Source organism: Elgaria multicarinata, chromosome 9 (genome assembly GCF_023053635.1).
Source record: "Elgaria multicarinata webbii isolate HBS135686 ecotype San Diego chromosome 9, rElgMul1.1.pri, whole genome shotgun sequence".
Lineage (NCBI taxonomy): Eukaryota > Metazoa > Chordata > Lepidosauria > Squamata > Anguidae > Elgaria > Elgaria multicarinata.
In genome coordinates, this window is record NC_086179.1 from 81,815,613 (window position 1) to 82,969,045 (window position 1,153,433).

Sequence of the window (1,153,433 nt, forward strand, 5' to 3'; positions counted from 1 at the left end):
ACTGGCTACCTATTGGCTACCAGGCCAGGTTTAAGATTTTGGTACTAGTGTACAAAGCCCTAAACAACTTTGGATCAGGCTACCTGAGATAGCGCCTTCTCTCTTACCAACCTGCCCAGTCACTGAGGTCATCGGAGGACATGCTCGTGATGGTTCCACATGAACCTATGGCCCAACTGGAATCCACCAGGAGAAGAGCCTTTAGTGTGGTGGCCCCTTCTCTTTGGAACTCCCTGCCCCTAGGCTGCTTCTGGCACCTCCTGAAAATAACTCTATTTCTAGAAGCCTTCCTCAACTGACTAGCCATTGTTTTTACTGGTCCTTTGTTTTAAATTGAACATTTTTAATTTGCTTTTTTAATCTTTTAACTATTTATCCCCATGTGCACTGCTCCGGAATCTATTTAAGATATGGAGTGGTATATAAATATTGTAAATAAATAAACAAATAAATAAATTCCAGCCCCTGGAAAACTAAACTATCTGCTGTAACTATTTTGAGTGCATCTTCCCTCCGCAACTTGAATGAAATACTATATGCTGTTTTTCTACATTAATTACTCACGTTTCCAAGGGCTATTCCATGTGTTGCAATTTCATATGCTGAAATCAGTGTTTTTAATTTTAAGATGAAGAACGGGGGGCAGGGGCTCACCAGCCCAATTGTATGCATGATTCCTTGCATTGCATCAATACTGTAAAAATAAAATAAAGTTATTCTTTGCTAATACTACATTCACAAGAATGTTTCTCTAACTGCTCTCGGGAACCTTGGGATTCCTTGAGCACTTGGGAATCCCTTCCGAGGCACCTTAATTCATAATGAAAACTATAATAATAATAGTACTTAATTTCTGTCTCATTCTTTCAAATTGTGAGGTATTAGCTAGCTGCAAAATGAGGTTTAAATGCTGCTAAAAGGATTTGTCCTCCCTTTAGATAAAGGAATCGGAGTGTGTTTATTTTCAGGGTCTGTTAGCAAACAATGACTGGACTGTTCCCTTGTTGTATCTCATTTGACCCAATATACAGTATTTGTTTCTGTTTAGTAATAGCAGTCCTCTTTTATGCTTGTTCAGCTCCTAGAAGCCATTATTTACTAACTGCTCCCAAATGAGCTTAATCTATCTGTTAATGAAAGTTATTTATGAGGGATTAGGTTTCTGCCTTTCTAACACAATCACAGTCCAAAGCTCAAAGCCCTGGAGCCATGATGGTGAATTAAATGAATCTCCTGCTTTCTCTTTTTCTGAAAATACGGCCAAATGGGATGCAAGTCATTTTAACATCCCAAATGTTTGGTTTTCGATAAAAGCTCAAAATGCCAGTGTCGGGGTATGTAGGATTATAGGACATGAAAATTGCTGCTCTGCTTTAGGGTCAAGAAGATATTCAGAGTAATTGCCATCAGCAATCATAAATATAACAAATTAAAATATTTTTATACTGCCTTTCAAGACAAAGTCTCATTAAGGCAACTTAAAATGTAAAAGCTTTAAACAATAAAATATCAAATACAATTAAGTAAAGCATTTAAAATCATCCAGTTATTCAAAATAACAGTAAAACTCCAATTTATTTTTTTATGGGCATGCATTCATTTAATAGTAGTATGAAACATCCAAGTCCTTAAAGCCTGGAAGGGCACACACACATGTGCAAATGTGCACACACACATCTGTGCTAGGACATTCCATAAGGATGGGCCACCACACGAAAGACCCTGGCAGGATCTACACTATTGCTTTAAAATGGTTTATAACAGTACTGACTACTGTTGGGGCCTAGGACACACGCCATATAGAGTTTTCAAATCGTTTTCAAAGTATCATATCCTGCTCGGTGTAGATCTGGCCCCTATCTCTTGTGCCACCCTGTCCGTAGGGTTCATAGGGCCCAGGCAGGTTCATGAAGATGTAGGTGGTCCAGCTAAGGCAACTGGTACAGAATCGACATCACCTAGCCCCTGTAAGCAACCAGGAAGCTGCATTCAACACCAGTGGAATCTTTTGGACTGTGCTGGAAGGTAGAGCCACATGTTAGGCTAGTATGAATGTAACTAGGTCATGGATGACTGTAGCAAGGTTGGCTTTCTCCAGACAGGAAGATCTTAATGATATAGGGCGGGATATAAATGTTTTAAATAAATAAATAAATGTGTTGCCCATGCCTACTGCAACTAAATATGTGTAACTGCAATAACCACATCTTCCCGTCTTTACTCCTGTCTCCATTTCTCTCCCCTTTCTCTGTTTTCTCTGTTGTGTTGTTTTTCTAAACTGTAAGCCTCTTGGGACAGGGACCTTTCCTCTCATATCCTTTTGTAGATCACCATTTACATGGATGGTGGTTTATTTATTAATGAATAAAAATCCTTTCAAAATGCTAGGAAACGCCCTTAACAGATGTGTTACTTAGGCAATTATGCACATGGCATTTTATCATCACAGTAACCATGTGAGGTAGTTTAAGCGAAGTGTCCGTGATCAGCTCAAAGTCACCCAGTGAGTTTCATGGCCGAGTGGGTATTAGAACCGAGACCTCCCAAGTTCCACTCCAACATTGTAACCACCACATCACAATGAACTTGTTCAGACAACATCCTAAACCACAGTGGTTAAGCATTTTGAGCTGAACATTATGGCGTAGCATGTCATGAGACCCCTAACCATGGTGGCTACATAACCATGGTTTAAACATGCTAACTATTTACTGCAAAAGGATTAGCAGCCTAACCATGATTTAGCATGTTGTCTGAACAGTCTCATTGGCACTCAATGTCATCATCACCATCATAAATTTATTTCTTACCCGCCTCTCTATTTGGATTAAGGCAGGGAACAACAATAAGTATCAAATATATAAAACTGAATTAAAAACATAGTATACATTATTAAAACATCTTAAAATTCCACTGGATAGGCCTGCTGAAATAGATCAGTCTTTATAGCTTTCTTAAATGCCAAAAGACTATTAAGTTGACGAACTTAAGTTAACATGAACTGGGCAAGTGCAAAACAGACCTTATGAGTTCCCATAGGATAAAATCTTCACCCCCATTGCATTTTTAAGAAATACTACAAACATGTTATACTACCACTAGAGCAAAGCACATACTAGACCTTCCCCTGACGTGACAAAGCAAACCTTCCCCCCCAAACTATTCAAGTGGCGAAACTGGACTGATAAATTTAATCCCAGCAAAATCTGTGGGAAAACCTGACAATACCTGCCAAACTGCTAGAGGTGACTCATTAAACTTTTAAGTCCTCTAAATCAGCTATTTCTTACTTGTCAAGTTCAGTTTTCTGAGTAAAAGCCATAGAACCTATTGCCTTCTTAATGTTTGGTTATAATGGTGGAATGAAAATTGTCTGACTCACTCTTACCATGGAATCACAATTGTGGCCCTATAACAGGTAGGTAATTTGTGGCTCTCCAGATGTTTTGGCCTACAACTTCCATCAATCCTTGAAAGCATAGCCAATGGTGAGGGGAATTGTTGCCCTCCAGCTGTTTGGGCCTACAAATTGTCCATCCCTTCTGTATAAAAACTGAGCATTAGAGGTATCTGTTATTATCTGGGAGACATAACAGTCTGCTTTGAAGAGGTGCTCATGATTGTTGGGGACAGAACTGGGCTTTCATGGACTCCTGTACTGCTATCTCAGACTTCTCAGCCAGGCAGATTACAATTCTCAGTAGAACAAAACCAGCTGCAGTCATCACATGCTGGAATCACCAGGGAAGGGGCCTGGTTTAGCCCGACCTAAACGACACTCCTTGGTCCATTCCTTTAACTTCCCCCACATAAATGAACGGCTGCCATCAATCCCAATGGTGGGAAAGTATAGCACAGCACTTGGGAGACAGTGTCATAGGGCGGAGGGGGAAGTTTTGGCAGAATCTCCTGGCTGGTCAGCTTGTGGAGTCACACAGGCCTCCTGACCTGGAGAAACCAGCTAACCTGCAAGTTAACCTCTTTAGCTAATTTGTTTTGTTCTCTTAGGCCTAAAACCAGATCAATAAAGCAGAATTCTTTGAAGTGTGCTTGATGCTGACTTTTTAATTAAAATGCAGCACTCGAGGGGCAATTGAGCAAGATCGCCTAATGTTTTCCGCACAGCAAGGCACCTCCTCTACGTGCAAGGCAGGCAGTGACAAGATTGCTTAACTCTGCGCTGCAGGAGATCCAGGCAAGAGATGTCCCCCGACTCTGGCAATCCCAAATCAGATATATTATCTGCTAGGACGTTGCTCTGCCCAGAAGATGTGCCAAAAACATCAAAACCTACTTCTATCAGATACATAAAATACAGACATGAAAGGAGCACCAGCAAATATCAAAAGAGTAATGTTGAGGGGTCCTTCCACAGAACTGCAATCACTTAAAAAAGAAAAGAAAAAAGAGAATATTTTCTTTTAAAACAACAACACCCCTGCACCCAGCCAAGTCCAAATTTTGCCGCCTGCACACATTTATGCACATAGAGCAGGTCTGCATAATTTCCCTTTGTTTTAGTCATTCTGCCATTCTTATTTAGTCTAATTTGTTCTGGAAACCTTATTCGGCTACCCTTCTGGCATTGCTCAGACATGTACAAACATCTTTGCAGCTGTAACGGATGATACCCTATTTCTTCGATTCTAAGACACACTTCTTTTCCCATATAAACATCTCTAAAAATGGGGTGCGTCTTAGAATCGCAGGTGTGTCTTAGGTTGTTTTTTTTTCTGTTGGTGGTACTGAACTTAGTGTGCATCTTACAATCGATGGCGTCTTACAATCGAAGAAATACGGTATATCACGAGATTCTTGGGAAGCTGTGTGTTTTTCCCCATATAATTACAGTTTACATGTGGCCTTGCCACTGTGTTGCACACAGAAGTGCCAGGATCGGCCATAAGCTACCCTGAGCATATGCTTTATGTGTACAGAGAAGGACGGTGTGGTGTATTTGGGCCCTCAAGGAATTGCGAGGAAGAAAAGGGATGTCACAGACTTCTGGCACAATGTTTCCTCAGAGATTATTGTAGACACTGCTGGGTCATGGGGGGGGCATAGGGATATGATGAAATATGCGCTTTAGAGTGCAATCCTATGCATGTTTAGCCCGAAAAAGTCCTACACTTCCCAGCATCCCCCAGCCTGCTAAGTTAATTTTTATCTTGACAGGATCCCAGAAGAACTGGGAGGCAGGGCACTTATCTTCCGGGCAAATCTCAAATCACTAGGCCTTTCAGGGGTTTGGGGGGATGCAAACCAGAGAGGAAGTTGCCCAAACTTTCAGTCTTAGGAGCACCAGTATTCATGTCAGAGCCCCCTCCTCTCTCAGGACTACTGTGGGATGACCCATAAAACCTTATATGGGTCAGGACTGCAACACCTGATGGAGCACCTCACCATTATTGACCAATCCATACACTGTAATCAACATTTGAGGGAGGCTCTGAGGATTGGCAAAAGGGAGAGGGCTTTTTCATTGTATATGTTTGAATTATATGTTTGAATAATTTTATGAGTCACCTTGGATCTTTTTAAAGAGAATGGTGACTAAGGCATTCAATAATAATAATAATAATAATAATAATAATAATAATAATAATAATAATAATAATATAATGGTCTAACATATAAAGTAAGTTAATTGCACAGGCCATTAAATACAAGATCTATTGTTTGAGTGCATTGTTAGTATGGCCTTCTTCTAAAGAAGCCCTCCCCAACATGGTATCCACCAGATGTTTTTGGACTACCTAAGTCCCATCAGCCTGGTCCTTGGCCATGCAGGTTAGGGCTGATGGGAGCTGTAGTCCACCACATCTAGACGGCAGTATCTGTCCTATCTGTCCTGGTGAAACGTGCATTCTGGGACCTCTGCAGGGTTTGGAGAACCATTGTTGATCTGCCCCAGATTCAGTTGGTTTCCATAACTCTCCGGAGGAATTGGCATTAACTATTTGTTCAATTAATACTCTGGGCAAATGATAGCTTTGGGGTATCTTCTCCCCAAGCCCTCCCCAGAGATGCCCACTCCAAATACAGCCCCTATTGCCCATGACAGCTATGCAAAAATGGCTCAGCTGGAGTTTTTAATTTGTGGGCGGGGATGGCTTTGCACCCTGCAGTTTTGGCAACTGGATACAATTCTGGTCAGGCCACTTCAATTCTGGCTAGGTGGCAACCTTAAGTGACACTTAAGTGAAGCATATTGGTTAGCATCAATGGCAATGCAATGCTCTGCAGTAAAAGCAGTCTTTTTAGGATAAGCCCAGTGTTCTATTTTCTGGATTGGCCTCACTCAGCAGATCACTCCAGCACAGTGGCTGGTCTGCTATGATCCCTCTTCTTTGTTCATGCCAGCATGTCTAATCCCTAAAGCCCACTGCTGTGATGGCTGACCCTGTCATGACCTTTCCAGTTCAAGATAAATCCCACATCTGAGAGGGTCATTTTAGCAGAAGAGAGACAGAGACACAGAGAGACAGAGACAGAGACAAAAGCTCTCCTGTGCAGAAGATCCAAACTTTGGATAAAAAGAAAGAAGCAAAACAGTGTTTCCTTGCTATAGTACTGCTAGCTGGTTGGCTATACCTTTACAGGTTTCTCTTGATCATGGTGACAAGTTCCCAACAAATTCAAACAAGCCCTACCAAAGCCTGGTCAACCTGTTCTGTAATTGAGCCCTGGGGGAAACTCTGCTGGGTTATAAAGTTCAGATTATTCTTATCAGCAGGCTTTCCCCTTTGCCGATCTTTTCATATGATTCTGCAGATTAAACCTTACTCCTACTGATTATGGGGCTGTCCCATTTCCATCTGTGGAACGGTAGAAGCTAGAGAAAGATTCTTTGTTGATGAAGGCTGTCAAGACTTTGGGATTTGGGAGATGGTTTTTTTTAATGTTCACATTTTATTATTAAATTTATAACCCACCACCCCACCCTCGCCAAAAATGACACTCAAGGCACCATCATGATCCTCTTGTAAGTGAGAGTCCTTAATTTACATCTTTGTTCGTTTATCGTACCTTGATTAGTTTGCAATGCATTTCATGACGTGCTCATTTATTCACTTTTCCGTTGGGCTGTCACTCAAGGGCAGAGTGCATGCTTTGGTTGCGGAAGGTCTCAGCTATGATCTCCGGCCCCTCCCAGTTAAAAGAATCAAATACTGGTGCCGGGAAAGATGTCTAGCAAAGGGGCTGCCGGTTAGGGTAGACACTATGGAGCTAGATGGATAGACTTGGTATAAAGCAGCTTCATGCTCTTCTACTTCTTTACTCACTCAAAGAAGATGAGGATGCACAAAGTGAATTATATAAAGAAGTAAACCAAGGAAAGGAGGTGAGAGTGAATAAATTAGTGAGGCTGTAATGCCATACGCTGCACTGAACTCAGTGGGACTGAGTAGATAAGCAGAAGTCTGCACTTTAAGTTGCTAACTGATTTAAAAGTACTTTGATGCATCATTTCAGCTACAGATTGAAGTGCATAGCTAAAAAATTATTTGGGGGGGTCACTGTTGGGGTCCAAGAACAGGAGAAGAGTGTTTTTGAGCATGTGCAGAGTGCTCTTCCCTTGCCACTAAGCCACTACAGCCAGCACAATTACATTGGACTCTACTTACATATCAGAGAGCATGGGAAGCTCACCTGATGTACCTTGTTTGTTCTATTTACTCTCATTCTAGATTGGAATAACCAGTCCGTTATTTGAAGCCTTGCAAATTCTTCCGTCTGGATAACTGGTCTAATAAAATACGGATTCTCCTATGTGATCTCTTGACACTTCCCTTCCTGTGCCACCAGATGGCTCTGTGACCCAACAAAAGCCTAGAAGAGCTGGCTTTCTGCTTCCAACCTTGGGTTCATGCACAAGAATAAACTTCAGTTTGTCTCTGTGCAGAGGTTCTGTCTGTATATTGTTTGTGTGCATTACGTAAATGTTCTTTAAACTTTGTTTACTGTATTTTAACGTGTGTGTTTTTAATCTTTGTAAACCACCCATAGAGTTTTGGCTATGGGGCAGTATAGAAGCGCAAATAATAACAACAGCATCATTTTTTAAAACCTGGATTTAATAGTAAGTGCCACCCGTTGTTTTGCCACTATGCCATACATTCAATGCCATGAAGAAATGCCACTCTCCAGTCCTAGGGGCCGCCTAGATGCCGGGAAAGCCCTGCATTGGTTGTGGATCTGCACCCCCAACAGGTAGACAACACACGCGCAGGTTCACAGCCACCGTGGGGCTTCCCCACGAGGCTACATTTTGAAAAAGTAGGGGATTTACCCTGACTTTTTTCAAAGGGAGCGACGTCAACATGGCGCTTCCGCTGCGTAACATCACTCTGTGTCCAATCTGAGGCCAACCCAGGGGCAGACCCTGGTGAAAGGCAACCAGCGTTTGGTTGCCTCCCACCAGGAAGCGGTCGGGAGGGGGAGCTCTGGCACCCAGATGGCTGTGCAGAAACCCTGTGCCCCCTCCTCGGTGTCGAGATTACCCCAGGCCATCCTGAGAGAGGGAAAGCGTGGGGTTGAGGAGCGAGGCAGCACCAACTCGGCATTGTGAAGACAACCCCCTAGTTTCACAACTAAACGCACCCTTCTCACCAAGGGAAACTTCTGCTCAAAAATAGACTTCTGTCCGTGGAATCCTTGCTGCATTTTGAAAGTACATGTCTGCCTGTCTTGCACTGAAGCTGGGAATGCATGTCCCCATACACCCTCAGATCAATACAGCTGGCTGTTATTGGTAGAAGTGGCGATTTCTCTTCGCACCGCACTTTCTACCGTAAAGATCCCATGGCTTTCGGATTGAGGCAATCCACATTAGGTCTGTGGCAACAGTTCCATGGACAGAAATGCTGTGATTTACTTCAGCCACGCTCTTCAATTCAAAAGAGACAGAGGCCTAATCTACACAAAGCAGGATATTGCACTCTGAAAATGGTATGAAAGCGGTATATAGTCTGTGTCAATGGGCCCCAACAGTTGTCAGTGCACTTCAATACCACTATAAAGCAGTAATGTGGCTCCTGCCGCTTATATACCACTTTCATACTGCTTTCATTGTGCTGTATCCTGCTTGGTGTAGATCAGGCCAGACACAAACACGTCTTATATGTCAGCCCGTCACCTTTTAGAGGGGGAGGTACTGGAGTGAATCCGTACAAACCAGACCACAATCCTTTCCCTTTAGTTTGAAGGAGGCATTTACAGAGGAAGGTCTCCGAAGGCTGAACTAGACCAGATGCTTCCCTGCCCCTCTCAGTTGTCATCCCTTTGCTAACCACCAGAGTGCCCTGGGGAAATTGGCCAGCCCTCAAAACTTCCCTCTGGGTATGTACAGAACATGTCCAATAGCAAAAGTGTGTGCACCTCTTTCCGGCCTCTTCATTAAAATGCAGTGATGAAGGGAATGTGGGAAAGATGCCTTCGTAACTTGGACCAGCACAGTCCCTTCCAGTCAGCCCTTTCTTATATGGAATAGGCCATCAGCGCGTGTATCTCTGAGACGTTTGCACACCTGAGCAAACAGGAAAAATCCAGTCTTCAGTGAAAGGATGTCTACACTGGGTGTTAAGAGAGGGGCTGGGAATCTCTTTTCATCTGTGGTCTGGATTCCCCTGGACCAATACCCCTGATGTCAGGGGGCGGGGCCTGGATCTTAAAGCCTGACTCCTCCCCTGACATCGTCTGACCTGACTCCCACACAGTCCACGTATCTCCTTGCAGGGAGAGGCATGGAACTTGGTGCCTTTCTCTGCACAGAGAGAAAGGGACACAGCCGTTGCTTGGAGGAGCAGCTCTCCCAACTAATCTGCTGGCTTGTTGTCCAATAATCCTGATTGGATTGGTGCAAAGGGACTGGCCAATGAGTGGAAGAGCAGCTTCTGCAAGGAGAAAAATGAAATGGGTGAGACAGAGAGCAGATGTCAAGGGTGGGGTCAGTGCCTGGGCGAGCTGTGAGGATGCAGAGGTTCCTCCGCCGGCTGAATTGGGACCCTTTTCAGGGCAGGCGCAATCTGTGGGTGGGAGGTTTCTGCCCCTGTGTTAAAAAAGATGAGAAGTCCCAGCTGATCTGCAGAAGGAGGATTGCCAGCCCAGCAAGGGCTACACTTGCATTAACCTAGCAGATGGCAGCAAATATCAACTAAAAACACTACCAAAATCAAGGCAGGGCGTCTCTTCATTGCGCTCACCAGACATTTGACAGCAGCAGGTCAAAGCAGCCGTTGGAATATTTGCTAACAGAAACGGGTTCCATTCAATCTGTGTGTCAAATCAACGGCCCTGATGGTTGAATGACCTTGGGTCATTTACACCGCTCCAAACCAGAGGTTGTATTGTACTCTTGTGTTTGAGTATAGTACTTAGACAGTAAAAGATAACCTTCATATTGCAATTTGCCGTAACCTTTCAGAATAAAAATGCTTAGTGCAGCATGCTGGCACGCTTCCAAAATACTTTCTTTGCGGTTGCTGCCAGAAATGTCGAGTGCTTCTTTTGAATCTATGCATTCTGCCTATCCCAATGGCAATAAGGTGTGTGTGGGTGTGGGATAAAACTAAATGTCTACTTTTACACCAATAAAGGGAGAATACTCATGCACCTGGGTTGCATCCTATGCTTCCTCTGCGCGCACACTGTTTCTGTTGCGCTAGCAGGACCCACCACTAGCGCTAGCAGGACCTGCTAGTGCTTCTTAAAGCAAACCCAGAAACAAGTGGAAGCACTAGTTTCTGCAATGAGGCAGGCTAGCGGAGTTCCCTTCTGGGATCGCCTCTGCCATGCCCTGTCCCTGTCCCTGGTTAAGGGTTTGCTAGGTTCCTGCTTGCTAGTAGTGAGTCCCGCTAGCCTGCAGGGACTGTTGGATATTGCTGTGGGTTGTTTGTTGCCATGGGTTAGGACGTTGTCTGAACCCAGGACATATTTCACAGGGAGATTTGTTAACCATGCAAAGTGGCTTAGTTTTTCCCAGACAAGCCGCATTGAAACCCCATGGTTGTTGGTTAGCTTGTGCAGAGTGGTTACCAAGCCAAACTGCATGGTTAACAAGCCACCCTGTGGAAAATGTCCTGGGTTCAGACAACACGATATTCCATGGGTCAACAAACAACCCATGGTTGAACAACAGCCCACACTCAACCACTGAGGGCGTGTTCACATGATGCACTACTGGATAATTGTGTGACTTTGGTTTTCCATGGGAAAGCGAGGATTTAGCCGCAGGTGAGACTGTTTGGGAACCGTGTGGGTGGCGGAATGCTCTGGAGTTGGACACAGAGCTGAATGTAGCAGGGAAACAACTTTGCTCAAGCTCAGTCTGCTGATTACTTGGCAGAGCACATCGCTGAAAGAGGGGGCGGGGAGAGTCGTCAGGCAAGGAAAGGGACGGAGCGCCAGAGGCAGCACAATCTGTTGCTAGGCAGATCTCACCAACAGAGATTGCTCGAGAGGAGCAGAGCAGAGGCAGCATTTTTGGCCACTCTTGCCAAAGGCTCTCTAGTCAAGCTCTGTAAGCCGGGCTGGTGCCACGCTAACTCACTAAAACAACCCCTACTGCAGACCATGGCTTCTCAGGGTAGGTTGCTTGGGAGAAACAAGGCACCATGGGTGGGAAAAACAGTTCACATGGTAACCCATCATGGGTTGTTCCAGAAAACAACCCATTGTGGGTTAGTGTGTTGTGTGAACAGCCCAGCTGGGTCTTACAATCGACTTTGGGAGTTAAGGAGCCCTAAGGCCCAGAGAGCTTCGGCTGTTGGGCGGTATAGAAATGCAATAAATAAATAATAAAATAAATAAATAAATAAATAAATAAGGGGAGGATTGGAGGCAGGTGATCATCTAGCACTGGCTTTCAGTAGCTACCCACCCCAAGCCCTTGAACTTCTTTTGCTGAACTACTTCTCACAACCATCTGGAGCAGAAATGTGGTAAGTACATATTGGGCCCCGGTGATGCCACTTTTACATTCACTTTGTAGTGGTGAGCTACATGGAATTGGATTACAGGCAGAGTCTAATATCATTAGAATTGGGGAAGTGTACTAATAAATATGTAAACCTATACAAAATTGTTGACCGCTGCCCATGATTCAGTTCCACACAGAGCAGGACTTGCCTAATCTGCGACTCTGCAGGCCTCGTGTATTGTGGCTGTGTATTGCGGCTTGTCAGAAGTTTTCTGCATCTGTGCAGACAATAAAAACAAGGTTTATCAATCCTGCTATACATAGCTGGCAAGCTCCATCCAGCAAAGATGGTCCCAACTCACATGTGGCTGTTGCAGAGGTGAACTTTAAGATTGTATTGTATTATTACCATTGTGGATTTGTGGGAAATCCACTGAGCAAATTCATGTCCCTTTGGAAACTAGTCTGTGGGTGGATGCAAGAGTAATTCACTACAATAAGTATTTAACCACCCAGGGAGTCAATTGAGCCAGCTTTCACAGATTTCTGATGGGGAGTAGTTTTCTCACTGCTCAGTTGAACGTCCACTGGTGTAGTTCCCATTTGGAAAATGGGCTCCTTCATTCACCCTGCATCACAGCACACCCACCCACCTGGATTTGGTATCCTTTCACCACAAGTGGGATGACCACTAGGTGAAAAAAATAGTACTGTTCTTCATGGTGAAAGAAGATGAAGCCATGGGGGCAGTTCTCAACCCTTCCCATGGTGTGGGTGTTGCTGCTGCACTGCTAGGGTGACATAGGAAGCTCTGGGCCATGTGGAAGGACCTGTGCTGTATCTCCTCCTGCCCAGGGGTGGCCACTTACACCTTGCCAAAATGACAATAGAGGCCCCTAATTTGCATAAATTTGCATGTGCTAATGTAGATGCATAGATGCAAATGTCAAAATAACAATTATCATTTTAAGCAGAAATATTGGTGAAAATAATGTGGGGTGGGGCAGAATAAGAGACGTGTATCTTGGTAGGCTTATCAGAGACCTTTGCGGCATTTGACATGGAATCCTAATACAATAAATTAAGGTACTGAGTATCAGCTTCCAGTCTTTAATCTTTTTGTTACACATGCAGATTGTGTGAATGAGTAGGATCATCCCTCCTGTGATGAATGGCACTTTGGGTGGGTGAGGGGACTTCTGTTAGGACCATGCGACGGCAGGAAATGGTCAAAACCTCCTCCCCATGTGCTGGTTCCAATCCTGTTTTTTTTGGGGGGGGGGCAGTGACTGCTTTTTACAGTGTTAAAAAAGGTTCACATACTCCCAAAGTGATGTCTTGGGGATCATCAGGAAAGAAATAAAAATAAAATAAAAATAAAACTGCCAGTATCATAATGCCTTTATGCCAGCTGAGGGATTCTGGCATCTGGCATCCAAAGCAGGTTGGGGAAGGCTGCATCATCATCATCATCATCATCATCATCATCATCATCATCATCTTTATTACATTTATATACCGTCCCATAGCTGAAGCTCTGGTGCGACCACCCTTGGAATGCTGTGTACAGTCCTGGTCACTACACCTCAACAAGTATATTGTAGAAATGGTGCAGATAAAGGAAGCCCAAATGATCAAGAGGGGTGGGGTGGAATAAGTCACCTATGAGGAAAGGTTACAAGGCTTGGGGCTGAAGAAAAAGGGTGAGTAAAGGGAAACATGATAGAAATGTATAAAATTATGCACGGTGTGGAGAAAGTGGGTAGGGAGGCTTCTTCCCTCATAATACTAGAACCTAGGTCATCCATTGAACCTGAATAGATGCGAGGTTCAGGACAGACAAAAGGATGGACCTCTTCATATACCGTATAGCTAAACTATGGCATTCACTACCACAAGATGTCGTGAGCTCTGCCAACGTGGATGGCTGTAAAAGGGGATTGGACAATTTCATGGAGAATAAGGCTATCAATGGATACTAGTCCTGACGGCTATATGCTATCTTCACAATCAGAGACCATATGCTTTTTGCTGGGGAACATGGGCAGAAAGGTGCTATTGCACTCAAGCTGCACTTGGGGATTTCCTCCAGGCAACTGGTTGGCCACCGTGTGAACAAAATGATGGACTAATCAGGCCTTTGACCTGATATAGGAGAACTCTTCTTACATCCTTACACGTAGGTTGGCTGTCAGATCGAGGGGAAAAATAGCACTCATTCTGTAATGAAATTTTGTCATGTGAGTTTTCCCCAATGTATATGCAATCCATATTTTCTTAGTATATTTCCTCCCCCTGTAATTAATTACACAGTCTAAACAATTGGGAAAAAGATTCTTGGATATATATTTTATTTGAGTGGTTTAGAATATCATACAGTAAACAAGATTTCTGTAAAAGTTAATTTATCCATAGTGGTGCGTTTCATAAAAATAGTTGCTCACTTACAGCCTTTCTGTGACTATTAATACATGGAATTATATTTATAGCGATAGAGCTGTACAAGGTAAATTCACAGCTAACACTACACAGAAATATTATTTGGAATGGGGTTTAGATGATGTGCTGTCTTCACAGGTTATCAATTACAGCTGCATAAAGCAATTACTGCACAATGAGTCGCCGGGCACTGTGCAAATCAGAGCTTATGCAAGCATAATCTCAATTGGTGTTTTTTCCCCCTCCCCAGTGCTGTTTGTTTCTGTTCATTACGTGTAGGAAATAATATCGTTGGACATGCATTTCCATTTAGACTAGGGAAGTACTGTCCAAAATCCAGATTTAATAAATTAACAGCAAATTATGCCAAACATCTAGGTCGGGGATAAAGATATATCTCTAATTTCTTAATTAAAAACTATATATATATTTTGTAAACAGCTACATATCTTTGTGCTTTCTTAAAAAATTATAATGGGACTAGTTCTTAAATAAGCATCTTGTTTCAAAGGTGCAAGATCCTTTCTTTCCTCTTTTCCAACTATTTCTGTAGAAAGATGTTTCTATCTCTCCTGAAGGAAAAAAAAATGAAACTTGAGCAGCTCTTGCTGATAAATGGCCTGAGAGAGCTAGCAAGAGGCCAGTCTCTCGCACCAAATGTAATCTTAATGGCTAACATCCCATCACCTCCTCACACCCTTCTCCAAATCAAAACTTCCACTGACCTTAAACAGCAACTGGATATCGCTCAGTCATTGAGAGCAGTGTATATTTCCAGGTCACATGAGGGTTTGCCAAAGACACATATTCCCAAGTGTAATCAACGTCGTGATTTTTTTATTATTAAAAAAACACACATTATTACTGAGTGCTGCTGCTGCTGCTGCCGCTCTTGTTTGTATTGCTGTTGCTGGAAAAAAATTAGCAAACCTCTCAGGTAAAAAGAGCCGACTGATGGAGCTCATTGGAGAAGTTGTACCTCATCGGTGTGGAACGAAATGTTCTCATGGCACTTAAGATTTGGAAGTGAAAAGCAAGAAAGACAAAGAAGAACATGGAAGGAAGAAAAGAGCTGGATGCCTGAATGGATATGTGACTTTATTTTATTTTTGGGGGGACCTCTTCTTCAAATTCTTAGAGGAACTCAAGGTTAAAAGGAATATTATTAAAAGGAAGTCGAACAAGTATTGAGACACTTATGAATTCCTGCAGGAGGCAGAGGCCGTTATGAAAGGAAACTGCAGCTTTTAATCTGTCAAGAATCACCCTCTCATTATAGTGGTCTGGGAACTGCAGGTTATAGTTCTCCTTGTTGAGTTTTGTGTGGTACCTGGTAATCCCAGTGTGTGTGTGCATGTGTGTAAGTGTGTGTGTACGTGTGTAAGAGTGTGTGTGGGGGTAATAACCTGTGGTAAATTGCTTTCGAGGCTAGATTAGCAAATACAATTCCCACCTTAACTCTTTCCCCCCCAACGTACAGGAATATGGTTTGTTCACAAAAATGGCAGTAGACATGGTATCGCACCAGCTAATCGCACTAGGGGTTCCTCACCTTGCATAATGAATTATGCTACTGGTTTTGGGTGGTCTATTCCAAAGGGTTAACAGTGGAGACAGGTCATGGATGTACAATTTCAAATGCTTTAACCCCCTGTCTGGATATGTCGAGAACAATTTATTTACAACATTTAACGCAGATAAAAGATTCTATTTCCACTTTTAGCTTGCTCCGTGCAGTTTTATTTAAGGCGATGTTCCAGTTTGTGATTGCTCTAACTTCTTCCAGTTTCTTGATATAAAGTTTGAATGAAAATCCCGAGTCCTTCATGCAGTGGAAAACAACATACTAAAGCTACACTGCACTGTCCTTGTGGTCGACTGTCCTTCATATTATTTTGGTTTCTTCCATAGCTGCCAAAGTCTCTGAAATGAATTCTAGGGACTTCAGGGTCACATTTAAATACTGTGTGACTACATGTTGCTTCAACTTATTAAGACGCTATGCACGTTGTCATGGAATTACACATGATTGTTTCCATTTCTCAATGTTTTGAGCATGTGTGTGTGTGATCGTTAAAATAAATTAAAGTAAATCAATGTGAGACAGACGCGAAGGAGGAGGTTCTGCATCACTGTGAAACAGTTAGAAGGCAAGAGTCGCTGATTTATCTGCTCATGGCAGAAGTGCCTGATTTTAGTACACCAGATAGCTTATCAGAACCAGGGATCTTCCACGGTCCCGGTGAGACAGTTGCCTTCCGAGCTGTAGGGTTGGTGCTGCGTGTGTGAATGGAGTGGAGATGTCCCTTCCGTGGGAACTCGCTGGGCTTACGGTCAGATTCCTTCGGGTTGTGATCCAGGTCACTTCCGTGAGAGCTGCAGCTATTGCTACTGTACGCCTTTGTAGCACCAATGGAATCCAGCTTGACGTGTTCGGAAGCTGCAGCCGGTTTCTTCTCTGTGACACCTGCGGCATTGAGATCTTTCGCTCCGAGTGATCCACCTCTTTTGCTTTCCAGCCACTTGGCCCTCCCAGCCGAATCATCATGGTTTCCGGCGCTCCCGTGATCTCGCACTCCAGCCTCGGCCATTGTGCTTAGTCCGGCTGCCTTACATTCTGATGCTGGCCGGCCGCTTTCACCAGCCTTACTCTTTCCGTCTGAGCTTCCTTTCCGGGAAGCCTCTTCGTGCTTCGACCTGTCTACCTTTTTCGGACTTGCAGACCTTTCTCTTTGCTCACCTAACCTTTTCTTTTTGTGGCCGTTTGCTGAAAGCTCCTTTGGTTTTCTTACATCATGTTCCCTCTTGATATCCCATGTTGGTTCTGGGTTTATCTGGTGGGAAGGGTCAGAGGGCTGGGCTAGATGTGATGAAGATAATGGTGAGACAATGTCATCAAGGGAAATAGTTACTTCCGGCAGACCTGGGGAGGTGGCAGCGGGAGAACTCCAGGAGTTTGGTTCGTCTGTTGTGACAAAAAGAAGCACAGTTATTTCCAAAGGTCTTTTTCACACTATCCAGTACAACTCCTAGTTGTTAAATTGAAACTAAACTCTGGACACATTCCCCCGTCCCAGTTTAAGTCTGAGGGGACAGGGAGGGGACAGAGAAATCAGACAAATAATGTGAATGGAAATGTTGTTTGAGTAGTAATTCTTGACTTTGCAACATTGTAAGCAACTCTGTCAGGTTCTGAGGATCAAATTACATGTCATGAGGGGTGGAGGCTGACCTGGATAGTGACGATGGGGCAGAGGGAGACAGATCTAATCCTTTGCTGCCGTGTAGCCACTTCAAAAGGCGGGGGCACAGGGGCTTCATTTTCTTGTGCCACCGTTCCAATCCATACTGTCCCCACAACTCCTTTTTTGTGGGAAGAGACATAGGAATTCCTATGTCACATGTAGTTTGACCTTTACATACAGGCTTAACTTTGCTACAAATGGAAGGGCTCGTGAAAATATGCTGGATTAACCATTATGTTATGCACTCAACTCAACAGAGTCAAATTCATACTGGCACTCCATCCATGCTATACTAAACAAAGTACCAACTCTCTGAAAATAACCACAGCTTACTGGCCTTCACAACTGGTAGTGATTTATCTATGTTTTCTGTTGCAGTTTTGGGTTGTTTCAGATGTTACCCATTCCACACAAGGAAAGCACTTCTATGCATGAACCCCGCCCCCCTCCCCTGGTGTGAATCACTTGGAGAGTGCAACTTGTGTTGATTATGTGTGTATTTATGTCGTTCAGTATCCACATTGTAAGCCAGCGTTTTTAAATGCAATGTTTCATTTTGGGGGCAGTTCGTGCAAACTCCCCCTCCCAAATCATTGTAGTTTAACAGCATCCAGAGGGTCACAGGTTCCCACCCTGGTCTACTAGAGTGCACATCTGGATGATCATCAGAATGTACCAAATTGGTTGTGTGCTTAAATGCACCTTTTCCAATAAGCAAACAAGCACAAGTACATCTAGATCCAAAGTTTCTGAGTGAGGACAACGCAGTTTCATTCAGCCTCGAGGAATGTTATCACACAGGCAAATCTGAATAGCTTGGTAATGTCATCAGGTTTACTATGTGATCCCTGACTGGCTGTGAAGGAGAATGAATAAACCCTGTTAAAGTCAGAAATATAGCAGATCAGGGGAACAATAGTTGCAACCCCCCCACAAAACAAATAGCATGAAGGAGGACATTTGGAAAGCGCTTTTCACAGCCCTCAAAAGCACCCCATAAAAGTTTGTGTGCAAATTCAGCACAGCTCAGCTTTAAAACACCCATCTTTATAAAGGCTGTTAAGAAACAGCTCCCCAAATCATTACTGAAGAAGGAAGTTCGGGTGGGGGAAAGTTGTTGGTCTAATCAATACTTACAGGGCCACGTCTGCATCAAATCATTATCCACATTCAAAAAATGATCTGGCACATTCAAGGCTAATTACACAGAGTATATTCATGTTCGGTGTATCTAACAGATTGTAATCCCTGCCTCTTCAAATTATCTTTCACAACAAGATAGGCCTTGCTCCAGAAAGATTAAAATCTAAACTTTGACAATGACAGGAAGACAGAGGGAGGGTGCAGGTGAGTATAGCAAGCGATAAATGTGAGCGAATGCACTTGCACTGCTCAGATCAGCCTTCTCCAACCTGGTGCCCTCCAGATGTTTTGGACAACTCATTCCTGAGCATTGGACATGCTGGCTGGGGCTGATGGGAGTTATAGTCCAAGTATAGTCTCAATTTGATTTGCCTGGCTGTGTACCTGCCCACTGCTAGCTCCTCTCTTTCTTCAGCTGAAGATGTCCAGCAAATATGATTATTCTCTTTGTTTTTGCTGTTGCTGCTAACCATATTTGGGGAAATATCGAAAATGTCTAGGGTGTATCATCAGATGTTAAGATCAAGTGATTTGCTGCTCAGAAGGAAAACCTTTAAAGAGCTCTGTTCAAACCATAATGGTTCATTTGGATTTGTTCAACTATCACTAAGATGATTGCTTTTCATAACATATCTAAACATGAAAAATGCACAATTTTATGCTTTACAGAGATCAGATTAACGGTTTTGCTTTTTCTGTGCTTACAGAAAAATTCCAGAGACAATTGTTAGCATTTCTGAAGCATATATTTGTCTTCTTTTTTAAGCCTTTGCACAGACATAAATGAAAAACTTTGCTAGTATGCATCCATATCATCTTTTCCTTTCTCCCTGTAATCTCATTGAATCTCAAAGGAATGTCCAAGCATTCCTGTCTAGAAGCACAAAAAAATGTGAAATGGTTGTTAAAAACAATTTTGCATCCATAGCTTGGCTCTTGGAAGGATTCCCATCTGTTAATTCATTACCTTTGTACACTGCCCATGCTCTGAGGAGCTCAAGGCTACAATCCTCTACCCATTTACCCATGAGTAAGCCCCACTGAGTGCAATGAGACTTGCTTCTGACTAGATTGCAATGTCAGAGTGGCATGGCTGTTTCACACCACCCGCCGAGATAGCTTGGGCTAAAAAGACAGGGACTACAGGCTAATTGGGGATGTGAATCAAAATTTCACAGAGTAGGTACACACCATCTGAGTTGCACAACCTCACTGCTTTTCAAGTACACATGTATGAGAATGAAAACCTTTGATCGTCTATGCTGGGCAAACCAATGAGCGAAACCTATCCAAAAATCCAGCATTCATTTTATAGGAACACTCTGAGCTCCATCTGATGAGCGTTTTGTTGCACACTCATTACTGGGCTCTCACGGATTCCTCGGAGATCCCTCACATGACGTTGTCTGCCTCCCACACGCCTTCCGCCCCTTCTGGCCTTCCTTGCGCTACAAGAAAAACCAGAAAAACTATGAAATATTTTTTAAACCGAAGTTGCTGCTCTCTCCTGCTGTGTGTGGGAGAAGCAGCGTGATTACAACGCCCGACTGAATGGGCCTTGTGATCTTTGTTTACTTCCTGTTTTTAAACAGGAAGTAACTAAGCGACGATGGAGAAGCAACGGTAGCCAGGGTTTCTTCCTAGGTGTGATGGAGCTCTCTGAAGGAGGATACATGGGTGAGAGGTTCCAGCAAAACATTTTCATGTGTTTATGCATCCATTGTACTATGGACCAAAGCATGGAAGACAAAAATTTAGCCTCCTTCCCCCTCCTTCCCTCAAGCATGAAATCCTAAATATTTCCTCTGCCAAGAAGTAGGATGAATGAATGAATAAATGAATAATCTTTACAACAGCTCCTAAAGTAGATCAGAATTATTATACTGATATTGCAGATGGGAGGTGAAACCAAGAATTACTTGCTTAAGATCAACCATTGAGTACATGCTGAGAAGACATTTAATTTGGGGAGGTCTTGATTTATAGTAGTAGTCTCTGAGCCACTATCTCACACCAGCTGTACATCAGGCTGTAAGCATGTCATCAAATGTCAACGTATTGTTGTTCTGCCTTAACTGAAATCTTGCTGAAAAATCAAAACAACCATCTTCGTAGGAGTCAAAATATGCTATTTTATATATTCCTTTTCTGAAACAAGAGTTTGATACAAGGTAGCAAATGTTATTTTCTACTGCAGATGCAGCTAATAAAGACCGTGATCATTTCTTAGGCCTTAGCTAGACCTAAGGTTTATCCCAGGATTGTCCCGGGGTTATCCCTGTTCATGTAAATGACACACAGGATATCGGGGATGACCCCGGGATAAACCTTAGGTCTAGCTAAGGTCTGAGACTGCCAGAGTGGTGTCACACCACAAATGAATTTTTAGCCCTTTGCCATGAAATCTCAGCGTGCTCATGATTGTCACAACTTCAGCTTCCTGCAGCTTTTGCTTAATCAGATCTTTCTGTTAATGTGAGACCCATGAATCCTGCATTTTCCAGCTGTCACAGCTCCTGATGTTGGTGCATTTAAAAAAAACCTGTAAAAAGTATATCAATCAAACTTTCTCCAGCTTATCTTGTTTTGACAACCAAAACACTTAGAATTTGTTCAGTTGTTGTTTTTGTTGTTAAAATGTATATACCACTTTTTATGGTTAAAATGTTTAATGTCGTGAACTGCTGAGGGATTCTATTATATTCAGCGGTATATAAATGTTACAAATTATAATAAGTAAAAAGACAATCCCCTAATTCTTCTATCTTGATTTAGGAGATTACATCTTTCAACTTCTCTCTTCTTGTCTCTTTGCTTGAGATTCAGCAGCACATAAAGCTCCATCACACCTGGGGAAAAACGCTGGCTACCGTGGCTTCTCCACTTCTGGTTTCGTCGCTCAGTTACTTCCTGTTTGAAAACAGGAAGTAAACAAGGAGCACGAGGTCCATTCAGTCGGGCAGTGTAATCACGCTGCTTCTCCCACACATAGCAGGAGAGAGCAGCAACCAGACTTTTTCTGGGTTTTCTTGGGGCGTAAGGAAGGCCAGATCGGGCAGAAGGTACGTGAGAAGCAGACGACGTCATGTGAGGGACCTGCGGAAAAAAATCCGTGAGTGCCCAGTAACGAGCGTGCAATAAAACACTCGTCGCATGGAGCTCAATGTCCTCCTCTGTCTCTGCCTCTACAGAAAAGAGAGTAGCTCTACACTGAGATCCCTTCTTGCAGAGGTTACATTGACATTAAAATAGCAGGGACCGCAGGAAACGTACTGTAGCTGTTTTCTTTCTTTCTACCAGAGGCTGAGCTCAGATTCCTCTAACTCTCTCCAGATCGGATCCCTAACAGAGATGTTGGAATATGGATTTAGCATGTTTGTAAAGCGCTCCTGCATTCTAGCCCAGGTCATCCCCTCTTGAGTGTTTCTTCATTGCCTCAAATTGTAATCTCAGCTGGAAAAGAACCCTTCCCCTTTCAACCACTCACTCACCAGCCTCTCCCTGACCAACTTACTCCACTGGAAGCTGTTGCAGTGGTGATGGCAGAGAAGGGAGGTCTTTGTTTATCTCTGTCTTCCATTACCTTTGCTGGTGCTTCATAAGCTACCATAGCAGGGAGGCACAAGGGAAAGGAGAGAGAGGAGAAAAGAAGATCTCAATGCTGCTGCAATTGATACTATAACCAAAGCATCCACAGCCACAGTCAGGAACAGGAGGGAGAGAGGAATTCAGACCCCAGTGCATTTCCAGTGATGTCATCCGGAAGCAGGAATGCAATGGGGTCCAAATTGAGCTCAGATTAAAGATGTTATTTTCCAATGGGGATGTGTGTGTGTGGAGAATAGCTTGGTTTGGGATTCCATCAGTAAGAGAATCAGTACTACTCGATACCAAAGGACAAATCTTTTTGAAGTCTTTTTCTACTACATTTTCCCTTCCAGTTTGAGAAAGAGAGAGCGAGAGCGAGAGCGAGAGAGAGAGCGAGAGAGAGAGAGAGAGAGAGAGAGAAGCCATAACAGAGATTTGAGAGGCTTTGGAAAGAGATTGCTCTACACTCCTTGGGCTGTCTTTAAACTTAAAATAGACCACTGATTCCCTTTTTTCTCTACCTGCTTTTAGAGACGAGAACTCAAACAACGGAACCTCTTGAAAATCACTGACACTTCCTATAAATTGGGAACAGAGCATCCGAAGCAAGAGGACAGCTTAACAAGGAATGAAGACAAATGTTCTATAAAATCACCTCTCAGCGAGGGAGGGTGAACAATTCATATGGGCTGACCAGGACAATGAAATGAATATCAATGTATTAAGGGGCATGCATTATGTTCAATTTAAATGGTCATAATGGAATAAGAATATTCTAAAATGTGGTGAGAATTGTTTTCTACATTCATTTTTATTGCACATTTATTTTACAGGGTGGGTGGGGAAGCATGATAATGATAGATAAGGAAGAAAATCATTGCAGAATTAGTATGGATCTCATTTGATAGAAATCATTCGTATGCAGAGCCTATTATTGGACTTCTGCTCTCAATCTGATTGTAGTGATCCACATTATTTTCTAATTTATAAATTATAACCAAATTGCCAAAATGCATTATGAATTTTCAACACCCCCTCTAATTCCAGGATCATTTATCCTTCTGCAGCAGAGTTAATGAGAACCCTTGTGTTTCATGGCAAAACCAATTTGAACTTTGACTTTTCTTTAATAACAAGCTACAGAGGTAGTTGCTGCTTTTGAGGAGCAAAGAGCTAATCCTAGTAAAGCTACAGCAACATTTCAGAGAAGAGCAATGTATAAGGGATATATAAAATAGAATAGATTATTATAATATACAGTATGCTGCTGCTTACTATTATATCATCACGCCCAATCCTATAGCAGTTCATGATAAGGCAGATGGCAGCTTACTCCAAAGCAGTAACACTCTTCCTGTAGGAAGCGAAGAGGATAAATCCAAGATGCTGTGAATTGGGAGCTAAGCAAGACAGGTTTCCGAAACATAGGATGCGCATGCATTTTCCAGCACTTGAAAACTGAAGCATCAAAGTGTATCTTGCAGAGACAGAACTTTTGTATCACTTCATATCGCAACACTTTGTAAGGATGTCAGTTCACCACCGAGCAGCACATCATAACATGCTACTTAATAAAACGACATATATGTATGTTTAATTGAACTTAAAACACAACAATCTCCTACCAAAGGGTTTTGTAGCCCTTGAAAAAAGTATTCCTGCCAGGGTATATTTACTGTTTGCAAGTACGGGTACCTTATGTCCACCTTTGCAAACAGGCAACTCACTCAACAAGTATACAGAGGCCATAGCTAGACCTAAGGTTTATCCCTGGAACATCCAGGGGTCAAACCTGTTCATCTAGGTGACACACAGGGGATCCAGTGCTCAGGCAGGGGCGAACCCTGGATGATTCCAGGATAAACCTTAGGTCTAGCTGTGGCCCAAATCAATGACTACTTTTTCGGTTTGGACTCCCATCCAGTTCTTTATTTCCAGGTGGCAGTTCTTCGTAAGTGGCTTCGTGCCCATGGCCGAGAGCCTCAGGCCAAGAGCCCTTTGTCTCTCGCCACAGGCTCCTGCCTCCAGGAGCCTTTAGTACCTGCAGGAATGGGTGGGGCAAATAAACACGCTCAGGCTCAACTCAGCACACCTTCTCTTCAGCAGCCCTCCAGTAGAAGACAGGTGGTGTGTTTGTGGACAGCCAGTTCCGGAGGACGTAGCACATTATGTATTTGACTGCCCCTTATATACAGATATAAGAAAAAGTTATTTGGAGCCTTTTTCAAAGGAAGTGAAATACAGGGGTGCTAAGGAAAAACTGAGTTATTTATTACATTCAATCGACCCATACGTGATACAAAGGGTTGCACAATTTGCAGTAAAAGCTAATGGATGTAGAGCAAAGTTTTTAGATACTATTGGTGTGAGTTGTTATAAAGATTCAGAGATATAAATGAAATGTCATTGAGAAGTAATTAAAGGTTTCTGTATGTCTGCTGTGCTCCCATTTTACTATCATTTCACAGCAAGGCACATTCTGCCATGCCCGGGCATGGGGAGGGCTTTGGGGGCGGAGCATGGATGAGACGTGGCTATCCTGCATTGGCAGGATTTCCCGCCACTGGGCTGGGAGGGGTTTCAGCCTTTTAAATGTAGGTGTCTGACCCCTCCAAGCCCTCTTGCTTCTGCGGCTCACGAGGTCACCTCATCGCTCGAAGGACTCCTTCCTCGACGCTGCCTCCTTCGCCTATCCTCTCATTCACCGCAACTTCGGGCTATATTCCACTTCTTTCCATGATGGAAGTGATTTACATCATGTACCCAGGCAACCTCCCATCCGTGTACTGACCAGTACTGTCCTGCTTAGGTGACTGCTTCATGAGCCTTCACAGCATGCAGGTAGCTTACACAGCTGTGTTTATGTAGCCACTCGTGAAAGGGCTTTCTCCGCAGAGGCCCCACACACCTTCGGAACAAGCTTCCATCCGAGGTCTGCTATGTTCCGTCATAGCAGGCTTTTAAGGCGGCCTTCAAAACATATTATTTTACCATGGCCTTCTTATAATATGAGTACTGTTGCTTCTGCTATTGTTATCATTATTGCTGACTTTATTGTTGGTCTTTATTGTTTTTCATTGCTATTTGATTGTGTTTATGTTTTTATTGCTTTTAATATTTTAACTATTTTTATGTATTTTATAGTTGTAAGCCGCCTTGCGAGGGCTTCTGCCCTGGAAGGCGGCCAAGAAATGTTTTAAATGAATAAATAAATAGGTTACGGTGAAAAGTCCTTCACGATGCTATTTAACTTGAGGGCCAATTCCTACTTTTTGTGTGAGTGTGTACATGATACCCAAGTCAGGTCTGCTTGTTTCTTCACATTGAGCATCCTTGCAAGAACGCTATTCCTCCATTAAATCACTAATTTTGAGCTTTGTCACCCCAATTTCTTGAATTAATGCACTGTCATGTTCAAAGTAATTAAAAAAGCAACTTCCATATTAATAATGTCTTTTTCTTCTTCACTTGAGGTCTGCCTAGGGATGAAGAAATCCTGCCAGAATATATCTTATGGAGTCCAGAAGGAAAGCTGCAAAACCTCTATCACAAGTTGCTGCATAGTTAGAAATTATAATGAGTTTTAGATTAGTTTTTATTAATATAATTAAGTTATATTCAGTCAGAAGAGGTGTTCATAAATAACTTAATAATATAAGTAACATGAATAAATTAATAAATGAACTTTGTATTATAGACACTGAATAATTTAGGAGTTAGATCTTGCACAATTTATTAGCCACATTCCTGCAGAGTTAAGCACTCTTAAGCTCATTGGTTTCAGCAAAAGTTATTACATTTAATGTTTAATCATAATTATCAACACAGCCAATAAGCAGCTGCCATTTTGAGAACACTGATTTTTAAACATTGCTGGCATAATCAGCTAAAGGAAACCTATAAATTAATTGATAAAAACAAAAATTAGATATATATGTGTTTGGACAATCACATCTATGCACGAGGAGCTGAGAAGTGATTGAGTCCTTTGATGCAAGCAGGCAAACTCTAACCAGGAAGCCTTCCAGTTTTCTGTTTCATCTGAACTGGGAAATTATGCTTGAATAGCTTTGGAACAAGCCAGGATATTAAGCTAGGGTTTGAAACTGGCTTAATATCCTGGCTTGTTCCAAAGCTGTTCACTAAAATTTCCTGGTTCTGATGAAACAGGAAACTGCAACTAATGGAAGATTGCCAGTTCGTTTTGTCTGCTCACGTTATGGAAATGCTAAAGGTCTGCATGCAGGGTCAAATGTCTTGTTCATATCTTGGTTTATTAAACTGAGATATTCTCCGTAGTTCTTTTCATTTTATTAAAGTTAATATATCTAAAATAGGGTGACCATATGAAAAGGAGGACAGGGCTTCTGTATCTTTAATAGTTGCATTGAAAAGGAAATTTCAGCAGAGGTCATTTGTGTATATGGAGAACCTGGTGAAATTTCCTCTCCATCACAACAGTTAAAGCTACTGTGCCCTGCCCTCTTTTAAATCTGGTCACTCTAGTATAGTTCCTGCAGCTCTAACTGTTGTGATGAGGAGGGAATTTCACCAGGTTCTCCATATATACATGACACCTGCTGAAATTCCCTTTTCTATGCAACTGTTAAAGATACAGGAGCCCTGCCCTCCTTTCCATATGGTCACCCTATCTAAAATAACTTTGTTCTGTTTTTACTGGTGTTTTAACTTTACTATTCCTCCTAGAATGCTCTTCTCTGTCTCTCTCTCTTTACCAGTCTCTCTTATTCTATAATTTCCTGTCAACGATTTTAACAATCTTGGCTTGAAGGCCTGTCGTTCTTCCTCAACCTATTTTTTCTGCTCAGATAGCTCTTCATATTTCCTTCTCTTTCGTACTGGTATGCCACATCGAATACTTTCAGTTTTGAGTTTCTATCTATTTGTTCTGTCACAAATGCTTTTGTTATAGCATAGCCTCTTTCCAAAAATTACCCGAGCCAACGTGTTTTTATGAGCAGGTATAGCATTAATGTGCAATAATGAGCAGGTATAGCAATACTGTGCAAAGGTTTGTGGGACAATAAATTAAGTCAGCAATTCATGGAAATAAGTTTAGATTATTCTGCTTTTGAGATTTATACAAATAATTGATACATAGTCTAGGCCACAGCATGGAGGGTCCACATGGGTCTCTTGTATAACCCTCCTCTATTCTGTAATTTCTATTCAGTGATGCTGTCTTGGACCCATGGCAATATGGTAGGCCATTCCCTTGAAACCCAGAGCCTTGCCTTAACATTTCCATCTGATCTCTTCCCCAGACCTGGCCCACAGATACTCACACGGGAGAGCTTTGCAAAGGACCTTCTATTTATTTATTTATTTCATTTATATACCGCCCAATAACCGAAGCTCTCTGGGCGGTTCACAAAAATTAAAACCATGAAGAGCATAAAAATGGGGTGCGGCTTAGAATTGCGGGTGTGTCTTAGGTTTTTTTTTCTGTTGGTGGTACTGAAATTAGTGTGCATCTTACAATCGATGGCGTCTTACAATCAAAGAAATACGGTAGTAGATATAGCGAAAGACCGCTGCAAATACTTATACATACCATTAATATTTTACAGGCCAAGTATGTTTTTTCTCCTGCTAGCTACCATCTATTTATTGAATTCTGTATTTTCTTCTTGAATAGTTGTTCATCCAAAGGCAGAAGACTGCTAGAACCTTTTGGATATCATATTTTAATTCAGGACCGCAGAACAATGTCATTAACTACTATTTTGACCCATTTAATTAATCTCTTCTTTTCCACACCATGGTGGTTGTTTTTTAATTGCTATCGGTAGAAATGGGAATATGGCTTTTGGGAATGAAGCATTAATATGAATGAACATTCTTAGCTCAGTCAAGGTTGTCACACAAGATAATGACAATATTCATGTTTTCTTTTCATAGCACCCAGTGAGATGGTGCATTGGGAAGGAAGAGGCTATTTCCAAGAAACGAAATCCAATCTCACACCATTGATTGTGTTACCTACATAAAGTCAAGTTCCAACTTACAATGGCAACGGTTACCTTTGCACAGACCTTTCATGGACATCTGGATACGCCATAAAATATTGGTTTCACCACAAATCTCAACTTGAGCTCAGCTTCTGAAGGACACTGTACCTTCTCCTCAAGAAAACCCTTAATTTACGTATTCACAATTTCGATACAGTATCAAAGTGACAAAATGGAAGTCCTAACAAGAGAAAGTGATGTCTGGAACATGCTCAACATATCACACCATTTCTGGGTCTTCAGAAGTAACCAGCACAGTAACAAGCACATCTCAATCTGATGTTTATTTCTACTTAACATATCGTTCCTTAAGAGAATGATGCTGTGGCTTGTAAACCAACTTGAGCCACATTGTTTTTGGTAGAGAGGTGGGGAAAAAGTCAAGTAAATAAAATAATATACAGTATCTGAGGGACCGTAAGATGCTGCAGACCTTCCCATCTGAGGTTGAAGGCAGAGCTACCACCTCAGAGGGAGAGATCTGACTGTGGATCTTCCCCCACGTCCTTCCCAGCTTCCTCTCTTCAGTGAGGGGAAGAAGAGGGAGGTATGGGGGCTGATGGGCAGGGAGGGGAAAGGACATGGATCCACTAGATTCAACAGCCTTTCAGCTCCTGTTCCCGGCCCTAGCAGGCAGGGATGAATAGATGGGCTTAGAGGCCCATCTAATTTAAAAACCAATTTTGAAGGAAGGAGAGGCAAAAATAGCCTCTGTCACTCCTCCTGCCTTGCCAGCATGAGTCCTTCAAGGCGTTGGATGCTCTGGGCAGGTATCCTGTAGGATTATACCCATTGTTTCTGTTTGTCCTTCTTTCAGTCCATTAGGAGACGGTCATCCCCTTAGTAGGGGCACCTGCTTCCCTACAATCCTCTCCAACCATCTCTGCCTGTCTAAGAAGAACTTTAGAATTAACTACATTCAAAGCCTATCCTACATCTAGCTGCTATATGTGTGATGAATGTAATGGGTAGCCAGCCTCTTAGCCTGCTGTTCTGATTAACAACTGAACTGGAAGGAGTCTATGCTTCTCCTACGTGAGATCATTACATCTGGCAGTCATCAAGTTCTTACCTACTGACCTGGCTCGCACGTAAAAACAACCCAGAGTATGGGCTGAATATAGGTTGTTGCTGAATTGTGGGTTATTGTTGTCATTATCTGTGAACCTTGCACTCTGGTTTAAATATGGATTGGTAACCACAAAGAACCCAGAGTTTACAACCCGACAACAAATCATGGGTTCTCTTCCTAGGTTGTCCATGGTTAATACCTCCTAGTTAAACCATAATGCAGGGTTTGCACGTAATGACAACCCATGATACAACAACAATCCACAATTCAATGACAACCCATACTCAACTCATACTTTGGGTTGTTGTTACATGTGAACCATATCTCATGGGCAGGATATAACCCACTAATTGACTTGCTTGCCTGCAGAGATGACAGATAGGGAGTTTGCTCCCTTTCTCCATGTTCTTTTAGATCCCCTTTCTGCACCGTTAATCACCTTTCCTCAAACACTACTTCTACTCTCAGTCTTGGGATTTCTTCTGCTGGTTATATCGCCTCCCTTTTTCAAGACTTGCCAGTGAGTTCCCAGTGATCACTTGTGTTTTAGATGCTTGCTCAGAGACCAACATAACAGGAAATCCCTTATACCTAGTATGATCTCAATGCAATACACCTGATAGTGAGTTCAAATTGAAACACATGTAAATTGAAGGAATAGAAAAAGCAGTTCCTCGGCGACCATTTCTCAATGTATCAAATATGTATCAAAAGACTCTGAAAATAAACTACATCTGATTTTGTTTAATTTCCCTTGCTGTAGCATTCATTTGGGGTTTTGCACCATTATCCTTTTCTTCCTCAAACAGGAACAAATGTCAGAGACTTACTTCAACGCTGAATCTCTGAATTTCTTGTGTACCCAGCTATTACACTTCATTAATGTCAATGTATTTTGTGAGTGCGTCTTGAAGCTCGGAAGGATAGTTTAGAGTTTTTGGCAGTGTGATTTATTTCAACTGACTGAATGCATACCTGTCTGAAAAATCGATCCCCTTGCAATATCACACATTTCCCCACAACTCATTATTTGGTTACATCAGTACTCGCTGCCTTTACAACAAACACACAGGCAGGCAATTAAAATGGGCTGCCCTGTCACTTCTCGGTTTCTGACTGCTTTAATTTGTACTGCATAGTTACATGCACCTTATCCACATTTATGTGGGAGAATATTGGTCAGTATTCAATGGGGGTCGCTCCACCTGTGCTTATGTTGTACTCACGGGACCCACTGCTTGCACAATAGGGCTTTTGCGCTTCCAAAAACCCTGAAACAAGCAGAAACACTCCTTTCTGGATTGGGACAGGTCAGCATTGCTCTCTTCTGTGAGCTCCATTGAACTGACCTGTTCCAGAAATGAGTGTTTTTGCTCATTCCAGGTTATTTTTAAAACCGCGAAGGCCCTGTTGTGCAAGTGATGGATCTCCCAAGTGCAAAGGTACAATAGGATGCTACCTATTGAGTATTTATTTGTTGGTATCCTGTCCTTCTCCAAAGACTCAAGGGCCACCCTGAAAGTCTCCCGTCTAGGTATTGGTCCAGTTCCGACCTGCTTAGGTTGAGGGATGAAACTACATGTCTTTAGACAATTCGACATAGCAGAGAGACTTTGTTCTAAGGATGTGTGGGACTCAACTACCATGAGTCCCACGCAGCACAAAGTATGGTTGGGGTGATAGGAGTTATAGTCCATAACATCTGAAGGACATCAGGCTGGGGAAGGCTGCAAAACATTCCAGTGTGAATTGATATATAGTCAACTATAGTAAGGTTCTCAGTTCTCTGTGACTCCATTGTATATCGTACATATCATAATGGTTAATCCAGCCCTGATATTAGATCAGTCATACACTGTGTAATGAAAGGACTGATGGGAGATAGAACTCTTTTACTTAACTAACACACACACACACATTTGCAGGTAGACAAAGGAAAACTGCTGACCTTAGGGAAGTATGCTCACTTGGCAATCAACAGTGCAATGATTTGGCCTTTTAATCAATTGTGCATGGGGTTAATGAAAGCAAATCGAGATTTTCATTCATTCTGAAACATTTACTCCCGCTCTAGATAATATACCCTCTATATAACATATCCTCCAACAATCCAACATTTGATCAGATGTATATTGTGTTCATTCTTTTGCAGTTAGTGAATTCCTTATCATTTACGTTGCTATATTTCTTTTAGTCCAACGTATCTTTCCATAAATTATCATTTGTTGTCTGTGTTGTCAAAAACCTGCTTACCCTTTGGCTGCAACGCTATAAACACTAACCTGGGAGTAAGTGCCACAGAGCTCAATGGGCCTTACTTCTGAACACATATGTATAGGATTACACTGTTAATGTTCAATAGTTTCTATTTTGCAGCCTTAGTAATGCAAGCTGAATATATATATATATATATATATATATATATATATATATATTTGTGGATATAAGATAATTGGGTTGGAAAGGAATGTTTAATGTAATGAATGTGAAGTTTTTCATCACAATTCAGTAAAAATAGTTGTGCTTGAATGCCATTGAAATCAATGGGACTTGTGAATTTAATTGTGCATTTTAGTTTTATATTTAAATAGTTCATAGTTTAAAAAAAATAAAGCAATATTTCTCACATTATTGGTTATGAATAGTCTCCATTGGGAGGGAAAGGAATTCTCTGTATAGTGAATGTGAAGCTATTATACATAATCCAGGTAAAGTGAATTATGTTTATGTTCCATTGAAATGGAGGGACGCCAGCTTTCGCTGATGTTTTCTTGGCAGGCCTTATAACGGGGTGGTTTGCCGTTGCCTTCCTTCCCATTCCTTCCTTCCATTGAAACTGATGGGATTTAAGCATCTAAATTTAAGCGCTTGCACTTAGCAGCTAACTTCAGTTGCACTGATCTCAATGTCTTCATATTATGAACTGACATCGTGGATATAAATGCTGACTAAATTGTCAGAACTTCAAAACGTTCGAAATAAAATACCAATACTTAATAGTCAATTTGCACAGCTTGGCTTCAGCTAGTGAGTTGATCTCCCAAATCATCCTGTCTTTATGGGGTGCACTGATGAGCGTGCAAATGAATAATGGGGTAGAGATGCCTGTTTCCGCGTGAATTCTAAGCTAGGCACATCCGAAAATTATCAGTGCCAGCTATTCAAGAACTGGAAAAAAACTGTTCTGAAAAACTTTGTGGCTCAAAAATCCATCCAAGCAGAAAATGTTTTATTTTGACCTCTTAATTAAAGGATGAAAGTGAGTTTGCTTGCACACTAGTGTATTATTCTGCCAGCACCCTGTCCAAATGAACTGAATAAGCAGAGCGCTGTAGGATATGCAGATTATCGTTGTACTTTTAACTACAATGGACTATTACAATTTGTATGTTGCCCTGCTTTTCATGAACGATTTATGCCTTCTGTTTTATAATGGGAAAACTCCATTAGCAGTATTAATCACTTGTGGATCCCACATGACTTTCATTAGGAAAGTTAAGACTGCAATCCTATGCATGGGGCAGAATTCTTACTTGGTTCAATAGAACTTACTCCCAAGTAAGTATATATAGGATTGCAGCCTAAAGCACACACAACTCTGTCATATAGAAACCAATGAAATGAAAAGTGCTTACCTATAGCACAGCAGTGGGCAACTAGTGGACCTCCAAATATTTTGGCCAATAACTCCCATCCATCCCTAGCCAGCATAGCCAATGGAGAGGGCTGATGGGAGTTGTAGGCTAAAACATCTTGAGAGCCACAAGTGCTTTTCTACATTTTTATTTTCTATTGTTGACATCGCATGTTTCTAGGGTTTCTTTTTTAATCATACCGTGAAGGTGATTGCTGAGTAATAAAAACTGATTGAACCGTAAAAGTTAATAAAATGGATTGCGCTTTATTTATTTTAAATGGCATTCTTTTTGCAAAGGCAACTAGGAAACCAGTGAAAATCCCATACATATGATTCCACATGTGAAATCAATATATTTTACTTTGGATCTACCATGGGGCTTGGACCACAGACAAGAAGAACTACACTGAACCATCAGCAAAACTGGAAAAGGTAACACAAACATTTTAGGGAGGAGGAAAATTGAGGAAAAGGTGACCAAAGGTGATCCAATTGGAACAATCTAAGTTAGGCTGCAATCGTCTCTGCATTACATGGGTACAAATACCAATGAACACAGTAAGATTTATTTCTGCACAGGATTAGGCTGCAGGCCTTCTAAGCAGGGCTGGTGCTACTATAGAGGCCACTCAGGCGGCCGCCTAGAGCGCCAAGCTAAGAGGGGCGCCGGGCACAGCACAGCACTCACGCGCATTTGCTGTGAGCCAGGCCGGCCTGAGGATCCAGCTGGGCCTGAGCGGGCGAGATGGCGCCCCGTGTCCACCCAGCCGAAGCGAAGCCAGGGACGCTGGGGTGAGGGTGGGGAGGCTCCACATTCAGGCTTCCGGAACGCGCCCAGAAGAGAGAGAGAGAGAACGTATGGGTGAATGGGGTGCATGGGGTCTATGAGTGAATGCATGTGTTCATGCGTGTGTTTGTATAGAGTGAGTGATGCTGACTGTGTGTGCGTGCGTGCGCGTGTGAGTTGGGGGGATGATTTGGAGGTGATATTCCTATTAAATAATTCATTTTAGACCCATAGACGTTCCTTTCCAATTTGTTTGCTATAATTGGCATGACGTATTTCTTGCACTTTAAAATAAATTTAGCACTTTCAAGTTTTGTGCTTCTTATTTTTTCCAGGAAACATATGTTCTTAAAAATCAAAGTTGGCATTTTGGGGTGTGTGTGTGTGAAAGTAGCTCACCTTGCCTAGGGCGCAAAATAGTCTGGCACCGGCCCTGCTTCTAAGAGACTTTATGGTGGGACAAGGCAACTGAAATGTATGCATTTCCAGGTGCTTCGAAACACATCTTCCAAACCTTGCTTGCGTAAAGCAACTTATGAGATATTTATTTGGAAATCAATTCAACGGTCTTTGGCCCAATTTGGACACCGTACTTAGCACTATGGGCAAGAACCTTAGTGAGCCTCGAAACATCTAAACTCGGGGAAACTATGGTTTATTCATACAAGTCAGGATCAATCCTGCCTTGTTAGCAAATCGTAGTTTAAACTACCCAGAGTCTTCCCCAGTTTGGGTGTCATGAGACACTTCGGTTAGTTGAAAAGTAGAAGTGGTTGTCCCCAGGCTCACTGTCGATCATGCACATAATGCTAAAGCAGGGATAGGCAACCTGGTGCCCTCCAGATGCTTTGGACTACACTCCCATAACCCCCTACTACTGGCCAAACTTGCTGGGATTGATGGGATTTATAGTCCATAACATCTGAAGGGCACCATGCTGCCAACACCTCTGCTAAACTATGGCCAACAGATTCAATGAAGCTTACTCCCATGTAGCTGTACATACGATTGCAGCTTTAGGATTAGCATGTGTGTATTTCAATGCTCCTTTATATAACAAATATTCTTTAGCATCTTCACAGAAATATATGGAAGAGCCTGAAATGCAGGGATGCTGTGGAAATAAGAGGATTAAAGTCCCATCTATTAAATAAAAATATGTGCTGATGGATTTATTTTAAAAATACGCGTTTTAAATGTACTAGATTTATTATATTTTCAGCTTCAAGGAGTTTCTAGTATTAAATAAGCACCAGATAAGTTAAGACGTAAGAGTTAACATGGCAAAGATTCTGTTAAAACAGTTCTGCAAAATGAAAGCACATTAGAGAACGATAAATACACATGCAGAGTTTACACACCGTGTCTTTAGGGTGGCCCAATAAGTAGAAATATGGGGAGCCATGCTTGTCACTTTTCATGCACATGGAGAGGCTGGAAGGTACCATTCCTAAAGGAAGGGGAGGAACAGCCTAGGACCAATCATTAGAATTAACAGAACCAGTGACATCAAGACACATTATTATTATTATTATTATTATTATTATTATTATTATTATTATTTACAGCAAAGAATTCTTAGATTATTAGAACAGCTGAGTAAGATGTTTATAAGTAACAGCCAAATTCATTTTCTAATATAGATCAGACAAAGAGCCATGCAGACAGTTAATATTAGTGAAAGAATTAATTACTCTAGAGGCAGGTTTGAGAAGCAGATTCTAAAGAAATGTGGACAACTCTTAAGGTGCTCTCAAAAGGCATCCTATATAAGAACATGGAAACATTTTACAGTGTGGCCTGAAACCAATCCGTTCATGTGAAGAGGTAACAGTTCTGTCCTTTATATCAAACATTCAATAAAAATAAAATACCATCATGCTTAAACATCAACACTGTAACACCGAGAACCACAGAGATGATTACAACCAACTAAAAATACAAATTACTTTTTTTTAAAAAAAAAATGTCTGGGCAAATAAAAAGCTTTTAACCTGGTGTTGAAAAGAGTACAATGTTAGTGAGTGGCCAGGAGCTTGTCTATATGGCTTCTTTACCCCGACGTAAATGCACAGATTCACGTTTCAGGACACATGACGCAGCCACCCATTTGCCACAGCGCCGGGTTTTTAACGTGATAATGTGCATATTAGTACTTGCGATTTACCGCGACTTTTGGATCAATGTCCAAGTTTGCACCGCATTAGAGTTATGTGTCCGTGGGGGAGTTAAATTGCATTTTGACATGTTGGCGTAACTTTGAGGGCAGGACAAAGTGATTGGCCAATTTCCCTCCTTCCCTCCTATTGCGTCCTCTGGCTGCCTCATTCCTTCCCGCGATTTTCATGTTGATGGAGCTTTAAAATTAAAACAAAGAGGGGGGAATGGGCAGCGAGAGGAGATATGTTCCGTCCCCCTCTAGCATCCCTCTGCTTCCTCGTTCCTTTCTGCCTTCTGTTTTCCTCTTCTATGAATCTCCGCATATAACATTTATAGCTTCACTCATCCCTACTCCATAGCATTGTATGTGCGCATGTGCGCATGAATAACTGCACTACAAAAAATATATCAGGAGATAAATCGCTGTTGCTGCTGCAGTGTGACGCTCTTTGCATAGATTCGAATCAATGAAAATTCAGGTTTATATTCAATGAGGAGCAATCCCATTGTCATATAGATGGGGGCCAGGAGTGCTTTTGCTCAGCTGCAACTGAATTATGCCCATTCCTAGAGGTGTTGGAGCCAAGGGGACACATGCTGGGAAGGGCAATCTAGGGAGGGATAATATGAGTGAGATAAACCATCTTTTCTTATGCTCTGCTGGGCTTGTGCCCCCAAGAAGAGGGGAGTAGCTTTTTACCTCTTATTTCAGTTCTTTTCTGGAAATGGCCCTTTATGACTGCCATAGTTTTCAACATTACAGAGCCTCCATCTTCCTTAAAATGGCGGCTCTCATGGAAGACAAACAGTTGCCAGGTGTGAGCGGATGGGTTGGTAAGTCCCTGGGTGGGCAGGGGCGGTGGCTCGCCAGTTTCCGGGGATGAGTGGGGGTGCACATTTCATTGGTTTGCTCCATTGTGAAAATGAGGATGCTTTCAAGATATATTCACCGGAGAAATTTGACTTCAGTGAGGGCATTTTTTGGTCTGGCTTCTTTATGGCAGCTTTTTCATTTTCCTTATGACAGAATACGGCTGTATCTTTCAACTGTCTCCCCTAAATGCAAGTTCGTACAGCTGGAGGACATCATAAGGCCTTGGGAATGCATACAGCCCTCAGACACATTTTGATGAGCTCTCCTCTCCCTGATTCTTACAACTAAGCAAATTACCTTTAATATGGGTTTCAAAGCTGTTTGTTATACCACACAGAGTGTTTTCCTTAAATACATTTATTCTTAATTACTTTTCCTCCCCCTCTGCTTAAATGTAAACATGCTAGAAAAATGCATGTCATTTCCCCTGGATTTTAGTTCACTGAATATCACTAGACACTGCACATTTCATTTGGCTAGTTCCTGATCAAGCCTAAGAGCCTTTAATTAGGGCATTTTGCAATGCAGTGCATCTCAGAAGCCTCCACGTTAGCTGGGAAATTGAACTACCTTCTGAAAAACGAGATAAGGATTCAGCTGGGGAAGTCAGCTCCTGAAATGAAATGAAATTTTAGGAGCCAGAAATTAAAGCTTCGCAATGCCATGTTGAATCCTAAGTGCATCTTGGCAAACCGGGAGGCAAGCAGCCATTTCAAAGAGAGGCAAAGCAACCAGTGAATGGCCTCAATTATGTTTCTGCACTGAAAGTAGAGCTTATTCCCATTTTTTTAAAAAATAAATAAATAAATACTGAAAGGATCCTTGTGGGCTGCCAAGTGAGATGGCTTAGGCATTTGGGGTTTTGTTTTAGATCTAAGGGCCAGCTCACACACTGACCAGGGGATCCTCTATGCACTGAGCATCACTGGAATCTCATGTGCACCTTTCTCCAGGTATGTGCTATTAATCTATGGTGTTTGCAGAATCTGCCTGCATATATCTGCAGACACGTACACTCAATTTGCCAAATTCCCTCCTTTAGAGGGGGAAAATCACATGAATTGGATATATATATATATATATATATATATATATATATATATGTGCATATATACAGTTAGCCTAGTAGTTCATATGCTTAAAGATGCCTTGCCATTCCTCTAGTTATTTGTTTTGAAGCAATTTATTATAATGTCAGTGGCTTTCTTTTTGTTTGTTTTTTTGACCTGGAGGAGAATGTTCATTCTTCCTTGTGAAGATTTTTGTTCCTCTAGCCAATATTATCCTCAATTGTGAAGCTTGTGAGATTTGGGGTGGATATGCAACATCCAGCTATTAGCTGGTGCATCCTTCTGTGAAGGCAACTCTACCCTCAGAGCATTAATCATCCCTCTTTCTCCCAAAGAGATATCCTGATCAAATTCATGAACAATGGGGGATGCTCAGATTTAGGTGTTTTATTCCCCCTCTCTGCCTTGGTAATCTTTTATTTCTTTCTACACAGATTCTGCACCCCCAGAGACGACATAAAGATTACATTTGTCGTGCTCTGTTTACATAAAATGTCCTTTTCAGCCCATAATCCCAAAGGAATTTCAGAGAGCACCACTTTCATATCAAGTTTGGAAATCAAGGTGCAACTTTAAAAATGCTCCCATGAACAAATGCATGTAGGGAAAGTTACATCTGGATTGTTTCTCTAGGCAGCTTTTCAAGGGATGAATCCATGAGCAGGATTTTTCATGAACTTAGAATCCTGGCATTGTCCCTGGAATAGTTACGTGGACATCTCATTATGAACCTGTGCAGTTATTAATATCTGTAGGAGGGGCCATCTTGAGCACACTATTACCCACAGAAACCTGTTTGTTGGGGCATGTATGAAAGGGCTTTCACACATGCCCCAAATCTGTCATCTCCAAACTATACAATGCTCTTACACAAGAACTATGATTGGATGCCACTCTCTTGGCTTTTAGAAAGGGGATGAAGGCAGAGTTTTAAAATATCTAGACTTTTAAATTATGCAATTGTTTTAATGTTGTACTGTTTTTAATGGGTTTTTTATTATTATGTTAAGGTTTGGGTGTTGTTGTTTTTTTTTAAAATGTTTTTCTCCACCTTGATGGCTGTTTGAAAAAAATTAGACGGTACAAACATGTTAAAAATTAAATAAGGGTGTGACGACATCGTTTTATCTAGTCCTTTAAATTATGTAGTTGTTTAAACGTTTTACTATTTTTAATGTTCTTTGAATTCTGTTAAGGTTTATTTTTTAAATTGTTATCCCCCTTGATGACATTTTAGCAAGTTAGGCAGTATAAAAATGTTAAAAACAAACAAACAAACAAACAAATCAACAAATCAGTTCTAACATCATATAGCCTATATGTCCTGCTCTATCAGGAAATCTGCTCTCAGCAATAGCTCAGGCAAGCAGGCACAACATGAGAAATGCAGCTGGCTCACATTTGGGACAAGATTAGTTTCAGGACCATGGACAGCAATCCAGAAAGCTAGAGAACTGACCATTTGCTCCAACAGTGACTAGGAGGAACAGGTAGAGTTTTATAGTCAGGGCAGTAGAGTCCTTCTGAAGCTCCCAACCCGTCAGGCGCTGCAAAGGGCTAGCGGCCTTTCCCTGCAGATGTTTGTTTATTTATTTATTTATTTATTTATTTTATTACATTTATATACCGCAACACAGCCGAAGCTCTCTGGGTGGTTTACAACATCTCCTGGGGAGTGAAGGTTGGAGGAGCCTGTCAGGGGACTAGAGGAACTCAAGGTCCACTCCTCAGAGTCAGGGGGCAGTGGCACATCCTGGGGTCATGTGAATAGGACATTAAGTCTGAGGCTGTGGACCCCAGTTCAGAAGGACAGGGAATGGTACTGGTGCCTGCCCAGAGTCACTGTCACTGGAGACTTCAGTCTCTCGGGGGTCCTGGTCCTGGGCATGACACCACATACAGTATGCACTTAACATTTCACTTCAAAAGGCTTGTATCCAATGTTAGTTCTATTTAGACTGGTAAAAAAAACAACCTCAGCCATTCTACATGCCAGTATTATAGCAGTGCAAAAGCATTTGGGATACAGGGAGAGAGTGAGTGAAGAAAGGGGGAAAAACAACCCAGGGTTTGTTCTATCACTTGCCAGACATATCCTGGGTAGGGCGACAAATCATGGGTTAAATAAACCATGGGTTAGCACAATATGTGAACCAGGCTATTGGGTATTCCATGCATACAACAGAGATGCATGTGAGGAACTGCTTCCTCCACTAAAGAACTTGAACTGAGAAACTCAATTTAACCCATGCCAGTGCCCATATCTAGTGCAACTCTTAGCATGTATTTCTTCAGGGATTCACAAAGATGCCAGGCATTTATTTATTTATTTTAACTATCCCAAAACATTGGATGGGATGTATGCAAATATTCCTGTATCTCAAAATCTTTGCGTATGTGGGGCATGTTATACATCATACAGGGAGAAGATTTTTTTTTTTTAAAAAAAAAACATTTGTTAAAAGAAATGCCTGATAGAAACCTGCCTGAGCAAATGTATAAATTACATGCTGGTAGGGATCCTTATATAACTAATCGAGGAAATTTGTTTGCTATTACTGACAAAAAGTTTAGAGTAAAGCTTCTAAAAGCTATTGCTGTACATTGTGCATATGATGAATTGATTTGTTTAATTTTTTGTGCTCTTTGATAAAATTGTAAAAACCTATAATTATGTACAATAAAATGGACTACCCTGACATACATCTTTCATTTTTTACACTCCACCTACTGTCACGGCAGACAGTTTTGCCCAGGTTTGTTGCTCTCAGCAAATTTTCCCTCCCCAGTTTTTCCCTTCACCTCCTTCTTATAAATGTCTTCTACCTGGAAAAATATTTAATGTACTACCTAGCCATATGTAGGTGAATCAGGGTCTTTTAGAATAGTGGATTGGGGCAGTGGGGGGAAGCACTGAGGAAGTGTTGCAGCCTACCACGGAGCAATTCAATTATGGCCCTACAAGCTTTTTAGGGAAGTCATGAAATCTTTTTTGTAGGAGATTATTTTTTCAGAAGAGTCTGGATATTGATCATGAAAGGTCCTAGATCCAATTCAAAATGTACTCTTTCTTTTCTTTTTGCAAAGTGGTATAAATACCAGAGAAAATGCAGAGAGGTTTAACTCACTGAGGCTGTAGTTAGACCTAAGGTTTATCCCAGGATTGTCCTGGGGTCAAACCTGTTCATCTAAGTGCCACACAGGGCATCCAGCGCTCAGGCAGGGACGAACCCGGGACGATCCTGGGATAAACCTTAGGTCCAGCTATGGCCTGATAGACCCATGAAATTGCAAACTGGTTTGGGAATTCAGAATTTCACAGGTCTATGACCAATTGGACACATAATGTAAATGGCCACTGAAGGTGTTACATACATCACCGCCTTTTGCATAATACATTAACAATGAGACAGTTACAGTCATGTTCCCTAGTCAACACTTGCAATTATCTCTCTTAATGTTGTTTAGAAGTAAATGAATATTAGATGTCTTTAAAAGATTTTAATGATAATTATTTAGTCTCCTTTCCCCCCTACATAATAAGCACAAAAAGAGTGTGATCATAAGGTTTTGCTACAGTTCTGCAAAAACAAAAACAACTTGTTTTTGTTCAGAACAGGTTTCTGTTTTCATAGTTGCACCTTGAGAATATTCCCTAAATTAAAAGTGTTGAGAAATAATGTAAAGAACATCTATGTTTATCCCTTCCATGTGCACAGAACTATACACAGAAGGGGACACACATATGGGATGGATCATGTCCCATATATGACATAACAAAAAGCTCCCAAGTTTCAAGTGGGTATTTTTATCCCCATACACTCACATTGAAAAACTAAAACTGAAATTGACTTCTTGATGGTTATATCATCATCATCATCATCATCATCATCATCATCTCTCTTTTCTTGCTTGTGGCAGTTTTTCTAGAACATGATGGGCTTTGCCAAGTTATGCTATCTTTTACTGATTCAGAAATTTCCTGGCTAGTGAACATATTTTAAGTATGGCCGCTTTCTGGCTGTTGGTGTGGATATAGTTTGGTAGGCCCACTTTCTGAAGGTTTTCTCTAATTTTTTTTTTTATGTGACTGATGTGACTAACGGAATAATTGCAACTTTTTCATGTTGCCATAATTCTTTAACTTCCATAGCCAGTGGGATATATTTCCTCTCTTTTCCACAACATTTCCGTAATTAGGTATTGCTATGTCAATGAGGTAAGTGTTTTTTTTCTTTTTTGTCTATAACTGTTATATCTGGTCTGTTGCAAAGTATTGTTATGTCCATATGAATTGTTCTATCCCAGTATATTTTATGGTATGCATTTTTCAAGATAGTTTTGTGTAAGTATGTATAGTATGGTGTAGGCCAGAGCTTTCCAAACTGTGTGTCGTGACACGTTAGTGTGTCAGCTGCAGTGTGTAGGTGTGTCACGCGAATGTAACGAGAAACCTCTGAGTCTATGTGAAATAAGAAATACCAACTTGCATGCATTTTTACACAACAAAGGTGCCGATTAGTATGGTGCACTAGTATATTCCCCTTCCGTCGTATCTGTGTATGCACACCACGGTCGAGGGATCATACAGGTACTGCGCATGCACAGTATGCATAATAGGGTCGAAACAGCTGATTCTGCATCACTTACGGTGACGTGGCTGCACCAGAAGTGACACATTCAAGAAATTCCATGGGTCCAGTTTTTTGACAGAACACCGTCTCACCTGCTGCTCGATCGCAGCTCGCCAAATTGGTTCAATGTGAAAAGTCTTGGAAATGTATGTTATTATCTTGCAAATCATATATTTTTAAACATATAAATGAAAGGTTTTCATGAGATATGTTGTGTCCCCATACATTTCGTTATTACAATTTATGTATGTGTCTGTATCTCTTATAAGGGGTTAGTTTAACCTTCGGTTTGCTAGTAAAACTGAATTATTGTGTCGCGAAATGATGCATGTCTAAAAAGTGTGTCACCAACATGAAAAGTTTGGAAAGTTCTGGTGTAGGCTGTTGGATAATGTTGAATTTGATGGCCAATTATTGGTGAATTATTTTTGCAGCTGTATTGTGTCTGCATAGTCCATTCCTGCCAGAATGTTACATCCTCCTGTAACATGGTTTATTGTTTCTTGGGACTGATGACATTTCCTACATTAATCTGTTGTTACACTTAGCTTTTATGATGTATTTTTGGTAGTTCTTAGTTGCTATAACTTGATCCTGTATGGCTATTAGGAATCCTTTTGTTTCCGGAAATAGCTCGCCCTTCCTAAGTCATTCATACAATTGTTCTTTATTTGTGGGTTCTGTATTATGTTGTAATGCTTCCCATGTAGTGCTTTTTGTGCCCATTCTTCTTTTTTCTCTGTTAGTGTGAGTGGTTGTATTTGGTCTTCATTTTGTTGTACTAGGTTGAGTGGGGTGTAATTTTTATCTGCTTTTACTATGGCTTTATGAATAGGGGTGTTTTTAGTGTGAAATAATTTATCATCATCATCATCATCATCATCATCATCATCATCTCTAATCATCCTTTACTCCTCATCAAGCTCCAAAAACAGCTTACATTTTTTTCAATCAAACAGCTCATTAAAACCACCATGATAAAATCAGTAACACACACACACACCTGCTAAAACAGCAGCAAAAATGCCAACTAACTCAAAATAATCATTAACAGAAAAAAATACATACTCTCTTGAAATCACTTGCAATGAAAATATTGGCAAATATTTGATTCTTATTTTGGCTAAAAATTGAATTACATATTTCCCCTCAACATGCTTATGCGACTCTGTTCATGCAAATTTAATGTAAAAAATTAGTCATGAGATGCTCCTTAGGTGTTAATAGCACCTCTTCCCCTGTTACAGATTACAAGCGTTGTCTCTGATGGGGCTTTGCGGGTAAGTATAGCTGAATGCAATGCAAGTGCACCTCTGTTGCAGGTAAGTATAAAAGGCATACAGTCATTTAAGTCAACATGACAGCATATGCCTCAATAGGGATACCGTACTAATTTGGCATATTTGCAATTGATGCACAGCACCGAATGGGTTGCATCCAATTGTGTCCGTCCGCCAGCGCAAAGGATGCCACTGGAGGAATGGATTCCCCCTCCCCTGGATGACCCACCAGAGCAGATCTGGAGAAGGTGTAGGGGGAGGGAGAGGAAGGGGAAGTCCTGTTGCCTTGAGTAGAAGTCTGCTCACACAACGTTGGATGGGACCTAATACATATAATTTCAACCATAACAGAGCCACAGATTATTAATAATCATAATAATAACAAAAAATGAAAACCCACCATATTCAGGGACCTGTCCGGTTCCACGTTTCAACAGCAACCGTACTCTCCTGCCGCCGGATTTGATAAGTTCTATTGCTCTGGCATGTGTCATGTCCCTTGTGGTTTCTCCATTAATTTCAATTATTTGATCCCCCACCTGCCGGTGGGGAAAAAGACGCAGTTAGAGAAAGGTCAAAGGAACATTTACCTTTAAATATACACATGTATGTATTCATTTTAATGCATCTAGATTGTATGTATGTATTCACATGTATGTATTGCCCCAGATACCCCAATGTACAAGTTTCCTCCTGCCTTGGGCTACTATTCAAATAAAAATTCTCATCTCCTTGCCTCCTTGACACGTAAGCCATGTTTACTTTGCACTATCACTCGTACAGACACTTTGGACACAAGGAACAGAACCATTCTGCCATGAATACATAGCAGCTGTTTGGAATGTTGAAGTGCACAGGATGTGGAAGAAGTTGGATCGCTTCTATGTTCAGAGGTAGTTTCATCCATGTATACTACAGCAGTGGGGCAGTTTGCCAAGGAGCATGGCCAGTTCACTCTTAGAGTGTCATCAGACAGGGGGGAAACTGTTTCCCTACCATCGCTTTGGCCTCCTGCTGCTGTCCCACAACAGCGATGAACAGCTTCCTCTTTCTTCACATAGGGAAGAAACAGGAAGTAGCAACGACCACATGGCCCATTCAGTGGGTGTTTTTATCGGGCTGCTTTTCCTGCACATAGCAGGAAGTGGCGGCAAGTTTCATTTCAATAAAAAAATGTGGATTTACTAGGGTAATGGTGAAAAGACCAGAAGGAGTGGGAGATGCACAGGAGGTGAGTGGCATTGTCAAACGGACCCACGAAAAACCATGAGTGGCCAGTAACGAGCGTGCAATAAAATGCTCGTCTGATGATGCGTTTAATCTGAGGGCTGTTTATGGCATTATCAGGTCATGGATTTAGATCTTCTGACATACACGGGCAAGTTATTCAATAACAATAACAACAACAACAACAGGGGCAAAACCTCAGCAACATTAGCAGATTTTAACCCCATGGATTTCAGTGGGGGAGTTAAGCATGTACTTAATTTTCTTCTGTTGAAATCAATGAGCATGAAGAGTGCTTAACATTGGCCAGATTGAGTGCCATTTCCTTTTAAAATGTGAACCCTTGTTTTCAGTTTAGCAGAGAGGATCTTGGCTACATTAGTCTGACATCCTATTAATGGACAAATCACAAACGCATATGCACATACAGCCCCAAACAAACTACAACTCCCATGGTATGGAACTCCATCAGAGAAAAATTCTAGACTAGCTCTGCCATTGAGATGCTAGTTCTCTACATGCAATCCATTTTAATATATTTATTTTTTAAAAATAATAACTCCACATCCTGCAGTCTGCAGGTATAGTCCCAGGAGGCCATTTAGCTGATCTTAAGGTTTATCTGATCTAGCCTTCCGTTCCCACAGTATCCAACCAGATTTTTATGAGAAGCTCATAAGCAGAACATGAATGCAATAGCACCCACACACTCTTGTTCTCCAGGAACTGGTACTCAGAGACATACTGCCTGCAATACTGGAGGTATTATGTAGCCATTGGCAGCTTTATTCTCCATGAATTTGTCTAATAACCTTTTAAAGCCATCCAAGTTAGAGGCCATCACTACATCTTGAGGCAGCTGAACCCATTGTTTCACTGTGCATTGTTTGAAGAAGTAGTTCCTTTTGCCTGTTCTGAGAAGTTGACAAGGCCTTACATGAATGGGTGAAATCATCACTAGTCAGGATATCCCTTCAAATTCAGTATCCCTTAGTGGGGGTTCAATTTGTCATCAACACAGCATTATTGAGACTCAGCACAGTTGTTTCATCTCCCACTAGTGATACAGAAGAGTTCCTGCTTCTACTGATTGTAACATTTTATACACAATGAGTAGCCCATGTTGTGCTGGCAGCAAAAAGAAAAGAAAGAAAAAGAAATACATTCGACAAATTTAATTGGGCAAATTTAACAGAAATTGGGCTGTTAATTGTTCAGGCGATCTCTTGGTCTAACGTTTTAATGTGTGCTGTATTCAATAATCTTCCCTGCTGGTGGCCTCAGAGTTTTGTTGTAATGGCCTATGACTAAATGCAAAAGAAGTGATTTGATTGCAAGATATCTCATCTTTGTACTTGATAAGCGATGAAGTGCAATATCATGCAGCAGATGAAGTAATTCAGTGATGTTTCCAGTATGAGCAAAACCTCAGCAACCAACCACCAATTGCATAATAACTGTTACCGCAATAGAAACTCCTTGATATATTAGTACAGCACGCATTATTTTGACAGTGTGTGTGTATATGTGTGTGGGTATGGCTAGACGAGGGGGGTTGAGGGGGATGATCTCACGATTTTATGATCGCGAGATCGTCCCCCTCGTCTACACGAGGCAGCGACATCATGGCCGCCATTTTGGATTTTTTTTTAAAGGAAAAGGAGCGCATGACCATGAGGTATTTTTTTTAAAAAAAAAAAACTTGCGCACCCCCCACCCCACCCCCGATGGGCACAGAGCTCCTGAGGAGCTCCATGTGCGGAGCTGGAGGAAAACCGCAATGGCGGGCCACATGTGCCGCGGTCCTGGGATCATCCCGAGACTACGGGAAAAAGCGGGATGGAAGGGTAGGGCGATATCCTGCGGAAAGGGAGGAATCATCCCTCCCTGCTCCTGCGTGTCATGTGGATGCCCTGGGGTGATCCCTGGGATATTGCCCCATCTAGCCATGCCCTGTGTGTGTGTGTGAACTGTATCTTTCTTGTCATTTGGATGGAATGTCATCATGAAGTACCCGGACGGGAAAACCCCTCGTGTAGTTCAGGAGGCAGAAAATGTAGCATTATTTGAACATCTCCTGAAGACACACTTGTTCACCCAGGCCTTCCCTGGGCTTTAAATAAATTAACTAAGCCACTCCATTCTGCTGTCCCATTTTACCGCTCTTTTATTGTCGTTGGAGATGTTTTAATACTATGTTTTTGTGGTATGTTTTAATGTTGGGTTTTATTATTGTACTCTAGTGTTGTGAACCACTGAGAGATTCTATTATAATCAGCGGTACAGAGCTGCTACAAATAAATAAATAAATTACACACAGTCACTCTACCCTATGAGAGTTGGCAAAGGCCAAGCCATTTTGTTTCAGGAGCTGTGGGCAGATTTGCCTTTTGTGCAGTTTTTCTCCCCATTCTAAAAGGCAGAAATGCTTTCCCTAAGGCTTAGTTGCTGGCAGTAAAAGCTTTAAGATCAAATATACTGGAGTTTTTGGCCCTTTTGCCTGTAGCCTCATTTACGATTGGAATGCACCCCCCCACTTGATAGTTTCTTCAAATGGGGTGCAGCTGAAGACGGTTCAGCTGCCCTGCCTAAGCAACCTGGCACTCCTTTAAAAATCATTCAGCCTCAAAAATTATGGAAGATGGTGTTTATTGAGATTAAAGATATTGTAGGAATAAAGACTGATGAGACACCAAGAGTGGCATTACTATCTCTATATGGAGATGTGAAGTGTACCAAAGAAACTAAAGAATTGATAACCAATTTGCTGACTGCGGCAAGATTAATTGTATCAAGGAACTGGAAGATTCAAGGAGACTATTCTATTGAAGAATGGTACAAAGAAGTGTGGGATATTACTATTAATGATAAATTGACATGTAACATTAAAGTAAGAAGAGGTATAGCAAAAACGAATGAATTTGAGGGGATTTGGAGACAGTTCCTGGTATATGTGTTCTCCAAAGGAAGTGGGAAACCGCCTCCAGAAGAGGTCTTAAGGTTTTGGAATCAGGAATGATCCCAAAGGGAAGGGGGGCACTTTCTTTTCTTTTTGATTATGTTTATGGATAAAATTATATGCTAACAGTTAAATAATGTATTATGACTTGTTTATGTGTGTGATGTTATGTTGATGTATTTTATTTAGTGTTTAATAAAATTATATTAAAAAAAATCATTCAGCCTTTTGTGCATTTGTTGACCCTTTGAAAAGCCTTGAGAGTTTTTCCTTTTAAACATTTCAAAGGAAAGCTTGAAGGATCCAATTGATGCTAGCCCTCTGATATCCGCTACTCCCTGCATCCCTCGCCTCGGGGAAGGCAGTGAGGTTGCATCACTGGACAGAAGCGAATGTTCTCGCTGCCTGTGAGAGTTGTTCACTGGATCAATTGCTGCTGGCGATCAGGCAGCAAAAGGTGCTGTCGGTGTCCCTTTTCCTGAAGCAGAGCAACAAAGTCCTCTGCTGTCTGCTAGGTGGTTTTTTTCCCCATGGAAGTGGGGGACTTGGTAGCAGGTGGAAGGCTGGCACGTCCAAGCAGAACTGAGGCAATTGATCTGCTCAAAGTGGGATGTGCCTGCCTTGATTCTGCTTGTAATGATTTGGGTGGGGTGCCTGCATAATCAAACAAGCCCTGCTTTGAATTTTCATTTCTTCCATAATTTATTTATGGGAGAAAAAAACAGTCTTGGGTGTCCCTGTATTCTTAATGTCACTACAGGTGGCAACACACCCACACACCCTCTATACTATACAGAAACACACACACACACACACACACACACACACACCTATATCTATATCATAGTATCTATCTATCTGGATTCCACCTGGTTCTTAACATTTAATGAAGAAAGTTGTCATTAAAATGGAAATCTCTCCCTCCTTTTTCCTTTTTTACTACAACACAATACATTCCCAGCAAGGTCACAAACTGCTCCCCTAATGCCACAAGCAAGCATACCCTTTATTCATGACTGCAACATCAATGTTGTCCCTCTTGACAAACATGCAGATGCCTTTCCCCAAGAAAAATGGGTATCTTCATTTGTCTAATAAGCTGAACAGTTAAGGACAATGCCACACAATGGCTCCCTAAACCCCACTGTTGTCTGTTTCGATGCCTACTGATGGGACAGGGGTTATCACCCACCTATGCAAATGACTGTGGAATCAGTCAAAGAAGCATGGTAGCAATAGAACAACAGGCCGCTGGTCAATATTTTCCAGCTAAAGGAAAGGGGCAATTTGTTTTGCTGGGACAGTCGATCACTGGCGCACTGAATGACAGATAACTTAGGTGGGATTCTTTTAAAACAAGGTACAGCTGCTGGAGAGGAGGACACACGGCTGAGCAGATTAAATAAACACATTTATCAACACTAGAGCAATAGCTCAACGTGAGGACAGTTTTCCCTGCCAGAACAGAGAGAATTTTCACTATGGGTACTGGCTCATAGATAAGTCATTTTTGTAGTAAAGGTGCTCTTTTACCAAATAAATAAATAAATAAATAAATAAATAAATAAATAAATAAATAAAGGTTTATAACACAAGAAAGCCATATGAAGGCTTTATTGCTGGCCATTGATCTTGTCCTAGTTTGAAAAACAACTGCTTTTGTACAGTCTCCCACAAGAGCGTGAGAGCGTTTGTGCTTGCCGTGAATATTGCGAACTATTCTGTGCCAGTTCGATACTTACGGCCCACCCGTGGAAGCCACCAAAAATGGCTTCTGTGTGGTGGTGTTTTATGCCAGTGCTAGTTCTAGGTTTTTGTAGTTTTGCTGCTTATATGCTTGGAGAGCGCAGGTGAACAGGCCATAAGGAGGAGGAGCAGCAGCGGGACCAGGGGGCTTTGCTGTGCTGAGGGCCTTGGCAGGTGCCTGATAATACTCACCTCAGCCTGTTCCATGCCTTTGAAAGCTGCTTTCCACATGTTTTGTCCTGAATATGTGCAGACACTGTGCCAGTGCTAGAAGGAACAATGTATTGATACTGGGAAATGTATTCTCCTGCAGCTACTGTGAGGATTGCAGCTGAGCACTGCGGGAACAGGGACGTTTGAAGGGTGGCAGGTGATGTCAGCGCCCCGGCTAATAAACGTGTGCCAGAGCTGCACCCCTGTGAGTCCTGGATCCACTACCCCACTGGCTACACGTAATTGGGAAAGGGAATACCAGGAAGAGGCTGAGAGGAGCAGTAACTTGTAATTGTATTTTAAAATTACCCTGTCAACGTTCCACCTTTACCTGGACCCCTTGATCAGTTCCTTAAAGATATTTTGCCTCTTTAAGAGCCCTTCCTTCCACCAGATGGCAAGTTTCTACCTTTTATCTTCCCCTCTCAGTAACATGGGGTTTAGGCCTTAGGCGTGGTGTAAATGACACTCCAGACAACAAGAGTTTAAACAACCTATTTACTATGTTATATAAAATGGCAAAATCACACAAACTAAGGTTTTTTAGAATCTATCCACTTGAACCTCATTTGAAGTCCCACTCCCTTTCCTGAATATTCACCCTGTCTCCTGGTCTTCAGGAGGACTTTTGGCCCCTAAATTTTGGCTTGGCCAAACTTTCGGCCCAGACCTAACTTTGCCTATTGGATAATGTGCGTAGCTGCTTGTAGTCAATAGAATATAAATAAAATATAGTGTTTCAGCAGAATGAAGTACTCTGTCATATTCACAAATCATTTACATTTCTTTGATGCAATTGTATGTTACATCTTAATTACTCTTTTCTGTTACACTTAGGCATTCAGGGGAGTGCATCGCTTAAAAGAAAGAGTCACTGCAGTTCAGATTAATTCAGATTCACCAGCCATGCACTGGAACAACTGAGCTATGAAATTGGGCGGCCTGTTTTGTGACAATAATGAGGAGATAATATTCCTAGGGAACTTCTAAGTGACATTATTATTGATAGGTTAATTACAAACAAAGTGTAAAGCTTTTAAAAACAATTAAAATAAAGAGACTCGGATAGATGCAACGTTTATACATACTTTAAAAAACCTTCTATTTAGTAGGCAAATCATTACTACCCTGCCCATCATACTTCTCCAAATAAAATCAGGAAATGTCTATTGATTTTTTCTTTTTCTTTTAGACATATCAAGTCTTCTCAGACAAGCATGTTTATGTCGATCCTGCAGAACTCTAGATTCTTGGATGCCCTTAAGTCACATTTACGCAACAGGCCTCCTGGGGTTTGGATTTGGCACTGTAGCCCTATGTGGGAAACACGGGAAGCGTTCTTAGGCCTCAGCTAGATGAGGGGAGTCAGAGGGGGCGATCTCATAATTTTATGATCGTGAGATGGTCACCCTGGTTCACACGTGGTGTGTGACATCGCACCCGCTCTTTGGGTTTTTTTTTTGTTAAAGGGGATGGAGTGCATGAGCGCTCGTGCGCAAATAGTAAGTTTGTTTTTTAAAAAAATCCACCACCACCCCGCTCACCGCACCCCACCCCTGATGGGCACAGAGCTCCTGAGGAGCTCTGTGCCCCATGCCCGGCTCCTTGTGGTTACTCAAGAGGAGCTGGGACAAACCGCGATGCTGGGCCACACGTTCTGCGGTCTTGGGATCATCCCGAGAGCGCGGAAAAAATGGGCTACAACTGTAGGGCCATATCCCGGGCCAAGGGAGGGATCATCCCTCCCTGCTGCCAGGATGCCCTGTGTGTCATTTGAATGTACAGGATGATCCTGCCCTGTCTAGCTATGGCCTTAGAATAAAAAGATACAATGCAAGACAGAAAGATCCTGCAATGACATTGTACATCTTATCATGTGCGGTGCATAGTTATTATTGTTCTCTTGAAGACTGTGTGGTATGTTGTGTTGCATATCAATGTAGATTAAAACACACAGATGCATATTGACGGAAAGATTTGGGCATTAATGCAAATCTGACCCCACCCTCTAAAACAGGGATAGGGGAGCCTCTTTCAGCCCAAGGGCCAAACTGAATTTTGAAGACGCTCTCGGGAGCATTTTCCAGTGGTGCGCAGAGTGAAAGGCAAAAGGAGGAGAGCAAATGCAAAAAGCTCTTATTGTCAGGAACTAAGCCTTAGGAGAGACATTTCAATCATTTAGAATGGGGGACAACTTCACAAAGTTTGGGAAACCACCCAATGATTGGTGGTTGGCAGAAAGGGGGTGGGGCCAGGGGAATGGGCACGGCCATCTTGGTGATGCCAGGGAGGCATACTGGGATTCCAGGAGGGTCTTGTGGTTCCACCCTGCTCTTCTGTGCTCCTCCTAAATGATTTTTCTGGGTAGTAAAGGTATTTGGTAGAACTCCAAATACTTGAGCATTGATGTAGCCAAATACATGCATGGGAGAAAACTGGTAACTTAAATGAGATCTATGGGCTCAACTACACCAAGCAGGATAATCCACTATAAAAGCAGTATGAAAGTGGTACATAAAAGGCAGGATCTACACTACTGCTTTATAGCGGTACTGAAGTGCACTGGCAACTGTTGGGGCCCATGACACATCTACACCAAGCAGGATATAACACTATGAAAGCGGTATGAAAGCAGTATATAGTGTGTGTCAATGGGCCCCAACAGTTGTCAGTGCACTTCAATACCACTATAAAGCAGTAGTGTGGCTCCTACCTTTTATATACCACTTTCATAGTGATTACCTGCTTGGTGAAGATGAGCCCTATGACATGGAATTGAACTATCAGGGATACTGAGGTCACTGGGAAGGATAGCTAGTTAATTGGAGCATGGGCCAGCTTGCGATACATGTAGGTGACTAGATGTGTTTAGCAGGTTAGTAAATGCTTTTCATCGATGTGCATGCTTGGCGTATGACGTCCCAAAGCAATTACAGTAGCCAAATTTTAAGCAAGTTGCCCGCTGTGCTGTCCTCAAATGAACAAGGCTCTGCCTACAACAACAACAGAACCTCATTACAGGTGCAGCGCTTCCCTGCTGCACCAGAAATGAACGTAATTGCATGCGTGGGGGCTTTCAACCTATGTTAAGTGGGGAAATTTTATGGTAAAAACAACCCTCGATGATTGTGCACAAAGGGCACTGCTGTTTGCCGTCTTCGTAATGCATTTTATAATTAAACCCTCTTGAAAGAGACTAATTACCTTATGGAAAGTGACATCTCCTGTTTATACATGTATTGTAGCTTCCTAATTAAACGTTCTTTATTATTATTATTATTATTATTATTATTATTATTATTATTATTATTATATTTATTTGTATCCCACCTTTTGCCCAATAGTGGGCCTCAAGGCGGCCTTACAAAATTTAAAACATATACATTTTAAACCTAGGAAAAGAAATGTACTCCCAAAAGAATACAATATTAAAACATAAACAATTTTACAAGTCCTTAACATAGATGGAGGACCAGATTATTCTCCAAAGGCCTGCTGGAACAAACAAGTTTTCGCCTGCTTCCGAAAGCCCATCAAGGAGGGAGCCAGTCTCGCTTCCCCTGGAGCAGCCACCGAGAAGGCCCTCTCCCATGTTCCCACCAAGCGCACCTGTGAAGATGGTGGGACTGAAAGAAGGGCTTCTCCAGAAGATCTCAAAGCACGGGCAGGCTCATAAGGGAGAATACGGTCTTTCAGATAACCTGGACCTGAGCCATATAGGGCTTTATAGGTCATAAACTAATGACAGTAGTCCACATAACAGCAAGGATATTTAGAAAGCAGCAAGCTGCTGTCATATGCAACTGGTGTAGTATAACAAGTCAGGAGCAACTCAGCTCAAATTTTGCCACATGTATTAACTTACTGGGTGGCTTGAAGCAAGCCTTGGCTCCACCTCCACATTACGGAGGTAAAAATACTGCCCTATCTTACAGGATTGTCGTAATGCAGGGGTGCGCAACTTGTGGTCGTCCAGATGTTTTGGCCTATAACTCCCATGATTCTTCACAATTGGCTATGCTTGCCAGAGCTGATGGAAGTTGATGAGAGCCACAAGATTGCAAAACAGTTGGAGGGTCACAAGACTGTAAAAGGATAATGTACATGAAACACTCTGAACCCTAAGACACTAAGGTAGGGTGACCATATGAAAAGGAGGACAGGGCTCCTGTAACAGTTGTATTGAAAAGGGAATTTCAGCAGGTGCTGTTTGTATATATGGGGAACCTGGTGAAATTCCCTCTTCATCACAACAGTTAAAGCTGCAGGTGCCCTGTCCTCTTTTAAATCTGGTGACTCTAGTATAGCTCCTGCAGCTTTAACTGTTGTGATGAAGAGGGAATTTCACTAGGTTCTCCATATATACAACTGACACCTGCTGAAATTCCCTTTTCCAAGCAACTGTTAAAGATACAGGAGCCCTGTCCTCCTTTTCATATGGGCACTACACTAAGGGCGCAATCCTAGGCAGGTTTAAACAGAAAAATGTCCGACAACTCCCAGCATTCTCCAGCCAGCATGGCTAACCAATCGTTGCCTACGATTGCAACTTAAATAAATGGTAAGATTTCTGCAGCTTCTTACAATGTGTCTGGGCATTACTTAGAAAGTGCCACCAAGAGTTGTAGCCTTCACATGACTTCTAACGCTGTGTCCTTGGTCACTCTTTACTAGTGGCCTAGGAATGTCGCAATGGAAATTTGTGTATGGAAGAGCCGCATTTGAAACATGTACACCTCTCTCTCAAAAGTGCCCCTGCAAATATCACGTTGGACCAAAGCATAAAATGATGAAATGGGAGTCATTGGCTGATTTTATGTTAGAGCTTCTGATAATACTTGGAAGTCAGTCTTAGTCAGCTTGCGTAGCGGGCGGCGGGGGGGAGGCAATGGAGTTGGGGCAGTTTTATTCTCTCGCTGCACATTCTGCCCAAAATTGAACCTGGTGGACAGGGCCTTCTACCAGCGGGGGCTGCTATGCTCAATCTTATGACTGTCTAGACAAGGGGGTTGGAGGGCAACGATCTCATGATTTTATGATCACGAGAGCGTCGCCCTTGTCTACACGTGGCCATTTTGGTTTTGGTTTTTAAAGGAGAAGGAGTGCATGAGTGCTCGATCGCAAAATGTAAGTATTTTTTTAAAATAAAAATTCCCAGCTCTCCCCACCCCACCACCGATGGGCACAGAGCTCCTGAGGAGCTCTGTGCCCCATGCCCAGCTCCTTGTGGTTACTCACGAGAAGCCAGGACAACCCACGATGCCCATCCACATGTTCTGTGGGGGAAAAAGGCTACGCCGATATCCTGGTCCAAGGGAGGGATCATCCTTCCCTGCTCCTGGGATCCCCTGTGCATCACGTGGACGCACAGGGATGATCCCGGGGCAATCACTGTGGTATTGCCTGGTCTAGCCATGGCCTAAGATTAATCAACAGCAATAGGTGACCATGACAATTCTGCAATTAGAGTCCTATTAGCACTCATGCTATAATAATAATAATAATAATAATAATAATAATAATAATAATAATAATTTCTTACCCGTGTCTCCATTTTGATTGAGGTGGGGAACAACAGGAAGTATAAAATACATAAAATCAATGTACTCACTAGAGGGAGATGGCAGGGACATGAGAGCAGAATTTATTTATTTACTCAATTAAATTTACATTGATATAAATTATTATTCAGTTATTTGGATGACGTCTTGACACGGGAAGTGCTATGTTGAGGAGCAATGTGCGATTACCCGTAACAAATAAGCGTTGTGCATTTTTGGCTCTAAAACCATCGCCTGGAAAAACCTTTTGAACTCAATTGCTCTTTTCCAGTCCATAATGCCACAGCCTCTGAAGTAAAGCAGAGTATAGGAAAAGTACATATGATTATCCTGCCTTACATATCTGCTCAACATGTCTGCCCTGCCCACTACGAATGGTAATCATCCAAACTTACTTCAGATATTTTGTCCTTTAGCTAGGAAATGTCCCTTTTTGTAGCTGATCCTTTTAACCAGAGAACCCTGGAACTGAATTTGGGACCTTCTACTTGAAAAGCAGTCATTCTACCATTGTGCTCAGTTCCCTACCGACGTTTTTAACAGCCCAATAAGACTTTGAGCATGTCATGTTGAAATAGCATGTGGCTGAAGAGTGACAAGGGTTACGGAGATAGTTCTGATGTGTGAGCCACTTCGGGGAAATCATGGTTTCTCTTAAAAAATGCTCAGTAATGATAGAAGAAAAGATGCCATGAGATAAAGAAAGGCCAAGCAGCATTCTGATGTTTATGTCAGACACGAGTTTAACACTCAAAATCACAGAAGTAGTATAGTTCTTCCATGAAAGTGATTTATGGATTGCATTGTTTGACGTTCTTGCATGCAGAACATTCTGAACATAAATGAGAATTCTCTTATCACGAGATACAACTGAATTTAGTATCTCTCCAGAAGTTAGCACCTCTTTTTCGCAAAATAAAAATAATTAGTCCTTAATGCCAATTACAGGGAAAGGGGAAATAATGTCAGTTTCCATCTGGCAAAACAGAAGGAAGAGAAATGTACCAACTAAGCAGCTGTGTAAAAATAAGTACAATATAATAAAGATTAATATAAAGCCATATAAAATCTCCACACATTTTTAGTGTAAATATAATGAATTGTAATGAAATCCTGGACACTTTTAGTATTACCTACACAAGCATTCTCGCTTTGATCTCTCTACACCTGCACCAGGATGTAGATGTAGATGAGCATTTTAACGTACTTCTCACTGAAAGAAATGCACGGCATATAGAAGAAGTGGGCAACTTCAGGAGCTGGTGCCCCTCTAAAAAGTGAGCAAAGTTGTAAAATTTGATGCCAACTTTAAGCATCAAACTGCTCTGCAGTGCTACTATGGCCATAGCTAGACCGGGCGAAATCCTGGGGTGATCCCCGGGATCGTCCCTGTGAGTCCACATGACGCACAGGGGATCCCGGGATCAGGGAGGGATGATCCCTCCCTTGCACTGGGACTTTAGGCCTGGTTATTCTGTGGTCTCAGGCTGAGCTCGAGACCGCGGAATGTGTGGCCAGGCGCTGCGGTTTGTCCCGGCTCCTTGCAGTTCCTCGCGAGGAGCCAGGACCCATGCATGGGGTGCAGCGCTCCTCAGGGGTGAGGTGGGGCGAGTGGGGAAATTAAATTATTTTTTAAAAAATCCTTACCTTTTGCGCAAGAGCGTTCATGTGCTGCTGCCTCTTTAAGAAAAATAAAAATAAAAATGGCGGGTGCAACACCTCTCCATCTGAGGTCGTCACGCACCATGTGTAAACTGAGGGGGGATCTCGCAATAAAACCATCGCGAGATCTTCACCCCTCCATCACGGACTAACAGGCCCATCACGGACTAACTGATTAAATTGTGCTAGTTTACAAGGTAGATTTGGCCATTTTGGCACTCTATCGATGCTAAAGATGCCTTTGTTATTTTTTATTATTATTTTCAAGGGCAGCAGGGACTGCACCAGGGAGCAATGGGGACTGCAGGCAGCCTGCGAGCCTAGAGATGGTATCCACACTCCAATGCATGTTCCAACACAAATTTGGGTAGACATCCAATTTATGCTCACAGTTCCTGATCCAGGAAGCGATATGCAATATGGATCTGCTTAGTTAAATGGGGCATGTAATTGTTATCTCAAAATATAGAGGCAATATACTATTATATTAAGAATTCAAATGAAATGATAACCTAAGGCCACCCTCTTTGCTGGGTCAAGGAGCTGATCTCGGAGCTGAAATTCCTTGACCACGTGATGGGGGGAAGGCTGCATCGAATAGGGGAGGCATGCATAACCCCGTGTAGCAAGGCACTAATAGGGGTGGGGGGACAGGGAAACTAGACTCTGTTATGGTGATTTTGTGGCATGCTGGCTCTGAGCCTACAGTGGACTAGATAGAATCTTACAAATTAAAAAATAACCAATGAGCTTAGATCCAGAGGAGCTTCCTTCCTCCATTGGAAGAAGTTGCTTTAGATCCAACCCATGATCATCCCTCTTCTCATGTCTCCTCCATGCCCCCGACGTTTTCTCACTGCAATGCCCTTTTGTCTCTGCCAAGCTCCAATGCAACATAATACCATGTGATCTATTTCCTTCCTTGTTTTCTGCATTTGCTAGGCTATGCTGAGCGGTTGCTCATTTTTCAGTAGCAAAGACCAACCATGAGGCGTGTCTACACCAGGCAGTATATTGCACTATGAAGGCGGTATGAAAGTGGTATATAAAAGGCAAGAGCCACACCAAGCAGGCTATAGCAGTATGACAGCTGTATATGTGTCAATGGGCCCCAACAGTTGTCAGTGCACTTCAATACCGCTATAAAGCAGTAGTGTGGCTCCTGCCTTTGTATACCACTTTCATAGTGCAATATCCTGCTTGGTGTAGATTATGCCATGGTCTTTGCTATTGACGTAGGAAACTGATAGGAAGTCCCTTTATTCGTTGCCCCCAAATAAGATAATTGGATGTTCCCCAACTGGGATAGTAACAAGAAGTTGAGGGGTTGTTTTATACTAAGTAACACGCTGCATTCATTTTTCTGGAGCCTGTATGTGGCTCCTGCCTGAATGCAACTGAATAAATGGGAATTGTGAAGCAGCAATGTTTTCTAGATTGCCCTTTAAATTATTTAAAAGGTTAAAACAATGTGCAGCTTTTGCCCATGACGTTTTGGCTGAAAGAAGCCTTAAAGCTTGACTATTGTTTCACATTCTTGATGAGAACTATAATTTTATTTAGGCACATGGGCCAGAAATCTTATGCATAATTCACCAGTGGCCATGCTAACACACACTACAGAGCCAGAAATATGTATACTCTTACAGAAATACAAGTTTAAACCCAATATCATTTGACATTTCTTTTTTTTTTTAAAAAAATGTTACATTAAACCTGACTAGAATTCAGATTATTAGTTCAGCTTTCTGGGACGAAAGTTATTAAAGATTTTCCATGAATGACGGAATGATAAAGACATTTGTAATGCGTCAAGCTGAGTTGATGTTTTGGAGACGCAAGCAGTATTGTAGGCCATCCAGGGCTCACAGGGTTGAAGCACTGACTTTTTGATTAACAGGAATGCTGATGTCACCTGCCTCCCCAGCGTCTATGACCCCTCCGCTAACCTCATAGTAATTAGGAGCCTGTGGCTGTTGTGGATTTCCCCTCAGCTACAAGATATTCTTGGGAGCTATCGCTGTTGTAACATAGGGGATGGCTAGACAAGGGGGGTGGAGGGGGGTGATCTCACGATATGATGATTGCAAGATTGCCCCCTTGTCTACACGAGCCGCGCGACGTCCCAAGAGGAAGAGGATGTCGAGCCTGCCATTTTTTTAAAAAAAGAAACAGGAGCTGGAGAGCACCAGCACTCTAGTGCAAAGGTAGGTGTTGGTGTTTTTTAAAAAGCTCCATGCCCTGTGCCCGGTTCCCGGCTCCTTGCGTTTACTTGCGAGGAGCCAAGACTATACCGGGATGGCTGCCCACACGGTCTTGGGATCATCCCGGGACTGTGGGAAAAAGTGAGAAAAATGTGTAGGGCCGTATCCTGGGGAAATGCAGGGATCATCCCTCCCTGCTCCCGGGATCCCCTGTGCGTCATGTGGAAGCATAGGGACGATCCCCGGGATATCGCCCCGTCTAGCCACGCCCATAGAATATTTTGGGATGTCTTGGTCTTGAACGGGCAAGTAAGACCCATTAACTTTACAAAAGTCCTGCTCCTAGTGAAGAGAAACCCTGCTAATGGCTTGTGGATATAGATCAATACAGCTGCCTGCCTTTCTGGACTCTCCGTGGGGCCGTGGCTAAAGGGACTGTCATGGCAAAGACCTGGACCTCCAAATTTATCTTACACATCAGGAATCAAATTAATCATAGATTAATTTTTCCTTCCCTTTATCTTTCATTGAATAAATGCTATGGATTGTTCTGAGTTCGTGTAAAGATATTGTATAATGGATCACCCATTTGCTCCTGATTTATGATGGAATCAACTATGCAGCTTGAAATACATCCAGCATCTTAGAGGAACTCATTTTGCATTTCTTTGCTGCATATGCACTAAATCTGACCCAAATTTATGTCTCTTTTCAATATACACTTCCTCGGGCCTAGCGGTCTGTGAAAAGAGAGTGAACTGATGTCTCATCACACTTTAGGATACTATATAGCTAAGGCTTTAGTACTCAATTTGGTTCCAAGAATTATAAGACCAATCAGAAGCCAATGCCAGTATCACTAAAGCTGGATAATGATGTATGCCAAGTAGGGAATTAGGGTAAAATCCTCTGTATGCCTTTAGAACCTGCATTTCAGAAAAACATAGGATAGCCAAACATATTGCTAAGAGTTTTGAGATTTAGTGGAAGTAGACTCTGGCTGGAATGTAAGATTCAGAGCACAGACCATTGTACAAGTTTTTTTTGGGGGGGGGGCGGGGGGGGGCAGGAACCATCTTAATTAAGAATGACTTCCTAAGTCATATTTATATTTTTATAGTAGCCTTCCCCAACCAGGCAACCTCCAGATGTGTTGGACTACAGCTACCAATATCCTCGGTTGTGATAGACAGGGATGGTCATAGAGGTTGTAGTCCACCAAGTCTGGAGGATGCCAGACTGGAGAAGGCTAATTTATAGGGCTGCATTGTAAACCATCCTTCCTCCAAATTGCTTAGGGTCATGTACTTACAGTGATCCCGTTGTTTTGCTCATTGCCATTTGTTTTGAGTCTGTCTCTTCCTCCATAAGAAAGACATTCCAGTATTTCTAAAGAACACTTTATTCTTTATCTCCGCTCCATTTACAGCCGAAGAAAGAAAAAAAGATGGTGGCGGTACATGACTCATATTGGTGGATAGGCAGGAAGAGAAGCTGCAGTAAGATCAGGGAAATGCAAAGGCAAGAGAAGCTGGAAGCAGCAGTTACCAATACAGTAGGCCCTGCCTGAGGCCTAATCCGATGATAAGCTGAAAACAACAACAGAAGCAGAGGCTGGAAAGCCAGAAGCTGAAGCATGGACATGGAAAGAAAAGCTGTGGGTTGTTTAAAAGCTCATCGTTATTTGCTTTGGGTCTGCCTTTTCCTCCATAAGAAAGAAATCCCAGTATTTCTACAGAACACTTTTAAATCTCTCTCTCTCTCTCTCTCCAGCTCCGTTTACAGCTACAACTGCACTATCGTTTTTCTCTCCCCCCCCACACAATTCATCCCTTCTTCTCCCTTTCCTACTGAGGACAAACATCCCAGAACCCAAACAAATAGTTAACTCACAGCCCTGGGAGCCAAGTTATGTTGAAAGATGAGCATAGGCATGTACAGCACATTTCATTAGGGTGTGCACCCAGAGAACATTGATTGAATACTCCATCATAAAGGACCTTATTTTTATTCATTTATTTGTTAAGCAGTGTAGACACTGATGCCCTACTCCACACTTTACTTGCCTGACTGCAGGAAGGCCATTGCAGGTGGGGAGGGGGTGAGGAGACAGTACTAAAGCTCCAGCACTGGTGGGGCTTTGTAGTGACACTGGCCGGAGGGGGGGCTTACGAGGCAATATTAGCCTTTGGGGCCCCTCCTCCTGGCCTCTTTGAAGTGTGGATCCTGGCAGAGAGGCTCCCAGCAGAGCGATTCCTTTTCGTTCCTGCTGCCGGAAGCAACAGTGCGCTTCTGTGGGCAGCGACAGGGCAGCTAGAGGACCGTTTTCCCCTGAGTCTGAATCCTCCTCTCGGTCCCTACTTAATGGACCCTCAATTTGGTGCTAATTGCTTGAGACATTAGGGTGTGCCTGGGCACACCTGGCACACCCCTTGCGCACGCCTATGAAAATGAGGAGACTTGCCTAATGCTCCCCTCCTCCGGGACCTTCGAGGCTGAGAGGATTTCAACTAGACCAAGTCCAACACTTTATCCACTACACCAATAGCACTGTGCAGTAAGCAAAGCATGTACAAAGGACATGTGGAGGGAGGCGGGTAGCATTGTGCCTGCTGCCCTTCAAGCTCTGCACCTTTGCCAGAAACTCTGAATGGAGCCTGTGAACAGGCAAACTGCAGACACGGGGCTAACATTGATGGAGAATGCTGAACCAAAGTAACACCATCTTGTATATCCGCTTTGCCTCTGTGACTTATTTTACTATGTGACCAAGGAACGGACTTGGTGTCTGTTCCCCTGCCCATATCTGATATATACGTGTGCACAGAAATGTGAGGCAGGAGACCACAAAGACTGGACCCCCAGCTAAAAGATGCTGACTGAGGAAAATCTGCCCGGTAACAGTATCTGAAAAAAGTCTATAAGTAGAAGCTGCATTGAGATAGCTACCCCATGGCGCTCCGTTTGGCTGAATAAACACCTCAACAGTCAACTCGTGTCCTGTGCAACATCACTGACACTGAAGAAACTTTTTCAAAGGTGGCAAATACTCATCTTTCAGGAATTGGCACAGGCAATGTGAGATTCCTTAGCAGTGGGGAAACGTGTCAAATAGAACCTCGAATCAGAAATATCGATCACGGAAAAGAAAACACCTCCAGGTAATTTGAATTCGCTGTTTGTCCTCCTGAGTATCTCCATATCAGTGTATCACCCTAAGCCAAAGCACTCTCCTGTTGACTCAAATATCTCATTAGTTGAATGTCTGGATGTTCTCCAGGGTAACCACAAAATCAGATTGTACTGTGCTGTTGTGCCCCAGCACCTAAGAGAGTTTGATCTGCTGCACATGTTGAATTCAGGCAAGCTCCGTTGGCTTCCTTTTCCAATGAGCACTTTCTGTTCTTGCCGTTCATTTCTTCAGTGTTTCTCGCGTTCCTTCTATAAACGAACACCTCTCCTGTAATCATTGATGAGTTCCGTTCCATCAGTCTTGTGTACCCATCATTCTTAGTTCATTTCTTTGGAAGGAGTCTATTGACCCAGCCGGTGATCCTCACTGAAGAGGCTGTCACACATCCTGTTAAACGCAAGATTGCTGTTTCATTTTCTTCCCCCACTTGTTTCTCTTGCATGAATTTGCTGTAAGGGTTTCAGCATTCCAGCCACTGCAGCCTTTTGATTACATTTTGCAAAGCCTGCAAGCATTTTCTTCTGACTTCCTTAATGTGCATTTTGGCCTGGTGTTTTCCCTGGTTTTGATCTGAATGCTTTAAGACTAGGGGCAAATATTTCTTGTGCAGGAGACATAAATGGGAAGAAATATCAGCGTTAAAATGAAAAGGGCATACTCTGTGTTTTTAAAACAAACAAACAACTCAACCCAACAAAAGGGTGTGTTGTTTTTTGTTTTTGCTGTGTGACGCCTCAGTCCTTTGCAGGGATCTTTGCATATGACCACGCTTGAAATTATGCATGGTGTTGAGAAAATGGATAAGGAGAAGTTCTTCCTCTGCCCAAAAAACTAGAACCTGGGGTCATCCCATGAAGTTGAATGGTAGGAGATTCAGGACAGAGAAAAGGAAGGACTTCTTCACAAAGCGCATAGTTAAAGTACGGCATTCGCTACCACAAGCTGGGACACCAACAGCTCTAAACCGCCTACAAAGTCCTCAACAGGATCCTAACCATGGACGGCATCATTGACGAGGCCAAGCGGCGGCGCTATTACGAGAAACCCTGCCCCCGGAGGCAGCGCGTGGCGTATGAGACATGCCGGAGGATCTATAACACCGAAATGGGGCGCAAGATCAACTTCCTCATGCGGAAGAATCGTGCGGATCCTTGGCTCGGCTGCTAAGCTTTGAAGGTTTCCTGGAGAGCAGACGTCTGCAAAATTGACTTTTGCGTTTTGTCCCATTTAGATGGCTTTCTGAACAAAGCTGGCTGGTGTAAGTGGAGGAGATGGCACTCCGGTTTTTCCCTTTCAATGAGATCTCTAGGTCTGGTTACCCATCTTTTCTTTAGATTTGAAAATGGGTAAAGTCATTCAAAATAATTTCCTGCAGTATTTGTCAATAGCAAGCTTAATTCATAACCTCGTGACCCTACATGTTCAGCAAAATCACTTCCTAGTCTATCCTGGATCAAACTATTTCTATTTGTTGGTGCTGAATGCTTCCTAAATTATTTTGTGAACCGCCCAGAGAGCTCCGGCTATTGGGCGGTATAGAAATGTAATAATTAAATAAATAAATAAATAAACGGGATCAGACAATATGCCTGGAGGATAAGGCTATCAATGGCTGTTAGTCCTGATGGCGATACGTCCAGTCTTGGAGGCAGTATTCCCATGGACACCAATTGCTGGGGAACACGAGCAGAAGGGTGATATTGCACTCTTGACCTTCTTGTGAGCTTCCCACAGGCAGCTGGGTGGCCACTGTGGGAACAGAATGCTGGACCAGATAGGCCTTTGGTCAGATTCATCATGGCTCTTCTGATGTTCTTATGACATTTGTTCATAATTCTTTATTAATGTCAACCCACTCTCACAGCGCAATGAAAAAAGGCTACGTGCTCCCTAAAGCACCCATTTACAAAGAAATATTCTAAAGCTCCTTCCACAGTAGCTCAAGCACCAGCTATATTATGAAATATAGTTTCTGGCCTGTGGAGAAGATTGTAAGAGACACTGAGAGCTCCGTATGATGCTCCTATATCCATAATTCAGACAACTTTCTGCAACATGTGCCTCTTTAGAATACAAAGTTGAATCAATACACAGATGCTTTCCTTGTGAATGTAATTTGCAGTGGCGACCATGACATTGCTGTAATATATGGAAGATTCCATGATCAGTCTTTAATCACTGGTTTTTAAAAAGTTATCAAAAAATAACCAGAGGGGTAAGTGACAGACTTAGAAATAAAGCCTCCAGCAGTTCCTGCCATGAAGGAAACCTTATAAAAGTACAATATGTTTTCATTCGTGCAGGATATTTATATCTTGCCACAAAGAGCAAACAAATCCACAACGTATGATCAAAGAGACTTGTTTATCTCTATATTATGTTTTTTTGTACATAATGTTAGTTCCTTTGCATTGTTACTGATGTTCTTTTTCTTAGTTCTTTGATCCCCTTCTAATCAATTCACACACACACACACACACATCCCTCCAACAACTACACAGCTTTCTTATTTGCGATAAAAAGTAACAACAAATGCTGCAGGTTGATGGTTAAGATGTACATATTGTCCTTCTGAAGTCCATCAGTGCTAACTTTCATAGTTCCCCATGAAAATCCTTTGTTGCAAAGAGAGTACTGTGAAATTATGGCTTCCACAGAGCTCAGAATTTATTTTTTACCTTGGAAGAACCTGTATTCTGCATCAGGAAGGAAGGGTAGACCCTGAACATTTTGATGAGTTTACACAGACTATTGTGTACAAATACTACTAGGCACGGGACTGCATCTTTTTGATTTTCATATGGTGCAATCATATACACCAGGGGTGGGCAATGGCAGGCGATCCAGGGGCCGTTTTCACCCCTCCATTCCCCACCACCCATAGAGTACTGCCACTGCTCCCCCCTTGTGGAATCCCATTCCAACACATTGTCCATTACTCCTATGGAGTAGTAAATAGATTTTTTTTTTTGCTGCTGCTGCCACAAATTTCAATGGAGGTCAGCATGGACCCAGCCTTGTTACACATGCTACTCAGAAGTAAGTTCCACTGAGTTCAGAGGGTCTTTTTCCCAGGAAAGTAGGTATAGTTTTGCAGCTTTAGGTTGCAATTCTTTAGCCTTGTGTTGTAAGTCCCATTGATTTCAGACCCACGGGAGAAAGATACTTGTGAGAAAAGGTTGCTGGATAGCTGTCATGCAGCTCAGCCGTGTGCATTTTGACTCAGAAGAAAATCCAGCTTGATTGTATGCATGCTTACTTCTAAGTAAGTTCTACTTTGTTCAATGGAACTTACGTTCAAGTACCTATGCTAGCAGGGCCGGCCTGATATATTTCCCTGCCTGAGACAAGGAATAAGACGCTGCCCCCCTCCCATTCTATGTACAAAACCCAACTGGACTGGCAATTGAATCTTTCTTCAACATTGGTGATGAAACAGCATTGTTCACTGCTCCTGAAGGCATCAGACTAGCTTAGGGAGCAGAAGGCAAGCCATGTGGCACACACCTCTTTCCTTCAACACTTTCTGCCATCTCCCAGGATCTGCCACCTGAGGCAATTGCCTCACTCTGCCTAATGATAGGGCCAGCTCTGTGTGCTATTGCCCACCTCTTTGACCCATCTTACCCTCATTCTTCCATTTCTTATTGCTGGCCCATCTTCTGCCAACCTCAACACATAGAGATCCATTTTGTACTCTCTTCCTCCTCGAATACTGAATCCAAATCCTTTGGCTCCCTTCTCCATGTCAACAGTAAAATAATCAAAATCCTGTATGGTCAAAGAACACGGAAAATATTATTTTAATGGACAATAGCATTTCCCTTTTTTGAGGCCAACATTCTCAATGTACAGGTCATTAAAAAGAAAGCCCTTGATTTCAAGCTGATTTACTACTTGGTATTATGCTCTGGTTAAGGTACTTACTAGGTGGTGGCAATCTTTGGGTGCTGAAGGGGCCTAAAGTAATGTCTGATGTCTATATTCCAAGGGGAGACACCTTTCCCGCCTTTTTTTGAGGGGGGAAAATCATGCAAATATGACAGTCATGTGTTCAGGCTAGTGTGGTGTGCCTGTGTCGTACATTTAGTTGTGTGGTGGGGAGGAGAGGTATGTACTTGCTTCTTCATCGCATGTTGCCATCTGGTAAGTATTTGAATTAGGCCTAAGACGTACTAGCTGCATTAGGACATCACAATAAAGCACAGTTTATTGTGACAAGAATGTGCATATCAGCAGTAAGATCTTAGTATGGGGTGTATCCAAGCCCATGACAGGTCAATGTCACAAAACATGACATTATTCCAATATTGTTTCTCATTAAGATTCACCATAGGCAGATACATCCATGCTAATAAAACCAAAGAGACAAGCTTACCTGGAAGTAATCCCAATGAAAAAAATGGGACATACTTCCAAGAAAATGGTTATAGGATTAGGATGCAAATCTGCTTAAGTCTTAGTATTTCAATTGTGGATTGCAGATAAGGCTGTAAAGGAGATTTTGAGAATATTAAACACTTCTCTTAGGAAATTTAGAAAGCTTGTTTATGCATAACTTTCAAATCGGATGTTTCTTTACCCTTTTGAATTGCCAAGCACTATCATTCGAAATTATATGTGATGTGCTATATAATTGTCCTCTCTCTCTCTCTCTCTCTCTCTCTCTCTCTCTCTCTCTCTCCCCTCCACCTCTCTCTCTCTCTCTCTCTCACACACACACACAGTTTATAAAATCTACAAAGTCAAGCAGCAGAGCTTTCTCAGGATTCTTTGGGGAAGGAAGTTGTAGGCCTAAATGTTCTCCCACAAAGAAAGTGTTTTTCCACATAGAAATACAGGACATTCCTGCTCCCTGCAAGGCTAGTTTTCCATATGCAGGGAGCTTTTCATAGAAGAACATTCAAATGTGCAACCTCTGCAGGTGCAGCCTGGAGTCATACAGTTCATGAAAAGTTTCCTACTTGATTACGCTCCTAAGAGTGATAATTTTTCCATCAAAGTCCATGGAACTAGTCCTTAGCCTTAAGCACTATTAACCATTTCAGGTGATGTGAATGTGAATGCAAATTACTTGCTTAACATAAATTAACATTTGGCCCAATGTATCTACTTGTTACATCTGTCCTGTTATTCATGTCCTGCTGCAATATGTCTTAGGATTGGGTCATAAGCCTGGCAAAAATGAAAATGTCAGGATCTAAGGGGCTCTATGCAGAGAAGCACCTGTTCCATTTCTGCATACATCGAGACTGCTTGCATAATTCAAACCACAATGCAAGTACACGCTCAGGTATGACCTTCTGAACAAATAGAAGCTTCCCTTGAGTGCTTTTGCAGAGAGTTCTATGATTTCCTAATTCCAAGCAGTCTCCATCTACGAGAGTGATAGAAGAGACAGTATTTATGCAGCAATTCCTCCTGGTTTGTATTTAGGCAATCCACTGAGTGGGTCTGCTCTGATTATTCATATTTCATTCTATGATGAAAGCGAAAACAAATGGCTGCGTGACTACAATCCAATGAGCCTTGTTACACCAGCAGTCACACGTGAGATATTGTCTGAATGCCTGGTCCCAGTCAGCCTTCTATCTACAATATTTTGTACCAGCTGAGGTTTTCAAACAGTTTCCCAAGACAGTGGCCTTACAGCAAGCCAAATGGGATGTTGTCAGAGCATGGAGGGATCACAGTTGGAGCATCAGCCTAAGATACTTTGTGCCGTGGAAGACACTTGAGCCTCCAACAATAAGGCTGGATATAATAACATTGCCACACTGAGAACATGAGCCTTAGGAAGGCGTGTGTATGTGTGTGTGTGTGTGTGTGTATTTGTAGATCTCTCCTCTGCACACTTCCCAGGATCCATTTGCAATTCTTTTAATCACCAAAAATACTTGTATATACACTGTGGCATTCAAAACTAATACTGGTCCGAGTCCAGTATTATTATAGTTTACTGGCTGGGGTGGGCAACTTGTGTCCTTCCAAACGTTGTTGGCCTACAACTCCCATGATCCCTCACCATTGTCTATCTTGGCTAGGGCTGATGGGAGTTGTAGGCCAAAACATCTGGAGGGCCACAAGTTGCCCCCTTGCCGTCTACTCTAACTGGCAGGAGCTTCCTGGGTTTTAGACAGAGGTCTTTTCCATCACTCTTTTTACCTGGAGATGCCAGAGAGCATGTGCCCTACCATTGGGCTGTGCACACTCCACTCAGTTTCTGATGTAGCACTAACTTTGGGTTTTCAATTTAGGGTTAGCAGCCAGACGTATCAAGTGCATTGCAAACTGCTTCGGGTACAGTTTCATGGACAAACTCTATAAAAATGATCTATATACAAATAAACCAGTACCTGGGGCTGTCTGTAATCTGACAAGGGGTACTGCCTGGTGTCCGGAGAATGTTGCCTGTAGTCTATCAAAGGGGGCTGCCTGTAGTCCAGAGGTGGCGGCTGCTGGTAATCCAATACTGGAGGATGCCGGTAGTCTAATGGCGGCTGCCGATAATCCGTTGAAGGCTGCCTATAGTCTGTAAATGGAGGTTGCCGGATGTCGGGTTTCACATCCTGCCGTGCTTTTACCTCTGACCTATAACTAAGTAATAAAGGATAGTCATGCTGGAAACTTAACAGTGCTTTATTTATTTATTTTAAAAAGTAAGAACGGGGTAGATGCTAGATACATCCCAAGAAATGAAAACCATACTGCTGGACTTTAACACCAAGTAACACGGGGCTTGGCCAAGCAATAAATGCCTACATTTGTGATATTTAATTTTCAGGGGGGAAACAGACACACATTCAAAGGGCGCTTGCTGCAAATGAGAGGATGTGACGGCTTCTTTCGTAAGCCAGCTGTGTCTGGAGTGAGGCACGACCACGCCACTGCGCCCCATGAACAGCAGCCTGTGATTCATTTCGGGGGTGGGAATCATGCAGTTCTGTTCTGGGGCATTCAGAGATGGAGAAGACGTATCCCCTTTACCAGGAATGGCTGAAACAGCCGTCCTCCATCAGCAGGGCGGAAGTGTGTGGTTGCTAACTGGCTAGTCGCCACTATTGCCCCAAACTCCATCAACACTTCCCAACAGTTGACTGTAAGGCGATATTGTCCATTCCTCGATTGCCTCGCTGGCTGCTGCTTCTGCTGCCCTGGCCAGATGTTGCCCTTACTGACACATAGCCCAGGTGGCAATCCAGCAGTGGAAAAGCAGGCAGGGGTGCTAACCTGAGTGGATGCACTTTGCACGGGTCATTACCTCCTAAATCAGCCTTCCCCAACCCGGTGCCCTCCAGATTTGTTGGACTGCAATGCCCATGCTGGCTGGGGATGATGCAAGTTGCAGTCCAACACATCTGGAGACTGGCCCAAGTTACTTGCGACCCAGATTGGCCACCTACATACTAAGGTCAGAAAGCAGTAATAAATATCAGAATGTAACTCCCCACAAGCAAGATAATGATGCACACAGATAAACACTGCTAATATTTGCTGCCTATGTGAATATGTATACTCTTACAATGCGATCCTATACACGTCTACTCAGAACTACATCTACTCAGAACAACTACTCAGAACTACATCCATTGAGCTCAATGGGGGTTACTCCCAAGTAAATGAGCATAGGATTGCAGCCTTTACCGAGGGGTCATACCAGAATTTCCAGAAATGTACTAGACAGACTTCCCTATGGAAGTTTGAGGAATTAATATTACTTTTGTCAAAAAGAGCTACATGAGACCTGTATACCGGACATAGGTAGTCCAATGGGATTTTCAAATATTGGTTTTAACATATTAAACTATGACATTACCCATGACATAGGGTAGATAATCTTTAAGAAAGATGGACATTTTTCATCCAGCATAACTTAAAGAGAACCCAACCCCCTGAGATTCTATAGCCCTGGTTGACAATTAAATTCTAACAGGGGTTGTATGTAGAATTAAGCAAGGGACACTGATACATTCTTGCTGATTCTGAGATCCAGGCAAAGGGCTCATCAGCCTTCTTTCCTCTGTGGACAGCCTTCCTCTTTGACAGGATTCAGCAGTTCAGTCTGGGTTTGCCTGTGTTTATGCACCTGGTTCATGCAGGTTAAGCAGAAGGCCTGTCAAATCTTTAATATTGTCCATACTTCAGGTTGTATGGGCCAATGGAGAGGATCCTTATGACCAAGGGGTATGCTGGGGAAGAGAGAGGAACACCCTGGGGCTAGATTGAGCTGTCTTTGACCTTCTTCAGAAGGGGGGGGAATCGCATCCCCTTACCGTGGCTCTGCTTCCTGCTTCTCTTCCACATTTACAACGAGCTGTAATTATACGAGGAAGAGAGCAGCAACCACATGGCCCATACAATTCAATGGGACAGTACCCTCTAGTGGGCATTTTATAGTGCAAGTTCACAGCAGGAAAACCCAACAAATACCAATCATCTGTGGGTGGCGTGCTATAAAAAGCTCATTTAAAGAAGCTCTCTCTCTCTTTTCAATGCCAAAGTTTTCCCAGCCTGACTCAGGCCTGCTTAGCTTCAGCAGGGTTGATGTATCTTGTGCCTTCAGATCATGCACTTGAACCTCTTGAAACTGAACAGTTTCAAAAGCAGTTTGCCCTAAGACATGGGAGGTCTGCTATTCAAAAAGTGTAACAAGTATTAAAAATGTTAAACTCTCATTGGGGCCCCTATACCTCATTGGAGCCCAAGCTTGTAAATATTTTGGATAATTGGCCTTCTTACGTGAAAGTAAGCCCCAATTAAATAGAACTTACTTCGTCAGGGAAGTGTGGTTAGGATTGCAGCCTGAATATTGTAGGAGTATTAAATAAAGATGACACACAGGGCATTGTACTTGAACCACAGCTAATTAGTCCTTTTTATAACACAGTGTAGAAACTTTGAAACTGTCATTTACTGTGGGGTCAAGGTCTGGATGAGCTACATTGGTAAATCAATGATGTGAAGTGGGTATAATGATAATGTATTCAGTCACATTTTACAAGACAAAAGTTAATCCAAGGACAGAATATAATTGCCTGGAAAATACAAGATGGCCATAGAAGTTTTAAACTGACATATTCTTTTAAGGTGCAGCTTTTGAATTTATGCCCATGAATGAAAGACGGAGAGGGGGGAAGGCCAGTGATAGTAACTAACAGGCAGAAATTATTTGGAGTAAAAAGATCTGCTGTAAACAAAGATAGCTGTTTTCTCATGCTGCTTTGTTTGTGAGGATCGTGGGGGGAGGAACAGTTTTAAGATTAAAAAGATGGAATAAAACCATAAGCGTAACAGATCCAACTTTCACGACCACTTTTGATGTGATGAAGTCATCCAATGAACTTTTTGCCCATAATTTTTCATGCAATAAGGTACTAGTTATATTGATCTTGTTCAGATGACATGCTAAGCCACAGTGGTTAAACATTTTGAGCTAAACGTTAATGCTTAGTGTGTCATGGGAACCGTTCCTAACCATGGTGGCTACATAGCTACAGTTTAAACACGTTCACTAACCATTTACTGCAAAAGGGTTAGTGGCCCAACCATGACTTAGCATGTTGTCTGAAGAGGCCCACTGTCACAAATCTGCTAATTTTCTATGCATTTTCAGACCACTGTAGTTAGCGATTTTATCCTTTGGGGCAATGCCTCAATAATTTGTATCATGAAAAAGGGCGATAATATGCTATTGAATGGTGCCAAGTGAAAATGTTCACAATTATAGCATTCTATAATGTTATTTTTGTAGCCTCGTCATCTACAATGAGTCATCCCTCTTTGTACCACATCTCCAACAAGACTGTTGGGGAAGTAAGCATGAAATTAGGTACCCTTTCATTAACATAAAGAGTTGGTATCAAGAGATCCCATCAGAAGACGCCCACTCATGAAAAGCTGGGGAGGGGGGGGAGTGATATTTGTGGATTTCTCCTTCCCTCTGCGGCCTCCCAAAATCTGCTCTGGAAAGTTGGAAGACCCTCCAGAACACTGTGGGAGGTGGTATGGGAGGCGACAGGGAAAAGAGGGAGTTGGCGGAAATTGCCTCCCCTCTCGTGAATGGAAGATCCCAGCTTCTTCTGCAAACACACTCCAAATCCAGAATCCTATTCTGGATCCCAGCCCAAATACAGCTGAGCTGTTCTCTCCACTCCCCAACAAGGCCCGCCAAATCCACTTTTAGGGAATCATGGTGTTGCATTGTAGAGCTAGAGGAGGCTAGGCACTGCGCCAGCTTTTCTTTCCTTACCTGTTTTCGTGTCCTTGAGATTGGAGTGGCTGTGGAGGTGCCGGCTGTGCTACGGGGCTCTGCTGTGCTACAGGGCTCTGCTGTGATAGGGGGCTCTGCTGAGCCATGGGGCTGTGCTGTTGTGCCATGGGGCTCTGTTTCTCTGAGCTGGGTGCGGAAGCTGGGCTGTTCAGCTCTGTATAATGGAACACTGGAGATTAGAGGCCTTGTCACCACATGGCATTCAGAGGAAAGGGCAAAGGGAGGCAATCATTGCTCTGTCAGGCTTCACCTCAGACCGTTTCTGTCTCAATGCTTTTATAATCTTGGATTGTAATTAGATTACAGACACCTGAATTTAGTAGGCTTCATTTGATATTCTCTGGGGTTTGAAATCTCATACAATTCCTGCTGATCTATGCGTTACTTAACACCTAGTTAGAGCCAACACATGGGTTCTGTTTCTCACAGCTCCTCTGAAGGGCAGAGGGAAATAGGGGTTAGGGAAGTCCCCATTGTGAGAACTGGTGCAGCGATGAAGCGTAAACTTTAAACGTCTGAGGTCCACCTGTCTAAAGCACAACAGTATCAAATGAAAGACAATTCGGGTCATGTGATGTTTTAAATTTGGACCAGTGGCCTCTTGGAGCAAGATGTAGTAAAGATGGAAGATGATCATGAAAGAAGTGACAAGTGGTAAGAGAGGGGAAGAGAAAGAGAGAAACCCTGCTTTGAAGCAAACAATTTGGCCATGGATAATGTTTAGGTCAAATGAACATTTGAGGTCCGATTTGAAGGACTAAACCTATTGGAGCCTGGGAATGCTAATTAAGACTTCCCACCGCGTAAGGTTGAGTAGGGTGCGTAGTACTGCATCCTAATTTACTCAGTGATAAGGAATGAAAGTGTAGGAATTGGACAGAACCAGTATATCTGAATGAGTGGAGGTGAGTGGGGTAGTTTATAAACGTCTCTTCAAAATATTCTGGCCTGGCCTGGTTCAAACATAAAGCCAACCTATGGTATGGATTGTTGGATTCTGGCTTGTTGTTATGTATGAACCCAGATCCACGGGGTTGTTTCTCCAGGCTGCAGAGACAGCAGACAAGAGCAGTAAACCTCCCGAGCCACACTTCATGCCAGTACTACAGCGCTGCAAAGGCACTTGGGATAAAGACAGGAAGGAAGACAAGGAGAAGGGAAGCAAGCAACCCAGGAATTGAGAAAACAAACCACAGTTTGTTTCATTGTCTGCCAGACAAACCGTGGGTAGGGCAACAAATCATGGATTAAATAAACCATGGGTTAGTGTTATGTGCAACTTCTGTCTTTTCCTAGGCTAATTTCAGAAATGTTTATGCTAGAGTAAATGTACAAGTTACGAATACAAAGTGCTAGTTTTAGGGTACATAAGACTCTTGCTGTTTTCTTAGGCCTTCCTCTTTCCATTCTCCACACTCTATTTAAGTTGCAAGCCACTTTGGGACAAAAATCTATCCATCTGTTAATGCACAATTGCTATTACCCATTTGAGTCTGTTGGATAGGGCACAATTAGAGAGATTAAACAACCAGGCATAAATATATAGGTTAGACTGGTGTTGCTCTTTCGCCTATTCTAAATCAATTCGGTTAAAAATGGCCTCTACCTAACAAGGGCATCCCTCTTAGGTGAGCTCTCATGTAAAAGGAAGACTATCCCCCCTTTTTTTTGTAAGTGTGCATATGATATACTGCTAAGGCATTTCCAGTTTGGTGGGGTGGGGGAAAAGGGCTCGATGATGTAGAGGAGTGATCCATCCAACAACACAGATTGGTACAAAATCACACTCCTTGTGTATTCAATGTGTCTAGAATCACAGAATAGTAGAGTTGGAAGGGGCCTACAAGGCCATCGAGTCCAACCCCCTGCTCAATGCAGGAATCCACCTTAAAGCATACCTGACAGATAGCTGTCCAGCTGCCTCTTGAATGCCTCTAGTGTGGGAGAGTAGTACGTTATCAACAGACTATCATCTAGTCTGTTGATAACGTGCTACTGACATATAAAGCTACAATGGTCTGGTTCAGACAACACGCTAAACCATGCTGCTTAACCACAAAATGGTTAACGGAATGCATTGACCTTAATGCAGTCCATTAACCATTTTGTGGTTAAGCAGCATGGTTTAGCGTGTTGTCTGAACCAGGCCATAGACAACTTAACACACCAGAACTCATCTGCTACCCCTGTAGCTCTAAGAACAGAATGCTCACACCAAATATTGATTGCTTTGTGGACAGATGGTCAGGCAGAAATCTCAATTTTTCTCCATTATCTCTTGCATAGTTTGCAGTCATTTTTTATTTCCGCATAGGCCCATAGCTATCTATACCAAAATCTGGGCACTGGGTAGGGGAGGAGCACTGGGTTGCAGCTAACATGTTGCAGAAAAGATATGCACAGTTTTGCCTCCAGTAGTTTCTGGTGTTTTCCCCTCCTAAAGTGACCACAATGTTCTTAAATGTTGAATTTCTTAAATAAGAAAAGAGAGATTACTGTGATTTATCAGTGGAGACATCCAGAGACGTTGGCTCAGTTCAGACAACATGTTAGTCAACACAGTGTGAAAACTCCACTCAATGGTTGAGTCTTTAGGAGGTGCTCTCCACACAACATGTTCTAACTCCACCACTGTGGGCTACCATGTAGTTGAGTAAAATTCATTGTGATGTTTGATTGAACGTTCCTCCGCCTTCCCTCCTCCCCCGGTCCTCCCAATGGTATCCCATCAGCCATTTCTGCAAAAAACAAACAAACAAACAAACAAACAAACAAAAAACCCACAATCTTGGCAACTCTCCATAATGCTGTGCAAACTCGGACGTGATCAAAAAGTTGTGTTAAATTGCGAATGCAAAGATGCGCATTATCGTGTTAAAAACCCACCGCTACGGCAAATGGACGGCTGCGTCATGTGTCCTAAAATGCAAATATGCACATTTAAGTCAGGGTAAACAAGCTGTATAGACAAGCCCCTAGAGCGGCACTCACTTCTTTTGCCGCTCTTGCCTGGGAACTCTGCAGCCTGTGGGAAAAGTCAACTCAACGCAATGGAAAACTCCACGGAGCACACAACGCAATGGTTGTGCAGGAACTCTCCTCTGCACAGCATGGATATTCTGCATGGAGTTTTTTCCTGCCAGACAACACATTTCTCCATGGGGGTGTAAAAACTCCACCGTGGAGTTCTAAAACCACCATTGAGAAACGAGGTGTCTGAACTGAGCCAATGTTATTCCCGATGCAAAATAAAAATAAAAATTCCAGACAGCATCCCACCATGGTAAAAAATAATATAAAAACAACTTGCCCATTTGCTGTGGGATCCCGAAACCTGTCAGCTCAGATGCAGGGCCAGCCGGGAGCCACTATAGGCAGCAGACGCTGGGAATTGGTTGTACTTTTATACTGTATTTTATATGATGGTTTTATACTGTTGTTTTATACTTTGAATTGTCTTAATTTTGTAAACTGCCCAGAGAGCTTCGGCTAATGGGCGGTATAGAAATGCAATAAACAAACAAATACATAAATAAATGGCAGCAAAGGTGTTGGAGGAGAGAGCTCTGTGTCAAGCAGCCTGCTCTGTGCCTTGTCACCTTCAGGTGTGGTGGGGGCTGCTCCCACCTCTCCAGGGTTAAAGAAAGGTCCATTTGCCAGTGCAGTCAGCTTTTGATAATGGAATGGGAAGGGCAGCCATCTTGTTCTTTGCCTTCTTGTTCTTTGCCTCATACAGAAAAATGTTTTGGGTCATCTCACCTTACCTGCTATCCTGTTTTGCATCCCGACTGTGCTAGCTGAACTTCATTTCCACTGAACTCAAGGGTACTAAAGTCACGACTAATGTTTCACACTCCTCTCAATAACAACAAAGGAAAAACTGAGAACCAGAGAGAGGGGAAAAAACCTGCAACAAGCCGTACTTCTAATGTGGAGGGAGGAAGAATTTACGCCCTTCTGGCCTGTGAGGTGACTTTAAGATTCAATATGACATTTGAAACATGCAATTAAACTAACATCATCAAATCAGAAACTTCTCACACTGCGGACAGAATTTCAAATTTACAGTGGGCTCAAATAGAAACAAGTAGACAAGATGCAAAACCACTGGAGGAACAAGTTTCTAAAGCTTAAAAGTCATTCTGTTAGAACTCCTGTGGTTTTGAGTCCTTTCTCAGTTGCACAATTGGAGAGAAAAAACCCAAGCAAATTAGCTGACGTCAGTGGAATTGCAATTATGTAAAATGGGGTGAGGATGGAACAGGGGCTGTTAGTGATTATTTCCAACTGCTGTATAATGTTAGCTCTCCCACAAGGCAAAGGAACAGACCCTGAAGTATTTCATCAAGGCTTTTCCTGGTGGTTCAAATATACTTTTGCCATCTGAAGTGTTTTTGAAGCACTCAGACTCTGTTCTAGCAAGGTCTGCGGGGATGCAGCAGTAGCATTTATATAATGCCATGCACTGGCTGCACATATAAAAAAACTCCCTAACTTTCCCAGGGGTGTAGTTCAGATTAATTGGTTGCTACTTCTATTTTCCTCCTGGGTTTTAAGGGTCAATTACTTACCCTCCTGAGGAATGATGCGAAGAGTTACACTAAGACCAGCATCTTTAATTAGCTTCACGATATCTGCATGAGGCATGTTAATAATAGACTGGCCATTCACAGCTAAGATCCGGTCTCCGACTTTTAGTTTCGCACAGCGATCAGCAGGACTTCCATCAATTATCCGGCCTATTTTGTGGGGTACAGCTAGAAAAGGAAAATGCACACACATAATTAGCATGAGTTTACAGTCAACACGATCTTGTAGGTACAAGCCAGCAAACAAATGTTTATATATAGACAAAATGGCTTCTACTGGGAAATGTCTAGACCACCTCTGCACATGGTTGCCTCTTTCTCTCCCCACTCTCTCTCACTCCCGTTCAAGCTTCCGCCTTCCGCATGCTAGGCTTTCTGTTCAAAAGCCCTGCTGCTAAATCAGTGTTAGTGGAGCTACTACTGATAAAAAGGTGCGGTAGCAGCAGTCACTTTGGAAGCCACGCTGTCCATTATGAATGAGTCTTCTCTTTAAGATTAGCTTGGAGAAAATGTCCTTTTTCACTACGCTTATACGTTTGCCATTACTTGATTGAAGCTGAATCGGAAGGGCAAAGATTCAAACACCTTTTAAATCAGGGTGGACAACATGATGCCAGCTGTGTGTACCATTTCCGAGCTGTTCAGTGGATGCCCCCTCTCCTCAACTGAATGCCCTGGCTAAATCTATTTCTTCAGCAGGCACACTCAGAGCAGTTATTCTAACTCCGTCTGGACTATGAGTTTGTCACACTGAGCCCACTCCACCTCTGTGCATTCAGCTGTTCTTCTGAACAGAGACCATGGGCATGTCTAGACCTTATCCCGGGGATCACCCCGGGATCATCCCTGTGCATCCACATGACACACAGAGGATCCCGGGGGCAGGGAGGGATGATCCCTTCATATCCCTGGGATAACCGGGACGGCTTTTAGCCTGATTTTCCCCTTGGGATCGGGATTGTCCCGAGACCACGAGAGGTGTGGGCAGCCGCCCTGGTTTTGTCCCAGCTCCTTGGGGGGAAGCAGGATCATTTCTCTTTAAAAAAACTGACCTTATCATTAGAGCGCTCGTGCACTCACCTTCAATAAAATAAAACATGGCGGACGCGACGTCCTCCTTCCTCCCTGGATGTCACATGCCGCGTGTGGACAAAGGGGAGAATCTCACGATCAGCATGTCACGAGATCCTCCCCCTTCTCTCCCCAGTGTAGACACGCCCTTTGTGTGCATGCAATGTCTTAAGTTATTTTGGGTTGTACCCAATGTTCATCCTGCTTGGAGTAGATACATTGAAATGAATGGGACTTAAGTTAGTCATGAATAACTTAGGTCTCATTCATTTTAATGGATCTGCTCTAAGTAGGGCTAATATTGGATACAACTTTGTGACAAAAATGAGACATGACTTTTCACACCTCGGAATTGTCATTCAAATAGGCTACAGAAAAAACATGGTAATGGCCTTCTGTGAATGTGGGTTATTCATGCAAAGGTTTAATTTTGGCATGCAAAAGTGTAATTCATAAAAAATGTGTTCTTCAGTTGCCAAACACTGCCTTTGGCAATAAGGGTCAGACAAAACTGGAGATGACCCAAAATAACTTGATGGAAAAAGAAACAAAGTTTCAGGATGTTGGGGTGGGGAGTTTATGCTTCGAGGTAGCCCAGTGCAGTGGGCCGCTTGCTATATATTTGGGGGCTTCTTCAGGGGCTAAACCAAAAGAAGAAAGGGGTAATAAAACATATAAGTAAACATCAGATTTTAAAAAAAATATCTGCAGACAATGCTGAAAATATATGGCACAGGGCTAAAATGTGTAGGGACACTTCAAAGAAAAGAACTAGATATATTTAAATAGAAACAGTAAGATTTTCATACCAAAATTCAGCAGAATATAGTACAGAACATACTACATATACAACATGATGAATCCCTGCAATTAATTTGGTAATTGCTTAGTGTTTTGGAGACCATTTTCTCATGCCATTTTTAGGATGTTGCCAGTTTCACATTTAAATACCAACCAAAGTTTTAAACTCTGAAAGTCACCAAACCACAATTGTTAAACATAAACTTTTGTTTTTTACTCCTTGTAGTATTAACATATCAAATGCTACATCTAACCCTATCGTCTTTTCATGGCAACACATTTGGAGGACACACAATGCCAGGGCAGCTATGGCACTGTGCACACTGTGGATGAATGTGAGATCCTTTGCCAACAAAAAGCAGTGTTTGTCATTCCAAAGACCATTCTACAACCCAGTGCATGTGCGCTCATGCACACATGCCCTGTGTGCTCATGTATAGCCTCATGCACAGAGGTTATGTCTAGATGAGGGGGACTGAAGGAGAGGATTTCGCAATTTTATGACTGCAAGATCCCCCCTCAGTCTACACGTGGCGTGCGACGTCCAGGAAGGAAGAGGATGTCGCGCCCGCCATTTTTTTTAATCGAGAAAGAGTGCAGAAGCTCCTGAGGACCTGCTTCCTCTCCCCCCACCCCACCCCCGATGGGCACGGTGCTCCTGAGGAGCTCTGTGCCCCGTGCCCAGGTCCCGGCTCCTCGCAGTTACTTGCGAGGAGCCAGGACAAACTACGATACCAGGCCACACGTCCCGCGGTCTTGGGATCATCCCAGGACTCTGGAAAAACAGCACACACACACAAAAAAGTAGGGCAATATCCCAGGGCAAGGGAGGGATCATCCCTCCATGCTACTGGGATCCCTTGTACGTCATGTGAACGCACAGGGATGATCCCAGGGTGATCCCTAGGATATCGCCCCATCTAGCCATGGGCAGAGTCTGCTAAAGGTTTCACTGTATTTTGTTTTATGGGGTTGAAGTGGGGATTGCTTCTGTTCAAAAATGTGGTTCTCTGCCTGAGTATGGACAAAGCACGTTAGTGCACATGTTTGTCATACCATTGCCTGTGAAAAGGGGAAGGCTCAATGTATGCACAAGGGATGCGGCTTCCCCCATAGGCAACCATGGGAAACACATGTACTCATGCTGCTTGGCATTCCAGGCAATTGTTAAAACTTTGCCAACAGATTGAAGGTGTTTTCATACAGGACATTAAAGCCGCCCCTCCGTCTCTCTTGCTATATTTTGTGGGCACTTGTGAAGCCTGGTAGAAAGTGGAAGGCTACTTTGGGGCCAACATAGGTTTTATATTCACATTGTAGAAATGCAAGGAAGGCAAAAAGAATTACAAGGGTCATGTATGAAAACATCTTTAGACTTGCTGGGTCAGCAAATCATGGCTAAATGAATTAGTTAATATACTGACCACGGAGGACTGCTCTAGCGCAAAAATAAATGCCAGCACCTGCAAGGGTATTATGCTGTTCTTCCAGGACGGGGGGTGGGGTGGGGGGCAGTGCAATTTTTTTTTAATGGTCTAGTCAATTGGCTAGAGTGAATTTCATAATCTGTGGGTCCAGTAAAGGTATCGGTTTTCTGAAAAGCTGGTTTTTTTTGGCCAAAATTAGACCTAAGCACTTGACAGACTTTCATTTATCCTTATTTTTTCCCAGTCCATGTGTCACCAAACTAGGGAACACCAAGTCTCTCTCTCTCTCTCTCTCTCTCTCTCTCTCTCTCTCTCTCTCTCACACACACACACACACACACACACAGAGAGAGAGAGAGAGAGAGAGAGAGAGAGAGAGAGAGAGAGAGAGAGAGGGGGGCTCTGAAGGCACTTCCACTCCTGCATATTCTGTTATCCTGTGTGCCAGGTGATGTTGGTAGATGCTTTCAGTGGAGCCACAGAAGGGCTTGCCTTAAAATGTGCTGGCTGGCTGCAATGCTGCACACATCACCCAGCAATATTGTGGCCACCCTGCATAGGACTATGCCACCTTCTATAGGCCTGTTCAGATGACACTTCAGGCTCTGTGGTTAGCGAAACTGTGGTTTCCTGGGGTTAGCACTAACCACAAGCTGTGCTGTCACACACAACACTTTAAACTATGGTTAGAGCCGCAAACCCTGCTGCACTCTTCAAATACTTAAAAGGTTGTCACACAGAGGAGGGCCAGGATCTCTTCTCGATCCTCCCAGAGTGCAGGACATGGAATAATGGGCTCAAATAACCGGAAGTCAGATTCCGGCTGGACATCAGGAAAAACTTCCTGACAGTTAGAGCAGTATGACAACGGAACCAGTTACCTTGGGAGGTTGTGAGCTCTCCCACACTAGAGGCCTTCAAGAGGCAGCTGGACAAGCATCTGTCAAGTATACTGTAGGGTGGATTCCTGCATTGAGCAGGGAGTTGGACTCGATGGCCTTGTAGGCCCCTTCCAACTCTACTATTCTATGACGGTCCGACTGTGGTTAGTGAGTGAGCAGGGTTTAGCAAAATGCATCGCACAAGGTGCCTTAAACCCTGCTGCTTAATCGAAAGCCTTAACCAGCAGGGTTTAAGGTGTCTTCTGAACAGACCCACTATCTCCTACATGCGGTTGTTACATGTGTAGGCACAGAAAAATTGTACTTTTTGTCCTTTGACTGCAAAGAAAAACATCTTAAAATTCCTGAAGACAGGAACATAGGAAAGTGCCTTCTACCTTCTACATGCCAAGGATGTGCTCTACCACTGAGCCATGGCCTCTCTTTTACTAGGACAGACATTGGGTCATGAAAGGTTGGATTCAAAAGTTCCTCTCCTCAGCCTCACTCATTTGGCAGAAGGGGAACTTTGGATCCAACCCTAGGATAGTATCTTCATCTTTAAGCTCATCCATTTTTACATTAGCAGAATTTAAAACTAGTTGGTATTAAATGTTAGCTTTAAATGGAAGCATGAAGTTGCAAGAATCTCTTGCCTTTCACCATAATTTCCCAGCCCCAGGAACACTTCTCAAACCAATATCAGATACGACTTCTTAAACTTGCTGATGAACAAGTTTTTCAAACAAAAACTGCTTTTGTAATGCTTTCTCCTAGCAACAAGGTCACGAATACATGGCTTTTAGCATAGAATTAACTCCTTCTCATTAATTTCTAGTGCTTTACTATTAGAAGCACTTTTAATTAAGCAAATTGTAATTTGATTTAATGTTCTGGTTTCCTATAAACTACTTCATTGTGTAGTGGAAAACAAACACCAGGCATAGTTAAATAAGTGCAGTCTGGACATTTGCAAGACTGTCTGGACATTTGCAAGTTATTAAATTTAAAGGAAAAGAACAGTCTATTAGTTTAATAAAAGGATAATTTTATTCACTCTGGCATCAGAGATTTACTGGATAGGCAAAACACCCTGCAGTAGCCCAAAATTTCAGTCCTCCTGGGCTGCCTTTTTCCTGGGCAGGATCTACACTACTGATTTATAATGGTTTATAGCAGTTTTGACAACTGTTCAGTCCCAGGACACACTACATATACCGTTTTCAAACCATTTTCAAAGTGTTATATCCTGCTTGGTGTAGATCTGGCCCTGTACTGTTATGGTTTCAAAAGGTTGTGTAAAACCTGACCACTACAGAAGGGCATGTAGTAAGAAGCAAATGTAGGGGAAACCTACCCACAACTGTGTGCCTTTTCTTGCTGTGCAAGTGCTAGTGGACCTCTTTGTAAACTCAAGACCTGCAAGGAGTTGTGCAATTGGTGGCACAAGAGGAACTTTAGTTGGATTGTCCCCTTGAGCATATCTCGGAACTTAGTTTCTCGTAGTGCCACATCATTTGCGCTAGCGGAAGAACAACATTGGATACAACCCTTTTGAACAAGCACATGGATTCCGAGATGGTCTAAAGCCACGGAGGACTATGCCATGTACTTTCACATATTGAATGGGTGGAATACCGAGGGTTTTAAATGACACTCTCAAATACTAACAGTCACTTAGTGCATATATCATTAGCACAATGCTAATTAATCTCTTTTCTTTATTAGTCAGGTCTCCTGCAGCCATTCCAAACCATACGAGACCCCCGGTTGCCAATTATCTGAGATGTCAGCTACAGGCACAGACTCCAATCTAGAGAAGCTTGTAGCTCGTTCTGCAGCCCCCAAGGGATTTTCATCCTTTCATTCCCTGACAGCCCACCCCGTTTCTCCCTGTGCCCCCTGCTGCATCTCAAGCTGCTTCTGAAATACAGAGCTTCAAAGACAATTTTTGAAATGTGTGTGTAGAGCATTACTGGGGTCTCTCTGTCTCTCTCTCTCTCTCTCTCTCTCTCACACACACACACACACACACACGACATAGCAATGGCTTTCTATATGTCAAAGGGGCTCACTGGGCTCTGCTCAGAGGTCAGAGCAAAAGTCTGCTTTGAAATGTGGCAGATGAAAATGTTACTATTTATTTTTCAACAATGGGAAACAGTAAACTATCCTGGTTTAAGTTACAGCTAAGCAGCTGCAATATTTTAATCATATAACCCAGGCACATAGATTCCGTGTGTAGGGGATGTGGCTCAGTGGTGGAGCACTTGCTTTGCATACAGAAGGTCGCAGTTTCAATCCCCGGCATCTCCAGGTAGGCTGGAAAACCTCCTGCCTGAAACCTGGAGAGCTGCTGCCAGTTAGTGATGACATTACTGGGCTAGATGGAGCCCTACTCTGACTCAGTATAAGGCAGCTTCCTATGTTCCTATGCAGTACATTTATATTCTGTCTTTCTTCCATCATGGAACAGAAGGTGGTATACATAGGGATTCCCAGCTGGGTTCCCTTCCAGACCAAGAACCAGCCCCAGACCTGCTTAGTTTCAACAAGGTGGCTGCATCATATACTCTCAGACCATGGGCTCATCTACGCCAAGCTGGATATTCCACTATGAAAGTGGTATGAAAGCGGTATATAAAAGGCAGGAGCCACACTACTTTTTTATAGTGGAACTGAAGTGCACTGACGACTGTTGGGAGCCATGACACATCTACATCAAGCAGGATATAACACTATGAAAGCCATATGCAAGCGGTATATGGTATGTGTCATGGGCCCCAACAGTTGTCAGTCCATTTCAATACCGCTATAAAGCAGTAGTGTGGCTCCTGCCTTTTATATACCACTTTCATACCACTTCCGTAGTGGGATATCCTGCTTGGTGTAGATGAGCCCCATGATGACAAGGCAAGGACCATTCTCTGAAGATCTCTTGTGAGTATAAAGGCTCCTTTGTGCACATGGAGCACCCTGTGTGCACATGGATTTCCCCCATCCACTTCAGCAAAGCTCCACATATGCAAGGGGATATTTGTTCAAAGTTTCCTGCTCCAATGAAGTGTGAGTTCTCATTGTGTGTATTATAGGAGAAATTTTCAGGGTGGAAATCTCCCAAAGTTTTAAGATAGTATTCTAACCTCTCCCCGCCCAATCTCTGCATGGTTTGATTGAACAAAATATTTTTTAAAAAACCTCCAGTGTTTCATTATTAAGGTGATAGTCTTGTTTCCTGAAACATTTACATGTAGAATGCTGGAAAAAACACTGGGTGCCAAATAAAACATGGCACCTTTCTCTGTTTCTTGCTATTTTTTAAACAAAAATTATTTCTCTTGACAGAAAATCACTAAACCCATATTGAGCTCCAGCTAATATCACAGCAGGCCCCCAGAAAGGGCTGATCGTTACAAGCTGGTGTCACTGACAAATAATGTTTCTCACTTTTACAAGTACAGTGTTATTTTTTATCTGTTCCTTATGCATTTCCCTTAACAGTTGAGAGATTGTATTTTGTAAAAAGCCACTCGCCTGTTTTCTCACATTTCTTCTTGTACAGTAGGTAAATGTCAGAAGTGATCAGGTGAAAGGGTGGAAGAAATCCAAGCCTCTCTTGTATCTACTATATCCTCTGGCAGATAATAACTTCTTGCATTTTAAAAAAAATGTAAACAGAAACCGATCCTAAACGAAGCAAACTAAGCCTCTAGAGAGAGCCAGCTGTCCTTTTCAATATGTTACACAGCTGATCACATGAATAGTTATTGTGTCTTCAATTCTCTATAGGTGCATGGGCTTTAATTCAGCTTTAACTCCCAGCATGCCTGGATTTAATTGGGAGAAAGAACATGTAACCCAGTAGGTTAGCTTGTTCCCTTCAGATGCATTCTTGCCATCCAAGGTCAAGTATCAGTATCTCCTGCAGTTTTTCCCTATGTCCCCATGCTAGGGAAACTCTAGGAGTTCTGGGGCAGCCCAAAAATACCATACACAGTTATCTACTGAACAAGAGGTAAAAACAAAACAAAAAACAGCCTGATGTTCCCTATGCTACTTGTTCCCTAACTTTTGTTATGTTACTTATAACAAAAGCTTTTTGCCACAGTTACATTAAAATGTCTTTGCAGTCCTAGGCCTATATTGAGGCCTGGAAAGGCGGCATCAATATAGGAGGCCTCAATGTATACAGAGATTTTTGTGGGGAAGGGTTTGGACAATTGGGTGGGGTTATCTATGTACACCTTGGTGCTTCCCTTCCCTCATGATTCTTGGATGGAATTCTGGATCCATCAGATGCCTGTAATAACCATCTTGCTTGATCAGCCAGAGGTCCAGTTTGGAAGCATTCTACTTCCAAGAGTGGCCAGTTAGATTGCTTTGTCCCTAGGATCAAAATTCTTCTGCTGCTGAGCAGAGAGGTTCCAATCATGACTAGCCTCCTTCCATTTGCCTAATCCTTTAAAAACAAGATCAGTGGCAGGAAACAACAGGAGGGCTGGATGCAGAAACAGAGCTAATGTGGGGAGGGGATGTGGGTGCACACATAAGCCCCCCTCCCCAATATTCCTGCCTGCCCGGTTGCTTTCTAGATATTCGTGCATTAAGACATGAAGATCTGCAATGGGGATCTTTCTTTCCCGCAATCAGGAACCCTGCCTGGGTGCAGGAGCTCTGCAGACTCCTTCACAGATCTTTGCACTGAATGCAGAAAGATCTAGAAGTCAGCTGGGCTAAGTGGGCACATTGGGGGATATGTGCCCAACCATGTCCCCTCCCCACTTTAGCTTTACTGATGTGTAATCGGGCAGTGGAATCTTTTCATTGAGTGCCTGGGAATGGCTTATATAGAAGCTGTAATGTGCCCAAGTCTGATTCGCCTTGGAGGTGGCCATTTGTTTTGCAGTTGCCCATTTACTTTTATTGATAGACAAGGTAGTACACTACCTAGGAGTGGCTTCTGCAGTATAAACACTGTGGTTCAGCCTCCTTTCACTGCCACTGATCTGTTCTGTATTTCTGGATGTGTGCATGATTGGGCTTTGTGGCAGATTACCTCGTAAGAAGTGGAAGAGTTGGGAACACTACAAGTGGGCAATCTGATAGGAAGCAAATACCAACCAGGCAAGTAGCTGAATTAGGTGGAGAGGTGGCCAGTGGGTAAGGCTAATGGGTAAATAAGAAAAGGAAGCCTGAGAGCAGCTGACATTTATGCCTGAGCAATGAGTTGGTGAGATTAAGGAAGCCAGTTAAGAGTCAGAAGCTGTACAGTAGGGTGACCATATTTGGGAAACCAAAAAAGAGGACACCTAGTGTGTGTGTGGGGAAGCAGCTTTCTGAGTCCTGCAGAAAGTACGTTATTCCCTGCCACCTTAAAGAACCCGATTGGAGTGGAGGAGGGGAAAGGATTTCATTCTGCACCACCACCATCCACTCCAATTGGGGCCTTTTCTATAATGTCCATGAATGACCCACTTTCCCCTTTAAGACCTCAATTGGAGCTCGGGGTGGGGGAATGACGTGCCTCAAGAACGCATGTCATTCACTCCTGCCATGCTAATGGCAGCCTTAAAGGGGAAGGTGTGTCATTCCAGGACATTATTGAAAATTATAGAAAATCCCCCCTGACACCATGGAAAGAACAAAAACCAGGACAAATCCGGGGAAATCCTGACAGTTGGTCACCCTACTGTACAGAACCAGGTGGAAGCCTATTGGCCCCTGAAGTCACCTGACCCCTGCTGAGCTCATAACTGCAATAACACCCTCTGGCTGCAGAGACCTTCCTCCTGTGGTGAGCTTCCATGTGGGGTGAGAACCAGATATCTGGGTGCTGTGAGGGAATCGCCCTCAGTGAATCACTCTGTTTCCAGTACTTTACAAACAAATTCCGCACTTCGAAAGAGAAGGTATATTCTATGTGGGTATTTCTTGGGTTATACTTTTTAATGATGGTTCTCCCAATTAGGAATCTGCAGGATTCTGTTTAAAGACATAAGACCAGGGGCAGCAGTGACCTGACAATGCAGACTATTCTCTTTCCATCCCTTTACTTCCAAAGGGTATTAATTCTCTCTTAGCTGGCTTGCAGTGAATACATTAACATTTTTGCTGGACAGATTTAAATATTGACTCTGTCCTTTCTTTATTTAATGCTAAGATACGTTGGCTGAAAATGGCAGGTTGCTATTAATGTTTGCTTGTGAAAATAGCAATAGCATTGGCTAACTCATAAATTAGAATCTCCTTGGACTTGGGTGTTGTTTTTGATTATAATACTCTGTACAGTGTCAAGTACATTGATATTCTACAGAAATTAACTATTACTAATCTTATTCACATAGAAAAGTATTATTGTTATTATTAAAAGTATTTTAATTCTATTATTATTATTATTATTATTAGAATTACTAATGATTATATATTAGTTAACTGTCACAATAATGAGGAAGACAGAAATGCTGGGATACTGGAATAGTGCAACTGGAATGGTAGGCCCAAGTAGTGCAAAATCATATACAGGATCTCGTACCTCATCTGACATTGTGGCAGGGTGCCACATGTCACATCAGAGGCTCAATTAGTGATATTTTGCTTACACATACTTGCTCACACACACATGCACATGGATGCACACACTTAAAAAATCAATACAAACCTAAATGGCATATGGTTCGTTTCTACACATCTCCCCACAAAAACATTTTTTTAAAAAAAATCACACAAAATAATCTAATAGACTTACAGCACCACCCAGTGCATGTTTACTCAGAAGGAATTCCCACTGTATTCAATGGGGTCAGGAAACTGTGCACAGGATTGCAGGGTTATGGTTGTTTAAAGCCCCTCCTCCCTCTCCAATGAAAAACCAATGGCAACATGGAAAATCCTTACTTCTGGCTGGCTACTCATGGTAGGCATTCAGAGCCTGTAATTGGCTATTGCTTAAAGCTATTAAAATTAAAGTTTCCCCCTTAAAATTTCTGGTAAAATGGCAGGTTGTTTCCCAGCTGCCAGGCTGCTAATAGCAATAAACTACCTGAATTTTTGCAGCCCAAGGCCAATTGACACAGAAACTCACACTCTGCTCTTGACATTATTCTGGAAAGTGGAAGAGATGATGATGACGATCGTTGTCATCATCATCATCATCATCATCATCATCATCTACACAAAGACCCAGTCAGATGCTGATAGATGAAAGGATCAGGTGAATGCTGAAATACAGTGGGCACAATCCAGAGAAAGTTAACCATGAAATCAATGGGACTTAAGTGCCTAACTGTGAACTTAAATCCCATTGATTTCAACAGGACCTGAGCTCACTTAGCTTTCTCTTGATTGCATCCAGTGGTCCTCTTGGAACTCAAGCTGTTTCTGAGTCTTAAAATGGCTCTGGGAGCAGCAACAGTCCCAGTAATTTCTCAAAACATCATGCCTTCATCAAGGGAACTGCAAAAAACAAAGAAACAAACAAAAACCCACAGCAAATTTCTACAACGAAATCAAGCCACACCTGCAGCCAAAAGAAAGCATATCAAACAAAACTAGATAATATTCACACAGTCATATTCTGGGGGGGAAATTCGGGATTTATCTCATTCAAAACACCCTAACAAGACTGAATTGATATATGCCCACCATAGCCGCCAGATTTTTCTTCAGCTTCTTTGGAAGGGTACCACTGGTTAAAGTTTAAATTCACATGGAAACTTTGTGACAAATATGAGACATGACTTTTCACAACTCAGAATTGTCTTTTGAATAGACTACAAAAAAACATGGGAGCGACCTCTTGTGAATCTGGGTTATTCATGTTTAAATTAACATTTAAGTATATGAGAGTTATCAGGCAGATCACCCTTATTATGGCAAGCATCACAGTCCCATCATAAGTTTTTTTGTCATAAGTATCAAAACTTGTAATGCCAGAAGACTTGGTGTATTTAGTTTTCAAGCTGTTCTTTTGCACAATACAACAAGTATTGGGGGTGGTAAAGAGGAAACGCAAACATATTTTTATTATCGCATTGTGAATCTTAAGTTTCCCGCAAAGTATTAAATCCATTATTCTTTGTCTTGTTGTTTGATATACACAAGCAAAGTGCTTGTTGATACTTTGATTGTTGCACAGTTCTGTCTGCCTAAATGGAGACAGAACCATCTGGATAGAGAATTCTAGAAACCCTGTGGGTTGGGCAGTGAGTATTTGGAACAGAGAACTAATTGAAATAATCAGTCTCTTGACCCAAAGGACGTTGAAGAAGATGCAACTTTATAAATGCTGAATTCCATGGATTAGTGGTATGCAGTATATGCAATTGGCAAAGTGTCATATGTTTTTTGTAAAGAACTTGGAAAAACAATTGACAGAAACATTTAACTTACTAATTGTAGATCCGGATTCAGGCCTATTCAAGGAGCTAATGATAACAAAGCCAAATCCTTCGTTCTCTTTGCGATGGATGATGACATCGCTGGTTTGCAAGCTGTGCGAAGCAAAGCCCTCTGGGGGTGTAGCATTGCTACTCGATCCAGCGTGATTGCTGTTAGCATATGTGGCATAGTCACTTCTTGGAGAACTGTGGTGTGTAGACACAGAGCCTGGACTTCTTCCATTCTCTGGGCACGGTTCTCCTGAAACAGAAATGACACAAATTTACTAACATAAACATATGATCACCAAAACCAAATCCATCAGACTTTCTAGAATACAGATTATTGGGAATACTGAACAAACTGGATCTAATATGGAAATTGGGGGGTCTACTTTGGTAAGAACATATGATGTACCCTTCTTTATACTAGTTCATATGTTCCAAAATGGAGCCCTAACATTCAAAACAGGTAATCAGTGGTGAGCTAAATTATGCTCTGACTTTTTAAAAATCACAGTGGAGGGAGCAATCCTATGGTCCCTAGGCAGTAGGGTATTTTGGATTCCTGGATCTGTGGTCAGAGACAGCACTCTGACCTCAGCTCTGGGAATCTGTGCTCCTCTTTCCCTTCCGCTTGCAGCCGGCGTGGAGAAATGGTCAGAGGCTTAGGAGCATTGGATAGGATTGTGCCCTAATCTATTGTTATTGGGACTAGCTCTCACACATTCTCCATCAAGAGTATATGTGCCACTACAATGACTAATCTTCGTCCTTACATGAGGCTTCTTGTCATAATTCCAAGCCCTCCCACTGATATGAGATAATAAAGGCGTCTGCTGTGTAATCCACAAAGTTTTATTCAACAAATAAATATATCTTCACACCTGAAGAGAGTGTGAATGCTAGGAGCTATACTCTAAGCTTAATTTGACTAACAAAGCTAGGCAATTGTCTTCAACTAAAGCAGGACTGTTTCCTACAGTCTGACAGGCAATTTAGCTCAGGGAGAGTGTTTTGACAGGAGCCGCTCATGAACCGCTACCCAGGGCTGGGCAGAGTGGGGCCAGTTGGCATGGGCCTGCAGATTTTGAGGGGGCCTACTCCAAGTCCCCCTGGGCAAAGTTGCTTGATTTTTCTGTTGATGATGAATTTGCCCAAAGAAAAGCACGTAAAGCATTTCTGAATGTGAAGAAGTGATGTCTTATATACATCTTGAATAAAAGTGCTTGCCATTACCTTTTTTATAAATCGTTCTAGTTCATATGTATTTAGAACTGATTAAAAAAATACTTAATGAGCAGTTTGAAATGGGGCCTACATTTCCCATCTGGCCTGGGCCTACTACCAGCTTTTCCTGGCCCCACCACAACCCTAGGAGACTGCCTCCCTCCTCCTCTCAACTCTGCCCACTTGAGCCTGCGGTGGACTCTGGGATCTGTCAACTCCAATGTCCCCTTCTGCTCAGACCGAGGCTGAGTTCTCAAGCGGGTGGTGGAAATGGTCTCTGAGCTGTCGGCATTCTCCACGATAAACTTGGGCCCCAACAGTTGTCAGTGCACTTCAGTACCACTATAAAGCAGTAGTGTAGCTCCTGCCTTTAATATACCGCTTCCATACCACTTTCATAGTGGAATATCCTGCTTGGTGTAGATGAGCCCTTTGTCTATCTGCTCTGTTGCATAAGTATGCCTGATTCAATATTAAGGTATTTGCCTTCAAACTAAAATAATTTAGGCAGGTAACCAACAGAGTAATTAGGATTAGCTGCCTGACATGCCTTTTTCAAAAAAGAGAACCACTTATTCAAAAGATTTTGGTGGACTAAAGGTATGATTCAGTGAAGACTAATCCCGAATAATTATTCTGTTGTCAAAGATAGGTTGGACATTTAGAGAAAGGAAAGCTGTCTCTGCATACAGAATTGGAATAATTAGCCTTCTTTGCATGGTGGATCAGCCACATATAGAAATATAGAGAACATATGAAGAGAAAAGAATTGTGTTTACAATATTTATATCTTTCATGGCCAGAAATAAGTGGGTTTTTTTAAAGTAAAATTTGCATTATGGACGATGAACAGTCTTCTTTTTTCTGGCAGTTGTTTTATTACAGACTAATAATACAGTGAGAGCTATTGAACAGTCTGTGGCCTAATCCACCCAAGCTAAAGTGAGAATTGCCTCAGTAAGAGTAGAGGTTGGTTTACTGAGAGTAGCCTTCCCTAACAGGGAACCAGCTTAGGGAAGGCAGAATTATAGGTACCATGTCCCAGACGTGAGAGCTTTTGGTCCTTTCTCCAAGTTGATTAGTTTTAGAAACAGCTTTCATATGCACTCTCATCCTCCTGCTTCTCCCAAGAGTTCAGGAAGCAAAATAGCCTCCCTTGGGCCTCGCTTTGCTAATTCTAATTGACTGAAGCTGACTGAAGTGCAATTATTTGTGTCATGGAAGGCTTAGAGGGCACACCAATCAGGAAGCTAGACAAGAACTTTTTTGTCTTTCTTAAACAAGAACAGAACAGACACAGGAAATTCCTCACTCTTCCCAGATACAACAAAGGCCTCAGCTAGACCTAGCGGTCTAGCAGGATGGAGGGGTGAAGATCTCGTGATATTTTTATCGTGAGATTTCCCCCTCTGTTGACACGTGGAGTGCGACAACCTCAGAGGGAGAGGACGTCACGGTCGCCATTTTAATATTTTTCTTAAAGAAGAAGAGCGCACAAACACTTGTGCACAGGACGGTAGTTTTTTTTAAAAAAATTAAACTTAATTTTCCCCCTCCTCCACCTGATGGGCACAGGTCTCGGCTCCTCACGAGGAACTGCAAGGAACCAGGACAACCTGCAATGCCCGCCCACATGTTCCGCATTCAAAATCGGGCTCAAAGGCGAGGGCAAGATCCCAGGGCAAGAGAGGGATGATCCCTCCCTGATCCCGGGATCCCACGTGCATCATGTGGATCTAGCTAAGGCCAAAAGTCCATTGCTAATTGGCGATTAACCTTATATACTAACTATGCATGTGTTGTCGTAATTAAGCTTCACTGAGTTTAGTGGGCCTTACTCCCAGGTACTGCAGACCCAATCTGGCTTCCAGTCATGGAACCAATTGTCTGCTACCCAACAGATGTTATAGTGCTTTATAGTTTCAGATAAAATCAAAATGGAGAGAGAGGCATATTACAAAACAGCTGACCAGTGTTCACCCCACCTCACACATGCCAATATAAAAAGCAAAACCATCAAAGTGCAACATCTTATTTTGTTTCTCTGAATCAAGCAAAATTGCTCCTTTCTCAGGCAGGTAAGTATGTCCTCTAGCAGTCCTTGTACAACTTTGAAATAAAGTGATTAGCGCGAGGAAGACGAAAGAAAAACAAACAATCATTATGCCGCTACGTTTAGAATTGAAAATCTCCAAAAGTTATTGAACCGGAGCTGCAACTAAATGCCATAGTCAGTGACAAGAAAGATCTCATTTTCTGGCTGTCATGTTTTAGAAGGCTGAATACTGTTTATGTCACTGCGGGGGCAACAGAAAGAAAATTATCTTACCTCAATGAATTACCGACTGCTGCCTGTGCTATAAATGAATGTAACAGATTCCCATTAAGTACAGGAAAGAATGATAAACCAGGTAAAGCAGATTTTATATTGCTATAGGATTTCCATCTATTCTGAAAGATCTATTCATGGGGGTGGGGGAGCAATAAGCTCACTGCAAAAAGTAGCATTTTAATCCCTCTGTCCTTTGAAATGTCATTCTTTCCTATCAGGGCTCTAGTGTTGGCAATTCTCTTCCTCACTCTTTTTGGAGTTCTGAAGGCATTATGACTCTTTAAATCCAATCTGCCGTCCTGACTATTAAACGCTCTCAGAATGAGTTGGCCCGTGCATATGTTTCCCCACCCCACATAGTAGTTTCATGCTTGGGCTTATTAGATTTCTCCCATTCTTTCAGAGCTCCATATTGTACTCGTTCTTCAGACGTACAAAGACACTTTAACTTTGGGAAGAGCGGTTACCCAGCCATGAAACTGCCCTGCTTCAATCTAAGGCAGAGCTTTCCAAACTGTGTGTTGTGACACGTTAGTGTGTCAGCTGCAGTGTGTAGGTGTGTCATGCGAATGTAACGAGAAACCTCTGAGTCTATGTGAAATAAGCAATACCGACTTGCATGCATTTTTACGCCGCAAAGGTGCCGATTAGTATGGTGCACTAGTATATTCCCCTTCCGTCGTATCTGTGTATGCACACCACGGTCGAGGGATCATACAGGTACTGTGCAGTATGCATAATCGGGTCGAAACAGCTGATTCTGCATCACTTCCAGTGACGCGGCTGCACCTGAAGTGACACATTCGAGAAATTCCATGGGTTCAGTTTTTTGACAGAACACCGTCTCAACCGCCGCTCGATCGCAGCTCGACAAAATTGGATCATTGTGAAAAGTCTTGGAAATGTATGTTATTATCTTGCAAATCATATATTTTTAAACATATAAATGAAAGGTTTTCATGAGGTATGTTGTGTCCCCATACATTTCGTTATTACAATTTATGTATGTGTCTGTATCTCTTATAAGGCGTTAGTTTAACCTTCGGATTGCTAGTAAAACTGAATTACTGTGTCGCGAAATGATGCATGTCTAAAAAGTGTGTCACCAACATGAAAAGTTTGGAAAGTTCTGATTGAAGGTGTTCTTTTTCTAGAAAGCTCTTTGTCTTAAGACCATTGAGGCCTGAAAGTAGCTGTGTGTGTGTTTCCAGGGGCGGCGGGGGTGGGGGTGGTGAATCAAGTGGAGAAGGGCTTGTTTATTTTTTCCCAATAGCTGCTATGCACGGGACACACAGCTCTTAAAGTGTCAGGGGGTGGGGTGGGAAAACTCTGTTAAGGTTTAGCCAGAGGATCCTTGTGGTAGAGGTTCAGTATGTGATGCTCCACCCCTTCATATTCTGCTAGAAGGCCACAACCTCCAAGAAAGCCCCCAAATCTCTCTCATCTGGCAAGCTGGAATATACCAAGAGTATCCCTCATCGGAGCTGCCTGAGGCCCTTTCTACACCAGAAGAGGGGGCAATCCCAGACTTACTTTCTTCCGGGATTGTTACCCTCAGTCTAAACGGGCCATGTGACATCACGGGCATTGCCCTTGTAGCAGCTGCCATTCTTTAAAAAAGTTACAGGAGCTGGAGCGCACGCGCGCGCCAGTGAAAATGAAAAGAGAAAATAAACACGACTGAGCCCACAGACCTCAGGAGGGAACGGCTCAGACACACACTAAAAATAGCACAGTGGTGAAATGGGTTTGAGAGTGGGAGCGGGAGCATCACACCATGACAATTCATTTCTTGGCAGTTATTCATGGTAATGGCAACTTGGTTGATTGTCATGTCAAGAGCTTCTTTCTTAGTTCCGGCCTGATTTTTGTTACAAAGGCTGTCAACAACTTGGCTCTTCTGTTCAAGTGGTTCTTCAGAAATTGTTTCTCTAATGGTATATGGGACTGAAATTCACTGCCGAAGAGAATCGTCAACTAAAAGTTCCAGATGTTCCTTCAAATAAAGGTTCCAGACATGCAAGAACTAGCAAGGGCCAGCAACAAATAAAAGTGACCAGTCTCTCAAGCAGAAGAAGCATAATTAATTTCCTCAGGGAATTAATCGTCAGGTGCTGTGTGTATTACCTTGGTTAATGGCCATTTTCCTAGGGTTGGGGGAGCTGCTAGGGGGCGTTGCACCGGGTTGGAGAGAATTTGTCTGACTCCAGGAGTCTAAAATGGGCAACAGAAGAACATCAGCCTCCAAACTGGGATGACTGGAATGCAATGGACAACGGCACATGACATTGTGCCCAAAAGGAAGACTGCACTGTGAACAATGAGATGGGGTTTGGAATATGAGGCTTTTGGCCAGCTAAGGTGCACAATGTACATACTAGAAACAGAAGGCAAAGGCTAAGGATGGCTGCTTATTTCAATTGGTCAGTCAAGAGGCAAATGTGTCCTCTTCACAAACTACATTTTTAGGTGTACACCCAAAAATGTAAAATCTGAATGTAACGAACAGGGATTTGAAAACACATGTAACATAGACGTGCACTTCTTAGAGAACAGGATTGGCTACAGCTCCTCACTGAGTGTACAGTTTGTTGTTTTATACACTCTATAGTATATAGTGTGTGGAATGGCCCATGAACAGTAGATTTGAGATGTCAAACATAGATCCATGTATCATAATCTGTTCCTCACATAGCAAAGAAATTAACAGACGGATGTCAAGAAACTATAATTTCAGGCCTGATGTTGGTCGTTAGATTTAGAAATACAAATCCACATGGATGACTCCTTAAATATTTAACACTGAAAAAACCCCATATATCTATAGTTTAGATTTTAGTATACTTGCTAGTTAACAGAGATATGCATCTGTCCCATTTCAACTTGTTTTTGTTTGGTTTGTACAATATGCTCCTACGGATGGGCTTGAGCAAAAATCCCATGAAATTACATCTTTCCCCCCGAAGACCTAACAGCCTTGATGCTTATTTCATACGTCTGCTCTCTGTTGGTCACACCATGGATGTCAACAAGCCAGTTAAAAGATGACAGTTGATGTAGTGGTAGTGGTGACCATAGGAAGAACATAGAACAATGTAGCACAGAATAAAGACAGAATGATTCATGACTATTACAATTCTGTGTCAGTTTTATTTTGCTGCTCTCGACAAAGCAAGTAAAATGCTTTAGCATTTGTGCCAGAAGCATTTTAAGAGAACATCGAAACGCAAATATTTTCTATGTTTTCTTTCAAAAGAAGCATTTCTTTGTGTATTGGCTTTTCCCTCCGTCAAAACTTTTAAACATATGATTTGTCCTTGGTTGCACCTCATTCCTTAATGAACCACATTTTGTTTCCCCCTTTTAAAAAAAACCATACCTGTGGGTAGCACCTTTCTTCTCACAGTTAGATTCACTTGCCCATTTCGAGCTGCGTTATGCATGAGATCAATCACGTATCGGTGGGTTTTGCCAGCCACTGGAATTCCATCTACATAGACCAACTCATCACCAGGATGTAGGCGACCATCTCTGTCTGCTGAGCCCATAGCAATTACCGCTCCAATTAGAATCTAAGTAATAATACAAAAGTAGTGTTACTAACATAAATCTTTTATAAGCCACCAACGAAATCCCAACATGTTTCTGGAGATGAGCAAGTAGAACTTTCCTTTGCTCTGTTTCAGAGTGAGAGCGGTGTTTGAGACACTTCTCCTAGAATGCCATCCTTCACATAAGCCAATGAGAAACAACCCAAATCATTTGCAGTAACTGTAGCAATTTGTAGAAATTAAAGTGGGTAGTACTGAACTGTGCCCCAGAGGTAGCACTAAACCAACCCTTGTGCAATGTAACTAGTGCTTCTTAAGGCAATGGAGGAAGTGAGGAAATTTGCTGCCAAATTTTAGCAGCAAATCACCAGTTTTTCCCCATTGCCCTAGCAAGCCCTAGTTATGATGTGTAAGCATCTGTTCATGCCACCGCAACATCATTCATGCAAGTGCTGGGGCACAGTTGGATACCATGATGTTCTACTGCATGAGGCTGTGATGTTAAGTTTAATATAAAGGTTTATTAATTAATAAGAATGATTGAAAAGTTTAAAGAAGGTACTCACTGTATTTATAGCAGATTTGTAAGTATGAGGCCATAAAGGGGGAGTGAGTGCTGGATGGAAGGAGAGTGCTAATTGGATGTTGGTGTGGAGCAACTGGATTGGCTGTGAGAGAATGGGAGGAGTCAGAGAACTGTGTGAGTATATATGCTTCTGCTGACAAGACAGAAGGTATGATGAGATGAAGATGAAGAAGTGATTTGAGAGGCTAGAGAGAGGAAGGGTCTGCGTGCTTTGTTGTTTTGGGTGGATTAGTGTGTGGGAAAGAATAGTGTAGTCTAGAAGGGGTAGAGTAGGCAGGAGAACATTTAAGTTACATTTGAAACATTTAAGAGAAAGAACTGACTGAAACCATTACGCATTGTGCTATATAACCATTATGCTTGAGAACTGAGGAAACCATTAAGCTTTTGTACCTGCACTAAATACTTGTTAATAAATTACATTCAGTTACAACTGGTGTGGTCCTTGGAGTACCTGGGAGGGGTACAGATCTATGGTGGCAGCGGATGGGAGAATTTGGGGCTAGGGTGCTGAGCTGTATAGCTGTGGGGCCTAAGTAGAGAAAGGAATGTCACAGGGATGGCTGCAGCATTCCAAACCTCTTGACACCTGCACCTGCGCTGGGTCCTTTGATTCAGGAAAGGAATGAAAAGGCAGTATAACGTAGGGGTTGCCACAGATACTAGCTTAATTTTTTCTAAAGAGCAATGAGATTCATATTCCAAACACCAATGAATTTTCAAGAATTACAGTGCTAACTATGTTCTTGGAAGATGCACTTCTAACATTTTAAAATATAGTCACGTAATTAAGAAATCTGGAGTAATTAAGGACACTGCAGGCACCAATGCTTTCAGGCTGAGGCTACCTGTTTGCTTTAACGTTTTAAGAGTTCTTGTTTAAGATGTAATTGGCGGGTCGATGTGGAGGCTACTCAAATGGTTTCATGGTAAGATAATAATAATAGCCTGATGTCTACTTTTTATAACCTTTGCCATATCCATGCAATAACATATTTCTTATTGTACCTTTTTTTGCTCATAAAGAAGTGGCTGGTCCCCATAAAGTGGAAATAAATGTTTTGAAAAGTGTTTTCTAATCCTTTGGCCGTTCTTTTAATTTTAGATCTAATTCACACAATACATTCTGGCTCTTGCTTTGTTTTCCTCTCACTCAGGCAATGGAGTGTTCATTATAGTGTGTGAGCTGGGAATTCAAGCAGTTTAGCTCCAGCAATCCCTGTGATCTATTAAATAAATCCAATGCAATAGCATCATGGAAGCCACTAATATTCCATCAGTCCCAGCTTTCCTGACCATTGGTCATGTTGGCAGGGGCTGATAGGAATTGAAGTCCAAAACACCTGGATGGCACTTTGTGCAGTATCCAAAGCGGTGCAACCACCAACATAAATTATGTTGTAGTAGCGTAAACTACCCTAGCGCAACACCAATAGTATAAGGTAGTAGGGGTGTGCAAAGTGGGTCTTATCCACCTCGAAATTCGAGCCAGAGCTCCATTGAGGTGATTCACTGCCCCGATTTCAGAGTGGCTCCCCTTACTCTGCCCCTTCGGATTACCTGTCGGAGAACTGCCACCTTTCGGATAACCGTTCTAATAATGGAAATTAATCTAATGCTTACAGCTCCCTCATTTTTAAAAGATAAGGAGATAAAACTTGGCACAGTGATAGTTCTTAAGGAGGGCTTTATTTTGAATCAGTTTGAATCAGATTGGTTCATGTTTTGAGTTTTAGGAATTTTTAAAATGGAAATTAACAAAAATGCTTACATCTGCATAATTTTTTATAAAGAGATGAAACATGGCAATGTGATAGCTCTTATGGAGGGCTTTAGCCATGCCAAGTTTGATCAGATCCATTTGTGCCTGGATTTTTTAGGATTTTTTTTTTAAATTCCCCACTCTAGCCTTCTCCAACCTGGTGCCCTCCAGATCTATTGGACAAAGCCCACCCCCTCCCTGTACTGTAAGCCCAACCACTAAAATAAAGAGCCTGCCTGTGCCTGACTCAGGTGTCGAAGCTTTCTCACTCACCATGCCAGCCAGCCCATCAGGACTTTCACACTGTGGAAATGTGGATGATTGACTTCTATCAGTCTGAGCAGAAACACACTCCCTCCCCCCCCCCACAGCCAGAATCAGCAGCCAGTTAGTGTTTCCCACTCCCCTGAACACTGCGATTGGATGAGAACACAGTAATGGACAGTGCTGTGGCAATTCCTAACTGGTTAGCTACAGAAGTCAATATCAGAGCTACCCCTCATCCCACTCAGCATCTTCCAAATATGGAGATACTCAATTTAGATACACACAGAGAGAGCGAGAGAGCAGGATAATTCCGGAGACTTTAGAAGCTCCGATTTGGCACATCCCCGCTCTAATATTAATCAATGGGTTTGGAAGCAGCCAATCTCCGCTGTAGAAGATTGAATGCTCCGTGGATGTTCATGGTTACCAGATAATTCCGGGGTGGAATGCACACCCCTATTAGTAGTGTGTCGATTTCCCCGGGAAATAATTTCCCCGGCTGTATTATTGGCAAATATGCCAGCACTACTATTGGCAACTTAAACTAGCTCAGGTCTACACTGAAAATATGTACATTTTTATTTTCTCATTCTACAAAGGTTTCTTTATGAAACAGTTTTCAGTTCAATTGTAGACCCTGAGGCAATCTCTACATAGAGCAGTGACATTTTTAAAAAACTAAACTAAAAGTGCCTTTCCTATTTTTTCAAAGGTTCCATATATTTATTCTCCCATGCTTAAGAATCCACTGCTCTGTTTGAAAAACAAAACCACAAAGATAAAAAAGGAAATAAAAGTTTCCCCTTTAGTCTTTGTTACTGACTGCAGAGAGGAAGAACTAAAGACATCTTCTTCAGCATGTCTCAGGCCTTATTTGATAGGAAAGTTAAGCAGCTAGTGGGGGCAGAATAAGGTTGTGTTCAAACCAGGATTTATGTGCCATTTAGTTTCTCTTTTTTCCTTTGATGTGCCAGTACAAATTGTTGTGTGTTTCCAATCACCCTCCTCCTGGAATTGTAATCTTGGATGATATGGTTTCTTCCTAAAATTATTCTGAATTTGTGCTACTACAGCCATGCAAGAGCATTCAGACATCATTACAACCAATATGTGCCCCACCACCACCGAATGCAAAATTCACAAAGGGATGATTCAGACACAGATAAAAGGCATGGTGCCTGCATCTTCCATTCTCACTTCCTCTCCTTTTTCTGGTGTGCTGTAATTAAATGCTTCTGGATTTGATCAAATCCTGGTTTTATATTTTGGTTTGCAAGTAAATCAGGCCACAGTTTCCCAGTTTGGATGTAACAGAAAACTGATTTAATAAACCATGATAGAATCACTAAAACTGTGTGTGTGCTAGAGACAGAGAGGGAGGGGTTGGCTGAGGCGAGGGTAGAGCATGTGGGCACCAGGTTCATTCTCAGTCTGATATAAACCATGGTTTATTAGACAGAGAACATTAAGTTTGAAATTGGCCAAAGAGGTCAATTGAATATATGTATGGATGTAATGGCAGAAATGGCAAAAGAGAGTCTGTGATCATGACAGGGGGACGGGGAAGCATGCAATTGCTGTCCACTGGAAAGTCGGTATCTCTTTAAGGCTACAAGTTTTTACATGAAAACAAACATAACAAAACAAAAATGAGGAATTTAGTGATAGGTCTAAATTTAGTCATGGGTCTAAATCTACAAAGCTAGGTATTGAACTGTGTTCCCTTCTCTTTGTGCTTTTTGATAACAAATATCAGAATAACAACCAAGCATCCTAGACCCCTAGATACACAGTAAGCTGTACTTCTCTTTGCACGGAAGTGAAAGGCATGACTAAACACTGAAAACACATTTCTATTTTGATAACATAGTCCCTTAGTATATGACCAATGAATGTCACTGTGCTATGTATCTCAGAATTCACTGCATATCGTTTCAGGATGTGTGTTGAATTATTTCAAGAATGAATTATAAGAATAGTAGTCAGTTTCAAAACTCAGAATGGGTTGGATCCATATTTAGAGTAGGCCCATTGAAATCAATGGGTCTACTTTAACTATGACTAAATATGGATCCAACTCACTGACCCTGTTCAGACAACACACTAAGGCATGGTGGTTAAGCATTTTGAGCTAAACATTATGCCTTAGTGAGTCATGTGAAACATCTTAATGGGTTGTGCGAAGTATTCCTAACCATGGAATCACCATGTTTTAAACATGCTCACTAACCATTTGCAGCAAAAGGGTTAGTGGCCTAACCATGGATGAACGTGTTGTCTGAATAGACCCACTATAGGTATCTTACAAACATTTCTTAGTGTTGACATTCATTTGCTCTCACAAAGTTTGAATGTCATATTGTTGTTGGTGAAGCAAGGCCTTGACCATCTGCAGAAGCCAATCATGTCCTCTAAATCAATAATTTAAAGATGTCAAGGGGAAAAAGGCACTGTGTCAAAGTCTGGAGAATATAATCTCGGTAAGTTAATCCAGACTGATTTGCAATGACAGTTTGTAGATGGAGATGCTGATAGTGCCAGAGACCTGTCTTTTTCAATGTCTGAACAAGAAAAAGTGCCATTCCAATGTGACCATTATATGAAGTGATATTTTTCTGACAGACACAAAGGTACCAAAGCTATAAAGTGGAAAGTCAGGCAAAAGCAACTCACTGGCTGTCCAGGTTCATCTCCTCCAAGAATTCTGAAGCCAAATCCAGATTCCATTCTCCGAAGATGAACATCCAAGTCCTTGTAATCAGAACCTGGAACAAAATAAGATCTCATTGAGTTGCAATGTGTTTTGTTCCCCCTCCCCATGCAAACCTTGCGCCCCCATGTTGAGTTCATTAAATGATACATGACAGACCCACCAGAGACAATGCAATAGGACTGAACACGTTGAATGCAGACAGGCAGAAAACACAGACACTTGAATATGAAGATTTCTCTGGAAATTAGGGTATGCTGGAAGGTAACTGAATCCGAAGTAGAAATCTGCTGCAAGTAGATTGCCTGTATTGTAAGGATTGTATCCAGTGGTACCATTCCACTAGGGCAAAGCTCCTACCGCTTACGGAAACCCCATCCTAATTTATTTATTTATTTATTACATTTATATACCGCCCCATAGCTGAAGCTCTCTCGGCGGTTTACAACAGTTAAAAGCAATGAACGTTAAAACAGATATACAAAATTTAAATCCACCAAAAGTATAAAAAACAACAATTGCAGTCCAAACTCTGAGCACTTTTATGGCTTCTCGCTTGTGTGGCTTCTTTGATGTCGATTAAGGTTTGCGCTCTGAGAAAAGCTCTTTTCACACTCTAGGCATTTGTAGGGTTTCTCCCCTGTATGAATTCTTTGATGTTTCTTAAGGTCTGTGTCATCCTTGTGTATGTGTCAAATCCAATCTTTGAGGTTTCCTTGTGCAAGCTCTTGTGCAAGCCATTGCATAAGGCGGTGGCATACATTGTTTCGCATGGCATTCCGTGAGGTGCACAAGGCATTGCACCATGCTTTCCACATGCTGCTCTGTAAGTCCTTCTTCAAGGTGTTCCACAAGGCATGGCCTTGTGGAACACCTTCATTATGACTCCCTTAGGCTATGTGTTACTTGTGCTTATTGCTCTGCTAGCGATTGTGAAAATTTTAATATGTTTTTAATTTTACTATAGGTTTAATTCTATTTTAAGTTTTGTAAATTTTTATTTATAAGTTTTAATTGTACATGTTTTAATTTTGTAAACCGCCTTGAGTCCCAGTACTGGGAAAAGGGTGGGATATAAATAAATATAATAATAATAATAACAACAACAACAGCTGTTTCCCCCCACTAGTGTAACATGAGATATATCCCCAAATATGAATTTATGTGTTTGTAAGAACTGCTTCCATTTTTTTTCTTGCAGGAAAATATTCACTGTTTAGAAAAACATGGATTTCCCAATGTTCAAAGTGGCTGGAAGTGCCATTGACTTTAATGGCACTTACTTTTGAAGTGTATGTGCTTAGCGGTATTCATTGCTGGTAATGATACACAGATGTCTTCCTGCTGCTGTTTTTCCACTATTTCCCCACCATAATCAAAATGCCATAAGAACATGGCATGAATTCTATTGGATCAGAGCATCCCGTTTCCTACAGTGGCCAATCAGGTCCCTCTAGGAAGCCCACAGGCGGGACATGAGTACAATAGCAGTCTCCCACTTGTGTTCCCTAGCAACTGATGCTCAGAAGATTACGGCCTCTGAATCTGGGACTTGATAGCCTTGACCTCTGTGGATTTCTCTAATCCCTTTTCAAAACCATCTAAATTAGCGGCCGTCATCACATTCCATGGCAGTGAATTCCATAAATTACCTATTTTCCTTTGGAAGAAATATACATTCTTAAAACGGCACAACCTCATTCATTAATGGGAATATTACAGAAAGACCATTTGTGTTAAATTATATATAAGATTATGGATTTTCTTATTTGTCTGTTATCAACTCACTACATTATTGGCTCTTTTTTTAAAAAATATTTATCTCTGCATTTGAATGCACAAGAGAATTGTTAAAAATAACATTTCAACCCGCCAAATATCACATGCGCATAATTTTATTAATTTATTTCTTTATTTAAAAACTAGGGATACCTGCTACAAAACTAGGGATACCCCTGATTCCTGCTGCAAAGTCTGTACTTGGAAACGCACATCAAGGAATGACAAGTCTGCTAATATATGGCAGAGTAGGATGACGGGCTACAACGCCATCGATTTATCAGACTGAATGTATGAAACAGAGTACATGACACAGCATCAGAGTCACTCTGACCCACTTAAACGAAAAAGCTGCTATGCAAATACATTTTTTTTGCATAACCTCTGCTAATAAGATTTATGATCACTGTCGATATTGCCGACTGTGCAAACAGACTGAGGGACAAACATCTAACTGTGTGTTTAAACCTGGTTCTTCCCCAATTATATATCGAGAAAGGGTGGAGATGAGGGTCTGATTTTAACAGCAAAAAAAAAAAAAAAAAGGTGGGGAAAGGCTTATACTTGGGGGGCTGCTCTGTGGTTTATCCCCACCACCACCACCACCTCTCCCCTCAGGCATTTCCCCCTCAGCCTCGCTCCAAATTCGGAACTGAACCTGGCTGGGAGAAAATCTCAACGCCAAGTAAAAACATGGCTTTTTAACAAAGCCTTTGATGGTTAAACTTACTGGCACATTGTTTTAACTGCTTTTAAATTATATATTGTTTTAACTTAGTTCATGGTTTAATTTGTTTTTAACTGTGCATATTTTTTGTTTTATACTGTAAGCTTTTATCTGTATGCCACTCTGAGATCTTAATGAAATAGGGCGGGATATAAATGTTTTAAATAAAATAAATAAATAAAATGGCAATTTTTGAGCTCTGTAGGTGAAGAGAGGCTACTTGGAAATAAGCCGAATGTAGGGGGAGAATGGCGCAGCCCTTCCCCCCAATTTTCCCCATGACTACAGCAGATCTGATTACAGGGAACTGGTACCATTGTGTCCTGGGACCTGCAGCGTTGTAAAGTTGCCTTAAATGCATTTGAAGTGCTTTACAGTGTGCACACTTTTTATAAAGAATGAAAATTGTTGCCAACAAATAAGACTTTAGGACATTAGTCTTGCAGTGTGACATATACCTTTTTTTTAAAGGCACCAATTTCCCATCTATTTTGCAGGCTTGGGAGTGATGCTGAAATGGCCTTCTAGATTAACAGATTTCTTTATGGAACACTGAAAGAGTACTTTTTTTTTTAATATTCATAGTCCCATAATGAACATCTAGTTAGGTAAGAGCTTTTAAAACTGAATGACTCATTCAGCAACATCATATGGTGCATTCCCATCAGAGTACAGATGGGAAACAGCATTTCTGGATGCTACTAGATGTAAAAACAGCAAAATACTTTCCTGCAAGTAGAAAACATGCACAGCAGGGAGAAATGTTCCATCCTAGCTGTCTCTCTGATGTGCTAGCTTTCTACATGCAGGTTAAAAACACACACCATGGGACAGCATTAAAAAAAGTTGCACCAGGTTGAAAATTGAAGTCTAAAGTAGTATAGTTGTGGGACAACTCTACCATGTGATATTGTTGAATGCATAAATCAAGTGACATTTTACTATGTGTTTTGGACAAAATCTACATGCTGCTGTACTACATGCACTCAGTCCTACTTTATTACCAAATTATTTCAGCTGCATTTATTATTAGAACACATTTCACAAGTTCTTTAGCTTAGAATGTGTGCATGTGTATGGGTGTGTATACATAACGGAGTTCATTTCCGCATTGCGAAGTCTAGTCTAGAGGAATGATATTGCTCCAGAGAACAAAACTAAATAGCAGTTATTCATGTCTATCAATGCACTCTGCTCCACATCACAATGGTAAAATGTGAACAAATTCCTTGAAGCTCCATCCTTACCTTTAGAGTTCGAAAAGAACCATTATAGGATTATTTCTGATATTTGTGCTGGTGGGATTCTTCTACCTCAAGTCTGTGAACCTTGTGGCCCTCAAGATGTTGTAGGACTCCAACCCCAGCCAGCCCAGCCAGCATTAAAATGACAGAAGTTACAGTCCAAAAACTTCTGAAGGTCAGAAGTCCTCCCACCAGCAATACTGTGAACATTCACAATTCCTAAATGATTGTATCATATTAGGGATGAGCCCTAACATAAACTGTCCCAAAGAAAATCCACATCAATTTTTCAAGAAAAGTTTACAAGCAGGAGACCAAAGGAATCTAGTTTTCTAATTGCAGTTGTTCCTTGAAAAGATCAGATGGAAAGCTTTCCATATGTGATCTTTAACAGGAATCATTCTAAATACTCTCCAGTGAGTGAACAAGTTATATCACACATGGCCAGAAGCCTTGCATTTCACGTTGGGTTTTTTTTTTTTAAAAGGGAGGGCATTCTACCCCATTCACCAAATTTGGTACACAGGGATTGTCCCGGGACAGTCCCGGGATATAGGCCTGGTCTAGCCATGGCCATTGTCATGGATTGTACTGAAATCTTGTGGAGTCTTTTGGTGGGGACAAGGCCATACATCTACCAAAAATTGATCAAGGTTCCATTTCCTGTAATGTATATGCTCATTCTTTCCCCCATAGCACATATTCTACTTATATTGTGCACTGGGAAGTAGAGCATGAGTAATATCAACAAATATTTTAAATATTTTTAAAATGTAATGGATTGTAACATCAAGACGATTTTCCTTGGAGTTGCTAAACACACCCCAAACTGTCACAAAAGTATAATTTGGAACATTATAGCACCTTGCACAGGCTGACTTGAGGAGACAAAAGTGGGAGATTTTTGTATTTTTCAGAAAATTTGTAGCTCAAAATATAGTAATGGAATATGACAGGCAAACTGATCACTAGTAGATGAATTGACATCCCTAAGGCATGACTGAATTTACTTGCATACAAGAGATAATGGGCGCAGAAATTCAGGAAAAATTAGGAATTTCCTATATATTTCTGCAAATTTCGGCACCCAGCACTTTACATTTTTGGAAGAGATCCTGAAGTTCAAAAATGAGCCCTTCATGACTACTGTAGGTAGAGTACGTCTCACTCAATGACAAAAAAGAAAAAGAAAAGCACATGTTTCATGAGAAATGTGACCTTGAATTTTTTTTTTCAGGAAGAGTGTGGGCCTGCTCCCAGTAATTTTTATTTCAACATGTAAATTGATTCTGCAAAATTTCAACAAACTCGATGAGAAGGATATAACCCTTGTTTATTGATTTGACACAGAATACCCCAAAGTAATGTTCAAGAACTAAGAATATGTTAGAGCGTTTAATAGAGAAATTTCAAGGCATGGACTTTGCTTGCAATATTGTTAATAAACAACAGCAGGATCTGACACAGGCCTTGGGAATGAAAACACTACCCTTTTCCAAACTGAATGTTTCGCAGTGCATATCTGAATAATTTCTTATTGATAAATGCAAAAAAAAAATTGTATGAATTGAGGCCTCATACTGGGAATAAGGCAATGTTTCAGGGGATTAACCTTTCACAAAGAATGAAGCTAGAAATACTGCATTATACATTTCTGCACTTGAATCCTGGCTGCATTTTAATGAAAAGAAATTGAGAGCCTCATAAAAAGGAATTATATCTGTGTTTATTCAGTTTTCCTGAAAACAACAACATCCTAGCACAAGAAGCCCTCTAGGCAAAGTCTAAGCTTTTTATAGCATACAACGCACTGGTTACACACTACCAATAGTAAGTGGCAATAAGAGGAGACAGTCCTTTCATCTCTGCCTGAGAGATGAAACATGAAGGTGGGAGACGTATAATTCAATTTCAAATGCTTAAATATTTTTGGAAAAGCAGTGGATGGGAACTAAGATGCCCTTCTTCTGATAGAAAGTGCTTCTTCCAGAGGGGGCGGGGGGAGAGGTGCAGTAGTCTTAGCTGATTCCAATGTGCCAGAATTACATATTGTTGTGGTTCACACTACATGATAAACCATGTGGTATATCAATTTGCACACTTGTGGACGACAGAAAAATAAAATGAAGGTCAGTCTAAAGTGTTGCATACGTCTAAATAATGGCTAACATAAACACCAAACTTCTGGCATATGTTATTAAAATTACTGGCCAAATGAGAATGAACACAGAAATGGTTAATGTTCTTTTTTAAAATCATCATCATCATCATCATCATCAGAAAAGGAACGATAAATCCTTCTCACAGTGGGTGCAGATTAGATGAAAGCTCTCTTGTCTAGTTAAGCACAAAAATAAAAAGCTCTATTATGGAGAATGGTGACTGGACACTCATGACTGACCATGCCCCTGAGCCAGGATTAAAAGAAGTACAGTCACTGAAACATAAAATGGAGAACAGTTATATTACAACACAATGAAGGCTGAAAAATACTTGCCAGAGGAATCCATTCGAAAGCCAGTCCTGGGTGGCACTTGCTCTGAATAGGAAAACGTGGAGTTAAAGGTGAAAGATTTTTTGAGACATTTAAATATACAATATTGATTTCCCTGCATTTGGTACAAAATATCCAACTCTTATTTTTGTAGCTTTGAACACGCAGATTATACTTGTGTCCACTTTTAGGAAAATATATTTATATAGCTCTAGATAAATTCCTTGGGATGGTGTGGGATGGGGAATTGGATAACAAGTAACTTCAATTCAATGACTTGGCAGCTGTTCATCAACTGATCTTATGTAGTATTGCTGGACATTAGTTTAGAAACGTGACCATATTTTGTGATTAAATGTAAACCATCAGGTAACTTAAATACTTCCCACGAAAAGAATGTGCCCTGCCAAATAAATGTTCACAAATATTTGATAGGTGCATATGCCATTCAACATACTTGGACAAGACATAAAAGCCCACACTTAAAAGCTATTTACTTGAACAATTTACTTGAATGATTATAGAAATGCTTCTTTTGTACAAACTGAAATACTGATGCCTTAGGAGAAATTCAGACAATCAATGCATCTTTATTAGGATGCCATGGTGTCTGTGAGATCATTTTATTTATTTATTTATTTATTTATTTATTAAAACAGTTGTATTCTGCCCTATATCACAAGGATCTAAAGGCAGTGTACAAATAAAATCATACATATAAAATAGAACAATAAATATATAATTCTAAAACAAATTAAACCATTAATTTGTTAAAACCAATATGAAATTTTAAAACAGTAAAATCCAATTAAAACAAGACAGCGTGCAGGCTGGTGGATCAAAGGCTTTGTTAAAAAGCCATGTCTTAACCTGGCGCCAAAATTAAGCCAGTGCCGGTGCCAGTCGGGCCTCCAGCGGGAGGGCATTCCACAGTCTGGGTGCCACAACAGAGAAAGCCCTCTCCCACGTCCCACTATGGCGTATATCTTGTGTTAGTGGGGCATGGAGAAGGGCTCCTCCAACAGATCTCAGGTCTTGAGCAAGCAGATATAGGGAGAGGTGCTTCCTCAGGTATCAAGGTCCCAAGCTATTTAGGGCTTTAAACGTCATTACCAACACTTTGAATTCCGACTGGAAATGTATTGGCAGCCAGTGCAATCTTGAGAATCCTTACTCTTTCCTCAGCCTGGCATCCATAGGTCACTAAGTACACTAGATATGCAGTGTAATCCTGTGCTTTTCTACCCAGAATTAAATCCCAGAGCGTCCAATGCCACTAACTCTCAGGTAAGTGTATAGTAAGCAGCTGAAAAGGGTGTTTAGTTACTCCTGCTTTACAGTTGGGACTAAATCCACTGTAAGGGTACAATTCTATATACACATAGCATCAGGTCTAGATTTACTGCACTAATAGATGTAGACATTCCTGCCCCCTCCTTCCCACAGTAGCCCCTCCAGACCCCTGAAAATGCCACACAGAGAGTCAGTAGATCCAGCTGAATGGGGTGTCATATGGTGTGCAGGAGAGGGGGATCCCCCCCAAATCAGGTGGAGGGATGTTCCACGAGTGGAGTCCTTCCTCTCACAGAAGGTCACTTTCCCTTGCAGAAGGCAGATCCTGGATTCAACCCTTCCCTGGGAATAAGTTCCATTGAACTCAATGTGACTTACTTCTCAAGAGATGTGTATAGGATTGCACTGCACACCACACTAAAATTGTTGGCTGGCACTACGCATGGAGAGCACTTTTAGTGACCCTAATCAGATGACACGCTAAGCCATGGTGGTTAAGCATTTTGAGCTAAACATGGTCATATGACCATGTGAACCATGACTTAGCTTGTCGTGTGAACTGTTCCTAACCATGGTGACTACATAATCATTATTTAAACATGCTCACGTCACTAACTGTTTGCTGCAAAAGGGTTAGTGGCCTAATTATGGCTTAGTGTGTTGTCTGAGCAGGCCCACTATCAGGATTGGTTGCTTCACTTAAGAGATCTAGTTACAGCTGGCCAGCTTCCAATCTTTAATCATCATACTTCTCACCTGAAAGGGTAATTGTACAGTTTCTTCATAATTTGGCCAAAAGCACTAACACAAGTCAAATAAGCTTGGGAGAATCCCACCACATCAGAACACACAAGTTGGCTTAACCAAGAAGATAGATTAGTTAATTTACACAACAAACACACCTTTTCTGAAATAAAGAGCATAAAGTTGTTCCTAGTTTAATATACTTTCCCAAGGTCATCCTTCCCCAACATGGTGCTCAGCATGTGTTGGACTACAGCTGGCTTGGGGATTATGGGGATTATGGTCTAACACATTTGGAGGACACCAGGTTGGGGAAGGTTGACCAAGGTGTTATAATAAGTGGGTATTCCTATTATATCGGTATGGTGGTGTCTCCAGATGTTTTGACCTACAACTACCTAGTGTGAAAGAAAGAGGATGCAAACCTGTACACTCTCACCTGGGAGTAAGTCTCATTAAACTTAGTTGGACTTACTTCTGAGTAGGCCTGCATAGGATGGCGCTGTGCTGATGCACGCCTATTCACACTTACCTAGGAGTATGCCCAACTGCACGCAGTGGGACCTTCTTCTAAGTAAATATAAGGATCACTGTTTATTACTTATTTATTTACCAATATTTATGAAATGCTTACATTAAAAGAAATTTCTAAGCAGACCACAAACAATTTAGTATTAAATCCATAATAAAATACAGTCTGGCAGCAGGGAAATACTGCACAGCAGCACTGTTGAAAGATCATAAATGATGGTTTCTAGTTTATCTTTCCATGCATTCAGTTACATGGTGAAAATTCCATTGTCCGTGCATCACTTCTGAGGACCAAAAACCAAAAATACAAAAGTCTCCTAATTTTCTTAAATGTGAATCAGGACTTCACATTTAAGAAAATGTGCGGCATTTAAGAGAAATGGATTGCTGCATCTTTAATACACCCATCAATTGTAGAACTGACACTTTCTATTAGCATAACTCCTTTGGGGCCTCCTTGCCAGCCAGCAATCAAAACTACTTCTCATCCACAGCGCTTTCTCTAGTGTTGCTATTTTCATAATCTCATCTGAAAATGCTTTTGGATATATTGTCAGCTCCTATAAGCAACAAAAATATTTTGTCATGATGAGTAACTCTTTCTGCCAAGATGAAGAGTGCAGGGAAAAGTTTAGTGTTTGCCGCTTACATTTTCCTCTCCATTTGATGTATATTCCCTGTGATGCCAGGAGGGTTAATGTTGATTTTGTATTCACAAAATCTATGAACTTTCCCATACTATAGATCTGGGGAGAGAGAAAAAAAGTCTCTGTGTGTTTCAATTGTGAGCAGGAAAGGGGCCACAAAGGTCATGCTGTTTCGAGGCGATGCTTTATGGAAACCCTAGCGTTTGCTTAGATTAATTTGAAAAAGACAGCATACTTTGTATTGTGCATCTGAGGCTGCAATCCTATACGCATTTGCCTGGGAGCAAGCCTCATTGAATTTAATGGGATGAGTAAACCGCAATCAATCAAATTGAAAAACCACCAAGGTGATGCACCCAACATCACAGGACCTGCATAGGCCTTCACTATAAAAAGCACTTTTAGAAGCTCAGCTGACATTTGTTCAGAATGAAGGCAAATTCAGTGAATGGCCCCCAAAAAAGAAACTTTGAACAGTGGCTTTTTTATTTTTTTGAAAGCTACCATAGTAGGTCACAGCAGTCACTCAAAGTCACTGCCACTGAAATATTATGAAATGTGTGGAACATCTTTCAGTCCAAGGGCCAAATTTAATTTGGAAGAAACTCTTGAGAGCCACATGCCAGCGGTGGGCAGGGCCAGAGGCAAAAGGGCATGGCCAAGCTTGAGAGGTGCCCAGAGAAGGTCTCCTACTGTGACCATATGAAAAGGAGTACAGGGTTCCTGTATCTTTAACAGTTGCGTAGCAAAGGGAATTTCAGCAGGTGTCATTTGTATATATGGAGAACCTGGTGAAATTCCCTCTTCATTACATCAGTTAAAGCTGCAGGAGCTATACTAGAGTGACCAGATTTAAAAGAGGGCAGGGCACCTGCAGCTTTAACTGTTGTGATGAAGAGGAAATTTCACCAGGTTCTCCATATATACAAATGACACCTGCTGAAATTCCCTTTTCTATGCAACTATTAAAGATACAGGAGCCCTGTCCTCCTTTTCATATGGTCACCCTACCTACTGGGTGCTTCCTAACACCACCCTCAGGGGGACCCCTACAACTGGGGTCCCCCTGCATACCTACTGGGCAGAGGTGGAGGCCTGAAGCAACAGGCGGCAGCATTTTGAAACAACAGCAACAATGCTTAGACTGGTTTTTTTAATGACCTGGCACTGATAAGAGAAGTGCCAAGCTGGGTAGCTGTAGGCATTGCCATCATTATTCCTCTGGGCCTTGTCCCCGATGTAAGGATGCACTGGCTACCAGGTGAATTCTGAACAACGGCCTGTGTCAGGCATAGTAAATTCTGCCAGCATTCTAAGCTTATGCAGGCATTCGCCTGCCCACATGTACAGGGACATTGGGGGCGTGCACATAAGCCCTGCCCTCAACATCCCCATAAGCTCAGCTGCCAGTTAGACATTCATACCTTGAGCCTGGAGATGCGTAAATGGCTCTGTAAGCATGTTCAGCATGCAGAAGTCTATCTGGCAGCCAGCCAAGTGGGATATTGTGGAAAGGACTTACGTGTGTGCCCACACCCCACATCCCACTTTAGTTCTACATACGACCAGGTGAACTAGGACTTCTGACTTCTTCTGATGCTGATTCCTTCATGATTTTTGTACTACCCATCCTTTTTAGTTGGGATAAGCTAAGGGTGCAATCCTATGCATGTTTAGACTGAAAAAAGTCCTATCACTCCCAGCATGCCCCAGTCAGCATGCTGGGAATTGCAGGACTTTTTCGGCCTGAACATGAATAAGATTGCACCCTAAGGGTGTTCAGCATTCTTTTGAGAGCACTGTAGTGACTTGACATTCTTTATTTAATACTCTCCTCTAAGCAACATGCTACAGATGCTCTTCAACCAATTTGCTTGATTGCAAATATACTTAACTAATTCTCAAATTGCCACCTGCAGTTATATGTGTGAATATATATAAAGTGTGAAGTATGCATTAAAATGCATGAGCACATCATTTACAGAAAAGGTTATTAATAAATCCTGGGATGTAAAAGTTTAACTGCTCTTTTCTATACTAAGAAAAGAATTGCATTTAAGACAGCTTATCCTAGATCTGTTTGAAATGAACTTGCAGCTAGTTTCAGATGTGTCTTAGATCGTTCAAAACGTTTTCTATAGTACTCTATACCACAAAGCAAGGAAGTGTGTATCTGCTTGACTGGATTTTAATAACTCCCATAATTTTCAACAATAATTTGTTGCTACTTTTATCAGGATAAACCAGAGAAGAGTTTGCAACAACAAGTATTTCAGGATTATAATTCTGTACATAGAATTGCATAGAGAGCCAGTGTGGTGTAGTGGCTAGAGTGTTGGACTGGGACTAGTCCCCACTCAGCCTTGGAAATCCACTGGGTGACTTTGGGCCAGTCGCAGACTCTCAGCCCAACCCACCTCACAGGGTTGTTGTTGTGAGGATAAAATGGAGAGGAGGAGGATTATGTATGCCGTCTTGGGTTCCTTGCAGGAAAAAAGGCGGGATATAAATGCAATAATAAATAAATAATAAATATACATATATACTCAGAAATAAGTCCTACGGACTTCAATGGGGCTTACTTCCTGGTAAGTGGGTATTGCATTACAGATAGCAATCTTCTATCTGATTCTCTTCTGAGGGCCATCAGAGAACAGTCCTCTATTGAAAGGCATCTTCCATTGGAAGATGCAGTCCAAGTCCAGTTTTAATATAATTAATTGTAAGATAGGAGAGCAGAGGTCATGAAGTTGCCCATCAACAGCAGACTTGGTTAAAGTCTTCCCCACTATATTGAGAGATATAGTATTTTACTTAAATTATAGGAATCCTTTCAAAATCCACATTGATACATATCAATTAGCACATGTGCATGTCTCATTTTTTAAAACCTCTTTTTTGACGATGTGTAAGTGGCCACCCTCGTCTATAGGACTGCAGCCTGAGCTACCTGTTCATTTTTTTACATGTCCAAACTGAACTTTCCATGGTCCATATTTCAATTTTACACAGCTTTTCTCACTAGTTTATTGGAATCCTACTTAATGGTACTTTTATGTCACCCATCAGTCTTGGATTGCAAGTTGAAGTGCTAAAAACCCGAACTGATAATATATATATATATATATATATATATATATATATATATATATATACTTTTAAATCCCAGAAACAAAAAGCTGCATAATGCTTGTGTCTTGGTAAGAAAACCATGAAGCATATTCCATTGTACGCACTTGCATTTATGTGGATTTCTAACAACTTTACACTTCAGTGCATGATTGATGTCTTAATCTAGAAGGCTTCAGGGAAACTCTCACTTCTATGCAGCATCCACTTTTCAAAGAAGAAAAAATAATTGAGAGAAGGCTGGGAGAACTTATGTAGCATCTTGGGCTCATTTTATGTAAAACAGAGTGAAAAATAACATCACTCTTTTTTTCCAAACCCTCTTTTGCTAATTTCACTCCAGCTTTACAATTTCACATTGCTTCCCCCCTAACTCTAGCAAGCAACACGGCTCATTTCATAAGAAAGGTGCATGTTCTGCCTCCACTGGGGAAAGGTCTTGGAGCCTGTAAGCAAACTATACTAAGTACATTGCATTGTACATTGTGCCTTTTATATTGTATTTTGTATTCGAGTTTTTAAATTGTTGTTTGTTTTTATGCTCTTCATGGTTTTAATTTTTGTGAACCGCTCAGAAAGCTTCGGCTATTGGGTGGTATAAAACTGTAATAAATAAATAAAAATAATAAATAAATACATTCACATGACCATCGGCTACGTCATCGTTGTTCAACTGGAGGGGAAACTATAATTGGCCCACATCCAGGGAGGTACACAGCTGATATCAATGCGTGTGGGAAGGCTTACTATAATGACCTCCATCTCTCAATTTAAAGAGCACCTTGGCTTGCACCACAAGGGAGCCTGATCTTGAGGAAAGGAAAGAAAAAGCTAAGTGTGTGTGTGCACACACTCTCACACACACAAAGGGAATCACTAGGCATTGGGTTGTATCCACTGTTGCCTTTACTGCTGTTGCAAAGTCTTTTCCCCTAGTGCAAGAGTGGCCATCATCTGGCCTTCCAATCAGCTCTAGACAGCAGAACCAATGTTGAGGGATGATGGGAATTGTAGGCCAAAATAACTGGAAGTCCACATGTTGCCCACCCCTGCACTACATAGAGCTATTTTTTCATCCCTGCACAACGGAGCTGTGGGGAAAAAGGGTCCCCGTAGCCATAGTGGACATCCTGTTAACTAAAGTTGTTGAGCAACACCTTGCACAAACCTTTCCCGCAAATCTCTCTCCATATCCCAACCCTATTTAGCTTTCAAACTAAGATTTCCAGGACTCAAGTATCGACATACACTTTTCTACAATTACTTGCTCATGGAACAAATCGCACAGAAAATATATTAAGGACAAAATAATACAAGCACAAGGCAGAGAAGCAACACAATGGAGATACAGGGAAAAGATTAAATGGCTGGATAGTCATAAGGCTTGCTTGACGATGGGAACCCTTGATTAGGGCTTCTGGTGATGTGTTTGTTCTTAAAAGCCTGGTCTCTGGCATTGGTCACTATTGGCATAATCAATATGGTACCATTTATTTATTCTAGTTATTTAATTTTACTATCTTTTTTTAAAGACCAAATGGGGTATGAAGTGAAAGCTAGGAGTAGCAATATGGGCCTCTAAAAAGCACTGCTAATCATTGTTTTCTAATATTTTGTTTGCCACTTTGGCATTATTGCTTGATAAGGACATTATAAAGATGCCTCCTTCCCTATACAAGTTGTCACTTGCTGAATTTGGGTGGCTACAACAACTAAGCTGTTATTTTTAACTTTCTTTTTAAAAGAAAGTTAAGCATTAGCTCACCATTTGTTATGCCTTGCTGCCCAAATTGAAGTTACATAGATCATTTATAGCCTAACAGATAAACCCTCAGTTATTCATTTACTGGGGTTTTTGTTTGCACCAAACTACGTGTTTCAGAACAATCTCCAGAGAGAATTTTCTATCAATTCCACTTGAAATTTTCCCAAAAGATGTGTTGAAATCCACCAGAATAGCCAGGGACTGGGCGGACTTTGTCCATTACAAATTTGTACTCTCCTCTTTCTCTTCTGCCATTTCACTGGCCAAACAGCAGTACTACTCAACGCTGATCCAGTCAAATGCTAAGCATCCTCAGCGGCTCTGTGCGTCTTTCAATTCTCTTCTGAAGCCTAATCCACCATCTCTCCCCGCCTCTCTGTCTGCTAATAACTTTGCCTCTTTTTTCAACGCTAAAATCCAAACTATTCGCTCCGATCTGGCCAGCTCTGCTCCTCTACCAGTTCCTGTTCCTCATCTGCCGGTTCCTCCTGCAAATTTCTCTGCGTTTCCTTCGGTCTCAGCTGATGAACTGTCTACAATACTGCGCTCTTCAAAGCCTTCCACTTGCTCTCGTGATCCGATTCCTTCTCGCGTCTTTATAAATCTTATTCCCGCTCTCCTTCCTTCCTTGCTTCATATTATTAATTTTTCTCTGTCCTCTGGTTCATTTCCTTCTGCTTTTAAACATGCTACAGTCTCTCCCATTCTCAAGAAACCTACTCTTGATAGGCTATCTATGTCTAACTACCGACCTGTCTCTCTGTTGCCTTTTGTTTCAAAGATCCTGGAGCGTGTGGTCTACTCTCGCTGTCTTGACTTTCTTTCTAGTAACTCTGCTCTGGATCCTTTCCAATCTGGATTCCGTCCTTTGCATTCCACTGAAACAGCCCTTACTAAGATCACCAATGATCTTCTTACTGCCAAGTCTAAAGGCCTTTATTCCGTTCTTATTCTCCTTGATCTAACCGCAGCCTTTGACACGGTTGATCATGATCTTCTCTTAGACTCCCTCCATGACCTTGGACTTTGTGGCTCTGTCTATAACTGGTTTGCCTCTTATCTAACGGGTCGCTCCTTCAGCGTGTTGGCTAATGGCAACTCGTCTTCCTCTTTTCCACTTTCAGTAGGGGTTCCGCAAGGCTTGGTGCTTGGCCCGTTGTTTTTTCTTTATACATGTTGCCCTTGGGTAAGCTTATTCAATCACATGGCCTCCAATATCATCTGTATGCCGATGATACACAATTATATCTCTCATCTCCGAAACTTTCTCCTGATGTTCACGATCGTATCTCGGCATGTCTTTCAGATATCTCAGCCTGGCTGCTTCATCGTCGTTTGAAACTTAATATGGCTAAGACTGAATTGCTTGTTTTTCCTCCTAAACCTTCTCCTCACCTCTCATTCTCTCTTACTGTCAATGATGTTACGCTTACTCCGGTCAATGAAGCTCGTAGCCTTGGCTTTATATTTGATTCCTCGCTCTCCTTTAGTCCTCATGTTGAGGCAGTAGCTAAATCCTGTCACTTTTTCCTGTATAATATTGCCAGGATTCGACCATTTCTGTCTGTCTCTTCTGCCAAGACGCTTGTTCATGCACTGGTTATTTCTTGGTTGGACTACTGCAACCTTCTTCTCTCTGGCCTTCCTTCTTCTCACATCAGTCCGCTGGTTTCTGTCCACCACGCTGCCGCTAAGATCATCTTCTTGGGTCGCCGCTCTGACTATGTTACTCCACTTCTGAAATCTCTCCATTGGCTTCCAATTCACTTCAGAATCCAATATAAACTTCTCTTGTTGACCTTCAAAGCTTTTCACGGTCTAGCTCCGCCCTATCTCTCCTCTCTCATCTCACACTATTGCCCCGCTTGTGCTCTTCGCTCCTCTGATGCCATGTTTCTCACCTGCCCAAGGGTCTCTATTTCCCTTGCTGGGCTTCGTCCATTCTCTTCTGCTGCCCCTTACGCCTGGAATGCTCTCCCAGAACATCTGAGATCTACAAGTTCAATCTCAGCTTTTAAAGCTCAGCTAAAAACTTTTCTTTTCCCTAAAGCTTTTAAAACTTGATGTTACTCGGACTTTAGACTGTTAGTTATACTGTTAGTTTTTCCCTACCCTGTGCCTGTTTACCCTACCCAGTGCCTGTTTGCACTCTCTCCCCCTCCTTATTGCTTTACTATGACTTTATTAGAATGTAAGCCTATGCGGCAGGGTCTTGCTATTTACTGTTTTACTCTGTACAGCACCATGTACATTGATGGTGCTATATAAATTAATAATAATAATAATAATAATAATAATAATAATAATAATAAAAGGCTATGGAGGTTTCATTTGCAGATAAGGCTTTGGTGAGCACCCTGCAACACTGAGGAACCACAGTTATTTTCTTTTTAAGATGGGTCACAATGTTCAAATTTACTTTTCTGCTGCAATTGATTCATTGTCTGCTTAACTTCAAGGTCTGGAATGACATATTGACCTAAATATGACCCTTATGAACAACAATATTAGAAACACCTCTGAAAAATACTTTCTTTGTCCTAAGGCTGAAGTTCTTTGTCTCTCCCACTGATTTATGCCTTCTCTCATTCTTTTTTTAACCATCCAGTTTCTTTTGTTTTGTTCCCTTTTATCAGGTAAAAGTTAGCTTTTAAGCGGCACTTCCCTGCTCTGTCTATAATAGTTTTATTCAACAGCCTCCCTGCTGAATAACAAGTGCAAAGTTCTGTGAGAAGATTTCATTTACTACTCAGTTACTACCATATGGGGAGCAGTTATTGGGAAAGGACTGCCCTGCCTTTAAAGTCTTAGAGCAAGTCCAGCACATTTTAAGCAAAAGTGCTGTGTTACAGAAAACGCTTGCTAATTACAGGTCCTCCCTTCACTCTGTCTGACAGCCATTCCCAGAAGGGAGATCACTACGGAATAACCCTTCAGCATCACATCCTTATTTTGCCACTAAAGCAATGGATGCATGGGGCGGAAAAGGAATCAAAAGCCAGTCCGTGCTTGAGAGGTTTCCCAGGAATGGGTTTGAATAGTGCCATCGCTCTTTCCATTCCAAACCTCTTGATCCACATGTGTAACAAGTCCCAAACTAAGGAGATTTTTAGAATCACCATGGTTGCCCTCCATAGCACTGATATGCACACAGGATTTCCATCTGTGAGACTGAGTTCAGTGTACAAACAGGGCTTCCCCTCCGCCATAGGGGGCTGTGGTGAAAGATCACAGTTGACATTTCTTATATCTCTTATATTTTTAATATAAGCGTTTCGGTGGGTTGGTAGGAAATGTTTTGTACGCTGTCCAAAGAGGCAAGAACAGGAGTTTCTGGATAAGACAGATGGTGGTTTTGTTTGGACAACAACACTAAACCACAGTTTAGCACAGGAATGGGAAACTTGAGGCCCAATGGAAAAATCTGGTGCTCTGAGGTTCCCCAGAAGGCCACACCCCTTCCATTGTCCCCACCCCTTTTGCCTGACCTCTGTGATTCGTAGTTTCTAGCTTTTGTGCTGACTGTCCCTATTCTAAAAGGTTGAAATGCCCCACCTAAGGCTTAATACTGACAGTAAAAGCTTTCAGCTAAAATACACATTTTTTTTTGTATTTTTGCCCCCTTTCCTCTGGTCATGCCCTCTTTGCCTATGATCCCACCACTGGAATGCTGCCCATGCAAGCTAGTGTGGAATGGAATTTGCCCCTTGGGCTGAAAAAATTCTCAGCCATGCTGTAGCACCATCCATCCTCCTTTCTGCTCTGGCTCAGTTCCAAGGAGGAGATCAGATGATTTTGCTTCTGCTTTCAACTAACCATGGTTACTCGTTTTATCCAAGTCAAGAGCTGTGGTTAGTCTTAGCTACATTTTAGGGAAACAAACAAAGATTATAAACCAATGGCTTGAAGTTGGGTTGTTTCCCTAAAAAAAATATAGGCTGGCTACAATTATCTATGCACTGGTAACCTCCTGGCTGGGTTATTGCAATGTTTTGTACATGGAGCAACCTCTGAAGACGGTCTGAAAACTTCAGTTAGTGCTGAACAGAGCAGTGAGGATTCTTACTGGGACTGGCCATTTTGAATTTATTACTCCAGTGTTGCATCAATTGTACTGGTTGCCAGTCAGTTTCCGGGCTCAATTCAAAGTGTTGGTGCTGATCTTTAAAGCCCTAAAATGCTTAGGACCAGTGTACATGAAAGAAAGCCTTCTCCCATATGTTCTCATCCAATTACTAAGGTAAACTTCAGCGGCTCTTCTCTGGGTGCTTCCGCCCACAATGCTGTGATGGGTGGCCACCAGGAAGAGAGCACTTTTTGTAGTTGACCTCTGTCTGTGGAAAGACCTTCCGAGGGAGATCCGCCTGGCATTGTGACTGTATACATTTAGATGGCAGGTTATGACTTTCCTCTTTAAGCAGACATTTAACCTTTGGTCTGTTGCTTTATTAATTTTACTGCTGCGTCATCTATGTTTTTAATATTTTAATGCTTACTATTGTATTATTTTTATTTATTTATTTATGGTTATATTGTTGTTGTTTGGTTTATGGGTGTAAACCAACCCCGAGTGCATTTGCCAGTTCAACAGTACAGAAATCTAATAATAAATAAATAAACCTTAGTTAAAATTAATCATAGTTTATCCAGGTTTGGATATAACGAATAACTACTTTTAGCAGAAAATGGAAGCAAAAGCTTCCAATCTCATCCTCATGGCTGCATCGGCAGATAAGGGAAAAGGGAATGCCTTGAAACTCATGCATGTAATGCTAAACAACAATTTAGGGTCATGTGCTGCAAACCATGCACATGTGAAGGAACTGGAAGAAACAACTTCAATTTTGCAGCAGAAGCCTTTATTAGTGGTTGGGCTTCTTATAACTTCCTCAGGGTCTAGAAAAATTCTGAGCCTAGATGGAGCTAGACACAATTCTCAGTTAAGCTGCACTTGTTATTCTCCAATTTAAGTTTATTGTCTGGCCTTCTCCTAGGCCAGATCTACACAACCAGGATATAACACTTTGAAAGTGTTACATGGAATGGGTCAATGGGCCCCAACAGTTGTCAGTGCACTTCAATGCCGTTATAAAGCAGTAGTATAGGTCCTGCCCTAGTGAGTTGTAAACACCAAGTAATTGACTTCTTAGAAGTGTGGTGTGTGCTGCTGTTCTCACATAGAAATTAGGAAAGCATTCCTATTCTCAGGACCCAGAGGCTAGATCGAGTTTGGGAAGAACAAGGCACTGGCTGAGAAAAAACAGGCCTAGCCCTGCTCCACTTGAGGCATTAGCTTCAGTGACGGATGGAGGGTGGGGAACCGAGACAAGGAACTAGGAGAATGGGGAGAGGAAGTGAGGGTGGGAAAGGGTCCTGCACTCTCCATCCATCCCTTTTCCCTGACCATCAAACGTGAATGACTTTTAGCTGGTTTATAAATAATAGCAAATTGCTTTGACTAAATTCCAGTTCTTACACAGTGGGAATTCTGCAACTGATTTCAGTTAACATTAGTGGCGTACTCTCAGCATTATTATTTTTTTAAAAGGAAGCCAGTATAGGATATAGTATAGGCCATGGATTTGAAGAATGACCCAGTTTGTATCATGAGGAAGCAAGGTTGCGACTTCTCTCCCCGACCACATTTTTTTTTTGTCCTTTTCTCCCATTGTGGTTCTACCTTTGTCACATATAGTTTGACCCTAAGAATCCTGGCTGAAAAGACACGTTATAATACTAGTAAAATACAGCCTATCAGCTTGATTTTTTTTTAGCTTAGCATTGTGATAAGATTACCCCCCCACACACACACACACATGCAAAGAATATAAAGTGTACACTTTAAAGCACTTTGCTAGTGAAATACAAAGAGAAGTGGCAGTAGCCCTGTTCAGAAGACACCTTAAACCAAAAGAGCCTTCACCACTGTGGTTTGAGGTGACTTCTGAACAGGGCCACTGTCAAAATAACCCAACATTCATGGTTCTGCATTGTTGGGTGGCGATTCAGAGCAGTCAACTTCAACAAAAGCCCAATTTACATGAGAGCAAATGAGTAAAACCACAAAGCAGCAGGCCTGGCTCTTACACAATGCCCTGTCCATTTCGACTGCATTTCATCAGTAGAAATGTTGACGGCTTGCGTTCTTAAACTGAGGCAAATTTAGGACAAATGCGTGACTTTCCCCCCTTTGAATATCCATAAAAACAGGATTCACAATTTGGTTTACTTTGCATTATAATAACCAATGCCATTGTGCCAGCTTTGGAACATGTAAAGGCCAATGTTTAAAGTTTTCAAGTGCTCTGCAGTGGGGGACCCCAGTTTTCACTTACGCCTACTTTCATAAATAGCTCGTGATTTCTCATACAGCTCATATGGGTCAGGTTTTCTCGGGTCGAAGGCCTCTGTTGAATCAGGAAAAGAACTCCTGTGAAGGGTGGGTGGAAAGGGAATATTCTGTGGTATAGCTGGAGCAGATAAACTTGTCTGCGGACTGCCTTGATTCTCCCATCGTTCCATCATCTATAATAAATAACAGAAAAAGAAGATAACAAGATTTAGATTGAAAGCCCTCAGGCAAGGACTAAGTCATGTTTTCTTTTGACAGCTGTACAGTGCCTAGATGGTTTACAGTGCAAAACTCTACATGTCTACTCAGAAGAAAGCCACACTGAGTTCAATGTGATTTATTCCCAGATATAGGATTACATAGGTGAGTGTGTTTTTTTTATAAATAATACATGCTATTATTAATAACTGGGGCATATTTTGTATTTTATTTTCTTCTGAGATCTCAGGAGACCAGGGGTGAGGAACCTCGTTCAGCCCCAGGGCTGAATTCCATTACAGAGAAGCTCTTGCAGGCCACATTAAGAACGTAAGAAGTGCCATGCTGGATCAGACCAAGAGTCCATCTAATCCAGCACTGTTCACACAGTGGCCAACCAGCTGTCGACCAGGGACCAACAAAGCAGGACATGGTGCAACAGCACCCTCCTACCCATGTTCTCCAGCAACTGGTGCACACAGGCTTAGTGTCTTGGATAATGGAAAAAGCACACAACCATCAGGGCTAGAAGCCATTGATAGCCTTCTCCAGCAGGAATTTATCCAACCCCCTTTTAAAGCCATCCAAATTGGTGGCCATCACTATACCTTGTGGTAGTGAGTTCCATAACTTAACTATGCGCTGTGTGAAGAAGTCCTTCCTTTTATTTGTCCTGGATCTCCCACCAATCAGCTTCATGGGATGACCCTGAGTTTTGGTATTTTGAGAGAGAGAGAGAAAAAGGTCTCCCTGTCCACATTCTCCATACCATGCCTAATTTTGTACACCTCTATCATGTCTCCCCTTAGCCTCCTTTTTTCCAAGCTACACATTCCCAGTTGATGTAACCTTCCCTCATAGGGGAGATGCTCCAGCCCCTTCATCATTTTAGTCGCCCTTTTCTGCACTTTTTTCCAGCTCTATAATATCTTCTTTTAGGTGTGGTGACCAGAACTGTGCACAGTATTCTAAGTGTGGTCGCGCCATAGATTTGTATAAAGGCAGTATGATACTGGCAGTTTTATTCTCAGTTCCTTTTCTTAGCATGCCTATTATGTAGAAATGTGTACAAAATGCAAATGAATAGTGATGCAGACTTCCACCCATCCACCCCAAAATCTTGTGCTTCAGGAAGCTCAAACATTATAGAAACTGAGATAGATCATCCATCCCTACTTGAAGCACTAAGAAAACCTGCAAATACTGTTTTTACAAAGAACATTGTGGCAAAGAGGACAAACATGTATTAGATGGGCGATGATAGGTCTACAATACTGCACTCAGCCTAAAATGTTGATATTACAAAAACATAGACGAAGGCGAAGCATAAATTGCAAAGAAGTGGGGAGAGACTTGTACTTTTCCCCTCACTAGTGCAGTAAGATCCAAAGTAGTATTACATTCACCGTGTGAAAGGAACCAGGCTGTAACTAATGAGAATTCTGCAAGGTCCCTCTGCTCAGTTGACACTTGAGAATTGCATGAAGGTGCCTGCCTTGTCATCCCCCTGAAAGACAGGAAGTTGCTGCTAGAAGATTGGATTTTATTCCTCATTATCTCATCCACCTAACTGTCCCCATTTCTACAAGGGGAGACCAGCTAAGTGAGACAACAAGTGATTAAAAACCAGTAGGCCAGCAGCAGTTCCTTCTCTGCCAGCACGACAACAAGGCAAACATCTTCAAGCATTTCCTGGGGTTGGATGCAAGATTTTCTGTGAGAAAAACGGCTCCTCTTATGGAAGGTCTCTCCACCCAATTTTGAGGAATCCCCCTACCCTACACCACAGAGTCTTCAAAGTCTCTGTGTAGCATTTTTAGGTGGCTGGAGGGGCTGTTGTGGGAAGGAGATGTTGGGGAAGTCCAGTTCTGCCAGTGCAGGTGGAAGGAGGCTTTCAGAACTCTCAACAGCCAAAACCCGGCTACATTTCAGGTGGAGAATGTAACATATAGGCTGCCTCGAAACAAGCGATTTATAGCACACTTGTGACTGGCCACTCATGGAAGTTTGTGGTTTGATTTCATGACATTGTCATCTCCAGCTCTTCTCCCCCTTCTCTTGTTGTCAGAAAAAACAAGGATAATCATCTTAAGAAAATCGCCCCGTGGAAGTGTTATGCTATAATTCTGCCACTAGATGATGCTGTTTTATTGATTTTAATGGAAGATCAAACTCAAGGCAAAGATAGGAAGTATTCCATTCAAACCACGTGGCCAACCATGTAATAAGGCGATTAAAATCTCAGGACGAAAACGGAAGCAGAAAGCAGTGTGTGTGTTTTAATGAAGAGGAGCGTATAATCAGGCTTTTACAGGAAAAAGAAGCACTGACTTTACAAATGGAACCCAAGCATACTTTAAATTGATCCATTTGGAGGCTATGTTAATAAAAGATGGGCAGTAACTGTATCTTATTAATCATGCCAGCAAAGAGCTAAGCTTTCAAATTCCTCCATTCTCTTGAGATGGTGGCTCGACTGAATGCATTGTTTAAATACTCTTGGCCCTCACTGGCTACAGTTCTCCCATAGGTCTAAATTTTGTTGTCTAGCTAGATAACAAATACCTGCCTGCAGCTAGAGCCCAAGGCAATCAGGATCTAATATAATCTACTTCCCTTTGGCTAATCCTATTGAGAAAATACTTTATGAATTATGCTGAGCAGACTAGAGGATGCAAGCAGGATTATATATCATGCAGAAATACTAATTAGCAAACTGTTTTTGCAATGAGTTTTGAAGCATATAGAACACTGACAGCCTAGGTCATGAACAAAACACAGGGCCAAAGTGTACAGCAGAATCCTGAACGCATTACCCCAAAGGCGAGTTCTACTACATTCAATGAGACTTACTTCCTTGTAACCACATCTTAGGTCATTTCTACACCTGCCTTTCCCCCCGGGATCATCCCTGTGCATCCAAATAATGTACAGGGGATCCCGGGAGCAGGCAGGGATGATCCATCTATTTTCCTGGGATATTCCTTAGGTGTAGAAAGGACCTTAGGCTGCAGTTGTATGCATGCTTACTTGAAATGAAGATGAGATAAAATCCTTAAGGAGTAAGATTTACTTATCAAGCCTAAGCAAGTGTATTTACAAGTCCTATGGGATTTGTTTTCAAGTATTTATGGTTAGCATGGCAGCCTTAAAAATAAAGAAATTATATACTACACAATCCAACTAAAGTAAATCCAATTGTTTTCAATGGGGAAGAGTTAAGCACATAGTTAATTCTCTCTCACTGAAATTGATTGATGGGTCTTAAAAGCATTTTGCTTTAGCTACATATTGTAATGGAAGAAATTTTCCAAGGAAACTTACAGGCTTTGGAGTCTTCCATGGTGAAAAGAATCCTAAACAAGAAAAGAAAAAGGGAAAAAGACATCAGTGCATCTGTCTTTTATGTTTTATTTTATGTTCAGGACAACAATAGACCTATTTCATCATGTTAGTTTAAATGCGCAATTTTTATTAACATTAATTAGAACACATAATGAGGGAGAATGTATCTAGGAGAACACTATTGCCACTGAATCAAAACTGAACATCACAGATCATCATTATTTGTGTTCAAAGAAGTCAGAAATATGTTATTTTATTTTATTTTTTGTATTATTCTATTTATATCCTTCCCTTTTCTCTCTACCAAGGTATAATCATGGCTTACACGATCGTCCTCCTCTCCATTTTATCCTCACAACAACCACCCTGTGAGGTAGGCTGTGCTGAGAGTCTGTGACTGGCCTGAAGTCTCCCAGTGGGTTTCCCTGGCCGAGTGGGGACTAGAACCCGGATCTCCTGACTCCCAGTCCAACACTCTAGCCACTACATCACACTGGCTTACCATAGTGACATAGGAGCAAACCACAAAGCACAAACTCCTTGCTGCCTGAACCTTAATTAAATGTGAATCCAACCTTAAGTGTTATCCATATAAAAACTGATGAGTTTCCAAATTTCGAACTTTGAACATTTTACCTGAAATGTTATTGTCAAACTACCACCTTTTTTTTGTTCACACTTTCAGTACAAAACATTGTGAGAGTGATATTTTATCTCTCAGCAAAATTCTTATGCCACCTTAGTCTTGGACAGATGGCTGCCAACTTCTTACTTCTGTATCAAGTTAGCAGAATTAAAGCTACGTAGGACTTTTAAGAAACCATTTATGCCTTGCCTTTCAAGAAAAAGTGCTTACAGTAGCCAACAAGCAATTTAAAGCAAAATAAAGAACAAAATACAGCAAAACCTGCAACAGTTAATAATACTGAATTTGCAATGAACAAAATCTATGAACTACATAATCTACTAAAAATAACTGAATTTTAATTTAAAACTAGCAGCAACCATCATATTTACAAAGATTATCCTTTGCCCTCTCTAAAGTCTAACTGCGTATAATAGTTTTCTGCATCACTGAAAGGAAAAAATACATATGAGTGAGCTAGACTAACATCAATATGGAGAGAGTTTCAAAAGTCTGGGTGTCACCACAGAGAAGCCCCTGTGACTGGTTTCCAAATGTATCACTTCTGACAAAAAACAGGCTCCAAGATTGAGAATTCAGCATCAAGTTAAGATGTTAAAGCCCCCTTACTCTCCACGCTAGGGTCCCATTCCAGATTAGTCCCCTATTCTTACACTAAAGAAATACAAACAAAGGCATAGCTGCTTGCTACAACTTCAATATAATGTCTGAACTTTTGTTGGAATAGTCTATTGACTGCAATAAATTGTTGTTGTAATATAATGTTTGCTTTTGCCCTTTTCCTTTAGTAAATTCCTTAGGAAGACTCCACAATCTAGGAAACTAGGAAAAACATATGCCATCCCCCATTCTCTTGAACTGATACAGTCCTGTATCAATGATGTATGCCAAACTTCTCAACCCAAATTAAGAACGTAAGAGGAGCCATGCTAGATCAGGCCAAGGCTCTGCCTAGTCCAGCAATGTTCACACAATGGCCACCCAGCTGGCTGGAGACCCACAAGCAGGACATGAGTGCAACAGCACCCTCCCACCCAACTTCCCAAGCAACTGATGGGTATTCTAACAAATGACACCTGCTGAAATTCCCTTTTCAATACAACTGTTAAAGATACAGGAGCCCTATCCTCCTTTTCATATGGTCACCCTACGCAAACAGAAATACATTACCTTAGAGCAGACCCTAAGGATAGGCACAAGATCTGGGTAACAGAACAAAGGTACAGGATTGGGTGATTTGGAACTATGCAGAGGTTAATATTTTGCACTCATTTTGCAGTGGAAAATTGCCAATAATCAATCAAGCCAATAAAATATATTCAAATATCAAACACTAAACATTTGAAGATCTAAATTCTTTCTCTTTTCCCAGAAATTTGGAATAAATAGATACAATACAATTTAGAATGTTTAAAATGCTTCTCAAATGATGCTGTACATTAGCTGGTGATGTAAATGCGTGCTCTAATTGGGATATCTGCCAAATTTGTAACAGTGCAAAGTTCTGAAATCAGTGGATTGCAAGTATGCCTGAGAATTCTGTGCTGGATTGTGACATTTTTTAAATGACACAAGTGTTGTGAATTCTACTAACTACCACAGTGGCATACAGAAAAAGCCAGGACGTGTTTTTCTTGTGTTTGACTTGGGGATGTCTGAGTGTTTGGAGCATAACAGCTCTGCAGATTTGCAAAGCCTGCTATCCATTTTTAAAATTAACTAAAGTTAAATTTAAACATTTCAAAATAGATGTTCAGGTAAGCCATGCCTTACACATAGTATCTCGCAAACATATAGAAACTGTTATTCTCCTTTTCGAGACCTTTCTGCATTAGGCTTTTAACTCATGCCTTTACTGAGGTTTCTGCTTCCTGACTCTTTGTAGGATTAAAACCGACTCCTTTACACATGCTTCCCCCTCTAGGTTTTTCTTTCTCTGTCTTTCTATATGTTCCATTACAAAACCACAAGGTAGTGGTGTGATATAGCAGAATTACGCAAATACGCAAATCTTCTATAACGCCATTGAAAGAAATACCACACTTTCCTCCTTAAGACTCCCCACCCCGAAAATGTTTGCAAAGTACGGGAGAGGCTCCAAAGGATGACAATGTTATGTGACCCTGCAAACTATCGAGCAGACAATAAAAGCCTCGTGTAGAAAGGCTTTCAGAAGAAACTCAATTCCTCATCTCTTCTACCAACTTATTTTGTGGTTACGTGGACCTCCAAATTTAAAGCTATTATCCTGCAAATGCAGGTTTATGTGCAGCACAAGTCTATGCATGTCTACTTGGACATTGAAATTAAAGGCAAGTAAACGCGAGGAGCCAGGAAATAGCCACGGAGCTCCTCAGGAGTTCTGTGCCCATCAGGGTTGGGTTGGGGGGAGTCCTCGTGTGCTCATTTTCCTTTTAAAAAAATCCAAAATGGTGGTCGCGACGTCGTCTTCCTCCTGGGACATTGTACGTCGCGTGTAGACAAGGGGGACAATCTTCTGATAATAAAATCGCGAGATCATCCCCCTCAACACCCTCGTCTAGCCATGCCCATATAGGCCTAAATCCAACAAGCCATGAGCAGTGTTGCAGGAGTGTATGGTGAAGCTCTCTTTGTCCACACTTACCCAAGTGTTTGGTGTGGTGCCTGTGTGTGTGTGTGTGTGTTGAAATCGATTTGTCTAAATACTTTATATACTCTTTCGGAGTTTCTGAAAACTTTTCAGTGAGCCCAGTATGTATTCTGGATGCTTTCGGCAAATTAGGTCTTTGGGAGATTGGTAGGATTTATTGAGTGGGTCGTAATTGGTTGTCTTCCAAACTTTAAATTACAGTTTAAGGGATGCCATCATGTTTCCATATCACTTGTCTCGCGGATGATAATGTCCGTAAGCTTTTGCTGATCTTATTGCCTTTTGTCATAGAAATGTATCTTCACATATGGCTTCCGTAGCTAATCTGTCTGAATGGCGCTGCATGGACCCTTTACTTCAAATGAACAGATGGTTTTCTGGCACTTTCCTGGGGGATAATTGAGTCTCAGCATGAACTTTCAAGGTCCTGAATGGTGCAACGTTTAGTTAACTTCAGCAAAAACTTTCCTTGCCAGAAAAGTCAATGCTTTCAGGTTTAGATGAAATGTTGTGACAGCATTGACCCCATATTGAGGAGGACAGATTCCAGGATTTATCCTGGCTGTTGATCTCCTGGGACACCTGCTCTCACAATGCCTGACTCAGAACCGGGCACTTGGGCTGGACATGGTCTCTGTCGAACCATGCTGGCCACTTTTTCTGGCTGACACGGGTCTTCTGAGAGCTCACCTGCATTGCCCTGGGGGCGAACCAGACGGTGGGCAGCAGTGGCGGCAGAGGACAGGGTAGGGAGAACAGAGGAAAGGTTGATACATGATTCAGACGGGTGGTGGGTGGAAGTGACGGGCAGTGTGGGAGTGGTGGCAAGCTTTCCCTGACTGACAAGCCGCCCAGAGAGCTCCAGCTATTGGGCGGTATAGAAATGTAATTAATAAAATAAATAAATAAATAAATAAATAAAGCCTTTTTTTTTTTACAGGTATTCTGTTTTTAGAAATAATATTTTTTAACATGGTGTTTTATTCTTTTATCTTTCTATTTTGTATTGTTTACCACTCTGGAATCTGTTGAGATGTGGAGTAGTATATAAATGTGGTAGTTAAATGAATAAATAAATAAACTTAAGTAGGAAAATCCCTAACAGATTTTAGTTTAACCATCCGTAAACCGCCTCGCTCCCATATTACCATTGTGACAATTTAAAAATGCAACAATAATAATAATAATAATAATAATAATAATAATAGAAGCCAGTATTATTACTCCAAAAAAGAGGTTAAAGCCCAAATGTAATTAAAATATACCATTTTAAATGAAAGAATGCATCTCGGTATAGCTTTTTTGGAAATTATAGCAACCTACATGGGTAGGAAGCATGAAAAATGACAACATTTCATAGTCCATTAATCCCACAAATAAAAATAATCACCAAAAGTTTCCACAAATCGCTAAAACTAAAGTGTTTTACCTTGGGGTCAAAAGTAGGATTTAGGTGTTTGGAAGCATAAGCTCTTCAAACAAGAGTTAGCTGGTCTAATAGGTTGGACTTTAAAGCTTAAAATTATGATGCTACGTTATGGATGATGGGTATGTTGATGTCATCCCTGTGTAATCTATTTCTTCTTGCTGTAGCTAAGTCTTGTCGTTTCTTCTTGTATAACATCTCTAGAATGCGCCCGTTCTTATCGGTCTCCTCCGCCAAGGCTCTCATTCATGCCTTGGTTATTTCCCGCTTGGACTATTGTAATCTCCTGTTGACTGGTCTTCCTTCTTCTCATCTTTCCCCATTGGTTTCCATTCATCATTCTGCGGCTAAGATTATTTTTCTGGCTCGTCGTTTTGATCACATCACCCCGCTTCTAAAATCCCTTCACTGGCTCCCTCTCTCCTACAGAATTCAATACAAGCTTCTCCTTTTGACTTTTAAAGCTTGTCACGGTCGGCTCCTCCCTATCTTCAATCTCTTATTTCACCTTACTGCCCTGCTCGCACCCTTTGCTCTAATAACACCATGTCTCTTACTCGCCCAAGAGTTTCTACTTCTCTCGCTTGTCTTCGCCCGTTTTCGCTCGCTGTCCCCTATGCCTGGAATTCTTTTCAGGCGCATTTGCGAACCGCACGTCGATCACAGTTTTTAAATCTTATTTGAAAACATTTCTTTTCTCAAAAGCTTATAATCTGTATTGTGACGATACTAGTTTTTATTATTTGTTTTATTGCCCCCCCAAGCTGGTTGGCCTTTCCTCTCCCTATTTGTTTGTTACTGTGATTTTAGACTGTAAGCCATAGGGCAGGGTGTTTTGTATTTTGTTTTATTTTGTTCTGTACAGCACCATGAAAACTTGACGGCGCTATATAAATATTATTATTATTAATAATAATGCTGTTATCGGAGCCAGGTTATATGATGTGGAGCCAGTCATAAAATGACAGCCAATGGGCAGTCAGAGCCAGTCACAAGATGGTGGCTCAGATGCAGAAACAAACACATGAACGCCCATATAGCTGCCTCTACAAATACAATTCCACATCTGAGTTACTGCATGTATTTTAATGTCAGACCCTAAAAATGCACCAGGAGAACTGTAAAAATACTTGGTTTGATTTTAACAAGAGACAAGCCATGCTCAGAACTTCCTGGAAGTTTCAGTCTCTGACATGAAAACTCTTTCACCTAATGCTAGATTTTCGGCACTAGTTTTGTGTACTACTTGGTGGTAACAGAAAATAATCTATGGATATTTGTTTCATGTTTTGAAAAGTTTCCTGCTGCCAAGCAGTACCATTCACACATAAAATCAAGTCCTCCCAGATCATAATGCAATCCAGGTAACAACCAGAGTATGGAATGCCATAAAGTTCAGTGGGCTCCTTCCTTTGCTGTTTTTTTGCTGGTTGTCAAAGAACATTTTATTCTGGTAAGCTTTTGTTGGATGTGACAGTCAATGCTTTTATGTTTTAGTTTCAACTGTTCGTCCTGTCTTCTGTCATGTTGTCATTTTACGAAATTGTAATTTTAAATTGTGGTAAGCCCGCCCTGAGTGGCAATTTTGAAGGAGAAGAGTGAAATATAACAAACAAACAAACTGCAGCAAAATAAAAATTCTGCAATAAAAGAGCATGAAACAATGGACAAGATCCAACACAGCCCTTCCATGTACAGCCAGACTCCTCCGGTCTTCGTGTGTGTGTGGCCGGCCCAGCCAGCCCTGGTGTGCATGCAGTCCCTACTGCTGGTGGTTGCTATATAGCGTGATCTGTCCCTTCCAGAAATGAGCATTTCGGGGGGGGGGGGCTTGTCCCTGGAAGTACTACATTGCTGCCGCCAGTGGTAGGGGCCACACATGCACCAGGACAGACGGGGGCTGGCCATGTGGTAGGGGCTGCACATATGGCCAGTAGTAGGGGCTGCTCATGAATCACGACTGGTGGGGACTGGCCCTGTCAGGAAGAACTGATTGGATCCTTCCCAATAAAATGTACATCCTCTCCAATAAAAAGTACACACAGAGTAGTTAACTCAAGAAAGTGAGCTAAGCCATGAACTACAACTGAAGTCATAAATGAAGCATCTGATTAAGAATAGAAACCTACAGAAATCATTAGGAAACGTTTTTCTAGCTGGTAAGTCAGGCAGGCAGGAAGTGAAGTTTGGGTTTGGCCACTATGGCCCTGTTCAGAAGACACTTTAAACCATGGCTTTAACCACGGAGAATAAGAAGGGATCTACACTAGTCAAGTTAGAACGTGTCTTACCATTTCTAAGTGTGCATTTGGTAGTATTTCACCACATGACGCTCAGTTTGAAACGTTTTATTGTTGTCTGTTCTCCGTTTTTTATTTTGAACTTCTCTGAAATAAGTCGTTCTATTTGTTATGATGTGGCCGATTTCATCATATTAATGGGTTTCCTGTAATTCTTAATTAGCCAATCGCATTCCTGGGGGCATGTTTATGTAATTTCCATGCCCAAAGTTGGAGCCGGTTTCCCCCCCCCCCCCAAGCCTCTTTTTTGCGGATATTTTTTAGTTTCAGTTTTGAGAGGCTGCTTCTTGGTTTGTTTGCTGGTGGAGAGAAGAGGAAGTGGGAGGGGAAATTGGCAGATGGGGAAAAAGAACAAACAGATTTCTTTTCTTAGTGTGGCCAAAAGGAATGCATTCCCACGGAAAGAGAAAAGTAAGTAAACGTTTTAAAAACTGCTACGTTTTAAATTGTTCAAAAACAAAACGTTCAATGACTGTAAAAACAACGTTTCATGTACTAGTGTAGATCCCCTCTAAGGCTTTTTGCCTTAGTCACCACGGTTAAAGCCTTGGTTTAAGGTGTCTTCTGAACATGACCTGGCATTCTAGCTTAACCACTGTGGTTAAAGCTGTGGTTTAAGGTGTCTTCTGAACGGGGCCATTGGATGCTGTTGCCCACTACCACTCTTCTTGCCGGGGAAGGAAATCTAGATGGATGCATGAAAGAGAGTTTCAGGTCCAGCCAAACTTCCACTTCTATCTGGTTCGCGTAACTGGGAGAGGAAGACGCAGCCACCAGCACTTTTCCCCATGCTGTCTCTGTGCAGCTGGACCCCCAAGTCCGGCTGCACAACCTCTTCCATGCAGCTGTTCCCTGTCTGAGCCAGTGCTGCTGTCCAAAGAAGGGCATCACAAAGGGAAGAAGTAGGCCAATGGCTGTTAAGTGTCCCACCGAATGAACCTTGCCTTCGGCCTGGGCCTGCACAGCAGCTGGAACTGTCTGGCCAAACGTACTTTCAGTGGTTTCCAATAACTTATGGATGGCTCCACTCCCCGTGCCCTTATAACAGAAAAAGCTAAGGGTTTCTTTCCCTTTCTAATCCCGGTCTCTCTATAGCACTTGGGGTAGGTAAATGCAATTTAAAAGGAGAGTGAAATAAAATCCTATCGAAAAATGTAAACGGTTACAAAAAGTGACATAAACACCTGTTTAACCTTGCTTGTTAACAGCCAGCCAAAACAATTGCTCAGCAAAGAGACTCCAGGGCATTGCTAGAGCTGTCTGACAAGTCACTAAAAAACTTATGAACTAGAAAGCAGCAGGTCCAACAAGGGCAAGTCCTCCTTCTGTCCTCCAGGGCCCGATCACAGAACACTGTCTCAAAACCAGGTTAAAAAGAACGTCTGGGAGATTTCAAGAACACTGAAGGTTTCCAGGTCTGGCTGAAATTGGGATGCGAATCCACTTGCCCAACAATGCTGTTGAAGCAGACTGTTCGCAGGCTGGGGAAACTGTACAGAGGCATTTCTTTGTTTTCTTACCAAGGTCTGTTTGGAGATTCATTTGAAACTTTTTACAATTCCAGCTTCCAATGACTATTTCATCAGCCACTCTGACCTGGTTCACACAACACGACAGCCCAAGAAACAAGACAAAGCTACCTCTGATGCTCTAAACCATAGGTTAGGCTATGAGTCAGTGACAAAAGTCACCCAGTGAGCTTCATGGCTTAGTGGGGACTAGAACCTGGATCTCCCAAGTCCAACACTGTAACCACTACACCACACTTGCAAATGCAATGGCGAAATTTTTACTAGGAATGTCATTCACACATTGTATATCTCTATGCAAAGCACATGGCTATAAGGAGACTATTAGACCAAAATTATGTCATTTTTTCCCCTTTCCACCCTCTATACCCTTTGAACAGGGGTGTTGAACATCTTTCAGTCCAAGGGTCAAATTTAATTTGGAAGAAACTCTTGAGAGCCACATACCAGCGGTGGGCAGGACCAGAGGCAAAAGGGCCAAAAACACGGGGGGGGGGGGACAGCATATTTTAGCTTATAGCATTTATTATTATTATTATTATTATTATTATTATTATTATTATTATTAATATCCCACCTTTCCCCCAGTGCTTTTGCTGCCAGTAACAAAGCCTTAAGAGAGTAAGTTCAAGTGTTTAAAATAAAACAACAACAACCCTGCATAAAAGCTGGAAACAACCCAACAATTGGGGGTCGAGAAAAGGGTGTGGAGCCAGGGTAACCCTTCAGTCACATCTCTAATCTGTGCTCCAGGAGACAGCATCCTTGGCAAATCCATGGGTCTTCACTACATACTTGGGTTTCAATCCCACGCAGCAGGGAGTCTCCCACAACAACAACTCTTCTGTTCTTCTTGGTCGCCTGATGTTCTGCCTCTTGTTCACTGTTGCATGGGGTCCCCTGTAATACTTCCTTTGCAGGCTGCCCTCCAGTCTCATCGTCCAGTAGCTGAAAGCTCTAGTGGTTCCACTGGTGCAGAAAGTCTTCCAGTTCTTCTGCTCCTGTCACTCTTTTTCAGTGAGTTTCCTCTTCATTGGCTTTCCTCACCTCACCATTCTCCACTTCTGCTTCAGCTTGCTTTTGCTCTTCAATCTCTTGTGCTTCTTGTTGCTGTTGCAGTTCCACCATTTGGTCTAGGAACTCCTCACCTTCTCTTATTCCTTGGAGGGTGGAAACTCGCAGCACAAGTCCTCTGAGTTTTTCTTCCAATATTTATTTATTTATTACATTTATATCCCACCTTTCTTCTTCGTGGTCTCTGTGCTTCACACACACATGGGCTCTGCGCCTGCGCAGAGCATCTTCGGGAAACTTCCATAGCTAGAGGCGTTTTAGGCGGGAACCCTCCCCCACCGTCAACTGTCCAAGTTCAACGGTTCCCGCCTTCCCCTCAGTCTCTTTCGACCATCCTCCTCTCCATTTTATCCTCACAACAACAACCCTGTGAAGTGGGTTGGGCTCAGAATCTGTGACTGGCCTAAAGTCACCCAGTGGGTTTCCATGGCTGAGTGGGGACTAGAACCTGGATCTACCGACTCCCAGTCCAACACCTTAGCCACTACACCACACTGGCTCACAATAGTGTAACCAGCTTGCACTTGTTGCATGTATACACCATGTTGTCCTCAGGAAGGAACATGAATATTGCAGACTTTGCAGGTCACCACCACTAGAGACTCCTTATCATCCATATTCTCTATTTCTGTTTTGTCTCTTCCTTTCCGATTGTATTGGAATTGCCTGTGCTTTGTCCTATTCTCTCTGAAGGTACACAACAAAATTCCCCACTATATGAGTGTGACTTAAGAGATGAAAATTTTGTTAGGGACCTCCCCCTGACAAGCTCCTCTTTGCCCTCCCTGTTCGCTCTCATCACTCTCTCTCTGGGAGCTGGCTTCCTTTTGTAGCTTCTAGTCCAGCTGGGGCAGCTCCTCTTCGCTGCTTCTGCTCAGCTTGGAGTCAGGAATCAGTGACACTGACCAGAAGAGGGGCTTTCAAGGTGATATAAGCCTTTGAGACCCTTCCTCTTGGCCTCTTTGAAGTGTGGCTCCCAGCAGAGAAGCTCCCGGAAGAGTGATTCCTTTTCACTCCAGCTGCTGTGAGCAATGGCATGCTGTTAGGGGCAGTGGCAGGGAGCAGCCAGAGGGCAGGTAGAGGACCATTCCCCCTCAGGAACCATACTCAATGGTCCTCTCTATTTGGCACTTATTGCTTGATATATTAGGGTGTGCCTGGGCACACCCAGCACTCCCCTTGCACATGCCTATGCTAGGAGAATTTCCCCTCATGATGAATCTATTCCAGAAACCAGCCAATACTTTGGGGATACTGAGGCACAATAATCATCATTCAGAAGTTCTTAGCTGCTATCCAGTCAATCCAAAGGGCTTATGTTTCCCAGCAGGGATTTGGCTGTCAGTAAAGGTCAGAGGCTGACATAGTGGTAATTATGAGCTCATTTCCATTGGAATGAACAGACTGCTATCCATTTTATGTGGCTTCCCATTGCTCTGTGAATTGCCTACTAATGAGTGTCTTGAAGAAACTTTCTCTAGCTTTTAAAAGATCACCAGAAAGGACCAACAGTCTCCAAGGAATCAAAATATAATGTAAAGTTTTTTTCAACATGTTAATGTTCAGACCAGCAGAAAAGAAAGTCTGCACCATTGTTCAGTCACAAAAGTATGCAAACTGAAATGAAAGGAACAAAGCCCCACACCTAGAATCAAAAGAATAGCTCACCTTCAATCGAATACATTTTTTAATATATAAGAACATCAAATGGCTAGAGTATTGGGTTTGAAAGTACGAAAGCTAAGCTCAAATCTCCACTCAGTCTTAATGGTCAATAATACTTGGCCTTCGAGATATCACTATTTCTCATCCTAATATACCTAATAGACTTGTGAGACTCACATAATTCAATACTTTCCTTGGAAGAAAGACAAAATAGAAACATAACAAACTGCATTATTTTTTAAAACATCTCATTGATTTAATCCTCTCCTTTCCTGAACAATTTGTAACCCTTGGAACAATCAGAAACTCAAGCCAACTATAAGGGAATACTCCCGATACTTTTGAAAATGAAGTTTGCTAAGTAATCCTTCATATGTTCACTCAGATGTAAGTCATATTTTTTTCAGTGGGGCTTATTCCCCAGTAAATGTACATATAGGACTACCTCAGGCTACATAGGAGTAAGCCCAGTTGGTCTCAATGAAACTTACTTTTGAACAAACATGTATAGGATTGTGCTGTTAATTTTTCTTTTCAAAAATCTTCTCTTACCGGCTGGCCATTAACTTGAGTTAGACTCTAAATGAAAACAACCTAAAATAATTTCTCACAATAACAATAACCACTAAATAACTGCTGTTATGTCCTTAGTTTAGAGCTCATGGAATATTAGAACTGATGGGAAGTCCTTCTGCAAGAGAAAGGCATCTTCCACTCACAGAAGGACCTTTTAAAGTCTTGCACTAGAACATGGCACGGAAAAGTGATACTAAACCTAAAGATGCTATTCTGTTTGTTACAAGAACTTGTGCAATCACAAGCATGAACATTGCACTAGAACCAATCCATGATAGCACTGAGAGATGTCCTTTATAAGCTCTTGTGGGTGGCCACTCTACAGAGAGCAGTCTTCTATTTGAAAGTGTGGGCCTATTTGCACGGCCATGGAGAGGGAAATTAGCCATAGTGGCATATTTCCCCTGCCGCACCTGTCAGGGGGAATTGTATAATTATTCTCGCTGGTGCTATCTGCCATGTCATGAAAATCCAGTGAGGGTAGCTTGTTGCTGTGATTAACAGGGGCCCGTTCTACACCTAAGGATTATCCTAGGGAAATGGAGGGATCGTCCCTGCCTGCTCCCGGGATCCCCTGTGTGTCATTTGTATGCACAGGGATGATCCCGGGGAAAAAGGCAGGTGCAGAAACGGCCAAGGTTCTGTTTTAGGGTTCTGGTCACACCAGAACCCCAAAAGAGCCCATGGGTATTGGGTGGCTTGTTAACCATGGCAATAAGCCACCCTTGTTGGGTTCGCATGACATGAAAAGCCATGCCAGGGAGGATATTTATGCAACCCTACCCTGGCACATGGCTGGAAAGCATGGCGGGGAAAATAAGCCATGGTGGCTTATTTCCTCCTCTGTTATTATACAAACCTGGTCACTGTCAGAGGGCAGTCCTCTGTTTGAAGGTGTCCCCTATTTGAAGGGCTATCTGGTTTAAAGATAAACAGTGTGTACTGAGAGCCTAGTTCTGGTGCTGTAAAAGATTATGAATCATTGATGGTGTAGTTGTAAGATAGGATTTTAATTTTTTTTTTAAAAAAAAAACCTCAATTAGCTCAATGTTTCGGATCCTAAGTTCCTTCGTCAGGAGCTACAAACAGAATATGATACCATATAAATATATAAGAATATATAAGACAAATCAATATAGAACAATACCCATGCTTTTAAGAATACTGCATGTAGTTATACCCAAAGATTTTGTTGTATTCTTCTAAACGTTGTCTTTGCTGATAAACAATTTATGCTGCCAGTTTGGCTCAATTCCTGTCTCAGACACATGTCTATTTTTGATTATATAAGAATGTTTTGTACTATCAGCTAACCAAGTTAGAAGGCAATATTCTGATGTAAAGTACTGTATTTCTTCGATTCTAAGACGCCATCGATTGTAAGACGCACATTAATTTCAGTACCACCAACAGAAAAAAAGCTTTGATTCTAAGAAATAATAAACACACCCGCAATTCTAAGACGCACCCCATTTTTAGAGATGTTTATATGGGGAAAAAAGTGTGTCTTAGAATCGAAGAAATACAGTACTAATTGCACAATGTTAGACAAGGAAATGTTTTTGATTATATCAATGTTTTCTATTATCAACTAACCAAGGTAGAAGGCAATATTCAGATAAAAAGTACTAATTGCACAACGCTATACAAGGAAATGTTGTAATTGTCTTAAAAAAACTATATCCAACAACAGGGCTAGTCATTTAACAAGTATACCCTATTGTGAACCATGTTTTTCTCATAATTGCCAAAGGTAAATACTCCCTTGTATGGAGTTTTCTCATCAAGAGCTATGTTTTCCATCAAAGAGATATTTTCAAACCAAGGTCAATATTCAGATAACAGATACTAATTGCACAATGTTAGACAAGGAAATGCTATAGTTTTTCTTAGAAAACTATACCTGACAACATGGCTAACCTATTAACAAATATAGCCTGTTAAAGATGATAATTTTATCATAATTGTCAAAGTTGAACACTCTTTTCTTATGGAGCATCTTCGTTGGAAGTTGTGTTTGCTGTCAAAGAAGCTGCTTGTGTTTTCAAACCAAAGTCAAGTGTTTTTTATGCTGTTTGATTTTATCAGCGGGTTCAGAGTAATGGCACAGAGTTCTGATGAAGTGATCCTGCCCAAACTTAGTTCATGTTGTTAAGGGTAGGGTTTTGAGGTGACTATATCATGTTCTTCATATATGTCTCTTTTTTGTTTTTCAATTTTTTAAGGTGGATTATCTAAGTAAATTTAAATTCCATTCCAGGGAGTCATTGAGTCCCAAAGGAGCTAAAGATTTTAGGGATAAAATCCAAAATAATTCTCTCTTGCTCAATAAAGGTTCGCCTCTTGACACTTTCTTAATAGCCTCAAAGAATTTGGTCCCTGGTTCATGTTTACAGTCCGTGAAATGCTTTACTAAAGGTAGGGTGACCATGTGAAAAGGAGGACAGGGCTCCTGTATCTTTAACAGTTGCACAGAAAAGGGAATTTCAGCAGGTGTCATTTGTATATATGGAAAACCTGGTGAAATTCCCTCTTCATCACCACAGTTAAAGCTGCAGGAGCAATACTAGAGTGACCAGATTTAAAAGAGGGCAGGGTACCTTCAGCTGCAGTTACCACCTGGTCTTCCCTAGTATGGTGAGATGTGTTGTATTTCTATTTAAATTACAGTAATTATTTCTGAAATTGCATCTGTACATATCAATCCGTGCATGTAAATTTTATGCAAATATGCATCCTCTTTTGTCCTCTGCTTTGATGGTGCATTCCCTTCTTTTTGGTGATGCGAAAGTGGCCACCCTAGGAACAGTGCTAGTGCCCATTTCCTTCCAGCTGCAATTCTGTGAAAAACATGATGGGCTTGGCTCTGCTATGAATGGCATTTTAATAGGGTGACCATATGAAAAGGAGGACAGGGCTCTTGTATCTTTAACAGTTGCATAGAAAAGGGAATTTCAGCAGGTATCATTTATATATATGGAGAACCTGGTGAAATTCCCTCTTCATCACAGCAGTTAAAGCTACAGGAGCTATACTAGAGTGACCAGATTTAAAAGAGGGCAGGTTTAACTGGTGTGATGAAGAGGAAATTTCACCAGGTTCCCCATATATACAAATGACACCTGCTGAAATTCTCTTTTCAATACAACTGTTAAAGATACAGGAGCCCTGTCCTCCTTTTCATATGGTCACCCTAGTTTTAATATAGCTGGCTTCTTTTAAATTGTTCATAATAGTAATTTGTGGCTTTTTAAGAAAATGTTTTCAATGATATTTGCTGTTATAAGTTGCACTGGAATCTTACAATATTTATTTATTTTATTATTGCATTTAGATCCCGCCTTTTTTCCTCCAAGGAACCCAAGGCGGGTTACATAAACCTCCTCCTCTCCGTTTTATCCTCACAACAACAACAACCCTGTGAGGTGGGTTGGGCTGAGAATTTGTGACTGGCCCAAGGTCACCCAATGGGTTTCCATGGCCAAGTGGGGACAAGAACCTGGATCTCCCGACTCCCAGTCCAACACCTTAGCCACTACACCACACTTGGCCATGGAATGTAGGCATAGAAATCTTTGAAATAAGGAATGGAGGAAGAGCTGATCCCTTGAGCAACTGCTGGATCATTCAGACAACATACATAGGACACTGGGATAGAATGAACTGGGGTCTGGTCAAAATTTTTGAAAGTAACATGAAAGAAAATGAAGATACTGACACAATACAGGGTTTAAAACTCATTGCATTTCACCTCAATTATTGACTGAATCATACTTGTTCTTTTGTGCAAATTAAAAAAAAAATTACGGGGTAAAATTTGAAAGATCAAAAGCACATCTGATGAAAGGTGTATAGCTTGTGAAGGCCCATAGAGCATTTTCTCCTGTTCAGATGAGAATTCTGTGTCTGTGCGCAATAGAAATGAACAAGCAAAGTTAAGGCAGTTGATGATGGCAACTCGCTCGTCACAATCTCTTTCCCCTTCCTCTCCATCTGCGATCAAAGCTGATGCTTCAGCAACTTCTGTTGCTTCTCACTGAAAATGGTTCTCTCTCTGGGCGCTTAGTATCTACACAGGAGATTCTAAGATTAAACTATTCTGAAAGCAAAGACAGAATTTTACAAGCAGATGTTAGATAATGATCTGTGACTATCAGTCTCCCCACAGCTTCCTTTGCAAAATGCTCAGGTGTGTCAAAAGTCATCAGCAAGCTGCTAACACCTCATTAATTGAAAGCATATACAAGAAGCTGTTTCCACGCATAATAATCCCACAGAATGCCAGAGTGGCTTTACTTGTGTGAACCCAGGTAGCTCCCAAAGAGCACAGGTGACATTGTCAAGGAATGACAAAGTTCGCTACACTCAAACCATGTCACAACACTGAAATCACTGGCCAATATACACAGATTCTAGCCTACACAACAACACCTGTTCACGATCCAAGGAAACGGGGGAAAGGAAGTGTGTGGAACCCTAGTGTCTATGTAACGATCATCAAAGCCTATTTAACAGACATCAGGACATCATTTGAGTAGAGCCGTTATATTCTTGGTCCCTTGAATTGTCTAATAGATCCATCTTTGGTATATTGAATGCTAATACAAATAGGTGCGTAGGGAAAACCCTTAAGAACCAAGCAACTAGACTGGATGGCTATCTAACAAACTTCAACAACTTTCTTTAATTCCATGCTTATCTACAACCTAGGCTTCATTTCCCCCCAGGACATGGAATTAAAAAAAGTTGCTACTCCAAAGGGCTGTCAAAAAAGCAGTATAGTAGCTGATACTATTCACAGATGAGCAGAGCGGAATCAATTTTACAAACAAGGACAGAAGGAGGATTTTTTGAGAAGCAACGGATGCTTGGCGTCCAGGTCAAGAGTTTCTTTTATAATCAAGGGTTATGTCTTTTTAAAATCATTGATTGGGCTGTTTGATTTTGATCCGCGGCACTGCTGTTTTATGTTTTTCTCCTATATTTCCTTCTTCAGCTCCTGACGAAGGACACTTGTCCAAAACGTGTAGAGTAAGTACATTGAAGATTTGAAAATAAAAATAAAGATTCAAAGCACCAGAGCTTCGCTCTCCATTTCCCCGCCTGTTTTGCACCTTAACAAATAGGTCACATGACACTGCGTACTGAAAAAGAAAACACTAGAAAAAAAATACAACAATATAATAACCTGATTGCTGTATTGAAAGGCCTGAGCACTAACACAGCAAAGTCATTAGGGAAAGAGAAGAAAAGAAGGAAAGGAATTCAAAGGGGAGTGTTTGATAGTACAAGTAGTTCCATAGCACAAATAATGGAATTGGATGCAAGGGCTCCCAAATAGTGTTTCCTTTAAGCAGAGTAAAAATGCTGCCTTAAGATCAAATGTCTACTTCATATGAGATACTGAAGTGTGAAGACTTTGTTTTGTCACATGTGTATTGCACAAAGTGTTCCATGATCAAGCATGTATCTATCCAGTGACTAATGCTAAATACCACATCATTAGTATCTGTCAAAGCAGACAGCTACAGTGTCATTCTTGTGCTTTTAATTGCTACTCCTGCCATTGACTGTTTGGTTAATAGTGCTATTCCTTGTCATTATTACCCAATTCATATGTATGGCAATCCTGAGTTAAGTAACCCACAAATTGCCAAAATCTAGCAGGAATGAGCGAGCATCCTGACTCCAGCAAACTTTTCATTTCCGCTTTCAATTAACAACCTATGATTGCCACATTCGTAGGTTATTGGCATGATGGCCAAACCTGGAATATGGGTTTACCCCCCTAAACAACCTAGAATGTCCAGGTTTGGCCACCACGCTAATAATCTACGAATAGGGTAATCATAGATTATTGAAGAACTGATAAGTCCACTGGAGGCAAGACGTTTGCTCGCTCCTGCTAGATTTTGGCACTTCGTGGGTTAATTAACCTACAATTGCTACTATGTGTGAACTAGCACCATTTATCCATTCATGAACTCATGTATCCACTACTTTTTGCATCCAGATTTTTTCCTTATGGTGGCCTCATCTTGTTTCCTGACTCCAGTCTTTTTTAGTTTTCAGATTTTCTACTGCTGACAGTTTTGAACTACGTGACATGTGGGTGTTTATTAGACATGTGGTCAATATTAGAGATGCTGACCTGTTGTCTTTTAGGAGCACTATAGGAGTTCAGTCCTGTATACTGAAGTGCTTTCAAATGCTAATGAAATCAGAGGGTGAGTGTGACTTGGCAACCAGCATGCATGATCAGGCTTAAATCATCCACGCTGTTTAAGAGATTTAGTGAGTACGGACAGGAAATAGATTAGATATCTCCCCCCCCCCCCCAAGTGAATTGCAGAGCCACCTGTGGCCACAAGCAGAGGACATTCCATTGTGCTTCATCTTTACAAGACCAGGTGACACAATCAAGGGCATCTTTAAGTCACACAGGCTGGGAATTGGAAGTTTGAATCGCAGTGAAGATAGTGGTGGTAGCAAGAAGAAGAAAATAAAATATAACTGAAGAGCTAAATGTTGCCAATGGGAGCAATGGGATACCCCATTAATTTCCCTCTGGTGCATTAGATTTACCACCGAATTACAATATATCAAGTTTCGGCTCCTGTGTTTAAGATGCATTAAACTGTCAACACGTTTTGAAATAATGCTAATTTGTCTTTAGAAACCTATTTCTGTAACAATGGGAAACCAGTGTATTAGCTATGCAGTGTTTAACTAGTCCATTTTTATGGCATACAGCTTAGTGATGAATTCTGACAGTTAACTTTTTTAAAGTAATTATCCCACTGGGCCAGCGTAATTAGATCTGTTTTAAATAATACTGTAGTATATTACTACTGTAAATGACTTTGGCTTCTAAGTTGTTTATTTTGACTTCCTTGGGCCAAAAAGTCAGATTTTAGAGTGTTGTAAGCTGTTTACAAGTTTCATTTTCTTTAGAAGTAATGTTGCACGTTATTTTAACTAAAATTTGAACTGGGAGTTTATATATTGATGAAAACTGTCATATGTCTTACTTCATTGCAATTGTAAAGATCAGAGAAGTACTTTGGAACCAATCAACCTATTGGCTATTTGAATTAGCCAGGGCATAATTCAACTCACTTCTGTTTTCTATCTTTTATTGAAATAAACTATAGTTTAGAAAAATGAATTAGCAAAATATTTGTCCATTGTAAGGAAGGCATGAGATTAAGTGAAGTAAACCATAAAACATTTAACTTTTTGATCTAATGTTCACATCCAGATTTTTTTTCCATATGTGGATATAGTTTGAACTCAACAGAAAATGGAAAGTGTTGCTTAGAAAATAAATTGGCATAGGTGTGCACAAGGGGTGTGCCAGATATGCCTAGGCACTCTCTAATGTATCTGAGATGCCTCCACTTTCCCACCCACCCCCTCTGCCCCCCACTGCTTGAATCAGGGCTTTTAAGGAGGACAGGAAAGCAAGCCACCATTAACATGCCTTTAACCACAACTGGTCCCAACGTGAAGCAACCCACATGGAGCAGGAAAGAGGGAAGATGTGTGAGGGCCTCAGTGGTGGGCCATCTTCGGCTGCAGTGAGGGCAGTCTCCAGAAGTGACATTGGCAGGGCCCTGCTCAGTGCGGGGCGAAGAAGCCAGTGAGAGAGTCGTGTGGGCAGTGCCTTGTTTCCTTGCTGATTTGGCCGGCTCTTTGAATCGCAGCTGCAGAACTGGAGGATGTGTGTCTGTAGCCGAACGAGCAAACATGTGCGATGGAGGAACGATGGTGACTATGAGGACAGTCTGTAGCATGGGCGGTAATGGCTCTGCTCTCACACAACAACAGGGCCTAGTGGGCCCAAGGTTATCAGGGAAGTCCAGTAGGGTCTTCTCTCTACCTTTGCAGAGGGGCTTACAGGATCCTTGGGTGGTGTGGGGCTTGGCGCTGGGCTCCCTTTTAATTTCTGGGACTCCTTTAATTTCCAGGCCCACAGGAAGGCAGGGACAGAAGCTTTGGCTTGACCTAGGCAACCTGATATTTGTTGGGGGGGGGGGCTGGGGGGACTGGCATTTACCATAGCTGGGCACCTCCTTGAATGTGCCCCCGTCCCTCATTCCCATGAAGGGATTGAGGCTCAGTATTTGTGGACCTGCTTTTATGTGGAAGAACCCTGGTTCGTTCTCTGGGGTCCCCAGGATAAAAAAGCAAACAAAAACAAAGTTAAGGTAAATGGCCCATTTGTAATTTTTAAGTCTATTTATATTGTCATATATGTCCTTTTATACTATCATAACATTTAAATAACAACGTTTTTAGGTTTTACAAGTCTGAAGTATTTTGTATATTGTGACACTTATGTTTCAGGTACACTTTTATAAATATGTATTTACACTTTCCAACATTCTAGCATTAAACTATTTCAATTATGTATATTTTTGTACCTTGACTTTGGTGTTGGTCAATTCCCAGTCCTTGGTCAAAACAACTAATCTATTCATACCTTTTCTGCCTTCAGTTCTTCCAGTCCTTGCAGTTAATTAAGCACGCTAGTGAGCAAACCCACATATGAAAGTCCAGTCTTGAGCTATTGGGCAGTATAGAAATGTAATAAATAAATAATTGTGGAAACCTGGATCTTGGAAACAGGCCATTTACTCATAACAAGCAACTTACATAATTTGATTTTCTTGGGAATTTAGATTTACATATTAATACATAACACATACTACGAATAAAGAGCCCTGTCTATGATCAAATGGTTCTTTCCTTTGAGAGTTTCTCTTTTTTTCTGGCCGGGGTGGGGTTGGGGGAAACTACATCAAACCTTTGGAGGGGCGGAGGGGCGGATGACTCTGAATAACTATTTAATCTTTAGCATGCATAGGAGTGACTTGCTCATGAGGTACAACCTGTAAAAATCTGTCCAGTGGCCAGGCACGCACCCATCCCTGGGTGCTACCCCACTCTGACCTGGTTTACATGACATGGCATGACAGTCCACTATGGCTTAATTTACCCATAGGGGGTATTGTGTCACGCATGGGCGCCATTATGCATTACTCTTGCAGGTGCCTGGCTTGTCATGTTGTGCAAACCCAGGGTTTTGTTTTGTTTCTTGGTGTGTGTATGTGTGTGTGTGTTTTTAGGGTTAAACAACCCTGAAATAACCAGTTCATTTCCTCTGTGCTGAATAGGCAGGGCAGCCCCTCTGCGAGTGGGATGTCAGATAGTCCTGCTTGGCCAATCAGCATGGTGCGAAGGCGGGCTCCAGGTGTAGGCGGACACTTAGGCTGTCATTCCCAGAGGGGAGGGGGAAGGGGTCGGAAGTGGCCAATCAGGGTATGTGAGGGAGGGGGTGGGCCAGACTGCATGCAAATTTTGGACGGGGGATTTGCTATGTATGATACATATTTGCATTATTCATGAGTCCCTCTGTTGTGAGGAGACTGAGGGGCAAAAAAGCCAGAAAAGAGCAGAACTCTTAGTGTGCATGGTGACATGGGCTTTACACTAGTAAAAAATGAATGTCCCCTGGAAATGCCGGCACTCTGTGGGTTTCTAGAAGGGAAGGGCTGGCCTCTTGATTAGTGAGGAGTGGGTTTGAAGTGGGTTTGAACAGAGTCAGCAATTGGACAAGATAAAAAGCGCCATAAAGTTTGTATTCAGTTGACCTGTTCAAATAAAGCCGAAGCATTTTCCCACTGTAAATAAGATGTTAATCTTCCACAGCAAGGTGCTATTGTTTGTACTCCCCCTTTTTTTGATGCTTCTGGGAGGCCCTATAAAGGTTGGCCATTGTGCCTGCGATGCTAGAAGATAGGAGAGTTGCCCACTTGCCTGGACAACAGAGTGACCCTCCCTATCTTACTGCTCTGTGCTGGAACCCTAAGCAACAGGGTGATTCTTCCTCTCTTCTGGCCCCGATGCAAGAAGAAAAATGGTACAAATCAACATGGTTGTGGAGTTTATAAACAGCCCCGAAGTAAATGTATTTAAGGTACGTATGGAGTTTGGAAGGCCATTTTATACTCCATAAACCCTTCAAGTCACTCCAAATGTCTTTATTGGCAATGCTTGGGCTCAGCCTTAGTTATGTAAGGACATAATTGTAGTTAAATTATGGGTGAACCTTCTGATATTTCACTCTACTATATTTTGGATTATCATTCTTCTTTTTGTTCCTGGCAAGTACAGGTTCCATTGTTTGGGAAGCTAAAAAGGAGAGTGCATGTGGGGCAGGATGGTAGCTTAATTCACTGGGCTCTATAACGAAACTACATAATGTCATCATTATTTCTCGCATTTATGAAGCCCTGCTAGAACTCAAGGTGCTCAAATTGCTTTCCCAACATGTATTAATTAAATCTCCAAAGTGCATCTCTAGGGAGGATCTATTATTCCAGCAATGCAGAACACATCAGGACTAAAACAGTTTCTTCAGGAGAAGAAATCCTGTGAACAATATTCTGAGGAAAGGGCTTTAACTGCGCTGCTGTTGTTCTCAGAGCATGACGCAATGCCTCCTTGGCGAAACCACACTAAGGCCCTTTCTACACCTAAGGATTCTCCCAGAAAAATGGAGGGATCATCCCTGCCTGTTCCTGGGATCCCCAGTGTGCCATTTGGATGCACAGGGATGATCCCGGGACAATCCCAGGAAAAAAGGCAGGTGTAGAAACGGCCTAAGGGATGGTGGGTGGAGGGTGAGAATAGTTACTTATGAGACTCACAGAGTGCTTCACGGTTGTCAGCACCATAATGTTCTTCATTTCACTTGCCATGTTTATGCGCCATTTCCAATTTCTTCAGTATTGAAGGGTTATTTCCATTTGTTAGGCGTATCTTTTAAATCCTAGCAGTCTGAATCAATTTCAGTCCCAAAGAGAGATTGAGCCTTGTCAGAGGAGGGGGGTGGGGGGGGCACCTGTCCATGGCTGTGTTTACTTTCTTGTCCTTTTAATGTGCTCATTTAATTCTGATACTAAGGGTTTTGATGGAATGCCTTTTGAGCACAGACTCTTCATGTGGCCATTCTTTAAATAAAAAAAGTACCACACAAGATAATGTGTGGAAATTATGTAATCTATCCAATCACCCCAAATCACTGATTACTACCAATCCCATCTCATTAGGCATCTCAGTACAATAGCTTCTTTCCACCTTCAGGAATCTTAACTTATTTCCCAGGCTTTATAGTTAAAAAAATATCTTCATCATCAGTTTATCTTGCTTTATTTAAAGTATTTAAATACTCTTGTCCACTCTTTGCTACAGCACTATCACACCCTTCAATTTTTATATTATCTCCTGTTTTCCTTTCAGCCTCTTTCAATCTTAATCATCTGTAAAACTACTGATTTACAGTCTCTATTTGTCTAACACACATACTGAGAAGTATTACTCCATTTTGTGCATGAGAAACCACACATGACCTTCTCTGGACCATTTGTAACATGTGAGAAATGTTTCAGAGGTCTAAAGCTGAAGAAATTATAATGGATCAAAGATATATCACGAGGTGAGACAGGTAGGCAAATAATCACTATGCAAACTTGCATAATTAAGTATTCAGTCTTCCACACCAGCCTGACCCTACATTTGAAGAATGTGAAACCCTGAGGGCTTGTTCATAGAATGACATCCTCAAATGGACCTACTTGGACTTATTTGCAAGTTGCAAGCCCTTGCTAAACCAATCCACGTGTAACTTCTCCAACCTTTTGCTAAGACCGAATGATGGCAGGTGTTCAGGAGAACATAAATAATCTTTGTTGAACACAACTGGGTAACAGGGAGAAAAGTAAAATATTTGCTTTATCCCAAAATTGACAAAACAAATATTGCCCTTCCTCCCTATACACACTTTTATTTTCTTTTGTATTATAAAATCATGGATGGCTGAAAAAATCTATTGAATTTCTGCCTGTAACTTGCTCTTAAAATGGTGGCAAATAGGTGACAATGAAGCCACAGTTCTCTAATGACCAGGGAAGTCCTGTGCTTTCTAGCCCAAATATGTTCCTATATAAAAGCATTAAAATTGTTTTTAGAATTACACATATTTGGGTATGTAGACATAATTTGACCTCTATTCAAGCTCATTTTGGACCATACTACAAAACGTGGAGTTATAGATAAAAAGAAATCTGACCAAACATTCTGACCAATATCAAGGTCACTAGGCCATAAGAGGAACTCCAAGATAGCTGTGTTTTATGGAATCAAAGTTCTGAGCTCTGCATTAGGCTTAAAAAACCTTCCCTATAAAAGAGTTGTCTAAGGACCAAGCTGTCATGCTCTCTGGACGATCTCCTCTCTTGCTCTGAGAAGGAACCAGGAGGGGGAGGAGGCTTCATCCAGTAACCCATCACCTGGTACTGTAGGACCTTCCAGGCCAGAAAACATGAATTGAAGTAGACAGCTTCTCAGAGCTCCTCAGAGGGGTGGAGTTAACAGCAGGTCCACACCTGCCAGTCTTCAGAAGGCCTCTGCATGTTGCTGAGACAACTGCTCTTTCTGAGTAAGTTTTGGCCAGTGATCTATCCAGGGTCCTCACAGACCTTGTCTGGCCAGTTGGGAACCTGCATTACCTCACCTGACATGACCTTACTGTGCCAGATATGTTCCAGCCATTCCAGGCAGGGCCACTGCTGCAACCGAGTTTTCCCTGAGAGCACATGTCAAATTTGGACAAGACACAAGCTGGATGTGATGGTGGCAAATCCAGGTGTTTAATAGAGATCTGTCTGAAAAAATGTAGAAAGAAGAGAGCAGGCTTGTGGGTTAAGGTATTGGTCTCTTTCCATGCTCTTTGCTTATCTTTCTATAGCCCCTCCTCCAAAGGCTCCCCCCCACCTTAGCTGAATGCACTTCTGGGAAAGGTAAGCTGCAGGTGTTAATGCTTTCTGCAATACTCACCCATGTGTTCCCTTCGTTGTTAGAAAAGGACCCACACTTTCTTTCTGTATGTTTGGGACAGATGTGTGTTAGACCAATTTGACCCTGTTAAGTCATGATTTAACTGTCACATCAGCAGATGTTACATGTGTCCTACTTTTCAGAGGACAGTCCTCTGTCAGAGGATAGTCCTCTGTTTGAATATATATATTTAAATGGCTATTCAGTCAATGCCTGGTTTAAAGATGAAGAACCCTAAGAAGGGAGAGTAGAGACCTTTAAGTTGCCTGTGAACTGTCTGAGCAGGCACGCAGATAATCTGGACTGTCTTCACTATGGTGAGATACATTATATTTCTAAGTGAATTACAGTATTTCCCCCCCCCTAAGGTTTCATCTATAGATACAAATTAGCATGTGTAAATTTTATGCAAATATGTATGTTCTTTTGAGATGATGCATTTCCTCTTTTCTGGTGGTTTGTAAGTGGCTACCCTACCTGAAGCACTTAAGAAACTCTCTCACACAGCTACTCTCTTATTTACATATGCTTATTATATAGAAACACAGGAAGCTGCCTTATACCAAGCCAGTTTATTGGTCCATCTAGCTTGGTATTGTCGACACTGATTGGCTGTGGTCTTCAGGCTTTCAGGCAAGGGTCTTTCCCAGCCTTAGCTCAAGAAACGAGGGATTGAACCATGTGACATGCCACTGAGCTATGGCCTACTTGGACAATGTACAGCTGGTATATAAGGTGCTGCATGTAACAAATGCACATGTGTTCTCCCTCATGCATTGCCCACTGTGGAGACTGACCCTAGCACATGAAGGGGCTGGAGTTCCCCCCTTGTGCAATTGGTAAGATATGAGAGGGTCTGCCTGAGTGGGATTAAAGGTAAGATGGAAACCATGTTGCACACTTAACACAGGAAAATGCGTTACCTACTTCCCGCGCCATATTTAAACTTCTGTCATACATAGATATGTGTAAATGTCCACAAACAGACATTTCTGGTTTTCCTTGTCTCCGTTTTTGTTTAATCTCTGTTATCTTCAAAAACACAACTTCTATTGTTTTAATCAAAATATTCAGTTGCATAAGTGCTTTTAGAAAGCAAATGGTACACTTTTGCTCTTGTAAGGCACACACATTTTTTTTTTTAAAAAATAACTGAATGGTAGACAATCTCTCAAGAGCCTTCAAAGATTCTAGACATAGAAGCAATTAAAATTAAACACGCAGAATGCATATGATTACATCTGCATGGGAAAGCTAAAAAAAAAAAAAGCAAAAAGATTAATCTAACAAGGGTCCCGTCCAAGACCACGAACTCAGAATGCCAAAATAAATACAAACTTCATCCAATGTCTAGAGAACGCTCACTGTTTTCTTACCCCAAGACTGAAACCAAGAGTCCCTGAGGTGAAGGACAGGACAGTATTCCCTCGCCCCCCTTCCATGTACAGAAGCTGACCAGATGGTGGTTGAGTCTTACTCTCAATGCTTGCTGCCTCAAATACGCCTGAAGGCAGCAGGCTAGTTTAAAGGCTGGAGCCCAGGTGGTGGCGGCAGCACACATACGGCTCTAGCCATTAGCCTTCACTCCCTGCTCCACTAGCATCTGTCACCTGAGGCAGCCACCTAACTCTGCCTAGCAGTAGGGCCAGCTCTGAAGCCAACATTCAAGGACCAACCATCTGCACAGAGGATTATAAATCAGGATACTGACAATGCTCACAGCAAGCAAATGGAATCTAGAGCAGGCTATCATGGCCAAGATGAAATATAGCTCTATTGAGATGTTATGGCATGAACCCGTGGAAGGATGTGTGGGGCTGTGCATGCCAACCTCACCCCAGTTTAGAGCAGGAAAGTATATAGGGGGATTCTTCACACAATCGGCTGAACGTACTGTGCTTAGAATACTTCCCTCAACTGGAAACTCTGCACTATCAAGGTGGATAGATCAGGGGAAACTTTGGGAAATTAGGAACAGACTTGAATTTAGGATTATGTAAGCAAAATTAAGACCTTGAAATTGAAACTAAATTGGATTAAATTAATTTATTTAGGGTGCAATCCTATGCAACTTTAAACAGCATGTTTAGACAGAAGAATGTCCTACAACTTGTAGGATGTTCTTCTATTTGAACATGCATAGGGTTGCGCTCTTAATGGATTGCATTAATTCTGGTTAACGACATGGCAAGGAAAGGGTTTGGGATTCATAGGAGGGGTATATTAGTCAGCTTCCGGGAAAATTCTGAAAGCAGCCTCACAAGGACACCAGGAACAACTAGGATTGTGTAACCTTGTTTCATGTAACCTTTGCATTTTAAAACACATCCAGATACTACTGAAGTAGCAAAACTATCTGCAAAGTTTTTCGTTTCTTTTCTTAGGCTAACTAATCTCGGATGAATTATTTAACATAAACTGCTTCCATTCTTTATTTCTTTTTCCTGTTTTTTTTAAAAAGAAAGACGCTGCATTGATTTATTTTCCCTAGACATTAGTAGACTGTTCTGTTAAAATTGCTGAAATGTAAATTATTTCCAGCCCCAAAGAAAATGACAAAGGCTATGCTTTAAGACTCACATATCGAGTCTTTGATTTTTCTCCATATTGCAAATTCATGCATAGGTTTTAAAAACAGTAATTATTATCATATATCTAAAATCCCTCTACTTTGCTTAAGCACAAGGGAGGGAATCTGTTTATTTATTAATTTATTTATTTAAGCAAAAAATGATTTCACAATACTCAATAAGTAGAATTCACATAGTAAGATTTATAAAAATAGAAATGCTGTCTTTGCCTATAAAACAAAACCCTACTCTGTATAAGCTAAAAGCAGGGGAGTATAGGATAAATCCATGTAGGGTTTGCCTCACAAAATAAATAATGCAGCATACACATCATATTTTTTTTATTTAAAGAAATCAGCATGAAAATTCGGATACATTTTCATGAGCATCTTTGAGCACACGAAAATGTATACCAGTTTTGTGCTGCAAACTTCCAAGAAGTGAGAAAGCCAAAGGATAATTGTGTATTTAAATGTAAACCGAGCAAATTCCTTCCTCATCCCTAACATTGGGTGGAAGTGTCCACCTTTTGTGGACGTCTACTATGGATATTCCCAGTTTCCCTTCTGTGAAAAGCTCTGGTGTTTCCTCTGGCTGTAGGACCTAAAATGAAGCATTTAGAGGACATGTTGGGATGGCCTTGGATCTACTGGATCCAAAGTCACTTTGGTCACTTGGCAGGCCCTAGGATTGGCCCCTCACTGATGCCAGTCTCATGCCACCTTAAGTATTTTTCATTCCATTAGATTCAATGGGAAGGGCTCATATTTTTAAAAAAACAAGAATTGTTTTGGCAAAAGAGAAATTGGACTTCTGCCCTGGCTGCTTCTGGTTAGGACTACTCTGTAAGGCTGCAATCTTATGCATGTTTAGACAGATGTTTACACATGTTGGCTGGGGCACTGTGGGAGTTGTAGGGCCTTTTCTGTCTTAACATGCATAGGATTGTGACTACAAATTGGAATATGTAGACAATAGTACTTCCTATCTTGCAGGAGTTTTTACAAATATAATGGATGTGAATTATTTTGAAAACATAATAAACTCTATATAAATGCTAAGGAGCGTTATTGGTCCTCAGTGTTTCTGTATAAAAATATTTCTCTATATTATGACAAATCTAGCAATTTGCTGATCTTCTGAAAGACTTTCTGAAAGCTGCCATATACCAAGACAAACCACTTATCTATCTAGTCCAGTATTTTCAGCACTGCCTGGCAGGGGCTGTCCAGCATTTCATGTATGAGTTTTTCCAGCCTTCCCTGGAGAGGTGGGGGGTTGGACCTGGGCCCTTCTGCAGGCCAAGCATGCGCCCTACCACTGAGTTACAGCACTTTCTCATTAAGTGTGAATGATCATTATGCAAACAAATGGGTAATGGAAAGGTGACACAGAAATAGTGTCATTTTAGTGTTTGTTTTAAGTTATATGTGACTAGTATTCAACATGGGCTTTTGAAACAATGCTTGTTGTACCTGGAAGGAATGATAAAAGTAGGAAGGTTGATGTGCTGGTGTGACATCATTGTTTGTAATTTAACACTTGTATCCTTACAAAATGTTGTCCTGGTACAACAATGTGCACTGATGTTACTGTATAGGCCACTATTATATGGTACAAAGCTGTGACATATGGGCATGGTGGAGGAAGAACTTTGCTCTCCTGATGGCCTTTTGGCTACCATGGGATCAAATGACAGTGCAAATCTATGCACCTGTGACATCTTTATAATTGCTTGTAATGGGATTTCAGCTAATGTGCTGGTTTATAGCATGGACCTGTGCCATTTGCTGTTGCCACCTCAGCATGAGTCACTCAGCATGCCACTCACAGTTAATTGGATTTAAGAGAGGCATGAAAGATAACGTTTCGATGCTTCTGGACTGAAAAAGGAACTTCATCCAATAGTTTATCACCCCAAAACACTACATCTAATAACTCTATCACAATAATGATATCACTTGTTTCATAGAATATTGTCTCATTTTATTTGTGTTATTTCCACAAAATATTGTTCTGAGGTTACAAAACACATTATCTACACAATGTACTCCAACAACAGCTTGGGATGCCCAACAGAGAGATTAATAGGAACATTACACATACCATGAAGTTCAAAAGAAAATACATTCAACATAGTTAGATAATCCTTACATACACCCTAATACACAAGCACAGCATTCTTAGTTACAAGGAGTCAAGTGTCTCTGATGACATTCCGCTCTTAGCCAAGCTCATCAGATATGAAGGAATGGGTAAGATGGGTTCTTGAGTAACATATTTCAAATCAAAAACTCAACAGCAATCCTGTTATCTTTCTGCAAGTATCTGTCTCCTTTCTAAATCAGCATTAAACCTGCATCCCACCATGATGCCTGGAGATGCCTCCAAAAGTTGCTATTCTGCCCACACCCCAGTGATCCATGACAAGGAGACCCCACTTTATACAAAACTTTCAACAAGGACAAAAATTCGGGCCCTTCGGTTCGGACCGGATCCCAATGTAAGAAATTGCTTTCTGGTTAACGAAATAGTTCTGCTATTTCATATGGAAAGAAATGTTCAATTTCTATCCTAAAGCTCTTCTTGGCAGTGTTACAACAGCTTCAGAATTAAAACAGCGTACTATTGCCTCTGTTTGCATGCAGAACCTTTAATGTCTAATTCCCATATTTTATGCAATAGGTGCCAACATCTGCTTTTGAATACTTCTTCTAATAAAAAGAATTCTTTAGAGATCTTTTTTCTGTGTACAATGCAACCCTTATTAATGCTAACAGTGTATACTGTTATACTATGTACGTGTATGTATGTATTCCTCTTGAATTTATTAAGAACGTTAACACTTAAGTTAGTGTACACTTTTAAAGCATCTTTTTGGAGGCTGTTCTACCATTAATACCACTTATAAAGACAGAAACATCTGCTAATACTAAAGTCCGCCACGAAATATATAAGACAATTACATGGTTAACACAAAAGCAATATTATACATAAGTACACTACACACAGAAACATTAACAACAAGAAGTGACATTTAATCTTGCTACTTTTTTGGTGTAGTTAACACAACTTTTATTGCCACAGTTTAATCACTACTGCTATTTATGCTAAAATCTTAACAAATGAACAGCCTCCTTATGTTGGCCTACATTTTCCTATCTCTCCATTTCCAAAATCTGAAGAAAACTGTGCCCTACTCTACAGAGAAACACGACAATATATAAAAAAGCTATTAATGCAAAGTTTTGGGGGTTTAGGTTTGAATATATAAGCAAAATGGAAACATATGTCTATCAATTCACATATGTATACATTTGTTCCTATGGTACAGAACTTGTATCCCCAACCTGATGTCTGACACTACTGCACCCACAAGGCCATACTGAGACACCTACCAGGCTACGGGTTTTTCCCAAGTGAATGGAGCAATTTCTCCATTCACTAGCATATGGGAAATAGAAGCTGCCCGGCTGAACAATGGCTGGAGGAGGAGGCAGCAGTGTCTCTCGCTTCAGCCATTTTTGGGGCAGTGTAGCTTCCCCACTTGTAAAGGGTGAAAATGCTGTGTGTGTGTGTGTGTGTGTGTGTGTGTGTGTGTGTGTGTGTGAGAGAGAGAGAGAGAGAGAGAGAGAGAGTTTATCTCTCATTCTCTCTCTCTCTCTCTCTGGCCTAATCTACACCAAGCAGGATATTGTTCTATGAAAGTGGTACAAAAGCGGTATATAAAAGGCAGGAGCTACACCAAGCAGGGTATAGCAATATGAAAGCAGTATATGTTATGTGCCAATGGGCCCCAACAGTTGTCAGTGCACTTCAATACCGCTATAAAGCAGTAGTGTGGCTCCTGCCTTTTATATACCACTTTCATACCGCTTTCATAGTGCAATATCCCGGTTGGTGTAGATTAGGCCTCTTTCTCATTCTCTGTCTTGTTTTCTCTCCCCCTCTATTTTCCTGTTCCCTCTCTCTATTTCCCCTTTTGTTTTCCCATGTGTGTGTATGTGTATGTACATGTATGTTTTCTCTCCCTCTTTGTCTTCCCTCCCTCCATTCCCCTCCCTCTGTATATCCTCAATCTCTGTGTCTGCTTTCATCCCCACACTCTCTCTGTGCATGAGAGAAAGAAAGAAAGAAAGTGTGAGAGAGCGGGCTTCTCTAATTGAGTGATTTATAGCACGCTTGTGGCTGACCACTCACAGAAGTTTGCAGGTCAATTAAATGACGTCAGCAACAGCCAGGATGTCTCCCGCCCTTTCCACCCCCCTTATCCAGTTTTCAGAGATAAGCTGGAATAAACCTTTAATGGCACGAAATCGGCAACATGTAAAACTGGCATTGCACTCTGAACCTGCTCAGGAAGGACTTTCCCTGCTGCTGGAGGGAGAAGACGGTAAAATGCCTCCCTGCAATAAAGGGAGACACATCTGGTCCCCTATGCCACCAAGAGCATCCATTTAAGTTTAATGGGGCTTACTCCCAAGTAAACGTGCTGCAGGGATGCAGAGAGTTCTATAAGACCACAAGAACAAGACCCTTCATTATACTAGATTATAGTTGCACTAGGTTTAAGTCCAATGTCTTTTAATTATTTTTTCCTACTTTCTGTTGGTTTGTGCTAGTAGTTCCCCATGTGTCTACTCAGAAGTAAGTCCCATTGTGTTCAATAGGGCTTTCTCCCAAGCAAGTGTGCCAAGGGTTGCAGACAAAAACAAGACTGTCTTTCCCCTGCTCCTTTGCACACATGCCAGGGAGGAAGGGAGGTACTCCCTCTATTCAAATATGTCTGCCATTTAAAGGAGCGTGAGGAAACAGCAAGATCTTTCACTTTGTTGCCCCTCTCCTCCCGTATAATGAAGCCCATATCAATCACGGCAAAGAACCAGGAGGCATAACAGCCCCAGGTAAACAATGTGATTTCCTTTAACGTAGAGATGCTCAAAGAGAAAGAGAGAGCAGAAAACACACACAGAGCGTGGTCCTCTGCTCCCAGCATTTTTGGCTGTTCACCCCCCACCTCCATAACAGTCACTTTACGACTAGCCATGCCCCCTATAGTAGCCATTATGTGGCTGTACCCAAGGCACCTTTTTAAAATGCCAAATGTATCCAGGCCCCAAAAGGTTGGTGACACAGATAAAGGAAGTGGTATCACCAAATACAGTATCACCAAATCAGACTTTCTGGAAACATTCGAACCAATTAATCTTTTTAAGAGTAGCGAGCAGAAGTGCTACCTCCAAAGATTTCCAGACTACCCTTATGTGTAAAAGCAGGATTGTTTTGAAGCTGAGCTTGGTAAGATTCTGATAGAATATTGAGATGCATAGTGCTCAAAAGTAAAGTAGAAAAGTTAAGTGTTCATTGGTGCCATCTTAAAAGTAATCCTGAGAAAGGTTAATTAGGGGCTAAGGGATAAACTTAAGGATGATGATAAGGCATGGCATGCTGCCAAGGAGACAGGAAAGAGAAATATTTATGCAATTGGATGCTAGACAGAAAACGGAGAGAAGGAATGAGGAGAAGGCAAAATGGGAGAAGGAAGTAGTAACAAAGAAGTACGACGAGTTTCAAGCAGGCCACAATAAAATGTACTTTGAACCAATTCACATCCCTAAATTGATGAACTGAGAATGTGGGATAAAAGAAGATCTGTGCAAAGGCCAACATTTCTCAGCACACATTACATTTGCAACATCAGGCAAGGCCTGGTTGCTTATTCCTCTGCTCAATGGTGTGCTAAGTGTTGGAATTCATGACTGGACCTTTTCTGTAGCACCTCCCAGACTTTGGAATTTACTTTGAAAAAAGAGAGGAGTAGCTATAATGATTGAGGAAAAAAGCATAATTCATATTCACAGAAAAGACAACAGCCCAGCCATTAATTATATACATTTTTTGGAATAAGGAAAATAAATGGAAAGAAGATCTTAATAAGATTATGTTCCTAATAGTTACCAGAGATCCTTCTTTGAGAAAAATAAATAAAATTGGGAAGAAATATTTAGAGTTTGATATAATCTTAGGGAGATACTCAAATGGGACAGAATTCAGGGTAAAGAATATAGTTCTATGAGACACCCCAAAAAATATCTTTAAAAATAGTCTTCGATAGCTGGAAATATTATAATCCAGATTACACTTTTTTTCCTATTTCCAACAAGTCGTATTCAAGGATATATATGTTATTCATTTGCCTAAAAATAGACATAATTTAAGGAATATTGAGATATGTACTCAGTTTTTTTCCACACCACACCACTGGGAATAGTAAAAATCAGAAAATGGGAAAAGATATGGAGATTAGATCATCTGTTACGTGAACAGGCTTACAATACAGAATATAACTTTTAAAAATAGAAGAATATTTTCAACTGAATCTACCCAGTTATAAACTTGGTAACAATATGGAAGGCATCAAAAGCAATAATGATTCAGAAGATCTCTTATCATAAGAAGAAAATATTACAGTAATTCATTAAAAAGACTCAAATATTAGAACAAGAACTCAAAAGGACCTGCTCCCAAAATCTAAACAAAAGCCTGTAAGCACTTAGTAAATTGTGCACTGGTAGAAAGTCACTATGATTTTTAAAACAAAACATTTTTTTTAAAAAAAAGGTAACAGAAAAATCCCAAGCAAATATGTTGAAGGAAAAACAACAGGTTGTATTGAATATAACACTAGCAGATAAAGTACAAGAGGTAGCATTGCTCTTGTAGTTTCATTTTCTGCTAGTAATTTATGCAAGCACTAGCAGACAAACTAGTACAAGCAACATCTTGTGTAATGAAGTTATAAGGTATTGTGAGAGTGCTTTGCATGCGGGATCAAAGTGTTAGATTTGACAATTGCACAAGAATGAAAATGGGGTTTCCACAAATGGTAGACACTTAGCCCTAGCAGAATGACATCACTGGATACAACCCGAGGAGACATTGTGGGACAACTTTCCGAATTTTATGAATTTCTTTATGCAACAGAAAATCTATTAATACACTGACAGAGGTATTTCTCACAAAGATACAGCTGCCTTATTTTAGCATGGAAGATGCAGTAGATTTATAAGAACCAGTGATTTTAGAAGAATAAAGGGCTGTGTTAATGATTCTGTGGTATAATAAAACTCCTAGTTTGCTGAATTTAAAGGAGATTATTGTAAAAAACTTTTTTTTTATCTCATAAGAACATAAGAGCTGTGCTGGATTACAGCAACTGCCTATCTAGTCCAGAATATTGTTCTCACAGTGGCCAAATGGATGCCTATAGGGTAACCCACAATTAGGAAGTAAGTAAAATAGAACTCTCCTGCTCGTGTTTTCCAGAAACTGGTCCTGAGAGATATACTGCCTCTGATTCTGGAAATTATATATAGCCATTATAACTAGTAACCACTGTTAACCTTATCCTCCATGTAGAATTTGTCTGTTGCAGTGGCCAGAACTGTACACAGTATTCCATGTATGTTCACATCATAGATTTGTTTAAAGGTGTTACGATGTTTGCTCCTAACTCCTAAGAGGTTTACAGTACAATCCTATACATATCTGTTCAGAAAGAAGGACTTACTGCTAGCTAAAAATGTATAGGGTTGCAGCTTATCAGAAGAATCCTATTCATGTCTGCTCAGAAGTAAAGTTCAATGGGACCTACTCCCATGTAAGTGTGTATAGAATCGCAGCCTAAGTTGGATCTCTCTGGGTACAAATGACATATGTTGGAGGCATTAGTAAGGATAGTATGCATTACTGGAAATGTCCTAGAATTGAGACATAGTGGATTATGATTTTGGAAAATATAAATAAAAGGATATTATGGTTTTTCATTTGCCTTTGGAGTCTGGACCCAGTAGTGATATTGGGCATGTCTAGGCAGGGCGATATCCTGGGGATCGCCCCAGGATCATCCCTGTGCATCCACATGACGCACAGGGAATCCCAGGGGCAGGGAGGGATGATCCCTCCCATGCCCTGGGATATGGCCCTACAGTATAATTCTGATTTTTCCCATGGTTTCAGGCTCATCCCGAGACCATGGGACGTGTGGGCACCAGTCTCATTTTCGTCCTGACTCCTCGTGAGTAACCTCAGGAGCTCTGTGCTCATCGGGGGTGGGATGGGGGGAGTGGGACGGTTTTGTGCTTGCTTGTTTTTAAAACCAACAACTTACATTTTGCGCAGGACCGCTCCTGAGCTCTTTTCCAATTCAAAAAACAAAACAAAAATGGTGGGCGCGACGTCCTCTTCCTCCCGGGATGTCGCATGCGCGTGTAGACGAGGGGGACGATCTCACGATCATAAAATCGTGAGATCATACCCCTCCACCCCCGTCTAGACTTGCCCATTGTTTTGTAGTGCCCACAGTCCTTCAAGAATAGATGGAAATTATTTTTCCTTTGTAGACTGCTGCTGGAATGGCCAAATAGTCACAGATGGAACCAAACAGATATTCCTTCCATAATGGATTGAACGTCAAGTGTTTGGGATTTGATATAAATGACAAAATTGATGGCTATTACTAGGAATAGAGAAGGGAGGCAGGGGAATAAGATTTTTTTTTTGAGAAAAGGTAAATATTCTGAAATTACAAGGCACAGGATAAGGTGTGAGGTATGAAATCCTGGGGAAATGATAACTATGTTTTTATTCTCTTGGGATGATTAAACCATAAAGCATTTCTTAGCTGTCAATGTATACTTAACTATTTATTCATAATTAAGAGGTTTTTAAGAATGATCTTGGTTGAGTAAATCAGCAATATTGGTAATGCCAACTGGGTATATATGTGTGTTTATAATTACTTAAGATATTTCTAGGATAATCATTACTTGTTCAGTTTATGTACGTTGAATCTGTATAGGGCACAATAGGAATAAAAGTAAACAATTAATAAAATAGATAAAAAAAATACTGAAAGTATCTTCCCTCCTTTACACGATTTCTGATATTCGTTCCTGTTTATTTAGGACTAGGAGTCAGCAATGACTCAAGTGCTTGCATGAGAGGTTCCTTTCCCTTTCCTTATTTAGGACACATAGCCAAGATGATCACACACATTTATTCTACACAAATTAATCCAGAGTAACTACCATAGTCTGGATCTGCATCCACAAACACACATGTGCTTATAATCAACCCAATATATCAAGACAAAAACTCACTACTACTGAGTTAATTCTTACAATCAGCATAGAGGGTTTTGATTGTTTACTATTGATATTATCAATCCCACACTTATTTGCAGAGGTTACACTTTTAGCCATGAGCACAGAGAATGTTAGTAATCTGTCATCCCTGTCCCCAATAACGCTACTTCAGATCCCGTTTTAGCATTATACAGGGGAGGAAACCAAGCCAAACCCAATACTCTTATCTAAGTGGACATGTGTGCATAAGCACGCAGCCCCCAAGCCTAGGGTGACCATATGAAAAGGAGGACAGGGCTCCTGTATCTTCAACAGTAATATAGAGGGTGAAGTTCCCTCTTCATCACAACAGTTAAAGCTGCAGAAGCCCTGCCCTCTTTTGTATCTGGCCACTCTACTATAGCTAGTGTAGCTTTAACTGCAGTAAACATCTTTACTGTTAAAGATACAGGAGCCCTGTCCTCCTTTTCATATGGTCACCCTACCCAAGCCCCCAACCATCGTATACAGCCCTCAGAGCCAAATGCACCCTGCATTAGAGTGTGCTAAACACATTTATGTATTTATTTACAATATTTATATACCACTCCCCATTCAAAATTTCGGAGCGATGTACAATATAAAATAAAAAAACCCCCAGAATAAAACACTTTAAAATAGATTTTAAAAGAAGCAAAATGTACAGTGCTAAAAACGTACACTGCCAAAATGCACACTGCTAAACATAGCAGTGGCATGTCCAAGATAATAGTGGTTAGGAGTGAGGGGCGACCAACTTTCCCCTAATTTCATGTTCATACATATGGGGAGCGGGAGGGAGGGGGCAAAACTGCAGATGTAGACTGGGTTCAGACAACACAATAACCAATGGTGGTTTAAATAGTTGACAGTGATGTGCAGAAGTAACTATTTGAATGATCACTGGTTATCGTGTCATGTGGAGGGCACTGACTAATAGGCAACTCAACACTGATCCTAATCCACACCACAGTTGAGTATTATCAAGTTGTGTGGGGAGTACCCCCTAGATAAACAATTGTCGTGTTATTACCCCACCGTTGACTATCATGTTGTCTGAATGCAACCATAGTCTCTTATTGCTTAAAATGAAGTAATATGTATGTATTTTTGTACACTCTGCACTTTACCATTTGTTGCTTAATAAAAGTCCTGAAAAAACAGTTTTATCAAAATCACAATGAAAGCAGGGACCCTTTAGAGCTTCCTCAGCTCTGCATCTTACTGTTTCTTCTCTTTCTGGTGAACTTCTCAATCAATTTTAATTCCATGGGGTAGTTTCTAATTAAATCTAATCTGTAGTCATTGTTCATAAACCTCTTGTAGATATAAGTAATCATATATTTATGCCACAAGAATAATGATCAGATCTGTAATTGAATATCTTAATATGGACCAAATCAGATACTGGATTTTCCAAATCAGAGAACACTCAGAACCAACTAACACTTGCAAAATTGTTACATGTGCATATATAACAGAAACAGCCTGCTTATGCATGAACCATGCACTGTTAGCTGACTTGGGGCAGTATCCAATGGTGTCATTCCGCAATCTCAAATAACGTGAATGGAGCTCTGCTGAAATTTTTCCGTTGCGCAAGATCTCACACATGATGCTTGCGCAAGTGCTCATGCATTACGCCAGTGCAAGCGTAATGCGCAACTGGTTACACAACTGCGCTTGTGCAAATGCATCTTTAGTTTAATTTTTCTCTTGCACATAGTTTGGGACCTAGTTTCTGCTAGTGCAACGTTATTTGTGCTAGCGGAATAACACAGCTGAATACTACCCTTGATCATAAGAGCTCCTTGACCCAATCCACATATGAGACCTACCCTGAAAAACTGCAACACCATACATCTTCTAACATTCCACATACAAATATCATGCAAAAAAGAACGAACGAAAGCAGGGACAGACAGAAACACCTACACTTTTACTTACAGAGACAAAAATACTCATGATTGTGTGTAATGTCTCAAAACATAGGACAAGGGAAGTTTACACTATAATATTACATTTTTTCCTACATGCCTCATTATGTTTAACAGGGATATTTTCCCCCAAATGCAGGAAGAGACTTTCCTTCCAGTTAGGACACAACGATATAGCAAACATATTTTAGAGCCTTTGATACATATTATTGTAATTGTGCAGACTTTCTAGACTTACCTCCTCTATGGATAATCAAAGAAGTCTCACTTCCAACTGGACATTCTTTAAGTATATCCACTACTTCTGCATGGCTCAGGTTCTGTACATTCTGCTGGTTGATCTCAACAATGAGGTCACCTTCACATAAACCAGGGCACCCCTGAATGTCTAGAATTTGCTTCACTCTCTGTCCTGTGGGACTGTCTGCTATAGTGAAGCCAAAGCCCTGGGCCCCTTTCACAATGGTTAAGGTCATGAGTTCAGCTTGTGTGGCCCCAGAAGAAGCCATGGATACATTATCATCATGAACAGGTGGTGGGAATGTGCTATCAAGCTGACTATCTGCTGGAATGGAGTGCAAGGGATGTGGTGGCCGATCTGTTACATCTGGAACAGATTGAGAAGTTCTAGAAATGTATTCCAAATAAGTTTCATAGTTATGTCTTCCATTTACTACTACTGGAGGCCTCTCCATGACTGCAAGTGGTGGCACCATGCTGTTGGCAGGATCTTCAGGATCAAAGGGCAGAGGGTATCCACGACATAGCACCAGGTTGACACTCTGACCAATGGGAACAGACTGGAAGAGTTTGACTACATCTGCGTGAGTATGCCCAAGGACACAAACTTCATTAATATAGACAATGACATCACCTAGAAAGAGAGAAAAATAATGACATGAGATAACTTCAACTACCCTTGAATTTAAAAACTGAACGAACTCGGGATCTCCGAGAGGGATCACCACTCTTCTGCAGCTCCTGACACAATCACCTTAAAAATGACTGAAACTGCAGTATATCTGCCTACAAAAATAATTTTGGTGGTTGCATAGGTGGTATCGATTTTTGCCTCAAGCTTAGAAATACTGCCAAATCAAAAAAGAATTGCAAAGAAAGGCTACTGGGCACAGAGGACCTTTAACTTTGGTGTGCATAGAGTTATAGCTTTCCATATCCCCAAAGCAGAGTCCTAATTACTTTCAAATTTCTTATGGAAATTGATATATAAAGTGGGATCCTTCTTCTAAACATATATGTGAAACAGTATTCATTATCTTTTTTACATGTGACATGGTCATATATAGTCACAATGAAAATTCAGTTCAAGTTTTTGGTCATATTTATTCTCAGAAAGAGAGTAATATTTACCTCCTGCCAATATCCATGATTATGCCCAAATCAGTGTGGGTGCAACTAATTGCTACACGTATCGACATGCTTCTAGCATCCACACTGGAACACACTGCAAGATATCTGGACTATAGCCAAGCCCTATGATACAATTGCAATACTGGGACTCACATCTTAAAGCAGGGTGTGGGCAACTTGTGGCCCTCCAGATGATTTGCCCTACAACTCCCATCACTCCTAACCAGCATAGCTAATGGTGAGGGATTGTGGGAACTGTAAGCCAAAACATCTGGAGGGCCTTACGGATTTAAAACAAGCATTTTTAGGTTATAATATCTATAATATCTTCAGTGATCTACAGCTTATCATGGGCAAAGGCCTAATCTATACCTGCCATTTATCCTGGGCGGTCACGAGGTTGTCCCTGTGCATCCAAATGATGCGCAGCTGATCCCAGGGTGAACCAGGACGAGCACTCAGTTTTCCCAGGATAATGGCAACTGCTCCCCCCCCCATTTTTCCCCACCATCTCAGGACCATCCTGAGCTCCGTAGGTGGTGTGGCTCTCCCTCCCGGGGTCCTCCCCTCTTCCCCATGAGTAGCAGGGCTCAGGAAATAGGCATGGAGCTGTGTGTGGGGAGTCTGTGGACATTGGGGGTGAGCTGTTTTGCCATCTTTGGGATGGTCTTGGCATCTTCCAATGCTGAATTAGTGGTTTTTTAAAAAATAATAAGCTCATGTTCATGGACGATTGTGCCCACACAATTCCGCAATTGCGCAAATCTCTCTCTTTTTTTCTTCCCCCTTTTTTTTTAAAGTCACCCCAGACTCTTTACTGCTGGGACAACTCACTGGCGTGTGGCCCCTGAGGGACGATCCTGGAAGTGGAAAACTCCATGATCGTCCCTCCCCACTCCCCAAAGGGCTGCAGGTGTAGATGAACCCAAAGATACAGACTTGGGGGGGGGTAGCCCTGTCCTTTCTTACAGTCAGCTCCCAATCTAAAATGGCTATTCACTAGCAACAAGGAGCCACATAACAGAGGCACAAACACAGGAACCAGGCCCTGCAACCATCTCCCAGATGCCAAGTCTGTACCAATATAACTAAGGCAACACCACTACAGGACCTAATAGCATCAGCCAATGTCAAGGGTTGATTCTCCTGCTCATTCACCTACATGATAAATGCTCTTACTTGCCAGCAATGCCCTTCTGCAAACTGTTTTCTTTTACAGATGAAGGCTGAGTCAATTGCCAAAATGTACCAACCGTAATCTCCTAGGATTTCATGTCTATAAAAGCAGCAGCCATCGATTGGGAGAGAACTGTACACTTTACAGGTTAGACTTCACCACCCTGAGATTAACTTTAAAACAGATATAATAAACGATATTTTCTCAGCTGTCTGTAGAATTAAATAGGCACACTGGTAAAGAAAGGGCTCCTGAGAAATCCATAAAAGTATGAGCAGTTTCTTTGCTCGGAGACGTGCCCGTGACATCAAACTTTGCTAGCTGTCATAAATAAAATCCAGGGCTGTCTTGCTACGAACAGGCTGGCCAGCCTCAGCTTCTATCATGAGGACTCCTGCTTGTCCACTTACAGTAGGTACCATTCTCTTCAGGATAGGCTTCAATTAAATAAGAGATGGTGAATCCTTCTTGCCACCCATCAGATAGAATGATGGGATTGGAGGCTTATTGATCTATGACTTGCATCACCAACTGGATAATTGGGATGGAAGGGGGGTTCTATTGTAAACATTCTCAAACATTTATGAATAAGCATGAACAACAACAATATGTAATGTAGGGAAGATTTACACACTCTGCCAGCAGCCGTATTTTTTTCCTGAAGTAAATACATATATACAAGCATCCATATCTTCTTTTGAGGCAAATGCATATATAAACCATCTCCATGCAATATTTTAGACATGCAAATGACTCAGGAAAAGTCACAAAAGATGCACACACACTGTGCACAAATCTGCAATTTTGTAGCTCTCACACTATTATAGAGCAGCGGTGGGCAGAAGAGAAGATTGGGATCTATTGAAAGATCATTAGATGATTTGCTCTGATCAGTAATATAAGGTAATATATACAGGAGTACATCTCATGGTTGATATCTACCCAAGTGTTATATGGTATATGGAACCATGTGGATTTCTGTGTATTAAGTCCAACAGGTACAAGGTCAGCCATAGATACAACTCGATCAGGACATACAGTATTGTGTTAGAGCTGACTGTGCAGAACAGAATGGCCTATTTCTTGTTCCCTGAAGGCTTGTGTATATACAGGCCACATCCCAATAGGCATTAGCCATTAAAATAAAACCCTTCCAGAATCTTGTGCTATAGGACATCCAGCCTGGTTGATAGGTTGCATTTTGCTCACCTTCGTTTAAATCTACACTCAGGCAAGGCCTACACTACTGCTTCATAATGGTATTGAAGTGCACTGACAACTGCTGGGGTCCAGAGTGCATTTTGTATGCCGTTGACAACCCCCTTTAAAGTGTTATATTCTGGTTGGTGTAGATCTGGCCTCAGTCATGAAGCTTGCTTGCTGGCTGACCTTGGACCAGTTACTATCATTTAGCTTAAGAAACCTTGCAGGATGATGTGAGGTTAAAATGAGAGGGACATATAAAAGTAATTACAATTTTAAATAGTAATTTTTGCAAAATTGGGGACACCCACATTCTGACATTCATGTAAGGGTACAATACTGGGCCACATCTATAGGTGTAGAAAAGAGTTACATGTGTTTAAGGGTATCATAAACCAAGGGTATGGTCAATCCTTCTGCAATTTCTGCCAGCTTCTGAACTCGGAGTCTGATGGGAATCCTATGCAGAGTGGGAGCAGTGTGGAGGCAATCTACACCTCGGCACCCCAGCCTGCCTTGCATTCAGCGCCCATAGGAAACAGTGTAACATAGCAGCCTCAGTCTCCTCCTGTGCCCTGGAAATACCTCCTTTGCTTTGTAATGGCTTGAGCTTTATCTTAGCATAAGCGAAGCCATGTTCGATCAATTTGATTAATCTAAATGGAAAGGCCAGACATTGGGCATTGATAAATAGCTGAGCAGCAGCTTTTAAAAATCATCTGTCTCAGAAGATTCCCCCCCCCCATCCACCTGTATCTCGCTTCAAACTGAAAGAGTCTGTGGTAAGGCAGACTTCCTGTTTTTCCCTAGACACCGAGGCAGATCCTTGGTAACAGGTCTTGGTAACAGGTCTGCTGCAGGAAAGTTGTGGTCAGCTAGAATTTCCGTTTTGGTAAACAAGCTTTCTGCTCGTGCTCTAGTTGCTTCTGCCGAACTAGCTGATAAAACAGCTGGCACACCCAGCAAAAGCTCAGAGAAGAGTATTCCTTGGCAGAGGTATGACCTCTCTCCATTGCAATGTGAATTCCTTTCTATGAATTAAAGATGTGTTGGATCATAGGGAGGGTCTTCATAATGTTTGGGCCACAACACCCTCCTTTCTGCACTCCGTTTTATGAGCAAGGAGAGGCAGCCAGTGCAGGTATCTCTGCGCAGGCTCTGAGGGGGAAGGGGATGTGTGGGGAGCATGGTTTCCTGGCTCCCATCTTGGAGCCCTGACTATCAGCTCTGAGCCGGGAAACTGGCTAGGGGACATAGGAGCGCTCCCTTAATCAAGGGGCATCCTGTCATGTTATCATGCCAAGTGGAAATGACTGCTAGGCAGAGGTAAACACATGCCAACTGTATAGAGGTAAATGCCACCTCAAAGTAGACGGGTATAGAGAATTAGGTAGTTCTCACTGGTGACCTGTTTAGAGAGACCTGTTAAAAACACATGAAAGATGCAGCAATCTGCAAGAGAAACTGGAGAAAACTATATCCAAAGGTACTGTAGAAAACTTGCACTCAAATCATCTTTAAAATAGATTGCTGAGTGTAGCGTGCTAAATGCATTGTAAGAAATAGCTGTGGGAATAATCTACCCTGTTTTAATGGGCATGTTTATTTTGTATTTCAGGACCTTTAAAAGGAGCTGAAAAGCTCAAACTGCACCATGCAATTTTGAAAATCAAGCTAATTTTCAAGCATACCTTTTGATAGTTTCCTGTCATTTCTGTTCTAAAGTGAAGGGGCACATAGATTGCCATCTCTCCCTTACCATGGTGATAGAAGAGGGTTCAAATAATTTAAAGTGGTAAGTAGGCAAAAAGTCGGTGTGCGTGTTTACTGGTGGGAGATTCCCCACCTCATCCCTAGTTTCTCCAAAGAGGGCATCTCTCTCCTTCTCTTTTCTGTATATCTGCATCTACAAGATGAAAGTCCCAAGAGATTCCAGCAGGCTTATTAGAAGGATAAAAGGGCACTTCAGTTTATTTGTTTTTGTTTTAGACATAGCTTTGGAAGGAGAATAAGAACAGGAAGCAGATCTTTTCTGTAAGGAGCTGACATTTTATATAGCTTTTTTTTTTAAAGAGACCTGGTGTAATTCTACTTTTACCCTGTGCACATGTTTTAATTAAAAAGCTGGCTTTTCAAAAATTTTGTGCTAAACCAGCATGCATCCGGTAATTACACACAGGCAGATGTGGATTAGTCGACGAGGCTATTTACATTTCTATTGTGTTCTGCATACAGCGGTAAGATCTATTTAAATGAAAGCGTTTAACTTTTTCTTTTCTTTTTTTAAGGAAAGGAAGAATAAAATAAATTATGAGAATCTAAAAGACTTGATTATTTGCTGACACGATAAACATGAAACAGCACAGATTAAAACTGCAAGGAAAGCACAAAGAGGGAATACATAGATGAATGCAGAGTGCAAAGAGCAGGCGGGTTCCTTTCTCTGCCAGGTTCTGTGCATGGCACTGGTCTCCTAAGCTGGCGCTGTGCTAAAACATCATATATTTTCAACAAAAGCAATGAATCATTTCGAGACCATATGAAGTAAGGACAGTTTTACCTTCTTGCTAAGTAAACCAGCGCCTCGATTTTAGGCTTTGTGTAGGGAAGACTTTTATCATCATAAAAAACCTGGAGCCAGTGAACTGCATGACAGGGCAGCAGTGGATTTGAAAAGCAGGGCGAAACCTATCTTCCACACTTCCCCTACTATTTGGGGGCACGTTGAAATGTAATCTTGCGTGAGGAGGAACCCTCATGCAAACAAACACACACACACACACACACACACACACACACACACAATGTTGCTGTTGTTGCTTTTAGGTAAAGAGGTTAAAATTTAGAATGCATTTGCACTACCAAGGACGATACATTTTAATTCTTCACATGAAGCTTTGCAGTTATCTAGGTAACAGCTGCCAGAAGCAGGGAAGGGACTCTGCTAGCCTCCTAGCAGCCTAAAGGCTTAGCTGTATGACAGAGCATGAGGTAACTACAAAGCAGCCACTGTGACTGCCCAGGAATCCTGGCAAGGAACCATGTGTCATCAACGGATGAATATCTTTGACTGCCTTCTTAGTTGTGCTGCCCCACAATTCTCGGTTCCTCTTTGAAACAGCTCAGTAGGAATGGAAAACAAGGAACGGGAATAAGTGAACTGATTTTTATTTATTTATTTTAAAAAGGAAAACAGCGCTCATGCCACTTCAAAACAGATGTACTTTAACCTGAAATTCTGACCATATTTATGACAAGGATCTACATTTTTAATCAATTCAATGCAAAGCTCATTGCCTTTTAGTTGTTATGAGATCCATTATTGTGAAGGCCATGGAGCTTAAAATGTGTGGCCTTACAAAAGAAGTTTGTCAATGGTTAATACTGTGAATGAAGTCTGTACCTCTGAGGTACAGAACAAGATGTTCAAGTTAGTCTGGCGAAGTGGTGCTCTGCCAAGTACTAGATACAGCTGCAGCTGTATCATTGTGGCACCCCAGCTAAAGCGAATATACCAGAATGAGATACTTAACCACTCAGAGAGTTTTGGCTATGGAGAGGAATAACCACCACCACCAAGACATATATTCTTCATTTTTCACATAGTGGGTCAGTCCAGTCATTTAAATTATTTCTTTACAATATTTGTATAATGCTTTACGTTCATTGTAACTGCCCAATAAAAACAAGTCCTGAAAAGTAGAGGTCATTTTACAAGTATTACAGAACCTCAACAGAAAAGTAAATGCCTTATCCAGGATTTGCGGCAGCCCATATAGAAGCGTTGTAAGATTGATAGCTAAACGGGGCTTCCAGGTACAAAAGCATTATACCTATGATGTTACAGACCAGATGATACAGACTAACACAGGAAGGTCATCTAGTGAGATACATTCTCTTTGAAACACAATGCTGAACTAGATGGATCCCACAAAGCAAAAGTTCCACTGTTTTTAAAAATGTTTAATTAATTTATATCCTGCCTTTATGCCAAAGAATGGTGCTTAAGGTGGCTAACAGTAAAATCTGGATTAAGAACAAAATCTTAATTAAAACACAACCAAAAACACAACAATAAGAGAAGAAAAGAGGCACTGACTAATTAAAGAAGCCTGTCAGCAGTAGACCAATTTATATGCCAAAGGCCTGCCTGAATAAGAATGTCTTTGCATGCCACGGGGACCAACCTAGTCTCCCTCAGCAAGTAGTTCCAAAGTCTGGGAGCAGCCACCAAGAAGGCCCTTTTATAATTTCCATACAATCAAAATTAACATACAATCTCTCTATAAAATATTTAACAAATAAGACTATCTCACCTAATAATGAATGGCACCAGTTCATTTCATACATACTGATTCCTATAATTACTAAAAGGTGTCCAATTTTCCTGAAAGGTTAGCATTGAGTTTATCTTCCCATCCCATAACAGTTTATAACAGGTGATTTGATTCATAATCATAGTCGAGATTTCCTTTTATCGATTGTTGGACTGTTCTCCAAGCTTTTGCCAGCATAATCCATGGCTGTAATTAGCAAATGTTTGACACCTGATCCTTAATATACCCCAAAATATTGTGAAACAGGTTAATTACAATACAAACCCTTTAATATCTTTCCTGCTGATTGTTATTCTTTCAATGCATGAGTTGGGATGGAGCATGCGGTTTTTTGTGAGTTCGGTGTGATTGAATCTGCTTATTTCTTCGAGTTCAGTGTACGATTCCAAATGAGTTTGTGAGGACGGGTATTGCGTAGGTGTTGATGGTTTTGAAAATGTTTTTAGAGTTGAGTTCGGATTTCAGGATTTGTGATTGCCGAGTTTTGTATTGTATTCTTAGTTGAGCTTTTACTGTGGAGTAATTGGTTTTTGTGTTTTGTTATTTGTATGTTTTATTTTCTTCCATGTTATCTAGTATTTCATTATTTAGTGTTTCTGCTGTTTCTTCTTTCCATTTTCCTCTTTCTACGTGTAGCATCTTGCATTTTCCTATCACGAATTCCATTTTCATGTTTGTCGTCGGTTCTTCAGTGATTCGCAGGACGCCTTTTATCTGTGTCAGAGTTGAGGCATAGATTTTGATGTCATCCATGTACAGGTGGTGATTGATTTTGTGCTTTGCTTGGTTTTGGTATTTTATGTTGATGCTGTATGTGTTGTTGTTAAGGGTGTTGGATAGTGGATTGAGGCACAGGCAGAAACATAGAGCGCTGAATATGCCACACCTTGGAACATGCCATATTTGGTATTTATTTTTTCTGTCTGTATATGATCCTTGTCTGTTGTTAAGTGTATTGTTGTTCTCCATGTCTCCATGATTCTTGTCAGAAAGTTTTGGATTGAGGGATGTATTTTGTATATTTTTTACAAAAGTACTTTTTTCAGCCAACTGTGTGGGATGGACTCAAAAGCCTTTTTATGGTCTATGTAGCAGGTGTGGAGGGTTCTTCTCTTTTTTTCTGTTTGCTTCATGATGACACTGTCTATTATTAACTGTTCTTTGCAAGCTCTGCTGTTCTTTTTACATCCTTTTTGTTCTTCTGTGAGTATATTATGTTGGGTGAGATGTATTTCAAATTTTTGTGTGATTGTGGCAGTTATAATTTTGTAGAGTGTTGAGAGGTCTGTAGTTAGCTGGTTTTTGGGTGTCTGGAGTTTTTGGTTTAATGTAGATTTTGCCTTCAGTAAGGAGAAGCGGGAATAGGTGTGGGTGTTCTATGTGTTGATCTGTTGAGCGAGGTATTTGTGTGTTGATGTAAGCTGTTTGTACCAGAACTTTTGAATTTGGTCCGGGCTGGGTGCTTTCTAGTTATGTGTCTTTTGTATTGTTTCCTTCAGTTCCTCCAGGGTTATTGTATACTCTGTTTGCTGTGGTAGTTGTCTCTTTCTTCTTGTTGTTATCCAGCTTGTACTTTCTTTGTGTTGTACTGGTTCTGACCAGATATTGTTCTGACCTATTATTATTATTATTATTATTATTATTATTATTATTATTGTTATTGTTAGCATATTCTGCTTTTTTTCCTCCAAGGAACCCAAGGCGGTGTACATAATCTTCCTCCTCTCCATTTAATCCTCACAACTACAATCCTGTGAGGTAGGTTGGGCTGAGAGTCTGTGACTGGCCAAAAGTCACCCATTGGGCTTCCATGGCTGAGTGGAGACTAGAACCCGGATCTCCCAACTCCCAGTCCAACAATTTACCCACTATACCACACTGGCTCACACAATACATACACACTGGCTCACACCATACTGCATCCCTTTGTGGGCATGCTTCTGGATCCATCATTGTCACAAGGTCCAGGTGACCTTGGTTGTCAGAAGCTTAAGTTGATGTACCAACTGTGACCCTATCTGGACAGACATAGCCTGGCAACAGTTATCCATGCTCTGTAACCTCCTGGCTGGATTACTACAATGAGTTATCCATGGGCCTACCTTTGAAGTTCTGAAACCTCAGGCAGTTTGAAACAGAACTGCTAGGTTACTAGCTGGGTCTGGCAATATAATAATGGGATGCCAGAGCTTCATCTGCTGGACTGTCTTCTAGTCCATTTCCAAGCAAAATTCAAAGTGCTGGTGTTGACATTTAAAGCCCTAAACAGCTTATGACTACTAGAGTATCTAATGGAATGCCTCCTCCCATATGTGACTGCTTGGACCGTTCAGTCGTCTTCAGAGCCCATCCTCTGGGTACCCCACCAAAGGAAGCTAGATGGGTGGCTAAAAGAAAGAGGGCCTTCTCAGTTGTGGGACCCCACTTATGGAATGACCTCCTCAAAGAGGTTCACATGTACCTACATAGTTATCTTCTCAGTGCTAGGTAAATGACTTTCTTTTCTCCCAGGTATTTTAGAGATATAATTCTAGTTGTTTATGGCTGTTTTATTGATTCATGTGCAGTTTCTTTTACATTGTATTGTGTTTTAGTCTTTTAAACATTTGTATTGCATTTTATACTTTTAACAGTTTCTATGGCATTTTAGTCTTTTAACTGTTTGTAATCTGTTCTGATTATTGGGTGGATCAGAAATGTAATAAATAAGCAAACCAGGAAGGAAGGAGTAATAAATAAGCAAACAAGGAAGAAAGGAGTTCAATACTGAATTAAAGTGAATCTATAAGCCTGTACATGAAAGATGCTCAATAACAAGCCAATCGAGATCTGTTTGTAGCCATGATAATTAGGGTATCTAATGACCTGAGTTATCATTAGATCCCAAATTATCTTCAAGCCAGTTGCCAAAAAACAAGGGGTGAGTGCAGATTTCCCTCCATCTCCCACAGCTGCAAGAGTGGCCACTGATGAATCACCAAAAAAGAGGACATGAAGTTGCATAGCATTTATATATGCTAATTTATATGATAAATGCAAATTTAGAAATAATAATTATAACTGAAATAGAAATACAGTACATCTCACCATAGTGTTAAGGACTGTGATGAGGTTGACCTGTGTGCTTGCTCAGTCTGTTATGCAGGTGCAGTTGATGAGTAAGTTCAAGGCCTAGCTCTTCCTTCTGATGGTTCCTTTATCTTTATCTTTATTTATTTATTGCATTTATATCCCACCTTTTTTCCTCCAAGGAACCCAAGGCAGTGTACATAATCCTCTTCTCCATGTTATCCTCACAATAACAACCCTGTGAGGTAGGTTGGGCTGAGAGTCTGTGACTGGCCCAAAGTCATCCAGTGGGTTTCCATGGCCAAGTGGGGACTAGAACCCAGATCTCCCAACTCCCGGTCCAACACCTTAGTCACTACACCACATTAGCTGAACAGCCTTCAAAATATAGGACAGTCCTCTGGTAGCCAATCAAAGAGAGGGCTGTCCTCTAGAAAAGAAGTCACATGACCACCCTAACAGCAGCTTAGGATAACGACACCAGGGATCCCCCAGCCTTATTTTTCATATTTGCTAACAGGGCATGAATCAGTATGGAAATAATATGAAGCACCAGAATAAACAAATCAGTCCCCAAACCAAACATTATCTGTTACAATTTTATCCTTCATATAAAGCAAACATGGAAATAAAAGGATGCATTTAAACATGGGGAGAAAAGTGAATGTAAGTTTCATCAATAGTAGCAATATTTATGTGTTAACACCCTTTCTTCATGTAGATACGGTCTTGGTGCTAGGTTCTCAGCTTCTTCAGCCCTTCTCCACCCAGCCTGAGGGGAGGTTTGGCTGTAGTAACCTGTGCTTCAGGTTGGGCAGGAAGTCTGTCACTTTGATGTTGACAGCCTATGGGACCTTAAAGCCTGTGTAAACCTTACTGCAGCTGGCTGGCTTCATTAAATAACTGTAACATCTGGAGTGAAAACACACAGAATACTGCAGCCACTCTGTGAGTACTAAAATCACAGGATTTTTGCTAGTTGCAGCGGTATCTGCTGTGAGCTTCTCCATATCTCCACCTCGGATTTTAATTTATACGTAGAAAAACAAAGGCAAATCTTCCAAAACATAATGCCAACACCAGCTCTTAAACTGGATAGCATATGCTGCAGGATGCAGTCACATCTGTTTAAGTCTCTCTTTCTCTCTCTCTTTTACTCAATCCAAATCCCCCACAAGCCCCCCCTCTGCAGAACTCTGATTTCTTTCAGTTAATTTGAACTTTTCTCATCCCCTAACAGTCAAAAAAGGATCCTCAGTTTGGTATCACTGGAGAGCTACACTGATTAGGGTTACCCATCAAGAACACAGAGCTGAGACACCACATTTCCACTTTAATAATAATAATAATAATAAATTTCTTACCCGCCTCTCCACTTGGATCGAGGCGGGGAACAACAGCGAATATAAAACACATAAAAACTGATTAAAACATAGTATACATGATTCAAACATCCTTAAACACCCTAAAATTCCACTGGATAAATGCTAAAAGACTGTCAAGTTGACGAATCTCCTCCGGCAGGCCATTCCACAGTCTGGGAGCAGCAGAAGAGAAGGTCCTCTGGGTAATACCTGTCAACCTAGTTTTGGCAGACTGAAGTAGATTCTTCCCAGAGGACCTGAGTGTGCGGGGCGGATTGTACGGGAGAAGGCGATCCCACAGGTAGCCTGGACCCAAACCATGTAGGGCTTTAAACGTAATAACCAACACTTTATATTTTGCTCAGAAACTAATCAGCAGCCAGTGAAGAGATTTTAAAACTGGTGTAATGTGGTCACCCCTAGGTGTACCGGTCACCAGCCTGGCTGCCATATTTTGGACTAATTGAAGTTTCCGGACTAGGCACAAAGGTAGCCCTATGTAGAACGCATTGCAGAAGTCCAGCCTTGAAGTTTCCAGCACGTGCATTACCATCTTTAGGTCTTCCAACTCTAGGAAGGGGATTTTCACAGGAAATCTTACACTTCATTAAAGAAGAACAAACCTTTGTGCAGCTGGGGTGTCCCTCTTCCCAGGGGTTGTTGCATCCTTCCTCTATTACTGGAGCTTCCCCTTCTTCTTTTACACACAGTATATCTCTCATTGTTCACAGATACCCACAGATTCCCTATTCATTTCTTTTAATTGGAGTTAAATATGAGTAGTATACAGTCTAGTGTCAAGCTCCCCCTTCCCATTTACGGGCACATTGCCTTAAATTTTATGGCTGTGTATGATGGGCATGGGTGCAACTGGGCAAGTTTGGGGGGGGGGGAAGACCACAATCCAAGTCCATAATTTCAGGAAGTGAAGCCTCTACATATCAGAAACATAAGCTTTGTAGTGGAACAAAAAGGGGGTAAAACCTGATCTGAAATTTAAGGAGTACTGGTGTAGACATACCTATATATGCTATATATCCCATCACAAAAAGGGAATGAAGTAAGTTAGACGTCTGCGGGTCCAAACAACAATCTTTATGTAACTCTTCTTGATAAGTTCTTAATAAGATTGCAAGCAGAATAAAGCGAAGGCTGAAAACTTGGATGGGAAAAATCCTTGCCGCCATCTGAAACTATGTGGGCCTTGATAAATTGGAAAAGACATGTAATCTAATATGAAGATATTCACCCTCACCATTTAATTTATTCTGCAAATTGTTTAGGTATCTTCTGAGACGCCAAGGGCAAAATAAATTAGTAAAGGTTTGATAATGCTTATTTCATGAGCTATTTATAAGGCAATATAATATATCATGGAGGATATCACATGGACGCAGAGAATATTATCATCTGAGTAAATTTGGTTTATGGCATTTTCTGTGTATTGTAGCAAAGATGCCAAATGTCTATATAGTTTTGCATAATACACTCCTTTATCTCAAAAGATCAAAGCAAGCTGGAACATCCCCAACCCTTAATTTGAATTCACATGAAATCATATGTTTCTATGGTTCACATGAGCAAATGCCAAATCCCAGTGTGACAGTTAGAGATGCATATAAAATCTTATACAGTATGAACACGGGGAATATGTTTAACAGCACACATAAGGTGAAAATCGCAAAAAGTGAAAACAGACTTCAGTAAAGCTTTTCCTGGCAACATAAATCATCCCCTATCAAAATGCCTGGGCTCTGCCCCTGGAATGAGGAAAGTACTGAGCACTTGAAAAGTGATGCTCACAAATGCAAGTGTTGGCTGCCACCACGTCTTCTTCCTCTTCCCCTCTCCACTCAAAGGCCCATAAACCTCACCTTGAGTAAGAGAAGGCAGTTTGGCAGCAGAGATGTTTGAAGCATGTGCTTGATCTCCATGGCAAAGTATGCTTCCTTGCTGGTGTGGGAACCGGAATTATGGACAGAATCCATGGGGGTGTTTACGCCCCCACAGATTCTCTTATCCCCCCACTATTCTGTTGCACAAGTAGTCTCCGCCATTTCCACAATGGCAATTTAGCGCCTCCAGGGCACCCTGAAACAAGCAGAAATGCTTGTTTTTGGAAGGAGGCAGGTCCCTGGAGCTCACATAAAGGAGCTCCACCAACCTGCCTCTTTCCAGAAATGAGTATTTCCGCTCATTTCAAGGCTTCCCTTAGAAAGTGCTAAACCTCCCTTGGGTAAGTGGTGGTCCTGCTTGCATAATGGAATTGGTGGGACTTACTGCTTATGGAAGGGAACTGACAGGGCAGAAAGGAGTCACTGAGGGCATAAGCACCCTGTTGGGTTCCGCCCTATAAGTCCCAGCATCCCCAGCAGGAAAATGCCACTATTCCTATTTATTAGACTGTAAGCCTGAGGGCAGGGACTGTCTTTTTTGCTAAGTGTAAGCCGCTCCAAGAGCCTTTTTTGGCTGAGGAGCGGGGTATAAATATGATAAATAAATAATAATAAATAATAATTCCTTCAAACACTGACCCTTCTCCCCAGTGGAAAGTGATGTGAACAGCATGTGTAGCATGTGAACAGGATTGTTTTCTCACTGATGCTGGGAAATGTAGAACCAATTACCGCCCCAGTGGCAAAGGTTGCTCTACTGCAAGTTTAACCGCCTGTCACCACTGCAATCCTCTTGCTCTTTTCCCCTTTGTAAGGGTTGTGGGCCTTTGGGAAACAATGGAAGGCCACCATAGCAGGCCTTTCTAGCACCCACAAGATGTTTTGCAAGTGCTCATAGGGAGCACCCACAAAAGACCGAACTTGTGCAATCTTCTGCATTTATCTATTTAACTGTTTTTTTAAATTGTATTTTATTATTTAAGGTGAAACAATGCAAATAAACAACAGTTCCCTCCCCACCTCGATGAGAATACCAGCAAAAAATATGGGTAACATGGACAAAACAAAGTTGATGTTCGCAAAAAGACAGAAAAGGAGTGTGTGTGTCTTCCACCAGTTAAATAAAAGTACTGTTCCAAAGATCAACCATGTGTGGCTGGTGGTCGATATCCATATTCCTTGGTCACCACATAAGAAATAAAATTAAACCAAGTTTTATAAAAAGTGGTGGCGGTTGTGTTGCTTCTTCGGTTCTGGGTTTCGTTTGTTAATTTGTCCATAAGAGCTAAATCCTAAAGCTGTGTCAGCCAGATTTTAAATAAGCCTCCATCCAGGGATCTTTATCTATTTATCAAAGAATTCCTAAACCATCTTTCAGGGCACACTGCCCTCATTTTATGTGTATACGGTTTACACATAAAATTTAAAAAACACATAAATACATAGTAATTACACAGTCATGAAAATATCACATCCGGTAATCAAGAAATAGCAACAGATAAAAACAATTCTAACAGAGCACATCAGTGAAACCTGACTAATTTATTTTAAACTATTCAGAGTTCTTTTAAAAACAACAATGCTGCATGAAAGATAGAAGCCTGGCCATTTGGGAAAAACATATATGCTGGAGCAGTACTAACGAGAGCCAGTGCAGTGGCTAAGGTGTTGGACTGGGAGTTGGGAGATCCGGGTTCTAGTCCCCACTCGGCCATGGAAACCCACTGGGTGACTTTGCGCCAGTCACAAACTGTACACCGCCTTGGGTTCATTGGAGGAAAAAAAGGTGGGATATAAATACAATAATAATAATAATAATAATAATAATAATAATAATAATAATAATAATGCATCCTAATAAATGAGAAAATGACTGAAAATGTAGTAGTATGGAAGCTGAAACCAAAGATGGAATGTTTTACCCTACCCTGTGCCTGCTTACCATACCCTGTGCCTGTTTGCATTCTCTTCCCCTCCTTATTGTTTTACTATGATTTTATTAGATTGTAAGCCTATGCGGCAGAGTCTTGCTATTTACTGTTTTACTCTGTACAGCACCATGTACATTGATGGTGCTATATAAATAATAATAATAATAATAATAATAATAATAATAATAATAGTATAAAGCAGGTTTTAAAACCTCTGGCCCAAGTTCCCCTGGAAGCCCCACTCCTTTCCCTGGAGGTCCTGCCCCTTTCCCCAACCTCTAATCATTTGGAGGTTTCTCAGCTTTTGTGCAGGTTTTCCCCCGTCATTCTAAAAGGCTGAAATGCCTCCCCTAAGTCTTAGGCCACAGCTAGACCTAAGGTTTATCCTGGGATCATCCAGGGTTCGCCCCTGCCTGAGCACTGGATAACCTGTGTGTCACCTAGATGAACAGGTTTGACCCCTGGATGATCCAGGGATAAACCTTAGGTCTAGCTATGGCCCCAGTTACTGGCAGCAAGAACTTTAAGCCAAAATATGCTGCCATTTTTGTCACCGACCCCTTTTGCCCCTCCTCCACCACTGGAATGTGGTCCTCGAGATTTCATCCAAAATGGAACCTGGCCTTTGGGTTGAAAGAGGCTCTGCTCCTCTGGCTTAAATAATTAGCACTATTAAACCTAAAACTAAAGATAGAATGCTTAGATGATGAAATTTCAAAAGACTGTTCTAGGTTATTAACCTGTATCATTACCAATTCTCACTAGCTTATCAATTCTTTATGCAACAGCACTAGATCCTTTTCTGAAAGCTCTTGTAATGAAACAATATTACTGAATGGAATAAGAAATCAGATGAAAACCACTATTTCTAATTTATTTTTGTCACAACTTGCAAATAGATAACCAATGAGATGTCAGCTATGTTGTTCATTAGAATCTTTTTCTACAACTGCAGTTTCATAGGCCTACAGTCTTCCAGGCTCTCTTGTTCTAGGATCAGGAACAGGTGGAAAGAAGATGCTTTAAGGTAGATTCCTGCATTGAGCAGGGGGTTGGACTTGATGGCCTTATAGCCTCCTTCCAACTCTACTATTCTATGAAGAATGGAGTAGTGCTTAGAGTGTTGGACTGGTATTTGGGAGATTCAGGTTCTAGTGCCCACTTGGCCATGAAGCTCACTGGACTCATGGACTCTCAGCCTAACCTATCTCACAGGGTTGTGAGGATAAAATCGAGAGAATAGAACCATGTAAGCCACCTTGGGTTCCTTGCAAGAGGAAAGAGGGTGAGAGAGATATATGTAACAATAAATAAATAAATAAATAAATAAATGAAACCATAGCACTGTGGTTGGGTTATAAAAGTCTAGTTTACAGCAGAGAGAGTTCCATTTGACTGGTGGTATGAAGTGGAGGAGAGGGATGAAAAACCAAGATCCCCATTATGTTAGGTCTTGAAGGATCTCATAGGATGGTCTATGATCACGGTGGACTGCAAAAGTCCATTTCACACTATACGAAGCACAACTGGCCTCTCCCCTGACCTTTATTTATTTATTTATTACATTTATATACCGTCTCATAGCCGAAGCTCTCTGGGTGGTTTACAAAAGTTAAAAACAGTGAACATTAAAAAGTATACAAAATTTAAAACCATCGAAAACATAAAAACAACAGTATAAAAACAACGGTATCCATTTGTGATGTCTACAAAACAATTGTGATGTATACATAACACATATAATTATGTATTTTATTTCATTTTATTTAGAAAAATGAATATGCTGCAAATTGTCAAAGATATGTATGAAAACCTAAAAACATCCCAGGACATTGGCATGTTTACACTCTCTCCACATGTCAGGATTTTGTTTGTTTCTTTTTTTAAAAAAAATAATCATGTATAATCAAGTAAGGAGATGACCTGATTCTCCAGAATATATTTTCTGATCTGCATGTTAAAACAGCAAAGTAAAGAAAACAGAAGTATTATGAAAAACATAAACCCTCTGCAAGTACAAGATAGAAGCTGAATCATTTATATTATTATCTTAACACCAATTAACTATTTTGTACATTGCATGATTTATTGGGAACAAAATGTAACTCTTCATAAAATTATGTTTAGTGCCCTAAATTATGTTTAGGGCACTAAAAATAGTATTAGAAGATGGTTGGTTATTTAAGACAAAACAAAAAGGAACCTTTTGACCAATTCTCCAATAAACAACCAAATATTACACCTGTAAAGAGTATTAATTATTAAAGGCACTTTGTTTTTTGTATATCACATAATGTATAGCTATCATAACAGGAAGATGTCTTAATAAGTGCAACAATACCTTCGGCAACTTGAAAATTTTTTCTACATCCTAGAATCTAGGAAACTGTCATATTCCCCACATTATGTCATATGTTTTACCATGCTCTGAACCACCCTGAAAGCTTTGGCTATTGGGGAGCATAAAAATGTAATAAATGAATGAATTAATGTTAAAATCATGGGCCAGCTACATCAATATATCTTGTGGTGCAATAACAGGAGGAGAATGTTTCTGCTCAGAGCCAGAATGATAGCTTAGGAAGAACCTCATAATTTCTTTATACTTGCCTTACCTTTAGTGGCTGGTGGCAATACAACCTCAGCCTGTTTAGGCAAGTACATTTAACTGTCCTGGTGCCACCGTAACTGGTCCAGTAGTTGTTACATCTGTACAAAGGCCATTTAGCCTGATCCCATGAACTGCTATTTATACACAACAATCCACAGAATTGAGTCGTGAGAAAGAAAGAAAGAAGGTCATCAGTGTGCAAAGTCAAGAAAGAATTGGGGCTGAAAGCAGCACATAGAACAAGAAAAATGGAAGCAAGCAGAACTCCATATCCAAGAACAACTGAACAGCAATGCAATTATGCAGAGATAAACAGAAAGATAGCAAACAGAAAACCATACTGAAGAGCAACTGAGGAGCAATACAATCATGCACAGATATGCACGAATGAAGATTACACTTCACAGAAGAGAAAAGGGTGAAGGGGAAAAGGATAAAGGAAAACGGCAATAATACAGTAAGGAGCAACGGAGATATACAGATTTTTTTTTTAAAAAAAATGTCTATAAGTCATTCTTGCCTCCAGAAGCACACATATTGATGGAGCGCTGATGCTTTTATTTGAAGATTACTTCTTCTCTTGCAAATTTAAACTCTTCTAAAGAGGTCCCAAACCAATGTCTATTTTATGATATTTCACTCTTGATTCATATCCCATTATTTTTCCATCACAACCCAAGAAAGTCCTGAGCTCTGCAAAATTCGAAATCTTATTTGAAACTGTGGCTTATTGTAGGTCTTCAACAGCATGCAGAAAATATAGAGTTCTGCCTGGCTCAGAAAGCAAGGGCGGCAGGGGTGGGCGGATAAGCTCAGAAGAAAATGCAATAAAACTGAAAGCACTGGGGGATTTGAATTGAATAACTCTGAAATACAAGCAAAGGCTTTATCCAGATATTTTGCTTAACATAAATGGGAATATACAGGTATTATTCTGGCACTGGAGAGAGCTCAGCTTGAATGAAAGTGATAGAATTACTATGAAGTAAAACAAAACAAAAAAATTATTAAAAAAACAGATGAACATAAAGGCTATGAAGTTTACGGGCCCTTCCAAGGTCATATTAATATAGACTGAAACAAGTGTTTAATGAGTCTCTGAGAAACATAAGAATTCAAATTTCTTTGTAAATTTATGCGAAGATAATTTTAGGATTGACTATAATAAGATCAAAATGGCTGTAGACATTTGTAGGCAGTGAATAGTGTCCACTAATTAAATGGACTGTAGACAGTGTCAGAATAAATTTGATGCTCTTCAAGGTACCACAATACTCTTTGTTGTGTTTGCTGCAACAGACAAACGTATTTACCCCTCTAAAAATTGTTACAATGGAAGTCACCAGACCCAGCTATATACAGTGGAAACCTATTGATCTTGCATCTGATGAAGTGGAACAATGTCCCCAAAAGGTTATATCAGATTAAGATATAAGATTTTTTCTTGTTTTTTCTGCAACATACTAAATAGGCTACGTCTCTGGAAATTAGCTCAGATTATGTTAGTCCAATAATACCGAATCTTCCTGGAACTATGGATGTGCTTGCTAGAATCCAGAAACAGAAACATTTGGATTCGAACAAGCACATTTCCAGATTATACTTTAGGCAACTCACATCCCCATTCTGCATTCACACCATGGTGACTAGGGATGGGGCAGTTATACTTCAATATTCATAGTTTTCTGAATTTTGAAGTGCAGATCTCCAGTCAAAAATGCATACAAAAATGCATATGTTAGTGGAAATTGCACATAAAAATGTGTATATTTGGAACAATAACATACAAACCCACATTATATTAGGGGGAATTGCAAAAATAAATGCATTAGTGAAAATGTGCACAAAAATGCATCTGAATTTTCATGTGGACTTTTAAAATGATCACAAACTGATGTGGGAACAGAAAGAACTTGAGGTTGTAAAAAAGAGAAAATGAGCAAAATCATAATTGACATTTTCATCCATCCCTAGACAAGACACAGTTTTTTTATGCTAGGTAGATTATTGTTGTGAGTTTTTTTTTTACCCCTTGCAGGCAACTTGCCCTCTTTTAAAAATCTCGTCATATCCTGCCCACAGCCCACCCAGTTTACTTATGTGGATGAGTGAATTCATCTTCACGAAACACGTTCACTTGTATCTTTACAATGCTGTGTTATCACCTTTGCTTGCCTTGACTAGTTTAAAAATTATCTGTTTATATCGTGAATTCAAATCTCCCCCAAACAGAATTAGAAGTACTGAAACAACTAGAACACAATATGTGATATATCATAAAAACTCTAGCAAGATGTACTTGCATGAGACACCATCAGTCATGAAGTCCCCATAATTCATGTAAGCTAGGAAATACGTAAGCACTATCAGTCTGGAACAGCCCTTATCATGGAACAGCAAAGCTACTGAAACAAATTGGGCTCAGAGAAGGCATCTGGTAACACTGAACTCAAATTGAATCAGATCCAGTGGGATTCACCAATGTTTAGACATAATGCCCTCTTATGTTTTGTTATCGTCAGACTGTATTTCATGTATATCTCATTTTATCCATATCATTTGCCAGTGTGCAGTGTAGAGAATTGAGGCTATGGTGAAAGCAGAAAATGCTGTATTCTTCTCCTTACTTTGCCCCATACGTTACCATATCTATGATAAACTTTTTTTGAAGTGTCATATTAATTAAACAAGTTTTATTTATTTATTTATTGCATTTTTATACCGTCCAATAGCCGAAGTACACTTGGCTCAGCCTCTGCTGTTCCGCCCTCTGCCTCACCAGTCACATTGGCCACTAGCCACCATTAGGATATACACTATAACCATGTATTTCTAGAAGATGAATGTGATCAAATAAGTAGAATTATCTTGAACAGTTTGATTGTCTGTTTTGTTACTATTCTCAGCAGGTTTATGGTGACGCTTGAAAAGATAGGAAGCAAGTGAAGTTTTTCCTATGAGGCTAAGTATTGTGCTGGTGTATGGTAAGGTTACTTGGCTAATCCAGTTAAATAAAGGACTTTTAGGCTCTTTAGGTCCCGGTGGAGAAGCCAGTAACAGTTAAAGTTAAAGCACATAGCCACAATTGTTCAAATCCAAATCCAAACACATAGCTATAAAGTATCAAAACGTGAAGGAACATATAGCAAGTGGAAGTTTAAAGTTAGTTTATTGTGAGTCCAAAGAAAACCTTGCTGACATGTTCACAAAGCCACTAGGTCCCACCAAACAAAGGGAAGTTTGTGAAACTTTAGGTTTCAGGGAGGACAAATGTAAATAACTGTACAATGTGTTGTTAAATCCAGTGTAAACATATGAAGGGGTGTTGGATCCTGGAATGGATCCTGGATATGTTTCCAGGGATTTACTAATTGCTGAGGAGCTGGAGGAATCAGAAGACTCAGCAGAAAACTTAAAGGTCAACATTGCACCTGGACATTGATGTCATGATTGAATAATTGGTGACTTGATTGTTTCAATTAAGGGATTGCAAGCAGTTGCATCATTGTACAGTTAGCCTATAAAAAGGATTGTATTCCATGTACATGTATCAGAAATGATCACTCTATCAGAGCTGTATTGACTGACCGTATGTAAGTATTTGTATTTGTGAATGCCATAACTAAATTATATTTTTATATGCCAGTAAAGGTTTGTTTAAACCTACTGAAAGTCTCAGTCTTAATCTGTGTCTGTGCTGATTTGCTGGAAACCGCTGCAAAACTCTGTTGTAAGGTTATTGGCCAGAATCCCAGTCTGGCAATAACTAAAATAAGGTTGTAAATATTAGACCAACATATTCCAATACTCTGCAGTTGCGAACAGAAAATAAAAGCCCAATTCCACCAGTTCCAATACAATGTGGTTATATAAACCATTTTAGCGAAGGGCCAAATGTGCTTTTTAAGTATAGCACCTATAAGTTTAAGTTCAAGGACATGTAAAGCTCCCTTTAATTTTGGCACAATGCCTTGTTAATGAACCCTGAGAAAACACCTCAGACACAAACAAGAAAAAATGGAGGTCACGATCCAGTTCAAAGGCGATTAATTCGTTTTACTGTTAATCGTGCTCCAGAGTTCATTCTGATTTCTAGCAAAGCTCTGGTGCACCATTTCTTTCACTAACAAACCATCTGGAATTTTGACACTTTGTGCCAATTTTTAGCTTAAGGTCAAGGAGAACAATGCAAATAAGCTCAGGATGGATTAGGAGCTCCCAACATTACCCAGAGGTACTTGGTTAAAGTTACATTTCATTATCCCAAAAAGTCAGCAAGCCTTAGTAATTCTGTTTTAAAACCTGTGAAGGTTGAGCATTTTAATTCTTGAAGATTTTCATCTGCACATCATTGTCAATATATTTGTGTGTACAGAATATACAATGATTCTGGATGATATAAAAAAGTCCAAATTATGGCTTCTTCTCATACATACTCACAAATCAAACACAGAAGCAAATGTAAACATAAAACCGCTGTCTCATTAGCCTACTGGTGCTTTCTTCCAAGAGTGTTCTGGGTTACTGCTCCATGAAAGACATATAATCTTAAATTGGGAAATAACATGATTCAAGAGGAAGTTGTTGTGGGCTAGGGGCTAAAATTCTTGAGTCTGAAGCACCTGAATGTGGCCTTCTACAAAATGCTGTCTTGCAGCCTAATTTCCCCCATACGTAAAACAGGTTGGCTGAGTGATGGAAGACTTGGGGCGTTTCAACAAGACCTGGTGAACCACTGTTTGTACTATTGGCTGTGGAACTACAGAGATGTTCATGTGCCAATTGAAATCTGGTACTCTTTTGACGTGCTGGACTGTGTCCTCTAGATATGATTACTGGGCCTGTGGAATGTGGTTACAAATTATATGAGGTTGCCACATCTCCAGTAGTTTCAGGGTGCTGGTGCCTTTATGGAAGAAGGAATGGACTGGTCAGTTTTCATTTCCCTGCTTGACCAAAGCACTGCCCTCGTGTCTGATTTTGCATTAAGCCAGTCAGGGTAGGGGATGGGGGAAAAGACTGGGAAATGTCATAAGAACATAAGAAGAGCCCTGCTGGATCAGAACAAGAATCCATCTAGCCCAGCATTCTGTTCACACAGTAGCCAACCAACTGCCCATGGGAACCCACAACTAGGGCATGAGTGCAACAGCACACTCCCATCCCTGTTCCCCCGCAATTTATGTACATATGCGTATTGCCTATGGTACTGGAGATAGAGTAGCCATCAGGACTAGAAGCTATTAATAGCTTTATCCTCCATCAATTCATACAACCCCCTTTTAAAGCCATCCAAATGGGTGGCCATCACTACATTTTGTGGCAATGAATTCCATAGTTTAACTATGCACTGTGTGAAGAAATACCTCAATTTATCTGTCCTTAATCGCTCATGAATCAGCTTCATGCGATGACCCCGGGTTATACTATTATTAGAGCGGGATAAAAATGTCTCCCTATCCCCATTCTCCACACACCGGGCATAATTTTGTACACCTCTGTCATGTCTCCCCTCAAACCTCCTTTTTTTCCAAGCTAAACAGTCCCAGCTGTTGTAATCTTCCCTCATAGGGGAGCTTCTCCAGCCCTTGGTCATTTTAGCTGCCCTTTTCTGCACCTTTTCTCAACTCTACAGTATTTAGGTGTGGTGGCCAGAACTGTACACAGTATCTCAAGTGTGGTCATACCATAGATTTGTATAATGGGAATATGATCTTTGCAGTTTTATTCCCAATACCTTTCCTAATTATGCCTAACATGGAACTCGCCTTTTTCACAGCAGCCGCACACAGCCCAACTTCTTACAAGTGTGTCTCCATAGGTGGTTTTGCCCCGCACCTTTGGCTGAGTTTCATCCTCCTCCAAAGGAAGGAAACCCTCTGACTTACCTGTTTCCATTTTGCCATCCTGTGCTGCAGGCCCATCGGGAATGACACTCTTCACCTGGAGAAACTCGTCGGGCTCATCCCCACCAATGATGGTAAATCCAAAGCCCATATTGCTTTTTTTAAGGGTGGTGCTGAGGAAAGTCCCCTTCAGTTGTGAGGCATCACGGGTGAAAAGCGGTTTTTCTACATCAGTCAACATAAAGAAAAACAAACAAACGTTTGGGTCATGCTGTAAAAGCAACCACGGCTGGGCTCCCAAAGTGCAGCAGAAGCGATAGCAGGCAACAAGGCGGCATATTTGAAACATAAAAGCAAAATAAAAGTGCAAGCATTCCCAGAGAAACAAAAGCATTAGTGAGTTATCTGATATTTAAGGCAAAAACCCAGCAAGGGAAGAATTGGCTTATGTAAAGCGGTATTTCTTTCCGTGTCTTAATGAAGTTAATTTGAAGTTGGACTTTTGGAGTATTAAAAAAGCTGTCCGAAGATGAAAAAAGTTAGTCACATTCTTTTTTTTTCCCATCTGTTGAAGTAGCTTTGTAAAATAACAATACTAAAGAGAGTTACTCTTTACTGCTTCCTTAGCCATTCGCAGGGATGCGTCTATGTGTTTGCGCGTGTTGGGTATCATCTCAACAAGCGGGATTTTAGTATCTAACAGATAACATGTACAACTTGTGAGACAGCTCAGTGACCTAGACATCGGCTTTCAGTGTGGCTCTTTGTGAAGTGTGACAAAGACCAGCAGGCAAAAGAAAAGCCTCACCTGACATCCAGTGCCTTTGTTCTGTGCTTTGTTGTAAGAAAAGGTATGGGAAAAGGTGAAAAGGTTGGTGGGGTGGTGTTTTTTTTTTGAAGAAAAGAAAAAAAAAACTTAGCTAACTACTTTTGTTTTGTTTTGTTACAAAAGTGCAGCCTGGGTAAGTAGCAGCACTTGGACATACCATACAGCCTGTACACTCCGGCATTGTCCCGCCGACACTGGGACAGGTCACTCACACTGCGAGACCTCTGAGGAGCAGGGCGCGGGTGAACATGTTTGGGCCTAGGTAATGTTGATGAGGAGCTTTCTACTGTTATAAAGGAGAAGAAGCCTCATTCTTTGCCTACAAGCTTATGTAAATAATTTAATCTCTACACCCGAAACAGACTGTCAACCACTTCCCTCCACCCCTTGCGAGCATTAACCTCGTCATCACCAATATATTTATTCTTGTAATTTCCCACCAAACAGGGCTATAAAGCCATTATTCTCTAAAAGGGAGGTGCGGTTCCCTAAGGAGGCAGAGGCAGTTCCAAGGGGAGATACAAATTCCTCTGACCACCCACAGCCCCCTTTGGGGTATGTCCTTGGGCAAGAATCAGTGAGACTTTAAGTGCTTGAATGATTTGATTTGTTTGCTTCCCCCCTTTAAACAACAGCAAAAGTGAGAGGGGAATGAGTAGGATCATGGCATATCCCCCCCCCCCGGCCCCAACATGCCAAAAATTGTTCTCCTGATACTGTACAAGTCCTGGGAGGTAAGTTTCTATTGGCAACAATAGAAGCTTCCCACCCTAAGCTAATAGGTGGGGATTTTTGGCAGGACTGCAGTGTGGAGGGAAAGGGTGAACTCCCCCCCCCCCATGTGACTCAGTCCCAGGCCATTTCTACACCTGCCTTTTTTCCTGGGATTGTCCCGGGGTCATCCCTGTGCATCCAAATGGCACACAGGGGATCCTGGTAGCAGGCAGGGATGATCCCTCCATTTTCCTGGGATAATCCTTAGGTGTAGAAAGGGCCCCAGTGTCTTCATCCCCACCTCTGTGGCTGAAAGTCTTTGGCTCTAGAAACTGTACCAGGAGACAGAGGGCTCATCTATACCAAGCAGGATATTCCACTATGAAAGCGGTATATAAAAGGCAGAAGCCACATTACTGCTTTAAAATAGTACTGAAGTGCACTGACAACTGTTGGGGGCCATGACACATCTACACCAAGCAGGATATAACACTATGAAAGTGGTATGAAAGCAGTATACGTTATGTGTCAATGGGCCCCAACAGTAGTCAGTGCACTTCAATACCTCTATAAAGCAGTAGTGTGGCTCCTGCCTTTTTTATATCGCTTTCATAGGGCGTTACTAGACGAGGCTGTAGTGCGCGTTACCTTCCGCAGTCGTGTCGAGGCTTCCAGATGACGTTCACCAGGATCCGTCGTTATCCTGCGGTGAAGCCTCTTTCTCCCGACTTTAAAAAAGTGAGTTCTAGTGCACCTTTTCCTGGCGGCCCGCGCTAATTCGGAGTACGTGTGGGAGGATGTGAGGTCACTGCGGTCCGCACTGGTCAGGAAAAGGCGTGCTAAGGGGAGTGGCCAGTGGCTTCGGTCAAGCCGCCTCCGCCATTTGCGCCCAGCCCGCCAGCTGGGGCAGCGCGGCGGAGCGGCTTTTTTTTTTTTATTTCCACAGTGAGAATTTGTGCAGGAACGGAGGATCGGAAAAGTGGCTGGTGCGCTGCTGGGGCATGTGCGCCTGTTTTTTCTACTGCAACCTCTGCGTGGGTCAGTTTTCGGAAAGCCGGGCATCCCACAGTCCGCCTTCATGGGGAGTTGGTGACTCCTCGCGGTGGGCAGCCACCGTGGCCGCATAATGGCGGTGCTGTACGCTGCCTGTTGGTGTGGGTACCAGGCTGGCAGAGGGCAGAGCTGTTTGTGGGCTGCTGCCATGGCTACGGCCAGATGTGGGTTGGCTTCTTGGGATGGGGCAGAGGGCACAGAGGCGGTCATTGGCGCCGACACCTCAGAGGCATGATGGGAGATGTAGGCACAGAGTGCCCATGCAGACGATTGACCTCGGGTCATATTACACCCGCCACGACCCCCATCAGGAAGTGAGCGCATCAATGTTGACCCTCAACAGCACCAGCAGCACTTCAGCTGGCACTGGCGCTGCCGCCGCCGGCTCCGCTGCCGCTGGGGCCGGTGGCGGCATTGCTGATGGCTGCGCAAGTTTGCGGTCTTTCGGACTTGCGCAAACCGTGCACTGAGCGAAAAAAAAAGCCGCGGCGATCAGGCCGGTGTGGCTGCGCAACCGTGCTCGCAGTGGCAGCAGCACAACCGGCGCAAACTTCCGCCACAAATCGAAGGCAGGTGTGGATGATGAGGCGTCACGGCTGAACGGGAAAAGCCGCTTTCACCGCTCCTCAACGACGGAACACCCGGTAGGTCTAGCAAAGCCCATAGTGGAATATCCTGCTTGGTGTAGATGAGCCCAGAGAATCAGCTCCCGACATATACTCTCTGTACATTGTAAACAGCTATGTGCCTTGTTTACTTGTTGAGGTGATAGAGTGGAAGACCAACGAGCTACTCCCTTGCTTTTTTGGATGGTCCCTCCCTCTGGAGCTATACAAGCTATCATGGCCTCAATACTACTGTTGAGTAGTAACTCCAGTATAGCTACTTTTATTTGATCTTTCTCTGCTTCCATTCAGCAGAATGAATTTTACTACCTTATCTGCTTGTTCTTTGTTCTGTCTTAAATAGGCTGGAGAACGCAGGACAATATTTTTCTGGACTTAGGTTTGCTATGACACAATTTGAGAGCCTTAGGATGGGGAAATAATGGACCTTTCAATTTTATAATCATATATTAACAACATCGCTATAAAATAATGAAAAACTTAATGGAATAGTTTTAATTTTAAATATGGTGCACTGACATGATACTGTACCTCGGAAACCTAGGGCCGGCATAGGCTTGCTTCCAAGTTCTGCGTTGGGCATGGTACGCTGTTGTAGCTTCCTTTTTGCTTCCAAAACAGGATTTTCAAATTGTGTCCTTCTATTTATGTGGCTGAAAGATAAAGAAATTAACTGTCAATCAAAGCTGATCCTTTTTAAAAAGCCTTATTTTAAGTACAGTTATTGTTAGATTTCAGAGCCAAATCTTACACAACTCTACATTGCTGAGATGAAATTATTTGGAAAGTCCTCTAGCAGGAAACCATATAAGATGTAAGTGCTTACCAATGTAATTTTGGAAACTGCTATAGCTCAGTGGTAGAGCATATGAATTGCATGCAAAAATTTCCAGGTTCAATCCCTGGCATTTGTAGCTAGAGCTGCAAAATACTCCTTTCTGAAATCCAGAAGAGCCATTGCTAATCAGTGTAGACAACGCTAATCTATTTGGTTCAATAGTCAATAAGGCAGCTTCCTATGTTCCTAATAGGCACTGCAGGAAAGTTTTGCTGGGAAAGTCCACCATCAATGTCTCGTATCATTATCAGAGATATTAATACGGAGATCCAGTTTAGTGTAGTAGAAAGGGTGCTGGGCTTAGACAAGGGAAATCCAGGGTCAAATGCTATGAAGTTCAATAGAGGATCATTATTATTATTATTATTTATTACATTTTTATGCCGCCCAATAGCCGAAGCTCTCTGGGCAGTTCACAAAATGAGCAAGTCAGTACCTTCCCACCTAAGGTACTTTATTGTGAGGCTTAAATTCCTGTCCTTGGAAGAAGGGCAGGACACAGATAGATAAATATTGCAAAAATGCAGTGTCCAGGCTTCTCAATTGTAAGCACCTACAGTTAGCAGGATCATTAAGAATGGTGCAGCAAACAATGCAGCCATTCATCAGTACAAGTGAATAAGATTTTAATTAGGTAAGCAAATACTGATCCTGGAAAAAGTGAGAGCATAGTTAACCTACTTGCTGCCTGTTAGCTACCAAGCCATGTACAAGGTCATGCTATTATCTTACAAAGCCCTAAACAACTTGGGATCAGGATACCTAGCAGACCACCTTCCCATCCATCCATCCATCCATCTATCTATCTCCAGGCAACATTTACAATCTTCAGAGGAAGCCCTGCTCATCATTCCGAGATGAAAGAGAATGTCGTCATGAAGAACCTTGACAATGGGATTACTGTGCAATCTTGAACATGTTTACTTAGTAACAAGTGCCTTCGCACTCAATAGGACTCTAGAAAGTGCCTTTAGGATTTCCGTTTACTCGTGTCCTTACATTCCATTGTGTTCAATTAACTTAGATGCGAATAATTTTATCTGGATTGTCTCCTAAACCACAGAAAGTGTGACGGTTCATTAGCAGCCAAATGTATGAAACAAAATAGAGAGGCCACACAAAACCACCTTTATCGTTGAAGTGCTCCTGTGCTCATTTTGGATAAAAAACAAAATGGCGAGCGTGACGTACCCTTCATCCCAGAACATCGCGCGCCGTGTGTAGACGGAGGGGGAGGATCTTGTGATCGCCATATCGTGAGATTCTCCCCCCTCCGCTGGTAGGTCTAGACATGCCCACTGATTCCAAATGTGCTTGTCTCTAGGATACACCCAGCTACTGAACTCTGCCCAGATCAGCTTTTGCCACACTGGCACCAAAGCATAAACATCTAGGTGTGTAATGGTGTGCCAAAACCCAAACCAGACTGCTGTCAGGGCATGGCAATCTCATGTCCAACACTGCCCCACCATGGAATGAGGTGGCTGAAAATCAGTGCACGAAGACTGCAAACTATAGTGGCCACAAGTTCAGGGAGTTTTGTGAACTGGCCACGGAAAGAGAAAGGTGTCTTCAGAAGCAGAGCAGGGCACATTTCCCCCATTGACTAAATTTGCCATACAAAGGTTTGCAATCAAACTTTTTTTATGATTTATCCATTTTTATGACATAATTAAGACACTATACTATAATGGGATATTGTCTCCTTAAAAATGAAGTCATCTGTTAAACACCGGTAATAAAAGAATGTGTAACGCTGTCACTTTTTTTATAATGAAAAATGGGAAGCAATTTTCACTTCAAACCTATTGAGCTTAGACAGCAGATTAAAACACAGAACTTTATGCTGACTATAAAACCCTTTATGAACATGGCACCGCTGCACTTTTAATACCATTGGGGGTTTGCCATATTATTACAGATCTTGATTAGAACTCCCTTATTCTTTTTATTAATAATCATAACAATAAATGTTATAATATATAGCAGCATCTTTCTCAGCATTAAAAAAAAAAGCTGAGGAATGAATTATAATCATAGATGTTAACTCTCAGGAAGACAAATCTTTCCAGGTTAAAAGTTTCTCATTCTCTTTGAACTCAGCTGTTCCGACTTCTAAATGTTACCTCCTGAGTCCTTTAACCCAAGGGTGGGCAGAAAATAGAACTCCAGATGTTTTGGACTTCAACTCCCAGCATTCCTAACCATTGGCTATGCTGAAGTCTAAAACATCTGTGGATTTACCTTCTGCCCAATCTTGCTCTAACCCACCAGGAGCCAGTGTGAATATCTGGCACATGAATACACAGAATCCTTGCACACATCCAGATGTATGCTGCCTCCGCAGCCTCTGTTCTGGGTGTGAGAATCTGAGGGTGTAGGTAATAATTCGGTGCTGGAATCAGAAGAGGGTTAGGGCAGGGCTTTCCTCTAAAAACTGGGGTCCTAAAACAGACAGGGAAAGAGGAGGAAGTGTGTGTGTATTTGGAGAGGGGAGAAGGTGCAGTGGCCAAAAGCTCCCTCTATTCTCTGACAGACTGCAGCTTCTCTAGTTAGCACAATAGTTTGGGTGGCTGCGAGATGAAAACTCTTATGTGCCTCTAGCTCTTTGCAATGCTTCGGGCTCCTCCCTCCGGCTGGAGCTTCACACACTTCCCTCAGTCCCAGGATCTTGCCAAGGGGGAATTTCTTGCCAATGCAAATAGCAGCTTCAAAGGAGGGCTTGTCCTTAGGATGGCAGCAGTCAAGAAAAAGGGTTAAATTCTCCCTCTGTGCTTGCTCTGATCCAGTGACTTATTAATCCCTGCCAACTGATGCAACTTGCATTAAAAAATATCCGTGCACATTAGATGAAAAGACACACTGAACAAAGGTGCATTTAATGTTGTCAGGTTACCTCCTGGGTGTGTATGTGTGATGGAAGATTTTACTCTTACGGAACCCCCCTCAGAGTCCCACCTCTTGCTTTTTTCTCAGAGATAGGGGCCCGGTTTGCCCATAATGAGAAGCCACCGTGGATGAATTTCCCTGTGGGTTTATGGTGTTGTGGCAGCACCAACCATTTTAAATATTCAGAGCACAGCAGGGGCATGGTGGGAGCACACCCCATAGCTTCTTGTTATGTGTAAACTGGATGAGGATGAGTTGCTGGGGCAGTTGACAGGCCACCCGCAACCCTAAAACAGCCCATGGTTTCTGGGTGGCTTGTCAACCACCCCAACAGATCACCTTCACCAGATTTGCATGTAATGAAAAGCTATGGCACATCCCTGCTGAATATTCAAAATGGTGGCAGCTGCCACAGCAACACCCCCCACAGTGGCAGTGGCTTCATTTTACATGTGAACCTGGCCAGAGAGAGACGGGGGTGGTTTCTTCCTCTTCCAGCAGGGTTAAGAAGCCTGGTTCATCACCAGGACTTTCCTACAACACTTTTAACTCACTCTAACTCTTAAACCCAGTGCCTCCCCTCTTCAGCTGATTCTGCTATCCCTCTTTCTCCCCATTTCTAAAGAACACTGACTTTTCTCTTTTTTCCCTTTCCAAAGTTGGCTAGACCCCTGGATCCAGAATACCTCTTTGTTTAGTGAACACAAGCAACAAGCAGTTACCTCAAAAACTCCTTGACAAAGGCCATAGCTAGACCTAAGGTTTATCCCAGGATTGTCCTGGGGTCAAACCTGTTCATCTAAGTGCCACACAGGGCATCCAGTGCTCAGGCAGGAACAAACCTGGAATGATCCTGGGATAAACCTTAGGTCTAACTATGGCCAAAGTATCCTGGGACCTCATCTTCCTCATAGCTCTGTCTATGCTCTGTTGAGGTGGCTGCTGCTGCTGCTACTTCTACTGTCCCTGTCACTTCTGCTTATTCCATCCGGGCTTGGGTAGCACCAAACGCTCAATTGCCACAAACCACGCCCACCCCAGTTGTACTAACTCCCAGTCACAGTGAGAAGTAGAGGCAGGTGGCCGCCGTGACCAGACTTCCACAAATGTCTAGTGTACTTTAGCCCTTGGATCAAGAAGTTGAGGATTGTGTCTGAACATCAACTGCTGGGAAAAGAACTCAGTGGCTGCCTTGTATTCATCCTGTCTCACAACTTCATCTTCTCAAATGGAATTCCAGGTTCAGAAGCATTTACCTCTCCTGGTATGAACCTAACCATAAACTACAATCATCCTCTGAGGTCCTCCTCCAAGGGGCTCCTCTGAGGGAGGTTCAGAGGATGACAACAAGGGAGAGGGCCTTTTTGGTGGTGTCCACCCCATTACGAAGCGCTCTCCCCAGTGAGGTGTGCCTTGCGCCAATGCTCTCAAATTTTCAGCACCAGCCAGGCATTTGATAACATATATGGTATTTAACGGGCCATGGACTCTTTACTAATGATTGTTTATTTTTGTATGTAAATGGTTTTACATTATGTTATTGCATTGTAGTTTCAGGATTTTAATCTTTCTAAACCACACACAGAGAGTGCTTTGGCTAATGGGCCATATAGAAATGTAATAAATGACAGGCAAGGAAATACGCTGAGTGGATTGTGTGACTGCAGCTGGTGATGACAGTGAACTCTATGTGGAGCCTTCTTTTAGCATGGCATATAGTCAAGCATTTCATCTGCCATGCTAAATCCTGATCTGCATAGAATTCCACACATGCTGGCATCTTCCACCAGGGCGAGTTGAAATGGGCGGGTATTTTTAAAGTTTTCATCCTCTCCTCAAAAGCACTGCCTCCTTTTTGGGTATCCCCCCCCCCACGGCGAACACTACAGAGAGAAGTCATTCCATAACACTGATATCTTTTCGGCGCCAGGTTAAGACTTTTCTCTTCTCCCAGGCAGTTAACAAATGCTGAGTTTTTTAAACTGACCCCAGAATGGTTGTTTTAAATGATATTGCTGTTTTTATGCTTTTAAATTTTTGTATATTTGTTTTTAATGTTCACTGTTTTTAACTTTTTTAACTGGCCAGCGAGACCACACCACGCCAATCCTTTTACAACTTCATTGGCTGCCAATCCAGGTCCAGGCCCGATTCAAAGTGCTGGTACTAACATTCAAAGCCCTAAACGGTTTGGGGCCAGGTTACTTGAAGGAACGCCTCCTCCCATATGTACCTGCCTGGACCTTAAGATCATCTACAGGGGTCCTTCTCCGTGAGCCCCTGCCAAAGGAAGTGAGGCAGGTGGCTACTAGGAGGAGGGCTTTCTCCGCTGTGGCACCCCTGCTGTGGGACAATTTCCCCAGAGAGGTCCGCCTGGCACCTACACTGTACTCCTTTCATTGCCAGCTTGAAGACTTTTTTATTTTCTCAGTATTTTAACACCTAATTTAACTTAAATTCAAACTTTGCTGTTTTAATTCCGTATTTTAACCTATATCAATTTCTGCTGTGTGGTTTTATCCTGGTTGCGCTTTTTATATTGTATTTTGTATTTGTGTTTTTAGATTGTTGGTTGTTTTATTATTATTATTATTATTATTTATTTATATAGCACCATCAATGTACATGGTGCTGTACATAGTAAAACAGTAAATAGCAAGACTCTGCCGCATAGGCTTACAATCTATGCTCTTCAGGGTTTTAATTTTTGTGAACCATCCAGAGAACTTCTGTTATTGGGCGGTATATAAATGTAATAAATAAATAAATAACACTGATTCAGGGAGGGGGCATGCCGCCCAACATACATTTTGGCGGCTTTCCCCTCCTTTCCTTCCCTACTGGAGTTCAGGCACCATCAATAGTGCTCCATTGTGAGCCACTTTGCAACTCCAGTGGGCTGAAACATCAGCATCAATTCCCACCACCACCACTGCTTTCAGATCTGCCATTTTGTTCTTATCAATAGCGATCTCATAGCCCCAAAGGTTTGGCGACACGTCACCACGGGCAAATGATGTTAATTCAGAACAAGGGTGACGTTTCCTGAATAGTAATTCCACCCTCAAGTTTCTTTTCCTCATGCCGAAAATGTTCATGAGCAAAAGATTGCCTCAGCCCTGAGTTATCACAGGATCTATTCTGCATGTCCTGGATGTGTTGGGACACAATAAAAATATTTTCTAGCAGAAGCCGTGCATTGAAAGAATTGTTGGATTATACTGATTGGAGACATGCGCAGCAGTATATATCAAAGACTTTCCTCAGAATATGGAAAAGAGACTAAATCTAAATTTGATATAGAGAAGAATTATAAAGAAAACTTTTAAGCAGCCCATGGACTCCACGTATATTTTGCTCTTTAAAGCAAAATGAAAAATGCGAACAGAGGTTAAATGTACCACCTTCTGTCAATAATTAGATTTAAATTAAATGTATTTCTTTTTATGTATTTATTTTCCTTTTCCTTTTCATTCTTTTGGTTGATTTTGTTTTGGAAAATTAATAAAATTATAAAAAAGAAATAAAAAGCAGACAGTATTGTTGGATTGGGCTCTAGATGGCTAACTACAAATTACACAAATACATGAATAAATGAGTTCTTGCACTGGTTTTTAAAATGACCCTCAATCACCCAGATGAGGAGAATTTAGAGTAAAGATGCAGCAGACCTTGGGGGTACTTAACTCTTTTCTGAGTTGCCTGTTCTGCATGCAAAATGTCCCTGATTCAGTCTTTGGCTGGGAAAGTCTCTTATCTCAAACCCTGGAGAGTCATGTAGACAATACAGAGACAGCGAGACCAGTGGTGTGACTCCATATAAAGCAGGCTACAAAAAGGCATCTGTTTAAATGATTCGGAGTGGAGAAAGAGCAAGTGGGAAAGATTAAACAATCTCCCTTTCCATTTTCCATTCTAAGAGCCTTTCTGCACAGACATTTATTGTGTACCTGTTGATTCCTAACTCGGTAGTTTGCAGGTGCTTTACACAATGTTGTTATCCTCCAGGGCTTCTTTAGTGCTTTGCAACAATTTTAGGTTGGTTTTTTTTTTTAATGAGTAAAGTCTGGTATATCCGTAAATGGTGGCATGAAATCTTATGTTTTCTGCACAATTCTGCTATACCACACCACCACCTGGTAGTTGTGTAATGGAACACACAGAAAGGCAGAGAAAGGAAAACTCCGGGGGAAAAAGCCATGTGTAAAGGAGCTGGCCTTGATCCCACAAAGAATCCAGAAACAGACGCCTCAATAAAGTGACAGGTTTAAAGCCTCATGTAGACACCCCCTAAATTTCCCCCTCCTGAAGTAGCTTTTCATTAAAAAAAAAAACCCCATAGCAGCTCTTCGCGTGTAGTTAGCCCTGGTGTCAGAAACAATTAAGCAGCACATAGGCTTTTATGACAAAATAAATTTGACAGCAAAATTGGAAGCTGCTAATAGAAACCAAACTGCTTTTAACAAGTCTGATATGTTGATGGGAACAGGGGCAGGGGAGATGAAGGATAAATGGATGTGATCTCATAAGGAGAGTAGGTAATGATTTACCTAGCAGGGCTCTCAATTTTTCCAAGGAGCAACATTGACGTTAATTAAAGAAGAGGATATTTTACTCAGGCGTTTTTGTCATTCGCTATACCGTGGGAGATTCTAAGCCCTTTGAGCATAGCTTCCTAGAACTAAAGTATACAGATGCCTTTTAAATTTTATTTTCATGTCCTTTTATGGTTTTGTTTTTTCTTCATTAGATAAGATATGAAAGGCAAATATGAATACAGTTAGGGTAGTACTGATTGAAAAAAAAATCTATATAAAAAAAGCTTGTGGTAGATTCAATGTTCAGTATTTCAGGTACTTTTGATTTTCTTTCATGAGCACCTTCTAATTTGCAGTGTTTGTAGTCATCATTGCGTTTTCCTTCACAGTACACTTGTAAGGAAGGTCACTGCAACAAACATTTTTAAACATGGGAAACTGAGTCCAAGAGGTTGTGATTATATATAGGCCAATATAATGTAGTAGGTAACAGACAGGAATATAATGTGATTTGGACTGGTAGACAGGTAACCTACCGGAACCTCACATAATGCAGTCAACTATTCTACAGAAACAACTTTTGCATAGCTTTTGGGTGCCAAAGACGAGGACTGTATAATTTGAGAGGACACATTCTGCAGTGAAATCTATCTTGGTTGAGGGAGGAGTCCCAAACCTGAATGCTGGTCTTAATCCTTGACCTTGATGAAGAGGAAGGACACCAGCGATATAACTGTGCTCCCATTAGGAAGCCCTTTGCCACAACGAGGCTAAATAATCCATTATATGTTCCCCCTTCCGTTTATTAACTATCCTCCCTCCAATTAACAAGAGTTGCAAAACTGCTCCAGGAATTATGGCATGGCTGTGTTGGTGTGTTACAGTTGCTAGCCAGTTCACAGCTGCCTTTTCACCCTTTTCAGTTCAATCCTACGCATACACCGTTTCTAGGGTGCAAATCCCACTAACACCAGTGGTGTTCTAGTAGCACTTTCTTAGCCCACAGAAGACAGAGGTCTACCTGCTGTGATTAAAGCTTTATTGAGAATAAGATAAGGCTCCTCCCTCATGGCCTCAGTACTGGAGTCCTGCTTCCAGTCTCTTTGCAGTCCCCCATAGGATGGAACTGCTATCTATTCTAACAAGTGGGACATGCTTCTGAGTAGGTACACAAAGGATTCTACTCTCAGGCCATGGCTAGACGAGGGGGTTGGAGTATGACGATCATCGCCCTGGTCTACATGTGGTGCACGACATCACGGCCACCATTTTGGATTTTTTTAAAAAAAGGCTCAAACGAAAGGTAAGTTTTTTTTTATTTAAATGGGCACAGAGCTCCTGAAGAGCTCTGTGGCCTATGCCCAGTTCCCAGGTCCTCACGGTTACTCGTGAGGAGCCAGGACAACCTGCGATGCTCGGCCACACGTTCCGCGGTCTTGGGATCATCCCAAGACTGCAGAAAAAGTGGGGGGAAAGGGTAGGGCGATATCCCGGCCAAGGGAGGGATCATCCCTCCCTGCTCCCAGGATACCCTGTGCATCATGTGGACGCACAGGGATGATCCTAGGGCAATCGCCGGGATATCGCCTGGTCTAGCCATGGCCTCAGTCTGTGACACTCTGAAAAGCTATGAAATGTTCTCTCAAGCTATTAAGTCATAGGCGAAAAAGGTATATTTAGATTTAATTGGGTGAGAAAACTTCTAAACCTGTGTTCTGTGTTCTACAAATGCTATGCCTGTCTTCAACCTAAGACAGACACTCTTATGATATAGGTTTGTGATTTTCTATGAAAGCCATCTTCCACTGATATTTCTCTCTTATAAAGTCTATGCAGTAGCAGATCACCTTGTATTTCCTTCTCTTTTACAGCTTGCAGATTTGAAATAGAGACTCACTGAAGTAAGATAATTAATTTTCTCTATTTATGGAAGCAATTTATCCGTACTATCCACTTGCACACAGAGCATGGTTGATGGTACATATACATAAATCTTTCTAAAAACATGAATGCTGTTAGGAAAATATTAGAAGCATCGTTTCCCACGGTAATTGCTATGTGAGTGAGTGTTTAAAAAATTCAGCTTACATGAAATTAAAACTCTTGCACTTCTCAGCAAGGTAAACCAATTCAAAAATGGAACCAGATAGAGTAGAAGGTTTCATTTTATTTTCCTCCTTTGCAGGCATTAGCTGACTGTGGACGATTTAGAAATGTATTTAACCAAGGAGAAACAGGTGGAGGAGAATCAGGACTGAATGGATCAGATCATAACCAGGGCATTTGTTGTCCCATCCCTTTAGTTGGCAAACATGCTTTGTTCCTGGTTCACAAGATTATATTCAGGGTTAGATATAGACTTAGTCATATTTAGAGTTGATTAATTGAAATCAATGGTAGTTAAGCTTGTCATGAGTAATTTAAGTTCCATGGATTTCATTGGATCTACTCGAAGCATGACCACTGAGGCCGTTTCTACACCTGCCTTTCCCCCCAGGATCGTCCCGGGATCATCCCTGTGCATCCAAATGCCACACAGGGCATCCCGGGGCCAGGCAGGGATGATCCCTCCATTTGCATGGGATAATCCTTAGGTGTAGAAAGGGCCTAAGTACAGAAGCAACCCACGGTGACTGCACCACCACAGGCCTGCAGTACTTCCTTCTTTGTGACGCACATGTTTCATTGCTTAGAGGCCCATTTCCATTCCAATTAGAAACTTACAATGAATTGAGGAGCGGAGTTAAGGGGGAACTTTCAGAACTGGGAATTTGACAGCACTAATGCAGGACAGTGTTACATTCAAACTTCACGCAAGAGTCAACGAAGAGTCAACAAAAAATATGGCCAGCCCCAAACAAGACATTTTTAGATCATATGGGCAGGGGGATAACCAAATGCAATTTCCAAAATTATTTATTTCTTGTTAAATGAGTTTAAAATAAAATATTTTGTATAGGAAAAATTGTTTCTGTCTCTTAGAGGGTTTTTTTTTTTAAAAAAAGAGAATTTGGTATTGTATGGTCCAGGGCGTGGCTTACTTTTAACATCATATGTAAGGAAACAGAGTGGACGTTTCCATCAATGGAGGCTGGTGGCTCTGATTTCAGTGGGGCTGTGAATCCATTACAGGTTTTAGTCAGAATCTCTAAAGGAGCCATCCAAGGGGGTGAAATCTATTCCCCAAAATAGGTTCAGCACCTTGGACAACTCCTTTAGCATTCTGGATGTTTCTGACTGAAATCCAGAGCGGATTCACTGCCCCACTGACATTGGAGTCACCAGCCTCCACTGGTTTCCCTCTAGAGTGAAGAATAATCTACACTTTCCAAATGCCACACTTTGGGTGAATATGTGGCTCACTGGAATGATAAATCTAAAAATATATATTTTCTTTCTTTCCACGAAGCTGAGTAACTTTGCCCCTGAATTTTCTCTTGTATTTGGTGGAATCTTTAAATAGCTTCAAAGAGCCATTTTCAATGGGGACCAGGCAGGCTGCTGTGCTTTCAGTGCAAATATTTCATGTCCCAATGAGGTCCCTGTTAAGAATGTCATATTGGATCTTTCCTGGCATTGTTGCACTTTTCATAAAATTGACAACCTCACATGAGTCCACAGCCCAAAGATTTCCTTCATCTTTGAAACATCGGTGAATACTCCATGGAGAGGAGCAGCCTAGTTTTTGGCAGGGGGATGAGAAATAAGTATGCTTGATCAAGGAATGGGCCTCCAGAGGGGACTGGATGACTTAATTCACTTTTCATATTCACATTTTTTTTTTAACATCAGCTAAGTTTTGCATGACTTGAATTTTTGAAATGCACACATGCTTTTTTTGGAACTGATGAATGCAGTAAACATTCAGGAGCATGTGGGGAGCAGCAGTCCTTCCAGTATTCTGTGGCTTTGGCAGGCAGCTGTATCAGGTCACCTACTGGCTGCTACCAGCTTAACTGCAGTGATAAATGTCCTGGGGACAACCAGGGCATGTCTACACCAGGGGAGGGGAGGGCGAGGATCTCATGATATGCTGATCAAAAGATCCTCTCCCTCAGCCCACATGGGCCGTGCGATGTCCCGGGCATTGCACCAGTCCTGGAGGCCCTTTTTTTTTACATACAGAAGAGCTGGAACGCACGAGTGCTCCAGCGAAAATTACAAGGTAAAAATAAAGATAAAAACCACCAACCCTGCTCCCCTCCCCACCCCCAGTGGGCACAGAGTGCTTGAAGAGCTCCATGGCCCATGCCTGGTTCCTGGCTCCTCACGTTTATTCATGAGGAGCCGGGATGAAACTGGGACAGCTGCCCACACCTCCCGTGGTCTCGGGACAATCCCGAGACCTCAGGAAGGGTCAGGATAAAAACTGTCCCAGTTATCCTGGGGAAATGGAGGGATCATCCCTCCCTGCCCCCGGGGTCCCCTGTGTGTCCCCTGTGTGTCATGCGATCCCCGGGATAAGGCATCGTCTAGACATACCCCCGTTCCCTGAAATGTCTGAATTTATTAAAGCCTAATGCTTTTCCTTCCTCAGGGGCATTTGGCAACCTGTAAAAGTAAACTCCTTAGGGATCTCATTGTAGAATCAAAAAGGTTTCAATTCAGTAATGAGAGAGCTCCTTAGCTCTCTTATTAGAGAATCAAACCATTTTTTATTCTGTAATGAGAGAGCTAAGGAGTTTCATTTTGCAGGTTGCCAAATGCCCCTGAATCAGGAAAAGTGTTTTCCAAAACAAGTTGGGCCTTTATAAATTCAGGCACTTCTTAGAATTGATTCTCTCCTAGTCATGTGCTGCATTACAAGGTTGCATGAGCAGATGGTTGCTCTCTCAATGGAATGTCCCTATCATCTCCCCCTGACCCCCAAGTTTGCTACAGAGGGTCCCCCAACCCATAGGAGCAGATTGGGGGGCATGCTTGGGGTTGCAGGGGGAGGGAAATCCATTTAACCAGGGACTTCCCTTCCTCTGGCGGAATGCCACCATTGGATCCAACCCATTATCGACATGCTATGGTTTTTTGAATAAAACCTGAAGTACAAATAGGTTGAACAGCTTCAGAGCCTTTCAGTGAAAAGCTATTGCCCACAGACTAGGGATGTCAGAGCAATCCATCTGGGGGTGAAGTTTGCTGGGCTTTCATCAGCTGATCCCCACCTCCCGACTCTGGCTTGCTTACCTGCAAGCTGGCCCAGATCAATCTGCATCAAGCCAGGCCAGCTCATATATTTTTGGAGTTTTTAAGCACTATTTAAGAAAATTGCAGCCATAACTGCTTAATTTTGCACAAACTGTACTTACAATTCATGCAGAATTAAGCATATTATGTTTTCAACTTGTGCAATTTATTTATTTATTTATACTTATTTATTTATTACATTTTCATACCGCCCAATAGCCGAAGCTCTCTGGGCGGTTCACAAAAATTAAAACCATAATAAAACAACCAACAGGTTAAAAGCACAAATACAAAATACAGTATAAAAAGCACAACCAGGATAAAACCACGCAGCAAAATTGATATAAGATTAAAATACAGAGTTAGAACAGTAAAATTTAAATTTAAGTTAAAATTAAGTGTTAAAATACTGAGAGAATAAAAAGGTCTTCAGCTGGCGATGAAAAGAGTACATTGTAGGCGCCAGGCAGATTAAGCAGATTACAGCCAAAATGTGCATAAATTACACAAATTGCAATTCATGTAAATGGTGATTTTAAAAGAAAAAATCTCAGAAAGTTCCCAGCTTTTTTGGGGGGAAAGCCCATGGCTTGGCTCACAAATGCAAGCTGAGTCAGGAGCTCCAGAAAAACCCAGCAAGCCCCCAAAAGGTCGGATTTCCCTGCAACAGCCATTCCTACCACAGACCGATAACAGCGGCATCTTATAATATGTGATTGGGTACAGAGCAAGTAGGGAGGCAGTTCCCCAGATTCCCACATTAAAAGTAGGCAGCTGCCTTTCATTGGGCCTTCAATTGCCTCAGCTGTTGCAAGGTGTACAGGAAAAACCGTGGGGCGTGCACCTTCTCAACCCGAAGCACTGCATGGGACATTAACAACAGTTTATGCAAGATTAATAGTCAATTAATAATGGACTTGGAAACTTACTCAACATAATAAGTGCCATAAATGGGATCATCAATTTTCTCCCAGCCATATGGTAGCTCTGAAAAAGAAAGAGTAATGCCTCTCAGTCAATACAGCACAGGATGCTAAAGTTTCTAATATAAACAAAAGACTGATGTTATCGAGTGTGGCAACTGCGCAACAAAGTTAAATATAGTGCTCAAAACGAATGCCAAATTGTAGACATTGTCCATGGCGGTTGCAAGTAGAAAGTGGCAAGAAACTGCAGGGTGATCACAATCTGAGAAGAATATATTCTAGCTTCTCTCTTACTGTGCAGTTGTCTCTGCCAGATATAGTAGCACATCACTGGGATATTATTGTCCAGGGAAATTAGGAAGAGTCTTTTCCACATAAGAAACCCTATTTGCCATAGATGACAAAGACTAAGAAAATTGATTATCTGCCACATAAGCCCTGTAAAAAACACATCTTCATGATCACTACAAGAGAAATATTCACAATTCAATTTAAAGACAATGTTCTATGATACTACAGATTGTATGGTGTGTTTCATCATTTTTTAATGTAATCTGCCTAGACAACCTTTGTTAATGAACGGATAAAAAATATAATATAATATAATAAATAAATAATGTAAACAGAGCTACCTACAGCACAGGCTATTTACTGAAGGAAGATTACAATAACGGGGCTCAACCAGAGTATCCAATTTTAAGAACTGCAGGTTATTCTTTTAGAAAATTATAATGATGCCATCCATAAAAAGCTGCAACTTTGTTCCGTGTAACGAATTATGGAGAGACTGTGGAAGAAGAGGGTTGGGGTTCTGCAGAACACCACCACCCCCAGTCCCGTGAAAGATCTGGAGAAACCTGCAACAGATCAAAGTCTGCCTGGGGAGCTCAGTAACAGATATGCCTCACTGGGGCTCTTTGACCCAATCATGACTGAGCTCTGCCTTGATCTACAACTCTCTCCCTAGTCCTAGGGTGACCATATGAAAAGGAGGACAGGGCTCCTGTATCTTTAACAGTAATGTAGGAAAGGAATTTCAGCAGGTGTCAATTGAAGTGGGTGAAATTCCCTCTTCATCACAACAGTTAAAGCTACGCTAGCTATAGTAGAGTGGCCAGATACAAAAGAAAGCAGGGCTTCTGCAGCTTTGTGATGAAGAGGGAATTTCACCCTCTTCAATTGACACCTGCTGAAATTCCCTTTTCTACATTACTGTTAAAGATACAGGAGCCCTGTCCTCCTTTTCATATGGTCACCCTACCTAGTCCTCACCCAGGGTCCCAAGAGAAAGGCAGCAGTGGATCTGGTAGGAAATTCAGAATGGCCAAAGAAGCTGATAGAAGGGTCTGCTCAGGAGAACCTACACAGGGGAAAGAGTCTACTCACTAGGAGGAAAAAGACCCAGCTGCAAGCAATGGACCAGGAGAGTGACAGGACAAGGAGCTATAGCCTTTGGTCTCCTCTGAACCTTTTCTGGGTTAACAGCTTCCATTTGAACACCTTATTCCCATACCAGGTGCAGGCCATGGACAGTGATGTGACCCCTCTAACTCATGTTGTCTTTCTACACTTTGCAAATAAGAAAGAAATTTCTTTTGCTGGGCAGTGAAAGCCCAACCAAAACATGCACTACCCTCAGACACCTTTGAAAGTTCATCTTTGAAAGTTTTTCTTCACCAACAGAAGAACTAGAACCATTTCCTTTAAAACCACCACCACCACCTCTGGAAAAAGCACAAATTCAACTAGTAAAACAGTTCTACTGGACCCTGACTGTAATAAAAATTGTAGCACTCATGGCAATGTTATCTCCTAGACATTACTTATTTAACCCTGGCAGTATTTCTGCCTCCATTCCCAAGGTAGGAGAATCATTGCAAATAAATTGAGAGCTCCCAGTTATATTCTCTGAGTACACGTTTTTACGTACGACTTTAATTATCCATGAATGATTTAATACACACAGTATTAATTACAATATTGCATTTCAGCAAATTTCGTCATTGACATAATAAATATAAGTCCTTAAGATAAAAAGAAAAAAAAAACTTATTTTTATTGTTCCATTATGATTGTTATTCGAAATCTTGTGTAAATATAATAGCCAAAGTGGGGTGGTGATGGTGGCATTTTGTGAACATTTTCTCGCTCTGCAAAATGCACCCCCTTTTTCAGAGATTTTTTTTGGGGGGAGGCGTCATCTTTCATAGGGTGAGAGCCACAGAAGGAAGGTGCACCACTCTGTCAAGATACATTTGGGCACCCCAAACCTAGCATTTAGCGAAGCTACATGCCATTGTGAGGACCTTCTTAACCCTAAACGGTTGAAGGTTTGCCAGCTTTTTGGATCTGAAAAATGTTGCTTATTTATTTATTTATTACATTTCTATACCGCCCAATAGCCGGAGCTCTCTGGGCAGTTCACAAAAGTTAAAAACATTCAAAGTATAAAACAACAGTATAAAACCATAATATACAATACAATATAAAAGCTCAACTGGATAAAAACAGCAGCAATGCAAAATTAAAACACCAAGTTAAAATTTATTTATAGACTGTTAAAATGCTGGGAGAATAAAAAGGTCTTCACCTGGTGTCTAAAAGCATATAATGTAGGTGCCAAGCGAACCTCCTTAGGGAGCTCATTCCACAGCTGGGGTGCCACAGCAGAGAAGGCCCTCCTCCTGGTAGCCACCTGCCTCACTTCCTTCGGCAGGGGCTCGCGGAGAAGGACCCCTGAGGATGACCTTAGGGTCTGGGCAGGTACATACGGGAGGAGGCCTTCCTTCAGATAGCCTGGCCCCAAGCCATTTAGGGCTTTAAATGTTAATACCAGCACTTTGAATCGGGCCTGGACCTGGAAGAGGACCTGCTTCCTCTTCCTAGTAACATGAAGTCTTTGTGCTTTTAACCTGTTGATTGTTTTATTATGGTTTTAATTTTTGTGAACCGCCCAGAGAGCTTTGGTTACTGGGCGGTATAAAAATGTAATAAATAAATAAATAAATAAATAAAGCCAATTCGATTGTGATGGGTATATGATAATGTCACTGGGATCAACGGAAGCTGATTTGCTTTTTTTTTTTTTAATGAAGTCAGCTTTCATTGCCCAAAAGGATTTTAGGGTGGTGCATGTAAAATGGCGATGTCAGAGAAATTTGTTTGTGGTGGTGGTGGACTACAATGACTAGCCCCAAGCGTTTCATTTCATTCCTGCTGCAGTGCCCAACTTGGTCTGTAGTGAGTTTGGCCAGTTTGCACATTTTCTGGGCATTTTGTGCATTTTTTTCATAGGTTCCGCAATTTGCACAAATTTCTGAGCAAATTTGCGCAAATCACAGCAGTAATTTGCAGAAACTGTGCAGAAATATGTGCAGATTGCAGCACCTGCAGGGGGAAAAGCGCAAAAACTGTTTGTGGGAAAGCCCGCAGTTTAGCTCACAAGCACAAATCAGATTTTACTTGCCACAAAACTCCATTGAGTCAACAAAAGAACCAGATTACCCCGTGACGGATATCTGTAACATAAAAGGCCCTCAATACAATATAACACAATAAAGTACAATAAAACAAGCTAAACTTTAAACATCAAAAGTTAAAGCAGAGAACATTCGCCATCAGTGATAGGGTAACACAGCTAAATCTGATTGGCTGCATGGTGACAACACTATTACTACAAAGAAAGGCCATTTTCAAACAATAAATAGTGCCGAAGTTACCACTGATTGAGGTGCAAAGAGTAACTTTTGGGGGGAGGAAATTCTCATCTCCCCAGCCCCCACTTCTTGCCAAAATTATTATCCACAGCATTTATCAATCTTAGAAAATTTATAACCCAACTTTCAGCCCCCATAGTGGTTCTGAGGTGGCTTCTGTGTTAAAAATGCAAAAATACAACAACAACAATAATAAAAACAACAACAACAACAACAACAAAACCCACAGAATGCATCTAAATGGCTAAAGCAAGAGAGACATATAAAACAGAGAAGTAGATCTCACACATGGCCTGTTTCTGAAACACAGTTGAGAAACAATCTAACCCTGGGTTAGTTTGTTATAAAAACTACCTCTGTCTGAAGATGGATGCCATACCAATTTAGACTGAAGAAAACGTGTGTGGATGTCCAACACTTATTAACCCCACAATGACCACCAGCAACATGAGTACTGGGGTGTCTGGCTGTGCATTCATAGTCCAGGCTTGTTCATGTAGCTTCTTTTTCCCACATGCTGTGATTGTGTGATAGATTTGCAATCCTTGTAATCAATCCTACCTATTTCCTCCTTCAGTAATTTATAGGATCTAGATATGGGTCAGGAAAAAGTGTGTCTTATGAAAACTATACTAAAGCTGCAGCGTACTATCTAATTACGGCCACAAATCAAGCGCCATATTTTTGTATTCTGACCAAAATTCCTTGCCCACTTCTTCCCATGGCAGCCCCTCCAAGCCCAAAGTCGCTTCACAGAGGGTCAGGCAACCCTGGGCCAAATCTACACTACTGTATCTATACCGTTACTTATGGCAGTAGATGACGTCAGTGGTCACATGTCGTGGTATTTCTAACATTGTATAGGTAGGTTATATAGCGTTTCACCTTTCGCTGCAATCCTCATGTATTGTTATTTTGCTTTCAATGTGCTCTGTTTTTTTGATGCTTTCCCTGTCGCATTGTGAAACTAATGTCACATGATCCTCCACTGGGCTTCCTGTTTGAGACAACTTCCTCTCCGCGCCCTCAGCAACCATTTGTTTTCCTTGTGACTGAAAGCAAACAGCTCCATTAAGGCTCTGGAGAGGATGACGTCTTTCTTGCTCATTTACTTGTATCAAAAGGTATGTTTTAAAATTGGTTGCTAACAGCTGAAATAGCCTGCATTTGGTATTTTCTGCATTTGGCAGAAAAGACAAAAAACGGAAGTTGGAGGATCATAGAAAGGACAGTCTGGTCATTGGAAGGATCAGGGAAACGAGGAAGAAGGATAACAGACAATGGGGCAATGAACAGTGTGCTCAGGTACAGCGTTACAAAAAAAGGTAATTAACGCTTCTGAGCCCCGTTACAAAGAGTACCGATAAAATTAATAATGGAACAAAGGCAAAAAATATTGTTATTAGCTAGAGTGTAGCTTCGCCCCTGGTGAATGGGGAGGTGTTGAGGGCAAATCCTCAAAATTTGAATAGAGTCTTTCCATTCATGGAAGACAGATCCTGCATCCAACCCATCACATCTCATTTGGCCCAAAGTGGTTTGATTACTGAAGGTATATAAAAGAAGAACCAAATCTGATGTAAATGCAGATAAACATTTAATGAGTTGGGAATATTACGAAGGACCCAGATCTTTAAAAGCATGGGTAGAATCGCTAACTTATTACATCCACTGCAGTTGTAGGTTTGAAAAAGATTAATTTTTAAGTATTACTGTTGCTGATCCTTTAAATTCTTCAGATGGATGTGTGTTAATTTTATTTTTTCTATCCACATTGTAAAATGTGAGCTATATTTAATTAAAATTCCATGCAGAGCAGTAAAACTGAGTTAGTAGAGCTCAAACTCTGGGCTGGTAGCTGAAGGATGCAAGATGAGTTTTGCACAGCACAGTTTTACCGCAGAGATCGTGTTTGAAGAGTTGTCTCCTGTGTTTGCTTTAAGGCAACTTGCAATTATTTTTTCCCTATCATTAAATAATGGCACAATTTCTGTCTCTGCAATGAAATCCAAAGATTACAAAATGAACACCGCTTTTATGTTTTGAAGAAAAGCAAGGTAGGCATTTTCCAAATTTGGAATGTAGACACTGCATTTTCTATCATTAGTTTGATTTAGTGCTGAGTATCAGGAAAATTGTGTATGCACGCACCCACAGAGGCCCAGCCCTCCAAACTGGAGTAGACTCTTAGGGAGGGACACCCAGTGTGGTGTAGTGATGTATAAGGCTGTCCCTGCTATAGGCAGAGTGAACTGGCCATCTCAGGCAGCGCATTTGGAGTGTCGTGAAAGGGCAGCAAACTTTCTTATTATTGTATTTGTATTGACAAGGATGGAAAGAGATGTTAATGGGATTTTCTGTCTCATGTTCCAAAATAACTGGGCTTGCTTTAGATACCATGCACCTTGAAGGGGTGGGTGGGTGTGGGTGGGTCATTTGCTGCTGAGATTCAGGCAGTAAATTACTCTGGTGGCATGTCAAGACGTGGATCAAGGAGAACAAGGTTCAAATCCTCTAACCACACTCTTTCAGCCTAACCTACCTCACAGGATTGCTGTATGCATAAAATGGGAGGGGGAAATCACATATACTGTCTTTAATACCTGGGAAGAAAGTCAGGATAAATGTAATACCTAGGTTATAAAAAATGACAAGCGAATGTACTGTAAGTAAGTTTGATATGGAAGTATTCTTCTTATATGAGGTGCTAGTTTTCTTTTAGTGATATGTATATGAAATAGTGTGAAACTTCATTAATTATCCTGCAATTGGCAAGAAGGACCTCGGCTTTTATTAAGGCTGAGATGCAGTAAATCCAGTCAGCTCTAACACTTGGAATGGTTCACAGCCTTATCTGTAAAATGCTTACTGTAATCAGTGTCTCTGAGGAAGAAGAAATTATTTTCATGGTCTAGCTTCGCATCTCTTCTCAGCTATGAAGCAAAATAAAAAAAAATATTTTAAAAATTGGGTACTGTTCTGCATATTGCAGTCTCTCAGCACAACCTACCTCACAGGGTTGTTGTGAGGATGCCATGTGACAGACCCCTGCATTATATGTGCTGGACTCCTTGGAGGATGATAAATATAAATGAGAAAATGTTGCCATTTATTCTAACAGGAGTGCTTCTGTTCAGGACTCCAGCGAGTCTGCAGCTAGTCTTGTAATGCCGTTTGATGCTCAGGATAGAGTGTGGTGGTGGGAGGTTTCTGGAAGAGAAAGAGGGGAATTTGGGTTTCTGACCTGGTTGGGTAGCATATTATACGGCAGACTAGGGGGTTCTATTGTGGGTTTGAGTGCAAAACAGTGGCTGGAGGCAGAAAGACCGTGGAGCCAGATGTAGCCTGGTAGCTCAGGAGATGAGCCCAATTTCCTGGTGCACCCCATGAGTCATACATCAGGATGTCTTCCATATACAACTACAAATCTACATCTGGCTTATTATAGTTTAAGGATGCTTAACAGCCTCACCTTTTTTTAGTCTGTTGCTATTTAACAACAACAACAAGGTGCCAGGTTAAGACTTTCCTCTTTGCCCAGGCATATGGCAGCACATCTTAATCACCCACATGTTTAGTTTGTTAACGGTTTTGAATGCTTTATGTGTGTATGTTCTGCGTTTTAGAATTTTAAATTTTGTGTACTCGTTTTTATCTCAATTTTAGAATTTCTGTAAACCGCCCAGAGAGCTCTGGCTATGGGGGCGGTATATAAGTTAAATAAATAAATAAACAAACAAACAAACAAACAACAACAACAGGAAGAAGAACAAGAGGAGGAGGAGGACGAGGAGATAAATGGAAGTTAGAAATCCTTGTTGATCTGTTCTAAACATCCAGCAATCTAAAAATTGATCCCGATCTTCTACCCAGTCTTATTTATAAGCTGTTAAGGGCTTGGCCAAGGTTTCCCATTTCTCTTCAATTGTCAATTCTGGCAACACTTCACAGACCATCACTCCTTTCTGTCCCCCCCCCCACACACTTTCACTTTAATTTACAAACTACTGTTTTTCTACATATCTGGGGAGTGCCCCAAGTATGCAGAACCCTGAGCTTTGTCGGCTTCATTGCCCAGCTAATAAGTATCAATATGAACAAGTGGGTACCTGCAACAAAACGTTGCAATGTATTCTCAGCCCTTAACAGGAGCAATCTTCTTCCAACCTTTGTTTAGAAAAGTAAGTGGTTGGTGCTAAGCATTTTTTTTTAGAAAGTGTGACGAGAGTAACATACTATCCCCTCCCGCTTCTACAGTATTTTAAAGTTCTGGTTTTCAAACTTCCTCTAAGGGAAGTTCGGAGGTTGGAAAAAAGGCAGAGGGCCTTCTTGGTGGTGGCCTCCTCTGATTGTGGAACACTTTCCCCACTGAGGTCCACCTTGCACCAACATTGACATCCTTTTGGTGCTAGGGTGAGATTTTGCTCCACTCCTAGGCATTTGTCAGCAAGATTTAAACCAGTCCTGGGATTTTTTATTATTGAATGTTTCAAATTGTTTTGTATGCAAATGGTTTTTATGTTTTATATTGTATTTTAAGGTTTTACTCTTTTGTAAACTGTCCAGAAGGCTTTGGTTATGGGTTGTGTAAGAGCTATTGTCATTTATGAATGTTGAGGATTGCTGTGCTTGAAAAGTAGGATGAAAATCTGATGACACACGTTTGCCTCCTTCCAATTAACTATATTCTTCTAAACTACTCTCCTTATGCAAATAAGCATTCAGGATCTTTTAGAAATAGAAAGCTTATTGCATAGAGCAACAATGCAATAACCCAATATTTCAGAATTGATCAAACTATTTCCCCCTCTTATTTTCTTCAATTCATTCAAAGGATTCCGAAATTAGAAAAAGATTTTTATGCCCAAAGTCCAGTGTGTGCAATAAAAGCCATTTCACTTCATTCATATTCTCTTATGTACACTTTCTCCTTGCATCATAGAAACAACACATGCTCAAATGAAGCATACTTGTCCTATAAATGCCTTTCAGCTTTAATAAATTCAATGGTGATATCTGAGGTTTATTTGGTTTGACAACTACATATTATATCCAAATTAGAGTTGACTAAAAATATTACTATCAGTTTTAGATATTTCTTTTCATCTTCTAGAATTGCTTAAATAAAATGCAAAAGCAATCTACACAGCAGGAAATGATTTCCTCAATGTTTCAGTCTTTTCTACAACTACTCAATAAAACATAGAACTGAAAATTTGCATTTTGCACAGTGAAAAAGCAATTCTTACGGTTTTCTGTGGAACTTGAAGATGTGCATTAAAAATCACATGGGGCTGGATCCAGAGTTATAGGAGTGGAAGTCTGCTATTATTATTATTATTTATATAGCGCCATCAATGTTCATGATGCTGTACAGAACAATAGGGGTTTGCTGCCTGTTCCGTCACACTACAATCTTGAAAAGCTCCTCTTTAGTGTCAGTAGAACCACCAGAATCTCACGGCCTGGAACTAGGGCATGGAAGGCTGAAGTGGTAGAAGGGAATTGGGGAAAATTGAGCAGAGAGCTCTTGCATGAGTGGAGCAAACAAAACACAGAAGAATCTTCTCCAAATCTACATACCAAGGCATTGAAAATCTCTCCTGGGCACAACTATGATGAGAACCAACACATATCCCCCATAACAATGAAATAAAAGAAGATGCACCTGAACTAACCGAAGCAGTGCCATGGAAAATGTCCCCACCATAATTCCCCACCAGTCCAGGCACACAAGAGGAGGCTTCACTTGTTTTACAGCAAAATTAACCAATGTAGTTGTTCATGTGGCAAGACACTGGCTGTGTTCTGACAACACAATAATCAATGGTGGGTTAATAGTCAATTCCACGGCTGATTATTGAGAAGGTACTCCCCACACAATATTGTAACCTTCTTCTGACTGGCCTTCCTTCTTCTCACATCAGTTCGTTGGTTTCTATTCACCATTCTGCTGCTAATATCATCTCCTTGGCTCATCGCTCTGACCATGTTACTCCACTTCTGAAATCTCTTCATTGGCTTCCAATTCACCTCAGAATCCAATATAAGCTTCTCCTGTTGACTTTCAAAGCTTGTCACAGTCTAGCTCCTTCTTATCTTTCTTCTCTCATCTCACACTAGTGCCCCGCTCGTGCTCTTCACTCATCGAATGCCATGTTTCTTACCCGCCCAAGGGTCTCTACTTCTCTTGCTCGGCTTCGTCCATTTTCTCTTGTTGCCCCTTACGCCTGGAATTCTCTTCCAGAGGATTTGCGGTTCACGAGTTCAATTACTGTTTTTAAAGCTCAATTGAAAACGTTTCTTTTTTCTACAGCTTTTAGAACCTGACTTTGTTCTTACTTTCACACTGTTAGTTTTATCATCCCCTGTGCCTATTTGGTGCATTCTCTTCCCTTTCTTATTGTTTTATTATTTTATTAGAATGTAAGCATATGTGGCAGGGTGTTGCTGTTTTATTCTTTTACTATGTACAACACCATGTACATTGATGGTGGTATATAAACAAATAAATAATAATAATAACATGATTATAATCAACCGTGGTGTGGGTTATGGCCAGCATTGAGTTGACTATTAGTCAACGGTGTGTTTGATTGAAACATTCTCCGCCCTCTCTTCCTGCTGGTATCCCATCAGCCATTGCAAGTTCTGCCAGCTGGACCAGAGCAGCAGCTGCCACTTTGGTTGCCTTTGCCAGGGGACTCTGTAGTCACTGAAAATAATCAACCGTGTGTGACAAAATAGTTAACAGTGCCCAACACACGATGATACGATAACTAATGGTTGTTCAAATAGGTTGTTCAAATAATCAGCTCTGCACAACGTTGGTTATTTACGTTAGTTATTTCGGCTGGATAACCAACCAAGGTGTGAAAAAGTCCTGACTGACGACACAATAACCAACTGTTTACTCTTTAACTCACCATTGACTATTTAACTCACCGGTTATCATGTTGTTCAAACCCAGTCACTGTTTTAAATTCCCATTTCACAAATTCCCGATCAGTTCTCCATTTTTAAAAAAGTTGTATTTGCTATGGAAACATCTCCATGTATTTCTTCATTATCCTGATGTTTCATATTTTAATCAACACTGCTATCTATGTGTTTTCTTCTAAAGGGTTTTGAAGTAATTTTGAAGTACGATATTCTAAAAACTTTTAAAGTGTGACTACGTGGCTATTTACACGAACATTACTGTGTTGATTTCAATAGAATTGCAGTAATTGAAGCAGCCATTTTGAATCACTCCCTTAAGGCTTCTCAGACGTTAGCTTTTCTGACATGGAGAGTAATGTCTGCATCTGGAAAAGCACATACAATGCAATGTGTGATTGATGCATAAAATATAATTTTTGCCTGGAGTGCATGTAGCAGTAAGCCATATATCATTTGTAGACTCGCCCTTGCTGTAGCATGGATGAATACACCATGCAGTGAAAAACGGGCTTAACACAAAATGAGCAGGGCCACTTCACTAGATGTAGCCACTCCCATTTTTAAAATAAAGTCTCACCGCCATTGACCTAATTCACACATAACAGCATGAAATTGTATGTGAATTAGCAATGGTTTGCCTGGTCAATTTAACTCTGGGTTGCTTAATCCACAAATAACCCAGTGTCTGGGGGCCTTGCTAGATAATGGGTTAGCCCAGTGCAAGGACCGGGCTTGTCCCTGTGTGTCCAGATGACGCACAAGGGATCCTGGGCTCAGGCGGGGTCAAACTTCCCTTGCCCTGGGGTAACCGGCACAGCTTGTGGCCCGGTATTTCCCACGGTCTTGGGCTGAGCCCTAGACCGTGGGTGTGTAGACCGGTTCGCCGCTTTTCCCGGCTACTGCATTTACTCACGAGTAGCCGGGAAAAGCGGTGGACGGCATGCAGCACTCCTCAGGAGCGCTGTGGCCATCAGGGCAGGGTGGGGAGATGGGGGGAATCGGAGCCAGGGAGGATGGGGGGAAACGGAGCCGGGGGGGAATCAGAGATCGCGGTTGGGGGGGATTGGAGATCGTGGGCGGGGGGTGGAATCGGAGATCACGGGGGGGATGCGGCCAGGGTGGGTAAATCGGGGGCAGGGGGGAGCGGGAAACCCCCCTTTTTAAAAAACACACACGCCTACCTTAGTCGCTGGAGCACTCCTGCGCACCCGGCCCCATTAAGATATTAAACAAAATGGCCGACGTGACAGGGCTTTCCTTTACCCTGTTGTGTCTGATGTGTGGATAGGAGCAACAGCCCGCACTACTTCTAGCACGGGCTGGCTCCTCCACACACCTGGATTTTCAGGTAGGTCTAGCAAGGCTCTGGGTTTGAACATCATCAGAGGTGATTATGCAAAGCAGCAGTGGTATGCACCAGGCTCATGACCTGGAAAACTGTAGGTTAATTAATCCCTTCCTGGGTAAGCTAACATAAATTTGATCATTACGATCCCATCACGATAATTCTCTTGTACATTTATACCGTTGGTTATTTCCTCAGCCTCCACCCCATCAAGGTTTTGCAGAGTAAGATATTTTTGTTATTTTACCGCAGATCCTTTAAAACAAACATGTTGAAATGTGCTTTGTTTGTTTCACAATATATAAGATTTATTTCAGTTGCGTATTACTGCTGCCAGACAACAACTAACAGTCATAACGGATTCATCCTCATCATGAGAGAACAGCAATGCTTATATTTATGAAGGCACTTGGACTGAGTCATTCCGAGTTTAGAAATGATGTTGAACAATCCCCATGCATTTGAATGACAAGGAAGGATGCATGCATTTGGAAGCTTATTTTCCTTTATTTGAATTGTAATGCCATCTGCCAAAACTAACTCACTCTTTCGGTCTCTAAATGCCTTCCTTCTGACAGCATCATCAGAAAAGTAAGCCTTCAGAACAAAGAGGCATCTGGTCTTAATCTAAAAGTGACACATTTTGTTTGCGTTCGCAATGACATGAGGGCATTTTGCAAATGGTGGGTCCAATTAATATGCCCACATGGTAACAATGACAAAAATAATAAGATTCTTAACTAAATCACATTTTCTTATTCTGTAGAGGATAAAAATAAAATGGTTATAAAAAGATCTAACCATATTTTTAATTAAGTGTCATTTATTCATATGCCCTTGTTGTTTAAGCATTGGCACGTAGATTATGTCTGAGGTAAGTGGGAGAGAATGGGAAAAAATACATATCAAAACCCTATTGATTGAAATTATTTGCATTGTATTTTGTTTTTCCAAATATTTCAAGGGCATACTTTGGGCTGTAAAAATTTAACTAAAATTGAAAACATTATATAAACTCAATGCGGTACAACTGTATTATTCAACAGTCTTACTCAACTTCCAAGAATATTGTTGTGTTCAGCCATGGCCCAATCAGTGGAAGCCAATTATGAGGTTACCTTCCAATAAAGTTTACACTAGAAAACAATGTTTTTTATAAGGGGTCATCAGATGAGCATTTTATCACACATTCGTTATTCCCCACTTATGGATGTTCGTGGGTCATTTCGACGTCGTCGTCCGCCTCCCATGCATCTCCTGATCCGGCTTGCCTTCTTTCCGTCACAATATAGACCCCTTTAAATCTGGGTGTTTTTTCCCCCAATGGAATGGGCCACCATTTCCTGCTGTGCGCAGGAAAAGCGGCGTGATAAAAATGGCCACTAAACGAGCCACGTGGTCATTGTTTACTTTTTCTTTCTTCCCCTGTGTGAAGACAGAGGAAGTATCATGGGACAGAAGTGGGAGAAAACAACAGTAAGGAAACACGATTTCCCCTTGACTGATGATGCTCAAAGTTTCTGCCTTTGCACATGGACACATCTGCCATAGAACTACAGTGCATAGCAAAGAAATTAGCACAGGGCATATTCTAGGGTAGACACTCAGGCCCTTTCTACACCTAAGGATTGTCCCAGGAAAATGGAGGGATTGTCCCTGCCTGCTCCCAGGATCCCCTGTGTGTTATTTGGATGCACAGGGATGATCCTGAGACGATCCCAGGGGAAAAGGCAGGTGTAGAAATGGCCCCAGCTCATATGGCAAACTAGCCAGGCCTGTTGCACCTGCTGCCATGTGTGTATTACAAGTTTAGCCTGGAAGACATCAATGTTATCCTGTACCTATACATTGCTGGGGGAAATCGATAACAGAGGACAAGCTGTTTTTCAGATAAGCTTGTCTGCATTATTGATCTTCTCTTTCAGGAATCTCTCTTAAGCTTCAGGGAACCACAGGGAACACAGTTTCAAAAGCAATTGCAATAAAGTAATCACCCTTTTAGCTATGAACCATGTATCTTGGTGAGGCTGAATGGCCGGTCAAGAATATGTGGCATGTGAAGTTTCGGGAGGTCCTGTTTGGCTGTTATATGCCAGGGATGGGGAACATGTGGCCACTCGGGACTCAGCCAATGCTGAGTGGAACAGTCGCTTTTCCCAGTATTGGCCAAGTAGCTTTGCACATTGTGTCTTCACGTCAAACACTGTGCAAAGCAACTCAGGAATTGGCTGGAGCTGGGAAAGGCACGGAGGGAGACAAAATCAGATGGGCATTGATGTAAGAGGGTGTGGTTATACCCACTGACATAGTCCACCTATGTAAAGATGCAGTGGGGGGCAATTCAGCCCCCCCCAATAGAGCTCTGCACCCCCACTCTATGGGTAGGTTTACTCTGCAATCTGAAACTGAAACTCAGAAAACAACCATTTGGAATCCACTTGACAGGAGCATGTATGCACAAACACACCCACTCGTGCGCCATATACATTTCTTCGCTTGTGAGAGATCTGCTCAGGCACAGGAGGCTTATTTTGCTCCCGTGGTACAGCTTTAATCTTTCAAGGAGAGAAGAAACTGGTGAAACAGATGCAAAGCCAGTCTGTGAAGTGTAAGGCCCTAATTACATATCAAAGAAGAAGAAAAGAGTCCAGACTAAATCCACAAATCCTGCCCGTAACTCTGCACAAAAGGCAAGTCTACCAACTGATCTTATACATCCTGAGTGCAGATATCCTTTCTTCAAACAGATCAGGTACAGCTGACAAAACATAACTAATTAGTGATCGAAGTCAAGCAGAGGCTGAGGGCATGTCTACACTATGCTTTATCCTTGGGATCATCCCTGTGCATCCACATGACGTGCAGGGGATCCTGGGGGCAGGGAGGATGATCCCTCCATTTCCCGGGATAACCGGGATGGTTTTTAGCTCGATTTTTCCTGTGGTTTCGGGATCATCCTGAGACTGTAGGAGGTGTGGGTGGCTGTCCCAGTTTCATCCCGGCTCCTTTCGAGGAAAGCGCTCTTCAAGTGCTCTGTGCCCACCGGGGTGGGGAGAGGAGCGGGGTCGGGGCACTGGTTTTAAATATTTGAATTAGTTTTATGTATTTTATGGTGTTTTTATTTGTGTTGTACCTCGCCTCGATCCAGAGGGAGAGGCAGGTAACAAATAATAATAATAATAATAATAATAATAATAATAATAATAATAATAATAATAATTTTTTTTAAAAAAAAAAAGCGCTGGAGTGCTGGTGCGCTCCAGGTCCTGTCTTTTTTATTTCTTAAAAAATGGTGGGTGCGACATCCTCCTTCCTCCCTGGACGTCCCACGCTGCATGTGGACTGAAGGGGAGGATCTCGTGATCAGCATATCATGAGATCCTCCCCCTCCCCATCCCTGGTGTAGACATGCCCTGAGTCTATGTAGAGTTGCACACTAGCTGAAGCATTTGAAGAAATTACCTACTCATCTCCATGTGTTTGGTTGTACCCCTCTCCTTTGCAACCATAAGACATCCTCCAGGTGACCCCCCGCCCCCACCTGGGCCATTCTTCAGCCATGGGAGTCCCCCAAAATGCAGGCCTTGGAATAATACCAGCTTTCGATACCATCGACCATGGTATCCTTCTGGAACGCCTGAGAGCTTTGGGAATCGGGGGCACTGTGCTCCAGTGGTTCCGGTCCTACCTCTCAGGTAGATTCCAGATGGTGATGCTGGGGGATAGTTGCTCCTCAAAAAAGGAGCTGTTGTATGGCGTACCACAAGGTGCCATCCTATCCCCAATGCTGTTTAACATCTACATGAAACCGCTGGGAGAGATCATCCGGAGGCATGGGGCGGGGTGCTATCAGTATGCTGATGACACCCAAATATATTTCTCTATGCCTTCAGTAACAGCATCAGCTAAGGACAGTGTGTCTCCTCTGAATGAATGCTTGGAGGCAGTAATGGGCTGGATGAGGAAAAACAAACTGAAGCTGAATCCAGACAAAACAGAGGTGCTTGCTGTCAAGGGCTCTGACCTAGGTTTGGAGGTGTGTCAGCCAGTTCTGGATGGGGCTACACTCCCCCTGAAAGACTGTGTTCGCAGTTTGGGGGTGCTCCTGGATCCGTCACTCCAAATGACAGCCCAGATAGATGCGACGGCCAGGAGTGCCTACTATCAGCTTCGGCTGATACGCCAGCTGCGCCCCTTCTTAGAGTCAGAAGACCTAAAGACAGTAGTGCACGCGCTGGTAACCTCAAGGCTTGACTTCTGCAATGCGCTCTACATAGGGCTACCATTGTACCTAGTTCGGAAAGTTCAACTAGTTCAAAATATGGCAGCCAGGTTGGTCACCAGTACACCTAGGGGTGACCACATTACACCAACATTAAAATCACTCCACTGGCTGCCAATTAGTTTCCGGGCAAAGTACAAAGTGTTGGTCATTACCTTTAAAGCCCTAAATGGTTTGGGTCCAGGTTACTTGCGGGATCGCCTTCTCCCATATAGTCCGTCCCGCACACTCAGGTCCTCTGGGGTGAACTTACTTCAGTCAGCTAAAACTAGGCTGACATCAGTTTCCCAGAGGACCTTTTCTTCTGTCGCCCCCAGATTGTGGAATGGCCTGCCGGAGGAGATTCGTAAAATTAACTCTATGTGTGATTTTAAGGCAGCTTTAAAGACTAGCCTTTTCCGGCAGGCCTATCCAGATCAATGTTAAATCATGAATTTTTAAGATGTATTGATTCCTGTTCTAATGTTGTTCCCCGCCTCGATCTAAAAGGAGAGGCGGGTAAGAAATACATTTATTATTATTATTATTATTATTATTATTATTATAATACAATGGCACAACATGAAAAGCTTTTAAAAAATGTTCGTGCATGAAATTTTTTGAAATAAGTAAGAAGCAAAGGCAGTGGTCACATGACAGACCAAAAAGGGGGAAAGAGAATTGGCAAAGGGTTCGGATAGCAGCCTAAACACAGTTAACACATGGCAGAATCATCCCTTGATGCCACCAGAGGTGAGTGCTGGAAAGTGTTTTCCCAAGACCAAGAATGCTCAAGTACTTCTTACAGCTTCGATCCACTCCAGTAGTCAGTGTAACTGGCCAAGCTTGGTAATTCCTTCAACATAGCTGTCATACTGCAGTTCACTCCAGGATGGCCCATTCTCCATATGCCATGCCTCGCAAGCGGCACTCTCACTCGACTCTCAGCAGGGCCTTAGGGCTCTTCTGAGCAGCCTTCTCCAACCACATGCCCTGCAGGCAGCCCTCTCCAGATGCGTTGGACTACAACTGGAAATACTGTTATGTGTAAACGTTTAGAAACATTTTCAGACAGTGTCATTGCATTATTTTGCTGCCAGCATTTTGTGGGAAGCCCCATGGCTGAGGAATGGAGCAAGCTGGGAGTTGGTGTCCAAAACATCTGGAAGGCACCAGGCTGGAAAAGGGTGCTTTAGAGCTCCTTACAACTTCCTCTGCCACAGCCACGGAGCCGTATCCCATGCCAAGCCTCAATGTCTTCTGTGGCACTGCATATCCAGTTCAACAGGAGTACAAATCCCAGGCTAGGCCCCTCTTTTACCTCAGACAGCACACCTACAGCTACACTTCGCTGGGCTGATCATAGTGCGCTTCATTGCCTAAACAGCAGAGTGGTCAACCATTGTCCTGATTCAGCTGGGACCATTAGATTTTTCAAAGTTGTGTCCTGGGTAAAATAACTGGGCTGTTCCTATTGTTAGGTAGAGTGAGGCAACTGCGTCAGGCAGAGGATTTGGGATATAATCAAAGGGCAGCAAGTTGCTAGTTTTATAAAATTATTATTATTATTATTATTATTATTATTATTATTATTATTATTTAATTTTCCTGTGAGGATGGGGGAGGGAGAGTTGTGAGATTTTCTCCCTAAACCAACTAGCCTCAGATTCCATGTACCTTGACTTTGAGGTGGGTGTGTTGAGGACCATACTGCTCTGTCTCAAGCAGCAAAGGCCTTCAGCTGGCCCTACTAAGGGAGCAGCTACATTTGATATGATTCGATTTCTCTTCTCTGCACCTCCTGATCCAGGCTGCCTCCTTTTCCCTTTGAGCCAGAGTCTTGGATGCTACTTTATACCGGTGAAGGAAGCACACTGCCCATGTTTAAAAACACTCTCTTTATTATCTTCATCTTTATTACTTTCGAATTTCTGTTACTGCCATCTAGGAGCTCTGTCCCTTGGATTCACTGATGGATAATGGTAATGTCAACAGCTGGTTGGCCACTGCGTGAACAGAAGTGCTGGACTAGATGGACCCTAGGTCTTAATCGGCCTGGTGCTTCTGATGTTCTTATGTCACATGCAGCCGTGCCTCAGTGTTCTTGAGCTGGAAAATGTGAGCAATAACATCTAAAAATAAAGAAGCAACTGGCAAAATACTATCTGGCAAAATACAGTTGCCAGTCAGTTTTGGGGCCCAGTACAAAGTGCTGGTGAGCTCAAAATGCCTTAGCACCTTCTCCTATATGTTCCTGCAGGGTTGCTAAGATCATCTTCGGAGGTTCTTCTCTGGTGCCAGTAGTATGTGGCTACAAATGAAAAAGCCTTCTCTGTAGTAGCCCCATCTGTAGAATGCCCTTCCATTTTCACTGTGTACATTTAGACACCATTTTAAGGCATTCCTTTTCTAACAGGTGTTTAAACTCTAAGCTATTGCTTAACTTTTTTTTCTTAATGTTAAATACTATTTTGATCGTTTATGGTTGTATTTTTAGTTTGGTTATTTTGTTGTTGTTGTTTGGTTTAGTTTTCTGATTGTAAACTGCCCCAAGGTCATTTGACAATTATGTGGTAAATCAAACAAATAAATAAATAGTGCATTTGCTGTAGTCTGTAGTTTGCCTCAGTGCTATGGTCATTTGGTGTCATCTACATGTTGTTCATTTTCCTGCTTGCTTTTTGCTTATAGCATGTTTTGAGCCTGAATTATATTGACCTGGGTCCTCATCCCCACTTGGCCATGAAGCTTTGGCTTAGTCAGTGACTCTCAGCCTAGCCTACCTCACAGGGCTGTTGTGAGGATAAAATGGAGAGCAGGAGAATCATGTAATCTGCTTTGCGTTCCTTGTAATATGAAAAAAGGCAGAATATAGATTTATGAATAACATAAATAAATAACATGCAAGACTCCTCCCCACTCACTCATGTGCAGGGATGTCTCTAATTTAATCTCTGAAATGTTGGAGGCTATGTCACCACATCCCATCCCACTCTGAATATTGGAGCACTACACATCTCTTTTAATTAAATTTTTTGGTGTTTATTTATTCATTTTACATAGTAGCACTAACGTTTAAGAAATGAAGAAATATCTGATCATCCAGACTGTCCTGTTCCAATATCATTACTCTGAGGCTTGGGGTGTCAGATTTTCCTTTCTTTTAAAACAAAACAAAATATGTTATTAATATTTAAAAATAAATGAATAGTGCAATCCTCTGCATGTTTACTCAGAAACAAGTCCTACTACATCCAATGGAGCTTACTCCTTGGCAAGTTTGTTTGAGATTGCAGCATAAAGCTACAATCTGATACATATTTACCTAAGCATAAGCCCTATTGAAGTTAGTCGGACTGACTTTGAGTAGACATCTCTGCGTTTCCACTGTAAATTACATTAACATTATTATTATTATTATTATTATTATTATTATTATTATTATTTAAGAGAAAGAAGCATAAGAGAAAAGGGAGAGGGAATTTGAAATCCATAGACCACATTTCCCAAAAAGGAAAAGGAAAAATCAAGGCAATGTAACATACCAGAGCCACCTGGTACATTTCTTACCAAGGCAGGATCTACACTACTGCTTATAACGGTTTATAATGGTTATGACAACTGTTCAGGCCCAGGACACATTACATATACCATTTTCATATCATTTTTAAAGTGTTATATCCTGCTTGGTGTAGATTGGGCCTTAACTGGGTAACTTGCAGGCAACATTTCCCAAAAAGGAAAAGGAAAATAAAATCAAGCCAATGTAACATACCAAAGCCACCTGGTATATTTCTTATGAACACTGGATAAATTGGGGCAACTTCCATTTTCTCAATCCAAACACCATTTTATGCCCAAGCAAGAATGAACTAAGAACACAACATTGCTACTCTGCTTCATTCATTAAGTGGCTAAGCTCTAAAGGGCCAAATTTGCCAGAGGGGAGAGGGGGAAGCTTTGCAACACAAAAGAAATAGAAGAAGGAGGAGGAGGAGGAGGAGGAGAAGGAGAAGGAGAAGAAGAAGAAGAAGAAGTGGAGGAGGAGGAGGAGCAATAGCAACACCAGAAAAGAAGAAAAAAGCAAGGGGAACCCTTTGCCACATTCTCTGGTGACCTCCTACAGAACATTCCCTGCAGTTTCTTTAATGGTGAAGAAAGTGGGCACCAGAGTTCAAGAAAGAAGTTGGATTTGCTGGAGACTGCTGAGAACAGACTGTATCCTCCTCATATTTAATTTAAGAACACCTTATCCTTATTTCACTCTGGGAGCAGGACGTTTTTAGATAACATTTATCTTTACAGCTTTTTTTGTAGTGGTGAAAGGGTGTTAATGGACTATAACATGCTGCTGTGCTACAACATATGGCTACACGGTCTGCTTTTGTCACTGAGCATTTCAGTCTGACATCTGATGCATACAAATGGGTTTATGTAAGGTATTTTTGTTGTTGTCAGAAGTGAAAAACAATGTAAGAACATTGACAGCTTGCAATATGTCTGGCCTTGCCTGCTGAAGTGAAGGAGGCTTTTTATTCAAAGCATACTTTACTGTCATCGTGAAAAAAGTACTTTTCTTCTTGTTTTTTACTGTAGAGGTTATGCAGACCACATGAAGTTTCCTCCTCCTATTCATCCTTTATTTAGAGCCACAACAGTGCTGTGCAGAAGAAGGAAATAATACAATCTCACCCTACCAAGCTTAACATATAAGGAAGATAGGAAGAACTGGGCAGAGATTAGAATGGAAAAGTAATTAGAATGGGGAAGAAAAGGGTGTGTGTGTGTGTTAAATGGTAGCTGACAAAAGAGGTCAGAGTCTCACTTGAGAGAAAGGACTTATGGATGCCATGAGCTCATGGTGGGTATTTATAAGTAGAATGAACATAAGAAGGGCATTGCTGGATTAGACCAAAGGTCCATCTAGTTCAGCATCCTGTTCCCCATAGCTGCCAATCAGATGCTTGCAGGAAGCCCACAAGCAGGACGTGAAGGCAATTGAGGCCATAGCTAGATGGGGTGAAATCCCACATGACGCACAGGGGATCCCAGGAGCAGGGAGGGATGATCCCTCCCTTGTCCTGGGATCTTCTCTTCCCCTTCGACCGTGCTTTTTCCACGGTCTCAGGATGATCCCAAGACCGCAGAACGTGTGTGTAGGTGTCGCGGTTTGTCCCAGTTCCTTGTGGTTACTCATGAGGAGCTGGGACCCGCGCACAGGGGGTGGGGTGGGGGGAGCAGGGAAAGTAATTTAAAATTTAAAAAACTTACCTTTTGTGCAGTTCATGCGCTCTTCTTCTTTAACAAAGAAAAAAAATGGTGGGCGCGACATCTTCTCCCTCCGTGGTCATCGCACGCCGCGTGGTAAACAGAGGGGGAGATCTCATGATAAAAATATCGTGAGATCTCCACCCCTCTGTTGCGCTACACCAGGGAGGTCTAGCTGAGGCCAGAGTGTAGCAGAGAGAGAAAGAATGCAGAGGAGCAAAGTTCCAGGACTTTTTTCAGAGCATGTATGGCAAAGTCATCTGCTGGAGTGACAGGGCAACGCATTTACCTATGAGGAGCCTTTCCTGCCTCATTTTAGAAGACATGAAGGTGTCTGTTCTTTATATTAAAGTTATATTAGAATGTAACACAAATGTTTTACAATCTCTTGTAAACCGTTCAAAATGTGCCTCACACACATGTGAATTGGCAGGCTGGGTTCCACACAGCGCTTTAATGTTACTCACATTTGTAGCCTGCCCTTCCTCCAATGAGTTCAAGGTGGAATACATGAGTGTGGGTTACCCCACTTTATTTTCATAATAAACCTGTGTGGTAGGCCAGGCTCAGACAATGATTCTCTTCAGACAACACACTAAGCCACAATGGTTAAGCATTTTGAGCTAAACATTATGGCTTAGTGTGTCATGTGTACCATTCCTAGCCATGGTGGCTACATAACCATGGTTTGAACATGCTCACTAACCATTTTATGCAAAAGGATTAGTGGCCTAATCATGGCTTTATGAGTTGTCTGAACAGGCCCAGTGATTTATCCATGGTCACCCAGACAAGTCATGGATGATCAGGGAGGTGAACTCAGATCTCCCCAGCCAAAGTCCAACAACTTCACCAGCTTTTGCCAGCTCACTATCCTATGACTGTCACCTAATCCAATAAATTGGGCTTTATGCTATGTATTGCTGCTCTTTGGGAGTACAAAGAGTGTGCGGGTATGCGTGACTAGACTCTCCATGGGGGCGTGGTTATGGACAGATGAATATGCTTGAAGCTGAGAATATCATGAGATATATTCAGGGAAGGAGAAAGAGGAGAGAGACTTTGAATTATTGGGGGTTTGGAGTTGGCATAGAAAGTGACATGGACTTAGCACTCAGAGGTGTAAGACACCTTCAGAGAAAGGGAAGAAAGGATGATTTCAACAAAAGCATACTGAATTAAGAGATGGGACTAAGGAGAGAAACCAGTAAACAACTGAGACATGGAATGAAAAGGAGAAATAGGCAACAGTCTGGAAGTGCAGTGGAAAGTAAAAGCAAGAATTATTGAAGAATCATAGAATCACAGAATAGCAGAATTGGAAGGGGCCTACAAGGCCATCGAGTCCAACCCCCTGCTCAATGCAGGAATCCACCCTAAAGCATCCCTGACAGAAGGTTGTCCAGCTGCCTCTTGAATGCCTCTAGTGTGGGAGAGCCCACAATCTCCCTAGGTAACTGGTTCCGTTGTCGTACTGCTCTAACAGTCAGGACGTTTTTCCTGATGTCCAGCTGGAATCTGGCTTCCTTTAACTTGAGCCCGTTATTCCATGTCCTGCACTCAGAGGACTGAGAAGAGATCCTGGCCCTCCTCTGTGTGACAACCTTTTAAGTATTTGAAGAGTGCTATCATGTCTCCCCTCAATCTTCTCTTCTCCAGGCTAAACATGCCCAGTTCTTTCAGTCTCTCTTCATAGGGCTTTGTTTCCAGACCCCTGATCATCCTGGTTGCCTTCCTCTGAACATGCTCCAGCTTGTCTGCATCCTTCTTGAATTGTGGAGCCCAGAACTGGACGCAATACTCTAGATGAGGCCTAACCAGGGCCGAATAGAGAGGAACCAGTACCTCACGTGATTTGGAAGCTATACTTCTATTAATGCAGCCCAAAATAGCATTTGCCTTTCTTGCAGCCATATCGCACTGTTTCCTCATTTCCAGTTGCACACTCTGGAGAACAGCAATGCTCTCTTGACCAAATAACTAACAATCCTCCTTAACAGTACTTATCTCTACAAAAAGTATGCAAGCAAGTGATTTATTATACCATTTATAGAACAGAACTTGAAGTTCAATATCATTTTAATGATTAATTCATGGGGTTTGTGGCAGAAGAGAGAACTGAACAGAGGTCTTTGGGTTCCCACCCGAATCGTCCCTGTTCTGTTTTACCATTTTCCCTGCCATACATCATGAATGACCTGCAACCCTGTCTAGCCCTGAGGTTAACATGCAATACAGTGCACAGTGTACAAAAATTAGATACGTACAGCCCTTAAGCAGGGGACATGAGAGCAAAAGTCTGCAGGGAGACTTTCCATTCCATCCTTGAAAAGTGCGCCTGCATTTTGAAAATGTAGGCTGGAATCTAGAACACAAACCTTGACAATCCAACAATACTAATTTTGTAGCTGTCAGTTCCTGTGAAACGACTCCATTACTGTATGTCAACATATTCAGTCAGCTTTTATTTCAGGGGCAGAATTAGATTCAAAGGTCTAGTCTATATCGTGTCTGTTTTCTGCTAAGCATCATTTTCTGTCCAATTTATTATACACTAAACAATACATTAGCCCTCGTCTCTTTGCTTTATGAGATTACCTTCAGTCACACACATCCCATATTTTAGAAGTCTATATCCCATCGAAACAGTTAATTGCACTCATATAGCTTGTAGGTCCTTTTCTAATTATGCAGGTAACATCAAATTGACTTATTAGAGTTCCATCTCATTAAACACAGCTGCGTTCAATGATTAGGGAGAAACAAGATAAAAACAAAAAAGGAAGATAAACCCTATTGGATAAAGAAATTGAAGCTGGGTAGAATCGTTGGTTTAAATACCAAAGATTTTTCTTGACTACTGCCAAGCATTCATTTTTATCACCCTATGCTTTGGGTTAAGCATGCTCAGTTTCCATTAGCCTAAATGTTCTAATTAAAGTACTGTTCTGATTTATAGTCACAAATGCAATGAAATGAGAGGGACATATTCTGAACAGGTATCCCAGAATGAACTTTATTATATCAAGTGGACAGGGATTTAGACAGATGGTAAACTCAATTGGACAAAGACCCTACTACTTATATAGTTCTTCATACTTCCATCATTAACATAACAACATAATTCACAACTAATATGAATGAACATTGTCTTCTGCTTGTTTAGTTAGTGACAACATGGGTTTGGATCCAGACTTAGTCATGTGTAAAGTAGACCCATTGATATAAATGGGGCTTAAGTTAGTTCTAACTGACTTGTCCCATTGATTTCAATGTGACTACTTTACAGATGACTAAGGTCATGTCTACAACATGTCTTTTCCCCAGGATTGTCCCTGGATCGTCCCTGTGCATCCACATGATGCACAGGGGATCCCGGGAGCAAGCAGGGATGATCCCTCCATTGTCCAGGGACAATCCTTTGAAGCAGGTAAGCCTGGGATCGTCCCCCCTCCCTCTCTCTACACCCTATGGTGTAGATATGCCCTAAATCTGGATCCAACCCATGGAAGTGATTTATTTATTATTATTTATTACATTTATATCCCACCTTTTTTCCTCCAAAGAACCCAAGGCGGCGTACATAATCCTCCTCCCCCCCACTTTATCCCTGTGAGGTGGGTTGGGCTGAGAGTCTGTGACTGGCCCAAAGTCACCCAGTGAGCTTCCATGGCCAAGTGGGGACTAGAACCGGATCTCCCAACTCCCAGTCCAACACTTTAGCCACTACACTAGATGATGAATGAGTTTCAGAATGCTCTGGAGCCTGAGCAACAAGAGTCTGAGGCCTGGTTTTTATGTACAATAAACCAAGGTTTGGTATTATGAGCGTGAATCAGGACACACCACAGTATTGCACACTCCCTCCCGCTATCCTTTGTGTGCAAGGGGAAAAGATGTAAAAATTGAGTTACTGGTTTCTTATAAGTCACAGTTTCCCATTTCATTATTTCAGACTGTGGTTGCATATGCTGGCTTGGGGTAGGCCATAGTTCAGTCACAGAAGCCAATCTTTTCTTGCTAAAGACTTAGGTTTAATTCTTGGTATATCCAGGGAGAGCTGAGAAAAGACCCCTGTCTGAAAACCCAGAAAGCCACAGTGTAGACTGTACTAAAAGAGGTGGTCTAGTGCTCTGATGTGGCATAAGGCAGCTTTCCATATTCCTAGCTATGGTTTGTACAAACGACAGTTTCCTGAGTTTGGATGAACGAGAAAGCTTGCTTGAAAATCAGGAATGGAAGTTTTAAATCTTCTCTCCTTAGGTGTGAAGGGGATGGGCAGCATGTAAGCCCAAGGCTCTGTGGGCTCCTGCTCAAAACAACAAAATAGATTCAGCACACTGGACAGCTCCTTTAGAGTTCTGGCTGGTTGTGACTGAATGGATTGACTATGCCACCAAAATTGGAGCCACCAGCCTTCACTGTCTGAACCAGTCTTGATGCTTAAAATGTCTCTGGCCACCAAGCAAACTTACAGACAAACACAACTTTGCTTCATTTTTCTACAGCATTCCTTGGCTGGGATGGACTAGCTTGCAATTTTAAGGGAATACTAATTAAGATGAATCTAATATAAATACTACAGAGGAAAGCAACATTTAAAAGCAGGGCCCAATCATGAGGATGGGGGCAGACTTTACAGGAGGTCCAGGAGGCCTGGCCCAGTCTGCAATACCATTACCCCACAGAGAAAAAAAAGAAAGAAACTAAAGCTATAGATTGTGCTTGAGGATATTTATGGAAACTTATTTCTCTTATATTGTCCAGATCTTGTGAGCATCGCTGGAGCCAACCAGAAGCCTTAGAGCAGAACTGGACGCATTCTGAATAGCTAATTGCTCTCTGCATAACAGTGAGTGTACATGTTAGCACTTAAACCAGGACATGTTCTTCCAGAGACAAAGAGGTTTGTACTTCCCAATGTGACACACTCTCTCTCAAGAACAATCAGTCTCAGTTTCATGTGCATAGTCAGGAAGCATAGAAAGTTGGTGTGTAAGACTGACAACCACACCTTAATAATCAGGGATATTTATCCCAGTGACAATGGGAGCCAGTGCTTTTGGTAGGATTCATTGGCCCAATATATATGTGAGTACATGTCTCTCTCTCTCTCTCTCTCTCTCTCTCTCTCTCTCTCTCACACACACACACACACACACACACACACACACACACTATGCTGCCATAAATACAAATCAAGATTGTAGTATGTGTGTGAGGGTGGTCCGTGATGGAAGCTTGTACTGGGCTCCCCAAAAACTTCTGTTATTACTTGAAGGAAAGGCACTTTCACATATTCAAGTGCATCCAGATATTATCATCTCTGTACCTCTTCTACAATTCAGATGCAGCTCTTGAGCCAACAAAGTCTACGCATTTTGCAGCTACTAATATACTCTTCAAGATGGACCAGTGGCCATCCACTGAGCAGAAAGGGGAAACATCTAACATGCAGGAGAGAGAATTAACTTGATTTATTTCCATACAGGGCACCTAATAGTAAAAAAAAAGGCGGGGGGAGGGAAGAAATTCTAACCACAAATTAATATTTTCAAATATTTTCAAAATTAAAATTAATCTCCCCTGAGTTGTAGGCCTAGAGTAACCATTTTCGCATTTATTTCAGAAATAGTGACCCTGTTCAGACAACACACTAAGCCACCAAGGTTAAGCATTTTGAGCCAAACACTATGGCTTAGCGTGTCATGTGAACCATAACTTCACATGGTGTGTGAACCATTCCTAACCATGGTGGCTACATAACCTTGGTTTAAACATGCTCACTAACCATTTGCTGCAAAAGGGTTAGCAGCCTAACTACGTCTTATCGTGTTGTCTGAACAGGTCCAATATGTTTAGAAAGAAAGTTTTAATGTGAAATATAAATATATATATATCCAGCGATCTTAACATATGGGACAGATCTTGCCCACCTAGAAGTGTACTTTGCCCCTTCTGTGCCCCCCTCAATTATTTTCTAGTGCCGCCACTGTTTCCATCCTCCCCCCTCACTTTGCCAGATCTAACTGAAAATGGCATGGGGCTGTAGCCTTGACTGGCTGCCTGCCTGCCGCCACAGCACTTTCCTTTGATGCAGTGCAGTGGATGTGCCATTGCCACCTCTCAGGGGATTGTTCCTGCGCCCCAGTCTGTGGGTCCCTGGATCTGTGCATTATAGTCCAGCCCTAGTGATGCCACTGATGGCGGCCAGAACTATGGCACAAAGGGCAATGGGAAAGCTGGTAACTGAGCTCAGCGTATTTTGGTATCAAGTAAATGAAGGCTACTGGACTGCAATCCTTTGTAAACTGCCCAGAGAGCTTTGGCTATGGGGTTGTATATAATTGTAAATCCTCCTCCTCCTCCTCTTACCCACTGTCCTGGCTGTAAGCCACACGGAATTCAGTCTGACTTATTTCTGTTTAGACATGTATAGGATTTCTCTGTTAGTGGAGTAGTAAATATTTTCATTCCATTAGGAAAGATGCATGTTACGAATTTACACAGTTCTTATGCAATGTCATCAATAACTAGACTATCTGACCCCCGTGTCTTCTGTTCTTTCCAGAAACAGTCCTATCTTTGACATCTGCCAGGCAAATACCGAGACAGCAATGAAAGCAAGTAGAAAGGCATGATAAGGCAGTTATCTGAGACTAGAGGAAGCTTTAGCTCCAGCCAAATAGAAAACAATTTAATTTTCTTATCAAGGCCAATGTTGTTGCAGATTAAGATAGCTGGCTCAGGCTGTGAGTTATATGCATTGCTGAATTAGGCACATTGCATGGCATTTTGTCTCCTTCTAAAAATCTTGCTGAACCTTTGTTGCATATTCTGTTTTCTGAGTCACTTTTTTGATGCTTCTTTTATTCAATTTTAGTCCTCTTTATTTCCAAGTCATTTAGAAACAGGACATGCTCAATACCCAACCTGGATCACTTTTTGTGTTGCTGCAGACAAATTGTATAACTTTTCTTTGGACTGCTTGCCAGATACCGAGAATGTTCTCTGCCCCTACCCTCATACATTAGGTTAGCTGTCCAACTTAAATAAATAAATAAAGACACACATCTATTTATACATATATCCTTTGGCTACATTAATTTTAAGAAATACTCTTATGGGAATTGACAGTTGTGGTAATGAAGTCACAGATGCTAGCCAATCATAGCTGTATCACAATCTTCACCAGAATAAGCAATATAGATTATCTGCTTTAACTTGCAGCACTATATTTTTCTCCCAGGGCTTGTTGCTGGATAAAAAATATATGAAAATGTGCTAGCAATACACTTAAAATATTATATCTATCTTCACCCATAAAATACTATTAAAATTAATGCACAGTTGATTGCTCCATGCTAGTATGGCAAAGTATTTGGGATGCAAGATAGCAAATATTAGTTCTGCTTTTAACCTTCGTCCCCCAGATCTCTATTATTATTTCCTTGCAGATAACTAAAATATGTGATAAGAGATAAGTTTTCCAGATGATATTGCTAATTACTGTTATTCCTAATTGTGTTGCTTGGTTTTTAAGCATTTTAAGTTTTTAGGTTATCTGGGTTGTGACTAAAAGGCACTGTAATACTTTCAATAAATAAATAATACACAGTCAGTGGGAAGCCAACATTCTTCCAAAGGAGAGAACACCAACAGGTTAGCTGATCCTAGAGTACGCCGTCGACTAAAACGGGCGGAGCGAAAGGAAAGTGAGAGAAAGTCAGCCCGGCTCGCATCTTGTCAGAAGCTGCCTCAGAACATGTCTCTCTGAAGTTAACATGTCTTGGGAAAAGGCTTTCCATTCTTCTTGAAAGGACAATTGTCTCGCTTAGTTTGCATAGTTTTGCCTGGGGGAAAGATCCTAGAGATTAGACTCTCTTCAGGTGGGAAGAGATGTTTATTGCTTGAATAAAGCACTGTGGATTACACAGCAGACGTCCTTATTGTCTCCCAAGAAGGCGGAAGGTTTTTGAGAAACATGACAGTTTGGCAGCACTGGTATCTACTAGGACTACACAATGTTTTATCTAGCTGAAAATTGAAGAGCAATAATTGTTCCAACAAACATGAAGAAATGGTGGACTGGGCTGAATTGCATAAAAATTGAGACCAAGAGCAGCATTACTTCATTGCCAGGCTAATCTTACAGCTTCATATGCAGCTAATCTCTGTTAGCTGAAAATGAAAATCACGAAAGTGTAACTCCGAAAGCTAGTATCTGCTTCGGATATTCAGCGCCTGCTAAGCAAAAGCAGCATGCCTGGGTTGTGCTGCCCCTTGTGTCACATTGCCTCTGAACATTTCACACGTCCATGCACAGGTGCTCCAAAGACTTGGCGCACTGCATTTTACTCTGCTTAATTCTCAACAATGTGTGAACTGGAGTCAATAGCCCTATCTTGCTTACCATTCGGTTGGCAAGCTTCCTCTCCCGGGCTCTCTTCAGCAACCAAGCAGTGCTGTTAAAACCTTGGTAAAAAAATAACTGGATTATTTTTTAGGGGACAATTCACAAATCACTTTGAGCCAGCAGAGGCCCACATGCTTTTCAGACAGCTTAGTTCATTGAGTTGAATAGAACTAAAGTGGCTTAAAGGCAAGCATGCGGGCTTCCACCGTTTTGTGGAATGTAGCCGAAAACTGTACTACCCTCTCCACAGATTTTTATGAAATGTTTATGCATGGTATTTGCTGCAAAACTGTAAGAGCACAGTCAACAGATACTAATTAGTTTCTGTGCTGCTAACCGGAATGCAGGTATTTATCATCCCAGGGCAACTATTTCACATCAGTATGTATAATAAATATGTACGTCAACAAATTCCAAACCTTCCACAGCCAACCCATTAATTGTGGCTTTATCTGAGATTGCCAAATATGATCACCGGCAAACATCACAGTGCGTTTATCACACAGCCGCTTCACAGAGACATGCACACAGCCTCAAAGGATGTGTGTCGATAAGACTGAGTGGTGAATATATTAAATCAACCCTCATAGAAATTTCCTGAGATGTCAATTGGAAGGCAAAAAATAAAAATAAAAATCTAATTTAAAACAACACCATATGCATAGACCACTATGTTGATTCTACACAAACCGTGGCAAAATTGCAACATAATTGCTAAGCCAGAAAACATTTTTCCCCCCAAAAATTTCACTGGCATCTTTAAGTAATTTGTGCATAAAAATGCCAGGGACATTCCCCTGAGCAGGGCTCAGAAAAGAACTGATGGGGCCTTTGAAAACCCTCTACAAAGGAACTTTACAAGGTGCTGAATCCATCTCTGGAGAAGACTTCCTGGCTTCCCTTCCCCCCAGTTTTCTCTGTCCTCCAAAAACCCTCTACACGAATTCCCAATAACTCAAAACAGTTGCCCTCTCCCCTTTGTGAGGCTGGCTAGAAATGTGTGTGTGGAGGGGTGGAGGCAGCAGCAGCACACAGGCAACGCTACACATCTCAAGTAGAGTTGGAAAGACCAACCTCTCCCCCTGTCCATTTGTGGTATGAGGGAGGTGGAGATGAGGGCGTTTGGGCAATTGGGAGGAGTTGACTGGGAGGCAGTTTTGTTTTTTGAGCCTTGGTTGGCTTGGGAAATAATCCGCGTTCTTTCTTACTCCTTGGAAAAGGAGATGGGTCACTTCAAGATTAATTCAAGGAGAGCAGGGGTGAGCTTACCTATCTCTATTTATGTATGTTATGTATTTACAGAATTTATATAGGTCACCTAATAACAATCTGCTCCAAATGCCTCTCTTATGAACAATTAAACCAAAGCAACTTCCGATTTAAGTATAGGGAACATTTCTACAATTGGATCAGAGAAGCCAGGATCACCATGTGGATGATGTTTCATCCCCTACTTTAAAAATAGAACTAGGTGAGCCTTCTCTCCTTCAGATAAAATTCTGTGAATGTTACAGAAAAAGGTGTATCCTAACTCAAAATTAGGGAAAAACAACGAATGGTCTTGTGGGACCTTAAAGACTAACACATTTATTAGGGTACGTTTGGGGAGAAGGCAGCCGCGGGGCGTCTGGGGGTAGGTTTGCCTCTGTGTGTGTTCTTTCTGGGACCGGGTGGGTTTCTCTGAGCATCGTCAGTTTTCTTCCTGTGAAATGGGTATTTTGTTGTGCTTTGTGGGGGCGAAGAGGGGTTTGGTATTTGAGGCTAAACCCAACCTCTATGTTGCGCTCAGTTTTCTTGAGCAGTGTCGTTGGAACAGGCTATGAGCCATAACATAGTGAGTGCTTTCAGACACAGGGGTGGTAGCACTATCAGACGGCATTGTGTAGCTATTCCCTCTTATCTTTCCTCTTGGAAGAAGAAGGGAAAAGTGGTGGGAAAACACAAGATGGTTACAAGTGGGTGATAATGATGTCTGGAGCCCCTGTAAAATTCCATGAATGATGCAGAACAATTGCACATTTATTTCATTTTGTTTCATTTCTGCACCACCCAATAGCTGAAGCTCTCTGGGAGGTATAAAGTCTAATTTGGGAGCACCCTGTCTCCCTATATTGGTACCCTGAAGAATCATGAGTAACAGACTATTTGAAGTTAACTCCAACTCTCTTCAGGTCAGACTGTATTTGTAAAGATATATTTTATAAGCTATTCAGACATTATTATTTATTATTTATTTACAACATTTATATACCTCTCCATATCTAAAATAGATTCCAAAGCGGTGCATATAGCAATAAAACAGTAAAAAGAAAGAAGATTAAAAACAGCAAATTAAAATTGTTTAATTCAAAACAAAGGACCAATAAAAACAGTGGCTGGTCAGTTGAGGAAGGCTTCCTGAAAGAGAGTTGTTTTCAGGAGATGTTGGAAGCAGCATAGTGTTGGCATCTGCCTGACATCCAGGGGCAGGTGGTTCCAAAGAGAAGGGGTCACCACACTAAAGGCTCTTCTCCTGGTGGACTCCAATCGGGCCAAAGGCCCATGTGGAACCACCAGGAGCATGCCCTCCAATGACCTCAGTGACCGGGCAGGTTGGTAAGGGAGAAGGTATCCTGGTCCCAAGTTGTTTAGGGCTTTGTACACTAGTACTAAAACCTTAAACCTGGCCTGGTAGCCAAGAGGCAAGAAGCACAATTCCCTCAGCAAAGGAGGTATATGCTGAAAAGAGGCAGCTCCCGAGAACAGCCGAGTTGCTGGATTCTGCACTAGCTCCAGCTTCTGGAGCAGCCTTAAGGGCAACCCCACGAAGAGCGCACTGCAGTAATCCAGTCTTGAGGATACTGATGCCTGTACCACTGTGGCCAAGCTAGCCCTGTCCAGAAGAGGCCGTAGCTGGCGAGTTAGCCGAAGCTGGTAAAAAGCACTCCGAACCACCACAGCCACTTGGGCCTCCAGACAATGATGGATTAGGAGTACGTCCAAACTACGAACCTGATCTTTCAGAGGGAGTGCAACCCCATCCAGAACAGGCAATGAGCCTATTTCCCAGACTTGGGAACCACTCACCCACGGGGCTTCCATCTTGCCAGGATTCAACTTCAGTTTATTGGCCCACATCCAGCCCATTACTGAATGGATTAGAGGCATTGCCTGAGCCAATATTTTAGGAGTCGAATAATTTTTCTTAATTCAAGGTATTTAATTCAAAGAAGTCCGATTACTGGGCGATCTAAGAGTGATGAAATAATAAATAAATGAATAAATAAAAACATTTGAGTTTTAAAATTATGGGATTTGATTGATGAAATAACTGAAGATATATTTTATCCCAGTTACTGATATGCTCCTGCTCTGTTTGTTTCGTTATAACAAAATAAAAAGTCTTTTCTAAATTTATCTTTCTGCTTTTTTGAATTTGCATGTTTGTCTATTCAAACACAATAAATTAATATAAATGCAATTAGTTATGGTCTCATCTTATTTCAATGAATATTTGTGTCTGTGTGCCTGCATATAAGCAAGCAAATTGAACGTACTTAGTTATTCTCTCACCTATGAGTTGGGTTTATTTAGATCAAGGGTGCTGAGCCTCTTTCAGCCCAAGGCTCAAAGTTCATGTTGGAGAAGCTCTCGGTGGGGGGGGGGCATTCCACGGGTGGCAGGGCTAAAGGCAGCAGGGATGGGGGTGAAAGATACCAGCAGATTTTAGCTGAAAACTCTTGCTGCCATGAACTAAGCCTTAGGAGAGGCATTTTGACATTTTAGAATGGGGAAAACACTACAGAAAAGCCAGAAAACCATCAAATGATTGGTGTTTGGGGGAAAGGCGGTGGAGCTAGGGGAAAGGGACATGGACACCTGGGGCATGTCTAGATGAGTCACTATCCTGGGGATGGTCCCGGGATCATCCCTATGCATCCACATGACACACAGGGGATCCCAGGGGCAGGGAGGGAGGATTCCTCCTTTTCCTCAGGATAACTGGGACAGCTTGAATCCTGACTTTTCCCGCAGTCTCGGGATCATCCTGAGACTGCGGAATGTGTGGGCGGCCATCCCAGTTTTGTCCCAGCTCCTCACGAGTAAACACAAGGAGCCGGGAACAGGGCATGGAGCTCCTCAGGTGCTCCATGCCCATCGCGGGGTGGGGGAGGGAAGGGAGCAGGAGTGGGTTATTTTTATTTACCTTTTCGTTTTACCTCTTCTTTCTTTTAAAAAAATGGCTGACGCAACAGGAGTGATGCCCAGGATGTCGCACAGCTGTGTGTGGACTGAGGGGGAGGATCTCATGATCACCATATCGCGAGATCCTCCCCCTCCCCTCCCTAGGTCTAGACATGCCCCTGGTGAATGCCAGTGGGTAGATAGGGATGCCAGGAACGCTGATTTTGGCCTTTGGGCCTGAGGTTCTGCATCCCCGGTTTAGATGCAAGGAAGTAACACTTAGGGAGTCATACAACTCTCAGCATTCCCCAGCCAGCCTTAGTGGGAATTGTAGGGCTTTTTTTCTATGTAATCCTGCATAGGATTGTGTCCTTAGTTATTTTCTTGCCTTGTTTAGATTTCTATTTCTGTTTTCTTGGTTATAAAGAAGTAAAATGGCACTTAAGTTATTCATTCATCTTGTTTGGACTTTTATTTGTGAATGTTTGGATAGAAAAAAAGGTAATAAGAATGTATATAGTTAATCTCTTAAATAGTTGAAATTTCAATTTTTTTTCTTGTTCAGGTTTAATATTATGGATAATCTGAAGTCACAAAGGATGATTTAATTATCCGACATGACTAGAACTGTTGAATTGCTCATTATTTTTATCAACTGTTCATATGATGTTATTAGACTGGTTGATTCTTTTGTATAATATTTAATAATTCTATTTCGGCTCATATACAAAAACAAACTGAATAGCTCCAATCAATCAACCGTAATATTTTATTGAATTTATTATGACAGAGGTTTAGAATAATTTACGGAAATATTTTACAGGAGGCCATATCTGTTTAACCTCTATTATCTTACTTCCCCAGCTTATGGATGTACCGTTAGAGCAGGCTAAGCTAGAAAAATATATATTGTGAAACACTGTACAATGGCTAAAGAAGAAAGAAGATACAGGGGTATTATCTTCATTTTCTCTTTTGGAATCACTGACCTGGTTCACATGTAATGGCAATTCCTCAGTTAAAGAACCCACAAGTTGGAGTGGGTGCACAGAAGCAAGTGAGCACGCTGCCTATCTTCTGCTCATCACTTACACTTTGAATCAGCTTTCTGAAACAACCCTGGAATGCCCTGTTCCTGGGTTGTTGTTGAGATATATGGACCTGGCACTCTGGGTTGCTTAGGGTTAAACAACCCAGAGTTTTAACCCAACAACAAGTCATTGGTTAAAACTGTGGGTTGTTTAGCTCTAAACAACACAGAGGGTTGGGTTTGCACATCATAACAACAACCCAGAAACGGGGGTGTTCCTGGGTTGTTTCAAAAAGCAGAAGCATGCTTGCTCGTGTGCAATCACAAACAGCCATTGTTTGTTAATGATGGGTTGTTTATATGAAATGGGTCACTAAAACCTTAACTTATTCTAGTGAAATGGAATTTATGTTAGCACTAGTGTTGACTTGGATACTTCATGGGTGAATATGGCTTAAATCTTGATAAACTCTCTCTCTCTCTCTTCGCCTTCAGGAAGGGACAGACTTAATTGGCCAAAATTTTAAGTAAATGTAAAAGAAAGAATATTTCTATAAGTTAGGATTAAATAAATTAGAAGAGGTCTAGAACAAAACAAGCAGATTTTTTTTCATGAGATACCGGAAGAAGCAGAAGGAAATGATTTCCTAAATTTTCTTTCTCAATGTTTAGAACAAGATATTCATTTAAACAGCCCTGCAGCAGGGATTAAATCAGTTTCTGGATAGGTGCTAACTTACAAAGTTAAATAAATTCAGAGAAATGTTAGTTACCTTTATTACATTAATTTCGCTTTATTACCTTTATTCTCTTCCTCTGTCAGAGGAAAGCTTCCTCCGTCGGAAGAAGGGAACCTTTGGATCCAACCCATTAGATTAAGATCTGTATGGGGAGAGGAAATTAATGATTGAGGGCCATGAAAGTATGGTTCTCAATTACATTTATCTAGATACTCTTGCAAAGTATCAGAATTTCCCATTTTAACTGACAAACCTAGATTCTACAACATCCAGCTTTAACTGGAGAATCTGCTTCATTTAAACATATTGATCATATTGCCAGTATTTTAAACAGTTCAGGAGCCTTAACAATTGGTTAAAGCTTAAGAGAAATTACAAGATATACCTATGAAGTGAACTTAATTATTTTATTTTTCTTTTAACAGTTTCTTCTAATAGCAGTAACATTTACTCTGAAAAGATTTGCAGGATAATAGATTGTTGCACTTTATCAAGTATCCCATATCTCTCGTATATTATATTAATAATAACTATGAGCTCCTTATATATATTTTCATTGAATATCAATGCACTAAACTTTCCAAATAAATGAAGAAAATATTCAAGAATTTAAAAAAGGAAAAAAGCCAATTTTTATATATCCAGAAACATATCAAAAAGGAGAGGGAAAATACCTGTAACAAAAGAGTTGGCAGAGTTTCTGTTGCATGTAATGTAATTACTACTCCAAAATCTTTATTGTACAAAAATAATGCATGAAGGTACAGTTGGATATTTGATGATTTTAGACCTGTCTGACAGACAAGAGTTTATTTTTGTTTGTATCTATGGCCCACATCACAGTTAGGCACAGTGTTATACAGTATTGAAAGAATATATTGAAAACATAGCAGTGGACAATTTAATTATGGGAGGAGATTTTAACGGGGTAGTATGTTCTAAGCTAAATCAATCCTCTAGTAATATGCTATTATCTACAGTTCTCCCTTAGGTCTCCAATAGTTGTATATTGAATCTAAAACGTTACTATAAAACTGATGACATATGTTGACCATGATCCTACAACAATTGGATTTATATGCTTTTAACCTAATTGCAAACCTAATTGCAAAATTGCTGGAAGAAGCTCAACATGAATACGATTTTAGAAGGATAAAGACTATTTGGAGATTCTAACTGATAATTAAATGAGACATAAACAACACATTTTAACTAATTCTATTATCTGAAGTCTGCATAGGCCAAGGTGGACTGTGTCTGAAAGGGGAAATTAAATGGATACAATTTTTATACAGACGTCCAAATAATCAATAGCATAAACAGATATAAGGTTCTCATTAGCTCTATTTGGCATTCAACCCCTCATGTGATTCTAATCACACAGGGAGGTGGGGGACTGCACTTGCTCGCTTCACCTCCTCTAACACAACTTCTAGGCTCACTACATGGTTTAGAAACTCCCAAAGTACGGAGGGCACTGGATGACAGGGACATGACCGAAGGGGTAGGCCCAGCAAAACCCCACCCCGCCTTCCACCTCATGTGATTCTAACTGTGTGAGGAATTTCCCTTCCACTGGCAGACGTTTACCTAGAAGGAACTTTGCCCCTCATGCCTGGCATATGAATAAGCCAGGCACTTGCTTAGATTTTCAAATGTAATGTAACAACCCATGAAGCGTTTCTTAAAGACTGACCCATTTTGAACCCTTTCCCTTGATTTTGTGTACTACAATAAGCTACTTGATTGGAAATGGCACTCTGGATGGTGGATCTGGAGCTCAGAAAGACACCCATGTTCTTCCCCTTCTCATATTACTATGTTTCAGGAAAGCAGTCAGGGGAGACAGATGAGACTCTTGTCCAGCAAAGACTGGGAATATCTCTTTCTCATCCAAGGATATCTTGTCCAAAGTATAATACCACCACCCCTCCCCAATGGATACAGGAATAGTGATGCAGAGAGGTGGTGGCAGTAACCCAAGTGACTGTGTGTCTGGCTGGGCATGATCCTTGATCAAGATAAGTCCAATTCATAAGACTGAATGATACCAGAACAGGGCCAGGGAAGGCCATCATAGAGAGGGGGCATAAAACAGAGGTTTGGTGACCTAGGCAGAAGACGCAGTCCTCAGCTGGCTAAAGTGGCTTGTGGACTTGGCACGTTTATTGGCACGTTTATTGAGCAAATAAACGTGCCAATCTGCACTCACTTGATGTATCAGTGGGTCCAAATCTTTATACGGATGCATCAACAGAAATAGTGTGAATTACACACTAATTTTGCTGCACTATTAAAGATGCTGATTATCCTAGAAACTCATAGCTCAGGGATTTTTTTAAAATGTTAGTGAGCACATTACAGGAATTGGGTTTATTATCGTCTAACTAACAGCGAGAATGTCTTATGTTTTCTACTTTTTCTTACAATAAACAGAATGTCCCAACTAAAGAATAAAGAGTCCCTGGCTAGTCCTCTATTTTACAGTGGCTTCAAAACAGGGCATGTTATAGTCTACATTAAAGTTCATATCACAAGCTAATATTTGCCACTGTAATTAGAAAGAATCCTGGCAAAGATACAAAAACAACATTAAAACCCAACGCATTACAGAATGAAATTACATATGCAGGAGTTCTATGCTTTTGCTATGCATTTATCACATAACCCATGAGAGCTCTATAAATGCCTAATACCAAAAAGCCAACTGGACCTGTAACTTAACTGAGAAGTAATAGAGGATAACCCAGTATTAACACTTCAGTACACTCCAGTGCCTTTTATAAGGAATCCATTTCAAAAGTAAATTTCCAATTTTATTGCCAGCATATTTTCCTTTTCTATTCAAGTAGCCAATTTAAAATTCAAGGTTACAGACAAAACAGTTTTGCAAAATAATAAATAACAGTGCCATAGACGCTGCTAACTTCAATTACAAGGTAATTTTAAAAAGAAAGAACGGAAGTTTTTGCACTTTGCTTTTATAACACATAATGGGATAAAATATTATAAGGCAAAATTATGAAGCACTCTCTTTTATAGCATATTAGAATACATATGGTCCTCTAATTTTGCTCTCACTATAAAAGGTAATGTCTTGTGGTGTAATCGTTTCATCCAAAAGATGAATTTAGGACAACACCATCATCCACAAAGTGTTGATGGAATTCTGGGCGAGGTGTACATGGGGATCTCTCCAGGAACATGATAGATTCAAAGGAAACAATGCCATATAGACACATCTATAGCAACTGCTCCAGCAGAGATCTGTTAGATGCAAAATAGTATGATGGACCTGATTCTTGGTCAAGTCTGCCACCTATTACAGCCAAAATCTCAACATCACTTAACTTAGAACACACTTTACCCACTCTTTTGTATTTAATGAGGGCAGAAAGTACTGCCTTTTGCATTGTCTCTGTGACATTCTTACATAGTCAAATGTGATTTGCTGTGATGTCGTCACACAGTATCAGGGGTGGGGAACCAATGTTGAGGAACTACTATTCCATCATCCCTTGTCACTGGCTAGGCTGGATAGGGCTGATGGGACTTAGAGTCCAGCAACATCAGGAAGGTCACATATTCCCCACCTCTGGACTATATGATCTTCAAGGGGTTGGCATCACAGTCAGTTAGGAAGCGATAGCTTTAACAAAATGACACCAACAGTTTTTATAGTTCCTTATTTTTAAATTGGACTGGGACAGGACAGCGCTTCAAATGGAAGATGCCATCAAATGTAGACAGTCATCAGGCAGTTCTGTAAAAGAGGACATTGGATTATCCCAGTTCTTTCTTCCTCTTTCTGCCACTCCCTTTTTCTCTTTCTCTCCCTCCCAGGCTGCTAGAAGAGGGACAGATGACTTTTGTCAGAGTTCTGGACACCCAGCTTTAGGCAACATGGTGCTGACTGTCACAACTGCACCAGTTTATGCCTGTGGCCCCTGATGCTGTGAGAAATAGTAATCCGAAGCCTGCTTTCACCTGCAGATCTCCTTAGCTAGATCACAGCTGATAGTCAGGAAAGCAAATCCTCAAATCAAAAGGCAGCAACCCCAACTACCCTTAGGAGATCAAACAGCCAATATCAAACATAGAGATCTTTTGCTTTTGTAATTTAAATAAGGCATTACTCTGCAAAGCTCATTCACATGCATTGTGAGTTTGTTATCCATCATTTGTGGCTGGGGTTGGAATGTGTTTGGCCCAGCTGGGTACACTGTTATTCTCAAGAATATACACAAGTGTCTTTTGTTCAAGAGATGCTTTCTCTTGAAGGCAAGGAACAACATTTATAGGCCTCCTTAGTCTACTTCCATTCCTTCTTCAACTCTGCCCCAAAAGGAAAGTCAGGAAGAGGACAGTGAGTAGTCCCCCCCACCCCCCGAAATCACATCAGGAAGGGAGTTCCACTGAAGTTGGGGCTGACTTTGGGCAGGCAACTGGCAGTTCCTCTTCTTCAGACTTATCCTGGGTAGGGATGGCAGAACTAGCAATTTTGAGCTCACTACAAAATTGATTTCAAAGCTTCTTTTGGTTGGCTCCAATTTTCGTTTTTTCCCCCTCATTCAAATGAGAAAAGTGAGCATTTCTGTGCATGATTTTCAGAAGTGCACACTTTCCCTGCATTGACTAAAGTAAGAACATGTGTATTTTTTTTTTAAAAAAAGTGTATTTCAAAGTGCAGCATTAAAAAAGAAACACACATTATTTTTTTTAACACAATTGCAATTTTGGGAATTTGCAAACTCTTCTTGGGAAAAAGTACTCCTATTCACATTTGTGGTTGCAAATGGGACATGTTGGCATGATCTGAAAACTGAATCTAAATTCTCTTCAATGCCAAATTCTGGGTACTTTCTTTTTATGTACCTCCCTGATGCCTCATTAGCTCCAGCCAATCCCCCCCCCCCCGTTCTGGTATAACGTCCATCAGCCTTGATCGGCACTTCCAGGTCAGCCCTGCAGCCTGGCAGCACCCAAAGATGATGGTGGGCCTGGGTGCAAGAGGCTGCAACCAAGCTGGCCCCACTGCAGGGACAATGACAACAAACAAGGCTTGTAGGATGTATTAGCAGATTAGCTGTGAGAATTTCGTGCCACACGTTCTTTTAATTCATCACTTCAAGGTCGCCATCTTCATTAAGGGGAAATGCTTAACGGGTATTCTGTTGAATGGCACAAGCTTAATTGGAGCCTCTTAAAACAGCAGAGACTTAACAGAAGTGACCTAACCTTCTCCTACATGCCTTGGGTACCAATGCATTCCTGTATTTATTTATTTTTTAAAAAAGGAGCTTAAAGCCAGTGTTGACAATGGCATGCTAAGGGATATGAGGAACATTCATTGAACATTCAGAAAAGGGTACAATGTGCTAACTTTGTCCCAGAAAAAACAACAACACCTTTCTTAAAATTACTGTTCTGAGCAAGATCAGAGGAATTAATATAACTAACAGACTCAGAAAAGATCAGCACAAATAGGAACAGTAGCCTGAACACAAGGGATAAGGACCTGTCTGGAACACCATTTCCAACACTTCTCATAACCCCAGATGGCTTCCCGCTTTCCACTAGACCTTTTCAATACTGCTAGTAGAGAGCTATCAGATAAATAGCTCTCTACTAGCTATCTACCTGTAAGGCCGGAGTAAAAGTAGAGCCACTATTTACTTAGTGAACCTGTTCAGACAACACGCTAAGCCATGGTAGTTAAGCATTTTGAGCTAAACATTATGGCTCAGCATGTATGGCTCAACTATGACTTAGCATGTTCTGTGCACCATTCCTAACCATGATGGCTACATAACCACGGTTTATACATGCTCACTAACTATTTGCTGCGAAAGGGTTTGCAGCCTAACCATTGCTTAGTATGTTGTCTGAACAGGCCCACTATCACGAGTTTACACCCTGCGACACTCACATGAGTGCCAACTCCAGGATTCTGTGGGCCATCAGACAAAACACTCTTGATGGTCCTCAGTTAGTCTATCTCATCATTGCTATTGTCATCAACTGCTATTTATCCTCCTCCTCCTCCTCGCTATCACTTGCTTGCTTGACAGGCAGAGGCATCTACTTTTCCTCTTTCTCATCAGCACTGTTGTCTGAGCCAGAGTAAGAGGCATGTGAAGAAGCAGGTTGCAATGGTGAAGAGGAGCAATTCAAATGGGTACTTTTTAATGGGGCCATGTTGTAGTGTGGGCCCTCAGTAGGTGCCCGACCAAGCATGTCCTTGACTCTGCTAATTGCATTGAGTTATTGACCCAGTTTGCATGATCACCAGCGTAGTTAAAAAGCCAAAGTGGCTTGTTAACCATCTTGCATGTACCAGTCCAATTTGCTTCATATCCCTCCCTGGTGCACTTTATGTGTTGGCCAAACTTGGTGAAGGGTGGATTGCTGCTATGTTAATAAACTACTCAGAAGATATGGGCTGTTTTAGGGTTCTGGGATGGTTTGTTAACCATGATAGCAACTCATCCTCACTGGGTTTGGATGATGTGGTAAGCCACCCCAAAGTGGGTAACCTTCTCCCATACAATCTGCCTGCACACTCAGGTCCTCTGGGAAGGGTTTACTCCAGTCAGCCACAACTAGGCTGGCAACTGTTACCCAGAGGACCTTTCCTTCTGCCATCCCCAGACTGTGGAATGGCCTGCCAGAAGAGATTCATCAGCTTAATGTTCTCTCTGAGTTTAAGACAGCTGTAAAGACTAGTCTCTCCCGGCAGGCCTACCCAGATGAATTTTAAACCTAATAATTTTAAGATGCTGTGATGGTTATTTTAATATTGCATTGGTTTTATATGCTCTTTTAACTATTTATTTATTTATTTATTACATTTCTATACCGCCCAATAGCTGGAGCTCTCTGGGTGGTTCACAAAAATCAAAACCATTCATAGTATAAAACAACAGTATAAAACCATAATATAAAATACAATATAAAAGCTCAACCAGATAAAAACAGCAGCAATGAAAAATTACAAATTTAAAACACCATGTTAAAGTGTATTTATAGATTGTTAAAATGTTGGGAGAATAAAAAGGTCTTCACCTGGCGTCTAAAAGCATATAATGTAGGTGCCAAGCGAACCTCCTTAGGGAGCTCATTCCACAGCCGGGGTGCCACAGCAGAGAAGGCCCTCCTCCTGGTAGCCACCTGCCTCACTTCCTTTGGAATTAGTTAAATTTTTTAAACTAATTTTATGTATTATATTTTATTTAGTGTTGTTCCCCACCTCATTCCAGAGGGAGAGGAGGGTAATAAATAAATAAATTATTATTATTATTATTATTATTATTATTATTATTATTATTATTTTCATGTCTATAGTAAATTTCTGATTGTTTCCAAATTTGGTTAGAGTGCGAATTAACCAAACTTTGTCATTTCTTTCTCGGGAATAAGAATTTAGATTCTGTTGTTCACCCTGCTTCTTTCTTTTTCTCCTCCTGTTTTCTTTGATCTAGTTACATGGTCTATATTTACTGTAAACCCTTTAAGGAACATGGGGGGCAAAGATGCTATTTACATCTGCTGTTAGCCACCTTCAGCTCTCCAGATAAGGTGGGATATAAATAAATAAAATAAAATAATCAAGTCCTTGATGAATTAATCAAGCTCTGCCTAGTCCTTTCTCTCTCTTTCTCAGTTTCTCTGGAGCAAAGCATTTCTAGGAGTTATCTGGCTTGTTCAAAACTAGCATGAATCACACCCCCCCACTGTATACAGCACTATAAAATATGTCCGTTCTCTATACTGCTTCCTAAAGCCTGCACAATGCATTTGATATATAGCCATCTCACTAAAGGACTAGGAATGAGATTCAGTTCCTTAGCGCCATAATATCCTCCCTTGTCCCTTGAACGAATAAAAAAACTTGAAGAATGGGCCCTGTCTGATCCCCTAAATTAGAGCCATCTTGATGTGCTTTGAGCAGAATCAAATTAATTTGTCATTCTTTGGCAAATCACTGAAATACATTCCCTTTTCATGTTTTCATGCCTTTGCCTACAATATGTCTATTTTTTTTTTAATAATGAAGTTCTCCTGTAGCACTTATCTTCCAGAAACCCTAATAAGTGCAAAAGTCTGGCAAATTCGATTCAGTGTAACATGTGATATTAATTTGCTCCCCCAGCTGCACTTTTAATCCCCTAAATAACAAGTGTCGGCAATTCATTATTGTTATGCTCTTATCAATAGTTAATGTGCTCTATATTTTAAAGGAAAGGTATCCAAATCGAGCTGTTTAACATAATTGAGTATTAGAGCTGTTTGACTTGCCAGCTCACTGTTTTAGAACATCAGTGCAAAACACAGAAGCACATTACAAAAAGGGGTTAGAGGCCCTGTCACACAGAAATATGGAGATGCAGGTTGCTAGCGTGCAGTAAAGCATAATGTGCTTTTCCAGTGGTGTTTCTGAATCAGGGTATATTGCTTTGCCATTTCATCAGACAGGCCAGGGCAATGTCTGTGCTTTATTTAGTATTCAGTTGCTTAACGCTCAAATACGCCTGCCTTCCATTTCTGTGACAAATGCAACCTCAATTTTTTTGTAAGTTCACTGGATTGTTAGATAGAGACGCATGTGAGAAAGTATATTTTCTTAAGAAATGATTGGTCATCTATATGTTGCTGGCATACACTGGCTGGAGGCAAACATGTTTGCTTTACGCAGTGAGGTTAGCCACTTGTTTATGTGAAAGGGAAGGGCCTTTGGCCAGTGGCGTAGCACATGCTTTGCATACAAACAGTTCCAGGTTCAATCCCGGACATTTCCAGGCAGCGCTGCGAATGACTCCTCTCTGAAATACTGGAGAGCAGCTGCTAGTCCGTGCAACTTCCTATGATTACATTTCAGGGAGGGGGGGGGGACATAGCATTCTGTGCAAAAGTGATGTGAATGCTTTCTAGTCACTTTATTCTAACCCACATGTGGTAGGGTAACAACACAACAACAACAACCAGGAGGTAACACAAGTAATGGGGAGGCCCAACAAGCCTGTGAAAAGTGCTCCATATGAACAGATTGCACACCCTAGAATATGCCCCAAATATTTTGAAGTAAACAGGGGCTCCTTAGTAGAAAGGTTGGTGTGGAAAAAGAGGGAGGGAGGGAAAAGGTTGGAGCTACAGCATCATTATAGGGAAGTCGGAATCAGGGTCTTGTGAAAGTTCAATCCTGGTGACAAAACACAGTAAGGCCCTTCCTACACCTAAGGATTATCCCAGGAAGATGGAGGGATCGTCCCTGCCTGCTCCCGGGATCCCCTGTGTGTTATTTGGATGCACAGGAACAATCCCGGATGATCCTGTGATATAGGGCTGGTGTAGACATGCCCTAAGAATGTAAACATGCCCTAAGTCAGGGTCAAGACTTAGGCGGAGCATCTAGGGGGAAAACAAATATAAGGAACCAGGCAGTGTGAGATGGCACCACATAGAGGCATGTGAAAGGCTTAGTATGAAATTACTAGGCAGAACTATAGAGCTACACTAGAGCTCCAAGGTTCACACAGGCAAAGGTCACCTCGTCACTTCAGTATAAGGGGGAAAGTTTTCCATTCTTCTTTGTGTGGAGATATTTCTTTCAAAATCCTTTGGGTTACAGAAGCAACATGAGTACCACAGCAAGAGAACATGGCAAGTATGCATTTTGCAACATGATCAGCAATATTGAGAGACGTCTCGCAACATTGTCGATAATGAAAGTGGATGAAATGCACTTCAGGAGCTATGTTTCCAAAAGGCTGCTTCATGTGCTGTCAGTGACACTTTGACATCATCAAGTCTGATTGGCTACACATTGTCAGGATCTCCAATTGTCTGGGATCACCCACGCAAATATTTGCAGAAATAATAAGATTCAGTTAATATAAGAAAAAGAAGGAGCAGTTTCAGGGAACAATGGCCCCTGCATACGGATAGAATAGATTGTGGAATCTATCCCAGTTTCCATAGCCCACTTCCAGTGATTTGACTTAGAGGAACAAATCTATTCTACTCTCTGCCAAAATTTTACAAAGTGGAACGATTTGCTTCCACACACCTCTAAGCATGGCTGTATATCTTCAGCAAGGGCCTTCTGTGGGAGATTCTTTTGAACTACATTTTCCCAATGAAGAGCTTGTTTTAGTTCAAAACATTTTGGGTTTGCTATTTTAGCAGTACACTCCATTTTGCACCTATTGCTCATTCTTTTTTTACTTCTAAGGACAGAATGCCTTCTCTTCTGGGAACAGAAAAGACTAAAAGCCATAGACAGTGAAATTCTAACCATCCCAGAAGAATTCCAAGTAGGCGGCAACTGTACATAGAATTGAAGAGTCTATAAAATATATAGTCTGGTTTACATTTCATTCCGCCTCCTCTACATGCCCTCAAAGCTAACGCTGACATCTCTTCCTCTTGATGTATTTATAAGCAGCTGGGATCCCTTCCTGTCTGACAACTTACCAGAACTGCCATATGGCCACACCATCTAAATGCTCCAGAAAGATGATCCAAATGGCAAGAGCTACCATTTCAGTCTTTGCTTTCATAATTAAATAATGCAGCTTTCCAATCCCTGTCACTCTGGATCTGTACACAGCAGGAAAATACATAATCAAGCTACCCGCAACATTATTCTTCGGCCATCCTTTGTGTGAGCACAAGAATAACTACTGTGTTTTGTCCCTCTAACTCTTCACAACTGGAAAAAATTGCAATGCTAACACATAAAAAAAGGGAAAAGTGTGAAGATTATTCCCTTGTTGGTATAGTTGAGCCATTATCTTTTCCTAAATTGCAATATTCTAAGTTGACTTTTGAATATTCTGAGGGGTGGGGGGAGAAACTTGTACCTTACTTTTCTCCTGGACTGAATTTATTGCGTAAACCCAGTATATCCTAAACATGTAAATCACTATCAGCCTGATCCATGGCCATTAGCCGGCCATGGATGTGGGGCAATTTATTCCAAATCTTTCCTGGGAGTACTTAAGACTTTCATGTGATGAGGGAAGGCAAAAGAGAAGTCCGTACCAAAGAGCCAGTGTTATCAACTCCTGAAGACACCTTCAATCAGCCTGAGAAAACTTCTTCTTCTTCTTCTTCAATAGCTTTTGATTTGTTTTGAATTTTAGAATTGTAAACCACTTTGGGTGCCATTGTGCCATGAAAAGAAACAACAGCAGTGAGGTGCCTATTCAAATACTTGAATGGTTGTCACACAGAGGAGGGTGAGAATCTCTTCTCAATCCTCCCAGAGTGCAGGACATGGAATAATGGGCTCAAGTTACAGGAAGCCAGATTCCGGCTGGACATCAGGAAAAACTTCCTGACTGTTAGAGCAGTACAACAATGGAACCAACTACCTAGGGAGGTCATGGGCTCTCCCACACTTGAAGCATTCAAGTCGCAGCTGGATAGCCATCTGTCAGGGATGCTTTAAGGTGGATTCCTGCAATGTGTAGGGGGTTGGACTCAATGGCTTTATAGGCCCCTTCCAACTCTACTATTCTATGATTCAACTCTGTACCACATAGGATTCGACTAAGAATTATATTGGTCATAGGTTTGTATTCTCCTTCCCCCTCTTGTCCAATACCAGATACCTGTTCCCTTCACAGAAGTCAGAAGCTAACAACTGAATGGAGGGACCTCACATTTATTTGAATGCAGGAGGACATTCCGATGCACTTGTTAACTTCTCCCTATGGTGAAGGAAATAAAGGAGGGGTAAGAGGAGGGATAGTACAAGACTGTAGCCTTTTCCCACTCACAGTTTAATAGAACCCCGGGGGCAAAGTAATGGTGGAATTATTTGGTTTAGATCAGACAGATTAACTGGGCTGTGAATTCATCTCTTTGCTTCTGTTTTTGAAAATGTACATTATTATATAACTAAGAAAGAAAATAAGGAGATTATAAGATCCTCCAAACACTACAAGATATTAGCCTTATCGTAGTCTCCTGAATACTTGTTTATAATAAACACAAAATATGTGTTGAGCTCATAACCTGGAACATTTGCTCCTGCGTTTTCTTGATGGAAGATGCACAGGTATTTCACTGCAGGAGCAAAAAATGTGTTCTTGCATGCAACCAAACTGAAGACACAATTCATTATTTATTATTTGCCCATTATATATCGACCAAAGGGCAGTTTGTGTGAGGGGTACCCTGTTCCTTATTGTGTCTTAGTATTTGGATAAAGCACCATGAGATAGTGTGATTGAAGGCTTATTGCAGAGGTCTCCAACTTTTGGGGGCCTGTGGGCACTTGGCATTTTGAAAAGGTGCCCCGGGCACCACACAAATTGACTGTTGTGATGGGGCAATGTCAAAAATATTAGGAGTGCCTCCTTCTCTCTCTCTCCTCTTTTTCTTCTTCTTCCTTACTCCTGTCTCTCTGACTGCTCTTCCTTCCTTCCTCTCTGTCTTTGGCTTCTCTTTCTCTCCCTCTCTCTGATTCCTCAAACTTTCCCCCCTGGCTTTCCCCCCTTCCTCTCTGGTCCTCTCTCTCTCTATGTGTGTGTTCCTCTTCCTCTCCCTTCTCTCCATCCCCATCCAACTGAATGGAGCAATTTCATCATTCATTTGCTTGGGGTGAGAAAAAACTCCCTCCTGCCAAAAATTGGCTTGAGAAGAAGTGAAGTCCACTCCTCATCAAGGACCCTGTGGCTCCAAGGGTCCTTGGTGTGAGGGGGTGTACTTCACTCCCCTCCAGACATTTTTTGGCAGGGTTCCCCCCCCCCCTATACAAGTTTATGGAGTTATTCCAGTTATTGTTCATAGGCTTGTATAAGAAGCAAAAAAGCCCCCCAGCCAATAATCAGCTGGAGGAGAATCAAGGCCCATCTCTATCTACCAAGGACCCAGTTGCCCCAATGGTTCTTGGGGGTGGGAGTGCAGCAGGAGGACTTTTTCACTCCCTATAGAAACCTAAAAGGAATCACTTTATAGGCTTATATAGGCCTTGCAGGTGCTCACCCCTATTCATTGTGATTCCAAGCCCTCCTACCAAGATGTGAGACAATAAAGAGGTCCGCTGTGTAATCCACAAAACTTTATTTAATAAATAAACATCTCTTTACACCTGATGGGAGTGTGAATGCTAGGAGATATCTTCTGAGCTTAATTAGTTTAACAAAACTAGGCAGTTGCTTTTCAACTAAAACTTAACAGTTTCCCCACAGTCTAACAGGCACTTTACCTCAGGGAGAGTCTTTTGGAGAAATGTCTGGCAAATGGCTATCCTAATGGACCGCTTCCCACCTACTTTCAACTCTATCTGCCTGACCTTGCAGTGGACTCTGGGATCTGTCAACAATGATGTCTCTAAGCCTTTGACATACTGTCCGTTAAGCTCCTGGGAGGATTCATCCTTGACTCCTGAAGAGTCTTGGAGAACCTCCTCCCCCGCTTCTTGTTTTGGCTGGTATATTTCTGTTCCTGTTCCCCCTCCTCCTCCTCCTCCTCCTTCAGATTCTGAGTCCAATTGAGCCCTCGAAACCCCTTCCTGACACTATTTTTTGTAGCTAAGAAACAACCTCTGCATCTAAAAAATAAACTGTTATTGATTGATCCGGATTGATAGACATAGGTAACACTTACCACAGATACTGATGTTTAATCATATTTTAATCATGACCAATTTTATGAATATTGTTAAGGTGTATTACAACGTCTGATAGTTTATGTAATGTACAGATCAAGAAGTTGCAAAGGCCATGTTCCTGTGAAAATGTGGAACATCCCGCAATCATGCTTTTATTTTTTTCACTAATGCCAAGAAGTGACATTTTAAAAGATTCAATCAATCCCAAGTTTAGACCTGAAGTTACTGTTTCATTGAATTATTAGATCAATATGTTTTGGAAAACAAGCTTCTTAATAAACTCCCATAGAAAACCCGAATATCTTAATCTAGAATAAGAAATGAAGTTTATTATATATTGTTGAACCTCAGCTATTGATCATTTTTCATAGTTAATTAATAATGCAATAAACTAGCTGCCTCTACCAATTTTACATTAAAAGCATTTATTTGCAGTAATAGAATTACCTTTAGTAAGAAGTGGCTAAAGCTGGATGGTTAGATAGTTTTCAGAGGAAGAACCACATTAGTTTGAGGCTGCAAAAACAATGTACCTTGTGACAATTTAAAGACAAACAAATCTATTACGGCAAAAGCTTTTGTGGACTAGAGTTTTTTACGTCTTTCCGATGTGACAAATCCCTTTGTTGCTTTTCTAGTTATACAGGTTAAGAAGCTGCTAAGAAGAAATATCAGATATCTAAAGTTCAACAGCCTTTTACCTACTCAAGACTGCTCTTATTGCATTTAGGTTGTTTTTTGTAGGCTTGTAGATTTTTTTTTAAATCAATGAGACATCCTAATGAAAAGAAAAAGTTTGATGTGTCATTTAAATTCTATTGAAAAATACATAAGATGTACGATACAAAAATCAATAAAAGGATTCAAATTGCATTAATAAAATATTTACAGGAACATGCAGCACTTACACATAATTTCAATGTTACTTCCATATTCGTGATAAAAAAATATGATGAGAATAAACTAGAAAGAGGCTTTGAAACCCTGGCATTAAATTAAAGGGGCTCCATGCATATTTATATCACAAAAGCCATTACCCATAGATGATGTTAGATATACTATGAGCTATAGTAAAGCATAGCTTTTGCACATTTGCTTGTGACAACTCATTCTGCTTCCCCACAAATCAAGAGTTGTTCATTAAAATATTTCTGTCCTCCCCTTTCTGTCCATACATGGGCCTTCTATTGTAGCCAATGCTAGTATGAGCAGAAGAAAGCCTCCTGCAAGGGAATCCCTTCCTGTTCTGCATACATCAGCTCCTTGTGCTCCTGGAAAAGTCTCCCCTGACATATGGGAAGAATCAGTACATCAGTACAGGATGGGGCCTGGGGTAGGGTGACCATATGAAAAGGAGGATGGGCTCCTGTATCTTTAACAGTTGCATAGAAAAGGGAATTTAAGCAGGTGTCATTTGTATGCATCCAGCACCTGGTGAAATCCCCTCTTCATCACAACAGTTAAAGCTGCTGGAGATATACTAGAGTGGCCATCTACAAAAGAGGGCAGGGCTCTGCCCTCAGGAGCTCTGTGCCCATTGGGAGTGGGGTGGGGGGAGTGGGAAAATGTTTTTTAAAAAACAAAAAACAAAATGGAGGGCACAACTTCCTTTCCCTCTGAGGTCGTCACATGCCACGTGTAAACAGAGGGGGAGATCTCATGATAAAAATATTGTGAGATCTTCACCCCTCCATCACGCTAGACTGGTAGGTCTAGCTGAGGCCTTAGGTGTGCCTGTCATTCACTGGGATTACACCCATAGCATATTATTTCTATTTTTATTGGTTGGTGCAGAAGATCAGGATATAAAATGTTGCAATGAGTAAAGTGTTCAGCAACAAAACCTTAAATAACCAAGCGTTAACTGGGATACATTTTTCTTCTTTTCATTTTTAAGGTCTGCCACTTATTTTTTGCCTTCCCTTCACACCTGCTCTATTCTCTGAGAAATTATGAGGGATATCATCTAATCGATGGTTGCTAAAGAGACTCCAAATGTAGGCTGAGCCCTCCCATCAAAACAGATTGGAAGTTTTGCTCTCTAAGGCAGCATGTCCAGCTTGCTTCTATGGTTGGGACAGTCCTGTCAAGTATGCTTCTGAAATAAGTTTAGAATGACGAAATAATGAAACCCCACAAAGTTTACACTATTAAAAAGTTTCCTCCTCCTCCTCCTCTTCTTTTTTCTTTTTCTTCTTCTTTTGCTAATGGGTATCCATGGGGGCTACTCCCTACGTCTTCTAATTTTGCTCATTATGTTCTCTAATTTTTCCAGAGAGACAAAATCCAGTAACTATTTGATATACAACTGCAGTACCCAGCTGGCTTTCTCTCCAGCAGTTGCTTTGATACAGCATCACATGATGTTCCTCATTACTTCAGATAAATTATTCAGAAACTCCCAGATGCAAAGTCCCACAGTTCACTAAGCTCCCGCCTGGATTTGACAAAAATGTGAGCCTTTCACATCACAAAACAAACGTGAGTTTGTGAATACCGTACATTCCCAATTAGCTAAAAGAAATCATGTACTGGCTCATGGGTCACTGCCTTATATTTAAAGTGATTAGCATCTTTAGTTATGGTGCCCTGTAGAGGCAAAGTTCTGGCTTTGTTTTGTTTTACCACAAAGGTCTGCAAGATTATTCTTCAGAATTACTTGCCAAAACATCTAAAGCAAAATTTAGAAAAGCACAGTTCTCACACAATGTAAAGATGAAACAGAACAATCAAACAATTTGGTGCAGCATCTGAACCTGAAATAGAGCTCTTACACTTAAGAATTTACATTTTTGTATTTGGTTAAAAAGGGTAGCTAATTTTTTTTTAAAAAAATAATTTTATTCAATACTTCAATACAATACATACATCAATACAACAAAAAAACAATACTACATAATACATAAGTTGTTATATATCATTTGATAACATATATTCTAACTAAGGGTTGCTAATGTTTATGTCTATGTAAATCCAGGTTTTCAAGGTATCAGTTATGTTCCAGTTCACTTTGGTTCTTTAAGAAGGTTAATACTAAGGAACTGTGCACACCCTAATTAAATGAGCTGTGCACGCCTATGGAGAAGACTGAGGAGAGACATGATAGCACTCTTAAAATACTTGAAAGGTTGTCACACAGAGGAGGGCCAGGATCTCTTCTCAATCATCCCAGAGTGCAGGACATGGAATAATGGGCTCAAAGTACAGGAAGCCAGATTCTGGTTGGACATCAGGAAAAAACTTTCTGACTGTTAGAGCAGTACAACAATGGAACCAGTTACCTAGGGAGGTTGTGGGTTCTCCCACACTAGAGGCGTTCAAGCTGGACAGACATCTATGAGTTATGCTTTAAGGTGGATTGCTGCATTCAGCAAGGAGTTGGACTCAATGGCCTTATAGGCCCCTTCCAACTCTACTATTCTATGATTCTATGTTATTGGAAAAATCAAGCTTATTTGTTCACCATGTGCCTTGTGTTGAACACTAGAATGCATAAGGAGGGGGAGTATCTGAAAACGTATGGCAAACTAGCCATATGTATGTTGGCACGTGGGTCTCCACACCCCCTGCGCCCCAGACATGTCTCCACTCTACATTAAGGTGGTCACATAGGTGTCTTGTATGTTCATGTTTGGGAGGTTTCCTCACTTCCATATTTTGAGCCATAAGATTTTTTATTCAACAGGAACACTGAGTGGCTACTATTCCAAACTGGGGGTGCACAACCTTTCTGGCCTTGATGACCATATGTGATGCTTGTTTGGAGATTAGGGGGTGCACCTGTATTCACACACCTAAAAGGTTGTTTTAAATTGGTTTTGATCTTCTTTTTTAAGAGAAAGGAGACTGAGAAATTCTACAGATAACAATGGCTATATGATACCTCCAGTATCAGAGGCAGTATGCCTTTAAATTCCAGTTGCTGGAACCCACAAGTGGGAACGTGCGATTGTGCTGAACTCCTGCTTGTGGGCTTCCTATAAGCATCTGGTTAGCCACTGTGCCAATAGATTTGTGGACTAGATTGGCCTTTGCTATGATCCAACATGGTGGCTCTTAAGTTCTTATAATGGTCCTGCCCCCTTTCCTGGTGTCTACCTTCCCAATTTGAGAAATGCTGAACAGATCTAATCCATGATGGTAAGAGGAGAGGACAGTTGGATTTTGCTGTGACTATGTTGGAGGAAAAGTCTGAGAGTGCCTTGGACTGCAAGAAGATCAAACCAGTCCATACTCCAGGAAATAAAGCCAGACTGCTCACTTGAGGGAATGGTATTAAAGGCAAAACTGAAGTACTTTGGCCACATAATGAGAAGACAGGATACCCTGGAGAAGAGGCTGATGCTAGGGAAAGTGGAAGGCAAAAGGAAGAGGGGCCGACCAAGGGCAAGATGGATGGATGATATTCTGGAGGTGACAGACTTGACCTTGGGGGAGCTGGGGGTGGCAACGGCCGACAGAAAGCTCTGGCGTGGGCTGGTCCATGAAGTCACGAAGAGTCAGAAACGACTGAACAAATAAACAACAACAAATTAAGATAAATCCACAATTATTTAATAGCTAACGGTAACTGTTATTGGGAGATAAATGGTATGGGCATTGTTTACAATCTAAAGTTGGTTGCTGATTTTATGTATATTATGTACTGGTATGTTTAGCTTTTTAATTAATACTTTATTATTAGTTTTATTTATACTGTGTTCTATTTATTTTATGTATCTTAATTTCGCATTGTTTTACTTCACCCAAGTTCAATGGGTGTCTTCCTGGAGTCTGGGAGTCCTCCAGGACTCTCCATTAACTGGGAAGACCAGGTGATTGTGGGGTCCAGGAGCGCATTTTACCAGCTAAGGCTGGTATGCCAGCTACGGCCCTATCTGGAGAGGATAGACCTTGCCTCAGTTATCCATGCACTACTGACATCCAGGCTAGACTACTGTGCAGTGCTATATGTGAGGCTGCCTTTGAAGACAGTCTAGAAATTTCAACCGGTGCACAATGCAGCCACCTAAGTGTCTGTAGGGATAAGGTGATTTGATCATATAATGCCTATACCATGCCAGCTGCACTGGTTACCAGGATGTTTCTGAGCCCGATTTAAAGAGCTGGTTTTGACTTTTAAACCCTTAAATGGTTTGGACCAAATTACTTGAAGGACCACCTCCACCCATGTCAGCCTGCCTACACTTTAGGATCACTAAGAGAGGCCCTTTTCATTTGCCCATCTGTGAAAGCAGCTAGGTGAGCAACCTTACGAGAAAGGGCCTTTTCTGCAGTGCTCCCACACCTTTGGAAGAAGTTGCCATTGGGATCTGCTGGGACCCATCACTGCAGACTTTTCAGAGGGTCTTGAAAACCCACTATTTTACTCCTGCCTTCCCCTAATATGTTTGCTCTTGTTGTTTTTATTGTGTTCTTACTATTTTTATTGTGTTTTTATCATTTCTAACACCGTATTGGTTTTTATTATGTTATTGTGCACTGCCTTGGGAGGGCTTATGCCCTGAAAGGTGGCCAAGAAATATTTTAAATAAATAAATACCAATTTACATCTTTGACACTGTTTTCTTAATGACCTTTTGACAAGGGAAGATGTCATTTTGAATTTTTACTTCCTGTGCATGGCTGGCAATGGATGATCCAAAGGGCGCAATCCTACAGAAATAATTGGCAACCTCCATAGTCAGGCTGCTGAGTATCCAATGCAAACGGGCAGAGCACGGAGGCAATCCTCGCCTCATGCTCTGGCCACCCTGTGTTTTTGCTAGATGGGCGATTTTACTGTCTAGAGGGCATGGGACTGCTCTCTAAGTATCTTTTGACCTTTTTTGACTAATGGTGCATCAGAAAAGAACTGAAAGAAGTACTCAGCTACATTTCTGAAGAGATTGTCCAAAATCTCCTGTCTGGGTTTCCCCAAACAGTGAAAGGCTGAGTCTTGTTTGCTTCTAGAAAAAAGATTTTACTGATGTGAAAAAGCTTCTTCGGTTCAGATTGAAATATATTGACATTTTCAGGTTCAAATAAACATTATAACCAGAGTGATTTGAAGAGAGCTCTTATGAAGATGAGGAACAAGCAGAATGCTGCTAATTGCCTAAGCTGTTTCGTTTCTCTTCATTTGGATGTGCATTTCTGTTGTCAGTTATGCACAGTTGTCAATAAAAGTATTCTAAAGTTGTGAGGTAAAGTATTCTAAAGTTGACTTTTATTCCTAAGATTCACTTGCTAGAGCAAACCAAAAGCAGGGCAGCCTATTTCCTCTCCTTGATATTTATCCTAGTACTCATGTTGACTGAAAGGCAAGATAGGATACGTAGCAAATGCCGGCACTTCTTTTATTTTCTTTAGGTCATCAGTTGAGATGGAAGCAAATGCCAGGAAAACACAAGTATTCCCTCCCACGTTGTGTCTAACTACTTTATCTTAATGTTTTAATACTTGTACCTCTACAAAAGGTTGTATACAAGATAATTAGAGACACCCCGTTGGCAATGCACTTACATATGTGCATGTGTATATTTATAGGATTTAAAAATATAAATCTGACATTAAAAACATATGCTGGGGAAACACCATCTTCTTGGTATTTTGTCAAGGACTTCAAAGCAGCTGGCCTAAAACAGATCATGGGCTTTTCTCCTATTATAACTGAGAGGCATTAAGAAAGCATATTTATTGCTAGATCGTGATTGATTTTGGTTTACCAAATGGACATTATCCCCTATTAAACTGATGAGGAGGTAAGGTGCTGAAGGACACCAACTGGAGGGCCCAGTTCCAGACCCTCCTCAGATGGGCTACATTTGGTGTTTTTCCAAATGGCCAACAACCCTCCTCACTCATGTCCAAATCATCCCTGTATGCATGCCAAATTGTTACAATAATGATTTACATTTATATAAATGTCTATATCTGGCCCTGCTGCACTTCTTTGTATGGGGTGGTGGTGGTTTCAGCTCTATAGAGAGAAGACATAGCAGTACAGGTTATGTTTACCCTATCTACTGATCTGAATTTAAAAAAAATCTTTAAAACCAACTGTGGGTATGTTCAAAGGTACTTGACAAGAGGGGATTGCCATTTTCACCTCTGGCTATGGGCTACTTGATGGAATTTATATGTGTTGGGGGAGGGATAGAAATGCTGAAAGAAAGACCTATTGTCCCCCCCTTTCATCCCGGGGTTGGAGAAATCCCTACAACATCAATCATTACAAAAACAAGTGCATGGGGGCAGAACAACCACCCCCTTGCTCAATGAAGACAAACACAAAAATAAAGGCTGACACTTCATCTGATGGTGCATTTTGTGTTTGGGCTTCTTTATATGATTACAAAATACAAATGTACCATGTCAGTTATGAAGGATTCAACAGGTTAGGCCCTTTCTAAGGGAAGGGAGGGCACTGGGGGCAATTGACCGGAGCTTCACATACAGAGGGCAGCTTTACCCTTCCAAATTATCACCAGCAGCAAACATGACTAAGTAGTATTGAACAAACTCTAGGTATTATGCTCTGAATGTGCAGTACAGTCTTTAGCAAATCGTTGTCCCAATAGCAACATATTTATGAGCACGAAATGATTACCAGGCATATACGTTTGGGGACACATAAAGAACAAACTGCTTTCTGTTATAAATTCACAAAAACCCACCAATGACCCCCTAGCTTCCTTGGTGGAATTTTCAATGAGCTTTATCTCTTTATTCCACTACGGAGCTTGCTACTCCTGTCCTACTAGCGAACTGAGTTAAAAGAGCTTTTATGAAATATTCCGGGGAGAAATGGAATAATAAAAATTAAGATGGCTAGAAACACTTGTCATGAATATGATCATAAAAGTCTTCTTTGTTAAACCGATCATGCATCGGTGGCATTTAGAAGTCAGACTTTGGAGGATTAAGGATAGCAAGAATGGAATTAGGGTTCACTAACTTCTGCTATACTTATGATTAGGAAAATATTTCTTCGGGGATTCCAATATTTATTCAGTCATTATACAGAAGTGTCTGGCCTGAAGTAGACAACAGAAGGTCAAATATTGCAAATTACGCTTATTATACTGTACCATCACAGCAAATTAATTAATTACGACTTAGTACTTTAAGGAGCGCAGATAGCCAAGAGAATAGTAAGAAGAAAAAGTAATGCTTCTCAAGTTGCACAGTGTTGTACCGTTGTACTCCTTTAAGTGACAAGTGGCACTGGGAGGTCATCACCCCCCAGAGAAGTAGTTCATTCCCAGCCCTCCCCATACATTTAGGATGAAAGCATTAATGTCAAATATGCCCTTATTTCTCTTCATTCCACATGCACTTCGCCGATTGAATCACCGTCCCCATTCCCCCATCTTGCTTGGTATGAGAGCAATGAGAGAAGAGGTGGCAACCACATTGCTCAAGGAATGTACAAGAAACCAGGCCTAAGATACTCTCTGGTTATAGCTGTAAAAATACTGCTGACATAATATCGCAATGGGAGAGGGGAATTTGTGGATCCACACCATTAGCTAAGCTAGCTAGGGCTACGGGCAGTAGTAGGTCAAAATCTCCGAAGGGACACAAGTGGCCTGTTCTTGTCCTACAATTATATGGCAGAAGCTGTAGCTCAGTGTGACAGAGCACATGTTGGCATGCAAAAGGTCCCTGGTTCAATCCCCAGCTTCTCCAGGTAGGGCCAGGAAAGGATCTTGCTTGAAACCCTGGAGAGCCACTGCCAGTCAGTGTCAACGAAACTGGGCTAGATGGACCAAGGGTCTGACTCAGTCTAAGGCAGCTTCTTATGTTCCTATGTAATGAAGTCTAAGGATTTGTTTTAAATATTGTGCAATTCACTTGGCTGGAGCCAGAGTTATGTGTGTGTAAGGGGGCTGGTGGAAGCAAACCTCCCTGCTCCCTTCTCCCTATGGCAGCCCATCCACCCCTCGGAAAATACTACCTGGAGGTACCCAAGAATGGACTGCTGGCACTTTTTATGAGTGAAACTTCTAGTCTGCCCAGTTTGGGGAGGGGCTCCCCTTCCACCTCATGGATCCAGTTCATTGTTTTTCAGTGAGAGCCAGTGTGGTGTAGTGGCTAAAGTGTCGGACTGGGAGTCGGGAGATCCGGGTTCTAGTCCCCACTCGGACAAGGAAACCCACTCGGTGACTGTGGGCCAGTCACAGACTCGCAGCCCAGCCTACCTCACAGGGTTGTTGTTGTGAGGATAACATGGAGAGGAGGAGGAATTATGTACGCCGCCTTGGGCTCCTTGGAGGAAAAAAGGCGGGATATAAATGCAATAATAATAATAATAATAATAATGAAATATTGATCAAGAAAGTCAAAACAAACATGGATGCTTTCTTTTGATGTATTTGTCATGGCCTTTGGCTAGTACAATAACTTTGGATTGATTGATTTACATCCCAACAAAAACTCAAAGTTTAGTTTTAAGCTAATGATGTAAATTATTTTCTCATTCAACTTGTGAGTCTATTGATCTTTTTCATAACACACTAAAATTAAAGTAATGTAACAGCTAGGCCCACTTCAAGAAATAAATGCTATGTCAAATTGTTAAAATCCCCCCAAACATCTGTCATTTTGTGATAAGTGGACATAAATACAGAATACCTGGAAGTATTACCAAAAAAACAAAAAAAAACAAAAAAAACAGGATATAAGAGACCATTTATATTTCAAACCTATCCAAAATATTTTCTTGAGGTAATTTGGAGAGCAATCCTAGATATCAGTCCTGGAGGGGTGGGTGGGGATGCCATAGGATTGTGCAGAATGTTCCTTTCTGAGGCCTTAGAAAAGCCTTTAACCTTGGAGAGGACAACCCAAGTATGGATCTCCCCTACCAGCCCCTCAGGGATGGGGATGGGGAGGTGAAAAGGCATGTTGGGGTGGGGGGTGTCATTAGATGGAAAGGAGAGCGACCACTCCAACACAGAAGAAAAATTAGATGAATTCCATCTTTGCAATAGGAGGGAATATTGTCTTAAAAGGAAAAAGAAGAAAAAAAGCCCTGCAGAGGGGGGAAATAGCAATGAAATAAAATATGGCTCTATAATTACTTCTGCCCTGCCTACAAGAGCATGACATGGTTTAGGAAATGTCAGAGGCTCTGACACTGGAGCTCCAACCAGCAGAGGCTTGACAAGCATAGGGCTGCTCTCAAGCTTCATTACCAAAAGCAGTGATGTGCTCTTAAGTGAGACAACCTTGTATGCCAGTCATACAATATTGCATAACTTAAGACAGGTAAGGGCACATGGTCTCTCTTTTTGACATCCAAACAGCTATTGGACAGGGCTAATGCACATCACGCACATATAACAGCCACTACATGGAAGCTTCTTTTTTTTAAAAAAATAAATCCACAAAAGGCTGCCACCGCTTGTAGAACTCTTTGCGTTGAGTGAGGACTTGGCTCCATGTCACCTCAAATGGGTCCTTCAAAAGAGGTCTCCCGTGCCATGTAGTATGTGTGGTGACACCATACATACTCAAAAACGGGGGGAGAAAAGCACCCAAATCAGGTGAAAAAAGGGAGAAGCAAATTCTCAGGATGCTGAACTTTTTGTTTGTAGGTTGAAGAGCCCGACGCATTTCAGCCTGTATCTTTTCAAGGCCTTCTTCAGGGGGGTGGTAGAAAGAAGTCTGCAAAAATCTTATCAACAGAATGTCTTTTGTCTGGAGAAATTTGAAGTGTCCTCCAAATGGCTGCCATAACTTGCACATGGGCACTTAGATATTCTGCATGATAGTTTCTGCCTCTTCAAACAATGGTGTCTGTGCTATCTTGGGCTACACGGAGTTTCAGCTACTCCACATGTGATTAACACTTCCCACGCAACCACCACACACCCATTTTGTATCTGTAATGTCCAAAGTTTCCTAAAATCTTCCTAAAAAGATTAATGAAAAGCAGTTGACTTCAAGGATGGACGAGAAATAGTCATAAATTATTGGAGGCAGTGTGGTGTAGTGGTTAAAGCATTGGAGGGCTAGGACTATGGGATTCATGTAGGCTACTTCCCCAGTCAATGTGCATTCATTAGAACATTTTTAGTGAGCTGTATATGGAGGAAATCTCTACACGTTTTCTTATGAATGCATGTAGGTCAGGGAATGAGACTACATGCAAATGTTAATTGTACCGACCTTGAACACCTGAAAAGCGCTTTTGAGACAGGCCTATTGTGAGAAATATTTGTCATGGAAACATTTGTATCTTCCAAGACTGCTGCACCAACTTTCATAATAGTCTACCTTGTGGATATTTATCCAAAATAGAGTTATTGGTCTTCTACATAAGCATACTTTTCTCATAAGCTTAGAATTTGATAGAGAAACAAATGAAATAGAGTGATATATGCCTGGATGAAGGTTGAATCAGTTTGATTCTAACAGAAGTGTCTTTTGACTAAACTTTTCACTGACCTCGAGTGGTATGAACTCAGGAAAGACTAGCAGGTGTTTTAGATAAGAAAGTTGGGGAAAAGAAAGAATAACTGCTTCCTAAGCAACTGTACATGTTCAGGTCATGATGCAAAGGAGTGAAAGATGGCATAAAATATTGTGGGAAGTAAACAGAAATAAGAAACACAAGATCTGAAATAGCGAAACAATACACCGACCAAGAAAAGCAGATGTTATCCTGTTTGGGAGACTTACAGAAATATGTAGCCAAGCTGACAGATATTAGAGTAAATTTATTATTTCCAAATCATAGTTGGGAACTTTGCAGAAAAAATAACTAATCGTTAAAGAAATTCCATTCTGCGGAAAGGAATCATGTAAGTAGCACTGCTAAGAAATCATTCAAATATGACAACCAAACTCTTGTTCTCACTAGGAGGTTCCACCTGTACTCACAGAACCAAACATTGGTTCTTACCAGGATGACTGGCACCAGTCTTCACTGACTTCTCTACCCCTTTTGGGGCTCATCTACACCAAGTAGGATATTCCACTATGAAAGCGGTATGAAAGCGGTATATAAAAGGCAGGAGCCACACTACTGCTTTATAGTGATATTGAAGTGCACTGCAGGATCTACACTACTGCTTTATAGTGGTAATGAAGTGCACTGACAACTGTTGAGGCCCATGGCACATCTACACCAAGCAGGATGTAACACTATGAAAGTGGTATGAAAGCATTATATGGTAGGTGTCATGGATCCCAACAGTTGTCAGTGCACTTCAATAACACTATAAAGCAGTAGTGTGGCTTCTGCCTTTTATATACCGCTTTCATAGTGGAATATCTGCTTGGTGTAGATGAGCCCTTTGATGCTAGCTCAAAAATGCCATTGGGTAAGATGATTTAGGGAGCAATCTTATGGCCCCTAGACATCACTGGGCTGGGGGATAGGGTTTTTCAGATTCCTGGATCTGAGGTCAGAGAGAGTGCTCTGACCTTGGAGCCAAGGATCTGACATCCTTTCCTTCTCGCAGCCAGTGCAGAGAGAACCATGCAGGCTGCTTCTCTGAGGTTACAAAGGTGACCTTGGAGAGGAGAGAAAAGGGGCAGTTCTGTGGGCTGGGGCCTGGAGCGACCCGCTTATGAAGAATGCTCCAACCTTCCCAGCCACCTTCGCTCCCACATTCGGAGGCTGACGGGCATCCCGATAGGATTGCAATGCTCCTAGAACTGGACTTAAAATGCTTTTTAAAACGTGTTTTGCTTGTAACAAGGATTTATTTTGTGTGTGTTTGTCCAATGCTTGAGATTTTAAAGTAAAAGGTAAAAAGACACGCCCAGTGTCAGAGTCCTCCATCCCAACACTCTGTGTGTTAATAGCAGGAATTTTGTAAACCTACAGATGCCTTGGTGATTGTTTCGCTAGGAATATGGCATAGGATATGTTACCTTGTTAAAAAAAAACATAGCTAAATACAAAAATCCTATATCATAACATCCCTAGGCAACCTAGGCAAGGACAAATCTGTCACACTATCTGAATTACTGCCTAAACCAATAGACCCTATTTATGCAATCCATTCAAGTCTCTTTTGTGTGCAGCAGATGGCTCATGAAAGTGAAGCCTTAAGTAGAAATAGCAGAATCAGCCTATTTCTGGTCCATGTGACTTCTACACGTATTCACTGATAAATGCATTCCACGTTAATCTGTGATTTTAAAAAATCTACACAAAAATTCACATTTAAATGTGCATATAAACATATTTTCTCTCAAAAGTTGCATTCAATATATATATTTTGATACAATTTTTGAGCCAGCAACTGTGTCATAACATTCAGGAAATGTGAAGCCTGTGGAGTTGATCTACATATTAGTCCAGAAGGAGCAGATCACATCAGCTCATTTCGAAATTTACATAGACTGTAATTCTTAAACAAACACTTCTTGCCTCGAGCCTCAATCCTGCAACTCACAACATGTTGGATCTACACCAGGGAGTGGGCAACATGTGGCCTGCGGACCATGTGCAACCCCCTGGCCTTTTTTGCACCCCCAATGCCACCTGTTGCTGCCATACCTCTAAAATTCAGGGTTATGGGGGCAGCAATGAGGGGGAAAGGAGCTTAAAAACACCCCCTTTAAGAAAAGGAGCTTAAAAACACTGATTCAGCCTTCCTGTGGCTGAATCAGAATCAGTGTTTGAGCAAATTATGGGGCAATCCAAAAGGCAAGGCAGCAAGCACAAAAGTTCCAGTCCAGTATGGGAACAGGCAAAGGCAGGAGTGCTCCAGATACAAGCAGAAGTCAAAGCACATTTAAGCAGTAAGTTACCATACACAGTCCGAAAGTAGAGTCAGATCGGAGTCCAAAGGTTAGTAGCAAAGGTCAATCACAAAGCAAGACCTAGAAAACAAGGTAATAAGGCTGATACGTAATATAGTTCTAGCACTGGCTAGGCTAAAACTGAAGACTTAGATAGCCAGAGCTTTCTGAGCCCCACCAAAGGCTCAGCTGCAGTGTGTTACAGGCTGTCTGGCAAAAGTCCTGCTTGGGAGAAGGACCCTACTTCCAAGGAGTTCTCCTTTGTACTTGAGCACTCCATCTAAGAGGAGCCCTTATGGCCTAAGTCTTGAGGTGGCAGCACTCTTGGGGGCTAGGTGGTCACCCTGTCTGTGCTTCAGGAGCAGAACTCTCCTCCTCCTGCAGGGATGGACTAGTGGTGATCTTCTCCCCCAGATCTTCCGTCTGTCTCTGGGAGCTCTAGCTCCCTTCAGAGGTGGATTCCTCCAGCAGAAACATGGCACCCCTCTTTGAAAGGGGGAAAGTTGTGGTTTGCTGATGAATTTAAGCAGCACCCTACAGCAGCAAAAATGCCCTTTTTGCCACCACTTCAGTTTGCCATTGAATTCTGTCAGCAAATTCAGCAGTGGCAAAGCAGAGGTGTGGCCCTCAGTGGGATCTGGAAGGGCAATAGAGCCCCTTAACCCTTGGAAGTTGCCTACCCCTGATCTACAGGGAAGACCAAAGTGTGAACCAGACCTATTTAGGGATAACAAAATAAAGCAAAGTGTACTTCATAAAGAGCCTGTTCAGACGCTAAGCCATGTTTAGGCCGCTAACCCTTCTGCAGCAAAAGGTTAATGAATGTGTTTAAACCGTGGTTATGTAGCCACCATGGTTAGGAATGGTTCACATGACATGCTAAGTTAAGGTTCACATGACATACTAAGCCATAAGGTTTAGCTCCAAATGCTTAGCATGTCATCTGAACACAGTCAAACCTGCACATATGTTAATTGCTTTTGATAAAATTGTCTACCAAACGGTGGATACATTTGCTACCAATTTGCACAGCTTTAAAAGGGAACTGGACAAACTCATTGAATGCTTAGTAACCATTCAACACCGGTCTTAAAGGAACTGCACTGGCTGCCTATACGCTTCCGGTCAGAATTCAAGGTGTTGGTAATGACGTTTAAAGCCCTAAACGGCTTGGGACCTCGATACTTGAGAGAGCGCCTCTCCTTATATATGCTTGCCCGAGACCTCAGATCTGTTGGAGGAGCCCTTCTCCACATCCCACCAATGCAACATATATGCTATGATGGGACAAGGGAGAGGGTTTTCTCTGTTGTGGCACCCCGACTGTGGAATGTCTTCCCCTTGGAGGCCCAATTGGTACCAACATTGATTTCATTTCGACGCCAAGTAAAAACATGGCTTTTTAACAAAGCCTTTGATGGTTAAATTCATCAAATCACATTGTTTTAACTGTTTTAACTGCTTTTATTGCTCTTAAATTATATATTGTTTTAACTTGGATCATGGTTTAATTTGTTTTTAACTGTATATATTTATTGTTTTATACTGTATGTTTTTATCTGTACGCCGCTGTGAGATCTTAATGATATAGGGCGGGATATAAATGTTTTAAATAAATAAATAAATAAATAGTCATGATGGCTATATATTGTGTAGGACTACAGATGTGTTGGACTACAATTCCCATCATTCCCAGCCAGCAGGTTAATGTCCACGCTGGCTGGGAGATGACAAATGTTGCAGTCCAACACATCTGGAGGCCACCAGGTTGGGGAAGGCTGACCTAGAGGATCAAAAGCAACAGTACCAGTTGCTTGAGAACATGAGCAGAATGATGATGATGATGATGATGATGATGATGATGACGATTTCTTACCCACCTCTCCCTTTGGATTGAGGTGGGGAACAACATTACTACAACAATACAATATAAATCAAATGCATAAAACTAATTAAAAGAGCATATAAAACCAATACAATATTAAAAAAAAACTATCAGGGCTATTGCGTTCGTGTCCTGCTTGTGAGCTTCCCATAGACATCTGGCGGGCCACAGTATAAACAGAATGCTGAACTAGATAGACCTCATCCAGCATAGCTTTTCTTATCTCCTTATATCCTGAGTACTTATAATGGATAAGGTCCTTTTGGAAATTCCTGAAATGAATAGAAAAGCAATGCATACAAATACAAAATGGTCTACTACTAGTAAGAAACATCTAGGGCAGCAGTGCCCTGCATAGGTTTCCCATAATCCCTGACCATTGGTCATGCTGACTGTGGCTTATGGGAGTTGCAGTCCAAAACATCTGGAGGGCACCATGTTGCCTATCCTTGGTTTAGGGGGAACACAGTGAATCACAGTATGCCAGTAATGTAACAAAAGAGAAGTATTTTTCATTAGAAACATGGTCTGCAAGACACTGGTGGTTATGGCAACACTCTACATAGCACAAGTTGATCCTTAGGTTGGAGTGTCATATTCCGTTTAAGAAGCATACGTTCAGCCACATTTTAAGAAGCACAGAAATTAGAAGGGAATCAAAAGAGACAAGTGAAAAAGAAAAGCATGTTTGTGGAGCACATGGCCTATGAAGAAAAGCTGAAAGAACTCACTTTATGGAATTTAGAATGAATTGTCAATATTAAAAGCAATATAGTTCACAACATCACCATTAACTTGCCACCTCATAATGAATTTTCCCACGTAAAATTATTGTGTGAATTCACCCTGGGAGAAGATAAACGGTTGGATGAGTGACACAATGTTTTCAAACATGGAACAGGTTTGCCATCAAGAAGACAGAAAGCAAGTGTTAATTATAGCTATTTAAGGCAGGACAAGAAACAACAGGTAGAAGTGGAAGTAGAAAAGATACGTGTTAGAAATAGAATATGCTTCCCCAGGGGAATTTGGGATCTGTTCTTCCTCAAGCTATTGATGGGTACCTCTTGGGAGGATTGGGAAATCCCACTTGGGATTTTTTTCATTCCAGGAAGCTCCATCCTGATGGTTTACAGTCGCTCTTAAGATTCCTACTGAATCTGTAGTTTTAAGATTATACTCCAGTTACTTTGTAATAAAGGAAGGACTGTTCCGTAAGCAATTGCTGTTCACTGTAACCTAAATATAACCACAGGAGATAGCTGAAAAAATGTCTCAAAAGCCATGTCTAGGAGTTAAAATGGCCTGACTAGCCTGAAAAAATGGTTTGTTTATTAAACACACACAGAGAGACATACAGATCTATGTGATTTACATGGTAACATTAGTAGTAATGACAAATCACTAATAATCAGAATGGTTTTAATAATACAATCAGAAATAGGACAATGATCTAATGATTATTAACTGATATACATGATTTCAATAAAATACTGCTGCTCTTTTACTGAGAAAGCAGCTGTTCTGACATCTCTTCTCCCCTACCCCTCAGACATTGGTTTATTTTCAACTAGCTACTACTTATTTGGCACAAAACTGTCCCTTTACAAAACAAATCACATCATAATATTCCTACTCTGGCTTTGTAACAATTGCCTTGGGCACTGTGTGTGCTGTACAGATTTAAAAGCTCAGAATCTCAGCATATTCGCAAACCAAGATGGGAGGAAAACGCAGCCCAAGGGTCAAATTTGCTTCAAACAACCCCCACCCACCCACCGGACCCGGACACACATAATTGTCACTCACAGCCTTGGGAATCATCATGAGAATAGATATAACAGATAGAGAAAGCATATGAGACATCAAGAACTGAGTAGCACGCATAAGTACAACTGTAATTAAACACCCTTTTCCCTTGTTCCCTAAATATTTCATCTTTATCACAATCCACACACAAAGAAAACTCTCTTTTTCTTTCAGCACCAGCAGCAGCAGTAACGAAAACTTAATAGCCTACCATTTTCTTTGCACTCTTCCGGAGGTTTAGCCTTTTTCGCAAGTCGTGGATCCAGCCATGATGTTGTCTTTGTGTTATGGCTGAAAAGAAAAGAGATCACCCTGATCAGACACATCCTGAATGGAATCAAGTTTATTCCTTCCGATACGGTTGGTGGCGGGGGGTGGGGGGGGGAGGGGGGAGAAAGCAGAGAGGTTAGTGCAACAAAATTGCAATCAATATCCTTAATTTGCTTACTGGTTCTAAGTAGACCTGAAGGAGGTGTAAGAGTAATTGTGCAAGGCAGCCTCTAAATTTGGCAGCCTCAGCTCCTTGTCCTCAGAGCAGCTATTTTTATTAAAATCAACTAGAATGTTGCCAAGTTAACCTCATTGAAAATGCAGAACTCATCCAGAGCAAAAGGAATTTACAGCGTTCTCCAACAGAAAGCGGGTACAGCCGGCAGCTTTCTATACCCATTTGCTGAAGTCTGGATATAGAATATATATATATATATATATATATATATATATATATATATATATATATATATATATATATTAATGGTCACACTGACAGAGACATGCAAATTGTAGTATGTCTCAGTGTAGCTTCCGTTTTCTAACAGGATGATTAATGACACTTTGATGAACGAATTGTTATCTGTTCCATATCTAATTCGGCTCCTATGATAAAAGTACATTTTAGAGAAGCTGAAATGAATCATGTGGCCAATTTTGATAAGCCAAGAATAGCTTTTCCCCACCCCAAGGAATCAGCGATGCAACAGACTATGAACTGGTACAAAAATGCTTGCCAAGACAATAGTTTCCTAGATAAATGGATATTAAAAACTGCTAAACACTGCTACGTACGTACTAAGCTTTCTAAAAATGCACATTCTTTTCCACAGCCAAGCAAATCTGGAGTCAGATATAAAGATAAGACGTTAGGATTAAAAAATAAAAAGGAGAAAGGGATATGGGGTTATATGCCACGAGGAATTTATGCTAAGCACTTCTGCTCATGCAAGGCAGGGGACCTAGTCTTTGCCTATCACCCTTGTCTATCAAAATCCCTAGTGCTCCCTTGAAAACCTGCTCCTGAGACTTGGAAACTCCCTCTGGAATAATATGGGATATGGTGAGAGCTGCTGCAGCTATGAGAGGAGGATTGACAAAAACTGGATGCCTTGCCTTGTTTGCGAGGAAGTACTTTCCTCTAGTGCAAAGCCATTGTGGGATACAACCTAGTTGTTCCATATTTTATAAGATGCCCTTCTAACACCCCCTCACCCACATGTCTCTCTCCCCTTTCACACATACACTAACAGTCCTTTATAATGCATGTTATAATGCACCTACATTATATGCTTTTAGACGCCAGGTGAAGACCTTTTTATTCTCCCAGCATTTTAACAGTCTATAAATAAATTTTAACTTGGTGTTTTAAATTTGTAATTTTGCATTGCTGCTGTTTTTATCTGGTTGAGCTTTTTATATTGTTTTTTATATTATGGTTTTATACTGTTGTTTTATACTTTGAATGTTTTTAATTTTTGTGAACCGCCCAGAGCGCTCCAGCTATTGGTCGGTATAGAAATGTAATAAAAAAATAAAAAAATAAATAAATGTTTTATTTGTTTATTGAAAAACATCCTAGGAGTCTGCCCACTTTGTACTGTTTACATATTGCTAAATTAAGGTTTTTATTTATGTAACATTCGTGGACTAATTTAAAAATGCATGTAAACCATTTGTTACAAAAGATAGGGTTGGACGTAAAGGATCAAGAAGCTCTGTAAAAATCCCAATACATTACTCTTATTAATTTCTACTCATGGCAGGAGTGGTGTGACAGTCCTAGTGGGAATGAAAGTGTCCTGAGTTTTAACCCTGGGGCTGTCTACACACAGGGAAAGCCCAGCAATGGCTGTGGAACTGTGCCCCGCGATGCTCTAATTTGAAAAAGTTGGGAGATTTACCCTGACTTTTCAAAGGGAGCAGTTTCAACACAGGGCTTCTGCTGTGTAATGTCACTCCACAGCCAATCCAGGGCCCCGTTCAGAAGACACCTTAAACCATGGCTTTAATCACAGTGGTTAAGCCAGAAAGCCAGACTGTGTTCAGAAGACACCTTAAACTATGGCTTTAACCATGGTAAATAAGGCTTTCGGGCTTAACCACCATGGTTAAAGCTGTAATTTAAGGTGTCTTCTGAATGGGGCCATTGTAACTCATATCATCCCAACGTTTGTTCGCCCAGCCCACAATATTCCAGGATATGATCCTGAGATAGGAATCACCCTGGGGCCACTGGCATCAATCCAGTGGGGTAATCATATCATCTGTCTATCTAAGCCATGAATATAGAGGAAATACATGCATGTACAAAAATTGCAACATGAATATTGATTCATTATTCAGGTTTTCTATATTTTGTCTTGTTTTAAAAAATACTTTGGGTGTCATTTGATGGCAGAGAATGGAGCTCATTCATGTCTAAATAAATTAAATAAAATATTCATAGAGAGAGTGTTCTATATTCAGGTTCCAAAGTTAGGACTTTTAAATCCTACAATTTGCAGTGTAAAGGCTGAGCTCATTTCTTATTGGGCTGGCTTTGTACTTCACAGATACACTTAGAATAAGAGGAATTTTCAATAAAAAAGGTTCTAAATAGTGACTGTGTAAATTCCACAATACTGTGTGATTTCTCTCCTCTGTGTTGGCTGAAGAAAAGGAAGACATCTACGCTGCAGCAAAGAGTTGTATGAGCACTTATAACCTCCCACTCTCCACTCCTCTGATTTCATCACACCCACTTGCATTCTACTTCCAGACTGCTTTTAAAACTTAACCTTTACCAATCCTGAAACTTCAATTACTGAAAAACCCTGAAATAAGAAAACCAAGAATTATTTTCTAAATGTCACCTCCTGCTCACCCGCTCATTCAAAGCATTTGTGCCACTCATGCACTCATTCAAGGAAACCCATTCAAGGCATTCATTGAAGGCAAATTATCACTGGCAGAGAGGATGAAGTGGAAGGATACAAGAAGAGACCCAAAAGAGGTGATTATTTCAGTGCCATTAACTTTTTATTTCCTGGCTGGCTACTGTTCGGTCAGCCAGAATCCAGCTGACCTCATCACTAGAAAAACATTCAGTAAAATTCAACTCATCATCATCTCCAAAAGCTTGATTACTAAATACACTAATTAGTTTGGAAGAAATGTCTTCAGCAACAAAGGGGTTTGGGTTCAAAGTCAAAAGTAGTTTCCCCAAAGCTGAAATCATGGTAGCCAAAGAAAAGGCCCTAGCTGCACTCCATACTTACCCATTTTGTGCCACTTTGGGCCTGTTCAGACAACATGCTAAGCCATGTTTAGGCTGCTGTCCCTTTTGCAGCAAGTGGTTAGTGAGCATGTTTAAACCGTGGTTATGTGGCCACCATAGTTAGGAATGGTTCACATGACACACTAACCCACAATGTTTAGATCAAAATGCTTAACCATCATGGTTTAGCATGTTGTCTGAACAGGGCCTTTAACTGTCATGGTGACCCCCTTCCTGAAATCCCAACAACTCCGGTTTGGTGAGGGTGCCAATAATTATTTGTTTTCTATCCCTACCCTCCCATAAGTACAATTCTAGGGTTCCCTAGAACAGGGAATGACTGTTAAAGTAGTTCAAAATGTGGTGTGGATATGCCAAAAATGTTGCTTGGCAGAACTACTCTATCATGCACAAGCCTGGGTCTGTCTACTCAAGATTAACTCAATGGGGCTTGTTTCCCAGGTTAAGCGTGTATAGGATTACAGCCTAGAAGTTGCTACACAAGTGCTTTTCCTTTAATAGAGGACAAGTATTTTGAAACTTTGCTGGGATGTTCTTCAACAAGCAATGAAAACTACTTTGATCCACCCTCCCCTTGTATACAGCTGTTTAATTGCAAGTGGATTTAAATGACCTTTGAACAAATTGCTCTCATTGAAGTCTTAAGTAGAAAGGCAGATGAAGGAAGCAGGAGGGAATAAAGACGTAACAGCATGTGTGGAGTCCCTGAGCAAGGGATTCACAGAAACCTTGTCCCACCAACATAGCAATACAAATAGAAGCCTGTTGACTATATAGGGTGAAAGGGCTGGACGAAAGGGCACAAGCCAAAGGACAATATCATGCAAAAGGCTTGATGATGAGAGAGGACTATGCCTTCTGGCCAAAGAGAAGACTACCAAAAAGGGTGGGAGGAATCACAGGGCAGCTTCCATTTTCTCACCCCTGAAGTCTCTGCTCAGGAACTGCCTTTTACATATAGCAGCATTTTCCCCGCCCCATGACAACTCCACCCCCATTTTGGCTGGATCGATTAAGTTTGTAAAAATATATTTTGGCAGATATTTGAGGTACAGTTAGGACTGGTGAGTTGAAAGAATTGTGATATTCACAACTTTTTTTTTTTTTTAATGATAGCCAGATAGTAAAGTTAACCTCCGGGGTGGCGGACCATATGGGACGGCGAGCAGCAATTTCAAGGCGTGCAAGCTGTCTTGTTGGTAGAAAGGTGGGGATAACAATCAATTCAATCAATCAATGGGAAAAGAAAGCCTCAGATGCTCTGGAAGGCTGAATTTGCTCTGCCCTGTACAGGCTTTCTCAAGCTCCATGTGCTCCCAATCCAGTTTTCTGACTGGCGTGGCACTATATATAAAATAAATCCATTTAGGTTAGGCCAAGTGTTGTCGAAGTTTTCCGAATTCCATCTCAAAGCTCATTCTGACTTAAGTCTGTATTGTATTTCAAGCTTTGTGTTTTGTTTTATCTGCATGGAAATCTCTACATATTTTCAGGAGTATTTTTTCCAAATATGTGCAATCTTCTCCCATTAATGAAAGCAGATTTGTGGCAGTTTTCCCCCAAGTACCCTTTTTTAATGTGCATTTTTCAAATCTATGCATGTTATCGAACACAATTTTTTTGGCCCGTGAGTCACATTGCAAGCTTGGAAATATCACAGACTTTGACCGCAGATTGCATCTGAGTTTGCATTTGATGTAGAAAGTGAGAACTCAGTAAAACCTGATCAAAACCGAGCTGAAACAAATTTCCTTATTTAGGTCCTGAATATTCTGTAACACAACCTGCATAATCTTCCTGGCAGACTTCACCCACCTACTTTTCTTACCTGTTCATCATCCTAATGCTGAACTGTCTCCTCAGAACTTTGACTAGTTTCCACTATCCCACCCATTGGCTATGCTTAACTCTGAATGAATTCCCTGTGATCCAAAGTGGATGCTACACCCCAGAATCCCACTGAAGGAATTTCTGCTAACCCAACAGTACTATAAAAATAACTACCATGTTATTTATGGCTTTATTAACACATAGGGAGACATTAAGGCTAAAGGATACCAATTCAAGTGTCTTAATGAGATATTTTATATACAAAAGGAAGTGATGCTTGACTATTGAGGCTGGTTGTTGCTATCATGTAGCTATAACATGGTAATGATCAACTAACCCTCTAAACCACCCATTCCCAATGTTGTGCCTGCCAGATGTGTTCAAACCAGATTAGAGCAGCCTTCCCTAACTTTGATAGTAAGATAGTACTTCTGTTTGGTATAAAGGAAGACAAAAGCTTTATTACCTACATAAATTACAATACACCATGAAGTTTGACTATTACAATTACTAAAACCAATTCAGAATGAATGCTCACTCAGATAACTAATGAGTGGGTCTGGAAATGTAAACAATTGCAAACATTATACTTAACATGCATTAGAGTGGAAATCACTTAGAAGTGATGGATACATTAAGGAACAGGAAAAGCAGAATAGACTTGGGGGGGGGGGAATAGAAAGCAGCATTTTAGGAGGAAAGAGGATGGGAACAATCACCTTTCTCCATACTACCCTGTAATAATCCCAGCTCTTCCATTTTGATAGTCTCCACATTGTGTCTCTTTTTTTCTGGAAGCTGAATATAGCTACAGTACATTTTCTAGACACAATATTGCTATAGGTTTTTCTTATTAATTTAGTGTTACTATTCCCTTGCCCTCCCCTTGATATCATGTGATTTAGGGCCTAACTATATGCTATGTTAACAAACCATAGTTTCTCATGTTTGGGTAACACAGGGAACTGTGGTTACATTAAGATTGAAATCAGAAGGTTTTTTTAAATCTGTTCTTAAATGCAGCATAAGAGGAATGGAGATGGGAGTACAGAAGCCCAAGGCTTGTGCAGGTTTGTCAACGTAGGAGGAAACCATAATTTCCTATTACATCTGGACTGTGCCTTTGTGAATTCCTACAAATAACATTTTGAAAGATCTTGCATGTTTTGATTAGCGCTTGTGTTCTGCATCAAAATATATATCAAAGAGAAATTCCCACTGGATGTCTAGAAATGAACACGTAGGAAAGAGACTATGGGAATTAGATAAGGCTCCTATTTGACAAATCCCACAACATCGCAAAGTGAGAGAAATGTACTTTGTGTTATTTTCTTTAAACTATTCAGTAAGGAGTTTTCCTACCCCAAAATGCTGTTAAGCATGTACATCAAAATGAAAATAAACAAAACTAGGTTCTACTCTAAGACGAAAACATCTTTTGTTCCCTTGGCAGCATTTTGTGAACAGATATTTTCTGTGTGATCTTGGGAAATCCGCATAAGGACTGTTGACAATATAATGTATTTACTTCAGGAAGACGAATGTGCATGCAGCTGAGCACTGGATTGTGGCCAGGTGTATAAATAGAAGCTCTATCACATAATGAATGGGAAGAAGGCCGATAACAACATGAAATGGATGATGTTAAAAAGGGGGGTGGGGATATCTCCTCCCCTTAAAGTATTTAGGATGGGAACTGAAAACTATATGCAAAGCTTTGAATGATGTAGTAATAGACACTTCACAAACATGGCATTTTTCAATTTAATATGATTTATGCGTTACAATATCTGTTTTTCATCTATTATTTAACAATCTGAGATATGTATTATGGCTCTCTTCAGAGACGGCATTAAACAAATAGCTTTCTGTTGTCTTTTGTTCACTAAAGCAGACAGAGTCTTTTTTATGGCATTAACCAAACTGATTCATAAACAAAGAGGCGATTTAATAGAACCTCCTCAGCATGAGATCCCCTTTAACCCTCTGAAGACTGGACAACATGAAAAATCAAACAATTGAAGAGGCAACAAGGTCATTTAAATCCAGCATTTAATGGCAATGCAAATATATACCCTACCTTTAAAATATGTATTTCTAAACAGGACATTCTACATTTTACTTTACAGTTGGTAGTTCCGATTAGTGTGCATAATGTAAAATTTAGAGATGGGAAAGGTTTAAGACTGTAGTATAAAAGACATGTACACATTCATGCCAGTGAGGATTGTGCAGGAAAACTTCCCAATAGAATACTCTCAAAATGGTTCAAATTTCCACGGGCATAAAAATTGCACACAAAAATGCGTACAAATTTTTGTGTGGATTTAAAATAAAATCATTTGCAGACTGATGCGGAAACAGAACAGAATGAACTTGTGCTTGAAAAATGCAAATGTTATAAACAGTGAAACAGACAGATTCATCTACCCCTTGTTCAGAAACAGGATTTTATCATTCTTGTTACTGCAATCCTATATTTACCTGGGAGTACATCTCACAGAACTCAATGAGACTTGCTTTTGAGAAGGCCTGTATCAGATTGCACTACTAACATTAAAGCTCATATTAAGACACATGGCTTTTTCAAAAGGGGAATACTTACTCAATAAAGTAGACTTCTCCCTTCTCTGTGTACGCCATTTCCCAGTTGTCAGGCAATGGGCCCAATTCATCATTTTCTTCAGGTTTTGGTGGTTTTGTTACATCCATATCCTCCTTCACTTCTTCAGGTTGGCTGTAGACGGGTGCAGGATAAGGCTGAGAAGAAGTTTCACCTGAGGCACCTGTACTCTTCTCTTCATGTTCACTTGATTCTGCACAAGAGAAGACATGTTTGTCAAGACATATGTGTCATTCCTATGCTATTTGTGTAGCAAATGAGTCCAAACCATTCCTGGTGAATATATTAAACCTAGGCCAAAGCTTCGGTTGTGGGGCGGTATATAACTGTAATAAAATAAATAAATAAATAACCTCAAGAGCACGGCATGGCATGAAAATTAGTCATGCAATGGGCAATAGCATGCAATGGGGTCTTATTTTATGGGTGGCACCTGCAGGCCACAATCAGTTTGGTAGAAGCTGAGAGTATCACATGATCAAACCTAAAGAAGTCGACATGAGTCTGCACTGCCATAGTGCAGTGGAGGCTGGTGGCTCCAATTTCGGCAGGCCTGTGAATCCATTCTGGGTTTCAGCCAGAACTCCAAAGGAGCTATAAGCAATTAAAACAATAAAACCAACAACAACATAACATAATACCTTGCTTTTTACCCAGGCATTTGCTTTTTATTAACTGCAGCTTAATTTGGATTTGTTTCATTATTAATGTTGATTTTATGCTGTTAATGCTAGTGATGTTTTTTGTAGATTGTTTTATAGTTCATGTTGAATTGGTTTGATGATTATGATTTATGTTGAATTGTATTAGTAATTAAATTTTATGTTGTTTAATTTATTGTATACCGCCCTGAGACCCGTTGACACAGGGCACAGGTGAATTTAGTGTAGGAGCTAATAGGTTATACCTCAAAGGAACAACAAAATGACTGCTAAGGTGTATGTTAAACACGGTTTGTTGCTTTAACTATGGATTGACTTACAGATGAGCAAACCAACCACAGTTTTCAACCCTATTTCTGGTTTGGTTCTCTTCCACTCATTTTGTCAACCTTCAGTGATTTCGTTTTCCAGCTGCTCTTGCTGAGCTCCACTGTTTTAGGGTAGATAGTAGTTCACACAAGCCAGGAATAAGCCACAGCTCTGGGTTCAAGCATTATGACAAGCCATGGTTTAAACAAGCCAGACTTCGATCCTGTCCAGAAGACACATTTTTGAGCTAAACATTATGGCTTAGCATGTCGCGTGAACCATGCCTAACTTTGGTGGCTACATAACCACAGTTTAAACATGCTCACTAACCATTTGATGCAAAACGGTTAGCGGCCAAACCATGGCTTAGCATGTTGTCTGAACAGGCCCAATGTGAGCTAACAATAAACAATAGCTTACCAAGGTTTGTTTGTAGAAATTGGTTTGGACATTTCAAGCCAGAGTTCAATAAACTACACCATGGCTTAGTGCTATCTAAAAATCAGGTCAGTGCCTTGGTGCATAAATCAACTCCCCTTCATAAAGAGGGAACCACTGCTGTATGTGTTAGGAAGTGCAAGTCTTTGTAATGAGCAGTAAAAGTATATAGGTTTTAGAAAAACCTTTTCTCCACTCGATGATACTTTTTTCTCTTTTCTGCCCCCTAGTTCCAAACAGAAACGCCAGGAGAAGAGTGAGCAGAAAAATATTCCAGGGTTTCACAAGGTTTTTATCTTATTAAAATCCACTTGGGGGTACTGCTACATGTTTATCCCTACACATCACAGCCTATAATCCTGAGAGATTTCCTATGGATGTTTGCCAAGTCAGCAACAATAGTAAAATGAAGGCTCCTTTTGATACAGCTGATTAATGCCTAAAGCTATGTGTCCTCATGGAGACAATCCATATTTCACTAAAGCAAAGAAAAAAGTTGAATATTTTGGGCTCCCCTCCCAATTGTTCTCATACTAGGGTTCATTTAATATCACACACACACACACACACATATCCCAAATTTGACTATGAGATAGCTTAAGCCAATATATCACACACAGGCAAAGCTTTCTATGATTGAAAATGAGATTCTAAATTAAGGCTTCTTCCCTGTAACCAGGGGCAACATTCTTACATCTTTAGGCGACCTACTTTCCAAGATTAAGATGCTTCAAAAAAGGGGGATGAAAGAAGTGAAAATCTGACCTTCACATAAAAGCTTTATCATGGGAGAAGGTCAGCAGGTGACGGCTTCCTGTCAAAATGACAGAAGTTCTAGTCCTCATGTTCTAAAATTACGCAGCTTGTGTGCACTACTGGTTCACAGTTTAGCCATTCAGTATTTGATAAAAAATATCTCTGCAATCTTTCCTGTCGATTGTATGCCATATGGAAATAATAATAATAATAATAATAATAATAATAATAATAATAATAATAATAGCCATGGAAGTTAAAGAACTATGGCAACAGGAAAAGGTTACAATTATTCTGTTAGTCACATCAATCAGCTGCATCACATCAATATTTTTTTTTACAGAAAACCTTCAGAAACTGGAGTACCAAAATACGTCCACATCAACATCCAGGAGGCAGTCATACTTAAAACATGTTCAATAGTAAGGAACTTCCTGAATCAGTAAAAGACAGCATGACTTGGCAAAGCCCGTCATGTCCAACTAGAAAAACTGCCATGCGCGAGAAAAGAGACATGATAATAAGTACCTAGCACTTCATAAAAATTATTTGTAATTCTGTAAGGTGGGCCAGTATTGCAGATAAGTGGCTGAGATTAACTCCATCTAGTGAATTCATAGCACAGGTGAGATTTGAACTATGGGTTTCCAGATTCATAGGTATACTATATCAGTATTAGTAAGGATCTGTATAGGTATGGGTATTGGTACAGTTCTCATGTGACTTGTCATTTTCAGGTGCTTTGAATTCTTTATGAGAAGTGTGATTAGAAATTATTAAAAAGCCAAGGAGCTGGAACGAATATCAGTTTTGTTGGTGCAGTTTGTTGGCTATCACTCTTACATTCTAAGTATGACACTCATACATTCTAAATATGGTGGAAGTGATTTTGACATACATTTGACATACATTTGCCTCATGAAATAGTGAATGTACGTGAAAACCACTTCTATCACACTTCGAACATCTGTCTGTCTCCATCCAAAGCCTCTGAATCCAGAACTACTGGACAAATATTTACTCAGGTTCACAGTGTTACAAAGCCCAGGTACCATTGACAACTGAGCAGCCGACAGAAACATACCACAGAGGCCTACTGTGCCTGGGCACAGTCAAGAGGAGCCATAGAGCAGGGGCAATACAGAAGGTCCCAGGTCCAAAAGGATGATGGGAAAACTTCTATCAGAGAACTTCGGCTGGTCAAACTAAACAATACTAGGATTGATGGCCTGACTCAGTAAAACGTAAAAGAGCTTCCTGTGTTCCCAAGTAACTTAATATACATCAAATTGGCTATTTTTGAATTTTAAAATTTAGAGGAAGACATAGCTAACACAGTGTTGTAGGAAATAGTGATCCAGCACCAGAGGAGCTGTGGCTCAGTGGGAGAACATCTGCTTTGCATATGGAAGGTCCCATGTTTGATCCCTGGCATCTCTAGGTAGGGCAGAAAATTCCTGCCTGAAGCCCTGGAGAGCTGCTGCCAGTCAGTGTTGACAATACTGGACTAGATGGACCAAGGGTTTTACTCAGTATAAGTCAGCTTCCTATGATCCTGGTCTTCAGCCCTGCCGGGGCTGAGTCTAGCCAGTATCAAATGGAGAGCCTGAGCTTTAAATCCTGGGACATAAAGCTAATATGACCAATAGCAGACATTTCTCCTCCCCTGCTCTCAGCACAATGGTATTTACTTTGTAAAATGGAACAGAACTCATTTTGGATGTCACTCCTTTTTAAAGCAGTACATTTTTATGAAATGTCCCTTCTGCAACATTCAGCGGGACAAGGCATTTTTGTTTCAAGAAATTATAATATACTGCTATCTAAAAAATACATAATAATGGGGATTTCTATTCTCCCTCCCTCCTTCTATCACAAGGAATCAAGAGGCACTAATATTATTTCTGTCCATTCTGTCTCAGCAGTGGCACAAAGAAGGTTTTTTAAAAAAACATTTCCTCTTTTGCTTCTGGCTAGTATGGTTCCTGGAAAATTATTTGTGGAAGGGTAAGCCCAAGCATTCACAATTTTTAACTTTAAAGAATAATTGTTAAGTTATGTGTGAGTAATGGCTTGGTTGGGACTATGGGCATGGCTAGACGGAGCGATATCCCAGGGATCGCCCCAGGATTATCCTTGTGCATCCACATGACGCACAGGGGATCCCGGGGGTAGGGAGAGATATGGCCCTACAGTTTAATTCCGGTTTTTCCAGCAGTCCTGGGCTTATCCCGAGACCATGGGATGTGTGGCTGGGATGATCAATGGACGATCAATGGACAATGCCTATGGATGTAGGAGTAACAGGAACGTGAAAGATGGCCAGCTTACTTCGCCTTTGTAGTAACCACCCTATTGCCCTCAGTTAAATTGGTCTTAATAAGTACACATAAAAGCAAGAAAGTTTCCATATGCTCATAGATAAATGTATATGAACTACCTATATTTTATAAAAGGAACAGACAAATACCACAAGCGAGAAGGAACTTAGAAATGTTATAGATCACAAGAAGAATTATATGAGCCAACCCAAATGCTAATTTGGGTTGCATTAATAGAAGTATAGCTTCCAAATCATGCGAGGTACTGGCTCCCCTCTATTCAGCACTGGTTAGGCCTCATCTAGAGTATTGTGTCCAGTTCTGGGCACCATACTTTGAGAAGGATGCAGAGAAGCTGGAGGAGTTCAGTGGAGGGCAATGAGGATGATCAGGGGTCTGGAAACAAAGCCCTATGAAGAGAAGACTGAGGGGAGTCATGATAGCACTCTTCAAGTACTTAAAAGGTTGTCACACAGAGGAGGGCCAAGATCTCTTCTCGATCATCCCAGAGTGCAGGACACGGAATAATGGGCTCAAGTTACAGGAAGCCAGATTCTGGCTGAACATCGGGGGGAAAATATCTTCCTGACTGTTAGAGCAGTACAACAATGGTACCAATTACCTAGGGAGGTAGTGGGCTCTACCACACTAGAGGTACTCAAGATGCAGTTGGACATCTGTCAGGTATGCTTCAATGTGGATCCCTGCATTGAGCAGGGGGTTGGACTCGATGGTCTTATAGGCTCCTTCCAACTCAACTATTCTATGATTCTACGATATTAATTCTGTTACATGCTCCTATTAGCTTTTACTTAGGCTTCACCAATAACTATCATTGGTACAATTATTTATTAATCAAGAAACAAGCTGGAATCAGATGGGTGAGCTTGAAGCAGAATTAATTGCTGAGAAAGGATGGAAAAGATCTTGATCCATACGAAAATATGCTAGGGTCGTGCATTTTTGTACATTCTAAACTCTGCACCACTCTGAAATTGAACTTGATGTTTACCTCCTGGTGCAGATAAAAGTGTGGCAACATTCAACTGCCAGAACAACTCTCTAAAACACTATGTTGTGAATAATGCAATAGACTTTCACCCCACCCTGAACTTTATAGCACTTACGCAAATCCTTTAGAAGTTCACAATAATGTTGTAAAATTATTTTCTCCCTGCAAACGCCTTCTTGAAACATGCCTGTAACCATGTCCCCACATAAAAGTTAAAACCAAGTTAAAACAGCATCAGAATAAAATCAGCTACAGAAAACAACAGTAGTACACAGACTGTACTGGGGGGGGGGGATGTCTCTTGTGGGGGCTCATTCCACAATGGTGCCACCACTGAAGAGTCTCTCTCTCTCTCTCTCCAGTGGCTACGTCCCTCATCTCATTTAGTAATGGAGAAGGGCCTCTAAAGATGATTGTATGACCTGGATAGGTTTAATTTGTTAAAGGTTTAACTTTAAATGACTCTTTTCTCTCTTGCTAGACTGGTCCTTGTTGAGAATAAGGGGAGCTTGTCCTATCTATAATGTCTAGTTCAGTCTATTCTGTGTCTGAACTTCTGGTCTCATTATGATGTCCCAATCTCTAGCAAGCCAATGATGTAGAATGGAGGCAGGGAAACACGTATTATAAACATGCTGTCAGGATGTGGTGTTAAGCTGAACTAGAAGTTAAAAGGAGTGGGGGGACGTGACACAGAAACAGCAGAGTAATATTATTTGTAATGTATAGTTAGTTCCACTCTTTGGATCTAAGTTTGCTTAGTATTATAGGATTAATCACTGGGAGAAAGCAGTGGAAGAAAGTAGTGTGTTGGGAAGATTAAAATGAGCAGAGCTCATCAGAGCTACTCCATGAATCTTAATCCAAATATTAGCTATTTAGGAAAAGCACTTTTCTACCCACTATTACAGAAATAAAGATCACATCTAAAGACAGAGTGACAGAAATGTGCTCTGCGTGTCTCCTGGAAAGACATCTGTTTCCTACAGTGACCAACATACTTCCTTGCTACTTTTCCCTCCATGTTTACTTTTTAGTTGTAAGATGTGGAACTGAATTCCATTTTGTTACTAATCTCATCAGTGAAATTGCTAGCTAAATCCTAAGAGCAACTACATGACCTTGACATTTTCCCCAGAGTAGGCAATCGAAGACATGACCACAATTCGGGCCTGCTGAAAATCTTGGATTCTCAGTTGGCACACAGAATATTCATACAGAAGAGTGAAAGAAAAATATGAATTTCCCCAAAACAGGTGTAGGAAGTGGGAAAGACATTTTTCTAGCTGTATAAACAAGCAACATGAAAACTGCCTCCACCTCACTTTCATTTTGAAAGTCCATTTGAGAATAAACATGCAGTTTGAAGAACAACATGGCATTAGAATCACAAACTTGGAAGGAACCACATGGACATTTAGAACAACTGTCTCCTTCATGAGATGACCATCTGCAAACCAGACTTGAGAAAACAACTGCAGAGTCCAGATCAAGGTGTGAGACTATGGCCATAGCTAAATGGGGCTTTATCCCAGGGCGATCCCCAGGATTGTCCCTGTGCGTCCACATGATGCACAGGGGATCCCGGGAGCAGGGAGGGAAAATCCCTCCCTTGCCCCGGGATCTCGCCCTCCACTTTAGGCCTGGTTTTTCTGCGGTTTCAGGCTGAGCCTGAGACGATGGAATGTGTAACCAGGCGTTGCGGTTTGTCCTGGCTCCTTGCGGTTCCTTGTGAGGAGCCGGGACCTGCGCACAGGGTGCAGAGCTACTCAGGAGCTCTGTGCCCATCGGAGGTGGGGTGGGGTGAGCATGGATTTTTTTTTTAAAAAAAGGACGTACCTTTTGCGCACAAGTGCTCGTGCACTCCTGCCCCTTAGAAACAAAAAACAAAATGGCAGGCGTGACACCTCTCCATCTGAGGTTGCCGCGTGCAGCGTGTGGACAGAGGGGGGGATCTCTCAATAAAAATATTGCGGGATCTTCATCCCTCCATCCTGCTAGGTCTAGCTGAGGCCTATGAGAGAGTAAGTACACTACAGTACTATTCTAGTAAATCATGGCTTCTGATGACTCAAACAAGCAAGGAAAGACACAAATGAAGGCAACCAATAAATCAACACATACTGCAACCTTAGAGGTTTACTCATAAGTAAGTTCTTCTATCCCCACCCTGTAAACATTTTTTCCTGGCCTTATCAAAATTCCTTTTCATTTTCCATGAAATTGCTTAGAGGCTCCATCTGAGAAGGACTTTCTGTTTCAGGTGAAAATCGATGGCAATTTTACTCCTTGGTTTTTTCAACTCTAGCCATTGCATGCAGAGTTTCCTACATCCAATGCTGGTAAAAGGCTCACAACACAGAATGACTAACAACCTGAATTCATTTTTTCTATGGATTCCAGGCAGGGGTGAGCAGAATACCCCCATCCCTAGAAAAGTGAGTAGTGCAGTCCTTATGCTTACTGCAGAATTCCTCAGATGTTTTGCTGGAATATGAATCTCCACATTTGCCCTGGACATTTGCTCTAGTGGAAATTTGGTAGCAAAGATAAGAACTATGGGCCAAATTAAACATTCTGCTAAGGATTAGTTTACTTACTTGAGTGTAAGCCTGCACAGCTGTGATTCGGATCAGGACTGTGATGATTTGGGAGGGGTAGATGTTTGCTCTCTCCCCTCCTGTTTTCATCCCAAAATTTCACACACATATGGGGGGCAGGTTAAAAAGAAAAAAAAATCGCTGCATTGATTCCAATGGGGATATTTTTTGGTTTTTTAACCTTCTCATAGGGTATGCGTGTGTGGAACGTTGGGATGAAAACGAGAGAAGGGAAGCTTATATCCCCTCTCCTGAATTGCCATGGTCCTGATCCAAAGAGGGTCACATGTGCTTAGAGTCAAGTAAGTAAGACAATCAGGGACATATCTGCTCTGCGTAATTAGCAGAAAGTTTTGTTTGGACCTAGGTGTCTTGCTTCTTTTTTCCTACATGCAGCACTGCTGCACAGGTCAATAAATTCGCACACATCCATTTCACAGGCCCCAAATTTTAATTCTGACAATTTTTGAGTCAGACCTTTTGGATCTAGATGCAAAGAGTAGGGGCATGTCTATACCTCCTGGTGATCCAGGCGGGAAGGGGGAGGATCTTGCTGATTGTGACATCCTTCCTCTCAGTCCACATGCGGCGCGCAATGTCCTGGGAGGAAGGAGGGCGTCACACCCGCCGTTGTACTCCAGCACAAAAGTAAGGGTTTTTTTTAAAAAAGAAAAAAGTCCCCCTCCGCTCCCCCCCACCCCTGATGGCCCTGGACTCTCCTGAGCCCAGCTCCTTCCCTCTGATGTCTCCCACTACTCGTAGGGAAGAAGGAAGAGGCCTGGACAGCTGGCCACACACCCACGGTCCTCGGGATCATCCCGGGATCGAGGGAAAAAGCGAGAAAAAAGAGTATGGCAATATCCCGGGGAAATGGAGGGATCATCCCTCCCTGCTCCAGGGATCCCCTGTGCGTCATGTGGATGCACAGGGACGATCCTGGGGATATCACCTGGTGTAGACATGGCTTGTGTGGCTGAAAAGCAGCCTATCAAAACCAGATTCATGAAGAGCCCTGTGGGGTGGGGGAATGCACGTTGGGCTTAGAAAAGCCAGTGTGGACTGGTCAGTATAGCTGTGAGAATGAGAGAAGGTAGGATTAGCTGCACAGCCATGCCAAATGAAAAGGCCATGTCTTGAATTTATAAGGTAATGTTTTTCCAGTGTACTCCAAAACACCTAAACTTATGTTTCAATATATATATCCGTTGAAAACCAGATTGTAGTTTGGATTTGTCTTTTCAAATCTTGACATTCTGTTCAACTGAAGAAAGAAGAATGGATCTTTGTTGCTTAGATACATCCACACAGGGGGGTTATACATGTAGCAAGGTATATATATTTGTACTTTCAGCAGTAAAGAAGCAAACTTGGTGTTCAAGGCATGCTGGTAGAAAATCAACAAAAAGAAACAATATTTATCAATAGTTGAAGAGAATTTTACAGCTGTAAAAGTCAGTTTTACAGGTATGAAAAACATCTATGTAGCCTTTGAGTGCAGTATTAATCTGTGCCACCTCTGCTAGCTTCATGGGAACATGAAATGATGTGGCAGGGATTTATTGCATCTGTGCAGGATCAGGAAGTCCAACAACCAAAACATGGAGTTGTTGCTGAAATCAGCCAAATCCAGGTTGCATTAGCTGTTCTGTCTCCTGCCATATGAAGTTATGGAAATACATGACACGTTGTATGTTCCCCAGTACATGTAATGGTCATGTATGAGGAAGAGCATCCCACTTAGGGAGGAATTCATTGCATTGAGGTTTTTTTAAATGGTTTTGCCCAATCTGCACTTTCTGGACCTGAACATGGATCCAAATGCAATTTGCTCTTGGAAATCCATACATTTCTAAGCTTTCAGTGAGCAGAATCCAATGGAGTGCTTATTTCCCTGCCGATTCCTTTCTGCCTCATCAATTCAGCAAGTGGTGGGTCCTGCCAATTCCCTTGCACAAGTGGGATCCATAGTTGATGCAATGCAGATGTAACGCTTCCTAGGGGAAGCCCTGAAATGAATGGAAATACTTACTTTTGGAAGGAAGCAGGTTTGCAGAGCTCCCTTATGTGAGCTCCACTCACCTGCCTCATTTCAGAAATGAGCATTTCTGTTCTTTCCTGGTTTCCCGAGAAGTGCAAATAAAAATGCTTACATTTTGCAAATGTGCATGGACACTGTGATGTTCAGCTGCCTATTATGCGTTAAATGTAAATATAGGCAAAGTTAATGGTTTATATTATGCATAAAGTTCCAGGAAGTAAGTAGGCCTCAATGTACTGACAATTTCTATGCACAGGATGGGTTCGTAAAGGGGAGTTGAATGCCTGAGTGCTGATTGGATGGCGAGAGTGGGAGGAGCTGGAGAAATGTAGCGCTTTATATAGAGTCTGAGCTGACAGCAAGACAGTTAAGTAAGGGGTAGGACAAGAGACAGAAGTGTAGGATTCTGCAGGAGAAGTGTATGAGACAGAGAGAGTGTGGTTTAGGATTCTGTGAAGTGAAGGGTAGAAGTGGGGTAGAGACAGGGCCGGTGCCAGACTATTTTGCGCCCTAGGCAAAGTGAGCTACTTTCACACACACACACCCAAAAAGCCAACTTTGATTTTTAAGAACATATGTTTCCTGGAAAAAGTAAGAAGCACAAAACTTGAAACTGCTAAATTTATTTTAAAGTGCAAGAAATACGTCATGCCAATTATAGCAAACAAATTGGAAAGGAACGTCTATGGGTCTAAAATGCATTATTTAATAGGAATATCACCTCCAAATCATCCCCCCCCCAACTCACATGCGTGCACGCACACACACAATCAGCATCACTCATTCCAAACAAACACATGCATGAACACATGCATTCACTCAAAGACCCCATGCACCCCATTCACCCATACATTCTCTCTCTCTCTCTTCCGGGCGCGTTCCGGAAGTCCAAACATGGAACCGCCCCACCCCCACCCCAGAGTCCCTGGCTTCGCTTCAGCTGGGTGGGCGTGGGGCGCCATCTCGCCTGCCCAGGCCCAGCTGAATCCTCGGGCTGGCCTGGCTCACAGCCAACGCGCATGAGTGCTGCACTGTGCCCGGTGCCCCTCTTAGCTTGGCGCTCTAGGCGGCCGCCTGAGTGGCCTCTCTGGTAGCACCGGCCCTGGGTAGAGAGAAGTGTAGGATTATATGAGAGAAGTGGATGATAGTAGTATTCTAGAGTGGAACCTTGTCAAAAAGAACTGACAGAAACCAATATGCTTTGAACCTTGTAACCATATGCATTTCAACTGAGGAAACCATTAAGCTTGGACATGCACTTACTTACATTAATAAATTCAAATTACATTTAAAAACAACTGGTGTGGTCTGTGGAGAAGTGACTGAGGAGAGAACAGTTAATGGTGGCAGTGGAACGGGAAACTGAGGGCTGGGTTATTATTATTATTATTATTATTATTATTATTATTATTATTAATATTATTATATTTATTTGTATCCCGCTTTTTGCCCAATACTGGGTCTCAAGGTGGTCTTATAAAGTTTAAAACATACATTGTAAAACCTAAGAAAAGAAATGTAAAAAACAAAAAAAGTTTAAAATACACAACAAAATTATAAGTCATTAACATAGATGGAGGACCAAATTACTCTCCAAAGGTGTGCAGGAACAAACAAGTTTTAGCCTGCTTCTGAAAGCCCATCAAGGAAGGAGCCAGTCTAGCTTTCCCGGGAAGACAGTTCCAAAGTACTGGAGCAGCCACCGAGAAGGCCCTCTCCCATGTTCCCACCAAGCATGCCTGTGAAGATGGTGGGACTGAAAGAAGGGCTTCTCCAGAAGATCTCAAAGCATGGGCAGGCTCATAAGGGAGAATATGGTCTTTCAAATAACCTGGACCCGAGCCATATAGGGTTGCTGGGCTGTGGAGCTGTGGAGCCTGAAGAATAAAGGCGAGACAGGAGCGGCAGCGGTAGGGCTAAGCCCTCACACACGTCATTAGCACAGGGGGGATTGAAGTGGTCCTGGGTGCTGTTGGCATGGACAGTCCTATCAGGTAGCTTGTGGGCATCTCAGGTGAAGTTGAGATGACATGAGGTGTCAGGACATCACAAACACACCAGTAAATGGATGCATGCATCCAAAAATGCATTTTTAAAATACAAACATTAAAAATGCATAAATTAATATGTACATTACTCAAAAAACATATAAAATTTCCATATGTATTTAAATAATACTAATAATTGCAAGCGCATGTAGAAATGGGACAGAATTAGCTTGATCTAAAAAAACCTCTAACAAACTCGGTGATTGACAGATCTGTTCATCCATATTGCCGCTAGTATTATAAGAGAAGCTACGATTGCATACATTGTCTTTTCTGCACTGTTATTAAATATACTTTCCTGCACGGAATCTTTGTAGAGGTAACAGTTATACAATTCAATGTGGGTTTTTTTCACTGAAATGGACAAAAGAAACTCCTGTTTTAAAATAGCTATGTGTATATAATTTTTACAGTTCTTGAAGATTAGATGTTGGATTTAGTATGTTATATAAAGCTGTGTATTCAGAAAGCTTTTAATGCACTGATTTATCCTTCCATCTATGGTTTGGGTATTTAGATTTCAATCTTTTTCTTCAGACTTCTAATTTCAATAGGATTATTAGATTTTAAATCCTGTTTTTTCACATATTTTCTATTCCTACATAGGCTAAATAGAACATGTCTACTGATATATTTAATCATCTATCTGAAAACTCAACAGCTCTCAGGATCTTTTTATATGCATGCTTCAGTTGAATTTCTCAAATTAAAAGTAATATTGTGTATTAAAAGGTGGCTTGAGAGAATCTCTGGACACCCCTTATTTTTAGGCACAATAATTACTCTCCATGGGGCAGGTAGGGAATATCTCCATGAAAGATACCTACAGCCAACTTCTGATCTCTCTCCTTCCCCTCCTCCAATATGAAGCACCTCTTTATGGGTGCAAAGGAATGCAACTTATTGTATACTTACTCCCAGTGCAACTTAAGTATACTTAAGGATTGTTATAGTTATAAACCAGAAGTCGTGAGTACGTTTGCAGGCTGGCAGAAGGAAAGCAGCCTGCACTTTTAACAGCAGCTTGATCTAGGGAAAATGTGGCTCAGTTCGGATGACACGATAAGCAACGGTGGTTTAAGTAGCCAACCATTGCTTAAATAGTCAACAGTTGACTATTGTGTCATCTGTCAGGCAAAACCCACCCCACGGTTGACTATTTCTGTGAAATAACCAGTGGAGATAACCAATGATCTGTGGAGTGGACTATTTGCACAACCGTTGGTTAGCATGTCATCTGTCACGCTCTGTGAACTATTTTGGTGCGTTGAGTTGACTATTTCGACGGGCTACAAAGTCCCTGGGCAAGAGCAGCCAAAACTGCGCTGGCCGCTCTGCTACAGCCGCCAGAACTTGATTCTGAAATCTGCCTAGCAACTGATGACGACCACCTCCCCATCCAGCCCTCATTGCACTCATGGAATGAGTGGCTTCTGAAAGGCTCCCATGCCCTCCGCTGCTCCGTGGCCCATCCCCCCCCCCAAGAAGCACTTGATGTTCTGCTCGCTATCACTCAGGACAAGTCCACTCATGTCAGGTCATGGGGGTCGGACCGGGGCTGTGTGGGAAAGGGGACAAGGAATAAGCAGCCATTTTGCCACGGCATCCTCCTGTGCCAGCAGCCGGGCCTCCACATGTATCTTCAAGCGCTCCCTCCAAAAAGCAAGTAGCCCTTTAGCAAATGCAGCAACACCTGCCCCAGATCCACTCCGCATGCACTGCTGCAAACCCCTGTTGCTGGCCGCCAGTGATCACAGCCACCCCGTCCTGCTTCCCCCAACTCCTTTCCCCAAGACAACTCCAATTCCCCAGATAGCAAGGGGCGCCTTTCCCTTTCGCGCCTTTCCCAAGCAGTTTGTCCACTCGCCCTTCGCATGCTCCAGCCCCTCTCCACGCCCTCTCAGCGATCTGCCCTGTGGTCGCGCCACCCGGCCAGGCAGCCGCACTGATCTCCCCCCACTCCTCTGCAATCCTCCTCTTCCCTATGCCCAGCAGAATGCCAATTCAAATGGTGCACATGGGCAAGCCAGCCTCGTGCAGCTCCCCTCCTTTCCCTGCCACTGCTCGGCACTTCCTCCCTGCTCCTCCTCTTCCCCAAGCCCAGCGGCATGAAGCTGCAGATGAAGGAAAGGAGGAAGCCCTTTGTGTGAGGTGATGGCTTGTGGGCCACCTTATGCCCATTCCTCTTTGTTTTGGTGACGCTGCTGCAAATTCTCCTGGTTCCGCCGGCTCTGCAGTGGCATCGCTCCTGAACGTCTTCTTGGCCTTGCTGCATGGCCATGATGCGTCCACCATGACAGAAGGCATGGTGGCATCAAGCATGGCAGTGAATGCCCTGAACAGGATCCCTGCGCTGGCGATGGCTGCGGACCTGCTGAAGCAGCACACTGTGGCCCGTCGCTGGTCCTTCTGTGGACAAACGCCATCTGGACAGAGATGAAGAATTTATCTGACTGGGATGATGAGCACTTCAGAGGCAGCTTCTGCAAGTCCTGCGTGACATTTGATCAGCTCGTGGCTGAAATCACACCCATTCTGCACAGACAAAACACCATGATGTCGGCGGCCGTTCCAGTGTCCCAGTGCTTCGCGCTGATGCTGTAAAAGCTGCGTTTCAACGTGGACTTCCTGCCCCTTTCCACCATCTTTGAGGTGGGCAAGTTGATTGCCTGTGAGATTTTCTGTGAGACCATGAGGGTTCTGAATGAGCTGTACCTTGATAACTTCATCCGGGTGGGGGATGAGAAGAACATGTGTGGATTCCAGGCTCTGGGCTTCCCATAGACTGGAATCTACCTGTGTGTGCATCCTGGCCCCCATGCGCACAGCAACAAATACTATAACTGCAAGCACTACTACAGCATGGTTCTTCAGGCTCTGGTGGACATGAGAGGGAGGTTCCTGGATGTGTTTGTCGGGGTTTGGGGAAAGAGCCAGGATATAACCATCTTCTGGAACTCCCTCCTTGTGGACAATCTGGCGATGGGGCACTTCTTCACCTCCAGCCCCACTTCTAAGTGTGGCCATGCCATGGGCCCAATGGTTCTGGCTGATGTGAGCCTCAACCACTCCACGGGGGCGTGGCAACATGTCATGTGGGGAGTACCCCCTCAATAGCCATCCAAGGAGTTGACTATTCCTCCTCCACTGACTAATGTGTCATCTGAATGCACCCAGTGAATAATCTGCAGCTCTCTACATGTTATTGGACCACAAGTTGCATCATTCCTGACCATTATCCATGCTGGCTGGGGATGGAGTACAACAATCAAGGGGCCAAAAGTTGCCCACCCGTAATCTACAGAAATCAGCAGGTAACCTTCACAGCATGGAAATAAACATGATTAATGTCTACAGATCAAGCTGGTGTGAAAGATGCAACAGTAGAGGCTGCTTGAAAAGGTAATACCTCTAGCTGTGAGTGCTGACTAGTGGTGCTCTGGATCAATGAGACAATGCATTCTAGAAGTCCTATACAACGTAATAAATCTGTCTGTCTGATGTTGCACATTATATTCTTTCCTTTTAGGGCTCAAGCATGCCCCACAGTTGCAATGAGGATGCCACCAAAAATGACTTCCTTATGGAGAGTGATCCTGACCTGGCTTATGGCACTGAGTAGTAGTTTAGTACATGAACTTAACCATCACATTGCAAGTCCCCAGATCTGAAATCTACATTCCTAATAGTCCTAGGAAGCAGAGTGAAGTTTCATAATACTGTGAATCATGCCCTGAGACCTCCCCTACCCTTCAGAATGGTGGCCAACGGAAGGTTCCCCCTCAGGATTACAGATGATGACTTTCATCCACACAGTAGAGAGAATCTGTGAAAGAAGCCTGAGATTTGGTAGACATCGGAGCACTTAGGAAAAAGCACAACACAAATCAGGGTTGGAGAATCTATGGCCTTCCAGATGTTGCTGAATTACAGTTCCCATAATCCTTAACCATTGGCCATGCTGGTGGAGCTGAGGAGAACTGGAGCCCAGCAACAGCCAGAATGCCCCAGCTTCCTCACCCTTGGTGTAAATCCTAAGCATTGCACGTCACACAGAACGAGGCTACATTGAGTCAAGATATTACTGAAGAAGCATGCCGAACGGACGTTGAGGAAAACATTTTTAAATATTGTAAAACGAGGAGTAATTCACAAGCTGAAAAGTGGAGCAGTTTCCAGCAAAGAAAAACTTGAGCAGTTTTTCGATTAAAACATGTCTGCTGTTGAAAACAGCACACTGTATCTAGTTTGGCCCCTCCTTAAAGTAGAGGTTGCAGAACCACTTTTTGTCCAAGGGCTGAATTCCAATTTGGAGGAGTTCTTCAAGGCCTCGTTCTAATAGTGGGAGGGCCTGAAGGCAAAAGGGGTGTGGCCAAAGACAGAAGGGGAGGACCGAAAACACACACCAGACACTGCCAGCTCTTCCTGCCAGTAACTGAGTCTTGGGAGAGACATTTCCACCTTTTAGAATGGGGAGAACTCTACACAAAAGCTGGAAAAGCACCAAATGATCAGCGGTTGGGAGAAATAGGATGGAGCAGGAGCCTGGGGTGGAACCTACTGTCAGGGCTAGACTGCACCCCCTGCCTTAAAGTCTCATACTACAGGCTTCGTACTGTGACAACACGGCGCCCTGTATTCTTCCTGCCCCACTTGGCATCAAACAATGTAGTGCCACAGCAGGATGTCATGGCGGCATGATACAATGTCGACTCTACTCATTGTTACAGAACGACGCAAGCGAACCAGATGTGCAGCGGCTGTCTTCAATGGCAGCCATGCATTTGCAATCGTATCAAGCTTCACCCTTAATCACAAAGGCAAAGAGCTGAGAATCCATGTATGACACAATCGAGAGTGGATGCAGGGGAACAGAATAGCACTGACCTGGTGTTATTGCCATGCCATTCCCGTTGACTACAGCTCGTTCTTCCTCCTCTTCCTCCGGAGGCTCTATGCCAGTCTTCTCCATATTGCTCACAGACTTATTTCTTTTGCGTTTGCCTTCAGCACTGGGTGTTGCACCTGGGAGTATCTGGTCTGTTACATTTAACAATAACGGGGCTGGCTCTGCTGGAGGCTTTGGAGTACCGTAGTAGTTGTCTAAGGAAAAGAAAGAAAGAAGACCAGAAATATGGATGTGTGAAACCTATCCATTAATCTCTGTTATAGTCTTCAGCATTGCCTCCCCGTGGACTTAGATACCTGTGAAAAGTCTCAGGAGAGTCTGAATATACATGACTAAAAAAGGAGCTGAACATGACAGCAGTGAGGTGGTGCGTGCAAGTGAATTTGCATTCAAATTTATATTGGAATGTGCATTCAACTGAGAGTAATAATATACCGATTTGCACTCAGATTTACTTTTTGCTGGTGTCCCCCCCCCAGCTTGTGCAAGTGTTTGCATATTAATCTAAAAATAAAATGAGAATGTAATAATAAAATAATAAAATGTCTGCCTGTCCAACCATCTATCTATCTATTAGCACCATGACTCCCAAGGCCATACTTTCCCTTTGCCTTTGCTCCCTGGGGATTTCGTGATGGCATATTTGCAAGTAAGGAACTGTTCTGCTGTTGCTCTAAAAGACCCTGCAAAATCTTTGCATGAATTTTAAAAATAATTTTTAATTGCAATTGGAATTGATTTTGTTGGAGAGACAGTTTGAATTAATTCAGGCAGACTGTGTGTCGTGAAATACCAAATCTTTAGGGACTTCGAGGCAGCATGAATTCACAGTTAGAGCCCCAGAACACTTGTGCCTTGCAAACACTTATTTTTTTTATATTTATGCCCTGCCCTCCCTCCAAAGAGTTAATAGTAACATACATTATTATTTCCCCAATGTTATTCTCATAACAACTTCGTGGGGTAAATGAAGCTTACAGAAATTGACTGGCCCAGTGTTACCGAGTGAGCTGCATGGTTGAGCAAGGATTTGAACTCAAATCACCCAGTTGTAGTGTGGTTGATGTTTGAATTACAATTCCACACAGGACTCACATCGGGCTGCTGTAGTGCTATGAAGATGCTTAGAGTACATGGTTATTCACCACACAAGGCAATGATCTTTTTGTGGAGATAAGGCACTGGCTTAGGACCAATGTACCCCGAGGACCATCTTTTCCTATATGACCTTGTCCAAATACTAAGATCTTCCTTTAAGATTCTTCACATTTAGAAGTGATGTGGGTAATGACCTGATGGGCCTGGTGGCACCCTATTCCTGGTAATGCTCTCTCCAGGAAGGCTCTTCTGGTGCAGACCCTGATGTCTTTTCAATGTGAAGTGAAATTTTTTTTTTTAATAGCCTGGGCTTTTCAGATCGGCTGTTTTATGCTGGGGGATGCTGGGAGCTGTAAGAATTTTTTTTCCCCTGTCTGAACATGCATACGATTGGGCCCTACATTTTTTGATCATCCAGTGTGCCACTAGATTCTAGAATTTAGAATTCATTTTCCTGTTCTACTGTTGTAATCTGTTTGTGCAAGGTGCTTGAGTGAGTAATTGCTGGTCAGCTCCAGGCACTTGTGAATGAAAATGATTTTCTATAACCATTTCAATTGGGCTTTAGGCCTTTAAAGCTCTAAACCGTTAATGGCCAAATGGCCTTAGACCAAAAGAATGTCTCCTCCTATACATACCTAAGGTTACCTTCTGAGGCTCTTCTCTGGGTGCCCACCAAACCAGATGACACAAGCTTCTACTTGAGAAAGAGCCTTTTCAGTGCTCGTTTTCATTCCATTTAGAGAATGGCCCTTCTACACCTAAGGGTTATCCCAGGGAAATGGAGGGATCATTCCTTGCCTGCTCCCGGGATCCCCTATGTGTCATTTGGATGCACAGGGATGATCCAGGGACAACCCCAGAAAAAAAGGCAGGTGTAGAAATGGCCAATGTCTTTCCTACAGAGTCTCACCTAGTTTTTCTTATGTGTTAGTGCTTCATAGGGCATGTCTACACCAGCCATTTATCCCAGGATCGTCCCGGGATCATCTATGTGCATGCAAATGACACACAGGGGATCCTGGGAGTAGGCGGGGATGATCCCGCCATTTTCCTGGGATAATCATTAGGTGTAGAAAGGGCCTTAGTTCCTTGCACCGTTGCTGTCCTCTCCATTTATTTATTTTTAGTTTGGTTTCATTCGATGATTGTTTTAAATTTTACATTGTTTTGTTATATTCCTGCATTTTGTTGTTTTAATCTTTGTTTTGTGAACTACCTGGAGAACTTCAGTTATTTGTCAGTATAGAAAGGCAGTAAGCAAGTAAGCATATCAACCAAACAATCAACCCATCCATCTGCTTTTAGATCTACTGTTTTAAATTGCCTTTGTTTGTTTTTATCCCAGTGAGTCAGTAGATTCTGCATTTAGAATGTATAGCCTTTTGGGGAGCTAAAAAGCAGGATGTAAATATTCCTAAATTAGAAAATTAAATAGTTTGGCTTTTAACCTGCCTCCACCCTCATTTACCCTTCAAGCCAAATGAATTAATGTTACAATGTCATGTCAAGGAAGTGGTGATGAAGGAAAAGCATTTGGAAAGAACTGCTGTGATGATGTTGACAAATATCACACACACACACACACACACACACACACACACACACACACACACACATACCCCATACCTATTAGACTTGTCTAGTGGCATTTAGATCCATATCCTAAGGGCAATCAAACCCTCTAGAAAAACAGAAACTGTCTGGGTCAGACATCTGGAAGTCTCCCAACATAATAGTGCTGGTATTAACATTTAAAGCCCTAAATGGCTTAGGGGCCAGGCTATCTGAAGGAAGGCCTCCTCCCATATGTACCTGCCTGGACCCTAAGGTCATCCTCAGGGGTCCTTCTCCGCGAGCCCCTGCCAAAGGAAGTGAGGCAGGTGGCTATCAGGAGGAGGGCCTTCTCTGCTCTGGCACCCCGGCTGTGGAATGAGCTCCCTAAGGTTCGCTTGGCACCTACATTATATGCTTTTTGACGCCAGGTGAAGACCTTTTTATTCTCCCAGCATTTTAACAGTCTATAAATAAATTTTAACTTGGTGTTTTAAATTTTGCATTACTGCTGTTTTTATCTGGTTGAGCTTTTATATTGTATTTTATATTATGGTTTTATACTGTTGTTTTATACTTTGAATGTTTTTAATTTTTGTGAACCGCCCAGAGAGCTCCGGCTATTGGGCAGTATAGAAATGTAATAAATAGGTTCCACCTCACATTTCAGGGTGCTGAACCTGTCTTAATCCAAGATCTTAATATAGGAGAGACTGAGCACATGCTCCATCTGTCCTCATTAATAAACACTGTGAAGCTGTAGACAAGCAAATAGTATTTCCCTCGTGCTCCTTAAATTGATCAGCATTCATGGGGGTTTCCTGAAGATGTATCATTTGCATTTTCAGCTATTTTATGCATCAGATTATTTATGCCAATAACAGAAGACTCTGGATAGCTACAAGAAATTTTAATTGATATCTACCCTACAGTTACCACGCAGATGGAGGTATATTTTCCACCTACATATAAACAATATATTCAGGCAATAGAAAAATATGGGGGAGTGCATGTAATGTTCAGCTAGCTTACAGTACCTGACCTTACTACAAAGAGATAATTAACAAATGTAACAACCCAGACTTCTTCACATTGCAATGACATTATATAGAACAGATGTTTCAGTAATAGTGATTCACTAAGAAAATGCACTATGCCTAATGGTTCTAAAACTCACATAAGGCTTTTAGTATGCAATATGTTGGAATCTTGTTCTCTTAAATAGCTGTTGCAAATCTCCTTTGTTGTTGCAATTTGGCATTTATTTGAGCAAAAAAGTTAATGTGTCAGGCATAGAAATGCTCTTAATTCACAGGTGAAGTTTTGAAAGGACAGTTACTAAGTTGTCTAGAATCACTGAAAAATCAACTGAACATTGATGAGTTTGAAGCTAATGTTAGTATTTTTAAGGTGGCACATTCTTCACAGTTTGGTCCAAAAACCGAGAATAATTTTAAGATAACCAGAACATTTTTTTTCTTTCCCTCTTGTAATTTCATCCATGTACATCTCTTTTCTGAGCAGGAATGTTGTCTGGTTGCAAATATTTTTCTTCATTGAAATGCTTAACAATGTTTGACTCGTGTAACGTGCTCAACAGTGTGTGTTGCCCTTGGAGTTGGGTTGGAAGCTTCAGCTAGTGCAGAATGTAGCAAGTAACCTGGTGTACACACACACACACACACACACACACACACACACACACACACACACACACACCCCTACAATAGAAAATGTTTGGTCAGAAATAACCATGTAAATTCTTCACTTGGAAAAAACAGAAAGGGATGGAGGATATACTCCTATCAATGACTGGTAAAAAGGGGAAATAGTTAACAGTGAGATCAACACGATTTCTGCTAATTTCTTCTGGTTTACCTTGGACAGTAATTATTGCCAAATCTGGAATTCAGATTGGCTTGTATTTAAACAGGAGCTTCAAAAACAGGTGGTGGACAATCATAGGATACAGATAAAACTATGATATAAATAAAAATATTATGTGGGGAGCGATGTTCACTGGGGAAAAAGAATATCTAGGAAATCCATTTTACTTGGTATAGATGGGTGGAAATTTTAAACTCCAAATCTTTTTCACATCTGACATAACAATCCACCGGTAGTGGGATAGACTATTCTTTTCCTTGTACCAGTGGGGACATATTTCCAGTGACGCTGTAGTTCTGCCAGGGTAAAGCAGCTTTCAGCAATGTCTGGAGAGACCTGATAAACAAGAGCTTAGAGTAACTTTGGGCACCCATCACCTCCAACTGGCCCAAACACAACTGTGAAGTCTGTGCTTTTCTTAGATATGCTTCCTGTAACCAGATCTCCCACAAGAATATGTCCCAGTGGCTCAAAGGAGTACAATTCTTTGCTGCTTCTTTAGAATAATGTAACAACAACAGTACATTCCATTCTTGTTGTTTGGGAAAGTGGTATTCTTCTTCTACCTGTCTGGGCAGATAACCGTTTTTGAATATATAAGCAGGGAATATTTGGAAGAATTGAACTGATTCTGATTATTCCTTACAAAATTAAGGCCTCTTCCAATCATGAAATGGATTTTTATATATCTAACCAAATAGTGATTTTTATGGACTCTTATGAATTAACTTCCGGGATATTTTGGCTCAAAGGGCTAAGAGAGGATGACTAGAAGAAGTAATCGCCAAGCTATTAAAATAATTGGGTTGGATCCAAATTTGCACCTCATTTTTTCACCCTATTCTTTGTGGGGAAATGGGGTGGAGGGAATCTCTGAATATTCTCCAAGCTGATAAACATTTCCAACAGTTTGTGGGGTGCCTGAAAGACAAAGTTATGAGAAATTTATCTTCTGATACATTTCCAACATGTCGTTGGATGCTGAAAAAAGGAAAATCTCCTGAGAGTTTTCTGCTTATCTCTAGCACACACAGAGATAAGCCATATAGTCAGTTGCTGCTTGCTATTTGCTTTGCTCTGCCACAACTGGTGGTGTGGACTTTTTCTTAATCTGGCAACTGACGAGGATTCTGACTGCGGTGCTGAGCTCCTACCTCCATTCATTGCCACAAGTTCCATTCGATTTGCATAAAACAAATAAAATGGAACTGACATTTTGTTATTATCTGGATTGCGGTGGGAAAGACCTTCATAACAAAATGGCGCAGCGCACTCTGCACCAGATGAACAAACCTATAAATGATAATTTCTCTTTGATTTATACTTCCTTTCTGCCATTGCTCTTTGTTTCCCACAGAACTATAATTTTGATAGATTTTATCCTGCTATTTCATAGCCATATAAAAGTTGGAAACCTTAGTAGATTATCCTACCCTAGCTTTGCATTGTTTATTAGCTATAAACAGTTGTCCAATTCCAGGTACTTAGCCAGAGATACCTCAGAGGGTGTTTTCAGAAAGTACTATGCACACAATTTCTGAAAACATGGCATCTGAAATCAGCACTTACGGAAACAATCCCATTACTCTGATACGATTCCTCAGGAATAAATGGGCTGTGAATTGCAGCCCAAACCTCTCAAAATGACTTAGTGCAGAATCAATAGTCATACTTGAAAATCTGGAGTCATGTTTTAGTTTCCTTTAATTATTCATCTGGAATTGGAAAAACAATGAGTAAAGAAGTTGTTTCAATAAGGAATATATTGACTGGTTTCTCTTTTAAAGCTTTCAGCTGATTTAATACAGATCTCCCACATTTGAGTTTCAAGTTGGTAATTATCTCTGCTGCTCTCCAAGTCCAGCCAGACCCTTTCTCCGCCCTCCTCTCCTCTCAGTCCTTAAGAAACACGTTGAAAGAATTAGCTGGATACATATTTGTGAAACAGAACATATATTTATTTATAACCACACATAAATCCCAAGCCAGACTTTAAAAGCTTCCAGGTAGGGCATACTTTTAAAATAAATAAAAGTGGTCCAAAGCCAAGGGGAATTGGCTTTCCCCTACTTCTCTCCATTGCCTCCTGCACCTTGACATCTACTTCAGAGGCCTGCTTAAGCAGCAAACGTGGAGTTATGAATATCTTTACATTACAGGCCTTGGCCTTTTCATTCTGATGATCAAGTCCTTATTTTAACTGTTTCTTATCTTCCACTGTTTGTTGAAAAGCCCCTTGGAGTATCATCAGCCACAAGGACCTTGGTCACCTTGATGGATGACTTTTAGCAAGAGAGGGACAGGGGGAGTGCAACCCTGTTAATTCTCCTTGATCTCTCATCGGCTTTTGATACTATGGTGTCCTCCTGGATTGACACTGTGGTATGGATATTAGAGGCGCTGTGCTACAGTGGTTCCGGTCCTTACGGGGTTGTTCTCAAAGAATAAAACTAGGTGACTACTCCTCTGCCCCTTGGCAATTTGAGCTATGGGGTTCTGCTGGGCAACATCTTGTCCCCAATGTTGTATAACATCTATATGAAGCCACTGGGAGTGGTCATTAGGGGATTTGAGGCTTAATGCCATCAATATGCTGATAACACACAGCTCTATCTCCCTGTGACAATTGAATCAGGTGAGGCTGTGCAGGTCCTGGACCAGTGCCTAGACTCAGTAATGGGCTAGATGAGGGCCAATAAATCGAAACTGAATCCTGGCAAGATGGAAGCCTTGTGAGTGAGTGGTTCCCGAGTCTGGGAGATAGGCTCATTCCTTGTTCTGGATGGGGTTGCACTCCCTCTGAAAGATCAAGTTCGTAGTTTGGGAGGTACTCTTAGATCCATCTCTGTTGCTGGAGGCTCAAGTGGCCATGGTAGCTCAGAGTTCCTTTTACCAGCTTTGCCTGGTTCGCCAGCTACAGCCTCTCCTGGACAAAGATAGCTTAGCCATGGTGGTACAGGTATTAGTAACCTCGAGGTTGGATTACTGCAATGCGCTCCATACGGGGCTGCCCTTAAAGTTGCTCCGGAAGCTGGAGCTAGTGCATAATGCTGCAGCTCGGCTGTTGTCTGGAGCTGCCCCTTTCCAGCATGTAACTCCTTTGCTGAGGGAACTGCACTGGCTGCCTATTCGCTACCGGGCCAGGTTTAAGGTTCTTGTACTTGTACAAAGCCCTAAAGCACTTGGGACCAGGATACCTGAGAGAGCACCTTCTCCCCTATCAACCTGCCCAGACACTGACGTCATTGGAGGGCAAGCTCCTGGTGGTTCCACATAGACCTAGCATATGATTGGAGTCCACCAGGGGAAGAGCCTTCAGTGTGATGGCCCCCCTCCTATGGAATTCCCTGCCAAATAATCATTAGATCCTCTATGATTACTTGTCTTTTTAATAGCTAACTGTTTGTTTGTAACTTTTGTTGGAATGGTCTATTGAAGGCAATAAATTGTTGTTGTTGAATTCCGTGCCTTTGGAAGTCAGGCAGGCGCCAACTTTGTATTCCTTCCGGTGCCGCCTGAAAATGCTGTTGTTCCAGGAAGCCTTCCCTTAACGACCAGCCACAGTTTATTTTGCACTCTATTACTTTTAGAAATATACTTTTAATGTGTTTTTATTCTTATTTTATTTGTCCACCGCTCTGAAATTCTGATTGGGGAACGGTATATATATATTGTAAATAAATAAAAATAAGGAGGCTGTTGGGCCATAGGAGCCCACAGGCTAGACTACTTTCCAGGTTCCCTCCAAAGAGGCAGAAAGGGATGGGATGATGGTTTGACAAGCCTCCACTCCAGTGTTTCAGAGTTGTCCCCACTGTTCTCTGGGGCCTCTCCTGTCCCTTCGAACTCAAGCTGATCCTGCATTTATAATCTAACTACGTATAAAGGATGCTTAATTTGGAAAGCCTATAACAACCATTAAGCTACTCAGCAGAGCAGACTGGGAGGGGGGATCCTGTTTCCCCTTACCAAAGCTGAAATGGGAACCAAATCATTTCTACTTTGCCCCACTGGAAAGTGATCAATGCTGCCCTGTTGACTGGCCATTCGGCATAAGGCAGCATAGCTGACACAGTCCCTTGCCTTGCTCCATGTAACAGGTCAATGAAAAGACACTCATCCCTGCTGCTTGAGGCAGGAGATGGAGTGTGATCGCTTCATGGTTTATGGTGGCCTTAAATGATTTCAACGTTTCTGGTTATTCCTACTATGTTCCTCTTAGTCACACAGGAAAGTGAGTTCTTTGGGAGGGGGAACAGAAGGATGGATAGGTTATTCCTCCATTATCCATCTGCTGGAACATTTCCTTGTGGCGTTGATCAATCTAGTGTAAATTGCAGCACTAAAACATAAAGCTAGCCTGAAATCACAGCCCCTCCTTAGTGTTTATTCCCCAAATTTTACAAACTAATCATGCAACTTTAAAATCATTAATGCTGAGCCACTCAAAAACAAAACGCAGGAGAATTATTGATTGATTGCCGCAAATCGTTTGCTAGCACCTTACTGCAATTACTAACAGACACAATGTGAATTTTAATTTACTTGCTTAGGATTCAGCGCCCTTTAAAATTTAAGCTTGCACTTATATTGAGACAAGCTGAAGTTAGTGGGAATCACACATGGGGAACTGTGTCCAGGATTGTAGTGTCTGGATTAAGACATTAAGATTTTCCTCTGAAATTTTGCTTTTATGCAGCATTTAGTTCTATGGGGATCAATGCAGGTCTCATTCCCAGTGGTTGGTGCCTTAATAAATCCTATCATGAGTCAGAGCCTGCCAAATTACCAAAGCGTTGCTTAGCTTGCTGCATGAGTTATTCAAGGGATCTGAAAACACTCTGCTTCTGAGGCTTTCTTAATGTAACATAAAAGCAGAGAGTTTTTTTCCACCCCTGTTGCAAGTGAAGGCTGGGGGCTCCTATTTCAATGGAGCTGTGAATTGTCTCTGGGTTTCAATTCAAACCAGTCAGAACTCTAAAGGAGCTCTCTAAGGTGCTAGACCCATGTTCAGTCCTTCAGAGTCCTGACTGGTTCTGACTGAAACCCAGAGCAGATTCACAGCCCCACTGTAACAGGAGCCACCAGCCTCCATTGTCTTTTCTCCAAAGGTGCATTTATTAGCTTGGCATCTCGTTTATGAATTAGAGGAAATGCTGCATGCATGCCATTTATTTCCTTCAACATCCATATTAATGTAGTACATTATTAGGCCAACCTAAGGATCACCAAAGATGTGCAAGCTTTTGCGATCACCAGATCTCTTTATCAGGAAACATGTTACAAAAAGCAGGCTGGGTCAGGTGAGCCAGTGGAAAGGGAAAGGAGAAGGGGAAAAAAAGAAGAAGCTGAGTTGTTGTAGTCATGATCACAATCTCGCCTACTCCAGTCCTGGTTTGCGAAGTCAGAAAGTGCAATCCCAATGATTTTTTATCAGACTTGTTCCTAAATTTTCAGCAGCAACATTCTCTGCAGTTTAACATCCAGGATTATTTTATGCCCTTGCATCTCAACATTCTTAAACCCTTACCCAAGCACATCTTGGAGCGAAACTCCACCTAGATCAAAAGTTTCTGTCCCTCCTCTCAAAGCAGCAAGATTTGGCTATATCACTATAGAAATGTCCAGCTTTTCACAAGCCCTTCAATCTTGTTTCCAAAAATGGAATTATTATGGTTCATTATTACTGAGTTATAGTACATGCATGCAGAAAAAACCCCGGTTCAATCCCTGCCATCTCCGGTTGGGCTAGGAAAGAATCCTGCCTAAAACCCTGGATAGCTGCTGCCAGTCAGTGTCAACATTATTGGCCTAGACAGATCCATGGTCTGATTCAGCATAACGCTGCTTCCTACGATCCTATTTATTTTGTTTGGGTCATGCAGTCTTCAGATGCCCTTTGTCAACTTCAAGGCAGTTCTCTGGAATGTTTATTTTAGCTGGCATTTTCTCCAAGGCTTCTTGTAATTGAGCAGCCTGTAGTGGCTCAGCTGGCAGGTCTATTCATTCATTTAAATTGTTCCTGAAGCAAGCTACCCTACTAACCACACCTGGAGAGGTATGCAAGGAGTCCTTTCCCTAAGTCCGTCTAATGGCATCTATCACACACAGACCTGGTGCGCTGGAATACACAGCTGGAAAGAAATTAATGCCATGCAGCTGGTTGTCCTCCTTACATGCTAAATACAAACAGAAAATATTTCCCATAGTCTCCAGGTAAAAAACAAAAAAAGTGCATTAAAATATTGAAAAGGGCGGGGGTGGGGGGGGTGAGAAAAAGAAACAACTCCCTGAAGTTGAGTATAATAAAAATCTTGCAAATTTTGCTCCTTAGAAACAGTATTTTCTGCAAGCGGCAAGTTAAATTATTTCTTGATTCCAAATGGCACAGGAGCGGTAATGCCAAACTGGAGCTTTTGGTTTCACCTTCAGATTTCATTTAAATATGTAACATTGGCTTCAATCCTATACATCAGCCTTTCCCAATTGGCAACCTCCAGATGTGTTCAATTACAAGTCCCATCAGTCCCAGTTAGAGTGATGGGAGTTGTACTCCAACACATCTGGGGCTGGGTGCCAGGTTGGAAAAGACTGCTATCCACACCAGGGAGTAATCCCCATTGTCAGTAGATATAGACAGGATTGTGCTGTTAAATATTTTGCTTCTTAAAGTCTAGTCACAGATTACAGCGACACTTGAAATATATTTAGACCAGATCTAGATTCAACAACATCTATCTTATTGATCTAGGCCAGAATTCAAAGAACTGCCTCACTACTTCCACATACCGAAGGGGGTCTTCTGTTTCTTAAACAGCAGCCCATTATGCCAGACAGCAAACTGTGATTTGGCACAGGGGTCTGCTGGGTATTCTCAAGGCTTCGGGCACACCTAAAATAGCTCTTTGGATCCTGGCCACAGCCTAAAACTACAATGGGTGCAAAATCTGTCGAGTCTGGCAGCACTGCACAAGGATAAAACAAAACAAAACGCAGCGCTTCTCAGAGGTAGAGTGCATATAAGGAGATCAGTAATAGAAAGAGGATTAGTTTAATGAATAAATTGGGATTACAATGTGATTTCCCATTAGCCTCTACTAATGGACTATAAGCACTTAGATCAATATCTTCAAACAGAGGCAGTGCAAGTGGAATTGGCATTCAACAGTTTGCTAAGAGACCAAAAAGTGATCTCTTCCATCAAGGACAACCAATTTTTTTTTTTGTTTAAAGCCTGAGTCAGTCACACAGTTGGTGCAGATTGGAATCAATGTCCATGGCAGATTAATGCTTCTTATCTTTGGTCTCTCATCGACAAGCTCTTTAGCCTAGGGCTGATTGCGTTTGCTTGGTCTCATCTCCCCACCCCACCCCACCCCGACACTGCCTCCCTGGCATTTCTTGGACACATGCATTTTTGACGCATTTTCACTGACACCTCTGCTTGTTACCCATTGGAAACACACACACACACACACACACACACACACACACACACACACACACACGACAAAAGCAAATGATCCAGTATATCAGCTATGTTTAGTACTAAAATTGGCAGGCCTGTTTCCAATATAGTGCAAGGGCACATCCAATCTGAGGGAGGCAGGATGGAGGCTACCTCTGGCCAATGCACAAACAAACAGGGTCCTAAATGGGACAGCCAAATCTCCAGAGAATACAGAGGCTGAAGAGAAATTCTGGAACCTAAATACTGACTGATCATATCTTCACACTCGGTAAAAAACATAAGGAACACTTACAGTCTTAGGAAAGGTTTACAAGACGAAAGATGAACTTAGTTTTCCGCACAAATATGTCTTGGGCAAACACAGGACCAGACGCTCATCACTCTTGTGATCTACCATGATTGTGGTAGATCCCAGGTGTCACCATTGGGTGCATGTGTGTATGGATGGGAAGGGAAATCAGAGGGGGAGGGGGAAAGGTTGGTACATGTGTCCCTGTCACCCTTCCGTACTGAAGATTTTCAAAGACCTGATTAGGGCTAGATTCACACAACCACCTGTACATAATAAAACCCAGATAAAACAGTAGTAAAGAATAGTTTGCGTTCCAAAACCAGGCCTGAAGCCCGATTGAAATGGATCTAGATAATCCGTTTCATTCAAGAGTGCCTGGAGTTGTCCTGCAACCACCCGCTCAAGCACCTTGCTCAGGAAGAGGATGTTGAACAGCATAGGGGATAATTGTTAACATCCTCTGGGTCCAGGTTAGTTTTTTCAGGAGTGGTCTGATTGCTGCCTCTTTTAAAGAGGCCAGCACCACTCCCTCTCTCAGGGAGGAATTTACAACCTCCTGGTCTTTTCCCCACCACGCAAAAAGTGGTGCCCTTGCGGTGTTATTTCTGCCATGAGAAAGGTAGCACAAGGGCCTACGCCCCACATTTCCTTTCCCCACCACACAGAAAGGAAGAGCCCTTGTGCTGACTTCTGCTTTCAGAAAGGTAGTGTAAGGCCCTGATCCTTCCAATTCCTCCTGTTGTATATGTCATACCTCCCCATTCTCTGATGGTCAAACTACAGGCTCTTTGAAAGCTAGTAGCTACATTCCACCCCTTGTTTTACTCAAAATAATTCCAGGACACCTGATATAATTGGGCCCCACTGTGGTCCCTATTCTGATTGGGCTGTGGATTGTAACTGGATTACTTTGGCAATGTAAACTGAAATGGAATCCCAACCTGGACCAGAACCCCAGCAAGGGGCAAATGGTTGAAGCTCTCTACTCGCCCACCATGTTAGCGACCCAATCCATGTAGTGATGTGTTGTTTGACCCTGAAATGTCACATATCATAACTAAAGGACTAAGCATTGCAGATTAAATTCATTATATTCCTTCCTGCTTGCTCTCTTCTCATGTTCTCCAGAAGGCATGAGGGCTAAAACTGGGCCAGGATGCCCCCCCACCCCGGCATGTTGGCCCTGTCTTCAGTGTTCCCATGTGCACCAGCAGTGGTGACACCAGAAAAAAAAGAATTGGGGGGTCGGTGGGTGAGTGGGAGAAACATAAGAATCACTGAATTGATTAAGCACCATCACCGGTATATTCCTTACTCAGAACAAGGGGGGAGCTGGAGTTAACCGCCCTGCTCACAAAAAAAAGTAGATTCAGATATTTTAAATTGATATCCAAGGGATAATTGAAATGTGCAGTAAATCTACAAATGTTTGAACAGGAATATCAAATTCCAGGTCATTATTATTATTATTATTATTATTATTATTATTATTATTGTTATTAAAAGCACAGTGTGGGCATTAAAGGTGTGCAAAATGTTAAACAGAAAAATGACTTTGCTCTGTAATTTCCTTTTTATGAGGCTATTCAGATCACATGCAATTCTATTTTATTGAAAAAGCAGGTTCTTGATGGGGGAGCCATTCTGCAACAATGAAGAGCAAAGAACCATAAAGCCATGCGTATATTCGTGGCTGCCTCAGCTCTGTGAACCGTTTCCACAGGTGAGCGACCTATTTGCCTGGGCATTATGCACATGGACACACTGCTTGGCTTGTTGCCTCTTGTATAAGCCTCTAGTGCCTGCCTGTGTTCTGTAAGTCATCCTTCCTTTGTATGTTGAAAGCCTGGTGTAAGATTACTACCTTATTATTTAACATAGATGATCAGCTAACTTGCTGTTGTCTTTTCATTTTCCCTTTGGATTTCTCTTATCCAGTAGTGTAGTGGAGCCAGTGTTTCAGGGACCCAGTACTGGCACTTTGGAACTTCCTGTTCCCTCTTTGCTTAGCTATTATTCTCACGGTAGCTTCAAGGAAAATTAATTTTCTCAGCAACCATATATCCTGCTCTAATGCAAAGTATTTCGGGGTAGCTTGGTCTTAATTGATGGGCAAGTAAGACCCAATAGCATTATAAAATATCTGCTCCTATTAGAGAAGAAAATGGGTAGAATTGGTTTGTTGATGTGGATCAACACCGCTACTTGTATTTTTGGCTTCTCCTTGGGGGAGTGTGTGTGCGGAGGCTATAGGGTCTTTGATGATGACAGTCTATCCTTCAAAATTCACCAACACACAACTGCTCTTACCATCTGATGCCTACTTTTCTAATGGTGAACCTTTCTGATGGTTCTTTTGCTCTTCCTCCACATGTAGATCAAGCCCAATAAATCCTCATTACTTTTTCTTGTAACTTAGGGCTCATCTACACCCAGCTGGATAGTCCGGTATGAAAGCAGTATATAAAAGGCAGGAGCCACACTACTGCTTTATAGTGGTACTGAAGTACACTGACAACTGTCAGGGCCCATGACACATCTACACCAAGCAGGATATAACATTATGAAAGCACTATGAAAGCGGTATGTGGTATGTGTCAATGGGCCCCAACACTTGTCAGTGCACTTCAATACTGCTATAAAGCAGTAGTGTGGCTCCTGCCTTTTATATACTGCTTTCATACCACTTTCATAGTGGAATATCCTGCTTGGTGTAGATGAGCCCTTACTTAAATGTTGTTCTGTGGTTAACTAGAATTGTTCAGGCAAGGTATTGGAAATCCAGTATCATACCAAATAAAAGCAATGTCTAATTGGGTTTTGGAAATTGCAGAAATGGAAAAGTTAAGACATCCGAAAGAGGAGTGGTTTGCCTTCTCTGTACTAACGGTAGATAGAAGGACTTCCCTAGTGATTTAAGGAGGAAGACTCCTTCTGATGGAGGAGACTTGGATCCAACTCATTAAATAGAGCTTATGAAACAGGTAACTGTTTGACCAATTTACATTAAGCCAATGAAGGCATTTGTGGGGGTGGAAATGACAAGCATGGAAAATCGTTGGACTTTCCTGCCCTTTCTCACCAAACTGCAAATAATCCTCTGAAAAAGTGAGAGGGTATTTCTTGGCTTCTCACTTGTTCTAACATTATGCACTCAATCAGCGCACGTGCCACAATATGCATGCTGCAACTTGTCTGTTCTAGGCCCACTAGGTCACGGTAGTCTGAAGATGAAGAAATCAATGTCTCTATTGTGAAGGGGATGAAAACACTGTGATTGCAATCTTCCTATCTTTAAAAGTGCTATGGCCATATACATTGCTACTCAATACAGGTCACCACGTCTCAGCAAGGAAAATATTTTGAACAACAAGATCCAAAGGCAATTGTTGCTAGCCACTTCAAGACAATACCAAAGACATGGTGGGCTCCGGCAGATGTCAAACCTTGATTGTTGGTTCAAAGCACTGGGCTCATACATTCCTTCCTGGTTGATAGCCTGGTTACTGTTGTTTCATTTTTATTTGTTGTGCACAGCCTTGGTGAATTTTGTAGAAAGGCAATACAGAAATATTAAAAATAAATAAGGGCAAACCATAGTGGGCCTGTTCAGAAGACACATTAAACCCTGCTGGTTAAGGGTTTTGGTTAAGCAGCAGGGTTTATGGTGGCTTGCGTGATGCATTTTGCTAAATCCTGCTCACTCACAAACCACAGTTGGACTGTCTGCAGCAGAGTTAGCGACTCTAACCGTGGCTTAAAGTGTTGTGTGCAACAGAACAATTTGTGGTTGGTGATAACGCCACAGAACCACAGTTTCGCTAATCACAGAACCTGAAGTGTGATCTGAACAGGTCCAGTGTGTTATGTCTAAACTGGGAAACTATAGTTTGCACTTGCTCCCCAAACCAGGTTGGAAACTATGGCCTGAAGTAGGTTTTCAATCCTGTTTTAGAAAGAAGCACAAGCTATTGTTTGCCAGTTTGGACGTAACACTAAACTATAGTTTGTCAAACCAAGCATTCAGGAATGGAACTGAAGCATGTGAAAGCTAGTCCAGGACTTATACTAGGCTGTCAGGGTGTGGGGGAATCCGGAAGGAAGAATAGGGCTCTGATTGTGGCTGTATGCAATGAAGGAACTATAAAATCAAGCACTAGATAGATTAAGCTTAGTCTGAATCCAGATTCTTATTTCTTAAGAGTCCCAGTCTTCTGAACACAACAAGGAGAGAGGGAGGAGGGAATGCATGTTGACCGAGATTTGGAGACCATGGCACAGCCATTATGTCCAAACCAGTCCATAGTGTATTCCAGAAACGATTAAGGGTGCTTGATTACATGAAAATGTCAATGTCAACGTGTAGTTTAAATTTCATACATAGTTTATGAAATGTCATACGTAGTTTAAATTTCAGGTTTGTGGTATACACTGACTAGCTGAGGCCCTTCAAGGACTCACAGTTTCATGCCGAGATCCTTTTGAATTTTGCTACCTGAGATCTGAAATTGGATGCAGAACTCACAAATCTGCTGAGCAGGTTTGATGAGGAAGATGTCAGCCTTGCCCTCTCTGCTCCTGTGCTTTTATTTTTTAGCTCCATTTAACTACTAATGCTATTTAATTTGTTAGACGATCTCAACTTCACCTAGTAAAAGGACTTCAAAGTCATGAAGTCCTCATGCCCCATATGGTAACTTACTGTAAATCCATGGGATTTAATGGGTGAGCCTTTATGTGGTATTTCCCTTTGCGCTGCATGCTGTTTCCCTTCACCAAGTTGCTATATGTCCTCAGAAGATATTGAATTCCTTTGTACATTTTCTGACAAACTCTATTTACTGCTTTTCACAAAGTCAAGTACATCCCTCCTACTCGCAAGGATAGCACTCAGAGAGAGTTATTTTTGGTTTAACTACCCCCCCATAACAACAAAGCCAGACTTTACAGTGGATCCTGTACATGTTTACTTAGAAGAACGCCCCAGTGAGTTTAGTGGAGCTTACTCCCAGCTAAGTGGGTATAGGATTGCATCCTTCAACAGTCAGTTTATACCAGGCTTTAATGCAATCTGGCAACATCTGAGAAACAGAGAACAGTTCTCACAGACACAGCTTAAAGAATCAACACTTCCAAAAATGTAGTATACATGTTATCAGACCTTATTTCTTTCCTTGTGTTTCCTTTTAAATGCCTTTGATGTTTCTTTATGCAGTTATTCGGTGTCACCTGTTTTGTACAATGTTTGTTTAATTGTCCTTTTAAAATATATTTCCCTGCCTTTTCATCTTTGACTTTCAGGGGAAGAACCCATCCTGGGACCTTTGTCCTTAACTGGCCATGTGTGAAGCAACAATGGTGATGGGAACAGCTGATTAGAGCAATCAGGCTCAGAGGGCAAGCCAGGATTCCAGACCAAAGGCAACACAGACTTCAGGCAGACCTTGTGGCTCAAGCAAAGTTCCAACGAGACAGAAGCCCTCTTATACTCCTACCTGCCTGGGAGGAGCCAATGGCCGGCTTGGGTGGAGTCAGTCCAAAATATTTTTCAGAACCTGCAGTAATGCACTTTGCCACATGGGGCAGTCTTCAGTAGTTCCTGGAACTTCCTGCCAGCCAATCTTTTCCTGCAGAGCGCCCCCCTCCTGTTATCAAAACATTTATCCTCAGGTGGGGTTGTGGAGGGGCCTCCGCTTAGGTCTTACTACTCAAGGCAGTTATAAACCTAGAGCCAGCGTTATTATCAAGGCTCGACTTCAGCAATGCACTGTACCTAGTTTGGATACTTCAATTAGTTCAAAATATGGCAGCCAGGTTGGTCACCGGTACATCTAGGGCTGAGCATATTATCCCAAAATTAAAATCACTCCACTGGCTGTCAGTTTCCAAGCAAAGTACAAAGTGTTGGTCATTACTTTTAAAGCCCTACATGGTTTGGGTCCAGGTTACCTGCGGGATTGCCTTCTCCCATACAGTCTGCCCCACACACTCAGGTCCTCTGGGGAGAAGTTACTTCAGTAAGCCAAAACAGACTGACAACTGTTACCCAGAGGACCTTTTCTTCTGTCGCCCCCAAACTGTGGAATGGCCTGCCGGAGGAGATTCGTAAACTTAACTCTCTCTATGAATTTAAGACAGCTTTAAAGACTAGCCTTTTCCAGCAGGCCTACCCAGATAAATGTGAAACCCAGAATTTTTAAGATTTGTTTATTTGTTGTACTAATGTTGTTCCCTGCCTCGATCCAAAGGGAGAGGCGGGTAATGAATGAATAAATAAAATTATTATTATTAGTATTAGTATACTACTACTACTACATTATACTTTTATGCTCTTCATGGTTTTTATTTTTTATGAACCGTCCAGAGAGCTTCAGCTATTGGGTGGTATAAAAATGTAATAAATAAATAAATATTATCATGCTGAACTGTATTCTCCACACTTTGAATCACTTTTGTGGTGCTCTGGTTTCTAGGACTGTGGGAAATGGGTGTTTTGTATTTCCAACCCAAATAGACAGCTTGTTCCTTCTGGAGACTTGTCTGTTTTGCAGTTGCTAAGCAGCCAGCCACCTCCCCTCTTTATTTGTAGGCTCTACATTTATGCATGTTTTCCTGTGGCTAAAAGCAGATCAGGCAGTGATGTATGTGAAGTTCATGTCTCCTCCAAAACAACAGTGTAAAATATTTCAAGTTGTTCAGCCATAGCTACAATTCCACATCTATGATATATGATAAACCTCATTAGTAAAAGAAAATAAATCATATGGTTTCGAAGTTGGCTACATTGAGAGGGTAATGCAGAGAATTGCCAAAAATATTTTGTCCACCTTCTCAGGGCTCCCTGTGTTATTCCATTACCACACTGCCTCTCTGTGAAGCTACTGTTGTACCTGCTCATGGCGGAATTGTATTTTATTTCACAACGGTCGGTAAAAATAAATTTGACTGCATATTTGTAAACTGGGAGGTTGTCGTTTACAATTCAAATGAGCTGACATGCAAAGCAAGGAATACTGCATATAAAAACCAGAGTTATGGTCCTGCTGATACACAAAAGCTATGTCTGAACTCTAAATTGAGGGTGTAATCCTATGGGATTGATGCCTGTATAGCAGAGATTGGATGCTTCCACTGGTATATTTTGTGCTAGATGGGCCTCTGTGCCTGTCTAGCTGTCTCACATTGCCTGGGGGAAGGGTCAGGAGCAGAGAGACCTTTAGATCTGGCCTCTCCTCTCTTCTCTCTCTCCACCCACTGGTACACCTCCTCCTTCTCCATTCTCCTCCCAAGATCAGGGGCTCATGTACACCAAGCAAGTTATTCCACTATGAAAGTGGTATGAAAGAGGTTTATAAAAGGCAGGAGCCATACTACTGCTTTATAGTGGTACTGAAGTGCACTGACAACTGATGGGACCCATTGACACATACCATATACCACTTTCATAGTGTTATATCCTGTGTGGTGTAGCATTGTCCTGGGCCGCAACAGTTGTCAGTGAACATCAGTACCACTATGAAGCAGTAGTGTGGCTCCTGCCTTTTATATACCACTTTCATAGTGGAATATCCTGCTTGGTGTAGATGAGCCCCAGGACTCAGGTTTCAGGAGAGGAGCTACTGAAGAGCTTTCTGTAGTAGCTGGGGTAGGGTGGGGTAGGGAATCTCTGCTTGGAATTTCCTCTGTCTGATGTTATCTAGGGAGGGCCTCAGATTAGTTTCTAAGGATAAATTGGTAACTCAGCAAAGATATACGCATTCTTTTATAAAGCCTTGTAGATTGTTAATCCCACCAAAGGAGTTTTCCTTCAACCATTCAAAAGCGTAATTGAAAATAAACTCTTTCTTAATCAATACATCCCTACTACATTAAAAATTGGTTGTATTTTTCTTTCCCTTGGTACTTGGTAAATGTTTCATTTCTCAAAAGGCCATTCTGAATACCAAACCTGACTGGGCTATTTCACCCATTTAAACAAAATTGAAAATAGCTCCCAATCACTTTCCAGTATCCAATTCCAGAATTAGCACAATACACCTGCATTTAACCCCTTAAAGGCATACACAAGGCTAACTCCAGCTCACATTCTGTACCTATATCAACATCTGGACCATTTCTTCTTTTGCATTCACATTACGTGACAATTGCTCAATAGACACAGATAGCGTGATCTTCCTCTTGTGTAAGTTTGATTCATTTGCCAAAATAGATTTATTGACTTCAGTTATTTTGCCTGCAGGTTCTTCTCTTGCATGAAACACCAATGGTTTATTTCTACTGTTGGGACCTGCTTCTATTGTTGGTAACCAAGGTATGAGAGGTCTGCCTGTCTCTCCCAGATAGCATGCCAACGTTCCCTCCATGCCATTTTATATACTGTTCCTTTTTTCCTACAGCACCCCCCCCACACACACACACACTGGATATTGCTTGGTCATTCATTTTGAGTCGTACAATTGGGATGTATTAAAGACAGGCAGAGGCACTACATTGACTGTACAGGCCACATTTTTTAAACATCCCTCAAAAACCTATTGGTAATTTATTTATTTATTTATTTATTTATTACATTTTTATACCACCCAATAGCCGAAGCTCTATTAACATTAAAAGAATGTTAAGACCAAGAACTCCTTTGCTATATTTTCATCACTTGAAATGCATGCCCATTCCTACATATTAAACCTTCAGCTTTATTTTTCACATTTCATGAGTGGGCATACTGACTATGTAACACAATCTCTTTCTTAACACTTTTTGGAAACCATTGTGTTTCAAGGCCCCTCATGGGTGGGAGGGTGCTGTTGTGTCCATGTCCTGCTTGTGGGTCCCTGGTTGACTGGTGGTTGGCCACTGTATGAACAGAATGCTGAACCAGATGGACCTCTGGTCTGATCCAGCATGGCTCTTCTTATGTTCTGTCCCATCTGGATTTGTATATTCAAAAATGCCAACCATCCCTCCTCATCTGTTTTTTTTCCCTAGTCAGTGTAATGCTGCCTCTCTTTCTAAAGATATTTAAATACATTAATGAAAATGTCATTTCCTCCCCCATGCCACAAACAAAAACAAAACCCTTCTAAAGAGCTAATTTAGATTAAATTGCTTTGGGGATAGTTATTTGTAATGTTTCACTCATTAAGAGTGAATCCTGAAAACAGAAGTAAGAAGAGTTACAACTACTTGGAAACTGTTAGTTAGATTATATCAACTATTGATTTATTTCGAGTATTTTTATCTTGTACCTCAGCCAAAAAGGCTCCCGGAGTGGCTTACCATAAACCAGTAAAGAAGACAGTCCCTGCCCTCAGGCTTAAATTCTAAAAAAAGACATTACACATGAGGAAAATGGGATGGGGAGGGAAGGGGGGGGGGAAGAAAAAGAAATTAAGGAGACTGTTTAGCAGGACTGATAGGAAGGCCCTGCTCATCTCATCTCCCAATGGAGGGCAGACCAACAGCTCCTTCTTCTTCCCCACAGGGTCAAGATGACCGTTAGCCCTGTGTGTGTGTGTGGGGGGAGGTTCCAACTGAAGCAGGCCCTGATGTTCCCTGCCTGCTCCCATCTTCCTCACTGCTGCTTCTTCTCCACAGGGACAAGATGGCAACTGATGACTATGCAATTGATATGTGCTATGTAATAAACAATTAAAATCTTAACTTTTTGATGGCATCAAAAATCTGAGCTAGATTTTTCTAGCTCAGCATCATGTATATCCAAGTGGATTTCCAGTTCCCATATCTGATGTACTAGTGACTCACAATTGAAAGGTAGAAATATTTCTACAACCAGATAATATGATGGCTATTTTCTTTATAAGCTTACAAATGGTAATAAACCACTTAACCAAATAATTCACTATTTCAAAATCTGTGTCACATATATCACTGTAACATGAGGACTCATTCATATCATCTATCTATTTTTAAAGTTACAGGTACAACTCTGTCATTAGTTCAATGGAAACAAGCTACTGAAGCAAAAATGATACATAGCAGCATGTCAAAGACATCTGGAATACCAGAGCTAAGTTTAAGAATAAATGGTACTACATAATATCTTAAGTTTATAACAAACTACTTCATTATACTAACCTTGTTTCAAGTATGGACAAAGGGTTTGATTTAACACTCTTATCTTCTAATGTAAGTGGTTGATATATATATATATATATATATATATTTCCATAAATGAATGACTATGTATTGGATCCATGCTTAGATATACTTAGAGTAGACCTAGTGAAATCAATGGGAGTTATGTTAGTTTAGTCATGGCTAAGTCCCACTGATTTCAGTGGGGCTACTCTAAATAAACATAAGACTGGATCCAACCTTTTATGTTTCGTGTGTGTATATCAATAAAATAGACCAAATGGGTCTGTTCAGATAACAGGCTAAGCCATGGTTAGGCCACTAACCCCTTTGCAGTGGTTAGTGAGCGTATTTAAACCATGGTTATGTAGCCACTATGGTTAGGAATGGCTCACATGACACGCTAAGCCATAATGTTTAGCTCAAAATGCTTAGCCATTATGGTTTAGCATGTTGTCTGAACAGGACCAATTATATCTACATTGTGACTTTTTTTCTCTACATTTAGCAACAATGTGAAAAATGTGATAAGGCGGATAGTCTGTTGGGAAATCCCTATTCACTTATGACAGCCATTGAGTGGGCTTGGATAAGTCACTATCTCTCAACTAGCTTAGCTCACAAGATGGTTGCAATGGTAAAATGCAATAACCACACATATTATACCCTGATCTTCCTGCAGGGTGCAAGGGTGATAAATAAATAGGTATTAGCATTTTGGTGAAGTATTTACTGTGTGTGACCTGTTGGGAAAACTTCAGTGATAGACCATTGTAATATATATTATAGGAAAGCTAAGGAACTGTAAAGCTATTCATAATTCATGGATACATAGGCTAGATTCTCACAAATTATTTACATTACACATTGTATTATATTGTGCACACAGGAATACTTTGCTCTTCAACAACAAAGTATAGTTTATTTAGCCTAGTTACAAATAACCCATAACCCCAGTGTTCTGTTCTAGAACAAGAAGAACTTTACATGAACAATGGAAGGACAAACTTGCAAAGCAGAAACATAACGTAGTGACTGCTTATATGTAACTATAACATAAGGCTACCTCCAATCAGAAAACTATACAGGGAAAAGAAAGATGGATTTGTTCTGAGTTCAAGGTATGGAACCCGTCAGTGACTAACAGTAGAATTATATGTCTGAAAAACACAAATCCTTCTGTGAGATGCATTTGATGGCACCCGGAAGCTTTCATATTCATCCTTTTAATGAAAATAAATACGCACACCTCAACATTGCTCAGCATTCTAAAGAACCCAGAGTCTCAGGTCACCAGATAGTTTTGGAAACACTTTACAGAAGCCTTTTTTTAAATTTACAATAAGCACTGAGATTTCATTAATTCCACTTTTCATCCCCTGATGCCGTGCTGTGAAGTTGTCTTTCTGCAAGCCAGACTCAAAGTGACACAGATGTCCCATGCACTGAAATAAAAAGGAAGTGGTTTCCTTGGCAACAATAATGGCACAAAAGCTCTCAGAATTTTCTCTCTTGCTCTTGCAGGGCTTGAGTAATCCAAACAGTACAGAAGAAGAAGAATAAGCATCTGACTGGAATGTACTGCCATGGAGAGAGACAGTGTGTGAGAGAGAAAAGGGGTGTGTGTGTCTGTTATTTATAAACCTGCATAGAGCATGCTTTAAGTTCTAGAAGAGACATTTATACTGGCATTTATTTCAAATCAGGGTACAAACAATATATTCACATTACATTCTGTAATCTTACCAAGATAAGAAAACCATAATAGATAGAGAGAAATAAAGCAAATATGGAATGTTGTCTTGAAAAAAGTAGTGGGAAATTAAGCTGTTGTTGCTCTTCAGGTTTAATCAGTATACTTTATACATTTGTTTTATTTATTTAGTTATTAAAAATTAAAACAACAATGCATAACCATTTTTACACATGAATGGCGGGATCTGGCAATAAGTGCAGCCATTCTGGGAATTGAAAGCAGTGGGAAAAACTACGGTCAAAAAGTGGATATACTGTTTTGGAATTTCAGTTCCAATGTTCCATACTGTGGCAGGATTATGGAAGTTTTAAAACATGTTTCTATGTACTGTAACCTTTGAATGTGGATAAACAATAATCCATCAGATGATGGAACCCAAGAATCTTAGCACAAAGGCAAAATAGTTGACTATCTGTAGGTGAAAACACTGCCAGAAATGGTTCTACTGCAGTTTTAAGAATCAAATCTTGTGCCTTCTACATGTTAATTGTGAGGCAGCATAAAGAAATGAAAATGTTAATGTATGGAAACAGAATTACAAAAAGTATGAAAATAAAGGCCTTCTAATCTTCCAACAGATTGCTTTTACTGTCTGTGAGGTTTTTAAATATTTGTAACTGAAATATTTGGAACTGAATTTCATGTAGAACAGTCTTATAGATGGCCTATATATCAGCATTTTGGTTCAGATCTAAATGCTTATTTTATGCACATATCATTATTGATTTCATAGAATTATAGAACAGTAGAGTTGGAAGGGGCCTATAAGGCCATCGAGTCCAACTCACTGCTCAATGCAGGGATCCACCTTAAAGGATTCCTTTCTAGACGCTTACAGCAAGCCTGCATAATTTGTGATCCAACAAAACTGACCTCAGCCAACCAGCCTCATATGGTGGTTTCAAATCAACCTCCTGTTTTTCCAGCACAGAAGACCTCAAAAGGGAGTTACTTGCACCTGGCAGTCCCCAATGCATGGTGGGTAGTTTGCCTTCACAACTTATGCAGGCTGGGCCCAGACTGATAATATTTTCTTGAACCTCCAGCTAATGCTCTAATATTTACTGATAGAGAAGTAAGCAGGATGTGATCTACCTCAAGCTCTGCTTATAGGAAACTGCCTTTCTTCTCAGCCAATTGCTGAAAGACAGAGGTCTTTTTTGTTTCTATTGAAGGTTTTCATCACACAAGGTTCCCTTTTCAGCTCAGACCTATACATAATCTTACTTCAAGAGACTTCACAAACAAGTCACAAATTTAGCTGGTCAGGTCTTCTTAAAGTAGGAATGGCAGATGCAGGGCCAGCTAAAGTGAGGACCAAAGAGAGCTAAAGAAGTGTGGACACCCCAGTCCGCAACTCCCTTAAAAAGAGGGAGCTGAGATCTGAAAGTGTCCACACTTTAAGAAAGGGACTTAAAAAGACCCTTTAAAAGAGGGTCTACTCATTTGATTGCCAAGACTCATAGATCACTTTACAACGTCATGTACACTCTTGTGGTGTACATGAGCCCCTACATTTCCTTAAAATTATTTATGTAAATAAACAAGTAATCAGTTCTATAGAAAAGCAATCTAAGTTCAAGCAAATGAAAATAGGGAATGGGGATGTTTATTTTATTTATTACTTAAAATTAAATAGCACCATATTTGCTAAAACATTTTTTTAATCAAAATGATGAATCAAACACCTAAAAATAATGAACAGTCGGAACAGCATTCAAGTGCCTGTCTTTATTTTCCTAATTGACACCTTCAGGTGTTTTCCTTCCATAATATAGATTTAGACACTGAACATCAGAGCATTCATTTTCAAATTAATACGATTATTATGTGTTTAGTTCTGCTAGTCATTTATACAAAGGATGCTTGAAGTGAGCAAATGTAGCAATGGAAAAGTAAAATAATGAACTCCAACACATTTTGAAATGTAGACCAGCATCGCACTACAGGTCATTGCAATAGATAAGTCATGGTTTCAAGGATCTTGTGCTCTGCCCCACTCCTTCTCTGTTATCAATACCTTGCCCTGTCTTGGCCATTCTTAAGCGTTACGTTTACACAGTTGTCTGCAATGAAGACTAACCATTTTTCTGCTTAACCAAGGCTTGCTAAATGGTTTGTGGTGGCAAAGAACATTACTTCAATTAGCCCAGCAGAGCCATACTTGTCAAAGAACGTGTCGATTTCATCCTTTACTTCAGGGGGAATTGACAAGTTGGCTCTGCTGGGGCAAATGAAGGTGTGTGGAGAAGATGAAACTGACAAGGATATTGACAAGAGGGAAATATTCCTTTGCAGAGCTATATAGCGGACAGGTGTACACATTTGCGCAATATCGCCAATATTTTTTAATAAATTATGCAACTGTTTGCATACACTTCAAGACCCCTTCCAATTATGCAAATTGCTGCCATTAAAAAACAAAAACCAGAATCTCTGTATTGGCTCAATTTGCTTCAGATTGAATCGATGCCATCAGAGGGAAAGCCGAACCAGAAAAATCCATCGAATTTTCAGCCCTAAAATGGAATTCTCATACATCCCTAAATCTGAGAGAATGGATTGCCATCAAGCTGCCTAACTGAGGTTTATGATAGCATTGAGGCCCATACTTAGTGACCCTCAAGTCTATTTTCAGATTGTGAGAGACTGGCCATGTGGCCTACTTTACAGACAACACTCCTCTATTTGAAGATAACCTCTGGAGGGTTGAACAGTCCAAGTCTGGTTTAAACATAAAGAACCCTAAGAAGAGAGAACAGGGGCCTTGAAGTTGCCCATCTACAGTTAGTATCTGGACAGGAGTTTGAGCAAGAAGCAGAGATCACCTGGTCAGAGTTTCCTCCCACTATCAGGAGAATTTCTATTTACATTTTAGTAATTGCTTCTAAATTTGCATGCATACATATTAGTCAGCACATGCAAAATTTATGAAAATCTGTGTCTTCTTTACTTTAGTTTTCTTCTTTTTTGGTGATGTGTATTTAGCCATCCTGATTGTGATGCAGTCATGTTGCTAGTTCACCGGAGTATCATATTACTTAGCCAGGTGACCTACAGAAGACACATGTGACCCAGGGGACAAGGGGCTTCATGAGATATATTAACCCAGAGAAAGGAGGGGACCCCGCAAAACTCTGTTGTGCCAAGGAATAATTCCCTTCCAAGATGCCCTCCTTTCAGTTAGGAGAAGCAGGAAATAGCAGGGAGATCCCCAGGTTTTTATTATAAGGTCTTTTGCTAACCAGGAGGTAAGGCTTTTAGAAAAGGGAATCTTCTTCAATCACAGACATTAAGCAAGGAAGTGGCTATTGTGAATGTCTGTTTGTATCTTCTGTCACAAAGACACATGGTACTTATTGCAACCGCTCCTGCCTAAATTAACAATCATATAACATCTGTGATTCCTCCTGTGCTCATAGCCTGTTTTTTCTGGGTCCTGCAGTTCCATCTGCAGAAAGACAGACTCGTCTTGTCTTATAGATTCAGAAACTTTATAGGCCTCAGCAGGACTTTGGCAAGGCTGTAAATATGTTGATCATAGCCTATATTGTCTCTGCAGAAGTCCTGCTTCCCTTGGAGTGTGGGATGAAATTCAGCCACTGAATACAACAGCTTCTCATTTTACCCACCTGCTGAGAGCATCCAACGCTTCACATAAGGAACACAATCTATGCCTGCGGTACATCTTCATTCCCTATAAAATCTTACCTCTGCCATTATTCTAATAACATAAGCAGGGTTGCACATAGGGTGGGGGGGGGAGAACCTAATTCAGTGCTTTATTTTGGACTGCTTTGGACATGACTTGCTTTGCTTCAGATCCAAGGAATTGTGAACCGCCCAGAGAGCTTCAGCTATTGGGAGGTATAAAAATGTAATAAATAAGTAAATCAATAAATAAAATAAAATAAAGGAGGGGGGGTCTGTGGCGTTACACCCCACAAGTCAATTCCAAATGTATGTCTGCAGTTTGTAAGTCTGTGGTTTTTAGAATGTTGGCCTGAGTGGGCGGAGTTAGAATGTCTTGGGAGGGGGGAGGAGTGATATATAAGGGAAGGACTGAGGGGATTGAGAGTGTTCTTTGCAGGAGTTCTTTTGAGGAAAACTTTTCAGGGAGACTTGTTAGGTACTCTTAGAGTCTGTAGTGCTCTCTGTATTTATGGTACTTAAGTTCTGGGAAATTTGAGAGTCAGTGTAGTGAGTGGTATCTTTAGAGTGTAGTGTGCACGTAGTGGAAGTAGTGGAAGTGGTGGCAGCGGTGGGATTCGAACCCACTTATTATGCCACGACACAGGCTCTGAACACCAGACCTCACGTCTGCCACCACTTATTATGGGGCGACACAGGCTCTGAACACCAGACCAGGCCGAGGCTACTCCCTGCTCAAGCCAAGCACCACCACTTGATACGCCTGAGGCAAGGGATAAAGCCCACCTTCCTCCAAACTATGTGGAGAAAGGGGTTTAAAATGGAGAAGGATTTTAATATATATAATAATGTGCTGTGAGTTATATCTGCTGAGGTGAATGATTGTCAGAGTGGGTGCTGAATGTGTAAACTTAAGATGATAAATGCCAAACAGACACGTGGGACTTCTGTGGTAGTTTAAAAACAAAACAATCAAAATTTATTTTTAAAAGTACATAAGCTTTGTTTCAAATAACAACATTTAAAAACCTTTTTGAAACCTTTCATACAATCCGGTCACTCATACACATTCACGCTTTCCTTTTTCTCACACAATCACTCTTGAACTTTCTTTATTATCAGTATTGATTAATATACTTCCACTACATGCACACTACACTCTAAAGATACCACTCACTACACTGACTCTCAAATTTCCCAGAACTTAAGTACCATAAATACAGAGAGCACTACAGACTCTAAGAGTACCTAACAAGTCTCCCTGAAAAGTTTTCCTCAAAAGAACTCCTGCAAAGAACACTCTCAATCCTCTCAGTCATTCCCTTATATATCACTCCTCCCCACTCCCAAGACATTCTAACTCCGTCCACTCAGGCCAACATTCTAAAAACCACAGACTTACAAACTGCAGACATACATTTGGAATTGACTTGTGGGGTGTAACGCCACAGGGTCTCACTTTGGTTTATTTTTATTTATTTATTTAAGCATTTTTATCCCGCCATTCAACCAAAAAAGGCTCTCACGGCAGCTTACAAAAATATTTCTTGACAGTCCCTGCTCACAGGCTTACAATCTAAAAAAAATTAAAATGGTTGGTTTTCCAAACATTTTGATGTCTCTTCATTGATTACAATGGGGAAATCAACAAACTAACTTTTTGGTTTTGGCAGCACAAAAGGAAATTTTCAGCCACAGTAGATACTTTGGAGTAGAGGAAGCCTGTGGCATATAAGACAAATGTGGAGGGGTTGTGCAAGGAGTCTTTAAAGTTTGTGGATTATTATTTTTAAAAAAGAAAACAGCCAAAGTATATGGATATATTGTATATTGTTATCAGCACTGGGTTAAATTTGTAGACATAGTAGCCCCTTGTCAGGGGATGAAACCTGCCAAATTTCAGAAAGATAGATGGTTGTGCTGGACACCATTAAAGCTTCATTTCATTTCTTTCATTTCTTTATTTCCCAATAGTCAAAACTCTCTGGGAGGTTCACAAATGTTACAAACCAAAAATACAACAACAACAACAACAACAACAACAACATTTAAAAAATCAACATACAAAATGTTAAAAGCCATTTAAAACAGCTAAAAACTGGTTACAATAAAATACCACGACCTGATAAAACAACTGACATTAAAAATGGCACCATATGCTGTCAAACGCCAGGGAGAAGAGGACAGTCTTAACCTGGCACCAAAAAGAGGACAATATTTGCACCAGGTGGACCTCAGTGGGGAGAATATTCCACAATTGGAAGTCCACCACCTTATTGTCATCCTCCAAGCCTCGCTTGGAGGAGACACTCAGATGAGGGTCTCGAGTGATGAGCAGAGCTGATACTTTTTCTGGAGGTTGAGTGGTGGAAGTGATCTTGCCACCTCTTCCTCTGCTTCTCCCCCCAGAAAACGGTCTTGGGGGCAACACAAGCTTTGCCACACTGCTTCATCCTTGATGAAGTAGATACCACTTTATTGTCACATTATTGACATCTGATCATAATAAAATGTCACTTTGACATTTGATCACTTTCCCCACCCTACCTCCACAAAAATAAACTATTTGAAAGTGAACAATAATGTAGTGTTGCTTGTTCACACTATAACACTCTGTGTGTGAGAGTGAGGGAGAGCGCAAGAGAGAGAGAGCATACACACACACACTCCACACAACAAAGAATATAGACATAGAGTCAGACAGATACTGTACTATTACTCGGAGAACTTGTATCAATTGACAACCCAAAACTTTAAGAACAGTATTTCTCAAGCAGATCCATAGCCTTAGGAACAGCCCCTTCACTTTAGACAAGATCCACTTTGTTTCAGAGGATAATAGAAACCCTCCATAGTGCCCCGTTTTGGTATTCAGGCTTTGTCTATAGCAGATCCCTAGGCCCAAATATTGCCCCAAACAGCCAAACTATATAATCAGAGTTATGTTATATCAATGCAAGATTACAGATTGAAAAGCAGGATTTCTAAATATATCCGTTCACCTGGGCTGTAGTTTAGTGTCAGCTTTCAGGGACTGAAGCTGGCAGCATCATGAAGCTGTGATCTGGTTTATCTCACAGTTGGATCCATTTTCATCTCCTGGTATGGTCTATGTCTCCCTTCATCCAAACCTAAGAGACAGAGGGATGCTATATAACAGCAGGTGAGTGCCCTCTGAATGAACCAAACTTTCATCCAGATGATTTAATTAATAGTCAATGAAACACAATCCACATAAAGAACCAATCGATTGGTCTGAATGAACTCCCTCAACAATCACAATTGGGGTGTTTCATTGGTGTCCTACTGCTGTTTATTTCAATGCAGCGAAGCGGGAGGAATGAAATAGATTCTCAGACCCATCAGATGGATCATTCAGCAGAAAGCTTATAGTGTCCCAAACAGCAAACTCTCAAGATACCAATGTAGGAGCCCAATGTAACAAGGTCAATTGGGTAAATGGCATACCGTAACAGATTTGGTAACCAGCATTGTTAAAATTGTTGTAAACTATGTGTTGTGTGAAGAAGTACTTCCTCTTATCTATCCTGAATCTCCCACCAATTAGCTGCAAGAGGTTCTAGTATTATGGGAGAGGGAGAAAAATGTCTCCCTGCCCGCATTCTCCACACCATGCATAATTTTGTACACCTCCATCATATCTCCCCTTAGCCTCTTTTTTTCCAAACCCAACTGTTGTAACCTTCTCTCATAGGGGAGATGCTCCATCCCCTTGATCATTTTAGTTGCCCTTTTCTGCACTTTTTCCAGCTCTACAATATCTTTTTTAACTGTAATAACCAAAACTGTACACAGTATTCTAAGTGTGGTCACTCCATAGATGTTTTTATAAAGGCAGTATGATACTGGCAGTTTATTCTCAATTTCCTTTCTAATAATGCCTAACATGGAGTTTGCCTTTACAGCAGCTGCACACTGGGTTGACAAGCTGTCCACCACAACCCCAAGATCTCTCTTTTTGGCCAGATCTACACTAAGCAGGATATGACACTTTGAAAACAGATTGAAAACTGTATATGGAGTGTGTCCTGGGCCCCAACAGTTGTCACTACCGTTATAAACTATTTTAAAGAAGTAGTGTAGATCCTGCCTTGGTCAGTCACTGCCAGCTCAGATCCCATCAGGTTGTACTTGAGTTGTTGTTTTTGTCCCAACATGCATCACTTTGCACTTGCTTACATTGAACTGCATCTGCCATTTGGATGCCCACTCTCCCAGCTTAGAGACATCCTTCTGGAGCTCCTCACAATCCCCTTTTTTTGTTTTGTTTAAACCATCTTAAATAATTTGGTGTCATTGGCAAACTTGGCCACTTCACTTCTCACTCCTAATTCCAGATCATTTATGAACAAGTTGAAAAGAATTGGTCCCAATACAGATCCCTGCTGCAACCCACTATTTGGGAGAATTTACTATTTATTCCTACTCTCTGCTTTCTGTTCTTTACGCAGTTGCTGATCCATGAGAGGACCTCTCCTCTTATTCCATGACTGCGAAGTTTGCTCAGGAATCTTTGGTGAGGGACTTTATCAAAAGCCTTTTGGAAGTCCAAGTAAACAATGTCCACCAGGTCACCCCGGTCTACATGTCTATTGACATTCTCAAAGAACTCAAAATGATTACTGATACAGGACTTACCTTTGCAGAAGCCATGTTGATTCTTTTTCAGAAGGACTTGTCCTTCTATATGCTTAAAAATTTTGTCTTTAATAATGCTTTCAACCAATTTACCTGGAGCAGATGTTATACTAACCAGCCTGTAATTTCCCCCTGGATCCCTTTTTAAAATTTGGTGTTACATTAGCTATCATCCAATCCTCTGGTACAGAGGCTGAGCTTAAGGACATGTTGCATATTTTGGTTATAAGATCAATAATTTCATATTTGAGTTCTTTGAGAACTCTAGGATGGATACCATTCGGGCCTGGTGATTTATTGGCTTTCAATTTGTCAGTAAGGTTGAGCACTTCATCTTTTGTCACCACTATTTGCCTCAGTTCCTCAGACTCCTTTCCTGAAAATATCAGGTCAGGCACAGGTATCTCTCCTATATCTTCTGCAATATCACCGAAGTGAAGAATTCATTCAGCTTCTCTGCTATCTCCCTGTCCTCCTTTAGTACTCCCTTAACTCCACTGTCATCCAGCAGTCCAACTGCTTCCCTAGCTGGTTTAAAGAATTCTTTATTGTTGGCCTTGATATTGATAGCGACGTGCTATCAAATGCTTCAAAATGCTTCTTTGCATCTTTTATTGTCTGCTTGCACCACTTTTGTGCAAGTTTGTGCTTCCTTTTATTTTCCTCACTTGGGAAAGACTTCCATTTTTTTTTTAAGGAAGCCCTCTTTTCTATAATAACTATTTCAAAAGTAAAAGCTATGTATATAACAACATAGGGCTTTAATCCTCTTGACTCCCCCTTTCAGCTTCCTTTACTCCAGTGCCCTCATTTTAGAGAAGTTTCCTTTTTTGAAGTCGAATGTGACTGTGTTGGACTTTCTGGGCAGTTTCCCACTTAAATCAATGTGTCCCAAATGGCAAACAAATGGTTTCATAGGCTTATTTAGTAACTTTTGTGGCCTTATTTATTTGCAAGCCTGGGGCAAAGTAATAATGACCCTACCTAGAAATTAAACAAAGATTGCGAGAAGATATACTTGGATACACCGCACTTTAAATACAACTGCAGTTTTAACACAAGTATTCCTGAGGTTTGCTCAATCCTTTCCGTGAAGAAAAATGGTACAAACGGGTAAGAAGTTGCAAAGTGGAAACTGGAAATTTGGCAGAGGAGATCAGTGTGTTAGCAATGTAACCAGAGTTTTTAAAACAACAACAAAAAGGGAGCTTTGTGAATAACAAAATAGATTATGTGAAAAGTACTGTCTGCATAATGTAGTTTCTTTCACTGGTCTTCCTTATCTAATCAGAGTGCCACACTTCAAAAACAATGTCTCTTGTGTGGTTATAAGCTGTCATGCCGGTAAACACTGTATTATTATTATTATTATTATTATTATTATTATTATTATTATTATTATTATTATTATTATTTTAAAAAGGCACTTTACAAGTAGTGTTCTGTTAAAGTAAACACGGCAAACGAAGGTTCTATATATGTAAGATAAAGCACCAAAGAAACATTTTGAAATATGAACGATTCCCTGAAGATATTATCCTTTAATCTTTTCATGCCAGGAGTCGTTTTCTACCCCCTATGATATTCACTGACAAAACCACTGCTGCCATAGAACTGACAGCACTCCTTGGGAGGAGCGTGTTCAAGAAAAAGACTACATCGTGTTCTCAGACAACAGGAGACCTTCTTAAAAGGTTCCGTAAGGTGCTACCTCTACAGACTTACCCACTTTAAATGAAGCCATGGGTATAACCCTAAGTCATCTCTAAAAAATTACTTTCTCACCTATTTGGAAAATGGTAAAGCTGACAAGGGCCTGCATCACACATTATCTTTGCAGAAAGACTGCCATCACTAAGCTAAAATCTGCCATTGCCACATTATGTGCCCCCTTTCTGAATGGTTGTTTTCATGTGGCTGGATGATGTCATGTGATGTTTAGTCACCGTCACCAGTATGAAGACGGACTCTCAAAGTCCTCCTCAGAGCTAGAGCTGTGGTAGAAGTGCAGGAAGCAGCTAATGAGACGGCTTCAAGTAATTTTGAGGGGTTCTAAATGGAAAGATGGTCGAACATTTAGGGGAATCTGTGTACTACTTTACTGCACATGCTTCGAAGCTCACAATCAATTCTGAACTTAATAGCAAATCCAAGTTCACTGCAAAGGTGAGCAGTAAGAACTGACCGTTTTCAAGCCAATGAGCCAACTAATTACAACATTTGATGACATCACTACAGGTGAATAATGGCAAAGAGAGGTGCCAATATAATTTGTACTTAGCTAAAAAAAACCTCATTTGTATAATTCATTTTCTGTCTGGGGTGGGCAGAAAAAGGATCTCCAGATGTTTGAGACTTCAGCTACCAGTATTCCTGACCACTGGCCATGATGGTAGGGGCTTCTGGGAGATGGTCCAAAGCATCTGAAGATCTACCTTGTGGCCACCCCTACTCTATGAGCTCATCTACACCAAGCACTATTCCACTATCAAAGCGGTATATAAAAGGCAGGAGCCACACTACTGCTTTATAGTGGTACTGAAGTGCACATTGGGGCCCATGACACATCTACACCAAGCAGGATATAACACTATGAAAGTGGTATGAAAGCAGTATATGGTATGTGACAGTCCCAACAGTTGTCAGTGCACTTCAATACCACTATAAAGCAGTAGTGTGTCTCCTGCCTCTTATATACCGCTTTCATAGTGGAATATCTTGCTTGGTGTAGATGAGCCCTATGTCGTTATATACATAGCTTTTACTTTTGAAATAGTCTTTTTAAACTTTTAAATTAATAAATTAGAATAAAGACAAGGAAAATTAATTACAGCCAAAATAGAATATAGCACATTCTCCTTCAAAGGCTCATTCTTCTGGCTTTATTGAAACACTTTAAATCTCCCTTCATCATTGGTGCCAAAATAGGAAATATATTGCTATAGTGAGTTGACTTTCTAGGGTTCATTTTTTTCTGGTTTGTTTATTAAAATATTTTAAAACCTCCCTTCATTGATACTGATACCAGATGGTATACAAATATAATTAAAATAATACACAATGTAATAAGAACATCCAAAACACATCAGCATAATACAAACAAAAACGGCAGCAAGCGCAAAAGAACAGGTTCTGATAATTCTTATAAAAACAGGATGAACTATTCCATAGTGCCTTCCCACATTAATTGCCTCTGGATTGGTTCATATAATCCAGGAGTGGGAAATCTGTGGTCCTTCAGATGTTATTCAACTGCAACTCCTGACATCTTTCACCATTGACTATGCTGTCTAGGACTAACGGGAGACCGACAACATCTGGAGGGCCACAAGTTGCTCACCCCTGATGTAATCCAAAGTGTGCAACAAATTCAATATCAACTGCAGCTGCCAGTGTCATGAAGCTGTGATCTGGTTTATCTAACTGTTGGATCCATTTTCAGCTCCCAGTAAGGTATATGTCTCCCTTCACCCAAACCTAAGAGACAGAGGGATGCTATACAACAGCAGGTGAGTGCCCTCTGACTAAACCAACCTTTAGTCCAGATGATTTAATTAATAGTCAGTGAAATACAATCCACATAAAGAACTACTCAATTGGTCTGATTGAACAATTGGATGCTTCATCAGTCTCTAATTGATGTTTATTTAATAATAATAACAACAATAATAACAACAACAACAATAACACATTTATTTGTTACCCGCCTCTCTCTCTGGATTGAGGTGGGGTACAACACAAATAAAATCACCATAAAATACATACAACTAATTCAAACGTTTAAAACCAGTGCAACATTAAAAGCAGCACACCATTAAAAAAGGCATCTTAAAATTTAACTGGGTAGGCTTGCCGGAAGAGATCAGTCTTTATGGCTTTCTTAAATTCTGGAAGACTGTTAAGTTGATGAATCTCTCCCGGCAATGTTTCAATGCAGAGAAGTGGGAAGAATGGAATGGATTCTCTCAGACCCATCAGATAGATTGCTGAGCAGAATATGTATAGTGACCAACAGCAAATTCTCAAGATGTCAACGTAGCAGCCCAATGTAACAAGGTGAGTTGGGTAAATGGCATACAGTAACAGATTTGGTAACTGGCACAGTGAAGATTGTTGAATGCTTCTGCTACACTGAATTGTATTTATGTGGTGGTTGCCTCGAACTAGGTTTTAAATATCCATATTTGAAGTGACTGGATCCACACTCGGAAGTTTTGCTGTTCATTAACTGTGTTTTGCTCTTGTGGTTCAGCTATTAATTTTTGTGGTATGTTTTCTTACCTTCAAAAGACATTCTTTAGGCACTCCAGAAACTTGTTACAGCTTCTGAAGAAAGCAATTTTTAAATATCCATTATGAATATGAAACATGCTGAAGTTTCCCCAAGGGAAATGCTAACTTCTCTAGTAAAATCTTAAACAATAAGAGGTGTGTGGATGTCAAGTTTCTCAATCTTGCTCCTGAAGTGAGAATTATTCCCTAAAGGCTGAATACGTTGTATTTCTATTTAGTAAGATATTATGAAGAACAACCTAATCTTTTTTTGGGGGGGGGGATAACACATTTCTGAGTATCATATTTGGGAGATAGGAAGGAAGCATGATATTGATTCTACTCTTTTTAAAACATCTTCAAACATCTTGAGCAGTTTGAAAGGAAGGGACCATGTAATGTAAAGATGTTAATACCCAGCAGACAAACCGTGGTAGGAAAGACTTAGCTGATGCTGTGTGTAAATTAGGAATGGCCCAAGATATTTTGCTAACTGAGACAAAGGACTATTCCATGTACAGAAGCAGTTGGATCGTATGTTGGCGCTGGCAATGGGACTGCCACCGAACAGCCACGTGAAGCAGTTGGTTCACTCTGCCTAATGGCAGGGCCAGTGCTAGAGTAAATTAAATATCAATAAAACTGCTCTTGGCCATTTTCTTTAACTGGGGCCACAGCTAGACCTAAGGTTTATCCTGGGATCATCCAGGGTTCGCCCCTGCCTGAGCACTGGATGCCCTGTGTGTCACTTAGAGGAACAGGTTTGACCCCTGGACGATCCAGGGATAAACCTTAGGTCTAGCTATGGCCTAAGTCAAAAAGACAGCATTTTCAGATAGCAGTAATTTTAAGTTATAAATTATAACTAGTTCACTTTTAAACTGGACTGAATTGTATTATGCTGTCAGTGCACATCCATTGCAGCTGGCTCTCTCACAGCACAATCCTATGCACGTCTACACAGAAGTAAGCCCCATTAAGTTTAATGGGCTTTAGTGCCTGCTAATTGTGTATAGGATTGCAGCCTAAATCTTATTTCTGTCTATTTTGCATCGTCAAGGCTATGCAAATTGACTACTAAAACATAACAGCAGTTTTGCAAATTAACTGCTAAAACCTAACAGCACTTTTAAAAGCAAGTTTCCTTATATACTCTTCCCTCCCACACCCTGCAAATTCTTCTTTGCAAGCAAGAATATTATTTTTATTCAATGAGATAACCTACATTTTTATTACAAATACCCGAAGTGATGTCCATTAAAATATAAAACCACGCCAATAAAACAGGAAAAACAACAATAAAATAGAATACAACAGCCGCCGCCGCAATCATTAATGACCCAAAGTCTAGGCATAACAGAAAAGGCAAAATGTCAGAAGATGCATGGATAAAAAGAGAAGTGGTGGAAATCAGGGCCTGGGTTTCATGATGGTGGCCTTACAGCATTGGAGGCCTGCTTCAGGTTTCATATTCATGCACTGCTGCAGGGGCTCCTCTGTGGTGAGGAAGGCACAATGTTCAGGGAGGCGCAGGATCCATAGCCTTCCTCCTCCCAGCACCTGGGCTGTTTGGATGAAGATTGATCTACATCTGATTGGTGAGGGTGGCTGCATCCCCAGTAACTGTGTCCTAACATGGCTTGGAATAGAGGGAAGCACAGGACGTGCTTCCCCCTTTTTTCCTGGTTGTTCCCTGCAGATGGGTTTGGAAGGGAGACGTCTTGTTCTGATGTCCTCCTCTAATATCCCACTCCATAGATCCGTACGCAACAGCAGGAGGTATGCACCTGCACATGAGAACACATTACTGGTGTTCAGTCTGGGTTGCTCGAGGCAAGAGAAGTCCCGAAGAACACATCCAAAAATGTTTCTGAAATACTGCTATAATAAATGTGGTACTTTGGGGCATGTAACACAGTGAATGCTACCCTAGTTGCTGTAACCACACAGCATAGTCAATGAGGTCTGCCTGGCACCGACATTATTATCTTTTCAGCGCCAGATCAAGACTTTTCTCTTCTCCCAGACATTTAGCAATATGAAATGAGGCTGGGCCTGTTTTTTAGGCACATATTTATTAAAGTTGTTAATGGGCCTATTCAGAAGACACCTTAAACCTCGGCTTTAACCATGGTGGTTAAGCCAGAAAGCCAGGCCATGTTCAGAAGACAACTTAAACCATGGCTTTAACCACAGTGAATAAGGCTTTTTGCTTTATTCACCATGATTAAAGCCATAGTTTAAGGTGTCTTCTGAGTGGTTTTAAATGTGGTTTTAACTGTATGTGTATATTGTATGTTTTTGTGGTTTTTAATTTTTGTATATTGTTTTTAAGTGTCTTAATATTATGTAAACCAACCAGAGAGCTATGGCTATGGGGCAGTATACAAATGCAATAAAACAACAACAATAACATATCTTGTTCTCACCACCATTGCCCTGGGGTTCAGATTCCCACCTTGTCAGTAAGGCCAGGGAGTTGTCCAGTAGGACAGGGAACAAGGTTTTCAGCTAACCTGAGCAGAATGAGGTGTCGCATCAATGACTGCTCTGTACCGAGTGAGATGCTTAAAGCTGCTCCTTCTGCTCCAGCCCTTCCTGGGCTCCTAAGCACATTCCTCTTCCTGAATAGGACTCTAGCATGGGAACCCCCATGCTGCCTTCGGCCCCTTCTGCTCAGACTTGCCACCACCTCTGCTCCTTCATAGGTCTCATCTCGGTCCACCAAGCAAGACAACCTGTGCACTCCTTGGACTGTTGATATTGGGAGCTCACTGGGTTAGAACAGGGAACCATTAGTTTCATGTGAACTGCAGTTTGGAACATTCTCCTAGCAGTGAAGTATTCTCAATCTCTGGACTGGGCCTTCCCAAGTTGGTCATCCCCTTTCTCCCAGACGGGAAGGACCATACAAAGTGGGTTGGGACCATGTCTGAACAACAAGTTCTTCCTGGTTGTTCTATGTTCTTTAGCTCTGACACCCAGCTTTCTGGCTTGGACTCTTGGGTTCGACTCTGGTTCCCACCTCCTGGCTCACCTCCAACAGCAGCCTATGGTTCAGCCTTGAGGGTGGTTGGTCAGGAATGTCTTTTTAGCCGTTCTCTCATTTATTCTCCCGTGACCCTACAGCCCATAAAATCTGGCACTGTGTTGTGAAACATCCTATATCTCTCACATGGCACATACATGCATTCAGCTTAATGAAGGATTCCCACACAGTTACTTCAGAAACTCCTTTCATAATGCTAGGGCCTTATGTCAAGATAATCCTTTTCTACAATTCCCCAGGCCCCTATCAATGCAACCTGGATGACTTTTGCATTTTCCTCTGAACTTATAAAAATCTTTCTGGAAACAACAGCTTGGAATTAAAGAAAGAACACCAAAACCACAACAGAAATGGGCGAGAGCTCTGAGGAGATATTTCTTCATCTTTCTCTCTGGGTGGCAAGTACCAACATCAGGGATATAATATAGAACAGCCTCCAACAACCTTATGCTCTCTAGAAAGGAATGATGGGACTTGTAGTCCAACACACCTGAAGGGCACCAGGTTGGAGAAGGATGATACAGAAGACGTTATAATGCTGCCTTCAATTTTTAAGGTTTCCACTGCAGCAGAATTGATATAGACAAAGAAATCGAGAACGGGTGAAAAAATACTGTGTCTCTCTGAACTCCCTGAGCCCAATTATCAAGTCTTGCAATGTTGAAGAACTTTCAAGGCAGCTGTAAAATATAATTGTGAACAGGCAGGGAACTGTCCTAATGATCCACTTATGATCCACTGGCTTCCATTAGAAAATATTTGGGTGTGTGGGTGTGTGCACGTGCACGTTTGATTCTACCTCACTGCAGATAAAAATGATACTAATTTCAACATCAAAAAAGATATTTAATGGAAGACAACATTTTCAAGAGTTTTGATGGCAAAATTAACACTAAAAACTTTGATATAAAATTGGGTGAATTAGATGATTCAAAATAACTTGGATGGATTATCCAATTCAGACTTTTCCATTACAGCTGTGCAGAGAAATTTCAGAACCCAGACAAACATAATACAATAATTATGATAGAAAAACTTCATTTTCATATTTATCATTTCTATGTGCATATAGTCAGCTGTAGAGATGGGCAAAAACCGTCTGGAGCACTTATCACCATCATTATCATTATTACTTTTTCCTCTGAAATTTAACCTGAGGAGGACACCATTCCATTTGCCTAGCATTTTGCTTTAGCCAAAACTTGGTAACTACCTAAAGCTGTGACTCCACTGCAAGAAATATCACAAACCTTTTTTCATTTCTCAAGTTCTGTCCCTCAAAAAATTGACTCAACGTTTCATCTGAGCAGAAGCCTCCACATTGCCACTGGATTTCAAATCAACTGACATTTTCTAGCAAACCTGTGTATCCTGTATGCCATACTTTAGGAGAGAGGTGTTGAACCTCTTTCATCTGGAAGGCCGAATTCCATTTCAGAGAAGCTTTTGGGGGCCACATTCCAGTCATGGAGAAGCTGAAGGCAAAGTGGGTGGAGCCAAAGAAATACCAGCATGTTTTAGCTCAAAGCTTTCACGGCCAGTAACTAAGCCTTAGAAGAAGTATTTTGGTCTTTTACACTGGGGGAAAAATGGCACAAAAGCCAGGAAAGTGCCTAAACTTTTGGGTAACCCAGAGGATAGGATTGGGACCCCAATGGGGTTAGATTTGGCCCCAGGGACTGATATTCCACACCCTTGCTTAGGGGGTCAACCTGGCCTGCACCTGCTGACCCAAATGTGGAGATTTCATAAAGGGTCTCCAAAGGGAAAATAACTGGCTGGCAGACTACTCCAGAGGGTTGGGGGGTGGTCACACTTTGCTTCCTTCTTAAAATGGGCCAGTACAGAAAACAAAATCTAGTTACTGATCAGAACCACACAGGTCTCCCTTGTGATTTTAAAATAAAATGCCAAACGGATTATAAATGTAGCAGACTCAATGGCTGGAATTCACCAAGGCAAGGTCCACTAGTGCTCATTAATCAAGCAGGTGTTTTGTTTTGTTTTGGGGTCACCTGTCTTGTACTGCAGCTTCAACATTCTATTTTTGTTCTGCGCTTCAATGCCTAAAGAAGAACGCTTCATTGAAAACATCCCTGCACTATTTCAGATGAGTCGTTGATCCAATAAAAGGTGCCATTTCTCTTGCCCTGCACTTTTGATCATCAATTTTAACAGCAAATGAAGTAATTCTCTGGTCCAATTGAAAACCAGTAACTAAAGACAGGCACATTTTTAACTTTCAGTGAAACACCACAGCAAGTAGTTAGATCCACAGATGAAATGCACATTGAACGTTACTTTGCCTCAGTTTATAATCCAGTTACACAATTTGTCATGAAACCCAGAGCCAAAATCAGGGGCTCACTTCCCATTGGCACATACTGTTGCATGTCTTACTCCAGGGAAAATATTTAAGTTTAGATTTCATTTCGAACTACTGCTGCACTGGGACATAATACATTGGGCTGGTACGCATGACACAAACCCACTGAGGGTTATTTAACCCATTGTGAGGCTGTAGTGCTTGTGGGGTGCATGTGGCCACCATCTTGCATACCAACCCCCTGCTAGAACAGACTGTGTTTGTTTAACCCTTGCATATCGCATGCTTGCCAGGTTTGCAAGACACAGCAACCTCCAAGCAGGGGCCAGAAATGCAAAGTGGCTCATGGAGGCATCGGAACTTATCATAGGTTGACTGTGCCATGTCATGTGAACCAGGTCATTCTGAACTTTTCTTGGATAATGTTGTGTTTCTCTAAACTTCTTGCCTTCTTGGGATACAATAATGCAGCCTGCTAAGTAATCCACAAATCTTTATTTAAGCAATAAACATATCTTCTTACTTGAAGAGAGACTAATCTCTAGGAACTTGCCCCTAGGCAAAACTGTGTAAACTAAGAGAGACAGTTGTCCTTTCAAGAAGAATGGAAAGCCCTTTCCCAAGATGCGTTAACTTCAGAGAGACTAGTTCTGAGGCAGCTTCTGATGGGACGCCAGCTTAGCCGACTTTCTCTTGCCTTCTTTTAGCTCCACCCGTTTTAGTCTGCGGCGTACTCTAGGATCGGCTAGCCTCTCCGCACTCTTTCAGTCGGAAGAATGTTGGCTTCCCACTGACTGTGTATTGTTTGCCCTTGACGAGATAAGCTCTGCACAGAGTTCACCACCAGCTGGGGAAGAGCCAGTGAGAGCTTTCTCCCCACTGGTACAGGCTCGGCTGTTTCTGGTGCCGACTCCTCTACTTCAGCGTCTGATTCTGATTGATCACCTGAAACACCTTCTTCTAACCTAGGGGGAGCAGGGCTAGACATGACAGATAAGCTCCACTTAAATGAATAGGAGCTCCACAAAGATACTAGTGTGTTCTTGTGAAGCTCCCATCAATTTTAGTGAATATCCCGCAGAAGTGTTTCTGGTGAATTGTGACCATTCTGTCCAACCCCTGTACATGTTTGACTAGTAAAGCACTTGAGGACTGCTGAGACTACAAGGCCCTTTTAGTAATATGTCGATAGCGTTCTAATTGAATTAAGCTCTTTTCATGCCTCAAAGCTTAAGAGAAAAATATCTTGTTAAGATGTAGAGATACAGAATGCCAATTATTAAGGCAATCAATATTTATACAGTAGGTAAAATTCACCTCAGGCAGGTTTGGGAACCATCTGTCAAATAATCTTTAAATTGCTAAAGTTTAAAAATACACGCACGATATTGGAGAAAGTCATCTTTGCAATTTGATAATACAAACAAGATTGACAAGTTTTCTCTCTCAAGGGAAGGGAAAAACCGACGAAAGGATAATTAATTTTTTTATTTATTTATTTTAGTTCAGAATATGAATACACCCTGAGCAAATAACAAACTGAATACATAGATGTCTGTCATGACTGCTACAAGTGCCAAAGATGGGCATGATCCAACTACTGCTAACTACTCTGAATTCCCACTGATTCGAATCAAAGAGAATTAAACACATATTTAATGCTCCCATTGAGACCAATGGTGCTTAAAAGCAGGGCTGTGGAATCGGCACATAAAACCTCCGACTCCTTTATTCATGACACCTCCGACTCTGACTCCTTTAATTATATATCGATATAGGAAACAAATTTCCTATATATTTCCTACATCGACTGCAAGCACACAACTTTTTAGAACCCTAACCTGTTAAAGCTCGGGTCTAAAGGCTATAGCTAAGACATTCTGGTTTTTTAAATTTTATTTATTAAAGAAGCCCAAAAATGAAAACAATGAGGTTATATTTTTATTTATTTATTTAATTGCATTTATATCGCCCCATAGCCGAAGTTCTCTGGGTGGTTTATCAAAAGACTATAGAGTATAAAGTAATAGGATATGAAACTATAAAAGAAAATCAGGAACAACTTTCTCTACTAGTTAAAAAACGTAAAGTATATACTTTGATATCAAAGTCAAAACTACAAAAAAGTAAAAAAAACAATTGAACACCTAAAACAACTTAACAAATGACCATTTTAAAAGAAATGAACTCAATTAGGTACATAAGTAACATAAAACTTTTTCGAGATTAAAGTATCATTTGAATATAAAATTCAAGTGAATATACATATTGCAACTCTATATACAATTTAAATTTATTAGGAGTCGGAGTCGGTACATTTTTACTGACTCCAACTCCGACTCCAGTAACCCAAGTATTGTTTCTGACTCCAACTCTATGACTACGACTCCACAGCCCTGCTTAAAAGTTTAACAGTGACTGCATGGTGGCTTAACAACATACAAGTTGTTTGGTTTACAAACTGGATCTTATCAGCACTTATCAAAGAAACCAGCAATAAGAAACCATTGTGTTTCAAGGCCCCTCATATTTGAAGGAACGCCTCCTCCCATATGTACCTTAAGATCATCCACAGGTGTCCTTCTCCGTGAGCCCCTGCCAAAGGAAGCGTGGCAGGTGGCTACTAGGAGGAGGGCTTTCTCCGCTGTGGCACCCCGGCTGTGGAACGAGCTCCCCAGAGAGGTCCGCCTGGTGCCTACACTGTATTCTTTTCATCGCCAGCTGAAGACCTTTTTATTTTCTCAGTATTTTAACATCTAAATTTAAACTTTGCTGTTTTAATTCTGTATTTTAATCCTATATCAATTTCTGCTGTGTGGTTTTATCCTGGTTGTACTTTTTATATTGTATTTTGTATTTGGGTTTTCAGCTTGTTAGACGTTTTATTATGTTCCTAATGGTTTTAATTGTTGTGAACCGCCCAGAGAGCTTCGGCTATTGGGCGGTACAAAAATGTAATAAATAAATAAATAATAAATAACAGATTTTAAAAGCAGCCATTCTTGCGTTATTTGTTTAAAGTGACAAGCATGTTTCTCTGGGTTAATGAGCAAACAAGGTTAAGAAAGTGGTTCTTAAAACTGGTATTTAGCTGTGGCCACAGGTGCAGACACAGTGGCCTAGGTTGACCACATTAGGAACCTCCCAATCCCTGAAACTTCATAAACAGGATGTATTGAGTTTGTTAGTGAACAAAAATATGGACTTCACAGAGTTCCAAAATGCTGCTAAATGCTGTGTAGCCTAACGCAGTGAGTAGATTTTTGCAGGCTTCAGCTAACAAGAGCAGGCCTCATTCTGTGGATGGGCCTCTCATAGTTATGTCACCTTTTTTTTCATAGAGTCTTATCTTGGGATGAACTGGGAGGTTTTCACTCCTAACCAGGCCAATTATTTTCCCAGCTTAGATATTTTGGGAACCTGCGAGAGGGATCCCCCCTCCTTCTTCTGAGAGAGGGGGAGGGATGTAGCCTGTCAGCTCCTGAGAGAGAAGCAGGCACCTAGCAGGAAAGCCTCTAAGATCCAAGGCACAAGCTTCATGCTTTGGCTTTGCTCCAGGAGGAACTGCACAACCAGCCTGGAGAACCTGCTGTGGCTCAACGGGACGGCTTCTGTCTATTGTGGGGGCCCTGATAGACACCCAGCTATGACAGCTTGATTAGCTGGAAGGAGGTGTGAACTTTCTTTGCAAGTGTGTGTTCTGCATCCATTTCCCATCAATAAATTGTCATCTTTTTGCACAAGTGGTTTGTTTCATCTTGCTAACCAAAAGAACCTGATTGATGACTTGGACCTGGCAGAACCAGAATACAGAGCATTAGAGAGAACATGGCCATGCTTGCAGCTCCTGCAAATTACTGTCTCCCCTTTCCTAAATGTGCTGCGGGTTGTGGCAAACCCCTGTGTTCTGATGTAGCTCAACAGTGTCTGCTAGAGCATCTGGTAAGTTGGCACCAAAATAGGACACCTGAATAGACTCATCTTATCTCTTTGTTCCCCAATATGCATCCAAAACCTTAAGCTCTTTTTTTGAATAGGGTAACTGGTTCTAACTGGATGACCTCTTTGATATATAAATTTAGAGTCATTAGGACAGTGGGTCCAGACACTATATTATTTTCTGGCTAGACATCAGAAAAGCAGTCTATTGCATGGTTGGACAAAACACCAGTCTCCACTAAGGGGGCGGCTTTTACTGAAGTTGAATTCCCATAAAAGTAGGAGTTTGCTCACAACTCAGTAGCCATCCATATATCATCAGCCTCTCTCCAATGAACTCTGCATACCCTAATGCTAACAGAAGGGTTTACTCAAGAAGTAATGAGATTGACTTTGAATTTTATTTGTGTGTGTGTGAGAAAGAGAGAGATCGTTGTCTTCCTTGCTTTTTTCCCTCCCCCCCACATAAACTCCCTTTTATACTTCGACATATTTATATTCTGACTCCCCCCCCCACCGTCCCAGAATAATGCTGTTAAGAAAATACACTCAGCTTCCATATACCCCTAGAGGCAAGCAAACAATAAAACTGAAGCCTATATTACTCTTTCAAAGACAAATAAAATCATACTGTCACCCAAAATATTACACTTGTGCAAAATGTACATGACTTTAATGTACAGCTCACAAACCTATAACATCAAGGTATAAGCTGTCAAAAAAATAAAAAGCCTCAGGCATGATATATTGTATAACACTATTTATTCAAGTTTCTTTCTTAGACACAAGATAGCAACAAGTGACAATAAGGAAATTAAAATAAATGGGAACTCTTTGCTTCAATTTTTATTGACATGAAAATGTATTTATTTTTCAATGGGTAGCCTGTGCTGATTGGGTAAGAAGGAAGTACTATTCAATCCAGGCTATCTATAACACCTGTAATGAAATTGTTTTGGTAGAGCAGCTTCAGATATAACTTTAGATTTGTTCTCCTTCACTAAAACGGAATTCAGGAAAAAGGGGTTTCCAAAACAAGTCTAGATTGTACAAATGTGCTTGTCCAAAGGCACCTGTCGTATAAAAAATATTAACCTTTATATAATTCTGTTCCAATGTTAATTTCCAAATTCTATTGCACTTTCAACAAGCATCTAGTTTATACCATCTTGCAGTGACTTTCTGCATATTTTGATGCCATTCCTATTCCAGTAGAATGCAACATCCATCTATTTCACGCCCATGTTTTTTATGATCTTGAACAAGGTTGACGAGGTGAATCAACAGTAACCCGGGGGGCATCATTAAACTGTCAGCTCTTCACCTCCCAAGCAGATATTTTTACATCTACATATCACTGAAATTCCCTGTCTCCTTGCACCGGGGTAGTTAAGATGACAGATTCCCCCCCCCCCCCCCATTTCCTTTTCAAAATATGGCAAAAAACCCTACACCGTATTATAAAGTTTTCTCTCCTGGCTTTAAAAGTGCTGGTTCAGCTTCCAGTGAACACTGATAAACTGCAGGACCAGCGATAATGTGTAAGAAGGTGCAATGGAGCTCTGTGAGTGTGCACGTGTGTGTGTGTGTGTGTGTTTGTGTGGTGGTGAAGGAGGGGAACTGTCCACCCCAATAGAGCATTTTCATTCACAACCTCTGTCCTGGAAATGTGCTGAATGAACAAGTCAGGTATTTGATATAATGAGCGAAAACTCATCCCAAACAATTACGAAGTAGGATGCTGTTCAGCTGCGTGACACCCTAACTTTGCAGGTTGGTGATTGGTTTAGCAATCACTTGTCATTCCCTCTTCGCTGCAATCGGTTTGATGAAACATTCCAATTACAATGAACCCATTTATGCCTCGCTTTTTCAAAGGAAAAAAGCCCAACTTTCACAACTGCCATTTGGCTCTAAATAAATTTAAGAGAATGGCTACCATGACACGTTCTAATGGGATGTCCTACTAAAGTTTTAGAAAATGGGAAGCAGGAAATTACTGAAAAAAATAAAGGAAGACTTCACAGTATGAATAAACTTACCTTCATATGTTCCACTTTCTAAAAGAGCACCACTTTTCTCTAGTTCCATAAAATCTTCAACAGTGATGAAAATATAATCCACACCAGGGACTTCCCCCTCCTTATGAGGCCTTGTAGTGCCTAATTTGAAAGAACACAAAACAAATACTGCTGTTAGGCACAGTAATGGGCATTTGGTATTTGGAAGACTTTCATTTTAGGTTTGATTTATTTCATGGTTTCATAAAAAGGAACTGGGTGGGTGGGTGGTGCTAACAGAAACGTTTTTGCTCAATGAAACTTGCAGAACTTCATATGTGAGGCACCGCTCCAAAATCTTTTAGATGGGGAGCAGTATATAAATACTGTAAATAAATAAATAATAAAACAAATGCTGTTGGAGGTGCAGTACAATGATCTAAACATGCCCCCATTCAGAAGACACCTTAAAGCACGGCTTTCACCATGGTGGTTCAGCCAGAAAGCCTTACTCACCATGGTTAAAGCCATGGTTTAAGGTGTCTTCTGAACACAGCCTGGTTTTCTGGCTTAACCACCATGGTTAAAGCTGTGGTTGAAGGGGTCTTCTGAACGGGGCCATTAAGATGGTCTAAAAAAACCTGTATAGGGTCTAGGGAAGAGTCACAGGTCAGTGGTAGAGCACACACTTGCCATGCAGAAGGCCTCCGGTTCAACCCCTACATCTCCAAGTAGGGCTGGGGGAAAAACTTGTCTGAAACCCTGGAGAGATGCTACCAGTCAGTCTTGTAGACAATAGTGAAATAGATCAGCTTTCCACAATCCTCCAGATGTTTTGAACGTCAACTCCCAGTCCCAACCAGAATGGCCCTTGATCAGGAATTCTTGGAATTTGGATGGCACAAGATTTGGAATGACTGAGCTAGACTGTCTCAATACACAGCAGTTTCCTATGCTTAATGAATTAGTATGAGTATAGCCTACTTAGTCAAAGCTATTCCTAACCCATTTTGTGTTCCATTTTAAATCAGCATTCTACTTTCTTAAATAACTACAGCCTTAAAGCTGGCATTGCACCCAATCATGATTACTGCTCAGTTGCTCTGGTCCCCTGGAGCAACTGAGGCAGGTGGTTTCAATAGCACTCATGTCTCCTGCTGAAAATATACAGATATATGAAGCAATTGGTACACCACTGTTATTTTATTTTCCTTTCTTTTCTTTATTTAAAACATTTATACCTTATTCTCAAGGTGGCTTACAGATCAATAAAAACAAGACAGTCCCTGCCCTCAGGCTTAAAATCTAAAAAGACATAACACAAAAGGAAAGAGGCATGGGGAGGGGAAAGGAACACAATAGCATGGAAGCATCAATAACATGGAGGCATCAATAACATAGAGGCTAGTGGGTGGTATAAAAATAATTTTATTTATTTATTTATTTATTTTATTACATTTTTATACTGCCCAATAGCTGAAGCTCTCTGGGCGGGTCACAAAAAATAAAACCATAATAAAACAACCAATAGTCTAAAAACACAAATACAAAATACAGTATAAAAAGCACAACCAGGCTAAAACCATGCAGCAGAAATTGATATAAGATTAAAATACAGAATTAGAACAGTAAAATTTAAATTTAAGTTAAAAATTAAGTGTTAAAATACTGAGAGAATAAAAAGGTCTTCAGCTGGCGACGGAAGGAGTACAGTGTAGGCGCCAGGCGGACCTCTCTGGGGAGCTCGTTCCACAGCCGGGGTGCCACAGCGGAGAAAGCCTGGTTTCTTAGTATAAATTCTTAGTATGATGTGAATTTTTAATGAGTGGCTGTATTGAATATGTAATACTACCACGGATGTAATGCATCCAGGAATAAGAAGAGGAAAAAAGCAAAGAAGGGAATTCCTGAACTGCTACCATACCAACTTAAGCCACTTTTGACCATGGGCGTGCTAGCCTGAACATGATCTGCCCATCCCAGCTCAACCTCTGGTCATCTTAGTTGAGACAGCAGATTTATTTCAGGATCAGGCTGACAGTGTATGTAGGCAGCAAGTTATTCACTATTCCTCCCCTTAAGTGTGTAATGAAATATTTCCTGCCATTATACTAACAAACGCATTAAGGCTACTTGGACTGTCTACTAGATATGTGACATGGTGAAGCCAATATCTCCACTGATTGGAAGAATCAGTTGCTGCAATGAGTGACTCAATTTTGACAAATAATGGCATATCCTGCCTTTGTTATGGCTACCCAAAATGACACTACACAATTTAAAACACTGCTATTATTCAAAATTAAAGCAATCTCTCTCTAAAACATGTAGTTTGGATCTTTTGCAGAAGGACTTCCTAACTCTAATGCTGCTACAGGTACTACTCAGAGCAATTAAAGGACACTAAGGGCATGTCTACACCAGCCCTATATCCCAGGATCATCCTGGGATTGTTACTGTGCATCCAAATGCCACACAGGGGATCCCGGGAGCAGACAGGGACGATCCCTCCATTTTCCTGGGATAACCCGTAGGTGTAGAAAGGGTCGAAGGTTCCAGGTAGGCTACCTCACAATAAAGACCTCAGTAAATCACTAAGGGCCATGACTCAAATGCTCAGAGATGGCCTTACCATTACGCAGGCAGATGTGCCTGCATCTAGAGGCAGATCGGGAACAGCAGTAAAGTGCTCTACTCTCCCTGCCCAGCCGCTACCTCCCTGGGTGGGTGCTCTGGAGAGCCCCGCCAGCTGCTCTCCCACTGTGGCATTTGCCACAGCAAATGATAAACTGGTAGGGCTCTCAAGAGCATCCTGCTGGGTGCACCGCCACCAGCTACTGCTTCCTTTTACCATGGGTGTTAGCCGCTGTGACATCCAGCACCCACCCAACCCACCCAACTTCGTAGTTGGCTAGCCACTTTGTAACTTGCTCAGGCAGCCATTTTGGCTGCCAGCTACTCCTGCCTTGTGCTCCGGCTGTGGGGCTGCCATGAGAGGTTGGCTGAAGAGGTCAAACGAGGAAGTGAGGGATTGGCTGGCCAGCCCAACCGAGTAGGCCAGCAGAGTGAGCAGGTGGATGGACAGCGGAACTGTCACCTCTCTTGGGCCGGGCCTGCAAATGCTTTTAAATACTGTGAAATTTCCCCAGCTGGCGAGAAATTCAATAGTGTCCATTTGCCTTTGAATAGAGTGCACTTTGGAGTGCACTGTGGAATGGCCTGCCGGAGGAGACTCATCAACTTAATAGTCTTTTAGCATTTAAGAAAGCTATAAAGACTGATCTATTCCGGCAGGCCTATCCAGTGGAATTTTAGGATGTTTTTAGGATTTTAATAATGTAAACTATGTTTTTAATTCAGTTTTATGTATTTTATACATATTGTTGTTCCACGCCTCGATCCAAACGGAGAGGCAGGTAAGAAATATTATTATTATTATTATTATTATTATTATTATTATTATTATTATTATTATTATATTTGTGTTCTTTACAAAGAGAGAAGCAGAGCCTAGAAGAAACAACAACACCTATATAAAATGAGGGCCATTTCCTGGTAAATAAGGTGAAGTATAAGTTCAATAAATAAATCAACAAACAGGCAGCTACTCTGCAAACCTGGCATCAGATGCCCAGAAAGCTCCCCTGCCCCATTTAGCGAACTTTAGCAATGGGATCAGCTTCAAATTCAAACTGCTCAAAGGGCTTGTTTCTCAAATAAGGCAGTGCAGAGCATGTGTCCCAGATGACATCCTGTAGGTAAATTGCCCATTCAGGAAAAACGCACACATCCACAGTTGCTCAGAAATGTGAAGGCTCTTTTGTGTGGCTGACTACCCATCAGAAAAAATCATAGTGATAGACCTATTCATGGTAATCAAGACTGACAAACTCACAACTATATAGAATACACACACTCACACAGACACACGAACACTTGCGATTTAGCATCTTAATTGAATTTGCACAGCCCTGGTGGGTGCAAAAATATGCCTAAAAGTCTGGCCACTGTCTTTTAAAGTGCCAAATAAGATGGGCGGTGCGGTTTCAGTGCCAAACAGAGTTCCTTGTCCCTTCTTGTGATGACTAGGAAAAGCTAAATGCCTCGTGCAGATTTGCGTAATTGATCCTGATGGAGGAATTCAGCTCCCTTTGGCTCAGAATTTGTGTTACCTTGATGCAGAATTGATTTATTTATTTGTAACAGCAGAGAACACACACATCCCTGAGTGGGCTACGAGGGAAGGGGTCATTTTGATCTAAAGGCAGCGTCTGCACCTCTTACAGATTGCCATGTTAGGATAAGGAAGCAGAGGCTAAAGGACAAGCGCAGCACGGGAAATTCCACACTGATACTGTCTCTTCCAGCATGCACACTGTGCCTAGGGCACTGTATCATTAACAGATAAGAGCCAGCAGGTACTGGTCTGTAGCAGTTGGAGCTAACCCTAGCAAAACTGATAATCCAGATATGACCTAGAAGATTTCTAATGACAGTGATTGCTTGTTATGGATCATCCTGATTAGTAGATCAGTATAATATCATGAATGTAATAATGTTACGTATGTACAGCGGAGTTATTCCAGGAGCATCTCAGGACACTTAGATATGAGATATAAACCATTGGCTGTAGCAGAAGGAGAGATGGAAACAGATCAACTCCCCTGAAAGACCAATTCCATCAGGCTCCTCCTTTCCTGAACCATGTGGTCATTATAATAACATTGTGCCTTTAAGAACGGTGCTTGTTTTTCTCTTCCCTTCTCCTCACTTTTTCCTTCTGTGTTGTGCCTTTTAGACTGTAAGCATGAGAGAAGGGAATGTTTGACTGAAGAGAGGAGAAAAATGCTATAAATAAATAAATAAATAACTGCTTAAACCAGGGTGTGGAATTTATGCCCCCACCCAAGTGTTGTTGAATTCCAACAACCAGTAGCCCCAGCCAACATGCCCAATGGGAAGGGATGATGAGAACTGTAGTCCAACATCTGGAGTGCTGCAGGTACCCCATCCCTGGTTTAAACCAACATGGTTGTGCTTAAATTGAACTATTGCCTTCAAAACTGTAGCCATTTGGGATATATTTTCAGACCCTACACAATGAATGAGCCCTGGGTACCCCATCCCCTTTGCTAAATACAGAGTTCCAGGCTGACATGACAGGTGCTATTCATAAGGGTCTAGATTAGTATGCCGTGCATATTATTGGTGCTCTATACTTCATTATCATAAAATTTATGGTCCTGCATAAAATCTTTTTAGGCTGAAATAATTTGGGGTCAAGCTGTCTGATCCTGATGACTTCCTCCTGTAGTGCCCTGACACAACAGTTTCTATGAGGTCAACTGGGGCATTGCTGTTTTTCCAGGCTAGAGGGGGGCCTTGTCCTCAAAAGACTTTTCTTGTTTTTTGCCACTTGGAAATTGCTTGTTTGGGATGTACTCCCAACCAGCTTGAATCATATGCTCAATTTGCTGACACCATGACAGTCCTTGGGCTCTCTGTGTGGCAGATGGGAAGCAGGAAGGCATGCATACGGGAGAGCTGTATAATTCATACGCCTTTTGTTTTTTAGCTCTTTCTACAGCGTTTAGAATGTGGGAATTGAGGCGACCCTTCAAATACAGGTACAGGAAATATCCTAGTTCCCAGTAGAGATAAACAGAAAGTGTGGAGGGGTTGGGGGCTTGTGCCTGCTGGCCCCATCCCCAATCTCCACACATTCAGTGGAAGGCCTCACAGGAAGAAAAAGTTATGACCAGTTCTGCATCTCACAAAAGTTCTGCATCTCACATTTGAGACCACATGTGAGATGCAGCACCAATGAGTCTGAGCTGTGAACTGACAAATAGCCAAATTTAGTTCTCATTTCAGCCGCAAATTTTCTAAGTGGCCTAAGCAGCAAGCTACTATTACCTCACTGTCAGCCCCATACCTACAGCAGGGATGTTATGAGAAATAATACATGTGGAATATTTTGAACACTGGAGACGCAACAGCTGGATTATATATTTCCAGAAATGGAGGAATCAAACCCTTCCTCCTTACTTGCTCCGAGCAACTCCTGGTGAAACCTGAAACTACCACATCAATTACTAGACTCTTATTCAAATATCTGCAGACTTCCTCCCAGTTCCATCTCAAACTGTGATCATGCAGACACCATAACTTTAAGTTCCAGTCAGTCCTGGCTCTATTTTGCTCCCTCACCCAACCCTAACCTGAAGATCTTGAATGCCTTGAATATTTCTGGTGACCTTTTGGTTGGCCTAATAAAAGTATTCGGCTCATATAGATAATGCACAAATCACCATTACAATCAAATAGATATAGTTAGCTGATAAGGCAAAGGAAGTTGAAAGCAAATATCGTTAGAAGATGTAAGCATTTTATATTTTTCCAAGCAAAGGGCAATATTTTGTGTCTGGAATAATATGATGTCCCCTCACACCCCCGAAGTTTGCATATTAATTGCTCAAATGTTACAGAAAAGTATTGAACAGTTCACATGTAATGCCAATTCATGTGTTATTTAACCTATGAAATGGTAGGAGTGACCATGAGAGAGCATGTTGCCTCTGGCACATTCCTCACTTTCACTTTCAGTAAAACAACCTACGATCGATCTTTAACTTCGTAGGTTGTGAGCATGACTTCCAAACCCAGATACTGCTCTCTGAACCCAGACATCCAAATCTGGACACCCAAACACCAGACAAATAGTAGGTTAACTCTGGGCTTTTTAACCCCTAAGCCACCCAGAGTATCCAGGTTCAGATATCAAACTCCTAACCTACAAACATAGGGGTTATTGTAGGTTGTTTAATGAAAGCAGAAGCATGCCAGAGGCTGCATGCTTGCTCACTCCTGCTTGTGCCCAACAATTCATGGATTAAATAACTCATGGGTTCTCTTTATGTGTGAACCAGGTCCATGGCTATTTTCAGTGAAGTAACCCTATGCTATCTTGTGAGCTTTTTTAAAAAAACTGTATGTATTTATTTAATCCTTTGGATACCTTGCAAATTCCACTCTCCTATGCTGGAGTACCCATCTAGAGGCAAAGAGATCTGTGTTTTGAGGATGGAAAATCACACCATGCAACTGCTCAAGTAAAACTAGAGACATGCTTTGAGTAACCATATGTATTATATGGTGTCATTTCCATTTGGAGGGCAAAATAAACTATTAATGTAAAGCAAAGTCTTATAAAAATTATCTTTCATTCAGTTTAAAGCAAGATGGACTGAAATGAATCTCCCAAGTATATGATGTTCCACGGTTTTTCTGGTGAATGCATGTTCAGCAACTGAAGCAGCTTGTACATGATGTATGCAAGGCTTATCACACCTTAATGTAGCCAGAGGGCTCCTGCAGAATTGGATTGCTAATCTTTAATAAACATCAGATGAGAGACCTTAAAATGACCTTGCATACACCTTGCCACAGCAAATCTTAACAATATTTAATGAGCTCTTTTTGTTCGCTCTGCCACTTTACATTGGGATAATATTGCCACAAGGAATAAAACTGTTAGAGAATTTCCATCCACTTCCCTTCAGAGGTACATAAAACACAGAAATTCTACATTCGTCTTGCTCTTCTAAACTCCCAGATGGCACAAACACTGAACATCGTTTTCAAGGAAGTTGATTTTATATGTATTACAAGGTGGGAAGCGCCATGGTGTTTATGATACCTATTCAGAGCTGCAAAGTAAAACACGCCACCATAAACGTTTAGAAATCCTTCTCCAGCCAAGAGTTACAATGAGAAAAAGGGCTACATTCCTACCATTTGTCATGACACCAGCATGTTAAGGCTATAGATACACTGGCATGTCAATGTTGCCTCCATGGCATCATGTCCCAAGCAGCATCCTTGCACACTCATGAAGGTGATCACACTGAGGTCACTGCACGTACGAACTGGGTTTTAGGGAGCAATATGCTGGAAGAGTACTATGTATCAAGGTCAACCAAAACATTTTAAGCATAGGTATAGGTATACATATGCTTACAATGTTTTGGTTGACCCTGATAACTCCAGTCTTTCTTAGGGATGTATGAAAAAAAATCATGGAAATGAAATTCTGCAGAATGCCCCATACAGCTGGAAGATTTGGGGAAGGGCCATGGCTCACACAGTGGCACATGCTTTGGATGCAAAAGGTTCCAGGTTTAATTCCTGGCATCTCCAGGTAAGAACATAACATAAGAACAGCCATGATGAATCAGACCAAAAGTCCACCTGGTCCAGCATTTTGTTCTCACACTGGCCAACCAGCTGCCTGTGGGAAGCCCACAAGCAGGACATGCATGCAATATCAAGAGCCATTGCAAGGGAGCATAGACCATGCTCACCAAGATTGACCGATGGTCTGATCTGTATAAAGTATCACATTTACTTGTTTGCAAAAATGTTTCCATATACGTAGTTCCAAACTGGTATCGCTTAGCATCATTACAATTCAGATCAGCTGAGGCACTAGCTTCATATTATAAAATGTTGGATATTTTCATAACACAATAAGAGGGGCTGGATCCAAAGTTGTGCTCTCATGTGTGGAAATCAACTCACAAAGAGGGGGTCGGATCCAGGATTTGCCTTCCATGAGAGGAAGGGGCCTTCTGTGAGAAGGAGAGCTCTGCTCGCAGAAGGTCCCTTTGCCAGATTTTGAGGAATCCCTCTTCTACTCCACATCCCAGCTCACCCCATTGAGCAGGGTCTCCTGAATCTTTGTAAAGCATTCTCAGGGTACTGTAAAGTCTGTCATGGGAAGGAGGTGGCAGGGAAATCCATTTCCATCAGGGGCGTTGATCCGGCATAAATCTAGATGCAACTCTGGCTGTTTTACAACTTGCATTAAAGTGCATGAGGAAAGGAAACCGAATCCAAAGATCTCCTTCTGCATGTACAAGTGGGAAAATGAGAACTACAGAACCTAGATATTATAGCACTGCATATGCTGTACTGTTTTACTAGTGTGTCTGCAAGCATTTGTGGAGCGGTGCTAATGGTAATGATTTCCCTTCCATTTATGGTTCTTGGATGCAGCCCCATGACTTGCACACTAGCAATCAGAGTGTTAATTGAGCCATCTTTGTCCTCTTGGCAAACTCCCAATTCTATCCACAATGCATCTACTCTCAAGAACAGCTCTGACCGAGGATTAAACCCACCTACAAAGGAGTTCATTCTTAGCTCTGTTCCTAACCTATAAAACATCTTTTTTTCTCATTATCTTTGCCAAGAGTGCCTTTTTCAAGATGTTAATAATCATATTCACAGGGTTAAAAAAAACACCCACTCCTTAATAGTAGAGGTGTAAATTGCTTGGAAATTATGGGCATTTTAACATTTAAGAGCCACATAGAGGTTAGGAGTTTAACTGCTTAAGGCATTCCTCAGTGTTTATCAAGTGAAAGATGAAAAGGAAAGAAGTTACCTTTGAATTTTACCGAACTCCAAATTGTCCTCCCAAAAGTATGTCTAATGTATGTGATTCAGGAAAGCTAACAACAACCCCCCGTAAGCCAGAGAGCTTCTTTTATTGAAACTCACGGGTGCCCCTGAAGATCCTTCCATAAAGTTTTCATCTCTAAGGTTCATTTCACAATATATATTTTTAAAAAAGCAATGCGGAAAAGCAAGATATCAGATATTGCTAAAGACAGCTAGGGAAGGGCTGCCTTTGTTCCATATTGGAAGATAAGGGTAAGCAAGAAGTAATGCTTCTCTCTTTGCCCAAATGCAGGGTGAGGAGATAACTAGAAGGAGGGACCTAAAGCATAGATAGTGCTTTGAAATATTTTAAACCAGATATATATATATATATATATATATATATATATATATATATGTTTTGCTGCCTTCTGGCAGTCCCCATCTAGCGAAACTGATCTATCTTATTGATTTTAACAGAAAAGCTAAGCAGATCCTTAAATCTCCCTCACAAAAAGGGTATCCCTTTTTGGATGAAAGATTAAACTATGGTTTAGCATTATGTGCATGAGCAGCAGCAAATATCAGGCTAGCACACTCCCCACTCTCCTTCTTCCTTCAGTGTGGCAACAAAGAGCTTCCTATTTTAAACTAACTGGAGTTTCTTCTTACATCTGAATTCAGGGGAACTCTAGTTGGTTCAAACCTACGGGATGAATCTGACCCCAATCTGGCTCTCCAGAGTTCCCCCAATTGTTTTGTTGTTTTCCAGTATTTACAGTTTTCTCCAATTCTAAAAGATTGAAATGCTTCTCTGAAGCCTTAGATACTGACAGTAAGACCTTTAAGCTAAAATATGATGGAATTTTTGGCTCTGCCATTGTACCTATGGCCCCACTCACCACTGGAATGTGGACGCTGTGAGCTTCTTAAAAAATGGAACTAGGCCCTCAGGCTGAAAGAGATTCAATACCCCGGTTTAAACTATGGTGTGTTCAAACAAGCTACAGTCAACTCAGGGTTTATGATCCTGGCTTGTTATCATACCATAGTTTACTAATCAGAATTCTCCTGGGTTCAAATGTAAAGGGGAGGTCTGGTTAGTTTAAAAGCAGGAGTGGATGTTTCCGATCTCTTGGTGGCCACCCCAGGGGAAATGGGGGAAGAGGAGATCCTTGATTCTTTTCAGGCACATAACACTAAGCTATTGTTTAGTGTTATGTCTGAAATAAGCCAGGATTTTACTTGAACAGTACTTTACCTTAGGTATTTTTTAGCTTGGCACCAGTTTAATTTGTGGCCCTTATTGTATTACACATTGCATTGTGTACTTTGGATGGCTGTACAGTTTATAATTGTGGAATTTCCTCGTGAGGGAGGTGAGGTTGGCTCCTTCATTACTGTGTTTCGGATAGCCAGATATTTTGTTCTGTTAGGCTTTAATGTTCTCTCATTTTAATTTTAGGCCTTAGCTAGACCTACCTTTTATTCCACGATGGAGGAGGAAAGATCCTGCAATGTGATTATCGTGAGATCCCTCCTCCATTTACATGTGAGGCGCAATGACCTCAGGAGGAGAGGCATCACGCCCACCATATTTTTTTTAAAGCAACAGGCGTGCACAAGTGCCGAAAGGTTAAGTTTTTTTTAAAAAAAATAACTTAATTTCCCTGCTGCCCTCCCTACCCTCGATGGACGCAGCACTCCTGAGGAGTGCTGCGCCCTGTGTGTGGCTCCCGGCGAGGAATCACGTGGAGCCGGGTCAACCCACGGCAACGGGCCACACGTTCCACAGTCTCGGGCTCAAACTGGGACCGCGGAAAAACCGGGCCCAAAGCGTAGGGCTCTATCCCGGGGCAAGGGAGGGATGATCCCTCCCTCATCCCAGGATCCCCTGTCATGTGGATGCACAGGGATGATGTGAACATTTTGTGATGTGAACATTGTTAAATTGTATTTTTATTCTATATATCAAGCCAGGCACTATTCGGCGAAGAGTGCAATCCATAAATGTAATAAATTAATAAATATAGTTTAAAGAAAGAAAGAAAGAAATGATTGCTTTGCCCAAAATGGTCCCTGAGGGCCCTCTTTCCACACAATGCAATGTTAAAAGACATGTATATAAGCTGGGACAGATATGTGAGAAATTCATCACAATGATTCTGAAGTTTTAGGTAGTCCGAGAGTGTTGATGAAGGAGCAAAATTCACAAAGAATAAATCTATGCTGTGTGCTAGACTCAGCCTTACCTGTGGTTCTGCTATGATTTCATTGCTGCTTCCCTTCAGTTAAAGTAGGGTGACCATATTTTGGAAACCAAAAAGGAGGACAACATGGTCGCCCCCAAGGGGGCGTGTCCAGTACCAAGGGGGCGTGCCCACCTGAACATAGCCTTGGTCACATGTCTGATTTTACAGCACATATTTAAGACAAATCTGTTCTACATAACATCTTAGCCAAATCCTATCATAGTACAAAGTTTCATCTCTTTTACTTTAAAAATGACGGTTTTAAAAATAATAATTTTAAAACCTCAATTTCTAAAAAATTCCTAAAAAAATCAATGGATAAACGGATCTGTTTCAAATTTGGTGTGGCTAAAGCTCTACTTAAATCCTTTCATAGTGCAAAGTTTCATCTCTTTATCTTTAAAAATGACGATTTAAAAAATAATAATTTTAAAACCTCAAGTTTTAAAAAATTCCTAAAAAATCAATTGATTAACGGATCTGTTTCAAATTTGGTATGACTAAAGCCCTTCCTAAGAGCTACCATTGTACCAAGTTTCATGTCTTTATCTTAATGACAGAGTTATAAGCATTTTTGTTAATTCCCATTAGAGCTGCTCTTTGAAAAACATCCGGATTTCCCCTCCCCCTCCCGGATTTGCCATCAAAAACCCGGCCAAATCTGGGCAAATCTGGTCATATGGTCACCCTAGTTAAAGCAACTGATAAAATCTAGACATTATTCATGGGGTTATCCGGTGTTCCTGAGATTTACGCGAGATGGAAAACAGCACATAGTAACATCGCTGGAGCAGGGATTGGAGCTGCTGAGAAGTCTGGGGTTGGATAGTGATATTTCACCTCAGCAAGAAGAAGGAGAAGGAGAAGGTCCAGGCCCAAGTGGGGAATAAAGCGTTAATAAGAAGGAGATAACAATAATAAAAAATGAGTAAAGGGCTTGCCGTATTAGAACTGTGGGCTTCATCACACACACCCTTAGGGTTGGTTGACCATGACCAGGGTGTTACACCCACAAAGCAGAGGAGGGGGGACAGGGATATTAGAAAGAGAGGAAAAGTCCTCTGAAGAGCTACTTTATTTATTTATTTATTTATTGCATTTCTATATCGCCCAATAGCTGAAGCTCTCTGGGCGATACACAAAAATTAAAACCATAAAATACAACTTAAATATAAAATTTAAACCACAATATAAAACCACAATGTGAAAATACAAACAAAATAAAACCAAGCAGCAATGTGGAGATTTAACATACAGATTTAAAATAGCAAGTTAAAAGACTAGGATGGCAAAATGTTAAAATAATGGGAAAATAAAAAGATTTTTACCAGGTGTCAGAAAGAGTGTAACGTAGGTGCCAGGTGAACCTCTCTGCTGATTCCACATCCGGGGTGCCACAGCAGAAAGGTCCTCCTACGTAGCAAGACCTGCAATTGTGCACACTTGTGCGAGATTGCTAATAAAAATTAAAATAAAATAAATTATGGAATAACGGGCTCAAGTTACAGGAAGCCAGATTCCGGCTGGACATCAGGAAAAATTTCCTGACTGTTAGAGCAGTACGACAATGGAACCAGTGACCTAGAGAGGTTGTGGGCTCTCCCACACTAGAGGCATTCAAGAGGCAGCTGGACAACCATCTGTCAGGGATGCTTTAGGGTGGATTCCTGCATTGAGCAGGGGGCTGGACCCGATGGCCTTGTAGGCCCCTTCCAACTCTACTATTCTATGATTCTATGACCCCATTTGCACAAATTTAAAGTCCCCACCCCTCCCAAAAATCCAATTTGCATAAATTGTGCAAATAGAGGGGGGGGAAGTGCAAACAATTTACGGAATGAGAAAAGAAATCTACTAAAGTCAGCTGCCACTTGGAAACACTGCAGAATGTCATGAGATTCAAATGGAACGGAATTCCCAGTGTCACACACCTCTAGGACGAGGCTTTTACCTAGTAACTAGCAAGTTTCTCAGGATGGTCACTCTCTCCCTTCGCTAATTCTGATGGGATTTGGTAAGCAAGAAGACTGATGAGGTTGGACTGCCATGCCCAGGAACCCCACAACTCAGTGGGTGTGGGGAGGGGTGTAGCTGAGAGAGAGAGAGAGAGAGAGAGAGAGAGAGAGAGAGAGAGAGAGAGAGAGAATCATGAGCACATGATAGTATTTCATATTGGGTGCCAAAACACATAAAAGCAGGTGTGTGTCAGGAGCTGATTACAATTAGCTCTTTCCAAGCTTATTAGAATGTAAGAGGTCACTTTAAACTGCATAGGCTACAAATTGGTTTCATATTTATTATGCTTATTCTGACTCGCCTGGCTGTTTTATATTTAAAGCATCTATTTTAAGTTATTATCCTGTGTCATCGTAAAGTACAAGTCTAATCATTCTTTTGAGAGTCACTAAACCTCTCTGTGTTACTTAGCCGTATTTCTTTGTTCTTTGGCTTGGTGTCTCCAATTACCCACTTTGGCATGGGCAGCTAGTAGCCAAGGCAAAGAACACTTTAGCTAAAGCCCTTTAACTTAAATTGATCTACTTTTAGCTAAAGCTCTTTAGTAAAGTGCTTCAGCCCAGGTGCTTTCAGCATGATAAAGATAGTTAAAAGTTCTTAAGGCAAAATTGTTCCCCTCCCACGTTTTTCAAATTTCTCTCCAAAAATATAATTGGGGAATCAGCCAGAACTTCCCCAATTACAGCAACACAATTTCCCTGCAAATAGCTTATTTGAAACATGGCCACAGCTAAATAGGTGAGACGTCATTTGGCTAACCTAGTTTTGGATCAATTACTTCTAATCATCAGCAATCAGAAATAGCTCAATGGTTCAGAAAAACACCCAATTTCAGCCTAAGGGCTCAGTTTCAAGTGCAATTCATGGATTGCAAAAAGCGAGAAACAGTTTTCACTGCAAAAATCCAAAGTTTCATGTGCAACAAAAGAAAAAACATGAGGGTTTGTTCAATCATTTTTACCAATTCAGACTTTTCAGTACATTACCAAAGCCTCTTATAGTAATACACTCTTCATCCAAAAGATTTGTAGGGCGTAAGCTTAGTCAAGGTGCTTCCAGACAAAGCTTTTATTGTGCTATCACCTGCCTCATTCACAAGTGGTTCAGATGTTGCCATCTTCCATTTAAGGCCCTCCTGGGTTTTCCCACTGTTTCTCTCCTCCTTCAAGGGAGGGGGGCTTTTCAGTGGTGGCTCCCCAACTGTGGAATGCTCTCCCAGAAAGGCCCACCTGGTGCCATCATTGTCATCTTTTTGACTTTCCTCTACTCCCAAGCATTTGAAGGCATCTGATGAGCTTTTTTATGCATCAGTGGTTTTGATTACGGTATTACTGATGTCTTAGTTGTTTTATTATGTTTTGGTATTTTAATGGAAAGTGTTTTAAAATTTCATATTTTGTATGTTTGTTGTAAGATAAAGGTGACTAAAAAGTCTAATAATAATATCTTTTTCTTTGAGGAGAATAATAATAATAATCTTTTTCTTCAGAAAAAGGTGGGTTATGAGGAAGATGATTTAGTGGATGGTCTCATGATGGTCCCTTGAGGTAAGGAAGGGTGCCCTCGTGAATGGGAAGGGCTTATTCAGTCCAGTATTTTGTTCCCACAGTGGCCAACCCAAGGTCTATGGGAAACCCACAACCATGACATGAATGAAAGAGCATCCTTTCACTTGTTCCCCAACAGCTGGTACCCAGAGACATGTTGCCTCTGCCCTACCAGTATTAATATATAGCCACCAAAACTAGTAGCCATCAATAGCCTTTTCCTCCCCGAATTTCACTAACCTCCTAGCTTTAAAAGCTAACCAAGTTGGTAAACATCAACACAACATCCAGTAGCGATTCCATAGTTTAACTATACACTGAGTGTGAAGTACTTCCTTTTGTCTGTCCTAAATCTCCTATAATTCAATTTCCTTGGATTATTCTGGGTTCTAGTATTGTGAGAGAAGAAGAAAAACATCTCCCTAATCACTTTCACCACACCATGCATAATTTTATACACCTCCATTACGTCCCCCTTTGCCCTTTGTTTGAAGCTAAAAGCCTCAAACGTTGGAACCTTTCCTCATAGATGAATTACTCCAGTTTATTGATCATTTTGCTTGTCCCACAGTCCACTTTTTCCACCTCTCCAATATCCTTATTTTTTGAGGTGTGTTGACAGGCCTGTATTCCAATTTATAGATTGCCTTTCTGCCCAAAATGGTGTTCTAGATGGCTAACAATAATAAATAGAGTCTCAACTAAAACATATTATAAAACATCAATTAAAATTACAATGCTAAATTAACTAGACAGCATCCAGCCAATTAATACCCTTTCAGCAACTGACCAGCTTTTTGCCTGCTGGTGGAAGGGTAACTCAGAGGAGAGCAACCTCCCTTGTTGTTATAACTACCCTAAATATTTGGTGTTGTAAGTAAATATGGCCACTTCATTGCCCATGTCTAACTCCAGTCTCCCTTCCTGAAAAATATCAGTTCTTCTATGCCCTATACCTGCTGCATTATGTATAGCATATGATACTCTTTAAATAAGAGTATATTTCTCCCTTATATCATTTTAGCTTTGTTTGTAGTGGACAATGCAGTGAATTTAATTTGCCCTTCAGTAAAACACAAAGATTAAGGAATTCTTGATTTCTCTGTATTACTTTTCCCTGGACTATGGAAAACCTTTGCCATTAAACTTTTGAAAGATTAGATGAAAGGAAGTGTGCTGCAATAAAAATTTACATTAAGCGTGTATTAATGGGCTACTTTTGAGAAATGAGGCAAGAAATATTGCAATGCTTGAAATGAAGAGACTGGGCAGTTAATTTGTCAGCGTGCTGGATAATGTAAGAAAGAAGCATGAAGCAGAGAGATGCAAGAATGAAATGAAGGGGGGAAATATAGGGGTGATAGGAATCTTTCTCTCACTCTCTGGCAATTCCAGTGCAATTGGGGCTCCCGACATGGTAAGATTAGAGGTGGAGCAAACAAGGATGCTGGCAGCAGGGTTGGCAAATGTGTACCACTCCACTTTCATGGGTTTCACATGCATAACACCTGAATAGGGCTGATCATTGCTTGAGTATCAATTATGGCCACAACATTAACTGTTCCAGTCATTTACCTGGAACTCCAGCTGAGCATGGAAGCCCTAGCTATGTTCTTCCACTGATAGTGCTGTCACAAGTGAAATGCTTCATGGTATTATTATTACTATTATTATTATTATTATTATTTACATTTGTATACCACCCCATAGCCGAAGCTCTCTGGGCGGTTTACATGGGATAAAAACACTTAAAAACAATATACAAAAATTTAAAATCACAAAAACATACAACCACAAAAACATACGAAAACAAACCCAGGCTAATTACATATTGCTAAACACCTGGCAGAAGAGAAAAGTCTTGACCTGGTGCCAAAAAGATAACAATGTCGGCGCCAGGCACGCCTTGTTAGGGAGATTGTTCCACAATTGGGGGGCCATCTCAGAAAAGGCCCTCTCTCTTGTTGCTGTCCTCTGAGTTTCCCTCAGAGTAGGCACCCAGAGGAGGACCTGGAGGAAGTATGCTGCCTGTGTTCTGCAGCTGCCTTTGAATTTGATAACATGTTTACAGGCGCCAGGAAACACTCAGCTGCTCCTTTCTCTGTTCCAAAATGGAAGAAAACCAGCAGACCTGGGGTGGTCTTAGCTGGCAATGTCGGTAATAGAAAAAGTCAACAATTCCCCAAATTAAGATGTAGAGTAGGGCTTTTCTTATGCCGTCTTCCCCCCCACCTTAGATTCATCTTGTTACATGTTTATTTATTTCATTTCTACTCCACCCAGTAGCTGACACTCAATCCCATTTCAAGCCCTCTTTCTGCACCTCACTTTTCATCTGCTCCCTTGCTTTTCACCTGCCCCTCCACTACGCAACTATTGATCCCTGTTCTGCAGTGGTGAAGTGAAGTCTCCTTCCTTAAATACTGCCACTGCTCTGGGATTGCTCTCTGGCCAATGAAGTGCAGAGAAACTTCTCAGCTTCTTGGAGTTTTAATTAAAGAAGAGGGAATGGCTAGCAAAACCTCCAGTGCCCTCTGGAAACAATCAGTCTGTTTTCTCCCTTGTCTCCTTAAAGCAGTATACATAGCTGAAAGCCTGTCACACCAGCATCTATGCAAGCAGATGGGTGGGGAGATTTACATAGAGTGTTTTCAATTAAGCAGGCAAACTCCATCATTTCAAATTAGAGTTTAGTTTAAAACAAGGAATATAGGAGAGAAATATGCATGCTATAGCAGAAAATCCATCTAGGTAGCCTAACCTGAGCAAACCAAAATCCCAACTCACATACCAGATTGCATAGGTCTCAAATATGTTCAGTTGAAGCCAAGGTTTAGTAAAAATCACCCCATCTACATCCTGGGTGCCATCAGTAGTTTGACTGACAGATTTCAGAAAAGCATCCACTCAGATAGAATCCTGGGGCTTGCCAGGTGTCATGTTTCCCAAAGCCTCCTGCCTTATTGGGAGACAATAAAGAGGTCATCCGTGTAATCCACAAAGCTTTATTCAGGGAATAAACATCTCTTCCCACCTGAAGAGAGTCCAACCGTTAGGAACTTTCCTCTTGACAAAACTATGCAAACTAAGTGAGACAACTATCCTTTCAAGAAGAACGGAAAGCCTTTTCCCAGAACGCTTTAATTTCAAGGAGACTGGTCCTGAAGAAGCCTTTGGCGAGAATCTAGCCGGGCTGACCTTCTCTCACCTTCCTTTAGCTCCACCCATTTTAGTCTGCGGCGTACTCTAGGATCAGCTAGTCTTTCAGTGCCCTCCCCCTTAGAAGAATACTGATTTCCCACAGACTGTGTTGTTAATGTTTTCAGAGATAAGGTCTGGCAAAAGTTCATTCCCAGCTGGTGAAGAGCCCGTGAGAGTCACCTCCTCCACTCCCCATATAGGCTAGTATGTTTCTGCTTCAGAATCTGATTCTGATTGTTCGCCTGAAACTCCTTCCCCCAGCCTAAGAGGAACAGGCCTAGTCCTGACACCAGGTATACACAGGTAATAAAACTTTGTACATTGTTCAACCAATAGAAATTGCTTTAGAAGGTGTAAACCTGAGATGTTTTTCTTCCCTTCCCACCATGCAATCCTTGTGTATTGATGCTTAGGACATGTCATAGGCAATTCCTAGCTTGGTGAACTTAATCATTGGGGCTGGATAAAGAAATTCTAGAGTGTCAGATGCCGCAGGGATAGTGTGTTCTTCACATTCATGTGTAAATGGAGTGAGGTGGAGGAGGTGAACGGAGGTTGAAAAAGCCCAGTGTGTATGTGGAATATTGTGCATATCCCTTTCAGACTTGGCCTATAAGTAATTTCCAAATCATAACAGCCCAGGGAGCTTCGGCTATTGGGCGGTATAAAAATACAACAACAATAACAACAGAGCTCTGGAATTTATTGAATGTATTTCTTTCATTTTCCTCCTTTACTAAGTATCCTCATAGTTCCTTGGGTTGTCTTTGGCCTAACTGAAGCTGCTAATGCTCTATGGCCTTGTGCCAGGAGAAACTGGAACTCTGGCCAGTGGAAACTGCTTCTGAACAACTATCATCTATAAGAAATCGCTGTATTGGATTCCCTCCCTTCATCTGGGAAAGAGAGAAAACATTGGACATAAGGCCAATACCCTCCAGTTAAAATGCATTTGACATTATTGACAGCATGACTGCTTTTCCATTAATAGTGCCATCCTAGAGCATACTGTGTACTAAGAATATAAATATATGATTTTTGAAAAAATATTTAGTGTTCTGTGCTCCCCTTTTCATTTCAGCGGAAGGTGCTGCAGCAAACAACACTTATCTATTCATTGTAAATCAAAAGGATTAACAAACCACTACCATAGTTACCTACTTTAAAAATAGTGTTGTGTAAAGTGGAAGAGCACTTCACAGACTCAATGTTCCATATCTAACAAAGGGAGACAACTGATGCCTAAAAGCTATATTAGCAAAATGTATACCATGGCCTTCTAGACTCATGGTCATCCACTATTTTCATTTCATGTGACCTTGTCAGATACTGCAGCATTAGGATCACGACCAGTAGAATCCATCAGGGAAGCACTTGTTGGATTATACCACTTCAGATTCTACAGCAGCCCTCCCTCAACTTGGTGTCTTCTAGATATGTTGGACTTTAACTCCCATCATCCCATCATGTTCTTAGTTCATATGGTGGTGGGGAGAACTCCATCAATTTCACCTCCATCTATACGGGGCCCCCCCACTATATCCCACACAGTTCCCCACAGGAGATTTGTGGCAGGGGGAGGAGGCAAGAGAAGTAAGGCTGGCAGGAAAGCTCCATTCCACAGATGTGAACTCTGTTCCATTCACAGAAGGAAAGTTAAGAGCTAAGCTATACAAAACTATGGCTTAGCTCTTAACTTTATGTCAAGAAGCAGTAGATCCTTTTTGTGAGTCACAGTGTCAGGAATAAGACATGGGGGAGGTTTGCTATGTTTTGTCCTCAAATGCACAGCATTAATGGTGCCTTTAGTAGTTGGAAAACAAAGCTGCAATAACAGAAATAAAACATATATTTGTAACATCAAAGGAAGGCTTTAAAAATAACTTCAACTGACATGGCTAACATTCCAGAGAGGGCCGAAACTGCATGGGAGAAAACATATTTACCTCTGGGGGTTCAGAAGAGGGGCAAAGAGGAAGGGGGGACCCAGCCAATTGTGGGGTGTAAACTTTCCTTGTTACACCTGAGAGACATCAGATAGATGGGAGAATGTGTCATTAGCGTGAACCAACGACACAGCATGGTGGGCTAGGAGTGAATCAGAACCACCTCCTCTTGGTTTTTGCGAGACTAGAATATCTAAAAGTGAATGTCCTCAGAGGATGCATGAGAAACATGGCTTGCCTGGGGGATCATGGGCGAAGAGAGTATTTGGGCAGGAATGAGGAACTCTGGAGGGAAACAGAGCCTTTGGGTTTCCATCACACATGCACAGAATGGTTTATGATGGACAGTATACCTCACATGACTGTAAGCAAAGATAAGCAGAACTGACTTATGGAAGCTACAGTAAAAACAGCATGAATGCTCAATGGTACCTCTAAGGCAGCCTTTGCCAACCTGACACCATCCAGATGTGTTGGGATCCAACTCCCAGTTTAGCCAGCCAGGCTAGTTGGGGGATGCTGAGAGTTGTAATCCAACACATCTGGAGAGTGCCAAGTTGAAGAAGTCTGCTCTAAGGCATTTCCTCCATTGTATACTAAATGGGAAAAAAGTGTGGTGGGTGAGATCTCAGGTAGAAATGTAAAACACAAACTCACTTAGCTCTTTTTATATCTATGACATTAATAACAATTTTGTGAGATGAAGAGCAGGCTTCTAGTATTTCCAATTGTTTTCAATTTATTATGATGGAATGCAGATATTATGACAATATACTATACAACACCGCTGTGATGAAGAATGCCTTCTGGATATGTTTTGATACTCAGTTACCTATAAATTACAATTCTGAAAATGGCCGGTTATGGCCCATGTTGTGCACAACATTAGATTGATGAAAATACAGAGTCCCCATCTTCCGTAAAAATGATGGCTTGCATAGAGGACAGGCGGCTGCCAGGTGCAGCGGCTCGCCATCATCCAGATTTATCCAAAGTGATCCAAAACACTTTAGATTGATCCATCATGGTTCAGACAGCTCTGAACCCGATCTGGATTTGGACTCAGTCCACAGTGCACAGCATTACAACTGACTCCCTTGATTATCAAAGAGCATGATGGATTAATCATATCTAGGAATCAGAAAGTGGGGAGCCAAGAAGGACGCAGACAAGCAGGAGCGTGTTCAGAGGAGGGCAACCAGGATGTAACAAAGCCCTATGAAGAGAAACTGAACGAACTGGGTATGTTTAGCCTGGAGAAGAGAAGATTGAGGGGAGACATGATAGCACTCTTCAAATACTTGAAAGGTTGTCACCCAGAGGACGGCCAGGACCTCTTCTCGATCATCCCAAGAGTGCAGGACACGGAATAACGGGCTCAAGTTACAGGAAGCCAGATTCCAGCTGGACATCAGGAAAAACTTCATGACTATTAGAGCAGTACGGCAATGGAACCAGTTACCTAGGAAGGTTGTGGGCTCTCCCACACTAGAGGCATTCAAGAGGCAGCTGGACAAGCATCTGTCAGGGATGCTTTAGGGTGGATTCCTGCATTGAGCAGGGGGGTTGGACTCGATGGCCTTGTAGGCCCCTTCCAACTCTGCTATTCTATGATTCTATGATTCTATGTGTTCTGTTTTTTGTTTTTTTTACAGTGGACAGTCCTCTATTTGAAGGGCTGCCAGAGGACAGCCCTCTTTTTAAAATGCATCTTCTTCTGGAAGGGCTGTCTTCTCCAAGTCCGGTATAAAGATAAAGAAGCATCAGAAGGAAAAGCTGGGCACTGAAGTTGTCCATTAATAACACTGGACAGCAGACTGAGAAAGGCACACAGATCACATGGTGACAGTCTTCTACACTATGGTGAGATGTACTATATTTCTATATAAATGATAATAATTATTTCTAAATTTGCAGCCATACATATAAATTAACATGTTCAATATTTATGCAAATAAATGGCAATTCACAAGTCTCTCCCCCCCCCAAGAGCATGTCTCAAGCCCGTTGCCCCTTCAAACCTTAACACTTCCTGCGTCCTACCTGCTCAATTAGTTAACAAAGAAACATTCTGCTAAGTAGCAATTAAGAAGAAGGCCACTGTCTTGTCGCATATTTTCTTGCCCAAACCAGCTTCGAAACTAACTTCCTCAATGGGTGAAACCAAACATGATTGTCCCAGGGTCTCAAAGCACAATCTGATCCCCCAAAAGCCTCCATTTGCAAAAGATGGGCTTTCCCCATGATGGGAGGAGGTCAGACATGATTACCTGTACTGGGAAAATGTTGTCTGTCATGTGTTATATCAAGATCCAAGTATTTCGGTGTAGCCTAGAAACAGCTCAGTCAACTTCCAACAAGGCAAAGCCAGAGAAAATATGTTCATAATCTGCTTGGCTGTTGGGTTCTTTTCGAAGGTACATATTCTACCTGCTGATGCATTTATAAAGAGGATTTTATACCCTGTTCTTCAAGAGGCTGCCTCCCAGAGTGGCTAGAATAAGATTTTGGTATCTAATAAAAATGAGGGCGGAGTGGAGTTAAATGCTCGAATGAGGTGCTGAAAGCTCTGTTATATACCCAAATGATGTTACTGCTTTAAGGAAGAGTGGATACTGGGTAAGACTGGGGAGACCCACACACAGTGAGTGGGGATCATAGGCCTGCCTCTTAAACAATGCTCTCAAACAGCATTCCCTAATATGAGGCCAGAACAAATTAACTCCATGGTAAAATACAGAGAAGATTCTCAGTCGTAACCCTCAAGGCTTTGCGTAAAAGAAGAATGAGTTTCAAAGACCTTCAGGTGACATCATTACAAACGTTTAAAACTTTCAGGAGGCACCTGAGAGTACAAAACAAAGGTAAAGTTTTGTTTCTTGTTTACCATCTGCTGGGACATCTATCGTACAAAGCAAGCAGGCGTGTAAACAACACTACAAACATCCCAAGGCTCTGTTCAATCATGTGCCAAATCTTCATTGATCCTCGTGTATCTTTTTGTATTTCAGAGCAATTTGCACCCAGCAGGAGCTGCCAACTCTGACACAAAAAGACACTGAAACTGTCTAGCCTACTTCAAGTGTGGATGATCTCCAATGAGTCTAAACGTATCTGGCAGAAGTAATAGGGTTAACCGTTGCAGCAATAAGGATATTTCTCAGGGTACTGAAACACACAGCTGCTTCAAGTACAAATTTGTCAAGTGAATGCAATTAAGTTACTTGCAGTTGCTGTAAAAGCTTGAGGGGAAAAGACACTTTAGGAGGTAAGTATTTTTCACCCTGGATTCTTGAATTTTCAAAGAAACAGCATTCGGCTTGCAGCAGTGGCTTTGCAGATGCCTGTGGATCCTCACAAGCAGGGATTGGAAAGCAATGGCTTCACCTTTTCTTTCTGCCTAGTACCACGTATAGAGAGCCTGTGAACATGTTGGTTCCATTGTACTGTCACAGCTAATAGCTAGCTATGAAGTCTATCTCTCTTAGGCCTGCATTTATCTGCTTCCCTTGCTAGAAGAATGGTTCTCTATGAATATAAGAATCAATATCATGGTAGTTAACCTTTAAAAAGAACTTAAAAATGGGGGAACCCATTTGGAAATATAATGAATGGCTCAAGATGCTAGGTCAGCAATAAACATAAACTGCAGCATAAATGCATTTATTTTGGAAGGTTGATATGCCACCCTTCCGTAGAAGCTCTCATGGTAGTGTACAATCAAATAACAACAGCACAAATACAGAACACTACAAGGATAAAACAGCACAAGCAGCAATTACAAACAAATACAAGGCCCAGAGTAACTGACAACATATTCTTGGCCAGATATGGTTGGTGCCAGTCAATATCAAAATAATAAGGGGATATTCTTTTAAGGCACAATTGTATGCAAGTTTAGATAGAAAAAGAAGTCCTACAACTCTCAACAGTCCCCAGCCAGCACAGCAACTCTAGGACTTCTTTTTCTATCTAAATATGCATAGGATTGCACCCTTCGTATAATAACTGAAAGGGAACTCAGTGTAACTTGGAACCTTGCCTCCTTGAACAGTATGGAGACATTTACTGAATAAAGATCTGCCAGGTACCCAAATCTAAAGGCTGTCAAGTCCAGCCTCAGATCAAGAACTTGGAGAAGGAGGTTGCAACAGGGTGGCAGCACAGACAGATAGGCTGGGGGATGTTGGGAGTTGTAGACCAACACAGTCACCAAATGCCACTGGAAAGCACCAGCTTCCCTCCTCAACATGTTGCCCTGCTGAGACAGTATAGCAGACCTTGGAGCTAGATAGCAAGCACTGATATGGGACTGGCTCTGTGAGATCATCTGATTCCCAGGAAACGAGAAATCTGGCCTGGCATTGTTAAAATTTTGACTTGAACTATCTACAGCTTCCTCCACTGATACATGATTGCAGTGGCACAGAGAATCATGAATCATTCCCTAACTCACAACATTCCTGGTACACACCTTGCATTGCCTGACAAGCTTGTGTTGAAGAAGGAACACCAGTACCTTATGACTAGGGATGTCACAGGCATCCATTATAGGGTTGGAGTCTGACAGACTCCCTTCTGCCTGATCTCCTGGACCCTGCTGAGCCGTGGGGCACTCATGGGCCTGCTCGCTGAGCACCCGTGTGCCCGACAAGAGGGTCTGGCAGCCACCCGTCCCCATTGCGAGCCACCATTTGCATAGAAATGGCACTTCAGAGATTTTCTTGAAGGTAATGTTGTGCAAATGGCGGCCAGAAAGGGGTCATTTATGAAACAGTACAGGCATGAATGCTCCATACACGAAACGGCGGCTCGCTATGGTGACAGGTGGCTGCTGGACCGTGAGCAGATCCAGGTGGGGGGCAAGCGGCTGTGGAGGGTTGGCAAATGCCCGCAGGGACTGGATGGAGGCAAGTCTGTCTATCCCTAGTTGTGATGAAGCCCCTCAACACAAATAGGAACATACCCAGAAATCGGTATGTCCAAAGGCACTTTGATGTTCTAAGCCATTTTTTCTGCCTGGTGTGAAGGACAAGATGGTGCCCCCTCCCATTCCATGTACAAAACCCAACTGGACTGGTAGCTGAATCTTTCTTCAACACTAGCAATGGCACAGCATCTTCCTCCTACACCTGAAGGCAGCAGGCTAGCTTTGGAGGTAGAGGGCCGGCCACATAGCCCACAGCTCTCTTCTCCAAGACCTTTCTGCTGCCTCTCACAACTGCCACCTAAGGCAACCGCCTCACTCTGCTCAGTAGTAGGGCTGACCCTGCCTCTTAGGCTAGCTTTTGCCTGCTTCTCCTGATAGAACATAATTAGTGAGCTGAGGACATTAAGATAGTCCAGAGAAGCATTAATAGAGTGGCCAAAGGTATCGAGCAAGGCAAGGCAAAGGAAACCAAAGTGAGATTCAGCCATCTTAATAACTTTGAGTCTGGAAAAGAAAAAAAGAAAGTTGCAGAGACAACCTGCTCTTTTCCTAAGTTGCTGGCATTGCAGAATGCTAATGCAGATGGCCCAATGTCTGCTCAACTGTTGCCAGTACGTCATGGAGCACACAGAAAGCCAACTAGAAGTAGTTGAAGCTTTCAGTTTCACAAGGTGCTGCGGAGAAATTAAATCCTGGCGATTCCAAAGGCCAGCTGGGGTTTAAAGCCAAATTAAGTGAAGGCAAATAAATATTTATGTGGCTGCGACTGCCACCAAATGGCTGTTGTGCTTTTTATGCCAGCAAGAAACTATTATGTGCAATCATGATGGCCCACCAAGCCTGGGTTGATTAGGAGCATTAATACTAATGCCTTTTATTACGAATAATGTGCTTTGCTGCTATGCTTCTAAGATAATAGTCTTGTTTTAATAACCCCTCTTGACCTGAATTTGCACCTCAAAACGAGCAGCTGAACTCTTTATTAAAAGGGCCAGACAACAGTAAAAGTCTGCTCTGAGAAATGCACAGTGTTCCCATTAAAATTCCATGGTATTTAAAGTGCCTCTCTTAATTTGTCTGTCTGGAATTAGCGCTCCGATGTTTTCTGTACCTTTAAGACTGTGCTAATTATTTTAAAAGATTCTGATGGTGTCTGGTCTAACATGTTAACTGTGAGCAAGAAAGTCCTCAGTTCAAGTCTTACCTATGGCCTTAAGCAAACCACTATTTTCTCAGCCACTGAACCCTTCCCCTACACCTGTTCTATGGGCAGGTCCACCTTACAAGGTTGTTGTATGATTACTGAGTTGAACTTTAAATACTTAGGAACACTGAGGAAAGCACTATATAAATAGCATTACGATGTACCATATTACCAGTTAAACATTTTATAAGCTGATTAATTTTTAATTTCATTTTTAAATATTTATTAATTTAAGTGCTTGCATTTGATTGCTTGTTTGTCTTTTTAAATTTCTCTTGTATGTGCTTTCCAGAACTATAAATCTCTTAATTATGCCAAAGATAGCATGTGATGTCTTATGCCTCTATCCTTGTCCCCCGGTTTTTTAAAAATAAATAAATAAGAGATCATTGATTTAGTTCCCTCCCACTCTTTAAGAAATAGGATATGAGAACTGGGGAGTTTAGGATATGTCTCAAGACATATCTTAATTTATAGCACAATTCTAAGCATGTTGAACTGGCATGTCTAACAGAGGTTTTATACTAATATTGGTTTTGGAATCTTATTCCAAGATATTTTTTAAAACATGATGCACGAATTAGCAAACACTCCTTATAAGCAACGGAAATATTTGATTCATTTCTACATGTTGCGTTAAACCACAAGTAACTATACAAATATGCTTCTTGCTGCAGGAGAAAACTGAAACAATGTTCTCCAGTCTCATTCTGCCCTTCCATTTTCTTTCTTAGCACAATAACTAACCAATCCTAATTACAGAGCTTTGGACCTATAAGACAAGAGACTGGTTAAGTTGAAGAGATGTAGGTAAAGTAAGTCCTTTCAGGTCAAGCAGGTCAGGTTGAGTCAAGCAGGACACAATATGTCAGGTTGATGTCGGTTACATCAGATCAGAGCATGACAGTTCACCGCTGGTTTAGTTCTGGTAGATTGAGCTGGTGTGATGTAGCAGCTAAAGTGTTGGACTGGGAGTCGGGAGATAGAATCATAGAATAGCAGAGTTGGAAGGGGCCTACAAGGCCATCGAGTCCAACCCCCTGCTCAATGCAGGAATCCACCCTAAAGCATCCTTGACAGATGGTTGTCCAGCTGCCTCTTGAATGCCTCTAGTGTGGGAGAGCCACTACCTCCCTAGATAACTGGTTCCATTGTCATACTGCTCTAACTGTCAGGAAGTTTTTTCTGATGTCCAGCCGGAATCTGGCTTCCTGTAACTTCAGCCCGTTATTCCGTGTCCTGCACTCTGGGAGGATCGAGAAGAGATCCTGGCCCTCCTCTGTGTGACAACCTTTTAAGTATTTGAAGAGTGCTATCATGTCTCCCCTCAATCTTCTCTTCTCCAGGCTAAACATGCCCAGCTGTTTCAGTCTCTCTTCACAGGGCTTTGTTTCCAGACCCCTGATCATCCTGGTTGCCCTCCTCTGAAGGAACTAAGAACTGTAAACAACAATAAACATTTTCTTTATTTTGCTACCACAAAGCCACGTGTCAGTTTGGCTGCGTCGCCTGCTCTATTGGTTCATAAATAAACACATTACACTAAACCTTCAGCCTGCTATATTCACAGAAAAGCCTTTCCCAAATCTCCTTACCATTCCCTTCTGCTCTAAGGGAAAGGTTCTACTTTTCTTTTTACCCCTTCCTCAGGTAATTAAGTGGTGGTGCTTAGCCGGAGGGAAGTGTGTGCGTCAAAGCCTTGTGTGTGAGGTGGTTTACTGCATGCTTGCATGAATGCGCACCCACCCACCCACCATAACAGTGATGCCCATTATGCAAGGGCCTTGAGCAATCCTGTCAACTCTTTCAGGAAGGGTGGAGCTGATCACACTATAGGTTTCGTCAGCCTATATAAGGCTTCAGTTGAGTTTAGTTACCTGCTGAGCCACTTGGAACTATCCACAGTACCACTTTCTCCATGCCTAGATCATACTGCCAGATTCCACTGTGACCCTTAAGAGACCACAGATTGGGACTTTATTTATTTATTTATTTATGGTGCCAAGGCCTCTCCCCTAAGTAGGGCAACCTGTGATACATCTGAATCTGAGTCTCCTCAGGAAGCTGCTGGGCTTCATGAGACATGACAGAGACATTATTTCTTAATCAGTTTAGTCCTTAATTCTAAAAACTTATTCCATAAATACCCACACTAGTCCAGCAACCTTAATCCACACACAGAATGAAACGGGTTTATGCAACTGTTGTAAAGTGTAAGTGCGTGTGTGCAATAGGCTTCTTTATGAAGGGATCCCCATCTACAGAGACTTGCATGTGCACTTGGCACAATTTGATGGCGTAGGCTGTTTTGCCTGATACTCCCTCCACCAGCAGATTGATGCTGTAAGAGACTTCTGAAGAAGGTAGGGAGGCAGGAAATGAGAACCCAGGACTATGTCTGGGTGTTCCTTCCCCAACAGCCAAGAAATGGTCTACTCTAGGAAAGAAGTAGAAATACAAACACACAACTGGAGATGACAAACTGAAGCAGAAGCATACTAAAACACATTTTATTTTAGTCTGCTACATGAATGCAGGAGAAAAATTGGTAGAAAAGAAGAAAAACAGACTACAAAAGAAAGAGACTGCAAATACTCATTTATATGAGGCACATGTGCAGCATTACCATGGTGATTTCTAGCTCAGGGGCGTCACATTTGATGTAGCAAAACTGAATACTTCCCGTTCAACTTACCATATAATAAATCTAAAATCTGTTCCAGTATTCATGAGAAGTTGGTTAAGATATGGGGAAGCTTTTTCAATCTTTAAAGGTGAACAGACCAAGTGTCCCTAATTATGCATGACGCGTTTTAAGAAATATTCCACTTCCCCTACCTTACTAGGCGGTACAACAGTCTAGAAGATGCTCTTTCTCGACACCCTGTTTCCAAATGCATATTTTTTCCCTGTGGGGTTCCAGTGTATCAATATATACATGTATAAATTGCCTGCTCCATTTGCAGTACAATCTTGTACAGTTTGCTCACATACAAAGCTATTTCAACTTGGAGTAGTGAGATGTAATATGTCATTTCACACTGTGCTTTAATGAATAACAAAATCATATTCTGGACTTGAATTTGGTTGCTGATGTTTTAAAGACTTAAAAAATAAAAGCCAGCTTATTAGCCACATCGAATGATGGCTTGTATCCTCAGAAGAGTTCAAGCACACTTTCATCAACTCAGGCACATAATTTTCAAACATCAGAGTTTACAGCACAAGAGTGGATGGGTGGTCAGAAATTAAATTACTATTACTATGAGTTGACAATTTTAAAAGCCTCTAAAAATTTGAGGGAAGGTGTGGTGTTCCTGCCTATTTACCAGTGACAATATCTTTTCAATAAGCTCCAACGCTTTTACTTCATGAGATGTGAGGTCACACTGGGTTTATTCTAACTTGTATTATTCCCTTTAGTACTTTAAGCCATAAGCGTAGATTTTACAAAACCAAGAAATATTTATTAATCACAGCATTAAGAGGTTAAACACTAAATAAGTCACTTTTAAAGCTTCTATATATGCATATCCTCTCACACGCATGCACACCTATTTTCCACTTTAGTCCTATACACGCAAATCCTAATCATTCTCTTCCTCTTCACAGACCTTATTCAAACCATATCCCTCTCTCTTCCCAAGCCCTATCTATACTGTATCAGTAACTGATCCCTACCCAAACTACACAAGCACAGCTCCCTGTTTTTATAGCACACACCATTTCATTCAGTGAATTATCTTAGATGTAATGTATTGTTTACTTGGGGCTTTTCTTGCCCAACATTTGAGTCAATTCACCAGCAAATAAAATTAAAATTTGCACGAATCTCAGTGCCAGGTACACTGTCATGACTGATGGGGTTGTGTTAATGAGTTGAGCTCATGAAACCAGCAACAATTTCCATTACAGTATAGGATGCAATGTGAAGCTGTTATGCAGTAGTTCCTTAATTTTTTACTTTTAGAGTGCCAGTGTTTAAAACTGTTCTGTTTCCATATGGCTTATATTTCCCTCTTACTGGCTATGTAAGAAACTGTTCAAAAGGTGAGGAAACAAGATTTATAAGAGAGTAGGTGAGCTGTTCAGCTACTGAGTCAAACACCCTGTTCAGACAATATGCTAAGCCACAGTGGTTAAGCATTTTGAGCTACATATTATGGCTTAGCGTGTCATGAAAACCATCATTTAGTGTATCATGTGAACCCCATGGTGGCTACATAACCACAGTTTAAACATACTCACTAACCATTTCTGCAAAAAGGTTAGCAACCTAACTATAGCTTAGCGTGTTGTCTGAACTGTTCCACAGGGAGCAGAGTTATATGAGGTATTCTATCAGTCTCTACAGAGCTTTTCAGCTATCTTTGATGCCCAACCTCTTCCTGGAGAATAAAGGTTGTTTCTGGCTTACACTTCCCAAGTACAGCTCATGCTGCCAGACAAGCACTAACCCTTCTGCTCTGTGTCCACCACCATCACTGCTCCTCAGGTCTGGGGGTGATGTTGTAAAGTGTGGGGCAGGAGGTGAGTCTAGTCAAAGTGTGGTGAGTCCCCTTACCCCACAACCTCCCCAAGTATAGATCCTGGGCTGGTAATCTCAGAGGGGGTGTCAGTCTCCACTGACTCACATTGATCACCGTATGTGCTAAAGCCCAAGTTGGGATGGCCACTTCTGATTTTACTTCTAGTTTTGGTCAGGAAGGTGGTGGAGTATGACCAAAGTATTTCCTCATCTTTCATATGTGTTCCCCAGCACACACCCGTAAAGTAGATTGGTATTATTCCAATTTTGCTGCTAAGGATCTGAAATAGAATAAGAATAAGAATAACCTGGGCAAATCTACCAAACTGGTCCATATCTGGCTGCACCTAGCATCGTGTTATTGACTGTACTTTATATTATTCATCTATTCTGAGAAAGGAGCCTTTGGGTTGTGAAAAGCCATCTTATCCAGTTTCACTCATCTCTACAATTTTTTTTCTCACTTTGTTTGAAATTCGGCAGACGTTTTAGAATATCCCTCACCGACATTTTGCTTTGAAGTTCAGTTTCAGGGAAATGTGGTGGTGATTCTGTTTTACAGCATAAGATGTAGTACATATACTTCTTATTTGAAGAAAACTCTACCAATTGAGGCAACTATTGAAGCTCAGTTACTTCCCTGCACATGGCCTTTTCAGTTGACACTGTCAAGAAATAATGCCATTTACAGCTATTTCACAGTGAGAACATCTATCTTCAAGAAACGAGACAGACATTTTTACCCTAATTTCAAGCTATTTCATTTAACAGGTCACTAACTTAGGTCATGCAGAACAGGTCTATTGCTGAATCGCAAATCATAAATCTAAATGCAATAGGATATACTGATTATAGAGCTTCATTCACGGACTGCCTGGTCTAAGTGTTGACATACTATTACGGATTTTGGCTGAAGACCAGCTGAAGTTCTGGGGGCTTACCACTATTTCTTTCAGTCTATTATAATTTCCACCTCTGCGTCATCTACCTGAAAATAATCCTTTAATATGCAACTACAGCTTTGAGTCACTCCATCTGAGAATATTTGAAAAAGCAACACTCGGGCATCATCCGGAAATAAAAATAATAGAAGACACAAGTGATTACGTATATGGATATATGCATTGCATATGCAGTGAAAGTAATACACCCACAGCATATTTAATACATGGACTAACCTCACTCAAAGGGAAACTACAGACAGGAAGAGAAAAATATCAGAAGTTTCATTACTTCAGAAAGATTAATGATCTTTTTTTCCCTACTATAAAAAGTGATTGATTTCCAGTGAGTTTTATGGAGTAAGTAAAGGGGCTACAAAGACACAGCTGAAATAGAAGCAAGAGCAGTCAATGGTGGCTCCACATTTTGAGGCAGGCAGCATGTTTTGTCCTTGCTATATTGGTGTTCCCAACTGCATCCTTGTATACTTTGCACAGTCAACTTCTTTTATTTAAAAAGCATAACGGGCATCATTGTTATGGTGTGTGGGTGTGTGCGTGTGCATGAAAGCATGCAATATTTGAATGACAAAATCCTGAAAATGTGTTTTCTCCCTATCCTATCCTCACTTCACTCAAACCAACGCCACACTCACCTTCAAAACGTATTTCTTACCATGGAAATATACCTTATTATTATTATTTATTTATATAGCACCATCAATGCACAAGGGCTGCTAACTGGTGGTAGTGGGGTATTGTGACCATATTACACCTGTCGTGAGAGACATGCCCGTGTTGCCAATTGCTTTCTGGACTCAACTCAAATTTAACCTGTTAAGCCCTAAACCTTTTAACTTTTAAAGTCCTAAACAACTTAGGATCCAGCTATCTAAGGACCTGCCTGACTTGCTATGAATCTGCCTCGAAGTTAAGATCTGCACAAGAAGTCTCTTTTGAGGGTGCCATCGCCTGCAGAGGCCCTTCGTTGCCACGCATGGAAGGATTTTCTTCTGTATTGCCCCCAAAGTGTGGAATGAGCTCTCTCAATATCTACAACTGGCCCCTACTCTCTTCGCTTTTAGAAAGGGTGTGAAGACACATCTTTTTAAACGGAACTTTTTAAAAAGTGCAGTGATTTTTCCGTTTTTAATATTCTCCTTTTTATTGTTTGAAGGTTTATTGTTTTAAATTGCTGTGTACTGCCTTGATGGCTTTTTGGCAAATAGCGCAGTATCAAAATGTTATAAATAAATAAATACCGAGCTTTTCACTCTTCAGCACTAATTCTCCTAGTTATCCCCTCCTTGAAGGGGATCCTTGAAGGGATAACTTCAAGGATTGTACTAATTTTATTAATACTACTCACCCAGTGATAAAGTTCTCATTTCTCTCTATCTAGCGAGTGGCAAAGGCCTCAGCTAGACCTACAGGGTATAGCGCAACGAAGGGGTGAGGATCTCACAATATTTTTATCGCGAGATATCCCCCTCTGTTTACATGCAGTGCGCGACATCCTCAGAGGGAGAGGACATCGCGCCCGCCATTTTGTTTTTGTTAGAGAAGAGCGCACAAACGCTGGTGCGCAAAACATAATTTTTTAAAATTTAAAATAATTTTTCCCACTCCCCCCACCCCTGATGGGCATAAAGCTCCTGAAGAGCTCTGCTCCCCGTGCGCGGCTCCTGGAGAGTAACCATGAGGAGCTGGGACAAACCACGATGCCTGCACACACGTTGATGCACAGGGACGATCCCGGGGATTGCCCCGTCTAGCTATGGCCATAGTTAATACAAGAAAAGTCAGGGATGGATGTTTCACACAAATCAGGAATGGAATTTTGAAGAAAATACACCATTCAAAAACACATCTTCAGCATGCTAGAATTTTTCATTTCCCAAACTCAGGAGTGGATTTCCGCTCCCACTTCCCCTGCCTGGCATGCAATAGAGGGGAATAACTTAACCAGAGAGTTCTCCCTGAACTCACATATGAACCAAGGATGCAGTGCAATTAAAGAAAGTGCAATTGATTAATCACATGAGTTTTAAGAGATTAATTGATTAATCTATTGAATATATTAGCTTAAGGGTAAAACAATATTTCTGAAATATTTCTTGTTTTTGATGATGCCCACATGTCATAGCAGGCATTCCTCCTATATGGGAGATTACCATCTGCAGTTTTTATAAGTGTGGAAGGGATAATTTCAAGATTGTACTAAGTTTATCAATACTACTCACCCAATTATAAAGTTTACCAGTAACACCACAATTAAAAACCCCAAATTACCCTTCCCGGATGTGCTCTTACTCATTCAAAACCCCAAATTGTCACAGACTTATTCCCACCTCTACCTTAACTCAAATTGTGACATCCAAACCATTTAAAGAAGTACGTTATCTATGCTTTGCCTCTTAGGGTAAAACACATTTGCAATAATGAAGAAAACTTCTCAAGAAGAATGTAAGAAACTTAAAGAACATCTCCAACAATGCAGACACCCTAGGCCCATTTATTGACTACAATATCAATTGAGCATCAGTACTATCCATGGATACTCCCCGTTATGAAGCAAAGGCCAATTCTTTGAAAGAAAATTGCATTCCATTTGTTGTGGTCTACCATCCTGCTGCCCCTAATTACCACCAGATAATGAAAGATAGTTACCCTATTACATCTTATTGTGCTCATTTAACAGAAGCCATTAATTCTCCACCATGCATCGCATTTAGAAAACCACTCAAATTCTGTAAATTGTTAGTTAAAGCAGCACTTAAATAAGATATTTGCAACACAGGATCATACCAATGTCAATCAATGTGTTGCATTACCTGCAATTACCTCCAAAAAACCCACTTCATTTAGGAGCACAAACTTGTTGCTAAGAAAGTCTATTGCATTACACAATCACTAACATGCACTTCCACTAATGTAACTTAATTTAATGTAAAAAAGATGGAGGTTGCATGTAACATGTAGGAAAAACTGCAATGAAACTAAGAACAAGTTTCCGTAACCACAAATCTGTGATTTTTGTAAAACAAACAACAAAAACTAGAGAAGGCTGTTTCAACATTTTAACTCACCAGCACATCCGTCTCTCAGAATTAAAATTGCTCCCAGTCGAACAAACAAAAGACTTCTGGATCTACAAACTCAGAACTCTTAGTCCATACGTTCTTAATCTGGAGGACAATTCATAAGCTTTATACCAGTCACAGCTCTGTTTTTAGTCCTTAGGAATTTTCATTACCCAGCATTCCAAACTGCCACTTTTGGTACCCATTATTACAGCTAGTGATGAGGTCAGAAACCTAAACATTTAGCTCTAAATATATTTTGAAATTACTCTGTTGCTAGACTATTTTTCTTTATGGCCTAATCTATACCAAGGAAAGCAGTATGAAATCGGTATATAAGTGGCAGGAGCCACACTACTGCTTTATAGAGGTATTGAAGTGCACTGACAACTGTTGGGGCCCATATACCGCTTTTATACCACTTTCATAGTGCAATATCCTGCTTGGTATAGACTAGGTATGTGTGTATGTATGGTATATATATATAAACACACACACATTTATATACGTACATCAGAGAGACAGGCTGTCCAGTGAGTCAGGGGCACTTCTCAGAGAAAAGTGTTTTCAATCAATTCATCTAACCAATTAATTCTTTAAATGCTACAGCCTTAATGCAAACACAGAGATGTTGCTTTATATTGGGGCATCTAATAGGGTGACCATATGGAAAGGAGGACAGGGCTCCTGTATCTTTAACAGTTGCACAGAAAAGGGAATTTCAGCAGGTGTCATTTGTATATATGGAGAACCTGGTGAAATTCCCTCTTCATCACAACAGTTAAAGTGCAGGAGCTATACTAGAGTGACCAGATTTAAAAGAGGACAGGGCACCTGCAGCTTTAACTGTGGTGATGAAGAGGAAATTTCACCAGGTTCTCCATATATACAAATGATACCTGCTGAAATTCCCTTTTCAATGCAACTGTTAAAGATACAAGAGCCCTGTCCTTCTTTTCACATCTAAGCCAGCACTGTCAACTCTGACTGGAAGCACCTCCCCGATCTCTTGCTACATCTTCAACCAGTACCTCAAACTCTTGCTACCTCTTTCTTCTACACAGCATTACAAATCACACAAACGTACTGCAGATGCCATAAGAAAGCTCTCCACATAACAGATCATTGACTAGAATTTTCTTGAGCTGCTGTGCAACCAGTGTAAATGCAGAGGTGATGCAGGGCATTTTGGAGAGAAGAGGAAGGGATTAAGAGTGTGCCATTCTGGATAAAATTAAGCAGCCAAGAAGCAGCATGTAGCATTGTATCAGTCAAATGTCCACCCCACCGCACACCATCCCCTGCACCTCTGCTTCAACAAATCTCATTCCAGATCCCAAGGGAAAATACATTTCCTGCCTCTTTTGTTCTTTTAAACTTCTCTCCTTCCTCTTATTTATTATTTAGCCTTTTTACTGTATTATTTAAAATCAGCCAAGCTGATGCATCTTGTGGGAACAATGCTAAGCAACGTTTTGTACTGTCAGTGAGTACACAGAGTATGCCATTACCCCGTACTGTTTATAGTGTTGCACAACAGTGCATAAACGTTTATGCCACAATCAAACACAAAATTAACTTAAGCTCATTGGTTTCAGTGGCCTTCAACACAATTAACTCTGTGATGAACTTGAAATGCAATCTGAAATGGATGAGTAATGACAAAGGCACCGTTTAGCTAAAGCTGAATAAATTACGTAGGTGCTTTTGAAGATAAATATGCCAAATATGCAATGTTCTTCTTCAGTAAGATGGAAATATCTCCATAGAACTAAGGAAGGTTTTGATATCCCCAAATATTTCAATGGGAGAGATTTAAGCATGGGCTTAATTCTTCCATTTAAATCAATGGTTCTTAAAACTACTTTTGGCTAGATCTTACCCTATATTTTAAAAAGTGCATCAACAGAACAGGAAACATTTGCACTGTTCATTGATTTTTCTCTCCCTCTTAAAATGGACATTGACAGCATGAAATTCTGAAAGATACACATTTTATACACAGTTGCTTTGGCTCCTGACATACTTTAGATTCTCTGGCAGCTTAGAAGCTTGAGTTGTTATCTGGCTTTCTGATTCTCCCACTGCTGTTTTCATATGGAATCTGTGGCATTTAGAAGTAATTATGTATTAGTAAAATTAGAATTGTTTTTAAAATATTACTCTGGCAATCCCTGATGAAAAGATGACTGTAAACATCCCCTGAAGAACAATCTTCATTTGCTAGTATTACCAAATATCCTAGGCCATCACATTTTGGTATGGTTTTGGATGATCAGAAATCAAAGCTGTAACTTGCTCTAGAACAATATACATGTATTTGCCTATTCCGCCACCCACTGGAACTTCCTTTTCGGAAGTTTATTATAGTGTGGAGGAAGTTTATTGATTCATGTGATGAACTGCTGCTATACATGAAAGATTTGCCAGATGGAGGAGTAACCATGGGGAGCAATTTACAGCAAATTCCAAGTGTATGCATGTTTGTATACAACAGCTTTAACTGAGTGTTTGTGTGCATCAGCAATAAGACAGCCAGGCATTTGGAATTATACCAGAAGAAGATTAAACACTTCCTTAGAAAAATGCGTGTAGACGAGGGCGACGATCTTGCGATCATAAAATCGCGAGATTGTTGCCCTCCAGCCCCCTCATCTAGCCATGCCCTTTGTAATGACACTGTAGACCTGTCTCACCTGCTATTGTGGCTGCCCCAGTACAACGCCCTCTCTGCACTGCCACACTAATGTATATGCATATCATATAATGGTGACTAGCTACTACTAGCCTGAGTTGTTATGCTATAGATTATTTATAGTCCCACAGCGAACTTTTATTTAGGGTGAATTCTTCCTTTGGAAAAACACATTCAGTTTCCATCAGATTACATCTCATGAGCAGACTCTGCTAAGGACAGATTTAGCCTTTTTCCTTGTTTTAAAAGCCACCGAGTATTCCTTGAAAATAACTCTTAAATGCACATCAACAATACATAGAAAGACATGAACACTTACGGCAAGTCTTGTCCTTTGGATCTAGGGGTCAAGGTAGGGTGTCTATCTCCATCTGGTTAATATACTTTTCATTTGGATATGTCAAAATTAAAAGGGAAAATAATTATATTGTACAATTTCAGTTTTGGCTTCTTGTACAAAAGAACCCAGAAGAATAATGCTGAAAAGAATGCTAGTAAAAAGAACAGTCTTTAGGCACTTGGAACATTGTCATCTGGATCAGGATTGATGGAAGCACATGGTGTCTTTTGGAAATTCTAAAATAGATAAATACTCCCAAGAGAAAGTTCAACTTTTTGAAACTTCTTTTTTTAATTGATTTCCAGGCCCTTCTCATAAAAATGGTTGAAATCATTCAGGTTATTCTGAGTCACCCCAAATCCAATCAGATCCCCCACATGGTCGCCTCTCATCCCCTTGGGATCATGCAAACAATGGGTTGGATTGCATTGTTAGGCAAACATAAAACCCATTAAAAATCAATGGGACATGACTTATGTCCTCTTGATTTCAGTGGAAACTAAGTGCAACCAGCTTATAGATATTGTTTTTAAATCAATATTGTTTTTATGCTTTTGATGGTTTTAAATTTTTGTATATGTTTTTAATTTTCATTGTTTTTAACTTTTGTAAACTGCCCAGAGAGCTTTGGCTATGGGGCGGTATATAAATGTAATAAAATAAATAAATAAATGGTTATATATTGGTAACAGGAGTTAAAATAGTAATGGCTGCCATGTTCTTCCCATTTGTTTTAAAGGGATTTGTGCAGGAAAGGGTCTCAGTGGATTATTCCAATGTATGGGAATAAGTAGATTTTTATGTAGATTTTTATTATCTTATTTCATAGAAGACCTCATTGACAAAACATTAGTTCCAAATGAACTGGAGGGCCATTTACTTATATATTTCCTGTTTTACCAAATCTATTGAATTGAATATGGGCAAATGTTTTTTTTTAAGGAATGTGGGAATTCATCTGAACCATGCTTGCAACACTTATCTACCTTCCCAGTGGACCTGCAGGAAACTGATTTCTTTTCTCATTCTCACTTGAACAGAAATTAATGTGTAGGTTGCCATAGTTTATCTTGTTTTACTGGTTTGTCTCCTGTACTTTTAAAATATTCAAGGTGTTAGACTGTACTAGAAAATTACCTTATTAGAGCCTTATGACAGCAAAGCCACCGAGGCCCATATATCATGAGCATACAGGAGCTGGAGGTATCTGTATTTTGTGTTAATTACAAAATTCATTTTTCTCTGATTTATTTCTGTCGTATGTAAGGAGATATCTGTTTCCACTCTGTTCATACTTAAATCTCTCTCAGAATGAGCATGATAAATCATGGATGTGGTTTTAAAACAGGAAAGAAGAGAGAAATCTTTGAGGGTACACTAGGGAAATTCTAACCTTCAGCAGTACAAGAAGAGTAATAGATGGCAGTAAGAGAGACAAGAACAAACCTTCGGTAATGAGCTGTAAACATTTTCGTTTAATTTACTTGTATAAGAGTTTGTAGTGGGGTTGTTTTTTGTTGTTTTTACTTCCAGTGGTGTCCTGCTTTGTTGCTTTCCACAAATGCCTGTGCCCTTTGCAAACCAAATTATGGGGCCGTTAAAACCCTAGTAAAAACCAAATCAATTCTCAAGGGATGTGAAAGTCAGACAGAACTATCTTAATTTGATTTTAAAATTGCAGATGTATAAAAATGCTAAAATTTACCTCAGCTGTCCCTGTGCCCTCTATACTTGACTATTGCTGTCCTCTGATTTTGTACACGGTAGCTCTCATCTAGCTCACAGTAGCATCTTATCATTCTCAGGCGATGATGGATCCAAACAGGGAGGTTTTCTGGGAATGCAGAGCACATGTTTCTAGCAAAGGCTCTTCGCCTTTGCACCAGCATAAAAAGAAAGGCATAGGCTTCTTCCAGACCACTTGACAGACCGGTTTTTTTGGCCTTTCAGCAATGCTCTTGTCCAAACATGGCAGCACTTCTCAGCACACCAAGAAGACGCTTCAATCTGGGCGATCCTTCTGCAAATCCCACCATTTCTCTATCAAGTTCTCACAGACAGCTTCTCTGCTAGGGCAACTCCCCCATTCCTGCTCTGAGAATGCTGGCAAAGATCAACTCACATAGATTCTAACATTCCAGAGGCCGAACAGGCCTAAAGCCTTCCAGACTACTTCTAATTAAATCTTCGCTAAAAAACTACAAGATCCCATGGCAGTGCCTTAACTATCCCTGAAAAGTGGATCTTGAGAAGGTGGGGGGCCAACCAGCTCCAAGCAATCTTGCATGAGACTGGATCCATTTTAATCAGGGTTCAGCCCAGGTATTGGCATACAAATAGCCTTGGTCACCAAGTATGATGACCTCTCAGGAGAGAGATTGGGAGAGTACAACCCTGTTGACACTCCTTGGCTCAATGAATTCTCCAATGCTGAGTGGAGTCATCTGGAGTTTTTGGGTGCATTGCCATCAGCATAATGATGATGCAGATTTACTTCTCTTTTTCATCTTCATCAGGTGAGACCATGGGTGCGGTAGATCGGTGCCTGGCTGAAATAATGGACTGGATGAGGATTAATAAACTGAAGCTCAATCTAGACAAAACTGAGATGCTTTTAGTGGTGGTTCAACCTGTTCTGGATAGGGTTGCATTCCCCTTGAAGAAGCAGGTTTGTAGCTTGAGGATTCTCCTGGAGCTAACTCTGTCACTTGAGGCTCAGGTGGCTTCAGTGGCATAGAGTGCCTTCTATTAGCTGGCAGCCCAGCTACACCCCTATCTGGTTAGGAATAATCTAGTTGCAGTAATCTATGCTCTGGTAATCTCCATATTAGATTACAGGAATGCACTCTATGTAGGGTTGCCCTTGAAGATTGTTCAGAAGCTGCACTTGAGCAAAATGCGGCGGCCAGATTGATAGCTGGAACAGGGAGGTTTGAGCATGTAACACCGATTCTGGCCCGCTTGCATTGGCTGCCTATATGTTTCCGAGCCCAATTCAAGGTGCTGGTCTTAACCTATAAAGCCCTACATGGCTTGGGACCACAATACCTGATGGAACGCCTCTCCCGACATGAACCTACCCGTACACTGCGCTCAACATCTAAGGTCCTCCTCCGAGTGCCTACTCCAAGGGAAGCTCGGAGGATGGCAACAAGGGAGAGGGCCTTTTCAGTGGTGGCCCCCCGACTGTGGAATGATCTCCCCGATGAGGCTCGCCTGGCGCCAACATTGTTATCTTTTCGGTGCCAGGTCAAGACTTTTCTCTTCTCCCAGGCATTTTTAACAGCATTTAACAACGTTAAGTTTGTTTTTAATGGACCCCACAATTGTTGTTTTTAAATGGATACTGTTGTTTTTATACTGTTTTTTATGTGTGTGTGTGTGTGTGTGTGTTTTTAAATTGTATACTTTTAATGTTTACTATTTTTAAATGTTGTAAACCGCCCAGAGAGCTTCAGCTGTGGGGCGGTATATAAATGTAATTAAATAAATAAATAAATAAATAATAAATACGGAAGCCAAATTAATAACTGCGCAGCCTATAACATCAATTCTGGCCTGCTTGCATTGGCTGTCTGTATATTTTTGAACCCGATTAAAGGTGCAGGCTTTAGCCTATAAATCTTTACGTGGCTTGGGATCACAATACCAGACAGAGTGCCTCTCCTGACCTGAACCTTCATGGGCATCACGATCAACATCTGAGGTTTGATGGGTGATTTGGGGGAGGGGGAGGGAAGGGGCCTGGAGACATGATAGGAAGTTGCATAAAGCAGCTTCCATGGTCTCTTCCTCCCCCACCCTGCTGCCCCCAGGAACACTCCCTTTCCCTCTCTCCGTGCTCTGGTGTGGCAAGAAGGTAGGTGTGTGTGTGTGTGTGTGTGTGTGTGTGTGTGTGTGTGTGAGGTTTCTGGGCTCCCAGAAACCAAAGAATCCTATAGGCCTCTAAAGAGTGTCTAGTGGCCATATAATTGGTCCCTCCACTGTTTAAATACTTTTAAATTTTGTAAACTTAAATTTTATGCTGTATTTTATTATCTGGTGAATTGTTGTGAACTGCCAAGAGAGTTTCAGCTATTGAAATAAGAATAAGAATAAGAATAATAAGAATAATAATAAGAAATAAGAATAATAACAAGAATAATAATAAATAATATCATCCCCTGGAATTCTAAGAGTTCATTGGATGGCTCCAGAACTTAACAATATTTGGTACAATAGAGCTTTGACTGATACAGCACAATCCTATACATATCTACTTACCCATAAGCCCCACGGAAAACAGCCTGAAGCTTGCAAAGGGAAACTCACAGTAAATCTTACTCAATGGACTTATTCCCGAATAAATATGTTTATGATCACTCTGAAATTTGTAGGCATGATCCACTCGGAACAACTATCCCTGCAATGTACATCCAATTCTGCCAAGAAATAAAGTTATAGCCATTTTTGGATTCCCTGTGATAGTCAATGGGAAACAGAGCCCCCAGATTTCTGAACTTCAGCTTGGGTTCAGTACCAAGTTGAAGCAGACAAACTCTGACTTGGTCTGAGCAGAAGTGGAGCACTTTCCAAAACACTGAATCAGGGTCCGAGTCAAAGCCGTAGTGGTGTAAGTGCCCATCTCTATTATACAGGATTGCAACTTTGGTGATGTGTAAACCCATTCTCTCTCCCACCCCCCACAAATCTGGTCTAATCAAAATTTCCCATGAAATTGCTCAGAGGCACCACCCAAGCAAGAACCAAGCAGGAGGGTTTCCGACATCCAGCAAATAATACTCACAGCACAGTGTGACTAACAGCCTGAATTTATATTTTTTGCAGATCTCAGCTAGGGGTGTGCAGAACAAGCCCACCCCAAGGCATTTCAGTAGCTTTACTTGAATCATTTTCACTTCAAGCAGAGTTCCTCAGATGCGTTGCTGGAATATGAATCTACACATTTGCCCTGGACATTTGCTCTAGTGAAAATTTCATAGCAAACATAGAAACTATGTGTCTTGCTTCTCCCACCACCTGCCTTGACTACACAGCAATGGCTTGTGTATACTCTACTATGCATAATGATAAATTCTTCCCCAGTATGTAAGTGGCATATATTTTTAAAGAAAGAAATAATGAATAGGTAATGGAACTACTCAAGTGTAATCTCTTTAAAAAGTCTCCACTAAAAGAGCACCATAAAGGAAATCAGAATACTTTGAGGCAGCTGCAACCCCCACCCCCAAAACCCCCTTCCTTTAAGTACATCTCAGACATAGGTTTAAGTGCTAGGATGACAAGCTAATAGCTTAGGATTACTATCCCAACATAGATCAAGGCAATATCTGAATTACTTTATTTAGATGTGAAAACAAATCTCTCATGCACGTAAAGATTATTAAACATCTGCTAGATGAGGTTTGTGCTGCCCGGAGTCTGCCATTTATTGCATGTGTTACCTGGCCATTCGAACTGATTTGAGAGATAAAAACCTGCTGCAATAAGCAGATCATTAAGTCTTTGTATCCACATGGGACCAATTATTTAAAGAAAGCAAGAGGCACGATAAGACTGAAGAGTTTTAAGTCTTTTTTTTTCAAAGCAATGTGCACTAGGTATCTGCAGAAATAGAGGCAATAGTTTTTTAAGACTTCAATCCTATGGCTACTCAAACATTCATCATTCAGATACTTCTAGTGCTAAAGCAGCACTTTGCTTTAGACTGCAATCCTACACAGATATACTTAGACCTTGAGTAAATCCTAGTGGACTCAAAAGGCCTTACATCCTAATTAACGTGCATAAGATTGTATGGTACAAGAATTCAAGATAATATAGCAGAGGCATGAATTTTCATGATGCACTATTAGCATATTATTTGTTGTGTTCCAATGTCGCCTCTGGTCAAACAGTTTTGTAAAACCTGAGAACAAAGATGATAATGGTATGTGTATGCATACCAACTTCAATTCTCTGAAGAAAAGAGTATCTGTCAATAGCCGAGAAACATGACTTGCAATCCAGTGCATAAGCACAAGGGCTTTCAAGACCTATTGTTTCAATGAGTCTGTGATCAAATATCACCTATTTTCCCTTTTAAATAGGTGGATCTGTGGAACTTCCTGCCACAGTTTTTAATAAAATTTACAAATGGACCTTACGGTTAAGGAATGTCATCTGAATTCTAAACCTTATAGAAACTCAGTGGGCTGGTTTGCATGACACAACAGGCCACAATGGCTTAATTTAGCTGGGGAGGTGCTGTTGCATAGTACTTGGCACCCATCAGCGCCATTTTTGCATGGCATTCGTGGGTGCCCAGCTTACTGTGGTTTGTCATTTCATGCAAAACTGGGCAGCATGATTTCTTGGATTGCTGCCCACACTAACAATCCATGCTGTTTGGGTTTGTATGCATGCCAGGTCGGGTAATTATGCAAGTCATTTTGGCTTATTTCCCCCACTGTGGTTGTGCAAACCTGGTCAGTGCATAGGGCATAGGCAGGGGATTGACACCACCACTGGAGACAAGCTTTTAAAATGCACAAAATTAAGGTATTTATTAAGGGAATCATTTACATGAGGGAATAAAGGGTCAGTAAATAGGTTGACATTGCTTAAATGTACTTAGCTTAAATATGCCTAGATACCGGTCCTAGTATGTAAGAGTTTTCCCAAGCTAAATAAACTTTCAATAGATTTCCCCTAAAACCAGATTTCCCTAACCTTCATCTAGCCAATCCCTCACAACCAAGAATTGATGTTGTACAGAAGTCTTCCTCTGTCTTAAGCTCTTCCTGCTGCTCTTCTGAGCTCTATTGAAAGCTTGAAGCCTCCCTTTCATAGCAACAATTAACCAAAGCAGCCATGATGTCTTATGCCAACATACAGAGGCAAAGCCAGGCTTCTGGCTTACTCAGATACTTTATAACCTTACTCAGAGGTCACTTGCAGAATTCAAACACTAGAAAACATAAATAAACAGATAAAAATACAGTGTTTCTTCATAGGGATGGTAGTTGTTCTAAATTTAATTAACAGAGTACAGGAAGATTTGATCTTGCATCTACAACATGCTTGTGTCTACAATGGAATCAAAATGTTCTAGCTGTTTTGCTTCAAGTGATGGTGTCAGGATATAACTTACTGAACATATAAATCGACTTTGGCAACTTTGTTTTGAACATTAAGGGCTCATCTACACCAAGCAGATATTCCACTATGAAAGTGGTATGAAAGCGGTACATAAAAGGCAGGAGCCACACTACTGCTTTATAGCGGTATTGAAGTGTTGGGGCCCATGACACATACAATATACCGCTTCCATACCACTTTCATAGTGTTATATCCTGCTTGGTGTAGATTTGTCATGGGCCCCAACCGTTGTCAGTGCACTTCACCACAATAAAAAGGTAGTGTGGCTCCTGCCTTTTATATACCGCTTTCATAGTGGAATATCCTGCTTGGTGTAGATGAGCCCTAAGTTATCAATAGCGTGTATTTTTAAAATGTTGTGCTTAATCACTGAAAATCTTCACATGTTTAGATATTAGTTGGCTGAAAGGGAAACATTGAAATCTCCACAATAGCACATTACAAAGATGAAAAAAAAAAAGTAAATATTTGTTGCTCTTTCCCCTCTGAATCTCAACTTTCTACTTTTGAAAGATGTGGTGAACATTTCAGTTTAATTCTTCTTACAGCACATAAGCAGGCTGCAGTTAGTCAAAAAGCTGGACAGACTTGCTATTACATAATGGGGTCACAAAAAGGAGAACTGAATATTAATAGCACAGTAAATAAAACCATAACCTTTCTGATTGCATTCTCTTCTACAATGTTTACATCATTCTTTTGAACCATCTTTATGTCTCTAAATAGCCTGACTTTGGAACCATCCCTCTTACCTTTTCAACACCACCTCCTTTAGCTATTTCATAAGTTAAAATAAATCTTTGAGCTTGTATCTATTTCAGGTAGACATATGACTTCCATTATCATAGTGGAGTTCCATGCATCTTTAATATTTTTATCATACCATCCCTAGCAAAATAATATTCCCATTTTGAAAGGATGGAATAGAAGCTTGATCCAGAAAAATGCATGTATAAAGCCTAGTGGAGAGAGGAGTGGGGCCCAGCTATGTAGCTAACACATTATAAATTTTATTTACTCCCTGGTAACTATGTATCAGATCTGAGAATACAACAGCTATGAGTCAGGAAGTCTTTGGTTCCAGTCTCACCTTGGCTATGAATTTATTGGATGGCCTTAGTCTACTTCTTGAAAAAAACCTCTCAATCTTCTATAAAGAAATAATTAAGAAAATAAGAAAAACCCTGCTAGATCAGACCAAGGGTCCATCAAGTCCAACATTCTGTTCACACAGTGGCCAACTAACTGCCAATGGAGAATCCACAAGCAGGACAAGAGCGCAATACCCCTGCTCTAGGCATCAGTACATTTTCTGATGCAAATTGAAAATTTCCATAAAAAGAGCCAGGCTGGATCAGACCAAGGGTCCATCTAGTTTGACACTGTGTTTACACAGTGGCCAACCAGCTGCCCATGGGAAACCCACAAGCAGGAAATGAGTGCAACAGCACCCTACCACCCATGTTCTCCAGCAACTGGTGGACAGAGACTTACTGCCCCTGCTACTGGAGGCAGCATATAGCTATCAGGACTAGAAGCCATTGACCTGTGACTGATCCATAAGATCTTTAACCAGTGACTGATCCATAAGAGGATCTCTCCTCTTATTCCATGACTGCTAAGTTTGCTCAGGAGTCTTTGGTGAGGGATTTTATCAAAAGATTTTGGAAGTCCAAGTAAACAATGTCCACCGGATCACCCCTGTCTACGTTTGTTGACATTCTCAAAGAATTCAAGATGATTAGTGATACAGGACTTGCCTTTGCGGAAGTTGTGTTGATTCTTATTCAGCAGGACATGACCTTCTATATGCTTACTAATTTTGTCTTTAATAATGGTTTCAACCAATTTACCTGGAACGGATGCCAAGCTAACCAGCCTGTAATTTCCCCGACACCCCCCCCCCCCCCGGATCCCGTTTTAAAATTTGGTGTTACACATTGGCCATCTGGGCCAATTTATTTGCTTTCATCTTTTATCTGACACCTGTTACTTTATTCAGGTCAGGACAAAATGTGCCCATGTACTTATATTTGCCTGAATTATATATATTTCGAATGAAACAAGCTGCTTGGAGTAGAGATGCGTGTTGACAGCTATTCTAATGAGAAATATGATTGGCTTATTTTTTCTTAAGTCATCCTAGAGCTGGTTCCAAGTATGAAAATCTTATTGACTCAAATAGATCAGCCTCTGAATCCATGCCATATATACAAATCCCATGATTCAGAGCCTTGCATATATAATGTTTCCTAGGGGAGGAAGAGATCTTGTAAACATATGCATCTTCTCCTTGTAGTTAACAAGAAGAAAGCCCTGCACCATCTCTCTTGAATCTCAACCAAAGTGTATAATTACAGTGACACTATTTTTTTCAGTGTCTATATTCGTCTTAAAATGTTTTTAATGTTATTTATGGAGCTTTTAAAAACCCACTTTATGTGATATGTGTATATAAATATCACTATATAAAAATCCTTGCAAAGATGATCAAAGTGAAAATCCTCACTTTTACACCAAACTGGCATTGACACCTCATTTTGAATTTTCACACAAAAGTAGCAAACACATCCATATTCATGGCTGTTTAGCGCATTCCAAGTTCATATACTTGGGGAAAAGTTGTGTTTCCAATATTCAAATAGTTGAACAGATTGCAGCTTATGTATACGTCTTTTCATGACATACGGCACCCACACAAGGAAAAACTCTTCCCTGGGTAATTTGCATTGTTATGTCCTATTATAGATTTTATTATTTGGATTTCAGTCTGGTTTCCATTCTCCCCCTCAAGCTTGTTATTGCTTTAAATGAGATCATCTCCATTTGGCATTTGTGCACTTTCATTACTATCTGAAATTAGCAGCACCTTTGAGCCTAACCACGTACTCTGCAATTTCAGCTGCAGTTAGGCAGGTTAAATCCCATGATTTTCAATACATAGAATTGGTACCCTGATTATGACACTCACTGCCCAAGGAGGCTCACCTGGTGCCCCTGTTGTTCTCTTTTAGGAACCATTTTATTGCCCCAGGTCTTTAGTATATAAACTATTTTGGAGAACATGCTTTTTTTCTTGCTGCTTCTACCTATTATGTTGTTATTGTGTTTGGTCTTTTAAAATAGTAACAAATCATGAAATGCCAAGGAATCTCTGATGAAGGGCAGTGTAAAATCCTATAAATAAACTGATAATATCACTCAGCAGGTCAATTGACAGGCACATAGATTAATCAGAGTTCAGCACAAAATTTGAAATTTGGGCTGAAACCCAACCTCTTCCCCCACCTCTTAAGTGCATGCACAAATCACACATATCCATATACACACCTGTATGATTTCTTAGTTTCCTTGTTAAAAATAAACAACAATTCTACCTTTTGAAGAACACTACTAGAGATACTAATCTATTTTCCAATACTAGCTTTACTCTTGTTGTTGTGTTTAAATCTATGATAGGAATTGCATTCTTTGTTTCAATGTCCAACATAATGGGATTGTTTGGAGTTTGGTGTTGACAGCCCAAACATGGTTTGGCCATCAGGTCTAAGCCTTGGGTTCATGCTCTCACTTCCTCCTACTCTTGTACACTCAAATTCTCTCCTTGACTTCCTGATTGAAGCAAAGAATATTTCACAGTTACATCCAAATCTGCAAACTCAGTTTTGCTCTTGAAATTGGAAACTAATTTCAAACTGTGGTTGGCAATGAAGGTTTGGAGGACAAGCACAAAGAATAGTTTGCAAACCAGGAAGCAAGGGAAGGAATTGTTGGCAAAAAGGGGGAGGAAAGAAAGTAGACAAGGAAGTGGGGAAGCCCAAAGATAGGCAAACCATTGTTTGATGTTACATATGAACTTACTCAATAGGTTGGAGGACTGAGAATGTGCTGTTGCCTCATGTACTTCTTCCTCTTCCTTGCTTGTCTCGAGTCCTCTTACGCCTTTCTTTCCCTTTGTTGTTTGAGAAAATCCAAGTTTTCCATTATAGCTGAGCTGGGAAAGCTATGTTATTTGCAAACTATAGTTTGCCATCTTCCACAGGTTTGTGTAAACCAAAAATGTGCTCAGTTTGAATGTCTGGCAAATGATAGTTTGATCAAATAAGGAAAGGAGGGGGAGTCCACAAAAAGAGGAAGAGGCTGGGGAGCATGTGAGTCTACAGCACATTTCAGACCAAGAAGAAGAACTGGGAATGTTAAATCTGAAGTAACCCAATAGTTCAAATTAGAAACAATATTTATGAAAGCTTTTGCAAGCCACAGTTTGCGGTTAGCCAACATATCAGGATAAAAAACTATGCTTTGAAATTGTTTATAGGCCACTCACAAATGGTTTGGGATGAGGTTTGGCATGTCTGGAGAAAAATCAGAGATGTAGCTTTTGCTCTGCTATCAGAGACCTACAGAATGAAGTGCTAAGCAGACCAAGCAAAAACGAAAGACAAGTAGCTCTAAACCATGGTTTACTGGTACATTTGGAGTCTTAAAACGATTGTATTCTTTTTTTTGGTATTATTTATATACTATAGTTAGCATAAACCATGGTTTAGAGTGATGCCTGAGCTAAAGAGTACTAGATAGGCCCAGAGGCTATTTAAGGAGTTGGCCATTAATAATTAATATGGCATTAATAGTGGGTTTGCAAGAAATGCTTTTTCAAGCTGGTATTTTTGTTAACGTCATGACATCCCCTTGTATTAAAAGAAATCAGCTAATTATATTTGCTTTGACTGCTGGAAGCTCGTGCATTCAATATTATTACATAATATTAAATGCATTCAATTAGAATTAATTTAATGCTCTTGGTTTCTACAGATCAAATACACCCAGTAGGCTTATTATTTCAGAAAATTATGACTTCTGACAGAGAAGCTTATCAGCCAGGGTCAGATTTATGCCTGTGGACATACAATTTAGGAGTGTTAAGTAAGTACACTAGGGTCATGCCTTACTGAATGCGATAACACTGAAACAAAAACAGTTTTAAAGATCAGTAAAACACATGTTACACAAAAGTCATACAAGTTCGTGTCAATCTACATTCCAAACTCTAACAATATTCATAAGGCCATACGATAATAAAAATAGATAAATAAATACGCACTAATGGCATACAGATTACTTTAGTGCAGTGGTTCTCAACCTTTTTTGCTCCATTCCCCCCTTTCACCATTGTTCCGAATATAATTCCCCCCTTCCCAAGATAGTCTAACTCAAAAGGTGCATTCCAAATAATATGCATATAATATTGAAAATCTTTTATTTTTTTCTATATTAGTACATATACATTTATTTGGATTATTTTTATAGTAGAGTTTTACAAATTTACTAGCAATAGAAAATGTTGATAGATTTTAAGTTAAAACTTGAATAAAATTAGTTTTTTTTTTAATATTCAGAACTAATTACTTAACAGACTAAACTTTACTGAAGTTACTGAAGCATACTTCAGAGAGAGGTCCACCTGGCGCCTACACTGTACTCCTTTCGTCGCCAGCTGAAGACCTTTTTATTCTCTCAGTATTTTAACACTTAATTTTAACTTAAATTTAAATTTTACTGTTCTAACTCTGTATTTTAATCTTATATCAATTTTGTTGCGTGGTTTTATCCTGGTTGTGCTTTTTATACTGTATTTTGTAATTGTGCCTTTAACATGTTGGTTGTTTTATTATGGTTTTAACTTTTGTGAACTGCCCAGAGAGCTTCAGCTATTGGGCGGTATAGAAATGTAATAAATAAATAAATAAATAAATACTTCAATGAAATTTTTTTCCAATAGTATTCCTGAGTAATGTAGTTTATTTTATTCGATGAAGATTCGATGAAGCTTCCCATTTAAAGGTGCAACACAAATAATGGCCCCTTTTACATTCTCAGCTCCCATGCTTTGCGTTGCCCCTTTAAATGGGAAGCTTGAAACTTCTAGGATTGCGAGGGAGGGAGGGAAAAGAGAGCAAAGGCCTGGCTTTTGCAGACGACATGACACTTTTCTGGGACGTTTTTAATAACATGTGTAGGAAGACATAATCTACAGGACATCATACTTTGCTGAATAGTGGTCCCAATTCCCCCCGGGGGGGAATTCCCCCCTTGTTGAGAACCCATGCTTTAGTGGAAATGTTTTGCTCCTTATACTATTCATACACTTCAAGAGTAAGCCCCATAAGCACAATTACACAGGCACTGTCATGAAATATGAAGTTGATCCAGGACCTAGTCTAATGAGCTACCTGAGACTATGACCAGATCTACACCAAGCGGGATATAGCACAATGAATGCGGTACGAAAGTGATATATAAGAGGCAGGACCCACATTATTGCTTTATAGGGGCCCACTGACACATACCATATACTGCTTTCATACTACTTTCATAATGAAATTTCCTGCTTGGTGTGGCTCCAGCCTCTTACATACTGCTTTCGTACCGCTTTCATAGTCAATACCTGCTTGGTGTAGATTAGGCCAAGCCCCAGACTTGCCCCTCTAGGATCAGAGCAGCTCAGTCAATGGCAGAGAGCCTTTGTCTGCCTCAGCTTCATCTGACACTAAAACAACTCAGTCAATCACTGCCACAGAACGGAGAAAGGGAGTGAAAATCAGGTCTTTTTATTGGCCAACACAATTATCTAGGGCAGATATAAGTAATATCAGGAGCCTGGTCAAGAGAACCGCATTTTCCTCACATTGCACTTCAGCATCTGAATGTAGTGAACCTGAGTTTGAGAATACACATGCAAGGTTTTGCTGCCCATTGCTCTAGATTGGCCTTAAGAAAACAAGAAGAGCCATGCTGGATCAGATGAAAAGTCTATCTAGTCCAGCAGTGGCCAACCAGATACCAATGAGAAGCCCACAAGCTGGACATGAGTGCAACAGCATCTTCCTGCTTATGTTCCCCAGTATACTGCCTTGACTAAAGAAAGTAATGGAAACCCACCATGGCTAATAGCCATTGAAAACATGTTGTACTGTACCAGTAGCCAAATCCAGCACATACGGAGGTATACACATAATGGCTTCATCATAATCCGTCATAGTTTATACCAGAGGTCACTATAGACTAGTTTTTTCTTGTCCCTATCAATGTCATGCACTGAAATGATCACAAAAGTAGGCCCTCAGAGGAAGAAAAACCACCTGAAGGCCAACTGCATAGAGATAGAATTATTATTATTATTATTATTATTATTATTATTATTATTATTATTTATTATTATTATTATTTAAAAGAGTAAAAATAAATGCCTCCTTAATCCTTACATTGGCTCATCATTTCAAACTAATGTGTAAACTTCACCCTTCCTCAACTCTGGCCATTGCTAGACGAGGCGTTAGCGCGGTGTGAGGCCCGGTTTCCCTCCTGTGCATTCAGATGATGCACAGGGGAATCTGGGGTCACGCTAAAACCTCCCTTAAACCGGCATAAGCGAATTCGCTTATGGCCCGGTTTTTCCTCAGGCCGGGGCTGCGGAAGGTCTAGCAGGGTCCGTGGCCTTTTGTGGCAGCTTGCTTACTCGCGAGTAACCGGGAGAAGCCACGGACTGGGCACAGCGCTCATAGGAGCGCTGTGCCCATCGGGCCGGGGGGGATCCGGTGGGGGGGGGAGATAGGGGCCGCGGGGGAAGGCCGGACCTGGCAGGAGAGAAGGGGAGGAGAAGGCATCGGGCATGGGGCAAGGGACGGGGGACAAGGCATGGGGCATCGGGAATGGGGGGAGGATGGGCGAGCGAGGGGGGAGGGGGTCATCGGGTATTGGGGGGAATCAGGGGCAGGGGGAGTGGGGGGGGCTTTTTTTTTTAAAAAAAAAAGCACTTACCTTCTCCGGCAGCTCTCCGGCGCACATGGCCCCTTTAACTGAAAAAAAAAATGTCGGACACGACGGGGCTTCCCCTTGCCCCTTTGCAACTTACGACTAGAAGCCAGCAATGGCTAGCAAGGCCCTCTGTGTTCATCTCCCTTTGCTGCCCTTTCTTTTTTCCTGTTTGTCTTTCCCTGTAAGCTACTGACTCTGGCCAATCTTCCTCCTTCGAACCACGATCTTTTTACTAACTGCCTTTTCTACATGCTTCCTGCTTACCTTGATCCTAGTCCGTTAGCTACTCCTTCCCTATGCCTTTCCTCCCCAGCTTCCCAAGATCCTTCCTCAGTCCCTTCTCTTCTAGGATCAAAGAAACTCAATCAATGACAGAGAGCCTTTGCCTGGTTTGTCTCCCCTATGACATTGGTTTGCATGTCAAACTAAGCCACCTTGCAAACAAGCCACACTAGGTTGCTTGTCCATTGAACAACCCATGGTACGCCCAACAGACAATCAGAGTTGCTGTGGCTTATTCTCTCCCTCCTCCCCCCACAGTCTCTCCAGCAGCTCCATGTATCCCATGTGCCTTTTATTTATTTATTTATTTATTTATTACATTTCTATAGTTGCCAATAGCCGGAGCTCTCTGGGCGGTTCACAAAAATTAAAAACATTCAAAGTATAAAACAACAGTATAAAACCATACTATAAAATACAATATAAAAGCCTTTGTGGCAGAACTCATCTTGTCTCCTCATCCCAGCCCCCTCCACTCTGATTGCTAACTCTTTTCATTCACTACATTTTTAGGGGATGTTTTGGGAGTATGCAAATGTGTTCATTATTTTTGTAACTCCCTCACCCCATTCTTGCGCAAGTGCATGAGACCACATTTTGCCGGTCCAATATGTGTAGCCTTGCCTCGTCAATGTCCTTGTACATGGCAGCTGTGAAGGGGAGCGCCAAAGTGGAGTCGCTAACATACAAGGGAATTGACAAGACAAGGCTGCATATAGGCTAATTATAATTTCTCCCCTGGTTCTTTGCAACTGTGGGCAAATTAGCATATATGCAGCCTCATCTTGACAAATTCCTTGTATGTTACCTACTCCTCTTTGGCATTCCCTTTTGACAAGGAGATTGACCAGGCAAGTCTACACATATAGGCAAAAGTGCACTCCTATGCACTTGCAAAAGAATGGGAATAATAATAACTAGGCATGTGCTCCGCTCCGATTAGGAGCGGAGAAGCAGTAGTGAATTGGCCGGCTCCACCTTACCCAGAGGCGGAGTAGAAGCGGACTGCGGACCCCTAGAAGCAAGGCGAAGAGAAGCGACCATTTTTCGGAGCTCCTCTTTCAGGCGGACCGCTCCGATCGCCATCTTGAAAACATTTCACCCATAGGATTGCATTGCAGGAAATAATCGTGGATAACTGGGTTGTTTTTGAAGCTATCGTTCTGAAAATTCTTGTGCACAGAGAGTCGTGGATGGGGGTCATTTTGAGACTACTCTCACCTCTCTGCGTGGTGCGGGTCGCGCGCTAGAATTTTTTAAAAAATCGGCGGGAAAAATACCTTTTTCAAAGGGCTGAGGGGCAGAGTCAGCTCCCGGTCATGATGATCCCAAAGTTGGAGGAGGGCATAGGCAAAACGGGTAACTTGGGATTCTGGGAAACTTCTCTTTCTTAATCTGAACTGACTTTTCCCAGTGTTTTTTAACACAGTAGCCCCACCAAATGCACAAACACAACCTGAAATCATACACTAAGCCAATAAGAGATAGAAACACAGCACTGCTACCCACCCTAACTTTGGGGAACAACTGAAAAGATGTGGTGCAAGGGGATGAGCTCCCCTAGGGCATCTCATTGTGGACGTGCCCCCACTCTCTCCTGTACTGGAAGGCCATCAGAGCCTTCCAAAGAGAGTAACCCGGTGGAGCAATGCCTATCATGAGTCGAAGTGAGCGTTTACTTCTTAGTGGTGGAGCAATGCCTATTATGAGTTGAAGTGAGCGTTTACTTCTCAGAGCTCTTGGTGAAACAATGGCTTTCTTGAGCTGAACTGGCAGCTGCTTCCCTCTCCCCCGGGCACGTCCCCCTATTACTGGTAAAAGACAGATATAGCCTTTTTTAAAAAGTTCTTCTTGTTGTTTATTCAGCAACACTGCTGCTTTTAATTCCACCCCTCCTTTGTTTATTTATTTATTTATTCCATTTTATATGCATTACTGGCTTATCCTTGGCTCACTTCCTTATGCCCCCAGAAATGCCAGCTGCATGCCTGCCTGCCTTCCCTCCCTCCTCCCCTGCCCACCTCGCAGGGATGTTGTGTGTGTGTGGCTTTGACTCAGGGGAGAAGTCCTTCCTGCGCTCACTTGGAGTTTTGGAAGTTCCAAATTTTGCAGGTTTAAGCCCCGCCAAAAAACAGGGGATGATGGGACTGCCTTGAGTCTCGGCGTGTGGCGTATGTATCCCTGGATAAGCTGTCATGGTGGTGAGTTTGAGGTTTTTTTTTAACGTGCAAATTGACAGAGCTATTGAAAAGGGGTGTGAATGGGTGTTGGATTTTCATAAATTCCCCAAAAATCAGGGGATGATGGGACTGCCTTGAGTCTTGGCATGCGTATGTATCCCTGGATAAGCTTTCATGGTGGCGAGTTTGAGGTTTCTAACGTGCAAATTGACGGAGCTATGGAAAGGGGTGTGAATGGGGTGCCCGATTTTCAAAAATTCCCCAAAAATCAGGGGATGATGGGATTGCCTTGAAACTTGGCGTCCATGTGGACACATGGATAAGATATCATGGTGCCAAGTTTGAGGTTTCTAACATGCAAATTGACGGAGCGATCCCAAGGGGTCTGAATGGGGTGCCCGATTTTCAAAAATTCCCCAAAAATCAGGGGATGATGGGATTGCCTTGAAACTTGGCGTGCGTGTGTATACGTCCATGAGGTGTCATGGTGCCAAACTTGAGGTTTCTAACTTGAACAGAAAAAAAGTTGTATAATTTTTTAGCTTTCAATGCAACCCTATGGGGGGGAAAAACGGAGCTCCGATCCGGATCCGGAGCTCCGAGCGGAGCGGAGCGGAAGTGGGCGGAGCGGGGGCGGGGCGAAGCAGCCCGCTCCAAAAATCGTGGATCTGCAAGTGAAGCGGAGCGGGGGGTCCGTGCACACCCCTAATAATAATAATAACAATAATAGGATTTAAACCATTCTTTGGAGGATTCCACTATTTGGGGTGATTATAACAAGAGACCTTCATTTAAAAGGAATTTTGGGCAACTGCACAGCCATATGAGGCATGATCTTAACAAATGGAGTCGATTAAGCCTCACATGGTTAGGTAGAATAGCTGCTGTAAAGATGGCTTTGTTGCCTAAATTATCGTTTCTTTATCAGGTTTTCCCTATTAATATTCTGGCCAAGTGCTTTTCCAAATGGCAAGCCATGTTGGACTGGCTTGTAAGTGGCGGTAAGCATTTTCGTATTAACAAGCAAACGCTAAATAGGAAACATTCCAAAGGAGACTTGGCACTGCCTAATTTGCAGACATATTTTGAGGCTATCCAGATCAGGCAGCTTATCAGAACAATTAAATGTGAGACTGGAATCCCATGGGTGCACATGGAAGTGGTCCCCCAACAAGCTACACTATCTGTTCTCCCTTTTTAAAATCCCTCCTGGGTGACCATTAAAAGAATCTCTAATCCATTCACACGCCTCACCCTTGCTATCTGGAAAAAATGGTCAACATATCTTTCTCCATCAGAATATCAGATGCTACTCTTCTTGGACCATCCCTTTATTAGATATCGAGATAAATACACCCAGTTTGTGGGGTGAAGCAGGAAAGGTATTTATCGCTTGACAGACTTGATAGATAAGGGGCAAGTAATTAATAATAGTAAGTTAAAAGAAAAGTTAAATCGTAGTAAGGCTACTTGGTTCCAACTCCAGCAAGTAAGAACTTTTTTAAATTACAGGTTTGGCTAGGAAGTAGATCTTCATCCCCTCACTGCCTTTGAGCACTTATGTTTAGTCCCCAAGAGAAAAGATAAGGGCTTGACCTCAGCGATTTATGATATACTGCTAGACAAAGTGGGACGCTCTTCCCTGGCACTGAAAAACATATGGAAGCAGACCTACACATGCAAATAGAAGATGAAATATGGAAGCAAATATGGACAAAGCCTCCACTTAGAACAATATTGTCCTGCATTCAGGAGGCAGTCCTAAAAGTACTACTAAGATGGCACAAAACCCCAACCCAACTTTCACATATAACAAGTTCTATCTCCCCAATGTGCTGGAGAGGCTGTGATGAGAAAGGCTTCTTCTTGAACATGTTATGGGACTGCAAAGCCCTAAAGCAGTTTTGTGAATTAGTGTTCAAGACAATCTCAGAGGCCACAGGTCAGAGAATTCTGCTTGAACCTATCTTGGCTTTGCTGTCCCCAATGAGTGTCTTAAATCCATCCCTTGTCCACAAAGAACTTAGAGCTATGCTGCTTATGTCAGTGTGTCTGGAAATTGCTCAGCACTGCAAAAATTTGAAGGGCCCCACACTAAATGGCTGGAAATGGAAAATGTGGGACATAGCTCTTTCTGAAAAGCTAACATATCATCGCAGGGTTTTGTGGGGCCAACTGAGACATGATCCTTTTGATACTTAAATTTAAACCTTGTTTTAATTCCGTATTTTAACCTATATCAATTTTTGCTCTGTGGTTTTATCCTGCTTGTGCTTTTTATATTGTGTTTTGTATTTGTGTTTTTAGATTGTTGGTTGTTTTTTATGCTCTTCATGGTTTTAATTTTTGCGAAACACCTAGAGAGCTTCGGCTATTGGGCGGTATAAAAATGTAATAAATAAATAAATAAATAAATAAAATAAAATAAATACAATATGGTCTCTGTTTGTCAGTTATGTTAATGGAATGGCTGGTAGGTCCAGGCCCCTGTCTACTTAATCCCCACTTCTGGTCACCCTAATTTTTGAATCTTGATTGAAATTGAAATTGTTAATATATTCATACAATTTAGACAATGTAAGATTCTGCCCTATAAATTCTTGCAAGTGTATATTTTTGTCATGAAGAAACAAACACTACTCTTGTTGTAATGTTGTCAATGTAAATTTATTTTATTTTCAAATGAAGATTTTAACAAGAACAACAACAACCACATTTGTGTACTCCTGAAGCACCAATATTTTTTTTAAGGTGACCAATGAGTGATGGTCTTCCAAAGTATTGTTTGGGCATTGGCAAAGGGCTGGTGAGATGGTGAATAGCAACATGGGCTTCTTTGTCACTCTTGCCAAGTGGCTCCCAACAACCCACAAAAATGGGTTGCTTATTCACAAAAATTAAGTCATCCTGTGGAAAATGCACTGGGTTTGGACTGGGCAGCCAGTCATGGTGGGTAGTCATATCGTGCGAACCCAGTCACTATGTCAGCTCAGCCAGTCATTACTAGAGGCTTCATTGCCTGCCCCCCAAATTGCCCTCCTAGGAATCCCTTAGTGTACTACGATATGCACTGGAAGAAAGTCAAATAAATTAACAATTCAAGTTTATGATTCATATATTTCCTATAATTATTGCTTAGTAGAAGCGAATGGGATTATTCATGTTGGCAAGCACTCTACCATAGTAAAGTGTTCAGACTTAAAGCTCAGGACAAATGAACAAAAACATAAATTGCAGATTGTAAGCTATATGAAGAGAAAGGGAAGAGAACGAGAGCCATATACAAGTGATTCATACATTCGTGGAAGCGTATGCATGAGGATGTCGGCACTCATAGACTAGATGAATGAGATGTGCCTTTCCTGAGGCTGCTCTAGTAAGCAAAATTTCATTTAAGGAAACAAAATAGTTGACAGTATAAGTTATTTTCCTGCACAAGAAGCAGAGGAAAGAAAGGATCTCTGGAAGAAAAAGAAATAATTCAAAGAAATGGAATGACTCACTGCCTGGATTAGATTAACAAAGGGTTGGTCAAGGTAAGATTGATGCATGTTGTAACCATGTTGTAAACTGTAGACATTTGCTTCCAGGCAACATCATATCCAGAGAACACCAGAGGCTTTGATTTAAAAACAGAAAAGCAAGTTCTAAGCCTCGTGGCTGCAGATGAAATTTAAGAGGGTAAGTTCCTGCTAAAGGCTCTGGAATTATGGAGGATCTTTAAGTTGCCGTTCTGTACATGGCAGGCTATTGAATATATGAACTGAGACAATATTCTCCTCTGTACTTTGTACACACTAATTATTAGTGTATGGAACCAGAAATAGAACAGCTGGGAAATAGGGGAAAGAAAGGTTTACACAACTTGAATTAATTCAACAGTCATTTCCTCTTCCCAGGGAAACCTGGGAACTGTAGTTCTGTGAGAGGGCCCCAAATACCTAAGAAAGAATTCACAGGGCCAAAACAGATATTACTTTAAATCCATATCTAGCAGCTATGTTTCCCCACAACCATTTTTACTCTAGCCTCCCGTGAAATGTAGGAGGATTTCAAGATCTGGGTTGGATGTAGCACATATATAATGATTTTATTTATTTATTACATTTATATCCTGCCTTTTTTCCTCCAAGGAACCCAAGGCAGCATACATAATCCTCCTCCTCTCCATGTTATCCTCACAACAACAACCCTGTGAGGTAGGTTGGGCTGAGACTATGTGACTGGCCCAAAGTCACCCAGTGGGTTTCCATGGCCGAGTGGGGACTAGAACCCAGATCTCCTCACTCCCAGTCCAACACCTTAGCCACTGATTTGGCCCTCAGCATCTTCAAATGGAAGATGGAGATGTCATGACACATTTACTGGTATAAAGCAAATATAAGGTTGTAGTATAGGTATACTATTGTAGGTATCTCATGGCATAGTATGACCTTTTAGGCTAGGGGTGAGCAACCAGTTCTAGGTGGGGGGATAACTTTTCCTTCACCATGTCCTCCATGGATCAGATGTTGGCAGATGATGGCAGCTATGCCTGCTGATGTCACTGTCCGACCCATTTTGCCCTTTTCTGTGCTGATGGCAAGGCCCACCCACCCCGAAGGAATCCAAGGAGGCTCTGTCGGCTGGATGGGGAACATCTTGCAGGCAAGAGGTTCCTCTCCCATGTTTTAGGCGCTTGCACAAAAATAAACGTTAGAGTTCCTCCAGCCTTCTAGTACCATCGCCCCTCCCTTTCAACCCCAACTCTACCCCAATGCTGCACAAACAATGTTTAATAGCAGGATTTGGCGAATGTATACATGGAAGATGAACAAAGGAGCTAAATGACTCTTCCCCACTTGTCTAACACATCAATCCACTTTAGCTGTAACAGCACAAACTCTACTTGTGCTGATGTTACTGAAACGGCACTATCACATTGGTTGCCTATAATTTCCTAAGCATTTTTGATGTGCAAAGTGTTTCACAATCTTTATCTCATCAAATGTATGTGTATGCATTTACTGTACGTTAAAAGACGAAGCTAGACACCCTGTAGCTTATCTGGAATTAAACCCCACTCTCCTAAATCCAAGCAGAACAGTCATCCATTCATGGTACCATGTCAGCTACACACAAAAACAACCGTACGGTATATACTCCTATCACCAGCAGGACAAAAGAACGCAGTTAAAAATGTTTAGATGCTTTGATGTGTGAACAGGATCAGCTGACAAATGAATAGCTAAGTAGGTGTAAAAACAAGATTGGGGAGGAAGCACATATTCAAAGCAGATCTAGTTAATTGAGAATCTTTGAATAGTCTTGTACACTGCCACTGTTTTAAGGAGCCTGTTAAAATACAATTAAAATACTAATCAGTGCTAGCAGAAATCATACATGAAACAAAGGCAATTGTTGGGATGGGCTACAGAGCCACTTGGCAAGAGTGACAAAGAAGCCCATGCTGCTATTCATGAACTCACCAGCCCTTTGCCAATGCCCAAACGATACTTTGGAAGACCATCACTCATTTGCCGGGGAACATGGGCAGGAGGGTGCTGTTGCACCATGTCCTCGTTGGTCCCTGGTCAACAGCTGGTTGGCCACTGTGTGAACAGAGTGCTAGACTAGATGGACCCTTAGTCTGACCCAGCATCAGGGCACTTCTTCTGTTCTTCTGTTCTTACTCTCAACTTATTTGAGGACTGCACAGGTAAATCAGTAGAAAGAAGTTTACAAATAGGATCCCCAAAGAGGACACCACCCTCCCAGAAGAGAAAATTTAAAAAGAAACATCCACAATACTTGTTTTACAATAGGTTTCTCGAACAAGGAAGTATGCATACAGCTCTGAGACTCAGAGCTGATGACCAAATTACCCTGTCATGAGCTCATCCAGAGGTAGCTTAGTCATCTGTTTTATCCTGCCAAGTAACGAGAAGGTTTTTAGGTCAATTGTAGTAGCAAAATGGTTGTCTGTCTAGGCCGCTGTATTATATGAGACAGAGAAACTAGAGCCCTTTCCTAGAAACTGCACAACCTCCTGAAGGAAGCTTGCCTCCCACTTTGAAAACACAGCCTAAGTAGTCTGCTTACTTGCTTAATCTATACACCAGAGCTAAGGGCTCTAACTCAGTCATTATCCTATCCTATCCTATCCTATCTAGTTAACCCTGATTTTGCCTCCATCTTTATATGAATTTACAAATAGCATACAAAGGGGGTAACAGATGAATGAAACTAAGGGGGTGGGGAGATGGCTTAGTTATTTCTAAATTCCTCTTCGGTTTTTTATCCCCAAGTATTTTTTTTTCTTCTGCTTGTTTTGCCGTTCTGCCAAAAACACACACATCCAGATTAGTGTTGTGACTCCAATTGATCCAGCTTCTCAGAACATGCCCAGACAACAGGAAAATGGTTTCTCAGGCAACAGCAATTATGTGAAATCTGTTTGTACCCTCCCTCCTTCCTCTTTCTCTTCACTTTTAGCTGTTCACAAATATGCAACAATGAGGCACTGGACCTCTAGCATGTAATTAAAATTTACCGAGATAAACTACGGTAGGGCAGATTGCTTTAAATGCCTATGTCCCTTGTAAACTATTAAGCATTGCATGTTTGCTTCATGCTAAGCAGCAGTTCACTACAAACAGCCAAAGACACCCACACCCACCCACACACCAATAAAATTCAAGATCTAAATGCATAACTTTTGTGCAGTATTACAATTAACACTTGAAAGTACAATATCATTACTGGATAACCTTCTGTCAATGACTTTTGCAAGTGATGCTGACTCCCCCGCCTCAAAAACATATTTAATGAATATGATTCAGACAAAGATGCATGTTTTTGTGGTCTAGTGAACAGATACAATGGCTGTTGCAAGATGAGGGTTTAGCCCGGGCTGATACCCGGACTCACCCCTGTGCGTCCAGATGATGCACAGGGGATCCCGGGGTCAGCCCGGGCTAAACCCTCCCTTGACTTAGGATAACCGGCAATGGTTGTGGCCTGGTATTTCTGCAGTCCTGGGCTGAGCCCGGGGCTGCAGAAGGTCTAGCTGGTTCCCCGGCTTTCCCTGGCTACGTGGCTTACTTGCGAGTAGCAGGAAGAAGCCGTACACTGGGCACAGCGCTGCATAGGAGCGCTGTGCCCATCGGGCCGAGGGGGGGAAGAGTCGATCCAGCTGGGGGGGCGGAGGGGGCATCGGACATGGCGGGTGGGTGATCAGGCGGGCAGGCGATTGGGCAGGGGGGCATCGGACATGGCGGGCGGGCAGGGAGATCATGGATGGGGGGAAGGAGAACGGGGCCAGGGGGGAGATCACGGATGGGGGGGAAGGAGATTTTTTTTAAAAAAAACACCCCAAAACCCTACTTACCTTTCCTGGTTCCTGCGCAGCTGCTGCCACTTTAAAAGTTTTTTTAAAAAATTGCAGCCACGACGGCTCTCCTCCAGAGCTCGTCATGGCTCCCGTGTGAATAAGGGCGAGATCTCGCGTTATTCATAACGCAAGGTCTCCCCTCCTCTCCCCCGGATTTTCCATCAGGTCTAGCAAAAGTCAAACTCTCATAAGGGCATGCCAAATTTTTTTTTGGTTTCATTATTCCTTTTGTTTTCATTATGAAATGCTTCTTTCGATTCATTATTCAGACTTCACAGTAACATTAGTTTCATTATTAATTTGTTAGACTTACATTCATTTCATTACTTATATTTGTTTTTGCTGTTTTGGTTTTTTCTTTCTTTCACACTTATCAGAAGTCCTCCTCTTCCCACATTCCACCCACACAAAGAGCAAAAGCTAGAGGGGTTGGGCAGAATTGCACCCCGTGGCCCTGCTCTCCAACTTCCATATATTTCCCTCCAAATCCAACTTCTACAGAAGTGAAAAATACCCTATTAGTAGTAATTGTATTATATAAAACACTGTTTTAAGACAAACATGTTAACATTCCAACAGGTACATGGAAAACAATAGCAAATGTTGAGGAAATAAGGAGCTTTATGGCCTATAACTGATTCAATTTACTTTTCTTGCATTAGGCTATTATATATTAATGCTTTACTGAAGATAATATGACTCACTTAGTTTACTTGCATTGATTGATGCAACCGTATTATTAGATCTGAAAAAGGGTGGCAGACAATCATGAAAGGAATCCTATAACAACATTCAATCAAACTTCTCAATTTGGGGCTCATCTACACCAAGGAGGATATTCCACTATGAAAGCGGTATATAAAAGGCAGGAGCCACACTACTGCTTTATAGCTGTATTGAAGTGCACTGACAACTTCTGGGGCCCATTGACACATACCATATGCCGCTTTCATAACACTATATCCCGTTTGGTGTGGCTCCTGCATTTTTATATACCGCTTTCACAGTGGAATATCCTGCTTGGTGTAGATGAGCTTTTGGACAGTTGCTATCAGAAAGATTTTGTCGCCCTTTCGGATGCCTATCTTCTTTTCCCCAATTCTATTGGTGCATCTGAGATTACCACAAGGTTGTTGTAGAGGATGGCATGTATTTTATTTATATCTATCTGTGATGATATTTTAGGAGGCCCAATATACTGAAGTCAGAAAACCATTCCCTATCCTCCAGGTCACAGTGGTCTGTGAGTTATAAGGATTTCATTCTCTACTTCCTATAATGGAGAAGTTATGCATATGTGTTCTAGAAAACACCCAGCTCACTTGTGCAAGGTATACACTGCAGGGGGAGATCAGTCATGGCACACAAGCTATCTGTCAGGGATGCAGGTCCACTATTACTGATCTTATTAAGGAACCCCTGATAAATCTCCAAAGAATCAATAGCTCTGCCTAAAAAAACAGTCTCAAAAGTATAGATAGGTTGCATCAGGATAGAAAATCAGGCCTTCAGCTCTACAGTTCTTTGATGTAGCGAAAGTTCCGTCATAAAACTATTTAAGGGGGTCATCATGGTGAGCAGTACTTTTCTTTTTAATTGAATTGTTCAGTTCACATTAAATACCTGTAGCACAGGATGTGATGAGCCACTTTCCTGTTGGAGCAGCACTCAGAAATAAATAGCTTCTTTTATCTGAAATCGCAAAGCAGTAGAGTTTACAATGTCTGCCAAGTTTATTCCAAAGTCTGGAATGCCATCACCTTTAACAATCAATCTTGTAGCTGTATTCCAGGGGAGGGGGGGAGAGTATTTCTGAATATTTCAAGTCCGTAAGCTACTAAAATGGTGGACTTAATCTAAATTTGCTTTACAGGTTTAAAAAGGTGCTGCAAAACAAGACAGTCCTGTCTTAAAGCATTAGTTGTCTTTGAGTTGCTATAAAGTTCTATATCAGCCTACAACTCCCTTGCCAGGGAAGTTTACATGGAGTGGGTTTGTTATCTATTCAATGCCAAAAGAAAACCTTTTTATTTATCCCAGATCTTTTAGGTCTGCTGATTTTAACTCTCCTTTCATCCATTTATGCCATTATAATAATTTGCTGTTTTTATTATTTTAATGTTTTCCATTTTCTATTGTAAGCTGCTCTTTCTTCCACATCAAAGAAGACTTGCCTTCCTGCGGTGAAGGAGAAGTATTTCACTCATCCTGAACATTCCACTCTAAGTCTTATGCAAAATCTTTCATCAACTTAATCATAATCAGTAATTGTGCAATAGCATATAGATGTCTACTCAGAAATAACTTACACTGGGCTTATTGTGCATATAGGGCTAAGTGTGCATATAGAATTGCAGCCTAAAACTGTCAAAGGATGCAACCCTACCCACCCTTATCTGTGAGCAATTCCCATTGAGCTCACTGCAACTTACTTTAAATTAAATAAGCATAGAATCATAGAATAGTAGAGTTGGAAGGGGCCTATAAAGCCATCAAGTCCAACCGCTTGCTCAATGCAGGAATCCACCTTAAAGCATCTCTGACAGATGGCTCTCCAGCTGCCCCTTTAAGGCCTCTAGGGCGGGAGAGCCCACTACCTCCCTAAGTAATTGGTTCCATTGTTGTACTGTTCTAACTGGAAGTTTTTCCTGATGTCCAGCCGGAACCTGGCTTCCTGTAACTTGAGCCCATTATTCCATGTCCTGCACTTTGGGATGATCGAGAAGAGATCCTGGCCCTCCTCTGTGTGACAACCTTTCAAGTACTTGAAGAGTGCTGTCATGTCTCCCCTCAGCTTTCTCTTCTCAAGTCTAATCATGCCCAGTTCTTTCAGTCTCTCCTCATAGGACCTTGTTTCCAGGCCCCTGATCATCCTCGTTGCCCTCCTCTGAACCCCCTCCAGCTTGTCTGCATCCTTCTTGAAGTGTGGAGCCCAGAACTGGACACAATACTCAAGATGAGGCCTAACCAGGGCCAAATAGAGGGGAACCAGTACCTCGCGTGATTTGGAAGCTATACTTCTATTAATGCATCCCAAAATAGCATTTGCTTTTTTTTGCAGCCACATCATACTGTTGGCTCATATTCAGCTTGTGATCTACAACAATTCCAAGATCCTTCTCGCTTGTAGTATTGCTGAGCCAAGTGTCCCCCATCTTGTAACTGTGCATTTGGTTTCTTTTTCCTAGGTGTAGAACTTGGTATTTATCCCTATTAAATTTCATAGGATTGGATTTTATGTCAGAATCAATATTCAGCAACATTATTGAACATTCAGCAAATTTCTTTTTACTGATATGACTGGACTGGTGTGGGCCTGGCCACAGGGAAGATGCTCCCTCATCATTTCAAAATGTATGATTCAGGCATATGAATATTATCGCCCTCCTGAATGTTATTAATTTGCTAAACGTTAAGCAATTTAAAAATGCTATGGATTCCTAAATGAATGCAATCAACAAGTACTGAATGATTTCCAACGACAATGCTGTAAAGAATGAAAAGCAGCTCCTCTTTCACAAGCAAAAGTTAAAACCTTTCATCAGCCAGTTTATTTCCCATGACTATTATGTGATCGTGTCATTCCGTTTAATAACCTTGCACTTCTCAAATAGTTTTGCCTTTTTCTACTGTAGAAAAAAGAGAGAGAGGAAAAGCTAGCCACAAATGACTTCCAATTAACCAGAGCACTGCAGAGCTACTCCTGGTAAAGGTCCGCTTTACAAGTGTCTTCAACAGACACTATTCTGTGAAGATTAAAATAAAGATGATAAAAAGAGAGAAATGATGTCAGGAGAGAAACAATGAGTGAAACACTGTTGCCTTAACTATATTGTGCAGTCCCTATCAGAATGACGACAGCATAGCATCACTCTACAATAAGACAAAAGCTTCAATAGCCATTCATATGATTATGTAGGGTTATGCCAAAAGGGCATCAAGTTCTGTCTGATAATGACAAACTTTGAGATACTTGAACCCAACATTTCAGCTCTGTGCATAGCTTATCTGTGAAGGATCAGTGATCCCCAAGAATTCCCCCCCCCCAAAACAACAGTCCCTTCATCTATGCACTATTAAGAGGTGAGCGCGCCTAAATAATGAGGGACTGAATACTTTGTGTTAATAATCATAATCTCACAAGTCTTCTGCTTCTTAGAATAATCTTGAGTCTATAGATTACTCTAAGAAGCAGAAGACTTGTGAAGTAGTAAAGAGCCAGACATATGAAAGGCAGTTTCATATCAAAAGAGGTATCACTATTATCTATCTTCCGTAAAACACTTCAAATCATAATACCATGCCAAAAACAAACAAAACAAAACAAGCAAACAAAATCGCACCGTGATGAATGGGCTGTGTGGTGCTGTTCTGGATTTTCAATCCTAGCACTATTGTTGTTACCTTGTAACTGTAGTTTTTAACTCCACCCTCATAGCAACCCCTTTAGGAACGCCTACACTAACCATAGTTTAGGAATGTGCTTTGTCTAACAATTTGGGCTTGAAATAGACGGCCCTGATTGGTCAAACATACATCACATGCTAGCCAGCTTGTAATTCTGCAAGTACCTTTTGGTTGGGGCTCGTGAGTTGTTTTTGAATTTGGAGCCTATTTTGTGCACAAAATAAAGCATTTTGTCTCTTACCCCAGCTGAGATAAAACACTGGTCTTTGGATCTTAGTTGAGCTACGAACCAGGAGAGGTTTTACTCTTCTACAACAGTGCTACACAAGATTAAGTGATTTTAAATAATTGGGAGGATTAATCCAAGTATATTTTGGAAAAGCAAGCAAGCAAGTTCATTACTTTGCTAAAAGATGTTTGTGAGGTCATGTTGATAAAAATAACAAACCTCTAATTTGGTGCATGTTCAGGCATGATAGTAGAATGCCTTTGAGTTTTACTTGAACAGGGTGTTCAACCTGTTCTGGATGGGGTTGCACTCCCCCTGAAGGAGCAGGTTCTTAGCTTGAGGGTTCTCCTAGATCCATCTCTGTCACTTGAGGCTCGGTTGGTGGCCCAGCTATGCCCCTATCTGACAGGGATAACTTGGCTTCAGTGGTCTACGCTCTGGTAACCCCCAAATTAGATTACTGCAATGCACTCTACGTGGGGCTCCCTTTGAAGACAGTTCGGAAGCTGCAGCTTGTGCAAAAATGCAGCGGCCAGGTTGATAACTAGGACCAGAAGGTTCGAGCATATAAGGCCCACTCTGGCCTGCTTGCATTGGCTGATGTCAAGAGAGACGGCCTTCTCTGTGGTGGCCCTCCAACTGTGTAACAATCTCCCTGACGAGGCCCGCCTGGCACTGACATTGTCATCTTTTCAGTGCCAGGTCAAGACTTTTCTCTTCTCCCAAGCATTTAGCAATATGTAATGACCCTGGGACCCTGGGTCTGTTTTTTTGGCTCATCGTTTTTAAAGTTGTTTTACTGGTTTTAAATGTATGTGTATTTTGCTTGTTTTTGTGGTTTTTTAATCTTTGTATATTGTTTTTAAGAGTTTTTATCTTATGTGAACCGCCCAGAGAGCTTCGGCTATGGGGCGGTATACAAATGCAACAAATAAATAAATAAATAAATAAATGTATGATGATGAAAGTATGGGACAGAGAGAAGACCCCAAAAAAATCCTGACTGTACATTCTAGCTTATGCAAGTTTAAACATTTGTATTGTAGATGTTAAAAATGGATGGGGGGAAAAAGATGAGGATGAAGCTTTTCAATGTTGATCGAAAATGACCTTCTCATCTTACGGTGAACAAAGCACCAACCAATTCAAGACTTACATTATAGATGTGAAGTGGTGACATAGGTTAACAGGTTTGACACAGGGAGGTAATGCAGTGGCATTAGTGCTACTCCTTGCAAATTGTAGTAATTGCCCATCATGCTAGTTAACATAGTCTGTCACAATACCTCAGAACTATTAATTCACATTGTGATGAAGTGCAGTGAAAGTGAGCCATCCTTTCGCAGATAGCACACTATGCACTGCTTTTGTCACAGTTTGTTTTTGCATGATTAAGGCTCAGTTATTTGATTAATGAGGCCTGAGCACTGGCATGACTAATAAGAGCAAAAATAGATTTGTTTTCTTGCCTATTTTCCATGTCACAGGGTTATAATTAAGGTTATCTCAAATAAACTGTACACAATATCTGGTGCACATATGACTGTTGTGTTTGTATATTTCTACTTGTTTTGGTGTGGCATTTTATGAAATAGATTAAATCAAAGCTTGCAAGCATTTGGGAAGCAGCAATATTTACACATACAATCCAGCTGAAGGTTTTTAAAACATTTTCAATGTAACTATTCAAAGGTTGTTACTTAACTACTTCAGTATTTGTATTATTCAAGATTGTGGCAATAGTGTATGAAAGCAAAGGGGGCGAAACAGCAAAGTATGCTGCACTTTAGCTGTATAGGCCAAATCCTTGAAGGGCTGGTATTGTAAGTGGCTGTAGAGAAGCCAACCATCTCATTATTATTCTGTAAAAGATGGTGTTCACCCAGATTAGGCACTACACTAAATTATAGAATACATTTTTCCCTCTCTCAAAATACTAGAACCTGGGGTCATCCCATGAAACTGATTGGTGGGAGATCCAGGACAAATAAAAGGAAGGACTTCTTCACACAGTGCATAGTTAAGTTATGGAACTCACTACCACAGGATGTGGTGAGGGCCACCAATCTGGATGGCTTTAAAAGGGAGTTGGATAAGTTCCTGGAAGCAAAGGCTATGAATGGCTACTAGCCCCGATGGTTGTGTGCTATCTCCAGTATTTGAGGCAGTGAGCCTGTGTGCACCAGTTGCTGGGGAACATGGGCGGGAGGGTGCTATTGCACCATATCCTGCTTGTTCATCCCTGGCAGATGGCTGGTTGGCCACTGTGTGAACAGAGTGCTGGACTAGATGGACCCTTGGTCTGATCCAGCATAGCAATTCTTATGTTCTTATGTTCCTGGTAATATGCTTTTCAAACTTCAAGAACTGAGTTGACTGGGCCTTCAGCAGTCTGGGATTCATTATTCTATTCTTAATTTTCAACCATTTCAGTGGAATTATGAGTAAGCCATATTTAACGAAACCTTGAGTGTTGATTTTTCATGTATCTGTTACCAAGACAATGTGTAAAAGATGTGAATAATTGTTTGCACCCATTCACTGGTGTCTCCACACACCCTTCAGAGCCAGCGTCTCTAATTGTAGAAACAAACCAATTATCAGTAGACTTGAATGCTGATAGGCTAAGATCTGGATCCCTATAGCATCTCAGCTGTAGATTATTAGGCAGTCTTTAGCTTGTGTATATCAGTTTGTTTTAAGATTAGTTAATATTGTTATTATTATTATTATTATTATTATTATTATTATTATTATTATTATTTATATAGCACCATCAATGTACATGGTGCTGTACAGAGTAAAACAGTAAATAGCAAGACCCTGCCGCATAGGCTTACAATCTAATAAAATCATAGTAAAACAATAAGGAGGGGAAGAGAATGCAAACAGGCACAGGGTAGGGTAAGCAGGCACAGGGTAGAGTAAAACTAACAGTATAAAGTCTGCACAACATCAAGTTTTAAAAGCTTTAGGAAAAAGAAAAGTTTTTAGTTGAGCTTTAAAAGCTGCGGTTGAACTTGTAGTTCTCAAATGTTCTGGAAGAGCGTTCCAGGCGTAAGGGGCAGCAGAAGAAAATGGACGAAGCCGAGCAAGGGAAGTAGAGGCCCTTGGGCAGGCGAGAAACATGGCATCAGAGGAGTGAAGAGCACGAGTGGGGCAATAGTGTGAGATGAGAGAGGAGAGATAGGAAGGAGCTAGACCGTGAAAAGCTTTGAAGGTTAACAGGAGAAGTTTATATTGGATTCTGAAGTGAATTGGAAGCCAATGAAGAGATTTCAGAAGCGGAGTAACATGGTCAGAGCGGCGAGCCAAGAAGATGATCTTTGCGGCAGAGTGGTGAACAGAAACCAACGGACTGATGTGAGAAGAAGGAAAGCCAGAGAGAAGAAGGTTGCAGTAGTCCAACCGTGAAATAACCAGTGCATGAACAGGCGTCTTGGCAGAAGAGACAGACAAAAATGATCGAATCCTGGCAATATTATACAGGAAAAAACAACAAGATTTAGCTACTGCCTCAATATGAGGAATAAAGGAGAGCGAGGAGTCAAATATAAAGCCAAGGCTACGAGCTTCCTTGACTGGAGTAAGCGTAACATCATTGACAGTAAGAGAGAATGAGAGATGAGGAGAAGGTTTAGGAGGAAAAACAAGCAATTCAGTCTTTGCCATGTTAAGTTTATGAAGTAGTATGAATGCATGCTTCCTAAATGGTATCAAGACTGAAACATTAACCTTAGTTGCTTCTGATCTCCATCAGGACAAACACAGAACACTTTAAAATTTTGCTTGCATATCGGATCACCTTGTACCAAAAGCTGCAAGACAACACTCTTTCCAAAATTCAAAAATATGTTTCATTCAGAAATTGTGTTAAAAGATAGGAAGAATATATGTTTTCCAGGAAAACATAACATTTTGATTTTTTCTTGTCATTTAGTTTTTAAAATCACCGAACATTTGTCCATTAAAAGAAAACTCAGATTATGAAGCTACTGCATTACTGAGTACCAGAACTTAAGGGTTGCAGGCTTTTCTTTGAAATCTGTTCTCCAATGTAAGAATCTTAGAGGCGCAGTCCTCAAAACATTATAGAGGTTCATTAAAGTTACTGCTCAGTTGCAAAATGCAACATTTTGCAAAATGCAAAATGCTCAGTTGCAAAAATTAATTGTGTGTTTTTCAAGTTTCCAGGTGGTGGTCATGAGAACTTACATTAAGTAAGATACTTTGAGGTGGGGGTACGTTTAATATAATGCTGCTTAATTTTATACTATAAAATCTTTGGACAGTTAGAGAAAGGAACATGTCACATAATATATTTGGGGAGATGGAATTAATTGACTATCATGAATTCCACATCCATTCATTCCAAAATATCTCAGCTACTGAGCTTTATTAATGTTCATGTAGAAGTTTGCCTTGCAGAGAGAAAAATCTCACTCATCTGTCATATCATTTTCATGAAACTTAACAGAAATTGCAGGAAAAGTTAAAAGTTATGTGTCACTTTGGCTTTAGGAGTGACATTAACAATGTCTGTCTGAGTGTGAAATATGATAACTTTTGAAGTTGATTTCTCTGAGTGTTTTCATTAGGTCCTTATGAGAATCTCACATTCAATTAACATATTCATATGGAAGTGCGCCATATATAGCAATTTAGATAAAGAAACCTTGAAATGCTGTAATTATGGAGGAAGTTGCTAATTGTATTAAATTATAAAACAAAAAAGAATTAAGTCTCACAGCTTTAAGATATATTGGTGGGCTAATTTGGAAATATCATGAGCAAGAGTATGTTTTCACAAATCCTTGTGCAAAGGTGGGAGAAATATTTGGAGTAATGTGGGTAGATCTAGGGTTTAGAGGAAATGTATAAAAGTATATCTAATTCTCTGTTGTGTGTGCATTTTCTGTTGTGTGTGCATTATTCAGTTATATTACTATTAATACAGAACATATCAGTACAAAAGGAATAAAAGTAGTAATGTCTGACTTGACTCAATAATGTCAATTTTAAGACTCAGGTTTATACACTCATAAAGCTTGTGTGAGAATCTCACATTCAGTTCATTTTTCCAACGAGAGAGAGAGAGAGAGAGAGAGAGGTATGTGTGCCTTGGTTCATTGTAATAACTTAATTCTTGAGCTGGGTGTTTTGTTTTTGTTTTAAATATTACTGGTAATGCATATCACAAAGTGCTTTATTAAAACACACCTTCATCTGTACTGAACGGATATAAATATAGCTGCCCAATGTTTTTACAAATCTGTTTTCCATCCAAGGCTCCTTTAAGCAATGACAAATCATTCTGAATAAAGAAGGCATTTATGTGAACCAATAAACAACAAGCATTTCCTCTGAGCTACTTTCCCTGGGCAAAAAAGCAGAACCTTCCTCCCTTTTTTCTTTCCTTGGCTTTAGAGGTAAGTGAAATATTTATGTAGGTCTTCAAATATTTTATACTTTAAATGATAGTCAGGAAAAATATATTTCTCTTGGGTAATGAAAATAGGCACAAAAAGCCCCTCTACAACTGATGCACCATAATTTGCTGATCCAGCTTCAATATACATTTTAATAGACCTATGAAAATACGGGCAAATGTAACAAAATTATCTGTCTGGAAATGAGAAGGTTAGCATCTTTTGGAGAGGCAGGGCAATAATAGACAATATTCTGGACAACATGCTGCAAGATAAGATAAGCATAACTTTTCTATTTATATTTATGAAGGCTAAATAGCAATTCAGCAAACTCCAGGCCTCTGTTCATCTGCGTTTAAACACTTGGTGGGCTCAGCAGCTAAGCGGGCGTCTTTATAAAGATGCTGAAGCCCGAAAGGATCTATTTAGAAGTGGAAAAAGAAACTGAATCTTTTTGAAGAGAATTGGGATTCCAGTAATTCTTTTGCCCTAACCTTGGAGATAACGTAATATGATCAATAACTAAGGACCCTTGCAAAGAACATTTATTTCCTTTAAAAAGTTCTCCAGATTTTCAGATCCCAATTGCATTGTTGTTGCTTTTTAAATATAAAAATGAAATAAATAAAATAAATAAATATGAATAGACACACACACACACACAGAGTTGTTCCAAAAACCAAGCCATGCATTCTTATCTGTTTGAATCTGTTCCCAGTGCCTATATCTTAAATTATGTTTGCCACCTAAGGCCCCAATCCTATGCATGTTTAATTAAATTAATTCATTAATTTTAATTCAATTTAATTTTTATTTTACTTTTCTATATTCCCCAATAGCTGAAGCTCTCTGAGTGGTTCACAACAATTAACAGCATAGGGAGTTGTGGAACTTATTTCTGTCTAAGCCAGCACAGATTGAGTTCAGACGACGCAATAGTCAATGGTTGATTAAATAGTCAACAGTTCCTTAAATAGTTAACCGTTGACTTTTGTGTCATCTGTAGAGCCTTTTCCACACCACGGTTGGTTATTTCCCTGAAATAACCAATGCAAATAATCAATGGTGTGCAGAGTTGACTATCTGCACAACAGTTGATTATTGTGTTGTATGTTGGGCTCTGTGGACTATTTCACATGTCTCGTGAGGCAAGAGCGGCAGAAACCCCTACCTCTCTTGCCCAGCAGGGTGCTAGAGGCATGTGAAATAATCCTGTCCTGGGAAGCATGTGGAGAGCAGCTGATCATGTTGTCCCTTGGTGGGGCACTGTAATTGTCAGTGCCCCACATGGTCCCAGGGACATGCCCATCTCTTCCCCCCCCCCCATGAGCCATCTGGATATCGACTTGAAGGGATGGAAGAAGCTCCTTCCATCCCTTCAAGTCAATATCCAGATGGATCATGAGGTGGGGTGGGGGAAAGATGTCTCTCGCAGCTTGATGTGTAACGTCAATCCATGGGAGATATCCTTCTGCCAAGAGCATCCTCCTGTGCCCTGCCCTCGTTTGCTGCAAAGTGCTGGGGAATGGGGATGGGGGAATGCTAGAATCTCCTGCCGCTCCTAAGCATTAGCAGGAGTTCCTAGCATCCACCATCCCCATTCCCCAGCACTTTGTGGTGAATGAGGATAGGGCACAGGAGGAAAGCATCCAGCTGCGACCTGCTCTCCATTCGCCATTTATTCATCTCAGGATGGCATGAAGGAGAGAGAAGACTCTCCTTTGCGCTGCCCTGAGATGCACAAATGGTGAAGGAGAGCGTGGCTGAGGTGGACGCTTTCCTGAAGCATATCAGAAGAGCGTCCACCTCTGCCACACCCTCCATTTGCCATTTGCGGGTATGGGGCACACGAGGAAGGGCACTGTCATTAGACCTCTTCTGAAAGTGACCTCCCTCGCATGCCCCATACTCACAAATGAGGAGAGCGTGCATGGTGGAGGGATCCCCTGAATGCACGGAGGACACTGTCAGAAGAGCTTTTCAGCTCTTCTGACAGTGTCCTTCTCCAAGAATGCATGGCAGAGGAGGATGCTCAGTGGCGGCTCTTCTGCATCTTCCTCCCCCCCCCCCCGAATGGCGATGGCATTGGTTTCCGCTTTCCATAGCAGGACGCCGCAGAGGAAGACGCAGGAGAGCCGCCAGCCCCTTCAGCACAAAGAACTGAAGGGGTGGGCAGCTGTTCTGCATCTTCCTCTGTGGCATCCCACTATGGAAAGCAGGAACCAGCACTGCCATTAAGTGTGGAGGACAGTCAACCCTGTGTTAATAGTCTACTCCACGGATTACTATTAGCATGTCATATTGGGAGCACTCCAACTTGGCCATAGTTGTCCAAACTTGGCCTTAGTGTTACACCCTGAAATCCAAAGGAAAAGCAAGCAGTGGCACTCACAATATTTTGAAATTTGCCCCTAAACATTTTATACTGATTACTTCTTTGAAAGTGATCTATTGATCCTTATGAAAGAATTCCCCCCCTCTCAAACAAATGGATTGTTCTTCTGGCTCACAGCAAGTCTTTTCAGACCCTGCTAATTGAGCAGTTTTGGATGGTGATGGTATCTTTCAGTGATGCAGCAATTTGTCCCCAAAAGCCCTGTTATGTATCCTACAAACACTACATTATAATGAAAACACTTCTACAGTATTTCAGGAACTGAGTAACAGATATATAATATAGCCAAGCACAGGATCCAATAAATCAGAAAACCATTAGATTTTTTTACTGTTAATTATGATAAAAATGTAAATGCAGGGTGGCCTACGCTAAATCTGAAACTGGTACATGAGTGATGAATGGATCTGTATTCTGTTGTCACAGAAGCCTTCTGTTCCTTTTTCCAGGAAACTAAAAGTAATTAAGAACTCAGTACACACCATTTAACAGTTATTAAAAAGATAAATGGGACCATAGTGAAATAGCCAGGCATCAAAAACAGCAATAATTTGCAAGATAGAGTCCAAGCAATCCAAATGTTTGATATCAAAAAGAGCTGAACCAAACTTTCTCTAAAGACGTTTTTCTGAGAAACTTTCTGAGTTTTCTTTTTCTCAACCCCCTAGAAAAAGAAAACCACTTTGCACAATATTTTCCGAATATTCTCCACCATGTTTTGTGGCAGCTGCCACGTAATCAGCCACCACAATGCCCCAGAATGATGCTATTTCTGGGACTTTGTGGAGGATACAAAAATGATGGCTAAAGCTGCCAGCGGACTTGCTGCTTCTGCCACTTGCAGTGGCAGAAAAACTAAGATGCTTAGGGGAAAAAGAAACAGTGGACAGAGGCCATGGTAGACGGGGCGCTAGGTCGGGGATCATCCTGGGATCGTCCCTGTGTGTCCACATGACGCACAGGGCATCCTGGGGGCAGGGAGGGGTGATTCCTCCCTTTCACTGGGATATTGCCCTATCCTTCCATCCCAGTTTTTCACACGGTCCTGGGATGATCCCGAGACCGCAGGATGTGTGGCCCGCTGTCGCGGGTTTTTCCTGGCTCCTCACAAGTAAACACAAGGAGCTGGGAACTGGGCACAGAGCTCCTCAGGAGCTCTGTGCCCATCGGGGGTGGGGTGGGGAGAGCAGGAAGTTTTTTGTTTTTGTTTTAAAAACTCACATTTTGCACAGGAGAGCTCCTGCGCTCTTCTCCGATTAAAAAAACAAAAACAAAATGGTGGCGACGACGTCCTCTTCCTCCTGGGATGTCGTGGACCACGTGTAGACGAGGGGGACAATTTCATAAAATTGCAAGATCATACCCCTCCACCCCCCCTCATCTAGATATGCCCTTACTACAATGCTGCACTTGTGCATGTGGCCCAGCTCGCCAATTCCGGTCCGCAAATGGCCCCTACTTGCTGGTGGAATTGTGATTTAGAGCTTCTGCAGGCAAGCGTAAACGAGTGGAAAACTTGTTTGTGGAAGCTCCCTTATGTGAGTTCTGCTGACCTTCCTCCTTCCAGAACCAAGCACTTCCACTCATTTTGGGCTTGCTTCCGGAAGTGCTACGTTGCTGTTCCGAAAGCAGCGGGGGTGCTTGCGGACTGGAATTGATAGCGCTGGCCATGCATGGGCCAGAAGCAGCAGCTAGTTCCACTAGCAGGTGGGCAGCATTGGATCCTGCCCTGTGCTACTGCCATTTCTAATTAGCGAGCCCACCCCTGAGAAACTGCTGGAGTAGTTTCGTCTCCTACTGGACAAATTTGGTGAAATGGTCCCTTCAGTTTCTCTTCCCCTAAATAAGGTGAAGAATTTCTACAGAGCTCTACAAAAGAAAAGGCAATGCTGTGTGTGTGTGTGTGTGTGTGTGTGTGTGTGTATATATATATATATATATATATATATATATATATATATATATGCATTAAAAGTATGGTAGACAAAGCATGTCTGGAAAACAGAGTCACTGATGATTTGGGCTGAAGCTTAATGAGCACATCTTTGTTTCTTCCTTAAAACCTTTCTTGTGATAACATAAATGGAATTCATTGATCCACAAGGCTTCCCCTGTCTCCCACCTGTGGAGAATATACATGAGAGTATATCTGTCTTTCCATGCTGTTAACAAAATCCCCTTCCCTTATTTAAAAACAAAAACAAAAAGCAAAAAAGAGCTAAAATATAGACAGCAACGTTGGTGGAAAGAGATTGGCTTTGACCACAACATTCCCCCAATTTCCACAGGATGCTAAATGTCTCTGTCTCTATTTCTCCCCCACCCCCTCTCTCGCTCACACAGTATTTTTTGAACTCTTAGTAGATTAATATACAACTAATGAGATAGATACTTTACAATCCATTATTTGATTTCTTCAGTGTAACAAGGTTTCTGTATTTGTCTTTCCACTAAAATAAAAACTGCATAAGAACTGCTTCAAAGGACAAGCAGACAGCATAGAAGTTAATTTTTAAATGTAACCAGGAACAAACCTACAAAATCTCAGTAATGAGCTATTTAGCAAAAGAAATAAAAATAAAATAAAAAGGGGTCAGAGATTTAGCCAACCCACTCAGACCTGCTATACACTTTAATTGGAGTAAATCAATATTTTACCACATTCTTCTTGATTTATGACAAATGGTTGTAACCAAGGCTATTTTAAGTATTCCCCTATTAAGCAAATTAAATTTCAATGTGTATGAAGTGTCATGTCTCTTACGGAAGGGCTGTAGCTTAGTGAAAGATCACCTGCTTTACATGAACAAGGTCCCAGGTTCACTCTCTGGCATCTCCAGGTAGGGCTAAGAAGGAATCCTCCCTAAAACACTAAGGAACTTCTGTCGACAGCCTCAATAATACTGGACTAGATGGACCAAAGGTATGACTCAACGAAATGCAACTTCCAATGTTTCTGTCTTTGGAATTCTTGGCAATACTTCAGCCCTCCGCAGATGTCCTAAATTTAAATGCAATCAACATGTGGAAGGGTATCAAGGTTTTTGCCCCACTCTAACCTTCACCCGCTGATTGGCCCACGTATACAGAGCCCATGTGTGTACAACGAACATACATAGTGTCCAAATAAATGCAATCCAGGATCTTGGAAATGGAGGCTCAGTATACAAGGTCTGATAGAGCAGAGCCTACCAAATGTACCAAATGTGTGTACCAAATCACACACTTTCATTCATGTGTCTTTCATAATGAGGAGTCACAGGGCATGTACATGGACATCAAATATTAATGCTGAATTTTGTATGTGTCCACTAACAAAATGAAAACCAAGATGCTTGACTACAAACTACTATCTAGCGATAAATATAAATACTTATTTATTTACTGCATTTCTATACCGCCCAATAGCCGAAGCTCTCTGGACGGTTTACAAAATTAAGACAATTCAAGTATAAAACAACAGTATAAAACCATAATATAAAATTCAATATAAAAGCACAACCAAGATAAAAACAGCAGCAATGCAAAAATACAAATTTAAAATACAAATTTAAAACAGCAAGTTCAAATTAATTTATAGACTGTTAAAATACTGGGAGAATAAAAAGGTCTTCGGCCCCAACAAAAACTAGGTGATTTAACAAGTAACAACAACTACAAATGTGTTGTACGTGAATGTTGTAATAACTGCTGGAATAACATAGTTGGGTGAACTTGAAAATGATGTTCCTCTTACATTTGGGAAAAAAAACTGTTGAGAGATTCAGGTCTGAAATTTTGAAACAAACCTAAGACTTTGCAGTCTAAATTAAGGAGAGCATACATTGCTTTCTATGGTTAACCATAATTCAGGATTTTAGCCATTTTTTCAAAGAAAATGCTTCTCCAGGACGTACCAGCCTTTATGGTAGCTACCTAATGTGTAGAAACCTAATGTTAAGGTGGCTGTGTCCCCTAATTTACAGAGAACAACCCTCTATTTTAAGGGCTGTCTATTTCAAGCTCAATTTATAGACAATGAACCGTAATGAGGGAGGAGCTTGCCTGTTGGGCCTTGAAGTTGCCTATCACCAGTTAGCGCCTGGACCGTAGACAGAGCAGGCACACATGTGACTTGGTCACAGACTTCACCAGTATGGTGAGATCTCTTGTACTCACATTTAAATTATAGTAATTATTTCTAAATTTCAATATATACACAAAAAAATTAACATATTCAAATCTGTACCCTCTTTCATACTTTTTTTTTTGGGTGTGTGTGATGTATTCCCTCTCTTGTGATGCTGTGTTAAGTGACCACCATACTTGCTGTTAGGGATGGAGCACACATTAAGAGTCACCATCCAATTACACCATAAATTGCAAGTGATTACTGATCTGGCATACAGGCTTGCTCCAGTCACAAGACATAAGGCAGATAAAGTACAGGTTTGTTGCTTTGGCCTATGTTGTGGATGGGCAGAAATGCAAGAAGCAACAGGGGTTTCTGGCAGTCTTATACAGTCTCGTCTGACTCTGTGGGGTGTGTATGTACAGTTGGCTCAGTACACCTTGAAAGCACATCGCACATAGTACAAATAGCATGTACTAAAGAGACACAGGCTGCGTTTGGACATCACTTTAAGCTATGATGGGTTAATAAGCTACTCACAGTATTTTGAAAATAAGCTACTGTTATACCCCCACAACCAAAAAAATAAATTGCTGTGCATAATTTATTAAGTAACTGTGTATAATCTGAATCATCCCCCTAACACTTGTTCTGCTGGAGTCCTCGTGCCCCAGCAGTGGCACCGTTGACACTGTGACAACATGACAGCAGCCTTCTGCAATATCCCAATGAGAGAGAAGAGTTGTGGGGTAAAATCCAGGGGCTTACTTCAGTGCTTCCAACATCACCCCGACAAGGGTGGTGGTGGCTTCGCTTTATAGTGCTGGAAGTTTGCAGTACTGGGACAAAATGTCATATGCAGCCTCCCCTAGTCAGGAGGCACCCAATGCACCATTAAAACCCTGCATGATTCTGCACAAAGGAGCGAAAACCCTGGGTACACCAAAAAGGGGGTGGCACAAATAAACCCTTGGGGTTTGCAGGATCAGGTCCAAATTTCATACAGAGCCTCACCTGGCAGGGATGCACACAAGGCAAAATGACAGCCCTGCGCAGCTGCTGCCACCCAACTGAGATGGTGTTTGTCACTCAGGGAGGTTATAGAGCGCACTGGCAGGGGAAGAGTTAGGGGTTGGGCTGCGAGTGCAATCAGTTGCTATAGGCAGATCATAGAAACAGAGATCTGCTGACTGGAGGAGACTGGTGGCGGTGGTTTTGACCGCTCTTGCGAAGCTACTCTGTAGGCAACCAAAATAACCTACTGGCCCAGTTCAGAAGACACCTTAAACCATGGCTTTAACCATGGTGAAAAAGGTGAAAAGCCTTATTCACCATGGTTAAAGCCATAGTTTAAAGTGTCTTCTGAACAGGGACCTGCTTTCCGGCTTAATCACCATGGTTAAAGCTGAAGTTTAATGTGTTTTCTGAACGGAGCCACTGTGTGGCCATTTACTTTCTCTTTCATTATCTTCTTTCTCTGACAGTGGTCTGTGGCTTCAAGAGAGAATGTGTGGAGCAGCTATGCTTGGGAATAACTCCTCCAGCGCGCTCCAGGGTATCATTTCTACACTGCATCATTCTACTGCAGGTGATAGATGCCATTTCTGGGATCAGCCCAAAGAAATGGGTTTGGGATAGATGGTTTGTCCTACAATTTAGAGGCATTCAGTTCAGTTCACTGCTCAATAGACAACCAGGCTTTTTCATATACTGTACATCAGTCTCAAAACAAAACAAAATACAAAATGTCAACATACAAGGAAATCAGACTAAGCATAATAAGAAAATAAGAGAAAATGTGGCAAAATATTGACAACCGAAGTTATTAAATTAATTGAAATTGCACAGTGTCCTGTGTTAGCTGTCAAAATAAAAGCATTGAATCTAAGACTCATCTTCATTACTGGCGACATCTCCTGTGACATGGCTCTGTTGTTGCTTTAATGAAAGGCTCTAATCTCAATCAGCAGTTACACCTGCAAGTTTAAAGCCATGTTCAGGTGGATGTTTGACCACAACAAAACAGAGTATCTGTCACTGAAATTATCCCATCAGGTTGTTTTGACAGTACTGGAAACTACCAAAACATTAAACCATTGAGCATTTTGCTCCAGTGTCATAGCTTGAGCACACAAAACGATCCTTCATTTCTTTTATTTTATTCTTCTGCTACTCCTCTTATATGTAAATGATGTTTGCATGCAAGCTCATCCCCACCCTTCCATTAAGAATAATAATGACAAAAAGAATTCAAGGCCATGGGAAATAAAAAGTTGTGATCGTTTTCCCAACCAGGTAAAATGATCCAATTGTTTGTTCTGCATTGATTTCAAAGGAACATGTGCAATGCATCCCATATTTACATTTCAGAGAATATGCCATTCCTCACTCCAAATACCTAAGTATAGAGAACTGGAATAGAGCACCCAGTTACTGATTTACTTATGTATCTAAAACCATTTCTTTAGAAAAGAGTGTCAATGTAAGATTGAATTTGACTGGTGTCAAATTCACAGCAACAGGCATGTAGTTCCAACATGCAGTTCTGACCAGAAAGATAGAATTATCTCCACATTTCCACTAGTTAGGCTGCATTTATCTGGGAGTAAATCCCACTGGACTTAATAGGACTTACTTCTGAGTAGATATGTATAGAATTACAGTGGAAGTCACAAAGCTGATTTTCTTTTTTCTCTTTCTTTCTTTTCTTCAAATAATGACCTATGATCAAAACCAGCATCCTTACATAGAAAGTTAAAATGTCTACTTGTTAAATGCTTTAAAAATAAAACCCATAGGAAGCACCATACACATATCCTACTTTGTATTCTAGCGGACTCATCGTTCTTTTCATATGATTGATGTTGTACATAGTACAAGGCATTCTTCCCACAGGATATTACATTGTACCAGCTAGTTTTGAAAAATTAATATGAGGATAATTAGCAGCTACATTGGTTCTGGGGAGATAATACTAGACAACTTTTTAAAAAAACTTTTTGCGAGTAGTGGTTTGGAACTGGATACGTTCAGTGGTGATCAGAAATTACAATGTGGTTATACCTTTTACACATATTTATGCTTAAAATTGTAATCTTAAAGAAAAAAAAACTTTTGCCAATTTAAACAAGGAAGCCAACGTCTAAGGAGTTAATAGTGACAGGAAAGCAACTTCATGGAAGCTGCTTGTCTTCCGCTGTGGCAGGTGTATGGGCATCGGGAACAAGGTTAGGTTTGGTGAGCCCTTTTTTAGGCACCATTAAGGTGACTGGTAACATCTGAGGCCCACGTCTGGGAGTCTTGTGACACCAGATGATGGGATAAGGGTTACCTCTGAGGCCAACCTTACTCAAGAGTTTTGCAACGTGAGTAGGAGTGACATTGGAACGCCTCCCTACCCCAAAAGGGGAAGCGGGATGGGTGGTGACTTACATGCACCACCCATCTGGATACGATGGGCTCGCCCGATCCCAATACAGCCTATAAGTGGCCTAGCTAGGATGCCCGTTTAGGCTTCCATCACCATTTGCTCAACTTAATAAATGTGGCCCTATCTTAAATCCAACCTGGTTGTCTCGTGTCATTATTTTGCCTTCCACTTCCGCAACAGTTTTCAATAACAAATCCTCAGCATTAGGCATATACAAATGATACATCAGCGACCTTCTTTTACATTATCCTGAACATTCTAATTCACCGTATAGGCAGCAGCAACAGCAAAAACAACAACAGGAACAACAACCCCGGAAAGTTCAGACCAGTTATTTACATATTTTATTGTGAATTTAACTGCTGACATTTATTATTTTTATTTTTTATTTATTACATTTCTATACTTCCCAACAGCCAAAGCTCTCTGGGCAGTTCACAACTATTAAAACCATAAAGCACAACATGTTACAAAAAGAATATAAAAGTTTAAAATTACAGTATAAATTAAAAAAACAAAATAAAACCTAGAAACACAATGATTTAAAATACAGTAACAGATTAAATTAGCTGTTGGAAATGGACTTGCAGCAAGTGCAGATGGAAAAATACTGGCATAATACGATCATGTTGGCCAGTCTTCATTAACAATCCTGCTGCCCTATTTTGGACCAGCTGAAGTTTGTTTTCAAAGCCAGCCCACCTATAACACATTGCAGAAATGTAAACTTGAGGTTACCAGAGTGTGTACTGGTAAGTATGTACTTAGTCTATCAACCTAAGCTGATAAAAGGTGATCTGTGCCACTGAGTCCACCTCTGCTTCTACTAAAAATACTTGATCCAACAGCGTTCTCAAACTACGATCCTGATCCTTTAGGGGGAGTGCAACCTCCTCCAGAACAGGTTGAATATAAGTTAGCCAGGTAGATGAACCACCCACTAACCATACATTTGTCTTGTCTGGATTGAGTCTCAGTTTATTGGCCCTCATCCAGTCCATTTCCATGTCTAGGCACTGACTCAGAACAGCCTCAGCCTTCTCTGGATTTGATGAAAAGGAGAGCTAGAGCTAGGTGTCATCCACATTTTGATGACACCTGTGGATAACCTCTCCTACTGGTTTCATGTAGATGTTGAACAGCATGGGGGAATAGAATAAAGCACTGTGGAACCCCATAGCATAGCTGCCAAGGCACAGAGCAATAATCCTCCAGCACCACTTTCTGGTAGCGGAAGCACTGCAATGGAGTACCTCCAACTCCCAACCCAGACAATCTATCCAGAAAGGTATGCAGGTTGAAAGCTGCCGAGAGGTTCAAGAGAATCAATGCCCCCTTGTCCCACTGTCAGCAAAGGTCATCCCACAGGGTGACCCAAGGCAGTTTCCATTCCAAAACCAGGCCTGAAGCCCAAGTAAAATGGGTCTAGATAATGTTTCATTCAAGAGCCTAGAGTTGACCAGCAACCACCTGCTCAAACACTTTGGCCAGAAAGGGGATGTTGGCTATAGTAGTTAACATTATCCAGATCCAGGTTAGCCTTTTTCAAGAGTGGCCTAATTAACACCTCCTTTTAAGAGGCCGGCCCCACTCCCTTCTCAAGGGGAATGTACAACTTCCTGGACCCAGCTGGATATCCTGTCCTTATTAGATATAGAAAGCTATGAAGGACAAGGGTTAAGCACACAGGTGGTTGACTGGACTTGCCCAAGCACCTTGTCTGCATCCTTGGGCCTCAACAACTGAAACGCATCTAATGACACATCCATTTAAAGATTCTTCAAAAGGTTAACTTGTAAAGTCATATATTCTCCAGTTTTGCTACAAGCTCTTGGGAAGTGCTTTAGACATTTTTATCCATACTTGGACATGGACATCTTTGGAGCTAGGCCAAAAGCCACAGTTCACTTTGCTTCTTTTAAAATCTATTTTAAAGTGTTTTATTCTGTTTTTATCTTATCTTATGTTGTACACCGCTCCAAAATTTTGAATGGGGAGCAGTATATAAATATTGTAAATAAATAAATAAAAGCATGAGTTTCATTGACAAGGAATGTGGGAAATAGCAGCGATGGGTTTGGCACTGTGAGAGATGTTACGCTTTCATTTCCCAGTGAACACTACTATTCTGTTCTGCCCAGATTACTTCTAGATGACAGCAATGATAACTGCAGCAAAAGCAAACAAAATTCTGCTTTCTCCCATGAGAGAGAAAGCTGAATTTGTGTCTTGCTCATTAAGACTTTGCCACTGGAGCTTTTTCAGAACACAGCCTCTCAGCAGACAGGCTAAAAGATTCCTCACATTTAAAGGTGCACTGAGGAGGAAAAAAAAAGCCATCATCTATATCCTCAGAGCTATGTTGTCAAGTACACCTAGTAGCAATACATAGTTGGCTATGGCAGGCTGTCAAAGAGAGAAGTCTGAAGCAAACACTTTTCACTTTAAACCAAACTAGGATTAATGAATCTGAAAGTGTTTCTCCAAGCGCACAGGGAAGAATAGCTCCTTCCACTTCAGGGATTACTGGGTATTCTACAATCACTGCTATTCTTGGTTGTCAGAAGCATGACAATAGAGGTCCTTTCTTGACAAACTCTCAAGAACATGCTCTGTCAACAGCATCCAATTAGGATTGCCAACCTTTGTACCAGCCCTATGCTCCTGGGCCTGTTGAAGAAGCTTGACCTGCAGACATTAGTGGATGGTAATACTTATCTCCAGGTTGTAAAGAGCATCACCTGCTGATTTCTGCAAATCAAGCTGCTGTTGAAGGCATAGGAGCCAGGCATGTTTATATGGGTAAGTCAGTGGAGAAGCCTTCTCTAATTGCCATCTCTTCAGCAGTTACTTTTTGTTAGGATTCAAAGCAGGGCCTTTATGGTGGTAGCAGCTTTACTGTGGAACCTCCTCAGAAGAAGATCCACCTAAGCATGTGTCTACCTCAGTTTAGAATAGGCTATAAAGGTATTTTCATCCCTCAAAGGATTTTTACTGGCATAATTTCATGCTGTTTTAGGCAAAATTGTGTGATATATTGAACTTTTATGTAATAGTTGAGGTAATTTTCTTATTTGTCTTATATGCTTTCATTATATTTTCTTATTTTTGTATGCTGTTTTAAACAGAACATACATTTTTACAGTAAAAATGCAGGTATTGTTATGTACGCCATGATAGAAATATACAAGCATGATGTTAAATAATAATAATAATTATTATTAAAATTAAGAATTTTGATTAAAAATATACAAACTGCAGTGAAAAAGATGTAAGGAAAATAGTAAAGTCAGGAAAGTAATAGCACTCATAAAATGGCAGTGAAATATAGGGCACAGAGGGAAATAGGAATGAAACTCTTTTTTCTTTTTTTTAATAAAACACTCAGGTCTTTAGAGTACATTTAGTCTTTAGAGCTCAAACTAAATTATTTAAGGTTTAAAGGCTTCCCTTAGTGTATTATTCTTTGCATTCTCTTTAAACATTCCATTAAATGACATGACTTCACAGGTCTACTTTTAAGATTCTGAAGGAGTAATTCCTAATAAAGTGTCTCAACTGGACAGTGACGTTGCTAAGGATAGTCTGGCTTAATTTTTTAGTTCTATGAGTTTTCCTACATGAAAAAGGAGCATCAAAAGGACCTACTTTTAATGTATTGGTTCCTGTTATGACAAGGAACTGGGCCCACCAATTAAAAGTGCTGTTCTCAGATAGAAATAGTAGATGAATGATCTCCTCTGCGAACCTGATTCAAATAGTTCAAGTTCTATTGGAACTTAAAAATCTATTAGGAATGTCATCGTAGTGTAATTGGTTTATTGTGATTACACCTTTTCTACTGAGTTATAAAGGGCTATTCTGTCATCCCCTATGCATGGAATTCTATGCACATTTAATTGAGAGTGAGCCCTATTGAACACAGTGGGATTTACTTCTGAGTAAATAGAAGTATACAGACTTAGTTTGGAGTAAATCCCATAGACATCAATGTGACTTATGTTTGAATAGCCATATAGAGGATTGCACTGTTACAGTGCTAGAAATCTACATATTTCATTCACAGCTTTGTTTCCTTTTCGTATGTCTATAAAAAGGGTTTTTAAAAGAAACCCATGTGAATTCTAGCTTCACATGTACCACTAACCAATGAGAAATCCAGAGTGGGGTACCCAGAGTTTTCCTTTTTTATCCTTACAGGCAACCCTGTAGGGTAAGTTAGGTTGGAAGTCAGTGATTTGCTCTATACTTCATGGCTGAGCAAGTCTTTGAACGCAAAACTCTTACTTCCTTAGTCCAGCAACAACTATATCAATACAGGATCTATATACTATGAGCTGGTTGACATGTAAAGTATGTTGCTGACCTACATTAAAGTCATCTACATGGCTACATATAGGTCAATTTCATTGTGAGGAATCTTGCCAGGATCAGTAAAGAAGAAATGTTTACATACTTAACAGGGTCACAGGATCTTGATGTATGTATTTATGTATTATTGCATTTATATCCCACCTTTTTTCCTCCAAGAAACCCAAGAAACATAATCCTCCTCCTCTCCATTTTATCCTCACAATAACCCTGTGAGTTGTGTTGGGCTGAGAGTCTGTGACTGGGCCAAACTCACCCAGTGGGTTTCCATGGCCGAGTGGGGACTAGAACCTGGATCTCCCGACTCCCAGTCCAACACTTTAGCCACTAAACCATGAAATTAAACTGCACACATTGTACCTGTGCACCAAAATAAGAAAGTGGCTAAAACCTGCCAAACAAGATTTCTCACTAATTCTGCATTACAACCACTTTACTGTAATGCATTTTTATATATTGTCCATAAGATACATTTTTATACATGGTACATGTATAAAAAAATTTATACCAAGTCAGACCACTGATCTATCTAGCTCAACAGCTCTCCAGAGCTTAAGACAGAAGTCATTCTCAGCCCTAGCTGGAGATGCCAAGGACTGACCTTGCGGTCTTTCGCATGCAGAGCAGGTAGAATAGTTAAGCGTATCAGTTGTGATAGAGAATGAGAGCAATAGCCAAAGGGAGGCTAACATCTGTGAATCTGTAAGTGAACAAATAATGGAATATTCTATTGTATAAAACCATGGGCGGTCCTTGTAGTGTTGCCATATGCTTATAAATACATTAATGTCCCAGGAGCCATCATTACGGTTAGTCCCAGTAGTTAGCTCCCCATGTTGAAAATATATTAGCACTCTAGAGATACAAAAAATATGTCAATAATGTATTCCAGGTATCATCAATAGTCAGAAGAACTCTGAATTTTTAAAAATATGACAGTTAAAATACAGACCCTTTAAATCGTAAACCTTTATAGGACTGCATGTCAGTGGTACAGTAAATGTTTGCATGCAGAAGAACCCAAGGTTAAATCCTTGGCATCTCCAGGTAGGGCTAAAAAAAAAAATAAGGCTGCCTGAAACTAGAGTCACTGCCAGTCATTATTGACAATGCTGAACTACATGGAACAATGTTCTGACATGGTGTAAGGTGTGTTTCTATGGTTGTACCTGTTCTGTAATCATCTTCTGAAATACACCTGTATTTAACAATGGTTAAATTGAAGGGGCATTTTGGTTAGGTGGAAAGCTCGATGAAAATGTCAATCCAGTGTGCACTGGCTGTAAAAAAAGAAAAGAAAAAGGGCTAATTCCATGTTTGGCATAATTAGGAAAGTAATTGAAAATAGAACTGCCAAGATCATACTCCCCTTATACAAATCTATAGTGCAATCACACCAAGAATACTGTGTATGGTTTTGGTCATCACACCTAATAAAAGATATTGTAGACTTGAAAAGTGCAGAAAAAGGCAACTGAAATAATCAAAGTGCTGGAGCAACTCCCTTATGAGGAAAGGTTATGACAGCTGGGATTGCTTAGCTTAAAAAAAAAGCGAGTGAGAGGGAACATATACAAAATTATGCATGGTGTGTAGAATGCGGATAGGTAGACATTTTTCTTCGTCTCTCAAAATACTAGAACCTGGGATCATCCCATGAAGCTGATAAAAGGAAGTACTTCTTCACACAACACACTGGGCCTGTTCAGACAACATGCTAAGCCACGGTTAGGCCTCTAACGCTTTTTCAGTAATTGGTTAGCGTGCATGTTTAAACCAAACAACACACTAAGTCATGGTTCACATGACATGCTAAGGCATAATGTTTCGCTCAAAATGCGTAACCACTGTGGCTTAGTGTGTCATCTGAACAGTGACAACCTCAAACTATGGAGTTCACTATCACAAAATGTAGTGATGTCAACAAGTTTGGATGGCTTTAAAAGGTGGTTGGATAAATTCCTGGAGGAAAAAGCTATCAATGGCTACTGTTCTTGATAGCTATGTGCTACCTCCAGTTAGCAGAAGCAATTAGACTCTGTTCACCAGTTGTTGGGGACCATGGCTGGGAGGTGCTGCTGCACTCATGTCCTGCTTGTGTGTTTCCTATTGGCAGCTGAGTTGGTCACTGTATGAACAGGTTGCTAGATTAGATGGACCTTTGGTATGATCCGGCCTGGCTCTTCTTATGAGAATTTTCAGTTTGCATCAGAAAATGTTCTGATGCCTAGACCAGGGTATTGCAACTTGAAGGCAAAAATTTCTGGAAGGCCACAACTCCCATCATCCTTCACCATTAGTTATGCTGACTAGGGCTGGTGGGAACTTTAGGCCAAAACCTCTGGCCACATGTTACCCATCCATGCCCAAGAGAGATCTAACATAGCATGTTTATTTTACTTGTACTTAATAAACAACAAACCTAAAAAAGGGTACTGTCGTAATTCCCAAAACCTCCCGCCTTATTGGGAGACTATCACGAGGCCTATGCAGTCGAATTTTAACATGTCTTAAAAGATTTTAATAATGTATTGTTTTCATGCTTTTAATCAGTTTTATGTATTTTATATTTTGTATTCAATGTTGTTCCCTGCCTTGATCCAAGAGGAGAGGCAGGTAAGAAATTATCAGCATCTCCAAGTACTGGCACCAGGTTCACTAGTAGAGAAGTGCAAAAATGGGCTTGTAGGGTCCATCCCATGGTTGCCCTTACAGTGGATGCCAGAGCACTTCACTGGATCTTGTGCAATTGCTGGCAGAGGATCATAGAAGGGTAGTGGCATAGGCTGAGTTTCCTGGCCCATTGGGTGGCTGATGATTGATAATAGCTCTGATTTTTATTTCATGCTTTCTCTGCTCTTTGAACTGGACATAAGAAAACAGGATCAGGCTATACTGTGGGTAAGCCTAGATGAGAAAGAAATGGTTTTTTTCCTTTCCTTTGGGAGCAGGTAGGAAGTGAGAGTTTCAGGTGTAAATTAGTTGAAGAGAAAAAGATTGGAGGTTTATTTATTTGTGGTATTTATATCCCATCCTTCAACAGGATTCCCACGGTAGCTAACATAAACAAGTGCATAATTTAAAATTCACATAATATCTAAAATGTGAAGTCCAAAATAAGAATACAAATCCATAAAGGGAAAAAACTGCAGATAGTTGAACTTCTCAAAATAAATTCATCTGAAATAGAGATGGTTAGAGGTACAGTAGTCCTGGTTTAATAATAATCATAAACATAATTTAAATAGTGCTTTATTACAAAGCACTGTACATAAAATAAAGTAGTTCAACAGTTTACAATACAATAATCCATTCGGCTCTACTAAATGCAAGTTTACAGCAGAAATATCACAAAAAGATTCAACAATATACAACAATATTTAACAATATACTAAACAACAATATTACAATAATATTCAAAAATATACTAAATACAAGTTTACAGCAAAACAGAACAGATAAGCAAAAATAACTTGGTTGGAATAGCGTCTCTCCCCCTGAAGCAGCACCTCCCAGACTTCAGCTCCAGCCTTGCTTTTAAAGTCTCCAGGTGTGTGTGTGTGTGTGTGTGTGTGTGTGTGTGTGTGTGTAGCATATACAATAGCTAACCCTTGATGGCACAGTGTTTGGGATGGATAGTTTCTTCTAGGCCCACCATGAAGATCTCCAATCACGTAAGGCATATTGTCTTCACTAGCCTGTTTTGCTAGAAGCTGCTGGATAAGGTAGACCAAGAAGCACAAAAATGGAAGATTGCTATCTTGAAATTGTTCCTGTTTGTGCGGAGGTTATGTTATTTCCATGATTGTCCACATCTTTATGTGGAGAGACCAATTCGCAATGAAAATGGATACAGTGTAGATTTCAAGTTTAGTCTTGCTTTGGAGAACATCCAACACGGATTATCTCTTCACCCCACCCCTGCCAAACAGTAAATCTTTACTATTAAGCTATATTAACTTCCAGAATTTTAAAATGCTACTGGTACGTTGTAAGAAAAGTTTAAAAACCCCAACTCATTCTCTTTTCCCCTCCCCCTCCCCACCCTCCCCCCTCACACTATGCTGGAATAGACCCTAAATTAGAGTAGGCAAAATTAATAAGTCCTTACAGAAAAAAAATGAACTTAAAAGGTTGCAACTTGAAATGCAAAGTACATTTCAAAGTTAATTTCAGCCTATATACGTGGATCACATTTTGTGTTTTGCAAAAGCCCAGCTGATTTTTGGTAGCACAAAAGTGTTCAAATTTGTCCCATAATCAAGTAGCAAAGCTTTTCCCTCTATCTGGTTCTGGTGTAAATTACATTTTTTCTCAGCCAAAAAATCATTCCCTCCCCATGGTTTATTCAAAACACGAACAATGTTAACAGAGAAAATAAGCTGAAGCGACTGCTGTCTCAAAACTTTTTGGATTGTGAGTTCATAGCACAGAGAAGCCTGTTAGTTTGTTTTTGCCTCAGCTGTATTTGCCTGTTTTGCTCCTATGTTGTGAAAGGAAGGTGAAATGCATACTGATCCTGCCTTTGTGAGTGCTTCAGAGAGTAGGTTTCACTTTGCTTTCTCCATGTAATAGCAGAAGAAACACAGAGCTAAAGAAAAACACAGTATATGCAGGAGCACTACTCTATTTTGCCTGTTCTGGATGGGGTTGCACTCCCCCTGAAGGAGCAGGTTCTCCTAGAACCATCTCTGTCACTTGAGGCCCAGGTGGCCTCGGTGGCACGGAGTGCCTTCTACCAACTCTGTTTGGTGGCCCAGCTACGCCCCTATCTGGACAGGGATAACCTAGCTGCAGTCGCCCATGCTCTGGCAATGCCCTCTACGTGGGGCAGCCTTTGAAGAGGGTTCAGAAGCCGCAGCTTGTGCAAAATGCAGCGGCCAGATTGATAACTGGAACCAGAAGGTTCGAACATATAACACTTATTCCGGCCCACTTGAATTGGCTGCCTATACGTTTCTGAGCCCAATACCTGATGGAACGCCTCTTCCGACATGAACCTACCCGTACACTGCGCTCAACATCTAAGGTCCTCCTCCTAGTGCCTACTCCGAGGGAAGCTCGGAGGATGGCAACAAGGGAGAGGGCCTTTTCAGTGGTGGCCCCCCAATTATGGAATGATCTCCCCAATGAGGCTCGCCTGGGGCCAACATTATTATCTTTTCGGCACCAGGTCAAGACCTATCTCTTCTCCCAGGCATTTAACAGCATTTAACAACATATGCTAAGTTTTTTTTTTAATGGACCCCAGAGCAGTTGTTGTTTAAAATGGATACTGTTTTATACTGTTGTTTTTATATTTTTTGATGGTTTTAAATTTTGTATACTTTTTTAATGTCCACTGTTTTAAACTTTTGTAAACTGCCTAGAGAGCTTCAGCTATTGGGCGGTATATAAATTAAAAATAAATAAATAAATAAATAGTATTAAAAACAGAAAACAAAAACATCTATAATTTTTTTCTTCACCTCAACATTCCTTTTTGATTCACACTTTATTGCTAGAAGCTTCATTATCCGATTTTATATGGTAACTAGAAAATAGTGTGAACAGATATTCAATTTTTAATTTTATTCTATAAGTATATTTCTAGCAAGTACTATAGGCATGGCTGTTTATACACCACACTTAAAAACAAAAATGAAATTCTGTGCCCAAAAAAACCATGGTTCGAAGGCTTATTTTTCAATAAATTTTGAAATGCAATAAGCCAGTATATTTCAAGAGGTTTTTTTTAAACATTTATATCCTAGTAACCAGGAATGTAGATCTTTCTGAAGAATAAACACATGTTGCGTGGAAGACAACACACAGGAGGGTGCTTCCCGCTCCCTCTAAATTGTGTTCCCTGGAAATAACAATAACAGCTAGCAGTATCTTTCCAAACTTAATTGGGGAAAAAAATAATTTCAGTAATTCAACTGTAACTTCTAAATCAGGTCAATTTCAATCTTTTGCCAGTTTAAATCACAAGTGATGAGTGGAAAAGAGGAACTTCCATGGTGCAGTTCATGCAAAGGGCAATGGTTGAGATTTGCACTATTCACAAATGGACAACCCTGTCACTTCTATTCAGTGCAAGGGTTACATATAGTTTGGCAAGGGTAGTTTAAACATCCTAAAACTCCAGAACTTATCGGTGGACTGTCAAAACCTTTTCAAGAGAATGTCTCCTTAGGTGATATAATACCTAAATCCAAAGCACCTCCTCTGTTATCATGGAGCTGGAAAGAGGCAGGATGGGCCATTAGTACAGTTCTGGTGACACAAAATCACCTATAACAAATACCAGACTTCAGAGGTGCTCAGCCCACATTTCTTACCCAGTTTAGACTTTGCCAAAACTTGAATTCATTGGTCACTAAGAGAACCTCTTTAACAAATGGAAGGATGTCCCACATATCTAAACAGAGTATTTTTGTCAGCCTTGAAAATCTTTCTAGTAAATTCATTATTTCATGGGTGTGATTCAAAGGATCCAGTACTCCACATGCACATAATGAAAAATGTCAGTGCAGTGACATGCATGCGAAAGACTGTCGGCATGCATGTAGCTCCAGACTGCAACACAACATCTCCAAAGATTATTTTCCAGGATCCAGGCTTTTCTCACCAAATTCCTGCATTGCTTTCATTAGGCAGCAGCCCTCTCATTGTAACATTTCCTTTGAAATTATAATTAGTCAGCCTACTAAAAGGAAGGATATGACATAGTCCCCTGCCAAATCACAATGCTGCCTTGTTTGAAAACTAACACGGTTAGGGAATTTGACTGACTACATGAACCATTCTAAAATACACCCCCCAACTTTGTTCCCTACAAGAACCCTTCCACAGAACTGTGAAATACAATGTCAAATGCAATTCCTAAGGTAGGAGCAGCAATGCCAACTGACAGAGTGTGGTCGACCTGATGTGCATAACACGGCTTGTGTTATGTATCAATTAATAAATTTGTTTGAATTGCTGTGGAGAAAAGGCAGTTTCTCATTCCAGATCTGTGTGTCAGTTATCAAGCTGTGTTGGAATGGAAAGAGAAGAGTTGATTTTGCATTTTCAGGGAGACTCTGGGGTTCTTTCTTAGACACACTGACAGCTGCTGTGTGATCTTGAGTAAACATTTCTCTGGCTGAGTCCTCCCGCGGCACAACAACACTTCAAGGGCCTCATACCTACTCTTATACACAGTACTTTATCAGTCATTACAAGTAGCATTGCCTTCACTGAAGTATATCCATAGCTAGACTCTTCGAGGCAGTCATAATTCTGTTTTCTCCGATATCTTACACTTCTACTCTATTATCACCGTTACTTCCAAACTTTTCACAGTAGGATACTGTCCCTTGCCTCATTGATCTTCTCAGTATCTCAGCTTTGCCTCCCTCAGGCTGCAGCAGCTGCTTTCAGGGCATCATGCAAACAAAAAGTTTTAAAAGTCTCTTCTGCCACAAACACACGAAAGAGCTAGAAGTGGGGCCCTGCATCGAACAGTTGCAGTGTGTGGAGCGCTTCTGTTCAAGGTTCCACCCCCGCCCCCATTCCATCCCCCCTTCATCCCCAGTTTTCCTCCCCACTATCACTTCTCCCTTGTGTTCCTGGGGACATTTTAAAATAACTTCTCAGTGTGAATTCAGATAATGAGAGAGTTCTCTCTGTCCCCTTTCCTCCTCTCGTTCCAGTAAGTCCATTCTGTTTCTCCTCCTACCTAGTGGTCATTTTTTTTTCCTTTCTGAGTCTCTCAAAATGATATGCCAGTGAATTATTATGGGTATGTTTGGGGGGGGGCTCCTCCTGTTTTTACCCCCTTACCAAGGTTTTACTTGTCCAAACCTTGGGGTTACTCTTAGTCTGATGAGCAAGGGAAGAACCACCAGAATTTGCCTTTGAGTATCCATGCCCAGGACCTTTTTATTGGCTGTGATGATTTAAAAGCAGTGGTATTCACCCAAGAAAGCTAAAGGGTTTGTCCAGACAGCTTCTCTTGCTACCAATCAAAAGGCACTATTCCATCTTTTGTGGCAAAAAAGAAAAAGAAAAAAAAGTGGAATAAATGATGGGAAAAACAGGACAAAGACATCAAATGGAAGATGCCATCATCTGGACCCCCTGTAAAATTCCGTGTTTGAGGCAGGTCAATTGCACAATAAATGTTTTGCTTGGAAACACCCACGTTAACCATATTAACATACGTAAAAATAGTTACAGGATCAAGTAATACTGTCAGCATTCATGAACACCAGAAGTATATGTCTTTTATATGTCATGCAGTGGGGATGACGCTTGCTTAAGTCTGGAATTTAATGTTTTCTCAAGATGTCTTGGATAACTGTAAAATATATGCAAAATGTGTGGCAGCCTGTTAATCCAATTTATAGCGCTAGTTGTGATATAGGATGGAATGGAAAGACTTGTGAATTTTAAGATTTTCAAAAGATGATGGGTTGTATCCAAAGTTCTGTGGGCGGAGTTCTACTTACAGACTGGGTGCTCCTGGTTCCTCTGCAATCTCTAGGGGTTCCCCTGGAAAAACATGGCAGGTGGTGCAGAAAATGAAGGTGGAATTTGTGAAAATGAGCTCCCTACACACTTCTATTAGTGAAGCCTCTGCTGGACCCAAGTAATCCAGCTGCATAACTGTGAGGTCATTAATGTAATCCCTCAAATCATTTGCAAGCACTTGAGAAGTCTGCCACATTCATACTTATTTTACAATAAGCCTACTTTTTAGCTAATCAGTTAAAATGAGAAGACTATTCTAATCATAGGTGTATCCCTTGACATGGGCACATTTTTATTTCATCAGAACTAGTAGCATGTATGGCAGCATTTCTCAACCTGAAGCACTCCAGACATGATGGACTACAACTCCCATCAGCAGCAGCCAGGATGGGTTCCAACTATTTTATAGATAAATTGAATTCAGACATCATACCAAATAATGGTTTATCGAAATCTAATTTTAACCTCAAACCATGGCTTGAGCGTCTAGAGTACAACTTTGAACTCCGATGGTTTGAGCTGCTGCCTTCACTCCATGTCATACGTTCACTCCTCTTGAACGTACAGCAGTCTCTGGAAATGGGAGCAACTAGGGTTCATCAACACAGACATCATTCCAGAGCATAGTTAAGCTCTCTTAGCCATTCTTTGGTATGATGTCTTAAGATGTTACTGAGCCTCTCCTTATGAGTTTGTTTGTTTGTCTTTGTCAGGTGGCAAATATTTTGCTCCAACTTCTTCCACATCCCATTCTCATCTCACATGACCTGTGTATCCTTTACTGTTGTCCTTCATAGGACCCATGCCAATTTCCTAGACACACACACACACACACACACACACACACACACACACACACGGAGCCAGTGTGACTTTCCAGTTTGGCTGATAGGCAAAATATCAGCCTTCCCCAACTTGGGGCCTTCCAGAGGTGCTGAAGTCCTAGAAGAAGTTTGTCAATTCATAGTGCTGCATAAATTGCCTTTTTGGTACTTTGGGTGAAGTTTGTCATGAAAACTACACCTGCTGAAATTCCCCCTTCTGCAGGAGCCACCCTAGTTCTGACCCTCTGTGTATTTATTCAGATAAGTAAGTCTGACTGAATTGTGAGCAAGCGTGGAATCTGAGGCTTAAACTGTCCACCCATTCTACTTCTCCGATTTGGCTACCCTGTGCCAACCCTTTCAGCCTAATCCAATGCATGGTTATGCAGAAGTAAGTCCTGCTGTTTTCACTGGCACTTGCTTCCTAGTACGTTTTTAACATTGAAGCCATACAGTGCAATCACAATACGTCTATACAGAAGTAAGTCCCATTAAGTTCAATGAGGTAAGATAGGACTGCAGACTTAGTTGCATAAAAAGAAGAAATTCAGTGGTTGCTGCTTTTCATACTACTCCAGTACTTAATCCTCCTTTGGTTTACTCCCAATAAAATTAGAGCTTCAAAACATTTTAACAAATTTAACTGGAACAAATTACTTCAAGAGAAACTAATACATGTAATCTGGGAGTGGGGTCCAAATGAACTGAAGAATTTGTTTTATTTGCAGTGATTTCGATGGAAATTAACTGGCTTGCTTCCTATAAAATGTAAATTCTAGTCGGCATTTCTAAATTTGCATACATAAACACACCTTTGTAAATGCAAATTTTATGTGAATCTGTGCCATCTTTGCTCAACAATTTTTGGTGTGCATATCCTCGGTTAGTGACACATAATTGGCCACTCTACAGCTTTGTACTGCAAGGTACTCTGGTACTCAATTGAACAAAAAATGGAAATTTCTGGCTTTACTCAGGGCATTCCACATTCCTTGAAGTCCCTTGCTGAAAAATACAATTAAAGCTGTAATCCTAAACACACTTACTGGGGAGAAAGCCCCATTGAATACAGTTGAATTTACTTCTGAGTAAATGTGCATAGGTTTTTCACTGTAAGTGATCAACATTTTCTAGAAAAGCTGCATTTGAAGCATTCCACAAGGCATATAATGTATTTTGTTTTTGTATATTACCCTTGCCAAAAGTGCCCTCTTACGAGAAACCAGCAATTCAATAAGGCTGCTAGTAAGTAATATATTTGACAATTTTCATTTTGCCGCTGTAACCGTTTCTCTCCCAAAAGTATTTTGTAAATTGTATGCTGCCTTCTGTTCTCTTTGAGGATGCTCCAGTGTGCCAATTGGAGAAGCTGATGAATGCCTTAAGGACCACCCTGATAGTCTGTGAGTAAAAGACCGGCACCGATATACCAGTGGCAGTGTGGATATTAATACCAATATTGGTCTTCTGTTTGGAAGATCTGGAGCTAGCTGTACTGTTTTAGATTGTATACTGCCAGAAATAAACCTTCAAAAAATGGAAGGGGTGCCAGATAAGGCTTACTTTGGTTTTAAAAAAATGTGGGAGGGTTAAGGAAAAAACTTTCTTACTGCTGTTCATAACAACATAAACAATTAAGGCTATAATCCTATGGGTTGCACCCTGGGTACTCGTAAGCCACCATACTTGGGGTTGTATTACTATTCAATGCAGGGCAGCTTCAGCATAGAGGCAGTCCTCTCCTCTGTGCTCCATCCACCCTGTTTTTTTTTCAGTTAGACGGCCAATTTCGGCTGTCTAGCTGGGGCCTTTGGAGCAGGAGGTGGGTGGGTGGGGGGTGGCATGGTTTCCTGACTCCCAGCTCAAGAGAGCTGCCTCTGAGCTCAGAGCCAGAAAAAAAAAATCCTATGTCCCCTCAACCCAAATACTATCTAGGCATCATAGGATTGCTCCCTAAGCCATTTTGAAAGATCTAAGGTGTCACCTGGGGTGGGTGGGGAAGTTACAGTGATGGCTCAGGGAATGACCAAAATTCTTTTTCTTCATTCTTTTATGAAATGCTACCTCTAAAATGTTATACTAACATGTATGTGAGGCCTTCATTTAATCGTTTAATATTTGTATTATAGGAACCTTGCATGTTGTGATTATGCAATCAGGGTGCTACACATTGTCCATGGTCTAGCAGGGTGCTGAATTCAGAATTGCTTGTAAGGTAGGAATCAAGAAAGGGCTGAGTCTACTGTGAGAAACAATCAGTACATCAAGCATTGCAACACATGTTGCGCAGGCGGTGTGCTGGCTGCAACTTGACACTTACTGAGTCCGTACCGGGTCACAGGTCATTCTAGTCAAGTCAATGGTTCAAAAATTTCAAAGCAAAGTTACTGCCCAGTTACACATGCCTCATCCAGGATCCACAATCACATCATTCACCATGCACCAGCAGTTCTCCCTTATGTATTGCTCCTCTATTTATAACATTAAATAGATTATATCTATAGCTATCTGTCTGTCTCACACCTTATTTCATGGGTTGGCAGAAATCTCTACCTGTCAGACTAACATATGTTAAAAGAATGGTAGAAACTCCTTCCTTTTCAAGTTGCTTTCATATGCCGTCTAAAGATCTTATGAAGTAAGTCATTTTTGGGTTATGTGAGGTCTATATTCAGATCGGCATTTGAGGCTCAGACCCAACCTTGGCCTTATACTCAATTTCTTGTCCTTTGTGACTAGCCACACTCCTGTGGCAATCTTTTATAATAGCCACATTCCCATGGAAGGCATTTTGTGGTGGTGCCCATGTCAATTTCTTAAATTTCCAAATGCGCCTGCAGGCCCAAAACATTTGTATCTAAGCAACTTTCAATCTGAAACATTCTTTGTTTTAGTCACAGAACATCCTTTGAACATCTCTCAGCAATTTTACTCTGCTTTCCTTTCTTCCTACTTTGGTCTAAACATCACACATCCCCCTCCACCAGTGCTATAGATGGTAGAATGTATCCAGATTTAGTCAGAGAAGACCCATTGTCTTTACTAATTTCAGTCCTATTGATTTCAATGGGTCTACTCTAAGTATGGCTAACTCTGGATCCAATACCATATCTCTGCATGCTGACCCCTGGCTTGGCTAATTTGACCATGGTAATTGTCTAAACACTCAGAAGAAATTACTGAATCAACCAAAGCCCTTTCTACACCTAAGGATTATCTCAGGAAAACGGAGGCATCGTCCCTGCCTGCTCCTGGGGTCCCGTGTGTCATTTGGATGCACAGGGATGATCCCGGGACGATCCTGGGGAAAAAGGCAGGTGTAGAAACGGCCCAAGGTAAGTCTGCCCTCATAGCCAGAGTTGAAGCCCCCACTTCATACCCATGCTCCCAATATTGTTAATGTGCAACAGATGCACATCTATCATCACAGTAATATAAAAGATGTTGCCCTGTTGTAAATCCTGCTCTAGACTGTTATCCAAGTTGTACTTTATTCATTGTTGCATGTTTAGTAAATAATGACACCAGAAAAACAGCTACGAGGTGACTTTAGTGACCTAGTTTGGAGTCTATTGTAGCCCTCTGCATATTTAGTAGCCCACAGAAGTTTTTATTATGTTTTTTTCATTGTTTCAAATCTCTTCTTTTCCTCCTTCAAGTACTCACATCTCCTTCAAGTAATTGAACTTACAGCTAGGTGACAATGTAAAAGATGCTATGTGATATTTTTTCATATATATGACTATATTATTTCCATAGCTATCTATATTCCAAAAACTAAAAGATGGAGTGTCGCCCTACTTTCTCAAATGTCACATCTAAACAATGTTTCAGCTATAATTGAGAGAAGCACTTTAAATAAAATAGTGGGGGTTGGAGTGCAAATTTATTTATATATCAGATAAATGTTAATTCTGTCCTTAGCTCACTTGCATCCTAAAGTATGAAAAGATTGACATGATTTATAGTATGTTCTTCAACAAAAGAGGGGTTTATACCCAACCTAATAACCTCCATACAGTAAAGGTCAGACAGTGAATGTCCCTCCCCTTCAAATTTGTATGCCTTATTATCAGCTGCCTTTTTGTGCACAGTTAAATGTTAAACAATAAATAAAATATAGGCACATATATAGAGGCAATATTTTAAAACTATTAAAACATATTTATATTCACAGCCATGTCCCAACATTCAGGGAAGCACAGAATAATATTTTAAACAACCAAGATTGAACAACACACAAAACAATAACATTAAAAGCCCATAGGTACCAGAACAATAATGTACTGTTTGCTCTTAACTTCTGATAATTACTTCACAGCAGCTATGCTTCAGAGAGAGGTGGGAGATGGCAAATATTTGGTTGGACTCAAACTTAATCATATTTAGATAAATCCCATTGATTTTCATGAATAAGTTGTCCTTTTAATAGGGCTCATGAATTCATTCAATGGGTTTACTCAATTTATTTATTTCATTTATATCCCACCTTTTTACTTCTTTAGGAACCCAAGGTGGCATACGTAATCCTCCTCCTTTCCATTTTATCCTCACAACAGTCCCGTGAGGTAGGTTTGATTGAGAGCCTATAACTGCCCAAAGTCACCAATGAGCTTCCCTGGCCATGTGGGGACTAGAATTCAGATCTCCAAACTCCCAGTCCATCATTCTAGGCACTGGCTTAGTCATACCCTATGACTAAGTCTGAATCCGAACCATTTTGAATGAAGCATTAATTTAAAAAATTAACTGGGCCATAGTTCAGGGGTAGAGCATCTGCTTTGCATGCAGAAAGTCCAGGTTCGAACCCTGGTATCTCCAGGTAGGGCAGGAAAAACTCCTGCCTGAAACCCTGAGGAGCTGCTGCCAGTCAGTGTCAACAATACTGGGCTTGATGGACCAATAGTCTGACTCAGTATAAGGCAGCTTCCTACGTTCCTAATGAACCCATTGTGCTCTGTGCCCCAATATATACTTCAACCAGTCTGGGAGCCACGTTTAAGCCCTTAGACCCTCCTCGATGGACTGCACTCCTCCCACAAAGGAGTGGCAAAAAAAATGTGATTTCCTATGGAGAGGTAAAGAGGCAAAACTTAGCTTGCTCTCAAGCTAAATTTGGCCTTTTAAACTGTTCCATAGTAAAATTCAGCAGCAAACAGCTGATTTTTTTGGCAGCCACCATGAATTTTTGTGGCAACAAGAGGAGGCAGCCACCACTGGTATATATGGTATATATTATCAGGTTGGTGCAATAGCTGCCGAAGACTCCGCTCACCCATAATTCCTTCCCAGTGAATCCATCCAATTTAAGCTGTCACCCACTTCTTCCTTTGTCTCATTAGTTCTTAATGCCAACAAAGGCCTTTATAGCAACAATGAGAAGAACAGATGTGGTAAAACAGTGGCTTTGAAACTTTCTACCTTGAGAGAACCCTTTAAACATTTTGTCTGCTGGGGAACCACAGCATATATCTATCATGGAACCTCAGTGCAATGCTGAATTTCTAGGGCTCTTCAGGGGAAGTTCATCAGTGGTGGTCAAGCTGTCTTACAAGGAAGCTTGTCACTGCAAATGATTGTCACATTGACAAACACTGACAGTTCTCCAGAACACAGTTCCAAAATAGCTGTGAAAAGGACGGGCCTCTTCCTTTTCTTCAAAGTCCCTCTGGGCAGGAAAGTGTTATATGGGCCTTGGGAGTCAGGAAGCAACTAATCCTTGGTGTACAGAATTTCTGTAAACCGCCCAGAGAGCCCTGGCTATGGGAGCGGTATATAAGTTTAATAAATAAATAAATATTAGGATGGTAGATATTAACCAGGTTTGGATGTCACAATGACAATTCCTGGGTTGTTTAACCCAGGAATTGAAGGTGCAAATGAATCTCACAAGCCACACACTCATCATTTCTACTTTTAATCAACCCAGGAACAGCCCATTCCTGGGTTATTCTATGATGTCAAAATCCAGAAACTCTGGGTTGCCTATTGGTTAAATAACCCATACGTATCCTAACAATTGCCCAAGTGTAGTTGCTGGGTTAACTCTGGATTGTTAATGGGTTAGAGTTTCTGGGTTTGGATGTTGATTAAAAGAAGAAATGATGAGAGTTTTGCTCATCCCCACAATTCTGGGTTAAACAATCCATAAATTGCTGCCATGATGTTCTAACTGGCTCAGTGTCTGAGATGTTTGAGAGCATCTAAATAAGGAAAGCTAACTTCATTTTACCAGATTATCATCTTTCTTCCCATCCAAATTGCATGAAGCTTATTCTTAAACCAGAAGAAAGAGAGAAGTATTGCTTTGTTACACTAGGTCTCTATTTTACAGCAATCTACAGATCTGCTCTTTTAGGTGGTGATGGTGGAAATTGCAAACTTATTACTCATGAGTTGGTTCCTCATTACTGCTGTTTGCACGGAGAGAGAAATCATTAACATGTTTAACTATTATCTTTGGCCTTCTCTCTAGTAGAAGATTACTATAATAGCAACACTCAGATAAATTCAAGCTAAATAGCGCACCATGGTAATATTACACCCACCCATGCAATAGCATCAAGAAACAAGTGAGAGTTTGGACATAGGCTGGCTTCGGAATAGCATTAACGATTTGCACTTATACACTCTTGACCTTCTTGTTGTAAAGCACAGTGGAACATCATGGTATTTCTTAAATGCATAAACCGTTTTAGATGGATAATGAGATACATTAAAAACATGACAGCTATGCCATGGTATGCAATTTCCTATAGGTTCATCTCATGGCATGACTGTAACATTTAAAGCCTTACATCTACATAGCTGGGGTCAAGCACAGAGAACCATAAAACAAAATAGTTGCTCAGCCAGGATAGAGGTGAAAATTTTATGCACTTGTCTCCACCCATGTGATTGTGTGCCTTTCTACGTTATAGCTTTGTGTTCTGATGAGAACACAGTGTGGCCGTAATGTTTAAAAAGTAAATGAAATATCCATTTGCTGTCCCCTTTCTACATCTATCCCCAAAGCAGACTGAATCAGCTGCAAGGCAATTCTTGCACCTCCATATCCCAGAGTCTCATTCTCTTATGTGTCAACCCATTTTAGAAAGAGAAATTACTGACCACTTTGTGCTTTACCAAATCTGTAGCACAGTGGTGGCGAATGGATAAAGAATGAAATCATGTCCCTCTGGTGTGCACTTCAGTGCATACACAGGCTCCAGGACTTAGATGGTTTTGTCTCTAGACTACTGAGCGAGGAAGTAGACACGGTGCAGGTGAAGTAGTCAGAAGTATACGCCTGATTCTGTTCTATAGCCAGGTTTACGATCTCCCTCGTTTGTGTTCAAGTGTGCCTCAAGCTTCCACTTCCAGTGCCACTGAAGCACTCCTGCTGAGGTTAGAAAACACTGCTCTAGAATATTTACCCAGAGGCAATTCATGGTAGGATGGGTAGTGATATATCTACCCATTGCTTAATCTCTATGTGGTTAGTAAAGTTAGGCATACCAAAGTGCCGAGCAGAACCCAGGCCATTACAAACAGCAGACATTCTCCTGCTCACAAGGCTGTCCATATGGATTAAGACCTTTAGTAACAAAGATTTTAAGAACTAAAAATAATATTTCTTCCATATGTGATTGCTGTATCCAGAAAAACATGCAGCCCCTTATCTTCCAGTTAGTGAGGCAAATGCCTCAGTCTTAAGAACATAAGAGGAGCCATGCTGGTTCAGACCAAGGGTTCATCTAGTCCAGAATTCAGTTTTCACAGTGGCCAACCAGCTGTTCATCAGGAACCTACAAGCAGGACACAAGTGCAACAGCACCCTCCCACCACTGCACCTTCAACGCAGTTAGTCTGTAGTACTTGGAAATAAATATTTTGATGACTGAAATAAAATTGACTTTTTAAATAAAAAAAAGCAAATGGTTACAAATGAAGAAAACAAAGGCACAACATGTTGTAAACATGTCAGGTAATTTCTTGCTTTGAACGTTGATTTAAAAAACCATCATCAGTTACATTTATCATACTTTTTGGATTTTTCCCAATGCACTGGGTTTCGGAATAATTGGATGTATTTACTTCAGATGTGCTTAATCAAATCAAAGTGAAAGAAAAATTCCTCACTCAAAAGCTTTTGGCAATATCAAAATGACGGGGCTTTTTCTAAATAATAATAATAATGAAAGAACTGTCAGTTGTATATAGCATTTACTGAAAAGCTTTTCTTTGTAAAATTAATGCAAAATCGTATTTAACATTGATTCTCTGCTTTTTAGACAATGTATACTCATTGTCAAGATGGGTGCCAGAGGAAAACACTGAGCCATATGTAACATGCTTCAAAACACTTTGTGCACTTCTAGATGTGTGGTGTAGTGGTCAGAGTGTTGGACTGGGAATTGGGAGATCCAGGTTCTAGTCCCCACTCGGCCAGGGAAGTTCCCTGGATGTATTTGGGTCAGTCACAGACTCTTAGCCCAGCCTACCTCACAGGGTTGTTGTGAGGATACAAATGGAGAGGAGGCGTGTTATGTACACTGCCTTGGGTTCCTTGGAAGAAAAAAGATGGGATATAAATCTAATAAATAAATAAATGTGATAATGTGGGAAGGATATTATTTTCCCCACACACACATAGAACGGACCAGAACAGAATGGATGCCAGCAATTTTTCCAGACTGAAACACAATGGCTTCTAGCTAAATTCTTTGAGGACATTCCAAAAGTTAATTCTGGGTGGTCTTTTTCCTCAGTCATCCATGCTACATTTGATAATGATTTTGAAAAATACAAAATTGAGCACATTTATTATACCTGTTATATTTTGCCTGTACAGTGTTAACTTATGAATACAGACCTATTTAGGTTTCTTCTTTAAGCATTTCAATATGATAAATATAAGCCAATTCCCTAATATAAATGCATGACAACATATAGCAAAAATGGAAGTAGGATAAATTGGCGATGAATTTCTAAAATAAACCTTATAGCATTTTGTCCTGTGTTTGTCACTTTTACTTTGAACACATGATGTAAAATTGATCCCAGAGTAGTTACACATTGGAAAATACATCACAGATGGACTGACGGGGTGAAAGTATTCATATATACTTAACAAGCAACAAAAGTTGATAGGATCTGTACACAGAACTATGTCTCTATGCTAGCCAAGACCTAGAATAGAGCATCATTACATATCTATCTAACAGCCATTTCCCAACACCTTCTCTCTCAGCTACACTCTAGAAGCTGCATACTAGAGGGTAGTAGAGGAACAGCAAGTAGAGGAGAAGGCTTTATTTGACTTCCAATCCAGAAGGATTGCTAACATGATTCACATAAAGTAAGAAAATATTACATCAGAGCTGCTTCTACCCATTTTGACAGATAGTATGGCTATAGGGGATTTCTACCACCTTTCATCCTACCCCACTTTCCTAACTGTTTCATTGGGTTTTTTTGTTGCCTGGCTGCATTCTTCTTACTCTCTTCCCTTAAAGAAGAGATAATGCTTCTCTTGTCGTCTCCCACGTTCCTGAAGCCAATTGTTGGGTTGAACACAAGCATAATTCTCAACACATGAATAGTGCTGGCAAAGGGAGGGACTGCTCATTAACGGAGTAGGCATGTCTCCCTTTCCACCCCGCTATTTGCGAAAGAGAGGGTAATGAGGACATGGCAACAGGGGTGTGTAAAGAGCTGGAACATAGGGAAGACAATGGGGCTGGGGGCAAACAAGAGGTTGTCCAGAAGTAAAGGGAATAAACAGGAGAAGAACTCTGGGCTTTGCTACACTCTCCAAATATGGTTCACGTGATCTCTGAAATTTCATGAAAAATGACAAAATACAATCCACATTGCAACTAAATCATTATTTTTCATGCTAAAACTAGCTAGAAGTCTGCAGCTATTCTCATCTGCCTTTTTTTCTTACAATCTCCTAAGAAGGCCCTTGGGTTCCCTTTTCTCAGTTTCTTCAGCTATCTTGCTTTCCTTACTTTGATATATCTCTGCCAGTGTTCACACACTGTGTTACTCTTGTTCCTTGGGCCTGTATAAGGTTTCAGTCCCAGACACAAAAAGCTAAGCTGTTACCATTCTGACAGCATTATCTCTGTGCAAGAAAATGTTCATGAACATTCTGTGCCATCACACCAGCTCAATGAATCGGTGCCAAAGGCTTCCTTGACACAAGTGCAACATAGTGTAGACTGGTGCCAGATGCCAAATTATCTTTAGGCTGCAAATTCAAAATAATCCTGTAATGATGTGGCAATAGCTATTGCCACACCTGTCATGCTGTGACTTCAATGATTCTTCAACAGTCATGCACATTCTCCTACAAATGGCTATGCCCTTTGAGAAAGGAAAAATTAAGACTTCTAGTTTATGTTTATTCTGCAATTTGTGGAACCATCATACACTGATGCTTGGTATGAATATTGAGGGAATACAGCAACTTAACTTGGTATTTATGTTTGATATTCTAGCCAGAAAGCCACCAGGAGGCAGTACAATACAATTAGAAAGGAGAGGCTGAAGACTGAGACAACAAGTCTTCCCTGGCTTTACAAATGCCAGTATCACATAATGTAAGTTAATGTTTCTGCTAGGTTCCTAAAGGACTGAAGAGCTGTCTGCACCACATTGCCATGGCAACACACGGATGCATATTCATTTAATCTGTGGCTGCAACTGTTCCTTAAGCAGCTATTCAGCTCAAGACTGAACACCTCTTGGGGAAAGGCTTAAAAAATGAAAGGGGTGGGGAGGTTGAAATTATTTAAAAATAATAGTAGCAAAAGCTGGTCCATGCTCATAAAAGACTGTTATCAGTTAGTGAGCCCTCTAGCAAGAACTTGAAGCTTTAAAGGGAAAAACCTAAGACTGCCACAGTTTCTAGTAGATTTGCATGGCTGTCTCTACAGTTCTTACTCCATGACAAGCCTATCATACGCATGGTCCCTGCCTTCCTGGTGGGTATGGTACTACCAGGCCATGCTGATACAGAACCCAAGTTCCAAATATCTAGGCTGCTTAATGACAGCCAGTCCATTACATATGAATCTATTCTCCATGGAAATCAATTGGTATTATATTACCAATAGATACCAAAAACCTAATTCACAACTCCAGGAGTAAAAGTGTGTCTTTCCCCCCCACCCCTTGTGATTGTTTTTAATTTATTGGGAAAATGCTGCCTTCTTGACTCACCATGACATGTGTTCCTCTGCCCTCTGGTGACTGCCAAAGAAGACCTCCAAGCTTCCATTCTTGCTCAGAGCTGAGAAGGGGGCAGAATTAATCCCATAGTTGTCCTGGGCAAAGAAGCAAAGCCTATATACACCACTTGCTGGGAAACATGGGTGGGAGGGTGCTGTTGCATCATGTCCTGCTCGTGGGGGGGGGGTGTCCCTGGTTGACAGTTGGTTGGCCACTGTGTGAACAGAGGGCTGGACTAGATGGACCCTTGGTCTGATCCAGCATCAGGGCACTTCTTATGTTCCTATTTATTTATTGCATTTCTATACTGCCCAATAGCCGATGCTCTCTGGGCAGTTCAGAAAAGTTAAAGCCATCAAATATGAAGCAAAGTATAAACAAAAAACAGTATAAAAACAATATAAAAGTGCAATAAAAAGAACAACTAGTTCTTATGAGAAGATCCCTGTCCTTCTCCCCTCCTCGTTGCAGAAATTAGAGATAAAGGCTGCAGTTGCCATTTTGCCACTAGGCTGCAGAGGTGCTCCATGGGCCTTGGCAGCCCAGCTCCAAAATAAGCGCAGCCTTCTCTTCCAACCCTGGCTCATCACCAGAACCAAAGGGAGCAAAAGAGTCCTGGTGATGACCACAAATTTTTCCTTGGCTACCAAGGCCAGCCAAAAATTATGGATCCTTGCTCCTTCTTAACTTGATTACCCTAAACGTGAGTAGTACACCTGAAAGTAGAAAAGCACAGATAACCATATCGGCTGCTCCAATGATACATGCATCAACTATCTTGTCAGATGCGGGGCAATCATATGCCTGTATCATGGAGAAGGTGACATACATCAATTTCCCTACAATATTTATGTAGGCATTACTTATTCATAAATATTTCTTATATATAGCCTTGTAACTTTTCCTACTGATGAGTTTACACACCATTAAAGAAACATAATGTGGGAGGTAGTCCTCTGAGCCTTTTCATATTTCCTCATACTTTCACAAGTGTCTTTGTGAATTGAATTTGAGTTCTCAGGAAAAGCCATCTCCACACAGTTCACACAACACAACATGGCTTATTGTGGGTTATTTAAAAACAGGACATGGGTTATGGGAAGGTTGCTTAACTCTTACATAACACCTGTTAGTTGGGTTCACGTGACACAACACTTGGTCAGGTGTTGAATATTCAAGATGGCAATACAACAAACAGCGTGCTGAGCAAACCAAGTCATAATGTTTCTGGAGAGGTCTTGCTATGCATAGGAAGCTTCACACAAACAAGGTCTGCCCTATTCTTGTCAATAGTCTTCCCATGCAATAGTGATGAACATGTGAGGCATTCCTGATATTGAAGAGAATGAGAGATGCCCTGCTTTTATGGAGATCTGTAGATGCATTGGAGCCCTGTGGACATTTAGACTGCAGTAACAGGTTTAACAGGAACTGGAAACTGAGCACGAAAATTAAGCAAGAATGAAATACAGCAAGCCTGAACATTAAATGGTCCTTCTTTTTCCTAACGGTATGTGTTCTTGCAGCCACTTCAACCAATATTTTTGTCCAATTTTCCTACTAAAAGGTCATTTAGAAATGGAAGTGGGAGTGGGAGTGTGTGTGTGTGTGTGTGTGTGTGTGTGTGAGAGAGAGAGAGAGAGAGAGAGAGAGAGAGGGCAGCTGTGCACCAACCAACCTTTGAGATGAGTCATTACTACCCTGTACAATAAACCACAGCTCCTCTCGGATTATAAACCTTTGTGAGAGCGATGCTCCAAAGCTGCTCTTTTAATCTAGATTTCTGATCTCAAATTGAAAACCTTCAGAGAATACTTCCTTTAGGTGATTTTAAAATGACAGATCTCCTTGCTCTTTTTAAGGGTAGTCAGGAAATCAGATATACTCATCTCCTTTTTTCACTGGGGAAGTAAAAATTTATACCTCCAAGATAGGAATTTTGCTTGGGGAACATAGCATTTACGAAGCTCTTATATCAAATCCTTCTAAGCTATAAGGGTAGCTCTTGAAAGAAAGGAAAATCTTCAAATAGAACAAATGTCTTTCCCAGCCAAACTTGAGGAAAAAATGCTCTACCTTCCTCATCTTTTATAGTAACGTGAGGTCAACTCGTACAAAAATCATTATACATACAGCAGACCCATTCTTTCTTGTGGTGCCAACAACTGAAGACAATGGAAGCCCCTAGTATAGAAAAATCAACCCATTCTTTGGAATTCTGAATCCCACCAGACAAGATGAAGACAGAACCCTGTATTCAGACCTATCCCAACCATGTAGAAAGAGAGGATATTCTGATTTTAACAGAAAAAAGCAAGTGTGCCAAACTTTTTCTGCATCCATGTCTACCTTCCCCTGCCCTCCTCTCCCCAAGTGCTTCTCACTTGGAGCTTGGCTGAAAAGAAACTTATTCAGAGAAATAAGATGTTGGGAGATAAGCTAAGGGCAAGAGGAGATCCTGCCCTCTTTGTTTACACACACCTTTCATTTTTAAAATCAGCCCCTTCTTTCAGTGTGATTAGGCAGTCCTTTGTTTTAATACTCAGAAAATTCGCTGCCAAGTTTATTGTGATCCCCAGACTCAATGCCAACGTCCAAATTATGCTTTGTACAATACAGCACATAAAATAAAGTACATAAACAGTCCAGGTTTAGTAGTACATGGTATATTTCTAGATTTAAGAATGCACAGCTGTGCATCCATAGTTAAGGGTTGACAGGAAAAAATACCATTATAAAGGGGTAATTGGGGACTGGACATTAAAACATTAATAAAGTCTAAAAAATTCACCAATCTTCCTGAAATTTACATGTGACAGAAAGAAATGCCTATTTTACATACCTGAAAATTTCAGGAAGATTGGTTAAAGATTTAGAGAGAAAGGGCAGTTAAGAGGAAGCAAAACAAAATAACCCCTCATTCACATAAAAGTGTTTCTGAAAAAGTATTGGCAACCATTTGTGGTTGGGCCAGGATGGCTGCCACATGTTAACCATTGCCATTCCGAACTCCCTTTCTACTCTACTAGTTGGAATGGAATTTTAAAAATTCAATTTACTTTTAAAAATATATATTTTTATTGCTAATAAAAGCATATGGAAGCTCATAATGAAGCACCTGGAATATTGAGGGGGGAGAGGACCATGCACATGTGTGTATGTGGACAAGCAATCCCCTTAGCATGACCAGACCCTACCACAAGAATGCTACGGAATTGAATGGGAGTGAAACTTTAGTTCATAAGCAGGCCAGGCTTTCCTTGAGGGCAGAGAATTTTGCTGCCTGAAGTTCTTGCTTCCCTTTTCGCTTTTGGAACACATTTTCCTTTGGCTTTTTAGACTATTTTGGGCTATCTTTTCCCAAGGCCAGTTTCTCTGACCCAGGCACCTGGGCAGCTTGGTGCAGTTTTCACCCCCTAATTGCTTTTGCTCAGTGGTGAAGGTTGGGCTTCACAGCACTTTTCATTTTAAAATAGGGTGACCAAATGAAAAGGACGACAGGGCCCCTGTATCTTCATCAAAACAGTTAAAGCTGCAGGAGCCCGGCCCTCTTTTGTATCTGGTCACTTTGGTATATCTCCTGCAGCTTTAACTGTTGTGCTGAAGAGGGAATTTCACCAGGCGCTGCATGGACACAAATGATACTTGCTGAAATTCCCCTTTCTATGCAACTGTTAAGGATACAGGAGCCCTGCTCTCCTTTCCATATGGTCACCCTAGTTTAAAATATTTTCTACACTCTGGATTAATTTTCCCTACCTGGACTCTATTGAGTTCTGCATCATGGTTTCTATGAGAGATCTCTTTCAACTCTTGCCTGGTCCCAGTCCTACTTGGATGGAAGGGCTCAGCTGGTTACCATGGGCACCTGTACATCTACCCCTACAGGGTTCCATCCTCTCACCTTTCATGTTCAATGTATATGTGAGGCCACTGGCAGAGTACCCCATGGGCTGAGGTACCATATGTATGCTGATGATACCCAGCTTTACATCTCGGTGGGGTCTGACCTCGGCAAGGCAGTTGCTACTCTGTCTTGGTGCCTGGCTGAGATCTGTAACTGGATGTCTAATAGTAAACTAAAGCTTAACCCGGAGAAGACTGAGCTGATGGTGATTGGCCGAGGTCAGCGGCTGGCAGATTTGAGGCAGGAGCTCGTAGATCTGCCTATTTCAGGAATACGACCAAGGATTGTGACTGAAGCGCGGGACCTGGGTGTTATTCTTGACCAGTCCCTAACTATGTCATCACAGGTGGGGGCTGTGGTTTGGAGTTGCTTTTATGAACTCCATGTGCTCCACCAAGTTTGCCCCTTTCTGTCAGAGGCTTATCTTACCACTGCAATCCAGGCCCTGGTTCTTCCCAGACTGGACTATTGCAACCTGTTGTATACAGGGCTTCCCTTGAAGCAAATCCAATGCCTACAGGCTGTACAAAATGCAGCAGCCAGGTTGGTCAAGGGGCTCCCGAAGTGGTCTTCTATCACTTTGGTGCTTCAAGAGCTCCATTGGCTGCCGGTGGCTGCTAGGGTGCGCTACAAGGTTTTGTTGGCCATGTATAAAGCCCTGCACTGCTTGGGTCCTGGATACCTGAGCACTCGCCTTTCTCCTGTGTCTCACCATTGGCAGACTCGCTCTCAGGAGCAGGGTGCCCTGATGGTCCCCCGCTACAAATTGGAATGTGCCGGGGCCAGGGCTTTTTCAGTGGCTGGGCCCCGGTTATGGAACAATGTGCCACTGGAGATTCGACAGGCTCCCACTTTCAATTGCTTCAAACACCTTTGTAAGGCGTTTTTATTTTCACAAGAGGCTGGGGAGGGGGTGGTTTAAATTGGGGTTGAGGGCTTTTAATGGTTTGAGGGTGAGGGTTTTAATGGAATTGTTGTAATGTGGGTTGAGAGTTTTAATGGAATTGTTTTATGCGTTATTGTAAAGCGCCTCGATGCCAGAAATGGTGAGGCGGCGCTACAAAAATGCTTTAAATAAATAAATAAATAAATAAACTTCCTCTGGATCTGTGATAACCTCTGCATATCATATTCTCCATCCTGTCCTCATGGTTTATCTGCTTTGGGAGAATAAGAATTTCACCTTCACTTTCCGCCTCCTTAGGGAGGATGTGGGGTTAAGACTTGTGAGCCTTAACTCCCAATTTCCCTGCTTTTTTGTGCTGGGTTGAAAGCTCTAGAGCCTTAATGTTGTTTTGTAAACTGTAGCTTTTTTGTTTAATGAATATTCATCTTAATTCATATATTCATCGTTTCCACTAAAGACAAAATTAGCCCTTCTGAAAGACCTCCCCCATGAAGCTTCACAGAAAAGGTAGGTCACGAGGAGGAATTTGAAGGAAGTAAGAGAAGTGGTGTGACACAGTTACCAGCACAGGGGGCAGCAAAGGCACAGACAAGAATGTTTTGGAATGTAAGAGTGGTGAGGTAAGGGAGGGTGAGGCCATGGAAGGATCTGAAAGCAAGGACAATGAACTTCTGCTGGATCTTGGGCCCTTTCTACACCTAAGGATTATCCCAGAAAATGGAGGGCTCGTCCCTGCCTACTCCTGGGATCCCCTGTGTGTCATTTGGATGCACAGGGTTGCTCGGGGGGGGGGGGGGAGGCAGGTGTAGAAATGGCCTTGGAGTGGACAGGAAGCCAGAGGAAGTGTCTTGTAATCAGAGTAGTCTTGTAGTCAGAGTGGTAAGAGCTGAATGATTTGGGCAGCAAAGCCTTGAACAAATGGTGAGGGGACAAATGGATGACCAGGGGGAGAAGATTGGAACAGTCTAGACAAGATATGACCAGACAATGGACTAGAGTGTTTGCCAATGGGATAGAGAGGAAGGGCCTTTTTTTAAAAAAATTTTTTTTGCAATGTTGCAAAATGAGAAGTGACAAGATTCAGCAATAGACTGAATATAGGGAACAAAGGAGAGAGTGAAAAGCATCAAAAGTAAAGCTGAGGCTATACACTAGCTCAACAAGCTGCATGTCCACACTGTCAATAGATGAGAGTAAACGAGAAGAATACTGTATAACAGCTGGCTTAGTTCATCAAAAGGCAAATTAGGCCCTAACTCATTAGCACAGTCCTATTAAGCTAAGAGTTATCTATGAAAGCAAACATGCATCCATAACAGATCTTGGAGAAAATAAGTAGGGTTGTGCACGGTGTTCATTTCATGTAGAGCTTTTTCTTCTCACCACAGCCTCTCCTAAAAGATCATGAGATCATCCAGAACAGCATTCAACACAATACAAAATGTTGCTGCTGGAAAGAAAATATAGCAACTGCCCCATGTGCATACAGAAGGCTCTCTCCCGCTCTGGCTAGGCTTATTTACTGCATTTATCTCCACGATGTCTGGAGAACTAGTTTAGGTGGTGCATTTTTAATTGGAAATATTGGTTCACATACAGGAGCAGAAATGGCAATTGTAATGCATATCAACAAGGCAGAAGCAAGCATTAAAGGTAGGTTTTATGTGATAATGACCTGTCACTGAACAATTTCACAGATGACTAAAATAGAATAGCTTTTAGAAAGCATTTTCTTTCTAGGGACAAAGAACAAAATAGTCACGTTAGCCACATTCAGTTCTTTCTGAATACCCCATTTCCATTATTAGGGATGTTTTATGCAGTATCTCTCCACCCACCCACCCTGCTCCATAAACACATGTTAAGGAAGTGTCCATTCCCTAATAATAATAATAATAATAATAATAATAATAATAATAATAATAATTTATTTCTTACCCGCCTCTCCATTTTGATCGAGGCGGGGGACAACAGTAAATATAAAATTTTATAAAATATAAAGTAATCTCTTCCAGTGCCCTCCTTAGAAGTTCTGTTGCTAATCTTTACACTTGTCATGATTGCAGAGGTGATCTCCTCCAGATGAACATACTAGGAACCAAAAGGCTGGGCACAGATAACCATTTTCAAAGCAGCTAGAATGCCAAGAGGACAAAAATTCTGCATGTCCCAAGCAGCTGTGCCATCACATCAGGAAAAACTTCCTGACTGTTAGAGCAGTACAACAATGGAATCAGTTACCTAGAGAGATTGTGGGCTCTCCCACACTGGAGGCATTCAAGAGGCAGCTGGACAACCATCTGTTAGGGATGCTTTAAGGTGGATTCCTGCATTGAGCAGGAGGTTGGACTTGATGGCCTTGTAGGCCCCTTCCAACTCTGCTATTCTATGATTCTATGATTCTTACTTCCTACGTTCCTATTGACCAGAGTAATAGACTCAGCAAAAGGCCAAAACAAGGTGAAATGTAGAGATGGGGAGCATTAACCACTGGAAATGTGCCCTTTCTTTTCCAGGGACTAAACTCTACTCCTTCTAGTAAGATGTTGGAGCAGGACAATTCTTTTTCTGATGCTGGACTTAGGCTAGAAATCTTTGTGATGGGGTTATTTGGAAGATTTTCTTGCATGCCCTACTCCTGGGCTAATTGTGAGACAGTCCCTCCCACTCCCCACCAGGCAAAATCTCTTCCTTATTCACAACTTTCAGTCTTAACATTCCACCTCAGAGGAAAGCATGAAAAGGGCCAATGGGGCCCATAACGGAGCTCCACATGTCACTGGTTTAACTTTAGTGCAGTGAAATGTTTTATGGTTCTATAGCACACATAGTGAGGGACAAATCTGTTCATTTCTGGCCTGTATCATTTTTGCATGATTTTACCCAGAATTCCATTCCAGTCTCACATTAACCTGTAATTTAAAAAACAACAACACAACACTTTATCATGTATTTAAAGGTTTAAGCATTTAAATGTGTATTTTTCACTCTTATCACGCATTTCGATGGATATTTTCATATGTTTAAACTGCTGAAAACATTGATAGAAAAGTAAAATCTGGTAGACAGCTAGGTTTTGACTGACGTATTAGTCTGAGAGGCGAGGATCAGATAACTTTGTATTGGAATTTGCAACATTCAAATTCCTCACGCATCCCCAAGTATGAATGATGAACTGAAGCACACTCAAACACCAAGACATCATTTTTAAATTGAACTTATCCATGACTTGTAAAACTTGATAGCCATCTTCACAAAAAACAGATGCCTTGGATACATGCAAAGGCATTATTAACACTGGAGCCATAGCTTTATATACTCTAAACTGATTTTTGACTCTTGAAAGCATCACGCTGGCATTCTTGAGCATCTGAAACTCCACCTGCTAAAATTAAGATCTCTGTGGCAACGTGCAATCATTTGAGTATAACACTGATGTGTGATTTTTTTAAAAAAAATACCCAGCAAGTGATCACAGCTGTTTAAACTTGCAATACAACAGCATTGCAATTGAGAAGTGAAAGGAAATTTAAATGTTTAGACTTTGGGCAAAGGAATATTTCAACTCTGAGTCATATTCGCAAAGTCCAGATCATGGGTTTGACTTTGCCAACAACTTATATTAATACCCTTTTCAGTCACTGCTTCATCTATTTTACCAAGATATATAATCTAATTATTCTCCATGACATGTGTTCATATGCACACACACAACTTTAAGTTGTGTTAAAGTACCATCATAGATATGTCTTCAGATTCTTTTATGGAGAATCATGCTTCTAAAGACTAGCATGCCACAATTGCTTTCTGAGGCAGGCCTGTGCTGCATGTTTTTCTCCAACTGGTAGATTTCTGCTACAGCTTTCCCTTTCTTCCTCTAACTTTGTCCAGGTAGGACCGTCTAGAACTCTATGATGATTATGTGCCTAGGAAAGGTAACATCCAGCTGGAACCCCTGGTCCCTTACGCACAACAAGTATAAAGGCACAGGTAGGTGATTCAAAGTGGTTATGATGAAGCTGAGAAGAAAAGCTTCTCTTGGTATTGTCAGAAATCCATGCTCCAAATTGAAAGAAGATATTAAAGGAATATAATAAGAGATGGAACAGAAAAGCAGAATGGGTACTTGACACTGAAATCTTGGAAGTAACATAATCATAACGCAGGGGTCACCTGGAGTTGCAGTACATGTAGCATCTTTGGATGATCAAAGGAAGAAGGATCCAAGTGGATAAAAGTCTATAGGAACCTTAGTTCATTTTTATTGTGGTTAAGCAGATGCTAAATATCCTAAGTAAACAAGTTTAGCCAATCCAATGATGAGCATATAATCAGGTAAGCATTCCTTTTTGGGTCCAGAAGATGGGCGATGAAGGTATTAATTAAAAGGAGATGGCTTCAGCTATATATCAAGAGCCTTCCTGTTTTGTGGATCTGGAAGTCTCAGGAGAGACATGGAAGCCAGCATTCTGGTCAGAAATGCTTGTTGCTTAAAGAAATAGACACTGAAGAGCAGCTCTTTCATAAGAACACACCTTTGAAGGGTTTATATTCTTTCATAGGAAAATAACAGAAACCCAGCAGGTGGCTGCAGGGCTGGTGCCAAACTATTTTGCGCCCTAGGCAAGGCGAGCTACTTGCACACACACACCCAAAAAATTGCCAACTTCCATTTTTAAGAACAGAGGTTTTGTAGAAAAAATAAAAAGCACAAAAAACTTGAAACTGCAAAAAACTTGAAACTGCAAAATTTATTTTAAATTGCAAGAATAAGTATTAATCAATTTTTGATTATCTTTTGCAAATACAAAAGAAAATACTTTGGCACACAAATCATTTTGAACTAAAGGGCGCTCGGTATAATGCATACCTCTGCCATTGGCAACACAAAACTTTTTACTTCACATACCTTTAAGTATATATACACTATTTAAGGTTATTTGGCATAACCGTCATGTTAACACAATGTTTTGCTTACAGTCAGGCAGAGAAACAGACAAACATAATGTCTCATAAAAGTTTCAATTTCAGGCACATCAAAATCTCACTTTGCTAATTTGTATAAAACTATGACCCTTAAAGGTCAGTATTGCGCCCCTCTGAGGTCTGCGCCATAGGCAGCTGCCTAGTTGGCCTAATGGTAGCATTGGACCTGGGTGGCTGCAATCCTGCAAAGAGCTAAACTTCTACTGATGTAAAATTGGAGTTAAAATGCCTAACTCTGTGCAGGATTGAGGCTTTAGAACAGTGGTTCCCAAACTTTTTCAGGTAACCGCCCCTTTGGTTCCACAAACTCATGCCCAGTGCCCCCTACCCTACACTATAAAAAACCATTATTCAGAATAGGGTTTTCAACGACCCACTAAGGAAGATAATAACAATAAAATTCAAAACCGTAACAATTAATTGAATATTTATTCAAAATCCGAAGCACCCGCCACAGGCTTGCCGAGGGAGGGAAAAGAGAGCGAATGCCTCTGTTTTGCAGCCAGCATGGCGGGGCACACCAAGCAGAGCATGTCTCTTCATTAGTGTTTTGGTGCTTTTGAAACATTTCAATTCACCGTTAAAAGGACTCTTCTTAAATGGTCTTAATACATGTGTGGATTCTTCCCCTATATAGCTTGGGACCAAACTACCTTCTCCCATAAAAATGTCCCTGGGTTTTAAGACCTTCTGGAGAGGCGCTTCTCGGAAAAGACCACCTCGAGCACCCCCCTCTTAGCACCCCACTATGCAATCCCACTGCCCCCAAGGGGGCAGTACCGCCCACTTTGGGAACCACTGCTTTAGAACTTAATTTAGCTTGCAGCCTAAATTTAATCCCAGGCATCCTGGTGTCATGAGTTAGCCAGAACTATTTCTTTCTGTACCTGAACTGAATTTGAGGCATTATTTTCAGTGGTACTTATTATATTACATCATTGTGTTGACTGGAGAGCAGAGTGCTTTGAACATGCACCTAGCACAATTCTCCCTTTACCAAGCTAGCTTCCAGCCAAGCATATTCTTTCTATTCTCTGCATCTGTCTTTTAATAAATTAAACACTTCTAGGTCTGACTGCTCTGATGAATGACATCTTCATAATGATTCAGGAACAAATGATTTCTTTCTAGCAGCAACAGAGTCATCAGGATTATTTTTATTAGGTCAATTAAAATTATCAATAGTTTCCCCTCCCCCTTGCCAAGGACACCTGGAAGCAGCAGCAAATCTATTTTCTCACTTCAGCTTTAAAGGAAAAGAACCGAGTGGGCAATTCTAAATGTAATAGGCAGTAACTTCCACAGCTGGGAAGCATAATTACCAAATGTCCTCAGTCCCTATAGCTCAAGGTTATAACTAGGATTAACCACTGGGACTGCTGAATCTGCAGAACAAACTTGTAATGCCTCCCAAATGAACCCACCCACCCCCACGCCCCAACGTCTGGAACCAAACTGTGTTAGCCCGACTTCCAAACCAACAAAAAAAGTCACCAGTGACTACTGATGTAATATAATAAATGCCCACTGAAAAAAAATGCTTCAAATTCAATCTGAAAATTTAAGAAACCCATCCTGAGAGAGATCAACATAAATGAACACTAGTAACTTTTCTTTGTCCAGTGCTGTTTCACTGTTCTGGAGAGTTTGGGCAGGATGATCTCGGTAGGCCATCCCCCACCCCCCATTCTCCTCATCACTGTTGACTGTGTCAAGAGGGAGAAACGATCCATGCCCCCTGCTAAACACCTGCTAAACTTTTCCTTCGCTGCTTGAAGCACTCGGATTGCCAGCCGGTGACCAAGAAAACATCTCCCCTCGGAGGGCCTTGTCTAAATAACTAGTAAGTAAGGAACTACTATCTTGAATTTACACCCTCACAGCTTGTGCTCGTATGTGGCGATATTAAGACTGCTTATCTGAGGAAATCTAATATGATGAAACAGGACTAATGCCGGATTCCTGTCACATGCAGCTGTTAATTATTACGTGTTATTTATATAAAATTTATTAGAACATATCTTGCTTGTTACTTATGAAGCTGTTAAACTCGCATGGTTTTATAAATTGTCATCCATGTAACATTCATATGATACAGTTTTGACTGGGGTTACAAGTTGTCATTTGCCTTTAACTTTGCTTGTGTATATAACCTCTGGCCTTTTATCTGCAAAAACATGTTGTAAGAGTTTATATAGGCATCTTATGCTTCTCAAATAGCAATTATTTGTATGCAGCTGTGTGCCTTTGGCATTGTTCATTACCGGAAGAGCAGCAAAGCCTGGAGGCCCAGGGATTGACAATGGGTCCCCTACAGTTTTGCAAGAATTCCCTTTTCCCACTGTAATACTCAACTAAGCAAAGCATAGAGATCCTTGGCAAAATGGGGCAGGAGGGATCTTAGCCAGAACTCCACATTGTCCAAAGTTTGCTATGTGACTCTTCCCCACTCTAGTTACACAACATGGGTTCAGTAATAACATTTTTTCTGGTTTACCTTATGTCAGCAAATTATGAATAATTTCAAGCAACACTCATTTGTCAGGTCTATTGGTTTTAATAACACACACACTACATGACTGAAAAACCTAAATACTCCTTAGCAAATACACATTACACTTGATCTTAGCCAAAAGGCCGCTTAGCAAATACACAATCCATTAAAATATACGAGCTACATTAAACAGAATCAAAGCAATAGCACTTCTATCCCCACTCCCTCATTCCAATTTTCTATCCTTTAATTTTATTTTTAGAAATGTTTGTATTTCAGATCCTAAGGGGCTGCCTCCCACTAAAACTCAAGAGCTCCACAAACCCTTCTGCTGCCACCAATTCTCTTGGAATACTTTAAAACCTTGTAGTAGCTTGTTATAAGATGGGCACCAACACTAGATATAGAATGAACTATTAAACAGGTGGCTATATATGCTTTAAAGGAATGTTAAATGTTGAAGTACTAGCAATACGGTCTCATCATCTGCTTGTTTTAATGAACTTATAGCTAGCAGCAAACCATAATCAAAGATGAAGTGAAAAGTCATGACCACTGTTTTGTCATGTTCCAAAGCATTATTTGTTCTGCAAGAGAAAGCAGCCTTTGTTTCCTGTTGTATAATGAGCCATTCTGCTGCTCTGTCATTGTTCTGCCACTGCTATTGTTTATGTATTCGACTGGAAGGCTTATCAGAGTGATATGATGTGTGTTGCAAGGTTTTTCAGGGCCTTTCCCACTGCACAAACCTGTCTGTAAAGTCTGACAAGGTTGAACAGACTTTACTTCTTCACAGCTTGAACTGTTAAGCAAAGAACTGTCACAAGGAAAGCTTACTGATGTATCCAATATTACGTCTGCAAAATTTAGATGGTTTACGTGGCAGATTAATTAACTAAACTTTATTTTAGGATGGCTACATACATAGCATCCCACAGGCTGGGTCTCGCCTCTGGACCATTTTGTCTGGTTCATGGCTGGCCACTTGGATAAATTTTAGCCACTCCATGATAAAGAAGTTTGCATAGAAGTTTTGTTTGTTAGGAAAATAAAAATGCTACGAGGTTGCAAACAAGCTGAAAAACTTTGATTTCACATCTCTGTTCTATGGGATTTTATGTATAATGTTCTGGCTATTCCTGAGTATATGTGCTCCCTATTTGTGAAGTTTTTATTTAAATATGTCTTTACTGCTAAACAGTGCCAACTTTATTATGGAGCTTGACCACTTGTCAAGGGAGCAGTCTGCATTTCCAGCCCCAATATTATAGAAGTTGGCCATTCCTGCTTCAGTTGATTAGCAGTGGAATTGGCGGCTCTGAACTTTAAGGGACACATTGCTGTATTTATTGGAGCTATTTTGTCTCTAGTATGTTACTGTAATAAAGAATGAAAAGGAACACACTAAAGATGGCCTTTCTCTCTAACTTGGCTGTCACACACCCAATCTAATACTATACTCTGCACTGACGCAACTGCACAAAAGTGAGAGAATGGAGGAGTTTCTGCTGATCTATAGAAGATGTATTTTATGGATTAAACATCTGGAGGCATGACTTCTAATGCTACTGTTACTGAGTTAATATGACTACAAAGCAAAGTTAATTTACATATTTCCAGAAGAAAAGAAAAATATGCACAACTTTAATTCTGCTATTTAAAAAAATCATTATCACAACCGCATCAACGGTGACCAGAAAGTTCTGGGTCATCAATGATTTATCCTTCTCTTTATTCAGATTGGGCTGGCTCTCGGTTACTTAAGTTTTTGTTTTTTTTCTTGAGAGATTTTCATCAGCATTGCTGAATACTTTCATACAAAGAATCCAAATTTGAAGTCTAATCACTCCCTGTTTAGCATTTGCTTTTCATTGTTTACAGTTATGAAGATATGTGCTTGGAAATCAACTGGATTGTCTAGCATCCAACACTGCAGCTGTACTGCTCCATGTTCAAACACGGTCAGCTGGAATTGGCATCTGGAATTTCTTCACCATTCCAACCATTAAAATTCTGTTTATGAGGGATATGTAATGTTGACATGTTATTATTGTTTCTCTGGTGGCATCATAAAAAGCTTTTCAGTGGTACGATTGTTTTCTTCCTACATTTCCCGACTGTGCAAATTGCATCACTTTCCTCTGAGTAGGCCATTTGCAACGTGGATATTATCTACATTTATAAAAGCATTAATCAGACCGCATGGGCACACTTAAAGTTCCATTTCCACCATTTCCCCTGATAAAGTGGAATTACACTGCACCTCTAGACTTTAGAAAATGAATCGAAACATACATTGAGGTAGTGCGTTTTGATACATTACATCATTTCTAAAAGGTTGCACCTTTTATACTGAGTAATTTGTGCCACTAGAATAGAAGCTCTGAAAATTGCTGCTTGCCTGCTGCCAGTCATATTTTAAATCAAATAGAACCTACTGCATTTACAGACTCATTTCTGAGTGCTTTGTCGGTGTTTTCTTTTTTAAATGCCGATTTCACATTCATAAATCAATTTAGCTACTATTTCTGGAGACAATATCCTTACTACTCATCCCATTTCTCTAGCCCACACTTGTGCTGGGATCTAATATTTTGACACTTTAACTCTTGCTGAGCACTGCAAGGAGTAGGAAGGAGATTCTGTTTCCTCTTAAGCCAACTCCAGAGCAGCTCAACAATGATATCACACATGGCGTTATGGAAGAATCGGAAGACCATCAAGATTACACCTCCTATGCTTCCCTTTCCATACTTTTGGCAAGAGCTCTTCTGCTTCTACAGATGAAGTCAACAACAGTGTGCAGGTCTGATAACATTCAATAGCTCATTAATTCAGTGATTTTCTTCAATGAACCTGACTTGTAGCACAATACCATAAAAACAAGACTTTTTCCCTCCTTCTTCATTCCCTAATAGTATGCATGTAACCATAAGCTTTCCCTTTTGACTTCCACAGTAGAAACGTTACCATAAAAACACATTTATTCATTCAAACTGATTATCTTCTAGGGATTGGTGGCTACACCTTTCAGTGTTCAGTAAGTGCTGCTTTGCATATTTTACCTCCACCTTTCGAGTGGGTGGTGCATTATCTAAGCTATATACATTTTAAACGCGCTCTCTTCCCCATTAATACTGTTGCAAGTGGTGCTGTTGCCAGCATTCATAAAGACCATGTGTAATAAATATTTCCTGTCTGTTGAAGCAGTCATATTGCCACGGGTTCCTACTCCAAGAAAAAAATATCCACTAACCTTCTCTCCTCTACCTCCCACCCAAGTATCCCTGACAATACACAGCACGGATTTCAAACAAGTGAACTGAAATTAACTGGACAGGCAACCTCAGCAAAGCACGGCGATTAGAACAAACCATTTTTCCAGAGAAATGCATGGCAACTCAGAGACCATCTTCTTAGATCATGATGTGGAGCCATTTTTCACCAGGTTCATGAGAAAATGTCAGCATGCAGCTGCTCCATACACTGTTAGACTGCATCTTACTTTGGCCAAAGGGGGGACCCAGCCAGTCACCCTTTAAGGAGAAAATTTTAAAGGGCCCATTACAAATCTGATTTATTGTTGTGCTCCTAAGGCACTCTCTGCTCTGTGCTGCAGATTTCAGTAGGACTTGGAGAGCTGAATGTCAGCCACCGCTAAATGTATGTTTTTGTATGTGTTTCAGATGATACGGATTAAACACATCTAAGGTACCAAGCCCACCTCCCAGCTGTGATTCTTTTCCCAATACCCCCCAGGCAGTTTACTTCAGAAACAAGCAGAGCATAACCTGGTACACAATGGGTGATTTGTCTACATGGCTCTGCCTAACATTAAAATAAATACAAAGCTCATGCAATGATATATTTTTTTTGGTTTGCTTTGTTCCAATAGGCAGAGGCAAAAGGCATGTTCAAGAACAAAAGGAAACCCATCATTTGTATTTGCTAGATAGAACTAGCTTTTATCTTACACGACAACAGATACAGAAGTCTAGAAGACAAAATCCCAGCTATTCTCCACCTCTAGCTTTTATTTCACAGGGAGCCTGTGCGATCATTTTAAATGGTCTCTCTTCTTTTAATTGTAGCCAGAAACTCAATTTTAAAAAAAACACAAGCTGATTTTGGGCATTGCTGAAGAATGAACCCTTCCGAAGTTACCTATCTTGCAAATCAGACAATGAACAAACAGCCCAAATAAAATCGCTCCTCAAATCCCGACCATGCTGCTACTATTATCTTGAGAAATCAAAGAAGTCCATCTTCCTTTTCATTGCTAAAAAGCTAATATTCGATACCTCTTGTTCAGCCTTCCGTTTTGTTGTTGTTCTTGTGGCTGTTTTTGTTGCCTACACAACAACACCACTCCTGTGACACTTCCTGCATGAGGGAGAAGGGGTTCGGGGGGGGGGGGGCGCTTTGCTTTTTGGTCATACCAACAGCAGCACGAGGCTTTTTACAGCAAAATGCCCAACATCATCGATTCAGCCAAGCTGGACTCAAGGACCAAGTTTGGGTTCCACGTCTTCCCAATTACAGGTAGCACTCCCAAATCTTGATCTGGCGTTGTGCGATTTAAATGCCCACACAACTGTACAACCCCCCCCCCCCTTTTACAAATCGAGTGTCAACTCACTGAAGCGTTGGATATAGGAAAGGGAGGCAGAAGGGGGGAGAGACAAACAAAAAGAGAGAGAGCGCAGAACCCCCCCCCCCCACTCCCCCAAGGCGGAGAGCCTCTCGCCTACCTTTCCATGGTCCTCCTCGCTCAGCCCGTCTGCCTCCTCTTGATAACGAAGCCACCTGTACTGATCCAACCCATTTTGGAAGGGGAGAAAACAGCCTTCTGGAGATGGAAGAAGCCTCAGCTGTGCTTGGGAGTTTTCAGCATGGCTGTCTAGAATTTTCCGCTCAAGCCAGACACGGCGACACAAAACTGCAGCTGAGGGCTTTTGTTTTCCCTCCTCTCGAAAAGGCAAAGCAAGCAGCAGCAGCAGCAGCTTCTCCTCGACCCTCTCTCTCTCTCTCTCTCTCTCTCTTCCCCACCCCCACCAGCAGCCGATCTCGCTTCTCCTCCAGGCAGGGTCCTTTACGCTTCTGAGCAGCGGTGACGACTTATTCTGTGCCCATCTCTGCCTATGACTCTTGGTATTCCCTCAGATAAAAGAGCGGGTCAAGGTGGCGGTCAGGTGACCCTTCCTCTCCGAAAAGCAGAGTGCGCCCCAATGCAGCCTCGGAGATGCCTTCATGTCCTTTTTAGTAATTGCATTTGCATTACAAAGGGGAAATATTGGGGGGGGGGGAAAGAGAGAGAATACAGCTCTCAGGAGAGATAATTAGTGTCTAATTCCACCCCTCATCTCAATCTTTTCTCCAGGTTACCAGTTATCAGTGAAAGGTCGTGTGGTGCGGTGAAGAGGGTTAGGGTTATATAATTAAACTTTTCAGTATTGAGAGCCAGATAGTCACGGGTGCGTTCGTTTCTGTCCTCTGAACACAAACAGACTGCAACGCACACAATTTTGCACTAGTGCCACGGGTCTGAATGTTCTCAGTCAGGCGGATGCAGGCGAGCCTGTGATTCCGGTGCATGCCGTGGCCTCACGTGATCACTCCAAGACAAGCAGGGGGGCTATTCAGGTGTGACTTGGACATGTACTACTCTCTTGCATGGTTGCGATGCGTGCCACATGGATACCTGTATGCAGCAGTATTGACCAAACAGCGTGCCACAACGCGCTAGTAAATGACACAGTTGTATTTATTACATTTCTATCACACCCTCGTTCCAGTAAGATCCAGGTTTCTTGCCTCACCCCCTATCCCCATTTTATCTTCACAACAATCCTTTGAGGCAGGATGGGCTGAGGGATAGTGCCTAGCCCAAAGTCACCCACTGAGCTTCATGGCTAAGTGGGGTCTAGACCCAGGATCTCCCCAGTCCTAGTTCATGCTCTAACCACTACACCACACTGTGAGCACCTGTGAGCCCAAAGTATCCATTCATGGAAAAGAAGGCTATCTACCTCTCTGCATGCATTATTGTCTTGTCTCTGCAGGGAACTGGTGCTTGAGCTAGGTCTCTTCCTCCATCTCTTTTAATGCAGAGATGTAACATAATCATTTGCCCTGTGAAGGGCTTCAGCAGGATGCTGGCATTGTCTCCTCACAACCCAATGATGTGCCTAGATCAGTGACTTGTGCAGAAATACAAAAGGTGGGCTCCTTCCAAGGCAGGCACAAATCGTAAGCGTCTTCAGCTGTAAGAGTGAATTGCACTAACAACTTTAATTCAGGAAAAAGGGTGCCTCAGCTGTGTGCCAGAAGTTCCTGAAATGAGGAAGAACAACATGGCTTGAGTTGATTATCTGTTTACAGGTTGGTTCCTTGTGAACACAGTTCACTGAGAAAAATCAAATCTAATGAACGGTTGAACTTAATGAAAGGTGTGCAGAGACTTTTAAATGTTATTTTGTTACATTTAACAACTGAAGACTTCCTTCCTGAGCAATAAGTAAACTTTGATTGGGTTACTTTTACCTGTAGGTGTCTCTTAATCTCTTGTACTTTGGCCTGCACCTGAAACTGTTTGTGTTCATATTTCATTCTTTCCAATTTGCAATTAATTATGTTTAATTATACCTGATATTTTTTATATAAAAAATAAAACGTAATAGTTCATTGTTAAAACAGATTCTTTAAAAAGGTGTAAAGCTTTCTGGATATAAATAAACTCCTGACTTTGAAACTGCATGTCAAATGTTCCAGTGAAGTATATTTCATGAGTCAATGGGAAGACAGTAAAAAAAGGGATGGCAAATGAACTCCTGGCTTTGAATTATACGTATAAGATAAGTTTTTCCATGGCCTGCAGTGATAGACATTGCTTTTGTAGAAAAGTAAAGACATAATCTGACTAAACTTATTCTTATATGCAGATGTTACTTATGGTCTTTGATTAAATACTTGTGTATCAATTGGCAGGGAAGAGACCTAAACATGCTTTACCACACACAGGTCGTGGGAACTACCCCTGGGTAAAACTACAACCATCAAGACAACTTAATGCCTTTATTACCTCTTTCCCATGTTACAATATGGAGTCATAGGGACCCTCACATTCCACAAGTCACTTCTGAGTCTAAAGACCATAATATCCTCATAATCATCAATAAGAGACTGTAAATAAGAGACTGTAAATTTCCTGGGCTGAGAGGAGTTTTGAAGATGGAACTCTTCAGTCCTGACACTCCAGGCAGCACACCACACTGTAGGGATACGTTTTAAAGGAAGTAAAGAGAATAACTTGGACTGTTTCATGCTTAGAAAGAGTTATTTCCCCCCACCTCCACGCTAGGGGAAAAAGCGGGTCCTTTCCAGGGCTAAAATGAAACAGCCATCTCATGTTCAAACTCTGAAGGGTTATTTTATTTTTATTTTTTTAAGGAAACTGAAAGTAATATAATGCTTTCTGTTAGGCTTTCTCTCTCAGCCAATTATATAAACAGAAATTTGGGCTGTGGTGAAATCTTTATTTTTTTCACCTCTTTCTGTATTGTTTCAGGAATGGCTCCAGTTTTTGTGGAGGAAGCTCTTTTTATTGTTGTAGTCTTTTTTCCCCCTTTCTTATTTACAGATTTTTTAAAAAAACTGCTGCCTGTTATGGGGTAGTGGCAGTGGTCATTGGTGACAGCAGTTAACGCCTATAGAATAAGGCTAGTAGTGACCACCCCAGTTCTAGAGAAACAACAATTTTGTGAAGATTCAGTTCAGCTTTAATCCCCCCATTTCACTTCTGAATCTGCTCCTCCACCCAATCCATGCCAATATCTTCCCAGTGGGAGTGGTGCCCAAAATGTCCTCCAGGAAGTGCATCCTTATCCACTATTCATATTATTTCAAGGTCAATCACAATATCAATGACATATCACATACACTACATAATAATTAGTGATGGAAGAGTTTCACTTGGCTTGATTCAGAATTGGTTCCACATTTACAAGATTTATCTTGCCAAATACTTGGAAAATGCTCATTTCATCAAGTTTGGAGGAACTATAGTCAAATGTTTCATTGATCTCAAGTGAGTCATATTTTGTAGGAGAATTAGCCCAGAATTTGTTATGAAAGAATAGTCTCCTGGCTCATTATGTTGCTGTCTCACACATAACATATTCCCACATTGCTTCCTTGCTTTGGGATTGTTACTTTTTTTCTTCTGTCTTGCACCCACCAGTGTTCTACTACTGTACACAGAGAAAAAGAAACACTGGTATACTACCAGTCTTTTTTTAAAAAAATCTGGATCCAATTACCTTGATCCGTTTCAGGCCAGGTTTTGGCAAAGAAACACTTTTTGTCACCCTGTATGATTACCTATGTCAGGACAGAGACAGGGGGAGTGTGACTCTATTGATAATCTTTGATACCATTGTCCCTGGTATCCTTCTGGGGTGACTATCTGATCTGGGAGAGGAGAGTACTGCATTGCAGTGGCTCCACTCCTAATTTAATGGCCAGCTCTATAAGGTGCTGCTTGGGGAAATATTGCTCAGTCCTGTGGATTCTCCAACATGGGGTTCCTCAGAGGTTGGTTTGGTCTCCCATGCTATTTAACATTTACATGAAAAAGCTGAGTGTTTTGGAGTGTATTGTTATCAGTATGCTGATGACAGGCATCTCTACTTCTCCTTTTCCTCTTCACTGAGTGAGGCAGTGGATAAGCTAAATCAGTGCCTGGCTACGACAATGGAGTGGATGAAGGCTAATGAACATGAGGGCTCAATCCAGACAAGACTGAAATGCTGTAAGTGGGTGGTTCTTCTGACTGGATGGAGGGTACTCAATCTGTTCTGGATGGGGTTGACCTTCCCTTAAAAGAACAGGTTCTCCTGGAGTCAGCTCTGTCACCTAAGGCTCAGGTGGCCTCAGTGGCACAGAAGTTTTAATCTATAAAGCCTTACATGACTTGGAACCACAATACCTGACAGAATGCCTCTCCCAACCTGAACATACCTGGACATTGTGATTAACGTTTGAGGCCTTCCTCAAAGTGCCACATCCAAGGGAGACTCGGAAAATGGCAATAAGGGAGAGGGCTTCCTCAGTGTTGCCCCTGACTATGGAATGAACTTTTCCCTGAGGCGTACCTGGTACCAACACAACACTGTCATCTTTTCAGTGCTAGTTAAAGACTGTCCTCTACTCAAAGGCATTTAATAATATATGAAGGGTATCTATGTCATCTGTTTTAAACAGGTCTATTAGGGGAAATATTGTTTACTTAATTTTTTTACCTGTTTTATATTGTTCTATTTTTTTTTATCATATTGGATTTTCTGTTGGTGTATTTTTTATGAATTATTGTAAACTGCCCAGAGAACTTCAGCTATGGGGTGGTATAGTGATGAAAATAATAATATAATGTATAAGCAAGAAACTTTTTTTTAAAAATTCAATTTTAACAGAAACAAAAACAAGGAAAAAAGCATGGGGAAACAAGAAAAAAAATACCCCCCAAACCCATATCCATTTACAATAACATTTCATATCACAACTATAAAAAAAACCAAAAGAAAGAAGCAAAAAGAGGACCCTACACAACTATTTTAAATATATACATTAATATAAGCAGCCCATATATGTAAATAAGCATCCATATCAACTGCAGGATATACATTTAAATGCAGCAAGTGAAGTAAGATCTTTAGACCACTGAAATGATAGGTGGTAGATATTTAACTTTCCAGTCTGTAGTATGAGTCTTTTTGTGACTGTAAGGGCTCTCAAACTCTACTTTTTATTGATTGATTGATTGATTGACTGCATTTTTATACCGCCCAATAGCCGAAGCTCCCTGGGCAGTTCACAAAAACTATAACCATTCAAAGTATAAAACAAACAGTATAAAAACATGATATAAAATACATGTTAAAAAGTGATTAAAAACATACCACACATGATAAAAACATCCTTAAAACATTCTAACATTTCACTGGATAGGCCTGCAGGAATAGATCAGTCTTTATTGCTTTTTTAAACTCTAAAAAACTTTCAAGTTGACGAATCTCCTCCGGCAGGCCATCCCACAATCTGGGGGCAGCAGAAGAAAAGGTCCTCTGGGTAACAGTTGTTAATCTAGTTTTTGCTAGCTGAAGTAGATTCTTCTCAGAGGACCTGAGTGTGCCAGCTGGATTGTATGGGAGAAGGCGATCCTGCAGGTAGCCTGGACCCAAACCATGTAGGGCTTTAAGGGTGATAACCCACACCTTATACTTCACCCGGAAACTAATTGGCAGCCAGTGAAGAGATTTTAAAACTGGTGTAATGTGGTCACCTCTGGGTGTACCAGTGACCACTTTTACTGTCCCATCTGCTATTCCTCACATTGTGGGAATATCGTCTGAAAGTGCATACACATCTGCAATTATCAAAGATTTTTCAAGAATGAAATTTATGCAAGCAATGACTTCCAACCAAAAGGAAGCCACCACAGGGCATGACTGCATCATAAATGCCTCAATGAGGCATTGTCCATATTATAGCTCCAGCATCTAGCAGCGCTAGCCTGGATCTTCTTAACAAATCACTGCAGTGTCCAATATACACAAAACATCAATTTTTTTTCAATCAGCCTCAATTTTAAATCTACAGAAATAGTACGTATGGAAGCCGGGGAGGGTTTCCATTGATTACGCTGTATCTTACACAATACACTCTTGTGAATTCACCCTCTGGTTGTGGAACTGAGGCTTACTTGCATTATACAGATATCAGTTATATATCTTATGAAGCAACCCAGTCATCATCAACCAACCTTATCCAATCTCCTCTGAACGGATATTCCAAGCACTTGTACAGCTAAAGAAAATAAAAGTAAAGTACAGGTCTTGGAAATTGTCATTGGTTATCACTGTCAAAACTATCTTATTTTACTGCTGTTTAAGAGCATCCCTGTTAGACAGTGAAGCTGCTTGGTGTATAATTCACCCCAGTATCAGAACTCTCTGTGAGTTAGAATGTTTGCAATGGTGGCAGAAGCATGGAAACACTAGAAGGGGAAATAAAGCATGCCCTAGTCTTTGTCTAGACAAGACTAGAAAAGAAAAAGATTACCATTCCTTGATGTGTGGATGACCAGCTCTTTTTTGCCTTCCTATCTGTAGGACTGCTGGGACATTCAAAACCCACCACAGCCAATACTTCTGTAGCTACTCAGAAATCCACATTTAGCAGGACAGTGTTAAGGTAGGAGCCCTCTCACCAATTAAATCCCACCCCCAAATAAATTATTGTGGTACCGCGCAGATCATAGCACAGTTTATCATTTGATCCAGTCAATTTTTAAATAAATTATTTGGATAACACTGTCATGATATTTGACTGGAGTTAAAGGCCCACTGAAAACATAACATGTCTAGATCTATACCAAACAGGATATGACATTTTGAAAACGGTTTGAAAACTGTATATGAAGTGTGTCCTAGGCCTCAACAGTTGTCACTACTGTTATAAACCATTTTAAAGCAGTAGGGTAAATAAATCCTGCCCTCTCACACATCTCTCACACTTCTTCCAACCTCTTTCCCATATGAATTCATCTTCTCTTTCCTTCTTTATTAAGATCAATGCTAATAAAGATTAGCTGGTTTGAAAGGACTGGTTAAAGATAAAGATGGTTAGTATTACCCTGGTGCAGAAGTAATGCTATACTAAGGTCATTTCTTCACCTGCCTTTTTTCTTGGGATTGTCCCTGTGCATCCAGGGGATCCCGGGAGAAGGCAGGGATGATCCCTCCGTTTTCCTGGGATAGGTGCAGAAAGGGCCTATGTTAAATCTGAAAAGGGAAAGGGACTGTGTGCAGCACAGAAAAGCAAAGTGATGGAAAAGATGAGCTCCTGTGACGCTTCCAGATTTATTAACTGTGGTTAAGAGCTTAGGAAATGTTATGTCTGCTTTGAGCAAAACTGACACATGACTGAAAGGCATTCAACAGTTTAGAACAAGCAGATTAGATAACTGAGCTTTGGATAATAGGAGTTCTGTTGTTGCAGTACATTGTGAAGCCATACTGACCAATTTAAGAATTCTAGGGCACAATCCTATGCATGTTTAGAGAGAAAGAATTCCTACGACTCCCAGCAATCCCCAGTCAGATGGCTGGCTGACGAATGCTGGGAGTTGTAGGCCTTTTAGTTGTTGTTGGTTTAAACATGAACAGGATTGAGCCTTTAGCTGACTAGCATTTAACTAATTGTGAAGAGATTAGAATATATTATTATTAGTAGGCATATGTTACAGGAGTAACATAATAATATTCTAGAAAGAACAGGGGGGGATCTACACTACTGCTTTAAAGCGCTTTATAACAGTTTTGACAACTGTTGGGGCCCAGGACACACTGCATATACAGGTTTCAAAACGTTTTCAAAGTGCTTTAAAGTGCTTTAAAAGCAATAGTGTAGATCCCCCCCCAGTACTTCTCAATCACACTTAAAAAAAAAACTGATTTCAATGGCAGTACAGCAGATAAATGTTACAAATTATCCAGATACTGTACATTAAATGCTCATTGCATATAACTTTATTATACTATTCTCAACATCTGCAGTATTACTAACAAAAGCACTGTATTATTTTATGATCATATGCCAGCCATAAAATTCCTATAAAACATTTTATTTGTAAGAAATAGAAGCTCAAAGTCTTCTTCTTTTTTTTTTTTTAAAAAAAGGCATTGCAAAGTGATTTTTTGTAACTACAGAAAATATTTCTATATAAATTAAATATTTTCAATTTACACATGGAAAATGAAATGATAGTAAAAACTGGAAATAATCCAAGTTATGTTTGACTTCAGGAATAAAAATAATTTCAAATGGTTTATTATTATTATTATTATTATTATTATTATTATTATTATTATTAATTACATTTATATACCACCCCATAGGAAGCTCTCTGGGTGGTTTACAAAAGTTAAAAACAGTGAACATTAAAAACAAATATACAAAATTTTAAACCGTAAAAGCATAAAACACAAACAAACAGACAAAATCTGTTTAAAACTACTATTTTGGGGTCAGTTAAAAACCTCAGCATATGCTGTTAAATGCCTGGGAGAAGAGAAAAGTCTTGACCTGGCACCAAAAAGATAACAATGTTGGCGCAAGGCAAGCCTCGTCGGGGAGATCATTCCATAATTGAGGTGCCACCAATGAAAAGGCCCTCTTCCTTGTTGCCATCCTCCGAGCTTCCCTCGGAGTAGGCACCCAGAAGAGGACCTTAGACGTTGAGCATAGTGTATGGGTAGGTTCATGTCGGGAGAGCCGTTCGGTCAGTTATTGTGGTCCCCAAGCCATGTAAGGCTTTATAGGTTAAAACCAGCACCTTGAATTGGGCTCAGAAACGTACAGGCAGCCAATGCAAGTGGGCCAGAGTCGGTCTTATATGCTCAAACCTTCTGATTTCGGTTATCAATCTGGCCACTGCATTTTGCACAAGCTGCAGCTTCTGAACAGTCTTCAAAGGCTGCCCCACGTAGAGTACATTGCAGTAATCTAATTTGGAGGTTACCAGAGCATAGACCACTGAAGCTAGGTTATCCCTGTCCAGATAGGGGCATAGCTGGGCCACCAACTAAAGTTGGTAGAAGGCACTCTGTGCCACTGAGGCCACCTGAGCCTCAAGTGACAGAGATGGTTCTAGGAGAACCCCCAAGCTACAAACCTGCTCCTTCAGAGGGAGTGCAACCCCATCCAGAACAGGTTGAACACCCTCTATGCTGTCAGAAGAACCACCCACTAATAGCATCTCAGTCTTGTCTGGATTGAGTTTCAGTTTATTAGCCCTCATCCAGTCCTTTGTCGCAGCCAGGCACCAGTTCAGCACATCCGTAGCCTCACCTGTTGAAGAAGAAAAGGAGAAGTAGAGTTGTGTGTCATCAGCATACTGATGACAGCACACTCCAAAACTCCGAATGACTGCACCCAACGGTTTCATGTAAATGTTAAATAGCATGGGGGACAAGACTGACCCCTGCGGAACCCCTTACTGGATAATCCATGGAGCCGAGCAATGTCCCCCAAGCACCACCTTCTGGAGCCAACCATCCAGGTAGGAGTGGAACCACTGCAATGCAGTAACTCCCATTCCTAACTCACCCAGTCGTTCCAGAAGGATGCCATGGTTGACGGTATCGAAAGCCGCTGAGAGATCAAGGATAATCAACAGAGTCACACTCCCTCTGTCTTTCTCCCAACATTGGTCATCATAGAGGGCGACCAACGCTGTTTCCATGCCAAAACCAAGCCTGAAACCCAACTGAAATGGATCCAGATAATCAGTCTCATCCAAGAGTGTCTGGGGCTGGCCCACAACCACCTGCTCAAGGACCTTTGCCACCATCCTGTAGTTACTAAGAATTTCCGGGTCTAGGGAAGATTTCTTCAGGAGTGGTCTCACTACCACCTCTTTCCGACAGCCCGGGACCACTCCCTCTCTGAGAGAGACATTAATCACTTCCTTGGCCCAGTCAGCTGTTCCAACCCTGCCAGCTTTAATTAGCCAAGAGGGGCAAGGATCCAATACAGAGGTGGTTCCACGAACCTGTCCAAGCACCTTGTCAACATCCTCGAGCTGTACTGTGATTATTGCCAAGGAAGTGTTATTAGGATTGAGTTTAAGGTTTATGCTACTTGCATAGACTGTATTCAGCCATAGTAATATAGAGATGTACAGTATTTCCATCATGCTTAATTGTATATTATACTACCTAATCCCATATTGTTCCTTCTTCACCGAGTTTTAAGTTAAGTGAGTGTAGGTGAAAGGTGAAAGTACATATTTTCTGTGAAGAAAGCCAAGATTATGTTCACAGTGTAATTCAGAAGAAAAACATCTCAGAGCACTGGTCTGGGGGCTTGTAATTATGTTTTATTAATAGGAAGAAACAAATAAATAACATGCTGATGTGGGAAGGGCTCTTAGCAATTGTAAATTACAGTAAGAACAATGAAACCATAGGAGGATATTATTTCTTTAACATGGTTTATATTAAAAGTGCCCAATTGTTGCTTTGTGCAATTTCACACTGTTTTAAACAGGCAAAATCAAAGACATCCATCAAATTCATTGAAAAACCTTTTGTTCAGATTCAAACCAACTTTCTTTTACTTTACTCTTTGTATTGTGTTGCGTCGTGATCACTCTACATCCTTTCAGGACTGTCATTTTCAGCCAGTGATTCATGGGCTGGTGAAAATCTCAAAGGTTGCTTCTTGGTTATTACTAAAACAGTTCAAACCCAGGCTCTTGTGTTTGGCTACAAAGTTCCATTTTCTCTTTCTTTAAGCGACAAAGACCCACCCAACCCTCGAAGAGAGATCCCTATCACAGATGTTAAGTATAAAGCCTGAAATGTGGTATCCCCTCCACACCTATATAGTTTTGTGTTAGTTTTCTGCATTTTGTGCCACAAACACCAGGTTTTGTGCAACCACTCATTAGTATGATTGAGATATCCAATCATGGATCCCAGTTAATATTCCCAGAACCAATATTGGCAGATTCACTCAAAACCTATGTGAAAATTGTGTTTTGTTTTGTGCCACTAATTCTCAGTTTGTAGGGCCATCCACAGGTGAATAATTCACATACCCAGTACTCAACACCCCAAAAGCAGTGTTGTCTTATTATCACTGAAAACCTGTCAAAGAATTGTGCCAGCTTTGCACTGTTTTCTGGATCAGAATTTAAGCTTTGTACCATCAGCTATTACTGTATGATGATACATCTAGTTGGGGTTCCTATACATTGGATGATGATGCATTGGATGATGATACATTGGTTGGATGATGCAGCAGGAATTACCACTTCTATCTCCAAGAAATGCCACCTCTTACTATAGGTTCCTTGTGTGCACAGAATTGATCTAAAGCAATTTTAAAGAGGACATCTGTACTGCCACTTTCCATTATTGTTCACATTGCTTACTCACGACATACATTTCTCATTAGAAGCTAAGAGTATAAGTGAGTACCTGAATTCCACATTAAATGTATGCCAATAAGCATCTGCAAGCTTGCATATCAGATTTCATGTGCAGCCCTAGGGTCATGCATGCTGCTATTAGGACTAGTAAGTGGCTCTTAGTGGTAATAGGATAAAAACATTGCAAAGCATTTTGATCCACAAGGACTCTTCATCAGGAGGAAAAGGGTGCTACTAACAGAAAGAACACTGGAACCTGCTAGATTTTTCCTCTGATGCACTGAAGAAAAAAACAGACTGTGTTTAACTGTGCAAAATATGATTGTGCATGCATAATAATAATGTAGTTCCCCAAGTAAACAGATTGTTCAGAATCTATTTTTTCCTTACAGAGTCACAGATGGAGAAGGACATTCCCACAATAGTTTTAAATAAATTGGTGTACAACTGAAAAAAATTTTTTTTTCATATGTAGGTCAACTACTGTGAAAACGTGCTAGATTTGCAAGGTGGAAATTTAATTGGTTACATATATTACTAGCAAATTCTGTGGTTTTATTAAGTTTCCTGAAGACCTGCAAAGAAGGGACTTGATAAAATCTGCTGGAAGCTGCAGGGACACCACTGAGAAGGTCATCTTTCTTGTCCTAACTATGTTTGGTAGTGCGAAAGTGAGAATGAACTCTGTTGATGACTGCAAAGTGTGGGCAAGTTGATATGGGAGAAAGTGGCCCTCAAAGAAACTTGGATCCAAACTATTTAAAGTGTTAAAGGTTAAAACCATTTTGTTCAGAAATGCACTGGCAACCCATGCAGCTGGTGCAGTATCAGTGTCACCTGAGTTGACCATTTGGCCCCCACCCTCGGCAGCCACATTCTGCACCAGTTTGAGTTTCTGGACTACCTTCAAAGGCAGCCTGGATACAGCACATGACAGAAATCTAGCCTGGATATCACCAGATCCTCCCTCTCCAGATAGAGTTTCAAGTACTCCACACCTTGGTCCTTGAGGGGAAGTGCAACTCCATCTAGGAACAGACGTAATCCTCTATCACAATTAGTTGGATTACCGTGCATCTGTCTTTCTGAATTAAGTCTCAGCTTGTTTCCCCTCATTTGTCTTTCTGGATTAAGTCTTTGCTTGTTTTGCCTCATCCATCCTAAAACCACTTCCAGACATGCTTCAGGAATTCAACAGCCTCCCTTGGATCATTAGATGGAAATGCAAAGTAGAGCTGAGTGTTATCCACATACTGGAAGAACTCATTTGGAGCACGAACCTCCAAATGACTTTCCCCAGTGCTTTCATGTAGATACTAAAAAGCATAGGGGAAATAGATGGAATTTTGTGGCACCCACAAGGCCAACGGCCAGGGGATGAAGCCAAAGTCCCGAAGCACCACCTTCTAAGATTGTAGTCCAGGAAGAACCAGAACCACGATAATACCATGCTTCCTATACACAACCCAGATAAACAAGCCAATTAACATGATTGATGGTAATGATAGCTGCTGAGAATCACCCCTACCACCCCCAATCCATTTATCACTGTAAGCCATGTATTAGGGTGACTAAGGCCGTAGCTAAACTTAAGGTTTATTCCAGGATTGTCCTGGGGTCAAACCTGTTCATCTAAGTGCCACACAGGGCATCCAGTGCTCAGGCAGGGACGAACCCGGGATGATCCTGGGTTAAACCTTAGGTCTAGCTACAGCCTAAGTCTGCTTCTGTCCAAAAACTAGGTCTGAAGCCAGACTGGAATGAACCTAAATTGTCAGAAGCATCCTCACTACCTGGAGTTGAGAAGCCACCCCACACTCCAACACCTTGCTCATGAATGGCAAATTTGATACTGGGTGGTAACTATCAGAAACCAAAAAGAACGAATGAAGTAGTTCTGCTGGTATGTAATAAAAGCAATTGTCCCCCATTCTGTTCTGTTCTCTCTTCTAGAAAGGGAGAAGAATGAGTAAGAACATGGTGTGCAAGTCAAGTGCCACTGAAAAAGTGATACCTAGAGCATTAGATCTGGGCTTGGCTAATCTAAGCTGAAATTTCCAGTCAGCCATTCACTGACAGTGGATTAGCCTTGTACTAGTCACTATCTCTCCAATTCAGTCTCAGTAGGTAACTTGTAGACTGAATGCAATAAAAGTCATACAGTACTTTACATTCTAATCACCTCTTCCTGAAGCTGCTATTAACCGCAGAGCAGAAAATATATCAGCATTCATATTGTTACCTAAATGTTTTCTCCTCCAAGGCTAATAGCAGCTTTGCACTAGGATTTGCAATGGAGAATCAGTGAGGGGGAGAAATCATTAACTCCTCCCCAACACTGTAGTTCTGATTCAAATCTCTCCATCCCTCAGGCCTGAAGTTGATTTTAGCAAATTAATAAGAGGTTGATCTCTCCTGCAGTGTGTAGACTGGCCCTAAAATACTGCATGAATTAATTAAAAATATCTCCTGGAAGTATCCCAGAATTGGTATCTTGTGAATTCTTCAGTTGATTGAATTCCAAAAATTGAAGCAATAGGATTGCAGATCCTCAGTCTTGTGAGCCATAGACCAAGGTTAGGCAACATGTTTAGGTTGTGGGCACATGTGGCAATCTGAGAAACTGTTATGGGACCATCACAGAATGGCTGCCATGAGAGATGTGGCAAAGGACAAGTAACATGCCCCAAAGACTGAGTATAAAGCAGAGACGGGCTCTGAGCCTCAAACACTAAACGACTTTGAACCCTCAGCTTTCAGCACCAATAGAGTCATCTCAGCTGCCAGTAAGTAAAGATGTTAATTTAAAAGAAAAGTAGGAGAATTAAGGCACCTTGGCAAGTGCCAACAAAGGTGTCCAGGGGCACATTGGTGCCTGTGAGCGCTATGTTGCTTACCCCTGCCATAGACTGTTCCACGCAAAAGCACTGGAATTACCCCCCCCCCCAAATGCCCTTAAAGGTACAGAGTATCAGGAGGAGTTCTATCACAGAGTAACAGAGATATGGTGCTTGCCTGATATACATTAGAAATAAGGCGCACAGATTAGTATCCTATTGCATTGTCGTGATCTATGCCATTCTGATATTCCTGTGAATAGACCCAGAACCCTCCCCTAGCAAAACAGTATGAGTTGATGAGTTTACATGAGAAAGAGACATGTTCAGAATTTTGGAATCATGCAAAATGCAGCAACAAGACTCTGAAATGAGACAATACCTACAGCATGGAACCTTAAAGGCTTTTCAGCCATCATGGAGCCACTGAAGCACATAACATTTTGTAGGAAAACAGTAGAATCTTATTAGAACTGCAGTACAACATAGGGTGATAAATTGTCCCATTTGCCTCACACAGAATGATCTATGCTCCTATACACTGTTACAAATCTATACCATTAATTCATTGAGCCGATACAGGTGACCAACCTGTATAAGAAGTGAGCTTATTACCTTTAGGCTAGTTTGATTATCAGCATAATCCTGGCAAGGTGTAAGGAATTTTTTTACCATTCATCTTGTTCAGATTGCGGGGCCCTCTACACATTCTCCCAAGTGCATAGGAACGTTATCAGTAAATGGTCCCCATGTGCGTGGAAGGTTAATTTAAATCACTGGTTGGAAACATCTGGCTTGTAGACCTGATGCAGTCCACATCCCTGTCCATCTGGCCCCTCCTGTCAAGTGCTGCCCTCTTCATGGTATTGCTCTCTCCCCCCCCCTTTTTCAATCTCCATCTACCTGTAGTGTCCAATTGGGCAGGAGGAAAATGGCTGAGAAGCAGGGCAATGGGGAATTTTGCCTACTGTGCAGCTGTTTCCCAGTGATCAGCTGAGCAACATGGGGATGGAGTGGAAAGATCACGGGGAAGGGGAGGTTGAAACAACTGTCACATTCTCTTTGTTGATAAACAAATATTGAATTACCTACATTTCCATGCCTGTGGATCTATTGATCTTGCCTTTTCTAATAGCTCAGGAATCTGCATTAAAATGGATCCTGTTTAAATCAGCTCACTTACAAATGAGATATTTTGCACTTTAGACAAATTAATGTTTAAATCCAATCAATTCCAGCTCTATTTAATGGCTAAAGAACACAGATGAATTTTCTGCTAATAATGCTGATGTGACTATTTGAGAAGTACATTTCTGATAGAATTTACCTAATCTGTCCAGCATAACTCTGGATGCTAATAGTCAACCGAGTCATGAGTATGGAAAGTAAAGTAGTCCATGCACAGAACTCTCTCCCTCCCTCTCTCTCTAATATGCAGCCAGGTGATCTGGGAATCGAAATTCTAATAATTAACAGTAATATATTTTGCTCTCCCTCTGGCAAACAAATGAAGTACTCCTCTGTGTGCCTGCCTAACAGAAACAGTGATTAACTTTGCATTAGTACTAGAATGGTAACATTATATTGACATTGCTTGCTTTGTCTCTAAGAGGTTGGGGGCTCATAATCAGACTTAATAAAAAAGCACACACTGCATTGTATGCAGAGTGTGACAATTGCCATTAATATAATAAAATAACCCTGCCCACAACACACACACACACACTGTTTGCATAGTCAACTGTATCGGTTCACTTTGTTTCAACAAATACCTATTTTTTAATAACGCAATGATTTGTTAAACTTCAACTCATTTAACCAAAGCCAAAGAATTGATGTGCCACTTTCCGGCAAATAAATATTTAGGACAGGGGTAGTGCTCCCCAAATGCTTTTGATTACAACTCCCATAAATCCCAATGGTCAGGGGATTATGGGAACTGTAGTCTAAAACATCTGGATGGCACCAAGCTTTCTACTCTTAGGGTTAGGATATAAAGCACCAAATGCTGTTCCGGTAAATTATCAGGATATCTCCATTACATCTGTATTGGTCAGACATTTCAATAATTTATTTCATTTATGGAAATTTTATTTATGAAAAGAGTTTTATGCTGCCTCTCAGCAGGCAAGCTTTCAGTATAATATAATATCATGACAATCATATAAAATGCACAGGAGAGCAGTAAAAATACAGATCTATAAAAGCCAACAGAGAGATAAAACACACCTGTTTAAAACCAGCTAGATGAGATACAGGAATGAAAAAGACTAATGAATAAAGGTGATAGGCAAGCCTTTCTTGGAAAGGGTGCTCTACATAGGGTGGCCTGCTCTGAATGAGAACAGGCCTCCTGCACCTTTAATCATTGTATAGAAGAGGGGATTTCAGCAAGTATAACTTGTCATGAAAGTGACACCTGCTGAAATTCCCTCTTCTACACAACTATTAAAGGCGCAGGAGCCCTGTCCTCATTCGGATATGGCAACCCCAGTTCCAAAAGCAGGGTGTCACAACAATAAAACACCCTACTTTCCCCCAAATTACTACCCACCTAACTTCAGAAGGCAAGAAAGATCGAAGAAGGGCCACAGATGACAAGCATAATATTTAGGTAAACTCATATTGTAAGCTAATACTGTATGACCTAGAGCTGAGCCAAAATTTCTTGGAAGGCTTTTCTGACATTTTTAGTTTTCTCCTCTCTTTAGGGGAAAAAAAGGCAATTTTGTAGAATGTTTGTTGCACCGACTATTTCCTCCTCCTTAGTGCAACTACTCATTGTCCAGGGCATTGTGAAAGATGCAAAATGGTCACCAGGCTTCCAACATGGTTGCTACTCCTGCCAACTGCAGCGGTAGCCAGACGAACAAACACACACACACATACACACGAAATGGTTTTATTAGTGGTGAGAAACTGTTGGAAGAATTTCTTCCCTGCCCTACACCTCAATGAAATTTGGTGAAATAGTTCTTCCAGTTTCTGTGACTACACAGAGGGTAGAGAATTCCAAGAATCATTTTGTCCACAGCTCTTGGTATGACTGCTTAGGATGTCCGTGCCAGCTGGTTCTTTGCTTCTGTTCAGGACCTTGGACAGCTACACCATAAGCTTACCTTTTAAAGTGATTCTTTCTCCATTATTTTCTTGTAATGCCTAGGGCCCTTAAATGCTTATTAATATTATCTCACCTTCAATGTTACTTTCTAAGAAACTGTCTAACCATTAACTAAGCATTTTAGCTAATGGTTGGATAATTTCCCTAGATACTATGAGATTCCCCATGATGTTTAATAGGAAAACTCCCCATAATCTTTGGCTATATCAGTACAAGTAAAAAAGAAAGAAAGAATATTTCACATTTAAGGGTTAAACCCCTTTGCAGTGGAGGATGGCTTTCTGTTATAAAAGATGTGAAATTAAAAGCTAACATAGTCAACTCGAGATATTAAAGGTACAATCCTATGCATGCTTAGACAGAAGGAAAAAAAACCCCTAAGATTTCCAGCATGACTGGCTGAAGAATGCTGGGAACTGTAGGATTTTTTTCTATTTAAACATGCATAACCACTTTGAGTAGCCACACCTCTTGAAATTTGGGATGACAAATCATACTTCGCAATTTTCATGCAAAATGGTGATATGATTAAAGATAAAATTAGTAATCATATAGAAGGACAAGCCCTGCTGAAAAAGAAACAACATGGCTTCCACAAAGGTGAGTTCTATTTCACTAACCTTTTAATAAATATGTGTCAATAAATATGTGGGCAGAGTGATCTAGTTGACACTGTTTACTTAGACTTCCAAAAAGCTTTTGACAAAGTCCCTCACAAAACACTCTTGAGCAAAGTTAGCAGTCATAGAATAAGAGGAGAGGTCCTCTTACTGATTAGTAACTGGTTAAAGAACAGAGAACGGAGAGTAGGAATAAATAGTAAATTATCCCAGTGGGGTAAGCAGTGGGGTCCCACAGGGATCTGCATTGGGACCAAAGCTTTTCAACTTATTCATAAATGACCTAGAATTAGTGAGCAATGAACCAGCAAAATTTGATGACAACACCAAATTATTTAGGGTGATTAAAATTATGCACATTGGGGCATACCCCCTCTCCATAATGTATTGGGGGATGATTACTTGCAACAGCCTTTCCCAATCTGATGCCCTCCAGATTTTCCCACATGCTGGTTGGGGCTAATGAGCACCATCTTAGAATCATAACATTGTTGAGTTGGAAGGGACCACAAGGATCATGTAGTCCAACCCCTGCAATGTGCAGGAAAACCAATTAAACCATCTGTGAGATGTAGCTGTCCAACCTCGTCTTAAAAACCTTCAGAGATGGAGAACCCACAACTTCCATACATAGACTGTTTTACTATTGTACAGATCTTGTTGTTACAATCCCCCCCCCGATATTTAATTGAAATCTAGGTAGCTGCAACTTATACCCATTATTTTGATCCTAATTTCTGTGGCAATGGAAAATAATACTTAACCATCTTCTCTGTGGCATCCTTTTATGTACCTGAACACTGCTAACATGTCTCCCCTCAGTCTTTTTTTCTCCAGACTGAACATCCCAACTTTCTTCAGCCTGTCCTCATAGAACACATTCTCAAGTCCCTGTATCATCTTTGTTACCCTCATCTGAACCTGTTCTAACCTGTCAATGCCCTTGAGGAAATGTGGTATCCAGAATTGTCCACAATACTCCAGGTGTGGTCTCACTAGTGCCAAGTAGAGAGTGATAAGGACTTCATGTGACTTTGCTACAATGCTTCTTCTAATGCAGCCCAGAACTATGTTAGCCCTTCTAGCGGCTATTTCGCATGGCTGACTCGTGTTCAGCTTGCTGTCAATGAACACACCCAAATCCTTCTCTGATGTAGGGCTTCCAAGCCATGAGTCATCCAAGCCATCTTGTATATGTACCGTACAGTTTTTCTCCCTAAGTGTAATGCCTTACATTTCTCCCTGTTAAATGACATCTTGCTCCTCTTGAGGGCACCTGGTTTGGGAAGGCTGATTACAACAAGAACAGCTTTCATCCTCATAAGTGTACAAGGCTGCACCTCTGAAAGTAAGAGGATGATCTTTAACAGGCTGGGAGTAGTGTAAATGCGAGGAATTTCCTCCCCCTTACCACCCCCATTTCCAAGTCTGTTGTACAAGGAAGTTGTACATGAAAAAAATTGAGTGTTTCCACATTATTAAACCTCTCCTCCATCTCAAAGGAAAGCAAAATCTTTTTAGGACATTGTTCCAGCAGCCATCTGGAACCTGTTGTCCAGTCACACAAGTAAAACTACTTTGCTAGTGAGGCTACCTTTAAAATTGCACCACCAAAAATGAGATGGTTAACACAGCTGTACTAGGAACAGCAGCTGTTCAGGAATATGCAGGATAACAGCAGAGAAACAGGGAAAAAATCTCATCACTACTCCAGGGAACTTTCAGGGCAGAAGTGACACGGTTGCCTCAGGGGCCTGAGCCTGTTATTATCAAGGGAATGCCCCCAACCCAACCCTTGGGACTAAAATTGCACAGAAAACCACCTGCCCTACACACATCAGCCAGCATATCTCATGGAATACTGACTTTGTAGGCTAGAGACACACACAATGCCTTGGGGGCCTTATATTTAGCCAGAGAAGAGGATCCTGAGACCCGCATAACTCCCCAGGTAGCTCTCCACACAGGGAGGATCTCCAAGAATCATAGATGGCTGGTTTTTAATCCCAGTTATCTCAACCTACAACTCTGCACTAAAATCTCTCTCTTATTCTTTCATCTTGAATATATAATTGGGGAAGCCCTGGTGTACTGCTCTATTAGTTTGGATTCATTATTGTATTATATTGTATTTTCATGGAAGGAGGAAGGTAAACAATTCAGCTTTCCCCAGAAACTGGGAATTTGCATGGTTGTCAGTCATGATACTAGAAGCTTAAATCTTCCATTATAGTTTTCTTCACTCTAAGGGTAGAGTCTCACATAAACAAAAACCCTTTTTTGACATGCATGTCAAGATTTTTACTTCACTGGAACTCTGCAGCTAGGGAGACTGCATATCTCTCATGAATGAAGAGGTATACAGTCAGACCTTAGACATGCTCATTTAACATTTCAGCTACGATATTTTTTTAAAAAACCATTAATGTAGTGAAGCTATGAAATAATAACAATTTATGTTATTATGTTGCTGAGTTCTGAAAAGTTGATCATTTTTCTCTAGAAATAGTAGCAAATCCTAGTTTCATATTTTTTTAGGTACTGCCTCTTGCTGGAAAAATGTTTGAAATACCTGCATGCCAGCATCAATGTTCGAGAAACCTGTGAATCTAGGCACATGGGATTATAATTTTAAAATATAAACAAATAAATAAATAAATAAAGAGAAAGAGACAAAAACAAAGATATTCAATGTGAAAGTGGAAATCCCCTTTGTAAGCATCATCTGGAAATTCACCAAATTCTTTTGATGAAAGAATTGACAATGGTAAGAAAGAAGTTGCCTGTGGCTTGCCTATCTGAGGGCCAATTAACACAATGAAGCAGTTTGAATGTAATGGCAGCAAATCATGGGTTAATTAACCTATGATTTGCAATGGTATGTGTGAGGTTGCATTCTGGGGCCATTCTGAATATTTCTCCGCTGTTTGAGGTGATCAGGGATGGCTACATTAGGTCCAAATCCAGACACTATAGGTTAATTGTGGGTTAAACAGACCAAATTAACCTAATTTCAAATTGTAGATTAACTGTGGGTTGTTTAACCCAGGATTAATTTAAAGTGGCCAAGTTTGGACATCACATAGCAACCCCACAGCAAAGCATGGGTTAATTGGTATGTGCAAACAGACCCATTGTCACCAAATGGATTGGAATACCTATGGTGAGTTTGCCTGCTGTCTGGCTATATTCCTTCTTATAACCCAAAGACCTGGTTCAAACTGGCTATTTAGGACTGTGGCTGGTTTGTTAACCTCACCAAAAACTCACTCTTGCTGGGTTCACATGAGCTGACAAGCCACGGTGAGCCCCTGCCACAGCTTGCATATACAAAATGGCAGCCAGTCCAAGTTCAACATTTCTTAAATTGCTCCACAATTGCTCAAAGTTGGATACATTTATTGAGGCTTATGAAAGCACTGCAATCATGAGAGACACGGGTTTCAATATTGATAACATCCTAATTTGTCTCTTTGATTTTAATGGGATTTAGGATGGTGAACATTATCTACATTGGTGCTATGTGAACAAGATCCTAACCAGAATGCCAGTCCATGAACACCCTTCCACAGATATGAATGTTGTTGGCATTCACATAAATAAAATTGCATTTCAACCATCATGTTGATAGGTAGACTAGGATCTCTTTTACTACAAGACACATGACTCTACTTTAGTTGATTAGAAATGGGAGAACAGACAATAGAATTAAATGCAGCATGCCTACATAGCTAATATAGGGGAAGAAATAGATCTCCAAAGAAATAAAACAAACTTTCAGGTGCCAGGAAACCTGTGCTTCAGCAAATAGGAGATTGATGGATCATTAGAGGGCTTTTTGGAGTCTTTCATTTGCAGCTAAATCCAACCTGAAACAACAGAGTATTAAAGTAAAAAAAAGTCTGGAGGTTAGCATTTTTTTCAATGTGCAAAGTATTATGAGTCCTCCCTAAGTAAGCACTTTCTTTTGTTATATCCATTCATGTTCACTGAACCAATTTCCTTTTAGCAGGCTCAACTATGGATTAGGTAAATTTGATCTGAAGAATGTTACTGATAAAACAAATCATCAGGAAATATTTTTTTTTTAAAAAAAAAGTTCCAAGTGCAGTGAAAGGATGTACATTTCTGATGGTTCCCAGAAGTGCATGAAAGTGCAGCTGGAATGGAACAAATCAAAGAGTGCTTTCAATATAAACATGCAAACAACAATCTGAATGAGAGGTTAGAAAATTAGAGTCTGGGGGGCTTAGCAAAAACAAACTGTCCACATTAATCCTGGCACAAAAGACATGAAACATAGTTTTAACAGAAAATTAACAGTACTCTGAGCAGTAGGGACAGGCACTAGAAGCCCATAGGCTTGATCTGTACTCCATGGGCTTGATCCAACCCTATTATGCACTTTCTCATGTGAAAGCGACACTGAACAATATCTAGGTCAATAGAAGTGCTAACGTAAATTACATTGCACTAGTGTAAATGACTTCTTGTGCAATACCGATAGTGTTAGCCGGCACAATGAGTTCCCCCACAAAACCCATTGCGCCAGGTTGCACAATTAGCCTTGTACTGCTGCTCCCAGTCTGCTGCTCCCAGACTGTGGAATGGCCTGCCGGAAGAGATTTGTCAACTTGACAGTCTTTTAGAATTTAAAATAGCAATAAAGACTGATCTCGTCCGGCAAGCCTAGCCAGTGAAATTTTAGAATGTTTTTAGGATGTTTTAATCATGTATGGTATGTTTTAACCAGTTTTTAATGTGTATTTTATATCATGTTTTTATACTGTTTGTTTTATACTTTGAATGGCTTTAGTTTTTGTGAACCGCGCAGAGAGCTTTGGCTATTGGGCAGTATAAAAATGCAATAATAAATAAATAAATAAATAAATAAATGAATAAATAAAATACTAGAGGTTGCTTATGCTAATATAATTTAATTTATGTTAGCACTAATGTCAACTTGGATACTAGTTGTTATTTTTACTACAAGGATTAACATCCCTCTATGGTATATTTTTCCAACTCACTCTGAAGTCTTGTAAAGTAGGACTCACTGCACAATTTGGACTATTACGCAGTGAATTTCATACATATACCCAATCCATATCTCTGAAAATTAAATGTTTGGGATTATTTTTTCTGTAACAGGATTGCAAGTAACCGGAAGTAGAGTATGAGAGTCTTGAAATGGTTGCCCAATATAACACTGGATATAGCTATATAGCTAAGCCAGTTGTGCTACTGTGTGTGCTACTGTGTAGTTAGTTACATATACTGTAAGATACAGGGTGCCAAGTTTCCTATGTGCAAATAGTATACCATATGCCAAGAGAGCTCAGTTATTATTTATAAAGTACTTCAAGATCAAACATTAGCTGGAAATATACACAAATAGATACAAGTTCTTAAAAACAAAAGTTGCCATATCTACTCATGCAAGCATTTCCAGGTTTCTAGGCTCATTAAATGCACAGAAACATTACTAGATATGCAATAAGAGCACATTAGATTCTAACACAAATCTTAGGACTTTTCAATTCAATTCAATATGCAGAGCAGGGTTGAAATAGGGCATGGGAGGATATTAGTCTATGACAATTTTATAGTAAAACTCCTTGTGAATCTTACAGCCACAGTTTCCAAGGTAATCGAGTGTAGTTTGCTTAAGGACATTTGATATGGCTAGACAGCCTGGTTGGCAGAAAGTCAGGGCTTTGATCCTAATTTTTTTTACTGCCCATGTTTCAGAGCCCTACAAATCATACAGCTTATCACCAGGAGAAAGACATTAGCATCAACATCCCCATTCTTTAATTTTGAGTGATAAAGCACATTTTACAATTAAAATTAGTGTGGCATATAGCAGCGTTGGGATGACTTCAGTCACGTGTGTTCTTCTCCTTCCCCTATTTTTTTTAAAAACAAACCTGCAGTTCTCGTGTCTACTTTTAAATAAAAACGCAGGAACAAGATAACATGGGAAATGGTTAGGTTAACTTTGGAAAATTTAGTCCATAAAAACAACTACAACCCAGAGTTCCAGGTTCACATGTAATAAAACAAGCCAGGAATGGGGTTTTTCAGAGGTTGTTAATTGTAAGTAGAAATGATGAGCAGGTGGGAAGCAGCTTGCTTGTCACTTTGCTCATTCCCAGCAATTCCTGAGTTAAACAACCTCGGATTTGTTGTCATGATGTGTGAACCAAGTCAGTATTTGGCCAACATGCTCCAAAATGATGCTGAAAAGACCCCAAAGCTCTCTAAATTTTATTGCCCTCTCAATGATAGTGGCTCATTTCCTAGCTTCAGAGCATTTCGTGCCCTGCCTAGAGCAGACTGAACCACCCCCGCCACACTTCCATGGGTATGAAATTAGAAAACGAAAATTAGAACATTTCTAAAGAGGTTTTCATCAGAAGGTTTTGAAATAATTAATTCACCAAATTGCTAAATTGGTTTGAAGCTGAAACATATATATGTATCTTCTTCCATAATACAAAGGGTGTGCAGATGGGTGACGGAGAAGCAAAATGATTCCTTGCACAAAATGAGCACATTTCATGAATTGTTATAGAAAGTATTATGAAGAGGAGAATATCCTTCTGTACTAATGAAGATATAGAGAATGAAAATAGCCTTTATGGCAGTGTAGCATGGACAATTTCCTCATTTCTAATGCTTAAATAACACATTAAGTTGAACAATATGGGGGAAAAGCCATCTTCTCGGGAAGCAAAGTGAGCTGTATGAGCCTATGAATGAAAGGTTTGCAGGTTTGCATAGAAGTATATTATTCTTACCTAACAAAAAAATAATAATAATCTGTTACATGAATGAAAACCAAGTGGGTGCTGGCTATTAGTGTATTCCTATGCATACTTATTCAAATGTAAGTCCCACTATGTTCAGTGGGGCTAAATGTGCATAAGTTTGTATCCTAAGAATATTACTTCCTATTTATCTGAAAAACTGAACTACATCCATGTCCCAAATTGGTCCACAGAGTCATGCTACAATATATTCCTATATTTGCCATCCCTTTTCTTAGTTCGGAACGAGACAGCTTGACAGATGTGAAACTGCCACTGGAAACTGCCACCTCCAGACCCTTCTCTCCTATCACCCTGGAAACTCTCTGTAATGCAAACTATGACACATGATGTTATGATGGTGAAAGATTGCCTGACCCCACTCTGCTTTATTGGCTACCATTTGCAGGGTTGGAGTACAGAGCAGTTCATTTTAAGCATCTCCCTAGCACTTTGACATGAAAAACATTCAGTTTCTTTGGGAATCAAGCAAAGCTGCAGTGTATACTGGGCTAGCCTCAGTTAGCACATATAACAGGAGTGGCTTGCCCACAGAATTTCTGTCAGGCTTCTATTAAATATTGGCACTGAGGTTAGAGAACTAGACTTAAAATTTGCACATGCACAAATGCACCCCTCTGGCACACTGCACCATTGCACATCCTTGCAGGGAAACCAAAACCTCATTACTTAGATCCCCTTCCTTGCTCCAAAACCTAGGTTTGGGTCGGGGTGGGGTGGGGGGAGAGATATCCCAAAATTAGGTTTTAAAAAGGAATGTTTTCCAGTTAGAATTCAAGTCGTGTTTCCCTGTCAAGTTTATGAGACAGTCCTCTCCTAAGTTCGCTTTGTTGCTTCCCCAGTGCTTCTTCCCCACCTCTGTTAACTATTTTGTACTGGGCTTTAAGGAACGGCTCCAAGGCTACATTTCAATTTGAAGTACTTCTGTTTCCTCTTCATAGCTTATGCCCCCAAAGGCTTGTATTGCACAAGATGCAAGGGAATGATGAGAGCTCTGCGAAGGTGACACTGGCATCAGAGGGCAATCTCCTGGTCAACAGCATTTTTCAGAAGAGCACCCTTACCCCCTTCTTTTGTGCTTCATACTTTGTACTTTCTTTCTTTCTTCTTCATATCTTTCTTTCTTCTCACTAACTCTCAGTAAGTTACCCATGTAACCATGGACTAAGATATTGACATCCCTACAGTCTCCCAATTAGGCCCCACACATGTGTTTCATGCTTCTATTGCCCTGCTATTCCTTATTAGATATCTGTCTTTCTACTCCATCCTTCCATGTTGCCCTCTCTCTCTATCTCTCTCTCTCTCTCTGTGTGTGTGTGTGTGTGTGTGTTTTCTCCCTCCTAATCTAAGCCTCTCTGTAGAATAGCTGCCAGTCCCTGTATATATACTTGCCTTTTAATTTTTGTAATATACAACATATTTGAACACTCTAACCTCTTGCTTGATTACCCTTTACTATGGCTTTCTCCCTGCCTGCACACCCCAGTAACTGCCACAGTGCACCATGGCTTTTGGGAAAAGGTCTGTCACTTGAATTCATGCACATGATTAGACTCATGTTGATGAAGACACAAGGTAACAGAGGAAACTCAACAGCATGACATCATGGCATCCATTTTGCATTATTCGACATAATCAGGGAAAAGAGAAGAAAGAGAGAACTCTTGTTCACAGATTTCTGACAACACATGTCACTCATGTTAGGTGTGCTCTGATGTCAGAAAGGGGAATCTGGTGGTATCTCTAACTTTTAGTGTGGTATGAGCTTTCATTGGCTTGAACCTACCACACCAGATAAGACACTACAATGGTCTCTAGGGGCATGAAGAAGAGTGCCAGGCAAGGTTAGCCTGAAATAAAAAGGATAATATTCTGAAAGCAGAGATGCCAGATGTGGATAAATCACATAACTACGAAGATCTTGGAAAGCAGATTTTTGAATGAAAGCCCAGTTTTGAAAGATGAATGAATGTATCTAAATATGAGTCTGAGAAAATCCAAGCTGTTTAGTGATTATTCAAATATTTTATAATATCGATAAATTTTGAAAGGCAAGTTGGACTCTTTTTGATCATTTACTATTGCTCTGAAGCTTACAGATTCCACCTCCACATTTAGCAAGTTACTCATACTGAAGGCCTTTCTTAACTGCTTTAGATATTTTAGTTACATGTGAAGAGCATGTCAAGAAAAAAAGGTTCTAATTGGATTATATGTATGTTACAGATTTAAGACAGAAGAGAACAAAGAAAACAAACTGCTAATTTTGAATGCAGTTAGATGGATATGGTTGAAAGATTCTTGTCTCTATTATTAAATAAAAGAAAAATATGAAGAGAAAGCAAAGTTAGTAAATTTATACACAGACACACCAGAAATTATGCTGCATCAAAATGCGTCAAAGATACTTTGTCAGTTAATCTGAATTATCTATAATTCTGACTGAGCACATTTTAATAGGTGGCATTAACGAAAGGGGCCGGTTACAGAAAGCATAAAATCCCCCCGTTACAACAACTCTGTTGGCTTCCAGTCTGTTTCTGGGCACAATTTGAAGTGCTAACCTATATGACCTATAAAGACCTATACAGCTTGGGTCCAGGTATTCTGAAAGACCATATCGGTCCCACCACCATCACAGGTACACCTGGTGGGAACATGGAAGAGGGCCTTCTTGGAGGCTGCTCCAAGGTTCTGGAACTCCCTTGCTATATTTCTGGAGGCAGGCAAAAACTGGGAATAGGTCTGGACCTTTCTTAATGCGCTATATTTTTTAAAAAATTGTCATTTGCCTTTTAATCTTTTAACTGTTTTAATACTATAGATGATTTAATTACACTTTTAACTTTTGTAAATTTTGTATTTATATGTTTTAATTATATATGTTTTAATTTTGTAACGCTGCCTTGAGTCCCAGTATTGGGAAAAGAGTGGGAAAATAACAACAACAATAACAACAACAACGTATTTATATCATGAATGCTATAACAATAGTATGATAATGGAGACAACCATGGCCTAGTCTACACCTACAGCCTTTCGCAACAGAGGAGGGATGATTGCGATGGTTCCCTGCACCCACAATCAGCACTCACGTGGCGATATTTCCCGCAAGTAAAGGAGAGCCATTGTGGGAGCATATGTGCCCTGTTACAGAGGTTCTGAATGTGAATCAGCAGAAGTGGGCGGGACTAGGCAGATAGGTACAGAGCATGGATTTTTTTTAATAACTCCTGAAAGATGCGTGCCAGTGCAGACCCGTAGCAACACAAGGGGGGATAGGTACTGTGTCGACAATGCGCTGCTGCACAGAGATATATTTACTTTTTGTTTTAACAAACACTCAGTGATGAAACATGCCAATAGCCATGCGCACGCCCCTGACATTGGTTGGCTGTTCGCTGAGCCAGGAGCTCGCACTGAACAGCAACAGCTTTGCGAAGGGGGGTGGGACACACACACCAGCCACGGACTTTGGGATTGTTGCGGGAGAGCCGGAAAAAACCATGGCAAAAGCAGTCAGCGATACTCCTGAATAACTGAGTAGTATACTCAAGATCACAGTGGGATCAGCCGGGCATCATGTGGGATGTCATCGATATTATTCTAGAATAAACAGCTTGTGTAGACACATTGTTCATTCTTTATCTACTATTCTCTCTCCATAAGGTATACATTTCGTTCAGACATCAGTGCTAGTACTAGAACTGTGCTTGTAAAAGAAGCAATAATTGGAGTGGGACAGGGTATGTGAAAATGAAGGCACTACTGTAGGTTCTCACAGAAAAAACACAGGCAAAACAGTCCAATGTGTAATTATGACATGCAGATATGTAAGAGTGGGCAAGAGCTAGTTGTAAAGCATCTGAATTGCTGATCACATATTAGAGACTTGAAAAGGAAGATTCAGCTTCACTTTGGTGATTAATGTCCTGCTGAAGCTGTCAGTAAAGTGTTAATTACACTTTTTCAAAAACTCACTTACCTAATGCATGCAATTTCATCCAAACAAAAATAGCAGAACCAGGAAGCCAAAAGTTACACTCTATTTTTGCTCGGCAAAGCGGAGGTGTAAAGGATACCTGAAGTGTTATACTAACAAGAATAAAAATATACCTACAAAAATGTCACTCCTTTTAAAAATTCCAATATTATAAGGGTCTACATAGAAATTCTAGGTCTCTATGGATTACACTCATTGTGTTTCATCTAGAATTCTAGCTTTAGGTTGCACATTGTGGGGGAGGGAGTCTTAATTTATGCACTCAACTCTAGAGTGACCATATGGAAAGGAGGACAGGGCTCCTATATCTTTAACAGTTGTATAAAAAAGGGAATTTCAGCAGGTATCATTTGTATGCATGCAGCACCTGGTGAAATTCCCTCTTCATCACAACAGCTAAAGCTGCAGGAGCTATACTAGAGTAATCAGATACAAAAGTGGGCAGGGTTCCTTTCTATGGCGTATTCATGACCCGTAAGGTGGATCGGAACTCCCTAAAGCATGTTTAGTGGGTCTTAATGGCCCAATCATACTTTAGTCATGGTATGCGTAATACATTTGCCTATAGGTTCACTTGTAGGGAAAAGTTGTAAGAAAAAAGGGACATTCCAGACTTTAATGTTACATTTCTTTAAGGTTGTGTATGTAATGTTCCGGTTACACCTGAGCACACATATTCTGTAACTGTGAAGTTCTAAATGCAAGGAAATGACAACTCAATTGCGAAGTCCAATCAGTTTGTGTGGCAAAATATTCTCCCATTCTCCATTGGCCACTGTCCAGAGAGCAGCGTAGCCCCCAAGAATACAGTAACTATCAGTGTTCTATACAGACCCTTCAATGACTCTGCAAATAAGTTTTGTCATCCATTATATTTACCCTGCATGAGAGAGCTTTCTGTGAGCTAAAACTTTTGGTACATACAACCTTAACATAAGAAGTTCCACGCTGTATCAGACTGAGGGTCCATCTAGTCCAGCACTCTGTTCACACAGTGGCCAACAAGGCAGGACATGGTGCAATAGCACCCTCCCACCCATGTTCCCCAGCAACTGGTGCACACAAGCTTACAGCTTTGGATACTGCAGGTAGCACATAACCATCAGAGCTAGTAGCCATTGATGGTCTTCTCCTCCAGAAATTTATCCAACCCCCTTTTAAAGCAATCCAAATTGGTGGCTATCACTACATCTTGTGGTAGTGGATTCCATAATTTAACTACGCACTGTGTGAAGAAGTACTTCCTTTTTTTTCTCCAGAATCTCCCACCAATCAGCTTCATGGGATGACCCTGGGTTCTAGTATTTTGAGAGAGAGAAAGAGAGAAATGTCTCCCTGTCCACATTCTCCACTCCATGCATAATTTTGTACACCTCTATCATGACTCCCCTTAGCCTCCTTTTTCCAAGCTAAACAATCCCAGCTGTTGTAACTTTCTCTCATAGGGGAGATGCTCCAGCCTCTTAATCATTTTAGTTGCCCTTTTCTGCACTTTTTCCAGCTCTACAATATCTTTCTTTTTTTAAAGTGTAGTGACCAGAACTGTACACAGTATTCTAAGTGTGGTCGCACCATAGATTTGTAAAAAGGCATTATGATACTCAATTCCTTTTCTTATAATGCCTAACATGGAGTTTGCCTTCTTTACAGGTGCCGCACACTGGATTGACGTTTTCAACGAGCTGTCCACCACAACCCCAAGGTCTTTCTTGTTTGGTCATCGCCAGCTCAGATCCCATCAGGTTATACTTGAAGTTGTGGGTTTTTTGTCCCATCGTGCATCACCTTACACTTGCTTATATTGAACCGCATCTGTTAATTTACCATTGACCTGAGCAGAAATAATACATTGTTCAACATATTTACTGATCCTGTCATCACATGAAAAAATCTTAAAGTCCATTAAATATATTTCCCTCCCCCTTCCTTGGACATGATTGTTTCCGTGGAGATTTGTTATATGTTTTTCACCTAGGGTATAGTAATTTCAACATACATACAGAACTGCTTTTATTTACCAAGCACATTTAAACCATAAATCAAAATGACTCTGTCAAAAGCAGTTTTCTCTTCCATACAATATAATCATTTTGATTGAACAGCCTACATATTTCCCTAATGATTTTTTATCTTTTCCTCTGGAGAAATGAATTTCCTACATTCTTGTTTGTGAAATGAATGCCATAACTCATGAAGAATCAACTTATTTCTAGCTTGTTTGATAATAAAATAGGAGGAACATGATGGATGATTTATTCTATGTTCTCAAGCAGTGATGCTGTTCAAAAGAAAAACATTCAACCATGGTTGTCATGCTCCCTTTCCCTTATTTATATGAGAGCAACAAAGTTCACCCATTCCATCATTCATAAAACAATACTTTTTGAGTTGATTTCTTTACACACTGGATAATGTTCAAGCAACACAAAGATAAACCAGGAGAAACAGCAGTCACAGTTATTTGCAGCTTTTTTAACCTCCCAAAAAGGTGTGCTTAGAGCTGGATATTTACTTTTTGCAGGGTTGAATTAACTGTTTGCCAAGGACGCTGTAGTATAGTATCCCAATTAAATAAACAATGTAATTGACTACTGTTATGGAAAATCCATATAACTTAGTCTTTGCATTCTTTCTGCATCGCAAGACTGCAGTGGAAGCTATTTCTTCCACCTTATTTCTTAAGTGTCCCCTGGTAAGTGCCAGAATATTTATTTTCACTGTTAAAGGTGTTTGTTGATATGGCTCAGTAACCGCTGTTAGAGGTATGTTGCTTCTCCTGGCAAGGCATTTGGAAACCCCCACCCAATCCAATATGTTGACTTCCTAAAGTTCTTAATTTTTCACTGAACTTGTTAACTGAGTAATCCTTTATCTAAAATGCAGAAGTGATCTGGCTTTCAGATATTCTCCCAGTTGTGAGGAACACCATGAGCAGTTTTCAGATAGCATACGGAACATTTAAATTATCCAGCCATATAGGAAGAGTCTTTCCCATGGAATTGGTAACCATTCTCCCAGTATATCCCAAAAATTCTTAGTCCTTTTCACAATATGAAAGATATGAGTTCTTATATGAGTTCACTTAGTAAATAATGAAAATAAAATATACAAATATACAGACAAAACTTTCCAATATACAAAAATTTCCAGCAAAATGCCATTTTCAAAATTAGATCGATTCCTATTTTAACTATGTGCACATACGGTTGAAGACAATGAAAATGTGCTTTGGCATTTTTGTTTTTTGTAGTCCAACATTGTCTTAAAGCAGCCATTGATACAGTGCATTTGGAGTTTTGCTTTTAGGAAGTAACAGAAGTGAATTTACTATTATCTCTCTTAACTCTATTAACAAGATTCTAGGGTGACCATATGAAAAGGAGGACAGGGCTCCCGTATCTTTAACAGTTGTATTGAAAAGGAAATTTCAGCAGGTATCATTTTTATGCATGTAGCACCTGGAGAAATTCCCTCTTCATCACAACAGTTAAAGCTGCAGGAGCTCTGCCCTCTTTTGTATCTGGTCAGGCAGGGCTCCTGCAGCTTTAACTGTTGTGATGAAGAGGGAATTTCGCCAGGTCCCTCACACATAAAAATGATACCTGCTGAAATTCCTTTTTTCAGTATAACTATTAAAGATACAGGAACCCTGTCCTCCTTTTCATATGGTTACCGTAAAAATTTAATTATGCACTGCCATCCTTGTTTACTCAAAAGTAACTTCCATGTCATTAAGTAGGGCTTACTCTTGGGAAAGGTGCACAGGATTGTTATTTGTTGGCTCATGCCCTACAAAGCCTGGAAATGGAAAGCTAAGGCTGATGTCTTAACTGATGTTTATTCTTTTATCCTATTTGTTCGCCGCTCCGAAATCTTCAGATAGGGAGCAGAATATGAATATGGTAAATGAATAAATAAATGTGCCCCTTGCTATGGGATGATGTTGAGCAATATCGCAAGCTGTGTGTGTTTTTTACAAATTATATATGATATGCTGAGCTGCAGCTTGGAATAAAAAGGACAAAGGTACCAATTTTCAGCACTTTTAAACTAGCCTGTATCTGTGGCAGTTTGAATTGAATTGGTTTGAAAACTTGCACAATTGCAGAAAAAATATCAGGTAAATCTTGGATGCCCAAGTTTCATGTTATTGGCTCAGCAGATGTTATTTTTACAAACAGTAGAATGTTAAGCTTATAATGTATTTTATAGTATGGTTTTATACTGTTGTTTTATACTTTGAAAGTTTTAAATTTTTGTGAACCGCCCAGAGAGCTCCAGCTATTGGGCGGTATAGAAATGTAATAAATAAATAAATAAAAAATAATGGCAGAATCTTTTTTTTTTTTTTTGGCAACTCACCTTAACATATACATTGCATATGTCATTGTGAAAGGAAACTGACAACTAGTGACACCAAAGCTGAAGTTGCCCCAACAACCTCAGCAGAAGAAAGTTGAACGACATAAGTGGCCGTCAGCATTTCATGAACAAATATTTGAATTAATAAAATGTATTGCCTTTGTGTGTGTTTTCCTTAAATTTAAACAATATAAGTGAAGTACATACTAATGTTTTTTTTAAATATTTTACAAGTATTCTAATTAAAACAGTCTTGGGGAAAGAAGGAGGGGTGCTGAACAACCAGTGAAGTGTCATTCATTGGCTTGGATTGTCTTCATAGCTCTGGAAAGAAAAGCAAAAGCCACATATGCAGATTAGTTAACAACTGAAAAGGAAGATCATGTTTACATTTAGAAAGGCCAGAGCAGGAATAGTGCTGGACAGTTGATAAATTGTGGCCAAACAAATCCATGAATTAGCGGCCTTACAGGAGCCAACATAATATTTTAATAGCCATAATGTAGCCCTTTGCTTAAATTAATAAATATCTCAAAGTTAATAAGATACAGAGGCAGTCTTTTGTAGAAAAATATGTGGTTGATCATAGCACTACATAGTTAAACTTCCCAAAGGTTATCTGTCCATTCTATTGGCCTTCTTTTTCAAGCATACAAGCCTTTAGCACTTAGATGATTGTACTGTAATTGCTGGAGTTGAGCGGGTGTCCTGAATATCATGGCTTAATTGGTATGAAGAGTGAAAGCTGATTACGTCAGAGCTGAAACAGGCAGCAATAAAACAAAACAAAAAATTACTCCTTATTAGCCAAATGAATAAACTCAAACTTTTGAAAATAAAGGCAACAGCCAAAATTCACAGAATGCCTTCTATCTATCCTACAAAATGTAAAGTGCAGCAGGTGTTACCCAAAAGTAAACATAATATTTATAATTTCCAGATGTTAGCAATGTTATTCCATTGCAGCAAAACACAAAGGTTTTGTGGCTCCATAAAGATTAACACATTTATTCCGGCATAAATTTTCATGGGCTTTATCAGATGCATGAAGTATTATGGAGAATTTTAAATTTATATAGAGTACATTGCCATTTCCCCAATAACACCCTCACACAGCTTCTATTTGCCACAGGAGCAAAGCAGCTGTAGGCATAAATAGCAGTTTCCCAACAGAGCAAAAAACAAGTCTGAGAATAATTTATGTTCAAAAAATAATGCAGGGAAAAAGATATTAAATCACCCTTTCTTCCACCCCATGATCCCAATCTGGATTGGGGTCCCCACAGCTGCTATCTTTTAAAAAATATAGAAATACAGAATTGCGACTACATATTTAATCTATCATGTAGTTTCAATGCTTCTTTAGTTTTAATAACATACCCAGTCCTTTCAAAAATTCAAACAATGCATGCTAGCATAAACAGAAACAAAATGCTAGCATAAACATAGTCAGTTAAAATTTGGCAGGAAAAATGCTCTTGATCCACGCTCTGACCTGTTAAGGGAGGAATTGGCAGCTTGTGCCTCACTCGGTTTTTGTATTCATGTTTTTAAATTGTTGGTTGTTTTTATGCTTTTCACGGTTTTAATTTTTGTGAACCACCCAGAGACCTTCGGCTATTGGGCGGTATAAAAATGAAATAAATAAAATAAATAATAAATAAATAAATGGCAGAGCCAGTTTGGTAAAGCGGCTAGTGTGTTGGCCTGGGAGTTGGGAGATCCGGGTTCTAGTTCTCACTCATCCATGGAAGCCCAATTTGGGCCAGCCACAGACTTTCAGCCTCATAGAGTTGTTATTGTGAGGATAAAATAGAGACAAGGAGGATTGTGTATGCCTCCCTGAGTTCCTTGGAGGAAAAAAGGCGGGATATAAATGCATTTTTTTTAAAACAACAACAACTCATTATCCCTCACTATTGGCCATGCTGACTAGGGATGATGGAGTTATAGGCCCCATTTTAACTTTCTGTTCTCACACTAAGGGAGGGAGGGGTGAGTCTCATTGTGCTTCAAGCAACCTCACTGGTTCCCTTTCCTCATGATATGAAATAGCAACTACTCTTCTGAGCAGTCCTGCTATGAGAAAGTCTTCCATCTCCATATGTTCCCCCAGAGACTTATTTCTGTCTATCTACACTTTGCTATCCATTATACCATCCTGGGTTGCCTCTGGCCCATTCACCCATTGAAGGGCATTCCATTAAACAAGTTCAATGGCATTCAGTGGAACTGACACCAAGCTGGAAAGAGACCAAGCAACTTGTCTATGGGACAGCTCAACAGTTAAGAGTATCGGCTGCATTCCAAAGAACTGGGTACTTACACAAAAATGAATTGTACTTTTAGTAAATAGCATGCTGCATATGCCGTCACACAATATCCATAATGTTGCTGGCTACGTTAAGCAACAGGCTACAACAGCGTAACGAAATGCCTAATGAACAGTACAAGAGACTAACATGAACAGTGGAAACCAGCTGTCTCTTCCACTTTATAAACAACCCAGTCCTTAAACAGCATTGGCTGGTATTTGCAACATTACAGCAAAGTATTCAAGCAAATTAGTTTTAAAAGATCTTTTGGATTTTCATTTAAAACTTGGAACTGCTAACTAACCCAACAACCACTTTTTAAGAGACATTTAATTGTGCTCCAAATGGTCAAATAATTAAGAACTTAATGTTGTAATGCAGTTTATTTTTCAGCTTAAATCGTGTTCCCATTATCTGTTCACTCACAAAGAAAAAGAGAATAGACAAAAGCACCCAGCAGTTCCACTGTACATTACAAAACAACAGCGATCAGACTAGTTGGTATCTTAATTACTGGAGCTATCATTAGCTTTGTACATAGGGACGGTTTTCTTTCATTACAGCAGTAATTTTATTTGCTAGGCACTTGAATTGTACTACAAAATAAATTGCTGTGTACTCAAAATTTCAGGGAATGAGTGAATATACTGGCTTGATTCATTAGTTCTCTGTTTCCCTGCCTCCTGTTTAAAGATAGAATTAAAGTAGCTAAGGTTTTTATCCATTTGCAGTTCAGTTTGTCAGAAGTCTATCCTAAATATAACCAGTGAACGTACTACTTAGATACAAAGTTCTTAGGGAATTGTGGTGATGCTTTTCAATAGGAGCAACTTACCTTACCTGGCCCAAACCAAAACTTATCTTACCTGGCCAAAACCAGGAAGGACTTTCATTGCTCCCTCTGACATGGAACAGTTAACCTTCGAACATAAGAGCCTTCAATTTGAAGGTGTGTTTAATAACTTTTTTCTATCTTAGTAGTATAAAATCTTGTCAACAATAATAAACTTCAGGATTAGTTAAAAATAAATAAATCAGTGAGATCCCACCACCAACATCGGGCTGGCCAGATGTTCTATTTTACAGAGGATGATTCTCTTCTTACAGAGAAAAGAGAATGGCCAGGAATGGGGGAGAAAGAAGACAGGAGCACAAGCCAGGAGATGGAGTAGGAGGAGAAGTTAGGGGCAGCAGGAGTGGCATGTCCACTGGGGCACCAAAATACCACCTTGACTAGGTCACAAAAATATCTAAAGATGGACCTGTGCATAGATAACTGAGGCAGTCAGGATTTTCCAGGAGGGTGGCAAAAAGGTGGTAAAAAGCACTCCTTGAGCTTGTTGCTAGCTGAGCTTCCCCATTTAGTGGTGAGTCCGGAACTCCTAAGTGGTGCACTTGGAACTCCCAAGGAGTATAGTCCCATCTAAGACCAGTTGAAAAGCACCCTCCATTCGGAATGGTTGATATCCTTAACCACAGCACTTTCATCTTGCTTGGATTAAATTTCAGTTTGTTTGCTCTTATCCATCCCAAAACTGCTATCACACACCAGTTCAAAAGTTCCACAGCATTCCCGGGATGAGTAGATGATTAGATGTAAATAAGAGTAGAGTGGAGTAACATCTGCATACTGATGACATTTTAGCCCAAACCTCTGGGTAACATTTCATGTAGATGTTGAAAAGCATAAGACATATGATAAAATGATTATGGGGTACATCAGAATTCCCCCAGCACTGTAATATATGCTATGTTGTTATGTTCTGTTTGAAGTGTGGATGAAGAACATGTGAAGACACTCCTTTAATCCAGGTAATGTGATTCCTAAGTTTTTCTGCCCAATTCACATCACACCTGTATTGTTCTCTCAGGTCTTCTCCCAGCCTGGTAGATATGCAATTGAGAGTAGCAAAATCTGTGGCTTAAAACCACTTATTCCTCTCTGATGTATTCAGAAAATAAGCTATAGTCCTTCTAGGAGTCTGCCATATTTTAATGCTCCCCAACATCAGGAACCTTTTGTACATGGCAAACAATCATCTCAGCAATATGGGTTCTTATTTCCCTTTCTACCTGATGTGCCAGATACCTTTCCTAGCATCTGCATTTGCTTTGCCTCAACTGTCTTCCCTTTTCAATCTGAATGTCTTACTGTACTGTTATTTTCCTTGGGTTTCTTCAATAAAAACTTCCGTATTTCAACTATGTTTGAATGGAATTCCCCAGAACAGAGGAAAGGTACTTTTTTGTAATAAAAACACATCCTACTGCTAATCCATAAAACCTTCCAAGAAATATTAGGGGTACAAGGCGTGTATGTTTAGAAGAAAACAGTTATTAAAACAGAAAGTGCTTGGTAAACCAAAATAAAATGCATCACCTTGAGTTATTTGGCTCTCCCCATAATACTTAAGATGCATGACATTTTGTGTTTAAAGTAGGAAAATAACTTACTTAGGGTTGTAATTTTACCAAGGAGCAGTAGTCACATGATCCCTCTTGTGAGTTACTTTTTAAATATATGACACATGAACACATGCATAAACCAATTTACAAACCTGGAATAGTCAGGCTGAGTTATTAATGCTTCTTTAAGAATACTTCCAGGGAAATTCAAGTTCTGCATTATATATTGCTTGTGAATCGATAAGTAGCACAGTCTCATTTTGTTTTACTAGTATTATTCCAATTCTTTAGAACTGCTCCAATATTATCATGACTATATACAATGAAAAATTCAATCCTCTTTACTGACCACCCAATCTATTACCAGTTTCTTTAAAATATTATTTCAGTTCATGCTTTTGATGGATTCATCTTGTACTCCCAATTTGAGAAGATGCAAACCCTGTGGACATGAGGCTCAGAATTGTAGAGCCTACAAAAGTTGGTGGAGTAGACTAACATCCATTCTGTTCCATGGTGCACCTGCTGACTTCTGACCATGCGCTAGACCCATCTATGCAACCTTTACCCTATGCTCCAAAAATCAAGCTGTAGAGATCAGGTGATCAGTGATATACATACTGGACTCTGCGGGTCAGTTCATATATAGTGGGAAATCATGGTTTCCCATCGTGCGCAGGAGCCTGCAGAAGCTTCTGACCTCCTTGCTCCTCCCTCCTCTCCATGTGTGTAGCCATGACAGGAAGATTGAACGCAGGGCATGGGTGTCCACTGGAGGAGGCAAAGGGGGGCAGTTGCCTCTCCTGGAGTGAGCCGTTATGGAGCTCACCCATCTGCTATTGCATCTACTTGGCAGTTGCAAGAGCTGTCTAGCAACAAAATGGGAGGGAAAAGAAGAGGAGAAAGAGGTGCAGAGTGAGTGGCAGCTACTTGTGAGCAGAGGAGGCAACTGGAGATATATTCATTGAGGGAATACAATTAATTAAGGGCTGGCAGGGGTGAAGGGAGCCAGCAAAAGAACTGAGAGTTTCAGCCACAGATAGAAATACATTGTTGATTGGTTGACAGCAGTTCTACAAACTTAGAAAGAGGGTACAAGTTTTTCAGAGGCCAGATCTACCCAGTTCTGTAGACCTGGTACCCAGACCTCACAGGTGCTCAGTCATCAGATTTACCAAAAGAGGTAGGCCTTTTCTCTGATGATACTATGTATGAATGTATTCCTTCCACCTGGGAAAATGCCTGCAGATGCCTATGACTTAGAAAACTAAAATTAAAGAAAACAGCTGGGGCTCATCAAGGTGTGGTTATAAAGCTTGGGGAAGGAGCAGGTAGAGGAGGGAGCTGGGGTGAGCAAAAGAAGGGAAGACAGGTTGGTGAGAGTGGTGTGCAAGAAGACAGACGTCTGTGCCAAGGTGGCTACTGGAGGAGTGCCTTACCTGCAGCCAACCCCCTCCAAGTCTTCCTTTGTGGGGAGATTTAGAAATTCCTGGCTGGCAACCCACCCCAGGAAGGTCTCAGGTATATTCAAGCCTGGGGTTAACATCTTTCTCTAAGGCACTGAAAGAACCCAACCTGATGCTTGGACAGCCTCCTATGAAGGAAAATGAGGAACTGTTGCCAACTGAAAGGCCAGTACTTAAAAAGGGGCTACTTGGACACTTTTGAAATTTAAAGCCAGAAAGGGAGGGAAGAAGGTGTAACTCATTGCCCTGACCTGGAACTCTTTATGCTTGCTTTGCCTCAGTGCTGTAACTGGAGGTACAGATTTACAAATAAAAGCTGCCTGTGCTTATTGATGGACTATTGTGATATGGATGAAGGTGGGTTCAATGTGCCTCTTCCAGAGGACCTGCATGCAATTAACCAAGAGAGTTTCATAGCTGAGTGGGAGTTTGAACCTCCATCTCAATCCAATACGATACCACACACATTTTCTGAAGGGTCCAGCATCTGCCACCATTGGCTCTGTGCTTTTATTTTAAATGCAGCCTTCTGCTGATGTCCCTATTCCTGTGAACATTACTGCTTCGTTATTCAATCCACTGCACCTTAGGGGTGGGGAAATAGTACCATTAAGAGAAAGTCAACTGAAAATAGCTCAACATTTCACAACGGCCACTGAAAGGCAACAAAAATTGCTGCCTGGTTTGCTGCTGGGTCTATTGATTTTATTAATAGAAGGTCATAAATATCTACATACATGCACAAATCTCTAGATTGCTTTTTTAAAACAAATTGTTTATGGACGAGCGTATTAACTTACTTCTGATTTAGGAATGTGTCATTCACTGGTTATACTGTCATTATATAACAGAAATTATCTCCAGATTTCATTCATTGCTTGCTATTAAAAGGGGATCTTAGATTTATAAATGTAGTTCAACTATTTTCATTAATGGCTTGACCTTCATTAACCACTCTCACATGCCAAGCCCAATCTATTTCATCTACCAACCAGAATATTATTATTGCTGTAATATCATTCTGAATATATAACAATAGAAAACTGTCATGTGTCTTTGCACATCACAGGCAAAACAAAAAATGGACCAAAATGATGTTATTCACACATTTAGGTTTCACCCTTCAGGAGGAAGTGGATAAGGTTAGAAGAGGAATAAAATACATGAACATATGGAGTTGCCTTATATCACTGGGCCCTCAAACCATTGGTCCTTCTTACTCAGTAATGTGTCTCTGACTTGTTTCAGGGACTGAAACTGGGACATTTTGCTGTACCACTAACCTATGGGCTCTTCCTCTGGGTCAAAGGAAATTAATGCAAATACACACACCAAACATGGAAAGGTGAGGTGGGAAAAATTATAGTGGAAGCTGCAGCAGCTCACTAGGAGGGAGTGTGAAATGTACGATTCCAGGGAGTCAAGCCTTTAGAAAGACTCAGCACAGTTTCTAATCTGCCAAACTGAATGCGGCTCACCAGCCCATATACTGTAGCATTTCATTCAGGTGCCTGTTTTTGTAGTCCAAGGAAGTAGCAAAAATAAGAGAGAGGAAAGGAGAGATTACGAAATCTTTGACAGGCTGGTAGGCACGGCCGGTAGTCTGCTTCGGTTTGGTGGCTCACAAGTTGTGCAGGCCTACTTTGATGAGCAGCTACAGGTAAGAGAGTAGGAAAAAACAGGGAGTGGTTCTTGTGTAATTTTAGCAACATGGTTGCTGAAACCCATAATACTCTGGTAACGTCTGTAATGCAGAAATTATGTGAATAGGGAGGGAGGGTGCTTGGTTACTGCTTCTGCCAGTGCTGATGACACCTGTAAGGGAAATAATACATCATATATCTAACCAAGGTGATCTCGCTATTTCAGATGTTACTAGTACAGCATGAGAAGAGACTGTGCAGAATCGGCAATCATGTGGATGAAGTAAAGCAAGACGTGGAGCTCTTAAGGGGACCCTCTGAAAAAAACATGGGGCCTAGAAGATTGTGAAGAGGAGAAAATGTGTATCTGGTCCAATTAGCCTAGCAGAGAGAAAACCAAGGAAGTTGTTCAATCAGGGAAATAGCTGATCAAAAATTCTCCTTTACAGAAAGCTAAGCCAAAGAAATTCTCAATGCACAATTAAAAGCTATATCATTGATGTTTTGTTAATGAAATGGCGACATAATTGCTGTGTTCAAATATGAATGTAGATTTTGAAAGATAAGTCTGTTTTTGTCTACTCTGTCAATCTTCTGGACATCAACAATGTCTAAGTTTTCCTTAATTAATCTATGCTCACGATATCAAATAAAAGGCAACTTCAAATCTAAAAAGCAACTTGTAGTATAATTTCACCTGAGACTGATGCATACATATAATTTTATCCAAGTCTGGAACAACCATTTGGCTAGTTAAAGTCTAACTTTGCAGTTTTGAATTGTATTCTGGGAAATCACGGAGTACTTTGGGAGCTTATCAGAGGTCAATAAATGAGAAATCTTGTTGTAATGACAAACAAAGATCACTGAAAGACAGAAACTTATCACTCATGAACTTACTCTAGAATATGCAGGAGAGTGATGGGCTTCACCTAGATCAAGGGTGAGCAAGTATTAGGCCAAGATCTGTCAGTGGACAGATGGAATCCCAGTGGAATTCCAGTTGTTGTTGCTGGAATTCTTGCAAAGAATCCTGGACTAGGTGTAGTTTAGTCTGATTCTGCAAAGAACATGCATTCTAAACCACGAGTGCATTCTCAGGATTTTTCTTGGAAGTTCCGTTTCCTTCTCTTTCTGCTCTCATCTAGTCTAGAAAGTCCATTTCTCTAGTATCAAACAGATTTTTGTTGTTGTTGATCTGATAAGTAAAATGTTACTTTAGACCTGGTGGGTTGCACTGCGAAGGGATACTGGGAAGGAAATCTAAAGAAGAAGAGGTCAAGAAGGGACCAATGCAGTGGCTTCATAGAGCATCATCACACGGGGGGAAATTGTGTCTGCTTACTGGTGCTTCTCCAACCGCACATTCATCCCTCATTACTTCCTCTTTTGAAAGAGGAAGTAAGCAACCTGCACGTGGCCCATTTTGATCGCACTGCATTTCCTGCACACAGCAGGAGATAGCGGCAGCTTCTGTCTTTAAAAAATAAGTCCAACTTACTGGGGTGTTTTTTTGTGGCGCAAAGGCTAGAAGGGGCGGGAGGCATGTGGGAGGCAGACGATGACGCGATAGGGGCCCGCAAAAATCCATGCCTGCCCAATTACTAGCCTGCAATAAAACGCTCGCTTGATGGAGCTCATAGTGACTGTCTGGTAAACAGTAGGGCATCTGAAAACAGCCAATCAGATAGGGAAATATAACATAGTTACACATGATGTCATGATGCATAGCATGATGCTATGCTACAGTTCCCAGGATGCACTTCATTGATGACATGCATGCACAACCATTCTTTTGATGTGATCTAGAAATAATGGAGAACTTTTGTCTTAGATTGGACAGAGGAATTAGTAACTTAATGAGCAAATTATGATTTCTTTAGGGGTATGGTCACCCATCATTAGTCATATGACTCCTTAAAAACATGCAATGCATGGTGGCATAAACCTTTGCAGGTTACGGCTCACTTTGAGAGTAAAGAATACAGCTTAAACATAGCTCACTCATGCAGAAAATCTCAGCTACAGTTTCCAGCAGCTCCAGGTAGAGCAGGGCTGGAAAAGACCTTCCTGAGGCTGGGACCTTAGCTAGACCTACCTTTTGTTCTGGGGCAGAGGAGGAAGATCTCGTGTTGGGATTAACAGAAGATCTCTGCCTCTTCTACACGTAAGGTGTGACGATCTCAGGAAGAGAGGTGTCACGCCTGCCATTCTTTAAAGAGAGGACGTAGCACACGAATGCTTGTGCGCTAAAGGTAAGTCTCTTTTTAAATTTAATTTGGTTTCACCGCTCACCCCACCTTAACCCCGATGTGCGCAGTGCCCCTGAGGAGCGCTGCGCCCTGTGCGAGTAATCGCATGGAGCGGGGTCAAGCCACGGAAAAAGCGGGCCCAAAGGGGAGGGCTATATCCCGGGGCAAGGGAGGGATGATCCCTCCCTGATCCCAGGATCCCCTGTGCATCATGTGGACGCACAGGGACAATCCCAGAGTTCGCCCTGGGATATAGCCTGGTCTAGCTAAGGCCTGGGAAAGTAGTTGCCAGTCAGAGGAAAGAATACTGGGTTAGGTGCACCAATGGCCTAACCCAGTGTCAGGAAGCACTGCATTTTCATGTGGTCTAATAATTTGGTACGTATGGTGCAAATGGAAAGGAAACACCAGAGATAAACAGCTCACGAAGACTCAAATTTGTCCTAGAGAGGAATAGCCTTTCACCATTTTGGGTTTCTGCATTTCATCACAATGAGAACTTCCAAAAGGAGCCCATCTATTTCCAAAAAATGCATATTTAAAAATGTCATTTAAACATGCTGAGCCCTATCATGAATAATGCAAGAAGGAAGTGTAGTACTTTCCTCGTTGGCTTCTATATTGGCAAAAGGGACCATCTCTGCAACTTAATTAATTAGAATGATAATGAAAAATTGCATTTCTTATCAAGTTTCAATTTACTTAGTAAATTTTAATCTAATATTAATTTTCTGCTTGGAGAATTTACTGCTTTCCATGCACTGTAGTTAGTGAGAGATCATGAATTTTTAGCAGTAAGAATTGCAAATTCTTTGTTTGCACACACACACACACACACACACACACATTCTCTCTCTCTCTCTCTCCCCCCCCCACACACACGTGATGTCTGTTTTCTTTTCTACTAGTGTCACTGATGTAATTTTACTCTCGGAGCCATGAATTGTATGCTCTTCTTAGATGCTAAAATATGGAAATCAGATTATAAAATATACAGCCTCTACTACCGAAGAATACTTGCCTATAATACAAATGCCTCAGATGACAAACCAATTTAAAAAGTGTCCAAGAAATTCAAAGGCTTTCAGTTTATTTGCTCATATTTGATCCTAACCAGTTTTAATAACCCTACATGATGAGACATTCATACAAAGAGGAAAGTAACAAATCTACAATTTTAGACACTGCTATAAATACAATTCCAGGATAAAAATATTAGTTCATTCAAAATTATATTCTTTCTTATGAAGTCTTAAAATAAAAGTTAAATGACACATTCTAGGAAAACATTGGCTTCCTAATCTCATGCTTTTGTTATAATACAAATATAGGGCTAGAATGGCTCACTTCCAGGGGATATTAAAATGGTGGAAAGGATGCTTAATCCTTTCCATGCCCACTGTCTTGTTACGGCTGAATCAGAATCACTGTTACAGAAAATTATGGAGGAATCCAAAAAGCAAGTCAACACAGCAGGCAAATGGTCAAACACAAAAGTTGCAATCCAATATGGGAACAGGAAAAGGCAGGAATGGTTAACACACAAGCAATGATCAGAGCCCAGTTATGCACATTATAAACTGATTTGTGGTCTGCGGCATATGTATTTATAGGCAAGTATTCTTTGGTAGTAGAGGCTGTATATTTTACATAGTCCAGAAGCAGAGTGAAGCAGGAGTCTAAGATTCAGTATCACAGAAAGTCAATCACAAGGCAAGGTCTGGAAAGCAAGGTACAAGACACTGGAGCCAATAGAGCAATGTTGTTACAGCACTGGCTAGACTAAAACTGAAGGCTTACCTAGCCTGAGTTTTCTGAGCCCCGCCCAAGGCTCAGCTACAGCGCCTTACAGGCCCTCTGGCAAAAGTCCTACTCAAGAGGAGAGCGGTGCTCCTGAGGGTCCTTTCTTCCTGAAGAGTATTCCTTTTTAATCCTTCTCAGAGGAGTATGTCTAGCCTGCATCTTGGGGCAACGACAGTCTTGGGGCTTAAGGTGGTCACTCAGTCTCTGCCTAAGGGGCTGAACTTCCCTCCTCCTGCAGGGATGGACTAGTGGTGATCTTCTCTGAGGGCCCATGTTCTCCCAGGTCTATTGACATGTATGACTTCTTGTCATTGACTAGCTCCTCAGAAGAGGATCCTCCAGGAGGGGTATGACTACCAGCTATCTGCTGCAAATCCATCCACTGAAGCCATTTTTGACGTGTGTTTCCAAGAAGATGAACAAGAAAGCTTAAGCTTATTCTCCTCTACAGATCTCCCTGTTTCCCTTACATTTATGTAAGGGCAATTTCAGGGTTAAGAAGATATGTTTGCCAAGTTGATATATAGTTATGCCCTTATTCAATGGATTCAGAGAGTTCTGTGGAAACTGAAAGGTTACTAATTTATTGACAGAATAAGAAATTAGTGTTTCAAAGAGTACAAAAGAGTACACACTAAAAACTAAGATTGCACCATAAATTCCATTGAACTAGGAAGGAGTAACGCTGAATAAACATGCTTGTACTATAGGTTATCTTAGACCAGACGCAATTAGCCCCTGTCCTTCATCTACAATAAAATGACAATAATACTTGTCTCTTTTTAAGTATTGCTGAGACAATTACTGAACAAATGTATGAAAAGCATGTTGAACACAGAGAAATCTCTATATTATTAAGTAGCTGCTGTTACAAGCCCTATGCGTTTTCAAGGTTTTTTTTTAAAAAAATAAAAATAATAATGCAATAAAACAAATGCAAAGTACATGCATTTTATTGTGACCTTCTTCCAGATTGTGAATACAGTTATGGCTGGATTGAATAAGGCTGTTATCATGGATCCTCTGTCATGGGCTGTCCCTTTTTTAATGAGATTAGCTCATTGCCTGACAAAGGGAGCAGGGCTTTAACATGATAAGAATGATCCATAATGTTTGGAGGGGTTGGGAACTTTGATAAGAGTGTCTGGTAACAAGCAGTCAAGTGGCAGTTGCAGGTTGTCAGCTGGAAAACAAAGTGCTACCGCACAAATAATATTGTGAATTCCACTTAAGTTAACTTATAATGCTAGCTCTATTCATTGTTTTCCTCAATAGGGCAGGTGTTTCAATGCTGTATAGTGATATATGTTCATGCATCCACCTAGCAGGTATCTTAGCCTTTTTTTAAAAAAAGGTCACACATGAAAAAAATATATTCACAGCCTTAGCAGAAACACAAAGGCTCCTGTTGTGGGCTTCCCTTCACCTTTTGCCATTATTTTTCCTCCCATTAAGTAAAGGTGTCACTTAACCCATTTTCTAAATGATAAAAGACCTACCAGGGCTCTTGAAGCCATTTAGCTCATTTTTCATAACTATTTTTCATCTCTTCATAAACTTTTCTATTTTTCATTAACCACTACCATGGTGAACTGAACATCTAGAAGATCACTGGCAACTGCAACACTGGACATTCTACCACCTCAACCTAAGATGGAATGGGAGAAATCATGAAGGGACTGTATACATTGCTTCACTTTCAACTGTTTGTTTTAACAAAACAGAGCTCTTCTAATCTACAAAACATGGTTTAATTCACGTTCAACCAAAAAAAAAAAAAAAAAACCCACACAGTTCAGCTTCCTGTAATCTTTTTTTACTTGTACATCTGACTGTTGAAGCTCCATCTGTTATTCAGTCATGTAAGCAAGATCAAGTTTACTAAATATTAATCTTACACACAAAATATTTTTATGGTCTAAAGGTTTCGCTGGATTACACGAAGGACTTTTGCCTCTGGGAACTCTGGTTACTTTCCAAGTCACTGCCGTCCTAATCATCATACTAAAATTACTGCAAAAAAAGTTGTGTTCCAAATCTTAGGTTAGCATTCATGAGGATGTTTGCAGATATTTGATGACAAGTTCTTTTCCTACAGTCTATTGGAAATTCAACACAGGCTAAACTGAACTGACAACTTGTGTGAAAATGATGACTCGATGACTCTTGACTATGAATGACATTTTCTATCATGCAATTAAAACGTGTTTCATTTATATCAAGGTTGCAAGTTGTTGATGTTGTTGATGACAGGAAAGACACTGAAAAGTTGTGCTCTGCTTCTCTCACACCCTTGGCCAACCAAAATGGCTACCAGTGGCATAGTTATTATATTATGTTTAAGTTTCAGATACCTTTTCCATTAAGTTGAAGTGGTGTAAGACTAGGAAACTGTCTTAAAATTGCATACTGTATTATGAGTCAGAATCTTATATCCCTTTGTAATCAAAACATGACCCATTGACAAACGTAGGCTCACAACATCCTCTCAAAGGAAACAAAACTGTGAGCAATTATAGCATTGTCCTATACATGTCTACTCAAATAGAAGTCAAATGGAAGATTCAGTGGGACTTCCTCTCCAGTGAATATAGGGTTGCAGCCTAAGCAGGTATTATAAAATTGTTCATTTCACTTTAGTGGCTAACTTTCAAAACAAGAGGGACTTGAAGAATTATTATTTAAATACTATGGCTCATTGCTACAACTACTAGACTTGTCAAAGCAAAACCTATAAGCCATCAAAGAGCAGCCTAGGCTGGCAAATACAAAAGCTTTGCATAGGTTTCATTTGAAACACATCCATCTCAGTTCAGAGAATTATGCTCTAATGCAGAGAAATGCCCATGAAGACCTGAAAGCCCCATTGAGATGAATGGGAAAGCTGTCACTGGTGGCAACGATCCATGTGCAGAGCATATGGCCGCATTAGAGTAATTGCATAACAGATGAGCAGCTGCCTCCCATACTGTTCAAATGCAAACCATCTTTCAAACTTGCTGAACAGATGTACTTGTGTACAGTGGATTATAGCAGTCTGAGATTCAGCTAGGATCTTGGGAGGAAAGGGGCTACATACCTATGTTTATTATTTGTTTGTTTGTTTGTTTAGTTGTTACATTTATATCCCACATTCTTTCCTCCAAGGAACCCAAAGCAGAGTACATAATCATCATCCTCTCAATTTTTATCCTCGCAACAACAATCCTGTGAGGTAGGTTGGGCTGAGAATCTGTGACTGGCCCAACTTCACCCAGTGGGTTTCCATGGCCATGTGGGGACTAGAACCCGGATCTCCCAACTCCCAGTCCAACACCTTAGCCACTACTTCATGCTTGTCCTCAGTTCCTGTGTGGAACTTTGATGCCCATTAACTTTCTCCACCATGTTGTGACTCTTCTTTATTTGGCTGTTGCTGTTTTTAAGCCACTAGCCTTCCAAGGATGCGCCTCAATTTACCTTTTTTACGTGGATGAGAAATAAGTGCACTTTATAAAAGCTGAGAGGGGCAAATATCAGACCATACAATTTGTGGCCCACTTCGTTGAGTCAGTTGATGAGTCATTTATTCTCATTTGACAATTCTCTGACTATGCAGATTCAGGTTGTCAGCAAAATGCATGATATTTAGTCAAACTTCTGGTATGCCATCATACAAAGCTAGTGCATTGCTTTTAGCTTCCTAGATCACAAGTCAAGGATACAAGTTATGGATCAAAGTACCTTCCACACCGTGTTACCAAGGAAGAGAGCCTTCTCTATTATGTTATGACACCCATTTGTGAAACTTTCTCCTGACAACTTTGCTATCTTTTCCGCACTAGGTTACTGCTTAAAGGGTGTTTTCTCCAACATGCCATTCTTAGGCCTTAGCTAGACCTAAGGTTTATCCCGGGATCGTCCTGGGGTCATCCCTGTTCATGTAAATGACACACAGGATATCCTGGGAGCAGGCAGGGACGACCCCAGGACAATCCCGGGATAAACCTTAGATCTAGCTAAGCCTTAGTTGATTCAAAGTATATATGGTTTAGACTTGGGTGTTTGCAGCTCAGTGAAAAAGAGATAGATTAGATAGATAGATAGAAATAAATTAGGAAGCAGTATCCAAAATACTGCACATGCATATTGAGCATATCTGGTAGCACCCTTTCAAGAGTCAGCAAGGGAATGGTAGAGAGAGAACTAAATTCCCAAACCATTTGGAAGCAGTTTTAAGGCCTCAATACATAAGACTCAAATGAGTTAATTTTAGTTAATTCAGATCTTACCTGAACCAAAATGGTAACCTGAACACTACCATAATACTCTCTGGTAGACCATAAAATATGCAGGATATCTGTTAACAGAAATAATAATGGAGACTGGAGCAGGCAGGGACCATCAGAGCCTGCTTCAGTTGGACCGCCCCCCCCCCCCCGGGCTCTAACATCTTCACCTTGTGGGGAAGAAGGAGCTGTTGGTTTGCCCCTCCATTGGGAGATGAGAGGACGGAGCAGGGCCTTCCCACCAGCCTAAACAGTCTCCTTAATTTCTTTTTATTTTCTCCCTCTTCCCTCCCCATCCACTTTTCCTTGTGTGTCATGTCTTTTTTTAGAATGTAAGCCTGAGGGTAGGGACTGTCTTCTTTATTGATACATTGTAAGCCGTTCTGAGAGCCTTTTGGCTGAGGTGCGGGATAAAAATACTATAAATAAATAAATAAATCTTTGTCATTATATATAATAACTTTGTTATGTCAAATATATTTTATCCCTTTAATGACAAAATTATGACATAGAATGATTAAGAAATGTTTTTAAGCTTGCAGGTATCTTGCATGTTTTTCAGGCTACTATCATGATACATTGAAAAAACACTGACCCTGGGTACATCAGGAACACTATCTTCAGTCTACAAATATTTATTTATTTATTTATTTATTTATTTATTTATTTATTTATTTATTTATCATACTTATACCCCGCTCCTCAGCCAAAAAAGGCTCTCAGAGCGGCTTACACTTAGGAAAAAAGACAGTCCCTGCCCTCAGGCTTACAATCTAATAAAGACATGACACACAAGGAAAAGGAGTCAAGGAGGGAGGGAGGGAGAAGAGAGAAAGAAAGAGAGAGAGAAAGAGAGAGTCCAGCAGGAGCAGGCTCCGATGTTACTTCTGCCTGCTCCTGTCCCCTCGGTCCTTCTTCTTCCCCACAGGGCCAAGATGGCAGTTTGCCCTGTGGGGGGGGGGGGAAGAGTCCAGCAGGAGCAGGCCCCGATGTTACTTCTGCCTGCTCCTGTCCCCTCGGTCCTTCTTCTTCCCCACAGGGCCAAGATGGCAGTTTGCCCTGTGGGGGGGGGGGGAAGAGTCCAGCAGGAGCAGGCCCCGATGTTACTTCTGCCTGCTCCTGTCCCCTCGGTCCTTCTTCTTCCCCACAGGGCCAAGATGGCAGTTTGCCCTGTGGGGGGGGGGGGGAAGAGTCCAGCAGGAGCAGGCCCCGATGTTACTTCTGCCTGCTCCTGTCCCCTCGGTCCTATTAAGAACCTCCTGAAAGGTCAAAGGCTAGTTCCTCATTCTCTGAAAGCAGCTGATACTAGAGAGATTTTTATTGCCCGCAGAAAGTAAATAAGCAATAAACATTCAGAGAGATTTTAGGGTCATTTTGAGGGTGAGATGCACAAGACCTAAGCTTAAGTCTGGGCAACCATACAAAAGGATGAGTATAACATCTGCAGTGCACTTCCCCTATAAATCCATAAAGGAGAACCCAGAGGATAGCATGAAGGGCAACTGTCGCCTAGAGCTGTTTGCTCCCTGCAACTAGTGTAAAAAAGCACAATCATTAACCCTGAAAGATGATCAGTTGGTGAATATAAGCTAGGCATATTGAATGTACCTTCAAAATAACTCTCTGCGCGTGCTGCCTGAAATGGTACAGTAAAAATAAATAAAAATAAATAAAGCGTTACTACTTCATTCTGCTGCATTTATAAACTGGGATGCAAAAGGAAAGGATGCAAAAACCAGCCAAGCTAAAGGCCAGGTGAGCTGGCTGGGCTAGTCTGAGAATAAAAGATGGCAGAGTTTGCTGAAGCCCGTCCTCTGGTTTGAGAAAGATCAGTGTGTGATCAGCCATACCCAACGAATCAAAGCCTTTACCATCCAGTTTCATTCACTAAGCCCCAGCATACAGTTTGATGATATTTCATTTTATTTGCAATCCTGTACCTGGGGGTGTCCCAATAAGTTCAATGGGACTTCGTTCTGACTAGGCATGAATAGGATTGCACTGTTGAGAGCTGTTTTGCGAAGAATCTAATGGGTAGGAGTCCAATGGGATGGCAACCCCATGCAAAAGCTCTGCAGGTGCTGTGGCATCTGGATTCAGCCGTCCAACTTCTTCTTCTGCAGCTAGAAACAACCCTATTTTGTCTTATGCCTTCAACCCAATTCCCTTCTTGAATCTGCTCCTCTTCAAGCTTTCCTTCAATAAAAGATGCCATCTAGACTTGCATTCATCACTTTTAAAACAAACCAAGCACTTAAACTGTACTGTGCCAGGCAAGAATGACACTTAAATGAATGTCTGGATCATGGGTTTTGCAAGAGGAAGCATCCTCTAGTGAATGGGTTAAACTGCTGCTGTCAGTTTGAGCATAATTAGAACAGCTGATATGCAAAGAATTGCTCTGTCAGGAAATGTCACTGTCATTAAGCACTATCCCACAGTTTGTATTCAGTTTTCTGTCTGGCTCAGAACAATTTAATAATAGGTCACAATTCACATGTAAAATTTTAAGCAACTTATATATTTAAAGATGTTCCCACCCCACAACAGACGACAATTGTCAGTTTAGTCTAATGTACTGTATCATTTTTGTGTATCGCTCTAAATATTGCATAATTTCTCTCACCTGTCTGTTGTGAGTTCCGTAAAACCTTTCAAGATTAACCGTGAATATTAAAATTGCTGTTTTAAAATAAGCGCCTTGAGGAAGGAGACTCGACCTGGTTCACTTGTAATGACAACTAAGAGTATGGGTTAAGTATGGATTGTTGGATCTTGGAGTGTCATTACTAGCAAACTCAGAACTATGGGTTAACTATAGGTTGTTAGTCATGAACAACCCAAGAAGAGAACCCATGGTTTGTTGTTGGACTGTGAATTCTAGGATGTTTTAACTATGGGTTGTCATTATGTGCAAACCCAGAACTAAGAGTTGTTTCATCAGGTTATAGAGGCAGTGGGCAAGAGTGTTAAAAACAACAACAACCCAGCTACTCTATATGCCAGTACTACAGCACCATAAACACATTTGGGATACAGGGTCAAACAACCCAGGAATTGAACAATGCAATTTAGGTTGGATCCTATTAAAATGTGAACCAAATGAATTGTGCCTTATCTCTAAATGTTCCTGAGACTAAGAAATTTCCAGCCCATCAGGACAGGACTTTGGGGTAGAGGTCCATGGTTTCAGGCAGCAGAATAGCAGGGGCACCCAAACCGCAGCAGGGCTGGCATTTCACATTTTGAAGTAAGTAAAGTAATTCACATTACCATCAGCTAAAGAGGGGGCTCCCATAAAGCCATTACATCCGGAGTCAAAAATTGTCTAACTGCACCACTGAGAATTACCAACCTTCAGTGAAGCCCACCATTTGCATTTTTCTGAGGGTGGATTATTCTGCTGTATCAGGAGCTGCTGGATAACCCAACCATATCCCTGCAGAGAGATGTGGTAAAATTCAGTTTCCCACTGGAGGCAGAATGCAAGGAGACAATGCCAGAGCAGTGCAGAGTTGGAGTGGGCAGGTTTCCCTGGGAATGCATGGTTTGGGCTCATGGTTTGGGCTCATTTAATTATTTAATCAATTTGTTTCTCATAGCACACTACTTTCGTTTTGTGAAACCAAGACAAAAGCTTTTATGGGTGATACATTTATGTTGAAGAATCTGTTCTTTGTTGCTTGATACCTGTGCTTCTCAGAAGCTTGCATATTTTGGCATCAAAAGAAGATGGTTGGCAGCACAGTAATAACATCAGGCTCGAAAGACAGCAGCTGGGGACACGGGAAGTAATTAGATTTTCTCCCGCTAGTGTCAAAGATTATGTTAACTTTGGGTGCAGGGGAACATTGTATGGAAACATAAATATTTCTCAACCCTATGGCGGGCACTCAAAAATAGGAAAGGCTGATCTATAAACAGACTTGCTAACTTGCAAAAGCCTTATGACATTAATGTCTCTGCAGCATATTGAAATTGTGAAGGGTGTCAGAAGAAGTGCTAAACATTATGCAAACAGCAACCTATTCCAGTCAAATGTCCTCACCCGCATGGGAGAAGTGCAAGGTTGTTCATGAATAACACCATGAAGGAAAACTAACCAAATGCTGCATTAAAAGAGAGAGAGAGAGAGAGAGAGATTTCCCATAGTTACAGTGTTATTTGTTCATCTTAACTGTGATGCTCTTTAGCCATGGGAGATGGAACAATAGATTTGCAAACATATTACCATCTCAAGGATAGGTTTTATTTCCAAACCTACACATTCATCTGATCGACACATTTCTGCACTTTCCATGGGGAGGCACAGGGCTGGCATCAGGGCTCAGCACTGTTGAGAAGCTGCCAAGGCCCACATGCCAGTAATGGACTCATTGCCAGGCCCTGGAGCCTGCTAGCTCCGCTGATTTCTCTCTCTGCTGTTGTTCCTTGTTCATCTGCCCTCTCCAAGCAAGTGAGCAAGCAGTGAGAAAAGTCCCAAGGAGAAGGAGCAGAATTTCCTGTAAGCTTTGCAGTCTCTCTCCAGGAGGTGAATGGCCATTGTGGAAGCCACAGAAACCTCATCTGACAAGGCAGCCTTCCCTAACCTGGTGCCCTCCAGATATGTTGGACTACAACTCCCATCATTCCCAGCTAACATGGTTACATTATATGGGGTGTAAGTAAGAGCTAAATGGATAATCTTTGAGTCGGATAGTAAGCCGACTCTGCTCATCTCTTTCCATTTATGAAAAATAAAATAAAATTGCACTGTTGAACCAGCATATTTTCAACTCCCGTTCCAAATGTGTGTGATACGGGCTGGCACTGTATGCTAATAACCTGCCTGCAAATGGAATCTTGCAGATCAATTCCATATAAGAGCCAACAACCTCTCTTGCAGAGGACAAAAATAAAAGTACAATTGCCTTGAACTCATACATGCAGAATACAGATGAGGAGTAAATGGAACACTTTCCATCATAAGTCTGCCCACAGCAATTTCCCTCCCTGCCCCCTCCCCTTAGGACATATTTTACTCCACCTTTACCATGTGAATAACATGATTTCCATGGTAATGAAAAGTGACAGGAGCTAAGTAATTAGGCAGGCTCTAGCCTGGTGCACATTTTAAAAATGGTAAACTACTGGAATAAATAAGTCAGTCTCCTTCCTAATTTTCTTCTTAATTAGAAAGCTGAATTAATTCGCATTTTAATAATTTCAGTATATACCTTCCACGGCTAAATAATTGGAAAGAAAAATACATTATATAATAACTCTTTAGCACATGGCTGCTCAGCCAAAACTCCATTCTATTTGGTTATCATCATCTGTTAGGCACTGATATGAGACTTTGTTGCAAGAAAGAGACTGCATCTTCCAGACCCAGGGTTCAAGGCATTTGTACTGAGAATCATGTAATAAGGAAGGCATGTTCTACCTAGGAAAAGGATTACTTCACCCAATTTTTCTTTCTCCACTATGCACTACTTTTTGCCCAATGCTGAAAATGGCCAGGAACAGGTAGTTTACCATTAATTTATCATGAAGTTCCATAGACACATTTTTATAGTTCTGGAAAACATGCAATCCACTTTTATAATTGTGTTTGTTAGGTACCAAATGGAAGAGTTCCTTGTGGAATCTGCATTTTCTGCATGCTGATGGATTCACCTGGCACAACTCAAACATAACAGTGGGAAAAGAGGTATGTTGGTAACCTACTCAAAAGAACAGTTTCTACTGGAATCTCCAAACATCAGGCTGTGGTGAGAAGATGATTGTATGAATTGACTTAAGGTTTAACGTTGCTCCACTTTATCCCAACAACTGTCTAGTTTCCCACTTCTTAGCATGAACCCCACTTTGCATCAGTACAGTAAAGCAATATTAGAGTTTGCCAGCCAAGTGACTGAAAGATACAATTATTTATTGTGTAGTCTAAAAACCTAATACACTTCCAAGTTCTCCAGGGATCTCTTATAAAACTCAGTTATGTAAAACACTAGAGTCACCTACCAGTACATTAAAAATCCCCTTTAGGACACTCAGGGCCTTGCTAGACCTACCTTTGAATCCGGCTTTCAGGCGCGGCGAGCCTGTGCTACAATTAGCACGGGCCGTCGCGCCTATCCAGACGTCAGACGCGAAGGGGAAAGGAAAGCCCCGTCGCGTCACCCATTTTTAAAAAATCTTAAAGGGGCCATGTGCGCAGGAGTGCACCAACGAAAAGGTAAGTTATTTTTTTAAAAAAATAAATAAAGGGTTCCCTGCTCCCCCTGCCCCCGATTCCCCCCCCACAATGTCTGATGCCCCCCGCTTGCCAGTCCGCCCCCCTGCTCGCCCCCTTGCTTGGCCGCTTGCTCTCCTCGCCCGCTTGCTTGCCTGCTCGCCAGGTCCAATGGCCCTTCCACCACCCCCCAGCCACGATCTTCTCACCCTGGCTCCACTCTTCCCCTCCCATCTCTCCTGATGGGTCTGCTCTTTCCCCCCTGGCCCCCATCACTCCCCCCTGCAATTCGCTCGCCCCTGGCCCGATGGGCACAGTGCTCAGCTTCTCCAAGCTACTCGCGAGTAAGTGAGCAGCCGGGAAAAGCCGCAGAACCTGCTAGACTTTCCACAGCCCCGTTCTCAGCCTGGGGCTGCGGAAAAACCGCCCCCAAAGTGGTGCCGGTTATCCTGGGCCAAGGGAGGGTTTAGCCCGGCCTGACCCCGGGATCCCGTGCGTCATCTGCATGCACAGCAGGCAGCCCAGGCCTCGCACCGGGCTAAACCCTTGCCTAGGAAGGCCCTCAGTAAAAATTGCTTAGCATCTTTCCAATGTCTTCTATAGTTGCTAAAGTTCTTTATAGATCATGAATCAAAACTTCTGTGTAGAAGTACTCTGAGGTAATGGCAAATGGTGCCTTTCTTTAGATGCTTAGTCCACATCCTTGGAGGCCCCCTGCCCAAAACCAGTTCTCTGCCAGTGGCTGCATTCAGAAGTCACTTCAGATGGGTTAATAAGCTACTCTCCCACAAGATCAAACAAATGAGCTACTGTGTGTAGTTTATAGCTACTGTACGTAATCTAAGTCATCCCACGAGCCCCCTGTCCTGCTCCAGTCCTCCCGCCCCAGCAGTGTTGCTATTTTATTTATTTATTTATTTATTTATATTTATTACATTTCTATACCGCCCAATAGCTGGAGCTCTCTGGGCGGTTCACATTGGAGCCGAAGTTCTCTGGGCAGTTTTACCCATTGACAACATTGTAGCAGCCTGATTTAACCATCCACAATATCACAATGAGAGGGGAGAGGTGTGGGGTAAAGTACAGAAGCTAAAATCCCAGTTGAATCAAAAATGGGGTGGCACAAATAAACCTTTGGAGGTTTGCAGGATCAGGACAAAACTTCATACGCAGCCTTCCCTAGTCAGGAGACACCCAGTGCACCACCAAAACCCTGCACAATTACACACAAAGGAGTGAAACCCCTGGGTGAACCAAAAAGAAGGTGATGCAAATAAACTAGGGTGAGCATATGAAAAGGAGGACAGAGCTCCTGTATCTTTAACGGTTGCATAGGAAAGGAAATTTCAGCAGGTGTCATTTGTATATATGGAGAACCTGGTGAAATTTCCTCTTCATCACAACTGTTAAAGCTGCAGGTGCCCTGCCCTCTTTTAAATCTGGTCACTCTAGTATAGCTCCTGCACTTTAACAATTGTAATGAAGAGGGAATTTCACCAGGTTCTCCATATATACAAATAACACCTGCTGAAATTCCCTTTTCTATGCAACTGTTAAAGATACAGCAGCCCTGTCCTCCTTTTCATAGGGTCACCCTAAATAAACCCTTGGAAGTTTGCAGGATCAGGACCAAATTTCATACACAGTCCTATTTCAAGTTTTTTTTGGTAGGAGAATGCATATATCTTTGAGGGGATCTACACTAGTATATGCAACGTTGTTTTTACAGTCATTGAACATTTTGTTTTTGAACGATTTAAAACGTAGCAGTTTTTAAAATGTTTATTTATGTTTTCTCTTTCCGTGGGAATGCATTCTTTTGAGCCACACTAAGAAAATAAATCCATTTGTTCTATGTCTCCATCTGCCCATTTCCCCTCCCACTTCCTCTTCTCTCTGCTTCAATTGCCCCTCCACCTACAAACAATCCACCAAGAAGCCTCCCAAAAGTGAAACTGGAATTGGCTGCAAAAAAAGAGGCTTGAAAGAAAAGAAAAAATGGCTCCAACTTTGGGCACGGAAATTACATAAACATGCCCCCCAGGAATGCAATTGGCTAAAAAAATACAGGAAACCCATTTAATACGATGAAATCGGCCACATCATACCAAATAGAACGACTTATTTCAGAGACGTTCAAAATAAAAACCGGAGAACAGACAACAATAAAATGTCACAAACTCTATGTCATGTGGCGTAATACTACGAAACACACACTTAAAAATGGTAAGACACATTCTAACTTGACTAGTGTAGATCTCCTCTAGGTCAAGTTACTAATTATTAATAAGAAAATAAGTATTATTTATTTTCTTATCAACCATTACAATTCTCCTTTCTGCATCTTCCATACATCACCTTACCATCATGTCTTTTTTTATTAATGAAGAGACATTCAACACAGCTCTCCTAGAAGAAAATAAACACTGCATTGCCAGGTTAGAGGAAGGGGCCATTTAGTTCAGCGTTCTGCCAAATGCCTTCAGAGAGCTTATGAGAGAGAGACAGAAAGAGTGGTCTCCTGTTGCTTGTTCCCAGCATCTGGTAATCAAAGGTATATTATTTCTGAACATGGAGGCTTTATTTAGCTATCATAACAGCTATTGGGAGTCAGCTGATAATCCTTTCTCCATATGCTGTGCAATATTACAGACAGAGGAAGACAGGGGGAGATAATAAGGAATAATGTGGTTAAAGGCAATAAGGGTAAAATTGAGTATCTTGGATAAGCCATGAGCTCTCGATGACACCTGCCCTCGTCCAGGTCCGGGTCACATGCACCAAATGTTCCAACTATATAAAATCAATAATAATGGTTTTGAGTACTCATAATGAACTAGCTATTTATAAGCTGCAACCTACAGCAGGATCTAAAATCAGTGGGACTTCTGAGCAAATGTGTTTAGGATTGGGCTGTTGGTAAATTCTGCCTTCCGGAGAAGCAATCTAGGCTATGTATGGGAACAGATGATAAAAGGGGAAAGTATTCCTTTGAATTCTTGTTCAGAATAGCAAAGTAGGGAGTTATTGCTTTGACTGTCTGTGTGTGTGTGTGTGTGTGTGTGTGTGTGAGTGAGTGTGTGTTTTAAAAACACACAATATCTACATGAATGCGACCACTAACTGAAGAGAAACCAATTACAGGTCCTAAATGTGCAGGTTTTTCACTCTAAATGTAATTGTTATGTTTATCATCACCCGCTTCCCACCCCCATTACAGGCAATTTCCAGAGAAGAGCTTCCTTAAACCGAAACCAAAATGGCTTATATTAAAGGTAAAGGTGTGTGTGGTTTTTTTTAGAAATATTTTAAATCAACATGTCGAGCCTGGAATGGTGGATTTATTTTGCATCCATGAAGATGCATTTTTTCTATAAATTAACCCAGGCTGGCACCTCATAATTTAATTGACAGCTTATCAGTCTTGAAAATAAATGCAAGACATTTTAGATGAAGGATGAAGGCAGCATCTTCAAAGTTCTGCTGTAATGCATAAAATGTTTACCTGGAGCATTTGGTTTTCTAAAGGTTAATAGTCTCCAATCAACCTTTTCACCTGGCATTACTGGTGAAATATCAGTGTAGATGTCTGCCCAAGATATGGCAATTGGGAAGCGTGTGTGTGTGTGTGTGTGTGTGTGTGTGTGTGTGTGTGTATGTGTGTGTGTGTGTGTGTGTGTAAGAAAGAGAGGGGCTAGGGGACTAACTAAAGACAAGTGCACATGAAGCCTTATTTGATTACATTTGGTAGCTTTGTATATAAGGCTAACCCATGCATCTAATGGCAGAGCACACAGATGTACTGCAAGTAAAAACACACTGTGTCATCATTGTGATTTAATATTGATTCCATGATACTTAATTTTCTTCACAATCAAGAGGCATACAGTGAAGCAAAACAAAACTAATGAAGTATTACAATTGATCATTACAGGCTTGGTAAGCAACACTACTGAAAGATTAATGTACGGCAGCTGACAGATCATCCATAAAAATGGGGACATTAGGTTTTCTCTCTTCATTGGGGAGAGGAAAAGCAGAACAAGAGAACATGACTAAAATAGCATTCATCTTCCAATTTCTTTTCATAAATCTCTAGTGAGGATATCTCCAGGAGTCTTGTCTCTCTGGCATCATATGCTGGAATTGTTGTTGCTGTGGGAACATTCAAATATGCAGTCGCCCATCTGATTTTTTACAGTCCCAAGAGGGCTGTACCTTGGGCCTTCTCTGAACCCCTTAAAAAGCACATAGGCAATGGAACACTCAGTACCTAGATAAAGTGCAAAATATATTTTACCATGGCTTGTTACAAGAGGGAGTAGACAGGTGCTGGTTTTTACTGCATTATATAATCCCAAACTCAATGCTGGTTAGACTTCATAACTCAGTTGGTCCCTTTCAACTTTGTTTCTGTTATGTTAAAATGCAATCCAGCAAAATAATTCATTTCAAGTCATATTATGCAAATGTGTTCCAAAAGAGCAGTTGATGAACAAAATAGTGCAATGCTATTATATTATTAGGGGGATGAATTGGCTGCAAGTACCTTTTTTTGCTACCGGTGCTGCCTTTTGGACAATCTGGGACAATAAAAATTAAAGGTGAATATAATTTTGGCAATCCAGAACACAACCATCTTCTAGATCTCACTGCAGCCACTTTATATCCAATACACCCCATGAATAAGAGTACATCCATGTACTGTATTTCTTCGATTCTAAGATGCACTTTTCTCCCCATATAAACATCTCTAAAAACGGGGTGCATCTTAGAATCGCAGGTCATTTATTATTTCTTAGAATCAAAGCTTTTTTTCTGTTGGTGGTACTGAAATTAGTGTGCGTCTTACAATCGATGGCATCTTACAATCGAAGAAATACGGTATTACAACGAATGTATGTCATACTTTTGTGGGTGATGTCCTTGTGCCTGACGATTAGCCAAAGTAGGTCAGGAAAAGCTAAAATAAACACTGGCTTCTTTTTATCCCTGCTGTCACTTCACAGAGCCAGAGAAAAATACACATAATTTTGGAAAAAAGACTGATGGCACTAAATACACTACTTTCTAAATTGCAGGTACAGGGGAAAATATTGAAAGCTGAGATCCAGATCATTTAGATGAAGATGGACCTTCAAGAAATGAGGAACATTGCTTTAGGCATTTCTTTCATCCATTGCAGTCACCAAATATGCCTAATCCCAGCTCTCTCCATGCTGATAGCTGAATATATAATATTTGAATAAATAATGTCATTGAGATGTCCTGAGCAGTCCTATCCTCCCACTGCATACTTTTGTGGCTTATTTGATTTATGTGGATTTAAGGCACACACACAGGTTGGGTAACTAGTGTATCACCTTTTGCTGACAGAATGAAAATGAAAGCGTTCTTTCATAGGCTTTCATTTTCAAAGAGCTACGATTCTCCAGTGCCAAAGCTTGCAAAACTACTGTGAAATTCATATACAGAGTACAATTCAATTTCAGATAGTGAGATTGGGGCAATTTCCCCCTTAACTTCATATATACCTTCAATGAAAGATTCTAAATGACTGAAACTAAGAAAGAATGAATGAAAGAAAGAAACTTGAGTCATATTAGAAATCATACTACCTTAGCAACACTACTATTGCTTAAAGAAGTTGAACCAATAAGGCCTTCCCTGGAGAATCCAGGGAATTATAGTTTGATGAGGGTGCTGAGAATTCTGTGTTAGTTCCCTAGGTAGCCTCACAGAAGTACAGTTCCTGGAGTTGGTGTTAAACCAGTTTACATTGGTAGTTTATACACCTACTGAAAATAACAACTCAGAATTTCTTGCTGTTATGTTACACTAATTCAATATTACATATGGAATTGAAAATAAGTGTGAGACCATCAATTAGGCATATCTACATTTAGAATACTATGTAAAAATCCTTGTTCACTGGCTGCATGTTTATCGGAAACTTATTTGTTCAGTCTGTGCAGTTGCTAGTTGCTAGTTTAACCCTGTTGTGGGAGAAAACCAGGGGGCTGCACTTTTAATGGCCATTACATGTTGCATTGAATGCATAATGTCATTTAAGATGTAGTTTGTGAAAGTTTTTTTAAAAAGTAACCACCTCCTCCCATGCTATATGCCAAAGAAAATCACCCTTCCCAAAATACTATTTACGATACAGCTTGGGCACCTGTTTCCCGATACCTTTAAATCACAGATGACCAGAAGGTATATCTGGATCTACATGCAGATGTCTGAATGATTTCCAGGAGTTCGACAAGGATTTCTTACTCCCAATTATTTAACAGCAGCAGGAACAAGAAAATCCCTCCACAGCAATTTATGCAGCTGAAATGAAGTAAACCTGGGGTAAACAGGAGTGGATTTTGCTGGGAAAGGGTTATGAGCTGTGTTCAGTTCCGGTACTGAAAGCAAACTCCTAGGCTCAGAAGTCGTTAATCCTAAGTATATATCTCTTGCACCAGGCTCTTGGGATTCTAATAAAAACCCAAAGTAGATCCTGAAAGCCTGAACCCTTTCCACCACTACTTTACATCTCCAGCTGCAGTAAGAAACAAATCTGGTGGAGTTGCTGCCACTGCTTTGCTCCTCAGTCCTATCATCCACCTCTTCATGAACTGTTGTACAAGTGTGCCATTTACCTGGTGAATTACTTGCCAAGAAGGTAAGAAAGCAACTACAAGATGGCGGAGACAATGTGCAACTGCAGATGGGGATGCTTTATCTCCTGCTGAACTAGATTTAAAGATCCACAACCAGTGTATGTGGAATCAACTATAATGAAAATGTAGGTACTAAGAAAGCTATTTGAGGATACAGTTCTAATATTTCTTTGAAGCTGGTGGCATCATAAAGGAAAACCCCCAGCATTCCAGCCAACCAATCAACATCATGATGAAAAGCATAGATGTTCTTATCTTGAAGAAAAGGAAGATTGCTCTTTATCATCAGAATTGAGTTATCAGGTGAACCTTCACTCACTGTCCTTTAGAGGTTTTGAGGTGGGGGAGAAAAATGTCTCTGCTAGGTGACCTTTTCCTGAGGCATTTGTTAAAACTTTACAAATGTCAGCACAACAATAATAAAGGTTCCAGGAAGCAGTGCCATGAGGGAAAGTTGTTTAGCCTGAATTTTATTTCAGAATACAAATATATAAATAATTTGCAACGTTCTGTTTTTATAGAGAGCAATGACAATAATGGTTGTATCCAAAGTTTAACTCTATATAAGAAAAGGGAACAGTTTTACTGAAAATTATTCATGTTAAATATGGATTTTAAAAAAGGTGGGGATTGTTTTAAAAATTAAAAAGAAACACAAGTTTGTGGTGGTTGGCAACAGGGAACCATCAATACCAGAGTGAACTTTTAAATCAAATGGATTCTCTTTGCTCTTGAAGTATAAACTCTTTTCATTGTACAAAGAGCCAGCTTTTTCTACATTTGAATGTCACTACAGTAAATGAATCACCATTTTGTTTTTGAAATGACTGTTTGCTACACGTCAAGAAGACATACAGACTGCACTGGAAGCTATCAGCTATAGAAGTATATATTATTATTAACTGTAGTGGACAAAACTGAGATTCAGGTTCAAACCTTTCCCTGCTATGTAGCTGTCTGAGTGGAGTGGAGAGGCAGTCTAAGGCCTTAGCTAGACCTAAGGTTTATCCCGCGATTGTCCCGGGGTCATCCCTATTCATGACACACAGGATATCCCAGGAGCAGGCAGGGACGACCCCAGGATGATCCCGGGATAAACCTTAGGTCTAGCTAAGGCCCAAGTATCTTCACAAGGTTGTGGGAGGATGACACTAATGTACACTATCCTACATTTCTTGGAAGAATGGATAAATAAAAATGTGATAAACAAACCTATACATGGGTTTGTTTATTGTTTTCTGAACTTCCTTACGCTCCTTTTGGTTTTGTTGTTGTTTATTCGTTCAGTCGTTTCCGACTCTTCATGACTTCATGGACCAGCCCACGCCAGAGCTTTCTGTCGGCTGTCGCCACCCCCAGCTTCCCCAAGGTCAAGTCTGTCACCTCCAGAATATCATCCCTCCATCTTGTCCTTGGTCGGCCCCTCTTCCTTTTGCCTTCCACTTTCCCTAGCATCAGCCTCTTCTCCAGGGTATCCTGTCTTCTCATTATGTGGCCAAAGTACTTCAGTTTTGCCTTTAATACAATTCCCTCAAGTGAGCAGTCTGGCTTTATTTCCTGGAGTATGGACTGGTTTGATCTTCTTGCAGTCCACGGCACTCTCAGAATTTTCCTCCAACACCACAATTCAAAAGCATCTATCTTCCTTCGCTCAGCTTTCCTTATGGTCCAGCTCTCGCAGCCATAGGTTACTACGGGGAATACCATTGCTTTAACTATGCGGACCTTTGTTGTCAGTGGGGTGTCTCTGCTCTTAACTATTTTATCAAGATTTGTCATTGCTCTCCTCCCAAGAAGTAAACGTCTTCTGATTTCCTGGCTGCAGTCAGCGTCTGCAGTAATCTTTGCGCCCAGAAATACAAAGTCTGTCACTGCCTCCACGTTTTCTCCCTCTATTTGCCAGTTACCAATCAAGCTGGTTGCCATAATCTTGGTTTTTTTGAGGTTTAACTGCAACCCGGCTTTTGCACTTTCTTCTTTCACCTTTGTCATAAGGCTCCTCAGCTCCTCCTCGCTTTCAGCCATCAAAGTGGTTTCATCTGCATATCTGAGATTGTTAATGTTTCTTCCTGCAATTTTAACTCCAACCTTGGATTCGTCAAGCCCAGCACGTCGCATGATGTGTTCTGCATACAAGTTAAATAGATAAGGTGAGAGTATACAACCCTGCCGTACTCCTTTCCCAATCTTAAACCAGTCCATTGTTCCGTGGTCTGTTCTTACCATTGCTACTTGTTCGTTATACAGATTCCTCAGGAGGCAGACAAGATGACTTGGTATCCCCATACCACCAAGAACTTGCCACAGTTTGTTATGATCCACACAGTCAAAGGCTTTAGAATAGTCGATAAAACAGAAATAGATGTTTTTCTGGAACTCCCTGGCTTTCTCCATTATCCAGCGGATATTGGCAATTTGGTCTCTAGTTCCTCTGCCTTTTCTAAACCCAGCTTGTACATCTGGCAATTCTCGCTCCATGAATTGCTGGACTCTACCTTGCAGGATCTTGAGCATTACCTTGCTGGCATGTGAAATAAGTGCCACTGTACGATAGTTGGAGCATTCTTTAGTGTTTCCCTTTTTTGGTATGGGGATATAAGTTGATTTTTTCCAGTCTGATGGCCATTCTTGTGTTTTCCAGATTTGCTGGCATATGGCATGCATCACCTTGACAGCATCATCTTGCAATATTTTAAACAGTTCAGCTGGGATACCATCGTCTCCTGCTGCCTTGTTATTAGCAATGCTTCTTAATGCCCATTCGACCTCACTCTTCATGATGTCTGGCTCTAACTCACTGACCACACCATCTGCGCTATCCCCGATATTATTATCCTTCCTATACAGATCTTCTGTATATTCTTGCCACCTTTTCTTGATCTCTTCTGTTTCTGTTAGGTCCTTGCCATCTTTGTTTTTGATCATACCCATTTTTGCCTGGAATTTACCTCCGATGTTTCTAATTTTCTGGAAGAGGTCTCTTGTCCTTCCTATTCTATTGTCTTCTTCCACTTCCGCACATTGCTTGTTTAAAAATAATTCCTTTTCTCTTCTGGCTAACCTCTGGAATTTTGCATTTAATTGGGCATATCTCCCCCTATCATTGTTGCCTTTTGCTTTCCTTCTTTCTTGGGCTACTTCCAGTGTCTCAGCAGACAGCCATCTTGCCTTCTTGGTTTTCTTTTTCTTTGGGATGTTTTTTGTTGCCACCTCTTGGACAATGTTGCAAAGAACTGTCCATAGTTCTTCCGGGACCCTATCTACTAAATCTAGTCCCTTAAATCTGTTCTTCACTTCCACTGCATATTCATTAGGAATATTAGTGAGCTCATATCTAACTGATCTGTGGGTCTTCCCTATTCTCTTTAGTTTGATTCTAAATTGTGCAATAAGAAGTTCGTGATCTGAACTACAGTCAGCTCCAGGTCTTGTTTTTACTGTCTGTATAGATGTCCGCTTTGCAGCCATTTAGAGATAGGATGATCTTTATTAAAGCCCAGTTAAATCTGATGCCTTGAGCTGTGTTAGAAGAAAGATACAGGAATAGACCATACCCGGAGCATACCTCCCCTCGTGGTTCAAAATGGAAGATCTTCTACGTATTATAATATATTGTTATTTGAATAATGTGCTGAGAGAACAATATTTGGTCTGATTTTAGAGAGATATTGGGGGGACCTGTCCACAAGATTGTAATATGTCTGCAATGTGGGCAAGATAGGTAATCTAACTGCAAAGATTGCACATTTTTTTATCTACAGGAATTGATGTTAGCGAATGCTGTGACTTGTCAGGGAGATACATAATGTTACGTTCAGGAGTAATTTTATATAATTGTATACAGGTTTGTGAAAATTTACTTATTTTAGCTAGAAATCCAAAATTTTAACTTTATTTTGAGTTTGTATTGATTTTATTTATGTAAATATGTTATTTTATATTGACAGTGCCGTTGGTTAAATGTTTATTTTGTGATAGGCTGGTGACTATATACAAATAAACAAATCTAAAACAAAACAAAACACCACTGCACCATCCCAGAACACTGGCCACTATTAAGGGTTATTTGCGGGTGAAAGGAGAGGAGAAAATAAAAAGATGAAACAATTTGGGCCACATTTATTGAAGATCTGGGTGGGCCCTAATCTACAGCAGCAACTAGCAAGGTGTTATAGCTGGTGAAACATTCTCTGCCTGCTGAGTAGGGTCTGTAAGTTCGCCACCCCCCAGATAAATCCCTTTTGGGGAGGGGAGGCCTTCCTGTGACACCCCCCTGACCAGGTCGTAAAACACTGGGTGAGGTGGCCTCACAAGTGATCCTTATACTCCTGGGAGCCGTAAAACCCTCAGCAGAAAGGCCTCAGGCATTACCTGTCACCAAACAACAGTGCCACAGAATGACCACCATCCCTTTCCTCTAAGCATACCCACCCATACCAGCCACAGAAGGATGGCAAGCCTAATGCTTAGCCATTCCCCCCCTGCCTGCGCGAAACAATTCCCACAGGCCCCTTTGCAGGTCAGACATGAATAGGTCATTGCCGAAATCAGTCAAATGGACACCATCCTGTCTGTAAAGCTCCCTCTTTGTTTGTGTCATCTCAAGGTGTAGAATAATTTGATCGCCATATACAGAAAAGCCCATGGCAATCACTATTTACCTGCTTGCGGGCCTAACCCAAGGCCTGTGGGTTCCAGCTGTCCATCCAGACCATTCTGGGAATCAGGCAAGACCAAAATTTCACAAGTCCTGGCCCGTGCCACTGTATGACTTGGCAATTGGCCAAAGCCTGTTGCACAAGAGCTTTGCCTTCACACAAACCAAGGTCGTTCCACAAAGGTGAAACACCAATATCAGCAGGGAGGGGGCATGCCCGGACCCCGTTGGAATAGCATGGACAGGAGGCTCTCGCACCACTTGCTGAGTCTGCCAAAAAGTTGGATGTTGGCACACCAGCTGATTCCGAGCTGTAATCAGTTGCCTGACTGGACGGCCCTCCATTCAGCACAGACCACTTTGCTGTGCCCACAATTGAGCACCTGCACTGCTTTCCATACATTCCACATATTAGAGAAGAAGAAAAACGTGAGAACCTGGAAAGCACAACAGCATCCCTAATGTCCTGGGCACATCCGGACAGAGTATCAGCATGCCTAAAATGCCACCTGTCCACTGCTCATACTTCAAGCGTGGCTGAATAGAGGTGGCTGAAAAGTGCCCCCATTGTGATTGGAGTTTGCACCAAGCAAAAGAAGCCCAGGAGGTGACTGAAAAGTGGACACATCATGAAAGGACTGTGTACCAAGCAGAAGTCTTTCAGGCCCCAAGCTTGTCATGCCAGTTTTGTGATGGCCCAGCATTGAATCTAGTCAGAAAAAGAACTGTCAGGAGAGATTCTTACAAATGTCTCTGAATGCGAAACTCAAACAAGCCTGTGCCTCATTCTTTGACTATTGTCCATTCAGAGGACACCTGAAAAACTGTGGCTAAGGACAGTAATGACCTTTTCCAATTTTTGGAAATAAGGAAAGGAAAGGAACCTCTCATGCAAGCACTTGAGTCATTGCTGACTGCTACAGGGACGCCTGCTTTCGCTGACGTTTTCTTGGCAGACTTTCTAGCGGGGTGGTTTGCCATTGCCTTCCCCAGTCGCAGTTACCTTTCACCCCGGAAGGATGGAAGGCTGAGTCAACCTGAGCTGGCTGCCTGAGAACCAGCTTCCGCTGGGATCGAACTCAGGCCGTGGGGAGAGTTTCAGCTGCAGTAACTGCCGCTTACTACTCTGCGCCACACGAGGCTTTTTGGAAATAAACCTGTCCCAAATTTTTAATTTTTCTGAACAGGCTTAGCACTAAAGCACTATTAATTGTGCATGGAGACCTATATCCAGGACAATATATAAAAATGAATGACAGTTATGTAGCTATTTATCCCTCCGTCCTCCATCCCCTATTCTTGCCTTATTCTTCCAGCCCGCTTGCCCTTCAGGATACATTTCATCTGTATTCTGAAGTTCCTGCAAACAGCATCCCCCTACATCTTAGCTTGGCTCCTAGTGACCACAGCTTTATCTCTTGGGAAACTATATATTCTGAGAATCTAAATGAAATCAAGGTCACTGGCAGCATTTCCCTGTTTATCTACTTCCTTTCTCAGAGAAGAATCACAACAGAGCCCACTGAAGGTGATGATTACCAGCACAATTACCAGCACCCGATGAAGCTTACTGTGCCATCCAAATCCAATGAGAGTGGGTTGTTGCCATGATTAACAAGCCATTCATAACCCATGGGCCGTTTTAGGTTCTGGGGTGGTTTGTTAACCATAGTAGCAATCCACCCTCGCCGGGTTCAGACACGGTAAGTTGTGCTGGTGAGAGTAATTGGGTTGGCATGCGACCAGCACACATAGTATGGTTAATGAGCCACCATGGCTTGTTAATCGTGCTGGTGATCAGGCAAACCATTGCCTTCCCTTCACCCAGGACTCCAAGAGCCCTGCTGTATATTCTAACAGAAAGAGGCCAGTTGCTACTAGCAACTACACAGCATGTAAAGCAAACACTGTGAAATAATGATGCTTGATTATAAACACAGCCCTGCCAATTATGTTTCCTTTCTGATAGGCATCTTACACTGGCAGTCCACCTTTCCTTTACTGTTTTGTGATCTTATTTACCCAAACTCCAATGCATACTTTAGCAACAGCTGTGCTCCATTTTGTATGCTGGCACACAAAATTGCTTCCACCACGAAGCTGACCTCAAAGTGGATGCTGTATAGTGCTGCTTGATTACACAGGCACCCAATCTAGGTGATTCTTCCTCCCTCACCCAATAAATAGAAGTGGGGAAGATCTTATGGACTGGAACATCATATTCATACATGACGTCATCTGTTCATTTGAGCAGATTAAGGAAACCCAACTCCAACATATGAGAACATAAGACAAAGTGGCCAAAAATTTCTAACAACTGTCCAATGTTTGTAAGCCACAAAGCATAAACAAACTTTATGCATATATTAACTATTTTTAAAAAATTATTTTGTGTCAGCTTCTCCAGTGTTTGTTGAGTGTGATTTTAATGAGGTTAATTCAGCCTTGTACTTAAGCACTTGTCTAGTAGCCATAGGTAACACAGGGCATGTCTAGACCAGGGGGTTGGAGGAGGAGGATCTTGTGATATGCTGATCGCGAGATCCTCCCCCTCAGTCTACATGTGGTGTGCGATGTCCCAGGAGGAAGAAGATGTCGCGCCCACCATTTATTTATTTTTATCAAAAGTGAGTGCAGGAGCACTCCAGCAAAAAAGGTAATTAAAAAACAAAACAAAAAAACCCTCCCGCTCACCCCGTCCCACCTCTGATGAGCACGGAGCTCCTGAGGAGCTCTTTGCCCAGTTCCCGGCTCCTCACAGTTACCTGCAAGGAACCGGGACGAAACCGGGATGGCAGCCCACACCTCCCACGGTCTCAGGATCATCCTGAGACCACAGGAAAAGTCGGGATAAAAGTGGTGACCGTTATCTCCCGGGGAAAGGGAGGGACTGTCCCTCCCTGCCCCCGGAATCCCCTGTGCATCATGGGTATGCACAGGGATGATCCCGGGGCAATCTCCGGGATATTGCCCCATCTAGCCATGCCCACAGAATTGCAAGCAGGTGAAAGAGTGGCTGGCAAAGGGCAGATGGAATGCTCTACCCTTACTCTGCACCTAGCATAGAAAAGTAGTGTGATGCTAGAGCCGGGATGGATTTTCTCTGCCAGTTCCCAGAAGGCTAACATACTTTTTATGCAGGCTAGTAACTTTTGTGGGCCTGTTTACAAGGCCAGGTTAGCTTGTTTTTCCTTAATTCCTTACTCCAGGAGGGTATTCGGATGAAAAGCGTTTGCGATTTGTTTTACAGTAATATTGCAAGTTGCTTGTTTCTAGTGAGGGAGCACAGGGGGTTTGCTTCTTTAAACAGTGACTGCAAAATCTTGCAGCGGGCTTAAAGCTTTAACTTTCTTTATACTTTTGCTTCTTGCAAGTTGATGGTGTCATGCTTTGCAGGACACTTACATGAATAAAAGACGTGGGATTAGATGCCACAGCAAGCTCCAACATCAGATTAGAAACAGTGCACAGCAGGGAGGTGAGATGCCCAACTCATTGCCTGCTCAAATCCTAAGCACAAGATCCTTTTTCAATGCTACACACCTGCAGTGCAAAGCAATGACTGATTTGCGGGGAGCAGATTCATCTCCCCTTCCTTCGTAAATGAAGCTTGCAGAAATTGGGTGCCAGAGAAAAGCAGACAGGTGCCCATATCCTGGCCCTTCTCCAAGGCATGCTAGCCTCCTCTATGTTCTCTCTCCACTAGATTTGTGTCCATGCCTTTTTGGCGTATGCTTTCTCTCTCCACTCTCCACTTTCACGCTTGTTCACTGTTCAGCAGTCTTTGACAGTATGACAGCCAGCTCTGCTTTCCACATCTCTTAGGCGGCTGTTTCAGTCTCCTTTCCATCCAATCTTCTTCAGCAGTCTCTTCCCTCTTCTCTCCCCAGCATGCCAAGTGTTTATCCTTTGCCCTCTGCAGAGCCTGCAGCCCAAGTGGCCAAAGAGGGCCGCGACTGACCAGTTTGGTCTCTTGGGAGGATGCTGGAAACCGCAAAGTGTGTTGATCCCTTTGTTGGCTCAAGAGCCCCAGCTGAGCTATCAAAGAGCTACATGTGGCTCCCAAGTCACAGGCTGGCCTCCCCTGACATGTGAACAAGGGAGAAAATTGTCTTGATTACTTTTCTGTAAAGACTTGCAGAATGTTTATGTCTGCACTTAAGAGCCAGAAAACAATGTTAACAGCAATTAGTTTGGCAAGAGCTAATCTATGGGATCAAATCAGATCTCTGTGGGAAAGCTCTGTTCAATTTATTTATTTATTTTCTATACTGTCCAATAGCCGAAGCTCTCTGGAAAGTTCACACACACACACACACACACCAAAACCAGCAAAATACCAAAAAGGATTGTATTAACCCTGTAGTTTTTAAGATACCTTTTGGGTTGGGTGTGGGGGAGAGAGGTCAACTCAAGGCCAGCGTAAGTAATCTCTTTTGCACTGTCAAATATTGGCATGTAGCGCTAGCTCTTCTTTTAAGGGAGACTTGCTTAAAGGCTGATTCATAAAGGATATTGTTTTAAAAAGAAAAGAATAAAGGAGACTATTTCTAGGTAGCAAAAAGCATGTATACCACTGTGCATTTCTACAGACAGCAACTGCCTAATCCACATTATCATGGCAGAATACACACTTGTATTAAATTTCAAACATGGTTTGCAAAGCTTAATTAAAATTATTGGGAGCAATATCCTCTTTTACAAATTGTGTTAGTTGTACTATTATATAGAAAGATTTAGCTGCATTTAGCCAGAAACAGCATTAAAAAACCACTTGATCAGATATGACAGGTTTGAGATGTGGAATATGTTGAAATTCCTGAAAAATCTTTTCACATAGTACTTTCAATGCATGCTTTCACTTTCTCTTTTTCACCTCCATTTAAGCGGAAAAACAATCAGACCAGCTTTTGTTTAGCCCAGTTCTTACAGTGAAAAGATTTTCCCCATCATCTAAGCTTGAATCTTTTGATCCCCACCTGGTCCACGCAGGATTGTATTTGTAGTGTCACCTATTCCATTCATATAACAGCAGGAGATATTTCCCCAGCTTTATAAATATAATAGCATAAAAGGTATATGTTACTACTCGCACAAATGGAACTACCACCCACGGAACCCGAAGGTGGTTTTTTTGTACAAACACTTTCATGGAGGGGAAAAAACTCCATAGACCTTATGAAGTTAATAAAATCTTACTTTTGGAATGTGAACCTGTACTTTTTATTTCTATTTTCAAAATATTTATAGTACACAGTACACCATATGTATGGTACAGTACACAATTATTATTGTGATGATGAGGATAGGAAGCATATCACATGCCAATAGGAGGGCTGTCATTCTATATGGCCATGGCTGGACCAGGCCTATATCCCGGGATTGTTCCGGGATCATCCCTGTGCATACAAATGACACACAGGGGATCCTGGGAGCAGGCAGGGACGACCCCTCCATTTTCCTGGGATAATCCTTAGGTCTAGCTAAGGCCACCATGTCTATGTGTCTTTCTCTTCACCACCACCTCCTTTAGCAACATTCCAAGGAAGGGTGAGAAGGTAAGAAATCCTCCCTTCCTCATGCAATGTGGACAATGAATTGCAGGGAGCCGGGAGAGAAAAAGAGAGAGACTGCAGCCACCAGAGAAGAGTGAGGGCTCAAAGATTCGGGCTGGCTCTTAGATGGCATCCAAGGGGGTCATAGGATGTGGGAGGTTTTGCACACACTCTTGGAAGTCCACCCATCATCACTGACTTCCATATAAATGGTATGTAGCCTGACTCTTAGTCAAACTAAACAATACACCATTCATTCAATTAGCAAATAAAAGTAAATATGCAAATATGGATTGGAAGCTGGTGTGTTTAGGGGTGCTTTAAGTCATTGTCTCTCTCTGCGGTCCCTATCCATACCAGGCATCTTATGCCTGCATTGGAAGAAAAACTTCCACTGATGTGAATGGACCACAGTGTGTGTGTGTGTGTGTGTGTGTAGGTAGGTAGGTAAAGGATTAAAGCCCTCTGCCTCCCACTGCCCTTGTAATAATCTCCCCCAAGCCCTGTACTGGCGTCAGTCGGGCCTCTAAGGGGAGGGCATTCCACAGCCGGGGTGCTACCACAGAGAAAGCCCTTCCCCACATCCTACCACAGCATATGTCTCGCGTTGATGGGATGAGGAGGAGGGCTCTTCCAACAGATCTCAAGTCTCAGGCAGGCATATATAGGAAGAAGCACTAAGTGAAGGGCAGTTTTATGCTAAGTGAAGGGCAGTTTCTTGTCCCATTAATTTTTGTGGAACTAGATCCTCCACCCCTTAAAAATGATGTGCCCCATCTGTCCCAGAAATGTAACTGCAAGCCCTCTGTAGCTTCCTAATTGAAATTCCCAAAAATTATGGTGGCATATTTTTCAGTTGTCAAATGAATTGCTGTCAGCAGTTGTATTGCCTGAAGAATCACTTACCCATGCAAATACTTTCCTGGGGGAAGTTGGGACATATCACTTAGAGACCTATTGAACAGAGTCATATCAGCAGACACAAATAAATCCTATTCATCTTTGATTTCCACATGTCTAAAGTAAGAGTTGGGTGCGCCATCAGCATACATCCCTATTGAATCTTTAAGCATGCCAAACAGCATCCATGTGAAGTCATTAACGGAAACCCACTAATCAAACATGCAGAGTCCCATTTTGGCTACTTATCATTCATTCATGTTTAAACTGAAATGCCTTGTGAATAATTTAATAGATATCAAATTACTGCTTTATGTTTTCCGCGTGCAGCCACTTCACTCATCCACTTTAATATTGCATGGTGTGCTGTGCCATGTACATTTCCAAAAAAGTTAATTATCACACACTTCATTATTTATATCAAAGTACAACCTCACTCCCAATCAATTGCTAATATACTAAATTATAACAAACTTGGCAGACAGTGGCAGCACACACTGAGATTCATAACAACATTCCCACATAGATTGAGGGTGAATTAAAAACAAGTGACGTCTGAGAATTTATTTATTTATTTATTTATTTATTACATTTCTTTAGATATCATCACCTAAGTCTACTTTTCTTTCTCGTCAACTACAAATAAGGTGTGCTGGATAGGTGACTGATATCACCAATAGACTGGATAAGACCCAATAAAATGAGCCATAACCCAGTTAAGACAGTCTGACCAAGGAGGTAGCATTCCATCTGTTCTGGATGGGTTTGTATTCCCTTTAAATGACCAAGTTCACAGTTCACGGGTGTTTTTGGATCTGGCCCTTACTCTTATTGTCCAAGTGGCATCATGGGCATGATGCATCTCCTACCTGCTGAGCCTGGTGTCCCAATTGCAGTATCCCCTGGACAGAGACTGCAATGTGTCTGCAATATGCAGACCCATTTTTGAAGATCATTTGGAAGACTACCACAATTAGTTCAGAATATGGCACAATTAGTTCAGAATATTAGTTCAAGACTGGCTGGTTGGAACACATACCACCAGTTTTAAAACAGCTTTACTGACTTCTAGTCTGTTTAGGGAATAATTTTATTTATTTATTTATTTATTGCGTTTTTATACCACCCAATAGCCGAAGCTCTCTGGGCGGTTCACAAAAATTAAAACCATTAGGAACTTCCAACAAGCTAAAACTTCCAACAAGCTAAAAACCCAAATACAAAACACAATATAAAAAGCACAACCAGGATAAAACCACACAGCAGAAATTGTTATAGGATTAAAATACAGAATTAAAACAGCAAAGTTTAAATTTAGATGTTAAAATACTGAGAAAATAAAAAGGTCTTCAGCTGGCGATGAAAAGAATACAACCAGGCGGACCTCTCCTGGGAGCTCGTTCCACATCCAGGGTGCCACAGCGGAGAAAGCCCTCCTCCTAGTAGCCACCTGCCTCACTTCCTTTGGCAGGGGCTTTCTTTCAAAGAGATGAAATCTCGTATACCTTGGATATCGCAAGGACCAGTTCAGATCTTCATCAGATGCCCTCCTCCAGCTGCTCCCACTGTCAAAATCAGGCAGCCTCAAAGAACTCTTCCAATTTCAAACAGTGTCCTGCATGGTTGCCTCAAGGCCATTTTTACTCACTACAAACCACAAGCCTATTCTAGTCTCCTTGTTCTACAGCACTGTTCTTCTGCTGTAACCTACATGTGGAACTGCAATTGAGTTTTTAGACTTCAGAGGTTATAGCCCCTTTTGTTTGTATACATTCTACTATATTCCATCCACACTGATGAGCGTGATATAGCCTTGTAGACGGGGAAGGGACAATTCACCTACATGTGCCATTTAAAACAACAACACTGTTTAAAAATCATTTTAAAACACTTTAATTTCAGTACTATTGCACAATTCAATAACATTAAGTAGTAGAAGAAAAATATGAGAACACACACATGAGAAACAAAACAAAACACAGTGATAAAATGTTACTAGAAAAATCAGAACGGCAACATTTTAATCAAGTTTAAAATTTATGCTAAAACACTGTTTCATTTAAGGGCTATTATGTGAACATTTAATTTTTTAAAAAAAAATTGAAATAATGTATAAGTGTTATTATGTCAACATTTAATATTTAAAAAAATACAGGCAAAAAGGAATAATTAAAACATTAATTAAAAGTTTAGCTAAATGGCGGTGAGATATCATACTGATAGTGTGCAGAGGTATAGATGGGTGGCAAAGAGACCACCTGCTAGATGCATCACTAGACACATCAAAACTATGCCTCTTAAGAGAGGCTGGTGACTAATACTAAGGTGATCTACACTTAGGGAAACTGAGCTGCTGTTTTGCTTTTTCTAAAAAGTTGAATTTTCTACAGTCTGAAACAAAGATGGATGAAAACACAGGAAGGCTATTTATATATTCATTTCATCTCAATACCAATAGCAGAAGCTCAGTAAAAATGTGATGATGATGTCATGTAGATATCCCATCCAAATTGGGTGAGGGAACCAACTAGTCTGGCTAGTCCACAACAAACATTTCATTTTCTATGAAAGATATACATACGTGTTTGCCACAACACTTCTTGCAGCCTTAGGCCGTAGCTAGACCTAAGGTTTATCCCAGGATTGTCCTGGGGTCAAGCCTGTTCATCTAAGTGCCACACAGGGCATCCACGCTCAGGCAGGGACAAACCCAGGATGATCCTGGGATAAACCGTAGGTCTAGCTATGGCCTTAATTATTCTTTTTTTCTGCCTTTACCCATGGCCAGTTTTCAAAACTACACCAGTGAAAGTGCCTTATAGCGAGTGAAACCATTCATCCATCTAGCCTAGTACTGACTACTCTGATTTGTAGCAGCTCTTTATTTATTTATTTATTGCATTTTTATACCGCCCAATAGCTGAAGCTCTCTGGGCGGTTCACAAAAGTTGACTTAGGCAAATGTGATATCTGAGATCTTTTACCTGGAGATGACTAGGAAGGAACTTAGGACCTTTTGCATTTATTTTAATTAAAAAAATACTTTCAACCCACCCAATACTGGTGGATTTCAGGGTTGGAAACAACCAATAAAACTATTCAACATAAATCACAAAACATAATAAATAAAACAATGCAATATAACCCATTAAATAATCTATAATAACATTGCAAGAACAAGAAGCATAAAATCAATATTCAAACACTGAAAGTACATGGTCTACGACTAAGCTACAGTCCTTCCTTTCCTTTTATTTCCCCAAAGCATCAACCTACGTCCCACAGTTTTACAAAGTTTCATCACATTCATGCAGAATTCTGGGAACTATACTGATACACTCTTAACAATGATTAGATTAAACGATTATTTCATAAAATAACACAGGAGGAGAAAAATGGTTAAAAACATTTTATGTTAGCAGAAGGGTAAATTCTGTTGGGGGAGATGGTTTATTTTAAAATTTAAACACCAATGGGCAAATCAACCCATCTACAGTATGCAGAAGTTTATCTGCTTTGATCTTGTTTGCATGTATTTACTTTATTACCCTATCACAAAATCACAGACCTCTTTGTTATGCATTGTACTGCAGTTCCCTCTACTGGTTGAGCTGGTGAATCTACTCCTTCAGTTTACATTTGAAATATATCTTAAAGTTTACTGTTAGAACCCTGTTCAGGCAAGAGGGCTTGTTCCAGAAAGAGATGTCTTTTTGAATAACCTTCACAAAGCAGAACAACTAAAGTGATGATAAACTTGTTATAATGCAGCACGCAAGACACTATGAGCACATGAAAGTATATTTGGTTATTTATAGAGGCAATAGAAATTATTGAACCTATTTCTAATGGCAAGAATGCACAAAAAGCGATGCTTTACAGATTTCTTCGATAGAGAGAAAAGTTCAGCAGTAGAGCCAGTGTTGAGTAACGGCTACAGCGTTGAATGTAGTTTAGAGAGGTCTATGGTAAGTCATCATATCTTACATTACACTATTTCACAGGGTTGTTATTTGGCTAAAACCCTGGCTAAATTTAGTTAAGACAGATGTAATAAAAAGCAGCATTAAAAAAAACACTGGAAAGTAAATCAAAATCTCACACACCTACCATCTATCATGCACTGAGATCATCAAAAGAAGCTCTTTTGAAGCAGGGTGTGTGGCTAGTAGATCTAGTAACTTTTTTAGTGGTGGTGATCAGTTTTGTATCATGCTGCTCACTAAGGTTGACTTACACTCTTCCTACTGGCTTTCAGGTGATGGGTGAAAGCCTATTTATTTGAGATGGGATCAATTTATGTAGTCTTAGGCCTTTGCTAGACCTACCTTAAAATCCGCGATGGAGGAGTGGAGAGCCCGTGATGCAACTATCGGGGGCTGTCGCCCTAGTCTAGACTTCAGACATGACAAGCTAAAGGAAAGACCCATCGCGGCCACCATTTAAAAATTTTCTTAAAGGGGTGATGCGCACGAACGCTCGTGCGCTCAGGTAAGTTTTTTTAAAAAAAATTAATTTGATTTTCCCGCTCCCCCACCCTGCCCCCGATGGGCGCAGCGCTCCTGGGGAGTGCTGCACCCCGTGCGCGGCTTCTCCTGGCTACACGTGAGTAATTGCATGGAACTGGGGAAAGCCGTGGAACGGGCTACACGTTCGCGGTCTCGGTCTCAGCCTGAGACTGTAGGAAAAATCGAGCTGAAAGGGGTAGGCTATATCCCAGGGCCAGGGATCCTGAACCCGGGATCCCCTGTGCATCATCTGGACGCATAGGGGTGATCCCGGGTATCAGCCTAAGATATAGCCTGGTCTAGCAATGGCCTTACTATACAATTTTGCTTAAAAGGTTGCTATACAGGTGGATTTTCTTTTTAACCTAAGCAATTCATTCCCTAGACGTCTCCGAGTTTTGGTTTAGTATTTCAACTACTAATCCACAAAACTATGAAAGTTTCTCCTGTTGGGATACCCTATAGTACTTAGTTTCGCTATCACATGAGAAATTGCTTCTATCACAGAAAGACTACTGGGTCCACAAAGACACGGTTTGAATATTAGAACTGAAGCCTCTTATTATTGGTATGGTTTTGTTTAGATTAAAAGTTAGCATCAATAGCACAGCTACTAATATATTTTTTTAAAGGATGCAATCCCTGCAGACTTTGTATCAACTAGATTCTCTCTTGACAGTCATAGACAATTAGCACTTGATTCCCTTTCCCCAAGGAAGGCTGTGAGGAATTGATGTTTCTATTTGATCAGCTGGCACCCAAATATGTATTACGAAGGAAAAAAGTAAACCAGAAATGTTCATGAATTTCCTTGCCAGGATTCACAGCTGTTTTAAAAAAAAACCCTGGAAATTTCAACTCATGGCTCTGCTATCCCTCTCCAAAAACAGACCTGGTTTCCTTCCAAGTGTAAGGCTTTCAATGGAAATTGCTGATTCCAGTTACTCAGTCAAGAGGAGATGGTTCAGTCAAAAGGAACTTCAAGCAAATCAGAACTATAATTATAGGCTAGAAAATGAACTATGTTAACTAAGTATGTTAATTGTATAAAAGTAGAAAAAATTAAATACCACTTGTTAGAAAAAGATCCTGAACATTAGATTTCAAAATTATATTATGTCTCCTCAGGTTCAAGTTCAGACATTTTCTGAAAAGGTGCGGATCCATTTCACACAGTTAAAGAACCGAACAGATTTCAACCATTTTTTAATGTCAACGAATGACACATCTTAGTCATGGGAGGGTGCAAGAGCATAGTATCAGCTTCAGCTGATATGCCAGATGCACCCTTTTCCTAGAGTTAGAAGACCTAAAGATGGTAGTGTACGCGCTGGTAACTTTGAGGCTCGCATGCGCTGTACATAGGGCTAACTTTGTACCTAGTTCGGAAACTTCAACTAGTTCAAAATATGGCAGTCAGGTTGGTCCCTGGCACACCTAGGAGTGACCATATTACACCAATATTAAAATCACTCCACTGGCTGCCAATTAGTTTCCGAGCGAAGTATAAAGTGTTGGTTATTACCTTTAAAGCCCTACATGGTTTGGGTCCAGGTTACCTGCTGGATCGCCTTCCCTGTACAATCCGCCCCGCTCACTCAGGTCCTCTGGGAAGAATTTAGTTCTGTCACCCAAAACTAGGCTGACAACTGTTACCCAGAGGACCTTCTCTTCTAATGCTCACAGACTGTGGAATGGCCTGCCAGGAGAGATTCGTCATCTTAATTCGTCTCTGAGTTTAAGGCAGCTATAAAAACTAGTCTCTTCTAGCAGTCCTACCCAGATGAATTTTAAGGAGTCCGATTATTATATTGTATTGGTTTTATATGTTTTTAATCAGTTTTATGATTTGATTTGTATGGTATTTTTGTATTAAATGTTGTTCCTCACCTCGATGCAGAGGGAAGTGGGTAAGAAATAAATAATAATAATAATAATAATAATAATAATAATAATAATAATAATGGCTCCTGACTTCCTGTGCACTGAATGGGTTGTTGTCCGTGACAAGCGAAAATTACAATCCAAAAACAAGCCATGGATTAAAACTCTGGGTTGTTTCTTCCTCAACAGCCCAGCATTTCAGGTTTGCAAGTCCTTGAGTTGTTTAGCACACCAGAAATGGGTGAGTGGTCAGGAGTCAACATGCTTGCTCATTCCCGCATACTCCCAAACAACCCATAGTTAACAAAAACTGTGCAAACTCAGCCACTGTGTGGGTAGTGGAATGGATATGCTGCACAAACAATGTTGTGAGAACGCTTCGTTCAGATGCTTAATTCATATAGTCTTTCCTTCACACTAGATTTGGTATTTTTCCTCTTAGAGACTGCTCATGGCAGTTCCCCCCCCCCCAAGTTTGCTTTGAAAATGGTGGGTTGCTTTGTGCTAATGTTTGGTCAATTCTCTTGTAGAGGCACTGAAAATCACACAATGCAAAGACAGAGCGAGTCATCAAATGAGCGTTTTATCGCATGCTCATTACTGGCTTCTCACGGGTCCTTTTGACGATGATGTCTGCCTCCCGGGCATCTCCTGCTCCTTCAGGGGATTTTTTCACGACAAAATAAGACTCGGTAAATCCAATTTTTTTCTTACTGAATGGGCCGTGTGGTCATTGCTGCTGCTTCTTTCTTCCCCATGTGAAGAAAGAGGAAGCTGTTTGTCACTACTGTGGGACAGCAGCAGGAGGCCAAAGCAACGGTAAGGAAATGCGATTTCCCCCATCTGATGATGCTCAGAGATGCAAGAATTATGCTGATTTCCCAGCCCTTAACATTTGTTATGCAACAGTGACCGGTCATGGCTAGTGATCACACTGGTTGTGCCATCAACATGCATCATCCTATAAATATATACGTGGGGTGTCAATTTGTATAGACTTTTTCTATTGTATAGGGTTGTGTGTTCTCATTAGTCATTCCTTGACATTTCACATTAATAAATGGTCAATATATGTTCTTTCTGAATATTAAGCTTTCTAACTATATAATGTTTTTATACTGTTAGTTTTATACTTTGAATAGTTTTAATTTTTGTGAACCACCCAGGGAGCTTTGGCTATTGGACAGTATTGAAATGCAATAAATAAATAAATAAACTAAATGTCTTTAGATGCATGGGTGATTTAAATCATATTCATAGTATGACATAGGAAACCACCCTTTATGATCATGAGCTGGGATCCAATGTGCTCATCTACAGTGAAAAAGCACTGCTCCACACTCACACCAGCTAATATTTTCTTAATCTTTTTAAGGCAAATGAAATCCGAACACACTCCTGGGAAGCAAGTTCCATTTATTTATTTATTGCATTTCTATACTGCCCAATAGCTGAAGCGCTATGACTTACTCTTAAATAAACATGCTTAGGATCAGGATGTAAAAAAGGGTATGAGGTATTACTTGCTAAGGATTTACATTTGCTTCTATTCCAAGAGTGTTTGTATATGAGGCAATCATAAAATAATATTTTTTAATTTTGTTTTTAAAGTTGTTTTACTGGTTCTAAATGTATGTGTATTTTGCTTGTTTTTGCGGTTTTTTAATCTTCGTATATTGTTTTTACTGTATTTCTTCAATTCTAAGACACACTTTCCCCCCCATATAAACATATCTAAAAACGGGGTGCATCTTAGAATCGAGGGTGCATTTATTATTTCTTAGAATCAAAGCTTTTTTTCTGTTGGCGGTACTGAAATTAGTGTGCGCCTTACAATCGATGGCGTCTTAGAATCGAAGAAATACGCTAAGTGTTTTTCTCTAATGTGAACCGCTCAGAGAGCTTCGGCTATGGAGCGGTATACAAATGCAATAAATAATAATAATTAATAATAATAATTCAGTTGCATTTGAATGCAAAAATGCAACAGTATCTGGATTAACATTGCTAGCCTATAATACTTTATTATTTACCTGTTAGATTTCTAATTCTCTGTATCCGGAGAGTTTGAGGAGAGTAGCATTTTACACACATGTATGTGCACACGACCACCTCTCAGACTAAACTAGTGGAATAAAATACTCATTAAAATATAAACGACAGTATGCTAAGACAAACATAACATTGCCCCCATACTAGCTTAATTCCACTGTTAAAAATCAAATGCTTCCTAAAAATTATTCTCCAAGCATGAAATTGGAAACCTCAAGGATCTAATGCTTGACACTCACTGTGCTACATAATGAAAATTCAGGAAAAGGGTTAGGAGGATGGAGGACAATTGGTATAGGAAAGCATTATAGGAACAAATTCTTGTCCTCAGTGGTATTCAGTGGATACTTTCTTATAACAGTTTCAAGGGAAATCTTCGTTTTACCCAAGCACATACTTATCAAAGCACATACTTCCTCAGCAATCCTAAGAAATTGTAGCTGCCTTTCATATATTTTAAAAGCTGTATTTTGGGTGCACGTCACAGGGACTAATAAGCTAGGAGGACGTCGCAATCAGAAATGAAATCGTTTGGGGAATTTGTCCTCCATTGGAAAAACACACACATACATTTGGCTATGCAAAGAATTAATCAAAATTAACATCTATTCCGTAGGCCATTTGCTCTAAAGTAAATATTCTGCATCTTTCACATTTCTGCATGATGTGTTCTGACAGATTTGGAAGAGTTGTCCTTTTAAAAGCAGATTGCATCTCAGCCTCCCCCTAAGAAGAACAGTTTAAAATATAATATTTTAACAAAAAGCCCACTCTCTACCTTTTTAAGACATTCAGGAGTGGATAAAACACACACCCAGAAATGTTATTATGATTTTGCTATATCTTTCTAATTAAGTATATCCCCTTTCTTTCTTTCTTTCTTTCTTTCTTTCTTTCTTTCTTTCTATATAAGTCAGGAGCAGGAAACCCTTCCCCACCCCCCACAAAAGACTGTTGACCTACAGGAAAAATAAATTCGGGGTGGAGTCAGAGACAAAAATAGGTAGAGTCAGCAATGCAGTAATGAAGGTTGCCTAGCTAGCTTTGTCATCTACAGAAGTTTGGGTGTGAATGGGATGGGGACAGTGCTCACGCTATAGGGGGAAATGGTAATGGTATTGAATCAACTGGCGGCTGCTTTTACCTCCTTTGCCCCTTTCATTCACTCAGCAACATAAGAACATAAGAAGAGCCCTGCTGGATCAGACCAAGAGTCCATCTAATCCAGCATTCTGTTCACATAGTAGCCGACCAGCTGGCCACAGGAGACCCACAAGGATATGAGTGCACCAGCACACTCCCAAGCACAATAGCAACTATTGACAGGGGGAGATCAGGATGGACCAACTAACCAATGTTGTAGACCAGATGAAATTTAGCCATGGGAGGTTCCCCACCCCAGATGGAGTTTGGCTGCACTACATCCGAAATATTTAATCTTCTCGTAGGGTTACATTTGGTCTTTTCAATCTCACACGGAGTCCGGCACATTTAAGCCACTTTCCACCCAGTTTGTTTGTTTTCCTGTACAGTTAAGATGGGGTGGACAAATGTAGCAGCACAAGATACAGTCCCTCAAACCCTAATCCTAGGTAGATGGGCCTCCTACTGAGGATGATCGAACCTTTCCAAACCCTGGTGACTCTCCTTCCTCCCTTGAGCCTGTGCTGGTGCTGTGCATCACTAAGGCTTGTCACCAACACAAGCCTTAGTGATGCACACCAGGTCAACTCCCTCATCCATTGTAGATGAGGGAGGCCACTTTATGAATGAACCTGGTATTCAACAGCAGCAACACCAGACTGAAGAGCACTATTATACAGCTAGCAGAATCCTGAGACATGGTGGAAAGGTCAGAAAAAAGGCCTGTTGCTAGGCAGAGTGAGGAGAGCATGAGATCTCTCTGAAAGTGTCAGTGAGAGTATCTTCGCTGCATTCATGGTTTCATTTTTAATCCATTCTTACTTCACATCTTTGTAGCCAAATGGAGGTGGAGTGATGCAACAAATTAGGATTAAACCACGGTACCAAGTCCAGATGTAACAACAAAATTCAGCTAGCACAACCTGTTTCACAAAGCAGCTTCAAACTGTGATTAAAGGATGAAGTTTGTCAGCCTCTAACAAAGTAGGGTTAGTGAGCATGGGCAAATTCAAAACAAACAAAACATGGTTTATGTCTAGACTGAGCCAAGGATTTCTGAAAGCACTGAAATATGAAGTATGTATTGCTTTGCCTTTGAAAAAATGGTTATTTAAACAAACACGTTTGCAATCTCATTAAGTACTTGCAGTCCATCTGTCTGTCTGTCTTTTATGGACCAGGCAGACTTAATGGTCTTTCAAGCTTTTCTAGCAACAAATATCTCAGCAGTTAAGTTGGGTGTGATTCAGACACAACACTAGTTCTTTCTTCACCAAATTTCCCAACACTTCAAGTCAGGTTCAAGTCCTGGTTAAGATGCGTAACCTGGTTAGTGCAGATCAAATGCTAAACCATTATTAAGATAAGCAAAAGAAGAGAGGGGGAAAACAGTCAAGGAAAGGGATGGAGCATTAGTTTGTGAGGTTTGTTTCCAATGTGTAAACTGTAGTTTGCAGGGGGAGGTGCATAATTATATTGCCGCTTGCATTTTATGTAACCATGGTTTGCACTGAAATAAAACTTTGAAATCATAGTTTGGAGGTGATTGCACACTGGAGGTGGGGCTAATTATAGTGCCAATGTAACTGTATGGAATCCCAGTGCAAGAGAGAAAACGACGGAAGGGAAAACAAAATGCAATTCAGTGGGACACCCCCAGTTATCTAACAAAACCTCTCATTGCTGACATTCCTAGACCTTACAAGATCGATCGATCGATCCCTTACAATAATATTTTGGTTCTACTTTGGAAAAAGCAAAACCGTACATTTAACATACTGCATTTATGCATTGCTCAAATTTAAGAGTTAAAATGCTATTTTTTAAAAATGTAACACAGGCTGGAACAGTGCTGGCCAGTTGTGGCAACATTGCTTTTTTCAAGAAATACATCTGAAGAAGCCAAGTGGAAGCCATGAAGAAGCCAAGCGGAAAGCGGCATTTTTGTTCTAACAGCAAGAAACACTGCTTATTTATAGTTGATGTAAATGTCCTGTAAATAAATGACAAAATAGGGGAGCTTTCTCAATTTCTAACCAGTAGATTAATATCATTAATTATAAAGACAGGATAAAAGCAAGAACTTTTAATTCTACTGAAAATTGTGTACTTTTCTCAGTACACCACCAAGCAAATCTCAGCATGTGACAAAAAGAGCAGCAGGTAATTAAATAATTTTAATTGCGCTCTGTGTACGTTTACATTTGTTACAGCCTCTACAAACTTTCTGCTATATGAAAGTAAAGCCAACTATATGCATCTATATTTCAGTATGAAAAATGTTAAAAACAAATTAGTAATTTTTCAGTTCTCATTTTCATAATATTTTAGAACAATTTGCAGGGAATGGCCTACTCTGTTTTGCAATCAAGCACTTCCAGAAAGTAAAAGAAAAGAAAAGAGAACTGAAATAAATTAATTTCTCAAAACTCAAGCTATTAAGGTGGGCAACTTGTGGCCCTCCAATGTTGTTGGACTGCAACTCCCATCAACACTCACCATTGGCTATGCTAATTAAGTTGATGGGAGTTGCAATCCAACAATATCTGATACTCCATGAGTTGCCCACCCCTGTATTAAGCTATTCAAAAGCCCAAGTCTCTCCGGGCTATGTCTGGACAGCACTTAATTCCAAAGTTCTATTTCACATGTATATCCTAAGCATTATGATCCCCTAAATGTAGCAAACACAGGGAAGTTTAGTAGTATAAACAAAATTCCAACAAGATTAAAATGTCATCTAGTTGACATAATGCAAAAGCCATTCAATTCTTACTCTGCCAGCTTAAATCAGGCAATGAGCAATGCATCACTTCTATGGTATATTTTATTGGTTCATTACTCCCACTGTTCTTAAGCAGTAGCGCTCTGCCCCACAACTTTAGGTTTTGTCAGCCTTGTCCAATTAATTATTAGAGATGTAGCATTCTGCCTCTTCTAAAGCATGATCCATTAATTTCAATGGAGCCAGCAGATCCGCATTAGTTTGCATGCACATACATGCTGTTTCCATTGGAATGAAGGTTTCTGTAGATAAGCTGCTCCCAAAACATGGGTCAGATACATACCAAAATCCACGAACTGGGGTTTTCAAGTATAAATCATTTGATCAAAACTCAAGCCAGCTAATGCATCAGTTAAAAGCATAATCTGTGATTTTCCAATTCATCAGGATTTTCAGCCATTCAGTTCTGTCATTTCTAACCTTTTCAACCTCACATCTTATTTGTTTTATATAAATATCTCTCTTCAGGTATGGTATTATTATTTTTAAATGGGAGCTTGTAATTGAAGGATTTTGGAGGATATATGTAATCTAGTGTTGGAGACAGCATGCCTCTGAATGCCAGTTGCTAGGGGCACATGAGCAGAAGGGTGCTATTGCATGCCTGTCTTCCATTTAGGCTTGTCATAGGCATCTGCGAGAGCTGAGTGCTGGACGAATAGGGTTTCGGTCTGACCCAGCGGGGCTCTTGTTATTTATTTCTTGATTTGCTTTGTCCCCTGCCTTCTACCAACAAAATGGCACTCAAGGTGGCTCTGATGTTCTTCCACCCCATTATTTTGTGGTATTAGGAATATAGGATGCTTCTTCATACCAACTGAGGCTGTTGGTCAATCTAGCTCAGCACTGTCTACATGGATTGGAGTGGCTCTCTAAGTTTTTCTCAAACCTACCTTGAGATGTGAACGACTGAATCAGGGACCTTTTGCATAGAAAGCATTTCTAGTTTTATTTCCCCACAGTTCTGGATCCATGATTTACACCAGGCCAATTGCCTAGATGTCCTTCTCCGCATCCCACCAATGCAACATATACGTTATGATGGGACAAGGGGGAGGGCTTTCTCTGTAGTGGCACCCCGACTGTGGAATGCCCTCCCCTTGGAGGCCCGACTGGCGCCAACATTGATTGCATTTCGACGCCAAGTAAAAACATGGCTTTTTAACAAAGCCTTTAATGGTTAAACTCACTGGCACATTGTTTTAACTGTTTTAACTGCATCTATTGCTTTTAAATTATATATTGTTTTAACTTGGATCATGGTTTAATTTGTTTTTAACTGTGTATATTTATTGTTTTATACTGTATGTTTTTATCTGTACACCGCCCTGAGATCTAAGTGATATAGGGCAGGATATAAATATTGTAAATAAATAAATAAATAAAGCACACAGTGGGGCAAAAGGGCTTGTTGAAACAAAATAATCAGCATTGCTATGAATTTATTTAAACATCAAGGCAGATGACAAAAGTGACTTTTGCATGTGACAAGCAGCAGGGTTTCATGACAGCTAGGCATAACCTAATCAATCAAACATTTCAATTAAATAAAAAGCAAAATGAATAATTGATCTTGCTACAAGCCACATTACAAAACAAAACAAAATCATCTCTAAGATAAAATGCTCTCACAGACTGATGAATTTATTTTACTCTTTTTGGAAGCCTTTTCTTTAGTTGTCTTCCTTGATCAATGAAGTGGCTGAGATGGCAAGTATTTTGGCTAATGTGCCCTGAGGAACTCTTTGCATAACACCTGAAATATCTTACTGCTAACTAGTTGCTGCAGTAGACAGATCAGGTATAACTACATTTGACAGCCAAGAAAAATTTGATATTCTAAAGGTGCATAGCTATTTTTAATCTATATGCTTACGGGATCCCACAAAGCAACTTTAATTTTAATATAAGGGCATTCCTGACAGTACCATCAGGAATCATCCTATGTTGGAAACTGTGAATTTGGTGATGGTACTGGTGATATGAGGGTGGATGAGATAAGATTGCAGTTTGATAAGTGGCATTTCTGTGTTACTGCTGGTCTTAAATGTTATTGGCCATTCACTTAGCAGCAAGACCAAAAAATAAAATAAAAAATTAAGACCCATTTATTAGACTTGTCTTGTGTGCAGATGAATTCTTGATTTGACAGAAATGGCAGTGGGATATTATGTACACAGTTTTGCCCATGTAAACTTTTTAACAAAACAGAACTTGAAAGACTATTACTCATCCTAGCAAGTCACAATTCAAAGACTATTTCTCAAAAATGTTTTTATGCTCGTAGAAGAGCCTAAGATTCCAGTACCCAATTACTTGGGAGCAAGACCAATAGAGCTCAATGGGACTTACTTTGGAGAAGATATGTAAAAGCTTGTACTGTAAATCATAAAACAAGAAAAGTATCGTACCAGTTACTAAAACGGCAATGGAAAAAAATTAAGCAAAGGCGTAGGCGTTGCCGTTGAGAGTTTCAGCCTGTTGTGTGAACTGTTGCAATTAATTCAGCATCTAATTCACCAAATAGTTTTGTTTATTTCAATCGTTTTCCTGCTTCTTATTCTCAGCACTTTCCAGAAAACCTTATTTATCTACTGAGAGTCCCTGAACGTCTAGGATGCTTGCACATTGCAGAAGATTTCTAGATCATATTGTAGATGCACTTTAATTTGGAGGTCTCGATCTGGATAGTTGGGCCTTGCAATCATTCTGTATGAATTCAGACTATGTCTCTGAATAGTGGTCAGGAATGTGTGGCCTTCCAGATGATAAGGGATGATGGGAGTTGTAGTCCAACAGCTGAAGAGTGACTTATTCCCCATTCCTGTTCAAGGACATATTCATAATGCACACAGGGTAACAAGGCCCAATTGACTGGACTAGACTTTATATATGATGATACATGAATTTATTGTTTCCAGTCTTGTCTACATAACTGCAAACACAACAGACATACGTGATGCCACTTATCTTTGCTTTGGCAACAAATGGTTCCTGTCTACACTGTAGAACTACCTGCCCTGTTGTGCAGTTTGTAATGCTTGTATTATTGTTTATATATGTATTATATTCTTGCTCCAAGGAGTTTAAGGAGATGAACTGCCACAACAACCCTGAGTTAGGTTAGGGTTTTAGGTTCATAGAATATGTCTGACCAAAAGACACCCAGTGAGATTGGTAGGAATTCAACCCCAGGTCTCAAATCCCTCCCTCCAAATCCATCACACAAACCCATCATTTTTTCACATTGGCTCTCACACTGGTATTGAGTTGCTCTGCAATATGTGCTATGCCATGAACTAAGATGTTCCACCAGCATAGTCGTTAACATTCCTTGTAATATCAGTCACTAAGCACGTTAGTTCTTAAATACAATGTTATATATAAATGCAATGTAAAGTCACTTGCTCACTCGTATACAGAAACGTACAGTGCTGGATGAAGATTTTTTAAATTTATTTCCCCCAGTTTTTTTACCTTCAGGTTAAGGAATTTTTAATCTTTGGATTTCTAAAAGCTTTCATCATAAAGTCATTTGAAAAATGTCATTTATTGTAAACTCTGCTCTGAGTGTGTAGTCTTCGCCATACTTATTCCAGAACATGGAGCCTTGAGTTTGCTTTATAAGAACAATTTGTTTTCAGGAGGGACAAGTCAGCAGACGTCAGAACATGAGCTTAATGGTGCTGCCACAAGCATCTGACACCATTTTTCCTAGCGACTGTGCTTTCAAGGCCAAAGTAGTAAATATTGCACAATACAATATTTGTTCCCTGAGGACTTGTATTGTACACAAGATTTTCTTCTGCAGAGGAAAAAAAATGCTACACTTTTCAAAATGTCAAAATCCTTTGCCAAGTTGCTGACAGAACCGTTAATTATAAATTTTTCAGGGTACAATGTTACAATACAAATATTGTTTTCTTAAGTTACTGATGCCTATAATGAAAAAGTATGCATTCCTTGACGACATTATTGTGACCTTCACAAGCAATGCATATAAGGTAGGGCAACTATTTTAAAAAAAAAACAATCTAAAAGGTTAGTCTTCTAAATTATACAGAACTTTTAGTATTCCTGTCACCTTTGGTTAAGTATTACTAGTGCCCTGTAACATTTACCACAGCCAACTGTAAAGTAACAATGCGTGGAACAAATTCTAAGAAATAAGAATGATTTATGGTTATTATTGTTATATTGACCTTTTAGTATAGACACATCCACATTTGGATGATCTAAAAGTAGATTCCTACATTTGGTCCTGTCTCAGAGAACACTGCTCCTCAGATCAGCCTTCCTTGAATGCAAACTCAGCTGAGACTGCTTGAGCATCCATGCTTTCTTTTGATCCTGCCTGTCAACAGCTCCTGGAAAAGCAAGCAGGAAGAGGCTGCTGATATACTGGTCAACACCTCAAGTTAGAGCTTCTTGGCTGTGCTTCAACTTCCTTGTAGCTGAAGGCAATAATCAGTACTCTGGATGACAAGCAGGGATTTTAATGACTCCGTTTAAAATGGAGTGGTTTAAGGATTGCCTAAATAGTCAAGTATTGTTTGCTATGAGGAATTGATCACTAGATTTCTCAATGGAGCTGTCACCTGGTTGCTGTCTTCCCACCAATAGCTTCTACTGCAGGAGTGGAGAAACTGTAGTACTCCAGACGTTGTTCAAGTCCAACTGCCATCAGCCCTAGCCAGCAAGGCCAATGGTCAGGGCTAATGGGAGTTGTAGTCCATCATTGTAGGCCACAGGTCCCCCACTCCTGTTTTACAATTTCTGGGTTCTTTCATTACTTCCGCTTGGGAACCAGCCAGAACGTTTTGCTAGACCTGCTCTTCCTAGCAAAACAATCAACAGAAGGACAGTGAAGCTCCATCACCTGGGATCAGCGTCATCCGAACCCCTGTGAGCACCAGCAGAGCTTAAAAGCCATAAAAGCTGGGTAGCCGTCCATGAAACGTATAATTTAGAATCAGAACGTAAATGTATAAGAGAAAACACATTACGACATGTAATAAATGTTTTTGTAGTCTGAAATAGCTGGTGCTTTAATTAAAGATAATGCCAAGGAAAGGCAAAAGTGTTTGAAACTTTTTAGTTGAAATAGGAAAAGAGAAAATTGTAGAAAAATGTAGAAAAAGTTGGCTCTCTTTATGTATGGGAAAGAAAATAAAGTAGTTGCCTACAAAAATCTCATTACGTTCTTATTAGTTGAAGTGTCCATGGCAGTTGCACAGCATTTGAAAACTGGTTTTGCACCTTGCTCTTCTATAGAAATTAACTCACTGTGCTAAATTATCTAGAAGTACAGTTAAACTGAACCTCTTTTTCAGTATGCGATTTCCATTTATTACCTAGGTTAACAACAACACATTGTTCCCATGGACACCCTTAGCTTATTTATCAATTTGGAAAGACATCCTTATTTAATGTGCAACTATTGTGTGAATTAATTATTTTGACAAACTATCATTATGAGCTATCTTGACACTCTGTATTGGAACACCCCTCTGATTGTTTCATTTTCAGTTTAACTGCAGATTGTATTAATTGTAAACAACAACAACACTCAATTTAAAAATAACGTAGAAAGAATTTCCTCTCCCCCTCTCTTAATACCAGAACTCATGGTGACTGAATAAAATTGATTGGTACTATATTGAGGACAGAAAATAAATTATTTCTTCACGTAATGCAAAATAACTAACCTATGGGATTCACTGCCAAAAGATGGCATAAAATAACCCCCTCCAAAAGCGGTATTAGAATGAAGGACTCAACTTTAAACACACTCATGTGAATTGTTAGTAGCAAAAAAGTGATATACAATGAACTTCAAGTACTTAGTGCCAATTCACAGAAGAAATGAACAATTATTTCAGAATAAAGATTTCATTTGGAAAGAATTTATACATCCACACTGTGGATGTATATTATTATTATTATTATTATTATTATTATTATTATTATTATTATTTACATTTATATACCATCCCATGGCTGAAGCTTTCTGGATGATTTACAAAGGTTAAAAAACAGTAAACATTAAAAACAAATATACGCAATTTAAAACCATAAAAAGCATAAATACAAACAAACAAAACAGGCAATATCCATTTAAGTGAAATGTGAGCTGGAAATTAACTTTGGGGCATATTGCATCTAACTATAGTAAAAACCATGCATCTCCTACTTGCATGCCATGATTTTTTGTGGCATTCATGTGTGAATGTGTGTATGCGGATTACTCTCACATCTGCTATACAGTACTTGCCAACCCAAATCATTTCTTAGTATTCTGGGGCCAGACCTAGTAATGTTGGCACCAAGGACAGACAAATAGTTTACTCCCTCTAGATTTATATGTCCAAGTGAATCTGGTTCCTGCTTTCCAACCAGACTTAGGCCTCAGCTAGACCTACCTGGTCTAGCATGACGGAGGGGTGAAGATCTTGTGTTATTTTTATTGCGAGATCGCTCCCTCTGCTTACACGCAGTGCGTGACGACCTTGGAGGGAGAGAACGTTGTGTCCGCCATTTTGTTTTGTTTTTTCTTAAAGGAGAGGAGCGCACAAGAGCTCATGTGCAAAAGGTAAGTTTTTTTTTTTTTTTTAACAATTTTCCCCACTCCCCCACCCCACCCCCGATGGGCGCAGAGCTCCTGAGGAGTTCTGCACTGTGAGGAGCCGGGACAAATCGCAACACCCGCACACACGTTCCATGGTCTCGGGATCATCCCGAGACTACGTAAAAAGCGGGCTTAAAGGATAGGGCGAGATCCTGGGGTTACGGAGGGATCATCCCTCCCTGCTTCCGGGATCTCCTGTGCGTTATGTGGACGCACAGGTACGATCCCGAGGATCGCCCCGGGATATTGCCCCATCTAGCTATGACTTAAGTCATGCTGTCTCCTAATTTTATACTTTCTGTTCCCTTCCATAACTCCACATTTTTTCCGTAGTACTTTTCTCCCCAGTCCAGGGAATGCATTCTCACCTTCTCCCCACCTGATGACATTAACCTATATGAGCCAATCTGTACTATCAAGAAGTTCTGCTCATTTCCTCCTGCAGAGATGGGACACAGGATGTATGTCCCCTTCATGCAATAGATGGACCTTCCCTATGCTGTTCCTATGGAAACTGTGGCTATTGGTCCAGAGTCTGAACTGCCTTCAGAATAAATTGCTCTGTGATTGCTCCTTTATTAATAAACATTATACCCCTATTACCTTGAGATATTTAGTCACTAATTAAGATTAAGATCAAGCCCAAGAATCATTTACATAAACTGATTTTCTGTGACAGCTAGGGTGTTAAGCATGGCAAAACAGAGAGGCACAGAGGACTGTATTACTGGAGATCTGAGCTGGCTTCAGACTGTTTCTTGTCAAAACCTCATTTGAAACAGATACATATAAAGGTTTTTAGTACATAACTTTTATTTTAGCTCTGACTAGCTTCTACTCAAATCAATCTGAATTCTGTTGTACTGATAACTTAAAAGTCACAGGCTGAGAATGGGAACTGATAAAAATCAGAGTGCTCTATACACTTTTAACCATTGGATCATTTAACATGTGCTTGCTGGAATAAGGAGTTTGTCTGTGCCTGGGCTTGGTATCTAATATCTGGATGAAGTAAATTATTATCATATGTGAGTACAAAGGCAATACTGATTCTATCTGGATCTTTTCAGATATCCATAAAATAGAAATACCAGAAGAATTATGGGTTCTGTTGTTGTTGTTGTTGTTGTTGTTGTTGTTATAATCATCATCAATAGAGAGGAACAAGCCACCTCTCTAAAATTCTTTGAAAATGTACAAGAAATAGGTTTTTTTTTTTTTTAAAGACAGCTTAGCATATCACATAGTAAAATATACTGGTGTCTTGTCATGGATTTTATAGATTTAAAACCTACAGATGAATGGCATAAATTATACACACAGACACAGACACACACAATCTAATATAAACACAAAACAAAGATTAATCTAGCCAGGGAGAGGATGCCAAGGCTATGGGCCAGAGAGTGCCCCAACATTACATTGATAATGTAACCATAGAGCCCTGAAGTTTTATGTTATGATTGATGTTTTACTTATTTGGCTTCTAAGTGAGGGCATGAGTGATGGGCAAATGGGACATACATTTAAAAATATTTTTTTAAAAAAAGACCATAAATAATAATAAACAGCTCATTGGGTTCATTTGGGTCTAAAATACTTAAATGTTCTGTAGCACCTATATGACTATGAACAACCAAACAACATCCTTCTACAAACATTATTTGATGGAGATGTTGATCAGTAAGCTATAACACAACTGAAACACTAAAGAATGTTCCAACTATCGTACAGTGGCACTTATTTCACATGCCAGCAAAGCAATGCTCAAGATCCTGCAAGTTAGACTCCAGCAATTCATGGAGCGAGAATTGCCAGATGTACAAGCTGGGTTTAGAAAAGGCAGAGGAACTAGAGACCAAATTGCCAATATCCGCTGGATAATGGAGAAAGCCAGGGAGTTCCAGAAAAACATCTATTTCTGTTTTATTGACTATTCTAAAGCCTTTGACTGTGCGGATCATAACAAACTGTGGCAAGTTCTTGGTGGTATGGGGATACCAAGTCATCTTGTCTGCCTCCTAAGGAATCTGTATAACGAACAAGTAGCAACGGTAAGAACAGACCACGGAACAACGGACTGGTTTAAGATTGGGAAAGGAGTACGGCAGGGTTGTATACTCTCACCTTACCTATTCAACTTGTATGCAGAACACATCATGCGACGTGCTGGGCTTGACGAATCCAAGGCTGGAGTTAAAATCGCAGGAAGAAACATTAACAATCTCAGATATGCAGATGACACCACTTTGATGGCTGAAAGCGAGGAGGAGCTGAGGAGCCTTATGACAAAGGTGAAAGAAGAAAGTGCAAATGCTGGGTTGCAGTTAAACCTCAAAAAAACCAAGATTATGGCAACCAGCTTGATTGATAACTGGCAAATAGAGGGAGAAAACGTGGAGGCAGTGACAGACTTTGTATTTCTGGGCGCAAAGATTACTGCAGACGCTGACTGCAGCCAGGAAATCAGAAGACGTTTACTTCTTGGGAGGAGAGCAATGACAAATCTTGATAAAATAATTAAGAGCAGAGACACCACACTGACAACAAAGGTCCGCATAGTTAAAGCAATGGTATTCCCCGTAGTAACCTATGGCTGCGAGAGCTGGACCATAAGGAAAGCTGAGCGAAGGAAGATAGATGCTTTTGAACTGTGGTGTTGGAGGAAAATTCTGAGAGTGCCTTGGACTGCAAGAAGATCAAACCAGTCCATACTCTAGGAAATAAAGCCAGACTGCTCACTTGAGGGAATGGTATTAAAGGCAAAACTGAAGTACTTTGGCCACATAATGAGAAGACAGGATACCCTGGAGAAGAGGCTGATGCTAGGGAAAGTGGAAGGCAAAAGGAAGAGGGGCCGACCAAGGGCAAGATGGATGGATGATATTCTGGAGGTGACAGACTTGACCTTGGGGGAGCTGGGGGTGGCGACAGCCAACAGAAAGCTCTGGCGTGGGCTGGTCCATGAAGTCACGAAGAGTCAGAAGCAACTGAACGAATAAACAACAAAAAAACCTTCATATTTGCATTTTTAAAAGCAAATATCAGCCACAGGCTTAGTGGATGATAATGGTGAATAACCCATATTTGCAACAATTTACCATGACATAAATTTACCATGGGATTTGGGAGGGGGAGACCCAAAGTGGAAAGTAGAAGATCCAACATTCTAGCTATTTGTGATATTATTATTATTTGCATTTGTATATCGCCCCCTATCCGAAGCTCTCTGGGAGGTTACATAAGATTAAGACACTTAAAAACAATATAGAAAAAATATGATAAAACTTGTGATATGCATTACAAATGAGCATAAGCGCCATGGAAAATAGACTTATATGTTTAAGTGAGTATAATGTCTAAACAAGACTTTTGATTTAATAAATTTCTATCTCTGGCATGAGTATAATGGTTTCTTATTTTAATGAAGAAACTCCAAAGCCTCTATTTTATTACAGGTAATTGAGAGTATAGTAGCAAATGTGAGTGGTTTATTATTTCACAGCTTAGATATGATTTAATGTGTGGTTGCAACTTATATTGGTTTCTGAACGAACATTTATCATCATTTCCCCCCTGTAATGTATTATAAAAATCACAGAACGCTTCCTTGAATGCGCCCTTAACATTTCACCTCGTGGGAATAAGTAATACTCCATATCATTATGTATTGTGTATTAGCTTAACAGGATCATGAAGACTTGCTTTCTAAGAGCATTGTTGCTAAAAAGGAACCAGTGGGAAGTGTGTGGTCTTCTATTCTACGTACTTATGAAAGGTAGAGAAGAAAATGTAATGTGAAACAGGACAAAAGATAACACCAGAGTTTCAAACAGAATTAAAGCTTCAGCGCTGGTTTGAGATAAACAGTCCAGCTGCTCCAAATGGCTCCAACTCCAACAAAACAGATCAAGAAATATTTTCTATGTACCAGCACTGTGTAATTATCTGACTTAGTGAGAATATCTGGTCAGACATCCCATGACCTCTTGTGAAGCAGCATTGATTTCTCTTTCAGTTATACATCAAGGTGTCTTGCCTATATCCTATTGAGGAACACTGCAGCAGAACACTTCCTCATTTATACCTTCATCTACACACATGGATTTCTGCCAATTCCTGTACTGCATTTCCCTTTTCTCGTATTTAATGGGTACAGTGCCATCAGAATCTAAAATGGAAACATCTCCATTTTAAGCAGATCTGAAATAGTTTCAAGTAAACTGAAGCTTCTCTTTCTCAAAAAATCTATCTTTACGGATTTGTTTTTCTACACTGGTTGTTTTCTAGCAAACACTTTTTTCCTTCCCATACAACTTCTATGCAAATAGTACCTTAACCCAGGCTTCCCCAATCTGTTGCCTTCCAGATGTTTTGGATTACAACTTTCATTACCCTGACTACTGGCCATGCTGACTGGGACTGATGAATTACAGCCCCAAACATCTGGAGTGTACCAGGAGAAGGAAGGCTGCCTTAATCCTTCTTCCAAGCACATTGCCAATCTGGAATTGGGGGTCAAGTTGATATAAACAAAGTCATAGGTATTTAAGATGTGTTTGATAATGACCCCGTTAATTTTTTTTTAATGATTTCTTAAAATAAGGATAACTGTTTGAAAGTTCAAGAGGGGGGGGGAGGAGAATGAGATCTAGAATTTATAATGCCCTCACTGTAGTGATAAGTAAACATGAAATCAACTGTTGTAGGGAAAAGAATTCTGCAGTACATAATGTTAACTAGGGAAACCAGGAAAGGATAGAAACTTGGGTGTCAAAGCACAAGCCGGGCAGGAGCAGCAACCATTGTTGGTGGAATGATTATGTCAAGAACTGCTGACCACTGCCTCTTGTGGCAAGCTGTGTCACTACAGCTTTTCAGTGTAGAATCTTCTGGACTGACTTGGCCCATCCTCGCCATTGGCTCATCCTGGACAGAAAGGTGTATAGGGGCATTTCCTCCAGCTTTCCACAGCCTTGTGCCCTATAGCTGTGTTGGACTACAAACCACATAACCCCTAGCCAGCACAGCCAATAGCCAAGTGGCCGGGGAATGATGGACACTGTAGTCTAACCCAACTGGACTGCACCAGGTTGGGGAAGGTTGACTTCCTCTCTCCCTAGAACCTTACTTGAGCAACCTGAGCTGTGACATGTTTTTGGTTTTGTTCTTTTGCCCTGCCTCCTGGCTTGGACCTCTGGTCCTGTTTTCTGGTTTGCCCTCTGGTCCTAATTGTTCTTCAGTCTGGACTTCCTGGCTCCTGGCTCACTCCTGGCAGCTTCCCGCAGTCCAGACCTGATGAATAGGGAATGAAGACCAGAGAGGCCAGAAGAGAAAACACCCTCCTAAGTTCCAGCATCTTTAATAAAACGAAGAGGGCAATGCATTCCACTAAACAGCTGTTTGTTGGGACATGTGACCCATTTAAACTATCCCAAATATCTGTGGTCCGATTAGAAGGTTTGGATGAGAAGAGGAAAGGAAGAAAGGAAAGCCCCTTAGAGATTTAGAAATCTTCCAGCACCATGACTTTGAACAGGTATACAGAATGCACTAATTTTCAGATCATATACAAAGCCATGAATAAACACATTATATGTTGTGTATTCTTGGCAAGATGGTAGTCTTGTAGATGGATTGTGAAACAAAAACCCACTCTGGACCTGATCACATATTTGCTGCATTTTTGTTTTACTTTATACAGTGTCAGTTTGTGTGGCCATGTCCTGGGTCAATTTGAAGACACATGTCTAGACCTGCCGATATCCAGGGGATCACCCTGGAATCATCCCTGTGCTTCCACATGACACACAGGGGATCCTGGGAACATGGAGGGATGATCCCTCCCTTTCCATGGAATATTGGCATACCCTTTAATCCCGGTTTTTCCCATGGTCTCAGACTCATTCCAAGACCCCAGGATGTGTGGCCAGCCATCCCGGTTTCATCCTGGCTCCTCATGAGTAACTGTGAGGAGCTGGTAATTGGGCATGGGGCATGGAACTCTTCAGGAGCTCCATGCCCATGGGGATGGGATGGGGGGAGCAGAATTTTTTTTTTTAAAAAAAACACCACTCACTTTTTCGTTTGAGTGCTCGAGCACTCATCTTCATTAAAAAAAAAACTAAATGGTGGGCGCGATGTTCTCTGTCCTCCTGGGACATCACGCACCACATGTAGACTGAGAGGGAGGATCTCACGAGTATACTACCATAAGATCCTCTCCCCTCCCTCCCGGAAAGTCGGGAGGTCTAGACATGTCCATAGAAACACACCTTTCCATTTCTAAACTTTAATATGAATGACACATACTATCAAAATATTGGACAACCGGTATCAGTAGACTGTGGAATAAAGGACACAACATTTGCCGTATAAATAAAACAAACAATACTTTGCATAGGGAAACATGGGTTTATGTGCAGGATCGGTATAAAGGCAAGAATCGCTTTGCTGCATTTTTTAAACCCAAAATAAAACCATAGAGGTTTTTTAGGATGCTAAAAGTAAGCTGTAGTTTATAGACCACATAACAGTCATCGGGTAGCAGATGAATGTTTTGAAAAGGGCTACGTTTATTAACTATCATTCAAACTCTAGAAGGCTTGAAGCTTCACTGTTATTTTAATAAGTCCTACATTGGGCTCTTAAGCAGCCATTAGGCAGAGTTCCCTATTCAAATAACAGGAACATGGTGACAAATGTAATGAAGAGAAGATTAATAAAATAGAAAATAAATTACAAAGTTTGTAAGTACAAACAAATAACTATTAGGGACACTTAAGAGTTATTCTTGGAAACATTGTTCTTCCTTGAAAAAGGGAATCCATTCAGAGGATAAAACATATTCAGCTTGAGAGAACTCAGACCAGGTAGCTTGGGCATCAGTATCATCCCTTCAAGTCAAAAGTATCTACTGAATGATAAAATGCATGGAAGTACAATGCGTGATAGAAATAAAATCATTAATCGCAGATACAACCATTTTTACAAATATAATAATGGAAAATCTGGGAACTGAAACTCTTTCCTTTTCCCCTATCACAAAGCTCTTGAATTCTGACTGTATTGTTTTTTGACTTTAGACTTTGTCCTGAAACTTTCTGACCCAAGACAAAGATGCAGAATCATCTATTTGTACACACAGTCGCAAAGTCTATAACTGGAAATGTTTTGGTTGTTTATAAGAATTTATGCCCCCAACACAAAAGAGGTTCATGGTGAAAATACTAATAGAACTATTAATATAATAACACTCAAACATGTTGTTAAAATACTAGTAGAGACCTTATTATAAACTTTTAACTACAAGACTGCAGAGTTTTCTTGCTCTAGACGTAAAAAAAAAAAGAAGAAAAGCAAATGACAAAAAACTGACCTTGGGAAGAGTTATTTGTCCCTGAACAGCAATTATAGTAGACACATAGCGTTTAGGCTCCGAAATTAGCTTGCTGGAGCCAGAACTCACTTTACACACAAATGTTTTCCTACTAGGGAAATAGCAATAAGAAAACCTGCAATGACTTGCATAAAGGCTGTGTCATTCAAATCATTTTACAAGCAAAACATTATAAAAATAAATATTTTCTAGAATTAAATGTGATATGTGGATAAGGCAGCCAAATAATTTCACAAAAGATTGCCTACTACCATACTGTAAGATATTATAGGATGAAAGACAGTGATCCCCACAAAGCTACCTAGGGTGCAAACCTATGCATGTTTAGACAAGAAGAGAGGCCTACAATTCCTAGCATGGCTGGCAAGGGGGATGCTGGGAGTTGTAGGACATTTTTCTGTCTAAACATGCCTAGGATTCCACCCCAAGTGGAGTTTTAATAGGGTGACCATATGGAAAGGAGGACCAGGCTCCTGCATCTTTAAGAGTTGTATAGAAAAGGGAATTTCAGCAGGTGTCATTTGCATGCATGCAGCACCTGGTGAAATTCCCTCTTCATCACAACAGCTAAAGCTGCAGGAGCTATACTAGAGTGACCAGATACAAAAGAGAGCAGGGCTCCTGCAGCTTTAAATGTTGTGATGAAGAGGGAATTTCTCCAGGTGCTGCATTCATGCAAATAACACCTGCTAAAATTCCCTTTTCTATGCAACTGTTAAAGATACAGGAGCCCTGTCCTCCTTTCCATATGGTTTGAACTCAGCTTTCGAACAACCAAATTCAACTCATGCAAATCTTTAGTGTTTCAGTTAAATACCACAAGGCAGGCTCTACATTCTACAAGCTTACTGGTTTACCAAAGCTACAGCTGGGCCAGATCTACACCAAGCAGGATATGACACTTTGAAAACGATTTGAAAACTGTATATGGAATGTGTCCTGGGCCCTAACAGTTGTCACTACCATTTTAAAGCAGTAGTGTAGATCCTGCCTCGATTTAACATGAAGTAGACATGTTTTATGTCATTAAATTTATTTTAAAGAAAAAAAAACATTAAATTTATTTCCAGAAATTTAACAAAATAACATTTAAAAGTCTCTGTACAGCTTTAAGTAAATTAAACCTTTTGTTAGATTTGATTTTTCCCCACAAACTGTGTTTGCAGGGTACCAACTTATAAAAAACTAAAATAAGTACATGTACACGCTCTGATTAATGTTATTTTTCACATTTGTAATGTAGGGGGTTTGTTTGTATTCTGAAAATGTGTTTGTACAACTGCTCTAACAGGAAGCATGAACTTCCTGCAATAGTGCTGTTTCAGTATTACATTTATCCACAAATGCACATTCTTCCAGGAATAAATAAAATAAGAAAGACATCCAATGAGGTGAAGTTGTCTGACAAAGCTAGACAATTTTTGTATCCATCGGCCAACCAGTTGCACCAAATAGCACCAATGGGAGAATGCTATGCACTAGCATAACTCTGATGGACATGGACACTATCGATAGATAAAATATGGGTCAGGATCCAGGAATAGCAGAGGCCCAGATTGATGTATATGTTACATTTATTTATGTTAAATTACCTTCAATTAGAATATTTATAAAACACCTTTCTTCTCTAATAGGGCCTCCCAGGCAATGTACAAAATAAAACATTAAAACTTACTCATGGCAATAAACCAGATAAAAAAATAGAGCTGAATTTACATTTGTATCCTACCCTTTCTCCAAGGCCGTAGCTAGACCTAAGGTTTATCCCAGGATTGTCCTGGGGTCAAACCTGTTCATCTAAGTGCCACACAGGGCATCCAGCGCTCAGGCAGGGACGAACCCGGGATGATCCTGGGATAAACCTTAGGTTTAGCTATGGCCCAAGTGCTTTAGAATGGCATTTTAACTTCAGCTTAAGAAGTAGGTTCAGCTAAAAGTGGTCTTCATAGGCAAAGTATCTAAAGTAGTCTCCCATATCTATTCCCAAGCACAGTGACTCTCCTAACCAAATGAAAATGTGTTGTAAGCAATGGGAGTCAAAATGATGCCCAAATTTAAGCAAATGAGGCACTCATAGCAATTTAACAGGAGACTGAAACAAATTTGCCTCTGATTGCGTGCTATTGCAAGATTGAGGATGAAGAAATAAAGATGGAGAACAGCACATGAGAAATATTTAAGCACTTCTGAAAATTGCTTCTGAATCATGAAGGCTACGAGTCATTTCTAAGAATTATGCTTGTCTCCTCTTCAGTATAATCTTCTGCTTTTATTAATCCTCCTGGCCAGCAGCATGAAGAGTTTTGTGTTCTCTAATTTAACAGACCTGACTAAATTGATCTGTGGCTGTTTCAGCTTTGAAGTATCACAGCTTTTGTCTACAGCACATCTTTAAAGACACCACAAGGAATTAACACAGTAAAAAGATATTAAGATGATACAAACATTATAGCAGTGTCCAGGGGGCATTGAAAAGTTGTTATACTCTTTTAACAAAATGCAAGGAGGGGCAAAAAAAGAAAGAATCAAATTAATTCCTGCTTCTGCTGCACTTTGGAGAATGATTAGAGAGGATAAAACTCAAGTTGCCTATATCCTGCTGTGATGATTGTAGGAGCAAAATGGAGAACGGGCTATGCCTGGTAGTACCCTACAATATGCAAGATACTTCAGTATGAGCTGGGAAATGTCAAAAGAAATATTCACAAACAGGTTCAAGTGCCCATGAATTCAGAACCGCTGAGGAATTTTAATATATTCAGCAGTATATAAATAGCACAAATAAATGAAAAATAAACAAACAATGATTAGATCACGCCTGCTGTGAACCACCAAGCTGAGCACAGCTCACCAGTCACATTCCAGACATTTGGCAACACATTCGATTTGCAATCCTAGGCAAGCATTGAAACCTGTTTGCGGAGTTCTCAGTGGGTTGGAAGGGATATAGCAAGTTGTTTTATATGAGGTCAGACTATTTGTTTACATAGGCCAATATGGTCTCCTCTGACTGTCAGTGGCTTTCTAAGTAGTGCCTTGGGCAGGTTTCTTTCCCTGCAGCTCCTGCCCCAGAACTAAAGATGGTAAGTTATCTGAACCTGGGCTACTTACCACTGAGGTATGGACCCTCCACATACCACCCATTCATTGCTGGGGAGATGGGTTTGGCTTGGTGGGCACAAATGTGCAGGCCTGGATTAGGTGAACAAAACAAAATTAAGATGTGTTTAAAGTATAATGGTAGGGCAAGGGTATTATTACGGCTAGTTGGCGTTGCTGATTTTATGGCTTTTCCTGTAGTTTATGGCGTCAGTAGGGTTGCCAACTTTTGGAAGTCAAAATTCAATAGCAAGTGAGTCGTGCCATTACTGAAGTAATTATGGGGAGGAGATATGGCATTGGCGGGTCAATATACCAGCTAAGGAGATATGGGAGGAGATAATTAGTGTCTGTTCCAACATCTGGTGTCCCCACACTTGTAACTGGATTGAAACTGATTGCCCTGTCAGCATGCCCTTAGGTTTGCTGCTGCTCTTAATTAATGTCATTGTCATAGATAACAGTCTACTGATGTTTAGGCTTTTGTTCCTTTCCCCTGTGCAAGGGTGGAGAACCTATCAAAATGGTCCATCCCTGGAGAATGATAGAACTCGATGGATTCCTGAGGCCTCCAGGGGATTTTTCCTGTGGATATGGTTGGAGCGCCTGTCAAAGCCTTGATCTCTCAGTGGGATACAGAGGTGACCAGAGCTGTTGATATGATCATGTTCTCTTCTCTTTGATTGAGCCCACTTGGCATCATGGTATAACATAGAGCTGGGGGATGTGAAGCGACACAGAAGACAGCTTGAACAGAGATGGAGGAAGACTCATGCAGAATCTGGCTGAACACAGGTTACAGGCCATTATTAAGCCCATTCCATAGTAGTGGTGGCAAATCATTTCTTTTCCATCATCACTGCATCCTCTCATTGTCAGTCACTCTCTGGGCCTGATTGATGCTGACCAATCAGGCTTGTTCTGGATGAATTAGGACACTTGAATTTTAAAAAAGAGGTTCTAGACTGAGGCCTTAGCTAGACCTACCTTTTATCATGCGACAGACGAGGGAAGATCTTGTGTTGTGTTTAACGCGAGATCCCTCCTCCGTTTACACATGATGCACGATGACCTCAGGAGGAGAGGTGACGCGCCCGCCATTTTTTTTAAAGCAGCAGGAGCGCACGAGCACTGAAAGGTAAGTGTTGTTTTTCAAAAAATAATAATTTCCCCACTCCCCCACTCTACCCCCGACGGGTGCAGCGCTCCTGGCTCCGCGCAAGGAATTGCATGGAGCCGGGTCAACCCGCGGCAACGGGCCACATGTTCCGCGGTCTCCAGCTCAGCCCGAGACCATGGAAAAACCAGGCCCAAAGTGGAGGGCTCTATCCCGGGACAAGGGAGGGATCATCCCTCCCTGATCCCGGGATCCCCTGTGCATCATGTGGATGCACAGGTACGATCCCGGGGTTCGCCCTGGGATAAAGCCCTGTCTTGCTAAGGCCTAAGTCATAGGAAACTTTAACTGTAATTAAGAAAGGAAGTTAAGGAGTGGGGGTGTCTGGGTTTTATCCACACCAGCAAACATGAATGGAGGAGAAAACTGTATCCAGCAACCTTAGTCCAACCCACCAGTGGTGGCTGTGCACCTGGAATTTCACACCCTCGGTATACTTACTTTTGCTGGTACTAGAATTTAGTGTTCTAATGTCTATATTCCATCAAATGTGTGTCAAACTTTAAAAAACTTGGCACTTATAACCTGTCTGTAGGCATAATAAAGATGTTTTTTTAATAAACTGTAACAATGCTGCCAGTTTCTACATATTTGTACCTTGTCAGGATTGGCTATCTAACTGCTATAATATGCCAGCTTAATCTTACTACTTCCAACCTATTATTAATTTCTTACTGTACTTCCCCGGCACTAATTGCACAGTCAGATAATTTCCTTTAATTAGGATTCCCTTTGTTGCTCCAAGTTCAAACATATTTTGGATCACACATTTTCTCTCTCCCCCCCACCCCTCTCCCTCTCTCTACATATAATTTTCCAGTGTGAAAAACAACCCTATAATTATGAGCTATCATTTTACATGCAGTAAAACTGTGAGCTAAAATTAAAAAGCAACAGATAACCTTTAAATGCGTTTAGTATTCATAATAAGAAAGCTAGACTTATTAGGTATTGATGTTGATAATATATAGGTGCACATGTCTAGTAATAATGAAAAAGGGTAAAATGTGCGCAGTCTGAACACAATCAACCAGAGTGCAATTAATGCAATTCTAAACCTTTTTGCCAAAAGACACAGAACTATCTTACAATGTATTACATAATCTATTATCTATGGCACATGGGGCTCTTTTGCAATCTTTCTTTCAGCCAGTATAATCAAATGGAGAGAGTGTCAGATATTTTTTAAAAACACGGGATTCCTATCTTAACTATTTGCAGTCACTACCTTCTTCTCTTTTAAGTTGTCCTCAAAACCTAATTCATTAGTAAAGGACGACAACTTGCCCTCTCAATCCCTGTCCTTCTTGGCTGGTTGCCCAAGGAGGAGATGCAATTAGACTACAGCATATTATTAACATATCTCTCAGGGAAGGGAGTTTTCCATCATGTTTAAAAGAAGCGGTGTTGCTGCTGCTTAAAAAAAAAAAAAACTTCCTGGACCCCCTGGACCTTAATAGTTACAGGCTATTAGCAAATCTTCCGTTTTGGGGCAAGATGATCAAGAAGGCAGTTGCCTTCCAACTCCAATGGATTTTCTAGACCCATTTCAAATTGGCTTCAGGACAGGATATAGAGTCGCCTTAGTGGATGGTCGCCTTAGTGGATGATCTATGCTTGAGTATTTGACAGGGGGAGTGTGTCCCTGCTGGTACTTTTAGACCTCTCAGCAGCTTTCAATACCATCGAACATGATATCCTTCCCGAGCACCTGAGGGAATTGGGAATCGGGGCACTGCACTCCAGTAGTTCTGGGCCTACTTCTCAGGTAGGTTCCAGATGGTGATGCTTGGGAATAGCTGCTCCTCAAAGAAGGAGCTTCTGTATGGCATACTTTGTGTATAGTGGCAATTTGCTAAGGCACAATAAAAAACTTCTGTTGGTATGGCATACCACAAGGTGCCATCCTATCCCCAATGCTGTTTAACGTCTACATGAAACTGCTGGGAGAGAACATCTGGAGGCATGGGGCGGGGTGCTATCAGTATGCCAATGACACCCAAATATATTTCTCTATGCCTTCAACAACAGTGTCAGCTAAGGATAGTGTGTCTTCTCTGAATGAATGCTTGGAGGCGGTAACAGGCTGGATGAGGAAAAAAACCTGCAGCTTAATCCAGACAAGACAGAGGTGCTTACTGTCAAAGGCCCCAACCTGGGTTTGGAGGTGTGTTAACCAGTTCTGGATGGGGTTACACTCCTCCTAAAAGACTGCGTTCACAGCTTGAGGGTGCTTCTGGATCTGTTGCTCCAAATGACAGGCGCGGATTGAGAGACTAGCTCTGGTGCCTATAAAAGTGATTAAAATCTTTAATAATTCTCGTCTGTGTCCAGAATGCTCGACGTTTCAGATAAAAAATAATCCTTCCTCAGGAGCTGACGCTGGAAACCTTATTCTTATATGTTAAATATTTTCTGGAGCCTTTTTCCTTTTTGAGAGTTCGCTCCGAAACGTTGAGCATTTTGATCCCATCCCCGATCTCCTTGCCCTGGCCCCTGCTCGCTCGCCCATCCCCAATCTCCTTGCCCTGGCCCCGTTCTTCTCCCCCCCCCGTCTGCCATGTCTAATGCCCCCCCGCCTGCTCGCCAGCCCACCCGCCATGCCCACCTGATCACCCGCCCGCCATGTCCGATGCCCCCTCCGCACGCCCCCCATCTGTGATCTCCCCACCCTGGCTCCTCTCTTCCCCCCCATCTCTCCTGCCAGGTCCGCTTTTTCCCCCCAGCCCCCATTTTTTAAAAACAGTATATTTCAGTTGGTGGAGGCCTCATTAGAGCTAAATTTCCAGCAATATTTTGTGCTGTTATCTCATGTTGCTATGTTAAGTTATGTGAAATTATGAAGACAAAAATGGATTGATCATGAATCTGTGATCAGATATCTCAATATTTTCATTTTTACCTAAAAACAGTCACAGCACATTCTTAATTTGATTGGGATACCCCTTACTCAGCACTGGTTTCCTTATGAATCACCTGAGGAAGCTACTATTAGCAACATAGTGCTAAAAATGCTTAAATATGTTCTGCTTTAATAAAAGTACTGAATTCTAATATCTATGGCTATGATCACATTATTACCTCTGAAAGGGTTGTGTCTTACTTCTCTTCTGTATTTGAAACCTGTGTGATTAGGAGTATCTCCTCTTCTCCCCCCACCGCCCCCAGATAAACAGGATGATATTCAGTGAAGTCATGGGGTCCCAGAGCTCATTTTCAGTGAAGTCAGGCAAGGGCATCTCCTGGCCAAAACAGGCAAGAAGTGGCAGATCCTTGACTGGATCTCCCAACCTTTATATTTTTATTTAAAATTAGTCATGCAGGGCACCAAATTTGACCGGTGTGGCAGCGCTGTGAGAGGGGGTTAACTCTTTGCACCCATGCAATTTCCCTGTCAAAATTGTCCCTGCCCCTTGCAGCTGCTATTAATCCTGTGACAGTATACAGTTATCTGTATTATATTTAGCAGCTCAGAGGAACACCCTTATCAGTGAAATGGGGAACAAAGGCTCAACAATTTTTATCCATTTATCATATTTTCTGCCTTTCCTCCAAGGAGGGCAGGGTGGCATATACAGTAGTTAATGCCAATTCATCCTCAAAACAACACAGTATAAAAGGAATAGGCTAAAAGATAGCGATTTGGGCAGGATCTACACTACTGCTTTAAAATGGTTTAAAACAGTAGTGACACCTGTTGGGGCCTAGGACATACTCTAAATACAGTTTTCAAAATGTTTTCAGTGTTATATCCTCTTGGTGTAGATCTGGCCTTGCTCAAGGAATACCAGGGAGCTTCATGTCTGATAATGGAACTTGATCCCAGATTTCCCTTTTCTAATACTAAATTTCAAAGACTAAATTAAAACAACAACCATGCACAGGCTGATTAGGTCACTTTCTGAACTAGAATTCTTTATGTGTAGTTGTGCAGCTATTAGGTTAGAGCTAATGTGCTCTTCGCCAATGTGCTTCATCAGAAGATTGCTCTGCTTCAGAACTGCACTCTCATCTTTGGCAGAAAGATCTGCCAGTTCCAAGCCAGAATCCATACCACTTAGGAATTTACATCTTAAAAGTAAGCCAATGAATTCTTACTTGAGGTTGTGCATTCCTATCTACCCTGCTTAATATGTTATTCGTGTGCTACTCTCACTGCTGTTTCTCATCTTTTCCAGACGCAGGGACTTTATTGCAATTTTATGTTACCTGCCCTTAGCGTCTCTGCGTTGAATTTCAAGGATTCAATAACATTAGCTGTCTCATCAAGGTTCTTTTAAAATGCTTGCTACTCGGTATCCAATAGCTATCGTACAAATGACTAAACTTGTACAGGAAGCTACAAAGATTTCAACAACTTTATGCTTAAAAACTACTATGTGATGCTTGTGGGGAGCTCCAGTGGTGCCCACAAAGCTCTCCCCTCCCTGTCCCTTTAAAAATGTTTTAAGAAAAGCCTTGGGAAATTTTAGGACAGTCTTTTTTTCTTTCCCTTTCCAACGTCTAGCCTTTGCTCTTTTTCTCCCCTATTTCACTCTCCCATCCAGCCTCTGCCCTTCTATTTCTCTCCTCCACCCCATATTTGCATTTCACATCACTGGGTCGGAACCCTGTCTGTATCTTTTAAAAAAAGTAGCTTAAACAAGATGGTGCCAGCAACTAGTATTTGTGGAGCTGCCAGATTATATGAACATCATTCCCAGCTAGGCAATGAGCCAAATATCTCCAAAACAAGGGAATGGTGGCCCTTGCAGGTTTGAACATAAACCTTCCATATTTGGAATCTCTATGATCTTCTAAGGCTTTGTTACTGCTTCTCTATGTACTATTGTCTTCATACAATGCTATCCAAAATGAGTACTTTCCAGGTGAAGTATAAAGAGTTGGTTATCACCTTTAAAGCCCTACATGGTTTGGGTCCAGGCTACCTGCGGGATCGCCTTCTCCCGTACAATCTGCCCCGCACACTCAGGTCCTCTGCGAAGAATTTACTCCAGTAAACAAAAACAAGGCTGACAACCATGACCCAGAGGACCTTTTCTTCTGCCACTCCCAGATTGTGGAATGGCCTGCCGGGAGAGATTCATTAACTTAACAGTCTTCCGGAATTTAAGAAAGCCACAAAGACTGATCTCTTCTGGCAGGCCTACCCAGTTGAATTTTAAGATGCCTTTTAATAATGTGCTGCTTTTAATAATGTATTAGATTTAATTGTTTTAATCAGTTATATGTGTTTTATGGTGTTTGCATTTGTGTTGTATCCTACTTCGATCCACCACCTCTACAGTACTACTCAATTGCTACAGATAAGGCATCCACTTTGGAAAACCTGAATCAGAGTACAGGAAGATTTTTGTAATGTATGGTATTATACTTAAAAATATATCAAATAATTAATGAATGGACAATAAATTAAAAGAGGCCATGCCATCTGAAGAAAAGCTCAAATGTTTCAGCCCCATTACCTGATGAACCTGTCAACTAGCATCCACTCACAGTTAACTAAAAAGTATATGAAGAATAGCCCACTCTTTATAATTCCATGTTTCACTTCATTTCTAATATACCTTTGTATCGGCATCAGCTCTAATACCATGTTGCCCTGATTAATCAGACCTTCATTTTTAAAGTCTCACACTCTGAGGCTTTCACACCCACAAATACTTTGAAATGTTTTAAAGAAAGCCTCATGATTCTCCAGAGTTCACTTCTATTTTCCTGCTGGTGATAAACTGTGGCGGACAAAAATGTTTAACCCCATTTGGAAACGCATGCTTTCCTACTTAGAAATGTTGCTATTGTCATTCATGTCACTATCACAGTAATTGAAATCTGTTATGATTGATGCTCTAGGCTTTACCAGGCTGCCTTAACAGTGTAAATAATTTCCTGGTCACTCTTCCAATCCTATCCTAATAGTTCCAATGATGATTTTCATGATTTGGTCTTCACTCCACTCTACATTTACCAAAGTACATTTCAACTCAATTCACATATTATCAATGGTGGGAGGTAGCTTGGAAATTAATGTTCTTACTTTCTTCTTTTTTTCTTTACAGTTTGTCTACAAGATTTTATTGACAATCAAATCAGCCCCTGCTTTGTTAGGCATTTCACTGTGAAATGCACCAGTACAAATATAAAGTAGTTTCCTGTGTCATTTGATATCAAAATAAAAGAGATTTATGAGTAATAATTTAATGTTATGCTACATATTACCTGGACCTTTTCCCAACAAAAGAAAAAAATGATTAGCAAATCATTCTAAGTAGCATATATACAGGTCAGATACATACCCAAAACAGAATGACTACAAGAAATAGATGCTAGATTTAGTGAACAATGAAAGGATAGTTTACAGAAGGTGTGAGACATCTGAAAAAAGAAGTATGATTTGACTTCTCCCTTTGGAGACCCTGTGACATAATAGACATGGATAGAGATGTGAAGATTTGACCAGCACTTCAGCTGCGTGTGTGTTTGCTATCTTTGTGTACAAAGTCTAAAAGGAAAGGAGAGAGGATAATGAAAAGAAGATCTGGTTGGTGGGATAGCAAAACAATATTAAATATTTTTAGTTCAGTTCTTGTATATGTAACATTATAACTGACATCACTACGGAGGTGGGAATAATGAAAGACTTACGCTAAACGTTTACGTCATATTGATAATCTTAGCCATTAAGCCACAGCCAAACAATAAATTTCAGCTATTGGACATAGATTCTTCTACTTGATGTCAGTATTATCCATTTTGTATACATGTACCCAAAACTAGTCTCTATCACAATGCTAAACCAGTAATTTCTGACTGATAAGCTAGACGTAGTTCATGACGTGTCTTTATATTTAACATTTCCATTTTGTGCCCATGGTTGGTTCCAAGGAAGGGCAGACAGGTTGTCTTGAACAGCGCATAACTTTATTGATAGAAGTTTATAACGTATTTGGCATGGCAAGTGGGCTGTTGGCTGTACGGCTTGCTGATAGCCTATCTGCTGTGGAGTTGTGTCTGGAGACAAAGCCTAGAGTAGGTCAACCATATAGTGCTTTTCCTCCCACCCATCACCACCAACCAGGTGGTGGTGGCTGTGGTCACTGCCCTTAGTTACACACCCATACAACCAGTTGTGACATGTGAGCAAGGTGTGAAAACATCAAGAGGCAGAAAAAGCTAAATCGGACAAAGCTTCCACAAGCAAGGCAAAACAACAACACAAAATCAGCACAAAATTTCCCCACCATGTCATCTAGTAATTGACAAGTAGATCACAGTAAGACATGTTGAAAAGAAAGACACAAAGCAGGGAGGGAGAGAGGGAAGGCTGTAAAGTTAATGACTAATTCCTGGACTGTCCCCCAATATATAACCCAGGAAGAGATTAGAGGAAATATGTTCCCTCTCAGGCTTATTTCCAGCCCTTCTGGGACAGCCAGCAAATAGATACGAAGTGTTCACCATAGCCACCCTAGCAAAGCACAGAGCCAGCTTCTGTTAAGAGTTCCTTATAACTGGCATCTCATTTCTTTTCAAATGTCAGATATTGGTTTATAATAGCCTTGTTTTTCCACACTATTTAAGCAAATTTTGCCAAGCTAACAATAAACTTCCAACAAATAAACATGCTGATCATTCATGTACAGGACCAAATAGAGCACCTTGAAGCCTGATCTTTTACTCTCCTCTCTAAACAAACACGCCATCCTCTAGGCAGTTTTAGGTGCTTTGGTGCTACATTCTTTCATGACATAAAAATGTTAAATCCATTGAAGAAAACTCATATTGCAGCTTTCAAAATGCATGCATGTGTTACAATATAAACAGCCATTATCACATCTTTTCATTTATCTCTCTCTGATATAAAACCAACAACCCTGATAGAGAACTCATTACCACTGCTGGTTTAAAAACACTAGACTTCATTTTTATTTGCAGAAAATGTATCTGTTCCACTGTCATTAATTCTATTACTCACTCACCCCACACCCAGTATTGGAATATAATCAGCACAAACAATATTTCTAGGTGAAATTTTGTTAGCATTTTAAGCCTCTCTCAGAGTGGAGTTAACATCAATCTCCCCCCAAATACTTATATAAACAGCAGATCCTGATGTTACTAAATCAAATGCTGCTCCATGAACATATTCTCAGACTCCCCCCACCCCCCACTTCCACCTGCTTTTTTCTTTCTAATATTTCAAAAACTAGTAGACCTTACTCTGGCTCTCAAAACTGCCAACGAAATTCCGTGTATTCGATACTCTGTCTATTAATATCCACATTCAGCAACCAATACTGGGCTCATCTCTTATTTACTTACTCTGAAAAAAGCCATTAGTACTAGGAAATATGCTCTTTACTGCAGCTACAACTTGAAACAGAATTTTTCAAAACCAGCGATTTCAGGATAGTCTCCATCCAACCAAAAAAAGGAAATCAGTTGGTCCAGCCACCATAGTTTTCAAATGACTCTAGTAGTACAATAGTAGTACTTTTTTGCTATTAACCACTCTACCTATAAGAATCGGTAGTTTAACATGCCATAAAAAGCAAAACGCAAGGACTCACATGGCACTGTTCGGAGGTAGAGATTGTCTCGGATGATCTGCTGGAGCTCGTGGTCCACTGAACCTTTCTGGAACCGTAAATTGAGGTAGTGACGAAGATCCTTATCAACAATGCCTCCTGGTAAAGATAACAAAGCATATACTGATTAACAGAAAAGAAGGAAACAGGGTCAACCATATTATTTCCTCTTCATTTAAATCTTAGGCTGTACCTAGAATTGTATCAATTAGTCACTTCCCAGTTCTTCACAAACCATTTTCCTTTTCATTTGTGGTATTATAAATGGCACATTTCCAACCAGAAAAAAAACTGGAACCCAAGTCCAAATTTGTGCACATATTAGTCAATTAGCAATTCTGCAGATTAGCTGCTTGATGAAACTAGAAGTAAAAATATTCATCATCATCATCATCGTCGTCATCATCATCATCATCATCATGTATACTCCACAATACAACAAAAAAGGCTCCCAGAGTGGCTAACAATTCAGCTTCCTCACCACATTACCATCTACTAAACGGCTGATTGATGCTATCATTGGTACCCTAGCAGCTGGATTTGAAGAACTGCTACATATCCAGGATTCACTACTGAGAAATGTTCAGTACTGGAATGGAATTGAACACATAATGGATCTGTGTGCAGGTTTCCTTTCCTGATATTGTGAAGATGGCTTCAGGGTGTTTGGGTTTGAACAGGAAGAGAAGAACATTTAATGGCTAAACATATGCTAAATCTAGAAGATCCCTCCCCAATTTGGGGTCCTCCATATGTTTGCTTCAAATACAAGTACATTTTATCAGCTTAGGCTGATATACCAACTGCACCCTTATCTGGACAGATAGCCTAGCTACAGTTATCCATGCTCTGATAACCTCTCGTTTGGATTACTGAAATGCGTTATACGTGGGGCTGCCTTTGAAAATGGTCTGGAAACTTCAGCTGGTACAAAACAGGGCAGCCGGTTTACTAACAGGGACTGGCCGAGGAGATCACATTACGCCAGTCCTTTTACAACTTCATTGGCTGCCAGTCCAGGTCTGGGCCCGATTCAAAGTGCTGGTATTTACATTTAAAGCCCTAAATGGTTTGGGGCCAGGTTTTTTGAAGGAATGCCTCCTCCCATATTTACCTGCCCGGACCTTAAGATTATCTACAGGGGCCCTTCTCCGTGAGCCCCTGCCAAAGGAAGCGAGGCAGGTGGCTACTAGGAGGAGGTGTGGCACCCCGGCTATGGAATGAGCTCCCCAGAGAGGTCTGCCTGGCGCCTACACTGTACTCTTTTCGTCGCCAGCTGAAGACCTTTTTATTTTCTTAGTATTTTAACACTTAATTTTAATTTTAATTTTACTGTTCTAACTCTGTATTTTATTCTTATATCAATTTTGCTGTGTGGTTTTATCCTGGTTGTGCTTTTTATACTGTATTTTGTATTTGTGTTTTTAACCTGTTGGTTGTTTTATTATGGTTTTAAGTTTTGTGAACTGCCCAGAGAGCTTTGGCTATTGGGCGGTATAAAAATGTAATAAATAAATAAATAAATAAATATAAAATAAATAAATAAATAAATATAAGTATTTGAGTATTTGTCATTTTTCTTGGGAGGGGAAATAAAACCTTTATACAAAAAAGAATAAAATATAATATTGATACTAAGTGTGAATTACTAATTGTAAATTACCAATAACTTGGGATCTAAGTTTTTGTTTATTATATTATGGATATATATATCCTCAAATATTTGTAGCTATATCTTAGAGGGGGATATCCATCCACTGCTATCCCTGACTGGATTTAAATGTAGGAAGCAATTTATATTATTCATCTCAAAACATTTTTAGAAGTACATTTGTTTATATTCTAATTTTTTTTTTTTTTTTGGTAAAGGGCAAAGCGAAACGGGAGGAAATATCCTTTCCCTCACTTCACTAACATCTCACCCATTTCACTTCCAAATCATAGCAAAGAATACACACTTAAAAGCAAAAAAAGTTACAGTCTTCTGATCACCATAGATATCTACCCTAAAATGAGAACATCCACATGAATTACCACAAGTATCCCAATCTACAAGTTTTCAAGTTATTCAGGCTGTTTTTTGCTATCACAAAATCTGTTCTTAACTTTCTGACTTCTTTTATGATTTATAATTTATTACGTGCTTCTACAGAAATTAGTTCTGGAGACACACTGCAGAAAAATGTTCTGCTAATGATAGCAATTATCTGTTTTTTTCGGATGGGCTGAAAAGAGTAGAAATCCTGCAGCTCTTCCTTCACCTCATCCCCACACAGAATACGCACAGTGATGCAGACGCTTTCTGACACTGACCACAGCTATACGTAATGTGGAATGAAAAACTCAAATCATTCACTTTTAGAAAAGACATGAGTATGCAAGTCACATGCAACATTGGCATGAAATTTAAAATTATGTTTTTCTAACTTGAGGAAGTAAAATGTCCATCTTCATATTTGAAACCCATCCAATTTCATTTGCGCTGGAAGTCCTTATACACAGTCTGCTTTTTATGTCAATTGCTTGTTTCAGTAAAAGGTGCTAGATATTTTTAGACATCCATATTTTAACACAGTTGTACTGCGCTCTCCGTTGCCTCAAGGTTGCAATCACAGTTGGCCAATCTCATCCATTTTAGCACATAAGGGTTAAAATGAAGGGGGGAACTTGTTAAGGATGTGATGGGTAGGAGAAAGTATAGTGGGATTAGTGGGAAATCTGTTAGTTTTACTCTACTCTACCCTGTGCCTGTTTGGTGCATTCTCTTCCCCTTCTTATTGTTTTATTATGATTTTATTAGAATGTAAGCCTATGCGGCAGGGTTTTGCTATTTTATTGTTTTACTCTGTACAGCACCATGTACATTGATGGTGCTATATAAATAAATAAATAAATAAATAAATAATAATAAGACATGTTTGTACCATTGTCTGACTCCACCCATAATCTGGGTTCTGTAAGCAACACAATTTAAAGAACATAGGAAATATGTAGGGGACTTCATTCTAACACAACAAAGGTGGAGAAAGGTAAACTGGATAAGAATAGACGTAGAAGAGAGGAAGCTTTCCTATACAGGTTCATCTTAGCACAAAGCTGGAATTTATTTCTGAAGAGGTATGGCGAAGGCACTGTAAATATTAGGGTGTTTTTAGAGTGTCATAAACAGCCATCTTTCCATGTAGTAACACATATCACGGTGACACACAATGCTGCAAAAATGGTAAAGCGGCTTGGACCTAATTGTTAATGATCAACAATTCCACACTATATAAAACTCTTGATTCTAAAAAAAAAAAAAGAGAGCTAGGGAAAATTATAGAACCAATTTTCCAGAGTGGTTACAAACATAATTTAAAAATTCCCCTTGCAGAACAAGCAGTACTTGCTAATTTGCTTTTGAGCATCCTTGGTCTTACTATTGCAGTGTCTTCAACAACAAGTTCAAGTCCAAGTGTTAGTAAAACCAGCTATCGCTTTTCAATTTGCTTTTTATGTATTCTAAATCAAGGTTTTTAATACAGAGTCTCTAGAGGGCTCTCATAGCAAAGGCAAAAAAAAAACCACCTTTCACAAGTCTCTTATATAGCACAATAGTTTAATCATTGATCCAATTTACCACCATCACAAATCAAAATAACCCCAAACCAAATGTAAATACTGTCCACTTATGGATGCAATCCTAGCTGCTCATAAGGTTTACAGATATAATATGGAGTCTACTTTCCTTTTTTACTCCTCATTCCCCACCCATAGTGGTGGGTCCCTCACCACTGAGTTTTCTACTGCGCATGTGCAGAACTGACCACTAGTCCATAGCTCTTAAAGAAATATACATTAGCTCAAAGTCTTTCCTTAATTGCAGCTTTATTTCATAATAGTAGATCCCACAGCCAGGTATGAAGGGTGTGAATTAAATACTTCCTATAATGTCCTCCTACAGGACATTTATCTCCTTCAAAGATAAAAATCTCTTCGAAGCATAACTACCAATGTCAATTGCACAATCATAACAATAGAAAACTGTAATTCTAGAGATTATACAATGAGATAAACTTGGTCAAAGTAAAAACTGCAACGTTTGCATGTTCCAGTCATGACTTTGATGAGAAAAGTAATTTTTATAATATTGAAAAAACATACCTAGTTCAGTTCATTTCTCCAAAGCTATTAACACAGCACAATTTGTTGAAAAATATAATAAGCATCAGACTCAAAAGGATATTAAACTGTCCATAACTCATTAAAAGATTCAAGCCTAGAGAGGATCAATTTCGTTTTTGAGAAAATGACACAGATGAACACAGGAAAGCTTATAATTTTCTCTAGCCAGAGTGTTATAAAAAAACAGACTATTTCCTAACCCACAGGTATTAAAGATGGATCTTTATTGCTGAGTTTTATTTCTCAGTTCAGGGCTGGTTATAAAACAAACATTCCTGCTTTTATTGCTATTGCTCACAAATGAAATATTTCTTTGCCTTAAAACATTTTTATTATATTTCCTTATACAATGTATTTGGAATGACACATGCACTTCTACTTACTCATCTTTTATCACAACTCACAACTTGGTATGGTATGTGCAGGTTTTTGTTTGTTTGTTTGTTTTTACTTTGGGAATATAATCAATTTCATCTCAACCACGAACAATTTGCCTTGGAGCTCAGTTATACTAAGATTAGAAGTGAAAAAAATCCATTTTTATTGAGATTCTAAAAATATTTCATGTAAACTCAACTTATAATTCCAACCTCATGACCTCTGTGCCTTAGAAAAGACAAGTTTCTTAAAAGACAGATTTGTATGACTATAATAAGCACATGACAAATGCAACTGCTTGTGCAAGGTTGACTGTGTGAAATGGTTATTAGCCTGAAATCTGTCAAGAAAAAACATTATCTAGGCTTCTGGATCGATCACAACTTGCGATCCACAAAGGAACACCCCTCAAGCCATTTATTTATTTATTTACAATATTTATATACCGCTCCCCATTGAAAATTTCAGAGTGGTGTACAAGATAAAATAAAATAAAAACAGAATAAAACACTTTAAGATAGATTTTAAAAGAAGCAAAATGTACAGTGAGCCGTGGCTGGTCATTAAGGAAAGACTTCCTAGAATAATGATGTTTTGAGGAGGCGCCAAAAGGAATACAAAGTTGGTGCCTGCCTGACCTCCAGAGACAGAGAATTCCATAGGAGGGGGGCTACCACGCTGAAGGTTCTTCCCTGGTGGACTCCAATTGGAGGATGGGTCGATGTGGAGTTACCAGGAGCATGCCCTCGGATGACCTCAGTGACTGGGCAGGTTGGTAGGGGAGAAGGCGCTCTCTCAGGTACCCTGGTCCCAAGTTGTTTAGGGCTTTGTACACAAGTACAAGAACCTTAAACCAGGGGGGGATCTACACTACTGCTTTAAAGCGCTTTAAAGCGCTTTATAACAGTTTTGACAACTGTTGGGGCCCAGGACACACTGCATATACAGGTTTCAAAACGTTTTCAAAGTGCTTTAAAGCGCACTTTGAGGGTTTAAGGCAGCTTTAAGGGCAGCCCCACATAGAGCGTATTGCAATAATTCAATCTTGAGGTTACCAATGCCTTTACCACCGTGGCCAAGCTATCCCTGTCCAGGACAGAACGTAGTTGGCAAACCAGCCAAAGCTGGTAAAAGGCACTCTGAGCTGCCGTGGCCACTTGAGCCTCCAGCGACAGAGATGGATCTAAAAGTACCCCCAAACTACGGACCTGATCACTCAGAGGGAGTGCAACCCCATCCAGAAAAGGCAATGAACCTATCTCCTGGACTCGGGAACCACTCACCCACAGGGCTTCCATCTTGCCAGCATTCAGTTTCAGTTTATTGGCCCCCATTCAGCCCATTTATTTTCATTTGCCACTGTGTACTTGGCAACACAACTGCTTTTGCAGTCCCAGAAAACAGCAAGAAACTGTTTGTGGGTATTTATGATGCCCTAGTAGACCAACATACATTGCAGGAATACTGCATTTAGCTGAGGAAGGGGTGTCACAAGTTGTTGATCAGATCTGTCTTTATCACCAAATAACCATTGCCTGCCTAAATTACTTTGGCAAATGGGACATTGTTTTGCATATATGCCATTTTATTTCACATATAATCCTATAACCAAGTATGAAAGATGTGATTTTTTGTGAATTGCCCAGACAGCATATAGAAATATAGTAAATAAATGAAATAAAAAATAAATGAAATGAAACTTTAAGCAATAAGCAAGATCTGTCCAGTTGTTGTTGTTGTTTTTATTTTTGTTGTTGTTAAGTCATCTGCTATATTTTCCTGCAATAATAGTTACATTAATCCATTACGAAAAAGTCCTATTATTTAAATTATGTATTATCATATTGAAAACTCTAAATAAATATCAATACAAATACCAAATCACTCCCTTTACAGAAAGCAGGCATGCTTGCAATTGCCCTCTTCAGTCCCTCTAGTTAGTTGCTAGCAGCATGCTCAGTGTGTAGCATTTCTAAAAGAGCTGGCTTTACTCAGAATATTTATTACTTTAGCCTAGCACCAGAAGCCAGGGTAGGCTGGTGTGGGGTTGGCTGTTTACTGGCACGATCTCATTGGTTGCAGGTTTGTGTTGGGATCAGAGACTTCTTTTAAACAGAACAATTTGCACAGATTAACGGAGGAATCACTATAAAACAGTAGATGAAACTATTTAACTACTTAAAAGTAATTTAAATACTTACTATTGTTTTTATGAAAATGTAGTTAAATAGTAACTACAATTGGGGTTGGGTTTTTTGGGTGTGTATGTGTAGTAGCTACCATTTCACAGGCAGCTGTGCTGGTTGGGGAATGCTAGGAACTGTAGGACTTCTTTTCTGTCTAAACATGTGTAGGATTGTACTCAGAGAGAACAATCCTTTGGTCCTATGGTCCCAGGGACCATAGGATGGCTCGGGAAACCCTTCCGACATTGGAGATAGCAACCTTGGAAGAGGAGGAAAGGGAGTGTTCCAGTGGGAAGGAAGGAGACTGGAGAGGCCAGGTTATGAGTTATCCTGAGCCTCCTCCAGCACCCTTCCCACCATTTCTGAAGAGCCATTGCTAGATGGAATGAAAAGCCTGTCTAGAAAAAATATAGGAGATTGGAGGACAGGGATGCACAGGGGATCCCAGGATCAGGGAGGGATCATCCCTCCCTTGCCCCGGGATACAGCCCTCCCCTTTGGGCCCAGTTTTGGGCTCCTTTGGGCCTGAGCACGGTAATGGACTGGATGAGGGCTAACAAACTGAGACTCAATCCAGACAAGACGGAGGTACTGTTAGCGGGTGGTTCATCTGTCCGGCGAGGTGATGTTTGCCCTGTCCTGGACGGGGTTGCACTCTCCCTAAAGGATCGGGTCCGTAGTTTGGGGGTGCTCTTGGATCCAGAACTGTCACTTGAGGCACAGGTGAACTCAGTGGCAAAGAGCACCTTTTATCAGCTTAGGTTGATATACCAACTACGCACTTATCTCAACAGAGATAGCCTAGCTACAGTTATCCATCATTGGCGTGCGCACAGGGGATGCAGAGGGTTCCATTGAACCCCCTAATGTGCCGCCGCCGCCATGTTTGCCCCGTCCTTGCTGAACCCCCTCTGAGGCCGCTGCGGGCCGAGCCAGGCGCCGTCACTCTGGAGACGGGTCAGAGGGAAATGTGCAGTGCCGCCCGTCAGAAGCCTCCAGCGGCTGCGCCCGCCCCACTCTGGTTCCTGCTCCTCCTCCGGCTCCGCGCCTCGTTGTGGCCGCAGCTGCGGTTCCTGCTGCTGGGCCTGGCGGGGGCGGGGCCTGGCTAGGTGTATGGCGGGTCCAGTAGTAAGTGCCGTTTGGGCTTCCCTGCAGAGCGGAGACCTTTGTGGGTGCGTTTCTCCGCTGCTTTCCCCAGTTACCTCCTTCCGCCTTTCTCTTTCCCTGCGAAGGGCCAGAGCAGGGAGAGTGGCCGGCGGGCGAGGGGCTGCCGCGCTTTCCGCAATTCACTCGTCAGGCAGGCACGTTCCTTCAGGGGCAAAGACAGATGTTCGGGGAGAAGGGCTGCTCTCCTATTTCCAATTCACAGAGACCACTGGAAGAGACCTGCTGCCAGCTCTCCTCACAGAGGAGAGCTGGCAGCAGCAACGAGGAGGAAGAGAAGAGCACCACGTGCGAAGGAGGTGAGGGGGAGAAGGCCGGCCAGCGGTGGGGCTTACAGTCAGGGGCCCACACTGTTCCTAGCTCTACAATATTTATTTTTCAAGCCATTCTTTTGGTAAATATGGTATGTGTGTCTCTTGTGTCACTTTAAAACAGAGCTGCAGCACAATCCTATGTATGTCTACTCAGAAGTAAGCCCCACTGAGATCAATAAAACTTACTCTGAGGTAAATGTGCACCGGATGCAGCCTGAAAATGAAGAGAGGATGAAGAAAGGACAGGAGAAAAAGAATTGTAGAAATAGAATAGCAAGGTAACTGTGGGATATTTAACCATATTTAAAGACAGTAAGTACATCCCACACTGGGATATTTAACCATAGTTAAAGACAATAAGTACAGCAAAATTAGTGCCCTTCTACTTCAGTCCCAATCAAATAATTACAACAGTGAACCAGCCAGGTCTTCCATAGGAAAACTCTGTACCAGGTGATAGTTATTTTTAAATTTTAATTAAAAATATATTATCCTTTCCTATAACAAAATGGTACTTACTCCTAAGTAAGTGTGTCCCACTGAAGAAGGAAATCCTATTTGATTCCTGTATTCCTGTTAGTGTGACATGATAAGTTAAAGGCACAATTTTATGCATGTTTAGACAGAAAAAAGTCCTTCAACTCCTAGAATCCCCTAGCCAGCATGGCTGGCTGGGGTATGCTGAGAATTGTAGGACTTCTTATACAGTATGTGGGTATGTGGTGTGGTTTGGCTTGAATTGCTTGTGTCTGGATTTCCTTTCTGGACTGGACTTGCTGGTTACATGACCCACAAGGCCAGGTTGTGGTATAGTCCTCTTCTTCTTTTGTGTTCAAAAGCTGTAAAGTATCCTGTGAGATCTGGAAGACTCACAACTTTATTATGGCATAATAAGCTGTTGTCCACTGGCCTCAAGTGCCAAAATGGCTTTACTGGCTTGGCACTGTGAGTTTAGGGGTGGGGTGGGGGGTCATGTCATTTGCTATTCCGCTTTGGGCAGCAAAATGTCTTGGACCAGCCCTGGCAAGAGCTGGCTATAATTTAGATACTGAACAACATGCATTGGGTTTCCTAGGTGTACAGGGCCCAGGTGTCTCAGGCAGGATCTACACTACTGTTTTCATAGAATCATAGAATAATAGAGTTGGAAGAGGTCTATAAGGCCATCAAGTCCTGCTCAATGCAGGAATCCACCTTAAAGCATCTCTGACAGGTGGTTGTCCAGCTGCTTCTTGAATGCCTCTAGTGTGGGAGAGCCCACAACCTTCCTAGGTAACTGGTTCTACTGTCATACTGCTCTAACAGTCAGGAGGTTTTTCCTGATGTCCAGCTGGAATCTGACTTCCTGTAACTTGAGCCCATTATTCCGTGTCCTGCACTCTGGGATGATCGAGAAGAGATCCTGGCCCTCCTGTGTGTGTCAATCTTTCAAGTATTTGAAGAGTGCTATCATGTCTCCCCTCAGGCTTCTCCTCAAGGCTAAACATTACCTCTGTTTCCTTTCCCCTCCGGGACACTCATACCTCTCCTGTCTGCACCCTCTCTCCCTCTTCTAGCCCCACACATAGGGGCATTTCTCTCTCTTCTTTCCCCAGGGCTCCCCCTACGCCAATCCTCTTCTTTTGCCCTTATTTTATTTAGAGTATTTTTATTTAGAGTATTTTTATCCCGTACCTCAGCCTAAAAGTCTCCCGGAGCGGCTTACAATTGATCAGTAAAGAAGAGTGATGTGCCCTTGTGACGGTTTCCCATCCTCTCTTTTCTCCTTCATCTCCTGTCTTCTGCCAATAGCCCCTTCGCGGCCTTCCAGAAATGCCCCTAGTTCCAGATCTTCTACACTCCCCCAAGTTTTCCAAATCTTTCCAGCCAGCCCTCTCTTATGCTAGGCTCGCAGCCACCCCTCGTCCTCACTATATTTACCCCAGAAGTCTCTCTCCTGGACCTCATTCCAAATTCTTTGCTCAGCAGCACACAGGGCAATCTTTTAAAATCATTATTAGGGCATTTGATGTATGGTGTATTCTATGTATGGTGCTGGAACTTAAGATGACACTCATTGTTGTTAATGTGATAGAATCTGTTTTAAATGTGAATCTGTTTTAGTAAGTTTGGATTAGGTCATTATCTGATTAAATTTAAAGATGGTGAAAATTGACTATATCTTTATATATGCCTGGTTATCACTACAGCAAAAAACAGTATTCAGAGTCTCCATTTTAAAATGTGTATTTTTAAAGTACAGATTACTTGTTAATTAAAAAAAATACAGTTTACTTCAGTTTTCGTTTATTTTGTTTGTTTGATGAATGGAAAAAAGTCCTTTATTACTATATATTTAATCAATGTTTACCTTAAAAAAACCAACCCCTGGCTGAACCCCCTAATGAAATGTGCTGCGCACGCCTATGTTATCCATGCTCTGATAACCTCTCGCTTGGATTACTGCAATGCGTTATACGTGGGGCTGCCTTTGAAAACGGTCCGGAAGCTTCAGCTGGTACAAAATAGGGCAGCCCGTTTACTAACAGGGACTGGCCGGCGAGATCACATTACGCCAGTCCTTTTCCAGCTTCATTGGCTGCCAGTCCAGGTCCAGGCCCAATTCAAAGTGCTGGTATTGACATTTAAAGCCCTAAACGGCTTGGGGCCAGGTTATCTGAAGGAACGCCTCCTCCCATATGTACCTACCCGGACCTTAAGATCATCTACAGGGGCCCTTCTCCGTGAGCTCCTGCCAAAGGAAGTGAGGCAGGTGGCTACTAGGAGGAGGGCTTTCTCCGATGTGGCACCCCGGTTGTGGAACGAGCTCCCCAGAGAGGTCCGCCTGGCGCCTACACTGTACTGCTTTCGTTGCCAGCTGAAGACCTTTTTATTCACTCAGTATTTTAACACTTAATTTTAACTTAAATTTAAATTTTACTGTTTTAACTCTGTATTTTAATCTTATAATCAACTTTGCTGTGTGGTTTTATTCTGGTTGCGCTTTTTATACTGTATTTCGTAATTGTGTTTTTAACCTGTTGGATGTTTTTTGTGGTTTTAATTTTTGTGAACCGCCCAGAGAGCTTCAGCTATTGGGCGGTATAAAAATGTAATAAATAAAATAAAAAATAAAATAAATTTTTTTTTCGGTGGTCTAGCCTGAGACCGTGGAGCATGAGGCCCATTTCCGCATGGAACTGGGAGCTGAGCCCATCATGGTTAGGGTGGAGAGAGCGGAGAATGAAATTATTTTTTAAAAAAACCACTTACCTTTATGCACGACTGTTCACGTGTTCCGTCCCCTTTAAAAAAATTAAAAATGGTGGGCACGATGCCTCTCTTCCTGAGGTTGTCGCACCTTATGCGTAAATGAGGGCGAGATCTCACATTAATCGCAACATGAGGTCTCTCCTCCTATCCCCCGGACTTTCAGGTAGGTCTAGCTAAGGCCTGAGTTCAGCCAAAGTTCACATATTCCTGAGCATGTAATCATGTTTCACTAGAAAAATGTGCAATTTAAGAAATGTACATTTTGGTAAAAAAAAAAAAAAAAAAAAAGTGCACGCTTTCAAGCTTTAGTCAAAGGGGGGAAAGTATGCATTTGGATGCGTGCTTTAAAAAATGTGCACCCAAATGCACACTTTTACTGTTTGGAAAGAAAAAGAGTAAAAATCCCACACGTGGGAATAGGAACAAGGAGAACTGAGCTTTGATGTGGAAATCGAAGAACTTTGCTTGAGCCTCACTGATTCTCTCATCCCTAAAAATAGCCAATAATCATTCCACACACCTGATTTCTAAGGAGTGCCACAGTCAGGTTAGTTGGGTTTGACAGGTCTCCCAATAATACCATAGAGGCACACTATACTCATTGCAAAAAAACTAAAACTAAAAAATGGCTGTTTTCTAGATTGTAAATAAAGAGTGCAGATTTGCTAACAGCAATTTAGAATATGTGAAGGCAAAACACCTTTCTTCCAAATCAAAACTAGCCATCCAATTTTAACAGCTTCCACTGTGAAATATGATGAAGAGATAATCATAACCGCAACCCCCTCTCCAAGACGACAGATAATTTTGACTGAGCATCATTAACAGAACAACTTTATTTTAAGACAAAACTACAAGTAGAGCTGGAAAGCATGTATTTGGAATGAGTTTTGTTTTAAAGGGTTTAGAAGAAGGGCAATCAATGTCAATCAAGTCTCTACTGAAGTCAAAAAGAGCTTCATCATTCTCATCTCAGTACTATAGAAGTCAATCTGGCTATATGTGGCTTTCCCCCCACAGGATAAAACAGCCTAACAACCAGACAGATGGTATTTTGTTTTATCATTACACAAACTCCACTGAAACCATTTTATGGCAGAATCGATCCTGCTAGGCTAGATTAAAAAGTTGGGTAGTCAAAATACAATTAAATAAGCACTAACATTTTACAATGTTGAAACATGTAAAAATGAAAGATAAGTGGATTTTTTTGAGTTTTCTGTTAAACATAGAATATATATCCATTTTATTCAGAGAACATCTCCAGAAATTATTCCTGATTGAAATATTTTATGTCTACATGAACTCTACCAAATAGCACCAGTAAGGCAAAACCAAATAGAAAAAGTAAGGAAGAAACAAGCAAACAATAGGACTTACTTCTGAATAGGACTGTGCTGGTATGATTCAGTTATGACAAATAGACCCCGTTCAGACGACATACTAAGCCATGGTGGTTAAGCATTTTCAGCTAAAATATTATGGTTTGGCTACATAACCATGGTTTAAACACGTTCACAAACCATTTGCTGCAAAAGAGTTAGTGGCCCACTGAACATAATAGCATTACACCAAAATAATAATACACATTTTTTATGTGTTTGCTATATTTTTACTATGTAGTATTCTCATAAGCTATTAAACCCTGGTGAATTAAATATTAGGGACCCTTTTCCCCCAGTGGAATATGGCATCTTTACCATTAAGTAGTAGAAGGCACACTTCAGAAATTAATGCTCTACCAAAAAATAATTATAATTGAGAGTGGAAATAAAATAGCCAGAATGTCCATGTAATTTCATTATCAAAAAAACCCCAAAAACAAAAAACAAAAAAACCAAGATAATCGCAAAAGCTTCATTGTGTATATTCGGAGGGAAGACTTTAACCCCAATCATCAAGAAGGCAATATGAGCAAGTCAAAGGCAAATTGTATTATCTTGATCTTCTAGAGTTGAATCAGCTGTTTAGCGTTTTATAAGACTGTTATGTTCGGTTCTTATTGTTCCTCTAATTATCACTTTTGGAAAATGTAAATGATTAAATCCTCAGTACATTATTTAAACTTGCAATTAGTCCATTCTCAGAAATAAATGTTCATGATCCTACAAGCTATATATATGCAGAGTATGCATGCTCTAGAACAAGGATAGGGAACCTGTGGTCTCGAGGGTGGGATGTACATTAATGGTTTAAAATGTTAAGGAAGGGTTGTGATAACTTATTGGGTCACATGACACTATGGCCTTAGCTAGACCTAAGGTTTATCCTGGGATCATCCTGGGGTCATCCCTGTTCATGTAATGACACACAGGATATCCCGGGAGCAGGCAGGGACGACCCTGGGACGATCTTGGGATAAATCTTAGGTCTAGCTAAGGCCTAAGGGTCTTACATTTTATCGTCCTTGTATTTTCCTTCCTTCTTTCATTGTATTTCTTCCATTATGACGTTTAAATAGTGTTGCAACTGTGTTGCATCTAACACTGGTGGTACCATTTGTTACATTCTACTTGAAATGAATGCACACTAGAGTTCATAAATATTCTTAATCATTTCATTATGCATTTATGACATTTTTCAACAGTTGTTGTTACTTAATTAAAACAGCACACTTGTGAGCAAAATCTAGGGACAATAAAAATATTTGGCAGGCTGTTGACGCCTGAATTAATAGCAACACATTTTCTTCTCTATCTCTGCATATTTAACTCCTTATCCCTCAACATATGGTACATTGATAATATTGTCAATAGTTGTTTAGGCTTACTATTGCACATGGATTTTCCATCAAAGATTTTAGCAAAACCTTCTCTAAACTATTTGAGGTGTAATGTCTATGCCCAAAATATCATCAGACACCAATCTTTTGATAGGCAAGTTCCAAAATGGGATTTTTTTAAAAAAAAAATTTAAAGGTAAAGGAAAGAGGAGAAAATTAAGCAATTGCCTTCTTAGGGTAATACAGCAGGAGAGGGCAAACCAAGAGTTAATGGGAAAGGGACAATCTGCCTTCAGGGCAAAAGATGGGTGGGTGGTATTTGTCCTTTATTTTTGCCCTTTCCCGGCCATTTCACACCAGCTTTTCCCTCCCATTGTTTGCAATAGGAGGGAAATAAACTACACCAGCTTCAGAGCTAGCGTATGTTTTCCCCTGGGGGCTTCCCTGATCTGCCCCAGTATGTTCTGGGGGCTTCCCTGATCTGCCCCAGATCATTGTTGGCAGAGTCCAACCACTGAACAGAGGAGGACTCTGAGAGCGGACCTCCTTTTCAGCTTCAGGATCTCCCTCCCTGTGAATGGTGGGAGGTGGGGAAGAAAATCTGTTCAATGTATGGCCCTAAGATGCCCTCCCAGAAACAACAGGATTGCAGGTTTTTTATGTGACTTAGAAAACGGTGATAAAAGCAAATGCTATTCACAGTGATCTAACAGCAGAAACACTTATACAAATGTGATGCTGAGAAACATTTTTTGCATTTCCCAATGAAGGAATTTTTTTTACCGTCAATTGCAATGATGCAAAACAAAAACATAACTAAAAAAATGCACCTTTCCCCACTGTTTACTCCTCTCTGCATTTATTTAAAGCATGTTTACCTTCCTTTTCAAAAACAAGGCAGTTGTTGTCCTCAGCCTTACAAATCTAAAGTACATGATCGAAAAAAAGGGGGGGTTGAGGAAAGAAGAAGGGGAAAAGCAAACTCAGGCAACCAGCATTTTGTATTACGATGAGCTGAAATAGAAACCATTCAGGGAGAAGAGCCAAATAGAGATAGATTCCCAGTGAGTTCTAGCATCAGTGCCCAGCACTGTTGGGCAAAGGCTGAGGCCCATGACTGATAGATGGCCCCCCACTGGTACTCCCAACACCTCGAGTCTCAACTTCTGCAATGCACTGTACATAGGGCTACCATTGTACCTAGTTCAGAAACTTCAACTAGTTCAAAATATGGCAGCCAGGTTGGTCATTGGCACACCTAAGGATGACCATATTACACCAATAATAAAATCACTCCACTGGCTGTCAATTAGTTTCTGGGCGAAGTACAAAACATTGGTTATTACTGTTCAAGCCCTACATAGTTTGGGTCCAGGTTACCTGCAGGATTGCCTCCTCCCATACAACCTGCCCTGCACACTCAGGTTCTCTGGGAAGAACTTACTCCAGTCAGCCAAAACTAGGTTGACATCTGTTACCCAGAGGACCTTTTCTTCTGCCGCCCCGTGTCTGTGGAATGGCCTGCCAGAGGAGATTTGTCAACTTAACACTCTCTCCGAGTTTAAGACAGCTATAAAGACTAGTCTCTTCTGGCAGGCTTATGCAGATGAATTTTAAACCTAAGAATTTTAAGATGTCTTTGTGATGTTCAGCTGCCTTAATATGCATTAAATGTAAATATGTGCAAAGTTATTGTTTATATAATGCATAAAGTTCCAGGAAGTAAGTGGGCCTTAATGTATTTACAATTGGTACTTACACGATTGGGTAAGTAGAAAGTAGAAGAAGGTGCGTGTGTGTGAATGCCTGAGTGCTGATTGGATGGTGGTAGGGAAGAGCTGCGTGAGAGTGGGAGGATCTGGAGAAATATAGATCTCTTTACATATATACCGTATTTCTTCGATTCTAAGACACTTTCCCCCCCATATAAACATCTCTAAAACCGGGGTGCGTCTTAGAATCGCGGGTGCGTTTATTATTTCTTAGAATCAAAGCTTTTTTTCTGTTGGCGGTACTGAAATTAGTGTGAGTCTTACAATCGATGGCGTCTTAGAATCGAAGAAATACGGTAGTTTGTGCTGACAGGAAGACAGTAGAAGTATATGATTCTGTAGCAGGAGAACTGTATGATTATATGAGAAGAAGTGTGTGATTCTGTAGTAGTGTGGATGATTATGTGAAGACAGTGAGAGGCAAATACTGGATAGTGGGGTATTGTTGAGAATAGATTGTAGAATTCTATGGTGGAACCTTACAGAAACCAATACACTTAGAAGCCTTGTGACCATATGCATTGCAACTAAGGAAACCATTAAGCTTATGTGCACACACTTACTTGTGTTAATAAATTCTTTCTTTCTTTGATTTATACCCAATACCTTCAATGCCAGTTGGCAATCCCAGGGTGGATGTATCCCAAGAAGCATTGCATATAAATGTGATCAATTTTTAAATAGTTCATACCCAAGCCATATAACATAAACTGGACATATTACCAAAACCGAATGCACCAGTTGAGCAAAAGTGTACACTTATAAACGGACATTTCAAGATTATTTATTTATTTTATTACATATTTATAGTGCCCAACAGCCTAAGCTCTCTGGGCAGTTTATTAATTAAAGTATCAAGTTGGCTTTTAAATGGGGTTATTTCCAATTGTTGTTTTATGTGGATAAGCAAAAGGGATATAAGTTTTCTGGACTATGGAATAACGTACCAAAATATTCACAGTAAACAGAAATGTATAAGACAGGCGTTTTCTGAATCATTTAATGCTAGTCTAGGTCTGCTTCTATTAGTAACAGTAAAGGATCTGGCATTAGTGAAAACTAAAGCAAATCAACCATGTGTGCTTGCAAGCAATCTTGTCACTAGGATTTTAGTGTCAGTTGTTCAGAAAATCTTTTTTCTAGCACCATGCCCAGGGCATGCTTAACAAAACTCCAGACAAGAGACAGACTCCCTGCCTCAAAGGTTTTCAGCAGAATAGAAAGGGAAATAAAGGGAACAGAAATAATGGCAGAAAAAGAGAAAATGTTGGGCATAATTTATTATTATCCTTCAGTTGTGACGGTGAGCTATGACCTACCCAAAGAAAGAGTGAGGATGTGTTTGTCTTTTAAGAAAGCCATATACAAAGAACTGGGAGACTGGTTTAGCCAGAGAGAGAGAAAACCGTGAAGCTGCAAAGTGTGCATCATGCAATTCTGAAAGTTTAATTCAAATGTCTCTTCAACGTAAGTGCAAAACCATACTTCATGGTAGGTAAATTATCTTATCCCAATAGCTTACAAACTGTGCTCTGAGAAATCCTGAGACTATTCAGGAAATCCTGGTGTTCCTCAATGAGTGCATCAGTAATGAGGACAAGAGGGGAATGTACAGCTACAGAGAAGCATGAGAAGTATTTTAAAGCATATTTTCATTTTATAGAAGAGAAAAGCATGATCTTAAAGAACTGGTCAGGGCTCCCTAATATGATATAAAGGTCAAATTAGATTATAGTGGGGGGTGGATGGGTTTTTTTGCTATTAAATAGCAGCCACAGGCTGTGTGTATATGTGATCAGAATTGGCAAGGGACTCCTGGGCCATAGCTAGACCTAAGGTTTATCCCTGGATCATCCAGGGGTCAAACCTGTTCATCTAGGTGACATACAGAGAATCCAGTGCTCAGGCAGAGGCGAACCCTGGATGATCCCAGGATAAACCTTAGGTCTAGCTGTGGCCCTGGAAGGTAAATTGTCATTGGCATAAATAGCAGCTTCCCTGCAAGGGCAAATAGCAGCTTTGGAGGGAGGTTCATCAGAACTCTGGCATGTGGGGAAGGATTAAATCCCTCTTCCCATATGCCATGATCCTAATTCTGACTATAACCCCCCCCCTGCAGCTGCTTTTTAACAACAGCAACAACAACAACAACAACAACCACACCCTATTGTGTATTTTGTCCCCAAGGACAGCCCCTCAAATGCAACCTGGGCCTGCCCTCAGTGCTGCAGCAGACACCATAAGTTCCATGACAGACAAGCCTGTGTGGGAAGTATTTCTTAGATTCTAGGATATTTGACTAACACTGCCTTGCCCTAAACATCTATTTTCTGACACAGTAAGGGTAGTAGGATCATGATACTGTAGGATCATACCAAGTTGTTCAAAAACAAAACAAACAAACAGTATGTCATTGTTTCATTTAATATATGATGCACAGGGGAAGATTTGCAGGCCTTAAGGGCCACTGGCCCTTCTCAGATGCTGAGCCACAGTGGTTAAGCATTTTGAGCTAAACATTATGGCTTAGCATGTCATGTGAACCATTCCTAACCATGGTGCTACGTAACCACACTTTAAATATGCTCACTAACCATTTGCTGCAAAAGGGTTAGTGGCCTAAACATGACTTTTAGCGTGTGTTTGAACAGGCCCACTGTGTCACTCTGGAGGGGGACTTAATAACGCAATATATTCTAATAATGGAACATTTTATTTTGTGGCGGGGATGAGGCAAATGTCTCTGGGTCATCTGTTCTTTACAGTCTAGAAATACACTAGTTACTGCTCTTGTGCAACTGGAATTCTAGGGGAAAGGGAAATAAGAGGGCTGCCAAGATGATACTGCTAATCAGTGTGGTGTAAAGCTCCATCACACCTACACATTTGTCCTGGTTTTCCCTCGAATTATCCCACTTCGTTTCCATAGCGTATGAAAGCTTGGAAACTTACATCTGTGCGCTTGGAAGTCCCAAGCCTCTTTACATGTCTCCTGTAACACGTTGCTGTTATCCCGCTGAGGTTCACTTTCACACCTTGGTGTTTTCGCCGTCGCTTCCGCCCATTGACCTCCTTTGCACCTCCCCTACAGTTTATTGGTTGTTGTAAGTTGGGCAACTTTCGCATAACCGGAAGAACTGGACTTTCCGGGCACCAAAATACATCGCTAAGAGGGGGGGAAGGAACAACTGCAATCACAGCAGGACACGGTCGGCATCATCGGAGTTCTTTGCATGCAGCTTGCTGTGACAGCAAACTACAAGGCTGGTGTGATAAAGCTCATAGTGGCTAGAATGATGAACTGGAAGTTGGGAGATCTGGGTTCTAGTGCCCGCTTGGCCATGGAAACCCACTGGGTGACTTTGGGCCAGTCACAGGCTCTCAGCCCAACCTACCTCACAGGGTTGTTGTTGTGAGGATAAAATGGAGAACAGGAGGATTTTGTACGCCACCTTGGGTTCCATAGAGGTAAAAAGGTAGGATATAAATGCTCATGCGGACTTGAAATGTGGATGAGGTTGCCAATTGACATGGGGGAAATGTCTTGTCCTGGCCTCCCCTTTTGCCTTTAACAGCAGCGTGCTTTGCAGAAATCAAGACCTGAAGCTTTTCATTATCATGAGCTAATGGCTGCTCACCACACTGCTCTAGAGGCCCTTAATGACACCAATGCTGACTCTAGTGACCCTGAAATAGGTGCTCATCAAACAAACAACATCCCAAGCTAGGATTTGTGATCACACTCTGTGATTCAAAATTCACGGCTGTTTCTTATTGAGCTTCACGCAACTTAAATCCATAAAGCTATATAATCCAACTGTAAACACGGAGAAACAAATGACATCTACAAAACAAAACAATCAAGATTATCCATCTTAAAGATGCTGTTGAAACAATTAGAGATGATTACCAAGAAAAATAACTTTATTTATATATATATATATATATATATAGAGAGAGAGAGAGAGAGAGAGAGAGAGAGAGAGAGAGAGATGAACCATTAAAAAAGATTACCAGGACAACTGAAACACTCATCTTTTTTTGTGTACACATGAATTAAAGACACCTTTGTGGAGATTACTGGAGTGAAAGCCAGGTGGTTTTAACACTCAATTAACAAGACATAATTGTTCATCAAATGTAGGTACACAAAGAAAAAGCAAGGGCTGGCATTTGAGCTGTGGAAATGGCCATTACAGGTGTGACAGACTTGTTTAGGTAGTCTCTACAGCATACAATGAAGAAGCATTGTTCCAGAGAAGTATGCAATTACTACAGAAATAGCAGCTGCTCAGAAAACCTCCAGACTTGTCCTGCCACTGGGTTAGGGCCAAAACAGTTTTAATTTGGCCTGAATTAAATAGCCACACAACGCATCTTTAAATAGCATTAGGCATCAAAAACTTTAACCCACAAAAAGTCTTCCAGTGTCTTCCCTCAACCCTGGAACTTTCAGTGTGCCAGTCATTGCCTAGGTAGACATTGAAGCTTTTTATTCCACCCAGTCACTGAGGCCCAGAGCCCAATGGTTCTACTAAGTCAAGAACAGAGGAATACCAGCCCATCTCTGGATTTGGCTCTGGGGTGGTGATTGCATATGTGTGTGTTAATTGTGCATGCTAGTTTATCCTCCCTTCCCCTCCCCCAACAGCAATACCAGGATTTTCTATTCAATAAATATTAGCAAATAAGGGATGTTCCGAAGAGCAAGAGGGTGTGCACAAGGGGAAATGAGTTTTTCACAGGATTTTGTGCCCTTTTAACCCCAAAACAGTTTGTGGCTGAAAATGTGACAAAGTACTAACAAGCCTCCAGTGTGTAAGTATGGTAGTTGCTTTATGGATCAGTTCACTCTGCGCAATCCACTGTGATTTACTCTTAACATCATGACAAATCTGTTAGCTAGCACTAAGAAATAAACGTTATAGAGATGAAGCTTTCTGTAAGAATGAATAATCTCTACAGCAATGTTCACTGCCATTCTGTTTTCTGCAACCAGGATGAGCAGTCAAAGTTGACCTGAAACTATATTTGCCCTTTTTTCATGCGAGACCAAAATAAATAAAAATATGATATAATAAATTGCAGGTTTTGCTGGTATAGAACATAAAGTATTTCTAGAAAATATCCTCAGAATTGCTTTGCCTTTTTTGATGCAACAGCAGTATTGCTCCATGGTTTATGTTATGTATTTTCAAGGTATCTTGAAGGAAGAATATGTTCCTCTAGAAAATAAAATACACCCTACATAAACACTATATCAATGAAACAGATGCATAAAAAGAGCAAACAAGGAAGTACTGCAGGTTTCATCTGTTACTTACCAGGAAATTAATCCACACAGAGGCGCATTTTCTATTTGCTTTTCTAATAATACATCCCTTTTTCAGAGCTGAACCTTGTAATCAACTACAGGATGCTTTTTTCATTAGTCTTCATGCTCTCTTTATAGGGCCTAGCAGCACATAGCGCTCATCTACACCAAGCAGGATATTCCACTATGAAAGAGGTATATAAAAGGCAGGAGCCACACTACTACTTTAGAATGGTACTGAAGTGCACTGACAACTGTTGGGGCCCATGACACGTCTACACCAAGCAGGATATAACACTATGAAAGCGATATGACAGTGGTATATGGTATGTGTCAATGGATCCCAATACTTGTCAGTGCACTTCAATACTGCTCTAAAGCAGTAGTGTGGCTCCTGTCTTTTATATACCCCTTTCATAGTGGAATATCTTGCTTGGTGTAGATGAACCCTCAGGCTTACTGCTAAACCGTTTTTCTCCCCAGTTCTTCCCCTTTACTTGGCCATAGCTCCACCATTTCCCTCGAATTCTTCACATACACAGCATGAACAGTTGTCCTCAACCCTTCATCCTTCCCTGTTCCTTGCTGAGTTCTACAAGTAGCATTTCCTCTAATCAGCAAACAAAACAATAACCGTGTATTTAACTTGTCTGCTTGTATAACATGGGTTAAGTGTGATCACGGAAGATTCCATACATCTTTTTACAAGCTGAGATTTCCCATCCACCAGCATAGCTTGCTCTTACCAATTTCTTGGATAATCAAGTGCTGTTATCCTATATATACCGTATGTCTTCGATTCTAAGACGCACTTTTCCCCCTGTATAAACATCTCTAAAAACAGGGTGTGTCTTAGAATTGCAGGTGTGTTTATTATTTCTTAGAATCAAAGCTTTTTTTCTGTTGGTACTGAAATTAGTGTGCGTCTTACAATCGATGGTGTCTTAGAATCGAAGAAATATGGTATATATATATATGAATTTGTATATATCCATAACAATGACTATATATGAAATGCATATAGGCTTCAACAAAAGCAGACCAGATATCTAAATAAGTATCTATTTGAAGGTGGTGCTTATAGGCCACCTGTTCAAATGTTGAAAGTGCTATTATTATTATTATTATTATTATTATTAGTAGTAGTAGTAGTAGTAGTAGTAGTATCCCTCCTTTTGCCCAATGCTGGGCCTCAAGGTAGCCTTACAAAGTTTAAAACATACATTTGAGGGGGGACCATAAATATTTAAAATACACAACAAAATTATAAGACATTAACATAGATGGAGGGCCAGATTATTCTCCAAAGTCCTGCTGGAACAAAAAAGTTTTAGCCTGCTTCCGAAAGCCCATCAAGGAGGGACCTCAATCCGTTGCATCATAAAAGGTGAACATTTATCTTTCTCATGTTGTAATATCAATCCTTTAGCATTCAAGAGGACATGGACAGTTTGTTAATTTCCATGAAGCAAGTAAATAATTTACAAGAGAGTGTACATCAGCAAATATTAAAGACTGTTCCAGTACAAAATCCATATAATATCCTCCTCCCAAAAGAAACAAATACTAGACACTGTCAAAACATATGTTTAAAAAATCATTAGCTGCACTGCACCACCAGCAATTAGCTGAATTAGACAATCCCTTATTAAAGAGATGTCATGGTGTCCAATAGACAAGAAACAAAAGTTTTTTGTCTAAGATCCATAGAAACGATGGATCTAGGCACCAAAGTAGTGATCCAATAATTAGGAAGAATGGAACAATCCACTCCTGCTTAAAACCCGCTGTATCATATTTATTCACCAATTAGAAGTATTTATAAACATGGATTGTGGGTTGCTTTGCCTGACCAGCTCAATAAATACTTCCAATAATGATGGAGACTTTGATGCTATAAAAGTGACCATGCCAAACCTAGATACTAATAAATGCTGTAATTGCAAGTTCAGCCATAGCTGGCAAGTCTTATTTGGCCTGCAGGATAGAAAATGATAAGAACTCATCATTGGCATCTACAAGTTGATCCAAAGGAAAATCTCCTAGATAATGTGTCCACATCTGCCACAAAAACATTTTCTTTCCAATCGTTAGATCTGAATTGCCCCATAAAAGTCAATTTAGCATGGGAAAATGGATCAAAGTGTAACTGATGTGATATTACACACTACACATCTTTAACTGTAGAAACTATGTGCTCTTGTATGTCTAGAATCTAATGCCCGTCCATTTAGAGAGAGGAAACAGAAAAGATTCCAAAACTGACCAAAGCAAAAGATCCAATGCAGATGGAAAGGACCAAAATTCAACACAAATCAGTAGATAAGCCTGATGATGTAACGCAAAATCTGGTCAACCAAATCCATCTTCTTTAACTGAAAGTTGCATCCTTTTCAGGGATGATTTTAGCAGATTATAATCTTGGCAACCTTATACATTCTTAGCATGGCTGGCTGTGGGATGCTGGGAGTTGAAGGGCTTATTTTTCTGCCTAGGCATACATAGGATTGTGTCCTAATTCACATTTACCCAGAGAAGTATGCATATACACCATCCAAATATACTTTCTCAGTAGCTACTCCCAGACAACTCTGAAACTGATTATTTTTTTTGAGGGATGGCAGTAAGTGACAACTGTTGAAATAATATACATGCACAGCATATTTCATTAGGGTGTGCACCCAGGAAGACAACATTTATTGAATACTCAATCATAAAGGACATTATTTTTATTCATTTATTAAACACACTGATGCCCTACTCTGTGTTTGGCTTGCCTGACCACGGGAGGTCTGATGCAGGTGGGGGAGGGGAGTGAGGAGATGATCCTCAAGTCCCAGCATTTGTAGGGATTTATGGTGACACAGGCTGATATTAGCCTTCAGAGGCCCTCCTCCTGGCCTCTTTCAAGCATGGCTTCCAGCAGAGTGGCTCCCAACAGAGCATTCTGGAGGGCAGTGAGAGGACTGTTCCCACTGTTTCTGGATCCCCCTCTGGATCCCTACTCAATGGCCCCCTCAATTCAACACTTATTGCTTGAGACATCAGGGTGTGCCTGAACACACCCAGCACACCCCTTGCGTACGCCTATGGTTGAAATGGAAACTTCTGCAAGGGGTGAGAAATGGCAAATGTGTATTACTGGGAACTTCCGTTTAGATCACAGCCTACACCAGGTCTAAAGAGTAGGGCAAAATCCTGAGGCAAGGGAGGGGTCATCCCTTCCTGATCCCGGGATCCCCTGTTCGTCATGTGGACGCACAGGGACGATCCCGGGGATTGCTCCGGGATTTCGTCCATCTAGCTAAGGCCTCCGTAGCATTTTAATGTTGCTTTGTGGATGGTCACAATGGAAATAACTGATTTTCCCAAGATGTAAACACTGAGGTTCATTCTATGTTGTAGATAACAATATATTGAAGAGTAACATGACAACAAGCCCTTAGGTTAGGAATAATTAATGCTTCCTTTGATGCAAATAGATTCTTCTTTTCCAGCAGTGCTGTATATGTTGAGAAACTGATTCATCTTCCCCCCAGCACTTCTTTTAGATTTAAAGTATTTTTCTTCCCATAATCTTAATTCTTCCTATTATTCATTATCCTGCAGCACATTTGAAAGGCTCTGTAAAAGCTCTCCTCCCCCTGCTCTGTGATTTTTGCATCTTCTTAACTATGCACATTAGATTACATTATTTCATTCCCATAAATTAAGGTGTCTAATTTTTATACGAGCCAAAGATGGAAAGAACAATATTAAGAGAGAAAGAGAGGGGGGGGAGAGATGTAATGAGGTTGTAGAAATTTTAAAAGGCTGCAGCTACAGTCTTAAGCTATACCATCTACAGGAAAATAAATGTTCTACTTCAAATGTTTTTTCACTCAAGCCTACAAATTGTGCTGGCACTGGTCCAAGAATGGATTTTTACTCAGAGCAGAAAGACATATAGGCCTAAAAGATACAATTAATAGTGTCATCACAACAAATATACAGCTTCTCCCTTTCACTGTCTTAAAAATAATTACATTGTAAAGACTAGCACTTAAATAATTGATTGGAGACTTCGAAGAAACCGGAGTACTGCAGAGAAAGATTATTCTCCCCCCCCCTGGCTTGAAAGCAGAAATTAATTTCCAATTAATTCTTCAGTCACATGGCTTTGAGTTTTCTTCTATTATATTTGATCTCTTATTAGAAATTGGTGGCAAGTAAACATGTAGGTCCAGTTCAGATGTAATGGGAAACAAAAAATTCCTGTACAAGTGACAAAGGACTGGCTCATGCATTCTTCCCCTTCCCCATGCCAGAAGAGGCAATCAGAAGCACACACTTCTGCTTTCAAAATAACCAGTTTCCCATGATGTCTGAACTCAGGTTCTTTAAACAGCATTTTCAGAACAAGCCAGGATCTGAAACCATGATGTGATTCTAGCTTGTTCTCACTAATTATAATTTAAACAAATGACAGTTTTATAGGTTCTGTTGTCACAAAGAGCTGTGATTTTAAAAAAAATGAGAAGAAAATCCTTTCAGTTTCCTCCTCTGCCGCAAAAGAGGAGGACAGGCTGGATGCTTATTTATGTGGCAGGAAAACCATGCTTTCCCATTATATTTGAACTAGGCCATACACATTAAAATTCCAAGAAAGTATGATATAGGAGCAACCTAATCCTCAAATAGTTATTGTAACAGTGCAACTGGTTAATGAATTATGTTACATAACTTTATCTACATAGCTTAGAAGCACCTTTTATTGCACAAGTGCAGACATAAACATTTTTCCTGTGAGACTGGGCAAGGAATCTCCTGCTTTTACTGCTATCTTCTGCAAATATGCAGAGTATTTCAGGGGCTTTGGTACAGGTGCACAATACACTACCTGCAGGGTTGCCTGAGAGTTTCCTTTCCCCCTTTCTTTTTTTTAAATTTAAACCACAGAGTCCTTATCAAAGTGAAAATCCACCTTTCTAAATGCTCATCCACACCAAGCAGGATATTCCACTATCAAAGCGGCATGAAAGCAGTGTATAAAAGGCAGGAACCACACCAGTGCTTTATAGTAGTATTGAAGTGCACTGCAGGATCTACACTACTGCTTTATAGTGGTACTGAAGTGCACTGACAACTGTTGGGGCCCATGACACATCTACACCAAGCAGGATATAACACTACGAAAGTGGTATGAAAGTGGTATATGGTCCCAACAGTTGTCAGTGCACTTCAATACCACTATAAAGCAGTAGTGTGGCTCCTGCCTTTTATATACCACTTTCATGCCGCTTTCATAGTGGAACATCCTGCTTGGTGTAGATGAGTACTATTACAGCTTCTTTGTATTTGCTCTCCACATTTTGGAAATGGGAATAAGAATGTCCCTCTCAGTCCCAAAGGCATTCTATTCCCATTTCTATTGGCTTCAAAATGCATGAAAACAGAAGTGCTTTACATATAGCGAACAACTGGAATACCTGGCTTGCTGGGAAGGGCTGAAATACTGGATTACATCCACAATCCAGGACAGAACTACTACTACTACTCTCTTTTCTCACTCATGGCAATAGGAATTTCCTGACTACTGAGCATGTTTTAAGTATGACTGCTTTCTGGATGTTGGTGTGGATGTATTTTGGTAGGCCAAGTTTCTGAAGATGTTCTGTAAATTTTTTGAAGTGATGCTGGTGACTCATGTGACTAACAAAATAATTGTAACCATTTCCTGCTGTCATAGTTCTTGAAATTCCATAGCCAGTGGTGTATACTTTTCTCTCTTTTCCTACAACATTTTTGTCATTAGTTATTGCTATATCAATGAGGTAAGTGTCTATAACTGTTTGTCTATAACTGTTATGTCTGGCTGGTTTCAAATTATTGTCTTGTCCATATGAATTGTTCTGTCACCAGTATATTTTATGTTCTGCATTTTCCAAGATTGTTTTGGGAGAGTATGTATAGTACAGTGTAGGTTAGTTTATGTGGTTGAATTTGATGGCCAGTTGGCGAATAATTTTTGCAGCTGTATTGTGTCTGTCCATATAGTCCATTTATGCCAGAATTTTACATCTTCCTGTAACACGGTCTATTGTTCTTGGAATGACATTTTCTACATGAATCTGTTGTTTCACTATTATCTTTTATGATGTATTTTTGGTAGTTCTTGGTTGCTATGACTTGATCCTGTATGGCTATTAGGTACCCTTCTGTTTCAGGAAATAGCTTGCTCTTCCTTAGCCATTCATATGATTATTCTTTGTTTATCTGTGGATTTTGTATTATGTTATAATGCTTCCCATGTAATGCTTTTTGTGCCCATTTTTCCTTTTTCTCTGAGAGTGTGAGTGGTTGTGTTTGGTCTTCGTTTTGTAGTGCTAGTTGAGTGCGTGTAATTTTTATCTGCTTTTACTATGTCTTTATGAATGGGGGTGTTTTTAGTGTGAAAGAATTCTCTGAGCGATTTTATCTGTTTAGCATTTAACATCTGTTTACTATTTCCTCCAAAGAGCCCGAAGTGGCCTACACATAATCCTCATCATTTCTAGTTTATCCTCACAACAAGCCTGTGAAGTAGGTTAGGCTGAGGGTCAGCGTCTAGCCCTGAGACACCCAGTGAACTTCATGACCTCCTGAGTACCAGTCCAACACTCTAACCACTATACCACATTGGCTCACAATAATTTAGGACACATCTTAATTAGTATACCCATTAATTTAAGTCTTACATTTTAAGTGCAGTATCCAACAGAGCCACAGCACTTATGCAAATGATGTAATGCTACCATAAGCAAACTCTAGCACAAAGCTAATAGTGTAAGCTGGTAAGATGGGTTTCCTGGGACTCACTAGCTACTGCCCTCTAAGAATAAATTTAATTAAAGCATAGTACAATTTAAAATAATACAAAACATAGTCAAACATCTTTACATTGATAGTTTTAAGAATTGAAATTTATAAGTAATGAATTTCAGGTTGGTTTTTTTTTTAAGTTCTTTAAAACTTGTGGCACTATGTTAATTTCTAACGAGACAAGTTCTTGAAATATCTCAAAATATTTCTTGGTTATGGCACCTTTCTGTATTGAATTATAATAGAAGTTGAAGCCACGGAAAACTGTAATGTTTAGTAAGTAAAAGCAACTGAATTGTTGGAAAAAAAGGACTTTCTGTATTTGTTACTTTGGGTTCCGATATGGATTCAAGGCTAAATACGCATGAAGCATTAAAAAAAGCTGGTCGCCCTGACAACTCTCCACTCAGTTCAAGAACTGTCTTTTGTTACCATTCAATTTTTGTGAACCGCCCAGAGAGCTTCGGCTATTGGGCGGTATAAAAATGTAATAAATAAATAAATAAATAAGGGGCTTGTCTTTCTGTGGCCTCTGGACAGGGCAATTCTTCCAAAGCAGAACTCTAATGTGAAGATTCTAGGTTTCACTCATGACTATTGTCTCATGAGAAATGAAGTTCACTTGTGGAAGAACCAGAATTTCTGTGTCATGTTTTATAGGTTTTACTGACAACAGGAAAGTTCATTTGGCCAAGAGCAGCAGCAGAACTTATTCCATGAGACAGCTTTAAATGTTAGCTGAGTACAAAGGATTTAAAAAACTTTATTTATGCTGGGAACAGATTATGCCCCCCTTTTTAAAAAGCATCTGCTCTGATACACTTTGACGTGAAGGCACAAATCACATAGAAATGAAACTTCAAGCATATTATAACTATAGGCAGTTCAGACGTAACAAAAAAGTAGTTTTTCATTATAGGAAAGACGTTTCGTGAACCTCAGGCTCATCTGCTGACCTCTCCTCTAATGTAGCAATGATGAAGAAATAGAATGTTTCGCTTCCATTTAACCAAAGTTTGGTGTTACATCCAAACTCTAAACTGTGATTAACCTTAACTGAGGTTTAGAGAAACAAGTGAATTTCATGAACTAGGATTTGAATTTGCCTTGTTTTATAAGCAATAATTAATGACAGTTTATTTATATTTGGACTTCATGCTAAACGGTGGTTAGTCAAAAATGGCAGTGAAACCTTCTGATGTCCTCATTACAGCCATGTTGAAGAAGGGCAAGGGAAGGGTTGCACAGAAACCGAGGCTCATTCTCATAACGATAAATCACAGTTCATTTGCCACCTACTTAATAAAAAGGTTTTATCACATTAAATAGTGGATTTTGCATAATGATTAGACATCTTAAAAGTGACTCATACTAGTTCAAAATACTTTATTGAGCAATGAGCATGAGTTCTTTTGTTCATCTTGGATGCTTATCCACCTTGTACCCAAGCAATGAGCATGATCTGCTGTTTATTAGCTGGACTGCATGCATTATTGTAATAGAGTAGTACATTATGTATTGCTTTCCCTCGCTGCTAGTTTGTTTGCTGTTTGTTTATTTTGCCCTCACAGACCTTGGCTTCATTGGGACACCATGCCATTGATTTGGACTGCCTTTCTGCCCGCATGAATTTGTTTACTAGCATCCATGAAATCATCATGTTAGGCAGATAATCATGATGTCATTTATTAAAACACACACTAGGGTCAAGTGATAGTGTAGGAAAATGAGGTCAGAGACTGCAAAAGAAAAGGGGGAAAAAACACAATACTGAAACTCAAAGGCACTCACACAAGACATTATTCTGGCTGCCTGGCTGCTCTGAGCTCTCTCACGGCTGGCCAACGAGAGAGTGAGTCACACATGGCATGTATGCAACAAATTCAAGAGATGTGACAACAGTGCTATATAATTGGCTGTGGGTATCCCTAAGTACTGCGTGCCAAGGCATAAAAGGCTCTGTCCTGATCAGCTCAAGGGGCACCTCTTTACCCATCTCAGTGAAACTGTGGCAAATTGCTGTGTGGTGGCTCCCAACACCATCTCTAAGGCAATTTTTACGTATGGAAACACTAGAGGTAAACAACAGGAGGAAGATACAAATGCAGCAGCAGCAGCCATGTTAGCACATACGGTGGCCACCAGAACATACCCAAGGCAGCCATGTTAGTACTTACATAAGGTGAGGGAAGGGGGACAGAGAGGGTACAGAGTGGGACATACACAGCCACTGGGGACACTGAATGTGGGGGGCTATAGTTGATAGAAATACATTGCTCTCCCTGTCCTTTCTGAAGAACTTTCCCTGCCATCTTTCTCTCTGATGGCGAAACAGTTGTGGATACCCATGTCAGTGAGTATGGAAGCACCAATTTAAATATATAATATAGACCTCTTCCCCTGATATATTAGCTTTCCATATGATTGTTTTTTTAATAAAATGTTCAGACGGGGGAAAACCCACCTGAGATATATTTCCCCACCCCTTTGTATTCAAGTCATGTTTTTTTCTTGTATCAGACTTTATTCAGAAGATACTGGAAGAAGATGGGGCTTTTTCTGCATATTGTATACTATATGGTGTGGCTAGTGCAGAATGCAGCAGCTCGGTTGTTGTCAGGAGCTGCCCTTTTGCAGCATTCAACTCCATTGCTGAGAGAACTGCATTGTCTACCTATTCACTATTGTAAGGTTTTGTTATTAATGTATAAAGCCCCAAACAACTTGGGACCATGATACTTGGGAGAATGCCTTCTATCTGATCAAGTTGCCTGGTCACTGAGGTCATCAGAGGACAATCTCCTGGTGATTCCACATGTACCACATTCAATCCTTTTGTCTGTCTCTTCTGCCAAGACTCTTGTTCATGCACTGATTGTTTCTCAGTTAGACTATTGTAACCTTCTTCTGACTGGCCTTCCTTCTTCTCACATCAGTTCGTTGGTTTCTATTCTCCACTCTGCTGCTAAGATCATCTTCTTGGATCACCACTCTGACCATGTTACTCCACTTCTGAAATCTCTTCACTGGCTTCCAATTCACCTCAGAGTCCAGTATAAACTTCTCCTGTTGACCTACAAAGCTTGTCACAGTCTAGCTCCTTCCTATCTTTCCTCTCTCATCTCACACTATTGCCCCACTCGTGCTCTTCACTCTTCAGATGCCATGTTTCTTACCCACCCAAGGGTCTCTACTTCTCTTGCTCGGCTTCGTCCATTTTCTTTCGCTGCCCCTTACGCCTGGAACGCTCTTCCAGAACATTTGCGAACCACATGTTCAATCACAGTTTTTAAAGCTCAGCTCGAAACTTTTCTTTTTTCTAAAGCTTTTAGAACTTGATTTTGACCTTACTTTTAAACTGTTAGTTTTACTCTCCCCTGTGCCTGTTTGGTGCATTCCCTTCCCTTTCTTATTGTTTTATTATGATTTTATTAGAATGTAAGCCTATGCAGCAGGGTCTTGCTATTTTATTGTTTTACTCTGATGGTGCTATATAAATAAATAAATAAATAAATAAATAAATAAATAAATAAATCCTATGGCCCAACTGGAGCCACCCAGAGAAGAGCCTTTAGTGTGGTGGCCCCTTTTCTTTGAAACTCCCTGCCCCTGGAGGCCAGACAAGCACCAACATCGTGTTGTTTCCAGCACCTGCTGAAGACAAGCCATCCCTGATTGACCAACCATGGTTCTTTATTTGTATGCTGCCCTGAGATCTTAATGATATTGGTGCGGGATATGAATGTTTAAAATAATAATATATATTCTGTACATTTCACTACTTAGGTTATCCTCCTGTCTGCAGATATTATTGTTCATATTAATGTTATATCCACACTTGCTGGATTTAGCATTAAAGGAAATAAACAATGACTTTATACATCACTAATCCTTCTCCATCAACACAGGCAGGAAAGGGTGACAGACAAAGGATTATTTAATAAATAACCTAGATGAGCTGCAGTTTTTGGCTTTTTATTCACCCCGTATAATTCTATGCTCAGTAAAATATAATATTTCACTCAGTAAAGTGCTTTTCAGACTGAGTACATGAAAAGCACTAAGTAATCTTCAATGGAATACAAAATGAACAATTTCCTATTTAAACATGAATGAATCCTTCAGCAGCATAACTGACTTATTGAACTACTGATATTCACATACAGGTTTGTACTAGTATTGGTTGTGCTAAAGAGTTAAACTGATAACACTCTACTCTTCTCTACCTATTTACCTGTTACATTAATGCCCAAAAGAAGCAGTGCAGATCTAAAAGGTTTCTAATTGCAATGTAGGCTTGTGAGAGCTTTTTCATCCCTTTAGTAATAAAACAGTTTGCATATCACTTTGGCAAGTAAAGGTACTTATCTCTAAAGGAAAAGTAGCTAGAGGTAAAAACTATAATGATGTAATTCAGTCTTCACTGACCTCCAGATGTATGGACTACAACTCCCATCAGCCCCAGCCAGGATGATCAATGATAGGGATGATGGGAGTTGCAGTCCAAAACTTCTGGAGGACACCACACTGACAAAGGCTAGTGCAATTCCACCCTGCTCAAGCAACCTGTGCTTGAAGGAACCACGTGGACTAGACTAATTTTGCAGTTTCTTTCCACACAAGAGTTGCCTTTCTTCCCTGGAAAGAAACCGTGCAATTGACCCTGCACACCTGGTTCATTCTTGCATGTGTTCCTGGCATGGCATGAGACAGCATCATCTACCCCACTGTGGCTGATTCTAAATCAGCCCTTAGGGAGCCGTGGTGGTGCGACATGAAAATATGGAGGGTTCAAATCCCTGCTTAGCTATGGAGCTCACTGAGTAGACCGTGGCCAAGTCACTCTCTCTCAATCTAAGCTACCTCACAGGATTGTTGTGAAACTAAAACTCTTCATCTCTATGGAAGAACGACAGGTTACAAAATCAGTTCCAATATTTTAATTCTTAACTGGACATTCCCTCCACTACACATATGTGGTAACTGCTCTTTCATATATCACACTTGCTGAATCTTTCAAGTGACAAATATATTCTTGCATGGGTACAGTTCATGATTAATTCCCATTAGGACACTTTCCTTGAATAATGCTTCTCCAAAAAAATATATAAAGGATTTTAACGTTTTTGCGCTGTAGAGATTTTAAGGAAGGCACTCGCTGAGATCTGCATTAGTCCTATACACTTTGCACTACAAATGGAAATGATCTGCGACAGCATTTCAGAAGCAGAACTCTGTGGTTCAGTAGTTGTATGCTGTCAAGAACTTTGCCTTTGGCTCTTCTAGCTTACAAATCAATTGGCTGCTTTAAGCTTTTATACCACTAATGTCAGTTTTTAAGCTCTCGTTGAATTCAACAAGCTGAAGACATCAGAGAGAGAAAGTAGGAGAGATCATGAGAAATGCCTTGCACTTGACACACACACACAAAAAAACAAATAGAAAGTTAAGTGGAAGCATTATAGCTTGAAACATTTAAAGAAGCGGGGTGGAGGGGCACCACATATTCTGGCTGATGGTTTTGCTATCTTAAATTATTTGGTAGTCACAGTTTAACCTGTTCAGTTTGTGTTTGAGTCAGAAGTGCTTCCGAAAATCAAGGGGGAGGTGGAGGCCATTGCAGCAGTGTCTCTGACATATCAGTTAACGTAAGAATTACACTATCAGCAAACATCACATTAGGCAGGTGATGTTTTTTCACAGCAGGCACTGGTGGTGATTCAAACTGAGGCCATAGCTAGACGGGGCAATATCCCGGGATGATCCCCATGATCGTCCCTGTGCGTCCACATGACGCAGAGGGGATCCCAGGAGCAGAGGGGGATGATCCCTCCCTTTCCCCGGGATCTCACCCTAACCTTTGAGCCTGCTTTTTCCATGGTCTCGGGCTGATCTCGAGACCGTGGGACGTGTGTGCGGGCATCACGGTTTGTCACAGCTCCTCGCGATTACTTGCGAGGAGCCGGGACCTGCACCCATCGGGGGTGGGGTTGGGGGAGCGGGAAAAATTATTTAAAATTAAAAAAAACCTCACCTTTTGCGCACGAGCACTCGTCTCCTTTAAGAAAAAGCAAAACAAAATGGCGGGCGTGACATCCTGTTCTTCTGAGGCCATCGCGTGCTGTGTGTAAACAGAGGGGGAGATCTCATGATAAAAATATTGCGAGATCCTCACCCCTCCATTGTGCTAGAACTGTAGATCTAGCTGAGGCCTGAGTGTTTACAGCAGCTTTTCCCAACCAGATGTGTTGGCCTGCATCTCCCATAATTCCCAGTCAGCATGGCCAGTCAAACACATCTGGAGGGCACCAGGTTGTGGGAATGTTGTTCCACAGCAATACATGAATAGGACAGCTCCAGGCAAAGGAGGTGAAGATGCTGATACCTTGAATAATTCTACAGGAATTAACATTTAGGGTGACATTTATGGGGCTTTTCCCACCCTTCATTATAAAGCCATTAAATTAATGACTTGTTAATTTTCCAGTCCAAAAAAAAAACCACCAGCAAAATTTCACACCACTTGACATGACCTTACTATTTTCTTGATAATGATATTTCTTGGTTACTTAAACAGTTATATCCTAGGCATGATTATTCCAAATTAGGTCCAAATTTAGGAAAGTGTGCACAATCTTGCAGTCAAATGTCATTAAATTTCTGACATTGGTGGCCTTTTTGACCACTACTATTTGCAGTTCATTTGTGGCTGCATTCAAAGTACATTACACTTAATTTAACAACACCAAAAGGCAGTGAATTAGTGTGTGTTTTAAAGGTCAACAAGTGGGGCTAGTGCTTTTGTTAACTTTTCAGCAAGGAAACATCTACATAAAATAATAGCATTCCAGGTGGAAAACCCTAAAATTGCTGTGGGGCAGGGATCACACTAGGATATATGTTTAATCCAGTTCTGAATAGCAGAGATGAGTTCCACAAGTAGTGAAATGCAGCCTACTAGCTCCCAGTAGGAGCATTGAAAAACTGGTGAGGAGAATATTAGTTTAATGCACACAGTTATGTAACACTGGCTAGCAGAATTTCCCCACATATTTCATTATTTATTTATTTGACATATTTATCAATCACCTCTCCACCCAATGGTCATTTGAATTTATTTATCAATCACCTCTCCAGCCAATGGGCATTTGACATATTTATCAATCACCTCTCCAACCAATGGGTGTTGTATTATAATGTGATGACTTTTTTTAATCCATTTGAAGCTCAAATTAAATGTTTCCTATGAGATTTCAGGCCACTACCAGCAAAGAGAAAGGGCAGGGAGGGGCAAGCAGGGCTTAAAAGACCTCGCCGTATCTCCCCATCCCGGGGGCGCCAAACGGAGGCCTGCCAATGGTGGGCCTCCACGTCATGTCCTGCTCACCCCCCCTCGCAACTGGTCTCCCCCACCCAGGCAAGCCGAGCATGGAGAGGGGGCGTTTGTTCATTTTCCAATTTCATTGCTAATTCTACATTAGACCCCAAATATTACTTACAACAGACAGGAACTTTTAAAACTTTACATGAAACAGACACTAATTAAGAGAAATACTTTGGTCCTAACTCAGTCCTTAACTCAATAATTTAGACTACAATCCTATATACCCTTACTTGGGAGTAAGTCCCATTATTATTATTATTATTATTATTATTACTCCTATACCGTCCCACCATCATAGCGGAAGCTCTCTAGGTATTTTACAAGCTCAATGGAGCTTACTTTTGAATAGGCATGTATAGGATTGCACTGTTAGCCAGGTTCCTAGTTAAATACTTCTTGTTGTTGACGATGATGTTTTCCTTTAAATGCAACAAAACCCTTATAAAATAACATTATATAGTCGATTATTCTTACTTTATATACATATATAAATATAAGACCAATCACGACACTACACTGTTTATACACTCCTAAACTGATTGCTTCCATGAAGATTGCTGTTAGTAGTTTTGCAATTAAGGCTCTGAAAAAGTCAATGTTTGTCTTAGCTACAGTATTTTAAGCCTTTTAATTGCACCAGCCAACAGAGTTGTCATTTCCACCCATGGGAAACTACATAATACAAGTCTCCGAAAAAGACAGAGTGGATAGGCAGAGTGGGTTATCTCATCAGAAGCAGCCTATAAATAAATCACAACTTCTTTTCAGTGCAACAATGCTAAATCTAGTTTCTGACTGGTAATTAATAATAAGCTAGAAATCAGAAAAGGCAGAAAGGCCTTAGCTAGACCTAAGGTTTATCCCGGGATTATCCCTGCCTGCTCCCAGGATATCCTGTGTGCCATTTACATGAACAGGGATGACCCCGGGACCACTCCTTCTGGTCCCTTTTCCATGAAAAAATAAGATCCAGAAAATCTGTCTTTTTCGGTTTGAAGCGAAACATGCCGCTATTTCCTGCTGTGTGCAGAAAAGCAGTGCCAAAATATGCCAACTGAATGGGCCATGCAGTCTTTTTTTACTGCCTCTTTCTTCAGCATCTGAAGAAAGAGGAAGCTGTTTGTCCTTATTGTGGGACAGAAACAAGATTCAAAGCAATGGGAGGGAAAGACAGTTCTCCCTCCACCCCCCCATCTGAAGAAGATATTTGTTCCCACTCAGGAACCACTTTTCAATTACATATAACCTAATCCTTCATTGTTACATTCTGTTCAAACCGTTATCTAATCTACACTAAGCAGGATATAGCGGTATGAAAGCGGTATGTGTCAATGAACCCCATCAGTTGTCAGTGCACATCAATACCACTATAAAGCAGTATTGTGGCTCCTGCCTTTTATATACCACTTTCATACCACTTTCATAGTGCAATATTCTGCTTGGTGTATTGGTGTAGATGAGCCCTTTATTGTTTGCCTAGGGAGAAAAAATGGAATTAAGAGCTCCATTCATTTCATTTGTAACCAGGCTTCCTGCCCCCACTTTTGTTAAAGAAAAGTCCGTTTATCTAGATGTAAACTACAGTTTACCCTCCGCCCTCGAAATGCTCATACCAGACACATATTATAGACAAGAATGTGTCCCACTGAAAAAAGCAGTGAAACCAAAGCAAAACATTCATTGTAGAGCTATTCAGTCATGCCCTCATACTTTATTTTCTCTTGAAGGCAGCAAGATCTGAAGGGGGATGTTGTGAATTAGCAGAGGGTTAGAGTCAAAATTTCTCTTTGTTCAACAGATGGAGTCTTTCTCCAATGACAGACTCCTTTTGTTGATGGAAGACTACTTTCATCAGATCAAGGGAAACTTTGAATCTATCCCTGATTCCTTATATATTGAAAACTAAAGGTAGCAACCTACTTTTCTGCCTAACCGTGCTAATTCTTATATCCCTCGTTCATAAAAACTGCTAAATAAGCTACAACATGTGATTGTTATCTGAAGCAGTTTCGTACTGCATGTACAAGAAAGCATAGTCATGTTGGAGTGGTTTCAACACCAACATTTCAACTTTGATTAACATCAATCAACATATTTCAATGTGCAGAAAGCAACTCTCATGTTGCAAATTGGCTTGCAGTTGTGATAAATTTCAAGTTCTTCTCAAGGGGGCAAATACAAGAGCAATGAAGTGCAATGTGCAACAAATTATTCGTTTTTGAAAAGAAATGTAACCCATTCCCAGATTCCATGGATGGCATTTGTTCCTCTTCAACAAATGAGTTTAATCGCAGCATGCTATTATGAGTAAATTAGCAGCCAACATGTTTCAAAAAAGCTAGAAATATTCAAACTCCAGTTACTAGTTGTAGTTGCTAGAGTCAACCTGTCAGTTCTACAAGCGAAGGCCTTATGCAAAGCCATATGGGTGCACAGTGCTTAGGAGAAATTTGGCTTCATGACAATAAAGCCAAATTTCAATGGAACTTTGAGCCCAAATTTGTCCAGTCTGGACATGACATTCTAAGACAGTTATGGAACAGCCCCACTCATCCTCTGCCAAGAATGTTTTGTCATTTCAGGACAGTGAATCTCATGAAAGAGATAATAAAATGTGTGGAACAGATATGCACAAAGACTCATACCATATTTAATATTTCTTGTGATACCTCTCAGTCTCTGTCATATTTTCTTTTTTTCTTTTCTTTTTTTGGAAATTAAATTAGCTTTCTACATTAAGTACAAGGTTTGGATCAGAAGCAGAAAAAGAGAGAGGTCACTTAACCAGAACAAAAGTATCAAAAGATGCCAATGATACATGAAAAAACTGTTGTGGTAAGTGACAACTGTTTATGACACACTGAACAATTACTGTGAACGTATAGATACAATAATGAATGCCAAACAGTCCAAGTGATGTACACAATAGCGTAAGGTAAGTTACTCTGAATAGTTATAGCTGTCTTATTTCTTCATCAGATCACTTTTAACTCTTTAATAGCAGGCAGCTGGTCTTGAACATCAACTGGGTGATAAACTTCCTTAAAATGGGAAGAACTCAGTGATGTGGTATCAATGTATTAAACAAAGTGTGTTATGTCATTTTATAGATCTAATTTTTTAAAATACCTTCAGTTAGGGGAAACAACATATAGTACAAACAATGTTTTGTGTATGCTTCAACTTTAACATGAAACATTGCCTTTGCACAGTGGGACAAGAAACAGACTGATTGGGTTCAGACAATACGATACCAATGGTGGTTTAAATAGTCGACAGTTGGTTATTTAACCCATCATAGGTTATTGTGTTGTGTGTGGGGAGTTTTTTTTAACCAACAGTTGGTTATTTGGCTGAAATAACCAACACAAATAACCAATGCTGTGCAGAGTTGGCTTTTTGAACTACCATTGGTTATCAGGTTGTGTAGAGGGCACCATTGGTTATTTCCTCAGCCACCTTTGGTTGTTTCATGAGCCACAGAGTCGCAAGGCAAGAATGGTCAAAGTGATGGTTGCCTCTCTAGTCCAGCTGGCAGGACAGATTTTTTGCAGCAATGGCTGTGGGATACTAGCGGGAGGACTAAAGGGGAAGAGAGGGCAGGGGATGAGTGAGTCAACTCAAGGCTGATCCTAATCCACACCACATTTGATTATTAGCATGTTGTGTGGGGAGGAACCCCTAGATAAACAACTGTTGAGTTGATTATTACCCCACCGTTGACTATCGTGTTGTCAAAAAGGCAGCCATTGTGTAATGCACTCTGCATACCAGAGTTATTTAAATAATGAATAAATGAATACAATACCTTAGAGTTAATATTATTCTCTCTGGCCCTTCAGTATTCCTCATCATAGGATGTAGAAAGCAGAGCAGATCTCAAAGGAATCATATTAATTCATCCTACATTTAACCCACCCACAGAGCTGGTCTCGTCTGTTTTGGGAATATTTCCCACCAAGATTGGGACCACAAAGATGATTTTGAGTTGCTTAAAAATTCTAATTATCTGTCATGCATAAAATACATCAACATTATTAATTAACACTGCTGTAACAGAAGATACACTGAAATATTACACTGAAGAAAAGAAGGGAAAAAATAAGGGAAGAGGGACAACCTCTGTAAAATATCCTCATACTCTACAAACCAAAGAGTACTAATTATTTATGGATAGATGAGTAAGCAGATGGAAGGGTTCAACAAATACTATGAATGAAGCTGCTCAGCAATGCAATCGACTGTAGCTATTAATAGATACACACAGTCACTGACTCCGCTTTCTCCTTCCATTATTTCATAGTTGAGAAAAATGTAACTACTTTTTCAACAGTGATGGAATTATAAGGTGTAAATGTCATCTAGATGTCAGACCTTTGGCTCATTAGAAACCTCTATATCCAGCATATACCCTAATACCTTAGGCCTTTGTATGTATTATCTGTCCTGTGGAAGTATTCGCAAAAGACAAAACAGTAAAAAATAGTAAAAGGTGCTTATTGGTGTTGGACAACGTTAACCTGAAAGAATGTGAGTCTTTTGCCAACTTTTCCACTAATGTAGCTTTTGCCCAAAGTAAAAAAAACAACACAATTTCTCCAGATGAAAATCCTCTTCACAAATGTGGTCTTATTCAATGTACCAGACAACTGTAATGTTGTATGTAAGACATAGCAAATACTGCAGAATATCAGTCAGTTTAGCGGTATGGAAACAAGCCTTGGGCTCACACAGTCTTCCTCTGGTGCAGCTTTGAGGCATCTGCTTCTTCTTTTAAACTAAAGATAGTCCCCCATTTATGTCCAAACTCGGGAAATTGTAGTTAGTTCAAACTATGTTTGGTGAACAAACCAGGATCATAACCCAAGCTTTGATCATGGCTTGTTCAAACACACCATAGTTGTAAATGTTGAAGTGCAGCCTCTCTTCATGATAGTCCCTGTAGCCACACCCTCAGGAAGAGTCCAGAAATGCAGGTAGCTGTGTTGATCCATATCAAACAAACCTATTCTAGCTGTTTTTTCTCTGAACTAGGAACAGGTCTTTTCTGAAGCTAATGAGGCCTTTGCTAGACCAGGGGTTATCCCGGGCTGATACCCGGGATCACCCCTGTGCATCCAGATGACACACAGGGGATCCTGGGCTCAGGGAGGGCTCATCCCTCCCTGGCCCAGGGATAAAGCCCTACACTTTGGGTCCGCTTTTTCATAGAATCATAGAATCATAGAATAGCAGAGTTGGAAGGGGCCTACAAGGCCATCGAGTCCAAGACTGCGAGCATGTGGCCCATTTCCGCAGCTTTTCCCAGCTCCGCACGATTACTCGCGCGTAGCTGGGAGCTGCGCCCATCGGGACTAGGGTGGGGGGAGGGGGAAATCAAGTTTTTTTAAAAACAAAACCACTAGCCTTGCTGCTTGTCCTCTCGTGCAGCCAGCCCTTTAAAGGTTTTTTTTAAAATGGCGCATGTGACAGCACTATTCTTGAGCTCGTCGTGATTCACATGTAAAAAAGGGTGAAATCTCGCATTATTCATAATGTGAGGTCTCCCCTCCTCTCCCCCAGGATTTTCACTTAGGTCTAGCAAAGGCCTTAGTCTTAATTGTCCATTCAACACCAAGTTACTCCCAAATACTTTGCATTATAACAGGGAACAATACTTCTGTGAGGATTGCAGTTCAGCTCAGAGGGAAGAGGGACATTTTGGGAGGTGGCAGAAGACATCAGTATCCCTACTAATAATAAAAAAAGTGCCAGTGGTGCATCCCAGTGAGCCCTGACTCCAGTACACAACTGGTTCAAACTAACTAAAGCTTGCCCCAGGTCTGGGTATAATGGGGAACTCTGGTTAATTAAAAGCAGAAGTGAAAGCTTTCAGTGTAATATTTGATGCTGCACTGGGAAGAAGAAGAAGAAGAAGAAGAAGAAGAAGAAGAAGAAGAGAGAGGAACAAATGAGTCTGAGATTCACTCAAGCTTATAACCATAGCACTATACTATGGTTTAGCTTTATGAGCAAAATCAGCCACTATCTGCTTATTTGCATTTGAAAAACTTGAGTAAATCAGCACAGCATCCTTTATGAATACCTCTGTCTTGAATGCAGCTAAAGATAAGTTGTGTTGAAGGGCATGACAAAAACAACAACAACCCACCAATCCCCCAAAACAACCGACCAACACAGTAATTACACAGTCGTACTTTCTAGCCCTATATGATTATTCACTGTATGCGTGGAATAGATGTGTCATGATCATGGTGGGAGGACCTGCCCCTCTATGCATGCATTTTCAATGTATTGACTTGAACCTGCGCATAGTGGCGAGTGCAAGTAGGTGGTAATTACCTGGGTGATAAACCAGGAAAAAATGGGGTTGACTGATCATATGATTCTTGCTATCCTATGCATAAAATGCAATCAGGACTATCCATACAAAGAGAAGAATATCTACACAGTGTTCTCATATTTAGGTCATTATGAAATAATTTGTTTTGTATCAGTCACAGATATTAAAGCAAACACATCCCAGTTTTAATCCTTCAGTAGAGCAATTGTGTAAAAAGAAAAATCGGCAATATTTTTAAACAATATAAAAACTCAAATACAGAATAATCATACCACTACAAATTGTGTAGCAGTAAAACAAAAAGCTTTAAAAAATCAATTTCCTCTATGGATCTTAATTTGTTGTTGTTGTTGTTGTTGTTGTCGTTGTTTTCCTTTTGGAAAAAAAATCTATTAAGCAATTGAGGGGGAAATGGAGGTTATTTTAACAAACCTTCATTGTGATCATTTCATTTCACAGGAGAATTGATTCTACGTGTAACCATTTATGCGCCACTGAATTTTCCTTTTCTTTCTTTTTTTTCTTTCTGGACATAATGGAACTTTTTTTGGGAATTAATAGCTTGACATTCTTTTTTTATTTCTGAAGCAGAGTGGCACATTTTTTAATGGCTGAAACCTAGTCTTTTCTGAAGTATATGCTTTTTTGGGGGGGGGGGGAACACCCTATACCATAAATTGTATAAATACAATTGTGTGTCATTTGGATGCACAGGGTTGATCCCGGGACAATCCCAGGGAAAAAGGCAGGTGTAGAAACGGCCTCTGTGAGGTATAGGTCTTAAAATTCATTATTCTTGTCGCCACAAAGCCCACCTCATCAATTTGATTTTTTATTTCCTACAGTGCAGAAGTTATGAAATAGTAGCTTGCTCTATGACATCTGTATGTGCTAGTTACTTTACAAAAATAAAAACAAAACACTATTTTCCTTTCATGAGACTAATTAAATTAAATGCAATCTTGACTCCTTGTGGACAATCTGCATTTTCTAATACATCTAATTACCTATTTTGAGATCTTCCTATATTATTAGCATCAAGATTCATATAAAAATGAAAAACATTTTCCCATGTATTACTTAAACATTTTGCTCCAACAGCTTTAACTTGGCAATTTCTCAAAAATACAAATATGAGGTGGTAAATGGGGGGGGGGAGACTTTTAATCAGAATTTCCCCACTCTTTGAATCCACTTGATGGGAGTTTAGTATTGACCCTAAAACGAATGGCACTCAAGAAAGCTTTTGTCAACTACTTGACATCACAATCTTGCCATTGGAGCCTCACTGTTTTGTTGACGGCAAGGTAATTTTAGGCCTATCATTTATCCCAACAATTTTTAAAAGCTTAACTTGAAAATCTACCAAATGGTGAACAACTGAAATTTATTTGGGGCAGCAATGCAAAATCTGTACAAAATATCTTATGAAACCAAATGAGTAAGTCACAGAACATGGGCTCATCTATACCACGCAGGATATTCCACTATGAAAGTGGTATGAAAGCGGTATATAAAAGGCAGGAGCCACACTACTGCTTTATAGTGGTACTGAACTGCGCTGACAAGTGTTGGGACCCATGATACCATATACCGCTTTCATACCATTTTCATAGTGTTATATCCTGCTTGGTGCAGATGTGTCATGGGCCTCAACAGTTGTCAGCGCACTTCAGTACCCCTATAAGGCAGTAGTGTAGATCCTGCCTTTTATATACCACTTTCATACTGGAATATCCTGCTTGTTGTGGATGAGCCCTAAGAGACACATAATTTTGTATGTAAGCCCAGGGCCGGTGCCAGGCTTTTTTGCGCCCTAGGCAAGGTGAGCTGCTTTCACACACACCCCACCGTATCCCCCCCACCCCAGGTAGGCAGAGACAGGTTACCTGTCCCTCGCCTGAAGTCCTCCTGGCTTGGCGGGACGCTGCGGTGGGGTGGGCGGGCAGTTCCAGTTCCATCCATCCGTTCGCCGCCGCCCCCCCCAGCGTCCCGGCTTGTCTTTGGCTGGGAGCCCCCAGCCAAAACCAAGCTGGGAAGCTGGGGGAGGGCAGTTAGACGGCTCCACATTTTGACTTTCGGCATGCGCCGGAAGTCAGAACGTGGATCCGTTCCTTCCCTCCCCCAGACGGCTTGGGAACATGGAGCTCTGGGAACATGGAGCGGCTCTGGGAGTGGGAGGGCGACTTTCGGGGGCGCCGAACTTGGCACTCTAGGCAGCCGTCTAACTGGCCTCTATGGAAGCACCGGGCCTGTGTAAGCCTTCTTTGACACTATAATGGTGACAAAATGGAATTTTAGGTATCTAAAATAGCTGCCCAAACCAGATTTTGTGCTCTGCTCTCTCTAACCTCAACAGTCAATCAGTCAGTCAAACATTTTGATTAATAGTCATTACAAACAACATAATTTAAAATAATATATAATACCGGAACACAAAATGAGTCAAGTTAACATTTTGCCTGCACACTCAACTGTGTGCCATTCAGAGTGACTGCACAATATGTTTTGCTGCCTTAGCAAACAAAGCTGTTTTAAATGTAACATAAGGACTGCAATCTTGCAGTCACTAGTAAATCTCAATAACTAATGTGAGATATCCTCAAGACCAGTCTGCAGATACAGATCTGTAGGTTTCTTAAAACCAGTGTATAATCTTCCATTCAAGAGTGCTGTAGGCGTGCTTTGAAAATGGAATTTTGTAACTGCAATTCTCAAGGAAGCAAAACTGAGTGCAGATACTGGGCTCTTTCATGATTTATTTTAAATAAATAGTATCATTAAGAAAAAAAGAGATAATTGAATAAGCTATAAGTCCTGATTATCCAGCCTACATATCAAATCTCTAAAGTTATTTTCACCTCAAAGAATAGTGAAAATATTAGGTGGTTGAGAACTTTAGTTATTGGGTGGATTAGAAATGTACTAAATAAATAACAAAAAGAATAGATTTTTAGAGGCTAACAGCTCTCAAGATGACTTTGCCCAGCCTCCTTTCTTCATTTGTTCTCTCAAGTTTGAGGAGTTGTTCTTCGGATACATCCGAAATTCTCTTATCATACAAAAAGGATGTCCTCTGAGATCTAGGGTCTACTAACTGACAACAAGCCTTCCTCTGCCCTAAGAAAGAGAGCTAGGATGCCTGGGGGTACCACCAATACATGCCTCAGGAACTTGCTTTGAGCAAACTTCAGTTCCTTCATAGAATCATAGAACAGTTGAGTTGGAAGGGGCATATAAGGCCATCAAGTCCAACCCTCTGTTCAATGCAGGGATCCACAATAAAGCATACCTGACAGATGGTTGTCCAGCAGCTGCATCTTGAATGCCTCTAGTGTGGAAGAGTGCACTATTCTCCTAGGTAATTGGTTCTGTTGCTGTAGTGCTCTAACAGTCAGAAAGTTTTTTCTGATGTCCAGCCAGAATCTGGTTTCCTGTAATGAGCCCATTATTCTGCTGTTATGCCTTGATCCCAAAGTTGTTATGCCTTGACCCCAAACTCTCAATATCATATTGGATTTGATCAACTACTTTTCCAAGAAATGCTTTCAATGCTGGGACCACCACTTCCTACCCATAGAGTAAATTAAAGAATCTGAATAGTCTGAATTGCCTTCTGTACTATTGTTTTGACGTTCTGGAGTTGGGGTCTTCCAAGAAACCATCTCATTTAGGTATATATGCAAACATTGAAGGAGGAAATCTTATTCCCACCTAGCCTCCATTTATACCTGGTGGTGGAGTGTCTGCCAAAAACCATAAGTCAAGCTACACAATTAGAACACCATGGCTCTGAAAACGGTAGTCTAGCTGTTACAAAACACCATCACACCCAATTCACTATATTTTTTTTTAAAAAAGTTATCAAAATATAAAAACAGGCAGATAAAACATCACCTAATAGAAGATCATCATTATTTTGTGCAATCCATAGTTAACCTATTTGCTACACCACAGGGATCTGACCAAACATCCTGTTTTATGGCAGTGTTCAACTGTATTGTGCTGTCTGAGTAGTATAAAGGCCAAAACAAAATAAAAGCTCAAAGAATGCTTTGTCTGCACTGCAACTAGCTCCAGGCCAAGCCCTTTGTTATTTCTGTGGTATGCTCAAATGAGCAATGGACCGGCTATCACTGCATTCTGACAGCATTTCCCTAGGCTAGTCTAATAATTAAAAATAAATCCTATACCATGACATCATTTACACAATATTAGTCACTACAAATGCTTCACATGCTGCCTACTCTGTCTTTTATATTCATCTGGGATTTAACTGGTGCCTTGCGTCGCGGAGGTCCAGTTTTCCCAATTTGCAAATGGACTGGTTATGCCATTTAGGCTGAAATACAGGTGGGACACAGTTATATCAGCTTCAAGCCCTATTGAGTTCATATTACCTTCCTGATTCTCTACCATCTATCATGCTTTTATACCAGGCTGGGTACTCTTTCCACAAAACTGAGTGTTTAGGGAAAGCTTGCCCCATTACTACTGAAACGACCCAAGGTCTTTAAGTGGTTTGAGCGCCTAAGGATTAGCATGGGATCTCTCCTTTTTACAGACATTGAATAGCTGCCTTTCCCCTCTATTTTGAGACTGCTATGGCTTTTTTTTAAAGATTGTGTTTTCAAAAGATCAAGAAGTGCATGGATACATGATCTTTTAATGCTATATTCCTCCCCTGTCCCCCTGCCCAAAGCCATCCTTTCCTAATCTCTGTTCTGGGAGAGCAATCTGGATAAATGGTACAAGAACAAAAACACAGATAAACAGAACCAGAAGGGCTCACCCTATAGCAGGAAGAAGCCACTGGTATTGTCAAAATGCTTATTCAAACAATAAGTGCCTCATGGCATTTCAAGCTGAGTTCTTCATCAAGGGCAACATCTGTAAAACGTTATAACTCAATGTCAGTTCAATCACCGTAACATTCATTATATTAATTCATACAAAGCATATAAATGTCAACAGGAAAAATGATGCCTACGAAGTATAAAATATAAAGGGAAAGCACCACTCACGTTGCCAAGAAACAATGCATTTTCAGACTATACCAAAAAAAAAAAAAAAAAAAAAAAGCCTTTAAAATGGAATTTAAGGAGTCTAGGTCAAGTAATCTAGCAGAAGTAAACTGTAAAGTATTTATAGTAGCGTCAGACATGCTAGAAAAATCATTTAAAAATTACAACAGGATGACACTTCAACTTTAATAAATAGGTTTTTTTTCCCCCAAGAGTAGTTTTCACTATTTGTAAGCCATTAAGCTGATATAATGATCTATCCATTTCAAAATATATCAAATTAATGTTTGGCCTATGGCCTCATCTACACCAAGCAGGATATTGCACTATGAAAGTGGTATATAAAAGGCAGGAGCCACACCAAGCAGCATATAGCGGTATGAAAGCGGTATATGGCATGTGTCAATGGGCCCCAACAGTTGTCAGTGCAGTTCAATATCACTATAAAGCAGTAGTGTGGCTCCTGCCTTTTATATACTGCTTTCATAGTGCAATATCCTGCTTGGTGTAGATGAGGCCTATGACTGGGTTCGGACGGCACAATAACCAACGGTGGGTTAAATAGTCAACGGTGGGTTAAACAGTCAATGGTTGGTTATTGTGTTGTCTGTCGGGACTTTTTCACACCAGGGTTGGTTATTTGGCCAAAATAACAAATGCAAATTAGTTATTGCTAATGCACTGTGCAGAGTTGATTATTTGAACAACCATTAGTTATCGTGTCATGTGTTGCGCACTGTCGCACACAGATGGTTATTTTCGGCGACTACAGAGTCCCCTGGCAAGAGCAAACAAAGCAGCAGGTGCCGCTCTAGTCCAAGACAGGGGCGGGACCAAGGATAATCTTGCAAAATATTATTGGTATAGAAAAGGGTTTAATGAAGGTGCCTACGCGTTTCATACAAAAAAAGTCCTTCCTCAGGGCTTATTCAACAAGGTTTTTACAGTTGTCTGGTCAATGAAATCATAGGGCAGGGGATGTGTCAATCAAACACACCGTTGACTAATAGCCAATTTGACGCTGGCCTTAATCCACACCTTAATCCACACCACACCACATGCACAATGTAAGAGTACTAGTTTGTCTGGAGGATGTCAAAATGTTTTTGTATGGTTTGTGGTTACATTGATTGATTGATTGATTATAATCATGCCATGTGGGGAGTACGCTTTCGATAATCAACCATGGAGTTGACTATTAACACACCATTGACTATTGTCTTGTTGGAATGCAGCCTATGTCTAAAAAGATAGAAAGATCATGTCTATTTCTCTTTCTTTTGAGCTTCAATGTGGTGTATCAATAGGTCTCTAAGGATCCATTAAAAATCTACTTTCTAATATATCTTAAATTGCCTGGAAGCACGGAGGGTGGTGAACTATGTTTAGTTCATCACTATCACAGAAGTCTCTATATTGATTTGCTAACACTCTTTGCCTGCAGCCAGCTTTAATTCCAACTGTTCTATACAGAAACCTCAGTCTATACAGAGCAAAAATATATCTTGTGTGTCTAACTTTGAAGAGTGGGAAAAGGTCTGCATATGCTTTCACAAGGCTTTAATTTTCTGATAAAACAACAATGCAGTAAAATGCCAAAGCAGTAAATGCACATCACACACTTCTGAAATTTTCAAATGAAGCTCTTTGCTGCCCTCTATGGACATGTTTAAAAACGGCTAATTATTGAAATAAAAAGTGTCCAATTTCTCAGGTTTGCACCTGCACAAGCACATTTTCTGGACCCAGGTACAAATTTGTAAGATGACTACCCTCTCATAAACATACCACGATCCCATCCTATATTATTATTATTATTATTATTATTATTATTATTATTATTATTATTACATACTGCCCCATAGCTGAAGCTCTCTAGGTGGTTTATATATACCATTTCATAAGTCATTAAATAAAATATATAACATATCTCCATTTTTTATTATTATTTTTCTTATTTATTTTCTTTTATGGTTTTATTTTGTTAAAAAGCCACAATAAAAATTGATTAAAAATGAAAGCAAATATATTATTTTAATTCTGAAATCACATTTTTCTATATTTCTGAAATTACACCTTAGCCTCATTAACACCTCTATTGTTTTGCTATTTTTCTTAGAAAAATAGCATCCAAATAGAATAACATAGCACCCAGCCTGATGAAGAGTCCTACAAAGTCTGCTGGCTATTTTATACCTTATTTGATTAGTCCTAATAAGGGTATTGGTTAGAGACAGACTACAGAAATCTTCTGTGTTTTGAAAAACTGGAGGACTGATTAGTGTCCTTTAGCTCCAGAATCTTTTTGTTCCATTTCTGTCGTGTAAGCTTTCTCTTCCTGTACATTCAGGATCTGGGTCTTTTGTATACCTGCTTTATTTGAGTATAAGCTATAGAATTTCTGATAATGATTGTTGGCTTGCTCTAAAAAGAGCAATGCAACTAATTTTTCAAATTTACATCCTGGTGTGCACTACTTATTTTGCTTGCCTGGTTGTTAAGGCTGTTCAGCTTCAAGCTACCTTCTTGATACAAATAAGACTGATGAAATCAAAGGTCATGAATGACCTTGGTATGAATGAGCATTACTCTAGACAGCTATGATGTTCCTTTTGGCAACAGAGCTTTTAAAAATAACTAACTGCTTCCTGAACTTGTCATTTATTGCTTCCGTGTCTTCTCTTTAGCCTATGAGCAGCTAATGCAAACAAAAACTGTATGTGCTGAACAAAATGGGTAAAAAGTAAGGCTATTTCTTCCTGTAACATACTTATATTTAAAGAAGGAAAGTTTGTTCTGGCCTTTCTTGGAGGTTACTGTGCAATTCCACCTAATCATTAATTGACTCCTAGATGGTCCTTCTATTGCCTGGTTCCCATTCCACCAACATTTGTTTTCCTATGGTTTACAAACGGAGAGAAGCTATTTGTAATCCTTTGGAAAAGCACACTTGCTTAACCAATGCACATGGTCACTACTTTTCAGCTGAAGGACAAAGCAGAGAGGAACAGCAGCAGTTTACTCCTCACCAGAGTAGCTCGGCAGACAGTAGGTAAGTGATGGCCATCTTTCATTGGTTATTAGTTTCTGAAGGAAACTACTACTGCTGGAAAATGGCAGGAGAAAATACACTTTGGGCATGTCTAGACGGGGCGATATCCTGGGGATTGTTCCGGGATTGTCCCAGTGCATCCACATGATGCACAGGGGATCCTGGGAGCAGGGAGAAATGATCCCTCCCTTTCCCTGGATATCGTCCTACCCTTTAATCTCGACTTTTCTCACAGTCTTGGGATGAACTCGAGACCGTGGGACTTGTGGCCGGCTGTCCTGGTTTTGTCCCGGTTCCTCACGAGGAACCGGGAACCAGTCACGGAGCTCCTCAGGAACCGGGCACAGAGCTCCGTGCCCATCAGGGGTGGGGGGAGCAGGATGGGTGTTTTTTTTAAAAAAAACCACACACCTCACTTTTGTGATGGAGTGCTCCTGTGTTCTTTTTCGATTTAAAAACAAAAACAAAATGGCGGGCGCAACGTCCTCTTCCTCCTGGGACGTGGCATGCTGCATGTAGACTGAGGGGGAGGATCATCATATTGCAAGATCATCCCCCTCCACCCCCTCATCTAGCCACGCCCTTTGTATCCTGATCTTATACAGCAAAAAATGAATTCACAAACTTACATAGTCTCGGTTTGCACATCATGATAACCCGGTATTTTTTTAAAAAAAATCTGGGTTATTGTGAACAAGGCAGGATGCTAGTGCATACTACACTATTGCTTCTGCTGCTGCAAGCAGGAGCGGCTAAACAAACTACAGGCCTTTTGTCCATAGTTTGGTTAGTGTTACGTGTGAACCAGGCACTCTGTGTTGTCTCTACCCTGACAAGTCACAGAAATAACCAACAGTTTGTTCAAAGGTTATTCATCTGGCTTATTGGAGGGGAGACAAGCCAGAGTTCCTGGTTTGCATGTTATGATAACCAAACCATGGATGGAAGGCCACTGATTAGCGTCATGCATGATAACCCACAAACATTGTGAACTGCAAAAGAGGCTACCGTGATCTGAAATCTTCAGTGAGTGGGAAAATTGTTATTGCTCCAAGAATGTTAAATGCTTGTGCAGGCTACTTTGGGTAGAACAGTATGGGTTATAGATTGGAAAATGCTTTCTTTCCATGTGGCCTTTAATTTTCCTCACTCAAATGCTATGAATAGAGCTTTTTTAATACTTAACCTCTAACAATGGAAATACTTCATGCATTTGAGAATGAGCTCAAAAATACGAGTGTAGGTTTCATTTAAATATTTACTGTGTTCTGTGTGGTATTTGCTCAATTCTGTATTTTAAAAACAAAACACTATGATAATCTTTAGATTTTGTTTATGTGCCTGCATGTGTTTTAGCTGAGCGCTTTTACACTGTCCAAAGTGCAGATTATTACAGTCCATTTCCTCTCAAAAACACAGGTTTTGATGTCTTTTAGCAATACAACATAGAGCTTGTTATATAACCATTAGGAAATTATACATACATACACACACTTGTAAGTATTCCAGTGGGAATCAGATAAAGCGTTATGACTTGAAAATATAATCTGTAAAGTTTTTCCTTCCTATTAATTTCAAGCTTCTCTAACAAGAACATAGATGGCTAATGGGATTTTGCACCTTACATTGTAAATAACATCTTTGGTGAAAGAAATTCCCAGGTTCTTCTGAAAATACTTCCGGAAATTGCTGAACTACACATTTTTGTGCTTCACAGCCACATATGCCTGATCACTGAATTAATCAGCAGGTACTAGTTTTGCAATACTTACAGATGAAGTATTTTGTTTGTATTCCTGATAGTTATGTCTGGAACATAGCTCTGAATGGAATATACTAAACCTATTTAGACAGTAGTTATATTCAGTTTTATTAATGATTAAAGATGAACCAAATCATGCAGCACAACTAGATGTCAAAATAAATGCTGGCGACAGCCCACGCCAGAGCTTTCTGTCGGCTGTCACGAAGAGTCAGAAGCGACTGAACAAATAAACAACAAAGACCAATGGATTACAGATCTGTTATTTAATATATTTATGAGTATTTATAATCTACAGTTTCAAAGCAGTTTACACAAATTATAAAAACATAAAAATATTAAACCATTATGTTGAATATACTGTATCTACATATCTGTAATACTAACGTAGATGGTAGTCTAAACTGTTTGCATAACAGTCTTCAGTATCTGTCTAAAAATAAGGATTGTCAGCGCATGCTTAATCTCAGGGGGAAGGTTATTCTACATATTGGCTAAATGGTCTAACTGCTAGACCAGGCTACTAAAAACTGATAACAAACTGCAAGAGCCAGGACAAAATCTGATTTAAGAAGGCACCCATTCTTAGAAGTGTATGAAGGATAAAGTATTTGCAGTTAACACCTTTAAAAAATCTCTCTCTTTCACTATGGGCATGGCTAGACGAGGCGGGTTGAGGGGGATAATCTCACGATTTTATGATTGTGAGATCGTCCCCCTCATCTACACGCGGCGTTTGACATCGTGGCCATCATTTTGGATTTTTTTTTGTTAAAGGAAAAGAAGCGCACGAGCACTCGAGTGCCACATAAGTTTTTTTTTTTAAAAAAAAAACCCCACCTTGTCCTCCCCCACCTCGTCCTCCCCCCCCACCCCCAATGGGCACAGAGCTCTGTGCTCCATGCCCGGTTCCCTGCGTTTACTCACGAGGAGCCTGGACAAAACAGTGATGGCAGGCCACAAGTTCCACAGTCTCAGGATTATCCCGAGACCGTGGAAAAATCGAAACTAAACTGTAAGGTGATATCCTGGGCCAAGGGAGGGATCATCACTCCCTGCTCCTGTGATGCCCTGAGCGTCATGTGGATGCAAAGGGATGATCCTGGGGTGATCACTGGGATATCGCCCTGTCTAGGCATGCTTTGTGTTTCCTTTCTGCTGTTGGGGATAGATGGATGAGTAGGGATAGAAATGAATTATGGGCAGTATCCAGTGCTGGCAGTTTGCCAGTGCCAATCACATTGCACCACTGGGGACATCTAATAGCATACCTAGCTAGTGTTCATAGCACAATGCTGGAAACTAGCTCAAACTAGCTCTTCCAAAACATGACATGTCAGCAGAGCTCCTGTCCGAGAGCTCTGATGACTTATTCCACACTTGAAGTGTTAGTTTGGGACAGTTTCCATTTGCACAATCAAGCGCTAGCTTCCTGTTGCACTATTTTTATTTATTTGATTTATATCTGCTTTTCTACCCAAAAATGGGACTCAAGGTGCATTCATTCCTTCTAATTCAAGGGCATCATTACATATTGCACTATAACTGCTATAAATCTACTACTGACATAGGCCTACTATTATATGTTTATTAAGTATAAATAAAGGTGCAAATATTATTATTATTATTATTATTATTATTATTATTATTATTATTATTATTATTATATTTATATCCTGCCTTTTTTCCTCAAAGGAGCCGAAGGCGGCATACATTATCCTCCTCCTCTCCATTTTATCCTCACAACAACAACCCTGTGAGGTGGGTTGGGCTGAGAGTCTGTGACCAGCCCAAAGTCACCCAGTGGGTTTCCATGGCCAAGTGGGGACTAGAACCCAGATCCCCCGACTCCCAGTTCAACACTTTAGCGACACCACACTGGCTACTATTTACTATTTCTCCAGTCCAGGAATGCAAGTGCACACAAGGAGTTTCAGACAGGATAGGGCCTTCATATTCACTTAAAACACTAAAGAATGTTTGCATGGAGTTTGCCTGCACTGGTTTGTTCCACCACCGTATGGAGAAGCTATCACAGTACACACAGAACTCTGGGCTGGAATTAGCACACCGCAGTAACTTTTATTAAATGTAATTATTATTTATAATCTGATTTATAGGGTAAATACTGGCACAAGGTTGTATTGCCTTCATGCCCCCTCCACTGACCCTCAATGGCCACCATTCCTCTCCTGATGAAGTTTGTGCTGTACAGGCTACAGAGTGGTAATTAGGGAGTCAGGGAGTCTGTTGGTCGCTGAATTTCAGCGGAAAAAGCAGTCTGTCTTGTGGCCACCAGAAGGCGGAGGGGGAATTCTGTGAGGTACTAGACAGGAGTGTGGCCCGTGGGTGGGTGGGTTCAGGGGGTAAAAATGGACCATGGACCGCCTGCAGTTCCCCATCCCTACCCTACAACGTTAACATACAATTATAAATCAAATAAAATCATCACACAAAAATCATCATTAAATAGAGCTCAATATGCTGGCTGATAGAAGCATGCAACTTTAACTTTTGAACAGAATTTTGAGAGAAATGATGCACACATTGAATTAACTGAAATGATGCTCACATTTGACAGACCATCGCTCAATGGACCAGTGCACACATGTACATACACTTCTCGATAATGCATCACTTGATCAATCTTAGCTAAATATGTAAGCTTATTCAATGGAAAGGCATTGCGCTTGCATTTATGATAGGTAATATAAAAGGAGCAACTAATCTGGAATTGCTCATTTCACATACACAAGTCATTACATGATGCTATAGTATAATATATTATAGTACAGTCAATTACTTAATAAGCAGGTGTAAAAATAGCCCAACAACATATCATTAGTTGGCTTACAGCTGAATATGTGAACTACCTCTTCTGTCATAAAGAAATGATTTGTTGCAGTGATGTGAGGAAAATGAGAAGCTTAGCTAGATCTACCTGTTATTGCGTGACAGAGGGGTGAAGAGTTTGCAATGTTTTTATTGTGAGATTCCCCTCTGTTTACAGGTGGCGCGCGACAGCCTCAGAGGGAGAGGTGTCATGCCCACCGTTTTGTTTTTTCTTAAAGGGGAAGATGCGCATGAGCGCTCATGGGCAAAACGAAGTGTTTTTTTTATTAAAAAAAATACTTTCCCTGCTGCCCACCCCCGATGGGTGCAGTGCTCCTGCACCCCATGTGTGGGTCCCTGCTCCCTGCAAAGAACTGCGAGGAACCGGGACAAACTGTGGCACCCGGCCACACATTCCGCAGTCTCAGGCTCAGCCCAGGACCATGGAAAAACCAGGCTCAAAAGGTAGGGCGAGATCCTGGGGCAAGGGAGGGATCATCCCTCCCTGATCCTGGGATCCCCGTGCATCATGTGGATGCACAGGGACGATCCCGGGGATTGCCCCGGGATTTCACCCCATCTAGCTATGGCCCTGATCTTTGATCTGTAAGCATGTACATGTGAACTCAAAACCAAAGCAGCAAAAAGTTCAATTAGAAAAGGAGGAAAACCCTTTCAACAAAGCATAGATGAAATGGAAGTGCCAGAGTACTTTCAGGGTTTTGTTTATATTTCCAGAAATCACCAACTGTCAGGAGTCACCAATATAATGCAAATAAATATCCTTTATCCACATTATGCATATATTTATTTTCCTCCGAGTAAAATAGCAAAAATTTGTTTAGAGACAATCATGTACATAAAAGCTATGGACATGTTTTCCAAATTGGAGTAAATTATAGACTAGCTAAATTATAGTGCATTTACTTACAAATAAACCAAAGATGGGAGAAAAAGGCATAAGTGCTTTTGGTGTTCACAATCCTTTCTGCATATCCCAATGCTCTCTTAATAAAGCAATAGTTCTTTCTTTTTTCTCAATGATGGTAAATAAATTAATGTTGCAATAGTCAGTCCTCTACAGTAAACCAGTGGGTTTGGAGGGATTGCTCAAACCAGAGCTTGCTAGAATCACAGGCCCAAAACTGCACTAGAAACTGCCTTAGATGGCGTCGGGTGGGCAGAGGACAAGGAATGTCATCACCTGGGCAGCAAATGAGCAGAAGTGTGCCCTTCTCCTGCTCTTTCTCCCCCAGTCCTCAACTCTCCATAACCCATCGATCTCAAAACAGCTGAGCAATCTGTATGGGGACATCTTCCCCCCTTTTTTTACTCCTTTCAAAACGTTCAAAAGTACAGCCTCCCACCACCAGCCTTGGTTGTGTTTACCCTTTCTTGTTGGGACTGAGGAGGATTTGGAGGGGAATTGAGGGGGAGTTGGGAAGGGCATGGAAAGAAGAGAGAAAACCAGCAACCAACGAGCGGTACTTAGGTACATGTTTATGAAAACCCCACATACACGTTCACTAGTATGGCGGGAGTGAGGAGGGGGAGTTGAGAAGGGATTAGTGACTATCGCTATTCAGACCAGCAGTTGAAATGTGCATAATGGCAGCACCGAATGATTGGACTTCCAGTATTACAGCCGCCTCCCATCAACCTTTGCTCTTTGCTTCATACTCCATAGTGTAATTGGACAATCCGAGGGGGGACTCTTTGTTCAAGTGCAAATGACAGCAATGAGTGACAGCTGCTGCCATTCTACAAAGCATAGATGAAGCTGGGGGGAGGACGACAAAAGAAAGGGGGCAGCCTACCTACAGTGATCCAACAGCAGAACACACACACAAAACACATGTAAGAAGCCGCATTTAATTTGGGGATATGGGGACACTGCATTGGAACAGGGCAGAAGCCAGATTAAAGGGGAAATGAGGTACAAAATGCCTCTGTAAAAAAAAACTTTGGGTTTCAGGCTGGAAACGACAGTTTTGCTGCAGAGTGGTGACGGCATCATGTGTCCCTAAGGACTTTGAGCCACAGCAGCACTAGAGAAAACCTCTCATGTAGATGGGCTCCAGAACTAACAGGGGATGGGGAGCTGCTCCGAAGGAGAGGTGTCCTGGGATCACCTGCAGCACAGGCAATCTTGAGGGACACCTCTCCTGCCAGGTAATACCTGGCTTTGTATGAGACCACCTCAGAGCCAGGCATTTGTCCAAACAACAGTGGGCCCATCAGCAAGGTAGAGATGTGTGTGTGATGGAGGCATGTGGCATCGGCAAGGGGGTGTGGTAGTGGGCGTGGGGCACGCTGCACATGCTGGTGCAAATGGAGAGTGGTGGGATTGTGTTGCAGTGGTCACACTAGTGGCACATGGGGGTGTTGGCAACAGCAGTGGCAGTGGTGGTGCTGAATGGAAGTTGCCTATTTCTGAACTTGAGTTTTTTTAAAAATAAAACTGGTCAGTTTTCTGGCTAGCCTCTAAAACAATGAATCATCAGACACTGTAACAGAATCAGAAGCTATAGCTTCCTGCAATTATGAAATGTATATTGTAAAGACAAGAAAAACACATAGCCTTTAGGATACTGGGCTATATTCTTTGCTGTTTAAAACTGGGCACAAGATGCAATTGGCAAAGTTGTGCAAGGAATGTCTGCTAGAGCACCACGGTACAGTTCAGGTGTAACAGGAAACCATGCTTTCCTGCCACACAAATGAACCTTGGGCTCATGTGCTATATATCCCCCTCTTCTCACTTTCTCTTTTGTGAACCACAAGGAAAATACTAGAAACTTCTATATCTGAATTCAAACAAGCCACATTTCCCTGTGATGTCTGAACTCGGAGGGTGTGTGTGATGTGGTTTGTTTAAACTCTAGTTTGTTTAAACAAACCAAGATCAGTGGAAGTGAAAGCAGAAGCTTCCAATCTCTTCTTCTGCCATATGAAAGAGAGGAAAAAGGAGAGAAGAGAGTTCAAGCCAACTCACTGACATAGCGATAAACCATACTTTCCCATTACAACTGAACCAGGCCCATGAAAAATCAAAGCCAGCATAAACAGAGACTCAAATGATGACAAGAAATCCATGTAGTAAGCAATTCTACATATTATGGCTGAGAACCATACACACCAACAGGGAAGCCATTTGCAGTAGTGTGCCCCAGTCTTTAGATCACTCTGGTGGAAGACTCCCAAATGACTTTATAACAAGCATAGAATAATGTTTAATTCAGACCTGCCAATTGCTTTATTACTTTTTCTACCTGAAAGATTTAAACTAAATAATAAGAAGCATTTCACAGATCTAGCAGTTTTCCATAAATTCACATGATGAGTATTTAAAGAGATGTGTATTTGTAAACAGCTAGTAGTTACGGACCAGAGAGCCTTGTCAATTATATCTATCTGTCTGTCTGTCACAAAGCCATGGTAATGTCCACAGCTTATTTATGTAGAAGGATGACTTTCACATGGTTTTACTACAAGAAGCACTGCCAGTCAGAAGGTATTGTGCAGCTATTTTGTCATTTTCATTTTTCATTTTTATTTCATACCTTAGTTTTAAATGTTTATATTGTATTTTATGATGTTACATTTCATGGTTTTAATTGTTGTGAACTTCCCATAGAACTTTGGCTATTGGGTGGTATAGAATTGTAATCAATCAATCAATCAATCTTTTCCTTAATGGATTTTCTGTGGTAAGAAAATAAGGAAGAAGCTGTGGGAAAACATGGTAGTGTTATGAGTGGAAGATTATGTCTACACACCCAATGAAATTATGTGAATGAAGCAGGGCCGTGGCATAACAAAAGCCTTGTCTGGAAGCCCCCAGAGTGGAACACATGGATACCATGCTGATACTGAAGGTGTAAAACAGTTTTAAGATCATAAAATCTCGACATTCACATGAGCTTTCCTAAAGGACTTCAGCACGGTGATTCACGATTATTGCTGAATTAAGCAAGTTTCATTAGGCTTCTCAAATGAGAAAGATTTTTTAGAAGACATGAAAAGCTTAATTTTACTAATTAGCATTAACAGATTTAAAGCCATAGCTTGGAGACATTAGCTTGCATCTAAAAAGTGATTTGTTAAATATATGTGAGCTCCCTTGGGCTCTTTTTTTTTTTTTTAATGAAGGGCAGTACAGTGGTGGCCAAAACTGTGGACACATTTTGAAATTTTAATGTTTTTCAACTTTGCATGCTTATAGAAAATGTTCTGTTTCATGAAATTCAAATGTTTATATATCAATTGAAAGACCTGATTCACATAATACAACAATCCTGCTTCTTTTCCTGGGTGTCCAATGAACTCTTTTCTTTGGTGCCATTGCTCTGTTTATGATGTACGTACGTACACTTTTAATTGGAGAAATACTTCAAATATTCACACAATCTCCAATTGCGCTTCAGTTACAGACCAAACGGCAAAACTGACTTTCCCCAACTTGAAACATGATGTATCGCAGCTACTGCCATGTGACTGGTCCCCAGAACAAGGACTGTGATTGGCCAGTAGGGTTTGCAATTCCAATCCGCTTCTTCACTCAATCACATCTGTGTTTATTTTTAGACAAAAGTAAGCATAACTTTTTTGTACTGCAGATATTTGCATTCCGTTTTTTTGTATCGAATTCAGCATCAAATTCTCTTTCAATTGATATATAAAATTTTTATGAAACAGAACATTTTCTATAAGCATGCAAAGTTGCAAAACGTGAAAATTCCAAAAAGTGTCCACAATTTTGGCCACCACTGTATATGAATTTCCCTAAAAAGCAAATAAAGAAGCTGCAGAACTCTTCCAAGGGAATTCTGGATTAATGTTCTTAAACAGCAGTAAACCACTTTATGTATTTGGATTTAAATAATTTGTTGGAAAATTATTTATTTATTTATTACATTTTTATACCGCCCAATAGCCGAAGCTCTGGAAATCTTGGAATTTCCAGCCAATTCCAAGGAAACCATGAAAATCGTAGCATGCAGTTAAAAATTCAGCATAAAAGTAAAACAAGCAAACAAAACACAACAAAACAAAACCCCTAAACTCAGCTAAACTGCTGGAGAGAATAAACAGCGTTTTGCATGGTGCTAAAAGGGGAATGACAGAACCAGTTGTGAAGACTGAGTTCTACGAAAGGAAAGGTAATTTCCAGTCACTACCCATCTTACTTTAGATGGGTACTTGGTGATTTCCAAAGTGATTTGGAAATCACCAAGTGATCACATTTCCAAAGTGAAAAAAGCAATCCACTGGGCATGCCAAGCCCTCTAGCAGATCTTTAGATACTCATCAACATGATTAAGTTGTTAATTCATTGCTTTCCTAGTCATTATGACAGTTTTTAAACTATGGGACAAGCTTGTCCGATAGGAAATACCTTTTAAATATGGTAGCGGTGAATTTTTACTTCAAGGTAACTTAGGGTTAAATGCTATGGGATAGATGCCCATAGGATGGAGAGCTGTGATCTTGGAGCCCTGCCAATTAGCACCCCGCAGGGTGTGGGGAATGACAGGAGGTTTTTTAGCCTCTCCATTCTCTTATAATGCATTTTACATTAGACAGCCTCTGAGCCTTCCTAACTCACTCACCTTGCTGGTGAGTGAGTTGGGGGAGCATGGGAGAGGAGGCTCTCTGGCTTCTCCCCTCCCCATCCTGTCGTGTTTTTAAAAAAAACCTCTTACCTTCTTAAAAGACAAAAACTGAAGCTTGCTAAGTAATCCACAAAGCTTTATTTAAGCAATAAACATCTCTTCCCACCTGAAGAAGGTCTAATCTCTCGGAAACTTCCCCCTAGGCAAAACTATGCAAACTAAGCGAAACAACTGTCATTTCAAGGAGAACGGAAAGCCTTTTCCCAAAAGGCATTAACTTTAGAGAGGCTAGTTCTGAGGCGGCTTCAGACGCGATGTGAGCTGGGCTGCCTTTCTCTCACCTTCCTTCTACTCTGCCACACCCTAGGATCAGTTAACCTGTCTGTGGCCTCTCCTTCAGAAGAATGTTCTGCCTCTGTATGATTTGCCCTTGATGAGATAACCTCTGGAGAGAGATCACGACCAGCTGGTGGAGAAAGCCTGAGAGCTCTGTCCCCCACTGGTACAAGCTGGCCTGTGTCTGGGGCCGACTCCTCTACTTCAGGGTCTGGTTCTAATTGATTACCTGAAACACCTGCTTCCAAAACGGGGGAAGCAGGGCTAGACACAACGCATCCATTGGCTCAATCCCCAGCACCTCACTTCCTTCTGCAGAGGGAGCTGCCACAGAGTGTTCCACAACAGCTGGGAGGGTTGATCCATAGTCATATCTCTTCCTCAGTCAGAGCTCTATCTCCGGCCTCAGAGGAGGAGATCTGCAGCATTCTGTGATCTCTCAGATTCTGCCTGAGAGCCATGGAATTGCTCTCTTAAAACCCTCTTCAAATTTAAAAGAAAAACTTTAAAAGCTGGAAAATCTGTAACTTGTTCAATAATATTTCTCATGTCAAAATTTCGTAGGTAATAGGGCTTTCCATTTGTAGTTTACTAAGAAGAACTCATTATATGGAAGAAAATACATAAGTACGTGAAAAGGCTGAAAATTTAAAAAGAAAATGCTACTTAAGAAGTGTGTCGGAGAGCAGGGTAGATAGCTGTAATTACAAATTCAGTGGACAAACTGTTAAAAACTAATTTACCACCTGCTGTCATAGAGCTAGTTTTACAAAAAAAAATTTTTTACAAGAACTCAGCTGATCATATACATGACTCCTGCCTTTAATTTTATGTGATAACTGCAAAATTGGAGTGACCGGAAGATAAAAGAGTAATAATGCTTAATCCATTATTTCAGAAGGCATTACAAAAAAAGGTATCTGCTTTTTCACACGTACACAAGAAACAAAGCACTCAAATTACAAGCATGATCTCCTTATTAACGGGAGGATTTTAGTTGAATTGTATTGCAGCAAGTGTCCATTTGTAGATGAGTGATGTTGCCAGTACACCAACATTGGATGACGTACAAATCTTATGTACCCAATGCGACTCCTTAAAACTGGCCAACATACACATTACCGAAGACCCTGTTAAGTCTAGTAGCCTACTTTAACTAGGAAATGTTAGCTTTTGCTGTTACATGGCATGCACACCAACTACTGCACTTGCTTGTGGGATCCCACGTCGAAATCCTGTTCAACAATGAAGCTCACTGGATGTACTTGGTCAAGTGACTCTGTGTGTGTGTGTGTGTATGTGTGTGTGTGTGTGAAGGTGGCCTATAATTCAACCACCTTGAAGGTGTGATATGAGGTTCAAGAGACGCAGAGCTCCATCACACCAGGCTGATACTGTGCTTTCACCACAAATTTCATGCAAAAGACTCCTATGACGCCCACCTTTTAGTCTGCTATTGTGGCGAAGGACTCAGATGATGTCGACTATGTCCTGCTGTGATTGTGGTTCTTCCCCACCCCTTCTTGGCGAAGTATTCTGACCCTTGGAAAATGCTATTAGTCTTGAACTCCAAGCGGCCACTGGGGGCGCGGAAGGATGACGAGGAGCTGCCTTCCCCGGCAGCCCCCAAGCAAGTGCTGCGGAGCCTGGAGCAGGCCCAGCCCTCCTGGGGCGTGCACCGGAGCAGGGTGGAGGCTGGTGTGATGGAGCTCAACAACAACAACACCTTTCATATGCTATGGGATAATTCGAGGGAGAACCAGAACAAAAGTGTAGGTGGGATGAAGCTTATAATCTCATGTGTGCCACCCTGAATTCTTTGGAGGAACCAATATATAAATAAATACAAATCTGATAAAAGAATTAATAAAATGTGCGAAAAGACGGAAACAATGGATAAAGATTGCTAAACGCTTTTCTTCAGATTCATCTATTTTCCTGTCTCAGGAGATGCATATAATTTTACTGGATGTCAGGCAGTCCTCAACTAAAACATTAGTCTGTCTGAATACATTTGCCAATGACAGTTAAACCACTTAGCCTGCTAAATAGTCACCCAAGCTTTGTGAAGCAATAAGAACCTTGTGGCACCTTAAAGACTAACACATTTAGACTAAGCATAAGCTTAAGTGTCACAAGACTTCTTGCTGCTTTTGCTGCAACAGACTAACATGTCTAACTCTGGAATTTGTCACATTGCGCGTGTCTCCTGTCATTGCAATAGACCTGAGTATAGATGCAGTGCTATGAAGTGGCATAATTGACAATTATGGCATTATACTCCCCACTGAAAGGAAGAATCATGTCCTTGCACATCTATAATGGGATGAATTGTTCCCTCACACTACCTGCTTTGATCCTTATGCCAGATCCTATAGCCTAACAGCTCATAGAATCCAAACAATATTTTAGCCTAACAAACTATTCTTAATACTACTAGAATGCTATTCCTTTCTACCAAATGTTTTTATAGCTTGCATTCCAGATTTTTAGGTTTATATCTCCTGTTAATCACACAGTCAAACCCATAAATGCATATCCAAAATCAGAGGGATTGGCTTAAACTAAATGCATTATGATTGCTAAGAGACTGTGCTGTACACTATATGGTCCCTTATATGAATCTATTCTCTGCTAGGAACTGAGAAGGTAGGAAAACTAAACTTATTCAGACCTACTGCAATATGGACAAAATTGTATAGGGTTATTATAATGGGGGATTCTATATGATACTTTTATTGCACCATTGCCCTGCCTCATTCACAGAATTTTATGGTGGAGGGGAGAAGGGGAGTGTCATTCTTTTGAACCCATAAGAGATATTATCTTCAACTCTTAGCTTTCCTGTATTTTTTCATAGCTTCCTCCTCCTTTTGTCTTACTGGACATAATCTGTTAAAAAAGAATAGTTGCACAATACTTTCTTGTTGTTAGTGCTAAGAGCTCTCCATCAGGAAGCATCCAATGATTATTGAGATAATGTACATAGCTTTGTAAGAAATATTAGACTGGATACGAACATTACTTATGAGACATAAGGGGTCTTTTAGCTCACCAATCCCCAATCCTAAATACCTACATAGCTGCAGTTTCACACAGAGAACAGCATGAGTGCAGATATAAAGAGAGATGCTCCGTGTGTGCTCAGCTAGCACAGAAGTGTCATTTCACTACATTGAACATCAGCAGCTTTATCATTCTAAGAACTTGCTACCTAACATTTCCCACCTAATGACATAGTCATCCAAATGGCTTTAGGTTCTGCCTAAGTGAATTATTTATTCATTAATTGCATTTTTATACCGCCCAATAGCCGAAGCTCCTGGGCGGTTCACAAAAATTAAAACCATTCAGTATAAAACAAACAGCATAAAAACATGATATAAAATATAATATAAAAGCACAACCAGGATAAAATCAGTAGCAGTGCAGAAATACAAATTTTTAAATACAAATTTAAAACAGCAAAATTAAAATTAAATTTATAGACTGTTAAAATGCTAAGAGAATAAAAAGGTCTTCACCAGGTGTCCGAAAGAATATAGTGCAGATGCAAGGCGAACTTCCTTTGGGAACTCATTCCACAGCTGGGGTGCCACAGCAGAGAAGGCCCTCCTCCTGGTAGCCACCTGCCTCACTTCCTTTGGCAGGGGCTCATGGAGAAGGACTCCCGAAGATAACCTTAGGGTCCGGGCAGGTACATATGGGAGGAGGCCTTCCTTCAGATAGCCTGGCCCCAAGCCGTTTAGGGCTTTAAATGTTAATACCAGCACTTTGAATTGGGCCCAGACCTGGACTGCCAGCCAGTGAAGTTGGAAAAGAAATAAGAGTCCTCTGCTCTCTTCTGTCCCATCTCTGCAAGGTTGACCCAGGATATTTTGCAGCCCCAAGTAGGTCCCCAAGGCAAGCTTCAATGTAATTCTTAGATGGCATATGGCTATGAATGATCTGAGAATTACACTACGGCATCCTCTTGTAAGGAGTTTATAGGACCATGTGCTGCTTCACTGTGTTCTGAAAAACACTGCCTACCCCAAGAAGCCACTTTGGTTGCTCGTGCAGTCAAGGCAAGTCCTGCATTTCTGGCACAGCATTTTGAATGATGTCTTCGCTCCTGGGTTTAATCTATGTAATTATCATGGCGCTTCTCTGTAATCACAGGTTTAAACAACAGCAGTGCTATCACTGTCCCAAAATATATCCACAGGTACAGCTGCAGCGATCGCTTATAACTGTAGTTATACATATCCCAAAAGCTGAACGGTACATAGGTTTGATCTAATACGACGACAGATACTACAGGCTAGTAGGAAAGACTGGGGCAATTAGGGACTGATCAACTGCTATAATAAGAAGCAACTGTGAGAGCAATTGCTGTTGCCAATCTGGGTTCTCATCAGGAGGTGAGGGAGGAACTGCAGTGCTGATACAGCAGCTGTCATTCTGTCTGCCATTGAAACATCTGCTGTTTTCTGCTCCTGCCATTGCAAGTAGAGCATCTGTCTGCAGTATGTCTGCTGATGACAAAGCCTGTGCTGATGGGCAGGAAAATGCTGCAACAGGATTTATTTTGGTTTACCGGGGGGGAGGAAGGGAGGGAACAAACAAAAAATACAGCATGGGTGGATATGTAGAGTTCTGTTTCTGCCCACCCATCCCTTTCCCAAACATACCAATATGTTGAAAAGTAAGGTTTCCGACCGAAATTTTACCCACAAAAACAGTCCTATGTGAATATGCTTTTGTAGAAGACTGCTGGGACCACTTTCTTCAGATTGTGTTTCAAAATCCCACCAACACCACATCAGTTTTAGTATATTTCCCACATGCAATAGCAGGGGTGGGGAAGTAAGTTAGAGCCAATTAATTCCTACTATTTCATTTCTTTATTTTAGGTACTTTGTTTCTGTTTTTGTTGTAATCAGCTACCAATAGCTGATAGCCATATTTGAAAATAGCCAAATAGTTAAAAACTATTTGTAGCCTGATCTGCTACTCAGTAAATTCATGATAGTGAATAGTTTACAGTGGTAAACGATTTGCTCAGAACTGTCCTGCAAAATAAATTGAATTATGTATATTAAAATCTTAATGCGGGACAGTGACATAGAAATTGCACAGATACATTCAGTTTACATTGTCAGAGAACCAAAAACGAATTCTACATTAGTATGGTATTGCCTTTGTATCAGAGTATGAAAGGTAACCTTACAAATTGTCAGCAGTTCAACATAACAGTGGGCTCATCTACACCAAGCAGGATATTCCACTATGAAAGTGGTATATAAGAGGCAGGAGCCACACGACTGCTTTATGGTGATATTGAAGTGCACTGCAGGATCTACACTACTGCTTTATAGTGGTACTGAAGTGCACTGACAACTGTTGGGGCCCATGACACATCTACACCAAGCAGGCTATAACACTATGAAAGTGGTATGAAAGCGGTATATGATATGTGACAGTCCCAACAGTTGTCAGTGCACTTCAATACCACTATAAAGCAGTAGTGTGGCTCCTGCCTTTTATATACCGCTTTCATACCACTTTCATAGTGGAATATCCTGCTTGGTGTTGATGAGCCCTATATTTCCTAAAATCCTGAACTCACATATACACTGGTAGGGCAATATCCAACGGGACACAACTGCTAACGTAAATTATGTTGCGCTAGTGTAAACTATCCCTAGAGTTGCCAATGCCAATAGTTAGTTGGTGCACCGAGTTTTCTTAGTGCACCAGTTAACTCTGGCCATAGCTAGACCTAAGGTTTATCCCTGGATCATCCAGGGGTCAAACCTGTTCATCTAGTTGACACATAGGTGATCCAGTGCTCAGGCAGGGGCAAACCCTAGATGATCCCAGGATAAACCTTAGGTCTAGCTGTGGCCTCTATTGGCATGCCACTAGAGGTAGTTTAAACTAGTGCAACATACTTTACATTAGTGGTTGTGCCTTATTGGATACTGCATTGGAGTTTAAACTGGCTGAACTTAACCAGCAAAGAGATTTTGTGGTTGTAATAGATAGTTCAATAAAAATATCAACTCAGTGTGTGTCAGCTGCAACAACAACAACAGAGAAGGGGGGGAGATGCAAATTCCATGGGGATTATAAAGAAAGAGAAAAGAATTAAACAGCTGACATTGCAAGCTTTTATAGAGCTATGGCGTGGCTACAATTTGAAAACTGTGTGGTCATCCCATCTTAGAAAAGAGACAGCAGGACAATGTGCATAAAAGAGAAAACAAAATGAGGAAAGGGGTTGGCTGCTAAAGTGTTTGAGGCTACTTGCAATGTTTATTTTTACCAACGGCTATTGTAGCTGAATGGAACTTTGTTGGAGAGGGAGGCAAAGAGGACCAGAGTGTGGCTGTTGCCTTGATCCTTGCTTGTGGGATTCCCAAAAGCACCTGGCTGATTACTGCTGGAAACAGAATGCTGGGCTTGGACTCATGGCCTGTGGGTCTGAGCCAACTCATCTGTTTTACGCATTTAATAAAGCATGGACTAGATTCTTAACCATCCACAGTCCATCATACCTATTGTGTTTCTTTTCCTTCTACCTCCTTTCTCCTTTTGCTGACTTTTCTCAATAACACATTTTATTTCACATCTGCTGCTGCTTCCAATTATAGCTAGTCAGACAACAGTTCCCCTGTGAAAAACACTGTAACACCTTCTTCTCAGGAATACTAGGATGGCATTCTACAAGGAGCCCTTACCTGAATCAGCACTTCTAATACTATAGATTATTAATAGTACTGTATAGTAGAGTACATGCCAACTCTGGAGCAAACAGCAGTAATTGTTGCTGGGGTTGATTTATTATTATTTTTTAAATTATACTTCACTCTATGAAGACAAAACTTCTCAGAAAGCAGCCAACCCATAATTTAAAAACAACAATACACAATAATGGGCAAGATTAGGAAAAAAAGCAGCAACACGAACCACATTAAAACTAAAAGATCTGGCTGAATGAAAAGCCCTTTGCCTGACACTGAAATGACATTTGACTCAATACCAGATGAGCTTCCCATGGAAAAGAGTTCCAAAACAGGAACAATCACAGCAAGCAAGTTGGTGTGAATGTCCTAAAATGGTCATGGGCAGGAACGGTTGGGTCATTTTCTCTATGAAGAAAGGTTGAAGAGGTTGAAGTTCTTTAGCTTAGAGTGGAGAGGGGTAAGATGAGCAAGAGGAGACATGATTAAAGGATTAGAACTACGAGCAAAAGAACCAAAATAGAATGAGGTGCTAAAACTCTATGTCCCCTAAAGAATGTATCAGTGGCAAAATGTACGGTGGTTCATGAGTTATGGTTGAACTGAACACACAAAAGCTGGGAAATCAATTTTTCAAACATAACGTCATCCCCCTTTCAAAACACAACATGTGTGGCAAGTGATGAAGGGCAGGATACCATTGCCAGTGTGGTGTAGTGGCTAAAGTGTCGGACTGAGAGTCGGGAGATCTGGGTTCTAGTCCCCACTCGGCCATGGAAACCTACTGGGTGACTTTGGGCCAGTCACAGTCTCTCAGCCCAACTCACCTCACAGGGTTGTTTTTGTGAGGATAACATGGAGAGGAGGAACACCTTGGGTGTAATACCCTATGGGGATCTCTCTATGCTGCAGACTGCATTTATGGTGGACTGGATCAAGAAGATGAAGGCCAAACCAGCTGTACAACAAAACTATCATTAATTACCCTTCCAGGTATATAAAAGCACTTCTAAACAAGTCTTAACCAATTTCCGCAACTTCTAGAAGCCATGTATGGAGTTCAAAAGAGTGGTGGACTCCTGCAACTTGCCTCTCAGATCAGGAAATAGATCTAGTAGCACCTATCAAGGACCGACAATGGGCATGTCTAGATGGGGCGATATCCCTGGGATTGTCCTGGGATCGTACCTGTGCATCCACACGACACACAGCGGATCCCGGGAGCAGAGAGGGATAATCCCTCCCTTTCCCAGGGATATGGCCCTACACTGCTATCCCAGTTCTTCCCACAGTCTCAGGATGATTCCGAGACCGCGGGAGGTGTGGCCATCTGCCCTGACTCCTCGGAAGTAAACGCGAGGAGCTGGGAACCGGGCACAAAGCCCTTCAGGGTTGGGAGTTGTGGGAGTGGCTTTGGTTTTTTTAACTTACTTTGGCGTTCAAGCGTTTGTGCGCTCATTTTCAGTAAAAAACAAAAAAATGGCAGCCACGACGTCCTCCGTCCTTCCAGGACATCGTGCGCCGCGTGTAGAATGAGGGGGAGGATCTTATGATTAGCTTATTGCAAGATCCTTCCCCCTGCTTCCTGGAAAGCCAGGAGGTCTAGACATGCCCAATGCTACCTATGTTGGTGCCTCAAGGGTGGAATATGATGGACATGAAACAAATAGCAAAAGTTCTTGAGCCAAGCTTGACTGCAGCATCACAACTCCAAGATGTTATTTTATTACTTGGAAACCCTGAGAAGGAGGCAAAACTCTGAAACGTTAAAGGAGACCTCAGAGGTGGCAGTTCCAAAGTTCTAAAGATGGAGGGACCCCCCCCAAAAAGTCTCTACTTATTGTGAGCTGCAAGGCGAATTTTGTGATCTCTACAAAATAAGCACAAGCACAAGGAACAAAGCCCCCTCTGCAGATCTTAAGGTGCTGTATACCTTACCCCATAGGGGTATGGGATGAAGCACCTCCTTCATGAGTCTTTTGGATGAGTACAAAAGGGACTTAAACTTGGTGTCAATCTTAGTCAGCTAATGATAAATTTTACTTTAAATATCCTGTTAACATCACTGGAATAATATTTCTTTAAAAATATGCCATGAAAAGGTAGATTGGTCCACAAGGCACCTACTTTAAAATCCATATTTCATAAAGTATGCTTCAGTGCCTAGCTTAAAAAAACCCACAGATACCAGAATTATTCTACTTTGTGCAAGCATAATAGCAAAATTCCCTATACACTCATCCAGCAGATGCTTAGTATCTATCTTCGTGAGTGAAATTAATTAGCTTGTCCGTACAGATTAACAGGCTGCCAAGAAGGTAGGACAACTGCATAAAGATTATTTCAGAAGACAAATGTCAAAGAAAACCCTGGGCATTGATCATTGACCTTTTGCATCTCTATTATTTATTAATATTACTGAAGTGGTCAAGAGCAGCTGTTACATATTTAATATATAACATGAAAAAGGTGGGTAAGTAAAAATACACTTTATATCAAAGGCTAGTAATGAGCATTATAAGAATATTGGAAATAAGGGATTGTAGTAGGAGTACAAAATCCAAGGAAAAGGATCACAAGAAATGGTAAGGGAATCATATACAAATCATTTGAGGTCACCTAGATTATTGATGGTAGACTGTTTCTTATAATAAGTTTTAGCTGCACTGTAATTTTCTAAACCTGCTTCTTACTGTTTGCCACTTTCCCCAGGTAACAATTATGTTCAGGTTAATAGCTCACTATCAGTAATGATCACTCTTTGACACTCAGGTATAAGTGGGCAGTGGGTGGATACTTCTTTTAGTGTTATACGGTTGTAAAAACAGTATGATACAAACCTAAATTATAACATATTTTAAAAAGGAACGTGTACTTGAAAATGGCTCAATATTAAAGCAAATGTTATTATTTATGTAATTGCTTTTATTATGGATTGTTTATAGTAAAGGAGTGCAAGTATACAGATCTCTGTAACAACTCTAAATTTTAATTCTTTTGTGGCCACACATTTCCATATTATAAGTACTGCATCAAAATAAAATAGCTACTGTGAAATAAGATTTCCCCCCACATGCTGGGATCATTCAGATGTTGCAGTATCTCATTGACTCTTGTTCGTTTAATTAAGGCCTAATTCATACTATTGTCCCTTTAGTGAAATATTTTTAAAAATACACTGGTTGCATTTTCATGTCATGGTAAGTCACCCTGCAAGTAACTTCAGATGTAATGGTAAAGTCTGGTTTCAGCTAAAGAGGAAGTAAGCCTATGCGGCAGGGTCTTGCTATTTACTGTGTAATCTGTACAGCACCATGTACATTGATGGTGCTATATAAATAAATAAATAAATAAATAAATAATAAAAATAATAATAGGTAATTGAATCAGACCATGAAAAGAAAGGATGGGTGTCGAGGAGAAGTTAACCTATAGATTTAGGCTATGTCCTATGAAAATTAATATAAATATTAGAGTGGATGCCAACTGGGAGTTCAGAAAGCAAGACAAAATAATTTTCTATGACATATGGCATAAAAACCTGTCCACCTGAACACTGGCAATAAAGCTTTCACAACGACTTAGGAATATGTATACAACAAATCCCTCAGATTGTTCCTAAGATACATGACAAAGCAAGATCAGCTCAAGTTTCTACTACACTGATTAGGATCTCTTGAATGTCTGCTCAAGTGATTATAAAAGCCTATCTTCTCATCAGATCTATCCCAATGGTTTACCAGGATTTAAATCTAAAGAACAGAACCAGTGATGAATCTCTGTGTTGAGATATACTTAAGAAAGGCTTTGAATCCTGCTGTCAGCAGAGAATTGCTATTGGGTAGTGAGTCTACTTGTGAACTCTATAAAGACAGACTAATTACTGCAATGCGTTATATGTGGGGCTGTCCTTGAAAACAGTCCGGAAACTTCAACTGGTACAAAACAGGGCAGCACATTTACTAACAGGGACTAGCCAACAGGACCACATCATGCCAATCCTATTCCAATTCAAAGTGCTGGAATTAACATTTAAAGCCCTAAATGGCTTGGGGCCAGGCTATCTGAAGGAAGGCCTCCTCCCATATGTACCTGCTCAGACCCTAAGGTCATCCTCAGGGGTCCTTCTCTGTGAGCGTCTGCCAAAGGAAGTGAGGCAGGTGGCTACCAGGAGGAGGGCCTTCTCTGCTGTGGCACCCCGGCTGTGGAATGAGCTCCCTAAGGAGGTTCGCCTGGCACCTATACTATGTTGTTTTAGACGCCAGGTGAAGAACTTTTTATTCTCTCAGTATTTTAACACTGTAAATTAATTTTAATTTTGCTGTTTTAAATTTGTATTTTAAATTTTTATTTCTGCACTGCTGCTGATTTTATCCTGGTTGTGCTTTTATATTGCATTTTATATCATGTTTTTATACTATTGTTTTATACTTTGAATGGTTTTAATTTTTGTGAACTGCCCAGAGAACTTCGGCTATTAGGCGGTATAAAAATGCAATAAATAAATAAATATCCAGTACAACTTTTAATGCAGAAAAAAAAGACAAAACTAAAGACTGGCAGGAATAAAAAATGCCATTTGTATTGTTTTTTTACTAGTTTTGTGAATGTTCTTTAAAAGCAAAATAAGCATTTTATTTTAGCGATGTGTCCACATGGAAACATTTGTGGAATGTTCTTTATACTTCATTTTTGAGTACAGAGAGTACATTCATATATAAATAATTACTTATTTCAAAACCTTTTGCCGGCACTTCTATATTTTAAAAGCTTTTTCATTACATCCATCAGTTCTTTACTCAGCAACCTAAATGATCAACTACTTCAAATAGAGATGTACCTATTTACCTATATAATATACAAGAAAAGTACTAGTGTGTAGTTAACAGGAAGACTAAACTTAACTAAGCAAATGGATGGTATATAGCAAGGGATCAGTGAGGCACAGTACTGAACTTAGAACAGGGACATGGATTTAGTTCCCCACTCCACCTTGGACACACTGAATGGTCCTGAGCAATTCACACTCACCTCCCACCAATCCGTTAAATGAAAATAATATCAACCTTGCAACATTGATGAGAGAACAAAGAGTGTAAAATATTTTGGAAATTAAAGTGTGCAAACAATTATGTTAATCTAAGCAGAGCAATTTGGTTCATAACTGATACGGTCTACTTTCTTTTCCATTTTGTGTATACTAATAGGCCTTATTTTTAGAATGAGGGTTGTATACCTTCCATATCAAAACAAATGACATGAAATGACAATTTATTGCCTGGGCAGGAAGGGCAGAAGAATTGACTCAATTATATTTGATGCAAAAATAAAAGGGTGGTAGGGAAGAAGAAATGAGGAAAGCAATGCAGTTTTAAGTACTGATCTTCCATACTCTCTTGTACTTTATTTCACATATTTCATTACATTTTTTTAGTAACTTGGATCCCTAAGTACCAAAAACTAACACTGCAAAGTGGTATCCCCACCCTTTCAGCAAGTAGTTTTTGTGTAAGTGGGGGGAGGTTAAAACACATTATCTCAGATTTGTTATAATTTACCTTCAAACCAGCTACTGAACTGAAGTTCATTAACTCTTTTTTCAAATATGGTGCTGAACGAAGTGGTTGATCTGTAGTCAAAGCCATGTCATCTGCATAAAGCCCCAAGAGATGCACCTCATTTTCTGTTTTAACTCCCTTGATGTTTGGGTTAACCTGAAGGTTTTGTGCTAGGGGTTCCAGTGCTAGGATGAATAATAACGGTGAGAGAGGACAACCTTGTTTTGTGCCTCTCCTTAAATCTATTTTGTGTGAATTTACATTGTTTACCCAAATTGTAGCCATTGAGTCACTATATATTTTACCTATTATATTAAAAAAAAATTAAGTATTACATACCTAATATAAGTATGGCTTGCATTCTTTGAACCACTTATTCTAGAGCAGGAGGTAGGCAATGAGGTATGTACCTTCCTTTCACCTGTCAATGTGACCGAGCCTTCCCACTTTTAAAAAAATGAACAGATTTCCTTAATGGAAGCTGAGATCACTTCAGAGAGCCTCCAGCTCCTGCCATCTCCACTTCCCATAAGCGCTTAGGGGTCACACATGGGGCTCAGAGTCATTTGTAGGAAATGAGGACAGCCGTGCACTGCAGGCCAACATGTTCCTCTGCAGCTCACCCAGCCTCCAAGAAAAAGAAGAAACAGAAACTCCATCACTTCTGACTGGTAAGCTGTGGAGGCGGAACTAAAGGGAACAGTGGACAGGCTGAAGAGAGCAGGGACCTAAGGAAGGGCAGTGGTAAACCAGTTGGAGTGTCAGGAAAGACAGCAGGGAAAGACAGCAAGAGCATCAGGAAGCCAGTTTTCATCCCAGAAAAAGGATGAGTGTGGGGGTTTTCTGGTCCTGCAGTGATGCGAAGAAGAGAGGTGTGTGTGTGCACATGTATGTGTATGTGCATGCGTGATGGATATATAGGACACTTGCCTGTGAGCTGGGCTGAGAGTGTGTATGTGTGGTGATGCAGAGTGTGAAAGAAAAATTGATTGGTGAAATGAGCTGGCAGGGAATAAGGGAAAGAGAAAATTTCGTTCTCTGACATAGGTTTCTCTTGGTGCTAGAGGGTATGGGTTAAAGGGAGTTGTCTAGTGTATTGTGGCTAACCCCCACCTCTGCCTTGTATTCAGTCTTTCAGGCAGGTTACTTGTCCTTTTCCACATTTCCCCTGGCAGCCATTTTGTAGTTGCGCCCAGGATAGTTCCTCAAATGCCAATGTGCTCATGCCCCCCAAACATTGCCTCCCTCTGTTCTAGAGTAATCTCATTAACTTTGATAGAAATATACTACACTAAAAGAGATTTAAGACAGCAATCCTATGCAAGTATGCTTAGAAATAAGTCCCCTAGAGTCAATACAGCACACTTAACTAGGCAATAGATCCCATATTGAAATCTGTGGAATTTACTTCCATGGAAACATGCACAGGATTGTTCTATAAATGTGTGATGGATAGTAGCCAACTGTTATTTTCTGTATGTTATTACATTTAAAGTATTTAATCGGAATGGTAGAATTTTAATATGTCATATTCTTCTTTTCCTTCACTAGAGCTGAGACTTTCCTACAGTTCAGTTAACTGGGCACAGAAGGACACCCAGTGAGTATGAACCAATTTGCAAGTATAATTTCACTGTGTGCTTGTTTAACCCTACACTACGATATAACACATCCAGTTTAAAAATATAATTATCAGCTGCTATTAGTATAATTATAATTAATAACAGCAATTATAAGCGTCTATTAGTGTTAGTGATACATAAACCTGAGGCTGCAAATCATCTCTCTATTCTGGCCCTAGGATAGTGAAGTCTAAGCAACAAGTACATACAGCAATACAGTAGATGGCACTAAGGAACCAGTAATGAACAAATGTCCAAACATGACACTAGAATTGTTGATCCTACTAGAGGAGTCGTTCAAAAGTTCTATAGCCAAATGTATGAGGCAGGCTTACTGAATTAAAAGAAGAAGTAAACAGATACACAATTGTGTAATCATAATTGTGTAACCATAATTTTATGTCTCTGAGAAACAAGAAACTATACTCTATTTTCGAAGTATTATGAAGGCATGTTCATATATGTGTTGCTTAAAAATTTCCCTCAGCTCCACCCATAAATAATTACTAATGAGTTATAATGGAATGAATTATTCCATGTACCACAAGCTTCAAACTTTATTAAATGAGCCATTTTAAGGGAAATAACAGATATTTCAATATTTTAAGAACATAAGAAGGGTCATGTTGAAGGGTGCATCTAGTCCAGCACTCGGTTCACACAGTGGCTAACCAGCTGTCGACCAGGAACCCACAAGCAGGACACAAGTGCAACAGCACCCTCCCACCCATGTTCCCCAGCAACTGGTGCACACAGGCATATTGCCTCGAATACTGGAGATAGCACACAACCATCAGGGCTAGTAGCCATTGCTAGCCTTTGCTTCCAGGAATTTACCCAACCCCCTTTTAAAGCCATCAAAATTGTTGGCCATCACTACATCTTGTCGTAACAAATTTCATAGTTTAACTCTGTGTCATATGAAGAAGTACTTCCTTTTATCTGTTTTTATTTTATTTATTTTATTCATTTAAATCTGTTTACCTAAATAAACAGATATGAAAATATTAACTTTAAAGCCACTAGTTGAAATTAAAGAAACAAATAAGACATAAAAATGTTAACATTCTCTCCCCTTTCTTATGACTAGAAAGTAAACTAGATAGGTGATTTTCTCTTAAAGTTGTGAACAGAGAAAGCCATGCTGAGCATTCAGGAACTGAGTGGACTGCAAGTTAAATATACCTTTAAAATAATATTAGGTCACCACACCTAAAAAGAAAAGAAAAGTTATTGTAGAGCTGGAAAAAGCGCAGAAAAGGAAAACTAAAATGATCCAGAGGCTGGAGCGTCCAATGAATCTACCACTCTACACCTGGATGGTAAGAGCTGCAGCACTTGAGATGCTGCAACAGATCAACACTTTCACTCCTCCTTGACCTTTCTTAGGATTCCACTGTGATTATCTTAACTATTAAATGAAGCAAAGATGTTATATAACACAGGGATAGATTTAGTGAAAGGGACCCATGTCTGTCAAATAGTATCAAGAGGACTGATAATATTGTGATATAAACACCACCATATGTTTTGAGCTCCTGTAAATCCCTTACTGATTATGATTTTATGACTAGCAGATTGAAATTTCCCACCTGAGGCAAAATTCCCATCCAGATAGGTAAATAGAGATTAGATTATTCTAACTAAGTGTGCTCTGCATGTTAAAAACAAAATGTTATATACAGTATTTTATACAGTTCTTTCTAAATATTTTCCCCAAAGTACTAAAACCAGATTAGAGAAAGAAAAAAAAGTAACTCCAAGTGCTGAAGGAGCATTAAATCCCCTAAATATGCTCTGTGAGAATGTGCCTAGAAGTAGTACTGGGTGATTTAGCAGTACTGATGAAATAATAAGCAAAAATGTAGTTACTGTATTATGTATAAACATAATATATGTGCAGTGCATGATAATGATTCAGGAATAATGTAGATACACTTTCCAAGCAGGCCTAAAATTACTTTAACAAAATGGCCCAGATGAAGCATGAAGCAAAAGAAAGCTATACAATTAATTGCGAAGGCATAGTTTCAAGTGCAAGAACTGCAGGGAAAAGAGGTCTGTTTTTCTCTCTTGCCACATGAGTCAGAACACTGAGTCAGTTCTTGCACAAACCAACTCGTAACAGAATCCTGAGCATAGGTTCCTCAAGCAGGTCCACTGCAATACAGGTCCAGGGCTCAGTGGTCTAGCCATCATTTAAGTAGCTAGCTTTTCTCCCTGGTAATTATAAAGAAGATGTTGACCAGCTGAGGACCAAACTAGACATGATGTCAAATGTGTCTTTGCATTTAAATTGCACCTGGGTTTGGAGGTATGTCAACTAGTTCTGGACGGGGTTACACTCTACACTCCCCTGGAAAGACTGCATTCGCAGCTTGGGGGTACTTCTGGAGTGCCTACAATCAGCTTCAGCTGATACGCCAGCCGCGCCACTTCCTAGAATTGCAAGACCTAAAGACGGCAGTGCATGCACACTGGTAACTTTGAAGGTCGACTTCTGCAATGCGCTCTGCATAGAGCTACCTTTGTGCCTAGTCTGGAAACTTTAATTAGTTCAAAATATGGCAGCCAGGTTGGTCACTGGTACACCTAGCAGTGACCATATCACACCAACTTTAAAATCACTTCACTGGCTGTCAATCAGTTTCCGGGCAAAGTATAGTGTTGGTTATTACCTTTAAAGCCCTACATGGTTTGGGTCCAAGTTACCCATGGGATCACCTTCTCCCATACAATCTGCCCCACACACTCAGGTCCTCTGGGAAGGGTGTACTCCAGTCAGCCACAACTAGGCTGGCAACAGTTACCCAGAGGACCTTTCCTTCTGCTGCCCCCAGACTGTGGAATGGCCTGCTGAAGGAGATTTGTCAGCTTAATGCTCTCTCTGAGTTTAAGACAGCCATAAAGACTAGTCTCTTCTGGCAGGCCTACCTAGATGAATTTTAAACCTAAGAATTTTAAGATGCTGTGATTGTTATTTTAATATTGTATTGATTTTATATGCTCTGTTAACTAATTTTATGTATTATATTGTATTTAGTGTTGTTCCCCGCCTTGATCCAGATGTATTATTATTATTATTATTATTAGTAGTAGTAGTACTGATACAAAATCCCCATTGGTACCAATGGCTTTGGTGCTAATGGTGGATTTTCTCCCAATTCAAATGGTAGAAGCATTTTTTATTTTTTTTTTGGTCAGGATTTCAGCAGGGGAGAAAAATTAAGTTCCCAATCTCCACCTGTTGCTACCCCAATAATTATCAGCTCACTTTATCCTCAGCATTTTGGCAATTTAATAAACTTGCACATTACAGTTCATCCCCAAGCGTCTCTTTTCCCATAAAAACAGTATGCAGAAAGGTGATGCCCCAGGTAAAGGAACAGATTGACAGTAGTTCAAAGGAATCTTTCTCTAATCTTGAAAAGCTTGAGAACAGAAAAGTCATTTAGGGAAAAGGGGATGGTGAAAAGATCCAAATCTTGTTTCAGACTCATATGATTATTAATATATATAACTGTACACTTATTGTTATAAATAGTTAAATGGACCTAGGTACTAAGTGCCAAAGAATGAAGGGACTGTCTTGAGTGGATGACATGACTATGGTTATGAAATAAATCACAGTAAGTATTTTGTTCTTCTCCAACCAAATGCCAAAGTGGCTATCCTGGATAAAGTGGCTATCCTGTATACTTAGCAAGGTATCACATATGGGTTAAGAATCCGCCCTACAAGGGGGTATATCACTCTGACTTCTCTGGGACTCTTGTATGGATGAAAGAGCAAAATTTGATCTTGAATGTTTAACTACAGACATTGATTTCCTGTCTTAATAGTAAAATAATTGATTGCTTCCTGAATTCGTTCAAGAAATACCTGTATGTTGCCTCTAACATGAACTGACCTTCAGTTCTACCAGGGAATCCAATGCAGACAGTCTAATGGTTCACTTAAGTGAGCAATAAAATTATAGGGGTAAAGTTAATATTGTCTGTTTTCAGAATGTGGGCACACACACAAAATTAAACATGACCTAAATCTGCTTTTAAAAATCTCTACAGTAGAGATTTATGAACCCATAAAGAAATACTGGTATGAGAAAGTTCTTATTGAAGCTACCCGCTTTTAAAAATGTATATGGCTTTAATAGTCATGGTGAGAATGGAGGCTTATTCTCTACATGGATGTTGACTAAGGATTAATGTGAAGGTATTGATCTCAATGTTCGTAATTTTCTATTAACAGGGGATTTTAAGAATTCCTATTAAAAGCCCATGTTGTTTTACAGACCTAGAAATGCTAAGCAGCAAATATCTGTTGAACATTTAAATAGGAATGGATCTAGCATTCCAAACGCCTTGGACAAATGTACAACATTATCAGAAACATTGGTAGAAGTGACACACATCCATCTTTAAATGTTGTATAGAATTTAATGTCAAATGTTTCCCTTTACACTGGTTTGATTTATGAGAAGTGAGCATATGTACAGTGTATATACATTTTTGCTACATATAAAGGAACGTCAGGGGAAGCTTTAAGTCCCATTTCAGGTATCAAGGCTATGAATCCTGTCTATGACTGAGGGTTTGGGTACTTTTGTGAGCAGCAAGAAAACAAGAACTACTTTTATAGTGTTCTTGTAAGCACACACTTTTACAAACCTCATGCATAAACAGCACACATTTTTTCTCGATTAATAAAGGTTTATTATTCCATCATGAGACATGCAATGGCTGCTGCTGCTGGCTTTGGCCATTTTGGGAGAGGGAGCAGAAGGAGGGGGGGAAACGGGGGGGTGGACAGGACGGTGCACCTGAATGGTTTGAAGGAATTTTTTAAAATCCTAAAAATCCTAAAAAGGCATGAATGGATCTGATTTAAACTTGGCATAGTTAAACCCCTACGTAAGAGCTACCAGGGTGCCAAGTTTCAGCTCTTTATCTTTAAAATGACAAAGATGTATGTATTTTTATTCATTCCCACTGATGATAATAGCACAGTTCTCCGAAAACGGAGCAGTTTTCTGACGAGTAATTTGGAGTGCGGAGAGATGGACTGCCTCCAGAAATTGGAGTGGTGAACTCGCTCAGCACAGCTCTGCCCCAAACTTCGGGAAGGAGAAGAACCGCTCTGCACACCCCTAGCGGTTATTATGGAGATAAGGAAGCAAGCACACTGAGAGTACTAGAGTAACAGAAGTGATGGTACAATCTCTTCCCAGATTCTAAACCTTCGGCTTTCTAGTCATGCCAAACGTCACCCCTACCAGACCAGTGTTTGGTACAGCCAGTCTCCATTGTTCTTTAACAATCCCTAAATGATGGGAAGCTTGGAGAAGAGTCATTTCTCCACTAAGCATGACAAAAGGTACAGCTTACAGCAGTATGCCCCAGAAATTCTATTAACTGCCCAAGGGCAAGATATAAACTAAACTAAACAACTAAATAAAAGGTGAAATCAGACTCCTGTGGATGACCAGAAAACTCCTGTTAACATAATAAGAGATTTTATTATTCAGGAATATTTATTATTATTATTATTATTATTATTATTATTATTATATTTATTTACTGTATTTTTATCCCATTTTCTAAACAATTATTGTCTCCCCAAGCAGCTTACATCAATTAAAAGAGAGAGAAGTGACCTGCCATCAGGTTTATAATCTAAAATGACAAAGCACACAAGAGAAGGCAAGTGGAGAAAAAAGGAAGATGAAGGAGATATTAAGTTGCATACTACGTTCTGGAGTCAGCAATGAGCAACTACAAATTTTAGAGCAAATTTTGAAGTGATCAATTTAGGATTCAGTCTCCATTTATTGCTGCATCCCTATATTGACACAGACTATTTGCATTTCCTGGGAAGTATATTTACTGTGCTAGCGTTTTATATTTTTAATAGATTAATATTTTTTAAAAATTGATACACTATTCTTACTTGGCATTTAAAGATATTTCAGATGAATGTATGCATATTGGTATCTATCTGATTTATATCTTAGAAAAATAGGGGGAAAAGAACAGTCCCCTAAGAAATGGGGCATAATAACCTTTTACAAAAGATTTAGATAATAAAATTTAAAGAAGAAAACAAAGAAAAACAAACAAAAGAAAATAATAAGTGTGCTGTATAAACTTCATTTAGTTGTTTTAAAGTTCAGATACTCAAAGCGGAAGCAGGCATACATTGTGGTAAATCCGGTTGTGATGTGTATTGAATACAACTCCACCATATGGCATAAAATGTTACTGTTCTGTCTTTCCTCGAATCAAAAGCAAATCATGAGATTTTTTTTCTGATATCACTACAAACCATATATTCTGACACCAGGCAGGTAAATTTAAATTGTCCGTTTCCCCCCCCCCCCTGCAGTGTGATTGTCTGGCAAGCAGCAATTGACAGAAATGATAGAAAATATTTACATTTATCTGATGTTCATTACTGATGTTTCAGTTACTTTGGGAACAATCCTATGTTGGGGCACACTGGGAATTATAGGGCTTTTTCTGGCCATGGCTAGACCAGGCCTATATCCTGGGATTGTCCCAGGATCATCCCTGTACATCCAAATGACACACAGGGGATCCCGGGAGCAGGCAGGGACGACCCCTCCATTTGCCTGGGATAATCCTTACATCTAGCTAAGGCCTCTGTCTAAACATGCATAGGATCACACCTTTAATGACTTTGTTGGATCCTGCTATTTACTTTTTTTAAAAAAGTTTTTTATAAGTTTTATTGATTAACAGTACACTAATACAATACTACAATATTCACAACACAAGACAACAACAACAAAACATAATACATAACGTGATTATCCTTATAACATTTCTAATTAATATTTTTTTTCTACATCATTACATAACATAAAGTGCACCCCTCCCCCACCCCGGGATCTATTCCTGTTTCCAAAATCTCATTGATTCTTCTGGAGGTGGTCTTCCACTCCCCCTAGATAATCCATATTCTAGGAACTGATTCCAAATTCCCTCAAAATCATTTGTTTTTGTTATCCCTTTTCTTATTTTTATTTTACATGTCAATTTATCATTTATAGCCATATCCCAAATCTCTTTATACCAGTCCTCAACATGATAATCACCTTGCACCTTCCAGTTCCTAGATATGATTAACCTTGCTGCTGTCAGCAAATTCGTTATCAGTTCTTTTGTTTCTTTATTGCATTTTAAATCTCCATATAATGATAGCAATGCCACTGTAGGTGTCTCTTCAATCTCCATTCCCACTGATCCTGCTATTTACTAAGGTGGATAATTGTACCCTACTGGAGCATGAGACTGCTCTGTTGCCAATATACATTGACGGAAAGCTGCTTCATACAAATGCATTGGTCCATCAAGTCTTGCTCAATATAGTCCACGCTGACTGGCAGCTGTTCTCCAGACTTTCAGACAAGAGACTTTCCTAGCACCCTCTGGGGCACTTATGAAGCATTGTAAACAGTGGCCATGGCTAGACCAGGCCTATATCCTGGGATTGTACTGAGATCATCCCTGTGCATCCAAATGACACACAGGGGATCCCGGGAGCAGGCAGGGATGACCCCTCCATTTGCCTGGGATAATCCTTAGGTCTAGCTAAGGCCAGTATCTCTCAATAAAGTGATTTAGCAACAAATGGAAATGAAGTTAATCATTTCAAACTTGATTTAAAAATTGTAGTTACGCAGTGCTAACACCATAGTACTCAACTTCCTCAAAAGTTATTGTTTGTTTAAAATGGATGGACTTAAGCCTGAAAGCTTACAAAAACTTAGCTAAACTTAGATTTGGCTTCAAAACAATTATTTTTTCTGGTGCTGGGGATATGCTATGAACCATGAAAATTTGCTCCAAATCATGGAACATTACAGTTTTTATTTATTATTTCTTTTAGTTTAGAACATTTATATACCACTCCCATTTTAAAAACACTCAAAGCCGTTCACAACATATTACAAATCAATACATCATTAAAAACATGACAGCATTTAGTTAAGTTACTGGTTAGGAAAAGCCAGGGTAGACAAGTAAGCTTTCCAAATTAGCAGTGCACAATTTTTTTGCAGCCATGATAAGTATTATTATTGCTACTGTTGCTTCATAGCTTCATTGTACTCAATTAACAACTGTGTCCTTAACTATCTGTTCCATTGATTAAAATTACCAATCAACTATTTTTTGTTGGTTAATATACAATAAAACAGAGTAAACCTCGCACCCTATTATATTCATGTTTGTTATGTGTCAGGTATATTGTTTAGTAATGTAGAATCTAATAAACACATTTGTAACTCAAAGGCAGGAGCCTGTTATATACACCCTTAAAAAAACAGAACTACAATTGCATATAGGATATTTTATGGACATTTTAATAAGACATCATTACAAAAATCAGTTTGTGAAAATCACTTAATTTATCAGCATGTGTTTCATTTAAGTGCCCTTTAATTACTTGGGTGCTTGGGATAATGCTTTTCAGAACTATAGATTGATTTAATGCCACAATAAAGATTTTCTGCTTTAATCTTTAATTACTTCACTGAACTTGCATTTACTTAATAGCAATGACTAGATTTTGCTGGTGATAGCCAGTTGTCAAAGATGAAACAGCCCTTGCTGTACTTCTCAAAGAAGCAAAGATGGTTTACATCAAAATTCAAAACACATTTTCAGCATTAAAAACTACCATACCTAAGACTTCAACTGGATAACACTCCTGCATGCTGACTTGAAGATATTCAAAACAGCTAAATATTCTTAAACAGCTTATCTCTTATTCAACAAATGTGCGGCTCTCTCAGCTTAAGTTGATTCTGCTCATCATCTGGGCTCTGTCCAGCCAAATGCAGGCATGGTATATGTATAGAGGAGTCCCACAGGACTCAGAAAGAGTCTTCCCCACTCCTCAACACAAGGGCATGGACAAGCCCTATCCCTCTTCACATCTTACTTGTATGACGGCACAGAGAAGGAGCAAAGTGTGTAGAAAAGGGCTGGAGGGCCATTAGTTTGGAACCACTCCCAGTGTGCATGTTTGAGGCCTCTATGTTCCTAGGCTTCCCTGGAAACCAGACAATCAAGGTTCCAGGACCCATTGGAGCCTACACATGCAGAGGTTTACATGTGCAGGCTTCTCCATCTCAGATGTTAATGCTTGGAAAGTGGGGGCAGGGCCATGCATCATCAAGTGTAGGGCTGGAGGCACAGCCCAGTGCTACACGCTTTGCCCCATCACACAAATAATGCATGAAAGGCACACCTTCATGTGAAGGAGGCACTGATTGGAATGGGAGTTTTGTATGGGTCTCCCATATCCCCATCCAGTCCCAGGCAAGTTATTTGCACTTTGAGCATGAATAATTTCTGTGGTGCAGAAACAATCACCTACGAATCACAGATTCCTGCCTGTACTTGATGGGGAAAACAGGAGTCTATTCTATGTAGGATGTCTCTGCATAGAGGTACTGCCCCCCCTCCCCACACACAGCTTGATCAATTGGCTGGTATATGTGCATCATAACAAACCTGGAGCAAAGCAGGCTGTGGTTGCTGTTTGATTTTTGTTTCTTTTGTCAAAACGGCACCTTCCCATCGCTGATAGGGGGGCCAGATGTCCTACTTTACAGAGGACAGCCCTCTGGTTTTTTTAGAGAACAGTCCTCTATTTCAAGGTGTCCTCTATGTGATGGACTGACTAGTCCAATCTGATTTAAAGTCAGGTGATCTGGGTTCTAGTCCCCACTTGGCCATGGAAACCCACTGGGTGACTTTGGGCCAGTCACAGACTCTCAGCCCAACCTACCTCACAGGGTTATTGTTGTGAGGATAAAATGGAGGGGAGGAGGATTATGTACGCCGTCTTGTGTTCATTGGAGGAAAAAGGCGGGATACAAATGTAATAAATAAATAAATAAATAATAAAAGCATTAGAGCACTCACCCCCCACATTAGAGTGCCAATCTGGATTGGGGGCCTTGTGCTTACAGTAGGATAAAAGTGATGGAATAAAGTAATGTCTCCTTTCACGCACATTCTCTGCCCTGAAAAGAAATGCTTCAGAATGCACCAAGTGTGTATTCAAACCACTTCCACCAAACTTCAGAATGTTTGTCTGACTTCACAGGTAGGAATTCTACCCTGACACAAAACATGTATGGTTTGAGATTACTTGCATCAGTTTATCACTGATGTGTTTAAATAAGCCAGGGGGTATTGAACTTCTTTCAATCCAAGGGTCAAATTCAATTTCAAAAAAGCTCTCAGGGGCTGCATTCCAGTGGGCGGGGCAAAAGGGGCAGGGACAAAAATGCCAGCATATTTTAGCTTAAAGCTCTTACTTCCTTTAGAATGGCGATGGGTGGGGGGGAATCCTTGGAAAAGCTAGGAAATCACCAAATGATTGGTGGTTGTGTAAAAGGGAGTGGGGAAGAGGGGGTGGCCATCTGGGGAAACCCAAAGGGTTATATTGGCACCTCAGGAAAGCTAGATGGGAACCCTAGGCCTGAGATTCTGCACCCCTGAAATAAAGAGATCAATAGCAAATCAATCAATCATAAAAAACAGAGCAAACTTTGATCCATGCCTCCAAAGGGAGAGTTAATTGAAGCAGAGATAGCTGAGATTGATACAAGACATGTTTCCCCACTATTTCATTGCTGACATACATTTTCCTTTAGATCAAAAACACTGCAAGAATATTTTAACAGCCTCCTACTGTGAATATACAAATTCAATAACCACCATGGAATACTCTTTGGTTATCAAGTTTGTATAATACAGACAGGAAGATCCAAACTTGAAACGAATCCCCTATTAACTTCTTTGTACCAAACAACCACCACTTGTTAGGTAACAGCTTATACTTTTATCTGCTGTAAGTCATGCAGTCATAAAAAATTAGACAGCCTTCTTTAATTCAAGTAGTAGTTTGTTTTTTAAGTCTTGGTCCAAGGATTTTTTTAATAAGAACTTGTTAGCTTTTGCTATTATGAAAAGATCCCAAATTTGTGTATGTTTTTTTTATCATGCTCCAGTGTGCCTAAGGAGAGAGAGAGAGAGAGAGAGAGAGAGAGAGAGAGGAGAGGAATGGAGGGAGGGAGGGAGAGAAACTCTTCATACTCCTTAGCCTCATGTTTACTGCTTCAGGCAGTGGGCATAAAACAAAGCACTTTAGAAAGCCAAGGACCATTTAGTTCAGCCTTCCTCAACCTGGGGCGCTCCAGATGTGTTGGCTGGGGCATTCTGGGAGATGCAGTCCAACACATCTGGAGCGCCCCAGGTTGAGGAAGGCTGATTTAGTTAAACCGGACTTACTCCAAGGAAAGTGTGCATAGCAAGGATACAGAAACCCCAGTTTACAGGCCTAAACTGGCCTGCCAGAGTCAATATGGCACACAGAGCCTCTGAGTTTCCTCCAGAGCCCACAACTTTGCCTCCAGGTCTTGCTTCCTTGAGGAATCCCTGCTGCAGGGAATCCTTACTGTTATGTCTGATCTGAGATCAGGGATAACAGCAGGGATGCAGGCAGTGAGAGACTCCGCTGGTGCCTGGAAGATTTGCTGCTCTTTGCCATGCCAGCAGACTTGTTTCACATGAGGATGCTGGGTGATATGCAAAGATGATGATGATGATAACAACAACAACAACAACACTAACAACAACAATAATATATTTATTTCTTACCCGCCTCTCCCTCTGGATTGAGGTGGGGAACATTAAAAACAAAAATACCCTAAAATGCAGAAAACTGATTAAAAACATATAAAATCAATACAATATTAAAATAACAATCAGACATCTTAAAATTCATTTGCAGCACTGCCAGAAGAGATCAGTCTTTATGGCTTTCTTAAACTTGGAAAGACTATTAAGTTGACAAATCTCTCCCGGCAGGCCATTCCACAGTCTGGGAGTGGCAGAAGAGAAGGTCCTCTGGGTAACAGTTGTCAGCCGACTTTTGGCTGACTGGAGTAAATTCTTCCCAGAGGACCTGAGTGTGCGGGGCAGGTTGTATAGGGGAAGGTGATCCTGCAGTTAACCTGGACCCAAACCATGTAGGGCTTTAAAGGTAATAACCAACACTTTGTACTTTGCCCGGAAACTAATTGGCAGCCAGTGAAGTGATTTTAAAATTGGTGCAATATTGTTACCCCTAGGTGGGCTAGTGACCAACCTGGCTGTCATATTTTGAACTAGTTGAAGTTTCTGAACTAGCTACAAATGTAGCCCTATGTACAGTGCATTGCAGAAGTTGAGCCTCTAAGTTACCAGTATGTGTGCTACCGTCTTGAGGTCTTCTAACTCGAGGAAGGGGCACAGCTGGTATATTAGCTGTTGCATCTATCTGTGCTGTCGTTTGGAGTGATGGATCCAGAAGCACCCCCAAGCTGCAAACGCAGTCTTTCAAGAGGAGTGTAACACCATCCAGAACTGGGCCTTTGACAGTAAGCACCTCCTTCTAGGTGCTTACTGTCTAGAAAATCTGTCTAGATTGTCTAGATTCTGCTTCAGTTTGTTTTTCTCATCAAGCCCATTACCACCTCCAAGCATTCATTCAGAGGAGACGCACTATCCTTAGCTGATGCTGTTGTCGAAGTCGTAGAGAAATATATTTGGGTGTCATCAGCATACTGATAGCACCCCGCCCCATGCCTCTGGATGATCTCTCCCAGCAATTTCATGTAGATGTTAAAAAAGCATTTGGGATAAGGTGGAGTCTTGTGGTACGCCATACAGCAGCTCCTTCTTTAAGGAGCAGCTATCCCCAAGCATCACCATCTGAACCCTACCCAAGAGGTAGGGCTGGAACCACTGGAGCGCAGTGCCCCCAATTCCCAATCCCCTCAGGCGTTCCAGAAGGATACCTTGGTGAATGGCATTGAAAGCCACTGAGAGGTCCAAAAGTACCAATAGGCACACACTCCCCCTGTCAATACTCAAGCATAGATCATCCTCTAAGGTGGCCATAGAGGTCTCAACTCCATATCCTGCACTGAAGCCGGTTTGAAATGGGTCTAGAAAATCTGTATCATCCAAGACTGCTTGGAGTTGGAAGGCAACTGCCCCCTCTATCACCTTGCTCAAAAATGTAAGATTTGATACTGGTCTGTAATTATTAAGGTCCAGGCAGGGCTTTTTTAGAAGCGGCCGTACCACCGCTTCTTTTAAACATGATGGAAAACTTCCCTCCCTGAGAGATGCGTTAATAATATGTTGTAGTTGTAGTCTAACTGTTTTACTCTGTACAGCACCATGTACATTGATGGTGCTATATAAATAAATAATAAGAAGAATAAGAAGTTAGTAAAATTGAATTCGTCTTTATATTCCTAACTAAATCATTGTCATTTTTGCATGGTAATATCACAAATTTTATGGTCTGTTTTTAGTATACCTAAAATCCTTTGCTTATTAGGGGCTACCCCTTATTTTCTCCAAAAAATTGCTTCACGCAGGTAACTACCATAGAGATAACTTTTTTTTTCAAAAGTAGGGGGTCCATGGCTTGGCATTTGAAAAACAAGGGGTCTGCAGTACTTAGCTAATTGGGAACCACTAGCCTAGGCGTCTCCTAGCACCAGCATTACCAGCAGAGCCTACACTAAACTCCATGCCTCTCTAAGCACTGAGAAAAACTAAAACAGACAGGCAGTATGGCCAGATGATATCAATGGCTGTATCACACCCACAGGTCATCCAGCCCACAGAAACAATCCAGCCCCCCACCAGAAAGAGATTCTGCACCTGAAGTGTATAGGATGAAAGCTCAATATTGAATAACTAGCTTCCAATTCACACAGCCTCCGCAAGAGATGATAATTAGCTTTCGTTACTTAAAAAACAAAAATAAAAAACCTTGGCTACCCATGTGGAAATTATTACTATATCACATACTTTTTTATATATTACAATTTTCAGGCTGCAGAACAGGAGTTTTATATGCTAAGCAGATAATTGCCAGGGAATTCCCAACAGTCACATTTGATTTCAAAAGAGGGGAAAAATAGGGAGATTGGTTACAAGGAAGATGGAAGAAAAAATCAAGAGGTATAAACCTGTCCAGAAATCTTGGGCATTATTCAAAACCGCAACACTAGAATTTCAGCTAGATCTTCCTAAACTGGGGGAATGGCCATTAAAATGACAAAAACAATTCAATGTAAGTATGAGTAAATTGATGTACGTTGGGGTAAAATATCCCACATCGAGTGGTGGTGGATTGTGGCTATGGTTTTATGGTTCAATGTACAGTAGCTGTTAAAAGGGAGGATTCCATGAGCTTCTGGGGGGAGAGGAGGGGCTTGTCATGACCCTTCTTTGCAGGTCCTCAGGAAAGCTGTTTACACTGGCCTTTTCTTAGAGATTGGGTTGCAGCATTTATTTACTATTCCTGTTTTGAATTTTATGTTTTTCAATTGCTTCTCTTATCTTGTATGCCACCTTGCAAGGATTCCACTCTTAAATGTTGCCTAAAAATAATTTTAAATAGCTAAAATGAATAAAAATACATCAGCTCTCTGTCTAGCTTATTATATTACAAATTGTGCCACAGAAATGCCTATGTCTGCATAGAACCTACCTGTGAACCATTGAATGTGCATAGCCTTTCTGCCTGTTATTGGGAACCCTTCTTTTCTGGGGTTCCTAACTTTGAGGAGAAACGGTACATGTGTAGGTTCTATGCAAATATTCAAGTGATTGCATGGGAGGGGAAGCTGGATTGCATGCATGTTCCTGCTCCCTGCCCATCCAGTCCATGTAACACATGAAAACAGTTTATGATGAAATTAGCTAGGAATATATCTGCTTTGATTTCTATGCCATTTCAGTCTCATGTCCTTATTCGGCACCTTAAGAGCTATTTCAGGGTGAATTACAGGCTCTTTCCATTCATAAACAAAACCACTTTTGCTTGCCAACTTTGATTAAGCTACCTTAGGGCTCATCTACACCAAGCTGGATATTACACTATGAAAGTGGTATATAAAAGGCAGGAGCCACACGACTGTTTTATAGTGGTATTGAAGTGCACTGACAACTGTTGAGGTCCATGACGTATACCATATACCGCTTTCATAGTGCTATATCCTGCTTGGTGTAGATGTGTCATTGGGCCCCAACAGTTGTCAGTACACTTCAGTACCACTCTAAAGCAGTAGTGCAGATCCTGCAGTGCACTGCAATACCACTATAAAGAAGTAGTGTGGCTCCTGCCTTTTATATACCGCTTTCATAGTGGAATATCCTGCTTGGTGTAGATGAGCCCCTAGATGGTTGAACTAACTTGGATTGTTACAGGAAGAGGCTCAGGGAACAGAGCTCAGTCTTTCCTGAAAGACTGATTATCCCCTTTCTCTTCAAAACAAGCCCTATCAGGAGGCTGCCATGCAAGGAGGCTGGTAAAAACCTGGCATGATTTCTCTTGGCATATGTCACAGCAATCATTTGTAGAGGGAGGACGTTTGTTTTGTTTTTTCTCTTTTTTATATATACAAGACACTGTGGCATAAAGCCTGGGATACTTCAAATACAGGTTAACTTAATAAAACATCAGAACAACAGAAACAGCGTGACTGAGACCCTGTACAACAACTTTCCAAAATAACATTTTCTGAGAGAAATAACAGCCAGAGGTTCATCCTATTAGAGTCACATAAAAAGCTGAACGACCAGATACAGCACAGCTAATATATGTTTTATAAGTGACCAAAGGAACTCATCAAAGGCTCATCTACACCATGCAGGATATTCCACTATGAAAGCAGTATATAAAAGGCAGGGGCCACACTACTGCTTTATAGAGGTACTAAAGTGTACTGACAACTGTTGGGGCCCATTGACACATACCATATACTGCTTTCATACCACTTTCATAGTGTTAAAACCTGCCTGGTGTAGATGTGTCATGGGCCCCAACAGTGGTCAGTGCACTTCAGTACCACTATAAAGCAATAGTGTAGGTCCTGCCTTTTATATATCACTTTCATACCGCGTTCATAGTGGAATATCCTGCTTGGTGTAGATGAGCCCTAAGTCTGTTTATTATGTGGCCTGGTTCAGGCAACACAGTAAACCACGCTGCTTAACCACAAAATGGTTAATGGAATGCATGCATTCCATTAACCATTTTGTGGTTAAGCAGCGTGGTTTACTGTGTTGCCTGAATGGGGCCAATAGCTTATTATGACACATATATTTTGGAACTAACACATGAAATTGACTTAAAATGGAAACAATGAAATAGTTTTATAAGTAAAATGACGAAACAGCAAAATACTAATCTGAATAAACAACTGAATATTAATGATAAATTTTGAAACAACCAGAGCAAATTCAGTGTACACTACTATATTTAAATACCTAATTAAGGCAAGGGACGATTTCACAAGAGAAGATTACAAAGGATGGCATCTGTACTACATGGGCTTAATCCCTGATCTGTCTAAATTGGTTTTGTAACCTGAGAAAGAATTACACTGCAGTAAGACTTTCAAAAACATACAGATACTTTGGAGATTAGAAACACATGATACATGTACACAACAAATTTCATGAACGGAACCAGTACACACTTTATTTCCGTCTGTCAATTTGCTGGATAGATTAACATGAGACAAGAAAAGAGGCACAAGTAATGCAAACCACAACTTTAACTAGATGTTTGTCATGCTCAGTTAAGACAACAACTATAAAGGAATGTTTAAATTGCATATTTTGAGAGGAAAATACCTTTAAAGTACATATGTAAATATGTGTTTAAATTATGTATGGGTATATTTAAAACAAGAAAAAATGCACATTAAGGCAGAAATAGGTTGGAATGACTTGTGCAACACTTACTGGAAATAGACTATTTTAACCATTGACTGCTTTAACCATTGCCAAGGACAATGTGAGCTATTGTATTTACAAACCCCTGTTCATTTGACTATCATATGATGATTTCATTGGACCCTTTGCCAATTCAAGAGACAGGTTAAGAAATGCCAGAATGTGGGAATCTTCTAGGACTATCTCGCTATATTTGCAGTGCATCAGCCAATAGGGCAGCTAGGACTTCACCTTGGGTTGGAGTCTAGGCCACACAGCCTGGGGAGGGGTGAATGACCATCTAGAGAGGGACAGGTGATGAGGGTGGTGGAAAACAAGCCAGGTGTCACCACCTGGGCTACCATGGCTATGTCAAAGCCACAGCATGCTCCGTTTCTCCTTGTTATAAGATTTTTTTTCTAATAGTTAGGGGGCGGTGGGCCATGCACATGGTTACAGATGCTCATTTAACTGTTTTCACTTCAGAAATATATTGATCCTCACCTGGCGCCTACACTGTACTCTTTCAGTCACCAGCTGAAGACCTTTTTATTTTCTCAGTAGTTTTAACACATAATTTAACTTAAATTTAAACCTTGTTTTAATTCTGTATTTTAACCTATATCGATTTTTGCTGTGTGGTTTTATCCTGGTTGTGCTTTTTATATTGTATTCTGTATTTGTGTTTTTAGATTGTTGGTTGCTTTTTTATGCTCTTCATGGTTTTAATGTTTGTGAACCGCCCAGAGAGCTTCAGCTATTAGGTGGTATAAAAATGTAATAAATAAATAAATACATACATACAACAAAAAGGTGCTTACTCCTAAGTAAATGTTTTTAGTACCAGGATAACAGAAGTAAATACAACTGTATTTCTGTAGCCATGACAGCTGCCATGATGAGTTAAGTGTGCTGGAAACGAGTAATAAATGTGCTTAAAACATGAAATTGTGCAGATGTTCAGAAACTCTTTTTTAGCAGTTGCCACACTTCTTCTTCTTCTTCTTCTTCTTCTTTTGCTGTGTAAATTGGGCGGTGGGCACAAGACCATTAGGTTCAGGTCTAAATTACCTAGCTGCATCACTGCCTTCAGAAGGCAGAACACCTGGCTCCTGTTGCAAGCACATAAAACTAGGGATGTGTGAGAATTTTGTTTCAGATTATGTTTGATAAAAAAATCACCAACATTTGCTTTTTAATATATCTTTTGGGTAGAAAAATTGAATATAGGGGGAAACAAAACTGACAGATTCATCCATCTGTACATAAAAAAAACCCACAAGTCTTATTAAAGCACTTTTCTACAATGGTGTAACATTATAATCCAGTTGCAGATTTCTATTACATACCAAGATGAGGTAGTTCTAAGATCACTGATTCAGACAACCAAAAACTATTTCTAATATTACTATATATATATATATATATATATATATATATATATTCTACAATACTTGAACATACAACATTACAATTAAAGAAAACAACATACTACATGAATGTTGAATAAATGTTGAATACATAATATCATATCTAAATAACATAATCAAACTTAACATATAAGTGCACCCCCCACCTCGGGATCTCATTCCTGATTCCAAAATCTCATACTTTCTTCTGCTGGCGGTTTCCCACTTCCCTTAGAAAACACAAATATTAGGAACTGTTTCCAAATTCCTTCAAAATCATTTGTTTTAGCTATACCTCTTCTCCATTTAATATTACAAGTCAATTTATCATTAATAGCTATATCCCATACTTCTTTATACCATTCTTCAATAGAATATTCCCCTTGAATCTTCCAGTTCCTAGCTACAATCAATCTTGCTGCAATCAGCAAATTCGTTATCAGTTCCTTAATTTCTTTTTTACATTTTAAATCTTCAAATAGTGACAGTAATGCAACTTTTGGTGTTCGTTCTATCTTCATTCCCACAATTTCTTCAATCTCCAAAAACACCATCTTCCAAAATTTTTGTACATAGTTGCATTCCCACCACATATGTAAATATGTTCCTTTTCCCCCACATCCTCTCCAACAATTTGCTGATTGCTGATTATTTATCTTGTTTAATCTAACCGGGGTTAGGTACCACCTCCATATAATTTTAAAATAATTCTCTTTTATTCTTACTGACATATTTCTCAACGCTCTTTGTTTCCATAGTCCCTCCCAATTTCTAATATTACTGATCCCATGGCAAAATGGTCATCCAATAAAAATATTTGCATAATGCAGGCAGTTTAAGCACTCCCCTTGTTGCATAAATTAATCTGACTCGATAAGAGAAAAATAAGATGACTACGGATGAATAATGAGATCTAACTTAAATACACATTGTCATGTCTAGCTCTGCTCCCCCTGGTTTGGAAGAAGGTGTTTCAGGTAATGAATCAGAATCAGATTCTGAAGTAGAGGAGTCGGCACCAGACACAGGCTAGCCTGTACCAGTGTGGGAGAAAGCATTCACGAGCTCTTCCCCAGCTGGTTGTGAACTCTCTGCAGAGCTTATCTCATCAAGGGCAAATAATACAGTCAACATTCATCCATAGGAGACAGCACTGACAGGTTAGCCAATCCTAGAGTGCGCCGCAGACTAAAACGGGCAGAGCAAAACAAAACAAAAAAGTCGAGAGAAAGTCGGCCTGGTTCACTTCACATCAGAAGCCACCTAAGAACTAGTCTCTCTGAAGTTATCACGTCTTGGGAAAAGGCTTTCCATTCTCCTTGAAAGGACAATTGTCTCACTTAGTTTGCATAGTTTTGCCTACGGAAAAGTTCCAAGAGATTAGACTCTCTTCAGGTGGGAAGAGATGTTTATTGCTTAAATAAAGCTTTGTGGATTACGTAGCAGGCCTCGTTACTGTCTCCCAAGAAGGCAGGAGGTTTTTGAGAAACATGACACACACTGAATTCCACCTGTACCCAGAACCAATGAATGAATGAAAAAACTTGGACAAATAATGTGTTCATATGTTGCCCCAGTCAGCAATCTTGTACTTCTAACTTGTCACATAATGTGAACAGTGTAACATTTGGAGGACTGAGCCAGTTCCAAGTAATTTGAAAATTGTAGTCTAAGTTTTAATGAAGACAAGGAATTACAAGAACTCCTGTGAAATGCAACAGAGAGCTCTTCAGGGTTGGAAGATTTGCCAAATCCTATAATAGATAGAACTTCAGTAATCAGTGCTAGAAAGCTGTCCCCCACCCCACCCCAAGTGGTCTGTTCAATACTTAAAACAAAGCCTGAACAAATGAGAAGTCATCATGTGATTTTGAAAATGATCTCTGAAGTGCATTATGTATCTTGGCAAAGGGAAGGTAAAAATTAAGCAGTATAAAAACAATGCCAATTATAATTTATCTGTAGAATTCTTACTCTGCCCTTTTCTTTACTTTTTTGTAAGACATAAACAAAACATTAATTTTCCAAGCAAAAAGGAAGACGAAAAGAAAGGAAGAAAGGAAAATCTTAATTGCTGTGTTTGGAGCTTATATGGATATCATGTTCCCTGTGATCTTTACTGAGAGCATATCATTGTATTTTCTAGTATGCAATTTAATCCTGTTTATTCAATGTTTATTCTATCCTGGCAGCAGCGCATTAAATCATTCAACCAATCGAAACAATTTTGTTTGTTAGTGTGGACCAAAATCCTAGCTGCTAGTGGAAGAACATATGAGAAAAATCAAGGGTTGTTTTTTGTTTTGTTTTGGTAATAAAGTGCTATTTATTCATGTGGGCCATTAGTACAGGCCATATAAGTCAGTCTTTTAAGAGCACGGAATTGCTTGGGACAGTGAAGCAGATGAAAGTGAGTCTATTTTGAATATAGAAAATGGAAATCAAAAAATGGGAAAGACCAAAAACATATATAGTAGGCAAGATGGTGTTGAGAAGAACAGGTAGTGGGGGCGGCCGGGGGTGGTGGGAGAGAATAATTAGGCCATGCATCTTAACTGGTGATGTATTAAAGTTTACTATTTGGCCAACACCACCACATCATAAAATACTGAAAAATGGAAAAAGAAATAATCTTCTTCTACAATAGAATTTTATCCAGCACAAAGCTACATCTGTCAGGAATGCTTTAAGGTGGATTCCTGCATTGAGCCTTATAGGCCCCTTCCAACTCTACTATTCTATGATTCTATGAATATAACAAAGCTAATAAGGATGGATCCAGATTTATGCTGAATCAACAATGCTAACAAAAGTAGACTTCCATGCCTCCTCCTTCCTACATTTACTCAGGAGTAAGTCTGAATAATTTCAATGTTTACCCCTGAATAACTAATGTTAGAAAGCTTTGAAGTGATAATATATATCATAGAGGGGAAATAAAATATTCTAGTTGTCAGCCTTGGCCTTTACCCCAGCTTTGCCATTTGTCTACTGATGAATACAAGGAAAAAACCCATTATTAGTTTAGAAGCATGGAGGCCCATTCAATGTTGCTTCTTCCCATGCTTTTCCAATAATTTTGAGGTCCTAACATCTGCAGGAGAGGCCACCACTGCACTTGCTGCATCGGCTCCTAAGGTAACATTGGAATCAGCTACACTGAATGCTAGAAATTGACTGGAAATGGCATTGCTGGCTAGGTAGAACTTGTAAGTGTCCTGCACTCTTGAGCCTAAGAAAAACAGCAGCAAGATGCTGGTCCTTGTGTTTGAGCTCTTCCTGGGCTCTAATAGCCTTGTGACAGCCACCAATTTGGATGGCTTTAAAAGGGGGATGGATAAATTTCTGGAGGCAAAGGCTATCAATGGCTACTAGCCCTGATGATTGTGTGCTATCTCCAGTATTCGAGGTAGTAAGCCTGTGTGCACCAGTTGCTGGGGAATATGGGTGGGAGGGTGCTGTTGCACCATGTCCTGCTTGTTCATCCTTCGCCGACGGCTGGTTGACCACTGTATGAACAGAGTGCTGGACTAGATGGACCCTTGGTCTGATCCAGCATGGCTCTTCTGATGTTCTTATGAGGTTGCAACAAGGGCCAGATCTACACCAAGCAGGATATAGCACTATGAAAGTGGAATGAAAGCAGGAGCCATACTCTTGCTTTATAGCGGTATTGAAGTACGCTAACAATTGTGGGGGCCCATGACACATACCATATACTGCTTTCATGGTGCTATATCCTGCTTGGTGTGGCTCCTGCCTCTTATATACCGCTTTCATACTGCTTTCATGGTGCTATATCCTGCTTGGTGTAGATCTGGCCAAGGAATTATGGGGGAAGTTAGGCAAAAGTATCTGGCACTTCTTCACCAGTGAAAGAAGTAGCAGTAAGCAAAGGGAACAGGGTCTATCGGTGAAGGGGAGCATGTTCAGGAATTGCTTGCTCAACTGCTTTATTCCTAGATGCAGTTCATTTTGCATTTATTTATTTATTTAAATCATTTATACTTAATGAGACACTGTAAGTTCTGTACATCATATTTAATATCTTACACATATTATTGAGATAACAACTTACCATTTAAGATTTTAGAAATCCTTATAACAGTCATGTAGGATAAACATCTATTATTAAGATAGTGGGTTAGTTAAGACTGCCTAGTGATTTCATAATATACGTGAGATTTGAACCAGGAACTTCATGATTCACATCTCAGTCACTTAGCCATGATAGTTACACACATTAAAACCTGTTTTAATGTTTAAGCTTCCAGGTCTTGTCATTTTCGTAAAACATGCAGTGAGTTTCTTATCTATGTTGTTTTGTCCCGCAATAGTTCTATCTTTAAAGACAGTTTATCTTTTGCAATCCAAAATACTACGAAAAAGAAGTATACCCCAGGGCTTAACATACCAGTATCTTGCCTCTTCTTGTTTAGCTTAAGTTATGCAGTCTTTGTAGCACAATATTCCAGAGGCATAACAATATCCCATTACAACAGATGTCCAGTTATGCCTTCAAGCTTTGCCATTCAATACAAATGTATAAAGAAGAGAAAATATGCATCTGATAACAAGCTTCTGAAGACAACAAATGCCTCAGGCATACAGTGTGCTCTTGCCAGAAATAGGAGAAGAGATATGCTACTGCCACAGTAAGAAACATAGGATGCAGTAGTGGGTATGTTACAAGAGATGGAATCAGATCCCATTGATACCAGAAGATTGTAGATGAACACAAAATGCCCAAAAGACATCAAAATAATTTTTAATAAGCAGGCAATCCACGATGGGTTGTGTCTGTTGGAAGCTCTACCTTTCTTCAAGCAGGTACAAATTCCAGTGCATACAAACTGTAAGTTCAGTACCATGACCCCCAACCTATCTATTATCATCCAGAGAAACTTCTGCAGTACTGGACAGGTTGGGAGAGATATGCAAGACATAAGGAGCTGGCTCATCTTATCTATCTATCTATCTATCTATCTATCTATCTATCTATCTATCTATCTATTTATAACATTTATATACCACCCCACAGCCAAAGCTCTCTGGGCGGTTCACAAAAGTTAAGAACAGTAAACATTAAAAAGGTATACAAAATCTTCAATGGTCCTTCTAGCTGCTGCGTCTGGATCCCCCTCTGGATCCCTGCTCAGTGCTCCCCTCAATTCAACGCTTATTGCTTGAGACATTAGGGTGTGCCTGGGCACACCCGGCATACCCCTTGTACCTGAGACTGTATAGATACAAAACATGTGCTTTAAAAGTAATGTTGAGCCTGAGCATCTCCAACGTGGTGTCCATAGAGCCATGTCACAGCACCAATGCCCCTTAATTCTGTTTTAATTCTCCCATCCTTCTGGGTGACAGAACACACTGCAAAGAACTGCACTGGCCCAGGCTGCACTGGCCCCACCATCTTAATTTCCCTAGAGTGCTTCTGGGGCCATGTGGCATCCACTGAGTGGAGGGATGTCCTAAAATATATATATTTATTTATTTTTATTTATTTATTTATTACACTTATTACACTTATATAAATAAATACACTTATTTATTATTTATTTAATAAATAAAAGAAAATAATAAATAAAATAAATAAGTAAGAAACACTTCACGAACTTTAAAATGGTGGCTAGAACTTGGATCAGCACCGTGCGCCTTGCAGCATGCCCAGGTGCCGTGAAAAAAAGAAACCTTTTCCCACTAGTGGGAGGGTTGCAAAGGACTTTTGGGAAAACTTATGCTTGTAAGAACACAACTCATATATTGGCAGTTTCTCCCCTTTTCTTTTATAGTTTTACACCTGGTCATGATGTATGTTTTGACCACTGATTTATTACTACGTTCTTTTACTCCCTTCTACCCATACTTCCCCTTCACATTGTTTTATCACCCTTTTCTACCAGTGACCTTTGTCCACCCACAAAAACCTCCCGAATTTCTACTCCAATGTGGTTGTACTCTTGCAATGTCCATATACACCTGTCTCAACCACAAGTTCACACATCCCCTGTGACATTACTCTTAGGTAAAGTCTTATAGTCTTCCATGGCAGGATCTATACTACTGCTTTAAAGTGCTTTATAACAACTTTGACAACTGTTGGGGTCCAGGACACACTCCATATACAGTTGTCAAAACTGTTATAAAGCGCTTTAAAGCAGTAGTGTAGTTCCAGCCCGTATCGCCTGCTTACAGGTATGCCAACTTGGAGGGGATCTACACTAGTCAAGTTAGAATGTGTCTTACTGTTTTTTAAGTGTGCATTTGGTAGTATTTCGCCACATGACGTTCAGTTTGTGATGTTTTACTGTTGTCTGTTATCCGGTTTTTATTTTGAACTTCTCTGAAATAAGTCATTCTATTTGGTATGATGTGGCCGATTTCATCGTATTAAATGGGTTTCCTGTAGTTCTTAATTAGCCAATCACATTGCTGGGAGGCATGTTTATGTAATTGCTGCGCCCAAAGTTGGAGCAGTTTTTTTCTTTCAAGCTTCTTTTTTGCAGCCACTTTTAGTTTCACTTTTGGGAGGCTGCTGGCTGGATCGTTTGTAAGTGGAGGATTCTCGGAGAGAAAAGGAAGTGGATGGGGAAATTGGCAGACGGGGAAAAAGAACAAACATATTTCTTTTCTTAGTATGGCCAAAAGGAATGCATTCCCACGGAAAGTGAAAAGTAAGGAAACGTTTTAAAAACTGCTATGCTTTAAATCGTTCAAAAACAAAACATTCAATGACTGTAAAACAACGTTTCATATACTAGTGTAGATCCCCTCCAGGTTCCTGCTTTTGCAATTTATGACATTACTGTGACCTCCTGCTCTTGCTAAGCTGTTGCAGACCTTCATTAGTAGGTTTTTAATTATACTTACCTATACAATTCAATCAATATGTTTATTGCTCAATGAAAATGTCATTGAGAAGCAATTAAAGGTTTCTGTGTGTACGCTGTGCTCCTATCTTACTATCCTTTTAGTAATGCATGTTACATTTTTGATAGCTCTGTAATTTTTAATCATATGTAATTTTTATCATGTATATTATAGCAAAATGTCAAGTTTATATGTGTTGCAATGATCTGTAGATTGAGCAATAAACTTACCTATACTTACATTAATATTCCTGAACTAGGGTAATTCTATGTTACCCTGTATGGCAAATATATATGTGTCTAACATATGTCTGTATAAATGTTATATACCCATGTACTACTAAACTTGGTTTAGCCCTGTCACTGTTCTTTACAATGTAAGAACCAATTAAAAATTCTGGAGCTATAACATAATTTGGTCATGTGACATTGCCATTATCAGTTATCACAGAACACTGTTTTTAATCTATCAATTGAACCCAATTTATAACTTAATAACTGTTCCTGCACCTGACCACATGAATCAGATACTGGACTGTTACTGCTATAATATGGTTTAAACTGATATCGCAAGAAGCAGGAGCAAGTTACAACCATTGCTCTAGTCAGAGATCCATTCCCCTTTGCTGAGCAACAGTTATTTATTTATTTATTACGTTTTTATACCGCCCATAGCCGAAGCTCTCTGGGTGGTTCACAAAAATTAAAACCATGAGGAACATAATAAAACAACCATCAATCTAAAAACTCAAATACAAAATACAATATAAAAAGCACAATACCTCTACACTACAGACTGATCACTAGACTTTCTTCCCCACCTTCTGCAAGCAATTATTTTACACTTTTCTTTTAATAGACTTGGATACAGTGGTCAAAAGTTAGGAAGAAAGTATTACTAGGAAAGTGAGACTCAGCAGTAGCTTATTGGAATCTGCATATTAACCTTTCCTTTTGCTGACCTATTTACTCTATTGCTTTTGTGGTGCAAGAACAGCTTGGGTGTTGATGATGATGATGACGATGACAACAACAACAGCCTAAATAATACCAGATAGTTGAATGGGTGCTGTTGGGATGGGGGTGGGGGTGAGGGTGGAGAGAGAAGAAAGCCACTGTTGGAAAAGCATACACCCAAACTCTCCTTGGGCATGCAGAACAAATTGAACAGTTCTTTCTATCCTTGCCAAAGTCTCTTCTTGAGGAAAGACTGACAAAGGGATTGCAGTGTTTCATCATTAATGCACACTGCACTTTGCGTATCAATTCAAGACAAGACAAAAAGAAGGTGAGCAAACCAAGGAGTTCTGGAAAAGTGGGAAGTATATTCTTCAGATCTGCTGCACCAATGGATAACTTATTTCATTCTCATGCCCATCAAGAGGCTAGAATACCACAACATTTTTCCTTGCAAAATTTCTCTTTACAAAGCACCTTTGTTCACTTTTGCTCAGGGAAGCCTATTCACTCTCCACATTCTTTATCTATTTTACTCAACATTCAGTAAAAGTACATAATCAGAGACAGAGCTACGCCACAGGGCCTTACCACTGCTCAGGACTCCCCAGGGCTGGAAGAATGCTGCTATCCTGGGCTTTCCACCTGGAAAAATACAGACAAGACTAGAAAAACATTGGATGGACTAGAGTCCAGAAGCCCATACCTACGGGCTTACATGAGATACTAGCTTTCTGGATCATAATCAATTAATCAAACTGGAACCATTTATGTAGACCCCTAGTCAGAATTCTACTAAGAGTAAGGGAAGGTTTAACTCACCCAAACTCATGTATGAAAAGCAAATTAGCTCTCTTCCCACTTCTGAATCTCACAACATATATGCCAAATAGCCCCCACAAATGTAAAGGTTAAACTCTGCCAGTGTATATAGCTTAGAAAAGAATTACACAGTTGCTAAGGGATGAAATCTACAACTGGAAGATAAAAATAACTTATATGTAAGCCTCTGTGGCAGGGCTTTGTTGTTTTATTGTTTTATTCTGTACAGTATCATATGCATTGGTGGCACTATATAAATAAATGGTAGAAAAATACCTTTAAAAGTATGCACAACCATTATAAAAGCTTATAAAAACGTAAGTGATAATTGATTTCATTGTTGTTGCTATACATGAGATCAACAGTTGTGATGCCTAAGCCTTTCCCCATTTGTTGTAATGAAATATTAAGGAGTTTAAAGAAAATTTAACCCACGCTTTGAAAATATATAGATATGGAAAGCAGCAATGCTGGGATTTGTATTTAGACATGTTAGGAACCCGTCATATGTTTCTACCTGTGCTTGTCTCTCTAAATAATTAAACAGCAATCACAGGCTGTAGCTAGACCTAAGGTTTATCCCTGGATCGTCCAGGGGTCAAACCTGTTCATCTGGGTGACACACAGGGGATCCAGTGCTCAGGCAGGGGCGAACCCTGGATGATCCCAGGATAAACCTTAGGTCTAGCTGTGGCCTAAATCAAACTAATTGAAACCCATGGAAAAATAATTGTGATTAACTTAAACCTGTTGCTTTTAATGAGTTCATCACAATTAACTTTAGTTGGATGGGGGCAGTGTTCTCCCTCTTCCCTTCCTTCTTGCAAGTTCATGTCCCTCTATAAAGATTATTTCTTTCCCTGCAACAACTGATTACAGGAAGAGAAATAACCTCCTATAATAAGAATTATATGCAATTCATTTGATAGGTTAAATCAGGTATGGTCATTTGATTCCTTTGCTCCTATTGGGCCTGTTCAGAAGACACCTTAAACCCTGCTGGTTAAGGCTTTTTGTTAAGCAATAGGGTTTAAGGTGTTGTGTGCAATGTGTTTTGCTAAACCCTGGTCAGTTTCTAACCCCAGTCGGACTGTCTGCAGCAGGGTTAGAGGCTCTAATGATGTTGCGTGTGACAGCACAGCTTGTGGTTAGTGCTAACCCCAGAGAACCACATGGCTTGTGGTTAGTGCTAACCCCAGAGAACCACAGTTTTGCTAACCACAGTCCCCGGAATGTTGTCTGAACAGGCCCATAATGTTTTCAAGAAGATTGTTAAGTAAAGAAAAACAGGCAAAAATATAGAGAAACATTTAAAAGAAGAAATCCTCTACAGTGTCATAACTGTTGCTCATTTTTATTTATTTTTATTTATATTTATTTAAAATAAAATAAATAAATAAAAAATAAATACACACAGTAAATATGTAGGGTATAGTCCAATCAAAACTAAGCAATTATTCATCCCTCTTATTTGAACTAGAGAGATTTAAACATATGTTTAACCCTCTTCCACTGAAACGCAGGGTAGTTAAATGTGCTTAACTTCAGATGAATCATGTCCATAATGTTTTATCCAAAAGACTATAATTTGAAGCACATAAAATTATGGTTTTGAAAAACAGCGATGTCTGAATTTTATGATGCCACATGGAATCTAGCCTGAAGAGAAACAGAGCCATCCTCTACACTGTGAGAGAAATACTTTTGGCTTTTAATTTATGGTTGAAGATGTAGCATTCAACATGATGTGGCAGAAGTATTGTTTGTGGTGGGTACTGTCATTTTTCTGTCTCACTTTAATTTGGGGGTCAAAGAGTTGGGTTTTTTTTCAAGGGAACTGAGTCCTTTGAAAACCTGCAAAGCCGGTTTCACCAGAAATAACGGTGCGATATAAGAAAGTGTACTCTATGGGAAACAATGGCTCTATATGGTGTCTCCCCTGCATGACCTCTCTAGAGAGTTTTGCAAAATGGCATTAACATGGGATGTGGTATGTCCCATGAAACAACAGAGGAAGAGAGTAGCAACAGAGGGAGAAACAGTTAGAAGGAGGTGTGTTTGAAGGTGGGAGCTTGTGTGACTCAAACTGTGGTGTGAATAGGGCACCACTGGATCTGATCCTGAAAATCTAAACCCTGATTAGCACTGTAGCACTGAGAAACCATCACTGTGCTAACGAGTTACATATGTGAGGAAACCATTCCGTATGCAATGCTATTTTTGCAGAAGCAATTATGATAGATTTTCCACAAGCCAACTAATTCATGTATTCCTTTGACACTTGGGCATAAAGGCTTTTAGAAGTATTTACTAAGAAGCCCAGTCCAAAATTCGTATGACAGGAATGTTTAACAAAATTATTTAGTGCTCTTTTCTTGTCTGGTTTAAACACATATTTTTATGAAGTAGAAGACAAGGAATAAAATGAAGGAACTTCATTGCAAAAGATTATAAATTCTATGCACTTGAGGCATACATTAAGAAAAATAAACACTCCAACAGTCCGATCCTATGAATGTTTAGACAGAAAAAAGATTAAAAAAATGTCTGGGGAATGCTGGGAGATGTAGGACTTTTATCTGTCTAAATATAAAAAAGTCCTTCCCAGCCACATGTTGGAATCAGCATGTACAGAATTGTAGGAATTTTTTTTTCTGTATGAACATGCATACTCAATAAGAGAACTACAGATTTAACTTTCTCTTACTAAAAGGCATGGAACTTCATTAAGGTTGGATTGAATCCTTATTTCCTGCATTTTAATAATATTAGTACTATTTTAAAAGAGAAAAAAATAAGCCATGGTAGCATAAATATGAACTTTGTGCTCTTAAAACTCTCCAATTTCATATCTACATTTTGGCATGAAACAGTTTCATCAATTTGCCAAAAACTACTCTATTCTTGAATTGCACACCCTGTTAAAACCATTTTATAGCTGTAAGAAGACTTTGAACCAATCAATCCACTTTTGTTGAAGATACTGAAGAAAACTGAATAAGGGTGCAATCTTATACACAGACAGAAAAAAGGCCTACATCTCCCAGCATGCCCGAGACAGCATGGCTGGCTAGGCAATGCTGGGAGTTACAGGCCTTTTTTCTGTCTAAACGTGCATCGGATTGTGCCTTAAATACATTTGTCAATAGTTATGGCATCTTCATTCATCTACACTTGCTGTTTCAGCCAGCATGAAATCTATATTACAATTTGGCAAATAAAACTAGAAATGTATAATTAAATTAAATTTAAAATGTTTGCTGAACCATTTATTTATTTCCCAGTGAAATCAAATCATTGATTAAGTGATGATTTTAAAAATCCACCTAAGAAAATAAAGCTTCTCTCTTTGTACCAGTGCCCAATTTTTAACAGGTAGAAGGGAAGCTATCCAATGCATGGGAAAGAGAAGGTGCAAAGGCCTTGAGGCATGACCTAAAGCAAGGGTGTCTCTCCAGCTGTTTTGGACTACAACTCCCATTATCCCTCAGCATTGGGCATGATGGCTACAGCTGATTGTAGACTAAAACATCTGGAGTGCCACAAATCGCCCACCTGTAATCTAGAAGAGTATCAGACTATTTGTCGGTGGTTTTTAAAGAAGCATTATTTAGCATACCAACAAGCTAACATAATACGGTCTCTATTTCAAAAATAGGAAGTGTATCATTCCAATAAGTATGTATCATAATATGTAGCCCATAATCTTTTAGGAAGAGGAGCATATTCATCCCTCCACTACCCCATCAATACACTCATTCAAATGCCAATTCTCTGCCTATAATAGTTTAGACAAAATAGAATGGGCAGGAGTGTTGACATCTGCTGGAGAGCCTTGGAGTAGCGGAGGGGAGGACCCATTCCCTCCCATTCTGCCCCACTTTTAAAATCAGGAGGCGTTCAATAAAGCACATATACAGAAAAAAAATTAAACAAGAAACAAATACTTCATCAAAGTAGGGCATTGTTACTGCATAACAAGAGTGTTTTGCTTGTATTTGTCACATTTTAAGGGATCATAGAATCATAGAATAGCAGAATTGGAAAGGGCCTATAAGGCCATAGAGACCACCCCCATGCTCAATGCTGGAAACCACCTTAAAGCATCCCTGACAGATGGCTGTCCAGCTGCCTCTTGAATGCCTCTAGTATGGGAGAGCTCACGACCTCCCTAGGTAATAGGTTTGTACTGCTCTAACAGTCAGGAAGTTTTTCCTGATGTCCAGCCAGAATCTGGCTTCCTGTAACTTTAGCCCATTATTCCTGGCCCTCCTCTGTGTGATAACCTTTCAAGTATTTGAAGAGTGCAATCATGTCTCCCCTCAGTATTTTCTTGTCAAGGCTAAAACTGCCCAGTTCTTTCAGTGTCTCTTCACAGGACTTTGTTTCCAGACCCCTGATCATCCTTGTTGACTTTCTCTGAACCCCTCCAGCTTGTCTGCATCCTTCTTGAAATATGGTGCCCAGAACTGGACACAATACTCAAGGTGACCATTTGTTTATCAATCTCAAGCTGCAATCCTGCCCCTTCAGCTTTTACTTCACTTTTACCAGGAGTGTCATAGACCTGTTTTGGGGAAAAGACTTAGGGCATGTCTACACTTTAAGGGTGTAGAGGGAGGGGGGAGGATTGCGAACTTACCTGCTTCTGTGATCCTCCCCCAGCGTCTTGATGGCCGTGGATGTCCTGGAAGGATGTTGCGGCCACCATTTTTTTTCTGAAGAGAAGGAGTGCAATTGCGCTCCTCTGCAAAAGAAGGTAAAAAAAAAAAACCCACCAAAAAACAAACCCGGTCTCCACCCCCGATTGGCACGGACTGCCCCCATGCAGCTCCATACCCATTTTAAGCGCCCTGCAAGAAGAGACGACCCAGGATCAGCGGCCACACGGCCCACACTCCACGGGATGGTCTCGGGACCACGGTTTCCGATATCTCGGGGAAAGTCCCAGGTTGCCCCCGGGTTCTGCTGTGCAACATTTGGATACACAGGGATGACCCCAGGATAACCCTGGGATATAGGGCTGGTGTAGAATGCTCTGAGCCAATGTAGGAATTGAGCACTTCTGGCGTGTCTTTGTCATCTGCTATCAATTTGCCAAACTCATTGAGTAGTTGTACAACCTTTTCTTTCCTCTGACTTTTACTATGCACATACCTGAAGAAAGCTTTTTTGTTGCTTTTAGCATCCCTCGCTAGCTTCAGCTCATTCTCAGCTTTAGCTTTTCTGATGCCATTCCTGTGCTTCTGTGCTATCTGTCTGTACTCTTTTTTGTAGCCTGTCCTTTGTTCCACTTCCTATATGTGTTCTTTTTTTGTTTCAGGTCATCTCTAAGCATTTTATGGAGGCACATTAGTTTCTTCTGTTTTCTATCTTTTTTCTTTTTTGGAATTGCTTGTAATTGTGCCTTTAAAATTTCCTTTTTAAAAAACTCCCACCCATTTTGGACTCCTTTTTTCATTAGGTCACTTGCCATAGGAACTTACTTATCATAGTTCTGAGTTTACTAAAATTGGCTTTATCAAAATCCAGAGTATGCATATCGCTACACTCAGCTTTTGCTTCCTTTAAAATCAGGAAGTCAAGTATGATGTGGTCACTTTCCCCCAGAGTTCCTGTAACTGCCACTTTATCCACTAAGGCCTTAGCTAGACCTACCTTTTGTTCCGGGACAGAGGAGGGGAGATCTTGCATTGGGATTAACGCGAGATCTCTCCCCTGTTTACACGTAAGGTGCGACGATCTCACGAAGAGAGGCGTTGTGCCCACCATTTTTTATTTTCATAAAGTGACAGCAGCGCATGAATGGTTGTTCACAAAGGTAAGTGTTTTTTAAAATTTAAATTAATTTCCCCGCTCCCCCCACCCTACCCCCGATAGGTGCAGCGCTCCTGAGGAGCACTGCGCCCTGTGCGCGGCTCCCGGCTCTGGGGGAGTAATCGCAGGGAGCGGGGTCAAGCCATGGAAATGGGCCACACGTTCCATGGTCTCGGGCTCAGCCCAGGACCACAGAAAAAGTGGGCCCAAAGGGGAGGGCTCTATCCCGGGGCAAGGAAGGGACGCTCCCTCACTGATCCCAGGATCCCCTGTGCATCATGTGGATGCACAGGGACAATCCCGGGGTTTGCCCCGGGATATAGCCTGGTCTAGCTAAGGCTGAAGTCATCCTTATTGGTCAGTATCTAGTCAAGGATAGCTGATCCTATAGTTCCTTCCTCCACTTTCTGTAGGAGAAAGTTATCAGCCTTACATGTCAGGAATTTCGTAGTGGGGCCACTTGACATAAATTAATGCTTATCTCACAAAGTGTGCACAGCTAACAGCATACTCCCTGTACCATTATGCAACTGCTTGGAAGATGCTACATCCTTTTCCTTACCTAGCATCCATCTGCCAGACAGTAACAATGCCACTCCACAAGTGGGCCTTCTTATATTTGGATTGCTTGCAATTAGAACTTACACACACACACACACACACAGAGAGAGAGAGAGAGAGAGAGAGAGAGAGAGAGAGAGGGAGGGAGGGAGGGAGGGAGGGAGGGAGAATCTGATAAGGCTTCCAAGGTACCCAGCTTCCTATCTGCTGCTTCTGGCTGCTGATAGGAAGAGGTTGCTCAACCACATCTAAAGCTAGCAGTTTTGGTACAAGAATTCTATAATTTTTAGGCATTTTTATTTATTCATTTATTTATTACATTTCTATATCACCAGTAGTCAAAGCTATCTGGGTGGTGCAGCACTTTTTTTTATTGCTGTATTGTTTCAAACGTGTGATTCCAATTTTCAATGTAAAGGAGTACAGTCCAGTAGTGTAGTACCGTTTGTATTTCTAAAAATGTATTTCAATTCTATACTGGCTCTTAATGACTACAGAGGACTGCTAAGATTACAGAGGACAGATGGAAGAAATATTTAAAATCCTTATTGAACATATATATCCTGATCCTAACCATGTTTACTGAGCAGTAAGAATAATTGATTTCAATATGATTTACTTCTAGGGAATATGCTCATGATTGCATCATTACATTGTGTTTCACCTAGATTTTGAGCAACAGCTCATGAAAAAAATAAATGATCCATTTTTGGAAATTTGCAATTAATTGTCCAAAGGCAAAATGTTAATCCTGTCAAGAATTAAACAAATTCACATAGCTTTGTGTTTTACAGATTCTCTGCTTTAATTAAAAGAAGATTAAAATGCCTTCTCACAAAATCTGGGTTCAGGATATATCTTTGTCTGTACTGAATAATTTGTTAGTTCATAAAAACAAACTTTTTTCATAGCAAAGTTTCTAGTGGGTTGTAGTGTTTTTATTTAATTATTCTGAGTAGATAGCTAGGTTGACCATATGCCCGGTTTTCCCAGGATGTGACCGGACTTTTGTGTGTGGGGAATGGGATACTTTTAATTTCTAAAAATGTCCGGGGAAATCCCGACATCCCAGCTTTGCTAGAAATCTCATGTCTTGCGAGACTTCCAGGATGAGGTGTCTGACATCTCGTGAGACATCAGACACCTCTTCTCAGAAGTCTTGTGAAACACAAGACTTCCAGGAGAGGCAGGGAAGCTGCCAATCACGTGCTGACAGCGGAATATACCGCTAGGCGGACATGTCACTCAGTGGCTCACAAGACTTCTAGGAGAGGCAAGGAAGCTGTCGCTCAGTGGCTTCCCTGCCTTCCCAGAAGTCCCCTGTCCTGCTAGACTTCCAGGAGAGGCGGGAAACCGCCTCTCACTTGCTAGCTTCTCCACCTCTCAGAAGCCACTGAGTGCTGCATCTGCCTAGGGCTCCAACCCGCTGTCTCCTGAGCCAGCTCAGGGGGCAGCAGGACACAGCACTAGGCTGACGTGTTGCTCAATGGCTTTCCCAGCTCTCCTGGAAGTCCACCATTTTGTGAAACTTCCTGGAAAAGTATCTGACACGAGACGTCAGAAACTTCATCCCAGAAGTCTTGTGAGACTGAGGGGTGGGGAAGCCAGAGAGCAGCAGCTATGTATTTGCTCTGCTTGAGCTGGGTGTGCTGTGTCTGCTGGGCACGTTGTGCCTTTTCGCTTTGCCAGGATGGCAGCCAGCGACACTTGCGCTCCAGCTGCTGCCACTGCTCACATCCCAACTCCCCAGCTCCACAGCTCCACTGCCACCCATGCCTCCAACAGAAGCAACAGCTGGACTGGACATCTCCAATGAGGGCATGCAGCTGAACACTGTCTCAGCTCTGCTGCAGTACTTGCCAATGCTCAAGGCCAATGTAATCACCTGCCTCCTGTTCCTCATGTGTGCCTGGGATGATGAAGGGAAGAGGAGCAGCTGCACTGCAGGAGCTGGGACCTTGCTAGAGGAGCTGCTGCCCTAAAACACCACTAGACGGCCAACTGCCACTGTTGGGGCTGCAACTCTGAGCCTCCTTCCCCTCTTCGCCATCCCTTCTCTCACCTCCCTCATCAGGAGCCTCGCAAATATACCAGAGAAGGAGGCAAAGGAGGACCTTAGAACTCTCTGTGGAATCCCTCCAAGTTCATTATTGGCTTTGACATGGAGATGTGGGTCCCTGTTGTGGAGAGGATAAATTTCACAGTACGTGAAAGCTCTGAGGATATGGATTCTAGAGGTTCAGCTCCAGGTGTCTTTGGATCAAATGTGCCTAATCCCATGGGCTCAAGCTTGGGCCTAGTCATGATGCTCCAGCCTGAGTTGTTTCCAGCTCCTTATCCGAATCACATTCTGAACCCGAACTGCTGCTCCAGATGAGGACTGTGACACCAATATTCATTTGATAATGAATACTGAAAGTTACCTCATAGTAAAATCATATTATCACTTCCTGAAATTGTTTTCTAGCATATTACTATGTTTTCGAGCATATCACCATATCTTGAAATCTCACCACCATAGGTACATTATGATGGAAATCTGAGGATAATGTCCACCTGAGGTGGCTTTTCCACATTACAAATGGGTTGCCTGAGTTCAGCTGCCAGTTCAAAGAGAAAATAAAAATTTGGAGAAAGAATTTCAGCCATTTTTTTTCCAGGTGAATACATCAAATACACACTAGACACAATGAGATATAAGACAAGATAAGGGTTAGTTTCTGCTAGAAATCCCACCAGGATATGCAGAATGCATCTAAGTGGAGAGACTATAATCGGGCATTAAACACATGACCTAGGGTCATTTGTACTATTCAGAGTATGCCTTTGGAAACGGAAACCTAGCAGTCCACCGACCTTAATAATTCAAACGGCATGACTAGCCAGAAGGTACGATTTTTCTTAGATTAATAAAGAATAACCCAAAGGATTCTGAACTCAAAGCCTAGTGATGGAACCAGGCAGAGCTACAGCACCGGATCTCTTCAGAGTTTTGACAGTACACCCTAAGAGAGAGCGCACATTCTATCTTCAAAGCGACACGAAAGAGTCTGAGTTTTGCTCACTGAGCCAGCACTTCCAATGCCGCAGTTATGCTACCAATGCCGGAATACATTTGGAAAACCAGCAGGATTATTACACCAACTCTCCAAAGACATGGTATCTTTCAAGTCTCTCTCTTTTTGCCTTCTATCAAAGGAGAGATCTTTATGAATAATTAATACTGTGAGGATCAAAGAAACTCATGGTAAAATCCTGCTAACTTCAATGGGCTTGCATTAGTGATGAATTTGGCCCAATATGGCTGCTTCTCTCTTCATACCTAGAGTGATTTATTTACAGTTACAGGCAAAACAAAGTAAAGGGATCTAAGTGGCTAAGCAGCCTATTTAACATGAAAGTCTAGCTACGTATTACCTTATAGGTAACTTAGGCCTTTGCTAGACCTACCTTAAAATCCGCGATGGAGAAGGGGAGAGCCCGCGATGCAACTATCGTGGGCTGTCGTCCTAGTCTAGATGTCAGATGTGACGAGCTAAAGGAAAGGCCCGTCGTGTCCGCCATTTTAAAAATTTTCTTAAAGGGGCGATGCGCACGTGCACTCAGGTAAGTTTTTTTTAAAAAATAATTTGATTTTCCCACTCCCCCCACCCTGCTCTCCTGGCTACGCGCGAGTAATTGCGTGGAGCCAGGGAAAGCCGCAGAACGGGCTACACACTCCTGGTCTCGGGCTCAGCCCGAGACTATGGGAAAAATCGGGCTGAAAGGGGTAGGCTATATCCCGGAGCCAGGGAGGGTTGATCCTTCCCTGAGCCCAGGATCCCCTGTGCGTCATCTGGATGCACAGGGGCGATCATGGGTATTAGCCTGGTCTAGCAACGGCCTTACATTCCTTTCAGTTTAGAAGCGTAAGTAGTTTCTACATTAATCTTTTTCAAAACCACCAGTGCATTTCTAGATCCCTTTTACCAATACATTTTCTCTTTCATAGTGTAATGGTGAAATACGCTGTTATGTGGAATTACTTCTTCTAAATCTCTTCGAAATAGCAACTGGTCTGGAAAAGGTGCATATATGAACTACATATTTTGCCTAATAATAAAGGAACGTCAGCACTGTCACCGGCTGAATGACCTGAAAGTCCACCTACTTTCATTGGAATCTGCCAAGATACTAAGATGTTTGAGGTCCTACTCCATGTGCCCCTTGCCTTCAGAGTTGTGGCAGATGAAGGCTGAGAAAAGGTATTTTTCTGTGATAATGTGCTATGGAATGCCCTACCTAGAAATGTTGTGAAGTGCATTTATTATTAAGTTGTAGGCACCAGTTTAGAAATATTTTTTTGCCTGAGCTTTTAATGAACAGTGACTGCTTTGGTTTGCTCTAACCAAAATTAAACAAAATAAACAAGGATCAAACTGTGGTTTCAGATGCTTGTTTGTGGTTAGAACAAGCCACAGTTCTCCAAGTTCAGGCCTAGCTGGTTTGTTCTAAAGTAAAAAATGACTTTTATTTTCCTCCTCCATGAGCAAAGGAAAGAGAAGGGAGGGAGAGCACATGAGCCCAAAGCTAAGTCTGACTGATTCCCAATCAACTAAATCATGCTCTAGATCAGGGATGGGAAACCTCTGTTCCATGGGCCAGATGCAACCTGCAGAGTTCCCCATCTGGCCTGCCAGTTTCTCTCCCAGCCCCCATACAATGCTCACCACAAGAGAAAGGCAGCTTTGTTCTAGCATGAACAGGGAAAGGCTGACCCTTTCTCAGTGCAGAGAGAGCACTCCAATGAGACTGGGGAAAGATTTGGGAGGGAGGAGCCTGCTCTCAATGTCATCTGGCCACCAGGGAGAATCCTGGTAGGCAATCCAGTTCCAAGGGCTAGAACAGTTTCCCATCCCTGGCCTAAGTCATAGTGTTAAATGGAAAAGAAAAGGAACCTCTTCTTCAAGCACTGAGTCATTACTGACTCTTGGAGGGATGCCAGCTTTCACTGACTTTTTCTTGGCAGGCCTTATAACAGGGTGGTTTGCTGTTGCCTTCCCTGGCCGTTATTACCTTTCCCATTTTACCGACCTTGGGAGGATGGAAGGCTGAGTCGACCCAAGCCGGCTGCCTGAAACCAGCTTCCGCTGGGATTGAACTCAGGCCGTGGGGAGAGTTTCGGCTGCAGAAACTGCTGCTTTACCGCTCTGCGCCACACGAGGCTCCATTTAACACGAGTGTTAAATGGACCACTACCAAATTCGGACTACTCATAAATCCCAGATAAACTCCTTGTACAAAGATGAAGCGGGAATGTAATAAAAAAAGTCTCAGGCCTTAGCTAGACCTATCATTTAGCCCGCAACAGAGGAGGGAAGATACCGCGATGTGTTTTATCTCAAGATCCCTCCTCTGTTTACATGCGACGCGTGATGACCTCAGAAGGAGAGTTGTCGCGCCCACCATTTTTAAAAAAATTAAAGGGGCAGCAGCGCATGAATGCTCATGCGCTAAAGGTAAGGTTTTTTAAAAAAATCAAAGTACTTTCCCTGCTCCCCCCACCCTACCCCCGATGGGTGCAGCGCTCCTGTGGCAACCGGCCACACGTTCCGCGGTCTCGGGCTCAGCCCAGGACCGCAGAAAAAACAGGGCCAAAGGGCAGGGCTATATCTCAGGGCAAGGGACAGATCATGTGGACGCATGATCCCTATGGATGCATGTGGACGCACAGGGACAATCCCGGGGATCACCCCAGGATAAAGCCCCATCTAGCTACGGCTTCAGATAAGTAGAAATAAAGTTGATACTTAAATCTAATCCCTTTAGAACTCTTATCAAATACTGGACCACAACAGACCATTGTGTAGCATAGGGCTAAGAGACTGCACTGAGAACTAGAAAGTTCTGAGTTCAAATGTCCCCCCTACTCACTAGGTCACGTTAAACTAGTAACTCACTTTCAGCCTTGCTCCTCTAGCTGCAGCATTGCTGATCAACCTTAGAGGGCTGTTGTAAGAATTACTGAGTAATACATACAAAGATTCTAAAATGCTCTAAAAATGCTAAGTGGAATTCACTTCTATTTTATTCACTAGTCTTTAAAAGCTAGTAATGTACAAATGGTGCCCTGCGGCATGCTGCTGTGCTATGGGAGAGAAACCTCTGGTCTTCACTGTTTTCATGCAGGCAGTTCTGCCACATTTATGCACTGAGTGTAAATGTTGCGAGTGGAGACAGCACCCATAAAATAAAAATACACACACCAGAGCTTTGGTATAAACTAGGGCCTCTTTATTAATAAAGGAAATTCATCTATCCCCTGGATCTACATGTGAAAGTGCAGGAATCTATTAGGTCATTTTCTCAGGCATCTAGCCTACCATTAAGGGCAAGATACTCTGCTAAGCCAGGAGCTGGGTCAAACCCGGTCCCTCTCTTAGGTCTCACTCCATTGCAAGTGTTTTGAGACCTACCTGCATCATCCCTACCCGGGGCCACAAAACCCCGAGTAGATGAGACCAGAAGGTCCCCAAAGGCAAACCATATCCTGGCATGAGATATGCTCACCAACTCCTATTCCATTTCCTAAATTTCCTGCACTACCCGCCACTGGAGGGCTCCAAGCCTCGGCTTCGATGACCTACCACCACCTGCCCAGTCTGAAATCCTGCAGGCTCTCACACGTAGATCCTGCAGGAAGATACTATTCCCTGCATTGGACAGGTGAACTCTATCTGTCCTGTAAAGATCTGCTCTGGATGGAAGAATAGCAGTGTGGGGGATAATGCATGCCCAACTGTCCTGTAAAGCAAGATGAATCTCCCTATTCACCTTCTTCACTGCCCTATTTAATTCTCCAGGGTCAGTTTCCTTGTGCCATTTGTGCCTGGGGAGCATATTCAACCACACTATCCAAGCGTACGTCCATTGGCTCCAAATGGTTTCAAAATCTGACCTTGCTTGTAAAATTCTTGGCCCCACCCACGCCCCCATGCTATGCAAAGGTCCGCCCACATGTGGCTAGATCCAGGTCCTTCCCACCCGCAAATCCGCCTCTTCCACCTGCCGCAGTGGCAGGGTGGTGGTGGAACGGGCTTGTGCCATTCGTTCATTCATTCCTGACCTGATGCAGGCAGAGAGCAAAATTATCAGCTCTCAAAGAGAGACTGCATGTTGCATGTCTGTATGAGTCATGGTCCTGGCCTCCTTCCAGTTAGGAATTATAATCAGAGTGACTCACGCAGAAACACAGGGGGCTCCTCTGTGGGTGGATCATTCTTATTCTTTTACACTTTTATGGCAAAACTTTTTCGGTGTAAGAGGGAAGCGTGCATCCACTTTTAATTTAAGAAAAAGGTGCCCTTCAAGTATTAGGTGTTTGGTAAACACTGTTTAAGCTATAATTGTTAGGTTTAAAAAAGTAATACAATTACCTCTTATTTTAGATTGGCTGCTTTTCTCATCAAGTAAGCAAACACCTATATTTGTAATCAATAAAACACAAAGAGTAGTGATGGTAAGTACATAAGCAACATCAGACTGGATTATCTTAGAAATACTGTCTAGGAGCAACTCTCCCTTAGCACCGATAATAATGTTAAAGAATTTCCAAGAGGATCTAAAGGGCAGATTATGTAAAATATTAAAAGAGAAAAATAAAATAAAATTAAAGGATTGGGTAAGAGATATTAAAACAAGAGAGGATATGGAAAATTTGTTAAAGGAGAAGAAGCTATCTTGGTTAGAATATGGTCAATTAGAACAATGGAATAAAAAGTGGATTAAAGATAATAGAATGTGCAGAAAGATGACGAGGTTTGAAGAATTAGTAGTAAGTAAGGAGAAAGGAAAAGGAGGTAGTATAGTTTCAAAAGGATTAATGAGTGAAATATATAAAATATTGTTAGAGAAGGAGTTTAGAGAGAATACAGAGAAAATGATTTGGGAATCAGATTTGAAGATACAAATAGGGCGACAGAGCTGGGAGGGACTATGGAAACAAAGAGTGTTGAGAAGTTTATCAGTAAGAATAAAGGAGAATTATTTTAAAATTTTATGGAGGTGGTACCTAACCCCGGTTAGATTGAATAAGATAAGTGATCAACATTCAGCAAATTGTTGGAGAGGATGTGGGGAAAAAGGAACGTATTTACATATGTGGTGGCAATGCAAATATGTACAAAGATTATGGAAGATGGTGTTCTCAGAAATTGAAGAAATAGTGGGAATGAAAATAGAACAAACACCAAAAATAGCATTGCTGTCACTATTTGAAGATATAAAGTGTGGAAAAGGAACTATAGAGCTGATATCGAGTTTGTTGGTTGCAGCACGATTGATGATAGCTAGGAACTGGAAGATCCAAGGGGAATATTCTATTGAGGAATGGTATAAAGTAGTATGGGACATAGCCATTAATGATAAACTGACATGCAATATTAAGTGGAGAAAAGGCGTAACTAAAATAAATGAGTTCGAAGGAATCTGGAAACAGTTCCTAGTGTTCGTGTTTACTAAGGGAAGTGGGAAACCACCAGCAGAAGAAATGATTAGATTTTGGACTCAAGAATGATCCCGAGGTGGGGGGTGCACTTTTATGTTAAGAATGAAGATGTTGTAGTGTGATAAGGCATATGTAATAGTTTTTGATATTTGTACTCAACAATTATTCAATATGTATGCAGCAGATATTTGATGTATTTTTTTTTCTTATTGTGTTTGTTTCAGTTATATTTTGGAAATGTTTATCTATGTTTATATAGTGTTGAAAATGAATAAAAATTATTATAAAAAAAAAAAAAGAAATACTGTCTAGGTTAGCTTCTGTAATGAATAATGAATTACCAGTACAAGACTTTTTGGAAATTCTCCAGCAGGTCATTCCCTTATCCTCAATGACAATACTAGTGGGACAGCCAACGACGTCAAAACATCCTTAAGTAGTGTTGACTTCGTATGTTCAGTTAGAATATCAGCTTCTAGAAACAAACTGACATTTACACTGCAATTCTATCCGTGTCTACTCAAAAACAAGCCTCATGACTTCAATGGGACTTACTCCGAGGAAAGCATGTATAGGACTTTGTTGCAAACATGGTACTGCAGGGTAGTTTTTGGTGTTTTCTATGTAAACTTAGCAGCTGCAATGAAAACTAATACATGCCTGTTATGACAAATTCAAGATCTCCCCACCCCAGCCCTAAATAAATTATTACAACAAAAACCCTTGCAACAAATAGCATTATGGATTGTTTTATTATTATAAGTTAAACATAAATGTGCTCACCATGCTTATGGCCTAATCCTAGGGCATGCTGTGTTGCCATGTGATTATTTGGGATAATGTGTACCAGTGGCTATACTGCTGTACTGTCAAAGATGCAGCATGCTGGTTTTGCAGGAGCTTTGTATAAGTGAAAATGTTCAGGAATAAGATATTAAATAATGTATATGAGAAATCTTCTTTATACAGTTTGAACTTCGAGATAACAAACAAAGTATTTTTTTTACTTGTCCAACCATCCCATTTCCCCAAAGCCAGCTATTGCTTTTTTAGGCTTATGTCAAATAGTAAAAAAGGAGCTGAGTGATATTAAATCCTCCATGCAACCTTACATGTACACAGTATATTTTAGGGGAATGAAATTCATTTTTATATGGCAATTGTTTTTAACAGCATCTTTTGTTTAGCCAATGCCACCATACACTATCAACATAAATAAATCTAATCAAAAACATTAATTATGTACTATACTTTATAAAATGATACATGCATATGTGGAGGAAATAATAACTTAAGTCAGCAAATACAACCCTGGATTTTCAGGATTTATGTAAATTGTATAGAGGGTTTTAATGGCTATTTTTTAAAGTTGTATTTATTGACACCAAGCTAGAAATGTTTTCAGCCAAAGAGATATTGTTTCTCTCAGTCACTACAAAAAAACCCTAGTGAATGGCAAAGTATTACCTAGTCTCTCTACATCAGGGTTGGGCAACTGTGAAAGGTCCAGGGTGGGGGTCCAGACAGCCACCACCCTGGGTCACATTTTGTATGGCACTGCACAGTCCTCGGGTGTGTCCAGGAATGCTTTTTAATTATTATTTTTTAAATGGTGGTTTGGCACTAGTATTCAGCAGCAAATCTCTCTGTATACAGAGTTCTACAAGGGTTACATTTACACAACCATTCTTTCAATGACCCTGTTTAGACGACATGCTATGTCATGGTGGTTAAGCATTTTGAGCTAAACCTTATGGCTTAGCGTGTCATGTGAACCATGACTTAGGCCTTAGCTAGACCTAAGGACTATCCCAGGCAAATGGAGGGGTCATCCCTGCCTGCTCCCGGTATCCCCTGTGTGTCATTTGGATGTACAGGGATGATCCTGGGACGATCCTGGCATATAGGCCTGGTCTAGCCATGGCTTTAGTGTGTCATGTGAACCATTCCTAACCATGATGGCTACATAACCACGGTTTAAACATGCTCACTAACCTTTTGCTGAAAAGTAGTTAGCGACCTAACCATGGCTTAGCATGTTGTCTGAACATGCCCATTCTGTGAGTAGCCACATCCTCCATGGGAGACCAATTTGTGGTGCTGCCCACAGCGCAAATTGCCAAATGTGCCCACAGCTCCAAAAAGGTTGGGGAGCCCTGAACTAATATCTCTGAAGTCAGTAGTAAATGAATTCTGGGGGACTTGTATAATACCACTTCAAAGGGATGTTAACTTTACAAGACCTGAAATTTGTTAGATTAAATCTGGGTTGGGCAGAAGGTAGATTTCCAAGAATTGAATTCCAAGAAGCTCATGCCAGTATGGCCAATGACCAGGAATGTTGGGCATTGGTTCAAAACTTCTAGAGATCTATCTTCTGCCCACCCCTGGATGAAACCTAAGCTTGTGAGAGAGAGAAAACACCTTAGCTTTCCCCTGCCCCCTGTACATGTTCACGTCTCTCCCAAACCTCTCTACCAGCCCCCACTGTGTGAAATATCCTCCCTTTCCCTTCACTTGCTAGCAGCAGCGGAAGCACCAGCAGCAGCTCCCCCCACCCCATTTCCATCACCGTGACACAATGGGCCTGTTTACATGACAGCTCCTACTGCTCATTGGGTTCGCATGATACAACAACCATTGAATGAGGGTTGGATACGCAAAGTGGTGTCTGTTTGTTGCAGCTCTTTGTGGGTTAAATAACCTACTCTGAGACGCACCGTGTTGTGCAAATCGTGTCGACAAGTTACAGCATCTCAGGCTCAAAGCCTAGGGAACCATGACATATGTAGTAGCTCTCCTGAGTGTTGAAAATGAGCTGCTAGAAGATGTGGGGCAATACTTTTATCTTCATGGCTTGCGGTATATTTAGGAGCAGATCAAGTCACATTGCTGCTTGAAATAAGGGCAAGGTGAAATTTGAGGGTTCTGAAGGAGGGAACAGTTAAAGAGTGATTTCTTTATCTAAGGTGACACTCGAGTTTTGCTACTGTGCTGTGATGTTCCACTGCCAGGGCTTGCTAAAAATAAAATTGATAGAAATGTGCCGTTTTGATGCAGCACTGTGCAGATTGTATTAATGTAATTGCACATAGGATAGCATATGTGCCATGATATCAATCGCCGCTCCGAAATTTTCAATGGGGAGCGGTATATAAATATTGTAAATAAATAAAATCACTCAGTATTTTATTCACTCAGTATTTTAACACTTAATTTTAACTTAAATTTAAATTTTACTGTTTTAACTCTGTATTTTAATCTTATATCAACTTTGCTGTGTGGTTTTATCCTGGTTGCACTTTTTATACTGTATTTCGTAATTGTGTTTTAACCTGTTGGTGTTTTACTGTGGTTTTAATTTTTGTGAACCGCCCAGAGAGCTTCGGCTATTGGGCGGTATAAAAATGTAATAAATAAATAAATAAATAAATAAAATAAAATAAATAAATAAATAGTGTGGACGGAACAGTATGAAGCTGCCATAATTCTACTTTGGTTAAATAACTCTTTTGCTTTGCCTGGTTGCGTAACTGAGATTTGTTTATAGATTGGTTCTCAATTAAATACTGAAAAAGGATTTCAAGATCACCTCTATATATCCCCAAATACGTAGATCTTTTTATGTGAATGGCACTGTCTGGAGGTTGCCCTTGGCTGCCTAAATATTGAGAACCACAGTGAGATCTAGGAGATAAGGCAGTTAAGCTGTATATGTTCCCTAACCAGCTACGGTTCATTAGGTCAATACTGGTGCCTTACTATATAAGGTAAGGGGCTAGATTTGGCATCAAGTGCTGCTCCAAAATGACTGTCAGAGCTTGGATGTGTCTTGGATAAATCAGTATCTTTTAATCAACTCCAAAGGTATCTGGATCAGTCTCAAATGGCATCACTGGAACTATCATCTATGAAAGTAATGAAAGGTTATGTAGCCCAAACTATAAATCTTTAGCATAATATACATGTATACTGGGTAATACATCTATTTTAAACTCATAGAATCAACCTAAATAAGCCATGTATATATATAAAAAATACTATTCTGAAAAAGAACAAATGTCTTTGGATATTTTGGATACTTTGGAAAATAGTTTCTTTTCAGGGGTTAAATGATTTGTTCCCCTCCTGAGATCCATAAGATTAAAAGATGGCATGGACAGGTATAAATGTACGCTGAATGATTTAATTATTCTTTCCTATGGCCAACTTATTAAAAAAATGGGTGGGTGTGTATGAATGTTACCGCTCTTTCAACATCTCATTTAATGGTGCACAGCCATAATATATTAATCATTCAAAGACAGAATTTGATAAATTAGCACACATAAGTCAGAAGAACTCCTTCTTGAACCTGTAGCACAGAATGCGTAATACTGAAACTGAAAAGGAGAAATCAGATATGAGTGCATGGAGTGGGGGGGGGCTACAAATGAATATTAGACACATAGGTTGGTTTGCTTGATACAAGTTTTATTCTTAGTAGTTTGAAACACAGGAGAATTGTTTGAGTTAGGAATTAAGAAGATTTTTCTTAAAATTTCCTCCTACTTTTAAAAAATATGTTGCATTTATCACTAATGTGGTCCATTTTGATAGCTGAAATTTAACAAAGTTTTCTTAATCACCTTGTTCCTTGATGCTATGCGTGCCACTTGAAATATTACTTTAGAGAACGGTTGATATGCTAAAGAAAAGTTAATTTATCACTGTCAGACCAGACAAACACTGAAAAAAGTATCTCCAATGTAATGTTGATTTTTACAAGGCAGTTTACATTCTTCATGCCTTTCAGGCAAGGGGGACAGAAGAAACATAAAATTGCATCTTTCAATATTTGCTTCTCTATTTTTATTTTTATTTAAATCTATAAATGGACAACATGCTACACACTTAACTGGCAAAAAGAACTTGAAGCCTATTTCTAAAGAAACTATAAAGTGGATAGATGGCCTGATGGGGCAGATAGATGGCACATTTTCTGTTTATGGTCTTTATTCTGTGGTAATATATATATATAATATATATATATATATATATGTAAGCACAGCTCAAAATTTTGTTCAGGAAGGGATTAACATTTTGCAAGAAAATAGCAAAAGATAATTCAGGTAATCCCAGCTGAAATCTTTATGTTCACAGATATATGTTGTAGATAACATGCAGGTAGTTGCCACGACCCAAGGCATGAGAAGGCCTAATCGGATTTAATCTCCCCCACCCCCCTTGGACAGAAAACTCCCATGTCATACCAAAATCTGATTTGCCTTGTGAGATTTGGGGAAGTTGGGAGGGAAAGCTGATACCACTAAATAAACACAAGCCCAAAGCACTGTTAGTATGTAGAACTAGGTGTGCTGTTCTTTGGATCCCAGACTGTGTCAGTTCGGCCCCAACTGGGCATTGCACTATTTGTCATTTTGCCCCATAGTCCTCGCATTTGGAACTGCTTGAGTTTTCCCTTTATTGATCTATCAGCAACTGATCAAGCCTTACTATATGCTATCATGCATTGACTGATCGTTCTCTAGAAAGACTTTTGCTTCCTGTTTGCAACACCAGCTCTTCAACAGTTGAAGTGAGCCTCCCTCTGGCTTGGTGCTCTGCTGTTGTCCTGAGTTACATCCTGGTAGGCCTAGCCTTGCATTGTCTTTTTACTTTATCCATACCATTTCCTTTACTTCCACTTCCATTCATCTAACCTCTACAGTTAAGTAGAACTTCTGCATTTATTAGCTTCTTTCTGTCGTGTATTCAATAAAGTTGAAGATTTATTTACATGAAAGTGTGGATTGGATGTGAGTTTAACTGCCTGAATTGACACACAGCTCAACAATTGTTGAGGCCGTAACAGTGTCTATAAAGGCTCCCATGTTCACAGCTTCCATGATCTGCATTACTACATGCCTCTATCTCATGACTACCAATCCCTTTCCATTATTTACCCATGCCTGTCTTCTTCCCACTTCGTTAATTTTTAAGCTTCAACAGCACATGCAGAATAAAGCATGCATAATTAGAACAGACATACACTTTTGTCCCGATTTCTAGAATTTGTTCTTAGCAAATATTCCTTTGAGTTATATACATATTATATAGAATACTAATATAGTATCAAAATGTCTATGATTTATTAGGGTGACCATATTTTGGAAACCAAAAAGGAGGACAACATGGTCGCCCCCAAGGGGGCGTGTCCAGTACCAAGGGGGCGTGCCCACCTGAACATAGCCTTGGTCACATGTCTGATTTTACAGCACACATTTAAGACAAATCTGTTCTACATAACATCTTAATGTTAAAATCACTGAAATAAAGAACAAGTGAGAGATTCAATGTATCTGAAATTAACTTCACTCATGCCTACTTTTGTAGGTTTTGCTGTACTTTGAAGCTTTTGCTATACCCTGTGTGTTACATTCTCCCCTTCCCTCAAATATCTTTTCTGACTGTATCTTCACTCATGGCAAGCTGCTGTTGTTGTTAACAGGGTTTGCTACTGCCCCCAGATCTGTTTCAAATTTGGTACGGCTAATGCTCTACCTAAAAGCTATCATGGTGCCAACTTTCAGCTCTTTATCTTTAAAAATGACAGTTTAAAAATAATAATTTTAAAACCTCAATTTTTAAAAAAATCCTAAAAAATCAATGGATGAAAGGATCTGTTTCAAATTTGGTATGGCTAAAGCTCTACCTAAATCCTATCATGGTACAAAGTTTCATCTCTTTAACTTTAAAAATGACGATTTTAAAACCTCAATTTTTAAAAAATTCCCAAAAAATCAATGGATGGACGGATTTGTTTGAAATTTGGTTTGACTAAAGCCCTTACTAAGAGCTACCATTGTACCAAGTTTCATGCCTTTATCTTAAAAAATGATGGAGTTATAAGCATTTTTGTTAATTCCCATTAGAGCTGCTCTTTGCAAAAAAAATCCAGATTTCCCCTCCCCCTCTCGGTTTTGCCATCAAAAACCCGGGCAAATCCGGGTAAATCTGGTCATATGGTCACCCTAATTTACATAATCTCTTATACTCAGCTCTCTCTCTGTGTGTGTGTGTGTGTGTGTGTGTGTGAGAGAGAGAGAGAGAGAGAGAGAGAGAGAGAGGCCTTAGCTAGACCAGGGCAGGATCTACACTATTGCTTCATAATGGTTTATACCAGTATTGACAACTGTTCAGGCCCAGGACATATTGCTTATACTGTTTTCAAAGCGTTTTCAAAATGTTATATCCTGTTTAGTGTAGATCTGGCCCAGGCTATATCCCGGGGCGAACCCCAGTATCGTCCCTGTGCCTTCAGATGATTCACAGGGGATCCTGGGATCAGGGAGGGATCATCCCTCTCTTGCCCTGGGATATAGCCCTTCCCTTTGGGCCCGCTTTTTCCACGTTCTCGCGGAATGTCTGGCCCATTTCCATGGCTTGACCCTGCTTCGCATGATTACTCATGTGGAGCCAGGAGCGCTGCGCCCATCGGGGTTAGGGTGGGGGGAACAGGGAAACCAAATTAAATTTTAAAAAAGACTTACCTTTAGCGCATGAGCATTCGTGCACTACATCCTCATTAAAAAAAAATTAAAATGTTGGGCGCGACGCCTCTCTTCCTGAGGTCGTTGTGCCTTACATGTAAATGGGGCAGAGATCTTGAGTTAATCCCAACGTGAGATCTCCCCTCCTCTGCCTCGGAACAAAAGATAGGTCTAGCTAAGGCCTGTGTGTGTGTGTGTGTGAGAGAGAGAGAGAGAGAGAAAGAGAGAGAGAGGGAGGGAGGGAGGGAAAGAGGGAGAGAGAGAGAGAATTGAATCATGGGGGTGGGGGTGGGGTGTGTGTGTATGTGTGCTGTTAACCCTTCCTTGTGCCATTCCCTATTAAAATCACCACCATCATCCCAGAAATGATGTACCATGCTGGAGAAAATATTAAGGTACCTTATTTTTTTAGCTGGGGGAAAGGTAACTGCGACTGGGGAAGGCAATGGCAAACCACCCCACTACGAAGTCTGCCAGGAAAACATCAGTGAAAGCAGGAGTCCCTCTAGGAGTCAGTAATGACTCAAGTGCTAGCACGAGAGGTTCCTTTCCTTTCTTCCCTATGTTTTTGATACCATGCAACTAGTTGTTTTCATGAGAGAGAGAAAGAGAGAGACGGCATGATCATATGAATGTTTATTCAGAAGTATGACCCTCTGACTTCAATGGGAACAACTCCCAAATTATTATGCATAAGATTTCAGCCAAGTCTCCCCAATGAAGATTGATGCTTTCAGTCTCTTTAAACTTAATCACATATAAGTGTAGTGACAAATATATGCACATTTCTTTAGAACAGTCTTTTACATCTAATTATTGTTCTTTAAAATGACTATGGTGACATTAAAAAACAATCCATGTACATATACAAAAAGAAAAATGAATCCCTAAAAGATATTCAAAGGATATTCAAAGATACTGACTTTGAATACTGAAATTTCAAGTATAAATCTAAATACACTTCATTTCTACTGAGAGTGATAAAAAGGTGTTACATAGCAAGCTCCTTAACACTTCTACAATTGCACTAATTTTCTCTACCAAATTACTTAAGGGAAATATTAATTCACATCTGTCCAGCTATTTAAGATATACAACACTCTCAAATCACATTAAATTTTATGGGAACAAAGAAAAGTGCCTCTTTGTCCACCCTTCAAAATTACGGCAATGCCCACAACACCACTTGAATTGTTGAACTGTTACATGATCAAGGGATTTATGGAGCCTTACAAAAATTAAACAAGGGCTAGGAGTCCACAGAACAGGGTCACAAGAAAGTGTGTGCTACTAGCCCCATTGAATGTTTGAGTTCTCTGAACAGCTCACCCCTTCCTACGTGACATATCACAAGCTGTCTTTGAAATTCCCCTCATTTCAAAATCTGTTTGACACATGCTATGGATGAAGTGCTGCTGTCTGAACAAAACAAGTATAAACCTTCCTTGGGATAAAGCAGGCATGGAAAAAATGTGTCCAATGACCTGCAGGTGTTTCCACTCCACACCACCCCTGTCTAGTAGCCCCTGAGACAAACAGTGGCCTGGTTCAGACAACACGCTAAACCATGCTGCTTAACCACAAAATGGTTAATGGATTCCATTAACCATTTTGTGGTTAAACAGCATGGTTTAGCATGTTGTCTGAATCAGGCCACTGTTTGTGGCTACCAAAAAGAAAAAGAAAAAGGAAACAAAATGGGGAAAGGTCAAAAAACAGGCTCTATGGTTTCTGCCATAGAAACCTCATTCCTAGATTGTGCCTAGAACATCCTAGGAAGCGGTGCTTGAAGGTTCCTGCCAGTTCTAAAAACAATGCTTTTGCTTCTATAGCAGGAACCACAGAGCTTGTTCCTGGTGCATTTCTCCCCGTTTTTTGTGATCAGGTTGAATGGCTGAGGGGGGAGGCTGCTTCAGCCTCAGCTCTGAGTTTTATTTTACTTGTTCCCAAACCTATTTCAGGGGCACCTACAAGAGAGGTAGCAATACTCTGTGGCTAACTAATGCTAATGTATGTCAGCTTCGGTTTCTTCCAATGGGAAATGTGATATGATATCTATGTTTAATTTCTCTGGTAATTTATCACAGAGAGAGAGAAAGGGAGAGAGATGTGAATGCAAGAGAGTGAGGGAGCAAGTGGTGTATGTCATATGCGCAGGGGTATGCGTAAATGCACATTTGTGGATCCTGCTACCCCAGCAGACACTTGATGTGGCCCTCAGAACTGAAAAGGTTGTACACTCTGGATTAAAGAAACTAATTTCACAGAGTTTTTTTTAATCCTAGCCTAGGGAAAGAACTAAAGGATCTAGTACTTCTCTTCTGTCCATTTCACTTCTGTTCTATATGGGAATAAGTTAGGGTGACCATATGAAAAGGAGGACAGGGCTCCTGTATCTTTAACAGTAAAGTGGAAAAGGGAATTTCAGCAGGTGTCAATTGAAGTGGGTGAAATTCCCTCTTCATTACAACACTTAAAGCTACACTAGCTATAGTAGAGTGGCCAGATACAAAAGAGGGCAGGGCTCCTGCAGCTTTAACTGTTGTGATGAAGAGGGAATTTCACCCTCTTCAATTGACACCTGCTGAAATTCCCTTTTCTACATTACTGTTAAAGCTACAGGAGCCCTGTCCTCCTTTTCATATGGTCACTCTAGAATAAGTGAAATATATAGTAATTATTTCTGACATACAAACATAAGCTGTTTCTCTCTTGTAGAAGTACAAAGTGTCCCCAAAACGAATTTAAAAAATGACCACAGACAGATGGTTTGGAATCAGGAACAAGATGTGTAAATGTGTTTCCCTACATGTGTTGCAATTTTAGGGTTCTGGAAAAGGTGGGGGATTGCTACACCTCACTTTGCTCATTGGAAGAGTACAGCTCAGATATCACCTTGTTAAAATTAACATGTCCACCTTTGTTTGAGATCACAAAAGCATGGAAAGAAAATGGCAACATACAAGCATTTTCTTTTCATCCTTCCATATCCTATGCAAAGCCACCTGAAGTTATTTGACCACAATCTTACCTGGCATGTTACCATTTCCTATTACAATATACTCGCACTCCCAGCATTTTGGTTTTAGTAACCAACAGAAGGACTTACCAGAAGCTGCTTTGTCACATTCAGATTCATCAGATTATCTACGGTGACCATATTTTGGAAACCAAAAAGGAGGACAATATGGCTGCCCTCAAGGAAGCGTAGCCACCCCAACATGCCCACCCCAAGGGGGGGTCCAACTCGACATGTCCGGCCCCCAAAGATGTGTGGCACATGATTTTACAGCTCGTCAGTGCCCTTTATCTCATTGTAGAGTAAGTGTTGTCTGACCACACTTGAGACAGAAGACAACTGCAAGCTTTAAACAGGCTTTTTGCTTAATATGAACAGGCATATTTTCTTCTTACAATTAAAGCGGGAAAAGCAAAGTAGGCAAAACTGAAACCAAAATATGTATTAATCATTTAGTGACTTTTCAACCAGTTATTTCTCCCTCCATACAATAGTTTCAACAAATGGCTGTTGCTTATTCCAACATCTCTAGCCAAGGGATTTCACTTAAGCATAAACTTCACTCCTTTTCAATGGAAGTTCCAAATGTGGAATGTCAGGCTTCAACCCTAATGACTATCAACTCAGGGGGAAATTTAGTAATGATATAAAGTCTTCTTAAATTCCATGTACAGCTTTCTTTAAGTTGCAGGGGAAGAAAGAGAGAGGAAAGAAAAACCAAATAACAATGGGCTGCTCCTCTCACCCTCACTGTATCATCATTATCATCATCATCATCCATTATCATCACCATCACCATCATCATCCATTATCATTATCACCATCTATCACCATGATGTATTATCATCATCATCATCAGTATATCACCATCATCATCATTATCACCACCCACCAAGCAGCCAGCTTACACAGTCACTGGACATCAATAAAGGGGAACGCTGCAGGCCCCAAAATCAAGCCTCTTGCGCCACACGGCTGAGTATAGGGCAGAGGATGGCCGTGCTGCTGGCCCAGGCCCAGCTGCCTCGCCCAGCCAGCGAAAACTGAGGATGGGGCCGAGGATGGAGGGCCAGGCAGCGAAAATTAAGCTGCCTGCACGGCTGAGGACGGGGCGGAGGTCGGAGCATGGCCACATTGCTGGCCCTGGCCCTGGCCCAGGTCCAGCTGCCCAGGCCGGGCAGCAAAAACTGAGCCGTCCGCACCACGCAGCTGAAGATTGGGTGGAGGATGGAGGGCCACGCTGCTACTGGTCGAGGCCCAACTGCCCTGACTAGGCAGCAAAAACAGCCCCCCGTGCAGCTGAGGATGGGGGCAGAGGATGGATGGCCGCACCACTGCTGGCCTAGCCCAGCTGCCTGGGCAACGAAAACTGAACTACTTGTGCCACACAGCTGAAGAAGGGGCGGAGGATGGCCATGCTTCCGGCCACGTACCTTCCTGGTGGTGGTGGTGGTCATCCGTCCACCTTCTCTGGTCTGCTGCTGCTGGTGGTTCTCTTGCCGCCACCAAACTGAGAGCCAGCCAGCCAGGTCTTTAGCGCGCTTGCATGAGATCTAGGCTCCTGGCCCAGAAGTCTCACTGGAAGTCTCACGAGACTTCCTATTTCTTGGAATCCTGGGCAGAAGAAGGCTGGGTTGGAGGGAAACAAGGCCTACTGCAACCGTGGCCAGGCAGGGCACTCCTGTTTTCCCGGTGAGTTACACCTCAGTGCCAGTTGCTCCGGTAGGCCTTATTTTCCCAGAGGAGTCCGGACTTCTCCAGGTGGTATGGTCCTAATCAGATTGGATTCTTCATTACAGATCTGGCATCTCCAAACTAGAGAAAGAGCTTCCTATGTTCAGTGTCTGAAGTCAAACAGAAGGTTATGGCGGTCAGCACGTGGCTAAGCTGGGATGTCTGCTAGTGCCAGCATGTATTTCAATTCCTCTGGTGCAACGCACACGTATAGTGTGTGCATGTAGCCCATTTGTTGTTTTCCCCTGCCCAGCATCATCTTGTTGCTTTCATCCAACATAGTTCAGAGACTCAGTTATTTCATATGATGTGATGAAAATTAACATTATTATGTTACTGTATCTCACAAAATAAATACGGCTAAATTACAAAGAGTATAAAAAAAAATTTGCCCCACTGATTGGATGCAGAAGGAAAAATGAGCTGATACTGCAAAATGTGTATCCATTCTGCTTCAGGGACTTACCAGCACCCTGTCCTAATTTGGGATTAATTTCTTCCCTCTCATAGTAATAGCTAAAGCCACAATTGTAATATGGATGTCTCAGTTTGGGAGCAGAGTTGAAAACCAACACATTTTGATATGTTGATCAGCTCCACAGCAATAAAATACCAAAAGGGCTTTAAAGTTAATCCCTTGAAGCACACCCAGCAGCATTTATTAACACTCCCTTAGCATCAGGATATTTCTAGGCCATTCTTCACTAGACTTTCCACCCCCCCAGCATCAGCATTACTAACTGGTCCCTGTGCTGCAAATACAGCAGCACATATGGCTCAAATCATTGCAGATTGACCTCAATATCCTGCACCTGACCCCAAGTAACACTGAGCTTCCTATGTTCAGTGTCTGAAGTCAAACAGAAGGTTATGGCGGTCAGCACGTGGCTAAGCTGGGTGCCTTGCGAAAATCAGGGTTGAGTAAGATAGAAGAGGAAGGCTAACTCCAAGATTTTAAGATACAAATATATGAGGTGATGATTTCTTCACTTTTTTCATATTACAAATTGGCATGCCAACGGGTTTTTAGAAGATTTGGAAAAATACTAATTTGGATTACGCAAAAATGTTTCATTGTATTTGTCAAACACATTATTTAGTGAATATATCAGTTTTGTTATGGTCAATAATATTAATCCATCTTTCCCTACTTTTCAAAAATTATTTGGTTTGGGTCCAGGCTACCTGCGGGATCGCCTTCTCCCGTACAATCCGCCCCGCACACTCAGGTCGTCTGGGAAGAATTTACTCCTGCTGGAGAACTCTATGGCCAATGGAATAGTGCACTCGACGGAGGGGGGGGAGCCCTCCACATGACATCTTAATCAATTGATTATTTGATAAGCAATGAAGCAACCAGTTGTTTTTCTCCATTGCTTAAAATGGTGAAATAGGGTACTCTCAGTTGTGTGTGCGTTGTGTGTCCTACACACACACCACAATAATCAACTCGACCGACAGTTGCCTCTTCCCCCCCATTGATTATTGTGTTGTCCGAACCCAGCCAGCTTGTGCTCTCTTGAATCCAAACCTATTACAGAGCAGGCATACTAAAATATGGGGATATTTTAAAATAAAGGATGACCCATGACTATCCAACCAAATCTGAATCATGGGCATAGTAAAATGTTTGCCTGTATTTTCAGTAATAATAAAACCATTTTTTAAACTGTAAGGGTTCAGTCCTTGTATTTTTAGACAGAAAAAGACCTACAATTTCCCAGCATTCCCCAGCCAACATGGCTGCCAGTGGAATTCTGTGAGTTATACAATGTTTCTTTCTGTCTAAACATGCATAGGATTTCACTCTAAGAGTTAAAAAAAATCCTAAATTAGTGCTAGGTTTCTCTTTTGGATTTTATATGTAATGCTATGCCTGACACATCTGCTTCTTAGGGTAGTATCCAATGTTAGTCCTACCAAGAATAGACCAATTGAAATGAATGGGGTGTAAGTTAGTTGTGACTACCTTAAGTCTCATTTATTTCAATGGGTCAACTCTACTTAAGCCTAACATTGGATACGACCCATAAATTTGAAATACTTATTAATATCTGATGACCTGACTACATCTGAGGGAATCAATTGTTATGGCAAAATACACTATTTGCCTCTTTGGATAGAATGAGATGGAGTTTCCCCTGAAAATACAAATTTGATTATTCCTGTTTTCCTGTTTTAAATTGTTACCAGCGACAGCACACAAATTGTCCACACTGGTCCACATTCATGATACACTGAAGACAAAAACAACAACCACTACCTTAGGATTTTCTGACTAAATAGTTTTAACGAATTTTAAATCTACCATTAAATTTATGGTTGCCGAATTTTTTTGTGAGAAATCAAAAATCCAGAAATATGACATACTATATCTAATCCATATAGTTTACAGCAAGACCCCGGCAGGAAAGAAGCTTCTTTCCAACAGTTCATACCCATATTTTTCCACTTGGGACTAATTTTGCTTCATAAACAGTAATTAAATTTTTAAAGTAAAATCTTAATTACTAGCTACATCCTTATAATTTACATAGACATGACATGCTGAGCTATGCAACAATACACTGAAATATGGAATTGTTCATGCTGCAAAAGTGGTAGCACCAGGAACCCTCAGAGAATGTTACTCGTATAATATTCAGTGGTATTTCTGGTATTGTATCAGTAGTCATATTGGTTTTTAAAAAATTAAATGGGGTCTAAAGCAACTTGATAATTTGCCTGTAGTGACTGTTCCACAGAGGAATGACTGTTCCGCAGAGAAACAGTCATAAATACAGTTCTAATTCCTGAGGGTTAATCAAATTGCTGTCCAGCAATGTGGAATTACTATAAGACTTGTTTATTTAATAATAAAGACTAAGGCTTATTAGATCCAAACTTCTTCATATTTAAAGGAGACCCATTAAAATAGGTCTAACTTAAGTCTCATTGATTTCAATGGATCTACTCTAAGTATGACTAAATCTGGACCAAGACCAAACCTGGGGACATGAAATAGTTTTTAGGAGACATGAATTTTTACAATATGGGAATGGTCCCCTGTGGTACGAATATATATTTTCTTTTTATCTTACTATCATTTCTGGTTCAACAGAGCTTTTAAAAACCAATAGGTTTATAAAGCACTACAAACAGCTGAGAAATCTGTAAGCAGAAACTATAGACTGAGTAATGAACAACATAGCCAACATGCTTCTATTATACCATATTCATCTCTCTCTCAAAAAAACCCCAACCTTAGTCATTTGTCTCGTGCCTTAACAAGTGCACTTAAATGTGTGTGTGTGTATGAAAATTGGAAAAGTGTTAGTAGTACATTTTTTGCCAGTAAGAAAGGCCTTGGATAATTGTAGTCATATGTTTAAAACTACAGAGAACATCATGTTAGAAACCTCAAGTTTGAATCAGGTCATAGATTAGATCACATTGAGGACAAAACCATTTACTGTTCTACAGTGAAGGTATTCTAACTCAAGAAAAAGGTAGAGCATAGAGCATTCTTCCCCCTCCATTAAACAACTTGCTTGCCTGCACTTCATCAGTGAACGCACTGCCAATTCAGAAATTGAACCAAACCCATTATGTCAATTGTGGGTCATTGCAGGCCATAATTAAGCATCAAACTTCTAGGCCAAGTGGTGAACTAAAACATTCAATAAAAATTCTGAGGCATGGTGTGTGTGTGTGTGTGTGCGTGCGTATCGGTACACTTATGTATTTATTTACTTATTACATTTTTATACCGCCCAATAGCTGAAGCTCTCTGGGCGGTTCACAAAAATTAAAACCATAATAAAACACAAATACAAAATACAGTATGAAAAGCACAACCAGGATAAAACCACGCAGCAGAAACTGATATACGATTAAAATACAGAATTAGAACAGTAAAATTTAAATTTAAGTTAAAATTAAGTGTTAAAATACTGAGAGAATAAAAAGGTCTTTAGCTGTTGACGAAAGGAGTACAGTGTAGGCACCAGGCGGACCTCTCTGGGGAGCTCATTCCACAGCCGGGGTGCCACATATTTTGATTAAAAATACAAAATAAACTGAAATCTAATTTTCTAAATATTTCTGTTGTTTTCTGTTAATTCTACTCCTGCTATTCGGCAAATAATGCTTAAAGTACTACTTGCATAAGAAGGAAAATGCAAAAATGTTTCAAAGAGTATTAGTTCCATTTCACTATTCTATTAGTATTTTTCATACCAGTCATCCAATCACCATAAACCTGATTCATCCATAAGTTTTTTGATGCTTGATTCTGTATAAAACAAGGCCAGTGACGAAGAGTTACTTTCCCCTTATATCTGTCTCTATCTACCATCTTATATGATAACACAGTTTAGTTCATCTTCAGATATCCTGGTAGTGACGACCCATCATGGAATCCTACAATTACTGTTCGTCTCAAACAATGAAAGATTCATATTACCACTTTATTTATCAATAGCTCATACAGAAGTAATCGTTTTCTTACTTCACAATAATAGAAAAAACGTACCCATTCAAACTTTTTCTCCTTGCAGTGCACACACTACACTTCTTTGTAATACAACAATCTAGACTCAACCAAAACTGACTATTTTAGTAAAGCAGAGAGAAAATACAGTAGAGCAAAAAGTGCAGTAAAGATCAATGGCAGAGTAACAAATATGAGAGGAATAAATTAACACATCTTATAAACAGAATACTATGCAAGACAATTGGAAATGCCCAGTGTTGTCTAGCCTGTTTTCTCTCAACTTCTCTTCCTCGCTTCTTAATGCCCCTCTACAATACTTTTGTAGTGTTTTATGTTAAAAGATCTTTTTTCCAGCTGTTAGAATCCTATTCTGACACTACAGCCCTTGGGAGGCATCTCTCCTACCTTCCCAAACTGAAAGACATCCCTTGTGTGATATTCCTACGTTATAGAGGGATTTTCCTGAAAGCAAGAGAAGTGGCATCAATGGGCATGTTTAGACAGGGCGATATCCCAGTGATGGCCCCAGGATCATCCCTGTGCATCCACATGACGCTCCCTTGGCCCGGGATATCGCCCTACCAATCAATTCCAATTTTTCCACGGTCTCGGGATGATCCTGAGACCGCAGAACATGTGGCCCACTGTCACTGTTTTGTCCTGTCTCCTCGTGAATAACCGCAAAGACCCGATAATCCGGCACAGAGCCGGGAGGGTGTTTTTTTAAAAAACAAACTAACACCTTACCTGTCGTTCGAGCGCTTGTGTGCTCCTTTTCTTTTTTAAAAAATTCCAAAATGGCAGCAGCGATGTCACACACCGCATGTAGACAAGGACGATGATCTCGCGACCATAAAATTGCGAGATTGTCGTCCTCCAACCCCCCTTGTCTAGACATGCCCATTGGCAGTTGCTACCCCAAAGCTGTGAGAAAGAGCTGATTCAAAACATAATGGAGCAAGATTTCCCCCTTGCACTGGTGCTGGGAATCCAACATCTTCTCCTATCCTCTTGTACCTTGAGTAGCAAAGGACAGCACAAGATAAGCCTATTAGGGTGCAGTACTATCCAGATAGTCAGCAGCCATGCAACACTAAACCATTCAATGCAGGGTGGAAAAAGAGTGGCAGCTCCATATTACAGCCACCCTGCATAGCTGCTAAACAGGCAGTTTCACCCATCTAGCAGTGGCACTTCAGAGGCAGAGGGCAAGAGGCTGGGGCAGCCATAGGAAATGTCATATGGTTGCTGGCCTGGTCTCCTCCCCTCCCTGCTCCTGGAAACGCCCCCTTTTCCCCATCTCCATGTTCTGTTTTTCAGGTGCAGAGAAGTAGCCAGTACAGCTCTCTGCGCTAACTACAAGGAGATGGGGAGGAGGGGGGAGTGCAGTTTCCTGGCTTCAAGCCAGGAAAGTGAACTACCCTACACACTCTGGTGGGCATAGGATTGCTCTCCCCATTTTGTTTTTTATTTCGAATCTATTTTTAGGCAAAACACTAAAGTCTTCATTTGTTTCACAGAGAAGTTCTTTTCAAGATAACATTATTTAAAGAATTCATGATGTGCTCTGTGGACAGATAATGCACTAAAGGATAAGAATTCTCTCAGGCAAACATATCACTAAATTGAACAAAATTCTTCTAGTTATCATAACAGGCATACAAATGGAGATGGAGGAAGAATTATATGTTTAATTTTAAAATATGCTGATGTTCTCTGAGTGTTAGGAGCCCTCTTGATATTTTGCTCTCAAATTACCTGTCTCGCATCAAATTGTTTTTCTCTCAAACCACTATAGCTGTTTTAAAAATCTATTTAAGGACACTCTTAGGACATGGCTAGACGAAGGGGTTGGAGGGCAACGATCTTGTGATTTTATGACCACGAGATCGTCTCCGTCGTCTACACACGGCATGCGACGTCCCAGGAGGAAGAGGACGTCATGCCCACCATTTTTTTTAAAGGAGAAGGGGTGCAGGAGCACTCGACCGCAAAAAAAAAAAATCCACTCGCCCTACCTCACCCCCGTGCCCGGCTCCTGGCTCCTCGCAGTTACTCGCGAAGACCTGGGACAACCCACGACACCCGGCTACACTTTCCACGGTCTCGGAATCAGCGATATCCTAGGCCAAGGGAGGGATCATCCCTGCCTGCTCCCAGGATACCCTGTGCATTATGTGGACGCACAGGGATGATCTCAGGGCGATCACCAGGATATCGTCTGGTCTAGCCATGGCCTTAGACACACAACCATCCTTACACACAATCATTGATCCGGCACATATCGAAGAAGTTATTCATGTTTTATTCGTTTTATTAAGCTTCTTTCTTTGGGCCTATCTTCGTTCCAAACCATAACTCTCTTGTATGCACATCTGATGCTTAGCGCTGTACTGCAACTGATTTGTAATAGAAGGTCTGTTGGCAGGGTACATGAGATATTTTTTTCACCAAACTCTTCACTTAGGACAGTAGGGTAAATACAATATCAGGGCCGGCCTTTTCATTAGGCAAAGTGCTCAAGTGGCAGATCATGAAGGGAGGTGGATGGTGGCTATGGGCCCTCCCGCCACCTTGCAGCCTCACTGCCCATCCCATAGGCCAGCTGTCAGTCTGTGGCCTCTTCCTGTCCTGCGCAAGAAAGAAGGCAAATGGATGCAACAGCTCCTCCTCCTCCTCCTCTCTCCCTCTCTCCTTGCAGATTTTTTTAAAATGCAGATTAATGAGGAAACAAGACAACTGACTTAAGAGTAAACATGTGCAAAAGTGACATTGACTAGAAATACAAAATGTGTTTTGGGTTAATTGACACAAAACTGGACTTGATATTTGTACATACAACTGCTGCTCTTCCTGTTCTGAAGGAACTATTTGTAGACACCAAAAACCAAATCAAAACACCTGTGAGGAGGGTGTTTTTTTTCAAAAGCAAATTGAGCTGAATCTGGTGTGTTAGCAAGAATATAGCTTGTATTTTTATTAGCTACTTTTAAGAAGTAAAGACAAAACCATTAATATTGATTTTCATTTTGCTTCCCTTAGCATCTGGCTAATCCTGCACCTCAATAAAATATCTTGGTTAAGTATCTTCTTTTTTCTGGACACAAATGAATCTCAGAAATGAATGTCTCCATATCCTTAAGGAACACCACACAGGACCACGTAAAAGTTATCTGACAATGAGCTTTAATTGCTCTTTTTACATTAAATTATGCATTATAAAGAAGCAGGAAGATTCCAGCAAACAGAGAAGTAGGCTATTAATTCATGCACGCTGCCTCTGTAGAATATAAGATAGTTATCACTACTAAATCCTTTTTTCTATTTGGATTTTATTGTTGAAATGGTCTAAGGGAACCTTTCCCCACAGGATTCCCATAGGATTTGGAATTGGGCTCTATATGCAGATAATTTCACGCATTCAAAAGTAGTTTGATTTAATTTACCTTTTTATTTAACTTGAGATTCCAAAACAATATTTTCCAATTCAATAAACATGCTTGAAAAAGGTCTCTTCGCAGTAAAGTGTCTTGGGATACTCTACATTAATTAATGCTGGTATTTGAATAAAGCAGGCATGTGCGCCTTTCCTTATATAAGCTATGGTGTACTACTAATATCTGCAATAAGGTATAATGTTGAACACTAATATTCAAAGAAATAAAAAACAGTAGTATTATATATATATAATTCATTGCTAAAATCCTTATTTAGACATAAAAATGTTCTTAACTGCTTCTAGAAATAAGCCAGACTAGGAACAACTTTGAATGATCACAGTGGTTAAGCCAGAAAGTATCTCTAAGAAACTACGTTAATTCCAAGCTTGGAGAGATACTGGGGGTGCCTTTTTAAAATGTTGTTCATGCACACATGTGCACACATTCTAGGGCTTTTGTAGGAGTAAAGATCAGTAGCTATAAATATCTGAGGTGCGTTGACAACTGTTGGGCCCATTGACACATACCATATACAGCTTTCATAGTGCTTTCATAGTATTAAATCCTGCTTGTTGTAGATGTGTCAATTGGCCCCAACAGTTGTCAGCGCACTTTAATACCGCTATAAAGCAGTAGTGTGGCTCCTGCCTTTTATATACTGCTTTCATACCACTTTCATTGTGGAATATCCTGCTTGGTGTAGATGAGCCCTGACGGAGGAATCAAAACTTGGGTTTGACCGATATTCACACAAAAGCCCAGTCTATTGCTTTGTTTTCATCCTCATCCCATAACATAGACAGCGGCCCACTTTGGACAATAAAATCCTGGCATAAAGCAGGATATGCGCAAGCTTTGTGCACCCAAAACAGCCCCATTAACTATGGCTAATGGCTTCCAAACAAGCCTGAATTCATAAAGTTGGATTTTGAATTGTAGCTTGTTCGAAAGCTATTAACCATACATAGTTCCCCATCAGGATGTAACAGTAAGCTATTGTTAACTGCAACTTCCTGGTATGTTTTGTCCCTTCTGCAAAGGGGTAAATGAAGAGTCATCAAATGGGCTACTGTGAGTGAATGACGCTCATGTATTTCCTTGCATACTAAGCCAGAATTTGATCATCGGAACAGCTAGCAAGTGTTGCTGAACATGTGAACTGCAGCTGGTCTACTGTATATACAACCAGGTCAATCGTGAGATTAAACTTCAAATTACACATTATTTTTCCTTTTTAAAAAAAGGGAAGGAAAGGGGATATTTCAGAGCCAATGTGCTCTGAGGAGAAGACAGAAGAAGAGAAGGCCAGGCCAAGGAGCTCATGCCATGAGCTCCTGAAGAGTCAAGACTGCTGCTTTATTATTTTGCCTTTTGTGACTTTGGTTTGGTTTGGTTTGAACTGTAAACCACCTGAATTCATTGACAGAAAGGCAGAATATAAGTACAGTAAACAAAAATCTCGTTAGTCAATAGCTAGTGTGAAACTTTCTATTGAAGAGTAAATGAATACAACATACAGCGGGCAGAAAATGGCTGTGTTTGCATGCAATGCTGAGCCAAAATTCAGAAGAATCCAGTTTGCAAGGAAAGCAACAAGCTGGGAGCCCCAGTTCAGACCTAATACTAAGCTTTTAATTTGTGGTTTGTTAAGCTGCTCCTACTGGTGGAAGGAGCCAAATGGGAGTGTTCAGCTGCATGCACCAGCACACAGTCCAATCATGATGAGCCAGAATTTTCAGACAGTGTGTCGTGTTTCTTAAAAAACCTCCTACCTTCTTAGGAGACAAAAACGAGGCCTGCTAAGTAATCCACACAGCTTATTTAAGCAATAAACATTTCTTCCTACCCGAAGAGGGTCTAATCTCTTGGAAACTTTTCCCTAGGCAAAACTATGCAAATTAAGCGAGACAATTGTCATTTCAAGGAGAACAGAAAGCCTTTTCCCAAAAGGCGTTAAATTCAAAGATGCTAGTTTTGAGGCGGTTTCAGACATGATGTGAGCTCAGGAGGGGGAAGGGAAGTCCGGATTTCCCCCCATCTTCCCCAGCCAAAGAGCAGCTCTAATAGGAATTAACAAAAATGCTTATAACTCTGTCATTTTGAAAGATAAAGACATAAAACTTGGCATGATGGTAGCTCTTAGGAAGGGCTTTAGTCATACCAAATTTGAAACAGATCCGTTCATCCATCGATTTTTTAGGATTTTTTTTAATAATTGAGGTTTTAAAATTATTATTTTTAAAATCGTCATTTTTAAAGATAAAGAGATGAAACTTTGCACCATGATAGGTTTTTGGTAGAGCTTTAGCCACACCAAATTTGAAACAGATCCATTCATCCATTGATTTTTAGGAATTTTTTAAAAATTGAGGTTTTAAAATTATTATTTTTCAAATTGTCATTTTTATAGATAAAGAGATTAAACTTTGCACCATGATAGGTTTTAGGTAGAGCTTTAGCCATACCAAATTTGAAACAGATCTGTTCATCCATTATTATTTTTTTAGGATTTCTTTAAATGTTAAAAGTTTTAAAATTATTGTTTTTTTAAAACTGCTGGAGCCTTATCCTTCAAACTCAGGTTGTCAAACCTCCTCTTTGGGATGTTGCACATTGAGCAGTTTCAGCCCTTGGAATTAAGGCGATCTCCAGTCTTTAAGTAAGAAGTCCTGGGCAAGCAGGGCAGCTTTCCTGTTGCAGATTTGGTGTGCAGTCATGTACCTGGAGCTCAGCAGAGGCAAGGCATCCACAAATCAAAATGTGGGAAAGGAGAGGTCAGTCAAAGCAGCCCACAAGGCAAAACAGAATGGGCCAGAGGCCACAGGGTACAAGTGCACAGCCTGGCTGGACCGTTGGGAGACTTTGGCAGAGAGAGAGGGGGTGGGGGAATATTTGAGGCTGGAAATGTTGGCAGGCTGGCATAAGGCAGAGAGAGGCTGAAGGCAACCCAGATGCACCTGTAGCTTGGCCCTGAGGCTGGCTTGCCACACGGAGTGTTTTAAGAGTGCATCAAAGTTGTGCAGGAGGAGAGGAGGTGGAGGTGGCTGGTGGCAGAGGTTTTTAAACTATTGGGCAAAAGTCGGGAAATGATGATGATGATGATGATGATGATGATGATGATGATGATGATGATGTAAGAGTCACCAGACATGAACAAGCAATAACCTGCAATAAGCAATATCCCAAGCCACAAGTGTGCAGCCTAGCTGGACCATTGGGAGACTTTGGGGGAGAGAGAGGGAGAGCGAGAGAGAGAGAGAGAGAGAGAGAGAGAGGGAGAGAGAGATTGAGATTGAGATTGTTTGAGGCTGGAGGCTTTAGTTTGTCTGCAATGACTGAGTGAGAGTCAACAGAGGCTGCACAGACAACCCAGAGACATCTATTGTAACTTAGCCCCATAGTGCTGGCATGAAATGCAGGGCATTAGGAAGAGCGTCTCAGAGTCGCATGTTTGTGCAAGAAGTAGACAGCAGTTCAAAGTCTGGATGTGCGAAGTGGTGCCAACACACAAGCCTTGAGAAGCTAATGTATATAAGTGAGAAGTGTGAATGGGCAAAGTAGTGTTCACTGCCACAACACCCACCCTAATGTTAGAGTAGAGAAACTTGTGACAATTATACACAAGCTTTTTTTTTTTTTAAAAAAAATGAAATTAAAAAAAGCCAGCCATCCGGCTGGCCAGTAGCAAACCCTGTTAACAACAGCAGCAGCTTGCAATGAGTGAAGATACAGTCAGAAAAGATATTTGAGGGAATGGGAGAATGTAACACACAGAGTGTAGCAAAAGTTTCAAAGTACAGCAAAAACTACAAAAGTAGGAGTGAGTAAAGTTAAATTCAGATACATTGAATCTCTCACTTGTTCTTTATTTCAGTGATTTTAACATTAAGATGTTATGTAGAACAGATTTGTCTTAAATGTGTGCTGTAAAATCAGACATGTGACCAAGGCTATGTTTGGGTGGGCACGCCCCCTTGGTGCTAGACATGCCCCCTTGGGGGCCGACCATGTTGTCCTCCTTTTTGGTTTCCAAAATATGGTCACCCTATGTCAGTGGCCTCTCCTTCAGAAGAATGTTGGCTTCCTACTGCCTCTGTATGATTTGCCCTTGACAAGATAAGCTTTGGAGAGAGATCACGACCAGCTGGAAGAGAAAGCGTGAGAGCTCTGTCCGCCACTGGTACAGGCTGGCCTGCTTCTGGGTCCGACTCCTCTACTTCAGGGTTTGATTCTGATTGATTACCTGAAACATCTTCTTCTAACCTAGGGGGAGCAGGGCTAGACATGACACAGTGATCCTTGTGAGAACAGTGTTACAAAGAGAGGTCCGCCTGGCGCCTACACTGTACTGCTTTCGTCGCCAGCTGAAGACCTTTTTATTCACTCAGTATTTTAACACTTAATTTTAACTTAAATTTAAATTTTACTGTTTTAACTCTGTATTTTAATCTTATATCAACTTTGCTGTGTGGTTTTATCCTGGTTGCGCTTTTTATATTGTATTTCGTAATTGTGTTTTAACCTGTTGGGTGTTTTACTGTGGTTTTAATTTTTGTGAGCCGCCCAGAGAGCTTCGGCTATTGGGCGGTATAAAAATGTAATAAATAAATAAATAAATAAATACACAGAAGCCCCTGTTTCCATCTGTGAAGAGATGGAGGGCATGGGCAATGGCCATGTCTTACATATGCTGAGGTTAAATCATATTTTGGGAAGAAGTATCTCTACACCCACAGTAAGAGTTTCTTCCAGCATGTTGTTTGCATTTAAAAATGATTATGATAACAATAAGTCAAATGTAAAAATATTGCTCAAGGCTGGCATATCAGGTGTTCAGAAATTTCCATTCTACCAGAAGTAGTACCTCAACAGTCAATGGTGATTGAATCAAGCAGGAAAGAGTGCACACTTGTTTGGAAGGCAAATAATTACACGGTCTTGTTCCCAGGTCACATTATTAAAAAAATATTAGCCGTAGGGAACTTCTTCCATGAACAACTGTTTTTTTTAATACAGCTGGTAGATAACCCTAATCTAAAGTCAGCTGTTTAATTCTGCCCCTTCCAGAGAACACAGCCATGCCTATTAATATGGGAGCCTTTTAAAAATAGTTCTTCTCTTGTTATTCTGATCATAGTTTAACTGAAAAGGAGAGACCATGCATTGCTCTGGAAATTTGTAGATGAGTAACATTAAACACAAAACCTACTTATTTTAGGCTTAATCAACACCAAGCAGGATATCACACTATGAAAGCAGTATATAAAAGGCAGGAGCCACACTACTGCTTTATAGAGGTACTGAAGTGCACTGACAACTGTTGGGGCCCATTGACACATACCACATACCGCTTTCATAGTGCTATATTCTGCTTAGTATAGATTAGACCTTAGTTTTGCACTATGTCTGTTGAAGTTCCATTCTGTTTTTGCCACTTATTTTTGTTATTACTGTTGATATAGCATGAACAGTACATGACTGGAAATCAGAGTATCTTTTCACTCAGTTAATTATGAGGGTTTTTTTTAATTTTTTTTTAAGGCAATAGCATTTGTAGACACAAAGGAAAAGAATATTTCACATTTAGGCTGCATTCTTATATTCACTGTAATTTTCATTCAGAAGCAATCTGATTCCCACATATGTATGCACAGGATTGCAGTCTTAGTCATAAAAATCAAATTAGATACTTGTGTTTATGGGACATTCTCTATTTTCACAACACATAAAGACTGCACATGAACTGAGCAATTCTGTATGTTTACTCAGAAGTAAGTGCCATTGTGTTCAAGTGGTCTAAATCCCAAGAAAGTGGGATTGCTGCCATTTCTATAAGTCTAGTAGGATAAAAAGTAAAATGACCCAACTTAATCGTCCTAAGAATTAAAAGCTTTTTAAGTTTGTACTCAACAAGAAAGATCTGGGCAAAATACAGACCAGAGTCAGAATTTTTAAAACTATTTTTAACTACAACTCTAGTTATATTTTTGAATACTCAAAAAAGATTTAGATAAATTCATCCTAAAATTTGCAGGGATGGATAGCAAATAGGAGAACAGATAAATCTATATACAAAGCAACTCTGGTTGGTGCTTAAAAAGATACATAACAAAGGAAAACCATTATTAGCCACAATAGCTAAATTACATTTTTGTTCCTTCCATCCACCTCTCCACTTAACTGAAATAACTAAATTATTGCAGGAACTGAAGAAGTAATATTTTCCTGAGGGTATCCTACAACTGTCCATACCAAATATTTGTAACATATATTGCAATTGAATTGTGTTCTTACGTTCTTACAATGCACCTAGATTATATTCCAAAAGACATTCATTCAGGTTCTGAAATAAAATAGGGGATACAGTCAGAAAGTATCGCAGCTACAGCATCACAGTGACCTGGTTCATACATAACACTAACCTATAGTTTATTTAAACTATGGTTAACCCATGTTTTGTTGATCTACCGAGGGTTTATCGGTCAGATGAACAAACACCAGTTTGTTTTCTCAATCTCTGGGTTGTTTTCCCCTCCTCCTTTTCCTCCTCCCTCCCTATATCCCGAATGCCTTTGCAGTGTGCAGTACTGTCATGTAGAATAGCTGGGGCTTTTTTGGTTGCTGTTGTTTTACCACTCTTGTCTGCTGCCTCTGCAGCCTGCAAAACAACCTATGAAAACCAATGGATCTGGATTCACATGTAATGACAATCCAGAATTCCAGAGTTTAACACGAGATCCCTCCTCTGTTTACATGCAATGTGCGATGACCTCAGAAGGAGAGGCGTTGCACCCACCATTTTTTTTAAATTAAAAGACCAGCAGTGTATGAATGCTCATGTGCAAAAGGTAAGGTTTTTTAAAAATTTAAATTACTTTCCCCGCTCCCCCCACCCTACCCCCGATGGGCGCAGCTCCTGGCTCCTTGCAAAGAATCGCGTGGAGCCGGGTCAACCCGCGGCACCCGGCCACATGTTCCATGGTCTCAGGCTCAGCCCGGGACCCTGGAAAAACCGGGGCTAAAGTGGAGGGCTATATCCCGGGGCAAGGGAGGGATCATCCCTCCCTGATCCCGGGATCCCCTTTGTGTCATGTGGACACACAGGGACGATTCCAGGGTTCGCCCCGGGATAAAGCCCTGTCTAGCTATGGCCCAAGTCAATATATTCCCTAAGGTCTCATATAAGGGGAGAAAACAGCTAAAATGTTAAGTTTGTTTTTTGTTAGTATGTTTTTGTAAAAGAACTATGGTACAGAGTATCACAATACAGACTTACAGCCTTGGTGATGTGATGTTCTAAACACTGCAGAATGCTCAGGACTACTTAAATGGTATGAGTCTCATAGATTTTGTTTTTAAAGAGCAGCTGAAATGAAGCTCTAAGGATAACAACTGTGTCGCTCCTGTTGCATATAAGAAAGCTGTTCAACTAATGAGTGATACAGATATGTAATCAATCAATCAATCAATCAATAAAATAAAAATGATACATGTGCACTGAACACTGAAACTTATTGCTAGGTTGCAGTGTATACAATATAGTTTGTAATAATATATATGATATAGCTAGAAGCCAGTGAGTAGGTTATTTTTACAGGGCCATTCCCCAATTATCTTCCCAGTTCTAAACTTCAAGCCACGTTTATTCCAGGAGACACCTTTGAGCTCCTGAGCCTCTTTATCTGATTCTCAGGAGACCTAACAAGCTATTTCCACATAGTGTAAAGCTGCCTTTCTACATAAAGTGTAAAGCTCTCAGCATGCCTACAAACCCCCCAACCACCCCCAAAAAGGCTTTCAGATTTTTCACACTTTGTTTAAATCAGATCCTTAGTTTGATCATGAACGAGATGTACGCAACATTCTTTGAGCATTGACCAGATTTTTCCAGTTCAGTTCTTCTTGAATGTAATACATGAAACATAGCAACCAAACAGCTTTTACACAATTGCAGAATGTGTGGTGAAAAAATAAATAAAGTACTGATATAGTAACGCCATAACAGCAATACACTTCTAAGATCTGCTGAGAAATTTAACGTATACCCTTTATGTAAGTAGAAGAAATTATTCAAGACTATTTTTCACTCTCACACCTTTTCCTTCTCTGCCACCTTTCTTAGCTAATCAAGACTGATTGTACAATTAGCAGACTTTAGCAAAACTGTGCTAAACTGTTGCTGGTCAGCTTGAGAGACAACAATGTCCAGACAAATTTGATCTTGATGATGAAATCCACTCAATGGATACAATATTGGACAGGAAATAAATCAATCTGTTTGTGAGGTAGCTTTTAGAAAAAATCTAACAATGCAGTTTTATGTATGTCTATCCAGAAGTTCAGTAGGTCTTACAGGAAAGTGTGAATAGAATTGCAGCCTATGGCTGCAGTGCTAAACATATTTACAAGGAATAAGTAACAGTGAACACAGAGGACTTACTTCTGAGTAAACATGCATAGGATTGAACTGCATGCTTCTGTTCTCAGTCTGGAAATAACCAGCATCAGAGATGATGTGATGATGGACAATATTTTGCAAACTGAAAGTGTTACAAAATAGGGATGGATGTTCTCAAGTGTTCAAGGAAAGTGTAAGAGGGGAACAGGATCGTGCCTGCAAGCACTGCCCACTCTACTTAATGTTAAATGCAAATAATCAGAAATGTGCAGTGAACTTTGTGACATAGCAATCATGTCTATGTCCTGGGATTCATCAGGTCTCACAAGATAAGCAGGCCTAAACGTATCTGTGATAACATGTAGAGGCCCTTAAGCAATGCCACATTGCACAAAACTGGAGTTGAATTATAAGCAGATCATTTTTTTCTTAAGAGTTTGAAACCAACTCTAAACAGTACTAGAGTAGAGGAGATAAATATCTAAGGGTGCTTGCAGACATATATTAAAATCAGGGTTTTCTGCTCTTCTTTATCCCACAGCTCAAACCCAGCTTCACCACTATCATAGACAACACATTTGGATCATCGCTGATTCAGTGCTCTGCCCTGTCTCACGCTACTTTTTAAAATTCACCTTCCTTCTCTCTCTCTCTCTCTCTCTCTCTCTCTCATGTTTAAGATTATGTTAAGCTTTATTAACTGATTAACTTCTATCTTAGACTTATTTATATAAACGAATGAACTTTAAAATATTAAAAATGCTCTGGGAACAGGAGCAGAAAACCCTGCTCTGGGAACAGGAGCCAGCCAGCCAGTGCTCTGCATGGCCAGCTTCTATTGAAAACACAAGGAACCTAAAGATTAATCCTAAAGAGATTAATCCTAAACTGAGCCTAGCTACAGTTATCCATGCTTTCATAACCTCTCGTTTGGATTACTGCAATGCATTATACATGGGGCTGCCTTTGAAAAAGGTCCGGAAACTTCAGCCCGTACAAAACAGGGCAAGACATTTGCTAACAGGGACTGGCCGATGAGACCATATCACGGCAGTTCTCTTCCAGCTTCATTGGCTGCCAGTCCAGGTCCGGGCCCGATTCAAAGTGCTGGTATTAACATTTAAAGCCCTAAACGGCTTGGGGCCAGGCTATCTGAAGGAAAGCCTCCTCCCATATGTCCTTCTCAGGGGTCCTTCTCTGTGAGCTCCTGCCAAAGGAAGTGAGGCAGGTGGCTACCAGGGGTGGGGTGGGGGGCTTCTCTGCTGTTACCCCTCGGCTGTGGAATGAGCTCGCTAAGGAGGTTCGCCTTGCACCTACACTATATTCTTTTAGATGCCAAGTAAAGACCTTTTTATTCTCCCAGTATTTTAACAGTCTATACATTAATTTAAACTGTTTTAAATTTTATTTTAAATTTTTATTTCTGCACTGCTGCTGATTTTATCCTGGTTGTGCTTTTATATTGTATTTTATATTATGGTTTTATACAGTTGTTTTATACTTTGAATGGTCTTAATTTTTGTGAACTGCCCAGAGAGCGTCAGTTATTGGGCGGTACACAAATGGAATAAATAAAATGCATATATGAATAAAATGCAGAAACTGCACTATATCCATGAGTTCACTGCTAGAGATAGGTGAGAAATTGGTCTGGTTTGCGTTCGCAATAGTACTTCCCAAAGCACAGTTATCCTATGGTATTTGCACTTCTCCAAATTTTGCAATACAATTATCCAAAATAATGTGTGCAAAAATACACTATGTTAAGAGAATTTGCTTACAAAAGTGTGCATATTAGGCAAATGCATATATGTGAAGAAATGTGCAGGAATGTGTGCAAATATTTTGCAGACTTTTTTTTTTAAAAAAAATGCAATCTCATGTAGAAATGGGATGGGATGAATTTAAGACAGGGAAAAAGAAATAGAGAAACTGGAATTGACAGACTGATACAGCCCTACTCACTGCACAAGTTATGTGGATTTTACACAGAATTTATCAGGGATTAGAATTGCCATATTTCAACCTCACAAATCTGGACAGTGTACTTTGAAAATTATGCAAAATATACATTGATATGTAAATTATAAACGTGCAAACTGACCATGCCACATTAGCACATGCCATTTCCAACAGGTACTTTAGCTTTGCACCAGTTGAGTCCCAAAGCCTGTGAAGGAATGGGCAATAGGACATTTTCCTATTGTACCATTTTCATTGTCAGTGAAGATAGCATTGCCATAGTAGCCCTGCAAATGTATAGTGATCTATGCTGGCAACGAAGGTGTTCCTTTTGTCCTTTACCATTGCTTCCCCCATTTGCTTCAAACACTGCCAAGCCTATTATCACACCTTAAGAACCCATTTCAAATATCTACTGTCAACAATATGCTATTGAAAATCTAAGTGAAAAGGAATTCGGATAGCCTTCCTCAACCTGGTGCCAACAGATGTGTTGGTCTGAGAGTTACTGTCCAACACATCTGGATGATACCAAGGGCTCATCTACAACACGCTGGATATTCCACTATGAAAGCAGTATGAAAGCGGTATATAAAAGACAGGAGCCACACTACTGCTTTATAGCAGTATTGAAGTGCACTGCAGGATCTACACTACTGCTTTATAGTGGTACTGAAGCGCACTGACAACTGTTGAGGCCCATGACACATCTACACCAAGCAGGATATAACACTATGAAAGTGGTATGAAAGCGGTATAATAATAATAATAATAATAATAATAATATACTTATTTCTTACCCACCTCTCCCTTTGGATCGATGCGGGGAACAACATTAGTACAGGAATCAACACATCTTAAAAATTCTTGATTTTACATTGATCTGGGTAGGCCTGCCAGAAAAGGCTAGTCTTGAAAGCTGCCTTAAAATCACAGAGAGAGTTAATTTTACGAATCTCCTCTGGCAGGCCGTTCCACAATCCGGGGGCGACAGAAGAAAAGGTCCTCTGGAAAAATGGGCATGAATAAGGATCTATGTGGAAGCTCTCATGGTGGCCACTTAGATGTGTGTATGTGGAAAAATGATGGAGATACCTGCATTTCTGTAAATTGGGGGTGGGGGGAATCTTTTAAATATTTCCCAAAATTCAGGGCATGATTGGATTTCCTTCAAAATGGGCATGAATAAGGATCATGTCAGCCAGTATATGCTATGTGTCAATGCACTTCAATACCACTATAAAGCAGTAGTGTGTCTCCTTTTATATACCGCTTTCATAGTGGAATATCCTGCTTGGTGTAGAGGAGCCCCAAGTTGGAGAAGTCTGAACTAGGTTGTTTGATGTATGTGAACATATGAAGCTGCCTAATCCTGAGTCAGACCATTGGGTGTATCTAGCCCAGTGCTGTCTAGTCTGAAGGCAGTTTGTCACAAAGATCTTCCACAGAGGTCTCTCTTAACCCAGATCCGTTTAACTGGAGATGTCTAGGTTGAACCTGGAACATTCTGCTTGGAAAAAACGCTGGAGCGCTTGTCCCTGGGAAGAGGAAAAAGTCATTCCTAAAAAGGAAGACTATGCAAGCTACATAAAATTACAAAAGAACTCTGTGTGCTGAGGCAGTAATTCCAAAAATGTGTAATTCAAGAAATTAAAATCCTTTTTAAAGCGACATTTATTTATTTATTTATTTATTACATTTCTATACCGCCCAATAGCCGGAGCTCTCTGGGCGGTTCACAAAAATTAAAACCATTCATAATATAAAACAACAGTATAAAACCATACTATAAAATACAATAAAAAAGCTCAACCAGATAAAAACAGCAGCAATGCAAAATTACAAATTTAAAACAACATGTTAAAATGTATTTATGGATTGTTAAAATGTTGGGAGAATAAAAAGGTTTTCACCTGGCGTCTAAAAGCATATAATGTAGGTGCCAAGCGAACTTCCTTAGGGAGCTCATTCCACAGCCGGGGTGCCACAGCAGAGAAGGCCCTCCTCCTGGTAGCCACCTGCCTCACTTCTTTTGGCAGGGGCTCATGGAGAAGGACCCCTGAGGATGACCTTAGGGTCCGGGCAGGTACATATGGGAGGAGGCGTTCCTTCAGATAACCTGGCCCCAAGCTGTTTAGGGCTTTAAATGTTAATACCAGCACTTTGAATCAGGCCCGGACCTGGACTGGCAGCCAATGAAGCTGGAAAAGGACTGGCGTAATGTGGTCTCGTCGGCCAGTCCCTGTTAGTAAGCGTGCTGCCCTGTTTTGCACCAGTTGAAGTTTCCGGACCGTTTTCAAAGGCAGCCCCACGTATAACGCATTGCAGTAATCCAAACGAGAGGTTATCAGAGCATGGATAACTGTAGCTATCCAGATAAGGGCGCAGCTGGTATATCAGCCTAAGCTGGTAAAAGGTGCTCTTTGCCACTGAGTTCACCTGTGCCTCAAGTGACAGTTCTGGATCCAAGAGCACCCCCAAACTACGGACCCGATCCTTCAGGGGGAGTGCAACCCCGTCCAGGACAGGGCAAACATCACCTCGCCGGACAGATGAACCACCCGCTAACAGTACCTCTGTCTTGTCTGGATTGAGTTTCAGTTTTTTAGCCCTCATCCAGTCCATTACCGTGCCCAGGCACTGGTTCAGAACAGCCACTGCCTCACCTGGGTTTGATGAAAAGGAAAGGTAGAGCTGAGTATCATCCGCATATTGATGACACCTCAGTCCACATCGCTGGATAACCTCCCCCAGCGGCTTCATGTATATGTTAAACAGCATAGGGGATAAGATAGAGCCCTGTGGAACCCCATGACTTCGAAGCCACGGCACAGAGCAATAATCCCCCAGCACCACCTTCTGGAATCGGCCATCCAAGTAGGAGCGGAACCACTGCAACGCAGTACCTCCAACTCCCAGCTCAGACAACCTATCCAGAAGGATACCATGGTCGATGGTATTGAAGGCCGCTGAGAGGTCCAGGAGAACCAACAGGGTCGCACTCCCCCTGTCTCTCTCCCGGTAGAGGTCATCCCACAGGGCGACCAAGGCAGTTTCCGTTCCAAAACCAGGCCTGAAACCCGATTGAAATGGATCTAGATAATCCGTTTCATTCAAGAGTGCCTGGAGTTGTCCTGCAACCACCCGCTCAAGCACCTTGCCCAGGAAGGGGATATTAGCCACCGGCCTGTAGTTGTTAACATCCTCCGGGTCCAGGTTAGGCTTCTTCAGGAGTGGTCTAATTACCGCCTCTTTTAAAGAGGCCGGCACCACTCCCTCTCTCAAGGAGGCATTTACAACCTCCTGGACCCAGCCGGCGATCCCCTCCTTATTTGATGTAACGAGCCAAGAGGGGCAAGGGGCAAGCACACAGGTGGTCGACCGGACTTGGCCAAGCACCTTGTCCACATCCTCGGGCCTCACTAACTGAAACTCATCCAATAAAACTGAACCGGACGGCGCTCTGAACACCTCTACTAGTGGAGCTGCATTAAGTGTGGTGTCCAATTCATGACGAATCTGAGCGACTTTATCTTCAAAATGCCGTGCAAACTCGTCACAGCATGCTACTGAGGGTTCCACCATCTCTCGCCCTGGCCCAGAGTGTAACAGGCCATGAACCACACGGAAAAGCTCCGCCGGATGACACTGAGAAGATGCAATGCCAGTGGAAAAGAACTGTCTCTTTGCCACCCTCACCGCCACAGAATAGGCTCGATAGTGAGCTCTAGCCCATGTTCGATCAGACTCAGCACGAGTTTTCCTCCACCTGCGTTCTAGCCGTCTCCCCTTTTGCTTCATTGCCCTCAGCTCAGGTGTATACCAAGGAGCTGACCGGGCTCTGCTCAGAGGGAGAGGACGCTTGGGCACAATCGTGACATAGGATGCTCTGAATTATTTACTGGTATGGCTATAACACTTTCCAAGCATCAGATAATTTTTCTGTCCTTGAACATCAATAGTGTGTTCATCTAGAGCACGGTTGGGCAACTAGTGGCTCACCAAATATTTTGGCCTACAACTTCCATGATTACAAGCCAAGCCTCTTTTTGTCCTCACTACCAATTCCTGAAGTCCTCTAGTGGGCACAAAGGATGCAAATGAGAAGCAGAGTCTTGCTTCACTTGCATGGAGGTTTGAAAAAGAAAAGAAACATTCGGCTGCAGCTTGGATAAGAAAAGCAGTCATTACCTGACAGAATGCCTCTTCCTACCCGTACACTACGCTCAACATCTAAGGTCCTCCACCAGATGCCTACTCTGAGTGAAGCTTGGAGGACGGCAACAAGGGAGAGGACCTTTTCTGTGGCGGCCCCCCAATTATGAAACGATCTCCCCGATGAGGTTCGCCTGGCGCCAACATTGTTATCTTTTTGGCACCAGATTAAGACTTTCCTTTTCTCCCAGGCATTTAACAACATATGTTGAGTTTTAACCAACTCCAAAGCTAGCTTTGGCCTGGCTGAGTGTTTAAAAATTGTTTTAAATGTTAGCTGTTTTTATTTATTTATTTTGTTTTTAAATTTTGTATTTTGATTTTTAATGTTCAGTCTTTTTAATCTAATCTTTTTAATCTCTGTAAACTACCCAGAGAGCTTCAGCTATGGGGTGGTATATAAATGTAATAAATAAATAAATAAAATAAATAAAATTCCTACAAAAGTCCCGAGCCAGCTATGCTATGAGTAAAAGGACTTTTTTCTATCTCAACTTGAGTAGGATTGTGCCCTTAATTATTCTAGAAGGTGTGATCACGTGTATGCATCATCACACCCTAACTAGAGAAAGGTGGACAAAATTAAAGTGTTTCACACTAGGCATTTCAGTGGGAATTGCCAAACCTGTAACAGCTGTTTGATACTGAGATTTTCCAAGGCAGTGTTTTTGCATAGGGATAGAATAGCAGTATATTTTGTGCCTCCTAAAGCAGAATTTGGAGCAGACCTCAGGAACTTTAGCACACAAGACTCTTGTGGAGGCTGGTAGGTCTGATTGAGTGGAGGCTACTGGCTCCGATTTTGGTGGGGCTGTGAATCCATGCCAGATTTCGATCAGAACCAGTTAGAACAGTAAAGGAGCTATCCAAGGTTATCCCCAAAATAGGTTCAGCACCTTGGTTAGTTCCTTTAGAGTTCTGGCTGAGTCTGACTGAAACCCCTGAATGGATTCATAGCCCCACACTGACTTTAACCACTCCCATTCTCTACTACAGGGATGGGCAACTTGTGACCTTCCAGGGCAGGAGCCACACTACTGCTTTATAGTGGTATTGAAGTGCACTGACAACTGTTGGAGCCCATTGACACATACCATATATTGCTTTCATACTGCTTTCATAGTGTTATATCCTGCTTGGTGTAGATGTGTCATGGGCCCCAACAGTTGTCAGTGCACTTCAATACACTATAAAGCAGTAGTGTAGCTCCTGCCTTTTATATACCACTTTCATAGTAGAATATCCTGCTTGGTGTAGATGAGCCCCAGGTGTTTTGGCTTCAACTCCCATCATAATCCAGCAGAGCTAATGGTAAAGGATCATGGGAGTTATGGGACAAAACATCTGGAGAGCCACACGTGCCCATCCCAGCTCTTCCAGATTCCTTTGCCTTATTGCCTTTCCTGCCCTCCCATTTAGTGCAGTAGAAAGAGACATAAAAGTGAAGGAATTAAAATACACACATTATAGATATACACTAAACACATGTTAGTAACTGCAAGGAAGGAGGCCTTCAAAAACAAAGTATAGTATGTTACTATCTTTAGAGTGGTAGTCATGGATGCAGGGCAACAAGCGGGACACCGTAACTATGTGGAAAGCAACGCAATTTGATAGCGTTAATGGTTAGAATATTTTCTAGAAAACAGCTTTCATCTGTGGAAGTACACTGGGGTTTCAAGTATTGAAATACCTGGAGCTTATTTCCAAATTTCCCAAAGTCTTACAAGCAGTTTTTGGGAATCCACATGTCCATCTCTAAGGTAACTTTCCAATTTTCCAATCATTCTTCACATTTTTAGGCTAATTCTGGGAATTATGAAGGAGGGTCAAACACTCCCGGCAAAGTGTAGCCGGAGCATAACCAACATGACAAGATGGTTGAAGGAGTGTGGCTTGCAACTCTGGGCTCATCTACACCAAGCAGGATATTCCACTATGAAAGCGGTATGAAAGCTGTATATAAAAGGCAGGAGCCAGACTACTGCTTTATAGTGGTATTGAAGTGCACTGCAAGATCTACACTACTGCTTTATAGTGGTACTGAAGTGCACTGACAACTGTTGGGGCCCATGACACACATCTACACCAAGCAGGATATAACACTATGAAAGTGGTATGAAAGCAATATATGGTATGTGTCAATGGGCCCCAACAGTTATCAGTGCACTTCAGTACCAATAAAGCAGTAGTGTGGCTCCTGCTTTTTATATACCACTTTCATACCACTTTCATAGTGGAATATCTGCTTGGTGTAGATGAGCCCTCTGATGCTGCTTCCTTCAGTGATCTAAAGGAATTCACATTTCCAACCTGAATCCATGTTTGTGAATCTCATTCCTAGAGTACAAAAAGGTGTCTTTATGCATGGTCTCAAGGGGATGGGGAAGGAACTATAAATGCCATCAGATCAAATCCAACATCCACCCAATCCAGCATTCTGTCTCCAAGAGTGAACAGGTTAATGTCCCTGAGAAGCTTAGAACTAGACTATGATGGAGAGAACAATCTAATGTTTGTTTTCAGCATTTTGTAATCATTAATATATTCCTCTCTTAGGTAATTCTGTTATTGGCCTTTATGGTTAATAGCTAATGTATAGAATTCACTTCCATGATTCTGTTTAATATTGATTTTAAACTACAAAATATGCAATACATGAGGTCAGAACATACATCTATCAAACAGTTCAAGAAAGTAATGAAAAAAAGGCAAAACAACAATAATGAATATTCCCTGTTCAAAACATGGCATTTAAAATATTACACCATGATAAAAACAACCCACAGATTGTATCTTGGACTATTCTTCCAAATATAAATGTTTGCAAGCAGTTTTTCAAAATGAGGTGCCCATTGCACTTGGTTACATCACAGAACAAGCAACTAAAATATTTGCTTCATAAACCAAAAATTGTAGAGTAGAAAGTAGTATAAAATGCTCTCTAAATATAACAAAACTCAGACCCTATATCACAATTCAACATTTGCTCTTGATATTCTTCTACTGATGAATATAGGCAACCACTTGCTTCTTTATAATATCCTATTTAGTAGCTATATGCACATGGGAGAGCCAGCCAACTGTAGTCTGTGTGTGCCTTAGTTTTGCACACACACACATCCACAGAGTTACATGGTAACAACTTCTCCATGGTGCTATTCTATGCAGCTTTGGTATGTATATGAATTGCAGCTAATGGCTGGAAGATCATCACATGGGTCTTACCCAGCAGTATGCAATTGGCCCTGCCCAAATGGTTGATTGATCCATGCATATTCCCCTGTACCATGGGATTTCACCATGACAAACCTGCCATGGATCGGTAAGGTAGGGGAATTATTTATTTATTTATTGCATTTTTACCTCCCAATAGCTGAAGCTCCCTCACATGGTCAACACCACATTAGATTTTTAATGAGCAATCATGCAATTAGAGGTCGTTTATTTTCTCCTTGATACTACATACCCTATTTCTTCGATTCTAAGACACACTTTCCCCATATAAACATCTCTAAAAATGGGGTGCGTCTTAGAATCGCGGATGTGTCTTAGGTTTTTTTTTCTGTTGGTGGTACTGAAATTAATGTGTGTCTTACAATCGATGGCGTCTTACAATTGAAGAAATACGGTAATACGGATATGAGACATGCTCACTTTCCCTTATCATAAATTTCTCTCAGTGACACAATTATGGCCAGTAGATTATAGTAATCCCAATGTTCTTAATGGAAGGTCCATAGCTCAGCTACACTGCATGCAAAAAGTCCAAGGTTCAATACCTGACATTTTTAAGTGTGAAAAATATCCTGTCTTGAAACCCTGTAGAGCAGCTAGTAGCTGGTGCAAAAAATACTCAATGATCTGACTCGATATAAAGCTGCTTCCCATGTTTTTATAGCACAATTTAGGCAATTAGAAAACAACAAACCCAAATATACTGAGAACTTTGGCTCTTTTATTCTACTCATCATTTAGCATTTAGATTGGTGGCTTCTGCTGCACATCAACAACATCAGCTAAGGACAGTGTGTCTCCTCTGAATGAATGCTTGGAGGCGGTAATGGGCTGGATGAGCAAAAATGAGATGAAGCTGAATCCAGACAAGATGGAGGTGCTTACTGTCAAAGGCCCCAACCTGGGTTTGGAGGTTCTGGATGGGGCTGCACTCCCCCTGAAAGATTGTGTTTGCAGTTTGCGGGTGCTCCTGGATCTGTCGCTCCTAATGACAGCCCAGATAGATGCAACAGCCAGGAGTGCACACTATCAGCTTCAGCTGTTGAGTCAACTGCGCTCCATCCTAGAGTTAGAAGACTGAAAGATGGTAGTGCACGCACTGGTAACTTCGAAGCTCGACTTCTGGAATGTGCTGTACATAGGGCTACTTTTGTGCCTAGTCAGGAAACTTCAAGTAGTTAAAAATATGGCAGCCAGGTTGGTCACCAGTACACCAAGGGGTGACCATATTACACTAACTTTAACATCCAATTAGTTTCCAGGCAAAGTATAAAGTGTTTTTTATTTCCTTTAAAGCCCTTTGGGTCCAGGTTACCTGCAGGATCTCCTTCTCCCGGACAATCCACCATGCACACTCAGGTCCTCTGGGAAGAATTTAGTTCAGTCAGCCAAAACTAGGCTGATAACTGTTACCCACAGGACCTTCTCTTCTGCCGCTCCCAGGCTGTGGAATGGCCTGCCAGGAGAGATTTGTCAACTTAATAGTCTTTTTGAATTCAAGAAGGCTATAAAGACTGATCTGTTCCGGCAGGCCTACTCAGTCAAATTTTAAGATAATGGACTGTTAATATTGTATCAGTTTTATGTATTTTATGATATTTGTATCTACTGTTGTTTCCTGCCTTGATCTAGAGGGAGAGGTGGGTAAGAAGAAATAATAATAATAATAATAATAATAATAATAATAATAATAATATAATTTCAACCTACCAATAAAAAACTTAATTCTCACACATTAAGAACCACAACAGGTAAGTACTGTATAGCAGGAGAGCAGGGAGAAAAAAGAAACAGTGAAATAATTATGCATAATGTTATAGAAGTCGCAGCATATCAACTGACTAGCCATTACACAGGATTCCTAGGCATCACAGCAGAGATGAATTTAAAGAAGGATTTAGGGAGGCTAATGTAGTGGCTTTGCAGATAATTAGCTGGATAATTACACTCTGCCTAACTCAAATCCCCTGGTAGTTTTAAATGGAAAGGGTATTCTTTACTTCTTAGTCCAGAACTCCTAGGTAGGCCTGCTGTTTACTGTTAACCAGATGTTGTGTATTTCTACTCTAGATATAACTGTACTTTAAGTGGCGCCTGGGTGAAAGATTTTACTGAAGAAGCTGCACTTGTGATATACGATTACAGCACTTTGAAGCAAAAAATATTGAAGATATTCATTGTTTGTTTTGTTTTTAAGGGCAATTCCACAAACACAAATACATCTGAGACTCATTCACAAGCTCCTTCCATCCTTTTCGCAATGTAAAGTATGAATGTGAATATAAAGGAAGGAAGCCCTATTCCTGCCCTGTCGGTACGACTTGGGCTAGAGGGAGCATTTGCGGGCGGGGAGGAAGAGGAAAGAACGCTCTGCGTGCCTTGGGCACATGGACGTGTCAAGTGTGGGTGGGGCAAACCTATAAAGGCTCACTCCCTGGCCTCTTTCTAATTTACACTTAAGGCAACTTTACTGTACTGGAGACTTCTATGCTCTACTTACAATTCTCCCAACTAATGGGGTTCTGCTTGTCACAGTAACAACTCTTCAAGTTTAAAAAAATCCTGCTGCTGAATGTCAGATCAGTGAGTTGTAAGACAACCACCATGAAGTATGCATAATGGAGGCCAGGTTGGATGAAACATGAGCAGTTAAGCATTTCCTGGCTTCAGCTGTCTGGGGTGGTCTCAGGGGTGGTATTCTAGGATGATTGTCCTAGAACAATGATTTCACTGTTCCTGGTGAGCCTCCTTTATTGGGTTTGTCTCAGGATTGTATGACCTCTATGACTATTATAGGTCTGTCACAATTGAAAGATGGGCCTATTCATCCAGAAGGCCATATACTATTTTGTTCTGGACAGTATGATGATCTGGTTACGGAAGTCTTGTTATTGTTCCTTTGTCATGGACAAATAGGATTTAAGCTGTCAAGGATCCTTGTGTGTGATAGCAGGTAGACTATAACAAAGGTCTGTCACTGGAGACAAGTGGATTTCTGGATGTCGTGTTTCCTAGCCCTCCCACTGCAGTGCAAGTCAATAAAGAGGTCTGCCAAGTAATCTACAAAACTTTATTCAGCAAATAATCATCTCTTCACACCTGAAGAGAGTTTAAACACTAAGAACTTTCCTCTAGGCTAAAACTTGGCTAACTAAGTGAGAAGATTATCCTTTCAACAAAAAGGAAGGTTTTTTCCCTGAGTCCCATAACTTCAGGGAGGATTCCTCTGAGGAAGCCTTTGGCGAGAAGCTAGCTGAGTTGATCGCCTCTTTCCTTCTTTTAGCTCTGCCCATTTGAATCTGTGGTGGACTCTAGGATTGGTCAACTCTGAAGTCCCTCCCCCCTCTGAGGATTGCTGAGTTCCCACAGACTCTGAGTTGTTAGAATTTTCACTGATAAAGTGCTGTGAAGATTCCTCTCTGGCTGCAGAAGAGCCTGGAAGAATCTCCGCCCCCGCTTTCTGTGTAGGCTGGTACATTTCTAGTCCTGTTTCTTCTGGTTCAGCATCTGATTCCAACTGATAGCGTAAAACTCCTTCCCCCACACTAAGAGGACCAGGCCTAATCATGACACTGGATGAATTTCTGATAGACTTGGGAAGTTCCTATAACAATGGCTGGTGGCTCAGTTGAAGTGGTTCCAGATTGTGAGTAGAATGAGGAATTATCTGGACGTCTTGTAAGAACTTAGTTTTCTGGGGAGCTATGGATGATTGGCTTTTGGAGAGCATGGTAGAATTCCTCAGTAGCTCACTGTGACTAGTTTTCAAAACACCTTGTAGATCAGGTCATTTGCATTTTATTCTTGCTGTAAACTGTCCTGAGAATTGGGTTACAGAATGGCATGTAAATGCCTAAGTTAAATAAAAGAAATAAAGAAAATCCATTCCAGCCACTACTCTACATTGATTACAAAATCATTTGATGTAGCTTTGGCAGATGCATATTCTGCTGTTATGGATGTCTTTCAATTAACAGAGCTTGAGGATGTGGACAGAATCCATACAGATGTGAAGAAGATCACCTGTGCGTTCTATCTTTTTCTTTCCTGGCTGGAATGGCTGCTTGAGAAAGTTTGGCCACGTGGTTGAAAAAACAATGAAAGATCAATCCTTCTTTGAGAGAGGGCATGGGACAAATGCATTTAACATAAGCAGTGGTAAAAAGAACCCTCTTAAAATCCCAGCCTAAAACATACTATTTGTGGCAAGATACTCATCCATGTGGTGGAGATTCATCTGCAAGGGCTTCTGGATGATACTGATTATCAAGATCCATTGCAATCAATGTCTGATCCAGACTTGGGGCTAAGACAGCCTCAGAGAGTTTGTGCTGGCACCTAGTGTGCATGGTTCTGCTGTATCTCTCAGTTGCTTCTGATACCATCAAACATGGTATCCTTTTGGACAACCTAGCTGAGATAAGTCTTGATGGGCATCATGGTCCAAGTCTTTCAGGAAGGAAAGTCTCAAAAAGCTATTCAGGGGAGGCAGGTTCCCCCTGTTGTTGTTTTAACATTTATATGAAATTTCTGGAAGAGTTCATTTGGAAATTTGGAGTTTGGTATCATCTGCAAATGATACAAAGGTCTATTTATACTTTCCATCATATACCAGAAGATCATGCATATCTGGAATCAGTATCTAAGATTAGTAATAAAGTACATGTGACACTAAAATTTAATCCAGACAAAACAGAATTGCTTTTGGTCAGTAGGTCCAGATCTACACCAAGCAGGATATAGCACTATGAAAGGGGTACGAAAGCAGTATATAAGAGGCAGGAGGTATTGAAATGCATTAACAACTTTTGGGGCCCATGACACATACCATATACTGCTACTGCTTTCATAGTGCTATATCCTGCTTGGTGTAGATCTGGCCTAGGGCTCCTGATTCAAGGATAGGTGTTGGCTACTCTTGCAAAATCCTCTTTTGGATGGGGTTGCACTACCTTTTGAAAAATCAGGCTTGCAGATTGAGAGCATTCTTTGACCCAGCCTTGCTCCTGGAAGACCAGGGCAGGATCTACACTACTGCTTTAAAACATTTTATAACAGCAGTGACAACTGTTGGGGTACAGGACACACACTATATCCAGTTTTCAAACCGTTTTCAAAATGTCATATCCTGCTTGGTGTAGGTCTGGCCCAGGTGGCATTGGTAACTAGAAATATTTTGTACAGCATAGGCTGTTGCACCAACTGTACCAAGTCCTATCCATGGTTACATATGCTTTAGTCGCTGTATGTGAAGCTGCCTTTCAAATATGTTTGGCAACTCCAACTGGTAGAAAACACAGCAGCTAAAATTTGACCAGAGCTGGTTTTTATGGAGCACATGTCTCTGTGGGCGTTACTTCCGCAGTCGTGTCGAGGCTTCCAGATGATGTTCACCAGGATCCGTCGTTATCCTGCGGTGAAGCCTCTTTCTCCCGACTTTAAAAAAGTGAGTTCTAGTGCGCCTTTTCCTGGCGGCCCGCGCTAATTCGGAGTACGTGTGGGAGGATGTGAGGTCACTGCGGTCCGTACTGGTCAGGAAAAGGCGTGCTAAGGGGAGTGGCCAGCGGCTTCGTTCAAGCCGCCTCCGCCATTTGCACCCAGCCCGTCAGCTGGGGTAGCGCGGCGGAGCGGCTTTTTTTATTATTTCCACAGTGACAATTTGCGCAGGACCGGAGGACCGGAAAAGTGGCTGGTGCGCTGCTGGGGCATGTGCGCCTGTTTTTTCTACTGCAACCTCTGCGTGGGTCAGTTTTCGGAAAGCCGGGCATCCCACAGTCCGCCTTCATGGGGAGTTGGTGACTCCTCGCGGTGGGCGTACCAGGCTGGCAGAGGGCAGAGCTGTTTGTGGGCTGCTGCCATGGCTACGGCCAGATGTGGGTTGGCTCCTTGGGATGGGGCAGAGGGCACAGAGGCGGTCATCGGCGCTGACACCTCAGAGGCATGATGGGAGATGTAGGCACAGAGTGCCCATGCAGACGATTGACCTCGGGTCATATTACACCCGCCACGACCCCCATCAGGAAGTGAGCGCATCAATGTTGACCCTCAACAGCACCAGCAGCACTTCAGCTGGCACTGGCACTGCCGCCGCCGCCGCTGGCTCCGGCTCCGCCCCTGCCGGGGCCGGCATCGCTGACGGCTGCGCAAGTTTGCGGTCTTTCGGACTTGCGCAAACCGTGCGCCGAGCGAAAAAAAAGCCGCGGTAATCAGGCCGGTGTGGCTGCGCAACTGTGCTTGCAGCGGCAGCAGCACAACCGGCGCAAACTTCCGCCACAAATCGAAGGCAGGTGTGGATGATGAGGCGTCACGGCTGAACGGGAAAAGCCGCTTTCACCGCTCCTCAACGACGGAACACCAGGTAGGTCTAGCAAAGCCCTATTACTATACCAGCTTCAGTGACTTCTGGTGTGGTTCTGTGCCTAATTCAAAGTACTGGTCATTACCTTTCAAGACATAAAAGGCTTGGTACCTCAATATTAAGAACAGTCTCTTCCCATATCATCCTGTCCACTTGGAGGAGTCCCTGCCTCATATACAGCACTAAGTGAATTTTGTTGTTTCCACAGGCCTTTGATCTGTCTGTTTTTTTTAGTGTTACTATTCTGGCTTGTTATTTCCTTTGTGTATATATGGAATCTTAGTCTTTGTTTCATCTTTTTTGTTTTAATGTCATGAGAATGTTTTAAATTCTGTTATGTTAGCCACCCTTGGCATTTTGGAAATAAAATGGAAAGATGGCATATAAATATTAATATAAATAATAAATGGGATTAACATGGTTTAAAAGAGAACCTACCATACCAAGAGCCCCACTTCAAACATGACATTTCCAATCTCTTAATCCTCCTCTGTTTCACAAAATATTCTCCCTCCCTTCCTTTTTCAGTGATACAGCATCTGCACAACTGTTAATACTATGGACTAGCATCAAACCAGTATTTTCAACCACTATTTTTAAAAATGGTAAATTTGGTGAACCAACATTAGCTCTTAAAAGTGAATTGAGTGTGAATTCACATGCAGGAGGAAAGATAAAACTTATAACCTCCTAACTAGAAAGTGATCCAGAACTGTCTCTTGAGGCACAGGTGAACTCAGTGGCAAAGAGCACCTTTTATCAGCTTAGGCTGATATACCAACTGCGCTCTTATCTGGACAGTGATAGCCTAGCTACAGTTATCCATGCTCTGATAACCTCTCGTTTGGATTACTGCAATGCGTTATACGTGGGGCTGCCTTTGAAAACGGTCCGGAAGCTTCAGCTGGTACAAAACAGGGCAGCCCGTTTACTAACAGGGACTGGCTGGCGAGATCACATTACGCCAGTCCTTTTACAACTTCATTGGCTGCCAGTCCAGGTCCGGGCCCGATTCAAAGTGCTGGTATTGACATTTAAAGCCCTAAACGGTTTGGGGCCAGGTTATTTGAAGGAACGCCTCCTCCCATATGTACCTACCCGGACCTTAAGATCATCTACAGGGGCCCTTCTCCGTGAGCCCCTGCCAAAGGAAGTGAGGCAGGTGGCTACTAGGAGGAGGGCTTTCTCCGCTGTGGCACCCCGGTTGTGGAATGAGCTCCCCAGAGAGGTCCGCCTGGCGCCTACACTGTACTCCTTTCGTCGCCAGCTGAAGACCTTTTTATTCTCTCAGTATTTTAACACTTAATTTTAACTTAAATTTAAATTATACTGTTTTAACTCTGTATTTTAACCTTATATCAATTTTGCTGCGTGGTTTTATCCTGGTTGTGCTTTTTATATTGTATTTTGTATTTGTATTTTTAACTTGTTGGTTGTTTTATGATGATTTTAATTTTTGTGAACCGCCCAGAGAGCTTCGGCTATTGGGCGGTATAAAAATGTAATAAATAAATAAATAAATAAATAAACTATGGAGTCTTGGAAAAATATATCTGCACTGAACAAGAACTAAGGGCCGATGTATATAATTTGTATATCAGCTGATTTAAATTCCTTTTCTACATAGCACAGCAGGTCATTTCCAGCTTGCCACCTGGATCAAGTGATTTGCCCTATGCCACTGCAGACCTAAACTATAAAAGAAAGTAAATGAAAGGAAAGGAAAATGCATTCTGCAGTGGCTTGGAGATTTCCTGATATATAAGGAGAGATGGACACAGCTATCACATGAAACAACATTGTAACCATATACTGTGCATCAGCCCCGATTTATTTTCCCACCTTGAAGTAGCAAAGGTCCCTTTTCGTTTTGACCATCCTTTCTATTTAGGCACTGGGCTGAATTTCACCCCGCTTGAAGAAATTCCTTTCCTACCTCAGTTAGATAAATAGATGTCTGCAAAAAGGAAGAGCTCCCTTCTCTATTTTCACAGTTCATTTTTCTTCCACTATTCATCACCCTTATTTAAGATGCTGTGGCTGAAATCCTATGCACCATGGGATCCTATAAACCATGGTGTCATCCTCCATGGCACCTCCTGCTCTTTGCAAGCTTTATCACTCCCCCCCACAAGTCCATCATTTTCCCTCCTCCCATAATGAACCACATTAAGTCTATGGTGTACTGACGAAATGGTGGTTAATTGCAAATAATACAATAGTGTCTTCTGGTGGCTTTATAATGGAACACATAGAACTTCCGGGGGGGGGGGGGGGGAAACAAAAGAAAAAATCATGTGGAAAGGAGCTGATCTAAACCAGCAAGGAATCTGGAAACAGAAGTTCTGGTAAAGCTGCAGGATTTTTGTCTAGTGTAGAAATGCTTGAACTCTCACTGAACTCAGTGGGACCTACATCTCAATAAACATGTGTAAGGTTGCACTGCATGTTAATCATACTGGGTGAGTGTAGACTTGGGGCTCATCTACACCAAGCAGATATTCCACTATGAAAGCGGTATATAAAAGGCAGGAGCCACACTACTGCTTTATAGTGGTATTGAACTGCACTGACAAGTGTTGGGACCCATGATACCATATACCTCTTTCATACCACTTTCATAGTGTTATATCCTGCTTGGTGTAGATGTGTCATGGGCCCCAACAGTTGTCAGTGCACTTCCGTACCACTATAAAGCAGTAATGTATATCCTGCAGTGCACTTCAATATCACTATAAAGCAGTCATGTGGCTCCTGCCTTTTATATACCACTTTCATAGTGGAATATCCTGTTTGGCGCAATGAGCCCTCAAACAATGGCACACGCATACACCCCTTTGAGTTTAGGAAATTACATAAAATTTAGCTTGATTTACTGTTCTTATTACTATGATTATTCTCTTATTTCTGCTTTGTGAACCCCTTCCCCCCCTTCATATGTTTTAATGTGATTTTAGATTGTAAGTCTCTAGGCAGGGTATCACTGTTTTATTTGTATATTTTGTACAGCACCAAGTACATTGTTGGTGCTATATATATAAATAAATAATAATAATAAAATTGCATTATGTCTATACTAACATTTTGTGTAAATACAGTAAATGCCAAACCATGGTTTAAAACGATGGTCAAAAGTAGATTTGCAACTGTAGCTTGGTGTTAACTTTGCTTACCAGACACATTACTGTAGACCTAATACCAACTATAGTTATCCCCATAACTAAAAGGAAAGGGGGAAATGCCCACGTAAGGCAGGGAAAGGGGTGTAGGGAGAGAAGCCTGTGAGCCACAAGGCACTCCTGAGTCACAATCCATTATGTGGTGATTGGACAGTATTGCCTTTACACTAAGCTATTGAACCTGCAGACAAAATTGTCTTTCAGCAGTGATTTATGGGCATGGTTAAAAAAAATATCTTCCCAGAAGACTATGTGAGTAGGAAGAATATAAGTATAGAAAATAAATAAATATTATTATTATGGAAGGTACTTGCAGATTCAGTATGGGATGACACATGAGGAACTCCTCAAGGTAACATTCTGACATAAGTTCCAAATCCTTATGCATTTCATGTGCAACTTATCAATAGGTTTGCTCAAGTGCATTCACAGCCTTAAGATAGAAGCCATCAGAATTCTGGAGCAAAAAACAGATTGACATGTTGGATACTGAAAAGCTGAGTAGAATTTTGATGTATACATCACATGTTTAAAAATGTACACACGAATGAATTAATATCTTGGAATGTTACTTTGGCAATAACACACTTTTAGTAAGATGTTTTATTGGATTCAAAAAGTCTTTCTGTTGTATTAAGCTATATGTAAAAATTAATGAGTTTATGATTCATTTACTCATTGTAAATACGAGGCAGATTTATATAAAACCTTATGCCAACCAAGCTTTTGAAGTATGGATAAAAGGTCAATGGGGGGGGGGGGAAATGTAGCTCATCAATTAGAAAAATAACCTAATAGTAGAATCTAAGGAAGTAGTTGGCAACTACATTTTCAGGCAGGCCTGCTCTTAGAAAATATGAGGAAAAAGCTTGCTAGCCAGATACTCTGCTCTGGAAATACCGCCAATATTGTACCACACTGTTGTATTCTATATCCGGGGGGCAGGGGGCAATTTGTAGGTCAATTTGTAGGACCACAATTTGGAGGACCACAACGCCTATGAGTCCTTGCCTGCATAGCCAATGGTGAGGGATAATGGGAATAGTAGACCAAAACAACTGGAAGGCCATAAGTTGCCTATGCCTGCTATATCCTACACATTTGTTTTTGTTTGTTTGTTTTTACTTATGTGTTTGGGTAGAAGTTTCTATCCAGAAACCCCACGTGCTTAATGGATAACAGTTGCTTCTATTTCTATTTCTATGATGTCTCCACTGCCAAACCGAGAATTTAGCAAGGACCTCATGAAAGAGGGCACTAGTTATCAATCATTTGACTAATTAGTGAGACGACAATGAAATTATTTTTTAAATTGCTCTAAATACTACCAATTTCTTATGCTCATATTGCTTCCTGGAAATGTCTACCCAAGAAGCAGCCTGATAGGCATTCTTGGGCACTGCTCATGCTATTCTTGAGAATAACATGACATTTACCAAAATGATTTTTTGGAAGATGTGGACTGTTTGTTATTACTCAAACATGTCAGCTTTGGAGGAGGAGGAGGAAGAGATTTTGTTCCAATATTTAACTGGAGATACATTTTGATTAGGTCCAAACAAGCTGGAATGCCTAATCTATAAAGTCGTATCTGAGATCAAGGGCTAGTTCGTAAAACTATAAAAAGCAACACAATACACCACAGCCTAAGGAAAGTAAACATGTGTTATATGTCCCTGGAATTGAACCAAGGAGACAACTAAACCAAATATCTTGCTAATTTTGGAATAGCTATACCATGCTTTTAGGGATGGATAAAACTGTGTTTCGCTTTCTATCATGTTGCATTTTTTTTAGCACCTTTTTTTACCATCCTTTTGTGCATCAGTTTGTGAATGTTCTTTTTAAAATTTGCATGAAATCTCATATGAGTTTTTGTATGGAATTTCCCATAATGCATACATTTTTGCAAACGCTTCCCCCTAATATATAACATTTTGAATGACATTTTTCCTAATGTTTGCATTTTTGTATGCGACTGGGGTTCTTGACTGTGTGAAAGCCTGTACGCATGATTATCTGTATGTGCATAAGGGCTCCTTTCACATGTTTTGCTGAACATTTCCCATTTCCCCTCAAGTATTGTTTTTTCCCCCTCCCTGAAAAATTGAACAGCTTTGGATTATGAAATATTTTCTTTTAAAATCTAAGACAAAGTATTTATATATTGTTACCCAGCCTTTACTCCCCCAAAAAATGATTTCTAAAAACTATATAATAGGAACACTTCTACAGAAAGACTAGTGATGTAAAATGTCTGGAAATAATGAAACCACAGGAAGATTTCCCCCCCCCTTTTAACCCTCTCTGTAAGATTCCTAGCATAGTTATTTCTTACATTCCTTATTAAAGTTATTGATCTAAAGTATATTTAACTGATAGACGTTTATGCTCAGTTTCCCAACATGTGAGTAGAGTCACCACTGTGCATTCCTGACAATATTTCTAAACGAGGGAATTATCATGTGCTCATGATTGTTTTGTCACAGAAGTTCATGGGTTGTTTCCACAACGTTGCCAACCTCCAGTGCCTCTCCTGTTGTTTTTAAACTTTATTCTGCCATTTTATAAATTGCCAAAAATGCAGCAATAAATATAAATCTCCATCAAAGAGGTGGGGTACTTCTGGAATCGTGCAATATCACAGCACCATCTACCGGCTGTATAAATGAAATATATGGAACTTGCTTACAAAGTAAATGGGGGAAAGGGGCAGCACATGTATTGTGCTTATCATAATCATGCAAAGACCCAGGAAGATGACGTCCCGGTAAGGCTGCGGGATTTTTGCTTGAATGTAGAGAAGCCCTAAAAGTGCATCTCTGACAGTTTGGGTTTTGTTTCTGATGCTGGAACTGTCGTTTAATGTAGCTCTAACCCATTCAGACAATAATTGCAAATTTACTAACTGAGTTTACTTTCAAAAGTTTTAAAATATAATGATAATTTTATGAGCAGATTAACTTATACATAAAATAACTTTAGCAACAGAAAGGCTGCTTTATGTTCCTAAAGCAGCCCTCCCCAATGTGATGCCCTTCAGATGTTTTAGATTTCTGTGCCCAGCATTCCTGACCATTGGTCAAGCTGCCTGAGGCTGATGATGGGAGCTGAAGGCCAAAATATCTGGAAGGCACCAGGTTGAAGAAGACTGTCCTAAAGCAACAAAGTGACTTTAGATCTGTAAAGAGCACTAAAAAGAGAGTATTGTCAGTGTGGCGTAGTGGCTAAAGTGTTGGACTGGGAATCAGGAGATCAGGGTTCTAGTCCCCACTCAGCCATGGAAACCCACTGGGTGACTTTGGGCCAGTCACAGACTCAGCCCAACCTACCTCACAGGGGCAGGATCTACACTACTGCTTATAACAGTTTATAATGGTTATGACAACTGTTCAGGCCCAGGACACATTACATATACCATTTTCATACCATTTTTAAAGTGTTATATCCTGCTTGGTGTAGATCGGGCCAGGGTTGTTGTTGTGAGGATAAAATGGAGAGGAGGAGGAAGAGAATTATGTACACCGCCTTGGGTTCCTTGGAGGAAAAAAGGCGGGATACAAGTGCAATAAATAAATAAATAAATAAATAATCCCCCTTCCCTATTTTTTCCTTTGCCCTAGGGGAAAAAAAGGCAGTTTTCCATCACCTCAAAATTTCTGAGCATTTTATATCTCTAAGCATAACCCCAAATAGTTATTTCTAGGCTTCCTAGAAAACTGAAATTTGTTGTGTGGGTGTAGTCCAAGACAAACTGATTACTACAAATTGGGGATTTCTGCACACAAACAGTCAGAACTTGAGGCATGAAATTTACCTCATAAGAGAGGCCAGCATTCCAGCACAGAGCAAGCCAAACATCACAGCAGATGGAATGTGGGGGTGTGGGAGTAACATTGCTTCTTCAGGCTTGGCTTTGTGGGAGGAGGCACTTTCAATAGCAGTGAGAAACACAGGTCCATATTCGCAGAAGGCTCATTTACAATAGTATTATTAACTTCCCAAGGAGAAATGGCTAAAGTTGATGAGCCTAGCAAGATGTCAGCATTTTGCAAAACCATTGAATAGGATTTGGGGGGAAAACTTTCTAGAAGTCATGTATAACTTAGCTGGTACAGCAATAATATCAAATTTCAGCTTACTGTATATCTGCTAAGGATTACTGTTAGTCTCCAGTAACTATGCCTTATTATCAAACATTTGCACCCTATTTTATAAGGAAATTTGCTTTAATAAAGAAATAAAACCACTCCTACTTAATATTATGTTTTGTAGTATAAAATTATATCTTGTTCTGTGCTTCTCTCTGTAATTGTAATGAAGGGGTTATCGTCATATATGCATTCTTTTATATAACTACTATATTCATATGGAAAACAGCTACCAGATATATAGGAACACCTTTAATTCCATTTTTTTAAAAGTCTGCACTGTTCTGCTTGCTTTAAAAAAAAAATCACTAAAAAATGGGTGGGCTGATTTCAGCTATTCATAGTCTATGTAGCAGTTTAAATTAAAATCTGAACCAAACAAATTTGTCCCCTATCCCTTGAAATGACCATGAAACAAGAATGCATACTCAGAATATCTTGATAATTAATCTCTTGTTGATAAGGCATAATTCATCCTTCTTGAATGATACTTAATATACACTTTTACCTAAGAACCACCGCTCTAGAAATGACCATATCCACAGCCTAGCGTGGCATTCATGAGAAGAATCACAGCAATCAGCAGGTACTTCAAGGTAATTCAACAAACATTGGCTTCTGTCTACCTGTAAGTAAAGTATCATATGTGCTTGAATTTAAAATTAGTCTTTATGCCAATGGCCCTTTGTTGTTTATTTCAAATCTCCAGTCATTTGATCCAGCACCGATGAAATTAATTAATATCTTTGACGATTTGACTGGCTATTCAGTTAATTGGTCAAAGTCTGAAATTATGCTGATTGGAGAAAATACATCTTCTGGTGTGTTGGTTAGTAGGCAATTTCACTGATGTCCAGAATTCATTACCTACATATTCCCAGAGAGAGAGATCAATTGATTAAACTAAATTTGAATAAGTTGAATAATGAAATTGCCCAAGATATAGATAGATGGACATTCTTAAAGTTCAGTTTGTGGGGTAAAGTTAACACACTAAAAATAAATATGGTCCCTTGGATTGTTCATGTTATACATGGGATTCCTTTACTTATACCTGGAAAATATTTCTGTAAACTCAGTGCTTTATTTTGTAAATTTGGAAAGGGGGGAGGGTTCCTCTCCAACATGAATATCTCTGAAACAGATACAACTTCCAATTAATAAAGGTGAGTTGGGCTTCCAGGACCTTTATATCATCAGGCTTATTTGTTGACCTGTACTCGATTTTGATCTTCTCCAGTTTGATTAAATTTTTCACCCTGATCAGTTTTGGAATCTTTCATTTGGACTCTCTTTTCAAATGGCATTAGGTTCTTAGCAAATTAGACTGGACATACGCTTTCCCACAATTCCAGCTGTTGGAGAGACATGGCATATAACATTACCTCGATTACAGTTTAATCCACTTTCTCATGCTCAATAGACTTTTAAATCCAGAATTAAAAATTGGGAAGAAATGTTTTTGTGACAGACTTGGGACAGGTAAATTGATTTTTACCTTGGATCAGTTATTAGGTCTGGACGATGAGTTTCTGTCATTTTCTGATTTGTGTGCTGAATATGATTTACCTGACATGGCTTAATGGCAATACTTGCAATTGCAACACTTGTTGGAATCTCGGTTTGGTCCATCCACTTTTACATTTTCAGAGTCTCCATTGTTATTGGAAACACTTATAGCAACTGATCACTCATATCAATCTACAATTCTGGTATATAAGTACTTGTTATCAGTAAATAAGATACTCAGGGTCTCAAACAGGAATGGAATAGAGAATTGGGTATATACTTGTTGGAGATGTAACACACCTACTGCTTCTTTTATCTATACGTTTTGCCAATGTCCAATAGTCACCTCCATTTGGGAAGAGTTCTTAATATGGATAAACTTTGTATTGGAATACTCTTTAATATTGAATGATGTATATGTCCTCCTAAATTATTTGATGGTTTCTTGGAAGTTAATGTATGGTCAGCACAAATGGGTTTTCTGAGGCCTTTTAACTGCCAAAAGACTGATATTACAATATTGGATAGACAAACGCTCACCTCCTATAATGCAATGGATTGAGCATTGAACAACCTATCAGTATTTGAACAGGTAGAATACAGGTGATGCTTATGCATAATCTATCTTTCTTTCTTTTTTTAGAATTTTGTTTTTACTGGATTACTGATATTTTTATGTATGTAATTTTTTGTTTGTTTTTCCTCCATCTTTTTCTCCCCCCCACCATGATTTGTTTTGTTTTCTTAAAATCACAATAAAAAGATTATTAAAAAGGTATTATATGTGCTTGTAAGTGCATCCAGATATAATACAGATCAGAAGAAAGGTCTCTATTCCTTTACTTTATTTGCTCATCATTTAAAGCAATCAATATTGTCTTCCCACTTTCGCCATGTTAATTATGTGAACTGAAGTCAGGGAGGCACAAAATGAGATGATGTCACATTATGCATTATACAGAAAAGCACAGGTTCTGTTCATGATTCTTTGTACTGTCTGCTTTGGCCAATGCATGAGTTCTGTACCTTTGGAAAGTGTTTTAAGATCTCTTTGCATGGTTTGACTCAGGGTAACAGGTCAATGTCAGTAAAGAGGCAGGATTCTAATATATGATTAGATATTTAATTGAGGGTACAGTCCTATGCACGTTTAGAAAGAAAAAGTCCTACAGCTGCCAGCATACTCCAGCCCACATGGCAGACTAAGGAATGCTGGGTGTTTTTTTTAAAGATTGATAACTTTGAGGAGTTTGGAAAGGTGGTATGAGCACCTAACCTTGAAAAAGATACAACATCAAAAGGCTACATAAACAACTCCAAACATAATTACCCATAAGAAGAAGCTGCAGACTTAAAATAAAAATCACTTTAGCTCCTGGTGAACAACAATACTAAATCCTCAAAGTTAAGGCTATGGACAGGCCATGCCATGAAAAATTGAATTATGTACCTACATATGGTGGATTCTGAGGGTCAGACTGTCAGTCTCTGAAGAAAAAATGATAAGCCCAATTCACAGCTTCAGGAGCATTCTAATGTCTGATAAGGTTTCCAGTGAGTCTGGGTTTCCCCATTCAGTGCAATATCAGGGACAGCTCTACATACGTAATGGGAATGGATATCCCCATAGTTTTCAATGAAAGGACAAAACCATTGCATATTTAGGTAATTTGAGCTTTCATACACATGAAGAAGCTCTGGTGTAGGATTTATAACCTTTATAAATCAAAAGTATCTTGATGATAAGGCATGTATCTTCAGTGGGTATTCAAGGCAAGGTAAAAGAAAGTAAGGCTATATACATTGACACTGCTTTTAAAGTACACATTTTTAGGAAAAGGAAATCCTTGGGGGAAATCTGTAGCTCAAGAAGGTGAGCACAAGCTTTGCATGCAGAAGGCTCCAGGTTCAATCTCCAGGTGGGGCTGGGGGGAAAAGACTCAAATTCTGAAGTGTCAATGTCAGTCAGTACAATGACCAGACTAGATGGACCAATAGCACAGTTTCCTGTGTTCTTGTTCTTGTGTTTTTAAAGTAAGAAACAGGCAATAAAATGCAGTAAAGTAGTTGAGGTCCAGAATGGCATTACTGATTAAAATTGTACATCATATAGAAGCATACTATGGTGGCCTGCTCTATTTAATTTTCAGTGAACCCACAGACCTTTTATTCAATATTAGACAATCAAAATTTTATGTTCATTCTTTTTAAGAACAACTGATAGACATGGCTTCACATGAAGAATGCATGACAACACTATGGCCGTAGCTAGACCTAAGGTTTATCCCAGGATCATCCCGGGTTCATCCCTGCCTGAGCACTGGATGCCCTGTGTGGCACTTAGAGGAACAGGTTTGACCCCAGGACAATCCTGGGATAAACCTTAGGTCTAGCTACAGCCTGTGTGTTGTTTACATAGGTTTTAAAATGTTTGTCCTAGGTTTTACAATGTATGTTCAAAACTTTGTAAGACCGCCTTGAGGCCCAGTATTGGGCAAAAGGTGGGATACAAATAAATAAATAAATAATAAGTCCACAGCCCTCCCAAGTACATCTTAATCTCAATATTAAAGTATCCAATAAATTAAGAAAAAAACATTATTGAGCATCCAAAACAGTTAGGAGGAAATATTATCAAGTAAACTGACTCATGACAAATGCAGACAATGGTAATCATTAGTTCAAAGTTTACTGGTACAGCTGTGATTTCAGAGGATGTGCTGAGCTGCCACTTATCTGGACCACATGAAATCTCTAGCAACCACAAATGTAGCAGCCCTGCAATAAGACAATGAAACTGACCAACTAATACATCTTCTTAGTCAAGCTTAAAGATGTGGGCATGTACTGCTGCTATGATAAAATCATCATCATAGATTTTACAAGATCTCCCTATTAAATGTATTTGCTTTACTCTGGCTTTCTAGGATTTCAAACAAGAGACTTTATCAGCACTTCCCAGAGAAGTGAGAAGGTTGCCAGGTTCAGACCTGGTTCTTTTTGGATGGAAAGCTTGTAATCTACCACTGTGCTATGGCCCTTTTTAGATCTACAAGTTTTACAGCTTTCTGAGTAAATGCAAATGTTATGTGAAATGCATTTAGGCCACCATAAAGATATCTATGTTACTGCAGATCTTCACACTTGATACACTGAAGCAAGTCTGCAATCATCAGGCAGCCTAGCAGAATCTACTTGCCTTTCAAAGGATGTGGCTGTAGCTATGCCAACTCATACTATACTATGCGCCATGACAGCAGCACATATAAAATCTCTCAAAATTATTTGGCAAAGGCAACGTTCTGCAATGCAGACTGAAAACCCTCTAAGAATCCATTGACAATTATGAACTCCAAAATAAGTATGAGAAGTAACTAAATATGCAGTTGCGTGGATAGCTTTGCATTCGAACAGCTACTAAGGCCACTCATTTTGTCTATAGTAGGGTTTCACTCAATACCTCCATCTAGACCTTTCCTACTACAAGGGCCCCAAAAGGTCAAGTTCAACCCTCTTGTGTTCAAAACAGCAAAGGACATTGCACCAAGGTGCCTGTTGAGAAAATCTCATGCAATTTGGCCTAGCTAACCATTTAACCATTAAAAACACCAGCTTGCTATGGACAAAACTGGAGGTACAGTCACTTAGAAGTAAGCATTACTGAAATCTAGTCAGCTTATTTCAAAACAAAGAGGCTCAGGATCGGAGTGTTGTAAGGGATGATACCTAACAAATTTGAATCAATAGAATCAGCTCTACTAAAGTAAATATCCTAGAGACAAAGGCCTTAGCTAGACCTACTTGATAGCCCGCGATGGAGGAGGGAAGATCTCGCGTTGTGTTTAACGCGAGATCCCTCCTTTGTTTAGGAGAGGCGTCACGCCTGCCACTTTTAAAAATTTCTTAAAGGGGAAGCAGCGCACGAACGCTCATGTGCTAAAAGGTAAGATGTTTTTTTAAATTTAAATTATTTTACCCGCTCCCCCACCCTACCCGCGATGGGCACAGCGCTCCTGAGAAGCGATGTACCCCATGCGCGGGTCCCAGCTCCTCGCGAGGAATCGCACAGAGCCGGGTCAACCCGCAGCAGCCGGCCACACGTTCTGCGGTCTCAGCTCGGGACCGTGGAAAAACTGGGGCCAAAGGGGAGGGCGAGATCTTGGGGCAAGGGGGGAAGCATCATGTGGATGCACAGGGACAATCCTGGGTATCACCCCGGGATTTCGCCCGGTCTAGCTAAGGCCAAAAAGTCATTTTAATATGCCACTCAAACATGTATCTGGACAAACTTTTTTTAAAACTGTTTGAAAAGCTGGATCTCTGCATCCACAAATCATTCAAGAAATACAGTTTTGATTTTCTGTAATACTAAGAGAGTTCAACAAGTTACTGTAAAATAGAATGAAACACTCAGTAATTTCATTTCAATAGAGAACCTGACAACTGTTTTTTTTAGAACACAAAGAAAAAATATATGCTCAAAGACCTTTAAGAACCATATTAGAAATGAAAATGCTCTACCTACACATTTCATACTGTGATTTCACTCTGACAGCACTTAATTCTGAGAGAGAGAAGCCAAAACAGTCATATGGCCCATTCAAGGTCATGATGTTTTAATTAACTGTCTGCAGTGAAAGAATTTACAGAGAGATCACTGATAAATTTATGCAGAAATTATGATAATGACTTCATTAACCTTGATCCAAGATGTCTCATATCAGAAATAGTACAAAGTTTCAAAAACAGACACTTATTTATTGACCATCCTTCTTTGTTACGCACATTGTTTCGGATAAAAATCCCTGGGAGTAAATTTTATAGATGTACTTCAAATAAGGACAAGCCTAGGATTGTATTTCTTTTTAAAGGTCCAGTTGGCCAAGGCTTCCTTCTATAACAAAGCTAAGTTGTGCAACTCTCTCCCTTTGGAGGAATTGCCAACAAACAAAGCCAGTATATAAAACCAGCAACTGTGGTAAATATATTCTCTAATCTATGGGCATTTGTACTGAATGTCTTTTTCATGTAGTTTATATAGAACCTGGTGCCCAGTTTCACAGTGTCATGTTATCTGCAAGTGACCTATACAATCCCCGTACCATATCACTGACCCACATATTTTTCAGTTATATATTATAATGCACTGCTAGCCTAAAAACCAATTCCCAAAAAGTTTAACAACTGGAGAAGGATGAAGCAGGATGAAGTGCACATAAACTAGATAAGCCTTTTCTTAAAGGAAGCTAGGCCGTGTAACTTACTCCCTTTGAAGGAGGTGCCAGCTGAAAGACAGTGAATAGAACCTGTTACTGAGAGGAATATATAATCTAATATAATGCATATGCTACAATGTAGGCACAAGATTTCCATATAGTCACAGGTAGTTCCAACAATGCACAAAAACACAAATGATTTTAAAATATATTTTCATTTCTTTATATAGAGGCAAAAAGTAAGAGCAATAAAACAATAGCCTACCAATAACATTATCTGCCATTCAAATTCATTTGCTAAACAACTAAAAACTAAGGATTGGCTTACATTTATGCTGCATAGAGTCACACACACGAAAATCTCACTGAAGTCAGTAACCATGTGCAGGACAACAGTAATATATGATTGATCCCAATTCTGGGTTTTTGTTGTTTGCTTTACAATAAACCTTTTCTATGGCTCCATACTTTTTTTTTTTTTTTACCAATACAGAGATCTGACCTACTATCTTTGTACTGCATATCCAGTTTACTGTGCAAAATACAAGGACATAACAGTTTTAAAGGTTTGACCTTACTATATAAGACACAGCTGTATAATTTCAAATGCCTGATTCAAAATTTGGATCAGATCCATCATCTGAAGCATGCAAAACGACAGAACCCATTTCATGTAATTAGTCAAAGAGAATATCTAAGCTTTGCCATTGGACATTGAAAGGGGTTAGATGAGACAAGCTGTCCTTTCCCATTACTATGAGTATTTCTTTATCATTCAACTTCACATAAGTTAGTAGTATACACACAGCACAGAATATGAATTATTATAGTTTAGCACTATGATCAATTTCTGAGAACTTGTCTACAGTACAAACTCAGTCCAGTTGAACTACCACACTAGATTTCCCTGTGGAACCTTGGAAATTGTTATTTAACAGTGCAGTTCTATGTAAGCCTTCTGTAAACCCATTAAACTTAGTGGGGCTTACACCCAGGTAAATATATATAGGATTGCAGCCTAGGAGCTCTAGGGATCTTTTAAGTGAATTCCTAACAACCACACAAAACTACAATTACCAGGGCTCCACAGATGAAGCCATTACAGTTAAACTTTGTATAAAACTGTATGTTTGCAGTGTAGTTTATGTTTGTAGTTTAGAGAAGCACCCAAGTTCTCTCTCATTCTGCAATTGTCAGTCTTTATAGATTAATATGATGTATATTTATGCCAATACAGATACTGTTTTATTGTTAAGTTTCTGGGGTTTTTTCTTTCTTTGTTTGTTTAGGGCTCTAAGACCCGAGGCCAGTTTTCCAATTATATGTTTGACAGACATTGATTTTCTATAATTAACAACCTTCACCTATTCCCATAGGGTGGCTGCCTTGCTGTCTTCCCTGAGGTACTTTAGGTCTATTTGGGAATGGGAAGGACCAGACTCCTTACCTTATCTACTAACATTCCTTTCTTTGATATCAAAACAGTTAAAGATTTATTAACATAAGTTTAGCTTCTGTGCCAAAGTACACTAGTCTCATTCAGTGAAGTATAATAACATAGCTCCATAACCACAGCACCACCCCTACAACAAGCAATATTTATTAGCTAGCTTTTCATTGAAGTTTGCAGATGTTGGGCTCCTTAAATGCTCTTTGATGAGTATCAAAACATTTTATTGCAAGCTTTCTGTTGCAATCTTCCATTGCAGTCCCTATGTCCTTTGACAGTAGAGTCAGAACCATAATACCAAACAAAAGTATAACAAAAAGAAGAAGGAAAAACGAAGGAAGCATCTTTAATGTCAAAATTTCCCCTGACGGTTAAACACAACTTTCTGTCCTAAAAAAGAAGAGGATCAATGACACTGTTTTAGTATGTCACAAGCCTTGTTTTCAACCGAGGGGGGAAAAAAAACCCGGTTATTTTTTGCAGAGGTGAAAAGCTCAAAGTGGTCAAGGGCTTAACAAGTCGCAGCAAGCCAGAGCCTTTGGGGGGAACACGCCCCTCGAATTATGTAGATCCAGGGGGAAACCCAGCTCCAAACTAAGCCCCGCCCTGGCCCTCGCCCCGCCCTCCTATTGGCTGAAGTTCCACACTCGGAATAATAACTATCATCCCAAGCGATTGGAAAGCGCTCTCTCTTGCTCGTTGCGGCTTCCTAGCGCAGACTGGTCCGCACCATGGCTACTACCACCACCCTGGAGGGTTAGTCACTGCTGGTGCTTTCCAGGGAAGACTCTTTATTTAAGAGCTGTCATAATGTTTATCCACACTTCACCCCCTCCTTCCTCTTTCTACATAGCCTGCGTTTGAGCTACTGCTCTCCTTTGCAAAAAAGCAAAAGAGCCAGGATTTACATTGGGGGGTGGAATCGGTACCGGGGCTTAAGCCTGCCCTGGGAGCCACACCATCTGTTCGCAAAGCCGTGCAATCCTATCCTACGCACGTTTGATCAAAAGCAAGTCCTATAGAATTCAATGGCTCTCAGGTCCGACCACGGATGACACCAACAGAGAACAACAGAGCCTGTTTTCGAGAGCGGATTGCAGCTTTGTAGCTGAGGACAGGCTACGCCGAATGACGGAAATGGGACAGAATAAGAATCACACGGTTCTTATTCTGACTTGACCCATCCCAGGACTCAGCTCCGGTAGCAACGGGGCGGGTGGGAAGGTGGACGCCGATTCAAGCCCTGCCCACCCATCTCCCCACCCGCCGCCACTGCCCCGCCTGCCAGGGTGTGCGTTTGTCCCAGCTGGGCCCTGCCGAACTTTCTCTGCTTCGGTGCAGCCACTCCAAGCGCTGTCATGACGCTGACGCACATTTAATTCGCTCGTGCAGAAACCTCAGACACGCATTGGTTTATACACACGCGCAAGGATGCCCCGCTGTCTTCCCGGCCACAAGCGGGGAAAGAAAGCAAACTGCCCCGAAGCGGAAAAGTTGCTCTCCCAAGACGCAGCATCGCTGCGCAGCCCCGACGCCGGGGCTGGGGGGTGGTGGGCGGCTCCCCCTCCCCTCCCCGCCCCCGCCGCCTTACCCGTCCTCCCCCCTTCGCCTCCCCTTACCTTGCTTGACACACTTGAGCCGGATGGGGTCCTTGCAGTGCTTGATCACGGCGAGCACATCCCTGATGGTGAGCCCGGCCACGGGGGTCTCGTTCACCTCCAAAAGCAGCTCCTCGGGCACCAACTTGCCGCCGCTTTCGTAGACCACCTTGCCGGGCTTGACCTCCCCCAGGTACGGGAACTGCCCGTTCTCGGCTCCCCCCTTGAGCTCGAAGCCCAGCTGGCCCTCCTGGTTCCTCACGATGACACACTCATGGACTCGGCTCGTCCAGTGGCTTTTCTTCTTCAAGCCCTTGGACATTGCCGTGGGGGGAGGAGGGATGGGCGCTCGCTCGCTCGCCTTGTGCCTTGGGGTGCCCTTGGAGTTCCCTTTAGCTTGTGGTGGGAAACGGGGGAGGGAGGCGGGGGGGAGCAGGCTCGGAGGGGCGGGCGGGGGGCTGCTGCTGCCGCCGCCTCTGCTGCTGCTGCTCTTCCCCGTCGTCCGAATAGGTGGAGAGGCGGGAGGACGAAAGGGGGTGAGGAGTGGGGGAAGGAAGGAAGGAAGGGTGGGTGACGGACTGTTTCCCCCTATTGCTTTAGCTGCGTGTGCGGTATGCGCTGCGAGCCATGGCAGCTGCAGCAGCAGCAGCAGCAGCAGCAGCAGCAGCCGCCAGGATGCTGTGTGTGTGTGTGTGTGTGCGTGTGTGTGAGAGAGTATACTAGTTGTACAGTAACTGGATGGAGGGAAGAGACGGAGCGAGGCAGGCAGGCAGGGAGGGCGGGCTGTGTATGTTGGAGTAGGAGGCGGGCGCGAGGTGGGGATATGTCTGTCTGGCTCCCACACTCGCTCTCCTCCGAGCCTGACCCGGTAGTGAAGACCGAGAGAGAGGCTGGCTCGCCTGGCAAAGCGGCAGGGAAGAGAGAAGGCGGAGAGCAGCCAGCGGTGGGTGGGGAGGCAGGAGAAGGAGCCGCCGAGGCAGGCACCGAGAGCGCCGCCAGGCTGAGCCCGTCTCCGCCACAGCCCGCGGCCCCTGGGGCTCTGGCGCGCGCGCTCTCTCTCTCTCTCTCGCTCGCGCTCTCCCGGGGGCTCGGCGCACGCTGGGGAAAGGGGGCGTCGCCCACGTGCCGTCGCCTTCCCGCCCTCGCGAAACCTTGTCCCGCCGTCTGCAGCCCCCGCCAGGTTGCAGGAGTCCTCTCCGCAAAGGCGCGCGCGCGCCGCTGAGGGACCAGCGCGGGCGAGGCGAAAGGGGCGCTCCGGAAGGGGGCGCCGCGGGACAGGGGCGCAAATGCAGCCGTGCAGCTGGTTTTAGATCCTGGACTTGATGGGGAGGAGGAGGGCGTCTCAGGTGGCCACGTGTCTCACTTGAGCTTCTGAATCCCAGAATAAGGCCAGGGCTGACAGATAGGTTTCCGTCTCTAGAATTTAAGCATCTTTCTCAAAGAATCAAACACATTGGGCAAAAGCCAACATAAGCCCTACTTAGACCTGACCCATTGGAATGAATGGACCTTGAAAGCAACATCCGACCAGCGTTTTACCGCATGCTCGTTCCTGGGCACTCAAGGATTGCTCACATAACATCTGCCTCTCACACGTCACCTGCCCTTTCTGGCCTTCCTTGCGACGCAAAAAACCCCAGCTGCTCTCTCCTGCCAGACTGAATGGGCCTCCTTAGTTGCTGTTTACAGGAAGCGACGTCGGAGCGACGAAGCGTTTCTACCTAGACGTGATGGGGCTCTAAGTTAGTCGTGACAGACTTAAATCCCATTCATTTCAGTCGGTCTACTCGTAAGTGCAGTTTATGTTGGATTTTACCCCAACACCGGCATTTGGCCAAGGATGTACCAGGCTGCAGTAACTTTCCACTTGTGGGATTTTGCAGGACCTCCAACCTTGGGGACAGACTGTTGCCCATAACGTTATTGGCCATTATAAGAGTGGATGCTGTATGTGCTGCCCACATAGGTGTGCACAGCACATTTCATTAGGGTGTACATTCAGAGATTTTTTTTTAAGGTGAACATTTATTGTACACCCAATCATAAAGGACATTATGAAGCAACCCAAACGTGGAGTGACTCCCAGCACCGCTGCTTGTCTCTGTCCCTTCATACCACAGGAGGAAGGAGCCTGGGCTGAGCAGGGAGCATCTATGAGCTGACTGACCAGGGAGCTGCCCAGGGAGCATGCACGATGAGACATTAGGGTGTACCTGGGCACAACTGGCACACACACCCCGTGCACGAAAATTCAAGGAGAATTTTCCCTCTGTATAATAAAACATATACTTTAAGAGTATTTACTTGAATTGTGGAGAACGCAACTGACATAACTGCTTAGATATACCTGCTATGTAAGAGCAACATCAAAAGGGTTGGCCAACCCCCTTTTTTAATGCTCTGAAGAATGTGCAATTTTGCATTTTAAATATCTTAGCACCATTGTTAATGGCTGGGGAATGCTGGGAGTTGTAGGACTTTTTTCTGTCTAAATATGCATAGGATTGCACCCTTAGATGCAATCCTATAAGACATGCATGACATACACACAGACACTGCAGCACAAAATAATAACTGGCTGCTGCAGTGGAAGGAGCAGGGCCATTCTACCAGCTCTCCTAGGAGACCAGCTCCACTTGGCTCTTCCTTTCCCCGAACTGTTTCTGTTCAAGCTGGTAGTTGTGAGAACTTTGTAACTTTTAAGAACTGTTGCCCAAGTTTACCTGCTTTCCTCTTCTCCCTCCTCTCCCTATTTCCCTTTTGCGTAGTGTCGCACATTGGAAGCCTGAGGGAGTGGACAGATGTGTTTATTTATTTATTTATTTATTTAAGGATTTTTATGCCGCCATTCAGCCAAAAAAGGCTCTCACGGCGGCTTACAAAAGTATTTCTTGACAGTCCCTGCCCACAGGCTTACAATCTAAAAGACATGACACAAAAGGAAAGGGGATTGGGAGGGAGGAGGAGGAGGGGGAAAAGGAAAGCAAATTCAGGCACTACAATCTTAGTTGCAAAGTTCAGCAGTTACAGTTGACAGCAGGAGGGAGGGGGCTCTCAGCTGGAGCTGGACCCAGGCACGGTGGAGAGGTGCCCGGCTGCTGCTTCCTCCCTCACTGGTGGCCTCTGCAGAGACAGTTGGTAGCAGGAGGGAGGGGGCTCTCAGCTGGAGCTGGACCCAGGCACGGTGGAGAGGTGCCTGGCTGCTGCTTCCTCCCTCACTGGTGGCCTCTGCAGAGACAGTTGGTAGCAGGAGGGAGGGGGCTCTCAGCTGGAGCTGGACCCAGGCACGGTGGAGAGGTGCCTGGCTGCTGCTTCCTCCCTCACTGGTGGCCTCTGCAGAGACAGTTGGTAGCAGGAGGGAGGGGGCTCTCAGCTGGAGCTGGACCCAGGCACGGTGGAGAGGTAATAAATAATAAATAAATAATAAAATTTATTATTGAGCTTATGGGAGCCTTTCCATCTGAACAGCAGGATAAACAAGTTTTAAATAAATAAATACTGCTTATTATTATATCCCACCTTTCCTCCAAGGATCTCAAGGTGACACAAGGTATTCACAAGGGGTTCAGTCCAATGAAGAGCTAGGATCCTAGGACAAGAAGGGCTAGAGCCAGAACAGTAGGACAGACATTTCCAACAACTCTTCCAGCTTCCAATTGCTGAACCCCGCCCAGGATCCCAATGTGTCCTGTTAGTAGCATCTGGAAAGAGTCACCTCTTGAGGATTCCCCCTTGCTGCTCATTTTATCCTCACAACATTCCTGGAAGGAAGGTTAGGATGAGAGAAAAAGAGAGTATGACTAGCCCAGAGTCACTCAGTGCGCTTTATGCTTGACTAAAAGTCCCAGTGAGTCGGGCCCAGGGGGACACACCTCATGGCTTTCTCTTGTCAATTCAGCCTCTACGGTAGTCCTATTCTGACAGGGTTGCTTTTTCCATGGATCCTGACCACACATATAAAGCCAATGACAGCTTTTCTGAGATTTTGTTAAACAGGTAGAATGAACGCACATGAGGAATCAGCATTGGCCTGGTTCAGACAACACGCTAAACCATGCTGCTTAACCACAAATGGTTAACAGAACCATTTTGTGGTTAAGCAGCATGGTTTAGCGTGTTGTCTGAACCAGGCCATTGTGAAATCAGCCTCCATCCTGACCTATGCATGTTTATTAGAATGACTGAATACCTACATGTATGCCCAGGGGTCGGTTCAGGCTTTCTGGTTATTGTACTTCATTCCAGAGACAGAAACTGTCCCGCCCTCACATGAGGAATAAGGTCTGAAAAGGTTGGTGGACACACACACAATCTGTCCAGGCAGCCAACTTGAATGTGCCTAGGTCACAAGCAGAGCCTGCCACCACGAGCCCTCTCTCCTTTCTGGGAATATTCATCATATTCGGTTATTTTATCTGAACAGAGCTAATCCATTTCTTCTTTTAAAAACCACAAAGTAAAATATCACTGTGGTTCAGTGCTGGCCTTTTCATGGCCTTTTCAACAACAAAAACAACAGCAGCAACGTTTTAAGTGGTTTCCAGCTACATTTATTTATTTATTGCATTTCTGTACTGCCCAATAGCTGAAGCTCTCTGGGCGGTTCACAAAAATTGAAACCATAAATTAAAATAGGTTTGGAAGAAATGCACAAGCTAGTTTGCCTCCTTTATCGCATACATTTCCTTTAAGGGGGCAGTGTGTGTGTGTGTGTGTGTGTTCTTATTGTTGATTGTTTGAAATTGTTTGACATATATGTTGTCTCTGTGTGTGTCATCTGTTTACATGTTTGTTTGTAAATTGTTTTACACTTTGTATAATGTCCTTTCAATCTTTGTAAACCATCTGGAGAGCTTCAGCTATGGGGCAATATGGGAAGCTAATAAAAGAAATGGATGAAATGTGTATGAATGGCCTCAGGAAGGCAAAGTCAGTGCCAGCCAGTAGACTGGTAGCTTCTGTTACTGCTGCCTGTTTCCTTTGTTGGACTTTATTTTCTCCTTATTCCACCCCATCCCCTCAAGAGCTTTGCTGCCTAGAGTATTTTGTATATAGGCAAGATATAACTTTAATAAATAATAATAAACCAGAAGTGCTGAATTGGATCTTTTGTTAGGGAGGCAAAACTGTAGTGGCACAAATGTGATGGCCCATTAAAGAGACACTTCCATGCAATAAGAAGGGACTATAATATAAAGAGGGAGAAGAAGAAGCCATTCCTAAATGCACTTACATTTAAGGGGGGGAGTGCTAAGCCATTTGAGTTGCTGTGCCCACTCCCTGACCTCTGCCCTGCCTTCCCGCAACCTATCAATGGTCATCATCTGCCCTGGAATGCTCCCAGCTTAACACCGAAGCGAGGTCACACAGTGGAAGGACAGTGGTGACGTTGCTTCAAAGTAAAAAGTTGGGGTGACTGCCTGACTTCAGGGGAAAGCCCCATGTTGGCTACAAGTTGGCGGCTGTGTCATATAACCCACAGTATGTTTATTTGTTGTTTCAACCGTCATGGTAATATCAACTTTACAAATGCATAGGTAAGCACACAAAAACTTTACAATACAAAGAAGTAAAATACAAAAAGATATTAAAAAGGTTTTCATTAAAAGGTGCCCACAAATATGTAAAAGTTAGTTTTAATATAAAGAATTAAAATAAGACATTAAGAATTTACATTAAAAGGGCCATAAATGTATAAAAGTTAATACTACTTCACCATATTGACCTCTGTGAATCTTCTTCTCAATTTTTGGGCAGCTACTGCAAATCTCGCAACTCTGTCTGTCACAAATTTGTCAGCATCAGAGAGCAAATATATAACAACTTGGTCATCACTGTTAGATATATCCTGTAACAGATTCAAAATAATTTTTGTCCTTGGTTCAGAATACAGAGAGCAATATAATAAGTACTGGTTGTGGTTCTCTACTACTTGAGTACCACATATACAGTGCCTCTGTTCTACAGGTATTTTACAGTAACAGCCCTCTAAGTATTGTGAAGGCATGGTTTGGAAACGCAATGCCAAAAATGCCTTTCTAAAGGATGCTACTGGTAACTCATGTAGATAGCACTCAAAGCCGTGAGTTAATTTTGAAAGACACAGGTGTGGAGAAAATGGGGATTTTTTAATTACTTCTAGATCACATTGGGAGTAAAACTCACCCAGTTTATTTTTTATGTATAACCCACACAGCACCACCATGCAGCCACCGTAGAGCAAATAAGGCGTATGGACAGCCCCCAGTGTGTTCAAATGTGAAGTGTTGTTGAACAGATGTAAAGAGGGTAACTTCAAGCAGAGGAATGGTGGATGGGAAGAGAGTGCAGAGCTCTTTCTGCCTTTGATTTTGGCTCCACCAAGTCATAAACTTCAACCAGCCAGATATTGTACTGCCTTTCATAGCTCCAACCTTTTCTGCCATTATTCCTATGGTGCATGTCATCTCTCTCTCTCTCTCTCTCTCTCTCTCTCTCTCTCTCTCTCTCTCATATCACCTCGTTCATGAAGCCCCATGTGCACTGTACAGTGCTAATGCTAATTAATTAATTACGTTAATTAATTAAACAGTTAATTCAACTTCTCCACAGTACAAACAGCCCTCTGAGATCTCAACTCCAACTTCGCTTGTGGAGAAATTTCTCACAGTGGGGGGTGGGGGATATGGTATGTGGGGAGGTTTATGTATTGCATCAATAATTAGAAGAGGATGCCTTATTTTTAATTCCCAGCACTTAAGTTTCCATATTACCTTAAACAAGTTTGGTTCATTAGGTTTATTTGAGGTTTCCAGTACCTGTTAAAATCCGACTGCTGCTCTGACTATTACGCTCAATATCCTGTCTCTTAAACGGTACATCGTACGCCCACTTTAAAGACTCTTCTTTTTAAAGTGTTGCTATTTTAAAACCTATCAGTAACAAGGTAAGCCTATGTAGAATATTAATTTGTAACAGGTATGATACTTTAGATAATTACCGTCCTTTGATTCCATTGTGTAAGGAGTGATGGATGTGTAACTATAAAGCCGGGAGGGCTCATTAAGAAATAATCATTTCACAGAATGGAGGGTGTGTCTGTACATTCATCAGGGCCAAATTCAACACGGAGGCAGACACATTTAAATACACATTCCAGCTGGAAGTTCTGCATATAAAATTCCTTAGACAACAGAGTATTATAAAACCCATATCGATATTTGAATTTCATGAATCTCTGTGATAATGTCTTTTGCATTCTAAGGCATTCACGTAGCTGCATTTCTAATTGTTATCACTTCATTTGTTTATGTATGTATCCAGACATTTATAAACCGCCCTTCATCCTGTCTGGATTCTAGGGCAGTGTGCAGACAATTTACTATCGCTCAAATAAAGTAATAAAATGAGGTACTTAAAATCATACTAAAAATTAACAATTTTAAATTCCTGGGTCAATAACAAAGTGGATGCAAGGTGCTGAGACACCACAACCCATCATGGGAAGCTAGCCATGGTGGAGTGTTGTATCATCCAAACCTTGTGTATTCTCCATAGGGTGGTTTAATTTTTATGAAAAAGCCACACTGAAAACCCATGACTTGTTGTAGGGTCATACCTATGGTTGTCATGTCATCCAAACCCAGGTTGTCATGTCATCCAAACCCATGTTATCATGGGTTGCTGGGATCAGGTACAGAACCACTTTGCAAGAGTGGCCAAAAACACCCACACCACTCTTCACGATCACTCCAGAGGCACCTGCAGCCTCCCTCATCACCAGTGACTGTCCTTCCACCAATGCTGAAACTGAACTTTGTAAGAACCATCACTCGTTTACCACCTTTTATTTTCATTTTTCAGTGTCTCAATAATACACAAATGACATCATTTTTATTATTATTTTGTCAATCTTTTGCAAGTGCACAGATTCAGCTATCCAATATGTGTTGTCTTGCTTGGTCAATTTCCTTGTATGTTTTAGATGTCCAAGGGTGCAGTAAAGTGAAATAGGTAATATACAAGGAAATTGATATGATGAGGCCACATATACCCAATTTGCACACAGTTGCAATGAACCCAGGGTGAAATAATAGTAAGAGAAAGGAGGGACCCAGTAGAGTAATTCAGAAGCACTGAAAATGGGAGGAAAAGATGAATGGAGTAATTGCGGCAATATAACAACCCACACACCCACGGCAATGTGATCCTCTTTCTTTTAAGTGTTGAACTGACACTTCTCCGTGCCCACCCACTTTTCAGTACTTCCCTGACTCACCAGATACTTCAAAAAGGGGAAACATTAATTCCCCTGCCTTTTTGCTCTTCCCTTTCGGAGCAGCTACTGCTGTGATTTAGCAGATGTGTGCAAATTCAGTGGATGTGTGTGAACCCACTCACTGTGCCTAAAGCTGGTTTTGAAACATTTGTGTGATATACTAGAAATAGGGTTAACAGCCAAGGGGCCACATCTCCACCTCTGTTTCCTTTTTCAAACAATAGCATTATTTTAAAACAAGTGTTTTCAATTATATTACTCACACCAACAACGTTACTACACTGAAGATGTAAGATGATTTACTATCCATTAATTTGTCTGAGGAAATCATGGAATTGTAGTTTTGTATGGAGGCTAAAGGTCTTGGAAGATATATTGGGTGGGTGAAATATTTATTTCTAATTATTTTTCAGCTTTCTCTTGCCCTAAACTCCCCTCCCTATGGAGGAAAATATGGGATCAAACAAGATATTGTGAGGGGGGGGGGGCAGAAAAAAAAGAAAAGAAACGTGTTTAAAAAACACTCTCCCCACTCAAATCAGATATTCCAAGGCTGCCAGTGGTGTTGTCAGGACAATACTTTGGAAGCTGAAGTCTAGGGCCCCTCTCAGCAGAATGAACTGAAAAGCCCCATATGTATCAAAGCCATCTTGCCTCATTTTGAAGTAAGTGAAGTAATACACAGTGAACCTGTTCAGATGACACATTAAGCCATGGTGGTTAAGCATTTTGAGCTAAACATTATGGCCTACTGTGTCATGTGAACCATGATTTAGCATATCATGTGAATCATTCCTAACCATAGTGGCTACATAATCACGGTTTAAACACGCTCACTACCCATTTCCTGCAAAAGTGTCAGCGGCCTAACCATGGCTTTGTGTGTTGTCTGAACAGGCCCATTATCAACTAAGGAGGGGAGCTTCTGCAAGACCATTAAATCCAGCATCTAAAATGACCTACAGTAACTGCACCACTGGAGGCAATCTCTGAAGCTGCAGGATTTTAAAAATGTTTTTTTAAAAAAAAATCATAGGAAACCTACATGGAGCTCAGTGTCATGGGTAGTTTGGCCCTGAAGCACTTTGGTAATTGTTTGTATGATTATGACCTCAGTAAATAAAGCAAAACACTATTTATGCTTTTACTCACACATTTCCCTCTACTCTCTAAAGCAGGGGTGGGGAACATGTGACCATCGACTGCATCTGCCTGCCCTGGAAATTTGCCTGCCCCATCAGATTTGTTTTTGATGGTGGGCTGGGGAGAAACCCAGCAGTTTTAGCACTACAGAGCAGTAAAAATGACACATGTAGCTTGTTTTTCACTAGTTCCTCATGGAGTTGATCAGCAGGAGGCCAGGATTCTGGACACCCCCCCCCCAAACAGGCCTGGCACCCACCTGCCCACCGCCACTGCTGCCTACCCTCCCATGTGACTGTTCATTTTTGGCACATGTATGTGTGCCCTGCTTCTCCCGGATCTCTCAAGTCTCATGACAAGGCGCAAGAGACTTGTGAGACTTCAGCTGACCTCCTCTGGAAGAGACAGGGAAGCAAGTGAGTGTCTGGGTGCCTCTTGGTCCCACCGCTGATCTGTATGTCCGGCCAGCTGACCAGCCATGCAGGCAAATGGCTGGAGCAAGAAGCAGTGGAACCAAGCAGTGACTGTGACCACTAGGCTGCCAAAGCAATTCAGGTGGACGTGAGGCGTGAGAGTGAGCAGCCACTTCTTGGTCCCACTGACTGCTGCAGGTGGCCAGTGGGACCAGGAAGCAGCTAGCCACTTTCACACCTCCCCCACACACCAAGACTGCTTGCTTGGGCAGCTGGCAGGCTGTGTCCACCAGCCACACTCACTCATTCTTGGCCTTGCTGCCACATGCATGTAGCTGGTGGGACCAAGAAGCAGTGAGTGTGGCCGGTGGGTGCAGCCTGCCGCCTGCCAAGACGTCCAGGTGGGTGGGAGCTTGCCAAGAGGCATGCAGGAGTGCCCACTTCTTGGGAACAAGAATGGGCTGAGTGTGGCCGGTGGGTGCAGCCAGCTGCCTGCCAAGCAGTCTAGGTGGGTAGGAGCTAGGCAGAAGGCAAGCAGGAGTGACCGCTTCTTGGTTCTGCTGGCCACATACAGGCAGCCAACGGGGCTAAGAAGCAGTGAGTGTGCCAGGCACAACCGGCTCTGGCTTGCCGCTCTTGCCAAATTTTGCCACCTGATGCAACTGCATCTGACTTCTTCATGGAAGGGCTGGTCCTGCCCCCAAAGATGCCCACTCCTGCTCTAAGAGTTGGAGCCAAATTCAGTCAAGCTTAGCGTATAGGCTTTGAAATCAATGGAACAAATTAGTCATAAAATCCGATAACTACTCATGATTTCAAAAGGTCGACTCGAAGCATGATTAAGTCTGGATTCAACCCTCAGGATACCGTTTGGTATGACTAAATTTCAAAGTAAATGTCCATATGTTGGTGTTCAGTTAAAAAAAAGGTGCTCTCCCCACTGCTAAGGATTTTTGACATTCCCTCTTGATTTCTATGAAGCGATTCAGACGTGACAACAAAGCAAGCGGTGCAATAACCATCCTTATTTGAATCAGATCCTGACAGTTGTGTGAAAGGGCTTTTATATCCTTGCTTGCGCACTGATGCTTCTGCAGATCTTTGTGACCAGTTTGCTGCACATTCTGGAGATAAATCTGTTCTGACTTGGGTTTTGTACCATTTGATACAGAATCTCAGGTGGAGGTAGTTTTAGTGCCCTCTTGTCAAATGGCTTGAATCCGTTCCAGATGATTTAAACTGAGAATGGGAACAGGTTGGCTAAGGAGCGCCATGCAACCACCTGTGGTTTGGATGCTTGCCAGCTTTTGAAATCATGTCAGAAGGAACTAATCTTGATCTAGAAGGTTAAATACCTCTTTTGGAAAGAAGAGGAGCTGGCACCAATAATAATAATAATAAGCCTGCAGTGAAGGGGATTCTTAAATGCACATATTCTAATGAGATTCCAATGACATTGGGGGGTGCTTAGAGATGTGAAGGCCCAGAAAAAAAAATTAGAAAAAAACCGTATCCCCACCCCCCATTTTTTCCCAAAGCCTTTTTTTCTGAAAAATTGGAAAATTTGAAAAAAAAAAATTGAAGAAAAAATGGATTACGTGATGTTTTATTTTAGCATGATGAATAAAATGTTTAAGACAAGCTGTTCAGCTATTTACTTCTCCAAATGATTTCTAAAACCTGTACAGTATCAGATTACTACAATTTCTGTGCACCAAGGACAAACAAGTCCTAGGTTGCAAACTGAGACTACAACTCTCAACTGCAAGAGCAAGATGCATTTCTGCCTCTAGGGGGCACTGCCACTGAAGCAGAGACTGAAACTGTTAGTGATAGCTATAGCTCAGAAAATGAGTCTGATTACATTTCATGCATATTCATTGAATCTTGGTTCCCCCCCCCCTTTTTCCCCTCAGTTCTTTTTATGGGAATGGGGGCTTTATGTCTTGACACTGGAGGACTAGTGTAGACATAAATAATTTTCTTTGTTACTAATGTTGGTGGTTTCTTCTGTTGTTGTTTTTTAAAATTGTTTTTTGTCTGCTTCTCATAAACTGGCAGAACCAAAGAGGTTCCTTACAGTTCAGGAGCTTGTAGCTCCATTTGTTACCAATAAAAAAGTTTTAAAAAAGTATAAAGGTAAATTAAATTTGTAATAATTGTTTGAATACACTGTACTTTTAATATACCAAATGTAATAATTTTATGCCAAACCTACTTGGACATAATTACATTTTATGCTCCTAAAGTAGCAAAGTGACTTTCAATCTGTAAAAAGTGCTAATATTGCATTATTTCAATTTTCCCAAAAATTTCCGCTTCCCCTCTGAAAAAAATGGGGGGGGGGGAAAAACCCTGGGATAACCCTTAGGTGTAGAAAGGGCCATCTTTTCTTCCTCATGTACTTGTGATAAAGAAAAAAGATGGAAGAAATGGTGAGAAAACGGGCGGTTTTCAAGTGGAAAATGATGTTGGTTGAATACCCTTGGCCCCAATTAAAATCTGTGTTTGGGGCAAAGTAATCGCAGAATAAAAGGCCTGTCCAGAACTACCCTAGAATAACTGTTACAGGAATAAAGATGCTTATAGCACTGCTCACTGCCTAAAGAGGTTTCTTGTTAGACTATCTTCAAGAGAGACACAACCATTACCTGTCTTGAGTTAAAGGGATTCACACAGCAGCCAAAGGCCTTAGCTAGACCAGGCTATATCCTGGGGTGAACCCCAGGATTGTCTCTGTACATCCACATGACGCACAAGGGATCCCGGGATCAGGAAGGGATCATCCCTCCCTTGCCCTGGGATACAGCCCTACACTTTGGGCCTGCTTTTTCCACAGTCCCGGGGTGAGCCCAGGACTATAGAAAGTGTGGCCCATTGCTGTGGCTTGACCAAGCTCTGCGTGACTACTTGCACAGAACCGGGAGCAGTGCACAGAGCGCTGTGCCCATCGAGGTTGGGGGGGGGGGGAAACGGGGAAACCAAATTATTTTTTTTACAAAACTTACCTTCAGTGCATGAGCATTCGTGCGCTGCTGTCGCTTTAAAAATAAAAAATGGTGGGCACGACGCCTCTCTCCCTGAGGTCATTGGGCCTTACGTGTAAATGGGGGAAATTGCACGTTAATCCCAATGTGTGGTCTCCCCTCTTTTCTCCTGGAGCAAAAGGTAGGTCTAGCTAAGGCCAAAGACTTGTGGGTCCCAGTTGGTGCTGATGAGTGATTCCAGAAAGACTGCAATTCACACTTTGAGAAATCCTGACACTTGAGGGTCATTATTACGCATGCCAAGTTGTACTTTCTTTCAATCCCCACCCATTGCTGCTGCTGGGGTTTCCTGCCCTTCATTCTGAGAAACAATGGGATAAAGTAAATCTGTCAGCTTCAGTTGAAAAGACTGTGAATTGCAACAATGTATCTTGAACCTCTAATTTCGTTACTCTGATGCCACCACAGCATTGGATGTGATTTAAACGCCCCCCGGCCCACTGTCTTCATTGACTTCTCTTGCAAGCTCAGCTGATTGGTACCATTTATCCTGGTGTCAGATTGCACATTGTGTGATTTTTGCATCCACATGCTTGGAAACCATGTGATGCGCTCACTTTCATTGCTGAAAAATAAATTAAGCAAGCAAGCATTCAAAGGGATTCAATTGCACTATTGTATAGGCTGGGTTTTGTCACAGAATGGTACTCTGTGAACACAGTCAAATAAGTTCCTATTTTCAAATGGTACAATTGGCTCAACAAAAGCTCCCCCCACCCCCACCCCACTAATCTGTGTCAACAAAAAGGCCCTTCTAGCAATACTCTACTGGTTGTTGTAGCAGAAAGTGATAGAGGTGGAATATCATATAAACAATCTTAATTATTTTGTACATTAGAAAAGAATCCACAATCATACTTTTCTGCAAATCTGCAGGCTCACCTGTTTAAGGAGTCTATCGGTGGGCAAGAATCAACTCTCTATCAGGGATGCTTTAAGGTGGATTCCTTCATTGAGCAGGGGGTTGGACTTGATGGCCTTATAGGCCCCTTCCAACTCTACTATTCTAGGATTCTATCATTTGATTTGCTGTTTTAACTTCTCAAACAACCCTTTTACTTCACCATTTCACGAAATCTTCATTGATTCCATTTATATCTCACCTTCTTTCCTCCAAGGAACTCAAGGCGGCGTACATAATCCTCCTCCTCTCCATTTCTATCCTCACAACAACAACAACAAACCTGTGAGGTAGGTTGGGCTGAGAGTCTGTGACTGGCCCAAAGTCATCCAGTGAGCGTTCATGGCCAAGAAGGGACTAGAACCTGGATCTCCCAACTGCCAGTCCAACACTCTAGCCACTACACCACACTGGCTTAAGTGTTTGGGGATGGGAATATATGTGCTCAGGCTTTTGGAGAAACTGTCATGGAACAGGATTGGGGCTCAAGCATTGGGGTGTGTGTGTATGTATGTATACGTGCACGCACATACACACATTGTGTTACCAGGATACAGGACCTGGGCTGCAAGCCCATTGTCATGAAAGCCAAAAAGTGCTTAGTTATACGTAAATTGCAATCATAATTTACACATAACTAAGCACTTTACAGCAACAATTTGCATATAATAAGCTAATTATGGCTGTAATTTGCCCAAGACATGCAAATTGCTTATGCAGTTTACATATCTAGCCTTTTTAAAGGGGAAAAATTAGACAAAATCCGCAGGCAGTGCACACCCTCCCCCTCTTCTTGTCAGTGCCAACACGGGCAGAATGAACCAGTCTCTGTAAATTTCATTTAAATCCATTGAGAATCTCTCCAGCCTCCCTACCCTGAATGTCCATTTGTCCCAACTGAGGTCCCCCCACTTTCAGCTTAATTGCCATGCATGGGAGGGGGGCATTTTTCAAGGGTAGGGAAGTTATTTTTATTTTTTATATTTTTAAGCTGCCCAATAACCAATGTTCTCTGGGTAGATTATAAACAGAAGACTAAAATGCCATACAAACCATTATAAAATACAATACAAATATTTAAAAGAATAAAATACAATATATCAATCAATCAATCAATCAATCAATCAATCCTTTATTTACAGTCAATAGACCAGAAAAAGAAAGGTACAGTTATTCCAAGCAAAAGGTCAATAAGATAACCTAAGCACATAAAACGTATTATTAATAATACATTTTAATGCATAAAAATCAAGGGTAAAAGGGAGTAAGATCAGAGCAAGGATGGGACATGTGTTAACATTAGAACTTGAACAGAACATAGGAGGAAAATTCAAGCAATCATATGTGGTCTGATGAGAATGGCCAGATTCAGAAACTTGGCAACCTGTATAGAGATTGATTTATTTTGGCCCTACAATATGATGTAAAACAGCAAACAGAATAGCAATCAATTAAAAAAAGCCATTCTTAGGCACAATACTATCAGGATGCCCATCAGCCGCCATGTTTGGGGGCTGATGGGCATCCTATGCACAGAGGGAGGAGCAATCTTCGCCGCCATGCTCCTCCTGGTCTGCATTTTTGCTAGACGGGCTTTTTTGCCTGTCTAGCTGGGGCTCTGCAGATCAGGAAGGAAGGAGGCTGGGGAGGCAGGAGGATTCTTCATAAGCCAGCCTTGCCAGTCACCTCCCCTTCCCACCCACAGAACCACCCCCTTTCCCTCTTCCCTGAGGTCAACCACTGGCACTGGCTGGAGGGGGAGGGAAAGTCAGATTCCGGCTTTCAGTCAGAACTAGCCAGAACTCTAAAGGAGGTAGCTAAGAATTCTAAAGCAGCTATTTTGGGATAGGGTTCAGCATCTTAGAATCATAGAATCATAGAATAGTAGAGATGGAAGGGGCCTATGAGGCCATCGAGTCCAACCCCCTGCACAATGCAGGAATCTTCTCCCTATGGAGATGTCTAGTCAAGGGGGGGTGGAGGTGTATGATCTCACGATTTTATGATCACGAGATTGTCCCCCTCATCTACACGTACGAGAGATGTCCTGGGAGGAAGAGGACGTTGTGCCCGCCATTTTGTTTTGTTTTTTGTATTGGAAAAGAGCTCAGGAGTGCTCCTGCACAAAATCTAAGTATTGTTTTTTTTAAAAAAATACTTTACTCCCCACCCCACCCCACCCCATCCCCGATAGCTCATTTGTAGTTCTAGCTGGTTCTCAGTAAAACCCAGAATGGATTCACAGCCCCACTGAAATCGGAGCCACCAATCCCCTGGTGAAGACCTATTATTGACACTTCATTCATTGAACAGTAATGATTCAATGACATCTCCAAATGCAATTGACGTTTGCCAAGCCTAAGTCCTGTTTCGCTCTCTGGTGTATATTTCTGGGAGACTGAACACTGAAGAATATGTTCCAGCTTAATTGCGTTTGGTGTTTTCTTTTTTATTTGCAAGGAATAAATATTTACATACAAATGTAGGGAAAGTGTCTTTATTATTGCCTTGTTATACAATAGCTGGAAACGAAAGAAAGGCTACCCATGGTTAACTCTGGAAAAAAAGTGTTGAATATTTTATCACCATCCAGTGCTGACTGGCTGCAGAGATATAAACAAGCGTACAAAAGAATAGACTGCCTAAGCAAACACACTGGGGGCTTTTGTAAATATCCTGTGAATTGCTTAACAAGAGCTGTGGCATCGTTTCAAGGAAAAAAACAATTTAATTTGCTTGGTAACAGAACTGTGGCTGGGCTCCTGCAGTTCCTTCTGATAATGACAGTCGAAGCCAACCTTCTCCTTTGCCCATGGCTACAGTGCCTCAAGGCACTCAGCAGTGAGGTTGATTTCTTGACTCCTGGATCTGATATTGGATCAATGTGGCAGCCTAACATGGTTTTTCCTGTGGCAGAATTTATTTATTTATTTATTTATTTATTACATTTTTATACCGCCCAATAGCTGAAGCTCTCTGAGTGGTTCACAAAAATTAAAACCACAATAAAACAATCAACAAGTTAAAAGCACAAATACAAAATACAGTATAAAAAGCACAACCAGGATAAAACCACACAGCAAAATTGATATAAGATTAAAATACAGAGTTAAAACAGTAAAATATAAATGTAAGTTAAAATTAAGTGTTAAAATACTGAGTGAATAAAAAGGTCTTCAGCTGGCGACGAAAGGAGTACAGTGTAGGCGCCAGGCGGACCTCTCTCTGGGCTGAATTTTCCAGGCTGAAAAGTTCACAGCTTTTTTGTTGTCTTCGAGTTGCCCTAGCAAAGGTCGTACACCAGGGGTCATGAACTACAGGCCTGAAGCCCAAATCTGGCCCTCCTGAGAGGGCCATGGCCCCTTCCCTTCCCATGACCCCACCTGTTTCCCCAACCACAAATTGCTTGGTGGCTTCCCAGCCTCTGTGCAGTCCACCTACCCCAATTCTAAAATGTTGAAATTTCTTTCTTAAATTGTTCTCCAAAGAATTTAGATTAATATTAAATAACTTGGATAGTAGTATATTAGCCCTGCAGTTAATTTCTAAACCAAATCAATGCCTCTACCACATACATTGAGGTAACGGAGGTTAATTTGATTATTTCTCAAATATGAATATTTGTCTTCAACCTACCAAATGTAGGGATTTCACTTTCACCTGATGAAAATGTACTAATCTGTCTAGTAATTATAATAGAATCATAGAATAGTAGAGTTGGAAAGGGCCTAAAAAGCCATCGAGTCCAACCCCCTGCTCAGTGCAGGAATCCACCTTAAAGCATACTTGGCAAATGGCTGTCCAGCTGCCTCTTGAATGCATCTAGTGTGGGAGAGCCCACAACCTTCCTAGGTAATTGGTTCCACTGATGTACTGCTCTAACAGTCAAGACATTTTTCCTGATGTCCAGCCGGAATCTGGCTTCCTGTAACTTGAGCCCATTAGTCTGTGTCCTGAACTCTGGGATGATTGAGAAGAGATCCAGGCCCTCCTCTGTGTGACAGCCTTTCAAGTATTTGAAGAGTGCTATCATGTCTACCCTCAATCTTCTCTTCTCCAGGCTAAACATGCCCAGTTCTTTCAGTCTCTCTTCATAGGGTTTTGTTTCCAGGCCCCTGATCATCCTCATTGCCCTCCTCTGACACCCCCCCCCCACACCCCAGCTTGTCTGCATCCTTCTTGAAGTGTGTTGCCCAGAACTGGACACAATACTCAAGATGAGGCCTAACCAGTGTTGAATAGAGGGGAATCAGTACCTCACATGATTTGGAAGCTATACTTCTATTAATACATCCCAAAATAGCATTTGCGTCACACTGTTGGCTCATATTCAGCTTGTGATCTACAACAATTCCAAGATCCTTCTTGTTTTTAGTATTGCTGAGCCACGTATCCCCCATCTTGTAACTGTGCATTTGGTTTCTTTTTCCTAGTTGTAGAACTTGGCATTTATCCCTATTAAATTTCATTCTTTTGCTTTCAGCCCAGTGCTCCAGCTTATCAAGTTCACTTTGAAGTTTGTTTCTGTCTTCCAGGGTATTAGCTATCCCACCCAATTTTGTGTCATCTGCAAATTTCTGTAAACTGCCCAGAGAGCTTCGGCTATGGGGTGGTATATAAATGTAATAAAATAAATAAATAAATAAATAAATAAATAAATTGATAAGCATTCCCTGCACCTTCTCATCCAAATCATTAATTAAAATGTTGAAGAGCATTGGGCCCAGGACTGAGCCCTGTGGTACCCATTCATTACCTCCCCCCAGTTTGAGAAAGTACTGTTGATAAGCACTCTTTGAGTCTGATTCTGTAGCCAAGTGTGGATCCACCTAATAGTTGTTCCATCTAGCCCACTTTTAGCTAGTTTGTTAATCAGAATATCATGGGGCACTTTGTCAAAAGCTTTGCTGAAGTCCTTAACTTTACTTATCCGTCATGGTGGTGTTTTTGAGCTTACCTAATCACAAATAGCCACTTGAAGTTCCTGATCTTAAAAAGCCCTATGGGAGGAATTACCTCATGATGCCTTCCACTGGGCTTTAATTGAAGTGTAGGAAACTGATGAGGTTACAGGTTGCCAGAGAGATGATTGTACAATGAAAAACAGAACACTTGCACCTACTTCTTGGCCGCCTCCAAAGTAAGCTAAGCCCAAGAAACCCAATCCAACCCATGAGAATTTCTGTGAAATGTTCTGACCACTGAATTTGTTTTTGAAAGCAATTTCTCTTCTATCAAATTGATAAAGATATCAAATGAGAAAAATGTGGGAGAATTTTTCGGCACAATACTAGTTTAAATATATGGAAAATAGTGATAATTCACAAAGCAGTGTTGATTATGTTCAACGTTTTTTATAGTCTCTTGTATACTTCCTACATATATAGGATCATATCCAACAGGTTGTATCCAACGTTAGTCTAATTTAAATCCCATTCATTTCAATGCATCCGCTCTAAGTAGGACTCACATTCAGACAACACGCTAAACCATGATGGTTAAGCATTTTGAGCTAAGCACTATGGCATAGTGCATTGTATGCACCATGACTTAGTGTGTCATATGAACCATTCCTAACCATGGTGGCTACATACCCACAGTTTAAACTCTCTCACTAACAATTTGCTGCAAAAGGATTAGCAGCCTAACCATGGCTTAGCAAATTGTCTGAACACACTCAATGGATACAACCCATAGTCTCTCTTCATGCAATCAATGATCCCATCCTACAGTTGTGGATTATATACAGACATCGAAGGTTTGAAAAATACTAAGGCCACTGTCATAGGGCAATGGAGAACAGCCCAAATGAAATTGCTTTTAATCTTACTTTACTAACTGAGATGACTAATCTCATTTTACTCATTGTTGGGCCTTGTAGCCTGGCTTGTACATTGGAATGGCAGTGAAAGAAGGTGGAACTGTGTTAAATATTTTCTTCTCTCTGCTAGATTAACAGGTCTCCAGGGATTCAAAACAACCTGCTATATTGAGTCACTTTTATGGGAAAAAAATGTTAATGAATTGTGTTGGCACTTAGGTTTAAATAGATGGGGGCTGTGAGCAGCATATCCATTAGAAAGAGTCTAGTGCCAGACACCTGTAATGGGAGGGGAAAAACCCACACAGCAGAAGCTGCTCATGACTGGCTCTTTCCATGAAAATTTAAGCAACATTCTGTTTAAGGGAGTTCCAAGCTTGCTGCATTTGGAGCAATCTAGTGTTAGAGCAGAATACACCACTGAAAAGAATATATTTTTAAAGCACGTTCAGCATTTCCCCAATCCTCCATCTATGGGGAGTGGAATTCAGCTACTAATGTACAAAAACTGAAAAAGAGGCCACGGGCAAGCACTTCTGAAAATCTTCCTTTGAAAGTATTGTGTGTGTGTGTGTGTGTGTGTGTGTGAGAGAGAGAGAGAGAGAGAGAAAGAGACATTTTATAGCACGTTGTTACCATTCGACTTTAATCTTTGCAAAAAAATCTCTAGAATAGTAATTAAGAAATGGAATTGTCAGCGGATAACCAATTTTTCATTCAAGGCATGTACAATCTGAAGCAAGATATGAAGGGCAGCTGTTCTATTGTGTATTTTAATGCATTGCATTATAAGTGCTTTTGATTTTTCCAAAGACATTGTCATTTACTTCAAAGCTCAGGAAAGTCACTGTGTCACTTTGGCAACAACAACAACAATAATGCCAAACCAACCAATATCTTACAGTTTCATCATTATCTTACATCAGTAGAGCTTAAAAACACGGATGTGTATAATTAAATTATGGAATTCACTAACACAAGGTGTCGTGATAACCATAAATTTGGATGGCTTTAAAAGGGGGTGAGACAAATTAATAGAGGGTAAGACTCTCAATGGCTACTAGTCCTGATGGCTATACATTGCCTCCAGTATCAGAGGCAGTAAGCCTATGTACAGCCGTTGCTGGGGAACATGGGTGGGAGTGTGCTGTTGCACTCATGTCCTACCTGTGGGTTTCCTGTGGGCAGCTGGTTGGCCACTATATAAACAGAATGCTGGACTAGATGGTCTCTTGGTCTGATCCAGCAGGGCTCTTCTTAAGTTCTTATGTTCTAACCAATGCCCGTTGGAAGGAATCACATATGCTGAAGGTTATGCCTGGTTCCTTCCCACACTGATGCCATCCTTCCTTTGGGGAGCAGGCAGGCAACACTGGTGTAGGAAGGAACCCTATTAGTTACCCAATCCAAAGGTTCTTTACCACAGATGTTCACAGTGCTGTTTGGGATCCAGTCACATAGAAGCAGTTCCCCTTTCTGCTTCAGGCCTGTATCTGCCAGCGCATGGATGGGTCTGCTATGCAGCAAGATGAAGCACCCTGCTTCAGGTGACACTATGGCCCTTTCTACACCTAAGAGTTATCCAAGGAAAATGGAGGGATCTTCCCTGCCTGCTCCTGGGATCTCCCATGTGGCATTTAGATGCACAGGAATGATCCAGGGAGGAACCTGGGGGAAAAGGAAGGTGTAGAAATGGTCTATGAGTGGAGGAGTCCGGCTGGTGGTAGATGGAGGAAGGAAGTGGTATCCGGATGGTCTAGCAAGGCTTTTAAAAGTGTTGGGACCAGCTGGTGGAGAAAGAAACATTTAGATAACACATAGGCAGCAAAATGTCTTGGGCTAGCACTGAATCAGTCCATTCAAGTAAAGGGAGAAAATTACCATTGACTTCAATGGGGAAGATAGTCCAATAATAATAATAATAATAATAATAATAATAATAATAATAATAATAATAATAATAATAATAATAATTTATTTCTTACCCATCTCTCCATTTGGATTGAGGCGGGAAACAACAATAAGTATAAAATACATAAAATTGATTTAAAACAGTACACATTATTAAAACATCCTAAAAACATTCTAAAATTCCACTAGGTAGGCCTGCCGGAAGAGATCAGTCTTAATAGCTTTCTTAAATGCTACACTGACTTTTAAATTCTTTTGCTTCTAAACTGTAACATTTTTTTCCCAAAAGGCAGAAAAGGAACTATAGCAATTGTTTTTGAAGGTGAAAGCAAACTACCTGCTACTTTTGAATAATACATTAATGATAATTCTAATGTTTTCAGTGGGTCAGAAGAATTAAGCTTTCATTGAGAAAATGTCATTTTCTTCTGTCTTCTCCTTTTTGTGTTCAGCACATTAAATAATATATTTCATCAGATTCCTCTGCCTTAGGAGAACTGCCAGTTCAGGAACTCCTTGTTGGATATAACTCTATGAATGCATCACATAGGAGTCCTCTGAATGACAATGTTTGAATTTTTAGTAGAAATATTAACAGAGCTGTCATACTAAAATGTTTTTGATGCTAAGTTAGACGTCGCTCTTACACCCAAGAGAGCAGGTTCAGTATTTGTATAAATGAAGTGAAGGAATAGACTATGAAAAAATTATTGTTTTGAATGATTTATCCATGAAGAAGAGACTCAGGGCATGTCCTAACCAGCCATTTATCCTGGGATCATCCCAGGATCATCCCTTTGCATTCAAATGACACACAGGGGATCCCAGGATCAGGCAGGGACGATCCCTCCATTTTCCTGGGATAATCCTTAGGTGTAGAAAGGGCCTTAATATCTAGTAAAATGTTACTGAATATTTTAGAGATGTTTTAATCAGCTATCTACTAGCACACATCTTCAAACAACTAAGCAAGAGAAATTATTAATGACGTTTCTCTTTAATTCATTTATATCTCCGAGGAACTCAGATATAAGGTGGTATAATAAGTGGAGGTTGACCACCTTAACTTCCTAACATCCAGTGATCTTTCTAGCTAAGGGAGGTTTTGAACCTGTGTATCCCCAATTCAAGTCTAACACCACCCACACCACCTTCGCTCTTTTTTAAACTGCTGGTTCCCCAATCCCCAAAGAGGAGCCATTTTTTTTTAGGACTCTTCCACCCCCAATCAGAATGTACCTCTTTATTTAATACCTGCCAACTACACTGCTTTACACACAGCCTTTATTGTGGAAACTATGGGCTTGAGATGTAAATACAGCCTCAGACTACAAGAGCAATGGCTGTCACATTTTCTTATGCCAGTGGTCAACTCTTGCAGAGTAGCTTTCTATTATGAAGGTGTTAGAAGAAGAAGAAGAAGAAGTAGAAGAAGAAGAAGAATAAGAAGAAGACGCAGCAGCAGCAGCAGCAGCAGCTACATTCAGTCGAAAATGATTATGAAATGGAAGACAATCCAAAATATATCACAGAATGAGCAGATCAGAGAAGAAGAATGAACAGATTGGAGAAAACAATGAAAACTATGAAACCTGTTAATTTAGCTAGATATGATTTGGCTCAGGTTGGAAAATCATAATGTCATGAAACACAATACACTCTTGAACTAACCATAGACAAATGTAAATTAGAGAGGTGTAGAAAATATGGATTGTGTCTGATGGTGTCCTTCTGCTGATGGAAGGGACACCACTTGCAGATTAAATCCTCCCTGCCACTTCCACCTACCCCACCCTTCCAGATCTGCTCTGGAGATCTGGGCAATCCTCTAAAGCAGGTTTGGAGAGCACGTGGGGCTGTAAGAGAGAAGGGTAAGGGGATCTCCCATTGCACAAGCAGAAGTCTGCTCGCATAACATTGGATTTAGCGCTATCTGTTGTGTAGGGCTGGTTGGATGTCAGGGCTGGCCCATGAGCAGCAATGGGACAAACCCAGTAGTCAAGACCAAAGGGTATGTCAGTGCCGAATGAAACAACAGGAGACATGTTCATAGAACAAGACAGAAGTCAGGATGAAAGACCAACCAAGGGAACACTCCAGTGTTCAGGAAGACCTTATTACTCAAGCAAGACTGAACTGGTTCCTGTGGCCAACCAGAGCACTGAAGCTAGTCCAGGGGATGAGAAGCAGCAGTTCTGGTGCCCACAGATCAAGTGGAATAACAGCCACTTGATTCCTTGACTCAGCTATATTCTTAACGGGGATTTCTCCTACTTCCCAAACCGTCACATATGACTTAAGGCATGCTCTCATCCATGAATCTGGAAAGATGTTCTGGCAGCATTGACAAGTACTTTGATATCAAGAATATGAAGAAAACAGGACATTCATCCAAATTTATTTATTTATTTATTTATTTATTATACTTATATACCGCTCCCATAGCCAGGGCTCTCTGGGCAGTTTACAGAAATTCTAAAATTGAGATAAAAACAAGAATACAAAATTTAAAACTCTAAAACACAGTACATACACACATAGAGCATTAAAAACCAATTAAAAACTAAACATGTGGGTAATTAGGATGTGCCGCCATATGCCCGGGCAAAGAGGAAAGTCTTAACCTGGCACTGGAAAGATAGTAGTGTTGGTGCCAGGCGAGCCTCATCAGGGAGATCATTCCACAGTCTGGGGGCCACCACCGAAAAGGCCCTATCCCTCGTTGCCACACTCCGAGCCTCTCTCGGAGTAGGCACCCGGAGGAGGACCTTAGATGTTGAACATAGTGACCGGGTATATTCACGTCGGGAGAGGCGTTCCGTCAGGTATTGTGGTCCCAAGCCATGTAAGGCTTTATAGGTCAAAACCAGCACCTTGAATTGGGCTCGGAAACATACAGTCAGCCAGTGCAAGCGGACCAGAACAGGTGTTATATGGTCAAACCTTCTGGTTCCCGAAATCAGTCTGGCCGCTGCATTTTGCACGAGCTGCAGCTTCTGAACCGTCTTCAAAGGCAGCCCTACGTAGAGCGCATTGCAGTAATCTAACTTGGAGGTTACCAGAGCATGGACAACTGAAGCCAGGTTATCCCTGTCTAGACAGGGGCGTAGCTGGTCCACCAACCGGAGTTTGTAGAAGGCACTCCGTGCCACTGAAGTCACCTGAGCCTCAAGTGACAATGATGGATCTAAAAGAACCCCCAATCTACGAACCTGCTCCTTCAGGGTGAGTGCAATCCCATTCAGAACCGGTAGAAACCCCCCCCCCTCCTGTCAGCGGAATCACCTACTAACAGCATCTCAGTCTTGTCTGGATTGAGTCTCAGTTTATTAGCCCTCATCCAGTCCATTGTCGCAGCCAGGCACCGATTCAACACATCCACAGCCTCTCCTGCTGAAGATGAAAAGGAGAAATAGAGCTGCGTGTCATCAGCATACTGATGACAGCACACTCCAAAGTTCCGGATGACCGCCCCCAGCGGCTTCATGTAAATGTTAAACAACATGGGGGACAAAACCGACCCCTGTGGGACCCCATACTTGAGAGTCCACGGGGCCGAGTAATGTTCCCCAAGCACCACCTTCTGTAACCGACCCGCCAAGTAAGAGCGGAACCACTGCAGAGCAGTACCTCCCACTCCCAGCTCAGCGAGTCGTCCCAAAAGGATACCGTGGTCAATGGTATCGAAAGCCGCTGAGAGGTCGAGGAGAATCAACAGAGTCACACTCCCTCTCCTGTCTTTCTCCCGACATAGGTCATCATACAGGGCGACCAAGGCTGTTTCCGTGCCAAAACCAGGCCTGAAGCCCGACTGAAATGGATCCAGATAATCAGTCTCATCCAAGAGTGTCTGGAGCTGGCCCGCCACCACCCGCTCAAGGACCTTGCCCAGGAATGGAACATTTGCTACCGGCCTGTAATTACTAAGATTTTCCAGGTCCAAGGAAGTTTTCTTCAGGAGTGGTCTCACTACCGCCTCTTTCAGACGGTCTGGGACCACTCCCTGTCGCAGAGAGGCATTAATCACCTCCTTGGCCCAGCCGGCTGTTCCATCCCTGCTAGCTTTTATTAGCCAAGAGGGGCAAGGATCCAGTACAGAGGTGGTCGCGCGGACCTGTCCAAGCACCTTGTCCACATCCTCGAGCTGTACCAACTGAAACTCATCCAAGATAACAGGACAAGCAGTTAGACAAGATCAGAAAACTAACCTAGGCACTCTTTTGGGGTACAGGCATGGAAGAAAAAATAAATGAGGCCCACCTGGCACCAACATTGTTATCTTTTCAGCGCCAGGTCAAGACTTTTCTTGTCTCCCAGGCATTTAGCAATATATAATTAGCCTGGGTTTGTTTTTGAATATTTTTGTGTTTTTAATTTTTTTGATATTGTTTTTAAGTGTTTTTATCCTATTTAAACTGCCCAGAGAGCTTCAGCTTTGGGGTGGTATATAGATAATAATAATAATAATAATAATAATAATAATAATAATAATAATAATAATAATATGCCCAATGGAATGCAACATTTTCTTATATCCCCAAATCAACACTGAATCTTGCAAAAGTCAAGACAATCCTGTAAGAAATGGGAAGTTTCCAAGTATCAGCCACCTAGTGGCAGAAAATGCCTTCAGAATTGGCTGCCTGGACACTAAATTGACATAGCAGGGCACAGCTTGTGTTTATGTTTCGTTGCAGAGGTTTTTGAAATCTGGGGACAGCTATACATTGCTGCAGTCAGTATTATGCTTGTAAAGCAGGAAAACGGGAGACGGTAGAACCAGGCAAACGAACAAGAAGGCAAAAACATTGTTGTAATTCCAACTGTTCATTATTTTTAGATGAATAATTTGAACTACAGTTTATTTTATTTTTCAGTGCCCCTGAGGAAGGTTGAAGCTGAAACATATACAGCACTGTGTGGCCACAGCTAGACCTAAGGTTTATCCTAGGATCATCCAGGGTTCACCCCTTCCTGAGCACTGGATCCCCTGTGTGTCACCTAGATGAACAGGTTTGACCCCTGGAAGATCCAGGGATAAACCTTAGGTCTAGCTATGGCCTGTATCTTTGATTAAGATTCCTTATATACCTCAGCACCATTTTGAGGCTGTGCATCCTTTTTTGTTTGCCAGAATTGTACCACTTCTAGCTGTGCCTCACCTATCAGAGGAAAAACCTGTATACTAAAAGGAAGTACTTCTTCACACAGCACATAGTTAAACTATCAAATTTTCTGCCACAAGATGTAGTGATGGCCAGCATTTTGGATGGCGTTAAAAGGGAGTTAGATAAATTCCTGGAGAAGTCTGTCAATGGCTACTAGTCCTGATGGCTATATGCAACCTCCAATATCAGAGGCAGTATGCCTCTGTATACCAGTTGCTGGGGAACATGGGTGGGAGGGTGCTGTTGCACTTCTGTCCTGCATATTTCCAGTTGTAAGCTGGTTGGCCACTGTGTAAACAGAAGGCTGGACTAGATGGACCCCTGGGCTGGATCTACACTAGTCTTATAACATTGCTAGTGTCCCTTTCTAATGTGGTTCTCTGTATCATTTCTCTGTATCACGGGACACACTAGCGTGACTTACGTTTCGCTGCAACGGAACTTCAGGGCACATGGTTAAATCCTTCCGTTGTTCTACCTCTTCTGTGAGAGCTGCTGGATTTGCTCCACCCACTGCCTGCCTCATTCCTAGCCAGCAGAGCAGAGCAGAGCAGGGCAGGGCAATAGTCATAAGCACACACAAACCTCCTCCCAAAACATCTTAATGCAAGTCCCAGGGAATTGCCTGAATGCATAGGAGCCAGCCACTTTGCTGAAGTTAAGCAGGGCTGGGTCTGGTCAGAGTTTGCATGGGAGACCAAATTGAAAAGTTTTACCAACAGCCCCATTTAAGCCCCACTGGTCATGAGTTTTGGACTTTGGACCCTTGTTAATTTTCCTGCAGGGAGCTACAGCGATCCTTTGAGCGCTCCTCAGCTCCTCTGCAAAGAGGGGGGAAATGTTAAAAAAAAAAGTCATAAAAAATCAACTGATGACCCAATTTGATTCAAATTTGGTATTTGAATTACTGTGCCAGTTTCGGTGTCTTTATCTATAAAGCTTACGCAGATGTAAGCATTTGTTTAAAATCCTGCTCCTGCGCCCACAGCAGCAGCTGGAGCGAATCTTTTGCAAAAGGAGCACAATTAACGCTGGATGCATGGGAGTACTTCACAATCAAAGCAGATTCTAAGGTGGAAAACTTCTGAGTCCTTTGCATGCAATTGTCAGTGATTGCACAGTATAACGCTGGTGTGATTTATCTGCTGTAGCAGATAAGATAGCAAACGGGGTGAAGGAAGGAGAACAGGAAGTGGGCGGAGCAAACCCAGCAGCTCTGGGTTGCGAGAGGAAAATTACCGGTAGGACGAGGCACATGAATCTGTAGCCACGCTGGAACTAAGAAACAGAACCTGTAAGTACAACTCATTTGCAACGTTGGAGACCCAGGGTCACGTGACGCTGTGCGTCACAGTAACCCATTCAAAACGTTAGAATAACATCAGTGTACATTCCCACCTGGTTTGATCTAGCATGGCTCTCCTTATATTCTTAAGGTTGTCAATTTATATAGCCAAGTAGGCTGGGTTTTGCCCAGATTCTTTCCATGTCACTTGCTTGCTTTCTGGGCACAGATACAAGACAAAATGTGCAGGCAGTATTGTATCCAATTGTTTGCTGAGAAACTAGTTGGGTCCCATTTTCCATTGTATTAATTGTAGCCCATGTTGGAAGTCACAGCCATGCCCTTAGGGAAGTAGTAATATCAACAGAGAACAAGAAAGGCAAGAGTGACACATTCATTTCTGGAGAAGAAACTTTGGCCACAGCTAGACCTAAGGTTTATCCTGGGATCATCCAGGGTTCGCCCCTGCCTGAGCACTGGATCCCCTGTGTGTCACCTGGATGAACAGGTTTGACCCCTGGACGATCCAGGGATAAACCTTAGGTCTAGCTATGGCCTTTCTGGTTCATTTTGAAGCCATTGTAGGGTGGGGTTCTTCCCAGTGACAGAAGAAATAGCTACACATACAAGGCAAGGAGACAGCTAAGAATAGTGTGAGCACCCTGCAGGGTAGTCCAATGTTGTCCCCCAGCCTCCTGGCATTTTAGATTTAATATATACAAAGGGGAACGCATTCAGGGAGGACTGTAAAGGCAAGTGCAGCAGCAGTGCTGGGAGGGGTGATTGATTGCTTTCCCATACCTGGGGGTGGGAAGGAGGGAGGCAAAAACAAAACAAAACCCCAGCTTGAAGGGAAAATGCTAATCACCCATCTCCCAGAACCACAGCTCCAATCAAATTCTCAGCCTCTGAGATGTTATTTCCCTTTTAAAAAGCCTCGACCACAAGTAGTTTGAAGTTCAGGGTTGTTAAACAACATTTTAAAATGTTGTGGTAGAGCCATTTATCCCCTGATCACTTTCTGTCGATTGGGATTTCCAGCCAAAAATACCCCATGCAAAATACCCTTAGGTCGATAGCAACGTATCAGTCTAGTTCAATTACCCCTTTCGGCAGCAGAGATCCAACTCTTAAGTAAACACAACGGCCCTTGGACTCCATTGACTTGCATGCAGTTGTGTTTTTGAACGTTTAAAAGTTAAGCAAAAATCCACACAAATCAGGATGAATTCAGGAAAGAGGTAGGGAAAGAAGACATCAGGACCTGCTCTCTCCCCACTCTGAGACCCATCATCTACCAACTTCCGTCCTGTGGGAAGGATTCCAGGAGAGAGAGGTAGATGAGGATGAACTCACGAAGAGTCGGAAGCAACTGAATGAATAAACAACAACAATCCCAGCTGAGCTCTCCTGCCCCCCACCCCCACCCCCAAAGTAGGGTGGCCACTTATGAATCATCACAAAAGAGGAAACATATCACTGAAACAGAGTGCAAAAAAGGACAGCAATTTGCATAAAATTTGCATGTCCTAATTTATACGTGTAAATGCAAATACATAAATAAGAATATAGTGCACCTCACAATAGTGTGGAAGAATGTGACCAGGAAAGCTGTGTGCCTTGCTTAGACTGCTGTCCAGATGCCGTTGATAGACATCTTCAAGACCCAGTTATTCCTTCTGATGGTTCCCTCATCTTTATACCTTAAAGGAGAGGACAGCCCCCTGACAACCCTTTTAATGGAGGACTGTCCTCTGTAAAAGAGGTCACATTACCACCTTACGGCCATCTACCACCAGCTGCCTTGAGGGCAGGATCCTGATGAGTTTTTGTTAATATTGGTTATTGTGATTTCATTGTTTTTGTTACTTGTAGGCCACCTTGAAGGGTTGGTATCCTGAAAGGTAGCATATAAATAATGGCAATAAATGAATAAATACATTTGCACAATTAGCAAGCATTTGCATAATATTTGGGGAACTGGAATATGGCAACTCTGTGCTTGCACCATTTGCCCTAACTATCCATTGTATTGTGAATGGGGAAAGGTTAGGAGAGGGTTTAGGTCCAAAATTTATCAGGACTAGAGAGCAGATATCTGCTGAATGGGAGAGGATGTGAAAAACATCTTGCAACAGATGTTTCTTTGCTAGGGATGGGTGGGAATTTTCTCTCCATTTGGTTTTCATAAGAATCCCCCCCCCCCCGAATTTCAGAAATGTCTTCCTATTTGGGATGGAAAGAACTTGAGACTTAAAAAGTCTGAATGTGGGAGGGAGCGAAAGTCAGAGGTTGGTCCATCCCTAGATTTTGCTGTTTTTTCTGCTTAATGGAGCAATCGTGTGCATGTTTAGACAGAAAAAAAGTCCTACAACTCCCAGCATGGCTGGCCAGGGCATGCTAGTGAAAGGAAGGACTGCTTCGTTTGTATCACTTCTATTATCTGAGTTTGGTCATTTTCTTTCTTAGAATTGCTACATTTTTCCCTAGCAAAAGCTCTGAGATTTTAACAATGAGTGACAGGCATATATCCAACAGGCCAGCTTCCCTTGGCAGGCAGATGGGTTGAAAGCTAAATCTGTTGAATTTCTCTCTGGCCGACAGCTATTAAAAGACACCAGATCTCTTTCAGGAAAAAATAAGGCAGCAACTAATCCATTTACCCTTTCTTGTACATAGTCTATAGCAGAAACCATTAACCTCAGCAGTCAACCACACAAGTAACACCCCACTCCCACCCGGCCACTTGCATATTTCCGAGAGAAGCATAGCTGGCAAAAGCGTGGAGGAGTCTCCACCTTTAACTGCTGCAAGATGGTGTTTTAGAAAATGCCAAGCAGACAGTTTTCTTGTTTACGCTGTGGATGTGTGCAGGCATCCCAACTCAGGGACGCAAGCAGGGATATTATTGCAAACAAATGAGAAATTCTTGGCAAGCAGGGAGGCACCTGGAGGCACCCATTTATTGGCTCGGGGAAGTGGGAAGGCAGACGTGAAGCCCAAACATATTGGTCAAATCTACTGGTATGTGAAGGGGAGGAGGTGAAGCCTGTTGTGTCGCCTCTGGATCAGAGCGCTGCAGAAGTTCACAGAGGCACAGGCGGCTCAGAATAATGGTATCACTTTCCAATCAGAGGGGCTGTATTTTTTTTTATGGGAGGAGGGTCCGACAATGGAATGCCTTAGGTCAGCCTTCCTCAACCTGGGGCGCTCCAGATGTGTTGGACTACAACTCCCAGAATGCCCCAGCCAGCTGAGGCATTCTGGGAGGTGCAGTCCAACACATCTGGAGCGCCCCAGGTTGAGGAAGGCTGCCTTAGGTGGATTATTGAAAGGATACACACTGAACACCCATCTTCAACACAGGGCCAAAGCGGACATGTCATGAATAGTGTCTTTACCATGCCAGGGCTTTTTTTCTTTAAAAAAAAATGAGTCCAGGGGGCTCATTTTTTTATTTTTTTCCCCAATGGGTTTTTTCTCCCCACCTACATATCCACAAACATGTGGATTATTAATATAGGGGAGGATGACACAACAAAAAAACAGAACTGTAGCAAAATGTCACAGGAGAATTAATTAGGAGAATACACTTAATTTTTTTTTTTATTTGATTCCATTTTCTAATATGAAAACAAGACCAAGTAACACAGAACTCCAAAATCTTAAGACAATTTCAAATGAGGAAAATTTGTGAAGCATTTCTAGTTTCTAGTGTTGCCTGGCACATTGTCATCTCTAGGGTGACCATATGGAAAGGAGGACAGGGCCCCTGTATCTTTAACACTTGCATTGAAAAGAGAATTTCAGCAAGTGTCATTTGTATGCAGGCAGCACCTGGTAAAATTCCCTCTTCATCACAACAGTTAAAGCTCGAGGAGCCCTGCCCTCTTTTGTAGATGGCCACTCTAGTATATCTCCTGCAGCTTTAACTGTTGTGTTGAAGAGGGCATTTCACCAGGTGCTGCATGCATACAAATGACACCACACTTCTTGGAAAAGATGGAAGAATATCACTAAGGTACTCTACACCTAGGAACGTTGCACAACTATTTCCATCTTTCCCTCAAAATTGGACTTTCTGTAGTTTGGAAGACTAAAGAAAAAAACATAGAAAAGAATGGGACATAGAAAAGAATGGGAAAACATTGTGAAGATGCCCCATGAAGTATGAGTGAACAAAGCATGTCTATTCCATAGGAAAGGAGCAGACAACCTGGTGTCCTCCAGGTATTTTATAACACAACTCCCATAAGACCCATAGAGCATGGCCAATGGTCAGGGATTATGAGTTATTGTTCAAAACATCTGGAGGATACCAGGTTAACCCCATGGCCTAGTAGATGTATTTATTTTATTATCTATTTATTACATTTATATCCTGCCTTTTTTCCTCCAAGGAACTGTAGGCAATGTACACAATCCTCCTCATCTCCATTTTATCCTCACAACAACAACCTTGTGAGGTAGGTTGGTCTGAGAGTCAGTGATTGGCCCAAAGTCACCCAGTGAGCTTCTATGGCGGAGTGGGGATTAGAACCCGGATTTCCTGTTTCCAAGTCCAACACACTAACAACTACACCACGCTGGCTTCTACACAATATTCCTAGTGTAGAAGCAGCCTAGCACTTCCTTAAAAAAACTGTAACATGTTATAAGTCCTCAACATATATTTGATAGTTGAATTTTAGTCCATATTGTATATACAGTAAGTCATGAAAAAGATTGCTTTTACTGAGACGTTCTGGCCTGTGAACCTTTCTTTCTTTTCCCTATTGAGAGATAAAGACTTCTCCCCGCTGTGTTAAAGGACCCTGAAGTGGCTGAAATTATATGAAGTTCACAACGGGAGTCATGACGAAGAACTGAAAATGTTTCATAGTGTTAAAGAAAAGCCAGATTTGAAGAGCAGTGTGTGTGTGTGTGTGTGTGTGTGTGTGTGTTGGTGGGGAAGACACCCATTGCAGCTAGAATTGCAAAACTGGCAAAAATAGACATCATGAAGAAGAATTCATTTGAAAGGACACATTTACTAACAGAGCTCCTTTAAAGCTAAACTTGGATCATTCTTCCTCAGCTCAGATCTTTCGGTGCAGCATTTCAAAGGAAGCCCAGCTTAATGTCACTAGTTAAGCAAGTGCCCTGTTGAAAACAAAGTATTGTTTAATATTTGCATTTATGGGATGCTATCAAAGAAATTCTACAGGCAGTGTAGAATCATTTTCACATCAGACCAATAACAATAAAATCAGCAACGTGTTTTGTTCCAATCAACAGCATCATTTCAGATTTCATGGTGGGGGTTGGTTGAGAGGCAGCAGAAGGGCAAAATTTTCAGCAAGGTTTAAAGTCCCACTCTTATTTGGAATATAAGCCCTTAAGAGGAGTGGTCAGGGCTTCAGAAAGCCTTGTAGAGGTCTTATAAGAGGTCTTATAAGGTGGATGGCAGCGAGTGTTGAGGTAAGGGCAGGCGAAAACAATACCTTTTCCTTTCCCACCTCTTCAGTTTTCCCCTGTTGTCCTCAAAGGCAGGAACCATTGCCAAAGTTAGCGTTGGGTTGAAATTCGTTCACCTAACTACACACTTTCAAACCACTTTGCGGACCAAAACACGCTTGTCTTCTCAAAATTCACAGTTATGTGGATTTTGCAATCGAATTCTCCAATTAAAATGTTTCAATACAAAAATGTGTATATTAAGGTACATAATATTAAAAATGCATTACATTCAGCAAATTGCTTGCAAAAAAGGTGTATATTAAGCAAAAATGCATGTATTAAGAGAAATGTCCACCAAGGTCCATATGAATTTTCATGCAATCTTAAAAAAAAAGGGGGGGGGCAAAATAATCACAGGCTATTTTGTGGCAACATTTAATCCACCTCCGTTGCAACTTGTTTATGCAAGTGAGTGCATATTGAGTTTTCTGCTTGAGGGTTTTTATGACTGAACCCCTTTTCCCTTATTACACCCAAGTAAATTCAGTGAAGGGAAGGACATTTATTACATTCACTCTTGCAGAATGCAACAAAAATAGGAAAAAATGAGGATGGAAGACTAATAATAATAATAATAATAATAATAATAATAATAATAATAATAATAATTTATTTTTTACCCACCTCTCCGATTGGATCGAGGCGGAGAACAACAGCAAGCATAAAATACATAAAATACTTAATAATAATTTATTATTTGACTTCACAACAGGACAAACGTTGCCCCAAGCAACTGGGTTTCAGGATAATTGGGTTGGTTCAACCCCAGGAAGCCTGGCTGCATATTTTGGGCAGGCCTTGGGCAGGCTATCCTTGGTGGTGGCACCAGTCCCCCCACATGCCCCCCCTCACTGTGGTGATGGGCCCATGTGGTAGGTTGTTTATTGCAGTAGGAGCAGTGGGTGTACAGAAACCAGCACACATGGTCACTCCCATTTGTCTTCCCAGTAACCCAAGGTTTGTTAACCATGGATTGTAATGATGTGTGCATCAGATCAATATACATTCTAGACTAATGAACCAGGTCAGTATAAATTCTAGACCAACAATGTCATCACTTGATTAGCAAATTGCTAAGAGCAACTCTAGAACTAGGTCTGTTCTCTTAGAAAATCTGGAACTGTCCAAATTCCCATTTCCATCTTAGTAAAGACAATGGAACACATTTCACTTTGCAACCCCAGTGCTGCCCACACCCACTTTTAACTTGACAAGATTTTTTTATTTTATTTTTAAACAATCTCCTCTCAAAAAGGCAAGGGGGGGAAATGTTGATGCTACAATATTAATCTGCAATTGACAAAACGTTCTGTGATCACCTAAGGTTAAGCAGGAAAAGTTGGTTTTCATCTTCTTTTTCTGACATTTAGAAAGAAAAAGAGTAGAGTGGCTTAAGTGGAAGAAACAATCCATCATTTGAAGATCTCCACTAAGAAAAACACATATAAGTCTTTGATGTCTGTGCACTGATTTAGTAGTATTTTAAAACTTACATTTATTGTGTGCCCTTGTAGATAATATAAGTAACGGAGGTATTGGTGGGTAGATTTACCTTATTCTGGTATCTTGTAACATTTTCCCCTTTAAGGAATGCCTCCTCTCAACAAATTGTATGCAAGGTAAGTTGGATTTCAAACACATTTTATGATGTGTCAAATAAAGCTGAAGTTATTAAATTATAGTCCAGGGAGTGATGTCTAATAAGATAGAATGCCCTCCTACTCATTATTTGCACCAGTTAAATCACATTAAAGTCAAGCAAAAAAATAAAAAATAAAATAAAGTGTACCACTGTTGTTAATATTGCTTTTGAATCTGTTCGTGAGTCTTCGGTATGCAAGAATGAAAGGAAAAAGAACCGAACATGCACATTCTGAAAGCTAAGGCAGGTGGCCCATGAAACAATCAGCATGTGGAATGGAGGCTAATAAAAGATTGCCAGAGAGGATGTGACTTATATTCTAGAATGTAAGAATTTCCCTGGTGGATTAGACCAAGGACTGTCTCTAGTGGATCATATGTACTAAGAGCACAATCCCATGCATGTTTAGACAGATAAAAGTCCTACAACTCCCAGCATGCCTTAGCTAGCATGGCTGGCTGGGAATGCTGGGAAATGTAGGGCTTTTTCTGTCTAAACATGCATAGGATTCTGTGCTAAAGGATCATCTAGCCCAGCATTCTATCTCTAGCAGCAAATAGCCCTATGTTTCTGGAAAGTTCTCATGGCATGAAGATTTTCCCTCTAGATGATCCCCAGGACTCTATACAGGGTTATATCCAAAGTTTCCCTTCCTCCAATGAAAGCAGCATCTTCCATTAGAGGAAGCCTTCCTCTACCAGTGGAAGACTCTTTCCGCTGAATAGAGATGTTGCAGGAATCTGAGAGGGGGTGGAGTCGGGTGGACTCCCCCCCTCAGCCTCCTGGACCCCATTCACCAAGCCACTGTGTAGTCCATGAGCGCCTGGTGGCTGCCTGAGCCTTCCGCAAGCTGCCATTTTGTGAAAAAAAGGTGGTTCAGTTTCCCCCCCCCCCATTGCATTCATCGTGGTTGTGCAGGTTGTGGGCTTGGCGATCGCTCTGCAGCATGGATGGAGGTGAGTTCATCCCTCCCTCCCACTGAACGAAGAGAACATTTCTATCTAAGCCATAGTGTCTTTATTTTATGTATTTATTTTAAAGATCTGTAGACTTCTTGTCAGGATAAAAAGGCAGCCCCCAACGTATAGAAATACAATCCATCAATAAAAATTTATTTAAAACCCCATAAAATGATTATCCAAAAATATTAATACAATTCAGCAAAATCACTAACAGAAAAGCCATCTAGCCATGTAAATCAGTAAAATCCCTTGAATATTTATTTATTTATTACATTTTTATACCGCCCAATAGCCGAAACTCTCTGGGCGGTTCACAAACATTAAAAACCGTGAAGAGCATAAAAACGACCAACCAATTTAAAACACACATAAGAAATACAATATAAAAACCACAACCAGAATAAACCACACAGCAAAAAATAATATAGATTAAAATATGAGATTAAAACAGCAAAGGTTAAATTAGGTAAAATACTGAGAAAATAAAAAGGTCTTCAGCTGGCGCCGGAAAGAAAACAATGTAGGTGCCAAGCGAACCTCTCTGGGGAGCTCGTTCTACAGCCGGCGTGCCACAGCAGAGGAAGCCCTCTTCCTAGTAGCCACCTGCCTCACTTCCTTTGGCACGGGCTCACGGAGAAGGACTCCTGTGGATGATCTTAAGGTCTGGGCAGGCACATATGAGAGGAGGTGTTCATTCAAATAACCTGGCCCCAATCGGGCCCGGACCTGGACTGGCAGCCAATGAAGTTGTAGAAGGACTGGCGTGATATGATCTCGTCGGTCAGTCCCTGTTAGTAGGCGGGCTGCCCTGTTTTGTACCAGCTGAAGTTTCCGGACCATTTTCAAAGGCAGCCCCATGTATCATTGCAGTAATCCAAACAAGAGGTTATCAGAGCATGGATAACTGTAGCGAGGCTATCTCTGTCCAGGGGCTCTTCCACACGTCGTACTGAAAGCGCTTCCATCCGCCCCCAGTGCACCCCAAAAATGATCGTGGAGCTTGCCTGTAAAAGAGATGAGGAAGAGGCATCGTTGCTGCCACTGCCGCCGCTGCCGCCACCACCACCCACCTCCCTCCTCGCCCACTGGGACGGAGAGCTCGGCAGAAGAAGGCGGGCGAGGAGGGAGGTGGGTGGCGGCGGCGGTGGCAACGACGCCTCTTCCTCGTCTCTTTTACAGGCAAGCTACACGATGTTTTTTGGGGTGCACTGGGGGCGGATGGAAGCGCTTTCAGTACGACGTGTGGAAGAGCCCCAGATAAGGGCGCAGTTGGTATATCAACCTAAGCTGATAAAAGGTGCTCTTTGTGGCTAAGAAACACAATGCATATATATTTCTGCCCTGATCAGGTTTCACTGGATGTGGGAGGAGAGGAGTGCTCCAGCTCTGTCCCCTATCCATGTGCATTTGTGTTGCCCCGTACATGTAGAGGGCAATTTATTTCATTATTGCATTTATATCCCATCTTTTTTCCTCCAAGGAACCCAAGGCGGCATACATAATTCTCCTCTCTGTTTTATCCTCACAACAGCAACCCTGTGAGGTAGGCTGGGCCGAGAGTCTGTGATTGGCGCAAAATCACCCAGTGGGTTTTCATGGCTGACTGGGGACCCGGATCTCCCGACTACCAGTCCAAGACTTTAGCCACTACCCCACACTGGCTGAACTGAGCCTCCTGTAAAATCAGGGTCCTGGATTGTATGGAGCATCTTCGTAAAGACAGACCATACAGACCATCATCCTCCATATGTACAGGGCAACCTATGTGACAATGGGGACAGGCAGGGCTGGAGTGCTCTTCTCTTCATATGTTCGATAAATCTTGTAAGAATGCCTGAACATACATCCCGCAACCTGATAAATTCATTTTAGCAAAAAGTAATGGAAAATAAGCCAGTCTATTAATTCATTCATTCAGTAGATTGTGGCCTCATCTACACCAAGCAGGATATTGCAGTATGAAAGTGGTATATAAAAGGCAGGAGCCACACTACTGCTTAATAGTGGTATTGAAGTGCACTGACAACTGTTGGGGCCCATTGACATATACCACTTTCATACCGCTATATCCTGATTGGTGTGGATCCTGCCTTTTATATACTGCTTTCATAGTGCAATATCCTGCTTGGTGTAGATGAGGCCTTAGAGTTCTCAAAGTAGCTTACAATCTTTATAAAATACAATACATACAGCTAGAACCATATGCTCAAAAACACCATCTCTCAAGGATGTGTTAACCACCTCTGAGATCCGAATTTCAACCCAGGCCTGGAAAATTTCACTAGCCAAGATGGGGAAAGGATTAAGAGAAAAAGCTGTGGTCTTCATACATCCAAGTGTTTGTCCATATCCTCACATTGCCCAGCAACCTGCTCAGTGAGCCTTCAGAGGTTAAAACTGTTGCATCCCTTCCCCGAAGTAGACTTTTCACCAGCCAAAAATGGACAACATTGAGTAGTGATGGGAAATTTAATTGCCACCATCATTGCCAAAGAGTAAGATCAAAGATGGATTCTTACCTGAGTTGGTGGAGATGATGCAAGGAAATATGGAAGTTCCATCTATAGTGTTATACCTCAATAGCCAATTCACAGATGCAGATCTGGATAACTTAAAGCTGAATATATGAACTGACCCAATGAAAGCCTTGTGCTTGAGATGAGGTGAGAGGTTCTAGCTATGTTATTGAGCTTATGATGAGCCATTCACATATTGAGACCACAGCCAGTTGATCATCTTTCTATGGGTGATTCACGCTCAGTCCTGGGGCAAATCCATCTCAAAAGTCAAAAGCAAGAAGACTTAAGAAGCACAGTACTACCAGTGAAGTAGAAAGCAGCCCAAAAGCAGGTTCAGAGGCAGAGTGGAAGCCAAGCACAGGCAAACAGTCCAATACATGTACAATCCAAGGAACAGGAAGTTACGAGGAGTCAAGGGATCAACAGCACAAGGGATCAGTCAAAGGAAAAAGCAAGGCTGAAAGGTACTGGGATCGGATAGACATTATTCCATCATCTAGTGTCTGGAACGGAAAAGTTCGAAACCTGTGCTTTCAGAGCCACCCCCAGAGCACAGCTGCAGGTCATTAGTGCCACTAATGGTCTACTCATGAGCAAGGCCTTGCTCATGAGTATGGCTTTATTCATGAGGAGTCCCTATTTCTCAGGCTGGCAATTCTGTGTCCGAGACCTCATCTACACCAAGCAGGATATTGCGGTATGAAAGAGGTATATAAAAGGCAGGAGCCACACTACTGCTTTATAGCAGTATTGAAGTGTACTGACAACTGTTGGGACCCATTGACACATATCATATACTGCTTTCATACCACTATATCCTGCTTGGTATGGATCCTGCCTTTTATATACCGCTTTCGTACTGCAGTATCCTGCTTGGTGTAGATGAGGCCTGACAGCTGACCGAGCTGTGGCCTTTTGATCCCTGGGGCTAGCTTAGTGTTCAGGATTTGCCCTTGAATCTTGGAGAGTGGGCTAACTATAAGCTTCATCACACCTAGTCAAATGCACGGCTCCTGTCACTTCTTCTGTCGCCGCTCCCACGTTGCTTCTTCCAAACAGGAAGTAATTAGCCCCATTCAGTCCAGTAGGAGTAGGGTGGACAGGGCTTCTGTATCTTTAACAGTTGCATAGAAAAGACGACAGGGCTCCTGTATCTTTAACAGTTGCACAGAAAAGACGACAGGGCTTCTGTATCTTTAACAGTTGCATAGAAAAGACGACAGGGCTTCTGTATCTTTAACAGTTACATAGAAAAGACGACAGGGCTCCTGTATCTTTAACAGTTACATAGAAAAGACGACAGGGCTCCTGTATCTTTAACAGTTACATAGAAAAGACGACAGGGCTCCTGTATCTTTAACAGTTGCATAGAAAAGGGAATTTCAGCAGGTGTCATTTGTATATATGGAGAACCTGGTGAATTTCCCTCTTCATCACAACAGTTTAAAGCTGCAGGAGCTATACTAGTGTGACCAGATTTAAAAGAGGGCAGGGCACCTGCAGCTTTAACCGTTGTGATGAAGAGGAAATTTCACCAGGTTCTCCATATATACAAACGGCACCTGCTAAAATTCCCTTTTCTATGCAACTGTTAAAGATACAGGAGCCCTGTCCTCCTTTTCATATGGTCACCCTAGGTAGGAGAGAGCAGCAACTGGACTTAATGAGGGGTGTTTTTTTTTTGCATCACAATAATGGACACAAGGGGTGGAAGATGGGCGAGAGGCAGACAACATCATGTGAGTAATTCGTGAGTGCCCAGTAATGAGCGTGCAGTAAAACGCTCATTGGATGGAGCTCTATGTTGTGACAGTTGGGATTGATGGCTGTTTCCCCAGAGGGCCCAGGATACCCCTGATCCACCTCTAGGTCTCCAGAGAAAAGCAGCTCGTCTAGGAGCTTTGGGGCTACCAGTCATTCTCCAAAGAGGGGGCGTGGCAAATATGAACATGTGTGTTCCACCCTAGTAAGTGTCATCAGGACTAAGGGGTTAATAAGGGAAATGGATGAGGTGGCATTCAGGACAGTGGTTTAATTCATATAGCATCTTGGATGTTTTTGTTAAGGAAGACTTGTATTAAAGGCTGCCTTTTGTATGAAAGGGAATTATGGATTAAAGTTACAGGGTTCAGCTTCTGAAGAAATCTATGCTTGGATGAAAGCACAAAGCCATTGATTTTCATGTGAGCAGTTAGCTTACATCCCTAAGCTATTTGCTGCTTTTGCTGGACCTTGAATGAGCAAACAGTCTGATATTGCTGTGAACAATATGTATGCTCATATCCTGAAGATTTTGCAAAAACAAACCTCCAGTTCTGTGAGAAGAATACATTATATTCAGCATTCACATTTTCATAAATTTCCCTTAATTTCCTTATGCCAGTGGTCAACTCTTGCAGAGTAGTTTTCTATTATGAAGGTGTTTTTTTTAAAAAAAAGAAGCTTCATTCAGTCAAATATGAATATGAAAATACATCACAGAATGAACAGATCAGAGAAAAAGAATGAACAGATTGGAGAAAGCAATGAAAACTATGAAACCTGTTAATTTAGCTAGACATGATTTGGCTCAGGTTGGAAAATCATAATGGCATGAAACACAATACACTCTTGAAATAACCACAGACAAATGTTAATTGGAGAGGTGTAGAAAATATGGATTGTGTCTGATGGTGTCCTTCTGCTGATGGAAGGGACACCACTTGCAGATTAAATCCTCCCTGCCACTTCCATGCAGTCCACCCTTCCAGATCTGCTCTGGAGATTTGGGCAATCCTCTAAAGCCGGTTTGGAGAGCACGTGGGGCTGTAAGAGAGAAGGGTAAGGGGATCTCCCATTGCACAAGCAGAAGTCTGCTCGCATAACATTGGATTTAGCGCTATCTGTTGTGTAGGGCTGGTTGGATGTCAGAGCTGGGCCATGAGCAGCAATGGGACAAACCCAGTAGTCAAGACCAAAGGGTATGTCAGTGCCGAATGAAACAACAGGAGACATGTTCATAGAGCAAGACAGAAGTCAGGATGAAAGACCAACCAAGGGAACACTCCAGTGTTCAGGAAGACCTTATTACTCAAGCAAGACTGAACTGGTTCCTGTGGCCAACCAGAGCAGTGAAGCTAGTCCAGGGGATGAGAAGCAGCAGTTCTAAGTTTCATCACATGTGGCTGGTGCCCACAGATCCCAGAAGCTCCTGTCACTGAATAACAGCCACTTGATTCCTTGACTCAGCTATATTCTCAACAGTGATTTCTCCTAACTCCCAAACTGAAATTCCATAATTGCACGAATATCATATTCAATAGGCAGAGATGAATGGTGGAGCTGAGCATCTGATGTCACAATCACGGTAACAGCTGTGTTGTTATAATCTTGTCAGCCGATAGTGGGCATTTTCAATAGCTCTTCAGGATTGCAGTCTTCAACCCTTTAAAGAACTTTTCTTTTCAATGAAAAGTTCAATACTTAGAATTATTATTCCCTTTTCTATAACTCCTGAATGGGTAACAGATGACAACACACTGAATTCTGAAATTTAGGAGAAACCCTAATTAGAGGTCAGGTGACATCTGTACATAGGTCTGTGGATTCTTAGGCCATAGCTAGACCTAAGGTTTATCCCTGGATCATCCAGGGGTCAAACCTGTTCATCTAGGTGACACACAGGGGATCCAGTGCTCAGGCAGGGGCAAACTTTGGATGATCCCAGGATAAACCTTAGGTCTAGCTGTGGCCTTAGTCTACTCAGACAATTGTTGTGTAGTGGCGTTCTTGCTTTTTCCTTTGCAAATCATTTAGTTCCAGTCTTGATATACCTGATAATATGGGGGCTTTGAGTCATAGTGTGTTTGATGTTGTTGATGAAGTAGGGGCTTACATAGTCACTTAGGGCTAATTCACATGTATATTGCATAATTTACAGCCTGAACTTATGTATGTTTACTCAGAAGTAAGTTTCACATAGTGCAGTGTGTTTTAGGCCTAATCTACACCAGCTGTTTATTCTGGAATAATATTGAGGCTGTCCTACCAGGCCACATGATGTTCACTAGGGGTGTGCATGGACCCCCCGCTCCGCTTCACTTCCAGATCTGTGATTTTCGGATTGGGCCGCTTTGCCCCACCCCCGCTCCGCCCATTTCCACTCCGCTCCGCTCGGAGCTCCGGATCCGGATCGGAGCTCCGTTTTCCCCCCCATAGGGTTGCATTGAAAGCTAAAAAAGTAAACAACTTTTTTTCTGTTCAAATTAGAAACCTCACGTTTGGCACCATGACACCTCATGGACGTATACACATGCACGCCAAGTTTCAAGGCAATCCCATCATCCCCTGATTTTTGGGGAATTTTTGAAAATCGGGCACCCCATTCAGACCCCTTGGGATAGCTCCGTCAATTTGCACGTTAGAAACCTCCAACTTGCCACCATGACAGCTTATCCATGTGTCCACATGGATGCCCAGACTCAAGGCAGTCCCATCATCCCCTGATTTTTGGCACGGCTCTAACCTCTAACGCACCACCCATAACCCTAAGTCACACCCCTTTCGATAGCTCCGTCAATTTGCAAGTTAGAAACCTCAAACTCAGCACCATGATAGCTTATCCATGTGTCCACATGGATGCCAAGTTTCAAGGCAATCCCATCATCCCCTGATTTTTGGGGAATTTTTGAAAATCAGGCACCCCATTCAGACCCCTTTCGATAGCTCCGTCAATTTGCACGTTAGAAACCTCAAACTCACCACCATGAAAGCTTATCCAGGGATACATACGCATGCCGAGACTCAAGGCAGTCCCATCATCCCCTGATTTTTGGGGAATTTATGAAAATCCAACACCCATTCACACCCCTTTCCAATAGCTCCGTCAATTTGCACGTTAAAAAACCCCCTCAAACTCACCACCATGAAAGCTTATCCAGGGATACATACGCCGCACGCTGAGACTCAAGGCAGTCCCATCATCCCCTGTTTTTTGGCGGGGCTTAAACCTGCAGACCTCTCAATGGGGCCATTTCAAAGGAAATCCCAACATGCCATGAATTGGGGAGTAGGGATCAACCTATATGAATCTTCTTCCACACTTGAAAAATGGATTTGGAACTTCCAAAACTCCAAGTGAGTGCAGGAAGGACTTCTCACCTGAGTCAAAGCCAGACACACACAACATCCCTGAAAGGCGGGCAGGGGAGGAGAGAGGGAAGGCAGGCAGGCAGGCAGCAGACATTTCTGGGAGCATAAGGAAGTGAGCCAAGGATAAGCCAGTAATGCATATAAAATGGAATAAATAAATAAATAAATAAACGAAGGAGGGGTGGAATTAAAAGCAGCAGTGTTGCTGAATAAACAGCAAGAAGAACTTTTTTAAAAAGGCTATATCTGTCTTTTACCAGCAATAGGGGGACGTGCCCAGGGGAGGGGGAAGCAGCAGCTGCTAATTTGACTGGTGGTCAACCAGTCTTTTAAGAAGCAAGGCTGTCAGTTCAACTCATGAAAGCCATTGCTCCACCGATAAGAGAAGTAGACCACTCACTTCAACTCATGATAGGCATTGCTCCACCGGGTTACTCTCTTTGGAAGGCTCTGATGGCCTTCCAAGTACAGGAGAGAGTGGGGGCACATCCACAATGACATGCCCTAGGGAAGCTCATCCCCTTGCACCACATCTTTTCAGTTGTTCCCCAAAGTTAGGGTGGGTAGCAGTGCTGTGTTTCTATCTCTTATTATTGGCTTAGTATATGATTTCACAGGTTGTGTTTGTGCATTTGGTGGGGCTACTGTTTTAAAAAACACTGGGAAAAGTCCGTTCAGACTAAGAAAGAGAAGTTTCCCAGAATCCCAAGTTACCCGTTTTGCCTATCCCCTCCTCCAACTTTGGGATCATGTGATCATGACCGGGAGTTGACTCTGCCCGTCAGCAATCAAAAAGGTAATCTTTTTCCCGCCTTTACCCTACTTTTTAAAAAATTCTAGCACGCGACCCACACCACGCAGAGAAATGAGAGTAGTCTCAAAATGACCCCCATCCACGACTGTCTAAGCACAAGAATTTTCAGAACGATAGCTTAAAAATCAACCCAGTTATCCCCGATTCTTTTCCGCAATGTAATCCTATGGGCGAAAACCGCCGTTTGACCCGCGCTGTCCCTGTTTGTTGACCCGATTTTTAAAAAAATATAGCACGCGACCCGCACGACGCAGAGAGCTGAGAGTAGTCTCAAAATGACCCCCATCCATGACTGTCTAAGCACAAGAATTTTCAGAATGATAGCTTCAAAAACAACCCAGTTATCTATGGGCGAAATGTTTCAAGATGGCGATCGGAGCGCTCCGCGGAAAGAGAAGCACTCCGAAAATGGTCGCTTCTCTTCGCCTTGCTTCTAGGGGTCCGCAGTCCGCTTCTACTCTGCCTCTGGGCAAGGCGGAGCAGGCCAATTCACTCCTGCTTCTGCGCTTCTAATAGGAGCGGAGCACATGCCTAATGTTCACCTACTCCCGTTGTGATCTATAGATGACCCCTCAGTTATTAGGAATATCGCTAACTTCTTTTGCCATCATTTTTCTGGCTCTCTCGCTACGATCCTGAAGTCCGCAGCTGGTGTGGCCCCCCTTCCTGAAGCTGCTGCTGTTCGGCGCAAGCTCCCGACTCCATGAACAGCCAATCCGCTGTCAGGGGCATGTCCAGCAGTTTTGGAAGTGTGCGGGAATGGGTGGCCACCATTTTCAGCACAGTTTTTGTTTGGCTATTGGTGTGTTTTGTCACCGACCGTATGTATTTTTTAAAAAACACAACCATATTGATGCGCAGGAGTGCATCTTCAACACAGTACCTACCCCCCTGTATTTCTGTGTATTTGTGCTGGTGTGCATCTTGGAGGAGTTATTAAAAATAATTCCGTGCCCCATCCCCATCTGTCCAGTTCCACCCACTTCTCCTGATACACCTTTGGAAGCACCACCATGGGGCCCATGTCCTCTCACAACGGCTCTCCTTTAGTCGAGGGAAACTTCCATCATGTGTGCCCCATGAGGGATGTTCGCGAAAACAGGAAACCTCACAATCATCCCTCCTCTGTTGTGAAACGGTGGTAGGTGCAGATTAGGCCTTACTTTTAAGAAAGTGTGTATAGGACTCAGGGCTGGTGCCAGACTATTTTGGGCCCTAGGCAAGGCGAGCTGCTTCCACCCCCACCCCCCAAATTGTCAACTTCGATTCAGCTGTTCAAGAAGAGTTTCTGAACTATTATATTTTCCTTTTATCATGTTTTTTCTTAAAACAGCTAATTTCTATAAAACGGTGACCCTTAAAGGTCAGTACTGCACCCCTCTGAGGTCTGCGCCCTAGGCGGCTGCCTAGTTGGCCTAATGGTAGCGCCAGCCCTGATAGGACTAGAGTCTTATTTTTCCTATAACTGATGACTGACAGTTAAATGTATGCACTGACTCTATTGAAGAGTTCTGTCTTTGAGTCAATATACATTTCACATATGCAAGTTGTCACTTGATTTCATAGTCATCATACAGATAAGCTAGCTCATTGATATGCTTAAAATTTGTATCCATTTTGTGTGACTTGATCACAGCCTTGGACTACTAATCCTACAGAACGGTGACAATTTAGCAATTACCTATGGGAGTCCATTTTAATCCCAACAAATATTGTAACTCTGTTTACACCAGCAATAAGCAATTTTCTTTAGAGTGGCTGACCATTTCACTTCCTGTTTAGTTGAATTGATTCAACAGTGTTAATACTTTCTGCAACAGCAAAGATTCTCTCTCCCCACAAATACTTATAAGCAAGAGACTTTGCAATCCTATGCACTTACTTGAGAGCAAGCCCCATTTCCCTCAGTATAACTTACATCTGAGTAGGTATTATTTATTTATTATTGCATTTATATCCCACATTTTTTCCTCCAAGGAACCCAAGGCAGCACACATAATCCTCCTCCTCTCCCTGTTATCCTCACAACAACAACCCTGTGAGGTGGGTTGGGCTGAGAATCTGTGACTGGTGCAGAGTCACCTAGTGGGTTTTCATGGCCGAGTGGGTACTAGAACCCAGATCTCCCGACTCCCAGTCCAACACTTTAGTCACTATACCACATTGGCTGGAGAGGATCCTCCTCCTCATTAAAAAGCCACTTCCATAATAATTGAAAGAATGAAAATGTCTGAAATAGTTTATCTCAAGCTTTATCATTGCTTTACGATGACCAGGCAACAAAGATATTATTATAAATACTAAATCCTAGGAGCTTATACTGCCTTCTTCTTCTGAGGCATTGGCCACTGAATCTCTGGTAAATACAGAAGAGGAGAAATTACCAGCAGTTTAATCAAGGACTTTCTGCATGGAAAATCAGATAGAAGAATACAACTCTATAACCATTTACTTATGAGTAGGCACTCACTGAATTCAGTGAAACTCATGAGTAGACATGCATAGGCTTGCACTGTGAAGCCACCATTCTCTTACTTTTTAGTATCAAGAACGTTTTGTTAAAGTCAGTGAAAGGCAGCCACCAAGATTAGAGAGAAATTAGAAAAAAAGGGATTTTTTTTTTAAAAAAACCCCTCAAACTACTCATCTCTGCAATTGTGCGATCCATTTAATTGCATTTGAGTCTCTTGCTGGATTCTCTTCATGGGTTCTCTTGCTTGGACAGAATGATATATAGCCTCGCATTTCTCCGTCCCTTGTTTATGAAAGCTTTCATGAACCGTGATCCAAAAATTTGGCCGAATACGTTTATTATCTTGCTAAATGTCTTTCTGACGGGCTTCAAGTACATTTGTTGTGCTTATGGTTAAAGCTTACACTGTTTGCAACATGTTCGGTGAGGGGGGATACGGTGCAGCTTGTAATAAATCATGCACCAGACAAAGCAATGTCAACCTTTGTTATATATGTGAGTACCAGATTTTATAGCATTTCACTATTATAGAGAGGGTTATTTGCTCATAATTTATGAGGGCTCTTTAATTTTATTAACTGAATTAAGTGCTGGCTTATATTTCCTGTACTCCAAAATTCCCGTCCTTTGATAACAGATTTAACTCATACACTGGAATAAAGAGCTTCATTAACTCTGCTGTTTTTTCTACGATTTTGCTGGATGCTCCATGGAAATGAATAGTCCTGATCCCAAAATGATGTAATTTTACATGGATCTATAGGCATCAGTAGAACTGGAAAAGACAGTGCCTTTCAGGTCATATAACAATTTAATGACTCTTTCCTGCTGTGAACTATCGTTTGAATTTAAAATGGATATTTTGTGTTCTATGCCACTTCATCTATTTTCATATGCTCGGAGCTGAAAAGTGTTCTAAGTGAATTGTTCTGGTTTTCTGAACAGGGACTCCCAGGAGGTTAGCTAGTTAAATATAACAAACTTTATTTCTTACAAATGAGGCCTGGCAGCCTCCTACTCTGTATTGTAGCCAGCCACAACCAAGACTCACCTCTCCAAGGAACCAGCTTCCCAGGTCATGCCTGTTTCTCTTAAAGGGACCACACACTGGATGTTCCACTAGCTGCATACATTGCACCAAGGGTCTCTTATGAAAGAAACTCTCTTGTCTAGAGGTGTTGGTAGGTCCAGCTTGTTATACTGGAGAAAACCTGCCTTAATTCACTCTTCTACACACCTATCCAAATGAACAGGAACCCTTTCTTCTTTTTGTGCCTAGTCACCATGTTTAATATGTATCCTTCTCTATATTGTGCTTTGTATTTGTTTGATGCTTTGTGGTTGCAGGCAGTAGAAGACCACACTAACCATTCAAGATGAAACACCATTCAAGATGAAAAAAGCCTTGAGTTTCTTTGAGCAACGTCTGCATATATTTGATATTTAAAAACCCAGTACTAAGAAACGGACGTTTGATAGATAAAAGGCTCTGATCTTGGAGCACTCAGTCTATCCAAGTCCTGCTGGCAAGAGCCAGGCAGGATGGGAGAAACAGTAGAGGTGTTACACAACCTCTCCATAATCTAACTTATTTACCAATGAGTGAGGGCAGGAATGTGGATCCAGCAGAACTATGTCATCTCCTCTTCCCTCCCCACCCATCAGCACATTGTCTTTCCTCCCTCCCTTGACACTGTCCTCAGGTAAGGAAGCCACCATGGAGCATTCCATGGCTAGGGTGACCATTTGAAAAGGAGGACAGGGCTCCTGTATCTGTAACAGTTGTATTGAAAAGGGAATTTCAGGAGGTGTCATTGGTATATATGGGGAACCTAGTGAAATTTCCTCTTCGTCAAAACGGTTAAAGCTGCAGATGCCCTGCCCTCCTTTAAATCTGGTCACTCTAGTATAGCTCCTGCAGCTTTAACTGTTGTGATGAAGAGGGAATTTCACCAGGTTCTCCATATATACAAATGACACCTGCTGAAATTCCTTTGTCTATACAACTGTTAAAGATACAGGAGCCCTGTCCTCCTTTTCATTATGGTCACCCTAGCCATGGGAGCTCGGAGGGGTAGGGGTAGGGGTGGGGGGTGGGGGGAATAATAATCCTCACTTGTATATGTCCTCCTATCCTGAGGTCATAGCTCTGTCTAGTATCCTGAGATGCTGTTAGTCGAGCCATAGGATTGCTCTCTTAATGAATAATAAGTTGAATCCAAAGGATATTTTCTTTCCATGAAAGGAGCTTCTTCCAGCTTGCCAAATGGAGGACAGGCCATGTGGGATGAGGCCTTATAACACCCCCTTCTTGTGAGATACACAAATCCTGAGATTTTGCCCTCGTCAGTTCTTGTGCGATTTCCCCTGGCCAGTTCCCAGAAAGTATGGGTGTGGCCTTTGTTTGGACAGAAGCGTGGAGGCTACATGGATCCTTGGGCAATGTCCTCTCCTTTGCTATCACATGCCCCCCTTCTAAAGGCCAGCCATGGGTGGAGGGGCAGCATTCCTCCAACAGTAACCTCTGGATCTAACCCAATATTTAAAAGTGCATATACAAAAATGCAATTCAAAAACACCATCAGCAAAACCAAGCCATGTAATCCAATACATTTCCACAACAAACAATATTATACATACTTGATAAACTTCTCAGTCTCCGGTTTTCAATTCAGATGATTTATAGCATAAAGCAAGAAAGAGAAACCTTATACAAAAAATCTCCTAACATTGCTAATACTTCCTCTCTGACATTGTTTTGCGGTTTGACCCTATTCCAAAAACCATGAGAGCTTGCCATTTCCCCAGCAGCTACATAGTCATATGGACTTTGCTTTCCCGTTACCATTTAAAATATGTGACTTTATTCAAGAACGGAATTTTCCAGGCCCTCTCCCATTCTTCCGCAGTTAGAGCTACATTTCCATGATTTCTTCTTCTTCTTCTTCTTCTTCTTCTTCTTCTTCTTCTTCTTCTTCTTCTTCTTCTTATTATTATTATCATCATCATCATCATCATCATCAAAGTTCATTTCTATGGATGTTCATAAATTGCTTACTAATTGTTGCTGTTTAATCTTGGACTCTGTTTCAAAAAGCATAAGAAAATACTGATCGGAAAAGTTGGAATAGGATACCGCACTGTTGTTTTTCTTACATTATCCATTACATCATTCCAATGTTCTGGTATCTTTTTACAATGCCACCAAACATGCATAAAATCTGCTTGATCTTTTTAATATCTCCAACTTTGCCCTGTGGTTTTTCTAAACATCCAATTAATCCTTGATGGAGTGTAACACCATTGGCATTTTTTTTAAAAAAATAAACAATTCTCACACTGCAGTATTTATAGTAAATTTGAGGGGGGTTCATATATATATATATATATATATATATATATATATATATATATGCCTCTGATGCATACAGATCTGGAGCTGTACATATTCTCACCTCCTTTAATAAAGTCAATGGGTGGCATCTCCACCAGCATATTATAAATATTTAGAAGGACCACTTTATAGATAGTGAAAGTCAATACTATCACTGAAACCCTATTCATATATACAGTATCTGTAAATTTGTGTTTGCTTAGCATCTCTTACATCATTTATTAAGGCTACAATCCTATACACATTTGAAGGGAGCGCCCCTGAATTCAATAGGGTTATGTCTGAATAGAAATACATAAGAGTGCACCGCCAGTGTAATCATCCTGTCCCCTTTTACATTTTGTAAAAGCACAGTTCTCCCAGACCATGAAATCATTTGTCCTTCTGGTCAGCATAAAATCTTTATCATCCATTACTAAAGATGCTGGTGAAAGTGTAGAAGCTACCACATCTCTGTATTTATCCCAAACTTTAGCAGTTGTTCTCACTGGTATGTTTTCATTGGCCCTTGCTCTGACTTGTTTTGAGAGCTTATTGTCTTCAATGGGATATCCAAGCTTTCTTGCTTCAGGTTAAAGCACAGATTACAGATTGTATCAAATGTTAGTGCTACCTGGAGTATACCCATTGAAATCAATGGGACTGAAGTTAGACTAATAGTGGATGCAACCCTAAGATCTCCAGAAGAGGTCCTTCTTTCAAGAGAGGGCCTTTTTGGTGGCCGCTCCCAGACTATGGAACTACCTTACAAGGGAAGCTAGGTTTGCTCCCTCTCTTCTGTCCTTCCGCTGGTAGGCAAATGCCATTCCATTTAAAAAGGCTTTTTGCCTGCAAGTGACTCTGGTGGGCTGGGTGCTGTTTTTAACAATATCTTTTTCTGTAAGTGTTATGTTTTAATTGCATCTTCATGTATTGTTTTAATCGATTTTAATTGGTTCTGTAAGCCACCTTGAGTTCCATTTTTATTTAAATAAATAAATAAATAAATAAATGCTTCACTATGTTTATCCTAGGGGTGAACAATCTGCTTTCACCCAGATGTTGTTGGACTCCAGTTCTGATCAGCCCCATCCAACATGGCCAATCATCCAGCAGACCAGGAGTTGTAGTCAGTGGAGGCTGGTGGCTCTAATGTCAATGGCGCTGTGGATGAACATGGGACTTCTGTCAGAACTCTAAAGAAGCTATCGAAGGTGCTGAATCCAAGCCCCATAACAGGTTCAGCACCTTGGACAGCTCCTTTGGAGCGGATTTACAGCCCCACTGGATTGGCACCACCAACCTCTGCTGGTTGTAGTTCAACAACACCTGGAGGGCCACGTGTTGCCATCCCTGGTCTGTCCAACAAGACACTGCGGTGAACGTAGCAGCAAGGGTTGTGTTTGGTGATATTGGACTTGGTCATATTGCCATTCCTCCCTGCGATAAGCGCTAGCATATATTTGATCTCTGTTCCAGAAATATTCTTGCTGAAATTTCCGCTTTAGGAGAGTGATGATATCTCTGAGCATATCCATATAAGTTTAATACTATTAAGTCGTAGAAAAAGTGGCACATCTTGGATCTTGCCAAGTAGGTGTTTGTTTACTTTCTCAGGCAGATAATGTAGTCATTAACAACAGAACTTGGGTATATAATCAGCTGGAGCTGACATCTTGTGCTGCCTTATTAAAGCACATTATCATTCAGGCTCAGGATGTGATGAGTGCTTTGCTAATCACTCCAACAGAACAAGCCTATGAAATGTTATATATATATAAAACTTCACCTGCACCTCTGCATACTTATTTGGCTTGGATCCTAGCAGTGGACTTGGAGGGATGGGGAGGTGACTTTTGCCAATTCCCTCCTCCCCTGCTGTTCCAGAGGTTCCCTCAAATGCTTTATGAGGTATACAAGGGGCTGCAGGTGGAAGGGGGGAATTGGTGCAAACCGCTTCCCCCTGTCATGCCCCTAATGAAGGAGTCCTCTTCAGAGGAAAAGCCATAGGTCCCAGGTGCCCAGACAAGGGGGACTGCTGTCAGCCCCACAGGAGCCTGAGCCCTCAGGGAAGGTTGTTGCAGGACTATTCCTGACAGAAGAAAGGGACTTCTCAGGAGAAAGTGACTCCTCAGGAGTAGGGCTCTTGATTCCTGCAGCTGAGCTCTGGGTGGGGGTCCAGCATGCTTTGGGCTTAAAATCCTTCACCAGAAACCCAGCCTGCAGTGGAACAACTTGTTGTAGCCTGCTTTTGTTATGCATCTTGAATTGGGCCTGTGATTGAAGCCATGTTTCCTGAACTTTTGGACTGCCAAATGACTCTGCTTTTGGACTGTGTAATGTACCTGACTGATTTACCGTGTTTCATCTCTTGCTTGTTATCCTGACCGCACCTGCTGCTGCCTGTTTCACTTGTCTGCCTTGTTCCTGTACTGAGACCACCTCTTTTGTAACCTGAACTAGGGCTGTGTACTGCCTCAGACTGAGGCCCCGAATCCGAGGCAGTTCCGGCTCAGCCCGAGGCACCCCGAAGCTAAAGCTGATTGGCTATGAAGTTTCGGGGTGCCTCAGGCCTTCTTACCTGCTGCCATCACTGTTGCCTCCTTGTCGCTCCTGCTGGCTTCCAGCCGCGCATGATTTTAAGGTATCACAGGGGCTCTGGAGATTAGTATCTCTATGGCCAGAAACTACGGTGGCCCCGCAATATCTAAAAATTGCGCACGGCCTGGTTCTACTGACATCTGGTGCCAGAAGCCAGCAGGAGTGACGAGGAGGAGGAGGCAGCAGCAGCAGCAGGTAAGCGGGGATAAGGAGGCTTATCTTAGTACCGGCTGCACAGCCGGCACCTAGAAAAGTCTGAGTCACTTTGGAGGGTCCGAATTTCGCCTTGGCTTTGGCACGGAAGCGAGTCGGGCAACCCCCAAAGCACCCCTGAGGCGAATCAGGGCTGCTTCGGGCATTCTGAACTGGCCCCCGAGCTGAATCGGGGGGTCGGTGCATAACCCTAACCTGAACCCTATTGGCACACTGCCTATAGGCTGGACTGTTTGCTGACTCAGCTGCATTTATGACTTACTACAAACTAAGCAGAACACCCTTACATATGCTGGTGAAAGCACACTTTGGATCCCAGCCAGTGGGACTTACTTCTGAGTAAACATCCACAAGATTGAAATGCAAGGCTACAGCCCTAAACATACTTAGAAGTAAAGATTTATTACTGAGCAAACAGTGGGAGGGGAATTGGAGTGTAAGTAAGCACAATAATAGGAAAAAGTGAACGAAAAAGTGTGAACTCTGCATGGTGTGGATATATTCAGTGATACAAAATTAGACATGTCATTAGTCATTCTGTCATAATAAGATTATTGCTTACTTACTGAGCAATCCTATGTGGGGAGGGAGAAAGAGATGACACTTTCTGGTGGGCGATCCATCACTTTCAAAGCCCTGCCAGATCTTGCTGGCCAGAATGGGAGGAGCGTGTGTTTTCTTTTTATTATCTGGCCGAGCTTTGCTTTTAATCCCCCCCCCAATTACATTGAAACCAATGGGAGGAAATGACCTAGACCAGCTGAAGGCTGAGGTAGGTGACAGACCTGATCTGGATGCCTTGGGTGGGCGGGCAAGGGGACTTTTGGATCCAAGGACACCCCTGAGCCACCCCTGGGATGTCATAATTTGGGGCCTACCATTGGTGAAAACACTGGCAGTGGAGGCTGCTGGCTTTGATGTCAGTGGGATGGTGTATGCATTCCAGGTTTCAGTCAGAACTAAAAGAGCATCCATACCTTTAACGTTGCATCAATGGGGCCTTTATAGCTGCCATTTGCGCAACTTAGGAAATATGCAATTGTGCACAATTGTGGGTCCTGACAAGGGTGGGCAGCTACTAGATGGTCACCGAGACACAGGGCACTCCTGGACTCAGTCGGGTGCCCTCAATGTCCTGGCAGGAGAGGCTGTGAAGGTAGGACGAAATAAAAATTGCGAAATGCAGTGCACGTTTGAACCTCACAGGCAACTCCTTACAGCAAGGGAAGCCCTGAACCTTGAGAAACTGCTCTGAAATTCTCGACATCCTGTGAAAGAAGTAGAAAAACAACTGCCTCTTTCACAGGGAAATGAAGAGTTGTGAAGGGGCAGGTGGGGTCTGAGCACAGTGCTAATTTTTACCAGCGGTCTAAAGGCCAATAACAGGGGAAGCAGCCTTAAGACCAGAGCACACGTTGACTGCAGTGAAGAACAGGAACTACAAAGCAGTTGTTCTTGCATCCGAGCTGGTTACATTTGAGGAGTTGAATAGATAGGTAGAGTAAACAATGGGGTTACTTGTTATGGCAGTGTTGCTGGCATCTTAGATTTTTCGCAAACAAAATCTTCTTCCGTTCAGATGCACCTTGCAGGGCTTAGCAACCTCTTTTGTGTTTCCTTCTATATCAGAGCTCCTAGCAAGCCAAGCTACTGACAAATGCCCAACAAGTCATGGTGTGTGGGCAGGATATTGGCAGTCATGTGCAGTCCTTCGACGGGCGGCATTTTCTTACGTCTGTATAACCATGTTGTAACTTCCATTTGATTTTTCTCTATAGCAATGCAGCTTGAATCCTCTTGGGAACCTTCTAAGACTGATTCTGATTTACATTGCAACTGAATTCCCAGTTCATTTTCCTAATTAAAGAAACAAAAATCTCTTCATTTTACACATAACTTGGCATAAATTATGCGTGTGCTCCCAGATGCACAGTGTTGTACATACATATATATATATATAGATTCAATAACACTTGTCATCCATGGTGTCTTCTACATACCCACATCATTTTGTTTTCACTCCTGCTTGTCCTTTTCCATCTTCCCCTCTTAGTAACAATCTTCAGTCCCCGCAGGCAGCCAAATATATGTAAAATGGGTGAACAAAACACAAAATTAAATATACACAAACTGGTGCTGGGTTAAATACTCATACCGCACAACACTGAAAATGTTGCATCTCAGCTGCAGCTAGTAAAGCCACGGATGTAGCTCATGTTTCCTTAGTTCCTGGTTATCTATATGTTGAAAAGCACTTTCCAATATTCTGTCTTTGCAGCACAGCTATTTCCTCAGTCAAGAAGGAAATATCAGAAGCCCAGGGTTATGCAAGGAGAAGATACTTTGTGGGTCCTCCCTGCACCAGTATTACTATTCTCACAGACTGGGGTAATGGTGTTGTGAGAAGGAGTCACATATCTCCAGTATAAGAGCCAGTAGATGTACATACACCAGTTGCTGGAGAACATGGATGGGAGGGTGCTGTTGCACCGTATCCTGCTTATGCGTCCCTGATTGATGGCTGGTTGGCCACTGTGTGAACAGAATGCTGGACTAGATGGACCCTTGGTCTGATCCGGCATGGCTCTTATGTGCAGGGCCTTTGCCCAACTGGCCAGGGCTTTCTGAGGGTATTATCACTGCATGAGAAAGAAGTGTACTGCAGCAGCTACCATGCATAAGAACAACATGATAAAATCCTTTACCAACAAGACCTCTCAGAGCCATGTTAACATCTCTGCAGTCTGTGAGAGAGCTAAATATTAGGGGTGTGCACAGACCCCCCAATCCGCTTCGTGGCCTGTTCCGGAAAATCCGGATTGGGCCCGATCCTCTTCGCGCCGCTCCGCCCGTCTCCCACTCCGCAGAGCGAGATCCGGCTTCGCCGCCGTCACTATATGGACGGCGGCGGTGCAAGATAAGCCACCCCCTTACCTTCCTCTGTCGCGGGCTCAATTGAGGCCCTGGTTGAAGCCGGAAGCGGCCTCAGGCCTCCACTTCCGCCTTCAACCGGGGCCTCAATTGAAGCCCGCGACAGAGGAAGGTACGTGTCCCTCCTCCCTGCTCCCTTACCTGGCGCCGCCACCGCCGCATGGATGACGGCGCTGGTGGCGCCAGGTAGGCCAGGCCCCTGCCCCAGCCCCAGCCCCCGACCCTTACCTTCCTCCATCACGGGCTTCAATTGAGGCCCCGGTTGAAGCCGGAAGAGGCCTCAGCCTTCACTTCCGCCTTCAACCGGGGCCTCAATTGAAGCCTGCAACGGAGGAAGGTAAGCGTCCCTCCTCCCTGCTCCCTTACCTGCCGCCACCGCCGCCGCATGGATGGCTGACTCTCTTCGCCTCCGCCTTTTCCAGAGGCGAATTAGGCCGCCTCGCTCCTGCTTCTCTGAATTGAAGAGAAGCGGAGCACATCCCTACTAAATATCTCCCAGCCTTGGCTTCTGTCTAGAGTGGGCTACCTTATCACAAAAGTCAAAGCTTTGAACGTTTCAGATGATATGGTAACCCACTATGGATAAAAAATGTGATCCACGGGGGGTTAGCATAACCCACTGTGGATCACATTTTTTATCCATAGCATATCATATGTTTACTAACAGGGACTGGCCGGCGAGACCACATTACGCCAGTCCTTTTACAACTTCATTGGTTGCCAGTCCAGGTCCGATTCAAAGTGCTAGTATTGACATTCAAAGCCCTAAACAGTTTGGGGCCAGGTTATTTGAAGGAATGCCTCCTCCCGTATGTACCTGCCTGGACCTTAAGATCATCTACAGGGGCCCTTCTCCGTGAGCCCCTGCCAAAGGAAGTGAGGCAGGTGGCTACTAGGAGGAGGGCTTTCTCCTCTGTGGCACCCCGGCTGTGGAATGAGCTCCTCAGAGAGGTCCACCTGGCACCTACACTGTACTCCTTTCATCGCCAGCTGAAGACCTTTTTTATGCTCTCAGTATTTTAACACTGAATTTTAACTTAAATTTAAATTTTACTGTTCTAACTCTGTATTTTAATCTTATATCAATTTTTGCTGTGTGCTTTTATCCTGGTTGTGCTTTTTATACTGTATTTTGTATTTGTGTTTTTAACCTGTTGGTTGTTTTATTATGGTTTTAATTTTTGTGAACTGCCCAGAGAGCTTTGGCTATTGGGTGATATAAAAATGAAATAAATAAATATGTGGGAAGAATTCCTTGCTATGGTGGGCAGAGTAGCTATTCGTGCATCTTCTGCATGATGTTTATTGGGTGTCCATGGTGGTTCCTGGGTCATGTGGTGGGAATCCCATGGGTATTTATGCCCTCTTTGACAGAAAAAAATTGGTGGTAGAGTCTACCAGCAAGAGCAACCACCACTTCTGGTGATACTCTTGCCACTGCAGACATTTTCTATGATCTGTGGCCATTTTTCTTTCCATCTCCCAAATGGAGTGGCTGCTGGCCACCTGTTCAGCATGCAGAGGATGGAGGGCTGTATGATTAAACCATGCGGTGGTAAGTGCTCTAACCATGGAGGGTGGGTAGGGAGTATCATGGTTCCTGTTCATGTGGTAGGCCTATTTGTCATAGTTCCGTTACCCCTTCTCTCTCCGTGGTCCCCTTACTCCCCACCCATGAACATCTGAACATGCCCTTAGTGAGGTAAAAGTTTGAAATGTTCAACTGTTACCTTTTGATGACTGAAGGACAGAAGTGATTAACGTAGAATGGAAAAATGTGTGCCTTTTACTAGAGGCTTGTGCCTGAGAAGAAATACATTGAAAATATGGTGCGCTGGTGGAGTGCCAGTTGCTGTTACCATTAGAGGGGAATATAAGGCCAGATTTCTGTTTTATATATAGGAAGGTAAGATTGAAATTGGTACCATCTGACTGGAGGATAGCTAAGCATTCTAAAGATGTTTATTGCTTCTGAGTTTGAACACAGGTGGTGTGATGGAATGTTGGCCACACTGAAGCTGATTGGCTGGAGTGATCTAATTGGAGCAAATATAAGGAGCTGTTTGGGAAACATCTGGGGAGTGTTTTGTTGTCAGGAGGTGTCTTCATGAGAGGCTGGAACCTGAGGAAGAAGAGCAGTTGTAAGACTGGGAAGCCAATCGGAGAGTCTGCAAATGAGGAGAGAATGACTCCTGAAGCAAGCTTTGAATGAAATTGCTAACCCATGAGTATCAGCTAGTGGTGGTGGTCTGATGGCAAAGCAGCTGCTGGACCAAATTGAAGGCTTCAGGGGACAGCCTTAATGGTTCCAGTCGGTAATGAAATATTACCAGCGAGAAAACTGCTGATCAAGCCCTCATTGCTAGGACTGTGCGTTAACTGGGGTGGATCTTGATAGGCTTAAGTTTGGCTTGGGTTACGAACTGGGGTTTCTGATTGGGAATAGCAGTAACAACGTAGAAACCTTGTTTTTAAAGTTACAGCAATCATAAATAATAAGCTTTCATGTTTTATTCCCTTTTCATAAAATATTACGCCTTAACCTCTGGTCTGCTTGTCTCACACGTAATGGAAAAATGAGAAATGGAGAGAAACCAAAATGGACATAACTTTAAGTGCTGGGAGGTGTCAGTGAAGCCATGGGGTGCATTACTCAGCACAGTGCAAGCTTGTAGAGGCTATGACCCTGATATCCAACTGCTGTCCAGTTAGTAACCACAGCTGGCACTGTACAAAGTGAGGCTTCCCTCATTTCCATAGCTGCTTTCCGCCACTACAAGGATGGGCAGGGATTCCCCTTCCGCTCAGTTGCCCCACAATGTAACTAGAGGCTTCAGCTAGCAAGCGAGCATTGCTTCAATGGCGTGGGGTCTTTGCTATTGTATCACCCTTAACTCCTCCCTCTAGGCAGTCTCTTGACCTTGACAAAATGAGCAAATAATTTCATCTCTCTCTTCTCCCTCCTCCTCAAAGCTTAGGGTTAACATTGGACTGTTCTAGTGCAGCAGCATTATTATTAATGAGGTGTCTTTCAATGATTAATTGGACTTCAGAATTAATTCTTTATCATATTCTAAATGGCTGCAATGGTTTTACATTGTGGTAGATGCAGCGCCAGCTCAGGAAATTTTTGTTGTCTGAAGTGAAGCCCAAATTGGAACCCACAGCCTCATTCAGCACCAGATGCTCTTTTCATCTGTCTTACCCCTATGGTGCCACCTGAAGTACCATTGGAGGACTATATACTGGGCTGTAGTATACGTTTACGGCTCCAACTGGACAAAAAGGTTGCACAGAAACCAAACAAATGAGTAAAATAAAAAAAGGAGAATGAATGAATAAGTTTATTACGGTATAACAACCAGCACTAGAGATTTCATTTTATTCCTTGAATTAAGTTCTTAACTTGTTACACTTAGGATAAAAAGAGCACTATCTTAAACAGTGACGACTTAAAACACTAAGCACATTGATGGTTATTGCTTAAGCTTCTTCAGGATCATAGCTTTAACATTACACAGAAATATAAATGTGGTGGATTTAGAAAGCTTGCGGAAAACCAGAGAGCTTTATTCATTGCTGAAGGAGAAGCAAAAGGTTTAATAAAAGTATCCGACATGACTGTAGGATGAAGGGCTTATGCGTAATGGCACCTTCTGTCCTTAAGGAGTTGGGAACAGTTGCATTTGCAATATTCTTGTGACACTAGTGCTGAAACAGCTACATTGGTTACTAGTAAATTTCTGCTGCCAATTCAAGGTGCTGGCTTTGACATAAGTGATCCGGGTATGGGAGATTTCAAGAGGTGACTAAATCCACAAGAATCTTCTTGAATTTAAGATCAGCTAAGGAGGGCCTGCTTTGGAGTCCATCATATTCAGATGCTAAATTCAGCTCCACAAGGTGCAGGGGCTTTTCAATTGCTGCTCTAAAGCTTTTTTTAAATGTTAAAGCTGTACATTTTTTTTAACATATTACAAATTTTAAACTATACAAATAAACTGGATGTGTTACTAGTGGTCATTTGTTTTGTCTGGAGTGTAAGCTGATCTGTTGCTGAATATTTTTTTTAATTGGCTGGCTGCTGTTTTTTATTGTGTTTTTTAAATTTATTTGTTTATATGTTACATTTTAATTAAGATTTTGTTTTTAATCTATATTTTATTGTTACAGATTACATTTTTGTTTTGGTGGAAAGGTGGGATTTTAAATACATACATAAATAACATGCATGAATGTGCATTTAACGTCAAGTGAAGTTTGGCCCTTAGACCAAAACTCTTATAGAATCTAGAGGGCAAATCTGTGGGTGTTTAGTTCTGCCAAAATGTTCAGATATTTTGTTTGTTTGTTTTGCTTTAGAGACCAATGTCTTTCCCCCCCAATGAAACTTATTTATTGCATCCTGTCATTTCCACGGCTTCAGTTTACAAGGATACCATCATTCTCATAGTTACAATGTACAAAAAGAACGCCCAAGCTCTGTTACTTTTGAGACAGAAGGGAAATTCCATTGCAATAAAGATAAAAGCATGATATTTAACTTCATTGACTGGAGAATTTGTACCACAGTATCTATAGAGAAAAGACTTTGCCTCAGTGGGTATTATTGTTGAAAGACAGCTCTTTGGATAAAAGGGTTGCTGGTTGAAATGAATTAATCATTAAAACAGATTTGTATGATCAACATGCTGTATGAATAACACCATCCAAGACAGCAGATGATATAAGTTGTTTTAATATTAAAACAGAATGTCAAGTAGTGTATCACGTTTTTTGTGTGTGGATTTCAATTTTCCTTACATCGGTGTCAATGTTGATCATAGATCTTAAGAGGCCCACAATCTGTTGTGTCACCTGCTTTATAACAGGGTCATTTCAGGATAAAGTCGTATTTCACCTATAAGCCCAAAATTGTGGGCTAATTGATAGGGAAGGAAACTGCCTTATAACCACGCCTTTTCCAACCACATGTGTTGGACTACAAATCCCATCATCTTATGTCGGCTGGGTATGATAGGAGTTGTAATCCAGCACATCTGTTATTATTATTATTATTATTTATTTACATAGCACCATCAATGTACATGGTGCTGTACAGATAACACAGTAAATAGCAAGACCCTGCCGCATAGGCTTACAATCTAATAAGTTGTAGTAAACAATAAAGAGGGAAGGAGAATGCAAACAGGCACAGGGAAGTGTAAACAGGCACCGGGTAGGGTGAAGCTAACAGTATAGAGTCAGAACAAACTCAATATTTGAAGGCTATAGGGAAAAGAAAAGTTTTTAGCTGAGTTTTAAAAGCAGTGATTGAGTTTGTAGTTCTCAATTGTTCTGGAAGAGCGTTCCAGGCGTACGGGGCAGCAGAAGAAAAAGGACGAAGCCGAGTAAGGGAAGTGGAGGTCCTTGGGCAGGCGAGAAGCATGGCATCAGAGGAGCGGAGAGCCCGAGCGGGGCGATAGTGTGAGATGAGAGAGGAGAGATAGGCAGGAGCTAGACCGTGAAGAGCTTTGAAGGTCAGCAGGAGAAGTTTATATTGGATTCTGGAGTGGGCACCTGTTTGGAGAAGGCTGAGATAGCTCATCTGAGAGTCAGTAATTCTTCAGGATTTCAGGCTGAGGCCTTTATCATAACTTGCAACCTGATTCTTTTCATTGGAGATGCCACGAATTGAACCCTGGACCATCTGAATCCAAAGTATGTGCTCCACCATTGAGCTTTGTGTTGACCTTTGCTAGGATGAGCAGACTGAGTATGATTCTCATGGCTATTAGTCCTGATAGCTATGTGCTACCTCTCATATCAGAGGCAGTAATCATATCTATACCAGTTGCTGGGGAACATGGGCGGGAGGGTGCTGTTGCACATGTGTCCTGCTTGTGGGTTCCTGCTCGACAGCTGGCTGGCCACTATGTAAGCAGAGTGCTGGACTAAACGGACCCTTGTCTGATCCAACAAGGCTCTTATGCTATTATGTTAAGTATGGTCCTTAGTTGCCCTAAAACATGAGGACAGTGGGGTGTTTAGGTGAGACACCTGTAATTGAATTTTGCATTATTATGCCGGTGTGAGTGTGCTCTGCAGGGCAAACAGTAGCTGGCATAGTTTAGCTTCAAGCTCTTACTGCCAATGATACTGGCAGGATCTACACTACTGCTTTAAAATGGTTTATAAAAGTAGTGACAACTGTTGAGGCCCAGGACACACTCCATATACAGTTTTCAGCATGTTTTCAAAGTGTTATATCCTGCCTGGTGTAGATCTGGCCTAAGCCTAAGGAGAGGCATTTCAACCTTTTTGAATGGGTAATAAGCGGCACAAAAGCCAGGAAATGATGAAACAATTGGTGATCCTAAAAAGCAGCTACAGGGAGGGTGTGTGGGAAAGAGGGCAGGTGGGAAAGAGGGCAGGGCTAAGGGAAGGGGTGTGGCTTGAGCTTCTAACACCCCTTCTCCAGGATCCCTGGACTCAGGTGTTCACTGTCAGTGGCAAAGGACAACTTTACACATTACATTTGCTTTTAGGTGTACTGAAGATTTTTAAAAGTGGACAGGTAAAACATGTAATAATAATAATAATAATAATAATAATAATAATAATAATAATAATAAATATTTCTTCCCTGACTTTCCCTCTGGATCGAGGTGGGGAACAACATTAGATACAAATTAAAATAACAGTCAAATAACTTAAAATTCACCTGGCTAGGCCTGATGGAAGAGGTCTGTCTATATAGCCTTCTTGAATTCGAAAAGCGTATTAAGTTGACGAATCTCTCCTGGCAGGTAAAGAGAGAAGAAAAAGGGCCAGTTTGGCTACACGTGTTGTGGAAGATCTTAAATCAGAGATCTGAACATTTTTTTCTTTCCTTAAAAAGTGGGACATGGGATTTAGACTGGGACTAGGGCTGGGGTAATGGGGGAGGGGTGGTAGAAACCTTTCTCCATGCCTTCTGTCCAGTTTAAATCCATCCCCCAAGCTTCTATCAGCAGTGTGTGCCTAAGGTGGGAATGGAAATTTGGGCACTCTCATGGGGGCAAAGGATTAATACCTGCCTCCCCCAGTGCCATGGCCCCTGTCCACCCGCCTACCCACTCATGCTGCTTTTAAACAAAGAAAACGAGTTGGGAAGATCTGATCACAGATCTGCCATTTCATGGTTAGGTTTGGCCTGGAAACTAAAAACAAAACAAAAACATGCCTGTTTGCTGGTCCCCTGGCTTCATGCAGTCCCCCACCCCCCATTCTTAAAAGATGACTCTTCCATTCAGGGTTGTAGTGGAGCCAGGACTCACAGTAAGACAGCACTGGCATGTTTAGATTAGCAGGGGTGCTGACATTGGGGAGTATCCAACTCTGTCATTCCATGAGTGATGTTGCGCTAGCGGAAACTAGATTCTAAACTATGCCCAAGAGAAGAATCCAACTCAAGTTACATTGCGCAAGCATGGATGCCCAGGTGATTTGGCACAACCTGTTGTGCAACCCATTGGGCATCACACTTGAGCAACCAGTTACTCAAGTGCTTGCAACGTATTGTGGAACATGTTGTGAAACGCACTGTGGAACACATTGCTCAGCCAGTTGCACAAGGATAATGGGCGACTGCTTGTGCAATGGGAAGATTCAGCAGAGCTCCACTCATGCTACTTGAGTTTGTGGAATGTCACTGTTGGATACTGATCATAGTGTTTGTATGTGCATAGGATATAATCAGATAATCTGTTTCTTGATGTTGAGTTAGGGATGGCATGCTGGGTGGACTGGGATAAGCCATGTGCACCCACCCTGCTTCATCCATTGGGACGGTTGAAGGGATAATTGTTGGAACCAGCACTCTGATTGGCTGAGGTGATGTCCTGCTTGTTCATCCCTGGCTGCTGGTTGGTTGGCCACTGTGTGAACAGAGTGCTGGACTAGATGGACCCTTGGTCTGATCCAGCATGGCACTTTTTATGTTCTTATGTGATGATTCCTTGTCTCTCTGAGCTACAGTGAACAACACTCACTGTAGTTGTTTTCTGTTGTAATGCAAAATATTTTGGGATGGCTTGGACTTGAATGGGCAATTAAGTTTTACAAAAGATCTGTTCCTGGAGGAAATGAAAATTTCTAGAACTGATTAGTGGATAGGGATCAACACAGCTGCCTGCAATTTTGAACTCTTCCTGGGGGCATGGCTATGGGGACGGTCATGATAAGCCCTACTGGCCTGGAAACTAAACTGGCCTGAAAACTGAAAACATATTCAGAAATACGTGGTAGATGCTGAAGAGCATTCATCAGAGATCCAAGACCGGTGATCAAGTGTGTATGTAATTTGCTGTCATGTGATGTGTAGAATGCCCCCCCTCCACCCCAGCTCCTGCTAGGAGGATGTATGTATGTATGTATGTATGTATATGTATGCATTTCAATCTGTAACCAGAGGATGACTTTAGTAATCACAGCCATCTCTGCAGAAACAGTTGCTTTGGGTTTTCCCTCCTCCACTGCACCAGTTCAGAGAGGGCAAAACACTGTAAATACTGTTGTGAAAAAAGAATGCAGAGAGGGACCCGAACAGAGAAATCTTAATAGTACTCAAACAGGCTTCCTGCAGCTTAGTACAGAAGTGATGAAACATAATCTGCACAGGGCTGGCCAGCTTCCCGACTGTCTGCTATTTATCATAATTGTCTCTTGCGATTTAGTCCTACATATTAGATCTTGATTTACTTTACCCCACACAGGCATAGCTGTGTTTTGGAAAGATGTTCTGAACCTCTCTCTCTCTCTCTCTCTCTCTCTCTCTCTCTCTCTCCTCCCCTCTCCAACCCCTCTCCCTTTTAAACTTTGGTGGTGGAGCCCAGGATATACAGATGGCAAAGAATAATGGAGTTTAATTATGTAAATCAAATTATGCAAATTGGCCCATAAGGCAAAGCAGCCCATGTGGCAGCGTCGGTTCTGTTTTTTACGCAAGTGTTTGTGTGAGCCTAACCTCTTTGCCATTACAGCTGAGCTCCGTTCTGCTCAGGCATACTGTATCCATTTTCAGTTGCCAGATTCTCCTCTCTCTCTCTCTCTCTCTCTCTCTCTCTCTCTCTCTCTCTCTCTCTCTGGAATTAAAAAAATCACACATCCTTCTCTATTTAACACGAATCACATTTTGTTTGTAAATTCGTTAATCCAGAATATCAGCTATTTATATGAAATCTTTTTATAGATGAAGATTCGGCCAAACCTTTGAACCACGTTAATAAGATGAGCTTTTCAACATCCTTTCCCCCCCTTCCTTTTATCTTTCTCTTGCCTTTTTCCTTGGGTAGGAATTCTGGAACTATCTAAAGGAAATATAAACCCATATTGGTCACACTGAATTAGTTTGCTTTCCTTTGGGACCCTAAAGCTATTTTAATAACTTTGACAAATTTATGCATTTCACTTTTGCTTTCCTTATCCTTTCATTTTTTTTTGTTTTTGTTTTGGGGTGGGGAGTTGCTGTGCAACTTTCTTTGGAAGTTAGGAAAAAATAAATGAAAACCGTGAAACAATGATCTGGTAATGGGGAGTGGCCAATAATGGCTTTTTAGCCTGTGGGCTTGCCAATTTTTTTCCTATTTACTCCTACATGTGGAGAACCATTTTCTAAAAGTAACAGGAATTAGGTGACACCTTAAGTTTAGAACGAATCCAACAATAAAGAGCTATTTAATTGGACCATTGGGGTGAAATGGAGTTAGAGTACTAAAGGAGGATAAGGAGATTGGAGAGAAGCTGAATGAATTCTTTGCAACTCTCTCCACTGTGGAAGATGTAGGGCAAATGCCTGTGCTTGGGCTAATAGTTTTGGGATGGGGATCCGAGGAACTGAGGCAAATAGCGGTGACAAGAAATGAAGTTCTGGACCTTATTCATAAATTGATAACAAACAAATCAGGTCCATCTGAGAGTTTTTAACAGTACTCAGAAGTGAAATTCCTGATCTTCTGTACCAGAGGACTGGAGAGAGGCCCATGCGAAACCAGTTTTGAAAAAAGGGATCAGGCCAGGTGGTTAGGTAGATCCAGGAAATTACAGGTCAATCTGCTTAGGCTGCAATCCTGTACTCACTACTTGGGATCAAGACCTATTGAACTAAATGGGACTTACTTCTGAATAGATGTTCATAGGGTTGCACACTCTATGTCTCTTTCTGGGTAAATAAGTGGATTGCGTTATTAGAGTTAAAATGATAAAGTGTATGAAAGCACACATCCTGCTGGAAAAGGATCAATGTGGCTTCTGCATTCCAGTTTCTGGGGAACACAAGCCGGAGAGTACTATTGCATTCATTTCATGTAGTGGGCTGCTTCTTTGGGGCATCTGGTTGGGCACTGTGTGCACAAAATTCTGGACTAGATAAGCTTTTGGTCTGATCCAACATGGATCTCGCTATGGGGTGGATCTAACAGTCATGCTAGCAGGCGTCTGCTTGTACAACATGCCTTCTGCTGCCATACAACCTCCCAATCCCATCCTTCCCTTGCAGCGCCCTGTGAACCCCAAGCCTGCTCCATAAGCTCTCGCCTAAACTTTTTAGAGCCGATTTGGTGTGTAGGGGCTGAAAATCCATTCTACTAGTAGATGACCAGCTTTGGATCCAACCCTATTTTATTAATTTCAGCCTGTATTTTTGGAAGCTATATATTTCTAGGTCTATGTCAAAGGGAACTGCTTATCTAAAGGAAATAACTGTCCAAGCTGAATAGCCAGTGGTTACCCACAAAGTGCCCTGGGATTTGTGAAGGTGCCGAACATTGCTTGGTATTGTTAGAATGACATTTCCCAGTATTCCTTGCAAGGGCACCATGACAATTAAAGTGTTTTGGATCTGGTTTACACTTGCAACATAGACATAGGCCATTTCTACACCTGCCTTTTTTTTTCCAGGGATCATCCCAGGATCATCCCTGTGCATCCAAATGACACACACAGGGGATCCCAGGAGCAGGCAGGGATGATCCCTCCATTTTCCTGGGATAATCCTTAGGTTTAGAAAAGGCCATAGATAGAAAGATTGTTCTCCTAACAATGATTGTTCTTGTCTTCCAGTTGAGGTCAAGATGGCACAATATTTGACCACAGCTGCCAGATTTCGACCCAGGAATCCACGCCGTGTCTTTACAATCACTGACTCAAAGGAGTTTTCTTGCATTTCCCTTTTAATGCAGTGGTGCATTTTAGACTCTGGACGTAACCCTCTCCCACCCACCCTTTAGATGGTAATGCGTGTAACTTCCAGCAAAATGAGGTACGCCATCCCTGCTGCATTTGGGAGCCCTCTGGCCCATTCTGCCGTGTGGGTTCCCTAGGCCTCTGCCCCAAAGTTCTGCCATAATGGTACCAGTGTTTGAATTGTTTGAAATTCAGGGCCATTGGCTGATAATTTTATATTGCCTTAGCTCTCATATTAATGTGAAACTGATTGAGGTAAGGAAGTTTAATTTAAGAAATTAAGCCTGGTATCCAAGTAACAGGCTTAGAGGTGCTGTTGCTTCATGTTCTTTCTTTTGCAAACAAAATCTATTCATGGTTTGTGTTTTGGGTGAACAGTAATTGATAGAAGTTGTTACTGTGTAAAAATACCGGTGTGGTCATTTTAGTTAGCCTTTGAATGTGACTGCCTGACAGGCCACGTCAGTTATCACCCCTGTGCTAGATGGGACAACCATCAGCCATCCTATTCTGAGATAGGTAGCCCTAAGTGCAGCAAACATTGCCAGCAAACAGCAGTACACAGGCGTAATCATTGGGAAGTACACAGGTTACAAGGGAAGACAGAGGCTAGGAAGCCGGACATTTGCTTTGATGTTGGAGTCTTCAGAGCACACTCTCCCCTTTTCCTCATTAGCCTAACACAAGCATCCAACAGGGCTGCAAAAGTCCACGGCAATAGCAGTGTTAGCCCTAATACAGGGGTCTCCAAAATGATGCCCATGAGGACCAATGTCACCTTCTCTTGGCACCCGCAAGGCTCCCCTGCTGATTTTCATGTTATTTCTTTATTTTATTTTTTAAAAAATTACTTGTAGGCTAGCATGTTGCCAAGTGAAGGGCTGCCCTCCAGGCCCATTTTTAGATTAGGGTGACCATATGAAAAGGAGGACAGGGCTCCTCTATCTTTAACAGTTGCATAGTAAAGTGAATTTCAGCAAGTGTCATTTGTATGCATGGAGCACCTGGTGAAATTCCCTTTTCATCACAACAATTAAAGCTGCAGCAGCCCTGTGCTCTTGACCAGATACAAAAGAGGGCAGGGCTCCTACAGCTTTAACTGTTGTGATGAAGAGGGAATTTCACTAGGTCCTGCATGCATACAAATGACCCCTGCTGAAATTCCCTGTTCTATGCAACTGTTAAAGATCGAGGAGGCCTGTCCTCCTTTTCATATGGTCACCCTACTTTAGATGGTAATGTGTACAACTTCAACAAAATGTGGCACATCACCTTTGCTGCATTTGGGAGCATGCCTGGTCATTCTGCTGAGTGGGGCTCTGGACCTCTGCCCGAAAGTCCTTCCCTAATGGCGCCAGCGTTTAAATTGTTTGAAATCCAGGGTGATAATTTTATATTGCTTTGAGATACCTCACACCTGGTTGCTTCTTCCCCATTGCCTTTTTAAGGGGGGGGGTCATAATAATAAGGTGTATGAATCTTAAGCTCCTGATATTGTTCAGGGTGTTCCCAGATTAGCCTTTTATCAGGCCATTCCCACATTCATGGGATTTTACAGGGGATCTAAACACTGGCGACGTTCAGAAGACACCTTAAACCATGGCTTTAACCACAGTGGTTAAGCCAGAAAGCCAGGCTGTGTTCAGAAGACACCCTAAACCGTGGCTTTAACCACGGTGAACAAAGCAAAAAGCCTTATTCACCTTGGTTAAAGCCATGGTTTAAGGTGTCTTCTGAATGGTCCCATTGTCATCTTCCAGTTGTAACACTCTTGTGTTTTGCTAGTGCATCTTCAGACATTTTCCTTACCACAGAATCCATTTAGGAGGGAAAGACAGAATAACTGCAGAATACCTTCTGAGTGGTAGCTCCTGGAGCCCTCCATCTGGGGCTTCCCACATTCTCCATTACGCCACCTCTGTTTCTCTGACTTATTTTTCTGTTTCTGATCTGATGCCTATTCTCTTGAACCGTGTTCAAAAGACATTTGGCCAGACCCAGTCAGATTTATACTATTGTCCAGAGACCATAGACAAGACAGAAGGCTAAAAGCCAAGTGTGTCACTTGGCCAGCTTCCAGGAGGACTTCTACTTAACATGTGATCTGGTGAAAAATGTAGAAGCCCTCAGAGGCACTTTATGCACTGCGAGAAATTACATTTCAACACTTGAGAGAGAGGGATTTCAGTCCTGCTATCATCCCCCACCATTTTGCTTTGTGGAGAGTGCCGCACGAGTTCCGTCGATCGACAATTATTTGTGAACCAGTCTGTCACTTCCAAACGTTCAACAATGCAAAAATGTGGACCCTTGTGGTTTGGCTGGCAAGATGCTCCAGTCGTGTTTGTGACACCAGGGGCAGGCTGTTTGTACTTGGATTTTCTGACTAAGCTGCTCTACCAGCAGATCAAGACGGACGAGCATTTCATTTACATTGCGCTAGGACACATGTCTTGAAAAGGGAGATGAGAAAGCAACATTAGAATTGCAAATGACAAGACTCCTACTGTTGAAACCGAAAGGAACAGACACAGAAATTCAGTAATGCCCAGGCTTTATCTAAAATATTCAGGGTTTCCCCCCTTCAGATTAAAGAACAAAACTAAATATATTGTGTATATACATCGCCATTTAGTGAATGTCCACAAATGCAAAATATATTAATTATGCACCTAAGGAAAATGAATGATTCATTTTAGCAATCAGTTGTGACGCATGCAGCTAGAAGGCAGTTCATAATCTTTTCTTTTCATGTTAGATCACTTCCTGTGTAGTTTACTCTACTCCTTAGAAATGTGTCAATGACAGTCAGAATTTTTAATTTTAAGGACAACCTGAAACCTCATGTGATGTACTTGCTCTTGGATTGCGCCAGTTCAGACTGGAGATCGGCAATTCATGGCTGAACGTTCCCAGCACTTCCAGTTCCCAGCTTTCCAGGAAGAAAGCTGGGACAGTTGCAAATACCACTGAAGTGCTGGGAGTAATACATTATAGAATAATAGATGAATCCCAAATGTTCCCTGTGATTCCTCAACAGATCACCTTGTTTTGCTCTATTCAGTGCTGTATAAGTATTTTTTTACTGCAACTTTTTCTCTCTGTGTCTATGACCCCAGCCAAGCAGGGAACACTTATCTAGCATGATGACATCATGATACCATGTAGCCAATTAGCTTTAGCTGTGTGACATGCTTCCTGAATCACACTCACCTCATTGTCGGGGGAGGGAGGAGCATTGCTGTTGTGCAAAGAGCACCTTCACCCTTGTTTGAACATCTCCCCTGGAAAATGGTTAAAACTGGGGTGCTTCTTGAAAGGGGCAAACATGTCTGTGAGTTGTACCTTCATTTAGGTTCAACCCTATTCAAAAACTAATAATCCATTGTTTTATACAGCCTGTCTCTTATACATAGCTTCAGCTATTGGGTGGTATAGAAGTGAAATAAATAAAATAAATTAAATAATAAATACATATGTTAGGGTAATGTGAGTTGAACAGTTAATGTGTATGACAACCAGCCGTTGTGCACATTCACCACCCTTCATGGAGAATGTGTATATAATCTATTCATGAGGAAGGGATTGTGCTGCTTCTTCGGCTATCACCCATAATCTCCAACAGGCCTTGGGGAATGGTCATATCTCAACTGCATTTTAAGAACACAAGAACATATGAAGTGCCCTGATGCTGGATCAGGCCAAGGGTCCATCTAGTCCAGCACTCTGTGCACACAGTGGCCAACCAGCCATCGGCCAGGGACCAACAAGCAGGACATGGTGCAACAGCCGTGTTTGCACATTCTCTACCCATTGTGCATAAACTCCAACAGGCCTTGAGTAATGTACACATCTTAACTACGTTTTGTACCTTCTCTGGGCAAGATGCATAGTCTCCAACAGCCTTTGAGACTTGTACATATCTCAACAGTGTTTTGTACATTCACTAGGTAATATGCATAGTCCCCAAGAAAAAAAATGGAGAATGTGCATACTCCAGCATTATCTGATCATAATTTTGTGATTTGACCATGGAATAAACATGGGCCGTAGCTAGACCTAAGGTTTATCCCAGGATTGTCCTGTGGTCAAACCTGTTCATCTAAGTGCCACACAGGGCATCCAGCGCTCAGGCAGGGGCCAACCCGGGATGATCCTGGGATAAACCTTAGGTCTAGCTATGGCCATGGTCTCTCCAAGTCACCTCAGAAAAAGGGCAGAAATCAGCAACGTAGGAAAGGATGTACATTATTCATTCATTATACTTTGTCTGCAGGTCATGTTAGAGAATGTTCAGAAATAACTAGTAATTGTGAGATTAACCTAAAGGGTTCATTCTATGCACTGGTGCAATCTGCAGAATTTTCTCCTCATGAACAGATTACAGACAGATTCTCCATGAAGCACGGTGTACAACGGCTGGTTGACATGCACCACGCAACTCACGTCACCCCTAATGTATATACACTGGGTAAATGACTTGAGGCTCAAGGATAGAACTAAAAATGATATTTTAAAAACAAATTGAAGCCACATATGTCTTACACAAAACAGCAGCTCAGTCTGGGGTTTCACACGACACATTTTATTATTAAAGTGCGGTGCATTTTCAGTTGCAGAGTCAACACTGTGTATTGAGTTGTGCTCTTAATTTGTTCCTTGAATTCTTCTTTCGATGGAGGGAGATTACACAGGAGACTTGTTAAAAGCTTGCAGGACACAGCAATTTTTTTTTTAATTGGAGGGTTGCTACAAGCGTTTGCAAAACACAACAAAGACGAAGGAGTGAGCAGTGAGAGACATATAAGTGGCTCTAATTACTTGGTCTCTCCTCAGTGGTAAAACTCCACAAGCCCTTTCTGAGGGACCAAACATGGGATTATCTTCACAGCCGCAGTCACCTCTTGCCTCCTACATCGCATAAATATCACTACTCCAACTAGCTGCATAAGCATTAGTGGCATCTACAGATGCAACGAAGCCGACTGTTTTTAAAGCCAGCAGGCAAAACTGTCTTCATAAACCATTCTGGATGTAATATCACAATTCCTAACATGCCAGCACTGCTCTGTGTGCCATTGGAATGCTAACGGTGGAAATGAGGGCCAAAGCAGCCATGATTTTAATCATGTGCTTAGCAACTCTGTCTGGCTTTATAAAAATATATATTAAATATTAGTCCTGTGGGGGGAGGGATTTTAATTGGGACTTCAGCACACAGGGAGTGAAGGTTCAGCTCTTCACTCCCCAGTGTCAATCCTGATTAAAATTCTTTCCCCACCCCCATGTGGCTCTGAGGTTTAGAAAAAAAAACTCCCATTGGCACAAATGGGAGCTCCCCCACCTCACTCTCATAGCTCTCTGGGGGATATGGAATTTTCATATGGATCATGGTTGGGGAAGGGAAGGGTTAAACCTCACCTCCTCCTATGCTGTGGTCACAATGAAAATCAAAATGAAAATGCCTGGCATTTTTTTTTAAAGATCTGAATACTAACCATGTTGATAAAGTAACATTTCCTTTGATCCTCAATATCTTTCTTCAGCCAAGCAAGAGGCTTCTCAGTAATTAAGTTTCATCCCTGACATTTGATCTCTTTGAGCTTTTCTACATGAGGCTATTAATTCACTGTATCTACTTTGGGTTTTCTCACAGAATTGAGATCTGAGCTCCACTCAAGGTGCTTTTCCTTTGCTGCTTTTTGGCTACATAACCTCTACGTGGTGTTATGCTATACTGGAATAACACAATTACACAAGTAGGGTGATACATTTTCTTCTGCTTTCACAAATAATACCCTATTTCCCCCCTCTCTAAAAGACCCCAGGAAAATGCTGTTAAAAAACAGAAGTGACTCAAGAGTTTACAGTGTTGTCTAAAGAAACTGCAAATAGGGATTAGAGAATGCATGGGGCACTGGCCCAGCATGTTCACTGGGTGCTGCTTGGCTGGCACTGTTCTGGGAGTCACGCAGGAAGTGAGCAAAGGGACCTTTAAGGCCACGACTGGAGTGGGGAGAGGGAGACAATGCATGCTTTCTGGGGCCTATGGAAAGTGTGCACTTCCCCAGCACGCTAGAGTGGAGGGAGAAACTACGCAATTTCCCCAGCCTTGGGGAAACTGCATATTTCCCCCCGCTGCATTAATAGTAGCCACTATTAACGCCCGTGCCCCCTTTGTCCTGCAGCAAGCGATGGGGCGAAAATCTGCCGGGCGTATCCGTTGGGTCCTGGAAGGGCCGGATGCAGGGGCATCTGCTGCCCTCATGGGCCCAGATGGAATTTTGCCCCATTGCTACTTATGAACAACCATAAGTAAGAAACAACAAGTGCACAACAAATCCCTAGTGTAGAAAAGCTCTTTGTCATAGTCTAGTAACATCATGCTAGAGCTTGCAAGGGAGACAATCAGGCAACTGGTTTGGGGAGGGATCAGATGGAGGCAATACATTGTTGACACATTGCCTCCCTCCTAATACAGTCATAGAATCATAGAATAGTAGAGTTGGAAGGGGCCTATAAGGCCATCGAGTCCAACCCCCTGCTCAATGCAGGAATACACCTTAAAGCATCCCTGACAGATGGTTGTCCAGCTGCCTCTTGAAGGCCTCTAGTGTGGGAGAGCCCACAACCTCCCTAGGTAACTGGTTCCATTGTTGTACTGCTCTAACAGTCAGGAAGTTTTTCCTGATGTCCAGCTGGAATCTGGCTTCCTTTAACTTGAGCCGTTATTCCGTGTCCTGCACTCTGGGATGATCGAGAAGAGATCCTGGCCCTTCTCTGTGTGACAACCTTTCAAGTAATTGAAGAGCACTATCATGTCTTCCCTCAACAGCCTTGATGCAATTAACTTCATGCATAGTTAGACCCTTTTGCAAGTGTTTGAATTAACCAGACAATAAGCTCCATCACACCTACTTCCCCCCTCCACTTTGAGTCTGTAGTTTCCCCCACCGTTTCCTTAGCATGTTGCCTTCTCTGTTGGGTGTTTGGGCGTTCTCTCTCTCCCCCCTTTCATGGTTGAGCAGTGGTTTGGAGAACTGCCCCACCCTCCTCTTTTGTCAGCAAGACTGCCCTTTGACACACACACCCCCGACAAAAAATGGCATGGTCCGATATAGCGCAAGGATAGCAATACCTGGGGGAGAGGAGCAGCATTATTATGCACGGAGGGAAAAATGGACTTTCCCTGCTCCAAAATAAGACAGAAAAAGGAGGGGAAGAGATGAGATGAGTGCAGGACAGGGACAACATCATGTGAGTACCGTGCTGCAAAAACACATACCTATTAAATCCAAGCAATGGTCACATACCGTGTGTTGATTTCTTCCTATTTTAATTTGTCTGGATTTCAGCTGTGTATTTGACAATGGAGAGTACACAACAATAGTACAGCACAGCTGTACATTTAAAGAGGACTACATACCTCCTAATAAAAAGCTTACTCAATAAATATAGCCTTTAATTCTCAGAACGTGTTTTAAAACTCACATCTACCTGGTATATTAGCTGGAATTATTGCAGAAAGTGCTCTAATTCTGTGAACTAACCATACATTCATTGCTGTGTTTAATCACCATTCAGTGTTGGTGGCGTTTCATGACTTATTTTTTTCTTTGACTATTCACATTCATTTGAAATTGTTTCCAAAATTGGCTGGGCATCTGTCATCCCGCCAGGGCTTCCTTTCTTTTAACAAGAGTATTTTAATGACAAAATTAAAAATAGCCCTACAATTGTGGTGCTGCAGTAGATGATTCAGTCAGACAAATCAAGTTGTGAAGCTGCCACAGAGAGTTCACCAGGTAGACGTGGTTGGGACATGGATGGATCAGGCAACAACGCACCAGATCTTTCCCTGCTACAGCTTTCTATGACTGATTTTGAATGCAGCCATATTCCCAGTGAGCTAAGGATCTTCAGGTATGCACTAGCAGTTAATTCACAAGGGTTTCCATCATACCATGTGACTACTATGTCTATATGTTCTTATCTGTACAAATCATTATTAAGGACTCATAATTTAAATGACTAGACCAGAATCTTGCCGAATTAAGTAACTTGGGCTAAGCAAAGAACAGTTATTGCTGTTTTGTGATTTTTCAAATAAAGTTTCCCAAAGTATACAAAACCTAAACCTACAATTGATGGTACCTTTCTCTCAGTCCAGCCACCAAAAGCACATTTCGGGTGGGACAGACAGATGTGAGAGAGGGCCTTCTCAGTGGTGGCTCCCAGGCTTTGGAACTCCCTGCCAACAGAAGCTAGGTTGGAACTCTGTGTATTGTTCTTCTACCAAAAAGCAAAGCTATTTTTATTTAGGCAGTCATTTGGCATGTAAGCTGATCTGTTCTAAAAGGTGTTTTTTAATGGGTTGGGTGTTGTTTTTTTCTTTCACTGCTGTGTTTTTAATTTTGTTTTTAATGTATGTGTATTAGGCGTTCATTAAGATTTTATTTTTAATCTGGATTTTATTTTTGGCAGCCTTGTGCTCCATTTTATGGTAGAAATTCAAGATATAAATGAAATGAATAAATACATAGCAATTAAAACAAAATTCTAAATTAACAGAGCAGCACATAGTAAAAACATCAACACTTAAAAGTTTCACAGAATTAAAAATGCGGCCAACTAAAATAAGATCAGCATAATGGACTATTATTCAGTCAATCAAAAGCACACCAAAATAATAATAAAAAGTTTTAATGGATTATGTAAAAACTGGCAGAGAGGAAGCCAAACATACATCTTGATGGAGAAAATTCTATAAACAAGGACCCACCACTGAAAAGCCCCTATCCCTCATGGCCCCAAATCTTATCTCTGCTACCAGTGTTCAAGCAAAGGACTAAAATGAACACTGGCCTAGACTGAACAGGGAATTCCAGAAGGAAATGACATTTCTAGATAGGTCACCCTAAGGAGACTTTTCCCTGGGCAGGGGTGGTGGTCTAGGTTAAGTCTGTTCTATACCATGGGTGGAGGAGGCAGTGTGCAAAACTGAAAAGAAGTTCTAGGGTCCTATGCTTTCTTGCACATATGGCATTGTGCAAAATTGAATAGGTTCTGTAGACTGAGCTAGTCCTCTGACTTTAGTGCTACAGGAGGTTCCTGTGAAAACCTCTCAAATGGTTTTCTTTCATGGTTGTGAAGGTGACTGGTCTGTTTTCCGGTAGTGACAACACTGCTGGTATAGAGTTCTTCCCTTAGCAGGGCTCTGGATTGACCAGTTCAGGAGGTACAGATTAAGTTAGGGCTTGAGTAGCTTAGTGACTTGGTGATGAGAAGGGTATCTTCAAATTCCAGAGGCCTCAGGCTACAGTGTTTACCTGGCACCACTGATACCAGGGATGTCAGGGAAATCTACAAATGAATCAAATGAATGACCCATGGGTTCTGCAGTGGACTGGCTTTTTCTGAACTGTGTGGACTTGCGGACAAGGTTTTTTTCTTTCCAGAATATTATGGAAATTTAGCCATTGAATAATTCGTATTTTTTTAAAAAAAAAATTTAAAAAAAGAACAGGCTGAAAATGTGCACTTTCCCCATAACCTCAAGATGAAAAACCACTGGGGGGGGGGGGATTTGTGCATTTTCAGAAGTGCAAATTTGTGGAAGTGCAAATTTGTGCACGTTCAGAAATTAAAAACACAACACCCAATTCCGCCAATGAAGAGACGACGGAATGAAAGCCAACTGACAATCTGTGAAATGCAGGTGGAATGGATATTACAAATCCATACATTTGTAATGTACTTGATAAAAGCCCATGCTGTTGATTAATTGAATTAGAAGTTAGCAAGTAGATATTGCAGCTTCCTTGTCCTGACCTAAGCCCTTATTTAGCCAAACTTCTGAGACAAAATGGTGATTACTTGACAAGATGCTAGGGTGATACTAAAAAGGCAGAGAAGTGTAGCTCCTTGGTATCAATACAATTTAGCATACCTAGATTATTTCAGTGCACACCTCATTCATGTCTGTTAGGGTATCTTTTAGTGGACATTTCTGGATTGCTTAGAATATTGTCTTGATTGCACCTGTTTCATCTAAAAGTAATTCACGAGTTCGTTTTATTATTTTCAGAAAATGAAAGCAGAGATTCTCCATCCAAAAGACATCTCCACACACAAAAAAGGAGGTTGTGTGAATGCCAGTTCCTCTGTTTCCGTGAAAATGATCCCCAAAAGAAACCGGACGTGTGTGAAAAGGACACGAAACTGAAATTGCCGCTCTTGATATCAACTGACTTCTCTGCTGTTCCACCTGTTTTGAAATCCCTGCTAACTAGCACGGTTACTAATTGATCAGGTAATGATTATTTCTTTGGGTATGTGATGACTTTTATCAGCTTTGATAGCCCCTCCTCTGAAAAAGGTCAGTGTCTCCCGAGAGAGATCATCTCCCATCGCTGTTTCGGAGCTGTGCCATTTTATCAGTTAACCTTTGAAATACAATTACACCCGTTTTGTTAACAAGAGAGTTCTATTTGCTCAAAGCCTGTGGTGTTAGCTTGACATAACTTTGCCATTTTAAACATTTATCCCATTCTTTTCTAAGTTGTGACCTCCTGTGATAATGGCAGTGGCAGTGTGTTAATCTACTGGGTCATACACAAAGCACATTTTCCTCTTTATAACCCACAGGCAGAGTGAATAGAAAGTGTATTTTCTCCTGTAATTCAATTGATGTAATGACAGCCTATTATATATAAAAGGGCTCCTACATGTGTTTCTCATGGAACCTACTTTTTCAAGCACAGAAGCGTGGACTCCTTTAAGAGTCAGGCCATAGCTAGACCTAAGGTTTATCCCAGGATTGTCCTGGGGTCAAACCTGTTCATCTAAGTGCCACACAGGGCATCCAGTGCTCAGGCAGGGACGAACCTGGGATTATCCTGGGATAAACCGGAGGTCTAGCCACGGCCTCAGTGTACTGTGCCTGAATGCCAGTTTAGTGGGCCTGTAATCTTTATGATTTCAGCCACATCATTGAGGTGTTGGTCTTCAAAATGAAGTAATATCTCTTATGTGGTTAAGTAACCAATGGAAATTTGACCATCTGGGTCCAATTGGAATGGGCCTGCATCACTGCAGCTAGCTACCAACCTATCCCCAATTAGGGAGAATGACCCAGGTAAACTTTAGCTACAATTGTTTATTTCTAGGAGTGCCTAGCCTTTACAAAGAGCTTCATGTACTCTGTGTACACACACACAGGTTACCTGTGGGATCGCCTTGTCCCATACAATCTGCCATGCACACCCAGATTTTCTGGGGAGAACTTACTTCAGTTAGTCAAAACTTGGCTGACAACTGTTACTCAGAGGACCTTCTCTTCTGTCGCCCCCAGACTGTGGAATGGCCTGCAGGGGGAGAGTGCCAGAGAAGAGTGTCAACTTAACCCTCTCTCTGCATTTAAGACAGCTTTAAAGTCTAGTCTCTTCTGGCAGTCCTACCCAGATGAATTTTAAACCTAAGAATTTTAAGATGTCCTGATTGTTATTTTAATATTGTATTGGGTTTAGATGCTCTTTTAATTAATTTTATGAATTTGATTTATATTGTATTGTTGTACTAATGTTGTTCCTTGCCTTGATCCAAAGGCAGGTCATCATCATCATCATCATCATCATCATCATCATCATCATCATCATCCCAGAGTGCAGGACATGGAATAATGGGCTCAAGTTATAGGAAGACAGCCATCAGGAAAAACCTCCTGACTGTTAGAGCAGTACAACAATGGAGCCAGTTACCTAGGGAGGTTGTGGGATCTCCCACACTGGAGGCATTCAAGAGGCAGCTGGACAATCATCTGTTGGGTGTACTTTGGGGTGGATTCCTGCATCGAGCAAACTCAATGGCTTTGTAGGCCCCTTCGAACTCTACTATTCTATGATTCTAATATAATGGCAACTCAATATTATTTTATGAAAGAAAGTTGACCATGACAAAACATACTCATTAGGCAAATAATGAAATTGTGCCTGCCCTCTTATTTTGCATTATAATTTTTCTGTGTTTTTTTTTTTTTTTTTGCTATTTGTGTATAATTAATTCTGTTTGTTCTTTGTGAGAGGAGGTAGACAAGGAACACTGCATTCTCAGAATACTGGAATCTTAAACTTACAAACTTCTGAGATTTCATCAGGTACAGGCCACACATACCTTTGCCTAGAAACATGATTTTGAAAGCAAAATGAAAGCTGAAATGTCCTGGGAAGCTCAGTGTTCAACCTAGTATGACCTTTTTCTACACTTATATGGCATTGTAGCATTCACACATGTGAGAGGAGGCTGCCTAAAGGAAACCTAGGTGATCCACCTCCCTTCCCCTATCTTTCCATTGAAAGAAGTATATGCTTCTTTATGTGGTACTTAGACTATGTCAGGGGCAAGACTTGTACTATGTCAGGGCTCAAGTTACAGGAAGCCAAATTCCAGCTGGACATCAGGAAAAACTTCCTGACTGTTAGAGCAGTACAACAATGGAACCAGTTACCTAGGGAGGTTGTGGGCTCTCCCACACTAGAAGCACTCAAGAGGCAGCTGGACAACCATCTGTCAGGGATGCTTTAGGGTGGATTCCTGCATTGAGCAGGGGGTTGGACTCGATGGCCTTATACTCTACTATTCTATACTCTACTATTCTACTATTCCAACTCTACTATTCTATGATTCTATGATATAAGGCAAAGGTATTATTCTTGTGGCAGAATCAATCCTCCTATGCTTTTTATGAGGCAGAGCAGTTCCTCTCTTTGAATGAAGGAGATAGGTGAATGGATTACTCCTGCATGCAGTATTTATACACCCATCATGCTATGATACTGATAGGAAAATGACATTGTTTAATTTAATTATCATGCCACTCTGTCTCTTGCTGCTTAGACTTCTTGCAGTGCATTGCTAATCAGAATAGACATGCCATGAGTTTAGACTTTGGATGACACACTGAAAACAACTCCCCTGTTGCGAGTCACCCTTTAGCTTTTATATGCCACAGATTCACAGCAGCCTTGTCTTTATGCATCTATATGGTACTGTAGAAATCCAAAGCGGCTCATTAGCAGTCCAGCAGTTTATGATGAGACCAAAGCTCTGAATTCTTACTGGGCATTTTTCTCTCTCAATGGTGGACATGTTCTCCAGTGTGGGCTCTTTCCACACATGGTGCTTTTTATGGTGGCGCCCCTCACGGTGTACTGAGAGGCTTTCTAGACAAGCAACTTATCATTTGGCAAAACTGTTCCTGGACTGTACAACTTCAGAATACAGATGGGAAGTGCATGAATAACATCACTTTAAAACAAAAACGAAAAAACCCTAAACTCGGATAATGAGCATGTCAGGACTGGGGCCTTTCTCTCATATCCAGCTTTCTGTGTAAAGAGTAGGGCTGTGCACGGACCCCCCTAAATTGCTTCGTGGCCCGATCCGGAACTTTCAGATCGGGCCTGAACCGCTTTGGCTCGATCCGACCCTCCCCCGCTCCGCTCTGCGAAGTGAGATCTGGAGGGGTGGATTGAGATTTTGTCCCCCCTCCCTACTTACTTGCCTCTACGGTGGACAGTGGAGGCAGGTAAGTGGGGAAGGAGGAACAAAATGGGGGCTGAATAAGCCCCCCTCCCCCGCCCCCTTTCCTGGCTCTTTTGCCATCGCTGCACGGACTGCAGTGGATAAATACATAGCAATTAAAACAAAATTCTAAATTAACAGAGCAGCACATAGTAAAAACATCAACACTTAAAAGTTTCACAGAATTAAAAATGCGGCCAACTAAAATAAGATCAGCATAATGGACTATTATTCAGTTAATCAAAAGCACACCAAAATAATAATAAAAAGTTTTAATGGATTATGTAAAAATTGGCAGAGAGGAAGCCAAACATACATCTTGATGGAGAAAATTCTATAAACAAGGACCCACCACTGAAAAGCCCCTATCCCTCATGCCCCCAAATCTTATCTCTGCTACCAGTGTTCAAGCAAAGGACTAAAATGAACACTGGCCTAGACTGAACAGGGAATTCCAGAAGGAAATGACATTTCTAGATAGGTCACCCTAAGGAGACTTTTCCCTGGGCAGGGGTGGTGGTCTAGGTTAAGTCTGTTCTATACCATGGGTGGCGGTGGAGCCAGGTAAGCCCCCATGTTAGCATAGGTGACTCCATTTTCAAAAGGAAACTATGAAGTAGCCATTATGCAGCAAGCGAGGTGTCACGTACGCGAGGGTGTCTCCTTGTGTCTGTCTTATCTAACAAAAACAATAGCCTTGGCTCCAGTGCAAAAGTTAGCATACAGCAGAGCAAAGGGATTGTTTAACAAAGATTAGCTATGCTCCAGTGTTATGTTCTGATTGGTTCATGCCGCCACTGGGCACTGCCCTTTGCAGGCTTCAAAAGCTGTACTGAATTCCTTGTTTCTCTGTCTGACTGCTTGCTTTTAAAGAGACTCAGATCTTGATTATAATAAATAAAGCGCTTTTTGAACCCTCTGTCGCTGAAGTGTGGAGTTGTGCTCAGGGGCTGATTGGATCTCGTCCCTGGGGCGAAGAACTTGTGCAACACCCATCCCCCACTTACCTGCCTCCATCGCAGTCCGGCGCTGGCTTCAACTGAGGCCTAGACCTCAGTTGAAGCCAGTGCCAGACCGCAATGGACACAGGTAAGCCCCCCTCTCCCTGCCCTCTTACCTGGCTCCACTGCCATTGCTGCACGGACTGCAGTGTCGTCGCCGACACCAGGTGAGCCCCCTCCCCCACTTACCTGCATTCAGAGCTCCAGATGGAGGCGAACCGCTTCGCCCCGATCCGCAGCTCCCTGACCTGATTTGGATCTGCCTTTGGCGGAGGCGAATCAAGCCGCTCCGCTCCCACTTCTACAACCTGAAATGGAGCGGAGCACAGCCCTAGTAAAGAGTTCCTATATCTTCCATTCCCTTCAGTCTCCGCTGTGGTACCCCGGTTGTGGAATGAGCTCCCCAGAGAGGTCCGCCTGGCGCCTACACTGTACTCCTTTCATCGCCAGCTGAAGACCTTTTTATTCACTCAGTATTTTAACACTTAATTTTAACTTAAATTTAAATTTTACTGTTTTAACTCTGTATTTTAATCTTATATCAATTTTGCTGCGTGGTTTTATCCTGGTTGTGCTTTTTATACTGTATTTTGTATTTGTGCTTTTAACCTGTTGGTTGTTTTATTATGGTTTTAATTTTTGTGAACCGCCCAGAGAGCTTCGGCTATTGGGCAGTATAAAAATGTAATAAATAAAATAAATATAGTCTAATTTCCCTATAAGTCCCATGATCCCTCACCATTGGCTATGCTGGCTAGGGATGCTGGGAGTTCTAGGCTACAACTTCTGGAGGGCTACAAGTTGCTCATCCCTGATCTAATGGTACGATTTTGCCACATGATGAGCGGTTTGTCTAGTGAGCCTCCCAGCTATGTTCATTCTTATTTAATTCTAAATATATTCATGTTTTATAATTTTTTTTGGACAAAGCTGTATTTTAAAGAAAGTTGTTCAAATGAACTGCTGGGCCGGGTTTTGCTTTCCAGTTCAGTTGCTATAAAATCAAGGGGCTGAGCTGTTCACTACCTTACAGAAGTTTTTGTCTCTACGTTTTGAAAGCTGTACGCCAGGGCTACAGAACTTCCAGCCCATGGGCCTGATCCAACAACCAAACTGATAGGACAGCCAACTCGCAGAGCCACGGGCTTCTCCTTTGGCTCCAAGCCCTCGAGAAATCTCAGACTGGAATAACAGCACGGTTTCCCTTCATGCCACTCTCCCTCCCATTGGAGATAACAGTTTGGAGTGAGCAGCAAAGATGTGCTATCTCCATATTTGTTGGAAAGTGAAACCCAGGGTGAGATTTCATACTTAACCCAAGGATCTGTCCCCCTGCATACTAGATTGCCGATTCATGCTACACACTTTAAAAAGGAGCGAGAGTGGTGCCTGAGTCCAGCATGGAAGAAGAAGGGGCTTAACCTTTACCACCCCAGCTGCAAATCCTCTTGAAACTGCTTCCCCCCCCACCTGAATGGCAATTTAGCTAAGAAAAAAAAATCTTCAGTGGACATTCAGGGCTCTAGGGAATAGATTTGGGTCCTAAGGAAAGAGATTCAGGGAGAGGTCCCCATTGGCCTAGGCCTAGCAATGTCCCTGCTGGAGAGTCATGGGGCATGTCTACACCATAGGGTGTAGACGGAGGGAGGGGGGAGCATCATGGACTTACTGGCTTCCGTGATCCTCCCCCAGCATCCTGGAAGGATGTTGTGGCCACCATTTTTTTTTTTATGATGGACAAGTAGCGCAAGTGTGCTCCTCTGCAAAAGGTAAAACAACCACCCCCACCGAACCCACCCCCCACCCCCCACTCCCGATGGGTATGGACTGCCCTCATGCAGCTTTGTGCCCATTTTAAGCACCCTGCAAGAAGGGACAATCTGGGAGCAGTGGCCACATGGCCCGCACTCCCCAGGATGGTCCCAGGACCATGGAAAAATAGGGTTTTCTGCAGTTCCTATATCCCAGGAAAATTCCCTGGTTGTCCCGGTTTGCCCTCGGGATCCCCTGTGCATCATTTGGATGCACAGGGATGATCCAAGACTACCCCAGGATATAGGGCTGGTGTAGACATGTGTGTTCTTGTATCACTTCTTTAGCTACCTGTTGTTGGCTCCACCAACGAGACCCGACAAAATCTCTTGGGCTGCACCCGTTGACCTACCAAACACTGCCAGGCTCCATCCCTCACCTCCATCCTTTTGCCCCTGATCCACAGGTTTCTGCCCTCCTGCCCTTTCCCAGGAACCTGGATTTTTTTTTTAATTTGAAGAGTTGGCAACCGTAAGTTTAAGTTATTCCACAACAGAGCTGTTTGCCACATACACAGCCTGATGTTTTGGAATAGGTTTGTAAGCTTGAATTTTCATTGCGGTTTCAGAAGGTATGTAATGCATTGCTGTTTTCCTAAATGCCAGATAACCCCCAAAGCTGCCACGTTATGGATTTCCCTGTCAAGGAGGTTAAGTATGTGGTCTAGCAACAGCATGGTGCAAAGTTAAATTGTGCTCTTAGCTCTCGAAACAATAACACCAAGCTATCTGGGTGCAATCCAGAGAACGTTAAGCGCACATAAATCCTATTGAAATCAATAGGGGCATAACTGTGTACTCAGGTCCCATTGATTCCACCAGCCATATTAGCTGACTTAGCTTGCACATCTCTTTGCTACTCTGGAACTGAGTTTTGAGAAAGAATAGGTAAAGCAAACTTAACTTTTAACATATCATATCTGTTAATCATATTTAAGAAATGGACAAGCGTTGGAAATCAGAATCACCTTTGATGATGAGAGAAAGATTGTAGATTGGACCCAATTGCTTCAGTAATGGAGAAAATTCCAAGTAAATTGGATTTGTCTCCATTATTGAATCCATTGGCTTCAATCTACAATCTTTCTATGGAGAATACAGTAATTCATGATAGAAAGGGTTTGTAACTGTATGACTCAACTCAAGTAACTGAGAGACCATTCACACGACCACTTCATAAGAACATAAGAACATGTGAAGAGCCATGTTGGGTCAGACCAAGGGTCCATCTACTCCAGCACTCTGTTCACACAGTGGCCAACCACCTGTCAAACAGGGATCCCAAGCAGAGCATGGTACAGAGCAGAGCACCCTCCCACCCATGTTCCCCAACAACTGATGCATACCGGCTTACTGCCTCTGATGCTGGAGGTAGAACATAGCTGTCAGGACTAGTAGCCATTGATAGCCTTCTACTCCAGGAGCTTTTCTGCCACTCCAGCCTGGTTGAGTTTTCTTCGGGTGTTCCTAAAGCTAGGACACGTGCCATCTGGTGGGCCCCCTCCAACATGGAAATACATGGTATTGGGACCTCTATGACCTGAGGAAGCATAATCGCACATTAAACTCTGCATGCGTAGGCGTCCCTTTACAGATGTTCAGCAAGAATGTGTGGACATTGATGGTGGTGCCAGTGGCACATCCGATGTCAGGCACATGACCAGTGATGTAGCCCTGTTCCATGTTTTACAGCAGGGAAAATGTGGCATTTAATTGTAAAAGCGAAATGAAGTGTGATTTCCTCTTGTGCATTTCTGCTATTCTACCAGACCACAGTGTCACCTGACCCATTGTCCATTTGATAGCATAATTTACAGTGCAATCTTATGTATATAAAGCAAGCCCCACTGTGTTCAATGGAGCTTACTCCTAGGGAAACATGCATATTACTGCAGCCTTAATTATTTTTCTCTGTGTATTGATAAGCATTTAGTATAGCTTCTTTTAAAAACAGTTCACTTAAAGGAAAAGGAAAGGAACCTCTTGTGCAAGCACTTGAGTCATTGCTGACTCCTAGAGGGGTGCCTGCTTTCGCTGACATTTTCTTGGCAGACTTTGTAGTGGGGTGGTTTGCCATTGCCTTCCCCAGTCGCAGTTACCTTTCCCCCAGCTAGCTGGGTATTCATTTTACCGACCTCGGAAGGATGGAAGGCTGAGTCGACCTGAGCCGGCTGCCTGAGAACCAGCTTCCGCTGGGATCGAACTCAGGCCGTGGGGAGAGTTTCGGCTGCAGTACCTGCTGCTTTACCACTCTGCGCCACACGAAGCATTTAAAGAGGGAGAGGATAATGCCTGTCTTTTCTCTCTGAAGGACAATGGAAGCCACTTCAGTGATAACATTACGGTCATAACATGTAAAGGTGCAGGGCAATATAAATTCCTTTTGTTCTTTTATTGAGGCTCCCAAGATAGCAGCGCTTGAGGCCTCTTCTTTGTTGCTAAGCAATGATTATCTAAAATGGAACCATGTGATTACCTCACAAATAAACACATTTTGCTGTAATTTCTTTATAACTGCAGGATATACCTGGGAATTATAAGCATACCGTTCTGCAAACATTTAAATCCCCTTGGCTAATAGAGCCAAACATAGAAGTGGAGCTTATTTCTCCTGCTCAGGTAAGCACTAGAAGAGTCCGTCTGGTTGTTAGAGGGTTGCATCCAGAATTAGTTCTACTTAGTGCAGACCCATTGAAATGAATGGGAGCCAGTGGTTAGAATGTTGGACTGCACCTCGGGAGTTCTGGGTTGTAGTCCCCACTTGGCCATGACACTTACTGGATGACTTTCGGCCAGTCACCTACTCTCAGCACAACCTACCTCACAGGGTTGTTGTGAGGATAAAATGGAGAGCAGGAATACCATGTAATCCACCTTGGGTTCCTTGTAAGAGGAAAAATGGTGGGACATAAATGTAATAATAAATAAAACGTTAGACTAATGTTGGATATGGACTACTGCATACAACCCATAGCGTTAGACTTAAGCCCTTTCTACACCTAAGGATTATCCCAGGAAAATGCAGGGATCATCCCTGCCTGCTCCCAGGATCCCCTGTGTGGCATTTGGATGCACAGGGATGATCTCGGGATGATCCTGGGGAAAAAGGCAGGTGTAGAAATGGCCTTAGATGGGAAGGTCAGATACCCACTTAACTGTGAACTTCACTGGGTCACCATTCCTCAGTCTAGCCCACCTCACCAAGCTGTTGGGTTCTTAATGGGGTTAGGACAGAAACATGTCTGCCTCCCTGTGCTTCTTGGAAAAATGGGGGGATATATACAGACTTTCCTGTAATAGGCACGCCGTGGGGCATACTGGGAATTTTAGGACTTTTTGTGTGTCTAGACATGCATGGAATACCCCTTCAATGTGTGAGCTAGGAGGGAACCTGAATCCTCAGGGTCGGAGCCTATTCCACTATTCAAATAGGACTATGGGCTAGTTCTCATAGACAAGCTGTACTATGAACATAGAAACAGCCCTTCTGGATCAGACCAAAGTCCTATCTAATCCAGCATTCTGTTCCTACAGTGGCCAAACAGCTGCCCCAATGGGAAGCCCACGAGCAAGACATGCACGCAACACCATCCCCCATATTGTGTCCCCCCAGCAACTGGAATAGAGAGATATACTTGATGCTCAGTTATTGTTGTTTGACAAACTGCAGCCACAAAAGTGGGAAATGGTTTAGTGGGGAAGCAGATTCCCAACTTTTAAACTTGCGCAATTTTCCTGCTAGTATGGGGGTGGCCCTCCAGATCCCGTTGGACTGCAACTCCCATCGGCCAACGATGAGGAATGGCAGGAGTTGGTCCAACAACATCTGGAAGGCCACAAGTTGCTTACCCCTGTGCTAATCAATAACCCCCACCCCACCCAGACACAAGGGAAGAGATCAACATGGCTGATTTATGTCAGACAAAAAGGCACTGGGGCGTGTGGGTCAAAATACACACACTTGTGCATATTGTGTCATTTGACACTCAGTGTAGTAATATGCTTGCTGGATGGAGAATTGGACTGGAACATCTCAGAATGCAAGTGAGGACTCACATGACTGGCCTCTCCTTTATACAGAAAATCCTCTCCAGAATGCCAATTCTTCTCCCTGCCATTGACAGCACAATCCTACGCATATCTACCTACTTAGAAGGATGTCCCATTGAGTTCAATGGGTTTACTCCCAGGTAAGTGTATATTGTTATTTATTTATTACATTTATATCCCACCTTTTTTCCTCCAAGGAACCCAAGGTAGCGTACATAATCCTCCTCCTCTTCTCCGTTTTATCCTCACAACAACAACCCTGTGAGGTAGGTTGGGCTGAGAGTTTGTGACTGGCCCGAAGTCACCCAGTGGGTTTCCATGACCGAGTGGGGACTAGAACCCAGATCTCCCAACTCCCAACCCAACCACACTGGATTGCAGCATTCATTTTCTACATGAAAAGGCTTATTTTGTTTCCTTTCAGTCATGGAAGGCTTTTCCTGAGGTACACTGCTTAAGCACACCCCTGAAAACTAGACCACACCACACCCCTCACATTGCATCTTATAAATAGCACCTTGGAGGGCAAGTAAACGTCCTTTAATTTGAAGGTTGTTCTAAGGCAGTATCGTATTAATTTAATGATGCTGAAATCTCCCCTTCCCATAGATCTAGAGTTCTGAATTGCTTCACATCCGTATGCTATGGTGATAGCAATATTCTGAAGTATTCTTAACATCAAATGTGTGCGATAGGAAGCAATTCCCAAGAGTTTTGAATACAAGAAAAAAGAAAATAGCATCAGCATCAAATGCTCTTTGATGGAAAAATGCTGCTATGTGTGCCTGAGATTTTAGCATGAAAGCGTACAATAACACTGCATCCAAAATGGCCCTTTCTAAATATCACAACATTACATTATTTATTTATTTATTTATTTATTTATTTATTTATTACATTTTTATACCGCCCAATAGCCGAAGCTCTCTGGGCGGTTCACAAAAATTAAAACCACAGTAAAACATTATACTATAAAGAATCATTTTATGACTAGTCTACAACACACTGCTTACAAAAGCTATAGCAGTGCTATGTAGATTTTGGTTGCAAGTTCTATGCAGCTAAATCCATTATGCATTGCTTGATATGGCAAATATTGCCATTTATATTTGCTCCTGGCTTTCGTCTTCTCCTTTTTGAAATGTAGGTATGGGAGCTCAGCTCCAAGACAACTGAGATAATCCATTTATTTATTTATTTTGAAAGGAAGGATTGTTCCCTCTGTGCATACAAACTTTAGGCCTGTTGAGGCATTCAGCTTCCATGGGTACTGAAGGTGTGAAGGCCCACCCCACCTGCTGGGCATCAATACATGCACCAGTCATGCCCCCTACTGCCACATGTTAAACATCAGTCTGAACGGGAGTGGGGCTACATGAGTACAGATTCATTCATTCATTCATTTCATTTATTACATTTCTATACTGCCTAATAGCCAAAACTTTCTGGGAGGATTACAAACATTAACGTCAAAAATACATTGTAAAAACCATTTGGCACCAAGTAGAGATCATTCCACCACTGAGAAGGCCCTTTCCCTTGTTGCTGACTTCTGAGCATCCCTCAGAGTATGCACCTGGAAGACGTCCTCAGATGATGAATGCAGTATACAGATATGTGTAGGCCTTCCATGATTGGTAGTAGTTGGCAAGCTCTTTTTTCCTTGAGGAACACCAGATACACTTCCAAAGAACTCCAGGACACCTGGAATTCAATCTGAACATACTGCATAGTGTTCTGTTTGTTGATACCATGATTCAACCTTGAAGAACAAGTGCCCCAATCAATGAGTCTAGGACCAAGCCAAGAAAACTGTTGTGCACCAACGATCGGGATGGATGGATTGGTCTATTTCCGGTCCATTCCATTCCATCCTGTTTAATTTGATTGATTGATTGATTTTCTATACTGCCCCATAGCCAAAGCTCTCTGGGCGGTTTACAAAATTTCCAATATTGTGTTTGCTGTTTTAACTCCATACTACAATACATGTAGGGTGCAATTCTGTGGCAGCTTACCTGGATTAATCTTCATAGACCTCAAAGGACTTACTTCTGAGTAGACATATACAGTGGTGGGGTTAGGTAATTTTAAACCGTGGACTTAACGTTCTTATGGTGGTCCCTTTTAGGCAGCCATTTTGTATTCCTTCAGTTGTGAAGCATACAACTAATATTTCTCTTCCCTCCCTATCCCCTGCACCATTCCATGCTTTATAGTGTTTTTATATTCCTGGTACATGAAGGGGGGGGACCTTTATGCCAATGCTGATACACACACACGCACACTAGCCTGAACACATGCAGGTTCATATTTTAAACTGCTTAAATCATTGTGACGACAGGAATAAAATGGAGCCTGTTTCTGCTGCCCTGATGCCAAAAACTTTTACTTGGAAATAAGCATGAATTTGTGGTAGAAAAGAATAATCTATCTATCTATCTATCTATCTATCTATCTATCTATCTATCATCTATCTATCTATATTTAAAGATAATAAAATGACCAACTGGAACTATGCACAAGCTCAAAATGAGCCATTAAGAGATGGGACCATATTCTAAGTGCAATTTTCCTGCTTAAAATCCAATTTGAACTTCAAAATTTTGTATTTGAATTAGGGAACTTTGATGATATATCCCAGACATCTCAATTGTAACTGGATTTAAAAAAAAAAAGAAGTTGTCAGAGAATCTGTGAATGCCCGTTTTATAAAGTTTGCTTTTCCACTACCAAAAAATCAAAACAAAGTGGTAAAACAGAGAAACATCAATGGATGCAGTTGACTTCCAGCTGGTAGTAGAAACAGCAGAATTAGAAACCATTAGATTTAACATTGAAATTAGCATGACTAAAGGATTTCATTAGCAGAACAGGATTTCAGCTGTAATTTAGCAGTTGATTCACTCTGAGGATGACAGGTTACAGTCTGGAGAATAATGAAAAACTGCCTCTGGAATTAATTTTCCTTTACTTCTTTCTGCAACACATTATCTATATGAATAATTTATCAGTGCCTGGATCTTCTTCTAACAAACTATCCCAAACTCTTCCCCAGTGATATACTCTACTCTGATCTCACTGGGAACATCTCTGTTATACGGATGGACAGCCCTGTCAATCTTGGTCCCACTGAGATTGTCATTTTTTGGACATCCAGCTCATCCCATCCCATTTCCGCCCGAGCTTGCATTTTTTAAAACAAAACATCTGTATGAAAATCCACATGCAATTTTGTAATGTACACATTGATGTACATGTTAATGCACGTACTTTTGTGCCCGTTTTAAAACTTTGTTGTTTTTGGATGCAAGCACCCATTGTCTAATAGTGCAATCCTAAACATGTCTACTCAGAAGTAAACCCCTCTGAGTTCAATGGGGCTTACTCCCAAGAAAGAGAGTATAGGATTGCATCAGAAAGCAGGTTTGTGTGCATTTTGGAAAGGTATGTATTTTTCTTTGTACATTTTTCAAATGTGTACATGTTGTCAATGTTTTTCAGAAAGCATATATGGATTTCTGACTGCAAATTCCATTTGGGCCCACATTCAAATCTGGGAGGTGAGAATTGGGTAAATCCGTAAAATTCTTGATGGAGTGAATTTCTCACATGTCCTTCCTCTGTGATGAAGTTTCTGGCTTGTCTTTAATTGCTCACTTGTAGCTCACCACCTTGTTCTAGTTTTGTCTTGTTATTCCATTTTGTAAGTTTGAGGGCATGGCCTGTCCTTTTTTCTTTTTTTTTAATGTGAGCTGCTTCAGGAAACAATAATTGAATGAAAAGTGGGATAAAATATAGTAAAGGTGAAATTCTATGCATGTTTAGTCAGAACAAAGTCCTACAACTTCCAGCATTTCCCAGCCAGCAAGGCTGACTGGGGAATGCTGGGAGATGTCAGATTTTTTTTCTGTCAAAACATGCATAGAATCACACCTCAAGTGAATGTTAACTTTCCTGTTGAGTTAAATGGACTGGCCAAAGACTGCCCAAAACAGCAACATGAGGAATAGACTGGTAGTTCTTTGTTTGATTTGTCTATGCTGAACTCGTTGAGTTGATAAATTATTGAAGACGTGTGTGGGGTTATGAATGTGCCAGCACTATTGCTAGAAGTTGAGAGAATTAATATTTTGGGAGAGGTGAGGGCAGTGTGGCAAGAAGATGAGATGCCGTTGAGTGACTGTAGTCAGAATCCATTGCCCTTATCCAAAAAATAAACAGCCTGGCTTTCCTTCTTAAGACATGGTGTCTACCCTCTGCTAGAAGAAATTGTAAGTTACTTGAAAGGGATCTGAGAAGCTAGAAAGTGACCAGGATTGATCCCATCATAAGGGATATTTTGTCAAAAACACACAACTGGATTTCTCAATCCACATTTTGTAGAGAACACTACTTGCTTTCTAGAGGTGTGCCCAGAAAGAAACCATTTTAGTACTTTAGACTTGGGTTTGCTTCTCTTGGGATGGCTGTATGTTCATTGCAAAAGAATTTTGTCCAAGGTAAAGTAATTTCCTCCATGGCTGGCAAAGTCATTTCCTAGTTGGAAGCTGCAGTCATCAGTCACAAAACTACACCCTCCTCCTTAACCTCTTCCATTCCTTCTGCCTGGCATTGAGGGAGAGTTGGGGGATGGGGGCAAGGTTCATAAATGTATCAATTGACCAGAACAAAGATGGATGTCCTATCAAAGCTCCAGAGTTGGTCTGAAGGTTTAGGAGCAGCCCACTTTGCTTCCAGCCATTTCAGACAAGACCTGTGTCACTTTGGAGGAAGTCCGAATATTTCCAGAGCAGCTCAATTCAGTTTGGTATTCAGACTTCATCTGAAGCGTATCCACACCCCTATTACTTTCCAATTTAGTTGCCTTGTGACATTTTGCTGCTGTAAAGACAAAAATAAATAAAAAACCAGCTTCATTTTCAGTACAAATTCAAATTCATGGCATGGAGTTTAGATCTCAAGAGCTGTACATTTACATTAATTGATGGAATTAGTCTAATTTTTTTTATCAGAAAACTTCCTGCCTGGCTTCTTATCAGCATGCCATTGAATAACATGAATTCTTTAGATTCTCTCATGTGATGCCATAAATAAAAGAGAAGGAAAATTGGAGTGTAACAAGCTAATTATATGTGAATGAAGGCAAAATCGTAAACAAATCTTTGCGCTAAACAAAAAAGAAAGCAAATTGCCTAGCTGGATTTACTCCTGAGATCAAAAACTCTGCTTCACTAGAACTGTTAGGATCCCAGTCTAGAGTGGGTGTAGAACTTGAGACTTCAGGGATGGAATTTCCTTTCATCTGCTTCTGGCCAATGGGGGTAACTGCAGAGCAACATAGGAATATTGAGTAAGACCAAGGTTCATCCTGGTTCATCTAGCTTGGTTCATCTAGCTCATTGCTTGATTCATCTAGCTCAGTATTGTCTATACCAAGCTTCCCTGACCTGGTTCCTTCCAGATGTTTTGGACCACAACTCTGAGCATTCCTGATCACTGGCCATGCTGTCTGGGGCTGATGGGAGTAGAAGTCCAAAACAGCTGCAGGTGACCAGGCTGGTCTATACACTCTCTATCAGTGGCTTTCTGATAAGAGTATTTCCTAAATCCACGTGGAGATGAAAGAGATTGAACTTGCAGCCTTTTGCATGCAAGGCATCTGCTTTATCGATATGCTGTGATGCTTCTCCAACTCTGCTATACCAGCCAAGGAAGTTTCCCTGTTTCAGTAGGCCAGAAGAGGTCAGGTTGTGCTTCCCGATCTCAGCAATTTGGAGCTCTGCTCTTGTTGAATGTAGACCACCTTTACTTTCTCTTTCCTTCCCATCTGGTCTTTTCTTCTCTCCTCACCAGAGCCAAATTCAACAAGAGAGACCAAATTCATACCATGAAATATGCAGACAGCTAATCGTAATGTCCCCCTGTGATAACTATTTGTGTTATAAGTCTCTGGCCATATTCATCTTTGTACTGGCCTTCATGGAGGGCCTCCTATGCATGGAATACACATGGAAGAGGTTCCTTATGCTGTATGGGAGCCTTCCATAACACAGCGCCCTACAGATATTTTGGATGTCAACTCCCAGCAGCCATAGCCAACATAGCCAATGGTCAGGAATGCTGGTACTTGTAGTCCCAAACTGCTGTGGGGCTACACCTTATGGGTTCTGTCGCTGAGAAGTGGCTTCCCATGCTGGTTGGCTGATTTCAGTGGAGGCTGGTAGTTCCATTTCTGCTGGGACTCTGAATCCATTCTGGGTTACAGTTAGATCCACCCAGAACTCCAAGGGAACTATCCAAGGCTCTCAACCTATTTTGGGGATAGGGTTGAGCACCTTGGACAACTCCTTTAGAGTTCTGACTGGTTCTGATTGAAACCAAGAATGGATTTACAGCTTCACCAAAATTAGAGCCACCAGCCTCCACTGGCTGTTTTAACGTTGTAATCACAACCCCCTCCCCAAATAGGTTCAGTTGAAAGCATCAGGAACCCGCACATCTCTCTTTTGGACAGTTGCATGTGTCCTCCTTTTGCCGGCTGCATTACAATTTGCAATGGATTGAAAAAAATGCAACATGCAACATTTTGCCACAAAGTGCTTTTGTGCCAATGGTGCTCTCCCCCTCTCCTGTTTTCACCTTGGTCAAGGGCAATTCACAGTAATGACATTCTAACACCTCAGAAGAAGATGATAAAAGCTCTCTGAATCCGCCTGGCTGTTTCATTCACCTTTTAAAAGGAAAGAAAATGGAGTGATCCTGTTTAGAAACACCAAAGGGTTTCCCCATGGTGCTCAAGATAGATTTCAAGGCTATTTTAAATAGCATGAGCCTTTACTAAAACTAAAGGAGGCCATTAGAAAAGAGATCTAATTATAATTATTACTGTGAGATATGATGATAATATCAAAGATGTTTCAATGTTTCCTCTAATTCAGAGAGCAGAAAGTTCAGATAAAAGCTGTGGCCTTGCTCTGAGGAAGAGACCATAGAGAACATGCCTAGAGGGCACCATATGCATTATATGGCCAAAAGCAACATTCACTTTTGCTCCACCATTTTGTAAACTGATACAGAGATAGATGGTCTGTCATGTGTAAGGTAGTCTCCTGATAACATGACATTGACAGTCACTTTTGAAGAATGTGATGCCCCCCTTAGTAGGGATGGAGAATGTGCAGCTTTCCAGATGTTGTTGGACTGTAACTCCTAACAAGCACAGCTGCAGTCCAACAACATTCTCCATCCATGCTAAGGGGGCTGTCACAATAAGGTCCTGAACACCCCCAACACCCACCACTTTTCTAATATTTCTACTCCAATAAGCTAACACTCTTGTTTAAAACTCCATCATAAACCATAGACATCCAAAACAAATGCACAAAACAAACAAATAATAAAATCTCATCATTACATTTATGGGGCATGGCTGCTATCTTGACATAGTTACCTGGGGGAAAGTTCCATTGATCTCAGTGGTGCTTACTTCTGACCCCAGTCACAGGTTCCACTTGTAAAACACCTTGAGGCCGTTGCTAGACGAGGCGTTAGTGCGGTGTGAGGCCCGGTTTCCCTCCTGTGCATCGCACAGGGGAATCCGGGGTCAGGCCGCACTAAAACCTCCCTTAAACCGGCATAAGCGAATTCGCTTATGGCCCGGTTTTTCCGCAGCCCCAGCCTCAGGCTGGGGCTGCGGAAGGTCTAGCAGGGTCTGTGGTTTTTTGCAGCTGCTCGCTTACTTGCGAGTAGCCAGGAGAAGCCATGGACTGGGCACAGCGCTCATACGAGTGCTGTGCCCATCGGGCCGGGGGGGGATCCGGGGGGGGAGATAGGGGCCACAGGGGAAGGCCGGACCTGACAGGAGAGAGGGGGGGAAAGAGCGGGCATCGGGGATGGCAAGGGGGTGGGAGAAGAGCAGGCATCGGGGTGGCAAGGGGGCGGGAGAACAGCAGGCACGAGCATCGGGCCTGACAAGGGGGGAAGAAGGATGGGGGACAGGGCATCGGGCATGGGGGAGGACGGCTGAGCGAGTGGGCAGGGGGGGATCAGGAATTGTGGGGGGGATCAGGGGAAGGGGGAGCGGGATCAGGGGCAGGGAGAGCGTCTTACGTGTAGAAGCCAGCGACGGTGCCACTAACTCTAGCGCGCCGTCGCCCCTCCTGCCTGCCGGCTTATCCGCCATGTCTAGCAAGACCCTGAGATTTAACAAAAGATCTTGAAAAGCTTTTAGCTTTTAATTAGAAATGCAAACATTCTTGCTGTCACAAAGTACAAACCTCATCAAAGGAAGGGAAAGAAGTATCCTGTCTCTGCTTGATTGTTTTCCTCATTCTCTGATTTCCTCTGTGCTAATGTCCCAAATGATAACAAAACGTCATTCACTTGCCCCAGCAAGGAGACTCTGTCAATTGCTTTGGCACTGTGGTAGATTCCGCTATGAAAAAAAGTCCTAGAGCTGTGTTTAAACTTGTTCACCATGAGATGGGCAGTGCAATCTTCTGAACATCTACTCTGAAGAAATTTACATTGTGTTTAATAGGACTTCCTCTGAGTGCCACCTCTGAGGGAGGCTTAGGCCATAGCTAGACGGGGCGATATCCCAGGGTGATCTCTGGGATCGTCACTGTGTGTTCACATGACACACAGGAGATCCTGGGATCAGGGAGGGATGATCCCTCCCTTGCCCCGGGATCTCACCCTCATCTTTGAGCTTGCTTTTTCTGCGGTCTTGGGCTGATCCCAAGACCGCGGAATGTGTGTGCGGGCATTGCGTTTTGTCCCGGTTCCTCACGAGGTGCCGGCAGCCGCACATGTGGTGCAGAGCTCCTCAGGAGCTCTGCTCCCATCGGGGGTGGGATGGGGAAATTATTTTTTCTAAAAAAAGACTAACCTTCTGTGCACAAGCGCTCGTGTGCTCCTTCTTCTTTAAAACAAAACAAAAATGGCGGCCGCGATGTGGCGCGCCATGTGTAGGCCAGTGCGACGATCACACAACCATAAAATCACGAGATTGTCACGTAACAAAACCCTGGTCTAGCTGACGCCTTAGAAGATGGCAACCAGGAAGAGGTCTTCTCAGTAGTGGCCCCCTGATTATGGAATGATCTCCCCACCGAGACTCACTTGCTGACAAGAGCCATGTCTTTGGCACCAGGTTAAGCCTATCCTCTATTCTGAGGCATTTAACAGCATTTGATGGGAATTTATGCCAGCTGTCTTTATCAGTATCTTATTGAAATTGTTTTAAATTTTGTTTGTTTCTTTTATGCTATGTTTTTAGGAACTTGTATTTGTGGTTTTTAATTTTTGTGAACTGCCCAGAGAGTTTCGGCTATTGGGTGGTGCAGAAATGAAATAAATTAGGGTGACCATATGGCCGGATTTGCTCGGATTTGCCCGGGTTTTTGTTGGCAAATCCGGGAGGGGAAATCCGGAATTTTTTCAAAGAGCAGCTCTAATGGGAATTAACAAAAATGCTTTTAACTCCGTCATTTTTTAAGATAAAGACATGAAACTTGGCACAATTGTAGCTCTTAGGAAGGGCTTTAGTCATACCAAATTTGAAATAGATCCGTTCATTCATTGATTTTTTTAGGAATTTTTTAAAAATTGAGGTTTTAAAATTATTATTTTTAAAATTGTCTTTTTTAAAGATAAAGAGATGAAACTTTGCACCATGAAAGGATTTAGGTAGAGCTTTAGCCACACCAAATTTGAAACAGATCCGTTCATCCATTGCTTTTTTAGGAATTTTTTTAAAATTGAGGTTTTAAAATTATTATTTTTAAACTGTCATTTTTAAAGATAAAGAACTGAAAGTTGGCACCATGAAAGCTTTTAGGTAGAGCTTTAGCCACACCAAATTTGAAACAGATCTGGGGGCAGTAGCAAACCCTGTTAACAACAACAGCAGCTTGCAATGAGTGAAGATACAGTCAGAAAAGACATTTGAGGGAAGGGGAGAATGTAACACATAGAGTATAGCAAAAGCTTCAAAGTACAGCAAAACCTACAAAAGTAGGAGTGAGTGAAATTAATTTCAGATACATTGAATCTCTCACTTGTTCTTTATTTCAGTGATTTTAACATTAAGATGTTAGGTAGAACAGATTTGTCTTAAATGTGTGCTGTAAAATCAGACATGTGACCAAGACTATGTTCAGGTGGGCACGCCCCCTTGGTACTGGACACGCCCCCTTGGGGGGCGACCATGTTGTCCTCCTTTTTGGTTTCCAAAATATGGTCACCCTAAATAAATTAATAATAATAATAATAATAATAATAATAATAATAATAATAATAATAATAATATAACCCTACGTAAGTGTGCTTAGCACTTAATGCAATGTCTATTTCATAATTATATGCCTTTATGGAAAATGTAGAATTGTAAAATTGTACTTTCCACCATGCATGGAGTAAAAACACCTCAGGTATTTAATAAATAAATAAATAAATACATGAAGAGAGATTCTGCTTTCAGTTACCTCTCTCCGTATGAATTCAGAGTTTCAGTTCATGATCCCATGCATGTTTGGCTGGGGAACGCTGGGAGTTGGATTGCCAGATTCCTTATGAACAAAGAGTCTGTCCATGTGGGGCCAATGTGCCTGAAAAGCTCCCTCATTATCTACTTGTTTGTCCCATGTATGAGGACTTGAGAATAGCCGTGTTTAGAGATTTAGATCTGCCATCAGGCACATCTGTTGGGTATTTTATATATATATTTATTGGGGGACAGGACCCCTCATGTTTCTGAAAAAGAGGCCTGCTTTTTTTTTAGTGCAGCAATTTTAAGGAGAAACCTTTGGGATGATAGGTTGATCTGTCTTGATGAGTCATCTTTTATTTATTTATTTATTTATTGCATTTTTATACTGCCCAATAGCCAAAGCTCCCTGGGCAGTTTACAACAATTAAAACCATTTGAAGTATGAAACAAACAGTATAAAAACATGATATAAAATGCAATATAAAAGCACAACCAGGATAAAATCAGCAGCAGTGCAGAAATGCAAATTTAAAATACAAATTTAAAACAGCAAAGTCAAAATTAAATGTATAGACTGTTAAAATGCTGAGAGAATAAGAAGGTCTTCACCTGGCGTCTGAAAGAATATAGTGTAGATGCCAGGCGAACCTCCTTAGGGAGCGCATTTCACAGCCGGGGTGCCACAGCAGAGAAGGCCCTCCTCCTGGTAGCCACCTGCCTCACTTCCTTTGGCAGGGGCTCACGGAGAAGGACCCCTGAGGATGACCTTAGGATCCGGGCAGGTACATATGGGAGGAGGCGTTCATTCAGATAGCTTAGAATGCCAGGTTTTATTATCAATTATTTTAAGTGACCAATATATATTTTATTCTGTTCTTTTGATAGGTTCTGCTTTTTTCTTTTTTTGTAGTGGCTTCTGCTAGGCAGATAAACAATATGTTTGATATTTGATTTGCTGAGAGTTGTAAGACATTTTCCCCCTTTCTAAACATGCATAGGATTGTGCCACAAGTGGGTAACTCTTAGTTCATGCCAGTTTAAAGCTGACAAGCCTGAAACTCTAGCAATAGTTACAAACCCTCCCCAAAGAGCAAACTCTATGCTGATTTTTAGCCTTCCAGGGAACATTATCAAGTCACTGGGTCTTTGTTTCTCCAACTGCCACCTTTTTTTGAGAAACTTGCTCTTTAGATGTGGGTTTCTTTCTTGTAGTTACATTGATCAAAGAAAATGGAATAGAATCCAAACCAGGAGATCAGTGGTTCTATTAAGGAGCTTGTAAATGTTACCTAAGGGAGGGGGGGGGAAGTAATCATCAAAAAGACTTGAGATGATTCGATTGGTGCAAAATATATGTCAAAGCACCATAGACTGCTTTTATGCATAGATTTTCTTTGCAGATTTTATTTTTTAATTTGATGTTCATTATCCCCCCCCCCCCAATAACAGGCACAGGAGTCTAGTAGGAAAAAAAGAAGGACACTTTAAGGACACTTTACAGCAGCTCAGACCCAGAAGGCTATGCTTTTTGTCAGTCTTGAGTTTGGGCACACTTTAATTAAAATGTAGATGATGATGAAAATTCTCCCACAGACATTACTACATAAGATTCCCTTATGTATTAGAAGCTTGTGGGATATAGCAAGCAGCTCGAAAGTCATGCAGAAATCAAATTGTTTAGGGCAGCCTTCCTCCCACCATATGTTTTGGACTTCAATGTCTATCATCCCCAGTCAGCACAGCCAAATCTCAGGAATATTGGGAGTTGTAGTCCAAAACAGCTGGAGGGCAGAAGGTTGGGGGAGGCTGTTAAGAGGTTATCATGTGAATGTAAGTCAACAAGCTACTCTCTTATTGTTACTATTTTAAAACTGGCAAGCAGGATGGACTTTGAGATCTATCTATTTTTATTTCAAACCTGTCTGACAAATTAATTCAGTAATATCATAATGAGCAGATGCATGTGTGCAGATGGCTGCTTATGACTGCGATCAAACAGCAAAAACATTTTTGGTTAAAACACACATGATGTTGCAATGAAAATAGGCCTTTGAACAAATTAGTGAATGTTATTTTAATTAACTTTTTTTTTTTTAAAAAAAAAAACCAAAACCAAACCAAAACCCTGACATCTTTTTAAAAGATTACTGATACTATTAGATGAGTTTATCTTGTGCAATTTTCCTGCAAGTGGTGAGGGATCATGGGATTTGTAGGCCCAAACATTTGGAGGGCTGTACATTGTCCACTTCTGCTTTAAATATACCAAGCAATCTGCAGAGCTGGCACGTTTCCCGCAGTGGCTAATGCCCCATGGTTCTTTGCTTCCAACATTAGAAAGCGATAGAGAGAATGAGAAAGCTGAAGCACCACAGATGCATCGGAAGCTGTCTTATGCCAGCTCAGACTATTTTTTTGTCTATTTAGTGCAGTATTGTCCACTGTGGAGTGTAGGTGGATAAATAACAAGACAGACAACAATAGCTGGGTTTAAACAGGGCCACGTATTTATTTAGCGATCTGCAAAGGGGGTTGTAACCTATCGGGCATCCAGTCTGGCCTGTTTACAGGCCCCTCACATGGGGCGAGTCATTCATGGCCCATGGGCAGGTGCTGCACCAATCGCCTTACCACGGCCTCCCCAACTCAGACTGCCCGGTTCAGAGTGGGTGAGTAGGGTTTATTTATTTATTTATTTATTTATTACATTTCTATACCGCCCAATAGCCGGAGCTCTCTGGGCGGTTCACAAAAATTAAAACCATTCATAATATAAAACAACAGTATAAAACCATAATATAAAATACAATAAAAAAGCTCAACCAGATAAAAACAGCAGCAATGCAAAATTACAAATTTAAAACAGCAAGTTAAAATGTATTTACAGATTGTTAAAATGTTGGGAGAATAAAAAGGTCTTCACCTGGCGTCTAAAAGCATATAATGTAGGTGCCAAGCGAACCTCCTTAGGGAGCTCATTCCACAGCTGGGGTGCCACAGCAGAGAAGGCCTTCCTCCTGGTAGCCACCTGCCTCACTTCCTTTGGCAGGAGCTCACGGAGAAGGACCTCTGAAGATGACCTTAGGGTCTGGGCAGGTACATATGGGTGGAGGCGTTCCTTCAGATAACCTGGCCCCAAGCCGTTTAGGGCTTTAAATGTTAATACCAGCACTTTGAATCGGGCCCGGACCTGGACTGGCAGCCAATGAAGCTGGAAAAGGACTGGCGTAATGTGGTCTCGTCGGCCAGTCCCTGTTAGTAAGCGTGCTGCCCTGTTTTGTACCAGTTGAAGTTTCCGGACCGTTTTCAAAGGCAGCTCCACGTATAACGCATTGCAGTAATCCAAACAAGAGGTTATCAGAGCATGGATAACTGTAGCTAGGCTATCTCTGTCCAGATAAGGACGCAGCTGGTATATCAGCCTAAGCTGATAAAAGGTGCTCTTTGCCACTGAGTCCACCTGTGCCTCAAGTGACAGTTCTGGATCCAAGAGCACCCCCAAACTACGGACCTGATCCTTTAGGGAGAGTGCAACCCCGTCCAGGACAGGGCAAACATCACCTCGCCGGACAGATGTCCAGGACAGGGTTGGCCCCAAAGGTAAGTCTTATCTTCCTAGCTAGGCCGCTGGGCTCAAAGCTGGGAGCCTCGGACTTATCAGTCACCTTGAACAGCGCCCGTGTATGCTCACCAATTCGGAATCCCTCTGGATGCCCGTACCTAACGCCAAATAAATGTAACCAAATTAAAGCATATTAACCGATTTATACTCCCAAACTGTCTTACAGTGTGAAGTAGGTGAAAAAACCTCATGTACAATTCAGTACATGAGTAAAAAATTCCTACTTGGCCCCATAAAAGGCAACCAGCAAACCCACACTGTCTACAGGGAGGGAGGGAGCTGCGCAACGAAAGAGGGGGTGGGAGGGGGTGAGCCTTCTTTTATAGCCTCAGCACCCCCTCCCCCCTCAAGGCCTGGATGTGCTCTGCCAATGGCAGGAGGGCACGTCTCGCTCATCCCTCCCACTCACAAACGCTTCCCCATACCCAGGCCAGGCCGGGCGTGGCAGAATAGCCATTCTAACAGGCAGTGTCTCTTCCATCAGGGAAACAGGCAGGAATAGAGGCCAACGTCATTCCCATCACCTGCTCTCTGCTCCTTTTAACTGGAGATGCCAGAGACTGAACCTGAGGCCTTGAGCAACAGTCCCCCGCCCCTCTCCAAGTAAGCGGAGGGGGGAGATATGGTGGGTAGCTAGATAGATAATGCCAGTTTCTGGGGAACGGGCGGGAAGATGCTGTTGCACTCAAGTCCTGCTGTGGGATTCCTGTAGGCAGCTGGTTGGCTGCTATGTGAACAGAATGCTGGACTAGATGGACCTTGGTCTGATCCAGTAGGACTCTTCTGATGTACGGCGAGGAGGAGGAGGAGGAGGAAGATGAGGAGAAGGCAGCTCAGGGAAAGAATTTTAAGTCTAAGTAACACATTAGTGTTTAAAACCAGTCTTACAATTTGGCAATTGGGGATTAGCAGGCACAGAGTTGAAAAAAGGATGAGAAACAACACCTGGATGATTACAATGGGGGAAAAAAAGTATTTTGAGCAAGGCAGCTTGCTGGCCAGCACCCTTCCCTCTGCCCCAGTGCAGGGTGACCAATCAGGGGTTGCCATCCACCAGGAATGCCCTGGAGAGGCTCCTGAGCCAGGACAGACCAGCGGAAGAGCCGGGCTGCCCTCACTCCGGCTGGAAAAGTGTGGGTATGTCCCCGATTTTTCAGTCGTGCATCTTCAGCTCTTTGCCCTGGGGTGGCTTTGAATCTGTGGCTGCATCATCTAACTGACGCTGCGCAGATTCGGAGCCATCCTGGGGCAAAGAAGATATCAGATCTATACCAAGCAGGATATAACACTTTGAAAGCAGTTGGTTTGAAAATGGTATATGGAATGTGTCCTGGGACCCAATAGTTGTCAATACCATTATAAACTGTTATAAAGCAGTAGCATAGATCCTGCCCTGGTGAACCTTTCTGGAGTACAAACAAATGAGTTCCAATTGTTATGAATCTGATCTGCAGATTCTACAGCGGGTCAGCTTTCCCCTTGTTGGGTGGATTACATGGACTTGTAGACTATTTTTCTAACATTTGTGAAATTTGCACAATTTTTGTCATAGAAAAATATGCCAAAAAAAAAAAAAAAAGCCAAAAATGCACATTTCCCTCATAGGCTAAAGCATGAAAATGCACATTTGGGGGGAATTTGTACAATTTTGCACGGGCGAATCTCTGCATTTTTGCACAAGGGAAATTGTGCATTTTCAAAAAACTAAAAGAAATCTGATTTCAATGGAATGATAGAATGACAATCTCAAAACATAGAAGGAACAGATTTTAAACAATCTGTACTTTGCTAGTATGGATACAGGTGATCTTTCAAATAAACATGAGTGAGAATTTCATTTCAGTTTGGTTTTGATAAGGATTTACCAATGTACTCTGTATTTGGGACAAAAAGAACTTGAGTTTGTTATCATTTTTTGAGATGAATGTAGGACAAACTAGGCATGTGCTCCGCTCCTATTAGAAGCGCAGAAGCAGGAGCGAATTGGCCTGCTCCACCTTGCCCAGAGGCGGAATAGAAGCGGACCGTGGACCCCTAGAAGCAAGGCGAAGAGAAGCGCCCATTTTTGGAGCGCTCCGGTTTCCGCGGTCCGATCCGATCGCCATCTTGAAACATTTCACCCATAGGATTGCATTGCGGAAAAGAAAGGGGGATAACTGTGTTGTTTTTGAAGCTATCTTTCTGAAAATTCTTGTGATTGGAGAGTCGTGGATGGGGGTCATTTTGAGACTACTCTCACCTCTCTGCGTGCTGCGGTTCGTGTGCTAGAATTTTTTAAAAAACTGGTGGGAAAATACCTCTTCCGAAGGGCTGAGGGGGAGAGTCAACTCCCGGTCATGATCACATGATCCCAAAGTTGGAGGAGGGGATAGGCAAAATGGGTAACTTGGGATTCTGGGAACTTCTCTTTCTTAATCTGAATGGACTTTTCGCAGTGTTTTTTAAAACAGTAGCCCCACCAAATGCACAAACACAACCTGAAATCATATACTAAGCCAATAATAAGAGATAGAAACACAGCACTGCTACCCACCCTAACTTTGGGGAACAACTGAAAAGATGTGGTGCAAGGGGATGAGCTTTCCTAGGGCATCCCATGTGGACGTGCCCTCACTCTCTCCTGTACTTGGAGGGCCATCAGAGCCCTCCAAAGAGAGTAACCCGGTGGAGCAATGCCTATCATGAGTTGAAGTGAGAGTTCTACAGGTTTAAGCCCTGCCAAAAAACAGGCGATGATAGGACTGCCTTGAGTCTGGGCGTCCATGTGGACACATGGATAAGCTGTCATGGTGCCGAGTTTGAGGTTTCTAACGTGCAAATTGATGGAGCTATGGAAAGGGGTGTTGGATTTTCATAAATTCCCCAAAAATCAGGGGATGATGGGACTGCCTTGAGTCTGGGCGTCCATGTGGACACATGGATAAGCTGTCATGGTGCCAAGTTTGAGGTTTCTAACATGCAAATTGATGGAGCTATGGAAAGGGGTGTGAATGGGGTGCCCGATTTTCATAAATTCCCCCAAAATCAGGGGATGATGGGTCTGCCTTGAGTCTGGGTGTGCATGTGTATTCCTGGATAAGCTATCATGGTGGTGAGTTTGAGGTTTCTAACGTGCAGATTGACGGAGCTATGGAAAGGGGTGTGAATGGGGTGCCCGATTTTCATAAATTCCCCAAAAATCAGGGGATGATGGGACTGCCTGGAGTCTGGGCATGCATGTGTATCCCTGGATAAGCTATCATGGTGGCGAGTTTGAGGTTTCTAACGTGCAAATTGACGGAGCTATCGAAAGGGGTGTGAATGGGGTGTTGAATTTTCATAAATTCCCCAAAAATCAGGGGATGATGGGATTGCCTTGAGTCTCGGCGTGCGTGTGTATACCTCCATGAGGTGTCATGGTGCCAAACATGAGGTTTCTAACTTTCACAGAAAAAAAGTTGTATACTTTTTTAGCTTAATGCAAGCCTATGGGGGGGGGGAAAAACGGAGCTCCGATCCGGATCCGGAGCTCCGCAGTGGAGCGGAGCAGACATAGGCGGAGTGGGGGCAGAGCGAAGCGGCCCAATCCACAAATCGCGGATCTGGAAGTGAAGCGGAGCGGGTGGTCCGTGCACACCCCTAGGACAAACCATCCAGGCTTGGAGTGCTTTGATCTTAGACATCTGGGTTGAGTCCCTGTGTATTCAACCACGTTAATACTGAATTAGGATTGCCACCTCTTTTTTTTCTGAAAGTCTCCTCATCTTTAAAAGCTAGATGGAAATCAGATATATCACGGTCTTCTTGATGCTGGGAATTGCTGTAACAATTAATTTTGGCTGGTGCAGATGGCTGAGAATTTTGTTTCACTTTGCTTTTGATCAGAATTTATCAAAATGTCCAAAGTTCTTCCTATTGGGAGAGAGGGATTTAAAAAAACCGAATGCCGGAAAAAGCAGAGGGAGATTTGCCTGTGTCTACCTGCAAGTTCCTGACACGTATTCATAGTACAATTCCAGCTTCACCTGCTTCCTTCTTTCATTTGATAGCTGCCGAAATGGAAGCACAAGCTTGCTCTTGATTTTCTGTGCCCCTGGTTTGATTTATTTGTGCTTGAAGTTAAACTGTCAATTCTAATTTTTCAAAAATGCAGTGGTGGTGGTGGTGGTGGGAAAGTGCCTTTGGAATATTGTCCCACAATACATTATTATACCCCTTTCTTTTGGCTTGTCTTGTCTACTTTTTATTTCCCTTAGGAAAACCTGCTTGCAGAAAAAATATATGGAACCTTCTTTTCTCCAATGATAATCACAATGAACATAGGCGAGAAAAGGACTTCCAATGACATCCCTTAACCACAACTGACCATGAAGGGTCATAATCTTTAATTATTATGATCAAATCATAAAATCACATGAGTGTTTGGATTTCTTGGGCCAATCTTTTTGGATACCAAAAGAGAAGTTGGGGCAGAGGTCAGCAGCAATGGAAGAATCTCTTTTTTGCTGGGCAAAAATATTCTTGTCTTCTATTGTTGATTAGGGTGACCAGGTCAGAGTGTGATAAGTTTAAACTGTCACAAACTGTGTCAAAACACTTAGGCCGTAGCTAGACCTAAGGTTTATCCCAGGATCATCCCGGGTTCGTCCCTGCCTGAGCACTGGATGCCCTTTGTGGCACTTAGATGAACAGGTTTGACCCCAGGACAATCCTGGGATAAACCTTAGGTCTAGCTACGGCCTTAGAGAACGGCAAAATGGTGTGGATAGTTACGTTCCAATCTGAACATTTGTCCAAGAGATGTAGTTCAGGTCAGGTTGTATTGGAATTCACAAAGATAAAATTGCTCAAGTGTTCCTAGTCTTGGGTTCTGTTTGATCTAGTTCTGCTGCTTCTTTGTTGGCCTCAGCTCCCCATCAGTAAAATGGGATTATTTTTACTCCATCATTCATATCCTATTCAGTTCACAAACTCCATTACTATTTCTCTATGCAGCATTAACATGATAAGGCCTCTAGAAGGCCAATACCATAATATATTAAACCTATTACAGTGTAATTATAATATTTAGCATAATGACAGAACAGCAGTACCTTTGAAATATTAAACTTCTGATCTAAATAAGAAATGGAACAGGGCAATTCTAAAATGCAAGGGAAGAAAATGTGGGGATTGTTTTAGACAGCACTTAAAAAGCCATGTAAAATGTAATTCATAATGCACCGAGACTCCCAAGCGGAAACAGACTAACATTACATGGCTGACTGTGTATTTATTCTTGCTTTAGATTTACATTGCAAAACAAAAGAAATCCTTTTCGACTGATTGTTTTCCCCCAAAGAAGAAGAAACTGAAAAGCAGCAACAACTGCAAGTGTATGAAGATTTAGCACAGGAAGAACTATAAGATAAGATCTGGTATTTCAACATCCTCCCTGTATGAGACTCGGGGAATTAACCCATTATTCGATGTGCTTTGTTTTTCTGATTATGGTTTTCAAATCCAAAGGGATTTGGGAGGTAGAAGAATAGTGGTGTCTTAGTTGATGATGCACACACCAATTATTTTCTAGATATTAGCCTAAGATTTAGGCTGCTGGCAAAGCTACATGTGTCTTCCGAGGATCTATGATTATTGCATGCAGCAATAAATAAAAACAACTGCTCTAGGATGAGACTAATTCTTTTGTGTTCAAATTGGTTTTCAATCATTCTTGAGAACGTTAGCCTTAATCTCCTCAATCCAATTTTGGAGTGTAGGGCAGGGAGAGGGAGCAGAGACCACGATCCAACAGGATTGATGTGTAACACAAATGCAAATACCATAAAATACAAATAATTGATTAAAACATATAAAACTAATACATTATTAAAAGCAGCACATTATTAAAAGGCATCTTAAAATTCAACTGGGTAGGCCTGCTGGAAGAGATCAGTCTTTATGGCTTTCTTAAATTCCGGAAGACTGTTAAGTTGCTGAATCCCTCTCGGCAGGCCATTCCACAATCTGGGAGCGGCAGAAGAAAAGGTCCTCTGGGTCATGGTTGTCAGCCTTGTTTTTGTGGACTGGAGTAAGTTCTCCCCAGAGGACCTGAGTGTGCGGGGTGAATTGTACAGGAGAAGGTGATCCCGCAGGTAGCCTGGACCCAAACCTTGTAGGGTTTTAAAAGTAATAACCAACACTTTATTCTTCACCCAGAAACTAATTGGCAGCCAGTGATAGGTGGATGGCTCTGATTTGGACCCCTCTGTCTATCATAAGCCTTGCCCAGCAGGGTGGGAAGAATGACCGAGAGTTTTTAACCTCTCATTCTCCCTTAAATACATTTTGAGCTATATGGGCTCAGAGGCCCATATAGCTCTCCTACCTTCCTGAGGGTGAGAACAGGAAGGCATGTGGATCTGGTGTCTGCTCCCCTCCCCTCCAGGTGTCACACCCCTTCCCCCCTTCCCATTCCCTTCCAAGGTTGCCACAGCAACCTTGGAAGAGGAGCCATCATTGAGCTTTCTGCAACAGCTGAGAGAGGTGAAAGGGGTGGGATGGGAAAAACCCCCACTGAATATCTCCCCACCCCACCCCACCCCACCCCACCCCATGCCCCAGTTGTAAGTCTAAAAGAAAAAAAGAGAGGAACCCTCACTGTGAGACTGCAAAGAAAGGGAAAAAATCCACCAACACTCCTGGAGTTGAGCACAAAAAATATAGGGAAACTAATGTGCTGAACACATACAAAAGCCTTAGCATGATTTATCCTAGCCAGCAATCATATAATGAATGTCAGTAGATGTTTAGCAAACATTTAATAAACGGAAAAGTTACTGTAGATTAACAGAGACAAGAACATGTCACAAACATGAAAGAATACAAACAAAGGAAAACGTATAAATAAATGATGACTCCGGATTGTATGCACCGTTTCCACCTTCGTCATTAATACACATTTTCTATTTTCAAAAGTTAAGCATTCATCGTGATATAAACATATATGCTTGGCATGTTGGCTGCAGGTTCTAACCCCCGTGGTAGACTGTTTGCTTCCTGAAGAGAAATGTTGGACTCTGTGTCCAAAATTGTAGTAAAGATTTCTAATCTGTAATTAGCAACTCTTAGGAGCAGCATAAGTCTAAACCCATGAGGAGAAAGCAAGAAAGTCTGCCTACAATCTCAGTGGTGGTGTGGGATCTGCCACAACTTATGGCTTCCCAGCTGCTGCCTAGGAGCCATAGGCTCAGTCTCTTACTCTGTAAAGTGCCAAGTACTCTGACGTTATACAAATAAATCAAGCAATGAAAGAATGAATGGACTGATGTTATCTGATGTTACATGACCCGAAGCCCAATGATGTCTGTGGGCTTTATCATGCTGAACACATTGCTGGAAATATTGGGATTTCTAGAATGTGCGCACATTCGTGAATATACATAAACTCTTCCAATAGCAGAGGCGGTGTCCCCCCTCCCAGATTTGATTATGATGTCCCTCTGCACACTGATAGAGGCACAAAAAGGCAATGCCAAGCGGAGCTATGCAAAAAAAGGTGTATGGGAAAGTTCACAGAATCCACTCTTTTTTACTATGCAGTTTTTGCAGGAGGCATACAGAACAATGAGCATGGGGGGGGGGGGTTCACACAGGCCTGTACGTCATTGGATGACTTGCTGCAGAACATGTGTGAACTGGACTCACGGGATCACTTTTTGTGTGTGTGTGCTGGCATAGTATCTACAGGGTAGGGGTACAGCTGAATTTTGTTTTGAAGAAGCTCTCAGGTGCCACATTTGACTGGTTGTTGGCGTCAAAGGCAAAAGAGGAGGCCCAAAGGGATCAAAATCCCCAAAGCTCCCTGCATATTTTAGCTTCAAGCCTTACTGCCAGTGACTAAGCCTTAGGAGCGACATTTCAACCATTGAGAATATGGAAACCTTACGCCTGGAACACTCTTCCAGAACATTTGAGAACTACAAGTTCAATCGCAGCTTTTAAAGCTCAGCTAAAAACTTTTCTTTTTCCTAAAGCTTTTAAAACTTGAATTGTTTTGACTTTTATACTGCCTGTTTGGTGCATTCTCTTACCCTCCTTATTGCTTTATTATGATTTTATTAGAATGTAAGCCTATGCGGCAGGGTCTTGCTATTTATTGTTTTACTCTGTACAGCACCATGTACATTAATGGTGCTATATAAATAAATAATAATAAAAAAATAATAATGATATGGGGAAAGGGGATGGGGGTACGGAAAAGGAGGTGGGGCTATGGAAAAGGAGGTGAGGCTAGGGAAGAGGGCTGGGAAAAAGGAGGTGGGGCTAGGGAGAAGGAGGTGGGGCTAGGGAAAAGGGCTGGGGCTGTGGAAAAGGAGGTGGGGCTGTGGAAAAGGAGGTGGGGCTAGGGAAAAGGGGTGGGGCTGGGGGAAAGGAGGTGGGGGCTTCTGACAAACCTTGGAAGGCTGGATTTGGCCCTTGCTCCTGGGAATCTTCACTCCTGATCTACCGACACATCACTTGAAATTGATGTGGTCAACCCATTCTAATAGGGCATGATGGAGAACAAGACAGAGACAGGGTGAATCAGCTTCCAAGTGACTGTGACATCACCCTGGGCATGATCTAGCCATTGTTTCAAGATGATCTAAACACAGTCAACGTTGGCTGGATCACGGCCCTCGTCTTTTAGATGCAGCACAGTTCGATCATGATTTGCCAGGACAAATTAAAAACTGAGCACCCTCCAAAGGCAATGAAAGGCAGAACTCTACTGCCTGACAAGGTCGAGCAGAGAGTAGTTCAATTTGCAGGGAGCTGGAGGAAGAGCAGACTGGAGTATAAACAAGATCTGAAAACTTCAGGAACTTCAGCGCTGAAACAATTACGATGCAGACAAGCCTTAGCTAATTTATTAGCGGCTTGTTGTTCTTGTCAGAGACTTCAGAAATGCTTTCTTGTTCTGTTTTGCTGCACTCTGCTGCATGAATAATCAGGGTTGTAGCTGTGCCCTTGGTTCAGATGTTTACAAATCAGGGAGACCAGGAGCATTTGACTTGCTTATCATTATCGGTAAACATGATGCGCACAGGAGTCGGCAACCAGCCATGTCAGCCTAATCTTCCTGTGAGCATCATGGGGACATTTTTCTGCAGACAATGAAGTATCCACTCAGTGAAGAACAAAACAAAAGGAAAAAGAAGAAGAAAAGATTCCCTCTGCCAAAACTGTAAATATTAGTAATGGCAACGTATGCTAGAGGAAAGGAGTGCCACATCTTGCCACATTTGTAATGCTGCTGAGTAAACACATGATAGCGTCCTAGCAATTAGGGTGATCACAAGAGTTTAATTCATGCACTCAGGCAAATCTGTAGCAGATGTTTGTGGGGTGCAGGGGAAAATTGGGAGGGTGTGCAGCTTAATGAAGCACTCTGAGGGAGAAGACAAATGGGCATGTTTCAAGTGGCAACTACTAAGCACACTGTTGGAGCTATTGCAGTGTAGTCATGTTCTTGGGGCATGTGGGAAGAGTCCCTGCAGAAACTCTGCCCCTTGTGACCATTGGTGGTATGACACTTGTCTGGGAAGAATCTGGGCAGTAGCCACTTTCTGTGCAGCCCAGGTTTTATGATACTACATTCCCAACATAGGTAGGAGTTCCACCTTAATGCCACACCCCATGCCATGAAGATAACATCAGAAGAGACCCTTACAGTTATGACTATACAACCACCCAGAATACTGGTTGTCTGAATCATCTTCCTACATGGCAAGGAGATATGTCAACATATCTACAGACAGCAACCTGGATTACAGAGTAAGCAGGCAGTGCAGTAGCTGTGGCTATGTCATTTGTTCCATCCCCATTTTTGGGTGGGTAGGATGGGCTGGGGTCTTCTCTCCCCTCCACTTGCTTTAGTGCAGGGATGGGCAACCTGTGGTCCTACAGACCTTTTGGCCTACAACTCCCATCATCCCTCACCATTGACTATGCTAGCTGGGGCTGATGGAAGTTGTAGAACAAAACGTCTGGAGGGCCCATACCTGTGGACTCCAGATGTGCCGCAAAGCGGGTGTGGAAGAGAGCAAAATCAAAGGACCAGGTAAGAACAAGGAATCTCGCACATCCTCAGTAGCTTAAAAGTAGACAGAGGTAATTTAAAGGATGCAGTGTGACAACATCTGCCTTGATCCGTTGACAGCAATGCAGCACCTTCACTGTGTAGGTATATGATATTTATAACCTGCTTCCTACTATTTGCATGCCCACCCTAGTAAGTTTCTGTTTGGTCACCAGGACACTCCCTAGCCCTATGCAAGCATTTGCATGCACACAACTAGAACCAAAGACCCAGTTCAGATGATATACTAAGTCACGGTGGTTAAGCATTTTGAGCTAAACATTATGTCATGTGAACCATGACTTTGTGTGTCTTGTGAACCATTCCTAACCATGATGGCTACATGGTTTAAACACTCTCACTAACCATTTGCTGCAAAAGGATGAGTGGCCTAACATGGCTTAGTGTGTTGTCTGAACAGGCCCAGTGTGTGTAGAGGATGTGGGTGTACATATATGCCAGTCTCCCTAAATCTTCATGCATTCAGGATGTCCAGCCTGCCAGGTTTCTGTTTGTGGGAACTCTGTAAGTGCATTCAGTCAAATATACTCAATACGCAAAGATATAGAACCCAGTTTGAACCTGGTTTGGGAATTAAGGTTAAGCACCTCGGATAGGTCCTTTAGCGTACTGGCTGATTCTGAATGACCCCAGAATGGAACTGCAGCCCCACTGAAAACAGAGCCACCAGCCTCCACTGGTTTGCTGTGTGGAACTGGTGGGGTGGGAGACACAAACGCTCCCTACACACTTTCGATCTGCTTGTGTGCAGAGGACGAGCACCTGCATAGGGGGAGATTGTTGGGGAGCAGGGTTTTGTACAGACCTGGTACATGGATAGTGGTAGGGTATCAGGGCAGCTCAGTCTTTGTTTATACAAAATTAATTAGAAAACACTGCAAAAGTTTGTCTCTCTGAATTTCATATGAACATTACCATTCTGAATGCTACAGAAACACCTGTGTGACAGCTGTACATCAGAAGGTGTGGGAAAAACCAGTAAGTGGAATTGGCAGAAATAGAATGAATTCTAATGAGTAAGTCGTGCATTGTACAGATTCACTGAATATTAAAACATAATGATAAAGTGTACAACCTTTGCCAAAGCCTTTAAAAATGAATAGAGTCAGATATCCTTGGGCAGTTCCAGGGACTTGGGGCTTGAACCACAAACAGCCTGAGATAGGGGTAGCCAATACATTTTGTTGCCTGAGGCACAGGGCAAGATCCAATGCCTGAGGCCATTGCTTTACTCTACCTCATGGTAGAGCCAGCCCTGGTCTACTAAACCTCTTTAAATGTTCTCATATCTTCTCACAACTTTTCTTCAAACACAAAAGGGAATACTTATGGGCATCCATGTGGATGACTTTAAAAGGGGATAAAGCAAATCCATGTAGGATACAGCTATCAATGGCTACCTGTCATGACAGCTACATGCTACTTCCAGTATCAGAGACAGTATGCCTATGTGAACCAGTTGCTGGAGAACATGAGCAGGAGGGTGCTGTTGTATTCACGCCCTACTTGTGGGTTTCCCACAGGCAGCTGGTTGATCACTGGGTCAACAGAAAGTTGGTCTAGACGGATTCTTGATCTGGTCCAGCATGGCTGATTGTATGCTCTTATGTTCTTAATAGGAGCATATATTGTTGGCCTTTGTTTAAGAAGACTCAGGATTCACCAGGCTTGGAATAATAAATACCAGAAGCTTGGTCTTCTGCTTTTATCTGGTCAACACACTAGTATCTTGAGCCGTGCTGTGCTCAAGAAAGAAACCTCTGTGGAGGGAAAGAAAGGTCAATTTGGATTCAGGTACAGACACACTCAGGCCCAGATCGACTCTGATGGAAGAAATTTATTTCCCTTTTTTTCTAACAAAGTGGAAGAATAAAGATGATTCACATATACTGTTGACAAATAAAGGAAGGTGCCTGATCGCACTGTTATTTGTGATTGTACCTGATGTGCTGTTGTATGAATGGGCAAGAACAGCACAATGTATTTCTAAGAGTGTTTGAAGATCCCTGGGAAGTTGCATGGGTTTCATCTATTCATCTGAATCACATTCTATTCCATTCACATCATGAGCAGGGTATCGAGTATTTATATCCATTGCTTTTGTGAAATCTCCAGAAGAGAGCAAAAATTTCTGTATAGCATTTCAGGATGGTTGAATTGGTTCTGTGGAAATTCCCTGCAAAATATTGATGGATGCTTTGTCAGTTGTTGTATGGCACTGTCTTATATTAAGTCAGACCATTGCTGCATGTAAGACCATATTGTCTCCTCTGACTGCAAAAAGTCTCCAGGGTCTCTCCCAGCACCTGCTCTCAGACATCATTATTCATTGGGCATCCAGGGATTGACCCAGGAATTGACATCCAAAGATTGACCCCATGTCCTGTTTCACTTGGCTAAAAGTATGATATAATCCAGTGTTATGCATTTAATTACCACACACAGTCCTGCATTGGCTTTAGCAATCCCAGTGATAGAGCTGACCACAAGGCCAAGTACATAAGAACATAAGAAGAGCCATGCTGAGTCAGACCAAGGGTCAAACTAGTTCAACAGTCTATTCAGACAATGGCCAACCAAGTGTTGACCAGAAACCCACAAGCAGGAGATAGTGCAACAGCATCCTCCCACCCATGTCTCATGTTTTAAACATTTGAATTAGTTGTATTTTATGGTGTTTTTATTTGCCTCGATCCAGAGGGAGAGGCGGGTAACAAATAAATGTATTATTATTATTAAATATATTCCTCAGCAGCTGGTGTATATAGGCTTACTGCCTCAGATACTGGAAGTAGCACTTAGCCATCAGGAGTCTTCTTCTCCAGGAATTTATACAACCCCCCTTTAAAACAATTCAAATTGGTGGCCATCACCACATCTTGTGATAGTGAATTCCATACTTTAATTATGCGCTGTGTGAAGAAGTATTTCCTTTTATATGTCCTGAATCTCCCACCAATCAGCTTCATGGGATGACCCTGGGTTCTAGTATTTTGAGAGAGGCAGAAAAATGTCTCCCTCTCTACATTCCCCACACCATGCATAATTTTGTACAACTCTATCAGGTCTCCCCTTAGCCTCCTTTTTTCCAAGCTAAATAATCCCAGCTGTAGTAACTTTCCCTCATAGGGGAGATTCTCCAAGCCCTTTGATAATTTTAGGCCAATGTTCCAGCAGACAGGATTCTGTTCAAGGGTGTTCAGGCAAAGCAGGAGGGGTCAAAAAGGCAAAGGGTCAAAGTATAGTTCAGTAGTCCAAAAACATACACGGTCCAGTGGCAGAGGCAACCAAGTGCCCAAGGTCTGTAGCACAGCAGTTCAAGAACAAGGCAGGGGCAGGAGATAAAGCAAAAAAAGCTGGTGAGTCATTGTTTCCAGTGACTAGACTGAAGGCCTTTAATCAAAAAAGCTGCTGAGCCTCATCTAGGCTCAGCTGCTGTCCATTATAGCTCTCTGGCCAGAGCCCTTCTCAAGAAGAAGAATTTTCTCCTGAGGAGACTTTCTTTGTAAGCTAGCACTCCTTATTACAGGGCTCCACTGGGTTGTCACTTGAGGCGATGATGCTCCCCGGGGGTCAGGGGGTTGCTCAGCATCTGCTCCAGAGTCAAAATCCCCTCCCCAATGATAGAGAAGGCCCTGGAGCTGTCTCCCCTGAAGACCAAGGCTCCTCCTGGTCTGGTGCCAGCAACTGATCTAGTGTGGCCCTGGTTTTTGGAGGCTCTAGTTCTTTCATCACCCCCCCCCCCACCTCCACCCCACATACCAAATGTCATGGAAGGTAAAAACCTGTGGTAGGGCTCCATGGTTCCAAAAGGAAAGTTTTGACTTACCCAGTTGTGCGTGGCAGTAGGTGAATCTATAATGTTTTCTGTTTCACACACATCCATCTTTCTTCTCTGATTACCAGATTCCTCTGCTTTCCCTGTCTCTTTGGAAATTTGATAGCAAGCTCACTAAATTACTGGAAAAAGGGGGCTCCCCACCCCCAATTTAGGTAAATTGGTTAATCTTGCTGAGAACAGAAAAAAAGAGAGATCAAAAAAACACCCCGCGAAAGCGTATTGCTGTGATCAAAATTCAAGACACAAACGACAGAAGACGCAAACATATAGTACATCTAATTACCACTCTTTAATTAAACCCCGGGGGATGTTTCAGTGAGCAAAATAAATGGATTCCCAGCATTTCTCTTGCTTGGAAATTGAACTTTATGACAGCCCTGTTGAAAGCTCTTGCCAAAGAGTGGCCTGGCTCTGAATGGCGCTGGGTATTCTCCTGTAATTAAAGAATCAGCACAAGCGGAGATTGCAGGGTTCGAGCCATGCATTATTTATACTTCCAGGAGCAGGGATGGGAAGCCTCTGAAATATTGCTACCCATTAACCTCTCATGCTCACCAGGGCCAACCGTTCAGCAAGATCTACACAAACGGGAGAAGAAGGAGACCTTCTGAATGATCCATCTCCTCTCATGCAGCCTGTGTATTGATCTGGATACATGTGAAGCTGCTGAGTCCTTCCTCCTACCTTCGTCTGCATGGAATGAGATCTCCACCAGGAATCCCCGCCAGCAGGGCATGTCTTGTGCCTCGAATGTAACAGCTAGCAGTCCATTGTCGGCAAGACCCTTCCACACATCCTATGAAGATTCTCAGATGCTTCTCATCTCCAGGGCCCTGCAGGGTCATCTTCCAAATAGCATGAGTACTTTGCCAACACCTACTTGGCTATCCTCAGCTGGCGTTGCTGGTCGCAGCTGGGCTGCGTGGAAATGTTTTGCTTCTCAAGCCCTGCCTTCAGGGGTGTAGTAGTATGTTTTGAAATGCAGGTGGCCATCATGACAGCCATGCTCCCAAGGAGAGTCCCAAAACGCAGGCACATTTTTGATCCATTCCAACAAACCAATTCTAGCCGTTTTCATGTCCACTAGCAACAGGTCTTTTGTAAAGCGAATAGTTCTTAATTGCCTCTTCAAGATTAAGGGCCTGTTCAGACGTGCACGGAGGGTGGGCGGATGTGTAGGGGAACCTCGGACAGGGGAGGGATAACACAACCATGACAGGAGAGCCCACCACAAGAGCGCAGGCCGTAGGCTGTGGCTCTGCTACACCCCTGTAGTTAGATCACTTTCCTTTGCATGGTTTAATTGTGCATCTCACCATCCTCCATGTACCAAACAAGTAGCCAGCAGTGGCTCTATTGTAAAAATGGTGGGGGGGGGGATGGCTGCTGACCATGGAGAACATTGGCAATGGCAAGAGCGTCCCTGGAAATGGTGGTTGCTCTTGCTGGCAGACTCTATGGTCACTGTCTTCCCCCCCCCCCAAAAAAAAAACATGGCAGCCCCATTTTCCCATTAAACCCCCCACTAACCAGCACAGATGCTCCCAGACACCCCCGGACCAGCCTTGTGAGCGCTCGGGTGGGCAGGCACAGCAGCACCAGCACCTGGAAACCCTCAACTGCACTCCTTCCCATGTTGGGAAGGAGCATCAATGTGGTTGCACCCCGGCTTGCGCCGCCGGGTGCAGCACTATCAAAGTCGTATAGACGAGGGCCAGGTCAGAGGTGGGGATAAAGTTGGTTTGGATTGCCAGTCAAAAATCTTCTGAGCTCTTCAATGAAGGGCAATCTACATAAGCGTCCCCTCTCAGACCTCCTCCAAGGCCAAATGAAACACTGGCAGACTCTGGTCACTGCCATTTTTTGCATTCAGAAGTCTCATGCTTCACGGGCTGGTATTCAGACTGGTTGCACTTTTAACAGCCCAGTCTTATATTTGACTCTGCTAGGAACATACAGATTTTGTTAATCCTCTCTGTTTGTGTTTCGCAGGTATCTTTCATTCTGTCATCTGTTTATTGACAGAATCAGATTTATTTATATTTAACCAGAAGTTCATTCGACTTGTGCTAGTCCAAATCCCACCACCCCAAAGTGAAAAATTGCTCCACGAGACTTGGAAAAAGCTGGCCTGCTGGAGAATCCACAGGATGGATTCATAAAAATCCAAACTCATTTGAATCCATTGCCAATTTCAACATCCCTAGTTTACGCTGGCGTAAACACCGTTGAGTTAGACTATTGCCACTGACATCAACAGGCAAATCCAACATCTGGGATATGAAATAATACAGAAAAAATGAAGTAGTAGACCCAAGACTATAGCTATCATAATATTCAATATAATATAATGTAAAGTCATTATTCTTACTCATAACAACAACAAAATCAAGATTGCGTAAATCAACAACAGAAATTATGTGAAAGCAAGCGCTATGCCGGTTTTTGTATTATTATAGTTGTGTGCATTTCTTGCTGTCATTCCCCCCCCCAAAAAAGGTTTTCATGTTCTCTTTGTCTTACTGTGCAGTTATTTGACCTCTGAGATACAACAGCCAAATGACATCCTTCTACTCTTGAAAAACAACATCAATTCCAGTATTGATCCCCCCCTCCCTCTAGCAATGTTGCATTGACAAAATCCCGTGCTCTCGCTTAGGCTGTTCTGCTCTAATTGTTGGCTGGTGCCGAAACATTTGGAGCCGAGCTCAACCAACTCAGCCGCCCCTTCCTGACTGGAATATCATTAGTGCCTCCCGCGGAGAAGCAGGTTATTCATATGTGAACCTATCAATCAACAGAAAAACGATGGCCCGATGTTTCCTCTCCCATCCAGGGCAAGACAACAGGCAGACTGGGATATATGGGGGAAGATGTCAATGAAGGACTTGCTAAATCTGGTCAGATGAGGAAGACCTGGGCATGTCTGCACTTGCCTCCTTCCACCTGTACTCTGAACATTTTAGGATGCTTTAAAAATGATTTTAGGATGTTTTAAGAATGTCTATTATGTTTTAATTCAATTTTGTTTGTTTTATATTTGCTGTTGTTCCCTGCCTCAATCAGGGTGGAGAGGTGGGTAAGAAATAATAATAATTATTATTATTATTATGGTGAGGGTACCCTTCAGCACTTCACCAGTGACAAAAGACTAAAGATACTATTAAAAATAACCATATATTCCAAGAACTCTTCTGGGCCAGACTGTCTCTAGTCCACCAAAATCCAGGCTAGTGACTGAAAAAATGTTAACTATGATTATAAACATGGTTTAATTACATGAAATTATTTAAGTCCATTGTTTTTTCCAATTAAAAAAATGCTCCAAACTCTTAACCTCACCCCACAAATGAATTTTAAAAATCACCAATCAGAAAAACACACTCTCTCTTTCTCCCTGCCACTCACTCTCTGTCTTTCTTTCTCTTACAAACACACACACACACACACACAGGGAGAGAGAAGGACATTTTAGTAAGGGAAATAATAAAAACATTAAAGCTCACTCCATTACTCCTATCTAGCATAGCTAATGGCAACATTCTGTTTACATGGCAGGGCAGCATAGGCCTAAACTACACCAAACACGATATTGCACTATGAAAGCTGTATATAAAAGGCAGGAGCCCCACTCTAGCTTTATAGCGGTTTTGAAGTGCATTGACAACTGTTGGGGCCCATTGACACATACCATATATCGCTTTCATACCACTGTCATACTGCTTTCATGGTGCAATATCCTGCTTGGTGTGGCTCCTGCCTTTTACAGTACATACTACTTTCATACCACTTTCATAGTATAATATCCTGCTTGGTGTAGATTAGGCTATAGTCAGGTGCTTGTGAATTTGGGGACTCAAACATAAAAACCATAGGTGTGCGCAAGCACATTTCATTAGGGTGTGCACCCGGGGATTTTTTTTTTTTTTGAAAGGCAAACATTTATTAAGAACATAGGAAGTGCCCTGATGCTGGATCAGACCAAGGGTCCATCTAGTCCAGCACTCTGTTCACACAGTGGCCAACCAGCCATTGGCCAGGAATGAACGAGCAGGACATGGTGCAAAACTCCTGCCCATGTTCCCCAGCACTGGTGCACACAGGTTTACTGCCTTGAATACTGGAGATAGCACACAACCATCAGGGCTAGTAGCCATTGATAGCCTTCGCCTCCAGGAACTTATCCAACCCCCTTTTAAAGCCATCCAGATTGGTGGCCATCCTGTGGTATTGAATGCTCTATCATAAATAATTTTTATTCGTCAAACAAATTAAAGAAACTAGAACTTAACTAAACTCTTTTTTTTAAAAACAACAACAACTAAACTTTACTTAAATAATACAGATTCTAAAAATGAGACACAAAATACAAAATTGTTGCTATAGTGATAACCACGAGTACACAAAGATACAGTCAGTTTTCATGTTCTTTAATTTTAACCAGATTATGAGCTAAATTGACCAAACCAGTTTAAGGTTTCTTCATCTCACCAGGTGTTATGGACTTAAATTCCTCAATCATATCCTGTTTAAATAAAATGGAGTAAAGGGCTGTCATGTGGAGGGGAGAAAGCATGCCTGGCTCCCTCCTGCCCACCGGTGCCCGGCAATGCTGCTGCAACACCCTAGTCCTCATGAAGCATCGGTGGCAGCACTGCTAGGGAAGCCGTGTTTCCAAGCAAGCTCACTGATGCTGCTTTTGGGTTATGTGGGGCAGAAAGGGAAGAGAGAAAGAAGGAGGAGAGACATCTCTTATGGCATCGCTGGCGAGTCGCCCCATCCTCCTCACCCATTCTACTTTCTGAGAGGGGTGGAGGCTTGGTACCCTCCCCAGCACTGTGGCAGGGAGGCTGGACTGGGAGCAATGCAGCAGCACCTACTACTGTATGAGGCTTGCAGTTCTCCTAGGGCTGAGCTCACCACCACAGCGACGGAGCCCGTGGGAAGCTCCCTGAATGCGGCTGCCTCTTTCTGTCCCTCTGTACCGCAAGAGGAAGAAGCCTGGGCTCAGCTAGGAGGATCTATGAGCTGCCCGTCTGGTCGGGGAACGTGCACTGCAGCCTCACAAGACATTACGGTATGCCTGGGCACACCTGCCCCGCCCCGCCTGCACACACCTATGATATAAACGTAACAAGAAAATAAAGACTTCTAAAAAGCAGTTGTGCAAATACAGTGACTTGCGCAGATTAATACGCACAACATTGTTGAGTCTGGTGAATTTGACTTACTTTTACCATTTCATTTCAGCATTTTTTAAAACCTTCTTGTGTTCTGCTTGTGAGATTCCAGTAGGCTTCTGTTTGATCATTGTGGGAAATAGGATGAGGGACTAGATAAGCCTTGGGTCTGATCCAGCAGGGCTCTTCTTATGTTTTTTTAAATTATTATTATTATTATTATTATTGTTGTTGTTGTTGTTGTTGTTGTTATTATTATTATTATTATTTAGAAAATCCATAGGAAGTAGTAGAGCAGTGGAAAGGGGGTGGTCAAGAGTCGTGAGCTTGGACTGATTCCAGGTTTTTCAAAATGAACGCTGCCAGAACCTACTTCTTAACATTCCATGGATACTGTTGTGATTCTGCAGAACGTCTGTGAAAAATGTCCAATTCTCTCTACAACCATCCAATTCTGCCCTGGAAAAAGACACATGTAGTTTTGTAAATGCAAAATTGCAGGCTTTTACACACACACACACACACACACACACACACACACACACACACACACTATCTAAATCTGCAGTGATAAATATATCACATTTATACCTTACTTTTAAAACCGGGAACAGTAAGTATAAGACAAATCAATTAAACAAGTCAACGAAATAATTGCACGCAAAAGGATCCAGCCAGGTTCAATCTCTGCCATCTCTGGTTATGGCTGAAAGTCTCCTGCCTGACACCCAAAACAATAGAAAGCTTCTAGCTGGGTAGAGATCCACCCTCCCCCAAACATCAGCCAGACGTTAACTGTGTTCAGACAACACGCTAAACCATGCTGCTTAACCCCAAGATGGTTAACGGAATGCATTAATGCATACCATTAACCGTTTTGGGGTTAAGCAGCATGGTTTAGCACGTAGGCTGAACAGGGCCATTGAGTGGTGAGCTTTCTACTGATTAGGATATTACTGGTGGGTCTTTGCCCTCCCCAAATGCAATAGCTTATTGAGGAGCAGGTGCTAGAGAGTCCTAAATGTCACAAACTGTTTCTCTGCTCTCCTAGCTGCTGCTGGTTGTGGGGTGTGTTGAGATAAGCAGATGAAAGACGTTGGCAACCAATCCTGGGGAGGAAAAAATGGAGAGTGCCTCTCAGCCAGTGATGTTCCCGCTGCATAGCCTGTTGTCCTCAATGACGATGCAGGCCATAGCTAGATGGGGCGATATCCCAGGGCAATCCCCTGGATCATCCCTATGCATTCACATGATGCACAAGGGGCCCTGGGATCAGGGAGGGATGATCCCTCCCTTGCCCTGGGATCTCGCCCTTGCCTTTGAGCCCACTTTTTCTGTGGTCTCAGGCTGATCCCAAGACCATGGAATGTGTGTGTGTGGGCATCGTGGTTTGTCCTGGTTCCTCGTGGTTCCTCGCAAGGAGCCAGGATCCTTGTGCAAGGCGCACAGGGTCAGAGCTCCTCAGGAGCTCTGTGCGCTTCAGGGGTGGGTGGGTGGGGTGGGCTGAGCAGGGGAAATTATTATAATTATTATTTTAAAAAAAGACTTGCCTTAAAATCACGAGATCATCACATAACAACCCCCTGGTCTAGCTGAGGCCGCAGACTATAAGCGAAGGCCAAGAGCCCTTTGGCTCTTGCCCGTCAGCTTGCACCAAAGGCTCGAAGCTCTGCCAACACACTCATCTTGAACCCTGGAGGACAAGAGAGGACAAATATCAGCAGTTTAGTTCCTTTAATGGAAACATTCTTCCTCCCAACAGGCTCCACCCCAAAGAGTTTCTGTCCAGGTGCTTATCTGAAATAACTGGAGGAAAGGGAGACAAATCATTTCAGTTTGGTGCTTCTGAGGGAAACAGGTCATTCTCCTAGCAGGCTCCATCACCACCTTCATGAGCTTCAGCCACTAAGTCCCACCACCACTAAGAACAATGCTCTCACCAAGAAATTCACAAAAGTTGCTCCAAAACAAGCTTAATAGCTACTGTGGCACATAGTTTATTGCTGAATAAACTACCTTGAATCTAGCACTTTGTTTGGTGTTCATACAGAAGTTGAGCTAATCTAAAAATCTGACTCTAGGGGACATGTTCTAATTCCACCGAAGATGATTGCAGTTCTCATTGACTTCAGTAGGACAGCTATTTTGCCCAAAGGATATATTACCATTTTTAAAAGGACACATTATTGCAGTGCAGTGATATTATGTATTCAAGAAATGCCTATCACATTAGCAATTCAAAACTGCACCATAATGGTAGGAACAGCATCACGAATCCACACAGGGAAAGAAAAGGATATTGAGTGCACATGCACACACACACCCACACCCACCAGATTACTTTGGAAAGGACAAGGAAAAGGACATTGGTTTAAAAAGGACACCTTGTGACCTGACCAAAATGTGAGTTTGTCTTAGGCCATGGCTAGACCTAAAGGACCTAGTGCGACAGAGGAGGGAAGATCTCGCAATATGGTTATCGCGAGATCTCCCCCTTGTCTACACACAGTGTGATGTCCTAGGAGGAGAGGACATCACACCCACCATTTTGTTTATTTTTTAAAGGAGACAGAGTGCACGAGCACTTGTGCGCAAAACAGTAAGTTTTTTTTTAAAAAATCCCCCCTCCCCCACCCCTGATTGGCACAGAGCTCCTGAGGAGCTCTGTGCCCCATGCCTGGCTCCCGGCTCCTCCTGGCTACTCCCGAGGAGCTAGGACAAATTGCGACGCCCAGCCACACGTTCTGTGGTCTCGGGATCATCCCAAGACTGCAGAAAAACCATGAAAAAACAGTAGGGTGATATCCCGGGGCAAGGGAGGGATGATCCCTCCCTGCTCCCAGGATCCCCTGTGCGTCATGTGAACGCACATCCCTGGGATATCGGCTGGCCTAGCTATGCCCTTAGTTCGCCACTCCATGATACATTTGGGCTGGGGGCATTCCCACATGGTGAATTTGCTAGGGGGGGTGGGAACAAATAACACATAATGTTCTTACTTTTCTGCCACCATTGAATCTGCTCGGTGTTAGACATCAGAGATCTTTTGAGTGGCTAGAGGCCTATTTCAAATTGGCCCACATGGCCAACTATTGAACCCTCAGTAGCCTGCTGTGACCGGTTTACTTCACATTTTGTGGATACAATTGCTCATTTCTGCCCATTGCTTTCCAGAATCTATTTCAAGTGCCAGGACTCACTTTTCAAACACTGAACAGTTTGCAGGTTGTTTGTCTGAAATACTGCCTTCACCCGTATGAATTTGCCTGGGACCTAAGATTGGCTTCAGAGGCCCTACTCTCTGAGTACCCGGGACAGGGTCCTTTCAGTGTTGGCCTTACACTGCTGAATATATTTTATTTGTACGTATTTAACATCTTGCCTTTCTTCTATGGTGGAATTTTTGGATATATGGAGTTCACAGCCAGTTTTCCATCCAGGAATTTACCATGAAAATATATCCAAACACAGAGATGATAGAACAAGATAGATCAGATTTTTTTCTTATTTCCATAGAAACCAGTTAGCACATACAAATGCATTTGCTCTGAATATGTATTTCTGTTCATTTTTTTTTTGTTTATTTCATCCTCTCTCCTAAAAGCTTCACTGTCAACAGAGGCCAGGCTGCGTAGTTTGACGCTTGGAGGCAAATCTCCCCCACCCCCACCCTAAACCATGGTTAGGCCTCTAACCCTTTTGCAGCAAATAGTTAGTAAGCATGTGTAAACCATAGTTATGTAGCCACCATGGCTAGGAATGGTTCACACAACACACTAAGCCATAATGTTTAGCTCAAAGTGCTTAACCATCATGGTTTAGCATGTTGTCTGAACATGGCCAGTGACGGTAGTTCAAATTGCAGCTCCTTTACTTTGCTTTCAGAGAACTTTGCAAGGACCGCTGAGATGAAGCATATTCCCTCAAAGTTGTAATTCTTAGTCATGCTAGAGTAGGCCTACTCATATAATTATGCCCCACTTTGATTTCAGATTGAAAGCCGCTCCCTGAATAATTAGGGCTCAGAGGCAGGGCAGAGTTGAGTTACATCAACTCACTCTACTCTTCTTGTTGTTTGTCCATTTACCACCACAAACTGTAGTGCAGCGACACCTGGAGGGGTGGTTGGGCTGCTCACCTCGAGTCAAATTGATTCATGGATCAAGATTTGTGTGTTATTCTAGACAAGCATGGCCATGTGTCCTAATTTACAGAAAAACATCCTCTTTCTAAGGCATTCTCTGTTTCAGGGGTGGATGATTTGTGGCTCTTTAGATGTTTGTCCTACAAGTTCCATAATTTCTCAGCATAGGCTATGCTGGCAAGGGTTGATGGGAATTGTAGGCCCAAACATCTGGAGGTCCACAAGTTATCCATCCCTTTTCTGCCTGAAGAGATGCCCAATCCAAATCCATCTTAAAGACAAAGTACTATAAGAAGGAAAATCAGAGGTTAGGAAGTCGCCCATTAGCACTTGGACAGCAAACTGATCAGGCAGACACACAGATCACTGGATCTACACTACTGCTTTAAAGTGCTTTATAACAGTTTTGACAACTGTATATGGAGTGTGTCCTGGGCCCCAACAGTTGTCAAAACTGTTATAAAGCGCTTTAAAGCGCTTTAAAGCAATAGTGTAGATCCTGCCCTGGTCACAGTCTCCCGCACTATGTTTAGATGTATTGTATTGCTATTTAAAATCATTGGAATGATTTCTAAATGTGTATCTATTTATATCAATCAGCATGTGTACATTTTATGAAAATCAGCATCTTCTTTTCAGTGACACATTGCCTACCAAAAAAAATGTAGTGATGGCCACCAATTTGCATGGCTTTGAAAGGGGTTGGATAAATTCCTAGAGGAGAAGGCTACCAGTGACAACTAGACCAGAGGGCTATGTGCTACCTCCAGTAGCAGAGGCAGTAAATCTATATACACCAGTTACTGAGGAACATGGGTGGGAAGATACCGTTGCACCATGTCCTGCTTGTGGGTCCCTGGTCAGCAGCTGGTTAGCACTGTATGAACAGAGTACTGAACTAGACGGACCCTTGGTCTGATCCAGCATGGCTCTACTTATGTTCTCCCCTCCCCCAGTGCTGTTACCCAATCTGGTCTGAACACTTAAAAAGTATCTAACTAAGCATAGTGCAACTTATTCTGTGCTGTCCATATAAGTGAAGGTACTTCAATTACACTATTTGCATGGTTGAGTAAAAGCAAAGTCCCAGGTAGCTGCAGAGAGAACAGCAAGACTTAGCATGTTGCTGGATTGTATGTATGATTTGGACTATGGAGAGCAATTTATTATTTAATGTGTCTAGCTGAACAGAAGACCTCAGGGGTACAACTCGCAGTGCCATTTAATGTTAGCCCAATCCATTAAAAATGAGGAAACATTGCCTAAAATAGAAAATCCTCTTCAGTCAAAATGCAGCCATACCAAAGAAAAACAAGCCATTCTAAAGGAAAGCATGATGGAATATATTGAAAAGAGTTATTTTCCTCCCGCTCAAAAATCTCAGAACTGGGGGTTCTTATTAGTAAGCGGAAAAGTCCAGCAAATGTGTCAGTATTGAAAATATTTTTTCTGTGAATGATTGCAAACCTCATTCCATTCTCTGGGGAACTGGTGGAGAGCCACTTTTGCAAATTGATTGATAAATTCAGTCTCTAACTTACAGCTATTGAACATGAAGGTTCTGCAGCATGAACTGGGTTATGGATTGTCTACTTGTGGTCCAGTGTGTATGTACCTGTGTGAACCAGTGTGGCATAGTGCTTAGTGATGGACTGGGAGCCCCAGGTTCACCCATTGAGCTCAGTGGGTGACCTGGGGTCAGCTATCTGTCTATCCTACCTCACAGGGTTGTTGAGAGGAGAACTGGCTGCATGGCAAAGGAATTATGTCATGAACTTCTTAAATATGGGATATAAATAAAATAAATAAATATCAATAAATAAGAACTATGCTAGGCATAGCATTTTTGATTCATATTTGATTGTTAGCCGCTTTGAGTGCCATTCTTTGGCAGAAAGGCAGGATAATACAGCTTAGTATAATAAGAATCCAGGCAAAAGGCCCAGGTTCACATCCCTGCTCAGTTATTAAGCCAGGGGTGGGCACTTTTTTTTGTCTGTTGATGGCTGCATTACCGTGTGGGTAATCTGTCAGGGACTGCATGTTGGGGGCTGCATCTTGGCCCTCGGAAGCCAACTGTGAGCAGAACCAGAGCCAAAAGGGTGTGTGTATGTGTGTGTGTCTGTCACCCCTCTTTTTTCCTGCCACCCCATTCTCCATCTCCTCTCCTCCATCCACAATGGCCTACCAGGGAATGGTCAGATCGCTCTTTTTATGAACTGATTGCAAGCGCAGAGTTTTTGGACATCAGAGATAAAATTAAGGCAACGGTGACACACAGCCCTTGGACCATCGGTTGCCCAACCCTGTAGCCCTAGGGCTGCACGTCATCCTTGGCTTAATTGTCCTTGGCCAGTCACTGTCTCTCAGAGTAACCTGCTTCACAGGGATGTTGTGAGGATAAAATGAGGAAAGGGAGAATCATGTATGATGCCTTTGGTCTGTAAGCCAACTCTGGCCCACCTGGGGTCCCAATCTGGCCCCTTGGGGTTCCCCAGATGGCTCCACACCTTCCCTTGCCCCCACCCCATTTCTCCAACCACCAATCATTTGGTGCTTTCCCAGCTTTGCACACACACCCATTCTAAAGGTTGAAATGCCTCCCCTAAGGCTCAGGCCTTAGCTAGACCTAAGGTAGGGTGACCATATGAAAAGGAGGACAGGGCTCCTGTATCTTTAACAGTTGCATAGAAAAGGGAATTTCAGCAGGTGCCATTTGTATATATAGAGAACCTGGTGAAATTCCCTTTTCATCACACCAGTTAAAGCTGCAGGTGCCCTGCCCTCTTTTAAATCTGGTCACTCTAGTATAGCTCCTGCAGCTTTCACTGTTGTGATGAAGAGGGAATTTCATCAGGTTCTCCATATATACAAATGACACCTGCTGAAATTCCCTTTTCTGTGCAACAGTTAAAGATACAGGAGCCCTGTCCTCCTTTTCATATAGTCACCCTACCTAAGGTTTATCCTTGGATTGTCCCAGGGTCATCCCTGTTCATGTAAATGACACACAGGATATCCAAGGAGCAGGCAGGGATGACCCTGGGACAAACCTTAGGTCTAGCTAAGGCCTTAGTTTCTGTCAGTCTGAGCTTTAAACTAAAATATGGGGGTAGTTTTGGTATTTTCTGGCCTCGCCCCTTTTGCCTTCAGCTCCACTCACTACTGGAATGGGGTCACTGACTGAGAGCTCCCAAGACACGGAATTCTGTCCTTGATTTGAAAGAGATTCAACACACACGCCTTGGAATAAGGATGGAGTATAACGTGGGAATAACTGTTAGCATTGCAATGTTTTTCACCTGGCAGAGCCGTTGTATCTTTAACAGCGACATGACAGGCAGAGATCCAAAAGCTGAAATCTTTTCAGCAGGGATTGGTTTCATCTGTTTACTTTGTTACATTCTGCATTTTGTTAGAGGCACAGGAATCCTACTAGGAAAAGAAAAAAAAAAGAGTAGCAAGTAAGTGGAACATAAGAAATAAGTATCTTCAGATTGCTTCGGTGCGGATGTTAGGCCTATCTGGTCTCTTGTGTTTTCCTTAACATTAGTTGATGCTTTTAAACACAGTGGCAGTTCTCTCCTCACAAGAAAGGGAAACAGCGGCCACAGTCCCACTTGCGGGACAACTTTAATGGCTGGTGATTTTGCAAGGGAGCGCAGAAGAGGGAATGCAAAGAAGGTGCAGAGAACAGGAACCAAATGCTCAAAGGCTTGGAACACGTCCCCTGTCAAGAAAGGTTATAATGTTTGGGGCTGGAGAACAGGCAAGTAAGATAGAGGGGTGTAAAATTATGCACAGCGTGGAGAACACAGAAAAGGTGATGCTTTTCTTCTCTCATAATGCTAGAACCCGGGGTGGTCGAACAAAGTAGAATGGGGGAGATTCAGGATAAATAAAATAACACTTCTTCCCCAAACACATAGACTGTGTTCAGACGACATGTTAAGCCACGGTGGTTAAGCATTTTGAGCTAAACCATGACTTAGCATGTCATGTAAACCATTCCTAACCATGGTGGCTACATAACCATGGTTTAAACATGCTCACTAACCATTTGCTACAAAAGGGTTAGCACCCTAACCATGGCTTAGCGTGTTGTCTGAACAGGCCCATAGTTAAACTATGGGAATTTGCTGCCACAAGATATAGTGATGGCCACCAACTTGGATGGCTTTAAAAGGGGATTAGACAAAATCATGGAGAAGAATTCATGGAGCTATCAATGGCTACTAGCCATGATGGCTATATGTTACCTGCAGTATCAGGAGCAGTATGCCTCTGTATGCCAGTAGTTGACATACAGCCAGGGGAGGTGTTGTTGCCCTTATGACCTGATTATGGGCTCCCCATAGGCTACAAAAGAAGAGTACAGGCAGATAGCACAGAAGTGCCGAAATAGCATCAGGAATGTTAAAGCTGAGAATGAGCTTAGACTAGCAAGGGATGCTAAAAGCAATAAAAAGGGGTCTGGAAACAAAGCCCTATGAGGAGAGACTGAAAGTACTGGGCATGTTCATCCTGGAGAAGAGAAGAATGAGATGAGACATGATAGTCTCATATCTTAAGTCTTCAAATACTTAAAAGGTTGACACACACAGGAGGGCCAGGATCTCTTCTTGATCATCCCAGAGTGCAGGACACAGAATAATGGGATGAAGTTACAGGAAGCCAGATTCCGGATGGACATCAGGAAAAACTTGCTGATTGTTAGAGCAGTACAACAATGGAACCAGTGACCTAGGGAGGTCGTGGGCTCTCCCACATTAGAGGCATTCAAGAGGCAGCTGGACAACCACCTGTTAGGGATGCTTTAAGGTGGATTCCTGCATTGAGCAGGGGGTTGGACTCCATGGCCTTATAGGCCCCTTCCAACTCTACTATCCTATGATTCTATGACTCTGCTTGGCCACGGAGGAAACAGAATTCTGGACTGGATGGGGCCTTAATCTGGATCAATGTAGCTCTTCTTATGTATGAATGCAAAAGCTTCATTGAAGCATAGAACAAATTTCAGTGCGTGTGCACAAGAAAGCTAACTTATACAGACTTATAACTTGTACAGAGTCATTGGGTCACCTTCTCAGTCCACTCTGGCTGGCAGTGACTGTCCAAAGTTGCCCCTACCCCCATCCATGCTGAGATCCTTTTAAATAGAGATGCAAGGATTGAATGGGACTTCATGAACGCAAGACCTGTGCTCTGCCCCTGAGCTGTGGCTCTTCCATTCAGTTCATCCAAGCAGCTCAAACCCACAATCTCACTGGAGAATGCCAGTCAGGATCCCAGGTAGCAGAGATGGGGTGGGGGGGGGAAATGCTCAAAAGCCATTGCCATTCAGAGTGCATGCATGGGTAGACCAGTGATTTCGAAAAAGAGGCCAACTAACATCTAGAAGCTGAGCGTTTCCACATGTACTGCCCCAAACGACATCCTTGGTACTTGATAGAACCTGGTGCCTGAAGGCTGTGCTGGAAGCAGTGCTCAGTGGAGAAAGACATAGAGTTAAACTACACACTGTGTTAAATGAGTAGCCTGTAGCTGATCCTATTTTTTTAAACTTTCATGTGAACGCATAGCACCCCCATCCCAAATCTGGATTGGGACCACCATGCATCAATGTGTGTGTGTGTGTGTGTGTGTGTGTGTATGTATGGGGGGGGTGTTTAAACTTCCCATCTAGCCACTCCACCCCCCCAAAAAAATTCCCCCCATGAGCAATGGGCAATTTGTAGCCCTCCAAATATTTTTTCCTACAGTTCCCATCAGATTTGGCCAGGGTGAGGCAAGATGAGTATTGTAGGCCAACATATATCTGGAGTTGCAAACCCTTGGTTTATTTGATGTTGTGAGCTGCTTTGGGCACAGTCTTGGGGGAACGAGCAGCGAAATAAGCAGAAAAAGAGGAAGACGAGGAGGAGGAGGAGGAAGAGTAGTGCCAGGTTCTGCCACACAACAACAATGTCTGTTTCCTCTCATCTATAATCCATTCCTGAGGATCTGTATGAGCTCAGAACTTTGAAGCACAATATTCCCTTTGTATTTTCTCTGTAAAAAAAAAAATCAGTTAAGGGAGAACATATATTAGTTAGCTATTGTTGTTTTTCATCAAATATTAATCTTGACTTAAGGAGAGCTCTCAGAAGTGATTTTTTTAAAGATTCATTTTGGATGTTATAAAAAGGACAAAGTAATAACTTTAGGATTGATTTTAACCTTTACATTATTTTTAAAGATAATGAGAAGCTTTTCGGACCACAGAAGGAAAGAAAACTACTCCATTTCTTCTCCCCAAATTCCATTTTCGGTCCATAGAAATGATTAAATGTACATCCCCAATGGTCTGGCCTACGTACAATAAAGATACTGAAGCAGAACTATTGATATTCTCTCATAAAAATGAAAAGACATTTAAAGAAAGGTTATAGAAGTCTCGCAAAGCATACAGAGTGAACCCGAATAATGATAATACTGATGTACGTAACCAACAAAGCCACCAGAATAATCCAATAGAGCAATGGCTTTTAAAGGTAATAGCATTTATGGATCCAGCTCAATTGTCTGAAGTTATATAAATGGCATTGCTCATAACAGTTGAGCTCAGCTTTTTCAGATGTTACACCATAACTAGCTGGTAGATTTAGGGAATGGAATTATGCAGAATGAATTCTGTGAAAGCAGCTGTGTTATATCCGGTCATCCATTTGCAATTAAGGATCAGTGCAGATTTCAAAATTCTATGGTTCTGAACCCTGAGCAACCTTAAAAAATCTCTGCTGGATGACATACAGAGGATTCAATAGAAGCAGAGAAATAGTGTCACTGTGCCACCTTCTCTGCCCCTGAATATAGAGTATACGCAATAGTGTTCCATTGCATCCACTAGTTCGCCGCTCTCTCCATCTACTCTTCAGCTGTCTCCTCCTTTGTTTCATAGCTCTCTTCTTCGGGGTATACCATAGAGCCATACAAGCTCCCACCATATCAACTGGCCAGGTCCTGTTTGCATTCCACAGATCAACAGGAGAGCCAATCATATCAGCTGGAAGACACCCCCCCATGAGCTGTCTGGATCCATTAGCTTCCAGGGGTGGACCATCTTAATAGTGCGGATGGCCATCGCAGGGAAATCTGGACATTTTGGGGCTTGATGGATTTTTCTGGAGCCCCTGGCTTGGTTCATATTTGTGAGCCCAGCCAAAGTCTCTTTCCCCACCCCCCAGAATTCAGGAAGTTTCTTGGGGGGTTTCGACCCTTCTAAAATTACTATTTGCAATGTGTATAATTTTCACTAAGTTTGGTGAAATGATTTGAAGGCATTGGGGATGTAAATTGTTTAATTTAGCACAAATCACACCCACAATTTGCACAAATTAAGCAATTTAGAGCTGCCGTTTGTGCAAATTATGGCTGCAATTTGCACAAATTTTGTAAATCGTGGCTGCAACTTACAGAAATGGTAATTTTAGGTGGAAAAAACCCCCTGAAATCCAAGAGCCAGCCCAACTCATACAGATTGAGGTGGGCCAGCTTGTGGGTTAACAAGCCAGAGTCTAAGGGGCTGAGCTTCTGAAGTCTTAACAAACTTCATCCCCTGGATACATTTCTCTGGCATCCCTACTTAATAGGTCTCCCACCCTTGTAGAGAGATAAAAGTGCCATCAACAGGAGGTGATCTCACCATGACAAAGGGACTGATTCAAAGCCCCCCACCTTCAGTTCACAAATTCCACATCTACCTGAAAAAAGCAAGTCTAGAGTGTGCCCTGCTAGATGTGTTGGACCAATGACAAGTTGGGACAGTTCCACGGACAAACAAGAAATCCTTAGTTGCCCCTGAAAAGATGCTCTTAGCATGAATGCTGCTGTCCCCCAGAACGTGGGGTCCATATGCATCAGTTGTTGGTGAACATTTATTTATTTATTTATTTATTTATTTATTTATTTGATTTATATACCACCCCACAGCCGAAGCTCTCTGGACAGTTTACAACAGTTAAAACAGTAAACATTAAGAAGAATACAAGATTTAAAAAAACATCAGAAACATAAAAACAGTATAAAAAACAGTATAAAAAAACAGTATAAAAAACATGGGTTGGAGGGTGCTGTTGCACCTGTGTCCTGCTTGTTGGTTCCTGGTTGACAGCTGGCTAGCCACTGTGTGAACTAGATGGACTAGATAGACCCTTGCTCAGATCCAGCCTGGCTCTTCTGATGTTCTTATGGGCAACCTCAGCATCACCTCTGAGACCACCTCTGTCAGTTCAGGTAGAGAGACTGTTTAGGTAGCGGAGTGGGTAGTACACCAAGAGAATGCCCAATCTGTCTTGCTCACCCAATACCAAGTGCAAACACTCCAGACAGTCCCTCCACTTAGATGTCATCCCTTTTGAAGCCACCACCACCACCACCACCACCAAGGTATCACTGCTCCACATTCTGCCTGGCAGAAAAAGGCCTTCCCAGGAGACAAACACACCTTGGCCAGAGTAGTAATCAGCCTGGGGGATTTCTTGAGCTCTAGCCAGGGATAGCAACAGTCAAACACACAAAAGCAAGAAAGCAGGACAGCAAAACAGGGCTTGGCTTGGCTGATGGTAAGATGGCAAAAACAGTTCAGCTGCCCTGCAGAGTGTCCTAGGCCCGATCTACACTAAGCAGGACACAACACTTTAAAAACGTTTTGAAAACTGTATATGTAATGTGTCCTGGGCTTGAACAGTTGTCAAAACCATTATAAACTGTTATAAGCAGACGTGTAGATCCTGCCCTAGCTGCCTGCCTCTGTTTGTCCAGTGCTATTTATAAAGAAATCTGTGATTTTTTAAAAAAAGGGAAATTAATGAAATTCTCACACATCTGCATTGGCCAAGTTCAATAAGGATGACTATTGAATAGAGAGGACCATGTTGTACCTGGTTGCCATGTAGTTGTTAAAGATGAGGATCTTAACAGAAAGAACAGGAAGCAATCTGAATTCAGCACTATGAACTTGGCTGAATACACGGGATACAAACCCAAACATTTTAGAGTTAAGTACTCAAAGCTCTATGCCTGGGTGGACGAATCGATCAATTTCAGTCACTCCCACATTCAGTTTTTTTCTTTAAAAAATATCCCTTCATTCTGTCCCATTTGTGAAGAAATTTGTGAGTTAAGTTCTTATTAAGTAATGAACTGAATCGTTTACCTACACGGAAGATATGTTATCCATCACGTATTGTGTTCTGTATAATCAACCCAAGGTGTATACATTTTTTGCTAATATCTTACAGTCCCTTGTCAATAGTTCTGTTTTAGGGTAGATATGTATTATTTAGGTAATGATCTGTTTTGTAAAATTCGTATTTTTATTAAATGTGCAAACAACAACAAAAAAGCAAGGAATACCTATTTCAAATTCAATACATTACGAATATCAGGTGGCAATATAATCTAATTACTTGCTAATATCTTATAGTCCTTTGCCAACTGTTCTATTTTACTTTACTACATTGAAGGGGGGGCAAATTTTACTTTGGTAGCAAAATAATAATAAAAATCCCTCCCCACAAAGAAAGAGTCTAATATGTATATAAGAATATGGCAGTGTAAGGTTTATTACTCAAGATTTACCAGATTGGTTTTGCTCATTTTTGTCTTAAACTGAAGCTTAAGCATTGTAGACATGCAGAAAATGTTAAAAAATGGAAAAGGATCAAAGCTCAAGCTAAATCCTGTCATTATTTCCTATATAATATTGCCAGGATTCAATCATTTTTGTCTGTCTCTTCTGCCAAGACTCTTGTTCAGGCATTGGTTATTTCTCGGTTGGACTATTGCAACCTTCTTCTGACTGGCCTTCCTTCTTCTCACATCAGCTCATTGGTTTCTGGTCACCACTCTGCTGCTAAGATCATCTTCTTGGCTCGCCGCTCTGACCATGTTATTCCACTTCTGAAATCTCTTCATTGGCTTCCAATTCACTTCAGAGTCCAATATAAACTTCTCCTGTTGACCTACAAAGCTTTTCACAGTCTAGCTCCTTCCTATCTTTCCTCTCTCATCTCACACTATTGCCCCACTCATGCTCTTCGCTCCTCAGATGCCATGTTTCTTACCTGCCCAAGGGTCTCCACTTCTCTTGCTCGGCTTCGTCCATTTTCTTCTGCTGCCCCTTATGCCTGGAACGCTCTTCCAGAACATTTGTGAACTACAAGTTCAATCAACAGTCTTTAAAGCTCAGCTAAAAACTTTTCTTTTTTCTAAAGCTTTTAGAACTTGATTTTGATCTTTCTTTTATACTGTTAGCTTTACTCTACCCTGTGCCTGTTTGGTGCATTCTCTTCCCCTTCTTATTGTTTTATTATGATTCTATTAGAACGTAAGCCTATGCGGCAGGGTTTTGCTATTTTATTGTTTTACTCTGTACAGCACCATGTACACTGATGGTGCTAAATAAATAAATAAATAAATAAATAAACAATAATCTTTAATAGCAATGCATTTCCTCCACACCAAACAGGCAAGGCAGCCACTCCACCAGTGGGATAAAAGACAGACCTACTTGGCCAATCAGTGTAGCATGAACATGGGCCCTGGGTGCAGTCACACAATTAGACCATTGCCACCAGCAGGAAGGGGGAAGGGGATGGAGGTGGCCAATTGGGGAACACGAGGGAGGGGAGGGGCTATCCTGCATGCAAATTTTGTAGCAGGTATTCACTACATTCACTACAGGTGGATTCGCCACATTTGCATTATTCAGGAGCCCCTTTGTGGTGAGGGGACTGAGGGCCAAAAATCAAAACAGGAAAGGAGCAGGTCTTCTGTTGTCCAGTGTGACATGCACTAGTATAAAACATCATAGGGTGTCCTGCGTTCTGGATAATTTTATTTGGTATTTAATATTTTAGAAATATGTTGGATTTCCAAATATTTTGTAGTGATTCCTATAAAGATGCAAGAAGATAATTTTTATTTGCTTTTAACCTGTATAATAGATGTCTCTTTATTTCTGTATATGTCGTATGTGCCATTTCTCTTACTTTAGGACTGTGGTGGCTTTTGGCTATGAGCAATCAACTTCGTAACACGTTATTGCGAAAAGAGATGGTCACATAATGTTTCTATTATGTGTCAAGGACTTAATTTGCAGCATTTATTGTGTTTGAAGTGAATACCATTAATGGCAGAAGTATTTGAGCATGAATACCCTACCACATTAATTCAATCACCAAATGCTTAAATTAGGTTTGTATCCATTGTTAAAGGCCAAGGAAACAGCAAATTAATTCTTGCTTGCAGACTAGCTGATAGAAAATGAAGGATGGTGTAAAATATTTACAAGAATTATACTCAATCAAGGGGTGATTGTTGCTATTAACTTCTGACATCATTTTGATTTTCATTGGAATTTGTGACACTGATGATGGTCCTCTGAGACAAGATTGTGAGGCACTTTTGAATGAATAGGGTAATACATGGACCACACTGCCTTTGATAAGAGCAAACATAGCAACGAATAGTGAAAGAAGCATCAGGCAAACATGCCAATAGCTTCTGATCACTAGAACCTTTGAGATAATTCATACAATTTTCTTACCAAACAAATATTCTAAAGCCAGTCTAATGACTTTTGCAGCCCATCCTACCTCACAGGGTTGTTGTGTGAATAACATTTTTTTTTACATTTTTAGACTGCCCAATCAGTGGAGCTCTTCAGGCAGTGTACAAGTAAAATGGAAGCAAACAGAGCTTGTATACACTGCCCAGATCCCCTAGGACAGCCTTTCTCAACCTGAGGCGCTCCAGATGTGTTGGACTACAACTCCCAGAATGGCTGGGGCATTCTGGGAGATGCAGTCCAACACATCTGGAGCGCCCCAGGTTGAGAAAGGCTGCCCTAGGAGGACAAGAGGAAGAAAAAGAAAAGAAAACTTCCTCAGTTGGGTGTGTCAATGCAGACAAATGTAATGAGGTGGCAACCATACCTGTGATTGCAATGTGTTTCCCTCCAGCTATCATAATCATAGGAATTGCAGCCAGCCATATGTGAGATATATGATTGCCATGTTATTTTTCCTGTATTTCAATGCATATTCAATGGTGCCCATTGAATTACACAGTACAATGTCTTTTTGTAAAGAAGTATGAAGGTGCTTGTGGCGTTACCCACATTTCTATTCCCTTAGGTATGTCTGGATGAGTATGTCAATGGAGTACGGAACGTTGGACTGAGTGGGTGTGGCTGGTGATGCTGTGGAAAGGGGGGAGGAGTCTATATATGGGGGAAGCTGTGTGGTCTGAGGTGTTCGGCTGGTGATGGGGTTTGGAGGGTAGATGTGTTTAGCTGTGTGATTTCTTGTCAGGAGTTGTGTGAGGAGTGAGTGAAAATAAGATCATAGGGACTAAGGATTGTTATTATTAGATTTACTACTAGGGTTAATAAATGAGGGCTAACAAACTGAGACTGAATCCAGACAAGATGGAGGTACTGTTAGCGGGTGGTTCATCTGTCCGGCGAGGTGATGTTTGCCTGGATGGGGTTGCACTCCCCCTAAAGGATCGGGTCCGTAGTTTGGGGGTGCTCTTGGATCCAGAACTGTCACTTGAGGCACAGGTGAACTCAGTGGCAAAGAGCACCTTTTATCAGCTTAGGTTGATATACCAACTGCGCCCTTATCTGGACAGTGATAGCCTAGCTACAGTTATCCATGCTCTGATAACCTCTCGTTTGGATTACTGCAATGCGTTATACGTGGGGCTGCCTTTGAAAATGGTCTGGAAGCTTCAGCTGGTACAAAACAGGGCAGCCTGTTTACTAACAGGGACTGGCCGGCGAGATCACATTACGCCAGTCCTTTTCCAGCTTCATTGGCTGCCAGTCCAGGTCCGGGCCCGATTCAAAGTGCTGGTATTGACATTTAAAGCCCTAAACGGTTTGGGGACAGGTTATTTGAAGGAACGCCTCCTCCCATATGTACCTGCCCGGACCTTAAGATCATCTACAGGGGCCCTTCTCCGTGAGCCCCTGCCAAAGGAAGTGAGGCAGGTAGCTACTAGAAGGAGGGCTTTCTCCACGGTGGCACCCCGGTTGTGGAATGAGCTCCCCAGAGAGGTCCGCCTGGCGCCTACACTGTACTCCTTTCGTCGCCAGCTGAAGACCTTTTTATTCTCTCAGTATTTTAACATTTAATTTTAACTTAAATTTAAATTTTACTGTTCTAACTCTGTATTTTAATCTTATATCAATTTTGTTGCATGGTTTTATCCTGGTTGTGCTTTTTATACTGTATTTTGTAATTGTGCTTTTAACTTGTTGGTTGTTTTATTATGGTTTTAACTTTTGTGTACCGCCCAGAGAGCTTCGGCTATTGAGCGGTATAAAAATGTAATAAATAAATAAATAAATAAATAAAATAAATACTACCAGTATTCTTAAGAACATGCAGCATTTGAATAGAATTTGAAGGAACTAAGAACTGTAAACAATACACATTTTCTTTATTTTGCAACCATAAAGCCACGTGTCAGTTTGGCTGTGTCTCCTGCTCTATTAGTTCATAAATAAACACATTACATTAAACCTTTAGCCTGCTATATTCACAGAAAAGCCTTTTCCAAATCTCCTTACCTTTCCCCTCTGCTATAAGGGAAAGGTTATACTTTTCTTTTTACCCCTTCCTCTGGTATTTAAGTGTTGGTGCTTAGCCTGAGGTAGGTGTGCGTGTCAAAGCCTTGTGTGTGAGGTGGCGGCGTCACAATGCTAGCCTGCAATCCTGTGCACACTTACCTGGAAATAAGCCCCTGAACACAGTGAGACTTACTTGTGGGTAAAGCATGCATAGGATTGTGCTATTAATGCATTTATAGATAGACAGACACACAGGTTCCATCCCTTAGTCACACTGGATTTTCCGGTTTGTGCCTACAGCACTGACCATGTCGTATTGTCTACTCCAATTGTTCCTTGCAGCCTTCGCTTACTTAAAAACCAGGGAAGGGACAGAAGAACTCCCTTCCACACTTCTTTCCCAATTCTTGATAGCAGCTCTGGAATAGGGATGTAATTCATTTAGTTTGTTTCTGCTCAGTTTGCACCGATTGGATCAGATCACGGACTTGAACTCAACCTGAAATTGAAGACCATGCATTTCCAAGCTTACAACATGCTTCATGGACTCCCCAAAATGTGTTTGACAACAACCCACCAATTTGAAAAATGTGTATGAAAAAAATGTGTATTTTTGGGGAAAAACACCACAAACTTGCTTTCATCAATGAGAGAGAAAAATGCATGCATTTCAAAAGGGTGCACAATTGATGCATATAGATGAAAACACACACATACACAAAAACATATTTTTGTGCAACCAGGAAAAATGTTATAATATAATGGGCACATGACTCAGAACAAGCTTCAAAGTGGAATCTGGAGAACCTTGATGAAGGTTCTGGCTGATTTACGCATCGCTACTCTGGCTGATTTACGCATCCCTACTCTGGAGGAGGAGAAGACCAAGGCCTAATCTACACCAAGCAGGATATAACACTATGAAAGTGGTATATAAAAAGCAGGAACTCCACTCCTGTTTTATAGCAGTATTGAAGCGCACTGACAACTGTTGGGGCCCACTGACACATACCATATACTGTTTTCATACTGCTATATCCTGCATGGTGTGGCTTCTGCCTTTTATATTCTGCTTTCATATTGCTTTCACAGTGCAATATCCTGCTTGGTGTAGATTCAGGGCCAAGTAGAAGTGCACCAGAAGGACCACCTCTTTCTCTTCTAATCAACATATTTTGGCACATCAATGGAGGTGCATGTGTGAATTTTAAGTTTTCTGTGCTTCTGCACTTGAACATTTGGAGATTCCTTAATTAGTTATGGTAACATTTTATTCTCTGCTGCAGTGCTGCTGTATTTGGAAAGCTTCTGAGATACCTTGGAGCTTCTTCATGAATAGCTTAGATCCAATCCTGAAAATGTGCTGCTTGTGTTAAAAATTCAATTGGCTGAGATAAAATGGAACACATTTAGGGACAGGAGACAAAAACTCAAAAATGTGACTTCAAAGCAGGTGTGAGCAGCTCTCCCAAACAACTGGACATGTACAGAATGGTCATGCCAGTCCTTGTGTTGTGTTTCTAGGAACATTTACAGTTATGTTTTAGCAGAAAAAGAAATGAGAGTTGCATTTTTGGCAAGGGTATGAGTTAAGTACTTGGGGCGCTAAGAATTGTGAGGTGGGTGTATGTTACAGTTTGCAGTGACAAAGTTGTTCTTGGGATGCTGTGTAAGAAGGTCATGGAATAAGAGGAAAGGTCCTTTTATGGACCAGTAACTGGTTAGAGAACCAGTAGGAATAAATGGTCAATCCTCCCGATGGAGGGAAGTAAATAGTGGGGTCCCACAGGGATCGGTATTGGGACCAATTCTTTTCATGATGATCTGGAATTAGGAGTGAGCAGTGAAGTGGCCAAGTTTGCTGATGACACCAAATTATTTAAGGTTGTTAAAACACAAAGGGAGTGTGAAAAGCTCCAAAGGGACCTCGCCAAGCTGGGAGAGTGGGCGTCCAAATGGCAGATGCGATTCAATGTAAGGAAGTGTAAGGTGATGCATGTTGGGGCAAACCCCCCCCCCCAACTTGAAGTATAACCCAATGGGATCTGAGCTGGCAGTGACCAAACAAGAAAAAGATCTTGGGATTGTGGTGGACAGCTTGATGAAAATGTCCACCCAGTGTGCGGCCACTGTAAAGAAGGCAAACTCCATGTTAGGCATTATAAGAAAAGGAACTGGGAATAAAACGGCCAGTATCATACTGCCTTTATACAAATCTATGGTGCGACCACATTTAGAATACTGTGTACAGTTCTGGCCACCACACCTAAAAAAGGATATTACGGAGCTGGAAAAAGTGCAGAAAAGGGCAACTAAAATGATTAAGGGGCTAGAGCATCTCCCCTATGAGAGAAGGTTGCAACAGCTGGGATTGTTTAGCTTGGAAAAAAGGAGGCTAAGGGGAGACATGATAGAAGTGTACAAAATTATGCATGGTGTAGAGAATGTGAAGAGGGAGACTTTTTTCTCCCTCTCTCAAAATACTAGAACCAGGGGACATCTCATGAAGCTGATTGGTGAGAGATTCAGGATGAAAAAAAAAAAAAAAGGAAGTACCTCTTCACACAGCACGTAGTTAAATTATGAAACTCACTACCACAAGATGTAGTGATGGTACCAAGAGTAGTATGCTTCCAATGGCTATTAAAAACACAAGTCTTTGTGGAGGCATTCTCTGTGATTCCATAGTTCTGTTTTAAGCTACTTTTGATAAGGCTTCTTGTTTTTTTTTTTAACTTGTACCTCTGGATATGGTTTAAATGTATGTTTAATGTTGTATACTGCTATGATATTTTTTAAATGAATAGTAAGCAGTATTTAAATGTTTTAAATAAATAAATAAATAAAATTAACTTAAATCCCATGGATTTCAATATGTCTACCATAAGTATAACTAAGGCCTCAGCTAGACCTATGGGTCTAGTGCAATGGAGGGGTAAGGACCTCGTGATATTTTTATCACGAGATCTCCCCCTCTGTTTACACATGGCGCGTGATGGCCTTGGATGAACAGGATGTCATGCCTGCCATTTTGTGTTTTTGTTGTTGTTAAAGGAGACAAGTGCACGAGCGCTGGTGCGCAAAGGGTGAGTTTTTTATTTTTAACAATTTCCCCTGCTCCTCCCACTGCACCCCCCATGGGTGTAGAGCTCCTGAGGAGTTCTGCACCCTGTGCGCAGTTCCCGGCTCCTCGCGAGTAACCACGAGGAGCTGGGACAAACTGCGATGGTGGGCCGCAAGTTCCACGGTCTCGAGATAATCCTGAGGCAGTGGAAAAATTCACCTAAAGAGTAGGGTGATATCCCAGGGAAAGGGAAGGGTCATCCTTCCCTGCTCCCAGGCTCCCCTGTGCATCATGTGGGCGCACAGGGACAATCCTGGGACAATCCCCGGGATATCACCCCGTCTAGCTATGGCTCAAACCCAACGTGGTGGACAGCACAGCATCCAATTTATTTGTGGGGAAGCAATCAAACTTGTGTCCCCTCCTCTGAAATAGTATAGTTGAGGATAATCTTTATCCCTTCATTTTCCTGAGTGCATGGACAGTTCCCAAGAAGGCCTTTCACAATTCTAATAATTGAACGCAATGAGACTGCTGCTCCTTGAAAGTCAATATAGAAGTCAAAATGTCAAAATGGATTTTTCGCTATGTGTAGATGGACATGGATGATTTGGTTCACTATTTCTTTTATTGCTCTCTCTATCAACTTGCTGAAAAATGGAATAGATGCTTATCAATATTGATCTATATCAAAAATACATGAGGATTTGCTCTGTGGAAAGGAAAGAATGACAAGGTGGCAATATTTGCAGTAGCTGTTGCAAAATCTCAGGGAAATTTTGTTAAAGCTATTGTGATATCCCGTTGTACCACCTTCTATATGTAATAGTAGCATTTTATTTTTGCATTGTGTTGTTTACACTTATTGATTTGTGTGATTGATGTTATGGCTTGTTGTTATGACAATAAAGTTTGTTTATTGAATGTACTATCTCAGGCATTATGCAAATATGAGTGTTTAGATAAACAGGTCCTTAATTTTACCCAGTGCATAAATCTTAATGTTATTAGGCTTCTGAGATGCATAAAAGACATATAATTTGACAAAGCTTTACATATTAACATATGTATCAAAAAATGTTGTTATTCATCCATGGAATTTAATTGTAAAGGATTTTAACAGGCATTTTATTGTCTTGTAATTGAACACCACCCTGAAATCCTGATAGGATGAAGGGTGCTATATATTGTCAATAAACGCTATGTGTCATTTTCTAGAGCAGGGGTAACATTTTCTAGAACTTGTGCCCTCCAATTGGTTTGGGCTACAATTCCCATCAACCAAACCAGCATGGTCAATGGTTAGAGATTATGGGAGTTGTAGTCCCAAACATCTGGGAGCATCACATTGTGTACACCTGTAGTAGAGTGTACAAGAAGAATGAAACCAGGACCATAATCATGACAGTTTTGTCAATGGAAGTTCTCAAAACTAAAATAAACTTTGAGGTTTATTTTAGCAGCATAGCACTAAGGACAGTTTACAGCATGAGAGAATCATATATCATGATCTCAAACTTACCAGTTGAGTAAGCAAAGGAAACACTTTCAGAGGCTGAGGATTTTTGATTGATTGCTTGATAGAAAATGTACTCCATGTAAAAGTATGTATTTATAAAGAATAAAAAAATAAATAGATACCCTCTACCTTGAATATGAATTACTATTAGAATATTACTTCCAGGGAGAACAAGTGAGATACATGTTGACAAAATTACTCCAATCATGATTAGCATATGGGAATTTGTGTTCAAAAATAAGAGAGAGCTGTTATAAATTAAAGAGTAGATGGTCTACGAGTCCAATTACACCGAATACAATTGCTGGTCCATATGGCCAAGTCTGCTGGAAGATCCTTTGACTTTTTGAAACTGGCCATCATGAGTTGTTGTTCTTGTTCTTGTTGTTGTGTTCCAACGCATCAGGAATGACAGAGCAATCCCATACTCCGCTGGCACAAAAGATATATCAGTGGAACCACAGATACACCAGCAGAACATTTTACCAGGTATTTGCTCTGCCAGTGAAGGTATGTCAGTGTATTAGCTAAAACAGGGTTGAGTTGTGGATAGGGATGTCAGTCACTGGGAAATTCAGTTCTCCTTTGGCTTGAAGAAGTTTTGTGTCATATACAACTCACTTTGTGCCTATGAGCCAAGCTGCGGGCTTTCCCTGAACCCTGGGAACCTTTCATGCACTTTGGGGAGAAGGTTCTGCAATTTGTACAAATTTCTGCTGTATCTTTTTGTTGTATCTTATGCACACTTAGGCTATTTCTACACCAGCCTGAAAATCTGGGTTGGTCATGTATCCAAATGATGCACAGGGACTCCTCGGGGCAGGGTGGGGGGGACAAGCATGGGTTTTCCCAGGGAGAAATAATCCCTGGGAAAGCCCCATTCTTCCTGCAGTCTTGGGATCATTCTGAGACCGCAGGAGGTGTGTGCCTGCCTGCCCCTGTGTCATCCTACCTCCTCATGAGTAAACGTGAGGAGGCGGGAAATGGTCACAGGGCATGGAGTTCTTCAGCTGCTCTGTGCCCATCAGTAAAACACAGTAAAATGCTTTACTGACATTTTTGTTGGAGCGCAAGTGCGCTCATCTCTGTTTAAAAAAAAGAAAAGAAAATGGTGGGCGCGACAGCCCTCCTTCCTCCTGGGATGTTGCGCATGCTTATGGATTTAGGGGAGGATCTTGTGAGCAGAATATTGTGAGATCCTCCCCCCTCCCTCCTGGAACTCTGGGAGGTGTAGAAAGGCCCTTAGAACTCAGAAAGGCAGACTCTGGAGAAAGGGCACTTTACACAAAAGAGTCTACCTCTAGAAGTCTCCTAGAGTACATTGCTAACATCTTTTTGCCCAGAATCCTAAGAGATATCTCATTGTTTGAGAATGTGTTCTCATGCTAGAGATGAAAATCCCCTGTTTGGACTCTAATGAAGTTTAAATATAGGAAAAACTTCTTCTTCTTCTTCTTCTTCTTCTTCTTCTTCTTCTTCTTCTTCTTCTTCTTCTTCTTCTTCTTCTTCTCATTATTGGTAGTAGAAACAAAAGCTGCCCTGAATGCCATTTTTCTAAGTAGTAACGGGGGAAACAAATGAAATAAATAAATAAATAAATAAATAATGGTTTTAGTCATTTTCTAGACAGTGTACTAAGATTAAAAGATAACATAGTTCCTGCCCACATAGTTACAATCTTATAGAGTGAAAAAGGACCATTTCATACATGGCAAACTGGGGTATGGCAATTGCCACAAAGTGTACACTTGACAGGAAGCTATAGCCAATCAAAATCTTTGATTAGTTTAGAGCAGGCATGGAAAACTTGTAATCCTCCAGATACTTTGGCCGAAAACTCTCATGAACCCTTACTATCGGGTATACTCACTAGGACTGATGGTTGTTGTAGGCCAAAGAATCTGGAGGGCCATAGGTTGTCCACCCCTGTGTTAAGAGTGTCAGACCAGGCTGAGAAGGTGCACCTTCGAATCCTGAGTCAGCCACAAAACTCACTAGGTGACCGTTGGACAGTCACAGACTTAGCTACTTCACTGGCTTGTTGCAAGAAGTTGCCATATTGAAGTTCTTGCATTTACCTTTTAGATGTGCACTTAAAACATTCTAGGTAATATAATATGTGAAACGGCTGTGAGAAGAAGCTGTGACTGGCATTGACATTGCATATGCACAAACATGAATGTGTGCATGTGCAAACTGGTGAAGTGCATTGTGTCTGTGACAATAGGCTGAACGTCATCATGGCTGAGTGTGTGGGGATAAAATTGTTGCCACAATATTTCAGAGGTCTGCGTTTCTTTGACCCCATAATACACAATTGACTCTATCCATTGAAAAAACGTCACAGGGCACACGGTAGTTATCCGGGGAGGTTATGATTGATTATGATGACTGACATCCAGCAAGGGAAAGACTTTGGTGATTGTAACCAGGAACAATAATTTGAAGGCTCATCTTATTGTTTTTATAAAATGTGATCTATGGCATCAATCAGAGGAGCCTGGGAAAAGAAGGGGAGAATGGTATTGATTTTGAATCATGAAGAAAACTCAAGGACTGATTCAAAAACTCACACTTAATAGAGCAGGAAAGATAATGAAAGAAAGTGTTGCCCAGAGCCTTTCAGTATTGGTCCCACTTTCACAAGCTCTGCAGGTTTTTGCAATTCATCAACCCCAAAGAGTTTTGTCTATGGCCATTGCTACACGTCCCGCTTGCTTCCCGTCTTAAAGCAAACACCCCCTGAAGTGCTGCGTATTGAGCATTTTATCAGCCTGGGGTTACCAAGCAATTGTATTATTAAGGAAAACTGGCACTATTATGCAAGGCTTGTTCTTGCATCTGCCACTGAACAAATAGCTGGCAGGCTAGGAAGATCCATAGCAGAAATTAAACAACCCAGACACTTGGATTTGCACGAGACTGAAAGGGATAATCTGTAGGGATGTATTTGTATATTAAAACACCTCTGAGAAACCATCTTTGGAATGCCCTTGAATTTTACTAGCAAGTTAGTAGTTCTGGATAGTGCAGCAAAACCAGTCAAAATGGGCTCAGTTCTTGAGATAACATTTATACAGTTCTTGTAGGAAGATGAACCATTTTGAAAATCACAGTTGTTTCTGAAGGACGCATCTGGAACGGCCAAAGAGGATTTTCTAGGTTATCAGTTTCCAAGGTTTAATAACAGTTAGATTGGCAGGCATTCCCATCCCAACGATGAGCCTGCAATTTCATCTCATGCTACACACATACAGGACACAAACCAGATTAAGCATTCATTCACATTCTCCAAGTATTCTCATTCTTTACAAACATTCTTAACGTTTTATTACACACATACATAAACTTTTCTTTAATTGTTCAGGGAGTGTCTAGCCCCCCATCTTTGAAAGGTGAAGGAAAGTTCTTTACTTACGGAAAGTCCCCTCACCTGAATTGTACAGACAACCAATCCTCTTCATGCACCCTGGTGTATTTTTGGTTTTCTAATTTTAAGTTCTTGGACTAATCCTTGAAGGAGTAGAACTTATTTTGCCATTTTCTTTTCCCGGTGCACAGCATCCAATTTGCGCTCCTGGTTACTCTAATGTAATGCCTGCAATTTCTTGTATTGCAGCTCATCTGTGTATTTGAGCTTTGAGTAGCTCTGTAGTTTGCAATTGCTTGGTGCATGATTCTTTAATCTCTAATTTTGTTCAGTTTATTATAAGGCGGGGCTTCACCCAAATTTAAGCTTATATTGCCCCCAGGCTCTTCATATTTCTCCTAAAGCTTGGAAAAGGGCCTGCCCAAGAGTGGACCTCTCCCTGGAGGTTTTGTTCCAGAGGATAGCCATGGTGCTGAATTCAATTGGGGGATAGGGTTCAGCACCATGGACAGCTCCTATAGAGTTCTGACTGGTTCTGACTGAAACCCAGAGCAGATTCACAGCCCCACCGACACTGCAGCCACCAGCCTCTACTGGAACACACTGGTCTGAAATGCTGGTAAACACAGGAGAACAAGACTCTCCTGTCCTGTGCTGCCCTTTGGTCTGACTTGGCCACCACTGAAGGACAGAAGCGGAAATAGTTCTATATGCTGTTCAAACGCTGAAAGAGTTATAAGGTCCTCAATCCATTCCATTATAGGAAATGAGCTTTTATCCTTCCAATGTTGTAATATCATTCTTTTAATTGACCATTTATTAATTTCCATGAAGTCGGCAAATAATTTAAAAGTATGTGCTCATCAGCAAATATTAAGGACTGTTCCATTACAAAATTTATCATATCATACCTCCTCATGAAAAGAAACAATTCTACAACATTGTCAAAACATGTGTAGAGAAGAAGCATTAGCTGCATTGCACTACCAGCAATTAGCCAAATTAGAGAATCCCTTATTAAAGCAACATCGTGGTGTCTAATAGGCATGAAACAAATGTTTTTGCTAACTGAGATGCAGCCTAAGATCCGTAGATGTGAAAAGCAGATGCTAAAGCAGTGACCCACTGATTAGGCAGAATGGGGCAATCTATTCCCTATTCCATTCCTACTTAAAAACCTATATATCATATTTATTCACCAATAGCAAGTATACATAGACAGGGATCGTGGTTTGCTTTTCCTGACCAGCCTCAGTAGGTGCTTCCAATAACGATGAAGAATCTGATGTTGTAAAAGCGGCCAGGCCCAACCTAGATACTAATAAATGCTGCCATTGCAAGTATTGCCATTCAGCCATAGCTGGCAAGTCATATTTGGCACACTGGTCTGAAGTACTGATAAATACAGGAGAACATGACTCTCCTTTCCTGTCCTTTCCTTTCCTGTCCTTTCCTGTCCTGTCCTGTCCTGTCCTGTCCTGTCCTGTCCTTTCCTTTCCTGTCCTTTCCTTTGACTTGGCCACCATGGCAGGAGAGAAGCTAAAACTGTTCTACCTCTTCATATCCTATTTTTGCCTTGAGTAATGGAAACAGAGTAGAACTCTGTCTAAAAGCCATTGACTGCTTTTACCAGAGCCCAAAGGGACTCTGATTTTAATGCAATGCTGCTGCATGAAACATAGGCCCAGATCCAAATTTCAGCACGGTCAGGCAGCTGCTAAGGGTCATGCATTAGCAGAGGATGTAGTGCCAACTGGAGGTGCTTGGATGACCACCCATTTTGTGATGACAGGTGGTGAGTGTCCCCAGAGAAAGCCCAGCTTGATAGAGTCAGCCAAAAGTGACAGCGCTAAACAGAGCATAAGAGAGTTGTTCTGTGTTGCCGTTGTGTCTCCAGCCCATCAGGAAGTGCATAGTGTGGAGGCTGGCAGGCACTGTGATGCTCAATGGGAGGCACACAAAAAACCAGAATCACAGCTATGTGCAGAGCTCTGGGCAGCCACATGTGAAAAATGCTCAGCCCATGCATGGGAATGCCAGTGAATCATGGCACAGGTAGATGCAACTCTGGCCATGGGGGTGCTGAGTCATGCAAGCGTGGCAATCCGTACTGCTCTGTTCTTCCTATTGCTGTCTGAAATGGAACCCATGGCTTTTGTACACAAGACTTAATGCACTGTATCTACTTTTTATTTTTTTCACGGAGTTGAGATATAAACACCAGACAAAGAGCATTTCCTTTCCTGCTGTTCCATTACATAACCTTTGCTTTTCCAAATAATGCACCATTTTTCCTGATCTAAAGAAAAAAACTCGCTGAAAGACACAAAAACTAAATGGGGGATCAAGATGTCATTCAAAGGACCTTGAAACAACCATGAGTAAAGAATGACGAGTGCACGATCAATGCCTCATGCAGAAAAGCTCCCAAACGCTGCAAAAGAATCACACACAACTTTCCCTGCTCCATATCTCATCTCAGTCATTTTAGAAGAAGAGCAAAAGGGAACTCAACTTGGGAAAACAGAAACACCCTCTGGTTCTTCCTCCTCAAGGCAACATTTGGGCAGTAAGTTGCCAGCAGAACCACTCCCCTATTTTCATTATTATTTTTTAAGTGACAGCCTGGACTTCTGTGATGTCCCCCCAGATAGGGATGCAGCTGCTGAGTTTTGCTTTTGCCATCACAACATCAACTTTTTATTGCTCACACTTTGTTAGAAGATGAGGCCGGCACTGTTAAAACAAAAACCTTCTGAATGATTCAAGAAATGTGGCATTCCTAAAGGACAATGTTCTGCAGATGTTACCTCATGTAGCTGCTGCTGGTGCCAGATCATAATCAGCCATATCTTGTTTTTGGGAGAACATAGGCACGCTTTTGTTTCATCATCTCTCTACAGTATTCTGAACGATGGCAGCATTTTTTCTCTCCCCTGTCTCTTTCTCCAGGTTCTCCTTGCTATATGGTGTTTGTGTGGTCTCAAAATATTTCACACTCATGAAGACAAACTGTCGACATCGACACCATGACCTTCTGTTCCTCTACTGCCAAGTCAGCAGCTTAGAGTTTGGGGACCTGGTTCACCTCCAATTTTTGCTTTATTTCACTTCTTAATTACAGCATTTTAATGGATAGGATCTCTTTGACTCATAACTACTTGCTGCAGGGAATCATGATTTATTTTAGTCACTGAGAGCAAATCTCCAGCGTTACCACTTCTCCCTGTGAAGGTATACTGTCTGCCAAGGAGCTCCAATACCAGCTTCCGAAAGAATATCTTTTTCAATGGTTGATGAGAAGCCATTGAGTAGGAAGTTAAAATTAATTTCCAGAATTAGAATTCCAAGTTGTAATCAGGTGCTTTCATTCCTCCGTCGTCCAAGTAAAAGAACCTGTACTATCTGGCTTCCTGGTTGTGACTTATCCATTACGTCAGCCAGGAAATGCTTCCATGGGGCACCAATGTGAAGTGGCATAAATGGCACTGTTATGAATATTACCCATTTTCTCTCAAGCTCTGACACAGAAAAGGGGCCCTTTAACCTTTTCTCCTCCCCCTAGGAAACAACAACCGATGTTCCCAAAGAGTTCTCACCTCATGCATTTCAGCTGCTCAGCTCTGGGTGCAAGCCAAGACACAAGCAAATATAGTGAAAGCTGAGGTACTTGAGAAGTTCTGCCATGGAATTCTTCGATGACCACATGTGCAAAAGGGATGGTGAAAGAGCCCTTTGCCTGCATCACATATTTTGCAGGAGAAAGTAAGTGGTAAGAGCCAGGGCCGGTGCCAGACTATTTTGTGCCCTAGGCAAGGTGAGCTACTTGCACACTCACCCAAATTGCACGGAAGTCCGAACGTGTGTGCTGAGTGGAGAGCTGGGACTGGCTCACTTCGATTTGGGACCGAGCCATCTGGAATTCACCGCGACTTATTTCCGTGCGAATGCAACCTGCTATGCAGCCTGGTGTCCTGATCCCCTCCTCACGTTTACTCGGGGGAATCAGGCTTCTGAGTAAGGAGGCATAGGCGGATCGGGCTGCACTGGTGCCTCCCAGTGCAAGGCTTTCTCGGATGCGAGTCCCGTTGATCCACGCGCGCAGGATCGGGAAGCGGGAGAGTTTGCCTTGCGAGGAGTCCACAAGTCCCTAGCTCTCCTGTGGGAAGGGAGTGGGAGTCCCGCTTGCCCACCTGCCTGGACATTGCGGCCTGTTTGAGGAGAGAGGCAAGGCAACCCAGTGCTCTTTCCTTGGGAGTAAGGCAGAGGCTGGCTTGGACCAGGGTCGAGCTTGCCATGTGCTTTTTCTTCTTCTGGTGGCAGCGGCCTCCAGGCTCTGGGAGGGTGGCTTCTGGATGGCTAGAGTGGCTCTGGGAGGGTGGCTTCCGGGTGGAAGTCTGAATGTGGAGCGCCCCCCCAGTGTCCCTGGCTTCGCTTCAGCTGGGCAGGTGCGGGGCGCCATCTCGCCCGCCCAGGCCCAGCTGAATCCTTGGGCCGGGCCGGGCTGGCTCACAGCCAACAACGTGCATGAGTGCTGCACTGCATGGTGCCCCTCTTAGCTTGGTGCTCTAGGCGGCCGTCTGAGTGGCCTCTATGGTAGCACCGGCCCTGGCAAGAGCTAATGTTAATGGTTTTCCAGTCATTGTTCTGCCAAAATATGGTCCTAACTATTATTATTATTATTATTATTATTATTATTATTATTATTTATTTATTTATTTATTTATTTATTTATATAGCACCATCAATGTACATGGTGCTGTACAGAGTAAAACAGTAAATAGCAAGACCCTGCCGCATAGGCTTACATTCTAATAAAATCATAATAAAACAATAAGGAGGGGAAGAGAATGCAAACAGGCACAGGGTAGGGTAAACAGGCACTGGGTAGGGTAAAACTAACAGTATAAACATTAGTTCCTAAGGAAAGAAGAAGGGCTGTGCTGGATCACATCAATGGCCTATTTAGTCCAGCATACTGCGCATGCAATGGTCAATCACATGGCCATGGGAAGCCCAGAAGGAGGACATGGATGCAATGGTATCCTTCTGTTTCCCAACAACTGATATAGAGAGGCATGCTGTCTCCAATACTGAAGGCAAGATATAACCATCATGACTATTAGCCATTGACAGCCTTATCCTTCATGAATTTATCTAATCCCCCTTCAGAAATGTCCAAGGTGCCCATCACTACTTATTTTGGTAGCAAATTCCATAGTTTAACTATGTGCTTTTACAATGCACTTTCCTTAATGCATCAGTTACTGATCAATGATTGAGACAGCCTCGCCCAGCCAGAAGACTGTTGGGAATATCCAACACAAAGGATTACATTTTACAGCTACAATGTAAATGAAGAGTAAGTGATTCAGATCTCATTGGGACAAACATACTGTCAATGTCAGCTCATGACAAATAAGCCCTTGGTTAATTTGTGGCTCTGGAACGTCTAAACCACAAGTCTCAGCTGTAACATTAATGGTACTCTTTCATTCTCATAGATCTACTTCATATACTTTGCCACTGGGAAATTAAGTTTGCACATACATTATTAATACATTTGGTGAATTATTTAAAATGGAAATATACAGTATGTACGATGCACATTTGGGAAAATAATGGTGTAATGGTGGCCATGCTACATGTACGAAAATGCAGTTGCCTTCTGAATTGGTTGCATAGATTTGTAGGATTCATCGAGTTGTTTTCCTGTGTGCCAACATCTCCCACAACATTTGAGAAGCCAATGCTCAACAGTTTTTGCTTCTTTCCATCCACCTATGAATTCAGCCAAGAGCTGGTAGCTGGTAAGGGGGAGGGGGTGGAGAGAAAAGAAAATGCTTTCATTGTCAATATTCTTGAAAAAGTGATACTTTCCATAAGCCCGTGAAAGCTAGTTTCAGAAGTCATAGGGCTCATCTATACCAAGCAGGATATTCCACTATGAAAGTGGTATGAAAGCGGTATATAAAAGGCAGGACCCACACTACTGCTTTATAGTGATATTGAAGAGCACTGCAGGATCTACACTACTGCTCTATAGTGGTACTGAAGTGCACTGCAGGATCTACACTACTGCTTTATAGTGGTACTGAAGTGCATTGACAACTATTGGGACTCATTGACACATACTATATACCACTTTCATAGTGTTATATCCTGCTTGGTGTAGATGTGTCAGCACCCCAAGAGTTGTCAGTGCCCTTCAGTACCACTATACAGCAGTAGTGTAGATCCTGCAGTGCACTTCAATACCGCTATAAAGCAGTAGTGTAGCTCCTGCCTTTTATATACCGCTTTCATAGTGGAATATCCTGCTTGGTGTAGATGAGCCCATAGTCACATTCAGAGAGAAGTTGATAAAGAGGGGGTTGGGGAAAGCATCAGATAGGTTTAACTCATTTTTTGTGGCAGTAATTGTTACTTCAATCCTATGTTTACTTTGAACCAACTTAGTATACTTCCAAATGAGATGAATTGTCCAGTAGTACCCTAATCTTCTACTGAATCTTCTACTGTTTTTTAAATGGATCTTATTTCAAGTAAGCATATTTATGATCATGCATTTAAATATGAACATAGGACATGATCCATCCATCATTCAACATTTCAAAGGGAGGCATTTAAGCTGGAGTTGGCCCTACTGTTAGGCAGAGTGAGGCAGTGCCCAGAACCCCATAAGCTAGGCTGCTGCCTTCAGGTGCAGTTCAGTCAGCTTCTACATGTGGAATGGAGGAAGCATCTGGTGCCCTCCAGGTGTTTTTGACTGCAACTCCTAGCATTCCTGACCATTGTCCATGCTGGATGGGCCTGAGAGTACGAAACAGCTGAAGGGCAACCTGGATCGAGGAAGGCTGTATTAGTATTGAGTCTTATGGATGCTAATGACTGTTTTGGCTATGGAATACATATTTATTTTTTGAAAAGATTCCAGGAAAAGTGAACAAAGCCAAGGAAACATTGATTGCCATCCCTGGGAGGTGATTTTTTTGGCCAAAAGATTTCTTTCCAGACTCAGCAATGACGTTTATTGTAGTTGTGACTTGAACGGATGTGTATCATGTGAGCTTGGCATTAGCTTAAATTATTCAGGGTTGGTAGAATGCTTCCTTCTTATCTGCAAGACTATGGTACAGCTAATGTACTGCTACTCCCCCCCTATTCTCACCCCCCACAGCCTGGGCCCTTGAGAACTGCTGGTTTATTGTGGGTCACTGCCAAGTTGAACTTCAATTAGCTTTCAATTGACCTCGAGTGTACACCATGAAAACATCTGTGAATCAATGCTAGTGGCACAGTGGAAGATATTTTTTTTTTGCAGAAAGCCCCACCTTGAAGATGAAGGAACAAACCCCACCATTGAAACAATACAATACAAACATGTATGATGGAAGAAGGAAAAAAACAAAACCAGGCTGGATTTTCACAGGCAGCGTAGCCAAAAGCATATAGCCAAAAGCTATAAAGACAGATCTTTTCTGGCAGGCCTATCCAGTGGAATGTTAAGAAGTTTTTAGAATGTTTTTAGGATTTTTTTTAGGATGTTTTAACAATGTATATTATGTTTTGATTCAGTTTTATGTATTTTACTGTTTACTGTTGTTCCCCGCCTCGATCAAAATGGAGAGGCAGGTAAGAAATAAATTTATTATTATTATTATTATTATTATTATTATTATTATTATTATTTATTAGTTGAATAAATAGAATGTGCTGGAAATTCAGAACTGGGGATGTACATTGAACAGTTACATTTCATGATACACTAGGAGACTATGAATGGTGGCATCTCCTGCCTGGTCCTCCCTTGATTGCTTCTAGGAATTTGCATGAAATATTTGCAGCCTGCATGGGAAAGCCAGCCCAAGGCTGGCTGTGAGTCCATGTGACTCCATTGGACTCACTGGATTCAACTCCCTATCCCTCCCTGCCCTTCTCTCCCTCCCTGGTCACTTCCTGCTTGCCAGGAGCACAAGCGAAGAGTCCAATGAACTCCTGGCCGGCCTTGCACCCAGCTTTCCTGTGTTCACCTGCATGGCCAACATGCAGGAACCCACAAGGCTGACCCACTTCGGGGTTGCAAATCTCACTTCAGCTTTGGTGCCGAAGTGAGGCGGCCAAGCCCTGAAGCGCCCTGAATCAAATCAGGGCCGTTTCGAATGCTGTGATACAGTCTTCGGGATGAGTCAGGGGGGCTGTGCACAGCCCTAGTTTTTAATATTTGCAATGTTTAATGTTTTATTTATATTTTTGTTATGTTGTTGTTTGGGTTTATGATTGTAAACCATTCTGAGGGCATTTGCCAGTTGGGTTGAATACAAATCTAATAAATAAATAAATAAATAAATAAATGGACAATAATCTTGCTGGGTTTTCAGGGGAAAAGCAATGGGTGGGGAAAGGCAAGCACCCCTACCCCTATTTCTCTGCTGTAAACCAACTGCTACCAAGGCTGCTTTGCAGTGGAGAAGAAACAGTCAGAATAAATGTTACCGGCAACTGTGTTGTCAGCTGCAGCTTGGACTAAAGTGTGGATAGTAACTTTGTATAAATGGGCCCTCTATGCCCATCTTTTCTTGTCTTTTAAAAGGTGCTTCTTGTCAACGGATGTTCCCATGGCAGATTCTCTGCATGATTGCTTTCTTTTGTTCTTCTACACGTTGACCTCATTGTGAGGAAGATAAGGCATTGCTTCATGATGACATTATTAAATGAGAACCTAAATGCAAGAGTAGTTTATCATGTCAAGCGAGAATGGGAAGAGGTACAGCGTCAGCTCTGTTTTGTAAGGGCTGTAAATTCTTACAAAGCTCGTGAACCAAAATGTGCCCCCTCAGGTATGTAAGGAGGCACATTCTTAAACACTGGAAATGCCTTGCTATTACTGCGAGATGGAGGGATTTAATTTGCTAATATGGAAGAAGACGAGGTGATGTTAGCATCCCAGACAGAAGGCCTATGTTTGAAGACCTCCAGCATCGGAATCTTACCTCCTCCACTTCTTCATAATTGGTTCCATTATTGAATGGCTCTTACTATAATATTAGGGTGACCAACTGTCAGGATTTCCCCGGATTTGTCCTGGTTTTTGTTCTTTCCATGGTGTCAGGGGGGATTTTCTATAATTTTCAATAATGTCCTGGAATGACACACCTTCCCCTTTAAGGCTGCCATTAGCATGGCAGGAGGGAATGACATGCTTTCTTGAGGCACATCATTCCCCCACCCCGAGCTCCAATTGAGGTCTTAAAGGGGAAAGTGGGTCATTCGTGGACATTATAGAAAAGGCCCCAATTGGAGTGGATGGTGGTGGTGCAGAATGAAATCCTTTCCCCTCCTCCACTCCAATCGGGTTCTTTAAGGTGGCGGGGGAATAACGTACTTTCTGCAGGACTCAGAAAGCTGCTTCCACCCCCACACACTAGGTGTCCTCTTTTTTGGTTTCCCAAATATGGTCACCCTAATAATATAGTAGCCTACACCAGTCAGTTGAAACAATATCTGGTTTTATTTCTTGGGCTTTCTTCATGCAGTTCTCTGTTTAGCATCCTGGAACCACAGCTATTCAGAAAGAGTTGGACTGTGGTGGGGACCCCTTCATGGGTGCCATTGGAGGTGCTCACAGGTGTCATGGCTGCTACAGGTGCTGCGCTGGCGACCCCTGTCCTTACCATCAAGATGTTTCTCCTAACGTTCATAAGCAAAGTCTCCCATCCTGTAAATTAAGCCCATTCCATCTAGTCCTGCCTTCTGGGATAGCAGAGAAGGTGTGTTTGCTGACTTCAATGTGACAGCCCTTCAGGCATTTCAGGAGTGCTATTATTGTTGTTGCTTATTATGAGAATCAGTACCATTTCCCTTCTTTTGTCACCCATCCCTACCTCTATACCCCATCTATCCACTCCTGTATCCCCACATGACTATCTGACCTTTCTACTTGGAAATTATGCCCTTAGCTAGACCTAAGGTTTATCCCGGGATCGTCCCAGGGTCGTCCCTGCCTGCTCCCAGGATATCCTGTGTGTCATTTACATGAACAGGGATGACCCCGGGACGGTCCCAGGATAAACCTTAGGTCTAGCAAAGGCCTCAGTTAGGACATTAGAAAGAAGACAAGTCTATTGTCTTCTTCATGACATCTAGTGTTGCGTATGAATGGGTGGGTGGCATTTTTATGCCAAGGACCATTCTCTGCAATCCCCCTACCCGCAGTCTACAAACTGTGCCTACTATTTGTGTGAACTGGAGCTCAGTGGATGGCTTGAAGCAAGCCACTAAGCCCCAAACTCCCATCTGCAATCTAGGATGATAATACCAGCCTGTCTTTCAGAGTCATTGTAAGACTCAAAGGATGCTTTTTTACACAGACTGACATAACCTGGGGGCAATTAGTGCTTCGCTCATTGTCAAAATTTTTAAAACATTAGAATGAATATAGTTCAACAATCATATACCCAACGTTGATTGTTAAAATGTACAATTATAATTCAGTTGATTATTGAAAACAACAGTCAAGAAAAAGTTCAGGGTTCTGCAGACAACAATACAGCAAATAATAGCAATTTTTAAGGTGTTGGTATATACATTTGCAGGGTGTTTCACCATGTCAGTTACATGTATCACCTGCTCATAAAAGGAAAGCTTATGTTACCCAGAATAGAGTTTTCCCATTAGGACTGAGTTGATATTTCCAACTGCCTCTCTGAATTATGGGCAAGTAATGGAGGACAATTGGATAATGGAAGATTAATTGGTCAGCATTTAAACTGAACTTTTCAAATCCACCTAGGAAATCTGGATGCCAAGTTTCCATTAATTTTGGACAAATAGGAGTAGGACCATCCAGATGTCCTAGACAGATATGAAAATCTCAGTAGGAAATAAATAAATCTCCTGTTGGTATGTGGTTTGTCTCCATTTGCTTCCTAATGAAAGGAGAAATTTTCATAATAATTTGAGCATACAGTAATATCAGAAGCTGTAATGGTACCTCTCTCTCTCTCTCTCTCTCTCTCTCTCTCTCTCTCTCTCTCTCTCTCTCTCTCTCTCTCTCAAAACCTTCCAGGGGAAAGTCATTAGAAGAGATGTTGATCACCCTCAGAAAAAAATCTTTGTGAGTCAAACCAAATTATCATATCCATCAACAATTCCCAAACAGTGAGTTAGTGCAAAACAGTAAACTCAGCGAAAACTGCTGACACACTGCAATGAAGAAATAAACAAACAGTTATAATACAATGATACAGCAATGAAACAATGCAGTGAGCCCAAATAATATAGTCTGGGTCTCTGGAGTTAATGGTCCGGAGTGTAAAATGGTGTTGATTGCTTTAAAAGAGGATTAGACAAATTCTTGGAGGAGAAGCCTATCAGTGGTTACTTACAATTGTCATGATGGCAAAATGGGGCAGACGAATCCAGAGGCAGTATGACAATGAGTAATAGTGGTTGGGGAGCAACACAGGAGAGGGCTTCCTGAAGTCAGCTAGTTGTTCACTGTGGAAAATGGGTTGATATGAAAATGGGATGAAAGCGCGATCACCCTTCTCCCAACCTAATGCCCTGCAGATGCATTGGACTGCAACTCCCATCATTCCCAGCCAGTATTGCCACATTGAAGTTGGCAAAGGCTGGGCTAGATGGATGGTATGTCCTCAAGAGTGATCCAAGAGCAGAGTGTCTATTGGTGGATAGCTCCCATTTCTAGAATTCCCTCCTTAGGAAGACTGGCATGTCAGCTCAATGGTTCCTTGTATTTTGGCTTTCTGGCCCACTGAATGTTCTGATTTAGTTTTAGAATTGGTTTCTATTTTTTTCATGTACCTTTCTAGTGATGATTTATGTTCACCTGCAGCTGTACTGAACTCTTCAACTGTATCCCCCCTCCCCCCATGTGGTAGACCCAACGTTGGAGAAACAGGATTTAAAAAAATGCCTGATGGACTGGATGCATGGCTAACACTGTTCAGTTCACAGAACAGCGCACTGAATGGGTCATGAGATAGGTGCATGGAAGGAAGTTGAGGGAAGGAAAGTTTATTTGTCTCCTCCTCACCCCTGCACAGACCTACACACTCAAAGAACCTCTCCAAAGGGTCTGGGGCCATCTTGAATAATATGTGATTGGGTGGGGCAGAGGGTATTGCCACATTGTTCGGGAAGTCCCTCTTGATCTCCGAAGAAGTTTTTTTTTGGGGGGGATGTGTGCAAGTAGTGGCAGAAGGGAGAATAAGATGGGAAACATCCTTTTCATGAAATTCCTTCTGTTCACTTATCTTAGGATTCAAGCCAAAGTTTTTATAAACTTGAGGAACTTCAGGAGGAAAGATAGTGACCAGCCAATGAGCTTCAAAGTATCTGATCCAAACCCAAATAGGGATATATGAATTATTTTATATCTGGTCCAGGTCAGTTTTTATTAGTCCGTTCTGTGCAATTTCCACCCCATTCTGAGAATTAAAACAAAAAACAATGCATGGGCATGCATTTCCATATGGAACTTTCCCTAGCATGTGCATTTTGGATGCAGCTTTGCCTAAAACAGGGTTGGGAAAGCTCAGGCACTTACCACGGATTATTTGGTGGTTTCTTGGCTTTTGTGGCATTTTCATGCATTCTAAAAGGTTGAAATGCCTTTGTAAGGCTTAGGGCATGTCTACACCTATGGATGTAGAAGGCCAGACAGGGGGCTATCCCAGAATTACCTACTTCTGGGATCGTTGCCCTGTGTCTACACGCAGCGTGCGACATCCTGGGAGGAAGAGGACGTTGCGCCCGCCATTTTGTTTTTTATTGGAAAAGATCGCAGGAGCGCTCCAGCACAAAGGCTATTTTTTTTTAAAAAAAGTCCCACTCCCCCCAACCCCGATGGGCGTGGGGCTCCTGAGGAGCTCTGTGGCCTGTGCCTGGTTCCTGGATCCTCGTGGTTACTCGCAAGGAGCCAGGACGAAAATGGGATGCCCTTAGTTTCTGGCAGTAAGAGCTCTGGTATTTTATTTTGTATTCTTGGCTCCGCCCCCTTGCCTTTGACCCCCACCATTGGAATGCACCTCCTGTGGACATCTACAAAATGGACTGTGCCCCTCGAGCCAAAAGAGGTTCAACACCCTATTCCTAAAGCTTTTGAACTCCTCATGGCTGCACTGGAGGAGGAGAGGGGAGGAAGGGGATGTGTGAGATAAACAATGGTGGTAAACTTAAGTTTATCTGACTTCTGAATGCAGCCAAGCTGCCCTTCAGGTTATAGAGGTGCAGAGGAAAATATCGGACAAGACTACCATTTTTAGTGGTTGCATGTTTCTTATAACATGCACTTCAGTCTTCAGGGACCAAGTTCAAGCAGAAAGCAATACCCTAGGGTGTTAGTAGAAATGTATGTTAGTAGAAACTGAACATGTCTGACATTGCGTTGCATTTTCTGCTTTATGCCCTTTCTCTGTAGTAAATTACCATTTGCTTTGATTTTGAATATGCAGCAAATTCTGGAAGGCAGCAGAAAAAGCAATAGTGAAAGTAAATTATCACCCAATTAGTACACAGAGCTATGCATACATCCATTTCTTATAGCCAGGGTACTAATGGTTAAGGGCTTGCAAGTCCCTCCTCGGAGCTGTTGGTGTGTATGTAAATATATGCTGATTACGGTTCTCTGTAGAATGCTTGAAAGACAATGAGCAGAATCTAGTTACCAAAGGTCAACTGAATGTGAATTTCCTCCTTGAGCCTCTAATGGCGTGCTGCCCATTTTGACAGAATGGATGTCGTTTAATGTAAAACTCATTTTCTCCATCACCATTTTCTATAGCAAAATCAAGCCTAGCATAAGCACCATAGCCGGAGGGCTTCAACAGCACGCTCTCAAATGACTTGAAGGCAAAAGGAAGGCTACGGAGCACACCAAACGTAAAGAGCAAAACAAACAGGAAAGCAAAGAAGATGCATGGCTGCTGATGAATTGGGAATAATGCCATAATGCCATGTGCAATATCTGTAAATTCATTGACCAGATATGTCAGTCCATCGTTTTTAAGCTAGTTTTACATTATAAGCAAGCAGACTGAAGCCACAATCCTATGCAGGCTTACCAGGGAGCAAGAATCATCAGCTGTAGGTCTTGAGTAAGGGCATGTCTACGCCTATGGGTGTAGATGGCCAGAGAGGGGGCAATCCCAGACTTACCTACTTCCGGGATCGTCGCCCTGTGTCTACACGAAGTGCACAATGTCCCAGGAGGAAGAGGACATTGCGCCTGCCATTTTTTAAATCAAAAAAGAATGCACGAGCTCTCGAACGCAAAAGATGAGGTGTTTTTTTTAAAAAAACACCCCACTCCTGCTCACCCCACCCCACCCCCAATGGGAGCTCCATGCCCCACACCATGCCTGGTTCCTGGCTCCTTGCCTTTACTTGTGAGGAGCTGGGACAAACCGGGACAGTGGCCCACACCTTCCGCGGTCTCGGGATCATCTGGGATTAAAGTGTACGGCCATACCCCGGGATAGCGCCCTGCCTAGACATGCCCTCAATATCAAAACACATAGCACTGGGATGCATGAGTATTCAAATTCATTATCTCTGTAAGCCTAACCACAATGCTGTGAGGTAGCACATTTTACAGAAGTAGCTCTGTTCGGGCACAATCCTATGCATGTTAAGACAGAAAGAAGTCCTCCTAAATGCTGGGGGCTATATGGTGTTTTCTGTTTAAACATGCATAGGATTGCACCCTTAGTCTGTTAAAGCACAGACGGTGTCTTAAAGACAAATCATGCTACAGCAAAACTTTTTGTGGACTAGAGCAGGGATGGGCAGATGGTAGATATGGACTCCTGGTCAAACTTCAGGTGATTTGCAGTAGATCAACAAAGATTTCTGTAGAAGCAACAAAACTACTTCAACCTGGCTTCAGTTTTAATGCTGAAACTTTGAGTAACCAGGAATGGAGTTTTGTGTTGAAAGACTGTGAGCTGCATTCAGCCAGTGGTGCAACTAGGTAATTTTAGACCCTGGACTTAGTGGTCCTATGGCCACTCTCCAACCCCACCACAAAACAGCAATAATAAAAAAGTTTGGCAACTGTGATAAAACTCTGGGCATGTACAAAATGTCATCAAAATGAACATACTCAACTAATCACCACACCACCATGATTACTAGGATACAATTGTGTTTGCTTCCCAGTGTCCTGAGACGCAAAGGATTCCCTTGGGGGGGGGGGTGTAAGCACTATTTTATTGTAGAAAGTGATGCTATATTTCTAAACTACAAATAGTAAAATGAGCGTCTATAATTTAGTCTCTACTGAGAAGATGTTTCAGAAAACAAGAAGAAAGAAAGGATCCTATAGCAACCAGCATCAGCCCTGGTGAGCTATGGCATGCCCACGCCATCCCAGGAGCTGAAACCTGCCATGTTCACCATGACCCTCATTGCCCTCTGGGTGGTCATTTGGGACCCCCTGGGCTGCAGGGCCCTAAACACCACCGAAGCTCTGGTACTCAAAACGAACTCCTGGGCTCAGAATTCTTCAATTCTACCTGTATGTCTTTTGCATCAGCCTCCATTGGGCAGATCTCAGGATTCTAGTATGAAACAAAGTGTCTGCCCACTTCTGGTGTAGAGTCCACTTCATCAGATGCATTATTGTCATCATCATAATCATTTCTCAGATCTATCTATCATCTGTCTATCTATCTATCTATCTATCTATCTATCTGTATCATCTATCTATCTTAATCTATTTATCCTATCAATGAGGACAACATTATATGTATCCGATGAAATCTGCAGAAGGAAACATGCCATAGTAAATATATTTGTAGGTACAGTTGTATGGTTTATATAAAATCCATTCTGTCTGCATTTTGTGGCCTGTTGGTGCCATTTGTTCCGCCATCTGCCCAATGGCAGAACGGGATTTTTTTCCCAATTTTCTGACTTTGCACAAATTCACACTTGCACAAATTTGCACTTGGGTAAATGTGGAAGTCTCACCTCCCATCAGAAATCTCCCCAAATGTGCATTTTCATGCTTTAGCCTATGGAGAAAATGAGCATTTTCAGCTGATTTTTTTTTAACTTTACATATTTTTCTATGCTGATGTTCGCTTAAAATTCTGGAACGTAAAAAAAAAAAAAATGGTCTGCGAGTCCATGGACTCCGTTTGACCCAGGAAAAGCCAGTCCACTGAGGAATCTGCAGATCAGACCCACAGATATCCAAACACATTTGATTCCATTGCCGATTTCTCTGACATCCCTAATTCTAGACTAGGTTGGTATTACTTCCACAAGTGGCACCTGCAATAAAATGTTGCAGTGAAGAGTTATTTCAGGGTTCCAGCCAGCCATGCCCTCTTACAGGATATTCCCTTCCCTTCTTTTCCTTTCTGCTTTTCTTTCCCCCACATTCCAATGGTCAGACAGCATTCTGTTGGCACTGAGCATGCTTGGATCTCATTGGACAATTTTTCACTTTCTTCCCCTCCCCCTCCACTGCCCCGTTAGGATTTTTTCCTCCAATTTTTTTTTTTTTTACTTTTGCAAACACTGGGTTTTCGTCAAGCCTGCTGATATCATGTTGGTAGATGCTGCTGGATTTGGCTACATATGGATCGGCACACTGAGTCTGCAATTAGTGTACAGTATATTGCAGATGGGGAAATAGGTGTAGAAGCTCTCAGCTTGTCAGAAGGAAGTTAACAAGTTCATTGCTAACTGGGGCTTCTCCACAGTCTTTTTGACACAGGGCTACACAATGTGATACATAGATTTACCTACTCATGGGTTGAATATCCATTCCTCATGGCAAAGGTGGGAGGGGAATCCTTTGCCCCCAAGAGAGATATTAATGACCCAGCTGTAGAATATGCTGTATTTGGTGTGAGTGAGTGAGAGAACGTGGTTTGGTGAGATAGTGCCCTTTCAGTTAATGTAATGACAGCCCGCAATAAATTGATGGAAACTCTATGCTGTTTTATTGCTAGACTGCAGAATTCATCTAACGTCCTCTGGACAAGGGTAAGCGCATTGCAACAACCATCCAAATCCCCTTCCTAATACTTAACGATAGCTTCTTCTTTTCTTTTCTTTTTTTTAAAAAAAACTTGATAGTTTCCTGCTTCCCTTTTATCACTCTTGTGTGCTTTCAACATATCCATCTCATTTTAGGTACTTAAGTACAGATTGCAGGCATAAAGCAAAGGGATGAGTGGTTTTTTTGCAGGGGGTGGGGGTGGGGGCTGGTAAATGTCCTCAATGCCTTCTTGCTGAGAAGGAGCTTGCTGGCCAGTAGCCAGGTATTCCGAACCGGCCAAGCTGCTGCATATGTGATTTGAATGGCGAGCGCAGGAGAGATTGTACAGGGCAAAGCAATTTTGCAGAGCGAGAACGGCATCCTCTGGATAACTACTGCTGGAAAAGTCTATACATATGGCAGTTGCCAAGGCAGTTTAGATTGAAACATTCAGATCAGCTGGTGATGGTCTCCCAGAGAAATTCATGTCGAAGTCTGAACTTCATGGGAAAGTAATGGAAACCTGGCTAGCAAGACAAAGGAGAAATCTATGATGAAGATGGAGGGGGGGAAATAATACGATAAAGCTGACAGAGACAATTTCTTCAGATGTTGATGCATGAGCAAATACAGTTAAATGCTTCAGATAAAAATGTGTGCTGAGCTGAGCCAAATCAGTGCTCATCCTCCAGCCATTGGTGCCAATGGGGTCCCCTTTAAAGTCAACACTGTATGTGCATGCATGATTTGTGGGGGAAGGGTGGTAATTGACTGGGAGGGAAGGTTTAAACCTACCCCCATGTGGTGAAGATCACCTGCATGCTACGTATTTAATGTAGCAGGTAGTTTAGCCCTTAGCCATCTCATCTCAGAGTTAGAAGCCAATTTAAATCAATGCCCCCAGCTCTGCTCAAGTGATGTGCAGCAACCAGTAGTCCTTGATATGTATCCCCTTCCACCTAAAAAGACATAAAAGAAATTGGTGGTGCTGTGGCTGGCCACACTTTTTTAAAAACTTTTTTTTTTGACTTTGTGGTTCCATTGCTGATTCCCATCCTATTAATTAATAATCGTATTCTCTAAATATCTAATACAAACCCTGGGTGATGATGGGTGAATACATCCCTCTCCAGGTGGGGTCATGATATATGATGATTTTGTTGACCACCTATGGTGTGTGTGTGCCTGGAGAGAGGGGTGCATTGTTGTTACTGCTGCTGGTGTGTGTGTGTGTGTGTGTGTGCGTGCACGCACACCCACACCCTGTGTGTTAGGGTAGTGGTTCGATTAGTTCAATTGGCATTTCTGTTGTTGCTATGGAATCTAACTTTGTCATTCCTAGTCCTGACATTATATCTCAGATCTCTCCCGTGAGTACTTTAGTTTCAAAAACAACTACCAATCTCATGTACATACTGCCCATTCTGGACAGAGGAATACATGAGGTCTTAGATGGGGTTGAACTCTGCCTAAACAACCAAGTGCACAGTTTAGGTGTGCTGTTGGACTCGCTTAAAGCGCTTTAAAGCACTCTATAACAGTTTTGACAACTGTTGGGGCCCAGGACACACTGCATATACAGGTTTCAAAACGTTTTCAAAGTGCTTTAAAGCGCTTTAAAAGCAGTAGTGCAGGTAGCAGAAGTGGTCTGGAGTACTTTTTACCAGCTTAGGCAGGTATGCCAAATGTGACCCTATCTTGCCTCAGTCATTCAAGCTCTAGTGACATCCAGGCTTGACTACTCTAATGTGCTTTATGTGGGTCTGCCTTTGAAGACAGTTGAGAAACTTTACTTGGTTCAGAGTACAGCTGCTCGGTACTGTACTGTGGAGGCTAGGGGTGTGTGTGATCATGTGACACAGGTACTGTGTAATGATGATTCCTGTCTCAAGGAGTCCTCCTGCACACATGAGCTGCAATCTAACCCAGTGCGAGCAAGTCAGACAGATTCCCAGCAGGGGCATCAGGTTGGGGGAAGGCTCTCACTTGCACATGAGGAAGCACTTGTGCAGAGGGGTTTGAGGGGTTGCGTGCTTCTGTTTCACAAGGTCATGAACCTGCATGAGAGATGTATGTGAGATCTGGCTCCCAATAAGAGGTTGAGTTATAGCAGATGGTTGGATGTGTGTATATAAACTCTCAAGAGTTAACAAAGGTCAACATCACATCATTGACCACCCATCTGGCCTAATATGTCAGCCAGCTCAGGAATTAGATCTATTATATTAAAACCATAGAATTCTGTTCAAAAGCACCACTGTTTTCATTGCTACATTGCTCAATCTTTTATCCTCTGAATTTGTTGGCTATCTATCTATGCAAACCAGCAAAAAACTCAGGGGAAAACACCTTGTTTCTGACAGAGAAAAAGGCCTTTTAGGCATCCTTGTTCTTCATCAAAGTACAGAAAATGGCATAAATATAGGATTGGGCTGTTTGTGTGTGTGTGTGTGTGTGGGAGGGTCACCTTTAAATTTGCATGCATAATCAAGCACAGTTCTCTGTGAGCATCCCGTGAGCATCCTGAAGATGAGAAGTGAATTTTCCACCCCACCCTGAAAAATATTATGCAAAGAAGACTATTGTTTCAGGATTAGACACAGAAAAGTATACTCATATGGGAATTTTAATATTAATCCCAGATGGAAAACAAAAACAAAGGGGAAAAAGCCCTCCTATCAATACAATATACAGAGCTGCAAGCTTAATATCGTTGTGTTTAGGAGAGAGGAGGTAAACGGATTAGGAATGGAGAATGCACCAGGATTCATTCTGGCTCATTTTCTGTGGATACGTATTGTTTGAAACCCAGATTCTTTAATAATTTGGGGAATGGAAGTCCAGCTGCTATTGTGTAGTATTGTGAATAGATAAGAGGCCAAATTATGTAGTGTAAAAAGATCGTACTTGAGTGGAATTGCTTGATTAGAACATTTTAATTTGACAATTAAGCAGATCATTCACATTGTATTTCAGAGCCCATGGTGATAAGAATATTTAGTTTCTTCTCTTCTCTTTGGATTAAAAAAAAGCATGAAGGACTATCCCAAATGCCTTTTGTTCTTTTTGATGGATTAGGTTTTTGGAATCTCTGCCGCATGGCAGGGCTATGACACTATCAAGTTGATGATGCCTCTTCCACCATTTGATACTCTGCTGAAGCTGAACAAATACAGAACATTGTTTCAAATGTTGTGGATGTTGCTTAAAGACAGACTGAACAAGTAGCCATTGGTGGGAGGTCCGTGGCTTCTTATTCTCCTGTCTTATAATAGGAAAACAAAACAGGGCACTCTAACATTGAGGAAAAGTGCCATTGCTCTCTAATGTTGTGGAGCTATGGCTATGTTGTGCGTGTGTGTGGTGATACATGTCATGATAATATCAACCATGTGCAACTAATAACTCCCTACACAAAGAGACAGAGAGAAAGAGCGAGAGAGCGAGAGAGATCTCTAGTGCAAGGAGTTAGTCAGCACCAAGGACAGGGCCAAGAATGGAGTTTAGCAGAAGAATATAAATCGCTTTCTCCAATATGGTGTCCTTGAAATGTTTTGGGCTACAATTCACGCCAGTCCCAGCCAGCATGGCCAATGGTCAGGGAGTTGTTGTCTAAAACGCCTGGTGGGCATCACATTAGGGAAGGCAGATAAAGATACTACGGTAGACATCTACCTTTCGTCCTTCTTTGGAGATAATTATTTTCAAATAATTGAACAATTTAAAGGGGAAATCAGTGAAACACTATATCTCCATCTACAACCACACACACATATCCTCAGGAAGTGTCCTCTTTTGCAAGGTGGAGTATGTCTGTCAATTCTATATTCTTCACATATTTTTAAACAATAACATTGTATGAAGGTATCTCAGCTTCGGCCCTACATACCATCTGTGCCCACCACCTCTTCTATGTTCCATCAGAGTTATTATACTTTCCGATGGTGCTCCTCATTCATTGAGTAAAAACTATGAGGCCCCATCAAGAGGCGCTTTCCACGGCTGCTTTTCATCTCTGGAATGCTTTCCTTCTGAGAAGCTGTGTGCCTTACAGAAGGGATTTGTGCTTATTATTCTGATAGTATCATAGTTTAAGACTAGATTGGAATAGGGAATTGGAGTGTCCTATCTTGCCTAACCAATGGACGGTTGCTATATTTCTGAAGTTTCTATGGATCTTAGGTTACATCTTATTCAGCAATTATTTTTGTTTCGGGTCTATTGGACTTCACAATGCCTTTTCAATAAGGGTTTATCTAAATTGCATAATTGTTGAAGAAGTAATGCATTTAATGCTTCTTTAACTCATATGTTTTGGCAATGCCCAGTAGTTGCCCCTTTTTGGGAAGAGGTTATAATAAGGATGAACTTTGTACTGAAACAATCTACAATATGGAAGAATGTGCATCTCCTCCTAAATTACCCACCGGTTTCTTGGAAGTTAACGCACGCCAAGCATAGATGGATCTTCAGAGCCCTTATGACAGCCAAAAGACTTATACAATCACATTGGAAGAACAAATTCACACCTCCTATAATGCAATGGATCAAGGACCTAATAACATTATCAACCTTTGGATGAGTGTTGTATAGACACAACTTGCAAGAGGGTAAATATATACGGATATTTGTTCTGCTTTTCTTGAAATCTTTGTATATTTCTATCCCTTTCCCCCCTTTTTACAGTTTATATGATGGAAATGATGATAATTCCATACATATAATCTATGGGTTTCTTTTTCCATTTTCATGTTGTATTTTCTAGGGATGTGCTCCGCTCCGATTAGGAGCGTAGAAGCAGTAGCGGATTGGCCTGCTCCGCCTTACCCAGAGGCAGAGTAGGAGCGGACCGCGGACCCCCTAGAAGCAAGGCGAAGAGAAGCGCCCATTTTTCAGAGCTCCGAGTTCAGGCGGAGCGCTCCGGTCGCCATCTTGAAAACATTTCGCCATAGGATTGCATTGCGGCAAATAATCGCGCATAACTACGTTGTTTTTGAAGCTATCATTCTGGAAATTCTTGTGCACAGAGAGTCGTGGATGGGGGTCATTTTGAGACCACTCTCAACTTTCTGCGTTGTCTGGGTCGCGGGCTATATTTTTGTGAAAATCGGGTCAACCGCGCGGCTCAAACTGCGTTTTCGGCTTTTCGCCCATAGGATTGCATTGAGGGAAAGAATCGGGGATAACTGGGGGGGGGTTTAAGCTATCGTTCTGGAAATTCTTGTGCACAGAGAGTCGTGGATGGGGGTCATTTTGAGACCACTCTCAACTTTCTGCATCGTACAGGTCGCGGGCTAGACGTTTTTAAAAAATCGGCGGGAAAAATACCTTTTTCAAAGGGCTGAGGGGCAGAGTCAGCTCCCGGTCATGATGATCCCAAAGTTGGAGGAGGGCATAGGCAAAACAGGTAACTTGGGATTCTGGGAAACTTCTCTTTCTTCATCTGAACGGGCTTTTCCCCGTGTTTTTTAACACAGTAGCCCCACCAAATGCACAAACACAACCTGAAATCATATACTAAGCCAAGAATAAGAGATAGAAACACAGCACTGCTCCCCACCCTAACCTTGGGGAACAACTGAATCGATGTGGTGCAAGGGGATGAGCTCCCCTAGGGCATCTCATCGTGGACGTGCCCCCACTCTCTCCTGCACTGGAAGGCCATTAGAGCCTTCCAAAGAGAGTAAAACGGTGGAGCAATGCCTATCATGAGTTGAAGTGAATGGTCACTTTTCAGTGGTGGAGCAATGCCTGTTCTGAGTCGAAGTGAGCGTTTTACTTCTTCTCAGAGCTGTGGCTGTCAGTGTCTTGAACTGGCAGCTACTTCCCCCTCCCCCGGGCACGTCCCCCTATTGCTGGTAAAAGACAGATATAGCCTTTTAAAAAAAGTTCTTCTTGTTGTTTATTGAGCAACACTGCTGCTTTTAATTCCACCCCTCCTTTGTTTATTGATTGATTTATTCCATTTTATATGCATTACTGGCTTATCCTTGGCTCACTTCCTTATGCCCCCAGAAATGCCAGCTGCATGCCTGCCTGCCTTCCCTCCCTCCTCCCCTGCCCACCTCGCAGGGATGTTGTGTGTGGGGTGCCCGATTTTCAAAAATTCGCCAAAAATCAGGGGATGATGGGATTGCTTTGAAACTTGGCATCCTAAACCTCCTAAACCTTCTCCTCATCTCTCATTCTCTCTTACTGTCAATGATGTTACGCTTACTCCGGTCAAGGAAGCTCGTAGCCTTGGCTTTATCTTCGACTCCTCGCTCTTCCCCTCCTTATTGTTTTACTATGATTTTATTAGATTGTAAGCCTATGCGGCAGAGTCTTGCTATTTACTGTTTTACTCTGTACAGCACCATGTACATTGATGGTGCTATATATATAAATAAATAATAATAATAATAGTGTGTATATCCCCATGAGGTGTCATGGTGCCAAACATGAGGTTTCTAACTTGAACAGAAAAAAAGTTGTATAATTTTTTAGCTTTCAATGCAAGCCTATGGGGGGGGGGAAACGGAGCTCCGGATCCGGATCCGGAGCTCCGAGCGGAGCGGAGCGGAAGTGGGCGGAGCGGGGGCGGGGCGGAGCGGCCCGATCCGGAAAATGGCAGATCTGCAAGTGAAGCGGAGCGGGGGGTCTGTGCACACCCCTAGTATTTTCTGTTTTGCTTGTAGATATTCATTGTAAAAATATTTTTTTAAAAAAATATTCTGATAGTTTTCAGGGACTGGTTGAACAATAAAAGCATCTACACAACTTCTGCTGATGAAGGTTTGATGCATTAAAATAATATAGTGCTTAAGCTTAATTTTATGTATAAGAGTTAATGTTTACTAGGGGATAGAAGAAGAAAGTTTATCTGGATATTCTCTGACAGTGTTTCATGATTATTTCCTTTATTGACTAAATCAAGATGATATCTGTTAAAAATGAGCCAAAAAAGTATAGTTCTAGAAACAAAGAACTAGAAACACAACTGTGGCACCTAATTAAATCATATTAAAATGGTCCCAGAGCAGACCAACTGTCACAGCTTTCTCCGCTGTGGCACCCCGGTTGTGGAACGAGCTCCCCAGAGAGGTCCGCCTGGCGCCTACGCTGTACTGCTTTTGTCGCCAGCTGAAGACCTTTTTATTCACTCAGTATTTTAACACTTAATTTTAACTTAAATTTAAATTTTACTGTTTTAACTCTGTATTTTAATCTTATAATCAACTTTGCTGTGTGGTTTTATCCTGGTTGCGCTTTTTATACTGTATTTCGTAATTGTGTTTTTAACCTGTTGGATGTTTTTTGTGGTTTTAATTTTTGTGAACCGCCCAGAGAGCTTCGGCTATTGGGCAGTATAAAAATGTAATAAATAAATAAATAAATAAATAAATAAATAAATAAATGTTTTGCTGATCTCTCTCTCTCTCTCTCTCTCTCTCTCTCTCTCTCTCTCGTGTATGTGTGTACACAAATACACCATCCATATTTACTCCAAATTATACTGACAACATCACCCTTCCTACACAATTTATTTATTTATTGCATTTCTATACTGGCCAATAGCCGAAGCTCTCCGTACGGTTCACAAAATTAAGGCATTCAAAGTATAAAACAACAGTATAAAACCATAATATAGAATACAATATAAAAGCACAACCTAGATAAAAACAGCAGCAATGCAAAAATACAAATTTAAAATACAAATTTAAAACAGCAAAGTTAAAATTAATTTATAGACTGTTAAAATACTGGGAAAATAAAAAGGTCTTCACCTGGCATCTAAAAAAACATAGTGTAGGTGCCAGGTGAACCTCCTTAGGGAGCTCGTTCCACAGCCAGGGTGCCACAGCAGAGAAGGCCCTCCTCCTGGTAGCCACCTGCTTTACTTCCTTTGGCAGGGGCTCGCAGAGAAGGACTCCTGAGGATGACCTTAGGGTCTGGGCAGGTACATACGGGAAGAGGCCTTCCTTCAGATAGCCTGGCCCCCAAGCCATTTAGGTCTTTAAATGTTAATACCAGCACTTTGAATCGGGCCCAGACCTGGACTGGCAGCCAATGAAGCTGGAAGAGGACTGCCGTTATATGGTCTCATTGGCCAGTCCCTGTTAGTAACCGTGCTGCCCTGTTTTGTGCTAGTTGAAGTTTCCGGACTGTTTTCAAAGGCAGCCCCACATATAACGCATTGCAGTAATCCAAGTGAGAGGTTATGAGAGCATGGATAACTGTAGCTAGGCTATCACCATCCAGATAAGGGCACAGTTGGTATATCAGTTACATTGGTGATGAAGGTTTTGATCTAATATCAGTGACTAAAGGAAAACTCCCAGCTACTCTGCCCTTGGTCAGTGATTCCCAAACAAGCCTATGCAAAATCCTAACAGGAGTCATTGCCCAAACAAGCATTTTTCCACTTCTGCAAACTGCTCATTCTAGACACTGTGCATTTTGTTTATATTTGGGGTCACATTCTAGCCATTGAGTAACAATTTGGATACTGATGTAGAAAAGGTGGCAGACGTGTGGCCCTTCTCTTCTCCCTAAAGAGGTTGGCTTGGAACAGTGACCGGGGCCTGCACTGAGATGATTGATGATCATGATGATCATGATTTTTTTTTATTTTTTTAATTTTCTACAATACTTAAACATACACCATTACAATTAAAACAAAACAACATACTATATAAATGTTGAATAACATCAATATCATATCTATATAACATAATCAAACTTAACATACAAGTGCACCCTCCACCTCGGGATCTCTTTCTTGATTCCAAAATCTCATACTTTCTTCTGCTGGTGGTTCCCCACTTCCCTTAGAAAACACAAATATTAGGAACTGTTTCCAAATTCCTTCAAAATCATTTGTTTTAGCTATACCTCTTCTCCATGCAATATTACAAGTCAATTTATCATTAATAGCTATATCCCATACTTCTTTATACCATTCTTCAATACAATATTCCCCTTGAATCTTCCAGTTCCTAGCTACAATCAATGATGATGATGATGATTCATTTTGAAGCACTCTGGGAGGTTTACAACAATTCATAAGATAATAAAATACAGCATAAAAACTTAAATATACAAAATTTTAAACAATTGGAACAATTTAGACAGCTAAAACAGCTTCAATGAAATACTAGATGGCTTGGCTCCAGATTATCTGAAAGACCGTATTCTCCCTTACAAGTCTGCATGTCCCCTGAGATCTTCAGGGGAGGCCCTTCTCTTGGTCCCACCACCATCACAGGCATGCCTGGTGGGAATGCGAGAGAGGACCTTCTCAGTGGCTGCCCTGGGGCTCTGGAACTCCCTTCCCAGGGAAGCTAGACTGGCTCCCTCCTTGGTGTGCTTTAGGAGGCAGGCTAAAACTTTTCTATTTCGGCAGGACTTTCGGGAGTAGTTTGGACCTCTGTTGATGTGTTGTTTATATACAGGATTTTTTTAAAAAATAATAATCATATTTTAAATGTTTTAAAATGTTTTAAATATTTTAATATTGTACCATGTTTAATTATATTTTTAATTTTTGTATATCTCTATCTGTTTTTGTTTTATAATTTGTAAAGCCGCCTTGAGTCCCAGTATTGGGGGGAAAGGTGAGATATCATCATCATCATCATCATCATCATCATCATCATCCTGTTTGGACAACTGGTGCATTGCAGTAATCTAACCTGGAGATTCCCAGCGCATTGATGACTGAAACCAGATTACCCCTGTCCAGATAGGGGCATAGCTGGGCTGCCAGCCAAAGCTGGCAGAAGGCACTCTGAGCCATTGAGGCCATCTGAGCTTCAAGTGATAGAGATGGATCCAGGAGAACCCCGAAGCTATGAGATACAAGGGCTCTGTTGAGCTCTTCATCATAATGAAGCATCTGGTGTCAAGTGGATCTTCCTTCCGGCATAGACTCGGTGCTTGTTCCTTCCTTGTGGATGTCTTCTCAGCAGTCCATCATCTTTTTCTGCTATTGGATCTCATTTACAGGATAACACCACCCACTGCCTCCTGCTGTCCTTCCTCATACTTCCCACTGGTCATCAGGACCAGTGTGTCGGACATGTGCCAGAATTCAAGCAGGAGCCCTTCATGTCCATAAATGCAAAGTGAAGGAAACTAATTGGAAAACATCCCATCCAACTCCTCTCCATGAGACTGAAAGAGCTGTTACCAGCATGTGCTTTGTGGTTGTCACAGCGAAGGTAATCCAGTCACTCTGTCTTTAACTCACATTCTGAAAGTGGTCTTTTCTTTCTGGTAATTGCTTTCTGCTACACAATAGTCTCTGAAATGTATATGCTGATCTCCGCAAATGAAGACAGACATATCTTCTGTATGTGATGGAAGTAGTTCACATGCACATTCTCTGCCCTGGAAACAAATGCCTTGGAATATAATGAATGTGTGTTCAGTCACACCCCCTTTTCCACCACGCCTTGGAATATATGTTTATCTCCACCACAAGATAATATCAGGACACTTTGATGCTAATATATGTTGGAATATAAGTTTCTCTCCACCACAAGATAATGTCAGGACAGTTTGATGGCAATGGAATATTTATTTATTTATTTATTTGTTAATTATATGATTATTTCCAAGTCACCTTTTGACCCCCAAAGGATCCACCAAAGGTGACATATGATTCAGAAACTTGAAAACATCACATACAGCAAACAGTAGAGGAGAAAAAAAGAGTATTTTAAAAAATGGAGAGTGGAGCTAACACATTAAAAATAAACCCCAAATCATGTAGAATAATACTAATAAAAAGATTTAAAAGGCCATCTAAAAATAAACAAGGAAGGGGCAAGTCTAACTTCCTTAAAGAGAGTTTCATAGTTAGGATGCCACCACAGAAGAGGCTGTGCGATATCTTTTTCCTAATCTAGCCAGTCTTTAGGGCAGAATATTCAGAAGCATCTCTGAAGCAGATCTTAAAGTATGGGCAATCTCATCTGGAGGGGGTGGTCCATTGGATGTTCTGTCCCCGAACTGTTTAAGGTTTTATCAATAAGAGGCAGCACCTTGAATTGTGTCCAGAAACAAATTTGCATCTTGTGCAGTTGATGCAAGACCACTGTAATATGGTCAACAAAATTCACTCTAGCAAGCAATCTAACTATTAGGGATGTGCTCCGCTTCTCTTCTGACCGGAGAAGCAGGAGCAGAGGCGAAAAGGATCGGGGGAGCCACAGAGCGTTGCGGAGCGGATCGAGGTGAAGGCGGATCCGTCGCCTCGATCCGGAGCTCCGCAAAAAAGCTGCCGCCGCCCGTGTGGCGGTGGCCGCCGCCCGTGTGCCGCCGCCCGTGTGGCGATGGTGGCAGAGCCAAGTAAGGGGGAGGGGGGTCTTACCTGCATCCGTCGCGGCCCATCCCAGCTTCACTAGAGCCCGCGGCTCAACCAGGAAGTGTAGGCCGCAGTTCCTGGTTTGGGCTGCGGGCTCTAGTGAAGCTGGGATGGGCCGGGATGGACACAGGTAAGGGGGGGAGGGAGGGGGCCTTACCTGGCACCACTCCCCACCACTGTGGAGCTCAGATTCAGAGCTGGAGCTCCGCAGCCGAGCGGAGCGGCCCCTAGGCGGATCGAGGCGGGGCGGAGCAGGCCCGATCCGCAATTTGCAGATCGGGCGCGAAGAGGATTGGGGGGTCTGTGCACACCCCTACTAACTATTGCATTTCTGCAATCTGACTACTGCAACCTATTTTGGGGGATAGGGCTCAGCACCTTGCAGAGCTCCTTTAGAGTCCTGGGTGGTTCTGACTGAAACCCAGTATGGATTTACAGCTCTGGCACATGTCTGACACACTGGTCCTGATGACCAGTGGGAAGTACATATGGGAAAGGACAGCAGGAGGCAGTGGGCGGTGTTAACCTGTAAATGAGATCCAGTAGCAGAAACAGGTGGTGAACTGCTGAGAAGCCATCCACAAGGAAGGAACAAGCACCGAGTCTATGTGAGCAAGCTGTAATCCCACTTATTTTTGGCATAAAAAATATGGGTCTATGCCTTGTTGCCAATTACTACTTTCTTAGAAATAAACATCTAATTAAAGTTTTTTTAAAAAATGGGAAATTGAATCAATGTAAAAAAATGAACTTAGAAATAAATAAGTAAATAGCAGTATTGGAGCACTGAGATAATTAAACCTATATTTACCTTTCTTTTACTTTAAAATGCATATAAATCACATTGAGACATATTGATATAATTTTATTCTATGTTGGTATTTCCATTTCAACAAAATTTGTCAATCACATTTTAACAGCAAGTTAGTTAACTGACAGCACTCTTTTTGGAGTTTATAATGAATTGGTTTGATTAGATATAGTTATTAAAATCTGAGCTCCCAGAGCTATTAATAAATTTCAATAATAAAATCTCTTAGTTCACAAAGAACATTAAATTGCAGCATACACACATACAAGCCCCCATTCAAATAATTTAAAGTCACAATCCTAATGTAAAAGGGGCAAGATTAACGTATACGTGTGAGGACCCCTAAACCAAATGGTAAAAGTGAAATCTTCCTTACCAGTTTCCCTTTTTCTCTGCTTTATGTCTTATTATTTTCTAATCTTTCTTTTAAATACACATCTCACTTCCAATCACCACATTTCCCCTTTGATCACCACATTGTTCTTTATGCATAATGTGGTAAGTGTTGCTTTCCTTTTTTTTTTCTCCTTTGGAATATCTTACATCATATACATTCTATATTATGCAATCTGTTTGCATTTTGGTTCATGTTATTTTAGTTTAACTCAGGGGTTGGGAACTGGTGGCCCTCCAGATGTTTTAGCCTACAACTCCCATCAGCCCTGGCCAGCATAACCAATTGTGAGGGCTGATGGAAGTTGTAGGCCAAAGCATCTGGAGGGCTACCAGTTGCCCACCCCTGGTTTAATTAGTGTAACCATGTCTTCTTGGGACCTAAACATGTCTGCAGACTACTACTCTAAGTTCAGGAATAAGCTGTTCTGGAACATCAATGACTGGAGGAATTTAGCTCAAATATGTGCCAGGGGAACTGTTTCTTATTGTAACCCTAGCTCTATGCCAGCCTTGCCCAACCTCTTGTCTTCCCGATGTATTGGATGACAACTCCCAGAATTCCTGACTATTAACCATAGTGGCTAGGGCTGATGAGAGCTGAAGTCCAAAACATTTGGAAGGCACCAGGATAGGGAAGGCTGCTGTATGCTGACAGACTACTCAGATCCAGTAGAGCTACACAAATTACCACTCCAACCAAAATACCAAGGGTCCTAAATGTGGGTGACATTTGGATTGTTTCGTCTAGGTAATGGAGTGCCTACCTAAAGTACTGCAAGGAGTAATGGAGATGAAGTCAAAGTTTTTCAAGCAATAGAGTGTTATTGAGAAACTATATCAAAACAGCAATTAAATTTATTTATTTATTTATTTATTTATTACATTTTTATACCGCCGAATAGCCGAAGCTCTCCAAATGGGTAGCTCTTGAAATTTTCCCAGGAAGAACCAGAGAAACTGAGAAGGAGGGGTTGTGGGACAAGTAGTTTGGCTATGCAATGTGACTTTCAGAAGAATGGAGAGAGGGGTGGAATTTGCAGTAAGATAAAGCAGGAAAAGAGAGACAGAGAATTATTACCAGTCCTTCCTCGTGGTCTGTTGGGAGCACTGGACAAAAGGTTGATGATTCAAAGGGGTACAAAGATGGGATCCAGCTAGGAGCACTTTGGGGAGGGGGAAGAAGGAACAGGCAGACAAAACAGTGTCACACTATACTGGAAATGTGAGTAGCATTGCTAACAGTCTCCAGTAGCCTTATCTGATTGGTGAGCAACCAACTGCAAGCAACTTGAGAATTTCTTCAGGTTTCTTCCTTTTCAATACTGTTTTATCTCAAGAATGAAACTAAAAGATCCTCTCTCCTAAGAGAAGATGAGAAATCTCCATTGACATCTTTTTAAAAACTACCTTTCCAAGTAAGTATAATGATTTTTCATGAGCAATTTATGTGCAAGAACCGTGAAATGAAGCACAGGACTTTAGACACATAATTTGTCCCTGAGTTGACAATTCTTCCTTAAATGGGCAAAATGTAATTCTTTAATTATAAATCATAGAGTTAAACAAATTCCATTATAACTTGTTTTTTCCCCCAATGGCTTATAATGGCATTATATGTGTTGTTAATGAGTGGATTACTAAGGTGCCAGTCTCAGACGTTCGGCCATCTCTGGTGGAAGACAAGATGGCAGCTCCCTTTTCTGCATACAAAAACAGACCAGGCTGGCAATTGAATCTCACTTTAACACTGTAAATAGAACAACAACACTCAGCACACCTGAGGGCAGCAGGTTCATTTAGGGCAGGGTGGGCAACTGGTGGTTTGGCCTTCAACTCCCATCGGCCTTAGCCAATGCAGCCAATGGTGAGGGCTGATGGGAATTGTAGGCCAAAACATCTGGGGAGTTACAAGGGCCAGGATCTCTTCTCGATCCTCCCAGAGTGCCGGACACTGAATAACGGGCTCAAGTTAAAGGAAGCCAGATTCCAGCTGGACATCAGGAAAAAAATCCTGACTGTTAGAGCAGTATGACAATTGAATCAGTTACCTAGGGAGGTTGTGGGCTCTCCCACACTAGAGGCCTTCAAGAGGCAGCTGGACAACTATCTGTCAGGGATGCTTTAGGGTGGATTCCTGCATTGAGCAGGGGGGTTGGACTCAATGGCCTTGTAGGCCCCTTCCAACTCTGCTATTCTATGATTCTATGATTCTAAAAGTTACCCATCCCTGATCTAGGGGGTTGCCTAGCACAGCAGCTCTGTCTTCCAAAAGTGTGTGGCCTGGGCCACTTGCTTTCTCAATCAGGGCCTGATCCAGTGACCATGCCTGTGACCCACTGGGACATGGTGACTGTGCTAGACAGCCTGCCCACCACAGCACAGCAACAAGCAAACACAAGCTCAGGAGAAACTGGCTGTGAGGGGACAATTCAGGGGTGGGTGGGACTGCCTGAGGGGCTCAGAGGGAGTGGTTAAGGAGACTGTCACTCCTACCGCAAGCCCCAGCATGCACCGCCAGAGGAATAATAATAATAATAATAATAATAATAATAATAATAATAATAATAATAATATATTTATTACCACCTCTTCCTCTGGATCGAGGTGGGGAATAACATTAAATACAACGTAATACATAAAATTAGTTAAAAGAACATGTAAATACAATATTAAAATAACAATCACAGCATCTTAAAATTCATAGGTTTAAAATTCATCTGGGTAGGCCTGCCAGAAGAGACTAGTCTTTACGGCTGTCTTAAACTCAGAGAGAGCATTAAGCTGACGAATCTCCTCCGGCAGGCCATTCCACAGTCTGTAAACTAGCTAACCTGATCTGTATTTCCGGAGACTAATATATGGGCCAGAACATGGTTATTCTTCAGTTTTCTCATCTCCCTGAGCCTTTCTAGCTGAGAACTGTATCACAAGATGTACTAAAACGGATATATGAAATGCATATTTTAAAGGTAAAATGTATACAAAAATGTGTAAATTTGTGGGAAAATATGTTAAAAAATAATGCGCATTTTCATACATGTATTCACGGATTGATGTGGAAATAGGACACAAGAGACTTATGAATGAACACACGAGAAATGGCCACAAACTAGAAATGGACTACTTTCGGGCAATATGAATACAATGCAGTTTCCTCAGAGCTTCTTCAGGTTTTGTTTTCTGCCTTCCTTTCACAGAAGTAAAGTAAATTGAAGTCCAGCTTCAGCTGAAATTCTTTGTCCTGCCTTCTTTTTCTCGGGCCAGTCAGAAATTCCTTGATGCTAAGACCCCATTTCATAAGCCACCTGAACAGGGTGTCAGTATGGGATGTGCTAGCTAGACATTATCTGAATAATATTAATTATATTGAGTTATTTTGCCTATTTCTGTCTGCAAAATTGTAGGTACCACAGGAAGCTTCAGAGTTTTCAGTCATTCATTCTCGCTTTTTTTTTTTTAAAAAAAGAATGATTCAATGAGTAGAGTACTCCCTAAAAATCTGTGTTTATCCTATCGTCTCTGACAATCTCAGTGGAAGGAATCTGCTTACTCATTTCACCCACACAGCTTTTGACTGACAGGTTGTCAGCAACACACCAGGCATTTCTCACTGTTTGACAGATGGCAGCTCAGCCCTCGACAAAGAACAATGAAGGAAGCAAAACAATTGTGATGGGTGACAGTCACATCACTCTTCCATGAAGACAAATATAGCGTCTTATCACCCGCTCACAATAAGTTATGATCATGTGGAGCCAGAATGCCGATTTCTGATGGCATTGAGGGCACATTTGGCTTAAGCAACAAAACATGATACCGTACACTCCAGGTGGCAATGAAGGGATTGAAGATAATATATCTGGTATTGTAGAGATATAATAATAATAATAATAATAATAATAATAATAATAATAATAATAATTTATTTCTTACACCCCTCACCCTTTGGATTGAGGCAGGGAACAACATTAGAACAGGAATCAATACATCTTAAAAATTCTTGATTTTACATTGGTCTGGATAGGCCTGCCGGAAAAGGCTAGTCTTTAAAGCTGCCTTAAAATCACATAGAGAGTTAATTTTATGAATCTCCTCCGGCAGGCCATTCCACAATCTGGGGGCGACAGAAGAAAAGGTCCTGTGGGAAACTGATATCAGCCTAGTTTTAGCTGACTGAAGTAAGTTCATCCCGGAGGACCTGAGTGTGCGGGGCAGACCGTTTGGGAGAAGGCAATCCTGCAGGTAACCTGGACCCAAACCATTTAGGGCTTTAACGGTAATGACCAACACTTTGTATTTTGCCCGGAAACTAATTGGCAGCCAGTGGAGTGATTTTAATGTTGGGGTAATATGCTCACCCCTAGATGTACTGATGACCAACCTGGCTGCCATATTTTGAACTAGTTGAGGTTTCTGAACTAGGTACAATGGTGGCCCTATGTAGAGCGCATTGCAGAAGTCAAGCCTTGAGGTTACCAGCGCGTGCACTACTGTCTTTAGGTCTTCTGACTCTAAGAAGGGGCGCAGCTGGTGTATCAGCTGAAGTTGATAGTAGGCACTCCTGGCCGTTGCATCTATCTGGGCTGTCATTTGGAGCGACAGATCCAGGAGCACCCCCAAACTGTGAACACAGTCTTTCAGGGGGAGTGTAGCCCCATCCAGAACTGGTTGACACACCTCCAAACCTTGGTCAGAGCCCTTGACAGCAAGCACCTCTGTTTTGTCTGGATTCAGCTTCAGTTTGTTTTTCCTCATCCAGCCCATCACCGCCTCCAAGCATTCATTCAGAGGAGACACACTATCCATAGCTGATGCTGTTATTGAAGGCATAGAGAAACAGTGTGAGTTAGTGTTGTGAGATGGAAATGAAGAGCTGGAATTTGATCTAGGAGGCTTTGCTTAAGATCTTGGCTTCCATGGACTTACTGACTGGGTTTGGATGACACATTAAGCCATGATGGTTTATTTTTCTGAGTTCACCATGATGGCTTATCGTGTCATCTGCATGCTGTTTTTCCAAACCATGGTGGTTTATTTAGCCAAAATAAGACACACTAGTAAGACACAGTCTGCAGTGAGGTTTATTTAAGCTATCATGGCTTGTCATGTTGTCTGGCACTCCAGAGGGTTTAAGCACAATTTCTACAGAGTTGCCTGTCAAGAGCAGTCAAAACGACTTCTGCCACTGTGCTCCTTTAGGCAATCTCTGTTTCTGAGACCTGCCTAGCAACAGATTGCACCCTCACCCCTCCCTCAGCGGTGTGCTCTGCAAACTTCCAAAGTGTCACACCCCAACGTTTCCCATGGAGAGGCAAATCTGTGCAGGCTTGTAGTTGTGCCTCAGGTGCCTCCCCATGATGGGAACCAGTGTGTGAAATTTTGTCCCAATTCTGCAAACTTTCAAGGGTTTAGAGCTTCCACCCCCTTTTCGGTGCAGAGGCATAGCAGTGCAGGCTTTTTCATTATAAATAAACGTATTATTATTCTTGATGCCTTTTTAATAATGTGCTGCTTTTAATAATGTATTAGTTTTAAATGTTCTAATCAGTTATATGTATTTTATGGTGTTTGCATTTGTGTTGTACCCTGCCTCGATCCAGAGGGAGAGGCAGGTAACAAATAATAATAATAATAATAATAATAATAATAATAATAATAATAATTCATTGTGCATCAGGTGCATCTCCACAATGGGCACCTGTGAATGAAATGTGGCTTTAATCTTGCAAGCTTTCAAGTGTTTAGAGCCACCAAAGCTTTTGGGTGTGGGGTGCCTTGGTAGATTCAAAGCAGTACTAAGGAAGCCCAGTATTAACCAAGCCAAATAAGCTGCTTTGAATGCCAGTAAATATACAAACTGGCCTACTACTTTAAGATGATTACCTTACAGACATATATCTTAGGGGGCCTGAGCAACGCAGGGTATATCAGATAGTTACAAATAAATAGGAACTATAAAACGTTCATTGTGTGGTTCTTTTCTCTCAAGACCATGTGCGGGATTAATTCAGGCAATGTTCATTAATGGCAATGGAAAGTTATGAGGGATCTTCTCCCGGGGTATCAAAGGAACAATTCGGTATGTGTTTACAAAACATAAGACAACGGAATGGCTCTATGATTCTCTCCGGATATAGCCTCTGGAAATGTGAAATTAGATATGACTGTGCTACGTTTTTAAAAGGGTAAAATGAAATGGGCTCTTTGCAGAGAAGCGTTGCGAGGAAGTGTAAATGCTGGAGTGGCAGTGGGGGAAAAACACACCAGTGAATTCTTCAGGAGAGACATTAATGGAATGACCTTGTGTGATTTTTTAAATTTATTTTTATTATTTTTTTTGCTGCAAGCAGGTGCCATCTTTGATAAATGATGCCTGTAAATCAGGGCTAATGTTGCACAGTCCCATCTGACATGTAAAGTGTAAGTGCTCCTGATGAACTTTAGAAATGCCAGCCAGCAGGTGCATTTTGTGCCTATTAACATTCATAGATTTTATTATAAATCCTGAAACAAAGAAATTTCGCTTAATGGAAACGTTGACCACCCTGTGAACACTTGATTAGGATTATGCTTGTAGCTCTATTATCACTGTCACTGCTTACTGAAGGGGAACATCACTGTGATATATCGAAGGATGAAGAATGAGCTAATGCAAATTGTGTATAATGTCGGGGTAAATATACTAACTTCCTGCCACTCAGTAAGCCACAGGCAGGGACAGAGAAACTGGGGGCATGGCTAGATGACTGTTTATCCTGGGGATCACCCCGGGATCATCCCCGTGTGTCCCCATGACGCACAGGGGACACCGGGGACAGGGAGGGATGATCCCCCCCCTTGCCACGGGATAACGGGCACCACTTTTGTCCCAGTTTTTCCTGCAGTCTCAGGATGATCCTGAGACCACAGGACATGTGGGCACCCATCCTGGTTTCATCCCAGCTCTTCATGAGCAACCACAAGGAGCTGGGCAGGGGCTCCGTGCCCATCGGGGGTGTGGTGGGGGGAGCAGGAGGTTTTTTTTAAAACTCATTGTTTGTGCTGGAATGCTGGAGCACTCATCTTGAATAAAAAAACAAAACACAAAATGGCGGGCTCGATGTCCTGTGTCCTCCCAGGACATCGTGCACCATGATCACCATATCACGAGATCCTCCCTCCTCCAGGCCCTGGTCTAGCCATGGCCTGTGTTGAGCAAGTCATTATTCCTGTGTTGTGGTAGGTTTTCAAAATGTGCTCCTATATAGAACTTCACAGGGCTGAATATTAATTTATTGTATCATATTATTTTTACTTCCCATGTTTCAGGATATAAAGAAGGAGGCTTACAAGAGCCATGGACCTTTTTTTTTTTTATCATAGGCTATGGCAGCAGAAACAGCAGCAGCAAAGTACTCCTCATCATGATATAGCATCATTCCAAGGCATTTTGGGAGAGAGAAAGGTGGGCACTGTCTATTGGGAAAAAGTCAGCAATATGTTTAAAGTTTTCAAAAAGCTCCAATTCTGTGGGGCTTACACAAGAAAACTTCTCAGTGGATTGTCTGAGGGTCCTTGTAAACTGATCTTTAGATGATTACTAGTTTCTTTTTAAAAAATCATCATATTATTGAAATGTATCATTTTATAGCGCTTTAAATGTACTGTTGCCCATCAACCGACATATGTTGGTGCTGCTATTCATAGATGGAACTGCATGCTCTGTACATGTTCAGAGTTGCTAAATCAAGAACTGAATAATTTCCCTCTTGTTCTGATCCCATCCCCCTGGAACTATTTCACATTCTTTACCCTCCAATCCCAATCTCCTTAAACCAAAGCATACTTTCTCCATGGAATGGAAAGAGTATGAGGAAGGTCATGTTTTTCTAAAATGGCTTCTTTACCTTTAGTAGCTGTGTTCAAAGCAGAAATGTTACTATTATTTCCAAGCCCAATTCAAAGTGCTGTTTTGACCTTTAAAACCTTAAACAGTTTGGGCCTTCACCCACATCAGCCTGCCCACACTTTAAGATCAGAATGAGAGTCCCTTCTCATTTACCCGACCATGAGAAGAATCAGGTGGGTGATTACACAGGAGAGGGCCTTCTTTGTAGTGGCCCCACACCTTTGGACAAAGCTGCCATCAGAGCTCCACCATGCTCCGTCATTGCAGGCTTTTAAGAAGGCCTTGAAAACATATTATTTTACTGTGGCCTTCTCTTAATACGACTGCTGTTGCTGTTGTTATTGCCATTGGTGCTGCTGCTGGTTTTATTGTTGGCTTTTATTATTGCCATTATTACCACCATTATTTTATTATTTCATTGCTCTTATTGTGTTTATGTTTTTTATTGCTTTTAATACATTCTTACGTATTTTAGTGCTCTGAGCCACCTTGAGAGGGCTTCTGCCCTGAAAGGCGGACAAGAAATATTTTAATTAAATCAATTAAATAAATAATGAGATGTGATGTATCTTTCTTTATAGAAAAAAGAAATGGCCTGAGCTGTGCTATTCAGAAACGCTGTAATGGTTCCTTTCCCTCCATGCTGCTCAAACTGATTGTTTTCACTTAGAAAGTGATAGACATGTGAAATTTCCCAAGGGATTTCACTAGCATTCAAATAAGCCCATTAGCCTCTCTTGGAATTACTCAGATTTTTCACGTGAAAAGAAACCTCCAATTTCGTTTCCAATACTACTTTTGGTGAAGCTGTGGCAAATCTAGATAGGATGAGCAGGTACTGCCATTCCAATAGAAACAGGGTTCAAAGGGACATAAAATAAAAAAAATGGGGCTCCCACTGAATAGGGTGACCATATGAAAAGGAGGACAGGGCTCCTGTATCTTTAACAGTTGTATTGAAAAGGGAATTTCAGCAGGTGTCTTTGTATATATGAAGAACCTGGTGAAATTCCCTCTTCATCACGACAGTTAAAGCTGCAGGTGCCCTGCCCTCTTTTAAATCTGCTCACTCTAGTATAGCTCCTGCAGCTTTCACTGTTGTGATGGAGAGGGAATTTCACCAGGTTCTCCATATATACAAATGACACCTGCTGAAATTCCCTTTTCAATACAACTGTTAAAGATACAGAAGCGCTGCCCTCCTTTCCATATGGCCACCCTAACACTGCTGGTTTGGCCACAATCCTCTAAAGGTGTTACATCTGTCTTCATCCACAGTGGGATTTCACCACTAGCTAGACTCAGACTGCAGTTCTGTATATCTGGAAGTAGGTCCCACTGAATTCAATGGAATTTACTTCTGAGGAGACCTGTGTAGGATTGCACTGTTTATCAACAGTGATGATGCCTCAGCAGGCATCTGTTCTTTTGCACCATCATTGCAAGGTGTGGAAGAAGTAGACAGGGAGAGATTAATGTCCCTTTCCCATCATACCAGAACCTAGGGACATCCCATAAAGCTGAATGGTGGGAGATTCAGGACAGATAAAAGGAAGTACTTCCTCACACAGTGCATAGTTAAACTATGGAATTTGTGATGATAAATTTGTGCAGACCAACAGCTTGAAAAACAGGATTACACAAATTCCTGGAGGCACGGCCATCAATGGCTATTAGCCATGATAACTGACTATTACCTTCAGCATCAGAGGCCTTATGCCTCTGAACACCAGTTTGCGGGGTAACATGAGTTGCGTGATGCTATTGCACCCATGTCCTATTTGTGGGCTTCCCAAAGGGAACTGGTTCAACACTGTGAGAATAGAATGCTGAACTAGATTGACCTTTTAGAAGAAGGGGGGGGGGCTGAAAAAGCTGGAAAACCACCAAACAATTGGGAGCCACGGGGCAGGAGGACTGGGAACAACCCAGTGACAAAGGGCCAGATTGAGACCCTGGACAGGCCAGGATTGGGCCCCAGGCCCGAGGTTCCACACTCTGCTCTAGAGAGGGGGTTTCCTTATCAAGAGCAGAATTGGGTGTCCCTTCCTTGCCACGTGTAGGAGGCAGAAGGCACTACAGAACTTGCATCCGCTTCTGTATTCCATGTCTTCAATAGGATCAAATGGTAATACTGTTACAAAGATAAGCAGGCAGCAAAACCTACTTCACAGCTTTAAAATATAGAGAAAGGAAGCTGTCAAGGATGGGGGATCACATTATTTCAAAGTCACCCTTCTACTAATCATCCCAGCTGGATATAAACCTTGCTTGACCTTCATCCTCCTGACAGAGATATCACAGAAGCAATTTCTCTTGACACTTCCTATAATAGTCTCTTCAGTCTGCCTGAATTAGTTCAAATTCTTGAATATTTTGTGTGTGTGTGTGTGTGAGAGAGAGAGAGATGTTGGTATTTGCGCTGCTTAATTAGAATGCAAATTTTAATTTGTGCCTTCTGTCTTTGTCAAAGTTGCTCAACATTTCCACTTCACAGAAAAGAGAGAAATAGACAACAATAAATTAAAAACAAAAACTGCTTGTAGGAGTTCACTTTAGAGAAAGTACAGTTATGGAATACTACTGCTTCACAGATTTATTTCAAAGATTCCGAGTTTTATTTTTCTTTAAAGTGAAAGCTATTGGATCCTTTAAGCATAAAAAGGAGTCACCTAATTGCCGAATGATTGGATTATTAACATATTTAACCTCTACCCAAATCCCAAAGTTCTAATTCAGACTAGGAATGAAAGAGTCTGCGAGTTCCACCTTCTTCTGCATTCAAAACATTTAAATCTCAAGTTTTTTCTGTCCTGTATATGAAGTAATTTGTGAGTTCTGTTAAGTTCTTATCAAAAGATAAACTGAATGAAATTCTTACCCATCTGCACCAGCCAAAAATAATAGGTACATCTGTTCCCCACATGGAGAGGACTGTGTTGTACCTGCCTATCATGTAGCTGTTATAGATGAGCAAAGGAAGGAAAGGAACCTCTCATGCAAGCACTGAGTTATTACTGACTCTTGGAGGGACGCCAGCATTCGTTGACGTATTCTTGGCAGGCCTTATAACGGGGTGGTTTGCCGTTGCCTTCCCCAGCCATTATTACCTTTCCCCCAGCTAGCGACCTCGGGAGGATGGAAGGCTTTGTTGACCCGAGCCAGCTGCCTGAAACCAGCTTCTGCTGGGATCGAACTCAGGCCGTGGGGAGAGTTTCAGCTGCAGAAACCACTGCTTTACCGCTCTGCGCCACACGAGGCTCATAGATGAGCAAACCTCTTGGAAAAAAGAGGTGGTCACCCTAATTAATCACCATACACATGGATTCAAACTCAGACTTTTAAGAGCCAAAAGCCATAGGCTTAGACAGATAAATCTATTGATTGCGGTTTCTCCAACATTTTTTTTTAATCTCAAGATCATCCCATCATATTTATGAAGAAATTTGCACATTTTGGGCATTTTTTATTTAAAAAAATGAATTTCAAACGTCCCAAGATTTCTTCATAAATGGGATGAAAGGACTTCTGAAGATCTGAGTGCGGGGAAAAAAAGAACTGTTTCATCAATCCCTACTCAGAAGTAAGTCCCATTGCAATCAATGGGACTTGATCCCAGATAAATGCGTGAAGGACTGCAGCCTTAATCTTATGTAGTGTCCAGGATCTTGTGCAAGACATCACTGTTACCAATCATTAAGAAATTCTCCAGTTCAATATACATGCAAATAGAAAATTGTATGCAAACATAACCCAGTTATATTTAATTCCTAAATAGATTCCCCCCCTCACCCCGGCTGCCTTATCCTGAGAGAGAGAGAAAATGGCATGTGGTTGGATGCCGTTTTCCACATGCATCCCTAGGTATCAAGAGTTGGCTTCTTCTTTATGTACGGAAGTGCCTGATAACTTCATTCTTCACCCCTTCCCCCTGTGGTACTTAGCCTTATGTACATTGGGAATATTTCATAGAACTTAATGTTACATTTCTAAGAAGGCTACTTAAGATTCAAATCACTTCATGAAATTTGGATGTTTTTCTAAAACGTAAGAGGATCAAATGTATTCATCTATACCCCATTCCCCAGCAGTGTAGAATTGCATCATGGGAAAATGGTTCCCATGCTACACATGAGTCTGACTGTATATATGTGAATAAGAAACTCCAAAAGGATACCAGCATGGTTTATTCAGTTTCTGAGGATATAATAAGATTTCCACTTATTCTCTTGATTTTGCCATTGGAGTGTCTTTATGCCCGCCCCCCCCCCCCCAAACAGGCAATGTACTGCGGTGTAAAAATGCCCCATGATTTGTTCCAAAGAAAACTGAACTAGGGAAGCAGGGTTAAGTACCCTTGTGTGTCAGAAGGTTGGTACAAACTGTGGGATTTCACTAAGGGAACATTTACCTCACCAGAGACAGATTTCTTATGGGATTAAAAAACACCTCAAACACCCAAAAAAGTGAGGGTTTTTTTTTTTAGTAATAATAAATTGTTTCTTGACCATTTATGATGCTTTTCTACTATTTCTAACATTTTGAGATTCAAAACACACGTCTTCTGGCACAGCAGGCACATTTCAGGTTGTAGAGGCCTTTTACTGCCACATGATGCATGGGAAAATGGGTTGGGGTAGTAAAATCCTGCTCCTCCCCCCCACGCAAACACATATATGTATATTTTTGTATGTGTTGGATGAAGGTGTTGGATGAAGGTGCAACCAGAGAGAAAGGCAATGCAATTACAGACATGGAAATGGCTGAGAAAATGAATGCTTCCCCCACCCCCTCTTATTATTGCCCATCATTGCAGAAGATGTCAGAAAAGGAAACACACCAGAGTTTGAGTTCTATAGTGAATAAAATATGCAAGGGATCACTGTCACTTATTATTAACTCCATTGCCAACAGCTTGATGGTTTGGGAACCATAATTGTCAATGATGGTTTTAAAAACTCTTTAAATAGTGTGCATTTGAAAGTGATCAAAGAGTGAGGCAATAGCTAACCAGATGTTTAGTATATCTTTCATCTGTGTAAAGATCTGTTTACACTCAGCTAGCTCAGATGTGAAGCACCAACTTAAAGAAGGTGTCATTGCAGAAACAAAGACATAAGAAAAAACAACAAGACAGTCTTGCAGATGCTTTCTAAAATTAAGCCAATAAATTGCTACATGCCTTTGTCAACTTGCCATGTATTCTTTTTACTACACTGTTGTATACACAAGCAGCTGTGATACAAACTGAGACAAGACAGCCCAAATGTTTCATTTGCATCTTGAATCCCAATATTAAATATTCAGTGAAACGCATTTCACGTACACATGCACAGAATCCTGCACAGCAAGCTCAGTCTGGCTTAGTAAAACTTCTTTATGAAACTTCTCCTATGCAAGGACCTCCCAAAGTGCCTTGAAATTTGGGTTGTGCATGGAGCCCCCAATCCTCTTCGTGGCATGATCCTCAACTTCTGGATTGGGCTGATCTGCCCTGCCATGATTCGCCTGTGGCCTGGTCCGCTTCGTTACAGAGCTCCGGATCTGAATCGGAGCTCCGTTTCTCCCACACCCACAGACTTACCTGGCTGTGCCACCATCACCACACGAACTGCGGTGGTTGCGGGGCCAGGTAAGCCCCCCCTCATGCACACCACTTACCTGGTCTGTCGTGGCCCATTGCCGGCTTCACTTGAGCCCGTTGCTTAACCCAGAACTGTAGGCCCCACTTGGGGCCTACATTTCTGGGTTGAGCCATGAGCTCAAGTGAAGCCGGCGATGGGCCGCGACAGACCAGGTAAGACCCTCCTCCCCCTGCCCCCTTACCTGGCTCTGCCACCATCACTGCCCGGGTGGTGGCAGTGCCAGGTAAGGCCCCTTTACCTTTTTTTCAGAGTGAAGGATCGAGGCGAAGGATCCGCCTTCATCTCGATCGCTCCATGATGCTCCACTGCCTCCTCGATCTTCTTCGCCTCTGCCTTAAGGGGAGGCGAAGCACCCTGATCTGCTTCTGCTTCTCCGACCTGAAGAGAAGCAGAGCACAGCCCTACTTGAAATGGTGCTTTGGGTGAAATCTGGTTGCATCTCTAATCTCAGCATTTATCAGTTTATCAGCTCTACTTTGGGCCATCTATGCGTCTGGTGAAGTAGATGGTGTCCACAAAAGCTTATGTCAGAATAAATTTGTTAGATTTTAAGGTAAACAAAATTCTTTGTTGTTTTACCATCTTGGTAAAACTCAACAGTAAAACAAACACTAGTGAGAGCAGATGATACAGTAACTATATTTATACTTTTATACTTTTATGTTTTTTGGTGGGTTCCAAGTAGAGATGGAGTAGCCTCCTGAGAAATTTCACTGTAGAAGAACTTTGGGTTTGTAATATTTGCAATGGTATTCAATGTGTATGAATGGTGTGGAGAAAGTGGTCAGTTTTTATTTCTCATAATACTAAAACCTGGGATCATCCAGGCAGATTCAGGACAGATAAAAGGATGTATCACTTCACACAGCACCTAGTTATGATTCTGGAATGTGCTACAACAAGATGTAGTGTTGACTGCCAACTTCGACAGCCAACCTGGAAAGGGAATTCCTTGACCATCAGGTTATGAACTGTATTTTACATCCAGGATCACAGAAAGCACGCTGGTGGGAAAAACAGTGGGAGAGGACTACGGTCCTCAAATCATCCTTGTATCTGGTTGGCCACTTTGGAAAGAAGGATGTTAGACTGGATGGGACTTCTTAGGTCCATCCAGCAGGGCTCTTCTTATGTTTTTATAGGGATGTGTGAAGCAGCAAAACTACAACTCATCAAAGTTCTCCACATTCCATTCTGAAGCTCATTCTGACTCAGGAAAAGGAAAGGAACCCCTCGTGCAAGCACTGAGTCATTACTGACTCTTGGAGGGATGCCAGCTTTCACTGACATTTTCTTGGCAGGCCTTATAGCGGGGTGGTTTGCCGTTGCCTTCCCCGGCTACCTTTCCCCCAGCTAACTGGGTACTCATTTTACCGACCTCGGGAAGATGGAAGGCTGAGTCAACCCGAGCTGGCTGCCTGAAACCAGCTTCCGCTGGGATCGAACTCAGGCGATGGGGAGAGTTTCAGCTGCAGAAACTGCTGGTTTACCACTCTGCGCCACACGAGGCTCCATTCTGACTCAACTCCATATCAAATTGCAAGCTTTGTTTTTTCTTTTCACTTGAAAATCCATCAGTGTTTTCATACATATTTTTCCAAATGTAGGTATCAAATGTGCACATCTCTGAAATGTGTACATTCTTCTCCCATTGATTAAATCATATTTTCAAATGTGCTCATGCTATTGAACACATTTGGCTTTCCCCCCCCTTTGCAAATCACATTGCAAGCTTGGACCTATATGTCCTTCAACCACAGATCGAGTGAAAGTCAATGTTCAATCCAAAAGATGAGAACTGGTTAAATCCTGATCAAAAACAAACTGAACTGAATTTCTTATACATCCTTACTAATGCATTTAAAATAATCTCAATGTATGTTTCCCACTGTTCTAAACATTTATTTCCATTAAATGAAGTATCACATTCTAGCTAACCCCCCCCCCCCCCACACACAACATCCTCATGTACACTTAGCTAAACTGGAAAGATATGAAACTAATGAAAGGTCAAGAGAACCATTGCAACCACATACTTCCTACAAAGAGCAAAATCCTGCCAATGTTAAGTCTTTTGTTCAGTAAAAGATTTAAGCACATGGTTTTTATCCCTACAACAGAGTTTAAGATCAACATGGCTAAATGTCTGGCTGGATATTTTGGCTCCTGATACCCCTGACATGCTACTTTCCTTGACTAACTTTTAGCATTTCAAGCCAACGTTTTCCAATACTCGCTTTAGGAAGTTTCCTCAGTGCATTCCTCCTTCATTCTTACGTAGTTTAAGGTGGGAGACGCCTGCTATAAATCTTTGGAGAATGAGGTCTGGAAAAATATTCCTTGCAAGCAAGGATCTAATTAACTCCAACATATGTTTTGCCACATTCTTTGGGAATGAGTGATTACGCGTAACAAGAGTTTAATGTACGGCGGCAGAACTAATCATGCAAAAATAAGCCGTGGAACAATAGAAAGTCTTAATTCATTTTAATTTAACCAATACTTTCCCTTTTTGCACTTTTGGATTGGAGGTCTGCAGCCAAATGAGCAGCTGAGTGGCTTAATCTGCATCTGGGCAACGATATGGTCATAAAGGGGAGCCAGGCTTACATTAGCAGGTTTTCTAAGGTGCAGATTGAGATCTGATGGGATCCGTCCTTCAACTGATCTTTACTGGTCTGAATGCTGTAAGAACCTTTTTGACCATCTGAAATATTTATTTCTTTATTTGTTACATTTATATACCGCCCTATAGCCGAAGCTAATGGTCGTGGTGCAGCACCTCTGAAGTTTAGGTCAGCAGTTCCACCCACTTGTGAGCTGCCAGAACAACATGGGAGAGTAAGGCATGTAAAATCCATCCCCTGTTAGGCCAGTTCACAGCTGCTTTTGTCCACAGCGCGATAGCAAAAAACAAAACAGAACAAAAGTTTTGCAGGGTTTAAACAGACATTGGCTTATAGATTACTAGAATTGGAGGGGGCTTAGTTGATTATGGAAATCGAGAGAGAAAGAGAGAGAGAGAGAGAGAGAGAGGGAGGCCATGGCTAGACCAGGCCTATATCCCAGGATTGTCCCAGGATCATCCCTGTGCATCCAAATGACAGACACAGGAAACCCGGGAGCAGGCAGAGACGACCCCTCCATTTGCCTGGGATAATCCTTAGGTCTAGTTAAGGAGAGAGAGAGAGAGAGAGAGAGAGAGAGAGAGAGAGAGAGAGAGAGAGAGAGAGAAAAGTTAATGGATGGCAGCCCAATCTCTGCTTATTCATTATTTTATAAATAAATAAAATTATTTATTTTATAAATAATGAGGATTTCCAACAAAGGAGAGCCTACCCACCTATATCTCTGGGTGACTGGTTCCATTGTCAAACTGCTCTTTACTTTCTTCTAACGGTCAATGGAAACCAGCCTTCAAGGAAAGTGTACCCTACCATAACTTAATTCCTTAAAACAATTAATCAGTCAAACAAACTAAGAAAACTAAAGCTCTAAATACCATATGCGGGGCACGAATAATGGAAGATTAGTATTACCTTCACATACTGGTTATGAGCTTTACACAGAAATCTCTGCCACAGAATACTGGGTTGGAGGGACCCCTGGTCTGAAACAGCATTTTCTTCTTATATTCTTGACTCTTGACCTTGGATCTTAACTATAGGCTATGAACATTCAACCAAAAAAAATCTATCACCGAAAAAATAAAGGAAGAGGAAAAACCTGTGGGCATTAGATGGGATATTGGATTGTTTAAGTGTATTACTAGGCATTAAGTGTATCATGAGGCAAATCCTATGGATAGCCCACTCTTGCTCTTTGTATAAGTTTTAGTTCTACTGTTGGTTGTGATTTGGGCCAGATCTACACCAAACAGGATGTAACTCTTTGAAAGCAGTTTGGAAACGGTATACGGAATGTGTCATGGATCCCAACAGTTGTCAGTACACTTCAATACTATTGTTAAGCACTAGTGTAGATCCTGCCTTGATTAACAATGGTGGTGGCCCTTCTTTCTCCCTTTTTACTCCCCATCATGTGGTGGCTGTCAGCCCTCATGATAATATCCCCCCCTATATATACTTTGTTTACAATATGATAAAAAGGCTCAAGTAATAGGGTTGAATGAGGCAGAGGGGAGAAACATGTCCATTTACCCCAAGCAGGGTTCTGGAGCAGTCAATACTTAAAAGAAATGGGTTCCAGATGTCAAAAAAACCCAACACAAAAACAAAAAACACCTACAGATATGTAGAGGAAAGCAGATGGTGAATTTCAATATAATTTGAAGGATTCATTATATGCTATTGTTTTTAATGGATTGAAAAAATCTGGAAACAAAAAAATCTCAACAAGCTGATCAATCACTCCACTGGATAGTCTGTCAACAGAGGCTTTAGACATCATTGAGGCCTCCCTGCAAGAGGTGAAGCAGTTGTTACAAACCCGTTGATGATGTACAGGCATGCACGGTTTAGAATTGGCCACATGAGATCAAGGGCAGTTGCGCTTGGATGGAAGCCCCATCTGTGAGATACACTTCAGCATAGTTTCAGTGCCTAGGGGAACCCAGGACTCCATCTTCCTTGTTTCTCCTGTTCCTTTTACTGAGTCCTGCTTAACATGACTGATGGTTGTGGTTGTGGGGAATGACGAGGCATGCATTCAATATTATGCTAGGCCATTCTGTGAGGTACCACATCCCAAGGTTATTCCCATGACTATTTTCACATTTTATGTAGGCACACTGCTTCTTCCGTCAGGTTCTTAATTCATATCCCAGGCAAGTTTTGGGAATGCCACTGAGTATATTGATAGGCAAATGTTAGAAGGAAGGGATCCCTTGTTAGTATAAATAGGATGACCCTATGAAAAGGAGGACAGGGCTCCTGTATCTTTAACAGTTGTATTGAAAAGGAAATTTCAGCAGCTGTCATTTGTATATATGGGGAACCTGGTGAAATTCCCTCTTCATCACAACAGTTAAAGCTGCCCTCTTTTAAATCTGGTCACTCTAGTATAGCTCCTGCACTTTAACTGTTGTGATGAAGAGGGAATTTCACCAGGTTCCCCATATATACAAATGACACCTTCCGAAATTCCCTTTTCTATGAAACTGTTAAAGATACAGGAGCCCTGTCCTCCTTTTCATAGGGTCACCCTAGTATAAAAGTATATAAACACCTTTATATAAGTCTATGGCACAACCATACTTTGCATGATAACCACACCTCAAATATGATATTGTAGAGCTTGAGAAGGTGCAGAAAACAGCAACTAGAATGATCAAGCAACTTTCCTATGAGGGAAATGTTACAATTAGGGCTTTTTAGCTTAAAAAAGAGGTAAGGGGGGGAAATGACAGAAGCGTACAAAATTATGCATGGTGTGGAGAACCCAGGGTCATCCAATGAAGCAGAAGACATAGTTCACAAATTGCATATCGTTTGCCTCTGAACACCAATTCAGCATCCTCAGGAGGGTGCTATTGCACTCATGTCCTGCTTTGAACTACACATAGGGCTCACCTACACCAAGCAGGATATTCCACTATGAAAGTGGTATATAAAAGGCAGGAGCCACACTACTGCTTTATAGCAGTATTGAAGTGCTCTGACAACTGTTGGGACATATGACACGTACCATATACTGCTTTCATACCACTTTCATAGTGTTATATCCTGCTTGGTGTAGATGGGTCATGGGCCCCAACAGTTGTCAGTGCACTTCAGTACCACTATAAAGCAGTAGTGTGGCTCCTGCCTTTTATATACCGCTTTCATACTGCTTTCATAGCAGAATATCCTTCTTGGTGTAGATGAGCCCATAGGCTCTGGCTGACCACTGTGGGAACAGAATGCTATTAGAGAGGGCCTTGGTCTGGTCAAGCAGTTCTTTTCTGAGCTTAAAAACATACGGAACTATGAATGAAAATATATATTGAACGCCTCCTATCTCAGCTGTTGCATAGATGTGAATTTTCACAATGTGGGTATTATTTAGGCTCCCTGACACCTTGCACATGAAGAGTTTCATTCTTCCTATTCACTTTAAATGGGGATTAAACCCTCAAATTAATTAACACACACACAACACGGGAGATGGATGGTTTGAACTGTTTCAGAACAGCCATCCCCTCTATTGTAGGAGAATACAATGCATTATGAAGTAATACAGCTAAGGGGGAAAACCCCCATGCATTTTTGATACCACTTTGGGGTTACTTAGGAGGGCTAGCTGGCCATAAAGAACATTTCCATTTTAAAGCCAAAGTCCTTTTTGCAGCCAAGCGCCATAACGAGATCAATTATGTATCCAATAAATGTAATGGATAGTAGTCAGTCTTGTTCAAAAAGATCAACCCTGCTGGGGATTTCAGTCCTGGCTTTGGACTCGGTGGGGGTATGTGAACGAACGTTCCTATGGCTGTTCCCCAGAGAAACTACAATGCGACTCACTAAAAAAAGAAAATACTAGAGGGAACTATCACATCATTTCTGGTTCATAATCAGACACTGAAGTGGGTCAGGCACCTTGTTCCCAATGCCCCCTCTTACACCCTCATGATTATAATCACTTAAAATGTATTCTCCAGGTGACACTGGATGCTGCAAAGAAGGTATAAAAATGTCCCCGGAGTTCTCTTAGAATTTAATGTATATGAGCGATGTATTTCCCTGTGGTCGGCCTTTGATGTTTTATGACTGAGGCTCACTTCATTTTATTGTTTAGCCAGCACAATTTGTTCCAGATGGAGATGCTCATTTGGATTGCAAGGAGAGAATGGCTGACATTGTCCCATGTTCATGTCCTAATTTGACATATGTATCTTGGGTTGGTTCCAGAAGGGAAGTTCCGACTGAAATCAGTGGGACAAGCCAGTTCGGATTTAACTTAAGGTTTCACTGATTTTAGTTTTACTAATTCTATTTGAATCCAATCCTCTGTGTGTGTGTGTGTAATCCAGCAGCAAGCACAGTGGGGTACTTTTAAAATAAATAAATAAATCACTTTCTCTATAAGCACTCTGTCACCTCCCGCTGCACCACCTCCAATGTTCAGCCTGTGAGTGTAGTGGCTATGTAACGAATATGGCACCACCCATGCACATGAGGGAGAAATCCACAGACTTGGGGAAACTCCAATGTTTGCTGCAGGAGTACAAAACATGTCTTGAAAAAAATGTTAAGGGGGAGAAGCCTCAAAGCAGCCCAGGAAGGACTGAGGGCTTAGCTAGACTTAAGGATTATTCCAGGCAAATGGAGGGGTCGTCCCTGCCTGCTCTCAGGACCCCCTGTGTGTCATTTGGATGTACAGGGATGATCCCGGAATATAGGCCTGGTCTAGCCATGGCCTGAGTATGCTCTGTAGCCATGGAATGTTGACTGAGGGATGGGGGGAGGCAGGGGATGGAAAACCAGGAAGGAGTGGAATGGAAAAGAAAGAAAGAAAGAAAGAAAGAAAGAAAGAAAGAAAGAAAGAAAGAGGCTCCAGAGAGAACCTCCGCACCACCAGCAAATCTACTATTTATTTTTATCACCTATGACAGGAAATGTATCACCTCAAAACCAGGACACGAAGCATAAAATGCAGCTGGTTGCCATGCATTTGGGATTCTCTATCTCTTTTCTCTTAACTCAAGGTCATGATAGAGCTAAAGTGTTAAGTGCTCCAAAGCCTTAAGGATATTGAGACTCCAGGTTCCCACAGCCCCCCTCCCAGCCCTGACAATACCCCCCATTTAGGATCTGTCTTTGGTAAAAAGGGACCGGCTGAGCATGTGGCAAGTTTGTGGTCATCTGGGTAGACTATTTGTGAAAACTCCACACAAGGACAAACTCCTCTGGGCAAAGGTATACTGTATTTAAGCAGCTACCTTGGCAGAACCTACACTATTGCTTTAAAACAGTTTATAACAGTAGTGACAGCTGTTGGGGCCCAGGACACACTCCGTATGCAGGTTTCAAACCATTTTCAAAGTGTCATATCCTGCTTGGTGTAGACCTGACCCTGGTTTCTCTTCTGCTCTTTTCCTCCCACAAACATGGTGACTGATTAAGGCTACTCTATTCTTTGCTTTAGGTTTCAAATAATTCGGGTTTTTTTTTAAAAAAAGGTAACAAGGATACATACATCATCCAAGGAGGCAGCATATAAAAAGCCATTATTTGTAAGCACAATATCCTGTTCTGTACATCACCCTTTCCCTCCCACTCTGGCACTTGTAGTACAAATCTACAAGGATGCATCCAAATTATTTTTTTTGAAAAACAACAAGCAGTGATCCTGCAAGTGAACTTTCAGTCATGAATTTAACAGGCGAGATATACTGCATTTCCCTTTGCATCCATTTCTCCCTCAGTATGATTTATAAAGTGTGTGGATTTCAGGCTTTGTGCCATTAAAAAAAAAACCCAACCTAAAGCACTTTAAGGAAAAGCCATGTGTTTTGTTTTCTGACATTTAACCCAACAATGAATATCTCTCTATATTGTCAGTGAAAATAGCCAAGCCTGCAACACAGTATCTCAACTCATCCTTTCAAAGATACACACACACACACACACACACACACACACACACACACACACACACTTTAACTTGGTTGACTGAACAAAACCCTGGTAATTTTTGCTTGAATTATTATTATGATTCCCTTGAAATGTCTCACTTCTTAATTCAGTTTGAGGTTCCACTCTAGGTAAAATTGAGGTGATGAGTATCCTGGAGCCTCTTGTTACACAACTCTTTATGCTTCCTTCAGAATTTCCTAATGTGCCATCTAAGAGAGAATCCACTTGAGGCAAAATTTCAGGATCAATCCCACTGCTAAATATTTTGCATCTGCGGAAAAAGAAATTGAGCAACTTGCTCACGTGAAACAGACGAGAGGAACACAGATGGCACAAATGGCTAGGCCCTTCCTGGATGGATGTGTCACAGGCTGAAGTGAAAGTGTGGAAAAGTAGCAACTCTTCCTTGGACACAAAGATGGCAGCTTGGGAACCATTTTTATTTCTCTTATTTCCAACACGCTTTGCCCCACTAATTTCAGAATGACTTGGAAATACCCTCCCCCACCTGGAAATAAATAACAGTTCATTTTCTGAGACAATAGGATGCTTGAAAAATAAGCCTCCTTCCAGATGTTCAACCCCCCCCCACAAGACCCCCTTCCCCCTGCCTTTTCTTAGCAGGTAGCAGGTGCCATGGCATCACATGGGAAGTGAAGAAGAGCACTCCAGAGAGCAAGGCTCAAGTAGCTCTCCCGACGGCCACTTCAGTGCAATGGCCCTTGCGAGAATTACACCTTCCAAAGACCACTTGTCCTTGTATCCCACCACACTGTGTGGCAGTGAGCCAGCTTGCTGGGAGTGCAGAGGTAGAGGACAACACAAACAAACAGAAAGCAGTAGTTTTTAAATGACATATATATATATATATATATATATATATATATATATATATATATTGTTGGGCTATATTATAGACTTGCATAGTCTTATAGTAGGAATATCATTCCAATTATTGGTTTATTGTATTATAGTACCCAACACCACTATTGTTTAACAACTATGGGATACATCAGCTTTTTTGTAATTTTTGTATAATAATAAATGGGTTTCTTGTGAATCATCTCTCTCCACTAGTGGTTTGGGTAGTTGTGTGCGTTCAGGCACCTTTTATATATTAGAGGTAGAGGACAAGACTCTCTCTTTTCCTGTCCAAGATCCCTGTCCAAGATCAAGAGTACGGGGTTGTTTTTGGAGAGTAGAGGGCAGTAGGTAAGGATTCTGGGGGATCAGGAAAGGCTGGCAGAGTGGAGGAGTGGGACCAAGGATTATTATTATTATTACTACTACTACTTGGGTTTTAATCTGAGCTTGAGAAGATTTGGAGTGTGTGTAAAGGTTGCCCCTCCTTTAAAGTGAGCTTTTATGAGTCCCCAAATTTTGTATCTGAACCCAGGTTCGGAGAACTTCACTAGCCTCTGTGCATGTTTTCTCCGGTGACATGACTCAGGGGGGTGGGGAGACGGGTGTGTGCGTGTGCAGTAGCAGCAGCAGCCATGCAAGCTGTCTGAGCAAGCTCATCCTTTGAACCCTGGAAGAGAGATTTCTCCATCCCAAAGAAGCACCAATCACTGACCCTGGGTTGTGCAGTGCTATTGAGTTACTATTTCCATTCAAAAACTTGGCTCTGCAGATGGCAACACAACACCCCAGAGGTCAGAATTCAACAAGCTGTCATGGACCTCAATTCAGCTACCGTGAATTAACACAAAAAGATATACTGACACTAACTCACCTCAGGTTTATGGGAAGTGGTGAACTGGTAATAACCTGATATTCTTTTACAGTGGAATAGTGCTCTGTTCTTCAGAAGATGATGATTCTCAAAATAGTCTTCTATACATTTACAATTCATTTCTTTGCTGAATACCTCAAAGCCATTTTTTTTGCCAATTAAGATATTATACTTTATTTCCCCTCCCAAACATGTCAGCAAATTAATGAGGAATTCTGCCCCCAAAGATCATCACTCCTGCCATGTTACAGACAAGCTAAGGCCATTTCTACACCAGCTGGTGTAGAGTGAGGGAGGGGGGAGGATCTCACAATATCCCGATCGCAAGATCCAGGGTGCAACATCCTGGGAGGGAGGAGGGTGTTGTGCCCGCCATTTTTATTTTTAAAGGAACTGAGCGCATGTGCGCTCCAACGAAATGTGAGGTTTTTTTTTTTAAAAAATGCCCTGACCCTGCTCCCCCCACCCCCATTCCCCCAGCCCAGTTCCTTCCCTTCACTCCTCCTCGCTACTCATGAGGAGGAGGGAAGAAGCCGGGATGGGCAGCTGCAGCTCCCGCAATCTCGGGATGATCCCGAGACGGCAGGAAGAATCAGATTTTCCCAGGGATTATTTAAACCCGCGCTCTTCCCTCCCTACGCCCTGGAGTCTGTGTGTATCATTTGGCCGCACAGGAACTTGGCTGTGACCAGCCCGCATTTTCAGGCTGGTGTAGAAATGGCCTAAGTTGCATGGCATTAGAAGTATGTAGGAATTAACTGGGGTGGGTATTTGACCTGCAAGCCAATGGGGTTTTCCTGTAAATTTCTGTCTGTAAAGAAATCTTATCAGCCACCAGACGAAAATCTGCTGAATTTATTCCAGTGCCGAAAGTAACCCCTACAAAACTGAAGAACTAAAGATTTGAATATATTGCTCATATATACTCATTTATTATTTATTCAAAACATTGCTATCCTGCTCTTCAGTCAAAAGACTCCCAGAGTATCTTACAAGAATCTGTCAAAAGAGAGTACCTTACAAGAGCTCCTGGTTAACACTTTTAAAAGACCTGAAACCCAAGGAAAGGGATCGGGAGGGAGAAGAGGCGAAAAGCAGAATGGTGACGCTTGATTCAGTTGTGCAGATGGAGGGGAATACAGTATATCAATTGACCTCACGTTTGCACTGCATCTGTTGTCCTGGTCTGGCCTGTTCTTTGATGGGCTGCTTCTTTTTTCTTAAGTTTCTCCTCTCCTTCTGAGTTCAAGCTTAATCTGTTCCTGTTAATTTATTTGTCCATTTTGCCATCCCTCTGATGTTTCTTCAGATGCCATTCTGGTGGCAGTTGGGGGTGGAGAGGAAGGGGACTTGATGTGGTTTCTTTGTACAGTGATTGAACAGAAAAAATGGCAGGCTTTGCAAGTATTCAGCTGCGATACATACAATATATAGTATAAATGGAGGTTGGACCCTAAATTGCAAGCTCTCGTTCCCCCTTCAAATCCCTTTCCTTCCTTCCACCCACCCCCTACCCAGTTTTGTTTAGATTATGAGTTTATTTTATATTATATAGATTTTGTGGTATGCTACGCAGCTGCTCTAGACAGAAGGAACCAATCTTCTTTGGATGTAGGATGGAATGTCTGTGTTTTGCCTCCCTTTTTGTGCATCTAGATACCACCCGTAGGATGAGGAATATTACATCTGCATAGTTCATGTTTACTTGTTCCATTTAGAAAACTCAACCTTATGAAATGATTGTTGTAATAAGGCCTATAATGATTGTTTTCATATCTTTTTCCCCACTGATGAAGACCAGTCATGTCCAAACCCATCTGGGCTATAGCATTACAAATTAATAGAGCCATTTTCTGGAAACCAATATTGTTACTATGCATGCATGAAAACTGCTGCACTGCTAATTCATTGGTTTTTTTTATAATATTAAACTTTGTTGTTATATTCTCACACTTATAATTCTCATTATACCTGTTTTGCTTCACTGTTCTGAGTTTGGTTAAGGATAGAACCATTATTGGTAATCATATATGATGAACCCCAGCCATATCAATATTTAGTTGACAAAAGGAGGGAGGTTTATGTACTGTAAAACAGCAAGCTGACTCTATGTCCTTTGTAGTCAGCTTTGTCCTTGCTAGCTGCCAGTGGAATTCAGTTTTAGATTTATCTATTTTTTTGGCTCCAATTCTTTGGATGGCTTCATTTTGTAGCATGGCACAATGAGAAGAAAGACGCTCATGCTCTTCAGCTGTCACCTAAGGCTTAGTTATAGTAGAACATTTTGCACTTGTGCATGGGCAACATTATGTCTGAGCTGGTAGGTCGTGTTTCGCAGCCATAGCGATGTACATATTCGCTCTCTCATGCACATTTCTTTTGGTTAAAGAACTATGAGCTAAGGTAACACACATGATCTTTGTCATGGATAGGCTAGGGTTGTATTCAAATATAGGCCAGGAGGGACCGAAATGGACTAGAAAACAGAAAGTGACTGTTTAGGGAGTATAAGATGCAGAAGCTACTAGGGAGTTATCTAGGGACGTTGTGGGCTCTCCCACACTAGAGGCCTTCAAGAGGCATCTGGACTACCATCTGTCAGGGATGCTTTAGGGTGGATTCCTGCATTGAGCAGGGAGTTGGACTCAATGGCCTTGTAGGCCCCTTCCAACTCTGCTATTCTATGATTCTACTGCTCCATTGTCCAGGCAAAAGCAGAAGGAAACTACAGGTCCTAATATTTGTACCAGCTTTCCCCAGCTTGGTGCACTCCAGATTTGATGGACTGCAACCAGTGGATGGGAACCCTATCCCCAAAAATGGATTCAGCACTTTAGACAGCTTTATTACCGTTCTGGCTTGTTCTGACTGAAACCCAGAATGGATTCACACCCTGTGCGAAATTGGAGCCACCAGCCTCCACTGACTGTAACTCTGCTGGCAGTGATGGGAGTTGCAGTCCAACACACCTGGAAGGAACCAGGTTGATGAAGGTTGCTTTACAGCATGGTGGGCCAACGCAGAGGCGCCATACTGCGTTGCTAATTGCTAAGCATCTTTGACAAAAAGGCGTTCTAGAAATACTTTTAATAAAATAATGGCAAAGGAATAAGGAGCAACGTTGCACAAATCTTTTCCTTTCTGTACTTGACGAAGACCATGAAACCTGAGCAAACTGTGTAGCTCCTTAGATAGGAATGTGCAGATCAGCAAAGTGTGATCTCCATAGAATCATAGAATAGTAGAGTTGGAAGAGACCTATAAGGCCATCGAGTCCAACCCCTGCTCAATGCAGGAATCCACCCTAAAGCATCCCTGACAGATGGTTGTCCAGCTGCCTCTTGAAGGCCTCTAATCAGCTCCTTCTGACTTGTGTCCGTATCACATAGCAAGCTTTGTTTTTGTATTTTTCCATGAAAATCTGTATGCATTTTTCCAAATGTACACATCAGTTGTGCGCCTCTTTGAAATGTATGCATCCTTCCCCCATTAACGTCTATTTGTGTGCATTTTCGAACACATTTTCCAAATGTGTACATGCTGTCATATTCTTTTTTGGGGTGGGGTGGGGTGGGGTCCACAAATCACACTGCAAGCTTGGACATGTACAGACTTCAGCCACTGATAGCATCTGAGTCCGTGCTCAGTCTGGCAGAGCCTAACTAGGTAAACCCTGATAAAAACCTCAACTGAAAAGAATTTCTCACACTTTTCTATCCTTAGGCTAGGTCCTCAGTCCCAGACCTCCAGGCTCCTGGTTCAAGCTTTAGAGCATGTTGCTCTTAGTTCTGCAGACACAGGGATGACCTAAGTAATGTGAGAACTAGACAAACAGTATTCCTGCCTTCTTTTGATTTCTTTAACACCACCTTTAGTTGCATATACTTGTTATTATTAACTAGCAGAAAGCAGATTTTATTGTAATTGAGCAACAACAATACTTTTAAAAAATTCTGCCATGCCTTGAATCTTAGACTCCTGCCTTCTCAAATGTACTTTAAAACGACCCAGTTGTTTATGTTCCTCTCTTGCAGAACTGATGTATGTGTTTGTTTAAATGTGTATTATATAAACAATCCTATAAACATCTACTCAGAAGTAGATCCCATTGAGTTCAGTGGGGCTTATTCCCAGGTAAGTGGAAATAGGACTAAAAGTGTAATTGATTGAATCCAGGCTTAGAGTGGACCCATTGAAATGAATTAGACCTATTTTATTTTTGTGTTTTCAATCTAGAACAAACAAACAAACACACACACACACACACACACACACACACTTATGTACAGTATTCATAGATGACAATTGTAGATTCCCTTTCTCATTTTTATCTAACTAGAATCTAGCTGCCAGATGGGCTTCTGCAAGTTTGCTCACATAATTCTCATTGCACCCTCTTGCCTATTCATTCCTTACTTGTGCAATTCACCCGGGGGCTCTTCTCACCATTACCTCACTGAGGACATAATACAGCCCAGACTGAACAGCTTTCAATAATCTGAATGCGAGAAATAAAAATCAGTAAGACCTAAAAGCGTTTATGGTCCATCATGGTCATGGGAAAAGGGAGAAAAAGAGAGAGAATATCCAACCTGGCTTGGGCTTTTATAACATCTCTTCTTCATAAAATTCTCCTATGGCACTTCAAAGCAAATAAAAGAAATCTGTTTTGAAAGGTTCTGCAGGCCTATTCAACAACAACAAGAATTCCCATGACAAATACGCAAATTTCGACACAAAAATTTAAACCTGTGAAAATTTAGCTTAGGTATAAAATATTGTTTCACATCTCTCAATCCCCCAGTTCTAGGAAGTCCCAGGTTGGCTTGATAGCATCACTTTTTTTGTGAGAAGACACAGTAAGTGGGCACTTGTGATGTCATAGTATCTGTTTATCTACAAATACATAGGCTGAGCCTGTGAGAAGTAGGTACACGGTTGTAAAGCACCATATATTCAGAAAAATAATAGCAGCACCCAAGATGCTCCAAAACTCAGCTGGCTCCAAACCCTTTCCTTTGTACTAGGACTGTGCACTGCCTCAGGTCCAAATCCCCAATCCAAGCTGAAGTAGGCTGATTCGGTCTGCTTTAGCCCTAGTCTAGAGTGGTACCAGATTAGGCTGAGGCACCCCGAAGCGGATCGAAACAAGTCTAAAAGCTTCAAGGCGCTTCAGCCCAAGTTGGGGTGGCAGTGAGGCGCTGCCTCCACCATCTGTGAGGATGACTGAGAATCCATTGGACTCCCTGCTCGCCCCCTCCCCTCTCCCTGCCCATGCCCAGAACCTGGAACTGCTGCTCCCTCTGCCTCTGAGACTTACCTTAGCCATGCATCCATGATTAGAGTCATGATTTTACATGAAGATGTGGGCTCTGTAGTTTTCTTTGATCTACAGCCACAAACTATGGCAGGATTTTCAGCCTGAATCCAAAGTGGGTTGGCCCAGTCCTAAAGCGCCCCAAGTTGAATTGGAGATTAGTAGCTCTAGAATTAGCCTCTGAGGTGAGTCAGGGGTGGAGTGCTGTGCACAGCCCTATTTTGCACTGTTAGTTAATTCTGCTTTAAAACAAAGACAATGTTCTTGGTTGGATCCAGTTTTAATCGTGCTTGGTAATGCTATGTCTTCTCCAGTTTCCTGGTCATTTTCTTCCCATGAAAGAGGCTCTCATTTTTAATTCTGTTCCAGTTTCAGAGTGCTTTAGAATTTCTTTTGGTTGTATTTTTGAGCCTCTCTGAGTACAATTAAGTCTAGATCTACCCCTCCGAAATATGTACATTCCCTGACATTTCAGTAGTTTCCTGATAACTCCACCCTTTGCTTTGTAGCTGCAAATGGCCGCCGTTGAGGGAGGCAATGCAGCTCTTGGCTTTTGCATTGCCCCCCCCCCCCGCCCACTATATTGGTTAAACTATCGAATCGTCTGGAGCCTTGGCTGTTTCCAAGAACGACCTAACCCAGCTGTGATTTTTTGCATAACTAAATCTTTAATTTCAGAGGTATTTTTCAGACTAAAAGACCCGAATTGATTTTTTTTCTCCCCATGGTAGGGAAGAAAAGCAGCAACAGCAGCAAATCTTTCAGAATTAATCCCAAACTGGATTTAATTAATATTTTAAAATTATAAAATATCTTGCTGCACACAAGAGGGCTTTGCTGCATTCTGGGGTTTACAGCAGATCCACTCGGCAGACACTTCGGTTTATTGCTGCAAGAAATCTTGTTGAGCAGACAACATAATGTAGGTTACATGAAAGCCGGTAATGAAAGCCAGAGCTGCAAGGCTGCTGTAATGTCCTTTATGGCCAGAATGGCTATTGATCCCACATGACCATCAATTGTCTGTCGCTGTAGATAGTATGTATATTCCAAATCGCATTAAGGTGCTTGTGTTCTTAATTTGGTCTTTGGGTAGAATAGTTGAAGATTAATAATCCACCATGATCTGCCCACCTTGATGAAGGGAATAACCATTTCATTGTATAAGCATCAAAGCAAATATCGGGAAATAGATAACGTACTGTGCTAGGGCTGCCCATTTGTGGAAGAAATGGAACAGATGGATGTTTCACTTCCAACTTGGAGAAGACCTATTAAGTCAAGAGGGTGATTAGCAAGGCTCTCTGTAGCGAAAGTGACCAGCTGCAAAGGATGACAGGTCTCCTGGACCTTCAGTACTGGCAGGTGAAGTTTGTGATGCAAGGTGGAGACATTTTCGACCTACTGTATTTCCCCCTTCTGTACAAAGCACCCCCCTCCTTCTTTGCATCTGTTCATTTCTATTTTTGGAATGTTAACTCTTGTTAGGTGTTCGGCGGGTGGGGTGGGGAACCTTTTGCTGGCAGTAATTCTGAGCTGCATCAGCATTTTTCTTCTCTTTTTTTTTGCCGGAAACTCTCAACGAACAACAAACTCCATTAGGCTTATTTGGAATGGTGCTAGGAAAAAGATGTCTGCAGCTCAGCAGGCGTATTGATTCATGATGCTCAGAATTGTGGGGAGGGGTTCTGAGTTTCACAAGGCTTTTGCATTAGGTAGGGCCATTATCCAGGGGTAGAGAACACACAGTCGGGGCAATTCTACATGAGGCTTTTATCCCAGAGCTTTACCATAGTTTCTGTTTCTGGAGTCTTTGCGGGGTTAGGACTGGCTTCCTTACATGTGTGTTTCCACCCCCTAGTTTTTTTGTTTTCTTTCTCTGGCTTTCAATATGTTGTTGTTGTTGTTGTTATTATTATTATTATTATTATTAACTTATTTATTTATATAGCACCAACAATGTACTTGGTGCTGTACAAAACATACAAATAAAACAGCGATACCCTGCCTGTTCCACTATACAACCACAAGATGGTGATGTGGTATATACCATCACATTCCACCATTCCTAAATAATACCAGACTTTCCTCATTAGGAAACAAAACCCTGCAAAAATGGTTGCAAAGCGTGGGAGAGACCCTGAAGGAGGACGGTATTGTGTAAAGGACCTGCAAACTACCATGAATCATGAGAGCTCAATCAAAATTCTTGTGTAGAAAGGCCCTGGGTTGGATTTCAGCTGGGTAAACCAGACTTTCAGAAGAGAGTCTGGGCAGATCTACATGGCGTACTGAAGGCGCTTGCGTGCGCCTGCAGTGCACCTCGAAAACGATGGTGTAGATCCTGCCCAGAAGAGGCGGAGGAAGAGGCGGCTTCTTCTGCCGATCTCTCCGACCCGGGTGGCTCTTTCGGCGGCAGCAGGAGGCCGGCGAGGAGGTGGGTGGCGGCGGCGGCAAGGACATGGCCGGATTCCCCAGCCACCTCCTCCTCCACCTCTTCTGGGCAGGATCTACACCATCGTTTTTGGGGCGCACTGCAGGCGCACGCAAGCACCTTCAGTACGCCGTGTAGATTCCCTCACCCTCTACACCAAGAGTCAGGAGACCCTGCTGAATGGGGCGAGCTGTGGTCTGGGGAGGAGCAAAAGCCCCCAAATCAGGCAGACAGATCTTTCACAGCTGGAGCCTTTTTTTTCCCCCAGAAAGTCCCCTCATCTCATAGAAGGCAGATCAACCCATGGTGTTCAGGAGGTCTTGGCCTCAACCCCTGGCATCTTCAGCTAACAGGATTAAGTAGCAGATGATAGGAACCATTTCTGCTAAAACATTTATTCTGTAATCACCCTGTGTCACTCACAGAATTTTGCAGGCATTCTAGATGGCCATGTGTCCTCCATTTTGTCACTCCATTGATCTTCCCCCCCCTCTCTTTTCTCCATGACTACAGAAAATCCAAAAGGAGGAAAAGATGGACTAGCTGCACAATATCTTTTGACTGGTAGAGCTTGGGGGCTCTTTGTCAGGAAATAGCCTTATTTATGTCTGGCTATGCTGGTGTAGGGTGACCATATGAAAAGGAGGACAGGGCTCTTGTATCTTTAACAGTTGTATTGAAAAGGGAATTTCAGCAGGTGTCATTTGTATATAAGGGGAATCTGGTGAAATTTCCTCTTCATCACACCAGTTAAAGCTGCAGGTGCCCTGCCCTCTTTTAAATCTGGTCACTCTGGTATAGCTCCTGCAGCTTTAACTGTTGTGATGAAGAGGGAATTTCACCAGGTTCTCCATATATATAATAAAATAAATAAATAAATACAAATGACACCTGCTGAAATTCCCTTTTCTATGCAACTGTTAAAGATTGGGCTCGGGGTGGCTCAGGACTTCAGGGCTGCCATGACAACCATGGGGCTGTCTCAACATGTCATCGGCCCAACACATGCAAAGGGACACACACTTGACTTGGTTTTCTCAACTGGGCAGGAGGATGGTGATCTGAAAGTGGGGGAACTAACATCTACCCCCTTGTCATGGTCAGATCACTTTCTATTGAGGTTTAGACTTTCGGCGGCCTTTCCCCTCTGCAAGGGTGGGGGGCCTATTAAAATGGTCTGTCCCCAGAGGCTAATGGACTCCGATGGATTCCAGAGGGCTCTTGGGGATTTTCCTGCTGGTATGGCTGGTGCTTCTGTCGAAGCCCAGGTTCCTCTGTGGAATGCGGAGATGACTCGGGCGGTTGACACGATCGCGCCCACGCGCCCTCTCCCTCTGAGCAGAGCCCGGTCAGCTCCTTGGTATACACCTGAGCTGAGGGCAATGAAGCAAGAGGGGAGACAGCTAGAACGCAGGTGGAGGAAAACTCGTGCTGGGTGTGATCGAACACAGGTTAGAGCTCACTATCGAGCCTATTCTGTTTTTGTGAACTGCCCAGAGAGCTTCGGCTATTGGGCGGTATAAAAATGTAATAAATAAATAAATAAATAAATAAAAATATTCTGTGGCAGTGAGGGTGGCAAAGAGGCAGTTCTCTTCCACCAGCATTGCATCTTCTCAGTGTTGTCCGGCGGAGCTTTTCCGAGTGGTTCGCGGCCTGTTACACTCTGGGCCAGGGCGAGAGATGGTGGAACCCTCAGTAGCACGCTGTGACGAGTTTGCATGGCACTTTGAAAATAAAGTCGCTCAGATTCGTCATGAATTGGACACCACACTTAATGCAGCTCCACTAATAGAGGCGTTCAGAGCGCCGTCCGGTTCTGTTTTATTGGATGAGTTTCAGTTAGTGAGGCCCAAGGATGTGAACAAGGTGCTTGGCCAAGTCCGGTCGACCACCTGTGTGCTTGACTCTTGACCCTCATGGCTCATTACATCAAATAAGGAGGGGATCGCCGGCTGGGTCCAGGAGGTTGTAAATGCCTCCTTGAGAGAGGGAGTGGTGCCGGCCTCTTTAAAAGAGGCGGTGATTAGACCACTCCTGAAGAAGCCTAACCTGGACCCGGAGGATGTTAACAACTACAGGCCGGTGGCTAATATCCCCTTCCTGGGCAAGGTGCTTGAGCGGGTGGTTGTAGGACAACTCCAGGCACTCTTGAATGAAATGGATTATCTAGATCCATTTTAATCGGGTTTCAGGCCTAGTTTTGGAACGGAAACAGCTTTGGTCGCCCTGTGGGATGACCTCTGCCGGGAGAGAGACAGGGGGAGTGCGACCCTGTTGGTTCTCCTGGACCTCTCAGCGGCTTTCGATACCATTGACCATAGTATCATTCTGGATAGGTTGTCTGAGCTGGGAGTTGGAGGTACTGCGTTGCAGTGGTTCAGCTCCTACTTGGATGGCCGATTCCAGAAGGTGGTGCTGGGGGATTATTGCTCTGTGCCATGGCTCCTAAGCTATGGGGTTCCACAGGGCTCTATCTTATCCCCTATGCTGTTTAACATATACATGAAGCCGCTGGAGGAGGTTATCTGGAGATGTGGACTGAGGTGTCATCAATATGCAGATGATACCCAGGTCTACATTTCCTTTTCATCAAACCCAGGTGAGGCAGTGGCTGTTCTGAACCAGTGCCTGGGCACGGTAATGGACTGGATGAGGGCTAATAAACTGAAACTCAATCCAGACAAGACGGAGGTACCGTTAGCGGGTGGTTCATCTGTCCGGCGAGGTGATGTTTGCCCTGTCCTGGACGGGGTTGCACTCTCCCTAAAGGATCGGGTCCGTAGTTTGGGGGTGCTCTTGGATCCAGAACTGTCACTTGAGGCACAGGTGAACTCAGTGGCAAAGAGCACCTTTTATCAGCTTAGGCTGATATACCAGCTGCGCCCTTATCTGGACAGAGATAGCCTAGCTACAGTTATCCATGCTCTGATAACCTCTCGTTTGGATTACTGCAATGCGTTATACGTGGGGCTGCCTTTGAAAACGGCCTGGAAACTTCAACTGGTACAAAACAGGGCAGCCCGTTTATTAACAGGGACTGGCCGATGAGACCACATTACGCCAGTCCTTTTCCAGCTTCATTGGCTGCCAGTCCAGGTCCGGGCCCGATTCAAAGTGCTGGTATTAACATTTAAAGCCCTAAACAGAATAAAATATATTGGTCACTTAAAATAATTGATAATAAAACCGGGCATTCTAAGCTATCTGAAGGAATGCCTCCTCCCATATGTACCTGCCCGGATCCTAAGGTCATCCTCAGGGGTCCTTCTCCACGAGCCCCTGCCAAAGGAAGTGAGGCAGGTGGCTACCAGGAGGAGGGCCTTCTCTGCTGTGGCACACTGGCTGTGGAATGAGCTCCCTAAGGAGGTTTGCTTGGCACCTACATTATATGCTTTTAGACACCAGGTGAAGACCTTTTTATTCTCCCAGCATTTTAACAGTCTATAAATAAATTTTAACTTGGTGTTTTAAATTTGTAATTTTGCATTGCTGCTGTTTTTAACTGGCTGAGCTTTTATATTGTATTTTATATTATGGTTTTGTACTGTTGTTTTATACTTTGAATGTTTTTAATTTTTGTGAACCGCCCAGAGAGCTCCGGCTATTGGGCGGTATAGAAATGTAATAAATAAAGGGGTCAGGACTCTCCATAGTTTACCATCATCTGATTCTCTGGTCTTCCACCAAACAGTAGAAACGTGTTTCTACATACAAATTTTATCTGCAATGCAGAAATCATTAGCAGAGTAATTTCAAGAATTTTAGAATAAAAATCAACCCAATAATAATGGGAGAAGTGCCTATGCCGGCTGATCGATCAATTAATTAATTAGGTGAGTCTGGCTCTACTTTGTCTTAATTAAAAGCTTGTAATTTAAGCATTTAGAGGCCTAATTTTTGGGGTGTGTGCATTATATCTGCAATTACCACAAGACGATCAAGCAGACATACTGCAAGAGCAGCTGGGAATTGTATAGAGAATTATCTTCCAATTACATCGTTCCGAGCTGTTCTCGCATACACTGAAATTAATTCAACACTATCAGGTGGGTGGCTGTGAAACCTTTTTTAAGCATTTTTATTTGCAATTCCGTTACTATATACATCTATTTTTAATGGGATTAACATGAAATACCCACAACCCAACAGACTACATGGCCAAGTGCTCTGAAATAGATTTAGAACTTGGTCTTGTTATGGTAAGGCATAGGGGTCAAACCTTTTCCAGCCTGAAGGCCAAATTTCATTTCAGAGAAGCTGTCAGAGGCCACATTCCAGGAGTGGAAGAGCTGAAGGCAAAAGGGGCTGGGCACAGTGCCAGCATATTTTAGTATACTTCTCTTCCTGCCAGTAACTAAGCCCCAGGAAAATGGGTGTCCTGCTTTAGCTGGGTCAGACTATGCACCAGGCAAATAGAGGGGCAATCCAACTAGCAAGTTAATGACGCAAGCAAATAGTGAAGCACAGAGTCCAGTATAGGATCAGTTTAAGGCAGGAGTAGTCAAGTTACAGGCTATAGCCAGGCACAGTATTACCAGGCAAGTAGGTTGTTTCCACAAGAAAGGTTTGAGGAGTAGCTAAGTCAATACACAGGAGAGTAGTCAAGCAGTTCAAAAGGCAGAGTCAACCAGTACTCCAGACATTAATAGCACTTAGGTTCCTTCACATGGTCGTGGATATTGAAAATAAGATGTTCCAGCAATTACTAAACTCTGACTAAAAGCTTATGTAGTGAGAGCTTCAAGAACCCCACCCAGGGCTCAGCTGCAGTTCATTGCAGGCCCTCCAGCAAAAGTCCTACTCACAAGGAGGACCTTCCTCTTAAGGAGTCTTTTCCTTTTAAGGTGTCCTTCTGTGTAATCGAGCACTTCTTCTCAAAGGATTCCTAGTGGCCTGCCTCTTGAGGCAACAATGCTCTTGGAGGCTAAGTGACAGAGCTCCTCTCCTCTGTGGGGACTGACCTGAACTCATCTCCCCTGAGGGCCTAGGCTACCCTTCAAGCATGTAGGGATGGCACAAATGCCTGACTGGAACTGGCAGTCCAGCAGACTCCCCTGTGCCCGGCCTCCCAGACCTTGCTTGGCAAGCCGCCCCCTCCTGTTGGTGAGCTGCATGAGGCCCCATAGCCCTTTCCGGACCATTTATACCTGTAATGTTGCATAAATGGTTGCTTTACCATTGATTTATAGAAAAACACAACTCACAATTTTTATGCAAATAGTGACTCACTGAAGAGTTGGATGGCTGTTGGGGGATCACAGATGGGTCCAGTAAGGGCTGAGGACTCACAAGCGGGTCCTGGGGAGAGTGAGCAGGATGGAGGTGAGCCCATCCATCCCTCTGTGTGTGTGTGTGTGTGTCTTCTCCTTGCTGAGGCATTTTGACACAAGAAGATAAGCTAGGGGGAAGGAAATGTTTGGAGGAAGGAGGCTTGGGAAGTTAAGTAAAGGTGGAGTGATTCAGCTGGGGAAGGACTTAGGCGAGATGAGAAAGGAGCTGGACACCTGTCTTCCCTCCTGGCCAGTTTAGTAGTGATATATGGGGATGGATAGACCAGCAAGGCCTGAGTGCCTCTAGCTTGTCTGCTTTCTTCTTTGAAGCTCCTTTCACCTCATTCTTGAAGGTAAGTGCCTTCCCCCCAACCTGAGAAAAGTGTGCATTTTTAAAAAGCATGCACTGAAATGCACGGTTTTCTCACATCATCAGCTAAAGCATAAATATGCATATCTTTTTATTTAAAAAGCCATGCATTTTTTCTTTTTTCTTATTTACCATCACAAGCTCAAGACAGTGCAATCTTTGCTTGAAAAATGTGTTTGGCTTTGGGGTTGTGAGCGGGGCTGGGTTTGTTTGTTTTAACTGAAACAATATGCTTGTACATCCCTAGTTATATATATTTGTTGTATCTCCTAATGGTGGAAATATGTTGAGCACCTCTGGTTTGTAGGGGGCAGAGGGCAATATAACATCCACAGCTTTGTTGACGTTTTTCCAACTTGCTTAAATTGGATCTCCCTGCTGATGGATACAGAATGACCTTGCTAGGGAAAAATGGGGAGGAGAGAAAATATCCCTTACACAACCAGTCGGGGGGGGGGGTGAAACCCCAAAATAAATGTGTTTCAGCTGAAGTATACCTTCTGCTCATTATTTTGTGGGGGGAAATTGGTGTCAGCAAGGTGAAGCCTGGCTGGCTACCAAATATAGCTTTCTCAATCACCCTAACTGTGGAATCTAAGTAAAAGATGGGCTTTAACTTAGCAGCCTTTTAAAAACAGCTAAGTAATTGCTAAGTTGTGCTGCCATGGAAGTTAATGACATAACCTTCATTTAATGGAAGCAGAATTTGGTTCTTGATTGGTCCTTTCCAATATATATATATATATATATATAGCTCTAGAAAGAAAAATCTGCTCCAAGTAAGCCAGAATTCTTCATCCTGGATAAATTATACATATTTGAGAAATGAGCAAAGAACTATGCAGGCGACTGAAGCTTTACCAATGCTTCAGTCTTATTATTAGATATCATATTCAGCCATCTCTGTGCTTTATGAGCTTTTGCAAGGCATTGCTGACACAAATTTAAGTGTGTCTTCTCACTGTAAGGACTAGAACTTTGCTTTTAAAATGAAAACCAGGCATCCAGATTCTGTGCTGACTCAGCAGCACATTCTGACACGTTTTGTTCACCAGCTCAGAAGCAGTGAATACTTGCTGTGCTTTAATGGGAAATCATGCCTAGGGGATCATCCCAATAGGCAATATAGGAGCAGGGGTGTGTTTGTGTGTTGCATGAATAGCATAACAACCTGGATTTTCTCAGTTTCCATTCATTTCTAAAAACAAAACAAAAACCAACTCTCTACTTTCTCTCTGGCTGCAGAGATGACTTTTAAAAGGGTGGATAGGCCTGCTGAGATCTTAGAAGGCAGAATATGGTTGAAAAAGAATCCCAGGTGCTTTTGTACTAGGCGTTTTCTGCGATACAGCCACACTTTGGCCTAATCTACACCAAGCAGGATATTCCTCTATGAAAGTGGTATATAAAAGGCAGGAGTGACACTACTGCTTTATAGTGGCAATGAAGTGCACTGACAACTGTTGGAGCCCATGACACAAACTATATACCGCTTTCATACCACTATATCCTGCTTGGTGTGGCTCCTGCCTTTTATATACCACTTTCATAGTGCAATATACTGCTTGGTGTAGATTAGGTCTTTGTTCACTCACTTTTTATGGGGAATCAACATGATCAATTTGTTCTCCTCCTCTGTTTTTACTCATATTCCTGTTCTCTGAGTGTTAAAAGAATAGTAGCACTATGACCCCAAGAGTAAATCATCTTAATGCTACACTTTAACCATTTTTAAGGCTTTAGGGTTTTGACATGAGTGGTGAGATAGTGGGTGGGTGCTTGACACAGCTTTATTATTACCTTTTCAGTCAGTACCATTTCAATACCATAGATGCTTTTCATATATGCTTTTTAACCCATTTAGCACTTAATAGAAAAGGCATTTTAGCACAAATGTTTAAATTGATTTTAAAAACCCACCACACTGCCTTTCTAGTCTTTTCAGTGTATTTATTTTTGGTTTCCCCCTCCATATTTTCAATGTAATTGTGCCATAGAGCCTAATTTTAATAATAATAATAATAATAATAATAATAACAATAATAATAATAATAACAATAACTTTGATCCCCCCCCCCCCCCAAATGGTTTAAAAATGGTATGTTTGGGTGAATTCTCCCTTCCCTGAACACAGGCACCGTATCCTGTGCTGGTAGTGTGTTAGTGTCAGTCACATTGTGCAAGTAGGAAAATCACTAGTGCAACGGGAAGTGAGCATTTCATAACACAAGTCCGGAAACTAGCTCAAACTAATGTTTCTAGGACTGGACAAATCTGCTGACTTGTCCCATTCTAGAAGCACTCATTTGAGCTTGTTTCTGGTGGTGCTGTCAAGTGCTACCATTCATTTCCACTATTCCAAGGGCATCATTGGATATGGCCAAGGCTATGTTATGCCCACTGGCATGAACAGACTATAGCAGGATGTATGCGCACACATAAAGAGCGGAAAGTGAATTGCAATGCTACAGAAAAAAAACGTAAGTGGAAAGAGTTAGAAGCTGCCAGTCTGAAAGCTCTCCAGTGGAAAAAGAAATGGACGGCCATAGACTACATAATTCCTTGCCCTTTTCATACTGCGGATACAAACAGAAGAAATTCTGCCAAATATTGCGTGTGCAATTTGCATATTGGAATGTGAGCTCATATTGTTACTTTTTAGGTAAAGAATTGGGGTATTTTGTTCTGCAGAGTATCTAGTGTGTACACACACACAAACATGCACACACAAAGTGCTGTATGGGGAAGAGTTATTTATGTTGCCGTGTGTGCCATAAATGTTGTGGGAACTCTGTGCATGAAAATTAATGAACTGCATCTCCTTTCAGTTCTCTGCATCCATCATTCCTTTGCTGGGATACAACACACTACCAATAAACATCTTTCTGTTTTCATATCACAGGTACGAAATGATGAAAGGGGTTTGCCAACTCAGACTAGAGCTAGTAACTGATGTCTTCTTTGCTTTTCCGTGCATTATAACGCCATGATATTTTCATGAGGGTTTGGATAATGATAAGGGACATTTTCAGGATTCATAGCCTACTATACTAGATACAGTAAGCAAACAACACGAACTGTAAAGGCTGGAATTCATTCATCAATGTCTTATTAGGGGGCAAAAAACCAAAAACAGAGACTCCACCAAAAGAATAGTTCTGTCCTAAAGCACTCGTAAACCACAAAACAATGGATTATTACTGCTCATATATTATATGCTTACATGTTGTTCATTTTTAGGCTTTTTGAAAAAAATGATGTTGCACCCTGAAAAAAAAGGGGGGTTTAAAGAATCCTACCCTTATGCAGAGAAGGAGGCATTTAAAAGATTTTATGAGCAGGGGGGGGGGGGTGGGGAAAGCAAAGGTTGTTTCACTTTTATTTGATTTTTTTGCTGTAGCACTCCAAGATGCAACAAATAGAGCCTGGTCCAAATAGATGCTATAAATCTATTGCTCTTTGAATCAAGGTTTGCATGCTAGCTATTTTGGATGCCAGAGGACTGGACCATATGGACAACTGAGGTGTATTGATGTTGCACTCTACAGGCATAGAGGCGCAAATGTGACACCATTGTTCAGTCTTCTGGGGAGACTGAACATTGGGCAGAACATTGGTCAGTGGAGTTGGTGAGTTCCTGGAACCTAGGTAGTTGGTGGAATTTGGCAGAGGACTGATTCAATTATAAGGAATGCCAACAGGCACACAACTGTTGGCATTCCTTATAATTGGTTATTCTCAACTGCAGCCTTCGTGTGTTTTCGTGAGAGGACTGATTCATACATTACAAAAGGTACGTTAGGTTTAATTCACCAATGAAGTGAGAGATGAGGCAGACATCGCTGCTTCTACTGACTTTTTTCTGGTCTTTTATTTATTTATTTATTACATTTATATACCGCCCCATAGCCGAAGCTATGGGCGGTTTACAAAAGTTAAAAACAGTAAACATTAACAAAATCGAATCCCTAGATTGCACCCTGGTCATTGTATTTCTTGACCTGCTGCTAACAAATCTTGCTCTCCACTGCTCTACAATAATTTTAATAACTATGGGCTCAGTGCAGCTTCATATCTGTATGCTTTAACCATTCCCAAGTATAGGAGAGCATTTACCCTTGCTTGCTTTAATGTGTTGCCATCAGCATTACTAGAAGGACGATTTAGTAAGATCCCGGTTAATGAACGGCTATGCCCCTGTGGTTCTGGAACAATAGAATCTGTTGAATGTGTCATTTTGCATTGTAACATGTATGAGAAATGCAGAAAAATGTTAATCTTTCCTTTATTAACAGCCTTTTCTGGATATAGCCCCACAACATTGGTATTAATCTGTTTAAGGGATGTGTCCTCCCATATTACTGAAAGGGTCTCTAAGTTTCTCATGACCTCAATGCAAATTAGAAAAATAACATTGCAATCTTTCTGAGAGAAACAACTCACCAAGCTGTATTTTGTTTTTATGTCACTTTTTTTTAATCTATCCTTTGTATGTTTTGGTGTTGATTTTGCTGGTCTGTGACCGTAATAAATAACAATGTATGTTGACCTTCAGTGACACTGTGTGTGTGTATGGATGTACTGAAACTTGTTTTCTCTAATTTGAGGACATGTTATGAGAGTTCAGCACAGACATTTGTTTCAGCTGTGCTAAGATGTGTTTTGGGGTGCTATATTGATATTCTTCATACTGCCTGCATGCTTGCTTCAGGATTTCTGTAGTGCTCTTCAGTATGTACATTTGTCATATAAATACATTGTGACCAAGATTCTGGTGTTCTTAACCCCTAAAAACAACCACCTTAAAAACTGCCCTTGACCTTCCAGCATGCAGGTAAGGGGGGCATATTCCTTCCTCAAGGGAAATCAAGGTGAAGGTGACATGTGTGGTGTAGCGGTTAGAGTATTGGAGATCTAGGTTCTAGTCACCACTTAGGCATGAGGCTCACTGGGTGACTTTGGGCCAGTCACCGAATCTCAGCCTAACCTATCTCACTGGGTTGTTGTGAGAACAAAATGGAGAGGGAGAGGACCATGTAAGCTGCCTGGGCTTCCTTGCAAGAGGGGGGAAAGGCAGGATATAAATGTAATAATAATAATAATAATAAGGTCTTCTGCAGTGAGGCTAGACAATTCCTGCTCAAGACAAAGTTCAGTTCTGAGGTGGATTTTGTAGGATGGTTGAATATGCTTTTAGAAATGAAGCCTGTGTCATTTCCCCCCCCCTGCAATACACGTACCTGAAGGAAATGCTATGGCTTTTTCAAAAGGATTGGTACAAAGGAAGGAAAAGTAGAGGGTGGGGGAGCAGAAGAAGAAAGGCATATGCTTTATAAGAAACACATACGTTGCAGCACCTCAGTACCTAGGAGTTGATTCTATGGTGCAATATTGATTTCTGTTGTATTTTTATTGCTACTGTGCTATAAGATTATTATTATTTTTTCCTTCTTTTTTTTGCCACTCAGCATCTACTTTCTCCTTGAGAAGCTGTGCAACACATTCTGCTGACAATAAAGAATCTATAGTTTTGGCAAACCAGTAAAATAGATTTATATTGTATGCTAGCTCTTCAGTTCACAGAAGGCTATATGCTATTAGTCTGATTGTGTTATGCTCAGAGACTACTAGATAGACTCTTATTAGAAGCAAGTTAGCACCCATATTTTGTGTCCTCTCTCACATACTTCCAGGTGATAGATTATAGCCTCTTACAAGAATTGACTTTGGCTGGTCTCCAAAGCAGTATATAAATCTATACATGCTAGAGAAAACTACTTTGTGCTTTGGACAGTTGCCATCTCATTCAAAGAGGAAATAGCTGGAATCGCAGGGATGTCAGAGGTCACCTGGCAAAGAAATAAAAACTGATGCAATTTAATCCAGCACAGTAAAATTTGAGACGTCAGTCCCAATGATAAATAAAATTAATATTAATGTGCCATTGTGTAATCAGTATTTTCACCGAGACGTCTAAATGGCTGCAATAATGCTTTATCTTGCTTTGTGAACTGAGGATTTTTTCAGGGACAAGCACCCAGCTCTCTGCCACAGAGTTGTTTGATTGGAGACTTTAGCACAGAAGTATGAGTTTACATTGCATACCCATCAAGAAAACACAGCCAGTCCATTGACTGGATACATGGTACATTACTTCAAAGAAAGCAGGACATGTCCATCAGCTGGAAGGCTGGTCCATTAAGTCCAACTACTCCTCTTCCCTGCCGTTGGTGCTGCTGAAATGCCACTCTAATACATTTCAGCCAATGCTATGGGGCTGGCTACCACAGCAATCAGGAGGTGCAGTTTTACCACATGGTATAATACTGTTACAGCTGCTTCACATACTAGATGCGGTTGTGTCATAGAAAGAAATGAAATATAAGGCTGCTGTTGCTGTTGAAAATGGCTACACCATGCTGAATGTTCATGTCCTCTTTTGCAATATGGAATGACAAATGCTGGCTGTTCCTCTGGCCCTACCAGTAACAGCCAATGGTGTGGCTCAAGGCCAGGAAAACACACAGGGCATAGCTAGACAGGACGATATCCCAGGGGTCACCCCGGGAGGGATGATCCCTCCCTTTCCCCGGGATCTCACCCTACACTTTTAGCTCGCTTTATCTGTGGTCTCGGGATGATCCCGAGACCGCGGAACATGTGGACGGATGTCGCAGTTTGTCCCGGCTCCTCATAAGAAGCCGGGCACGGGGCACAAAGATCTTCAGGAGCCCTGTGCCCATTGGGGGTGGGGGGAGTGGGGATTTTTTTTTTTTAAAAAAAAGGTCAGTTTTGTGCACGAATGCTTGTGCGCTCCATCTCCCTTACAAAAACAAACAAAATGGCGGGTGCAACATCCTTTTCCTTCCTGGATGTCGCGTGTAGCATGTAAATAAGGGTGACGATCTCGCGATCAAAAAATTGCGAGATCGTCTCCTTCTGACCCCCTCATCTAGCTGAGGGGACAGTGTAATAATGTCAGCAGTAGAGGCTGGTGGCTCCGATTTTGGTGGGACTGTGAATCCATTCTGGGGTTTAGTCAGAACCAGTCAGAAGGAGTTATCCAAGGTGCCGGACCTATTTGGGTGTGTGCGGATTCGACACCTTGGATAGCCCCTTTAGAGTTATGACTGGTTCTGACTAAAACCCAGAATGGATTCACCGCCGTGCCACAATTGGAGCCACCAGCCTCTACTGGAAGTCAGCAGCACACATGATGAGTTGAACTATAAGTAACAGAAGGGGAGAAGAGGATTTAGCATGATAGGGCTGCCATTTTGTGTGTCAGCCACATCTAATTCTGCCCTAATCGTACACTTAGAATGATGAAATGTGAACACAATGAAGACATGCATTCTGTACATGCAAACTCATCAGAGATCCAGGATTAGTTTCATTTCCCTGTCAAAGAAACACTCATGACAAACTTGCTGCCATAAAACATGTGAAATGGCCCTTATATAGCACAAAGCAGACAGCAACTGGGCATGTCGAGGCCAGGGCAACTTTATCTGTGAGGATGCTTGGCTGCCATAAAGCTTTGTATATCTGGAGTCAAGCTTCACACTCAGTTCAGCAAGAATGAGGTCTGCGAAGGATTTCTCACAACTGTAATCTCTGCGCTCATTCCTAAAGCATTACAATTTATGTTTGCCCTCATAGGCATTTGTCAAAGACTTTTTGTCCCCATAAATAATTACTGAACACATAGGTCTGGGAGTCCTGACTGAAAGTGCAATTTCTGTATTCATCATCTTTTCCATCGATACATTCCTAACAGATTCAGAGGCAGAGGAAAATGTTTCTAAAATCCATTCACAAGGCTACAGTCCTGGGTTTTGCGGGCATTTTGCCCCAATAGCTGATATGGCAAATGAATGCAGCCCCTCCAAACTAAAGGGTTGGAAGTTTGAGCAAAGTGAAATGGTGTTATATATTTTGCAAATGCAAGCAAGAAGACGCTGCAGGAAAGCGGCACATATTAACTTGGAGGCTGCTTCCTTTACTGCCAATGTAAAGAATAATGAATGAGGCTGGTATTAATTACATTTTAAACCACCACGCTAGAGGGACAAAGTTGGGGCAAATGGGCATTAGAGTTGGACACCACTGGCAATTTGAGATAACCTTCTTTTAACCCTAATTTCATCCATTAAGAGATGTTGCATGAGTTGGGCGACAATAAATCACTTATGAATAATAATATGGTTCATTTATCTTTGTTAGACTTGCTGTATGGGAACCTCATTAGGCCAAAGCACTAATTTACCACGATGAGGGCCAGTGCACTGTTGGCTTTTTGAAACTAGAGGTGAAATGTGGGGTGAGTTTCTTTCTCTCTGTTTTAGAAACGCTTATTTTCTTTTTTCTTTTTCTTTTCTGCCCTCCATTCTTTCCTGAGGGATGGGAAAATCTTCAGCAGGAGTAGTCAGGGCCAATGTCAAGGAGTCCACAAACCAGCAGGCCCCACTGACAAGAGTCACCTGGAGTTGCTCTTCATCTTCACTACTGCAACTTGCTTGTTCGCTAAGTGGGATTGGCAACTAATAAAAAACTCTAAATTCTCCCAGTGGTTCCCTCTTTGAAAACAGAACATTTCAGAGCCAGCTATTGGTCCAAACTGAGGCCGCTTTTATTGAACTGAGATTCCAAGTGATGCCAACTGCAATTCTGGATGGACGCTACCACAAGATGCCATTTGAATACAGACTATGCATCTGTGGCCAACGTCAAGTGGAAGACGTTGTTCGCTACAGGTTAATTTGCCCTCTGCATAGGGACCCAAGAGAGAGATTCCTGAAACCCTTGTTAACACATGGATATAGGAATGCCCTTGCAGAAACAGTTCTTTTCCTTCTGAGGGATACCAAGAGGGGATCTACACTAGTCAAGTTAGAACGTGTCTTACCGTTTTTAAGTGCGCGTTTGGTAGTATTTCACCACATGACGTTCAGTTTGTGATGTTTTATTGTCTGTTCTCCAGTTTTTATTTTGAACTTTTCTGAAATAAGTCATTCTATTTGTTATGATGTGGCTGATTTCATAATATTAAATGGGTTTCCTGTAGTTCTTAATTAGCCAATCGCATTCCTGGGGGCATGTTTATGAAATTTGCGCACCCAAAGTTGGAGCCGTTTTTTCCTTTCAAGCCTCTTTTTGAAGCCACTTTTAGTTTCACTTTTGAGAGGCTGTAGGATCGTTTGTAAGTGGGGGATTCTCGGAGAGAAGAGGAAGTGGGAGGGGAAATTGGCAGCCGGGGGAAAAAGAACAAACAGATTTCTTTTCTTAGTGTGGCCAAAAGGAATGCATTCCCACGGAAAGTGAAAAGTAAGTAAACTTTTTAAAAACTGCCACGTTTTAAATCGTTCCAAAACAAAACGTTCAATGACTGTAAAAACAACGTTTCTTATACTAGTGTAGATCCCCTCCAACAGTTCTGTGAGTCATAAAGTGGCTTTGTTTGCACTGGCAGCAATAACACTTGCCTCACGCTCCGGCCCAGACAATGGCAGTGGAGAGAAAGAGGAGCAATAGTTGACTCTGCCTACTTGCTCATTGGCTCTGTCAAGAAAGGAAGTAGAAGCCATGAAAAGAAACCGAGGAGGAGGAGCAAGAACAGCTGGTGTCCATGGTGATGAGAAAGTAGACTCCCTGAGAAGGGCCCCCATTGTGGTTGCCTTGCCCCATGGGCAAATCTACACAGGTGCTGCTTATAACGTTGTTTATTACCACTGGAAACGTTATATTTATTAGCGCTGTAAAACGTCACTGGGCACACTCAGGGAATACAGCGTAACTTACCTTTCTCTTTCCCATTAGTAAAGCATTAAACTAGGACACACTGTTTGTTGTGTGGTTGTAGCTTGGAGTTTCTGTTTGTCGCTCATTTCAGTGATCTGCCCACTTCCTGTTCTCCGAGAGAAACAACTGCTACAGGGTGAGCAAATGAACATGAGGAGAAATGCAGGCAAAACTGTTTTTTTTTCCAGCGCCAAAATCAACTGACCATGCCCCCAGGTTTTAACCTATAAAGCCTTACGTGGCTTGGGACCACAATACCTGACGGAATGTCTCTCCTGACATGAACCTATCTGTAAACTGTGCTCAACATCTAAGGTCCTCCTCCAAGTGCCTACTCAGAGGGAAGCTCAGAGAATGGCAGCAAGGGAGAGGACCTTTTCAGTGGTGGCCCCCCAATTATGGAATGATCACCCTGACAAGACTCGCCTGGCACCAACATTGTTATCTTTTCGGAGCCAGGTCAAGACTTTTCTCTTCTTCCAGGCATTTAACAGCATTTTATTTATTTATTTATTTATTTTTACACTTATATACCGCCCCCATAGACAGAGCATATTTAACAACATATGCTAAGTTTGTTTGTTTTAATGGACCCCAGAACTGTTGTTGATTAAATGGATAGTGTTGTTTTATACTGTTGTTTTTATATTTTTGATGGTTTTAAATTTAAAGGTTCACTGTTTTTAACTTTTGCAAACTGCCCAGAGAGCTTCGGCTATGGGGCGGTATATAAATTTAATGAATAAATAAATAAATAATGATTGGCTAAACAACTAGGTTTGAAATTTAAGAGAGATGTAGCGATAACGAAGAAAGGGGGCACTACGACATAATGCAATGCTTTTGCAACATGACAAATGAAAATATATATCGCTAGAAAGAAGAAAACAACGAAGATACGGCGTTAAAAGATGATCGTCATGTGTCCCAAAAAGTTATCGTAACCCTTCATTATTATTATTTTTAATACGTGTAGATCCAGCCCAGGGCTCTCAAAAACAGAACCAGCACTAAGAGTAGTAGTCCCTTCCCGCATACCGTCTGGTACACGCTTACAACTGGGCTCATACATAGATATGCAGGCAAAAAGGTGACGGATGGGAAAGAAGACCAGCCATTAGAGAAACGCAATTCACCGTTGCAGTGGGAACTGCTCCGGCTCCCCAGGAAAAGTTGTTAGTGTCAGCATCAAATTCTGGTCTCATCATTGTGATTTTTATGGCTATTGTTAATTACCTATACTGAGTATAGGTAGAGGAGGAATAAACTTATTGGCTGTGGTGATTGTATTGGATCTTACAAAGGTAATAATAACCTCTTGTGTGAGAGAGGTTGCAATTCTACACATATTTAATATTAAGTTATGTTAGGGTGACCCTATGAAAAGGAGGACAGGGCTCCTGTATCTTTAACAGTTGTGAAGAAAAGGGAATTTAGCAGGAGTCATTTGTTTGCATGCAGCACCTAGTGAAATTCCCTCTTCATCACAACAGTTAAAGCTGCAGGAGCTATACTAGAGTGACCAGATACAAAAGAGGGCAGGGCTCCTGCAGCTTTAAGTGTTGGGATGGAGAGGGAATTCCACCAGGTGCTGCATGCATACAAATGACACCTGCTGAAATTCCCTTTTCCTCACAACTGTTAAAGATACAGCAGCCCTGTCCTCCTTTTCATATGGTCAGCCTAAGTTATGTGTTATCCAGTGGCGGTAGGCAGTTCCTATAAAAAGAATATGCCTTCTCCTTTGGCTTCCCCAAAGAAATGAGCAATTCATTAACTTTTTGTGTACATGGGGATTCTTACGTACACTTAAGAACATAATAAAGATATTAAAAGCAAATTATAGTAATCCAAAACATAAAATATGCACATGACACATCAGAACAACAATAAACCATTACAGATTTTAAAAGATTTCCCCCAGATTTCCGCAAAGATAAAGAAAATCATTGGATCTTAATAATTTAGTATGTTTGCTTTCAGTGGCTAAAACCAATAATAAGACTTGACATAAGAATGGAAGGATTTAGATTAATGACTTACTAAGCATAGAGAAGCTTGGCCAAATATCTAGTTTTCCATCTTGAGAGAAGATCAGCAGATATCACCCTATGACACTAAATCAAGGGTGGGCAATTTGCAGTCTGCCAAAGCAATTTGAACACCCCTCACACCACCAAAATTCTCCAAAAATTGCTCTACTGTAATGATTCTGCTGGGAAAGAAGGTGCGCAGGAAGTGTGTGCCTTGCTTCCCAGCAGAATTGGGCTTCCCACGGCCTCCAGTTTGGTAGGCTCTTGGGATCTTGATTCTGCCGTGAAACAAGGCATGCACTCCCTATTGGGAAACAATCCCAGAATCTCAGGGTCCTATATTTGGTTCCCCAGAATCCACTGGAATTCTATGCTGCAGCCACTGCCGGAATTGGTGGGGTGTGCCCCCAGAGGCTTCCAAGGGGGGAAACGCAGTCCCCTCCACAACCCTCCAAAGTTGCTCAGCCCTGTACTAAATGATAGAGCTGACAATCAGTTAATTTCCATATTGTGAGCACTTCATTGCAAACCTCCAAATGGAGGAATGGGTGTATTGTTCTGATATTTGGAAGCTCCCATTGTCTGGCAGTTCTTAATAATAACAAGTAGGTTGTGTGAGGCCTTTGGGTTAGCTAGGACCCAGCTCTCTCTCCTCTAGCTATTCTGTGGATGTCTTAGATTCTAACAGTTAGAGGGTCTGATCATCTGGACTTTTGATTCAGAACAATGCTTAACATCACAGCTGGCTAGATCTCAATTTGTGCAAACTTCCCAGCTGTGCATCCATTTTATCATGCATTTGGAGCATAGTGAGATGTATGAGTGGATGGCTTAGCTGTAAACTAAAATGTCTGCCAGGCAAATTTGGCATAAGGGAAATGACTGAAGCGAAGTTTCAACAATAGAGCAAAATGGTCTCCAAACATGGCTGGCCTCTACAATGTCTTACAAATTTATCAATGAAGCTTTACCAATTTGTGAACATTATTTGCTCCATTCAGACAAGATGCTAAACCATGCTGCTTAACCCCAAAATGGTTAACAGAATACATTAACCTTAATACATTCCATTAACCATTTCGTGGTTAAGCAGCATGGTTTAGCGTGTTGTCTGAACCAGGCCACTGTAGAACAATTGCTGGCATTCAGTCCAGTTTGTCCCTCTGAAAATGCTTGACACCTTCCCTAGCTAGTCTTGTAAAGGAGACAGTTTGAGGGGAATTGCCGAAATGGTTTCCAATTAGAAAAATAAATTTGATTTTATCACATTGAAGGGAAATAAAACGGCACTTTGTAATTGGATTTTTTTCAACTTGTCAAACTTGGCACTCAAGGCGCTATATGTCCCCAGGAAGAAATAATTCTAGCAATTGTAATTTTTGTTAGTGTCTCTGATCAAAGCAAACTTATGGATTTAAATCTGGGATAATGTCTTTGGTGGGAAATGTAAATCTGAGAGATCATTATTATCTACTGGGGGGATCTCACGCAGTGGGAGTAAAAGCCTAAGTTTGATCTAGCTGAAGCAGACAGGTAATTTTAATGACTAAGTTGCTAGGCAACATCCCTTTTAAAAATATGTTTTGATTTGTGTCAAAGAAAAACTATGTCCTCCTCCTCCTCCACAGAATAGGAAACTGTGACCAGAAGAGACTAACATATAGATATGTGAGCAGGAAGAAGAGGTCCAACGTCTTGTGAAAGAGAAGGACCTTAAGTTGCAGTCCTATGCATGTACTTGGGAGTAAGGGCATGTCTACACCAGCCCTATATCCCAGGATTGTCCTGGGATCATTACTGTGCATCCAAATGCCACACAGGAGATCCTGGGAGCAGGCAGGGATGATTCCCTCCATTTTCCTGGGATAACCTTTAGGTGTAAAAAGGGCTTAAGCCTCTTTAAGTTCATACTGAAAGACTGTGTTCGCAGTTTGGGGGTGCTCCTGGATCCATCGCTCCAAATGACAGTCCAGATAGATGCAACGGCCAGGAGTGCCTACTATCAGCTTCGGCTAATACGCCAGCTGCGCCCGTTCTTAGAGTCAGAAGACCTAAAGACAGGAGTGCACGCACTGGTAACCTCAAGGCTTGACTTCTGCAATGCGCTCCACATAGGGCTACCATTGTACCTAATTCAGAAACTTCAACTAGTACAAAATGTGGCAGCCAGGTTGGTCACCGGTACATCTAGGGGTGAGCATATTACCCCAACATTAAAATCACTCCACTGGCTGCCAATTAGTTTCCGGGCAAAGTACAAAGTGTTGCTCATTACCTTTAAAGCCCTAAATGGTTTGGGTGCAGGTTACCTGCAGGATCGCCTTCTCCCATACAGTCCGCCCCGCACACTCAGGTCCTCTGGGAAAAACTTACTTCAGTCAGCTAAAACTAGGCTGACATCAGTTTCCCGGAGGACCTTTTCTTCTGTCGCCCCCAGATTGTGGAACGGCCTGCCGGAGGAGATTCGTAAAATTAACTCTCTATGTGATTTTAAGGCAGCTTTCAAGACTAGCCTTTTCCGGCAGGCCTATCCAGATCAATGTTAAATCAAGAATTTTTAAGATGTATTGATTCTTGTTCTAATGTTGTTCCCCGCCTCGATCCAAAGGGAGAGGCGGGTAAGAAATAAATAAAATTATTATTATTATTATTATTATTATTATTATTATTATTATTATTATTATTATTCAACATACTTCTGAAGAGCAACTATGCATAAGGTTGGGCTGCACATTTTCATGCTTTTAGACTTTCCAACCTAGGGTGCATAGAATTGTTTGTATTCAACCAGGACATCTGGCTCATGTTTTAATTGGCTCAGTTGTTACAAGCTTTTTTCATAGAACTCCTGGAGAACACTTGCATTTCCCCCAAGCGTTCTTTTCCAGCCTTCATGATATTGCTGCATTACAAGTCTGTGGCGCTGCCCACTCAACCCTCCTCAATGGTTTTCCCTTTTGCACCCAACAAACAACAAACAAGAGTTGGAATATATCTTTAAGGGTTGAACATCTATGCGAAGCACCATTGCTGCCATTGAGCTGTCTCAGCACAAAGCCACTTGTGCTGCCTTTGTGGCATTGCAGTAATGGGATTTTTTTTTTTACCTCTGCTGCTGCCTCTGTAGCCTGGTGAAACAACCCACAATTCTGGGCTTACATGTAATGATGATCCATGGTTTAAATAAACCACAGTACACAACCCAACAAAAACCCATGGGTTCTCTTCATGGGTTGTTCATGGTTAACAACCCATTGTTAACCCATATTTCCAGATTTACACATAATGACAACTCATGATTCAGCAAACCATGGTTATTTAAATCATGGTTTGTCATTACATGCAGACTAGGTCAGTGTGTAAACACCAGGCTTATCCATGTAATCCCAAATCATGGTTTATCATTACATTTGAAATTACACAATGGGCCAGTTTGCACAATCAGCAGGCAGTTAACAAGCCACAGTGATGAACATGCCAGCCCAATTTGCTTAATTGCCCTCAGCGGTGTGGCTTACCATAATATCCAAACCTTTTGAGGGTGGGTTGCTACCATGGTCGACAAACCACACCAGAACTGTAAAACAATCCATGAGTGATGGTTTGAAAACAATGGCAGCAACCCAACCTCATCAGGTTTGGATGATATGGTAAGCTATGCTGGCCAGGGTAATTAAGCAAAATATGATGTCAAGTGCAGTGTGGTTAACCAACCACTGCCAATCATGCAAACCTAGTCAAAAACATCACTCCAAAAGCAAGCAACACACAAAAAAGGTCTAGGTCCTAGAATGAAGATTGCTCTGAAGACCTTCTTGGCATTGATTCTTTACATTCAGCCTGATCTTAGCCTGTTTATAGGAAAGTAAGGGCTTTGCTAGACCTGCTGGCTTATGCCGGCAGGGAGGCAGGGCGGCAGCGCGCTGTCGTTAGCACGCGCCGCCACAACTTCCAGACGCTGGACGCGCAGAGACGTTGGATCCCTGCAGCGTCCGCCATTTTGTTTTTGTTTTTAAAGGGGCCGCGTGCAGCCCGAAGACTATAGTAAGGTAAGGGTTTTTTTTAAAACGGGGGGGCAGGAAGGATGGCAGGGGGTGTGGCAAGGGGGGAGGGCGGGTGACAGAGAGAGCGCCGTGCGCCGCCGCCCGAGGAAGCAGGCGAGCGGCGCTTGCCCGGGCAAGGCCTGGCATGGGGCGGCATTGCCCGGGCAAGCGCCGCCGCCCGAGGAAGCAGGTGAGCGGCGCTTGCCCGGGCAATGCCACCCCATGCCAGGCCGGTAAGCGAGTAGCCGCAAAAAGCCACGGAAGTAACTAGACTTCCCCCAGCCCTGGCCTGAGGCCAGAGCTGGGGAAAAGGCGTGCCATAAGCGACTTTGCTTATGGCGCGTTAGATGAGGCCTCAGTGCGGCCTGCCACCGGATTCCCCTGTGCGTCATCTGGACGCACAGCAGGGAAACCGGGTCTGAAGGCATGCTAAGGCCTCGTCTAGTAACGCCCTGTGTGTGGTTAGATTGTAGCCTTGCTCCATGGCCAAACAAACTCTAGAATTGGTCTCCTGTAGGCTCACGTGTCTCCATGATAGTGGCCTATTCAGCATTTTCAAGCAGTCCGAGCAGTGATTACTTACGTTATTGACAAAAAAACATGTTTATGAAAATCAGATCGATACATGATTTAGAGACATCCAATTCCACATATTTCATTTGAAAATTGTTTGTGGTGGATTTTATTTATTTTATTATAAAAAGCCATTGGCCTTATAGAAAATCAATCTTCTGCCATCTCAATGTTGGCATATAACTCTGCATGGTTTCAAATTATTATTTTTTCTTCATGGGCCTACTACTGGGTCTTTATATTTGAAAGAGCTGCCAAGAAAGTGCTCCGTTGTTTTGCTGGAGGGGTTGTAAAGATTTGGAAGAGTAATTTTTAAAAATAGCTGCTTCAGACCTATATATATATATATGAGAGAGAGAGAGAGAGAGAGAGAGAGAGAGAGAGAGAGAGATTAATAATATTTATATGTATATCACAAAAATAATAATCTATCACTGCTGCTAAGATTATTTTTTACTTTGGATCAATTAATAGGCTCAGATTATGAGTTTTTGTCCTTTTCAGACTAGTGTGTTAAATAGAATTTACCTGCTATGGCTCAATGTATCTGGTCTGCTTTTCTTGAAACCTTTGTAGAACTCTCTCTCTCTCCCCCCCTTTTTGTGTGTGTGTGAACGGTACATACGCTGGAAAATGTCGATAATTTTCTATACACAATGTATGTGTGTCCCCTCCCCCCGGTTTTCATGCTGTATTTTTTTGTTTTGTTTGTTGATATTCACAATAAAGGGGGGGAAGGGGAAAAAAGAAAAAAAAGAGTAATCCATCACAGCTGGATTGACCGTAATCCTCCTCCGTTTTATGTATTGGTGTTTTTTCTGGCCCATGGTTTCTCAGTTTGGATAAAATGGGAAACTATGGTTAATCATAGACTTCAGTGTTTAGGTGGGGTATGTTGAGAAGGGAGGAGAGAGGGCTGGAGTGTGTGGGCACAAGTCTCAACCATATTTTGGTTTATTAAGCCATAATTTTTTGTTGTCTCCTCTCACCCACTCCTATAAATCCCCAGTAGCTGCAGCAGTGCAAGCAGCAGCTTAGGTCAACAGCTAGAGGCACTTGTGTTCCTCAAGATGTTTTAGACTACAACTCCCATCATCCTGAAACATTGTCTATGCTGGTGGGACTATATTCTTATATATGATGTCAGCTGCAAGATTACTATATGCACAAAGATGGAAGGGCAAAATAGTGCCCACAACAGAGGAATGGCTACTGAAGATGTTTGAGCTAGCGGAGATGGCAAAACTCACGGCAATAATGAGAGAAAAATTGACTTTAAGATTTATAACTGGATAGGAACCTTTTGTAAACTTTATGAAGGGACGAGAAAAAGATGACTTGTACATCTGTGGATTCAACCAATAATGTAGAAAATGTTAAGAGAGAAATTAGAGATTTGGATTTGACAGTGATAGAGTAAGAAAAAATCACAACAACATTGTCACATACTTTTGCTGGGGAGAATATTGGAAGAACGTTTTTGTGGTGTTTTTTGTTGTTGTTGCTTTGTTTGGTGTGTGTGTGTGTGTGTCTGCCTATATGTACTACATTTTGCGTTGTAGTGTCTTTTATTTATTGGTGTTTGGAAACAACATTGTCTATGCTGGCTAAGACTGATGGGAATTGTAAGCCAAAACATCTCACAGGCCAGAAGTTGTCTACCCAGGTACTACAGAATCATAAGTATGAAAATGAAGCAGAGCTATGCTATTGTGTCCCACTAAAAGTCCTGGGCTTAGAAGGACCTTCCGATGGTCCTTCCTCCATTAAGGCAGCATGAGCTTCTGTCCTGGTCTCCAGGGGAACCATAGGTCCCCAATCCCATGGCAGCTGGTCAGTGGTGGGAATTGAAGGCACTGTGGTCCAGCCAGAAGCAGTATCTGGAGAACTGGAAGATGAATCTACTTGGCTCTAAACATCTTGGTTGCTGAACAGTTCCTGTCTATGTCTTAATGCCTCAGATCAGATTACCTGATGATGCTAATCTCATAGCTATAAACCTATCCATCATCCAACATTCATTCATTCATTCATTCATTCATTTATAACATTCTATTCCAACTTCCCTCAGGTAAAGCCCAAGGCAGCCAACCATAGTAAGCTCAAACAAATGTCAAGATGGGTAAAAACAGCAGAATAAATGGACATAAAATACATGCAGCTATTACAGCTATGGCATCAAAGAGCTTCCAGCAAGTTAAAAGAGTTCAGAAATTTAAAAACTTTCAAGGAAGGTTTTGTCAGTCCTGTGGAAGACCCTTAAAAATGTGGCAAGACAAACCTCCCTGGGCTTCCTTCAAAAGCCTGGGCACTGCTGCTAAAAATTCCCATTGTTGCAGGTTCCAGCCCAAGGCTGGAATCCAACTGTAGAGAAACCAGTGTAGATGCAGCGTTATCATCATTAGGTCTTGGCATCTCCTCTTGCAGTGACATGCAGCTTTCATATGCTGTCCTTGTGATGTGGAACGCTGTGTGACCTGGTGCCCTCCAGATGCTTTGGATTTCAATTCCCATCAGCAAATGGTCATGAATCACAGGATTTGAACTCCAAATCAAGAGGAGGACGTCAGTTTGGTGTTGGTTGTTCTAAATCATGGGGGAAGCTCTTTCCTTTGGACCTTCTCTCCATAATGCTCTGCTCATGCCCTCCACCTGATTATGACCACATGAGGGGGAATATCTGAAGGTTAATATTTTCTTAATGGCTGTGGGCGTTTTCCTGAACCAGCAATTCACCTTCTGGGCTGGAATCTGAAACATGTGCTTGGCAGATTGCATGTGAGAAATCGCAGTTTTGACGGAAGGCCAAACTAGATACAATGTTAAATGCATCTTTGCATTTGATCAGCGTACTTTGGAAAATGCAAATAGGAGCCACTGGGAGAGAGCTGATAATTGGGACTGAAGGGGAGTGAGGGGGAGTTTGACTCTTTCCTTTTGCTGAGATGGTCCTGAAGAAAATCCTCCAAAGCTGCTATTTGCATTGGGAGGAAAGCTCTCATTAGCTCCTCTCTACCTGCTGTGACCCAGTCCCTCACAACAGTTGTTATGTGCATTTAAATTGCTTGGTAAATGCAAAGATGCATTTAATGTCATGTCTAATTTTCCCCACAGAGAGTCAGAGACAGAGAGCTGTTTGTGTGTGAGAAAATGCAGTTTGGAAGACACTGGAAATTACACACACACACACACACACACACACACACACAGGTTGTTCATACAACAAACTAACCCACACTCAGTGGTTGAGTGTGGGTTGTTGTTGAACTGTGGGTAAGTTGTTGAACCATGGGTTGACATGTTGTCTGAACCCAGGACATTTTCCGCAAATTGGCTTGTTAACTATGAAGTATGGCATGTTAACCACCCTGAACAATCTAACAACAAACTATGGGTTCTCAAGGTGGCTTGTTCAAGAAAAATAAGCCACAATGCATGGTTAACATGCCATCATGAGGAAAACATCCTGGGTTCAGACAACATGCTTACCCACAGTTCAACAAACAACCCACGATTCAATAACAACCCACACTCAAGCACTGTGTATGGATTACCATGCAAACCCAGTCAGAGAGAGAGAGAGAGAGATGGAGATGTTTTGTTGGCTGAAAATTCAGGAGCTGTCTCTCTAGGCCTCTAATGGGGGATGTCAAGCTTTTTTCCCTCCATTTATGCTCTGCTTCTATATTTGTTAATAAAGCAATTATCAGCCACACCATATGTCTAGTGTCTGTCATAAAAAGAAAATTAAATTCAGAAATATAGCTCAGGGAAGTGGGGGATGGGTAACCATAGTCTTAAGACTACAAAACCTATATTGCAGAGGTGTGTAAAAATATCTTGTATCTTTAATTGAAGTGAGCAATTAGGCCAATTTCTCCAAAAATCTGCTCCTCAGGACCAGAGAAATAGGATTGTGCGTGTAGTTTCCCACAGGCCTAATAGATCCAGAAGTCCTGTTGACATTGAGTTTGGTGCAAGGATGGGGGGATATAAGTGCAAGTCCACTAACCGAACAATTATGTGAATTTCTCAATGGATGCGCCTCAGAATGTGTTGAAGATTTTTAATTCTTTGCAAACCAGTCTACTTTTTCTCCCTCTGCCTTTTTAGGCTGCTTCTTAGAGATTTCACTCTACACAGGGCCCTCCCAGGGCATTAAGCTATCAAGAACTGTTTTCTTCTATTTGTCTTCCAGTGCCTCCTTCTCACATTCTTAGAGCAGATGTTTCTCCTCTCTGACACTGAGATGTTTTCTTGGAAACGTTCAAAGGAGGAACACCAATACTCCAGCCGGTCTAATTAGCGGGGGATAGAGCATCTGGCATCTTCTGGCCATGATTAAACAAAGCACTCCTACAACCAAAATTGCCTTGGCAATCAGCACCTTTGCTGGGGGTTTTCCAAAGAGCAGACCCGAGCGAACTGCTTCTGTGTTAAGGAAATGGCTGCTTGGAAGCTCTTCCCGTTAATACAGGGCAGTATGCAGAGCAAGGCGAAACGCTAATGCAGTACTTCAGTTTTTAAAAGCTTTCTGCTGAGGGAGCCCGAAGCTCTCTTAAAAAATTTAACACAATTCAATAAGTTCATTAATCACTTCCTAAGCTCTAAGTGCGGGAAGGGCTTAGGGACTGTCTTCCCCTTCGTCTTGTTGTTCTCTGGGTGCCTGGGGGAAATAACACTTTTTTCAGACATGAAACGAAATGTTAGCTTCAACCACCTCCTCACCTGTGCTGCCCAGTCCTCTTGTATGTCTGTACACCTAATTTGAATGCTACTAATTGCAACATTTGCTTATGTGCTCACTCTGTCCTGCAAGCAATTACTTTATGTGTAGCCCCACTGGTAGTCTTTGGGTACCTTCAGGAGCATGACCTTTGGTTGTTTCCACACCAGCTCGATAGTCTGGGCTGGTCACAGCTGAGTCCCTGTGCATCCAAATGATGCACAGGGACTCCCAGGGGCAGGGGGGATGGACACAGGTTTTCCCAGGGATAAATAAACCTTGGATCATCCCAAGACCGCGGGAGGTGTGGGTGCTCTTCTCGTCTGGTGCAGTGGTTGCTTGCAAGTAAGCGTGGCCCCAGAAATGGGGAGGAGCCACGCGGCAGGGCTCCATGCCCGTTAGGGGAGGAGGTGGCAGCAATGTTGCCACCCCTGGGATGACAGTGAGGGGGTGGGGGGAAGTTTCAAGGTGGTTGTTTTATAAAGTACTTACGTTTCTGATGGAATGGGGCCTCGATCTTGCGCGACCGGCCCTTCTGCTTCAAAAACCCCAAAAACGGTGTCTGCGCCGTCCCTGGATGTGATGCAGGCATGTGGACTCAGGGGGAGGATATTGCGAGAAGAATATTGCGAGATCCTCCCCCTCCCTCCTGGAAGGCCGGGAGGTGTAGAAAGGGCCTTTGTAACACAATCCCAATATAGGCATGCACGGATATGAGCAAGGATAACTGTTAAAAAATATTGAAGAAAACCTATAGCCTGACAAGAGGATTTGGTGCTAATTTTAAGATCCTATAAAATCTATTCCTTCTCTGGTTATTAACATAATTAGCTTCATCTTGGGCTGCTTAAAATGATGTTACTTATTCAAAACAAACCAAACAAACAAAACACCATAGTTTTCACACTCTGCTTTTAAATATAGAACAATGTCACCAGGAAGAGACTTCTGGGGAGATGGAAGGAGAAGTCCCTGTTGCTCCTTCATGCATTTGAGAAATAAGAAGCTGTTTGTATATATTAGAATCAGGCAATCACCATTGGGTCTAGGGTTGCTATCTGAAAAGGGGAAAAACAAAACAAAACCCTGGTCTGGCCTGTTCTTGTGCCTTTCACAGCAGTTTGATATTCTGATATGAGCAGGTAAAGCTCTTCTTAGCATGGAGATAAGCCTTGTTACTTGCTGGGGTCAGCACATTTTGCTGATCTTGAAGACAGGAGCCTGTAAAAATGTTGGCAGCAGTACCTAAATCAGAACATGGAAATCCACCCCCCCACACTCACTGGGGCTGTTTGGATGACACGCTAAGCCATGGTTAGGCCACTAACTTAGGGTGACCATATGAAAAGGAGGACAGGGCTCCTGTATCTTTAAAAGTTGCATAGAAAAGGAATTTCAGCAGGTGTCATTTACATATATGGAGAACCTGGGGGGAATCCACACGTCGTACTGAGGCCGCTTCCATGCGCCCCCAGTGCGGCCCCAAAGTGATTGTGTAACTTGCCTGGAGAAGAGACGAGGAAGAGGCATCCTTGCCGCTGCTGCCGCTGCCGCCACCCACCTACCTCCGACCCAGCCGGGTCGGAGAGCTCGGTGGAAGAAGGCAAGAAGCTCTCCACTCCACCTTCTTCCGCCGAGCTCTCCATCCCGGCCGGCGAGGAGGGAGGTGGGTGGCGGCGGCAAGGATGCCTCTTCCTCTTCTCTTCTCCAGGCAAGTTACACGATCGTTTTGGGGCCGCACTGGAGGTGCATGGAAGCGCCCTCAGTACTACGTGTAGGGGGGGCGGAGCTTGGCAGCCATGGCGGTGGCAGGTTTCTTCTGAGGCTCTGAGCGGCGTTGCCGGAAAAAGCAATTATCTATTTTTTAATGGGCATAAATCTTTGAGCAAACGACAGGAAATGATTATAAAAGCTATCGGAGCTGGAAAGTGTTGAGAAGAGCCGATGGGATGAGGTGAGCTTGACGGAATGTCTTTATAAACTGCAGAGGCGAAACCGAAAGTAACATGATTGATGTCGCAGTTTGAAAAGAAAGAACTTATGCTTGTTAGACGTTGATCTGATTTACAGCGATCCTCACTTCTCATCCTTTATCTTAAGTTGGAAAGATTGAAATACTGGCTTTGAAGTTGTTTGCTGTAATCTTTGTAAAGTGGAAAGTGGAAGCTGTTTGCGGTGTGCCGAGAAGGGGGGGGTGAAGGGGAAGAAACAGCATTCTGTGAGGGAGATGTGGGATTTTGAGAAACTGTGAATGATTGGATCTGATCCCCTCTAGTGAATGTTGTTGTGAACTGAATATATTTCCTCCCCCTCGGGAAGAAGGTGGTGTGTTTGGCACATAGAAGAGAAGCCAGTAAAAGTTGCTAAGGAAGTGGGGGCTCTAAGATTTATGCCCTACTCAGAAGGGTCCTATGTCCAACATTAAAAAAAAGATTAAGAAGTGGGAAAAGTTGAATATACAAAAAAAGAAACCTTCAAATCATAATTTAACCCACCTCTCCCACCTGGAAGATACAGCCCCTGGAACAGACCAGGAAGACGAAGTTATAGACCCAGTTTCTTTGGATACAGTACCAAATAAAGAAAAGAATATGGCTGAAGGGGGAAAAGCAATGGACAGCAACTTTCCCTCCCTAGCAGAAATTAAGGCAGTTATTGTAGAGAATAATATCATCATTTTTTAAAAAATGGATCTGCAAATGAATGAATTTAGACAACAAATGCGTGTTCTTTCGGATAAGACCGCAGAAAACTCGGATAAGATCAAAGAGATAGAGGCAAAAGCGGAATTGGACCAGAAGAAGCAAGAGGCCTTTGAAAAATCAACAAATATTCAATTTAAGGAATGGGAATTACGTCTGATCGCCTTGGAAGACCAATCTCGTAGATCTTCGATTCGAATAAAGCAGCTGAAGCAGATACAAGGAGAAGATCTTAGAGAAATCATTCTGAACTGGTTCAAAGAGCTGATGCCTGACATACTAATAGATGGATCGGATCTGGACCGAGTCCACCGCGTGGGGGGGCAAAACTACAAAGGGACTAGAGATATTTTGGTGAAATTTGGTAACTATTATAAAAAAGAGCAAATCATGAAAGAATTGAGATCTTTGACCCAGTTACAATATAAAGGCAAAGCAGTGCAAATTTATAATGATCTTTCTCAACATACATTAAATTGGAGACGGAGTATTAAACCAATAACTGGAATGTTAATGCAGAACAAAATTCCATACGCATGGGGTTACCCGGTTTTCTTAAGATTTACATATGGGAGGAGGGAACACAGAGTAACCTCATTGGATCAAGGTAAAGAATTGCTGAAGAGGCTGGGTCTGGATGGGGAAGCAAATGGGGCTGGAGTGGGTGGGGGAGGGAATGAGGCTGGGACATCTGGAGAGTAAGAGAATTGTTAATTATGTTTGGAGATAATTGCAAATAGAAATGCTAATATAGAAACCTGCCGGCCAGGCGCAGCACTGCCTCCCCCCCCTTTAAAGTAGATGGCTGGAGTACTAGACTCACGGGGATATGGGGGGGGATTAGAGTGGGGGGGTGGGGAGGGGGGGAAGGTAGGAGAGGAGGGATTGGGGTAGGAGGGTGGGGGTTTTATGTATGGAGTTTGTTTTTTTATGTAAGCAAGTTTGAACTGCTGAGCACAAGGGATCGGAAGAGATTTCAAAAGGGTGATTATGGATAAAAAGATAAAGGTATCAACACTCAATGTTAAAGGTTTGGGGGCAGTCGTGAAAAGGAAGAGAATAGAACAAATGCTTAATAAAGAGGGATCAGATATTATAATGGTCCAAGAGACACACCAAGGCTCCGAGAATTCGAATATGATAAAATTAAAGTGATTAGCCTATTATGAAAAGTCATTAGGGACATCGAAAAAAAATGGAGTGGCCACTTTGATTTCAAAAAAAAGTGGGTTTATATTAGAAGAAGTAAAAAAGGATGATAAGGGCAGATATCTTATGTTAAAAGGTAAAATTGAGGGAAAGGTCTATACTTTGATTAATGTTTATGCCCCAAATGAGAGGCATAGAGAGTTTTTTATAAAGTTGTTTAAAGAAATAGAAGAATTTAAGGAGGGGTATGTTATATTAGCTGGGGATTTTAATATGGTTATGGATAATAAACGGGACAGGTCAAATCCCACTAATGCTGAAAAGAGGAACAATATGACTATATTGAATAAATTAGTAAAAGAAAATGATTATTTAGATTCGTGGCGTTTACTTAACGGGAATAGGCCTGGATTTTCATACTTTTCCCCAGTTCATCATACATACTCCAGGATAGATTATATATTTGTTTCAAAAGATTTTGCAACGAGGATTTGTAAAATGGAAATGGGGGTAATAAAAGTAACTGATCATGCCTTGTTAAGTCTAGAATTTACAGTTAAGAAAGATTATAAAGAGGCATATAGATGGAAGCTGAATACAAAGCTATTGAAATATAATAAAATAGTAGATAAAATTCGGAAGGAACTGTCGGAGTCATGGGAAATTAATGAAAAAGGAGGAACAGCTGGGTCAGTCATTTGGGACACCATGAAGGCTGTAGCAAGAGGAATCTGTATTAGAGAAACATGTAGTTTAAAAAGACAACAACGTGCAGAACAGGAAAAGTTAGAGATAGAAATTAAAAACTTGGAGGAAAGATATTGGCGAGTTAAAGATAAATATAAATTAGTGGAAATACAAGCTAAGAAGAAACAATTAGAAAATTTAAATATAGAAGAGATTCAAAAGAATTTAATGTATATGAAAAGGGAATATTTTGAAAACAGTGATAAGAACTCGAGGTTGCTTGCCAAGCTCACACAAAAAGAAAAAGGGAGGAATGGGATAGAAACGTTGAAAGATAGCCGAGGGAATTATTGTCATGCAATGAAAGCTAAAATAAAAATTTTTCAGGAATTCTATCAGGAATTGTATAAGGGTAAAGAAATTCAACAAGAAAAGGTGGAGGAGTATATTGGAAGGTTTATAAAGAAGGGAATAAAATTAGAATATAAGGAGTTAATGGAGTCAGTAATAACTCAAAGAGAAGTTGAAGAGGTTATTGATAAGTTAAAAGTTGGTAAATCACCGGGAGCAGATGGTTTGGGTCCAGAATATTATAAGGTCTTCAAAGACTGTTTAGTTCCAAAATTGATGGAACTTTATAATAGGATATTATCAGGAGAGAAGATACCTGAATCATGGGAACATTCAGTGATAATTCTGATCCCAAAACCAGATAAAGATTTGACTAATCCCGATTCTTATAGACCTATTTCTTTAATAAATCAGGATGCTAAAATTTTTACATCTATTATGGCCAAACGGCTAAATAAATTTTTGGCAGAATATATAGGAGCAGATCAATGTGGGTTTGTGGTAGGAAGGCATATGCATAATTTAGTGGGTAGAGTTTTAAATGTAATAAATGTAATAAAAAAAGCAAATATTAAGGCAGGTATTATGGCATTAGATATTTTTAAAGCTTTTGATTGTGTGAGCTGGCAGGCACTAAAGAGTATTATAGATAAATTGGGATTTGGAAATAAATTTAAAAATGTAATAGAACAGCTATATTCCCAAAATACGGCGGTAGTGGTGGTAAATGACGGACTTACTGAAAAGATACGACTAGCCAGAGGAACAAGACAAGGATGTCCGCTCTCGCCGGTCCTGTTTGTAATGGTTATGGAAGTTTTGGCGAAGGCACTAAGGGAGGATGAAGAGTTAGAAGGAATTGGAGAGGTAAGGGAAATAAAGTTAAACATGTTTGCAGATGACACTTTATTGACCATTAAGAATCCATTAAGAAAATTAGAAAGAATTAAATATCAGTTGAGGGAATTTGAGGAAATTACAGGGTTAAAAATAAATTGGTCTAAATCAGAGATGATGTTGTTTAACTATACCAAGAAGGAAGAAAAGGATTGGGAATTTAAGGGAATGGAATTGAAAGTTAAGAATGAGATTAAATATTTGGGAATTAAAATTACAAAAAATTTAGAGAATCTTGAAAAGGAAAATTTAACGAGGTTAAAGAAAGAGGTATTAGAGAAATTGGAGAAATATAAAAGATTAAATTTATCTTGGTTCGGAAGAATAGCCTTAATAAAAATGAAGATATTAGCTAAAATTAATTTTGTATTTAGAATGTTACCTATAAAAATATCAGAAACCGAGATAAAAAGTTGGCAAAATATTATTAATAAATATTGTAATGGAGAAAAGAGAGCAAGAGTGAATAAAAATAATTGGTACCTAAGCCAAAAAAAGGGGGGAATGGGTCTCCCAAACATAAAATTATACTACGTAGCAAATAGATTAAGACATGTTGTAGAAGCAATTATGGGAGTAGGAGATTTATATTGGATGGAAGAAAAAACCATAAATAAGGTAGAGATGAATTTGGAGAATGTTTTTTTTAAAGACGGAGGAAGAAAGTGGGTTGGAAGTATAGATAATCCACTCCTGAGGACTCAATGGGAAATTTGGAGTAAATTTAAAGGGAAGCTGCTTCCGAGCAACTCTCCCTTAGCACCTATAATAATGTTAAAGAATTTCCCAGAGGATCTAAAGGGTAGATTATGTAAAATATTAAAAGAGAAAAATAAAATAAGATTAAAAGATTGGGTAAGAGATATTAAAACAAGAGAGGATATGGAAAATTTGTTAAAGGAGAAGAAGCTATCTTGGCTAGAATATGGTCAATTAGAGCAATGGAATAAAAAGTGGATTAAAGATAATAGAATGTGCAGAAAGATGACGAGGTTTGAAGAATTAGTAGTAAGTAAGGAGGAAGGGAAAGGAGGGAGTATAGTTTCAAAAGGATTAATGAGTGAAATATATAAAATATTGTTAGAGAAGGAGTTTAGAGAGAATACAGAGAAAATGGTTTGGGAATCAGATTTGAAGATACAAATAGGGCGACAGAGCTGGAAGGGACTATGGAAACAAAGAGTGTTGAGAAGTTTATCAGTAAGAATAAAGGAGAATTATTTTAAAATCCTATGGAGGTGGTACCTAACCCCGGTTAGATTGAATAAGATAAGTGATCAACATTCAGCAAATTGTTGGAGAGGTTGTGGGGAAAAAGGAACGTATTTACATATGTGGTGGCAATGCAAATATGTACAAAGATTATGGAAGATGGTGTTCTCAGAAATTGAAGAAATAGTGGGAATGAAAATAGAACAAACACCAAAAATAGCATTGCTGTCACTATTTGAAGATATAAAGTGTGGAAAAGGAACTATAGAGCTGATATCGAATTTGTTGGTTGCAGCACGACTGATGGTAGCTAGGAACTGGAAGGTCCAAGGGGAATATTCTATTGAGGAATGGTACAAAGAAGTATGGGACATAGCCATTAATGATAAACTGACATGTAATATCAAGTGGAGAAAAGGCGTAACTAAAATAAATGAGTTCGAAGGAATTTGGAAACAGTTCCTAGTGTTTGTGTTTACTAAGGGAAGTGGGAAACCACCAGCAGAAGAAACGATTAGATTTTGGACTCAAGAATGATCCCGAGGTGGGGGGTGCACTTTTATGTTAAGAACGAAGATGTTGTAGTATGATAAGGTATATGTAATAGTTTTTGATATTTGTACTCAACAATCATTCAATATGTATGCAGCAGATATTTGATGTTTTTTTTTTCTTATTGTGTTTTGTTTCAGTTATATTTTGGTAATGTTTATCTATGTTTATATAGTGTTGAAAATGAATAAAAATTTAATAATAAAAAAAAGTACTACGTGTAGAATCCCCCCTGGTGAAATTCCCTCTTCATCACAACAGTTAAAGGTGCAGGAGCTATACTAGAGTGTCCAGATTTAAAAGAGGGCAGGGCGCCTGCAGCTTTAACTGTGGTGATGAAGAAGAAATTTCACCAGGTTCTCCATATATGCAAATGCATATGTAAATTCCCTTTTCAATACAACTGTTAAAGATACAGGAGCCCAGTCCTCCTTTTCATAGGGTCACCCTAGCTAACCCTTTTGCAGCAAATGGTTAGTGAGCATGTTTAAATCATCGTTATGTAGCCACCAGGGTTAAGAACGATTTACACGACACACTAAATCATGGTTCACATGACACGCTAAGCCATAATGTTTAGCTCCAAATGCTTCACCACCGTGGCTTAGTGTGTCGCCTGAACAGGGTCACTGTTTGCATGCCCAGAAAAAACTAAAACGAAACATCATTCTGGGGTGAAACAGAGGAAGCGCCAAGCACTTGAAGTGAAGGTCTGAGAATTTTGGCAAGCCCAAACATCCCCGGATCTCCCATCCCTACACTGTGCTGCCCATCCCCCACCTATGACTCCACCCCATTATGGTTGTCTTCTCCAATGAAACATCTCCACTGGGGGTGTACTCTGCTGGCATATCTGGGGTGCATCTTTCATGTCAGCAGTGCCTCTAGCTTTGGCTATTGGGCGGTATAAAAATGCAATCAATCAATCAATGCCAAATGTACTACACCCCATCAGCTGCTGGATCTTCAGTTGAATCCAGATTTATGCTGGATCCACTGTGCTGATGGAGGTGGACTTCCTCTCCTCCCCATTCTCACAGCAGCCCCTCCAGCCTCCTGAAAATGCTACAGTGAGAGCCAGGGAACCATGCTGAATGGAGTGAGCTGAAGTGAATGTGTTGGGGGCAGGGGGGAACTCCAAAATTCAGGTGGAGGGACCTTCTGTGAGTAGAGCTTTTTGTCTAGCAGAAGTTCCCTTCCTCTCTTGGAAGACAGACCCAGGATCCAACCCATGCTTTTGCTAAGATGTGCTCCAAAGCAGGAGAATGTAAATAAGCTGGCAGTTCTCTGTAAGTACACTTTTTTTTTAATGCCTCAAGGACTGGAAAATATATCAGTGCTGCTGCAGTATTGTGCTTTAAACTTTAATACAACTCTGTGCAGGAGAGACGTCATATTCTGAAGGCCTAATCAAACAGCTGGAACTCATGCACTTCAGAGCAAAAGGGTTCCTTCTCCTTCCCTTTTCTCTTAATCCTGCACACGCAACATGGGCTTAATCTACACCAAGCAGGGCACTGCGGTATGAAAGTGGTGTAAAAGCAGTATATAAAAGGCAGGAGCCACACTACTGCTTTATAACAATACTGAAGTGCACTGACAATGATTGAGGCCCATTGACACATGCCAGATACCGCTTTCATAACGTTATATCCTGCTTGGTGTGGCTCCTGCCTTTTATATACCGCTTTCATACCGCTATATCCTGCTTGGTGTAGATTAGGCTTCGGTAATTTCTCTCCCTGTGGCAGACTACAATTTATATAATCACAGATAATGTTCTGTCATTGGATGCATTAACTCTTGAGGAATGTTTAATTACACTGTAGTTAGTGTCCATTAAGGGTTTGGGCTTGATGACCATCATGTGTCTTAAAGATCTCTTCTGTTGTTCTTGAGAGTTTATTCAGGTCTGCTGTAACATCTGCCCTTCTTTAGAATTCCATACCATGCTTTATCTAAAGAAGAGCAAGGCTTTTATGAGCTCATGCCTTGTAGAAGATAAGGAGGGGAAGCATACTGCAAATAACCATAACATTATGAGGGAGGAGCCTTAAGGCCAAACTAGACAAGATGGAGGAAATTCATGATTAGATCTCTGAATGTCCTTTCAAAGCTTAAAAACAGCCAGGGAGATGCTGGGTTTGGGCTAGGGTCACTTGTTACAATGGCACATACTCCCAAGGAAGTGCCCTAGCATTGCTTACACACATATCAGGAGAGGATGCACATTAGCAGGGCTGGATCCAGATTTAGGGCTCATCTACACCAAGCAGGATATTTCACTATGAAAGTGGGATGAAAGTGGTATATAAAAGGCAGGAGCCACACTACTGCTTTAGCGGTATTGAACTGCAGTGACAACTGTTGGGGCCCATTGACACATACCAGATACCGCTTTCATACCACTATATCCTGCTTGCTGTGGCTCCTGCCTTTTTTATACCGCTTTCATAGTGCAATAATTGGCTTAGTGTAGATGAGCCCTTAGACATACTTCGACTAGACCTGTTGAAATCAATGAGGCTTGTTAGTTCTGGCTAACATTGAAATCAATGGAAAATCAATGTTAACCTGACTAACATAATTCATAATTGATTTTGCTAATGCACGTCGTCTCCAGATTTGTGTGTAAGCTTTTCTATGTACATGTGTACAAGGATCTTTTTACCTTGACAGTAGCATGTCTTACTTGATTTGTCACACACACACACACACACAGAGAGAGAGAGAGAGGTTCTGTTCCAAAAGGGCTTGGCTTATTGGTCACCCAAGAATCAAAGTGTACACAATGATCATGTTGGGAATTAGCTTGTTCCACTATGAGCATCATCAGATGAGCATTTTATCCTGTGCTTGCGACTGGCCACTTGCACGTCTTTGTGGGTCATTTCGATGATGCAGTGATCCTGCAGCCCGTCTCCCACTCCATTTCCCTGTTTTCACATCTTGAAATAAGCCACACAAACCCCGACTTTTTAAAAAGAAGTCGGGATTTATCAGGATTTCCTGTCATGTGCAGGAATGTTCTGCTATAAAGGGCGCTGTTCCCATTGTTCAGCAAGGGCTGCACACACCCCTGCGTAATTTGATCTCGTCCCCAATGCGGGGAATGGAGCAACAGTACATGATGGTAGGGAAATGCAATCCCCTCCCCTCTGTCTGATGATCCTGACTATGAACTCTAATAGGGAATTAATCAGTTTACGTACAACAAACAATTATAGGCATACTGGCAGAGAACAAAATGCACACTTAGGAATGTGCAAATCAGCAAAATTCAAGCTCATCAAAGTTCTCCGAATTCCGTCTTGAAGCTTGTTTCAACTCGAGTCTGTATCAGATTGTTGTTTTTTCTTCTTGCATGAAAATCTGTGCTTATTTTCGTGCGTATTTTTCTAAATGTACAAATCCATTGTGTGCATCGTTGAAATGTTTGGACTCTTCTCCCATTGATTAAAGTGTATTTATGCACACTTTCTAAAAATATACATTTCCCATGCATATTTTACAAATATATGCATGCTGTTGTACATATTTTTTTTTATGTCCTCCTTTTCATAGGGTCACCCTACTACTGGGTCAACATCTACAAATCAACATTTTCACTTAATTTTGAAGCTGAGTGGGTAGCCTTGGGTAAGTCACTCTCTCTCGGTGTGATCCACCTCACAGGGCTATTGTGACTATAAAATCAGACAATCTCATATATAACGCCTGGGGTTCCTAGAAAAAAAGCCAGGATGGGATTGGCAAGAAGAACATTTCTTTTATAAGTAAACATGGTGGGAACATTGTCCAAGATTGTCCTTACCTCAGAATACCATAGAGGAATGTCCAAGAGGACTTTTTATTTATTTATTTATTACATTTTTATACCACCCAATAGCCGAAGCTCTCTGGGCGGTTCACAAAAATTAAAATCATCATAAAGCAACCAACAAGTTAAAAATACAAATACAAAATACAATATAAAAAGCACAACCAGGATAAAACCACGCAGCAAAATTGATATAAGGTTAAAATACAGAGTTAAAACAGTATAATTTAAATTTAAGTTAAAATTAAGTGTTAAAATACTGAGTGAATAAAAAGGTCTTCAGCTGGCGACGAAAGCAGTACAGTGTAGGCGCCAGGCAGACCTCTCTGGGGAGCTCATTCCACAACCGGGGTGCCACAGCGGAGAAAGCCCTCCTCCTAGTAGCCACCTGCCTCACTTCCTTTGGCAGGGGCTCACGGAGAAGGGCCCCTGTAGATGATCTTAAGGTCCGGGTAGGTACATATGGGAGGAGGCGTTCCTTCAAATAACCTGTCCCCAAACCGTTTAGGGCTTTAAATGTCAATACCAGCACTTTGAATCGGGCCCGGACCTGGACTGGCAGCCAATGAAGTTGTAAAAGGACTGGCGTAATAACTTTTACACACACTCTTCAGCTTTACTGCCCAAAGACCCACGTACTTTCACATTAACAGGCCTCTGTGACCCAATGTCTTCAGAATTATTATTAGGAGTCTGTTTCTTTGTGGTTTGGGCACTGCAATCAATACTGTAGCTGTGAAAAACATGGTGAACACCCCTGTTCTGACAGCTTGTCAATAATTCTGGCCTCTGGTGCAAAAGGTCCCTAGAAGGGATTCATATCCCATATTTTGGGAAAGAAGATGTAGACTCACCTCAGTAAAGTTTGGGCAAAGTAAATCATAAAAGCATAAACGAGGAATCAAACCCAGGGCAAATGTCAGTTAAAGAAGCATCCTGTACATTTTTAAAAGAACTCAAGTGACCCTAAAAGTGTGGGGCGGACAAATAATTAATGAGTGCTTAAATTGCTAGACAGTAAAACACCTTGCACGTACCCCGGGCCATACACCATGTCAGTTTTCAAATGAAAAGTTAGATGGAATATTTACAAGAAATCAGATGCTGCCACGTTCCCGCCTGCCTTCCGCCTATTTTCTGGAAGGCCTTCAGGGAATGTAAGATAGCAACTGAGAAAGGAGAGATGAAGCTCAGGTTATTCTTATGTAATACTCAAAGGGAATAGCCTTGCTTTCTAAAAGACACCATCTGCCCTGGAGTTTTGAACCTTAAGTGCTTAGAAAGAGTGCACTGATGTGAGCGACCTAGGAAAGAAAGTGTGGAGAAAGATGCAATGGAATATGCATGTGTGTGTGTTTCACCCTATCACATGACAGCCTACGTGACCAACTTTTAGGCGAGTGTTAGCTACTTGAACAGATCGAAAATGCTAGCAGATGCAGAGCTGTGGGCAGGGAAATGCCAAATGGGTTTTGAGAAATCCACCTGGCAAGGGATGGTGCCAGTTTTACTGAGAATATGAGAGCCAAGCAACCCGTTCAGAAAGTTTATGTGGTGCCCCTTCTGGAGGGTGGTGTGTTTGAATTTTCCTCTATGGAAATAACTCCCTGAACACATGTAAGGCAGAAGACTAAATTAGACTCCATCTTCCTGACAGGTATAGGAAATTGGAGACCTGTTCCTGCCATGGATCTAATGAGGGGAGGGGCATCTGGTGAGTTCAGGCATACTTTGCTTCTGCCTTTCACATTTTGAGATTGCAAAGCAAGGGAGTAGAAATGTGAGCACTTGTCATATGAGGAAATGCCGTTTAGATAGGGATAATCTTGTTTGCTGTCATTGTGTCCCCTCTCTGCCACTGTGTTGTGCTGTGTGGAGAATTCTAGGGGTGTGCACTTCACTCTGGAATTATCTGGTAACCGTGAAAATCTGCGGAGCATTCGATCTCCCAGAGCAGAAATTGGCTGCTTCCAAACTCATCGAATACTCTCAGAGCAAAGATGTGCCCAATCGGAGCTTCTAAAGTCTCTGGAATTATCCTGCTCTCTCTGTGTGTGTGCATGTGTGTATGTATCTTCATATTTGGAAGGTGGTGAGTGGGGTGAGGGGTAGTTTTCATATTGACTTCTGTAGCTAGCCAATAGGAATGGCCACAGTGGTGTTCTCCTCCAATCACAGTGGGAAACACTAATTGGTGGCTGCTAAGAGGGAGCGCATTTCTGCTTGGACTCATAGAAGTCAGTCATACACATTTCCACTGGGTGAAAATGGTGCTGAGATGGCTGGTGGTGAGTGAGAAAGCCTCTACACTTGAGGAAACCACAGGCATGTTTTTTTTATTTCAGTGCTTTGATGTGGGGTAAGGGACGGGACTGCCCAATAGATCTGGATGGCACCAGGTTGGAGAAGGCTGGAGTGGGGAATTTTTTTTTAAAAAAAACAACCCTAAAAAAATCAAAGCATAAACCAATCTAATTCAAATTCAGTGGGGATAAAGGACTCCTTACAAGCTATCACTGTGCTAAGTTTTATCCATTTATCTTTAAAATTGAGGGAGCTGTAAGCATTTCTGTTAATACCAGTTACCTAAATACTGGATGGTTTTTCGAGGGTAATTCAATGAGGCGGAGAGAGAAGAGGGGCTCCTAAACTGAGGCAGAGAATCACCTCTATGGAACTCCAGACCAAATTTCAATGTAGGGAAGACCCAGTTTGCACACCCCTAGAAAATGCTTTACCTTTTTATTCCCAACCCCCCTGGCCTCTCACGAGGAGGTTTGGGGCAAATCAAGCCCTTCTAAAAATATGAGGAGAAAAGAATTTTCACCAGTCATTGCAGGGCAAGGGCCTACCAGTTATCATAAATGTACAAGGGGGTTGAGGGATTTTGCTCTTTTAAAACTTTAAAATTTGGTCCCCTTTCTGCTGCTTCTCACCATCTGTCTTCAGAGTGACATGATGAGATGTGATGTTGCATCACTCTCAAGCCACTCCTAAGAAGTGTGGCTGGCAGGAAGTGTGGCTTTCCACACTTCCTGCCAGCCCGGAGTGGCTTAGGAGTGATGTGACATCATGTTCTATTGCATCACTCTCAAGGTTGGGAGGCAGGAAGTGACAAAGAGGCCTGGCACCCTTGTTTTGAAGTAAAAATAAGAACCTCGTATAGTTAAAAAGTCACCTATGCACCCCCCAGTCCACTGTGCAAAGATTCTGTGAATTTTTCTTGCCTCCCCAAAGAAATCAAGAGAATATCGCATGCCTTTTTTTATTAGTTACTCCCTTGAGTGAAAGTATATTTTACATGAGGTAGGAGAGGCTATGCTGCTTCAGGTGTGCGCTTTGTCTCTTTGGTCAATGGCTGATTGTAATGTGATCCAAGAAGAATCCAGAACTGGAGTTAGTCAAAAAATGGTTGTGAGTAGGGAAGGGCGAACCAGAAATGCTCAAGCTCACTGAGATAATCCAAACTGCACTCCTCACTCCTGTTTTCATTTGAAACCTGTTTTGTTTTTTTTGTTTGAACCAGGAAAAGTGCAAACTTCAAATGGGAAAAGTGTCCATTTCTGTACACATTTTTTTTTTTAGAAATGTGTACCCCCCTCCCATTAGTAAAATGTGAAAATGTGTATTTCTTTAAAAAAAAATTGGGTAAAATGTGCAATTTAAAGTACTTATTTGTTTTTGTTTTTTATAAATGCATATTTTTAATGTGATGGCAAGTCTTCTGAGAAAAAGCATTCTTGTTGTGTTTGGATGTGGCGTTTCAAATGGGCAAGTTCTGATGATTTGCAAACCGAAGCAAAGGCCAGATCTACACCAAGCAATGAGAACTGTTGGGGCCCATGACACATGCCATGTATACCGCTTTCATACTGCTTTCATATCCTGCTTAGTGTAGATGTTTCATGGGCCCCAACAGTTGTCAGTTCACTTCAATACCATTATAAAACAGTAGTGTAGATTCTGTCAAAGTTCTGGTACATCCCTAACTGTGAGTTATAGTATAAACATATTTATTTATTTATTTACTGCATTTCTATACTGCCCAATAGGCAAAGCTCTCTGGGCAGTTTACAAAATTAAGACAATTCAAGTATAAAACAACAGTATAAAACCATAATATAAAATATAATATAAAAGCACAACCAAGATAAAAACATCAGCAATGCAAAAATACACATTTAAAATACAAATCTAAAACAGCAAGTTCAAATTAATTTATAGACTGTTAAAATACTGGGAGAATAAAAAGGTCTTCACCTGGTGTCTAAAAGTATATAAAGTAGGTGCCAAGCGAATCTCCTTAGGGAGCTCATTCCACAGCCGGGGTGCCACAGCAGAAAAGGCCCTCCTCCTAGTAGCCACCTGCCTCACCTCCTTTGCTACTTTACCTGGCTTAGCTTATTGTTTGACTAGTGTATGTACCTTCACACAGTTCCCAGAACATGCTATCTCTCCATGAGCAGGCAATTCTGGCATGAGGCAGCACTGCAGAATCATCAACAGTGTGTCTGACCCTACAGTAGCACCATGACATATGGGCAGTGCCATGTAGTTTGGCCTTACTTGTCACTGAAATCCCCTAAATTTCCTAACTCCCTAAATTCTAAGCACAAACATTTTCCAAATGCAGATAATCTGGAACCACAGTGGTCCCCAGCCATGAACATGCAAAAGGATATCTCTGCCCTAATATATCTCTGGCCGAAATGTAAGATGGGTCTCTTTCCTGTGGAGCCTCAGACCCTATTAACACGATTATGGGATGTGTGGGGAGGGGAACTACATTGGAAGCAAAATCATGTTCCCAGGAGACCTTCTGGTTTCAAAACAAGATATATGCTCCCCACATGCCGTGTTTTCAATTTACCATTGTGGTAAATCTGGTGGCAGTGTTGAGGAAGTTGGTGGTGGGGGACGGGACAAAAATGTGGCCTACCTCAAAGGAACAGTGCATCACAATTTCCATCCTAGGTTTTCCCTTCGTGAGCCTTATAGCAGATTTGTGCTCTTTTAGCCTTTCCACCCTAAAATCTCAAATGAACGGAAAAGAATTCTAACAAATGAGTAGTTGCCATATTTTGGGTTGTCTTTATCCCAGAAGAGAATAATATCTAGGTTCAAATTAGAAAGTCTTGTTGAGAGTAATTGGGTTTTAGGGCAGGGTGGGGGTGGGGTTGTATTATTTTTGTTTTGTTTAGTAATTCATGGCAACTCTCCAGTAAGACTCCTACAAAAATTAATAATATACACATGTCTACCTCAAGCTGCTCTTGGGTACAGCCAAATTTGGAAACAAGAAATCAAGAACTCAGCTATATATTTTACCCCACTGGGAATTAATAATTTGATAATGACATTCATGCAGGTCTGCCATGAGGGAGAGAGTGCTTGGATTGCCTTTGCCGGTAGGAATGTACGAACTGAAGTCCCAAGTGTGAAGTTTCTCATATCTTTTGATTTTATTATTTTTTTTAACTTAAAGGAACTGTGCAAGATTAAAAGCAGGCAAATGATGCTCTGGGGACATCTAGGCACAGATTACCTATCGGCAAAGGCAGTTCTGTCATTTCATACACGATTCTGAATTTTAACATCACAACTGATTTGGATAATAATAATAATAATAATAATAATAATAATAATAATAATAATAATAATATCTTTTACATGGCAATCCTATACCTGTCTACTTGGAAATAAGTCCCATTGAGCTCAATGGGGATTACTCACCGGTAAGTGGGTATAGGATTACAGTGTATGAGAGCAATCCTATGGGCTAGATGCCCAAAGGATGGAGGCTTCTGAGATTGGAGTCCATCATGTATTACCCAGCTCAAAACATAACTAGTTATGTGCTGGTTAGGGAAGACTGCCCCTAGTGACCAAAAATGTTACTGCAGGCTTCAACTACATGGACATTATTTCCACATGGAAATTATTGAATATGTTTTAAAAATAAAATACCCCTGAGGTGCACACCTCTACAGTCCCCTTAGTATGCATGCCATATTTCAGGTGTTTAGGCTTCACAGAGCTATTGTGCCGATGGACAGATGGGTGGACAGACAGATAGACACTTCCCCTTTTATTATTATAGATGTTGCTCTATTCATTGTATAAGAGTTAGATTGCAATTGTAATTGTGTATTACATTAATCTGTATTAATTTTATATGAACAAATTTGAGGCGGAGCTGAAATGCTCTTCCCCCATTCATAGGTAGAAAAATGTGAGAAGCATTTTTTTCAGAGATTTTGGGTGGGGGTGAACTTGTTCTTAGCTGCATTACACTAGCCCCGATGGTTGTCAGGTGGTGGCTAGCATTTTGTATCCCCCCCCCCATAATTCCCCTTCACATGTTGCTTTGTTTTCTACCATGTCTCCTCCAGAATGTGCTTGTAAACAATGTAGCATCATTGATGGAGGCCAAATGGCCAGGAGCCGTTGAGAGAAGCAGCCATGTTCACTGGCATTGTGGCAGAGACAGATGGAAGGGGTATGCTGATGACACGCAACTCTCCTTCTCCTTCTCATCTTCATCAGATGAGGCTGTGGATGTGCTGAACTGGTGCCTGGCTGCGACAATGGTCTGGATGAGGGCTAATAAACTGAAACTCAATCCAGACAAGACTGAGATGCTCCTGGTGGGTGGTTCTTCTGACTAGATGTGGGGTGTTCAACCGGTTCTGGATGGGGTTGCACTCCCCCTAAAGGAGCAGGTTTGTAGCTTGGGAGTTCTCCTAGAACCATCTCTGTCACTTGAGGCTCAGGTGGTCTCAGTGGCACGGAGTGCCTTCTACCAACTCCGGTTGGTGGCCCAGCTATGCCCCCATCTGGACAGGGATAACCTAGCTTCAGTTGTCCATGTTCTGGTAACCTCCAAATTAGATTACTGCAATGCCCTCTACGTAGGGCAGCCTTTGAAGACGGTTCGGAAGCTGCAGCTTGTGCAAAATGCAGCGGCCAGATGGATAACTGGAACCAGAAGGTTTGAACATATAACACTGATTAAATGGATATTGTTGTTTTTATGCTTTTGATGGTTTTAAATTTTGTATACTTTTTAATGTTCACTGTTTTTACCTTTTGTAAACTGCCCAGAGAGCTTCGGCTATGGGGCGGTATATAAATGTAATAAATAAATAAATAAATAAATAAATAAATAAATAAATAAATAAAATAAATTCATCTCCCCCCAAATTTGCTCTCAAGGAACTTCAACTTCACCTGAAAATTTGTAAATTCAAATGTTCGGACTAGTTCTACTTTACAGTCACTTTAATGTGGCTGAACTGGATACTGAAAAGTCTGAATTGGAGAGTTACTGAACTGGAACTGAGCCTGATGTTTTGACTCCCTTACTCTTAGTTTTTATTCTTGATGTCATATATTTTTGATGAGCTAAGTACAAACTCATCATGTGTCAGCTTGCAACCCTTACACAATATGATCTGTTATTAGTTGCTCAGTATGATCCTCCTGTACACCCTTGATTCGAATTGGTTTTCTCACTGGAGAAAGAAATAGCCCCCAGATAGTGTTTCTTCAAACAATGCGAATGGAACATTATCTGCTCAGAGGAGCCCATGGTGGACTCACCTGGTTTGCATTGCTTGTATGCCATGCCCTTCTTTGGCTCTGACCCCAAACTCTACTCTGTCAGTTATGAAAGGGACTCCACACATGGGCAGCTATATATGCATAAGCAGTAAAATAGAGATCCCTGGTCATACAGGGTTCTCACTTGCATGGAAGAGCCCACATGTGTATAGCTATGCACATAGAGAACCCCTTTCACACTTCCAATGAATGTGTGGAATTTGAGGATGGAGCAGGGCTGGTGATACAATCCCTCTTCTCCCTCCACTGTGAAAAAAGCCTATCATGGTCAACATTCCTCTGTTCTCTTGACTGCAATGGATTTGGGACACTCTTAGCTCCATCATGCACTTCGCCACTCTGCATGGAATTATTATTCCTAACATTTTCCTTTAGAGCAGGGATGGGGAATGTCCAGCCTGTGAGCCTAATCCAGTCTGCCAAGGTCCCCTATCCAGCCCACAGAGGCTTGGGCTCCCTCTACAGGCCCGGCCCTCTTCCCTCCTGAAGCACTGGTCCCTGGCCTGGAGGCTGCTCAGGCCTTTGCGAACAGGCCCCAGACATTTTGCTGCCTGAGGCAGAATAGTAAGTAGCACCCTCTCCCCAAGTCTGGCCAAGTCTGGCACCTGAGGCAGAAAATCCCACAAGTGCCTCTCACTGGGAGTAAAAATGCTATAATAATAAATTAAACTGTTAACAATTTGTTGCCTTTTCGTGTCACTCAAAATCTTCTTCCTGAGGCAGCTGCCTCACTCTGCCTAAAGGTAGGGCCGGGCCTGTTCAGGACTGGGCAGGGAGAGGAAATTCCTTGATCTCCAATCTGTGATCAGAGGTAACAAGAGCATCCCCTCAGGGAGAGCAGCACACTAACACATTAGCTGACACATTGGCTGGCGAACAAATGATGTCAGGGTGTGTGGCCCCCCCCTGATATTGTTCAGCCCATGGAGGCCTGGCTGGAAGACCCCCACCTAAAACTAATACTAATTTTCAACCCCTGATATAGAGGAAGGGGAGAGAGAACTCCATCTATCAAACCACTTCATGCATTTCACATAACAGACTATAAAATATCATGTTAGAAATAAGTATGTTAGCTTTTAAGGTGCCACAATATTCATTTTGCCACAACAGAAGAACACAGGCGCTCTTCTGAAATACAGTGGGCATTTCAGAGTGGAGGCCATTTTGACAATTTGGTGTGGGGGTGGGTGGGTAATTTGCATAAAGTAATTCTCAACGTTGATTAATTAAGGGTTTTCTGTATGAAAGGCAGCCAGTGATCCCTGAAGCACTACTGTTCTTCAAACAACATGAGTGACTTTCAAAATGCACCACCCTTGCCGATGTGATTATGCCCAAGTAAAGAGCAATTCCTTTCTGGTCTGCAGAATCAGCACAAAGTGTAGCCTGAATTTCAATGAATTCTTCACAAATCTGCTGCGTCACTGAGACCTTTTGAAATTATGCATGCAAACCACAAATGGGAGCTTTCAAATTGGGTGGAAGACCTCCTTTATTGATTGATTGAGGAAGCCCGTTGTAGCAAATGATGCAGGGGAACTGAATTTAACCCTCTCTGTGTTTGTCAGTTTGGTATGTTAATATACTCTTCACGTTTTTTTGGTTGTTTTTTTTTTTAAAAAAGGTTTGGTTTTACAAAGCAAAGAAGAAATGTAACTGCTGTCAGAGGTCCTTTTGGGAGTAGCTTTTGAGTTAAATCAATAGTTCTCCTGGCTAAACATCTGAAAAAATAACCTAGGTAGACCTCTTCTTAATATAGTGCTGGGTCGGACTGCTTCACAAATCATTAGCTTTAGACTTCCAATATCTGAGCTAGTAAACACAAGCCAGTTTTTAGGGAAGGTGAGAAGGTCTTCTCTCTTTTCTGGTGTGTTATCAGTGTGTGCAGAGAAAGTAAATCAATTAATTGTCTTCAATTACTATCACTTTTCACAGATTTATTTGGTTTACCCTAGTTACGTTCTGAATTGCACTGAGCTGAGGTGATTTTTTAAAACACTTCTGACTAAGGCTAGACCATGAATATGTCACTCTGGAGGTCAACCCATGACATTGGTTTTCTCCCAGATGAATGAAAGGTTAGCAGTCCTGGATGATAGTCTTAGAGGTGGCCCAAGGTACTTGGTGCCTGCAGCAGAACATCTAAGTGATGCCCTTCCTGGCGGTAACAATATTATAATAATAACTGACCATTTCCTTTCCTTTAATGGCATTCCACCTCAGCCTATCTAATGGCAGGAGCGGCGCTGAGCAGACCAAATAATGTAATCCTATTCATAGTCAGAGAGTGACACCATTTTAGGTCCAATTTATAGATTCAGCAAAATCAAGGATTCAATCCTAAATTGAACTGGTTTAGACACACCCACCCACTTCAATGCCTCATAGGAAAGGAAAGGAACCTCTTGTGCAAGCACTTGAGTCATTGCTGACTCCTGTTACCTTTCCCCCAGCTAGCTGGGTACTCATTTTACCGACCTTGGAAGGATGGAAGGCTGAGTCGACCTGAGCTAGCTGCCTGAGAACCAGCTTCCGCTGAGATCGAACTCAGGCCGTGGGGAGAGTTTCGGCTGCAGTAACTGCCGCTTACCACTCTGCGCCACACGAGGCTCAATGCCTCATAATGCACCTTTTAAAAACATCTTGTCAGGAAAAAGGCTAGATTAAACTCTCCTTGAGATTCTAGTTTTACATGTGTAAGGAACCTTCTAGATAGGGGAAAATGCCAAGCTGCAAGTCCCGTGAAGTGGTATAATCTACGAAAAACTTTACCCTGTATTAAGGATATGTGAATTAACAAAACTTAAGTTTACCAATGTTCCCCAAATTCCATCTTGAAGCTTGTTCTGGCTCAAGTCTGTATCAGATTGTGAGCATTGGTTCCCCCCCCCCCCCCGTGTTACTTTTCGCATACAAATCTGTGCTTATTTTTGTGTGCATTTTCGTGGAAGTTGTGCATAGCTTTGAAATGTACACATTCTTCTCCCATTGATTAAAGCACATTTGTGCACATGTTTCAAAGGCATGCATACTGTCAAACACATGTTTTTTGATCCACAAATCACATTGCCAGCTCAGAAATGTATAGACTGGGACTGCAGCTTGCATCCAAGTCTGTGTTCGACCCAGAAGGTGCAAACTTGGTAAATCCTAATTAAAAAATTGAACTGAAGTGATGTGTCATAGATCCCTACCCTGAGTTGTAGTTTTATGTGTGCCCTAATTACAGTATGCATATGCAATAACATCCGTGGTGGTAATGTCCTATTTGAAAAGTGGTGGTATCAAGAGAACTCTGCCATATTGGAGCACAACATATTTATGTACTGTATCCACAGTGCCTGTGGCACTCTTCCTATCTAGACATTCAGCTACAGACTATTTAGATAGAGAATTTGTACAAAGCCATAGTCCATGCTTGGGCCCATGTGTATTCATTTGCGGGTTAAAAATGAACTTAGATGAAGAAGAAGAAGAAGAAGAAGAAGAAGAAGAAGAAGAAGAAGAAGAAGAAGAAGAAGAAGAAGAAGACCTTGCCACATACTCATCACACACAAATATCCATTCACTGGCTTTGAAATACAAGTGTTAACTATATTATTATTATTATTATTATTATTATTATTATTATTATTATTATTATTAAAATTTCTAACCCGCCTCGTCATCCTGATTGAGACAGGGAACAACAACAGCATAAAACATTAAACAAAACATAATATACATTGTTAAAACTTCCTAAAAACATCCTAAAAGCATCCTAAAATTCCACTGGATAGTGGATAGGCCTGCCAGAAGAGATCAGTCTTTATAGCTTTCTTAAATGCTAAAAGACTATTAAGTTGACGAATCTCCTCTGGCAGGCCATTTCACAGTCTGGGAGCAGCAGAGGAAAAGGTCCTCTGGGTAATACTTGTCAGCCTAGTTTTGGCTGGCTGAAGGAAGTTCTTCCCAGAGGACCTGAGTGTGTGGGGCGGATTTTACAGGAGAAGGCGATCCCGCAGGTAGCCTGGACCCAAACCATGTAGGACTTTAAAGGTGATAACCAACACTTTATACTTCGCCCGGAAACTAATCGGCAGCCAGTGGAGTGATTTTAATGTTGGGGTAATATGCTCACCCCTAGATGTACTGGTGACCAATCTGGCTGCCATATTTTGAACTAATTGAAGTTTCTGAACTAGGTACAACTGTAGCCCTATGTAGAGCGCATTGCAGAATTTTGTTGGGCACCATTTTGTGATGGTGCCAACAACTGGGCATGTTTAGCCTGGAGAGGAGAAGATTGAGGGGAGACATGATAGCACTCTTAAAAGGTTGTCACATAGAGGAGGGCCAGGATCTCTTCTCGATCATTCCAGTGTGAAGGATATGGAATAACGGGCTCAAGTTACAGGAAGTCAGATTCTGGTTGGACATCAGGAAAAACTTCCTGACTGTTAGAGCAGTATGACAATGGAACCAGTTACCTAGGGAGATTGTGGGCTCTCCCACACTAGAGGCATTCAAGAGGCAGCTGGACAACCATCTGTCAAGTATGCTGTAGGGTGGATTCCTGCATTGAACAGGGGGTTGGACTCGATGGCCTTTTAGGCCCCTTCCAACTCTACTATTCTATGATTCTATGATTAGTTCATTAAATTCCTAAATGGGGTTGACAGGTTTGGTCAAATTTACTTTTTATGTTGTTTAGTATCTGTTTATAACAATGATTAAACATGAGCCATCTCTTCCTAACCCTCTCGCAGACCGTCAATCTTTGTGGAAGGATGCATTAGTCTCAAAACATCTTTGGTACCTTGGTTACTTCCCATTATTCCATACACTTTTGTTTCAAAACTGGATGCGATCTCTTTATTAATTCATGTTGATTCATTGTTTTCTTTTGTATTCAGTTTACATTTGTATCCTTTTGATAAATTCAATAAAAGGAATGATGAAAAATAGGAAAAATGAACTTCAGTATATTTGCTTTGTGAAATAATGGAACTAGATCAGCAGCAGAAGCTGGAGAGATTCTAAATTTGCTCTTATTGACATTTGAACAATCTTTTTTAAAAACAACAACAATGTATCCATGTAATTTCTAAATTTAACAATTACAACTTACATTTTATATTTCTGTTTTCCAACAAAACAGATATGTGTTTTCAACATAGGTTCAAACAGTTAATTTATGTGAATAATGCAAATTAATTACCAAAGTTAATCTGGACAAACCAAACACAATAAATTCAGTCTGTAAAAGTTGAAAAAATAATCGCGACTTTAATGCTTTGCACACCTAACTGAACACAATGGTGCTCACTTCTGAGTGAACATACTTAAGACTTCTCTCTTCTAAAGAAAAAAATAAGATCAAGAAAAAGAAGGAAAGAGACAGGAAAGGGAAATCCAAATTGACATGATGACACTATGCTATAGGTGTCCTTAACATTAACAAAGTGTCCTGCCATTAATATAGAAACCCCCATGCCCCTTCCCCACAAGGGGAATGTAATAGAGACATTTTGTGGGATACTTTGGGGGTTAGTGTTATGGGACTGAACCCCAGGATCAAGCAGTATCCCAAGGAAGCCTCAGATGAGTGGAGACTCATCAGAAACATCACACATTTTGGTGGAAGATGTGGCTGTACCCGTTCCCCCATAGCACATTCATTTCTCAACCTTACAAAAGTCAGCAGACACAAAATCAATCAAGTGCCCTTTAAAACCCCCAACTGGCTCTATTCGTGTCAACTATCAAAACTGAATTTGGTTCTCTGGCTGAAGGGGTGCCCACCCGTGATTTAATTATTGCTATTGTAATTTTTGTAAACCGCCCAGAGAGCTAAGGCTGTTGAGCTTCGGCTGTTGGGCGGTATAAAAATGAAATAAAAATGATTTATACTGTTGTTTTATACTTTGAATGTTTTTAAATTTTTGTGAACCACCCAGAGAGCTCTGGCTATTGGGCGGTATAGAAATGTAATAAATAAATAAATAAATAAATAAAACTATGGCACAGGCCTTTCAGCCTACATAAGGCATCAATTAGCTTCAGTTGTCTGCTAAGACAACATTTCTGTATTTTTGTATAGCATTTCTGTATAGCTACAACAGTGGGGAGATCTGCAGTTAGCAGGGCCCACTGTCCATGGTCCTGACCTCCCCAACTGTTGTTTAAAGCAACTTAACCTGATTTGATCTGCATTTTCCTCACCCTTCCTGACTTGGCCTGCTCAGAAGAGACTAGGCTGAACTATGCCCAATTTCTATGGGAGCCTTAAGATCCAATGGAACATGATGTTTAGCATTCTTCCCCCCCCCCCGAGAATTTGTGTTAGATATTTCCCAAATGATTTCACAACAGGAATTTCCCAATGACAGAAGCTCTTTTTAGGGCGATGTCATCTAGTTAAGTTGAATCATTGTTCTTCTTATTCTGTGTCCTTTTCGTATATGAATTTCTTGGTCAATGGGAATTTTAGTAATGAAATGCTAAATAGTACTGTGTTTTCGAAGTCTGTCAGTTACAAAACTACTTTGCTTCTTCAACGTATAATATAAATGGCGAGCACAAATAATGACTCAAAACACTTTCAGGGCACAATCCTATGCAGGTTTAGACAGAAAAAAAGTCCTACAACTCCCAGCATCCCCCAGCCAACATGCATAGGATTGCATGGATTGCACCCTTATTATATCTTCCTTTTGATGAGTTCTGTAAATTAAAATACTGGACTAGTTTTCTAAAACCTGAATGAATGGAAACAATTAAATGTGTTATCAACATTAGGCATAAATATAGTTATTAAATGTAATGCTCTCCTAACCTCTTTTTAATTTCTGCACATCTATTCCTGAGAGTCAATAACACATGGTTAGTAAATAATGTTATGCTCTTAACTACAAATACTATTAACATAGTTGCCATTTAATAGAAAATATTTCTGCAATATAGAAATATGACCTGATTTTTGATAGCAGCATTCATTTGGATTTCCTAATTAAGGTGATGGTGTGACATTATTGCATTGTGAATCAGAGATTAGTCCTTTACAACTCTTAGATTTGTTGTTACAAGCATAGTTAGGCACCTGTCAAGGGCCTACACCCCCAGCCCCAGCCCAAAAGAGACCCCTGGAGTTGCTCCTCCTCTCCATCATGGCAATCTACAGTGGTGGCCAAAATTGTTGACACTTTGAAATTTTCATGTTTTGCAACTTTGCATGCTTATAGAAAATGTACTGTTTCACGAAATTCAAATGTTTATATATCAATTGAAATAGAATTTAATGCTGAGTTCAATACAAAAACCAGAATACAAATATCTGCAGTACAAAAAAAATATGCTTACTTTAGTCTAAAAACAAACACAGGTGTGATTGAGTGAAGAAGTGGATTGGAATTGCAAACCCTACTGGCCAATCACAGTCCCTGCTCTGGGGACCAATCGCATGGCAGTAGCTGCGATACATCATGTTACAAGTTGGGGAAAGTCAGTTTTGCTGTTTGTCTGTAACTGAAGCGCAATTAGAGATTGTGTGAATATTTGAAGTATTGCTCAAATTAAAAGTATACATAAGTACATCATAACAAGAGCAATGGCACCAGAGAAAAGAGTTGATTGGATACCCAGGAAAAGAATCAGGTTTGTTGTATTATGTGAATCAGGTCTTTCAATTGATATATAAACATTTGAATTTCGTGAAACAGAACATTTTCTATAAGCATGCAAAGTTGCAAAACATGAACATTTCAAAAAGTGTCCACAATTTTGGCCACTACTGTACTTGTTCGCCTGCCTTGTGCTCTGACCCAGACAATGGTGCTGTTGAGAATGAGGAGCAGCAGATGTCAGGACCTGCTTGGGGTCTGGCTCTCTGCCTGCCAAGCAAGCACATGGTAGCATTGAAGAGGAAGAGATGGAGGAGCTAAAGCTGGTGGTGACAAACGGCAGTGAGAAGGTAGATTCGCTGACGGAGGGGGCCCATCGAGTGTGTCTTATTTATTTATTTATTTATTTATTTATTTATTTATTTATTAAATTTATATACTGCCCCATAGGCAGTTTACAAAAGTTTAAAACAGTGAACATTAAAAAGTATACAAAATTTAAAACCATCAAAAATATAAAAACATCAGTATAAAACAACAGTATCCGTTTAATCAACAACAGTTTTGGTGTCCATTAAAAACAAATGAACTTAGCATATGTTGTTAAATGCTGTTAAATGCCTGGGAGAAGAGAAAAGTCTTGACCTGGTGCTGAAAAGATAACAATTTGGCGCCAGGCGAGCCTCATCAGGGAGATCATTCCACAATTGGGGGGCCACCACTGAAAAGGCCCTCTCCCTTGTTGCCATCCTCCGAGCTTCCCTCGGAGTAGGCACTCAGAGGAGGACCTTAGATGTTGAGCGCAGTGTATGAGTAGGTTCATGTCAGGAGAGGTGTTCCCAACTGTGTAAGGATTTATAGGTTAAAACCAGCATCTTGAATTGGGCTCGGAAATGTATAGGCAGCCAATGCAAGCAAGCCAGAATTGGTGTTACATGTTCAAACCTTCTGGTTCCAGTTATCAATCTGGCTGCTCCATTTTGCACAAGCTGCAGCTTCCGAACCGTCTTCAAAGACTGCCCCATGTAGAGGGCATTGCAGTAATCTAATTTGGAGGTTACCAGGGTATGGACGACTGAAGCTAGGTTATCCCTGTCCAGATAGGGGCGCAGCTGGGCCACCAAACAGAGTTAGTAGAAGGCACTCCATGCCACCGAGGTCACCTGGGCATCAAGTGACAGAGATGGTTCTAGGAGAACCCCCAAGGCTCCGCAAAATCCTGGCGCTGGCATGGTAATAGTTAACGTGACGAGTACAGACATGGAGAGGACATTCAGATGAGCCCAACTGTGCTCAGCTGAAGCTGGCATTTGCATTTGGAGGAAATCGTCCATCATAGGGGCAGGTTTCAGAAGATCACTTATAGAATTATTATCCCTTAAACTCATGTAAAACATTTTAGTTGAGTTGGGGGAAATGGATGTTTCTAAACCAGATCAGAGATTGTGAGAAAAGAGGAGAATAATATGTAATAAAAGCTGTGTGTTAATGAGGGCTTTATGAGGTCACCAGGAAATCTGTGTACTAAAACCAGGTTGTCAAGATATTGCAGAGCACAGTATTAAAACTATACAGTTTCTCATCAGCTAATAAAAGAAAATTCTAATTATTTCCATTGCATAAATCCAAACTGCCTGACTGCAGCTCACATACCAGCATGTCTCCACTGCATTTCTTCCAGATGGGTAAAATATACCTCCTATACATCCAGAGTTTTTATTTTTTTTTCTGGCAGGAGCATCCCTGAGTGAAGATCCTCTTAGGATATACCTGTTGGTCATAGAGACCATTTTTGTCAATTTCTCCTCTCCCTGCAGCTCTCCAGAACAGATTTTCAAGGGGCACAGCGGAGGAGAGAATCGGTAAAGAATCACCTCCTTCCCCATTCAACCAGCAGAAAAGCTCAGCTGGAACAAAAGCCTTCTGTGAACGGAAGGACTCCTTCATCTGCAGGAGGCGTTTTGCTGGATCTGAACCATTAACTAAAGATGAATGAAGGAAATCTGGATCTTTCATTTCTATTTTTTTTATAGAATGTAACCACATCGATCAATTATCCTAAATAAATAGCTTCCTTCCTTCCTTTCATTATGATGCATTGTTAGTGGTCTCTTATTTTGCACTTGGCAAAGCTCTTTACTCATTAAAAAACACGCACACAAAAGAACCAGGAGATCAAGTGGTAATTGAGCCACAAAATGCAAGACTGCAAGGTGTGGGGAAAATGAACAATGCTTCAAAGCTATCAAGGAAGTTGACAAGCGTCCTGAACAAGATGTTACACTGCGAATTTTCTAAGGATTTGGCAGGAAGGAAATGAGAACAGAGCATAAAAGTATTTTGGAAACAAATCAAGACATAAATTTCCTTTCAAAAATCCAAATTTATATTCTACTTCGCCACAGAATTTGTCTGCAATCATTCTTTACTTTCCCATGTCTCCAGGTTGCTTGCCTTCCTCTGTTGCTTTTTGTACTTCTTCTGTTTTAGGTTACTTTCTGGTTTTGCCTATTAAGCTCTGTAAGACAGTGTTTACACCGCTGGCCCTCATTAATAAGTAATGATACTATTAGTAAATAATAATTTGAGCTGTAGAAATCCAAGAACAGATTCAGTTGGATTTATAGGTAGGGGAGGGAAGGTTCAAAGCATTGAAATGAATTTGTTGACATGCAATGCTTTGTTCTTATAGGAACAGAACTTATGCATTGAAGGGGATGCAGGATTGGGCCTTCTAGCCCCACGCTGATGCTGCTTGTGTGAGACAGCTCCACTCCCAATGTCCATGCATTGGTGTGGATGTTTACAGGAGGGAGGGAGGCCTGCATGATTTGGATTCCCAGCTTTAGGTAGGCTTCCTCTTACGCAAATGCCCATGCTCCATGTGTGGACATTGGGGGATGTACCCATGGAGCAATATGACATTAAGATGAGGGCTAGCGACCTGGCCCTGCTGGCTCTTCTACATGTGAATCACTTCTGCATAAGTAACATTGTACGGAGCTACTGGGCCTGTTTAGATGACACTTCAGGCTCTGTGGTTAGCAAAACTGTGGTTCTCTGGGGTTAGCACTAACCACAAGCCATGCTATCACACACAACACTTCAAGCCACGGTTAGAGCCACTCACCCTGGTGCAGATGGCCCGACTGTGGTTAGTGAGTGAGCAGGGTTTAGCAAAATGCATCGCACAAGACGCCTTAAACCCTGCTGCTTAAGCAAAAGCCTTAACCAGCAGGGTTTTAGGTCTCTTCTGAAGAGGCCCACTGTGCCCTAAAATTAATCATTTTGAAGTTAACAATATTTGTGTTTGGAGAAGAGTTTGTCCTAATTTGTACCTGTCTTTGTTGCTGCTCAGTCCTACTTTTCGTTATGGTAGGGAGTTAAATCTTCCTGACATATCATTTTTGATCTACAGTTTTGTTTCGTTTTAAGAGCCTTGTGTGGCGCAGAGCGGTAAAGCAGCCGTTTCTGCAGCTGAAACTCTCCCCATGGCCTGAGTTCGATCCCAGCGGAAGCTGGTTTCAGGCAGCCGGCTCGGGTTGACTCAGCCTTCCATCCTCCCAGGGTCAGTAAAATGAGTACCCAGTTAGCTGGGGGAAAGGTAATAACGGCCGGGTAAGGCAACGGCAAACCAACCCGCTACAAGGCCTGCCAAGAAAATGTCAGCGAAAGCTGGAATCCCTCCAAGAGTCAGTAATGACTCAGTGCTTTTACGGGAAGTTCCTTTCCTTTTTTTAAAATTTTGTTTTGTTTTAGTATAGAGGAGTATTTACACATGTGAGTCTCCCACCTGGTGCAGCCCAGACACCAGGGTTCAAATCTGTTCCGCGTGAGTTCTGTGGATTGGGTGGAATTTTGAGGTCTGTCGTTCGCAAACCCACAAATTCGACTCGCCCCGAAAATTACATAAATAAAGTTGCAGCAACTTACAGAAGTATAGAATTTATGTAGCAATATACAGAATGTATATATTTACAGTATGTGATTTTTAAGTCTTAAAAATTGTGTATTCATCATTGTAATATATCATTCTTCATCCCTCTTGCAGTTTCATCTACGAATTTATTTATATGAATTTCGGATATATTTTTAAAGCTGCATGTCCACGGAATCCCCCTGATTCACAGATGCTGGTCTGATGTGAAATAAACAGCCTGGATTACAAGAAAACCAGACACATTTCAGTCAATTTTAGATTTTTTTGCCATCCCTACCAGACACAAGTTTGCCAACTCAATGGGAACTAGGCCTCAGACACAGCAAGAATCTCTCTCTTGCTTTTGAATGTTTTCAACCCCTGGAACAAAATGAAAATGTAACACAGAGGACTTGGGGGGAGGGTCGATGGACAACTGTGAGTGGGTGACCTGTATGCCTTGCTCAATCTGCTGTCCAGATGCTGTTGATGAGCAACTTCAAGACCCATCTCTCCGTTGCAATGGTTCTTTATCTTGATACTGGACTTGGACAGGAGGATACCTTAGAAGGAGAGACCAATCTTCTGGCAACTCTTCAGGTTGAGGACTGTGCTCTGTGAAAGAGGACACAAAATGCTACATAGGGGGTTTGGGGACACTGCTGAAAGGGGTGGACTGTGGTGTGGGGGAGCTGAGGTGAAAGGGGGAAGGTCCCAAAGGCACTTTGGAGCTGCTTTCATGGAAAGTGCTTCCACATGGTTTAGGGGTATCTCTTCCTTCTCCTTCAGCCTCTCCACCATAGCCCACCCCTCAGTGGGGGGACTGAGGAATGAGGGGAAGGTCCCTGAGGCACATTCTGTGAGAAGGAGCTCCATTCAAGGGAAGTGCCCCTTCCCCTCAGTTTCCTGTGCTGCAGTCCACCCAATCAGCAGGGTCCCACTCTGTAGCATTTGGGGAACTGTGAGGGTCTTCTGTGGGGAAGAGAGTCCACTCTCACCAGCCCTTTTATGCAGGCTTCACTCTGAATCTAACTCTATGTTACGGTGCTCGTGGTGGGGAGGATGAATTACTATTTAATTGTGGTTAGACTGATTCTTTTGCTATAGAAATGTGAGGGTCTGCATGGCAGACCCATCTCAGGTTGCACATGGAGCCTGGCCAAATAATGATTCTCCGGACCCAGCGGAAGCACAGCTGCAAAGTGCCTGGAAATGGGCGTTTTTACAAACACAGACGTAAAGCAAGGTACGGAATGAGATATGCTGTCACGTTCCAGCTTGAACTAGCATTAAGGCTTTGTAAATATGCCTCCTATTTATTCAGGGGTTATTTAAATCCCCTTGTTAGTGGAGGAATTCTTACAAGAGGTGACAGATGGTGGTTGGTCGGTGTTGGTTGTTTGCCATGGCTGGTAATTTGCAGTGTGTCCATCTCTATAATTGCAGAGCAAAAGTTCAGAATGCCTTTTCTTTACCACTGCATTAATCACAAGCAGCTCAAACATTTCTAGGATTTCGGGGGAAGGCCTGCCAGGCGAGAGGGCTTTAGCATCAACTTCTCCCATTCCTGGATATTAAAGACAATGTAGGAAGCATAAAAAGGTGAAATGGAGGTTCTCTTCCTGGGACTCTGAGAGGTTCTCTAGATTGGCTTTTCCCAATCTGGTCTCCTCCAGATATGTTTGACTACAACTCCCAGCATCCCCCAGCCAGGCAGGCTGAGGGATGCTGGGAGTTGTAGTCCAGGATGGATCTAGATAAAACAGCTCATCATGATATCATATTTCTTGAGGTACACTTTCAGGTACAGCTCAAGAAAGCGACAAAACGTTCATATTGGATAGAAGATAATTATCCTTATAGTTCTGAGAGTGCAGGGAGTTTTGTTAACTAGTGCTGTGCCAAAAAATTCAATTCTTCCATTTTTAGCATTTTGTAGCAGAAGAAGGGAACGGAAACTATAGTAGAAGAGGCTGGGAGGGATGAGAGGTTTGGAGAATTTTCTCCTTGGGGAGGTGGTCAGGATTTCTACATTCCTCTTTAAGTGTAGGAAGTTTTGAGGGAATCATCTATATTTTATTTAACTCACCCCCCAACAACAACAACACTCCTGGGCTTTTGCAGGAGCCTACGAGTTCTTCCTGAATGCCTATTGGAGAGAGCAAGGTCCCATGGTCTCCAATAGGCATTCATGAAGAACTGCCAGGCTCCTCCAAGTCCTGGGGGAGTTGGTTTTTTAAAAATAAATGAATAAATAAATAGAAATAGAAAGAAAACTCCCAAATAATTGGCTACACTTTTAAAAGAGACGTGGAAATGCTGTCCCCCTCCCCAAGGAGAAAATACACCAAAATTCTCCCCTTCTGCAAAAGAAGCAGAAAAAAAATGTGTCTTTCGCAGGGAGAGAAAAAGTCTCCCCCCCCCAAAAAAAGTAGAGAATAGGATTCAGCATAGCACTATTACTACCACAGGGAAATATTCAGTCAAGAGTTCCCCTACCTGCAGCCTTAAGTGGTACAGTCCAAGAAAAGTGTGAACTGAAAGAATGGAAGGACTAGAGAGTCTTAGGCCTTAGTTAGACCTACCAGTCTACTGTGACGGAGGGGTGAAGATGTTGCTTTTTATTTTTTTAAATTTTCCCGCTCCCCCCAACCCACCCCCAATGGGCGCAGAGCTCCTGGGGAGTTCTGCGCCCTGTGCGCTGGTCCCAGCTCCTCGCAAGTAACTGCGAGGAGCTGGGACAAACCGTGATGGCGGTCCACACTTTCCGCAGACTCGGGATCATCCCGAGACCATGGAAAAAGTGGGCCTAAAGTGTAGGGTCATATCCCAGGGCAAGGGGGGGACCATCCTTCCCTGATCCCGGGATGCCCTGTGCGTCATGTGAACGCACGGGGTCGATCACGGGGATCTCCCTGGGATAAAGCCCTGTCTAGCTTCAAAAACATTTCTGAAAACCCCATATATCATAAAAACAAAAATTAAATGTTCAGCTGGGGCATAAGTGGCATCCTTTTGCCATACTGCAAACGATAATCATAGTTGAACTAGAGTGCTCTTGGCATACTAGCCAAGTGCATCTGTAGAATATGCAGGCGTAAATGCTACTGTAGCTAGGACCTGTTTGCATTCTATTTTCTTGCAGGTAAGAGTATATTTCTCAACTCCCCTCGCCAGAAGTTTGCCCATCTGTTCAGTGTGGCCCGAGCACAATGATAGTTGGAACAAGCAGCCCTCGAGAGCGTTCTTTCAGTATTACACTGACTTAATGAGGAATGCAGTATTTGGAAGTACGTATGCACTTCATAAAAGTTGCAAGGTGATGCCTTTTTAAAAATGTGACGTACGAGTAGAAAGATATTGGTTTTCAGCAATGCCTGCATGCCATTAAAAGAACCTTAAACAAGAGGTCCCTCTAAGAAATACACATCATATAGGGTTAAAGTTCATATTACAAAACAACAACAACAATAATAATTGTGATATATTTATTCAGTGCCACAAGGAACTATAGTGGATCAATTAAAAGGATTTAAAAGATCTCTGTACTCATGGAAGTGATAATATAAATGGTGTAAAGAAGTGTCTATTTCGTCTCAAGTGGCCTAGAATTTAAATTATACTGAGCTGGGGGTGGCGACAGCCGACAGAAAGTTCTGGCGTGGGCTGGTCCATGAAGTCACGAAGAGTTGGAAACGACTGAAAGAATAAACAACAAACTGCCTACTGGTCTATTAACCTTTGCTCACAGCTGGCTCTAAAAACATCAGAATAGTTATTATTGCATTGATTTTCTCGATAATCCCAGAGTGCAGGACATGGAATAGTGGGCTCAAGTTACAGGAAGCCAGATTCCTGCTGGACATCAGGAAAAACTTCCTGACTGTTAGAGCAGTACGACAGTGGAACCAGTTACCTAGGGAGGTTGTGGCATTCTACCACACTAGAGGCATTCAAGAGGCCGCTGGACAGCCTTCTGTCAAGTATGCTTTAAGGTGGATTCCTGCACTGAGCAGGGGGTTAGACTTGATGGCCTTATAGGCCCCTTCCAGCTCTACTATTCTATGATTCTATATCCTGCCTTTTTCCCTCTTGCAAAGATCCCAGGGCAGCTTAAACAGTCCTCCTCCTCTTCTCCAATTTATCCTCACCACTCTGTGATGTAGATTAGGCTGAGGGTCAGTGACGTCATGCAGTGAGCTTTATGGCCGAGTGGGAACTAGAACCTGGATCTCCTGAGTCCTAGTCCAACATTCTTAACAGTACACCACACTGGTTCTCAGAGCCATCTAAGTCCAGCATTCTGTTTTCCAAAATGGCATAACTAACTAAATATATAGCCAGATGCCTCTAGCAAGCCCTGAGGCCGGAAATGAACCAATACCCTCCCCCCTCCAAGTGTCCCAGCATCTGGTGTCATTCGAATGTATACTGCCTCTGAGAATGGGGATTGCACTTGGCTAAGAGCCATTGGTAGATCTACACTTCACATATGCGTTCAATCCTTTAAAACAACGACAACCCGTCTCAGCCTGGTGATAGCCATCACTGCATTTTGTGGCAGTGAATTCCATAAATGAATTAAGTGCCGTGGGTTGTATCCAATGTTAGCCCTACTTAGAGTAGACCCATTGAAATGAATGAGACTTATGTTAGACTAATGTTGGGTACAAGTCATTGTGCTAGTCCTTTGCTTTTCACCCTTTACTGGGCTAGAAGCCTTGTCTTGGCGTTCCCCTAAGTTCTGGATTGCTCTTCTTTATGGCATCTGAGGGGCCTCTGTGCCACAGGTGTAGAACTCTGTTCAAAACCAAATGCTCAGTTATTTTCCCCTCTAGACCAGAAGAGTGATACAATCTATGCTGTACACTGTTCTTATTTACTTGGATGGCAATACTACAGAAGGAAGCTATGCTTGTGGCAAAGCAATGTTCTCTTTTATCACAATAAGCAGGGAGATTGACAGCTCAGTCCTCAGCACAATGCTCAGAGCTAAGTCCCATTAAGTTCAATGGCACTTGCTCTTGGGAGTGTAGAGGACTGCAGCCAGAATGTCACGTAAAGGCAGTTGTAGGGTTCCTTCCACTTGTGAACTGAATCTCATACCTTTACCTTGAGGATGGCCAACATCTCACATGCCAACAGGCAAATGGAGCTTGTCTTTTGACTGTGCAACTGTGATCTGAGGATAAGGGATTCTGTTTGATTGCATTTATATCCTGCCTTTTTTTTCCTCCAAGGAACTCCGTTTCTATCCTCACAACAACAACCCTGCGAGGTAGGCTGGGCTGAGAGCCCGTGACTGGCCCAAAGTCACCCAGTGAGCTTCCATGGCCAAGTGGGGACTAGAACCTGGATCTCCCAACTCCCAGTCCAACACTCTAGCCACTACACCACACCTCTTTGTTGTCTCAGCTCCTGGTGTTCAGCAAGAAGCACCCCACCCCACAGCGTCTTTTGCTGAGACATATGCTAACCTACAGATTTCTCTGCAGTTCCTTTAGCTGTTTACAGAAGAGTTTTCATAAGTAAATATATAGGACTGGAATGTGGGCAACATCTATCTATTTATCATCTATCTATCTATCTATCTATCTATCTTGGAAGCTTTGAAGGCACACACTGCTATCTAGTGGCAAAAAGAAGTAGCATCATCCAACGAAACAGTGTTCAAGTGTTACAACCACTTTAAATGCCTCGATTTCTGTATGGTCTTTATGTTATCTGCAATGAATGTTTTATTTGTGTGCCATACTGTGACCAAAGTCTTCAGCTTGTCAATTTACCACTTGGTGGATAAATTTCAAGCCTCCTCCCCAACCATCCTACTGCTAGCTACCGAATGAGCAGACAACTTCCCCAACACTCCCTTGATGTCATTTCTCTCTGAGCCAAACTAGGTGTGATGCTAAATGCATCATTAGTAACCACGCCTGCGTTTATTTCAGCATGAATGGTAGGATCATGTAGAGGGTGATGTATCTTGGGACTGCAGTGCACATGGAAGGCCATTTTAACCCTTTTCTCCCTGCTGTGGTTGTTATGAAAATCATCCCCCCCCCACCAGGTGTTTTTGGAGTTGGAAGGAAAGCTCTCATTGATACTGCTGGGAGATTAATAGCAAGTATGGGGTAGTGAGTTTCATTAGGACTGTGGCAGAGGAAGAAAGGGATACATTCAGGTGACCATATGGAAAGGAAGACAGGGCTCCTGTGTCTTTAACAGTTGTACTGAAAAGGGAATTTGAGCAGGTGTCATTTCTATGCACGCAGCACCTGGTGAAGTTCCCTTTTCATCACAACAATGAAAGCTGCAGGACCTATACTAAAGTGACCAGATACAAAAGAGAGCAGGGCTCCTGTGCCTTTAACAGTTGTACTGAAAAGGGAATTTGAGCAGGTGTCATTTCTATGCACGCAGCACCTGGTGAAGTTCCCTTTTCATCACAACAGTGAAAGCTGCAGGACCTATGCTAAAGTGACCAGATACAAAAGAGGGCAGGGCTCCTGTGTCTTTAACAGTTGTACTGAAAAGGGAATTTGAGCAGGTTTCATTTCTATGCATGCAGCACCTGGTGAAGTTCCCTTTTCATCACAACAGTGAAAGCTGCAGGACCTATGCTAAAGTGACCAGATACAAAAGAGGGCAGGCCACCTACAGCTTTAACTGTTGTGATAAAGAGGAAATTTCACCAGGTGCTGCATTCATACAAATGACACCAGATGAAATTCCCTTTTCTGTACAACTGTGAAAGATACAGAAGCCCTGCCCTCCTTTCCATATGGTCACCCTAGATAAATATTTTCCTCCTGATGAACTCCACCCCATGCTTGTTGTTAATTGTTTTTTAAACACACGCACTTATTGGTAATAACACATTTAGGCTGCAATTCTATCCATCCTGGGATGGCATTGTAGAGGTCATAAGAGAGATCAGATGTCCCCTCAGAGTTTAGAGACAGAGCTCCAGTCTTAGAGGGGAACTTCTGATCCTGGTTCCCTCTTCATACTTCCATGAAGTGGAGCTCCAACATCAGGAAAGGTAAATAACAGGTGGGTTGGGGATGAAGCATGGGCCAGTGGGGAAGTTCTGGATTTGCAGTATCGAAAGCCCTCCCAGACCTCCACCTTGCCCCCAACACAGCGGGGGGGGGGGGGGCATGGCATTCAGACCAGCTTGTGAGCTGGTCTAAATGTTTTCCTCCCATTGCTGAGCCCTGGGAGGGAATTCAGCAATGAGTCCCAGGAAGGAATAACCGAGTCCTGGGAAGGAAGGGCCCATAGCTCAGTGTGATAGAGCACATACATGGCATGCGGAAGGTCCCTGGTTCAATCCCCGGCTTCTCCAGGAAGGGCCAGGAAAGGATCCTGCCTGAAACCCTGGACAGCTGCTGCCAGTCAGTGTCAACAATACTGGGCTAGATGGACCAAGGGCCTGACTCAGTATAAGGCAGCTTCTTATGTTCCTAAATAGATTTTTTAAAAGACAATAAACCAAGAGGAAAGTAGCAGTGAATGCATTTCTACCTGGCCTTCGGCCAAGGGATGGGAGAATTGGTGAGACTCAAGCTTGTGGAGGTTTTTGGAGTTCCACCTTGAAGCCAGGTCCTCCTCATTCATGTTCCTGAATGAGAGTTTTCACTGTTGTTCTATGAACAGGAAAAGTGTGCATATAGTTGGACGTCTTGTAAAGTATGCATTCAGATACCTACTTCCCTCCCGCCATCAACCAAAGTGTAAAAATGTGTACTTCCTTTTTCCAAAACGTGCATTTTGCAAACATGATCGCAGACTCAGGAATATGCAAGCTTTGCCCACAAGATGCGCTTGTGGGGACATTTGAATTGCGAGCCGGGCAAGTTCTGATGTTTAAAGAACTGAAACAAAATTCTTCTACATCCCAACTTCTGCCCTGCCAGCTGGGCCTTCGAAATACTAGAGCCCTCTGAATTAGCCATAGGATTGTCCTCCTCCTCCTCCTCCACCACCACCACCAACACCACCCATGTCTAATTTGGCTTTCAAGCTCTTTGTACCCATCTTTCTCCCCCTCTCTTTCTATTTTTGTTTCTTTGTTTCACCAATGTCTCTCCCGTTTCTTTTTTATATCTCTCTCTTTCTCACTCACTCACTTCTCCGACCCCTGCCCATCTCTTCCTCATTCTTGGTGTGGCTCCTCTTGCAGCAGTGAAGGCAAGACTTCATTGCCATAAGCGCACTACAATATGGAAATTTCTGGACAATAAATTAAATTCTATTGTAACAAATTCTTTCTTCTTCTTCTTTTACTTAGGCTCTCAGTTTAAGGATAACAGCAGTCTGTTTTCATACCATACATCATTGCAACAACGCTATCCTCCCACAGGTTTCTTGGGATACAATGGACAATAGCTGTAAATAAACATAGGGACTTTTCTATCTGCCATCTGTACATCTAGAATATGCAGTTAGACTCTATCTTTCTCTAAATGTTTGAATGCTAACTATTGTATTGCTAAAACATGAGTAAAACATTGCTTCAGTGGGAATTGGTGGGTGGAAAATGTAACGCTACAGCATAGTCTCCTTGCGTCCATATAATTCGGTATATGTGAATCTATATCCTTAAAAGTCTTGTGTAAAGTTTATTGGCCCACTAGAGCATCTATGCATAGAGGCCAGTGAATGAGGACCAGATATGAATCTCTGTAGTTGTTTTGCTTTTCCTCTATAGCAAGATCGGTTACATAGTCCGTACGTTTTATACACAAGAAAAGAAGAGCTGACCTGTAAGATGTGAATAATGCATAAGCATTAGAAGGGCAGTCCTGTTTACCTGGGACTATGCCTCGTTGAACTCAATGGGACTTATTACTGTGTCAACATATATAGGATCATGCTGTAAAACAAATAGAGTCTGGATATCAAGGCTACATGTCACAGAGATGCTATCGAACCTCTCCTTCCAAAACAGAATGTGGTACATATCCATTCCAAAGAGTGATACGAACAAAATTTATTTGCTCATTAACTTTGACCCATATTGGGGATAATCCATGTTATGCAGCTTCACATGATGGCCATGGATAGACCAGGCTTATATCCCGGGATCGTCCCAGGATCATCCCTGTGCATCCAAATGACACACAGGGGAACCTGGGAGCAGGCAGGGACGAGCCCTCCATTTGCCTGGGATAATCCTTAGGTCTCGCTAAGGCCGATGTGAGCCAATGTTCTAACTGTGAATGTGGCCCAAGCCAAGGAGAAATGATCAGCTGAGGAAACAATGTGAGTAAGAGCATTCTGGTAGGACAAGTGTGGGCAATATGTGGCCCTCCAGATGTTTTTGGACTGTAACTCCCATTCTTCCCCACCACTGGCTATGCTGGCTAAGGCTGATGGGAACTGCAGTGCAATAATATCTGTAGGAACATATGTTGCTCATCCCTGTGGTAAGTAATACAAGAGAGAGAGAGAGAGAGAGAGAGAGAGAGAGAGAGATTTCAATGGGGATCCAAGAAAAAACCTCTGAAGCAGCCTGCCTTCTGCATTGTCTTTGCAATACCAATGCTAAATAAAAGCTTTTAGCACACTTCCCCCCCCCCACCAAAAATGGTGCTGGTTTATGGATTAATGATACTCCTTTTCATTATTAGCTGTGTGAGAAGGGTTTCTGGGTTGTATGAATGACAACAGACAGAAATTCTATATATAACCATTTCAAGAGCTGTCAAATGTTGGCCCTTTGTCCTTGAAGCTTTTAGCCATCCAAAGTGGCCAAATAGCATTGCTGGCCGCTCACCTGGAAAAGGAATATTAAGCGCTGGAGAGAGCTGTGCAAGAGAGAGGCCCGTAAGGTCAACGTATTTCCCTTTCCAGCCCATTGCTTCAGTTGCCATCTTGGCCTCTTTCTTTTTGGACAGATGGAGAGGGAGCTGCAACAGCTAACATTAGGCAGAGAAGGAGGAGGAGAATTACACTAGCAGTAGAATGAGTACAGATGTTCACATGTCTCCAAGTTGCCATCTAAATTGTACCTGTAGAACTTAATGAACTGTAGGCATTGGGTTGGTTCCAGACCTTAGTCAAACTTACTTAGGGCCTGTTCAGACAACACACTAATCCATGGTTAGGCTGCTAACCCTTTTGCAGCAAATGGTTAGTGAGCATGTTTAAACTGTGGTTATGTAGCCACTGTGGCTAGAAATGGTTCACACAATATGCCAAGTCATGGTTCACACAACACACTCAGCCATAATGTTTAGTTCAAGAGTATCATCACATGGGGGGAAATGGTGTTTCCTTAACATTGCTTCTCTGCCCACGCCTTTGTCCCTCATTACTTCCTCTTTCGAAAGAGGAAGTAAACAATGTGCACATGGCCCATTCAGTGGGCTGTTTTGATCACACTGCTTCTCCTGCACACAGCAAGGGATAGTGGCAAGTTCGGTCCCAAAAAATAAGTCTGACCTACTGGGGTGTTTTTTGTCACGTGAAGAAGGCTAGAAGAGGTGGGAGGCAGACAACGTCATAAGAGCGATCTGCAAAATTCCGTGACCGCCCAGTAATGAGTATGCAATAAAACGCTCGTCTGATGGAGCTCCAAAATACTTGTCTGGCTGTTATTTTAATAATGTACTAGTTTTATATATTTAAATCAGTTTTATGTATTTTATAATATTTTTGTATCCTATGTTGTTCCTCGCCTCAATCCAGAGGGAGGGGCGGGTAAAAAAATATTACCAGCAGCAGCAGCAGCATCCACTGTGGCTTAGTGTGTCATCTGAACAGGGTCTTAGAGCTGACCCACTGAACTCAGTGGATCTTGAATTAGTCATGACCGACTTATGTCTCCCTGAATTCAATGGGTCTACTCTCAGTTTGACTGCATCTGGATCTGAGCCATTTTGTTTTTAGTGATTCTCAGCCTGATCTTCTGTTCCATTGTGCAGCCTCATCAGTACATAGTAGGGTCTGGCATGAGGCTACTCCTATTGATGGTAAAGGGCATTCTGCTATCTTTGCAAGCCCCACTCACCATGGGGCAGTAGCCAGGAACACAAGCATTGGGTTAGATGAGGAGGAGGTGTCTGGACTGCTGCCAAGTCCATACTCCTTGAAAAAGCCTACTGTCCTAGCCATGGTGCAATGCAGTAGCTGCAAAACATTGTGGTAACTCTTTCTGTGTGGCTGCTGCTGTTGTTTAAAGGTAAGTGGAGCAGAGGAGACAGAGGACAGATGTTGCAAGTACAAGCCAGATAACAACAATGGAGACAGCACAGGATCGGGCTACCTGTCAGCAGAAGAAAAGAAACAAATGGTTAATGAAAAGAAAGGAAAATAGAGGAATCTTTTCCATACCATATGCACAGGACAGGACGTGAATACACTGCTTGAAAATGGAGTTTACAAGAGTTCCCCCTCCGCCCCAAGAGACGAGGACTCTATCTCTTGCATGTCCTGTCTATGGGCTCATGGGCCACATGTAGAATATGAGGATGTTTCTGTGCCAAGTAGTTTCTATTATAATGACAACAGGTTTTGCTTTCATTCCAGTCAGGCAGCCATTTTGTTCCTCCAAACAGCATTCTTTCTGGAAATAGATTGTTTCAAAGGGTCCAGCAGTGTAGTAGATTAGGCAAATTACTTAAATTAAACTAGATAGATGGACAGACAGACAGACAGACAGACAGAGAGGGGACTATTATTTGAAAAATAAAGCTGGTGCTTGCAAAAATCACCTGGGAGAACAGGTGTCTAAACCTTATGACTTTGAATTGGAGGCTACGTTGAGAATGGAACAAATGTGGCATAATGGTTATAACATTAAACTAGGTCTAGGGAGAACCAGGTTTAAATCACCCCCGAAATAAAGCTAACTGGATGACTTTGAGTTGATTACTTCAGCCTAACCTACCTCACAGGGTTGTTTTTAGGATGCAATGGGTGGAGGGAAGAGCCTGAGCTCTCCTGTGGAAAGGCAGGATAAAACTGTAAAACATCATCGTCATCATCAACTTCCTTATACCCATAGGAAGTATTGAACTGTTTGTTGGGGGCTTGTGTTCAACATTTCCACAGAAAACTTTGTATGGCATTCAAAAGTTTGAATGCCATTTCCGAAGCCATTCTTTTACTATTATCAAATGTTTAATTCAAGTAAAAAATTAGGATATTTTCAGGCATTCATATTTCACTTTCAGTCACATTGCAGCTGAGGAAGGTTAGCCTTACAGGTGAGTAATCAGGGAGCTACATGGATGTGTCTTTCGCTTGAGGTTACATTAGAAAAGCACAAGTATGTGGATTCTATAGGAATATTAGGATTATTTCCAACTAGATCACGGGACAAAAATGTGAGAATAAAGACCCATAATATACAATGCCAATAGTTATTGATGGAAATCACTAGGACTCCTTCTGGCTAAATTAACATAAATATTGTGAATATGATATGTCTGCCAGCTGCTTTGGAACACTTTTCTGCTCTAAGGGAAGTGTACATTGTCCAGCAAAATTCCACTTTAAGCAGACTAAGATAGCAACTTCCTCACAAAGTCCTGACCACAAATGTTCCACTGTCCCTCACCTACTTTATTGCCCTAATACCATCAAATGCTTCCAATTAAACAACCAGTTAATGAAGCAGCTGAAGCAAGAACTAAGCAATTTTGCTTAATTCCCTTAATTCTCATTATATTTTCTTCTTGAAGTCGTTCTGCTGTCCAAGGAGGTTTAAAAAGTAGATCGGACCACAAAGCTTCCTGCAAATATTTCACAAGCCCAGGGTTGTCAAGGGGATACAGAGCAACCTCTTTGGGGCTTCCTTAAAAACAAAGGCTATAAGAAAAACAGAACTTATTCAGTTTCCAGTGATGGCCAGCCAAATACATCTGGAAAGCTTACAAGCAAGGCACAACAAATCAAAAGCCCTCCCCAAGCAATGTAGAGAGAATGGGGTGATACAAGTGGGCATTTCATTAACATTTTATCAGTGTGGAAAGGTACCCTCTCCAGCAATTTCTTGATAATCTCTGCAAGAAGGGACAAAAAGTGTTCACCTAGGCAGGAATCACTGAGCTTCTCCACATGAGCACTTTATTCCATGCTCGTGATTGGTCACTTATGGAAGTCTGCGGGTCCTTTTCATGACATTGTCAACCTCCAATGCCTCTCCTGCCATTTTCAAGCGGGAATCTGCCATTTTATAAAACTCCGGAAACGCAGTAATAAACAGAAATTGTGCTAGAAAGCAGCGCCATCTGTTGATGGAAAAATGGAAACATATGGGATGGAACTGGCCAAAACGGGTGGGTGGGGAGCGTGTGTATTATGACAATCATTAAATTGGCACAATACCCACAAAGACTCTGGAAGTCATAGTTCTGGTAAGGTTGTGGGATTTTTGTTAAATGTGGAGAAGGTCATTGGCACCAGTAGGATTTCTTTATTTTCAGCGACATCATGGTGTTCCTGATTAGCTAGGATCACTCAACTGATGAATTCAGAATGCATTGGTCTCACACTAACACATTGTCATTTGCCTTCAATGATGTCGGAATCAAATTGGCTACAAAACTTCATGTTTACCATGTGGTTCCTAATAGATCTGGGCAGGATCTACACTTATGGGGGAAAACGTTAAGGAAGGGTTATGATAACTGATTGGGACACATGAAGTTTTTTCATTGTTGTTTTTTTCCTACTTTCTAACATAATTTTTTGTTTCTTGTGTTTTAAAAGTGTTGCATGAAGTGGCATGTGTCCCCTTCCATCGTTATTACTTCCTCTCTCTGAGATTTCAAGCCTCATTGTTTAGCCAATCGTTGTCCTGGGTGTGTGTGTGTGTGTGTGTGCATTAGATTTCGGTGCCTAAAACAAATGCTCTTCCTGCGTTTCTTGTCGTGTTCCTTAGCTCACCCTGTAGCTGTAGCAGTTATTTCTTGGGGAAGATAGCTGGATGATCATTTCTGTTTTTTCATTGAAAATGGGGGGAGGGAGAAGGCAGGAGATCAGGAAGTGGGCGGATCACAGTATCGAGTGAGGAATAGAAACTCCTACCAACAGTGACACAAGATATAGTGTGTGTCCTGGTTTAACGAAGAAATACTGGGAAAGCGAAAGGTAAGTAACACTACATTCACTGAGTGTGACCTGTGACGTTTAAAAGTGACCCAAAATGAAATGTTAGAAGTTGTAAAAACACACATGTTGTAAGCACTTGTGTAGATTTGCCCCTGGACCACTATATAAAGGACAAAGAATCCCTAGCTCAGCTTGGGAGCGGAGATGTAGCTTGAAGCGGCAGCAGAAAGGGGGATATATTGGCCATGAACAGGATTCAAACTGGTAAACCAGTTACCTAGGGAGGTTGTGGGCATTCAAGAGGCAGCTGGACAACCATCTGTCAGGTATGTTTTAAGGAGGATTCCTGCATTGAGCAGGGGGTTGGACTCGATGGCCTTATAGGCCCCTTCCAACTCTACAATTCTATGATAACTGAGGGGTTTAGAGTACAGAAACATTTCAACCCTCCATGATATTTCCCCCCAACCCAGAAATCACAGCACAGCTCTAGCAATGAATCATTACAGTACAGTTTAATTACATTTCTGTACTAAGGTAAAATTAGAAAAGGGTAAGAAAAATATTATAACTCCATATCTCTTTTCATAAAGAAATAGTGCATTGAGATCCTACCCATTTTGTAAAAAACAACCTCCTTCATCACCAAGCTACCAAAGCCCTTGTTTCCCAAAACAGATCTGTAGTCAGCAGAACCTCATACAGAGCAGTTAATATTTGCACAGTTAAGCAAATCTTCTAACACACTTGAAGTCACAGGCTCACGTCCCTGCATTCAAACTGCAGTGCATGCAGTGTAATTACGTCAATAATCTTCCATCCGTCTCAAGGTGTACGGTTTAGGAGATGGATTTCGCAGAAACGATGTTCTTCAACAATGGGATGGACATTGAGACACAGAACGTGCTCCTGAACATTACAATGTAATGTTGAAGAGACTTTTGGTGGCTGAAGGATGGAATCTAAATTTTAGTGGCACATTTTTATTGACTACAGATCCGTTTTAGTGGCTGTTTGATTTTGTACTTCATTTGATTTTGTACTTCAAAGTATGGCTGTGCACCAACTCTGTCCCAAAGCTTGAATCTGCATCAAAGCATTCGGGACCAGATTGGGCTGCCTTGACCTGAAGCAGTTGAACCACTTTGGCCTGCTTTGGCCCAATGGCCAGCCTCTGCCCCCCGCCTGCTTGCCAGCCTGCAGGACTTAACAGCGAGCCACTGGGCCTCCTCTCTGGACTGCAGTAGATTTAATGTTGTAAACTATGTCAGCCAGAAATGGCTAGTTTACAATACTAATCTACGGCAGTCCAGAGAGGAAGCCAGGCAGCTCCCCAGCACATGGGAAGTGAATCCCATTGAACTCTGTACATAAGAACACAAGAACAGCCCTGATGGATCAGACCAAGGGTCCATCTAGTCCAGCACTCTTTTCCCACAGTGGACAACCAGCTATCAACCAGGCACCCACAAGCAGGACATGGTGCAACAGCACCCTCCCACCCATGTTCCCCAGCAACTGGTGTACGGACTTACTGCCTCTGATTCTGGAGGTAGCACATAACCATCAGGACTAGTAAGATTTACTTTTTGAGTAAAGACACTTTAGGATCGCACTATTAGGCAGGTGAAAGTACTCCTGCATGCTAACTGCAGCCACTAGCTCACAACGTCATTGCTTTATACTGCATCCAACTAGTGGTGGGCGAGCTTGGGAAGCTCTTGCCCTGCAAGTGCTCACCCCGCCCATGCTGTAGCCCACCCCCCAGGAACTGGGCCCAAGTGAGCCCCTCCAGAGTGCTCTTGGCATTCAGCAGCTGCCAGCTCTGGCTTCAGCCCTTCCCCCCGCTGTATTAATGGGGCCTTCAAGGCCCCATCAGTGTGTGTGTGTGTGTTTGTGTGTGTGTGTGTGTGTGTGTGAAAGTGTGCTTTCTAAAGCCTCTGGAAAGTGTACATTATTATTATTATTATTATTATTATTATTATTATTATTATTTATTTATTTATATAGCACCATCAATGTACATCCCCCCCATGCTAACGGTGGCCGTCATTAGCGTGGAGAGAGGAAACAAGTGATTTCCCTAGTCTTCTGTATTCCCCGCCTCCTGTGTTAATGTAGGGTGACCATATGGAAAGGAGGACAGGGCTCCTGTATGTTTAACAGTTCTATTGAAAAGGGAATTTCAGCAGGTGTCACTTGTATATATGGAGAACCTGGTGAAATTCCCTCTTCATCGCAACAGTTAAAGCTGCAGGTGCCCTGCCCTCTTTTAAATCTGGTCACTTTAGTATAAAGCTGCTCCTGCAGCTTTAACAGTTGTGATGAAGGGGAAATTTCATCAGGTGCTGCATGCATACAAATGACACCTGCTGAAATTCCCTTTTCTATGCAACTGTTAAAGATACAGGAGCCCTGTCCTCCTTTTCATAGGGTCACCCTAGTTAATGGGAAAGGGAGTGATGTTAGAAGCCAGGGAGGACCTTGCCTGAGGGTTCTTAGGGGCTTGCGAGCACTTAGGTGTGGTTCCAATTTTGCACTGGGTGCATCTGCTTGGCTTCACGAGGGCCCAACCTGGGGGTCCCTGCTGCCCTCACACTCCCAAGCGGACACTCATGACTTCCCTACATCCAACAAAACTCCTAAGATCCCTGGGGTTGAGAACTGCCTTGGCAGGAGGGGGAATCATAAGCCCAGTAGTGCACACAGTGCTCTCCACATTGCCCTTTAGACTATGTGCACATTGAGTTAAGCAGATGTCCTATGAAATAAGGGTTTAGCATGAGGGTGGGAAACCTCTTTCAGCCAGGGGCCGCATTCCAGAGATGGGCAGGGCCAAGAGCAAAGGGAACAGGAGCAAAGGCAAAAGGGGTGGGGCCAAAAATCACCAAAAATGCAAAACCTATCAGCATATTGTAGCTTAAAGTGCTTCCTGACCATGCAATTTATTGCTCATGTGGAGAAGCTTGAGGAGCTCCCAACCTGACCCACCCATGTGGGCGGAGGATTGTCACATACTCATGTCAAGGATTCAGGGCTGCATTATCAGGGAATTTTCAGGCTGCGAGGTGAATGTGGAGGAAGCCAAAAGGCCATGTGGAAACAGATCTTCAGTTCGCTAGGTCACTGTTTCTTGTTAAACCTGGTTTCCTGTCACAAGGTTGTGGAATTACGGGAGCCTTGTTTTTATTATTAATTGCTTGTGGTGTAATTTTGTAGGTGGTATGGCAGGCAATAAAAGCCTCATGTTGCAACACTGAACAACAGATGCTTGTGTTCCAAATCTGCATGTTGTTGTTTTGTTAAATACACTCAAGGTATAGAGGATCTCGATTTAGAAGCCTTTATGAATGATTTTACAATGAAATTTCTCCCCTAAGATCACCCTGGCAGATTTTCAGCTGTGATTTCCAACAGCATCTAAACCTGTCACAAGAGTCTTGCAATTTAATACCTACATATGATTACTAGCAAACACTGGGAACAAATGACTCCTTGAATGACCCCAGTAAATAAAGGTGTTTTTACTTCTTCATTTTTTTAGTGACAAAGAAGGTGCTTAAAGGTGGATCTGCCTCAAAAAATTATTGCTGTATGTATCAGAGAGCACAGTAAAAAGCTTTCTGGGGAAAGTGTGATTTATTTGCATGAGGCTCTTGAGGGAAAATGTCTAAATGCAGAATTCCATTCTCTATTTCTTTTCTTGCAGGTGACATCATTGTAAAAAGACGAGGAAGAACTTCAATCATTCCATATATATACTGCTTTGAACTGTACCAATAATTATGGAAGGGATCTAGGTTTTCTTGGAGACAGAAAAAGAATAGCTGAGAGATTAGAGTTCACTGTTGGGAGACACTTTTTTTATATAGACCTCTTACTCTGCTTTTCCCTCCCTGGAGAAGATCTGAGATCTAGAGCTCATCTACACCAAGTAGGTTATTCCACTATGAAAGTGGTATGAAAGTGGTATATCAAAGACAGGAGCCACACTACTGCTTTATAGTGGTATTGAAGTGCACTGACAACGGTTGAGACCCATTGATACATACTAGATACTGCTTTCATACCACTTTCATAGTGTTACATCCTGCTTGGTGTAGCTGTGTCCTGGGACCCAACAGTTGTCAGTGCATTTCAGTGCCACTATAGTCAGATAGAGCAAGAAGCAGTTACTTGTCTCATGGCATGATGTCATGCATCGTCATGTGATGTAACCTCTCCTGATTGGTTGCTATTGTGTGGCCTGCCTGCAGGATGATGTCATGCCATGCCATGTAGGGCTGTGCACGGACCCCCCAAACTGCTTCGTGGCTTGATCCAGAACTTCCGGACCAGGCCCGAACCGCTTTGGTTCAATCCGACCCTCCCTGCTCCACAGCGGCAGCAGAGGCAAGTAAGTGGGGAAGGGGGACAAAATGGGGGCTGAATAAGCCCCCTTTCCCTTACCTGGCTCTGCTGCCGTCACTGCACGGATGGCGGCAGAGCCAGGTAAGCCCCCTCCCTCCCCCACTTACATGCCTCCATCACGGTCTGGCACCAGCTTCAACTGAGGCCCAGGCCTCAGTTGAAGTCTACGCCAGACTGTGACTGATGCAGGTAAGCCCCCTCCCCCTGCCCCCTTACCTGGCTCCACCACCATCACCAGGTGAGCCCCCCACTTACCTGCATTCTGAGCTCTGGATGGAGGCGAACCGCTTTACCTCGATCCGCAGCTCCCCGACCCGACTCGGATCTGCCTTTGGCAGAGGCGAATCGGGCTGCTCCGCTCCCACTTCTACGAACACCAGATCGTTCAAGGGGGAATCCCTCAGTGCATGCACAGAAATGGCATTGTTTAGATGCAGTCTGTGCATGCTCTAAAGCTTGCAGTCAATTCCAAATGTAATAGTGCTTTTGTATTACACCAATCCAGGCTCAGTAGAAAGGGGAGCAATATGAACAGATGAATTTCGACCAAACGAGCTGACTAATTACAAAATTTCAGGTTGATTTCTGTCTGATACGAGCCTCGTGTGGCGCAGAGCGGTAAAGCAGCAGTTTCTGCAGCTGAAACTATCCCCACGGCCTGAGTTCGATCCCAGTGGAAGCTGGTTCACAGGCAGCCGGCTCAGGTCGACTCAGCCTTCCATCCTCCCGAGGTCGGTAAAATGAGTACCCAGTTAGCTGGGGGAAAGGTAATAACGACCGGGGAAGGCAACGGCAAACCACCCCGCTATAAGGCCTGCCAAGAAAACGTCAGCGAAAGCTGGTGTCCCTCCAAGAGTCAGTAATGACTCAGTGCTTGCACGAGAGGTTCCTTTCCTTTCCTTCTGTCTGATGGTAGAACTCCATGTTATGAGAGAAGCGGGACAGGACTGTGTCTGTTTCTCCCCTCTCTCTGATTCTGTGCAGTAAAAAGGGAATGTATGAACTAACTATGTTTCAGATCAAAATTCCCCAATGAAGTAAAGCAAGAATAAAGGAACTTTCCTGCATCCATTGCTTTCCATGCATACTGCTGATCCTTGCATGAATTGATTGTCTCACCTCGCTGAAATGAATAGAGGAGGTATTTCAAAAAAGTGAGTTCTCTGCACACATTGGTGCTCTCATGGCAAGGATTGATGGATGATCTAAATGCTTGACAACTAAATCATCACTGTGCTACTTTGATATGGGATTCTGTCACAAAGCCTGGTGGAATAATCCTGTTAATCTTGTGAGTATCCTGTCACTTGTGGGAATAATAGCATGAACAGGATTCTAAGACATAGAGATACAGAGCCTAATATTGCTACAGCACAGCATTTTTACCGACCAATCAGATTTTTTTTGCTGCATTGAGCACCACATTTGCTATTTTTTGCAACATGACCCACTCTTTCCCAATATTCTACAAAGCTCAGCATTTCTAAAGTCGCCTTTTGATAAAGCCAGTACATTATATATTCTCTGATATGCTGTTGTGTGGAAAATTGTTCTTTCTATAATGTATAGCATATAGTAGAAATCTCCCCAGCCCCCTGCCAAAAAAATAAATAAATGGCTGACTGGACTAGAAAGAAGGTTAATATGTAGATGTTTTCTGCGAGAGAATTAGCTGTAATCAATTACAATTATTTCCTATTTCATTTCTAGCATTGGATGTTAGAATGTGAAAAGCCATGAATCTTGGGGCTCATCTACACCAAGCAGGATATTCCACTATGAAAGCGGTATGAAAGCGGTATATAAAAGGCAGGAGCCACACTGCTTCTTTAGAGTGGTACTGAAGTGCACTGACAACTGTTGGGGCCCAATGACACATCTACACCAAGCAGGACATAACACTATGAAAGCGGTATATGGTATATGTCAATGGGCCCCAACAGTTGTCAGTGCACTTCAATACCACTATAAAGCAGTCGTGTGGCTCCTGCCTTTTATATACCACTTTCATAGTGTAATATCCTGCTTGGTGTAGATGAGCCCTTAGTATGAAGTTCCCTGTACAAGGAATTGATCTATCTGTCATCTATCTATCTATCTATCTATCTATCTATCTATCTATCATCTATCTCAGTTTCAAATAATCCCTTTTACTCTAAAAAGAAACGGCAGGAATATCTGGAAGCTAAAGGCAAACTCCGCCCCCCCCCTGTCCCCTAGCTGAGTCTGTTGTTGTCTGAGCCTTTAAGAACTGCACCGGAAAAATTAGGGAATGGGACATATGGGCGATCACAGCTGCAGGCTGTAAAAAAACTGGTTGCTATTTCCTGCGCTTCGCACTTTTGAGGAACTGACTGCTAGTTATGTTATTTATTAATACCTGACTGCACTTGGAAGTTTTAGGGTATTTGACTCCAGCTAATGTATTCTAACTATAGAATAGAGCCAGTGTGGTATAGTGGTAAGAGTGTTGTACTGGGACTCAGGAGTTCTAGTGGCCACTTGGCCATGAAGCACACTGGGTGACTTTGGGCCAGTCACTAACTCTCAGCCTAAACCTACCCCACAGGGTTGTTGTAATGATAAAATGGAGAAGTCAGTGATGATGTACACTACCTTGGGCCCCTTGAAGGAAAAGGTCTCTCATAATGTAATAAAGAAATAATATCAATTGATGCTGTGTTTCAATGCCTGCTTTGTAATGAATTTTTAAAATGTTAAAATGTTAGTAATTGTGAAGGAAACGTCTCTGGCTATTGGAACTCCCTTTTACAAGGCTGTCTCATCTATAAAAACCCTTAACCAGAAGACCTCTGCCACCAAAATAAACCCTCTGCATCTTATATACTTCAGGTTAACTAAGGCATAGGTGTATTGACACCACCACTAGAGATAAGATGAACAAAACTAAGAAAATTATATACACAAGGTAATACAGTGCTATTTTTCAAGTAATAGGGTGGGTTTGCTGAACTGTACCTAGGCTAAATACATTTTCCTTTCCTAATAAGAGAGTCTTCCCTGCTAATTAAGATCTCAGTAGTTCTTCCTTCAGATCAGATTTTCCCCAAACTCCATCCCCTGGCAACCATACTAAGAAGTGTTTCATCTTCTAAGAAGAATGTTTAAAGGTCATGCTTTTAAACTTTTTTCTATGCTATGCTTAAAGAGATTTATAACCTTGAAAATGGAAAAGAATGAGCCAGGCAACTGTCTTCTTTCCAGTTGGTTGTTCAACAGATCATGTGAAACATGTTAAACCATTCCTGAGGTTCTCTCCGCTCCCCCATCAGGTTCAAGGGCAAAATATATTTAGAAATCCAAAAATCGAAAAGAAGGACATAAAGGAATAATTCAGGTAGAAGAACACATGTAGCCACTAGATGGCAAAATAGGGTTTTCAAGTTTCAAGCGCTGGAGAGTCTTTTCAGGAAGAAACTATTTTTAGTACATTCTCCGAAACAATACGCCTTGTCTTATAAAGATTGATCCATCTGGAGCTCATTTGTTGCTCACTCCACATAAACAAGCAATATGAATAATGCAATTGCAGTGCTAGGTCTTCCAGCCATTGGAAAAGAATATTGATGACAAAATGTGTGTTGTAAAGAGCCCTTTTCTTGTTTTTTTAGAATCTTTATGATAACCTTATAGGACTATAAACAACAAAGAACGACACTTCTGAACATCACTGAAAGCAACAAGAAACCTTGAGGCATATGCCGCTCTGGATGTCACAATGTCATTGCCACTGGAAGGGTTGAGTGATACATGGGTTTAGACTCCATGGTCTTATGGGCCCCTTCCGACTCTACTATTCTATGATGCTATGAACAAGGTCTTTCCAATATCTTGTCCTGGGGTCACATACTCAAGATAGTTTCATTCTATTTATTTAATTATTTAATTAAACATTTAAAAACTGCCCTTCATCCTTGCAGATACCAGGGTGGTGTAGAAGTATGATTAAAATAAAACACAGTAAAATGAAAAGGCTGTAACTTCATCCTCAGCATCATCCAAGCAAATATGGCAGCAAATACAAGAGAACAGACAAAAGCAACCGATTAAAATTCATGGGTAAACCAAAAGGTTTTGGTCTGCTGCCAACCTAATTACACTGTTGATGCCAATCATATTTCCATGGGGGGGGGTGCTCCATGATCAGGGACCACAACCGAGAGGGCCCTCTCCCTTGCTGACACGTAATGTCTCCAAAGTATTTGGTGGACAGCCTTTTCTGACTGAAGCCATGGGCAGGCTGGCATAGGGAAAGGTGCCCCTGCAGATATTTGGGTCTCAAGATGTTTAGGGCTCTGTCCTATGCATGTATAGGCAGAAAAAAGGCCTACAATTCTCAGCATTCCCCAACCAGTGGGAACGCTGAGAGGTTTAGGTTTCTTTCCCCCTGTCTAAACATGCATAGGATTGCATCCTTAAGGCTTTAAAAGTAAGACCCACCACCTTGAATACCCTGGGAGGCAAATAGGCAATGTGGGTCTGTTAGTCCCTGGCCCTCTTTAACCATGTTGTCATACTTTTTGTTAAGGGTGGTAATAAAAACCAGTGGGTATTTATTAGTAATAGGCAAATGGTTCCAAGCTCAATTCAGAATCAGCTACTGTAAGTAATTATAATTTTTCATGATGAGTGTTGGGTGGGGGGATTTTCTGTTTTCTGCGTGCATCTTATCAAACTGCCTCCTGGGAATGATCATTCCATGGCTGAAAGCCACTTGGGAATTCATTGCCCTTCCCACAACAAAACAAGCCCACCTTAAAAGAAGGTTTTAGATCTTCATGAGGGGCAGCAACCATATAAAACATTGGCAAGTAACAGTTAAGAACATTGATCCAAACTGAGAGAGCACACTTCCCCGGGGGAAACGGCTGATTGATTGCTCTGCCCACATAGTTCAATGAGCAACTATGGGAATTTCATAGAAAGTAAGAAGTTTTGCAAGTGCGTTACAGAGCAGCTGGCTTTGTAATTTGAGTAGTTTCACAGCAATCATTTCAAAAAGAGTAAGGGCTAATACATACAGGCTAACATAGCAAACAGTTCAGCCTGGTCAGCCTATGCCCTTGATTCAGAATATAGCTCCACATTCCAGTTGGAACAGATTTACACTTTAAACCAGGTAAAGATAGACTTCCGTAATAGTTAAGTATAAGGTAGGAATTCGAATTGGCATCAGCAAAACTGAGAATGGGGTATCAGTCCATAATAATGATGAACACAAGTTTACGCCAACTTTAAAAATCACTTCACTGGATGCCAATTAGTTTCCGGGCAAAGTATAAAGTGTTGGTTATCACCTTTAAAGCCCTACATGGTTTGGGTCCAGGCTACCTGTGGGATCGCCTTCTCCCGTACAATCCGCCCCTCACACTTAGGTCCTCTGGGAAGAATTTACTTCAGTCAGCCAAAACTAGGCTGACAACCATTACCCGGAGGACCTTCTCTTCTGCTGCTCCCAGACTGTGGCATGGCCTGCCGGAAGAGATTCGCCAAAGCTATAAAGACTGATTTCTTCCAGCAGGCCTACTCAGTCAAATTTTAAGATGTCTTAAAAGATTTTAATAATGTATTGGTTTTGTATGCTTTTAATCAGTTTTATGTGTTTTATAGTATTTTTGTATTCAATGTTGTTCCCTGCCTTGAACCAGATGGAGAGGTGGGTAAGAAATCATCATCATCATCATCATCATCATCATCATCATCATCTTGGATAAGTGATGTAGGGTATCTTTTACAACTTAAGTCATTAGTTCTGCAATAGCTCATTACATACAAACAAAAGAAGAACTCTGTTGGATCAGACTAGGGCCCATCTGGGCCAATATCCTGAGTTGATTTAGGCATGGGCTGTTTCTACATTACACTTGCTTCCCCCCCCCCCCCAGGATCGTCCCTGGATTGTTCCTGTGCATCCAGATGCCACACAGGGGATTCTGGGAACAGAAAGGGCCTTAGTCATATTAATTGAAGACCCACTGAAATCAATAGGACCACTTAGACTTTCCCCCTGGATCCACCCCCCTGTTTCCACCATTGGCCAACCAAATCTTTCTGGAAAACCCACAAGTAGGATATGATATTGTTTGTCTCTCACCAACTTTGCCTGAACATAAAGGTCAGGTGTGGGGAACATGTGGTCATCCAGATGTTATTGGACTGCAACTTCCATCATCCCTCACCAGTGGCTATGCAGCTAGGGATGATGGGAGTTGCAGTCAGACAACATCTGGAGGGTCACACTTTCCCACCCTTGGCAAAGGTTCTACTTAGTTATTAGTCAGAGAGATTCAGTATGAAGCTGGAGAGTAGAAGCAATATAGGTACTAATCTTAGAAAGGTTAGGCTTCTATACATGAGAATATTGCAGCCAAAGTTAAGCCACATGGGAGAGGTGAGCATGCATAAATCTCTCTCATTGAAATCAATGGGATTGAAATTTTGCTGTGTCCACCAAATTCGTGTTGGGATTGTAACACATTTTTTATATTGAATATGAACCAGCAACTGTTTTTGAGTCTTGTTAGAGGTGATGGGATTGCTTCTTGGTAGGAAATCATACCATTGTTCTGGGGAAAACAACAACAACAACAACCACAACCCAAAATTACTGGAATTGTCTATGTTCCCCACAGCAAACGGTCAAGTAGCATTATGCACAGATAATGGTGGACAATTGGGACTTATAAATAGTATGGATTAAGTACCTAAGCAGCTAAACTCAGTAGTCATATATCAAAATGATGAACTCCTTCCAAAAGCCTACAGTTTTAAAAATGTGTTTTGCCTATTTTAGGGTTGGGCAGCCTAATTGTATGTGACCCGCAGCCTAATTTCAAAAGCCCTCAGTTCAGGCATCTGGCAAGGCTGATCTGTCCTTCCACTGGCAGTCTGCTGGGTGGGGAAGAAGACCGAGTGAGGGGAGAGAAAAGTAGGGAGCAGAGAGAGACTGAAAAAGAGGTGGGCCCATTCATGTGGAACTGCTCATTTTGGCCTCTGGGCTTCTCCATCACTGGCTTCTCTCCCACCCACTACTGGCATGTGGCCCCTGATAGGTTATCCTTGAGGGAATGTGGCCCTTGACAGATCAAGTTTCCCCTCCCCATGCCCTACATTAGGGATATACATATTTCCCATGGATACTTGTGTCCAGGAAATTCACGGTGAGAGAAGTGGTCCTCAACTGGAGCTAGAGCTGCCCATTCTGTGGGGACATCATCCCACTGATGTCATTGGTTTGGGTGGCATTGTGAGTTTCACTCAGATTTTGGAAGTCAGGTAAAACCTAACAAGGGAAGCGTTCACCCAGTGCTGAGTGTCTTTCATGTTTTCAGTAAGGCAGTTAAGCACATGCTTAGCTCTCTTCCTATTGCAATCAATGGGATTTCAGCTACATTAATGTACACTAGATCATGTCAAAGATAATTAATGGACTAGAATTAAGTAAAGAAAATGTGAAAATAAATAAAACAACAGCATACTTGTTAGCTGAAAAAGAGAAAATTAAAACCTGACACATGGAAAAGAGGTTTTCATAGCCTTGTCCATTCAAATTAGTGAGTAAATAGACATAATTTAACATGAATCCAGGCATGTGTACTTTCAACCAACATAAGCTCTTAGGCTAAAAATAATGTGATGGTTCTAAGCAATAATGCATTTAATATTCAGTGCTGTGATACTAGTACCTGTGCAGATTTACATCCTATTTGTTATTCAAAACAGCTTCTGTGTGAGGTCTGAATCAAGTTGCCCTTCTTGTCACCAAGATAAGTGTACTCTTTGATATTCTAATAAAATCCTACGTTTCATATGTTGTACTGCTTTGATTCAAGATGACATTTTTAATGGACTGAGAGAATGTGCTTGGCCAAGCAGATATTTTATTCTTGATGTCCTAAAAAGCATTCAAATGAATGGAGAGCAGAAATAAAGTACGAGGGGGGAATGAAACAGGACCTGGAGTAAAATACACAGGCTTTGACACTCACACAAGAGTCAAAGCAAGACATGTATAGCAGTGGAGGCTGGTGCCTTGATTTCGGTGGGCCTATGTATTCAGTCAGAACCCTATCCAAGGTGCTGGACCTATTTTGGGACTATGGTTCAGCACCTTGGGTAGCTTCTTTAGAGTTCTGGATGGTTCTGGCTGAAATCCAGAATGGGTTCACAGCTCCACTGAAATTGGAGCCACCAGCCTCCGCTGATATATAGCCAAAGTAGCACAACTCAGAAATGCAGGACCAGCTCCAACATCTGGCACTCCTGGGTAGGTACCAGGGCCCCATCATCCTGGCAGGGCCCGCCTCTGACACCTGCTCTGCCTAATCTGCTTTACATTTTTTTTCTGTCCTGGAGCTCCGAATACTAGCTAGCTTTTTAATTTCCCCCAGTGCCACCAATGTAGTGCTACAGTGGAGCATTCAGGTGGCCACTGGTGAACTGCCCCCAAAAGGACATGCATTACCAAAAAAGAGGACATATATGTGCAAAGCATTTGCATATGCTAATTTATATGTATAGATGGCAGTCCTCTGACCACCCTTCAAATAGAGGCTAGTCCTGTGTCAAAGAGGAGACCTGGTGACCCTATGTGCCCACCGAGGCTCTAGACCCAACGAAACCATTGAGCTCTATCCCCAAGCTCACCAACAACTGCTAGACCTCCCAAATTCACTACTGCTCCTCTTTGCTCCCCTCCTGAGTCAATCTGGGCCACAGCCCCTGACCCAGAGGGCTTCCAATCCTGTCTGCACATCAAAACTTTTTAGTTCAACAGTTGTCAACCCTATCACTGATACCGATTAGATGGAAAATCTGGGAGGGCAGTGGGGAAAGAAGTCTAAACAAATTTATGTAAGTGAAGTGTGCATATGGGTCTACTCAACTTTAATAGATACATGTTGTTATTTTAAATAACTGACTTTTAATTTTTTTAAAAAAAATCTGTTTTATTACCGGTACATTATGGTATACAAAAAATCATTTGAAAGGGTTAAAACTCATTAAGCCTTTCATAGATAATAAATCATGTGATTACTAGGCCCAATGCTACATGTTTGCTGACCATGCTATTGCCCTCATATCTGTGTGTAGAGCTTAGTAAGTGAATTTCTTTATTGCAAGCCCTTTCCCTGACTCCCATACATTATGTTCTCTGGAGATGTGATGTTCCGAAAAGAGAAAAGAACAACAACAAAAGGAGCATTCCTTCAGAAATGATGTCGCAAAGAAAGGAACATCTGGCACCCCTTATATAAACTATGCGCGAATAAATATAATTTTGGAAATTGAGAGGGAAAAGAAGTTTCTGAACATCACAGAAATTAAATTTTGGACCATTCCTCTGAGGTTAAGAAAGCTGCTAATTTCAAAGTGGAGCTTTTTCATGTTGTTAGTCTGAGGCCTTAGCTAGACCTAAGGATTATCCCAGGCAAATGGAGGGGTCGTCCCTGCCTGCTCCTGGTATCCCCTGTGTGCTATTTGGATGTACAGAGATGATCCCGGGACAATCCTGGGATATAGGCCTGGTCTAGCCATGGCCTGATATGCTGTAAACCAAAGATACCTACTATAGGATGACCATATGAAAAAGAGGACAGGGCTCCTGTATCTTTAACAGTTGTATTGAAAAGGGAATTAATGAGGACTAAGGGGACATAGATTTGTATAAAATTGTTTAGGCCCTGTGTGTGTGATCCATTGAAGAAGAAGATGATGATGAAAAAGAAGAAGAAGAAGGGTGAATTCATGGCATGGGTGAGGCTACTTATGCAAAAGCACATATGCACAAGATGCAGTTTACATAAAATGCCCTATTTAAAAGTGGGGAGACTCATAAGCCTTAAGCTCAATGTTCAACTATATGCAGAATGGACATGCACATATGTGTGTGTATAGGGTGACCATATGTATGCAACACCTGGTGAAATTCTAGATATACTAGAGTGACCAGATACGAAAGAGGGCAGGGCTCCTGCAGCTTTAACTGTTGCAATGAAGAGGGAATTTCACCAGGTGCTGGATGCATACAAATGACACCTGCTGAAATTCCCTTTTCAATACAACTGTTAAAGATACAGGGGCCCTGTCCTCCTTTCCATATGGTCACACTATGTGTGTGTGTGAGAGAGAGAGAGAGGGGGGGCATGTCTACACCAGCCCTATATCCCAGAGTAGTCCTTGGATTGTCTCAGTGCATCCAAATGATGCACAGGGGATCCCAGGGGTAACCCAGGATGACCAAGGACTTTCCCCAGAATAACGGGAACTGCAGAAAACCCGATTTTCCTATGGTTCCAGGACTATCCTGCAGCGCGTGGGCCATGTGGTCCCTCCTGTCATCCTCGAAAAATGGGCATGAAGCTGCACAGGAGGAACTGTGCTCCTTCTCCCTCTTCAGAAAAAATAAAAGGTGGCCACGATGTCTATCTGGGATGTTGCACGGCCATCAAGACGCTGGGGGAGGATCACGGAAGCCAGTAAGTCTGAGATCCTCTGCTTCCCTCCCTCTACACCATATGGTGTAGACATGCCCAGAGAGAGAGGGGTAGGGGAAAGACACTTTATTTTTGTTACATAGTGAAATGAAATGGAGGATGAAGAAGTAGCCTGGGGGACATGTAGGTGAGCATGCAGGTGATGTTTTGAGATGTGCAGTCTTTTTTGGTGCTAAGAGACAGACTGGAAAAAACCCCACACACCTTGGGATCTTTTGTAACGTATAATTCTGTAATTGCTGCACCAATGCTCAGCAAGGAAAAGAAATGTCACAAGAGGCAGATAGATGATGGATTATATTGATGGGTTATTTATATTATGCAAAGGAAGAGGCTGAGCATTTGGGAAGGGTTGCCAGTGACAGATGAAGAGGTAGAACGATCAATTTTAATTGTGCACAATGAGCCTAACACCGCTTTTAGAGGTTGACAGAAAACTCTTCATAAGCACAAGCCCATTTTTTTTGGGGGGGGGGGGGCTTATGCTTGCTTTTGCTTGCACTAAAAAGACAATTTCAAAAAGACATTTTAAAAAATCCTCCAGATGACCCCAATATTTGCTTGAATGAAAATTATGTTGGCAAGAATGTAATCTTCACTGATGCTGTTTCTGATTGGCAATACCTCCACGAAATTCAGGATCTAAGGGGCCATTTACATTCAGCCTCTTACGCAGATGCCAGTAGCCAGGCTCATCCTTATTAAGCAGAACTTATCTGAATATGTGGAAGGATCAGATCTTTTCCTTGCCAAATATTTCGAGTCCTTACTGCCACTGATTCTGTTTTATGCTACAACAGATGGCCATGTTTTGTGTTAGCAGAGTGGTGTGAAGCTGCTCAGAGAAAGTCTCAACAAGACAAGTATGAATATTAACGTTTTTCAGGCCTTTATGAAAAGTCCTTCCCATTATAAATGGCTGATACAGGAAGCTAAAGTGCAAGTAGAAACTGCGGGACATTATTGAGAAAGCTAAATAATCTGAGGTAAGAGAATGTGAGTGGACTCCACTCTGCATGTGCTGCCTCCATCTTAGATTACCCCAAATGCATTCTTTTGTGGGGCAATCTCAGTTGCAGAGTATAGCTGAGTGCTGGCCCTGCTTCCATTGAAAAGTGCCACTGCCCCACAACCCAGGGAAATTTCTTAGGGGTTGGCATGGTCAAGAAAGGGCTCTTCTGAGCTGCTCCACCATGCCGGCTCCTGACACTGGTCTTGATGTAGAAGCACAGGGTGACCAGATGAAAAGGAGGATATGGCTCCTGTATCTTTAGCAGTTGTAGAGAAAAGGGAATTTAATTTGTATGCATGTGGCACCTGGCGAAATTCCCTCTTCATCACAACAGTTAAAGCTGCAGGAGCCCTGCCCCCTTTTGTATCTGATCACGCTAGGCAGGGCACCTGTAGCTTTAACTGTGGTGATGAAGAGGGAATTTCACCAGGTGCTGCATGCATAGAAATGACACCTGCTGAAATTCCCTTTTCTCTACAACTGTTAAAGATACAGTCCTCCTTTCCATATGGTCACCCTACAGAAGCAGGAACAGAACAGACTGATGAATGAACTCATGTGAAACTGTCATGGACCAAAAATAGACTGGATAGATAGCTATTTTTCCTTTGGTTTTTTAAAAAATGTGCTTTGTTGAACTAGCAACCACAAATTACCCGGAGATCATCTAGTGGATCTACTTTTTGTCTATCTGTGTTCCTTTTTCCTAGGGTTATTACCAGAGATAAGTTACTCACAGACACAAAGATGAAAGAGGAAGGATGGAAGACCTCTTCCATTTGACAAAGCATCCGCACTATCTGCACTATAGGGGAAGTTTGAAATCAGATTGTCACTTTTTCACCCATCCATTCCTACATGGTTGCAGAATGTTATGAGTCGTGAAGGCACTGTTATGTGCATGTTTTGCTAAATTGAAGTAAGTGGCTGCATTAATCAGCCTCCACATTCATCAGATTTCAGCATAAATCAGAAGCATTTGCCAAAACCCATTAATTTACTATCTTTTTCTTTGCTTTTTTAAAAAAACACCGAATTATCTCCATGAACTTTTAAGCACACAAAAAATACAAACACCTACCACATTGACTAATAGTACAATGATGTGATGTTGCTATAGCAATTGGATGCTTTTCTCCATCACACTGTCTTTAGAAGTTATTTGAGAATCACGATTTCAGCATGCAAGCCCTCATCTGAAGTCCTTAAAAGGTGAGGAGAAGAATACAGCAGGTAGTATTCACTATGCATCATTCGGAGCAACAACATCCCATTCTCACATTTCACGAGGTGGTCAAGGGCGAGAAGAGCATTATTATTATTATTATTATTATTATTATTATTATTATTATTATTATTATTACATTTCTATACTAACAGCCAAAGCTTTCTGGGTAGTTTACAAAAGATTAAAACCTTAAAAATACATCATAAATCATAATATAAAAAGCATTTACATACAAAACAATTCAAAACACTTGACAATAAACATCCCAGGACTGGAAAGAAAAGCCTGATCATAGGGTCTCAAATGCCTGGGATCAGAGGCAAGGCAGCAGTAGCAGCACTCCGACAGCCAGTGGAGACTGGGGCACCATTGTCAGTGGGACTGTGAATCTACTCTGGATTTTAGTCAGTATCCTGGAGGTCAGAGCTCTATGGGAGATTTCCAAGGTGCTGAACCCATAGATAGCTCCCTTAGATAGCTCCAAAGTGGATTCACAGCCCACTGACACTGGAGCCATCAGCCTTCACTGCTTATGGCTGAATGTATGTAGGTGGGCAGCATCTCAGAGCTCACCCCAATGTTTCACACTCTGAGGAAGGAGCAACAAGGGATGAGCTGAGAAAGTGCCACTTGATGCCTAGGATTACAGCCACTGTACAGCAACTGTGAAGGCAGCAGCTCATGAACCTGGGCAGTCTAGATATAGGACTGAAAATTTGAGGGGGATTTGTGTACTACTTTACTGTACATGCTCGGAAGCTCACAATCAATTCCAGACTTAATAGTGCGTTTGTAATACATCGATCCAAGCTCACTACAAATGTGAGCATTACGAATGGACAAATTTTGACCAATAAGCCGACTAATTACAAAATTCAGTGGCATCACAGATTACCCCTGGTAGTTTTATTATGCTAGGAAAAAACACAGGTTGTTATAGTATGCTTAAAAATACTCAAAGAAGTGCTAAAGAACCTCTTGACGTGCAGGGCAACCTCTTTTTTCAGGGGAAGACAAAAGGGGAAGAAAATAAAAAAAATTATACCTAGAAATATTATCACATCATTTGTTCAGGTTGAAGTTAAGTTAGTCATGGTGATTCTAGAGATGGGTTGCAATAGTATCCAGCCACCTTTCAAACATGATTAGTCCACTCTAAAAAAAAATCATTTACTTATGCCTTCATTTACAATGAAATACTCATGTAAATGCCCACACTGGTGACTCAAATATGTTTCCTATTTCTGCTTACAGAGGGCTTCTTTAAATGAGTGATATAACATGATCATGAATGGCCACTCATGGATGTTTATGGGTCATTTGACAACAACGTGACCCTCCTGTAGACCTCCTGCTTTCTTCCCCAGTTTTAGTGTTATAAAATAAACCTCAGAAAACCTGCCCTTTCGGAGATATGTTTGGTTTGTCAGGATTTCCTGCCATGTGCAGTTGAGGTTGCACTATACAATGCCCAGTAGAGGTATCTGTCCCATTGTAATGCATAGGGCACGTGGTCACTGCTCCATTCTCCATGTCATTCTGCTCATTTCAAACATGGGAGAGAATCAGAAAGCAGCGTGGCAGTAAGGAAATGCAATTTCCTTCATCTGAAAGTCCTCTATATCATTCCAATCACAATTCCATTTCAAATAACACCTCAATTTAAACTATCTTGCTATGGACGTGCGTAGTGCATCACATAGAACTGCACACAAACCCATCCTAATTCTCTCAAGCACCATCTCAGTCGTGAACTATTTCTAACGCCACAAGTAGACTTTTTCTACTGGCAGATTGTGTAAGAAAGGACCCTGTTTTCTGTAATTTTATTTATTTTATTTATTTATTTATAACATTTTTATACCGCCCAATAGCCGAAGCTCTCTGGGCGGTTCACAAAAATTAAAACCACAGTAAAACACCCAACAGGTTAAAACACAATTACGAAATACAGTATAAAAAGCGCAACCAGGATAAAACCACACAGCAAAGTTGATATAAGATTAAAATACAGAGTTAAAACAGTAAAATTTAAATTTAAGTTAAAATTAAGTGTTAAAATACGGAGTGAATAAAAAGGTCTTCAGCTGGCGACGAAAGCAGTACAGTGTAGGCGCCAGGCGGACCTCTCTGGGGAGCTCGTTCCACAACCGGGGTGCCACAGCGGAGAAAGCCTTCCTCCTAGTAGCCACCTGCCTCACTTCCTTTGGCAGGGGCTCATGGAGAAGGCCCCCTGTAGATGATCTTAAGGTCCGGGTAGGTACATATGGGAGGAGGTGTTCCTTCAGATAACCTGGCCCCAAACGGTTTAGGGCTTTAAATGTCAATACCAGCACTTTGAATTGGGCCCGGACCTGGACTGGCAGCCAATGAAGCTGGAAAAGGACTGGCGTGATGTAATTCACCATTTTCCCTGCACCACAACCTGGCTGGAAGAGTACTCATAGAGCACTCTAAGCTAGGGTGACCATATGAAAAGGAGGACAGGGATCCTGTATCTTTCACAGTTGTACAGAAAGGGGAATTTCAGCAGGTGTCATTTGCATGCATGCAGCACCTGGTGAAATTCCCTCTTCATCACAGCTAGGGGTTGGTCGAAAATCCATTAGGGCCCAGGAACGTGCATGATGTATTTTTGCCCCTTGGTCCCTTAGGGGACAATAAGGCTGCTTCTCCGGTTGGGCATGTGGAAAAAAGTGCAATTTCCCCAAGCTTGAGGAAATTGCACTAGTCTTTGTGCTAGTCTTTGCCTCCCTGCTGATGGCCTTCCTGGCCCACCAATGGGGGTCTTAGGCCCTGGTGTGCTTTCCACCTGCACCCGGTTCATATTTACATTTGTTTAAAATAGATTTATAATATAATGAAGTTGTTGATATAGAATTCTATGTTTTATATCATAAGCATCCTCAGCAAGACTGGCAAACCAGTCAATCCCATTTGCACTAACAGGTGACTTCATTCTGAGAGAGGACTGTTCCATGTGAGAAACAGAATATTGGGCCATAGCTAGACCTAAGGTTTATCCCTGGATCGTCCAGGGGTCAAACCTGTTCATCTAGGTGACACACAGGGGATCCAGTGCTCAGGCAGGGGCGAACCCTGGATGATCCCAGGATAAACCTTAGGTCTAGCTGTGGCCTTAGATGCACCTGTCATTTATTTGTTTCCCACTCTATGCAAGCAACATAGCTGCTTTTAGCATCTGCAAGCTTGATTATTAGTTCATGAGAAATATAATAATCTGCTAGTTAGGTTGTTAGCATTTTGAAAAGCATGTTAATTTAATTTGGCCTTATTTACTTCATATTTCCTGTCAGCTTTGCTTAAGCGACCATTCATCATAATAAATTATCTGACTTGTTTCTATTTAAAGTCAGCCACCAATATAAAGGTAACTCTAGGGGTGGCTTTATTTTCCTTTTCCTTTTCTTTTTTTCAGGGCTCATTTTAGGCTGAGAAAAACTCTACAGAGTGTATCACATCAATTATAATTATTGTGCCTTTTGTTTGACAACAAAAAGTGTTTTTCAAGTTGTTTTTTCTCATTACTGCATGTCATTCCACAGCCGTATATAACAAATCTAAACATACAACATACTGGGAATTTGAGAGATTGGATATTGGAGTTAAGTAAATGTCAATTTGAAACCACTTCCCTGCATCAAATTATTCCAGATCAGTTCTATCACAAACAAATACATAAGTAGGGTTTTAACAGAAGCACTAGGGTGTCTGAAATCTTATCAAGACGTTCCCATGCACAAATACATTTGATTTATTTATTTGGAATATCTCAGCAGTTCACAACATTAAAATACAACATTAAAAACACAATATTCAAATACAGTATAAAGCACTTCTAATTACAATAAAGGAGCAGTAAAATGGAGTGACATGATTAGTTCCCTTACGGCCCAGAGAAGGCCTGGGTGAACAAGTGTGTCTTCAGGAGGCGTTCAAAAGATGTCACATTTTCTGCTTCCCAAACTAAACAAGGGAGGGTTTCTAAATAATGGGTGCCACTATAAGATTTTAAAATTACTTTCATGGCTATCCCCACTGATGTGTATACAATCTTACATTGTAACCATAAATATGATATTCTTCTACAATAATATCCCACATCTATTTGCATCTGTCTACCCTGATACTCCTTCTTCAACTGAAATTACCTTGCTGTAGCAGGCAAGGAACAGTTTTCTGTCACAGCTGGGAAGAGAAGGCAATAGACTGTGGTAGCCTTTCCCAAACTGGTGCCCTCCAGATGTTTCGACTCTACAGCTCCCATGATTTATTTATTGATTTGATTTGATCTCCATCCCCTCTTTCTACCAAGAAAACTGGCACTCAAGTCAAATTATCATCATAACCAGGACAAAACAATGCACTAAAACACAATTAAAAACACAGCAATGACAGAATAAAAACAGCACCCACAGCACCTGCTGGCCATACCGACACCAACAGAATCCCGCCATGAAGAACCTCTGTGACCGGGCCTTCTCTGTGGTGGCACCCGCCCTCTGGAAAAACCTACTTCGTGTGGCAGAAGGAGTTACATCTTTTAAGAAGGAAAGGAAAGGAACCTCTCATGCAAGCACTGAGTCATTGCTGACACTTGGAGGGACGCCAGGTTTCGCTGACGTTTTCTTGGCAGGCCTTATAGCGGGGTGGTTTGCCGTTGCCTTCCCTGGCCATTATTACCTTTCCCCCAGCTAGCTGGGTATTCATTTTACCGACCTCGTACATCTTTTAAACCTCTCCTGAAAACATACCTTCTCACACAGGTTTTCCATGGATTTTAACTTAGCTGGGTTTATATTGCCTTTTAAAAACACTTTTAATGTTTTAAATTTATCTTAAACTTGTTCTATTTTATGGTTTTAATTGTGCACTGCCCAGAGAGGCTCAGCTAATGGGTAGTATAAAAATGTAATAAATAAATAAATAAATAAATAAATAAATAAAGTATACCTCAGCACCTGCAACATGTGAAATGGCAGGCGATGCACTGCAAAGAGACTAAGGCCATAGCTAGATGGGGCATCGGGGAGATATCCTGGTGATCGCCCTGGGATCATCCCCGTGCGTCCAAACGATGCACAGGGCATCCCAGGAGCAGGGAGGGATGATCACTTCCTTGCCCTGGGATATCGCCCTACAGTTCTAGCCTGCTTTTTCTGCGGTCTTAGGATGATCCTGAGACCGCGCATCACGGTTTGTCCTGGCTCCTCATGAGTAACCGTGAGGAGCCGGGGGTGGGGTGGGGGAAGTGGGGAAATTTAGTTATTTTTAAAAATATTCACTATTTGCGCATGAGTGCTCCTTCTTTTTTTAAAAAAACCAAAATGGTGGGCGCGATGTCACGCACCACGTGTAAACCAGGGCAACGATCTCATGATCATAAAATTGCGAGATTGCCTCCCTCTGACCCCCTCGTCTAGCTGAGGCCTTAGTGTTCATGTGCATTATTTCTATGCATGTTCAATAGAGAGAAGATGTATCATTCAGAAATGTCACTTTTAAAAGATAACTCTAGTAACACACACTAAGCAACCCATTAACAAAGAATCCCCTCAACTGGAGAAATGAACAGAGGACCAGGGGCTAGAAAATAGGGCTTACCATTGGTAAATAGCAAACAACAGCCAGCCTAACTACTCTCTCTACATACTACACCTGTAATTTGGTGGAGTTTCAGAAGTTGCATAGAATATTCTTATCCTCCAGTAGCTTTTTGTTTTCAGAATATGTTGGGGGGGGGGGAGAGTATTTTCAAAGGAAAATGCGTTTTCAAGGAAATATATGACAGTTTTAAAATTATTCACCTTTTTACAATGTACACATCCTCACATGTTTGCAAAGACAAAAACACTCCATTATTAAACCTGTTTGAGACTGAAATCTGAGCAAACAAAATCCCGGACAGCTGCTGTACACAGACACCAGTCCCGGCGTCTGCAAACAATCCTGCTAATAAGATTTAATGGTTGTAACGAATCACTCTCAGCCACCTCCATTCTGCACAAGCTGTGTGGAAAACAAAGCCTGGCAGAATCAATCTGACATGACATCAATATGATTTGCTTCTTTCTGTGAATACGGCCTGATGATCAGGGATTTTCTCAATGGTATTAGTATGCAATGGTTTATATACATACACAGGGCATTGCTATGACTGGGACTATGGGGAACCAGCATTGAACCTATTTCCCTGGACACCAGATGTATTTCCCAGGGCCCCAAGTGCCCATTGATGCCAATGGAAGATTTCCTTTTCAGCTTAATTGCGTAGGGCCGGGGCAATTTTCCAACAGAAAACCGTAGGAGTCGGGAGACAGTGAGAGAGTAATTACAAATGGATTGTGATTGCAGAGGAACTACTGATCTCCAACGACCTGGGTTAGGGTGCAAATTGAAGAATTAATATTTTTGAGGGGATTTGGGTGAGAAAATAATAATAATAATAATAATAATAATAATAATAATAATAATAATAATTTATATACCACCCCATAGCCAAAGCTCTCTGGGCAGTTTACAAAGATTAAAACACTGACCATTAATAATCAATATAAACAATTTAAAAATCATAAAAGCATTTAATATATATACATTTAAAACAACCTATGAACTCTCAGTGGATCCGGAGTCAATTACAAACTCAGCATATGCTGTTAAATGCCTGGGAGAAAGTCTTGAACTGGTACCGAAAAGATAACAATGTTGGTGCCAGGCGGGCCTCGTCGGGGAGATCATTCCATAATTGTGGGGGGGGGTCACTACTGAGAAGGCCCTCTCCCTTGTTGCCATCCTCCAAGCTTCCCTCAGAGTAGGCACCTGGAGGAGGACCTTAGATGTTGAGTGTAGTGTACAGGTAGGTTCATGTTGGGAGAGGCATTCTGTCAGGTATTGTGGTTCCGAGCCATGTAAAGCTTTATAGGTTAGAACCAGCACCTTGAATCGGGCTCAGAAACGTACAGGCAGCCAATACAAGTGGGCCAGAGTCAATTAATTGGCTGGCTTTGCCTTCTGCAAAATTAGAATAAATCTTAGAAATTATTCTGAATTTTCATATATAAATATAAATTCGCATGTGCAAATTTTGTACAGGTTCATGTCCTATGGGCCTGGATCCTGAATCTTTTTAAATCTATAGCAACACACATGAACATATATGGTTGTTTCATGCCAGGTATCATAGGGTCTGTTCAGACATCAAGTTAAGCCATGGTTAGGCCGCTAACTCTTTTGCAGCAAATAGTAAGCATATTTAAACAGTAGTTATGTAGACACTATGGTTAGGGATGGTCCACATGACATGCTAAGCCATAATGCTTAGCTCAAAATGCTTAACCTCCATGGGTCATAGTCTGATGGTTACTGATGAATTGCCACTGCAAATAGAGCTAGGTACAATAGATAGGATTTCTCTTTGCAGAATAAGTGGAAGGGAGCAGGGGTGGGGAGCATTTCTTTTGCCTCAGACTTAAACAAGTTGTACCAAATTCAGGAAACGACATTCACCTAAACAACCTCAAAATATAAAATGATGACCTTTGTGTACCATAAAGTAGGAATCTGAAACTAGAAGTCCCAGGGCCAATGGAGTACCATCCTGCCCCCGGTGCAGACCCAGAGACAAGAAGACTGTGTGGAAAGCAGTTCTGGGGTCAGGTTTTTGATGGCCCTCTCTCAGCGCACAAAACTGTTCATTGCCATTGTCCTCCACTGCTATTGCTTGCGTGACTGGCAGAGGGCCAGTGAGGCAGATGCATCTACTGTTTCTCCTTCTCACCACCACCATTGTCTGGGCAAGAGCAAGAAGCAAGTTGCAATAGTGAAGAAGTGGAATAACTCTAGAGGCTCTTCTCCAGAGTCATGACCTTCCACCAGGCTGGCATCGAGGGTAGGTATGGTTGGGCACTTGTTGAAGGCCCACATATTGTGGCATTCAGATTTTCTTACAATTCACCTGGGGGCATGTGGCAGGGGGATGACTGATTCTAATCCACCTCCATCATCTCAGTGTGTCCTTCCTGCAAAACAAATGGGTTATCAGAGCTAAAAAAAGTGGTGGTGGTGGGGGGGGGGGGACTCCTCAGTCCCAGGACTCATCTACACCAAACAGAATATTCCACTATGAAAGTGGTATGAAAGCTGTATATGAAAGGCAGGACCCACACTACTGCTTTATAGTGGTATTGAAGTGCACTGACAACTGTTCGGGCCCATTGACACATACCATATATACCGCTTTCATAGTGTTATATCCTGCTTGGTGTAGATGTTAGGGGTGTGCATGAACCCCGCGCTCTGCCCCACGGGCCGATCTGAAAATTTCGGATCGGCCCGCTCCGCTCAGCTCCGCCCATACTCCGCTCCTCTTCGCCGCGGAGCTCCGGCTCTGAATCAGAGCTCCGTAGTGGAGGGGAGTGGTGCCAGGTAAGGCCGGGAGAGGAGGGTGGGGGGGTTTACTGGGCCCTGCCGCCGTTGCCGCATGGGCAACAGTGACAGCGGCAGGGCCCGGTAAACCCCACTTACCTTTCCGGGGGAGCTCCGGATCGAGGCGAAGGATCCGCCTTCACCTCGATCCTCTTCGCCACACTCCACCGGCCCCCCAATCCTCTTCGCCTCCGCCTTAAGGGGAGGCGAAGCACCCCGCTCCGCTTCTAATTCGCCGGTCCGATTAGAAGCGGAGCACATCCCTAGTAGATGTGTCATGGGCCCCAACAGTTGTCAGTGCACTTCAATACGACTATAAAGCAGTAGTGTAGATCCTGCAGTGCAATTCAATACCGTTATAAAGCAATAATGTGGCTCCTGCCTTTTATATACCGCTTTCATAGTGGAATATCCTGCTTGATGTAGATGAGCCTCCTCTTTTACATACAACTTAAAATACACACACACACACACGTGTCTGAAAATGTATTAACTTTTTAAAAGTGAAAAATAAATAGTCTGACCACAAGCAAGCAGTATAGTAATTTACCACCGAGAGCAAATGGGCGTACACCATTAGTGACATCTGCTAAAATATTCTCAGCCCCAAACAGCGAGTACCTTGCTAATAGTATTAAATCATTCTTGAATCAATAGCAAAAACAATGATTGTTGAATGGCTGGTTTCCTTCCTATCTGCAAAGACACCTAGCCTAGCCAGCCTCCCTATGGCGGCAGCCCAAAGCGAATCCTACATTCACAGAGCAGCAGAAAGAGCACTGTGAGTCATGCATTAGCTTATTTATGCCTCTGCTGGGGGGGGGGAGTGGTGAGCAGGATACATCAGATCCTTTCTCCTGGCTTCCTAGGCATATTGAAACTGTGATTTCAAAGCAATACATTTGCGTATTCCGAATTACATCTCTATCCCAATGAAGTAGATATCTATACAGATTGCAATAAAGAATACAGAATTCTTGTTCTTATGTCAATACAGGCTTCTGACATTTATAGCGGTTGTAACAGGACAATGCTACAGGACCATATATAAAGAAGAGAACTAGCCCCTTTGTAGAAAATCCCAGCATTCCCAAAAACCTGGTGAAAACTAAAAAGAAAAAGAATAATGAGAGCTTTGTCTTTAAAGGCCTGCATGACTTCTATATGCTTTTTGTTAAAAAATTAAATTTTATTGTGAATATCAACAAACGAAACAGAAAATACATCGTGAAAATGAAAAAAATCCCATAGATTGTGTATATAGAATTATCATCATTTCAATCATGTGAACTGTTTAAAAAAAAGAAAAAAAGGGGAGAGAGTTATATAAAGGTTTCAAGAGAAGCAGACCAGATATCTGTATATTTATCCACTTGCAAGTTGAGTCTATATAACACTTATTCAAAAGTTGAGGTCAACTTTTGGCTGTCATAAGGTCCTCGATCCATTGCATTATAGGAGGTGTGAATTTGTCCTTCCAATGTGATAGTATAAGTCTTTTGGCTGTCATAAGTGCTCTGAAGATCCATCTGTGCTGACCATGCGTTAACTTCCAAGAAACTGGTAGGTAATTTAGGAGGACATGCACATTCTTCCATATTATAGATTGTATCCGTTAGGGTGACCCTATGAAAAGGAGGACAGGGCTCCTGTATCTTTAACAATTGCATAGAAAAGGGAATTCCAGCAGGTGTCATTTGTATGCATGTCACACCTGGTGAAATTTCCTCTTCATCACAACAGTTAAAGCTGCAGGAGCTATACTGCAGCTATACTGTGACCAGATTTAAAAGAGGGCAGGACACCTGCAACTTTAACTGTTGTGATGAAGAGGAAATTTCACCAGGTTCTCCATATATACAAATGACAACTGCTGAAATTCCCTTTTCAATACAACTGTTAAAGATACAGGAGCCCTGTCCTCCTTTTCATAGGGTCACCCTAGTTTCTGTACAAAGTTCATCCTTATTATAACCTCTCAAACGGGGGCAACTACTGCACATTACCAAAACATATGAGATAAAGAAGCATTACATGCATTACATCTCCAACAATTGTGCAAATTAGACAAACCCTATGACTTCTATATTCAACACACACACAGATGAGCAGACAGATGGAAACACCAGTAATAGGAACCAAAGATATGCTGGTCCTCGCTTGCTATCAGGATTTGGATGCAGTCCTGAGATAAACTGTCGACCTGAGCCAATTACTGTGTATAAACAAATGAGAAAAATGTTACCACTGCTTTTAAAGAGACATAACTGACTTGCATGGCGGGTTGGGTGGATTGCCAACGACGCAGACTTCTGAACTTGTGAGGAAGTGTTTCATTTCACACCAAGAGAGGGGAGGGGCTATGCCAGAGGGGTGGACAACTAACAATATCCTGAAAGGCTTCACCCACCCTTGCAAACAGCATAGGAAAAGAATCCAGGTGGGAATCTACACTGGTGTTATTCTAACGCTTTGAATGGGTTACTGTGACGCATAGCATCATGTGGCCCTGGGTCTCCAACATTGTAAATGAGTCATACTTACAGGTTCTGTTTCTTAGTTCCAGCGTGGCTGCAGATTCATGTGCCTTGTCCTACCGGTAATTCTCCTCTCGCAACCCAGAGCTGCTGGGTTTGCTCCGCCCACTTCCTGTTCTCCTTCCTTCGCCCTGTTTGCTATCTTATCTGCTACAGCAGATAAATCACACCAGCCTTATACTGTGCAATCACTGACAATTGTATGCAAAGGACTCAGAGGTTTTCCACCTTAGAATCTGCTTTTATTGTGAAGTACTCCCATGCATCCTGCCTTAAAATTTGAATCAAATTGGGTCATCGGTTGATTTTTTATGATTCTTCAAAAAACATTTCTCCCCTCTTTGCAAAGGAGCTGTAGCTCCCTGCAGGAAAATTAACAAGGGTCCAAAGGCCAAAACTCATGACCAGTGGGGCTTAAATGCAGCTGCTGCTAAAACTTTTCAATTCGGTCTCCCATCTAAATTCTGACCAGACCCGACCCTGCTTAGCTTCAGCAAACTGGCTGGCGCTTGTGCATTCAGGCAATTCCCTTGGACTTTTGTTAAGATGTTTTGGGAGGGAGGGATTTGTGTGTGCTTATGACTTGCCCTGCACTGCTAGCTAGGAATGAGTCAGGCAGTGGGCGGAGCAAACCCAGCAATGAAAGGATTTAACAGCGTGCCCTGCGGTAACGTTACAGCGAACCGATACAGAGAACCACGTTAGAAAGGGACACTAGCAACGTTATAAGACTAGTGTAGATCCGGCCCAGAACAGGAAGAAGTGGTAAATCGACAGGGGAAATGTACTATCTGAAGATGTTCTGAGAGTAAGAGCTTTAAACTAAACTATGCTGGGATTTTTTTTGTATGATTGAGAGCTTCTCCGAAATTGAATTCAGCTCTCAGGCTGAAAGAGGTTCCCGGTTTCTGTTCTAGGACAAAGGATGCCATCCACAGCAAGTGAGGGGAGTACAGATTGAAAGAAAAAGGTAAACAAATGCACAAACACCATCTGTGGTTTTCAAATATTTTTCACTTATTTCAAGGAAAGCGCCCCGGTGTGGCTAAGGAAACAATTTAGCCAACAACACATGCAATGTCTTCATTTCTCACATCCTGTACTCTTTAGATCATGCCCATAGCCAGATAGATAATAGGTCATGGTAACAAAGAGTGTATCTACACCATGCCTTATCCTGGGGATCATCCCGGGATCATCCCTGTGTGTCCACATGACGCAAAGGGGATCCCAGGGACAGGGAGGGAAGATCCTTCCATTTCCCCGGGATAACCGGGATGGTTTTTAGGCCAATTTTTCCCACAGTCTCAGGATCATCCCGAGACAACGAGAGGTGTGGGCGGAGCCGGGCATGGGGCAAGAAGCTCTTCAGGCTTTCCATGTCTATCAGGGGTGGGATGAGGTGAATGGGATCGTGGTTTTTTTTTTTTTTTTTTACCTTTTACTTTTTGCTCAAGTGCAAGTGTGTGATGACTGGGACTTTGTGCAATGCCCAGGACATTGTGTGGCCCATGTGGACTGAGGGGTTGGATCTCACTCACTCCCCTCCCCTGGTGTAGACATGCCCATAAACTGTAACCCTAAGCACACTTATAGGCCATATCTAGATGGGGCTTTATTCCAGGGTGATCCCCAAGATTGTCTCTGTGCATCCACATGACGCACAGGGGATCCCGGGATCAGGGAGGGATGATCCTTCCCTTGCTCCGGGATCTCACCCTCCACTCTAGGCCCAGTTTTTCCATGGTCCTGGACTGAACCCGAGACCACGGAATGTGTGGCCTGGCATCGCGGTTTGTCCCGGTTCTTTGCAGTTCCTCATGAGGAGCTGGGAACTCTGTGCCCATCAGGGGTGGGGTGTCTCTTAAAAAAAATGGTGGGCGTGATGCCTTTCCCTCTAAGGTCATTGTGTGCCGTGTGTGAATAGAGGGGGAGAGCTCAGAATAAAAATATCATGGGATCTTCACCCCTCCATCGTGTTAGACCGCTAGGTCTAGCTGAGGCCATAGGAAGTAAGGCATGCTGAAATCAATGGGACTTGCTTCTGAGAAATGACTCCTATTGAGTTAGCAAATGGTTTTGATAATGATGCTCTATTCACTTAAAGCCAATGGTGTGGTTGGATTTTGTGACCACCCTTACTCACAACACAACAGTTAAAAGGAATATGGAATTGGGAGATTCTCCGAAACCAACCAACCTCAAATTAGAGAAGGTGCATTTTACAGCTCTTTTAGCCTAAACAGCCCAGTGCTGAAATGGCACAACTATTTAAAACCAACACAACCTAAGCAGCAGCAAGAACACTGTAATAAAATGTTATCTGGAAAAAAAAATCCTTAAACATTACTGAATAAAAGACATTTTTGAGAAATGCCTTGAGAAATTGTGCTAAGGTAGGACGTTTTCTCAAAGCATTTCTCAAGGTCTCTTTTACTCAGCAATGTTAACACAATGTAATAGCATGCTAGAATAATTTACTGAGATAATTTGCTGCTGAGAGGCCAAAAAATTATCTTAACTCTTTTCGTAACCACATGTCTTTTCTGAATTCTATTCCAAATTATTCCTGTTCTCTGGGTTCTGATTTCTATACGAATTAGTTTTCCCATGACTTGTGGGAATGAATGCTGCACATTGTATGTGAATGTGTGGCCTAATCTACGCCAAACAGGTATTGCACTATGAAAGTGGCATGAAAGCAGTATATAAGAGGCAGGAGCCACACCAAGCAGGATATTTCATTATGAAAGCAGTATATAGTATGTGTCAGTGGGCCCCAACAGTTGTCAGTGCACTTCCATACCGCTATAAAGCAGTAGTGTGGCTCCTACCTTTTATATACTGCTTTCATGCTGCTTTCATAGTGCTATATCCTGCTTGGTGTAGTTCTGGCCTAAGAAACAAAGCCCAGCAGGTTTTGCCTTGTCTTTTCTTTTACTGAAAAGCAGCCATGACAGACTGTCGTTTTAAGCAGAGGGAATACTTCACATTTTCCCTGCTCAACTCAACCCCTCCCCACCTTTTCTTATCCTGCTTCAGGGTTCCAGATACATAATGATGGTTATAAATCCACACCTGGAACCACATACATTGGGGATGTGGAAATAAACTTGAGGGTCATTTTGAGCGTGAAAATACCTGTGGACAAAAGACTAGGCCTTAGCTAGACAGGGCTTTATCCCAGGGTGAACCCCGGGATTGTCACTGTGCATCCACATGATGTACAGGGGATCCCAGGATCAGGGAGGGATCATCCCTCCCTTGCCCCGAGATAGAACCCTCCTCTTTGGGCCCACTTTTTCCACGGTCTCGGGTTTGACATGGCTCCGCGTGATTCTTCGTGCAGAGCCAGGAGTGCTTCGCCCATCGGGGGTAGGGTTGGGGGAGTGGGGAAATTAATTTAATTTTTTAAAAAGCACCTACCTTTGCGCATGAGTGTTCGTGCACTCCTCTTTCTTTAAAAAAAATGGTGGGCGTGACACCTCTCCTCCTGAGGTCGTCACGCATCACGTGTAAACGGAGGAGGGATCTCGTGATAATCACATCGCAGGATCTTCCCTCCTCCATTGTGGAATAAAAGGCCTATGTTCTCTGTTCCTCACCGCTCTTGACTCAAAATTGTAGCTTCTAAAGACTTCTTTTCAGAAAGAAAAAGAAAGATCCTATGGGAGTTTATTATATACATTTGTATGAAAGAGTAATTTGACCCTCAGTTTTAGACAAAAAAAATCTAGATCTTCCAAGTGCTCGCATCATGTTTTGCTCACCTCAATATCCATTATTTGGAGTTGCCACTAAAATCTGTATAAATAATAATAAAACAGCTTAAAGAGATCCTTTCCCATTCTTCTGAATTAGGACTGTACAGCAAAATTGGAACAGGGGATGTTCCAGGCCAAAACTGTCCGAATGAACCTTGGTTAGGTGTCCAAATTTAGCACCTGAAGTTGGACACAAATGGTGCCCTCCTTAGGTTAGTAGTTGTGGCACAGAAGCAATTCAGATACCAATTCATTTACCTCTGCCACATTCCCATGCTGCTGTCAGAAGCAAATTGGTGCACCCAGCTGCCAGACTGGGCCAACTCTGCCTGACCAAATTACTAATGAATCAGTCAGTTGTTATAGTTGCTCACTTGCTACTGTACGCAGGTGTTTCCAAACTGTAGTTCTGGAGCAATGGGAGTGGCAGCGCAAGAAGTATCTCAAAGAAGTTATATTTCTAGCACAGGGTTTTGGGTAACAGTAGCTAGTTAGCATTGCTAACACTGTGCTTATTCTACAAGTCCATTTGGAGATTCTTATATTTTCTTGCTGGTGTCATGTGTGATCATTCATCAAACTATGAGCTTCTCTAAATGAGCAATTTATAGCACACTTGTGGCTGGCCACACATGGAAGTTTGCAGGTCAATTACATGATGTTGTCAGCAGACAGGTTTTGTCCTGAGCTATTCCCCACTCTCTTATCATAAGAACATAAGAAGAACCATGCTGGATCAGACCAACAGTCCATCTAGTCTAGCACTCTGTGCACAAGTGGCCAACTAGGGGCAGATCTACACCAAGCAGGATATGACACTTTGAAAACGTTTTGAAAACTGTATATAGAGTGTGGCCTGAGCAACAGTAGTCACTATTGTTATAAACTGTTTTAAAGAAGTAGTGTAGATCCTGCCCAGCTGTTGACCAGGGACCCACAAGCAGGACATGGTGCACCCCCATGTTCTTCACCAACCTGTATATATAGCCTTACTGCCTCTGATACTGGAGGTAGCACATAGCCATCAGGGCTAGTAGCCATTGACAACCTTCTACTCCAGGAATTTATCCAACCCCCTTTTAAAGCCATCCATATTGGTGGCCAATCCTGCTGTCAGAAAACACAGGTTGGATCTACACCAAGTGGGATATTCCACTATGAAAGTGATATGAAAGCAGTATATAAGAGGCAGGAGCCACACTACTTCTTTATAGTGGCATTGAAGTGCACTGACAACTGTTGGGGACCATTGACAAATACCATATACTGCTTTCATACCATATACCACTATATCCTGCTTGGTGTAGATCTGGCCACAGAGATAATCAACTGAAACAACAACAACAACCCTCCCTCCACCAAATTGGCCCCATGTAAAGATGCTGTTGTGCTATAATTCCACCAGTAGATGGTGCTGTTTTAGTTAAATGGAGGATGCAGACATAGGAAATATTCAACCCAAACCATGTGGCCGCCTGTTACCACCCATGCAATTGAGCTGATTGCAATCCCAGAATGAAAAGGGAAGCAGAAAGTCCTGGTAAAGGCAGCATTTTAAAAAAATGTAAAGAAGCTCTATATGAACCCTATACAGCCATTCAGCCTACTCACATGAGGGCTAAAAGTGGGAGGGTGGTATGGGTATGCACACAAGGCTCTCTCTCATGCCCCCTTCCCTACCTGCTCAGTCTCTGATCTTCTTGTGTTGAGAGGGAAGGGTGGGCTACTCACATTTGCTTGAATGCCAGTATAAACCCCCACATAATTAGAAATCCTGAATGTGGGGAAGTTGAGGATTGAGGGGACAGGGACATAGGGGGCAGGGCTTACATGCACACCCACAACCCACTTTTAGCCTCAGTGCAACAGGCTGAACACCTGGGTAGGGTCATAGAGTGACACCATTCATAGCAATAGCAAAACATCTCCCATGTACTAACTGGCCCACACTATCCAGAAAGTCCTTAAGTGTGTTGCTTGAACTTTATATAAGAGAGTTTCAAAATATACTTGCTTTTCTGTCATTGTTTTTTCCTCATGTCTTTCTGGCACTCAAGGCCCTGACACTTTTACTGACAAGCTAGTCACGCAGTGTTCTGCAAAGCACCGATGAAAAAGTTGGTCTTTCAGGTGCCTCACTTCAGGACTTGAAGCTCTAGGCTCATTTAATTTAACAGACTGAAAACTGGGCTCCAAGGATGGTTAGCTCATTAAACTGGGCTCCTCAAGGAGAAATCAAACGATACAGTTCACAGAAGTTAAGAGTTGGCCCTGTGAACTCTTGACTAAATCCACTTAAGGCCTTTCAAACAGTTTGGCTCCCTAAGTGAAAGAATTAACTTTTCTCTACCTCTACAGAATACACCAAGTAGACCTTTAAATGTAACATAAAAGCGATGTAATGACAAATCTTTGGAGCCTTAAAGGCTAACATTTATAGTGCCATAGCTTTTGTGGACTAAAGCCCACTTCAACAGATGCATGAAATATTATCCTCAGCTTGCAAATTATATATATATATATGCACACTCACATGGGGAAAAGGCCATGAGATTCAAAAATCATGGTCTGTATCAAATATGTATGCTTTGAAGTTCAAGCTGGAGCATTTACAAGGTGAGAAACAGCCTCCCGCCTCCTCATTTTAATCAGTGCTTCAAGGTTGTCCATTGTGTTGGTGACAGAGACAAGGCAGCACGTTACTTGTATTGTTGTCTAGGCAATGAGATGTTTCCCTCATTTTTTGTACTGTACTGTTCTAGACAGACACCAGAGGTTAGGGTGACCATATGACTGGATTTGCCCGGATTTGCCCAGGTTTTCGATGACAAATCTGGGAGGGGGAGGGGAAATCTGGATTTTTCCAAAGAGCAGCTCTATTGGGAATTAACAAAAATGCTTATAACTCCGTCATTTTTTAAGATAAAGACATGAAACTTGGCACAATGGTAGCTCTTAGGAAGGGCTTTAGTCGTACCAAATTTGAAACAGATCCGTTCATCCATTGATTTTTTAAGGATTTTTTTTTAAAAATTGAGGTTTTAAAATTATTATTTTTAAAATCATCATTTTTAAAGATAAAGAGATGAAACTTCGCACCATGATAGGATTTAGGTAGAGATTTAGCCACACCAAATTTGAAACAGATCTGTTCATCCATTGATTTTTTAGGATTTTCTTTTAAATTGAGGTTTTTAAATTATTATTTTTTAAACCATCATTTTTAAAGATAAAGAGCTGAAAGTTGGCACCATGATAGCTTTTAGGTAGAGCTTTAGCCATACCAAATTTGAAACAGATCTGTTCATCCATTGATTTTTAGGGATTTTTTAACATTTGAGGATTTAATTTTTTTTAAAAAAATTATTTTTAAAGATAAAGAGATGAAACTTGGCACCATGATTGCTCTTAACAAGGACTTTAGCTACGCCAAGTTTGAAGCAGATCTGTCCATCCATTGAGTTTTAGGATTTTTTTAAAAAGTTTGAGGTTTTAAAATTATTATTTTTAAATGACATTTTTAAAAGATAAAGGGCTGAAAGTTGGCACCATGATAGCTCTTAAGGAGAGATTTAGCCATGCCAGGTTTGAATCAGATCATGGTCTGATTTCATCCATTTTTTTAAGGATTTTTTTAAAAGGTCAAAGTTTTAAAATTATTGTGTTTTAAAACTGCTGGAGCCGTATCCTTCAAACTCAGGTTGTCAAACCTCCTCTTTGGGGTTTTGCATATTGAGCAGTTTCAGCCCTTGGCATTAAGGGGATCTCCAGTCTTTAGGTAAACTGCCACAACACCCAACGTAATGTTAGAGTAGAGAAACTTGTGACAATTATACACAAGCTTTTTTAAAAAATTGAAATTAAAAAAAGCCAGCCATCTGGCCGGCCAGTAGCAAACCCTGTTAACAACAGCAGCAGCTTGCAATACAGTCAGAAAAGATATTTGAGGGAAGGGGAGACTGTATCACACAAACCATAGCAAAAGCTTCAAAGTACAGCAAAACCTTCAAAAGTAGGAGTGAGTGAAGTTAATTTCAGATACATTGAATCTCTCACTTGTTCTTTATTTCAGTGATTTTAACATTAAGATGCTATGTAGAACAGATTTGTCTTAAATGTGTGCTGTAAAATCAGACATGTGACCAAGGCTATGTTCGGGTGGCCACGCCCCCTTGGGGGCCGACCATGTTGTCCTCCTTTTTGGTTTCCAAAATATGGTCACCCTACCAGAGGTAGAACAACCAGGATTGCCTGCCTCTAAACCTACTCCCGTCACATTTTGGTGAAGGCTCTAACCCCCAATCTGGCACCCTCCAGATGTACTGCACTGCCTAGGGATGATACGACTTGCAATCCAACATGTCTGAAGAGTACCAGGTTGGGGAAGACTGCTGTAATCTCACTTCTGTATACCATATTGATTTACTCTACAAATACCAGTCTCCCACCAGTTTAAAAGCCATGAGGGTGATTGTTCTTTATGCTCTACATTGTAGGACATAGGCCAGACCTACGCTAAGCAGGATATAGCACTATGAAAGCGGTACGAAAGCAGTATATAGTATGTGTGAATGGGCACCAATAGTTGTCAGTGCGCTTCAATACCGCTATAAAGCAGTAGTGTGGCTCCTGCCTCTTATATACCGCTTTCATGCTACTTTCATAGTTTGTTTGGTGTCCATCTGGCCATAATTGCCAAGATGTATCAAGCAGTTCAATACATCCCTCAAGAATGGCAAACTATGCACTGGATGGTACTTTAATATCCATGTGTACGCTTTTTCACAAGAGCTAATGCATCCACTTCCTACTCCTGAAGATTTGACTTCTGGACATCCTGGAGTTGATTGCTGAAGAATGGCAAACTAACAACTCATACTAAAAATTATAGCAAGGGCCAGACCTACACCTTGTGTCAAATCATTACGATCCCATCATGGTAACACTATATCCCTCTTGCGCATTTATACCTCATTGATCACAGAGTGACATTTGTTGCGGAATTTTGGATAATGTTGCATAAAAAGCATGAAAATAACACGTACGGATTTTGCTCAGGCCATTGCTAGACCAGGCCTATATCCTGGGATTGTTCCAGGATCATCCCTGTGCATCCAAATGACACACAGGATCCCGGGAGCAGGCAGGGTTGACCCCTCCATTTACCTGGGATAATCCTTAGGTCTAAGGCCTTTGCTAGACCTACTTTAAAATCAGGCGCGACGAGCTAAAGGAAAGACCCATCGCGGCCGACATATTTTTTTTTTAGATTTAAAGGGCTGGGTGCGCAGAAGCGCATGAACGATGAAAGGTAATTTTAAAAAAAAGATTTCCTCGCTCCCCCCACCCTGCCCCCGATGGGCGTGGCTTCTCCCAGCTATGCGCGAATAATTGCGCAGAGCCAGGAAAAGCCGTGGAATGGGCTACACGCTCACGGTCTCGGGCTCAGTCCGAGACTGTGGGGAAAATCGGGCTTAAAGGGGTAGGCTATATCCTGGAGCTGGAGAGGGTTGATCCCTCCCTGAGCCCGGGATCCATCTGGGTGCACAGGGGCGATCCCGGTTATCAGCCTGGGATATCGCCTGGGCCGGATCTACACTAGTCTTATAACGTTGCTAGTGTCCCTTTCTAATGTGGTTCTCTGTATCGGTTCTCTGTAGCTGTAACGTTACTGCAGGGCACATTGTTAAATCCATTCGTTGCTGGGTTTGCTCCGCCCACTGCCTGCCTCATTCCTAGCTAGCAGTGCAGGGCAAGTCATAAGCACACACAAATCCCTCCCTCCCAAAACATCTTACCACAAGTTCCGGGGAATTGCCTGAATGTACAAGAGCCAGCCAGTTTGCTGAAGCCAAGCAGGGTTGGGTCTGGTCAGAATTTGGATGGGAGACCAAATTGGAAAGTTTTAGCAGCAGCCGCATTTAAGCCCCACTGGTCATGAGTTTTGGACTTTGGACCCTTGTTAATTTTCCTGCAGGGAGCTACAGCTCCTTTGCAAAGAGGGGGGAAATGTTTTTTAAAGAATCATAAAAAATCAACCGATGACCCAATTTGATTCAAATTTTAAGGCAGGATGCATGGGAGTACTTCACAATAAAAGCAGATTCTAAGGTGGAAAACCTCTGAGTCCTTTGCATACAATTGTCAGTGACTGCACAGTATAAGGCTGGTGTGATTTATCTGCTGTAGCAGATAAGATAGCAAACGGGGCGAAGGAAGGAGAACAGGAAGTGGGCGGAGCAAACTCAGCAGCTCTGGGTTGCGAGAGGAGAATTACCGGTAGGACAAGGCACATGAATCTGCAGCCACGCTGGAACTAAGAAACAGAACCTGTAAGTATGACTCATTTACAACGTTGGAGACCCAGGGTCACGTGATGCTATGCGTCACAGTAACCCATTCAAAGCGTTAGAATAACACCAGTGTAGATTCCCACCTGGTCTAGCAAAAGCCTAACTGATCAGAAAGAACTCTCTCAGGTCAAATCGGTTGGCTTATTCTTCTTTTCCCAATTGTGGCTGAGCTTCTTTGCTTGAGTCAGATGGAGCTGTTTGCTCAGTAATCTCGTTTCTACTGTGCCTCTGCTCTCCGCCTGTCACACATTGTCAATTGGTATGTAGCTTGACCTGTGGGAGGTTGCTGGTAGGTAGATAGTCCTACACTATTGGATCACTGTGTCTTTGGGGCTGTTTAACACTTCTGTGATTAATAGGAAAGATGGCAAGCCCATAATTAGAGCTAGGGCTGGACCTTGGGCTAAAGTTCAAAGTCCCACAGCCCAAAGCCCCCCTCCCCAAATGACCTCTGAGACAAACATGTGATGGGGACAGTGACAAATAGGTCCAGAGACAGCACCTGGAGGCCCACAGCTGCAGCACCCTTTCTTTCTTAATATTTTTGAAGAAATTTATAATCAGGGCATAGCAAGCTGGGCATGCACACGCTTACAGATATTCATTTTATTCTCTTTATCCCTTTCTACAAAAAGTGGCATTTATTTCCTAGTAAATCTGTTTAGCATTGCAGCAGGAGAAGCAAACTCTGTTTTATTCCTCTCGTCATGATGGTGCAACGAATTCAGTGAGTTTAAAATGCAAAACTGCTCATCCTTGGAATATTTCTTTGTTGGGTTAGAAAACTGGGGGTGCTTTTTTTTTTTGGTCTTTCTGCTCTGAAATATTAGGAATATCCAAGCCGTTATAATGCATGGAATGGTAGTAGAGCTGGGGAAAGACGAGAAATGTCAATTGTGTGCTTTACAGAAGAAAGACTCCGAAAGATTTGCCTGGAGGAACAAAAGTCAACTGTGCAAGGGAACTTTTGGCTGCTGAAACTTTTTAAACTCCTTCCAAGCTTTGGATTCTCTCACCAGGCACTCAGTCCAACACTGACAGCTAGCAGTTATATCTTCAAACAAAGAGTGTTGAACATAGGAGCGCAAACCGATATAACAGCGCTCACATCCTCAAGAACAGCGAAATGGTTAGCTAGCACAAAATATCAGAAACAACTTGAGAAATACCTATCAGTACCCATGAAAATGGAACACCGGAAAACTCTTACATGTCTAAGATTTGAACAAAGGATGCTATGATGAAATGGGGGGGATTCCATGGCATACCAGTAGAAGACAGGTTGTGTGTTTGTGGAGAGCCAGTTCTAGAGGACGTAGTGCATTATGTATTTGACTGTCCCTTATACACCAACATAAGAAAAAGTTATTTGGAGCCATTTTTAAAAAGAAACTGAAACATAGTGGTGCTAAGGAGAAATTGAGTTATTTATTATATTCAACCAACCCATATGTGATACAGAGGGTTGCATTATTTGCAGCGAAAGCTAACAAACTTTACAGTTTTTGGACAGTATTGATGTGAGGTGTTATAAAGATTCACAGATATAAATGGATTGTGATTGAGAAGTAATTAAAGGTTTCTGAATGTTTGCTGTTCACCCATTTTACCACCATTTTAGTAATGGATGTTATGTTTCTGATAGTTCTGTTGTTTTAACTATGGCCTTAGCTAGACCTAAGATTTATCCCAGGGTCGTCCCTGCCTGCTCCCAGGATATCCTGTGTGTCATTTACATGAACAGGGATGACCCCGGGACAATCCCGAGATAAACCTTAGGTCTAGCTAAGGCCTATATGAAGTATTGTATAATAGTATAGTAAAATTTCAAGTTGTTATGTGTTGCAATGATCTCTGGATTGATCAATAAATGTTTTGGAATTTGGAACTGAAGTAATACACACGGCCATCTAAAGCACACCCACACCTACACCACATATATATCCTAAGATAATTAAATTATCTTTTAATTATCTTAGGATATAAGATAATTAAAGGAAGGAAGTAAGGCAGGTGGCTACTAGGAGGAGGGCTTTCTCTGCTGTGGCACCCCGGCTGTGGAATGAGCTCCCCAGAAAGGTTCACTTGGCGCCTACATTGTTTTCCTTTCGTCGCCAGCTGAAAACCTTCTTATTTTCTCAGTATTTTAACACCAAATTTAACTTAATTTTAAACTCTGCTGTTTTAATCTCATATTTTAACCTATATCAATTTTTGCTGTGTGGTTTTATCCTGGTCGTGCTTTTTATATTGTATTTTGTATTTGTGTTTTTAAATTGTTGGTTGTTTTATTATGCTCCTCATGGTTTTAATTTTTGTGAACCGCTCAGAGAGCTTCGGCTATTGGGCGGTATAGAAATGAAATTAAATAAATAAATAAAATAAAAATCCAAGGTCTAAAATTGCCTAGCTACATCACTGAGCTTGCCTTATATGGATTGTAATCGGAGTGATCACTTAAGAAGGTATAGCTACAAGTCCTCCTTACATCATGGGTTTTCGTTCTGGAAACAACTTACAAGGTCATTTCGGTGAACAAAACCCATTACATGGGGAAATATCCCTTAGTGAGCTATTATGTCGGAACAAGTGGATACCAGCTGAGTTCTGCAATTAATGAACTGACACCAAACTGTGTCACCCAGATGATTATGTGGCCTGAGGTAACTGATGGGTATTTTAGGCTTCATTACCTTTGCTTTTGTACCAGTTTTTTTGGGGGGAAATTAGGCCAAGAATTTGAATTTCCAACACAGATTTAATATTTTTTGACATTGTTTAATTATAGGTCACCCACTTCTCAAAATGCTGTGCTGACACAAAACCTATTAAAATTACTGGAGCTTGCCACTATAGATTGCCCCAAGGACTGCACTTCTTTTGAATAATTGGGTAACTGTTGCATAGAATATGTCAGGACTTGTGCAATCTCAGGGTGAGAAAAGACCAGAAATATTCTGCTGTGAGGGGCAGTATGTGCTGGTCCAAAATGTCCTCATGTAGGCCCCAGAGTATGGTCTGAAGGCACATACTCTCTGGACTCATGACCATTTTTACCTTCTATATTGGACCTCTTGGATAAAATAGCTATATCTTTGATTTGCACTATCATGTGTTCTGGTGATGACACTCTTAAGAACATAAGAAGTGCCCTGATGCTGGATCAGACCAAGGGTCCATCTAGTCCAGTACTCTGCTCACACAGTGGCCAACCAGCTGTCGACCAGAGACCCACAGAGCAGGACATGGTGCAACAGCAGTCACACATGTTCCCCAACAACTGATGTATAAATCTGATACTGGAGGTGGCACATAGCCATCAGTTCTAATATCCATCCAACCCCCTTTTAAACTGTCTCTGCAGAGGCCGCCGGTGAGGGGGGGGGGCGGCTGGGCACCTCTCCACCGTGCCTGGGTCCAGCTCCAGCTGAGAGCCCCCTCCCTCCTGCTACCAACTGTCTCTGGAGAGGCCACCAGTGAGGGAGGAAGCAGCAGCCAGGCACCTCTCCACCGTGCCTGGGTCCAGCTCCAGCTCAGAGCCCCCTCCCTCCTGCTACCAACTGTCTCTGGAGAGGCCACCAGTGAGGGAGGAAGCAGCAGCCAGGCACCTCTCCACCGTGCCTGGGTCCAGCTCCAGCTCAGAGCCCCCTCCCTCCTGCTACCAACTGTCTCTGGAGAGGCCACCAGTGAGGGAGGAAGCAGCAGCCAGGCACCTCTCCACCATGCCTGGGCCTAGCTCCAGCTGAGAGCCCCCTCCCTCCTGCTGTCACCTGTAACTGCTGAACTTTGCAACTAAGATTGTAGTGCCTGAATTTGCTTTCCATTTCCCCCTCCTCCTTCTCCCTCCCAATCCCCTTTCCTTTTGTGTCATGTCTTTTAGATTGTAAGCCTGTGGGCAGGGACTGTCAAGAAATACTTTTGTAAGCCTCCATGAGAGCCTTTTTTGGCTGAATGGCGGCATAAAAATCCTTAAATAAATAAAAAAAATAAATAAAAAATAAAGCCATCTGAATTGGTGGCCATCACTACATCTTGTGGTAGTGAGTTCCATAGTTTAACTGTGCTCTGTGATGAAATACTTCCTTTTATCTGCTCTGAATAATAATAATAATAATAATATATTTATTTCTTACCCGCATCTCCCTTTGGATTGAGGCGGGGAACAACATTAGAACAGGAATCAATACATCTTAAAAATTCTTTATTTTACATTGATCTTGATAGGCCTGCCAGAAAAGGCTAGTCTTTAAGGCTGCCTTAAAATCACACAGAAAGTTAATTTTACGAATCTCCTCCGGCAGGCAATTCCACAATCTGGGGGTGACAGAAGAAAAGGTCCTCTGGGAAACTGATGTTAGCCTAGTTTTAGCTGACCCCAGAGTTCACCCCAGAGGACCTGAGTGTGCGGGGCGGACTATATGGGAGAAGGCGATCCCGCAGGTAACCTGGACCCAAACCATTTAGGGCTTTAAAGGTAATGACCAACACTTTGTACTTTGCCCGGAAACTAATTGGCAGCCAGTGGAGTGATTTTAATGTTGGGGTAATATGCTCACCCCTAGATGTACTGGTGATTAACCTGGCTGCCATATTTTGAACTAGTTGAAGTTTCCGAACTAGATACAATGGTAGCCCTATGTAGAGCGCATTGCAGAAGTCAAGCCTTGAGGTTACCAGCACGTGCACTACTGTCTTTAGGTCTTCTGACTCTAAGAAGGGGTGCAGCTGGCATATCAGCCGAAGCTGATAGTAGGCACTCCTGGCCATCGCATCTATCTGGGCTGTCATTTGGAGCGACGGATCCAGGAGCACCCCCAAACTGTGAACACAGTCTTTCAGAGGGAGTGTAGCCCCATCCAGAACTGGTTGATACACCTCCAAACCTTGGTCAGAGCCCTTGACAGCAAGCACCTCTGTTTTGTCTGGATTCAGCTTCAGTTTGTTTTTCCTCATCCAGCCCATCACCGCCTCCAAGCATTCATTCAGAGGAGACACACTATCCTTAGCTGATGCTGTTATTGAAGGCATAGAGAAATATATTTGGGTGTCATCAGCATACTGATAGCACCCCGCCCCATGTCTCCGGATGATCTCTCCCAGCGGTTTCATGTAGATGTTAAACAGCATTGGGGATAGGATGGCACCTTCTCTTCTCCCAGGCATTTTAACAGCATTTAACAACATTAAGTTTGTTTTTAATGGACCCCAGAATTGTTGTTTTTAAATGGATACTGTTGTTTTTATACTGTTTTTTATGTTTTTGATGGTTTTAAAATTTTGTATACTTTTAATGTTTACCATTTTTAATTGTTGTGGGGCGGTATATAAATGTAATAAAATAAATAATAAATATATAAATTGTGGTACGCCATACAACAGCTCCTTTTTTGAGGAGCAACTATCCCCAAGCATCACCATCTGGAATCTACCTGAGAGGTAGGACCGGAACCACTGCAGCACAGTGCCCCCAATTCCCAAATCCCTCAGGCGTTCCAGAAGGAACCAATCAGGTTAATGGGATAATCCTGGGTTCTAGTATTCTGAGGGAGAGAGAAAATGTCTCCCTATCCACACTCTCTACACCAAGCATATTTTTGTACACTTCTATCATGTCTCCCCTTAACCTCCTTTTCCCCCAAGCTAAACAATACCAGCTGTTGTAAGCTTCTCTCACAGGGGAGATGAATGGCTCCCTTTTCTCTTTTCTGTTCTTGCTAATGTACTTGACTTTTTTCTTGATACCTGCAAAGTAAATCTTTTTCCATGTCACAATGACTTGTTCCTCCAATTTCAATTGAGGAAAAAAGAAGTGTGAAACAGTTACTAGAAGGAGTTTGGAAATGCAGCCCAGCCTAGTATATTACCAATGCAATATAACTATTAAATGGCAGGTAGCCTTCCGGCGCTTTTGTGAAATGTAGACTATGGCCTGGAACGGGTATCGGAACATGGTTTTGGTGCAAGAGTTGGAGCTTATTATATCTGCCCCACCTAGTAATGAGAGTCTGGTGAGTTTGGTTGACTTACCAAAGTAAGTTGAAGGACCAAGGGGACAGGAGCAGGCAGAAGTAACATCGGGGCCTGCTCCTGCTGGACTCTTTCCCCCCCCCCCCCACAGGGCAAACTGCCATCTTGGCCCTGTGGGGAAGAAGAAGGACCGAGGGGACAGGAGCAGGCAGAAGTAACATCGGGGCCTGCTCCTGCTGGACTCTTCCCCCCCCCCCCCCACAGGGCAAACTGCCATCTTGGCCCTGTGGGGAAGAAGAAGGACCGAGGGGACAGGAGCAGGCAGAAGTAACATCGGGGCCTGCTCCTGCTGGACTCTTCCCCCCCCCCCCACACAGGGCAAACTGCCATCTTGGCCCTGTGGGGAAGAAGAAGGACTGAGGGGACAGGAGCAGGCAGAAGTAACATCGGGGCCTGCTCCTGCTGGACTCACTCTCTCTCTCTCTCTCTCTCTTTCTTTCTTTCTTTCTCTCTCCTCCCTCCCTCCCTCCTTGACTCCTTTTCCTTGTGTGTCATGTCTTTATTAGATTGTAAGCCTGAGGGCAGGGACTGTCTTTTTTGCTAAATGTAAGCCGCTCCGAGAGCCTTTTTTGGCTGAGGAGCGGGGTATAAGTATGATAAATAAATAAATAAATAAATAAATACCTCACTTGGAAGCTACCGTTCCGTCCCATTTTGCGCAATATGGACTTTGGCCTGGAATGGGTATCAGAATGTGGTTTTGGTGCAATATTTGGAGCTTATTGTATCAGGCTCACATAGTAATGTGTGACTAGTGAGTTTGGTTAACTTACCTCACTTGGAAGCTGCTGTTCCGGCCCGTTTTGCTCAATATGTGCTATGCGCGGAATGGGTATCGGAACACAATTTCTTTGGACGTTTTGTGGCTTATTGCATCCCTGCCATGGAGTTATGTGTGACTGGTGAGTTTGGTTGATATCGTTTGTTCAGAAGTGGTGGTTCCAGCCGTCCCATTCTGTTCCAGATGTTGTTTTGGGAGTTCTGGGGTTAATAGTGATATAATATTGCAATGGTTTTAGTCCTAAAATATTGTTCCCGAGTGTTGCTAACACATGCCACTGTTTTTGGTATAGTTTTTTTTTATTATTATTAATATAAAGGGGTTGTTCCGGCCTGTTCAGCCCTACAACTCCTGGTATGGCAGCCAGAAGTAAGTCCCCATTAGTTCAGTGTGCTTTACTCCCAGGTCAGTTGCTGCTGCTGCCTTAAATGAGCTGGAAATTCAGAGCGAGACACAGAGCGTATCTAGCCACGTATAACGAAGTGAAGACCCGTTGAGTTCAATGAGGCATCCTCCCAGGCAAGCGGACATCGGATTGCAGCCTGAAATCACCTTTAGTTAGAATGAAAGCCATTGGCAGGGGGGCTTTCTAAAACCTTTATTTGCAGAGCACCAAGTGAACATTAGGTAGGAAATCCTCTATTATCCCCTCTTCAGTATTGGGTACGGAAAAAGGGCGGCCGTCTCCAAGCCCTTATTTGGGACGGTGTAAAAGCCGGAACGGAACGGAACAGGCCGGAACGACCCCATTATATTAAAAAACCATACCAAAAACAGTGGAATGTGTTAGCAACACTTGGGAACAATATTTTAGGAATAAAACCATGCCAATATAATATCTCTATTAACCCCAGAACTCCCAAAACAACATCCGGAACAGAATGGGATGGCCGGAACGGCCACTACTGAACAAGCGATATCAACCAAACTCAAGAGTCATGCATAACTCCATGGCAGGGATGCAATAAGCCACAAAAGGTGCAAAGAAACTGCGTTCCGATAACCGTTCCGCGCACAGCGCATATTGCGCAAAACGGACAGGGACAGCAGCTTCCAAGTGAAGTATGTTAATCAAACTCACCAGACACACATTACTAGGTGAGCCTGATGTAATAAGCTCCAAAAGTTGCCCCAAAACCACGTTCAGGTACCCATTCTGGGCAAAAACGCGTATTGTGGAAAAGGGCTGTAACAGCAGCTTCCCAATGAGATAAGTGAACCAAACTCACCAGATGCACATGACAAGGTGGGACAAATAAAGAAAGCTCCAAAAGTTGCCCCAAAACCACGTTCAGGTACCCGTTCCGGGCAGAAACGCCTGTTGCGCAAAATGGGCCATAACGGCAACTTCCCAATGAGGTGAGTCAACCAAACTCACCAGACACACAATACTAGGTGGGCCTGACGTAATAAGCTCCAAAAGTTGCCCCGAAACCACGTTCAGGAACCCGTTCCGGGCAAAAACACATATTGTGCAAAAGGGCCGTAACGGCAACTTCCCAATGAGGAGAGTCAACCAAACTCACCAGACACACATTACTAGGTGAGCCTGATGTAATAAGCTCCAAAAGTTGCCCCGAAACCACATATCAGATACCCGTTTCGGGCAAAAACACTGCAATTTTTGGAGCTTTTTGCCCGGAATGGGTATCTGAACGTGGTTTCGGGGCAACTTTTGGAGCTTTCTATATTTGTCCCACCTAGTTATGTGCATCTGGTGAGTTTGGTTGACTTTCCTCATTGGGAAGCTGCTGTTACGGCCCATTTTGCGCAACACAGACATTTGCCCGGAACGGGTATCTGAACGTGGTTTCGGGGCAACTTTTGGAGCTTTCTATATTTGTCCCACCTAGTTATGTGCATCTGATGAGTTTGGTTGACTTACCTCATTGGAAAGCTGCCATTACGGCCCGTTTTGCGCAATATGCGCTGTGCGCGGAACGGTTATCGGAACGCAGTTTCTTTGCACCTTTTGTGGCTTATTGCATCCCTGCCATGGAGTTATGCATGACTGGTGAGTTTGGTTGATATCGCTCGTTCAGTAGTGGCCATTCTGGCCATCCCATTCTGTTCCGGACGTTGTTTTGGGAGTTCTGGGGTTAATAGTGATATAATATTGGCATGGTTTTAGTCCTAAAATATTGTTCCCAAGTGTTGCTAACACATTCCACTGTTTTTGGTATGGTTTTTTAATATAATGGGGTCGTTCCGGCCTGTTCCGTTCCGGCTTTTACACCGTCCCCCCTTATTTGATCCCACTTCCATGTAGGAAGGTTTATTTTATTTATTTATTATTGCATTTATATCCCACCATTTTTTTTTCCTCCAAGGAACCCAAGTCGGCGTACATAATCCTCGTCCTCTCCATTTTATCCTCACAACAACAACAACCCTGTGAGGTAGGTTGGGCTGGGAGTATATGTGACTGGCCCAAAGTCACTCAGTGCGTTTCCATGGCCGAGTGGAGACTAGAACCCAGATCTCCCGACTCCCAGCCCAACACTTTTAGCCACTACAGCACACTGGTTTATGAGCGTCTTTTTGCCGTCCATTGTCATGGTCCTGCTGTCTACAGAGAGATGATGGCTGTCCTGTCAGGAGACGTCACCACGAACACTCTCCAGTGTTTTCTCTTTTCTTTTCTTTTCTTTTCTTTTCTCTCCTCCTCCTCCCTCTCTCCCTCCTCGCCTTCTCCCGAGCCATTTAAAATGGTCCCATCCAATACCAAAGAACCGTTGACGTCCCCTGGCCCTGCTGATTTATTGATGGGTTTAAATAATGCGCGTGCTGAGGTCACGCGGGCGTCGCTTGTGATGAGGGAGGGACGGGGGGGGGAGAAGCAGGACCGAGTGGAAGTGAAGTAATGGTCACCGCCCTTGAGCATTTTCATCCGCGTTCCTCCTCCTCCGTAAACGTTAACTATTCCACCACCCCCTTTCTCTTTTGCACATGCGCCCTTGAGCCAGAGCGAGCGAGAACCTTTTGCACGGGATTGATAGAAGGCGCGCGCGAGTGCACGCGCCGCCGAGCGAGACTCCACGGTTCGTCTGGGGAAGGAGGTGTCGGGTGGTGTCGCGCGCGCACGCGAGCGAGGCGCTGCTGCTGCTGCTGCTGTTACTGTTGTTGTTGCGTTGAGGGGAACTGAGGCGCCGCCGCCGCCGCCTGTGGAGCCCTTTTGGCTGAACGCAAAGAGCAACAGCGTCGCCCCAGCTTGAGGAAACTGAGGCACAAGACCCATTGAACAGAAAGTTGAAGAGAGACGAAGGAAGGAAGACGGCCCAGGGTGGGACGTTGGGGGCCAACGGTGGTCCCCCCCTTTCCGGGGATATCCATTCCAGTGTATTTGTGGGATTTAACCCCATTATTGCGCCTGGACCTTCGGACTTGTTCAATCCTTGGACTACTGACCATTAAACACTTTTTACCCCTCCTTCTTCTCCCCCCCCCCCAAGTGGGTCATTCTTTCCTCACCAATACCACTTTTTTTTTTTTTAAGTTATCGAAATATTTCGGAGAAACAAAGGAAGGTCTGCTACTTCTTCCCCTCTCTGTTAATTTTTGAAGTTCCCTTTCCTTAACCCCAGACCCTCCAAGATGGGCTGCACCCTCAGCGCAGAGGACAAGGCGGCGGTGGAGCGGAGTAAAATGATCGACAGGAACCTGAAGGAGGATGGAGAGAAAGCTGCAAGGGAAGTCAAGCTGCTTCTCTTGGGTAAGGAGATACTGGGCGCTGTGGATGTCTTTAGATCGTCTTTCATTCCCTCTGCTTCTTCCCCCGCCCCATTTCTTTTCCATTGCAGTATCGATGGCACAAAAAACATAAGCTACAGTACTGAAGTGTATAGGATCTGATCATCAAGAGTTTTGCTAGCCAACTGTGTGCACACCCACTCCTCTGCAGAACTCAGAGGGTTTTTAACTCCAGGTCCATAAGATCGCACCCTTATGCTCAACTTCCAACCTTTTACTTCCGCCCTCACAATTCACTTCATTATTATAATTATTATTATAAAGCTCTGCGTTTCAGTCATAAGCTTATGTTGAAAGGATATGGAATCTACCTTTTCAACACCCCAATTAAGATAGGGATGTTGTTTAAAAAGTGTCTTTAAGAGATTATTAATCTGTGTTGAATGATCTTTGGTGTGAGGACAGTGGTAAATGAATTTTCATGTGAACCAGGCCATATTCTTAAGTACCATATTTTCCCCCCTTACTGCAGTATGTCATTTGGGCCCCATTGTCTGCCTGCCCTGAATGGTCATGTGCACTGGTCTGTTTCTGTTGATGGCAGAAGCACAACTACACAGCTGCATAGATGAAGCACTGATAGTATTAATGCTGCAGTTAACTCAGCTCAGTGGGATTTATTGTTGAGGAATATTACAGGAATGTGCATAAGCTTGGGCTGTAAATTTGTTACAATATTTGGGTAAGTGATGCCATGATAAGAAATCGCTCAGGATTGCAATGTTTACATTTGAAACACACCACACACCCAAAACAGGCCCACATATGTTGTATGGAATTTGTGTAAAGGTTAAAGGGGAAAATCTGTGCAGATGTGGCACATCTGGAAAATAACACGAATTTACAACATGTTTAAAAACCATGTTGTAGTGGAAGCAGACCCTAAATATCCCCAACCCCCAAGAATTCATAGATCTCCACCATTCTCAGTTCCACTTTGAATTTGATACATTAAATTGTTGCTTGTGAAAGCTTGTGCCACACAATAATGTCATAAGTGCTTTGTTTTTCATAGATATCTGTTGCTGCACTTCAGGGCTACTTCACACATAATACCTTTCCTATGATGATATTGTTTCTGTACTGTTGAAAAAAGTACAAACTCAATCACGTGAGACAAATAAATCTGGTTATCCTATGCATTACAACCAAATATTTCATCCTGTGCTGAAGTGGTATCTGTATAGGAAAATTGTCAAGGCTAATGAGGCCATTATAGCCTGACTGAATATATATTTACTCAGATCCCACTGACTTTAGTGGGACTTACAGCCAAGTACATAGGAAACTGCCTAATACTGTCTCGGTTTGCATACTCAGTGCTTGAGTATGGGTGGTTGTTGAACTGTGGGTTGTTTGTTAAACCGTGGGTTAGCGTGTTGTCTGAACCAAGGACATTTTCCACAGGGTGGCTTGTTAATGATGCAATGTGGCTTATTTTTCTCGAGCAAGCCACCTTGAGAACTCATAGTTTGTTGTTAGGTTGCTCAGGGTGGTCAACAAGCCACACTCCATTGCTAACAATCCACCCTGTAGAAAATGTCCTGGGTTCAGACAACACACTAATCCACGACTCAACAGTAACTCACACTCACCAACTGAATGTGGGTTAGTGTGGTGTGTAAACAGACCTGCTGAGTCAGAGCATTGGTCCATCCAGTTCAGTGCATTTTGCACTGTTTGGGAGCGACTTTCAAGGGTTTCAGACAGGATTTTTTCCAATCCTACCTGAACCTAGCATGTTTTGCATCTAACGTATGTACTTTACTGCCGAGCCATACTCCTTCCCTTAGGTAAGTGTGTGTAGGATTGTTGCCTGATCGTCATGTTTAAGGAGAATGAAGTCTCGTTTCTCTTGATGAGTGTCATTCTTGTGTGTCAGTGCATGAGATTCATAGCCTTACCTGGGAGTGAGTCTTACTTGTTTCAGTGGAACAGAATTTTAGAGCTGGGAATGAAGCTTTGAGGTCATGTAGTCCAACCCCTTGGACACTTTATATGTATAGTTGAAGCTGATCTGTTAACTCTGCCTCCAATTTGGATGTATTTATTTTTAAAATGGAAGTAACAATTTCCCCCTATAGGTGCCAGATCTTTGAGCATTTTCTTTAATCTTCCTAAAACAGAATGAATTGCTGTTGGCCTGTCTCATCTGCAGAACTCGTACTGCAAAGTTTAGGATCTGCTAGGATTGACAGTGAGAGATGTGATTGCAATGAACTGATTCTTAAACTTTCTAATGTAGTTTTCTGTTCTGGTTTTCATGTTCGTTGTGGGACATTTTAAAAAAATATGGCTTCCGTGTGAGATTCAGTTGAAATGTAATTCTTTTGCACACTTGTGAAGTTAAACTGAATACATATGATGCAGGAAAAGGCAAAGTATTGCTAAGACTTGGACAGACACTGCTAGGTATGCATGTTCTATTGGTCACTGAGGTGTTTGTCAGTCAAGTTACTATTTAGTGCTAATTTAGTATTGAGTTTTAATTTCCCTGTTTATTCTGAAAATGGCCATCAGCATTTTCTTCTACTTATATTTTAAGTAAGGCTACCACTTGAAAAGATATTATTATGCTTTATTACTGTAATAAATGATTTCTGAAATTCTGTACATATTATAATTTGTATCACAATTCCCTCTTCTTTCTTTCTTTCTTTATTGCATTTCTATACCACCCAATAGCCGAAGTTCACAAAAGTTGAAATCATCAAATACAATTTAAAGTATAAAACAAACAACAATATAAAAACACAATATAAAAGTACAATATAAAAGCAGAACCAGGATAAAACCAAGTACCAATGCAGAGATTAAACAGTTTTAAAATACAGATTTAAAACAGCAACGTTAAAAGACTAAGATGAGAAACTTAAAATACTGGGAAATTAAAAAGGTCTTCACCTGGCATCGAAAGGAGTATAACATAAGGTGCCAGACAAACCTCTTTAGGGAGCTCATTCCACTGCCAGGGTGCCACAGAAGAAAAGGCCCTCCTCCTAGTAGCCACCTGCTTCACTTCTTTTGGCAGTTGCTCACAGAGAACCACCTCAAAATGCTATAACACCACTTAATACTATCCTGAAACAAGCCTCTACTAAACCTCACTCACTCCTACTCTCACTAATTCCCTGACTGACTAACTCTAACTGCCAAAAACTCCTTAACTGTCTCTCACTCCCCCTCCTCTCTCCATTCAAATCAACCAACCAATCAGACAACACCATTCATACTGTTCACCATTCTAACTCCCCCTCCCACTTACTTACTATTTCCTGAAAATAAAAGAATTGGCCATAGCAAATCCAGACCTGAACCAAACACTTAAACATATACTCATAAACAATAACATAAATTATCATTTTGTCACACCCTCATCCAGTCCATTACTGTGCCCAGGCATTGGTTCAGAACAGCCACTGTCTGGACACAGTAATGGACTGGGTGAGGGTTTTATGAAAAGGAGAGGTGGAGTTGGGTGTCATCCCAGCCATACCAGCAGGAAAATCCTCAAGAGCCCTCTGGAATCCATTTGAGTCCGTTAGCTTCTGGGGGCGGACCATTTTAATAGGTCCCCCACCCTTGCAGAAGGGAAAGGCCTCCAAGAGTAAACCTCAATAGAAAGTGAACTGACCATAACAAGGGGGTAGATGTTAATTCTAGGGATGTGCTCCGCTTCTAATCGGACCGGTGAATTAGAAGCGGAGCGGGGTGCTTCGCCTCCCCTTAAGGTGGAGGCGAAGAGGATTGGGGGGCCGGCGGAGCGTGGCGAAGAGGATCGAGGTGAAGGCGGATCCTTCACCTCGATCCGGAGCTCCGCCGGAAAGGTAAGTGGGGTTTACCGGGCCCTGCCGCTGTCGCTGTCGCCCATGCGGCGACAGTGGCAGGGCCCGGTAAACCCCCCCTCCTCTCCCTTATCTGCCTCCGTCCGCGGTCCCTCGGCTTCTTCAATTGAGCCTGCGGTTCAACCAGGAAGTCTAGGCCGCACTTGCGGCCCAGACTTCCTGGCTGAACCGCGGGCTCAATTGAAGAAGCCAACGGACCGTGGACGGAAGCAGGTAAGGCCCCCCTCCCCCTTGGTCCCTTACTGGGCTCTGCCGCCGTCGCTGCATGGGCGGCAGGGCCCGGTAACCCCCCCGCCCTCCTCTCCCGGCCTTACCTGGCACCACTCCCCTCCACTGCGGAGCTCTGATTCGGAGCTGGAGCTCCGCGGCGAAGAGGAGCGGAGTATGGGCGGAGCGGAGCGGGCCAATCCGAAATTTTCGGATCGGCCGGCGGGGCGGAGCGGGGGGTCTGTGCACACCCCTAGTTAATTCCCCCACTTTCAGATTTTCCTCCTCCTGCCCAGTCAAAAAAACCAGATCAAGTGTGTATCCTTTTACAAGCTTTGGACATCTGTCAAAAGCTCATGCTTCAGCATCTGTAAAAGAGCCCTGTTTGGTCTGGCTTTGATTAACTCCCATAGAAACTAATTTTTTAAAACAGGATTTTAAGGGCACAATCCTGTGAAAATAGTTGTCAGTCTTCAAAATCGGAGGCTGACAACTATCCAGTGCAGAGCGGTTGGAGCAAGGAGGAGATCCTCTTCTCCGTGCTCTGGGCACCCTTGTGTTTATGGCTAGATGAGTGATTTTGCCTGACCAATCAGAGTGGGAGGGAGTGGAGGCAGCACGGCATATGGGAAGCTGTGTAAAGCTGTTTCTAAGGCCTTAGCTATACCTAAGGTTTATCCTGGGATCGTCCCTGCCTGCTCCCGGGATATCCTATGTGTCATTTACATGAACAGGGATGACCCCGGGACGATCCCGGGATAAACCTTAGGTCTAGCTAAGGCCTTAGTTTCCTCCCTTCCCTGCTCCTGGGACCGCCTCATTTCCGCCCTTTCCACATTCCATTTCCAAGCATTGAGGCCGGCGAGAACCATGGCGGCTATGAGAGGGAGGGGGCAGGGAACAATCCTACAGCTTTCTAGACAGTGTCTAGTGATCATAGGATTGCATCCTAATATAATGTTAAGAAAGTACTGTATGACTTCTAAATTTAAAATCAACTGTTTGAAACATTGATGATAGGGCCGTCTATGAACATTTTCTCACAGATGAAGAAAATTTTGCTATTGTTTCTTTGCACTGTGGTAGACAAATAAGTGTGAGATCCAATTTGAAATGTCACTAAAATGTGTTGTACATTTTTGTTAAATTTTATGTTATTACATTACCAGAGATACACCTTATTTCGTATAATAAATTCAGTATCAACGATATTGGGCTAGATGGTCCAATGGGAGCTTCCTATATTCCTAACATTTTGTTTACCACAGTTTTAAAACAACTGTACAATCTATTATATTTGGGAAAGCTGAATGCATCTCATGTGATCTTTATATTAAGTTCAAAATATTAAACTATATATAGTCACAGGAGGAGCCCTCCATCCTCTCTAATAGCACTTCTTTTGAGGTGTGAAGGTCTTGGGTGTTACTTCCTGTTTTAACATACATGATTACAGAATCCTGGTTTGAGTAGTTTAAGTACCACTTGAAAGAGCTGATATTTCGTATATATTTTTCTGAGTTGCAGTTCTTTGCCATTAAATAGGAGCATATGTTTATCTTCAGTATTCTGAAAAGCAGAATGTCTTCACTAGAAATGTAAGCTGGTTTCCAGGTAACAATATGAGTAGTTAAAATTGTGTTGAACAGGAAGACAAGTACAATTAAATAATTAAAACTGAAAATACTTTTTTTTTTCAGTCAAGTGTACAACTTGTCTTATTTCTTAAGTCAACTATGTATATCTTGATTTAATTAAGGAACACACGGACATTATATTCTATTCACAAAGCCAATTCATTGAATATGACCTAAGGAGGATCAACTCTGAAGCTTGTTGACAAAGCTCTATTGAGGGTACATATACAGAAAACAATGATGACATTCTATGGAAATGTGTGGGTTACTAAAATGCCAAAGGTCTTAAAAAGGAGTTGGAGAATGCTCACGTGATCTTTGATCATTGTAGGCTCCTAGTATGAAAGTGTGCATGGGTGTTGGGGTGGTTTATTTTGTGTTAGTGGTGGATCATAGGACAGAGAACTTGGAATTCAGAATAGGGTGGTCTGTATCAGAAACTACAGTCAGTTGTTGGGTCTGAGGATAAGTCGAGGCTGTAAAAAAACTGCCAGATTAATACTAGGGGAAAATCCTAAAGAGAGATCTTATATAAGAATATGGTAGGGTAAGGCTTATTACTTGTGATCTATGAGACAGATTTTGCTCGTTTTTGTTTTAAACTGAAACTTGAGCAGTGTAGATTTGAAAGTTCGAAGAAGTTCAACTTTAATTGTGAATAATTTCCTCTGCACCAAACAGGCAAGGGAGGCCCTACACCAGCAGAATAGCCTTTCTCAGTCAATCAGTGTGGCTTGAAGGCAGGCCCTGGGTGCATGATATTGCTTAATGTCATGTGCAAATGTTGAGAAGCCAGTATAAAACTGGGGTTTTCAAGTGTGTCTTTAAAGGTGTGTGTTAATACCTGGGGACAGATGTGATAAGGAAAGGAAATAGTACTTAATTATTGCCATTTGCTAAGCACTTAACATTGTATGTTTGGGGAAGGAAATCTACAGGAGTTAAAAGGACAGCATGTGTGAGACAGCATTCCAGGGATACCTTTGTTTCCTGAAATGTGATTGCATCAGCTGCCTCTTGGGGCATCTTGGTAGAAAGCTAATTAAGATTTATTTAAATAATTTTGTTCCCAAAGTGTCTTATAATTAGAATCCATAAAGAGCTACAATATAATTAGGGATATGTTGGTATGTGTAAAGTGGGGGCAGTGGCTTCTGACGTTGATATAATTCAACTTCCAGAATCTTTGCTCCAGAGGGAGAGGTGGGAGAAGGAACTGTAGTTGGCCTTGGGGCTGTTTGATAATAAGGATTCTAATCCAGAAAAGCAGTCTTCTATTGATCTGTAGTCTTCTCTGGGGGGAAAAGGAAATACAATAATATATTCCAACGTATCCAGAGGTGGCTTTTCTATTGCAGCATATAGAAAAGTTTTGGAAGTTTGGAAGCAAGCCTCAGGCTTACATATTCCTTCCACTCTTCGTGGATTCTGATTTCTTCCCTTCGCTTTTAATTTGAGCAAGTTGTTCTTCATCATGACACTTGAATTGGGGAAACTATGGTTTGCACAAACCACTGTATTTGTATAATGGTGACAAACTAGGGACATCATTCACCTTCACAAGCTACTTGTGACATTCCAGAGGCATCTGGATGCCCACTGCTGGAAACAGACCTCTGTACTTGAAGGGTTGTTATTTTTTCAAAAGAATGTAAGAACTTGTACTGGATCAAATAAAGGACATTTTATATATTTATTTTGGGATTTATATCCCATCCTTCAAAATTTTTTCCAGAGCAGCTTTGCAAAGCATTAAAACAAGGTAAAATCATTCAAAATACAGCAATAGCACTGTGCAGATGGTTAGCCTGCTTACGTGCAGGTTGAAAGTAAAGAGGTGATGCATAAGCAAGCCCTGCCCTCAGTGTCTCTGCTTCCATCTGCGTTGTCATTGACTTTACTGTGTTGAGGGGGAAGGCCTGTAGGGGCTTCCTTTTGGGTTGTCTTGTAGAATCCGCCATGCAATTTTTGTGAACTGCCCAGAGAGATGTGGCTGTGGGAATGTATAGAACTATAATAAATGAAATGAAATGTTTATGTTTCTACTTGCTTTCAAGTGACCATAAATAGAAGTCCCCTTCAGACTTCTCAGCTTTGTGCAGAAAGGTTGAAGACAGAAGCAAGGTGAAAAATACTGTTTTGGGTGGTGGTGGATGATATACAGATAGAATTGGAAACCATAGTTTAAAGTATTTTTCTGATTTTTGTTTGAAGGCAAACTATGGAGCCTAGTGTGACTCCGAAACGTGTTTCCAGTTCTCCAATGATTTAGAGCAGGGGTAGCCATCCAGATATTTTGGACAACTATTCCCATAATCTTTTACTATTGGTCATGCTGGGTTTGGCTTAGGGAAGTTGCAGTCTAAAACATCCTTGGTTAAGAGAGGATCGTCTTCACCAACAATGTAGTTTAGCATCATTGTTTTGGACTAATATAAAATCAAGTGCATTTTAAAAGATAATACAGACTTCTACATTTTAACAATACTTTTTCTCTAGAACTCCTGCACCTTTAATAACTAGCAAAACTCAAAATTCATTGTAATCAGTAGTCTTACTGAATACATGCATGCCCAAAAGCTTGTGCTAATTTTGTCTCTAGTAATACCCTAGATATTTGCACAGAAAATGAATTTCTTTCTGCTACTTTCTATTGCAACTCATCTACAAATCCCACAATTATATGTTGCTAATGTTCTTAATTACATTACTAAATATCACACTGTAATCTTGCCTTGCTAATATAGTGCAGTAGTTTTATCTCTACTCTGGTAAGAAATGGAGGAAAACTATATTCAGAAATGTATGAAAATTTGAAGCCATTTTCTATAAATGTTGGCCACACCCCTAATGTCAGCGCACCCACCAGCCAATCTCTAAATGTACATACATTGGAGAGAATGCATGAAAAGGGCCCTGTGCACACACAACTCTACGTAATTCTTTGTGATTGGGGTTCCCAGTCATATAGAGGCCTTTTTCATGAAATTTGTTGAACATGAGCAGTTCAGGGAAATGCCCAGCAGGTACAACTCCCTCTTTCTTCTGTATTTGGACAGGGTATTAGGCTAAATACATCATTGCTGATACTAGTCCAGTTCCAGATACAAGGTTCCTGTAAATATTACAGTTTTCCCATGAATACATATTACAATTTCTACAGCTACAGAGAGTAAATTACAATATTCTGGATCCTTGGTAAAGATATTTCTACAATTTGTTTAGATGTTTACCCTGTATTTTGCCCTAGGCACCTCAGTTGGAATTACTACTTTATTTTTCTTGCCTTACTAACTTATACTTTGCTTCTATTCTATACAATTTCATCTCTAGCCTATTGTCATCAGAAGGGAGTATAACTGAAATTATGGTAGTGTTCTTCCTGTATAGTAATATTTTTAGCTTTTTTTGTCCAATATCATGACATCTCAGAACTTTTTTTAATTAAATCTATAATTTTACAATTCATTAATTTCATTGTGTATTGAAAAATCAGTTACTGAAATACTTCTGTCTGATAACTTCCATGTATTTTGAAACAGGACTGTGGGCATGTCCACATGAAGACAGTGACAAAATACTATTCTTCTATGTCTGTGCAAGCATTTGTTGCTAGGATTATAGCAACTGGGAACTGCCAATAGCTTATTTTCCTCAACATCTTCTATGTTACCTCCAGCCAGATACCCCAAGAAATGCCACTGGTATAATGAGACTATATAGGGTGACCATATGAAAAGGAGGACAGGGCTCCTTTTATAGTTGCATAGAAAAGGGAATTTCAGCAGGTGTCATTTGTATATATGGAGAACCTGGTGAAATTCCCTCTTCATCACAGCAGTTAAAGCTGCAGGAGCTATACTAGAGTGACCAGATTTAAAAGAGGGCAGGGCACCTGCAGCTTTAATTGTGGTGATGAAGAGGGAATTTCACCAGGTTCCCCATATATACAAATGACACCTGCTGAAATTCCCTTTTCTATGCAACTGTTAAAGATACAGGAGCCCTGTCCTCCTTTTCATAGGGTCACCCTACAATATACACTTTTTATTTTGTCTTAAATCTTTGGTATTTGAAGTAAGTTTGTGGCTGAATAAAGAGATTAATTTCCTGGTTAGCAGCCAGGTTGAAATATTGAGACTAATTCCTTCTGAGAGATATTGTAAACTAATCAGCCTACAGTGTAAGTGTGAAAGAAAACAGTTGCTAAATTTTAATGTCAAGCAAGGGGGTGGGGAAGTAGATTCAGGATGTATTTCATTAGCAATTCAGTTTTTGCATGTGTAGGCTTAATGTCATTATCTTAATATAAGAGCTTGTTTCCTCTAACAACAAACTCAGGTCATTGAGTGCTCACTCTTGGCACCAAAAGATCCAGGGAATAACAAGAGGCAGGTATTGGTAGGCTCGGTTGAATCCCAAGCATTGTGGGAAATAAAAGATTAACCCCAACGTACGGACCCCTGTGGCGTTACACCCCACAAGTCAGTTCCCTAATGTATGTCTAGAATTTGTAAGTCTATTGTGTTTAGAATGTTGATCTGAGTGGGTGGAGATTGAATATCTTAGGAGGGGGGAGGAGGATATATAAGGGAATGACTGAGGTGATGGGGGGGGTTTGGAGTACTTTGTAGGAGGGAGAATTAGAGGATCAGGGTAAAGAGGGTTGTCTTTTGAGTGTAGTGTGCAGATAGTTGGTGTATATTAATCAAAACTGATAATAAAGAAAGTTCAAGAGTGAATGTGTGAGAGAAAGGAAAGCGTGTATGAGAAGAGAGAAAGGATTGGATGAGAGATTTTAACAAGGGTCTGAAAAGTTTTATTATGAAACAAAGTTTGTGAACATTGAAATAATTTTTTATTCAGTTTGTTTTACTACCACAAAAATCCCACGTGTCTCCTTGGCATTTATCATCTGCAGTTATATACATATAACACCCATTCTGTCATTAATTCACCATCAGCACATATAATTCACAGCGCATTATTTTATTCCTGAAATTATTCCTGTTTAACCCCTTTCTCCACATAGTTTGTAGAAAGGTGGTGTTTGTCCCTCACCTCAGGCTCATAAAGTGGTGGCGCTTAGCTTGAGCAGGGAGTGTCCGCAGACAGGCCTGTTGTAAAGAGCCTGTGTTGTGGCAACCCCCCTTCCGAACAGTGCAGTAAGCTTATTCGGAGGTCTCTAGGAGCCATGGAATGTTGAGTGACAATTGGAAAGAAAAACAGAAAATTGGTTTGGTGCAGGGAATGAATTACCTTGTTTGAGCCCCTTACAACTTATGTGTACTGGAGGAGAACAATAGTAACATTAGATACACTGTAACATTTTGTTCCCCCTTATTTTTTTTTTCCAAATGAGGAAATTGTTAATGTAAGCAATTGAAACTGCCAAAATGTATAGAATTTTTTTATTATTATTATTGATATGTACTGGTTGATATCTGGGTGATTTGTAGGTAATCAGTAAGGCTCTCCAACACTCTGTTGTTAAACAATAACAATTTTATAGTTCTAAATTAGACTGTTAATTGGTTCTGCCTCCTGAGCCACTATTTACATCCCGTTCCAGTCGGTCCTAGGGCTTGTAGTAGAAAAACAAAGAGGGCCACACAAGCCTGAAGTCTGGTCTCCATTGTTCTAGAATATACCCTGCAATTCCCTGTGTCTCTGTGTTGCAAGGGAAGATCAGTAGTGGCAGACAAACTGTTTTTAAAGGAAATTGGATCGCCTTCTCTTTTGTTTACAGAATCTCTAAGCAAAATAGTTCATGTATATTATATGGTGTGTTTTTTTTTTAAAAAAAGTGGAATAAGAAGCAGGCTTTCATTAACAATGGATGTTTGTGGTTTTTTTAGGAGCTGGAGAATCAGGAAAAAGCACAATTGTCAAACAAATGAAGTAAGTCTGTTTTAAGACTGATAAGATAAAGTGAATAATGTTAATGGGTGACATAGTTAAACAAAAAGCTGTTTTTCTTTCTAGGATTATCCATGAAGCTGGTTATTCGGAAGAAGAATGTAAACAGTACAAAGCCGTTGTGTACAGTAATACAATTCAGTCTATTATTGCTATCATTAGAGCGATGGGGAGGTTGAAAATAGATTTTGGGGATTCCATCAGGGCGGTAAGTATTGATGAAATTCCTTACTTAATGTTCACCTTAAATGCTGTACTTAGTTCTGAAATCCATTTACAAGAATTTATGAACTTCGTTATTACAGATATATTCTCCCCCCCCCTTTTCTCACATTTCCCCCCAATTAATTTCTGATTCAGCAACAAAGAAGCACTATACAAACTAAGACTAGTTTCCATATCCAAAATCCTGGCATGGGTGAAAAAGTTAAATAAATGAATTTAAAAACTTTGATTCAGTTCAAGATGGGGAACAATTCTAATATGTCTCCCCTGCATACCTTAAAAGTCAACCCGTATGAAATGGTGGCACCCTGTTTCCAAAACTGTACTAGCTTCATTGTACTATCTCTTTCATATGAATGCACAGGTGTAATTCTTATATAAAAGTACCAGTGTCCTGGGATTGTGGGGTGAGACAAGTGAACCGCCCAGAGCGCTTCGGCTATTGGGCAGTATAAAAATGCAATAAATAAATAAATAAAATGTGGATTTTGAAGGGTATACGGATTTGCTTCTGTTGGTGAAGGGAGACGTGAAAAATTGATCAGAAAATACTGCGGTAGAAGGAAGCAGGATCCTCATCAACCTTATGCGATAGCTTATAGAGCTTACTATCCCAGGCTTAGAACAGATTTTTTATTGTACTATCTGTGGGATTCTCAGTTATTCACCTCTGCTTATATTGATAAGCAAGAGGTGAGAGGCAAAGGCTCATTTCTAATCTTTCCTTCGACTTAAGGCAGGGGTGGGAAACTTCAGTAGGTCTGGGGGTCATTTTCACCCCTAGGTCACTCATGCCCCCATCCCATGGGTGCTGAAAATAGAAGAATTTTTTTAAAAATGAAATGGTATCCAGAGTTGCTATGAAGCACCAAAAGAATCAAATTTAGCTTGTTTGCAAGCTAATTTGAAACATTAGTGCTCCATAGGAGCTCAGCGGCCACTTTTCCAAGTTTTATTTACATTTTTGGGAGTCATCTTGCTGAATTTCAGGAGGTGGTGGGGACTGCACTGGGTGACTGTAGGGGCTGCATGTGTCCTGTGGACTGCATGTTGCTCAGGGATAATGGATACCATCAGAACAGGACCAGTGACTAAGGAAAAAAGAAACTTCAGAAGTCTGCGCTGAATATATATACCATGCAACATATATTAGGAAGGATGACCATATGGAAAGGAGGACAGGGTTCCTGTATCTTTAACAATTGTATAGAAAAAGGAGTTCCGCAGGTGTCATTTGTATACAGGCAGCACCCGGTGAGATTCCCTCTTCGTCACAACTGTTAAAGCTTCAAGAGCTATACTAGAGTGACAAGATATAAAAGAGGGCAGGGCTCCTGCAGCTTAAAGTGTTGTGATGAAGAGGGAATTTCACCGGGTACTGCATGCATACAAATGACACCTGCTGAAATTCCCTTTTCTATACAACTGTTAAAGGAGCCCTGTCCTCATTTCTATATGGTCACCCTAATACTAGGGCAACTCTTTATGAGCAGTTCTAGCTGCTTGAATATACAAGTACATGTTCTAGTCAATGAATTTTAAAAAATGTATCTACAAGAAACAGTCACTTACTAAAATGTATATGTGAAGAGTTATCTCAGGTTCTGCTAGAAAGGACTTTCGTTGGACATTGCCTATTGGAAATGCCATTTAAAACAACATCAACCCTACTTGTAGCACATTAAAAGTTTGTTTAATTTGGTTTATGTGGAATGATTTGTCATCTTCCAAAGTCAGTTTGCAACAAAAAGCAATATAACAGCCTTATTGCCATTATGATAGTGTAAAATTTTTGAATAGCAGATTCTCATTAAGTTTACCTGAATTCTTCACAATTTTTCCTTTCCTTTTTAATAGGACGATGCTCGTCAACTCTTTGTTCTAGCTGGGGCAGCAGAGGAAGGCTTTATGACAGCAGAACTCTCTGGAGTTATCAAGAGATTGTGGAAAGACAGTGGTGTTCAAGCCTGTTTCAACAGATCTAGAGAGTATCAACTTAATGACTCAGCAGCATAGTAAGCATAAAACAAGAATTATGCCTTCTGCCGCTAGTATTATTGTGATACTACAATTGCCAAATTTATCTTACTGCTGAAAAACTTTGCAACAAGTGCAAGATACAACAAGTGAGAAACACTTGAAATCAATTATTAAAAGATGGTTCAGAGAGACTTTGAGATGGGCACATTCTACTGTCTGTCAATTTGATTTTTCTAGTCAAAGCAATAAGTTAGCTGAGTAAAGTATTAGTTGCACTATATTTTATATCAGTTATAGATTGTGTATAATGCTGACAGATAACTAAAATGTAACAGATGATTAATATTCAGTCAATCTTACAATGAATTGCTATTACATATAATACATATATTTTAAATGGTAAAGTAGCGAAATTTTTAAGCTTCCATAGATTCAGTGAGATTTATAATTGTCATTGTAAAATAGCTTTACCAAGATAGTTGGGGCACTATTTACCCAGAGAAGGGCAGTGGGGAATTAGTACTGTACATATTCCCCAACTTTTATGACATCAGTTGCCCTGTAGTATTTCAAACCACCCTGACTTGTAATTTTTTGTAAACTGTAGCGTATATACTTATTTTTATTTATTTATCATACTTATACCCCGCTTATACCCAAACTTATGGCTTTGGGCCACTTTTATCCCAGTGAGGAACTGAAAGTACTAAGCTAGGGAACCAGAATGTTGTCAAAGTAATTTATTCTTGTTTATGTCTGTAGGTTAGACATTCTTTCCATTGGTGAGAAAGGAGCATATAGGCTGAAATATACAATCTTGTCTAGTTTTAATGTAATTTTTGTGTTTAAAATATCACAACTAAGGGTTTCTGCTGGAGTCAATAATACCCTAGGATACAAAAGTAAACTTCTACAAAACTGAATTTTGGTACATATCTTTAACAGTTGGAACCTTCCTTGTGTGAACCATTTTTTTAAAATTATCAGACCTATTTGTTGAGTTCTTATTGAATAGTACTTAGTCAGCCAAATATACCAGTTTAGACCCCCAATTATTTGCTAACACACCACTTGCAAAACCTTTGCAGCAGCCAACTTCAGAAATCTCAGCATGTGGCAAGACTTACTCAGTTGACTATATCCCAGAGCCAAATTATATGTGACACTAAATGCATCTTTAGCAACCATTTGTCAGGATCACAACACATGGGGAAGAGAGGTTTGATCCTTTCCTCCCCTGCTATAGTCCCTACTATCTCCTCACAACCTTATCTGCTGTTATCCTTAAAGGAAAGCTCCCATTGGAAATGGGCTCCTAAGAAATTCTGGAGTGGGTGCTCAGGGGGAGGAAAGAAAACTCGAGAGAGTACTTGGGAAAAGTTCCCTGCACGCAGAGCTCTCTGAACCCTAGTTAGGCCTTTAATTCCTAAAATAGGGTGTAAAATGTATTTGTATATGTTTACATCCCTAAAATATAATTATCTCTCTAGATGTATAACAAAGCTTCTAATTTGGAGGAAGGAATCTCTGTAATTCCATTCTGTTTAAGAAAGAATTATTCTATCTGAACGAGCCAGTGTGGTGTAGTGGCTAAGGTGTTGAACTGGGAGTCGGGAGATCTGGGTTCTAGTCCCCACTCGGCCATGAAAACCCACTGGGTGACTGGGCCAGTCACATACTCTCAGCCCAACCTACCTCACAGGTTGTTGTTGTGAGGATAACATGGAGAGGAGGTTGATTATGTATACCATCTTGGGTTCCTTGGAGGAAAAAAGGCGGGATATAAATGTAATAAATAAATAAATATCTAAGCATACATAGGTTGTTTCATAGTTCTAAGGAATCTGAAATCTGTCTGACTCTTCAAGGTTGAAATAGAAGATAACAGAGAGAGACTTCCCCACACTTTGAAATTAGGCATAAACAAAATACCGTATTTCTTCGATTCTAAGGCACACTTTTTCCTCATATAAACATCTCTAAAAATGGGGTGCGTCTTAGAATCGCGGGTGCGTTTATTATTTCTTAGAATCAAAGCTTTTTTTCTGTTGGTACTGAAATTAGTGTGCATCTTACAATCAATGGTGTCTTAGAATCGAAGAAATACAGTAATTTATTAACTGGATAGAAAAAGCTAGACAGATGTAACCAAAATAAGCTTCTGAAGTAATTTCCCCATCTGGGAATATTTTCTGTTGAAGCAAACAAGCAATATTGCTATGTAACAGGTTGATGTATTTGGTGGTTGAGACTTCTCCTTATAAAGCCATTTGTGGTGTGACATCTTACTTATCGTAGTAGTTTATCATTCTAGAAAAACACATTTATTCTAGTTTATTCTGTCAAGAACAGTATTCCAGGGAAAATACTGTTTTTAGCTGCAGATCTATATTCTATATTTTAAAATCAAACTACAATTTTAAAGACTGAAGTACTGGGTGATTTAAATATTCTTAAAAAATTATGTTGATTGCCATATTCCAAGGTATCTGTGTTGCTTTACTATGCTGAGCACAGGAACCTCTGAATTCAGTAATATTAAAGCACCCTAACTATGGATAAAATCACAGTTTTAATTCCCTCATTTTTTCTTATTTTTGTTTTACTTGCAGGATCAAATTTAGTTTAAATTTATTAATTTGGTAAATCACAATTTCAGTCTGATGCACTTTTAACAGTTAAATGGTTAATTTTTGTGAAATGCCCATAGAGCTTCGCTATGGGGTGGTATAGAAATATAATAAATGAAATGAAACTGATGGAATTATTCTTTTTGAGGCTATAGGCATAATTCTGTGTATATATGAATGTAAGTCCCACTGCTCTTAATGGGACTAACTTTCAAGTATGTTTACATAGGATTGCAGTATTACAGCACAATCCTATGTGTGTTTACTTAGAAAAGTTTGACCATGTTCAGTGGGGCTTACTGTCAGGTGTATGCATAAGGTTATAAACTTGCAATCCTATATACACTTACCTGGGAGTAAGTCCTGTTGAATAAAGTGGGATTGGCTTCTGAGAAGACATGCACAGGGTTTCACTGTTAGTGTAGTTGCATTCATTGGTTGCCTCTAAATATTTTCTTTTAAATAATGTCTACTTTGATAAACAACTTGCTATTAACTAAAGGAGCCAGATGGTATAGAGCAGAGCTCTTTAAAATTGCCCCTATTTAAAAATAGGGGTTTTTTTTCTCCTATTTTTTCTACAACGTTCTTTTTCCAAATTCCTTAAATTCATTAGATATAATTGATCTTATATCTCTTTATATCCTTTCTGTATTTTATCTTCCTCTGCCTTTTTGGAGGCATATTAAAATATTAAGTGATCTTACCTGCTGAAGGCTTCCATCGATAATCTTTCCAAAATCAAAACGCACATTATATAAATTCATAATTCTGTAAATTAATTCTGCATCCTGAATATATCAAATTTTAAACATTAAATACTATCAATAAATATTTTCCTATGAACTTAAAATGGAAGAGGAAAAAAGGGAGAAAATATGTATATATTAAAATATATATTATTACATTACAAAGCATTTATGCAAGACCATCAGAAATAATTCATTCCCCCATTTCACAAACCCCCAAAGAGGACGTATCTTATTTATCAGAATTTCAAAGCTTATCTGAATAGAAAAGGCGGGGGCAGAGAACAAAGGGGAAAAAACCAGTATAAACCTGAAAAGCAAATGTGTTTTCAAAGAGAGACTTTCTCAGGCCAGGAATGTAATTAAGACATATAATCAAGAATAAATCAGTATGAAATAAATACAGAATTCATTCAAAAATTATTCAGATAAGGGATCATAAACTTTACCCGGGTTAAACATAGTTAACCAAATCATGTTGATACAAAGCTTTTAAATACTTTTTAAATTGATAAACAACTTGCTCATTACTTAAAGGGGCCAGATGGTATCGAACATAATTGTTTGAAGTTGCCCATATTTTTAAAAAATCTCTATCCCTTAAGGAATACCTTAGTGTTGCATAAAGTTCATCTTTATTGTACTTGTAGTTTATTATATTTTTAGAATATGTAATTTTAAAATAACTTGCCTGCTTTTTTTTTTAATTTTACACAATATTTATTTTATGTTTTCAGCTACTTGAATGACTTGGACAGGATAGCCCACACTAATTATATCCCGACACAGCAGGATGTCCTCAGGACTAGAGTGAAAACTACAGGAATAGTAGAAACTCACTTTACTTTCAAAGAGCTACATTTTAAGTGAGTAACCATCTGAAACATGACATATACGTTGTGTACATATTTATTAAGTCAGGTTAATAGCTTTCAGTATAAAAATAGTAAATGTAACTTGTATTTTCTATGTTCTAGATATTTTCCTGACTCTATTGGAAAAAAACACTATAATCTAATCTGAAATATGTAAAAGCATGTGAAGACATAGGGCTCATCTACAAAGCAGGATATTCCACTATGAAAGTGGTATGAAAGCGGTATATAAAAGGTAGGAGCTACACTACTGCTTTATAGTGGTATTGAAGTGCACTGCAGGATCTACACTACTACTTTATAGTGGTATTGAAGTGCACTGACAACTGTTGGGGCCCATGACACATCTACACCAAGCAGGATAAAACACTATGAAAGTGGCATATGGTATGTGTCAAAAGGCCCCAACAGTTGTCTGTGCTCTTCAATACCACTATAAAGCAGTGGTGTGGCTCCTGCCTTTTATATACTGCTTTCATACCACTTTCATAGTGGAATATCCTGCTTGGTGTAGATGAGCCCATTGGTGTCAGTTTTCCAAACTTACATTCATGGCTTCCACTGGTAAATCCCCTCTTCCCTGATTGGAGGCTGCTTAAAGTGTGCAGAGGCAACTACCACAGCTTAACGGTACATTCCGTTATGTTTGTGACTTCTGTGCTTGGAGCTATTATGATGCAAAATTCATGCCTCGAGTTTCATGAGTGCTAAACATGCCTCATTTCAGACTCTTCTAGTCATTGGCTACGTTGGATTACGCATATGCCAAAATGTAGCATTTTAGTTTTTGAGCAAGTTCTTAACAATTTTGATGTTTCCTTCAATGAGAGCTAAATGTATATGAAATGCTGGTGCTTGAACATATTAAGAATTTGAAAAAGGTAAACAGAGCAATTTGTTTGGCATGCCAAGTTCAAATATTGGACTTCTAGAGGAAAAGTTTTAAAGGTAAAACTTTAGTTCAATAACTATTTATATTGCACTTGCCCAAAATAATGGAAGTTTATAGGTTAGTCAGCTTTGTTCCTTTATAAATGGGTTGAGGACTATTTTTTTTATATACAGTGTATAGCCAAGCCATTGAGTGTCAAATAAAGGGTATACAATGTACAGAATCAAACAGAAGTTAAACACATATTTTTTATTAGCAATTTAAACTAAGTTCAGTATTTTCATCTTACATTTTAATAATTTTGCCTAATCCAATAGTTTATAAAAGAATACCAGCATTCCAGAGTGTCTTATTAAATTTAGTTTATCCAATAATTTCTTATAAGTGAATCTTTTGCCACATAGTTATTTACTCCTACATTACGGACGTGTGTTGCTTCCAATACTTGGTCACCAATACACATGCATCTATAATTTTACAATACGAGGGTTATACAGCACCCTTAATCTATATTCAGAAAAGCCTTTTATTAGGCCAACTCAAAGGTCACAAAAAGGTTCAAGCTTTCTAGATTTCTTCATCAGGCAAGATGTTACAAAAAGGAGTGGGGAGGGAGAGGAGAGAGAAAAAAGGAAGAGTTTGGCTTGATATTGAAGTCATGAAGTCTGCATGGTCAGAGTCTTAAGATGCAATGTGGGAGATGGTTGCAGACATTCAAATTCGACTCTAACAAGTAATGTGATGGTTTCCGGTTGAACTTTGAGCTGCTAGGATTGCTGGGATGAAGAAACAAACAGTAGTGGATCTCCCATTCAGCACAACACAGTCCAGTTGAATAGCTCCCCAGGAGCGCTGTGCCCATTGGGGCCAGGGAAGGTGATTGCGGACGGGGGCAGGGGGAGATCGTGGACAGGGGGGTTGGGAACTTTTTTTAAAAAAAGAAACCTTACCTTTGCACAGGAGTGCTCCTGCGCATCCGGCCCCTCCTGAAAACAAAAACAAAATGGCGGACGCGTGTAGTCTAGGGCGATCTCCCCTGGTCAGGCCCGGATTTACCTGTAGGTCTGGTTAGTAACTGGCCCAGAGTCACCCAGAGACCTTTACAGCTGAGTGGGGACTGGAACCCGAATCTCCCGAGTTGCAGGCCAACAATCTAACCACTACATCACACTAGCTCTTGCAATTTGAAATGCTTATACTCTTAATTTTGTTTTCAAAATTTGAAAACACTTTATTTTCTGGAATTTTGATAGTCTTTGTGTTCAAATACAGTTCAAATATTAGAGGAAGCATTCTTGAGTTTTTGGAAGAAACCTCTTTTAAAAGGATTCTTGTTTTCTGTTTTGCAGGATGTTTGACGTTGGGGGCCAAAGATCGGAACGAAAAAAATGGATTCACTGCTTTGAAGGAGTTACAGCCATAATTTTTTGTGTGGCGCTTAGTGATTACGACTTGGTTCTTGCTGAAGATGAGGAAATGGCAAGTAAACTCACTTTGAAAACAAAGAACTTTAGGTAGTGGTAGAGAATTTTTTTTAAAAAGCTAGTCTTTAATTTGCTGTTTTCTAAGAACACAAACTTTCAAATCACCTAGTGATGTGTTGGTGCTTGGAAGAGGAAATTATACGCTTTTGTCAACTAGTTAAAAGAGTATTTGGATAGGCTATCATATTTCATGTTTATAATCATGGAATAAATGATAGGTTGAAAATTCTATGTATAAATTTTCCATGTGTAAATAGGCTCTGGGTTTTGGCCATGGCTTGTACCTGTTTCTTTCTCCTCCTCCTCCTCCTCCTCCTCCTCCTCCTCCTCCTCCTCCTCCTCCTCCTCCGCCTCCTCTTCTTCTTCTTCTTCTTCTTTTTTTAAAAAACCACCCTTCAGAATTACTAAACTTTGAGAGTGGGTAAAGGAATACTTCAAGTCGCAAAGCAAGGGTCTTGCTTACTCTTCTCTTGCCCTTATTTATCTGCCTATATTTTCCATTCCCCTTTCTCCTCTTCTGTAGTACTGTCTTGCAAATTAGGGCAGTAGTCAATACCTTAATTAGCATCAGTAGACATGCCAAATGTTTAATAGCTTGTGTCTAATAACTAAGAATGGATTTGTCTAAAATATTTGTATAATTTAATCTCATGATGAATTTACAGAAAATGAACTTTATTTATTGGCTTTTCAATAATCTATGTTCCCGAGCATGTAGGGAAGATAAGTGTTAATTCTTTATTTCAGCTAACTTATCTCCAAGTCAAAATAATCCTTTTAAAAGTAAAAGGGTAAAAATGTATTATATAGGAAAACTTCAGCTAGTTTGAAAGTTATGAATGACTTCCCTATTCCTGACTTAAACTCTCTTCTCTCTTACATGTTCAGATTCCCTCCCTCATTTCCTGGGTTGTAATAACTGTAGTTTGCCATGTCATCCAGATATGGAAAGCTTTGATTACTGCAAACCATTGTTCATTTACAAACCAGAATTGGTAGGCAAGCTTTGAACTAGATTTCCAATTCTGGTTTGAGGACACACTATAGCCTGGTTCAGACATAAAATGCTTTGCTGGAGCATGAGCTACGTCTTCCTGCCCTTCCCTCCTGTTGCATACATAGCTTGAAAGGAGACTTATCTGTTTTGTTTAATTTTTATTATTATTTATTACATTCCTATACCACCCCATAGCTGAAGCTCTAAATCAGTTTCCTATGAAGGAACAAAAGGAAGTATTTTTTCATACAGCACATAGGTAAACTATAGAATTCACTATCTCAAGATGTAGTGATGGCCCCCAACTTGGATGGCTTTAAAAGGGGATTAGACAGAGTCATAGAGAATAAAGCTCCAGAATGCTGGAGTAGATAGTCCCTTGGCTCGTCTTATCTTCTTAACCAGGCCATTATGTCATTAAGGGTGCAATCCTATGGATAGAAAGAAGTCCTACAGCTCCCAGCTTTACCCAGCCAGCATGGTCTCTATAGTGCCAGTATTGCTCAACTTCCTGTGCGTGTCTGATTGTGGCATAAGGAAGAGCCATCTCATGGGCTCCTCCTATATTGTATAGATCTTCCAAAGCTACCACAGTGCTGCAGGAGGTGCACATACCACATTAATTCTCACCCCACCAAGGTAACAGCAAAGGCAGGCCCTTTGTTGCTTTGAAATTACTAAATTAAATGATGTCCTGTTTTATCATTTGTGGGCAGTCAAAAGTAGTCAAATGGTGGCTTACTGATTTTGTAAATTTCCTAGGTTAACTCCCACTGAAAGCTAATCAGTGACAGAATGTGCAATTTTCCAATGATGCACTTTTATTTTTAGTGTGATCACAATAGGATAAGCATTATGGAGCTCAACCCATTCATGGCTAAGCCATATAAAGGGGATTTCAAAGTGCTTAATTTTGAATGGATTGATCCCATTGTCTGAAATAAATAGTAACTCAAAGAGGATTTTGTGCCCTGTATCATTTGAGCCTTTGGTTGTTGTCCTCTTAGAGAGCTAAATAACTGGGGAAATGTCCTAGCCCTCTGGGTTCAAAAAGCAATTGGATATTTTGGATTTCCTGGTATTGCTGTGGAAAGGAAGGGAGAGAGGACTAAACTGATATATCATCATTTCTTTCAACTGCAGAATAGGATGCATGAAAGCATGAAATTATTTGACAGCATCTGCAACAATAAATGGTTTACAGACACCTCTATTATCCTCTTCTTAAATAAAAAGGATCTCTTTGAAGAAAAAATCAAAAGAAGTCCTCTCACTATTTGTTACCCAGAATATCCAGGTATTTGCATTATTATGGGGGGGAAAGTGGGCTTGGGGAGGTGAGGAGGAAGCGGAGAAAGAATGCCTTGATCTGAAACCTCTGAGTATAATATCAATGGAAAAAAACAGTTTTGTAAATAATAATAGTTACCTTGTAAGGTATGGATGGTACTGTATCTCCGTGGCATTCACTGTTCAACTCATATACTAATCTGCTCTAATGTCTTACATAAGGCAGTGTGGTATTTTAATTATTGGTATTGTTTTGCTATCAGATTAAATGAGAATATTATCTGCATTCTGTCTAATCTATGTATGAATGTGTCTGATTTGAGTGTAAGCCTGAAGTCAGTGTGTAGAAAGCTTTAGGCTTATTGTTTTCTAACAAGCCAAACTTTGATCTCTTTAATTTATTGATTTATTTTATTAATTTATTTAAAGCATTTTTATCCCTCTCCTCAGCCCCCAAAAAAGTGTTTCAGAGTGGCTTACGTACAATAAACAAACATAAGTAGGCTTCCAATCTAAAAAGACATGGCACAAAAAGGAGGTAAGAGGAGAAAAGCAAGAGGTCTTCCGGCATGTGCTGGTCGAATGTGCTTTGCTTCACCTTCCATGTGTGGCTAAAGCAATGGATGGGCAGAGTTGCCTCCCCAGCTGTGGCACTGACGGAAGAGTTCCAGCTAGCACTTTGGCCGGGGTCTTAATGATGTCAGGAGGCACAGCCCCACTTCTGATGTCATCAGCGGGGCTCATCCTCTAAGGACATCTGCCCTGGCAGTGGGGGTGGCAGTTTGATCCTCAGACTGAAAAACTGAAGTAACTGCAAATACCAGTCTGGCAATTCAACAAAAGTTTAAATTTGTGCAAATACACAACAGCAGGATGTGGTAATAACAGTCACTTAGGATTGCTGAATTAATACCTGTAGAGCGTGCGAAAGGAAACCATCGTTCTTGTTCAACCCTCTACACGAACTGCCCGAACTGCCCACTAAGGATAACCATTCATGTATCTGCAGTGGAATCTAGTCTATAAAAACCTCTGCCATAATATATTTCTTATTCTTTAAGGTGCTGCAACAGACCAACGCAGCTATTCTTCTGGAAGTCCCCCCCCCCCATGTTTATAAATAAGAAGTCGTTGAGATTGTATATTGAATAAGAAAAACATTGATAGTATAAAGAATTCTTATTCAGCAAAGATAACAATCTCTCCCCATTTCCTCAGTATATTCTAATCAGAATATTACAGAGAAATTGTAAACAGATTCATAAGAACACATGACTCTGATTTATTTCATTCATCACCTATTACAAACAAAATAAAAGCACAGCATTTAACCACACAGTATTTCTTAAAATGTAGGCCTTTGCTAAAGGCACCTTGAACAATCTTTCAAATCCTGAGAGGGGCTGGGGGAATTAGTCAAGTATGTATTCAATCTTCTATTCTAGAATTTTAAGTTGTCTGTATCTTATCTTTTTAAAGGTTCAAATACCTACGAAGAGGCAGCTGCGTATATCCAGTGTCAATTTGAAGACCTAAACAAGAGAAAAGACACAAAGGAAATTTATACCCATTTCACATGTGCCACTGATACTAAGAATGTGCAGTTTGTCTTTGATGCCGTAACTGATGTTATCATAAAGAATAACCTAAAAGACTGTGGCTTATTCTAAACATTTACATCAAATTGCTATTCGTCTTTTTTTTACATTAACCAAATGAGTCATAGCGCTGTTGTTTTTAAGACCATAAATACGTTGGTTTTTATTTGTGTAATCTGATTTTTCTGGTCTTGGGTTAGGTTGAACAATCAGTTAAAAAACAAAGTTTTGATGGTTTACATAGTAACAGATACAAACCAATGGCCAGACCAAAACAATACTTGCTTCTTTAAACCATTTTATTTATGTTCGTTGTATAGATTTAAATAATGTTGGGCAACAATCAAAACAACTTGATTGTGTGTTTAGTTGTGACTGTATGTGTTTTGTTTATATAAACATTGAACAAAATATTTTAATAACTTGATGCAGCCTATAGAGTTTCCATGTTTTAAAAACTGCTTTTTCTATAGGAAAAATATTTTGCCTTTTGGATTTTTCATTATTTAAACAGATACTTTAAAAAAAAACCCTTTATGTTCCCATGTTATGCATGATGCCTTAATTTTTTCTTATATTTATTTATAGATCTCTAATTAGTATGATAGGCTTTTTATTCTATAAAGGATTCTCAACACTTTCTCAGGATTAAATAGGAAATGCCCCAGCAATTTTCCCAGAGGTATTTTTGTTTTTGCTCAGATGGTAAGAGAACCCTCTTCAAATGTTCAAAAGTACAATAAACAAAACAGTCTCACATATTTTATTCTTCTATGCCAAGTAATTAATGATTAGAAAATGAAAGAAAACTATGGCTGTGATCCAGCCTGTGGAAGTAAGATATTATGTATATGGGAAAGTGCATGCCCTATACATTCTAAACTCCCTTCTATCATAGCTAAGTGCTTAACACTGCATGTATGTGTGTCTGGATTATAGCCCATTTTATAGCTATTTGATATTTCTTTGGGGTGTTATTTCAGCTTCTAATTACCACTGATGTGACATGCTAAAAGAAAAAGATATTGTAATCAAAATACATTTGCAAAACAGGTTTTTTTAAAAATTATTTTTGGCACACTTTCAGAATGGATTTGTCCAAGGAGCACCACCGATTTCATAGCTTAGTGTTGGTGGCTAGGATCCAAAACGGCCCATGTACTTATGTAAAGCATGTCTACGTATACATGAGGAGATGTGACAAATATTCTCCTTTTGGCAGGAGGTTCTTTTTGGGGAATTGATCATCTAGTGGTGCCCCGGCTTTCAGAATTAAATTTGAAGGGCATATGGTGCTGCTGCTGCAAAGACTAAGCTAGAACGCCCCCATGTACGTGTGGAACACTGCTCTTGCAGCTTTGGACCCTGGCCTATGTAGGTTCCATTGAAGGTTTCTCATCAATAGCTTCTACTCCCATTCCTAAAGAGGCAAACCACTTACTGAATCAGACGTTGCCTCTTCAGGAAAGAGCTGCTGTGGAAAAACACACACACCAAAGATAATTCCAACTTGTACGCGCGGCGCCCCAATGGCATGTAAAATGCTACTACAAATTGCAGCTCTGCTGTGCATTGCCTTATGGTAGTGCCAATAAAGATTTTTTAAAAATACATATGAACATAAAATAAGGAGTTTTGTCAACATGTAGCTTTCATTATCATTGTGTCACCTAAAACACAAGCACAACCAAATTACAAATATGGTTTTGGGCTGGTATGTTGTAGGGCTTCCTAGAGAACATGTGTTATCAGTCTCTCATTTCTTTCCCTGTTTTCCAAGGCAAGGAAAAATAACCTCTTTAGTGTTATGTATGGATAGAACATTTTCAAACATAACAAGATCCCTAGTATTTCTCAGTTTCTATCTAAATTGCCACATTGCCATTAAGTTCCTAATCTATCCATGTTCCATTATTCAGAGAAATTATCAGTATTAATCTCAATATGTCCTTCCTATAAGAAATTCAGGGCAGTATAGATGTGCTTTCAAGCAAACCTTTACTAAGGAAAATAAAGACAATTGTCATTTATTAGTGGTGGAGATTGGTGGAACAAGTCTAAATTGACTCCATTTAAAGTATTAGTACAAGAAAATAGTTTGTGTACTCTGGAACAGTGCTCGATTCATATAATTCTGTCAGCTGAAGTATTTCGTAGTAATTGTATCTATATCCTTAAGATTAGATTTTGTACATTAATGCAGTTTTTTTAAGCAAGAAAATTAAACTACAAGAAGATTTCAATCTAAGTTATTGTGCCTTGTCTGAAAGAAATATTTTTTCATTAAACACAACTGATGGAACGCCTTCTGTAACCATAAGTGAAGTGCAAACAAAATAAAGTTTGAGTAAATTCAAATGTTTATGTGGAAATACTAACACATCTTTGTGAGAGTTGCTTTGATGAGTTCCAAAACTGTTTAACTGTTACTGTCCTGACCCCACTATATAAAACAGGATTTAAAGAAGTTACTTCCAATAAAACTTTGTTCAGTTGCTTCTACAATTGAGCAACACTGCTAAATATGGAAGTAAGCTGAAAAGAGCGGTAATCAATGTAAGGGTAATGGTGCTAGATGTGACCCAATCACCTTGACTTAAAAACTTGAGCCATATTTTTTAACATCCTGCCTTATCAGAACCTCTTTCTATATGACTCTCTTCTCCATGCTGTGCAGTGTTGCCACTTTTTGACAAAAGGCTACCCCTTGCTTTCAAATACATCTTACTAAGGTAGAGACCAGCTCAAAGGCCATGCAGTCGTGTGAAAAAGAAAGTTCATCCTCTTGGAATTGTATGATTTTACATATCGACATAATAATCATCTGTTCCTTAGCAGGTCTAAAAATTAGGTAAATACAACCTCAGATAAACAACAACACATGACATATTACACTGTGTCACGATTTATTTAACAGAAATAAAGCCAAAATGGAGAAGTCATGTGTGAAAAAGTAAGTGCACCCTTACTGCTTCCATAGGAATTAAGATGCTAAGTAGCAGACAATTCCAAGAGGGTGTACTTTCTTTTTCACACGACTGTATACTGTATGAAGTCTACTTCAAGTCATCTCAGAGAGAGGTGCTCAGCCTCTGCCTGGGAATTTTGTTTACTGCCAGAGTTGAAACTGCTTGGCCCCGTTCAGACAACACGCTAAACCATGCTGCTTAACCACAAAATGGTTAATGGAATAAATTAAGGTTGATGCATTCTGTTAACCATTTTGTGGTTAAGCAGCATGGTTTAGCATGTCTGAATGGGGCCTTTGTCATTTTATAACGATTAGTTTTCTACTTTATCTAGTTCATCAATATTTGCAAGATGCCCACCAAATAGTGGTAAACTTTAAGGATTGGTTGTAGCTGAGTTGGCACCAGCCACAACCCAGCTTGCTTTGTAATTCAAGGACTTTGTATGGATTTGAGCTCCACAACTCTGTTGATTGAAATAGAGCCATAATATCTTCACCTTCTAAGGAGCTGAATCCTAACAGCAGTAGATATGGGCAGCCAAGAGATTGAAGTAGCTAATCCTTGATAGGGCTTAGTTGGAACTGGAAACAAATTTGTGAGCCCCTTGTAGAGCTGAGCTAAACGAAGGGAACCTTGTTCTTGAAGGCTTTTGTGTCCTGTGAAAAGCTCTCCCTTTCAGTGACTTCAAACGGATGGGCAATGTTCACTAATTTTATGGGATCTTACTGGGAGCTGGGGGAGGGGGAGAGCTCAGGAAGTGGACATGGCAGTCCCCACCATGGCGCTCTCCTCTTCCCACGTTCAGGATGTGATCGTGTTCCAACTATTCGGAGTGAAGGCAATGTGATGCAGGAGCATTGCTTTTTACTGAATTGGCTTTGTTTGTTTCCAGGGGTGGTGTCAAATTGGCTACGTGGTGTCTTGACAATATAGTGCCCATTATGTCATCTTTGGCTGGGTTCACAGTGGATGAGGAAGAATCACTGAGGAGGGAGGGGGGAATGGTGCTGAAACAATAAATCAGTTTCTGAACAGGCATGAAGGAAGACAAGTGCTTGGTTAGACCAGGGAGTTGTCAAAAAATTTGGCCTCCCCCCAGTCATACTTTTTGCATGTGGACATTTGATGCAGCATTGGTTGTATGTAGAAAATCATCTTTCTTTTAGGCACAGTAGGACAAGCTCCCATTGAATGATTCTGTGTTAGTTGGGGATGCGAAATATCCAAAGCAGGTTTAATATGAAAAGTCCCTTGTTCTTTGAAGCCATTATTCAAGAGAAATGATGACAGACACAAAGGCCAACACTTGAGGCAGCAGTTTGGTAAGTGTTTATGCAAGCCTATGAAATATTTAACAGGAATCCAGTGAAAATGCACTCAAGGATATTATCTATGGATGAAGCCAAAACCACAACTATGCTGATCACAATTTGAATTTTACTGGCTGTAGTGATACATTACTTTATGGGCATTCAGCTATCCCTAGCTAGGTTTATTTTCAGTTATTCTAATTTGTGAATGTTGCAATATTTAGTTTAAGTATTTATTTATTTATTTATTACATTTCTATACTATAATTTTATTTATTACTTGGCTTTAATATTTTTAATTTGAAGCTTTATGTTTTCATAGGATTTGATCTATAGGTGGAAATTTTACACATTCACAGCACAATCCTACACATGACTACTCCGAAGGGTTTATTTGCAGGTAAGTGGGTACAGGATTGCAGCCTTAGCTGACTTTAATATATTAAGGTATGTTTTGTAGACAGTTACAGATCTTGTAAAAATAATTAATTATCCAATGCTCAATTTTCAGCAACCCTCCCCCATCCCACCCAAAATTATAGAGTTATACATGAATTTAATACATAATTTATTAATTTATTGTAGGTTAATTAATTACTTGTTCCTTAACACATATTGACAGTGCTGTCATACTTTCAATGATGGTAGCAAAAGACATTTTCTCACATACCCTTTCAGTGCATGCTGACTGGTAATTCGTGGTAGTGACAGACAGCATGAGCCTGAATGGTACCTTTTTCTGGATTAGTTAAGAGTGCAGTAATGCAATCTCATGAAAAGATCCTTACTATTCTGTCTAATTAAATACTGGATGTCGGTAGGCCATGTTTTCAACAAAATTCCTTCAGCAGGACTTCTTGGGTTTTTTGTTGTTGAGTTTTTGTTGTTGTTGTTTGTTTTTAGAAATTACCAGAACAGAAGGGCTAACACAAAATCAGAGGACTAGAATAACTCACCACAGTTTGGGGGAAGGCTGTTCCAGTATGCTAACCCTTCCTCTATTCTGTCAATCACTTCCTTCCATTTTCTCATCAAACAGGTGTATGTTATCTTCATTTCTTCCTCTTCTTCCTCTTCTTCTTCTTCTTCTTCTTCTTCTTCTTCTTATTATTATTATTATTATTATTATCATTATCATTAATGCCATGTCACATCTTATACATATTCCTACTAGAGTCACTCACAATTAGGGATGTATGAATTGTGCAAAATCCGTTCTTAATTTCTCAACTTGTCAGGCACCTTTCGTTCTATCATTCCATCTTGATCCTCAAACTCTTGAGCCAAATCTGGTCCACCTGGAATCCCTATGTGTCCTTCAGGGTTTCTTAGAAGGCCCTACCTACTTTCCCCATCCATAGATCATTTCATAGTTTCCAAACTTTGGCATGCTTTTCCCCATTCTAAGGACGTTGCTAGACGAGGGTTTAGCCCGGTGAGAGGCTCGGGCTCCCTGCTGTGCGTGCAGATGATGCACAGGGGATCCCGGGGTCAAGCCGGACTAAACCCTCCCTTGACCCGGGATAACCAGATCCACTTGTGGCCCAGTTTTTCCACAGCCCGGGCCTGAGCCTGGGGCTGTAGAAAGTATAGCTGGTTCTGTGGCTTTTCCCAGCTGCTCGCTTACTCACGAGTAGCTGGGAGAAGCCGTGCGCTGTGCCGGGTTTTTTTTTTAAAATCACGGGGGGAGATGGCTGGGGGGAAAGAGCGGACCCGGCGGGAGAGATGGGGGGGAAGAGCGGAGCTACGGTGGGAGATCACGGATGGGGGGGCAGAGGGGGCATTGGACATGGCGGGTGGGTGATCAGGTGGGCATGGCGAGCAGGCATCAGACATGGTGGATGGAGGGAAGAAGAACAGGACCAGGGCAAGGAGATCAGGGGCAGAGGGGGCATCGGACATGGTGAGCTGGGCGCGGATGGGCGAGTGAGTGGGGGACGAGTGAGCAGGCAGGGGGCATCAGACATTGTGGGGAGGAAATCGGGGCAGGTTTTTTTTTTACAAAAAGACTTATTATTTATTTATTTATTTATTTATTTATTTATATAGCACCAACAATGTACTTGGTGCTGTACAAAATATACAAATAAAACAGTGATACCCTGCCTAGAGGCTTACAATCTAAAATCACATTAAAACATATGAAGGGAGGGAAGGGGTTCACAAAGCAGAAATAAGAGAATAATCATAGTAATAAGAACAGTAGATCAAGCTAAAATACCAAAAGCTATTGAAAACAAATGAGTTTTCAAACGCGTTTTAAAATCTACAATGGAACTCGTGATACGTAGTTGCTCTGGAAGAGCATTCCAAGCAAACAGGGCAGCCAGAGAGAATGGGCGAAGCCGGGCAAGAGAGATAGAAACTCTTGGGTGGGAGAGTAACATAACAACGTAACTTACCGTTACGTTGGTGGACTCCTGCGCACATGGCCCCTTTAAGATAAAAAATGGCCGACACAACGGGGCTTTCCCTTACCCTGTCGCGTGTTATATCTAGCTAGGGGCGACGGCCCGCGCTAGCTGCAGCGCGGCCTTGCCCCTACTCCCCACCGGATTATCAGGTAGGTCTAGCAAGGCCCTAAGAGGCTGAAATAGCTCTCCTAGGGCCCTTCCACACGCCGTACTGAAGGTGCATGCATGCGCCCCAAGTACGACCCCAAAATGATAGTGTGTACTACAGCCAGAAGAGACGGAGGAGGCGGCGGCTGGGGAATCCGGGTGCGTCCTTGCCGCCGCCGCCTCCCCGCCGGCCTCCTGCTGCCTGGGTAAGAGCGACCCGGGTCGGAGAGCTCGCTCTCCGACCCGGGTCGCTCTTACCCAGGCAGCAGGAGGCCGGCGGGGAGGCGGCGGCGGCTGGGGAATCTCAGTTACTGGCAGTACGATACTTTGGGTATTTTAACCCCACTCCTTTTGTCTTCAATCCTGCCCACTTTAATGAGATGAAAGATATTCTGCCCACCACTGGAAAGAGATGAAAATATTTGAATTAATACAGGATTTTACTTCCTGTTTTCTAGAATTTGACTTGGGCTAAAAGATATGACTGTCTTGACACAATAAAGTGCTGAATTCCATGTACAAATATATTATTTGCACATACAACCAGTTAGAGTGAAACTCCCCATTCATACGTAATATAGGATTAGAAAAGAAAGAGTTAGGGTGCAGTCCAGTGGTGATAGCAGTCTCCGAAGTTGGAGGCTGCTGAATATCCAATGAAGGGTGGCCGGAGCATGGAAGTGAACCGGAGGTGATCCTTACCTCTGTGCTCCGACCACCTTGCTTTTTTTCTAGATGGGCAATTTGGCCTGTCTAGGTGCGGCTGTTTGGAGCAGGAGGGAAGGAGGCTAGAACAAGTATAGGAAGTTGCATAAGGCAGCTTCCTCGGTCCCCCTTCCCCATCCCCATCCCCACCCTCTTCCTGCCGTCTCTGCACTCAGGTTTCTGAGCGCCAAGAGGTAGCCAGTATGGTTCTCTCCATGCCAGCTACGAGAGGGAGGGGAAGGAAAGCAGTTTACTAGTTCTGAGAGTCAGTAAACTGAACAATCCTGTGCCCCCGCCCCAGACAATGTCTAGGGGGCATAGGATTGCTCTCTTAAACTCTCTACCAACAGAGGCTCTGTTTCTTCTATCACCAAAAAGACAAAGTTCTTTTAGAATCAAGATAGAAGGCAGGAATCCTGCCCACCAGATAAAACTTCCTTTTACACCCTTAAGTCATGCTTTTCGCTTACTGCGTGGTATTATAAAGTAGACTAGTTTCATTTAAGTCCCTCTCTCGAAATCTAAGTGGCTTTCTCTTATTACTAATGTCTTAGCTAATTCTGGAGCAACTCAAAAAGGCCCCAGCTTCTCCTGAAGCATTTTGTGGTTGGCAACATATCTAAAAAAAGCTGCATTAACCACAACCCCCAATAAACCTCTCTCTTTTTCAAAGTCAAAAGATGACTCTGCTATCCAAATAAGCACTTCCCCAAATTCACTCTGGCTCAAACTAGGTCCACAGAACTGGGTCTTTTAACAGGTCTACTAATCATTGATTCTCTTAGCTGTCCCATCCTATACTCATCTTATACCCATCTATACCCATCCTATACCCATCTATGCCGCTCTTATATATAAACGAAAACCTTTTGGCAGCTTTATACAGCCGTATGCCTTGAAATAAGCTGTTTTCACACTTTATAAGCTTCCAACAGAGGTTCACCCCACTGCTCTATTGGCTGTGCTGACAAATAGGGCAAGTTTGCAAGTACCCATGAACAAGCCATGATTTTCAGAGTGGTTTATTAAACACACCAGCCAGCCACCCTTGGCAAGTCTGGATGTCATGATTTGGGATGTCAGAGAAATCTAACAACAGAATCAAATGAGTTCAGAATTCTATGAATCTGACCTGTGGATTCCTCAGTGTATCGGTTTTTCTTGAGTTGCACAGATTATGCACACTTGCAGACTTTAAAAAAAAAAAAAACTTCCTGGAATTTTACATAAATTTCATTGTAGACAAATACATAAAATAGAACACTAGCAAAAAATGCATTTTACCCAAGTGCAAATTTGTGAAAATTTGGGAAAAATCCAAATTCTGTCAATGAGCGGACGACAGCATGAAAGGCACCTGACAATCTGTGAAATGCTGTCAGGATGGATTTTATGAACGCCATACCTCCCTAGTCATCATAACCCACATAGGGTGAGGGTAATTAAGCTAATTAGGCGGCTTGTGACTGGCATGTGCAAGGAAGGAAAATAACCCACTGTGGCTTATTTTCCCTCCATGATTGTGTGAACCCAGTCATAATGTTTACTCTGACTGGCAGCATCTCTTCTAGGTCTCAGCTCAGGTGGCGCCTGGTCTTTACCGTTAGTCTGCTGCCTGATCCTTTTAATGATGAGGCCAAAGGTTGAACCAGGGCCTTCTGCATGCAGCATATTTATTCATTTTATTATTTCATTTATATCCTGACTGTTTTCCTCCAAGGAACCCAAGGCAGCGTACATACTCCTCCTCTCCATTTTATCCTCACAACAACAACCCTGTGAGGTAGGTTGTGCTGAGAGTCTGTGACAGGCCCAAAGTCACCTAGTGGGTTTCCGTGGCCAAGAGGGGACTAGAACTTGGATCTCCCAACTTCCAGTCCAACACTTTAGCCATTACACCACATTGGCCCTTCCACTGAGTATGTGCTCTCCCACTGAGTTTATGGTCCCTCCCACTTCAAGAAGAAGACCTATTGCTTGAGTTTGACTTCAGATAACTTCCGTTTGCTCCAAATCTACTAGAATCTGCAGTACCTCTTCACAACCAGAATATGGGAAGATTTGCTCAGCTACAGCTGTGATTTCGCCTCCATGGAAATGTTAAGCCTTGACCTCAATTTCTTCTGATCTCCATCTCTTTTTATAAATACCATTTCAGAACCATTAACTTGATTAGACTGAGTTTTGTCCAGGTGTGCTTGGCTGGACAGTTGCATAAGGCTGTTTAGAAGTGGTCTTTGATAATGAAAAGCAGTTGGATCAACTGGGGTAGAGAGAGAAAGAACGTGCGCAGGAGTGGACATTGTTTGCCTGTTGCAATGCCCGCTGGTAAAGATGCTCAAGGTTGTTTCTATAAATAGGACATCTTTTTCCTTTGCAACTGTGTGTATACAATCGGGGGGGGAATATTATGGCACGCAATAGGAAGCTTTCTTTTTCTTTGGTCTACTCGCAGGGATTTGCAATGATGTCAGAGCCATAAAACATGGGTGAGAGCATAGGAACAGGACTATTTATTTTCTTGGCTACAATCATGCACAAAAATAGAACCAGATGAGGCACTGGACAGCTCTCTGTTTTGATGTGTTTAGCAGAGTGAATAGAAGTTAGCATGAAATCAAACTTAACAGAGAAATCCTATGGTCACTGGAGGAGCATCCAAAGGAACATAGATTGTATGGAGTTCTCTACCTGGAGCCATAGACCCTTATATGAGCTCAGGAGGTAGATTCCAATCTCCCTCCTTCACAGCCAGTGCAGAAAGAACTGTGCTGGCTGCTTCCCAACATTGTAAATATGCCTTGGAGGGAAAGAAATGGAGGTGTTCCTGTGGGCAGGGAGAGGCGAGGCTAGAATATGAGAAATCCTATGGCCTCTCCAAGCCCAGCCTCCAGCAGTGCACCATCTCTAGCTGGGCTTAGAAATCCGTCTAGAGGAAAAATTCATAAAAGTGGACAGAGTGACGAAAATCACCTCTCTGACTCCTGACGTGCCAGCAGCAGCCTAGCAGGGCATTGGATGCTCAGAAACTCTAAAGTAGGGTTGTTTCAGATGTTTGAAAATGCATTTGTCGTGATCTAGCTAAGTGGATCTATGCATTGTTAGCATGCTTTATTTATTTATTTATTTATTTATTTATTTATTTATTTATTTATTTATTACATTTTTATACAGCCCAATAGCCAGAGCTCTCTGGGCGGTTCACAATTTGTGCATAACTTGGGTATCCTTTTTCTGTGCATGTGAGTGACAATGCAGCCTGTCTCTGCTCTGTATTCCCCCTGAATGTGATGCAAGGTGTGCTGTGCCTCACCTTATGTGACACCATGAAACTGCAGCTAGATTGGGGTGAATGGTCCGTATCAACAGAACTACTTCTGACACTTCGAATCTATCCCTTCCTAGAAAGAACCCAGGGAAACAGAGATGTGTTCATAAAAACTTTGTGAGTTAGGGTAGGCTGTGAGATAAGATTGCCAGAGGTCTTCATGACCTGCTCGAAAACCTCTAATGAGGAAAAGCCCACCAATTTCTGAAGTAGTAATTTCCGTTGTTGAACAGATTATTGTACTATCAGAAAGTTATTCCTAGCGTTTAGCTGAAATGCCTTTTTTCTTGCCATTTAAACCCATTTGGGGCAGGGGCAGTGGGCAGGCAGGGAGGTTTACATTCTCAAGCCTCAGAAAATGAATGTGCTCCTTCATCTGTACCATGAGTGGTGGGACTTCAGGCTTTAGTTTTTCACTAGAATTCTGCAGTCCACCAATTAGAGCCAGGTGCAAAATAGTGGCTCAGGAAGATGTACAGTACATAAAATTGAGGAACAAGGTAGTGTCCAGTACCAAAACTGGAGCTTATACTCAAATCTACTCATTTCCCTCCAAGCTTCCTTGATTTCAGTAACCTAATTTAGAAGTGGAAAAAGCTTTTTGTTGTTGCTGTTGTTAAACAGTTGGGAGTCTGAAACCATTATCCAGAGATCTGCCAGTACATTTAGATCTACCTTCTGTCTGTTCCTCTATATGACAGCTCTTCAAATATTTGAAGATGGCTATCGTATCTCCTCTTAACCTTCTCTTAGCTAAGCTAAGACCTATAAAGCCTTACATGGCTTGGGACCACAATACCTGATGGAACGCCTCTCCCAACGTGAATATACCCGGTCACTACGTTCAACATTTAAGGCCCTCCTCCGGGTGCCTACTCCGAGAGAGGCTCGGAGTGTGGCAATGAGGGATAGGGCCTTTTCGGTGGTGGCCCCCAGACTGTGGAATGATCTCCCTGATGAGGCTCGCCTGGCACCAACGCTGCTATCTTTCCGGCGCCAGGTTAAGACTTTCCTCTTTACCTAGGCATATGGCGGCACATCCTAATTACCCACATGTTTAGTTTTTAATCGGTTTTTTAATGCTTTATGTGTGTATGTTCTGTGTTTTAGAGTTTTAAATTTTGTATACTTGTTTTTACCTCAATTTTAGAATCTCTGTAAACCGCCCAGAGAGCCCTGGCTATGGGAGCGGTATATAAATGCAATAAATAAATAAATAAATAAAATAAATAAGCTGAGCAAAGCTCTAGCTCAAAAGTGTGCTGTATGTGTTTGTGGGGTTTAACCGTACAGGGAGAGATGTGCAGGGCCTAGACTGTCAAGGGCTTTAAAGGTCTAAATCAACACAAGTGTATTCATGTTAATCATAAGTAATTTCTTGTTTATCCTGGGCCCAGGCCAAATGAAAAATATGTTATACTGTTTAATGGAAATATTGAGGCTTAGATCTAGTTGACAACTATAAAGCCTCCGTCCCCATTCACCACTTGTAATTTACACATTAAGGCTGCAAGCACTGTTGTTCTTCATTCACATAGTGTGCTGCAACAAGTTTTCATGCCTACAAAAGCTTCCCCATTTACCTGAATGGAAAGATCATTACTCTGCACACACAGACACCCAGTTTATGCTTTTTGTGCCTATGAATCTATCCTTTCCTTTGAAGTGAATGGAGGGTGGTGCCTTTGGGTGGGGGTAGGGGGCTGCATGGAAATGCTAGATTCAGATTACTGATAGGAATCTTAATAGAATATAGAGAGGAGATCAAGTGGGAAGGTTTTGTGTATATAGCGTTGGCTTAAACATTTTACAAAATGTACTGCTTCAGACCGAAGAGGAAAAATTATGTTGTTGTTGTTGTTGTTGTTGTTGTTTTTGCATTTCTCGCATACCTTTTCCCCATTCAACAGGTTCTTATCTACAGGATGTGTTGTCTTCTTGATGAGAATACAACAATGGCAGTGCTCCCTGCTCTGAAAGCCGTAGCAATGCCTGGGTCTGTAGTTCTGACCTTTTGTATTGCTGTGTAACATGATCAGGAACAGAGCTGCAAGCCCTCAGGGAACAGACGGAAAGCGATTCCAATCAGACCCAGTGTACCGAAAAGGTCGCCATCGTTTCTTGAGCCTTTTGCAAAACGTGTTAGGATTAATCTCAACACCCATTCTTCTGTCTAGATAGACATCAGCGCTAAACAATTGATTAATGCACGCTTGAGAGGTCCGGCAGAAGAACCAACTCCACTGATGAAGCACAGTCTCCGAGGAGTTTTGCAATGTACTAGCTTCTGTCTTTTATGTGTGGTATCCAGTCACTCATGCAAGCCATCACTTGGTGTTGCAGTCATCAAGGGATGAGCATCCATATGTGAGCCAGTTCAGATGTCTGTGTGTTTTCTGTTCCCTTTGAATTCTGTAAGTCTCATTTTGGGGGACGGGGGATTCCCATGGCTTGCTGTAGCAACACAATGTGACAGGTATATGTTGGCTGCTCTGGCAATTGAATTGACACCTGGGACTTCTTCCTTTTTGATCAAGCCTGGAAGAAACGATGTTTGGATGCACATTCCAAAGATGCATCTGACCAGGGGAAAATCATATTAAATTCTGACACACCAGCCTGATGAGCAGCAGGAGTGTGGTTTTGTTGCAGGAACGTCACTTGTAATTTCAAGGTAAGCTACTGTGCCAGGAGAGAGACATCACAGTTGCCACAGAAACAGCATAAATGCTCTGTGTTCGTAACACATGCAGAATATTGAACATTCTCCACTCCAGCTGTCCTGGAGTTACTAATTTATTTATTGCTCAGGAAGTCCTCATCATTATATTAATTGCAGAAAAGCATTTTTTTGATACAACTTTAACTCATTGTTTGCTTTTTAACCCATTCTTTTTTAACTACTTTCCCCCTCTATGTGTACCCTGTTTCTCTCTGCACACTCCAGGTGTCTCTGAACATCCTTCTCTCTTACTCTCACATCATGTGTGTGATCTTTCTCTGCACCACTGCAATTCTAGCATCCTTATGACCTTGTTCAGAAAATACCTTAAACCACAACTTTAACTATGGTGGTTAAGCCAGAAAGCCAGGCAATGTTCAGAAGACACCTTAAACCATGGCTTTAACCATAGTGAATAAGGCTTTCTGGTTTAACCACCGTGGTTAAAACCATGGTTAAGGTCTCTTCTGAACACAGCCCGGCTTTCTGGCTTAACCACCATGGTTAAAGCCATAGTTTAAAGTGTCTTCTGAATGGGGCCTATCTCAGTTATCTCCACTTTTTGTTTTTACCAACCTAATTATTATTATTTATTACATTTGTATACTGCCCCATAGCCAAGGTTCTCTGGGTAGTTTACAACCTAAAGGTCTATCTGAAGCCCAGAGTTTTATCACACCAGTGTTATACTGTGCAATCACTGTGAATTGCGTGCAAAGGACTCCGAAGTTTTCCAGTTTATAATCTGCTTTTATTGTGAAGTACTCCCATGCATCCTGCTTTAATTGTGCTATAAAGGGAAAAGAATCGAGGTATTTTGGTACTAGTTTTCGAGCGAATCATTTGTTGTTTTCTGAGCGGCCACTGGGGGCGCAAGAGCAGGATTTGATATGTTTAAAGAAAATTTAAACAAATGCTTACATCTGCATAAGCTTTGAAGATAAAGACATCAAAATTGGCACAGTAATAGATATTAAGGAGAACTTTAAGCATACCAAATTTGAATCGGATTGGGTCATCCATTGATTTTTCATGATTTTTTTACATTTCCCCCCTTAAACCTTTTGCAAAGGATCTTAGGAATGCTGCCGCCCGGGGTGTGATTTAGCAACAACAACAACAACAATGCCGACAGCTTAGTGCAGTAGGGGATAATTTGAGGGAAACAGGTACATGGGATGAAGCCTCCAGTTTAGCAGCCTTCCATCTTAGAGTCCTTATAACCTTCCCCTCTCTTTAACCATAAGTCTCTCTTTACCCCATATCTATTTTGCCCCATTTCCTCTTTCTCCATCTCGCAGACCTCTCTGCAGCCCACCCAGTCTAAGCTCATTCTCTCTTTGGGCTTATCTACACCAAGCAGGATATTCCACTTTGAAAGTGGTATGAAACTGGAATATAAAAGGCAGGAACCACACTACTGCTTTATAGTGGTATTGAAGTGCACTGACCACTGTTGGGGCCCAGGACACATCTACACCAAGCAGGATATAACACTATGAAAGCGGTATATATGGTATATGTCAATGGGTCCCAACAGTGGTCAGTGCACTTCAATACCACTACAAAGCAGTAGTATGGCTCCTGCCTTTTATATACCGCTTTCATACCACTTTCATGGTATGAGCCCTGAGTTTCCCACCCCTTGTTCTTTCTACACTTCCATCTCTATAACCCATTATTTCCTCATCCAGAAATCTCCCCACACCCATATTACCCCATTTTTTCTCAGCATCACATAGGACTTCCTCTATGTACCACAGCAAGTCCCTCTGTAGTCCTCTCATGTTTTCTCAACTGGCCATTGCCCTCTTCTATCTTTATTTTTCCTTCCTCTGCCTATTTTTTTTTTTGTTCTGTTTCCATCCTCTGCCACTTCAGCAGCAAGAACACATAAGCCATTCATTCTCTCAGCAACTCTCACCAATGAAGAAATATCAGAGATAGCTGAGCTGTGCCGAATGCCTGGCTGAGAGTGACAAACTGGAAAAACATGCTACACACACATCTGATCCATGGTGAAGGAGAGACATGCTAATTTAGTGATGCCAGCATTCTTCCATCTTCCCCAAAGGCTTGCAAGAGGTATTTCAGATTCACCCAATGGGCTGCAAATAGAATGGAGGTTGCAAGAAGCCAATGGACATTCTGTTGGGCCTCCCTAGTGTAAGCTGTTTTAAGAACCTTTCTATATTTTGGTATATGCACCAGAGAGATTTGGAATTGTGCCCAGGGGCTCAAAAGGATTTCCCCCTGCAGCTATCTTTCCTACCCTATCACAAAACTTATAATCATCAACTGGCAGAACCCACTTGAGCTCTAATCATCCATCTTTCCGTCATCTGGGAATGTGGAAGTGTCTTAAGTATCATATAAAACAAAAATTTCCATGTGCCAGTAGTGTGCAGTACAGCACAGCATGTTCAAATTGACAGGCATGTTTGGGAATGTTGGGAATTGCAGTCCAAGACATCCGGAGGGCACCAGCTTGGGTAAGCGAAGCCTAGTCAGTGCTGACCATGCATCCAGTTCTCCTTTCTAGATGGCCTCTGTCTTGTTTAAAAGCTGGCATAGGGTACCCTGCATATTGAATATTCGTTGGAATACTTGATAGGATCATGGAAGGGTTCCACAGGAGAAGATGTGACACCTCTTTAGCTTTTAATGTAATTCATGCCTAAGTTTTTAAAATTTGAACACACACACACAGTCCATTGCTACCTGTGGTTTTGTGAGTTGCTTCATTTCAGTATTCTCAAGTGGACTCATCAATGAAATTGCTGTGCACAGTCAAGCTCTGAATCAAAGTCTTTGCTCAGCAAGAGTCTTACGATGTAATTATGCTCTTGGCTGCATTTTATGCTGCAGATTAACATTCATGTCTTGTTTCTTTCATTCCCAGCACCTAAGATAGTTGTGTGCACGTTATTTCTATTAACATGTTTTAAAGAAACAAATCCTGTTCGTTTGTTTTTAAAATGAAGAGAGTGACTCTGGGAAGAGAAACCATTTGTACTTTAAGGGATGGGGTGGGGGTGGGGTTAAATCTGGATACTGGAGTCCCAATTTTGGATCAAGGGTGCAGTAAAAATAGCCTCCCAAAAGTTTGTGTTCGAGAACTGGAAGCAAGGAAGGTATTCCACACCTTAAAGTTACATCTCTCTCAGGTTTGTATGCAGAAGATAATGTGAAGTATTTGCAGAACTTCACTATTGGATATAAATTGGCATTGTATGAGGTATTGATATTTCTACCCTTCAAAGCTTGGATGTATTCAGCCAGTTTTTCCCATCCATGCAGCCATTAATAATAATAAAAATAAATTTATTTGTTACCCGCCTCTCTGTTCAGATAGAGTGGGGAACAGCAAGAAGTATAAAATACATAAAACTGAATTAAAAACATAGTATACATTACTAAAACATCCTAAAAACATCCTAAAACAACACCATAAACTAAAGCAGTCATCTATACTCACGAGGGAGTAAATCTCACTGAACACAGTAAAATGTACTTCCAAAGAAACATATGTAGAAATGTTTGCTGTCTAAAGGCTTTCTGATGCATGATGGTATCCACAGCCCACACTTGCGAAGTCAAGGGTGAAATCCTATGCATGTTTAGACTGAAAAAATGTCCTACAACTCTGGCACACCCTCACCGAAGCTAAGTTTTCAGAAGTTATCCAGTGTGGGAGCCAAATAGTTCCAAGTGCTTGTTATGAGAGATGGATTCCATTGGATAGCTGAGATGGCAAAGTCACCACACAGTGAGGAAATCCAATTGACTCAGAGTTCACAATCGTATGAAAGAGCACTACATGCATACACCTCTTTCTCATTAACACAATATACATGTGGCTGCAGGGGACATGGCCAATGAGTGTGTCAGCAACAGGAGGGAGATATTTAGTGAGGTTCCCCACCCCATGCATTCAGTGCATGCAAGTGGGGGTGTTTCTGAACAGTCCCATAAAATCTCCCCATGGTGAATTATGGATAGATTTGAACAAACAGTCCTTGATTAATATTTTTGCAGTTATTAGGTGGTGGAAACTGCATGCATCCCATTTGCCCAAGGGTTTCCTTCATTATTGGAACAACCATGAGCTGATCATATGGAAGAATGCTATACACAGTGGTCTAAAGGGGCCAGGTCTGGCAAGGACACAGTGCCATCACTGTTTTAATTAGCAGGAATGCTGATGTTAGCCTCCCTCGGACTTCCTAGCTTACCTGCAATTCTCACAGTAGCTGGGAGGAAATGAATTTCCCCAACAATATAGGGCTCCATCACACCAGCATTTTATCACACTTTTGTCCTGCCTTGTTTGTTGTTTTGCCCCTCAACGTCATACAACATCGTCCCTGTCCTGCAGTTGTCTTTTTCTAGCCTGGGGAAAGTGTGATTCATTTTCTCCACATGAAATAAAAGCACCCTTCTGTCCCTGTGTACTGCTGTCCTTGCGCTATGTTGCTTTTGTTGGGGGCGGTCCTGCTGATGAAAGAGAAGTCAGGGCATTTCTCCAGCTTGCTGAGTCTGTCAGTTGAATAGACTTGTGCTGAGCCAGTTGAATGGACTTTTGCTGCTCCAACCTCACCCTTGTTGCCTGCAGAAATGGCACCCATCTGATTAAACACTGAATTGGTAAAACCTAGCCCACAAAACCAGAGTGAGGGGAGAAAGCAACCATATCTATCACCTGACAAGAACCAATGAACTGGAGGGGGAAGGAGAAAAGGTGGGTGGGCAGGCGCAATAGTGGGAGAGCAAACAACTGAAACAAGAGTTCACCAGTACAGCAGCGATCATGAAAGGGACCAGCGCTTGGTGCGCTAATGAAACAGAGGTCAAAATCACGGGTGCATACCAGAATAAAAAAGTAGGTGTGATGGAACTCATATTGTTCTCTGTTGTAATGCGAAGTATGTTGCAGTGCCTTCCTCTTGAATGGGCAGTCAAGACCCATTAGCTTTACCTAAGCCTTGCTCCTGGTGGAGAAGAAAACTGCTAGAACTGCCTTTTTGAGATAGACCAACCCAACTGCCTGCATTTTTGGACTCTCATTAGGGGTGTGGCTATAATGATTACCTGCACTTCAAAATTTACCACTGCACATAAAGCTGTATGTGTGGTAACTGGGGGGGCATAGCCATCAGCATCAGTGAACATAGGATAGGGCAGATGCCCTAGGGGCATTCACGTTTTCTCGGATACCCCTGCTGTTTGACCACTGCTCTACGTTGGATCCCACTCCTGAAGGCCACCAAAAGTCTGTAAGTGTGATGTCTAGTCATGCAGGCTGTGATCAGAAGGGAGAGGATCCCAGAGTTCTTTGCTACAAATGGGATCCAGGTGATCTCCATGAAGGACAACATCTGAGTGTGGATGTCTTGGTGGTGTGGCTTGTCTGTTACATCAGCAGCTGCTGTTAGATATGCTGCAGAGTGAAGAAGTGGTCCCATCTATAGTTTGCTAATCTCTTTTCTTGCTAAATGTCCTGCCACTCTTTATATACATATGAGTCTGCTGGAAAATAACTGAGTTTGGAGACATGGTCAAAGTCTGCTAAGAAATAAGACTGCGGCATCATTGTCTACGAAACCTACTGTTAGTATTCATTCAATAAAGAACACATCATGGAGCCAAATTGTGCAGGCTCAGATTGGAGTACTACACTTCGCAGAGGTATGAACTCAAACACTGAAGGACAAAAAGATTTCATAGAGTTTCTGCAACAGTATCTCTCTTTTCTCTTTGAAAGCAAAAGGAACAGGATTGTTTTCTTGCTACTACTGAATGTGAAGAAATCCCTGATCTAACATCAGGTTCCTCTTTCTTTCCAATGAATTTTGGGTTGGATTCCACGTATATAAAAGTTTTTCAGTACAGCTGAAACTGACCCATGAGTCTCTTGGGAATGTTCTTTGCTAAATGTTCCAAGTTTGATTTTCAGACTGAAAGTAGTGGTTTGGGTTGCATGTGTGTCAAAGATTTCCTGGGGAAAAATACCCTAAGTTGTGAAAACTGTTTGGGTAGCATCCAACGTTCTTTCTATGTAGAGGAGTCTCATTTAAATGAATGGGACTTAAATTAGATCCTATCCTTTGCTTAAAAACACACCCTAAAACTGCAGAAATTTGCTCTGCTATTGCCTAGGCACTACTCCCCCACCTACCCCCTTCAAGCACACATATCCTAGTCAGAAATCATGAAGTGAAGAGGATGGCATTACGATTTTATGTAGCCAATTAGATAAGGCTATATGATAATGTCATTGAGGGCACATGAAGCCAGTTGAGAGAGAGGGAGAGCACAGATTATGTTAGCAATCCAGCATGGATGCCTGATTGCACGGATGCCTAATTTACTTGATTCTTACTCATCAAAAATGGAAGAGGAGAGGTGACCTGATCCATCACCACACCAGCCCATAAATATTTGATCTAACCTTATAGGATTACAGAGAGTGGCTACAGCAATTAGAAGCTGCGTGATGTGGCAAATTCCCTGCTCACTGTGTTATACTACCAATAACAGATCAGGATCAATGCCATTTTAGCAATTGAGGGGAAATTGTTTCTGTTGCTCCAGGAGAAAAACATTTGTTCACAGCTTGTATAGAACTTAGGGACACCCCACACAGGAAAGATATTTAAGTTGATCTTTACTTCTTTGAAAAATGGAGATTCTGAAGTGACAGAGGATATTCTGATTCATCAAGTTGCTAGCCCCTTATCTTTTGATTGTCAGATGGAAATTCTCTTATTCAGCATTCAATGACGCCAGTGACATTGACAAAGACCAGATGATGCCCCGCCCATCCCAGCATGTGGTTCTGTTGCTGTAAAAAGCCTTTCTATATGTCACTTGCACTTGTTATCCCGTATCTTGAGTTAGAGCTTTTTCCTCCTTTACATTTTCTGTCTAATCTAATATATTGTGGAAAGTAGCTATGAAATGCTGTCATATGATTGGGCTATATTTTAGTTGCTTATCTGACAGAAGCCCCACAGAATGACATTCCTATTATCTAGAAGATAAGCCTTTATTTCCTGGTGCCTTCCTTATTGTATCCTCTTACGTTGAAGAAATATACAAATGTCAAGGATTGGCTGAAATTCAAGTGCTGCATTAAATCCCACATAATGGCTATGGCTGCTACTTTCAGTGTCCATTGCCAGTTACAGTGCATTTTTTTTTTTTACATTGCATTATTCAAGGTAGAGTTTACGATCACATTTCCATGTTATGAAATTAATGTTACTACACATTGTTGGACTAGACCAGGGGTAGGTTAAATTTATATGCATGCAGCACCTGGTGAAATTTCCTCTTTATCACAACAGTTATCTGGTCACTCTAGTAAACTGTTTTGATGAAGGGGCAACTTCAGCAGGTGCTGCATGCCCACAAATGACACCTGCTGAAATTCCCCTTTCTATGCAACTGTTAAAGATACAGGAGCCCAGTCCTCCTTTTCATGTGGTCACCCTAGGTGGGGATTACTGTTTTCTTGGTGTGTCAGAAATTGAGTAGAATCCATACCGTATGCTGCAATTCACTCTGAAGTTTGGGGCAGAGTGGGGTGGATTTATGTAGATTTAATCTACATCCTTTTGTTTATACAAAGAGTGGTACTAGGATAGAACCTACCCAGAGGTCAACTTTCCAAATGGGATTAAAATTAGGGATGTGCTCCGCTTCTCCTCGGACAGGAGAAGCAGGAGCGGATCGGGGGGCTTCGCCTCCCCTTAAGGCGGAGGCGAAGAGGATCGGGGGAGCCGCGGAGCGTTGCAGAGCGGATTGAGGTGAAGGCGGATCCTTCGCCTCGATCTGGAGCTCTGCAAAAAAGGTAAGGGGGGTTTACTTGGCCCTGCCACTGTAGCTGCCGCCCATACGGCAACAGCGGCAGAGCCAGGTAAGGGGGAGGGGGGTCTTACCTGCATCCGTCCGCAGTCCTGCGGCTGCTTCAGCTGAGCCCGAGGACTCAACCAGGAAGACTAGGCCGCAACAAGAGGAGGGAGGGGGGTCTTACCTGTGTCTGTCCTGGCCCATCCCAGCTTCACTAGTGCCCGCGGCTCAAACACTTCCTGGTTGAGCCGCAGGCTCTAGTGAAGCTGGGATGGGCCGGGACGGACACAGGTAAGGGGGAGGAGGGAGGGGGGCCTTACCTGGCACCACTCCCCGCCACTGCGGACCTCCGATTCAGAGCCGGAGCTCCGCAGCAGAGTGGAGCGGCCCCTAGCCGGATCGAGGTGGGGTGGAGCAGGCCCAATCCGCAATTTGTGGATCGGGCATGAAGAAGATCGGGTGGTCCATGCACACCCCTAATTAAAATGTCATCTGCAAGGCCCACCATAATGTTACTGTGTCTACTGCCCAACACTGGAAGAATATGTCAGATTCCTTGTACCTTCACACTCCTCTGTCCAAAGATATACTTGGTCTTCTATAAATGTCCATGTTCCATCATGTATGAGAAAATATAAATGTGCTTTTTCTGTGCCTTTTAAAGCACACTGGAAATATGTTCAGCAGATACCCCCTTTCTCATTGCAGCAACACTGATAGGGAAGCTCTTCTTGCCATACTTCCCAACCCTGTGACAACAGGCAGTAGAGCTTGCTTCATTTGCTTAACACAGGGCTCATCTACACCAAGCAGGATATTCCACTATGAAAGTGGTATATAAAAGGCTGGAGCCACACAACTACTTTATAGTGATATTGAAGTACACTGCAGGATCTACACTACTGCTTTTAGTGGTACTGAAGTGTACTGACAACTCTTGGGGCCTATGACACATCTACACCAAGAGGGATACAACACGAAAGTGGTATGGTATGTACAGTATATTATCTGTACACCACCCTGAGATCTTAATGATATAGGGTGGGATACAAATGTTTTAAATAAATAAATAATAAAGCAGTAGTGTGGCTCCTGTCTTTTATATACCACTTTCATACCTCTTTCATAGTGGAATATCTGCTTGGTGTAGATGAGCCCTAATACTCCTTGGAGAGTCATCACCTCTGTTCCAGTTCTTCCTACCAAATAGTTGCAGTGAACTCCCAACTTTATTATCAGTGGATATGAACTCCTCTAGGTATAGGGGAATGGTCTCAAGTCAAATGAACCTCAGTGTGTATGGAGAAAATCTGGATTTCACATTTACCCTAAATAAATCCTAACACCAACATCTAAACTGTGTGTCCAAATCTTGTCTGGAACTTGAGTGATATTCACCTAAGCCAACTTTATAGCTTTGGGGAATAAACCTACCAATATTTAGGATGAACTTTTCCCTTAAGAACGGAAAATGAAATGGTGGTGGTCCCATCTGAAGTGTTGGATTTCTGATAGAAAGATCCTTTCTCTTCACCACCCGCTGTCCAAAGAATCTCCTGAATGCTTGATTATTGAAGCACTTATTTTAAACCAGTGGGTTTTTTTTTGGTGGGGTGAGGTGGGGGATTCCAATCAGGTTTGGCGTCAAAATAGCTGTGAAATTTAATATTTGGGTTCACGGGGGCAGGGAAGGAACTGGTCTGGGATTAAAGTTATGGTTCAGTTTGGCTACTCTGATTCTATGCAAATTTCTCTTACTCAGAGTGAAGACATAATGTCCTTACATCCCGATGTCATCATGTAGCCAGATCTGATTCACTGCATTGTGCCATGACATTACCATGCTATTTCTATGAACTCTAATTGGTTGGATCATATAGCAAGAAGAAGAAGAAGAAGAAGAAGAAAACATCATGCGCTAAAGAGGAACTGTGGAGCAAAATGATGCAAAAAGAAAAGGTTTGAGGGATTCTTCTGGAGAACAACTCCTCCAACTTCCTTTTCCATATGTAGCGTTGGCTTAACCCTAGATTTCTTTTTCTTTTTAATTTTTTCCTCTGAATCTCCCTTCACAAACAGCCTATTCCCAATTAAAATGATAATCTTATCTATGTGTGTCACCCTGAGAGCTTCAGCTATAGGGTGACTCATAAACTGAATTAATAATAACCTCTCAAAGTGCATTGTTAAGTTTTGCTCTTGGTTGCTTTCAATACCCTGCACCAGTCTATCCTAAAACAAGATGAACTTTAGCCATCTGCCATGGTCCAAATTCCATGAGTCATTCTTTATTATGCTCTTGGTTTAGATAGCTTATTTTTATGTTCTTATCTTGTATTGTATTCAATCTTGGCTCAAGTATTTAGTTACTTAAGAAATCTCAAAATAGCTTTTCTTAAAGTCAGGGCATATTTTGACCCAAACCATGTTTATTTCTTTTTCATGTATTGTTCTACATAGCCAAACAATTTCTTAGCAACTGCCTTGTAGCCAAGACGTTTTACAAGCAAAAGGAAATATTATTCCCCCAAACATACGTCAGTTACCACATTTACGGTAACTATAGTCAACAGAGTTGGTCCTGTCAATGGAGTTCGTACAATATGGTTATGTGTGACATTTTGTTACACATGCATTTCTCTCCATGTGCATCTGATAGAAACTATGGCTTGGCAATTAATCCATATAGATATTTAAAAGAGGTTGTTCTCTAAATCAGTTTTAAATGGGAGAAAATGAGTTGTGATCGATCAAATAAACATAGGAGACATCTACACCAAGCAGGATATTCCACTATGAAAGCGGTATATAAAAGGCAGGAGCCACACAACTGCTTTATAGTAGTATTGAAGTGCACTGACAACTGTTGCGGTCCATTGACACATACCATATACCACTTTTATACCACTATATCCTGCTTGGTGTGGCTCCTGCCTTTTATATACCACTTTCATAGTGCAATATTCTGCTTGGTGTAGATGAGCCCCTAATCTACCCTTTCCATTCCATTGAACACATGATGTTATCCTTTTTGGCCCAAATGGGACTGGTAATCTGTTATCATGTAGCTCCCCAGTTAAGGCTATATTTTAGAAAACAAACACACACAAAACACTACCGTGACAAAAAATTAGAAGATCAATCACAGATCTCTTTCATGATGGCTCTCTTCACATGACACACTAAGCCATGGTTAGGCCACTAACCCTTTTGCAGAAAAAGGTTAGTGAGCATGTGTAAACCGTGGTTATGTAGCCACCATGGTTATGAATGGTTCACATGACATGCTAAGTCATAGTTCACACCACCCGCTAAGCCATAATGTTTAGCTCAAAATGCTTAACTGCATGGCTTAGTGTGTCATCTGAACAGGATCAATGTGTATTTTGGCCCATGCTCTTCACTCTTCCTTTAGAGAGATGGTTATTGACGAGATGCTCTAAGCTTATGTTGTCAAAGTTGGATCAAACAAAGCATTGGATAATAGGAAACTTATCAAAGTGGACCTGTGTTATGAAAGGAGCTTGAAATATAGGTGAAGAGTTAGAAGTCTGGTTTTGAAAGTGGGCATCAGTAGCTCCAATGAACTCCCACCCTAAATTAATGTTGTTTCCCCTGAATTCCACACTCTGGGGAACCTCAAAAGCTGAAAGTGAATTGTATATAAGCCATTATTTTGTGTGTGTGCATATTTTATGGTGGTGATTCTAGGACAAGGCTGAGCAATTCCAGATGGTTTGGCCTACACCTTCCATCATCCCTCACCATTGGCTATTGCTAGCTAGGGTTGATGAGAGTGGAAGACCAAAAGATCTGGAGAGCCGCAAGTTTCCCTCCCCTCCCCTAGTACAATACTTCTGGAAATCTGTGAACTCCCAAGATGGCTTCTTCTTTACACATGTATTTAAACATGTATTCCTCTGCAAGGAATAACATCAATCATGCATGCATTTGTGGTTCATCAGTCAAGAAATAACATCAAATACATGGATGCATTTGTGGTATGTCCCCTTAAAATATGTGTAAGTGGCAACTGGAAACATTGCAATGAAAAAAAAAAAAAAAGAGCGATGCTGTATCAGACCAAACACTTCTCTAGTTCAGCATTCTGTTCCCACAATAGCCAACTCGATTCCTGTGAGAAACCCACAAGTCTTTCTTGTGTTCCCCAGCAACTGGTATTGAGAGGCAGAAACTACTTCTGGTACTGGAGGCAATATATAGCCATCTGGACTAGTAGGCACTGTTAATCTTGTCCTCCATGAATTTGACTTACTCCTTTTAAAGTCATCCAAGTTCCCAGCCATCACTACATCTCGTGGCAGCTAATTCCACAGTTTAACTATGTGCTGTGTGAAGACATAGTTCCTTTTATCAGTCCTGAATCTCCCACTGCTCAGCTTCATGGGGTGACCTTGGGTTCTAGCACTGTGAGATGAAAATGGATTTCTCCCTCTCATGATACTAAAGGAAAATTTACTTTGTATTCACCTTCTCCACACTATGCCTAATCTTATATGCCCCTGTCATGGCCCTCTTTACTTACCTTTTTTCTAAGTTTGGATCTGGATGTGGGAAGAAATTGAGGAAGGAAAGTGTTAAATACCCTATATTCCTAGCCACAAACTCTCCACTAAAAATGCTTTCCCACACCCACCACACATTAGTGTTATATGTTTGCCTCAGAACTACAGTTTCACCATCACCACCACACCCCTCGTTATCCGTGTTCAAATCTAGTGCTTTGTGTGGGTGGGTGGTTCTTTCTAAGAAGAAAAGCCTGGCTGTTTGATTTTGCAGAGGCAGAAGACAAAGAGGGGCTTCGAAGCAAGAGATATTACAAAGAAAATATCTACACCAGGTGTGGGCAACATGGTGCCTGCAGAAAGTGGGCCACGGACACCTTTTGTGGCTCCCACCAAAGTGCTGTGCCTCTTCCACTTTTTTTTTTTAAAATAACACATTTTCTTAGCCCCCTGGGATTGCTGTGAAATAGGTTTCTGCTAGTGCTGAAAATTGTGCATTCAAAGGAGTCCTTTAGTGTGTTGGGATTCAGGCCGCACCTCTGCTTTGTACTCAGTCTTTGGCAGGTTATTTCCTTTGCCACAACCCCCACAGCAGCCATTTTGTAGTTGTGCCCAGGACAGTTCCTCAAATGCCAAATCAATGTGCTCAGGGCCCCGAAAAGTTGCCTACCCCTGTGTAGTTGCTTTTTTGTGTCTTTAATTTGTAACTTGTTTAGACTAGATCTTAATTTCAAGTAAAACATGTAAGCAAAATTGGAGTTGTGTATTCCTCATCTCTTTCTCTCTCTCTCTCTCTCTCTCTCTGTCATGGGATGAGAGTAGTTTTAGTTTTCACAGTACAACTATTTTAAAGAGATTCTAGGAAGCCTTGGAGTGTTAGGAAACGCCTGCAAAAGTATAAATCTTCAAATGCCAAACATAATAGGAAAAGTGAAGTCATTTTAAAAGAGAGAAGCCACGGTTTTACTGTGAAGGCATTGCAAGTGAAACTTAAAAGGGCAAGGTTCAAATTCTGCATCTGTTAAAGACTTTCTCCACATGTTGAGCATTTCTAAATCCTTCTGATCCTCAGTTCAGTATAACAAAATAGTGAATGGTGGCTGAAACAACAGAAGCTGCAGGCTTTCTCATTTTTGGGGGGGGGCAGGGATCTCATGGCTCAGAAGAAGTGAGCCTAGTGATTTATTTAATTTTTAACTTAGTCCTCAATCCAGCGATTCCAGACGGTCCATGAGGTGCACACACAGAGATGAAAAGAAAAAACAAGTGAGAAAGTCACAGCAGTGTCTATTTATTACATGCTTTACATTTTCTCTGGATTAGGAGACCTGGGACATGTCATTTCTAGGGCAACGGATATCCATACTAAGGTCTCAGCTGCCCTGGAAAATTACGTTTACTAGGCTTCCTGATGTCATGGCAGTGTATTCAATCTACTGGGTAGTTATGGGACAGCTTCAGAAGAACTTTGAGGGAGAATGCCACTTAATTTGTAGTGCAGCCCAGCTAGGTTGTACTCTGAGCCAGGTAAATCAACCTTTGATGCCATTACTTCTTGCAACATCAAACAGCAAACCTAATATAAGTAGCACCTTTATTTAAAAGTCTGGAAAAATCGAATATGAAAATTTTGTATCAGCACTTTTGTGTGTGTGTGTGATATATCAATTGTGATTTTTTTTTTTTGCCTCTAGCCGTTACTTTGCTATCAAGAAAACTACTTTTGGGGAAGGTTCGTTTCCGATGTGAATATTATATGCCCTCATAAAATATGCCTTGTGATATACTGTGAGCCTTTTCTGTTTATGAGATCTAAACAAAGCCTCATACTTTGAAATGGCAATGATAAACTTTACGGGGATGATTAAGGTACATCTAATTCCACCAAATTGCTTTAGACCAGCCTTCACCTTTGGCAGACAGTGCTCTAAAATATTTATACGGTCTGGGATTTAAACCCTAAATGCATGCAAGTATAAAAACAACTTAGCTGAGATGATGACTTCTTTAGGAAATAGGTCATTTAATTCTAAATTGAATATTAAAACCAGAAGCCCTGCTATGAATAACTTTCACTACCCCATTGTTTATATACCATAGATAAATATCTGGGGTCATAGAATCATAGAATAGTAGAGTTGGAAGGGGCCTACAAGGCCATCGAGTCCAACCCCATGCTCATTGCAGGAATCCACCTTAAAGCATCCCTGATGGATGGCTGTCCAGCTGCCTCTTGAAGGCCTCTAGTGTGGGAGAGGCCATGACCTCCCTAGGTAATTGGTTCCTTTGTCGTGCTGCTCTAACAGTCAGGACGTTTTTCCTGATGTCCAGCCGGTCACAGGTCTATTCCCTTTGTGACTGGTCACAGGTCTATTCCAGACCCTTTGTGACCAGTGAGAGAGGCATTGGAGGTTGACACCGCTGTGAAAAGGACCCGCAAACTTACATGAATGACCAATCATGAGCGTGCAATAAATTGCTCATGTGCAGAAGCTCTGAGACATATGCCTGTCATTTGAGTTTAATATACTCCTGCTCTAATGAGCAGCAATGTTCCTACTCCCATTGCTTTCACCTAAATATTTATTTATTTCTTATTGCATTAATATCCTGCCTTTTTTCCTCCTCCAAGGAACCCAAGGCAGTGTACATAATCCTCCTCTCCATTTTTATCCTCACAACAACCCTGTGAGGTCAGTTGGGCTGCGAGTCTGTGACTGGCCCAAAGTCACCCGGTGGGTTTCCATGGCTGTGTGGGGACTAGAACCCAGGTCTCCCGATTCCCAGTCCAACTTTCTAGCTACTACACCACATTGGCAAAAGTTACGATATAGTTCCCTTCATATGGAAAGGACTGTGTGGAGCTCCAATACCCAGAAGTCAGACACTGTGTGAGGGGAGAGGGCTATGGAAAACTGTGTGTGATTGGAGGCTGTATTATGACTAAGGGCATCAGGTCCAGGGAATGGTGGAAATGGAGCTTGAACCATCCACAAGATTGTCAACTGCGCCATCTCACCCCAAATTGAACTCGGTTTGCAATTGCCCTGAGTTAGACTTTAAAAAAACAAAAACAAATAGCATAGCTCCTGTCTTCTTTCTGACTCATCTCTGTGCATATCTTGAGAAAAACCGGCCGAGACCCTAGTTCGTTTACGAGGAAATTAAAACCAGCATGTTAAGATTTTGATTGCACTTTTTGTTTTTCTGTGTGTGTGTGTGTGTGTGTGTGTGTGTGTGTGTGTTTTTAAAAAAACCTTTACAGATCCTTCTGTGCTAACAAAATGACATTGTTACGTTCTAGCGGTGCAAGTTAAGGAGCGCTGTGCTCTAATTTCTCAGAATTTGTGAATAGCAGAGGAAGACAGCTCAGTGCATAACTGACAATTTCTGGAAGCATTTCTCTTTCCAATGCGTCATGCATGATGAAGATGCTGTTAAAACAGACTGAACTGGGATCTGTATATGGTACTGTCCACAACACAGTTGCCACAAAGCTGCCATACAACTATACTTTACTAAAAGGAGAACAACCCCTCCCCCACCCCAAAATTACCGGGCTCTTTGGGCAACCATTGCATATAGATTTTGATTTCTAAGTGTGCACACATATTTATTTATTTAAAAACTTAACACTTTATACGAAGACCTACCATGAAGAGGAAAGGGCTCAGTGGTAGAGCACCTCCTTTGCATGCAGACAGTCTCAGGTTCGATCCCTGGCTTCTCCAGGTAGAGCTGGAAAAATTCCTGCCTGAAACCCTGGACAGCTGCTGCCAGTCAGTGTTGCCAATATGGGCTAGATGGACCAAGAGTCTGACTCAGTATAATGCAGCTTCTTATGTTCCTAAATAGATTTTTTTTAAAGAAAAGAAACCAAGGCCATTTCTACACCAGCCTGAAAATGCGGGCTGGTCATCCAAATGATGCACAGGGACACCCGGAAGGAAGGAGGGATGAGAACGGCTTTTCCCAGGGATAACTACTCCCTGGAAAATCCATTCTTCCTGTGGTCTCAGCTTATACATATGCAGGCTTGGTTTGTAGCTTTGTATGGAAGTAAGAGGTTGGAGCCAGAAGGTGGGGGGCTGGGTGGGCAATTCCCTTCTCCTGCCCACATGTTTATATCCACCAACATGTTGTATGAATAGGAATTAAAATCTATGTAGTCCTGCCACTCATAGATTTTAAATTTGTTACAGTGCATTTAAGGCTCTATGTACCTCTACTCTTTTTCTTAGCTCTGTGACAAGAACCTTTATATGCAGTTTGCAAAAGACTCTGGGCCAAAACAAACATTACTTTTAGGGTGACCATATGAAAAGGAGGACAGGGCTCCTGTATCTTTAAGGGTTGTATAGAAAAGGGAATTTCAGCAGGCATTATTCGTATGCATGCAGCACCTGGTGAAATTCCCTCTTCATCACAACAGTTAAAGCTGCAGGAGTCCTGCCCTCTTTTCTATCTGGTCACCCTAATTATTTTAAATCTGTATGTAGTAGCTATGTCTTTCTTTCTTTCTTTCTTTCTTTCTTTTCAACTCTAGAGACCGCACAGGAGGCCTAATTAAAATGGGACTCTAGCCTAGAAGCTATTAAGATCCAGATTGGGCCTTGGGTGCCTACTCTAGAGTCAAAATGATTAAACAACATATCTACTAGACATATATTTAAAGTAATGTCTGTTTTGGATCTTAATTGGATAAGAGACCAGCAATGTCTCCACTATAATTCTAGTTCACTGTATTTTGTAGATGACAAAATATACTTGAGACGCTCAAATCAAATGTATTTTTTTTTTAAAAAAATCCTTTATGTGCTCTGAAATATTGTTCTCTTATGCTTTTTTGAAGTGCCTAATTGGTTCTCATTAAGGCTAAGAATTATAACCAAAGATTTGTCTCTTACAGGCCCCTTTAATGCACCCAGTCTGTTCATAGCAAGAACACTGACAATCCTCCATAATTAGGTTGAACCATTTATAATTAGTGCCTTCTGTCTGAAGACCTTCTGGCATGTCCTTATAAAGATCTATCATGGAATTCAAAACAAACTGAATCATAAGATGCCTTAATTAAATGGGACACAGAGGGAGCGAGAGCAAGAGATTTAAAACAAAATCCAGCCATGACGGACATAGCCTAAAAATAGCCTTTAGAAATGCTACTGCAAAGAGGTTTTCAAAATAGTGCAAGGACATAGTTTGAGTGTTAATTGAGTAAAAAAAGAGTGCTGTCAAAAATGTATCCCAATTATATTTGGAATACGATTCCAAGTGGCTGACGTTGCACAGCGACTAAAATGTGCTCCGTAAGAATCTAGTAATAGCATTTACATTTTTATTATTACATTTATTTCCCTTTCCACCTCACCCCCCTTGTAAGGAATCCAAGGCAGCTTTCACAGTCCTTCTCTACCCTCATAGCAGCCCTCTCCACACAGGCACTCAACTAAGGGGTGGGGCTGCATCACACTGACTTGTTCAATAGGACTCTTGGAGCGCCTACATGAGTACAGATAGGGTGACCATATGAAAAGGAGGACATGGCTCCTGTATCTTTAACAGTTGTATTGAAAAGGGAATTTCAGCAGGTGTCATTTGTATATATGGAGAACCTGCTGAAATTCCCTCTTCATCACAACAGTTAAAGCTGCAGGTGCCCTGCCCTCTTTTAAATCTGGTCGCTCTAGTATAGCTCCTGCAGCTTTAACTGGTGTGATGAAGAGGGAATTTCACCAGGTTCCCCATATATACAAATGACACCTGCTGAAATTCCCTTTTCTATGCAACTGTTAAAGATACAGGAGCCCTGTCCTCCTTTCCATGTGGTCACCCTAGTACAGATCTTCTGCTAAAGCCACCAGGATAAATGGGCTCCCAAACTGGAAGGCTGATCCTTATCCTTTCCCCCCCACAATGACCTTACAAGAACTGCTCCCTGGTTGGCGGTTGTACTTACACTAGCCATGTGCCCTCTTTGGAAGGGCTATTTTGAAGGGCTGTCCAGTCCAACTCCAATTTAAAGGTAAAGTACCATCAGAAGAAAGAGCTGGGACTTTGAAATTGCCCATCAACAGCAGCCTGAAAGCAGCCTGAGCGAGGCTCACAGGTCTCAACTGTCCACACTAGGATGAAATGCACTGCATTTGTATCTAAAATATAATGAGATCTTCTACATTTGCATCTATTCATACAAATGAGAATATGCAAATTTCATGTAAATAGGCATCCTCTTTCATCCTCTTTTTTGGTGATTCACAAGTGGACGCACTGTTTATACTGGATCAGCCTGTGAGACTTGCTAAAGCGAATATGTAAAAAACTGGACCGTGGTGTCGGGTTGTGGCAACCGCAGCTCTGGAAAACACAGATTTTCTGCACAGTGTATTAGAAGACTTATCCTGCTGTTCATGGCACTTGGTTACTGATTATCTGGGGTGGGATCTACACCAATGGTTTAAAACATTAAGGAAGGGTTGTGATAACTTATTGGGTCACATGACACTATGTTTATAATGTTTCATCATCAATGTATTTACCTTCCTTATTTCGATGTATTTTCCCGTTTTTATGTTTAAATAGTGCTGCAAGTCTTCTTATGTGCCCCCAAATCATTATTGTTTTGTTTTACTAAATTTTCAAGCCTCGAAGGTCAGCCAATCGCTTTCCTGGGGGTGTGGATACTTCCTTAAAGCTGTCAAACAAAGGGCGTTGCTAGACCTACCGGGTGTTCCGTCGTTGAGGAGCGGTGAAAGCGGCTTTTCCCGTTCAGCCGTGACGCCTCATGCTCCACACCTGCCTTCAATTTGTGGCGGAAGTTTGCGCCGGTTGTGCTGCTGCCGCCGCGAGAACGGTTGCGCAGCCACACCGGCCTGATTGCCGCGGCTTTTTTTTTCGCTCGCTGCACGGTTTGCGCACGTCCGAAAGACCGCAAACTTGCGCAGCCGTCAGCGATGCCGCCGCCGGCCCTGGCGGCGGCAGCGGCGGCAGTGCCAGTGCCAGCTGAAGTGCTGCTGGTGCTGTTGAGGGTCAACATTGATGCGCTCACTTCCTGATGGGGGTCGTGGCGGGTGTCATATGACCCGAGGTCAATCGTCTGCATGGCCACTCTGTGCCTACATCTCCCATCATGCCTCTGAGGTGTCGGCGGCGATGACCGCCTCTGTGCCCTGTGCCCCATCCCAAGGAGCCAACCCACATCTGGCCGTAGCCATGGCAGCAGCCCACAAACAGCTCTGCCCTCTGCCAGCCTGGTACCCACACTAACAGGCAGCGTACAGCACCGCCATTATGCGGCCACGGTAGCTGCCCACCGCAAGGAGTCACCAGCCACTTTTCCGGTCCTCCGGTCCTGCGCAAACTGTCACTGGGGAAATAAAAAAAAAAAGCCGCTCCGCCGCGCTGCCCCAGCTGGCGGACTGCGCGCAAATGGCGGAGGCGGCTTGACCGAAGCCGCTGACCACTCCCCCTTAGCACGCCTTTTCCTGACCAGTGCCGACCGCAGTGACCTCACATCCTCCCACACGTACTCCGAATTACCGCGGGACAGCAGGAAAAGGCGCCCTAAAACTCTCTTTTTTAAAGTCGGGAGAAAGAGGCTTCACCGCGGGATAACGGCGGATCCTCGTGAACGTCATCTGGAAGCCTCGACGTGACTGCGGAAGGTAACGCGCGCTAGAGCCTCGTCTAGTAACGCCCAAAGACTGTGGGATATAGCCTTCTGTGACTTACGCGCTCGCTCTCATGTTTCTTGCTCTCCCAGTGCATTGCACGTTCATTACGTTGGGCCTCTTCAGCTGGCTGACTATCTAAAGAAGTTGTCGGTCGCTAAATATCGTATTGCCTTCTCCAAGGCCAGATGCAATGTTTAGTCTATTGAATTACTTCAGGGCAGATATGCTGGTGTCCCTTATCAGGAACGACAGTGCCCCTGTAGGAATACGGAGGTGGAGACGATGGAGCATATCCTTCTGTCCTATAGCTTTTATAATCAGGCCCGCCATCTTATGATCACCCCATTGAGCAAACTGTCCAGAAGTTCAGACAAATTTTATGTTAAGTTTCTGCTGGAAGATAAGTCCTCAAGAGTAACTTTGGCTGTTGCTAAATTTCTTACAGTAGTGGCCAGGATCAGAGCTCTTTGTGTATTAGACTAAAGTTGATAATAGCTCTAACTGTATGATGTCATGTCTGATTCTTGTGGTTGTTTGTTTGTTTGTTTGGTTTTTTTTTCTTTTTTCTTTTTATGGATCTATGGATTGCAATAAGAAGTATGTATGTATGATACTTCCTTTCCACGCTTAAAACTAGTGCACTGTAAGCTCCAAAGGGCTTGAGGGAGGAAATTTAAAAAAATCATAACAAATCAACGGATGATCCAATCTGATTACAATTTGGTATGCTGAAAGCCCTCATTAAGACCTGCCACTGTGCCAGTTTTGAACTCTTTATCTTTAAAACTGATGCAGATGTAAGCATTGGCTTAATTTCCATTAAAAAAATCATAAAAAATCAACGGGGGTGGTGGAAGGTGAAACCAGGAGATCAGGAAGTGGGCAGAGCAAAGAGACCAGCCACGAAGAGGAAGTACAATCTACAACATTAAAACAAACAGTGTGTCCTGCTCTAATCAATGAATACTGGGACAGCAAAAGATTAGTAACATGACATTACAGGAAAATGGCACAAATTAAAACATTTAAAAATGGCACAAATTAAAACATTTCTAGTGGTAGGAAAAAAACATAAAAAGCAGCAGTGTAGATCTGCCCTGGGTGTCTTAGTGGGGATGTGCCTTGTTTATTAGAGGCCACCTATTTTTGCTGCCAAAGCTTTGGCACATGAGTCACACTACCATGGCTAGAAAGTGGGGGGGAAACTGGGAATGGGAGCAAAAGAACAAGAGGAAGGGAGAGAGGACTCCCCAGCGCCCTCCTGATGCCTGGCACACTGCTTGGGTGGTACGCCAGGAGTTCTGAGAAATGTAGTTTTCCTAGGACTCTTGCTCCTTGGACTGCTGTTTTAGCAACTGGTCTGGTATCAGAGAGCTCAGGGTGAGGGGAATTCTCTGTTAGAGTCCCAGTGAAGGTAAGTGAGCAGATTGGTAGCATGTGGGTGATAGGATTTAAGGTGGTCTTTGTGGCGTTACACCCCACAAGTCAATTCCAAATGTATGTCTGCAGTTTGTAAGTCTGTGGTTTTTAGAATGTTGGCCTGAGTGGGCGGAGTTAGAATGTCTTGGGAGGGGGGAGGAGTGATATATAAGGGGATTGAGGGGATTGAGAGTTCTTTTCAGAAAAGCTTTTCAGGGAGACTTGTTAGGTACTCTTAGAGTCTGAAGTGCTCTCTGTATTTATGGTACTTAAGTTCTTGGAAATTTGAGGGTCAGTGTAGTGAGTGGTGTCTTTAGAGTGTGGTGTGCACCTAGTGGAAGTATATTAATCAATACTGAGAATAAAGAAAGTTCAAGAGTGATTGTGTGAGAAAAAGGAAAGCGCGAATGTGAATGAGTGACCGGATTGTATGAAAGGTTTCAAAAAGGTTTTTAAATGTTGTTATTTGAAACAAAGCTTATAAACTTTTAAAAATAAATTTTGATTGTTTTGTTTTAAACTACCACAAAAAGCCCACGTGTCTGTTTGGCATTTATCATCTTAAGTTTACACATATAACACCCACTCTGACAATCATTCACCTAAGCAGATATAACTCACAGCGCATTATTATATATATTAAAATCCTTCTCCATTTTAAACCCCTTTCTCCACATAGTTTGGAGGAAGGTGGGTTTTATCCCTTGCCTCAGGCGTATCAAGTGGTGGTGCTTGGCTTGAGCAGGGAGTAGCCTCGGCCGGGTCTGGTGTTCAGAGCCTGTGTCGTGGCAGTCTTCACCTTAGATTAAAATCAGAGTTGGAGAGCAACTTTCAGGCCTCGTATTATTTCTGAGGAAATAAGGAAGCAAGTCTACCAGGGTGGCATATTTCACGTTGCACCATAAAAGCCTTCTGCGGAATGAAATTGGGAGAGCGGAACATAGTCTCAGTCAAGAGCTTGGGGAGGAAAGCATTGAAAACAATTATCTAAACCTAAAGGCGGGATTGGAAAATAGATGTAGGATTGCCAGCTTTTAAAAGAGCTCCCAGCTCACATACGTTTACAGATAACTTTATTTGCAGATGCTGCTGCTTATCTCTATGCTGTGAAAAACTTCGCTTCCTGTTCTCCGCAGATCGAGCTACTATTAAAGACACAAGAACAGGCCAGGCTGGCTTTTTCTAGTCAGTTGGCAACCCTCAATATAAAACTAGATTAACCGAGAGAGAGAGAGAGAGAGAGATTTTTTCTGATATGTGATAAGAAGACGACTGCTGATATGCTGAGAAAGGAGGCAGTTTGCATCATGTTAATGCACAACTTGCCTGTTTCCCCAGAAAATGAAAAGAAGTGAAATTCTCTACAGCCTAAACAGAGGAACCTTCAAGGAATAAAACCCACGGAGCCATGAAAGCTGGTGGTGACTCACACTGATTACAGCAAAGCAATAAACAAAACACACTCCTGAAAGGTCGTCTTTGCCGTGCACAGCTATCCAGCACAGCTTCAGAAATAAAACAGGAAAGAAACCAAACGGACTGGTTTAAAAATAGCAAGTGTGGTTCTCTGGTGAAGGCTTCAAGGTACAGAGAGAGCGATGTTATTGCAAACAAAGGAAGTACCACTTCTCTTGTCTTAGTCATTGGCTTTATAGGAAAAGCAGCATTCTTGGCCCTGCACTTGTGATAAGTTCGAAACAGGGCACCAACTTCAGTCTCGCATGGTCTACTTTAACAAAAACAGACAAACAAGGACATCCGTGCCCACCATCCCCCATCTTGTACCCTCTAGATGCGTTGCACTCCAACTCCCATCATTCCCTTGCTGGCTGGGAATGGTGGCAGTTGCAGTCCAACACAGCAGCAAGTTTGGAAAGGCTTCCATGTGTATTTTTCAGTTTACAAAGCAAGAGGACATGTTCAGGATGATCTCTTAATAATTATTATCCCCATATTGCAAAGATGTGGATGGCTGAAGCGAAAACAATCATGGCTTTGTGCCTTGGTTTCCTTGTGAGTTCATGGGTGAGATGAGAGCTGAGCCAGGAGCTTCCAAATTTGCACTCGTAGCCATTACGCCACATTGGCTCTTGGAAGTTTCAGGCTGGGCCCACCACTTTACCACAGAGTGGGTTTTCTGGCAAAGTTCTCTGGAGCCAGAACTTCAGGGACTTGTCAAAGCCTGCCTAAAATGAAAGGGGAACTTTTAAAGCCACTGAATTTGTTTCTGCCTCAGACCAAAATCTGAGCTGGGGGTGCGGTGGGGTGGGAGAGGAATCCGGGGCCCTCTACTTCTGCCCCCTCCAGCTCTCCCTGTTCTCAAAAGTGCTTCCTCCTAAACCCCCACCCTATCCTTTTCATACCTGGAAAGTGATGGTGGAGATGATTCCTGTTATCCTGAGAGTCCTGGACTAGATGGACCCTTGGTCTGATCCAGCATGGCTCTTCTTATGTTCTTATGACACACTAAATGGGGTGCAGAGGCCAATAAGAATAGTGCACTGGGTCCCACGGGCAAAGGAGAGAGTCTGGGATAATTAAAATTAATTTTATTTATTTATACCGCCCCATAGCCAAAGCTCTCTGGGCGGTTTACAAAAGTTAAAAAAAAAGTGGACATTAAAAAGTATACAAAATTTAAAACCATCAAAAAATATAAAAACAACAGTATACAGCATCCATTTTAAACAACAACAGTTCTGGGTCCATTAAAAAGCAAACAAACTTAGCTTATGTTGTTAAATGGTGTTAAATGTCTCCCCACCAGGGCTTTGAAAGACTTGACGGTGCATTTACTTGGGTGTAAGCTCCACTGGAGTCTATGAAGTACACTTCTGAGTAAATGTGCATAGGGTTGGCCTGCACAATCCCTCACTATGTAAGGCAAGGGACCTAAATAGAATGTTATAAAGGAAATTAACAGCTCTGCTCCTCACAAAGGCCACCCTGCAATTTGACAACATAAAGATGGGCTCTTTATTATAGGTTAATGGAAACGAGAGAAACCCTTTGCTAAATTTAAGACAAACCTTCCAAATGTTTTGAGCCCAAAGCTGCATATCATGCATGTTTCTGGGCAAGCAGCTTCCAGCTGTACATACTATAATTTCTGTGGCTAAAACAAATGATACGTTATACTGACGAATGAGCTGGGGACAAAGGGTCTGTTGCAGATGGTTTGTGTTTTTCCTCACGGTGACTCAACGTAGAAAACAACCCTATGCCTGTAGTGTACCAGCTGCATTTACATGTTTGCTTGCAGAAGGGGGGAAAGATATACCAGAATATATTGCTCACAGACCATGCAGTTTATGCCACATTCTCATCCTTGTCCTTGATTAGGAACGGTCCCACATAGCTGTCGGATCAGCCATGTT

The 1,153,433-nt window shown here is 41.5% G+C and overlaps 2 protein-coding genes across 2 annotated transcripts; one reads left to right on the forward strand and one right to left on the reverse strand.

Annotated features, from left to right (window-relative positions):
• Nucleotides 1–14,262: 14,262 nt before the first annotated feature.
• Nucleotides 14,263–762,882, reverse strand: MAGI2 (membrane associated guanylate kinase, WW and PDZ domain containing 2). Its single transcript, XM_063134211.1, has 22 exons — nt 762,582–762,882; nt 584,954–585,070; nt 347,697–347,816; nt 299,584–299,799; nt 282,495–282,705; nt 274,721–274,800; nt 207,570–207,627; nt 193,726–193,847; nt 190,015–190,197; nt 165,407–166,042; nt 126,726–126,757; nt 123,187–123,376; nt 108,746–108,787; nt 102,462–102,553; nt 97,002–97,194; nt 90,074–90,322; nt 77,488–77,673; nt 72,896–73,070; nt 69,003–69,243; nt 66,274–66,417; nt 44,282–44,420; nt 14,263–17,324 (listed from the first exon to the last, which is right to left on the reverse strand). Exons 1-22 carry the CDS (start codon nt 762,880–762,882, stop codon nt 16,525–16,527), a joined length of 4,527 nt encoding a protein of 1,508 aa, XP_062990281.1. The 3' UTR covers nt 14,263–16,524.
• Nucleotides 762,883–1,090,423: 327,541 nt separating this feature from the next.
• On the forward strand, nt 1,090,424–1,115,389 carry GNAI1 (G protein subunit alpha i1). Its single transcript, XM_063134212.1, has 8 exons — nt 1,090,424–1,090,620; nt 1,102,206–1,102,248; nt 1,102,333–1,102,474; nt 1,104,349–1,104,506; nt 1,108,588–1,108,716; nt 1,110,967–1,111,096; nt 1,113,242–1,113,395; nt 1,114,868–1,115,389. The coding sequence occupies exons 1-8, from the start codon at nt 1,090,503–1,090,505 to the stop codon at nt 1,115,056–1,115,058; spliced, it is 1,065 nt and encodes a 354-aa protein (XP_062990282.1). The 5' UTR covers nt 1,090,424–1,090,502; the 3' UTR covers nt 1,115,059–1,115,389.
• Nucleotides 1,115,390–1,153,433: the final 38,044 nt, after the last annotated feature.

Coding starts and splice junctions, on each gene's coding strand:
- GNAI1 (XM_063134212.1), top strand. CDS start 1,090,503: ATGGGCTGCACCCTCAGCGCAGAGGACAAGGCGGCGGTGGAGCGGAGT. Junction 1,090,621..1,102,205: donor AGTCAAGCTGCTTCTCTTGG/GTAAGGAGATAC, acceptor TGGTTTTTTTAG/GAGCTGGAGAATCAGGAAAA. Junction 1,113,396..1,114,867: donor TTGTTACCCAGAATATCCAG/GTATTTGCATTA, acceptor ATCTTTTTAAAG/GTTCAAATACCTACGAAGAG.
- MAGI2 (XM_063134211.1), bottom strand. CDS start 762,882: ATGTCCAAGGGCTTGAAGAAGAAAAGCCACTGGACGAGCCGAGTCCAT. Junction 207,628..274,720: donor GGAAGAGTGCAAAGAAAATG/GTAGGCTATTAA, acceptor TTTCTTTTTCAG/AGCTACCATATGGCTGGGAG. Junction 69,244..72,895: donor TCTCAAGGACACGAAAACAG/GTAAGGAAAGAA, acceptor TTTATTACTTAG/TTATAGGTCAGAGGTAAAAG.